Source organism: Carcharodon carcharias, chromosome 4 (genome assembly GCF_017639515.1).
Source record: "Carcharodon carcharias isolate sCarCar2 chromosome 4, sCarCar2.pri, whole genome shotgun sequence".
Taxonomy (NCBI): domain Eukaryota; kingdom Metazoa; phylum Chordata; class Chondrichthyes; order Lamniformes; family Lamnidae; genus Carcharodon; species Carcharodon carcharias.
Window position 1 is genome coordinate 124,549,695 of NC_054470.1, and position 980,169 is coordinate 125,529,863.

At 41.9% G+C, this 980,169-nt stretch overlaps 1 protein-coding gene and 1 non-coding gene across 4 annotated transcripts; both read left to right on the plus strand.

The window, feature by feature from the left end:
* Window positions 1-19,837: 19,837 nt before the first annotated feature.
* On the plus strand, window positions 19,838-889,770 carry fbxl17 (F-box and leucine-rich repeat protein 17). 3 transcript variants are annotated; one of them, XM_041185747.1, is made up of 11 exons: window positions 19,838-19,913; window positions 32,688-32,782; window positions 34,051-34,737; window positions 40,668-40,790; window positions 70,632-70,889; window positions 122,964-123,095; window positions 335,420-335,527; window positions 401,898-402,028; window positions 666,801-666,877; window positions 839,920-840,062; window positions 885,599-889,770. In XM_041185747.1, exons 3-11 carry the CDS (start codon window positions 34,084-34,086, stop codon window positions 885,734-885,736), a joined length of 1,764 nt encoding a protein of 587 aa, XP_041041681.1. In that variant the 5' UTR covers window positions 19,838-19,913; window positions 32,688-32,782; window positions 34,051-34,083; the 3' UTR covers window positions 885,737-889,770. The 3 variants fall into 3 exon arrangements, with proteins under 3 accessions (XP_041041681.1, XP_041041683.1, XP_041041682.1); XM_041185748.1 differs by lacking the exon at window positions 19,838-19,913 and adding an exon at window positions 19,963-20,042; XM_041185749.1 differs by lacking the exon at window positions 335,420-335,527.
* On the plus strand, window positions 647,593-647,699 carry LOC121277569. The gene has a single exon (XR_005942929.1). It is a non-coding gene; the product is annotated as a U6 spliceosomal RNA (small nuclear RNA).
* Window positions 889,771-980,169: the final 90,399 nt, after the last annotated feature.

The following is a 980,169-nucleotide window of genomic DNA, read 5'->3' on the forward strand; positions in this document are numbered from 1 at the left end:
CAAGAACATCACCTGCTCACTCTCATTGAGGCCCTTAAATGCCATGACCATCTGTGGGTCCTCGATCTCGTCTTCGACCGAAGGGTCATTGGATGTTTTTGGTCTTCTCCCAAATCTATCCAACTGCCTCCCTGTTGACAGGTCTTCCTTCCTCTGCGGAGTCAAGGGAAAGCACGTTGGGAGCCTTTTCCTGGTCTTCGCTTAGAAGTTCAACTTCCTCCTCTAATACCTATGACCCTGAAGAGATTTGAGCTGCTGTGGCCTTTCTCATGGACATAACCAGTTTCAGGTCTTCCACCATCTGCTCCATCTCTGTCGAACATCTCTCTATCTTATCCGCCATGGTTTGATGCCTATGTTGTGGAGTCCCATTTCTGACACCAAAATGTAACAAGATTTAAGCACACAAAATGTGCAATAGTTCCAAAACAGTAATGTTGTATTCGAATGGTAAACCTTTATGTACCTTCATGGAAGAGCTTGACTCACAGAAAAGAACTATTTACAATTGATGACCCAACACCCCAGTCACACCAGTAAACTATCGAGAACTCAACTCATGGTCTGGAATCAGCTGAGTAGCAGAGCAGTGGGAGCAGGAATGTTTTGTGTCCAGCAGAAATGACGGTTAGTGAATTCCTCTAGCTAATTCCCCTCAACTGCGAAAGACAGATTATGGGCATTTTCCTCAACACCTGTTTCTGCTCTAGTTGTCAGCATCACAGACTAATATCTGTATTCTGCTAACATTTACATGGGTAGCACTAGCTAAACAAGGCATGACTGCTGAAATTGTAGTCCTGATAATGAAACTAATAAATGGAAATAACCTAAAGATGTGTCTTGAGGCTTGGGGCTGTGACTATTTATTTTGGCAGCTTGTTCCATTGTGGGATTGTCCTTGGGAAGAAAGATTGTTTATACACTATCTTGGAAACAAATGGTCTTTGTAGTTTGTGTGGATGGCTACCTTATATTTTGCCATTGCCGGGGGGTACCAGATACTTGTTTCTGTCAGTTCCCACCATCCATTCCATATAATATGGTCAGTCTATTTGCTCCCTCCTTCTCTAAAGTGGTTCCCATTCCAAATCCCTGACCAAGGATGTGACACTGGTATATTTCACATACTGATTCATTCAGAATTGTGCAGTATGTCTTTGGATTGTGTTACAGACAGGGGAGAGGGGCAAAACTGAACCCCTTATTTTCTCGTCATCTGTCCATAAGGTGTTTTAACTTTTGAAAGAGACTGTGGTGCATTTCCCCAAACCTTCTGTCTGAGAGGTCAATTTTTAAAGTGGCTCGCAACAAACTCTCTTTAGCATTAAATCAAAAGTATGGTTTATTCACATATTCAAACCTGGGGAATGATCACAACTTCACACATACACACACAGACAAGCACACAATAAGAAGATAGGAAAGAGGAGTTTTTACAACTAAGAATAACATTTTCAAAGAGCACCACAGATGTGGATATCAGTTCACGTGATTGTACTCTGACTTTCTGGACTCTGACAATGACAATTCCCTCATGACGAGGTACAGTTCAGCAAGCTGAAGCAGGATTTTGCAGAATTCCTTTAAAGTTGATGGTGACACAGTGAGATGAGGTTGGTATATAGAGACTTGGTCTGCTAGGCAGGCGATAACAGGAATCCTCTAGAGAAACAGGGGTCGAAGAGACTTAAACTTGATGCAGACTGTTGGCCGGCCTGGAGTCCTGCTTTGATGTTTGCAGGCTGGAGTTTATACAGCAGACTGAGTTGCAAGTCTGGAAATGTAATAAAACTTTCCAAAAGCTAGAAGCTTAGATCATGTGATGTTGTCCATTAATAAGTCAGTTTCCAGTGAACAAATAGTTTCTATGCCTCTGGTTAAAATCTGTTGTTCACCTTAGGAGATAAACCTAAGATAAACTTTTAGCACCTCTGCAGGTCTAACAAGTTTCAATGGTTTCCCCTTAGTTATAGGGCTAGGCTGGAGAGATGGATTATCTGCTGGTCCTGGTTTTGTTGATTGCAATGTGGCCCCACAATGAGAGGTGTGAGATTCTGCAATGATGCGAGTTGAGCTTTTGTCCTGTAACTCCTGTTGGAAATTTCCAGAAAATGTAACTAGCTTGTTAAACATGTGACCTTGTAGCAATTATCTTCAGTTCAGCAAAGACCACTGTTAAAAAAGCAAAAGAGCCAGATTTATTTAACAATTTAAGATCTCTTTCATGTCTTAGGGACATGGCAATTGCTTTTATTTTATTCATGCATGAGATATGGCGTCACTGGCTAGGCCATAATTTATTGCCCATCCCTAATTGCCCTTGAGAAAGTGGTGGTGAGCTGCCTTCTTGAACTGATGCACTCCATGTGGTGTAGGTACACCCACAGTGCTGTTAGGGAGGGAGTTCCAGGATTTTGACCCGGTGACAGTGAAGGAATGACAATATATTTTCAAATCAGGATGGTGAGTGGCTTGGAGGAGATATTCAAGGTGGTGATGTTCCCATGCATCTGCTGCCCTTGTCCTTCTAGATGGTGGCAGTTGTGGGTTGAAGGAGCCTTGGTGAGTTTCTGCAGTGCATCTTGGAGATGGTACACCCTGCTCTCAGTGTGTTAGTGGTGGAGGGAGTGAATGTTTGTGGATGGGGTGCCAGTCAAGCAGGTTGCTTTGTCCTGGATGGTGTCAAGCTTCTTGCGTCCTGTTGGAGCTGCACTCATCCAGTCAAATGGAGAGTATTTCATCACAGTCCTGACTTGTGCCTTGCAGGTGGTGGTCAGGCTTTAGGGAATCAGGAGGTGAGTTACTCACCAGAGGATTCCTAGCCTTTGACTTGCTCTTGTAGTCACAGTATTTATACAGCTAGTCCAGTTCAGTTTCTGGTCATTTGGAACCCATAGGATATTGATAGTGGGAGATTCAGTCATGGTAATGCCATTGAATGTCAAGGAAAGATTGTTAGATTCTTTGTTGCTGGAGATGGTCTTTGCCTGGCACTTGTGTGGCACAAATGTCACTTGTCACTTGTCAGCCCAAGCCTGGATATTGCCCATGTCTTGCTGCATTTGAACATGGACTGCCTCAATATCTGGGGTGTCACAAATGGTGCTGAACATTGTGCAACCATCAGCAATTGTCAGAAAAACCCACTTGGTTCATAAACGTCCTTTAGGGAAGGAAATCCTTGGGTTGTGCAGAAAGTCCACTTTAAAAATAGCAAAAAAGAATAAAGTCTAATGCAGCAATTATCAGAAAAACCCACCTGGTTCACAGACCGCAGGTGTTCTGCAAAGCAGTCGCCCAGTTTACGTTTGGTCTCTCCAATGTAGAGGAGACCGCATTGGGAGCAATGAATGCAGTAGACTAAGTTGGGGGAAATGCAAGTGAAATGTTGCTTCACTTGAAAGAGGTGTTTGGGCCCTTGGACGGTGAGAAGAGAGGAAGTGAAGGGGCAGGTGTTACATCTTTTGCGTGGGCATGGAGTGGTGCCATAGGTGGGGGTTGAGGAGTAGGGGTGATGGAGGAGTGGACCAGGGTGTCCTGGGGAGGGAACGATCCCTACGGAATGCCGACGGGGAGGGGTGAAGGGAAGATGTGTTTGGTAGTGGCATCATGCTGGAGTTGGCGGAAATGGCGGAGGATGATCCTTTGAATGCGGAGGCTGGTGGGTTGATAAGTGAGGACAAGGGGGACCCTATCATGTTTCTGGGAGGGAGGAGAAGGCGTGAGGACGGATGCGCGGAAGATGGGCCGGACACGGTTGAGGGCCCTGTCAACGACTGTGGGTGGAAAACCTCGGTTAAGGAAGAAGGAGGACATGTCAGAGGAACTGTTTTTGAAGGTAGCATCATCGGAACAGATGCGACGGAGGCGAAGGAACTGAGAGAATGGAATGGAGTCCTTACAGGAAGCGGGGTGTGAGGAGCTGTGGTCGAGATAGCTGTGGGAGTCGGTGGGTTTGTAATGGATATTGGTGGACAGTCTATCACCAGAGATTGAGACAGAGAGGTCAAGGAAGGGAAGGGAAGTGTCAGAGATGGACCACGTGAAAATGATGGAGGGGTGGAGATTGGAAGCAAAATTAATAAATTTTTCCAAGTCCTGACGAGAGCATGAAGCGGCACCGAAGTAATCATCGATGTACCGGAGAAAGAGTTGTGGAAGGGGGCCAGAGTAGGACTGCAACAAGGAATGTTCCACATACCCCATAAAGAGACAGGCATAGCTGGGGCCCATGCGGGTACCCATGGCCACACCTTTTATTTGGAGGAAGTGAGAGGAGTTGAAGGAGAAATTGTTCAGCGTGAGAACAAGTTCAGCCAGACGGAGGAGAGTAGTGGTGGATGGGGATTGTTCGGGCCTCTGTTCGAGGAAGAAGCTAAGGGCCCTCAGACCATCCTGGTGGGGGATGGAGGTGTAGAGGGATTGGACGTCCATGGTGAAGAGGAAGCGGTTGGGGCCAGGGAACTGGAAATTGTTGATGTGACGTAAGGTGTCAGAGGAATCACGGATGTAGGTGGGAAGGGACTGGACAAGGGGAGAGAGAAGGGAGTCAAGATAACGAGAAATGAGTTCTGTGGGGCAGGAGCAAGCTGAGACGATCGGTCTACCGGGGCAGTTCTGTTTGTGGATTTTGGGTAGGAGATAGAAGCGGGCCGTCTGAGGTTGGGCGACTATCAGGTTGGAAGCTGTGGGAGGGAGATCCCCAGAGGAGATGAGGTCAGTGACAGTCCTGGAAACAGTGGCTTGATGTTCAGTGGTGGGGTCATGGGCCAGGGAGAGGTGGGAGGAAGTGTCTGCGAGTTGATGCTCAGCCTCCGCGAGGTAGAGGTCAGTGCGCCAGACAACAACAGCACCACCCTTGTCAGCGGGTTTGATGACAATGTCAGGGTTGGACCTGAGAGAATGGAGTACAGTAAGTTCAGAGAGAGACAGGTTAGAATGGGTGAGCGGAGCATTGCTCCTGCCCCACAGAACTCATTTCTAGGTAGTTGAGAGCATTTTGTGACTGAATCATTTGTACTTCTATTGCTTAATGTTGCTTATGCGTATTTCCAAATGTTGGGGGAAAAAATTACCAGTCGTTTGGCCTGCATGATACACTGACAGTTTTCAAACTTCTGGAAAGGAGAGGGATGCAAAATGCAACATCTGGTGTAGTATCACAATAAAAAAGTTTGAATGTTATCTCTATTTAAAGTGCGCATAAAGGTGCAAACCTCATCACAAAAGCAACTCAGCAGGTCCTGCGCACCCACCTTTTACCCATAGTCCTGCAAATCCTTTCCCTTCAGATAATTATCCAATTCAGTTTTGAAAGCCTTGATTGACTCTGCCTCCACCGCACTCTCTCAAGCAATGCATTCTCAATCCTAACCACTCTCTGTGTAACAACTTTATTCCTCATGCCATCTCTGGTTCTTTTTTTCCCAATCACTTTAAATTGGTGTCCTCTGGTTATCAGCCCTTATGCCAATGGGAACAATTTCTCCCTATCTACTCTGTCCAGACACCTCATGATTTTGAATGCATCTATCCTATCTCATCTAAATCTTCTCTGCTCTAAGAACAGCCCCAGCTTCACAAATCTATCCATGCAAGTGACGTCTCTCATCTTAGGAACCATTCTCAGAGGTTTTTCTGCACCTTCTCAAATGCTGTCACCTATTTCCTTAAGTGTGGTGCCAGAACTGCACACAATATTTCAGTCGAGGCCAAACCAGTGCTTATAAAGATTCACCATAATTTCCTTACTATCATACTCAATGCCACTGTTTACAAAGCCCAGGATCTTGTATACCTTATTAAATGCTTTCTCAACTGGTCCTGCCACCTTCAATGATTTGTACACATATAACCCCAGGTCTCTCTGCTCCTGCATCCCTTATAGAATTTTATATTTTATTTTATATTGCCTTTCCTCGTTCTTCCGGTTAAAACATATCACTCGACGCTTTGCATTAAATTTCACCTGCCGCTTATGTCCATTCCACCAGTCTACGTTCTCTTGAATCTATTACTATTCTCCTCACCGTTAACAGTACTTGCAAGTTTTGTGTCATCTGCAAATTTTGAAATTGTGCACTGCACACTTACTTAAGACTAGGTCATTAGTATAGATTAAGAAAAGCAGTTATCCCAATACTGTTTCCTGGGAAACCCCATTATATTATGAGAAATGGATGTTTTTTAAATTTTTTAGGGAATATGTTATTCTGTGAAAAAGGCTGTTGTGTCTGATTGTATGTGTCTGTGTCTGTGTGTGAGTATATATGTGTGTATGATTTAATTAAGCTGGGCAGAGATTAATAGGGGAGAGGTTGTCGAGGGGTTTAAGACATGAAAAGGATAGAGGTGTTGGGTTTAAGGTACAAATGAATAGGTTAGATCTAACAATTGCATTTTTAAATAGGTTGACAGTTTGTTTGAATATCAAAGGGAAGTCAGAGGTAACAAGAAACACGTTTGCATCTTGCAGGAGTTCTATAGGTAAACAAGTAATGTGGTATTGTATTTTATTGACCCATAAGCAAAGACAAGATGGAAATATGAAATATCTTATATTTGAAAGGATTTGAGTTTTAAAAGAGGTGTGAGAATAATGGAACTGGAGATGAAAGGGGAAAAATACTTTATGGTTATTGTGGAGAGCTTAGGGTAGCTGTAGCTATCTGAGCTGCAGTAGCTGGACCTGGAGCTGTGAGATATTGCTGTTTGAGCTGTTGAACTGGGGCTCAAGTTGGTGAGATGTATCAGCTGGAGCTATAGTTGGAGCTGTGGGCTGGGAGAGGATGCAGTTTGAATCAACCATCCGGTCAAATCAGGAAATCTTGGACTGCAAAAAGCAGTTTTATTCTGAAATTTGGATCTCCACCACAGAGTGGAAGAGGGTTAGAGGTCATGTGGTATGCCTTATCCAGGCTACAGCAGTTTGCCTTGGGTAATATTACTGGATTTTTATAGTTAAACATCCATAAGGGATTGTTGCCTGGAAGGTGTTTACTTGCCGGTCTGACCAAGTAGAGATTCTTTTTGGGGAATATGTTCAAAGACTAACCTTAATTGTGCAACTTTAATCTTGTGCAATTAAGTTTTCTTTTATTCTTGTTAATAAAATTTTTACTTTTAATTTTTAAAATCCCAAAAGTGTTACTGAGTTTCTTGCTGCTGAGGTGCATACATCATGTTCTCGTTTTCAGTATACAAAAAAAAGGTAATGGCCAATAAGCCAATTTTCCCTCTGGAATTTGGTTTGCGAGCAACTAACATCTGCTGTGGTCATGACAATGTACCTTCCTAGAGTCCGAAAAACAACTGTTCACTGCCTCACTGTTTCCTATCACTCAATCAACTTTGATTCCATGCTGCCACTGTCCCTTTAACTTCATGGGCTTCAGTTTTACTGTCAAGCCCAATAGGTGGCAGTACATTCCATGCCTTTTAGAAATCCATGTACTTGCCATCAACCACATTATTCTCATCAACCCTGTTTCCTCATCAAAAATTCAATCAAATTAGTTCAACATGATTTGCCTTCCACATGTTGCCTTTCCTTAATAAATCTACCATTGTCTAAGTGCTATTAATTTTTCCCCAGATTTTCATTTTTAAAAACTTTCCCACCACTGAGGTTAAATCAACTGACCTGCATTTATTAACTGGGTTTACTTCCACACCCATTTTTGAACATGGGTAATACCAGAGAACTGGAATATTGCACATGTCCAACGGGGATTCGAAAATTATGGACAGTGCCGCATCAATTTCTGTATCTAATTCCTTCAGTATTCTCAGATGTATTGGATCTGGCCCAGGTGACTTAACAACTTTCAATGCAGCCAGCCTTTCTAATAGCTTCACTTCATCCATTTCTAGCCCATTCAGTTTCTCAATTACCTGCACTTTCACTACATCTTTGGCAGAATCTTCTTCCTTGGTAAAAACTGATGCATAAATCCTCTTTTTGGTCCCTAAAGGGCCTGACTATTCCTTTTCCCACACTTTTACTTTTTTTGCATACAGAAGACTTTGGGATTCCCTTTTATGTTGGTTGTCAATCTCTTCTCATGCTCTCACTTTGCAGCTCTCATTTCTATTTTCACTTTTCCTCTGAACTATCCATATTCAGCCTGGTTCTCCCTTGCATTATCCACCTGACATCTGTCATAAGCATCCGTTTTCATCTTCCTCTCTTTGATCATCCAGGGAGCTCCAGTTTTGTTTGTCCTACCTTTTCCCCTTCTGAAAATAAACCTCGACTATACCCAAACTATCTCCTCTTAAGGCAGCCCATTTTTCAATTACAGTTTTGTCTGCCAGGGTGGCATGGTAGTGCAGTGGTTAACGCTGCTGCCTTGCAGCTCCTGGGACCTGGGTTTGATATTGACCTCCAGGGTCTGTGTGGAGTTTGCAATTCTCCCTGTGTCCGCGTGTGTTTCAGCAAGTGCTCTGGTTTTCTCCCACCATCCAAAGATGTACCGGTTAGGCAGATTGGTTACAGTTAAATTGCCCCCTAGTGAGTGTGTTCTTGCAAGTGTGTGCCCTATGATGGACTGGCATCCTGTCCTGGATGTACCCCACTTAGTGCCCATTGCCTGTTGGGATATGGTCCGACTCCCCATGATCCTGAATTGGATAAAAGTGGCTCTGGAAACATGAGTGAATGAGTTTTGTCTGCTAATCTTTGATTCCAAATTACCTGGGCCAGATCCAATTAAAGTTGATGAAGCGAATGCGATGGCTGTTGGCTTTATGGATTTTAAGTAAGTGTTTGACAAAAAATCATGTTAACAATATTTCAGCTCATGGAATAGGAGGGTTACTGTCAGCTTGGATAAAGAAAAATGGACCCAATGACAGAAAACAGCGTGTCATGGTAAATGGTTGTTTTTCAGATTGGAGGAAGACAGTGGTGTCCTCCCAATGTCAGTGGTGCACTATTGTTTTTTGATACATATAAATTGCTTGGGTATTGGAATTGAGAGTAAAATTTCAAAATCTGCCAATTATACCAAATTTGGAGGTGTGGTAAACAATGAAGATGATACCCATTGACTGCTGCAGGGCATAGATATCCTTAGTAGGATGGACAGATAAATGACAGATGGAATCCAATACGGAGAAGTGTGAGGTGATGTATTTTGGCGGAAGGGATTGGGAGAAGGAGGGGCAAAATAGTCTTAATAGCACAGTTCTAAAGAATGTGCAGGGACAGAGGGATCTGGGGGTTCCAATGCATGCATCTTTGAAGGTGGCAGGACATATTGAAAGCGTGGTTAGTGTCGCATATGTGATCTTCAGCTTCATTTTAAAAAAAAATATTGAGTACAAAAGCAGGGAAATTATGCTAAACTTGTATAAAATACTGGTTCGGACATATTGTGTCCAATTCTTTTCCTTTAGATGGTGCACAGGAGATTTACTCAAATGACTGCAGGGATGAGGGATTTTAGCTACAATATTAGGCTGGAGAAGCTGGGATTGTTCTCCTTGGAACAAAGAAGGTTGAGGGGAGATCCAATAAAGGTACACAAGATTATGGGCAAGATCTTCCTCCCATTGGGGGCGAAGTTGAAATGCAGGTGCACACAGGCATGCCTCCGATCGGCGCTCCCGATTGGGGGCATGCCACTATTTTATGAGGCAGGCCAATTAAGGCCCGCCCAGCGTAATGTCCGCATGGAAGCATTATGTGCTCCCAGTGCGGGCGGGGAGGGGGGATTCCCTAAACCTGAGGGTGCACTCTTTCATGCATGTGCATGAAAGAGCACATTCATCTCCCTGAGGCTAAGTGCTGCCTCAGGGAGATTGCCTCTACTGTCAAAAATATTAAAAGTAGAGAAAAAAAATTCCCTGAAATGCCCCCTAATGTGACACTGTCACATGAGTTGGGACATGTCCATAACATTTTTAAAAACTTTAATTAAATTTTTAAAAACCTACATGAAACCTCATTCTCCCCGTGGATGAGGTTTCATGCTTTTTCTAATTCCCGCCAGGGCTCCTGGCCTGCCCGCCAACCTTAAGGTTGGACGGGCAGGTCCATTAATTAGTTTAATGACTCTGCCAATGGCCTCAATTGGCCATTGACAGGTCAGCAGGCGCACAGCTGATTTGGCTGAGCCCTGCCTACCTGAAAATTTAAATGGGGTGTTCTGCCCGACGTCACTGCGCATCATTTTATGCGTCGGTGAGCGGGCCCCGGGCCCCGCCTGCCCCCCAATGGGAAAATCCTGCCCTATGACAGGCTTATATAAGGTAGACAAAGAAAACATGTTCACATTAGTTGATCATACAAGGACTCAAGGACACGGGTTTAAGGTTTTAGGCAAGAAATATGGGGCAGGGATGTGGGAAGAACTTTTTTGTCTGCAGTGAGGAGCAATGATCTTGAACTTGCTGCCTACATGAATGGTGCAAGCTGGCATGATCAATGAGAACAGCTAATTGGATAGGCACTTGAAAGAAATAAACTTGCAGGGCTGCAGGAATAGAATCGGGGAATGAGGCTGATCCGATTGCTGTCTAGGGAGGAAGCATGGAGGACCGAATGCCACTTGTGCCATTGTGGGTCTATGACTCAGCCCACTGAAGTTGCACTATGCCAATTAATTATTTTTAGTCTGGATTCTTTTTGTCTTTTTTCACAGCCAACCTAAACCTTATGATACAATGATCACTGTGGCCTACATGTTCCCCCACTGACACTTGATCCATTTGGCTCACCTCATTGCTCAGTACCAGATCCAGCAATGCCTCCTTCCACATTGGACTGGAAACATATTGATGTAGAAAATTTTCATGAACAGACTTTAGAAGCACTTCCCTCGCTCTGGCCTTTACATTATTACCATTCCTGTGTGAGGACAACAGAAGTCCCCCATTATAACTATAGTTTTTGCACCACTGCAATTTCCTTGCAAATTTGTTATTCCATATCTTTCCCATTAGTTGGCGGCCCACAGAATGCACACAACAACGTAAAGGTACCCTTACTGTTTCTTAGTTCGAACCAAGTAGATTCAGTCCTTGACCTCTCTCAGACATCCTCTCTCTCCAGAACTGTAATATTACCCTTAAACAACACTGTGACCCTTCTCTCTTTCCTTCCCTATCTTTTTGGAACACCTTATAACTAGGAATATGTAGTAACCATTTCTGCTCTTCTTTAAGCCAGGCCTTTGTTATCGCCACAACGTCATCCGCCCACATGGCTACCTGCACCTGCAGCTTGCCAATCTTATTTACCATGCTTCATGTGTTCACATACATGAACTGCAAACCTAACTTCAATCTTATTGCATTCCCTCTTACTCTGACCCCACCTAATACCTGACTATTTCTTACTCCAGTGCTGTCTCTCCCTCTCCCACTTTTTTTGTGCACCTTGCTGTCCCCCTCTAATATTACCTCGTAGTTCTCATTCCCCTGTCACTAGCAAACTGCCTGCAAGGACATGGATGCTGTCTCTGTTCAGATGCAACCAGTCCGGTCATATACTTTCCATCTCCCCCATCTACTTTCACCTCTTGGTTCATAGTTTTTATTCCTTTACTTCCCTTCTGTGTTCCTCTACTCACATCTTCCCTTCATTGCAGGGCAGTCCAGGCCAGAGACATTTTCACAGATAAAACTAATGTGCCTCCTTATTCAGTCATTCAGAGTCAAACTTGTACTATGTGAAAGAGGACATTTGTCCACCTGAAGTTGGCAAAACTCTCCATTAGAAGAAGCCCATATGCGATTTTTCGGCAAACTGGGATTTGAATTACAAATGTTTACTACCTTACAGGCTCTAAGTTAATACTAGGGAGCTCGCATACGACAGCAAAACAAACAAAGGCAAGGATGAACTACAGTGATCTAACTGTTCATCTGTTTGTTTTGGAACAGTTTCTTCACAAATGCTAACAGCTTTGTGTATGTATAAAAAACCTCAAATGCAAAACCCTTTCACCCTGTCATTTCCCCAAGAGCTAACAGTTGCTTTGAATAATACACCTTTGTCATTCTTCCCCCCTCTACCCCCCGAATGAAAATAGAGCTTTTTACATTAAAATGAGTTATTTTCACAAATAAGAAATCCTTGGTAATGAAAAACCATTAGCTTCACAATAGACAACTTCAGAAGCACAAATTCAGAAGAACATAATCTTATAAGTATTTTAAAAATACAGTTGCACTGAGAACGGACAACACTGAGCTGCCAATGCAAAAGTGAAATAGGAATGCTACTTCTCGTCTTCAAAACTAAAACTATTTTATCAGCTAAATTAATCATGAAATTTGGCAAACTTTTCAAGGATCATCTTTTAATATTGAAATATCACATGGTGTTATGACGTGGCAGATGATGTGGGCCAGGAGGATCAAACCCACAAGGGAAACTTGGTCACGCTATCACAACAGTTTTGCAATTTATATTTATTACGAGAAGATGTATGCACTGAATTCAGAAGTAATGAGTCCACTAAGACCTTCATAGACTTTAAAAGTTAAATTAAAATATTAACAAAATAAAGGGGAGGATATTTGGCTCAGTGTGCCTCAGGGAGATTTCTGTGTTTTTTCGTGCGCATGCGCAAAAGAGCACACTCCCAACTTAGGGAACCTCCCCACCTGCACAAGGAGTGCTCAGCGCTTCCAGGTGTGAGTCATGCTGGGTGGGCCTTAATTGGCTCACCCATCAGGTCTATGCCCGCCCACACCCACACAACACTCCCACAACAGGTAGATAACTCTCCCCAAAAGATTTCAAACAGATACATTAGACTACAATGACTCACTACTCTAACAACTCATAACATTTCTAATTAACCTGACTCCCAGTTACACACCCCCTTTAAGGCAACAGTCCAAAATATATTTTAGATTTAAAATGAAACCAGCAAGTTAGCACAATACCAATTGACAGTGGAATTCCAAATGGTTTTCTCCAACTTTAGTTCCTGGACATAGCAGACTTATGCATGAATGTTGGAGGCTTCTTCAAGACTGTTTCACACACTCCTGTTAGATCTTACATGGCCCCCAACATAGCCTTTCATTCTCCTTTGGGAAAAATAAACACACTCCTTAGCCTTGTTTATCTTGCTAGCTGTAAACAGACTAACATCCCTTTCAAATTCAAACAATCCCTTCACTTATTTAAAATGCAAATTCTCTTCATACCTTATATGCTAAGACAACATCCATGTTTACTCATTAGCATTTTAAGTACATTTCTACAACTAGCTTCTTTTGATAATTTCAAGCTTGCAGGCAACCTGACTCTAAATGTAATTAAATCACACAGACAGAACCATCTACAGTTATACCCATAAACCTACTTAACAACAAATCAGAAAAATATTATGAAAATTATCCCTTTATAACAATGGACTTGTCAATCTTCTTTTAAAATATGCTTTAAAACATGCTTTAAAATATTTTATACTATTTATGTGAGATCTTGATATGGATCACTCTCTTTGTCTGCAAACTACAGGGATTAGATTGCTCGGGCCATTTGATGATATATTTTTAGTCTTCAGCAAGCATCTTTAATATTATGACTTAAATGGCTCATCGGGCAATAATGAAGTGGCATCATTGTTTTTCCAGATAGCATTACTTCACTAGAAGTTACATCAACATTATATGACAAAAAAACTAAGATTAAGTTGCCTATTTTTCTTACCTCATTCAGTTACCTGTTATTGCACCTGGATCTTGAAAATGTTCCTCATTAACTTGCCTTTGCACTTTCAAAAATTTTGTAACTTTGTTTGAACAGTTCCATGTAAACATGAATTATGCCCAATGCAATTGAATATTCTGACATCCAGGACATCAGTCCTTCAGAACAAAATTGAGCTTTTTGGAGATAGCTGCTGCTTTTTTTGAGGGGAAAATCTAGCTCACCGCCTGTGTCTAAATCTGGTTAGACCGCTACTTCCTTGATATTTAAAACAATGCAATTCTTTCATCTGTAAGGTCTTAATTTATTTTGGTATCTTATTTGCTGTTTGGATCCTCATAGCCCGAGTCTTTACAGCATTGATGCTTAATTTTTTTTTTGCTGTCACATTTAGCAAATCAGATTTTTAAGTTCTCAACCTGCAGACACCACCTTATGTAGCTTTTGTCCATTAATCTGTGATAAGCCATCTACATTTATGTTGTTTCTCTTTTTATTCATACAATCAATAGTGCGTGAATGGGTTGAAGGAAAGCAAGGACAGATGGTTACTTTTGTGAGACTTGCACGAAGAAAAAAGGAAATGTACCTTCACTACGTTACACGATGAGAAAAGCAAATACAACAGTCAGATACTTCAGTATTGTTCTGAGTACAAGTTCAAGAAAATTGAACAAACTATACAACTTGTTCGTAAGATTAGATGTAAAATAGTTTTAAAAAACCCAAAAGATTGCAAATAGCAGACATCCAAAAATGAAACAAGGATTCAAAAACACCAACAGGTCAGGGAATCATCTGTGGAAAACCCACCATGTTTCAGGTTATATGGCCTGAAAAATGTCTGCTGTTTTTCCACAGATGCTGTCCTGATCTGCTGGATGTTTCAAGCTTTGTTTCTCAGTAAAATATTTTGTAATTGTGGTCATCAAAATTAATATGAATACATTTGATGCAAGGAACAGTTAATAATATTTATTGGATGCAAAATATTTCTGTTATAAAGAAACACATTGATTATTACATTGAAAAAAGATCAAGGCAAGACATGATCTAGATGGGGTGATTTTAAACAAAGATTAAAGTTAATATAGAGTTATAGAATAATAAGTCTGAATTAATTTATTTCACAGGTGAGTTAAGATATGCTCCTTATCAGTGAAATAAATAGAAATTTGTGTTAACTGTTACATATCAACACCATCATATCCACAATTGGTCATATTAAGGTAAGTCATACAACATAATAAATCAACAATCCAACAATGTTAAGAAAGAACCATTATAATTTGACTGATTTTTTTTAAAAATTGGAGGTAAGAACTCCCAAATGCCTCCTCTCCTCAGTTGTGACAAAAGTGCAGCTCCCCAAAGAAACCAGGCAGTTTATGCCAGTTTCAGTTGGCTTCTATAAAGTGTGGTAGAGGGATCTAGAGTTGTTCTCCCCCCCTAATTTTTTCTTCTTCTTCTACTACTGCTACTATTAATACTACTACTACTACCACCAGCACCAAAACCAACACCACCATCACCAACACCAGGAACTGCTTAGCTTCCACTCTATGTTTTCCCAAGTGGTATATGGCTGAGATTGGGAATTCCGATTTGAGGACACTGGTGCAAAGCCATGTCCTGACATTCAGTTAAGCTGTGCATTTGTATTTAGACAGTACGCTATCAGAGGCTGCTATTTTTCATTAGCCAGGTATCTGGCACACAAAGAAACCATGTTTGAGTCTCTAATTGAAGCTGGTAAGAAATCAACAAAGGTAGCATTTCTGTTTGCCTAATATATAGTATACTTTTATCTTCCATGGCACCACACAATAGTTCAGAGAAATTGAAGCTAGGTCAGGAGAGTCAAGATTGAAGTACCCACAGATACATGTTGAGACACTGCCTGAATTTAGCCAACTAAAACTGTTCAGAACTTTTTGCCTGGCCAGAACAACAATACCTGATAGGTAACTATCATCTAGCTGGAACAAAGTGAGAATAAATCCACCACCAGTGACAGGAACACCTCTGCAAGTTGCATTAGCAAAGCAGCCTGAATAAGATCTACATTGCTCTGGACGACTGTGGAGATTACTTTCTCAATAATCAGATTTCAAAGTCGGCCACAAAAAGTTGATATAGTTTCTTTCATCACAAAGCATGTCATTCTGCAGCTACCTTAACTCAAAAGACACCGCCCTCATTTGAAAAAAAGTCAGGAGAAGATTATTAGATAAATGATAAACGTAGGTTTTGGTTTTTACTAGTAGGACAGCAGATACAAAAAATGTGATCCTAGCACATTGGTTGGTCCACCAGTTGGGCTTAAATTACGTTCATATGAAAAATAATAGGTAAAGGACAGCTGAGCTATAAACCTTGTTCCACCCTACAGGGTGCAACTTGTTCACATCATTAAACCCAACCACCAATCCCAAAGCCTGTCTTGCCAACCTTGCTGGTAGACATGTGAGTTCTTAAGAGAAGCAAAAGAAAATGATATGAAAAGACTTGGCACAATTCAGGAAGAAAAACTGTGGAGATTTTCTCTCTGACCCCTGGAGGTGATTAAGCAAAGTATAGGCATCCACAATGAAAATTTCCCCAAACTTTCTGTAACATGGATCGGAAGATGTAGAATCCATATAGGTGGACGTAAGAAATAATAAGGCAAAGAAGACACAGGTGGGAGTAGTCTATAGGCCCCCTGACAGTATGCTATACTGTAGGACAGAGAATAAATCAAGAGATTATAAGGCCATGTAAAAAATGCAGTACATTAATCATGGGTGACTGTAATCTTCATGTAGATTGTGAAAATCAAATTGGCAGAGGTAGTCATGAGCAAGAATTCATAGAGCGTATTCAGGACAGTTTCTTAGAACAATATGTTATGAATCCAACCAGGGATCAGGCTATTTTGGATCTGGTAATGTGTAATGAGGCAGGCTTAATAAATGATCTCAGAGTAAAAGATCCCCTAGGAAACAGTGACCATAATATGGTCGAATTTAGCATTCAGTTTGAGTGAGAGAAACTCGGGTCGGAAACAACTGTACTAAACTTAAATAAGGCTAATTACAATGGAATGAGGGCAGAGTTGGCTGGAGTGGGCTGGGAAAGCAGTTTATCAGAAAGGACGGTTGATGAACAATAGCAGATGTTCAAGAAAATAGTTCATGAGTCTCAACAAAGATTATCCCAGTGAGGAAGAAGTATTGAAGGAAGAGGATTAAACCAACTATGGTTAACCAAGGAAGGTAAGGACTGTATCAAATTGAACAAAAAAACATACAATGTGGCAAAGATTAGTGGTAAGCCAGAGGATTGGGAAGGTTTTAAAAACCAACAAAAGATGACCAAAAAATAATAAAGAGGGAGCAAATAAATTTTGAGGTACACTAACAAGTATTATAAAAACTGATAGTAAGAGCTTCTTTAAATACATAAAAAGGAAGACAAGGGCCAAAGTGAACATAGACCTCTTAGAAATGAGGCTGGGGAAATAATAACGGGGAATCAGGAAATAGCAGAGGAGTTGAATAAATACTTTGTTTCAGTCTTCACAGTAGAAGACACAAATAGCATTCCAAAAATACTGAAGAATCAAGGGGCAAAAGCGGGGGGAGAAAATAAATACAATAACTATCACCAGAGACAAAGTACTAAGGAAACAAATGGTGCTAAAAGCTGATAAGTCACCTGGACCTGATGGGTTGCACCTGAGGATATTAAAGGAAGTAGCTACAGAGATAGTGGATGCACAGGTAGTAATCTTCCAAGAATCCTTAGATTCTGGAAAACTCCCAGAGGATTGGAGAATGGCCAATGTCACATCCTTATTCAAAAAGGGAGAGACACAAAAACACAGCTAACTATAGGTCAATTGGCTTAACATCTGTCATTGGGAAAATGTTGGAGTCCCTTATGAAGGATGTAATAGCAGAGCATTTAGAAATACATAATCTAATGAAGTAGAGTCAGCATGGCTCCTTGAAGGGGAAATCATGTCTAACAATTTTATTTGAATTCTTTGAAGAGGTAACAAGCAGGATAAAGGGGAACCAGTAGATGTAATATATTTGGATTTCTAAAAGGCATTCTATAATGTACCACACATAGGGCTACTTAATAAGATAAGAGCCCATGGTGTTGGGGGAGTCTATTAGCATGAATGGAGGATTGGCTAACTTAAAGAAGACAGAGAGTTGGGATAAGAGGGGAATTTTCACTATGGCAACCTGTAACTGGTGGAGTGCCACAGGGATCAGTGCTGGTGCCTCAATTATTTACAATATATATTAATGACTTAAATGAGGGAAGTGAATGTACTATCACCAAGTTTGTGGATGACACAAAAATAGGTGGGAAGGCAAGTGGTGAGGATGACACAAAGAGTCTACAAAGGGATATAGACAGATTAAGTGAGTGGACAAAAACTTGGGAGGTGGAATATAATGTGGGAAAATGTGAGGTTATGCATTTTGGCAGGAAGATTAGAGGAGCTGAATATTACTTAAATGCAGAAAGCTGCAGCACAGAGGGATTTGGGAGTCCTTGTGCATGAAACCACAAAAAGTTAACATACAAGTTCAGCAGGTGATAGGGAAGGGAAATGGAATGTTGGCCTTTATTTCATAGCGAATGGAGTATAAAAATAGGGAAGTCTTGCGAAAACTATACAAGGCACTCGTTAGACCACACCTGGAATACTAGGTACAGTTTTGGTCCCTTTATCTAAGGAAAGATATACTGGCATCAGAGGCAGTCCAGATGATCACTAGGTTGATCCCAGGTATGGAGGGATTTTCTTATGAGGAGATGTTGAGTAGGTTGGGCCTGTACTCATTGGAGTTTAGAAGAATGAGAGGCGACCTCATTGAAACATATAAGATTCTTAGGGGGCTTGACAGGGTAGATGCTGAGTGGTTGTTTCTCCTTGTGGCAGAGTCTAGGACCAGAGGATATAATCTCAGAATAAGGGGGCACCCATTTAAAATAGAGATGAGGAGGAATTTCTTCACTCAGAGGGTAGTGAATCTGTGGAATTTTTTTTTACCACAGAGGGCTGTAGATGCTGGGTCATTAAGTATATTCAAGGCTTAGATGGACAGATTTTTAATCAGTAAGGAATCAAGGCTTATGGAGATAAGGTAGGAAAATGGAGTTGAGGATTATCAGATCAGCCATGTTCTCATTGCATGGCGAAGCAGACTCGATGGGCCGAATGGAATACTTCTGCTCCTACGTCTTATGGTCTTATGAAGCTCTCCCCTTGCAGGCACTTATCCAGCTTTTTTTAAAAATCAAAAACTTCGGTAGCTTCAGTGTGCCTCCTTGCAAGCCAATCCTGGATACATTATTACTCCTTCCATCTCATGTCCAGGCAATATCTCCCAGCAGCTCTTTCCCCGTTTATCAATACTTCTTCGACAGCTATGCAAAGAGCATCTGGTTCTAAACAATTGAAGGACCTGCGAAGAAGCGCTTGGGACATATTAACCACTTTGTCAATAACCCACATGGTTGGAATTTGTAGCGTTTAAGCAGCGAGTGGTTACAAAACGATTAAGTTTAAGTTTAACATGATCTGGGAGTCAGAATTACCCAAGACCCAGATATATAATCGGAAAAGAGATAAAATTGCTGAAAGGGGTGGGAGAAGGAAAACAGGGAGGTTGTTCAACAATTGAGTCAAGGATAAGTGGAATATATTTAAAGGCATAGTGCTGAAAATATAATAAACATGTGCCGAAAAATCAACAAGCTCAGACTAAACAAATGTGACCCAAAATGAAGTAGTACAAAGAGGGCAAGTTCTACAGAAAGGGCAATGGATTCATTGGGATAAATGTAAGAAAACGCAGAAACACACTAACAGGATGAGAAGAGATTTTAAAAGACCATACTGTTTCAAAGCTTTCGCTCAAAAGATACCCAATTTCAGAAAATAAAAAAAAACTTTTGGGTTTGCATAATCCTGCTCGCCGCCGACAAATTTCCTCACTTTACAGTAAAGAACACAACCATACTCAAAATGCTTTCCACAGCAAAAACAGCAACCAACAGCATGACAATCCAGATCTCTCAGCACTGAGCAGCTGAGCGACTGGGATTCCGATCAAAAAGGCGGGTTTACCGAGTGACGTAAATTCATTGCCACCAATCAGCTGTGTCGGAGGCTCGAGCCGTGCTGCGACTTGCTCAGTTGAAGAAGTAGGCCTTGCAATACAGGAAGGTCTGAAGCAGTTTGTATTCACTATTTTTTTCCGTTTAGTGGTATTGTGTATCTTTTTTAAACTTAGAATGATGACATCTCTGTGTACAAGGTTGCAAAGGTGTGAAGGCTAGGGAGGAATAGTCGCCGGTAGGCAGCACGTTTCTTCCTGTTATTTACAGTTTCAGAGACAGACACTGGGTAGCTGAGGCCTTGTTTGAAATGAGTGTGTGTGTGAAGCAGAATGTTGGAGCTGGAATTTCAGAACTCGGAAATAGTATTTACAGTTCGCGTACAACATTGGGACAAAAGAGGATGCGAACTCTGAACAGGACGCAATATAAGTGGTTCTGAGTACTGAAATATTTTGGGGACATTAAAATTGATAATGAAGAGTTTTTAATATCAAGTTCAGTTCATAATCATCAATTACAGATTGATTCATTGAACCCTTATTAATATGTAATCCATTGTGATTTCAATGCTAAAAATGCCCTGTGATATTCTGAGCGAATATATATAGTTAATAGCGAAAAAGATACAAATGTAGAGAAAGCCTCAGACACGGAACTCAAAAAGCATGTATATTATAGATTTAATCAAATGGCTAATGTGCAATTTCAAATGCTGTTGCAATCCACCTGAGCAGATCAGTGCCAGTTATAATTGTGTGCAATATTTACATTTTAAATTATAAGTTACAGTATACTTCTACAAAACTCTTACAGTTGGCTGTTATGATTGGTACACAGCTTTGTATTTTTCAGTATTATTTACGTGTGTCGTGTTAGTTTTAAAAATGGTTCAGGACTATCTAGGGTGCAATGGTTTAGTTCTCAATGAGTGAGAGGTGTCATTTGAAGTACAAGACTGCGCTGAAATTTCATGATATGCATTGCAGTTAAGTCTGAAAAAAGGTAATTTCACACTGAAGTGCAAAACGGATGGAACTATTTTTGTCTAAATTATTTTCTATTATGAAGGATGTGTGCAACAACACAGCAAGACTTGAGTCAATCATTGTTGATGTTTAATGGTTAGAATTGCATTTCAAGTTGATGGATATGTTTACATAGGTGACTTTATATAAACCGGTCTATCAAAACTGTTGAAACATATATTGCTCTAATGAGTTCAGAGAACTAATACTCTGGCAAATCAGATGATGCAAAATTTCTTTGATAAGCTTGTGCTCATTTGACACGATGACAAATACCGTTTGTATAAACTCGTTGTTAATGGAGAAAAATGTCCTGAAGCATTTCAGAGTTGTGAGGAAAAATGGAAGCCAAATCAAGAGATATTTAGACAGAAAGGGAACTTGAAATGCTTGGTCAAAGAGATGTTGGGTCTTCAAGGAGGAAGGGGAGATGGCTGTGACATATATGGAGGACAGACACAAAAGGCTGCTGTCAGAGAAGTGGGGATTTATAGGGCTGGAACATGTTAAAGCTGGGAGGTTAATACAACAATGGTGACATTGTTAAGTTTGCAGCACTGGCAGGTGTGGAGTCAGTGTTGGACAGTGAGGATGGGAATGTTGGTCAGGAGGGCAGGATTGGGTATGGGTAATAGATTTGTGGGTGTGTTGGTTTATGGAGGATGCAGGATGGGAGGCTGACTAGGCCAGCAATTAGTCGAGTCTAGAGTAATGAAGGTGGAGATTAGCATTTGAGCCTACTCCATCAATTCAATAAGATCATGACTGAGCTGATTGTGGCCTAAACTCCCCTTTTCTGCCTGTTTCCTCCTAACCCTTGACTCCCTTTTAGATCAAAAATCTGCCTAACTCAGCCTTGAATATATCCAATGACTGAGCCTCCACAGCTCCCTGTGAAAGAGAGTTCCAAAGATTATGATCCTCTGAAAGAAGAAATTCCTCCTCATTTCTTTCTAGAAAGAAAGATTCCTTATTTTTAAACTGAGTGTCCCCTAGTTCTAGATACCCCCACGAGGAGGAACATCTTCTCAGCATCTACCTTATCAAGCTCTCTCAGAATCTTGTATGTTTCAATTAGATCACCTCTTATTCCAAACTCCAATGAGTATAGGCCTAACCTGCTCAACTTTTCTTAACAATACATCCCGTTCATCCTAGGAAACAGCCCACTAATTCTTCTCTGCTTCCAGTGCAAGTATGTCCCTCCTTAAATAAGGAGATCAAAATTGTACACAGCACTCTGGGTGTGGCCTCACCAATGCCCTGTACAGTTGTAGCAAGACTTTCCTACTATCAAAGTTATACTGTGAGATAATGGCTACCTTGATCAGATCATTGCTTGCTGTATATTATGCAAACTCATGAATGGGCTGAAGGCTTCCACTTTTGGTCCTGAAAAATGCCCAGCCTACCTCAGATTACCCGAGAAGGGTATGTTGCTCAAATTTTTGAGACGCCAGGTGAAGCAAGCCATTTCACGCTGCAACTATGCAGTTGCAACATGAGTGATATTCTCCACTGACAGCATGCTGCTGTCGACCCAAAAAGACGTCTGCCTATTGCACTAATGAATAATGTCGTATATGAATTTCAGTGCTGGTGTGATGCCAGGTATGTTGGCAGTATGTTCCAATGACTGGTGGATTGTATCAAGCAGCATGACCCTTTGGCTGTTTGCAATGGGCAAAATACTGATTGTACTCAGCCAGCCTGTGCTTGCAAAGCTCACAACATATGTCCAACGTCAGATGTAATTCTGCAATAGGACAGCATTTGCTAAACAATCCTGATTGCGCTAAGAATTACCCTGACAACCAGTTTAAGATGATCAGCCAGACTCGCAGTGTGGCTTATTTTTGCATGCTGGAAGCTACATATATTCACACGCAGAGCCTTGTCTTTTGCAAACTAAGCATGTTCATGCATTGCTCCTTTTCAACTAAACAAAAGCTCAGGGGACATCAATTCCTTGACTCCCCATGGCAATGCCTTGATCAATCAGAATCAGCCTTGCTAGTCTGATTTTAAATAATAGCTCGGCAGTTAACTGTTCCTTGGTGCATTCTCCATGGTAACACTTCTACCAATTAGCACCTTCTTCTCATGCAGTATAAATTGTTGTTCCTTTTAGATTTGATATTCTTGCAAATGTCTTGATGAGTGCAAGATGAAAAGTTTCAACAGCTTGTCTCTTTGCAGCAAATTCCATGTGCATCCCTAATCTCTTGCAGCACCTGCATACCACTATTTTGTGATTCATGCACAAGGACATCCAAATTCCTTAGTTGTTCAGTCATTCAGAACTTGGGTATTGCTGAAAAAAGAGACATAGCAAAGCTTTTCATTTTGAACTCTTTGCACACTTCGCAAGAATATCAATATAAGGGAAAACAACAATTTGTATTAAGAGGAGAGTGTTGATTGGCTGGCAAGTGGACTCTGATTGGTAGGGGTGTTGCCATATTAGTGCTAGTGACTGACAATTAACTGCCAAGCATTGTTTGAAAGTTAAACCAGGCAGTTTGACCTTGAATTGTCAAGCCATTGCCCTGAGGATTGAGTCAGCGAATGGCTGTCAGTTATTTTGTTTAACTGAAACAGGCGCAATGTTCTTTCTGCCTGCAAAGAACAGGGCCCTGTGTATTAATTTATGTAGTTTCCAGTACATGCAAATGTGCTACACTGCAAACCCAACAGTCAATCATAAGTTGGTTGTCAGTGTAATTCTTAGCATACTGAGGATTATTTATCAAATGTTGACCAATCACAGAATCGCATCTAATGTTGGACACTGGGTTTTGCAAGCATGGGCTGGTTGGTACTGGTCTGTACCTTGTCTGTTGCAAACAGTGACAAGGACATGCTCTTTGATACAATCCGCTAGTCTTTGGGATGTACGACCTACATACCTAGCATCATACTGGTACTGAAATTCATAAGCTACATTACTCATTTGTGTGGTTGGCAGAATGTCTTTTGGCTTGATGGCAGAATTCTGTTAGTGGCGAATACCACTTGCAGATTAGCAGTGTGAAACAGCTAGCTTCACCGGTTGCTCAAATTTTTAAGGTACTTTGCCCTTCCAGGTAATTTGAGGTAAACTGGGCACTTTTCAGGGCCGAAAGTGACGGCCTTAGGCCCGTTCATGAGCTTGCATGATATACAGCGCAAAATGATCTGATCAGGGTTGCCATTATCCTGCAGGATGCCTTTGATGCGCCCTATTTCAGCATCAAGCTTGCAAGGTGAGCAGATGGCTCGAGCCCTATATACAAGTTTGCCGGTCAGAACAATCTTATAATGTATACAGCTGTAGGAATCCCAACGCATATGTTGACCAGTGAAGGTAGGCTTGCTGTAGACTGTGGTAGAGAAACTTCCTCCGGCAGATTTCTCAACTAGTACGTTAAGTCAGGGGCATTTATTTGACTGCTCCATTTCAAAGGTGAATTTGAGCACAAGATGGAGCCCATTAAGACATGCAAGGAATATTTTAATTCTTTGTGGGTGTCGCTGGCTGGGCCAGCATTTATTGCCCATCCCTCGTTGCCCTTGAGAAGGTGGTGGTGAGCTGCCTTCTTGAACCGCTGCAGTCCATGTGGTGTAGGTACAGCCACAGTGCTGTTAGGAAGGGAGTTCCAGGATTTTGACCCAGCGACAGTGAAGGAACGGTGATATATTTCCAAGCCAGGATTGAGAGTGTTCCCATCCATTTGCTGCCCTTGTCCTTCTAGGTTGTTGTGGTCGTGGTTTGGAAGATGCTGTCTAAGGAGCTTTGGTGAATTCCTGCAATGCACCTTGTAGATGGTACACATTGCTGCGACTGTGCGTCGGTGGTGGAGGGAGTGAATGTTTGTGGATGTGGTGCCAGTCAAGCGGACTGCTTTGTGCTGGACGGTGTCCAGCTTCTTCAGTGTTGTGGGAGCTGTACTCGTCCAGGCAAGTGGAGAGTATTCCATCAAACTCCTGACTTGTACCTTGTTGATGGTGGACAGGCCATGGGGAGTCAGGTGGTGAGTTACTTGTCGCACGATTCCTAGCCTTTGACAATGGTAACCTGCAGGAAGTTAATAATGGGGGACTCAGTAATGGTAATGCCATTGAACATCAAAGGGCCATGGTTGGATTTTCTCTTGTTGGAGATGGTCATTGCCTTACACTTGTGTGGTGTGAATGTTACTTGCCACTTGTCAGCCCAAGTCTGGATATTTTCCAGGCCTTGCTGCATTTGGATATGGACTGCTTCAGTATCTGAGGAGTTGTGAATGGTGCTGAACATTGGTTAATCATCAGCAAACATCCCCACTTCTAACCTTATGATGGAAGGAAAGTCATTGATGAAGCAGCAGAAGATGGTTGGGCTGAGGACACCTACTCTGAGGAGCTCCTGCAGTGATGTCCTGGAGCTGAGATAACTGACCCCTAACAACCACAACCATCTTCCTTTGCACTAGGTATGACTCCAACTAGTGGAGCGTTTTCCCCCGATTCCCATTGACTTCAGTTTTGCTAGGGCTCCTTGACGCCACCCTCGGTTAAATGCTCTTAATGTCAAGGGCAATCACTCTCAGCTCCCCTTGAGAGTTCAGCTCTTTTGTCCGTGTATGAACCAAGGCTGGAATGAGATCAGGAGCCAAGTGGCCCTGGTGGAATCCAATCTGGGCATCAGTGAGCAGGTTATTGCTAAGCAAGTGCTGCTTGAAAGCATTGTTGATGACCCCTTCCATTACTTCACTGATTGAGAGTGGACTGATGGGGCAGTAATTGGCCGGATTGGATTTGTCCTGCTTTTTGTGTACAGGACATACCTGGGCAATTTTCCGCATATCCGGGTAGATGCCAATGTTGTAGGGGTACTGGAACAGCTTGACTAGGGGGACAGCAAGTTCTGGAGTACAAGTCTTCAGTAGTATTGCCGGAATATTGTCAGGGCCCATAGTCTTAGCAGTATCCAGTGCCTTCAGGTGTTCCTTGATATCACGTGGAGTGAATCGAATTGGCTAAATACTGTCATCTGTAATGCTGGCAATTTCCGGAGGATGCCAAGATGGATCATCCTCTCGACACTTCTGGCTGAAGATGGTTGCGAATGCATATCTTTCGCACTGTTTTGCTGGGTTCCTCCATTGCTGAGGATAGGGACATTTGTGGAGCCTCCTCCTCCACTGAGTTGTTTAATTGTCCGCCACCATTCACGACTGGATTTGGCAGGACTACAGAGCTTAGCTCTGCCTATCACTTGCTGCTTATGCTGTTTGGCATGCAAGTAGCCCTGTGCTTTTGCTTCACCAGGTTGACACCTCATTTTTAGGTGTGCCTGGTGCTGCTCCTGGCATGCCCTCCTGCACTCTTCATTGAACCAGGGTTAACCCCCTGGCTTGATGGTAATAATGAGCCATGAGGTTACAGATTGCATTCGAGTACAATTCTGCTGCTGCTGGTGGCACACAGCACCTCATGGATGCCCAGTCTTGAGTTGTTAGATCTGTTTGAAATCCATCCCATTTAGCACGGTGGTAGTGCCACACAACACAATGGGGGGCATCCTCAGTGTGAAGGTGGGACTTCGTCTCCACAATGACTGTACGGGGGTTACTCGTACCGATACTGTCAGATGTGTCTGCGGCAGGCAGGTTGGTGAGGTTTAGGTCAAGCATGTTTTTCCCTCTTGGTTTCCTCACCACCTGCCGCAGACCCAGACGAATAGCTATGTCATTTAGGATTCGGCCACCTTGGTCAGTCGTGGTGCTACCGAGCCACTCTTCGTGATGGACATTGAAGTCCCCCACCTAGAGAACATTCTGTGCCCTTGCCACCCTCAGTGCTTCCTCCAAGTTTGTTCAACATGTAGGAGCACTGATTCGTCAGCTGAGGGAGGTTGGTACGTGATAATCAGCAGGAGGTTTCCTTACCCATATTTGACCTGATGCCATGAGACCTCATGGGGTCCGGAGTAGATGTTGGGGACTCCCTCCCTACTGTATACCACTGTATTGCCACCTCTGCCGGGCCTGCCTTGCCAGTGGGACAGAACATACCCAGGGATGGTGATGGTGGTCTCATGGATATTATCTGTAAGGTATGATTCTGTGAGGATGACTATGTCAGGCTGTTGCTTGAATAGTCTGAGAGACAGCTCTCCCAATTTTGGCATTAGCCCCCAGATGTTAGTAAGGAGGGCTTTGCAGGGTCAACAGGGCTGCGATTGCCGTTGTTGTTTCCAGTGCCTAGGTTGATGCCGGCTGATCCGTCCGGTTTCAGTTCTTATTTGTGACATTGTAGCGGCTTGTTACAACTGAGTGGCTTGCTAGGCCATTTCAGAGGGCATTTAAGAGTCAACCACATTGCTGTGAGTCTGGAGTCACATGTAGGCCAGACTGGATACGGACAACAGATTTCCTTCTCTAAAGGACATGAGTGAACCAGATGGGCATACATGGTATCATTAAAACTGAACTCATTTGCACAAGTTGCCGAGTTCATAAGTTTAATGAAGACTGATTCACGCAATGGTGGCAGGTCTGGATTGCCATTATATTTGCATTGCAGTGCAAATATCTCGGCTTCCTTGAGTGGAACATTGGTGAATAGGCTAGCCATGTCAGGTAAACACATGGACACTGCATTGCTATAGAAATGCACGTTGTGTATGGCCTTCGCAGATGTGAAGGAATCTCTCACCATGTACATGGAAAACTTGCTTAAAACCTGTTGTAACAATTCGCCCACCCATTTGGCCAATTTATGTTGTGTGTAACCACTCATAGGGTGTAAAGGGACAGCACTTTTGTGTGTCCTGAGCAGCTCATTTGATTTAGCTAGCCTATTCACCCAGTGATCAAGAGGATATGAGGTTGAAAGGTCAATTGTGGGTCAGACAGGCCACCCTAGTTATGAAGATTCTGCGTCAGCCTAAAATAGTGGCTGTCAGGGGATGGAGTAGGCATGGATGATGCGGAACAGTGCTTTCCAAACTTTTTCCCACTTGGATTCCAATTTGAGGCTTAGAGGCGGTGGGGGGGGGGGGGTTGCTGCTGCTGCTGCTCTCTAGGTTTTTCAAAATATGTGAAGATTAAAAACACCTTTTGCAGTTGGTTCACTGGAGCAGGAATCAATGCTGAAGCATTGACCATTTAGGTCATGCCCACCATTTAAAAAAAAAATGAACACTTAAAGGGCCCTCACCACTGTTAACATTCAGCTGGAACTCTGCAGCAGCCATTGCTACTGCTGAGCTAGTGACCCCAGAATCCCGTCTCGTGACCATGTTTGGGAAGCCCTGATATGGAGTTTGTGGCAAGGCCAAAAAATAATTGCTTTAATTTGCCCAATGTTTAACTGGAGAAAGTGAAGGTGTATCCAAGAATATATACTGGACAGTCTGACAGCATGAGGTTATGGATTGATAAGTTGCAAAAAATTTTTTGGATTGGGGGAGAGTGGATTTTAGTAAAATATGGCAGGATCTGGCCAAGGTAGACTGGGAACAGTTACTTGTGGGGAAATCTATGGAGGGACAGCGGGGGGTGTTCATAAAGGAAATGGGGAGGATACAGGCTCAACATGTTCCCTCTAGGGTGATAGGAAGGAGTAACAAGCCCAGAGAACCATGGATGACCAGAGATATTCAGGTTACGATGAGAAGGAAAGGAGAGGCTTTTAACAGGTATAAGGGAAGCAAATCAGCAGAGGCATTAGTGGAGTACAGACAGTGTAGGGTGGAGCTTAAGAAAGCAATTAGGAGAGCAAAGAGGGGATATGAGAAAGCTCTGGCTGGTAAACGTAGAGAAAATCCCAAGATATTCTATAAGTATATCAATGGGAAGAGGATAACCAGGTAAAGAGTAGGGCCCGTAAGGGACCAAGGGGGCAATCTATGGGTGGAAGCAGAGGACATTGCTAGAGTGTTGAATGAATACTTCATGTCCGTCTTCACCCAAGAGAATGAGGATGAAGTTATCGAACTTGGGGAGAGAGACTGTGACGTTCTTGAGCAAAGTGATATAGGGAGTGACAAGGTATTGGAGGTGTTGGCAGGTTTAAAAGTGGACAAATCTCTAGGTCTGGATGATTTGTATCCCAGACTGCCGAGGGAGTCAAGGGAGGAGATCGCAAGGGCTGTCACCCGCATTTTTAATTCCTCTCTGGCCACGGTGGAGGTGCCAGAGGACTGGAGAACAGCTAATGTGGTTCCGCTATTTAAGAAGGGTTATAGAGATAAGCCAGGTAACTACAGACCATTGAGTCTCATGTCAGTGGTATTGGAGAAATTTCTGAAGGTGAGTATCTATCTTCACTTGGAAAGGCAAGGTTTGATCAGTGATAGTCAGCATGGCTTTATCAGAGGGAGGTCATGCCTAACAAATTTGATTGAATTTTTTGAGGAGGTGACCAGGTTTGTAGATGAGGGTAGTGTAGTTGATGTAGTTTATATGGATTTCAGCAAAGCCTTTGACAAGATCCCACATGGGAGACTTATAAAGAAGGCAAATGCACATAGGATACAGGGTAATTTAAAAAGGTGGATTCAAAATTGGCTTAGTTGTAGGAGGCAGAGGGTGATGACAGAAGGCTGCTTTAGTGACTGGAAGCCAGTGTCCAGTGGTGTACCACAGGGATCTGTGCTGGGTCCCCTATTATTTGTCATTTGTATAAATGACATAGATGACTATGTGGGGGGGTAGGATGAGTAAATTTGCAGATGACACAAAGATTGGCCGGGTGGTTAACAGTGAGGTTGAGTGTCTTGGGCTACAGGAAGGTATAGACGGGATGGTCAAATGGGCAGATAAATGGCAGATGGAATTTAACCCTGAAAAGTGTGAGGTGATACACTTTGGAAGGAGTAATTTGACAAGGAAATATTCAGTATACGGCATGGCACTAGGAAGTTCTGAGGAACAAAGGGACCTTGGCGTTTGTGTCCATAGATCTCTGAAGGCAGAGGGGCATGTTAGTGGGGTGGTGAAAAAGGCATATGGGACACCTTGCCTTTATCAATCGAGGCATAGATTACAAAAGTAGGGAGGTCATGTTGGAGTTGTATAGAACCTTGGTGAGGCCACAGCTGGAGTACTGTGTGCAGTTCTGGTCACCACATTATAGGAAGGATGTGATTGCACTGGGGTGCAGAAGAGATTCACCAGGATGTTGCCTGGGGTGAAACATTTCTGTTATGAAGAGAGGTTGGATAGACTTGGATAAAAGCAAAAAACTGCAGATGCTGGAAATCCAAAACAAAAATAAAAATACCTGGAAAAACTCAGCAGGTCTGGCAGCATCAACGCAAACTTGAGGAACAGCAACTCATCTTCCGACTAGGCACTTTACAGCCTTCTGGACTAATTCAACAATTTCAGATCATGAACTCTCTCCTCCATCCTCACCCCCTTTCCAATCCCCCCCATTTTTTCCCAATATCCCACCTATTTCCATTATTTTTAAATGTATTTCCATCCATTTTATGTCTGCCTTCTAGCCTATTTCGATTCCTTCACTCCACCCCACCCCCACTAGGGCTATCTGTACCTTGCTTGTCCTTTCTGCCCTTAATTAGTACATTCCTTAGATAATATCATCACCTTCAACACCTCTTTGTCCTTTTGTCTGTGACATCTTTTGGTTATCTCCACCTATCACTGGCCCTCTATCCAGCTCTACCTGCCCCCCTCCCCCCCCAAACCAGCTTATATTTCACCTCTCTTCTATTTTTACTTAGTTCTGTTGAAGAGTCATACGGACGCGAAATGTTAACTGTATTCTTCTCCGCAGATGCTGTCAGACCTGCTGAGTTTTTCCAGGTATTTTTATTTTTGTTTTGGATAGACTTGAGTTGTTTTTGTTGGAGCAGAGAAGACTGAGGGGTGACCTGATCGAGGTGTACAAGATTATGAGGGGCATGGACAGGGTGGATGGGGAGCAGCTGTTCCCCTTAGTAGAAGGGTCAATCACAAGGGGGCATAAGTTCAAGGTGAGGGGCAGGACGTTTAGGGGGGATGTGAGGAAAAACATTTTTACCCAGAGGGTGGTGACAGTCTGGAATGCACTGCCTGGGAGGGTGGTGGAGGCGGGTTGCCTCACATCCTTTTAAAAGTACCTAGATGAGCATCTGGCACGTCATAACATTCAAGGCTACGGGCCAAGTGCTGGTAAATGGGATTAGGTTGGTCGTTCAGGTGTTTCTCACGTGTTGGTGCAGACTCGATGGGCCGAAGGGCCTCTTCTGCACTGTGATTCTGTGATTGAGAGAAGTATTGATGGGTATCATTAGTGTGTTTGTGAAACCTGAACCCATGTCGGCAGATAATGTTGCCAAGGGGATGAAATGGACTAGAACAGGATCCAAGAATGAAACTTTGTGTATAGTTAAATAGATAATGGCGTAGAGGTGTTGGAAGAGAAAGGGTATATGGATATCTACGGAGAGGATTTAGGGGAGATAATGCAATACTGGTTACGTTAAAAAAGCATTGTTCAATTTGATTTGGTACCATTTTGGTGCTTTAGGTAGGCTAAAACTAAACTGGAGGGATTGAAATGGAGTTGTTGGAGAGATAAGCATAGATGACAATATAAGCAGATGACAGTATGTTCAAGGACCTTGGGGAGGACGGTTTGAGATCAGGCATTAGTTGCTGATGACAAGGGGTTAATTGTTGGTTTTATGAGGAGGGTCATGGTTGCTTTGAAAAGACGAGAGTGAAGCCCCGTGGACCTTCATTTAGTTTGGGTAGATGTGCTGTTGGATGGCTCACTAATTTGCCTGCCAAGTCTGCTTATTTGCTCAAGTAAACAGAGTATAGAGTCTTTAAAATGAATGAGAAATTTTCTTTTACTGCAAACATGGTAAATTTGTATTTGAGTTTTTTTTGCAGTTAATTTTATGCAATTAACATGGTACAGGCTCATAGAGTAATGATAATGACTTGAATCTTTACAAAAATTAAATACTATGTGGTTTTGGAACATCTCTGCAGTCCTCGGTGTTGGTATTGTCATCTTCAGTGGAATAGAAAGGAGGTGAACTTACTTGGGAGTCTTCCTCAGTTCTGTGCCATGCTGAGTAGAGATCATCAAGCAGATGATTGTTCTATCTTCTAACAAGGATGAGGGAAAATCCGATGAGGCTTGCACCTGAAAAAAAGCTCGATGTCACTTGACCATCTGGTAAACAGCTTTAGGGCAAGTTTGTGGTGCCTGGGAGACAGTGTGTCTATCGTGTTGATAAAGAAACATGTTCACGTCCATTTTCAGTTGCATGATAGCTATGCAATTCTCAAGTGGCTCTTGACTATTTACTCCATGTGCACTTGTTTCTTGCTAAATTAGGATTGCTTTCCAGTGAGCAACCTCAAAAGTTGAATCATATATGAACCTGTTGGTTCAGGAATAGGTGGGAGCCAAGGACAGAATCTTGAAACACACGAGGGGAGATTGTGCATGGGAGAGAAGATGTGATGGCAATGTTGGGACAAGCCAGAATGGAACCATGAGAACACATTCCCACTGTAGTGGACCACGTAGATAATGTGATGCATGAAATTGAAATGTTTGTGAGATATGATATCAGTACTGGCTTTAACCAGGATGATTTGGTGCTCTGAAGTGATTCAAGAAAACAGCATGAATTTGATTAGCAATGACTCATTGATCCACCTTTTTGAAACAGACTGGAAACTTAGAAATGGATCATGAGCTGAAGAAGGATTGCGAAACATTATAGATTTGTGATTAATTATGTAATACAAAATGTAATATGCTTGTTCCAATACTTGCACGAATTGGACCAAATATTATCGAAGAATTACCCAAATCTCTGATTTGAAATTTTAATTTGCTTTTTCTTCCCCCTCTAGATTATTGCCTTGCATCATCTCCAAGCTGAAAGGCTGGGTATATTATCTTCTCTCGGGTGTCTGTCGGTGCTGCTCTACAGTATTGATGCGAGGAGGTGAGCAAGCGACCAGAAAAGATTTATTCCATTTTATCCTCCCTTTTCTTGCCTGGGAAACAGTTGGCTTGCACTTTCAGCTTCCCTGTTCTCGGTCCCACCCCATAAACCACTGGCATCATCCCTTTAACCAATACTTAACTGTTTGAATTATTATGGATGCAAACTTATGCAAATTAGTCTCTCGCATTTGGATGCTTTGTATCTGTTTATAAGAATACAAATCAAGTAAATTCCGCAAACCTTATTGTACAGAACTCTCTTTATATTTTGGAATGCTGTCAGATTTTGTGGAAGCGATTAATTCTTGATGATGGATTGACATGTTGAAATGGGGGTTTACCCAATTTTACTGATGTCTGTATTCTGTCTCTCTACAAAAGTTCTTTTCTAACTGGAAAGGAGGGCATGATTTGAGCAGAATGACAAATTGGTGGTCTTGGGTCAACTGGTTGCGTAGAAAGGGTTTAAAATTACAACTGAGATAATAAATGTATCAATTTTATTGACAATAAATTTAAGATATATGTTTTCATAAAGTAGTTACAGTGGAAGTGTAATTCTAAGATAATATGCTATGATAGGAAGGAAGCAGGCATCAAGTTTGTGTCTCAAATGTTTGACTTTTGAATGGTAAGAGTTAGCAATATAATCTGCTGTACAAGAGGCAAGTTTTACAGATTGTAATTAACAGAAATTTAGGAAGCTGCAATCATGTCCGTTTTGTAAATCACGGCTCTTAAAGTTATCTTTCCTTCTGGAGTTGAATCAGCAAGCTGCTTTTACTGTGGTTTTGCACTGAAATTTGTTAACAAAGCAGTTAATTGTACTGTCAGAATTTGGGTAAGTGCAAAGCAGAAAATTCTACAGTTGCAAAAACATTTGGAGATTTGTTAACAAATTTGCAGAATGATACCCCACACTGACCACTAGAGAGAAGTGTGCTAAGAAGTGCAAGTTTCTTCAACCTATGTTTCTTTCTTCACAGGGATCAGTTGAAGTGAATAATATTTAGGGGGAGGCTCAATAGGCATATGAGGGAGAAGGGAATGGAGGATTATGATGCTGTACTTAAGTGAGGAAAAATGGGCGGAGCATGAACGCTGGCATGGACTGGTTGGGCTGAGTGGCCTATTTGCTGTATATCCGATGTAAGGAACTTGTGGTTATAATTCGAAGATTTATAATTTGAAGTTACAGGGGAGTTGAATGATGAATATGTTGTGTACATTATTGGTGAAATTTTAGTGTTTTTCACTTTTTTGCAGAAACATTCTATTAGAGAAGTTTGAAGTTTCTATATGGGCCATTTTCTTTCAAAAAATGGTAAGCGTGTGAAGAAGAGAAGACGGAAAGTTAGGAAAAACTGCTTTCTTCGTGGACCTTGTATGTTGTGCTTCATAGTTCATAATACTTCTCTCGATGAGGATCAGTTCGAAAGTGCATCCAAACTAGCTGAGCGATACGCCACACTGACCACTACAGAGGAATGTGCAAAGTTTCTTCTTTCTCCCAAGGAACTTGCTATCTGGGAAGAACAGGGCAAGAGTTTACTTTCCAGTGTTCCAGCAAAACTGATTGGGCCACCTCTGTTTAGAACAGTCTCGTCAGACTATTCGGAAATGCCAGTTTGCAAGCGTAAATGTGCTGGAGTACAAACATGTACACCTCGGAAACTGCCTCGTTCTGCAGTTGAAGGAGTTCCTGATAATGGTTTAAATAATGATATAGCACAGCGTCCAGCACCTGTATGTACTTTGCCTACTTCTACAGCAGAATGCACTAACGTGGGAATTCAGGGGAACATGGGTGACTGCTCTTCTCTGCTGCAATGTCCTGTGTCCCCTTTGGGACCCGAAGACAATGAACCTCTACCCCATGAAAACTTTAAAGACTTAAAAGTGGAATCTGAACCACCGAATATAAATCAGCTTCCTTCCTCAATACTTCTCAAGGTGAGGCTTCTAGCTCTGCAAGGTGATATTTATGATTTGAATTTTGTCCACCGTCAATTGTGAGAATGCAAAAACAAACTTGGATTATTTTAAATTAGGCATATACAAAATATATATCTGTGTTTCAGAGAAGCTGGAAGGGATCTTTTTTTTTAAAAAAAAGATAGTGTTGGGTTTCTTGGTCCCTGTTTTCTCCATGTTTATAGTTCTCTAGTTTGCTCACGTTCAATGCTCTGGCTTCATGCTCAGTCATTGGTGGAGGGGGAAAACTTCTATTCAATATAATTCCTGTAATATATTTGCTGAACAATATTGTTTGCAATCTTTATAAGACTCTTAGTTGTGTAGCGTCAATGCTGGAACACTATAACCTGTATAACAATGTGATTGACCTGATTGTTATGTGCACATTGCGATGCCACAAGGAAGCAAGTTCTTGCATTCGCCAAGGAAGAACCAGCTAAGAGCAAGAAGCAGAACATCAGAGGTCATAATCTCTGGATTATTGCCTAAACCACATGCAAATTGCATAGGACAAGTCAGATTAGGGAGGTGAATACGTGGCTCAAAGCCTGGTTTGGGAGAAGTGGGTTCTGGCTCGTGGGGCACAGGCACCAATACTGGGGAAAGAGGGATCTGTACCATTGGGTTGGTCGACACCTGAACTGTGCTGGGGCTAGTGTTCTTGCGAGTTGCATAACTAGGGAAGTAGAGAGGGTTTAAACTAAGTAGTGGGGGCAAGGGTACAAATTTTGGAAAATGTGGTTAACCAAAGAGTAAAGACAAGGAAAGAGAGAAAGGTATTAATATGGGAAATGATAAACAGACCATGACAGGGAGGAACAGAGAGTACAAATCAACAGATGAGACTAGAGCTTATAAAAAGAATAAAAGGATAAAACTAAAGGCTGAATGCATGAAGCATTCAAAACAAAACAAATGAACTGAGAGCGCATATAGAAATAACTAAGCATTAATTGATAGCCATTACCGAGACTACAGGAGGACATGGATTGGGACCTGAATATTCAAGGGTATAGGACATTTAGGAAGGACAGGAAGTGAGGAAAAGGTGGAGGGGTGGCTCTGTTAGTTGCTGATGGTGTGAGGAAAAGGTGGAGGGGTGGCTCTGTTAGTTAATGATGGTATTAGCACAATCGAGAGGGTGACCTAAGTTCAGGAAACTAGGATGTGGAAATGGTTTGGATAGAGATGAGAAATGGTAAAGGCAAGAAGTCACTTGTGGGAGTCGTGTACAAGCCCCCTAATAGTAACTGCATAGTAGGATGGAGCATAAAGGAAGAATTAATGAGAGATTGTCAGAAAGGCACGGCGATAATCATGGGACATTTCAATCTACATATAGACTGGAAAAGACAGATGGTCAAAGGTAGCATAGATGTGGAGTTCATAGAATGTTTTTGGAATAGTTTCTTGGAACAGCATGTTCTGGAACCAACCAGAGAGCAGGCTATACTAATCCTGGTATTGTGCAATGAGTTGTGATTAGTTAACGATGGCTCATAGTGAAGGCGCCCTTCAGTAGCAGCGACCATCAAATCATTGAATTTTACATTCAGTTTGAGGAAGAGGGGAGTGGGTCTGAGACAAAGTTTTTGAATTTAAGTAAGGCCAATTATGAGGGCATGAAAGCTGAGCTGGCAAAAGTGAATTGGCAAATTATGTTCAAGGATAGGTCAATAGAAGTTCAGTTACAAACATTTAAAGGGACATTTCAGAATATGCAAAATAGATACATTCCAAGAAGTAAGTAAAAGTCCAAGGGATGGACACACCATCCATGGTTAACTAGAAATGTTAAAGGTAGCATCAAACTTAAAGAAAAAGCATATCATTTTGCACAGAAGGTGGAAGGCCAGAAGATTGGACAGAACATAAGGAACAGCAAAGGATGACAAAAAGATGAATAGGGAGGGAAAAATTAGAGTATGAGAGAAACCTAGCCAGAAATATAAAAGCAGGTATTAAGAGTTTCTATGAATATTTTAAAAAGAAACGACCTAACAAAGTGAGTGTTGGTCCTATAGAAAGTGAGTGTTGGTCCTATAGAAAGTGAGTGTTGGTCCTATAGAAAGTGAGTGTTGGTCCTATAGAAAGTGAGTGTTGGTCCTATAGAAAGTGAGTGTTGGTCCTATAGAAAGTGAGTGTTGGTCCTATAGAAAGTGAGTGTTGGTCCTATAGAAAGTGAGTGTTGGTCCTATAGAAAGTGTGTTGGTCCTATAGAAAGTGAGTGTTGGTCCTATAGAAAGTGAGTCTGGAGAATTGAAAATAGAAAACAAGGAGATGGCAGATAATTTGAACAGGTGTTTTCCATCAGTCCTCACTATAGATACAAGTTGGGATTACTTTCCTAACTATCTTTGTGTCATCAGCAAATTTGACAACCATCCCTTCAACCAAGTCATTTATATAAATTGTAAACAGTTGAGGTCCCAGCACTGACCAGTACAAGGAACATCCCAAAAGCAGCTATAAATCAGGATATAGAAGGGAGGGAGGAACTCGGGGAAAATTACAATCACCGGAGAAGTGGTACAGAGTAAATTACTGGAGCTGCGGGCTGACAAGTGCCCCGGTCCTGATGGACTTCACCCTAGGGTCTTAAAAGAAGTGACTAGTGAGATAGTTGATGCATTGGTTTTAATTTCCCAAAGCTCCCTCGATTCGGGGATGGTTCCATTAGATTGGAAGATAGCAAATGTAACTCCATTATTCAAAAAGGCAGGGAGACAGAATGCGGGAAACTACAGGCTCGTTGGTTCAACATCTGTCATCGGGAAAATGTTAGAAGCTCTTATTAAATAAGCTTTACCAGGGCACTTGGATAAGTTCGAGGTAATCAGGCAGAATCAGTATGGTTTTGTGAAAGGGAAACCATGTTTAATCAACTCATTGGAATTCTTTGAGGAATGTGCTGTGGATAAAGGGGAACTGGTGGTTGTACTGTACTTAGATTTCCAGAAGACGTTTGATAAAATGCCACATCAAAGGTTATTGCGGAAAATAAAAGCTCATGGTATAGGGGGTCACATATTGGCATGGATAGTAGATTGTTTCCTGTTAGCCAGCCAGAGTAGGCGTAGCCTTTTCCAGGTCAGCAAGATGTAATGAATGGTGTGCCACAGGGGTCAGTGCTGGGACCTCAACTGTTCACAATTTATATAAATGACTTGGATGAAGGGATGGTTGCCAAATTTGCTGATGACACAAAGATCGATAGGAAAGTAATTTGTGAAGAGGTAATTTGGAGGGTACAAAAGATATCGGTTAAGAGAATGGGCAAAGATCTGGCAAATGGAGCATAATGTGGGCAAATATGAAATTGTTCATGTTGGCAGCAAGAATAAAAGAGAAGCATATTATCTAAATGATGAGAGATTGCAGAGCCCTGAGGTACAAAGGGTGTCCTAGTGCATGAATCACAAAAGGCTAGTGTGCAAGTACAACAAGCCATTAGGAAAGTGAATAGAATGTTATATATTGCGAAGGCAATTGAATACAAAAGTAGGGAGGTTATGCTTCAGTTACACAGAGCACCCAGGAGACCATATCTGGAGTACTGTGAACACTGTTGGTCACCTTACTGAAGGAAGGCTGTAAATGCATTGGAAGCAGTTCAGAGAAGATTTACTAAACCTGGAATTTGTGAGTTGTCTTGTGAGGAAAGGTTAGATGGACTAGGCTTGTATCCACTGGAGTTTACTGAATCAGGTAAGTTCCTGAGTGGTCTTGCCAGGGTGGATGTGGAGAAGAGGTTTCATCTTGGGGGAGAATCTAGAACTAGGTGTGACTGTTTAAAAAGAAGGGGTCGCACATTTGAAACAGAGATGAGGTGAATTTTTTTCTCTGAGGGCCGTGAGTCTTTGGAACTCTCTGCCTTAAAAGGCATTGGAAGCACTGTCTTTGAATATTTTTAAGGCAGAGGTGGATAGGCTCTTGGTAAACAAGTGGGTGATTGGTTGTCAGGGGTAGACAGTATGCAGGTTTCAAGTCACTATCAGATCAGCCATGATCTTATTAAATGGCAGATTAGGTTTGAGGGACTGAATGGCCTATTCCTGCTCCTTGTTAGTATGTTCATAGGTCAAACTTCGTGTCCTTAAATGTGATAAGGTGGATGACCATGGATGAGCATGGCAAAATCTAACATCTGCAGCATGAGTGCCTTCTGAGGGGTGTGGTTCTGGTGTGTTTGTGTAAAGTCATTTCAACAAGCAATCCTGTTGGGAAATGCTGTCTTGACATACTGCTTTGACTAGTTTGAAGATGCATTATTATGTATATTTAAATCAATTGTAACGGGGAGGGAAGTTCAATTTCTATTGCGGTATTTGGAGTGTAATGACAATAGAGCACTGCTAAATTAATACTTAAACTTCAAGCTTTATGTAATTGGGAAAGGATTGAAAACGTTTTATTTTTTTATATATATATATATTAGGAACGCTCCATCTCCAGAGAGAACTGTCTAAAGTTCGACAATAAAGAAGTGCAGGAGGACCATGTATCTCTAGATGTGCGTGTCTTGTTGTGTATATTTATGTATGCCAACTCTTTTTTTCATTCTAAATTCAGAAGTCCGTATTTAGTGTATGCAGTACCGGTGCAGTAGCAACTCAGGTTGTCCCCTTGTGCAGAGAAATTCCTATGTTCCAATCAACTCTGCTCAATTTTGAAAAAACCCTGAAAAATTTGTTGTTTAAGTAATAAATAATTCTAACTAAATGTTATAAATAATTGCCTTATTTGATAATGGGAACTGATATATATACACCCTGCCCTTTTATCACCTGAAGATTTAATTTGGCCTGTCATTCCACAAGTGATTGACTTGTAACCATCTCATTATGCACTTCCTGTCAGCAAAACCTTGCCTCCTGCTTTTTTGTCAGGGTTTTATGTCAACTTTTTCTAGTAATCCCCCATGCCTGTATTTGGAATAAAAATGGTCTTTTTAAACTTGTCCCACTGTCATTTCATAAACTGCCCACTGGGGGTAGCTGAGATTCCATTCACCATGTTACTTTCTCTTGAGGTAAGTTTTGTTTTGTTCCAAATTATAACTTTCTCAGGATGCATTTTTGCAGATTACTTAAATCCTTTTTAATTAGACCTTGGCACCTTTTCAGAGATTTCATCCTTTTTTTCAATAGTCTTTTCCCTTAATCTGCAGGTTTTGGCCTTTCCTCCACTTCTAGGGCCTTCCTGAACTGTCCTTGTTTTTATGTTTATTTCAGCATTTTTAAAGCGCAAATTTACTCATGCTTTCCAACCCACTATTTGCAGTTATGGCTCACCACACAGTTGCATTCCTTGTTGTCTTGCCCCTATTATTTCTTTTAGTTTAAACTTGAGGTCCTTCAAAGCTCCATCGCTTGTGTCTTAACTCACAGCAATTCCAATGACCCGTGTTCACTGACCTATGGTGGCTCCTGGTCGAGCAACTTCTGAATTTTACAATTCTCATCTTTGTTTTCAAATCCCTTCATAATCTTGCTGCCCCCCCCCCCCCCCCCGGCCTTCTGTGCATTTCCAATCATAATTGCTCCACCGTTGGTGGCTGTGCCTTAAAGTTTCCTTGGCCCCAAGCTCTTGGATTTCTTCCCTACACCACCTCTGCCTTTTCACCTTGCTTTCATTGCTTAAGAAGTTTCTTAAAACTGACCTTTTTTACCAAGCTTTTTGTCATCTGACCTAGTATCTTCTTTTGTGGCTCGTTGTCATACTTTGTTCTATGATGCTGCTGTAAAGTGCTTTAGGACATTTCAGTACATTAAAGGTGCTCTATAAATATAAATTGTTACTGCTGCAAATCCCTCTCTTTTCTCCTTTAAGCAATGCACAGCAATGTAATTGATTGCAAAATGTTGATGACATAGCTGCCAATCATTAACTTTTTTGCATTTTAGGTCTTTGCTCATTTAACTTTGAAGGAAAGATGTCTTTCAGCATCCTTGGTTTGCAAGTACTGGCGTGATCTTGGTTTAGATTTTCAATTTTGGAAACAGCTCGACCTCAGTGGGCGACAGCAGGTATGGATTTCACTGTGCTATGATGGAATTTTCTGAGACAAATCACTTCTGTTATTTTAAATGTCTTTCACAGGTTGCATATGTAAGTAAAATATGTTTTTGAAGGAAGGAGGGAATACTTAAATAATTTACAGTACTAAAATACACTGCTTTTATGCTGAGCAGTTTGTGATAAATTGTGTCAAATTCCGTATGTCTTTCAAGTATTTCTAAACAGGTTTGAAGGTCACTTAAAATAGTTTGTTAAATAAACAAGGTATTATATGAAGCTTTAAAATGTTTTTAAGCATTTTATAATTGACCAATAGAATTGGTTATCCCACACACTGCCTCCTTCAGTTTGGAGAGTGGATTGTCTAATGTGCAATTTGCTGTAAATTTTATTGTCTCTTTTTTTTTTTAAAGATCATTCAAGGTATGTAGGTATTGCCATCAAGGCCAGCATTTATTACCCATGAGAAAGGGGTAGTGCACCGCCTTCTTGAACAGATGCAGCCCATGTGGTGTAGTTACCCCCACAGTGCTGTTAGGGAGGGTGTTGCAGAATTTTGATGCAGAGATCGTGAAGGAGTGATGATATGTTCCACACCAGGATGGTATATGATTTGAAAGTGGTGGTTTTCTTGTGCACCTGCTGCCCTTGCTCATCTAGGTGGTGAAGGTCGTGGATTTGTGAGTTGTTGTTGAAGAAGTCTTGGTGAGTTGTTGGAGTGTATCCTGTGAAGAGCACAATTGACTCTATATCGTACTTGAGCCAAATCTGGTTGTTGCGGAAACATGTTGAAGTGATGAGATTGAGCGAATGAACCCTTCAAGTTCAGATTCTTGCTATAATTCATTTTTCTCTTACTCCCTACTAAGTCGCCAGTATCATGGTTTCACATTACATGAGGATGCCCAAAATTTAAAAACAAATTACTGTATTGAGAGACAAATAACCTTATTAATAGCTGTTAAGCTGATTTTGTCATGAACAAGCTTTCTTGTCAACTAATGAGATTGGTGTAGTTCCCTATTTTGTTTTCTTAGTGCACGTTTTTCTGTTAGCTATAATTGTTGTTCCACCAACTAAAACTGCTGATCTGTCATTGATTTATGTATCATCCTGCACCGGTCTTTGGTTCTAAACTCTAATTAAAGTTAATGTTTACTCAGATGTTTTATCCTTAGTATCATTAATATCAGTGCTGTCAAGTTTGAGGTCAATACACATTCCCAATTGGCGTCTCTGTTAAACAGCTAGTTACTTCATATTAAAACCTGCTGATGCCATGAGGTCAGTCTCAGTTCAAAAGTTCATCTTAAAAGTGTTGTTTGTCTGTACAGTTGCAAAACATCATGATTTAAAAATCATATCTTCTCACTTGAAAAAGGTTGAAAGTTAGCAATATTAAATCATGACAAGCCAATAGCACACATGCTAATGCTGCAATTTAACCTCTTCATAGAAACAGAACTTAAAACAGAGCACAAGGCCATTTGGACCATCATGCCTTTGAAAGAGCTATCCATTTTGTCCCACTCCTGTGCAATTCTCTTCTTTTGGAGTTTTTATCCAATTCCCTTTTGAATATGTTACTAATGTAAGGCAGTGCATTGCAGACAGCAACTCACTGGGTAAAATGTTTCCTCATCTCAACTCTGGCATTTTTGTCAATTACCTTTCAAACAAAATATGTTAATAGAATTCAAACCGAGGTTGATAGGAACATAAGAAATATTCTGAATAATTACTTCCACTGTTGGGGAGGGTTTAAACTAACTTGGCAGGGGGATGGGATCCTGAGAGGAGGTTCAGCCAAAATTAGAAGAGAGAGAAAGTGAGTCTGGAAGGCAGAGAGATTATAGGCCAGTTAAAGCACAAGGGAGTTTGGCAAGGTTGGAGAGTCTGGTGAATAAGGCAGATGAGTTGAGGGCATAAATTAACACATGGAAGTTTGATGCATTTGCTGTCACAGAGATATGGTTGAGAGGGGCAGGATTGACAGCTCAATATTCCAGGATATAGGGTCCTCAGGCGAGACAGGGGGTATCGCAATATTGATCAAGGAATCAATTACAGCAGTAAGGAGGGATGACATATTTGAAGGCTCCTCGAATGAAGCCATATGGATAGAACTTAAAAACAAAAAAGGAGCAATCACATTGCTGGGAGTGTACTATAGGCTCCCAACCAGTCAGAAATAGAAGAGCAGGTATGTAGGCAAATTTCAGAGAAGTGTTAAAATAATAGGGTAGTAATAGTGGGGGGTTTTAACTTCCTCAACATAACTGGGTTATTCATAGTGTGATAGGTTTAGAGGGAGTGGAATTCTTAAATGCATCCAGGAGAGCTTTTTAAGCCAGTACGTAGAAGTCCCTACAAGGGAGGGAGTGGCCCTGGACTTAATTTTAGGGAATGAAGCCGGGTAAGTGGCAGAGGTATCAGTGGGGGAGTGTTTTGCAGATAGTGATCATAACTCGGTTAGGTTCTGGAAAAGGACAAGGATGGGCCAGAAATCTCAAAATTGGGAGAAGGCGGATTTTGATAAGATCAGATATGATTTGGCCAGAGTGGACTTGGAGCAGCTACTTTTAGGTAAATCTGCATCAGAGCAGTGGGACTCATTCAATAAGGAAATAGGGAGAGTACAGGGCCAACAAATTCCAGTAAAGACTAAGGGAGAGACCAACAAATCCAGGGAACCCTGGATGTCGAGGGATACACAGGATTGGATAAAGAGATAAAAGGAGATATGGCAGATACCGAGGGCTCAAAACAGCAAAAGCCATAGAGGAGTATGAAATATGTAGGGGGGAACTTAAAAAGGAAATTAGGAGAGCAAAAAGGGGGCATGAGAAAACATTTGCAGGTAAAATAAAGGAAAATCCAAAGTTATTTTACAAGTACATTAAGAGTAAGAGGGTAACTAGGGAAAAGAGTAGGGCCCATTAAGGACCATAGTGGTAATTTGTATGTGGAGCTGGAAGACGTAGGTATGGTTCTAAATGAATACTTTGTGTCGGTGTTCACAAGCGAGAGGGACAACGTGGGTATGGAAATCAGGCAGAAGGACTGTGACATTATTAAAGAAATTAGCATAGAAAGGGAGGAGGTTCTAAGTGGTTGGCAGGTTTAAGAGTAGATAAATCTCCAGGCCTGGATGAAATGTATCCCAGGCTGTTGAGTGAGGCAAGGGAGGAGATAGCAGGGGTGCTGGCAATAATTTTCAATACCTCTCTGGTCACAGGGGAGGTGCCAATGTGGTACCATTATTCAAGAAGGGAGGTAGGGATAAACCAGCGAACTACAGGCCATTCAGTCTCACCTCAGTGATGGGGAAACTATTGGAAGCAATCCTGAGGGACAGAATAAATCGATACTTGGAGAGGCAGGGATTAATCAAGGACAGTCAGCATGGTTTTGTTAAGGGGAGGTCATGTATGACCAACGTGACTGAATTTTTTGAAAAGGTGACCAGGCGTGTAGATGAGGGCAATGCATTTGACATAGTCAACTTGGATTTCAGCAAGGCTTTTGATAAGGTCCAGCATGGGAGACTGATAATGAAGGTAAGACCCCATGGGATCCAAGGCAATTTGGGAAGTTGGACTGAGAATTGGCCAAGTGGCAGGAAGCAGAGGTTGGTGGTCGAGGGGTGTTTTTGTGACTGGATGCCTGTGTCCAGTGGGGTTCCACAGGGATTAGTGTTGGGCCCCTTGCCGTTTGTGGTTCTTGTAAACGATTTAGACTTGAATATAGGAGGGTTGATCAGTAAGTTTGCGGATGACATGAAAATTGGTGGGGTAGTGAAGAGTGAGGAGGATAGCCTTAGATTACAGGAGGATATAGACGGGCTGGTCAGATGGGCTGATCAGTGGCAAATGTAATTTATTCCGGATAAGTGTGAGGTGATGCACTTGGGCAGGACGAATGAGGCATGGTAATACATGACGAATGGTAGAACCCTGGGAAGTACCGAGGATCAGAGGGACCTTGGTGTGCATGTCCACTGCTCCCTTAAGGTAGCGGGACAGGTAGATAAGGTGATTAAGAAGACGTGGGATACTTGCCTTTATTAGCTGAGGCATAGAATATAAGAGCAGGGAGACTATGCTGGGCTGTATAAAATGCTAGTTAGGCCACAGCTAGAATGTTGTGTACAGTTCTGAAATTCGCATTATAGGAAGGATGTGATTGCACTGGAGAGAGTGCAGAGGAGATTTACCAGGATGTTGCCTGGGCTGGAGAGTTTTCCTCATGAGGAGAGGTTGGATAGACTGGGGTTATTTTCCCTGGAGCAGAGGAGATTGAGGTGGGACATGATTGAGGTGTATAAAATTGAGGGGCATAGATAGGGTAGACAGGAAGGAACTTTTCCCCTTGATGGAGGGATCAATAACCAGGGGGCATAGATTTAAGGTAAGGGGCAGGAGGTTTAGAGGGATGTGAGGAAGAATTTTTTCAGCCAGAGGGTGGTGGGAATCTGGAACTCACTGCCTGAAAGGGTGATAGAGGCAGAAACCCTCATAACATTTAAGAAGTATTTGGATGTGCGCTTGCGATGCTGTGACATGCAAGGCTATGGGCCTGGTGCTGGAAAATGGGATTAGAATAGTTAGGTACTTGTTTGACCGGCGCAGACTCGATGGGCCGAAGGGCCTTTTTTCTGTGCTGTATACCTCTGTGACTCTAAAATCATTCATGAAGAAGCCTTGAGAACATGTCCTACCTAATCATACGAACAAGGATTCGGAGTAGGCCATTCAGCCCCTCTAGCCTATTCCACCATTTAATAAGATCACGGCTGATCTGACAGTAACCTGAAATCTGCATTCCACCTACCCCCGAGAACCTATCACCCCCTTGCTTCCCAAGAATCTATCCACCTCTAATTAAAAATATTCAAAAACTCTGCGTCGACCACCTTTTCAGGAAGAGAGAGTTCCAAAGGCTAATGACCCTCTGACTGAAAAAAATCCAACCACTTATTTTTCAACAGTGACTCCTAGTTTTATGTTCTTCCGCAAAAGGAAACCACCCATCTACATCCACCCTGTCAAGACCCCTCGGAGATAACCAAGAAAAAATTTGTGACTTTTGTATGAAATGAAATGATCCTAGACAGACTGAAAGACAAAACATGAACATACTCTCAGGTTTGAATGGTATTTCTCTTAGAGGACTGGGAGACTTTTGAGGCATGGCATATTTCAGGGTAGTGGAATCTTCATGAGTTGAGCTCTATTCAGTGGCTTCAGATGGATGTTGACAGAACCTTTCCATAAGCAAGAGCCTGGTATGTTTCCTTTTAAACAGCGGTTTGTTTCATTGTGGCTTAAAAAATGACTACAGTCAGTTGTGGATTTCCTGTACTCCCTGCTGTTAAATCTAAAATACTTCATGGCTTTTCTCTCTGTATTCTTGCAGTGCAACTTCGTAAACAAAGATTCTGCTCCAACAAATTGAGTTTTCAATTGTGTTTTTGTGTTTTCAATATTGAGCTATTTTTCCTTCAAAAATTATTTATCTTAACAGCAGTTGGTTTGCCACACAGTATTTTGTGAACAAGACTAATACTTCTGCATTAGCTTTTTTCCCCTATGTATGATTTGCATATTCCTTTTAAAATGTTAGTACAGATTACTGTCATAATTAGATTCAAAAGCATTTGTGAAGAAGTCTTGAGAAACATGTCCTACCTAATCATACGAACAAGGAGCAGGAATAGGCCATTCAGCCCCTCTAGCCTGTTTCGCCATTTAATAAGATCACGAATGATAAATATTTTGATTCACTTGTTTAATTCCAACATTTTAAACTCTGCATCTCAAATATTCTGATGCTTTGTAAAACAATTCCTTGCATTTTCAACACCCATTGCACACCTGAGCAGAACCCTCGAGCAAACTCAAAAATCAGAACCCAGTTTCGGTAAAAATTGACTAGCTGATTTTCCAAGGTGTTGCTTATAATTGGTTAGAGGGCGTCATGTTTTATAAGGACAAGAGTATTGTATTATGCAATGTGTAATCAATTGTACTGCTACAGGGCAGTTGCGTGGAACTTGGCATGCCGTCTAAGGCATTCGGACCTCATTGCTGTGTCTTCCTGGGTCAGTGTGAGGCTTAACACTTTTAAGTCGATGCCACAATCAGCCAAACAGAACAAAGACTTTTTTCTTTCAAGGAGGGATGTCTGAAATGCAATGGGCACATCTCAAAACTGTTGGTTAAAATGAAAGATTATGTTGACACTAATGACATTATGCATACCTCAAGTGCAGTGTTGACACAATTAATCATGTCTTACAGTTTAGTCCCTGGTTTTAAAAACTCACGCTGGAGCAACTTCTGTATTTCTCAGTTCACTGCTCCTTTCTGTTTGTAACTGTTTATCCCTCTATTTGGGCTATGCCGGAATTCACAATTTACAATGACCATGAAAAACTACTTCATTAGTGTTTGGCACACTGATTTCATGCAGCTCACTTGCATGACTAAGCTCTTAAGATAAATGGTGTGAACATCACAAAGAATCTGGATAATTTTTATAAAAGAGGTAACAGGTATTTTTATTCATTTATTTAATTTCTCTTAAATAGTGTTCATTCCTTCAAACCTTTCCCAATATTCTACCCCCAAAGACAACACATTAAAAAAAGAAACATCAAAGTTTTAGCTTCATGAGCCTCCACCATCATTCAATAAGTTCTTGGCTGATATTCTCTCTTAGCTACACCTTCCCCATATCCCTCAATTGAGACATTTTCCATCCGCATCGCCTTACTGAGGTGAAGATGGCAGAGAGACATTGACAGGTATTGTCTTGGTCACATCACCTCAGATCTTCTGGGGGTGTGGAGGGTCGAGTGTGAGGGCATGAGGCAAGGTGGACGAGAATGGAAAGGAATAAGGTCAGGTGTGTGAGCTAAGGCGAGAGGCAGAGAGTGAGGAATGTGCATCCTCATCTCTTCAAAAACCTGATCAACTCAAGGACCTATTACACTAAAAGGACCTTGCAACTACTCTAAGCTCTGTGACCCTCATCTCCAAACTGCTTGATGATTCTCATCGTATCCTCTGTGATCTTCTGGCTAAGGAGTACTACTCACAGAATCACAGTGCAGAAGAGGCCTTTCGGCCCATCGAGTCTGCACTGACACGTGAGAAACACCTGACCGACCTACCTAATCTCATTTACCAGCCACTTGACTCATAGCCTTGAATGTTATGATGTGCCAAGTGCTCATCCAGGTACTTTTTAAAGGATGTGAGGCAACCTGCCTCCACCACCCTCCCAGGCAGTGCATTCCAGACTGTCACCACCCTCTGGTTAAAAAAGCTTTTCCTCACATCCCCTCTAAACCTCCTGCCCCTCACCTTGAACTTATGTCCCCTTGTGACTGACCCTTCAACTAAGGGGAACAGCTGCTCCCTATCCACCCTGTCCATACCCCTCATAATCTTGTGCACCTCGATCAGGTCGCCCCTCAGTCTCCTCTGCTCCAACAAAAACAACGGAACTCTATCCAACCTCTCTTTGTAATTTAAATGTTTCATCCCAGGCAACATGCTGGTGAATCTCCTCTGCACCCCCTCCAGTGCAATCACATCCTTCCTATAATGTGGCGACCAGAACTGCACACAGTACTCCAGCTGTGGCCTCACCAAGGTTCTATACAACTCCAAAATGACCTCCCTACTTCTGTAATCTATGCCGTGATTGATAAAGGCAAGTGTCCCATATGCCTTTTTCACCACCCCACTATCATGTCCCTCTGCCTTCAGGGATCAATGGACACACACACCAAGGTCCCTTTGTTCCTCAGAACTTCCTAGTGTCATGCCGTTCACTGAATTCTTCCTTATCAAATTACTCCTCCCTCACACTTTTCAGGATTAAATTCCATCTGCCACTTATCTGCCCATTTGACCAGCCCGTCTATATCTTCCTGTCGCCCAAGACACTCAAACTCACTGTTAACCACCTGGCCAATCTTTGTGTCATCCGCAAACTTACTAATCCTACCTCCCCCATAGTCATCTATGTTGTTTATATAAATGACAAGTACGAGGGGACCGAGCACAGATTCCTGTGATACGACACTGGCTTCCAGTCACCAAAACAGCCTTCTGTCATCACCCTCTGTCTCCTACAAATTAGCCAATTTTGAATCCACCTTATCAAATTACCCTGTATCCCATGTGCCTTTGCCTTCTTTATAAGTCTCCCATGTGGGATCTTGTCAGAGGCTTTGCTGAAATCCATTTTAACTACATCAACTGCACTCCCCTCATCTACACACCTGGTTACCTCCTCAAAAAATTCATTCAAATTTGTTAGGCATGACCTCCCTCTGACAAAGCCATGCTGACTATCACTGATCAAACCTTGCCTCTCCAAGAAGGAGATTTCTCCTTCAGAAATTTCTCCAATAGTTTCCCTACCACTGATGTGAGACTCGCTGTCCTGTAGTTCCCTGGCTTATCTCTACAACCCTTTTTAAATTGCGGAACACATTAGCTGTTCTCCAGTCCTCTGGCACCTCCCCCGTGGCCAGAAAGGAATTAAAAATTTGGGTCAGAGCCCTTGCGATCTCCTCCCTTGCCTTCCTCGGCAGTCTGGGACACAAATCATCCGGACCTGGAGATTTGTCCACTTTTAAGCCTGCCAACATCTCTAATACCTTGTCACTCCCTATATCAATTTGCTCAAGAACCTCGCGTCTCTCTCCCCGAGTTCAATACCTTCATCCTCATTCTCTTGGGTGAAGACGGACATGAAGTATTCATTCAACACTCTAGCAATGTCCTCTGGCTCCACCCATAGATTGCCCCCTTGGTCCCTTACGGGCCATGCTCTTTCCCTGGTTATCCTCTTCCCATTGATATACTTATAGAAAATCTTTGGATTTTCCCTACTTTTACCAGCCAGAGTTTTCTCATATCCCCTCTTTGCTCTCCCAATTGCTTTCTTAAGCTCCACCCTACACTGTCTGTACTCCACTAATGCCTCTGCTGATTTGCTTCCCTTATACCTGTTAAAAGCCTCTCTTTTCCTTCTCATCGTAACCTGAATATCTCTGGTCATCCATGGTTCTCTGGGCTTGTTACTCCTTCCTATCACCCTAGAGGGAACATGTTGAGCCTGTACCCTCCCCATTTCCTTTTTGTTCCTCTGTACATTTCCCCACCAGTAACTGTTCCCAGTCTACCTTGGCCAGATCCTACCTTATTTTAATAAAATCCGCTCTTCCCCCAATCCAAAACATTTTTTTGCAACTTGTCTATTTCTTTGTCCATAACAAACTTAAACTGTATCACTAAAATGCTCGCCCACCATCACCTCAGCCACCTGTCCGGCTTCATTCCCCAGAATTAGGTCCAGCACTGTGCCGTTCCTTGTTAGACCTTCTACATATTGACCTAAAAATTTCTGTACATATTTCAAGAAATCCACTCCATCTAAGCCCTTAACACAATGTTGGGAAAGTTGAAATCACCTAATATAATTACCCTATTGTTACATCTCCACAAATTGTGCATATATTTGCTCCTCAATTTCCTGCTGACTATCTCGGGGTCTATAATAAACACCTAACAATGAGGCTGCCCCTTTTTTATCCCTAAGCTCTACCCACAAAGCTTCATACGATGCCCCCTCCAAGATATCATCTCTCCTTATTGCAGTAACGGACTCCTTAACTAATAATGCAACGCCTCCTCCTCTTTTACCCCCTCCCCTGTCTCGCCTGAAGATTCTATATCCTGGAATGTTGAGCTGCCAATCCTACCCTTCCCTCAATCACGTCTCTGTGATGGCTACTATATCACAATTCCACATGTCAATCCTCACCCTTAACTCATCTGTTTTACCTGTAATATTCCTGGCATTAAAGTAGAGGCCATCCAGCCTTTCCTTACTCCCTTGAAGCTTATTACAGCTGTACTCCCTCTGACTTGATTGTTTTACTCTATTATGATGTGTCCCTATTCTGTTAACATTGTGTCCCCTCCCCCTGCTGAATTAGTTTAAACTCCTCCCAACTTCTGACCTCTGCCTTATCATCCTCCCCCTTCAGGATGCCCTGCAGCCGTTCAGTGACATCCCAGACCCTGGCACCAGGGAGGCAACATACCATCCTGGAGTCAGATTGACGGCCACAGTTGCGCCTATCTCTTCCCCTGACTATTGAATCCCCTATTACTATTGCTCTTCCTTCCTGTACAAACAGGCTGCTTATTGTACCAGAAGCTTGGCTCTGTCCGCACTCCATGGAGGAACCAGCGCCCTCATCAGCCTCCAAAACAGAATACCGATTTGCGAGTGGGACCCCAGGGGACTCCTGAACTATCTGCCTGTTTCGCTTGGACTGCCTGGTGGTCAGCCATTCCCTTCCTTCCCCAAGTCCCTTCATCTGCGGTGTGACCACCTTTCTAAACATGCTATCCACGATGTTCTCAGACTTGCGGATGCTCCACAGTGTCCCCAGCCGCCGTTCCAGCTCTGAATCCCGAGCTTCCAGGAGCTGCAGCTGGGCACACTTCCTGCACGCATGCTGGTCCCAGGCACTGGAAATGTCCCCGGCTTCCCACGTGGAGCACGAGGAGCACACCGCTGCTTTGAGTGCTCCTGCCATGACTTATCCCTTTAAATTAAACCTTTTAAGTCAATTACTCTAGGGCCCTTCTTTCCTGATCCTCATTATTGCAGAGTATACAAACTGTAAACCACAAAATGACCTTAAACTATAAGCGATTAAAGTAGTAAATACCTTACCCATTACTTACCAGTGATTCCTTTCCCTTGTAGCCTCTACTGCTGCAGCATGCTCTGAAGGTTTAAGAAGTTGGATAGCAAGGAAAAAAATGCAAAGAGCACCTTGTCCCCATGCACCGAATTCCCACTTTGCACCAAATTCTGAATACCTACTCAGGATGTGCTCGCTCTTCTGTTCATGTGCAAGCAGTTTCTTTCCCTTCTCTTCACCACTGCAAACTGGTCCAACATTAATTAAATCTCTGTCCTCCAACCAATTCCTCCCAAATCCACTTAAGAAATATTTCCTCACTTGATACCTTCAAAAGCCTGCCAACACAAATTTCCTGATTGTGCCTTCAGTCATTCCTTAATTACTTATTTTTACTGACAAGTGTCCAGCTTTCCCCTCTCAGCAACACTTGAGACAGTCTATGATATCCCGTTAGAAATCCAGTTGCATTCTGTTCTCTTTTTACTTGGGGGAGTACATGCTATCCACGTACAGTATATCCTTTCATGGGATGTGGATGTTGCTGGCTTGGCTAGTATTTTTTGCCCATCCCTAATAGCTCTTGAGATGGTGGTGGTGACCTGCTTACTTGAACCGTGAACTGGTGTAGTCCATGTGGTATAGGTGCACCCACAGTGCTGTTTGGAATGGAGTTCCAGGATATTGTCTTGCGACAGTGGAGGAACAGCGATTATAGTGCGAAGACAGGATAGTGTGTGGATTTGAGGGGAGCTTGCAGGTGGTGGCGTTCCCATGCATCTGCTGCCCTTGTCCTTCAGTGTGGGAGAGGCAGTGGGTTTGGAAGGTGCTGTCTAAGTTGCCTTGGTGAGTTGCTGCAGTGCATCTTGTCTATGGTATTCACAGCTGCCACTGTGCGTTGGTGGTGGTGGAGGAAGTGAATGTTTAGACTGATGGATGGGGTGCTGATCAAGCAGACTCTTTTGCCCTGGATGCTGTTCAGCTTCTTGAGTGTTGCACTCCTCATCCAAGATAGTTTGTTGAATTGAGGGAGTTTTAAATCTCTTTCTAAAAATCTAAGATGAAAACAAAGAAACATAGAAAATAAGAGCAGAAGTAGGCCATTCAACTCATTGAGCCTTCTCTGCCATTCAATATAATCATGGCTGATCCGCTATCTCAACGCCATACTCCTGCTCACACACCATACCTCTTGATGCCTTCAGTGTCTGGAAGTCCATCTATTTCCTTCCTAAATATATTCAGTGACTTGGCATCAATAGCCTTCTGTGAGAGTGAATTCTACAGGTTCACCACCCCCCTGAATGAAGAAGTTTCTCCTCATCTCAGCCCTAAATGGTCCACCATGTATCCTGAGACTGTGACCCCTTGTTCTCAAACCCCCAGCCAGAGGAAACATCATCTTTGCGTCCAGCCCTGTCAGAATTTTATATGTTTTAATGAGATCCCCTCTCATTCTTCTAAACCCCAGTCAATACAGACCTAGTCAACCCAATCTCTCCTCATACGACAATCCTGCCATCCCAGGAATCAGCCTGGTGAGCCTTCAGTGCAATCTCTCTATGGTAAGTATATCCTTTCTTACCATTGATAAATATTGTGAATAGCTGGGGCCCATGCACTGATCCCTGCAGTACCCCGCGTGTCACTACCTGCCACTCCGAAAAAGACCCATTTATTCTCACTCTGTTTTCTGTCTGTTAACCAATTCTCAATCCATGCACACAGTACTTAAGGTGTGGTCTCGCCAAGGCCCTGTACAGCAGTAGTAAGAATCCTTGCTCCTGTTCTCCAGTCCTCTCGCAGTGAAGGCCAACGTACCATTTGCCTTCTTCACTGCTTGCTACATCGACTTACTTTCAGTGATTGGTAGACAAGGACACCCAGGTCCCTTTTGTACACCAACATATCCCAGTCTATTAGCATTTAAATAATATTCTGCTTTTCTTACCAAAGTAAGTAACCTCACTTATCCATGTTACACTGCATCTGCTATGTGTTTGTCCACTCATTCAACCTGTCTAAATTGCCTCGAAGCCTCTGAACATCCTCCTCATTGCTCACATTCCCACCAAGTTTTGTGTCGTCAGCAAACTTCGAAATATTGCGTTTGGCTCCCTCGTCCAAATCATTGATAAATATTGTGAATAGCTGGGGCCCAAGCACTGATCCCTGCAGTACCCCGCGTGTCACCACCTGCCACTCCGAAAAAGACCCATTTATTCTCACTCTGTTTTCTGTCTGTTAACCAATTCTCAATCCATGCAAATATATTATCCTCAATCCCATGTGCTTTAATTTTGCACACTAACCTCTTATGTGGGACTTTATCAAAAGCTTTCTGAAAATCCAAATATACCACATCCACTGGCACTCCCTTCTGCGGGTTACATCCTCAAACAACTCCAGTAGGTTTGTCAAACGTGATTTCCCTTTCAAAAATCCATATTGATTTTGCCTAATCCCGTTGATATTTTCTAAGTACCCTGTTATCACATCCTTTATAATCGACTCTAGCATTTTACCTTAGGCTGACCACACTGTAATTTTCAGTTTTCTCTCTCCCTCCTTTTTATGTTCCTTGCAAGTTCATTTTCATACTCTATTTTTCCTCTCTTAATCAATCTTTTGGTCCTCCTTTGCTGAATTCTACACTGCTCTCAGTCCTCAGGCTTGCTACTTTTTCCAACAACTTTATATGACCCCTCTTTGGATCGAATACTATCATTAATTTATTTTGTTAGCCATGGTTGGGTTGCTTTTCTTTTTAGAAGTTAAACAATACATACAGTTAAATGTTAAATACAAAGTCTCATCCAGGGGCCTGAGCAGGGAGATAGAAGCTATCCACTGGCAGCAGTTGTCGGCAGTTAGTTAATTAAGGAAACTAGCTTGAACTGATTTTTCTGAACCTGGGCTTAGCTAGTCCATTTGTTTCAGAACATAAAAATTCAGTTATTCTCAATGCGACCTTGCACTGGAGTGTAATGTCAATGGAGTGCTGAGAGTTTGGTGAGTGGAGGGAGTTAGCTGAGGAGGGGGAGGGAGGTACTACTTTGCTTTTTCTAACTTTTTCACTAGAATTCAGTTCTTGCTCTCCTCCAGTGGAAGAAGCTAGCTGTTTAAGTATCTGATGAGCAGTTAAGCTCTTTTCTATTCTTAAGGTTGAAAATAATGCAGGAGTTTGTGGTCAGATTAATAGAGTACAGAAAAGAAAGTAAATAATTGAATAAAATAATTAATTAAAACATAAGGAGGGGCAGGACATGGGATGTGTCATAGCTGCATCATAACTGGATACCAGTGTGATCCAGGGCAAACATGTCTGCTTTAAGTGTCTGCAGCTTGAGGAGCTTCGACTCAGAGTCATTGAGCTGGAGGCTGAGCTGCAGACACTGTGCATAAGAGAGGGAGAAAGTTACCTGGATGCTTTATACCAGGTGGTGGTCACACCCCTTAGGATAGTGTCTTCTGATTTGGAAGGTGGTCAGGGACAGGAGGGTGTGACTGCAGCTGAGACAAGTAAGGGGATCCAGAGGGCAGGGGTGTCAGCATCTGCAGTTGTACAACAGGTTTGAGGTTCTTTTCAGCTTGTTTGTGTGAGAGTGGGTACTACAGGTTGGATGAGTGGACCGACCATGGCACTGTGGTAGAGGAAGCCATTTGGGGGAGCAAAAAGGATTGTAGTGCTAGTAGGGGACAGTATAGCAAGGGGGATTGACACTGTTCTCTGTAGCTAAGAGCAAGAGTCCAGATGGCTATGTTTCCTGCCCAGTGCTAGGGTTCAGATCATCTGCTTAGGGCTGGAGATGAACTTGCAGTGGGAGGGGGAGGATCCAATTGTTGTGGTCCATGTAGGTACCAACAACATAGACAGGATGAGGAAGGAGGTTTTTCATTGTCAATTTGAGGAGCTAGGCACCAAATTAAAAAGCACGACCTCGAAGGTAATTTCTGGATTATTGCCTGAGCCACGTGCAAATTGGCATAGGGCAAATAAGATTAGAGAAATGAATGCATGGCTGAAAGACTGGCGTGGGAGAAATGGGTTCCAGTTCATGGGACACTGGCACCAGTACTGGGCAAAGTTGGGGCTATACCAATGGGACAGTCTGCACCTGAACTGTGATGGGGTTGGTGTTTTAGTGAGCCTTATAACTAGAGAAGTACAGATGGTTTTAAGCTAAATAGTGGGGGCAAGAGATCAAATTTGGGAAGATGTGGTAAACCAAAGAGTAGAAACAAGGTAGGAGAGAAACAGACCATGATGGGAAGGGACAGAAAGTACAAATCTAACAGTAAAACAGCAGATAAGCGAGACATTGCAAAAGTAATAAAAGGATAAAACGAAATGCTCTGTATCGGAATGCACGTCGCAGTCGAAACAAAACAGTTGAACTGATAGCACAATTAGAAATAAATAAGTATGATCTGAAAGCCATCACAGAGACATCACTATAGATGATGGAGATTAGGGCCTGAATATTGAAGGGTACGTGACATTTTGAAAGGACAGGAAGCTCGGAAAAGGCGGAGGAGAGCTCTGTTAATTAAAGATGGCATTAGTACCTGAGACAGGATGACCTAAGTTCAGGAAACCAGGATGTGGAAGCAGTTTGGGTAGAATTGAGAAATGATAAAGGCAATAAGTCACTTGTGGGATGGTTTACAGGCCTCTGAACAGTAACCACGTGGTAGGCCAGAGTATGAAGGAATAGTTGATGGGAGATTGTCAGAATGCAGTGGCATTCATGAGAGATTTTAACCCAGAAATGTACTGGCAAAATCAAATGGGCAAAGGTAGCATAGATGAGTTCATAGAATGTTTTTGGGATAGTTTCTTAGAACAGCACAATCTGGAGCTGACCAGAAAGCAGGCTACACAAGACCTGGTATCATGCAGTGAGAGAGGATTAATTGATATTGTCATAGTGAAGGCACCCCTAGGTAGCAGTGATCATGATTTAATTGAATTTGACATTCATTTTGAGGGAGAAACGAGTGCATCCAAGATCAGTATTTTGAACTTAAATATGGGCAATTATGAGGGCATGAAAGCAGAGCTAGCTAAAGTGAACTGGCAAATGAGGTTAGTTCAATAGAGATGCGGTGGCAGACCTTTTAAAGGGGTATTTCAGAATACACAGAATAGATACACTCCAATGAGAAAGAAAAATTCCAAGGGAAAGCCCCACCATCTGTGGTTAACTAACAAGTTCAGGACAGAATCAGACTTAAAGAAAAAGCATATAATTGCGCAAAAATGGGTGGCAGGTCAGAAGATTGGACAGAAAATAATGAACAGCAAAGAATGACAAAAAGATTGATAAGGAGGGATAAGTTAGAGAGTACGAGAGAAAGTTAGCTAGAAATATAAAGGCGTTTAGTAGGAGTTTTTATAGATATTTAAATAAGAAAACAGTTAGCAAATTGTGTTGATCCTATGGAAAGTGAGAATGAGGAATTAATAATGGAAAGTAAGGAGATGGCAGATGAATTGAACAGGTATTTTGCATTGGTCTTTACCTACAGAGAATAAAAGTAACATCCCAGAAATAGCTGTAAATCAAGAAATGGAAGGAAGGGAGGAACTCAAAAATATTACAATCACTAGGGAAGTGGTATTGAGCAAATTGTTGGAGCTGTGGGCTGACAAATATCTGGTACAGATGGACTTCACCCTAAGGTCTTGAAAGAAGTGGCTTGTGAGATAGTTGATGCGTTGATTTTGATTTTCCAAAATTCCCAAGCTTCAGGGAAGGTTCCATTAGATTGGAAAAAGCGAATGTAACTCCTATATTCAAAGAGGTAGGGAGACAGAAAGCAGGAAACTACAGGCTAGTTAGCTTAACATCTGTCACAGGGAAAATATTAGAAACTATTATTAAAGATGTTATAGCAGGGCGCTTAGAAAAAAATCAAGGCAATCAGGCAGAGCCAAATTGGTTTTGTGAAAAGGAAATCATGTTTAACCAATTTATTGGAGTTCTTTGAAGGAGCCACATGTGCTTTGGATGAAGGCAAACTGGTGGATATAATGTACTTAGATTTCGAGAAGGCATTTGATAAAGTACCACATCAAAGGTTATTGCAGAAAATAAAAGCTCATGGTGTAGGGGGTAACATTGGCATGGTGGGAAGATTGGCGAGTTAACAGGAAACAGTTGGCATAAATGGACTTTTTTCTGGTTGGCAGGATGCAATGAGTGGTTTGCCAGGAATCAGTGCTGGGGCCTCAGCTTTTTACTATTTTTATGAATGGCTTGGATGAAGGGACCAAAGGTCTTGTTGCTAAATTTGCTGATGACACAAATGTGGGTAGGAAAATAAGTTGTGTAGAGGGCTTAAGGAGACTATGAAGGGATATAGGTAGGTTAAGTGAGTGGGCAAAGATCGAGCAAATGGAGTATCATGTGGCAAAATGTGAAATTGTCTATTTTGGCAGGAAGAATAAAAAAGAATCATATATAAATGGTGAGAGATTGCAGAGCTCTGAGGTTCAGAGGGATCTGGGTATCCTCGTGGATGAGTCACAAAAGGCTAGTATGCAGGTACAGCAAGTAATTTGGAAAGCTAATAGAATGTTAATGTTTATTCCAAGGGAAATTCAAAACAAAAGCAGGGAGGTTATGCTTCAGTTTACAGGGCACTAGTGAGACCACATCTGGAGCACTGTGTACAGTATGGGTCTCCTTATTTAAGGAAGGATGTAGTTCTGTTAGAAACAGTTCAGAGAAGGTTTACTGGACTAATACCAGCAATGGGTTGGTTGTCTTATGAGGAAAGGCTGGACAGGTTAGGCTTATATCCACTAGACTTTAGAAGAGTAAGAGGAGACTTAATTGAAACCTTTAAGACCCTGAGGGGTCTTGAAAGGGTAGATGTGGAGAGGATGTTGGCTCTCGTGGGAGAATCTAGAGCTCAGGGTCACTGTTTAAAAATAATTTAAAACAGATAAATTTTTTAGCTCAGAGGGTCCTGAGTCTTTGGACTCGCTTCCACTGCTTTTTGAGGAAGAGAGTCTTTGAATATTTTTCAGGCAGAGGTGGATATGTTCTTGGAAAGCAAAGGGATGGAAGGTTATTGGGGGTGTTGCAGTTATGTAGAATGGAAGTTGTAATCAGGTGAGCTACGATATCATTGAATGGCGGAGCAGGCTTGAGCGGCCCAGTGGCCTTTTCCTGCTCTTAATTTGTATGTTTGTATCCAGGTAGATAGGGCATTTCATCACATTGCTGACTTGTGTCTTGGAGAAGGTGGCCAAGCTTTGGGAAGTCTGGAGGTCTGTTACCCACTGCAGAATTCTGTCTCTGACCTGCTCTTGTAGCCACAGTATTATGTGGCTAGTCCAGTTCAGTTTCTGGTCAATGATAACTCCCAGGATGTTGATTGTGGGAGATTCAGTGATGGCAATGCCATTGAATGTCAAGGGAAGATGGTTGGGTTCCCTCTTGTTGGAGATGGTCATTGCCTGGTACTTGTGTGGCACACATGTTCCTTGCCACATTCGGCTGAAGCCTGAATATTGTCCAGCGCTTGCTGCCTATGGGCACTGACAGCTTCAGTACCAAAGGAGTTATGAATGGTATTTAATTTTGTGCAATCACTTCTGACCTGAAGATGGAGGGAAGGTCGTTGATGAAGGAGAGCCATATTGGACTTAACTCTGTTTCTCTCTCCACAGATGCTGCCAGACCTGCTGAGTTTTTGCAGCACTTTGTTTTTATTTCAGATCTCCAACATGTGCAGTACTTTGCTTTTATTTTGGCAATAATCCATACGAGTCGAAAACTGTTGTGGTGAATTTGTTGGAATTATTTATTTGGACTATCAATTTATATTGATGTTTCAGTTGAAATCCTCCTCATCCAAAAAGCAATTGAGGCGAGATCAATTGATAATTTCTAAACTGACATTGATGAATCTTTGTTATATGTGTGTATCAAGAGATCTGCAACTATGGTGGATAAATGGAGTTCAGGTACAGATTTGCTATGTTTTAATTGAATGGCTGACTAAAGAAGGGGGGCGGGTGGGTGGGTGGGGTGGTCGGGGGGGGGGGGGTGGGTGTGGCAGCGGCCGTGCAGTGCTAAACACCCTGCCCCGTTTCTCTGTTCCTTCCGAATGCTCAGTCCCAAGTCCTAGGTTCTGAAAGTTGTAAGCATGATTTTAAGCCTGCTGAAATTTTTTAATGTCTAATCAATCATTGAGTTAGTCATACTCCAGTGTCACTTGCCGAAAGCTGAACATAATTGGTCTTGATTTGTGAAAGTTTGTTGGTTTCTAAGCACTGAAGGCATATTTGAGGTATAAGTTCATGTTAAACCTGTCGCTTATAAAAGCAACACTGGAGGCCTCAAGACTTGGTTAATAAGCCTTAATATTACCTCTTATCTGATTATTGATCAATGTGGATCAATAACATTTGGATTGAGAACTTGTTATGCTGTTAACATTATCTTGATGAAGCAGTTCTTAACACTTGAGAACCCCCTTGCTATTTTTATTGTTGCTAAGGTTTTTGATAGGCCCGAAGTTTGGGAAAATTTTGGAAACGAGCAAAGGGTGATTAATAAAAATAAGATAGAGAAAATAGCTTTAGAGTAAACTAGTAGGAAATATAGAAACAGACAGTAATAGCTTTTGGAAAGGAAGTGGGTAGCTAAATTAAATGTTGGTTCCTTACATGGTGAGACTGGGAAGAAATAATGGGAAATAAGAAAGTGGCTAGGATGTTGAACAACTATTTTGTAGCTGGCTTCACGGGCAAAGGCATGAAAAGCATCTCAATAATATTAGAAGATTGGCAAAAGGGAGGGAGGAACTTAATATCACCGGAGCAAAAGTACTAGGTAACCCAATGTGACTAAAGGCTAACTAGTTCCCTGGACGTGATTGCTTGCATTCTTGATTCTAAAAGAAGTGGCTACAGAGATATTGGTTGTAATTTTCCAAAACTCAGACACAGTGTGAAGTGATGTTGATAGATACCTACAGATATTTGAAAGGAAAAGAGTAAGTAAGTAAAGTGAGCATTGTTCCCCTAGAAAGTAAGTCTGGGGAATTAATAATGGAAAATGAGCACAGGGCGGATGAATTGAACAGGTTTTTTTTTACATTTGTGTTCACTGTTCAGCATACACACAACATCTCACAGGTAATTGTGAATCAAAAGGTGAAAAGGAGGGAGGAACTTAAAACAATTAGGATCACCAGGGAAATTGCACTCAGAAAATTACAGGAACTGAAAGCTGACAAGTCCCCAGGCCCTGATGGACTTCATCCGAGGGTCTTAAAAGAAGTGGCTGCTGAGGCGTTGCTTTAAATTTTACAAAACTCCCTCGATCCTGGAAAAGTACCATCAGACTTGAAAATAACAATGTAACTCCTGTATTCAAGAGAGGAGGGAGACAGAAAGCAGGGAAGTACTGGCTGGTTAGCATAACATCTGTCATAAGGAAAATCTGTTATTAAGGATGTTATGTCAGGGCACTTAGAAAATCTCAATGCAATCAGGCAGAGCCAGCATGATTTTGTGCAAAGGAAATCGTGTTTTACTTATGTATTAGACTTCTTTTGAGGAAGTAACTAGCAGCATAGATAAAGAGGAACCTGTGGATGTGCTGTACTTGGATATCTAGAAGACATTTGACAAGGTGCCACATCAAAGGTTACTGTACAAAGTAAGAGCTCATGATGTAGGAGTCACATGAGCACAGATAGAGGATTGGCTAGCGAACAGGAAGCAGAATAGTCATAAATGTATAATTTTTGGTTTGGAAAGATGGAATAAGTACAGTTCCACAGGGATCAGTGCTGGGCCTTTACTATTTACAACATACATCAATGGTTTGAATAAAGGGACCAAATATTGCTAAATATGCTGATGACACAGAAATGGGTAGTATTGCTGGAGGTCACTGGTAACAGTTGTTGGCTTAGTTCACAGAGGAGAAGAGTCCATTCTCTCTTAACTCTAAATTCGATTTATTCACGTTGTTGTATAAGCTATATGCAGATGATTTGTCTTGTTAAATATAGATATGCAGTTTACAGCAGGTTATACAGTTTTATACCGAAAACTAGGATCTAAATGCACACCCACTAGATTTCTCTGACAATCCCTGAGTGGTCAAAGAATATAAAAGCTAATACCCGAAAAGGAGAGTTGATACTGGCCAGGCGTTCCATTCTCTCTCTCTTGCGTCTCTATGTTGCTGATGTAGATTCTTCTGCTTCTGCAATGGTTGGTCTCCATAGTCTCGCTGTTCCACGCCTGAAATCCTTTCAGTCTTAAACTGAATCTCATGTCATCAAGCTGTGCTTTCTCTTTCCCGTTGGTTGAGGCCTGCTTGCCTGATCTGTGGCACATTCTCATTGACTCTGTTCCAAGACTTGCAGTATCACCTTGTTCTTCCTTTTCTAAATAAGCACTCATCACATTTCCTTTGACTTCAAGACACTCAGCTACTTTAAAACCAGTTCTTGCCAGTTCGGACCCAGTGACTGGAGTCAGGTTTCAAAAGTTGCTCAGGCCAGTGACTGGACTCAGGTTACTTCAGGTCAAAAGTTGCTTTTGCCTGTGTCAGCAATTCAGCTGCAGCGCCTGGCCAACAGTAGGGAAGTCAGTAGTAAAGAGGACATAATTTATCTGTATGCCTTTGTAGAGCCCTGAAGTGTATTAGCAAAAATTTGGCAGATGGAGAATGATGTGGCAAAATATGAGCTTGTCCATTTTGGCAAGAAGAATAAAAAACAGCATGTTATCTAAATGAAGAAAGATAGCAGAACTCTGAGGTACAGACAATCTGCATGTCCTGTTACATGAATCACAAAAAGTTAGTATGCAGGTACAGCAAGTGGAATGGCATATGCAAGTAGGGATGTTTTGCTACAGTTGTAGGGGACATTGGTGAGTCCACACCTGGAGTACTGTATACAGTTTTGGTCTCCTTATTTAAGAAAGGACCTAATAGCATTTGAAGTAGTTGAGAGAAGGTTCACTCGACTGATTCCTTGGATGAAGGGATTATTTTATGAGCAAAGGTTGGAGGTTGGGCCTGCATTCATTGGAGTTTGAAGAATGAGAGGTGATTTTTACTGAAACATTTAAGATCCTGAGGGGTCTTGACTGAGTGGATGCCGAAAGGGTATTTCACCTTGTTGGAGAGACCACAACTAGAGGGACACAATTTTAAAATATGGATTTTCCCATTTAAGACAGAGAGGAGGAGAATTTTTTTTCTGAGGGTTGTGAGTCTGTGGAACTTCCTTCCCCAGAGAATGGTGGAGTAGGGTCATATCTGCCTCTGTCTTAAAAATGTTCAAAGGGCATCAGAGTTAGGTCACATGGTGGCGTTGAGATCACAATCAGATCAGCCATCATCTATTGAATGGCAGGGTAGGCTTGAGGAGCTGTTCATAATTCCTATTTTAGTATAAAGATAGGGAGGTCTTGCTACAACTGTACAGGTCATTAATGAGACCACACCTGCAATACTTCATACAGTTTAGGCCTCTTTTTAAGGAGAGTTATACTTGCACTGGTGGTAGTTCAGAAATGGCTCTCTAGGTTGATCTGAAATGAGGGATTTGACTTATGAGGAAAGGTTGAGGAGGCTGGGCCTTTACTCATTTAAGACAGAGATGAGCAGGAATTTCTTTTTTCGGAGTAAAACTTCAGAATTCTTTGCTCCAACAAGATTCTGGCCATTGCCCCTTGTCCCCCACTGTCAATATCCTGGTGATTACCGTTAAGCAGAAACTGAACGGGACTAGCCATTTTTATTATTCATCCACGGGATGTGGGTGTCACTGGCCAGGCCAGCATTTATTTCCCATCCCTCGTTCAGAGGACATTTAAGAGTCAACGACATTGCTGTGGGTCTGGTGTCACATGTAGGCCAGATCAGGTAAGGATGGCAAATTTCCTTCCCTTATTAGTGGGTATTAGAGAACCAGATAGATTTTTACATCATTAGACTTTTAATTCCAGATTTTTATTGAATTCAAATTCCACTATCTGCCATGATGGGATTCGAATCCGCGTCTCCAGAGCGTTACCCTAGGTTTCTGAATTATGAGTGTAGCAACAATACCACTACACCCCTTGAACACTGTGGCTACAGTCGCAGGCCATAGATGAGGAACCCTGTGGCAAGTAACTTATCAAAAGCCTGTCAAGGCACAAGTCAGGAGTGTGATGGAATACTCTCCACTAGCCTGGATGAATGCAGGTCCAACAACACTGAAGAAGCTTGCCACCAACCAGGACAAAGCAGCCTGCTTGATTGGTACCCCATTAACAAGCATTCACTCCCTGCATCACTGATGCACAGTTGCAGCAGTGTGCACCGTGTACACGATGCACTGCAGAAACTCACCAAGGCTCCTTTGACAGCACCTTGCAAACCCACGACCACTACCATCTAGAAGGGCAAGGGCAGCAGATACATGGGAACACCACCACATGTAAGTTCCCCTCCAAGTCACTCACCATCCTGACTTGGAACTATATTGTTGTTCCTTCATTGTTGCTTGGTCAAAATCCTGGAACTCCCTCTCGACTACACTGTGGGTGTACCTACAGCACATGGACTGCAGCAGTTCAAGAAGGCAACTCATCGCCACCACCTCGAGGGCAGTTAGGGATGGGCAATAAATGCTGGCCCAGCCGAAAGCTAAGCCCACATCCCTTGAACGAATAATAAAAAAAAGCTTGAACCAAAGCTTGAACCATTGTATATATTCAAGTCTGAGATGGGCAGGGGAACTGTAGGAGAGTCAAGAGTTATGGGGAATAAGCAGATAAGTGGAGTTCAGGCCGAGATTAGCTCAGCCATGATGGAGGAACAGTACCTCATCTTCCGACTAGGCACTCTGCAGCCTTCCGGACTTAACATTGAGTTCAACAACTTCAGATCATGAACTCTCTCCTCCATCCCCACCCCCTTTCCGATCCTCCTTTTTCCAATAATTTATCATTTTTACAATATATTTTTCTTTTCCTGCCTATTTATTTCTATCTATTGTTTTATCTCCACCTTTTATCCATTTCGATTCCCCCCCACCCTGACTAGGGCCATCTGTCACTTGCTTGTCCTGCTTTCCACTCTTAATGTCACCATTAGCACAATCCTTAGATAATATCACCACTGTCAAACACCCCTTTGTCCTTTTGTCTATGACATCTTTGGTAATCTCTTCTTTGCCTCCATCTATCATTGGCCCTCTATTCAGCTCTACCTGTCCCACCCTCCTCAACCAGCTTATATTTCACCCTATTTCTACATTTCCTTAGTTTTGATGAAGAGTCATATGGACTCGAAACGTTAACTGTGTTCCTCTCCGCAGATGCTGTCAGACCTGCTGGGTTTTTCCAGCTATTTTTGTTTTTGTTTCAGATTTCCAGCATCCGCAGTATTTTGCTTTTATATCAGCCATGATCTTGTTGAATGATGGAATAGGTTCGAGAGACTGTATGGCCTACACCTACTCCTATTTTGCATGTTCTTTAGAGCCCACTTTACTGAGGTGCATTTCTAAATTGCATGCCAATAATTCCTGTTAATCTTCACTCTTTTGAAGACAACAATATGTTAGTATAGCTCATTGTATGAACTCAGTGTTATGTGGACAATGTGTCTGTTCAAATTTCTGACTCATCCTTTCTTTTGTGTTGTATGGTTGTAACCTGTCAGAAAATGGACATTTTTAAAGTTAATAGTTGCAGTTATAGATCAACAACTATGACTGTTGAAATGAATCATTCACAAGTTGGCTTTTGTAAAGGTGACAACTGTATTTTAATTGGTTGTGCAAAATGGGAAAATGAAACTTGCCCTTTCATATTTGCATCCAGAAGAATTAATTGGGAGGCAAATGTAACTTCACAAAAATGCACACCTTCACTGAGAGAGGAATAATCTGTAACCAATTGCACCTGACTTAACAAACTATTTTTTAGGACAGCCCAAGAAATGTTGCATGATTTCCCCAGACAGTTTGCAAAATACTTTCAGCAGTTGTTTTCTCTTCAAATGATGTAGCAACTTTTATTTCACTTACAAACGGTATAGAATGTTGCAAGTTGGATGTGGAGAGGATGTTTCCTCTTGTGGGAGAATCTAGGGGTCACTGTTTAAAAAAAATGAGTTGCCCATTTAAAGCAGAGATGAGGCAAATTTTTTTCACTTGAGTTCACTTGGAACTTTCTCCCTGAAAAGATGATGGAAGCCGAGTCTTTGAATATTTTTAACGCAGAGCTGGATAGATTCTTGGTAAGCAAGCGGATGATAGGTTATCAGCGGTTGGTGGGATACAGATTTCTGGTTACTATCAGATCAGCCATGAGCTTGTTAAATGGTGGAGCAGACTTGAGGCGCTGATTGGCCTACTCCTGTCCCTCATTCGTAACATAAAATGAAAAATAGGCAAACTATTTATTGTAACAGTGCTCTATCTGAGCCCAGAACAAATTATTGAAACAACCTTAGATTGGAGGAAAAAAATAAAAACAAAAAAACTGCGGATGCTGGAAATCCAAAACAAAAACAAAAACAGAATTACCTGGAAAAACTCAGCAGGTCTGGCAGCATCGGCGGAGAAGAAAAGAGTTGACGTTTCGAGTCCTCATGACCCTTCGACAGAACTTGAGTTCGAGTCCAGATACCTGTAATCCTGGGTGGGTTCGAAACATGAGGGGTGGAATTTCAGTTGAAATCCACGTGGGGTAAGTCGGAGATGGAGACAGTCACTGAGAAAGGAGATGTGGCTGTGAAAGCGGGTTTTAGTAAACACCTTGTCAAACACCAGGAGGGAAATGGAAAGCAAGGAAGGGAGCAGGGCAAAAGAGAGGAACGGAAATCTTGTCGCAGAAAAGAACAGAACTTCTTCAAGGAGGTAGGCATTTCTTGAAGAGCAGTGGCAGTCAATTAAACACAGAGATAAAAACAAAAAAACTGCGGATGCTGGAAATCCAAAACAAAAACAAAAACAGAATTACCTGGAAAAACTCAGCAGGTCTGGCAGCATCGGCGGAGAAGAAAAGAGTTGACGTTTCGAGTCCTCGTGACCCTTCGACAGAACTTGAGTTCGAGTCCAGTTCGAACTCAAGTTCTGTCGAAGGGTCACGAGGACTCGAAATGTCAACTCTTTTCTTCTCCGCCGATGCTGCCAGACCTGCTGAGTTTTTCCAGGTAATTTTGTTTTTGTTTTAGATTGGAGGAAATTGGATACAAGTTTAGCATTTCCATTTATCCCAGGTCATTTGCTAAATTTGCAAATTTTGTCATTCTGAATATGACATTGTTGTTATACAGCTTGAAGTCAGACATTGTTTTCACCCATTTAGGAACTTTAGGAGTTCATGCATTTTTCTCCACTGCATTATCAAGTCCAATAAGATACAAGTCATATGTAGGCAATCGACTGATACACTGTCTAAAACAAAAACAAAAATACCTGGAAAAACTCAGCAGGTCTGGCAGCATCTGTGGAGAGGAGCACAGTTCACGTTTAGAGACCGAATGACCCTTCAACAGAACTATGTAAAAATAGAATAGAGGTGAAATATAAGTTAGTTTAAGGGTGGGGGGCGGTGGGACAAGTAGAGCTGGATAGAGGGCCAGTGATAGGTGGAGATAACCGAAAGATGTCACAGACAAAAGGACAAAGAGATGTTGAAGGTGGTGATGTTATCTGAGGAATGTTCTAATTAAGGGTAGAAAGCAAGACAAGCAAGGTACAGATAGCCCTAGTAGGGGTGGGGTGGGATGAAGGAATCAAAAAAGGCTAAAAGGTAGAGATAAAACAATGGATGGAAATACATTTCAAAATAATGGAAGTAGGTGGGAAAAGAAAAATCTAAATAAATTATAGGAGAAAAAGGGGGGGCAGAATCGGAAAGGGGTTGGGGATGGAGGAGATAGTCCATGATACACTGTCTAACTTAGTCAAATGACTAAGTAGGTTGAAAATGTTAATAGGCTAGCCAGCAAAGTTGAAGATCATGGAATCAAAGGGAAAGTGGCAGCGTGGTTATGAAGTTGGCTGAGTGACAGGAAAGAGTATTAATGATTGGTTGCTTTTGGACTGGACAAAGTATACAGTGGGGTTACCCAGGGGCCAGTACCAGGACCACTGCGTACTTGATATATTAATGATCTAGACTTGGGTATCAAGGGAACAATTTGAGAATTGGCAGATAACACAAAACTTGGAAGTATTGTGAACTAAGGAGGATAGTGATGGACTTCAAGAGGACTGAGGACAGATGGCAGATTAAATTTAATGCAGACAAGGGTGAAGTGGTGCACTTTGGTAAGAAGAACAAGAAGAAGCAATATAAAATAAAAAGTACAATTGTAAAGGGGACGCAGGAACAGAGCGACTTGGGGTATATGTGCACAAATTGTTGAAGATACCAGAGCAGGTTGAGAAAGTGGCTGAAAAGGCAAACAGGATCCTGGGTTTTATAAATAGAGGCATGGAGTACAAATGCAAGGAAGTTATGATAAATCTTTATAAAAGATAGGCTCAGCCTCAACTGAAGTATTGTGTGCAATTCTGGGTCCCTCACCTTAGGAAGAACTTTGGAGAGGGTGAAGGCAAGATTTATATGGATGAGGGATGTGAATTAAATGAATAGATTGTAGAAGCTGGGGCTATTCTTAAAAGAAGCAAAGGTTGTGAGGGGATTTGATGGAGGTGTTCAAAATTGAGGGGTCTGGACAGGGTGGATAGGCAGAAACTTTCCAATAGCTTAAATATCAAGAACCAGAGGGCACCAATTTCAGGTGAATGGCAAAAGGAGCAATGGCATCATGATGAAAACCTTTTCATGCCATGAGTGTTTAATATCCGGAATCCAGTTCCTGAGAGTGGTAGATGTAGTTTCATTTGTGGCTTTCAAAAGGGAATTGCAAAAGTACTTGAAGGGGAAAACATTGTAGGGCTGTGGAACAAGGGTGGGGGAGTTTGATTTGCTGAGTTCTTGGTCGAACTTGCATGGACATGATGGGCTGAATGGCCACCTTATGTATTGTAATCATTCAATGATGCTCTGAAATTACAAGTTCATATATTACTGATTATCTGGGCCTTTGTTGGAATCATACAGTCTTAAAGCACACATGGAGGCCATTCAGCCTGCCATGACTTTGCTGGCTGTCCAATTTGGTTCCGCACCCCAGCTTCTTCCCGTCCTCGCAAGTACTTGAGCTTTGATTTCCCAGTTGCATAGGAGTGCTGTATTCTGCTTTTATTACCATCACCTCAGTTAATTACTTTGTCATAGTTGAAGAACACATTTCAGAGCTGGGAACTTGAATGTTGTGATGAAAGTATAATAATTTTCATAATACTTTTCTGATTTATTGTGAAATACGTTTATGGGTGTGATTTTAGTTGGGTCTGTCTGTGTGATTTAATTATATTTGGAGTCAAGTAGACTGCAAGTTTGAAATCATCAAAAGAAGCTTGGTGCTTGACATGCTAATGAGTGAACATGGATGCTGGCTTAGCATGGAAGGTGTGAAGGGAATTTGCATTTTTAGATAAATGAAGAGATTTGGATTTCAAAGGGATCTTAGCCTGTTTACAGGCTAGATAAGCAAGGCCGAGGAGTGTGTTTATTTTTCCCAAAGGTTACTGACAGTATTGGCAATGTGAAAGCTTTTATATTATGAGGAAGATACAGTTTCAAAGACATATGGAACAATAGAATTTACATATTAAAGGGAGAGAAACATTAATAAAAGAGAATGAAGGGCTATGCGAGAGAAGGCCATGTAAGATCTAACAGGAGTGTATGAAATATCCGTAATGAAGCCTCTAGCATTTGTGCATAAGTCTGCTATGTAACGAAACTGAAGTCGGGGAAAAGCCATTTGGAATTCCATTGTCAAGTGGGTATTGTGTTAACTTGTTGGTTCTGTTTTAAATATAAAATCTATTCTAGACTGTTGTCTTAAAGGAAGTGTAACTGGGGGTCAGGTTAATTAGGAATTTTAGGAGTTGTTATCATAATAATAGTAGCCTTATGTATGTGCTTGAAATTTTTTATATTTTGATATTTTAATTTAATTTTTTAAATCTCTAAAGGCCTTGGTGGACTTACTACTTCTGAATTCAGTGCACACATCTCGCAATAAATACAAATTGCAAAACCGTTGTGATAACGTGACCAAGTTTCCCTTGTGGATTTGGTCCACCTGGCACACATCATCTGCCACATCATAACAAATGTCTTGATTAGCTGATACTCTGATTTATTGATGATGAAGTAACTTGGGTTGTGTGTGCTGAATTGAGGTTGGTTGAGGATCAGACGACATTCAAGGGAATAGGATGGGGGTTCAAACATGAAAAATGTACCTTTTAACAGAAATAGTTATCTCTAATGACCTTTCAGTTAAAATCTAGGCAGATGTTTTCTAGCTCTCAACTCTAATTTAGATTGTACATTTTAATCCATCTGTAGGAACAACAATCCTGGGATTAATTGTTGTAGTTAGCCAGCACTGGGACTTGAGATTGAATCCAGTCTAGTTTTCTGGGATGAAAGTCTCTCCTAGCTACATATTAAATGAGTTTGAACATTTCTGAACCCAATTCTCCCTGGATGTCAGTCCACAGTGCAGAAAAGGCCAAAATCTGAAGCACCAGCTGAGGGTGGCTAGCATGGAAAAGTGCTAATTGTTGCATTCAAATAGCTTGATGGGCCAAAATAGTAGAGGCCTTACTCTGAACACATTGCTCTGCCTGTGTTACACCTATTCTAGGGCTGCTTAATGTTGGCATTGGATGTCAAATGTCTTTTTTGTTCTGAGAAATATGATTTTATTACACGTATTATGAAATGTAACATACTAATACCTTCACAGTTGACAACAGAAGCTGTTGATGTACACCAGAGGTTTTATTAGGCTTTTTTGAGTGATCACTCCCGAAAGATTGTGTTTACGTTCAGCCCTGCAAAGTAGGAAGTTCTGAGATGAAAATGGAGCAGATTGTGTTTGGTATAGTTTTGATGATTTGAAGTTGATTGGATTAGTTTTTAAATGCATACATTTAAAAATAAAGCACTTGTGTTCTTGTTTCTTGACAGATCACCGATGATGTACTTAAGAGAATTGCATCAAAGAATCGAAACACAATCCAAATTAATGTTTCCGATTGTCGAAGTATTTCTGATGCAGGAGTGAGTTCCATAGCATCGCAGAGCGCAGGACTGCAGAAATATATTGCATATCGATGCAAACAGCTCAGTGACATTTCTCTCATTGCAATTGCTTGCCATTGCCCTTTTCTGCAGAAAGTACATGTGGGAAACCAGGATAAGCTTACAGATGAATCCTTACAGCAGGTTTTCACTTAATTACTTGTTAATATTGTGTTTCAAGTTTTAATTCTACAGCTCTTTGAACTTCTTTGAAGCAGTATTTCCTGTGATCATATTTCAGTCATGGCCAGACATTTTAGAGCTGCAGTATTAGCAGAATGTGCTCGTAACATCTTAGCAGATTGATTAGAAATTAAAAAATACTTCATTCATTTGAGATTGGGTTAGCTGTTTTTGGTATTATGTTTGCTACCTTGTTTGTTAAAATCATTGGGCCTCGGAAGCATGAATGGCAAGCTGCTCCATGGACTAGAAAATATGTGGCGTAAATTCTTGTGATAGGAAAGCATAACTTGGATTTGCAAGCGAGTTCTCTGATGTCCACTGCTTCTCGCTCATGCCAATTTGAAGGGACACACACGAGTTGAAGTTTAGTCTTTATTTTCCCCCCATCTTTCTGGTAAATTATCTCCTATTTGGTGCTGTAGTAATGTGACTAAACTTGGCTTCTTACAGTTTGAGGAATCATGGATTTTAATTTTGAAACCGATTGCTATAGGTACAAAATGATTTAATTTATTTGATGCTGTTCCTCAATAATGAAAAGAACAGTCTAAAATGAATGCAGTTTTTAAAGGGTTTTTTCAGCAGACTTCCTAGTGGTTCAGTAGGTGAGTGCATATGATAAGGACAATTACAGCAGGAATTTTTGGGAGGTTGCTCTGACATCAAGCACAAAAGTTTGTAAGGTTTGAAGAAAAAGCTCTGAAGAAGTCATATGGACTCGAAGCGTTAAATCTGTCTTTTTCCCCACAGACACTGTCAGACCTGTTGAGTTTTTCCAGCATTTTTGTTTCGGATTTCCAGCACCTGCTGCTTTTTGCTTTTACAAAAGTTGCAAGTTGGAAACCAGAAGGTCCTTTTGGCTTTCTGACGGTCCTCTGAAAAAGAAATAGAAATGCAAATTGTTTCTGTTGTATCATGGAATCTCAATTTTTAGAGTACGGATCCAGCTATATTCCCCTTTTAAACAAGCTGGATGGCACTAGAGAATGGGTTCAAATTTTGAATTCAGCATTGGGATCGAACTCTGAGTAAAATTTAGTGTATTCTGTTCTGAAAATGTTTTGACTCCAGCTTTGGAAGAGCACTCTTCTTACATCGGCATCAAAAGTTTGCATTTATTTCACGCACTTAACTTGGAGAAAACATCCCATTTAGACGAATCCAAGGAAATAGATTGGATGCCACACAAAGAGAGATCCAGAGGGGTATTCAAAGGCTTGGTTGAAGCCTTAGAATTTAAAGGCAGTTATAAAGACCGAAAGAAATGGAGAATTATTTTTGGTACCACTTTTTAAACTTTACCATCTTCTAGATAGTACAAATGAAGAGAAGCATTATGGGAAAACAGGGAGGTTGAGAAAGTTTCGCAATGAAAGAAAAATGGAGTCAGTTGCAAAAAAGCAAAGCAGAAATAACCATATACGAAGAGGATGTAGAGATTGAAAGGTAAAACTGGAGGTGGGGATTGGTGGGGGGAAGGATGCAGTTCAACCTGGTCTTGAATACAAGAGATACGGGAGGTGATGCAAGAAGATTGAAAAAAAATTCCACATTGGACAGAAGTGAGGACTGATATATTGTGTTCCAGAATAGAGAGGCCGAAATAATTTCTTGGCACAGTAATTCTTCACGTAATGTGCTATTTGCATTCTTTAAAAGTGCGACTTCAAGCAAAACAACATCAAGTGAATCAGGTTTTCCAATGAGACTTAATGTATAAGTAATAATGTATAAGAATTAATGTATAACTGGAGTTAGGTTCCACGCCGCATTTCTCCCCCAGTGGGTCCCTTTTTCCCCTCCAATCCCCAGCGGGTCCCTCCCAAGTCTCTGTTACCTGGATGTGGAACAGCAAATTGATTGTGTATTCGGTCATTTGGACCAAGGTGGTGAATGGGGCAGCGAGCAGGATGGGAGCGGGACAGCAAGTGGGGCGGGGGCAAAACAGCGGGCAGGGTGGAAGTGGAGCTAACCTGGGAGTTCCCCAAGTCAATTCTTTGGGTTGAAGATAAACCCCTCGATAGCACTGAGATGAAATAATAGGATAATAAGGTAGTAATAGTGGTGGATTTCAACTTACCCAACATTAACTGGGTTAGTCATTATGTGATGGGTTTAGAGGGAGTGGAATTCTTAAAATGCATCCAGGAGAGCTTTTTAAGTCAGTACATTGAAAGTCCTACAAGACACGGGGCAGTCCTGGGCTTAATTTTAGGGAATGAAGCCGGGTTAGTGGTAGAGCTATCAGTGGGGGAGCGTTTTGCAGATAGTGATCATAACTCGGTTAGATTCAGGTTGTTACGGAAAAGGATACCGATGGGCCAGAACTCTCTAAATTGGGGGAAGGCCGATTTTAATAAGATCAGATATGATTTGCCAAGAGTGGACTTGGAGCAGTCCACACCAGATTTTAGGTAAATCTGCGTCAGAGCAGTGGGACTCATTCAAGAAGGAAGTAGGGAGAGTACAGGACCAACATAATCCAGCAAAGACTAAGGGTGGGACCAACAAATGCAGGGAACCCTGGATGTCGAGGGATATACAGGATTGGATAAAGAGGAAAAGGACTGATTAAGGATAGTCAGCATGGCTTTGTGCATGGTAGGTCGTGTTTAACGAACCTTGTAGAGTTTTTCGATGAGGTTACTAAGAAAGTAGATGAAGGAAAGGATGTGGATGTTGTCTACATGGACTTTAGTAAGGCCTTTGACAAGGTCCCACATGGGAGGTTAGTTCAGAACGTTCAGACACTTGGTCTCCATGGAGAGGTTGTAAACTGGATTCAAAATTGGCTGTGTGGGAGAAGACAGAGAGGGATAGTGGATGATTGTTTCTCAGACGGGAGGTCTGTGACTAGCAGTGTGCTTCAGGGATCTGTGCTGGGACCATTGTTGTTTGTTGTCTATACCAATGATTTGGATGATAATGTGGTAAATTGGATCAGCAAGTTTGCTGATGACACTAAGATTGGAGGCGTGTAGACAGCGAGGAAGGCTTTCAAAGCTTGCAGAGGGATCTGGACCAACTGGAAAAATGGGCCAGAAAATAGCAGATGGAATTTAATGCAGAAAAGTGTGAGGTGTTGCATTTTGGAAGGACAAACCAAGGTAGGACATACAAAGTAAATGGTAGGGCACTGAGGAGTGCAGAGGAAGAAAGGGATCTGGGAGTTCAGATACATAATTCCCTGAAAGTGGCATCACAGGTAGACAGGGTTGTAAAGAAAGCTTTTGGTATACTGGCCTTCATAAATCAAAGTATTGAGTATAGGAGTTGGGATGTTATGGTGAGGTTGTATAAGACATTGGTGAGGCCAACTTTGGTGTATTGGTTGAGTATTGGAGTTCTGGTCACCTAACTAAAGGAAGGATATCAGTAAGATTAAAAGAGTGCAGAGAAGATTTACTAGGATGTTGCCGTGTCTTAAGGAGTTGAGTTATAGGGAAAGATTAAATAGGTTAGGACTTTATTCCTTGGAGCGTAGAAGGATGAGGGGAGATTTGATAGAAGTTTAAAAAATTATGAGGGGTACAGACAGAGTAAATGCGAGTAGGCTCTTTCCACTTAGATTAGGAGAGATAAACACGAGAGGACATGGCTTTGGAGTGAAAGGGGAAAGGTTTAGGGGGAACATTAGGGGGAACTTCTTCACTCAGAGTGGTGAGAGTGTGGAACGAGCTGCCATCTGACATGGTAAATGCGGGCTCACTGTTAACTTTTAAAAACAAATTGGATGTTTGGGAGAGGTCTGGAGGGTTATGGACTGGGTGCAGATCAATGGGATTAGCAGAATAATATTTCGGCACAGACCAGAAGGGCCGAATGGCCTGTTTTCTGTGCTGGAGTGTTCTATGGTTCTATGGGAGGCTTATGGCAGATACCAACGGCTCAAAACAGCAGAAGCCCTAGAGGAGTATAGAATGTGTAGGGGGGAACTTAAAAAGGAAATTAGGAGAGCCAAAAGGGGGCATGAAAAAACATTGACGGGTAAAATAAAGGAAAATCCAAAGTTATTTTATAAGTGCATTAAGAGTAAGAAGATAACTTGGGAAAGAGTAGGGCCCCTTAAGGAACTTAGTGGTAATTTGTGTGTGGAGCCGGAAGACGTAGGTAGGATTCTAAGTGAATACTTTGTGTCAATGTTCACAAGTGAGAGGGCCGATGTGGGTATGGAAATCAGGCAGAAGGACTGTGCTAATTTCTTTAATTATGTCATAGAAAGGGAGGAGGTTCTAAGTGGTTTGACAGGCTTAAAAGTTGATATATCTCCAGGCCCGGATGAAGTGTATTCCAGGCTGTTGAGTGAGGCAAGGGAGGAGATAGCAGGGGCACTGGTAATAATTTTCAATACCTCTCTGGTCATAGGTGAGGTGCCAGAGGACTAGGACAGCCAATGTGGTACCATTATTCAAGAAGGGAGGTAGGAATACACCAGGGAACTACAGGCCATTCAGTCTAACCTCAGTGGTGGGGAAACTGTTGGAAGCAATTCTGAGGGACAAAGTTAATCTACACTTGGAGAGGCAGGAATTAATCAAGGACAGTCAGCATGGTTTTGGTCAGGGGAGGTCATGTGTGACCAATTTGACTGAATTTTTTGAAGAGGTGACCAGGTGTGTAGATGAGGGCAGTATATTTGACATAGCCTACTTGGACTTCAACAAGTCTTTTTATAAGCTCCTGCATGGGAGACTGATAATGAAGGTAAGAGCCCGTGGGATCCAAGGCAATTTGGGAAGTTGGACTGAGAATTGGCTGAGTGGCAGGAAGCAGAGGGCGATGGTCCAGGGGTGTTCTTGTGATTGCATGCCTGTGTCCAGTGGGGTTCCACAGGGATCAGTGTTGGGTCCCTTGCTGTTTGTGCGACATATAGACGACTTAGACTTGAATGAAGGAGGGTTGATCGGTAAGTTTGCAGATGACACGAAAATTAGTGGGGTGGTAAATAGTGAGGAGGATAGCCTTAGATTACCGGAGGATATAGACGGGCTGATCAGTGGCAAATTGAATTTAATCCGGATATGTGTGAGGTGATGCACTTGGGCAGGACAAACGAAGCATGGGAATACACAATGAATGGTAGCCCCTGGGAAGTACCAAGGATCAGAGGGACCTTGGTGTGTATGTCTTAAGGTAGCGGGACAGGTAGATAAGGTGATTAAGAAGGCATATGGGAAACTTGCCTTTATTAGCTGAGGCATAGAATATAAGAACTGTATAAAACGCTGGTTCGGTCACCGCGAGAGTATTGCGTGCAGTTCTGGAATCTGCATTATAGGAAGGATGTGATTGCATTGGAGGCAGTGCAGAGGAGATTTACCAGGATGTTGCCTGGGCTGGAGAGTTTCAGTTATGAGGAGAGATTGGATAGACTGTGGTTATTTTCCCTGGAGCAGAGGGGATTGAGGTATATAAAATTATGAAGGGCGTAGATAGGGTAGACAGGAAGGAACTTTTCCTCTTGGTGAAGTGATCAATAACCAGGGGGCATAGATTTAAGGTCAGGGGCAGGAGGCTTAGAGAGGATGTGAGGAAGAATTCTTTCACCCAGAGGGTGGTGGGAACTTGGAACTCACTGCCTGAAAGGGTGATAGAGACAGAAACCATCATAACATTTAAGAAGTATTTGGTTGTGCACCTGTGATGCCATGGCATTCAAGGCTAGGGCCTAGTGCTGGAAAATGGGATTAGAATAGTTAGGTACTTGTTTGACTTGGGCAGGCTCGATGGGCCGAAGGGCCTTTTTCTGTGCTATAGCCCTCTATGACTATGACGATGAAAGCAAAATGCTGCAGATGTTGGAAGTCTGAAATAAAAGCAGAAAATGCTGTAAAAACTCAGCAGGTCTGGCAGGTTCTGTGAAGGGAGAAACAGAGTTCATGTTTTGAGTCCATATGACTCTTCTTCAGACCTAAGGAGAAGATGACGACGCACATGTGCGATGATAACATAACAATGAAAATCACAGCATAAATTGGAGAAATAGGCTTTAAATAATAACATCAAGCAGGGTGATTTAAAGCAAGGACCATCGGTAACACCGAATATTAAGATATGACATACAAAATAATAAAGCTGCCATCAGAATAGAAAATACAATGGAATCCTTATTGTGTTTGCAGAGTGGACTTCATTATTAAGGAAATTCATTATTTCAAGACTTGTTACATATATTTTGCACTTCAAAACTTTGGAAGTTCAGCTTTTGGAGCTTTATCAATGTATTATTAGTTTACCTTTCTAAATTTGGAGATTGTAATTTCCATTTCAGTTATGGCTGTTATATTTCTGAGAGAGAAGATGAATGCACCATACAGTGTGATATGAGACTCGGAGGGACCCATGTTTAATACTTCACCTATGCTTGTTTAGGTATATAGCCTCAACCAATGTGGCCTTGGTGGCATTCACTACACTTGATCTTGCTACATGACAAAAGTGAAAGCAGAACTAAAAGAGCGATTCAGGGGTGAGAGTACACAATTCTTGGCCAAAGAGTTGGATTTTTGGGAGGCCCTAAAAGGCGAACATTGTTGCCAGTGGTGGGGTTGAGAGAGAGCGAGATGAAAGGACTGTGAAATCAGCAGTACTGTGGCTCATAGGATTGGAGGAGGATACAGAGATTGGAAAAGGCAAGGCCATAGCATATAAGATGACGCTTTCTTTTTGGCACCAAAATTCATGTTCAGGTCTATACTTGGTACTTAAGTCGACCCCCCCAATTTTCTACTAACAAATGCTATACACTAAGTCCCCGCTTAACTTTTACTCACTTAACTTGATTTCACTTTAATGTCGTTTACCACAGGCTTCCTTTTCTGTAGATAAGAACAAAAAAACTGCGGATGCTGGAAATCCAAAACAAAAACAGAATTACCTGGAAAAACTCAGCAGGTCTGGCAGCATCGGCGGAGAAGAAAAGAGTTGACGTTTCGAGTCCTCATGACCCTTCGACAGAACTTGCGTTCGAGTCCAAGAAAGAGTTGAAATATAAGCTGGTTTAAGGATTCTTACCTTCTCTCGATCTTTTCATTGAGAACTGTTGGCACGACATTAGTCATCTCAATTTCTCTGCTCCTCTCACCCATTCTAACCTGTCTCTCTCTGAACTTACTGCACTCCATTCTCTCAGGTCCAACCCTGACCTTGTCATCAAACCCGCTGACAAGGGTGGTGCTGTTGTTGTCTGGCGCACTGACCTCTACCTCGCGGAGGCTGAGCGTCAACTCGCAGACACTTCCTCCTACCTCTCCCTGGACCATGACCCCACCACTGAACATCAAGCCATTGTTTCCAGGACTGTCACTGACCTCATCTCCTCTGGGGATCTCCCTCCCACAGCTTCCAACCTGATAGTCGCCCAACCTCGGACGGCCCGCTTCTATCTCCTACCCAAAATCCACAAACAGAACTGCCCCGGTAGACCGATCGTCTCAGCTTGCTCCTGCCCCACAGAACTCATTTCTTGTTATCTTGACTCCCTTCTCTCTCCCCTTGTCCAGTCCCTTCCCACCTACATCCGTGATTCCTCTGACACCTTACGTCACATCAACAATTTCCAGTTCCCTGGCCCCAACCGCTTCCTCTTCACCATGGACGTCCAATCCCTCTACACCTCCATCCCCCACCAGGATGGTCTGAGGTCCCTTAGCTTCTTCCTCGAACAGAGGCCCGAACAATCCCCATCCACCACTACTCTCCTCCGTCTGGCTGAACTTGTTCTCACGCTGAACAATTTCTCCTTCAACTCCTCTCACTTCCTCCAAATAAAAGGTGTGGCTATGGGTACCCGCATGGGCCCCAGCTATGCCTGTCTCTTTATGGGGTATGTGGAACATTCCTTGTTGCAGTCCTACTCCGGCCCCCTTCCACAACTCTTTCTCCGGTACATCGATGATTACTTCGGTGCCGCTTCATGCTCTCGTCAGGACTTGGAAAAATTTATTAATTTTGCTTCCAATCTCCACCCCTCCATTTTCACATGGTCCATCTCTGACACTTCCCTTCCCTTCCTTGACCTCTCTGTCTCAATCTCTGGTGATAGACTGTCCACCAATATCCATTACAAACCCACCGACTCCCACAGCTACCTTGACTACAGCTCCTCACACCCTGCTTCCTGTAAGGACTCCATCCCATTCTCTCAGTTCCTTCGCCTCCGTCGCATCTGTTCCGATGATGCTACATTCAAAAACAGTTCCTCTGACATGTCCTCCTTCTTCCTTAACCGAGGTTTTCCACCCACGGTCATTGACAGGGCCCTCAACCGTGTCCGGCCCATCTCCCGCGCATCCGCCCTCACGCCTTCTCCTCCCTCCCAGAAACATGATAGGGTCCCCCTTGTCCTCACTTATCACCCCACCAGCCTCCGCATTCAAAGGATCATCCTCCGCCATTTCCGCCAACTCCAGCATGATGCCACCACCAAACACATCTTCCCTTCACCCCCCTTATCGGCATTCCGTAGGGATCGCTCCCTCCGGGACACCCTGGTCCACTCCTCCATCACCCCCTACTCCTCAACCCCCTCCTATGGCACCACCCCATGCCCACGCAAAAGATGCAACACCTGCCCCTTCACTTCCTCTCTCCTCACCGCCCAAGGACCCAAACACTCCTTTCAAGTGAAGCAGCATTTCACTTGCATTTCCCCCAACTTAGTCTACTGCATTCGTTGCTCCCAATGTGGTCTCCTCTACATTGGAGAGACCAAACGTAAACTGGGCGACCGCTTTGCAGAACACCTGCGGTCTGTCCGCAAGAATGACCCAAACCTCCCTGTCGCTTGCCATTTCAACACTCCACCCTGCTTTCTTGCCCACATGTCTGTCCTTGGCTTGCTGCATTGTTCCAGTGAAGCCCAACGCAAACTGGAGGAACAACACCTCATCTTCCGACTAGGGACTTTACAGCCTTCCGGACTGAATATTGAATTCAACAACTTTAGGTCGTAAGCTCCCTCCCCCATCCCCACCCCCTTTCTGTTTCCCCCTTCCCCCTTTTTTTTTCCAATAAATTATAAAGATTTTCCTTTTCCCACCTATTTCCATTATATATAAAAAAAAACCCCACTAGAGCTATACCTTGAGTGCCCTACCATCCATTCTTAATTAGCACATTCGTTTAGATAATATCACCAACTTTAACTTTAACACCTATGTGTTCTATTGTACTATTGTCGTTGACATCTTTTGATGATCTGCTTCTATCACTGCTTGTTTGTCCCTACAACCACACCCCCCCCCCCTCCACCGCTCTGTCTCTCTATCTCTCCGCCCCCCACACACACACCTTAAACCAGCTTATATTTCAACTCTTTCTTGGACTCGAACGCAAGTTCTTTCGAAGGGCCATGAGGACCCGAAACGTCAACTCATTTCTTCTCCGCCGATGCTACCAGACCTACTGAGTTTTTCCAGGTAATTCTGTTTTTGTTTTCCTTTTCTGTAGCCTGTCTGCTGACATGATCTTTCCCACAGTGCTTCCACTCCAGCCCTCAGTCCTTCTTCCCTTGCTCCCAGCTTTGCCTCCTGCCCTTGCTTCCAAGTGTTGCTTGCCCCCAGCATTACTTCCCGCCCTGTGTTCTTGCTTTCGACCCTGAGTCTGTTCTGTTGCTCAGCTCCTGGCTCTCATTTTGAACGCTTGCTGAAGTCCTGGCATCCATCTAGTGGCAGAAGTTGGTCGGTGCAGGTAGCCCTGGGACTGCTGCTGCTTGTACTGAACAACTTCTGCCATTGGATGAAACCTGGTCAATCTGAAAGTAATGTAGGTGAGTATCATTTTCTAAAATATTGTATTGCATTTCTTTTATACTTAGTGATGTAATTTATTTTGCAAGTTACTTCAGCGAGGAATGCACATCGCTGTACATGTGTGGTACAGTATTTCAACTGGAAAGTTGGGTGAGAAATGTCCAAAAGAATCTAACTTTGGCTTTAACGTTAATTCCTATGGGAACCTATGATTCACTTCAAGGCGTTGTACTTAAATTTGCAATTTTCAGGAATGCAACCTCAGCTTTAAGGGAGGACCCCCTGTGTTTGTGCTATGAGTGGCCTCAATTTTTCACCTCAAATATGCATTTTTACTCACCTTGAAAGTTGGCTCATGGGATGAAAAAGGCAGTACAGGCCATGTTACCAATAAGATGCTTGGGAGTTTAAAGCAGAACCACACACAGCCGAGCATGCATGACAAATGAAGAACTGAAATGCTCCCTCAGGCAAAATAATGAAGTACAAAGCTGGTTTCAAACTAAAAGTCAGCAGATAACTGGATTGCAATGAGGGAATTTGGTGTCAGTGAAAAACTGGTGTGAGAATGGAAGAAGGAGGAATCTCCTCTGAAGAAGATGCCCAAGACCAAATGCACCATGAGAACCAGCCACTGGTTAGATCTTAAACATATATCATAATGGATCCTCAAATCATCAGAATTGTTATATTATCACCAGAAACACATTGCGTATATACACACCTATGTGGACCAAACCAAAACTTGTGTCCAGCAAAGAATTTAGTGCACAGCTGCTTGGTATAACAGCTGAATGGAATGAAAATGCCTTGTTTTGCGGCAGAAGATAATTCAGATACTGAAAGAGTCCATGTCCATATGCAGCAAGACTTGGACAACATTTAGGCTTGGGCTGCTAAGTTGCAAGTAACCTTTACGCTGCATAAGTGCCAGTCAATGACCATCTCCAACAAGAGAGAATCTAACCATTCGTCCTTGACATTCAGTGGCATTACCATCACTGAAACCCCCACTATTAACATCCTGGGGGCTACCCTTGACCAGAAACTGAACTGGACGAGTTATACAAATACTGTGGTTGCAAGAGCAATTAAGAGGCTGGGAATTCAGTGGCGAGTCAGTCACCTCCTGACTCACCAAAGCCTGTCCACAATCTACAAGACACAAGTCACGATGTGATGGAGTACTCTCTACTTGCCTGGATGGCTGTTTCTCCAATAACACTCCAGAAGCTTGACACCATCCAGGACGAAGCAGCCCATGCACCACCATAAACATGTACTCCCTCCACCACCGATGCACAGTGCCAGCAATGTGCACCATCTACATCTTCTGATGAAGAGTCATACAGACTCGAAACATTAACTGTGTTCCTCTCTGCAGATGCTGGGAGACCTGCTGAGTTTTTCCAGCTAATTTTGTTTTTGTTGCACCATCAACAAGATGCACTGCAGTAACTCAGCAAAACTCCTTTGAAAGTGCCTTCCAAACCTGTAACCTCTACCACCTAGAAGGACAAGGGCAGCAGATAGATGGGAACACCACCATCTGGAAGTTCCCCTCCAAGTCACTCACCATCCTGAAATATATCGCCATTCCTTCACTGTCACTGGGTCAGAATTCTGGAACTCCCTTCCAAACAGCACTGAGAGTGTACCTACACCACATGGACTGCAGCGGTTCAAGAAGGCAGCTCACTAACACCTTCTCAAGGGCAATTTGGGATGGGAAATAAATGCTGGCCCAGCAAATGTCGCCCACATCCTGTGAAAGACTTAAAAAAAAATCAAAATTGCTCAGATGACTAAAAAACCTTGATGCCAAAATTACCAGTTTCCAACAATTCATCATCAGGCAGTGGCAAAAACATGAGGTGAGTACCCATTATGTCATATATGCAACATGGATGAAATGTCATTCATTTTGAATTGCCTGCAACTGAACTGGAGCGGAAAGTTTAAAAAGCAGTTCTACTGAAAACAAAAGGATATGAGAATTCAAGGTTCATGGTGGTACGAGCCTGCATGGCCAACGAATCGAAATTAAAGCCTATGGTAATTTTCAAACGTAAAACCATGCTTAAAATTAAGCTCCATGAAAGAGATTTAGTACATGTCCATGACAACTGTTAGATGCGTGAAGATGGAGTGAAATTGTGGATTGATAATGAGTGGAACATGTGCCCCTATTGCCTATGCAAAGAACACAGATTATTAGTGTGGGACATGCTTAGGTCCTGTATAACCATTGAGATCGAGAGGCACCTGCAAACAAACAATATCTAAATTGCAGTAATACCAGGGGGTCTAACGTCTGTAGATGGACCTTTTGGATGTGTGTCAACAAACCATTCAAGGGTAATGTTCATGCCAAATGGATAGAGAGGAAGATGATTTGTTGTGGAAGGATGACTCGGAAACCAAAAGCACCAAATCTGATCCACCGTGGAATCCTTGCGATGATGCTTTAGCCAGTGATTCAATGAATTTGATGAACTCTTCGAATCGGATGCTGAAGGCAATGAATTTGACAGTTTTTAATGTTTTGATTGTTGTTAAAGGTATCCATGTAGAATTAATTTATTCAATAAAATGTGTTACATTGATTTAGTTTAAATTACTGTTTTTCTTCACATTGCAAAATGGAGACCATTTACACCAAAACCAGTGCTTCACGTTTTATACTCAGCCTATACATCAACCTCTGTTTTTGGAAGGATTTTTCAAGGCTTCAAAGGTTGTCTTATACACCATGCTCTCTGTGGTGCAAGGCACTAAGTATATTATATAATGGGATATGGATGGAGCTGCTGTTTCTGGCAGGCTGTCGATAAAAGAAGTGCATTAGAGTGATTGAGTCTCAAGTGAAGAAGCTATGTATAAGTGTAATCTGTGGCAGATGGGCTTTTAGGGTTGGGGCCAGATCATATTACAGATGCGGAATTTGACATTTGATAGAAAGGACTCAGGAGCTCAGTCTGGGGTTAAACAGCTTTGGTGATTGCCCAAGTGAAAATTAATGGCATCTACAACTTGTATTTTAGTGATGTAAGTGAATGTTAACTTGCAGTTTCATATTGTTGTGAAGCTTTTGTGGGGACAGCAAGCTATTTGAAACAAAAATAGCTGTTGAAAGCAACTTAAACTAATCACAGGCTGGAAATTTGAGATGCGCTTTATCTTTTTGCAAGTTAACATTATTTACATAATGTTAAGTGTGAGAAGGTTTCAGAAGCCTAGTTGGTATAATATGACTTTGCACATTCTGCAGTTTTCTGCTTCATTCACATTTCCACTTTGAGATAGGATTCTATAGAGTGAAGAAACACCATTCATAAAGCTAAGATTCTGAAAAAAAAATTAAGAAGTGGTATTTTCGTTGTCAAGCATTGTATTTGTACCATATCCTTGGTTGTTCCTGTATTTATAAATCTTGCAAATAAGTGTTAATCTTGTGGCACACTAAATATATATTCATAGTCTTTCTCTCATGAGAAATGAGTTTGACAATGGAAATTCTCAGTGATGTAGATAGACTGCAGAGAAATGGGTCATTTTGCTCTCAAACTGTGTAGATTGCCTTTCTTTACATGAGCCTCGTCCTCTGTTGCCCTACTTTCCTTTCTATTTTTCAAGCAGCTATCCAATTATGTTTTAAAAGTACTTCTGAATCCTAGTTAAACAATGATGTGCAGAATTCCATCTTATGGTATTCGGTGTACAATTTTTCTCTTAACTCTGCCCTCCCTTTTCATTTTAGGTTATTTCCTTAAATTTGTGCCCTCTCAGTACTTTCTTGTCAACGAGTGGAAGGAAACACTTTGAACCCTGTTGAGTCAACCACCCCTCAATACTAATGGATAAATGCCAGAGTTTCTCAAGTTTCTCTTCCCATCTCCAATTATTCACTCATTTTTGTAACACCATGATCTCTTTGGTGCAAGGCACTAAGTATATTATATGATAGGATATGGATGAGCTGCTGTTTCTGGCAGGCTGTCGATAAAAGAAGAGCATTGGAGTGATTGAGTCTCAAGTGAAGAAGCTATGTATAAGTGTAATCTGTGGCAGATGGGCTTTTAGGGTTGGGACCAGATCATATTACAGATGCGGAATTTGACATTTGATAGAAAAGACTCAGGAGCTCAGTCTGGGGTTAAACAGCGTTGGTGATTGCACACGTGAAAATTAATGGCATCTGCAACTTGTATTTTAGTGATGTAAGTGAATGTTAACTTGCAGTTTCATATTGTTGTGAAGCTTTTGTGGGGACAGCAAGCTATTTGAAACAAAAATTAGCTGTTGAAAGCAGTTTAAACTAATCACAGGCTGTATTCATGCTGTATTTTTCCATTTCTTTTATATCCTTATAATGAGATACCCAAAACTGCACGTGATACAGCAACAATTGCCAAACGTCTTGTGCAAATTCAGCAATACCAATGTTGCATTTTTAAAAATTTATTCACAGGATGTGGGCTTCGCTGGCTCGGCCGCATTTATTTCACATCCCAAGTTGCCCTTGAGAAGGTGGTGGTGAGCTGCCTTCTTGAACCGCTGCAGTTTATGTGGCATAGGTACCCCCACAGTGCTGTAAAGAAGGGAATTCCAGTGACAATAAAGGAATGGTGATATATTTCCAAGTCAGGATGGTGAGTGACTTGGAGGGGAACTACCAGACGGTAGTGTCCCCATCTATCTGCTGCCCTTGTCCTTCCAGATGGCAGTGGCTGTGGGTTTCGAAGGTGCCTTGGTGCGCACTGCTGCTACTGTGCATCAGTGGTGGAGGGAGTGAATGTTTGTAGATATGGATATGGTGCCAATCAAGCGGGCTGCTTTGTCCTGGACGGTGTCAAGGTTCTTGAGTGTTATGGAGGCTGCACTCATCCAGGAAGTGGGGAGTATTCCATTGCAGTCCTGACTTTTGCCTTATAGATGGTGGACAGGCTTTGGGGAGTCATGAGGTGAGTTACTCACTGCAGGATTCCTAGCCTCTGACCTGCTCTTGTAGCTGCACTATTTATATGGCTAGTCCAGTTCAGTTTCAGGTCAAGGTTAACCCCCAGGATATTGTTAGTGGGAGATTCAGTGATGGTAATGCCATTGAACATCAAGAGGCGATGGTTAGATTCTCTCTTGTTGGAGATGCTCATTGCCTGGCACTTGTGTGGCGGGAATGTTCCTTGCCATTTGTCAGCGCAAGCTTGGATATTGTCCAGGTTTTGCTGCATTTGGACATAGACTGTTTCTGAGGAGTAGCGAATGGTGCTGAACATTGTGCAATCACCAGTGAACATCCCCACTTCTGACCTTGTGATGGAAGGAAGCAGCTGAAGATGGTTGGGCCGAGGACATTACCCTGAGGAGCTCCTGCACTGATGTCCTGGGGCTGAGATGACTGACCTTCAACAACCGCAACCATCTTCCTTTGTGCTAGGTATGACCCCATCCAGTGGAGAGTTTTCCCCCTGATTCCCATTGACTCCAGTTTTGCTTGGGCTCCTTGATGCCACACTCGGTCAAATGTGGCCTTGATGTCAAGAGCTTTGTTAGTCCATGCCCTTGATGTAAAGAATTTTGATGGCCTTTATCTATGGACGTGTATGAATATACTTCTTTGACATTCCTGAAGTTGATACAATGACACCCAAGTGCAAAAGTATGTGTTACGTTGACTAAAAGTGCTTTTGCCTTTGTGTGATGCAGTTGACTATAAATCCCTGGTATTTCCACCATTAATGACAGGATGAAAAGTAAAAGGATTGACCTCTGAAACCCTCCCAGGAGCAGGACTATGATTTTCATTGGTCTTGGATTTTGCCATTACACCCATATCTATTGCTCCTGTAGTTTGCTAAAAAAATTTGTGATGGGTAAAAGTGTGAAGACATCATTATGTCAATAAGGTAACACTGGACTATGGCCCTTCTAACAGGGTGTATTAATTGAGACAACTGTCCACAGACAGATGTTAGACTTGACTCAGTAGTAACACTCTTACCATTGAACAGAGAACATAAGAAATAGAAGCAGGAGTAGGTTCATACAGCCCCTTGAGTTTGCTTTGTCATTTGAAAAGAACATTATTTCTATAATTCAACTTTCCTACCCTTTTCCCATAATCCCTTGATTCACTTGAGTCACAAGGTAATTGATTCAAGCACCATTCCAGAGACTTGAGCACATAACATATACTGGCAATTCGATACAGATTCATGTTGGGCAAGGGTATAAAGGGATCATTTGAATAAAAGGTGGGTAAATGCCCCCTGAATCAAGTGCACTAAAAATCAGGTTAGCTTGTATTTATGATATTGCTGTTGTGGGAATTATCTGCTGTTTTCACCTACATTAAAACAATGGTTGCATTCAAAAGTACTCTCTGGCTATAAAGCATTTTGGGATGTCTTGAGGTCATGCAAGGCCCTAAATAAATGCAAGTCTTTTATTTTTCTTTATGTAGAACCTGCAGTGATGAATGCTGGTCACTTTACCAGTGAGTTCTGTGTTAGGGTTGAAGATTTATAGTATCACTAAATTTGGTTTAACAAATAATATTAAATTTGATATTTACTGTTGAAAAATGTATTTAGAGACAATTTACAGTGACTATTTATTGCCATCTCAAGGCTTTGATATTGTACTGCAAAGATTGATTATGGCAGTACAGAATCACTTGGTGTTGATGGGAAATTTATTCATCTGCTTTCTGAACACATTCTGTTTGCAAAATGCATCGACAGCAACCTTTTATATTTGGCTTGAATTCAAGTTAAGTATTGTGCACTGGAGGTCAAAATTGTTTCTGGACAAGATATCACACGCAACATTTAGCACAAGTTTCAGCATCAGAAGGATGTTGCTCCAATTTTGCTGTGCTGAAATTGATTTGATTGGCAGCATAGAATATAACTGTAGCACTGAGTTTCATATCTCTGAGCAACGAAGGTCCACAAATAAAATGCATATGGACTGAACCAAAGTTTGCCAATAAATTGGAGAAATGATGTTGTCCTGTTATGTTAGGAATAGATAAAAGGATTGACCTATTTAGGCCACACAATAACTTGGACAACACTATTAGATTAGGGATTGGCAGACACACTGAAGCACTAGGCAACATTCAGAACAAATATTCATACTATCATTTTCTTGGACAGAGATTTGTAAAGTGCATTTATATTGGAGAAACAGCACCCAGTCCTAAAGTGGAAAAAACACCATTGATATTGCAGGTCATGAGGGCAAACTGAAGACTTGCCTGTTTAAGATGATAATATTACTATAACTTGTTATTATCTATCTTTCACAGATCATGGGAGAATGGTCCAGCTTGATAGCTTCTGGAGAAACCATGTGTCATGACATTGTTGATATGTGGTTTTGTTTGTGGCCTCTGGCGATGGTGTTGAAAAAGATTACTGCTCTCGGCATGTATTACTGTATATGTCAGTTGAAATGTGCACGAAAAGAGCTTTTCCTGTATAGTTAGAAAGTGCCTATTTGAGACAAAATTAACTTGCATTTGATTAATTGCTGGATTGAGTTGGATTAGTACCAAGGGAACAATAGTGTAGTCTGAGGGGAAATCCTAAGATTAGGGTAGAGGAGACCCTTTTAAATGTTTTTATAAAACATAGAAATAATTCCAGTATGCACTTGTCGTTTCCTCTTCTGGAGTAATCCGCTATACCGATAACAGATCAAGATTTCTTCTTGGCAAGGTCGAAATTAACGGGTCAAATTGGTCCAACGCTTGTGCCTTGAAAGATGCTCCTTTTAAAGTTTGTCTGCTTCTTGCAGAAGCTGTCCTGCAATTATAAATAAAGTAGTTTTACAGCATTGGGACCAGGAGCTGGCTTTCCAATATAAATGGAATTACAAATCTGTTGCCCGAGGAGGTGCCGATAAACATGTTGCTGAACCCAGTTTTTTTTTTTCTATTTGCTATTTTTGCTAGACTTTTTTCCCCCTTCCACCACTTCTGGATGTGTGAAGTCCATGTTGGAGTACATTATTGACGCTATTCACCCTTTGGTAACACCTCTGTAAGCATGTGAGTTTTGACAACAGAGGCGGACCATTGGATTACATTTGGTGGGGCGGGGTTGGGATGGGGGGGTGGGTGTCACAGCCAAACTTAATCCTGTTTCCTCTTGATGTCCATATGGTTCAGTCAGCAGGAGTTGTAACCTGGGCTTTTTTTTCACCTCTGCAGTTCAACTTATAAATTTATAGTATCACTACAATGTTCCTGAGATCAACTAATTCAGGAAAGACAGGTGATTTGACCTGGGGCAGTCAAACTGTGGCTCAGTTACTCACCTAAATAAATTTACTGATCCACTGGGAACAGCCCTCTGAACTTCGGTTAATATGGTTTGAAAAATCAAGCTTTCCTCTGTGGCTTGATTTTAAAACCAGAAGAGAGTTGCTAAGGAGGTGCAATTTCCTCTACATGTCAAATTAAATAATCTTATGTTGCTAAGCTCTTTGATTTGTAATAGTTTAGGTAAATAATTTTTGTGTAGTTTTCCTTGATGAATGAATTATAGCTCTTGGGTTGACATTGGGAAGATTTAAGACTCTACCTGGTGGAAGAGGTGATGGAAGAGTTAAAATTATTGTGGTTGACTTACCAGCCTGTTAGCTATCAGTTGTGATTTTTAGGTCTGGCCTTCAATCAGCAACAGAGGTGTCAACCTGGCAGTCTCATTAATCTATGCTAATTGGTGTCTTTTTTGGGAGGGCCAAGAAGTGTTTGAATGATGCGTTGGGCTTCCTCTTTCTGTCTGCCCTGGGCATTAAATGAAGTACAAAAGTATGCTATTTTACATTTATTCATTATACATCAGGTATCTAGGTCATGGCTCGCAATGAACCCTGCCAATGTAGAATTTTACGCTTTCTGACTTTTTTCTCACCTTTGGGAGAGACATGAATTAAGGATGTTATGGATGTTTCTTTCAGAGGTGGTGCTGAAACTGTTCATTTGGCGGAAGATGCTTGCATTTCTGTCAGTACATGAACAGGAAATGAGTACCAGCATTTCTGTGGTGGCTTTCAGAAACATTAATAAGCTACTTGAATAACTACTGCTTAAAAATAAGATATCCACGGTGCTATTGGCAATTGGTTATTGTTATTCGTAATGGAAGGGATCTGCTGCAGTGATATTTGTACATGTGGGCATGTGTTACATATTGCATGGAATCTAGTTCTCAGGCATTCTGGGAGCATGCGTTCCCAGATAATTCTGACGTCTAGTTTACTTTCAACATTTTGGAGGAGAATGTTTTTAATGTTGATGGATTTTTCTGTTGGTCATGCTGCTTCTTATGAGAGGATATACTCCATTAAATTGGACAAAGAATAGAATTAATGTTGCACCATGTATGTTGTGATAATCAGTTATTGGAAAAATAATGTACTTGTTTCTTAACTCTTGATTCAAGTTATTATTTTCTTTCACCTAGAAATCATTATTACCAAGAAGAATAGATGAGCATTTAGGTGTTTTGAGGGCATCCTGTGAGTCAGAATAATATTTTTTGAGGGCTCATTTTGATTTTAGGGGGCTACATTTTGGCTTTCAGGGACTCCTTGAAAATAAAGCCTCCTTTGAAGGATATTAAAGAAACAGAAGTGTTAGACAGGCAGCCAAGAATCCAGCAGCAATTAAAGAGTTTGCTTCCATCTACCACTCCCTCTACATCCTCCTCCAGTGGTTGATGTTAAAGCAAACGTGAGGCCTGGAAGGTTGGGCTCTTCAGAATCAACTGGACTTGAGACTTTTTTTTTAAAAGGAAAATGCATACACAACAACAGCAAAAAAAGGCTTGTTATTAGACAGACACTTCTGTAACAGAAGTATTTAAATAAAATCCCAAAAGGAACAGAAAACTGGGGTGCCCCCACATAGGGCTGCGGCAAATAGTGTCAAGGGGGGAAAAAGTGCTAAAAAGGCACAATTAGTGGCTCTTTACTTAAATGCATGCAACATTCAGAACAAAGTAAATGAATTAATGGCACAAATAGTGATTAGTGGGTACGATCTTATAGCCATTACTGAGACATGGTTACAAGGAGATCAAAGCTGGGAACTAAATATTCAAGGGAATATGACTTTTCAAAAGGATAGGCAGGAAGGTAAGGTTGGTGGGGTAGCTTTGTTAGTATGAGATGGAATAAGTACGATAGCAAGAAATGATCTTGGATTGGAAGATGTGGAATCGACATGGGTGGAGGTAAGAAATAACAAGGGGAAGTAGATACTAGTGGGAGTAGTCTATAGGCTCCCTAACATTAGCTATGCTGTTGGACAGAGAATAAATCAGGAAATAATGAGGGCATGTAAAAAAGTCAGTATATTAATCATGGGTGACCTTAATCTCCATGTAGATTGGGAAAATCAAATTGATAGAGGTAGCCATGAGCAAGAATTCATAGAGTGTATTTGGACCAGTTTCCTAGAACAATATGTTGTGCATCCAACCAGGGATCAGGCTATTTTGGATCTGGTAATGCGTAATGAGACAAGTTTAATAAATGATTTCAGAGTAAAAGATCCCCTAGGAAACAGTGACCATAACCGTGATGGAATTTAGCATTCAGATTGAGAGCGAGAAACTTATTTCGGAAACATCTGTGCTAAACTTAAATAAGGCTAATTACAAAGGAATGAGGACAGAGTTGGCTGGAGTGGACTGGGAAAAGACTTTAGCAGAAAAGACGGTTGATGAACAATGGCAGAGAATTAAGAAAATAGTTCAGAACTCACAGCAAAGATATATCCCAGTGAGAAAGAAGGATTGTAGGAAGGGAATAAATCAACCATGATTAACCAAGGAAGTTAAGGATAGTATAAAAGTGAAAGGAAAAACATACAATGTGGCAAAGATTAGTGGTAAGCCAGAGAATTGGGAAAGCTTTAAGAACCAACAAAAGATGAGCAAAAAAATAATAGAGGGAGAAAATAAACTTTGAGGGTAAACCAACAAGTAATATAAAAACAGGTAGTAAGAGCTTCTTTAAATATATAAAAAGGAAGAGAGGCCAAAGTCAATATAGGCCCCTTAAAGAATGAGGCTGGGGAAATAATAATGGGGAACCAGGAAATGGCAGAGGAGTTGAATAAATACTTTGAATCAGTCTTCATGGTAGAAGACACTAATAGCATACCAAAAATATTAAATAATCATGGGACAAAATGGGCGGAGGGGAAATAAATACAACAACTATCACTAGAGAAAAAGTACTAGGGAAACTAATGTGACGAAAGACCGATAAGTCACCTGGACCTGATGGGTTGCATCCTAGGATATTAAAGGAAATAGCTGCAGAGATAATGGATACACTGGTAGATTCTGAAAAAGTCCCAGAGGATTGGAGAACTACCAATGTAACACCCTTATTCAAAAAGGGAGGGAGACAAAAAATAGGCCAATTAGCTTAACATCTGTCATTGGGAAAATGTTGGAATCAATTTTAAGGGTGTAATAGCAGGTCATTTAGCAATGCATAATCTAATCAAGCAAAGTCAGCATGGCTTCATGAGGGGGAAATCATGCTTGAAAATTTTATTTGAATTCTTTGAGGAGGTAAAAAGCAGGATAGAGAGAGGGGAACTATTAGATGGTAATATATTTGGATTTCCAAAAGGTGTTTGATAAGGTACCACAAGTAAAGCTGTTTAATAAGATAAGAGCCCATGGTGTTGACGGTAGTATATTAGCATGGATAGAGGACTGGCTAACTAATAGAAAGACAGAGTTGGGATACAGGGGGGCATTTTCAGGATGGCAACCTCTAACTAGTGGAGTGTCACAGGGATTAGTGCTGGGACCACAATTATTTACAATATGTATTAATGACTTGGATAAGAGAAATGAATGCCAAGTTTGCAGATGACACAAAAATAGGTGGGAAGGCAAGTGGTGAGGATGACACAGAGTCTACAGGGGGATATAGACAGATTAAGTGAGTGGGCAAAACGTGGCAGATGGAACATAATGTGGGAAAATGTGAAGTTATGCTCTTTGGTGGGAAGAATAGGGGAGCTGAATATCATTTAAATGGAGGAAAGACTGAAGAAAGCTGCAGCACAAGAGGGATTTAGGGGTCCTTGTGCATGAATTCCCAAAAGCTAGCATACAAGTGCAGCAGGTAATGGGTAAGGCAAATGGAATGTTGGCCTTTAGTTCAAAGGGAATGGAGTATAAAAATAGGGAAGTCTTCCGAAAACTATACAAGGCACTAGTTAGACCACACCTAGAATACAGTGAACAGTTTTGGTCCCCTGATCTAAGAAAAGATATACTGGCATTGGAGGCAGTTCAGGGAAGGTTTACTAGGCTGATCCTGGGTATGGAGGATTTTCGTATGAGGAGAGGTTGAGCAGGTTGGGCCTGTACTCATTGGAGTTTAGAAGACTCAGAGGCCACCTTATTGAAACATATTAGATTGTTAGCGGGCTTGACAGGGTTGATGCTGAGAGATTGATTCCCCTTGTGGCAGAGCCTAGGACCAGAGGGCATAATCTCAGAGTAAGGGGGCACCCAATGAAAACAGAGACGAGGAGGAATTTCTTCTGAGGGTAGTCAGTATGTAGAATTCTTTACCGCAGAGGGCTAGAGAGGCTAGGTCATTAAGTATATTCAAGGCTGAGATAGATTTTTAATCAGTAAGGGAATCAAGGGTTGTGGTGAAAAGGCAGGAAAGTGGGATTGAGGATTATCAGATCAGCCACGATCACATTGAATGGCAGAGCAGACTTGATGGGCCGAGTGGTCTACTTTTGTTCCTACGTCTTATGACCTTAGTTTTACTTTCTCTATCCAATAATAATTTATAATTAATTATTATATAATAATACTTCCAAAATAATTTAATGGACAAATCTTAAAAAATGATGATTACCAATGGAAAGGATTTAACTCTTCACTTTTGTTTGGTTATTATTGTTCCACTTGTAGTTTGCAAACTTGAAAGCCCGCTCCAGGAGGAGGGTTTTAAAAGGAGAAATCATGATATTTTAAAAGAAGAGTTGGGAAATCAAATAAATAAATAAAAATATGCTGTAAGTCTGAAAGTGAGCAATGTTGCCTGTTAGCCACGTACCCCCTCTCTCTCGTGCTCTCGTTTTCTCGCATGCCCTCTTTTTCACCTGTGCCCCCCCCATCCAGCATGCCCTCTCGCCCTCCCCACCACCCGGTGCGCACTCTTGCGCTTCCCCCCCTCTCCCCCTGTTCTGAGAGGCCTTCTGTCACATTTATGTGTCCCTCATGTGCTCTCTCTCTCACAGACACAGTCAGAGCTGCTTTACCTGCATTGGATCTGCCCTCTCTTTTGTCCAGATACCTTCACTGTGGTGTCGAAATTCCATTTCCCTTTTTTCTTTATTTCTTTTATGTTAAAATAGTAGGGTTGTTGTAACTGGGGAAGGGGCGAGGAGGGGACAAATTATTTATAACTATTTTTTAAAATTAGCGGATCCTCCTCAGTGGCTACCAGAAACAGCACCCTCCCCGACTTTCCCCTTCAATAAAAGGAATTGTAAAACATAATTAATTCTAAAGGAAGGAAAAAGAACCCCTTGCTGGGCCAGCATTTATTGCCCATCCCTCGTTACCCTTGAGAAGCTGGTGCTGAGCTGCCTTCTTGAACCGCTGCAGTCAGTGTAGTGTAGGTACACCTAAGGTGCTGTTAGGGAGGGAGTTCCAGGATTTTGACCCAGAGACAGTGAAGGAATGGTGATATATTTCCAAGTCAGGATGGTGGAGACAACTTCCAGGTGGTGATGTTCCAATTATCTGCTGCTCTAGTCCTTCAAGATGATAACGGTCATGTATTTGGAAGGTGCCGTCGAAGGAGCCTTGGTGAATCCCTGCAGTGCATTTGTAGATGGTATAACTGCTGTTACTGTGAGTTGGTGGTGGGGGGAATGAATGTAAGTGGATATGGTACCAATCAAGTGGGCTGCTTTGTCTTGAACAGTGTGAAACTTCTTGAGTGTTGTGGGAACTGTTGCCTGTCATTTGGTTTCAGAGTTTGGTGTGTCTGACCACAAGTGCTTATTGATACATGAACTGTGTACTTACTGTGGACATTGAAATATAAGATAGCTTTTGTAACTTGTGTTATCTTTACAAATCTTATATCTGTAAAGGTATAGTTGTGGGTGAAGGAGTATTGTCATATAGTTCATCTTATCTTGTTTAATAAATATTTTATTCTTTTGTTAAAAACTTATCGGCTGATTTTGTGACTCTGTTCAGTAGCTACTCTCCACATATCTAAATAAACAATTCAAAGTTAGGATTTATCAAGCTGGGTTCCACTCTGGGATCAGGCTTGTCCAGGGGTAATCTCAGCTGGGGATCAAAACAATGATCAACTCTAGCCTTGCAAGACAATCGCAGGATACCTTTTCAGTGCAATAAACCCAGGCTTGTTTGAGTTGCATTTACATGGGTTGTTTATACCAGTTTCTCAACCAGATGCCCCCATTTTTCTACAGTTGGAACTTTATTTCCTAAAACTGAAAGTTATATTCTAAAACATATGAATTATGAATCAGATTTTTGCAACAATACAGAAGGCTGTTACGAAAGACCTAGATAAGTTACCCCATTGAGTTAATTGCAGTGTAAAAGTAGCTGTTTGTGTGTATTTATATTGATTCCCAGCAGCAGTCATTTGATATTGATCAGGAACAGGAATTCCGTAGTTTCCCTCTGCCCTTGTCTCCACGCAAACCTCATGGATGCTTGTAGGGCCCTCGTTTCAACCCTGGGGTTATTGCACCTCACCATTTTGAAGTTCCTTCTGAATGTATAAGATATGGGGGAAGGGGAAAACCTCTGCTGGTGGTGTTCTTGTGCTGTTCGAAACATAATTTTGAATGGTCATATAAAGAAGTCTCATGAGTTGACCTAATTAATTACAGATCCATGTTGTCCAAGTGTCCAAGCCTGTTGTCTTTATGGTGCCTCATATGCAGGTATTATATGAGTATCAAAGGAGCATGTCAAGTATAAATCTGTGTACCAATAATTTGTGTTTATTTGAGGATGCTGGTAAGAATGCATCATGGTGTTTGGAGTAAAAATTATATATCAGTGAGGAAAGAGCACAGAAACAATTCTGATAATCGTTAGATTTTCATCATTCAACACCCCCTGTAGAAGTGTGCATTTACTTGCAGCATTTGATGGATATGGAACTGAAGCTGATTTTTTTTTTAACCTCCCTAACACAGGCAGGGTGCTGAGGCTAAGTAGAGTGCACCATCTGCTGTTATGGCTGAAATTGTTTCCAAATCTGGAACCTTTTTAGTCTGTATCTTTTTATCTAAATGGGTGATACAGTTGTGCAACAGCCAAAAGGGCTGAATATCACAGCCGTACTTTAGCTCGTTCTGAAGGTAGTTTCACTTACTTTTTCATTGAACATTCCGCTTGTTTGAGAGTTGAGATGTTTAATGTTTTGGTCTACCTAAGACTTGAAACCTAAATGTCTTTGCTACCTTAAAAAGCTGCATTGTTTAAAAAAAATGTTAAATAATAGTTGCTGTTTTTCAGTTAAATATAAACCTTTATGAATTGATTGCAGTGTTATTGTTAAAGATCATGCTGGCTTTACATTTTCAATTTATTCGGTGAGGATTGTTTGGACTGTGACTGCTGTATATAACAATGATGAATTCCAAGTTGGTAATAGTAGAATGCGTGCTGACGAAGCAACATAAATTCACTTTATGGGAGCACAGTATTCTAATTATTTTCTTTTTAATCAATGCTTCCCATCAATAAATTATTTGCACTTGCTGTTTAAATAAGTACAAAGTACAGGGACTGATTATTTTTCTCTCTAGCTATCTGTGCAAATTTGACAAACTTGTCTCTCCAGTCTACCAATGTAGTGAAGAGTCAGTGGGTATTTTAAACAAACTATAATGTTTCTTCTGAGTATGAAAACAATTTTGAGGTAATTAAACCTGGAGTCCTGCTGTTCTCCCCTAATGAAGTAGTCACTTGATTTTTAATGTGAATATATGATTGAATTTATGATGAACAAATGTATCCGATTCTGGTTTAGTGCCTGTGTTTTTGCAGACCTGCTAATATTTTCATGGTTAGTTAAATATAAAAGTAGAGATTGTGGAATAGATCAGAATAACGTTCATGTACTCTTCCTTTTTAAAAATACCTGAGAGCCAGATGTGTAAACTGTACCATAACAGGATTTTATGGCAGCGACACCCATTGGTTCACAGGTCAGTCTACTAGCCTGATATCATCCTCAATAGCTAAAGGTGAGATTTGCATGTTCGTGCAGCCAGATATCCTGCCAATACCACCAAGATATAGCCAAAGATAAATATTTAACATAATTATATGAAATTTCTCATGTACAGACTTGACGAGAGAACATCCCAGCTATGAAGGCAAAGCGAGTTGGGCAAAATATTGTTGAGATTTGAAAATCTTGATAATTTCTCAGCGTACTTCCCCAGGAAGTTGAGTGAAATTAATCTGAGCCAATGGACATTCTCAACTTTTCTAAGTTTAGATTGTGCATTTCTTCCACAAACAGCATTTTTATTGAGTTTTCTTATTCTACCTGCCTTGGTAAATGATCAAAATTCTGTGCAAGGACCATAAGACATAGGAGCAGAAATTAGGCCATTCGGCCCATCGAGTCTGCTCTGCCATTCAATCGTGGCTGATAAGTTTCCCAACCCCATTCTCCCGCCTTCTCCCCGTAACCTTTGATCCCCTTACCAATCAAGAACCTATCTATCTTGGTCTTAAATACACAAAGATATTGGGAGTAATTTTGATTTTGATTTATAATGTGAAATGGGTGATATTGATCACCAGCCCATTAGCCAGGACTCTTGATTTTCATTTCCATTGTCTTCAGTACTTAAAGAGAACATGCACTTGCTTAGCCAATCCTTTCCCAGTTGTATTGAGGATAATTGTAGTATCCCTGTCACTACACTGGCTGGGATCATCTATCTTATAGACTGTGGTTAAATCTGTGATTTTTGTGAATCTGTGTTGTCCTGCTCCTCTCCTGGAATGGTACTCCCCACTGGGGAAGCCAAAAATACTTATTTCCTAATGCTTTATAACTTGTGTAAAATGTATTCTCTTCTTTATAACTTCTGTGAACAAATGTAACATTTTTAAAAACATTTTTTGTTGGTATCCCCTTTGGATGCCAGCTTTCCCATGCTTGTTCATAGTGATTCATATAGTCTGTGCAGTGACTTTTATTATCAATTCTCTATAGATTGGTGTCTGCATTATAACTTTTCTCATTTGTGTGATAAATGAGTTCAGGACCTACACAGAGGTCAAAAATGGTGCAGCATCTCTGGAATTAGGATGGGCTTGTTGATAATGGAAGAGATAGTAGCTTAACTTAAGAACAGGTTTATAGGTAAATTATGTTCCATTTCCATTCTACTTATGTAATGTTTTAAAAATGATTACTTGCTTCTTATCTATGGAAACTGCAACCTGTTGTGAATCTGTTGTGATACAGAACGCCCTGTAAGGTAACTGCACAATTTATTAGCTACACTGCATTGTTTGAAAGAGGATAGCAAACTGCTATTTCTTAAAAATCTGTAAAAGGAAAATAAAGCAACATAATTTATGTCTTTTCCCTGCTGTGCTTTATACCAATATTATTTCTGATGAGTAGGGTTTTTCTGGAGATGAAAAACAATCAGTTTGGTAGTGATATACATTTATTGCCAGAGCTGGTCATCTCCTGCTGAACATGAGAATAACATTTTGAAAAAGTTAAATAGGGACTATGGAGAAACTCTTTTAGGGGCCTCATGACAAGCCTCTTTTTAAAAAAAAAGTACAAGTAGTGAGAGATTTCTCTTTGGATAGATTATTTCCTGCAGGTAAGAAGAAATGCAAGATCAGGAGATGGAACAATTTTCAGTGTATTGAATGAGGGGAAGTACTTGCAATAAAATGTACTAAGTTTAAAAAAAAAAATAGGAAGGCAGAGAGGAACTATGAAACTTAAATTATTAAGGAACATCAATCAAAACAGAACAATATTCTACAGGCCGATTGTTTAAAAAAGGTAAGTTAGAATCGGAATAGGGCCACTCAAGCCAAACACTAGTGTTTATTTCTGGAGGAATAGAATTGATAAGTAGAGAAGCTATGTCAAATTTATGTTGAATATGGGTTAGACTAGTGGAAGTCAGAAACAAAAAAAACAAAATTTGGTATATACTCATCAGGTCAAGTGGCATATTTCTGTCACACACCTCAGACATGAAATTCCCTGTTCTCTACAAAGGGTCCACAGCCAAACTATCAACATCTCTGCTGTCTCCACAGATACTATCTGGCCAACCTGAGTGCTTCCAATATTTTCTGATGTGAATCAAATTCCCTCTCCATTTATTTTAAAAAGCTGTTAACCTGTTTGTTTTACCTAGGTTAATGTCTCTTGGAGAGGAAATTTGGAGGTGTGTTGACGAGTAATTTCAGAGCTTACATGTTCTCTCTTTTCTCCTATCCCTGTACTTTCCATTAAAACTCTTAACCAGTTTTCACAAACTAACGGTAATAAGTTTGAAAAGGGCGCAGAGAGTGGCTGGGACTCCAGCTTGACTTCGGGAGATAGAGGTTAAAAGAGCAAGACTTCAGGGAGACAGGTTAAAACTGCGAGACTTAGAGAGAGAGAGGGTAAAACAGCAACTCTCACGTAGGAGTAGGAGTAAAATAAAAGCAAGGGTCCATATTCTATTTAGTTAAGATACGTCTGGGAAGCTCGGTCCTGTGATTTGCTCATCCTGCACTATGTGGGAAATCCTAGATTTTTCTGGCAGTTTGGATGACCATGTGTGCAGCAGGTACCTCCGACTGGAGCAACTCTAGCCTCAGGCTTTGGAGCTTGAGCGACAGCTGGGGGTACTATGGTGCATTCATGAGGATGAAAGGTTCGTGAATAGCACATTACAGGATGTGATCACCCCACAGCTTAATGAAGTACAAGCAGAGAGAGAAAATGGGTGACTGCCAGACTGAAGAAGGATACCAGGCAGGTAGTGAGGGAATCCCCTGAGTGCATCTCGCTCGCAAAGCACCTTTGGCCTTGGAAAACAGTGAGAATGACAGTTCCTCTGTGGAGGCCAACCAGAGCCAAAGCCATGGCATTGTGGGTGGTCCAGCTGCTCAGGTGGGGAAAAAGAAGTGTGAAAGGGCAATAGTGGTAGGGGATTTGTTAGTGAGGGGAGTAGAGAGGTGCTTCTGCAGTTGTAGACGTGACTCCAGGATGGTATGTTGCCTCCTGGGTGCCAGGGTCAGGGATGTCACGGAATGGCTGCAGGGCGTTCTGAAGGGGGTGGATGTCAGAGCCAGAGGTTGTGGTCCATGTTGGGACCAATGACGTAGGACGAAAGAGAAATGAGGTCTTGCAAGCAGACTTTAGGGAGTTAGGTAGGAAATTGAAAAGCAGGACTTCAAAGGTCATAATCTCTGCATTACTTCTGATGCCACGCAGTAGTGAGAAAAGGAACAGAAAGATAGAGCAGATGAATGTGTGGCTGGAGAAATGGTGCAGGAAGGAGGGTTTTAGATTCCCGGGGCATTGGGACTGTTTCTTGGGGTGGTGAAACCTGTACAAGTTGGAAGGGTCACATCTGAATAGGAATGGGACCAACATTCTCGTGGGGAGGTTTGCTAATGCTGTCGGGGCAGATTTAAACTAAATTGTTAGAGGGATGGGATCTAGAAAAGTAGTTCAGAGGGGAGAGAAGCTGAGATGGAACTAGAAGATAAAACACTAGTGAGTCTGGAGGGCAAAGGAAACATAGGCTAGACAAAAAAGAAGTGAATATATTTTAATGCAAGGAGCCTGAGGAATTCGACAGACGAGCTGATGGCACAGATGGCACGCTGGGAGTATGATATCATAGCTATGACCAAGACTTGGCTAAAAAAAAGGGCAGGATTGGCAGCTCAACATTCCTGGTTATTGGGTATTCAGACGAGATAGAGAAGGGGATAGAAATGGGGAGGGGGGGGGTGCGCAATATTGATCAAGGAATCAATTATAGCTGTGAGAAGGGATGATATCTTGGAATGATCATCAAATGAGGCCATATGGGTAGAAGTAAAAAACACAAAAGGGGCAAACACGCTGTGGGTGCGTACTTTTGGCCCCCAAACAGTCGGAGAGGTAGAGGATCAAATGTTGAATCAAATTTCAGAGAAGTGTAAGAATAATAAGGCAGTAATATTAGAGGATTTTAACTACCCAAATATTAACTGGGATAGCTTTAGTGTGCAAGGTAGGGAGGGAGCAAAATTCTTTAAGTTGCCATCCAGGAGAACTTCTTTTAGCCAGCACATAAAGTCCAACAAGGGAGGGGACATTTCTGGACCTTATGTTCAGAAATGAGCCTGAGCAGGTGGAAGGCGTATCAGTAGCATTTTGGAGATAGTGACCATAACTCAGTTAGATTTAGGATAGTTATGGAAAAGGATAAATTTGGGCCAGGAATAAAAGTTCTAAATTGGGGAAAGGCTAATTTTACTAGGATGAGGTATGATTTGGCCCAAGTGGACTGGGAGCAGCTACTTGCAGATAAAACTATGTCAGAGCAATGGGAGGCATTCAAGGAGGTAATAGCGAGTGTACAGGGCAAATATGTTCCTGTAAAGACAAAGTGGGGGACCAAGTCTGGAGAAACCAGAATGTCAAGGGACATTAAGAGTAGGATTAAGAAAAAAAAGAAGCTTATAGCAGATATCGAGGGCTCAATATGGCAGAGCCCCTAGAGGTGTTTAAAACGTGCAGGGGGGAACTTAAAAAGGAAATTAGGAAAGCAAAGAGGGTGCATGAGAAAGCATTGGTGGGTAGAATAAAGGAAAACCCAAAGGGGTTTTTTAAATATATAAAGAGCAAGAGAATAACTAGGGAAACAGTAGGGCCAGTAGAGGTAATCTGTGTGTGGACCCAGAAGACATGAGTACAGTCCTCAATGAAAACTTTGTGTCGGTCTTCACAATGGAGAAGGACGATGCAGGTATAGACATCAGGGTGGAGGACTGTGAAATATTAGAGGAAATTAATATAGAGAGAGGAGGTACTAGTGGGTTTAGCGACCTTAAAAGTGGATAAATCCGCAGGCCCAGATGAACTATATCCCAAGCTGTTGAGAGAGGCAAGGGAAGAGATATCAAGGGCCCTGGCAGTAATTTTCAAACCCTCTCTGGCCACAGGTGAGGTGCCAGAGGACTGGAGGACTGCTAACGTTGACTCATTATTAAAAAAGGGAGGAAAGGATAGATCGAGAAATTACAGGCCAGTCAGTTTAACCTCGGTGGTGGGGAAAGAATTCTGAGGGACAGAATATACCTGCTCTTGGAGAGACACAGATCAATCAGGGATCGTCAGCATGGATTTGTTAAGGGAAATTTATGTTTGACAAATTTGATCAAATTTTTTCAGGAGGTAACCAGGAGTGTTGCTGAGGGTAGTGCATTTGATGTGGCCTACATGGACTTTAGCAAGGCTTTCGATAAGGTTCCTCATGGCAGACTGGCAAGAGACCTTGGGATCCAAGGCAAAGTGGCAGGTTGGATCCAAAATTGGCTGAGAGACAAGAAGCAGATGGTAGAGGGATACTTTTCTGACTGGAAGTCTGTTTCCATTGGGGTTCTGCAGGGCTTGGTGCTGGGGCCCTTGCTGTTTGTGGTTTACATAAATGATTTGGACTTAAATGTAGGGGGTATGAGCAAGAAGTTCCCGGATGGCATGAAAATTGGTAGGGTGGTAAACAGTGAGGAGGATAGTTGTAATCTGCAGGAGGATATTAATGGACTGGTCAGGTGGGCAGAGCAGTGGCAAATGGAATTCAACCCAGAAAAGTGTGAGGTAATGCACTTGGGGAGGGCTAACAAGGCGAGGGATTACACTATGAATGGTAGGACCCTGGAAAGTACTGAACAACAGAGGGACTTTGGTGTGCATATCCACAGATCCCTGAGGGTTGCAGGGCAGAAAGATAAGGTGGTTAAGAAGGCATATGGGGTACTAGCCTTTATTAGCCGAGGCATAGAATACAAGATCAGGGAGGTTATGCTGGAACTGTATAAAATGCTGGTTAGGCCACAACTGGAGCACTGCTTGCAGTTCTCGTCACCACATTATAGGAAGGATATGATTACACTGGAGAGGGTGCAGAGAAGATTGACCGGAATGCTCCCTGAACTGGAGGGTCTGAGCTATGAAGAATGATTGGATAGACTAAGGTTGTTTTCCTTGGAGCAGTGAAGGTTGAGAGGGGACCTGATAGAGGTGCATAAGGTTATGAGGGGCATAGATGGGATGGATACGAAGGCACTTTTTCTATTAGTAGAGGGGTCAATAACCAGGGGGCATAAATTTAAGGTAAGAGGTGGAAGGCTGAGAGGGAAGTTGAGGAAAAATTTTTTCACCCAGAAGGTGGTAGGAGTCTGGAGCTCACTGCCTGAAAGTTGGTTGAGTCAGAAACTCTCGTAACATTTAAGAAGTTTTTAGATATTTACTTGTGTTGCCATAGCCCCCAGGGCTGTGGGCCAAGCAATGGAAAATGAGATTAGCGTTGTCAGATCTTTGCTGACTGGCGTGGACACGATGGGCTGAACGGCCTCCTTCTGTGCTGTAAACGTCTGAGTCCGGGTCACTTAGAACTAAAAGCAACACAGATGGCAGTGCAACCGTAATTGCACTTGTCCTTGGATCAGGTGATTCCAATCCATTATTTCACAAAGTTAATAGGATTGGCCTAAATAGCCAAGTGGTTATGGTACTGGGTTTGTAACCCCAAGATCAAGAGTTCAAATCTCACAATGGCAAACTATGAAACAATGTAACTTCATCTGAAACAGATGGAAACAGGTTTACTCAAAAGAGTATCAAGAGTTCAAATCTCACAATGGCAAACTATGAAACAATGTAACTTCATCTGAAACAGATGGAAACAGGTTTACTCAAAAAGAGTATCAAGAGTTCAAATCTCACAATGGGAAACAATGTAACTTCATCTGAAATGACAGATGGAAACATGTTTTGGCTTGGCCTAAATGGCCAAGTGGTTATGGTACTGGGTTTGTAACCCCAAGATCAAGAGGTCAAATCTCACAATGGTAAACTATGAAACAATGTAATTTCATCTGAAACAGTTGGTAACGTGGTTGTACTCGAAAGAGTTACAGTTTGCTTGGCCTAAATAGCCAAGTGGTTATGGTACTGGGTTTGTAACCCTAAGATCAAGAGTTCAAATCTCACAATGGCAAACTATGAAACAATGTAACTTCATCTGAAACAGATGGAAACAGGTTTACTCAAAAGAGTATCAAGAGTTCAAATCTCACAATGGCAAACTATGAAACAATGTAACTTCATCCGAAACAGATGGAAACAGGTTTACTCAAAAGAGTATCAAGAGTTCAAATCTCACAATGGCAAGCTATGAAACAATGTCACTTCATCTGAATAGGAACAGATGGAAACGGGTTTGTATTCGAAAGAGGTTTCAGACTAAAATTTGGTTCCTTTAAACTTTGTCCTTGGTTTTACAGCTGACCTGAATTAGGGGCTGTGCCTGATTTATCCCAATTTTGTTGATTTAGTTTAATTGTTTTCATTTTAAAAGATTATCAAGAGTTCAAATCTCAAAATGGCAAACTATGAAATAATATAACTTCATCTGAAACAGATGGAAACGGGTTTGTACTCGAAAGAGTTACAGAGTGGAATTGCTGCACATTTGATGAGGAGGGGAGGGAGGCACTCTTTATATGCCCGTCTTTTACCAGGACCTGATCAAAGTCTGGAAAGTGGTCGCCTCGCGAAGCAGCTCTCCCCCGTCAGGAGTAGCGGCTATCATCAGAGAGCCACTGCTCAGGAATCCGCCCCTCCGTCCTTTTCAGTGGTTGGCGGAGAGGAGGGTTGTGGCCGCAGGGGTGACCAGGATCGGGGACGTGCTGGGAGGCGGAGGACTGGGCTGGATGCTCCCGCAGGAGTTGGCGCGTCGCGCGTCTGTGAGTGTCCAGGTCGCAGCCGATGCCATCCAAGACCTGAGAACGGTCGTGCTCGGACCCGACGTTATTTTGGGTCTTGAGGTGGCCCAGGTGCGCGATGGTCTTCCGTCTGAACGTTCCCCTGTTCGGACAGAATTCCACATTGGCCCCAAGCCCCGAACCCTCCCTCGGGTGCTGGTGCCCCGCAATATGAGCCGCCTCGGGGACATGCCCTCCGTGCCTTTTGGCACGACAAAGAGGGGCTTTTTGTATGGACTGCTGCTGCACATCTTCCATTTTCTCGCCCTTGTCCGCCGCCCGGACAGGCCCTGGTGTGCCTTGTTGCCGTCCGGCGGCGGAGGCCCCCGATGGGAGGCCCTCTACGGAGGTGTCCTCCCCCTTTCTATCGGGGACCTGGGTTGGAGGGTGTTGCATGCAGCAGTCCCGTATAATAAGAGGATGCATAGGTTCACAGACTCTCAGGACACGTGCCCTTTTTGCGGTCTTGTGGAGTCCGTGGACCATGTGTATATATAGGGTGTTGTAGGCTAATTGGTTTCATTTAAAAGATTATCAAGAGTTCAAATCTCACAATGGCAAACTATGAAACAATGTAACTTCATTTGAATAGGAACAGATGGAAACGTGTTTGTACTCGAAAGAGTTACATGCAACTGGACTACCTAGTTATTCAGAGTTTTATTTTGGACTTGATTTTTTAAATCTATGACTTATTGCAGATTTTAGAGTAATGGAGCAAGCAATCTTTTTTAAATGATTGATTTGCATTTTCTTGCCTAAGTATTTAGCTACTGCACTTCAAACAAGTTCCCTGTGTGAAATGCTTTGAAATATTTCTTCATGATTACATACAATCCAAGTCCAAGTATATTTATTCTCAGACAGAGCTTCCTTAATTCAACACAGTAAAGTTTTGAGGGCATGTCGCAAGGCAATTGCTTTTTGCTCAGTCAGAATATTTTAAGCACCCCTTGAATCCAGTAATAAACAGAACATTGGGTCCAGGTGTAGTACAGGAGGGGCCTGTAAAAGACAGAGAGAGAGTTTGCACTGGAACAAGGCTCAGACTAATGTCCTCATTGGATGGATAGATAGTACTGTTAGTGAGAGGTTAAACCAGGGTGCTGGGAAGCAGGGCAGAGTCAGCAGAAAGGAGAGATGAGGTACGTAGAAAATTAGGAGGGCCAACAGAATAAAGAAAGTGCAGAAAGAACAGGAATGGGATAGAGGAAGAAAGCAAAGTTGACACACACGCTTTTGAAATACATGTGTAGACCCGCATGAGGTTATGATCTTGTTGCTGCAATGGAGACCTGGCAGAAGGCCCAATTTCAGCAATTAACAAAGCCTCTCAGGAAGGAAGCACAGAGTGATCTGAGACCAGAGAGCTTAGTGAAAGGAGTACTGTTAGGAATTTGGTGCAGGTGGGAATTTGGTGCAGGTGGGAATTAGGTGCAGCGGGGAATGAGGTGTTGCTTTTTAATGCCATTTTTGTTCAGCCTCTTGTAGCTAGTGAGTGCTCTTCTTTTGTCTGCAATCTAGGAGACTGTAAATTACTAACTAAATTAATTACTAATTGATTAATTAAATAGATGTGTAAGATAGACATGGCAGGGATGCTGGTGTGCTGTGACTGCAACATATGGGAATCTGTGAAATACATTGCAGTTCTGAACAACCATATCTGCAATAAGTGTCTGAAGCTTGTGGAGCTTTGGCTCCGAGTTGCTGACTGAAGTCTGAGTTGCAGCCATTGTGGGGCATCAGGGAGGGGGAGAGTTACCTGGACATTTTGTTCTAGGAGGTAAACATATCCCTGAGATTAGGTAGATCTTTAGACTTGGTCAATGGTCAGGAACAGGAGGGTATGACTGCGAATCAGGCAGGTATGGGGTCCAGCATGTAGTGATGGAGAAACCTCAGCCCTTGACTTTGACCAACAGGTGCAAGTGGGTGAGAACAAGGATTGCAGGGTGTTTGAGCAAACTGACCATGGCACCATAGTGCAGGATGCTATTCAAGGTAGGGGGAACGAAAAATAATGTGGTAGTAATGGGGGACAGTATAGCTGGGGGAATAGGTATTGTTTTCTGCAGCTGGACTGAGAGCTCTGAAGGTTGCAATAAAAGCACAAAATGTTGGAAAAACTCAGCAGGCCTGACGCCATCTGTGGAGAGAGAAACCGAGTTAACTTTTTGAGTCCGTATGACTCTTCTTCAGAACTAAAGAGAAGTAAAAGTGTAATGGAATTTACCCTGTATAACGGGGGGTGGGGCAGGTGGAGCTGGATAGAAGGCCAGCGATACATGGGGACAAAGGAGGGATTGTCAAAGATGTCATGAACTAAAGGACAAAGGGAGTGTTAATGGTAATGGTAAGGGCTAAAGAGGGTGCTGATTGTGGCATAAAGGTAAGAAAGCAGAATGTATGAATAGCAGAACAAGGGTCAGCATTCTGTGAAAGAACAACATGGAACAAGTAACAGATGACCCTTTTGGGGATGGGGTGGGCGGAGGGGGTGGTTGTTGGGGAAAAGAGATAGGAAAAGGGATTAAAAAAAGGAGATAAAACAATGAATAAAAACAAAAGTAAGTAAATAAAAAATAAAAATAAATTTTCAAAAAGGAGTGAAGATAGAGGGGAGATTTCATGGTCTGAAGTGGTTGAACTCAATATTAAGTCCAGAAGTCTGAAAAGTGCGTAATTGGAAGATGAGGTGCTGTTACTCCAGTATGCTTTGGACTTCACTGGAACATTGCAGTAGGCCAAGGACAGACATGTGGGCATGAGAGCAGGATGGTGTGTTGAAATGGCAAGCGACAGGAAGGCCTTGGTTATGTTTGTGGACAGACCGAAGGTGTTCCGCAAAGCGGTCACCCAGTCTGTGTTTGGTCTCTCCAATGTAGAGGAGACCGCTCTGAAGGTTGAGTTGCCTACTGAGCAACAGGGCTAAGGGCATCTCCTTGCGGCTGGAGATGAACTCGGAGTGGGGGCAGGGCATGGTGGATCCAGTTGTCATGATCCATGTCGGAACAAATGACATAAGTAGAACTTGGAATGATGTTCTGCTGAGACGGTTTGGAGAGTTCAGGTCCAAATTAAAATGCAGAAATTCAAAGGTGAGAATTAAACATGTTGCTCAAAGAGTGGTGTAGGAAGAAGTGGGATTTGATTCATGGGGCACTGACAACAGCACTCAGGAAAGAGTGAACTTTCCCCTTGGAATGGGCTTCATTTAAATGTGGCTTTGACCAGTGTCCTGGTAAATTGTATAACTTGGCCAGGGATTTAAATGAACAGTGGTGGTGACGGGAGATTAAAAATCCAAAGAAAAAGGTTGAGGCAAAAGAACATTTATAGTGATTTGGGTAAAGATGAAGAGAGAGGGACAGGAACTGACAGAGTTTAACGCTAATAATGCATCAGCGTGTAAGGTCCAAAGAGGGAATAATTTTTTTTTAAAAAATTAAATGCTCTTTATCTGAATACACAGAATTCTCAATGAGTTGAATGAACTAGTGGTACAAATGGAGTTAAATTGTTTAAATTTAAATGTGCTACAAACTCCATAGAGGCTGACAACTTTTAAAAAGGATTCGAGCTTCCAGTTAATAGCTGAAAGAATGACCTGACAAGATTTCATGTTTTAAAACTTTTACAATAACAAGTGCATTAAAAAAAATACCGACTAAGTACTATTTTCATTTTGGAGGCAACTTATACTTATCACACACCCCAAGGAATTAGTCTTTTTAGCAAACAGTCCAAAGTTATTCCTAGATTCCAATAGGTTTCCATATCCCTGTTTCACCGTAGAATAACTTCGAATGATGGTCTGCATCAGAGAGTTTCTTAACTCCACCACCAGTGGTAAAGCCAATTCCAATGATTCTCCTGGAATCCATTGAAGGCTGCAGGATCTCTTTTGTTGACTAGAGACAGTCTCGCTCCTGTATCTGGCTGTGATAGTTCGGAAAGTCAAGCCAGGCCTTTTCTCTCTGCTGACCACCCAGAACTTATGTTTGTCTGTGGTATTCATTAATTTGTAGGGAATCATATTGCCTGATCTCAAAATGGCTTCCTCTGCCTCCTTTCCCCAAGGTGATGTGAAATACATTAACCTTGTATGTACGTAGAAATGCTAATTAGCGATCCTTAATCTCCACTCCTTTTCACTCTAGACATAAATGTCTAATCTACAGCATCCCGACGTCGTCGCGCTGTCTTGCGATGTTTCGTTTGGCGGGCGCGCGCTGGGGTCAGCTGAGTACCCACCAATATTTAAATGACCTATTAAGGCCAGTAAGGAAGTAATTAATTTAGTTAACGCTTAAGTTGTTAACCTTAAGGTTGGTAGGCAGGTGGAAAGGCCAGGCAGCGGATGAGGTTTCTTAAAGCTTTTATTAAATAAATTTAAAAAATTTCTGAGATATAAAAACATACAAATATAAAAACACAGCTACATGAGGGGACATGTTTAATTGATTTTTTTCTCCATTTATTTAATTTTTTCAATATCGATTCAATCTTCCTGAGGCAGCTCCGTGCCTCAGGGAGGTTGAAGCGCTTTTTCGCACTGGCCCTGACTCTCCCTCCTCCCTCCGCCTGCACAGGTAGCACTGAGCGCTACGGCTTGCATTTCTGCTGGGTGGGTCTTAATTGGCCTGCCCACGTAAAATGGCGGCATGGAGCTAAACACATAAAGTGATCGACACCGAGCCCGCCCGCCACCTGAAAAATTCAGGTCGATAAAAGGGCCATCAAAAAGTTGATTAATAAGGGAAAAAATAAAATGAGAGTAAATTAGCCCGGAATATAAAAACAGATTGTAAGAGCATTTATAAATATATAATAAAGAAGACAGTAGCTAAACTAAACTTTGGTACCTTAGAAGCAGACACAGGAGAAATTATCATGGTGCATAAGGAAATAGCAGGCATCGAACAAATATTTTGTGTCTGTCTTCATAGTCAAAGACACAAATTACATACTAGAAAGAGAGAGTAAGCAAGAGTCTGAAAAGAATGAGAAAATTAAAGTAACTAAGATCAGCAGAAACAATGTATTGAAGAAGATTGAGGAACCAAAATCTGACAGATCCCCAGGACCTGATGGCCTACATCCTATAGTTCTAAAAGAGATAGTTGCGGAGATAGTGAGTGCACTGGCTATGATTTTCCAAAATTCACTAAGTATTGAAATGGTTCTACCATTTAGCAAATGTAATAAGAAAGGAGGGCGAGAGAAAACCAGGAACTCCAGGCCAATTATTCTGACATCAGTGATCAAGAAAAGCTGGAACCTATTTTTAAGGAAGTCTTAACAAAGCACTTAGAAAATCATAGTATGACCAGACAAAGCCAATATGGTTTTCCGAAAGGGAAATTGTATTTCACAAATGTACTAGAAATTTTTGAGGATGTAACCAATCGGGTAGATAAAGGGGAGCCAGTAGATGCAGTATACTTGAATTTCCAAAGAGGCATTCAATAAGTTACCACACAAAAGGTGAATTTGCAAAATAAGGGCTTATGATGTTGGGGGTGATACGTTAGCATGGATAGAGGATTTGTTGATAGACAGGGAGCAGAGAGTAGGGATAAATGGTGCATTTTCAAGTTGGCAGGCTGTGACTAGTAGAATGCTGCAAGGATAAGTGCTGGACCCACGGCTAATTACAAAGAGACAATAGTGTATCTAAGTTTGTTGATGATCGAAAGCTAGGTGGGAATGCAAGCTATGAGGAGGGCACAAAATGGCTGCAAAGAGGTATGGACAGGTTAAGTGAGTGGGCATCAAGATGGTAATTGGAGAACAATATGGGGAAGTGTGAGGTCATTCACTTTGGTCATAAGAATAGAAAATCAGAAGATTTTTTTAAAAAAGTTGTGAAACTTGTCAGCTTTGATATTCAGAGGGACTTGGGTATACTCGTAGAAGGAACACAAACTTAGCATGCAGGTGCAGCAATCAATTAGGAAAGCAATGGCATGTTGGCCTTTATTGCAAGGGGTTTGGAGCACAAGAACAAGGAAATCTCTCTGTAATTGTACAGTGCCTTGGTGAGACCACATTTAGGATGCTGTGTGCAATTTTGGTCTCCATATTTGAGGAGACACTTGCATTGGGGGCAGTACAGTGAAGGTTCACTGGCTTGGTACCCGGGGTGAGAGGGTTGGTCTGTCATGAGAGGCTGAGGAAATTGGGTCCATATTTTCTGGAGTTTAGAAGACACAGCTGATCTAATTGAAACATTTGAGATTTTGAAGGGGCATGACAGGTTCGACACTAAGAGGTTGTTTACCTGGCTGGGAAAGCAAAAAAAATGGGGCATGGTCTCGGGATAAGGGACATTTAGGGGTAAGGAGGAGGAGAAATTTCTTTATTAAAAGGGTTGTGAATCTTTTTGAATTCTTTACCCCAGAGGGTTGTCTCTATCATTAGATATATTTGAAGCTGAGATCGATTTTTGATCTCTCAGGCGATTGGGTGACAGGGGACTGGGCGGGAAAGTGGAGTTGAAGCCCAAGATCAGCCATGATCCTATTGAATGGGGAAGCAGGCTCACTGGGCTGTATGTTCTCCTCCTATTCCAATTTCTTATGTTCTTCTAGCAGGTGCAGCTGCTAGCTGCATTTTCTTAGGCCTCACTCTTTTTTGTCCTTATATCACAGCATCTGGTGCTTAATGAATGCTACCACCATTCTGACACCTCTTGTGGCTTGTGCGCCTGCCACAAGATGGCATGGGCCACCTAAAATTGCTGTCCATTGGCTTGATTGGGTTTCAGTGGTTTTAACTGGATGATGAGCAAGATTCAGAATTTGCACTGTGCTCATCCTCCGTGTTATTGCGTTCTGTTATCATTATGTCAGTGACCTAATTTAATGTCACAAAGTGTGATTTTATGCTCATTCAACCAAGATGCTGTCTGTTTCTCGAAGGTAAAATTCTGGCCCTGAACATGCATGGGACCTTAATGTTCCTCTCTCTGGTGTATTTTGGAGTGACAAGGGAGGATAAGAGGCAGTAGTACTGATCAAGGATTATATTACGTTTCTGGAGAGAGGCAACACACAAAAGGGGGTTCAAAGACTGAAGCAGTTTGGTTCAAGTTAAGGAATGGCAAATGAGTTATTACCTTGCTAGTTTTTACTATAAACTCCCAAATAGTGTCAAGGACAAAGAGGAGCAAATCTGAGGCAATTGTCAGAGAAATGTAAAAATATTAGCAATAATTGTAGGGGACTTGAATTACTTCATAGAGGAAAAAAAATGGTGTAAAATCCAAGAAGGGTGAAGAATTCCGAAAATGTTTACAGGAGAACTTTTGATTTCTGGACCAGTGAGGAAGGAAGCAGGGCCAGATCTAGTCCTGAAGAATGAAGTAGGGAAAGTGGTGTGTGTTTCAATAAGAGAATGAGGGTAATGGTAAGTAGTGGCTTTAAGTAGTTCTGGAAAGGGACAAAGAAAAGTCAATAGTGGAAGATGTGGAGAGCCAATTTCAGTGATTTGAAAAGGGACCTAGCAAAGATGATCTGAAACAAAAGATCAGCAAGGAAAATGGCCAAAGAGCAATTGGAGGCATTCAAAGTAGTGGTAGTTTGGGTACGAACCAAGCATATTCTTACCTGGAGGAAAGATGAGTCATGCAAAGCTATAGTTTTCTGAATGACAAAGGAAATAGAAGTTGAGGTAAAATACTAAAAGGAGGAATATGGCAGACTACAGTTGAAAACCAGCTAGTGTACAGGGAATGCAAGGAGAAGTTAAAAGAAGGATATAAGAAGTGCAAAGCGAGAACATAAGAAATGATCAGCCATTATTAACACAGGAGAATCCAAAAATCTTTAAACATATAAAAAGTGAATTGATGGTTAAAAGCATGTTAATAGTAAGTGGGTAGTAAGAAGTGGGATGAGGCCCAATTAGGGACAAAGAGGATGATATACACTTAGACGCACAAGGTAAGAATATTTAATGAGTACTTTGTATTGGTTTTTATTAAGGAAGAAGATGCTGATGAAAGTAGCTGGAAGTGGAGATGGAATAGGTTATGGATGAGGTGAAAATTGAAAGACAGGATGTATTGGAAAGGTTGGCTATCCTTAAGAGTGGATGAGTTGCCTGGTTCCAGATGGCTTGCATTCAGCTTGTTAAAGGAATTAGGAGTGAGATGGTGGAACGACTTGCCACAATCTTCCAACCTTCTCTAAATATGGGGGAGGTGCCAGAGGATTGGAGAGTGGCAAATGTGAAGCTCTTATTTAAGGAAGGGTGCAAGGACATTCTGAGTAACTATAAGCCAGTCAGTTTAACATCAGTGGTGGTAAGATGTTAGAAACAATAATTAAGTGAAAAAAATTAATGGGCACTTGTAGAGGTTTGAATTAATTCAGGAGAGCCCAGTACTGATCTACAAAAGGCAAATCATACTTGACTAATGTAATTGAATTCTTTGATGACTTAACAGAGGAAGTTAATGAAGGGAAAGCAATGGATGTTGTCAAGATGGATTTGTAGAAAGTGTTTAAAAAAGTACCACAAAAGATTGGTCAACAAAATTGAGGCTCTTGGATTCAGGGGGTCAGTGTCCAATTAGATTTTTAAAAAATTGAACTTAAGGTCTGAAAACAGCAAGTTGTGGTAAATTGTTCTTTTTCAGACAGGAGATTGGTAGATCGTGGTGTTTCCCAAGGTTTAGTGCTATACAGAAAATGTGAGGTGCTGTATTTTGGTAGAAGGGATAGGGAGAAGCAACATAGACTCAAGGGCACAATTCTAAAGATTAAGAAACAGAAGGACCTGGGGTTGCATGTACATTGATTTTTGAAGGTGGCAGGACACATTGCAAGAGAGTGGTTAGCAAAGCATATAGGACTATGGGCATCATAAATAAAGGCATTGAGGACAAAAGTAGGGAAGGAATGCAGAATTTGAAGTGTGTACAGGAGACCTTTTTATGTCAATATGTCGAGGGTCCAAGAAGGGACGGTGCAGTGTTGGACCTAATTCTGGGGAATGAAGCCGGACAGGTGGCTGAGGTGGTGGTGGGGGAGCATTTTAGTGATAGCCACCACAACATGGTCCAATTTAAGCTTGTTATGGACAAAGAAATAGACAAGTTGCAAAAAAATGTTTTGGATTGGGGGAGAGTGGATTTTAGTAAAATAAGGCAGGATCTGGCCAAGGTAGACTGGGAACAGTTATTTGTGGGGAAATCTACAGAGGAGCAGTGGAAGAGGCATTCAAAAAGGAAATGGGGAGGGTACAGGCTCAACATGTTTCTTCTAGGGTGATAGGAAGGAATAACAAGCCCAGAGAACCATGGATAACCAGAGATATTCAGGATACGATGAGAAGGAAAAGAGAGGCTTTTAGCAGGTACAAGGGGAGCAAATCAGCCAGGCATTAGTGGAGTACAGAAAGTGCAGGGTGGGGCTTAGAAAGCATTAGGAGAGCAAAGAGGGGATATGAGAAAGCCATTTAAGAAAGCTCTAGCTGGTAAAAGTGGGGAAAATCCCAAGATATTCTCTAAGTATATCAATGGGAAGAGGATAACCAGGGAAAGAATAGGGCCCATTCGGGACCAAGGGGGCAATCTATGGGTGGAGCCAGAGGACATCGGTAGAGTGTTGAACGAATATTTCACATCTATCTTCACCCAAGAGAATGAGGATGAAGGTATGGAACTCTGGGAGAGAGACCGCGATGTTCTTGAGCAAATTAATATAGGGAGTGACAAGGTATTGGAGGTGTTGGCAGGCTTAAAAGTGGACAAATCTCCAGGTCTGAATGATTTGTGTCCCAGACTGCTGAGGGAGGTAAGGGAGGAGATCGCAAGGACTCTGACCCGAATTTTTAATTCCTCTCACAGAAGGTTAGTATGCAGGTACAGCAAGTAATTAGGTAAGCTAATAGAATGTTATTGTTTATTGTGAGGGGAATTGATTACACAAATAGGGAGGTTATGCTTCAGTTATACAGGGCACTGGTGAGACCCCATCTGGAGTACTGTGTACGGTACTGGTCTCCTTATGTAAGGAAAGATGTAAATACGTTTGAAGCAGTTCAGAGAAGGTTTACTCGACTAATACCTGGAATGGGTGGGTTGTCTTATGAGGAAAGGCTGGACAGGTTAGGCTAGTATCCATGAGAGTTTAGAAGAGTAAGAGGTGACTTTGAAACCTTTAAGATCCTGAGGGGTCTTGACAGGGTGGATGTCAGGAGGATGTTTCCTCTTGTGGGAGAATTGACGTCATTATTTAAAAATAAGGGGTAGCTGATTTAAGACAAAGATGAGGAGAATTTTTTTCTGAGGGTTGTGAATCTTTGGAACTTTGCTTCCACTGCCTTTTGAGAAACAGAGTTTTTGAATATTTTTTAAGGCAGAGCAAGATAGATTCTTGATTAACAAGAGAGTGAAAGGTTATCGGGGGTAGACAAGAATATGGTGTTGAGATTGTAATCGGATCAATCATGATCTTATTGAATGGCAGAGCAGGCTCGAAGGACCTACTCCTAATTGAACTCCTAATTTGTCTGTTCTTATGTGCAAAGCCACTCTGAAGGTTTCATTTATGAGTTTTGATATCGACTTTGAATCCTCGGAGAAGCCCACTCAGGATTGCTGCACCTAGTGCGGCCTCCTTTGAAAGCAAGTGCATATCAGAGTCAGAGAGAAAGCATGAGGAGAGGAAATCCTGAGCCATCCACTCATTTCGGACTGAAGAGTGCAGTATCCTGTTCTGTCTACAACAGAACCTTCCGGATGCAGATGGCCTTAGCAGTCACCTACATAGGATCTGGAACCTTACCAAATAGCCCAGATGATGGACATGATCATCTTCACTTCAAATGACAAACAAGATGAGACTGACTACTTTGCATCTGTATTCACAAAAGAGAAAGTTAATGCTGAAGTAGTGGAGGAGAGAGTATAGATATTGGATAGGATAAAAATAGATAGAAATTTAGTGTTCAATAGCTTGCCATCACCAAGTCACCTAGTCCTGATGGAATGCATTCAAGGTTGCTGAGGGAATAGAGGGTGAAGGTAGCAGAACACGTGATCTTGCAATCCTGCTTGACTATGGAAATGGTGCCAGAGGAGTGGAGGATGACAAATGTTCAAAAAATGAGAAGATATAAACCTGCTAAGTACAGACCACTTCAGTCTAATATCAGAGGTGTGTTCACTGCTGGAGATCCTTGTCAAGGCCAAAACAAATTTTCACTAGGAAAGGCATGGGTTAATAAGAGAACCACATGGATTTTTGAAAGGCAAATTTGATCTAATTAACTTGGCTAAGTTTTATATAGACTCCCAAGAGCTATTATACTTGCGCTATATAAATCACCTGGACTTGAGCATAGTGAGTACAATTTTGAAGTTTGTGGACAATGTAAAACCTGCCACAGTGGTAAATATTGAGAAGGATAGCTATAGACTTCAGGTGCACATAGACTGGTGAAATGGGCAGTTGCAAGGCAGATGCAATTTCATGCACGTTAGTGTGTAGTTATGCACAAGTGGAGGAACAACATGGGACCACAGTTTAACCTAAATTGCATTATTTTGTGTGGGGTGGGATGGATGGAAGAGCAGTGGACTCTGGCTGCATCATGACAAATCCTTGAAGGTGGAAGGACAAATTGATAAAGTGGTTAAAAAAGCAAGTGGCTTTGTAAAAAGGGGCATTGATACAAAGAACACAGGAGTCATGCAAAATGTTTACAAATCACTGGTGAGGCCTCAATTGAAGTATTGTGTACAATTCTGGTACTGCACTTTAGGAAGACTGTCAAGGCCTTGGGAGAGGGTCCAGAGGAGGTTTACTGGGATGATCACAGGGATGAGTGTACAGGTACGTGGACAGATGGGTGAAGCTGGGATTGTTCTCCTAGGTGCAGAGAAGGCTATGGGGAGACCTCATAGAGCTATGCAAAATTATCAGGGGTTTGTAAGAGTAGTGTTTCCTCTGGCAAGCAGGCTGGTAACCAGAGGTCATAGATTTAAAATAGTTGGCAAAAGTGCTAGAAAGGAAATGAGAGCTTTTTTTTCGCACAGTTTGTTAGGACCTGGTACCATTGCATGAAAGAGTGGTGGAAGCAGTTTTTTAATTCATTTAGGCATGGGGGTGTTGCTGGTTAGGCCAGCATTTAATGCCCATCCCTAATTGCCCTTGATAAGGTGGTGGTGTGCTGCCTTCTTGTCCCGCTGCAGTCAATGTGGTGTAGATGCACCTACAGTGCTGTTACGGAGGGAGTTCCAGGATTTTGACACAGTGACAGTGAAGGAATGACGATATATTTCCAAGTCAGGATGGTGAGTGGCTTGGAGGGGGACTTGCAGATGGTGGTGTTTCCATGTATCTGCTGCACTTGTCCTTCTAGATGGTAGAGGTTACAGGTTTAGAAGATGCTGCCTAAGGAGCCTTGGTGAGTTTCTGCAGAGCATCTTGTAGATTGTACACACTGCTGCCGCTGTTTGTGGAAGGGGTGATTGTTTGTGGAAGGGCTGCCAAAGGAACTTTCAAAAGGCATTGGACATTTACTTTCAGAGGACTCATTTGCAGGGTTATGGAGAAAAAGCTGTTATGGAGGGTATTGGAGAAAATTTAAAAAAAAACACAAGGCTTGCCTTTCTCGATCAATGGATGACCCAAAGCACCCTTCAGCTAGTGAAGTAGAGCCACTGTTGGAATGAGGAAACACCACATTTAATTTGCACTCAGCAAGCTACCACAAACACCAATGTGATAAAGACCCAGATGATCTATTTTTTGGAATGTTGATTGAGGCTAAATATTGTCCAGGGCACTGGGGATAACTTCCTTGCTCTTATTGAAATATTTCCACGGGATCTTTTGCATCCACCTGAGAGGCTAGACAGCCTCGGTTTAACATCTTCTCTGAAAGATGGTACCTCTGAGTGCTCTGAGAGCTACACTGGAATGTCACCCTAAGATTCTTGTGCTGAAGTCCTGGCGTAGGACTTGAACCCACAACATAATGACTCAAGAGATGCGGGTGCTACTAACTGAACAATAGCTATCACAATTGGACAGCTTTTTAAAAGATCTTGCACAGGCCACGATATGCTGAATAGCCTCCTTCTCTGTTCTAAGTTTCCATGATTCTATTAGAGTATTTTGAGCTTATTTTAGCATGACTCTGCAACTGCAACATTTATTGTCTGCACTTGGTTGCTGTGAAGGCAACCACATAGTGTGGGCGAGATTGAAGTGCAGCTCAGATTTACAACACTGAAATGGTGAACCAATTGATATTCTATAACCATCCAGCAGCTCTAAAGCTTACTTTTATTGTGCTTCACCACAGTTACCAGATTTGTTGAATTCTGTTTTACAACTTGCCATCATGGGGCTTGAATTCTCAACCTCTTGATTGCTAGTCAGTATGAGAACTGCTACACTATGCTACTCCTTTGTAATACAACATCGTGACTGTGAACCCCTACTTGAGGCACCAAAGCCTATTGAAAATATATGTTTAGAATTATCTTTTTTGGGATGTACGTGCTGCTTTGAAAATCTTTTATAATGTTTGTCAGTGAACTACAGAATAGTATTGACAAACTGTAGAAGCGGTGAGATGATGGCCTGAAAAATTGGGTAGGGGAAACTGTATGATGGAAAGCTGAATATAAACTGCAGTACTGCCACTTCAGGTAAATTTAACTGACATTGGTTTGAGGTTAATTAGTCAACCCTGTTTACTGTCAGACAAACTTCAACTAGTTAATTTTCTAGAAAGCATTAAAGATTAAGGAATTCTTAGTCATTGAGTGAAAGTGTTCCATAAAACTTGAATATTTTAGATCTCATTAATTCACCCATACTCAAAAATGTCAGTTGTCCAGAAAAGAAATAGCTTTGGGATGATGTCCCTTGAAAGCTTTGGCACCATACAATTGTCACATTGCCATTCTTCAGATCACTTTATGTATCAGAAGCTTTACAACTGTACCACTGTCATCTCATCGTGTGGTGAGATGTCCAAGTTTGTTTAATAACGCTCCTGCGAAGTGTCTTGGATATTTCACTACATGAAAGATGCTATATAAATGCAAGTTATTTTTGGTGTTCTGACAAAAGCATGATCTGCAGCTGAGAATGAGAAGTTTTTTATTCTGCTTCGTGAATCCTTTTCACATCATTTCATGTGTCCACTTTTTGTTGACATGTTTTCATAATTTTGTAAATTTTTCAATTTCTATTCAGTTTTTCCACTTAGCTTCGTATTTCCATTGAGAGCTTCCATTTGATTCTTGAGAGGGCTAACCTAAGCAGGGATTTCTCATTCTTCAACTTCAGTTATCTTATTGACATTGTGCGAAATATCTTGCCTAAAAGTTTACAATGTGCTGTGGAAGTGATAAGTCCATTGGTTGCAGGGCAATAAATACAATCTTCTGCAGAAGTTATGCTGCAGCTATAGAAATCCCTGGCTATAGAAAGCACCTGGAGTATTGTGGGCAGGTCTGAGCACCACACCTTAAGTAGGACATAGTGACCTAGGTACAGTGAAAATTTACCAAAATTATATCTGAAAAAGAAGTGTAAAAATAATAGGATAGAAATAGTGGGGGATTCCAACTTCTGCAACATTAACTGGGTTAGTCATAGTGTGACAGGTTTAGAGGAAGCGGAATTCTTAAAACACATCCAGGAGATCTTTTTAAGCCAGTATGTAGAAGGTCCTACAAGAGAGGTGGCGGTCCTGGACTTAATTTTAGGGAATGAAGCTGGGCAAGTGGTAGAGGTCTCAGTGGGGGAGCATTTTGCAGATAGTGATCATAACTCGGTTAGATTCAAGGTTGTTACGGATAAGTATAAGGATGGGCCAGAAATCAGAATTCTAAATTGGGGGAAGGCAGATTTTAATAAGATCAGATATGATTTGGCCAGAGTGGACTGGGAGCAGCTACTTTTAGATAAATCTGCATCAGAGCAGTGGGACTTATTCAAGAAGGAAATAGGGAGAGTACAGGGCCAATATATTCCATAAAGACAAAGGGTGGGACCAACAAATCCAGGGAACCCTGGATGTCGAGGGATAAACAGGTTTAGGTGAAGAGAAAAAGGGAGGCTTATGGAGGGCTCAAAACAGCAGAAGCCCTAGAGGAGTATAGAATGTGTAGGGGAGTAAATTAGCAGAGCAAAAATGGGGCATAAAGAAACATTTGGCAGGTAAAATGGAGGATAATCCAAAGTTATTTTACAAGTACATGAAGAGTAAGAGGATAACTAGGGAAAGAGTAAGGTCCATTAAGGACCATAGTGGTAATTTGTGCATGGAGCCGGAAGATGTAGGTAGGGTTCTAAATGAATACTTTGTGTCGGTGTTTGCAAGTGAGTGGGATGACGTGGGCATGGAAATCAGGCTGAAGGACTGTTACATAATTAAAGAAATTAGCATAGAAAGGGAGGAGGTTCTAAGTGGTTTGACAGGCTTAAAAGTCGATAAGTCTCCAGGCCCGGATGAAATGTATCCCAGGCTATTGAGGTGAGGCAAGGGAGGAGATAGCCGGAGTGCTGGCCATAAATTTCAATACCTCTCTGCTCACAGGAGAGGTGCCAGAGGACTGCAGGTCAGCCAATGTGATACCGTTATTCAAGAAGGGAGGAAGGGATAAACCAGGGAACTACAGGCCATTCAGTCTAACCTCAGTGTTGGGGAAACTATTGGAAACAATTTTGAGGGACAGAATAAATCTGCACGTGGAGAGGCAGGGATTAATCAAGGACAGTCAGCATGGTTTTAAAGGGAGGTCACGTATGACCAATTTGATTGAATTTTTCGAGGAGGTGACTAGGTGTGTAGATGAGGGCAATACATTTGACGTAGTCTATTTGGACTTAAGCAAGGCTTTTGATAAGGTCCTGCATGGGAGACTGATAACGAACCTAAGAGCCCGTGGGATCCATGGCAAATTGGATCCAGAATTGGCTGAGTGGCAGGAAGCAGAGGGTGATGGTCGAGGGGTGTTTTTGTGATGGATGCCTGCGTCCAATGGGATTCCACAGGGATCGGTGTTGGGTCCCTTGCTATTTATGGTATACATAAATGATTTTGACTTGAATGTAGGGAGCGTTGATCAGTAAGTTCGCGGATGACACGAAAATTGGTGGGGTGGCAAATAGTGAGGAGGATAGCCTTAGATTACAGGAGGATATAGGTGAGCTGGTCAGATGGGCTGATCAGTGGCAAATGAAATTTAATCCGGATAAGTGTGAGGTGATGCACTTGGGTAGGACAAACAAGGCGCGGGAATACATGATGAATGGTAGGATCCTGGGAAGTACCGAGGATCAGAGGGACCTTGTGTGCATGTCCACCGGTCCCTTAAGGTAGTGGGACAGGTAGGTAAGGTGGTTAAGAAGGCATATGGGATACTTGCCTTTATTAGCCGAGGCATAGAATATAAAAGCAGGGAGTTTATGCTGGACTGTATAAAACGCTGGTTGGGCCACAGCTAGAGTATTGCGTGCAGGTCTGGAATCCACATTATAGGAAGGATGTGATTGCACTGGAGAGAGTGCAGAGGAGATTTACCAGGATGTTGCCTGGACTGGAGAGTTTCAGTTATGAGGAGAGATTGGATAGACTGGAGTTATTTTCCCTGGAGCAGAGGAGATTGAGGGGGGACATGATTGAGGTGTATAAAATTATGAGGGGCATAGATAGGGTAAACAGGAAGGAACTTTTCCCCTTGATGGAGGGGGTCAGTCACTAGGGGGCATGGATTTAAGGTAAGGGGCAGGAGGTTTAGAGGGGATTTGAGGAAGAATTTTTTCAGCCAGAAGGTGGTGGGAATCTGGAACTCACTGCCTGAAAGGGTGGTAGAGGCAGAAACCCTCATAACATTTAAGAAGTATTTGGATGTGCATTTGCGATTCCATGGCATACAAGGCTATGGGTTTAGTGCTGTAAAATGGGATTAAAATAGTTAGGTTCTTGTTTGACCGGTGCAGACTCGATGGGCTGAAGGGCCTTTTTCTGTGCTGTGGACCTCTGACTCTATGACTATGACTGACTTTGGGACAGCACTTTTAGTGAATCCTGTTTTTTTTTTCATCGAACCCTCGCATGAGAGTTGTTACAATACTTGATAATAGATGGAAATTTAGCATTCCAGTCAGATCCAACAGAGCCTATAACAACTCTTGATCCTAAAAATAAGCTATTTTAGACTGTTCTAGTGCTTACTTTGATTTTTGTACCCCACAGTTAATGAGTTTCATGTGGTGGTGTGGTAAATTTAAATACCATTCCTTTATGGCATTTGGGAAAGAGAGCAAATAAAATTTATGTTGAAGGATAAAAAATCAGAAAAATGCTGGACATATGAAGCAGATGAGGCAGCATCACTGAGAAAGGAAAAGCCTTGCCTTGTTTTACAGATGCGTGCTGACCTGAATATTACCAGCAAGTTTTTTTTCCTTTTTATGCTGAAAGGAAAATTGTCCAAGTTGAGATATTATAAAATTATACAGATAAATGTTACTTCTAAAGTTATTGGTCTGTTACCATTAAATATTGTGCAAATGAAGTCACATAATTCAAGAGGCATAAAGACCTGAATACTTAACCTAATTAGATATATGTTTTATGTTAGCACGAACAGACAGGCCAGACATATATATTGCCATTTGGAAAGTTCAGAGATTCTTCTTGTAATTAAACAAATAAATCCTTGAAGTTAAGCATGCCCATTGATTCAAGCACAAAATATCATATTTGGCTGGTGCTTATTATGTAATTTTTAAGACTAAAAATGTTGCTTGATTTTGCTTATCCTTTAAAAGGTAATATCTTTGTATGCATTAAAATTTAATATTGTTTAACATTACCTTTTCAACAACAACTTGAATTTATATAATGTTATATAATTTATAATATATAATACCTCCAATGCAGAAAAAAAAAGCCCTAAGACGCTTCACAATGATGTGATCAGACAAAAATGGATGCTATGCCAAAAGGATGATCACCAGAATTTGGTCAAAGAGATGAGTTTTAAGTGGAGTCTTAAAGGTGAAGAGTAAGTGAGAGAGGTACAGACTAGCGAAATAATTTAACGTGTGAAGTACAGAGCTGAGTACAAGGTACATAACTGTAACTTGTTTGAAAAAAATCTTAAAAAAAAAACAATTTGCATACACTTTTTGTTACAGCTGGGACAGAAATGTCCAGATGTCTTGGATGTCCACTTTGGTCAATGTTACAAGATCACGGATGAAGGCATGATAGCATTGGCACAGGGCTGCCCGAGGCTACAGAGAATCTACATGCAAGAAAACAAACTGGTATGTCAAAATTTAAAGATTGGTGAATTGAACTGCTTTCAAATCTTATGTTAAATCTGATGGCCAATATTTTGATACAGCGTTGCTGTTTAAGGAGTAACTTTTTCTTGAGTAAAATGCTTGTAGTTATGACTGATTTTGTTCATGTGCATTCTGCACTGAGCTGGAGTTTTATTTTTTTGCAAAAATATTGTTTGTGAAAGAAAAGTTTCTGACTTAATTCATCAGTTGTGCAGATGTTGTGTTATTAGGAAGCCACGTACAGAAGCTCAAACTTGTTTGTGTGTAATTTCTAGACAGGCAGCTTTTTGGGAGTTGCAGGCAAATGAAGAACTAATTTGGACATTGTTCAGATCTTTAAATTCTGTTCTATTGACATTCGTGGTCTTTTATTCAGAACAGGAAATAGAATCTCTGTTTTATAGTTAGAAACATATCTTCAAGTTGTTTACTTACATATTTTATAATGACTGACTTTTTGCTATTGCTTAATGGCTCTTTTGATAATTAGATGGTTAACTGCTCAATAACTAAATATCTTTCTTTTCAATTTAAATATCCATTTCAAACATTGACTTTCAGTTAAAGAAAAGTAGAAGCAATCTGAAGTTGCTAAATAGGGTTTGGTAAGTTGAAACCTGAAATGTGTTGCAGATGATAAACAATGTGAAATATCATACATTTTGGACGAACAAGATATTGTCCACACTGTGCTTTATTTATAGAGATTATGGTGATATATTGTATTAATGAAGGATTTACTCAGCAGTGAGGACAACTTGGAGTGGGGAAATTAAAGAGATAAGGGTGCTCAGAACAAAGTCACTTGAAGGAACAGAAGTCCTCTTCATGTGATGGAAACCTGATTATTATTCTGATGCCTGTTGGGAACATGAAGCATAATACATAATCGGGAGTGTGATATTGATTTTTACTTTACTAGTGTGGTTACATGGGCCATTCTTTTGAGGAAAATAAACAGCCATATCACACTTTCTAATTTTTGATATTATGTATGACATTTATAGCAAAATCAATCTTCAATGGTTCCATGCTGTAGAAGTAGAAGGAATTTATGGTTAAGATACCGTCACTCCAATATCTGTCTGTGAATAATTCCTTGCAGGAATAAAAATTGCTTTGTTCTGGAACGTATGAAATCTGATTCAATCCTTTTCTGCACTGAGAGTTTGTTATATCTAATGAAATTTCGGTTAATTCCTCTTCTAAATTCCATTTTCATTGCTGACAAAACATGTTTCCATTGAGTTGAAATACAAGCAGTTTATTTTTACAGAATTCCTTGTTGGGTGTTGCTGGTAAAGCTGGCATTTCATGCCCATCCCCAGTTGACCTGAGAAGGTCGTGGTGGGCCTTGTCCTTGAACCACTGATAGAATCAGCTGTATTTGTATTAAAAAGCTATCAGCTGGCCATATGTTGATACGTCAACTCTAATTAGCTGTACTATTGTACTGTATTATGAACTGGAGGTTGGAACTTCAGCATACTTGTGTACTTGTTATGGTTGTTCATTTAAACTGTGACAGTTCGTCAGATTGAAGGAAAATGTAAGGTCCAGTAAATTAGAGTTAAACCTATTTTTTAAACCCAGAAATGGCTCTGGTCGTTCTGTTGGTATACTGCAGTTGTCATGCAACCACTTTCCCTGTTTGCCACAGAGAGCAGTTCACCAATGGGCAGCTTCAATGTAGAGCAATATCTTTACTTGTCTCCATCACGTAGAAAAAGGGAAGAGGTTCTTAGTGGTCTGGCAGGCTTAAAAGTAGATAAATCTCCAGGCCCGGATGAAATGTATCCCAGGCTATTGAGTGAGGCAAGGGAGGAGATGGTAGGGGCGCTGGCAATAAATTTCAATAGCTCTCTGGCCATAGGAGAGGTGCCAGAGGACTGAAGGTTAGCCAGTGTGGTACTGTTATTCAAGAAGGGAGGAAGGGATAAACCAGGGAACTACAGGCCAGTCAGTCTAACCTCAGTGTTGGGGAAACTATTGGAAGCAATCCTGAGGGACAGAATAAATCTACACTTGGAGAGGCAGGGATTAATCAAGGACAGTCAGCATGGTTTTCTTAAGGGGAGGTCATGTGTGACCAATTTGATTGAGTTTTTTGAAGAGGTGACCAGGTGTGTAGATGAGGGCAATGCATTTGACGTAGTCTACTTGGACTTCAGCAAGGCTTTTGATAAGGTCCTGCATGGGAGACTGATAACAATAGTAAGAGCCCATGAGATCTAAGGCAAATTGGATCCAGAATTGGCTAAGTGGCAGGAAGCAGAGGGTGATGGTCGAGGGGTGTTTTTGTGATGGATGCCTGTGTCCAATGGAGTTCCACAGGGATCGGTGTTGGGCCTCTTGCTATTTGTGGTATATATAAACAACTAAGACTTGAATGTAGGAGGTTTGATCAGTAAGTTCGCGGATGACACGAAAATTGGTGGGTTGGTAAATAGTGAGGAGGATAGCCTTAGATTACAGGAGGATATAGGCGGGCTGGTCAGATGGGCTGATCAGTGGCAAATGTAATATAATCCGGATAAGTGTGAGGTGATGCACTTGGGCAGGACAAACAAGACGCAGGAATGCTCGACGAATGGCAGGACCCTGGGAACTACCTAGGATCAGAGGGACCTTGGTGTGCATGTCCACCGGTCCCTTAAGGTAGCGGGACAGGTAGATAAGGTGGTTAAGAAGGCATATGGGATACTTGCCTTTATTAGTTGAGGCATACAGTATAAGAGCAGGGAGGTTATGCTGGAACTGTATAAAATGCTGGTTGGGCCACAGCTAGAGTATTGCGTGCAGTTCTGGAATCCGCATTATATGAAGGATGTGATTGCACTAGAGAGAGTGCAGAGGAGATTTACCAGGATGTTGCCTGGGCTGGAGAGTTTTAGTTAGGAGGAGAGATTGGATAGACTGAAGTTTTTCTCTGGAGCAGAGGAGATTGAGGGGGACATGACTGAGGTGTATAAAATTATGAGGGGCATTGATAGGGTAGACAGGAAGGAACTTTTCCCCTTGGTGGAGGGGTCAATAACCAGGGGACATGGATTTAAGGTAAGGGGCAGGAGGTTTAGAGGGAGAATTTTTTCAGCCAGAGGGTGATGGGAATCTGGAACTCACTGCCTGAAAGGATGGTAGAGGCAGAAACCCTCAAAACATTTAAGAGGTATTTGGTTGTGCACTTGCAATGCCATGGCATACAAGGCTATGGGCCTACTGCTGGAAAATGGGATTTAAATAGTTAGGTACTTGTTTGACCGGTGCAGACTTGATAGGCTGAAGAGCCTTTTTCTGTGCTGTGGATCTCTATGACTAAAGTTAAGAACAATGGGTTTAAAGGTGAAAGAGGAAAAACATATTTAAGGAAAGATTGAAAGCGAGAGGTGTGGCCATGTGGTATCCTGAAGAGTGTGCTGTGTGAGGATAAATCTGTGAAGGAAGCAGCTTCTCGCCACTGCCTAGAAGTGTTTGTTCCAGAAAGCAAGGTTTTGATACAAGCCTTGGATTTCCATTATCGAGTGAGGGGGAGAGAGAAGCCTGTGAAATACCTCCCCGATAACAACAGTGGGTGCCTTGTGGTAATATTACTGGAATTTATATGGATTAAGAATGTATGGGTAATGTTGCATAGATAAGCATGTTTATTTGTGAGTCCATCTAAGTGGAAATCTTTTGGGAAACGTTATTCAACTAAACCTAACTGTGTAACTGTAATCTTGTGTGTTTAAGTTTTTTTTCTTTTGTTTTAAATAAATGTTTTAATTGTTAAAATCTCCAAAGTGGGAGTGGAATCTTTACTTCTGACTTCAGTCCACATACCTTCTCAGAAAAAATACAAATTGCAAATCGTTGTGATTGCTTGACCAAGTTTCCCTTTGGGATTTAGTCAGTCTGGCAATTACCATCTGCCATATCATAACACAGTTATTGATAAATGTTGATTTATTTTGGCTTTGTTTGTGATAGCCGTTGTAGGCATTCAATGAAGTATTTTATTTTTTTCCTTAAAAAATACTTTTGTTGATTAAACCTGAAGTTTTTCTGATCATGGATATTGGGCTGTATTTTGCTCCAAGTGTAAACTATTTTTGTTCACATGTGATTTCACCTAATTTCTGACTCAGATTCAAGAAAAAAAGAAAATCAGAAGGCATATGTGAAATAAGTTTTGTTTTAACATTTTTAATTTCCTAATCCCATTTTAAAAATGAACAGGAGGAATGTGTTCACAAGTTAAATTTGTGGCACAAGTCAGACAAACCCATCATAAGAACATAAGGAAGAGGAGCAGGAGTAGGCCATACAACCCAGTGAGCCTACTCCGCCATTCAATAAGATTATGGTTGAACTTCTACAGCAACTCCACTTTTCCATCCAATCTCCGTATCACTTTTGGTGCCCAACAATCTAGAGTATATTCATTGACTGAGCATCCACAGCCCATGTGGCAAAAGAATTCCAAACGTTCACAACCCTTTGAGTGAAGATTTTTTTCTAATTTTAGCCCTAAATGACTGATCCTTCATCCTGAGACTATGATCCCTGCTTCTAGACTCTCCAACCAAGGCAAAGAGCTAATTGGCATCGATTTGGTTAAGCCTGCTTAGAATCTTGTATGTTTAAGTGAGATCGCCTCTCATTCTTCTAAAACCAAATGGTTATAGGCCTGTTCTATTCAACCTCTCCAATAGGACAGCCCTCTCATCCCAAAAATCAATCTAGTCAGTCTTCTTTGTATTTCCTTTGTATTAGGTAAAGAGACCAATACTGTTCACAGTTCTCCAGGTGTTGTGCTTCCAAAGCTCTATATAATTGCAATGAAACTTCCTTACTCTTATACTCTAACTTTCCTGGTTGCTTGCTGTACCAGAACTCAGTTTTGGCAATAAAATTAAGACCCTACTTATTTTTAAAATTAAACAATATTTGGACAAGTTTCTTTAAATAGAAATATTGAATGATCATTGGGATGTTTCTTCACCAGTAGTAGCACTGCTGCCATTTTGTGTAGTATTAGCTCATGATGGTAATGCCAGCTTTTTCTAACTCCTGCTTTATGTTTTGTAGACCACTGCTTGTGTATTGAATATTTATTGGTAACACAATTTTACTTCAGCGTTTTAATTTTTATTAGTAATAAAATATTTGGTTTAATAGGTTTAATGGGAGCTTCTCTCATGGGCGAGTGAGCTTATAATGCAAGTACTTTTTTACATGCAGGTCAGGCAGGCTCCAAGCCTTCTGACAGAATTAACAGATTTCAGGTGTGGAAGGTGTTACAGGCATTGCAAATGCAAAAGAGGAGCTTGTTCAGGGTTCCTACTCCCGATTGCTATCCAGACATGCCTTCTGTTGCTATGTGGATATTAGACAACCTGGGGCTTGGTTGTGAAGAGCCCTGCAGTCAAATAATCTGCAGACACTTGCTATCAAGGATAATAACTGGTGAGTATCAATTTGGCTATGTACCAGAGGGTGATGAGTTCCAGTGGAACTGTACTTGAGCTTGTTTCAGAGTGGAGGGGTGGGGTTTCAAAATATTGGATGAGAAACAGTTGAGACATTAGTTTAATGTCCTTTTTGTAGTTATTCACAAAAGGCATTTTTTTCCATTGACATACCAAATGTTCAGGGTAATTTTGAACTTATTCACATGGGTTTTATATAAAAAGTATTCCATGCAAAGCATCACACAAAGCAAAATTGTTTAGTGTGGGATTATTTCTCAAATTTCATATAATCTGATTTCCTACCATTTGATAGTTTTCTTTCCTTTAAGTGATCATTTTACATTTCATCACTTCCCATGTAACAGATCGTAAGGACCAAATGGTTGCATATTTCTACCAGTTTCAATTTAATTAATATTTCCAAGTCTGCCAATTATCCAATTCTCTATTTTTCCCCTCCCTTTCAGTGAGCAGCACATGGCTTCCTCTTAGCATCTCTCTTCTCTCATCAATCGGTGGAAAATTGGAAGCACACACCTGGTGTATTACTTAATAACATTTGATAATGCACAATGGCATTTTCTGCTGCTGGGGTGATGGTGGGCATTAAATCAGTGAGAAATAAATTACTTTTTGTTCAATTATCTGAAAGTTGAAAAACAGAAGAAATATGAAGTTATAGGAATGTCTTAAATCGATGCAGGAACAAAAATCACAAATATTCCACTGATAGTAGTGGCTTTCAGAGTTGAGGCAATGTATGAGAAGCTCAGTGTTGCATTTTACTTGTTCCTTGGATATTTGTTCAGCATATATCGCTGGTAGTCTTCCATGGAATTCAAAGTCCTCTGCCTCTGCTGTTCTTGTGCAGCAAATCATTGTGAGAGAAGCAAGTTATGGCAAACAAGCTGTGCAGATTAAATCAGAATATGTCCTTTCTGTGCTCAGCACCAATGCGCAGGTTCTTTTGAAGAAATTATTTGCTCATTTCAAGATTTAACAAGCGTCAGAACTTTTTGATTAAATATACCGACTTAAGATATAGTGGGCAAATTTCAATAGCACCATTGGAGCTTTTATTTTTCTCTTCTTGGCCTCCACCTCTCGCTGACTTATCCAGCTTCACCTGGTTCCCCCCCACCCCCGCCCCCCAACCCTAAACAGTATAAATTTCCTCACATTTCTACTTCTCTTCAGTTCTGAAGAAGTTTATGCGGACTCAAAAGGTTTACTCTGTTTCTCTCTCCACAGATGGTGTCAGACTTGCTGAGTTTTTCCAGCATTTTCTGTTTCTGTTTTTATTTATCATTTATTATTTTTGATTCATTTTGAGTAAGGTGATTCTGCAAGCAAACAGGTAGATGTATTTGAGCAAATGGTTTGCACCAATTTTATCTTACCTAAAAACAAAAATGTTGAAACCATTCATCGGGCCAGGGAACATCAATGGAGAGGGAAACAAAGTTAACATTTTAGGGTTGATAACCTTTCATATTTTGATGAAAGGTCATGAACTTGAAACATTAACCTTATTTCTCTCTCCACAGATGCTGCCTGACCTGTTGAATAATTTACATGTTTCTGATTTCATTTAAAATTTCGAGCATCTACAATATTTTGTCGTTTCATGAATTTGATTGATTCTCAGTTTATAATCACTTGAATAGTACCAAATGGGATTAGAAGTCTTCTGTTTTTCAACAATGAAATTTCAGACAGTTTTGTAAAATAATAGGACAGTGAAGGATGAGGCCATGGATCTGCTCAAGTTAGTGATTGAAGTACAGACAATGTCAGCTTTTAATAGGTTAGATAAATAGTTGAAGAAAAAGAAACAATTTGCAATTATGTAGCATATGTCGTGGCATCATGTTGTCCCAAAGCCTTCCACTCTTGCCTCTGAGTCGGAAGGTTGTGGTTTCAAGCCCCATTCCAGAGAAGTGAGCACAGAGTCTTGGCTGTCGCTTCAGTGCATTTTTGAGGGAGTGCTGCAATGATAAGGCATTAAAATAAGAGGTAGTCTACCATATTTTTCCTGCTGTGGGAACTGTATAATAGTTCCCACAGCGTCGTCCAAAGAACAGTGAAGGAGTTCTCCTGTGTTCTGGCCAATACTTATCCCTCAGCTAACATGACTAAAACAAATTGGCCCTGATCTTCTGAGCATTGGCAATGATCGTCAGATTGCCGTTACAATTATAAATTTACCTCGCTCGACGCTGCTGCACATGTCTACTGGGACCTTACGAACCCAGCTTTCCCAGAAATGTGGAGTGCAGCGTACCTTGGAGAGCTCTGTTGAAATGGACTAGAACCGGGGCAGACATGACACACCCCCTTTTTATGGCACTAGCTGCTGTATGGTAAGTTTAAAGGTTCACTTTGAGCATTAGTGGATGGGTGAGTGGGAGGGTGAGGTGGCAATTGAATCGGGGGGGATAGTTGGATTGGGTCAGGTGTACTCTGGTCAGAGGGGTCATTGGAGCGTCAGTTGTGTAGTTACTCATATGTTAGAGGAGCTTTTAACCTGTCTACCATTTCCTGGGTAACTATCCAGTAATGTACTGCAGACCTGTCCCAAGTCTTTGACTCTGGACCAGAGTTGGAGACATTCGCAGAAGGTCCTGGGGAGCAGGGGAATTTCCCATCAGAAGTTGAAACTTCCCGGGTGGTTCCTACAGAGATCCGCACAGCGGGACCTTCACAGGGTACCAATGCACATCCTCAGTTGTACCTGATGGTCTGGGAACCGGAAGATTTGGGCCATCATCTGAACATTTTGTCATTGCTGTTTGTGAGATGTTATATACAAATTGGCTGCTGTGTTCTCCAACGTTGCAATTGTAATTTAAAAAGTACTTTATTGGCTCTGAGGTGCTTTGGCACATCTTGAGATTATGAAAGCTGCTTTCTAAATGCAAGTTCTATCTTTTATTCAGTGACTGTTGTTGGAAGCCATAACTACTGTTTTAAATGTTGTTCATGGAATAGTGAAGATAATTTTTCATGTTTAACCATTTTTTATTGGGTAAATCAGTTTAAGAAAAGCTGGCTTCTTGGAGTGGACAGTTGTTGGAGTATATGTCTTTTCGTGAGAAAAATTGACGTAGCTGTTAAAAATATGACTGTTGATTGGAGATTTTGGATATGGGTTAGTGATTTTGATCTTGGGTTAACCTGAAAGCTGATGTTTGTCAGTGGATAATGTTGCAGATGGAAGACTATAATCACCATCTGTGCGTTTTTTATCCTGACAGTAAAGCAAAAAAAACTTATGAACCAGAAGAGGGAGCATAAGTATCAGCAAAGTTTAACAGTAAGCTACCAATGAGTGTTTAGAAGCTAACGACATGATAGCTTAAAATTGAGTTTGGCAGACTAAGTTAATATTACTGTATGTATGAGATTCTTAGAAGAATGATTTATGACTTCAATTAACTTAACAGCAACTTAAATCTGCAGTTACAAAATTTTAAAATGTTAGGTTATACCATATAGAATTTTCTTTATTCATTCACAGGATGTCTGCATTGTTGACAAGGTCAGCATTTATTGCCCATTCCTAACTGCCCTTGAGAAGATAGTGGTGAACCTCTTTTCATTACTTGAACTGTATGTGTCCCTTTGCATTTTGTGATGCATTTGGCAATGAAAGATGTTTGGGGGCAGATTCTGGAGTCCACCAGGGATGATGCTCAAGAGTCCCATTCTCATTGTGTTCAGTGTCCCAAGATGACGTGCCATTGGCAGTGCAATTTGAACTGCTCTGTGCTACACTATATAGATACTGGCCTGAGCTTAGTATATGCTCTACAATATGAGCCAAAAACTGTTTTGAAGGATAATTACATCTCTATTTGACTGATTTTGGAATTTTCTGCATCAGAAGGTGGTGGAGGCGGGGTCATTGAATATTTTTAAGGCAGAGATAGATAGATAGATTCTTGTTAGGCAAGGAAATCAAAGGTTAGATGGGAATGTGGAAATTGAAATACAAAAATATCAGCCATGATCTTATTGAATGGTGGAGTAAGCGTGAGGAGCCAAATGGTCGACACCTGTACCTATTTCTTATGTTCTTATGATGTTGACAACCAGTTCTTGTGAATTATGTCAAGAAACACCTTTGTATGTTATTTCACTCGGCATCCTCCAACATATGTGTTATTTTATATGTCCCAACTGTTTCTCTGTATAATTAAAATATGTTCAGTGACAGTGGTGTTGGTTACAGTTCTAATATTAAAGTAATTAAAAAAAACAAGATCAAAAGCACTAAGATATTTCACACCTTGTTAATTTTGCAAAATGTGGGTAAGAGATAAATCTGACAATTAGCTGTTATGTTGGGCATGAAATATTAATTATGAATTTGCATTAGTTAATGACATGGGAATGTTTATTAGTGTATGATCAGATCCTGCCACAAAGTGAAAGTTGCCAGCAATTCCTTTTTACATTCAAGGTCAAAGATTATTGTTTCACTGAGAAACATCTGAAGGCACAACAGGTGGTTGCTTGTATACTTGGAAACATGAAAAATATTACTGCATTAGCTGGACGACGTTCAGCTTTGGACAAGATCCTTTTGACCAGGAGATTGTTGTGTTCCCATTCATGATTAATTCTCAAAGAAGATAACTGTCGAGTCCAATTCTGCTGTGTATGTTGGTTAGAGATTATAGTTTTCTCGTTCTGGGAGACTTGGCCAGCGATGAATGATACTCTGTAGTTTAAGAGCCAATTCTTGAGAAGACAACGTTATGGCAGGTTTACCAACAGTCACTGTCCATATTAATGCATTTTATAATGAATGACTTTCTACTGAATAGCGCAGAGGTAGTTCAAATGGAAATATTAATGTAATTTATATGAATTAAACATTACATCAGTTCAGTCAGAGGCATACTTCCTGTGTTTGAAATGCTGTGTTTTGATTTGCTAATCTGATAAAGATGGTAAATTTGAAAATGCTAGTTAAAAATTATTCTGTATATTTTGTTCAATACAAGTTTGGTCAACACATTTGAGTGCCATATTCTGATCTTGTATTTTTTGTTTTAACTTTAGGGTGTTAAATGTTTAGATTTGTATGTATTATTCATTGGGACTCAAATTTATATCAATAGTGACTCTGTAATTTTCAGAGGTGTAAATCTGCACAGTGAGACTGCCAATATCAAAAGCAGGATGCAATTAATGAAAATCGCTTTAGGATATGTGGCGCAAATTGAACAACTTATTTCTTTATATTAACAAGTATTTATCATTGGAATTAATTAATTGCAATATTTTGAGTGTTAAACCATTTTCTATAGTGGATTGATACAGTTTAGTCTGCGTTGCTGAACTTTGTGTGTGATAGAGGACTGAATCTGCTATGGACTTAATACTTTGTCTAAGTTGCAATCACAGTTGCAACAAAAAAAGGTAATTTCATGTTCTGAGTTTAAGACTTTCCTTGGAACAATTCTGAAAGCGGTAATACTCACTTGTCCTTTCTCCTTACAGGCACTGAGACTTACTGTTGTGTGTAGACTGCATTTTGAGTTTTTAATTCAGTTTTTCAGGCATTGGCAGTTTTTTTCCTTTTGTATTTGTCTCCATAGTTACTGTGGGGCAAAAAACATGAACATTATCTGATGAAATGGATTACACACAGGACAATACAATCGACGTTTATTTGTAAAAACAGACAAATTAATGAGCAGAAGGAAATTCAAGATTGATGGATTACTTCCTTGCATATTTCTAATCTTTGTTTTAAAAGAGTTTAATTTGCATTGCAGTCCTTTTTCAGTGAATTACAGTTGGAAGCTGTTCCATTATGTTTGAAAAAGAAAATGAATATTGTTTCACAGTGGAAGGGAATTATCTGGGCCACTCAAATTAGTTTAGCAGTTGGTTTTGACATGAATTATCTTTTTATTTCAGAAATTGTATATTTTATACATTTTATAAAATGCCCTTCAGTTTTAGAACAGACTTAAATGCCAGGTGACTTTTTAGATTAAAGGCGATGAATTTCTTCTCTATTTGTTGGTTTCCAAACCAACAAACCAGAAGGGTATATGACAAGAACAGACCTTTTCTTTCCAACTTGATTCAGCTCGATTCATTAACTTTACACATGACAGTATTCATTTTTCTGAATTCAATTTTAAATATTTTTTCAAGCAGCATTGTGTCCTCTTCCCACCCAGTAGGGTTGCCAGGAGACAATGGTGTGCTGTATCCTGAGTGATTCTATTTCTGATTTTCCTTTCTCCTTGTGTGAAATTGCTTGGATTCTGTTCAACATATTCCCACATTGTCATGGCTAAGTGCATGAACTCATTGTGTGGGAAACTATAGCAGCAAACCTGTGCCCTTCTCATTCAGGCAAAGCCTGCTGCAGCTTCAACACATCATTGATTCCCATCCAGTTATTTTTCGCTTGCCCTGTTGTTATTGTATAGGGAAAAGTTCCAGATAAAGTTAAGAACATTTATGGCCAGAGTTTATGGAATTGAATTAAGGTTAGGGAATGTATTAGCTGTGAGAGCAAAAATTCTTCTATGTTTCTGTTCCCCTGACACCAGCCAAACTCAGTGCCACAAGACCTTTAATTTAAAAAATGCTGGAGACACTTGGTAGGTCTGGCAACATCTGTGGTGAGAGAAATAGAGTTAACGTTCAGCTAGATGATCTTTCATCTAATTTGGTGAAAGACTATTGAACTGAAACATTAACTCTGTTTTTCTTTCACAAATTTCTGGCATTGGCAAAATTTTACTTTTGTTACAAGTGCTTTATTTTAATTGCCTGTTTGTGCGCATGTCATGTTATATTAAATGTTTCTTCACGCCCCTGAGAAAAACAACACATGAAGCAATATTCACACTTTAGTAAATGCTGCGTAGAACAACCTGGAGGCTGTCCACCCTTAAATTCTTCTTAAGCAAGAACTTTTATCATTGGTAGGTGGAGAATAATAAATCAAGAAGATTTTGTGGAATGTCTACGAGATGACTTTTTGGAGCAGCTTGTGGTGGAGCCCACTAGGGAACAAGCAATTCTAGATTTAGTGATGTGTAATGAGGCAGATTTGATAAGGGAGCTTAAGGTGAAGGAACCCTTAGGAGGAAGTGACCATAAATATGATAGAATTTACCCTGCAATTTGAGAGGAAAAAGCTGGAATCAGATGTAAAGGTATTACACTTGAATAAAGGCAACTACAGAGGCATGAGGGAGGAGCTGGCCAGAATTGACTGGGAGATGAGCCTAGTAGGAAAACACAGCGGAACAGCAATGGCAGGAATTTCTGGGAGTAAATTGGAAGACACAGCAAAAATTCATCCTTAGGAAGAAGAAGCATACTAAAGGGAGAACGAGGCAACCATGGCTGACAAGGGAAGTCAGGGACAGCATAAAAGCTAAAGAGAAAGCATACAATGCGGCGAAGAGCAGTGGGAAACCAGGGGATTGGGAAGCCTACAAAGACCAACAGAGGACAACTAAAAAAGAAATAAGGAGGGAGAAGATTAAATATGAGGGTGAACTAGCCAGTAATATAAAAGAAGATTGCAAGAGATTTTTTAGAAATATGAAAGGTAAGAAAGAGGCAAAAGTGGACATTGGGCCGTTGGAAAATGACGCTGGAGAAGTAGTAGTGGGGAACAAAGAAATGGCGGAGGAACTGAATAGGTACTTTGCGTCAGTCTTCACGGTGGAAGACACGAGTAATATCCCCAAAGTTCAAGAGAGTTGGGGGGCAGAGGTGAGTATAGTGGCCATTACCAAGGAGAAGGTGCTAGGAAAACTGAAAGGTCTGAAGGTGGATAAATCACCTGGACCAGATGGATTACAGCCCAGAGTTCTGAAGGAGATAGCTGAAGAGTTAGTGGAGGTGTTAGTGGTGATCTTTCAGGAATCACTGGAGTCAGGGAGGGTCCCAGAGGACTGGAAAATCGCTAATGTAACCCCCTTGTTTAAGAAGGGAGTGAGGCAAAAGATGGGAAATTACAGGCCGATTAGCCTGACCTCAGTCGTTGGTAAGATTTTAGTGTCCATTATTAAGGATGAGATTTCATAATACTTGGAAGTGCATGGTAAAATCGGGCAAAGTCAGCATGGTTTCATCAAGGGGAGGTCATGCCTGACAAATTTGCTAGAATTCTTTGAGGAAGTAATGAGTAGCTTAGACAAAGGAGAGCCAATGGATGTTATCTACTTGGACTTCCAGAAGGCCTTTGACAAGGTGCAGCAAAGGAGGCTGCTCAGTAAGATAAGAGCCGATGGTGTTAGAGGCAAGGTACTGGCATGGATAGAAGATTGGCTATCTGGCAGGAGGCAGAGAGTGGGGATAAGGGTGTCCTTCTCAGGATGGTGGCCGGTGACTAGTGGAGTCAGGGGTCAGTGTTGGGACCACAACTTTTCACTTTGTACATTAATGCTCGAGATGAAGGAACTGAGGGCTTCCTGGCTAAGTTTGCAGATGATGCAAAGACAGCTGGAGGGACAGGTAGTATTGAGGAGGCGGTGAGGCTGCAGAAGGATTTGGACAGGTTAGGAGAATGGGCAAAGAAGTGGCAGATGGAATACAACGTGGAGAAGTGTGAGGTCATGCACTTTGGTAGGGAGAATAGAGGCATAGACTATTTTCTAAATGGGGAGAGAATTCAGAATTCTGGAGTGCAAAGGGACTTGGGAGTCCTAGTCCAGGATTCTCTTAAGGTTAACTTGCAGGTTGAGTCGGTAGTTAGGAAGGCAAATGCAATGTTGGCATTTATTTCGAGAGGACTAGAATATAAAAGTGCTGCTGAGGCTTTATAAGGCTCTGGTCAGACCACATTTAAAATATTGTGAGCAATTTTGGGCCCCATATCTCAGGAAGGATGTTCTGTCCCTGGAGAGGGTCCAGAGGAGGTTCACGAGAATGATCCCAGGAATGAAAGGCTTGACATATGTGGAACGTATGAGGACTCTGGGTCTATACTCAATGGAGTTTAGAAGGATATGGGGGGATCTGATTGAAACTTACAGAATACTGAAAGGCCTGGATAGAGTGGACGTGGAGAAGATGTTTCCATTAGTAGGAGAGGCTAGGACCCGAGGGCACAGCCTCAGAGTAAAGGGAAGACCTTTTAGAACAGAGATGAGGAGAAACTTCTTTAGCCAGAGAATGGTGAACCTGTGGAATTCATTGCCACTGAAGGCTGTGGAGGCCAGGTCATTGAGTGTATTTAAGACCACGATAGATAGGTTCTTGATTGGTAAGGGGAACAAAGGTTACAGGGAGAAGGCGGGAGAATGGGATTGAGAAACCTATCAGCAATGGGCCAAATGGCCTAATTTCTGCTCCTATGTCTTATGGTCTAAGATACATGACTAACCACTAGGTACAGTGTTCTTAATCCTTGAAACCAGCGTTCTTCTCTGTGCATCAAATTGTCCATCCATATCCTCTTTGGGCACTGATTTAGGGCTTGGCCCTGTGTTTTCTGTGTTTTAAAAAAATGTTATGTTGTATGTTGTTTTGTGTATTAGAGAAACAACTTCTGTTTGACACACCTATTATATGAGATAATAATTACTTTGACTTGCAAAATTAGGACTCCATCCAAGAACAAAGGCAATCTGTATAGGACTAGATATTAATTATTTCTAATTAGATTGCTTAATATATTAAAGTAAACTTAACGCTAAAATGAGAAAACTTCGGATTAATGTTCCCCGTGCAGGGATTTACTTGATGGGACTTGGTAATTGTACAAATGTACAATGTGCTCAATTCTTGCCCCATGCTTGTCTAACATTTAAAATTTACCCAAAGGCTCAGAAAACATTTAACAGCATTTTTTCAAGCACTGATCCTGTTACTTAATTCCAATTGCAGAAATTCCCATTTGTAATGATAGAAACCACTTGTTCTATTATACCATTCTTAGTTCATGGGATAATGCGTTTTCTTTGACTTTATCATACTCTGAGGTGTTTGTAACAGATCGCTCCTTTTAAGCTTGTGCTGCACCTGCTTGTTGGTTTTAATTTGTTTCACTCTGTTGTCTTTGCGATAGCAGTTAACTTTTGTAAATTTCTAAATTCTCCTGCACACTTAAAACTGCTCCTCTTCTCTCCTGCCTTACCTGTGTCTCTGGAGCATCCTATGCTCTTTTATATTGTACTAATATCTATTTTCTGTGGTTTTCATAATCATGTGGTTTGTGGTTTGGATGTTTTCATAATCCCAATAACAGTGTAATGGGCTGCTGCACCAAATGTCATTAACTTGAGCATTTTGTTACAATAGAATGTACATGCTGTCTTTTTGCTCGTAATCAGTATGTTTTGTATGGAAAGAAGTGTTGTTTCTACCCTTGGAGTGTTTATACCAATTAAATAATTCAGCAAGCTTTTGTGAGTTTAAAAACAAAAAACGTTTTTTTCTCACAAACCTACCTTGAATTAAAGCAATGTCTCACACAGTCGCACATGTGTGTGCTTACATCAAGAGATTGGATATAGAAAAAGATAGTGCACTTTGACATATTGCAGTTACTTCAGTCTCTGATTTATGATTTCCAGTCTCCCATGTGGCAGGCCTGTGGTTTCTTTAATGGAGTCGATGTTTTAAAATTGAAGTGTGTGCCTTGAAAGCAAAGGGCTTACATAAGGTTGTGAGGTTTCCTTTAGTCTGAAAACTAGGAGGTTGGTTCTCAGATGAACTTTGGCACTGGAACAGGTTAAGTACTTAGCTGCTTGATGACTTACAGCTTATTTCAGAGTTTGATTCTCAGACTGGCTCATGACTGATAGTTCTGTTGGATCTGCTGGGCCCTGGGGTAGTAAAGGTTCTATTCCTGAAACTAGTTTTGATTACTTGACCACTGGGCTAACATTTCTGAGGCTCACCCAGTCTAGTTTGGATGAGGGATGTGATACAATGGGAAGCTGACAGTGGCCGTTGAGTTCCCTTTTGTCCAGTATGAAACATGGAGACAGGCAGTCTGGAAACTCCATAGTTTTTAGGTTTTGGCCAACCTTAACCAATGACATGTGTATATACCACAAATGGCTGAGAGTACCCTCACCTATGCCTGTAGTCCAAATGCTAAAATTCAAATGATTTGCAGCGATCTTAACAGCTTGTTTGTTAACAGTATTGATTTTAAGTTCATAATATGACATGCCTGGATATGATAATTTTATCTCATTGTAATCTTTAGATTTCACTTCAGATTATTTAATTCCTTTTGATCTGCTTTCTTTGCTTGGATTATTTTCTGCTTTATGATATTCTTGCTATTCTCTCAACTCAGGTTATCTATTTATATCAATGTTTTGAAAACAGTCATCGCACTCCAAATGCTCAAATTTTATATAGAACTGAATGTTCTGTTGAACAATCCTTTTATTTTTAAATTAAATACACTAAAAGAGAAAATGATTTCTTATGCTTTCCTCTAGCCTGGAGATAACCCAAAGAGGTTGTTGAGCAAAGGAGTGGAACCAAGCAGCTGCCCATCTGGAATATTTCCAACATAAAATAATTAGCCTCTAATTGACTTCTAAGACCTAAACTTTCCAACAAGGAGCACCTGACCAGTGGCTTTAGGTAGACAGGTTAGCAGATGAACTGTAAACCATGCTATAGTTCCCATATCTTTAATGAACAATGCCACAGGAGTTAAGATTTTGTACATTTAAAATTTTAGTCCCACTCCTTCAATCTTTGAGATCAACTTCAGTTGTCATCTCTATATGAACAGCTAGCTGCTGTGATCCTGTGTGTTTGATCTGTAACCCTTCTGTGCCAGTGAGGTTCATCACAGTGATTCATAAATCCAACACCGTTTCACGAGCAGAAGCCAGTCATTTGTGCTGAGAGGTTTTGTGTAAATGCTGCAAATGTCTGTTTCTCAACACTTAGTATAGTAAATTTTGTGTTATGTGGCATTCTTCCCAACCGAAATTTTCCAGTAACCGGAATTTCTGGTGGCTTGGTCTTTTTTAAAAGCTGGTCACTTTCAGTGTTCAGGGAATGAATTCTTCTTCTTCAAAAAAAATCAAATGATAATAGATTGTAAATCTGCAAAGTTGTTCTTAGGTTGGCTCAGTTTTGGTTCTTGTGCTTGAACAAAAATATACTGCGCTTTGCATTATACTGGACACAAGACAACACTGCAATAACCAGCATTTTTGATTAACTGGCACCACCCATTCCCTGAGCATGTGGGATAAGTAAGATTTTACTGTTTTGTCATTTGAGTTGCTGTTTACACCAATTAGTCAAGTTCAACCTGCTTTACAATGATTGGATTGTTACCTGTCAATTAATTCCTCACTGTTCTTTCCCCAGTTCCCCAGAACAAAATGTTGTGGATCCAACCGATGATCAAGCTATTTTGGATCTGCTAATGTGTAATGAGGCAGGCTTAATAAATGATCTCCGAGTAAAAGGTCCCCTAGGCAATAGTGACCATAACATGGTAGAATTTAGCACTCAGTTTGAGAGTGAGAAACTTGGTTCGGAAACAACTGTGCTAAACTTAAATAAGGTAATTACAAAGGAATGAGGGCAGAGTTGGCTGGAGTGGACTTGAAAAGAAGTTTAGCAGAAAAGACGGTTGATGTACAATGGCAGATGTTTAGAAAATAGCGGATGGCTCACAACAAAGATGTGTCCCAGTGAAGAAGAAGGATTCTAGAAAGGGGATAAACCAACCATGGTTAACCAAGGAAATTAAGGATAGACACAAATTGAAAGAAAACACATACAATGTGGCAAAGATTAGTGGTAAGCCAGAGGATTGGGAAAGTTTTAAAAACCAACAAAAGATCACCAAAAAATAATAAACAGGGAGAAAATAAACTTTTAGGGTAAACTAGCAAGTAATATAAAATGGACAGTAAGAGCTTCTTTAAATATATAAAAAAGAAGAGAGAGATAAAAGTGAACATAGGCCTCTTAGAGAATGAGGCTGGGGAAATAATAATGGGGAACCAGGAAATGACAGCGAGTTGAATAAATACTTTGCATCAGTCTTCACTGTAGAAGACAAGAGTAGCATTCTAAAAATACTAAGTAATCAAGGGGCAAAAGCGGGGGGGGGGGGGAGGTTTAAAAATAGAATAGCTATCACTAGAGAAGAAGTACTCGTGAAGGTATGCTGACTCTGCTAGATTATATTATGCATTTCTAAATAACTTAATGGGGCTAAAGGCCCATTACAAAGTAGACATGATGGATTGCATCTGAGGATATTAAAGGAAGTAACCACACAGATATTGGATGCACTGGTAGTAATCTTCCAAGAACCCTTAGATTCTGGGAAAGTCCCAGAGGATTGGAAAACTGCCAATGCCCTTATTTAAAATGGGAGGGAGACAAAAAGCAGGTAATTATAGGCCAGTTAGCTTAACCATCTGTCATTGAGGAAATGGTAGAGTTTATTAGAAAGGATGTAATAGCAGAGCATTTAGAAATGCGTAATATAATCAAGCAGAGTCAGCATACCTTCAAGAGGGGGAAATCATGTCTGACAAATTTATTAGGATTCTTTGAGGAGGTAACAAGCAGGATAGATAATGGGGAACCAGTAGATGTAATATATTTGGATTTCCAAAAGGCATTAGATAAAGTACTGCACATTAGGCTATTTAATAAGATAAGAACCCATGGTGTTGGGGGTAGTACATTAGCATGGAAACAGGACTGGCTAACTAATAGACCACAGAGTTGAGATAAGGGGGGCATTTTCAGGATGGGAACCACCAACTAGTGGAGTGCCATAGGGATCAGTGCTGGGGTCACAATTATTTAAAATATATATTCATGACTTAGATGAGGGAAGAGCATGTACTATCGCCAAGTTTGTGGATGGCACAAAAATCGGAGGGAAGGCAAGTGGTGGGAATGACACACAGAGCCTACTGAGGTAAAGTGAGTGGGCAAAAACTTGACAGATGGAATATAATGTGGGAAAATGTGACGTTATGCACTTTGACAGGAAGAATAGAGGAGCTGAATATTATTTAAATGGAGAAAGACTGCAGAAAGCAGCACAGAGGGATTTGGTGTCCTCGTGCATGAATCACAAAAAGCTATCATACAAGTTCAGCGGATAACAGGGGAGGCAAATGGAATGTTGGCCTTTATTTCAAATGGAATGGAGTATAAAAATAGGGAAGGCTTGCTAAATCTATACAAGGCATTAGTTATACAACACCTGGAATACTGTGAACAGTTTTTGTCCCCTTATCTAAGGAAAGATATTCTGGCATTGGAGGCAGTCCAGAGAAGGCTCACTAGGTTGATCCTGGGTATGGAGGGATTTTCTTATGAGGAGAGGATGAGTACGTTGGGCCTGTGCTCATTGAAGTTTAGAAGAATGAAAGGTGACCTTATTGAAACATATAAGATTTTTAGGGGGCTTGACAGGATAGATACTGAGAGTCTAGGACCAGAGGGCATAATCACAGAGTAAGGGGTCACCCGTTTAACACAGAGATGAGGAGGAATTTCTTATGAGGGTAGTCAATCTGTGGAATTCTTTACTGCAGAGGGCTCTAGTGGTTGGGTTGTTAAGTATATTCAAAGCTGAGATAGACATTTTTAATCAGTAAGAGAATCAAGGGTTAAGTGGAAAAGGCAGGAGAGTGGAGTTGAGGATCATCAGATCAGCCATGATCTCATTGAATGGTGGAGCAGATTTGATGGGCTGAATGGCCTACTTCTGCTCAGACATCTTATGGCCTCGAGAGGCTATCAGAAACTCTGACAGTTGTGCAACCAGGTGCCAGACCTTTGATTTCACTGCTTGCCACTTTGGGAAATTTAGCTGTTTTATTTTCTCTTTGTCCTTTCTATCTTTGTTTAAGATGCCACTGGAGTATTCTTCTGCAGTAGATGTGAGCTTTGTTAAATACTCTGTCACTTGCTGCTGATGTATAGTTTTTCTGGGTCATGGACCTGCGTAAGTGAGTGCAGAAAAATTAAGTTGAAACTGTGTTCTTAAAGAAGTTTTCTCCACATTACAGCAGTGCCAACATTTCAAAACTTTCTCTTTGGCTTTGAAGCACTCTGGGAAGTACTCAGTGCAGGGTGCAAGACATGGCACTTGTTTCTTGCTATACCATTATTCTATCTGTTTGTTTAGTATAATCGTAAGATCCATAGAGTTATTTCGGCACAGAAAGGGGCCAGTTGGCCCATCAATTCCATGCCAGCTTCCCGCGGAACAATCCAGTCAGTCCCACTCCCCTGCTTGATCCTCCTAGCCCTGCAAGTTTACTTCTTTTAAGTGCCCATTCAATTTCCTTCTGAAATCGTTGATTGTTTCCGGTTCCACCACCCTCATGAGCAGTGGAATCCAGATCATTGCTACTCAGTGTAGCATAGTTCTTCCCATTTCCCCCTGCATCTCTTGCCCAAAATCTTAAAGCAAATGGGAAGAGTTTTGCCTTGTCTACCTTATTTAATCCTGTCATTGCCTTGTGTATTTCTGCCAAATTTCCGCTCAATCTCCTTTGCTCCAAGTAGAACAACCCCAGCTTCTCCAATCTAACCTTGTAACTAAAACCACCCATCCCTTGGATCCGTTCCAGTTAATCTCCTCTGCACCATCTCAAGGACCTTCACGTCTTCACTGAAGTACGGTGACCAGAACTGTGCACAATACCCCAGCAGGGACCTAACCGGAGGTCTATATAAAGATTCAGCATAACTTTCCTGCTTTTGTACTCAATGCCTCTATTTATGAAGTCCAAAGTCCTATTTGGTTTGCAAAACGAGCTCTCTGAATATGTTCTGCCACTTACAAAGATCGATGCCCGTGCACCTGCAGGTCCCTCTGTTCCTTCCAGCACAATCTTTAGAATTGTGCCATTAAATCTACATTACCTCTCCCTATCCCTTCTGCCAAAATGCTTCACCTCTCACTTCTCTGTATTAGATTCCATCTGCCACTTGTCTGCCCATTCTGCTAGCCTATCTGTGTCTTATTGTAGGTAATTCATATCATCCTCATTGTTTTCCAGTCCTCCAAGTTTGAAATTAACAGCAAATTTTGAAATTTTACTCCATATTCCAAAATGTAGTGTATGCTGGGAGAAATCAGATCTATCCTGACTGCTTTCCCAAGGTCCTCTCATTAACACAAAGTCTGTGTCACAATTTTATAGTCCTTGGTTCTCACATAACAAAACACTGTTTGGTATAGCCCTCAATCATTGATGTTGTTTTAGCACATATATCACACAGCTTAATCAATGAATGGGATACTTTGTGCTGCAGATGTCCTCTGTTACTTCAGCATTTGACCTCAGGAGGTTGGTTCCCATCTTGGGCCTAATGACTCTGTCTGTTTCCTTATCTCTTTAACACCTTGTTTACCTGAGCTGTGAAGGCCATTAAGTTTTATGGCTTGTGATTTTAGTTAGTTCCCACAGTACTGGCTATATATGCCGATAGTGTTAGCTATAGTTTTCATCATTCCTCAAAAGAGCTTTCATAACTACATTTGTTTATTCTAAAGCTATTAATACACATTTTAACATCAGTCTTTGTATGAAATGTTACCCCACTTCAGGTCCTAGCACTGACCATTGGGGAACACCACTGTTAACCATTCTCCAGTCTGAAAAATAACCATCTACCATGACTTGCTCTCTGTCCTGATTCCAGTTTTTTTTTAATCCAATTGACTCTCTTATTCCATAAGCCCTCAATTTTGTTAACTGGCCTTTTATAGTCGTGGTACACATTGGTACAAACAACATAAGGGAAAAAAGGGATGAGGTCCTAAAAGCAGAATAAAGGGAGTTCGGAAGTAAGTTGAAAAGTAGAACCTCAAAGGTGGTGATCTCAGGATTACTACTAGTGCCATGTGCTAGTCAGAGTAGAAATAGCAGGATATATTGGATCAATACTTGGCTGAAGAGATGGTGTGAGGGGGAGGATTTCAGATTCCTGGGACATTGGGACCGGTTCTGGGGGAGGTGGGATCAGTACAAACTGGACAGGTTACACCTGGGCAGGACCGGGACTGATGTCCTCAGGGGAATATTTGCTAGAGTGGTTGGGGAGGGTTTAAACTAAAGTGGCAGGGGGATGGGAACCCAAGTAAGGAGTCAGAGGAGGGGGAATTAAGGACAAGAACAAAAGACAGAAAGGGGGATAAGGAAAGTGATGGGCAGAGAAATCAAGGGCAAGAATTAAATAGGGCCTCAGTGAAAAATAGTGGGAACGGGACAAGTAATGTTAAAAAGACAAGCCTTAAGGCTTTGTGCCTTAACGCGAGAAGCATTCACAATAAAGTGGATGAATTAACCACACAAATAGATGTAAACAGGTATAATATAGTCGGGATTACAGAGACATGGCTGCAGGGTGACCAGGGATGGGAACTGAACATCCAGGGGTATTCAATATTTAGGAAGGACAGACAAAAAGGAACGGGCGATGAAGTTGCATTGCTAATTAAAAAGGAAATTAATGCAATAGTGAGGAAAGATATTAGCTCCGACGATGTGAAATCTGTATGGGTAGAGCTGAGAAACACTAAGCGGCAAAAAACATTAGTGGGGGTTTGTATATAGACCCCCAAGCTGTAGTGGCCATGTTGGAAATGGCACTAAACAGGAAATTAGAGATGCATGCAATAAAGAAACATCTGCAATTGGATGACTTTAATCTGCATGTAGATCGGGCAAATCAAATTAGTAATAATACCTTAGAGGAGGAATACCTGGAGTGTGTATGGGACGGTTTTCTGGACCAGTACGTTTAGGAACCAACTAGAGAACAGGTCATCCTAGACTGGGTATTGTGTAATGAGAAAGGAATGATTGGCAATCTGGTTGTGCGAGGCCCCTTGGGTATGAGGGACCATAATATGATAATATGATAGAATTCTTCATCAAGATGGAGAAGTGGCATAGTTGATTCTGAGACAAGGGTCCTGAGTCTTAACAAAGGAAGCTATGATGGTATGAGGCGTGAGTTGGCTATGATGGATTGGGAAACGTTACTTAAAGGGATGACAGTGGATAGGCAATGGCAAACGTTCAAAAAGAGTGAACTGCAACAATTGTTTATTCCTGTCTGGCGCAAAAGTAAAACAGGAAAGGTGGTCAAACCATGGCTTACAAGGGAAATTGGAGAGAGCATTAGATCCAAGGAAAAGGCATACAAATTGGCCAGAAAAAACAACAGATCTGAGGATTGGGAGCAGTTTAGAATTCAGCAAAGGAGGACCAAGGGATTGATTAAGAAGGGGAAAATAGAATATGAGAGTAAGCTTGCGGGGAACATAAAGACTGACTGTAAAAGTTTCTATAGGTATGTGAAGAGAAAAAGATTGGTGAAGACAACTGTAGGTCCCTTACAGTCAGAAACAGGGGATTTTATAATGGGGAATAAAGAAGTGGCTGACTAACTAAATACATACTTTGGTTCTGTCATCACAAAGGAGGACACAAAAAACATACGAGAAATATTGGGGAGCACAGGGTTTAGTGAGAGGGAAGAACTGAAGAAATCAGTATGAGTAGGGAAATGGTGTTGGGGAAATTGATGGGATTGAAGGCTGATAAATCCGCAGGGCCTGATAATCTGCATCCCAGAGTACTTAAGGAAGTGGCCCTCGAAATAGTGGATGCATTGGTGGTCATCTTTGGAGATTCTATAGACTCTGGAACAGTTCCTACAGATTGGAGGGTAGCTGACATAATCCCACTATTTGAAAAGGGAGGCAGAGAGAAAACAGGGAATTACAGACCAGTCAGCCTGATGTCGGTAGTGTGGAAAATTCTAGAGTCCATTATAAAAGATTTAATAGCTGAGCACTTGGAAAACAGTGGCTGAATTGGACAGAGTCAGCATGGATTTACGAAAGGGAAAAAATGCTTGACAAATCTAGTGGAATTTTTCGAGGATGTAACTAGTAGAGTTGATGAGGGGGAACCAGTGGATGTGGTTTATTTGGACTTTCAGAAGGCTTTCCACAAAGTCCCACATAAGAGATTAGCATGTAAAATTAAAGCACCTGGGATTGGGGGTATTGTATTGAAATGGATAGAAAACTGGTTGGCAGACAGGAAACAAAGAGTAGGAATAAACGGGTCTTTTTCTGAATGGCAGACAGTGACTAGTGGGGCACCGCAGGGATTGGTGCTGGGACCCCAGCTATTCACAATACATATTAATGATTTAGATGAGGGAAATAAATGTAATACATCCCCAAATTTGCAGATGACACAAAGCTGGGTGGGAGGGTGAGCTGTGAGAAGGATGCAGAGATGCTTCAGTGTGATTTGGACAAGCTGAGTGAGTGGGCAAATGCATGGCAAATGCAGTATATTGTGGATAAATGTGAAGTTATCCACTTTGGTAGCAAAAACAGGAAGGCAGATTATTATCTGGCAATAAATTGAGAGAGGGGAATGTGCAATGAGATCTGGGTGTCCTCGTACACCAGGCGCTGAAGGTAAGCATGCAGGTGCAGCAGGCGGTAAAGAAGGCAAATGGTCTGTTGGCTTTCATAACCAGAAGATTCGAGTACTGGAGCAGGGATGTCTTGCTGCAATTATACAGGGCCTTGGTGAGACCACACCTGGAATATTGTGTGCAGTTTTGGTCTCCTTATCTGAGGAAGGATGTTCTTGCCATAGAGGGAGTGCAGCGAAGGTTTACCAGACTGATTCCCGGGATGGCGGGTCTGACATATGAGGAGACATTGAGTTGGTTAGGATTATATTGGCTGGAGTTCAGAAGAATGATGGGGGGGATCTCATAGAAACCTATGAAATTCCAACAGTACTAGACAGGGTAGATGCAGGCAGGATGTTTCTGATGGTGGGGGAGTCCAGAACCAGGGTCACAGTCTGAGGATATGGGGTAGATCATTTAGGACTGGGATGAGGAGAAATTTCTCCACCTAGAGAGCGGTGAGCCTATGGAATTTGCGACCACAGAAAGTAGTTGAGGCCAAAACATTGTATATTTTCAAGAGGGAGTTAGATATTGCTGTTGGGGCAAAAGGGATCAACGGCTATGGGGAGAAATCGGGAGCAGGCTATTGAGTTGGATGAGCAGCTATGATAATGAATGGCGGAACAGGCTCGAAGGGCCGAATGGCCGACTCCTGCTCCTATTTCCTATGTAGGCTTCTATGTATGAGGTACTTTGTCAAATGCTTTGTTAAATTTGATGTGGACAACATCTGCTGCTTTCCCTTCATAACCCTCTTTATCGTCAAACACAATATGCTTTTTACAAATCTCTGCTGGCTCTCCTTAATTAACTCAGACCTCTCCAAGTGTCAGTTGATTTTTGTTTCCCCTTGATTTTGGATTTCAAAACCTTACCCACCACTGATGTTAACTAACGGGCATGTCGTTGCTAGGACTGTCTTAACACCCTTTCTTAGAATGGGGTGTCACATTTGTCACTTTCCAATCCTCTGGCACTTCCTCCATAACTAGGGAAGATTGAAAGATTAAGGCAAGCCCTTTCCCCATATCTACCCCCGCTTCTTTTTGCAAGCTAAGCTGCAAGCCATCTGGATCCTAAGCATATCCAGCACCACAGACCTTTCAATTTTTACACTGATCTTTGCTTCCACTATCGCCACTTTTCCTGATATTTTGTCAGTTTCTGTTTCCTTCATAAACACTGATACAAAGAACTCCAATCTTGCTTTGGCCTCGAAGCATAATAGGACCCACTCCAACTCTTACTACCTACTTAATATGGATCCCCTTTTATGTTGACTGCCATTCTATTCTCATATTCTCTGTTTGCCAGCTTTAGTTTCCTCTTCACCTCCACCCTCAATCTAATTTATTAGATCTGGATCTCACTTGAAGAATTCATCTGATCTGCATTATACACCTTTTTTTGTTTCATCATATCGCTATCATCTTCGTTATCAAAGTCCTGTTTTTGGTTCTCTTACCTTCTGCCCTTGTTGGAATGTACCTTGCATCTCTTCCTTAAAAATTACCCATTGTTCCATTACAGTTTTTCCAGTCAGTTTCCGGTTCTGTTTCATACTGGCCAGATCCCCCTCATCACGTTGAAATAAGCCCACTTCCAATTTAAAAGTTCCATATTAGATTGTTCCTTGCTTTTCTCCATCACTAATCTAAACTTTATGATACGATGATCACTCTTGCAGATTTGATTTGAGGCAAACTAATAATATAATTTATGTATTTCTTGTTGGCCATAAATAACTGTACTGAGATTATTTGCCGTGTCAAGTTGAAAAGCCTCAATGTTGTTATGAAACTTCAGTGTATCGAATTGTCAGCTTGGTTTAATGATGGCATTCTTGACTCTGAGTCAGAAGCTTGTGGGTTCAAGCTCTACTTGAGGATTTGACCGCATAATCTGGCTGATACAGGTGCAGTACTGAGTATGTGCTGCATTGTTGGACATGCAACCTTTCGGATGAAATGTCAAACCTGAGGGCAAAGCTGCTTGTTCAGGAGGATGTAAAAAATCACGTGGCACTCTTTTTGAAGAGCATGGAGTTTTCCTGGTACCCTGGGCAACGTTCGTCCCTTGACCAACATCATCAAAATGGATGATCTGATCATTTACCTTCTTTGATGTTTGTAATATCTGGATGTGTGCAAAGTGGCTACTTTATTCATCTTTAAGAACCAGGAAAAGACTTTGAAAATAATTTGCTATCTGTGAAATGCATTGGGATTTTCTGAGAACTTCAAATGTGAGTAGTTTGTTTTTTTGCTAGTTGCAAAAAGAACAAGCAAATTTCAGTCACAGTGCTTTAAATTTGTGCAGAATGTTGCTTATATGATGCTGACAATTCAAGAGAGCAATTAGCTCCCACCACTACCAATGATAGAGTTGTAGTCATTTGTACTTAAATGTGTTACATGCTCTTTTCAGACAGAATGCAGAATTGAAAAGATAAAATTTACAGTTTTTTATTTTAAACTGTTCTGGTGGGCATTGAAGGAAAATTTCACCCCTCACCCATTGACGTGTTGAAAATTTAGTGATAGCACTGAACAAGATTATTTATTCATAAACTATCAATTGGGAACATTTGTTTTGGATTATGTACAGTAAAATTTATGGATGTGTTCATATTCGTTCTAAGCATAACGGAGGAAACCTTCCTTCAGTTGATTTTTTTTCTCTAACACTGCACAAGCCAATGCCTGAACCATTATTTTGCATGAAAGGCTTTCTTCTTTGATTGATGAATGACAGGCTCTGCTATACTTTCAAGAAAATCAATTTGTCATATGACAGTACAAGCTCGAAAGAAATCAATGTCTCTTATAAGTGTGCAGCAAATGTTAGAATTGCTTTCAGTTTTGTTATTATAGCCTTGACCTTGATTCCACAGCTACTTGGGTAAATGTTTTATAATGCTTCTTTTAGCAATATAATCAATCAATTACTTTGGGAATATTATATTCCAATTGTCAAATGCAGTCCCCATTGCTAAGAATTGATCGAAATAGAGTTTGATCACAAATGTATTCCTTTTTAGTTTTGTGTCCTTAAGTTTCTTGTAATGTTGTCATTCTTTAAGATGCATCAGTCGATGGCCTGTCTGCAAAGGAAGACTTTTGCACTAACGTGACCTACATAGAAATTGCCGGAGGCCATTCAATTCTTGAGCTGAAGACATGGCAGTGTCCTCAGATATACAAATATATGTTTTAAATACAGGTTCCACACTTGTCACTTATTTCTGATAATTAGCCTTGTATGCTCTTCATCAACCATATCTGGATCTTTTAGAAGGATTTTTAACCTTTGCCAAATAGGATGAACAAATTGTCTCTGTAACGTTAAGACAATTTGCATTTTTCCCTTCCGATGCTTATCACTTGATGCCATTAATAATTGTCTAACATTCTGAGGAACAGCAGGTTTTGTTAAGGGGATAATATGGGGTGGGGCTGGAATACTGGTGTTGTCACTGGACTAGTATTCCAGAGATCCAGAGTAATGCTCTGGGGACCTGGGTTCAAATCCTACCATGGCAGATAGTGAAATTTGAATTCAATAAAAACCTGGATTAAAAGTCTGATGACCATGAAACCATTGCCGACTGTCATAAAAACCCTTTAGGGAAGGAAATCTGGCCTGGCCTACATGTGTCTCCAGACCCACAGCAATGTGGTTGACTCTTAAATGCCTTCTCAACAAGGGCAATTGGGTATGAGCAATAAATGCTGGCCCAGCCAGCGATGCCCTCACCCCATAAAAATGAATTTTAAAAAATTCCCTGATTGGGTAAACTGCAAGTCCACTGACTTTCCAAAAATAATTGTTTCATTTGTGTCTTTTACATACCGTTTACTCAATAGCATAGATATATATTATATGTGTATATATTTATATACTACATTGTATATAATTAGCTGTTTTTAGCTATAATACCAACTATTTTACATGGAATTACAACTCTCTTTACTGACTTAAAGCAAGTAATACCTTATATTTCTTAATCTTCATCTATATTCACTACTTAAATGAATCAAGATAATGTTTTAACCAAATTGTTCCATGTAGTGTTAAAATGTAAGCACTGCAAAGTTAAAGGAGTCCATGAATAACACATTCACAGGATTAAAACGCATTGTGACCTGTATTATACATTCAGATTCATCATTATCTTCATCCTCTCAGGTGTCACTTGGAGGACCCTATCTCTGCTTGGGTAGTTCACCATGTAATGATAATTCAAGTTGTAGCTATCCCAAACATTAATTTTTTTCCTTCTGAATTTTTTTCTTGTCTTCCAAACTTCACCTTTACATAACAATCCTGTGCTGCTATATTCTACTTCAGAAAGAACTGAAGTTAATCCTTACACATCCTACTGTATTTAGTTACAGAGTTGCACACTACAAACATGCACCTCCTAATGCAACACCACAGTGTCAGTCTGTCTCTCTTTATAGGGGCTCAAGTGAATCCTCAACTCATGCTCACTACCTGCATTCATTTAAACCCAAATAATATACGATTAACAATGAACATGTCATTAAAAGTAAATAATTTCATTTGACATCAGTGAGGCCCTTCAATTCAGAAAGGAGGTTCTGATTTTGATAGTTTAAAATGAGTGAAAGGAATTTGTGCTTCCCTCTTAATACATCATCCTTGTCTAGATTCCTGCAAAGATCCAGTGCATTTAATTAATCCAGCTCTCCTTTCTCTCTGCCCCCCCACACCCTGCCCCCAACTTCCCTTTTGCCCTCTGAGGAGATGAAGATAATTGTTAAATTAGAACTAATTCTCCCACTTATGTTAGTTGCAGGCCTCCCTGAACTGAAATATACATAGAAACATAGAAAATAGGAGCAGTAATCCATTTAGCCCCTGCTCCGTAATTGAATATGATCATGGCTGATCCTCTATCTCAAAACCATATAGCAGCTCTCTCCCAATACTCCTTGACGCCCTTAGTGTCTAGAAGTCTATCTATTTCTTAAATATATTCAATGATTTGTCTTCTGCAGCCTTCTGTGGCAGAGAATTCCACAGGTTCACCACCCACTGAATGAAGGAGTTTCTCCTCATCTCAGTCCTAAATGGTCTACCCTGGATCCTGAGAATGTGACCCTTTGTTCCAGACCTTCCCAGTCAGGGGAAACATCATCCCTGCATCAAGCCTGTTCAGCCCTGTCAGAATTTTATACATTTCAATGAGATCCCCTTTCAAGATTTTACTACATCTACTTAGTTCTGATGAAGGATCACACGTGAATTTTTTGTTTCGTTTTTTCAGTTGTTACTCATTAAACATTTTCTGTTTTTGTTTCAGTGTGCTCTTTGTTGCTGTTTTGTCCTCTGGCAGATTAGGAACAGCAAGTGCTGAACAAACATTCTTTTCAGAGCTTGTAAAAGTAACAAGGTCTCTTTGAAACAAGACCAAACCAATCTTTCTCAGTCAGAAAAGAAGTTCAGTCCTTCACTGACATCTGATGAGAGCCTTGCTGCTTTCCATGAGGTTGCAATCATGATGGTTGACTATGTTTTGCTACAGGGAATATAAAGCAACCCCTCCAGTCCAGGATATTTGGGACCAAGCCGTTTCTGGATTTCAGAATTTTCTGGATTGTAGAATGACGTGAGAATGCCTAACACAAGTGTGTGAACTGGAAACACAGTAGATGTAAATATTTACCTGAACTGTGAAACAGTGATTAAATATTATAAAGCAGTAATAAAACCTTTTACTTATTCCAATATGGTATTTGCCATGTTTCTGCCCCCAAAGCACTGCACCAAAATGAAGCTGAGTTGCTTGGGCTTGCTCAAACCATTCAACAGAAGAGTCATACGGACTCGAAACGTTAACTGTGTTCCTCTCCGCAGATGCTGTCAGACCTGCTGAGTTTTTCCAGGTATTTTTGTGTTTTTTTTCTTTCCTTAAAGAGTCTGTTTGGTGTTCTATCAGCAGCCTTCACTTGAAGACAATGAAGTGGGTCAGCTGGCACTTAGTACAAGCAATATTCCTACCTGATCAACACACCACAAGAACCACTGTTGCATTCCACAAGCTTTTCCTTAGTCAGTTTTCTCCCTTCCCAGAGGAATTATTTTGAATGTTTTCCATCTAGAAAAAGCTGAAGTGAGGTGGTCTGCTGGAATCTCTTGAGATAGTGACAAGTGACTTTGAATCACCGGTCCTGTCATTAACCGTTTGCTTTCGTGAAAACAAAACTTCTTCTGAAGTGTATGAATCCATTTGGAAGAAATGAGACGGTGAACCACTTAAGAAATATATCAGAGAAAACTGCTGGGAAATATTTCCCAGTTGTAAACATTGATCTTCTCCTGAAGTAAATTTCATTTTTAAACACACGAGTAGTTTTGCATTTGTGCAGTCATTTCAATTATTTTTTATAGCTGTTCCAGTTCTGTTATTTTAAAACCGACTTTCTCCTGTAAGTGAGCAAGTTTATGCAAACTTCTAAATTTGTGTTCTTTTTTCCCCCCATATCCCTTTATACATTATAAGTTGAGAGCTGCCGCAGAATGGCAAGTATTGATACAAACTCAGTGGTTTGACTGATTTGCCCTTTTGTGCTGTAAATTCTATGATTTTATTCTATGCTTTTGCATTCATTAGCATGGCGGAAAAAGGTGTCACGATCCTTGGTATTCCTATAAACATTTAATCCTCTTCTGCAGCTACCGATTTGATTCCACATATCATATCACTTAGCCAGTATTTGTGATGAGAGATGGAACAAGTAGAAAACCAGACAGAAGATGGATATTGAATGTACAAAATGTAAAAATTAACTACTCACCTCCGTAGAATTGGTTGACCTGTAAAATGAAAAAAAATCCTTGTCCTTTTGAGTTCATTTCCATGTACAATTACTCTCCCTAATTTCAGAAAGAAATCTGGAATTTGCTACTTTGAAAGAAATAATAATGTTTGTTAGAACCATATCTGCAAGAACTATATTTTTTTCTAAAATTTGGAAGGACATTGCATTATTTGGACACTTGGGAGCTGACCTGGATTTTTTTGAAGAAGGTCATAAGTTCATCTTGGACTGGAGCAAGTATGCCCTTTCTCAGAAAGTACATGACATAAGCTAAATGATCAGCATTACAAATATGCAGGAGAGCTATTTGTTTATTTGAACTGCAATCACTTAAATTGATGGGGGAAAAAACTGTGTTAAAGGGCAAGGCCTGGTGATTTACCGGAAATCACTCGACAAAGGAGCTTTATGTTTTGAACTTCTTGTTTTAAACTCAGTTGGGAATGAACTGAGAATAGGAAAAGCTGCCCAGCTTGCGCTCTCTTTGCTTTGCTGGAATAACAATGTGGTTATCAATATCCAGCTAGAAGTCGTCATCTCAGGGGAACTTGTCTGTATTAGGAAACCTGAGCAGCTGAAGCGAGAAGGATTGATCCGGTTCTATTTTCCTCCATGCTGAAGCTTCGTTGTTGCAAACCCCCAGTCATCTTCTGGGACTGGCGGCCTGTCCTCGCATGAGGGAACAGTGTTAAAACCCTGCGAACTTTATTCTTTTTATGAAGTTACACACTGCTGTCACTGTGCGTCGATGGTGGAAGGAGGGAATATTTAAGGTAGTGGATGGGGTGCCAATAAAGCTGGCTGCTTTGTCCTGGATGATGTCAAGGTTCTTGAGTGCTTTTGGAGCTGCACTCATACAAGCAAGTGGAGAGTATTCCATCACACGCATGACTTGTGGATGGTGGACAGGCTTTGGGGAGTCAGGAATTCCAAGCCTCTGACCTGCTCTTGTGGCCACAGTATTTATATGACTGATCAATGACAAACCCCTGGATCTTGATGGTAGATGATTCAGTGATGGTAATGTGATTGAAGGTAATGGGAGGAGGGTAGGATTCTCTAGTTGGCGATGGTCATTGTGTGGCACGAATGTTACTTGCCATGTAGCAGCCCAAGCCCATTGTTCAGGTCTTGCTACATATGGACACGGGCTGCTTCAGTATCTGAGGAGTCGCAGCAAATGCTGCAGAACATTGTGCAATCATCAGCAAACATCCCCCTCTTCTGATCTTATGATGGAGAGTCATTGATGAAGCAGCTGAAGGTGGTTGGACCTCGAACACTACCCTGAGGAACTCCTGTAGCGATGTCCTGGGACTGATTTCCAACTCCAACAACAACAACCATTTTCCTTCGTTGTTGTATGACTCCAACCAGTGGAGAGTTTTCTGCCTGATTCCCATTGACTCCAGTTTTGCTTGGGATCCTTGATGCTGTATTCTATCAAATGCTGCCTTGATGTCAAGGGCAGTCGCTCTCAGCTCATGTCGGGAGTTCAGCTGTTTGTCCACGTTTGAACCAAGGTTGTAATGAGGTCAGGAGCTGAGTGGCCCTGGTGGAACCCAAATCGTTTCATTAAGCAGATTATTGCTGAGTAAGCGCCGTTTGATAGCACTGTTGAAGACACCTTTCATCACTTTGTTGGTGATCTTTTGCAGTATCTCGTGCCTTCAGCCGTTTCTTGATATCACGTGGAGTGAATCAAATTGGCTGAAGACTGGCATCTGTGATGCTGGGGACCTCTGGAGGAGGCCGAGATTCATCACCCACTCGGCACTTCTGGCTGGAAATTGTAGGAAATGCTTCAGTCTTATCTTTTTCACTGATGTGCTGGGCTCCTACATCATTGAGGATGGGGGTACTTGTGAAGTCTCCTCCTCCAGTGAGTTGTTTAATTGTCCACCACCATTCACGACGGGATGTGACAGGACTGCAGAGCTTAGAATCTGATCCGTTGGTTGTGGGATCACTTATCCCTGTCTGTCACTTGCAGCTTGTGCTGTTTCGCACGCAAGTAGTCCTGTGTTATAGCTTCACCAGGTTGACACCTCATTTTTAGGTATGCCTGGTGCTGCTCCTGGCATGCCCTCCTGTACTCTTTATTGAACCACGGTTGACCCCCTGCCTTGATGGTAATTGTCGAGTGGAGCCATGAGGTTACAGATTGTGTTCGAGTACAATGCTGCTGCTGCCGATGGCCCACAACGCCTCATAGATGCCCAGTCTTGAGTTGCTAGATCTGTTCAAAATCTATCCCATTTAGCACGGTGGTAGTGCCAAACAACACGATAGAGGGCATCCTCAATATGAAGCCGGGACTTTGTCTCCACAACGACAGTGCGGTGGTCACTCCTACTGATATTGTCATGACAGATGCATTTGTGGCAGGTTCGGGCAAGGTTTCATTCGATTGGAAAATGGCAAATATAACTCCTTTATTCAAAAAGGTGGAGAGACAGAAAGCAGGAGATGACAGGCCAGTTAGCTTAACAGCTGTCATAGGGACCCACAGCTCCTGACCTCGTTACAGCCTTGGTTCAAACATGGACAAAAGAGCTGAAGTCCTGAGGTGAGATGAGAGTGACTGCCCTTGACATCAAGGCAACATTTGACCGAGTGTGGCATCAAGAAGCTCTAGCAAAACTGGAGCCAATGGGAATTGGGGAAAACTCTTGGCTGGTTGGAGCCACACCTAGCTCAAGATGGTTGTGGTTGTTGGAGGTCAATCATCACAGCTCCAGGACATCACTGCAGGAGTACCTTAGAGTAGTGTCCTTGGCTCAACCATTTTCAGCTGCTTCATCAATGACCTTCCTTCCATCATAAGGTCAGAAGTGGGGATGTTCATGATGATTGCATGATGTTTAGCACCATTCACGACTCCTCAGATACTGAAGCAGCCCATGTCCAAATGCAGCAAGACTTGGACAATATCCAGGCTTGGGCTGCCAAGTGGTAAGTAACATTCTCACCGTACAAGTGTCAGGCAATGACCTTCGCCTCTTGATGTTCAATGGCATTACCATCACTGAATCCCCCACTATCAACATTCTGGGGGGTTACCATTGACCAGAAACTGAACTGGATTAGCCATATAAATACTGTGGCTACAAGAGCAGTTCAGAGGCTAGGAATGGTGCGACGAGTAACCGACCTCCTGACTCCTCAAAGCCTGTCCACCATCTACAAGGCACAAGTCAGGAGTGTAATGGAATGCTCCCCACTTGCCTTCATTAGTGCAGCTCCAACAACACTCGAAAAGCATGGCACCATCTGGGACAAAGCAGCCCGCTTGATTGGCACTACATCCACAAACATTCACTCCCTCCACCATCGACGAACAGTAGCAACAGTGTGTAACCATCTATAAGATGCACTGCCGGAATTCACCAAGGCTCCTTTGACAGCACCTTTCAATCCCATAACCACTGCCATCTAGAAAGACAAGGGCAGCAGATAGATGGGAAAACCACCACCTGGAAGTTCCCCTCCAAGCCACTCACCATGCTGACTTGGAAATATATTGCCGTTCCTTCACTGTCACTGGGCCAAAATCCTGGAACTCCCTTCCTAACAGCACTGTGGGTGTACCTACACCAGATAGGCTACAGCAGTTCAAGAAGGCAGCTCACTACCACCTTCTCTAGGGCATCTAGGGATGGGCAATGAATGCTGGCCCTGCCAGCAAAGCCCACATCCCATGAATGAATATGTATAAAAAAGAACTACCTGCTGCAGACCCAGTCTAGTAGTTATGTCCTTTAGCATTCAGTCAGCTGTGGTGCGACTGAGCCACTATTGGTGATGGACATTGAAGTCCCCAACCCAGATTACGTTCTGTGCCCTTGCCACTCAGTGCTTCCTCCAAGTGGTGTTCAACAAGGAGTTCATCAGCTGAGTGGGGGGTGATGGAGGGGTGGGAGTGCAGTAGGTGGTACCCAGCAGGAGGTTTCCTTGCCCATGTTTGACCTGATGCCATGAGACTTCATGGGTTCTGGAGTCAATGTTAAGGACTCCCAGGGCAACTGCCTCCCAACTGTATACCACTGTGCTGCCACCTCTGATGCACCTGTCCTGTTGGTGGGCCATTATTAAAACGCTATGGAGTCAGCTGTCCTGTTGACCATAAGCTGGTGTTAACAATGAAGTCAGATTCAATATTGCAAAATCCTGATAGGTACACTTTACAATACGGGGTCACTACTGGTCAGAAGCAGAAACTTTGGCCGATCTATTTTCTTTCTCTTCCATGATTCAGGGTTATCAAGATCAGTTCAACATCTTCCTGTTTTATGAGATGATATAACAAACAGCTTCCTTACCCATATTTCTCGGAATTGTGCATTTACAACTGAATCAAATGGAAGCTCCTTCCTTGAAAAAAAATTATTTTCTGTGCTACATGGTCCTTACGTTTTATTCAATTTATTCATTGGATGTGTGCGTTGCTGGCTAGGCCAGCATTTATTGCGCATCCCTAATTGCCCTTGAGGAGGTCCATGAATGAGTAAAAAAAACAAAGAATTGTTCGTTGTAAACTATATTTTAGATGTAATTTATCAGGGTCACAGCAATTAAAGATATGTGCAATATTACTTTTACACATTTTCAAGACATTTTTCAAATGGAATAGTTTTAGTTTTCACCAATTCTTTCCCACTTTAATCCCCCTCAACAACATTTAACAGTATGCATGCTATATTTTAATGTTATTTTTTAAAAGGCTCCAATTTGACTTCTCTTGCACACCTGCACAGGGCTCAAGAAAAAAAGTTTGTTTGCCTTGATGGTTCATCTACTACCTCTGAAACTCTTGTTTATCTGTCAGTAATGTCTCGCAAGCACACCATATGATCGTATCAGATTTCTCAATTGATACAGTCAGTAGTCATCTGTGCTTGCTCTTACATTTTTTCCATATTCCAACTATCCCATTTTCCATGCTCATCCTTTTCCTTCTGTGTTACAATCAAGAGGTATTATAGTTTCTTCGTTTAATTTGTACTATTCCAGGACCTTAAAACTGGAGTTTCTAATCATGTACCATCTTTACCAATTTTCAGGAATTAAATACCTAAGCCCTTGGTAGTGTTCATTCAAAATTTCCTCTTATTTTACCTCATCACCTATACCTGCTTCCAAGTTAACGGTGTCCTGAGTGCTGGAGTTTTGACCTTTTTCCTTTGTTTCTTAAGAAGTAGCCTGTCCAGCCTGACTTTTTGGCAGTTAAGAGTTTGGGACTGTAGCCTGTCTCACTGTGGCCTAAGACCCATGTAACCTCCCCTTTAGGACTCTCCATATATTAATCTCCTCAACTTTTCTTTTTCCTGGAAGATGTAATATCTTTGTTTCCTTCCTTCACATAGCCCCAATGACAAACTGAGTGGGTTTTGAACATATGTGTCCTTGTTTCAGAGCATTGAGCTTATGTGCTTAGTGCCAAACAGTTGCCAAAGTGTTGCTTTTATCTCAAATGCCATCAATATAACCAAATCTGAAAGGAAAAGAAAAAGCCAGGCAAAAATTGTTATAAAATTTGGAACTGATTTTTAAGTATAATATCACATATTCTTATTCAAATTTGATTGCTGGAGTGAGGAGATGCAAGTTCATCCCCCCACAGTTTTTCACTTGCTGCTTTACAATCTCGGCTACCCTTGCACGTCTTTGACCAACTGGTTACAGAACAAATTGACAGACATCTTGGAGCAGGTAACCTGCTCCTACATCTGTGCTACAAAATGATGTATGGAAACAAGTAGGAAAAATTTTAAGGGTGCTTTCATTTATGGGTGTAAGTTTGGCATTGATGCGGAGCAATTCCATCTCATGGCGATAGTAAACTGGCAGGACAAATTTAGGGCCTAAGCTAGGACTGAATCAAAACTGAATGTGATCCCTGTCGGGGAAGTCTCTTGCTGAGCACAAAAGAAGTGTAAACCATGTGCATTCGGAAACCTAGGTTGCAAAATGTTTATGATTGCAGCTGACCTTAATTTTGAGGCGCAGAGAGCAGAGTCTCCCCATCTCGGTCTCTTAGCTTTGAAATTGCTAACTTTTGAGAAAGTGAATTTTCAGCCAGTGCATGCTTTGGCTTTTTACTTAAACAATTCACAAAATGGTAAAGTATAAATTAATGCAAAATTACTGATTTGCACACAGCGCAACATATGAAGTACAGACCATGATTTATTGCTTAATAAATAATTATTCTTAAAGCTCTGAACAAAACTGTCAGACATGGAATTGGAACCAGGTTAAGGAAAAGGTGAAAAAAATTGAAGATTTGCATTTATATGGTGCCTTACATTACTTCAGGACATCCCAAGGCACTTTACAACCAAATAAATACTTTTGAAGTGCAGTAATAGTTGTAATGTACGAAGCACGGCAAACTCTCACAACAGCAGCAATGTGATAATGAGCAGTTAATCTGTTTTAATGATGTTGGTTGAGGGAGAAGTATTGGCTAGGACACCAGGTATGACTCCTTTGCTGTTTTCCAGAGTAATGCCATTGGGTGTCTTATGCCCATCTAAGAGGGGCCTCAACTTAAGGTCACCTTCTGGACTCCTTCAACAGTACAGCACTCCCTCAGTACAGAGCTGGAATGTTAGCCTTGATTTTGTGCTCAAGTCCTAGAGTGGGACTTGAAACCCAAGCTTTTGTCTCAGAGCTGAGAGTGCTACCCCTGAGCCACAGCTTACAATTTCACACTGTGGCAGCTTAATCAAGAAAAGCTGAATCACAGGTATTTCTTGCACCACATCTTTAGAATAAAGGATTACCAAAATAAGTTGACCTATTCGCTATAAGCTCTGTGTATATCATATTGGTGGTGTTAGTTTTCCACCACATAATGTCCGGACCAATTTAGATGAACAACTGAGCGAAGTTTGGTGAACTATCTCCTCAGGTAATTTTTCAACCTTGCAGGAACCTTGCCTGTTTTGAGTGCATATTGCAAATTTGGGTGTGGAATTTGGGTGAGTTTGCAATCATTAATTTAAATGGTTGGAAATTCTTCACAAGATGCAGCTGAATTTCCAGTGACCAGTGAATGCTTGTGGCCTATCAGGCTCCCTGTCTGGATCGACAAGGAGGAAAATTGTTTCAGTGCCGATGTGAAGCTGCATTTGGATCAGTGTCAGTTGTGCATAAAATATAATTCTGATTTTTATTAAGCAGCAATTTGTGCTGGTTGGAAACATATAACCAAGATTAAAGGCACATTCCAGCTTGATATGAATAGAAGACATAAATAAACTATTTGTGTTCAGATGGGGTTTCAGTCTAAACAAGAATTCTAGTGTGTTTGAACAAAAATCTAATGTACTAAGGTAAGTCTTATTTTTAAATTGAATCACTGTGCAGCTCTTGATTTTCCTTTTAGGTTTTAACACACCAGCCATCCAGCATGTCAAAGAAAATTCCAAATCCACCAACATAGGCTGTTGATATTATATTAATTTAGCCCTGGATTGTTTGTTTGTAGCTTTTCGTCAGTTCTTTGTGTTTCTCTGTTATTACTTTAAAACATTTACCTTACAGAGAATGTTAAAACATTAGCCGTTGTCTGGAAAATCCTAAAAGACAAATTGTATGTCCATTGTTGTCAATTTTCACATACCATCTGTGTGGAATGTCAACAATTTTTATGTTTGGCAAATACAATGCCCACATTAGTCTAAAGCAATGGAAGCTGTGTTTCTCAGTAACTCAAGTATTTCCTAAGGAAGTTAGTTGCTCAATTAATTTTACATGCACTACAAAGAAGACCTCTTTTTTAATGTGACATGTTAATCCTTAAAACTCTGATTACAACTTTTATTTGTTCCAAATAAATGATTTGTTCCTCCTAATCATACATATTTCTGTACATGGGGGTAAATTTTGCGTTTTCCAGCGGGGTGTGGGAACCGACCTGGAAGAGTGCTGTCCGCCAACTCCTGCTCACTCACCTTTTCTACGCAGCAAATGAAACGTGTTGTGGCCTATCAGTAGCCGCTTGGCCTGAAGCCGGCCAATTATAGCTGTAAAGGAAGCCTGCTTCCCACCCACAAGCTCTTTGTTTTTTTCCAAGCTTGCAGTTCGTATCAGGGCGAGTTTCACATGCCTGTTTTTAAATGCTACACCATGGTAAACTCTTATGACTTGAATTATTATAATAAATAATGGTTGAATTTTTGTTGCAGCTACGTACACTGCAAATACCTTGCTATGAGGTCTGAGAATTGGCACTGCAGGCCAGGATGTCATGCAGCAGAGGGATAATGCGTGGTCATGGCTAGAATTGTAAAGTGTTCCTGCTCTGAGTCTGTCTTTATTAATCATTTTGAATGTGCAAAAAAGATTTAAAATGTAATTGAAGAAAATAGAGATATTGCCACCTTCCCCAGCAGAAGCTGCTGGTACATTCAACCGCTGTCCTGATAGCAGACCTGGTCTGCTGCCCTTGTGCTATCTTGTCCTAGTTGGTGTAAAAAAAAAAACTCCCAAATATTTTTTAGATCTGACATCCAAAAAATCCAGCGGGAACCATAAAATTGCTGGTGATTGGGTTGCTAACAAGCTTAATTAGTTTTTTTAAAATGGCTGCTGATTTCGGTGCCCACAAGACTTCTGTATTATCGGCGACCAACGTGATGACGTTGGGCTGACGACGCGACATCATCAAGCTGGATTTTACATAATCGAGCACAGTGCCCATGTTTTCCGAATGTAAAATTCACCCTATGTATACACTCAAACTGTAAAATGTCTTGCATGTCTAATTCTCTTTCATTATTCATTCACGGGACGTGGGCTTCCCTCGCTAGGCCAACATTGATTGCCCACCCTAATTGCCCTTGAGAAGATGGTGGTGGGCTGCCTTCTTGAATCACTGCAGTCCATGTGGTGGAGGTACACCCACAGTCATGTTCGGAAGGGAGTTCCAGGATTTTGACCTAGCGACTCACCTCCAGACATAGTGGGGAGCAAGTTGAAATTGGAAAACCCCTGTAAAAATAATTAAACATACATATAGCAACTTGCGCAGTCTTAAAAACATCCTTGGAATAAACTGTTTTAACTTGAGTTCTGTACATGACTCCATCCCATTCTCTCAGTTCCTTCGCCTCCGTCGCATCTGTTCCGATGATGCTACATTCAAAAACAGTTCCTCTGACATGTCCTCCTTCTTCCTTAACCGAGGTTTTCCACCCACGGTCGTTGACAGGGCCCTCAACCGTGTCCGGCCCATCTCCCGCGCATCCGCCCTCACTCCTTCTCCTCCCTCCCAGAAACATGATAGGGTCCCCCTTGTCCTCACTTATCACCCCACCAGCCTCCGCATTCAAAGGATCATCCTCCGCCATTTCCGCCAACTCTGACCTCTACCACGCGGAGGCTGAGCGTCAACTCGCAGACACTTCCTCCTACCTCTCCCTGGACCATGACCCCACCACTGAACATCAAGCCACTGTTTCCAGGACTGTCACTGACCTCATCTCCTCTGGGGATCTCCCTCCCACAGCTTCCAACCTGATAGTTGCCCAACCTCGGACGGCCCGCTTCTATCTCCTACCCAAAATCCACAAACAGAACTGCCCCGGTAGACCGATCGTCTCAGCTTGCTCCTGCCCCACAGAACTCATTTCTCGTTATCTTAACTCCCTTCTCTCTCCCCTTGTCCAGTCCCTTCCCACCTACATCCGTGATTCCTCTGACACCTTACGTCACATCAACAATTTCCAGTTCCCTGGCCCCTACCGCTTCCTCTTCACCATGGACGTCCAATCCCTCTACACCTCCATCCCCCACCAGGATGGTCTGAGGGCCCTTAGCTTCTTCCTCGAACAGAGGCCCGAACAATCCCCATCCACCACTACTCTCCTCCGTCTGGCTGAACTTGTTCTCACGCTGAACAATTTCTCCTTCAACTCCTCTCACTTCCTCCAAATAAAAGGTGTGGCTATGGGTACCCGCATGGGCCCCAGCTATGCCTGTCTCTTTATGGGGTATGTGGAACATTCCTTGTTGCAGTCCTACTCCGGCCCCCTTCCACAACTCTTTCTCCGGTACATCGATGATTACTTTGGTGCTGCTTCATGCTCTCGTCAGGACTTGGAAAAATTTATTAATTTTGCTTCCAATCTCCACCCCTCCATCATTTTCACGTGGTCCATCTCTGACACTTCCCTTCCCTTCCTTGACCTCTCTGTCTCAATCTCTGGTGATAGACTGTCCACCAATATCCATTACAAACCCACCGACACCCACAGCTATCTCGACTACAGCTCCTCACACCCCACTTCCTGTAAGGACTCCATCCCATTCTCTCAGTTCCTTCGCCTCCGTCGCATCTGTTCCGATGATGCTACATTCAAAAACAGTTCCTCTGACATGTCCTCCTTCTTCCTTAACCGAGGTTTTCCACCCACAGTCGTTGACAGGGCCCTCAACCGTGTCCGGCCCATCTCCCGCGCATCCGCCCTCACTCCTTCTCCTCCCTCCCAGAAACATGATAGGGTCCCCCTTGTCCTCACTTATCACCCCACCAGCCTCCGCATTCAAAGGATCATCCTCCGCCATTTCCGCCAACTCCAGCATGATGCCACTACCAAACACATCTTCCCTTCACCCCCCTTATCGGCATTCCGTAGGGATCGCTCCCTCCGGGACACCCTGGTCCACTCCTCCATCACCCCCTACTCCTCAACCCCCTCCTATGGCACAACCCCTTGCCCACGCAAAAGATGCAACACCTGCCCCTTCACTTCCTCTCTCCTCACCGTCCAAGGACCCAAACACTCCTTTCAAGTGAAGCAGCATTTCACTTGCATTTCCCCCAACTTAGTCTACTGCATTCGTTGCTCCCAATGTGGTCTCCTCTACATTGGAGAGACCAAACGTAAACTGGGCGACCGCTTTGCAGAACACCTGCGGTCTGTCCGCAAGAATGACCCAAACCTCCCTGTCGCTTGCCATTTTAACACTCCACCCTGCTCTCTTGCCCACATGTCTGTCCTTGGCTTGCTGCATTGTTCCAGTGAAGCCCAACGCAAACTGGAGGAACAACACCTCATCTTCCGACTAGGGACTTTACAGCCTTCCGGACTGAATATTGAATTCAACAACTTTAGGTCGTGAGTCCCCTCCCCCATCCCCACCCCCTTTCTGTTTCCCCCTTCTTTTTTTTCCCAATAAATTATAAAGATTTTCCTTTTCCCACCTATTTCCATTATATAAAATAAAAAAAAAACCCACTAGAGCTATACCTTGAGTGCCCTACCATCCATTCTTAATTAGCACATTCGTTTGGATAATATCACCAACTTTAACTTTAACACCTATGTGTTCTATTGTACTATTGTTGTTGACATCTTTTGATGATCTGCTTCTATCACTGCTTGTTTGTCGCTACAACCACACCAACCCCCTCCACCTCTCTGTCTCTCTATCTCTCCGCCCCCCACACACACACCTTAAACCAGCTTATATTTCAGCTCTTTCCTGGACTCGAACTCAAGTTCTGTCGAAGGGTCATGAGGACTCGAAACGTCAACTCTTTTCTTCTCCGCCGATGCTGCCAGACCTGCTGAGTTTTTCCAGGTAATTCTGTTTTTGTTTTGGATTTCCAGCATCCGCAGTTTTTTTGTTTTTATTTATGTCAATCAAAATTAACCCATCTAATCCTGTACTCCGGATTGGTGCTATTGAACTGTTTTATCTCATATTTAAAATCCATGTTTTGTGTGCCATATGTATGTGTTTGTTGTGTGTGTGTGTATATAGGGGTTTAAGAAGGGGTAGAGTTTGTTTTTGAGTTAGAAGTTAGCAATTCATATTTCTTTATTTTACCACTAGTTAAAGACAATTTGTTCAATATACAGTTATTTACTTATTAAGTTTACAAACCTGGTGCTTGTATTCTGTTAACCTAAATTAAACAGTTAGGTAGAATTGGGGCAATCTGATGGTTTGGTCAAACTTTTCACATTTCTCACGGCTTGGGGAACAGTGGGGCTTGGTATTACAGTGCGCTATCCCCAGTGAGTCGTGACACTGGAAGTTGCTGTTTGTTTATACTTTTGCATCTTTTTACTGTTTTTTCAGGATACTTTTCAGTGTTTTTTTCCCCCCTGTATGTGCATAAATATTTTATTGCCATTGTTTTTTTTCTTCATTCTTCATTCCTTGTGCAGCAGTCTGTGTTCTTATGTTCTCTCAAGCTGGAAGTACAGAGTTCACGGCACATAAAGTTTTACTCTGTTTACTGTCAGATGCAGGAAATGTTTCTCAGCAGTTGCGCATGGACAAGAAAATTCCTCTCTGTATCACTGGGCCTTGTATTTTTAGGAACAATGTCTAGCTTTAAGTTATTTATATTTTGTATTTGAGTGTTAAGAAAGGTGAAACCTGGCTTTAGTTTCATTTAGAGGTTTTTGTGAGCTGGGTGCAGGGAAGTCTGGGCCCTGTTTGTGTACAAGCATTTTTAATAAGATTTTACGACTCTTGAAATGAAGCGATGGACTACCATGGAGTTAGTGGTTTAGTGAAGTTAAAAAGTAGAAAAGCTATGCGTTGCCTAGTGACAGAGATTCCAAGACACGCAGAGACAGGGAACCTCAGAAGGGCGGTCAGTTAGTGTGTGCATATCAGAGAGTGCAAATTGAAGGTCCAATCTCGCTAATAAGAAATCCTACAAGCCTGCTGGGGAACTGAGTTTAGGGAACTCATGTGTTTGCCCTGAAGTTGAAGTAATAGTTAGCTTTGATTGTGCATTTTGGGTGTCTCAGGGAGAGGTACCAGATGATGAAAAGTATCTAGTGTCTGCTGGAAGAAAACTGTTTGAACCTGAGCTAACCCAAGCCAGAAACCTTGGTGTTGAGACAGTGGTAAATCTTCACTGGGGTTTTACGTCTATAGGGATTGTTGAGATAAAAGGAATAGCATGAGTTTGAATTATTTTCTGGTATCTGTATTGAACTCTTTCCAACATTTTTATCTAGTGTAATATTGTTCCTTTTTCTTGTTTAATAAACAATTCTTTGTGTTAATAGTATACTGGCAGACTCTTATGAATGTGTTCAGTAATTGACCTCCAAGGTTTCTAAAAAAAAAACAGTTGGGATCTACCATGCAGGGTTTCATTCTGGGATCTGACATATCCAGTATTAACATCAGCTGGGATCATAACAGTATTCACTGTATTTGCAAACTATACAAGGGAAAACATGAATTGGATTGGAGCACTAAAGATGTTCAAATAACAGCAAACCCACTGCTGCTTGTTAATTACCACCCTCAGAAAGGAATGTAACTCAATACTCAGTCTGGAAAGTTCAAGCAGAAAGTAAAGATATCACTCTTATTTTTCGTGTAGTTTATTTTTGGCTCCCTAACCTGGAGCTGGCATTCTTTGCGTAGGCTCCTTAAATACCTATTCCACATATTTTTGATCCACAACTTCATTCCATCCTCATCCATCCAACTGTTGTCATGGACATGCACAAAAACTCCTGCAGGGAACTTGATTTTTGGCATGGGTTTATGTTTGAAAATGCAATACTGAAAGCTTTAATTTTCGTTGGCCATGCAGGCTAGTACCATATGAATCATGTCTTCTCATGTCTGTGGCTTTTACTAGAACTGTTTTTAAACATTTCCACTCCACAGTTCAATTGCTGGCATATCGAAATTCATGGGAGTTTCATCCATGTTGTCAATGTGGCATAATGGGTATTTTTGCCACTATCTGATGAAGAATCACTGAAAACTGATAATTTTGGCATCAAAGTGTTTTGGTAGTCACTGAGAAGTCTTGGTCTTCTGCCACAGCACAACATTTTCATTCCATAAAGTGGCTACACTAACTAGCTGTTGGTCGAAAATCTTTTCTGTGCTTAAGGTTTGGTTTGGTCCACTTAAGTGCCAATATACACATTGCATTTCTGGTGACAAGACTATTTTTGAGGACCCATTCCAACACATGTTGATCAAGATCCCTGTTGTCATGGCGTATTTGGTCTTGGGCACCTTCTTCAGGACTGATTCCTCCTCCTGCCATTCTCAGACCAGTTTTTCACTAACACCAATCCCCTGCTGCAGCACAGTTATTTGACGAGTTGGCATATGTTACGAATTTTAGATTGAAACCAGCTTCATACTTCATTTGTTTTGTCGGAAGACTCATTTCTCTTCCTTCGCCATGCATGGTCTGCTCTGTGTGTGCGTGTCTTAACTCCCTCACAATATAGCCTGCATCACCTACTTGATCCCTTGCGCGCAGTTATGAGGTACCAGTAAGTAAAACATGCATTTGTTGGGAAGATTTGAAACTGATTACTACTGCAAGTGTAACATGTTGTAGCTAAAAAGGGGTGAGAGGGGTGGGGGATGGTGGTGGTCAACTTTTGTACACTGAGTATATCCAAAAACATGATTTTTGGGGCCGCTAAAATGGGGTCGTCTTATACACCATGTCAACTGATGTACCACAATCTATGGTAAATATTTCTTATTGTAATGGAAGATAGTGCACTAAAGTTGGGATGCTTTTTATTTAGTAATTCGGTTTCTAGTTGCTTCCTTCGAAAAGTAATCTTTAAAAGCAATACATGTAATAAATCGGAATTGTTTGATACACTGTTCCAGGAATGTGTAACAGATTAAAGTAGTTGAGCCTTGCTTCCCACAACTCTCTCTTGTTGAATAATCTGACATATTTATCACAGCTTGATTTTTCTGGATGAACACTGCTTCTATAAAGTATGTCAAATTTAGCTTAAAATGGAATAACTTGGTGTGAAGTGCTTAGTGATTAAATGCAAACTATTTAAAAATAATTTTTTGTTAAGACTTGGAAATTAGGAAACAACACTGAATTAGGCAAATGGCCCTTCTTTGAAAAACTTACCATGGATAAACAGTATTGTCCTTGATCTATTGACCCTAAAAGCTTGCTTTTGCCCTTTGAATGTGTCTGCCAGAAAGCTTCCACGAAAACCTTTTGTTGCTAATTTGCAGCCTTTTAGAAAGCTTTGCTGTTGTATCACACGATGTAAAATGGTCTTTGTTGATTAGAAGTTTTCAGAAAATTAGGCATTCCCACACGAAGAATATCTAACTGCAGTCACGATTGGGTTAACAGGATTTTAAGAGCTTTGAGCGTTGAAAAGAGGAAGATACAAAGAGGACCTGGCCGTATAGTCAGTATAATCCTTTTTTCTGCTGTATGTGCTCAGGCCTGACAGCCCATAACAAAATAAATTGAATTGGAAATGATGGGAGCTGAAGGCTGTTCCTTGGAATTGCATGTCATGGCCCCATAGTCCGTGTCGGGCTCTGTTTGATGGTCATTATCCTACCTGACATATAGGGGAAAGGTTTGGAGAAGGGAAGTCATTACGTAATCTTGGCTAGCGACAGATCAAAAGCATCCATTGATCAAACAAGGCAAAGGACTTTGGAGGAAGCTTTTCTTTCTTGCCTCAACATCTGGCTGATTACTGAAGGGAACAAGGCCTCAAACATTAGATTATGTTGATGTACTTTGATGCACAGTCCATGTCAAGTGGAGCAAGGATGCAAACTGTGACTGGGTGGTTTCAGAGCTGCTATAACTCAACAGGAAGTTACATTAAGGGCTTTGAGTTTCAAAGTACTTTGTTCCTCACAGTCAGCATGATGCTAAAATGCATTATCTCCTGTGGGTATATCTAAAAGAAGTATTAATAAATCTTATCTATTAATGTTTTGAAAAGCCACTGTATCTGAATTTTCATTTGGGCATGAGCAAGGTCAGTGAGAACTTCCAGTTTCAGCTTCTTTTAATCAAATTTTGAAAACAGGGCAAAGTTTTCTCTTAAATATTTTTTAAAATACTCTTTTGTATTTATTTTTGGTTGGTAGATTTTCTTTGTTGTAGTATGTTGGAATTCACAGTAATGCATTGAAAACCTTTAGAACAATGGAGTGCAGGCATGAACATTTTGGATGTTATATGGAGGCACTTGGATGACATGTTACAACTAGTTACAAAAATTGCAAATAGACATCTGAAGTATTTGTGGAAGTTGATCTTATAGTTTAGAAAAAATGCATGTGAAGTATGTATATTTTTAAGTATAAAGGAGGGTTTGGTTACCATATAAAATACTGACAGTTGGATTGCTCATTCAAACTGCCTTAATTTGGATTATAAATTTTGATACTTTGTGGTTGAATTTGGAGAAAATGCAGAAATTAATAACATTTTGTAGCACCAATTTGAACACACCTAAAGTGGTTTCTTGTTTGTTATTGGTCTTAACTTGCAGGAAAATTAATTCTATTTCATATATTGCACTATTATGGTTGTACAGAGATGTGCTGAAGTTCATAACTAGCTCCATATTTTAAACTACAATTCTACTAGGAGATTCAAATTTACCTGAAAGCCTTTGTCTTCAGTGGAAAACTATGAAGATTAGCATTATGGGATTGCACTGTGCTGAACTGAGAATTGTTTAATAATTGTATTATTTTTCATTCACCTTGTAATGTTTGTTGCACAGGATTTACCATTGATTAGCTGCTGCTGGTTACTCATGTACCTGCGACAATCAGATCACGACCACTGATCATAGGTGAATGCTGTCACATAGACATTAGGAACGAGGTGCGCATTGATCGTTCATAATGGCCTACAAAAGAAAACAGAATAAAGCTCTTGTACATAAATAATAAAAGTAGCAAATAAGATGTAATCTAACTTGCAGTTCCAGTCTCAGTCTCATTTTCAATTCAGGATATAATCTGAGCTATCTGATTCAGGCCATCACTGCTTGATAGTTACCTGCAAGTATCAATTTTTATGTTGAATTTTAAGATATCTTATTTGACTAACAATAAAAAAAGTTCAACCTTTTATTTGAAAATGAAATGTAATTTTCCAGGAAAGTATACAATTAATGTTATTCCACTATATTATTAAAATGATTGTGGGAATGTTGGCTTATAACTTCTTTGTACCTGATTGCAAATGTTAGTTTGCATTTCATAATTTTTTTCAGATACCTGTCAGTAGTTGTAGCCATTCAGAAGCAATTGGTAAATTACTGAAGTCATTCATGTTTCTTTTAAATAATACAAAGACTTGGTATGCCTTTGAGAGCTATCTGTTTTCTGTCACAGAATTTATTGAACCTATCTACTGGCTACTATATATATGACCAAATAGAATTAGAGAATTAAGTGCAACTGTAAAACTTTTTTTAGAAAAAATGTTGAGTGCATTAAAAGTTTGTAATCATAGACTGAATACAGAAATGTATTGAAACTCAGTTGTTGATTTTAAAAAGAAGCTCAATGGTTTAATCAAATGTAATATTCACTTTGAGAACATATGTTGAAAGTGAACAGCTGTTCTTTAGTACCTGAGGGTATGTTATGGTGCTGGATGTGACTGTTAGCCAACAGCACATTGTTTTGACTCTGAATGACAGATTTAGCATCTTGTGCTAATATTTATGCAAATGATAATTTTAAACATCATAATCAGAAGAGTGGTTACTATTGCACCAGTGAAATGTTATTGCTCTCTGGGCTCTGAATTAGTGTGCATTAGTTGGAGTTTCAACTTTGAGCTTTTAGTTAAGTTCCCAGATGGATCAGATAGTACTTGTTGACAAAACATCTTTGTTCATTGGTCACTGCTGCTTTGAGTAAAGTTATACTCAAAAGTTTGTAATTTTTTTATACATCTGTTTCTAGTTATTTGCAATTATGTCATCTTTTTAATTTTCCAGAATATTATATAATTAGTTTTGTTCTACAATGTCAATTATAGCAGTGTGAAAAAAGGTCCGTGAATTTCTGTAATTTTTTTGATTTATTTTATCAGTTACATTTGAGATAAAAGTTAGAATGGTGGGATTAAAGGTGAAATCTCTGCTGCGGGAAAATTGTGCACATTAGTTGATCTGATTTGGTTGCATATACAGAAAAAGAAATAAAAATAAGAAATTAAATCCGATCAGACACACTTAAGAAACATTGAAAGTGCAGAATGTAAAGTTAGTTTTTTTAAAAATTAGGAAACATCACAATATGGTAAAAAAGCAAAAGAAACAAAACATTGAAAGGCAATTTATTAAGATAAGTAACATGGCTGGTTTCCAAATTTAAAACATTTTTTTATCAATATTGTATGTGAGTGCAGTTTTGGCCCTATAGCCAGTGTGGTGTTGTAATTTGGTCTGAAAATCTGAGACATTGTAATGAAGTTTTTGTTAGGTTTGAGAGATGGTTATTTTGTAATATTTTCCAATAATGAGTATTACTGAGAGAGTTATATGAGCTGAGGTCATTTATTACAGCGGTACTTTGAGCCCCATTAATACTCCAGGATTGGGTACTTCTGACAGAATCAGATAAATGGATGCCCAGAATTTCTGAAAGGAGTGAAAAACATTTTAAAAGGTCTTAATTCTTGTAATATCAAGACAAAGCATATTGTTTTCATTATATAAATGACTAGTCCATTGATATTAAGGTGTTTTGCTGTTTGTGTAAAAGCATTATTCTTATTAATGCATGTATTTATCTCTGGAGCTGATGCACGAAAATAAAATAGTCAAGACAGATTTACAGCATGGTTATATTTTCTAAATCTGTGCATAAATTGCAAAGCATTTGGTTGAATGTGAATCGACAACCAAAACATCACTGTTGTTTATTTAAACTCTTTGCAATTGCATTGCTTTATTTTTATGTTCTGTAAAGAAATTGCCCAGTCACAATTCCATTCTTTTGTGTTTTTACTTGTACTAATCAGGCATAATTTTAGAATTTCTAGATCATTAGAATTTATATGTTTCCTTTAGACTGAGTGCCCTTTCCCAGTCCATTTTTTTTGCATATTGTGTCTGTTGTTTATTCATCACCACTCCCTTTGCAGCCATGCATATGTGATGCAGCATCAATGATGTTTGATATCTGTTTGAGAGAATATGCTAATGAGTAAACAGCCAGGATGTAAACCATGTGACCAGCAGACATTGCTTAGAGTAGCTTTCAGTTTACCTCGCAGCATGTGGTAAGGAGTTGCAGTTGTACTTTCATGTTAACAATAGCTGTTGAATCTTTATAGTAAACCTGTCTGCTGAGCAATCCTACATTATGTTCAAATAAACTTAATGTATGTTTAGTTTACTAGTCCAGCTACCTGAGATTGATAAGTTTGTATTAAGCAAGCATAGAAATACAACAAATAACACCAGTCATCCTGCTTTGTTTGCATGAGATGATAAAAATTGTGTACTGCTTATCACATTTCTTGCCCATTTTGGAATTAAGCTTGAACCCTTTAATAGCGTGTTAACAAAAGGCTCAGCAAAACCCATCGTATAAAAAAAAATCTGTTGTAGCTGTTAGCATATCAAATAAAGTAAATAAGAAAAAAAGTTTTTAATCTTCATTTTTATGAAATGGACTTTGTTTCCACTCCTTTGTGGTTGAATGTCCAAACATATTGGATTTGAAGCTCTTTCAAAAGAAAATTGGATGGGCACTTGAAGGAAATAAACCTGCAGGGCTTTGAGGATCAAGTGGGCGAGAGGGACTGACTGGATTGCTCTGCAGAAAGCCAGCATTGTCTTGATGGTCTGATTGACCTTCTCCTGTGCTATAAATCACTATGTACTTTTTGGTAAACTGACTCCAGATTTATATTACAAAGCAATAAATCATGGAGAATATGGGGGAAATGTTAACAGCTATTACAACTTAAATGCAAAAGTCAGGATGCTGAACTGTGTACCTTTGTTGCAAATCCATTTGAAATTTACTAATTCAACATAGAGCAGGGATCAAATCTGTAGCTTCCCTGTCTGCAGGGTTCAACTGACCATGGCCTGAATTGGCTAAGCAATTGGGTAACATGAAGGGAGTGTTACTCTGTTTTTCTGTCAATTATTATTTCTCATACACCCTTATTGTGTTAGCTGCGTATGTGTACAGTTCTGTTAAATACCTGAGTGTTTCCCCATAATATCAGTCTATCTTAGAAGTCTTCTGGTTTGTCAACGCTCCAGCCAGTATCTTACACTCCTTATTTTCTCCATTATACTTATGGTGATCTTTCCCACTCAATTATGCAGAAGTGGTTTGGCATGAGAAAGTGAACATCCTGACAGTACTATTGGACTTTGTATTTGACAGTTTGAAACTTTAATTGTACTCTTGTTCTTTGTCTTTTATGTGTGCATTTCAGTTTTAAGAAATTAGCTCCTTTTAATTTAAACAGAGAACTTTTATATGGAAAGCCAAGTATTGAAAGTTTCAATCCATTTTGGTTACTTTGTTAAACAGCAAAATACTGTTGGAAATTTGAAATAAAAAGTTGTGCACTTGCTTGTGAAGGTAGGGCATGTTGGGGATGAATGAACAGAGGATCATGTTGTTGGAGAGGGAATGGTCATTTGTAATGCAGAAAGGGGAAGAATGTGTGTTTGGTAACGACATACTGGAGACAGTGGAATTGGTGGATGATGATATGTTGCATAAGGGGGCTGGTGAGGTTTAAGTTGAGAACGAGGGGGTGTCCCTACATGTGAGAGGGAAAAGGGCAGACATGGTCGAGGACCTTGTTAAACATAAAGAATGAAAAGAAAACTGCTGGAAACACTCAGCAGGTCAGGCAACATCAGTGGATATTTTCTTTTTGTTCCCCCACTGTCAGGCTTTCAAAGTTGTCTTTTCTTTTGTCATAGCGTGCATGTCAGTTTACAATTGGAGAGATGTACTTAATTGAGTTTGAACATCATCCATGACCACGATTTGAAGTCTTTAGGTTGCAAGCCCCATAGATTTTTTTGAAGATCCCAGTTTTGTAGTTGTGGGCGCAGATGTTAGCACACATGCTAAAGGGATAATTGAGCATTACTTGTTTTCTCCTTGGTCAAGCAAGCCTATCTGGAAGTAACATTGAGAGACTTTTTTTTTTTAAACAGTTCTGCAAAGCTGACACTAGATGGCAGATACAGAAATAATTACAAACCACGAAGAGATAATGGCACATTTAATAGCTCATTTGCCAGCTACTTTAACTCTGATTGCATCTTTGTTCAGTATTCATGGCTTGTACTTATGAAGTATCTTCATGGATTCCTGCAATTTAAGATTTTGGCATGTGCTGTGCTGGAACATTGATAAATCAGATTAACACGGGCACGCATTTAAAATCTAGCCGATGGTTCTGTTTTAAGTTGCTGCTAAAAAGCAAGATGGCTGTTTTTATTAGTAGTGTGATGTACATAAGTCAGGAAATATTTTACGCTTGTATTAAAAGTGTTAAACTTGTATTGAACCTTTGTTAGATCACACTTTCTGTACCGTGCAGAGTTCTGGTCTGCATATTACAAAATGGTATTGAGGCACTGAAGAAAATGCAAACCACATTTAAGATTGATAAAAGCAAAATCTTGTCTTCCTCTCCACAGATGCTGTCAGACCTGCTGAGTTTTTCCAGCTATTTTTGTTTTTGTTAAAAGATTGATACCAGAACTGCGAGGCTAGAATCTGGAAAACAGTTGTGGGTCTTTGTAGTAGAAAAGGGAAAGTTAAGGCTTGATCGAATGGAGGTCTTTAAGATAATGGAAGGATTTGATAAGGCAGACATAGAGATGTTTTCATTTGGGGAAGTCCTAAACTTGGGGTCATTGATATAAAATAGTCACCTATAAATTCAATAAGGAATTCAGGAGAAAATTCTTCACCCAGAAAATGGTTAGAATGTGGAACCTGCTACTGCATGAGAATGCTTGAGCAGAAATAGCATAAATGCAGTCAAGGGGAAACTATAAGTATATAATAGGGAAATAACTAGAAGGGTATGTTGATAGGGTTAGGTGAAATAGGATGAGAGGAGCTTGTGTGGAGCCAGGCTGTGAATGGCTCATTTCTGTGTTGGATGTACAATTATCACAGCTTATCGAGTACAATACAGTGATGCGATGTTCTGATGTAGCAAACGGAAAAATTGTATACCAGAGCTAAAATATAACTGTTCTTATTTGTCCATTTTTGAATTAAGTCAACCTTTCAGAATCTTATCTTGCATCTGTATTTAGGCCATCCTCCTTTCACCATGGATATTGCCCTAAATAGAATTGGATAGTATGCTTGAAATCTAATGCTATTTGCAAGTTAACATTAGAATGGCTATGTTTTGAAATTGGGGCCCACTGACATGACATAAAAATGCCGTTTGTCAGATCCCAATATCCAGTGCTGTTCTATCTGAATAGAAGAGAGACATCATTCTTTTTTGCCTGACAGAAGATGTTAATTAAAACGTATTTATGACTGTCAAAGGTTCTGGTCTCACAACAGTTTGGTGGCATAAACAGACAAAAATGCAGATCTTCAAAGTGTTGGTCATTAGGAGAATGATCTCTCATCTTGGTTTTAAAACTGTCACATGCTTTGGTGCATCTAATTCTTAAATATAAACACAATTTCATCAGTGCTGATAAAATTTAATAATTTATTTCACTCTTGCTGATAATAAATGTAATTTGTCATGTTTCCCTGATATGGTGAGAGAGGAGTTTTGTGAAGGATACATGTTGTGCCATGGGAGGTTCATTATATCATTGTTATGATCCCAGCTGAGGTTACCCCTGGACAAGCCTGACCCCAGAGTGCCACCCAGCTTGATAGATCCTAACTTTGTTTGTGTAGATATGTGGAGAGTTGCTACTGAACAGAGGCACAGGGGTCAACTGATGATCTTTTAACAGAAGAATAAAACATTTATTCAACAGGAAAAGATTAACTATACTACAATACTCCTTTACCCACAACTATACCTTTACAGATGTATACAGATTTATAAGGATAACACAAGTTACAAAAGCTGTTTTAGGCTTTCATATTCACATTAATACCCAGTCCATGTCAGTCAGACACACCACAGTGTGAAACCAAATAACAGATGCCACCTGAATCACATACTATGGATATCTCCTCAACTCACCCAGACGTTTGTCACACTGTGAGCCAACCAGTCTTACTGAATCCCATTATTTACATGAGTGTTTCCAATCTCCACTCTCCAAGACCTCACCTTGGAATCTTCTCCCAAACTGACATTTTCTCTCAGATACCTTCCACAAGGGTTCACCTCCAGGGTTTCGAACTCTCCTTTTGATGTTCCTCTTCCCTGGGTCACCACATGCATTCAAGCTGTCTTCCATGCCAACTCAGCCTTAGCAGTATACCATTGCTTCACATGCCCATAGCAAAAAATTACAGACCTTCAATTGTCTCTTTGAACCTTCTTGCAAGCTGTCCTCACTTTAAATCTGAAGCTTGAGGCCTTTCTCTCTGCCGCTCACTCTTAACAGGACCTTTTTCCCAGGTTCTGTCCTTCCTTTGACCACAAGGTATTCTTTGGACTTTCCCCACTTCCACTACCTTGGATTTTTTGGTGTTTTTCTTCACTTAGGACCTTTCTGCTCTTGTGGGAAATCTGCGGTTACCTCTCCCAGTGTCCAGTGTCTCCCGGGTCCTGGCTTCAACTGAACCTAAAACTGTTGTTTCTTTAGTTGTGTGTGTATGTCTGGCCCCCCTGTTGCAAGGCAACAGCACTATTCTTTCTACTCTTGTGCATTTACTTTTAGCTTATAGCAGTCGTAAACTCCTTGTTAGAAATGCAAGCAGCCTTTTAAAGTGAAACTAAAACTCCAGTTGGCCTTTCTAAACACACAGATACAGAAATACAAATCAAACTTAAACTTTAAAGCTAAAACTCATTCCTAACACCCACAAATACAAATGTAACATACTTAAACTATCTCTATTTCCTAACAATCGTGCACTGTGCTCACCTTAAAATTTATCAATTAGAAAGCCCTACCTGAATTGAACTCAGCATTGTTGGCAGAATCTTGTGGAGGCAAAAAGGGTCATGACTGCTGGCTGGTTGAACCAGCGAGATCTCCATGTTGCCTCCTTTTGAGAAGGTCTGGTGCATCTTGAGCCACTCAAGCACTCACCAGACCAGTGCAGGGCCTTCCATGAGATCAAGGACCCTGGGGGAAGAGGTCCCACTTGCTGAGAGCTGCTAGCCAATCAGAGGCCAGCAGCTCTTCTGTACTCAGCAGTGCTACTGGGAATGCGGTGGCTGTTGCTGGTACTATACCCACCCAAGGGCTAAGATCAAGGAGGGACCTCGACACAGGTGAGTGATAGCAGGAAGGGGGTTGAGGGGTGGGGTCACAAGAGATGGGGGTTAGCTTTGGCAGCAAGGGTGGGGCTTGCCTTTCAGCAGGCTTCCTGATATCAGATCTCCTGAATCCTTTGAATGAGGAATGTTTTGGGAGCCTGCAAGCAGAGATGCCAGGGTTTGCTAATTGTGCTCCCCGCATGGTGAGCCCCCACCTGCTGCTGGAGTAAAATCAACAGCAGTGGGATGAACCCCTTAAGTGGGCACTTATTTCCCACTTAAGGGCCCCAAATGATGATGGGGCAGAAAGGCTGTCCATAGGCCTTCCTACCCCAGACTTAATTGGAATAGAGGCGGGTAGGTTGCAGGGTCCCCACAAGCCATCCACCCGCCCGATTAAATGCTACCCTCCACCAAACTCACTATGGGGGAGGCCAAAAGATTCTTCTCCATGTGAGGTATCGTTCATACCAACAGAATCTATTTACCTTTGTATTTCTAACAGTGTTTGGGTAGCTGAATTAACACAAATTTTAACCTCAAACTTTATGCTTTGAACAATGGCTCTGATATAGCTGCTACGTTTTCTTTCTTGAATGCATTACCAGCTTTCTATTATCACTTCATTTCATGGGACATAAAATTATTTCAGAGGTTGTATCGCCATGTGTATTTTATTTTTGTAAAAATGTTTTCATCTGGTGTGGATGTTGTTTTCTTTCCATTAAGACCTGCAAGGCTCACTACCAAGCTTTCCTTGCTCAACTGTCTATACCGCTGTCTGGACTGGTTAACTTGAATTTGTTAGAAAATTGATTTTGTACAGAATAAAATCTTGGTCATTCACAGTTAGCTTTTGCACAGTTGAAGAGGAGCAGTTTGAAGAACTCTACATAGCATTAGAGTGTTGGATGTACCGTAAGTTGATGTGACATCTGAGCAGTCTCTGTGCCAATGGCCTCATTGACAGATCAGGAAAAGTATTTGAGAGGAATTGACAGCCATTAGGGCTGTCTGAATGAGCCTGAGCATCTGGCCAGCTTATTAGTTTGTCAAGATTGCAGAATGCTTCAGTGAAAAAGATTTTGGAAATACAGTTATGAATGCCTTTGAACAAGGAATGTCCTGGGAGTCGGACATTTAACCCCTTGACCCTGTTCTGCCATTTAATGAGGTCATGGCTGATCTGTGAACTAACTCCATCCACCCACCTTTGCCTCATAACTCTTGATTAGCAAAAATCTAAGGAATTGTCAGTCTTAGATTTAAAGTCAACAATTGACTTAGCATCAACAATAGTTTGCAGAAGAGAGTTCCACGCTTCTCCCGCCCTCTGCATGGAGACTATTCCTCCTTGAATTAGACGTATGAACTAGGGAAATTATTTCTTTTTATCTTCCTTACCTGTTCCCTTTAAGACCTTAAACTTCAATCAAATCGCTCCTTAACCCCCTAATTTCAGGGAATACAGCCTTACTTATGTAGTCTCTCATTATGATATACCCTTTGGAGCTCTGGTATTGTTCTGGTAAAGCGAAGACCAATATATCCTTTTGAAGGTCTGGTGCCCAGAATTGATCGCAGTACTCCAAGTGTCGTCTCACCCCGGGTTTTGTATAGATGTAGCATAATTTCCACCCCTTGTATCCTAGCCCTTTAAATATAAAGGCCAGAATCCCAGTAGCCTTTTTGATGATTTTCTGTGCCTATCCATGGCATTTTGATGATCTTTGTCCATGGACTCTACTATTTTGGTTTTCCACCATATAGAAAGTATACTGTTCTGTCCTTTTTGGGTCCACAGTGGATAACCTTACATTTGCTTATGTTAAAATCCATTTGCCATAGTTTAGTGCATGTTAATCTATTAATACTTCTTTGTCATTTCATGCTTCCTTCTACACTGCTGCAACGTCATTATTTTTGTGTTATGGGTAAACATTGGATATTTGAACACTGGTTGGTAGAGAATGCAGCAGAGAACTGTTAACTGCCAATCTTTCGTTCAAATTCAAACCAGGCAGGTTGGTCAAGGCATTGCCATGGGAAATGAACCGGGAATAGCTGTCTCCCAAGCTTTTGTTTAGTTGGAAATTGAGCTATGTGTGGTCATGCTCCTTATGTCTGTAAAGGGAAGGGCTGGGAATGTGGCTTCTAGCATGTGTAAGTGAGCCACACTGCAAGCCTGACTAATAATCTTAAATTGGTTCTCAGTGCAATTCTGAGCACAATCAAGATTGTTTAGCAAGCATTGTTCCAATCATGGAATCACATATAATATTGGACACTATGTTTGTTTTGAGTTTTGCAAGTATGGGTTGGTTGGGTACACTCTGTAATTTGCCTGTTACGAACAGCTGAAGGGACCTGCTGTTTGATATGATTCGCCAGTTGTTGGGAGGTACGGCCTACATACTGGCATCACACCGGCACTGATATTCATATACTACATTACTCATTTGTGTGATAGGCAGAACATCTTTTTGGCTTGATGACAGCAGCCTGTTGCTACTGCATAGTAACAGCATGCGATGACAATTCACCTGTTGTTCAAATTTTTGGGACACCTTACCCTTCCAGGGTTATCTGAGATAGACTGGGCACTTTTCAGGGCTGAAAGTGGTGGCTTTGTGCACAAAAGCTTGGCAATTAATAGTTCACTGCTACATCCTCCATGACAAAGCCTCTACCAGAGTCCGCTTGCCAACCAATCAGCACTCTCTTCTCATGCAGTGTAAGTTATTGTCCCTTTACTGTTGGTTTATCTTGCAAGCTGTCCTGTGCAAGACGAAAAGCTTCAATAGCATGTCTCTTTTTTTCAGAAGTCCTCAAGATCTGTACTACCAAACAACTATATTTGGCTTTCTATCATATCATCTTAAGTCGTTAAAAATACAGTGCATAGCTGAGGCCCCAACAGAGATCCTTACAGGAATCACTCATCATACCCTGCCAATTCGAGTACCTCCCCATTATCCCAATCTCTGCCACCTTCTGCTCAGCCAATTTCCTAACCTGATTTATAATTTGCCTGCAATTTCTTGATCTTAAACTTTAGTTTGCAGTCCCTAATGAGGGGCATTGGTGAATGTCCTTTGGAAGTCCATGTAAAAAACATTCAGACTTGGATAAGAATGATCTGATTGGGCATAGTCAATATGGAGTTATGAATGGGAAATCATGTTTGATGAACCTGTTGGAGTCTTTTTGAGGATGTTACTAACAGAATTGATAAAGGAGAATCAGTGGATGTAGCATAAGTAAAGTCCTGCTGTTCGTGGGGTTACGTTGCCGCGAAGCCTTGCAAACAACAAAATCGCGAACAGTGAACTTGCTTTTCCATGGGGCTGAATTAGATAGGTTCCAGCCATGCGAGGGGAGCATTGGTTTGGACAGTTACTCTACGCAAAATTGTGGTGCAGTACCTGCGTCCGACAGACAGGGGAGCCTCTGCGCAATATATCAGTGAAGATTTCAAAACAAACACAGCCATTATTGCAGTGAGATTTGGACATTTCCATGTTAATCCCTTCGTTTGGGCTGCACTTTAGTTGCAACCATTCCGGTCTCTGCTCCATTATGCCTGTTGTCTCCCCAGAGAAAGAGGAGGGAGGGAGAAGAAACCACAGATGAGTGAACATTGCTCACATGATGTGCTATTTTCTGTGCAAAGCACGGGTAAGTGAAAACACAAACCAGGAAATTGCAAAAGGCAGGACTTTACTGTACTTGGATTTTCAGAAGGTTTTTGATAAAGTTGGCTTGCAAATTTAAAGGACATAGAAGGTAATATACTGGCATGGATTAAGGATTGGTTAACAGGCAGAAAACAAAAGTAGGAATAAATAGGTTATGCTCACATTGGCAAGCTGTGACTAGTGGGCTACCGCAAGGATCAGAACTTGGGCCCCAGCTGTTCACAATGTATATCAATGATTTGGATGTGGGGACTAACTGTAGTATTTCCAAGTTTGCGGATGACACAAAACTAGATGGAAATGTGTGTTGTGAGGAAGATGCAAAGCAGCTTCAAGGGGCTTTGGACAGACTTGGTGAGTGGGCAAGAACATGGCAGATGGAATTTAATGCGGAAGAATGTGAGGTTATCCATTTTGGTAGGAGGAACAGATGTGCAGAGTATTTCCTAAATGGTAAGAGATTAGAAAGTGTAGAAAAACAAAGGGACCTGGGTGTCCTCGTCAATAAGTCAATGAAGCCTAACATGCAGGTACAGCAAGCAACTAGGAAGGCTAATGGTATGTCAGCCTTTATCATGAGAAGATTTGAGTACAGGAGTAGCAAAGTCAATTGTATAGAACCCTGGTTAGACTGCACCTAGAGTACTGTGTGCAGTTTTGGTCAGCTTATTTCCATAGAGTGAGTGCAACAAAGGTTCACCAGACTTGTTCCCAGGATAGCGGATCTGTTCTATGAAGAGAGATTGGGGAAACTAGCCTGCATTCTCTAGAGTTTCGAAGAATGAGAGGTGATCTTATTGAAACCTACGAAATACTTAAAGGGATAGACAGGGTAGATGCAGGTAAGATATTTCTCCTCTTGTTGAGGAGTCACAAACCAGTGGGTGCAATTTCAAATTAAGGGAGATGCCACTTAGGACTGAAGTGACGAGAATTTTATTTGCTCAGACTGTTGTGAATCTTTGGAATTCTCTACTCCAGAGGGTCGTGGAGGCTCAGTCATTGAGTATGTATAAAGCAGAGATTGACAGATTTCTAAATACCAATAAGATAAAGGGATATGGGGATAGTGTGGGAAAGAAAGCATTGAAGTGGATGATTAGCCATGGTCATGTTGAATGGTGGAGCAGGCTCAATGGGCTGAATGGCTAATTCCTGCTCCTATGTGCCTACTCCACTGCCCACCCCTTCAGTCACATTGAAAAAAAATCAACCAGGCTGATCAGGCATGGCCTATCATTTCTAAAATCCATGCTCTCTTCCACTCCCCCTTCGCTTCCCCCTCTTATCACCCAAACACTTTCAAGCTGTTCATTCATGCTATCCTTAATCCAAACTACTAATTTCCTAATACCAGATGTTAGACTAGTTGCTCTTTATCTCCCTCTCATCTTTCTTAAATAATGGAGTGACACATGCAATTTTCCAGTCTGTAGGAATGATTCCTGCATCAAGAGAACTTCGGTAGATTTTACTTGGAGCATCTGCAAGGTTCTCACTTCCTTCCTCTAAAATCCAGGGATGGAAACCATCTGGTCATGGGAATTCATCACCCTTTTGTGTCCTTATTTTCTTCATTACTGTTATTTTTGCTTACCTTTGTTTTTGTAAGTCCCACATCCCTTATTCAATATTAGTTTCCTTGGAATATCCAGCGTGCTCTGCTGTAAATACTGATTCAAAGTAATTTTTCAATATGTCTGGCATTTCTTTATTTTCATGTACAATTTATTAGTTTTCCAGGAGCCCAGATTTCCCCTGACCTTTTTCCCTCTTTTTGTGCACGTTTCTTTTTGATTTTGATCTCCCTTGCAAATTTCTTTTCATAAAGGTAAAAAACTGTGGATGCTGGAAATCTGAAACAAAAACAAAAAATGCTGGAAAAACTCAGCAGGTCTGACAGCATCTGTGGAGAGAAAGACAGAGTTAACATTTCGAGTCTGTATGACTCTTCTTCAGAGCTCCCTTTTTGTAGCTCATCTGTTTGGCACCTTTTGCTGTTCTGTGTCTCCCCCAATTGCCAGGATCTGTACTTTTTGTTTGCACTTTTTGTATGTTCTTTCTTTTAATGTTGTCTCTTAGCTCTTTGGTTGTCCGTGGCTTTGTTTCAGGTAAGTAGAACTCTTGCTCCTTCAGGATATAACTGGTTTGATATCGCATTAAATTATTTTTGAATGGGCTCCCACTGATCTCCTGTTGTTGTACTCATTGATGGATTTGCCGAGTTTGCTGTGGGCAGTTTCTGTCTCAACCCATTGAAGTCAGCTGCAACTAATTCCAGATTGATGCATCATCAGTTCTCAGTGCAGCATTATCATTTACAAGGTGTTTTAGTATTGAACAACTTGATTGGAATAAGAAATACAACAAGAATGTGATCCGAGAGGTTTGTGAGAGATTACCATTGGCAGAAGGCTGCTTAAAGGAAAGTTTAAAAAATCAGTGGTGGGAGAGAGAAAAGCTTTTGGATACTGTGTCCTTTGACTTTTTTGTTCATAGCGGCTTGTGAAGTTCCAGCAAGCTGTATTAGTTTAATTTTAATGTGAGACATACAATGGGCTGATCATATTTTAATTTCACTAATTTTGATGATAAAACCAAGTTATTTGCAAAATGATTGAAATTGCTTTAGACTTATATTTTTTTACACAGCAATTGAAAACCATGATAGATTTTTTTTCTCTTGAATGTAATCATAGTAACAACGAGCAGCAAATTAGTAAAACAGTTAAATGATTTGGATCACAGCCATTAACACATAAATGTACTTTGTAATGGACCAGTGATCTTTATTGCAAGCTTTAATTTGCAATACAGGTGTATTTTCTGCTCTAGTTCTTTCATCTTAAGTTTCATCTAATTTCGTTCATATCACTTATGCTTTCAAGTCAGGAGGTCTTAGTATTTATTAACTGTGTGATCTCTGTAGAGACCAGTAACACATTCATTTGTTTAGAAACCAAAAAACCAGGCATTATCAAGCCACAAGGTTCACGGTTTTAGTCAAAAGAATTTTACCATCCAAAAGTCTAAGAACATGAATACCACTAACTACACTCTACCTTAAATAGTCAGTTATGTTAAAGATATTAAAAGTACAGTGAACACATACTAATACTTTAAAACAAACTTCTTAATTCAATTTTTCTTCTACCTCCATTTGATGTACATCTGCAATACTCAAGTCAGATACTTATCAGAAATTGGAAGCTTAACCACTTGGACAGGGCATGATTTCAAAGATTCATGTAAGGGCTGGTATTTCTGAGCTCTCTGTCTCTCTCTTACACCCTTTTGCACTCTCGGCCTCCCTTTCTCTTGCCTCCTGCCGGCCTCCCTCTCGCTCGCCCCCTGCTGGCCACCCTCTCGCTCACTCACTCTCAGACTCAGCTTGGCTAACCCTGGAGCCGAACTCTCTTCTGTGGCCTTCAGTTAACATGAGGTTTAAACTTTTTAAACCAGCACATCGATTTTTCAAACAAACTCTGCTGGAAAGAGATGTTCCTTGCCTTGCAGCCAGATTGTTCTAAAATCTAAAGCTTGACTTGAGACCAAAGCCACACCCATAGCCTGCTTACTCCTAGAATTAACTTCTCTTGTTATTCTGTTATCTCTGAAGCAGCCTGGTCACATGATCAGTTACTGGAAACAGGTAATTTACCAGAAATCTTCGCGAGAAACCTAGTTCTTAAAGGAACCACCCCGGTCTTAAACACTTTTTCCCTTCAAAAGTACATGGGCCATCACAGCTTCTGTTATAATGGTTTGAGTTGCTATCTAGATATCGCAAGAACACAGCATTACCAAAATTTGAAGAGGTATTAAGTAGAGTCCTTGTACCTGTCCAATGTTTGGGATCGATACTATTTGGAGCAGAGAGTTCTCCAAGTGATTCGACCAACAGTCCCTCCTCGCCAATACTTCCAAAGAAGTAGTCATTCAACTCATTGCGGAGCACACATGGCTGGAGTGTATATGCTTACATAACAGTTGCCGGACTGCAAAGCAGCTTGAAATGCTTTCAGATATCAGAAATATAATAAGCTGTTCCATAATTACTTGTTTTTTTCCGCGAGAAAGGTTATGACATGCTGCTGTGATATCTTTGCCAGCAGGAAGCAGCTATATATAAATCTGTGTTATAAATCTGTGCAAGAAAAAGATGAACCAAATATTCAAGCTCAATAACTAGATATGTTGCAAGATCTTGATAATTCATGCCCAGTAGTCCTGCTAAAGTGAATAAGACTTTTCAATTTGCATAGATTGTAAAATGTATATTTCCAAATCATGCTGTTTTAATTTCCTCCTTGTTCTTGTATGAAAATGTGAAAATATTAGAGTCATAGAGGTCTGCAGCACAGAAAAAGGCCCTTTGGCCCATCAAGTCTGCGCCAGTCAAACAAGTACCTAACTATTCTAATCCCATTTTCCAGCACTAGGCCCATAGCCTTGTATGCCACGGCATCGCAAGTGCACTTCCAACTACTACTTAAATGTTATGAGGGTTTCTGCCTCTACCACCCTTTCAGGCAGAGTGTTCCAGATTCCCACCACCCTCTGGGTGAAAAAATTCTTCCTCACGTCCCCTCTAAACCTCCTGCCCCTTATCTTAAATCCATGCTCCCTGGTTATTGATTCCTCCACCAAGGGGAAAAGTTCCTTCCTGTCTACCCTATCTATGCCCCTCATAATTTTATACACCTCAATCATGCCCCCCTTCAATCTCCTCTGCTGTAAGGAAAATAACCCCAGTCTATCCAATCTCTTCCCATAACGAAAATTTTCCAGCCCAGGCAATATCCTGGTAAATCTTTTCTGCATTCTCTCCAGTGCAATCACATCCTTCCTATAATGTGGATTCCAGAACTGTACGCAATACTCTAGCTGTGGCTTAACCAACGTTTTATACAGTTCCAGCATAACCTCCCTGCTCTTATACTCTATGCCTCGGCTAATAAAGGCAAGTATCCCATATGCCTTCTTAACCACCTTATCTACTTGTCCCACTTACTTAAGGGACCAGTGGACATGCACACCAAGGTCCTTCTGATCCTCGGTACTTCCAAGGATCCTGCCATTCGTCATGTATTCCCGTGTCTTGTTTGTCCTGCCCAAGTGCATCACCTCACACTTATCCGGATTAAATTCCGTTTGTCACTGATTAGCCCATCTGACCAGCCCGTCTATATCCTCCTGTAATCTAAGGTTATCCTCCTCACTATTTACCACCCCGCCAATTTTCGTGTCATCCGCAAACTTACTGATCAACCCTCCTACATTCAAGTCTAAATTGTTTATATACACCACAAACAGCAAGGGACCCAACACTGATCCCTGTGGAACCTCACTGGACACAGGCATTCAGTCACAAGTACAGCCCTTGACCATCACCCTCTGCTTCCTGCCACTCAGCCAGTTCTGGATCCAATTTGCCAAATTGCCTTGGATCCCATGGGCTCTTACCTTCATTATCAGTCTCCCAATTGGGATTTCATTTCCATCAACAGTTTGAAGGAAACTGTAAGCCTGACATGTCAAGTTTTTCTCCTATTCCCTATCTAGAGATAAAAATCACAGAAATGAAACTCATTTTGTGTGAGGTAGCAAGTTTAAGGCTATTTCCTGTCTTCTGTATAGACTCGTGTTTCAGACTTACACAATCTGCAAGTAGTTGCTCCACTGGAGTCAGCCATGGGCTTTATTAGAATGATTCCATTGGGAAAATGTGGATAATTTTCCTGGTGTTTTATCCAGCTGTTTCCACCATAAAAACAATCTGTCATGCTTTTTATGAATATAGTCATAAACTGGACCTGCACCTCATGTCAGTTCAGTGGCTCTCCTGGTGGTGTGAAATGGCAGCTTTATATGAAAGGGAGGAAATTGCTTTCAACTTAACTTCTCTTGTACATGGTTTGGGCTGCAATTTTAACAATGGGATTGGATGGGGTTGGGATGGTGCAGGGTGGTGTGTGGAGTGATGGTGGTGCCTGCAGGGGCAGGACCTCTCATTTAAAGTATTTTCTCCCCCCCTACAGCTTAAGTTTCTATCTGTTAATTCTATACACATGATATTTTTAAACCAATATTTCTGCACATTCATGTCTTTAATAGCCTGTTCTTTTGCTTGTTTTTCCTAGATTTTGATTTTGCTGTCCATGCATTCATCATCAGCCCTGAAAACTTCCATCTGTTAATTGCTTACTTCTGCACTTGAACCTAGCTAGCAAAACACTTTTCTATTATATTTACAACACACCACTTTACAACTATAAAACTTTCTCCCCCAAATAAATTGTTTCTTTTACTTCAAATATTCTTCATAGTTACTCCATTTGCATGTATAAAATATAAAAAATAATTATACATCTGAGGATGTCATGTGTCACCTGCAGCTGAGTGGGTATCACTGTTACTTCTGAGTCAGATGTATGTGGATTCAAACCCCATTCTAAAGATTTGAGCACAAAAATTCTAGGCTGACACTCCAGTGCAGCGCTGAAGGAGAACTGCACTGTCAGAGGTGCCATCTTTCGGATGCCCCACCTGCCCCTTCGAGTGGATGTTAAAGATCCCAAGGCACTATTTGAGGAGAGCATGGGAGTTCCTCCCAGTGCATTGACCAGTGTTTATCCCACAGTCTGCATCACTTAAAAAAAAAAAATCTGGTCATTATCACATTGTAGTTTTGTGGGAGCTTGCTGTGTGTAAATTGGCGGTCATTTTTCCCATATTACAACAGTGACTACAGTTCAAGAGTTCTTCGTTGGCTGTAAAATTCTTTGGCACATCCTGAGGTTGTGAAAGACGCTATATACATTCGAGGCTTTCTTCCTTTCTGCTCTGGTTGAAGACATACAAGTATAGTGAACAGAGTATGAGTCATAGCAGATTTGCCACATCAGAAGAATTTGTACAGCAAAGAGGAATATCAGATCATAGAATGATACAGCACAGAAGGAGATCATCAGCTCATTGTGCTAATCCCACTCCCCTGTTCTCTCTCTATAGTCCTACAGCTTTTTTCCCTTCAAGTATTTATCCAGTTTCTTTTTGCAAGTTACCGTTGAATCCAATTGTACCACCCCCCCTAAAAAAAACAAAATGTAGGCAGAACATTCTTGATCATCATAAGAGTTAAGTACAGCAGATGTTGGAAATATGAAATAAAAACAAAAAATGCTGACAATACCTTGGAGGTCAGGCAGCATCTGTGCAGAGAAAACACTTAACCTTTCGGCTCAATGACCTTTTGGAAGAACTAGGAGCATTTAGAGATGTAACGGTTTTTAAGCAAGGCAGAGAAAGTGGGGGAGGAAGGAACAAAAAGGACAGTGTGTGATAAAGTGCAAAGCAGGACAGATTAAATGACAAAAAGGATGACTGTGTAAGACAAAAAGAAATGGTCATGGGACAAGTAAAGAAACAAAAATGTGTCTAAAGGTGGTGTAAATGAGAAAGCAGAATCATCATCAACAGTTGTCATCCAAAAAAAATAAATGGCAGCAGGGTTTATGATCTGAAATTGTTGAACTGAAATGTTGAGTCATGAAAACTGTTAGGTGTCCAGTCGAAAGATGAGGTGATCTTACAATGAGCTTCATCGGAACAATGTGGGAGTGCAGCACTAACTGAAGTGGCACTTGAATCTTCTGACTCAGAGGTGAGTGTGCTACCACTGAACCCTGGCTGACATCCTGTTGAATGTCTCTGTTATTCCTTCCTTGGCAGCATTCTCTTCAGCAAAGACAGATGCAGAGTACTAATTTAGTATCTCAACCATGCTGTCTGCTTTCATAAGACTTCCTTTCTGGTCCCTAATGGCCCCCACCCTTTGACTCCCATTTTAGTATTTATCTGTTTATGGAAAACTTTAAGTCTCCTTTCATATTGGCTAGGTGGATGGTTAGCTTGGTTGGCTGGATAGCTCGCATGTGGTTCTGAATAATACCAACAGTGGGGGTTCAATTCCCCTTTCGGCTGAAGTAGACTTGTGATTTGCCTCCTCACTCTGCCTCTGAAAATGGAAGGCAATGGCAAAGCATCACTGACAAAAACTGTCAAGAAAATGGATCAGGATGAAACACTGCAGACAATTAGCCAAGGAGCTGCCTTCAGGCAGAGCCCACATGACATTATATTGACTGCTAATCTATTCTCATCATCTCCCTTTGCCCCATCTTATTTCCTTTTCCAGTTTCGCTTTGTACTTTCTGTATTCAGCTTGATTCTCTATTGAATTATGAACCTGACATTTATCATAAACCTTTTTTGTTCCATTTTATCCTCTATATCCTCAGTCATCCAGTGAGCTCTAGCTTTGATGCCCTTTCTTCACCCCTTGTGGGCATGTGCCTTGTCTGTACCTGAACTTTTTCCTTTTTGAAGGCCTCCCATAGCTCAATTGCTGTTTTGCCTGCCCATCTTTGATTTCAATCCAACTGGGTCAGATGCCTTTTCAACTCACCGAAATTAGCCACCTGCGGTTGAGTATTTTTGTACTTAATTTTTTCCTTGCCCTTCCCATAACTACTCTAAACCTAATGTTGGTAATAAAGAAACATCTATCACATTCTACCACATTTTTTCTTTGCAGTATTTCAGCAACATTGAATCAGTCATTGACGAACTGTTTGACTCAAAGCAATTACTTGATGCACACCCTTTATTGTAGATACATTCATTAACAATGCCCAGTGTTTGAGCTTGTTATCTTTGTTAGGCAGTGAAAAAAACTTTAAATGTGCATTTGTTCTTTCACTCGTCAATAATCTTAACATTTTCTTGGTGCTAGGATTGTTAGAATTACTCCATCTAATTGGATAACATATTGGCTATGGGAATATTATCTGAGAAACTGAAGAATATTGTAAATTCCATCAAGTCTTAATACTTAACTTTAGAGAAAGCACATTTTGTTCGTTTATTTTAAACTTTGAACTCAGCATTAAAATCCCCCTTACGAAATGCAATGTGATCAGCTCTGTTGAATTATTCAGGTAAGTATTACTCAGCCTAAAGAACTGAAGGGCCTCGGATTGATTTCTGATGTGTGCTCTCTGAACAGAAATTGATATCAGTACCATTGGGCTAGGTCTGACAATGTGGCCCCTCCTATTTGCTATCCAGGACCATATGCATATCAACTGAGATCAGGATCTGGCTTGACCTCAACTGTGAAAACCTCTATGATTCAAAGCCAAAGACTTGCTTTAACTACAGGAGGATACTTAGTGCTTAGGACCTATACCTCAATAATTAGCCAGCTCTTTGACAAGTGGTGAAAATTGGCAGAAAAAACAAACATGAATCATGGGCAGTTATTGAAATGTGTTGATCTAGTTTCTGAAAACAGATTTGTCTAACTGGGTGCATGATAATTAAGGAAACACTGATGTGATTAGAAAAGACAATGAATTGACAGAAAAAAGAATGCAGCAACAGCTCTGTATAAAGGGCCTTAACTATATCTTGTCAGGAAGATATAATAATTTTCATGGTGTTCTTGAAATTTATTGTAGAGTAATAGTGGGGTCTGTGTCTTTATTGAATTAAAGGAAGCTGATCTGAAGGCTTTGATGTATCAGAAGGTAAGCTAGGTTTGAAATGTTAAGTAGGTAAACATGGATGAAGTTTTAGAATGTGAGGTATGAAGGGAGCTTTTGCATTTTTATATAAACCAGACTAGCTTGAATTCAAAAGAGGGGGTGAAATGTTTCACTTAGCCAGGAGAAGTTAAGAAATAGTGTGTTTGTTTTTCCAAAGATTACTGGTAAAATTGGTACTATGATAGACATTTATTATCAGAAAGATAAAGTCCAAAGGCATAGTGAACCAATGGAAATTTGCATTTGAAGGGAACTATATATATATATATATATATATATATAAAGGAGAGAAGGCTGTGTGCAAGGGGTGGCATTTTACGAAGTAACACAAGTGTGAAAAGCCTCCAGCATCTAAGCCTCAAGCTGCTGTCTACAAGGAACCAAAGCTGAGAAAGATTCACTTGGAATTCTACTGTTCAGGGTATAACTTTGCCTGGGTCTTTAAAAATCTGTGCATCTTACTGTTGCCTTAATGGAGGCGTAACTGGGAGTTGGACTAATCGGGGAGCTAGAAGTTATTATAGTAGTAATTTGTACACCTGTGTATGTGCTTAAAATCATTCTTTTTATTGATAAAGGTTTAATTTGGTTTGTAAGAAACTGTAAGACTACTGAATTTAAGGCACACATCTCGAATTTGCGAAACAGTTTTGGCAGTCGTTTCAAGTTTCCTTTTGGGATTTGAGCAGCTCAGCATTTACCCGTCTGCTGTGCCATAGCAATCTGATGATTTCAGGGGATAGTGGAGCAGTCCTGGGTGACAGCTCTTCTATGTGTTGGTACTGGCAGCAGGAAAGACTTTTTCTTTTGGCCCATTGTGGCCCACACTCCTGTAGTTTAGCAAAGGAGCTGAGTTTCCCACATGGATTGCAGAATTTCTTTGGAGTCAAGGCCAGGACCTTTGCCTTGGTGCAGGTCGGCCTCACTTGTGACTCTGCAGTGGCCAGTATGCCTCCTTTCACTGTGCGTGTAAGCTGATGACAAGGAACTGGCCTGGGAGTCCTGATCACATTTTCCCCCATGGAAACAGGTGGAGAAGACCAGGACCTTGACATACCTGACCAAAGTTTCAAACCAGTTATCATATTTATGATAAAATTATCTCAACTCTGCTCTATCCCTCATAGTCATACTTACCTCCTACCCATGGTCACCAAAACCTTGGTGTTACAGATTTGAAAATTTGCCGAAATATATTTTCAAGAACAATACCAGTTTAATTAACTCCAGCCTTAAGAATCCTAGACCTGGGGTCTTGGCTTATTTCACTGTTGCCAGTTTGTCTGTCACCTTTTCATGTATTTTTCTTTGAACCTCATTCTCTTGCCTTAGAAGTTCTGTCAACAGTACTGTGGCTAAATAATGTTTCCTTTGCAAATGCGATGCAAATAACTCATTTGGAATAGTTGCCATTCCTTGATCACGTGATAGAATGTCCAGTTTGGACCTCTTCAGGGGTTGCAATGTTTACTTGATTATCTGTTTACAATATGGTTATAAAAGCCTTTTACATTATGTCTTATGCATCATGGTTTTGTCTATTTTGTCTCTGCTGACCTGTTTCGTATTTTCCCGAACCTCATTCTAAAAGGCATCAGTTTGATATTGAGGCATCTTTGTTGATATTTCCAATAAGCTAATCTTGATCTCGTATTCCTGTTGGCCATTTGAGTAAAACATGCAATGCTATGGCCTTTATGACAGGAAGCTCTATCAAGTTAATTGTTTTTTAACCTTTACTTTTTCTAATTTATTTATTCTTTTGAAACAATTTCTACAATGTGATTGAGAAATTATTGCAAGTGGATAATTAAATCCTAAAATGTTCTGTATATTTATTCTAGCCAAAAGATAGAGGGTACCATATGTCATCTCTTAGGATCAAAGATAGGATCAAATTCTATCTGCTCCTAATTTACATTTGGGATTTTTTTTTTAACTCGTGGGAGATTATAATTCCCAAATAATTAATTCCCATTGGCTTCTGAATGAATAGAAAAGATCTTGAGTATAAAATTTGTTCCGTGTTAACACTTTTGATTACATCCAATTAACCTTTATACTCTGAAATGAATGCAAATAAATTGGAGCTTTAAGGATCCCTACAGCCACCATTACTGAGATCTTTAAGATCAAAAGAATACCATACACATATTAATGCTTGTGATGTTCTGTGCCAGTCACCGTCCATCTCCAGATCTGCCAAATATTATTGTCATGTGCCAAAATTGGAAATGGAGGACAACACTGCCTTGTTATTTTATGCAAGCATGTTGAAAAATGCATAATTGATTAAATTCTGCTATACAGCTGTCCATTATATTTCCCATCCTTTAGTGTTGCTCTGAAAATATTTCTCCATATTAAACTTCATACTGCACCTAGTTATCCTATCTATTTACTTGCCTGCATTTTCCTGAAGTCACTTACAGTCCTCATCACAATTAACCATTGCCAATTTTATGTTGTTCATATTTTGACTTATATATTCTAGTTTAGGGCTCTCTTAACCTTTTTTTTTTAAGAGAAATTGCCTTAACACTGACCTCTGGGTTAGCTACTGTTGTCATCCTTGCATTTAAAAAAATAGCCTTTAACCAACACTGTGATCAGGTAACATCCTATTGCTGCTCCATATTTTGCTTAATACATGCATATTAAACTTTTTGCAGAATTATATGGATTGTATCTGGAACTTAAATTTAAAAAAAAAATTCCTGTTTTCAGCAACCTTGCTTGGCACTTGCCAAATGGATAGAAGGTGACCATTAGTCAGTCCCTCTGAACAGCAACATTGTGTGTTTATACAGCACTTTCATGGTTGAGACCTAAGCCTTCAGCACTTCCATCATGGAAATGTTTTTTCATAGAAAATTTACAACACAGAAGGAGGTCATTCAGCCCATTGTGTCCGTGACGTTCCTCTCTGTGGCTGACCAGAAGAAGAGTTGGCTATTCAAAGCTCTTTCTCTATGCTTTAATTAAATACAAGATCACAAAATCTCCAATATTTTTCCTCCATTTTCTATTTTGGGACTTTAGGTAATATAATCAAAAATGACAATGAATCAATAGAATGCCCAAAGACCAGTCAGAGTGATGGAATGGTAATGTCACAGTTGGACTGAAGTGATCTGATGATGTGTTAAAGTTTTATCAGCCTGCAGTTTCATTAGAAGCTGTTATATGGTTGAACGCTAAGTGCATTTGAGCCAGTCTTTAATAGTCGAGCAGCATCTTTAACTATCTTTACTATTTTTCATTTTACTCTGTTTTAAGGAAATAGCTAGATTACCTGGAACCCAATATATTTCGGCAGGTTTAATTACAAGCCTGTTAAGTACCAGTTGATGCTGATCATTAGACCCATGTACTTGACACCTGATTATCGACTGAAAATTTTATCCATGCTGGGGTTGGCTCTGCAGTTCCAGAAAGTAGTAAACCCAACATGATATCGAAAAGCCACAATTAAAGATTGTTATACAGAATGGCCATGTGAAGCTTCTTGAGGAACCCCAGTGTAAAACATATGTGATCACTGTACTCCCATTCAAAACAGATCTTCCCAATTTCATAATAGTTACTTAGAAACATAGAAACAAGAAGTAGGCCTTTCAGCCCTTTGAGCCTGCTCCGCCATTCAGTATGATCATGGCTGATCCTCTATCTTAACGCCATATTCTCGCTTTCTCTCCATGCCCCTTGATGTCCCTAATATCTAAATATTTATCCATTTCTTTCATGAATATACTCAGTGACACGACCTCCACAGCTTTCCGTGGTAGAGAATTCCACAGTTTGACCACCCTCAGTGTGAAGAAACTTTTCCTTATCTCAGTCCTAAATGGCCTACCCTGTATCCTGAGACTGCGGCCCCTGGTTCTAGACTCCCCAACCAGGGAAACATCCTCCCTGCATCCAGTCTGTCTAGCCCTGTTAGAATTTTATATGTTTCAATCAGATTCCCTCTTGTTCTTCTAAACTCGAGTGAATACAGACCCAGTCGAACCAATTTCTCCTCATACGACAGTCCTGCCATCCCCCATATCAGATCAGCCTAGTGAACCTTTGCTGCCCCCCCCTCCCCCCTCCTTGTTGGCAAGTATATCCTTTCTTAGGTAGGGGGACCAAAACTGCCTGTAGTACTCCAGGTGTGGTCTCATCAAGGCCCTATATAACTGCAGTAAGACATCACTAATTCTGAGCTCAAATCTTCGCAATGAAGGCCAACGTACTATTTGCCTTCCTAATTGCTTGCTGCACCTGCCTGTTTACTTTCATTGACTGGTGTACAAGGATACCCAGATCCTTTTGTACATCCACATTTCCCATTATATCACTATTTAAATAAAACCCTGCCTTTCTGTTTTTCATACTGAAGCGTATAACTTCACATTTATCCAAGTTATACTACATCTGCCATGTGTTTGCCCACACACACACAACTTGTCTAAATGGCCCTGAAGCTTCCTTGCATCCTCCTCACACCTCACAATCCTGCCCAGTTTTGTGTTGTCAGTAAACTTGGAAATATTGCATTTGGTATCCTCATCCAAGCCATTTATATATTGTGAATTGCTCTCAGTGCAGCTTAGGAAGTAAATGGGGAAATAACTCTGATCCTTATGTTATTCTGCTCATTGCTGGAAAGGAAATAGCTTGAGAATACCAAGACCGAAAGGAAGTTGGGCAGCTATTAATTCAGCAGGGCGATGGTTGCTTTCACATCAAAGCAAGAGAAAGGAGCAAACATAACTATAATATGTGAAGGAGCAAAGTAAATAATTAAATGGCAGAATGAAGTCAGCAGAATGAGTACTGGTTTATTGTTCCTTATAAAGCTTGTTTTCATTCAGTAGCAGAACCAAACTGGAGAAACTCAAGGGACTAAAATCTATCAAATCCCCAGAACCTGATGGCCTACACCTTAGGGTTCTGAAAGAGATTCTGGATAGAGAGTGCATGCATTAGCTATGATTTTCCAAAATTTCCCAAATTCTGGAATGGCCCCAGCAGCTTGGAGTTGGCAAATTAACACCTCAATTCAAGCAAGAAGGGAGAGAGAAAAGAGGAAACTACAGGTCAGTTAGCCTGACATCAGTCATCAAGCAAGTGTTGGATTGTATTATCATGGAAGTCTTAACAATGCACTTAGGAAAGCATAGTATGATCAGAACAAGTCTACATGGTTTTGTGAAAGGGAAATTCTGTTTGACATATTTATTCAAGTTTATTGAGGATATAACTTGTCAAGTAAATAAAGGAAAACCAGTAGATGTAGCATATTTATATTTTCAAACAGGTATTTGATAGGGTGCTACACAAAAGGTTAATGCACAAGATAAGGGCTCATGGAGTTGGGGGTGATATATTTGCATGGAGGATTGTTTAACGGATGGGAAACCGTGAGTAAGAATAAAGGGAGCTTTTTCAAATTGGCTGGCCGTCGCCGTGGAGTGCTGCAAGGATTAGCGCTAGAACCCTAGGATGTCGGCCATCAGGTCCTGGGGATTTGATAGATTTTAGCCCCTTGAGTTTATAATCTAAACCAATGGCTTGGATGAAGAGAAGAGAGTAATGTATCTAACTTTGCTGACAATACAAAGCTCGGTGGGAATGCAAGCTTTGGGGGAACACGGAAAGGCTGCATTGGTTTATAGGCAGGTTAAGTGAGTGGCTAACAAGGTGGAAAATGGAGTATAATGTGGGGAAGATGAGATTATCTTTGGTCATAAGAATTGAAAAGCGGAACATTTTTTCAAACGCATGAAACTTGTAAGTGTTGATCCCCAAAGAAACTTGGGCGTACTTGCACAAGGAACACAGAAAGTTAAAATGCAGGTACAGCAAGCAATTAGGAAAATAAATGGCATGTTGGCCTTGATTGCAAAGGGGTTGATTGGAGTGCAAGAATAAAGGAGTCTTGGTACAAATGTTTGGGGTTTTGGTGAGACCACTCCTAGAATACTGTGTTCAATTTTGTTCACCATATTTTAGGAAGGATCTTCATGCATTGGAGGCAGTACAACAAAAGTTTGAGAGGCTGAAAGGGTTTTGAATCTTTGGAATTCTCAGCTCAAGACTGTTGTGGATTCACCACTATTGAATATATTTGAGGCTTAGATGGACAGATTTTTAGTCTTTCAGGAAATCAAGGGATATGAGGAGTTGGTGGGAAAGTTAAGTTGGTGCTGAAGATCAGCCATAATCATGCTGAATGGTGGAGCAGACTAAATGGGCTGTATGGTCTTCTGCACCTATTTCTTATGATCTTATAAAAACAAAAAACTGCGGATGCTTGAAATCCAAAAAAAAACAATTACCTGGAAAAACTCAGCAGGTCTGGCAGCATCGGCGGAGAAGAAAAGAGTTGACGTTTCGAGTCCTCATGACCCTTCAACAGAACTGATTTTTCTTTACAAGGAGAGGGGTGAAATATAAGCTGGTTTAAGGTTGGGGGGGTGTGGGGGGGTGGTGGTGGAGAGAAGTGGAGGGGGGGTGTTGTTGTAGGGACAAGCAAGCAGTGATAGGAGCAGATCATCAAAAGATGTCACAGAAAAAAGAATGTCTGTGACATCTTTTGATGATCTGTTCCTATCACTGCTTGCTTGTCCCGACAACAACACCCCCCCCCCCTCCATTTTTCTTCCCCCCCCCCCACCTTAAACCAGCTTATATTTCACCCCTCTCCTTGTAAAGAAAAATCAGTTCTGTTGAAGGGTCATGAGGACTCGAAACGTCAACTCTTTTCTTCTCCGCCGATGCTGCCAGACCTGCTGAGTTTTTCTTATGTTCTTATATTGTTCACAGTAAGTCAGTGCATAAGCCCTCTTATCTGTGCTTTGTTTTGGTGTTGTCTTTCTGTCCGTGTCTATCCTTCTGCTTTTTTATCTCTAATTGTTCTTTTCTTCCCTTTTGGGTGGGAGGTGGGCCATGGCATATGTGGGAGAGGAAGTCATTGAAATTCAAATTTCTCATGGGCTGACTAGCAAGTAATTAATATTAGACGTGCTTTTGGATAAAAGTGGGTTATGCAATGCTCACTGTCACCATGCTACTCATGACTTGTCACATCACCCCTGATTGTGCGGCGTGCCTTCTTTTATGCCAAAATGCCTTGTGTGTCCTGTTTGATTCCCATATGCCCTGAAGTATGATTGATTTCTGAAGAGTGGCCACTTTGTCTGATATTGCTATGGTGGGAAGCTCGTATCCAATCACTTAGAGGCTAAGGTAAAGTGAATGCCTGCTATTCCAAGGTGTGTTTGTTCTCTCAGCCTCCTGATAATCTGTTCCTTTGCCCTTGATATCTCTATCTGTCTTTCTATCCACCAATATTTGTCTCCCATAAAAATTTCTGTCTCTCCTCCCTAACTCCTTTCCCCCCACTCTGTTCACTATGCCACTCCACCCCCAACAGTCCCTGACAGTCATCTCTTTCTTCAAATTGGCAGGCTGGAAGACGTGGGAGAAAAATGCTTGAGACACCAGGAAAGCCCCAGGTGTAGCTGTAGGTCAGGTAATTATGCCCAAAGAAATAGAAACAGGAATCTAGGGAGAAGTTAATTTGGGAAACCAGCCTTCAGTTATGCAAAAATGGAAGTGCCAGCTTACTTCGTGATAGCACATTTCTCACTGAGTTAGAAAGGCACTGGTTCAAGCCCACTGTAAATTGCAAAAGTTGGTCTTGACGTTATGCCAATTCTCGTGCACATTCTGCCCATGTCAACTTTTGCTCAAATTTCCTGCAACTTCATCAGCATATACCCGAACATTCAATCATTTTAAGTCAGCATAATTAGCAAATGAGGTTTGAATGCAATTGGAACAGGAGTGATGGAGCCTGAAAGGTTGGAGGACTGTAGGAGTGGGAGGCAAAAAATCTTTCAGAGTGTGGCTGAGGAGTGGAAGGTAAGGAGCGCGCAGCTCTCTGTGCAAAAATTTAATTCATTCATCTAAATAGCTCTATAGAGAGTATCTATTGTCTCAGATCTTCCCTTTCTCACTGATAACTGATTCACAGGAGATGGTGGCCAGGAAGAGAACTTTCAGTTTTGCAGAAGCCGACCTACAGTTCCTCTTGGACAAGGCTCCTCAGTTCACCCACATGCCATGTCATCACATGCCAACTTAAGGTGGGCGCTGACAGAATTGTCAGAGGCACTGAGTGTCACATCCAAAGTGCAGAGGAAAGTCAATGACCTGACCAGAGTAGCGAAGATACGACACTGCCCACATAACTCCTTTCTTCCTTGTCCACTGTGGGCGCAATTTTCAAGTCTCTGAGTCAATGACTTGATGAGTGATCTTGCACTGAAAACCACTGGAGTAATGCAGGCCTTTGATTGTTCCACACTGCCAAACAACATTAGCAATAAATTGCAAGCATAATAAATTTCTCTGTTTTTGTTTTTGTCAGCTATAATATGAGGATTGCATGGGAAAGGGCAAATGATGGGGAAGGGGGATCTCAAAGTTCCATACCTCTGTCTTTCCTGGCAGTGCACTATTCTCCACTCCTTCAGGCCACTTCCAAACAGAGCTGGCCACCCGGCTTTCCTCAACTGGATACCGGCATTTTAGAACCATAGAATGGCTACAGTACAGAAGGAGGCCATTTGGCCTGTCATGTCTGTGCTGGCACCCTGAAGGAACAATTCACCTACTGCCACACCCCTGTCTAGCCCTGCAAATTTTTCCTTTTCAGATAATAATCCAACTCTCTTTGAAAGTCTCAATTGACCCTGCCTCCATCAAATGCTCAGGCAATGCGTTCCAGATCTGAACCACTCACTGCATGGAGATGTTTTTCCTGATGTCACCATTGCTTCTTTTGCCAATTACTTCAAATCTTTGTTTTCTGGTTCTCAATCATTCCACAAATGGGAACAGTTTCTCCCTATCTACTCTGTCCAGACCCCTCATAATTTTGAATATCAAATCTCTTCTCAACCTTCTCTTCTTCAAGGAGAGCAGTCCCAATTTCTGCAATCTTTCCTCACCCTTGTGAATCTTGTTTGCCCCCTCTGTAATGCATTCACATCCTTCCTGAAGTGTGGTGCTCAGAACTGGACACCCTACTCCAGTTGAGGCCAAACCTGTGTTTTATACAGATTTAACATAACTTCCTTGTGTTTGTACTCTATGCTCCTGCTGATAAAGCCCATGAAGGCTGTATGCTTTATTAACCATTTTTTCAACCTGTCCTGCCACTTTCAATGGCCTATGCAAATTTGCACATAGGCCCCTCTTCTTTTGTACCCTCATTAGAATTGCACCTTTTACTTTCTCTGTCCTCCCTGCCAAAATGAATCACTTCACATTTCTCTGCATTAAGTTTCAACTCCCATCTGCCTGCCCATTCCACCTTATTCTGCACTATCCTTGTGGATCATGATTTTTCCAACTTTTGTATCGTTCTCAAATTTTGAAATAGTGCTCTGTGCACCAAGGTCTATGTCACTGATATATGTCAGGATGAACAGGGGTCCTTATACTGATCCTGAGGGAGCTCCAACATAAACCTTTCTCCTGGTCTAAAAAACAATCATTCAACACCACTTTTTGCTTCCTGTCACTCAGCCACTTTCATATTCATGTTGCTACTGTCCTTTTATTCCATGAGCTTGAACTCTGTTGTTGTGCGGCAATTTACTAAATCTTTCCTGGAAGCCCATGTATGCTACAGCAGCAGCATTACCTTCATCAACCCTTTTTGTTACCTCAGCAAAAACTCAAGCAAGCTAGTTAAACATGATTTCCCATGACAAATCCAAGCTGGCTTTCCTTAATTAACTTGCAATTGCCCAAGCAATCATTAATGTTGTTCTGAATTATGGTTTCTAGAAGCTTCTCCAGCAACAAAGTTAAGTTGACTGGCCTGCAGTTGCTGGCCTTATCTTTACACTGGTTTTTGAACAAGGGTAGAACATTTGTAATTCTCCAGCCCTCTGGCACCACCCTTGAGTCTATAGAAGACTGAGAAATTATGGCCAGAGCCTCTGCAATTTCCACTTTCACTTTCTTTAGTATCCTTGGATGAATCTCACCTGGTCTCAGTGCCTTATAAACTTAAATTCAGATAGCTTATGCAATAACACCTCCTTATCAATTTTAAACTTATAAAGTATGTTTCAGCATGGCCTGCACAGAATCTTTTTTCTTTGCAAAGACAGATGAAAAGTATTTATTTAGCACATTACCTATGCCCCCGCCTCCATATGTAAATCCCCTTTTTGGCCCCACTCCTTCCCTTACCACCCTTCTATTTTTATGCTTATAAATGATTTTTGGAGTACTTAAAATTGAAACTACTTATGAGAAAACTTGATTCAATATGTGATATCAGGCGATGTAATCACAACACAAGATTTTAGGCCCCAATATGTAACATAAACATGAAATAAATAAAACACGATGTAAATAAATCTTCTACATTCCAAGTAATGTGGCAAAGAACCGAAGAGAGCAAGTTTTGTTTTCCTGATTGCTCTAAAGTAAAGGTGCAAAGTACAAGCCCAAGATATAGTCAACATATCTTTGCGAGATCAATTTCCCTGACATTCACTCATGTTAATTTGTTAAATTGACTGGGTTGAGCTGAGCTAGTTTTATTCCTGGTTCTGGGATGGGGAGCAGAACCTAAGCCGAAAATTCTAGAGAATGGGGAAACAGCCTTTTCATTGATTCAACCCGCCAGTAATTATGCAGACAGTTACAAAAAAACTTTTTCCTGATTCCCAACTACTTTATAATGGAGTTGGTAGTACTTAAAATCAGTAAATGGGTCATAATTTTTAACCACTCAATAACGAAACTACTGTATTTGGGACCAATTAAAATGGGGTATAGCTGTATTTACTTAAATGCGTTGATATTTGCCAAAGTTGTAACAATTGCTAACATTTACGTTACAGCAGTTTAACTCGGGCTTCCAGTGTTTCCTAATGTTGGTTAATGGTCGTTGAAGGTTTATTCCTGGAATATAAGAACATAATAAACCGGAGCAGGAGTAGGCCATTTGGCCTCTAGAGCTTGCTCCGCCATTCATTAAGATTATGACTGATTTGTTGGTGGCCTTAACTCCACTTTACTGGCCCATAACCCTTGACTCCCCTGTTTAAGTTTCTAAAGAGATGTTAACATTGCCAGGAAACATCACTTCTCAGGGTCTAATTAAGATCTTTTTGAGTTCATTTTGTGGAAATGGCTAAGTGTAATTTAAATTTTTCAGCCAGACTATGTATTCATTTGTTATAATTTTAACTTAAATTACTAATCATATAAAACAATTTTTTGTAATTAATAAACTTAATTAGGGGTGGGGGGTGGGGGGGGGTAGCACTGTTAATCAAGGATGGCACTTGTGCAATAGTTAGAGATGACCTTGGTATAGGAGCTCAGGATATGGCATCGGTTTGGGTGGAGATGAGGAAAAGTAGGGGAAAGGAACCACTAGTGAGTGTGGTGTACAGGCCCCTGAACAGTAATCAGAATGCAGGACAAAGTATATAAGAAGAAATATTGGGTGCTTGTGATAAAGGGACAGCAATAATCATGGCTGATTTTAATCTACAGATCAACTGGAAAAATCAGATTGGTAGTAGTGGCCTGCATGAGGAGTTCATAGAATGTTTTCGAGGGAGTTTCTTAGACCAGCACACTTTGGAACCAACCAGAGAGCAGGTTATATTAGATGTGGTATTGAGTAATACGACAGGATTAATTAATGATCTCAGAGTAAAGGCACCTCTAGTAGCAGCGGCCACAATACGATTGAATTTTACATCCAGTTTGGAAGGGAGAAGAGTGGATCTGAGACTAATATTTTAGACTTAAATAAGGGCAACTATGTGGGCTTGAAAGCTGAGCTAGCTGAAGTGAACTGGAACACTCGGCTAGAGGATAGATCAATAGAGAAGCAATGGCAGACATTTAGGGGATATTTCAGAACACTCAGAATAAGTATATTCCCACTATAAATAAAAATTCTAAAGGGAGGACCCACCATCCATGGTTAACTTATGTGGTTAGGAAAAGCATCTAACTTAAAGAAAAAGCATATAACTGTGCAAAGATGAGTGGCAGTTCAGATGATTGGTCAGAATATAAAGAATAGCGGAGAATGATGAAAAGGTTGATCAGGAGAAAGAAGTTAGAGTATGAGCGGAAGCTAGCTAGAAATATAAAAATGGACAGCAAGAGTTTCTCATAGAGGTCTACAGCACAGAAAAAAGCCCTTCTGCCCATCGTGTCTGTGCCAAAGTACCCAACTATTCTAGTTTCTAGAATGTATTTAAACAGGAAAAGAGTAGGTGAAGTGAGTGTTGGTCCTCTAGATAGTGAGAATGGGGAGTTAATAGTAGACAATGAGGAAATGTGGATGAAATGAACAAATATTTTGCTTCTGTTTTCACTATCGAAGATACAAAAGTAAACCGGAAGGTGGAAGGGGGAGAGGAACTTGATGAAATTACAATCACTAGGGAAACCAGGCACTGAGCAAACCGACGGAGCTGTTGGCTGATAAGTGACCAGGTCCAGATGGACTTCACCCTTGGGTCTTTAAAGAGGTGGCTAATGAGGTAGTAGATGCATTGGTGTTAATTTTCCAAAATTCCCTTGATTCTGGAAAGATTCCATCAGACTGGAAAATAGTAAATGTAATCCCTCTATTCAAAAAGGGAGGGAGGCAGCAACTTTAGGCCAGTTAGCTTGACGTTTGTCATGGGGAAGATGTTTGAGTCTATCATTAAAGAGGCTATAGCTGGACACTTAGAAAAGCTCAAGGTCATCAGGAAGAGTCAGCATTGTTTTATGAAAGGGAAATCATGTTTAACCAATTTAATAGAGTTCTTTGAAGGAGTAACATATGCAGTGGATAGAGGGAAGCTGTAGACATACTGTACTTGGATTTCCAGACAGTGTTTGATAAGGTGCCACATCAAAGGTTATTGCGGAAAATAAAATCTCATAGTGTAGGGGGTTACATATTAGCCTGGATAGAAAATTGACTGGCTGATAGAAAACAGAGAGTATGCATAAATGAGCCTTTTTCAGATTGGCAGGATATGACGAGCAGAGTCCCGCAGAGGTCTATGCTGGGGCCTCAAATTTTGACAATTTATGTCAATGACTTAGATGAGGGGAGCGAAGGCATGGTAGCGAAATTTGTAGACATCACAAAGATAGGTAGGAAATATGTTGTGAAGAAGGCATAAGGAGTTTGCAGATGGGTAGGGGTAAGTTGAGTGAGTGGGCAAAAATCTGTCAGATGGAGTATAATGTGGAAAAATGTAAAGCTGTTCACTTTGGCAAGAAGAATGAAAAAGCAGATTATTACTTAAACAGAGAACTACTGCAGAATTCCGAGGTGTAGAGGTATCTCGGTGTTCTTGTGCATGAGTCACAAAACGTTATTGTGCAGGTACAGTATGTAATCAAAAAGGCTAATGGATGCTTTCCATTATTATGAGAGGAATTGAACGTAAAAGTAAGGATGTTATGCTTCAGTTATACAGAGCATTGGTGAGATCACATCTTGAATACTGTATGCAGTTTTGGTCTTGTTATTTAAAGAAGGATGCAAATTTGTTGGAAGAGGTTCAGAGTAGGTTTACGAGATTGATACCCGGAATGAGCGGGTTGTCTTGAGAGGGAAGGTTGCACAGACTGGGCTTGTATCCACTGGAGTTTAGAAGAGTGAATGGTGACTTGATTGAAGTATATAAGATCCTAAAAGCTCTTGACAAGGTGGACGTGGAAAGTAGGTTTCCTCTTGTGGGTGAGTCCAGAACTAGGGGACACTGTTTTAAAATTAGGGGTTGCCCTTTTAGGACAGAGATGAGGAGAAATTTTTTTCTCTGGAGGTTGTGCGACTTTGGAACTCTGCCTCAGAAGTCGGTGGAGACAGGGTCACTGAATATTTTAAGGCAGAGGTAGATAGATTCTTGTTTGGCAAGTGAATCAAAGGTTATTGGGGTTAGATGGGAATGTGGAACTTGAAACACAAACCAATCAGCCATGATTTTATTGAATGGTGGAGCAGGCTTGAGGGACCAAGTAGCCCACTTCTCCTATTTCATATGCTCATATGGCCTCCTCTCCCAGAATTCCTGGCCCTGTTAAGGAACTCTCTTGTTTTCAATCTGATTTACCTTCTTTTGATCTGGGAACTACATACATAATTTAAATCTTTTATTGAAGTAAGTGTAGACCTTCTGGCTCCATTACAAGTCCAGAGATGGGTCTTCATTTTTTAAGTTTTACACCTCTGCTTCTGACCTTGTAAGATAAACGCAGATTAATTAAGCCTAGGCTTGTCTGATTTGCCTTTACGTAAGGCTTGTTTATCGGTTTCTTAATCTGGCTTTTCTATTTATCCTACATTTAACACTTCACTTCCGAAAACTAAAAGTTGTATTCTGCAACACACAAATTATGAATTAGATATTTGCAAAATGTTCAGACTACAGTCTTGACTGACATTTCATCGCAGTAGCGTGAGTCTTTCAGATGAGATATTAACCCAAGGCCCCTTCAACCTGCAACAGTCAAGAATAAATGATTCCTTAGCTCCATTTGAAGAAAAACACTAGAATTCTCCTTGTGTAACCAGAACAGGTTAACTTGTCATTTAATTTGTTGTCGTTTGTAGGAATTACTGTGCACAAATTTTCCAAAAAACAGTTGGCGCATTTCAAAAAGTAATTAGCTGGCTTTAGAAGTGCTTTGAAACATTTGGTAGACATGAAATGTGTGATGTATATAGATTCCTTATTGCTTTATATTTTACGAACAATTTAAAACAGAAGGAAGACAGACAACGAAATGGTTGACCTGCTAGAATTGGGTGACTTGTGGCACAAGTCTCCAATTAAATCATGACCTGTAACTGTTTACAAAGGGAAATTGTCATTCTTGTCATTTTAAATTGTTGCACAACATTTTAACAGTGTAAATGTCACAAAAATATTGCCAAAAATCATGAAACTAGGAAGTGTACACAAGTGTAAAAAATTTAATATAATGAAGTAGGGTTAGAGTTAGGGATATTAGGACCAATCTGTGGGCAATTAATTTGGATCCAAGTTGTTACACATTCTGTCCTTATTGAATTGAGGCTTATTGGGAAGAAAATTGTATGGGTGCGTGCCAATTAGCTGACTGCGCAACCATTGTGCAGGTCTAAAACAGGTGTTTAAGGATCTAATACGACTAGCATTGTGTGCAGCATTCCAGGCCAAATATGTGTCACCTGCCTTACTATTAAAGGTGACTGTACAAGCCTCCAGGATTTGTGCCTGGGGCATGTGTTGGGCACTTTGCAAATGCACATATGGGGCCTAACATTCATTTTCAGGAGTATCTTGAAATTGGTTGCTTTGAATCATCCAGCTGTGTTCTGGATAACCAAGCCTACATGTCGACCGACCTTCAGACTTTAAAGGGATGACCGGAGGCCACCCACTAAAAGTTAATTATGAGTGCTACTTCAGGCTCTATAGCAGCCCCCTCTTTTCTGAACCATCTCCCCTCGCGCCTCGATCCTTCCAATAGCCCAAGGACTGATGCAAATGCAGTGGCTGGAAATTCAAATCTGATTTGCTGACTGCAAGTGTCCATGGGTCATCCAAGATCCGGTGTATCCCGTTTCTACCTATTCCACTGCAGTGATTGTACCCTGCACCAAGATCATGTGGCAGACCAGCGCTATCCAATTTCACCCCTATGTAATTTCTTTGTAGTACCTGTACAAGTTGTGGAGCTAGAATATATTTAATAAAAAAGTTGCTAAAATAGCACTACAAAGCCATGTTTTCATGCATGTGGCTTCCATTATAAATGTGGAAAGAAGAATACAACAGGAATAATATTGATATGTAAGATTGACAAAAATGTGCCCATGGGAAGTAAAGTTTTGTTGATGGGAAACCCATTCAGATGTGGGATTTTTTAAAAAGTATTTTAGGTATATTGGTCTTTACTTTTTCTTTCCGACAGCATTGTATGTAATCGTAGAAATTTCTACACAAAAAAAGCCATTCAATCTACTGGAGCTGTTTCCACATCAGATCTCATCTCATTTCTTTACTGTTTCGTGATACCCATTCATAATTTTCTTATTTGATTCTTGCCATATGTTGTGGTTGATTCAGCTTTGATGGTAACTTGTGATCACTCGCATTCTGTAGTCTTTTGAGTGAAAATATTTCTTTGCATGGCTGAGATCAGGAATTTGCCTGTGGTATGATGTGACTGGGAACCTAGGTCTTGGGCACAGATGTAATGAAATTTCTGTTAAATGGGATTAGGTAGGTTGGTCAGGTATTTCTCATGTGTCGGTGCAGACTCGATGGGCCAAAGGGCCTCTTCTGCACTTTGATTCTGTGATTCTGCATTCCGTACCAACTGTTTGATTCAATTGTTTTTTTTAGTTCTTTCATGGGATGTTGGCATTACAGGGAAGGCCTGTATTTGTTGTCCTTGAGATGATGGTGAGCTGCCTTATTGAATAGCTGCAGACCATCTGATGTAGATACACCTACAGTGCTGTTAGGAAGGGAGTTCCAGGATTTTGATCCAGTGACAGTGGAGGAATGGTGATAGGGTTGCAAGTCAGGTTGGCATGTGGCTTAAAGGAGAACTTGCAGGTGGAGTGGCTGCCCTTGGGCTTCTAGATGCTGTTGAAGGAGGCTTGGTGATAAGTTTAGGTATTTAATAATGGCTTAACTTGAATTGAGGACAGTTCAGTATCCTGGTAGATATAATGTCCAAGGACTAAATAAATGGAAAGTGAAGTTGTCATTTATAAATGTTTAATTTCATCCAATCTCCAACATTCCTTAAAATACTGTGTTCTTGGGAATTGAATTAAATCAGATTCAATGCATGTGGCTAGAAGCCTGAATCATTGTGCCCTACTTATTAATGAAAGAAATAGGTTTTTAAACATTGGCACTAGAACGTTCTTACAAAGTTGAGCATTGTGAAGGGTTTCTGGATTACGAGTCCAGTAATATTACCACTACACCACCATCTCCCAAAAGCAATGAGAGAGGTTTTTAAAGCAGTATTAATGTTACCGTGTTATAATAAATGACCAATTTCATCATTTGCTCACTATTTTTTACCAGGCATAGTGAACCATGCTGATGAAATCTGGAGAACGACAAGTTGTAGCATTTCTTTTTTTCTATCAGCAATAAAAATGTAATGCCTTTTTTTATCTCCTTCATGCCCTGTGTTCTGTAAAGAATGACTTCATTATGCATTGCATTTTAAAATCTTTCATGAAAGAAATTCAAAATGTATGCGATGCACAGCATGTGGAAGGAGAGTTAGCTTGTTTAGGTATAGCTATTTATTGGAACTAGTCTTTGTGAGGGGTTGTGCATGAAGAAAATAACATAACTTTCTCTTTTAGATACTGATGGACTTGCTGTGTACTTCTAGGATTTATGATTTATGTTGAACAGTGCTATTGTTTGTATTATACATATAACCATATAACATAGATTAGTAATAGTTTTGGAAGGTGAAGAATATGAAAGAAATCAGTGGTCATCACTACAGCAAAATTAGCACTAACTGCGAGGCAAAAGTTGGAGCTGGTAAACATGAGGCTTCAGGAACAGGTTTGAATCCTTATGATGATAGGCAGATCATATTGTGAAAATGCAAAACCAGAAGTATAAAGCAGCAGGAAACAAATTATTCTGCTTAATTGTGTGAATTTTTGAAAACCATGCATGCTGCCAAAAATAAGCATTGTTTTTTGATAACGTAGCAACACTCAGGCTTCTCTGTGTGTTCTGGTGTGTCTATTATGGCAGCTGGTGGTGTAGTGGTAGTATTACTGGACTCGTAATCCAGAAACCTTTGCTAATGTGGGGACGTGAGTTCAAACAATTTATGTAAATTCAATTAATCAGTAATTCTGGAATTGAAAACTATTAGTAATGGTGACCATGAAGCTATCATCGATGGTCATAAAAACCCACCTGGCTCACTAATGTCCTTCAGAGAAGGATATCTGCCTTCCTTACCTGGCCTGGCCTATACATGACTCCAGATCTCCAGCAATGTAGTTGACTTTTAACTGCCCTCTGAAATGGCCAGAATGGGGCACAAATGCTGGCCTTGCCAGTGAAGCCCACATCTGCTGAAAGAATAAAATATTGGAATATTAGGATTAGTGCAAAGAGCTATTTGCGATCCTAATATTTAATGTATTCAGTTAAAGCCAGACTGTGTCTAAAAACATAATCTCTGACCTTTTTTATTTAAAACATGTATCAAGATTGATTTGTCATAACGGAATTATATTTTAACAGCTCTTTCTAACAGCAAGTTGTTGTTACCATGTAAGTGCCACATATTTTCTCTTGCGCTGTCAAATTAAAATTTCTGCAGAAGTGTCCCTGTGTTTTTAACCCCCACCATCAGTAGAAAATTTTACACTTGGTTGTTCGTGGTAATATTCTTTTGACCTCATAATAGTTTTTTTTAAAACTCCATTTCCCACCTAGTAGCTGTCCAGATTGACAGGATGATCGGCTGTTGGGTGAGAAGACCAGCCAAAAAAAGGCTGCAATCAGGGAAAAATTGGGCGTTGTGGGGCCTGCCAAACCCGACAGTAAGGAAGGAGGGGAGTTGGGAGAGATTGTGGGATTGGGGGAATCGCATGATTTAAGTGAGGGGTAGGAAGGGGAAAGGGTTGATGGGGTGGGGGGGGTGGGGGGAAGCACTCCTGCTCCTCCTGGCCCACAGGCAGTGCTATAAAAAAACACTAAGCTGTTGGATCCAGCTGCAACTCCCTCTCATTTGCTGTTGAGTTCCCCAAGCCCTGGGAAACACATGCAAGAAGTGTTAATTTAAAATCTGTCCAAAGTCTCAGGAAAAGAGACTAATTTACATATAATTACAAACCCACCTCTTCACAGCGGGTTATTTGGATGCCCAGATATCTATTGCAATTAAAATGGGAACTGGTGCATGCACAGTGGGCTGGGATTGGATTTTGTGAATTTGATGATTTAACCCCTCTAAGCACCCTGCACCCCACCCAGCCCCAGATCATCTCCTCCCCGTTGTGGGCTGGGGGAGGATGGTTAGTTTTTAATATAGATATTTTGATACATCATAGTCCTTCACTTCTGTTGTTGTGCAAATGTTGGCCTTCCTTTCGGTTTTGGCTAGCCCTCCCAGGTGTACTGCTTCAGGCTACTTTGGACAATGCATCCAGGTTTTCTGAAGATATTTTAATATTAAAATAATTTCCTGGAATATTGACAATCTGCTAAAGGAAGAGGACAGGTATTTAAAAAAAAAAATCTTCCATGGGATGTGAACGCCAATGTCACCACCACTGTTGGCAGCTCACTACCACCTTCCAGAGGAAAATTCCGGATGGGCAATAAATGCTGGCTGAGCCCACAACCTGTGAAAGTAATAAAAAAGAAAATGGCCTACACCTAATTGCCCTTGAGAAGGTGGTGGTGAGCTGTTGCCTTGAATTGCTGCATTCCGTGTGGCGTAGGTACACCCACAGTGCTGTTAGGCTGGGAGTTCCATGATTTTGACCCAGTGACAGTCAAGGAACAGTGATATAGTTCCAAGGGTGTGTGGCTTGGAGGGGAACTTGCAGATGGTGGTGTTCTTATGCATCTGTGGCCCTTGTTCTTCTAGGTGATAGAGGTTTTGGGTTTGGAAAGTACTGTTGAAGGAACCTTGACGTGTTGCTGCATCTTGTATAGAGTATTTATTGCTGCCACTGTGCACCGATGGTGGAGGGAGTGAACGTTTAGGTGGTGGATGGGGTGCTGATCAAGCGGACTGCTTTGTTCTGAGTGGTGCGGAGCTTCTTGAGTATTGTGGGAGCTGCACTCATCCAGGCAAGTGAAGACTATTACATCACACTGCTGACTTGTGCCTTATAGATGGTGGACAGACTTTGGGGAGTCAGGAAGTGAGTTACTCATCGCAGGATTTCTAGCCTCTGACCTGCTCTTGTAGCCACAGTATTTATATGGCTAGTCCATTTCAGTTTCTAGTCAATAGTAAACCCCAGGTTGTTGATAGTGGGGGATTCAGTGATGGTAATGCCATTGAACGTCAAGGGGCAATGGTTAAATTCTGTCTTGTTGGAGATGGTCGTTGCCTTGCACTTGTGTGGTGTGATTGTTACATGCCGCTTGTCAGCCCAAGCCTGGATATTGTCCAGGTCTTACTGCTTTTGAACATGGACTACTTCAGTTGCATGAGGAGTTGCATATGGATAAAGACTTGAGTATTGCTGAACAAAGAGAAATGTCTGAGCTTTTCGCCTTGCGCTTGGAAGAAAGCCAATACAAGTGGAAGACAACAATTTATCCTGTATGTGAAGAGAGTGCTGATTGGTTGGCAAGTAGTGTTGCCATGGAAAATGCACCACTGATGGTGACTTGACAGTTAGCTGCCAAGCATTGTAATTTAAACTAGGAAGCTTGACACTGATTGGTCAAGGCATTGCCCTGAGCAATGAGTCAGATTATGGCTGTCAATTATTTTGGAACAGGTGCAATATATGTGCATGTTCTTTCTGTCTGCAAAGAATAAGGCCCTGTGTATTAATGTATGTAGCTTCCAGTAAAGACTGTTTCAATATCTGAAAAGTTATGAATGATACTAAACACTGCAGTCATCAGTGAACATCCCCAATTCTGACTTGATGTTGGAGGGAGGGTCATTGAAAACATCAGAGAAAGCAGGGGCATATCTCATTTGAAAATTGCAATTGTCTGGTTCGGATAACATTGCTCTTTCATATCTTGTCTTGATCTACCTTTAGCCTTTCACATATTTTTGGAGTGCTTTTGAGTTTAGAATGACTGTCCACCAAATACATTGAGTGAAACGCACCCTTTAATAAGCATCAAGTATTCTATCGCTTGGAGTCCAATCTTGTGTGAAAACAACATATTTTGATATAACTCTATGTAGATTACACATTGGCTGGAGCACTCTATTATTATGCCAGGAGGTGGTCAGCTGTCTCTTCAGAAGGTCATATGGCTTCAGGTTTTTGGTTGACATCTTTTAAGAAAGGCAACATGGGGCACTTTTAAAAAAGAAGGGTTGGCAGCTTTCTTGGTCTTCTGCCCAACATACACACTTCAGCCAACACCATTGACACAGCTTAATTGGTAATTCCTCTCATTTGCAGTTTGTGCGACCTCCTTGTGTGCACTCGGTTGTCATGTTTGGCTGCAGCAATGAAATCCAGTAGAAGTTGCTGATAATCCACAGGCTTAACTGTGGTGACACTAAAAGCTGTCTACACTCAATATAGTTAAACGTGCCTTATGTGTACAGTTACTTAAAACACATCTACCTGCATTCACTGCAAAACATTGCCATCTTTCTTTTTTACCAAGGTTTGCAATTCTGACATGAATTATCAGAAATTTCATTGGCTGTAAAGCACTTTGGGCAGTCCAGTGGTCATGAAAGGTGCTATATAAATACAAATCTCTCACATTTTCCTGTAACTTCTAGATTCTAGCTATTGTGGGGGCATGTATGACATCATCATTGTGATTGCTGAGAATGCTGACTCACACGAGGCATACCTCATACCTCACATGTGGCTTTCCATCCAGAACCTGGTTGGATGCTGCTTTCCTTTTGCTGTGATGTGCCCTGTTTGTAATTAGTTGGGCTTGGTGTCTTCCCTTGGCCCCGAAAGGCTATTCTGATTTGGCTGAGGTGACCATGCTTCCTTCACTCGACAGTGCATCTGGTGTTCCCATGATGCTGAAGTCTGGTGTTTTCAGTTGTTCATACAACCTTTCAGCAGATAACCAATAAGCAGTGATAAAGGAAGCAAAGTACTTTTAACGATCAAAAAACAGACCCTAATCTAGGTTAAAGTACACTTGCACCTTGCAAACATGAATACTGAGATCCCTTACTGAAAAAGTGTCAAGCATGCAATTTTTATCTGCAGATGTAAACAGCCACATTTGGATTCACCATTGGCCACACGTGAATACACACTAGAAAATGTTGGCCTACGTAATAGTGTCAGACCATCAAAATTAATTCATTAGTTGTGAATCTTTCAGCAAAATGTCATATAAATGTAGCTTCTTTCTTTTCCCTTTTTTTAATTTGTGTTTTCAACTCTTCGTGGTACGTGACATCCAAGGATAGAACGTGACATGATCCAAAATCTACCTTTGGTGTTCAAACCAGCTGCTGGATAATGATGTGTAGATGACTCTTCTTTTTCCACTGGATAACATTTCACCTGCCCATAGATGAAAGAATTGTTAGTGTGAATGACTGGCATAGATTGGAGTTGCACCACTTAGAGCATCTCACAGAATAATTTTGCATAATGTCAGCGGTGAGATATCATTTGGATGCATTTTTTTACCCATGATCTGCTATGGCTCCTTCACACTGGAAACAACTTATATCTTTGTCCTTCTGTGTTCTGCTGGTCCCCAGACACTGGCTCTTTGTTCTGTTTACTTTAGTTCATAAACAGGGTCAAAAAGTGTAAGTGCAGGACATCTGTTCTACTGCCCATCCGACAGTTAATGGGTGCTCATGAAGCTGTCAACTGATTATTTACTTAATTCTTTGACTGCCTTGCCTCCCATCAAGCCACCACACTGTCAAATTGTTCATACCTCTTCCCTTAACATACCCTAATAAACCATTATAGGTGATCCTAACCATAGTTTCTGGATATATTCCAACACTCTAAGTTCCATAAAATATTTTCCATAGATTCTGAAATTTCTATGTGTATGCTTCAGGCCAAGAGTCTTGAGCAGAATAATAACATGCATTGTTCATATTCTCGATTGGATCTGCATGCAAAATGCTGTAAGTGTTTTATTGCCAAGTGAACAACCCAGTAGTTCTACCCATGCATTTTCATTCTGTTTGTGATGGCTTGCCAGAATTCAGCACTTGTAAAAACCCATCTACACCATTCTCCTTTGGATAGTTTAGAATCAGACTAAATTTAACAAAATCATCCCATATTAAGTTATCAACTAGATCAGTTGTACCCTTACCTTTCAGCCTTGTTAATATTGGCTGGAATTTTCATCCTTGAAGTGGGTAGCAAGAGTTGGGAAAATTCCTGGCTCAGCCTGCCCACATCGGGAAAAAGTGCCTGCAAGCGCGGGATCTTCATTGCTGGGAAGAAAGTACCAGAAAGAATTGTGCCAGCTGACCTGGGAAGAAGTTCAGAGACAGCCACAGGGGCTGCCGAGTGTGGAGCTGGGCTGTTTAAAAAGCCCGCTTCAGTGCTGTGAGACTTCGTATCAATTAAAATGAAAACACAAAGGTCCTTCAGCCTTCACCCCACATACCCCCTCACCCCCACACACACTCCATGCCCCTTCCATGTCACCTCATGCCCACATGCCAGGTTATGCCCCCCAGCCCCCAAGGCCCCTCATACCCCAATGGCAAGCTATGCCCCTCCATCCACACAACAGCCCCCTTACCCACGTGCCAAACTAATACACTTGCATGCCCATTGGCCCACTTTCCATTGTATCGAACCCGATCGTGACCGTAGGTTGTTTTTTTAAAAAAGTTTAAAGTCATTCATTAATTCGTTTACACCATGTTTTTAAAAAAAGTGATTTCACTCAGACAATAGAAGTAGTAATCATCCAGATCCTTTAAAGTATCAATAACAAAAACCACAAACCCTTGAAACCACTTAACTTGTGTAAACTAACGTTATGAAATTGACAGCAGAGATCAGAGACCATGAGCTGTCAGTCAAGCAATGTTTTCTTTGGGGCCCAGCCATTTCAACAAGATTTCTGGGCTCTCAGCCAAACACACATAATGAGGCTTGGATGAGAGCCTAGAAATCCATTGGTCTTGTTGAAACAGTTGCATCCCAGTTAAAACATTGCTTGATTGACAGCTTTGGCTCTCTGATCTCCACAATTTCACAATGTTTATTTACACTAGGTTAAATAGTTTCAAGGGCTTGCCCTTTCTGCACTGATACTTAAAGGATTCTGTATGATTGACACTTATATTGCCTTGTCGCGAAATAACTTTTTTTAAACAAGGTGAAAAGTAATGAATGAATGACTTTCAAAGCATTTTTAACACACTACTGTCACTATCGAGTTCATTGGTTCTATAAAGTGCACAGGAGGTTATTGGGCATGTAAGTGCCATAGGTTGGTATAGGGGGCATGAGGGGCCATGGGTGGGTAGGGTGCCATAGCTTGGCATGGGGATATGAGGGGGCATGGGATGGGGTGCCTTGTCATAGTGGGTATGAGGATGACCATTGGATCTCACCATTTAAAAGGTCCCTTCTTGCAGATTAATGTTCGCAACTTCTCTGAGGGACATAACTCTTTAAAAATATGGCCCAACTTCACGAAAATTGCAGAGGAGTAGGACCTGCCTATTTCCACAGTGGAGCCAGGTTGGGAGTGTTGGGTGCGGGCTTTTGACAAGAAGCAGCCTGCACTTTTTAAAGGCACTCCTGAAAATCAGACAGTCCGGGAATGGGGTTGAGAATTCTGGAATTGGGACCAGACTCAGAGGGCTCCTGAGTTATCCTGACTCAGTGAAAATGCAGCCCCTTGTGCCTCTTTCAGACATTTCAAGTGTTTGCTGGATGCTGCTCTTTTTATCCTTTTCCAATCATTGCTATTTCTTCATTTCCTCTCACTTGAATTTACATAGTGCCTCTGCTTGTTTTTCTGTCTGGCTTGTGTTATTCTTTCATGACCTTTAATTTCTGAACTTTTAACTGTTACACTCCTTGACTTTTTTTCTTTGCAGCCAGCCAGATAAACTATCTCTTTAGCATTTTGAGTGCTTAATCAATCTTAATCAACTATTCAACTTAATTCATAGTTAAAATCTTTGACTTGCTTCTTTGGTCTACAGCTGAAAATGTGGTAATCTCTGAAACTGCAAAATTGTTTTTGTGTTAGATAATTTACTTGGGTCGTGGGCCATTCCTATCAGTGGTTCTTGCACTTCCTTCATTTTACAGTGTGCCTTATCTTACCTTATATCAAGTAATTGATTGAGAAATTTGACAAGCAAGTCATTGCCACACCATACTGGTTGCTGGAGATCTGAAATAAAGCCAGTAATACTGGAAATGCTCAGCACGTCTGGCAGCATCTGTGGAGAGAGAAACCGAGTTAACGTTCAGGTCTGTAACTCTTCATCAGAAACTTGTCAATTTATGTTGGTTACTGGAATGTATCAAGGGCTGCCATGTGATTCTTTGCATCTTCAGTAAGTGGAAATATATATGCTCTTTTTGACTAAGACTCAAGCCATGAACTAACATGCAGTTTAATTAAGCAAGGTAAACAAAGAATTGATGGCATTAGTCAGTGATCTACAAGATAGCACTTCTTTTCGATATATTAAAACAATAAATGCATATCTTCCTTAGTTCCTCCTCTACATCTGTTGAACCTTGAAACTGATAAAACGCTCTTCCATTGCAAAATACTGCCAGGGAATCTGTGACTCAGAGCAGAACCTCATTATAAACTGATGAAATAAACATAAGTAAACTTGCGAATCATAAGCTAGAGAGTTATTTGCTTCAAAACCCTATCCCTGCTCACAAGCCCAATTCATGTCTTTACCTCCAGAAGTAGTAGTAATGAATATTCAACACCCATAGGATGATCACAGGTGGGGTGGGGGGCTCTCTATCCAAGTAAAATGGCAACAATTAAATCATCAAAACCTCCAAAGCTACCCATACATCTGCCTTCCTCTGAGGTGCCTGTGTTAGCTAAACAACTTGCAGAAGATGGCTAACAAAAACTGGCTTTGTCTGTTTGTACCTTTACTCATAACGAAGCATTCAAACAAACTAGTTTAGCCAAAAATAAAAATCTGCCATACACCTATCCTACTCTGCAAGCATATCATCTTTTATCCGCTGAGAATCTGACATTTACAACAGTAGGATTTGAGGATTAAGGAAGACCATTGTGCATTTCTGGCTTACAGGAAGTGAGAATGAGCCAGGAAAGCAGAGAAAAGTAGGCGAATAAAACATGATTGTGCAAGTATTTTTCCGCCTTATAGTTAAGTAATAATCAACACAAATATTGAATTAGTTAAGCCCCTTCCACACAAAAAACAGAAAAAGCATGACCCTGAGCTCCCTGTCATTTGTCATTTCAATTCCCCACCTTGCTCCCACTCTGTCCTTGGCCTGCTACAGTGTTTCAGTGAAGCTCAATGTTAACTTGAGGAACAGCACCTCATCTTTAAACACAGCACTCTACGACCTTCCGGAATCAACATTGAACTCAACAATTTTAGATCATGACCCATTGCCTCCATTTTGTTTTGTATGTTTTTTTGTTGTTTGCTTTTGTCTTTTGTTTTTTATTTTTGTTTTTTTTTTCCTCTTGTTTCTTTCCTAATCCCTATACTTTGCATTTGGACGGCTGCTATCCACCATTCACATTTCATCTAGGCGTATCTTTTGTTTCCTTACTTCATCCCCTACCGCTTCCTTTAAATTTTGTCCCATGAAATCTTATGTCATTTAGTGTCTCCTACCCTCCTCCCTATCCCAGATCTTCCGTTTTGGTCTCCCTACTCCACTCTCCATCTTAAAAATTGAGTACATTTCTAACTTTCCTTCGTTCTAATGAAAGGTCATGGACTTGAAAAATTAACTCTGCATCTCTCTCCAAAGATGCTGCAGACCTGCTGGGTAGTTCCAGCATTTTTTGTTTTTATTTCAGATTTCCAGCATCTGCAGTATTTTGCTTTTGGATAAGAAAATAGGTTGACCCTGTTTTGAACTCCTATTCCAAGGTGCTTTTCCCAATAAATTATAAAGATTTTCCTTTTCCCACCTATTTCCATTATATAAAATAAAAAAAAAAACCCACTAGAGCTATACCTTGAGTGCCCTACCATCCATTCTTAATTAGCACATTCGTTTAGATAATATCACCAACTTTATCTTTAACACCTATGTGTTCTATTGTACTATTGTTGTTGACATCTTTTGATGATCTGCTTCTATCACTGCTTGTTTGTCGCTACAACCACACCAACCCCCTCCACCTCTCTGTCTCTCTATCTCTCCGCCCCCCACACACACACCTTAAACCAGCTTATATTTCAGCTCTTTCCTGGACTCGAACTCAAGTTCTGTCGAAGGGTCATGAGGACTCGAAACGTCAACTCTTTTCTTCTCCGCCGATGCTGCCAGACCTGCTGAGTTTTTCCAGGTAATTCTGTTTTTGTTTTGGATTTCCAGCATCCGCAGTTTTTTTGTTATTATTATTGCTTTTCCATGCTATTGTTGAGACAGCTGTGCATGGTAAATGAGAGTGAAGTAGGTTGGTTCACCATTTTATTTTAACACCATGTATGAAGCTGGCAGCCTGTTCCCCAGCTAGATTTGGAAAGTCACTATATGGGAGAAACATATTGGTATCTTAATCAGTCCCACTTAACTTATTGCTGGTGTACCAATTATTGGAAGTCAGCAATAGAGAAAGAGAAAAATCTGCTTTTGCAGCATCAAGGCAGGTGGTCTGTTGTACTCTAAGGAATCCTTCTGAGATGTGGCTTACATTGTATCTTCAGCACAGGTTATTTGGCCCAGTTGGTCTATTTTGTTATTTATGCTCCACACGAGGCTCCTTCCCCCATCTTTCACCATCTAATCCTATCAAAATATCCCTGGAATATTTTCTCCCTTGTACTTCTCCAGCTTCCCCTTAAATGCATTAGTGTTATTTGCCTCAACTATTAATGTTCCGAACACTCTTCTGAATTCCCTATTGGATTTATTAGGAACTATCTTATGTTTAAGGCTTGTGGTTTTGGTTTTCCCAAAAGTGGAAACCTTTTCTCCATATTTACCCAATCAAACCCTTTAATCATCATGAAGACCTATATCAGATTAAGCCAGCCTGTTCTGCTTTTCCTTAATTTACTGCCTCTCATTTCTGGTCTCTGAATATTTTTTGCACTTTTACCAATGCCTTTAGACCCCTTTTATAATATGGAGACTAGAACTTTGCACCTTCTTCCGCCCACCGACTTCCAGCCGTCATTGCCTCTCCCTCCCTCGCCCCCCACCACTCCCCCTGAGTCCTTGGGGTTGTTCTTCAGTGGCTGCAGACTCCTACTTCTGGTTCTGTTCCTGGCTTCGCTTCTGAACTTGTATGAAGTCCTGGGGTCCATCTATTGGCCAAGGTTCATCAGTGCAGGTAGCTGCTCGCTGCACTAAGCAACTTCAGCCACTAGATGGAGCCTGGTCTATCTAAACGTACTGTATACAGAGGTGAGTACTGTAATTTTTAAAAAGAATTTAATTTGTATCTTCTATTTCTTTTAAGTTTAGTGATGCATTTTATTTTACAAGCTATTTCAGCTAGGAATACACAGTGCTGCACATGTATAGTACAGTATTTCTCTTTTACATTGATTTTTATGGGCAAGAAATGTCCGAAGGAACTTAACTCTGGCTTTGACGTTGATACCCAGGGGAACCTATGATTTATTTAAAGTTGTTTCACTTAAAGTTGTGATTTTGAAGAACGCAACCATAACACTTTAAGTAATGGCTGGGATTTTCCGGCCCCGTTATGGGCGGGACCCGCTGTGGGTGAGGCGGCGCCTCAGACAGAAGTCCATTGACTTTCGGCGGGACCGGAAGATCCCGGTGGCGGGCGGGTGCGGAAAACCCCGCCAGATGACTTGCTGTACTCCAAGTGTGGCTGAACCAAAATTCTATACATAACTCCTCTGCTTTTCAATTCTATTTCTCCAGAAATTAACCCCAGTTTTGTTTGTTTGTTTTTGAGTAGCCTTACTAACCTGCATCCCTACTTGTTGTGATTTGTGTCTCTGTACCCTTATATGCCTTTGATCCTCGACTCCATTTAGCCATACCTAAGTAGTTGTTGACCTCATTCTTCCTACAAAAATACACCACCTCACAGTCACCTAAATTGTGCCCGTTCTGAAAGTTTATTAATGTTATTCAGGATTGCTCCTTTATTCCTTTCTATAAACTAGCGCCCCCCCCTCCCACCCCACTCCTCATTCTGGTGTTGACCACAAATTTAGAAAATGTTCCTGAGTTAAAATATAAATTGTGAACAGTCATGGTTTCTGAACCAATCCGCGTGGAGCATCCATTTCCCATATTTTGCCAGTTTGTGTAGTTGCTCTTAACTGATTTCTCTTTTCTGTTCTGTAGATAACTTGCTTACCATTTTTCTACCTGTCCCCTAACTACATGCTTTGACTTTTATCCTGAGCCTATTCTGTACTGCGTTATCAAAGGTCTTTGGTAATCCAAATTTATTACATCTACTACATTAACCTTGTCTATTCTTTCTGTTGTACCTTCAAAGGATTCAATATGGTTGTTCAAATCACCAACCCTTTTGAAATAGATGCTGACTATGTTAATTGTATATTAATTCTGTTTGATTGTGTTGCTTTCAAGGGACAGACTGAAATTGTGGTGGTTGAATGGGGAGGTGCATATTTACAATTTGTGTCTCCGTAGGTAAAATCCTATAAACGTATGTAAAAGATTGGTTTCAATTGTATTCTTCACCACCAGACTTTCTGGGACTTTACAGAAGGCTCCTTATTGTATTTTTGGTTGCTAGCCGTGCAAGACGTTTTTCTGTTACGTCTTTGAATAAAGATTCCATCAGTGTTCCTAACATCAATGTTAAGCTAAAAGCAAAATACTGCGGATGCTAGAAATCTGAAACAAAAACAGAAAATGTTGGAAAAACTCAGCAGGTCTAGCAGCATCCGAGGAGAGAGAAATAGAATTAATGTTTCGAGTCCGTATGCTTCTAAGAAGGGTCATACAGATTAAATGTTACGGTAGTTTTTTCCATTTTAATTGGTAACTGAATTCCTACGTAACTGCCTACCAACTAGAGAAATAATTACAAGAGTGCTGTTTAATAGTCTGATTTTTTTTTCTACGTACTTCAAAGTGAAAGAAATAGTACTTCAGTGATTTTACTGTGCACCAGAGCCATATCAAAGCCTTAACCCCCATAAATTAGTAATGCATAGTATATATAAATCAGTGCTCTGTAGTCTCTGGGAGATTTTTTCACTTGGGATTATTCATCTTTCCCATCAGATGCATTTTATTACTGGGTACCTTCCGACAAAACAAATATGAGCAAGTCTCTATTCAAGGGGAAAAAGCTGTGAAAAATTTAAAACATTCATCAGTGAAATGGTCACCTGATTAAAGCATTATCATGATAAATATGACTAATTTGAACAGAGCACAGAAGAAACCATGATAAGACATAATACTTATTAGAGCTAAAATTGGAATGAGTGTGCTGATGGGCATTAAGTTTGTGAAAAATGTTGTTTTGTTTTGACTTTTATGAATGTTAATTTCATTGAAAAATATTTGGCAATTTAAGCTAACTTAGATGTAACCCTAGATTTGATAGTTGAATGTAAAAGTAATTGTCTTCTCCAGTGTTTTTTGTTGTTCCCCCCGCCCCAGATCTGCATATGCACACAAATTATCATTACATATGGATGGGAGAAATACAATTGACTTTGTTTAAACAGCTATTTTTTGCTGGTAATGTGCCATATAACTGTTAGAAATGTTATTAATCATAACAAAATTCTGTAAGTTATCTAATTATCTGGATTAGTACATTTGATTTTAGTAGTCATGCACTGGTTAACTAGTTTGTAAAATGAATAGTGTTTAATGACCACATGGATTCTGAGGGTTACATTTCGGAGATGCAGAGTAATCTACTTCCACCTCTTGTACCTATGGAAGAGCTTGCCAGGATTCTTGACAGGTTCTAAAATTGATAGCTGGGATACGAGTATGATCAGAGATTCAATTAAAATCTTATTGTTTTGTACTTTTTCCTGATCATTCAAGTGGCTAGTACAGTTCAATTCCATGCTCAAGTTATTTAGCCTGTTACGAGAGACCTATGAATAACCTTGACTGTAACATTTTAGCCACTGACTCTGAGTTCTGGTCTCTAGGCTGGATTGGGGAGAGAACCTGCTTTGGCCATCCTTTCTTGTGAATGATGGCAATACTCTCCAGTTTTAATCCAGAAAAGTGTGTTCATTGAATGTCAACCTCCTAATACAGCAAGTTGAGTCTGTTCACTAAAAATGGAATCTGAGCCTGCTTGTGGAGCAGAATTTATTAATCCTGATAATGGGTTCTTTATGTAATGCCATAGTGCATTTAATTATACAGGCTTATCACTGACATTGATTTATGTTTCTCAATTAGCAATAATTGTTTTTAGTTTGTAAAGTCCTGCTGAAATTAGGTTGTGGATTCATATAAATTTGTTTTGAAATAAATACAATCTTTTTAAAGATGTTGAGCATCACAACCTCAGTGTATCATCTAACCCTGAGCTGAGCTGCCAATCACCCATTCCTCTCCATGAAGTGCGCCTACACCCAGCTTTATAACGTCATATGCCTCTGCCCCTACATTAGTTCGTCTTCCATTGAAACCCTCATCCGTGTCTTTACCTCTGCACTCGATTATTCGAATGTTCCACTAGCCATCTCCAGCTTGCATAAACTTCAGCTCATTCTATATTCTGTTTGTGCTTTTCTGCATCAAGTCCTGCACACATTACTCTTATCCTTGTTGCCTTGTATTGGTTCCTTGATTCCCCAGCACCTCAAATTTAAAATCATCATTCCTGTGTCTAAATCATTCTATGTCATCACTCCTCAGTGATCATCTCTAACCCGACAACAGCTACCCCTGGAGCTCTCAGTTCTTGTGACTCTGGCCTCTTTTATGGCTTGCCATCCCTTAAACCCATCATTGGTAGCCATATCTTTAGTACCTAAGCTTCATGCTGTGAAATTTAAATTTTAACTCGGCTGCCTTCCACAATCTCCTCTCTTCCTTTAAGACTTTCCCTAAAATGTATCTGCTTGACCAAAAAAGCCAATGAAACCACAGGAACAGGAAAATAAATAGCATAACTTGTAATGTGTTCAGGTTGGCAAACAGGAGATGATTAAATAACATGTAATATTAACGTGAGATAATAGGAAACATATTAAAAGAAATAAACACATACATCACAGAGAGTAAAGGCAAGAGGTGGGCAGATAGAAAGGGGAATACAAAAACGGATGGTCTCTTGGAGCTTGGTAGAAAAAAAAAGCAGGCCAAATCTGGCCCCTTACATTACATCTGGATGAGCCATAACTTCTTCCAGCTAAACACTAGGAACAGTAAAATCATAGTTTTCAGGCTCCACCTGAAACTTTGCTCCCTTGCCACTATGCCCATTCCCCTGCTCAGCCACTGTCTTGAGCTGAACCCAACTGATCGTATCTTTGGCATCCTTTTTTATTCCGAGCTGAGTTTCTGCTCATCTATCACCACCACCTCCCCTGTGCCCCCTAATCCTTGCTGACTAATTTTTTCTCCTGGTCGCCCAGCATCTCAAATTTAAAATTCTTGCCTTGACTTTGAATTCCTCTGAATCTGCTCCAGAAGTTAAGGGCAAAACCTAGATTGATACTGCACTGCACTACTAGTTGGAAGTACTGTCTTGTGGAGGCTCGGCCTGTCCTCTCAGTGGATGTGAAAGATTCCATTCTACTATTTTGATGAAGAGTAGGGGTGTCATCCCCAGTTTCCCAGCCAATGTTTATCCCTTAACCACCATCACTAAAACAGATTATCTGGTCGTTAAAACGCTGGTGTTAGACCATAAGACATAGGAGTAGAAATTAGGCCATTTGGCCCATCGAGTCTGCTCCGCCATTCAATCATGGCTGATAAGTTTCTCAACCCCATTCTCCCACCTTCTCCCTGTAACCTTTGATTCCCTTGCCAATCAAGAACCTATCTATCGTGGTCTTAAATACACTCAATGACCTGGCCTCCACTGCCTTCTGTGGCAATGAATTCCATAGATTCACCACTCTGTGGCTAAAGAAGTTTTTCCTCATCTCTGTTCTAAGAGGTCTTCCCTTTACTCTGAGGCTGTGCCCTCGGGTCCTAGTCTCTCCTACTAATGGAAACATCTTCCCCACATCCACTCTATCCAGGCCTTTCAGTATTCTGTAAGTTTCAATCAGATCCCCCTCATCCTTCTAAACTCCATTGAGTATAGACGCAGAGTCCTCAAACGTTGTCTCATATATATGGGATCGTTCTCGTGAACCTCCTCTGGACCCTCTCCAGGGCTAGAACATCCTTCCTGAGATACGGGGCCCAAAATTGCTCACAATATTCTAAATGTGGTCTGACCAGAGCCTTATAAAGCCACAGCAACACATCCCTGCTTTCATATTCTAGTCCTCTCGCAATAAATGCCAACATTGCATTTGCCTTCGTAACTACCGACTCAACCTGCAAGTTAACCTTAAGAGAATCCTGGACTAGGACTCCCAAGTCCCTTTGCACTCCAGACTTCTGAATTCTCTCCCCATTTAGAAAATAGTCTTTGCCTCTATTCTTCCTACCAAAGTGCATGACCTCACACTTGCCCATGTTGTATTCCATCTGCCACTTCTTTGCCCATTCTCCTAACCTGTCCAGATCTTTCTGCAGCCTCCCCGCCTCCTCAATTCTACCTATCCCTCCACCTATCTTTGTATCATCTGCAAACTTAGCCAGGATGCCCTCAGTTCCTTCATCTAGATCATTAATGTATAAAGTGAAAAATTGTGGTTCCAGCACTGACCCCTGCGGAACTCCACTAGTCACCGGCCACCATCCTGAGAAGGACCCCCTTATCCCCATTCTCTGCCTCCTGCCAGACAGCTAATCTTCTATCCATGCTAGTACCTTGCCTCTAACATCATGGTGTTTATGGGATCTTGCTGTGTACATCTTGGCTGCTGTGTTTTCTACAATACAAAGGATTTTTTAAAATTCATTCATGGGAGATGGGCTTCGCTGGCTAGGCTAGCATTTATTGCCCATCCCTAGTTTCCTTTGAGAAAGTGGCACTGAGCTGCCTTCTTGAACCACTGCAGTCCATGTGGTGCATCCACAGTGCTGTTAGGGTGGGAGTTCCAGGATTTTGACCCAGCGACAGTGAAGGAACAGTGATATATATCCAAGTCAGGATGATGAGTGGCTTGGAGGGGAACTTCCAGGTAATGGTGTTCCCATGTATCAGTTGCCCATGTCCTTCTAGATGGTAGTGGTTGTAGGTTTGGTAGGTGCTGTCTAAGGAGGCTTGGTGAGTTCCTGCAGTGCATCTTGTAGATGGTACACACTGCTGCCACTGTGCATCAGTGGTGGAGGGAGTGAATTTTAGTGAATGGGGTGCCAATCAAGTGGGCTGTTTTGTCCTGGATGGTGTCGAGTTTCTTGAATCTTGTTGGAGTTGCACTCATCCAGGCAAGTGCAGAATATTCCATCACATGCCTGACTTGTGCCTTATAGATGGTGGACAGGCTTTGGGGAGTCAGAAGGTGAGTTACTCATTGCAGGATTCCTTGCCTCTGATCTGCTCTTGCAGCCACAGTATTTTTATGGCTAGTCCAGTTCAGTTTCTGGTCAATGGTAACCCCCAGGATGTTGCTAGTGGGGGATTTAGTGATGGTAAAGACGTTGAATGTCAAGGGCCGATGGTTACATTCTCTCTTGTTGGAGATGTTCATTGCCTGACACTTGTGTAGCGTGAATGCTACTTGCCACTTGTCAGCCCAAGTCTGGATATTGTCTATTCTTGCTGCATTTGGATATGGACTGCTTCAGTATCTGAGGAGTCATAAAAAGTGCTGAACATTGTACGATCATCAGCAAAAGCCTGTATTTCTGACCTAATGATGGAAGGAAGGTCATTGATAAAGCTGCTGAAGATGGCTGGGATGGGCTACTACCCTCAGGAAATCCTGCAGTGATGTCCTGAAACTGAGATGATTGACCTCCAACAACTACAACCATCTTGCTTTGTGCAAGGAATGACTCCAATCAGCAGAGAGCTTTCCCTCTGATTCCTGCTTCAGAAGTACATCATTGACTGTAAATTCTTTGTAACACCCTGATGTCACTGTATAAATGCAAGTCTTCCTTTACCTCAGTGATCATGGATCCCCATCACTTCTCTTGCTGCTGCAGAAATCTGCCCAAGTACAAATTAGCTTTCAACAAAAAGAGGAAATCCAATTTCAAAAATTAATTACCCTGAGTGCTGGGTGAGTTAATAATTAGTGTTTATTCCCTTAGTGCTTCCCCTTAGAACTCTAAAAAGTAAGTGTATTCTATTACTGAACCTATTGCTTCTTTTGGGTGTTCATCCTGGGGGAAGAGGAAGTGAGGTGGTTGGCTGATGAATATTGCTCAGTGACTCTGGAATGGAAATGGCTCTTGAAGTATTGGCCCTAAAGTCTGAACTTGATTTGCATCTGAGCTTATGTAGCTTAAAAATCTTTTTCTGAAATCTAATTTGGTAGTCTTAGCCAGTTCCTTGTGAAGTGAGCCTACAGAAGAAGACAAACCCGATATACCTTAATAAATTGGCAGTGCCAGTTTGGGATCTACAAAATGGCTGCTTTAGGAAATGGGAAAAATTGGAACTGAACTGGAGCACAGGATGTTCTTCAGAGGCTGAGGCATGTTACTGGGGAAGAGTAAAAGAAACTACTCTACCTCTGACTGTTTGACCTGACTGACACTGAGTATCTGAATTGGTAAGAGTTCAAAAAGACTTTATATTAAAAAAATCAAAATTCCTTCAATGATTTTATTTGCTTTTAAAATGAATGACTCCTTGACCATTGTATTTTATGAAAAGTAACAGCTTGTCTCTCATTCATTGTGCAGCTGATTTACTGATTGGCAGGATATTTATTTTCCTGGCCTCCACATCGTTCGATCTACATTTTGTGCCTGAGAAACAGGTGCAGCTCCATCAAGTTTCTAGGTCAATGTGTGGAGCTTTTTTTTGTAAGCTTTATATGAAACATGAACATCCCAACAAATTATGTATAGTGCTTGTTTACAATTATTGGCTGGGATTTCTCACTATGAATTTCTGGAAGGAGGAAGGTCAGGTGAACTGGTGATGTGTCCAAGAACATGAGTGAGACTAGCATCATAGAGAGTCATTACAGCACAGAAGGGAGCTGATCAACCCATCAAGTCTATGCCAGTTCTTTGTAGAGTTCTCTAGTCTTTGTGCCATCAGCCAAGGGAAACAGCTTTTCTTTGTCTACCCTATCTAAATCTGTATTAATCTTGCACCCTTAGATCAAATCTCCCCTCAGTCTCCTCTGCTCAAAGAACAACCACACTTTCGCCAGCCTAACCTTGTAGCTAAAATCTTTCACCCTTGGAACCATTCTGGTGTTTCCTCAGCAACCTCTCAGAGATATTGACATTTTACCCTAAGTGTGGTGACCAGAACTGAATGCAATACTCAAGTTGTGGCCTACTCAGAGCTTATAAAGATTCTGCATAACTTCCATGCTTTTGTCTTCAATATCTCTATTTATGAAGCCTAAGATCGCATATGCTTTGCTAGTTACTTCATTATACCCTGCCACCTTCAAAGATCGATGTACCTGAACCCCCCCCCAGGCCCCTTTGACCCTGTACAGGCTTTAGAATTGTGTTATTAAGTTTACAAACTAGGTTAATCTAATTTGATACCTTTCAGTGTGTGTCCTGTGAGAAATCTACCCATTAAACATGTCAATTTTGTTTGCGCAGCTATGCAAAAACTATTCTTAAATAGGAAGACAGTATGCAACACATCTTTATGATGCAAATGCTGCATGGCGGTTTCCTGACACAAAACTGAATTAACATTTCCATCACTTTTCCAAGGCCCTGACATAAGAATTACAGCCTTTCTTATTTTTTGACCATTTTCAGGTGGAATACAGTGTAGCTATATACCTAATACTTTGATCACTGCATGAGTGAAATTTGGAGTTACTGTAACTGTTTTTGGTGAATTTTGTGTTTGTTGACGTGGGCAGTCAAAAGCTCCCAAGACAGATGTGACATAGCAGGATTCAGAGCAAATCTCAAACAATGTGCATTGCCTCATTGTGCCAAGGTAGTTTTTTTGTGTTATCGGCTTGTACCTGCAGAACTGGATGAGGAAAATGAACATAATTTCTGACATTTCATTTTATGAAGTAGTTGCAAGTATATCTCTGCTCCCAGTCTAGGAATTGCTCTGATGTTCCTTCCCAATTCATTATATGTGGTTGCACATTACTCTGCTTTAAATCAAAGATCAAGTTTTTTTCTAAGTCTGGATTGGATTTGTAGTCTCTGAGGTGAAAGGGGAATTGTGCCATTGCACCACACAGCCCCTTAGATTGAAGAATTATTTTTTCATTTGTATTGCTGATTCTCAGCCAGGTGGGTGCACTGTCACTTTTTGTGCCTGTGCATATAGTCAGATGTACTAATAAATGGCAATACATGCTGTGCAAATTAACAAAAATTTGTTTTATTATAAGCTGCCACAGTGTAAATGGTTGTTTGGCTAGTATGGAGATAACTATTTGACCCATTCTCCAACCTAAACTTTAGAACTTAAATAAATTCTGATTTATATGCTAGTCCTTTCATTTTATGCTACTTCTTTGGTTGGGATTAAATAATGACAACTACTTCAGAAGTGTTTTACTTTATGCCAGGACTGATTCAAGGTGCAGCTTTCATTGTGTTTACACTGGCAGTGAGGTCAATTTACGGAACCATGCCTTATGACAAAATTGCATACTTTCATACGATATTACCTATCTATGTGTTAGAAATAATAAAATTAAATTTTATATTTCCGCACTTGCTCAGTGTTATAAACAATAGATTCGCATTAATACCACATTTATGTAAAAGAATAAAAAAACTATGATATATTTTGGTCATCCAAATAACATGCAGCCAGTGTAATTTATCAGGATATTCAGTACTTGTTGTGAAAAATGATTTATGTTTATGCTGACTAACCCGTACGAAATGTTTCTGTCTATCCAAGCTCAAGTAAATACTTTTTATGTATGAATGTATTGTAAATTTTTGTGTTTTCAGTAATGGAGCATGCACTGAGCCCATACGCTTAAAATCTCTTCAGAAAGTAATCCAGTTTGATGTAAAATAATATACAGATTGAGTATTAACGGTTTGTCTTGTTACAAGTCTGTTGAACATCAATGAAAGGCAATTTGCTGATGCTTACCTCAGCCCATATGTTATAAATATTAAGGTCTTTAAGATCAAGTCTCCACTGGTCCTGTACAGAATGTAAGACCCAACTTAAACTCTTTCAGAATTATAGCATGATGCATCTGCATGTTCTACTTTATAAGCAGAGAGGATACAGAGCCTGGGGCATTTGAAGCCTTTGAGGGAGGATTACCAGGACCTTCTGCTCTCCCAGTCTAGAGCACGTGCCATGCTATGATAAAAGTGAAATATTGTGGATGCTGAAAATCTGAAGTAAAAACAGAAAATGCTGGAAAATGTCAGCAGGTCTGGCAGCATCTGTGGAGAGAGAAATGGAGTTAATGGTTTGAATCCATATGACTTCTTCAGAGCTAAAGAGTAGAAATGTGATGGATTTTATACAGTTTAAGAGGAGGTGGAGCAAAATAGAAGGTCAGGGATAGGTGGGAGCTCAGGAGAATTGACAAAGATGTCATCCACACAAGACAAATAGAGTGTTAATGGTAGTTTTAAAGACTAAAGAAGGTGCTGATGTGTTAGTAGCTGAACAAGGGTCACTAAAGACTAGTGAACAGCTACAAAAAGAAATTAAATTGTTAAGGGGCTGAATGGCATATTCCTGTTCCTATGACGTTTCAATCAATAATTTTACTTTACCTTGATAACATCTTAACATCAGTTGCATCTTTAGTTACTGAATAGTATTGATTATCTACTTTCCAAGCCCCTCTGCAGAAAAGTGCAAGCTAAAATACAGTTACGCTGCCTTGCAGTTTGTTTCTCATAAACCTGTGGAGGTTTCTGAAAGAGGCAAGAGCATTAACCGAGCCCACTGAAAGCTACTAATAATAACTCTGGTGTGTTTCAGAGATGCAACCAGTGTGCAGTTAGTAATGTGTGAGATGCGACTGACTACCATTGAGTGATTGATGAGATAAAACCTTTCTGGGGAAAAAAGGTGCCAATGATAAAAGGGTATTTTCTCATTGAGAGAAAATCAATTTGAAATCTATTAACCTTGTATAGCCTACACAAAAAAAACCCACTAGCGTCAAAGTCATGAACAGTTGTAACGGGAATCAGTGTAGTCCTGAAAGCCGTCTTTGTGTTCTGCTGTTTTTAATACTTTTAATCTTCTTGTTGCTTTATTAGTGTATTGTGAATAGTTCATAGTACTATTGTTCAGTAATTTATGTGAAAACTAATTTTTAAATTCAGACTCTGTGCTTTATAGTCTCCAGAATTCATTGTTTTACAACATCACAAATGAGTAGCCAAGCAATTTGTAAGAAGCTTTTTCTTCTTGATTGCTCATTATCCCTTGAGGTTGTTTCAATACACAGTGGATATTGTTGGAGCCCCATTTTTTCCTGCATTTCTAACATCAAATTATGCTGCCAGTTGGTTTCTCAAAAGACATTAGAAATGGACTGACATATAATAGGCATTTGATTGAAGTTTACCATCCTTGCACACTATTGATCCAAAAGGACTGAAATGTATTATCCTGAAATTGCAGGGCTTTTTGGAGAGGAGGAAGAATTAAGAAACTCTGATGACAGAAGTTATCATTTTGATGACAGGCATTTTGGACGATGAGATAACAAGAGCAAATGTTAACACTGATCAATCTTCACTGTTAGCATGGAATTGCTTTTAGTGTGTGCCCCAACAAAAAAAGGTGCACTCATTTAAAAGTTTGTATTGTTGATGAACATTAATATATGAGGAACATTTGAGGACTCTGGGTCTACACTCAATGGAGTTTAGAAGGATGAGGAGGGATCTGATTGAAACTTACAGAATACTGAAAGGCCTGGATAGAGTGGATGTGGGGAAGATGTTTCCATTAGTAGGAGAGACTGGGACCCAAGGGCACAGCCTCAGAGTAAAGGGAAGACCTTTTAGAACAGAGATGAGGAGAAACTTCTTTAGCCACAGAGTGGTGAATCAATGGAATTCATTGCCACAGAAGGCTGTGGAGGCCAGGTCATTGAGTGTATTTAAGACCGAGATAGCTAGGTTCTTGATTGGTAAGGGGATCAAAGGTTACGGGGAGAAGGTAGGAGAATGAGGTTGAGAAACTTATCAGCTATAATTGAATGGAGGAGCAGACTCGATGGGATGAATGACCTAATTTCTGCTCCTAAGTCTTATGGTCTTATGAAGCTGTTGGAAGATATAAATTTCTGAAAAATTGTAAGTAAGTAAGACATGAAGTATATGGTAGTAAACACAAATCTAGCTATTGGAAATGCATGCTATTGTTCCATTAAACCAGGTGAAAGCTGGTTTCTTGCAGCAAGTAAATTTTAACAGTATTATTCAAAACTAATCACATGGCAAGGATACATTGATCATAGGCAATGCATTGTCAATTGCAATGATGATTTCAGGGTTTGGACTTGCACTTAAAATCTGTGGGAGATATTTATATCTGTACTGTATGTGATTAGTAGCTGAAAAATTTGTACGCATGCGGTCATTCCAAATTGAGGATAAAGTGAACAACTGAAGGATGAAACCAAAAATTCAACTCTGGTATTTTAGCTTTATTAATTCAGAGTGAAGCAGCAGTGCATTAGAGCTTCTGTTCCATCATACTTCAAAGAGTTTGACTGTTTTATTTCCCCAAAGATTGTTTATTAAACACTCAGTCATACAAAATCTTCTGTTTTTATTTGAAGACGCTTTAGGCCCAGGCAACATTCTGGCAGTAGAACCGAAGACTTGTGTTCCAGAACTAGCGCATCCGTAGCCAAGCTGTTCCAGTACAGCTACAATACTGACATCTACCTGACAATGTGGAAAATTGCCCAGGTATTGTCCAGGTATAGCAAGACACATCCGCTCAGTTAATTAACACCTCATTAGCTTACCCTCAATCATCAGCAGAGCTATAGAATGTGTTGTTGACAGTGCTTTCAAGTGGCACTTACTAAGCAATAACCGTCTTACAGCTGCTTGGCTAGGGTACCGCCAGTGCCACCTGGCTCCTGACCTCATTACAGCCTTGGTCCAAACATAGACCAAAAAAGCTGAATTTCAAAGGTGAGTTGAGAATAGGGTTGCCAGCCCTCAGGTTTGGCCTGGCGCCTCCAGGAATCTAAGATCAATCTCCAGGATACTGCTGTGTGCTACCCTGGAGAAAAATCACTGGGACATTAAAAAAGATTTTTGTTTTTTCCTCATTTTCTTTGAACAATTCTCTTTATCAGATATAAAATTATTGAAAATGTGTGGGGAAAAAAGATTGTTTTGAGGACAGGTAAGCGTGATTCAATTGAGTAATGAGTCATTTAGGTTTCCAGTTGGCGTCGGCCCAGTGCGTCACAGGGATGGATGTGTTGGCCAACCAATGGCAAAAGGGTGGAGCAAGTCATGTGATGAAACCTCCAGGAATTTAATTACAGATGGCAACCCTAGTTTAGAGTCACTGCCCTTGACATCAAGACAGCATTTGACTGAGCATGGCATGAGCAAGGAGCCCTTGCAAAATTGAGGTCAATGGAAATCGAAGAAAACTCTCCTCCGTTTGGAGCCATAACTAGCACAAAGGAAGATGGATGTGGTTTTTGGAGGCTGATCATCTCAACCCCAGTGTATCTCTGTTCGAATGAAAGCAGAAAGTGCTGGAAATACTCAGCAGGTCTGGCAGCACCTATGGAGAGTGAAGTATAGATAACATTTAGTCATTTGCTCGTACAGAACTTAAGTGTTGCTGAAAAAGTAGACTTTTTGTCTTGCACACTTCAGGATACTTCACAAAAATATCAATATAGGGGGAAGACACCAATTTATACTTTGTGAAGAGAGTGCTGATTGGTTGGCAAGTGTTTTTTTAATCATTCATGGAATATGGGCTTCACTGGCTGGGTCAACATTTATTGTCCACCCCTAGTTGCCCTTGAGAAGGTGGTGGTGAGCTTCCTTGAATCGCTACAATCCATGTGCTGTTAGGGAGGAAGTTCTCGGATTTTGAGCCAGTTTTGAAGTCATATTCAACTGGAAGTGTTAACTCTGCTTCTCTCTCCATGGATGCTGCAGACCTGCTGAACATTTCCAGCACTTTCTGTTTTTATTTCAGATTTCCAGCATCCACATATTTTGCTTTTATTTCTTAGCTTGTGTCCTAGGCCCAAATTTCTTCAGCTTTTTCATCGGTGACTTTCCCTGGGCTAAGAAGTAACAAGTAACATTCCGTTACACAGTGCTGGATGAAGACCATTTCTGACAAGAGAGAATCAAACCATCTCCCCTTGAAGTTCAATTAATCCCTCAATCAAAAAAAAGCTTCAGGATTACTGTTGGCCAGAAATTTTACTGGACCGGCCATGTAAATACAGTGACTGAAAGCAAGTCAGATGCTGGGAATTCTGTGGCAAGTAACTCACCACCTGACTCCCCTAAGCCTGTCTGCCATCCACAAGGCACAAGTCGCAAGTTAGGAATGTGATGAGCTACCTGCACTTCTCTGGATACGTGCAGCTTCAGTAACATTCAAGAAGCTTGACGCCATCCAGGGCAAAGCAGCCCACTTAATGAGCACACCATCCACCATGTTAAACATTTACGTCCTCTACCGCCAACACAGAGTGGCTGCAGTGTGTACCGTCTACAAAGTGCACTGCAGCTGCAACCCAAGCCTCCTTTCACAGTACCTTTGAAACTCACAACCTCAACCACCTAGAAGTGCAAGCGTGGCAGATGCATTGGAGTGCCACAACCTGGAAGTTTCCTTCCAAGATGCACCATTCTGACTTGGAATGATATCGCTGTTGCTTCAACGTCGGTGGTCAAAATCCTGGAACTCTCTCCCTCACAGTTCAGTGTGTACCTATATAACTTTAAATAAACTTTGTAACATGAATTCTGACAATCTAACAAATGCATTACACTGCACAACTTTTTTGAATAATCAAAGCAGGACACCACATGGCCTGCAGCAGTTAAAGAAGGCGGCTCACCACCACCTTCTCGAGGACAATTAGGGATGGGCAATAAATGCTGGCCGAGCCAGCGATGCTCACACTTCATGAATGAATGGAGATAAAGATAACATCTGAAATTGAGGCCACTACTATAAAGGGATGTCTGTAGTTAGAATTTACATTATTCAGTGATAATTAAGCCATTCTTTGCCTCCTGTGAACTGTGTTGCAGTCACAATGATAGAATGGTGTAATTTATTTCCCTCACTTGTATCGTACCCCTACCCTTCCTCTGTCTTTCAGCTCCCACACTGGCTCCCTAGTTTTAGGGCAGAACCTCTCTATAGCTGCAACCATTGCTACTTGATGATGGGCCAACAGTTGGCTTTCCTCCTGAAAGGCAAGATTGTATTCATCCGATTTTCCACATTATCCTGAAGTGGTTATCTACATTCCATTTATTGTCATCCATTAGTTTTGTTCCCATATTTTCAATGCTTTTAAACTACTCGTCAGAGGGAGCCTGAAAACAGATGTATCAAGTTTCCTTCTGCAACCACTTAGGAAATTTTGCTTCCCTGTCATGAAAATTGAAGAATGTGGAGAGCTCAAGGCCTCCTGAGTGAGTTCCACTCCCATTCATCAGGTCACTGAAACAATTTTTTAAAAAATTAAAGCAGAACAGCATCTGAAAGCGAAAGGCAGATTAACGTTTCGGGTGTGATCTTCTGTCAGAACATGTGTCGTTGAGGCATTTATCCGATGCTGACATTGTAGCATTTTCTATGTGCATTTCGGATTCTCATTGGGTTTTTCTTCATTTCTTTACAAACAAAAATAATCAGTGACTTCTGTTTGCTTTGAACAGCAGTTTTAAAGTGCAAAAATGTGACTAAAATGAAGGATGGACAAAATGCATGGCTGGCAACAAATGTTCAGATCCCTCCCTTTTGTATCTCATTTTTTTAATTTACTCATTCATGTGATCTGGGTGTCAGTGGCTAGGCCAGCATTTATTGCCCATCACTAATTGCCCTTGAGAAGGTGGTGGTGAACCATCTTCTTGAACCGCTGCTGTCCATGTGGTGTAGGTACACCCACAATGCTATTAAGGAGGGAGTTCTAGGATTTTGACCCATCAACATTGAAGGAATGGTGATATAGTTCCAAGACAGAGTGATGTGGAGGGGAACATTAGTTACCCAAGTTTGTTACAACTGAGTGACTTGCTAGGCCTTTTCAGATGGCATTTAAGAGTCAAGAAAATTGCTGTGGGTCTGGAGTCACATGTAGGCCAGACGAAGTAAAGACAGTAGATTTCCTTCGCTGAAAGACATCAGTGAACCTGATGGGTTTTTACAAACGTACAAAACAGGAGCAGTAGTGGGGCCATTCGACCCTTCGAGCCTGCTCCGTCATTCAATAAGATAATGGCTGATCTGTTTGTTTCGAATTCCACATTCCCATCTACCTCTGATAACCTGTGATTCCCTTGCCTAACAAGAATCTATCTACCTCCGCCTTAAAAATCTTCAATGACCCTGCTTCCAATGCCTTCTGAGGCAGAGTGTTCCAAAGTCTCACAACCTCCTGAGAGAAAAAAATTGTCATCTCTGTCTTAAAAGGGCAGCCCCCAATTTTAAAACTGTGCCCCCTAGTTCTGGACTCGCCCACAAGAGGAAACATCCTTTGCACATCCACCTTGTCAAAGCCGTTCAGGATCTTGTATACTTCAATCAAGTCACCCCTCACTCTTCTAAACTTCAGTGCAAACAAGCCAGCCTGTCCAACCTTTCCTCATAAGACAACCCGCTCATTCCAGGTATCAGTCTAGTAAACATCCTCTGAACTGCCTCCAACTACATCCTTCCTTAAATAAGGAGACCAAAACTGCACCCAGTATTCAAGATGTGGTCTCACCAAAGCCCTGTATAGCTGAAGCTTAATATATTTACTTTTATGTTCAATTCCTCTATTAGCCTTCTTAATCACTTGTTGGAAGTGCATACTAACTTTTTGTGACTCATGCATTAGAACACCTAGATCACTCTGCACCTCGGGATTCTGCAGCCGTTCTCTGTTTCAGTAATACTCTGCTTTTTTATTCTTTTTGCCAAGGTGAACAACTTCACATTTTCCACATTATACTCCATCTGCCAGATTTTTGCCCACTCATTCAACCTATCCATATCCGTCTGAAACCTCCTTATGTCCTCTTCACAATGCACTTTCCTACCCACCTTTGTATCATCTGTGAATTCAGCTACCATGCTTTGCTCCCCTTGTCTAAGTCATTGATATAAATTATAAAAAATTGAAGCCCCAGTACAGATCCCTGCGGGACTCTGCTCATCACATCCTGCCAATCAGACAAAGACCCATTTATGCATACTCTGTTTTCTGCCAGCCAGCCAATCTTCTGTCCAGGCTAATATGTTACCCCTACACCATGAGATTTTATTTTCCACATTAACCTTTGATGTGACACCTTATCAAATGCCTTTTGGAAATCCAAATCCAGTACCTCAACTAGCTCCCCTTTATCCACAGTGCATGTTACTCCTTTTAAGGAATCTAATAAATTAGTTAAACATGGCTTCCCTTTCACAAACCATGCTGACGCTTCCTGATTACTGTGAAATTTCCTACGTTTTCAGCTTTAACCTCTTTAATGATCGATTCTTACATCTTCCCCACGACAGACATCAAGCTAACTGGCTTCCTGTTTTCTGCCTCCCTCCCTTTTTGAATAGAGGGGTTCTATTTGCTGCTTAGTTATGGTAACCATGATTGTCATAAAAAAAAACAGACTAATTCCAGAATTATTAATTGATTTAAATTCCACCAGCTGCCGTGGTGGGATTTGAACCCATGTCACCAGAACATTTACCTGGGCTTCAGGATTACTAGTGATATTACCACTACACTACCTCTTGTGTGGCTGATTGGGATGAGTACAATTTCCTGTTAAATATTTAATACATAAATCACTGGCTTTCAAATATTGAAATGGAATAATTGCATTCCTATGAAATGAATTTTTTTATTCTTTTGATTGTTTTTTATTTCCATTTACAAAATAGATGTAAACATTTCCTTCAAATGCATAATTCAATTTATAATTAGTTATGAATTAAAGGATGTTCTTGGGGTCTTTTTATATTTTACCAATTATTGGACAGTTGATTTTGTATTTCTGGACTGCCTAACTGCTAATGCTGTACTGTTGTTTAAAAAGGGAGGAAGGGATAGATCCAACCATATAAATACTGTGGCTACAAGAGAAGGTCAGAGATGAATTGTGTGGAGAGTAACTGACGTCCTGATTCCCCAAAGCCTGTCCACCATCTACAAGGCACAAGTAAGGAATATGATGGAGTACCCTCCACTTACCTGGATGAGTGCAGCTCCAACCTCACACAAGAAGCTCAACACCATCCAGGACAAAGTGGCCTGCTTGATTGGCGCCCTATCCAAAACCCTGAAACATTCACTCTCTCCACCACTGTGGCAGCAGTGTGTACCATCCATAAGATGCAAATGCAGCCCTCTCCTGCAACCTTTACCAAGGTTGGGCAGCAGATGCATGGGAAGACTACCACCTGCAAATTCCCCTCCAAGCGATACACCAGCCTAACTTGGAAATATATCACTGTTCCTTCACTGTCATAAGAACATATGAGTTAGGAGCAGGAGTAGGCCACTCTGCCGCTCGAGCCTTCTCCACCATTCAATAAGATCATGGCTGATCTGATTGTAACCCCAACCTCACATTCCTGCCTACTCCTGATAACCTTTCATGCCCTTGTTAATCAGGATTCTATCTAGCTCTGCCTTAAAAATATTCAAAGACTCTGCTTCCACCGTCTTTTGAGGAAGAGAATTCCAAAGACACTCTACCCTCAGAGAAAAGCTTTCTCCTCATCTCTGTCTTAAATGAGCACCCTGTTATTTTTTGACAGTGACCCCTAGTTCTAGACTCTCCCACAAGGGGAAGCATCCTCTCCACATCTACCCTGTCAAGATCCCACAAGATCTTTAAGGTTTCAATCAAATTGCCTCTTACTCTTCTAAATTCCAGTGGATCATAAGACCATAAGACGTAGGAGCAGAAGTAGACCATTCGGACCATTGAGTCTGCTCCGCCATTCAATGAGATCATGGCTCTTCTGATAATCCTCAACTCCACTTTCCTGCCTTTTCCCTGTAACCCTTGATTTCCTTATGGATTAAAAATCTGTCTTATCTCAGCATTGAATATACTGAACAACCCAGCCTCTACAGCCCTCTGTGGTAAAGAATTCCACAGATTAATACAAGCCTAACCTGCCCAACCTTTCCTCATAAGACAACCCACCCATTCCTGGTATTGGTCTAGTGAACTTTCTCTGAATGCTTTTAACGCATTTACATCTTTCCTTACATAAGGAGACCAGTACTGCACACAATACTCCAGATGTGGTCTCACCAGTGCCAGGTACAACTGAAGCATAACCTCTCAATTTTGTAATCAATTCCCCTCTCAATAAACGATAATGTTCTATTAGCTTTCCTAATTACTTGCTGTACCTGCATACTAGCCTTTTGTAATTCATGTACTACAACACCCAGATTCCTCTGAAACTCAGAGCTCTGCAATCTCTCATCACTTGGATAATAAGCTTTTTTATACTTCCTTCCAAAATGGACAATTTCACATTTGCCCACATTATACTTCATCTGCCAATCTTTGTCTACACACAACCTATGTACGTCACTTTGTAGCCTCCTTATGTGCTCTTCACAATTTACTTTCCTATCAACTTTGTGTCTTCATCAAATTTAGCAACCATTCCTTAAGTCCCTTCATCCAATCGTCTTTATAAATTGTAAAAATTTGAGACCCCAGCACTGATTCCTGTGGCTCACCACTTGTCACATCTTGCCAACCAGAAGAAGACCCATTTATGCCAACTCTCTATTCCCTGTTAGCTAGCCAATCTTCTATCAATGCCAATATGTTACCCACTCCACCATGATCTTTAATTTTCTGCAATAACGTTTGATGTGGCACTTTATCAAATGCCTTCTGGAAATTAAGTACAGTACATCCCTCCATACACAGCACATGTAACTCCTTCAAAGAACTCCAATAAATTGGTTTAAACATGACTTCCCTTTCACAAAACCATGTTAACGCTGCCTGATTGCCTTGATTTATTTCTAAGCGTCCTGCTATAACATCTTTAATAGCTTCTAACATTTTCCCTATGACAGATGCAATTATTTCCCTATGACAGATGTAAGCTGTAGTTTCCTTATTTTTTTCTCCCTCCCTTTTTGAATAAAGGAGTCACATTTGCTATTTTCCAATCTAATGGAACCTTCCCCGGGTCTAGGGAATTTTGAAAATTAAAACCAATGCATCAACTATCTCACTTGCCACTTCTTTCAAGACCTTAGGGTGAAGTCCATTCGGACCGAGAGATTTGTCAGCCCCCAGCCCCAATAACTTTCTCAACACCACCTCCCCGATGATTGTAATTTTTTGTGTTCGTTCCTCCCTTCCATTTCCTGAACTACAGCTATTTCTGGAATGTTACTGGCATCCTCTATAGTGAAAACCAAAGCAAAATACCTGTTTAATTCATCCGCCATCTCCTTACTTTCCATTATGAATTCCCCAGACTCACTTTCTATCGGACCAATGCTGACTTTGTTAACTCTTCCCTTATTTAAATAATTATAGAAACTCTTACTATCCATCTTTATATTACTAGCTAGCTTTCTCTCACACTCTAATTTTCCCTCCTTATTAATCTTTTTGTCATTCTTTGCTGTTCTTTATATTCTTTCTAATGTTCTGACCTGCCACCTGCCTTTGCCTAATTATATGCTTTTTCTTTAAGTTTGTTATTGTCTTTAACTTTTTTAGTTAACCACGGATGGTGGGTCCCCTTGGAATTTTTCTTTCTCATTGGAATGTATATATTCTGTAATAGCCCTTTAAATGTCTGCCACTGAACCTCTATTGATTTATCTTTAAACCTCATTTGCCAATTCACTTTAGTTAGCTTTGCTTTCATGCCCTCATAATTGCCCTTAACTTAAGTTGAAACTAGTCTTGGATGCACTCATTTCTCCCTCAAAATGAATGTAAAATTCAATCATATTATGATCACTGCTACCTTGCTCACTATGAGGTTATCAATTAATCCTATCTTGTTGCTCAAGACCAGATCTAATATAACCTGCTCTCTGGTTGGCTCTAGAATGTGCTGTTCTAAGAAACCATCCCAAAAACACCCTGTGAACTCCTCTATGTTACCTTTTCCCATCTGATTTTTCCAGTTTGTATGTAGATTAAAATCCCCCATGATTATTACTGTACCTTTCTGACAAGCTCCCATTATCTCTTCTTTTATACTCTGTCCTACCATGTAATTACAAGTAGGGGGCCTGTACACCATTCCTACAAGTGACTTCTTCCCTTTATCATTTCTCATCTCAACCCAAACCGCTTCTACATCCTGGTTTCCTGAACTTAGGTCATCCCTCTCTAATTTGCTAATACCATAATTAATTAACAGAGCCCACCCCTCCACCTTTTCCTAACTTCCTATCCTTCCTAAATGCCATGTATCATTCGCTATTCGGGTCTCAATCTATGTCGTCCTGTATGTCATCTTTGTGGTGGCTATCAAATTGTACTTATTTATTTTGATGTATGCTATCAGCTCATCTGTTTTGTTTCAAATGCTACTTGTGTTTAGATACAGAGCCTTTAGTTTTGTCCTTTTGTTATTTTTGTAGTGTCAAGCCTTATCTGCTGATTTACTCTTAAATTTATACTCTTTGCCCCTTCCTGTCATGGTCTGTTCATCATTTCCCATATTAATACTTTTCTCTCTTGCCTTATCTCTACTTTTTGATTTACCACATCTTCCCAAATTTGATCCCTTGCCCCCACTATTCAGTTTAAAACCATCTCAACTTCCCTAGTTATGCAGCTCGCAAGGACACCAGCCCCAGCACAGTTCAGGTATAGACCATCCCAGCAGTACAGATCCACTTTCCCCTATACTGGCACCAGTGCCCCCAAACCAAGATCCACTTCTCCTACATCAGTCTTTGAGCCAGGCATTCATTTTTCTAATCTAATTTGTCCTGTGCCAATTTGACATGGCTGAGGTAATAATTCAGAAATTATTACCTTGGAAGTTCTGCTTCTTAATTTGGTGCTTAGCTCCTCATACTGACAATGCAGAACCTCCTTCCTGCTCCTGCCTATGTCATTGGTACCTACATGGACCATGATCACTGGATCCTCCCCGTCCCATTGCACATTCCTCTCCAGCCCTATGCAGATGTCCCAAATCCTGGCACCTGACAGACAACAGAGCTGTCGGGACTCTCGCTCTTTGCTACAGAGAATAGTGTCAATCACCCTCACTATACTGTCCCCTACTACCACTACATTCCTTTGTGCTCCCCCCACTTGAATGGCTTCCTATACCACAATTCCATGTTCAGTTTGCTCATCCACCCTGTAGCCCCTGCCAGCATTCAAACAAGCTGATGGAACCACAAACCCAATGGACAATTGCAGAGGCTCACACCCTTGCACTCCTCCCCTCTGGGTCCCCTTAACTGCCTCACTCGCAGTTACACCGTCCTGTCCCTGACCACTGACTAAATCAGAAGACCCTATTTTAAGTAGTGTGACTGCCTCTTGGTATAAAGCATCCCCTCCCTGATGTGCCACAAAGTCTGCAGCTCAGCCTCTTGCTCAAATGACTCTGAGCCAAAGTTCCTCAAGCTGCAAACACTTACTGCATACTTGTTTGCCCTGGATCACAATGTTTTTCAGGAGCTTTTACATGCTGCAGCCTTGACACATCACCTGTGTTGCCACCCTTAAATGTATTTTAAATAATTACTTAATTATATTAATCACTTACTTATGTTGGTTCCTTATATATTTTAGTAATTTTTTGTTAATTTTATTAATTGTTGCTGGGTGAAAATCCTGGAACTCCCTCCCTAACAGCATTGTGGGTGTAGCTACACCACATTGGACTGCAGCGGTTCGACAATGTTACCCACCACCACCTTCTCAAGGGCAGTTAGGGATGCCAATAAATGCTGGCCTGGCCAATGATGCCTACATCCTGTGAAAAGAATTTTTAAAAAGTCCTATCGGTCCATCCTCAGTGTGGACAAATCTTGGAAAAAATCCTGATGGACTGTATAAATAGACATTCAGAAGGGCACAGATTGATAAAGGACAGTCAACGTGGGTTAGTGAAGCGAAGGTCATGTCAGGTCTTGATTGAATTTTTTGGGGAGGTAAAAGGAGCGTTGATGAGGGTAGTGTATTGGATGCAGTCTGCATGGATTTTTGCAAGGCTTTTGACAAGGTCCCGCATGATGGACTGTTTGGAAAAGTAAATGCTCAGAGGATCCAAAGGAATGTGGCAAGGTAGAACCAAAATTGGCTCTGTGACAGGCAGCAAAGGGTAATGTTTAATGGGTGTTTTTGTGACTGGAAGCCTGTTTTCAGTGAGGTTCTGCTGGACTCAATACTGGGGCCCTCATTTTTAATTATTTTTATCAATGATTTGGACTTCAATGTAGGGGGCATAATTAGGAAGTTTGCAGATGATACAAATATTGGCCATGTGGTTGATTGTGTGGAAGAAAGCTGCAGATTGTGGGATGATGTCATTGGACTAGCCAGGTAGGCAGAAATGGCAAAATGGAATTTAATCCAGAGTCATGTGAGATAATACATTTCTGGAGGGCAAATAAGGCAAGGAGATGCATAATAAATGGTAGGATACAAGTGTAGAGAAATAGCGGGACCTTGGAGTTATGTTGTGGATTGCTGAAGCAGGACTGATAGATAAGGTGGCTAAGAAGGCCTATGGATACATTCCTTTATTAGCCCAAGCATTGAATATGAGCACAGGGAAGTTATGCTAGAACTATATGAAACACAAGTTAGGCCACAGCTAGAGTATTGCATATTGTTCTGGCCATGAGAGTCTGTGCAGAGGAGATTTACAATAATGTTGCCAGGAGAATTTTAGCTATGAGGAAAGATTAGATACACTGGAGTTGTTTTCTTTGGAACAGAGAAGGCTGAGAGGAGATTAAATAGAGCTGTATAAAATTGAAGGGCCTGTATAGATTAGATAGGAAGGATCTATTTCCCTCAGCAGAGTCACCTAATAATCGACAGGGCATGGATTTAAAGTAATTCTTAGAATGATTAAAGGAGAGTTGAGTAATGTTCTTCAGGTGGTGGGTGTTTGGAAATCACTGCCTGAAAGGGTGGCATAACCAAAAACCCTCATCATATTTTAAAAATATGCAGTTGGAGAGCCGTGCCTACAGGACTATGGACCAAGAGCTGGAAATGGGATTCAGCTGGATAGCTTTTTTTCTTGGTCAGCACAGACTTCATGGGCTGAATGGTGTCCTGTGTGCTAAATTTTTTTATGTTTCTATCTTTCTTTATTATCAGCTGGTTTATTTGAATATTGCATAGTTTTGTTTCAAACAATGTGATAGTTACTAGCCCATTCAGATAATATTAATCAGAAATGAATCTGATTTACTTACTATCTCTGGAGTCAAAAAGGAAATATCGATTTCACTTTTCAGTTTATGCAGTTTAAGCATTCGATATGTAGCATGTGATGAATTTTATTGCTTTCAAACTTTCTGTTAAATCTATAAGGTGAGGTTTATTGTGTACTGTTCAGATATAGAACAAATGGCATCATTTGTAACTTTGTAACATGTTAAAATGATTGATTTAGAAGAAAAAGACGTGTGTGGTAATTAAAGCAACCCTCAGGCCATCTAACATACCCTCTCCATCAGGTGTATCACACCCACTTTCATCAAAGTTCTTCAGGATCCTTCTTCACTTTCACTTTCCTCTGACCCCATCTTACAAATTTTCCCCTTAGCATGTTTTTGACCTTCTTACATGACAACAGTGACTACACTTCAAAAATACTTCATTGATGTAAAGCACATTGAGGCGTCTGGTGGTCATGAAAAGCACTATACAAACCTGTCTTTCATATGTTTCTTCCCCACTCTGATTGGAAAGCTGAGCTCTTTTTTTTAATCCATTCATGGGATGTAGGCACCACTGGCTCAGCTAGCATTTATTGCCTATTCCTAATTCCCTTGAGAAAATGGTGGTGAGCTGTCTTCTTGAACCACTGCAGCCCATGTGGAGTAGGTACAACCAAAGTGCTATTAGGGAGGGAGTTCCAGGATTTTGATCCAGCAATAGTGAAGGAACGGTGATTTATTTCCAAGTCAGCATGGTGAGTGGCTTGGCGGGGAACTTCCAGGTGGTGGTGTTCCCAGGTATCTGCTGCCCTTGTCCTTCTAGATGGTAGCAGTCATGGGTCTGGAAGGTGTTGTTGAAGGGGCCTTGGTGAATTGCTGCTGCGCATCTTTGAGATGGTTCTGAAGCTCTGAAGAAGAGTCATATGGACTCAAAATGTTAACTTTGTTTCTCTCTTCACAGATGCTGCCAGACCTGCTGAGTTTTTACAGAATTTTCTGTTTTTATTTATTATAGATGATACACATTGCTGCTACTGTGCACCAGTGGTGAAGGGAGTGAATGTTTGTGGAGGGGGTGCCAAACAAGCGGGCAGCTTTGTCCTGGATGGTGTCAAGCTTTTTGAGCGTTGATGAAGCTGCCGTCATCCAGGCAGGTGGAGAATATTCCATCACACTCCTGATCTGTGCCTTGTAGATGGTGGACAGGCTTTGAGAAGTCAAGAGGTGAATTGCTCATCGCATGATTCCTAGCCTCTGTCCTCCTCTTGTCACCACAGTATTTATATGTCTAGTCCAGTTCAGATTCTGGTCAATGGTAACCCCCAGGATGTTGATAGTGGGGGATTCAGCAATGGTAATGTCACTGAATATTCAAGGGTTGATGGTTAGATTCTCTCTTGTTGGAGGTGGTCAAAGGCTGGCACTTGTGTGCTGCAAATATAACTTGCCACTTGTCAGCTCAAGCCTGGATATTATCCAGGTCTTGCTGCATTTGCACATTGGACTGCTTCAGTATCTGAGGAGTCGCGAATAGTGCTGAACATTGTGCAATCATCAGCGAACGTCCCCACTTCTGACCTTATGATGGAAGGGAGGTCATTGATGAAGCAGCTGAAGATGGCTGGGCTTTGGATACTAGCCTGGGGAGCTCCTGCAGTGATGTCCTGGAACTGAGATGATTGACCTCCAATAGCCGCAACCACCTTAGTTTGTGTTAGGTATGACTCCAACCAGTGGAGCGTTTTCCCCCTAATTTCAGTTTTGCTTGGGCTCCCTGATGCCGCACTTGGTCAAATGCTACCTTGATGTCAAAGGCAATCACTCTCACCTCAGCTCTGAAATTCAGTTTTTTTTGTCCATGTTTGAACCAGGACTGTAATGAGCTCAGGGGCTGAGTGACCCTGCTGGAAACCAAACTGAGTGTTAGTGAATGGGAAATTGCTAAGCAATTGCCACCTGGTAGCACAGCTGATGACCCTGTGCATCACTTTGCTGATGGTCAAGAGTAGGCTGATGAGGCTGTAATTGGCTGGGTTGGATTTGTCCTGCTTTTTGTGTACACATCATACATGGATAATATTCCACATTTCTGGGTAGATGGCAGCTGTACTAGGGACGGGGCAAGGTCTGAAACACAAGTCTTCAGCACTATTGTCGGAATATTTTCAGGGCCCATAGACTTTGCAGTATCCAGTGCCTTCAGCCATTCCTTGATATCACATGGAGCCAATCGAATAGGCTGAAGCTGGCTTCTGTGATGTTGGGGACCTCCACAGGAGGCTGAGATGGATCATTCACTTGACATTTCTGGCTGAAGATTGTTACAAATGCTTCAACCTTATCTTTTGATGTGCTGGGCTCCCCGATCATTGTGGATGGGGGTATTTGTGGAGCTGCTTCCTCCAGTGAGTTGTTTTGTTGTCCACAACCATTCATGATTGGATGTGGCAGGACTGCAGAGCTTAGATCTGATCTGTTGGTTGTGGAATCACTTAGCTCTTTCTAACGCTTACTGAGTATGATGTTTGGCATGCAAGTAGTCCTGAGTTATAACTTCACCAGGTTGACACCTCATTTTTAAGTATGCCTGGTGCTGCTCTAGGCATGCCCTCCTGCACTCTTCATTGACCATAGTTGATCACCTGGCTTGATGGTAATGGTAGAGTGGGGGATATGCTGGGCCACGAGGTTACAGATTGTGGTTGAGTGCAAGTCTGCTGCTGCTGATGGCCCACATCGCCTCATGGATGCCCAGTCTTGAGTTGCTAGATCTGTTCGAAATCCATCCCATTTAGCATGGTGGCAGTGCCACATAACATGATGGATGGTATCCTCAATATGAAGACGGGACTTTGTTTCCACAAGGACTATGCGGTGATCGCTCTTACCAATACTATATGGACAGATGCATCTGCAGTAGGCAGGTTGATAAGGATGAGGTCAAGTATATTTTTCCCTCTTGATGGTTCCCTCACCACCTGCTCCAGACCCATTTTAGCAGCTATGCCCTTTAGGTCTCAGTGAGTTCAGTCTGTAGTGGTGCTACCGAGCCACTCTTGATTGAAGTCCCCCACGTACATTTTGTGCCTTTGCCACCCTCAGTGCTTCCTCTTTGTGGTGTTCAACATGGAGGAGCACTGATTCATCAGCTGAGGGGGCGACGGTACATGGGAATCAGCAGGAGGTTTTGCTTGCCCATGTTTGACCTGATGCAATGAGATTTCATGAGGTCCGGAGTCGATGTTAACGACTCCGAGGGCAATTCCCTCCTGGCTGTATACCGCTGTGCTGCCACCTCTGCTGGGCCTGTCCTGTCAGCGGGACAGGACATACACAGTGATGGTGGCATCTGGGACATGATCTGTAAGATATGATTCTGTGAATATGACTATGTCAGGCTGTTGCTTGACTAGTCTGTGACAGAGCTCTCCCAATTTTGGCACAAGCCCCCAGATGTTTGTAAGGAGGACTTTGCAGGATTGACGGGGCTGAGTTTGCTGTTGTTGTTTCTGTCACCTTTTTCCATCACCTTCACCTTCACACACTTCCTTGGCCAGAAGTGTTTGCCCCCAGTCACTCAACCCACTCAAGACTGGGCCTGTATTCTCTCGAGTTTAAAAGAATGAGAGGTCATCTCATTGCAACATACAAAATTCTTAAAGGGTTCAACAGAGTAGATACAGCAAGGATGTTTTCCCTGGCTGGAGGGAGGTCTAGCTCCATGGCACGCTGTCTCAGAATAACTGGTAGGCCGTTTAGGACTGAAATGAGGAGGAATTTCTTAACTCAGTGGGAGGTAAATTGTTGAAATTCTCTCCCCTTGAGGGCGGTGGAGACTCAATCATTGAGTATGTTCAAGACAAAGATCAACAGATTTCAAGATATTCAAGACATTGAGGGATATGGGGATGGTGTAGGAAAATAGTGTTGAGGTAGAAGATCAGCCATAATCTAGTGGAATGGCAGAGCCGGCCAAATGGCCTACCCCGGTTTCTATTTCCTATGTTCCTTACTTTTTCTTCCAATCTCAGAATTCTCCTTCCACCTAGACCGCTCCATCTGGTCCCTTAACGTCTGTAGATGTTTTCATTGGGAGCAGCTGGAGTGGCATCAATTATGGTAATATTTTTGCACACCTCTATTTAACCTACCTGCCTCTCAAGGGCTTGGCCTAAATAGCCAAGTGGTTATGGTACTGGGTTTGTAACCCCAAAATCAAGAGTTCAAATCTCACAATGGCAAACTATGAAACAATGTAACTTCATCAAGAGTTCAGATCTCACAATGGCAAACTATGAAACGATGTAACTTCATCTGAATAGGAACAGATGGAAACGTGTTTGTACTCGAAAGAGTTACCTCCCTCTCAATTTGCAGCACGTTGTTTTTTCAAGTCGAATCCTAACATTGCCATTAAAACTGCTGATGTGTGTGGCACTGTTGCTGTTTGACGAACTGACTTTTATCTTGTGAAGCCTGAATGGCAACTCTGAGACATTTCCTACCTTCATCTGGAACGTGACCCCATCACTGAACATCAAGCCATTGTTTCAAATACTGTTACTGACCTTATTTTCTCAGGGGACCTTCCCTGCATGACCTCCAACCTCAGTCCACAACCTCACACGGCGCACTTCTGCCCTCTTCCAAAAATTCATCAACATGACTGCCCTGGTAGACTTGTCCAGTTAGCCAGTTCTTGCCCCATGGAATTGATTTCTTCCTATTTCAACTTCATTTTTTCTCCTCTTGTCCAGTCTCTTCCCGCCTGCATCCATGGCTCTTCTTATTGAGTTCATCAAATTCAGATCATAACCTTTGCGCTCCCCCCCACCCCAGCCCCCCATTTTTTCAGACAATAGCAGTCTGTAATGATTCTGCTGCTCCCATTTACACTTTCTGTAGACCCACAGTTGTTTCTTTGCTTGTCCTATTTTCATCATTTTCTGTCTTGCACCATTTTTCACCTTTCGTTCTATCAAAGATATTTCTTTCTGTTTTTCCCTCATCCTTTTTTAGCCTTTGTACTTGCTCAAAACCTGTTACATCACTAACTTTTTCCAGTTCTGATAAAAGATCATTGACTTGCAATCTTAGTGCTGTTTTTTTCTCTCCACACATCCTACCTGACCTGCTGTATATTTGCAGCATTTTCTGTTCTCATTTTGGGAAATTAACTGTCCAGCTAACCTTGCCCCAAAAAATGAATTTCTGAAACTTGCCCCAAAAAATGAATTTCTGAACGTTGCCCCAAAAAATGAATTTCTGAAAATAATTGACACCTATTTTTAAATTATTATTTAATGTCTTAATTTATGTTTAATGAAGTGTGTCTTTTCTGGCTGAGTACAAGAAGCCCAGTTATTGTAGAGGGGACTTGATTTAGGTGATCATGTCAGTCATTTTTCAACACAAATACTTAGCCCCCCTCTGGTATTCCTGAATGTGTAGCTAGCACTTCTTGTGACAGGATGTGATCAGAATCTGCATTTTGTTGCCTCATTCAGGTGACCAATTTTAACGATGAATGTAGTTAAAACAATTTGTTTTTACTCATGGTATTTTGTAACGAAAAGCGATATGGCTCATTTTTATAGGAGCACTATTTCTGATTATTCTCAAAATTGGCATAACCTTGTGTTAAGCATTTCAGGGTGCTTGTATCCTGGATTAATGCAGTGTTCCATTAGTTTTCTGGATTCCAATTTCTTCAATTTATTTAAACAAGAACTATGTAAATGTTTCGAGTTATTTCCAAATTTGTTGTGTCACACTTCTTAAAGCATAGATTGCTTTTGTGATTTAGTGCAAATGAGCAAAACATAACTCTTAATTTTTAGGCCAACTAATGGCCAAGTTAGCACAAATGGATCGGATGTGTTTGGTTCTAAAGATTTTTTCCCTTTAGTTAAATGAATTTTGAATATGCATCCGAACGATCATTCTGGAATCTGTTGTGTGGATAATGTGATACATTGTCGATATTTCTGGGTATTTAATCAAGTTTAGAGGGGCAAGTCTAAAAATCTGAAATCCCAGATTCATGTTTCCCCTCAACACTGACTGCCTCCCTTTCTTTGAGGTGCTAGTCCGAATTCATGTTCTGTAGCTCTTTGGACTTGCTTTAGGATAACATACTCAATGCTCTATGTGTATATTCTATGCGCATTTTGGGTTGAGAAGCTTCTGAAATAGAAATAGATAGGTGATCAATTGTATTTTTTTTCAAGTTAATTTACAGAATGTAAAATCAGAAATGACTATAATTTTGAACAGGTACTGATCTAAAGCTGTGGGTGATTTAGGGGCAAATCGTGCTGGGTTAGAACATTGTAATTGTCTTCTTGCTTCTCTATTCTTCCAGCTGTAAAGATGACTTAGAAGCAATAAGGATGGCTGTATGGAACATGAGTACAGGTATATTAAAGGTGCTGCTTTAATGGTGAGATCAAGCTAGATGGGACAAAGTGAATTGGGGTTCTGTTTAGTCTCAAGCCATGTTACCTCTGATTTACCCCCTGTGGATAGTGGATGATAAAATTTGGAAAGATTCACTCTGTTCAGGAGTGCAGATTTAAAAAAATGTATATTTTTCAGTGACCAAAGGAGCAGAACAAGCCCCTTCCTTTTTTCTTTGCAGCTCACTTTGTTCCCTTTTAGATTTTTTTCACAATTGTATTAAATAAAAACATTTTCGGTGATTTTAAAATTCCTCAGTGTTGCTAATCAGCAGCACTGCTACTGGTTCAGTACTTTCTAATGGAATAAGAAATCATTGGAGACTTCAAAGCATTACTCACATCAGAAAATTATTAGTCTAGTGGCTAATTATGACAGTCCAAATCCTCCCTGCTGCTTTTTTTTATATTTTTTATAATTAAAAAGTTTTCATGAAGGCTGATCACAGTATCTCTGGCAGTGATTTTACACTGCACTGAATTGAATAGAATAGCAAATCTTCTGGTTTAACAGCTTTCAAAACAAACCCAAGGCACACCTGATGTCAGGATTTATCTCAAGGACACAGGTACAGCTCTTAATAAATAAAACTAGTATTTTTCCCTTTTTGTGCATTTTGCTCTGTTCAGTACAACTGTGTACTTGCAAGAAAAGGAAAAAATATTTTGACATTTGTTCCAACTTTGTATGTAAATTTTGCTAGAGGTCATAACATAGGATGAAATTTGTACTCGCCTAAACAGATACAGGTTAATTAAAGACGGCTAGCATTAATTTGTATAGGCGTGTGTGTGTTTAACACATTTAGTAAAACTCTTGAGGAAATGGCAATGCATTTATAAACAAAAGATAGTGTAAACGGTGGCTATCTATTTTCAAAGGATGTTTGATAAGAGGCCACATGGAAGGTGTGTTGATAAAACTAAGTCACATGATATTACATGAAGTAATGCACCTTGGATATTAAATTAGTTAAATGGTTGAAGAAAATAAAAAGTCATTGGTAGATGTTTTTCAGACCAGAGAGATGTAAATAGCAATCTCCCAGGTTATATAAATGGAGACATAAAGTATAAAAGTAGCTAGACTCATACAAATTGTTCATTTGGCTGCAGTTAAAATATAATTTTCAGTTTTAAAGGCGTTGCTTTCGGAAGGGGGTCAACATCATAGAAAGAGTTCAGGAAAGATCTGGTGAGATGATAGCTGAAATGAGAGAACTTAATTCACAGAAGAGGCTGAAGAAACTGATACTCTTGCCCCAGGAGAAGAGGAGAAGCTCTGGTAAAAGATGCTCAAAATTGTGAGGTTTTGATAAGGTCAATCAGGAAAAAGCTATTTGCGTAGAACTACATAGAATATACAGCACAGAAATAGGCCATTTGGCCCAACCAATCCATGCTAGTGTCAAAGACCCACTTAAGCATCTTCTATCTTTCCTTATCAGCATAACAGTCTATCCCCTTGTCCCTCATATGCTTGACTAGCTTCCCTTAAATGCACCTGTACTACTCATCTCAAGTACTCTTTCCACTGGTTGGTAACTTGGTAATTGAAGGACATAATTTAAAATCATTACCAAAATAATGATGAAGTTGGTAGGACACTTTTCCTTCTAGAAACCATGGTTGAAGGCCAATTCTGTGCTGTAAGATTATAAAAGTATATTTATAGATAATTATCATATATGTTTGTTGAGCTTTTTTAGAAAGGTTATGCAGTATTTGAAGTTGAAACTTTGCATTTGGTTGCAGTGAACCTGTAGACTGTAATATTGATCAGATTGATTAATGAAAAATTAAAAATGATATCAAAGTGAGCTAATACAATAAGAATGTATCTGTGTAAATCACCAGTAAGAATAACTATTTGAAATATGGTATTTGGCTCCGACTGAAAGTTGTGTGAAATGATTTGTATTTAAGTACCTTCTACCAATGAACTTATGATTTCCAGCACTTGGGAGATTATTATGAATGACTGCTCTTTCTGCCATTTTACACGCCCAAACTTTTTTGTTTGTTAGCGAGTGATTTTCATTGCAACAATGGCTTGGTCTTCAGCTGAGCTGGAAGGGATTGCATTTTGAGGGGAGAAATTCAATTACAGCTACTGCAATCTTAAGAAAATAAATTGATAAATGCATGATAATCTTGCAAATGTAATATTTCTTTAACAGTTAGGATCGGTGATCCTGTAGTTGTAACAACCAATGGCTATTACACAATGTTTCATTCTGTCTGCTGGCATTTTCTTACATGCTCAATACATACTATATCATCTCCACTTTCTCCAGATCCTCTATCAGCAGTCTGCCAAGAGATACAGACAACTAAAGGCATCTCCTCCCAGATTTGTATTCCCTTTTTCCATCTTCTACATTGGGAAATGGCTGTCCTCTCTTGATGGCTTGGCTCCATCATGCGATTTTAACCTGCATCCTTCTGCTTTTTGACTCCTGATAAAACTAGCCCATCTGGTCAGTTGTTTTATCGAATTTGGTACAGTGATATTCTGTAGTCAAAGTGGTGTAGGCTAATTTCTCTATTACAGTTTTCTTGCATGGTGAGCTCCTGATTTCAGTTTAAACTGTCAGAGGAGTTGGGAGGCTGATAGCAGATAGTTTACCTATGCAATTGTCAACAGTGAGCATTGCAGTAGAAAACCACTGTAAGAATATTAACTGCCTCTTTACTTGGTTAGGAAATGCTCAGAGGCACACAGGGAGGCTTCAGGAGGAGGAAAAACAGTTTCTGAAAATGTGTGGTAAAGGAGAGAATTAAAACCTCTTTTAAGTATCAAATAAGAATTTTCAGTAATAAACAAACCTGTCCAACGAACTGTTACAGGCATCCTTTCAATTCAGGTGTAGTATTTTGAAGGACACGTTCTCCATAAGCTTATTATCCTCCTGTGGTGTTAAGCTTCCTGAGGTGGGGGAAATTGAAATTTATAAAGCTGCAACTATCCATGAAGACTGACCATATATTAGAATGAAAGCAATTTTTCAAGTAAATGTTCTGATCAGTGGCAAATTACAGCCTAGCAGGTTCTCAGTCAAATTTGGTTGCAGATAGCAGAATACACTATAATCTCTATTTAGCAAGCTGATTTGCTTATGAATGTCAAATTTCAGTCTGCTGGATTATGACTGAGGGAAGATGAAGACTGCCATGTAAAATGATTTTCTGTTTTTATGAAGAAAGGAGGAAACCTATTCAAAAATTTAAGCAATAGAATTAAAGTATAAGCAAACAGTTTATAAGAAGCTAAATGTAACAGAAAAGCAGAACATTCAAAACAAGTTTAAAAAAATAAAAAAAAATCAAAAACATTTTTAAAAACTTTGTTTTTATTGGGTCTTGATCTTCTAACCTGAAATCCTAACTGTCAAAGTGCGTTCTTTCGCGCATGCATGCGAAAGACTGCACTACTCCCTGAGACCAAGTGCTGTCTCAGGGAGATTACTGACAGGTAAAAAAAACTCCAAAAGTAGAAAAATATTAAAATTATTAACATGAGCCCCTCATATGACAATGTCACATGAGATGGGACATATTAATAAGAAACACATAAACTTTATGAAACTTTAAAAACGGACGTGAAACCTCATCCCGCCAGTGGATGAAGTTTCATGTATTATCAGAAGCCTGCTGGGGCTCCTGGCCTGACCGCCAGCCTTAAGGTTGAATGGGCAGGTCTTTAACAATCTTAATTAGCCTGTCAATGGCCTTAATTGGCCATTGACAGGTCGGCGGGCGGACAGCTGATTTCGCTGTCTGCCTGCCTTCCTGAAAATTTAAAGGGACCGGGATGACGTCGGGTGTTCCTCCCGATGTCATCCCATGTCATTTTCCTGTCGGTGAGCGGGCCCCGCCTCCAAATTGCCGATGGAAAATCCTGGCCCTTAGGACAATTTAACAGTTGGAGACTGGATATGCCAGGGTCTGAGAGTGGTTACCTATTTTAAGGGGTGTGGCATATAATCTCAATTGGTCAAACAAGGAATATTCTCTGCGTTATTACATAATTTTGCTTCCAGTGCATTATCATCATGTTACATCAAGTCTTGCAACACAGAAATAAAGCCAGTTGGCCTAACTGGTTGATGCAAGCATTTATGCTCCATCTGAGCCTCCTCCCATGCATTTTCACCTAATCGTATCAGCAACCCTTCTAGTGCTTTCTCCAAAATGCTCATCTCGATTTGCCTTAAATAGGTCTTTGCTATTCATCCCAACAACTCCAATGGGAGCAAGTTCCACTCCTTGCCACTTTTCATGTTTTAAAACTTTCTCCCGAGTTCCCTGTTGGATTTTTCAATGACTACAGTATATTTATGGCCACTAGTTTTTGTCTACCCCAATAAGTAGGAACAGTTTCCCTGTGGAGGCACTTATCAAAGTCTTTCCACATCTCAAAGAGGCCTGTTGGATCACTACACAGTCTCCTCTTGTCTAGAGAAAAGAACCCCACCCAGCCTGTTCAGCCTTTGCTGAAAATTCTAACCTCTCTGGCATCATCCTTGTGAATTCTTTTTGCGTCTTCTCAAATGCCTGTACATCCCATTTTTATTACAGGGTCCAGACTGCACAGACTGTATCCCGACCCCCTTGCGCCTGTCTATCACCCTTGCCTCGTCTCCTCCCATCCCCCAGCTTGTCTGCTGTCCCTGCCTCATCCCCATTTCCCCATCCTCCCATTTTCCTGCCCCCCCCCGTACCTCCTGTGCTCATCCTCCCCACCCCCTCTTCATTGCTCCCCCCCACCCCGCACCCCCCCCCCCCCATCACCCTTTCTGCCTTTCCTCGACTCCACCAGTCTCTACCCATTGTGTGGGAAGTTGCAGGTGGCTACACCTGCGTCAATCATTCGTTCGCACAATAATACAATGACAAAGTGCAGCAATGTGAGACAGAAAGAAGCTTTTCAATATCACAAATACGTTTTTGGTTCAGCTTGAATATTTGAATTTTTTTTATTGATTCGCTTCTTTGTCAGTTTATTTTCTGCCCTTTCCTTAAATCTTCTCAGACCACAGACCAATCCTTAGCTAAGGGGATGAACGATTCTGTTGCAACACGCAATTATGCCTTTCGAGAATCATGTTACATTCATAATGGACGATATTAGTAGTTTTGAAAATGATTTCGCTTGCATAACTCAGTTCTTTTAGATGGACCCAAATGATTTCAGGTTAAGTATAGCTTTGCGTCCTTGAGAACCCAGAATATTTTCTTGTCCTGAGTCATTACATTTATGAAGGAAACATTTCATGCTGGCAGTTTGTTTGCATTGCTGCCAAATAATTTCTAGTTTCAAGCATCACCAATACTTCAGGCGCAGTAGAATTGAGTGTTAGTCTTGATTAACAGAATAGTAACAAGCCTGAGATTGGTAAAGGTACTTTAAATAACATAATGTTGAGCTGCCAGTTCACTTGCTGAATTTCTCTTTATTGTTCAAACTTGGACCCAGTGTACAATAAGTAAAAAGTATGGGTGTAATTCAGCTCATCCAATGGAATTGGTATCAAAGTTAAAGTATTTTTTGAAATAATAAAACTCAGATGCAAATTCTGATTATTTTACCTTGATTAGCAGTACTTGAATGTTGGTTGGGATTGGGGATTTATGAATTTTAAGCTTATTTAATCAGATGTTGCAGATTGCATGGCCTACCACTAATTTAAATTTGTGCTGCAGTATGAATGTTTTGCTGAGCACATTCCTATGCCTAGCCAAGTTATTTTAAGTAGTGAGGGACTATATAAACAATTTCTCTCTCTGATTATTTCATAAAAGAATTACTGATTATTTTTCTTGGCTTTTGTTTTAAAATGCATGAGATGCAGAGCTAGGCACTAGCAGTTTACAGACTTCACTTTCACCTCTTTAACTTAGTTTTGATTCTAGTTCAGAATTGTGTGTCTGTTTTCCTCATACCTGTGCTAAATCATGTATATGGACTGAAGACTAAAAAACTGCTGGTCAATTGGGACAAATTAGAAGTTTTATTCAGAAGGGCTACATGCCTAACCAAAGTAGGAAATTAGAAACAAATTATAAAATAGGGGATCTGAGGTTGGCATGAAACACAATGTTGAGGCAGAGTTAGAGGAAGCATTACTGTGCTATACATGAATTGGGAATGTTTGACACCGGCAGTGGATATTTCATTTGCTGGTGTTAAGGCCTATCAGTTGGAGGAGCTCCAAGATATTTACCTTTTTTGCATCTTCAACTTTCTATTCAGTTTTCTGCCCCAGTGAGAGAATTTTAAGAAATAATTAAGTGAAAAATTAAGCCACTTTTCATCTTACAGATAACTAAGTAATTGGTTTCACTTTTTCAAACAATGTGAAGAAAGATGTGATCTCATGGAAGTATTAAGCTGCCTCCAGCATTTAAAAGAAAATCAGTTTATTGGCTCCGGTACTGATGGTTCCAGCACTGCAGTGTAATTCTAAAGCAGTATAAATGTGGAGAATCTTGGAAAATTATGTAGTCATTAACAACAAAGAAGGAAGAAACCATTTTGACAAAGCATTACCTGTTAAGTCCGTTTTTTGTTGAACTTGAGACCCAGCCAGCAGTGTGCTTTTAACATGTAGAAGTAAAGATGAGCCCCTTCCCGTTCACTTCTACTGTACACCTTCCCAGTTAACCAACCTCTTCCTATTTCTAGATCTTTGATGCAGGCAGCAGCCTAGAATGTCGCTGGCTTTGACAGCATAGGCATGATAACAACATGTGCAGGAACTGCACCCTCTGCAGCTGCATTGTCAACAAATTCAGCCGTCAAGTTTATATACATCTTGATTTGGATACAGGGCCCTCTGGTGATGGAATATCTTATCAACATTCACACATGAAGCTTGGCAATTGGGCGAGTAACAAGGGAGCCAGATTTTTTTTTAGAAGAGTGGGCCTTTTTGTGGAGCTATGATGTCTGCAATTCTTGTAGTGGTGACAGTCCAGAGAGATGTTTTTGTTTTAGGAGTTAGAGCTAAGTTAGTTGAAAAGCATTTGGTAAACTCTGAAGGGTTGCACAATCCATTTCTTTCTTCAGATCTATAGGGCTATTTAACCTAAAGGTCTGTTTGAGGACATCCCAGAGCATGTCACATTGTTATGGAGATGGGTGGAGCTGAGGGAAATTCTGTGGTTTCAATTTATCTGGGTGTTCACTGAGAGTTTTAGTTGTAGCTTGGATTTTGTGTGTGGTGCAGCTCACTGAAAGAAGATAGCCAAAGTAAATGACAGATCATTAGGTCTGCACTGTAAACAGAGAAAAAACTAACTGCATTATTCACCACATGGAATGCGGTAGAGCTTAATCTCAGTTTGGGTTTCATGAACGAAAAGAAGCTGGAAGATAGCCTAGTTTGAAGCTCGTGGAAAAAATCTGTCATGGTCCTCAGAGTTTTGTGGCAGAAGCTGGCAACCAGCAGAGCCTGGAAGCATTGAGAAGATGGCCAGAACAAGTGACTGAGGCATCCACAGTCAAGAGGTACAAAACAAAGAGTCTTACCTCAGAGACTAGCTGGAATTGAGGAGAAATCAAGTAACTTGCAGAGGATTGTGGCATGCCTGTGGGTAGTCCTTATGGAAGTAAATAACTCACAAGAAATGATTAAGTATAAGAGAATTCCTGGGGGAAGATGTAAAACTGAGTGCATAACCTGCGTCGTTATAAACCCTATTAAGTGCTTGTCTTTTGTATACAGTAAAGATTGTTTTTATTTAAAAACGTGAAGTCTGGTGGCAGAGTTATTTTGGTTAAAATGAGGTGTTCTGATTTCTCTTGAAATGTTAACTGATCCTGACATGGTTGGCAGGTCCACATTTGGTCTGAGTATATGTCAATTAATTGAATTTGTGTACAGGAAACACTGTGAAAACAAAAGGTATGAGGTTTGGCAAACAACATAGCAAAATACAGAGGTCACAGCATGGAAACTGGCCTTCTTTTTCACTGGTCTGTCAGTGAGCAAATGGTTTTCAACTCATTTAGCCATCCAGTTCCCTTATCTGTTTAATCCCTCTTCATTCTTTCACCTATCCAATCTAATCTTAATGTTGACATACATTCTGCGTCACCCATCACACCTGGAAGTGAATTACACAACCTCCGATCTCTCTCTCTTTTTGAAGAATTCTCCCCAGCCTTCTGTTCTAAATGCCTTAAATTTAGTCTTGTTTCTAATGCCTCTTGTTCTTGATGCGTGACAGTTGTGAACAGTCTGCTTCCATTGACTGTCATATTCTTTTATATTTTTAAAAACTAATGTTATATTGGCTGCATTCTGTGTTGTGATGAGAAAGGACCCAATTTTCCAAGTGTGTTTTTAGATTTAAAGGCAACATATAATTGAGCCATCGACACTGGTAAGATCCAGGTCAATTCCGGTTTTACAGAAAAGACAACTTAAGTCAACAAAAACAAGAAAATGTGTCTTTATAGCACATTTAAGATAGGAAAATGTCTCAAGGCAACAAATACAAAAACTTGTATTTGCACTGCACCTTTAACATAGTAAAACATCCCAAGGTGCTTCACAGGTGAGTTACCAAATAATATTTGCCGCTGAATCACATAAGGCAATATTAGGGCTGATGACCATAAGCTTGGCCAAAAAGGCAGGTTTTAAGGAGTGCGTTAAGGAAAGAGAGGTAGGGAGGCTTAAGAAGCGAATTGCTGAGCTTAGGGCCTTAACAGCTAAGACATGACTGACAATAGTGGAACAATTAAAATGGGGATGCTCAAGAATCCATAACTGGAGGAGTGCAGATCTCTGAGGGCTCTAGGAGGAGATTACCCATAAGTTTCTCTCCCAGCTGCACACTACCCTTAAAGTTGAATCCCAAGAAAGAATTTTTAAAAAACAGAGATTGGGAGGGGCAAGGCCATGGAGAGATTTGAAAATAAGGATGATAATTTTAAAATCAACACATGGCTTAGCCAGGAGTCAATGTTGGCCAGTAAGCGCAAGGTGGACTTGGTGCAAATTTGGACACGGGCAGTTGAGTTTTGAATGAGCTCAGCTTTATGGTGGTAGAATTGGGAGGCCAGCCAGGAATGCACTAGAATAGTCAGAGGTAACAAAGGCATGGATGAGGGTTTCAGCAGCAGATGAGTTGAAATGGGGGCAGAGTCAAGTGATACTATGGAGGTGGACATATATGGCCTTAGTGAAGGTGCGGCTATCTGGCCAGAAGCTTATCTCGAGGTCCTATTTTGACACCAAAATTCAGAACAACCTCAGCCTCCTACACCTGTCCGGAAAAGAGATGAAGTCGATGGGTGGAGAATGGAGTTTGTAGCAGGGGCCGAAAACAATTGCTTCAATATTCCCAATATTTGATTGGAAATTTCTGCTCATCCAATACTGGATGTCGGATAAGCAGTCCAACCATTTAGTAACAGTCAAGGAGTCAAGATAGGTAATGGTGAGGTAGAGTTTGGTGTCGCCAATATACATTTGGAAACTGAGGTTGAGCTTTTGAATTGCTGACGAGCAGCACATAGAAGAGATATAGAAGGGGGAACGAGAATAAATCCTTGGGAGCTATCAGAGATAACAATTTGGGAACGGGAAGAAAAACCATTGTGGATGCTTCTCTGGCTTTGACTGGATGGGTATGAATGGAACGAGATGTCTGCTGTCTCACCCAGTTGGATGACAGTGGAGAGGCATTGGAGGAGGATGGTGTGGCCAACCATGTCAAAGGCTCCAGACAGGTTGAGAAGGATGAGGAGGGAAAGCTTAACTTTCTCACAGCCACATGGGATGTGATTTGTGACATTCCTAAGAGTTGTTTCAGTACTGTGGCGTGGATAGAACTTGATTGGAGGGATTCAGGTGTTGCGTTCTGGAAAACATGCACACAGATTTGGGGGGGGGCAACAGTGTGCTCAACAATTGAGAGAAAAAGGAAGTTGGGGGTGGGCTGGTAGTTTGCAAGGACAGTCAGGGCAAGGGTTTTTTTTTTTTGAAGAGAGGATGATGATGGCAGATTTAAAGGAGAAAGGGCCAGTACCTGAGGAGAGAGAACAGTTCATTATATCAATTAACATGGGAGTTAGGAGAAGTTGGATGTTCGGTAGTTTGTTGGGAATCTAGTTCAGGGAGCAGGAACTTGGTCTCATGGACAAGATGAGTTCAGAGAGGGGGTTAGGAGATGTGGGAGAGAAACAAGAGGAAGATTGATGTTTAGGGCTAGGGCACTGAGATTCATTGGGCCAAATAGGATTATATTATGAGGAGATGTTGCATGGATTAGTCTTGTGTTCCCTTGAGTAAAGGAAATTAAAGGGTGACCTCACTGAGGTGTTTAAGATGCTTCAAGGACTACATAGGGTAGGTAGGGAGAAACTATTTCCTTTGGTGGGGGAGCACAGAGCAAGGGATAATCAGAGCAGAATCCAGAGCAGGATTCAGTAAGTAGGAAGAGATGAAAGCTTGCTCAGTGTGGAGCAGAACATTCCCATGAAGTGAGCACAAGACAGAGAATGCAGGAACAGGTTGGATACTAGAATCAAAAGGGCCCACCAGAGAATGCAGTCTCCATAGAAAGCGGTGGTGATGTCGGAAATTACTACAATGTCCAGAAACAGCAGATAAATTGAATTGGACCCAGGTAAAAGTGGATTTCTGCCCAGGACCCATAAAGCGCGAAGTCAGAAAAGCTGAGAAACCAGGCACGCACTTTTGTACAGTCAAAGGCTCAACAGGTCACAGCGGAAAACGACCTCAAAACTTGAAATGACTCAGTGGTTGAGAGGGTGAAAGCAGCCAGATCTTGCAGTACAGTCCAATAGGTCTGTGTAGCCCCAATGGGAGAGAAACTCCAGAGTTTCTGAGCAGAATTCCAAGCATTGACTAAAGCATGATGAAAGAAAGAAAAACTTTCATTTAAAGCACTTTCAAGACCGCTGGACTTCTCAAAGCGCTTTACAGCCAATGAAGTACTTTTGAAGTGTAATCACTGTTGTTGTAATGTAGGAATTGTAGCAGCCCGTTTGTGCACAGCAAATTCCCACAAACATCAATCTGATAATGATCAGCTTTTATAATGTCGATTGAGGGATAAATATTGGCCAGGACACTGGGAAAACTCTGCTGCTGTTTTTTGAAATAGTGTCAAGGAATATTTTACTTTCCACCCGAGCACTTCCTCTGTACTGCACCAGGGTGTCAGCTTTGATTTTTGTGCTCTGGTCCCGGAGTTGGTACTTGAACACAGAACATTGTGACTCAGAGGCGAGTGTGCTACAGACTGATGCACAACTGATACTGTTGATGGGTAATCATTTCAGCACAAATAGCTTTAAATGTTCAAGTGAAAAGTAAAAGCAAAATATTGCAAATACTTGAAATCTGAAATAAAAACAGAGTGCTAGAAATCCTCAGCAGGCCTGGCAGCATCTGTGGATAGAGAAAGAGCAAACGTCAGTGAGCAGAGCGGGGCTGTAAAGAGAGAGACTCCAATGAGCAGAGCAGGGCTGTAAAGAGTGAAACTTCAATGAGCAGAGCGGGGCTGTAAAGAACGAGGCTTCAATGAGCAGAGCAGGGCTGTAAAGAGCGTGACTTCGCTGAGCAGAGCAGGGCTTAAATTTAAGGAAATAGCCTTTTAATTCAAAAGAAACAAAAAGCATGGCAAGGGAGTGCAGTCCTGTGTGTTTTATGGCCTGAAGCATTTGGGAATTCTTCGATACTTCCTACACACGTAGTCATCCAGACTGCAAGAAGTGCCACTGGCTTGACCAGCTTAAGCAACTGGTTTCGGAACTTAAGCGTCAGCTGGAGACACAGCGGTGTAACCACAAGGCTGAGGGTTACGTGGATAGCATGTTTTTAGATGTGGTCACTCCGCAGCTTAAGCAAGTGCAGTCAGAGAGGGAATGGGTGACCACCAGTCAGAAGAAGGGAGGCATGCAGGTAGTCAGGGAAGCCCCAGAGTGCATCTCACTCAAGAACCGTTTTTATGTGATGGGAAATGGTGAGGGTGAAGATTCCTCTGGAGAGTGCAGCCAGAGCCAAATTCATGGCACTGCAGGTGCATAAGGGGGGAGGGGTAAGAGTGCAAGAGCAATAATGGTAGGAGACTCAATAGTGAGGGGTGCAGACATGCGCTTCTGTGGCCGTAGATGTGACTTCAGGATGGTGTGTTGCCTCTCTGGTGCCAGGGTCAAGGATGTCACAGAATGACTGCAGGGCATTCTGAAGTGGGAGGGTGAACAGCCAGAGGTTGTGGTTCACATTGGTACCAACAATATAGATAGAAAGAGGGATGAGGTCCTGAAAGAAGAATTTGGGAGCTAAGTAGCAGATTAAAAAGCAGGACCTCAAAGGTTGTAATCTCTGGGGTACACCTGTGCTATGTGCTAGTGAGTGTAGGAATGGGAGGATAAAGAGGATGAATGCATGGCTCAAGAGATGGTGCAGGAGGGAGGGCTTTAGTTTCCTGGATCACTGGATCTGTTTCTGGCGAAGGTGGGGCCTGTACAAGTCAGACAGGTTGCACCTGAACCGAAACAAGATCAACATCCTTGTGGGGAAGTTTGCTAGTGCTGTTGAGAGGGTTTAAATTAATTTGGCAGGGGGATGGGATACAGGGTAGAGGGATAGTAGGGGATGATGCGCAGCCAAATATAGAAGAGAAACTAAGTCAGTCTGGAAGGCAGAGCAAATATAGACCTGTTAAGACACAAGGGATTAATGCAAGGCTGGATTGCATCTATTTTAACGCACGGAATCTTACAAGTAAGGCAGATGAATTGAGAGTGTTGATTAACATGTGGGAATATGATATTGTTGCTATCACAGACACATGGTTGAGGGAAGGGCAGGATTGGCAGCTCAATATTCCAGGGTATAGAATCCCCAAGGGTGAAAAGGTGGGGGGGGGGGGGGAGTGGGAGTGGGATTGTGATTGTGTAAAAGAGGAGGTGGCACTATTGATCAAGGAGTCAATTATTGCAGTAAGGAGGGATGGTATCTTAGAAGGTTCCTCAAATGAGGCCATATGGATAGAACTTAAAAACAAAAAGGGGGCAATCACTTTGCTAGGAGTGTACGATTGGCCTCCCAACAGTCATGGGGAGATAGAGGAGCAGATATGTAGGCAGATTTCAGAGAAGTGTAAAAATAATAGGGTAATACTAGTAGGGGATTTCAACTTCCACAATATTAACTGGGATAGTCTTAGTGTGAAAGGCTTAGAGGGGGCAGGATTCTTAAAGTGCATCCAAGAGAGCTTTTTGAGCCAGCACATAGAAATTTCTACAAAAGAAGGGACGGTACTGGACCTAATCTTAGTGAATGAAGCTGGGCAAGTGATGGAAGTGTCAGTGGAGGAGCATTTTGGGGATAGTGACCATAACTCTCCAAGATTTAAGATAGTTATGGAAAAGGACAAAGATGGACCTGAAATATAGGTCTTCAATTGGGGCAGGCCGATTTCAATATGATAATACAGGTTCTGGCCAAAGTGGACTGGGAGCCGCTACTTGTAGGAAAGTCGACATCAGACCAGTGGGAGTCATTCAAAAAGGAAGTAGTGAAAGTTCAGGGCCAACATGTTCCCGTAAAGGTGAAGGGTAGGACCAACAAGTCCAGGGAACCCTGGATGTCAAAGGATATAGCGGATTCAATAAGAGAAAAAAAGGAAACTTATGGCAGACACTGAGGGCTGAAAACCGTGGAAGCCCTGGAGGAATATAAAAAGTGTAGGGGGGATACTAAAAAAGTAATTAGGAGAGCAAAGAAGGGGGATGAAAAAAAACTGGCAGGCAAGATAAAGGAAAATCCCAAGGCATTTTATCAATATTTTAAGGGCAAGAGGATAACCAGGGAAAGAGTATGTCCCATGAGGGACCAAAGTGGCAATCTGGCGTGGAACCAGAGGACGTAAGTGAGGTTTTGAATAATTACATTTTTCTGTGTTCACTATGGAGAAGGATGATGTATGTGTAGAAATCAGGGAGGGGGTCTGTGATACACTTGAACAAATTAGCATTGAAAGGGAGGAGGCATTAGCGATTTTAGCGGGCTTAATCATGGTTAAATCCTCAATCTGAGATGAGATGTATACCAGGTTGTTATGTGAGGCAAGGGAGGAGATTGCAGGGGCTCACATTAACTTTCAAATCATCTCTGGCCACAGGAGAGGACTGGAGGACAGCGAATGCCCCCTTTTTGTTTTTAAGCTCTACCCATATGGCCTCCAACCTTCTAAGATACCATCCCTCCTTACTATAGTAATTGACTCCTTGATCAATAGTGGATGCCACTATTTGCATCCCCCCGTCATGCCTGAAGATTCTATACCCTGCAATATTGAGCTGCCAATCTTGCCCTTCCCCCATTATTCAAGAAGGTAGTAGGGATAAATCAGGTAATTACAGGCCAGTGAGTCCAATATCAGTGGTAGGGAAACTATTGGAAAATATTCTGAGGGACAGGATTAACCTGCACTTGGAGAGGCAGGGATTAATCAGAGATAGTCAGCATGGCTTTGTCAGGAGGAGATCATGTCTAACAAATTTGATTGAATTTTTTGAGAAGGTGACTAGTTGTGTTGATGAGGGTAGTGTAGTTGATGTAGTCCATGTGGACTTCAGTAAGGCTTTTGACAAGGTCCTGCATGAGAGACTGGTTAAAAAGGTAAGAGCCCATGGAATCCAGGGCAATTTAGCAAATTGGATCCAAAATTGGCTTAGCGGCAGGAGGCAGAGGGTGATGGCCGAAGGTTGTTTTTGCAATCGGAAGCTTGTGACGAGTGGTTTGCCGCAGGCATCGGTGCTGGGACCCTTGCTGTTTATAGCGTACATTAATGATTAGACGTGAATATAGGTGGTATGATCACTAAGTTTGCAGATGACATGAAAATTGGTGGTGTCATAAATAGTGAGGAGGAAAGCCTTAGGTTACAGGATGATATAGATGAGCTGGTAAGATGGGCAGAGCAGTGGCAAATGGAATTTAATCTTGGAAAGTGTTAGGTGATGCATTTTGGGAGGACTAACATGGCAAGGGAATACACAATGAATGGCAGGACCCTAGGAAGTACAGAGGACCAGAGGGACCTTGCTGTACATGTCCATAGATCCCTGAAGGCAGCAGCGCAGGTAGGTGAGGTGGTTAAGAAGGCATATGGGATACTTGCCTTTATTAGCTGAGGCATGGAATATAAGAGCAGGGAGGTGATATTGGAGCTGTACAAAATGCTAGTTAGGCCAGTGCAGTTCTGGTCACCACACTATAGGAAGGATGTGATTGCACTGGAGAGATTGCAGAGGAGATTCACAAGGATGTTGCCTGGGCTGGAGCATTTCAGCTATGAAGAGAGACTGGTTAGGCTAAGGTTGTTTTCCTTAGAGTAGAGATGGCTGAGAGGGTACCTGATAGAAGTACACAAAATGATAAGTGGCATTTTTAGGGTAGATAGGAAGAAATGTTTCTCCTTAGCGGAGGTGTCAATAACCAGGGGACATAGATTTAAGGTAAGGGGCAGGAGGTTCAGAGGGGATTTGAGGAAAAACTTTTTCACGCAGAGGGTGGTTAGAAGCTGGAACACACTGCCTGAGGGGGTGGTAGAGGCAGGAACCCTCACAGCATTTAAGAGGTATTTAGATGAACACTTGAAACACCATAGCATACAGGGCTACGAGCCAAATGCTGGAAAATGGGATTAAAATAGATAGTTCCTTGATGGCTGGCATGGACATGATGGGCCAAAGGCCTGTTTCTATGCTGCATAATTCTATGACTCTAAAGGGTTCTGAAGAAGAGTCATATTTGACTTGAAACGCTAACTCTGTTTCTCTCTCCACGGATGCTGCCAGACCTGCTGAGTGTTTCCGGGGTTTTCTGTTTTTATTTTAGCTTCAAACATTTAGCTTGAATTTGTAGATTGAGCTAAAATCCAAAATTCCAGGAAAATTTAACAGGTAGATTAGGTGGGAAATAAGGAAAAAGATGGCAATGGGTGATGAAGGATTGAGTTATAAAGGAGAGGAGCTCAATGAAGTGAGACAGGTTAGCAGAATTGACAAAGGGCAGAGGCAATTTTATGTGGATAAGTGTAAGGCATAAATTCTGGGAGAAATAAACAAGAAATGGAAATATGCACTTAATGGCGACACATTGGAGGATGTGGAGCGATCTAAGGGTTCAAATACATCATTCTTTGAAAAGTACAAGATAAAAACATTAAAAAAATAGCGTTTTGGTTTTAGAAATGGGGCAACAATGTGTAAGAGCTGATGAAGTAGTGATGAATTTATACAAATCTTAGAATAGGCTGCAATTAGAGTACTTTGCAGATTTGTGTATTCTAACATAAAAACATTGAGGAACGTTGAAGCCATGGAGCTCAATCAGTGCAGATTCACAACATAATGGCAGGAAGAATAGAAAAGCAGTATATTATTTAAATGGAGAGAGACTGCAGAATCCTGTAGTATAGAGGGATCTGGGTGTCCTTGTACATGAATCACAAAAAGTTAGCATGCAGGTACAGCAATTAGCAAGGCACATGAAATGTTGGCCTTGATTGAAAGGGGAATGGAGTTTAAAAAGTAGGTTAGTCTTGCAACAACTGTACAGGGCATTAGTTAGACCACACCTAAAGTATCATGTACAGTTTTAGCCTTCCTACTTAGAGGGATATGGTTGCATTGGAAGCAATTCAGAGAAGGTCATTAGTCTGGTTCCTGGGACGAAGTGATTGCCTCATGAAGAAAGGTTGAGTAGGTTGGGTTTATACTCATTGGATAAAATGAGAGATGATCTTATTGGAACATAAGATTCTAAGGGGGCTTGACAGGGTGGATGCTGAGAGGATATTTCCCACTTATGAGGGAATCTAGAACAAGGGGGCCACATTAAAAATAAAAGGGTCTCCCATTTAAGACATGAGGAGGACTTTCATCTTTGAGGGTTTTTAGTCTTAGAAATTGTCTTCTCCAGAGAACAGTTGGGTTATTGAATATATTCAAGGCTGAGCTGGGCAAATTTTTGATCTACAAGGGAGTCAAGGGTTATGGAGGTCCAGCAAGAAAATGAGGTTAAGTCCACAATCAGATCAGCTATGATATTGAATGGTGGAGCAGGCTCGAAGGGCCAATGACATGGACCAAATGGCCTCTTGTGCTGTAAACTTGTCTGGTTCTGTGCTATGGAAATTATTTGCGTGCAACTAATTTAAAATAATTATAAATTTAAACTATTTATTTTTGGTTGAAAGATATTCACACTGTTTTCCAGTGTTGCACTGAGTACGGGTCAGAATAATTTATATGGAAAGTGTTCCTTCCTGTAATGTTGGTTAACTGGTGCTGCCACTGGTATTGCAAACTAAATAATTATCATTGATTTGTATGCTATGTTTTGCAAGGATTTGTATGATTTTTAGGTCAATTTTGTGTAGGTTGACCATGAGTGAAATACTTTCTATCATCATGTTGGTTTAATCACTGAGCTTTCCTACTGTGAATTTACTATTAGTGACTCTGGTGTTTGTACTTCATACAGCCCTGAAGTGACATTATGATGCTGTCTTTTATCTTGATGTTTGTTTCTAGGCAACAGGGAATAGCAGTGTTGTGCTATTATCTCTCCATTCATGTAAGTGAAATTTAAATTCACTGATTTTAGTGGAGGTGTGCCCTTTACACATTGTTGGATAGCTGCATTGAAAAATATGGCTACCTTAAAGCATTCAGTGAATAAAGTCACTTTGAAATAGATTTCATATAGTCCATTTTGTTTGGGTTGGCTGTTCTCCTTCACTTAGATATGCCTTGTCTTGAGCGTGTCTTTGTACCAGCAGGGGTAAAGCAGGCACTAGGCGTGCATGGTGAGCATGCAACTTGGGCATACTTTCAAACACCTAAACAGAAAATAAAAGCTTCAGTTGTCTTTGAATGACTCAGCTAGGCTGGAACCTTACTAAAATAGCCACTGAAATTTTCAAACGTATTTCTTATTTCTATGAGCATCAAGAAGCCAATTTAATAAACTGTCAGCTGAGCTGAATCACGTACTTATTGTTTGGGCATTTCATGGTTGGGTACGACAATACTGATGTAATGGAAAGCAGCATTTCTCATTTTCTTGTGTGCAAACACAAACATTTCTTCTTTTGACAGAACTTTGTTCTGCGTGTTGGGACTCACTTTCCCCTGCTGTCTCCCTTGGGCTATTAACACTCACGTGCCTGACTAGACTCCAGAGTGCATACAGCCTAATATCATCTGAAATTTTTGTGATAATTTTCTGACTTCATGCTTCTGATGGGGTCTCTCACCCAACAGGAGTGTACCATCAGGGAATTTCAACTGTGTCCTTGGGTGATTTTCCAACCAGTTAAGTTAATATTTGGAAAATGATGCATAGTGTAGATCTGATTTTTTCAATATGTGCTTCTGGCAGGCAAGGCTGCCTGCTGACAACATGATGCTGGAAAATGACCCCTATTGTTCATGCATCTTTAAATTTTAAAATGTTTTGCCTTGTTTGTTGTGGGAATTGCAAGCTGATAACACAAGGGTAACAAGGCACTTGAGACCTTGTTGAACTCTGGGATAAACAGTCCATCTCCTTAACCAATGAGGTGTACATGGGATTACATAGGATATACAGCACAAACAGGCCATTTGACCCAGCTAGTCCATGTTGGTGTTTATGCTCCACTCAAGTCTTCCTTTATCTTTCCTCATTTAAATTGTAACCTTCTATTCACTTCTCCCTCATACCCTTGTCTATCTGTTCTTTAAATGCATCTGTACCATTTTCTTCAGCTACTTCCTGTGATCGCAAGTTCCTCATTTTCACCACTCTTTGGGTAAAGAAGTTTCTTATGAATTCCCTATTGGATTTCTTGGTGACTTCTTATAATGATGGTCTCTGGTTATACTTTTTCCCACAAGAAGATGATTTTCTTTCTTTGTGAGGATTGGGAAATAAATGAAGGTCTGAGGAGGAGGGTGGATTCAATGGGTGAATTTTAATGGCAAATCAGGTTAAAGAATGATAAATAGATAAGAAGGGTTGGATTAAGAGGGAGAAAAAAGGCAAAAAAATGATCAGTAAGAAAAGAAAAAAAGAACTTAAAACATAAGATGCAACATTTTTAAATTTTCCTATAATGATTCACAACCTGAAGAAGTCAGACTCTATACTTTCGACTATTCACTTTCTGGGCAAGTGAGGTTGATAGTCTTAATAATTAACATGTGGTTTAATGGGCCCTTAAGCTGTTAATTACAAGACCTAACTTTCACTGGTGGGTTGAATGGACATCAATGTGTGCAAATGCAGCAACTTCATGAAACTCATGGGGGAGTTAAGCGCAACATGCTGTTTTTGTGAAGCTCATGGAAAAATGGCATGAATTGACCAGCAACTTGTCATTCACAATTCACAAGTTGTCTCTCCGCTACAAATTGTAGGCTGATTTACAAATTAATGATGTTTGTCATTCAAATGCCATTATTTTTCAGCTAAATCTGGCTCATTATTTCCAGGTTTGGGAGTGTGTAGTATACTTATTTGATGGTTTGGGAGTGTGTATTGTACTTGCTGCACTCCAAATGCATTTTATTTATAAAGTTATTTGTCATTTTTTAATACACAAGCTTTCAGGGAAGAAAATTGGAAATAAATGGAATTCACAATAGACTGCTGACATGACTGGTGATAATCCTCATATTATTTTCTGCTCAGTTCTAATCCAATTCAGGCATGGTGTTATGTGAAAAGGGCACGAGTAAAGAGGCTCAAAGATAATGAAACTATAAGACTAGTAAATGACTGCTATTAAATAATTAATTTTATTTCATTTTGATATAACCTCTCCCAATATGCATTGCCTTTTTAATATGCAAAACACAAAATTGTCTTAAAATATATAAAAAGACAAGATTGGCTCCAACAGGAAGGCTGCTGAGAGATTTCCGACCATTAAACTGAATTATGTCGGTTGCATTGTCATTCCTAGACTTGTAGTCAGCAATTAAAGCAAATTAATGTAGATTGAAGACTGAATGTAGCTGGTTTATTTTATTTAGCTGGAAGCGCACTGTTGAGATGATGATCAGTTTCTTTTTTGTAATAGCCATTTATCATTAGCATGTGCAGAGCACTGCTACCTGTCATTATGAGCTCTCAAGCTATTATCTTCCCTCGAAGACGTTTTGTCCTTAGTAAAATGTTATGTGGCCTATATGTAATGATTATCGATTGTTAAATAAGCACTATTCATAATGCACTTCACTGATATGTAGTTTATAGGTAATTGTGAAATTTATAGTCTTGTCTAGCAGTTCTCCAATATGGTGTCCTCCTCCCTCCCCAAACGTTTATTTATATCTTTGTATCTGGAACCTTTTCTCACTCACAAATCCATCCTCATAGGCACACATCCCACCTCTGTGAAACTAAGTCACAATCTAAGGGCTTCCACATTGTTCAACCCATCATGATCATGGGAATGTGTACATCAGTAAGTTTGAAATGAATGGTGTGAATCTTCTCATCTACGCAGGAGACCAGCTAACATGAATTCAGCTTCATTCGTCTAGCTTGGAGTCTTTCTTAAATAGTATTATTGATTTTATGCGGCATTGTTGATCAATAGTGCTTTGCTAACATTTACAGACAAGCTTGCAACATACAGAATGCAAGCATTTCAAAGTGGAGTATCTTTTTCAAATTAATTAAGAGTCTTTAATTAGTGATCTTGTAGTATGATGCCATGTCTGTTTGCTGTAGCACTTAAGATAAATAGATGACAGGGCTAGCAAGCTGTGACATTAATGCTTTAAGGAGGGGAGCAGCTATTTCCAAGACACAGTGAATTCAGCGCTATTTTGTGTTCTGTGCATTTCTGATATTCAGCTCCATAACCTGTTGTTGAAAACTGCTTTCAGATGCTAGTTGTGCAATGTTGTTTCACATTACTCACTTATGCACAGGCTAAATTATTTTTGCCTTTGGAAAAAAATGTAGTTTCAACTGAAAAAAATATTTCCAGTCTCCCCTCACTCTCACTGCATCAGCATTACAGAAACTACCTCAAGATATTGTTGTGCATTACTGAAATGCTTTTATACATGTTAAAAATGGGACATGTTCACATTGGGATTGTGCATTAGTTACTTACTAGTCAATCCAGATTATTGTGCAAGGGTTATATAATCAGAAACAAAAGGAATATTTGCATTGGTTGTAAAATTGACTGCATTTGCCTGTATCTAATGGGGAGTATGCCAATAGCATGAGTTCAGAGTTAGTAGAATAATCTTGTAGCTTTTAGAAGCTGGTTGTATTGGTATTGCATTTATTAGATGTCATTTTCAGAATTTAAATTCTTGAACTTAGTTTTAGAATTTCTAAATGGGGGAAAATAATACTTGAAGCTGAAATATGCTTCTTTTTTTCATCTTTTCCTGCATTCCCCTCTTCAGGGCCTATAGTTCCATAGGCATCAGTTGGACGTTTTTAAAGGGGAATTTGGAAAGTATTTTTGTTAAAGCTTTGTATCAGCCAAGCCCAACATTGTGCTGACTTAATTATGAGGGGATAAAGGGAAATAGCTTGATTGGCTCATGGATGAATTATTTGCTTTGGCTGAAAATAAAGACTAAAAGAAAAGCAAACAACATTACTAAAAGTGGGGGAAATACTGCAATCCATAAATAGAAAAAAGGTGGTAATGTAAGAGGAGCAGGAGAGAAGATTAAAAAAAACTTGCAGCCAAGATAAAATGTTCAATAAACATGTTATTATTGTATGATCTGGTTAGGGTCCAGTAACTTTTTGTTTAAAATAAACAAAGTTTGAAATCCTAGGTACTTAAGAGAATTCCACGGTTTCTGAATAAACAAAATAAACTTTACTCGACGAAGTCAGAAGAGTAAAACCATTTGCAATATCAATCATATACTCTTAACATTCAGAATTAACATGAGGTGCCTGTGAATTATACCAAAAACCTGGGGTTTGGATCATAACAACTCAAAACATACAGCTGGGAAATTTTTTTTAAAAATAATAGACACAATTTACAAACCTTCATTATACTTACTTTTTAAAAACATGTTTATTGAACATTTTATCTTGGCTGCAAGTTTTTTTTTAATCTTCTCTCCTGCTCCTCTTACATTACCCTCTTTTTTCTTTTTATGGTTTGCCGTATTTCCCCCACTTTTAGTTCTGTTTGCTTTTCTTTTAGTCTTTATTTTCAGCCAAAGCAAATAGCTTATCCGTGGGCCAATAATGCAAGCTACTCCGCTTTATCCACTCATAACTAAGTCAACACATGTTGGGCTTGGCTGATACAACGCTATAACAAGAATACTTTCCAAATTCCCCTTCAGGAAGGTCCAACTGGTGCCTATGGAACTATAGGCCCTGAAGAGGGCAATGCAGAAAAATATGAAAAAAGAAGCATATTTCAGCTTCAAGTATTATTTTCCCCCATTTAGAAATTCTAAAACTACGTTGAAGAATGTAAATTCTGAAAATGACATCTAACAAATGCAATTCCAATACGACCAGCTTCTAAAAGCTACAAGATTATTCTACTAACTCTGAACTCATGCTATGGCAAACTTCCCACCAGATACAGGCAGATGCAGTCAATTTTACAACCAATGCAAATTTTCCCTTTGTTTCTGATTAAATAACCCTTGCACAATAATCTGGATAGACTAGTAAGCAACTAATAGACCTTTGCTGGCAGGAACCAAGCTCATACTACATAGCCTGAACACCAGTTTATCTGAAAGGGAGACAATCCCAATGTGCACATGTTCCATTTTTAACATGTACAAGTGGCAAATGGAATTGAATCCAGATTAAGTGTGAGGTGATGCACTTGGACAGGACAAACAAGGCACGGGAATACACATTGAATGATAGGACCCTGGGAAGTACCAAGGATCAGAGAGATCTTGGTGTGCATGTCCACCGGTCCCTTAAGGTAGTGGGACAGGTAGATAAGGTGGTTAAGAAGGCATATGGGACTGCAGAGGAGATTTATCAGGATGTTGCCTGGACTGGAAAGTTTTAGTTATGAGGAGAGATTGGATAGGTTGGGGTTATTTTCCCTGGAGAGAGGAGATTGAGGGGGGACATGATTGAGGTGTATAAAATTATGAGGGGCATAGATAGGGTAGACAGGAAGGAACTTTTCCCCTTGGTGGAGGGGTCATTGATTTAAGGTAAGGGGCAGGAGGCTTAGAAGGGATGTGAAGAAGAATTTTTTTCAGCCAGAGGGTAGTGGGAATCTGGAACTCACTGCCTGAAAGGGTGGTAGAGGCAGCAACCTCATAACATTTAAGAAGTAGTTGGATGTGCACTTGTGATGCCGTGGCATACAAGGCTATGGGCCTAGTGCTGAAAAATGGGATTAGAATAGTTAGGTACTTGTTTGACTGGTGCAGACTCGATGGGCCGAAGGGTCTTTTTCTGTGCTGTAGACCTCGATGACTCTGTGACTAAAAGCATTTCAGTAATGCGCAACAATATCTTGAATTAACAGGCAAACTGTGGTCAAGCACACCACACCACACAATAAGTAGCAGATACGACCAAGATAGAGCCCAGAAATTTCCCAGCAACCCACCCAGACATCTGTTACACAACCTCATTAAAACTCTGCCTCCCACACAAGTGATTTCCAAACTTTTTACTTTCGAAGATCAAAGGTGGAATCATCCCTGATTTGCACAGAGTGCAGTAGCGGGCAGGAAAAAGAACATTTTACCCGCCAGCTGCAATGGTGGGTTTTCACGCCTTATCACCCAATTCCTGGCGCATCCCGTCTCATTAAAAATACATTCACGGGAAACACGCTGGACTGCAAGCGGACGGGCTCAGATTTGCCTGCCATGGTGTGACCTCAGCACATGCTCACTCTGGGTGCCATATTTAAAGCGCAGCCTACTTCATGTCTTCAGACCAGGACTGCTCCAGGTAACAGATGACCATGAAAGCAAAGAAGATGGCAGCCCCCAAATTTGGTGACACCTTTCTGGTGCACCTGCTGGATGCAGTGGAAGACCACTGTGATGTTCTCTACCCCCGCTGTGGCAACAGGAGGTGCACCAGAGTCACCAATCTGGACTGGGAAGCAGTGGCAGTCAGCACCACCAGAGCACAGATGAGGTCAGCCATTCAGTGCAGTAAGAGGATGAATGCTCCCATCCATTCCACCAGGGTAAGTCAGCCACTTCATTGCTCTCAACTCTCATATTCACAAACTCATCACACATCTCTCAAGGGACACCACTAACTCTCACACACACCCTTCCATCTCTAACATGCTCGTACCCTCTGGAGCTTGGGTCTCATCCTATCCATGGCTTCGCTCACCACACAAACATTCCATGCAATGCCATGCGTCCTGCTCTCACACTCTCCATCTGTTTTCATGCAGGAGAAGATGGTTCACAATAGCAGGGAGAGATCCCAGACCGGGGATGGAGTGGCCCACATTAAGCCCCTCACTTGCTTTGAAGAGTGTGCCATCGCACTGACTGTGACGTTGGTGGCGAAAACCCATGTGAGGATCCTGCACCACATCATCCCTTTCCCAATGCAAATGTGAGTGCTCTCTCTCCTGCTTTTGACTCTGCTGTCATGCACTAATTATGTCTATGTTGGTTCACGGCGAGCTCGGCCAAGTGACTGATGCCCTTAGCAAGCTAGTCCCTCAGCTCCATCCGCATCCTCAACTCTAGCCAAGAGGGCACCTTCATTGAAGGGCTGGAAATTAGCAGCTTGAAAGACCCATCACAGTGCTTATCCACACCCTCCACCAGCACAGAGACACACTGCTCCGGTAGGACCTAGATCTAGAGCAGGCTCGGGTTAACAATGTGGTGGTCACCACACAGACATGTGTCCGCAGCAGGAGTAGGCAGGTTCAGCCAAGCTTCCTGGCACTTGGAGGACTGCTGGGGGAGAGGCATCTGTGAGGTCCGAGTCAGATGACAAGCCTCCGGATTCGGCCTCCCAACTCATCGTGGAAAGTCAGCAGAAGGCGCGGGAACATCACGCAGAGCTGTTGTTGGAAGCCCTCAGCAGATTGGCATGTGAGTTGGTGTGTGCGTTCGCCTGCTGTCTGATGAAATGATGCCCGCGTGGACATATGGAGGTTTCCATGGGCAAGATGGCAGACTCTATGGAGACCCTGGTCCAACTGAATGTGGAGATGTGCGCAGACCTGCACTCCATCGTGGTAGCCATGGGTGAGTTCCTACTGTGGCAATGCAAGAGAGGAACTGGGTACCTCGACATCACCTCCTGGTGCTCCTTTCCCTCAAGGAATTAGGCTGGGGCCCTTGGGCACCCAAAGGGAGGAGGAGCAGCAGCTGGACAACCAGGGCATCCACTCAGGAATCTCAGAGTCTGTCTTCTCTCTCTGAGTCCCCTTTGCCTGTGACCCCCTCAACCTCGCCCTCTGACACTGGAGAGGGAGCAGCTGGCCCACAGGAGGACAGCCAAAGCAAGCTGGGGACCTCAAGGCCTCGGCTCTCCAGAGGATGCACACCGAATCATCAGAGGCAACAGGGCCAACTGTTGCACAGGCTGTTTGCATCCCTGTTGCAGAGGTCAGGGCAGCACCTAGAAGTGAGAGGCCTAGAAAAGTTAAGAAATTCTGATCACAAGTGATTGCACGGGTGAGCACATTTTGTAACTATAATCTGAATATATGTTCACTTTCACTGAGTAATGTGTATTGTTGTCTTTCAGCTTCATTCACAGACTTGGCAAGCGCGCCCACTGCACCCCAGTAATGAAGACTTGTGCTCTAGAGCTTGTCGCACCCCTCACCAAGCTGTTCCAGTACCACTACAACACTGGCATCTTCCCGACAATGTGGGGAGTTGCCCAGATACATCCTGCACACAAAAAGCAGGCCAATTACCGTCCCATTGGTCTACTCTCAATCATCAGTAAATTGATGGAAGGGGTTATCAACAGTGCTATCCTGCTCACTAATGCTCAGTTTGGGTTCTGCCTGGGCCACTCAGCTCCTGACCTTATTGCAGCCTTGGTTCAAACATGGACAAAAGAGCTGAATTCCAGAGGTGAGGTGGGAATGACTGCCATTGACATCAAGGCAGCATTTGACCAAGTATGGCATCAAGGAGCACTAGCAAAACTGGAGTCAATAGGAATCAGGGAGAAAACTCTCTGCTGTATGGAGGCATACCTACCGCTGGTCGGAGTCATACGTAGCACAAAGGAAGATGGTTGTGGTTGTTGGAGGTCAGTCATCTCAGCTCCAGGACATCACTGCAGGAGTTCCTCAGGGTAGTGTCCTCGCCCAATCATCTTCAACTGCATCATCAATGACCTTTCTTCCATCATAAGGTCAGAAGTGGGGAAGTTCGCTAATGAAAGCACAATGTTTACCATTTACGACTCCTCAGATACTGAAGCAGCCCTTGCCCAAATACAGCAAGACCTGTATAATATCCAGGCTTAGATTAACAAGTGGCAAGTAACATTGGCGCCACACGAGTGTCAGGCAATGACCATCTCCAACAAGAGACAATCCAACCATCAACCCTTGATGTTCAATGACATTGCCATCACTGAATCCCCCAATATCAACATCCTAGTGGTTTACCATTGACCAGGAACTGAACGGGACGAGCCATATAAACACTATGGCTACAAGAGCAGGTCAGAGGTGAGGAATCCTGTGACTAGTAACTCACCTCCTGACTCCCCAAAGCCTGTACACCATATACAAGGCACAAGTCAGGAGTGTGATGGAATACTCTCCACTTGCCTGGATGTGTGCAGCTCCAACATCACTGAAGAAGCTTGATACTGTCCAGGACAAAGCAGCCCGCTTGATTGGCATCACATCCAAAAACATTCACTCCCTCCATTGCCGATGCACAGTAGCAGCAGTGTGTACCATCTACAAAATGCATGGCAGGAATTCACCAAGGCTCCTTACACAGCACCTTCCAAACCCACGACTACTACCATCTAGAAGAAGGGCAGCAGATAGATGGGAAAACCACTACCAGAAGTTACTCTCCAAGTCACTCACCATCTTGACTTAGAAATATATCGCCATTCCTTCACTGTCGCTGGGTCAAAATCCTGGAACTCCCTTCTTAACAGCACTGTGGGCGTATCTATACCACCTGGACTGCAGCGGTTCAATTATGCAGCTCACCACCACCTTCTCAAAGGCAACTAGGGATGGGCAATAAATGCCAGCCCAGCCAGCAAAGCTCACCTCCCATGAATGAATAAAAGAAACTTCAGTCAACTCTGCCCTCATTCCTTTGTAATTACCCTTATTTAACTTTAGCACAGTTATTTCTGACCCAAGTTTCTCACTCTCAGACTGAATGCTAAATTCTGCCATGTTGTGGTCACTGTTTCCTGGGGGATCTTTCACTCTGAGATCATTTATGAAACTTCATGACACATTACCAGATCCAAAATAGCCTGATCCCTAGTTAGATCCACAACATATTGTTCTAGGAAACTGTCCATAATACACTCTATCAATTCTTGTTCGTGGCTACCTCTACCAATTTGATTTTCCCAATCTACACGAAGATTTAAGTCACCCATGATTAATGTACTGCCTTTTTTACATGCCCTCATTATCTCCTGATGTATTCTCTGTCTTACAATCCTGTTAAGGGGGCCTATAGACTCCTTCTTAGACTTCTTCCCCTTGTTATTTCTTACATCCACCTATATGGATTCGACACCTTCCAATCCAAGACCATTTGTTGCTATCGTACGTGGCAATCAGCAGGAGGTTTCCTTTGCACTTGTTTGACCTGATGCCATGAGACTTCATGTGGTCCAGAGTCGCCGGTGAGGACTCCAAGGGCAACTCCTTTCTGACTGTATACCACTCTATCGTCACCTCTGCGGGGTCTGCATGTGGGACAAAACATACCCAGGGATGGTGATGGTGGCGTCTGGGACATTATCTGTAAATTAAGATTCCTTCAGTATGACGATATCAGGCTGTTGCTTGACTAGTCTGCAAGACAGCTTTCCCAATTGTGTTAGGAAGGAGGACTTTAGATGGTCGACCGAGCTAAGTTTGCTATCATTGCTTCTGGTGCCGAGATTGGTTTAATTCATTTTGGATCTTGCAGTGGTTTGATGCAACTGAGTGGCTTGCTGGGCCATTTCAGAGGGCATTTAAGAGTCAACCATATTACTGTGGATCTAGAGTCACGCATAAGGATGGCATGTTTCCTCCCCTAAAGGGCATTGGTGATGGGTTTTTATGACAATCAGCAAAGGTTTAATGGTCATCATTAGACTTAATTCCAGATTTTTATTGGATTCAAATTTCGCCATCTGCTGTGGTGGGATTTGACTCCAGGTCCCCAGAGCATTACCCTGGGTCTCTGGATTACTGGTCCAGTGATAATACCACGACACCACTGCCACCCAATTAATCAAGCCTTGCACCCTGCTTGCCTTGAATATGATATATCCCTGGCTGCACTGCCATGGGAGATCAACTAAAATATACAAAAACAAAATGTGTTTGCATACTAAATGTTGAAAAAGAAGTCAGGAGACTATAAACGTTCGAGGAGAAGGGGCAGTTAAGTGGCAAGTGCAGTTTAAAGATATATATGAGAGAATACATTTCGGAATTGAAAATGAAAATGTACATCAAACAGTGATTTTCTCAATGCAACAGAGCAGTAAAGGGAACCAGCTTGGGTTTATGGGTGCACAAGCTTTTCAAAAAGGAAAGGTAGGTAAATGGGCCTTGGTATTTTATCAAGAGGTCTTGTGGCTATGCAGAATAATAGTTAAATTAATCAGAAAATGGGTGTATTTTTGGATTAAAACAAAAAACTGCGGATGCTGGAAATCCAAAGCAAAAACAGAATTACCTGGAAAAACTCAGCAGGTCTGGCAGCATCGGCGGAGAAGAAAAGAGTTGACATTTCGAGTCCTCATGACCCTTCCACAGAACTGAGTGAATATAAGGAGAGGAGTGAAACATAAGCTGGTTTAAGATGTGTGTGTGTGTGTGTGTGTGTGTGTGTGTGTGTGTGTGGGGGTGGGGGGGGGGAAGTGGGGGTGTTTGTGCGGTTGTAGGGACAAGCAAGCAATGATAGGTGCAGATAATCAAAAGATGTCACAGACAAAACAACAAAAGAACACAGAGGTGTTGAAGGTAGTGATATTATCTAAACTAATGTGCTAATTAAGAATGGATGGTAGGGCACTCAAGGTACAGCTCTAGTGGCGGTGGGGTGGAAAGACTAGCAGGGCATAAAAGATTTAAAAATAATGGAAACAGGTGGGAAAAGAAAAATCTATATAAATTATTGGAAAAAACAAAAGGAAGGGGGAAGAAACAGAAAGGAGGGTGGGGATGGAGGAGTGAGTTCAAGATCTAAAGTTGTTGAATTCAATATTTATTCTGGAAGGCTGTAAAGTGCCTAGTCGCAAGATGAGGTGCTGTCCCTCCAGTTTGTGTTGAGCTTCACTGGAACAATGCAGCAAGCCAAGGACAGACATGTGGGCAAGAGAGCAGGGTGTAGTGTTAAAATGGCAAGCGACAAGGAGGTTTGGGTCATTCTTGCGGACAGACTGCAGGTGTTCTGCAAAGCGGTCGCCCAGTTTACGTTTGGTCTCTCCAATGTAGAGGAGACCACATTGGGAGCAACGAATGCAGTAGATTAAGTTGGGGGAAATGCAAGTGAAATGCTGCTTCACTTGAAAGGAGTGTTTGGGCCCTTGGACGGTGAGGAGAGAGGAAGTGAAGGGGCAGGTGTTACATCTTTTGCGTGGGCATGGGGAGATACCATGGGTGGGGGTTGAGGAGTAGGGGGTGATGGAGGAGTGGACCAGGGTGTCCCAGAGGGAACGATCCCTACGGAATGCCGCCGGGAGGGTGAAGGGAAGTTGTGTTTGGTGGTGGCATCATGCTGGAGTTGGCGGAAATGGCGGAGGATGATCCTTTGAATGCGGAGGCTGTTGGGGTGATAAGTGAGGATAAGGGGAGCCCTATCATAGTTCTGGGAGGGAGGAGAAGGCGTGAGGGCGGATGCGCGGGAGATGGGCCGGACACGGTTGAGGGACCTGTCAACGACCGTGGGTGGAAAACCTCAGTTAAGGAAGAAGGAGGACATGTCAAAGGAACTGTTTTTGAAGGTAGCATCATCAGAACAGATGCGATGGAGGCGAAGGAACTGAGAGAATGGGATGGAGTGCTTACAGGACGCGGGGTGTGAGGAGCTGTAGTCGAGGAAGCTGTGGGAGTCGGTAGGCTTGTAATGGATATTGGTGGACCATCTATCACCAGAGATTGAGACAGAGAGGTCAAGGAAGGGAAGGGAAGTGTCAGAGATGGACCATGTGAAAATGATGGAGGGGTGGAGATTGGAAGCAAAATTAATAAATTTTTCCAAGTCCTGACGATAGCATGAAGCAGCACCGAAGTAATAATTGATGTACCGGAGAAAGAGTTGTGGGAGGGGGCCAGAGTAGGACTGGAACAAGGAATGTTCCACATACCCCATGAAGAGACAGGCATAGCTTTTATTTGGAGGTAAGGTGTGGCTATGGGTACCCGCATGGGCCCCAGTTATGTCTGTTTCTTTACAGCCTTCCGGACTGAATATTGAATTAAACAACTTTAGATCTTGAACTCCCTCCTCCATCCCCACCCCCTTTCTGTTTCTTCCCCCTTCCTTTTGTTTTTTCCAATAATTTATATAAATTTTTCTTTTCCCACCTATTTCCATTATTTTTAAATCTTTTATGCCCTGCTAGTCTTTCCACCCCACCCCCACTAGAGCTGTACCTTGAGTGCCCTACCATCCATTCTTAATTAGCACATTAGTTTAGATAATATCACTACCTTCAACACCTCTGTGTTGTTTTGTCTGTGACATCTTTTGATTATCTGCTCCTATCACTGCTTGCTTGTCCCTACAACCACACCACCGCCCCATTTCTCTCCACCCCCCCCTTCCCCTTAAACCAGCTTATATTTCACCCCTCTCCTTATGTTCACTCAGTTCTGTGGAAGGGTCATGAGGACTAGAAATGTCAACTCTTTTCTTCTCTGCCGATGCTGCCAGACCTGCTGAGTTTTTCCAGGTAATTCTGTTTTTGTTTTATATTTTTGGATTGTTCATTATAGATGGGATTTTATAGCCTTCAAAGGAAGTGTAGCACAGCTTTACCAGGTTGAAACTAGGAATGAGTGGTCTGTGTTAAACAAATGTCAAAGCAACTAGGACTGTGCAAATGTAGAATGGTGATTTAATGTGTGTTGGAAATGATTGAAGGAATTGAGTGTTTTGTTGTGTGGTAGGGGTTTCGATGATTTAGGGTTTTGGGGATTGTCTAGTCTCCCAAAAGTATGCTGCTAGAGTCCATAGTCTTCTTGACCAGAACTATTTATTTATACCAAGGATTTACACTTTTGGGCCTCCAAATGAGGTAAGCTTCTGCTCTCTTCAAGATCTCTCTTGCTACTCAGTCATGTGATCTGACATCATTATTACATCAGAATTTTGTATGTTTCTGATGTTAACCCTTTACATGGACAATTTAAACATACATAACTTTTATTGGTAGATAAATTCAAAAAACAGAGCCGTGATCACAAAACAAGAACTTGATATGTAAAGGGGGAGATTAGAAGTTATCTGTGAATTGCTTTCTCCTAAGTTAACCATCTCTGTCACATTATTCATCTGCAACCCCACCTCGGATCCTCTGCTGCAGAAATCTTTATGCATGACTTGGGCATTTCCTATTAACTATTTTTATTTAGGTATTGCTGAAAAAAGAGACATTTTTTGTCAAAGCTTTTTGTCTTGCACTCATCAGGCCAGTTCACAAGAAAATTCCAATGTCAGGGGAAGCAGCATATTTATATTGTATGAGAAGAGAACGCTGATTGGTTGGCAAGGGGACTCTGGTCAAGGCATTGCACCAGCTGATGGTGACTGAAAGTTAACTGCCAAGCACTGTTTGAAATTTAAAGCTGGCAGCTTGACTCTGATTGGTCAAGACACTGCCCTGGGGAATGAACCAGTGAATGGCTGTCACTTACTTTGTTTAGCTGAAACTGACACAATGTATGTACATATTCTTTCTGTCTGCAAAGAACAGGGCCCTGTGTATTACTATATGTAGCTTCCAGTACATGCAAATGCGCCACACTGCGAGCATGACTGCTGACCTTAAATTAGTTTTCAGTGTAATTCTTAGCACACTGAGTATTATTCAGCAAATGTTGTCCAATTGTGGAATCACATCTAATGTTGGACATTGTGTTTTGAGTTTTGCAAGCATAGGATGGTTGGGTACAGTCCGTACCTTGCCCATTGTAAGTGGCGGAAGGGGCATGCTGTTTGGTACAATCCGCCAGACTTTGGGATGTACGGCCTCAATACCTAGCATTACAAAGGCACGGAAATTCATGTACTACATTACTCAAATGTGTGATAAGCAGGACGTCTTTTTGGCTTGATGGCAGCGTCCTGTTAGTGGTGAATACCACTCGTATCGCTACTGCAGAGGAGCAGTATGAAACAGCTAGCTTCATCTGTTGCTCAAATTTTTAAGTTACCTTGCTGTTCCAGTGTAATCTGAGGTAGACTGGGCACTTTTCAGGGCCTAAAGTGAAGGCCTTCGGGCCATTTATGAGTTTGTGCGATATACAGCGCAAAAGGATCTGATCAGGGTAGCCATTATCCCGCAGGATGCCTTTGATGCGACCTGTTTCAGCATCAAGCTTTCACAGTGAGCAAATGGCGTGGGCCCTATTTATAAGGTTGCTGATAAGGTCAATCTCATAGCGTGTGGAACTGTAAGAATCCCAATGTGTGTATTGACCAGTGAAGGTAGGCTTGCGGTAGACTGTGCATGAGAACCCCCTGGCAGATTTCTCAATGTCAAGGAAAGGGAGTTTATTTGACTGCTCCATTTCAGATGTGAATTTGAGTGCAGGATGGAACCCATTAAGACATGTAAGGAAGTTGTTACATGCAGCTGTGGATTTAAATATCGCAAACATATCACCCACATATTGGAAATATGCAAGGGGCAGGAGGTTAGGTGTTATTCCATTGAAGACGTGTTTCTCATGGAACCCAACAAAGATGTTTGCGAGGGGTGGCCCTAGAGTGAATCTCATGGCAACACCATCTATTTAGGCATACATAGTGTCATTAAAGCTGAACTCAACTGCATGAGTTGCCGAGTTCATAGGCTCAATGCATACTGATTCACGCACTGTTAGCGTGTGGCAATTACTGCCCATCCCTAATTGCTCTGGAGAAGTTGGGGTGAGTCCCCTTCTTGAACTGCTGCAGTCTATGTGGTATCAGTACATTCATAGTGCTGTTAGGAAGGGGCTTCCAAAGTTTTGACCCTGTGGCAGTGAAGGAACAGTGATATGGTTTTAAGTCAGAATGGTGTGTGATTTAGAAGGAGACTTGCAGGTGGTGGTGTTCCCATGCATCTGCTGCCCTTGTCCTTCTAGGCAGTAGAGGTCACTGGTTTGGAAGATGCTGTCAAAGGAGCCTTGGTGAGTTACTGCAGTGTATCTTGTAGATGGTGCACACTGCAGCCACTGTGTGCTAGTGATGGAGGGAACAAATATTAAAGTGATGGATGGGGTGTTAATCAAGCAGCTGCTTTGTCCTGGATGGTGTTGATTGTTGGAGCTGCACTCATCCAAGGAAGTTTAGACTATTCCATCACATTCCTGACTTGTGCCTTGTCGGTGGTGGACGGGCTTTGGCGAGTCAAGAGCTGAGTTACCCTCCTCAGAAATCCCAGCCTCTACCTGCTCTTGTAGCCATGGTATTTATATGACTCGTCTAGTTCAATTTCTGGATCATGATAACCCCTGGGATGTTGATGTCCTTCTTGCTAACCTCTCATCCACCATTTTCCATCAACATGTACATCCTGTCTGCACAAAGTCCCACTTGGTCATCAATGCATCCTCAGTGACCTTCACTGTTCCTTATCCCCAAAAATCATTGTGTTTGTAGTCTTCATTGTCAGTCCTCGTTGCCAATTATAAAACCCTTGACCACCCCAATTTTTGCAAGCTCCTTCATTTCAGTGGTCTCTCCTGCACATTTATCATTCTGATTCTTGCCTTCTCTCTTCTTTCATCTGCATCTTTGTTGTGGAGCTTTCACCTTTCTTGGTCCTACGCTCTGGTACTCCTAACTTTCAACCTTTAAAAACCAAGAGTGTCAAGAATCCTCTTCAACCAATCATTCCTTGACTTCCTAATACCTCCCTGCCTGTCTAGGTGCCATTTCTCTGTTTAGCTTCTGAACAAATTCATAATCTAATGCTAGCAGTAAAGAAGAATGTAAATGAGTGGGGAAAGAGAGCAGGAAAATGAGACAGTGGGCAGAATTTTGTCCTTGATGGGCGGAGGGGTCCCACTGGCGAAATGGACCCTGCCGTCATTTTAAGTTGGTGGGCCAATTAAGGCATGCCTGGCGTGCCGCCCAACGGGAAGCGCTATGCGCTTCCTGTGCAAGGGGGGAGGGATTCCCCAACTGTCAGAGTGCGCTGTTTTGCGCATATGCACGAAAGAGCGCATATCTCCCTGAGACAAAGTGCTGCCTCAGGGAGATCGCTGAAAGGCTGGCAAATATAAAAAATAGAACAATAAAAAATTCATTAACATGTCTTCCTCGTGAAAATGTCACACGAGATGGAATAAACAAAAACTTTATTAAACTTTTAAAAAACTGTTATCAAGCCACATCCTGCCACTGGATGAGGTTTGTTTAAAAAAAAAAAATCACCTACCTAGCTGCCAGTTGGGCCCGTGCGCCGAGCCGAAGTTCGCACGGAGCCCTCAAAATCATCGATGCTTGGCAAGTTAAGGGCCTTAACGAGGCCTTTAATTAATGGCGGGTACGCGTCCCACTGCATAGCACTCCCTCCGACCAAAATATCGTGATGCCGCGAGCTGACGTCGGGACGCTTGTGCAACATCAGCGCACGGCATTTTAAGCGCTGGCGTGCGGGCTCCATCACCCGCACACCAGCCAGAAGATTCTGCCCAGTGTAAAATGACAACGTTTAAAATCTGGCTTATCCAAAAAGAGTAGAATACGGAAATAATTTTAATTGATTTTGGCGCTACATAGAAAAAACATCTCAAGATGCTGCAGAGGTGCAAATAAGGAACCATATGGAGGCATATTCAAAAGCTTGGTCTAAGGCAGGGTAAGGCAGGGTATGAAAGGAGGAGATAGGTGGGGTGGCAAAAGGATTTAGGGGAGCAGTTGCAGAACATAGCCTTGGCAGTGAATTTACACAACACTTGGTTGCTCAGCATCCATGCACGAACAGGCGTTTCTGGATAACAAGCAGAACCAGTTTGCTTGACCAATCATCTTGTTTTTACTCAGGCGCTGAGATAGTTTTTCCATCCTACAACTGCCCCAGCTTTAATCAGGTTAACTCAAGATGGACAGGAGACCAAACGTGAGTCTTGTTCTGTACAACTTGAGTGTTTTCTGAAACTAAAACAAAAATACCTGGAAAAACTCAGCAGGTCTGGCAGCATCTGCGGAGAGGAGCACAGTTAACTTTTCGAGTCCGTATGACTCTTCAACAGAGCTAAGTAAAAATAGAAAAGAGGTGAAATATAAGCTGGTTTAAGTGGGGGGGAGGGTAGAGCTGGATAGAGGGTCAGTGATAGGTGGAGATAACCAAAAGATGTCATAGACAAAAGGACAAAGAGGTGTTGAAGGTGGTGATATTCTCTAAGGAATGTGCTAATTAAGGGTAGAAAGCAGGACAAGCAAGGTACAGATAGCCCTAGTGGGGGTGGGGTGGGGTGAAGGAATCGAAATAGGCTAAAAGGTAGAGATAAAACAATGGATGGAAATACATTTAAAATTAAATTTTTATTTTTGTTTTTGTTTTGGATTTCCAGCATTTGTAGTTTTTTGCTTTTATTTGAGTGTTTTCTGTCTTTGCTAACAAAGTGATCAGGGGAGTGCAAAACATACTTAAATTGTGGAATTAATAGTTTGTACCTATGAGAGAATATTCTCAAAGAGAAATTCTTCATTTTCAAGATATGAATAAATTAAACCACAAGAAGTTTTTTTTTGCTTAGTTCGTATTGGCTGCAGTAACATGACATTCTGTTGTTGCTGCTGTTGTTTTACTCTTGTTTTTACTCAGGCGCTGAGATAGTTTTTCCATCCTACAACTGCCCCAGCTTTAATCAGGTTAACTTAAGATGGACAGGAGACCAAACGTGGGTCTTGTTCTGTACAACTTGAGTGTTTTCTGAAACAAAAACAAAAATACCTGGAAAAACTCAGCAGGCCTGGCAGCATCTGCGGAGAGGAACACAGTTAACATTTCGAGTCCGAATGACTCTTCAACAGAACTAAGTAAAAATCGAAAAGAGGTGAAATATAAGCTGGTTTAAGTGGGGGGGGGGAGGGTAGAGCTGGATAAAGGGTCAGTGATAGGTGGAGATAACCAAAGCGCCTGAGTAAAATCTGGCCCCTTTTCAGTTCCTGACCTGAGCCTCTATTGTATTCATGTCGCTGCTGACCTTGATGCTGTCAACTTGGCCTATATTTTGCTAGTGTTACAGAATTATGCACCATATGTGCATGCATGTGCACCAATATGTACTTAGTTTACAGTTTGGTTCTGCAGTGATGTAATTGTTTTTAAAGAAAATGCACTTTACAAATGGAGGCTGATCCATAAACTGATGCATTTAAATTTAAATGGGAAACATTGTTTGATTAGATATTGGTCTTTTTGACAGACTAGGTTGCATCAGAATTTACAGAGAATAGGAAATGAATGTTAGTGTTGTACATGCTGGGCTATCACAGGGCCCAAATTTTGCACAATTAAATTGTCAGAGTTCACTGTCATTACTTTTCTGAAAATTCTGCAGGCCATAAATGCACAGTTAAAAGTGGAATTTACAATTTGTTGTTTGTGATTCTACGCTTCCCCTTTGGGTGTGCAGGTCCGCCGTGTGCTGATCCAGTAAAAGTTGCTGTCTGCCAAAAACTTGTCCTTTTATTATATTTATCTCACTGTTTAATTCTTTGAACAAGTTACACCTTGTTGAATGAAGTGTAGCTGTGTTTTTAATGGTGCATTAAGTTCATAACTAATGCTGAACGGTCGAACTGCTCCGAAAAAACTGAATTCATATTTGTGAAATGCCAATTTCAGCTTGTACCCATACCCCATATTTAAGTCCCAGTCAAAACTTTTGGTCATTCTCAAAGTTAATTTGACAAATTAATTTGAAAAATTCAGTGCATTTTACTTCCTACTTTGCTGCCAGTGAGAGCACCTCTATGTGATTGGCTACTTACCTTGTTTGACGACATAATTGTTGCTGCACAACTGGAGATCCCATTGATTTGACGTCAGATTCAAGCTCATGTGGTGAAAGGGACAATCAACGACAGAGAGATTGCTAGATCTCTGTGACAGCATTATTTAGGGTCAGTGGTGAAGCGGCATGTTTCCCTGCTGATCGTGGAACCTAAGTTAAGGTTGCAATTCATGCAGGAGTAGAAAGAACACTCGGATCAGTATATTAGGAACTGTTGTTGATGTTTGAGGACTGTGTGTTTACTTTAATACATGACTGCGCAGAAACATGAAAACAATATTGTGTTGTCATTGTTCACATCGTGTGAATGAAGACATATTCTTTGATTTGGTGTATTCTCCTACATTCTTATGTGCATGATTCTGGAGACTGGGATGGTGCCTCAAATTACAACATTGCCCTTAGGGTCCAGAAATCCAGGCTTCCTTGATGGGAGAAAGCACCTCTTACACTGCCTGTGAGTTTTTTGGCAGTCAGCACCCACTGTCTGGTGCAGGTTTGCAGAGTGAGGAAAACTGTCCCTGTTTCTGTACCAATTGCCAATTTAACTGAAAAGTCCATAAGGACGGATCATGAAAAAGAGGGAACAAGTAAATCTTATGATTGGAGGATTAGCATGCGTGATGGAGGAGAATTAAGGAGTGACTAATGCTCTCAGTGAATGACAAAAATGAAAATATGTTTCATTTCTATACTGAGCTGTCCCTTACCTTCACCTATCATTGAGCACAGGAATGTTAATATATATTGCATTATAAATGTGCATTATAATGTTTAATATTTTGATTCGTTTTCAAAAAAATCTATTTGTTTAACCAAAGTAATCTTTTGTTCTGTTCTTGAGAGAATGAGTATTGCTGCCTTTTCATCAGCTGATATCTTGCTGAATAGCAATGGAATGAATAGAGCTCTTAAGTTACGAATTATCAAGACTGTGATTTGGAGTGTCTTGTTGTACGAGCCAGAAATATGGACCTTGAGGAAAGCAGACATCCGAAGTTGTGAAATGTGGTTCTGGAGAAGGATGGAGTTGGCCAGTTGGAGAGCACCCAAGAGTAATGAAAAAATTCGCAGGATTGTGGAGGCGGAAAGATCGTTCTTGAGTATCATCAAGAAAAGTCAACTCGGCTGGATTAGCCACTTTCTAAGGCATTACAACTTGCTGAAGGAGGTGACTGAAGGAAGATTATGAAGTTGTAGACCATGAGGAAAAAAGCGAATGATGATGTTAGACAACTTGAAATTGAGAATGGGAGGCTCCTACAAGCAACTGAAGAAGACATGGCAAGACTATGAGATGTGGAGAATTGAGCAGAGAACCTGCCCTTAGGCTGATCACCACCACTTTGGTGAAGGACTGATGAAGGGTGACTGGTTCACTAAATTTTTCTGTATTAATGTTGGGAAGTATTCAGTCCACACTCTGTGCCTCTTCTCATGACAGACATTTCACTGGGCTTCCCCTTACATCATTGCAGAGTGCATTTGTACAAAGCCTCTTTGTTCTGTTGGGCTGAAATATTTTATCTTCCCACAATAATGATCATGCGTTGTGAAATTAAATGATGTGTTGTATTTCCTGATATCTTCAAAGTGATAATTTCAAAGTAGTACTTGCAAATTAGCCAGCAAAATGTGTCTTCACTTCAAATGATCAAAAACAGTTGCATAAGAGACAATGAGACTGAAATTTGTTATAAGCAGTAGTACAAAAATGTGCAATAGCTAATTGACATCCCCTTTTATACTCAATGCCAATGGTGAATTGGTGGCAACTTGCTATTGCTGCCATCACCATTGGGAGCAGTGGCTGCAGGCAGCACTGCACCCACCTGAGGCACGAGATTGCAGAGGGGTCAAGATGAGCGAAGACAGGATGGGGGTTGCAGGGTGTATTTGTGTAAGGGGTTGGGGGTTGGAGGCAAGAACAGAAGGACAGCTTTCAGCGGCCCATCTCAGCAGCAACCCCCCCCCCCCCCCCCCCCCCCCCAAGTAGTGAGTCCTTTGAGTCCAGCTCTCACTACCAGGAGGCCACTTGCAAACTATATCATTGTTTTTGCTGGCAGCCTTCCAAGGGCAAAGGAGGCCCTTGCGGCCTCCATTTAATCCCTGAATCACCACTAAATTGTGGTAAATTCATTGATAATGGGTGTCAATTGATTCATTAATGAGCCTAATTGACATCCCGCCACCTGGCTGGCTGGGTATCTTGTGTCAGCCCGTTCTGCCCGATTTAATTGGGGGAGGGTTTTCCTGCTGCCAGGAGCCTCAAGCTGGGCCTCTCCCACGATTGTGGGCCTGGCTGCAATGGTTCTCACCACAACAGGCTGCATAAAATCCAGCCCTAAGTCTCTTTGCAAACTGGAATAAATTTGAGTCCTGATTTACATAAATTACTGTGACATTTAGCACCAGGGTGGAATGGTTTCTCCAAGGTAAGCTAACTTTCTGGCCATTTTTCTTTTTCTTTATCCATTTCAGCATTTTTATTGTGCATGTTTGCTTATGCAACCAATGTCCTGCTTATTGGGGAAAAATGTTGTTTGAGTTCCAGAGAGGAGAGTTTTGCAAGTGCTGGCCAGGGAGGAATGCAGTCAAATGGATTATGAAGGCCCAAAATTTTATTCCTGGTCAATGCTGCACCTCCCATTGCTAATGGGATGAACTCTGTATCTTTGGATTGAGTAGATCAAGTTAATTTTTTGTGGCAACTCGTGAAGCCCAGAAAATAGCAGGTTTTTGATCCTGTTACTGATGTTGATGGTTGAAGTGCCACATGTCTGCTACCAGTACAGGTACTTCAGTGTAAAAGTACTTTTAGATTGGAATCCACAAATAAATTAATGTAACCTAAACCATAATCACAAATAGCGAAGCCTTGCAAGTTTAATTTGAGTGGCTGTCGCAAATTTTTTGATTGTCTACTGCTCTGCCTTAGTTGCTCATTGGTATAATATACTCGTTAAGTCTGGGCATTCTTTTTGATTTACATCATGTCTGTAGGTAATTATGTAAAGTATTAATTCCTTATGTTGAGTGTACATTGTAGCAAAGTTAAAAGCGGTTGCTTATCTTTTCACCCTGATGTCATTGTACCCCATGATGTTCCAGCTTTTGTCAGGTAATCTATGGAAAAATAAAATTCACTAATTTTTCTACCATTCATTATTCTCATCGTTAGACTTGAAATGCTGTCTGACTTCTGCTGGTTTGCCAAAATCTTTCAGAGAGTGGCCTAGATTCCTGATCTATTTAATTATCTTCAAGACAAGATGCTAGGGATGTACTTTCCTCATCGTCTAACATATTTGAATTGCCATCTTTCACTTGCAAGTTTTGTCACAGAATAAGGAGAAAAAAGTTTGGCAAGTGTTTATTCATTAATTCACAAGCAATGTTATGAAATCTTATTGTTGTATCACATGTGCATGTTGCCATTGTATCAAAAGAAAAAGGACAGGTTGTCTTTGTTGTGCTTCCCTCTCCCAAAATAAAAACCGTTTCACCAAATATTTCTTATTAATGAAGTCAGTACAGTAGTGGATACTTCCTTCTTCTCCCAGTTACGGGATATCTTTTGTTTTAACTATACTTTGTCTTCTCGTGACTAAATGGTAGAATATGTTACCTGCCATGGATATATATTCTTGTTCTTTTTGACAACTGATCTCACTATGTGAGACTTTGTCTTTCCTAGCTAACTGCATAAGGATTGCTAGTCAGATTTCTCCAGGGCACATCATAAACTATAACAAAGGCAAACTATAATTGGTTTGTCAGATGTATTCTCAGTTTTCATTGAATAATGTCCAAATAACAAAAATATTGGCATTGCTTCCATTGTGACCCAATTTTCAACACAATACGTGTTGCCAGTAAACATAATTTTTTTGTCTGGTGTCAAAGAATAAATCAGCAACTACAGGTTACTTAAGGAAAAAGTACAATTTATTTCATGCCGAACAATACAATGGCCATTGGGAGCAGATCATAATGAACCTGCTCAACGATACAGCATTCAACAAGCAATATTTATTCAATACAATTACATGACTCCCGCATATTCAAACAGTGATCTTATTAACTTGCCCTTCTTTATTCTCTTATAATTAGATTAGCTAATTGATTTTGTTTACCCGTAGTTTTCTTGATCGTCACTTATCTCTTCTAATAATGTACTATACATTCCTTGAGATAACATCTGATCCTTTTTATCTGAGTTATAATCTTGTAACAATCAGGTAGTTATGCATCGACTGTTATCAGTGCATGCAGTTATATCTCACAATAGGTCAGGTAATCAGTAAGTTTAACTAGATAATTACATCAGATGCAAGACAGACAGTTTTACAAAGACATGTTGTATCAAATTAGAACACAATCAACAGCCTACGAGACAGAGAATACAAAGAACAGGGAAGTTAAAAAAACAAGCTGGCCACCATACTTATGTAATTAATCGCGCACAAAGTTCATTTTATTCTGGTTATGTTCCAAGAAAATTTTCCTGGCTTTCACACAAAGCTTACAATTTCATTTTAACATTTATCTGCATGCCCATAAGGTACAAGTTAAACATAGTCAGGATTGTTAACATTTCATAACAAAATCAGAAACAAAAATACCTGGAAAAACTCAGCAGGTCTGGCAGCATCGGCGGAGAAGAGCACAGTTGACATTTCGAGTCCTCAAGACCCTTCAACAGAACTAAGTAAAAATTGGAAAGGGGTGAAATATAAGCTGGTTGAAGGGGTCGGCGGGTGGGGGGGGGGAGGGGCGGTGTTGTTGGGACAAGAAGCCAGTAATAGGTAGAGATAACCAAAAGATGTCATAGACAAAGGGACAAAGAGGTGTTGAGGGTGGTGATATTATCTAAAGGAATGTTCTAATTAAGGGTAGAAAGCAGGACAAACAAGGTACAGATAGCTCTAGTGGGGGTGGGGTGGGGTGAAGGAATACTAAAAAGGCTAAAAGGTAGAGATAAAACAATGGATGGAAATACATTTAAAAATAATGGAAATAGGTGGGAAAAGAAAAATCTATATAAATTATTGGATAAAACAAAAAGGAGGGGAAAAAACAGAAAGGGGGTGGGGATGGAGGCGAGAGTTCATGATCTAAAATTGTTGAACTCAATATTCAGTTCGGAAGGCTGTGAAGTGCCTAGTCGGAAGATGAGGTGCTGTTCCTCCAGTTTGCGTTGAGCTTCGCTGGAACAATGCAGCAAGCCAAGGACAGACATGTGGGCATGAGAGCAGGGTGGAGTGTTGAAATGGCAAGCGACAGGGCGATCTGCAGACAGACTGAAGGTGTTCTGCAAAGCGGTCACCCAGTCTGTGTTTGGTCTCTCCAATGTAGAGGAAACCGCATTGGGTGCATTTCATGTCTTCCTTCTTCTTGTCCGTGGTGGGTTTCGGTAGGCCACGCGACAACTGGCTGCTTTCTTAGCTTACTTCCTCTTACGTCTCTATTTCCTATCCTGTAATATTTTCTTTCTCACTGGGGTCTATGATTTGCATACATTTTATTTCCAAATATTGTTATTCAAGTTCCATTTCTTAATATAGTTAGCTGAGAAATAAAGACTTGCATTTATGTAGGGCCTTTCATGGCCATAGGATGCCCCAAAGCGCTTTACAGCCAATGAAGTACTATTGAAGTGTAGTCAATGTTGTAACGTGGCAGCCAATTTGCACACAGCAAGCTCCCACATAATCAGACAGTCTGTTTTTGTGGTGTTGATTGAGGGATAAGTATTGCCTAGGACACTGGGGTTAACTTTACTGCTCTTCGAAATAGTGCCTTGAGAACTTTTGTGTCTGCCTGAGAGGAAGGACAGAGGCTCCACTTAACCTCTAATCCAAAAGACAGCGTCTTGGCACTGCAGCACTCCATCAATACTGCACTGGAGTATCAGCCTTGATTTTTGTGCTGAGGTCTCCTGGAGTGGGACTTCAACCCACAACCTTCTGATTCAGAAGGGAATAAAAATAAAAATGCACTGAAATAAAAATCATGAAGTTTCAGAGATGTATTTGTCCTTTAAAACTGAGAACAGTTATCTTTAAGTAACGTCAATAGATTGTCTAGCAATTTGTATATCACAAGTTTTTGAATAAAATGCTTGTAAAATTCTGCTTTTGTATTCTGTTCTTGAGATTTACTTGCTTTTAGCTTAGTTGAATAGTTTTAGAAATACGTAGGATTAGTACAACTAATGCAGCAATCGGCTTGACAGAATTTTCAAGCTCAGACTCTAATACAGTAACTTTCTTGTAATGATTTACTTTCCTTCAAATAATCTTTATCAGACAAGACAAGATGGTAAATTCTGTGTAAATATTTCAAATTTAAACTTTAACTAAGCTCAGGAATTGGAAAAGGGTAATTACCAAAATGGACAATGTCTGCATCTTTCCAAGATCCTGTGGATTCTGAGATAAAGCGCTGGTTAATCTGAAAAATGTAGCATCACGATTTTGTAATAACATTTGCCCTTGCAAGATAACTGAGGAAAATATATGAGCTATTTTGGTCTCAAAGGTTGAAATAGGAGTTGGAGCTTTCCAAACCTGTAATGCTTTGTGTACATTTGCTTGTGACTCTTCCAACACAGTATCTTATAATAAGCTGGAGCAACTTGGAAAGTGTTGAAAATATCATTCTGAAGTGTAGCATCATAATTGTGAATAGCACTTTTTTAGGTGGTAAGAAGTTGTTGGCCAGGGGCTGCAGCTGAATTGCTGACACAGGCAAGAGCAACCTTTGACCTGAAGTAACCTGAGTCCAGTTATTGGCCTGAGCAACTTTTGAAACCTGAGCTCCAGTCACTGGTCTCAGCTGGCTAGAACCGGTTTTGAAATAGCTGAGTGTCTTGAAGACAAAGGAAATGTAATGACTCCTTATTTAGAAAAGGAGGAACGAGGTGATACTGCAGGTCTTGGAACAGAGCCAATGAGAAGATGCCACAGATCAGGCAAGCAGGCCTAAACCAACGGGAGAGAGGCAGCACCGCTTGAAGAGATAAGATTCAGTATAATACTGGAAGGATTTCGGGAATGGAGCAGCGAGACTCCGGAGGCTAATCATCGCAGAAGCAGAAGAACCTACGTCAGCAAAGTAAAGATGCAAGAGAGAGAGAAAATGGAACACCTGGCCAGCATCAGCTCTCTTTTTCGGGTATTAGTTTTTATATTCTATGACCACTCAGGGAGTGTCAGAGAAACCTAGTGGGTGTGCGTTTAGCTCCTAGTTTTGGGTATAAAACTGTATAACCTGCTGTAAACTGCATGTCTATATTTAACCAGATGTATAAGTTATATGTAGACAATCTAATGACGTGAATAAAGTGAATTTATAGTTAAGAGAGAATTGACTCTTCTCCTCTTTGTACTAAGCCAATAACCGTTACCGGAGACCTCCGGCAATGAAGTCCCCTCTCTGATTTTTTTTTCAATTTCTGACTGGGCAGGAAACCTGTTCTGAAGGCTGCTGCCTGTAAGTGAACAGAAACCTTAAAGCAGAAGGGCTATATTGCCTTTTAGTCTTCCTTTCATTGCCTTTTGGATGACATCTAGCTTTTGCCTAGGGCTTTTATATGATGAAGATCCAAAACTCAGCATATGAATTTATCCAGAGGAAAACCACATCTTTCTATTCTGGTGAATCAACAGCAGTAATTTGCATTTATCTAATACCTTTAACATTTAAAAAAAATATCCCAAGGCACTTTGCAACGATGAAAGGAAAAAAATCAAAAAATTCTACAGATGCTGTTGACTTTATGGCACTTGTTTGTGCAGCTGCTCTCCCTTCATAATCCTGGACAGCAAGTATCAATTCTTAAGGTAGGGATGTCCAATTGTTGCTGAGTTTGATTCTTTATTTTTACATCTACTGACCATGTCCTTAAAAATGAACACATGTACTTCAATATGAGATCACTGTGCAATGAGTAGAAATGTGAATCCAATGCATTGTTTTTTTTTAGTTTACCCTCCCAGAATGCTGAGACTGATTTCCCTGGCTGAATTCAGCACAGATGAACCTGGAACTTTATAGTTTGGTTAGTACCTGAATCAGTATTCCTCCATGTTGAACACTACTTGGAGGATGCACTGAGGGTGGCAAGGGTACAGGATGTACTCTGGATTGAGGACTTCAATGTCAGTCACCTAGAGTGGCTCGGTAGCACCACTACTGACTAAGCTGGCCGAGTCCTAAATGACAAAGCTGCTAGACTGGGTCTGCGGCAGGCGGTAAGGGAAAAACATACTTGACCTCTTCCTCACCAACCAGCCTGCTGCTGATGCATCTGTCCATGACAGTATCAGTAGGAGAGACCACCACATAGTTGTTGTGGAGATGAAGTCCAGCCTTCGCATTGAGGATACCCTCTATCGTGTTGTGTGGCACTACCACTGTGCTAAATGGGATAGATTTCGAACAGATCTAGCAACTCAAGACTGGGCATCTATGAGGCATTGTGGGCCATCAGCAGCAGCAGAATTGTACTCGAACACAATCTGCAACCTCATGGCCCGGCATATTCCCCCACTCTACCATTACCATCAAGACAGGGATCAACCCTGGCTCAATAAAGAGTGCAGGAGGGCATGCCAGGAGCAACACCAGGCATACCTAAAAATGAGGTGTCAACCTGGTGAAGTTATAACACAGGACTACTTGTGTGCCAAACAGCATAAGCAGCAAGTGATCGACAGAGCTAAGTGACCCCACCACCAATGGATCAGATTTAAACCCTGCAGTCCTGCCACATCCAGAGGTGAATGGTGGTGGACAATTAAACAACTCACAGGAGGAGGAGGCTCCACAAATATTCCCTTCCTCGATGGTGAAGGAGCCCAGCACATCAGTGCACAAGATAAGGCTGAAGCATTTGCTACAATCTTCAGCCAGAAGTGCCTAGTGGATAATCCATCTCTGCCTCCTCCGAAGGTCCCCAGAATCACAGGTGCCAGTCTTCAGTCAATTCGATTCACTGCACATGATATCAAGAAACAGCTCAAGGCACTGGATACTGCAATGGCTATGAGCCCTGACAATGTTCCTGCAATAATACTGAAGACTTGGGCATCAGAACATGCTGCACTCCTAGCCAAGCTGTTTCAGTACAGCTATGACATTGACATCTACCCGGCTATGTGGAAAATTGCCCAGGTATATCCTGTACACAAAAAGCAGGATAAATCCAACCTGGCCAATTACCGCCCCATCAGTCAACTCTCGATCATCAGTAAAGTAATGGAAGGGGTCATCAACATCGCTATCAAGCAGCACTTGCTTAGCAATAGCCTGCTCACTGACGCCCCGTTTGGATTCCGCCAGGGCACTCAGCTCCTGACCTCATTACAGCCTTGGTTCAAACATGGACAAAAGTGCTGAACTCCTGAGGTGAGGTGAGAGTGACTGCCCTTGACAGCAAGGCAGCATTTGACCGAGTGTGGCATCAAAGAGCCTGAGCAAAACTGGAGTCAATGGGAATCAGGGGGAAAACTCTTAGCTGGTTGGAGTCATACCTAGCACAAAGAAAGATGGTTGCGGTTGTTGGAGGTCAGTCATCTCAGCTCCAGGACAGCATTGCAGGAGTTCCTCAGGGTAGTGTCTTTGGCCCAACCATCTTCAGCTGCTTCATCCATGACTTTCCTTCCATCAGAAGGTCAGAAGTGGGGATGTTCACTGATGATTGCACAATGTTCAGCACCATTTGCGAATCCACGGATACTGACGCAGTCCATGTCCAAATGCAGCAAGACTTGGACAACATCTAGGCTTGGGCTGACAGGTGGCAAGTAACATTTGCGCCTCACAAATGCCAGGCAATGACCATCTCCAACAAGAGAGAATCTACCTATTGCCCCTTGATGTTCAATGACTTTACCATCACTGAATCTCCCACTATCAACATCCTGGGCATTACCATTGACCAAAACCTGAACTGGACTAGCCATATAAATACTGTGGCTACAAGAGCAGGTCAGAAGCTAGGAATCGTGTGATGGATGACTCACCTCCTAACTCCCCAAAGCCTGTCCACCATCTACAGGGCACATATCAGGAGTGTGATGAAATGCTCCCCACTTGCCTGGATGAGTGCAGCTCCCACAACACTTAAGAAGCTTGACACTATCTAGGACAAAGCAGCCCGGTTGATTGGCACCACATCCACAAACATTCACTCCCTCCACCACCAATGCAGAGTGGCAGCAGTGTGTACCATCTGCAAGATGCATTGCAGGAATTCACCAAGGCTCTTTAGACAGCACCTTCCAAGCCCACAACCACTACGACCTAGAAGGACAAGGGCAGAAGATAGATGGGAACTCCACCACCTGGAAGTTCCCCTCCAAGTAACTCACCATCTTGACTTGGAAATATATTGCCGTTCCTTCACTGTTGCTGGGTCAAAATCCTGGAATGCCCTTCCTAACAGCACTGTGGGTGTACCTATATCACATGGACTGCAGCGGTTCAAGAAGGCAGCTCACCACCACCTTCTCAAGGGCAACTAGGGATGGGCAATAAATGCTGGCCCAGCCAGTGAAGCCTACATCCTGTGGATGAATAAAAAAAAAAAAATCTGGTGTAGGTTCAGTATGATATTCATCCTATGACTTTGACTCAGAATTGATGCTTGTTCCAGTCATTCAAACAAATCTTGCATCCAGCAAGTGACCAAAGAGATTCATGCAGCTACTGTAAGTAGAAAATGTTGAAAGTTTAAAAAAGAGCAAACTAAATAATTATACATTTAAAAGGTATATCAGTGGTCAGTTAATTTTTGTGAATTGATGTGGTCCCTTTGACATTACAGGGTCTGTTATCCTAAAAAGAAAGTATCCAATTGGGGCTACACACTTGTGTGTATACACACACACACACACATGTACACACAAACATACACTCGCACACACGTACTCCAGCTGAAGGCCTAAAGTGACATGTTTAGATGCATGGCCACTTGGGGACTACTGCTGTAGGGTTTTGTGTCACGGGTGAAGCAATGCCGCTCACCTCTGATGTCGAAGAGAGCTGCCCACAAAGATCTAGCAATCTTTGTGGTGTGGTTTTCCCTTTTACACATGGTGGTTTAAATCTGGGGCCAAGTCAAGGAGATCTATAGGGATCTAGCAGCAATATGTCAGCAAGCATCCTAAGTAGCCAGTCACATTGAAGTACACAAAATCAGCTTTTCTGGGCCAGTGAAGGTGTTTAACTGTAAATATGAAATTAGCATGGCATTTTTACAGTGAGACTAATAGCAGAAAAAGAGAGTTTTTCCTCAATTCACTGACTGCTTTGTGATTGTGGCCTGGAGGACCTCAAGAGTCCACCCTCTGAAGGAGTGTGGAATCATTGACAGGAGTGTGGAATCATTGACAGAAACTTCTTTATCTCCATGTTATTCTGTGCATGTATGGGCTGCAGAAGTTGCTGTCATTTTCAGTGGAATAATGACTGAAAATACTGACAGTTACTCCGTTCTTCCTGCTGCAAAATCTGGGTCGTAGTTATGGAAACACGTTCCTGAAACTAATAATGCTGAAAATGTAGTTGGATTTTTGATTAGCATATTTCTAATCTGGTAATTCAATAAAATGTTTAAGTATCTTTAACTTATTCAGTAATTAATTCAAAATTACTTAGTAAGAAATACTATTTATTAATGAAATGGATTGCTTAAAAAAATAATTGTTTTTCAGCTTATGATGACTTTCAATAGTCAGAATAAGGGAAGAAGTGCTGCTTAAAAAATGCAAAAGTTTTAATTCTTGATGCTAGGTAATGGAAGATTGTAATTTGGTGATGCAACCTGGTGTACTGAATAAGGAAAATATATTAACCAAGACCTACCATAGATCTTTATTAATGGTTGGAAAAAGTATCAATGCCATTAGTTCCAGGCCAGTCTCTTTTCCCATTCTCAAAGCTTTAGTGCATAACTTATAAATCTCCTTTCATCAGCTGTATGATTTGCTTTAAGCAAGTCCAACGTGAAGCAATGCTCAAAGAATGAATGTCAATGAAGGTGGAATAGGCAATCAAATTATTACAAATCCTGAGTGAAAGCTAATGGACTTGGTTAATGTGATCAGCTGTGATTTTCGGTGCCCTTGTGTCATTGGACACACTTAGTGTGTCTAAGAGAGCTTAAGTTAATTTTATTTTTACTATTAAGTTGACAACTGACCTTATCATTATTTAATGGTACATTTTTTCTCCCAAAGTTTTCTGATGAAATAATTTTTTGGGTAATATGTCTGAAGGTCTAGAATACTGGCTTAAGTTCTGTTTTTGTTTGCATCTTATTACATAACCTTGAAAATACTAATTACATGAGGCTTATTTTTAGATCACAAATATGACTCAATCCTAATGTAATATTTTTCAGACGATGAAAACAAAATAAAACGTTATTTTCAGGTGTGATTTCCTGTTCGTATGCTGATTAGAAGCCTTGTATGTATGTTTTCCTTGAATTGCCCCAAATGTAAAATTATGCCATATTTGCAAGTGCTTTGTACTAAACAGGAGGATAAACTGGCAATAAATAAATACCATAATGAAAATAAATATTTTTGGAGGAACTTAACTAATTAATATCAATCAGCATTTCTTTTTCTCTGAATAAGTGCTTATTCATGGCCCTTCGTCACTTGGAATTGTTGAGAGGTGCAGTTTAAAATTTTTGTTTTGATGGCCTGAAAGGGATAAGCCAGCTTTATCTTAGCAGCAGGCACCTTGTTCTCAAGACTGCCCCTTTAGCTAAAGCTCTGTACATTTAATAATGAATTCTGTGTATACTGCTCTTGACATATCCTCTGACTTTATTAATTCCATTGAAAACTCTTTGATTTTATTTTTAAAAACATAGCTATTCCTCTTTTGTTTTGTCTGCAGTTTAATTCTTATCACGAAGAAGCATCTTCAGTGTTTTATGCTGACATATTCTAAGATGCTTTTCTCATTTTCAGTGCATTAGTGAGAATCAAACACAAAAGATAGACCATCTTTCATGAATCATACATCTTGCTTTGCTTTTATGAATGTTGTGAAAAATTGCTTAAGAAATAAAATCATTTTTGGCTAATTTCAGTGTTGTCCCAGCATGATGCAAATAGTCTACATTATTCTCTAATGCCTGATCTGACAGTCCAGTGGATAGTGGCTCCCATGCCTTTGTGCATAGATTTTGGAATAATTCATTCGTGTTGTAAAAAGTACTACGAGGCTTGCAGTACAATTCCATGGAATGTGCAAAGAGTTTGGTTTTAAACCAGCGTGTGATTCATGTACACATGGCCAGATTTTCCAGCGAGCTGCAAAGGGATAGCTTTTGCCATTTAGCTCAGGTACTGTGCCCACGCACGTTTAGTGGGTTTGTCCATGGAGATTTCTGAAGTCCGAGTTTCTGTTTGAATGTGCTGCCCTCTGCAGAGGATAATGGTCTTTGTGAGCAGGGAAAGCAGCAGTTAGGCTCTTCAACCAGTTGGATTGGGGAAGCCTTAAAGACAGCAATTCTGGATTTCAAAAAGCAGGAAATATAAGTTACATTTGAATCATTGTATAGGAAGTAAAATAAAGATTGGGTCAAACATGAGTAATTAAGAGACATAAAAGAGCAAAACACAAACTGTATAAAAATTGTTCTAATTTTAATATAAAACCTGCAACATTAATTTTCATCAGAGGGGATGAGACTCTACGTTTGCAAGTTCATTTTTCAGGGCCAGAGAAGTTATTTATCACTGTGCACAAAGTGACAATTAATTTAAAAGCTCAGTTACCTGGAACAAGTTTTTATTTGTCTTTAGTGCGCTAGCAGTGGGTAATTAACCTTAAGGTCTCATCTTAATAGTGATTTCTATGTAGATTCCATTTGTAAAGACAGCAACAGTACAGTCTGTGCAGGAGCAGTGCATCACTGTTGGGAACTTCTGAAGTTTTATCCAGCAATAATGGTAAATGCTGATAACTCCATTTTTATTGGCATGGGAAAATCCAGGCCAGGATGTTTTGTTATGTTTCCTTCCCTAGTCTATCTGTGCTGCAGATGTATTTAAAAGTAAACATGCAATGCCTTGCCTTAAAATGAGGGAAAAGATTTGCTGTTCGTTAACATGCTACAATTTGCGGTTTTGCTCTCAACGTTTAGCACACTTTGCACAGAGTAGAAAGCATGATTGTGCTGTCAAATGTGCCATTGCTAAAAAGTCTGATTTTTGTAGTGTTCTGAATTTTAGTCATGATGTGTACTTTTCTTTAAAAAAAAGAGCCATTATATATATGTGAGGAACCCGGTTTGGAAAAATTGAAGGACATTGAATTTTGGACATTCTTCCTGCTGAGTTATTTTTAAAAGTTTGCAATATTAATTCAGGGCTGTGAACATGACATTTTTCAAAAAATCATGGGTAAAGATAGATGTCCAGCGGGGAATGCTTGGAAAGGGAAGAGATGCTTTGTATGTCTAAGTTAACAAAGAACTGTGTTGCCAGGCTAAAGACTCTTGCTAATTGGTTAAAAACACCTGGCCTAGGAGAAGTATTCTTTGGACATCTTAGTCTTTAAGACTCTCAGCCAGAGTGAGTATATGAGTGCCTTAGAAGCAGGCTGCAACAAAAAGTCTCTCTTTCCCTTTCTGTGCCCCACCTTTGTGTTAAACTTCCATCAGAAACATCTCATCAGGATAACTTTTTTTATGAGTTTGCAAAGTTGTGATAAGTATAAGTCATCAAGGACAGCTTCACCAATAGAATCCATCTGAAAAAACTTCCAGATTTATTGTGACCAGAATTCTGTTGGATCTCCAGCATCGAGATCTCTTTGAATTATATCCTTTTAAAAGAAACATTCTCATACTCCAGCCTCTGCAGGGGACTGTGTTTGTTTTGTCCTGTTTTGTGTGTTTGTGTGTGTGTGTGTGTGTGTGTTATGTGTGGGGGTTTGATTATTTGCTTTTTTTCAAAGGGGAAAATTGTTACACTTCTCAACTACAACTTGTCTGTTAACCAGTTTATTAACTTGATTTTAAGAAGTAATTTGTTTTATAATCAATGTTTTTGTGTTTACAGAAAGAAGCCTGGTTAAATTCTTTTTATGCTGGGAATAATTGGCCAGTTTTGTGGGTAAATTAAACAATTTGAACTATTGTTACGGCCCGTGGAGTGGTGGGGCTAGAATTAATTGCGCACTCCCCCCATTTCGGTCCATCACATACATCTGTCTGTTTAAATTTATGACATCCATATGTTTTTTTCTTCAACAAACTGAGTTTTCCAAATATACCCTTTATGATGGAAATTCACACATTGCTTACTTGAATGTCTCTGGCATTGGGTCAAGCCTTAATTTTGTAATTTCAAAAACTTTTACTTTTCAATAATCCTATTGCTAGTTTTATACTGCAGTGTTAAAACTGTATCAAAAGCTGAGTGATTTTGATAAGCTAAAACGGGTTTGACTGGACACAGAAGTAATAAATAGAGGGCATAGATTGAGGATCACCAAAGGAACAAAGGAAAATTTTAGGAGATTCTCTAATGCAGAGGATTGTTAGAACTTGGAATTTTCTCCCAGTAACAGTGGTAGCTTGTAAAAGGGAAGTGGATAATGTTATGACGTGGCAGATGATGTGTGTCAGGTGGATCAAATCCATGAGGGAAACTTGATCATGCTATCACAACGGTTTTGCAATTTGTATTTATTTTTAGATACGTGCCCTGAATTCAGAAATAATAAGCCAACCAAAACTTCAGAGATTTAAAAAAAATTAAATTAAACATTTATTAACAAAAGAAAGATTTCAAGCACATAGGTCTACAAATCGGTACAATAATAACCCCTAAAATACCTAATTAATCTGGCTTCCAGGTACACCCTGGTTAAGGCAATAGTTAAAAAAAATAAATTTCAAACAGATCCAGGCAAATCAACGCAATACCCTGGACAGTAGAATTCAAAGTGACTTTTCCCAGCTTCTGTTTCTGCAGGCTTAATGCACAAATACTGGCGGCTTCTCACACTTCTGTTAGATCTTACAATGCCTTCCCTGACACACAGCCTCATTCTCCTTTATACATGTTTCTCTCTTTTAATGTCAATTCCATTGTTCTCATATATCTTTGGAACTTTACCTGTCTGGATATAAATCTTTTCATACTACTAATATTGTCAGTAACCTTTGTGAAAAATAAACACACTCTTTGGCCTAGCTTCTCTGGCTAGTTGTAAACATCCTACCATCTCTTTGAAATTCAAACTGCCCTGATTTATCTAAAAATGCAAATTCTCCTCACCTTACAGTCTTGAGCCATGATTATGTATTTAGCATTTCAAACCGAGCTTCTTTTGATGAGTCAAAGCCTCCAGACCAGCTGTCTCCAACTCAATTAAATTCCTCCACATACACACATACAGAGAAACTATCCTACCCCACTATTAACCTAGTTTTACAATAATTATTATACTTTCGTGACAAATATTTCAATAAGAAACATGAAATGGACATGTGAAAATGGCAGGGGAATGGGTGTAAGTGGTTGATTCTTTCAGAGAACTGATAATATTATCCCATTCAAGGCACAAATCTTTAATTTTGTATCCATTTAATTTTGTTAACTTCGTAAAATTAGAAAGAAGACTTTTCTGTGCAATAAGTAAGTATTAACATTTATCTGGGGTCTAATTGTTTCTGAAAATGTGAATTACTTTGAAGTACAGAGGCTGTTGTGCAGACAAGAAAAAAGGATGAGTTTTGCCACTGCTTATTTCTCTTTTTTCACCTTTTGTCCTTTTTTGTATTAACCATCTTCTAATGGTGGTTGCTAAATGGGCAGCGTGGATTACTACCAGCAGTCCTTTGTGAGTGACACTCTCGAACAATCACTGAAAAGTGCAGCAGAGTATGCCTAATGTCGAACACTTTGGTTTTCTGTCATAGCTGAAACATTAGAAGCATTCAAAAGTTTTATTTTATAAAACAATATGAGCCTGATGGAAAGTTAGCAGAATGTGCTGACAATAGGTGGGAAGGAGATAATTTCTGATAAAGCATTCAAGTAACATTACTCCACCAGCTTACTGGAAAAATCAAAAGCAAACTTCACAGTTTGAATCATTCTGAGCTCATCTTTCTTTTCCAATTTTCTATTCACCTTTCTTGAAGCTGCTGTTTCCTGTTGAGCTGAACTTGGATAGCATCTTCCCCATTCTTCCAGAGATAAGTCAATTAGAGATCAGATGGGCGCTTCTTGTCTGCATGATTCAATATCATACCAGACTATGCAGTTACACACACCCATCCGAGTAGTACTTGTGATGTGTTGACAATTACAGGCTGTTGCTACTGGACTTATTTCCTAATATTATGGACAGGAAGGGGGTTTCATTTAAACAGCCCTGATTTCTCCTCTCACCTCCTATCCATAAACAGGAAGGTGTTTTGATTTTTGATTTCCCCCTTTATAAGTGGTGGTGTATTTTCCCCCAATCCCTCAGTTTTGGTGTGATCCAATTTCTATGAACAAGTCAACAGAAACTTGATAGGGTAAAAGCAGAGGGGTAGGTTTATTTTACGTAAGCTTAAAACACGAGAAGAGGGTTTGCAAAGTCCCCTCCCCCCGCTTTGTGCATTCATACTGTAAAATAGGGATAATGAATAGAAGGAGCTACAGGACAAAGACCACAGAGAAAATAAAAATCATTGTTTCACGTGAGTCCAGAGTCCAGAATCAAAGCCCCCTGGTGTATTCTTTCAAAGTCTGCAGGCTGAAGACTGATGATGGATAATTCACTTTTCCAGCAGAAATGACTTCCATGATGAGAAGGGCACGAAGAGATGAATTAGTCTTGTAGGTGCTGGTATAGAAGTTTAGAGGTTCCAGTTGAAACAGTGTAGATGGGGGCCAGGCATTCACCTGGACAGAACCCTTGTTCTGAGCTGCTGCCCGGTTGATGGAAGATTGCAGTCTGGACTGTGCAGCTACACAAGGCAATATTACAGGTTCCAGCAGCTTGGATGGGGGTGAGGGTTGGCGGGCAGGAATGGGGGTCAGGTGACTCCCACCTCTCCATTGTGGCTTCGACTAAGGATGTATTTCCTTAATAAAAACAAAAAAACTGCGGATGCTGGAAATCCAAAACAAAAACAAAAACAGAATTACCTGGAAAAACTCAGCAGGTCTGGCAGCATCGGCGGAGAAGAAAAATTTTCTTCTCCGCCGATGCTGCCAGACCTGCTGAGTTTTTCCAGGTAATTATGTATATTCCTTAGTCTGAATTCTTGAGATTAGTAATGTTTCTGCCATTAATAAATTCAGATGATGTTTCGGGGGTCCTTTATCCTAGCAGACTGGTCGTCTGTGTTGGCAGGCCTTGGCCTTAGAAATGTGAATTATCTTTGTACTATTCATTTGGATTTGATCTCTGCAGTAAGAGGGGTCATTGGCATTTTTTCAGAGATAACGAGGCAGCAGTTGTCCTGTATGCCAGGAAGTTCCTTTTGTTTGAGTCATAGCCAATCATGGCTTCAGTGATTTTAAAGCCTTTGCCTTTGTCCGGTTTAAAAATTATATATAAATTAGTTGAGATGATATATATTATTATCTCAGCTAATTTATACATTTTTAAATATATATATATATATGTTATATATATATGAAAATATATTTTAATGTTGTGCAATATGTCTCCTGTTCCATATTTTGAAATTTCCCCTAGCTCAGGCATTAACGGTGGAGGACCTGCAGCTGGGTGTATTTCACAAATGAGCTGGACAAATTTTATGTGCTTGCTGTTGTCCTTTACTGAAATCCAAATGACAGTGCTGACTGATAATCCACAAGTTGAAAACTACAGGCTTTTTTCAAAGAATGAGGATCATTTATGCACCTGGCTCAGTCAGTCTGATAATGAGGTTTCAACTGTGATCCATGGGACTTTGACAGTGCAGACCCAGCACTTTGCCACAGGTAAACACAAAAGGAAATCTTGATAGCTGCTTGTGATTGATTTTTGAGTGAACTGCCAGAATTAGGAAAGCGTTGAGAGTATATTATTATGTTGTTGGATTGAAGTAGTTTCAATAAATTCTTGAAGACTGCTGGCTGCATAACACTCTAGCTTTATTGTGACATATTTACATTTATGAGAACACCCTTTACACTAGTTTTTGATCAGGCTTACTCTCCTTGAGCCTCAGATCACTTGAGTGTATGCCTCTTCCTTCATTGACATCACAGACTGTTACAGTTAACCCTTGATGGGAATTAATCCAACTTATTCCATTATACTGCATCTCCCCCTAAGTCTCAGTTTGGACTTCATTGTTCTCTGATGTTACTGGAAACCCAATGTTCAGTCTCCTCGTTATTCTGAACATTTCACTATTTTGTAGTCCCATAGGGAATGTGGCCTCTTTTTGCTTTGTTGGGTAAGTGACATTTTTCTTTCTCCAGTTTCTCTCCTTGTTCTCTCTTCGCTCTCCTCTATGTTCTCTTCATTGTAGTGGCCTTCGCGAGTCTACTATACCTAGTTCTTCTCTCATTTAGGGAATAAGGCATTCACATTCTTATGTCGGTCTTTTGGATGCTGTTGGACAGAGTTCAAGCTGTTCAAACTGATGGTTTGGGATCACCTATTTTGGTGTCCTCTTTCATTTGTGATGATTGCAACCTCTCTAGTCTCTGTTTTTCACATTGTCACTCAATTACAATCAAAACTCTCCTGTTTCTTCTTACTGTGCCCACTTCCATCTGAACAATCTAATTCCTCTGCTATTTCTCCATATCCTGATTGATCTCTGATCCAAACCTGTTCTCTCGGTTGAAGATCTAATAATGCTCTTGTTCTGTTATGACTATCATAGTGTTTCATCTGTTTACTCGGTAAGTTTCTTCTCCGTTTCAAACTTTCTCTAAGCCTGTGCCTTTTGACCTGTGGCACTAACGTATGTGTAAGGGTAGGAATCTGTCCACGGTCTCCTTCCATAAGTAACTCGCATGGAGCTGATACACTCTGCAGGGTTGAGGATTGGTAACTCAAGCGAACTAGTTGAAAATGCTCATTATTTTTCAGCAATGCCCTTCCAATTTGGACACCTCTCTGCTTCTTCATTAGCCTATGGAAAGCTCGGTGAACTTGCTGTGTGAACAAATCCAAATGATTCTCTTATTTCTTGAAAGTCTATATTTGCGAATTGTGGACTGTTATCTGATATCACAGTGTCAAGAATCCTGTGGACTGTGAAAATTTATTTCAGTTATCACTGCCTGTAATGTGTGATCATGTAACTGATTCACTTCAATCCACCTTGAGTACTAATCTACTACTATTATGAAGATTTTCCCTCTGTGCTCAAATAAACCCATTCTTAGGTGTTCCCATGGCCTTGTAGGAAAAGAAGATGGCAAACAGCAATGGTTCTTTTGATTCCTGCTTGTGAATTGAACATGTCACACATCTGGATATAATTTCTTTCAATGACTTCGAGAGACCCGGCCACCAAACCGAATACCGTGCTTTGGCTCCGCACTTGGTAATATCCAAATGATCTTGATATAGGTGCTGTCAGATTTCAAGTCTCAATGCACTTGGCATTACTGTTCTATCATTGTAAATCATTGATCACTGTCAGATATGCTCTTGGCTCGAAGTATGCTCTCAAGATAGGACTATGTGGTTTATATGTTGGTCATCTAATAATACTAAGTTCTCTGATCTGCTTACATTTCGCACCTGATTTTTGAGCCTCTCTGATTGCACTCAATCTTCATGTAGTTGCCAATAATGTATGGACTATCATTATAGCCAACTCCTTGACTTCTTCCGCAAATTCAGTAGTGCATTTTTCTGGATTCTGTTCCAATGCACAATAATGCGTCTGCTGTGCTCCATTGTTTCCCTTGAACATATAACATAGGACATCTGTTTCTATCGTAATGTGAAGACCTAAGATATAGTCAGCGAATTTCTCACATGCACACACAGCTGCTAATACTTCCTTTTCGAAACCTGGATATCTCTTCTCTGTATCTGTTAATGACCGTGATGTGTAATCCATCTGCATCTGCGTTATCCATCTCTTTGTACCTAAAAAGTACTGCCCCCAATCCTGTAGAGGATGCGTCAGCTGCAATAGTTGTAGGTAACGCCAGATCGCAATGTGCTCATAACTTTGATGACATCGATCTCTCCTTGATTTTTTTTGAATGATTTCTCATATACTCTTTCCCAACAACATTCATTGCCTTGGCGTAACAACTGGCATAATGGGTCATTGAGCTCTGTTAAGTTTTTTAGAAATTTTGTGACTTGATTCACCATTCCCATGAACCTTTGCAACTCCTTAATGTTTCTTGGAACTGGAAATTCTCTAATGACCCTGGTCTTCAGTGGATCAACTGGTTTTCCTGATGTCCTCACTTTGTGACCAAGAAGTCTGATTGTTGTCTGTGAAAACTTGCATTTACAGTTGAGTGTCAGTCTTGCCTCTTGTAGCCTTCTCAGTACTACTCTCACTCTCATGTTATGCTCAGCTTGAGTAGACCTATGTATAAACATGTCATCCATGTGGCAAACAACGCTATCTAAAAGATTTGATATTGTTGTTTGAAAGATCCCTGGTGCTGGTGTAATTCCAAAGGGTAACCTGTTGAAACAGAATCTTCCGATTGGTGTTATGAACATTGTGATTAGCTTCGACTCCTCTTCTAGTGGTATTTGTCAGAATCCACTGTTAGTGTCTAATTTAGAGAAAATTGAGCTCTTCCCTAATTTGCTAAACTCTCATCGACTGATACCATTGGATGGACTTCTCTTTTCACAGCTTTATTGAGTTATGTGAGATCAACACATATTCTTATGCAACCGTTTAGCTTCAGAATCAGTACCATCCCTGAGCACCAACTTGTTGGCTCTTTAATAGGTGAAATGACTCTTTGTCTTACCATTGAGTCAAGCTCTTTCTTTACCTTTGTAAGTAAAGTGTGTGTAACCTTTGAATGTTTATAAGCAAATTGGTTTTGCATATGATACACTGTTCTCAGCTTTCCTGATCCTGTAAATAACGTAGGGAATTTTGTTTTGAAGTCTCCTGATTGACCTTGATCATTCTTTATTTCTTATATTCTGCGAATTAGATTCAATTCCAGACATGCCTTTCTACTTAAGAGCGAACAATTCTGATCTTGAATTATGTACAGTACTTCAGTAATTACTTTCTGTTCTTTAAAGTAGCTGTCAGTTCTCCCAGAACCTTCAGCTCTGCTCCTCCTGGTCTCTGTGGCTTTTTGTAGGATGTTTGAAGAACTCTCTTGTTTAACCATCGTTCAGTGTCTGAAAGAACTGGAACTGCTGCTCCAGTATCTCACTTGAAGTGTGTCTCTGCACCCCAATAATTTCCACTTAAATCTTTAACCTCTCATTGGAAGGGTATCACAGTGGCTTGTCAATCTTCTATTTCAAGGACTCTTGTTTCCTTTCAAAGCTGCTTCTTTTTGAGTGTTCTGCCTATTTTTTTTCTACTGCAACATACTCGTTGAAAATGCCCCATCTTGTTACACCAATAGCATTGCCTGTCTTTTTGTATGTGTCTTTGGCGGGACAGTTACTGCGCCTGTGTCTTTCTCTGCTACACCAGCAACAGTTAGTCTGGGCTGCCACCATAAATTGCATTTCTTGCCGCATGTGTCTCCTTCTATCTGATTTCCCTTTTTATGTCCGACAAATTGAACTCTATCTGTTACTTTGGGATTCGGGCTGTTTCTCTCTCTATCCTTTGACTACTGATCAGTTTTGCCTTTGATCCAATTTTGGCCTGCGACTGTCTCAAAGTGCTCCAGCAGAGGTAGAGATTTTCCTATTGCTGCCTTTTTTTTAACCGTTGCCCAGCATATTTTATCGTGCTATTGGGCTGGAGTCATTTCTATAACTTCTCAGACAACTTACAATAAAGTTCAAGTGTTTTCAGTAACATATTTACAGTTATGAGAACACCCTTTACGCTAGCTCCATCCAGGCTTACCTTCATCGAGCCTCAGATCATGAATGTAGGCCACTTCCTTGTATGACATCACAGACTGTTACAGTTCATGCTTGATGGGACTTAATCTAACATACTCCATTATACTACAGGGAGAGGTTTGCTTTTGCTCTTGTTGGCGAAGTTAAAATTAGGGGAATAACATATTTAATGAAAATAGTGTTTACCATCATGATTGGATTTTAGAAAAGTCAAAGGTGAGGTAAAGCAATTTAACCCATTGACCCATTTAGCACATCTTTCCAGGATCCAAATTCTTCAATTATAGCATCCAGCTGCTTTTCGATGTACCCAATATTTTAGTCTCTACTGCTGTAATCTGGTAGATTATTTCAAATGTTTATCATTCTTCTTACACAGAAGGAAATAAGCACAGCTAAAGCTTTAGGCTCCAATATTATGTAGTAGTTAGGAAATTTTAAGAAATATTTAGCCCAACCCTTGAATTGCAAGCTCATAAGATCCATGAAAGTTTTAACAAATAGAAACTGCAGTCCACTCAACCACCCACTGTTATTTATAAAAATCATTTGTTTTAAGTTTACTTTTCAAGAAATGTATTATTCTGTTTGATTTGAAGTTTAAATTCTAGTTCCAAAGTTAAAAGCCAGCAGTAAGGTAAGCTTCATTGGATTCAAGTATAACTTTTCCATTTGGAACTCGGAGGGGAATTTGATGAAGTAGCTCCAGATTTTTTAACTGGTAGATTAAGGTTCATAAGGAACAAGCAGAAGTCATTTCCAATGATTGAAAGAATTAGAAAGAAGACTGGGAAAACAATTGAAAATGGCTAAAAAGAGAATTAAGAACATGGAGAGAAAATTGGAAAAGAAAATTGCTGATGACTGAAGAGAATGCCAAGTTGTTTGGGTATCTGGTGTATTTGCAGAAAACAATTAAGGAGCAATAGAGAGTTAAGAAATGAAAAGCAAAATCTGACACAGAAGGAAATAAGCACAGCTAGAGCTTTAGGCTCCAATATTATATAGTAGATAGGAAATTTTAAGAAATATTTAGCACAACCCTTGAATTGCAAGCTCATAAGATCCATGAAAGTTTTAACAAATAGAAACTGCAGTCCACTCAACCACCCACTGTTATTTATAAAAATCATTTTGTCATTCATTTACCATATTTATGCATGGCCAGGTTTCTGTGATTAAATAGCTGTTGTTTGTCAGCAAGGTCTTGCTACAAATATGAAATTTCTAAGAGTGTTATGTTTTGGGACTGTCTTTTTAATTTAGGGTAACATGTAGGAATAAAGGGGTCATGTGACCTGTCCTGAATCCTACCCAAAAACAAGCTTGGGTGATTTGGTTGATACAGATTAGAGGAGGGCCTAGGTTGTTTAACTGGGAAGATGGTGCACGCTGCTCACACCTGCGGACAATGGTAGGGGCATCTGTGGGTAGATTGTTAGTCTCCAAGTCTCTCAGGGAGATGTTAGGAAGGTCAGGTTTTATAAATGGTTATACTTTTACTGTTTATTTAATTCCAAGATAGAATGGAGGTGTGGGCTTAGAAGGTAGTTAATCAGCGCTTCTGCCTGGATATCAGGTCCATGTGATTCGCATTGCAAAGGATATGGGCGTTGAGAGGGAAGCAGGCTGTAGAAAGCTATTGTAGTATTGGCTTACAGGGTTTTCTCAAGATATCCCTGAATATCTCAGACAGATCAGTCTACAAGAACCTGAGAGAGAGAGCAGAGAGATAGAGGTGCCAGAAACTATTGTTCACTGTGCAGAATGCAGGTGAGAGATTATGTTTGGATTGATGAGACCAAGTTTGAGAATTTAAATGGGGCTGGAAGATTTGCCTTGATTTGGTTAGATGGAGAAATCCTCAAGGTAGCCCTCAACCTGAAAGTCAGTTCAAGGATTAAAATTTATCTGTCTGGAAAAGGAAGGAGAAAGCAAGTTGTCGGGTGCTGAGAATAGCTTTGGACTTGTTCTTGGAGAATGAAGTATTCATTTAAGGGACAGAGTAAAGTATAACCATGCAGGGGGATTTTTGCAATAAAAGTTAAATGGGGGACCACTTCTGAAGTTTAGAATATAAGTTGCCAACTGAAATAGTGTTTAGTCAATGTTGCTTTTACAGTAAATACCTTAAAACTTGAAATCTTGTTCCAGTCAGTCGCTGGAAATTCAAATATCTTTCTAAAGGTTATTGGTCTCGAAGGGGATCGTAACATTTTAATTTCATTAAATGGAACAGCATTTGAATCACAATTTGCTTGCAGTTTAAGCAAGGGGATATTATGTTCCCTGATAACCTAGTGGGTAAAAGTACCACGAGGTTAAGATAAATCTTGATCTTTGGTTTCTGTTGCTATTGCAATGCGGATGTGCTATATTTGGCCTCAGTCATGTTGGGGTATAGAGGGGAAAGACTGGTTTCCACTCATGTGCTTTTCCAGCATACATAACAGCTGAGAATGAGCCATGCAGTAATGGTGTCCAAATAGTCAGTTGACATTCACTGTTTGAGCTAATTTATGAAGGATGTTTGAGCAAATTGTATTGAAGGGTGGCTATCACCTATGCCACGTGTGGAACTGAGCTTGAGCAGAAGTCAGTGCCAGATGCACAATGTTGAGAGTCTTGTACCTCATGTCAGATGTTTAAAAGTACTTTTCTGAAAGATAATTCAAGTGATCAGTATTTGGAACAATAGAAAATTAACAATAGCCCAAAAATTGCTGTGACAGGCTAATGAACTGCGCCCACCATTTGCTCACCTTACCCTTGCTTGGTCAATGTCGACAATATTTTGCCCTGTTTTGTAGACCCTGATCTGTGTCGAATGTAGAGAGACTTAAAGCACCTTTGGATGACTTATGATTTGCAACATTGTTGAATGACCAACATGCAAAGTGCTTTGAGTCTTTTGCTTTATATACTGGGTGATGCACATATTTGTGGAAAAATATTTGCTTTGGGACTTAAGTCTGAGTAAGTTGGATGTTGTTCACAAATTTCCTAAATCGGTACCATATCCAGCTAGGAAGTTGCACTATTTTTATTGTGGTTTAACACACACCAACAGCTGAATCATCTGTTTAATAATTCATAGGATATTTGATTCCCAAAATAATCAGTTAGCACAGTGCTAATCTCATCTAAATGCCTGTAAACAGTCAAGCCTCACCTTTATTGGATTTTTGTCAACCTCGATAAATAATTTCCTCTCGTCAGCCTCTAGGTTCCTTTTGAAAATAGACAAGCTGGTAAATATTAGTGCAGCCGGCCGTGAATCTCTAATAAACAGTCCGTCCTTGTACAACAATTTGTTACCTCAATAATTTAAAAATGTTTTATTGGATTTTCACTAGACTTGCTGAGATCATCTTCTCAGACATTTGCTTCCTTTAGACAATGATCCTTATGGAACCCTACAGCTTTCTTATTGTAAAACTTTGTCAAGAGACTCTATTCTGTCCAATTTAAAATTTCTGAAAAGAAACAGAAGTGTTAGCAGCTGCATGTATAATGTGGGAGAGCAATGCATAGATCAGCCATCATCTAATAGAATGGTGGAACAGGCTTTGAGAATTGAATATTTTATTTCCTCTGTTTCTTGCGATCCATTCACACTCACCCACTGCCACTCATGTCGCTCAAGAGGGGAGACCCAGACTCTCCATCACTTTCAAAACTCCCTTCTCCTTCACATAAGATCATAAGAAATAGGAGCAGAAGTAGGCAAGATGGCCCATCAAGTCTGCTGCACCATTCAAGAAGAAGATGGCTCATCTGATTGTGACCTTAACTCCACTTTCCTGCCTGTTCCCATAACGCTTAACTTCCTTTGCCAGCAGAGATCAGAAATCCATTACTCTTGTCAAAATGGCTATGACCCAGAGAAAATATTCCTTTTTTTACAGCTCTGGTTCTCTGACCTCTGTGGTCAATTTCACAATATTAGTTTACACAAGGTTAAGTGGTTTTAAGGGTTTGTGTTTTCTGTTATTGACGCTTTAAAGGTTCCAAATGATTGACACTTTTATTGCCTTGGAGTGAAATGACTTTTTAAAAACATTTTTGAAAGTAATCAATGACTTTTTAAAGCTTATTTTTAATACATCCTACTGTTACTATAGGGTTCATTGGTTCTATACAGTTGGTGAATTGGTGTGGAAATGCCATGGATTGGCATAGGGGGCATGAGATACCATGGGGGTGGGTGGGGTGCCTTAGCATGGCATAGGAGGCATGAGGAGGACCTTTGAAACTGACCTTTTAAAAGATTCCCTCATGCAGACTAGAATTCAGAACTCCTCTGAGGTGCTGGGAACCACAACTCTTTAAAAACCTGAAACAAAAACAGAATTACCTGGAAAAACTCAGCAGGTCTGGCAGCATCGGCGGAGAAGAAAAGAGTTGACGTTTCGAGTCCTCATGACCCTTCGACAGAACTTGCGTTCGAGTCCAAGAAAGAGTTGAAATATAAGCTGGTTTAAGGGGTGTGTGTGGGGGGGGGAGAGATAGAGAGACAAAGAGGTGGAGGGGGAGGTGGGGGTGTGTGGTTGTAGGGACAAACAAGCAGTGATAGAAGCAGATCATCAAAAGATGTCAACGACAATAGTACAATAGAACACATAGGTGTTAAAATTAAAGTTGGTGATATTATCTAAACGAATGTGCTAATTAAGAATGGATGGTAGGGCACTCAAGGTATAGCTCTAGTGGGTTTTTTTTTATATATAATGGAAATAGGTGGGAAAAGGAAAATCTTTATAATTTATTGGAAAAAAAAGGGAAGGGGGAAACAGAAAGGGGGTGGGGATGGGGGAGGGAGCTTACGACCTAAAGTTGTTGTATTCAATATTCAGTCCAGAAGGCTGTAAAGTCCCTAGTCGGAAGATGAGGTGTTGTTCCTCCAGTTTGCGTTGGGCTTCACTGGAACAATGCAGCAAGCCAAGGACAGACGTGTGGGCAAGAGAGCAGGGTGGAGTGTTGAAATGGCAAGCGACAGGGAGGTTTGGGTCATTCTTGCGGACAGACCGCAGGTGTTCTGCAAAGCAGTCGCCCAGTTTACGTTTGGTCTCTCCAATGTAGAGGAGACCACATTGGGAGCAACGGATGCAGTAGACTAAGTTGGGGGAAATGCAAGTGAAATGCTGCTTCACTTGAAAGGAGTGTTTGGGTCCTTGGACGGTGAGGAGAGAGGAAGTGAAGGGGCAGGTATTGCATTTTTTGCGTGGGCATGGGGTGGTGCCATAGGAGGGGGTTGAGGAGTAGGGGGTGATGGAGGAGTGGACCAGGGTGTCCCGGAGGGAGGGATCCCTACGGAATGCCGATAAGGGGGGTGAAGGGAAGATGTGATTGGTGGTGGCATCATGCTGGAGTTGGCGGAAATGGCGGAGGATGATCCTTTGAATGCGGAGGCTGGTGGGGTGATAAGTGAGGATAAGGGGGACCCTATCATGTTTCTGGGAGGGAGGAGAAGGCGTGAGGGCGGATGCGCGGGAGATGGGCCGGACACGGTTGAGGGCCCTGTCAACGACCGTGGGTGGAAAACCTCGGTTAAGGAAGAAGGAGGACATGTCAGAGGAACTGTTTTTGAATGTAGCATCATCGGAACAGATGCGACGGAGGCGAAGGAATTGAGAGAATGGGATGGAGTCCTTACAGGAAGCAGGGTGTGAGGAGCTGTAGTCGAGATAGCTGTGGGAGTCGGTGAGTTTGTAATGGATATTGGTGGACAGTCTATCACCAGAGATTGAGACAGAGAGGTCAAGGAAGGGAAGGGAAGTGTCAGAGATGGACCACGTGAAAATGATGGAGGGGTGGAGATTGGAAGCAAAATTAATAAATTTTTCCAAGTCCTGACGAGAGCATGAAGCGGCACCGAAGTAATCATCGATGTACCGGAGAAAGAGTTGTGGAAGGGGGCCGGAGTAGGACTGCAACAAGGAATGTTCCACATACCCCATAAAGAGACAAGAATAGCTGGGGCCCATGCGGGTACCCATAGCCACACCTTTTATTTGGAGGAAGTGAGAGGAGTTGAAGGAGAAATTGTTCAGTGTGAGAACAAGTTCAGCCAGACGGAGGAGAGTAGTGGTGGATGGGGATTGTTTGGGCCTCTGTTCGAGGAAGAAGCTAAGGGCCCTCAGACCATCCTGGTGGGGGATGGAGGTGTAGAGGGATTGGACGTCCATGGTGAAGAGTAAGCGGTTGGGGCCAGGGAACTGGAAATTGTTGATGTGACGTAAGGTGTCAGAGGAATCACGGATGTAGGTGGGAAGGGACTGGACAAGGGGAGAGAGAAGGGAGTCAAGATAACGAGAAATGAGTTCTGTGGGGCAGGAGCAAGCTGAGACGATCGGTCTACCGGGGCAGTTCTGTTTGTGGATTTTGGGTAGGAGATAGAAGCGGGCCGTCCGAGGTTGGGCGACTATCAGGTTGGAAGCTGTGGGAGGGAGATCCCCAGAGGAGATGAGGTCAGTGACAGTCCTGGAAACAATGGCTTGATGTTCAGTGGTGGGGTCATGGTCCAGGGAGAGGTAGGAGGAAGTGTCTGCGAGTTGACGCTCAGCCTCCGCGAGGTAGAGGTCAGTGCGCCAGACAACAACAGCACCACCCTTGTCAGCGGGTTTGATGACAATGTCACCTGGCCTGATTCTATGAAAATTGCGGAGGAATAGGTCTTGCATATCTCCGCAAAGGAGCCGGCCAGGTCGGGAGTGCTGGGTGTGGACATTTTCCAGGAATCAGCCCTCGGTCTTTAAAGGTACTCATGAAAATAAAGACAGCCCAGGAATAGGGTCAGGAATCCCAGAATCAGACCCGCCTTCCATTCTTAAAGGGCTCCTGCGTCACCCCAACTCAGTGAAAATTCAGTCCATTGACTCTGACAACTAAATAGCAGCTGTATGTGTCACATAATTATATCTTTAACATTGAAAATACCTATCACAGTGCCACTTAACGAGCAACAGCCCTAGATTGAAACTCATACCTCACGTGCCAGATTTGATATTTTTGTGCAAGTTACATCACTAAAGAACAAATTAGAAGTGAATAATGGTTCTTTGCTTTGACCAGATCTCAACCCAAAGACATGGATGAATTTAGGGTGATGGCATGCTTCTATCAGGGCACTGCCTTCAGATGTATTGTACTAAATTTGTGATCAGAGCAAGGTAGATCAGTTTTAGGTCCTTTTTGCCTCCCAACATAACATTGTGATGATTGTAGTGATTCAAGATGACTTTGCAGTTTGTTGTCTTGTCGTGTGGCCTATTAATCATCTAGTCACTCAGTCTCGCACTCAGTATTGATGGCTAGTTCATGACAAGTGAAGCCTGATCATTCTTAATCAGAAGTTGATATCCCAGAAATAAATGGGATGAACACTTGATGTCATGGTAGAGATGCTTTCTCCCTCCTCCTCAAACCCCCCCCCCCCCACCCCATCGACCTTTGTATCAGAGTTTTAGTTCCACGTATGAAATATTTTGCACTAAATTGTCACATATCCCACATGTACTGCAGGAAGATGAAAATTAAATGGATATGCCATAGCCATTCATGTACATGTTTAATTTCAAGTGTGGTTCTGTTATATTGGACATTTTACCTTCCTGCTGATAAAGTGCTGTCTAGTATGGCATTGGCAGTTTTACAAGTAGAGGGTGAAAACAGAGGTTAAAAGTGTGGATGCCACACATCTGACTATGTGAAGCCTTTCCTCCTTTTCCAATATTAGTGCTGCAATAATCTTACTGCAAGCTCCTAGAGTACCAAAGAAATCTTTAGTTTAGTTGTGACATTTGGCATCACTGTTGGTCTTGGACTACAATCTCAATTCCACAGAAAAGGATCACTGTTTAATCAAAATCCTGTGTCCTTGGGAGAAACATTATATTTTATGCTGAGTGTAAACAATTTGTAAATAACAGGCTGAGTTACAAAGGTGCTCATCTGCTATCTGCTGTTGTAATGTGAAAAGCCATCAGATACCAGCGCTGCAGATTTTCAATGAGAACATTTCGTATTTTTTCAACTTGGCGTCAAATTAATGTTCAGCTATATAAAATGATAGCTAAAGAGCGATATCCTAACTTATCTTTACTCTCTTTTTGATGTTTTCAGAGAGCTTGATGTTTAAATCAATACTCAGCTGACTAATAACAGAAAATGCTCACCATCCATGTGTTTGGTTAGTTCCCAAATGCACATCAGAGTGATCCAGAGGGAGGTCCGTCTTCCCCAAAATCCACAGCCTGCTTCTACCTCCTCCCCAAAATGCACAAACAGGTCTGTCCCGGTAGACCGATCGTGTCAGCCTGTTCCTGCTCCATAGAACTCATTTCTCCGTTCTCTCTCCCCTTGTCCAGTCTCTTCCCACCTACATCCGTGATTCCTCTGATGCCCTACATCATATCAACAATTTCCAGTTCCCTGGCCTAACCGCCTCCTCTTCACCATGGATGTCCAATCGCCCTACATCCCCCACCAGGATGGTCTGAGGGCTCTCCGCTTCTTCCTTGAACAGAGGCCCGAATAATCCCCATCCACTACAACTCTCCTCCGTCTGGCTGAACTTGTTCTCCCACTGAACAATTTCTCCTTTAAACTTGTTTCACTTCCTCCAAATAAAAGGTGTGGCTATGGGCACCCACATGGGCCCCAGTTATACCTGTCTCTTTTTGGGTTATGTGGAACATTCCTTGTTCGAGTGCTACTCAGGCCCCCTCCCACAACTCATTTTTTCTCGGTACATCGATGACTGTTTTGGTGCAGCTTCATGCTCTCGTCTGGACCTGGAAAAATTTATCAATTTTGCTTCTAATTTCCACTCCTCCATCACCTTCACATGGTCCACCTGTAACACTTCTCTTCCCTTCCTTGACCTCTCTGCCTCAATTTCTGGTGATGGACGGTCCACCAATATTCACTACAAGCCCACCGACTCCCACAGCTACTTTGATTACAGCTCCTCCCACCCTGCTTCCTGTAAGGACTCCATCCTATTCTCTCAGTTCTTTTGCCTCCGTCGCATCTATTCCGATGATGCCACTTGCCAAAACGGCGCTTCTGACATGTCTTCCTTCTTTCTTAACCGAGGTTTCCTATCCACTGTGGTCGACAGGGCCCACAGCCGTGTTCGACCCATCTCACACACCTCTGCCCTCACGCCTTCTCCTCCCTCCCAGAACCATGATAGGATCCCCCTAGTCCTCACTTTTTACCCCACCAGCCTCTGCATTCAGAGGATCATCGTCCGCCATTTCCACCAACTCCAGCATGATGCCACCACCAAACTCAACCTCCCTTCATCACTCCCCCCTCTGGTCGCCATTCCTTAGGGACTGTTCTAGGACACCCTGGTCCACTCCTCCTCCATCCTCAGCACCTCATCCCCCTCCCACAGCACCTTCCCGTGCAATCGCACAAGGTGCAGCACCTGCCTCTTTACCTCCTCCCTCCGCCCTCGTCCCCGTCCAAGGGTCCTAACACTTCTTTCAGGTGAAGCAGCGCTTAAATTGCACCTCCTTCAATTTGGTCTATTGCATTTACTGCTCCCAATGCGGTCTCCTCTACATTGGAGAGACCAAACGCAGACTGGGTGACCGCTTTGCACGACCCAGACCTTTTTGTTGCCATTTCAACACTTCACCCTGCCCTCATGCCCACATGTCCATCCTTGGCCTCTTGCATTGTTCCAGTGAAGCCCAACACAAACTGGAGGAACAGCATCTCATCTTCTGACTAGGCACTTTACAGCCTTCTGGACTTAACATTGAGTTCAACAACTTCAGACCGTGAAGTTTCTCCTCCGCCTTCACCACCCCCCCCATGTTTTTATCCCCTTCTTTCAATATTCATTTTCATTTTTTATTTTTATTCATTGTTTTATCCCAACCTTTTATCCTACTTTCAATCTTTTTTCCCACCACCGTCCCCTCCCCCCACCTTACCCCCACAAGGGCCATCTGTCACTTGTTCATGTTGTTCTTTCCAGAGTGCTTAACCTTGTCCTGCTATTATCACATTCTGTTTTCTAACCTTAATGCCACCATTAACACCTCCTTTAGCCAGTCCCACTATCATGAACACCCCTTTGTCCTTTTGTCCATGACATCTCTGGAAACCTCTCTTTTGCTGCCTTCTATCCAGCTTCACCTGCTCCACCCCCCTTGAACAGGAAAATTTCATTACGTTTTACTTCTCTTCAGCTCTGAAGAAGAGTCGTTTGGATTCGAAACGTTAACTTTTTTTTTGTTCTCCCCAGATGCTGTTAGACCTTCTGAGTTTTTCCAGAATTTTCTGTTTTTGTTTCGGAGTGAGTTCACCCTCAAGAAACAATCAGAATGGACAATGTAGTGACTAGCTTTCAGACTTATTGTACTGTGTAGTGTCACATGGCAGTGTGGACGAATCAGCCCAAAGTGCGGGGAACCTGAGGGGTGGTGTTTGTATCCAGTTGTGTTTCTTGATGGAAGTGTGTAACTGCTGCTGAAGCCCTGGAAATAAAGTTCACTGTTTCTTATGAGAAACCTGCATGGAAAATCAAGTCTATAACAGCTGGCGATGAGGATAAATTGGTTCTGGCACTGTCCCTCGCCCAGTGAATGTGAGTACCTTGTTTTAAACAGAAAGGGAAAATGTACTCACCAGGTATGCCACTTATTGGCAGGATCGACCGTTTGGACTCATCCACAGAGGATTGGAGTTCAAATTTAATTTGAGAGTAAAAGAGCCCCGGGGATGACAATAGCAACGTACATAGCGAAGTTGAAACAGCTAACTGAACATTGTGACTTCAGGGAGACCCTAAACAACATGTTTCCCAGGATAACATGTTAAGGGATCATTTGGTCTGCGGTGTGCATGGTGATGCCATTCAACAATCATTATTAGCTGAAGTAAATATCGATTTTTAAAAAGGCACTGGAAACAGCGCTTGCAATGGAACTTGCAATGGAAAGTGCCAGATGGGATTCGCAGGCCATACAGGGTGTACAAAATGGTGCTGTCTTCTAGTTGGGGTGGGAACAGACCACCATGTGTGACATGAAAACCAGGGAGTCAACCGCAAAGTAGGAGACAATCCCTGCTACCCAAAAATTTTAAAAATATACAGGAGACAGCTCAGCAGCAAATCTGAAACTGAATTGTTACCGAATATGGGAGTAACCATATCCCTGAAACCTGCCGTTTTAAAGAGGTGGAGTGCCATTATTGTCATTAAAGAGGGCACATGCTGAAGCAATATAAAGCAAGATTGAGACAGACTCCCAAGCAGCAAACCAAACTGATTGAGGTACTTAATGCGGAAGAACCAGAAACCTCTAAGTCCGATGTTTATTCTCTATTTAATGTGAAAATAGGGAAAACAGCGCCAACCACTGTTACTCTGCAGGTCAATGGAAAACCTTTGATTATGGAATTGGATACCGGTGCATCATGCACAGTAGTGGGGGAGCATACATTGAAATATTGAAACAAGGGTCTTCAACAATTGAAAACGGAGCAGACTTCAGCCAAATGAAAATGTACACTGGTGAATTCATACAAGTGAAAGGTATTATCACTGTACCTGTTTATTAATCACAGCTCCCTGATTGTAGTGGAAGGTGAAGGACCAAGTCTTTTAGATCGTGATTAGTTGAGGGAAATTAACCTTGATTGGCCAGTGAGATTTCAAAAAGAAGCTGGAAGAGTTCCTGAGTTGGAAAAGAAATAAGGCAAGGTACTTCAGAATGAGCCTGGAGAGCCAGAGGACCTTAACAGGACGCAATAAGAGTGTGTAGCTATTCAGTAACCTGAGGAAATGAAAACTGTCTTAAATAGCAGCTTAGAAGTACAGCAGAAGAAACTCGAGGAGACTCTGCTGAATTACAGAATTCAGGATGAAGCAAGTGAGCTTCACAAAGAAAAGGAAAACCTGTTGAAAGACCTTCACACACTACAAGGATCCCTCAGGTCAAAGTTTGTACCTCTGGAAAATTATGAAGAGAAGCAGAATTAAATTAATGTCAGTCTGAACAAACCGAAGAACCAGTTGGCAGAGAAGATGCAGCAATGTTCAAGGTTCCAGGAGGAAGCTAAAAGATACAAGAAGGAGACAGCAGAGCTGAAAATTGAGCTGAGTGTAACAAAAGTGACATTAGAAGGAAAAATTGTGTAACTTTCCCAAACGCAAGTAGCTGATGAAACTGTGGGTAGCTCAGCCCCTGAACTGAACCAAGTTGAGATTTCGCCTGAGAGAAGTCTGGTTGACTGTAAAATTGAAATGAACGAGAAGATAAAACTCTGTGGCAGACAGAAGAAGACAAGATGGGAGATGGTTCAGAAAAGACAATGAACGACCCTCCCACACTACTACAGGTTCAATACCTTCAGAATTACTTAGGAAGCTCCACCTTTGTTCAAGATTAAGCCTGGTACTTCCCAATTTGGAGGGGAAGGTAGAAAACAGTCAAGGGAAACAAAAAGTGACTCATGATTTACATAGTCGAGAGCGAGAATTTACTTTCGGTGAAACAGTAATTGTACAAAACTTCTGTGGTGGATCGAATTGGTTACCTGGTGTAATGGTTTCTGTGACAGGACGAGTGTTGTGCCATGTAGAAGTGGAGGGCTGGCTCACCTAAAAACATGTGGATCATTTGAGAAGAAGGGAGATACCCCAACTAACCAATGTTCCACCTGTAACCATTGTAGAACATGTGGTCTCCATTGTGATTGATTGACCAAGGATAGACATACCAGATGTCTCTGTCAGAACGGATAACACTGAACTGTCTGTACCTAAGGAGGTACCTGATGCTGCTGCGATTCCAGAGAATGAAGATCCAGTAACTGATTTTAAAGTTGTGGAGCTATGACGTTCCACCCAGATCAGGAAACCTCGTGAGAGACTGAACTTATAATTTCATAACCCTTGTATATATTTGTAATGTCATGAATGTAGTTGTTATTGTAAAATTGTTAAAAAAAAACATTGAAGGGGGAAGAAATATATTAACTGTAGCTTTAAGGAATGCAGTGACGATAGCTTTAAGACTTCTTGTACTGTGTAGTATCACATGACAGTGTGAATGAATCAGTCCGAAGTACAGGGAACCTTGGGGATGGAGTTTGTGTCTACTTGTGGTTCTTGATGGAAGCATGTGACTGCTGCCGAAGCCCTGGAAATAAAGTTCACTGCTTCTTATGAGAAACCTGCCTGGAAAATCAAATCCATAAAAGACAGTCTTTCAATCAAGCTTGAAGCTCGATTGACTAGTTGGAGTAACACCCTTGATAAACTTAAATCATCCAAAATGTTGCTGCACATGCCCTAACTTACACCAAGTTCCATTCACATATCACCCTTGTGCTCCCTGACCTACATTGGTCCCTGGTCCGTCAATGCTATGATGTTCTCATTCTTGTTTTCAGATCCTTCCATGGCCTTACTCCTCCCTATTGCTGTCATCTCCTACGCCTTGCAACCTTCTGAGATCATATCGTTCCTCCAGTTCTGATCTCTCATGCATCTCTGATTTTAATGCCTTCAGCTTCTAAGGCCCTTAATACTGGAACTTCCCCCCCTAAGCCGCTCCATCTCTCTATCTCTCTTTGCTCATCTAAAAAGGCCTTTAAAACCTACCTATCACCTGTCCTAATATCTCCACGCATGGGTTGGTGTCAAATTTTGTTTGATTACGCTGTGAAGTGCCTTAGGACATTTTACTATGTTAAGCATGCTATATAAATGTAAGGTAGGTACGTGTGTGAATGTGTAGATATGATGATATAACTGCTTCATTGTTCCCTTCCTGTAATCTGTAAGCTTTATGTCATTAGGCACTGCTAATAATTAACACTGCCTTCTGTTTTCAACACTGTAACTATCATTTTCAGTTTTGCACAATGGGCTCGGTCCTGCAGTTAGGCATCCCAATAATAATGATAACAATGTTTGACTGTAGTTTGTTTATGGATTGGAGTAATCACATATATTCAGGCTGAGTTACTTCCATATTCACAATCATGAACATTATAGGAACTGAGGAAATTGTTTATTCAACAAGATTTTCATTGCTTACTGCTATTTTATTAAACCTGCTCTTCCATATTATTCACAAAATATTATTGTGCTAATAAAAAAAGAATATTTAGAGCGCAAAGTGAAAGGCTTCCTTTGAGACTGACTAGAGGATTATGTATGCTCAGTGGGGTTTATAAATATTAGATCAAATACGAGTTCGTGTTCAGTTTTTGCAATTAAAACAGTTGCTTCTGTAGAATGTGCCCATGGTTAAAGACTGCCATGAATAAACCTGATTTGGAATGTGTCCATTGCCTAGAAGTTCAAATGAACACCCCAAGGGGTTCGCTAGGGGAGAGTTGTTAAATTTTCAGAAAAATTAAGAAGGTCGCTAAGGTTCAGTGTTCAATTTGCTATCGGGATTAATAGGAACTAATTCAGGAAACCTGGTGCTCAGCAAATATATTCCAACGCCTCGAGTTTCAATCTCTCCACAGTATTTATCCTGTATAACATGAAGCACCATACTTGGAACTCTAACTTCATTGTAAATGCTCTTGCGCTTTGTTGTTGAAAAAGTAACCATATTTTGATCAACTCAAGCTGATTTTAACACCTTGGTACAAATGGATTAATTTCTTTTTGTTACTGAAATGGAGGAAATTGTACAGAACTGATGTTTGTTACACCTTTTGTACATGTTCCTGAACCCAGATGTAGAAAAATCTCCAGCTGCTGTCAGATGTTGGGCACAGCTTAGGATCCCCATTGGGTATACTATGTCTAGTGGTTCCCAGAAGTATGAAATAATCACACTTTTAAACTCAAATGCTGGAGCTTTATCAAATGTATTCTTAGATCATGCTACGTGCTGTGGTCTGATACTTTGTTTCTCAGTACCCTGACAGTAGTGCAGCAGTGAGTGATGTGGCACTTTACTTCCTTATTTATACAAATGCATGAACATAGAGCTCCTAAATAATATTAGAATACTATAACAGTAATGACTTGATGTACTGGACAGGTTTATACTTGAAACAACTAACTTTATTACAGAGGGCTTTTCAGAAGCTACATGCTTGAACCAGGTCCTCAACTAGAAGGCCACACCCCTCGGATTACTAGCGCTTAGGGCTCATAGGTCGCAATCTCCAAGAACAATCATGTGATCCCTGATGGGCAGTAGGAAAGGCGATACCTTCAATTACTACAATAACATGCATCTTTCTTTAAAAAATAACGTCTCTATATCAATATTACTGTTCCGATCTTTAACTTATTTTATATTATGTCTAAACTAAAGAGTACCATTCAATTTCTGTTATTAAAGTGAACACCTTAAGAGTCTTTTATAGCTTGTTTTATTTTCTCAAAGAAACATTATTCATGGTATTACTTAGATAGTAGGATGTTGTAGGTCACATCTTGTAGATTTGGTAGTTATTGCTCTCTGTGATGAGTCGGCCTGCTGTACTAATGACGTCTGTGTTGTAGGAATTGTGCTTGATATTGCGGATTTTGTGTCACTTGCTGGTGACGTTGATGTCGCACGGCTTGTTGATACTGTTAATGTTGCCTCGCTTGTTAGTGATGTTGCTGGTGTTATTGATGACCTTTTCTGCTTTTCCAGGTCAGGTGTAGGTTGAATATGTTCTCTGCTCTTTCTCATTTACTTACCAGTTTGGCTGTCAATAATGTATGACCTTGGAGTCTTAGCTTCGACAACAACAACTGCCAGACTCCAGGTTTTCATGATTGGGTCCTGCATATGTGCAGTTTGTTCTCTCAACAACTCAGGCAGGGATTTGGCATGCTTGCTGTAATGTTGACCTCCTCCTACCTGTGCATCAGTAAGTTGTTGTCTTTCTTTTTGTCGTCACTTGGAGGGTATATCTTTCTTGGCAAAGTTGCCTTGTGCTTTCTGTCATTGAATAGCCTTGCAGGCAATTTCATGTCAGCTTTGAGAGTTGTAGCTTGGAGTTACAATAAGGCAAGTTTTGGGCCTTCCTTTGTGTATCCTTCTAATTTGAGTTGTTCCTAGTTGTTGAATCTCAGTTCCACCAAATTCTGTCAGCATGACATTGTTCGGATTTAGAGCATCTTTCTTTGGCTACCCGTTTTCTTTCAAATTTTCAGGAAATATCTTCTGGTATCGCCTGAGTGGGATAATGTTATTCTGTGTTCTGGTATCAAACATCTGCTTAAGATTTATGGTTGTGGGCTTATTTCTCACCTTCTTCCTGATCTGAATAGTTATGTTAATTTATTTTCCCTGGAAACTGTCACGTCCAGACATTTCATGCAGTTGTTATGGTTCTTATGTCTATAGTGTCCTCACACTCACTGTCATCTCTCAGGTATGGATGCTTTGGTTTCTTTTCTTTCATTCATCCTGTTGCTCTGCCACTGGTAACTCCTTCACTGTTTTTCTCTTTGTTCTGCACATCTTTTCCCTTTGGGCTTTCCACAGCTCTGCAGTTTGATCCATATGTGGGACATTTCCTTCTGCCTGTGAATTTGTGGTCGTCCAGAGTTCCTACACATCTTTCTCTCTGTCTGGGTTGCATTCTTTTGTTGCTGTTTCATTGCATCAACCCTGCTGCCTTTCTCTTAACTTAACTGAAGGCTAGCTGTTTGGGTAGTCACTATATTCATCTGTCTACTCTTGGCTTCATGTGCCCTGACAGTGATATTGTGAGCTTGTCTTTTCCAATCCGAGGTTTTTGTACATCAGATTATGCAGAACCCCAAGTAAGCTGATAGCAGGCTTTTAACTGTTTCCTTGACTTTACACTTGCTGGTTTCATTCCTCAATCTCACTGAGAAATTATCAACAGGCTCGTTTGGTTCATGTCTCACGCTTTCAAATTCATATCAGTGGATCTGATGGTTTTACTTTGGCTGGAGATGTGTGCTGAATTTCTCAAAAATTTTGTCTGGGTTTTTACTGTTGTCCTCACTGATCTCCCAGCTATTAAGCAGATCTAATCCTTTCCCTCCTCACAAAAGAATGTGGCTGATCCTTTCTCCTTCTCTAGCGCCATTTAGAAAACTGCTAAATGTCAATTTGTACTTTTGTTTAAACTTTTCAAATGCCTCTATGACACCATCAGCCTCCAAGTTAATCCTTTGTTGGAGCAGTCTGTTCATTGCTGTGGCGGTGGCCATTTCATTTTCACATGATTCACTCAGTTTTTTTCCCTCTCTTTCTGGCACTAATTCAGATTGACTTTTCTTAATTTAATTCAGCTTTTATTTAGACCATAAGACGTAGGAGCAGAAGTAGGTCATTCAGCCCATCGAGTCTACTCCACCATTCAATGAGATCATGGCAGATCTGATAATCCTCAACTCCACTTTCCTACCTTTTCTCCATAACCGTTGACTCCCTTACTGATTAAAAATCTGTCTATCTCAGCCTTGAATATACTTAACGATCCAGCCTCTACAGCCCTCTGCGGTGAAAAATTCCATAGATTGACTACCCTTGAGAGAAGAAATTCCTCCTCATCTTTGTTTGAAATGGGCGACCCCTTATTCTGAGATTATGTCCTCTGGTGCTAGACTCTCCCACAAGGGGAAACAACCGTTCAGCATCTGCCCTGTCAAGCCTGCTAAGAATCTTATATGTTTCAATGAGGTCGCCTCTCATTCTTCTAAACTCCAATGAGCACAGGCCCAACCTACTCAACCTTTACTCGTAAGAAAATCCCTCCATACCCGGGATCAACCTGGTGAAGCTTCTCTGGACTGCCTCCAATGCCAGTATATCTTTTCTTAGATAAGGGGACCAAAATTGTTCCCATAATTCTCGGTGTGGTCTAACTAGTGCCTTGTATAGTTTTAGCAAGGCTCTTTTTATACTCCATTCCCTTTGAAATAAAGGCCAACATTCCATTTGCCTTCCCTTTTACCTGTTGAACTTGCATGTTAGCCTTTTGGGATTCATGCACCAGGACTGCCAAATCCCTCTGTGCTGCAGTCTTTCTCCATTTAAATAAAATTCAGCTCCTGTATTCTTCTGCCAAAGTGCATAACCTCACATTTTCCCACATTATATTCCATCTGCCTAGTTTTTGCCCACTTACTTAACCTGTCTATATCCCTCTGTAGACTCCTTGTTTCATCCTCAGCACTTGCCTTCCCACCTATTTTTGTGTCATCTGCAAACTTGGTAATAATACATTCACTTCCCTCATCTAAGACAATATATATATTGTAAATAATTGAGGCCCCAGCATTGATCCCTGTGGCATTCCAGTCGTTACAGGTTGCCCCCCCTTATTCCAACTCTCTGTCTTCTATTAGCTAGCCAATCCTCTAGCCGTGCTAATACACTACCCCAATACCATGGGCTCTTACCTTTTTAAGTAGCCTTTTAAGTATGGTACCTTATTGAATGGCTTTTTGAAATCCAAATACATTACATCTACTGGTTCCCCGATTATATATCCTGTTTGTTAGCTCCTCGAAGAATTCTCATAAAATTGTTTGGCATGATTTCCCCTTCAAGAAGCCATGCTGACTCTGCTTGATGAGACTTTGTGTTTCTAAATGCTCTATTACATCCTTTCTAATAGACTCCAACATTTTCCCAATGACAGATGTTAAGCTAATTGGCCTATGGTTACCTTTTTTTGTCTCCCTCCCTTTTTGAATAAGGATGTTACATTGGCCGTAATCAAGTCCTCTGGGACTTTTCCAGAATCTAAGGATTCTTGGAAGATTACTACCAGTGCATCCACTATCTGTGTAGCTACTTCCTTTAATATCCTAGGATGCAACCCATCAGGCCCAGGGGATTTATCGTCCTTTAACCCCATTAGTTTCCCTAGTACCTTTTCTCCAGTGATAGTTATTGTATTTATTTCCTTCCCCCTCCTTTTGCCCCTTGATTATTTAGTATTTTTGGAATGTTATTAGTATCTTCTACCGTGAAAACTGAAGCAAAGTATTTATTCTACCCTTCTGCCATTTCCTGGTTCTCCATTATTGTTTCATCAGCCTCATTATCTAAGGGGCCTATGTTCACTTTGGCTTCTCTCTTACTTTTTATATATTTAAAGAAGCTCTTACTATCCGTTTTTATATTGCTTGCTCGTTTAGCCTCAAAGTTTATTTTCTCCCTCTTTATTTTTTTTTTGGTCATGTTTGGTTGGTTTTTAAAACTTTCGCAATCCACTGGCTTACCACTAATCTTTGCCACCTTGTACGTTTTTTCTTTCGATTTGTCTATGATGCTTGGGTCTTACTCACAGACGCTTGCTGCCACCATTTCATGTCTTGTGGCTCCCAGGGGTTTGAAATAATCACACTTTTAAACTCATGTTCATTGAAGTTCCAGTATTTATTTCTCTGATTATGTCATGAGCTGCAACTGATAAATTGTTGCTTGGTACTCTGTGGTGCAGTCGTGGATGATGTGGCACTCTGGACGCTGACATACATACATATGAACAAATGGTCCCTATAGCATATAAAAATATAACAGGCAGGGAGTTATTTTGTATCACAGAAGTAAAAAGAGACAAGATTGAAGCCACTCCTGGCAAATACAAACTCCTGTATTTGTGATCATTTTACATTTCTGCCCAGGAAATGAGTAATTCTTTCTTTACATTGTCTGATGGCAAGAAAGCCAGTTGCCGAGGATGAGGATGAGAATTCTATGTATTTCCTCATTGACAATTTTTGAACCAACAATAAAAAACACTGATTGCAGCACAGCCTAAAATAAATGCAGCCACCTGATATAAAGAGAACTTTTAAATTTAATTTTATGACAGTGATGTTGGCAAGGCCACCTCTGAGGGCAGGATCTTTAAGTTGGCGAGTGGGGAGCGGGGCCAGTTCGCCGACGCAGGATGACATTGGGCGGAACTCCCGATGTCACCCCGCATTATTTCCTTTTTCAGGTTGGCGGGGGTGCAGCCGAATCAGCTGTGTGCCCACCGACCTGTCAAGGGCCTATTGAGGCCATTTAAAAAGTAATTAACATAAGTAAGAGACCTGCCCATCCAACCTTAGGGCTGGCGGGCTTAAGAAAAAGAATGAAACCTTATCCACAGGCGGGATGAGGTTTCATGAGGGTTTTTAAATATTTAATAAAGGTTTGAGTTAAAGTGATGGACATGTCATTAAATTATCATTAAATTGTCATTAAATTATGCCAATTTTTACATTTTGTCAGGGGTGTGACACAAACATTGCATCTCTTTCTTCGACAAGAGCAATCAGATAACTTCCAGCAAGTAACTTTTATATTGGCGCAATTTTAGTTTTGATTCTGGGAGGAATCCATGAGCCAGCTGTAGTATTTAATCTGCTGAACTGTTACTGTTATCTTGGATGCTAACCCAGTTTTTCTGGATTAACCATTCTATCAGTGGGATAAATGAGCCAGTACAAATGGCGTCAGAATTAATGGTGAGTAGAGTGTCAGGAGATCAGGGAGCACCATGGGAGCAATCCTATGTATTTAGACAGAAGCTCGGCAGAGCAGCATTCAGCCGATTGTATCTGTGCCGGTCAAAAAAGAGCTATCTAGTCTACTCCCATCTTCCAACTCTAGGTCTGTGGCCCTGTAACTTATGGCACCTCAAGTGCAGATCCAAATATTTTATTAAAAGATGCTGAGGTTTTCTGTCTCTAACACCCTTTAAGGCATTGAGTTCTGTCCCCCACCACCCTCTGAGTGAAAATACCCTCCCTGACACCCCTCTGACCCTTCAAGCAAGTGCTTCAAATCCAGGCCCCCTGGTTATTAATCTCTCTACTAATGGAAATAGGCACTTCCTATTCAGTCTATTTAGGTCCCTCCTGATTTCATACAAATCAATTAAATCTCTCTCCTTAACTTCCTCTGTTCTAAAGAAAACAGTCCCAGCCTATCCTATCTTTGTTGATAGCTAAAATTCTCCATTCCTGGCAATACCCTTGTGAATCTCATCTGTACCCTTCCCAGTGATTGCATCCATCCTGTATTTTTTTTTATTCATTTGTGGGATGTGGGCCAGCATTTATTGCCCATCCCTAATTGCCCTTGTTCAGAGAGCATTTAAAGACCACATTGCTGTGGGCCTGGAGTCACATGTAGGCCAGACCAGGTAAGGACAGCATATTTCCTTCCCTAAAGGACATTAGTGAACCAGATGGGTTTTGTTTACAAAAATCGGCAATGGTTTCATGGTAATCATTAGACTTTTAATTCTAGGTTTTTGTTGAATTGAAATTCCATCACCTGCCGTAGCGGGATTCGAACCCAGTTCCCCAGAGCATTACCCTGGGTCTCTGGAAAGTACCACTATGCCATCACCTCCACCTGACCAGAACTGTGTGCAGTACTCCAGCTGTGGCTTAGCTGGTGGTTTATACAATTTTAGCATAACCGCCCTGCTCTTAGACTCTAGGCCTCAGTCAAAGAAGGAAAGTATTCGTTATGCCTCTTGGTCACCTTATCTAGCTGATTCTGTAGCCATACACTCCAAGGTCCTCCTGTTCCACTACCCTTTTCAGAATCCTATTATTTATTGTATATTCCCTTGCCTTGTTTGTTCTCCCTAAATGCATTATCCAGGAAGGGTTTTAAAGTAATGAAGGGGAGCCATGGAGGATTCAGGAAAGAGTAAATTCAAAAGCAGTCAGAAAAATGTCAAGGCTGTAGAGAATAAAAATAAGCAAAGTGAGTCAGAATGGGACAGGGAGCTGAACAAAGGTAATGGGATATCAATAATTAGGGTGACATCAGGGAAAGTCACAGAAATCATTCAGAAGAAATTAGATGGATTAATAACACAAGTTTATTTGTTTGATCTATTCACTATTATAGAGACATGGTTGCAGAGTGAAAAAGGTAGGAATTAAGTGTTCCAGGATCCTTGACTTTAAGAAGAGATCGGTGAAATGGAAAAGTAGGAGCGGTTTCCCTGATATTAAAGGATAGGATACGACAGTAAAGGGAAAGGATCTTAGTTGTGGTATATGTCCACAGGTGCCTATTCTTCCTGTAGTATATTCCAGCAGGTTTCAGTTCGTGCTGTGGTACACTCCCACAGGTGCCAACTGTCTTCTGGTTCATTGTTCATTTGTGAGTTCAGATAGTGGCTCAGCTATCAGATAGGTTTTTCTTTTAAATTCATTCTTTCACAGAGTGTGGGCATTGCTGGCGAGGCCAGCATTTATTGCCCATCCCTAATTGTTCTTGAGCAGGTGCCAGTGAGCCCCTTTCTTGAATCACTGCAGGCCATGTGTTGTAGGTATACCTACAGTGCTGTTAGGGAGGGAGTTCCAGGATTTTCATCCAGTGACAATGCTGGAACAGTGATATAGTTCCAAGTCAAGATGGTGTGTGGCTTGGAGAAGAACTTGCAGGTGCTGATGTTCCCATGGATCTGCTGCCCTTGTCCATCAAGTTGGTAGAAGTTGTGGGTTTGGAATGTGCTGTTGAAGGAACCTTGGTGAGTTGCTGCAGTGCATGTTGTAGATGGTACACACTGCTGCCAATGTGTGTTGGTGGTGGAGGGAGTGAATATTTCATTTGGTGGATCGGGTGCCAATCAAGCAATCTGCTTTGACCTGGATGGTATTAACTTCTTGAGTGTTGTTGGAATTTCACTCATCCAGGCAAGTGGAGAGTATTCCATCACATTCCTGACTTGTGCCTTGTAGATGGTGGACAGGCTTTGGGGAGTCAGAAGGAGAGTTACTTGCCACAGAATTCCCAGCCTCTGCCCTGCTTTTGTAGCCACAGTATTTATATGGCTGGTTTAGTTCAGTTTCTCGTCAATGGTAACCTCCAGGATATTGATAGTGGGGGATTCAGCAGTGGCAATGCCTTTGAATGTCCAGGTTACATTCTCTCTTGTTGGAGATTATTGGTCATTACCTGGCACTTGTAAGATAGCAAAATGTGTTAATATGTTATGCTACTAACACATTCTTCTACCTTCCCTTTATGCCACTATCAGCACCTTCTTTAGTCTTAACATTACCATTAACATTACCATTACTAGAATGTGTTAATTGTCCTCTGTCCATGACACATTTGCTAAATTTCTCCTTAGCTCCCATCTCTCCCTGATCTCTTATCTTGCTCCACCTACCCACCCCCTTCACATCACATTTCTGCTTCTCTTTAGCTCTCAAGAAGAGTCATACGGACTTGAAACATTAACTATGTTTCTCTCTTCACAGATGCTGCCAGACCCGCCGAGATTTTCCAGCATTTTTTGTTTTATTTCAGATTTCCAGCATCTGCAGTATTTTGTCCTTAAAGCTCTTTTGATGACGTATGTGTTGTTTTGCAGCTGCATAAATGTCAGACTAATTTGTTTTTCACACTCCTTCCTGTATAGGTGACAGATAAATCATTGAAAGCATTTGCAGAACATTGTCCTCTGCTGCAATATGTGGGCTTTATGGGCTGCTCGGTTACATCCCAAGGGGTCATCCACCTCACTAGAGTAAGTACTAACTAGTAACCACTTGTTTTTAGTAACTGTAACAACTGTCAGACCTGTGATCGTTGACAATAATTTTGAAGAAGTATAGAATGAAGTGGAGCATGAGAGAAATATTGATTCTGCTGCTGCACCACCAACACCTTGACATCATTTAAAAGTTCAAACTTTAGTTGAATTCTGTGTCAAGTATGGACTGTTTTGGTAACAAATACCACCTCCTAAGCATGGAAACATAAAATGCATGAAATACTCAGCAGGCCTGGCAGCATCAGTGGAGCAAGAAACAGAGTTAATGTTCGGGTCATGACTGCTTCTAAATACCTTTTCCTCACTGCTAAAATGTATTCCATGCAGGTGTTTTTATGTTGAGCGTAAGGAGAAGTACCCATTAGCTATCTCAAACGTTTTTACACAACAGATATAAATGGGGGTTTCAAGCTGCTTGAGAGATAAAACTAAGCTTGTTGGGAAAAAGTTACACTTGAGGTAAATTCCATTATTATGTTGCTCGTTTAACAAGAATAGGTTGTTTCGGACAGGAGAGAGATAGGCAAATTGTACTTATTTCCTCTTGCCATCTGTCCATGGTAAGGTCCGCAGAAGGTGTTTTAAAATATTTTTGAAGTAGGTGGTAGCATGTTTTCCGAAACCCTGGGTTTGTTTGATCCAATTTACTAATAACCTGCAGCAAACTCATTTGGGATTAACTCAGAAGGTTAGTGTATTTCACATTCATACCCCAGGGGAGGATGTTTGCAACATCCCACTCTACCACACATACACACACAATAAAATGGGAGGGGTGGGGGGATGGGGTTAGAAAACTGAGTTTTACAACTATTGATATTAACAGTACAAGGACCACAGAAATGAAAATTAGTTCATGTGATTTCAAGAGTCAGGGTCCAGTGAGGAATTTTTTCAAGTAGAAGTTTGTATTCAGCTGGGTGAAGACAGGATTTGTAACATTCACTGTGCAGTTGGTGTGGATACCACAGATGAAGTAGGTGCATGGAGACTGGGTTGGTCCTGCAGGTGATGGTGGGAAATCTTCCAGCAGAGACAGGCTTGGATGAACTGAGAGATGGTAACTGACTGCTTGCTCAGCTGGAGTCCTTTCCAGTTGATGTTCAAACAGCAGACTGACAATTTCTCAGTTCTCAAAAGCATTTAAAGATTTTGAAATGGTCACTCGAGTCATGTGACCTTCTTTCGCCACAATGACTTCAAAAGAGATGTTTATCCAGTGTCTAGAACTGGCTTTGATTTTAGGATTGCCCCACTCAGTAGTTGTTGAAAGAGTTTCCATCCATTTTGAGGATCTGGTGTCAGGAAGCCATTGACCAGGCAGACCCTCTGACGCCGCTAGCAATGTGAGCTTATCAGAAGCAAATTATGTCCCTTTGGTTCCCTTTTGAAGTGGACCTGGACATTCTCAGGTGTGATATGAGTCTGTTAGCAACTCTGCATGCATAATGAGTTTCGATGTGAGAGTCTCCCGGTTTTCACGATTACAAGGGGTCTGTATAATGAGGTGTGAGATACCACCGGCTGAGAAAAGAATTCTTTTGTTCTTGTAACCCCTGTGGGTAGCTCCCAGATAAAGGGCCAACCCTGTGGTCATGTGACTTGTAGCAGCCATCTTTTTGGTTCAATGGGTAAACAATTTTTAAAAAATAGCGATAAGAATAAAGTTCTGGATTTCTTTTCACGTCCCAGGGACCCAACAATGAGTTTTGAAATTTTATCCAAATGGCACCGCATGAGAAAAGGAGTGCTGATTGGTTCGCAAGTCAACTGATCGGTCAGCATGATGCCATGCCACGTGTTTCAATGAGAGCTGACTTGCCAACCAATCAGAAACCTTTTTCTCATGCAATATAACTTATTGTTCGCTTTGAAATTTTGCATTCCTGTGTCTGTCCGTCCTGATCAGTGCAAGACGAAATGCTTTGACAACATGTCTCTTTCTTCAGAAATTTTCAAGTTCTGTACCACCAAGCAACCATTTATCCATATTAATTGAACAACATTATATAATTCTAGATTGTAATAAAGTAGGAAAGAAGTTGCATTCAAATTATGCCTTTCATGATCCCAGAACGTCCCAAATCTTTGGAGGAAACAGTAGAGTTAAAATTGTAAACACTGAGCATGTGTAGCAGTGGTCTTATGAGGCAGAATATTTTTTGACATAGAATTCAGTGAATTGCAGAAATAATTTTAAATACAGGGAGTATTGAATGTTGTACAGGTGCACTTGTCCTGTACAATGGTGCCATATCTAAGCTTGTGTTATTGTGCACTCATGGGAAATCCCCCACAAAAATCAGACAAAGCTGTAATAAACTAAGACTGGCCATGAATGTTTGCTTTCTGGTTGTAAAAAACACGTGTAGACAAAGAACAAAGTACAGCACAGGAACAGGTCCTTCAGTCCTCCAAGCCTGCGCTGATCATATTGCCCATCAACTAAAACATTTTGCACTTCCAGGGTCCATACCCCTCTATTCCCATCCTATTCATGTATTTGTCAAGCTGCCTCTTAAACACCATTATCGTACCTGCTTCCACCACCTGCTCTGGCAGCAAATTCCAGACGCTCACTATCCTCTGCGTAAAAAATTTGCCCCGCACATCTCCTCTATAGTTTTCTCCTCTCACCTTAAATCTGTGTCCCCTAGTAATTGATTCTTCCACCCTGGGAAAAAGCTTCTGACTATCTACTCTGTCCATGCCACTCATAATTTTGTAAACTTCTATCAAGTCGCCCCTCAATCTCCATCGCTCTTGTAAGAACAATCCGAGTTTCTCCAACCTCTCCTCATAGCTAATAACCTCCAGACCAGGCAGCATCCTGGTAAACCTAAACTGCACCCTCTCCAATGCCTCCATATCCTTCTAGTAATGTGGCGACCAGAATTGCACACAGAAACATGATAGAGTCCCCCTTGTCCTCTCTTATCACCCCACCAGCCTCCGCATTCAAAGGATCATCCTCCGCCATTTCCGCCAACTCCAGCATGATGCCACCACCAAACACATCTTCCCTTCACCCCCCACCCCCCGGCGGCATTCTGTAGGGATTGTTCCCTCCGGGACACCCTGGTCCACTCCTCCATCACCCTCTACTCCTCAACCCCCACCTATGGCACCTCCCCATGCCCATGCAAAAGACGTAACACCTGCCCCTTCACTTCCTCTCTCCTCACCGTCCAAGGGCCCAAACACTCCTTTCAAGTGAAGCAGCATTTCACTTGCATTTTCCCCAACTTAGTCTACTGCATTCATTGCTCCCAAATGCGGTCTCCTCTACATTGGAGAGACCAAAGCGACCGCTTTGCAGAACACCTGCGGTCTGTCCGCAAGAATGACCCAAACCTCCCTGTCGCTTGCCATTTTAACACTCCACCCTGCTCTCTTGCCCACATGTCTGTCCTTGGCTTGCTGCATTGTTCCAGTGAAGCCCAATGCAAACTGGAGGAACAGCACCTCATCTTGCGACTAGGCACTTTACAGCCTTCCGGACTGAATATTGAATTCAACAACTTTAGATTTTGACCTCCCTCCTCCATCCCCAGCTCCTTTCTGTTTCTTCCCCCTTCCTTTTGTTTTTTCCAATAACTTATATAGATTTTTCTTTCCCACCTATTTCCATTATTTTTAAATCTTTTATGCTCCCCCCACCGCCACTAGAGCTGTACCTTGAGTGCCCTACCATCCATTCTTAATTAGCACATTAGTTTAGATAATATCACTACCTTCAACACCTCTGTGTTCTTTTGTTCTTTTGTCTGTGACATCTTTTGATTATCTGCTCCTATCACTGCTTGCTTGTCCCTACAACCACACCACCCCCCTCCACTTCTCTCCACCCACCCAAACCCCCCCTCCCACGCCCCACCTTAAACCAGCTTATATTTCACGCCTCTCCTTGGATTCACCCAGTTCTGCTGAAGGGTCATGAGGACTCGAAACGTCAACTCTTTTCTTCTCTGCCGATGCTGCCAGACCTGCTGAGTTTTTCCAGGTAATTCTGTTTTTGTTTTGGCTTTCCAGCATCCGCAGTTTTTTGTTTTTATCACACAATTTCACCCCGTCTCAGCTCATCTGTTGCTCAAACCCTCATTCATGCCTTCATTACCCCTAGACTTGACTAATCCACTGCAATTCTGGCTCATCGCCCACATTCGATCCTCTGTAAACTTGAGGTCATCCGAAATTCTGCTTTCCCTGTCCTAAGTTGCAGCAAAATCCAGTTCCCCTATCACCCCTGTGCTTTCTAACCTACTGTAGATCACAGCACATTTGACGACCCCAGTTTTCTGGCCCTAAAAGTCATGTTTTTGCATACACTCTGTATACAAGTGAATCCCCCTTTTCAGCCATGACATGCTACACTCACACAAGTAATCAGCCTCCATTTTTTACCCCAGAAATGCACGTTTCCTTTACTGGTACCTTACAACTGGTGACAAGGGATCAGGCAGCAATAAGTGCTATATTGCAAAGATGCGCATGAATTTAAGCCATGCCCACAGAAAGCGTATCACACATGGCCAACGATGACGAGAAATGGGACTTCCATTAAAGGGCTGAAGTATGAAGCAGATTTGAAGCTAAAAGTTGTGACATTTGTTCACTGCTCAAATAACAGTGCAGGCAATTTGATGTTACTGAAAAACTGATGCGAGAATGGAAGAAGAAGGAATCTGCCCTGAAGAAAATGCCCAAGACCAAATGTGTCGTGTGAACAGGGACTTGCCTGATCTTGAGAAGCATGCATCAGAATGTCAAAGTCACCAGATTGGTTACGCCATCAGCAGAAGTACAACGTGTATGTACGCACTTAAGTGGGCCAAGTCAAACTCTGAGTCCAGCAAAGATTTCACAGCAACAGCTAGTTGGTTTAGCTGCTTTATGGAAAGAAAATGTCTAATGTTGTGGCAGAAGACCAAAATCACTCGGAGACCACCAAAAGATCTCAATGCTAAAATTATGTTTCCAGCAACTCATCATCAGATAGCAGCAAAAATATGAGTACCAATTATGCCATATCAGCAAAATGGATGAAACGCTCATTAATTTCAATATGCTCAGTAGCCAAAGTGTGGAGTGGAAAGATTTGAAAATAGTTCCAGTGAAAACCACAGAACATGAGAAGACATGATTCATGATGGTACTAGACTGCATGGCCAACGGAATGAAATTAAAGGTTATGGTAACTTTCAAACATAAAACCATGCTGAAAATGAAGTTCCCTGAAGGAGTTGTTATGCATGTCTTGACAACGGTTGGATTTGGATGGATGAGGATTGAAGGAAATTGTGGATCGACAATGTTTGATATAGGCTTCCCAGTGGCTGATGCAAAGAATGCAGCTTATTAGTGTGGGACATGTTCAGATCCCGTAAATTGATGAGATCAAGAGGAGCCTTCGAAGAAATAACACCCACATTGCAGTTATACCAGGGGGTCTGACATCCATAGTTCAACCTTCGGATGTGTGCCTCAATAAGCCATTCAAGGATCATGCTCACATTGAATAGAATATGTGGATAGTTGATGGAGAAAAGCCTTGACAAAGAGTGGAACTATGCATGCTGCCCTGCTTGATGTTTTGTGTGGTTTCACCATCAAATTGTGGGCTGTTATTAGTGCACAAACTGTCATCAGATCGTTCAAAAATGTGGAATAAAATTCAGTGGATGTAGAGGAAGATGATTTGTTGTGGAGGGCTGATTATGAAACCAAAAGTGCCCAGTTCTGATCCAGAATGGGATCCATATGATGATGCCTCATCAAAGTGACTGAATGAATTCAATGAACTTTTTGGTTGGATGCCAAATAAATGAATTTGATGTGTTTTAAAATGCTTTGATTGTGGTTCAAGGTATCAAGTGTATAACTTGATCTTGGGAAGGATTTGTGAAGGCTTCAAAGGTTGATTTATATGCCATGATCTATGCAACATTGGCTTCTGGTCAAGCAATGCCTTGATTTTAAAATTCTCACCCTTGTTTTCAAATCACTCTGTGGCCTCGCTCCTTCCTGTCTCTAATCTCCAACAGACTTTAGATCCTCTGAGATATCAGCACCCCTCTAATTCTGGCCTCCTGTACACCCCCAGTTTTAATCACTGCTGCATTGATGGCTGTGCTTCAGTTGTCTAGGAGTCAAGCTCAGAATAACCATTGCAATACTTTTTCCACCTTGCATTTCTCCTTTAAGACACTCCTTAAAACCTTGCTCTTTAATCAAGCTTTTGGTCATCTGACATAATATTTCCTTATTGGCTTAGTGTCATAGTTTGTTTTGTAATTCTTCTGTCAAGTTCCTTGGGGCATTTCATTATGTTAAAGGCACTAGATAAATATAAGTTATTGTTGTAATCAAGGGGATAATAAAAGTGAGGAACTTGAGGTAAAAGATGTTGGAGAAAATGCTAATAGCCAATTAATCCCCAAGACCTGATGGCCTACATCTTAGCGTTCTAAAAGAGGTAGCTGCAGAGAAAGTGGATCCATTGGTTATGATTTTCCAAAAATCCCTAGATTCTAGATCAGTCCCAAAAGAAGTCAGAAAATGTAAGACAGCTGTTCAAGGAAGGGGGAGAGAAAAAACACAACTACAGGCCAGTTTGCCTGACATCAGTCATTGGGAAAATTTTGGAATCTATTATTAAAGAAATCATAACAATGTGCTTAGAAAGTCACAGTATGGTCAAAAAAAGTCAGCATAGTTTTACAAAAGGGAAATTGTATTTGACAAATTTGAGTTTGTTGAGGATGTCACTGGTGGGGTAGATTAAGATGAGCCAGTAGATGTAATATACTTGGATTTCCAAAAGACATTTGATAAGGTCGCACACAAAAGGTTAATATGCAAGATAAGGACTTGAGGTAATATATTAGAATGGATAGAGGATTGTTTATGAGACAGGAACCTGTGATTAACGATAAACTGGCATTTTAAAGTAGGCAGGCTGCAATAAGTGGATTGCTGTAAGGATCAGTGTTGGGGCCTCAGCTATTTACAATTTATATTAATGATTTAGACAAAGAGATTGAGAGTGATATGTCTAAATTTGCTCCTGTTGGAAAGCTTGGTGAGAATGCAAGTTGTCAGGAGGACCCAAAGAGGCTGCCAAGAGATATAGACAGGTTAAGTGGGTGACAGCAAGGTACCAAGTGGTGTATAATGTGAGGTTTTTCACTTTGCTAGTAGGAATAGAAGAGCAGAATGTTTTTTAAAGACATGAAACTTGTATATGATGTAGTTCAGAGAAACTTGCATGTAAGATGTCTACCACAGATGCATCTTTCCACTACAGTATTGGTAAGAGTGACCACTGCACAGTCCATGTGGAGACAAAGTCCCATCTTCATATTGAGGATATTCTCCATTGTGTAGTGTAGCACTACCACCATGCCACATGGGATAGATTTCGAACAGATCTAACAAGTCAAGACTTGGCATGCATGAGGTGCTGTGGGCCATCAGCAGCAGCAGAATTGTACTCAACCACAATTTGTAATCTCGTGGCCTAGTATATCCTCCACTTTACCATCACCACCAAGCCAGGGGATCAGCCCTGGCTCACTGAAGAGTGCAGGGGCATGTCAGGGCCAGCACCAGGCATACCTAAAAATGAGGTGTCAACCTGGTACACCACAGGACTGCTTGTGTAACAAACAGCATAAACAACAAGCGATAGACAGAGCTAAGCAATTCCACAACCAATGGATCAGATCTAAGCTCTGCAGTCCTGCTACATTCAGTCGTGAATGGTGGTGGACAATTAAACAACTCACTGGAGGAGGCAGCTCCACAAATATCCCTACCATCAAGGATGGAGGAGCCCAGCATATCAATGCAAAAGATAAGGTTTAAGGATTCGCAACAATCTTCATCCATCTCGGCCACCTTTGGAGGTCCCCAGCATCACAGAAGTCATTCTTCAGCCACTTCGATTCATTTCATGTGATATCAAGAAATGGGTGAAGGCACTGGATACTGCAAAGGCCCTGACAATATTCTGACAATAGAATTGAAGACTTGTGCTCCAGAACATGCCGCGCTCCTAGCCAAGCTGTTTCAGTATGGCTACAACATTGGCATCTACCCAGCACTGTGGAAAATTGCCCAGGTATGTCCTGTACACAGAAAACAGGACAAATCCAGCCCGGCCAATTACCGCCCCATCAGTCTACCCTCGATCATCAGCAAAGTGATGTTTTTCTCCATGAATGCTGCCTGGCCTGTTGAGTATTTTCAATATTTTCTGTTTTTGTATCAGATTCCCAGCATCTGCAGTATTTTGCTTTTGCAGAAGAATCAGTCAGTCTTAGTACAGTTGTATAGGCTTTGGTGGGACTACACCTGGAGTACAGCATGGAGTTTTGGTCTCCATATTTAAGGTTGGATGTACTTGTGTTGAAGGCAGAACAGTGAAGGCTCACTTAGATTGGAATATGAGAGTTGGTTTATGATGAGAGGCTGAGCAAATTGGACTGTACTCTCTGGAGTTTAGTAGAATTAGAAGTGATCTCATTGAAAAATAGAAGATTCTTAAGGGACGTGACAGGATGGACACTGAAAGGTTATTTTACCTGGCTTGGAAACTGGATCTTGTGGGCATAATCTCAGGATAAGGGGCTAATCATTTAGGGCTGAGATGAGGAGAAATTTCTTTACTCAAAATGTTGTGAATCTTCTGTAATTGTCTACTCCAGAGGGTTGCAGATTCTCCATTTTTGAATATGTTTACGGCTGAGATAAATTTTTCGTGTCTCAGGGAATCAAGGGACATGGGGCATGGGTGGTAAAGTGGAGTTGGAGGCAGACAATCATGATCATATTGAATGGTGGAGCAGACTTAAGGAGCCACATGGTCTACTTCTCCTATTTCTTATGTTTTTATTGGATGTAAGCACAAAAACTACACTGGTATTGGTTGCGTGTTGTTCTGGACTGGTCTTTTTTGGGAGCATATTACCCAGTTAGACTGATCTCTGCTTATCAAGAAAACGTTAGGGTTTGGAATTGATTACCTTGCTAGTTCTGAATTTGAATTATTGGATTGTATTATCCCAATATTGCGGGATGGGATGAAACCATTTTCCGTCTTAAATCTAAAGAAAGACCTTCTCTGTCAATGTCAAAGAAACATCTTAAATGTGAACTCTTAGACAACAATCTGAAGAGATGGCTATCGCAATTTTTTCACACTAATTTTGATGATATTGATTTGGATCAGTTTACCCCTTTTTTAAAATCCCTGCTCCCAACATCTGCAGCCAAGACATACCTTCCTATATAATATCCCAAAGACTGTGTGTTTGTTCAACAAAGGTGGTCAGGATTGATTTACTGTACTGGAAGCTTGTATCAGATCAACATCATCATCATTTCAGTTTTATAGTTTCTGTGCAAGTTCTCCAGTCAGATTTACAGTACTTGTTAACATACAGTTTAACCCTTTACTGGCAGTCAACAGCTGCTCAGATGATAACGTTTTGGGTTGCACAGATGTACAAAAATATTATTAGTCCTAGTTTGTTTTGTTATAGTGGTGGAAACAGTAAAAAAAAAATAACCTGATGCCAAATTATGCAAACTAGGACAGTCCCACCATATTCAATTCCAGGTCTGTACTGGGTTAACTCAGCTCATCTTGGTAGTGGTGGGCTCCTGGGGATGCCGCAATATCTGTGTAGGGTAGAGAAAAAGGAAATCAGCTTAAGTTTCCACTCCTTATAGCTATTTGGTGATCACTGCTAGAAAATGTTATCTATGGATATAATTACTGCCACCGCTGTGGTTAAATAATTTGTTTTGCCCATAACGAGTGAACATTTGGATAAGGCACCACAGGAATAGTACTGTTCATGGAGCTGCATTCCTATAGGAGTCACAATCCACAGGAGCCAACGTTGAAAAAATGCACTGGTGTTCTGTGAAGATTGAAATGAACCTGCAGTGAAGTTTGACTTGCTTTCCAAATCTAGTTCGACTTTTAAAACCAAAACATGAGTTTGATTCCTATTCCTACTCTGCACCACTGCCAAAGATGTTGGATAAAGGTAACTATTGTGTTGAAGGAATCAGGTTTTCATGCAAAGTCAGTCATTGGTTCATATCTTGTAAGGCAAGCATATCGACTTACCTGTTTCTAACCAAAGGATTCCCAAAGGCTGTTCTCAAAATAATTACATTCTTCCATGAAAGGATTTTCTATGAGAGGTGTTACTTCTTCCGGAGCAGAACTGTTGTAGTTTCACTTGAGCTGGTATAGTATATAAAGCTGCTACCTGAAGCAGTGTATCTACTTTCAGCAGTTATTACGGAACCAACACGCCATCTTCTGATAACAGAGGGCTTGCATTTTAATCAGTAATTTCCTCAAGTCACCTTAAGTCTATGGCCAAGAATTATTTTGAAAATTTGTTTATCTTAAAAAGCCCTCCTAGACCACTTGATAGGCAATAGTGATGGATTAAATGTTTTTTATCTGTGAAGGGAAAACTATGTACTTCCAAAAGTATTCAAGGCGTATCCTTCATTCTGCTGCCAAGCTTCAAGGCCTCTGCCAGTGCTCTCTTCAGAGAGCTGATAAAAGATGCAGGGCTCTATTATAGCAAAACATCCTTGTCCAGTTACCTCTCCTTTCAGGCAAAAAATGGTCGCATCCTCCTGTAAGTTTCTCATTTCATGTGTGAAAACATTAGTCACCTCCTGTCATTTCCTCATGCCAAGTGGATAATTTTCACCTATGCTCTCCCTGTGCCCTTCCTGTCTTAATAGGATTTAATCTCCTCCTGAAATCTCATTTATTTAGCATACAGCAGCTTCAGTCAAATGCTCCCAGCTCAATGTGGGTCAGATCAGAGACTGAGCAAATGGGGAATTGAATATGTCTTTGCTGTGCATTTGAGTACTTAAATCAGTTTTACTTCCATGTGCTTGTTTAAAATATCAAGAGAGAGTTTTTAATAGACCCTCAAACAACTGATTCCACTCATGCTAATTGCTTGGAATGTACACTTCAAGGTGATGGGTTCACTCACAATCACCCAGCTCAATAATTGCAATTAGTAAACTATAGAGAAGATCTATAACTGGAACTAAGATTTTTAAAGAAGGGCAAGGTAACTTTTGTATAGTGTAACATTACTTTAATTGCTTGCTACTGTCTTTTTATAATTATGTTACACTTTTGATGGCACAACTCAACTATACATCTGGATGCAAGAGGGATTTGAAGGACGTGGAGTGATCCCAAAGTTCTGATGAAAGGTCATTGACCTGAATGAAACATTAACTCTATTTCAAAACAAAAACAAAAATACCTGGAAAAACTCAGCAGATCTGGCAGCAGAGGAACACAGTTAACATTTCGAGTCTGAATGACCCTTCAACAGAACTAAGTAAAAATAGAAGGGAGGTGAAATATAAGCTGGTTGGGGGTGGGGTTGGGGGGGGGGCAGTTGGGACAAGTAGAGCTGGATAGAGGGCCAGTGATAGGTGGAGATAATCAAAAGATGTCACAGACAAAAGGACAAATAGGTGTTGAAGGTGGTGATATTATCTAAAGGAATGTGCTAATTAAGGGTAGAAAGCAGGACGAGCAAGGTACAGATAGCCCTAGTGGGGGTGGGGTGGCGGCAAGGGATCAAAATAGGCTAAAAGGTAGAGGTAAAACAATGGATGGAAATACACTTAAAATAATGGAAGTAGGCGGGAAAAATTATTGGAAAAAACAAAAAGGAGGGGAAAAATTGGAAAGAGGATGGGGAGGTGGAGAGAGTTCATGATCTAAAGCTGGTTGAACAATTCAAAAATTTTAGATCATGAACTCTCTCCTCTATCCCCACCTCTTTCTGATTTTCCCCCTCCTTTTTGTTTTTTCCAATAATTTATATAGATTTTTCTTTTCCCACCTACTTCCATTATTTTTAAGTGTATTTCCATCCATTGTTTTATCTCTACCTTTTAGCCTATTTCGATCCCTTCCCCCCCAGCCCACCCCCACTAGGGCTATCTGTACCTTGCTCGTCCTGCTTTCTACCCTTAATTAGCACATTCCTTTAGATAATATCACCACCTTCAACATCTCTTTGTCCTTTTGTTTGTGCCATCTCTTGGTTATCTCCACCTATCACTGGCCCTCTATCCAGCTCTAATTGTCCCACGCACACGCACACGCACACACACACACACACACACACACACACACCCCCCCCCCCCCCCCCCCCCCCCCCCCCCCCCCCCCCCCCCCTTAAACCAGCTTATATTTCACCTTTCTTCTGTTTTTACTTGGTTCTGTTGAAGGGTCATTCGGACTCGAAACATTAACTGTGCTCCTCTCCGCAGATGCTGCCAGACCTGCTGAGTTTTTCCAAGTATTTTGTTTTTGTTTTGGATTTCCAGCAGCTGCAGTTTTTTGCTATTAACTCTATTTCTCTCTGTACAGATGCTTTCTGACCTTCTGCGCATCTCCAGCATTTTCTGTTTTTATTTCAGATTTTCAGCATTTGTGGTATTTTGTTTTTATATAATTCCTGAGGCCTGGTGTCCAAAACTGAAAACAGTGCTTCAGATAGGATTTTACTGGTGCTTTGCACAACAATACTTCCTCCCCTTGTATCCCAGCCCCCTTTGAGTTAGATAAAGGCCAAAATTCCATTCACCATTTTGAGTATTTTTAGAGCTGTCCACTAGTTTTTAGTAATTTGTGCACGTGGGCAACTAAATTCTGTGTTCATTCACAGCTTAGTCTCTCACTGTTGAGAAAATATTCTGGCTTGCCTTTCTGGGACCCTAATCTGGGATGACCTCACACTTCCTCACACTAACGTTTACCTGCCTTAGTTTGAGTCTGAAAAACAAAGCTGAAAATGATGACCTTGTCACCTTTGGCAAGAAGGACTTGAATTTTGTTGATTACTTCAAGATTCTTGTGATTTTTCTTTTATTATGAGGTGGGAAATACGGATAGAGAACTTAAATCAGTGTAAAGTCACTGAATTTCAGTTTATTGCTTGATTTTGGTTTCTCGCTGTTGTCACAAAGCAATGAGTGTCTCTGACGCAATTATGAAAGAGCCAAGCCAGTGATAGATAAATCCATCGACAGGTTCCGTCACCTGGTAAAGTTTGTTTTTTCACAAGTTGATGGGATAATTTATACAACATGTCACTCATAACAATGAAAATTGCAAAGGGGAGAATATCAGTTCCATGTTGGTTTGAGTGCAACAAATGCCAATGTATCTTGATTCTAATGGGACTTGAGCCTGACTCATAATGATTTGATTGCAGATCAGCTATCTGGCTTTAGCAGGCAGTTGGAGATTGCTTCTTTAGGATACCTTCCACTAAACTCTACAGATTCCCTCCAGGCTGTTTATTATAAATGTTCTGTGCATAGCATGTTTTTTATTTCCCTTTTTTTCCTGCTTGCCACCACATGGCATTCAGAGCCACACAAGCATTCTGAAAGGCAATCTTAGGTTGTTTAAGAAATTAAACCTATTGTGTTGCATGAAGGTGCTACGCTGTACCTGCATCGTCTGACAAAATATCCTGTTCGGGGTCAAGTTTCCCAAAATGGGATTGTTTAAAAGTTTTTTCTGTGTGATACCTTGGTTGGGCTCCAAGTGCAAGAAAATGCTGAAAAATCCCTTATAGAGCAGAGCAGGGTTGAAGGGCCAAATGACCTTCTCCAGCTCCTAGGTTTCAAAACACCTGCAATCTGTCTGGTATATATAATCTATATATACTATGCGTATTATGTTTGCGCTTACTATTCAAGAGTCCTTGGCTATGTGAACAGATGCTTTGTTAGTTTTCTTAACATTCTAATTAAAAATCACTGCTCATAATCCATTAACTGCTAATCATTGGGTATGCATGGTAGTGTAGTTCTGGCCATCAATTCAAAATGGTTACTTTGGGATTTATCTCTATTGCCTTTAGATTAAAGGTATTAAAACTTCATTTCCTCACAAATCAAAATTTCACTAAATATACAGAATTCAATAATTGTAAATTTGATTTTATTAAGATTTGTTGTGGATGTACAGTATTACACATTTAGACAATATGCCATCTAAAATCTATCAAACTATATGCACAAGTATTGAAGGCAGCAAAAAAATCAATTTAGCCAACTTTAGATGTCTTTCTAAAATCAAATCAGAATTTAAATTTATTTTTGTTAAGCTGTACAATTGTATCCTCCCCTAGGACAGAGTCTTTTGCGGTAAATTTTAGCCTAATATTAAGCCTATCGGAATAATAGACTTGGCTTCCACTATTGTACATGTGTTAAATATTCCTCCTGAAAGTGGTGTTTAAAAAATAAAAAACATAATGAAGAGTGAGACTCTGTGACCTGAAGAACAATCACCAGCAATGAACTGAGCTGCACTGAGCTCTGTGATATGACTCACAAATGCAGCCACAACTGTCAATTCAACAGTAGAATAATCTGTGTTAATAACGCCACACGAGAAATTTGTTTCAAATTTGGAAATGAACTCCAAAATTCTGAGTTACAAAGTCTCCAATAGTTTTTCATGCTGCCTGACCGCTGATATTGGTCAGCCATTTAAACTGACCTGCTGATACTCTGGGCTTGCATACAAAAGTGGTCACTTGGATGATGCAGAGAAGGACTGTTAGTGTTCAGAGAACTGTTACACTGTGTTGTGATATGCCTTTCAAGGAGAGCAGCATGCCATCAATTGAAGGGAAGTGTGTCATTTGACATCTGCATTTCATTTTGGCCTGTGTGCAGAACTCAGCACTGCTGCTGACGTCTTCATGTTTTCTAAACATGTATATATGTTCTCATGTGCCTAGTTTAAATAACTGAACGTACAACTTTTTTACCCAATTCCTTATAAGTGATTGGTGTGTTTGTATAATTATAAAAACACAGCATGGTGTTCAGCAGCGGTCAAGCAGCATGGCAGCAAGATTAAGTACAGCTACGATATGGTGAACAGCCTTAGTACAACATGGCATGAGACGACCATCGATGTTCTGGACAGAGCGCAATGGAGTTGTAGCGTTGGGGAGTATTGAAATTGAAGAGTGTTGTCTGCGCAGAAAAGCTTTGAAGACACAGATCTGGGGTAGTGCTCAAGTAAAGATCCCTTGTGGTGAGATTGTCAGTTGCATGAGTGGGACAGCGCGTCGAGAGGACCAGCACCGGGTTGGTTAAGTCGGGACAGGCGAGTGACCAGGGTGTGGGCCAGATTGATAACGAGTGAAGGAGAGTCAAACAAAAAAAAAAACCATCATAAAAATTTGGCCAGAGAAGGTTGCGATTATAACGGATGCAGCTTTCAAATAATGCACAAAAGTGGCTACAGCAACACTGATCCCAAGGTTCTGTAGAAGAAGAAAGGTCAAGGGAAATTATAAGAATATCCACAAAATTCCCCATTTTGAATTTGGTTGCAGCTGACCTACTATCCGGATTCAAAATATTTAAACAGCGTACAGAGCTATTGTTTCTTGATTCAGGTGAACCAGATGAGCAAGCCATAAAAATTCGCCTCGCAATTGGGAATGAAGGTCTACGCAGGCTGAATACGGCAGGATTAATAGCAGGAAGAGGAATGAATGACCACCAATCAGAAGAAGGGAGGCAGGCAGATAGTTGGGAAAGCCTTAGAGTGCGTCTCAATCGAGAAAAATTTTTCTGTGTTGGAAAATGGTGAGAGTGACGGTTCCTCTGGGGAGTGCAGCTAGAGCCCAGCTGCACAAGGGGAGAGGAGAAAGAGAGGACCAGCAATAGTGGTAGGAAACTCAATAGTGAAGGGTACAGACAGGCATTTCTCCGTCCACAGACATGACTTTGGGATGGTGTGTTGCCTCCCTGGGGCCAGTGTCAAGGATGTCACTGAACAGCTGCAGGGCATTCTGAAGGGGCAGTGTGAACGGTCAGAGATTGTGGTTCATATTGGGGCCAACAACATAGGTAGAAAGAGGGATGAAATCCTGCAGCAAGAATTTAGGGAGCTAGGTTGCAGATTGAAAAGCAGGACCTCAAAGGTGCCACGTGCTAGTGAGCATAGAGCAGATCAATGTGTGGCTGAAGAGTTGGCGCAGGAGGGAGGGGTTTAGATTCCAGTCTCACTGGGTCCATTTCTGGGGACAAATCAGATCCATTCTAGTGCTTCAACCACCGTACAGTCCTATTGCACCTAGGACAAGACCCAAAAGCCACCAGGGACAACATCCAAGAATGACAATCCCACAGATCACTTGAACAATTCATGATGCCGCCAGAAAAGGTTACCATTACAAGATCTGTATTTAGCAGCAGATTACCTTTTATGCTTTAGAGATTCACAGATTCATCAGTGCTATACTTATGTAATGGTAACTGAACATGAACATGTATTGTAAACAGTTCTACTTCTTGGAAGGCAAGAAATTGTCTTTAAAAAGAAAGGGGAATGTTGTAATATGCCTTTAAGGGATAGCGGCATGCCATCACTAGAAGGGAAGTATGTCATGTGATCCAGTCTGACTTTCACTTTGGCCTGTGAGCAGAACACGCCACTCACAGCTCTGCTGCTGATGCCTTCACGTTTTCTATCTATGCATATATGTTCTCATGTGCCTAGTTTAAATAAATGAACCCACAACGTGTTTACCTAACCCTTAATAGTGATTGATTCCTTCATATCATTATAAAATCACAACACACTCTAAGATTCAGTACCTCCTGGAGAGAGAGAGAAAGAAATAAGCAAATGTGTGCCTTGTCATTATTGCACTAGCCATAAACTATATTTTTATAACCATAAATAAATATTTCTATCATATCAATTCTTTCATCTTTGACTTAATTTTTGTGTTCGTTTCTATGTAATGTGGACCTGTGTAGGATTCTATAAGCCTGTTGCTCATGATTTTACAGATTTATTCTGGTTATGGCTGCGATGCTTTGTCAGAGGCTTAGTAATACTAGAGGTCTACATCGTTAATGGATCCTGTGTTCGCATTTTAAGCGTGCATGATGTTGGTGTACTGTTCAAACATGCCTCTGGATTCAGTCCAAAGTAAATTTGTTCAAATAAAGTTGCATTGTGTTTAGCCGGGTTATAATGTAATGTTCAGCAGCCTTATGTCAAATATGTTCAGACACAAAGAATAAGTGCCTACATTGTCAACGGCATAATTAGAATGTATTCGAATTAAGTATGGTTTAAATCTAGAGGAAGCAATAACATGTGTAATTACCTTTTATAACACATGTGGAGCAGTATATAACTCAGTCACAATTATTTCCCTAGTTGCTGCAGTTTGGTCTGTGGAAGATGTCAAACAGAGTGCAACTTCTGCAATTCAAAGAGCTGCAGGAAGTGATGAGGAAGAACATTTAGATCAGTGATACTCAATGAAGGAATCTGGCTACCTGTGGCCCAACAATCTGAAGTATTGTTGGAGCTGTGCAATGCCTGCAAAACCGACTTGAACCTCATCATGCCCCTTAGAAATGTCTCAAATTGCTTCATTTATATTAAACTACTTTAAATTTAAGTGACTACTGTTGTAGAGCACAGCTTAATTGCCATCCTACTAAGTAGATGACTGGCTAAGTAATGTTTTTAGGTAGGAATGTTAGCCATAGGGTTCTCCTTAAATTACTGGAAGAGGCAGGCAGGACCTTAATTTGCAGCCTATTTGAAGTTGCACCTCCCTCAAGGTAGCATTCACATGGAATTCTGTCTGCTTACATTGTAGACATATATTGAATTCACAGCCTTCTGATTTAGTGATCCTGAGAGTACCAGCAACTGAGTCAAGCTGGCACAATAATAGAATGGAGATCAATAGATGTAGACCCATGACAAAATGTTAGTGAATAACCATTATTTAAATTTTTCTGGAGCACGGATTCAAAGCATGCTGGATGTGTCAATACAGGATGGGAAAAATCAGAGTGAATAACTGTGCCTGGTCTATTTCCATTGGCAATGAAATTCTGACTCTAGCATAAAAAATGTATAAAAATTCTGTATGACACATTGTTTATTAAAGTGCTTGAAATAAAACTGGAACTGGAGTGACAAGTCCCCTAAGTAAGAAATTAGAAGTGGTAGAGTTCTAGAGGAATGAAGCAAATGTCCAATTTTTGTGGGATGTTATGGTGCTCAGCAATTAGGAATGGTAGAGCTCTGCTTCTATTCAGTCATTCTTAAACTTGGGAAATTAGGCAGGTGTTAGTCAGAAGGCTGAAGGGTGGCAAATTGTAGAATCAAAGACGTAGGTAGATCTGGAGGAAGCACCCACTGTTTGTTCTCCCTTTCTGGTAGCCCATCTCATGAACATTACTGACAGTGAACGTCCCTCAGATGCAGTGCAGCAGATCCTTAGTAAAAAGTGGGTTGGTAGACCAGTCTAAAGCTTGCTCTTGTATTACTGAGCCTCTTCAGATTTCTTAACCTTTAGCTTGATTTCCTGAGGTTGGATGGCTCTCTCACCAGTTTGTTGTATCCTGTACTGTTTCCAGTCGACCTGTTGAAGCTCCTCATATTGACTAGCAAGTGTCTTAGCAACGAGGGAGATACACTTTAAGTATCCCCATGGTGAGAAGAATGCTAAAAACTCTCTTCACCCTATTATGTTTTATAAAGTAGTGGTGACCAAAGAAGTGCTCCGCTTGGCCTTTTCCTTCCACACATTCCATCAGCCATTGAGAGAGCTACATTTATGACTGAAATGAAATTGATATGAAGTCCCCTGAAAAACAATAATACAAGCAGGAGTGAGCCATTCACCCCTTTGAGCCAGAAAGAAAGGCTTGCATTAAAATAGCATCTATCACAACCTCAGAACTTTCCAAAGCACAATTAGTGAAGCACTGTTGTGCTGTCAGAAACATGGTGGCCAGTTTGTGCACAGCAAGCTCACACAAACATCAGTGTGATGTTGGCTGATGAATAAATGTTGGCCTGGACATTAGGAATAACTCATCTTCTATTCAAAATAATGGCAAAGGATCTTTTTGTCCAGCTGAAAGGACAGATTGGACCACAGTTTAGCATCTCATCTGAAAGGCAGCATCTTGGACAGTGTAGCACTCCCTCCGAACTGCACTGGAGAGGCAGCCTTGATTTTTGAGCTAAGTCCTGGAGCAGGACTTGAACTCACAACCTTCTGACTCAGGCAAGTCTGCTAACGACTGAACTACAGCTGATACCAAGCTTACAGCCTGTTTTGTCATTCAAAATGATCATGGGTGATCTTCTACCCTTCCCCTGTCAAAAGGAAGGGGTTAGAATTAAGATTTGGAATGAAGACCATTCAAAAAAAAAATGCTACTTGAAACCACCCAAGTCATTTAGTTTTCTGCTTCCAAACTCCACTACAAAGATGTCCTGTAGAAATTATTTATTAAACTTATTAGTGTATGCACACACCAGGGACAATAGCAATAATACAAGACAACAATATGAGCAGCATTACATCTGATTTTATAATTCCAAGGATATGACTAAACTGTATTGACAATTATAGTTTTTTTCTGATGAGACAAGGATTTTCAATTATTGTTTTATAGATTTGAAGACCCCCTGTACCTTGATTACATTTTTCAGTTTGTTACTGAATGGTTAGCACCAATTTGAAGGCTGTCAGATTTATTTGACTTGAAACTGTGGTCAAGTCCATGTGTCAGAAACATTTTGAAAATGGTGGTAATGTTTGCATCAGCCAATTTACAGACTTCATACGGTACATGTATATATTGTGGTTAGGTTTCTGACGTGGTCACCTTTGGTGATTCTGGCGCAAATTGCTCCCATTTTGAGAAGTGTTTATATTGAGTTTCCACTCAAACTCTCATATAACTAATTGCAAAATCATTAAATATGGCAATTGAGCTGTACTTATATATATTTGTAAAATTATGCTTTAACATACATTCCTTGATATATTTAAGCATTGTAACTAAGTTCAGTTTGATTATTGCAACTGAAATTTATCACAAGGAAATAAGCATTTGTATCACAATGTTCTTCACCATCTGAGGATAACCAGATTTTAAAATACTAAAAATGACTTTTAAAAATATACAGAACCATTTGGTAGTAATATCATTGTACAGCAGTCATAACTTGGTAAGTTGAAAGGAAAATTTTATTCAGAAGCTTTTAAAATGTTCTAAATAGAGTCCTTGTGACCAATAGAGCCATGTTAATTTCTAGGCCAGCTTCGTGGGTGGAGCCCGCTTCTGACATGATGTTTTCAAATTAACCGAAAAACTCTTAGAAACTTGAGTTGCACTGCATGTCATTTCTGATTAAAATTCTGTGAACTTTTATGCTGGTTATAAAGTATTGAGCAAATTGTGACAAATAGTCCAGCACAATTAAGCAGAAATTCCAGCCATTATGCTTCTTCATAGGATTTGCTCGGCATTTCCAGATAGTGAATACTTCCCCCAGCGCATATTGGGCCAGAAATAGCTGGATTGGACTGTTTAGTGGTGAGTGATGCTCATTGAACTTTTATGCTCACCATTGACATGACACTACATTTGTGTCCCAAATGGCTGGAACATTGAACCAGTGATGATGCAGTGATGTCAACGTTGCATCTAGAATATCTTGTCCAATGGCATATCTCCTTGACTAATTAAAGAAAAGGACAGAGACAAAAAAAGAGTGAAAGAGGGATAAGGAATTGGGGTGAATTAGAGTCAAACAAAATTAGACAAATTCAGGAATAAAGAATGGGAAAGATCGTGCATTAAATGATCAAGAAAAAAAAGAGACCAAGGAAAAGAAAAAAAATTGAAACAGCAAGCAGAAGAAGAGGACATTGTAACTCAACTGTGTTTAGTAATGGGTGGCATGACCATCCTCTTTTAATGCAAATCAGGAAAGTGTCTAGTTTTTCTGAAATTAATGCCGTGCTAGTGAAATATTATTTTCAGAAATTATACATTTCCAAGCCCTAATCTTCCTGCGGTTATGTTCGGAGGTTACTATTTATGGAGTTTCCATTAAGGGAAATTTTGGGTCCAAAGGCCCTATGCCAAGCAAAGTGCCAATGCATACATTATTTCTTGTATTTTCATAAATCTGTTATCTCACTGGCAGTTTTTCCCATTTAAATAGATTGAGCCCAATCTTTTTTAGATCGCCACCATGAAAGTAAACTTGAAGTTAACAGTGGACACACTGTTATGTTTTAAACTGTAAATTTAAAACTCAAGGCTTTGAATGCAACTGAAAAATCTGCAACCTAAAACGTATCAAACATTTTGTTTCTCTCTCACTGACTTTGCAATCACTTTAGACGACTGCCTTTCATCTGTTGCCAAGTTCCCGACTCTGAGTCCATGTTAAACTGTTGCATTCAGATTATTTGGCTGTGGTGTGTTTTCCCTTAGATGAAAATTTCCCACGTGTGGAATTTTTTTAGTGGAACGGATTGATTGGGTTGATCACTGTGTAGAAAATGAAAATATGTAAAGTTTGTCTTTTTTTAATATAAGTGACTTTATACTGACAACATTGAGAAAATTGTGATTTTATTTTAGTTTTTAATCTCTCTCTGTATTCCAAGGATAACTATTTTGTCTACCTTCTATACATTATATATTTATCTATAAATTAAGTATATCTCTATACATAAATCATATGCACTATTAAAAGATACACACAGTTTACAAACATGTGAAGTAATGCAAATTTTCTGATGAAATATGGTACCAGTGGATCTTTTGATGAAAGTAGTAAGCATTTGTGGAAGCAGATCAAACGGAAAAGCGTACAACATTACCTGCAATGAAATGTTTATAGTTTGTAAATTTGGATATTTGTTTAGGGTCAAGTATTTGATGAAAATTCACTGTTAGAATATTCTATGTACATAGTATTTCCTGTGACAGACAATAAAAACTAAATTGAGTAGGCCTCAGCAACTGACAGCTCTGACTTGGCTTGCTCAAAAGTTGATTTGCTCAGGTACAGTCCACTCCCATTGTTCGTGGGGATTCCGTTCCTGCAAAATCTTTTGAAGGGTGAAATCACAAACAGTGAACTTGTGCATACGCAGAAACGGCACGTGCAGTGCACGCTTTCTATGTGGGAAAGGTGAGAGTTTAACATTCTGAATTGCAGATAAGTGAAGTTTGGTGCTGCAAACCGCGATTTGGTGCATGTACATTTTATGTTTTTGGTTATCAGGTCCAGTGAGTGCCAGCTGCGCCCTATATCAACACATTAGTTGGTGCTTGCAACAATATAGGCCGAGAGACCGAAAGACGGAACAAACACTGGTGATTGATTGGAACTAAGAACAGAACACTAACACAATGTGTGCTTCTTCAATCACCTCCAGCTCTAGACTTAGTTACCAGAGTAGCCCACGAGGTATAGCAACAGGTTGACACAGTCATATGGTCAAATAACTACATTCTCTTAAAGGTACATAGCACTCTACTTTACCACATCCTTCCCCCTTTACTTGAAAGTACAATTGATAAGCTTCACAGATTCCCAATTATTTACATGAATAACTATTTACAAGTCAAGTCTCTCAGGAGGCTTCCTTGGATGTGTCGAGCGTCATAACTCAACGACCTCGGCTGGTTTTTCTGAGACTCCCTTCTCAGGGCTCAACTGTCTACCAGGTACTTCGGTGGAAGTGGGCAAGTTTGTGTCTTCGACCCTCTCGGGTCCAACAGGCCCATTTGGTACTTCCAAATCATGTGACATTTCTTCCACGTGCAGTGCAGATTTAAACGCAAATGATGGCTGCATTCCTTCTTGTAGGATTGTCTTTGCTGGAGATGATCCACGTGTTGTCTAATTATTTAGCCATTTACCGATGCGTTATAGGAGAGAGGTCCTGTCATGGCACTCACTTTGTCTAATAGCCAACTGGGCCCATCTCCAAATTTTTTTGCGGGAACTATGTCTCCCACTGTGAAATTTCTTTCATGATTATGGCCATCATGTCTAGCCTTCTGGGCCTCTTGGCTTCACTCTACCATTCCCCTAAATTTGGCCTGATAAGAGTTAGACAGGTGCGGAGACGTCACTTCATTAGTAATTCAGTGGGAGCAATACTGGTGGCCGTAAGTGGCGTTGTCTGGTATGCGAACAGGAACTGTGACAATCTGGTGCTGATGGAATTCCCGTCCAGCTTTTTCATCCCGGTCTTAAAAGTTTGGACTGCCTGCTCAGCCAAACCATTGGAGGTGGAGTGGTCAGGTGAGGTTTTGATATGAGTTATTCTGTTGAGGGTTGTAAACCTGTGGAATTTCCTGCTTTTACATGCAATCCCATTACCTGACAGGAGCATCTCTGGGACCCGTGTGCTGCAAAAATCTGTCGTAAACGGTCTATGGTGGCAGCAGATGTGGGTGACTGGACTTTGTAGGCATCCACCCACTTGGAGTGGGTGTCTATTAGTAAAAAGAACATGGTGCCCAAGAAGGGTCCCACGTAGTCGACGTGGAGGTGCACCCATGGCTGCCCTGGCCATTTCCAGAGGTGCAATGAAGCTAAAGGGGGCAGTTTTTGTATCTGCTGACATTGATACCAACTCTTGACTAGGGTTTCGATGTCTGCGTCCATTCCTGGTCACCACAAGTAGCTGCATGCGACCATCTTCGTTCTACTAATGCCAGGGTGAGTGCTAAGTGGTTCTTTGCCCTCTCGGGGACACAATAACTCTTGCTCCCCACAGCAACACGCTGTCCTGGCAGATGAGCTCATATCTGCGATTGAAATAGGGATTCATGTCATCAGACTTTGACTCGCCTGAGCATCCATTCAAGACTTGCTCCCAGATACAAGATAAAAGTGGATCTTGGCTTGTCCACTCACAGATTTGTTTGGCTTGGACAGGGGAGAAATCCAAAAAATGTAGTACTAAGACAAGTTCCTGGAGGAATTGGAACTGTCACATTGTTATCTGGCAGGGGGAGGCGGCTCAGCGCATCAGCATGTGCGATCTGGCTTCCTGATCAGTGAATAAAAGTGTACCTGTAAGCAGCCAATATCAGTGCCCACCTCTGGATGCGAGCAGATGCGATGGCGGGGGGGCCCTTGCCTTATCCTCTCCAAATAATCTTAACAGACACTTGTTGTCGGATATAATGTAAAAATGGTGACCATGGAGGTATTGATGGAATTTCTGAACATCAAGCACAACAGACAAGCCCTCATTCTCAACTTGAGAATATTATTGCTCTGCATCACTGAGCATGCCCAATGTATAACCAATGGGTTGTTCGGAGCCATCTGCCATCCGATGTCAAAGTATAGCCCCTACTCCATAAGGGGATGCATCACAAGTTAAAATCAATTCTTATTTTAGGTCAAAGTGGACCAGTAGGGCTAATGACCTTAACAATTGCTTTACCTTCAGAAACACACCCTGGTGCAGAGCTTGCCAAATCCATTTGTGGTTTTTCTTAAGTTATTGGAGCCAGTACGGTTGACAGCTTTGGGAGAAATCGCCCATAGTAGTTTATCATGCCTAAGAAGGCCTTTAGTTCTGTAGTGTTTCTTGGTGCAGGTGTCTCACAAATAGCCTTGACCTTTTCTTCCACAGGATGCAGGCCCTGCGCCTCAACCTTATGGCCCAAGTAAACTACTTTGGAAAAGACTTGGAAAAGACATTTTCTCTCATTTCAAGCGTACCCCCACTTGTGAGAAGCATTTCAGCACCTCCTCCAAATAAGCTAAGTGTTCTTTATCAGTTAGTCCAGTGACTAAGACAACATCCAGATAAACAGTGACATGGGTCAGTCCCTGAAGTAGATTTTCCATGGTACGTTGGAAAATAGCATATGTCGTTGAGACCCCAAATGGTGGTCAAGTATATTGATACAATCCTCGATGTGTATTGTTGGTCACAAATTCCCTAGAGCCTTCTTCCAACTCTACCTGCTGGTAGTCGTGGATCATGTCAAGTGTTGAATATGTGCTGCCCCCTGCCAATTTCAAAAATAACTCATCACTTTGGTATCAGGTGTCTGTCAAGTTTGGCCACTCTGTTTACAGTTAACTTATAGTCACCGCATAAGTGAACACTTTGGTCTGGCTTCAGTATGGGTGCTATAGATACCGCCCACTCGGAAAATTGCACTGGTTGTAAGATACCCAACTTTTCCAGTCTGTTTATCTCGGTCTCAACCTTGTCATGTAGAGCGTAAGGAACTGGCCTGGCTCTGATAAATCTGGAGGTTACGTTAGGGTCTGCATGGATTTTGGCTTGTAGCCCACGAATTCTTCCTAGCTCGTCACTGAAAATAGAAGCTTATTTTTGTAACAATTCCTGTAATTTTCTCCTTCTGATTTGAAAAATCTCGGCCCATTGCAATTTAGTCTTTTTGATCCAGTTGTGACCAGTTAAACTGGAGTCTGCCCCAGCTACTACTGTAAGGGGTAAATTTGCATACTGATCCCAATACTGCACCAAGACTTGACATATCCCTTTCACTCTTATTTCTTCACTCGTATATGTTTTTAATTTAGTGTCCAATTCTTCCAAACTTAAAGGATAGACTCTTTTATTCAAGTACCTGATTGTACGATCTCCTTTGACAGACACTGATGCCCCAGTATTAACCTCCATCTTGATGGGTTGTTCATTGACTCTAATGATGACCTGGATTGGCTCAGTTCTACCCACTTTCAGGTTGTATAATGAATAGATGTCAAATTCTGCTTCCTCTGGTTCTTCGATGAGACAGATTTTGCGATTCCCACCTTTGTTTCTAAAATGCTGTCTCAGCCTAAATTTACAGTGCCACATTATGTGACCATTGTGGTGGCAGAAAAAGCATTTGATATTTCTGAATTGTCGATCGCTTGCAGGCTGCCTGGATGTATTCCTCTCATTAATAATGTGGGTCTTCACTGTCGTACTATTGTTCTTCAATGCCCTGTACATAGTGGGTGCTTCCCACCTTTCTGTGGAGTCCGTCATTTTTGTGCCTTTTGTTATTGGTCCTACCCCCCCTACAAGATGGACGGCGCCATTTTGTGTATCTTTTATTGCCTCTGAGTCTGTTGCCAATTCTAGTGCCTTAATGAAGTCATAGATTAGTTTCAGATAGCAATCACTTGAATAGCGTCGTCCCCGATTCCACATATCAGTCGGTCTCTCAACATGTCATTAATTGAAGTTCCAAACTCTCAATATTCTGTTAATTCTTTTAAAGCAGCTACATAGTCAGCGATTGTCTCTCTTGGAAGCATATTCCTTGAACTGAATTTAAAACGCTGCACAGTGACTGAGGTCTTTGGCTTCAGGTGGTTTTTGACAATATTTATTTACTCGTCGGAGGTCTTCGTATCAGGGGTGCTAGGTGATGTGAGGCTGCGGATCACATGTGGACAAAAGAATTGCCCTCTTCTTGTCCTCCCAGGTGATGTCCTTAGCGATAAGGAAGTACGCTAGGTGTTTGATGTAATGAGACCAGTCATCGGAAACGGGATTGAGTGGCTCAAGGTGCTCAAACAGTGGCATTCTCGATGACTAAGGAGACTGCGCTTTCAAACAGCTTTCAAGGTAGTGGCGCAGTAACGTAATTGGCTTACTGCAGCTTTCTTGATTGCTGTCAATTGATCTGGTTTATCCTCATCACCAGTTTTATGTTTTTGGTTATCAGGTTCAGCATCCAGCGAACGCAAGCTGCGCCCTTGATATTAACACATTAGTTGGTGCTTGCAACAATATAGATAGAGAGACCCATGAACTGAACAAACACTGGTGATTTATTGGAACAAAGAATAGGGCACTAACACAAGGTGTGTTTCTTCAATCACCTCCAGCTCTAGACTTACAGTTACTGAAGTAGCCGAGCTGTACAGCAATAGGTCGATACAGTCATGTGGTCAAATCACTGCATTCTCTTAAAGGTACATAGCGCTCCACTTTATCACAGTACACAAACAAATTTGCAATAGAGGCTGTTGCAAATGATGGCAGTTGGCTGTATTCAATTTAGTTAAGCTTACATTTACAACCTTCTGATAACTATTTTGGCTGACTTAAATTTTCATTTTCTGACATAGGATGGCAATAGTTCTTCTGTGCTTATTGTCAAATGTGATTTCAAAGGTTCATGCTCATTTATATGTAGCCATGTGACTGATCAGAAAAGAAATAGGCACATTATTGACATATTCAAAATTTTTAAATTATTTTTCATTCTGGTTTGCCAATATGCTGTAAGAATTTAGGCTCAGTTTAAAAACTACCTTGTATCTACAGGGGGATCAATTATCTGCCTGTTGTGGCGGTCATAATTCTCAGAATGATGTGCACAGTATTGGAGCATGGCCTAGCATAATAGATTTTAGATGTGCTTGTTCTGGAAGAAAAATGGCTAAGTTTGAAGCAATTTTCTTGCTTGTAGTTGGTATCAGTTAGGTCAAGGAATGCAGTGAGACTTTCTGTTGCAATGATGTAGTCCAAATTAGAACAAGTTCAGTGCTTGAAATAGGAATATATTGTGTGAAACCAGTGTGGCTTTATTTGATTGTACTAAAAATAGTTATCATCTTAGAGAAATATTGGACAGAATTTTTCACTGAGGCATTTGCTCCACTTCCCTGGCTGAAAAATGAGTCCACCTCCATGGGGCTGGGAAGCCATGATTGGACTTAGGAAAGTCAGCCTGTCAAGTGGCTGGGATTGTGGCTTCAGTCCCCATCTGGGAGGATTTTCCACTGCCCAGAGCTGCCAGACAATCAGATGGCCTGGCAGCTTCAGTCCCAGCAGCGCCAGTGGGACCAGTGACCACTGCTGGGACTGCAGCCAAGCCCCTGCAAGGAGCTTTGGAGGAGGCTGGCTTCAAAGATGAATTGGAGCAGGCAGTCAGGCCCTGGTGAGGGAATTGGCGGGCTGCGATTGAAAGGCTGGGGGAAGGGAGGGATATCAAGCAGGACCCGGCAATCACCTGATCACTGTTCTGTGGGGGTGTGGGAGCGGGGATTAAGGGTTTGTCACTGTTGGACACAGGGCATTTGAGCAGGCCTCTGCCCAGAACCCGCAGGCAGCTCGCCAAGCTGTACCTGGTCGCCTCACCACATAGTATGTGCACCCCGTCTGCTGGTTAAATACCAGTGATGGCAGGAGTGGGCCCTTAACCATTGATTGTCTCCTTAAGGGCTTCAGTTGTCTCAAGGGCTTGCAGGTTATCTGATGCCTATTGCATCTCTGGTAAAATTCCAACAAAGGCCCATAGTTAATGAGCATAAAACCTGCCACTATGCTACCCAATTTTGTGTTTCCCCCGGAACCCCACCCCCCGTTCCCCTACCCACTTGCTTCTGGTGAAGGGGGTGTAAAATTCCTGCCGCTATCATAAATTATTGCTGCTTACATATTAAAAGTATGGGCTGGAATATAATACAGTGGCTGCAGAAAATTATTTTTTTGCCTGCTTGTAAATTTTATACTGGATGGCCAATGTTAATTTATTGACTGTAAACTAAAGTTTTGCTTAGAAGAATTTTAGGGACGGGGATATGTGTTCTTGTGCTCAATAAGCCCATGCTTGTAATTTCAGTATTTTCAAGTTCTGAGCATTAGGTAGGTATAACTGTTGCAATATTCTAATTTATGGTTCATGTCAATAGAGAGACAATGTTTATTTCTGGGAAGATTATTGTAGTGAAGGTAAGATAATTAAAAGATTGGGCTTTAGTGATTGCCAGAACACGTAAAGAAATGGCAGTTCATAAGGTTATCCGTGTTTATTTATCGAGTCGGAATAAAAGAGAGAGAACAATGAAACTGCAGGGTGGGGGCTTAGTTAGCTCAAGAAATTGCAAATGAGGGATAATTGGCTTAAAGGTCAGCTTGAGGATAGCCCAAAGTAGGCTACGTTGCATGGAGATATGTGGAGCTTAAGAAGGCTGTCTGGTTTCACTTTGTCTGGGTCTTGCAGCCCCAGTCCCAGCAGCATTATAGGACCAGTATTCACTGCTGGGACTGCTGCCAGGCCCTATAAGCAGTCTTGGAGGAGGCTGGCTTCAAAGATGAGTTGGAGCAGCTCTGCTGAGGCCAGTCAGGCAGGCCCTGGCGAGGGAGGTGGGGGCTGTGATCGTGAGGCTGGGGGAAGGAAGGGAGATCAATCAGGGCGTGGCAATCATCTGATTACTGTTCTTGGTGGGGTGTGAGTGGTGGGTTTCCACTATTGGGCAGGCCTCCGCCCAGAACCCATAGGCAACTTGCCAAGCTTTATCTGGTGGCCTCACCGCATAGTGTGTGCTGGGAGAGGTTTTTAGTTGGAATTTGGATCTTGTGTGTGGTTTGCACTTCACTGAGAGCTATTAGCCAAAATAAATGAAAGACAGACCTGTGCTGCAAGCAGAGTAAAGCACTAACTTTATCATTGACTGCTTGGAAGGTGGGTAAGGCTTAATCTCAGTTTGAATCTTGTGAGGAATGCAAACTGGAAGATTGCCTAGTTTGAAGCTATTGGGAGAATTTACAGTGAGTCTCACAGTGTCTTTTTGCAAAAGAAAGTAACCAGCCAATTAGCTTGAAATATTGGAAAAGTAACCAGAACACAGGATTGAGGCCTCTACAGTCAAGTTCGTAAATGAAAGTTTTACCTCTGAGAATAGCTGGCATTGAGGAAAATTCCCCAGAGGACTGTGGCATACTTTTGGTGGTCCGACAGAAGCAATTAACTTTAAGATTGATGTGTCTTATAAGATAATTCTTGGGGGAAGTAGGAAGTAAACCTCAGTGCATAACATATATAGTTATGAACCATATTGTAAAGGTAATAGTGCATGTTTTGTTTGAATCTTTTGGATACTATTTTGTTTAAAAAAAAGAGTGGAATCTTGCAGTGTGTTCTATTGGTTAAAACAAGATATTCAGATTTATTTTTAAATGTTAACAGCCCCTAGCCAGATCCTAACATAACAAAAAGAGTTACATTCAGTGTGGCAAATTTCTTCCCTCATCCCCACCAAGTAAGCTACCCCCAACCTTTTGAGCACTCTCTACTGCAGTAGTGAATTTTTCACATTTCTCATATTAGTCATGCTGGTGGTTTATGTGAAGTGAATGTTCACTTTGGGCTAAATTTTATGCAGTTAGCTCCTGTAGGGAAGTTAGTAGGTTACAGTGTAGGGTTGGGAAGAGATGCCATTGGCTGGGATGGATGCTTTTGCTCTGATTGAATTAGTGTGATTAGAACCAGATGGGGACAATCTCACTGCTCGTCAATGGAGGAGAGGCAGGCATTAAGAGATGTGGTTGACATGTAAAGGCTGCAGAGAGGTCAACAAGATATAATGCGTCACAGTCACAATGTTTGTGACTTTGGTGAGAACTGGTTTATGCTCTGTTGGGAGGAATTCAGACAGAAGACTGTGGAAGAAGTGGGCACTGATCTGGGAGATGACAACACCTTCACAGATTCTGGAAAGGAAAGGGATGTTAAATGTGGCTCAAGATGAGAGGAGTTGAGCATGTTTCCACCACCCCCTCCTCCCCCAAGAGTTGATTGATGATAGGTGGACCTTGCCAGAAAATAGAGAATCATTTACAACACTTACAAGCATGGGGGCTAGGAGGCTCATCAACACTTTATTGAAAATTAGATCAAGGAAGAAAGAAGTGGGTCTCATGCATGAGATTAACCTATTAGAGAGGGCACATATGGGGCTGGGGTGGAGAGATGAGAAAGAAACTAGAGAGAGGCGGGGGGATGCAGGGCTGGGACAGGAATGGATCTATCTTGGTAAGGAAGGTGGTGCAGCAGAGGTACAACAGTCCAACTACAGTTTCTTGAGCTAGATCTCTGCTGAGAAATGATGTGACTGAAATATTTTTTGTCCACTTAAAAGAACTTATTGAGTTATGTTGAAAAAAAATGCATGGTACTTATTATATTTTAAAGGACAAAATCATCGATCAGCATTATACTATAATGAGCTTAAATATTTAATGGTGTTGGAAATAGTAATACAATGTTACCTATATCAGCGTTTATAGTTTAATTTATAACTCAGATTCAAATTTCTATCATAGCAGTACGTGATTCCTGTTATAGTGTCATGCCAAATTAATAGAAAATAAATTGTTGGGGATACATTTAGAGAAAAGTTTTATGGCTCTGGACAAATATTGTGGTAGCATTAGTAATGATTGGTTAAATTGCTTTAGTTTGTTTTAAACAATTTAGTCTTTTGTGATTGATTTGTATGAACATTGAACAGTATTTATGATATTTCCTCTGTGTGGTGTTGCACTGGAGGCATAAGCCCATTTAGAAGAAATGAATTAATGTCACTGTTGAAATAGCGTACAAAAGAATGTCAAATAAATCCGTGAAACTAGCTTATGCTCCTAAAAACCCCCCCACAAATTTTCATGTTTAAATTCTTTGAAATTAAGATCCCAAATTCCTGGATTGGAAGAGGATGTCAAATCTGATTTCCACCTTGAGTATGATTTGGAACCCAGTACAACCCCATGATTTTGTTCTGTTCACACCAGTTATTCAAATTCCTGTTGAGGTGGGACATTATGCCCACCCACTCTTAACAAGGAGGAGTATCAGGCGATTTACAGACTGTGACAGGCAATTCCTCTCTTTCTGTCTTTGAAAGACCTCAGTGTAAGTCGCATAATTTAGGTTTTGGCTTAAGTCTTTGGATAACATATGAAATTTTTTATTGGAAGAAGGTTTTGTGCACAATGATGGGAATAAGCTTTAAAAATGTTTGAATGCAGGTCTCTGCAGACCAAACGGTGCCACAGAACTGATGTACCATGACTATTCATAATATTTATTTTAAAATTATACTTTTATATTCATTCTCATCACTGTTGAAACTCCCCATTCCTATTTCCTGTTGAGAATGTGGTGGTGGGTCTTCAACATGAACTGCTATAGTTCATGCATTGTACTCTCACAAAGATGTCCCTACAGGATGGGCTACCTAGCATTGAACCAGGCACTGGACACGACAAAGGCGCAACCAGCCTAGTTGCCTCTGCAAAATCCTTCCTACTATCATCTGGAATTGTGCCAAAATTAATAGAGATGTTCCACAGATTAGTCAAGCAAAAGCCAGACAGTCATATTCATAAAATCATACTTTTCAGCTCATGTCCCAGACTCCTCCATGACCATTCCTGGACATGTCCTGTCCTAATGACAGACTGGCACACCAGAGGTGATGGCACAGTGGTAGACAGTAGGGAGAGACTGGCCCCAGGAGTCTTCAATATTGTCTTTTGGTCCCATGAATAATCATGGCACCAGGCCAAAGATGGCCAAGGAAACCACCTCAACTTCATCCACCACCATTCCTCAGCTGATGAATCAGTACTTCTCCTTATTGAACCCCACTTTGAAGAAGCACTAAGGGTAACAAGGGCACAGAGTTTACTCTGGGTGGAGGCTCGGCAGCACGACTTATTTTGTCCTGAAGGACATATCTGCCAGACTGGGCCTGCAACAGGTGATGAGAGAACCAACGAGAAGGAAAAAAAAGCCTACTTACTTGACCTCTTCCTCACCAGTCTACTTGTCACAGATACATCTATCTGTGACAGTGTTGGTGGAAGTGACCATCGCACAGCCCTTGTTGAAACCAAGTCCCATCTTCACACTGCAGAAACTCTCCATCATGTTGTGTGACACTACCACCATGCTAAATGGGATAGATTTCGGACATATCTAGTAGCTCAAAACTGGGCATCCACTGAGCCATCAGCAGCGGCAAAATGATATTCCTCCACAATTTGTAACCTTATGGTCCATTGTATTCCTCACTATACATTACTTTCAAGTCAGGAACCAACACTGGTTCAGTGAGGGATATTTGGGGAGCAAACCAGGAGCAGCACCAGGTATACTTAAAAATGAGGTGCCAAGTTGGTGACTTTAGAACACAGGATTACATGCATGTTCAACAGCAGCGTCAGCATGCAATAGACGGTGTAAAGTAATAGGATGGGCAAGAATCCAGTAATTAATATTAATTAAGTTAAGCAAATGAGGAGCAGGAGATCCATCTTGGGCCCACCTTATTCTCAATAATGGCACAGCCCAGTACATGAATGCAAAAGACTAGACTGAAGTGTACAGACCATCTTCAGTTAGAAGTGCGGGTGGATGATTCTACTCACCTTCCTCCTGAAGCCCCCAGCATCGCAGATGCCAGTGTTTAGCAAATTGGCACCACATGCACAAACATTCACTCCCTCCACCACCGACGCACAGTAGCAGCAGTGTGTCCCACCTCTAAGATGTGCTACAGGAATTCACCAAGGCTCCTTAGCATCTTCCAAACCCACGACCACTACCAGCTAGAAGAACAAGGGCAGCAGATAGATGGGAATGCCACCACCTTCAAGTTCCCCTCCAAGTCACTCACCATCCTGACTTGGAAATATATCACCGTTCCTTCACTGTCGCTGGGTCAAAATCCTGGAACTCCCTTCCTAACAGCACTGTGAGTGTAGCAGTTCAATAAGGCAGTTCACTCCCACCTTCTCAAGGGCAACTAGGGATGGGCAATAAATGCTGGCCCAGCCAGTAAAGCCTACATCCCACGAAAATAAAAAAATCCTATGCTCGGACTTGTTGGCCATGGAAGAAGCATTCATGATGTGGTTTAACAGACTGATAATCAGCTGGGAATTCTTACAATTAAAATTAAATTAAAATATTTATTAATAGAAGAAAAGATTTTACGCACATGCATAAGATTACAAACCATAAAATTCTTAATTAACCTAACTCCCAACTACACACCCCCTTTAAGATAACATTCCAAAATAGATTTTAAATTTAAAAAGCTAGCCAGCAAGTTACCACAGCACCCACTCAACAGTAGAATTCCAAAGGCTTTTCTCCAATTTAAGTTATAGCAGACTTTTGCAAAAATGGCTGGAGGCTTCTTCAAGGTCATTTCACACACTCTGTTAGATCTTACATGGCTCCCCTCAACATGTCCTTCCATTTCCCTTTATATATGTTTCTCTCTTTTTAATCTGTAAATTCCATTGTTTCATATGTCTTTTCCCATAATATAAAAACCTTTCATGTTACCAATATGACCTCTTTTGGGAAAATAAACAGACTGCTTGGCCTTGCTAATCTTGCCAGTTGTAAATATCCTACCATCCCTTGGAAACCCAAACAACTCTTTCACTTGTCTGAAAATGCAAATTTCCTTTACACCTTACATGCTAAGATCTTATTCATGTTTATTCATTTCAAGTACCCTTCTACACTTAACTCCTTTTGATAATTTCAAGATTGCAGTCCAGCTGACTCCAATTCAATTGAATCAAGCACAGACAGAATCATCCATAGTCACCCCTACAAACTTACTTTACAATAATCCACAATAATATTCTGAAAATTATTACAGTTTCATAACAGTACTTCTGCACTCCTCACTAGTTATGATGACGGAGGAGTGAGTGAACTGCTATATCTGTCCTGAATCTATTGCCTTCAGCACAGTGATATTGGTACACAGCATGATGGAGAGTATCCCAGTGTGAAGACGGGTCTTCAGCTCCATATAGACTGTGTAGTAGTCAGTCCTAGCAATGTTGTCGTGATATACATGTGCAATAGGTAGATTATGTAACTGAAGTTGAAGCATTCACCACAATCTAAGCACCTTATGATTCACAGAGAAGAAAGCACATTAACTTTCTCCCTGATGATGGAAAGCTTAATTAATATGGATCTAAACCTCTACTACAATCTATAATCACTGGAGACAGATTTGGGAATAAGTTTAATAAATGTAATGTATAAAGCTGCAAGAATCACCGATTTGGGAATAGGAAAGAAAGTTAGAGGGAAAAACAAACATGTGAATAGTCAGTGTTATACACAGGTAGCATTTTGGGGCCCTGGTCAGTGTATTAGTTTACTTCCATCTGCCTCTGAAACACCCGGCATGCTTTTAACACTTCTAAGCTTGATTAGACCAATGATTTTCTGTCTAGATTCCCTTCTTCCACCTTACATAAAACTCAGCTTATCCAATGCTCTTTCCTTATTTTTTCCTGTCTAATCCACTGACTTTGTTTTTACTAATTTACATAGGATCCAGATTCTACAAAACCACAAATTTTTAATGCTAAACCTTATATTTGGATAGCCCGTGTTGTCACCCCTCCAAGTTCCCTGTTCATCTAACTCTCGGCTTGTTGCTTGTTCCCTTTCTTTCCCACACCATTTGTGACCATACTCACTGGCCCAATGCTATGTAATTTGCTCCCTGCAGTCTTCTTCCCCTCCACATTCAAGATTCTTCTTAGAACAAGTTTGTGGTATCACTTTGTGATATCTCCTCCTTTTTCTGAACATTAATTTTCCTTTCACGCCTCTGAAGCTGAAGTTGTTGTTGCTGCACACCTGAAAAAAAGCAAAGGTTATTGTATCTTTAAAGGGAAGAGCCAAATGTGTGATAGAAGAAATCACTTCCAATATGAAGTGTGTTTCTTTAAGAGACTATTATCATAGAATCATACATGACAAGAGGTGACTCGGCGAATTGTGCCTGTGTCGACTCTTTGAAAGGACAAGGGCAGGAGATAGATGGGAATATCACCACCTGGAAGCGCCCCTTCAAGTCACTCACCATCCTGACTTGGAAATAAATCGCTGTTCCTTCTCTGTCACTGGATCAAAATCCTGGCACTCCCTTCCTGACAGCACTGTGAGTGTACCTATGCCACATGGACAGCAGCGGTTCAAGAAGGCAGCTCATCACCATGTTCTCAAAGACAATGAGGGATGGGTAATAAATGCTGGCCCAGCCAGTGAAGCCCTCATTGCGTGAATGAATAAAACAAAAAGCTGTCCAATTCATACTTTCCCTATAGCCCTGCAAATGTTTCCTTTTCAATTTTCTCCAATAAAAATACTTCACTCTCTCCAGAATGAGGATCAGCATCCTTACTGGGCCTAGATGCTGGCTTTAATATTAAAGCATAATTCAAAGAGTTAGAGATGGTCAGTTATGAATTGTGAAAGAACATTGGTTTGAGTCAATTGAAGTATCTTTTCTGAGTCTATTTTTAATTTTATTTAATTTGACTGATTTTCACACTTGATGTCAATTGAAATTTCATAGCCCAGCGTACCTTAGCCTTTTTAATATTCCCATCACCATTTAAATGGATTACACTTAGTAAAATAAGACACTTGGAAAACTCTGGGAAATAAAATGGCTGCATTAATGCATAAAAGGCATTTGTCATCGTAGAGAATCACAGCAAAACACAGGTGGGATCGCAGTTGCAAACTAGTACAGGGTGTGGGGCAAAATTCCAGTGCTTTTGAGAGATTGTTGGTTTAAAAAAAAGTGACTGCAGATGAGGCTGAGAAGGACGATAGCATTTCTAACTTTCTTTGGTATGTTACAAACACTCTGGGGTAAAGTATAAAAACAAAAAAACTGCGGATGCTGGAAATCCAAAACAAAAACAAAAACAGAATTACCTGGAAAAACTCAGCAGGTCTGGCAGCATCGGCAGAGAAGAAAAGAGTTGACGTTTCGAGTCCTCATGACCCTTCGACAGAACTGAGTGAATATTAGGAGAGGGGTAAAATATAAGCTGGTTTAAGGTGTGTGTGTGGGGGGCGGAGAGAGAGAGAGAGAGTTGGAGTGGGGGTGTGGTTGTAGGGACAAACAAGCAGTGATAGAAGCAGATCATCAAAAGATGTCAACAACAATAATACAAAAGAACACATAGGTGTTAAAGTTAAAGTTGGTGATATTATCTAAACGAATGTGCTAATTAAGAATGGATGGTAGGGCACTCAAGGTATAGCTCTAGTGGGGGTAGGGAGAGCATAAAAGATGTTAAAAAAAAAAATAAAATAAATAAATATTTTTTTTTTCCTTTTTCTCTTTTTATAATGGAAATGGGTGGGAAAAGGACAAGGTGTTTACTAAAACCCGCTTTCACAGCCACATCTCCTTTCTCAGTGACTGTCTCCATCTCCGACTTACCCCATGTGGATTTCAACTGAAATTCCACCCCTCATGTTTCGAACCCACCCAGGATTACAGGTATCTCCGGGACATAAAACGTTTCTCGGACTGCTGTCACATTCTGAAATCCACACTCAGTGCCATGCGCCGCCATATGAACACACTCGACCTCTCCCTCCAGCAGCACCGCCGTACCCTTTTTCAAAGCTGCGCGTGCCCCCAGTTTCATTTTATCCTTCGTCTCATCCGACGCCTCAACAAGAAACTTTTTCTCTTTCTCTCAAGTGCTAAGGAACGCAAGCTCCAACAACTCATCGACACCAACACCCATCTAGGACCCTCCACCCCAGCCTGTCCCTCCGTCCCCACCCCATCTTCCAATCCCAACCCCAGCCGTGTATTCACTATACCCCCTGACCTTCCCCTCTCCGATGCTGAACGTTCAGTGCTCAGCAAAGGACTTAGTTTCATACCCTTACGCCCTCACCTCAATGAATTTCAGGCTCGGCATGAAGCTGAACTCTTCTTCCACCGTCTTCGTCTCCGGGCTCACTTCTTTGGGCAGGAGTCCTCTCCCAGTTCAACGGATCCTTTTACCCATCTCCAATATTCTCCCTCCATCTGGACCACTCCCTCTGGATTCTTACCTTCTCTTGATCTTTTCATTGAGAACTGTCGGCGCGACATTAGTCGTCTCAATTTCTCTGCTCCTCTCACCCATTCTAACCTGTCTCTCTCTGAACTTACTGCACTCCATTCTCTCAGGTCCAACCCTGACATTGTCATCAAACCCGCTGACAAGGGTGGTGCTGTTGTCTGGTGCACTGACCTCTACCTCGCGGAGGCTGAGCGTCAACTCGCAGACACTTCCTCCTACCTCTCCCTGGACCATGACCCCACCACTGAACATCAAGCCATTGTTTCCAGGACTGTCATTGACCTCATCTCCTCTGGGGATCTCCCTCCCACAGCTTCCAACCTGATAGTCGCCCAACCTCGGACGGCCCGCTTCTATCTCCTACCCAAAATCCACAAACAGAACTGCCCCGGTAGACCGATCGTCTCAGCTTGCTCCTGCCCCACAGAACTCATTTCTCGTTATCTTGACTCCCTTCTCTCTCCCCTTGTCCAGTCCCTTCCCACCTACATCCGTGATTCCTCTGACACCTTACGTCACATCAACAATTTCCAGTTCCCTGGCCCCAACCGCTTACTCTTCACCATGGACGTCCAATCCCTCTACACCTCCATCCCCCACCAGGATGGTCTGAGGGCCCTTAGCTTCTTCCTCGAACAGAGGCCCAAACAATCCCCATCCACCACTACTCTCCTCCGTCTGGCTGAACTTGTTCTCACGCTGAACAATTTCTTCTTCAACTCCTTTCACTTCCTCCAAATAAAAGTTGTGGCTATGGGTACCCGCATGGGCCCCAGCTATGCCTGTCTCTTTATGGGGTATGTGGAACATTCCTTGTTGCAGTCCTACTCCGGCCCCCTTCCACAACTCTTTCTCCGGTACATTGATGATTACTTTGGTGCCGCTTCATGCTCTCGTCAGGACTTGGAAAAATGTATTAATTTTGCTTCCAATCTCCACCCCTCCATCATTTTCACGTGGTCCATCTCTGACACTTCCCTTCCCTTCCTTGACCTCTCTGTCTCAATCTCTGGTGATAGACTGTCCACCAATATCCATTACAAACCCACCGACTCCCACAGCTATCTTGACTACAGCTCCTCACACCCCGCTTCCTGTCAGGACTCCATCCCATTCTCTCAGTTCCTTCGCCTCCGTCGCATCTGTTCCGATGATGCTACCTTCAAAAACAGTTCCTCTGACATGACCTCCTTCTTCCTTAACCGAGGTTTTCCACCCACGGTCGTTGACAGGGCCCTCAACCGTGTCCAGCCCATCTCCTGCGCATCCGTCCTCACGCCTTCTCCTCCCTCCCAGAAACATGATAGGCTCCCCTTTGTCCTCACTTATCACCCCACCAGCCTCCGCATTCAAAGGATCATCCTCCGCCATTTCCGCCAACTCCAGCATGATGCCACCACCAAACACATCTTCCCTTCACCCCCCCATCAGCATTCCATAGGGATCGCTCCCTCCGGGACACCCTGGTCCACTCCTCCATCACCCCCTACTCTTCAACCCCCTCCTATGGCACCACCCCTTGCCCACGCAAAAGATGCAATACCTGCCCCTTCACTTCCTCTCTCCTCACCGTCCAAGGACCCAAACACTCCTTTCAAGTGAAGCAGCATTTCACTTGCATTTCCCCCAACTTAGTCTACTGCATTCGTTGCTCCCAATGTGGTCTCTTCTACATTAGAGAGACCAAACGTAAACTGGGCGACTGCTTTGCAGAACACCTGCGGTCTGTCCGCAAGAATGACCCAAACCTCCCTGTCGCTTGCCATTTCAACACTCCACCCTGCTCTCTTGCCCACATGTCTGTCCTTGGCTTGCTGCATTGTTCCAGTGAAGCCCAACGCAAACTGGAGGAACAACACCTCATCTTCCGACTAGGCATTTTACAGCCATCCGGACTGAATACTGAATTCAACAACTTTAGGTCGTGAGCTCCCTCCCCCATCCCCACCCCCTTTCTGTTTCCCCCTTCCTTTTCTTTTTTTTCCAATAAATTATATAGATTTTCCTTTTCCCACCTATTTCCATTATAAAAAGAGAAAAGGAAAAAAAATATTTATTTTTTTTTATTTTTTTTTTACATCTTTTATGCTCTCCCCACCCCCACTAGAGCTATACCTTGAGTGCCCTACCATCCATTCTTAATTAGCACATTCATTTAGATAATATCACCAACTTTAACTTTAACACCTATGTGTTCTTTTGTATTATTGTTGTTGACATCTTTTGATGATCTGCTTCTATCACTGCTTGTTTGTCCCTACAACCACACCCCCACTTCACCTCTCTCTCTCTCTCTCCGCCCCCCACACACACCCCTTAAACCAGCTTATATTTCAACTCTTTCTTGGACTCAAACTCAAGTTCTGTCGCAGGGTCATGAGGACTCGGAACGTCAACTCTTTTCTTCTCCGCCGATGCTGCCAGACCTGCTGAGTTTTTCCAGGTAATTCTGGGGTAAAGTATATGTTGGAGAAAAAATAATCAGATTGCTAGTTCAAACATTAAACATTGTAATGCAGGGAGTGACTTTAGTATAGAATTACAAGGAAACACTGGGTTCATGAGAGAAGTAAGAGAAACAGTCATTTAAAGTTGTCACTTTCTGTAATGGAATGAGAATTACTCCTTTGCCCCTCTTGAGAATGAATGAAAACCGCTATTGTGAGTGACCTGATCATGTAGCGGTGAGTGCTGGCAAATCCTGTTGCCTGAAATTTAGTTTTGATTTGGATTTTCATAGGCCATCTGTGCAAACATTTGTATCAGACAATAAGTACTATTGTACTGTGTCTGTTCTTTCATTGCTTTAATTGCCTGCTAGTTTAATATCAGCACCTGTTTGTATATTTGAGAAAAATATGTTACCATTGTTTAATTGTATCCAATTAATATTCTCTTCTTTTAAAACTTCAACTCTCAATTACTGAACCAGGTGTTCATTTCTCTGACACTCCCACAACTCTTCCAGCCGCTCCATACAGAATACTCAGAATATGTGATTCACCAATTTTGCCACACTCCTTTTCCGCAGGAAAGAATGCCAAAATAGCAGTTGTGTGCACCATCTTGAGTCTGTGCTTCATTTGAATTAATGGGCTGGATTTTATCGTCGGCGAGCTGGGGCGGGGCCGTAAATTGACGCATGGTGACGTCGGGCGGAACCCCCGACATCACTGCACCCCATTTAAATTTTCAGGAAGGCAGGGGCGCAGCAAAATCAGCAGTGGGCCTGCCGACCTGTCAATGGCCAATTGAGGCCATTGACAGATCAATTAAAGTAATTAGTGGACCTGCCCGTCCAACCTTAAGGTTGGCGGGCAGGCCAGGCGTCTCGGCAGGAAGTAGAAAAAACGTGAAACCTCATCCACAGGCGGGATGAGGTTTCAGGTCGGGTGTTTAAAATTTTAATAAAGTTTTTGGGAAAATTATGACATTGTCACATGAGGGGACATGTAAGGGAATTTTTTTTCTATTTTTAATATTTTTGAAAGTAGAGGCGATTTCCCTGAGGCAGCACTTAGCCTCAGGGAGATGATTGCGCTTTTTCGTGCGCATGCGCAAAAGAGCGCACTCTTGATTTTAGACATTCCCCCCATCGCCTGCACAGGGAGCGGATAGCGCTTCCCTGCGGACGCAACGCTGGGCCTTAATTGCCTACCCACTTAAAATGGCACCGCGCCTCTGATTGGGGGTGCCGATCGGAAGCGCGCCCGCCCATCAACTTCCCCCCGAACCGGGGGGGGGGAAAATTCAGCCGAATAAGTTGGAAAGCGGAGTTGGCTTTCATTCAGCTGTCCTTCTGAATTGTATTTTGTGATATGAATATTTGAGGATGATGAGCAGGATTTTCTGTTTTCTGAGTCAGAATTCAACATGCACCAGTGACATTTTATCACCTGAAGGTGCTCTTATGAAAGATCCATTGTAGCAAAATTGACACTTTTGAGTTTTAGGGAGCTACACTTTTTTACAGGAACTGGTGAGAAAGGAAACCATGTTATGAAAGGCCCAAAATTCTAACTGTTGCAGAAAATTGAACTGTAATTGAATGGGCCTTTATGCATTTCACAATTCAAAAGTGATCACAAGAAACGATCATGAAATTATTTTATCAGGCTTCATAATTAATATCCAGACATGGATTCAGCACATGTTGATGAAATGAGTTCATAATTGCCATAAGAATAATTTAAAATAAACCTACCACTTAGCATCAGAGGATACTCATTAGAAAGTATCAAGATTCACATCACTAACCTCCAGCAGCTGATACTCATTGTTTGACCTTCAAGGTGAGATTATAGCCTTGTAATCACGCCCATATATCTGTTGTTTGTATAATTTATGACTAGATTTTTTTTGTATTGCTCACAGGCTTGGATGGCCAGTATTACTTTGCAACACAGTGACTGTGAATGGTGCCAGTTTAAGTGGATTTATACATGTTGTGGTATTCTGTAAATGTAGCAATTATCTTGTTGTCACTTAAGTACTTTTGGATCTGCACAAAGACCTGGGAGTAAGCAGAATGCCAAGGCTGGGATTAGGAGGAAGGGACAGGTATACACAAGCTAGGGCAGTGATAGAGGAAAGAGGAAGCCTGACCTGAAGCTGGTCTGAGACTGCTGGTTCCTTAAATTAGAGGTATGAAGAATTGACTGGATTGGGACTTAGAGGGTAGTTTGACCCTCTCGATTTGTTCAGAGGGAATGAATGGTATTCGCTTTGATGTTCATTGCTGTATACTTTCAGGAAGTACAGTGGGGGAGAGTGCAGATCTGGCAGAGAGACATGAGAAAATGGGAGGTCTGGCACTTCATGTTGGAAAGTGGAAATCTTTGTACATGCAGGTCTGAACAGTTGGCTTGGGAGACTGTTCAGAAGCCTCACAAATTGCAAGAAGATTGATAATAAAGCAAGGATTGACAGAAAACATCTGCAGTTTCTTGATGCCTTAGAGAAGTCATCATTATAACATTAATGGAGGTTTCAATCATTCCCACAAAATAATCCATTTACTAGAAAGCAACAGAGACTAAAAGATCAATCAGGTGGCCGGAGGACTTAATTTCCTTAATTATCTTAACAGATAACTTTACTTTGGGACAAGTTTCTTTCTATTTGGACCTTATTAATCTCCTTTCCCAGTGGTATTCGTGCTAGAATCATCCAAGATGTTCCTTGTAACTCTTTTGAGTACAAACCCTTTTCCATCTGTTTCAGATGAAATTACATTTTCATAGTTTGCCGTGGTGAGATTTGAACTCTTGATCTTGGGGTTACAAACCCAGTACCATAACCACTTGGCTATTTAGGCCAAGCTAAGATGTTCCTTGTAGTTGATGCAGGAAAAATTAACGATAATGATCAATCTTTACAAATGTTTTGACTGGTCATCTGTACAGAATCATAAAATGTTACAGCACAGAACGAGGCCATCTGGCTCATCAAATCATTGCTGGTGTTTTTGTCTGCATGAATCACTAATTTCTATACTTCATTTTTGTCAAATTCTTTTTTCTTGAATGATTTGTGTATTGTCGATGAGGCAACACTTTTAAAAATATGTGCTCACTCCAAATAATTTCATCCTTTATTATAAACTTCTCCAAGCCCCATAAGGAAGTTTATGCCTCCCCTACTCCAGGAGCCCCCACAGTCCCTCCCTCTGAGTCCCTCCTCCCTCCAAGTCCCTCCTGACTCCCTCCCAGTCCCTGCTCTCTCCCTCAAGGGGAGGTGATGGCGTTGTGTAATTGTCACTGGACTAGTGATCCAGAGACCCAGGGAATGATCTGTGGACCCGGGTTCGAATGCCGCCACGGGATGCTGGAATTTTAATTCAATTAAAATCTGGAATTAGAAGTCTAATGATGACCATGAAACCATTGTCGATTGTTATAAAAGCGCCAACTGGTTCACTAATGTCCTTTAGGGAAAGAAATCTGCCGTCCTTACCTGACTTGGCCTAACAGTGACTCCAGACCCACAGCAATGTGGTTGACTCATAAATGCCCTCTGAAATGGCCTAGCAGGCCGTGAAGTCTCATGGCATCAGGTGAAACAGGGGCAAAGAAACCTCCTGCTGATTACCACGTACCACCCTCCCTCAGCTGATGAATTAGTGCCCCTCCTGAGAGTGGCAGGGACACACAATGTACTCTGCATGGGGGACGTCATTGTCTGCAACCAACAGTGGCTCAGGAGCACCACTACTGATCGAGCTGGCCGAGTCCAAAAGGATATAGCTGCTAGACTGGGTTTGTGGCAGGTGGTGAGGGAAAAACAAAACAAAAACAAAAATACCTGGAAAAACTCAGCAGGTCTGACAGCATCTGCAGAGAGGAATATAGTTAACATTTCAAGTCCGTATCACTCTTCAACAGAACATACTTAACCTCATCCTCACCAACCTGCCTACTGTCCATGACAGTATCGGTAGGAGTGAACACTATACAGTCGTTCTGAAGACAAAGTCCCGGCCTCACATTGAGGAAACCCTCCATCGTGTTGTGTGGCACTTTAACCATGCTAAATGGGATAGATTTCAAATAGATCTAGCAACTCCAGACTGGGCATCCAAGATGTGCTGTGGGCCATCAGCAGCAGCAGAATTGTACTCGAACACAATTTGTAACCTCATGGCCCGGCATATCCCCACTCTACCATTACCATCAAGACAGGGAATCAACCCTGGTTCAATGAAGAGTTTAGGAGGGCATGCCAAGAGCAGCACCAGGCATACCTAAAAAACCTGGTGAAGCAACAACACGTGACTATGTGCGTGCCAAACAGCATAAGCAGCAAGTGATAGACAGGGCTAAGTGAACGCACAACTATCGGATCATATCTAAGCTCTGCAGACCTGCCGCATCCAGTGATGAATGGTGGTGGACAATTAAACAACTCACTCGAGGAGGAGGAGGCTCCACAAACATCCCATCCTCAATGATGGAGGAGCCCAGCACATCAGTGTAAAAGATAAGGTTGAAGCATTTGCTACAATCTTCAGCCAGAAGTGCCGAGTGGATGATCCATCTCGGCGGCCTCCGGAGGTTCCCAGCATCACAGATGCCAGTCTTCAGCCAATTCGATTCACTCCACATCATAGCAAGAAACGGCTGAAGGCACCGGATATGGCAAAGGCTATGGGGCCTGACGATATTCTGGCAATAGTGCTGAAGACTTGTGCTCCAGGACTTGCTGCGCCCCTAGCCAAGCTGTTCCAGGACAGCTACAAAACTGGCATCTACCCGGCTATGTGGAAAATTGCCCAGATATGTCTTGTACACAAAAAAACAGGATAAATCCAACCCACTCAATTACCGCCCCATCAGTCTACCCTCCATCATCAGTAAAGTAAAGGAAGGGGTCATCAACAGTGCTATCAGGCGGCACTTGCTTAGCAATAACCTGCTCACTGATGCTCATCTTGGGTTCCGCCAGGGCCACTCAGTTCCTTACCTCATTACAGCCCTAGTTCAAACATGGACAAAAGAGCTGAATACCCGAGGTGAGGTGAGAGTGACTGCCCTTGACGTCAAGGCAGCATTTGACAGAGTGTGGCATCAAGGAGCCCTAGCAAAACTGGAGTCAGTGGGAATCAGGGGGAAAACTCTGCTGGTTGCAGTCATACCTAGAATGAAGGAAGATGGTTGTGGTTGTTGGAGGTCACTCATCTCAGCTCCAGGACATCACTGCAGGAGTTCCATCTTCAGCAGCTTCTTCAATGACCTTCCTTCCAACATAAGATCAGAAGCGGGGATGTTCGCTGATGATTGCACAGTGTTCAGTACCATTCGTGCCTCCTCAGATACTGAAGCAGTCCATGTCCAAATACAGCAAGACCTGGACAATATCCAGGCTTGGGCTGACAAGTGGCAAGTAACATTCGCACCACAAAAGTGTCAGGCAATGACCATCTCCAACAAGAGAGAATCCAACCGTCACCCTTGATGTTCAATGGCATTACCATCACTGAATCCCCCACTATCTTCAAGCTGGGGGTTACCATTGACCAGAAACTGAGCTGGACTAGCCATATAAATACTGTGGTTACAAGAGGAGGTCAGAGTTAGGAATCGTGCAATGAGTAATCCACCTCCTGACTCCCCAAAACCTGTCCACCATCTACAAGGCACAAGTCAGGAATGTAATGGAATACTCTCCACTGCCTGAATGAGTGCAGCTCCCACAACACTCAAGCACCTTGACACCATCCAGGACAAAGCAGCCCGCTTGTTTGGCACCATGTCCACAAACATTCACTCCCTCCACCACCGACGGACAGCAATAGCAGTGTGTACCATCTACAAGGTGCACTGCAGGAATTCACCAAGGCATTTTTGCACCTTCCAAACTCACGATCACTATCATTGAGAAGGACAAGGGCAGCAGATAGATGGGAACACCACCACCTAGAAGTTCCCCTCCAAGTCACTCACTATCCTGACCTGGAAATATATCGCCGTTCCTTCACTGTCGCTGGGTCAAAACCCTGGAACTCCCTTCCTAACAGCACTGTGGGTGTACCCACACCACATGGACTGCAGCGGTTCAAGAAGGCAGCTCACCACCACTTTCTCAAGGGCAACTAGGGTTGTACAATAGATGCTGGCCCAGCCAGTGAAGCCCACATCCCATGAATGAATATAAAAAAAATTCTTCCAGAACGTCTGTCTTCACAGTTATCTTTTTGCCATTGCATGGCCAAGGGTTGCCTGATATTCCTCAGGCAAGCAGCGCTGCCCAGATGGCCTTATTAAAATCATTGTGGCCTGTGCTGCTGACCTCTGTAAAATTGCCTTGTAATTTTCTATTACCTGCTGGAAACCCCTGCTAGTTAAAGTTCCCCTCCTTCCCCCTTTTATGGAGAGTTCATACAGATTGTAGCTTTAAACTGACTTCACAATGCTGCACTTATATTGTTTAAAGTCTGGTAATTGGGTTTTTGCTTCTTACACAGTGGCCTTGCAAACAGATTTACATTTGGAAATAAAAATGGTTGCTGTGGATTGGCACCATGCTGATATTATGCAATGCACAGGCTGAATGTAATTTCCATGGAACTGGTTTCTTGATTTCATCTTGGCGTTTGATTTCAACAGAGTGACTGCACTGGGATGTTGGAGGGCAGGGGAGGGTAAAGAAAACTGATGCATGAGTCAGACCTCTTCCTCCTTCAGGTACCATGCCCTAAGAAAGCATTGACGGCCATCGACTTCCATTGGATTGGCCCATAATTATGCTGGCCAAAGTACAGCAGTGGTTTGCCATTGCCTCTGCAGTGTTGATCAGGAAGCTCTCCCGCTCTTATCGCCTGTCATCAGGTTTATTGGAATGATTTACAGGCTGGTAATCAACCTGTGTGGCCACATTATGCATGCACCTTCCATGGTCATCAAGTCCTGAAGTGAGACTTGAACTGAGTCAGCCCATCACATTTTTTTTTCATCAACTAATGGTCCCTATCTGGTGGATGGTGAGGGGTGGAGCTAGTTGGGGGAAGGAAGGAATCTTATGGAGCTTGCAAAGAGTGGGAAATATGGTGTTTGGGTGACTGAATTAGGCAGGATGCAAAATTTTTATTTCCTGATGGCAGGTTGAGATCCAGAGATTAGGTCAGCGGTATGTTTGTGGTGCATCTGGCCTCATGGCAACCTGTGTGGCAGCTTCCTACTTGTAATACATTTGTCTGCAATGAATATTCATTAGTGTAAAACGTTTTAAAATTATGTCCTATCTTGAAGATAAAGTCAGCAGTGCATGAGAACATTGTGTCAACCAGTTCATGTTCATTTAAAGGCGTGCATCAGCCGGCTTTGTGCAGCTATGCCTCGGGTTAGCGGTTTTCTCTGTTGAACTCTGTGGCAATAGAGGGGGGAGCAGGAGAATGGCAGCTTTCATTGAGGCACAGGACCAGAAAGGAAGAATCAGGAGTGAGGAAGAATGGTGGTGGAGTTGAAAGGTTGGCTATTGGGTGCATTGAGGAGTGCAAGAGGGATCCAAGGGAGGACGGAGGGTTGGTAGCGTGGAGGAGTGAAGTGAGAAGGACCTGACGTCCTGGATTTGGTGAAGGGGCTGGGATGGTAGTGAGTCACTCAAGCTATGAAAATGAGGGGCCTAAAGGATGGGTTCAGTAGCAAATGTGGGTCCATCTCAGGGTGTTAGCTGGCAGAATCCTTACAGGATTTTGAGTTTACCAACAACATTTCAATTATCCCCGCTGAGAGTGATCTCAGCCAAAGTCCTTTAACAAGTATAGAAAGGAGGGCCGGCTGAGCTTGCAAGTTTAGCCATGTCCCACAGAGTGGTGAGTGCAATACTGGACACTAACATTCAATAAAGAGTGAGCCAAAAAAACCCACAACATTGTTTCTTCCGCAATAAAGGAAATGTTCGCAATTCCCCTGTAACCATCAATGTGTGCCAACCATTAGGTGTGCCAATGCATTTAGGGCTGGCAATGATGCTGCAAGCATAAATATAGTGAAACCAATGTAATGTGAAATATTACACCACTGAAAAGCTTGCCCTGCCATGAAATCGCAGGTCTACTGTTCACGCTGCTGGCACTTTAAATTTTAATTATAATCACATGGGCAATGGGAAAAAAACAAGAAAGTGGAAGTAGCGCACACTTACACTTTCACACAGGAGTGGTTCACCACTGATAAAATTCTGCCCTACAAATGTCTGGGAATACTGTTACCTCTCTGATCTCTCACATTGGCTCATACCACAGAGCCTTAAAATGAAAATAAAATGCAGCTGACACTGGGCAATTTGAATAGTTATTTATGTGATCTACAATTACCACAACCCATAGTTCACGTGTGAAACCTGCTCCGATATCACTTCAGGCTGTTTGCAGTTCATGCAGACAGCCTGCAATGATTTGACAGCCTGTTTTAACCTTCTCCAGAGCTAGGATTTTTAGGATGGTGGGTTTTCCCATCCTGCCATCCAAAGAGTCCTCCACTGACACTGTCTGCCCTGCAGCGATTTCACATTCCAGTGAGCGTTAATTGCCTGCAAGTGGGACTTCAGCCTTTCACTTGGGAGGGAGTCCTGCCTCGGAGAGCTGCCGCCCAGTCTGGTCCGAGACCTCACCTGCCCCAGTGTAAAATTGCAGAGAGGTTGGGGTGGGTGGGAAGCCATCCAAAGAATTTTACGCTCTCTCTCCACCCCACCTCCCGGCCCCCGTCAGCCTACAAACCCATCAGAGATGGAGTGTAAAATTCAGCCCCCATGTAGCTTAGTCATTTTCCTAACCATGCAGCTGAAATTTTAAACTCTCCGTGGAGGTAGAATTTTAGCAGTGAACTACATCAATGTTTTGCTAAGAGTCTTAATTTCATTATCTGCTTTGAAAGAAACAATAACGGTTTTGCACCACTTGTACTGCAGGGTGATATTCCTTCTGTTGTCTGCACTTTCATAATTCGCTTTTTCTCATTCATTCATTCATGGGCTTTGGTCTTGCTTGCAAGATGGGCATTTATTGCCCGACTTGCCCCTGAACTGCAGTAGTCCATATGGTATAGGTACACCCATAGTGCAGTTAAGGAGTGTTTGCAAGATTTTTGACTCAGCGGCTATGAAGGAACAGTAATGTCACTCTCGGTTCTCGTATTTTTCTGAATATTATCAAATTCTCATGGAGCTAGTAGGCATAGCAACAGGCCATCTGACAGAAAAGCTATTTTTTCCCTCTTTCGGAAAAACACACAGTCCCTAACAGTCCAGGACCAAGGTAATGGCCACAGAGATGGTGCGCTTAGAGATTTTTGTGATGCCTTGTGTACCCTCTTACCTATACAGGTACCTGGCAGGAGTTAATAAATGGCACCCGGCATGAGATAAGCCAAAACCTGACCTCAGCCAAAGTGATGGACAGGGGATGGTAACACCTTGGGTACCTGTCCTCCAGTCATTGGCCAGAGATACTTGAACAAGTGATTGACATAGAGTAAATAATCATCCATCCGAAATAAAGCATATTAACAAGTGCTCAGGGGTTGAGGGGCAATTCTTTGCTAAGCAGGAGAAGACTGGGCAATAGCTTCTAAAACTTTGGCTAGAAAGAAGAATGCTGCTGCTAACAAACAGTCAAGAGACACGTGCCAAATTCTGTCCCACCCTGTCACGGTTGTATGTTTTTTCTGTCTACTTAGCTTATGCATCAGATTTAAACTCTTCTCTCTGAATGAACCACTTAGTACTTAATACACGACGTTTAAATCACCTATGACATTGACCTTCATTTTGGGTAATTTGCGACTCCTGAACTTAAGCTAGATCTTACAGGATGGTGTGTGACTTGGAGGGGTACTTTCAGGTGGTCATGTTCCAATGTGCCTGCTGCCCTTGTCCTTGTAGGTGATAGAGGTGATGAGTGTGGACAGTGCTGTTGAGGGTGCCTTGGCGAGCTGCTGCAGTGCATCTTATATATGGTGCACACTACTGCTACTACACACTGGTAGTGGAGGACGTTAATGTTTAACATTATGCTGATCAAGTGGACTGTTTTGTTCTTGATGATGTCGAGCTTCCCGAGTGGTGTTGAAGCTGCTGCACCATCACGCTCCTGACTGTGCTTTGTAGATGGTGGGCAGTCTTTGGGGAGTCAGAAGTTGAGTTACTCACCACTAAGTACTCAGCCTGATCTCTTGAAGCAACAGTAGTTATGTGGGTGTGCCATTGTCCAATGATGGCTGTATTTGTATATCTATTACATGCTGTGCTTTAAGGTCATGAATCGTGGGACAAGCATGACTGTTACTGACGCAGGGTTATTATGCTTTTGGTTGAATATTGACATTTTTTGAGAATTTGGAATTCTAAAATAACATTTTTAAGTGTTTAGGTTTTTTTTAAAAAAAGGCATATCTGTTTGAAAGTATATTCAGGTAACATTGTATTGCAACTTTTGAAAATCAATGTATTTCTTTACATAAGCACTGCCATTTCCTTTCACCAAATCATTAGGTTTAGGACTAATTAGTTCCAGGTTTCCTGCCGAAAAGTGCATGTTGGGAATTTTCTATGTGCAGCTTTAGATAAGAACTTTACTCAAAAGGTAAAATACTTCAATTCTTTTTATATAAAAATGCTTCTGGCTGTTATTTCTGGTGTTATTCTAGTTCGGAGCCCAGGAGAGAAGTACTGAAGCACTTTACAGCTTACTGATTGGGATCTAACACCAAGAGGATTCGAGTTAGGCCGAAGAGTTAATGGTGTATCAAATGGAGTAAAGGATAAAAAAGCATGAAAGAAAGCAAAACATCAAGATCACTTAGCAGTTAAAAAAAAATAAACATGAATACTGGAAATCTGAAATGTAAACAGTAATTGCTGGAAGTGGACAGCAAGTTGATCGTCATGCAGGACAAAATTATTAAATTGATATTTTACCTGTGACCCCCAATTCTAATAAGAGGTCACTGCAGAATTGTGTTTTGATTCTTGCCTTACTGATGCTGAATGGCCTGATGTACATTTCCTGTATTTTTTGTTATGATCTATGATTCCTAGCACTCACCCTTCCAGCATGAGAAGTTCCTGGGGAGAAGACCTAAGGCCTGTCTCTTCTGCTCTTGTAATTTAGGATTTTTTATTTTCTTTTGAAGGTTAGCCTTCACGTTTTGCCTATTCACCTCAAAAAGACACCCTTTCTTTGTAACTGTTCAACAAATATTTTTGCACATTTGGAGTGCATTGTAAATGTGTTTGAAACGAATGCTATGAGTTGAGTTTGAAGACAACAGAAGTTGTTAGAATTTTCAATAATTCCCAAAGCAAGAAAAGATGCAAGTGGTGAGGATGAAAGTCTGTTTTTGTCACATTACTGTTCTTAGTTTTTCCACGATTTCTGTAAAAACAGCAGGATTGATTGTCAGATACATCTAGTGAAAATAGTATATTATTGGTTAATGTTCTTTAATGTATACAGTCCTCGTTTAAACATACAATTTCCAATAGATCCATTGTAGATGCTGGGTGGGGGGAGGAGGTTGCAGTCAGAGATTTCCTCTGTATGCAGTTTGTAACACGGTCAGAAACCTGAATGAAAGGAATCTATTTACAGCTGTAATTCAAATAGTGCAAAGAAGAAACCTTTGCCCACAGTGAACTACAATTTCTTGGATTATACATTACTGAGTTAGACTATGATTCCTAAAAAAGCACAGAAACGGCAACAACAACATAGTGTTGGAAGCACTCGGCACACCATCTAACATTTGTGGAGAGAACAGAGAAGTTAACATTTCAGGTGTACCCTGAACTAGCATATCCCAGTGTGTCCGTTGGTCTTTGCTATCATCACCATCCTAATATTTTCCCTTCTGTTGTTAGCTATTATGGTTAATGAAGAATTTTTAATGGATAGTGTGTCCTGTGAAAAAATCCTTTTCTTCTGAAATTATGTTACACTTGTGAATGCCAGAATAAAGCCTCCAACTGCAGTAGCTGGCTATCTGTGTACTTGAAAATTTATCACTGCAAAACTGAGAGAGTGCTGTTCTGTTTTAATGTGCTCTGCGTGTAAAGGGCTACAGTTGCTAAGCATCACAATCATTTAGCAAACCAATTTCCTGGAGGTAATTTTCTTTTGGAATAACAGGATAAATTATATGTTGTCAAGTACAAAATATCAATTTAAGCTCCGTTTTTTTCAACCCTTTGCAGTGTGAAGCATGAGAGCTTTTCTTGGCTTTGGGAAAGGAAATGCGATATTGGTCTGTCTAACTGTGCATATTTAAATATAGCTCGTCAGACAACAGTTTGAGTCAGTTGGGATCTTCTTGGAACATGCTGTGCAGTGCAATTTCCTTAAATGCTACGTAAATTGCTGTTTTTTGCACCAAGGGATCAATGTGAAATGTTCATCTAAGTCTTTTTTTTAATGGAGACTTGAGAGAATAAACATATTTACTCTTGGATCAGAAGATGATTAATCAGTTTCATACAGGATTTAGTGTCATTGATGGGGCTTCAATAAATACTTATGGCTCATGCTCAACTTGCCTTATTTCAACATTTTATTTGTCTATCAACCTGAAAATACACCGAAGCAAAAGGCTAACTAGGCTTCAAGTGCATTGCAAATAGATTGTACATGACATACAAAGAAGATCAAGGCCTTAAGGGAAGAAGAATCTGCTTTGGGTGGAGTTATTGAATATTTCTAATAAAAGAGACCAAAGTATTGGCAGTGCACAGCAGGTCAGTCAATGGTTGGAAGAGATGAGAGGAATTAATGGGCAGAATTTTATGTTTGTCGGGCAGGCAGGCCCGACCCAATCGGTGGCGGGCGCGTAGCCAATCTTCGCTGGTGAAACGGGCCGCGCCTCCATTTTGCGCAGGTGGGCCAATTAAGGCCCGCCCAGCGCATTTCAGACTCCTGTGTTCAGCAGGAAATTCAAATCGGCAGTGGGCATGTTCAGACCACCGGTTCCAATGGGGACCTGGCAGTCTGTATAAAGAACGGCCATGCAGCCTCCTTTAGGCTGTTCACCATGGCCAGTGACTGGGCACCAGAAGAGGTAAGGGCAGAGAAGGAGGAGGGGGGGCAGGCTGCAGGGTAGGCCAGCGGGGGGTCCAATATGCCCCTTGGTTCTCCGATTCCTGCCTTGCTGCCCTCCTGGAAGAGGTGTCAAATCATTGTGAGGTGTTGTTTCCAGAGGATGGGAGCAGGAGGGCCCCCACGTGACCAGGCAGGCGTGGCAGGAGGTTGCGGAAGCTGTAAGCTCTCAAGATGCTGTGTGCTGCACCAGAACACAGTGCTGCAAGCGCTTCAATGATTTGTTGCGCCCTGGAAGGGTGAGTACCATGTCGGCCTTGGCTATTTTACCCAGCAGATAGCCTTAGCCTTTGAGGCCCCCCCCACCCCCACGTCGTAGTGTCGTTACTGCATTGGGCACTTGGCGCACGCTGGGTGGGCAAACAGATAGTGACCACGCTTACACCACACCTTAGTGGTTGAGGAGAAGATGGATTCTCCCTGCAGCATATGTTGGTGTTTGTTGCATTTGAGTAGTCTGGGGGCAACCTGCAGGAGAGGCAGCTAGACACATACTCAGAACTCCCAACACATGTCTTATTGATGGTGATGAGATGGTGGAAGGGGAGCCTCAAGGTGTCATGGCCAAGAGCCATCTGCTGGCCTCACCGCTACACCTAGTTGTGCCTCCTTGCCGTGGGTGCTAAGACCTGTGTGTTAGTGAAAGTGATGGACACTGAATGTGTCCAAGGTGGCTGTTGGGGGAGGGGGTTGGGAGCAGCCATACTATCTTCTGGTGACTGATCACCAGTAGTGTGGCCAGGAGCTGCTGGAGGCCTCAGATGGGCCACTGTTGTAGGGGTGCAGTGTGAGCGTGCAGAGTACATGAGCAATCAGCTCCAATAAATTATCTTCCCTGTTCTGCAGGCAAAAACAGAGAACAATAGCTGGGAGCGTCTGCGGACTGGTGGTGGGCACGCTGTGCTGCAGCACCTCACCATGTATGAAGAGCAGGCCATGGAGCTGGGGAAGAGGCAGGTGGCCAGGTCAGCAGGTGTCGGCGAGGCTGGGGTGCAGCGGCCAGGTATTTGAGGGCCACAGTCCCATCCACTCTGTCTCCCCATCATCCAAAGCACTGATGATTGCTGCAATCATTAATGCAGCAACACTGCTCATTCACAGACTGATACAGTCAGACGTGTATGTCATACACAAAGGTCCCTCGGCCCCTTGAGGATGCTCGTCTCTAGCACCATCCAAAGTCGCCTTACCCCATTTGTGACCACTATCCCCATGGCCTAACATGCCGTGGCATCGATGCTGCACATCCAAAGACTTACTGCATCTTAGGAGAGTTTGTACCTCCGCCACCCTTTCAGCCACTGCGTCCCACATTACTCTGTCCAAAAGGTCCTCAGCATCTCACCTGTCAATCTCATGGCACACAACTTAAATAAATGCCACCATGTTAGTCATCCCTGCGCCAAGGGGAAATGTTGCCTTCTGTCCACCCGGTCTATGCTTCCATAACGGTATGAAGGTCAATAATGTGACCTGTCAATCTCCTGTGCTCCACGGCAAATGTCTCAAGTGTTTGCAGTGTTTCCTCATCACTCCAACCCTCCAGGCCAGCCTGCATCCAGGTCAGGAACCTCTGCACTCTTCCCACTCCAATGTCCCATGAAGCGCAGGTCACAACTGAACGCCGAAGTGCAGATGTGGCCTCAACAGCGTTTTCTGCACTTGCAACATGACCTCCCTTTTCCTACGTTCAGTTCTTCGGCTAATAAAGGGAAGTTTGGCTTTGATCTTGTTAAACACCTTATGTTCCTGTTCTGCTACCTTAACGGGTCTACCCAGCAAGGTCCCTGTAATCATCGTGACTTCCCACGGTCCTACCATTACTCATGTATTCCCGTACCTTGTTTGTCTTGCCCAAGTGCTTAACCGAACACTTATCCACATAACGTTCCAAGTGGCATGCCTTAGGCCATCTGACCAGCCTGTCTGTATGCACATGTAATGTTTGGGCCTCCTCTTGACTATTTACCACCCCATTAATGTTCGTCTCCTTTGGTTCTTGAAGGCTGAGTGCATTATGAGGCTGGGGAGGAAAGGGATGAAAGGTGTTACTGACTGAATGCTAACTGATGAACTGTCCTTGTTGTTAATTTCAGCATTACCACCGCATGGCCGCCACCAACAAGTGCAGAGCCCCCCCCCCCCCCCCCCCACACCTGAGGGCCAACACTTGCAACTCATTTCAGCGAGCCAGGCACCAGTGCAGCGACAAACACATCGGTGGGGATTATGATGTTGGCTAGTGTCCTGGGGCACAGCGGAGAGGGCACTTCACAATCACTGGAGGAGATGGCATGGACAGAGTGCCAATGGCGCCAGCAGCCGGAGGACTGCAGGGGATCAGGCACATGCTGAATCGGGCAGTGATGATGTGCCTCTGGAGGTGTCAGCCATGCAGCAGCTGCAGGAGAAGCGGCAGGGTGCACGGGAGCATCTGGCAGGGTTGCATGAGGGTGTGCTTCACTTGGTCCCTGTGGTGGAGGAATCCAGGCAGAGTGTCAGTGATGGCATGAGCCTCAGGACAGAGCTTCAGGCTTCCTCCATTGAGAGATTGGCGTCTCTCATGGAGACGGTCTTCCAGCAGATTGAGAACCTTCTGATTGGGTTACGCTCTGACTTGCAAGCCCTCACAGCGCTAATGGCCACAGGTGGTCATTCGCAATGTGAGAGATGTTCTGGGCACCAAGTGTCGGCGCTCGGTGCCCATCCATCTGCGGTGAGTGGGGAGGTCCAATGTGACTTCATGTCGGCGCAGCAGCTGCCTGTTGTCGCTGCGAGCTCCTCTCCGGACTCTCGATGAGGGCAGCAGCTCCTCCACCCCTCTGCCAGTGACCGTTGCATCCGTTGAGGCTGCGACAACTGGGGAGGTGCCAGTTCGGGAACTGGCCACTCCTTCCCAGGTGGGGCCAGCATGGGTTCCACGGGCCAGAGGATGCCCGCCAAGGTCATCAAGGCCAACAGGACAGCAGGGTTAGCAGGCTGTCCGAGCGATGGGGTGGCATCTAGACGTAGCACCTGCAAACATAAGCATAAGGCACGTTAGGCACTCCACGGGTTTGTCACTGGTGGTTTTGTGTTGGCCCTAGGTTAGGGAATATTTCATTACGAGCTTCAGAGCAATGTTTGTTGTTTATTTTGGTGGTAATAAAGTCCACTTTTCTGACCATGGCTGAGGGTCTTTCCTTTGTGCTGCATTTGTATGTTTCTCAGAGATATGATGAGTGTTTGAGTGGACGTTGATGTTTCTGTACTTAGCCCTTAGTTGCAGCTGTTGAGGTGGAAAATGTACCACCTATGGTACAGGCAATGCTGGTCCTGCAGATCCATGTGTGTGGAGCTAGTTGAATGTTCGTTGGATTAAAGTGTCGCGGATGACCCTGCCTCCTTGGTGTAGTAGCGGGTCAGTGTGCTGCCCCTCATCATTGCCCTGTGCTTCCTCACCCTCTGAGCCACTGCTGGATTCATCATGTGCAGCCTCATCCACTGCGTCAAGGTCTTCATCGTCAACTGCATCCCCTCTTTCCAGTGCAAGATTGTGCAGAGCGCAGCATGCTACCACTATCACAGAGACGTGATCTGGGGGGTACTGGATTGCGCCCCCTGAGACGTCCAGGCAATGGAAGCGCATCTTGAGAAGACTGATGGCTCTCTTCACCACAGCCCTTGTGGTGCCATGGCTCCTATTGTAGCGCTCATCAGCTTCTGTTCTTGGATGGTGGAGAGGTGTCATGAGCCACCTTCTGAGGGGATAGCCCTTGTCACTCACCAGCCAACCATCCAGCCGAGCCGGAGTACTGAAGAGCGCCGGCATCTGGGAGTGTCTGAGGATGTAGGCGTTGTGGGAGCTGCCTGGGTATCTTGCACAGACTTGTAGAATCTGCATTCTGTGATCACACACTATCTGCACGTTCATGGAGTGGAAGCCCTTCCTGTTGACGAAGGCACCGGGATCACCTGCTGGCGCCTTGATGGCCACATGTGTGCAGCCTATTGCACCCTGGACGCGAGGGAAGCCAGCAATGGCCGTGAAGCCTCTGGCTTGCTGTGTCTGACTTGCCTGGTCGCAGCGGGAGTGGATGAAGGACAATGACCGTCTGAACAGAGCATCTGTAACCTGCTTGACACAAGTGTGGACAGCTGAATGGGAGACACCGCAAAGATCACCCACTGAGCCCTGGAAGGAGCCAGTTGCATTGAAGTGGAGGGCAACGATGACCTTCAGAGCCGCTGACATGGGGTGTCCACCCACACAGGGGAGATCTCAGGGCCAATCATCTGACAGATGTAGTTGACTGTCTCCCTTGACAGTCGGAGCCACCTTCGGCACTGTACCTCAGTCATATTGAGGTAGCTGCTTCGCCGCCTGTATACTCTGGCAGCAGGATAGTGGTGTCTTCTGCAGCCCCTTCCACTTTGGACAACCTGTTGGCCCTGTGCCCCTTGTGCCTGCGTCTGGCCACCAAAAGGTGGCTCCCCTGGAGGCTGATTGTCCTCTCCTGGCCTCCTTATTCTAGCCCTCTCTTCTGGAGGTGCTGCCTCCAGTGGAGATGTCAGAACCCATACCCAGGCTAAATGGAGGCCTCCGGAAAGCTGCAGGCCAGATAAAGATTACTGTCTGCAGTCTGGTGAGCTGAAGCTTCAAAGTGGAGAGAAAGCTGTTGGGAATCGATCTGAACTGCTAACAATCACACAGGCAAGTTTAAAACATTTTCTGCAATAAATACTTAGCATAAAGCATTAACAACCCCTCTGAGCCCACATATCCCGCCCTTGGATAAGGTTTGTTAAAAAATCACTTAACCGTCTGCCCATAGTGCCCGTGCGCCAAGCTGAAGATTACACGGGTGCTTCAAAATTGGCGTTGATTGCCGAGTTAAGGGCCTTAACAAGGCCTTTAATTAATGGCGGGCATACCTCGCACTTCATCGTGCGCCCGCCCAGCTAAACATCCCGATGGTGCGTGCTGACGTCGGGACGCTCACCCGATGTCAGCGTGTGGCATTTTAAGCGCTGATGTGCGGGGTCCGCCACCCGCACGCCATACATAAAATTCTGCCCAATATTTCAGATGTAGCCAGTTTGTTATGATGTAGCAGAGGATGTGTGCTAGAGGGAAACTTGATCACAGGGTCACACCGGTTTTGCAATTTGTATTTTATTTCGAGATGCGTGCCCTGTATTCAGAAGTAATAAGACTACCATGACATCAGAGGATTTTAGAAAACGAAATTAAACATTTACTAACAAAAGAAAAGATTTCAAGCGCCTTTTAGGTCTATAATTACTACTATAATAACTCCTAAAACCCCTAATTAATCTGGCTTCCAGTTACACCCCTGTTAAGGCAACAGTAAAAACAAAAAAGATTTAAACAGATCCAGGCAAAGCCACACAATACCCTAGATAGTCAAATTCAAAGTGAGTTTTCTCAGCTTCAGTTCCTGTAGACAGCAACTTGATGTGCAGAAGCTGGAGGCTTTTCACACTTGTTAGATCTTAGAATACTTCCTCCATTGTCCTGATATGTCTTTCGAACTTTACCTTTCTCATAATATAAATCTTTTCATAGTGCTCATTTTATCAGTAACCTTTGGGAAAAATGAACACACTGTTTGGATTAGCTTTTTCTGGCTAGGTATAACATCTTACCATCTTGTTGAAATTCAAACTAACCTAATTTATCTAAAAATGCATATTTTCCTTACGCCTCACATTCTAAAACTTCAGGCATATTTACGTATTTAACATTTCAAATCTAGCTTCTTTTTGATGACTCAAAAGCCCCCAGACTAGTTGTCTCCAGTTCAATTAATTCCCATACACACACACACATACACGCGGAGAAACTATCCAAACCCCACTATTAACCTACTTTTACAATAAATCACAATAATTTTATGATAATTATTATACTTTCATGACATACTGTACCTTTCCCTTTCAAATACCACTCACCTGATGTCCATTTACACCTTATTTCGGATTTCCAACATTCAGAGATTTTCTTCTTCTTTTTGACACATTGATCTATCTTTCTCTCTCTATAAACATCTTGGAGATTGTGGTTGAAGTGGCCTGAACAGCCCAGTGAGCTATTTCTGTCCTTATTAACACAAACCTGCTTCATGGTCCCTGGTCCTCAAATCTCATTCTGCTCTGCCCGTAAATATGAGTCTTGTGCTTCGTTCGCTTCCCCCATTCCACCGAACACATTGGTTATCTCTTCATGTGCCCCAAATACTCAATATTATTTAATAATGTAAATAACAATTAGATTACACTTCCAACTTGTTTTGATGATACTCTGTGTAACAGATTAGGATCTTTTTTAGTCTGAAAGAGGATTTCTGTGTGTACAGTGTAGTTGTTTCCTCTGTCAAAATAAAAATGTCACAATATGCTGATTTAGTAAAATGATTTGGCTCTGAGGTACCATGGGCCAGGATTTCTCCCTCAGCGATTTGCGGGCGAGGCTGTCCGCCCACCGACCTGTCAATGGCCAATTGAGGCCAATGACAGGCTAATTAAGATAACTAAAGACCTGCCCGTCCAACCTTAAGGCTGGTGGGTAGGCCAGGAGTCCCAGCGGGCTGCAGATTATTCATGAAACTTCATCCACTGGCAGGATGAAGTTTCATGTCCGTTTTTTAAAAATGTAATAATCTTTGTGTTTCTTATTAACATGTCCCATTTTGTGTGACATTGTCACATGAGGTGGACACGTTAATAATTTTAATATTTCTCAATTTTTTTACTTTTCTTACCTGTCAGTAAACCCCCTGAGATAGCACTTTGCCCCAGAGAGCAGTGTGCTCTTTCACGCACATGCGCGAAAGGGCACACTTTGACAGATGGGGAATCTCTGCCCCCCTGCACAGGAAGCGCATAGCGCATAGCGCTTCCTGCCGGGAAGGCCGCTGGGTGGGCCTTAATTGGCCCGCCCACTCAAAATGGCAGCGGGCCCTGTTTTGGTGGCTGGGGTTGGCTGTCTGCCTGCCGCCAAGCCGATGGCGCCCGCCTGCCATCGGAGGGCAAAATTCTGCCCATGGTGTTTGATCCCAGCATTAATTTAGGATCACTCCTGCTGGTTCCCGACAGCACAGATCTTGATGGAGTTTGTGAGGTCACCTGGATGGCAGCCCATTTCACTATGGCCTTGGTGTGTCAAATGAAGTAAAGCCTCAATGGAATCTGCCTCCACCACACACACACACTCGGGCAGTGCATTCCAGATGCTAACCGCTCACTGGCTAAAAGATTTTTCCTTGTGTTGATATCGCTTCTTTTTCAATCACCTTAAATTGTTCTCAATCGTTCTGCCAACAGTAACAGTTTCTCCCTATCTACTCCGTCCAGACCCCTCATTATTTTGAGCACCTCTATCAAATCTCCTCCTCCAATCTATCCGCAGAACTGAAGTACGTCATCTCGGGAATCATTCTTGTAAAACGTTTCTGTACCTTCTTGAATGCCTTTACATCCTTCCAAAAATGTGATGCCCAGAGCTAGACAAAATATTCCAGTTGAGGCCTAACCTGTGTTTTATGCAGCTTTATCATAGCCTCCTTGCTTTTGTACTCTATGCCCCTATTTATTAAACCCAGAATCCCATGTGCTTTATTAATTACTTTTTCAGCCTCCCCTGCTAACTTCAACAATTTATGCACATATACCACCAGTTCTCTCTGTTCTTGCACCACCTTTAACATTGTACGCTTGATTCTATGTTGCTTCTCCTTGTTATCTCTACCAAAATGAATCACTTCACACTTTTCTGCATTAACTTTCATCTATCACTTGTCTGTGCATTCCACCAGCCTGTCCCTGTCTTCTTCAAGTCTATCACTACCTCTTCACAGTTCACAATGCTTCCAAGTTTTGTGTCATTTTCAAATTTTGAAATTGTGCCCTGACCACCTACGTCTGGCTCATTAATATATATCAAGAAAAGCCGGGGTCCTAGCACCGACCCATGGGAATTCCACTGCACACGTTCCTCCAGTCTCAGAAACAACTGTTCACCATTAGTCTCTGTTTCCTGTTACTCATCCAATTTCATATTCATGTTGCTATTGCTCCTTTTATTCCATGGGCTTCCATTTTGCTGGCATGTCTATATTTTTGGCACTTTATCAAATGCCTTTTGGAGGTCCTTTTCCACCACATCAATGCATTAGCTTCATCAACCATCTCTGTGACCTTATCAAAATACTCAATCAAGTTAATTAGACATGATTTGCCTTTCACAAATCTGTGCAGGCTTTCCTGAATTAATCCACAGTTTTCCAAGTGATTTAATTTTATTTTGGATTATTATCTTCAAAAGTTTTCCCACCGCCAATTGGTCTCATCTTTCACAAAGACTTTGGCAATGTATTCTTCCTTGGTCAAAACAGATGCAACATATTCATTTAGTACCTTAGCCATGCCCTCTGCATCCATTCATTGATCCCCTTATCTATCCTGAATCAGCCATTCCCCTCCTCTTACTATCTCTTTACTATCCAGATGCTTGGAGAAGACTTTTGGATCCACTTTTATTCTAGCTACCAGTCTCTTCTCATACTCTCTCTGTGCCTCACTGATACCTTTTTTCGCTTTCCCCTGAACTTTCCATATTCAATCTGTTTCTCATTTGGATTATCAACCTGACATCTGTCATACATCACATTTTTCTGCTTCATCTTACTCTTTATCTTTTTCATAATCCTGGAAGCTCTGATTTTGTATGTCTTACCTTTCCGCCTCATGGGAATGCATCTCAACTATATCCAAACCATCTCCTCTTTTAAAGACACTTCATTGTTCCATTATAATATGCCTGCTAATCTTTGAATCTGGCCCAGGTAATTTGGAATCATTCCCATCCCACTGAAATTGGCACCCCTCCAATTTAGAATTTTTCTTTAGATTGCTCCTTGCCCTTTTCCATGTCTCGTATAAACCTTTTTATGCTATGATCATTGTTGTCTGAAAGTTCCCCGACTGACATATGATCCATTTGACCTACCTCATTTCTGAGAACAGATCCAATAATGCCGCCTTCCTCATCAGGCCGGAAAAATACTTGTCAAGAAAAATCTCTTGAACATACTTCAGAAGCTCTTTCCTCTTTACTTATCTTTATGCTATTATTATCGCTGTCTATTTTGGGATAACCGAAGTGCTTTTTTAAATGTGTTGTCTGAATATGAGCATCGCTGGCAAGGGCAGCATTTATTGTCTATCTTTGATTGCCCTTGAGAAGGTAGTGTTGAGCTGCCTTCTGGAATTACTGCAGTCTTGTGGTACAGATGCACTCACAGTGTTAATAGGGAGGGAGTTCCAGGATTTTGATCCAGCAACATTGAGGAATAGTGAATAATTCCAAATCAAGATGATGTGTGACTTGGAAGGGACCTTCCAGATGGCAGTGTTCCCATGTGCTCGCTGCCCTGTTTTTCTGGATGGTGGAGATCACAGATTTGAAAGACACTGTCGATGGAAGCTTGGTGAGTTGCTGCAACGTATATTGTAGATGGTACACACTGCAGTCATGATGCTCCAGTGGTGGAGGGAGTGAATGTTTAAAGTGATGGATGGGTGCCAATCAAGTGGGCTGCTTTGCCTGAATGGTATTGAGCTCCTTGAGTGTTATTGGAGCTGCATTCATCTGGGCAAATGGAGACTATTTCATCGCACTCCTGAATTATGCCTTGTAGATGGTGGATTGGCTATGGGCAGTCAGGAGATGAGTTACTTGCCACAGCATTCTGAATATCTGACCTGCTCTTGCACCCAGTCAAATGTTGCCTTGAAGCCAGGGCTTCTCACGCCTGGAATTAAGCTCTTTTGTCCATGTTTGTACCAGGTTATGGTGAGGTCTGGAGCTAACTTGCCCTGGTGCAACCCAAACTGATTAATGAGCAGGTTATTACTGCGTAAGTACAATTTGATAGCAGCTTGGCCTAAATAGCCAAGTGGTTATGGTACTGGGCTTGTAACCCCAAGATCAAGAGTTCAAATCTCACAATGGCAAACTATGAAACAATGTAACTTCATCTGAAACAGATGGAAACGGATTTGTACTCGAAAGAGTTACAAAAAGTTGGAAATGCTTGTCAAGCAGTGAAAGGACTCTCTGAAAAAAAGTCCTATGAGCAGCAGCCTCCAACCTGGCCATCCCTGAATTTACTCAGTTTCACTGTTCAAAGCCTTTAATGCTTGGCCTAAATAGCCAAGTGGTTATGGTACTGGGTTTGTAACCCCAAGATCAAGAGTTCAAATCTCACAATGGCAAACTATGAAACAATGTAACTTCATCTGAAACAGATGGAAACAGGTTTGTACTCGAAAGAGTTACAATTTGATAGCAGCTTGGCCTAAATAGCCAAGTGTTTATGGTACTGGGCTTGTAACCCAAGATCAAGAGTTCAAATCTCACCATGGCAAATTATGAAACAATGTAATTTCATCTGAATAGGAACAGATGGAAACGTGTTTATACTCGAAAGAGTTACAATTTGATAGCACTATTGACAATGCCTTCCATCACTTTGCTGATGATTGAGAACAGAATGATTGTTGATTAATTAGCCGGGTCGGAATTCTCCTGTTTTCTGTGGACAGGAGATACCTGGGCAATTTTCCAAATTGCCAGATGGATGACATTGTGGTAGCTATACTGGAACAGCTTGGCTAGGGATGTGACTAGTTCTGGAGGAAGAGTCTTCAGGACTACGCCTGGGATGTTGTTGGGGCCCATAGCCTTTGCTGTATCTCGTATTTTCAGTTGTCACATGGAGTGAATCCAATTGGCAGAAGTCAGGCATCTGTGATGCTGGGGACATCAGGAGGAGACCAAGATGGATCATTCACTCAGCACTTCTGGGTGAAGATGGTTACAAATGCTTAAGTCTTGCCTTTTGCACTAATGTGCTAGGCTTCTTCATCATTGAGGATGGGATCCTTGTGGAACCTTCACCTCCGGTTACTTGTTGAATTGTTCACCACGATTCATGACTTGCGCTTTTTTTCTTCATTGAAAATTAGAGGAGAACATGACTACATTGTGACATTAATGCAAGTTTATTTCATTTAATTTTCTCCCTTTTCTCTCTCCATTTCTCACTCTCCCTTAAATTTTCTATAACAAATTCCAGTTCCTTAATTGGTGAAATTCTATCATTTACAGATTGTGTCTGTTGTCATCAGATGACCAGATTCCATCCTTAAATAACAAATAACTGTACAGTGTACATTACATCAATCCCACTTCAATCATGGATATCTGAAACTTTCTATTTTCTCATTTGATCAAGTGATCAATTACAGAAAATGTGAATTTAAATAGAAAGCCCAGCAACTCAAAGCTAGTCAGTTTAACCTCAGTGGTAGGAAAGCTTACAATAATTTATGACAAAACTAATAGTCACTTGGGCAAATGTGGATTAACTAAGGAAAGCCTTGTCAAGGAACAAGGGGGCATGCTCAAAGGGAGATTTTTAAAAAATTAATTCATGGGATGTGGGCTTCACTGGCTGACCCTTGAGAAGGTGGTGGTGAGCTGCCTTCTTGAACCACTGCAGTCCATGTGGTGTAGGCACACTCACAGTGCTGTTAGAAAGGGAGTTTCACGATTTTGACCCAGGGACAGTGAAGAAATGGTGGCATATTTCTAAGTCAGGATGGTGAGTGACTTGGAGGGGAACTTGCAGATCTATCTGCTTCTCTTGTCCTGCTAGAGGGTAGTGGTACTAGCCCTCAGATGCAGGGTTGACAGCACTGAGTTTGCTGTTATCGTTTCTGATGCCTAGGTTGATGCTGGGTGGTCTGTTTGGTTTCATTCCTTTTTTGAGACTTTGTAGCGGTTTGATGTGACTGAGTAGCTTACTAGGCCATTTCACAGGGCATTTAAGAGTCAACCACACGCTGGGGGTCTGGAGTCACAGGTAGGCCAGACTGGTAAGGATGCCAGATTTCCTTCCCTGAAGGGAACCAGTTGGGTTTTTACAACAATTGACAAGGATTTCATGGTCATCATTAGACTTTTAATTCCAGATTTTTAAAAAATTCAAATTCCACCATCTGCCATGGTGGGATTTGAACCCAGATCCCAGAATGTTATCCTGGGTCTCTGGATTACTAGTACAGCGACAATACCATTGCCTCCCCTTCAAAAGGGGACAAAGTGCCAGAGCAAAAGAGGACACGCCAAGGTGTGATTTGGTGATAAGGACCACACCCCACCGTGGCGATGGTCTGGGTGAGACAAGGAGTGAAAGGTACAGCCAGGTGGAGAGGCTGTATTTAGGTGGAAGGTGATATGACCCCTTAGCCAGGTTTCCATCAAGACCCTGATATTGATGCAGTCATCCAGAATACGCTCGGATTCAAGAACTTGGTTAATGAGTGAATGGACATTATGGAGGGAGATGCAGGGAGGAGTAAAAATAACTGATCTCCTGGCAGAGTCCGCAAGACCAATACTGGGAGGGGCAAGTTGAATGGAGTAGAGATTGGGCAAATTGGCAAGAGAATAGGATGGGGCAGTTGGGATTACTGCTTGTCAGAGGGCAGTGATTCATGCCTCAGTGGGTCCTTCAGAGAATGCTAAGAGAGGCACAGTACAATGCTGTAGCCTTATCTAAGAGGGAGTTGGGCCTGAGCTGTCGGCAGGATAGTAGAAAGGTTGCTGAACACTGAAGTGTTGGGGAAGGGACTAGGGAAGGTAGAGGACCGAGAGGAGTGATGAAAAGATGCATGATGGCATGTTGACTGTTGATTAAACACCAAGTCATGACATCAGTATATGGGAACTTAGAATTACATTTTACATTGTATTTTAGAATTACATATTACATTGTATGAATAAGACAGAAATGGTCTATCAGCCCAACTGGTGTGTTCTGATGGTCCACACAAGCTTGTTTCTAATTTACTTCATCTAACCCTATCAGCATATTCTTTCTTTCTTCCTTGAGTACTTATCTAACTTCCCCTCAAATGCATCAAGCTGTTTGCCTCAGTTATTCTAGAAAAAAAAGCCATGTCAATAATACTAGATTCCCTGCTGCAGCTACTTCATTATGATTTACAAAATGAATCTGTTGTGATGTGTTTTCATCGCCATTTTCCTTTACTTCCTAAGCTGAAGGAGCTCACCAGTTTGGACCTGCGCCACATAACTGAGCTGAATAACGAAACTGTAATGGAGGTGGTGAAGAGATGCAAAAACTTAAGCTCTCTGAATCTGTGCCTGAACTGGAGCATTAATGACAGGTACAGCTGTACATTTTGAGTGCATGCATTATGTTCATATAAAATGTGCAGACTCTAGAAAATAACTTAAAATTTTTATTTTCTTGCCACATATTTAGAAATTGCAGTTAAAATGAATTGTTATGCTATTGCAGGATGTAAGCATTAATAATTTCCTTGCCAAAGTCATAGTAGGAACATCTGCATTAAAAATTAGTCTTGAATATTTGAAGAATCAATCGTTGCATTAATTTTTAATTGACCAATTCAATGTAAAAAGAAACATTTGCAAGATCATGAGTGAAAGCAACACAGCAACTACTTCAGATTAGTTAAGATTACTAAGTGAAATCCATACCATTTGTTTTTTTCACTGGCTGTAATGGCTTGCATTTTGACTTAATTTGGATAATTGTTATATGAAGTTATTGTGAACCATTTGATTTTTGTTAGATTTCACTATGTACGAGTTATTTCACTGGAGGTCTGTGAAATAACCTGGAAATACTTTCATTGGTTTATAAATGCTGTGGGGGTGAAATTGATTGAATTTATTTTCCAGCGAAGCCAGTGGAAAGGAATGATGTGTAAAACTGGCTGCTGATTTGCTGTTGCCTTTTATACACTACCACCATCACCCCTTGTGATTATGCCAGTTCTCTGCAACACAGATTTGATTGTGAAACAAGAACAAATTGTGCTGTGTAAATCTTCAAAACAAAGGTTATGAACTGATTGCAGATCTCCAGTTTTCAAGATGTAATATAATGTTGCTGACAAAAATTGGAACTAAACATTTATAGTTGATAAATTTTTATGTTTCCCTTTTATGAATTTATCCATCCTTCAAAAATGAGACCTGGTTTGTTCAAACAGATTTCCAAACTGAGCATGCTCAACGATACCTTTTTACTGATTTAAAGACAATCTGTCATTCTTCTTTCAGTAGCCCTTGAATTTCATTCTACAAGTCCACAGGACTTTTTGAAAAGATCTTCTGTAAATTGATATAGATAACAGCTATTTTAAAAATGCTTGAAAGGGAACTGTGAAAATGTACTTCAAGAGAGTAATCTGGGCAGTGTGATAGGTTGTATGCTTCCAGCTCTAGGATCTTGGTTCCAGTTCAGCCCAGATTAATGGGATAAAAATCCACTCCTGAAGGCTTCTCCTAGGGATAAAGTTTGGTATCAAAAGTGTCTCCTTTTCAAGTGTCCATCCTTTCTATGCATGTGTCACAAAATATTTGATGAGGAGCAGGTGGAATGGGTGCTCTGCAGCCATGCTCGTTCAGTATCCTCAACAAATATCCACACAAAATGCTTCATGCAAGGATTCACAAGATAACAATAAGGAACAATGATCACGTTTCCCTTCCTATAGCCCAGTGAGACTGAAGCCAGTTAAAGCATTTTGACTGCTGCCCTGACTGCCATCAGTAAACTTCAGAGACTGGGCGCTGACCTATTCTTTATGGCCCAGCTGTTAACTGGGTAAATTTGCTGAGCTCTTGATGGCAAGGCTGCTTGTTATAAGGTTAGGCATAGTTTGCATGTCTTATTAAGGTGTTTCCAAACTTCACACTGACCTCTAGGTGTGGATCATGTGTTCTCTTACATAACTGTGTGGGCAGTACTGTACTCAGTCCCATGTTAACACCATGTGTACCCAACCCTAATACTGTACTGCTAACTTTAAAGGCCTTGCGTGAAAGGAGTTTTTGTGATTTCTGTCAAGTTCCTAGCATTAAAAATTGATGGTAAAAAACAGATAAATAATAATAGTTGCATTATTAGCTTGGGAAATGTGGTGAAATCCAGCATGTAACATTTATGCCCCCTTAGTGAAGCTCGTTTTGAAATGCTAGCATTTTGTATTTCTTATGCACCTTTCTGGCTCTTTTGTAGTCTTTCGCTCTACTGTAATTTTTTTTTGTAGAATTTTGGCACATAAACAGTGAAGAGAGCTTTAAAAATAATTCAAAATTTTCAGAAGCTTATTAGTGCAACACAAGCTGACAATTATTTCATGCTTCCTAGAATGCATTGCACATTGCTGCAGAGATGCTCTTCTGAAGGAGGAAAGTGAAGTGCAATGGATTTCTTAAGTTGGGGGGGGTTACCTTTATGGGGCAATTTGGGAAAGTCATACATTTCAATAACAAATTCTTCAACGTAAATTGTTTTAGTAGTTTATGAAGATGTTTTTAATTGGATAGTGAATGAAAAATGTCTCCTATCTCCACTTTCACTTACATTGCAGTTATTATCCGAAATAGGGAACCATTGGCTGAAAGAGACTGTATTTCCTGCACTAACTGATCAAATATTTTATGTAGTTTCCAGTTTTATAATGTTGGAGGGAATTTTGCAGGGTGAGAGAAAGTATATGTGGCAGAAAAAGATTATTTCAGATACCATATGGGACTTTGGCACAAATGGATTATTTTCATTAAGACCCTGTGTAGCATTAGAGCTGCAGATTTTCACATGCACCCAGAACAGACCAACCATGTAATTTATTACTGAGATGTTAGAGAAGGACTTTCTGCATGTTCCATGCTTTCCCCAATCTTGGCAAAAGTTGCAGTTTGCATATTTTTTTCAATTCAGTCACAGGAAGGAAGCATCACCGACAAGACCAGCGTTTATTGCCCATCCCTAATTACCCTTGAGAAGGTGGTGGTAAGCTGCCTTCTTGCAGGCCATCTGGTGAAGGTACTCCCATGTTGCTGATTAGGTAGGGAGTTCCAAGATTTTGATCCAGCGACATTGAAGGAATGGTGATATATTTTAAAATTAGGATGGTGGGTGCTTTGGACAGGAGCATCTCTCTGTCTCTCATTTGCAGTTATCTCTGTGGTAAATGTGATTCTTGAACGCAGTGTCAAATAGGTCATTTGATTGCAGATATGAAATGGATAAGTAATTTAAAAACAGCTGGAAAAGGCAATTCCATTTAGGGCAGTGGGAAATGTATTACATGGAATCGCAGTCAGCCAGGTTTGATTCCTGCTCAAATGGAGCTAGATAATTCCATCCATAGTGTTATGGATACCCTAGTTTGCCTCACTGATTCCAGGTTCAGCAGATGATAAAGCAGTCAGTTGAATAGATGCCTTGGCTCTGACAATGACCGCATTAGGATAAGTATTGGTGAAATTATACAACGGCAGGCAAAAAGCCAAATAAAACCATGTAAATATTGGAAATTAGTATTAAAAGCAGAGGTTGCTGTAAATGCGCAGAACTGACACTTGAGCAAATTTCCAGGGAACAGGAAGAAAATGTCAAATTGGAGCCCCATGTCACAACCATATAATGTAACTATGCAGCAATAACTCATCAAAATTAGTAACAGATTAAATTTTATTTATATGTCCTGGCTGGAATTAGCTATATCCTGAGCTTGTAATTCATCATTTACTGCATTTACAGGCTGTCCTGCTGGAAAATTAATTCAAGAATATGAAAGTCTTGCAACAGGTTTTTTCCCCTCTTTCTCTAGCACATCAATATTAAGTTACTCTTTCATTGCAGACATCCCCAGGCAGCAATAGAATGACTCTCTGCCACTCTCCCAATTTTGAGAGTTTTAAAATATTGCAACTTTGAAAGCCACAAAAGGATGAATGCAAACATTGTATGTGCACAGTATCCATTTGTCTGCCAGGGTGCTGTCATTTCCAAACTCTCATAGAATAGTCATATATCCCAGCAATGTACGTTCAAGGACCGGCGAGTGGCTCTGTCAGAACATAATCGGCTTTACTTTTTGAATGTCACATCATGCAGGAGTTTGGGAGGTGTGACAGGAGAAGACGGGTCTGATTATTTTCACTTGGGAATTAAACTCAAAAGATTATCTGCAACAGCAAAGGTATAAACTGCCATTTTTCCTCTCCTCCAAACAGCTTCAGTACATAGAACAGGATCCGTCATTCTTTTTGGAACCATTAAATCATTCATTATTCTTTTATATTACTCCACTAACCTTTGTAAATTTTACCCATATGCCCTATTAAGCACGCAGAAGTACACAGTTAACTGCACACATCTGTTGCGGCTGGTGATGTGGTTGTTACCATTTTAATGTGGTGACAACGAGAAATTGCAGGTTTTGTACCAAATTAGGATTAGTTTTGACACTAGCATTTCACAGTGGAGGGTTTGCCATTTTCTGGACTTGAAAGATTTGGATGAAAAGAATTAAAAACATAGAACAAATATGGACTTTTCTAGAGGTGTCTTGACTTTTTGTAATATGCACTGCAATGCTATGATTTCAATTGTACTTTTTTCCTTTTTGCAGTGAGTTAATGCCTGTGGCTGCTGAGTTAACACCACTGAAGCTCTTGACAAACCTTGCAAAATAATTCACGATGACACTAGTTTAATGCTTTGACTTTAAACAGCTACCAATTTCTCCCTTAGAACTAAATACTTGCTGTCATTCAGCTTATATTTTAAGTTAATGAACAAGAAAAGTGTGAATTAAAACAGATAAATCTTCTGTTCTAGAATTCGGAAATGGAACAACCTAATGTCACCAGCAGAAGCGTATAACTATTTAATGTTCTAAGTACTAGATTCTGTGGTGGGTAGTAAAAAATATTTGAAAGGGTTTGATTCAAAGTTATGTATTATTTTGGTGGGGGAAAGAAACCTAACTGTATGATATTTAATGATAGTGTAATCATGTAATAACAAATAATTGTCATTCATTTCCAAACATTTTAATTTCAACCTGAGTTTGTAATAAGGAATGGCAGGTTACACTGAGTTCCAATCAGCATGGCCACCAATTAAATCGTGCTTGTGATCTGCAAAATGGTAGACTATTTCCCTTACTTTTGCATCAAGAATTAAATGCACTTGAATGGATGCACAGTTTGAATTTGATGGTGGGTTTGACATAAGTGTTGTGCGTACTGATTTCAACAAATATAATATTTATGCTTTGGTAAAGTGAGGGCAAGCTTTGGGCTGTAGAATTGTTTTGTTTAGATATTGGCCCGAATCTTCCAATGTGTGGCAATCATTGTTGGATTGGCACTCCGCTCCTACATTTCTGTGCCATGCCAGAGCTCTGCATTCCTGGTTGGAGCTTCCGATTGCAGTTTCTTCTGAAATGCAGTGTCTACCTTCAGAATAACTGCTTCCTCATAAAGCTGGATTGTCGGGGGAAGACAAGTCACGTATCGTTTTTACAGCACTAGCTGCTATATTCTGTTATGTGTTCACAAACACACTGAAAAGCTGCGACATTTAAATGGCTTTTCAGTGTTACTGCATGTGTGTGCAAATGGGTGAATGTATACATGGGTAAGGAGGGTGAGGCAAGGGAGTAGGGTGGCTGAGTGGGTAGGGAGCTAGGATGGATGAGGTAAGTGAGTAGGAGGGCAGCTGGTTAGGGTGGTGAGGTCAGATCAGTTTGGGTTGGGCAGTCGGTGGAACGGAGGCGAGTTGGGGTATCGGGGAGGAGTCAGTTGGTGAGGTCCTGTCAGAGGGAAGTTGGGTCAGGAGAGGATCTTGGTGCGGGGGGGGAGGTCAGGAGGGTAAGTTGAAGGTGTCAGATGTATAGTTACCTAGGAGTTACACAAGGATTTTTCAGTTTAACATTTCAGGTAAGCCGGAACCATCTGACGTCTCCGATTCTAAATCAGAGTTGGAAACTTTTTTGGAGGGTCCCAGGAGCAGAGGAATTGCCCATTGGAAGTAAAAATTTTCCAGGCAATTCCCATGGAGTCAGTGCATTGTGACTTCCGAGGGGTCCCTTAGCGCATCTTGGAGGGTTCCTTCAATATCCTTGGATGCATCTCATCCGGTCCTGGTGCCTTGTCAACTTTAAGTACCGACAGCCCATTCAACACTTCCCCCTTATCAATTTTGAATCCTTCGAGTGACAGAGTTTCCTCATCTGTCACCATGGCCTGGGTAGCATCTACCTCCTTGGTAAAGCGGATGCAAAGTATTCTTTTAATACCGCAACCATGGCCCCTTTGTCCATGTGTAAATTCCCTTTTAGGTGTCCAATCAGCCCTACTCCTGCTTTTACCATCCTTTTAATATTTTATATGCCGATAGAATACTTTGGGATTCCCCTTTATGTTGGCTGCCAATCTTTTCTCTCAATCCCTCTTCGCTTCTCTAATATGCTAACTATTATGAGGTGGGTCTTCCCTCCGCCTACATGAGGAAGCCCTACCTCATAGAGCTGTTGGCCAACCAGAGGTTGGCTGCTCTGCCCACCCATAATGTTAGCCACTGCTGGTACTGCAGGTAGGTCAGGTGGTGGCATCTGCTGTGTTATGGATTCATTTGATGTCTCAGTGATGAATTCTTGAGACTTGTATGTTTAAACATGGACCAATTATCATTAGTCTTGAATTATATGCAGATCCCAGTTATTATGGTGAGAAAAGTTATTGCTCTGAATAAAATAGACAGTAGCAATATGGATACAAAATTGGCTGAAAAATAGGAAGTGGAGAGTAATGGTCGATGGATATTTTTCAGGCTGGAGGAGGTTTGTAGCAGAGTTCCCCAGAGGGGTCGGTATTGGGACCCTTGCTTTTACTGATATATATTACTGATCTAGATCTTGGCGTGCAGTGGCCAATTTCAAAGTTTGCAGATGATATGAAGCTTGGGAGTGTTATGAACTGCGAGGAAGACAGTGTAGAACTTCAAAGGACATAGACATGTTGGTGGAATGGGCAGATAGGTAGCAGATTAAGTTCAATGCAGAGAAGCGTGAGATGATGCATTTTGGTAGGAAGAACATGGACAAACAATATAAAACAAGGAATGAAATGTTGAAGGGAGTGCAGGAGCAGAAAGACTTGGGTGTGTTTGTGCATAGATCATTGAAGGCAGCAGGACAGGTGGAGAAAGCAGTTAATAAAGCATATAGTAATCTGGGCTTTATTAAAAGGGACATAGAGAACAAGAGCAAGGAGGTTATGCTGAATTTGCATAAGACACTCATTAGACCTCAGCTGCAACATCATGTACAGTTCTAGGCGCCACATTATAGGAAAGATGTGAACAAATTGGAGGTAGTGCAGAACAGGTTTCCAAGAATGGCTCCAGGGATGAGAAACTTCAGCTATGAGGATAGATTGGAGAGGTTGGGACTGTTCTCCTTGGAGAGAAGGCGGCTGAGAGGAGATGTTCAAATCATGAGGGGGCTGGATAGATTGATAGGGAGAAGCTGTTCTCACTTGTAAAAGGATGAAGAACAAGAGGGCATAGATTTAAAGTGCTTTGGAAAAGAAGCAATGTGATGTGACAAAAAACTTTTTCACACAACAATTGGTTTGGGTCTGGATTGCACTGCCTGAAAGTTTGGTGGAGGCAGGTTCAGTTGAGGCATTCAAGAGGGCATTAGATGATTATTTGAACAGAAACAATGTGCAGGGGTACGGGGAAAAGGCAGGGCAATGGCACTAGGTCATAATGTGCATTCACAGTGGGTTGAATGGCCTCCTTCTGTGCCATTAAAATTCTGTGATTTTGTGGTGCTGTTGCCATGCAGGTAGGCTGCTTTTGGAATGTCCTCTCAGTTTATCACCATGTGACTCTGTACATCATACCGTGGGCGATGGTATTTTTCAGTCCCACGTTAATGCTTGCTCTGCTAAGCACCTTTGCACTACAATGGCATGCGAGCACACAGCATCATACAACATCCCCCTCTATTCTCAAAAGGAGACTTCCTTCCAGCGGTGTGATGTATTGTATCACATAGTAATAGACTGAGAGAACACTCTACAATCAGCCTACCTGCACGGCAGCAGTACCATGCTTGACATTAACTGGGATCTGTACATAGTTAAAGGTTAACAATAAGTGATAAAAACAAAAAACTGCGGATGCTGGAAATCCAAAGCAAAAACAGAAATACCTGGAAAAACTCAGCAGGTCTGGCAGCATCGGCCAGCGATGGCAAGCGACAGGGAGGTCTGGGTAATGCTTGCGGACAGACCGAAGGTGTTTTGCAAAACGATCACCCAGTCTGCATTTGGTCTCTCCAATGTAGAGGAAACTGCATTGGGAGCAACGAATGCAGGAGACTAAGTTGAGGGATGTGCAAGTGAAATGCTGCTTCACTTGAAAGGAGTGTTTGGGCCCAAATGCAGATTGGGTGACCGCTTTGCAGAGCACCTTCAGTCTGTCCGCAAGCATTACCCAGACCTCCCTGTCGTTTGCCATTTTAACACTCCACCCTGCTCTCTTGCCCACATGTCTGTCCTTGGCTTGCTGCATTGTTCCAGTGAAGCTCAACGTAAACTGGAGGAACAGCACCTCATCTTCCAACTAGGCACTTTACAGCCTTCCGGACTGAATATTGAGTTCAACAATTTTAGATCTTGAGCTCCCTCCTCCATCCCTACCCCCTTTCCGTTTCTTCCCCCTCTTTTTTGTTTTTTCCAATAATTTATATAGATTTTTCTTTTCCCACCTATTTCCATTATTTTTAAATGTATTCCACCTATTGTTTATTTCACCCCACCCCCACTAGAGCTATCTTGCTTGTCTTGCTCTCCACTCTTAATTAGCACATTCTTTTAGGTAATATCACCACCTTCAACACCTCTTTGTTCTGTTGCCTGTGGCATCTTTTGGTTATCTCCTCCTATCACTGCTTGCTTGTCCCAACAACCACCACCCCCCCCCCCCCCCCCCCCCCCAAAACAGCTTATATTTCACCCCTTTCCTATTTTTACTTAGTTCTGTTGAAGGGTCATGATGACTCGAAAGGTCAACTTTGCTCTTCTCCGCTGATGCTGCCAGACCTGCTGAGTTTTTCCAGGTATTTCTGTTTTTGTTAACAATAAGTGGTTCCTGTTCAAACACACAAGTGTCATGATCTCGTCATTGAGACATCAAATAAACCAATAACAGAACAGCATTCAATGATGGACAGGCCCTTGCATTGGGGGTGTGGGGGCACGTTGGTCAGGGCAGGGGGGTTGGCAATACATGGGGAGGTAAAACTGGCTGTTGGAGATTCTGATTGGTACAGGGGGCACGCCCTATCCATCCCTCTCTTTGACTGACAAGCAGTTATGTCCAGGCCTCTCCTAACATCTTTTATATTGGAGCAGTGGCGAGAAGAGGCCCTTAATTTTTGCACTAATTGCCCACTTAAGGGCCTCAATTGGGCCTCAGGCAGGCAATTCACATGACACCTCCCCTTGAGGCCCATAAAATTCAGCTCAAATCTCTTCTCAACTTCACTGCGAAGATAGCACTTGAGTTTTGAAAAGAGGAGGGGAGAGAGGGGAGAAGCCTGGGTTTAGGTGGAAGCATAAGTGGGCGGGGCAGGGTCAAGAGTAGAGCTGAAATGCTCAGTCCCAGCCATTTAGATCCTACACAGTGCTATGAACTGTGAACTTCAAGGCTGCTTTTGACTTCATCCTTGTTCCATTTGAAACTTGGAAGGAGAACCATGAATGTTCAGTTCCACCTCCTTGCTGATGACTCCTGGCCTCCTTCCTGAGAAACCATGAAAGTAAGAATGCCTCTTTTTGTTCAAACAAAGGTTAGGTGTACATCTGATGGAAGTGTTTAGAATTATGATGTGTATTTATCAGGCAAATATTGAAAAACGTTTTGAACGGCGAGGGAAGCGGAATCCATAATAGCTTTAAAAAAGAAAAAGAAGTATCTGTTCTTGAAAGTTAGAAGGGAAAGGGAATAGAAGGAACTCTTCCGGGGAGCTGCAGCAGGTATGAAAGGGCCAAATGGCTGTCTTTTGTGCTGTAACATTGAATGGCTGTGTGTGGTGATTACTCAAAAACACAAAACTGAACCTGAAGTTGAAGGGGTGAATGATGCAGAGCCAGTACAAGTGAGAGTCCCAAGCACATAGTTGCTTGTGTTTTTGTTTGTTGTTGCTCCTGGTGTTTCCGATTTTAAGCGTAGCTCTGCTGTTTATTTTTAACTTCTGCTTTCAATTCTTATGGGGATGAATTTCGAGGGGAATTCTCCCATTCATCCCACAGAACCTTCAGGAAAATATTGGGTCAGCAGGAGAATCATGGAAATTTATAGCATTTTTTTTTAAATGCACAGTTCTGCAGTTGACTTTTAATTCCTGCTCCCAGAATTTCCATAAGACCATAAGACGTAGGAGCAGAATTCGGCCATCCGGCCCATCATGTCTGCTGCACCATCCAATGTGATCATGGCTGATCTAACAATCCTCAACTCCATTTTCCTGCCTTTTCCCCATAATCCTTGATTCCCTTACTGATTAAAAATCTACCTATCTCACCCTTAAATTTATTCAATGACCCAGCCTCTCCAGCCCTCTGCGGTAAAGAATTCCACAGATCCACTATCCTCTGACAGAAAAAATTTCTCTTTTTCCCTGTCTTAAAGGGGTGACCCCTTACTCTGACATTATACCTTCTGGTCCCAATCTATCCCACAAGGGGATACAACCTCTCAGCATCCACCATTTCAAGCCCCCTAAGAATCTTATATGTTTCAATGAGGCCCCCTCTCATTCTTCTAAACTCCAATGAATATAGGCCCAACCTACTCAACCTCTCCTCATAAGAAAATCCCTCCATACCAGGGATCAACCTCGTGTACCTTCTTTGGACTATCTCCAATGTCAATACATCTTTCCTTCGATAAGGGGACCAAAACTGTTCACAGTATTCTAGGTATGGTCTAACTGGCGCCTTGTATAGTTTTAGCAAGACTTCTCTTTTTTACTCCATTCCCTTTGAAATAAAGGCCAACATTCCATTTGCCTTCCCTATTGCCTGCTGACCTTGTATGTTAGCTTTTTGGGATTCATGCACAAGGACTCCCAAATCCCTCTGTGCTGCAGCCTTCTGCAGTCTTTCTCCATTTAAGTAATATTCAGCTCCTCTATTCTTCCTACCAAAATGCATAACCTCACATTTTCCCACATTATATTCCATATGCCAAGTTTTTGTCCACTCATTTAACCTGCCTTTATCCCTTTGTAGACTCTTTATGCCATCCTCACCATTTTCCTTCCCACTTATTTTTGTGTCATCCACAAACTTAGTGATTGTACGTTTGCTTCCCTCTTTTAAGTCATTAATATATATTGTAAATAATTGTGGCCCCAGCACTGATCCCTGTGGCACTCCACTCATTACAGGTTGCCGTCCTGAAAATGCCCCCCTTACCCCAACTTTGTCTTCTATTAGTTAGCCAATCCTCTTACCATGCTAATATACTACCCCCAACACCATGGGCTCTTATCTTATTCTTATGTGCGGTACCATACCGAATGCCTTTTGGAAGTCCAAATATGTTACTTCTACTGGTTCCCCTTTATCTATCCTGCATCTCACTTCCTCAAAGAATCTAATAAATTTATGAGGCATGATTTCCCCTTCATGAAGCCATGCTGATTCTGCTTGATTAGATTATGTATTTCTAAATGCTCTGTTATTACATCCTTTGCGATAGACTAACATTTTTCCCAATGATGGATGTTAACCTAACTGGCCTATAGTTATCTGTTTTTTGTCTCCCTCCCCTTTTGAATAAGGACGTTACATTGGCAGTTTTCCAATCTTCCAGGATATTTGCAGAATCTAAGGATTCTTGTAAGATTACTACCATTTGATCCGCTATCTGTGGAGCTACTGCCCCTTTAATATCCTAGGATGCAACTCATCATGTCCAGGGGACCCATGAGTCTTTGGCCCCAGTAGTTTCTCTAGTACTTTTTCTCTTGTGATACCTATTGTACTTAATCCCCCCCCACCTTTTGCCCCTTGATTATTTGGTATTTTTTGGAATGTTATTAATGTCTTCTACTGTGAAACTAATGCAAAGTATTTATTCAACTCCTCTGCCATTTTATGGTTGCCCATTATTATTTCCCCAGCCTCGTTCTCTATGGGCCTATGTTCACGTTGGCCTTTCTCTTCCGTTTTTAATATCTAAAGAAGCTGTTACTGTCCATTTTTATATCACTTGCTAGTTTACCTTCAAAGTTTATTTTCTCTTTTTTTAGTCATCCTTTGTTGGTTTTTAAAACTTTCCCACTCCTCTGGCTTACCACTAATCTTTGCCACATTGTATATTCTTTTTTCTTTCAAGTTGATACTATCCTTAACTTCCTTGATTAACCATGGTTGGTTTATCCCCTTCCTAGACTCTTCCTTCCTCCCTGGGATATATTTTTGTTGTAAGTCATGAACTATTTTCTTAAACATCTGCCATTGTTTATCAACTGTCTTTTCTGCTAAATTCCTTTCCCAGTCCACTCCAGCCAACCCTGCCCTCATTCCTTTGTAATTACGCTTAATTAAGTTTAGCGCAGTTGTTTCCAGCCCAAGTTTCTCACTCTCAAACTGAATGCTAAATTCAACCATGTTATGGTCACTGTTTCCTTGGGGACCTTTTACTCTGAGATCATTTACTAAACCTGCTTCATTACACATTACCAGATCCAAAATAGCCTGATCCTTGATTGGGTCTACAATCTCAGAAACTGTGCTGAATACAGTCTATGAATTTTTGCTCGTGGCTCCTCCTTGACTTTATTTACCCTATGCCAGTTTGCCTGTGGCTCAGGTAGTAATCCTGAGATTATTGCCTTGGAGGCTCTGCTTTTTAATTTAGCTTCTAACTATTCATATGTTTTCAGCAGAGCCTTCTTTCTAGTCCTATTAATGTCATTGGTACCAACATGGACGACGACAACTGGATCCCTCCTCACCCACTCCAGGTTCCTCTCTAGCCCTGAGGAAATGTCCTTAACCCTGGCACAGGCAGGCAACACAGCATTCAGGACTCACAGTCATGACTGCAGAGAACAGTATCTATCCCCTTAATTATACTGCCCCCTACCACTGCTATGTTCCTATTTCTTTCCCCCATTTGAATGGCTCCCTGTACCACGGTGCCTTGGTCACTTTGCTCATCCTCCCTGCAGTCCCTGCTCTTGTCCACACAGCTTGCAAGAACCTCGTAACTGCTGGACAGTTGCAGGGATCGAGACTCCTCGAATGCTACCCCTGCTTCACCTTCAGTCACACCCTCCTGTCCCTGATCACAAATTTAAATTACCTAATCTGAGAAGTGTGACTTCCTCCTGGAGCAAAGTGTCCAGGTAACTTTCCTCCTCCCTGATGTGGCACAATGCCTGCAGCTCAGAGCCTAGTTCCGAAGCTCCTCAAGCTGCAAACACTTACTCCAGATGTGTTAGTTCTGGATCACTTTGGTGTCCAGCAGGTCCCACATGCTGCAGCATCAACACACCACCCATCCTATCATCGTTATCATATTTAATTAATTGCTCACTCTAATATCTCTGCCCTTTACACTTGAAGAATCCTGCAGTTTAAACATGTTGCTCTCAAAAATATCTTCCCTCTTCACTCTCAAAAATTCCCACCCTACCACCCAGTCTCACAGCTTTACCCCTCCAAACTAGCTCTCACTCTCGAGTCCTGGCAATTTTCATGCTCTTTACATGTTTTTGTAATTTTTTTATGCCAATATTGATCCTATACTTAACAAGCTACCTTTAAGAAAAAGAGAAAAAAAAGACTAGAGACCTAAACACGAACTAAAGACCTTACTTTTACTTTAAAGCCTAGAAATACTCTCCAACTTTGCTCACCAATCAGCTGCTCTCCATGCTATTTTCCCTCTCGCACTCTTTAATGGCCTCTTGCCCCTCTGCGCTTTTTAATGGTGTCTCACCCCTCTCTCTCCAAGCTCTTTAATGGACTCTCATCTCTCTCTCTCTGCGCTCTTTAATGGTCTCTCTGTTACTTTTAGTTTCACTCTCACATGGGTGTGTATTTTTTTAACTCCCAGTCCAGATGTTTGCATAACCCAGTGTTTTATCATTGTGCTTTTTCTTCTCTTTTCAGTTCCTTGCCAGATTCTGTGTTTTTGTTTTTGAAGCCCAGACGCCCTGAAAACTTCTCAGGCTCCACTCCCAAGTGCTTCCCAAACTATTTCCCACTGTGACCTCATTTTGAGGCTTGAAAATTGCCATGACTCGAGAGTGAGAGCTAGTTTGGAGGGGTAAAGCTGTGAGACTGGGTGGTAGGGTGGGAATTTTTGAGAGTGAAGAGGGAAGATATTTTTGAGAGTAACATGTTTAAACTGCAGGTTTTTTACCTTTTCATTGGCTTCTTTTTGAGCAGGGATCAGGCCTCAACGATTGTACACTTAGTCCATTCCCACCATTAAACTAATGGAGAGGATTTAAAGGAGCCTTGCACTGGTTCGCATTCAGCCCAAGCTCTGTGACAGCCATTGCTGCCTCAGAGCTTGCAACCCCAAAATTTCATCTTGTGACCCTCACAGTTTGGGGAGCCATGCCTTAAACTCTTTACTGTGACTAGCCTAGGCCCCATTCCTTTATTCCTGCACCTGTTTCTAATTAATTAATTGCTCAGAATCATGCACAGGTTGGTCAACCCATTTTCGAAAATATAAGTAATGATGCTGTGCATGTATGCATGAGATGGGTAGATTATGTTCCTTCATACTTTCAGAATGATTGATTGAAGGGGAAGTTAGGTCCAGAGTATACATTTTTTTCAAAATACTCTGCCACTTTTTGTAAAAGAAGAAAATAATTAGCCTCAGGAGAATCTTGATTGGCATTTTTTGAAAAAGTGCCAGATTTATTAATGACATTGAAACCCTCAAGTCAGATCTTCCTCCCAGTAAGGCCATAATAATGCTGATAGGCAATGTCTCAGAGATGCTTGATAGGAAACAGCAGGAGTTGGGCCTTAAGACCATTTGGAGCCCTCAGATCACAGGAGCCCTTGGGAGCTTGGGAATTTGCTGTTTCGGTCTTATAGTGTGGTTTTCCAAGTGTAGGATACTTTCGAGCAGTGTACACCTCAGGCTGTATAGATGTCTTTTCCATGGAGGTGCTTACTGTTGGTGACATAATTCAAGTGACCTTTTGGGAATGGAGACCCAATGTGAGAAATCAATAGCAGTTATTTTTTTAACAATCCATCAAAATTCTCTGTTAATCTTTTTTGGTATTATAAAGGTGGAGTACATTTGATATAAGTGCTCCCTTGGACTTTCTTTTCCCCCTTTAATGCACACAGCACTTTGTTCTTGGATATTAAACAGGCTGAAATTGAATTGCACTTAATATTCCATTGAATATCTCCTACTTGTGTAGAAGTCCCTGGGTGATGTTCATTCACATGGGTAGGTCGTCATCATTCACTGTAGGTCTGTTGTATATGATGAATAAAGACGTGTATCTGGCAACTGTCCATCTGTCAAATCTACCATGCTTGGTAAGTTGAAGAGCAGATAGCGGAGGACAGGCTTGTCTACTGTTATGCGAATATTTGCACAGACAATTCTTGGTCTCTGGCTGTTCGACAACAACAACAGTGACAAGGTCATGGTTATTTTAAACAGCATTCCAGATACCCAGCCCTCAACTAGATATTTTAAAACGAAAACAAATAATCTTTGAATATTACTGAATTCTTTCATTTCAGTGCTGTTTTCCTGAGGGTTTCAGATAACTATTTGCCTATTTGTGAGCTTCGACAAATGACAATCAAATGCGTTTGCTATTAATCATACCTTACAATAGAGAATATTGTCTGAAACGAACGTTAATGAATGAATTATACAGAGATCGATGGGAGTTGAACATGTATGCATGTACAGATAATGCTTTTTTAATGCAAAATCTATCAATACTGAAATTGCAATGAATCAAAAGAGGCGCATTCAGTAGATTTCATGTGAATTGCAAAGGCTGAATATGGTTCATGTTTACTTAAATACTGGCTGCCTGGGAAGCCTCCTGGGCTTTTTATGAAGACTGATAGAAATGCAGTTGTGCTAATGGTTTTTGCCAAATGATAAATACTGCACTGGAAGATTGTACATTACTGTGTGTGCACTTTTATATCTCCCACTAATCAACCTACAACACTTAAAACAAGAGTTGATGCCTGTAATATGTCTGGTTTCCCACTAAATAATGGGGACTTGTTTTTGTTTATTCCCTTCACTGATGAGTGGTTCAGTGGAAGCGTACAATCTTGGTCAGATCAGATCCATGACATGTTCTGGTTTGTTTTGCTGGTGGCTCTTATCATCCAGTTTGGCAAAGGCAAAGTTGTGGGTTGAGAGTTCCAAAACACCACTGAAAATCCTATGAAATAAAAATGGGAGTTAGCTTCATCATTCTCCGTAAATCACTGGAGCTGATAATTGGTCCTAAAGTTTAAAATAATGTTACTTTAAAGCTGGCATTAAGGGAAGGCATAATTTATATTCGTGGACCTCCCAGTATTGCTGAGGGTCTAGAATATGAAACAAAAACTGTGAACTTTATACAAATTGCATTTGTCATAAAACTGTTAGTTTTTATGCATTTGCATTTTGTTTACCATCTTTTTGTCTCTTTTGTTTCTGTGGCTGTTCCCTTGTTTTGTCTTTTCGCCTGATGACGCTCAGCAGGGAATGCAGTCAAAGAAAGTGTGCAATGAGTGAGGTTATATAGGAAGGGGCTGAAAGAAGCTAAACAGCCCTTGTTGTTAAGCAATGCTTAAATACTGGAGAAGAGGGGACCCTCACCGGGGTAGAATTGTCAGCGATATCATTCAGTAGGGAAGAGCACTGGAGCTGGTACAGAGCAGCTGAAAGCAGGACCTTATACTCCTGAGGGAGAGGAATGGGATCTCAGCAGAGCAACAGGAGAATACTTTCTCATGAGTGGGTTGGATTGGGGTGGGGTAGGGGCTGGTGATGAAAACAAAAAGCCACTGTGCAATGAGGTAAAGCAGAGGGAAAAGATACTGTCGGTGGAGAGAGTACACCCTGAACTACGCTCAATGGGATAGTGTGGCAAGTGTTGACTCTGATGCCCAGCAGGACAGAGTAGAGGGGGTAGAGGATTCAACACTCCCTAGGGAAGAAAACCTCAGGGTGTACCATACTGCTAGCTTTGTGCTACAGCTCAAGATGAATTTCTGTGCTGAAGTTGGTCCTTTTCCACCTGAGCCACCTTGTTTGAACCCAAACTTCTGTTTACTTCTCATGCTCTTAAATATTCTTTTTTAATTTATTACCCCTTTTTAAACTGGAGTCTGAATCAAAATTTACACACTTCGTATTTGAACCTTCAAAACATACGTGTGAACACACATGCACACACCCATAATAAAAATTCAACATTTCACTGTTTACAGGGTGGCCATGGTTGAACCGTGTTAAAAATCTTTACTGTTTATATATCCTTTCGCTCGAACATAAAAATGAAATGCTGCACAAAACAGACTTTCCTACTGGGAAGCTACATATGATAACACCAAAGTATACATGCAGAAGGGAACAGGAAAAGATGTAAATTTTAACTTTAAAGTTTGATGAAGGTTCACAACATTCTAAAAGAACATGTTTTTTTTTTATTGGGATTAAATAAGTTCACTTCTGGATTTCAGACAGTGTCACTGACTTTTGATTATATAGTGCCTTTAATGTGATAAAACATCCCAAAAAAGGATATGTTCAGCTTTTTCTATTCAGTGCATCAAAAACGGCAGTCACAAAATACGATCTTAAAACACCAGACACACTGATTTTAGGTTGAAGAATTCTTATTACATTGCAAATAAGCTGCTTATAACTTATGCTATGAGAGTGTTCTTTTTTCTGTGTAATGTGCAATCTCAATATAATTTAGAGTTTTGCATCTGGGCAAGAACAAAATACGTGGTGAAGTGTATTGGTATTTTCATCGGGTACAACTTATACTGATTTGGCTCATCTTTCATATTTCTTAGAATACATTCCAAAGGCACTCATGAAAACACTGCATTTCACTGTTGATAAAATTCCTGTTGAGAAAAGGAAACAATTCTCTTTGAAAACAAAATTGAGAAAACTTAATACTTCAACCCTTTTCTTCACCCTCACCACTTCCTCTTCTAATTTAATATTTTCCCCACCCCCACCCAAAAGCAACTTTAGGGACCACTGCCCTGGAATGTTTACTCTCTTTTCTCTCCTAGTCACTTCCAGACAGCTGTCACACTTCTTTGGGAATCCAGACTGGTGATCCTATTTACTGACATGAGCAATTTAGCTTCGTTTTTGGAACTCACATTGTTGTGATCAATTTTCATTCCAATTTTCTGTGGTTTCATAGCACCTTAAAAAGAATCTTTCATTGTTAGTTTTGCCCCTCAGTGATGGAAGTGGCACTTTTATGAAGTCCTTGAATATGCAGGAAGTGGCAAGACCATAATTTCACGGACTAAAGAAAAATCCCAAGAACTGGGAGGTCTGAAGAGGTCCAGATTGGGATAAAGTGGGAATACCATTGATAGAAGTGGTAGAGACACCAAAGAACTATGTTGGATATAATTCAAAGAAGTAATGAAATGACAAAGTACTGAGAAACAAAAATCTTACACAGCAGTGAAGAGTAGGAATCAGTATGTTGGGAAAACAAGTATAGATTTCTGTTTATGAATCAATAAAATTTTGAGTGCGCTTTGTCATGAAAATGTCAGGGGTCAGTTCCCAATCCAGTTCCAGAATGCAGGGTGGGAGAACCTGTATAGTGATCTATCTCATGCTATTTGCCCTTGGTGTTAGATGGAATACAATTCCACTGTTGCTGTGGCATCTGTTGCAGACATCAATTTGTCAGTCTCATTATAGGTCTCTTTTTCTTTGATTCAGCCCGTCTGGGCTAAGATAACAACTGGGAATGCATTTCAAGCCCTGGACTCCCTGTGAATAATGAAGAAACAAATAATATTGATTTTCTTTTTTAAAAGCAAAATATTGCAGATGCTGTAAATTTGAAATAAAAACAGAAAATGCTGGAAAAACTCAGGTCTGGCAGCATCTGTGCAGAAACAGAGTTAATATTTTGATAAAAACAAAAACTGCGGATGCTGGAAATCCAAAACAAAAACAAAAACAGAATTACCTGGAAAAACTCAGCAGGTCCGGCAGCATTGGCGGAGAAGAAAAGAGCTGACGTTTTGAGTCCTCATGACCCTTCGACAAAACTAATATTTTGAATCTGTCGAACTTCTTCAGAGCCTCAAGAACAGCCATATGGACTTGAAACGTTAACTCTGTTTCTCTCTCCACAGATGCTGCCAGACCTGCTGAGTTTTTCCAGCATTTTCTATCTTGATTTTATTTTTCTCATTTATCCATACAATTTTTCTTCCCTTTGTAACAGAAAAGAATGAGGTTGCATTAATATAGTGCATTTAATGACGTCAGAAGGTCCAAAAGTGCTTTATAACGTGCTTTTGAAGTGTTAGTGTTGTAATCTAGGGAAACATGACTGCCAATTTGCACACAGCAAGCTCTCACAAATGACTGTTAAAAAAAAATCAGATTCTCTGATTTTGGTGTTCATTGATAGGACACAGAGAGAATGTCTCTTCTAAAATGGTGCAGTGTTATGTCAAATTGAGAAGGCAAATGGGCCTTGGATTAATGTGCCATTGAAGGGGTGGCACTCCAGAAAATGTGTTCAAGCCTCTGGAGTGGCATTTGAACCCACAACCGCTGACTCAACGCAGACAGTTCAACAACAAAAACTTGTATTTCTATAGTGCCTTTAATGTAATAAAACAATCCAGGATACGGCACAGGAGCACTATAATTTAAATTTGACATTGAGCCATGTGAGATGATATTAGGAGAGATGGACTAAAGCTTGATTGAAGGAGGAGGTTTTAAGGGGCATCTTAAAGGAGGAGAAAGAGTTAGCGTGTCAAAGGTGTTTAGGGAAGGAATTCTAGAGCTTAGGGAGCAGAAGGCTGGCCACCAGGGTGAAACAATTAAAATCAGGAAGCTGAAGAGGCTAGAATGAGAAGAGTGCAGATATCTTTAGGGTTTTGGGCTGGAGGAGATTACAGAGGTGAGGAGGAGTGAGGCCATGGAGGGCTTTGAAAACAAGGATGAGAATTTTAAATTCGACATTGCGTAACTGGGGACCAGTTTAGGCCTGTGAGCACAGGGGTGATGGTTGAGCAGGGCTTAGTACAAGTAAGGTTATGGACAGCAGAGTTTTGGATAATCTGAAGTTTACGAAAGAAAAAATGTGGGAGGCTGGTCAGGACTGTGTTGAAATGGTCAAGTCTAGAGTTAACTAAGCCAAGGATGAGGGTTTCAGCAGCAGATGAGCTGAGAGGGCCCAAGTCAAGGAAATGTTATAAAAGTGGAAGTAGGCAGTCTAGTGATCACATGGATATGTGGTCAAATATGACCCCAAGGTTCTGAATAGCCTGGTTCAGTCACAGACTGTGCCAGAGAGAGAGATGGAGTTGGTAGTTCAGGAATGGAGTTTGTAGTGGAGAGGGTAGACAATAGCTTTAGCCTTCCCAGTATTTATTTGGAACAATTTTCTGCTTATCCAGCACTGGATGTCAGACCAGTCAGTCCGATAACTTAGCTACAGTGGAGAAATTGAGAGAGGTGGTGGTGAGGGCGAGCTGAGTGCTGTCAGTGTACATACGAAAATTAACACTGTTTTCAGATCATGTCACTGAGGAGCAGCATTTGGCTGAGAAATTTGAGAGGGCCAAGGATAGATCCTTGGGGGACTCCAGAGGTAATAGTGCAGGAACAGGAATTACAGCTATTTTAAGTGATATTCTGGCTATGATTAAATAGATGAGAATGGGACCAACTGATTATAGTCTCACCACAGATGGACGATGATGGAGAGGCATTGGAGGAGGATGGCATGAGCAACCATGTCAAAGGCTACAAACAGGTTGAGAAAAATGAGGAAGGTTAATTTACTCTTGTCACACATAGGGTACCATTTGTGACTTTGATGAGAACAGTTTTGGTCCTGGGGCTGGAGTCCCATGATTAGAGGGATTCAAATGTTGAGTTCCAGGAAAGATGGACATGGATTTGGGAGCTAACAGCACATTGAAGGATATTGAAGAGGAAAAGGTAATTGGAGACAGGATGGTAGTTTGCAAGGACAGTAGGGTCAAGGGTTGTTTTTTTTTTTGGAGGAAAGGGTGATGATAGCTGTTTTGAAGGAGAGCGGCAGAACCTGAAAAGAGAACCAATAACAATATAAGCTAACATGGGGACCAGGAAGAGAAGTTGGGTAATCAGCAGTTTAGTGGCAATAGAGTTAAGGAAGCAGGAGGTAGATCTCATAGAAGAACTGAGCTCTTAGAGGGCATGAGATGAGACACAAGAGAAACTGGAGGAAGGTGAGGGCTAGAACGGGGAGAGCTTTAGAGGAAGTTTGGCCTGGTGGGTTACCACTGAATTAAGGTGAATACCTATCTAAATTAACAACACAGGTGCAATTTGAATTCCCCACTAACTGGGCAATTTTCTTGACAACAGAAGCTATAGCATGTGAGCGTGAAGCTAGTTTTGTTTTTAATTTTGAAGTAACATGTCAAGATAATAATGTCTATAATATTATTGGAAATTATTTTAAAATAGAGTTCTAGTGGTGTGTGTGTGTGTGTGCTTGTCTGTCTGTTTGTCTGTCTATCTGCCTGTCTGTCTGCCTGTGTCTTAATTGGATTTTAGCCAGCTGGCCTAGAGGCTTTGATGTATAGAAGAGAAATGGGTTTAGAATGCTAAATTACAAAGTGAAGTGTTAAGGGGGCAACTTGCATTTTTAAATACACCATTCAAAAGAATGGGTGAAATATTACACCTAGCCACGAGAAGTCAAACAATGTGTTATTTTTTGCAAAGCTTACTAATAAAATTGGTGTTATGAAAGGGTTTTGTTATCAGAAGAGATAAAGTTCAAAAGACATAGTGATACAATGAAAATTTGCATTCAAAGAGGAAAATATGTATAAAGGAAGAGAAGACAATTGGTTAAAAAAAGAAGGGATTCCAAGATCCACAGTCTCCAGCTGCCGTCTGCAAGGACCCATTGCTGGAAGAAACTAATTTTGAATGCGACTGTCCAAAGTGCACTTTTCCAGGGGTCTGTTTAAATCTGTGTTTTACTGTTGCCTTAATGGATATGTAACTTGGGGCAGAATTTACCATTTATGGGCGGGTGGGTGCAGAGTCAATCGCCATGGCCAGCGATTGGGGCTGCACCGCTATTTTACGTGGGCGGGCCAATTTAGGCCCACCCAGTATGACATCCGCCGGGAAACGCTATGTGCTCCCTGTGCGGGCGGGGGGAATCCCTAAAATCAAGAGTATGCTCTTTCGTGCATGCGCATGAAAGAGCGCACGTCTCCCTGAGGCTAAGTGCAGCCTCAGGGAGATTGCCTCGACTTTTAAAAATATTAAAATTAGAGAAAAGAAAAATCCCTTACATGACACTTCATGTGACAATGTCACATGAGTTGGAACATGTTCATAATTTGCAGAACAACTTTATTACTATTTTTAAAACCCTACATGAAACCTCATCCCGCCTCTGGATGAGGATTCATGTTTTTCTAGTTGCCGCTGGTATCCTGGCCGACCCGCCAACCTGAAGGTTATACGGGCAGGCCCTTTAATTGATTAATTGATCCTGTCAATGGCCTCAAGTGGCCAGCTTATTTTGCTGCGCCCCTGCCTTCCTGAAAACTTCAATGGAGAGGGGTGATGTCGGGGATTCCCCTCCCACCTGCCCTGCCCTGCCCCCCCTCCCCCCGCTTGCCCTAGGAGTCAGATTAATTAGGGGATTTTTGTACTTATTATCATTGTAATTTTTGTAGACATATGTCTGTGCTTACAATCTTTCTTGTATTAATCAATGTTTAATTTAGTGTTATAGAAACCTCTTGAGACTTGGTGGTCTTATTACTACTGAATTCAAAGCCTGCATCTTGAAACATTCAAACTGCAAAATTGGTTATGACAGTTGTTTCAAGTTTCCCTCTGGGATTTGAACAGCCCAGCATTTACCATCGGCTGTGTCATAATATAGCAAAATTATGAATTGCAATTACGTCAACCACTCATACTGCTCCCCTGCGTGTTGGATAAAGTCATAGTTGCATTCCTGCATCTATTTCATTCTTGCATGACTGCTTGTGTTTTGAAGCTTTGCAATCTAATCTGTTACTTCTTCTGTGAATAACACGTATTTATTTGATAAATGAAATAATGTAGAGTTTCCTTCTTCCGCTGAACCAAGATCTTTATAAAAGAGTTACTTTCAAACGATGGTGCACATTCAGCTTAGCTAGCTACATTTATCTGATATTGTCTGCAAGTCTGGATAAAGTGACAGATGTAGTCGTGAGTCCATCTTGCCTGTCTCAAGGAAATGGGGTCAGGTAGCAACTATGTCAATCTCACACTACCATGCCCTACGTTATTGTCGTCTCCAGCAGGTTTCTAAGTCGGCTCAAGTTAGGGAATTGTATTATCCACATGCTCAACAGCTGCACAAATTCAACAGACTTTGAAGATAGAATTCCCAACATATGTGTTCAATGCTGTTGACTGAAACTGTTGAACAGGGAGCCAAGTGTTGCTTCAAATGCTCACTTTGAAATACTGTAAACTCATGTGCCTGTGCACAAAGCTTCCTGTCATGCTAAACAAATTAGGAAAACCAAATGTGGAAATCCATCATGATTCAGTGCTGCAATTGAGCTTTCATCAATAGACGAGGCAGAGAGTTGTCTCTTCCTTAAATTTTGTGTACTCATATGGATGTGGTGGTCTGCCACATCGTACACATCTCAAACTTGAGGTGATCCAAATCTCTGCTGCTATAAATTGCACCAAATCCCATTCACCTATCACCCTGTGTTCACTGATTTACATTGGCTCCCAGTTAAGCAATGAATTGGTTTTAAAATTATCATCCTTGTTTTCAACTTCCCCTTTTGCCTCACCCCTTGCTATCTATGTCATCTCCTCCAGCCCTATAACCCTCTGAGGCATCTGTGCTCATCGAAATTTAGACTCTTGAGAATCCCTGAATTTAATTGTTTCGCCAGTGGGGGCAGTGTCTTCAGCTGTCTTAAACCTAAGCTCTGGAATTCCCAGCTCATACCTGTCTTGGGGTAGGAAAACAGCTCTACCTTGTTTTCCTCCTTTAAGACACTCCTTAAACCTACCTCTTTGACCAACCTTTTGGTCATCTGAGTTAATGACACTTTATTTAGCTCAGTGTTATACTTTGTTTTATAATGCTCCTCTGAAATGCTTTGGAATGTTTTATTACATTAAAGGTACTTTATAAATATACTGAATATTTGAGGCCCAAACAGATTCTTGTGACACACCACTTGTCACAGCCTGCCAATTAAAGTACCTACCCATTATACCTACTCATTCTCTTCTTTTGTTCAGCCAATTTCCAAAAAGAACTGAAAAATGCCCCAGCAACCCTCTGCAGGGACCCATGCAGGTCCATTTCCATCGTTTGATGCAATGCTGTCTCGGCTGTGCTGCTGCTGATTCTATACCTGCTCCCACTGAAAACCATGGAACTCCTGGCATTAAGAGTCTCCAGACCTACACCGCCCCCCCCCCCAACCTCTTTTACACCACTGCCAATCTTGAGGGTCTTGCCGAAGTTCTTTCCATTACAATGCTTATGGAGACCCTAACATAAGGCCAAGAGAGAATATAATCATCGCCCCTTGACATTTAATGGTATTGTCATCGCTGGATCCCCCCCGCATCAACATCCTGAACTCAACATTCATTGACCAGAAACTGAACTGTACTAGCCATATAAATTGTGTGACTACAAGAGCAGGTCAGAGGCTTGGAATCCTGTGACAAGTAACTCACCTCCTGAGTCCTCAAAACCTTCCACTATCTAAAAGGCACATGTTAGTGTGATGGAATACTCTCTGCTTGATTGGATGTGTGCAGCTCGAACAACACTCAAGAAGATCAACAGCATCTAGAACTAAGTAGCCCGCTTGATTGGCACCCCATCCACAAACATCCACTCTCTCCACCACCGACGCACAGTAGCAGCAGTGTGTGCCATCAACAGGATACACTGTAGAGCTCACCAAGGCTCCTTCAACAGCGTCTTCCAAACCCATGACCACTATCATCTAGAAGGACAAGGGCAGCAGATGTGTGGGAACACCACCACCTGGAAGTTCCTCTCCAAGTCACCCACTTCACTGTCACTGGGTCAAAATCCTGGAACTCCCTCTCAAACAGCACTGTGGGTGCACCTACACCACATGGACTGCAACGGTTCAAGAAGGCAGCTCACCACCTCCTTCTCAAGGGCAATTAGGGATGAGCAATAAATACTGGCCTAGCCAATGGTGCCTATATTCCATGAACAAAAAAAAAACCTGACTTATCTCAATGCTGACATATCTGATCTAATATATTCTGATGTGCTCTATTGGGAGTTATGAAAAGAAAGTGCTGAAATGGCTGCTACGACTTTATGCTGTCTGTTTCTGGTCTGCATCTGAAAAATCACCTGCAAATCCTCTGGATAAATCAGTTAAAATTTTCAGCTTCTAATCTATAATTAGCCATTCTGCTGGCCTTAAATAATGTTTCAAGAAGAGAGAGAGAAAACCAGTCTGACTTGTAACTGACTCAAGAATTGATTTCAAAAATGTAAAGCAGTTATATCTTGGAATCTTAGAGATTAAGACTTGAGCATAATAGCTTGTGCATCACACAGTAGAATACTCCAGCCTTTGTAAAACAATGAGTTGATATATCAGCTGATATTCAGTCTGATCTTTTCTACGGATGCATACTTGTAGATTCATCGTTACTGAAGTCATGGTGGATTTTGAATGGTGTTACTTGAACAATTTTACTGTTCTGATATTTTGGAGAGAAAAGATTCAGTTATGCAAGATGCTTGAAGTTCACTGACTTACAACCCATATCGCAGAAATAAACCTGTTCACATTTACATTGTGCAACTTCGATGTAGAACTAGTCAGTCTCTGATTAATTATTTATGATGGTTAAACCTCCTAATTGGTAGAAAATGCTTTGAGTCAAACTTACTCACTGTCTTGGGCAACTCTTTCATTCCCAAGATCTACGGGCAGATGAGTTAGAAATGCATTAAATATTCATTCAAAAATTGATTTTTGTAGCTTATGCAAAGCTCATGTGTTAATACTGAACTCCTATTTCCATTTTTCCTCTACATTAACCAAATGGACAAAGCTGAATAATGAATGTTAAAGCATAAATCACTGGTGATGGAGGTTGGCCTTGTATTTGACTTAAATGAGTGAGGTGGTGAATCCGTCCAATTATTATACCAAAGTTACAATTACACCAGAAAAGGTCAATCTGGTTGTCACCAATTAGAGAAGGAAAAGCCACATTTATGGCCCTGAAGAACAATTGCGTCAATTTTTATGCTGCACTTAAACAAATTTTCCAAGGTATATAAGTCTAATCTGCCTTCCATGCTCAGTAGTTGCTGTAAAAGGGAGATAACCATAAGCACCTTCTGTTATTTGCTAAGATCTCCCATCATGATTATTCACATTGTTAAGAATTCATGTGCCACTTGTCAACTATGACAAAGGTGAATAAATGAGCCACTTGGTTGTCTGCCTTGTGTGTATCATTGGGAGCGTTGCATGCAGAAAAGTAAGGTGAGAGATGGAATCGCATGGATTCATAAAAAAACAGATGAATTTTATCAACTTTTCAACTTTATTTTTTTTATTCGTTCATGGGACGTGGATGTTACTGGCTGGGCCAGCATTTATTGCCCATCCCTAATTGGCCTTGAGAACATTTCAGAGGGCATTTAAGAGTCAACAACATTGCTGTGGGTCTAGAGTCGCATGTAGGCCAGACTTCCTTCCCTAAAGGACATGTAGACATGTCCCCAACGAAAATAAGAGTGGTACTGCCAAATCTAGACCTCCTTTGTTGTCTAGAGGAATACAAGGGAAGATCAAACAGAAAACGAAAGTGTACGATAGGTACAAAGAACTAAGCACTGCAGACAGCCTAGACGAATATAGGAAGGGCAGGGACGAAGTAAAAACGGAAATAAGAAATTTAAAGAGAGGGCATGAAAAAAGATTAGCAAGTAAAGTTAAAGATAACCCAAAGATGTTTTACCAATATATTAATGCTAAAAGGTTAGTTAAGGAAAAAGTGGGACCTATCAGAGATGAAGATGGAAACTTGTGTGTAGATGCAGAGGCTGTGGGAAGGGTTTTGAATGAATATTTTGTCTCCGTGTTTACAAAGGAAAGGGAGGATGTAGATACAGTAGTCCAGGAGGAACACTGCGAGATATTGGATGGGATAGTCATAAAGAGAGAGGAAGTACTTGAAGGGTTGAAATCCTTGAAAGTTGATAAGTCCCCAGGGCCAGATGGATTGTTTCCGAGGCTGCTGAGGGAAGTCAGGGAGGAGATAGCAGATGCTCTGAGGATGATTTTCCAATCTTCACTAGATACAGGGGAGTACCGGAGGACTGGAGAAATGCAAACGTAGTTCCATTGTTTAAAAAGGGATCAAATGAAATGCCAAACAATTGTAGGCCAGTTAATATAACATTGGTGAGCAAATTAGTATAATCAATCCTGAGAGATAGGATTAACTGTCACGTGGAAAGGCATGGACTAGTCAGGGATGGTCAACATGGATTTGTTAAAGGAAGGTCTTGCCTCACAAATTTGATTGAATTCTTTGAGGAAGTGACAAGAAGGACTGATGAAGGTAGTGCAGTGGATGTTGTGTACATAGATTTTAGCAAGGTACTTGACAAGGTCCCACATGGCAAATTGGTCAGGAAAGTAAAAGCCCATGGGATTCATGGTAATGTGGCAAACTGGATAAAAGGTTGACTTTGTAACAGGAAACAAAGGGTAATGGTCGATGGATGCCCTTGCGAATGGAAAGTTGTCTCAACCCTTGCTGTTTGCGTTATATATTAACGATTTGGACGTGAACGTGGGGGGCACGATTGGGAAATTTGCGGATGACACAAAGATTGGCCGAGTAGTGGATATTGTAGAGGATAGCCATAATCTCCAAAACGATATAGATGGCTTGGTGGAGTGGGCGGTAAAGTGCAGATGGATTTTAACATAGAGAAGTGTGAGGTCATACATTTAGGGAGGTCAAACAGTTACAGGGATCACAAAATAAATGGGAATATACTAAGAGGGGTAGATGAAGTGAGAGATCTTGGCGTACAAGTACACAGGTTCCTGAAGGCAGCAGTTCAAGTAGACAAGGTTGTAAAGAAGGCATATGAAATGCTCTTCTTCATTGGCAGAGGTATAGAATATAAAAGTAAGGATATAATGTTGGAATTGTTTAAAACACTGGTGAGGCCACAACTGGAGTATTGTGTGCAGTTCTGGTCACCACATTACAGGAAGGACGTAATAGCTCTGGAGAGAGTGCAGAGGAGGCTTACAAGAATGTTGCCAGTGTTAGAAAAGTGTAGCTACGAAGAGAGATTGGATAGGTTGGGGTTATTTTCCTTAGAACAAAGGAGGCTGAGAGGTGACTTGATTGAGGTGTACAAAATTATGAGAGGAATTGATAGAGTGGGCAGGATAAAATTGTTTCCCTTGATGGAGAATTCTAGAACCAGGGGACATGTATTCAAGATAAGTGGCAGAAGGTCATGAGGAAGAACTTTTTTATGCAGAGGGTAGTGCATGTCTGGAATTCGCTGCTCAAGTTGGTGGTCGAGGCAGAAACTTTAAACTCTTTTAAAAAGTACCTGGATCTGCACCTTAAGTGCTGTAAGGGTGCAGGAAAGTGGGATTAGAAAGGGCACCTGGGTGTCCTCGGGCTGGCATGAACAAGATGGGCTGAATGGCCTCCTTCTGTGCAGTAACCTTTCTATGGTGATCCAGATCAGTTTTTTCCGACAATCGACAATAGCTTCATGGTCATCATTAGACTTTTAATTCCAGATTTTTTATTGAATTCAAATTTCACCATCTGCCATGGTGGGATTCGAAACAGGGTGCATTACCCTGGGTATTTGGAGTACAATTCCAGTGACTGTACCACTACGCCACCGCCTCCCCAAACCCTCTTGATTCTTATTACTGAGTTGTTTGGGTATTCAGTCAAGGAAAAGTGATGCTGGACCCTTGTCAGTGTTTCAGATAGAATAACTGTTATAAACTCCAATTGTTTATATTCTTTTGGGCTCAGCACACTGGTCACTGCCATAAGTGGAACTCGCATTCCTTATGATCAAGAACGTACTTTTATTGCCAAATACTTTGTCAATTGAAAATGTGACCCAGGGTCGTAACCTAGATCTTTCTTTGGAGTTTCCATCTTTCATTGAGTTGTTAAACAAGGGCCCTATCAGGTGAAATATCCTGTGGCAGTATTTTGAAGAGTAGGGGAGCCTTCCCCAGTTTCCTGGCAAATAACTATCCCTCAATCAACATCACAAAAGAACAGATTATCATGTTGCTGTTTGTGGGACTTTGCTGTGTACCTAATGGTGTTGCATTTCCTATATTACAACAGTAACTACTCTTCAAAAAACACTTAATTGGCCGTAAAGTGCTTTGAGACATTCTGAGGCTGTGAAAGGTGCTAAATGAATGCAAGTCTTTCCTTTTTTTTTGTTGTGTACACTGGGTACTTTGACCTTAATTGCAGTACCACATGCATTCTCCACAATTAGTAAAAGGCAAGATGATAAGATTAGGCTGATTGAATACTAACAAACTGGTTTATATTATGTAGCATACATACATGAATAATACAATTTTTCATTCACATACATCAATTTCTTGCTGCTTCTGATATCAATAAAAACAAGCAAATTTTGTGTCATTTTTGTCCTTGGACATCTGCATTTTCTGTAAGAGGCGGTGTGTGTGTATTCATACTTATGCCTGCAGCTTCTCTGTAGAGAGAGATATTCCACACGGAATGTTCGTAATTAACATTCTAAATGACGTGTATCTCTGGGAACTAGCCCTTCATAAAATGAATCTGACCTGGCATCAATTGTCAGTGGAGATGGTGGGGTATTGGTAAGGTCACAGGACTAGTAATCCCGAGGCCCAGACTAATGCTCTGGAGGCATGAGTTCAAATCCCACCTTGGCAGCTAGTGGAATTTAAATTCAATTAATAAATCTGGAATATTAAGCTAGTCTGAGTAATGGTGACTATGAAACTCATAAATTGTTCTAAAAACCCATCTGGTTCACTAACCTCCTTTAGGGGAGGAAATCTGCTGTCGATACCCGGCTTGGCCCACACATGACCCTGGATCCTCAGCAATGTGGTTGACTTTTAACTCCCCTCTGAAATGGCCGAGCAAGCCACTCAGTTCAAGGGCAATTAGGGGTGGGCAACACATGCTGGCCTTGCCAGCAACGCCTACATCCCATCAAAGAGTAAAAACAAAATGACTAAAATTTTTAATGCAGCAATGCTAGCATCAGAAGTGAAGCCACAATCCCATTCCACACTATCCTATCTTCGTTTTTGGACAGCAGTAAGTGATAGTCTAAGTTTTAGGCAGCGTCTCAATGTCATCCAGTTTCAAAGAACTTTTTCATAGAATCACAGAAGGGTTACAGCAAAGGAGGCCCTTTGGCCTGTTGTGTCCACGTCAGTTCTCTGTAGGAGCAACTCAACTCATCCCATTCCTCTGCCTTTTTCCCAAAGCTCTGCAAATATTTTCTCTTTAGATAATTATCCAATTGTCTTTGAAAGCCATGATGGAATATGCCTCCACCACATTTTCATGCAGGGCATTCCAGATCCGAATCACTTGCTGCATAAAAAAGTTTTTTCTCCTGTTGCCTTTGGTTCTACACTGCCCAGACCTCTGATGATTTTGAACACCTCCATCAAATCTCCTATCAACCTTTCTCTTCACTGAGGAGAGCAGCCTCAACTTCTGTAACCTGTCCTTCATCTCTGGAACTATTATTATAAATCTTTTCTGCACCCTCTCTGATGTTTCACATCCTCCCTAAAGAGTGGTGTACTGATTTGAACACACTATTCCAGTTGAGGCTGATCCTGTGTTTTATAAAGTTTCGCCATAACCTCCTTACTCTATTTCTAAATCCCAGGATCCCGTGTGCCTTATTAGCTGCCTTCTCAATCCTGACCTGCCAGCTTCAATGATATTTATGCAGTTATACTCCCAGGTTCCTCTGCTGCTGCACCCCCTTTAGAACTGTATTCTTTATTTTACATTGCCTTTCCTCCTTCTTTCTCCCAAGATGTCTCACTTCGAACTTCTTTGCATTAAATTTCATCTGCCACGTGTGCACCCATTCCACCAGCCTGTCAATGAAGCCTCTTTAAGTCCTGTCTATCCTCCTTGTAGTTCACAACACTGATACTTGTGGCACACCACTCATCAGATCCCACTTAAGTCAGCCTTACCTAAATCTATAACCTTAACTGCTTCGCCTTTCTCCCTTTCAAACACTGCATGTGAAATTGATCATATTATGATCACTATTAGATAAATGATCAAACACTGTCTCTTTATTCGTTGCTAAATCTAACATGGTTCTAATATATTGAAAGGTATCTATTTTTCCTAATTCTAGCCTCTTGATCACCTGAATTTATTTGTTCCTGCATCAGTGGTTGTGCTTTCAGCTGCTAAGGCCCCAAGCTCTGGAATTTGCTACCTAAGTCTTCGTGTCCCTCAATTTCTCTTTCCACCTTTAGGACACTCTGTAAAGCCTACCTCTTTGATTAGACTTTCGGTCATCGGACCTATTATCTCCCTATGTGGTTTAGTGTCAAAATTTGCTGACTAATGTCCCTGTGAAGTGATGGTTTTATCACTTTGCAAAGATGTAATAAGTTGTTGTATCATGTGATGGTGTAGGTTCTTGGAGTCCTCTTTTAAAAAGAGCACACCTGACAACACTAAGTGTAGGTCAATAATTCGGTTTTACAGGAAAAGCACGACAAGTTAAGAATATTTTCAACTGAGACTCAACAATAATATTGGCGCAAAATTGTATATGTATGTTTTACTCATGTCACTTCTGCATATTGTTACCCTCAAGTTTTTAAATGTTATTGCAACAAAACATTATTTGATAACACTCACTTGTAAGCTAGCCAAGGCCAGTTGTGTTTGGGTTTGTGAAATTGACATATGAGGATATATGTGCAGCTTCAAGGGTTGCTCTGTTACAGACTGTAATCTAGCAACTTCACTTCTGTTGGCTTTGTAAAGCAAGTGATACAAAGATAGGTGGAGGGACAGGTAGTACTGAGGAGGCAGGGAGGCTGCAGAAGGATTTGGACAGGTTAGGAGAATGGGCAAAGAAGTGGCAGATGGAATACAACGTGGGCAAGTGTAAGGTCATGCACTTTGGTAGGAAGAATAGAGGCATGGACTATATTCTAAATGGGGAGAGAGTTCAGAAATCTGGAGTGCAAAGGGACTTGGGAGTCCTAGTCCAGGATTCTCTTAAGGTTAACTTGCAGGTTGAGTCGATAGTTAGGAAGGTAAATGCAATGTTGGCATTTATTTCGAGAGGACTAGAATACAAAAGCAGGAATGTGCTGCTGAGGCTTTATAAGGCTCTGGTCAGACCACATTTAGAATATTGTGAGCAATTTTGGGCCCCGTATCTCAGGAAGGATGTGCTGGCCCTAGAGAGGGTCTAGAGGAGGTTCACAAGAATGATCCCAGGAATGAAAGGCTTAACATATGAGGAACGTTTGAGTACCCTGGGTCCACACTCAGTGGAGTTTAGAAGTATGAGGGAGGGATCTGATTGAAACTTACAGAATATTGAAAGGCCTGGGTAGAGCGGACATGGGGAAGATATTTCCATTGGTAGGAGAGACTAGGACCCGAGGGCACAGCCTCAGATTAAAGGGAAGACCTTTTAGAACAGAGATGAGGAGAAAATTCTTTAGCCAGAGAGTGGTGAATCTATGGAATTCATTGCCACAGAAGGCTGTGGAGGCCAGGTCATTGAGTGTATTTAAGACCGAGATAGATAGGTTGTTGATTGGTAAGGGGATCAAAGGTTACGGGGAGCAGGCGGGAGAATGGGGTTGAGAAACTTATCAGCCATGATTGAATGGTGGAGCAGACCCGATGGGCCGATTGGCCTAATTTCTGCTCCTCTGTCTTATGGTCTTATGGTACAACTTCCAGATGATGATGTGTTTACATAATGCTTTATTTTCTAGTCGTTTCTTATTGTATTGGGATAAGGATAGAACAAAGCAGTCAGAGAGCGGGGCCGAGGGAGCTTAGGACTATTGTATCAGTCCTGTGAAACACCTTGTGATGTTTTATTACATTACAAAGATGCTACAAGTTGTTATATCATGTGATGGCGTAGATGCTCAGAGTCCTCTTTCAAAAAGATCCTGTCCCTGTTCTCAATTTTTCCCATTTTTTTTCAATACTTTTAAATTAATTTTATTTTTAAAATTATGTTCCGTCCTGGTGTGCCACTGTCCTGTCACATTGCTTTTTTTCTAATTGAATTTTTTGTAGAACCTGATTTTACAGGTGAAAATCTATATTGAGTTCAATTAATTCTTTGGATGAGTGACTGTGTAACAGATGGTCTCTCATGTTGAACACTGAGGCAATGACAGAAGGCTACTCGTACATTTTTAAAGAACAGCTGTTTCCCTATTTCCTTCAAAATGCCGCTGTTATCCCTGCCTAAAGCTAGACTCTAAAGTTAAACTTCTACTCAACATTTCAGTATTCATTCTTACAGACAATGTGTTGTCACCGTGTGATTGCACTCAAGTGATCATATGACTTATAGAAAAATTAGTTCTTGTACCTTAAATCCTTTATTTAGAGTTGCAGTAAAAAGAACTTTAAACTATCTTGATGCTTTGTTAAATTTCCTCTATCGCTTTTGTCCTCTCTCATTTTGAAGCTAGCTCACGTTTCATGGGCACTGACCACTTGCATAATTAGTATCCTTTGTATAGGGCACTAACCTGTGAATGCCACCAGGCTTTATGGTTGGGCTGATTCTGTTGTTGTGCAGTTGTCACATGCATGTAGTTCTAGCAGACATCAGTGGAGTGTGATCAGGAGGAGGAACCATGGCTGACTTATTTTTAGAAACATTTGGACCAATTTGTTTTTAACCTTTTGCTCAAGAAAAATGGAAGCTTCCCTGCCTGGCTGTTGATTCCATGACTTGCCTTTCCCAGATCATGTTGGTTTACCTCATCATCAAATTCTGCCTTGGCCTCCTTCCTGCTTTTATTGCATGTTCCTTTGTTTGAGTACATCACCCCATTTCATTGAAATTATCTTTCACTTTAAACATTGTATTGTCATTCCAAACCCCATGCACAATTTCTCAAAATCTCTTCGCTTAGTGTGATCTGCCTTGTGTGATAAGCCATCCTCATGACATCAATCTGTTGTAATATGCCTTTAAGGGATAGCAGCGTGACATCACTAGAAGGGAAGTGTGTCATGCAGTCCATTCTTCATTTCACTTTTGCTTCTGAGCAGAGCACACACACCCAGACCTGCTGCTGATGTCTTCAAGCTTTCAATGTATAAATGTTCCCATGTGCCTAGTCTAAATAAGTGAACCCACAATGTGTTTACACAATCCCTGATGAGTGATTGGTGCTTATAGCATTCTAAAAACACAACACAATCTATGAACGTATGAAATAGGAGCAGAAGTAGGCCATTCAGCCCCTCCGAGCTTGCTCCGCCATTCAATAAGATGATGGCTGATCTGTTTGTGTTTGTAATTCCATGTTCCCATCTACCCCTGATAACCTTTGATTCCCTTGTCTAACAAGAATCTATCCACCTCTGCCTTAAAAATATTCATTGACCCCACCTTCACTGCCTTCTGAGGCAGAGAGTTCCGAAGGTACAGTGAGTCACGAAGTTTAATCCACCACAGAGGCATGGGAGCCAGGAAAACACTGCGCTTTTAAATTGTTGTCTGTGGAGTGTTATGCTGCTAGTTTCCTCAATGTGATCCTGATGTAGCACACAGCAATCCTAGTGTAAACCTACTGGATATGAAAGAGGCTGCAGTAACCTATGGCTAATCCTGTTTTAAAAATGTTTAAATAAGTTACAAAGGAAGCAAAGTATTGTAAATGGAATACATTGCAGATGTATTTCCACATTCTCAGTGCCACCCTGCCATCATATGCATCTAGTGCTAAAATGAACAGAAATAATCAACCATTGAGTTTTTTTAAAACACCTTCATGTTTTAATGGCAGTCAGCACCTAGCTTTTTTGTTCCTGCACCAAATGTTTTTTTAAGTCTGTCACACAAATTTGACTTTCTAACCTGTAATCTTCTTCTTTAGGTTTACTCTGGGCGACACTGCATAGTTTTGGGAGATAATTAATGTGAGTGATGACTGTAGGAAATGTAATGTTTCATCCTCCTTCCGCATGGAATTCATTATTGTTGCTTATCCTGAGTCAGCTGTAACACTGTGAACATTTCAGAGCACTTTTAACAGTCTATTAGAGCAGTAGAAAAACATCAGCTCTCCTGCTGGCACTTCCTGCTGTCGTTCACTTGCCAGGAGAGAATGTGACTGAGACTCTGCAGCCAGTGAACCCTGCTGACTGTGGGTCGTCGTACTTCAAAGACATTCTATACGCTACAAAACCGGACGTGAATTGTTTCCATTCCGCTTCCAGACAGAGAGCTCAGTTTGAACCTAGCATAAACCTGCAATAAAATACTTGGTTACTGAAAATGATGACATGACAACCTCCTCCCCACTCCTGAGGAATAGCATAATTAAGATGCTATTGTAGTTCTGGAGGTAGCTTGTTGAAGTTCTTTAAGTAAAGTGATGGAGTTAATTGAAGGCATTTATGGTTATCTTATTAAGCTGTGGCAAAATGGTGCTCAGGCAGAGGAGGCCTGCATCCTCCCAATGTTATTCCTTGTTTTTTACAGCAGCTTTTGTGCCCCTGCCAGTTTCTCCATCGAAAAACCAATAGAGTGAGAGGGAGAGAGAGACATGTGTTTTGTATGTTATAACCTTTGCTGTCTGGATTCTACCTGTTTTTATGACATTTAGTCAGGTGGACAGTGGGAGTGAATCAATGTAAAAGTGCTTTCAGACAAGCTTCGCCATGATGAGGTGCCCAGAAGAAAATGAATTATTGTTGCTGCAAACAGCTGGCCACATGGCCTAATTAATTTATGTTCCTTCACAAGACAATTTGTCATTGGCAATAGTTTGCTCAGTGCATACAGTTGTAGAAGTGACATGCTATTGATTAACAATTATCTGAGGTCACATTTTTACTTTCAGCTTCACAAAGATGAAATTTGGGTGTGAATGACCTAGCTGTATATAGTTCATGGTGGCTTATAATGAGGTCTGTTCAGAATGTACTAAATTGCCTGCCTGATTCACGTGCTGACTTTTGATTTAGATCAATCACTTATACAAGTTTTATGCAAATCTTGGACTGCAGAACCCCAAAAATTGAGGGTGGTGAAAGGAGGTGTGTGTTCTTGTGCATGCTCTCTTTTTCTTTTTCTCTTCTCAAATCCAATCGGAGTAAATAACCTTCCCTTGTTTTGACTTGACCAGTTACTGCAGTTGTGCTGCAATTTCACCTCAAATGTTAATTTTCAGCAACTCTGTCACTATATACAGGGCACAATATTCTTTCCAATGATTTACTGTAATGGTTTTAAAACTGTTGGTCATGACGCGCCCCCCACTCCCTCCGATGGTTCCATGAGAGCAACTAGTAGTGGTGCTATTGAAACTGTAGAATCTCTTCACCTACAGCAAAGACCAGAAGATTGATCAAAGAGAGAGGTTTTAAGGGTGGTCTTAAAGGAGCTGAGGAAAGTTGAATGTCGGTGGGTGGGGGCGTGTGTGTTGGTTTAAAGAGACAATTCAGAACATGGAACCTAAGTGGCTGAAGGCATGATTATCAGTAGTGGGTTGAAGAAGCCATATTCAAAGGGAGGACAGTTTTGCAGGCATTCTAGAGCTTGAGCATGTTAGAGAGACAGCAAGCGACAGGTCATGAAGAAATTTAAACACAAGGATGATACTTTAACTTTAAGATGTTGTCACATTGGGGCCACTGTAGATCAGCGAGCATGAAGTGATGAACAAACATAGGAGCAGGAGTAGGCCATTCAGTTAGATCTTGGCTGATCATCTGTTTCAAGGTCACTTTCCTGCGCTATCCCCATACCCCATGATGTCATTAGTTTCCAGAAATCGATCGATTTCTGGAAAATATCCCAAAGCACTTCACAGAGGCATAATGAAATGGACATTTTGCAGTTTTAAAGACACTGGGCAGGATTTTTAGTTTAGCGGGCGCCTGTGGTCGCCGGGTCTGGGAGTGGCCAGGGAATGGACCCCCGACACGATTGGCCCAACCGTAATTTCACACTGGTTAGTCAATTAACAGCCAGCCAGCGCGAAGCGTGCGCTGAGAAGCTCAGTACTGCCAGGGTGGGAGCGGGAGGAGGGCGAGCGCTGAAGTCAGCGTGGGTGTGGGGGAGCACGGAATGCAAGCTCCCTGAAGGCAGAGAGCTGCCTCAGGCAGCTGAAGAATTTAAATGCAATTAAAAATGACTTTAAAATCCAGAAAAAAATGCTCATGCATCAGAATCAGGCACCTGAACATATCCAAGATGAAAATTCTGCACATAAATTCTTATTTTTTTAAGTTTAATAACAGAAACCTCACCCCGCCCTTGGAGAGGTTTCCTGAAAAATTCAAAATCTGCATTGCCGATTCATGTGCCTGCTAACCGTAATGTTGGACAGGCAATGAAAAATCTCCTTTAATTGTGCAGTTAATGGGCTTAATTGCCTTCTTAAATTGTTGGCGGGCACGCTTCCGACTTTAGCGCACGCCCTCCAACTGAAATGTCGCGCGAGTGTGCGATAACGTCGGGATGCTCGCCCGATGTTATCATGCGCTATTCCACGCTCGAGCAGGTCAGGCATGCACCTGCATGCCAACCGAAGAAGTTTGCTCACTGTTTCAGTTTATTATTAACTTTGACACATGTTGTTTTATCGCCTATTAAAGTATATCATGTCAATTGTTTTTATTTTTAAATTTTTTTCCCTTGAAGATGTTGGCTTTTTGCCTTGCCAGGGTTTTCTGAATATTGGGGTTGCGAGATTTGATCCAAATAGCCGTTCTTAATGTGTCAGCCTTGAAGCTGATGGCAGGCGGTTTGGCTGCGGAATCCATTATATTTTGTGAGATCTTGTCACTAACCACTGTTTTCCACCAGAAATAGGAATCCAAGTTGACTTATGTTTTGGCCTGAGCCTAGAGGTATCAAGTCAATTGTAAAGCTCCTGGTAGTCATTCTGGTCGCCAACTCCGAGTGTAAATAAAATCTGTGACCCTGTTGGCCTGTATGATTCAATTGCAGATTGGGCAGTTAATTTTCCAACAGAGTAACTGGGGGAGCCTTTTTACGGATTATGGTATTCTCTGAAGACATATTACATCATGGGAAGAATTTTCCCGTCGGCGAGTGGGGGCGGGGCCCGCTCGCCGATGTGTAATATGACGCTGAATGTCATCGGGCGGAACTCCTGACGTCACCCCTCGTCAGCTGTGCGCCCGCCGACATGTCAATGGCCTATTGAGGCCCTTCAAAAAACAATTAAACCAATTACTAGACCTGCCCGTCCAACCTTAAGGTTGGTGGACAGTTTGGGAACGCTGGCGGCCACCTGAAAAAGCATGAAACCTCATCCACAGGCGGGATAAGGTTTCATGACTGAATTAAAAAATTAAGATTCACTTTTATTTAAAGTTATGTCCATGTCCCAACTCATATGACATTGTCAGATGAGGGGACATGGATGGTAAAGGAAATTTTCGACAGAATAACTTTTTCACTTTGGGAACCGATCTCCCTGAGCCAGTATTAAGCCTCAGGGAGATCAGAGCGCTCCTTGGCGTGGATGCGCGAAGGAGCACACTTCCGCATTTGGCATTCCCTCCCTGCCCACACAGGAAGCGCATAGCTTCCATGCAGACGTCACGCTGGGCGGGCCTTAACTGGCCCACCCACGAAAAATGGGGGCGCCGACTGGAGGGCCGCATGCCCACAGCCACTTCCGCACTTCCCCTCCCAATGTGGGTAAAATGCTGCCCCATTATTCAGTAAGGAGAGAGGAAAAAACAAGCTTTACTAAAGGTGCTTTGTGTATTTTTGCATGTCATTTTGTATTTTTTTAAAGTCTTAGCATGGCATAAGAAAACAATAAAAATACATAATATTCATAGATGTACTAGAGGAATAAAATAGTAATTACAATAAAGACTGAGGGAAAGATGTCAGGGTCAGTATGAAAAATTCATACCATTGACATATTCTGGGGGTAATACAAAGTAGGGAGCATGTAGTCACAGTGGACTACAATTGAAGGTTGCTCAGTTGTTTAATTTATTGCATTATGATTTGGACATAGTCATTGCTGACCTGTCCTGGTAGTTCAAAAGTTGTGATGTTTTTGAATGTGGCCTTTTGTTATTTTTTAATTATCAATGCTGAACCATTTAAAGTTTATTTCATATGGTGCTAGAAGCAACTTGGGAGGTTCTGTTTCCTTGTCAAAGTCAGTCTTCCTGTCACTAGTCTTAGCAAATTCTGGTAAGTTTTCTTTTGGGTGTAAAGATCCAGTTCTTTAAACCAGTGCTGCTAGCTCAGGTCTTTGTCGGTTGGATTTCTTTGATTACAATAATACTAAAAGCAGTCTACAGTGTTTCTTAAAATATAAAGATTACCTGCAGCCTGATGTATTTTCAAACTGAGAATGCTTCAACTGTATTTAGAACCAGTGCCTTTGAATTGAATTGCCTGCAATGTGTAAATAAAACTAAATATATTATGTGCTGATATACTGAAATCTGCTTTAATCACTACCTAATGCTTGACTCTACTTTGCTAATTTGTTAAAAAATTAAATTGACTGACCGCAAGGTATTGAGTCCATGCATCGAATCTCTTTAAATTTCCTTAATTGTCCTCAAAATGCTGACTACAGGCTGATGTCATTCCAGTTTTAACTGCTTCTAAGGTAAATAGAAAGCAGCAGTAGTTGGTCCACCGGAATTGGCTTCAGTGCTTCTGGGCTAACGGTTGGAAAGGTTAGCTGGGTGTCCTACTCCTGATTGCTATCCAGTCACTCCAGCTGGAAAGTACACTTGGATATTAAGGAAGGGTAGGATCAGGCTATTTTACAATAGTTTGAGCTTCCATTATATTCTTTGGCTACCGACTCTTGTTGCAACTGATGGTCATGTTTTACACCAGCGACTTTAAAGACCCTCTCCCATGAGTCCCCTTGGTTATTGGCAACCATACTTGAACTAATAAAAACAATGCTGAAAAGATGGCAAAAGCATATTTTGGTGATATCATGATGTCATATAGTGACATAATTGACTAATGTTTTCATAACTTCTTGTGCTATGATGGCACAGTACACTGAAAAATATCACAGCCAGCTTGCACATGTGTGTAATGTTAGTTTATTAGGTGCCTTGAAAGTGCCTGTAGGCCACTGACAAATTCTGTCCCACTCACTAATATGTAGTGGTCTCCTTGCGGTAGATTATGCATGTCAGAGGCTGATGCCGGTCTGGTCAACAGCACAAAATTATGTACATTAACTAAATTTGCTTGCAGATCATGCTTTCAAGTAATTTGATGAAAGAGTGAAATGCCTGTGCTTGCAATTCAAAATAACCTTGACTGCTACAAATTCAAAGAGTGAAATGTAGGTATACTTTTTTCAAGCCCCAAACCTTTTCGAATGTTGTGATTAAGCATTAAGCCATCTATATTAATGGGCAGAATCTAATTGAAAGGGCAGGCAGAGAAATTTTTATAAAGTCAGTCTGAAATATCTGTTAGGAATTATTTAAACAGTTTCATGTATTCAAAGCGAAATGTTAAAAGCACAAAATTTGTCAGCTGTGACACCACTGAAGAATGTGGGTTCAACTCCCACAACAGAACTTGAACACAAAACTCAAAGCTGATAGTCAAGCGCAGTACTGAGAGTGCTGAATTGTTGGAGCTTTAAGATGAGATGTTAAACCGATGCCCGTCTGCCCTCTCAGGTGGATGGAAAAGATCCCCTGGCTCCATTTTGAAGAAGAACAGGGGAATTTTCTGTGTCCTGACCAGTATTTATCCCTCAATCAACATCACAAAAAATGATTATCTGGTCATTATCACATTGCTGTTTGTGAAAACTTGCTGTGTGCAAATTGGTTGCCACCTTGCCTACATTCCAACAGTGATTACACTTAGGAGTGGCTCTAAGTTACTTGAGGTCATTAGGTGGTCATGAAAAGCGCTAAATAAATGCAAATCTTTTTTTTTTGCCTTGTTTATTTAAACGCAATTTATATTACTTTTATATGGAAATTTATTTCTCTGCAAATGCCAAATATTAATTGTGGCATTTGGAAACTATTTTATTCTGGCTGTGAAGTTCATTGGCCCTTCTAAATCAGCCTTTCAGCCCACCATCTCTGCTACAACTAATGTTTGAATGAGTGTGCAGTATGCAAGGGAAATTCAGAGCACAGGTAGCCACATCATATAAATGGGGTGTGAAATAATATTTCCATTTTAAGAATAATTTTGTAATGTTACCTGTGCATTACACAGTACCACTCTGTAGCCCAATGTAGTCAACAGTATTCTTTCTGCTCTCCGTAGTAAGAAATGTTACTCTCTTGCTTTGTAAAATGTGAAATATAACTCTGATTACTGAAGCATGATAGCATTCTCCTATCCAAAATTTGAAAACTGCTCTTATGTGAATTAAGTGAGTTATTGTATTTTCGTATCCAAAATATAAAATACAATGCACTAATTTGCAAAACATGAGCTTGTTCTCCCTTACTGCCTGGAGCATTAATTAATGCTCCTCTGATAAATTAACAAATTGTTGCTCTCCTAATATTCAAAGTGTGAAGCAGTGCATCCTGCTAAAGTACGTCCTTGTTGTCTACAGCAGTTTTATTTTTAATGCATACACCATTGTGTGAACTATGAATTTGCAGCTTGGTCTGCTTTAGGAACTGTGTTTCAGATTAAGTGCTGTCCCATCTTGCTCTTTGGATCAATAAATCAGACATTTGCATCAGATAAGTTTTAATAGCATACTGCAAATCCGATTTAATCTGACAAGACACTTGCATTGGATTTGCAATTTAATACCTCCTGGAGCACACATTGGTGTAAATCCTTGAGCGATTGTATTCAGTTTGCGAAATTCTGATTGGAATTGACATATTCATATTGGACTGGATATACACATGGACTGTGAATAACCCACATTGCTTATGATGCAGTATTCCAGCATTCATAAAAATTTAAATTTATGTAGCGCCTTTAATGTAGTAAAATGCCCCAAGGCACTTCACAGTTGGACATATCAGACCAAAGGTACAGTGTAAGAGATAGATTCAAAGGAAATGTTTTCAGATAGGTAGAGATGTAACAAAACCAGAGTGGTTTAGGGAAGGAGTTGGAATGTGGAGCCAAGGTGGTGGAAGGCTGTTAGGATCGAGGAGGAAACACACAGCACATTACAATTTTGAATCAGATTAGAGAGTTGAATGCATGGCTCGAAGATTGGGGGGTGGGGGGGCAGAGAAATGGTTTTCGATTCATGGGGCACTGGCACCAGTACTGGGAAAAGTGGGAGCTGTACCGTTGGGATGGTCTTCACCTGGGCCATGTTGGGATGTGTGTTCTGGCGAGTCATGTTATTAGGGTGATAGAGAGGGCCTTACACTAAATAGTAGGGGCAAGGGATCAAGTCTGGGAAGATGTGATCAACTAAGTAGAGAAGACAAGGCAAAAGAGTAAGGTAGGAATAAGGGAAATGATGATCAGAGATTGGCAAACCGAAGAGTGAACAGCAAGTAAGGCTAGATTTACAAAAAAAAAGTAAAAAGACAGAACTAAAAGCTCTGTATTTGATTGCACGGAGCATTCATAACAAAACAAATGAATTGACAGCACAAGTAGAAATAAATAGGCATGATTTGATAGCCATTGCAGAGATATGGCTGCAGGATGACAAAGACTGTGACCTGAATATTCTAGGGTGCATGATATTTAGGAAGGACAGGAAACTAGGAAAAGATGGAGGGGTAGCTCTGTTAATTAAAGATGACGTTGACACAACAGAGAGGGATTACTTTAGTTCTGGAGATCAAGATGTAGAATCAGTTTGGGTAGAGATGAGAAGTAGTCAAGGTAAGAAGTAACTTGTAGGAGTGATTTGTAGGCCCCCTAACAGTAACCACACTGTAGAATGGGGTATACAGGAAGAAATAATGGGGATTGTGAGAAAGGTATGGCGATAATCATAGGTGATTTTTATGTACAAATCAGATTGGCAAAGGTAGCCTGGATGGTGGTGAATTCATGGAGTGTTTTCAGGACAGTTTCTTAGAGCAGCATGTTCTAAAAGCAACCAAAGAGCAGGCTATGCTAAATCTAGTAATGTGCAATGAGACAGGATTAATTAATGATCTCGTAGTGAAGGCTCCCCTAGGTTGCGGTAATGATAATATGATTGAATTTCACATTCAGTTTTGGGGAGAAAGGAGTGGATTGAAGACTAGTGTTTTAAACTTAAATAAAGGCAATAATGAGGGCATGACGACAGAGCTGGCTAAAGTGAACTAGGAAATTAGGCTAAGGGATGGGTCAGTTGGGATGCAGTGGCAGACATTTAAGGAGATATTTCAGAATACTCAGAAAATATACATTTCAGTGAGAAAGAAAAACTCCAAGGGAAGAACACACCATCTGTGGCTAACTAAAGAAGTTAAAGATAGTATCAAATTGATAGAAAAAGCTTATAATTCTACAAACAAGAGTGGCAGGTTAGCAGATTGGACAAAATATGAAGAACAGCAAAGAATGACTACAAGATTAATAACGAGGGAGGAATTAGAATATGAGAGAATACTTGCTGGAAATAGATAAAAGCAGATAGTAAGAGTTTCTGTATGTATTTAAAAAGGAAATGAGTATGTAAAGCGAGTGTTGGTTCTCTGGAGAGTGAGTCTGGGGAGTTAATAATGGAAAATAAGGAAATGGAAATGAACAGAATTTTGCATGTGTCTTCACTGTAGAGGATACAAATAACTTACCAGACATAATTGTGAATCAGGAGGTGAAAAGGAGGGAATATCTTAAAACAGTTAGAAACACCAAGGAAAGGGCACCAAGAAAACTATTCAAACTAAGAGCTGACAAGTCCTGAGGCCCTGATGGACTTCATCCGGGAGTCTTAAAAAAAATTGGCATGCTGAGATAGAAGTTGCATTGGTTTTAATGTTCCAGAATTCTCTAGATTCTGGAAAGGTTCCATCAGATTAGAAAATAGCAAATGTGACTCCTCTATTCAAGAAAGGAGGGAGATAGAAAGCAGGAAACTGCAGGCCAGCTAGCTTAATATCTGCCATAGGGGAAATGCTGGAATTATTAAGGAGGTTACAGTGGGGCACTTAGAAAATCTCTAGGCAGTCGGGCTGAGTCAACATTTCCCTTGTGAAAGGGAAATCATGTTTTGACTAATTTATTGGAGTTCTAGTAGGTTTCTGGTACAGTTGGTTTCTCGACCAGGTGACACTCTTATTCCAAAAGAGAGAGAAGGAGAGAGAGCAGCCCTCAGCTTGTTTCTTCTCCTGAAGACTTTCTTGACACCCCCTGTGTCACTTGCACTCTCTTTAGGGACTGGCAGCCTTTTCTTGAAATACTACACCCATTGTGTATTTTCAAGCGGTTTTGGATGTGTTTCTCTGTGGCAGCTAATGTTTCAATATGCAGAACTGCACTTATAATGTCTCTTCCTTATACAGTTATGAGTTTCAATGGGCATCTGGATTGTAGGAAATGTCTGTTCACACTCTTTGAGGGTGATTTGTTGGTTTCTCACCCTCACCTTGGAATGTGGCCTTGCATTTTTAAGCAGTTTGTTCTGTGTCAGTTCTATTTGCAAAAGTTCCAGTAAGTTGAAAAATCACATTTTCATAAATAAAGGGCCATAGCCTCGTAAAAGTATTTATTTAAAAAAGCACAGAATACGAACAAGGATGTAGGGTTGAAAGAGGATACATATGTAAGGTGGAATGATGCCATGCAAGAATTATGGACAAGGACAAAGATTTTGAAGTGGATGGGCTGAGGGACAAGAAAAACATTAAGTGGAGGCTGATAACAGCGATGGTGAGCAAGATTTTGCCTGTGGAGGTTTGTAGGCAGCATAGCTGTACATGATTTAGAGCTCATGAAAGGTGGGCTTGGAGACTGATGAAGGGAATGTTGAAGACATGGAGCTTGGAGACGCAAAAGGTGTGAATAAGTCTTCAGTGCCAACTAGCGATGAGGTAGGGTGAGAAACAGGTAATATTTCAGAGCTCAACTAATAGACTGGATGTGAGCTTACAAGTTCAGTTGAAGGATAATGGACATTGTGATTTCACACCATCAGGTTGAGCTTTATAAGCATGCAAAAAGTAGGAAGGAATTGGGGTAAAGGTGTGCAGTTTCTGACATGAATTTAAAGATTAATTTTGGCCTTGGCCACTGCGAATTTACACAACATGACTTGATCTTGAACAATGTTGTGAATTGTATAAGGGATGTTAAGCACCATAAGGCATGAGAAATGGAATACTGTTCATTTCAGAAACAAAAAATTCAAGTTCAGGCTTAGGTCAATCAAATGGTTTTGACATAACAATGTATCTCGGGCAACTTCAGAAGGTCAGTATCTTGCTGCATCAGCATGAAATATTCGTGTTTTCCACTTTAGCCATCCTGTGGCAACTGAAGATGGATTTTTTTTAATTGGGAAATGGGTGGCACTGACAATACAATATTTTTTGTACATTGCTAGTTATCCAAAGAAGGTAACAGGCTTTCTTGAATAGTAATTGTACAGCAGATTGGCTGCTATGCCATTTCGGAGGATATTCTGAGTGAACCATGTAGTTGGGACAATCCACAGACTGGCCAGACTCAAGAGGTAAGCAGATTTCATTCCCTGAGGGCCTGAATTCACTAATTACCAGATTTTATTGAATTTATTTTCACAATTTGTCATTTGTGATGCAAACTCTCAAATGTCTGGTTTGCTAGTCCAGTTCTATGACTGATGCACAACTGTACCTGTATCAAATTGCCAATTAAAGCCAGTTAGCTTTAAATTAAAATATGTGGAAGCTGATTCTGCCCGAGAGCTTCCAGCCGGGAATGCAGGTCAGTAATCACAGGCCTGTAACCTGTCATTTTCTGTCCATTAAAATGAATGGACAGAAAATCACAGACTGTGGGCATTTGATTTCCTGACCCGAGTCCTCTGCATGTGCGCATTTTCCTGAATGAGCCCTATAATTTCAAATGTTGGAGACCATCCTGCCCACTGGTGACCTGAGATAATAACACATTGCCAGCACAGTTTCTGAGATATGGAATGAACTTATCAGGCCATCTGTGTACTGCAAGGCCTTTCACATTTCAAACACCACAGAAAGTATATTGAATTGAATTACACCCTTTCTCCTCAATGTTCCAGTTGGAATCACACTCTGGTGTCATGAATCAACTTGTTTCTAATGCTCTGTTAGTATATGAGAAAAACAAATAACACAATAATGTACAATATTCATTTTGTAATTTAATCAGTGAGAATGTGCTGTTTGTAATACATTTATTGGGAGTTATGGGCCAGTACATCACTAAAGCAACATTTGCTTATGTACTCAGAATAATTCTTTGCATTCAGCAAATATGCAGCTGATTGTTGAAAAGCCTGGGATTCGTTAAAAAGCTTACTTTAGCTTTGTAATTAAAATATTCTTTTAAATGTATACTTCAAGACAGACTTGGTTGCAGTTGGCTTCATGAATTCTCTCACACTGTGGCTTTGTAATTATAGCAAAGCCCTCAGGCAGATTAAGTACCAATAACATTGACAGTGATTTGTTTGTTAAAAAGTATATGCTTGTATAATATCTTATTATAAAAAGTGAAAGCAACCAGACACTAATGATGATGAAAATGAAATGATTCAGGATATCAGGGTATCACTAAAGTAGAACAGTATAAGATCTCCATGTTGTGTGCAATAATTCTGGTTGTGACATGAATATTTTTATTACTTGAGAACGATGACTTAAAAAGTTGCTGTTAACTCATGCAGCGTACCAAGTATTTTCTATCATCAGAATCCATAGCCAAATGCTGATGGTCTGACGCCATTACACAGTAAATAAGAGTCTCAATTCTGGTTGAAGAATTTGGAGATATGTCTTCTGTGGAGACTTCCCAAAGTTGGCATCTTTGCCAAGTCAGGTTACGTTCTGACACTTAAACCGGCCTTTCAGATGCTGACAGACCTGATGTGTATTTCCAGCATTCTTCATTTTTATTTTTGTTTTTATTTTAGATTGGCACTGTATTATATGCTCCAGATCTAGTTGAGATAACAAAATTGCAAACCCAGCTTCTCAAACTGCCTTTATATTGCATATGCTGTCAGAAAAAGCAACCATTTAATTATATATTTACTGGAGATTTTGATTTTGTAGTCTATTTTCTGAATTACAGCAATAACTTCTCATTGCAGCGACTGCAGCGGTTCTAGAAGGCAGCTCACCACCATCTCCTCACAGGCAGTTAGGAGTGGATGATAAATGCTGGCCTAGCCAGCAATGTTCACATTCTTTAAATGAATTTTTAAAAATCAACTAGAACTGTACTTGTGACAGGCTTATGATGGTAAAAAGGCACCTTTATATTGCTGGAATAGTGTCAGGGCTAAATGTGTCCTCCTCTCACCAGTGACAACATACTATATTATAAGGGAGGGAAATTCTGCGAATCTGATGTTTGGGATATAACTTTTAGTGAATCCTGAGAACATAGGGCAGTGATGATGCAAAATATACACCTCTTATATTGGACCTTCTATGTAGGGTGGAAGTGTGCAATCCATTACCTCTTCTATTGTACATCCAACATGGAGTATGTTGTGTCTTATGTCTTGGACATATGAAGAGATGGCACACGAGATTCTAAGTCTGAACAAGAACCTTATTTACAGTGCTTTTTAAAATGCCTGCATTCACAAACTTACAGCCTCTTCTATCAGTTTAGATTCTCTTTCTCAGTAACCACACCCAGGTTTGATAAACAACAGAAAAGAGTCAGTTTGACACATGCAATCAAACACTGAAAATTGAATATGACAGGCAGAGACGTTGTGGTACACTTAAGAGAGGAGTGTGGGTCTGTTGTGGGTTTCCTCTTGCATCTTGCTGTCCAGGAGTCTCAGCACTCATATAAAAGTGAAGAAAAGCATCCATTTAATGAGTATCACTGCACCATTGGTGACCGTGTTTTATGCTGCCTTGGCCCTAAGATCTGGAATTCTCTCCATAAAGCTCTCTGCCTCTTTACCTCTACCCCTCTCTCTCGCTCTCCTCCTTTAAGATGCGCCTTAAAACCTGCCTCTTTGAATAAGCTTTTGGTCATCCAATATCCATTACAAACCCACCGACTCCCACAGCTACCTCGACTACAGCTCCTCACACCCTGCTTCCTGTTAGGACTCCATCCCATTCTCTCAGTTCCTTCGCCTCCGTCGCATCTGTTTCGATGATGCTACCTTCAAAAACAGTTCCTCTGACATGTCCTCCTTCTTCCTTAACCGAGGTTTTCCACCCACAGTTGTCGACAGGGCCCTCAACCGTGTCCGGCCCATCTCCCGCACATCCGCCCTCACACCTTCTCCTCCCTCCCAGAAACATGATAGGGTCCCCCTTGTCCTCACTTATCACCCCACCAGCCTCCGCATTCAAAGGATCATCCTCCGCCATTTACGCCAACTCCAGCATGATGCCACCACCAAACACATCTTCCCTTCACCCCCCTTCTGTCGGCATTCCATAGGGACCGTTCCCTCCGGGACACCCTGGTCCACTCCTCCATCACCCCCTACTCCTCAACCCCCTCCTATGGCACCACCCCATGCCCACGCAAAAGATGCAACACCTGCCCCTTCACTTCCTCTCTCCTCACTGTCCAAGGGCCCAAACACTCCTTTCAAGTGAAGCAGCATTTCACTTGCATTTCCCCTAACTTAGTCTACTGTATTCGTTGCTCCCAATGCGGTCTCCTCTACATTGGAGAGACCAAACGTAAACTGGGCAACCACTTTGCAGAACACCTGCGGTCTGTCCGCAAGAATGACCCAAACCTCCCTGTCGCTTGCCATTTTAACACTCCACCCTGCTCTCTTGCCCACATGTCTATCCTTGGCTTGCTGCATTGTTCCAGTGAAGCCCAATGCAAACTGGAGGAACAACACCTCATCTTCCGACTAGGCACTTTACAGCCTTCCGGACTGAATATTGAATTCAACAACTTTAGGTCTTGAGCTCCCTCCTCCATCCCCACCCCCTTCCTGTTTCCCCCTTCCTTTTGTTTTTTTCCAATAAATTATATAGATTTTTCTTTTCCCACCTATTTCCATTTTTTAAAAAAAAATATTTTTAAATCTTTTATGCTCCCCCACCCCCACTAGAGCTATACCTTGAGCGCCCTACCATCCATTCTTAATTAGCACATTCGTTTAGATAATATCACCAACTTTAACACCTCTGTGTTCTTTTGTTCTGTTGTTTGTGACATCTTTTGATGATCTGCTTCTATCACTGCTTGTTTGTCCCTACAACCACACCAACCCCCTCCACTTCTCTCTCTCTCTCTCTTCTCCCCCCCCCCCCACAACACACACCTTAAACCAGCTTATATTTCAACTCTTTCTTGGACTCACTCAAGTTCTGTCGAAGGGTCATGAGGACTCGAAACGTCAACTCTTTTCTTCTCCGCCGATGCTGCCAGACCTGCTGAGTTTTTCCAGGTAATTCTGTTTTTGTTCTGATCATCTGTGTTGGTATCTCCTCCTGTACCTCAGTGTCAAATTTTGATTAATAACACTTTTGTGAAGCTTTTGAGATAGTTTGCTGCATTAAAGGCACTATATAAATTCAAATTGTATTATCACAAGCCACTGTGCTGGTACCAGGTGCTCGGTTTTAACTGTGTTTAAAAGAATTTCCTCTCTTCACTATTATAACAAACCGTTACTGTTTTTGTTAAAATAGCAAACAAATGAATCATATACCAATGCATTATCAATGTGTTTGCTACTAATATTGCAAGGTGTAATTTCAAAGTCTTTAGCTTTTATTCTGTCACTTATCTGTGCAGGGTTCATTAACCTGGTGGATTTGAGTAGTAATTTTGAATATCTCTATGTGTGCATAGGACTAACTTGGGTCCTAAACATAGTAGGTGGACATGGAGCAGAGGGGCCATCATGAGGATGCTGCTGGGGTACAAAATTAACAAGGTAAAAAATGTATTTGAGGCAATGTTTGGGTTGAAAGGAAACTGTAAAAAATAGCAGTTTAATGCAAGTACTGATTGAAAACAAATGAAAGTAACAGAAGAGCCTTAATTTACTTTGTGCATGCCAGAGGTGAACAGCTTTGATGTCAGCGCATATTAGAAAGTTATTGGGTGCATCAACTATGATTTTCCGATATTTGAATATTTCTGGACAAGGAGAAATAGTGTTGAAGCTTTTTGTCTTGCACTTGAGATTTCGTGTTCTTGCGAAGCTGTCCTGTTGAGAGCTTCGACAGCCGTTTCTTTTTTCAGCAACGCTCAAGATCTGTGCTACAAACTATATTCCAATATGGACTGGTCATGTGCATAGCTGTTGGTTGCCTTCATGTACATTAGATTGGTAAAAAGCGAATGTAACTCCTGTTCAAAAAGGGAGAGAGACAGATAGCAGGAAACTGCAGGCTAGTTAGCTTAACACCTGTCATAGGGAAATTGTTAGAAGCTATTATTAAAGATGTTATAGCAAGGCACTTAGAAAAGTTTAAGTCAATCAGGCAGAGTCAACATGTTTTGTGAAATGGAAATCATGTTTAACCAATTTATTGGAGTTCTTTGAAGGTGTCACATGGGCTATGGATAAAGGGAAACCGGTGAATGTACTAAGATTTCCAGAAGGCATTTGATAAGGTGCCATATCAAAGGTTATTGCAGAAAATAAAAGCTCATGGTGTAGGGGGTAACATATTGGCATCGATAGAAGGTTGGCTAGCTAATAGGAAACAGATGATAGCCATAAGTGGCTCCTTTTCCTGGTTGGCAGGATGCAACAAGCAGTGTACCATAGGATCAGTGCTGAGACCTCAATTTTTTGTAATTTATAGGGTGAAAGGGTAGATGGTATGGTTGCTAAATTTGCTGACAACATAAAGGTAGGTAGGAAAGTAAGTTGTGAAGAGGATGTAAGGAGGCTACCAAGTGACACGGGCCAGGATTTTCCCGCCGGTGGGAAGGGCCCGCTCGCCAACGCATAAAACGGCACACAGTGACATTGGCTGGAACTCCCCACGTCACTGCACCCCAATTATATTTTCAGGTAGGTGGGGCTCAGCAAAATCAGCTGTGCGCCTGCCGACCAGTCAAAGGCCAATTGAGGCCATTGACAGAGTCATTTAAGTAATTAATGGACCTACCCGTCCAACCTAAGGGTTGGTGGGCAGGCCAGCAGCCCCGGCGGGCATTATAAAAAGCATGAAACCTCATCCACAGGTGGGATGAGATTTCATGTAGATTTTTAAAAATTTAATTAAAGTGTTTTTAAAAGTTATGAACACGTCCCAACTCATGTGACATTGTTACCTAAGGGGACATGTCAGGGAATCTTTTTTCTATTTTTAATATTTTTTACAGTAGAGCTGATCTCCCTGAGGCAGCACTTTGCCTCAAGGAGATGAGTGCACTTTTGTGCGCACGCGTTGAACTTGTATAAAACAGTAGTTTGGCCTCAGCTGGAATATTGCACCCAGTTCTGGGTGCCACACTTTAGGAGGAATTTTTTTTTTTATTATTCATTCATGGGATGTGGGCTTGGCTGGCTGGGTCAGCATTTATTGGCCATCCCTAGTTGCCCTTAAGAAGGTGGTGGTGAGCTGCCTTCTTGAACCGCTGCAGTCCATGTGGTGAAGGTATATCTACAGTGCTGTTAGGAAGGGAGTTCCAGGGTTTTGACCCAGCAACAGTGAAGGAACGACGGTATATTTCCAAGTCAGGATTGTTAGTGACCTGGAGGAGAACTTCCAGGTGGTGATGTTCCCATCTATCTGCTGCCCTTGTCCTTCTAGATGGTAGTGGTCGTGCATTTGGAAGGTGCTGTCGAAGGAGCCTTGGTGAATTCCTGCAGTGCATCTTGTAGATGGTACACGCTGCTGCTATGCGTCGGTGGTGGAGGGAGTGAATGTTTTTGGATGTGGTGCCAACCAGTAGGCTGCTTTGTCCTGGAAGTTGTCAAGCTTCTTAAGAATGGTTCCAGGGATGAGGAACTTAATTTATGAAGATAGATTGGAGAAGTTAGAACTGTTTTTCTTAGTAAAAAGAAGGCTGGAGGAGATTTGATAGAGGTATTCAAAATCATCAGGGATTTGGACAGAGAAAATAAGAAGAAATTGGCCCCACTCTTGAAAGCATTGAGAAATCATAGGGCACAGACTTAAAGTAATTAGCAAAAGAAGCAAAAGCGATTTCAGAATAAAACATTTTCATGCAGCGAGTGATTAAGGTCTGGAATGCACTGCCTGAGAGTGTGGAGGAGGCACGTTCAACTGAAGCATCCATAAGGGAATTCAACTGTCACCTGAAAAGGAAGGATGTGCAGGGTTATGAGGAAATGGCGGGAGAATGTTGCTCAGGGAATTGCTCATTTGGAGAGCCGGTGTAGACACCATGCAGATAACAAATCCAAAATAACTCTGCATCAAGAGGTGAAAGGGAGGGAGGAATTTAAAACAATCATAGGAAAGACTACTGAGAAAATTGTTAGAACTAAAAACTGACAAGTCCCCGGGTCCTGATGGAGTCCATCCTAGAGTCTTAAAAGAAATAGCTGCTGAGATAGTAGATGCATTGGTTTTAATTTTCCAAAATTCTCTAGATTCTGGATAGGTCCCATCAGTTTGGAAAATAGTGAAGGTTATTCAAGAAATGAGGAGACAGAAAGCAGGAAATTAAAGGCCAGTTATCTTAACATCTCTCATGGGGAACATGCTGAAATCTATTATTAAGGAGGTTATAGTGGGCCACTTAGAAAATCTTAATCAGGCAGAGTCAACATGGTTTTGTGAAAGTAAAATCATGTTTGACTAATTTATTGGAATCCTTTGAGGAAATAACAAGCAACATGGATAAATATGTACTTAGGTTTCCAGCAGGCATTTGACAAAGTGCCACATCAAAGGTTACTACACAAAATAAGAACTCTTGATGTAGGGGGTTGGATAAATGGTTAGAATGGTACAGGGTTGGTTAGCTAATAGGAAACAGAGAGCAGGCCATGAGCCATTTTCAGGTTGGCAAGATATAACAATTGGAATGCCACAAGGATCAGTGCTGGGGTCTTGACAATTTACAATCTATATTAATGACTTGGATGACAAATATATGGTTGCTAAATTTGCTGATGATACAAAGATAGGTAGGAAAGTAAGTTGTGAAGAGGACAGAAGGAGTCTGCAAAGGGGCATAGGCTGTGAGTGGGCAAAAATTTGGCACATGGAGTATGATGTGGAAAGATGTGAATTTGTCAATTTTGGCAGGAGGAATAAAAAAGTAGCGTAATATTTAAATGGAGAAAGATTGCAGTACAAAGGGATCTGGGTGTCCTAATACATGAATCATGGAAAGTTAATATATAGGCACAGCAAGTGATTAGGAAGTCAAATGGAATGTTGTTGTTTATTACAAGGAGAATGAAATATAAAAGTAGAAATGTCTTGCTACAGTTATATAGGATATTGGTGACATCTGATCGAGGGCAACTGTGTGCAGTTTTGGTTGTCTTATTTAAGAAAGGACATGATTGCATTTTTAACAGTTCGGAGAACGTTCACTCGATTGATTCCTGGAACAAAGGGGTTATCCTATGAGGACAGGTTGGGCCTGTATCCATTGTAGTTTAGAAGACTGAAAGTTAATCTTATTGAAACATAGAAGATTCTGAGGAGACTTGACAGAGTGGATGCTGAAAGGAGGGCTGGGATTTTCCATTAAAAGTTAACAGATCTCCAGATTTTCCCATCCTGCCTGTGACAATGCCCACTGGGGGATTTTCCTAGGGCTGGAAAATCCTGCCCGATTGTATCCCCTTGTGGGAGAGACTAGAACTAGAGGCCACCCTTTAAAGTTATCTATTTAAGATTGAGATGAGGAGATGAGGAGAAATTTTTCCTCTGAGGGCCATTTGTCTGTGGAATTCTCTTCCTTAGAGAGCGGTGGAGGCAGGGTCATTGAATATTTTAATTATTTGAATTATATAGATTCTTGATTGAAAACAGAGTCAAAGGGTATAGGGGGTAGGGAGGAAAGTGGAGTTGAGGCCACATTCAGATCAGCCATGAACATATTGAATGGCGGAGCAAGCTCAAGCGCCCGAGAGACCTGCTCCTGCTCCTAACTTGTATGTTTGTATGTGCGATGGCTGAATTGCCTCTTTCTGTGCTGTAACAATTCTATGATTCTGTGATTGTGTGTAGGAGGGGAGCTTGCAGGTGGTGGTTTCCCATGCTTCTGCTACTCTTTTCCTTCTAAGTGATGGAGGTCGTGAGTTTGGAAGGTGCTATCAAAGAAGCCTTGATGAGTTCCCACTGTGCCTATTGTAGATGGTTCACACTTAAGGTGGTGGAGGGAGTGAACGTTTAAGTTGGTGGATCAGGTGCCGATCAAATGGATGCCTTTGTCCTGGATGATATCAAACTTCCTGAGTGTTGTTAGAACTGCATTCATCCAGCCAAGAAGAGAGTATTCCATCACACTCCTGACTTCTACCTTGTAGAGGGTGGACAAGTTTTGATGAGGCAGGAAGTGAGTTACCCGCCACAGAATTTCCACCCTCTGACCTGCCCTTGGTGACACGGTATTTGCTGGTGCAGTATAATTTCTGGTCAATAGTAATTCCCAGGATGTTGATGGTGGGGGATTCAGCATTGGTATTGCGGTTGCATGTCAAGGGGAGATGGTTAGATTCACTCTTGTTGGAGATCCTTGCCTGGCTCTAGTGTGGCATGGGTGTAGTTTTGCTGCTTCCCAGCCCAAATCTGAATGTTGTCTAAGTCTTGCTTCATGTGGGCACAGATTGCTTCAATAAGTGATGAGTTTCATGGTATGGAACATTGTGCTATCATCAGTGAACATGCCTAATCCTGACCTTATGATGTAGGGAAGGTCATTGATGAAGCAACTGAAGATGGTTCGGCATAGGACACACCCCTGAGGAATTCCTACAGTGATGTCCTGAGGCTAAGATGATTGACCTCCAACAACTGCATCCATCTTTTGTGCTAGGCATGACCTCAACCAGGGGAGTTTTCCTCTTGATTCCCATTCACTTCAATTTCACTAGTGCTCCCTGATGCTGCAATTGGATCAAATGCTGCCTTGATGTAAAGGTCAGTCACTCTCACCTCACCTCTGGAAGGTGCTTGCAGGTCAGAATGAAGCAGATACTTTTGGAATACCCATTTGGCATTATTACGCCATTTTGTTTGTGGCAGTCAGAAGCAGCAAGCTCCACTTCATCTTACAGCAACATTACTTTTAACTTGAAGTTCTAGCAGGTGCTTTAGCGGCACTCTTGACCTGGAAGGTTTCACTGCAGCTTTGTCTACTGCTCTTCACAGCATGAATCTTGGTTATTTAGAGGTATGTAACAGCTGTTCTAGTAAACGCGTTGATGATTTAGTGAGTGGTGACATTGCACAGCTCAAATAGCACAATTGCTTATTTCTTTATGTAAAAGATAGTCTGGGTTGGTATGGCATTTCACCCAAAATTTATTTTCTGGTATTCTGCTGGTAGTCTCCTTTTTGTTTCCAATAGATCATCTTGTTTCTATACAATCTAGTATGTTTTAATACCTTATTCATTTCTGATCCTTTTCTTGTTTTATGATTTCAGAGATTCCCTCGTTAACTTCTCTTTTGACGTTTAACTTCACTTGTTTCCCTCAGTTACTCTTAATACAGACCTAAATCTCAAGATTTTTTAAATAAAATTTACTCAGCTCAACTTTGATTTTATTCTGTAAATTTGGAAATTCTATGAACATTTTCATTTTTCTGAACAGTGTTGTATCTCAATTCAAACAATAACATTTCTTCATTATAATTTCACCTATGAATTTATATCTGGGTCAACCTGTTTTAAAATGGAAGTCTTGCTATACTTTGAAAGCAGGTCTCCTATCTTGGAACAGAGAAGAAGCACGTGGTGCTGTCTGGGTTAGCGATTAGTTTCAAGGGAAGATGCCACTACACTGCCCTTGCTTCCAAAACTACCCCCTCATCGCCAGCGACACCCTCCTTGTGATCCCCATCCCACCCCACTTAACTGTCCAACAGATCCAACGATGGTCCCTGGTAAAGACCTCAGAGCATTACTGGCAGTACCCACTGCTCCCGATAGTGCTGCTGGCAATGGAGAGCTGCCAGCCTCTGATTGGCCAGCAGCTCTCGGGAGCGGGATTTCTGCCCACTGGGGCCTTGGTCACATAGGAGGCCTGACATTGGCCAACTAAGTGCCTGATTACGCTTAAATCGCACCAGTCCTCCCGGGGAGAAGAATAAAGGACTCCCACTGGTTCTTCGATTGGTGGTGGGATCCCGTCACACAAGCTAAATTCCATGCAATATGTGGCAGTTTGTTACTGTACAGATGGTCAGTCAGCATCTATAAGGAAAGAAGACAATTTTATATCTTGAATAGAATTCTTCCTCAGATGTTAATTTGTGAGTTTTCTTGTAGATGTTTATCTCATTATAGGTTCTCTTTTTGTTTCAGCTAATAATTTTTTCTTTCTGCAAAGAAATTAACAGAGTATTAACTGAACAATTGCAGCTCTGGTATGAACTGTCTATTTTCAAGATTTTTTATTTGATGACATGTAACCTGTTAGCCTACACAGTATATTGCATCTGCTGATGTGCCTCTGACACATGTCTCATTTATTTTGCTAAGCACCAGTTGAATTGACAGTTTAATGGTAAAAAAATGATTATGTTGACAGCTTGTTGGTGAGTTGGCACAGTCGGCAGATGAGGGTGACATTTTGTGCTCTTGTATTTAAATTTATTCTGGAGTAAAAACTACCATAAACATATCTCTGTTACATTTTTTTCACTATTTGGAGAAAGTTCCAAGCAAGTATGCTTTGAAGTATTCTTGAGTACATTTATCTAGAATACCTCAATATTGCCTCACAAAAATGGTCAATAGTTTGGGCAGATTAGTTTGTCAAGTACAGTAGTTATTTAACTTCTTTTCATGGTATAATAGCCCTGAAATCCCTGGGCCTAGGAGAGTGGAACAGGATCCTGTTTATTTGGTGGGGTGGAGGCTGAATTTAGGCAGGACCTGAGTTCTCCTGATTGACTGCAATAATTTTGTTGGAACATTGGTATGAATGCCAGGTAGATGCATAAATGGTGTTTCCAGAAATCCTCCCCCAAAGCATTAAATTTAAAATTTTCATTTCATCTTTAAGTCCCTCATATCTCCACTTCACCCTATTCTTTGCCTCTAGACCGATATTCTGAACCCCAAGCAACATTCTGTTCCTCTGACCCTGACCAGCTGTGCATCCCTGCTTTCCCAACCTTAATTTGACTTGTAGGAACTCCCTCCCTGAATCTCTCTGTCCTTCACCTTGAGAAGACTCCTCAGGACCCATCTCTTGGACCATCCATCTGGCTCCTTTTCTAACATATCCACTGTTCAATGTTCATGCCTTCGTTGAAATAGCTGTGTTAAAAAAAACACACAAAGTTAAAGTTGCCATTTCTCTTTAGCTTGCGGCATGGGGAGTGTTGAATAAGTGCTTATTTCCTCCATAGCTAAAATTGACATCCTTATTCTGGTGGAACAGACGTGGTTCCAACTTTGCATGAGTCTATAATTCTGCCATGAGGAGAAGAGACACAGTTTTAACAGTTTAAACACATTGAACTGCCATACTTGTAACATTTTCCTGTGATCTCAGTATCAGCAGTGTCAATGCATGAATGTCTTGAGTAGCACATCTTGCGGCACAAATTTCCATGATTGCTAGTATGTAATGGGCAGAATTTTACGAGCCCTGTGGTGGCAGAAACAGAGGTTGGGGGTCCAGTAAAATGGCAAAGGAGATGGCGCTGTGGGACTTAGCTCACTGGATAATGACATGAGTGGCCTGGAGACTTGTGACTCAGCAGCACATATTTCTAATGAGTTCAGCTGCAACTGGTCACCCAAACCATGAAGTTCTCTCCTTATGGTAGCCTTGTTGACCTTTCATTAAACAATTCAATCAACTCACTGGCCCTTCACTCACAACATACCAAGGCCTCTGTCACTACTACTACTCATTAGGTGTTCACCTTCACACATCATCTGTATATTTGATTCTACATATTTTCAGGGCCCACTGGTGCGGAAATAAACACATGTCATTACAGATTGCATCACAACACCTGCAACTCTCAGAACACATTAAAGGCTTCTATACTAAACAAATAATTATCACCCAATGAAACCTCAAGTGCTAGCCTACACATTTATTCACACACTCGCAATTGGTATCTTCTGTGGGTGCTTCTCCTGTGCCTCGAGTTCGTATAGGGGCAGTTTTCTGTCTTGCTGCTCCGGCGCATGAGATGACTGTGAATGGCTTCCTCTGGGCGCCTGAAGCCTATTGGGCCCGACACATTTAGGTGTCATCTGCATCTGTACTGGGCCATCTGTCATGAAGCTATTAATATGTATAATGTTATTTTTTTTTAAAGTAGAGGTTTAGTCTATGGATGTGTCTGTGTGTGTTTTAATTGGATCAAAGCCAGCTAGTCTGGGTGCTTTGATGTGCAGTAGTTTTGAGATATAAACAGAGGTAGAGGTACATTTGCATTTTGTTGAATAGACCATTCAAGCAGGGGAGTGAAATCTTGCACCTAGCTAGGAGAGACCAAGCAATGTTTATATTACTCATAAAATTAGTACCATGAAAGGGATTTTATTGTTAGAAGAGTTGGAGTTCAAAGGCCCTGGTGATACAATGAAAATTTACATTCAAAGAGAAGTGCTGGGTATAACCTGAAGGGATTTTGTGTGTGCAGAGCAGAGGCCTGTAACATTAAAACAGCTGTAAGGCTACAACTGTCTGCAAAGGAACCAAATTGAAAGGAACCTCATTTTGAATTTGTAAGGTGAAAATGCTTTGCCTGGTGTCTGCTTAAAGTCTATGGGTTATGGGTTGTTATTGTCTTAGTGGAGATTAGTTTGGGAATTTGTTAAAAGTTATGATAGTAGTAATTTGTAACCATGTGTATATGTTTAATTTATTATTATTATTATTTTAATAAATATCTCATGTAGTTTGATATAAAAGGCAAAACACCATGTAACTATAGGCCATTAGCTTAACATCTATCATTGGGAAAATGTTAGAGGCTGTTATAAAGGATGTAATAGAAGAGCATTTAGAAGTGCATAATATAATCAAGCAGAATCAGCATGGCTTCATGAAGGTGAAATCATGCCTGACAAATTTATTCGAATTCTTTGAGGAGGTCACAAGCAGGATAGATAATGGGGAACCAGTAGATGTAATATATTTGGATTTCCAAAAGGTGTTCAATTAGGTGCCATACATAAGGCTACTTAATAAGATAAGAGCACATGGTGTTGGGGGTAGTACATGGATAGAGGACTGGTAATAGAAGACAGAGAGTTGCATACGGGAGACATTTCCAGGATTGCAACCTGTAACTAGTGCAATGCCACAGGGATCAGTGCTGAGGCCACAATTATTTACAATATATATTAATGACTTGAATGAGGGAAATGAATGTACTATTGCCAAGTTTGCGGAAGACACAAAAATAAGTGGGAAGGCAAGTGATGAGGATGACACGAGTTTACAGAAGGATATAGACAGGTAAAGTGAGTGGGCAAAAACTCGGCAGATGGAATATAACATGGGAAAATGTGAGGTTGTGCACTTTGGCAGGAAGAATAGAGGAGTTGAATATTATTTAAATGGAGAAACACTGCAGAAAGCTGCAGCACAGAGAGATTTGGGGGTCCTCGTGCAGAAGTCACAAAAAACTAGCATACAAGTTCAGCAAGTAATAGGAAGGCAAATGGAATGTTGGCCTTTATTTCAAAGGGAATGGAGTATAAAAATAAGGAAGTCTTGCTAAAACTATACAAGGCAATAGTCAGACCACACCTAGAATACTGTGAACAGTATTGGTCCCCTTACCCAAGGAAAGATACAGCATTGGAGGCAGCCCAGAGAAGATTCACTAGATTGATCCCAGCTATGTAGGTATTTTCTTATGAGAAGAGTTTGAGTAGATTGGGCCTGTACTCACTGGAGTTCAGAAGAATGAGAGGCAACCTCATTGAAGCATATAAGATTCTTAAGGAGCTTGACAGAGTAGATGCTAAGAGGTTGTTTCCCCTTGTGGGAGAGTCTAGGACCAGAGAGCATAATCTCAGATTAAGGGGGCACCCATTTAAAACAGAGATGAGAAGGAATTTCTTCTCTCAGAGGGTAGTCAATCTGTGGAATTCTTTACCGCAGAGAGCTGTAAAGGCTGGGTCGTTAAGTATATTCAAGGCTGAGATAGACATTTTTAAACAGCAAGGGAATCAAGGGTTATGGCGGAAAGGTAGGAAAGTGGAGTTGAGGATTATCAGATCAGCCATTATCTCATTGAATGGCGGAGCAGAAGCGATGGGCTGAATTGCCTACTTCTGCTCCTACATCTTATGGTCTTATGGAGAACTGATGGCCTTATTCCTGAATTTAGAGCTGCAACTCAAAACATACGAATTGAAAATATAGGTTATAACAGTTGTTTAAAGTTTCCCTCTGGGATTTTAAATAACTCAGCCTTTCAAAACTGCTGTGTCATAACACCATCACAATAATCAGATCAGCTCGGAGCATTGCTTTGACTATCAAAGAGGTCAAAGATCCACCTTCAGTGATTGAAGTGCCGTAAGAAGAGCCTCTTTGCCTCCTGATTGTGCTCCTCTGTCCTTTCAGGCCTCACATCAAGTCCCACTATTTCCATGTGTGCTCCTGGCAGCAGGGAGATGCGTGGCTGGCCCATCTCGCTCACCCATCGCTCCATAGATCTTAAGAAGATGCCACAATGTTGCGGTCTGTGCACACCCCTGCACCCACTCAGTGCTTTGCTCCAAGTGTGTTTCCACGAGGGTCACTACTTTCTCAATAGAAGAGGGCAGCACTCATGCGCATTGACATGGTATGGATAGACTCCATCGCTTGTGCATAGGACAGCATTGCCTTTGTAAACTGCGACAGATGTTCAAATATTTCACACTGCTCCTGAAGCATCTGCTGCTTTGCTGATGACACCTGAGCCTCAGCATCTGCATGAAGTTGGGTGTCACTGGCATCTCCTCACTCCTCTGAGGGGAAATGGCAGAAGCTGTCACTGCCTTTGCTGCATCCTCAGTGTGTTTATGTATTGCTCATCAGATTGTACCACCCGTTCTACATGCGCTACAAAGCTCACCGAGGTGAGGGTGTATCTGCGCTGGTGGAGGGTACGCCGTGTCTTGAGATGCAGTGCAACCTCTGAGCTCTCCAGTGTAGCAGGAGCCCTTGCCTCTTCCTCATCTGCTGTTGTACCTGGTGGAGGGGCAGGATTTAAGTAAAACAGTTGCTCTTTTAACCAATCCCTGGCACCTCCCCTTAGTCTGGAACTTTCGGTGGTGTTAAAGGCCACACAGGTGCCATAGGTCACATATGTTTTAAGGAATGACGAATGCAACCATTGCTTCACGCACTCTGCATTGTTTCCACACCTGTCTTGACCTCACTGACAGGCTGGCCTCCTGCTACCCACCCATTGCCGCCTCCTCCATTGGTGTCGCCACAGCTGTGAATGGCACTCCACCTCCCGTGCATTGATTTTCTGCCATTGTGAATGAGCTTCTCCTGCAAATGCAGGCAAATAAGACATTTGCAGTGTCACTCCTGGCTCATGGCTTGTCTATGCTGGTCACTTGGAGGCACTGTAAATATGCAGCACTGCGCTGCAGGGATGGCATTGTCACACAGCATTCAACCATATTAATGCAGCGTTCACCTGTCATTGACTAGGTTTGGGTGCATGTGATCTGGGAGCCTTAATGTGGACTTTGGTATGTGTTCTTTCCCCACCTGGCCTCACATTTCATGGGCACCTTTAATTCATGCTGGGCTTCCAGTTTGCAGTTCTAAACACCACTCACTGTTTCAGAGCCAAATAATTAAATCTTTTCCAGCGCTGGATCCATATTCTTGCAACCGTTCCACAGCTACTGACTTCCAGCCATGCCTTCTTTGTGAAGCTTGCTGGCCGCCTCCTGTCTGCTGGAAACAGCACCTCTCTCCACTGCTTTGCCGCTTGCAGGAGCACTTCCAGAGAGGCATCACTGAATTTTGGAGGAACCCTTCCTGTCAATGAAGTAATTCCTCGCAGCCTCCATTGTTCAGCACCCATTTCTCAGGACTCAGTGCCTGCAGCTTGCATGAAAGCTGCAGGCTTTCCTTTAAAAATGGTTCCTAGCAATAAGCTGCTGGCACTCGGACCTGCCTGCCCCCCCTTAATTGGCTGGCTTCCCTGTCTGCCATCTCTTAATTGGCTATCGCGTCCCAGATGTTACCCTGCCATCAGATCACACACCCAATTGGTAAAATCCTGTCCAATATATTTAATCGGGTAGAGTTGGTATCGGCTGGGCTACCAAGCCAAGCACCATTTAGAAGCTGGATGAACTTCATCAGATTAATAATTAACCAGGAATGCTCGAGTAAGGTGCCTTTTGTCATCTGAATGTTGTAATTCTGCTGGGGCCAGCTCTTAATTTCACCAGCAAAGCTGAAGCCTCTGGAATAAAAGGGACCATGGCAGAATGGATATGAAGTTGGATGTGTGACAGGAAACAGAAGTAGTGACGAATGGTTGTTTTCCAGATTGGAGAGAGGTATACAATGTTCTCTGGGAGTCAGTACTAGAACTATTGCTTTTTTTTTTTGGATCTATATTAATGATCTAAACTTGGATGTGCTCAGCACAATTTCAGAATTTTCAGATGACGCAACAGCACAGGAAGTATTGTGAACTCTGAGGAGATAGCTTCAAGAGGGCGTAAGCTGTTGAGATGGGTAGACAAATGGCAGGTGAAATTTAATGCAGAGTGGTGTGAAGTGATACGTTTTGGTCAGAAAAACAAAGAGGGACAATATAGAAGGGTACAATTCTGAGGGGTCTGCAAAAATAGTGACTTAGGAGTAAATGTGCACAAATCAGTCAAGGCGGCAGCAGATTGGGAAAGTACTCACTAAGGCATACGGGATTCTGGGCTTTGTATATGGAGACATAAAGTATAAAAGCAAGGAAGTAATGGTGGACCTTTCTAAAGTACTTATTCGGCCTCAACTGGAGTATTGTGTCCAATTTTGGACACCATAGTTTAGGAAGAATATGAAGACATCAGTGAGGGTGCAATAAAGATTGACCAAAGCGATTCTTTAAGCTTAAGGGATTTCATTTGCTAGATTGGTGAAGCTGGGTTTGTTCTCCTCAGAGAAAAAAAAGTTGAGAGGAGATTTTATTGTGGTGTTCACAATCATGAGAGATCTGGCTAAGTAGATAGGGTGAAACTCTTCCCATTGGTGGAAGGGTGAAGAACCAGAGCTTGCCTACTTAAGATGAATGACAAAAGAACTAAAGAAGATATGAAGAAAAAAGCAAAAAACTGCTGATGCTGGAAATCCAAAACAAAAATAAAAATACCTGGAAAAACTCAGCAGGTCTGACAGCATCTGCGGAGGGGAACACAGTTAACGTTTCGAGCCCGCATTACTCTTCAGCAGAACTAAGTAAAAATAGAAAAGAGGTGAAATATAACCTGCTTTAAGAGGGTTGGGGGTAGAGCTGGATAGAGGGCCAGTGATAGGTGGAGATAGGCAAAAGATGTAATAGACAAAAGGACAAAGAGGTGTTGAAAGTGGTGATATTATGTAAGGAATGTGCTAATTAAGGGTAGAAAGCAGGACAAGCAAGGTACAGATAGCCCTAGTGGGGGTGGGTGGGGGGAAGGGAAAGGATCAAAATAGGCTAAAAGGTAGAGATAAAACAATGGATGGAAATACATTTAAAAATAATGGAAATAGGTGGGAAAAAAAAATCTATATAAATTATTGGAAAAAGGGGGATTGGAAAGGGGGTGGGATGGAGGAAAGAGTTCATGATCTAAAATTGTTGAACTCAGTATTCAGTCCGGAAAGCTGTAAAGTACCTCATCGGAAGATGAGGTGCTGTTCTTCCAGTTTGTGTTGAGCTTCACTGGAACAATGCAGCAGGCCAACGATGGACATGTGGGCATGAGCGGGGTGGAGTGTTGAAATGGCAAGCGACAGGGAGGTCTGGGTCATGCTTGCGGACCAGTCGGCGTTTGGTCTCTCCAATGTAAAGGAAACCGCATTGGGAGCAATGAATGCAGTAGACTAAATTGAGGGAAGTGCAAGTGAAATGCTGCTTCACTTGAAAGGAGTGTTTGGGCCCTTGGACGGTGAGGAGAGGGGAAGTAAAGGGGCAGGTATTGCACCTTCTGCAGTTGCATGGGAAGGTGCCGTGGGAGGGGGTTGAGGTGTAGGGGGTGATGGAGGAGTGGACCAGGGTGTCCCAGAGGGAATGATCCCTGCAGAATGCCACCAGGGGGTTGAAGAGAAGTTGTGTTTGGTGGTGGCATCATGCTGGAGTTGGCGGAAATGGTGGAGGATGATCCTTTGAATGCGGAGTCTGGTGGGGTGATACGTGAGGACAAGGGGGACCCTATCATGGTTCTGGGAGGGAGAGGAAGGTGTGAGGGCGGATACGCTGGAGATGGGCAAGACACGGTTGAGGGCCCTGTCAACCACCATGGGTGGAAAACCTCGGTTAAGGAAGAAGGAAGACATGTCAGAGGAACTGTTTTTGAAAGTGGCATCATCAGAACAGATGCGTTGGAGGTGAATGAACTGAGAGAATGGGATGGAGTCGTTACAGGAAGCGGGGTGTGAAGAGCTGTAGTCGAGGTAGCTGTGGGAGTCAGCCTGTAATGAATATTGGTGAACAGTCTGTCACCAGAAATTGAGACAGAGAGGTCAAGGAAGGGAAGGGAAGTGTCAGAGATGGACCATTTGAAAATGATGGAGGGGTGGAAATTGGAAGCAAAATTAACAAATTTTTCCAGGTCCAGACAAGAGCACGAAGCAGCACCAAAGCAGTCATCGATGTACCGGAGAAATAGTTGTGGGTGGGGGCCAGAATAGGACTGGAACAAGGAATGTTCTACATACCCCATAAAGAGATGGGTACTCATAGCCACATCTTTTATTTGGAGGAAATGAGAGGAGTTTTAGGAGAAATCGTTCAGTGTGAGATCAAGTTCAGCCAGACGAAGGAGTGTAGTGGTGGATTGGGATTATTTGGGCCTCTGTTCGAGGAAGAAGCGGAGAGCCATCAGACCGGTAGGGGATGGAGGTGTAGAGGGATTGGACGTCCGTGGCGAAGAGGAGGCGGTTGGGGCCAAGGAACTGGAAATTGTTGATATGATGTAGGGTGTCAGAGAAATCACGGATGTTGGTGAGAAAGGACTGGACAAGGGGCGAGAGAATGGAGTCAAGACAGCAAGAAATGAGTTCTGTGGGGCAGGAACAGGCTGACATGATCGGTCTGTCGGGACAGTTCTGTTTGTGGATTTTGGGTAGGAGGTAGAAGAGGGCCATCCGAGGTTGGGAGACTATCAGGTTGGAAGCTGTGGAAGGAAGATCTCCAGAGGAGATTAGGTCAGTAACAGTCCTGGAAACAATGGCTTGATGTTCAGTGGTGCAGTCATGGTCCAGGGAGAGGTAGGAGGAAGTGTCTGCGAGTTGACGCTCAGCCTCTGCTAGGTAGAGGTCAGTGCGCCAGACAACAACAGCACCACCCTTGTCACCAGGTTTGATGACAATGTCAGGGTTGGACCCGAGAGAGCGGAGTGCAGCAAGTTCAGAGATTGACTGGTTAGAGTGGGTGAGAGGAGCAGAGAAATTGAGACGACTAATGTCATGCCGACAGTTCTCAACGTTTTTTGACACAGCATGTAGTTAGGATCTGGAATGATTGCCTGAGAGTGTGGTGGAGGCAGATACAATCATGACTTTCAAAAGGGAATTAGGCAATTAACTGAAGAAAAAAAAATGCAAGGCTGCTGGGAAAGGGGGGGCTTGGCCTAAATAGCCAAGTGGTTATGGTACTGGATTTGTAACCCCAAGATCAAGAGTTCATTTTCCTAACGATCTCGTGGAGGTAATTGTGGATTCAGTTGGTTTCCTGGTACTGAGGAGAGAAGGTGTGTGGTGTTGGTTTTGCTGCTCCTCAGTGTTTCAACTGTTACTGCTGCTGCCTTTGGGGTTGTTGCTTCTGCTGTGTGCTGCTGCTGCCCCTGCACTTGAGGGTGTTTGCTGCTGCTGCTGCCCCTGCACTTGAGGGTGTTTGCTGCTGCTGCTGGACCTGCACTTGAAGGTGTTTGCTGCTGCTGCTGGACCTGCCCGTGTGGAGCAAAAGGAGAGAGAGGGAGGCCAGGAGGCCAGGACTGTGTCTGAAAACAACATCCTAGGTGGGTGTCCAACATTATTGTTTGTGTAAGGTGGGGGCAATAAAGGACTGTGTTTTGTAGGGGGAGGAAAGAAGACTGTAGGAAGGTTTGGGGAAGGAAGAGAGGGGGGTGTGTGGTTAAAACCACCATTCTGCTACCCCCCCGCCCCACCCAGCCCTTTCCCAGTAAGGCCAGCGGTGGCTGGTGAAGACATCGCCTCCCCCTGCAAGAAGATCATCACACCCCACCCAACATCCACCTTTCACTGGAGACACCCACCTGGACTCTTCCCTTTTCCCTCCTGTGCCTCCCTGTCCTTCACTCCTCTCCCTCCTCTCCTCTCCTGTACAAAAGGGGGAGGTTATTACTACCTCCCTCCCTAGGGAGGAACATTGTATATTTAAAAAAAATATATATATATTAAAAAATATATATAATTTAAAAAAAAAAAATGGCCAATCCTTCCCAGGGTGGGCGTGGCTCTGGCCTTAAAGCCAGTTCAACATCTCCTGTGGCCGGGCCCTCGAGGGCTAATGTGGAGGCGGCTTTGTCACCGGTGGCAGGGCCTACAAAAAAGACTTATGCGGGGGTGGTTGCTTCTGCAGCTCCTGCTGCTCCCGCTGCCCTGTCGCCATTCCGTCTCCTCACCAGGGCCCTCGGGGTAAAATGCTACACTCACCCTGAGATGACTATTGAGGCCTGCGTTAAGGCTATGGCTGGGGTTGTCGGCCCCTCAGCCATTGTCGCGGCCTCAAAGATGTATGGGAGGGCCATCTTTTTCTTGAGGTCCGAGCGGGCAGTGCGACTCGCCCTGCAGAAGGGGCTCACTGTGGGCGGGACTTTTCTGGCGGTGGATCCCCTTGAGGCCACCGCCCAGAGGATTGTTATTTCAAATGTCCCGCCCTTTATACCATGTGGGCTCCTCCTCCCCCACCTTAATAAGCTGGGGGAGGTCAGGTCAGGGGTTGCACCAGTCCCGCTTGGCCTCAAAGACTCGGCCCTCCGCCACGTGTACTCCTTCCGGCGCCAAGTTTTCGTCCGCTTGGCCCGGGAGGAGTGCCTGGAGGGGGCCTTCTCAGTTAATTTTGAGGGGACCGCCTATCGGGTCTTCTGGACCGCAGGAGGCTGTGCGGTGCCATGCCTGTAAGGAGGTGGGGCACGTAAGAAAGAACTGCCCCGCCTCCAAGGCCACGAGCCCCACCCAAGCGGCCGCGGCTGGCACCGCCCTTCCTCCCCCCGCCACCACTCCATCTCCCTCCCCGCAAGGGGAAGCGACCCCGGCAGCAGCTGCCATCTCGGCTGCCGGTGAGGGGGGGGGAGAGCCCCCGCGCCGTAAGAAGGCGCGGAGGAAGACCCGAAATTTGGAGGCGGCCCCTGAAACGCCCCAAACCCCCCAAACACCTGCAAGCACCGGCTCGGGGGAAAAGACAACATCCGGCCCCGGCGTCGTGTCCGCGTGTGCTCCCGGGCCCGTGGGTGCTAAGGCGCCGAGTGCTGGGCCCGGCGTCGTCCCTGCGCGTGCTCCCGGGGCCGGCGGGGAAGGGACGCGGGACCCCGAGCCGGGGTATCTAACACCCAAAACCCAGAGGGTGGAGTGTCCGGGAGGGCTGGACAAGGAGGAGGGGGCCTCGGAAATGGAGGTCTCCCTAGCCCCCAGCCTGACCCGGAAGAGACGTCACGCTTCGGAGGAGGAGGTGGGTGATGCCCAAACTGAAGAAGTTGGGTGTGTCCCTTCCCCCGATGAAGAGGTGGTGGCGTCTCCACCAAGTAAAATCTCGCCCTGTCCTCTGGGGGAACTCAAAACCCCTGCACCGACTCCCACCACTATTACCCCTGTCAACCTGCTGCAGTCCCCTGAACAGGGCCCCTCGGGGGTCACTGAAGGCACCTCCCTTGAGGTGGTGCCCGACTCAGAGACCCTCGATACCCCCGAGGTACCTTCTGGCTCATCGGGGGACTGCAACTTTCAAAATTTAAAAAATGTCAACGGGTCATTGGGTGGCGGCGAAAAGGAAGGCCTTCCCGCTCCCTCCCAAACCTTAGCACCGGGCGTCCTAGTTTTAGGTCAGGAGCTTGTCCTGAGCTCCCCGGACGACCCGGTGCCGGGAGGAGAGCGGGCATCAGAACTGCCGCTGCCCTCTGACCCAAAACGTTTAGAGGAGACCAGAGAGGACCCCTCTGGCCTTGATCCTGGGGGTGGGATCGAGGTACAGGTGGGGCCAGCTGGCAGCTCCGAATCAGCCCCCGTACTCAATGCGGGGGAGGGGTCGGAAGCTGGAGGCGACGACCTGGAGGAGGACGGGGTGTCCGTGGTGAGCGCTGGAGATTACGCTGAGTCGCTCTCAAGCGAGGCGGTGGATCCCCTGGTGCCCTCCACTGACTCCCCCCTCATCCCCCCAAGGGAACTCCGGGACTTTTTGGCGAGTCATCGCGGTCGCCGAGACAGGGTTCAGTTGGCCTTGGACCGGTGGCATTCTTTTCCGCTGGTGTTCTGGTCCACTCGCGAGGCTCTCAAGTCTCCTGAGTTGGATAGGAACGCGCGGCGGAGGGTCCAAACGTTTCTCGCTGGGCTCCTGAAGGAGAGGAAGGACTAAAAAGTCCTCTTCTTCTTTTTAATGACTTAAGGTGAAGGTTTGATGTACCTTTGACAATGAAGACGACTATAGCCAGCCTCAACATCCGCGGCAGCAGGGCCGCACAGCGCAGGTTCCAGAACTTCTCGGTCCTCAGGGACGGGAAGTACGCGTTGTGCTTCCTGCAAGAAACCCATACCGTTCCGGGAGACGAAGCCACGTGGCTCCTGGAGTGGCGAGGGGGGGTCTACATGAGTCACCTAGCCTCCAATTCTGGCGGGGTGGCTATCTTGTTGGCCCCGCATTTTCAGCCGGAGATCTTGGGGGTCAAGGAGCCAGTGCCAGGCCGGTTGCTGCACCTGACTGTGCGTCTGGGGGGGGCGGTGCTTCACTTTGTGAATGTGTACGCTCCCCTGGGCACGCAGCAGCAAGCGAGCTTCTTTGAAGAAGTGTCCACTCATCTCGGCTCCATCGACGCTGGCGAGTGCATCGTCCTCGGGGGGGATTTCAATTGCACCCTCGGGGTCCGGGACCGTCACGGTACCCCGCACTGCACGCGAGGTGTGAGTAAGTTGCGGGACCTGGTCAGGTCCTTCGACTTAGTGGACGTCTGGCGAAATCTCCATCCTGACTCCAGCGTGTTCACCTTTGTGTCACCTGGAGTCGGAGCGTCCAGACTCGACCGCCTTTACGTTTCGAAGGCGTACGTGTCCTGCGTTCCGGCTGCTTCTATACAGCAGGTTCCGTGCACGGACCACCGTCTGGTGTGGGCGGAGCTCACTTCGTTCTGCGCTCGGACGGGGTCCGCGTACTGGCATTTTAATAACCTGTTGTTGGAAGACCAGCGGTTCCTGGACTCGTTCCGTCGCTTCTGGGCCGGCTGGAGAAGGAAGCGGGGAGGCTTCTCCTCCTTGAGGCTATGGTGGGACGTGGGCAAGACTCACGTCCGAGTTTTCTGTCAAGAGTACGCGAAGGGGTCGACAAAGAGACGCAAATCCAGGGTCGAGGAGTTGGAGAAGGAGGTGCTCGACCTGGAGGCACGTCTCCGTCAGCCCGACGCGGACCCGGCCCTGCGGTCGGTGTACGATGAGAAGAAGGGCGCGCTGCGGGACCTGCAACTGGTCGGGTCTCGGGGCGCGTTCGTGAGGTCGCGGATCTGTTTCCTTAAGGAGATGGACCGTGGCTCTCCCTTCTTCTACTCACTGGAAAAAAGGCACGGGCTCCGTAAGCAGCTCTTTACGCTGCTGGCCGACGACGGATCACTTGTCTCGGATCCGGAGGGCATCAGGGCCATTGCCCGAGATTACTACACTGCCCTTTTCTCTCCGGATCCGTCCAGTGAGGAAGCTTGCAGAGTTTTGTGGGAGGACCTGCCGCAGGTCGGCCCGGAGTGCGCCGGAAAGCTCGACTCCCCTATAAGTCTGGGGGAGCTGACCGGCGCACTCGACGGTCTTTCTAGGGGCAAAACCCCGGGACTAGACGGGCTGACCGTGGAGTTCTTCAGGGCGTTCTGGGACGTCTTGGGGAGCGACTTCGCGGGGGTCCTGGGGGAGAGCATTGCTACCGGGGAGATGCCCCTTTCGTGGCGCAGGGCCGTGATTGCCCTGCTACCGAAGAAGGGGGATCTCCGCCTTCTTAAAAACTGGCGCCCGGTCTCCCTCCTCAGCACGGACTACAAAATCTTCGCCCGAGCCATGTCTTCTCGGCTCGGCACCGTGCTGGACCACATGATCCACCCTGACCAGTCCTACACCGTCCCGGACCGAACCATTTATGATAACATCCATCTGGTCCGGGACATCATCCACCATTCCCAGAGGGCTGGTCTGTCGAGCGCCTTCCTGTCTCTCGATCAGGAGAAGGCGTTCGACAGGGTGGATCACGGATACTTACTCGGAACTCTGCGAGCTTTCGGGTTCGGGACGCATTTTGTCGCCCGGATCCGACTTCTGTACACCGCCGCGGAGTGTCTAGTGAAGGTTAACGGGTCCCTGACGGCGCCCCTTCGCTTTGGGAGAGGGGTACGTCAGGGCTGCCCCCTGTCTGGCCAGTTGTATTCTATTTGCGTGGAGCCTTTCCTGCGCCTCTTGCGGAGGAGGTTGTCGGGATTGGTTCTGCGCGGGCCGGGCATCAGGGTGGTCCTTTCGGCTTACGCCGATGACGTGCTCCTTATGTTTAGTGACCCGGCTGACCTGCGGAGGATGCGCGAGTGCCAGGAGGTCTACTCTGCCGCTTCTTCGGCCAGGATCAACTGGGGTAAGTGTTCTGGACTCCTGGTCGGTCAGTGGCAGATGGATCCCCTACCCGAGGAGCTCAGGCCTTTCACCTGGAGCAGAACCAGCCTCCTCTACCTGGGGGTCCATCTCTGCCCCGCTGAGGAATCCTGGCCGGCAAACTGGCAGGAACTGGAGACGAATGTCACCGCTCGCCTGCGGCGCTGGACAGGACTGCTCCGAGTGCTATCTTACCGGGGTCGAGTTCTGGTCATAAACCAGCTGATCGCCGCCATGTTGTGGTATCGGCTGGTCACTTTGACCCCTCCCCCGGACTTTGTCACAAGAATCCAGAGATTGTTAGTCGACTTCTTCTGGGACAAAAGATTGCACTGGGTCGCTGCCGAGGTTCTGAGTCTCCCGCTTAGGGAGGGTGGTCAGGCGCTAGTGTGCCTACGCACACAGGTGGCGACTTTCCGCCTTCAGACCCTGCAGCGATACCTCTACGTTGAGCCTCCTCCTAGATGGTGTGCCCTGATGACGTATTTCTTCCGTCAGGTGCACGGCCTGAATTATGACGTGCAGCTCCTGTTTATAGAACAGCTGGGCCTCGGTGGCTCCTTGCAGGCGTTGCCCGTCTTTTACCAGGACCTGATCAAAGTCTGGAAAGTGGTCGCCTCGCGACGCAGCTCTCCCCCGTCAGGAGTAGCGGCTATCGTCAGAGAGCCGCTGCTCAGGAATCCGCCCCTCCGTCCTTTTCAGTGGTTGGCGGAGAGGAGGGCTGTGGCCGCAGGGGTGACCTGGATCGGGGACGTGCTGGGTGGCGGAGGACTGGGCTGGATGCTCCCGCAGGAGTTGGCGCGACGCGCGTCTGTGAGTGTCCAGGTCGCAGCCGATGCCATCCAAGACCTGAGAACGGTCGTGCTCGGACCCGACGTTATTTTGGGTCTTGAGGTGGCCCAGGTGCGCGGTGGTCTTCCGTCTGAGCGTTCCCCTGTTCGGACGGAATTCCACATTGGCCCCAAGCCCCGAACCCTCCCTCGGGTGCTGGTGCCCCACAATATGAGCCGCCTCGGGGACATGCCCTCTGTGCCTTTTGGCACAGCAAAGAGGGGCTTTTTGTATGGACTGCTGCTGCACACCTTCCATTTTCTCGCCCTTGTCCGTCGACCGGACACGCCCTGGTGTGCCTTGTTGCCGTCCGGCGGCGGAGGCCCTCGATGGGAGGCCCTCTACGGAGGTGTCCTCCCCCTTTCTATCGGGGACCTGGGTTGGAGGGTGTTGCATGCGGCAGTCCCTTATAATAAGAGGATGCATAGGTTCACGGACTCTCAGGACACATGCCCTTTTTGCGGTCTTGTGGAGTCCGTGGACCATGTATACATAGGGTGTTGTAGGCTGCACTCCCTTTTTAGTTATTTGAAAAACCTTTTATTGATGTTTTGTTTGCACTTCAGCCCCACGCTCCTGATCTATGGGCACCCGGTGCGGAAGGGGGTCGGGAAGGAGGAGGACCTCCTCGTGAACCTGCTCCTGGGCCTGGCCAAGTTGGCCATTAACAGGTCCAGGCAGCGGGCGATCGACGGGGGAGTCCCGCCCGATTGTTTGTCCCTCTTCCGCGGCTACGTTCGCTGCCGGATGTCCCTGGAGAAGGAGCACGCGGTGTCTGCTGGCACTCTCGAGGCCTTCCGTGCTCGGTGGGCACCGCGGGGACTGGGGTGTTTTGTTGACCCCTTTAATCACATTTTGATTTAAAGTTTGTAAGTTTCCTTTAAACTTTGTTCTTGGTTTTACAGCTGACCTGAATTAGGGGCTGTGCCTGATTTATCCCAATTTTGTTGATTTGGTTTTCATTTAAAAGATTATCAAGAGTTCAAACCTCACAATGGCAAACTATAAAACAATGTAACTTCATCTGAAACAGATGGAAACGGGTTTGTACTCGAAAGAGTTACTGGGAAAGGGGAGGGGGGAAATGGGACTTGCTCTTACAGAGAGCTAGTACAGACACAACAGGCCAAACAGCCTCCTTCTGTACTGTGATCTTTCTATGGTTCTATTCTATAAAGACGGGCTCAACCTATCTGCGACACTTGATCCTTTTCTACTCTAAGCTTGAGGTCGCTTGCAGTTGGTGGAAAGCCTGTAGAAACTAGCAATGTAAGAACTGCATTGTTGCCCTCTTGGGACCAGAACGACATGACAATTCAACGAGTCTAGCCCCATTGTCATTAATGTTGGATGCCTATGACAATTTGCCTCTTGTTATGGGGAGAAATCGCCTCTTGAGTAAGACCCTTGTTTATGTTGTAATCATGCTGCTCCTAGTGGCAGGGCTGGCTCGTTATCCTGTTATGGTTGCAAATATTTCATGCACTCTTGTTTCCTGTGCTGACACTGCAGTTTTAAAGAATGTGCTGCATAGTGAAATTGACACTGAAATGTTATAAATTGAAGAAGGATGGTTCCCAAAGTTGATAATTGACAACTATACACATGATACAAGCCTCCAGCAAAATACTATTTGAAGTTCATGACAGGCGATTGTAAAGGAAGAAAGTCTTGCATTGACACTAAGTCCCCGTTTTAAGTCGTTGTGCTTTAATGTCATGGATATAATGGGGCGCACTTAGCATTGGGATTTTTATTTTCGCGTTGTTTTGCACTGGAACTGATATAGCATGGCCTGATCCATGCCATTTGGGAGTAGGCTCTGCCGCTTGCTGCCTCTCCTGCTCGCTGATCTTCCCACTCGCTGCCCATCCAGCTCCCTGACCCTCCAGCTCCCTGACCCATCCCGCTCACCACCCCTCCCTCATCCTGCACACCAACCTTCCTGCTCGCAGCTTCTCTCCCGCTCACTGCTTCTCTCCCCGACCCTCCCGCTTGTTGCCTCTCTCCCATTCACTGCTTCCTACCTCAACCCTCCCACTCACTGTTCCTCACACTCCCGTACTTACTTCCACCCTCTTGTCACCGCTGTCCCAAGCCCCTGCTCACAGCAAGTGCTGTGCAGAGAGAAGCATCAAGTGGGAGGGTTGGGGAGAGGAGAGGTTCGGGGAATGTGATAGCAGACAAGCGGGAGGGTCAGGGAATGAGAGGATCGGCGAGCGGGTCAGGCAGCGAATGGGAGGCAAGTAGAAAGAGTTATTATATTTCTTTTATATTTTAAAATTTATTTCCATTTAAATGTTATTTCATTTATGAATTTAAGAATGTACAGTATTTCAACTTAGAGGGTATAATGCTTTAATTTTTTTTTCTGACGGGAAAGGTCCTACAGAACTTAAGTGCAGCTTTTTTGTTGATAGTAATTTGAAAATCTGATTCATTTAATGCTGTTTCATTTAAAGTTGCACTTTGCAGAAATGCGACTACAATGTTAAGCAAGGAATTACTGTATTCAGTACCTTTTATGACCACTGTATGCGCAACAGCACTTTTCATTCAGTTAAGTACTTTTGAAGTGTAGTGACTGTTGTAATGAAGCAACCAATTTGTGTACAGCAAGCTCTGATAAATCGATGTATTTGATGACCAGATAATCTGTTTTTGTGATGTTGATTAAGGGATAAGTGTTGGTCAGGATACTGGGGATAATGCCCTTACTCTCCTTCAAAATTGTGCCATAAAATATTTTATTCCCACCTGAAATGGAAGACTGGGTCTTGGTTTAATGTTTCATTTGAAAGACAGGACCTCTTACAGTGTAGCATTCCTTCAGTACTGCTCTGGAGTGCCAACCTAGATTTTTGTGCTCAAGACGCTGGAGTGTGACTTGAATCCTTGACTTTTTGACCAAGAGATGTGAGAGCTACCACATGAGCCACAGCTGACACAAATATAACAAGTTTGAAGCTGCTGACAATACATGGGAACTCCCACCTTACTGATAAAATGAATAATTTTCGATCCATACAGTATTACAGTTTCAGCTTGGCTGAATATTGTCAGTGAATGGAGAGTCTCCTCTGACCTGGGCTGATGTGGCTGTCACACAATACTGCTGACAATTAAAGTACATATGAGCCTTCTTTAAATATGTAAAATATTCATGCTATAGGCTGTTTTTTGCCTAACCTTGCAGATGTAATAAATTCTTACTGATGATTACATTAGTCAGAGATTAATCTCTTTATTTGCCATCTGAATTTTTTAATTAAACCCCTCGGTACTCTGCACCTGTTGCCGAGATATAATATAGTTCTCTTACTAAAGATCTGATGCAATTTCCAGTTTGTAGAAAGATACCCCTGTTGGACTGTTTTATTTATAAAATACAAGTATTACATATGTGAGTGGAGCGCTTCTCTCTGTGACTGTCATTTTTTTCTGGGGGTTAGTATTTTATTTAGATTTCTGTTGACCTGCAACGGACTCTACTAAAACAAAACCACTAAGTTTTGGAGTATTCTTTCAATGAAATTAATCAGCCTATAATGACAGGCCAAGCAATCTGTTAATTTTGCCTTTCTCTCTCTCTCTTGTATCCAAAAGTTCTCTCAGAGACAATATCGAGATAGACTACCTCCACAAGTGAGGCCTCATTGGTCAACATGATTGCTTTGTTCCCTCCCACAGTCCCCAGTCTATGCCAATTCACAGGAATAAATGATCAACACCCATAATGTCAACCCTATGTTTTAGCTTTTGATGCACATTCTAACAGGGGAACAGTTGGTGCAGGCAGCTCATGCTGAAATAGGAAGGAGTCTGCAAATGACATGGAAGTGACACATTAATTTCTGCTAATTCATTAACAGTGTTTATTCTGGATTTATGCCACTTTGAAACGTTGACCATGTAAATTGGGTGTCCAGAGTCATAAGCTATGCCTTGTCTGGTCACTTTTTGCCAGTGATTGTAATTTTTTCTTTTTATTCTGCACTGTCTATGAAAGGAAAGTTTAGGGCAGCTTAGCTCCTGCCATACCACTTTGCTTAATGGTTATCTGCTTCAGAATATGTGTTCTCCTTGTCAAATGAGGGGAGAAATGCAAATACCAGGGAAGCATTGCAAAATATGGCATTTTATCCAGGGCTGCAGTGCAAATGACAGTGCAGATGACCACCACCTGATTTTCTAGAAAGAGTAATTTCATCACTTTCTCCATGAGTGAGAGAAAAAAGAGAGTTCTATATTATTTTTGCAAATGGCATAGTTTCCCACTGTCCAGAATGTAACTGAATACATACAAGTACGAATGTATGCTCCTTTTAACCACAAGTCTTTCTCACAGCCATGCCTATGAATCAGGTGCAAATCCAGTACCAACCTGTTTTATTATGTAAAATGTGATGCAACTCTCAATGTCACGCTCGTTACCGGGGTCCTCTCCATTTTCAATGATGTGTGTTATGGTTCACTACCTAACCTTGTGTTGTTTCTTGGTGTAACTCCCATGGCTGGAGCTGATACCTGTGTATCTAGTGCCAGCTACCTCTGTGATCACAAGCCTGAGATGATCCAGCTGTTGTAGCATTTGCACGACTCCAGATGCAGATTTGCACTCCCATTTTCTCGCACAAGTGATTAAAGCGGCTGGTAGAATGGTGTTGATGTGTTATTTTTGAGAGAGGCAAGTATTTACCCATTCATGCCTGCCGCTGCTCTCGAACTCTGTGTCACCCTGCCTGTGTGGACAAACAAACTCCTGACACCAGTAGCATCATCGATGCCACTGTCAGTGATTCTCTATTCGGTCAGCAGACCTATCAAAGGCTTTTATTGGCCTGTATTACAACAATCTAAACATTCAGCAGTGTTCTAAATCCTAGTGCTCCAAAAACAAAATACTGCAGATGCTGGAAATCTGAAGTAAAAACAGAAAATGTTGGAAATATGCAGCAGGTTAGGCAGCATCTGTGGAGAGATAAGAATTAACAGTTCGGGTTAATGACACTTCAGTGGGAAGATAGAAATTTAATAGGTTTTGAGCAAGTGCAAGGGGGGAAGGGAGACCAGAAGGCAAGGTCTATGATAGGGTGGGAGGCAGGAGAAATTAATTGACCAAAGTGAGTGGTAACGAGTATAGTAAAGAAAAAAAAGATGTGTCCAGGTGAGGTGTGAATGGCTGCATAGCAGCCGTCCAAATACAAGGTGAAGGAATAAAGAAAGAAATAAGAAATCAAACCAGAGAGAAAAAATAAAACAAAATGGAGGCAGAAGTTAAGATCTAAAATTGTTGAACTCAGTGTTGAGGCTAGAAAGGTTTAGAGTGCGAAGTTGAAAGATGAGGTGCTGTTCCTTGAGCTTCATTGGGATGCTGCAGTAGACAAAGGACCGAAAGGTCAGAGTGGGAGCAAGGTGGACAGTTCAAAGTCATGCTTGTGGACTGAAGAGGTGTTCTGCAAAATGGTTTCCCCAGTGTTGAGAAGTGAACAACAAATACAGTATACTAAATTGATAGAAGTACAAGTAAACACTTGGAAGAAATGTTTGGGGCCTTGGATGGTGAGAAGCGACGAGGTAAAAGGATAGGCGTTGCATCTCATGCACTTGTATGGAAAGGTGCCGTAGGAATGGAAGGAGATGTTGGGGGTGACTGAGAAGTGCACGAGGGTGCTGCCGAGGGAATGGTCCCTTCAGATTGCTGAAATGGGAGGGCAGAGGAAGATGTGTTTTGTGGTGGCATCATACAGGAGGTGGCAGAAATTGCAGAGGAAGATCTGTTGAATACAAAGACTAGTGGACTGGAAGGTGAGGATAAGGGCAACAAAATCTCTCTACTCTGAGACTGCATCTTGCAGTGGCACTGAGGCCCTGGTGCTCTCTGGCACTGCCTTAGCCCTGCTTGTTCTTGGCCTCGGGGCTCTTTTCCCCTATTCTCGTGAGTGAGTTTTCCTTTAGTTCCCATTAGTTCTCCTCATATATCTTCCTCCCTCCCTTTTGCCTCTTGATTTTCTCCTATTATTGGGGTGCTTTTTGTGTCTCCTACTATGAAGACATACAAAATACTTGTTCAGATCCTCTGCCATTTCTTTGTTTCTCACTTTTAATTCCCCAGTCTCATCCATTTGTAAGCAGTTAAGAAGGCAAATAATATGTTGGCCTTCGTTTTCAGGAGACTTGAGTACAGGAGCAAGGATTCTTACTGCAGCTGTCCAAGGCCTTGGTAAGACCACACCTGGAGTATTGTGTGCAGTTTTGGTCTTCTTAACTAAGAAAGGATATGCTTGCCATAGAGGGAGTGCAGTGAAGGTTCACCAGACTGATTCCTGGGATGGCAGGATCATTGTATGAGGAGAGATTGGGCCGTCTAGGCCTGTATTCACTGGAGTTTAGAAGATTGAGAGGGGATCTCATTGAAACATATAAAATTCTGACAAGGATGGACAGACTGGAAAAAGGGATGATGCTTCCTCTGGCTCGTGGGTCTAGAACAAGCGGTCACAGTCTCAGGTTATGGGGTAGGCCATTTAGGATTGAGATGAAGAGAAACTACTTCACTCAGAGGGTAGTGAACCTGCAGAATTCTCTACCACAGTGGGTTGTGGAGGCCAAGTCACTGAATATATTTAAGAAGGAAATAGATTTCTGGACTCTAGAGGCATCAAGTGGAATGGGGAGAGCACGGGGGTATGGCGTTGAGGTAGAGGATCAGCCAGGATCATGTTCAATGGTGGAGCAGGCTCGAAGGGCTGAATGATCTACTCCTGCTCCTATTTTCTCTGTTTCTATGTTTTTATCCTCTAAGGGTCTAATGCTTACTTTAGCTATTCTCTTTCCTTTTCCTCATTTGTAGAAGTTTTTACTGTTAGTTTTAATATTTCTTGTCAGTTTATTCTCATACTATAATTTCTCCCTCTTCAGTACTTTTTTATTCATCCTTTGCTGGTTTCTAAAATGTTGCAAATCTTCTGGTCTTTCACTAATTTTCACAGCATTGTCTGCCTTTTCTTTCAATTTGTTGCTACCCTTAACTTCCTTAGTAAGCCACGGATCATGCAACCCCCTTGTATGGAAAAAATTCTATATTTCTCAACAGAATATATCTTTGTTGAGAGTTCTGAAATATCTCTTTAAATGTCTGCCACTAGTTCTCTACCGTCTTATATTTTAACCTATTTTCTATGTCTACCGTAGTCAAGTCTGTCTTCATACCTTTGTAATTACCTTGAAGTTTCAGACACTAGTTTCAGACCCAAGTTTCTCACCCTCAAACTGAATTCGAAATTTTATCCATGCTCTTCCCTAGAGATCATTTACTATGAGATCATTAATTAACTAATCCTGTCTTATTACACAGGATTTGCCAGGTCCAAAATAACTGTTTCACTGGTTGGTTTCAGAATGTATGGTTCAAAGAAACCGCCCTGAATACACTTCGCCTCAAGGCCAATCTGATTTGATCAATGTATATGAAGATTAAAATCGCCCATGATTATTTGCAGTACATTTCAATCAAGCCCCCATAATTTCTTGATTTATACTCTGTGCTAGAAAGTAACTATATAAGGGGACCTGTAAACAACTCCCACCAGTGACTTCTTTCCCTTGCTATTTCTTAACTTTACCCAAACTGATTCTACATCTGATCTTCCAAGCCAAAATCATTTCTCACCACTGTACTGATCTCACTAAACAGACCTCCTCCATATCCTTTTCCTTTCTTCCTATCTTTCCGAAATGTCAACTATTCAGTTCCCAGCCTTGATCACCTTGCAATGCATCTCTGTAATGGCCATCATATTGTACCTGTTGATTTTTATTTGCCCTATCAATTCATCCATGGTACATCCATTCAGATAAAAAGCTCTTAATTCTGTCATTTTTAGCCTTTTCCCCTACTCTCATCCTATTTACTGGTGTGCTCCTGTGTATGTACGCACTATCCCTTCCTGTCACACTGGTTATCGTTACCTTGCACTATTGTCTTGTCCTTTCTCTTTCTAAAATCTCCCCCCTGCCCCCCAACTATTTAGAGCCCTCCCTACAGCCCTAGTTATATGATTTACTAGGATTTGCAGGGTTTAAGTGAAGGCTGCCCCAACTGGATAGCTCTCTCTTTCCTCAGTACTGGTGTGAGTGGCTCATGAGTCAACCTATTTCTCCTGCACTAACCTTTGAGCTGCACATTTAACTCTCTGATCTTATTTACGTGATGCTAATTTTCTTGTGGGTCAGGTAGTAAAGAGATAATTACTGTTGTGGTCCCAGTTGATGTTACTGCTGGACGGGTCCCTGGGTGGAACTCGGCTTTATAGACCCTAAATTTTTTGTTTAGAAACATGGAGGGTAGCTACTGAACAGAGTCACAGAGTCTTTGAACCATACATTCTGAAACCAACCAGTGAAACAGTTATTTTGGACCTGGCATATCCTGTGTAATAAGACAGGATTAGTTAATTAATGATCTCAGAGTAAAGGATCTCTAGGGAAGAGCATGGATAAAATTTTGCATTCAGTACTTTTAACAAAATAATAAAACATTGATGAAACAAGAAAAGGATTAATTATATTATACTACTCATTCACCCACAGCCATACCTTTACAAATTCATAATAATAACACAAGTTACAAAAAAATCTATTTTATGCTCTCATGTTCACAGTAAAGTACACAGTCCATGTAAACCAATAGGTGACTTGTGATCAGACAAAACCACACTGCCAGGATCAAGTGCCAGATGCCACCCCAAACAGATGGACCAGAATTTTATGTACAGCAGGGGGGCACACACCCAATCTGTCCGGCCACGAATCAGCACGAGATGATGTCGGGCGAGCGCCCCGACGTCATTGCGCACTATACCTCACTCAACGGGCGCACGTGGCCGTCGGAAGTACGCTGGCCAACAAGTAAGCAGGCAAGGAAGCCTATTAAGGAGGCAATTCAAAGCAATTTTTTGTGGCCTGTCCGGTTTTATGTTTGACAGACGGGCCAATCGGCCAGGCGGCCTTTACATTTTTGCTCAAACCTTGATCCAGAGTGGGATGAAATCTCCCTGGAATAATAGAATAAAAAGAGAAGTTTGAGGGCTTTTTTTTTAATGAGATATGCTTTCAGGTACTTGATTGTGCTGCGTGGACCTATTTTGCAGCATTTGTGTTGTTTCATTTATTCTGCGGAGGCCTGCCTTCAGGGAGCTCAGTGGAAGCGCTCATCAGCATCTGCGGTGACGTTGGCGCCTGCTCTCTTCCCACCCCCACTGGCAGTGCTGAGGCTTTCTCAGTGCACGTTTCATGCTAGCTGGCTGTTCATTGGTCGGGGTGTGATTGCGTTGGGGGCCCATTTCCCATCCGCTCCTGGGCCTGCCAATTGTGCGCGCCCGATGAGCGAAAAGATCAGGCCATACTGTGGACCTCTCATCAACTCCCCCCAGATGCTTGTCACATCGTGAGCCAAATGGTCTCATGAAACTCTATCTTTCTCCCGAGGGTTTCCAATCTCAACACTCGAAGAACTCGCTTTGGAATTTTCTTCCAAACAACGCTTTCACTTGGTCATCTTCCACAAGGATCCACCTCCAGGGTTTCAATCTCTCCTTCTGATGCTCTTATTCTCTGGACTGCCACGTGCATTCAAGCTTTGCCTTTCACACACATTCTCTCAGATACTCAGCTGTGCCAACAAAACACCACTGCTTCACGGGCTTGAAGTAAGGAGTCACCAACTTTTGTTTGTCTCCTTGGATCTTCTGGCTTCTCGCAAGCCCACTTTGCCTTGATTCTGCTCCCCGCAGCTTTCTAGCTTTAATTTGGAGCCTTTTTCTCTGCTCCTTACTTTAGCTTCACTGAACAGGACTTTGTTTCAGATTCCTGTCCTTGTCCTTTGACTTAACTTAAAGGTCTTGCTGGGACCTTCCCCCTTTTTCTTTAGGACCTGTTCTCTGTAGTTCTCCCAGCACACTGCTGACAACTTGGTATCTCCCTTGAGATCCAGAACTCACTCGACATTCACTATTACTTTAATTTTAGAGCAACTGATCTGAGACTCTTAGACTTAAATTCCTCAGTCATCTGATAGTATGTCCAGCTACAGAGAGACTTCTCCAGCACTACTCCCTTCACCCTAGAGCCTAATTACCAAATGAACTCAAACTGCTTTCTGTTTCTCTGTCCCTGTGGGTCCCCTGTTGCTTGGCAACAGCACGGTTTTCCCTACTTTGTTTTAATTCCCTAAAGCACATCAAGGGTCATTAAATCTCATTAAAATGAAGGTGTATAAACACATCCACAGACTTACAGGCAACATTCTAAAATTAAACCAAAAATCCAGGTTTCACCTTTCTAACACAGAAATAAAAAAATAAATTAAACTTAAAGCTATAGTCTATTCCAAACATCCACCAATACAAATATAACTTACTTAAAACTAATTCTAGTTCTTAACATTTATCTTGTGGTTCTGATTTTTAATTTTGCTGTCATCTGCTCATACTCCCTCAGCAGAACTTATTTCCTAGTTCTGTTTGTCATTGGTACCTATGTGACCACAACAGTTGGACCCATCCCCTTCCATTCCAAGTTTTTCTCCAATCCCCAGGAGATGTCCTTGAGTGTCATTGAGTGTGTGATTCAATCGGATGGAGATTGAAGGAAAGAAAAACAGGGACACTAACCTGAGTAATGTGGGCACTGATCTTGATTTGGAGCCAAAACTCTGGGTCTATACTCGATGGAGTTTAGAAGGATGAGGGGGGATCTGATTGAAACTTACAGAATACTGAAAGGCCTGGATAGAGTGGACGTGGGGAAGATGTTTCCATTAGCAGCAGAGACTAGGACCTGAGGGCACAGCCTCAGAGTAAAGGGAAGACTCTTTAGAACAGAGATGAGGAGAAACTTCTTTAGCCAGAGAATGGTGAATCTATGGAATTCATTGCCACAGAAGGCTGTGGAGGCCAGGTCATTGAGTGTATTTAAGACCAAGATAGATAGGTTGTTGATTGGTAAGGGGATCAAAGGTTACGGGGATAAGGTGGGAGAATGGGGTTGAGAAACTTATCAGCCATGATTGAATGACAGAGCAGACTCGATGGGCCGATTGGCCTTAATTTCTACTCCTACGTCTTATGGCCAGACCTCCTCCTTTACCCCACTTGCTTCAAAGGTTTATCCAAATGTAAGTTGTTGTTGTTGTATCCCTGTATTTAGAGGATCTACTTTTTGAAAATGTAGGTAGACTGAAGCTTGAGCAGTCTTCTCCAGCTCAAAACAAAAACAGAAATACCTGGAAAAACTCAGCAGATCTGACAGCATCGGCGGAGAAGAGCAAAGTTGATGTTTCGAGTCCTCATGACCCTTCAGAACTAAGTAGAAATAAGAAATGGGTGAAATATAAGCTAGATTAAGGGGGGGTGGGGTGTTGTTGGGACAAGCGAGCAGTGATAGGAGGAGATAACCAAAAGATGTCACAGACAAAAGAACAAAGAGGTGTTCCAGGTGGTGATATTATCTAAAAGAATGTGCTAATTAAGAGTGGAGAGCAGGACAAGCAAGGTAGCTCTAGTAGGGGTGGGGTGAAATAAAATTTGGGTGGAATACATTTAAAAATAAGGGAAATAGGTGGGAAAAGAAAAATCTATATAAATTATTGGAAAAAACAAAAGGGAGGGGGAAGAAACGGAAAGCGGGTGGGGATGGAGGAGGGAGTTCAAGATCTCAAGTTGTTGAACTCAATATTCAGTCCGGAAGGTTGTAAAGTGCCTAGTCGGAAGATGAGGTGCTGTTCCTCCAGTTTGCGTTGAGCTTCACTGGAACAATGCAGCAAGCCAAGGACAGACATGTGAGCAAGCGAGCAGGGTGGATGTCTGTCCCCCCCTTAAACCAGCTTATATTTCACCCATTTCCTATTTCAGCTTAGTTCTGTTGAAGGGTCATGAGGACTCGAAGCATCAACTTTGCTCTTCTCCGCCGATGCTGCCAGACCTGCTGAGTTTTTCCAGGTATTTCTGTTTTTGTTTTGGATTTCCAGCATCCGCAGTTTTTTGTTTTTTTTCTCCAGTTCATGCCCTCTTACTCCCCTTGTTATGTACTCTCTATTCATACTAAAGCCAAGGCATGCATTGAGGACTTGACATTGATGGCGTCCCATACCTGAAAAGCAGTCTATCAGAGCGACATTCATAGCCATTTGAAAGACAGGAACACATCATATAGATGTTGGCCATGCAATGAATGTCAGAAGTTCCTGGTCATTGAGATGGTACTGAAAAAAGATGTTGGGCTGTGTACGGTACTGCCCAATGGGGAACCATGGTACAATAGATGACAAAAAAATGTATAGGAGGAAGCACTTTCTGACAGTAATAATTAATAATAATCTGGCGTAACGGCGAGGTCATAGTTTAGATCCATACCTTGCCAGTCCTGGTGAGAATACAGTTTTTTTGCTATCATTGTACCTGGGTCCTCTGCAAAGTGCTGCTGGCATTCACAAGAACAATCACCTCCTGCTAACTACATCAACTCATCCTTTGGCTGATCTGACAGCCGTGTGGATAGGAGAGGGAAAGGAAAATAAAACTTGCTGCAGCACAATTTTCTGTCATTTTTTTAAAAAATTTAAGTGTGGTGCTTTGCTGCTGTCATAACTGCTCACTGAAATTTATCATGACCGCTCAAAGGATTCAAAGTCCATGACACCTCTGAACTGCAGCATACTGCAAAGGCTTGCACCAGCACAAACATTCTCATCCTTTAATTTGTGAACTCAAGTCAGAACAGTAATTCTTCCTCATGCTCAAACATTGCATTCAAATTAGTTCAACCTATGAACAATGGCTTTCAGCACCATTCACATCAGCAACACTTCACTGTGCACTGTCTGACTTACACTGGGTCACTTGGCTCACATGAAAATCCAGTTCAATGTTTTAAAACCACCCATATAAATGTAAAAAAAATTTAAGCTAATTTTGTTTCCATTTCAAATATGATGACATAAAAGTCCCTGTTGACCAAACACTCTGTATTCTCTGGTTGAATAAAGGTTGATAGATTAAAAAAATATTGGTGAAGAATTTGTGACTTTGTAATGTGAAAACTGGACATATTATGAAGATGTGTGTATAATCATATTTGAAATTAAAAAAAGAAAATTTATATACCATTTTTCATGATCACCAGACATCTCCAAGTGCTCGGAGCCAATGAAGTACTTTTGAATTGTAGTCACAACTGTAGAAAATATAGCAGCCAATTTGTACATAACAAACACCCAAAACCAGATATACTGTTTAGGAATGTTGATTGATGGATAAATATTGGCCAGTGCACCGAGGTTAATGCCCTTTCTCTTTGTCGAAATAGTGTAATGGGATCTTCTACATCCATTTGAGCAGGCAGATGGGATCTAGATTTAGCATCTCATCCAAAAGACTCCCTAAGCACTGCATTGGAGGGTCAGCCTTGATTTTTGTTCCCAAGCCCTCAGGCGGGACCTAAACCCAGAACCTTATGACTCTAGAGGCTACCAACTGTGCCACAGCCGACACCATAGGAAGTTATTTTCATTACAACAGAGAGATTTTATGTATTAAATTTACTTTTGGTGCACCTCTTGATTAGTTGCTGGGTTGCAATTTTCTTTGCACTGTTCAATAAACCAAATTATTTAGGCTTTTTAATTGGATATTTGCATTTGAGAAAAATCCCACTGTGCTATTTTCCAGTTGTTATCTTTGAGTCCTTTCTGAATGCAGTCTCAAGTTCAATGCCACTTTTGGGCTGTGAGCTCAGTTTCATGCTGGACTGGATTGAGACTTCTTAAATTTATTTGAATTAGAACCCTTTCTGTTCGGAGAGACAAGGAGAGAGAGAATGAAGGAGAAAGAGAAACCTAGTGGTAAACAGTGTTAAAACCAAGCAAAACAGAAGTAAGCTTTTAGTTTGCCACACGTACCTCAATTACATTATTTGGTGGGAGGATTTCCAGAATATTGCATATATTTATCATATCCTTAAAGCTTTTCAAAGGGTTTTGTTTGCATTGGGCAGGGCTCTTGAATTTTCTAAGTTGAATCTTAAAAGGTTGAAAGGAACACTCAAGTTTGGCCTGAAAGTAAAAAAGGCCCAGGGTACGAGATGATCAGGTGCCTCATTCATTAACACAACATGACACAGCGTGGCTGTGTAAACCAGCAGAGCTCTTACAAAAACAGTTCTACAGATGTCATTTGATTTCTAGTAATTGAATATTTATTTTACACTTTGTCAGCTTCTCAATACGTATATGGGACCTAATTGGATCAGTATTTAGGTGAGAACAATAGAATATTACAGGGGTTACACAAATCTTGTCAGATGAAAAATGATAACTTGGGCAAAATTATTTTTCAATTGCAATGGAAACAACATTACAGTGCTCAAGTACTATAATGCTGATTTTTAATAATTTCAGTCAAATATTAAGAGCGTTGATAAAAGTAAAGATAATAAATCATTCATTTTTTCTAAAATAGATTTTTTAAATAACATGCAATCTATGCAATTGCTTTACTTTAAATATCTGTTACATTTGTAGGTGATTTAATTATGCCTTCTAAACTATCAAGTTTAACTAAAAGTTAAAAACTTAGTTCCCCTAAGTTATTGAAAATATGTAACTACTGTTGCCTTTCTAATATGTTGCAAGTCCAGTGGCATAGTGGTTATGTTACTGGTCCAGTAATCTGGAGATCTGGACGAAAGATTTGGGGGTATGTGTTCAAATCTTACCTCAGCAGTTGGGGAATTTAAATTTAGTTAAATAAAAATAGAACAAAAAGCAAATATTAATAGTTACCATGGGCTGAATTTTATACTGGTGGCTGTTATATGGCTCGAGGCAAGGCTTCCTCTCCCATTGATTGGCTAACAGCTATCTGGTCTCAGCAGCACCACTGAAGGCAATGGTCGCTGCTGGGATTGCAGTGAGTCCCAAAGAGAAGCATGCTGATTGGAGCAAAGGTAAGTTTGGGGTCTCACCAAGCAGAAGTTGGCAGACCCTGGTGAGGTGGGTGGGGGCTGGAGTGGGCAGAGCAAGGGGGGCAGAAACGCATTGTGGGAGAAATACCTTTGGGGGAGACTTCAATGGGCACAGGGGGCCCAAAAAAGTGGCCCACCCCTCCTTGCCCTGCTGCCAGTCTGCCAGGCGATACTTGGCGCTGGCCTCCCCCAACACAGATAAAATCTCAGTAGTGGCCAATTAATAGCCAATTAAGGGCATCAATTGGCTCAAGAAAGAACGAAATGCATGGCACCTCCTCCACCACTGATAAAATTGCAGCAAGGGCAGAGACAGCCTGCTGGTGTGGCGCCTAATTTTGCACTCACCCCTCTGCTTGCCATACAGCCCCCGGTGGGGTCATAAAGTTCCAGCCCATGAAACTACCGGATTGTTGTAAAAACTCACCTGATTCAGCACTGTCCGTTCAGGAAAGAAATCTGCCATTCTTATGTGGTCTGGCCGATACATGACTCCAGATCCACACAAACATGGTTGACTTTTAACTGTCCAATGGTTTAGCAAATCACTCCGTTGTATTCAAGGAGGTGGCTCACCACCAACTTCGCAAGGGCAATTAGGGATAAGCAATAAATGCTGGCTTTGCTAGTGACACAAGAATAAAAGAAGTAAAAGGAACAAAAAAAAAGTTACATTGAGTCCAATTAGAGGTTGTGGAAAATTGGCAAAATGATCAATTTTTAGTGATCTTACAGAAAGGATTGCTGGAGGGGTGGAGTTATCCTCTCCTTTTCATCCTGTTTGTGCCTGGTACCCACAGGCAATGGGCTTTTCTCTGAAGCTTGGAACTGCTCCAGGGAGGAGTTGGTCTGATGCAGGTACTGCATCCATCTCCTCATGGCCATTAACTGCTGGTGCTGTGGACTACTCTCTGTATTATGCTCAGTGACAAGGTACTGAGGCCCCATGTAGCGCAAGCAAGTCTTTTCCCCTTCTGTTGCACCTCGAAGGCACAGTCCAGAGAGACTGCCATGGCTTCTATCTCTGCTTTAACCCTGTCCACAAATGTCCTCTGTTCCCAGCTCCTGAAGCAGATTTGAAACAACATACAAGCCAAAATTCCAGAGCTGCACCCAACCTGCAAGCAAAATTTACAAATTATGTGCAAGTGCATTTTTATGTAAATTAAACTTTCCCTTAAACCCAAAAAATTGATGCATTAAGTCAAACAACAATGTAGTATTTAAACTGTAGTGCTTGCCTTACCTAAAACCATGCAGCAGAGGAAGTCCAATGCTATCTACATTTCAGCCTGTCCCGCTGAGTGCAGGAGTCTTGGAAATCAGCAGCAAAGGATCCACTACTGCATATTGAATGTTTAAATCTTCACTGTCTTTGTTCATTGACGCTGGGCTTGAGGCACGGACCTTTTGCGTAACGCTTGAAGGTTCGTGTGTTTGTATTCTCTGGTTCTTGTTCGACCTTCAGCATGGTACTTGTTTTGCGAAAAGAGCTTTTTAGCAAAACCATAGGGATAACTTGTTACTGTATTACTTTCTTTTCGGAAAATAAATGTTTTAATCTGCCCCACCAAGCCTGTGGTGTAGGTATTGAAGAACTGAGTTTCAATGCCTCATAGGCTGACCTTGGAGGAGCACTTCTCTTGATTTCAAGCAGTAGCATGAGGAAATGCAAACTGTCCACATAAAACACAGATGGTTGATATGTATGTACTACAGCAGTTTTCTTTTTCTAATGTAAATTGAGTATTCACTTAGCGCAGAGAAAACACCATGTTCTTCCTGGTGGGAGTGTTATATTATTACCAAGGAAACAATTCTGTACACAGAGCAGTCTGAATGCAACACCACTAAAGTGTGGATGGTTTCCTGTCATCACACAAATTAGTCCCACAGCTAAGAAAATTATAAATTGATGCACCAGATCTGTCTTGTTTCAATCACCAACAGTGACAATTTAGTTTTAATATTGTGACCCAATTTGATGTTGCTCTTGGAAATAAATAAGGCTCCATATCTTTGAGCAGGTTTGTAATACTGATCAGAAGTGTTGCTGATATCCTCTGCCAGTTCTTCTGTTTTATATTCTTATGGCAAAACTTGGTTGCATGATTAAAACAACAAATCAAAAAGAAAACCATGCTGAACAGCACTGCAAGTATTTTTCTAATTTTTCTTCATGGCAATTAAGAAAAACATTGGAGTGACCAGGAGGCTTTTCTGGGTTGGCACTATTCCTGACTCAAGCCTGGTTTGTTTCTTGTATGACTACATACCATTGCTGTATCTCCGCAACCTTTCAGACTGGGAGACATCAAGAAATAGGAGAAAAAAGAAAAGGGACAAATGGAGCCAAAAGAAATGTAATAGGTCAAAAACAGTAGGAGAAATTGTTGAAGAGATTGTACAAAGCAGTACGAAATAAATATACACAAAGTAAAAGCATTTGACAAATGGCAGCTGTATGCAGTGGCATCGCTAGTCGTTCATGTTACAAGTTGGAAGCTCCGAAATCAACGTTTGGGACCTAATTCTAAAATTTGTGCCCTTTAAGTATACGTGGTTCATGAAACCATATATGTTGTCTTTTTAATATGTTAACGTAATTTGAATTAAGCTAAGTTAGAGGATATGAAAAAAACAGCAAAATTTATAATTTATTTGAGTGTACCTGAGTGAAAGAATCAGAAAGTTGGAGGGGTGGAATTATCCTTCCTCTCCCTTGGACACTGTATGTGCTTTGTAACTTAGGGTGATGAGCTTCTGTACATGGAGGATCCAATGTTAGCAATCAATCTTGTGGCTCGTGTTTGAAAGCCTTCCTTGTAATTTATGTCCAGAATTAGGAAGTGTACTCAAGGTACAATCTTATCAGAGCACTACAACCTCTGCTTTTTAATTCACACTCACTGCTAATTCACTTTTTTGCACATATTTCCTATTCTACTGGGCGAAATCGTCTGCACCCTGGCATAGGGCGTGTTTGGTAGCGTAAACAGACAATATAGTGAGAAAGCCAAAAATCGGTTTCATTACGTTATGAAACCTGTTTGCGATTGTCCACTTAGCCTGTTGGTGGGCCATGTTCCCTGCCATCGGACGTCGGGAACCTTTATTACCATTGTAATACATCAGCGTATCATTATAAGGCCAGACCCCTGGACTGACGCCCCCCCCCCCCCCACCCGCCCCCCCGCTGCATCGTCCGCCCACATTGGCGGGAAAACATGCCGGTGCAGATCACATATTGACAAGTGTGATGTGCAGAGGTCAGGACTTACCATCAGGGCTTTGCTCACATTGCGGACATCTGAGATGCAGAAGATGCCTGAGCCCGACAGCGACGGCACACTGGAGGAACATCCATGGCATGCTGGGTGGATTCACATGGACATGGCTCCGCCGCAAAGTAGCTCAGAGAAGTTGGAAATTCGCCGTTGATGATCACAGTGGATGATGGTCGAGGGGGTGGAGAGGAAGATCGAGGATCGACTGGGAGATGAAGACGTGTTGGGAAGGTGGAATGAAGGTGTTGGGTTGGGGGGGGTTGAGGTGGGGGGGGGTAAATGAAGGTGTCGGGGGGCGTTGGTGCTGGGGGGGATTGAAGGCGTCGGGGGATGAGGTTGGTGGGGGGAATGAAGGTATCGGGGGGAGGTTGCAGGGGAGGGAGTACGGGTGGAGGAGGGGATAATGGGGGAGAAAATGGCAACTGGGGAGGTATGTATGAGGAAGGGTGGAAGTAAGTGTCTGGTGTGAGGAAGTCGTGCGGATAGAGGAGGGAGTCCACAGGGAGGAAGGAGTGCGGGGAGGGGAGGGAGTCCAGGAGGAAGAAGAAGTAAGGATGGAGGAGGTAGTCGGGAAAGGAGAAGGAGTATAGCTGGAAGAAGAAGAGGGGGCATGGGGTTCTGGGGGCAAGGGTCTGGAGGGGTAAAGGGGTCCGGGGGAGAAGGGGAAGGGGTCTGGAGGGGAGAAGTGGTTCCGGGAGGGGGGGAAGGGGGTCCTGAATAGGGAGTTGTCCAAGTGAACATGCAAAGGCGGGGTCTGATGGGTCCATGACTGCCACCTTGGGGAGCGAACTGAGATTGGGCGTGGTATGAGGGAATGGTGAAAATGACCGAGGGCAGAGTGAGGCGGTAAGGTGGGAGGATGAGTGAGGGTTCAACGGTAGCAGTAGAAGGGACAGCGAGGATGCTTGGAGGCAGACACGGACCCTGGGGGTGGGAAGGAGGTGGTAATGGAGGTAAATGTGGATGGGGTGGGATTTTCGGGAAGGAAGGGAACTGGCACGTTTACCAGGACATCCCCTTACCAGGACATCCCCCAAGGAAAAGGGTTGTAGCTGGTTGGTCACGGAGGGGAGGTGGAAGGTGATGCCAGAGGGGGTCAACTGTGATTGGAGGAGGGTAAAGGATGGGGAAGCATTAAACCTAGGGACTACAGTCTTTTTGCCTTTTGGAGCCATCCTGTCTTCTGTGCAGCAGTCATGGGCTGGAAGCACTGAAAGATGTGCATGCAGCTGGACTTTAAATATGGTGCCCAGTGTGATGAAGCGGCAAGATGATGGCATGGCAGAAGGATGAGAGCCTGCCTGCAATGGAAACAGTGTGTTTCCCAGGAATGCATAATTAATGCAGCGGGTTTGGGATGATGCAGTGGGTTTAGGATGCTAAGGTGTGAAAAGCCGCCATTGCGGCCAACAGGTAAAACATTGTTTTACCCACCTGCTACCGCACTTAGTGCAAATCTGGGACAATGGCACCCATTGTGGTATTTCCATTGTTTAATTTAAATTATTGGCTTATGTAAAAAATAAATGAGTTCGAAAGATTATTTTTATTTTTAGGAGTACACTGCAGAATTGGAACATTTCGAATTTCCTCTGGATTGTACTCTACATTTTTGCCTATATTGTCAAACGTTCTATTTGTTTTGTTGATTGCTGCTCAGCAATGGGTGACCAAATTGACTGTCGATCTGTTATAACCGCAAGATTTCTTTCAACCTCATCTTGGAATACTTATGTTAATATTTTCTTCTGTGTCTACTTTGCAGTTATCCATACTTCATCAACCATTGTTCCAACTATTTACATATTTTGTCTAGCTTAGTTTGTATTTCCAAAGCTGCCACCTCCGATTCAGTTACCCTATCGAGTTTTATTTTATCTGTGATAAAATACAAGGAAACACTAATAAACTGGCAAAATGGATGTGTAACTGGAAAAATATTTTCAATATTGGCAAGTGTGAGGTGGTGCATTTTGATGGAAGAATAAGGATGTCATGTCCTGCTTGGATAATGAGTCTAAATGGGGCAGAGGAACAAAGGGAACTAAGAGTACAGATACACACACATAAGCAGGGACATAGGTTAAAAATGCCATTTAAAAAAAACAATAACTTGGTTTATTTCTAGAGGGATAGCATTGAAAAGCAGAACCGTTCTGCTAAACTTGTGAAGAATTTCAGTCTTTAGTTAGGCCATACTTAGAGTATTGTGCATAGTTCTGGCCTCCATGCTATAAAAAGGATATAGAAACATTGAAGAAGGTGCAATAACATTTACAAGGATGCCACTAGAACTGAGAAGTTATACTTTTGGGGAAAGGCTAAACAGGGTTATACCTTTCCTTTATAATGGAGAAGGCTGATTAGTGAGTTGAAAGAGATCTAGATTGTTGATGTGAATTAGAAATCCCTTGGCCGCCCCACTTAGGAGTTTAACCCTGCCATCCTAAAACTACAATATTCCATAATAAATACTTGTCCCTTTCTCCCCTCAGCTTTTTAAATATTTACCCTGAATCTCCATCACTTAGAGCTTAGCTAGTGATGGGCAGACTGTGAACTGTTAATGAATGTACCGTTGTTGTCCATAATTCTTGTCACTCATTTAGTGTGAGCATTTGTAATCAAATCTTGTTCTTGTTCCTTTGGAGCATGTAAATATCTTCTGTTTTGAAATGGAGAAAATCTGGAAACTTCTGTTACAAATCACTCAACTGACACTCTCTGCATTTGCGTCCTTAACAGTGGCTGTAACTATTATAGATACTTTTCATAAGATACAATTAAAGAATAGCTTACTACTGGGAGGGAAATTGAACAGCTGAATGCTCATAACAATCTTTGGCAAATTACCATTGTTTCCACAAAGATCACAATCATATGTAAAGCAACAGATTTAATTCATGTTACTTGGCAGATGCTGTAGTTATTGTTTTCTATTGAAAGAATCCTATGGGAATTGAAATCATTCCTCACAGCCGTCAGTCTATCTGCTACATGTCATATTTTGCACTAGAAGCTACCAATTTTGAACTGTGTGTTTCAATAAATTGTAATTTGGAAAGTATAAGTGGGGTATTTGTCTTCTAGTTTTCTCTTGTCCTGACTCTTAGATACTGATTGGTGAATACCAGTCATCTTCTGATGCAGAGGGGAATAAACGTGGACATGTGCATCCAAACAACCTCTCCTGTCTTGATTCAGTGTCCACACATATATCAAAGAGCTAAATACTTTTGCATTTAATAATCACTCAACACTGGATCCAAGAAAATCTCTTAAATTTTGACTATTGAGCTGCAATTGTTATATTGCCCTCTGCCCAATGCTTTGGCAACTTTACAATAAGAAAGCTGCCTCATGTAAAAAAAAGGTTTGAGATAGAGGAGAGGGGTAGAGGGTTCATGTGGTTATCTTAGACAACCCAGGCCACTGTTTATGTAGAATTGCACACCAATTATCCTTCACACCATTAGCCCAAATCCCACCTGTCTGCCCTTTACCCTATCTGTCCTTATCCTGTGTCCCTTTATCCTATATCACTTTATCCAATATTCCATATCATATTGTACTATATCCCCTTATCTCCCTCACGTTCAATCACTTATTTTACCTATTCTTGTATGTCTACTTTAACTCTGGTGGTACATGATCCTCAACCCTCCATTTCGCTCTGTCCTAAATTTCTTACATTTAATTTTACATCTATGTTCCTTTGTTCAGGGATGCCCACTTCTCTCCCTGCCGCCCACCACCATCCCAGTCACCGAAAACATTGATTCCACTCCTTCACCACTTATCTTTATCAAATCATCCTTTAATCCCTTCTGTTTTAACAAAAGCAGTCTAATTCCTTTAGGTTTTGTTCATATTTGCATTTTGTCATATCAGACAATATTCTTGTGAATCTGGAATGTACCTGCTCTATTATTTCAACATCCTTCCTATAGTATAGAGTCCAAAACTGCATACTACTTCACCTGTGGTATTGCTAAGGCTTTATACAGATTCACTAATATTTCTTGTCTTTTCATATTTTATACCTCTTGGAATAAAACCCAGTATTCTGTTAGTTTTTTTCATGAGCTTATCCACTCGAGTTGCTGCATTTAAGATCTTACGAACCTGAACCCCAAATCCAATTGCTTTCCAACATCACTCAGCTTCCCCTATTTGACATAGAGTTCATCCTTCTATATTTTTACCAAAATTTATCAACTTACATTTACTGAAATTGAATTTGATCTGCCATTTACTTTTGCACATTCCAGAATCTTATCAGTATTCTTGTAGGTTTTCAGAATTATTTACACTTCCTCCGATTGTGGCATGGTTTGCAAATGTGGAGACCGTTTCCTCTGTCTCTGTATCCAAACCATTGATGCATGGAGTGAACAGAAGTAACGCCAGAACACACAGGATTTGGTCCTATTGATCATATCCAGGATGCCAGGCAATCCAGAGCTAACGCTTCAAGTCCATATGACTCTTATTCACAGCCCTCAAGAAGAGTCATATGGACTTGAAAAGTTAACTCTGTTCCTGTCTCCACAGATATTGCCAGACCTGCTGAGATTTTCCAACATTTTCTGTTTTTATTTCAGATTTGCAGTATCGCAGTATTTTGCTTTTATGCCAGGCAAGTCCTTCTTTTGGTACTATTATTCATCTGATCCCTGAAGTAGCTAGCTATCCCAGTCCTTTAGGGTTTGAACTTACATAGAAACATAGAAAATAGGAGCAGGAGTAGGTCATTCGGTCCTACAAGCCTGCTCCACATTCAGTGTGATCATGGCTGACCCTCTATCTCAATGCTGTACTCTTGCGCTCTCCCCATACCCCTTGATGCCCTTAGAGTGCAGAAATCTATCTATTTCCTTCTTAGATATATTCAATGACTTGGCCTCCACGGCCTTCTGTAGTAGAGAATTCCATTGCTTCACCACCCACTGAGTGAAGAATTTCTCCTCACCTCAGCCCTAAATAGTCTACCCCATATCCTGAGACTGTGAACCCTTCTTCTAAACCCACCAGCCAGAGGAAATATCATCCCTGTATCCAGTCTGTCCATGCCTGTCAGAATTTTTTGTTTCAATCAGATCGCCTCTCATTCTTCTAAACTCCAGTGAATACAGGCCTAGTCGGCCCAATCTCTCCTCATACGACAATTCTGCCATCCCAGGAATCAGTCTGGTGAACCTTCACTGCAATCCCTCTGTGGCAAGTATATCCTTTCTTAGGTAAGGAGACCAAAGCTGCACACAACAGGTGTAGTCTCACCAAGGCTCTGCACAGCCACAGTAAGACATCCTTGCTCCTGTACTCAAGTTCTCATCCAGTGAAGGCCAACATACCATTTGCCTTCTTAACTGCTTGCTGCACCTGCATGCTTGCTTTCAATGATTGGTGTACATGGTCACCCAGGTCCCTTTGTACATCAATATTCCCCAATCTATCACCATTAAATAATACTCTGCCATTCTGTTTTTCTTACTGAAGCGGATAACTTCACAGTTATCCACGTAACACTGCATCTGCCATGTATCTGCCCACTTACTCAACCTGTCTAATTCACCTTGAAGCTTCTTAACACCTCCTCATTGCTCACATTACCACCAAGCTTCCTGTCATCAGCAAACTTGTAATTATTACATTTGGTTCCCTCATCCAAATCATTGACGTATATTGTAAGTCGCTGGGGCCTTTGACTTCTAACTCTGTCATCTCGTTGGCTTTTTGGCCCCATTTGCAGATCCCATTTCAGCATATATTCTGCGGTGCTTATTTGAGATTGCATTTTTATTCCTTCAAATCAGCCATTCTTTAGTATTGTTTTTGTGGCATTTTTCTCCCTGATTGTTGACCTTAATTGATCTGGTAGTTTAGTTTGCCACTGACTATGTGAGACCTACTAATCAGAAACTGGCAGCATAAGTGGCTTAGTAAAAATGTAAAACATTTCAATACCATTCCAATTCTGCCTTGTAAATTCACAATTTAAAGGTAAAGCTGTTTAATGCTTGGGATTAAAAAAAACTGCTAGCCACCATAAACCCAGGTTGAGAGAAAACATGGGTAAACGAAATAAAGGTATTATAAATAGGAAACAACAAAATTGTTTAAGAGAAAAAATGCAAGTAAGAAAAAACATTATCCAACCCCTTGCACCAAGCCTGGAGAAGTGGAACGTGTAACCTACCTAACTTGCAGCATTCATGCATATTCTGTGGTCACTGCTGATTTAGCTGCCAGGGCCTCTTTGAAATGGCAAAGAAAAATGACAAAGTGGAATGTGCTATAAATTTATTGCACTATAGTCAATGGGCAAAGGAAAAAAAAAACAGCTTTGGCTTTTCTCTTTGAGAGCTGTAAGTAGGTGATTCAGTTGTATAATGATGTTCTTCCAACTGTATAGTTGAATTGTGCGCTCAGTGGTGTATTTAACAACACAGCACTCTTTCATATCTGCCAAAGTGTACTGGTTTATCTCTGAATTCCTCAGAGAGTAAACCGAAATTGAGCCTCACTAAGTGATCATTTTTCCCCATTCACCTGGTGCTATACATTCTAATCTAAAAGGCAGCATGTGCAGACAGGAAGCACTGTATGAATAGAAATATTAATTCCTGATGTCTTGTAGTTGTCATATTCGACAGTATTGACTGAGAAGATTTGTAAAGTATTCTGAGGATTAGAGTGAGCTGCTGAACTTACACCTCATGCATGATTTGGACATTTGGTTATAGCGCAAGCCTAGCTGAGTGCGTCAATCAAAAGATAGAGATAAAAACAGAGATAAAATCAAAAGATAGTGTTCTTGCACAAGTAGCAACCAAGCTGAACATCCCAGTTAGCTGCCTTAGTGCTTTACCTCCCAGTCTTTATCAGTGGCTTTCTGAATCCTGGAATGAGGAACTTATATGTGTTGAGTTGTTACTGTTATGAACAACTCTAGGGGAAAAAGAAAACAATCATTCATTGCAAAATTGTGGAAGCAAGATGTGTTTGCATGTGCTTGTCTCTCACAGTAATTGTCCAACAATTTCAGTTGTAGAATTTCACATTGATTCATGGCTGGACCAGGCAGATCTGAAAAGGTTATCAATCCATCCACTGTGGTTCTAATGAATGTTCCAACATGTTTTATGCTGAAATAGATAGAAAGAGTGGATTGAAGCATGAGGTGCAACTGAGCACTTTAATCAGCTCCAACCTCTCTATCCTTTTGTGCTCATTGTAACTAGAAGTTGATAAAAAGCTGAATCTACTGAGGGCGAGTCATTGATGTTCCTGCTCAGAACACAGGTTTTTCTTTTATGCTGTACATTTGCAGCAAATCAAATGTTTCAGATGATCTATTTGCTGGAAGGATTTGTACCAGATGTAGATTGGTACTTAAATGGCATAATGCCAGCATATCGTATCCCACTGCCACTTTCTGCAGTTGGCAGAGTAACTCACTCATTGCTAACCAAGAAGCCACTATTGGTACACAAATGTCAAATAGCAACAAAACTACATACTAACTCCTCTCTTGAGCAGCACCCTCGATATTACCCCACCACACACCCATTTTGTTTAGGTGTTCACACCCCATAGCTGGAAATGGTAAACTGGTGCCATTTCCTCAGCAGTTCTTTAAAGAGATTGTATCTGAAGATCAGAGAATACAGCAGAAATAGGTAATTAAACCCATCATCCTGTGCTTGCTCTTTGAAAGAGCTAATTAGTCCCACTACCCATAGCCCTGCATATTTTCTCCCTTCAAGCATTAGTCCAATTTCCTTTTTAAAGTTATGGTTGAATCTGCTTTAACCGCCCATTCAGGTAGTGCATTTCACATCGTATCAACTCGCTGTGTATAAAAAAAAATCCTCATGTCGCCTCTGGTTCTTTTGTCAATTACTTTGTGTGTTTCATTTGGTTATGGACACTTTTCCACTGGAAACAGTTTCTTCTTATTTACTGTATCGAAACCTTTTATGATTTTGAGCAACTCTATGAAATCTCCCTTTAATCTTCTCTGCTCTCTGGAGAACAATCTTGTTTTCCCTAGCCTCCCTATGTACCTAAAGTCTTTCCTCCTTAGCCCAATTCTAGTCAAACTCCTGTGCAATATCTTCAAGGCCTTGACATTCTTCCTAAAGCCCAGATTTGGCTGCAAGACTCCAGCTGAGGCCCGACTGATGTTTTATAAATATTTAGAATAATTTGCTTTTTTAATCTCTGCCTCTATTTATGATGCAAAGGATCCCACATGCCATTTTAACAGACTCTCAATTTATTTTGACACCTTCAAAGACTTAGGCATGTACACGCCCAGATCCTACACCCCATTTAAAATCATACCATTTAGTTCACATTGCCTCTCCTCCCTACTAAAATTTATCACTTCACACTTTTCTGTGTTAAATTTCATCTACCATGTGTCTGCCTGTTTCACAAATCTGTTGTTCTGAAATCTTCCTCATTGTTTACTATATTTCACCATTTTGTGTCATCTGCAAAGTTTGAACTAAAGCCCTGTATATCCAAATCCAAGTTTGTGATATATTGTGGAAAAAATACCTGTCGAAGCTTTTCATCTTGCACACATCAGGATAATTCACAAGAATGCTAATTTTGGGGAAAACAACAATTTATACTGTATGAGAAGAGAGTGATGTTTGGTTGGCAAGTGGACTCTGACTGGCAGAGGCATTGCCTTGGAGAATGCACCAGCAATGGTGACTGACAATTAACTGCCAATTAACTTGAAATTTAAACCAGGCAGCTTGACCCTGATTGATGAAGGCATTGTCTTGAGGAATGAGTCAGCGAATGGCTGTCACTTGTTTTGTTTAGCTGAAACAGGTGCAATGTATGTACATGTTATTTTTGTCTGCAAAGAACAAGGCCCTGTGTAATATCAGGGTGCCCTATGGGTTAATGGCTAACTTGATCAGATCATTTCGTGCTTTATATCAGAAAAACGCATGAACAGGCCTAAGGCTGTCACTTTTGGCCCTGAAAAGTGCCCAGTTTATCTCAGATTACCTTGGAAGGGCAAGGTATCTCAAAAATTTGAGGAACAGGTGAAGCTAACTATTTCATGCTGTTATTGTGCAAAAGTGCTATCCAAAAGTTTTGTCGTCATCGACTTGAAACCTCTTTGAGAATAGCTTCTCCAGGAATAAAACAGATTCTACTTTATGCCTTTGCAGAATAGTTTTAGTTCAACATTGAATGAATTCAGAAAACTCCTACATGGCATAGATACTAATTATACTCTTTGTAAATCCAACTGATATAACTTTCTAATTCACAAATTGCATAATCAAGTATATGTCATGAGTCCGTCATACCCAGCCCTGATCATGCTTCCCGGTTCCAACATTTTTATCTGATGTAACACAAGTTGATTTATTTAAGATTATGGCATTGTAAGATTCAGATGTTTATATTGTGGTAATTGTGCATTGAAGTGTTCTCTCTGCTTTTATGGGTGCACCGTACAAGTTTTAGAGATAAATATTTGAGAACGTTGTTAAACAAGATTTCTGCAGCAATGTGGTCTTTTTAAATGAGGTGCAATTACTGTTCTTCAATTAGTTCTACTTGACTTCACCTCCAGTGGGCATGACATATCTCATCATTCAGTGCTTGCGGACCTTGCCAAGTCAGAAGAGTGAATAAATTATATTAATCATATTCACATGCGGATTGTATGTTTCTCTGCTAAATGTCACTAATATTCTTTTTGGTAAGGGCATAATACAGTATTTCACATACTTTGGGTTTTATGGCTTTAAAACTCAGAAGGAATATCAGTTTTCTTACCCAAAAGAAACCATGTATCATCAATTCGGAATGTTACCAAACTTATAATAACCATTTTTTTGCACAATAATACACTGCATTGTCTCCATTTTTTGTTCCAAATACTGCACAATTTTATTCATTAAAAAGTAAGTTCTATACAATTATAAGTAACACAGTCACACAGCGAAGAAATAATATTGATCCTTTATCTATTGGGCTTTTCTCAGCTTAACCCTTTAAAATTAGAATTCGCCATTATCTATAGCAGGGGATGTTTTTGAGAATCACCCGAGGACACTGTTCTTTTTAAAAGTGAAATCACCATTTAAGATGCTGTTTTGTCAGGGATGTAATTGTTGTGAACTCCTTTCAAAGACTGAGCAAGCCACTATCTATGGTAGTTAATCTGGCAGTCACACTAAACATGAAGATTCTCATCAATGACTTGCTCTAATGGAGGGAATGAAAGCCATCACATTTCTGTGCTAACTAATCCAAGCATGTTGTGTTCTGCTTTCCTAGTTGTCAGATTGATTGGTGTGCATACACAGTTCTAAATGAAACTGTGCCACAGGTTGCAGTCCATTTGTTTACCTGAATTTTAAAGGAACATTTTATTTAAGTTTGTTATTTACAATTTCCTTTTGATCATTCATAAAATTTTTTTAAAAATCCCTTAACACAGAGTCCCATCTACCTGTATTTCTGCTGGATTAATATTTTGATAATAAGTAAATTGCTCCTCCTGTGTTACCATATTATAGTTAGAGTATGGGGTTATAGCATAGAAAATTTTAGTTACTGTTTTGGTGATAATATTAGCAAATGTACCGTCAGTTATCATTAATGCTCCTCCTGTCCACCCTTTCTTTATCCCTGCCACTCTTTTCCCATATTTATATCCGCATATTTCTGGCATCATCCTTGTTAGTCTTCTCTACACTCTCTCCAGTGCAAGTATATCCTTTTTATAATATGGAGACCAGAACTGCACGCAGTCCTTGAAGTGTTACCTATCTGATGTTCAATACAGAGATAATGTAACTTCCATCTTTTCAATTCTATCCCTCTTGAGATAAAACATAGTGTTTGGTTTGCAGTTTTTATGGCTTTGCTGATCTGTGGTCCAATTTTTAGTGATTGGTGTATTTGTATTCCAATGTCCCTTTGTTTCTCTACCCCATCTGGACCTTCCAAGTAATAAGTGACCTCCCTATTCTTCTTCAAAATGTACTAACTCACGTTTATCTGCACTGAAATTTGTTTGTCAATCATTTGCTTCTTCTGCAGTATATTAATGTCATCCTGTAATTTGTTGCAATTCTCCTCTATCACCCAGGCCAATGTCTCAAATACGGCTGTCCAAACTTTTAGAATGTGCCATGCATCAATTGTAATTGAATAAAATAATAACAAAACTTTCTTGGACAACTCGGCTAGGCACTGCATTGGCACAGTGTAGCGCTGGCCTTGTTATCTATTCTCATGGTCCAAGCTACCCTTGACCCACCTGTCCTTCTTGGCCTGAACAGCCCAAGGCCTGAACCGTGAGACCTGGAATCCAGCAGGATCCGAAATCTGGCTTGGCCTCGGTCCTGAGGTTGCCGGTTTGGAGACACCCAACCTGTATTAGGTTAGAAAGGAGTCCTGTACACATTATCGGAACTCCATTCTCTTCTCCCCTCTTCTGTCCAATCAATATCAAGGTACTTGAGATTCCCCCAGATTATGTCTTTTCCTAATTTATCTACATATTTCTTTTTCCGTCACTTTTCCACTGTTCGGTGGTTGGTAGACTACATCTATTACTTGATTGATCCTTGACATATTTTATAGTTATCCATATGGATTCAACCTTTGTCTTACTGATAGCTGCGTCCTTTTTTTCTGCTACCCTTATTTTATCCCTGATAAGTGCAGCTACTCCACCTCCCATTTTTTCCCCTCTATCCTTTCTAAAAAATATGATTCTGACTCCTGATTTTTCTCTTCCCATGTCTCAGTAATCCTACTATGTTTGGTTACTCCCAATGCATGATTGCCTCCAGCTCCCCTGTTTTATTGCTGTACAGACATTTTAACTTTTTTTCCAAACAGGATTTTCACTTACTTTATGTTGAAACATCTTTTCAGACTCCTGTTCTTGAACTCTTATTTATTTCCTTTCCATCAATGTCCTGCCTTACTTTATTCTTTCCTATGCTCTCCATTCCTGTTTTGTTTATATTTAGACTGCTTATGTTTCATGTAGGTCTTTCCCACAATCTTACTAGTTTTGCCATCTCCCTATTTACCCTTTCCACTAGGACACTGGCCCAATCCTGCATGGGTGGCATTGTCCCATGGAAAGGAACTCCTCTTCCCCACAGCAGCTCTTTCGCCATATGTTAATTCTCCTGATCTGATCTAGAGACTTTTACCTTCAAGGTGCTGCTTTTTAACTTCAAGCTTAACTCCTGATACCCTTTCACTTGGATCTTCTCCCTTTTCCTATCCCCTAATTATGGAGTACCTTATTCTCACACCCCACACCCCACTTGCCCAGCGCAGCCTTGTGAGTCACGGCACCTTGGTCAGCATTGTGGCCGTCCTCTCTGTCGTCTTGTCCTTACAGGTAGCGAGTACATCATACCTGTTGTACAGATCCAGTGTCTGCAGGACCTCCTTCTCAAGCTCACCTAAATCCCCACTACCAAGCTCCCTATTAGTTAAAACTTCCCTTTCCTGAACCTGTGTTTTCCTCAGGGGTGTGTCTCTATTCTGGATGAAGCTGTCCAGAAATTCATCCCCCTCCCTTATGTGTCGGAGTCTTTCCCACTCACGCTCCAGCTCAATGACTCTGAGCCGGAGAGATTTGAAATGGAGACATCTCCTGCAGCCATGGAGTGCAGCGGTTCAAGAAAGCAACTCACCATCACCTTCTCAAGGGCAACTAGGGATGGCCCAGCCAGCGAAGCCCTCATCCCGTGAATGAATTTAAAAAAAATGGTGCTTGATGAAACTGTCCCAAGCAAACAACTCCTACATTCTGCAATCCAGACACACAACCTGCTGTACCATATCTTAAACGAACCTCATTTTATTTACTTAATTAATGAAAGTCTCTATTCAAAAATTATTCTCAGTTATATTAAGTAACATGTTCACTTAAGCTCCGAATTTAATTTTTTAAAATTCATTCACGGGCTGTGGGCTTTGCTGGCAAGGTCAGCATTTATTGCCCATCCCTCATTGCCCTTGCGAAGTTGGTGGTGAGCTGCCTTCATGGACTGCTGTAGTCCATGTGGTGTAGGTACATCCATAGTGCTGTTAGGAAGGGGGTTCCAGGATTTTGACTCAGCGACAGTGAAGGAACGGCGATATATTTCCAAGTCAGGATGATGAGTGACTTGGAGGGGAACTTCCAGGTGGTGTTCGCATCTATCTGCTGCCCTTGTCCTTCTCGATGGTAGTGGTCGTGGGTTTGGAAGGTGCTGTCTGAGGAGCCTTGGTGAATTCCTGCAGTGCATCTTGTAGATGGTACGCACTGCTGCTACTGTGCGTTGGTGGTGGAGGGAGTGATTGTTTGTGGATGCGGTGCCAATCAAGTGGGCTGCTTTGTCCTGGATGGTGCCAAGCTTCTTGAGTGTTGTGGGAGCTGCACTCATCCAGGCAAGTGAAATGTATTCCTTCACACTCCTGACAGTAGTTATACTTTCCCAGTTCTAGTTTAAACTACTGCCCTAGTTTAGAAAAAAAAATCTTAAACCTCAACAATCAATTAACTAATTGCTTACCTCCTTAATGATTCAAGACTTCCGCTGTCAGGTCTCTCCAGCTCCTGCTCCCTCTCTTGGGCCACTCCTTATTTTGTGAAAGACTGTGATACATTCCATCAAAACATCAAGAGAGATATTCACAAGTAACGATCATGGTAGTTTGCTGTCCAAGGGTTTAACTCTACATCCTCCAAATACTAAAGTGCTGTGTACCCTTTCCTCAGGTGAGGAGGTAACATGGGCATACATGTTATAAGTTTTCCTGGGCAATGCCTGCCTTGAGGCCCTCTGCTTTCCTTTTTGAACTTCATGTCTGCCAGCTGAGTGTTGCATCTTACTCACCTTGTCAAACATCAGAAGCACTTCCTGCACTGGACTCATGTTCTGCTCACCACACTGCAGCTGCTGACCTCCTTGCCAACCTCCAGCCATGCCTGCTTAGTCTGGCTGGCAGGCTGCCTCCTACCACTCTCAGGAAAAAAAGTTTCTGTGCGCTCTCAATGTCTCCATCAGAACATCAAGGGAGGCGTTGCTGAATCGTGGGCCGCCTTTCCATGACTGCCTGCCATATTGCTGTTTTCCTCTATTGCACAATCTGCAATAATGCAGTCTGCCTGCAACCACACTGATGGTTTATAGCCACCCTTTAAATGGGCCCGCCACATCTAGCACCTGTCTTTTGAATGTGCCCACTGTCCCAAATTGGATGGCGGTCACAGAGGTGAGCCACTAATTGGTTGCCTCCCACAAAATTCTTTTGGACATCATACAACAACCTCTGTCTGCGTTGGGAACCGGAAGTGGTCCTCAATACTCAGTGATGAGAATTGTTATGCTGCTTCTGTGAAACTTGTCTTTCATGTTGTTGGAGAGGAGGGAGAATTTGGCAATTGATGTAATAGTTTTTGTATTCAATGCAAACTTTGAAGACTTGTGTCAATTTGTGTTTCAGTTGAGTTTATGTTTACTAATTGGCCATCTTTAGACATTTTGTGTATCAGGACACTTGAGCAGGATGGTTTACCTCAGCAGCAACATAAATAATGTTTGTCATTAACAGTAACAGTAAGAGCTCTCAGTTTGGTTTTAGTTTATGTTCTCTAAAGGTTCTGATTTTAACTGATTCTGCTGCTGTCAAAAATAAATGGGACAAAACGTTTGCTTATAGACAATGGGGCCTTGAACATGAATGTGCATTATGGAGGGGAAATTCAATCTGCATTTGTAATTATCCTCCAACCTGTAAAACACCCTTCACATTGACTAATTCTGCCCTTTTGCTGCAGATTACCAAAACTGACTATTGTGCAACAGAAGTGTTATTGCTGGTCAGTCTATTGGACCTGCAGGTTAAGTCAGTACACACACTAAAGGCCCTCTTTCGACTTTAAATTTTATTTGCATTCCAGTTATTTTAGTGTATTTTAAATGGGTTTCACTTTCTTTTAGAAATAATTTAGATTTTGTGTTTTTTTGTCGAGGAAGATTAACTTTTAAGGAAGTACTGTTAGGAATATTTCGATGGATGACCCTGCCTCAGCTCATCTCCTGCTGAAACCCTTATCCATGCCTTAATTACCTCTCGACTTGTTTCCTCACTCCCCGCACCATGAACCCCGTTGAAACTGAAGAAATTGTTATTAGAGACTAGCTCAAACTGCGTAGCCAACTGGGAAAAAAAAACTTTGTCATGTGAAATTCTCAGAAAACTGATTTAAAAGAGCAAACCCCAGTTCATCATCAGTCACATTTACAAATAGTTTAATAGGTGGATCTGAAATATTGGTTTTGGGACAGTTCAGCAACCCATTAAATAGCTATGCTTAACACGTTCTGGCAAATAGTAAAATTACTCCAGAAAAAGCTACAAAATTGACTTTAAGTTTTTGCAGTTGTGCACCATAACACTGCTTCATTCTGCTAATAGACTCAAAGCTTGAATATAAATTGGAGTCTGAAATGGGATTTATTTTCGTTTGTGTTCCCGATGAAATAAATTAACAGGTCTATTGACTGAGAGTCATGAGTGCATTAATCTCAATGGTAAAAACAAACAATGTACTAGTGTCATTCTTATAATAGTCTTTGTCAAACGTTGACAAAAACCTCCTCAAATGAACTGATACTGCCTATAATTTCAATACACTGTGCAAAATGAAAGGAAAATTCAAGAAGAGTACACTTTATGTTCTGAGTACTTGCTTTATTCTGAGTCCTCTCCAGAGTTTGTGATCAGATGACACTCTGGCAACAAAAACCAAAAATCTGCCTGAAATCCCAAACAAAAACAGGAACTGCTGATGCTTTCCATATTTTCACATGTCGAATGTTGGGTTCCTGAATGTCTCCGGAGGTGGCCTGAAAACATGGTCCACATTGCAATGAACAGAGCTGCTCTGAATCTTTTGGTTGGAGTAATATTTTAATTTGTTAATCTTTGCCCCCTTCTTGCCTGTAAGCATTCCCCAATGCTGTGACCAAGCTTTGCCAATGCTGGACCTAAAATGAATTCTTAATTTGTGAACCCAGATTGAGTGCCTGCAGTCTGTATGATTGTGAGGATCATCGTAGCCATGTCTGATCATGTATTTATCTAATATCCACAAGGGCCAGGAGTCGGTGGGGATGGAGGCATTGAAATCCCTGGAAAAATTCGGCGAGAAGTGATGTGACCGATTTTAGCTACTATGTGCACACCAGCTGAGATCAGTCAATTCAGAGAAAGCACTGGATCACACCTGTAATAGATCTGTGCTGTGAGTTAAGAAAGTTTTCACAATAACAATTTGCATTTATAAAGCATCCTCAACATAAGAGAATGGGAGGGAAATACCAACCAAAATGTGGGAAATTGAAGAGTTGGGGGGAGCCAAAATCACAGTCAGTTTATTTTAGAAAACCTTGATTTAATCACAGCATTGTAGAACGATGCAGTACAAAAGGAGGCCATTTAGACCGTCATCCTGTGCTGACCCTTTGAACGTGCTCTCCAATTAGTCTCATGCCCCTACCCTTTCCTCAAACTATTCCCTGTCAAGTGTTTATCCAGTTCCCTTTGATGAGGCGTTATTGAATCCGCCTATCCTTTGCAAGCAGTGCACCTCAAATCATCATAACTTGCTGCAATTTTTTAAAAATCCCGTCGTCTCTGATCAGGTACTTCTGTCAAAAATGTCCAAGCATATATATTTGCTAAATAGATCTTCCCATCCACCAATCACGGTGGGTGTCTGCCCACCTAATGTTTGTGTCCTCATTGTGTCGTCATAGTACATAACAGTCGATCTATCTCTTTCTCTCATCCCACACTTTCTACAACAACACGTGAAGTAGAGCTTTTCTCCAAATCTTTTTGTTGTACTGTCAAACTCTAATGTGCCCAACCTTTGATCCTCAATTTGCCACCATTCTTCTGGAGATGTTAATTTGTTCAACCAGTCCATCACCTCCATCTTTGATATCCGCATCCTTTCAAAGCAAAGTCTTCACTGTCCATCATTCCACTCATTCCCTGGTATGGCCACCATATTTGGTCCTTCAAATCCAATCTCTCTCTCTCTCACTCCCTCATTCACCCTCTCACACACACACACACAGAGCCTGGCTATACCAGAAGTCTAACTCACTTTTAGGAGTCCTTCAGTTAACAAGACTTTTAAATTCTTTTAGGCAAATTTGTGCTGAACTTCGTTTGAGAAAGATGTTATCTTTTCTGTAGCCCACTTGTTCTAAACATAAAACTAAACTTGAACACAGAACTACTCACAGGAACTTAGTCATGCTATAATTAACATTTTGACCTTTTTTTGTTGTTTATCTCCCAGGCAATTTGGTCACATGATCATTTACAGGAAGCTAGTTTTTTTTTTAACCATAAATCAGATCCCAGAGAGACTGAATTCTTAAAGAATTGGAATCCTTCAGAAAGCAGAGTGAAAGGAGAACTTAATTTTTTCAGCTTAGGTTGATTTTGACTTAGGTGCTAAAAATGAAAGTAAACTGTTGAACCCACTACCCCATCCGAGAAACTTTCAAAATCATTGGTGCTAAAAAATAGTGTTGCAAATTGCCTTTTTCTTCAAAGATAGCTAGTTCACAAATATATCCCAGAGTTTTTTCCTTTTTGTGTTGAGGGGTATGTTTAAGAAGATATCAAAACATTGTGAGCAGCAAAAAACTAAACTGCAGGCCAATATAGGTGATTTTCTTCTCTGTGAAGCATCAATCATAATTGAGGAATGTGATCCAGTAAAGTAGTAACACTTCCTGGCTAATAAATTGACTGCTTCAACAATGCATGATATTCATTGTCTATCAACTGTGATTAACTGGTGGAGAGGCTTCAATGATGCAGAGACAAATAGATCGTAGCTCCATGATTTGTCTGACAGCTAGTCCCTTAGATTCCAATACTGCCTGCAAGCAACTGGCAGACATCTCAGAGATGATTCTGCAATATGGCACCTCCAGTGGGGTTAAAATACACTATATTCATTCAAATCATCAGATAGTCATAGGCTGATGAGTAGTGATTTCCTAGGAGGCACTCCTTGTGAGCACCAGTGCCCACTGGGAGCATGTGACCAGCCCCCGAGTATTACCTTTTCTGTTGCTCTCCTTGAGGCAGGATTTTTAGCCCTGATGGGGGTGAGCACAGAGTCAGGCGGGAGTGAAAATTCACACCGCTGGCCTGTTTGCTGGCGCCATCCCAACCTTGACCTATTTCTCCGATTTAAGGCTCTTTAAAAGCCTATTAAAGCCTACTGTCAGAGGCTGACAGGAATTTCCTGGCCTGCTTTTGGGCCGCAAGAGGCTTTGGTGTCTTGGTCATCTCTATCGAGGTAGTCTCCCGGTGGCAGCCCAGGGTGACAGCACTCCAGGCAGCCTTTCAGGCCCTCACAGCCTGACTTGCTTCAGCTACAGCCGTAGGCCGTCTAGTGGAGGAGTTTTCCCTCCCAAAGTTATCTTGTGGTTTCCTCTCTTCTAACTGAAAAGGCTTCTTAAGCAATAATTGTGCTCTCTTATTAATGTTACAGCTTTGAAAGCCTTCCACCATTCTTAATTGGACAGCGAGTTCATCCTTTGGTCACTAATTGGCTAATTCATGAAAAAGTGCAGGGTTCTGACCCGATTGGGCCCTGACCCTGAAGGAAAAATCCTGCCCAGGGTGCGATTGTGTGTCAAGGCATCACACAGGACTTCATTGGATATAGTATTGGGTCACTTTAGACAATGAATTACAGAGGAATTTGTAGCTAACGAGTAATGTGTAACTCTTTTTAGCTTCATTTTTTTTTAGTATAAGGGTGCAGCAAAATACCCCCTGATGTTTTCCAGAGTTGTGAATTTTAGTTTGATGCTTCACACAGATACAATCGCTGAAGGCAGATGAACACCTTGCCAACGTTAGCACAGTTGAATGTATATCAGGTAGCAATTTACTTTTGAGCTTCAGCTTTTTATACATTCAGGTAGCAGCTTTTATTGTTCCTTGGCAACTTCATTTGGATACATGGGAGTGCACACTATTGCATACAGATAGAATAAAAAGCTTCCTGACATTGATAGGAAGCAGTAGTTGAATGAAAGAGGCAGATGGGAGTGTAGCTTGACAATTTTCAATACCAATCAAGCTCCTGAGACTGAAGTACTGCTTCACTGGACAGAGTAGTCAGTCAGTACACTGTCCTTTTGTCTGAGACCTTGGTTTAAATCCAGCCCAGATTAATGTGGATAACAGTTTCCTTTCTGCACCAGCAGTAAGGAGTCCATATGAAATATGACAGTGGAAATTTTCAATTCCTCAGTCAGGGCATCTCTCAGCTTGATGAAGATGTGATCCACCTCACTAAGCTCCATTCAGAGACTGTGGGTGAGAAACTGGGCTCATTGGCCTCTTTTTTTGGGGTGCTGCAAGTACCAATCAAGCTCCAAAATGGCATGTGCAGTGGCTGCGCACACTTGAGTCCAGTTGCGATGGATGCCATATTGGCAAAGGCTCTTGTGCATGTGCAGTGAACATGCCTCGAATCATGTAGAGCAAGCAGACCATGATGAAAATCAGCATGCAACACTGATTTGATACAGGTGGTTCCATTTTGGCTGTAGCCACACCCTCTCACCTTCTCTTAACTGAACACACTCTTCATTAGGAAGGGCTCCCCTCACCCCATACCCCTCTCCAGCACTATTTTAAGGGGTCATTAATCACTTGTAGTTGGTGGTTGACTTCTTGTGGCTTTTGCTACAATTATAGCTGTGTTTAGTGCTTTCTATAGTTGTTTAAGATTGACGAAGTCTACCGGAAGTGTTGTGTCGGGTGCTAAAGGACTTTTTTTGCTGACTTAAAGCCTTCCACACAAACCAGTTGCTCAAAAACCCCACATTCCATGGGTTCTGAAGAACAGAAGAACATAAGAAATAGCAGCAGGAGCAGACCAAATGACCCCTTGATCCTGCCCTGCCATTCAGTACAATCATGGCTGATCTTCAGCCTCACCTTCCCCATATCCCTTGATTCCCCAGGAGATAAAATGTGTCCATCTTAGCCTTGAATATATTTAATGATGGAGCATCCACAACCATCTGGGGTAGAGAATTCCAAAGATTCACAACCGTCTGAGTGAAGAAGTTTTTCCCCCTCTCAGTCCTAAATATCTGATCCCTGATCCTGAAACTGAGCTTCCTTGTTCTAGATTCCCCAGCCAGGGGAAACAACTTTTTTGTATGTACCCTTTCAAGCCCCTTCAGAAACGTATATGTTTCAATGAGATCACCTTTCAATGAGATCACCTCCCAATCTTCTAAATGCCAGAGAAGGAAGGCCCAGTTTACTCAGCCTCTCGTTATAGTGCAACCCTCTCACCCCAGGATTCAATCCAGTGAACTGTACTATCTCCAATGCAAGTGCGTGTATATGCAAGTAGCCTTTAAATAAGGAGACCAAAACTGTGCACAGTACTCCAAGTGTGGTCTCACCAAAGCCCTGTACGATTGTGGCAAGACTTCATTATTCTTGTCATCCAAACCCCTTACAATGAAGGCCAACATCCAATTGCCTTCCTAATTGTTTGCTGTATCTGCATGCTAATTTTTTGTGCCTTATATGAGCAAACCCAAGTCTTTCTGAACATCAAAATTTAGAAGTTTCATACATTTTCAAAAATGTTCTACTTTTCTATACTTACTACCAAAGTGAATAACCTCACACTTCTCACATTATGCTCCATCTATCACCTTGTTGCCCATTCATTTAACCTGTCCATCCCACTTGCAACCTCTTTGTGCCCTTGTCACAGCTTACATTCCCACATGGCTTTGTATCATCAGCAACATTAAATACATTCCTCTCAATCTCTTTGTATCAGTCATTGAAGTTGCTGGGACAGTTCTAGAATCTAAGGAATTTGGAAAATCATAACAAGTGCATCCACTATCTCTGCAGCTATCTCTTTTAGAACTCTAGGATGTAGGCCACTGGGTCCTGGGGATTTGTTGGATTTTAGTCACTTAAGTTTCTACAATATTTCTCTGCTGATATTAATTGCTTTATGCACCTCACTCTTATTAGCCCTTGGCTACCAGCTATTTCTGGTATGTAATTTGTCACTTTTACTGCGAAGACAGATGTGCAAAATATTTGTTCAATGCCCCTGCTGTTTCTTTATTCCCCTTGAATGTGGTTGACTCTTAAATGCCTTCTGAACAAGGGCATTTAGGGATAGGAAATAAATGCTGGCCTAGCCAGCGGCATCCACATCCCACAAATGAATTTAAAAAAAATGATAATTCCCCTTGTCTCTCCCACAAAGGGACCAATATTTACTTCAGTTACTCTTCTCCTATTTCTATACTTGTAAAAGGTCTTACCATCTCTGTTTATATTCCTGGCTAGTTTTAAGTAGTTGTTAATTTATTTCTTTCCCCTTTTTATCAACTTTTTGGTGGCCCCTTGTTAGTTTCTAAGCACTCCCAATCCTCAGCATACAGTTATTCTTTGCAACCTTAGAAGCCTCTTCTTTTAATCTGATACTAAATATTATATATTCTCCATTGGAATATAGCATGACTTGGAGAATGAATAGGCTGCACAAAACAAGTCAAGCTGCTGGAAGAGGAAGGAGGAGGAGAGGTTCAGGGACTTTCAGCAGAAGGTGATATCTGTCCCATTGGTCAGGGAGCAATTCTCTTCTGTAAACTGATGTGAGGAAGAATGCCTGATGTGTCTGTTGCAGTAGGAACTTCCTCACAGCAGCCGCAACTGCAACCTCAGAGCAGGGCAAGGACTGGATTGCTAGTGGTTGTAAAGGTGATTGTAAAGGAGGTCGCTGAGGCTCTCAATTCAAATAGATTTAACTCCCTTTCAATTTCTCATGCCAGAGACAAGCAGGTGGATTGAGACCCTGGCTTGACATTGCAGGCTTCTCTGTGTGTGAGGCACGATTGACTGCACAGATGTTGCTTTGCAGATGTCATTTCTACCCTATACCAGAACTGAAAGGAATTCACTCACTCAACGTCCAATTGTTAAGTGACTATAGATAGCAAATTATGCAGTTCAATGCCCAGAATCTTGGCAGCAGCCATGATGCCATCGTTCTGAGGTAGTCCACTGTTCCAGTTGCATTTCAGACACAACACAAAACCAAATTAAAACTCTGTGACCAGGGCTATGTGATGCCATGGCTGGTGACTCTGGTATGAAACCAATGTTCACGTGCGCAGCATTCACACAATTAAAGCCAAGCTGCTACAGAAGATGTGATAAAGCAAACCATTTTGGTGTTAAAACAATGCTTCCGCTCTGGAGGAGCGGACGGTAAGAGTCACGGTTGCCTGCTGCATGCCTTACGACATCACCATCCTGAGGGCAAAGCCCATGTTACCAGCTATACTTTAAGCAGCTGAGGTACAGGAGAATGAGAAAGAAGAGGAAGGGAGGAGACAACTTAACCAGTCTCTTTATGCATGGGATGCCCATGAAATACTCATCCGAGTGTGATACCAGTAACTGCAACCCCAATTCTCCATTCACCAACAAGTCCACACCTACCTCCCCCGCCACTGAGCATCACGGTATTCACTTGGCCACAGTGTGAAAACAAAAGCCGCTAAATTAAATTTATGAATGAAATCCTACCATAACACAAATGAACATCAATTAGTAACCCTTCTGCATTCGTGCCTGTCTTCCCTGTGCTTTTACCTGTATTAATGCTCCTTTGCAATGCTACCCTGGTGGTTGCAACATGGCTGGTGACTTATTTTCAGTGGAGGAGACTGCAGTCTTAGATGATGCTCTCAACCAGCTCTGTGCCTTGAATGCTTTGCTTCAGATTGCACCACCTCAGCATGGGTGGCAGCAGTCTAGGTTGGGTAGGGGGCAACAAGAAGGTGGATTAGCAAGGGTGGGAGGATGAACATATTGCTGAAAGGGGTCAGCAGATTTGTGCTCCATAGAACCACTTTTGGACCCCCGGGGCAGCACACCAGCAGCCCAAGTAATTTGCTGAAGACACATTGCTTAACAGCTGTGATATCCTGCACACTAATCAACAGCCATCATGGCAGCAGTTTGACCTCACATGACAGCTTCCACCTCTGCACCCAGATATTAGATGTCTGCTGCTTGTGCCACAATGGAGGCGAAAACATTGGCCATTAGATTCTCCATTATGGTTGCTTGTGTTTACGAGTATTCCACCACTTCCATGTTGGAAAGGATGCAGAAAGAACTGTGCTCAGTTCTCCTTGACATTGACTGCAGGATTTCTGACAGGCTTACCTGCCACTTGTCCACTTTGGCAGTAAGAAAAGAAAAACAGCATATTGTTTAAATGGAGAGAGATTGCAGAACTCTTCTGTGGTACAGAGATCTGGGTGTCCCGCTATGTGAATCGAAAAATGTTAATATGCAGGTACAGCAAGTGATTAGGAAGGCAAATGTGATGATGTTTATTGCAAGGGGAATGGAATGTCAAAAGTCTGGAAACTTTGCTACAGTTGTATGGGGCATTGGTGAGACCACATCTGGGGCAGCATTTTTTGTCCCGCAGGCAGGCGCGTGCTCGACCCGATCGGGAATAAAATAGTGTGCGATGACATCGAGTGAGTGTCCTGACGTCATTGCGCACTCGTGTGATATTTCGCTCAGCGGGCATGTGCGGGTGCCGGACCGGTGCCTGCCATTAATTAAGCGGCCACTTAAGGCCCTTAAGAGTCCAACTGAATGCAATTTTTCCTTTCCTGTTTGATTTCTAGCTCGTCGCACGGTCAAAATGGGCAGATGACCAGCCGAAATTTTCACAAACCTCATCCAAGAACGGAATAAAAAGGGTCAGCAGCATTGCCAGTGTGAGTAGTAGGGGTTTTGGAGATAGTTTTGCTTATTGGTACTTGATAGCCTTCATTCTTAGCATTTCTAGGCTTCACTTCAGGACTCATTGCTGTCTGCATGGTGCTCAGAGGATTCAGACAGCGTGGACCCTTCCAGATATCAGACAGCCTTCCCTTACCCTGGTATTGGGGATTGTGGTCTCCGCTGGAGGCATCTCCTCTCAGAAGGAAGAGAGGGGCAGATGGGAGAGGAGACCAGGTATCCCTGTGCAGCTTCCAGGGGAAGGACCTTTGGGAGGAGAGTGCAGGTACAAGGGGCGGAAGGGGCCACAGAAGAAGCCATTATGCTGCTGCCAGGATTTATAGGCAGCGATGCAGCTACCTCAATATGTCCGAAGTGCAATGCCAAAGGAGGCTCCGTCTCTCAATGAAGAGCGTGACCTTCCTTTGCCAAATGTTCGGGCCTGACATCAGCTCCGACTGTGTGGGTGGACACCCCATGCCAGTGGCTCTGTAGGTCACAGTGGCCCTCAACTTCTATGCCTCCGGCTCTTTCCAGGGGTCAGTTGGGGATCTGTGTGGAGTGTCCCAATCAGCTGTCCACAGTTGTGTCAAGCTGGTGACAGAAACTCTGTTCAAGTGGGCACTGACCTTTATTCTTTACCATATGGAGGAGGCCAGACAGTCTGAGCGAGCCAGAGGCTTTGCAGTGATCGCTGGGTTCCCCCGCATCCAGGGTGCCATCGACTGCACACATGTGGCCATCAGGGTGCCAACAGGTCAGCCAGGTGCCTTTGTCAACAGGATGGGCTTCCTCTCAGTGAACACGCAGGTAGTGTGTGACCACAAGATGTAGATTCTGCAAGCCTGTGCAAGGGACCCTGGCAGCTCCCATGACGCTTACATCCTGAGATGCTCCCTGGTGCCGAGGCTCTTCAGTGCTCCAGCCCGACTGGATGGAAGGCTGCTGGGTGACAAGGGCTACCCAAGAACAGAGGCAGAGCAGCATTACAATACTAGTCATGCCTTCACAAGGGCGGTGGTAGAGAGGACCGTAGGTCTTCTCAAAATGTGCTTCCGATGCCTGGACCTTTCGGGGATGCAGTACAATATTCCCCAGAGCAGGTGTCACTGATAATGGTTGCATGCTGCGCTCTCCACAATCTGGCGCTGACAAGGGGGGGACCCATTGGAGGAAGAGGATCTTGACACAGCTGCACAGGCCACAGATAATGGGTCCAGTCGCGAGTCAGAAGAAGAGCACGGTGAAGAGAAAGCTCAGAGCATGGAGGCAGACCTTGGTAACTTCCAGGGAGGCAGGGATGCCTTGACCCAATGGTCCTTTAGCTGAGCTACCAAAGCTCAGCTTCAACCGCATGCCAGGGCTGCTGTCTCCATCCTGGATGTCTGAAAGGATCCTTTCATTTGAACACAAAGAACACTCAGTGCCTGTGCAGTAAAGTTCAGAGCCACTTACGGCAAGCATTACATACTGGCGTACCCTGCCGTAATAAAATAAAAAAGTGAAGCTTATTCAGGCCATGATGACAAAAACAAAATTTATCTAATTTTGACAATTTCAAACTATTTACATAAACTTCTCTGGTCTTCGTTCCCAGACCAGTAGAGATGAAGTAAACATAAATGAACATAAAATCACCCGTGACCTGAATCTCTTGCGCTCATGGTACCTTTAACTTGCGCTGTGAGTGCTACGTCTAGGTGTTCCCCTCGCTCATTGGCACTGGCATTGGAGACAGCCTGCTGTCTTGTTGGCCTTGATGACCTTGGCAGTTGTCCTCTGGCCAGTGGAGCCTGTTCTGGCACCGCCTAGAAGAGAGTGGCCAGTGCCACAGCTGGCATCTCCCCAGTCATCTCAGCCTCATCAGATGCGACGGTCACTGGCAGAAGGGCAGAGGAGCTGCTGCCATCAATCAGAGCACCCTGAAAGGAGCCCACAGAGATGACAAGCAGCTCGTGCGTCAACGTGAAGTCGCTCTGGACTTCCCTGCTCAACATTGATGAATGGGCACCTAGCTGGGATACTGGGTGCCTCATCGATCTCCCACACTAACAATGACCTCCTGAGGTCAGGTGCCTGTGTGAGGGCTTGCAGGTCTGAGTGTGACCCCCAGCAACCCCTGATTCTGTCCCTGGAGCCACTTCTCCATGAGAGCTGCCACTCTCAATGGAAGAGGTAGTGCGCTCGGGCATGAGGATCAATGCAGTGCTGATGCTCCGCATGGACGACTCCATAATGGAGACCATGGCATGCATATCCTCATGGAACTCCACCAGATGCCCCCACACATCTCACTGGATATCTAGCATCTGCTGCCTAATGGACGACTCCAGAGGCACACCATCAGCTTTCAACAGAGCATCATCTTGGTCCCCAGTATTCCTCCGACTGCCGGCGTCCTGGACACTCTCTGCCTCCGCCTGCACCTGAAGTGAGTGTGAAGTGCCCTCACCAATGTGCACCTAGATACTAGCTGCCAATCTAATGCCCACTGAGGTGCTGGTATCTGTGCTGGTGCCTGCTTCAGAGAGCAGGTATGACACAGGTACAACAGAAGCTCCGTGGTCCTCCAGCATCAGGGGTGGCCCTTTGGGGTCCCCAGAGTGAACGCCTGATGGCAAACCTAAAAGGGCATGTTGCTTTTTTAAAGTCATCACATTGTCACCATGCATGCCAGGTGCCCTGGTAAGACAGTAGAGATCTGCATCATGACGCCATTGTCTTTCAATGATCAGTGGGGACTCCAAGTTTGAGGCTCACATCAATGAAGAGACCACACTAGAATGGTTGCATGAGTCAAAAGTCTCACCTCTGTGCACTGCATTCTTACCTTAATCTGGCACCCCGCCTCTCCACGCCCATTTGCACTGGGAGCATGCTGGCTCTCAAGCTCCAGAGTGTCTTGCTCAAACCTGCTGAGCAGCAAGAGCTTGAGCTGCCCTCCGCCTCTACGTGCCCTCTCTGCCTGTTATAGCTTGTCTTCTCCTGAAACAACAGAGAAGGATTGATTAGTCCATTTTCTACCTGCAGCGCCATTGCAGCCTAGCCAACCCCATCTGAAGAACACCTTCCAGGGCAAATCCGAGTCATGGCCCTTGAGCTGTAAGGCACTCGTCCAAGCAGCCAGGGCTCAGCCCCTTGGCCAGCTCCAGCGTCATTGACAGTTGACGTTCAGACTCTAGCACCCCTCAGATCCATAGGGGGATGGCCAGACCTTAACACTTCTGCACACTGACCCATGCCAATATGGTACTCGCCCTTCTTGAGCACAGCAGGTTGTCGAAACGCTTCTGGCACTGCATTGAGGAGCACTGCACCACGTCACGGCTGCTGACCAGCGCTGCCACCTCCTCCATGCTGAATTGGTGAAGTGTGGTGGCCTTCTCCTCGCATCCCTGGGGACAAGGGTGACCCTGCTGGTGGCCACCTCCTCCTGGAGGACATTGAGGCACTAGTCAGAAAAGCGGGGTCACCGAGTGCCCACCCGACCTGCCCTCCTGCCTGCCGTGTCCAACTGCACTCCAACTCCATTGGGAATGCGGAACACATGTCCTTCTGTGGCAGCCTTCCAGGGGCTACCTTGGCTGTTTTTAAACTGGCTGCTGGGTTGCCTTCGGACCTGGCAGCTGACAGATCCCCGCCCCGCTCAGCCCTTCCTGGCCAGCATGGAGCCGCGTTTCACGCTGGGCAGGCCTTAATTGGTCTGCTAGCATGAAATCACAGTCTGGGCCCGATCGCAGGTGGTGGACTGTTTTCCATCCGCCCACCGCATTGGCCCAACAACCTCAAGATCCTGCTCCTGGAGTTCTTTGTATTGTTTTGGTCTCCTTATTTTAGACAGGATATATTTGAATTGGTAGCAGTGCAGAGAAGGTTCATCCAACTGATTCCTGGGACGAAGGGCTTGTTTTAGGAAAGGTTGGAGAAGTTGGGCCTAAATCCATTGGAAGTTTAGAAGGATGACAGGAATTCATATTGAAACATATAAGACCTTAGGGGACTTGACAGGATGGATGCTGAAAGGATGTTTCTCCTTGTGGGAGAAACTAGAACTAGGGAGCACTCTTTAAAAATAAGGGGTCTCCCATTTAAGAATGAGGTGAGGAAAAGATTTTTCTCTTAGAGGGTCGTTAGTCTGGAACTCTCTTGCCCAGAGAGCAGTGGAGGCAGCATCATTGAATATTTTTAAGACTGAGTGAGATAAATTATTGACTGACAAGAAATTCAAAGGGTCTCAACAGGAAAGCACTGTCCACAATCAGATCAGCCATGATCTTATCAATTGGCTATGCAGGTTCAAGGGCCCAAGTGGCCTGCTTTTGCTCCTAATTTATATGTTCCTATGTACATATGTACCAAGCATTTTGTTGTGCTTACCCAACAACATTTTTCTGTGGGCTGCTCCAGAGGAGTGTTCTCCTGAGTCTTTAGCATCATGATCTGCGTGTGACATCACTTTCCCGTGAGCTGGCACCTGCACAACCCTTGCTCTGTACCCTGGTTGCAGTCACTCAAGCCTGGTGTCTCACCATGTGCAGTCCTGTCTCTAATCTATCTTCTCAGATATGTTCAGCATCAGTATCTGAGCTGGTGATTCCGAATGTAAAATTAATTGACAATGGTGTGTCTTCATCATCACTGTCTTCTTGGTGATCTCTATTGTCCAGCCAGGTTGGATCACTTGGGTGTCTGGAAGGAAGAGGCATCAGGGAAGATTGTTGTGTGGGAAGAGGGAGAAAGCAAGAGGTGCATGCTTCCACCATCAGCAGTTTGTAAATCAAAATAAATTTTGGGATGGGGGTGGTGGGGGAGGGGGGGGGGATGTGCGTGTAAAATGTGAAAAGGAGGATTAGGTATGAGGAAACCATTATTTTTGATGAGTTCAGCCCTGTTGGTGGGTATGGTTTAAGCAATGGGCATCCCAGTAATGACAAACACCACCACCTCCATGGAGGATGGAACATGCAGATGCAGTTCCCCTCTGGTTGCCTCCTGCTTCCTCTTTCTGAACTACATTGCCCTGAAAGAAAGAGGGGGGAGACTGTCCTGAAACCTGTTTGTGGCTGTTAAGGTTGACGAGCTGGTAAGAGACGAAAGTGATGACTCCAGCTGGTAAGTGTGTGAGGATGAGATGAAGTAAATGAATTTCAGGTATGAGTCCTGATTCTTGGGTGTGGTTGATAGTTGAGTAATGGGATGTGGTAATTTGATTAGTGCCTGAAGCTATTGATGCGGTTAGTTGCATATGACATATTCATGAAGGCCCCGCCTTCTCAACATCATCCCTCTCCTGAGGTGTGGTGACCCTCAGATTAAACTCATCACCAGTTGTGTCTCTGTCATGAGAGAGTAGCCTATGGCTCCATGGGACTACAGTGACTTCCTTCTTATTTACATTTGAAGATCCATTCCCTGACCCTGCCAATTCATGTGAGTCCTTGGAACTTCTTGTGGCATTGCATCCATGTCCTCCTGGTATGAACCTCCGCAGCTCTCTTCCCCCACTGCCTGTTGATAATGTGACTCAAGGGCCTCCTGGCCCCCTCTGGATACAGGACATATCACAGAATTGTTACAGTGCTGAAGGAGGCAATTTGCTCTATCATGTCTGCACCGGCTCTCCAAATAAGCAGTTCAGTCAGTGTAATTCTCCTGCCTTTTCTCCATTACCCTGCAGATTGTTTCTTTTCAAATATGCACATATAGACACAAGTTCCTCTGCTCCTGCACCCCATTTAGAGTAGTACCCTTTATCTTATGCTGTCTTTCCATGTTCTTCCTACCAAGATGCTCCATCTCACATTTCTCTGGGATGTGTGTGTCTGTGAATGAGAGGCGTGTGTACAAAAGGGATGTGTGTGTGAGCGAGAGGGGAGTGAGCGAGCGAGAGAGGGGAGTGTGTGAGCGAGCGAGAGAGGGGAGTGTGTGAGCGAGCGAGAGAGGGGAGTGTGTGAACGAGCGAGAGAGGGGAGTGTGTGAGTGGGCGAGAGAGGGGAGTGTGTGAGCGAGCGAGAGAGGGGAGTGTGTGAGCGAGCGAGAGAGGGGAGTGTGTGAGCGAGCGAGAGAGGGGAGTGTGTGAGCGAGCGAGAGGGGAGTGTGTGAGCGAGCGAGAGGGGAGTGTGTGAGCGAGCGAGAGGAGTGTGTGAGCGAGCGAGAGGGGGGGAGTGTGTGAGCGAGCGAGAGGGGCTGCGTGTGTGCATATGAGAGGTGTCCGTATATAAGAGAGGGATGTGTCTGTGTGTGTGTGTGTGAGAGAGAGGGATGTGTGTGTGTGTGTGGGGCGTTCATGTATGTGTGTAAGAGGGGTGTGTATGTATGTGTGTAAGAGGGTTGGCTGAGTGTGTGTGAGAGGAGTGAGAGATGGCAGAGAATGTCTGGCCCACACCCGTCTCAGGGCTCTCATTCATCCTCAAACCCACACGCGATCACACACACTTCACGCACTTTCACAGTGAGTGAGGGTGAATGAGTGAGCACCCGAGACTGGGAATGAGCCGGACATACACACACAAACACCCTCTTTCGCACTCTAATAGTCATCTTTATTTGTTACTCATTTAAAAAAAAATCAATTTATTGTTTTGACATTTTTCAGCATGTTGTTTCTCTTCATATGTCCGTTTTTTGTTTTCAAATTCATGGGTAATGTTGTGTCAAACCTTATCTCTCCAAAATTTGCTCAGCGGCCCCTTGAGTGAGAAAAAAATTGAAATGTGGTGTCCCCCCCAAGCCAGGTCTAGATCATTAGCATATAACAGGAAAAGCAAGGGTTCCAATACCAACGCCTGGGGAACTCCACTACAAACCTTCGTCCAGTCTGAAAAACATGCATTCACCATTACTCTGTTTCTTGTCATTCAGTCAATTTTGTATCCTTGTTGCTACTGTCCCTTTTATTCCATGAGCTATAACTTTGCTAACAAGTCTGTTGTGAGGCACTGTATCAAATGACTTTTGGAAATCCATTTACCTCACATCAACAGCATTTCCTTATCATCGCTGTCTGTTACCTCTTGAAAAACTCCAGCAACTTAGTTAAGGAATCCATGCTGGCTCTACCTAATTAATCCACATTTGTCCATCTGCTCTTGGAACCCTTCCACTGGCCCCTCCAGTCTCGGGAACTTCACTGCTGGCTCCACCCCTCTCTGCATCCTCACTGTTGGCCCCTCTGCTTTCGGAACCCTCACTGCTGTCACCTCCACTCTCCTACTTTGCACCTTCTCTACCAAAGCCTTCAGTACAGCACTAATAAGTCTTGGTGCCTGCTGCCTCCCTGTTGTGCCATTCTTCACTGTTTCCCAAGTTAGATTAACTTTCTGCACGACTGCCAACAGCTGCTCCAGCCACAGTGCACCTCCCCGTTAAGAGGTGCCAGACTAGCTTTAGCTAGGAATTTACGATTTTGGGCCCTCTGCTGATATGTGCAGCCAATGCACAGTGCAACCAGTGCTGGCTGCATGCATAAATCACTCAGTTGAACAGATAGCACAAAGTTGCCATGCTTCCTGTGTTATAGTGAACAGATGCAGGTTAATCGTGCATTATGATCCGTGCACCCATTTTCAGCTGCTATCCAATTTGGCGTTGGATGTTATTTCTCAAAATAAAATCCAGTTACTTGCATTTGGAAGTATTTTGTCACGTTCTTATATTTACAAGATAACAATTTATTCCACAAGATGTATGAAGTTGAAAGAAAAATACTGTCATGTCTAATGACCTTGTTTTATTCTTGAGAATTTATCAGGAAAGCATTTCTGTTCAGTGCAGAAGTTTGGTATTCTTTGTTCACTAATTCTGGCTGCTGCTTTTGTCATTTTTGTTGTTGGTTGTTAATAAGTGAAGTGTGAGAATGATGCAGATAATGTTATGCAATAGAAAGTGGCACAAAATATTAGGTATGCAACATCACTTGATGGTACTGTAATGATATTCATCCCTTGACTGGTATTCTAATATTAAATGTTATCTAGGATACTGAGAATGGTATGATGTTGTATATACAAATTACAATTTTACTGTGCAATGACCTTTGCAGTGCATTTTTTAGTGCAATATATTCCTGATGATGGAGCACAGAATTCAGTCGATTTCTGAGAATAGTATACTTATACAATACGTTATCAAGGATCATCTAAATTGTTCAAACTGTGACTCATTGCTGATGAAATCATAAACATATATTTAAAATTCGAAATCAACCAAAGACTAAAGTGAGGAGTGCCCCAAGTTGCCATGATTTATCAATAAGACCACTACCAGCATTGATACATTTCATTTATATTCTTATAATATTCAAAATGTTGAAAAACATAGCCAAATGTGAACTTGTTATTTGACCATGAAGATAGAACTTGGATTTATTTTGCTCCTTTCACAGCCTCAGGATGTCCTAAAGCGCCTTATGACCAATGGTATACTTTTGATGTTTAGTCACTGTTGTAGGTCATGAAACATGGCAAGCAACAAGGTTCCACAAACAGGAATGAAACAAATGGCTCGATGGTCTTTTGTAGTATTTGATTTCTGCTGAGTTAATGAGAGCTAAATACCAGCCAGGAAAGTAAGAGAATGCAACTGATCCTGTTCATATAGTGTCATAGGATCTTTAACATCCACTTGAGAGCACCAAAAGAAGTTCACTTAAAGACAGGACCCCTAACAGTGCAGCACTCTCAACTCTGTCTTGAACCCATCAGATGCCAAGGGGGCTCATGGCAAGATAATGGGTAAATTTAAGCTGTGCTATCAGGACTTTTACAGATGGAGGACTAGATCTTTTTTAGAATTAAAAATTGCTTCCTACAAAGCAAGTGAGGGGGGATGATATTAATTACAGCAAAACTGTTAATATTCCTGACTAGAAGGCAGTCACACCTCTTAGAATAGGTTGTCCTGATTTGGTCAGTGGTCAGGGACAGAAGGGTGTGACTGCGAGTGAGGCAGGTAAGGGGATCGAGAAGGTTGAAGTGCAGGAGCCTCACCCCTTGCAATTGGCCAATTGGTTTGAGGTCCTTGCAGCTTGTATGGATGAGAATGGGAGCTGCAAGGTGGATGAGCAAACTGACCATGGCACTGCCGTACAGGAACCATTCAAGTTGAGGGAGTAAATAGGACTGTAGTGGCATTATGGGATAGTATAGTCAGAGGGATAGACACAGTTCTCTGTAGTTGAGAGCGAGAATCCAGAAGGCTGTGTTGTCTACCTGGAGTCAGAGTTTGGGAAGTCTGCTCAGGGCTGGAGAGGAACTTGCAGTGGGAGTAGGAGGATCCAGTTGCCTAGTCCACGTGGGTTGCAACAGCATTAATGGGACGAGGAGAGGAGTTCTGCTTAGGGATTATGAGCAGGTTGGGGCTAAATTAAAAAGCATAACCTCAAAAGTAATAATGTTTGGATTATTGCCTGAGCCACATGCAAATTGGTGAGAGAGATGAGTGCGTGGCTCAAAGATTGCGTGGCAGAAATGGGTTTTGATTCATGGGGCACTGGCACCAGTATTGGCGAATGTGGGAGATGTACCATTGGGATGGTCCTCACCTTGTCCGTGCTGGGACCAGTGTTCTGTGAGTCATTTAGCTAGGACACGAGAGAGGGCTATAAACTAAGTAGTGGGAGGAAGGGATCATGTAAGGGGAGATGTAGATTTAAGGGAAACGACAAGCTAATTGAGCAGGAAAGCGATTTGTATATTGACAGCCAGTGTGGCAGGAGGGGGCTGAGTGCGCAAATTTAAGGCCAGAGATTGCAAAAATGGTAAAAAGATAGGGTGAAAGTCTCTGTATCTGAACATGTGGAGCGTTTGTAATTAAATCTATGAATTGTTAGTACAGATAAAAAATAAATATGTATGACCTGATAGGCATTACAGAAACATGGTTGCAGGGTGACCAAGGCTGGGACCTGAATGTTGAATGGTATTTGACATTTCAAAAAGACAGGAAGCTAGGAAAATGTGGTGGGTAGCTCTGTTAATTAAGAATGTCATTAATACAGTAGTGAGAGATTACCTTAGCTCGAAAGAGCAAAATGAAGAATCAGTTTGTGCAGGGATGAGAAATATGAAAGGTAAAAGGTCACTTGTGGGGGTAATTACTTTGTAGGACAGAGTATACAAAATAAATAAGTAAATGGGGTGTGTAAGAAAGGTACCACAATAATCATGGATGACTTTAATCTACAAGTAGTTTGGGCAAATCAGATTGGAAAATTAGTTCATAGAGCATATTGGGACAGTTTCTTAGAGCAGTATGTACTAGTGACAACCAGAGATGAGGCTATTCTATTCCTAATAATGTGCAAAGAGACAGGATTAATCAAGGACCTCATAGTAAAGAAGCCTTTAGGCGATAGCAATCATAACATGAGAGAATTTCACTTACACCCACACTTCTCACATTCAGGATGAAAGACTAGCTTTTTAAACCTAAATAAAAATAATTGTAAGGGTGTAAAGGCAGAGTTGGCTAAAGTGGACTGGGAAGCTAGGTAATAAGGTAGGGCAGTATCAATGCAGTGGCAGACTTTTAAGGAGATATTTCAAAAGTCTCAGCAAATATTTATCCCAGTGAGAAAGAAAGACTGTAGGAGAAGGACGCATCATCCATGGCTAAATAAGATAGTTAAGGATAGCATCAAATTGAAAAAAAACACTGTATAGATGTCTGAAGATTAGTGGTAAGCCAGCAGATTGGACAGACTTTAAGAACCAGCAAAGCATGACTAAAAGTTAAAAAGGGGGAGGAGATATTAGAATTTGAGAGAAAGCCAGCTATAAATATAAAAACTGATGGGAAGAGTTTCTACAAGTATTTAAACAGGAAAAGAGTAACTAGAGCAAGTGTTTGTCCTTTAGAGAGAGAGTCTGAGAAATTATTAATGGAAAACAAGGAAATGGTACAAGCATTGAACAGGTATTTTGAGTCTGTATTCACTGCAGAAGACTTAGAAAACTCCCCAAAGATACTTCAAAATCAAGAAGTGAAAGGGAGGGATGAACTGAAAACATTTACCACCATCCTATGTTCCTATGAAAAAATACAGAGAAAACTATTAGACCTAAAGGCTGACATGTCCCCAGGACCGATGGCGTGCATCCTAGGGTCTTAAAAGAAGTGGCGGCATAGATAGCAGATGCATTGGTTATAATCTTCCAAAATTCCTTAGACTCTGGAAAGGTCCCAGTGGATTGGAATATAACAAGTGTAACACTTTTATTCAAGGAAGGAGGAAGACAGACATCAGGAAAGTAGAGGCCGATTAGCCTAACATTTGTCATTGGGAAATTGCTGTAACCATTATTGAAGAGTTTATGGCAGGATGCTTAGAAACTCATAATGGGATCAGGCAGAATCAACATGACTTTGTGAAAGAGAAATTGTGTTTCATAGAGTCCTTTGAAGGAGTAACAGGCAAGGTGAATATAAGGGAACCTGTGGTGTACTTGGATTTCCAAAAGGCATTTGATAAAGTGCCCCATCAAAATTTATTGCACAAAATAAAAGCTCATGGTCAGTGGGGGAACATTTAGGAGACAGTGAGCATTGTATCATACATTGTAGGATGATGATAGGCAATCCAGAGTAAGAATAACTAACTGGATGAGCGCTGACTTCAATGGGGCAAGAACGGAGCTGGGCCAGATAAACAGAAGCGAAAGATTGGCAGGAAAAACTGTAACTGAACAATGGTTTACCTTCAAAAAATAATTGGTTCGGGCACAGTAAAGGTATATTCATTGAAAGGGAAAGGTAGGGCAAACAAATCCAGAGCTCTCTGGATGAAAAAGGAGATAGAAATTAAGATAATGAAGAAAAAGTGTGCTTATGACAGGTGTCAGGTAGAAAATACAATTGAGAGCCAAGAGGAATACAGAAGGTTCAGAGGAGAGGTGAAAAAGCATATTAGAGAAACGAAGAGGGATTATGAGAAAAGACTGGCAGCCAACCTAAAGGGGAATCCCAAAGTCTTCTATAGGCATATAAATAGTAAAAATGTGGCAGAAGGAGGTGTAGATTAGGGACCTAAAAGGGAATTTACACATGGACAAAAGGGCCATGGCTGAGGTATCAAATGAATATGTTGCATCGGCTTTTTCCAAGGAGGTCGATGCTACCCAGGCCATGGTGACAGATGAGGAAACTGTCACTCGAAGGGTTCAAAATTGATAAGGAGAAAGTGTTGAATAGACTGTCGGTACTTAAATTTGCAAGGCACCGGGACCGGATGAGATGCATCCAAGGATACTGAAAGAAGTGAGAGTAGAAATTGCAGGGACACAGGCTATAATTTTTCAGTTTTCCCTAAACCCAGAGGAGGTGCCAGAGGACTGGAGAATTGCAAACATTACGCCCTTCTTCAAAAAGTATTGTCAGGATAAGCCCAGCAATTATAGACCACTCAGTTTAACTTCAGTGATGGACAAGATTCTAGAAACAATTCGTAGGATAGAATTACATGGAAAAATATGGGTTGATAAGGAAGAGCCAACATGGATTTCTATAGGAGAAATCGTGTTTAACTAACTTGCTGGAATTTTTTGAAGAGGTAACAGAAAAGGTCGATGAGGGAAATACTGTTGATGTGGTGTACATGGACTATCATAAGGCATTTGATACAGTGCCACACAACAGATTTGTGAGTAAAGTTATTGCTCATGGAATAAAAAGGACGGTAGCAACGTGTATACAAAATTGTCTGAAAAATAGGATGCAGAGAGTAACGGTCAATGGATATTTTTCGGGCTAAAGGAAGGCTTGCAGTGGAGTTCCCCAAGGATTGGTATTGGGAATCTTGCTTTTCCTGATATATATTAATGATCTAGATCTTGGTATGCAGGGACAATTTCAAAGTTTGCAGATGATACCAGGCTTGGGAGTGTTGTAAACTGTGAGTGTAGAACTTCAAAAGGACATAGACAAGTTGGTGGAATAGGCAGATAGGTGGCAGATGAAGTTCAATGTGGAGAAGTGTGAGGTGATACATTTTGGTAGGAAGAACATGGACAGACGATATAAAAAATGGGGTGAAACTTTGATAAGGCTGCAGGAGCAGAAAGACCTGGGTGTATATGTGCAAATATCATTGAAGGTGGCAGGACATTCGGAGAGAGCAGTTAAAGCATATAGTATCCTGGGCTTTATTAATAGGGGCATAGAGTATAAGAGCAAGGAGATTATGCTTAATTTATATGACACTCGTTCGACCTCAGCTGGAGTATTGTTAACAGTTTTGGCGTCACGTTATATAAAGGATGTGAACACATTGGAGAGAGTGCAGAACAGTTCCAGCGATGAGAAACTTCAGTTATGAAAATAGATTGGAGAGGTCGGAACTGTTCTCCTTAGAGAGAAGAAGGCTGATAGAGATGTTCAAAATCATGAGGGGGCTGGACAGAGAAGATAGGGAGAAGCTGTTTCTGCTCATAAAAGGATCAAGCATGAGAGTGCACAGATGTAAAGTGATTTGCAAAAGAAGTAAAGGTGATGTGAGAGAAAACTTTTTCACACAACGAGCAGTCCAGGCCTGGAATGCACTGCCTGGAAGTACGGTGGAGCCAGGTTTAATCGAGGCATTCAAGAGGGCATGAGATAATTAATTGAATAGAAACAATGTGCAGCGGTGCGAGGAAAAGGCAGGGCAATGGCACTCGGTCATAATGCTTATTTGGAGAGCTGGTGCAGACTTGATGGGTCTAATGGCTGCCTCCTGTGCCATTGAAATTTTGTGATTCTGGTGTAGAGGGTAACATATTAGCATGGATAAAGGATTGGGTAACTGACAGGAATCAGAGTAGGGATAAATGGGTCTTTTTTTTGGCAATCTGTAACTAGTGGAGTGCCACAGGTATCAGTGTTGGGACCAGTTATGAGACAGCCTTCAGTAAAGCTGAGTATTTAAAAATCCCAGAGGGAAACTTTAAACAACTGTCGTAACCTATATTTTTGAGTGATATGTCTGAGATTCAACTCTAAATTCAGGAATCAGACCACCAGTCCTTGAGAGGTTTTATATTAAACTAAATGAAACATTTTACTAATTTACAAAAGTTAAATATATACACATGGCTACAAATTATTACTGTCATAACTTTTAATAAATTCCCAAACTAATCTCCATTAAGGCAACAGCAACCAATAGACTTAAACATACACCAGGCAAAGCATTTTCACCTTACGAATTCAAAATTAGGTTCCTTTCACTTTGGTTTCTGTGGAGTCAGTTAGAGGCTTACAGCTGTTTTGACCTTACATTGCCTCTGTCGTCACAGACGAAAACTGTCCTTTGATATACCTAGCATATCTCATTGAATGTAAATTCTCATTGTAGCACCAGCCTCTTTGACCTCCGCCTCTTCTAATAATAGAACCCCTTTCATAGTACCAAGCTTATTAGTAATATAAACATATTACTTGGTCTCTGCAAGCTAGATGCCAGATTTCACTCACCTTCTTGAATGCTGTATTCAAAAAATGCAAATGCACTCTACCTCTCTTACATCTCAAAGTTAGTAGACATCAAAGCACCTAGACTAGCTGGCTTTAATCCAATTAAAATACACCTACAGACTAAACCTCTATTTTAAAAGAAAAATATTTTCCAATAATATATACATTAATAGCTTCATGACAGATTTCACCTGTGTATAATCTTTATTAATGACTTGACCGAAGGGACAAAGTTTATGGTAGCTAAATTCGCTGATGATACCAAGGTAGGTAGGACTGTAAGTTGTCAAGAGGAAATAATGAGTTTACAAAGAGATATAGATAAGTTAACTGAGTGGGCAAAAATTTGGCAGATGGAGTATAACTGGGGAAGATGTGAACTTGTCTATTTTGGCAGGATGAATAGAAAAGCAGCATACTATTTATATAGAGAGAGATTGCAGAACCCGGTGATACAGAGGAATCTGGATGATCTGACACATGAATCACAAAAGGTTAGTATGCAGTTACAGCAAGTGATTAAGAAAGCAAATGGAAAGTTACGTTTATTGCAAGAGGAATGGAATATAAAAGTAGAAAAGTTTTACTGCAGCTATATAGGGCACTGTGAGACCACATCTGGAGTACTGTGTACAGTTTTGGTCTCATTATTTGAAATATCACAGAATCACACAGTGCAGAAAAGGCCCTTCAGCCCATCGAGTCTGCACCGATACGTGAGAAACACCTGACCTACCTACCTAATCCCATTTACCTGCACTTGACCCATAGCCTTGAATGTTATGACATGCCAAGTATTCATCCAGGTACTCCTTAAAGGATGTGAGACAACCTGCCTCTACCACCCTCCCAGGCAGTGCATTCCAGACCGTCACCACCCTCTGGGTAAAAAAGCTTTTCCTCACATTTCCCCTAAACCTCCTGCCCCTCACCTTGAACTTATGTCCCTTCGTGACTGACCCATCAACTAAGGGGAACAGCTGCTCCCTATCCACCCTGTCCATGCCCCTCATAATCTTGTACACCTTGATTAGGTCGCCCCTCAGTCTTCTCTGCTCCAACAAAAACAACCCGAGTCTATCCAAACTCTCTTTATATCTTAAATGTTTTCATCCCTGGCAACATCCTGGTGAATCTCCTCTGCACCCCCTCCAGTGCAATCACATCCTTCCTATAATGTGGCGACCAGAACTGCTGCAGTACTCCAGCTGTGGCCTCACCAAGGTTCTATACAACTCCAACATGATCTCCCTACTTTTGTAATCTATGCCTTGATTGATAAAGGCAAGTGTCCCATATGCCTTTTTCAGCACCCCACCAACATGTCCCTCCATCTTCAGAGATCTATGGACACACAGGCCGAAGTCTCTTTGTTCCTCAGAACTTCCAAGTGTCATGCTGTTCATTGAATACTTCCTTGTCAAATTACTCCCTCCAAAGTGTATCACCTCACACTTTTCAGGGTTAAATTCCAACTGCCACTTATCTGTCCATTTGACCATCCCATCTATATCTTCCTGTAGGACATTATTGCATTAGAAGTAATTCAGAGAAGGTTCACTCAACCCATCCCTGGGATGAAGAGTTTATCTTATGAAGAAAGGCTGAACCTATAGCCATTGGCCTGCCATCAGCTTCCCACCCACCCTAAAGCTGTCCAGAGAGTGAGGCAGGGGTGTATGTGTGTGTGGCAGAACAGCTCTCTGAGGCAGGACTTCCACCTGAGTGAGGGCCAGTAGTCCTGCCTCCAGCCAATTAATGCTCCTGGCTGTGGAGCTGTTGTGATTAGTGGGGATGCATTTCCCCTGACTCTTCAGGTGGCGGATCAGGAAACATCGCCATTTGAAACTTGCCCCAGATCTTTATTGGTCTTTACCTTAAATGAGAGATATCAAAAAGCTGCCTTCAGAGCATTTCAGTATGTTGTAATTCAAATTGGATATTGGCAAAGGCCAAAATTGGAAGACTCTCTAAACCTAAAGAAACTAGTAACCAATCACCTAATTGCATCTGTGTCTGGGAATATTCTGAAATATAAGCAGAATTTTCAAGAAACTCTTCATCTGGTTTCTTCTCCTTGACTTACTCAATTACTATCTGCTTATTTAAAATATGATCTACTGTGCTATAGTAACTCTCTGATCCAATTACATCACCATGCGTACATCCCAATTGAAGAATGAACACTGACTGACAGATTGTGGTCCAAACTCTCTACCTGCATGTGCTGAACTCTGATTCACAGTTTTGACAGACGTTTCCAAGAAGAAACTGAACTGACTCTGACCATTTACCGAAGTTAACTTCATGATTTAATCCATATACTGTATTGATCCTGCTATTCATCTGGGTCCAGCCTACACTCTTCTTTGCTGGATCTCACTTCAATTGTTGCCAGTTAACAGTGCCTTGCATCTAACTTTGTGTGTGCTTCACCATCTCATTGGTGTGTAACCCTTTCTTCCCTTTGTCCTTTTTGCTCCCTGAGTTTTACCATCTTACTTGTTGACCCTGCCTACTCATGATTTCATTTTCTACACATTTCCACGGTTGCTATAACAGGTCCAGTGACCTGTCTCATCATCACTGCTAGTTCCACCTTCATATATTTAAATTCTTTCACCAATGATGTGAATGGCAATTGCAGGACCATGCTCTTCCTATATAATGGATGCCCACTAAATGTTATAACACTTGTTGCCTCGAAGCATTGTTTAAACAGTGAGTCTAGGGGCTAGATGTTCACCTAACAATGGAGATGCGAATTGGGTTGCAAGACACTGGACTTTGCTCTTTTTTGCTCGAAAAACAATTTTCCTTTGCCTTCCTCACCCCACACAATTTTTATGTAGCCTTTGGGCATGTTAGAAAGGCCTCGCATGCAAAGCCTTCTGGGTCCCCATTGTGAGGGCCACAGGAAAATTGTATTTCCTCCTGCACACTGCTTTCATGTGCTGGTGTTGGTTTTGGAAGCCCTTAAAAAACCTACTGAGGAGCTGGGAACACTCTGAAAGCTAAGAGAAAATCGTTTGACACTTCAAATGCCACCATTACATGCTGTATTATTATGTATGTGTGTTTTTAGCAGTGGTTCATCACAGGGAAGTGCCCTGTAAAGTTAAGTTGATCTTTACATTGACCATCATTGTGTAAATGTTGTCATGTGCATCATAGTGTTTTTTCCATTGGAGAAGGTGCCATAATGCATTAAAAAAAATTTTTTTAAGTATTTCCTGACACCTGCTGTCATGTTTTGTGCTGTGATTTAAATCGACTGACAGCTCTTGCTGTTTTTAAAAAAAAAAACCCGCTTTGGAAAAATCTCAGCACATGCTCCCCTCCATTGATTGATTGGCACTCTGCTTTGAAATGGATGTGGGACACGGGTCTGTTTTGACAGTTTCAGACAAAGTAGCTGGAAACTTTTGTTGTGACAGCTGAAGTCATTATGAATCCTTGGCTGAATTTCAAAATCTGAGAATGGTTTCAGCTCAGCAGGCACTCCATTGATCCAAGAATTCTTAAAACTTTTAACAGGCTGCAATAATAGAATATGCCTTTGTGGATTTTTTGTTTGTTTACAAACCTAATCAGCACTTAAAGGATTACATTTTTTTGCACTGGATCCAATGTCTCAAAACCAGCTATCTGAAAACCAGAGATGTCTGAAAACGAGACATATTCATAAGCTGCTGTGCATGAATTTTGATTCTTATTAAATGAGTAAAATAACTTACTGGCTTATTAAGCTAGGTGCTGCTTTGGCACAATGGTGTGCCGGACCAGTTGATTGGTTTTGTGCACCAGTCTTTTCCCATGCTCTGAGTGGTCTGAGCAAGCCTTGACCCTGCCTGACCCGACCTGAACTATCCAACCTGAAAACCAGCAAGATCCGAAATTCAGCATGGACTCAGTCCTGAGGTTGCCAGTTTTGAGACACTATATGTAATTAGTTTTTTTCCAGCATCAATGATAGTGTGTTTGAATTCAGGGTTTTATTAGATTATTAGATGTTTAATTTTTTACCTATGATTTTAAAATAATTCCCATTGCTCTTGCATGACTCCTGTGGACTGTACCTAGTGCATATTGGATGAATGGCTGTGGAGGATATAAATGGGTGGCATGTAGATGGCATGGGGGTATCTGAGGAGTCATGGAGTAGCATTGGAATGGTAGGGGTGAGGGGGCATGGGGTAGCATGGGGGTGGTTGGGAGAGCTGAGGAGGATGAGGGGTAAGGTTTAGAGGGTCTTTAACTTATGTTGGGAGCTGACCCACTTCCGCACCTACACTCCTCATGCCACTTCCGCACCCACACTCCTCATGCACTCCATTGACAAAATGCACTGCAAATCCAATCTCTGTGTGAAAAGACAAAACTCCCAGCAGGCAAACTCACACATGGGTCGGGTGTACATTTCAGAAGGTGCAAAAGCACGCAGGCCGGGTATTTCCAAGCCCACACAAAAATCTGGGCCTTGATGTCCTCACTGGGGAAGTGGTTTGAGGGAATAACTAAATCCAACATTGTGAGAGATTTGAATTGACACTGGTAGGAGCAATAAGTAACGCAGGGTGCTTCAGTGATCTTGTTACAACTGGGTCTGTTTTATTTCAGTACTCTCAGCCAACTGTGTATATTTATCCAGAACACTTGTTTAACCGTGACTATTTTCATGAAATCCCACTGCAGAATATAGCATCATTTTCAGCAAGGAAGAGAATAAAACTGGGGTAGAATTGTTACGATAAGAATTAACTTGTTCCATTTTTATCTTTTGAGCTAAATACGGCCAATATCCTGAAAGGATTAAGTACGTTGGTTTATAATTGTCAGTGCAGTCTTTGAGAGAGGGCCCTCTTTCTAATAACTTGGCTGTCTACGGTGATTAAAACTTTGCTTGACCCTCTGATGTGAAGATTAAGTAATGATGATGATATTAGGCAGCCATCCTAACTATCAATCTTAGACATGCATGCAGTGCTGCAAACTTGAACAAAAAAAGGAGCTGTGGAAACGGACTTTTCTGCCCCCTTCCAATATTAAATTCTATCTGTACAAGCTGTAAAAAGAATGTATTCAGTGTATGAAAATCTCTTATGTGTTTGGGAACTGTTCTATATAGATAACTGAGAGTATAATGAGTACAAGTGACTGGAATTCTAAGTCATTTCTACCTTTACGTAAGGAGGACACAAGAGTTTGTGTGAGTGTGTGTTTGAGAGAAATTCAGGGACAATCTTGATTTTGCATAATTTCAGTATTCCAATGTTTTATCTTTGTTCTTGCTATTTTAGAGATAAAATATATAAGCACTGTGGGATGAAGCTCAGATTATTTTACCTGTGAAACACAGTACACCACATTACTGGGAACTGCAGTTAGTAATAGTGTTACAAGTTAGTCATGAAAATCCACCTTGGGCATTACAAATTATTCTATTTGATGCTGTTCAGATTTGGGTTTGTAGAACCTGGCCAAGCATCAGGGTAGGGGAATCAGCCTTTCTTCTGCAGGTCAAATTGTGTGGTTGGAAGTTTCTTTCTAAGGACAGAAATATGGAAACTGATAGTTTAAATGTAAATTCTTGAGATGCACATGCCATTTAAACATTGTACCTTGACATATCTTAACGTTACATCTCCTACCATAGGCATTGGTGCGTGTTCATATTGGTGACCGTGGTAATGTTTGGTCGAAAGTTGAAGTTTTATACTTTACACAGAAATCCTATATCCATGATAACTCCGTTGCAAAAACGAGTAAGATACATGCTATAAGTTAGACGATAGCATTACACTACCTTCAGCTTTAATAAGATTCCTTTGAATCCAAAGAAGTATTCACGGTACAGATGATACCTTGATGAAGTCCATAACAGTCTTTTTTTAAGGTTACTCCCTACTGTTTACTTTGTAACCAACGTTATTACAATAATAAAAACTACCTTATTTACCTGTGTAAAAGTCATGTAGTCAACCCATGATCTTTGACTTAAAATTTCTTAGTTTTTCATTTATCTCATGTGAAAGTCGACCTCAGTTTTTCAGGGATTAAAGCCCAATCATTGCCTGCCCTGCTTCCCTTCCCTCCCCACTCCCTGCAAGACCCCTTCACACACTGAAAGAAGGCAGGAGGTAGGAGATGCTGTCCAGGAAACTGTCCAGTGTTGATCTGCTTGTCCTTTGGGAGCTACTTGAACTGCTAACATCGCCATTGCAGACAGCCCAAATCCCAGATCTCCTGAGGTCACAACCATTTCAAAACATACAACAAGCAGCTAACTACAGGTGTCCTGTGTTGCAGGGTTAATTGCTGAGCACGCAATCTATGCAGACATTTCAATGCAGTATTAAGGGAATACTATATTGTTGCAGGTGCATTATGGGTGAGATATTAAACTATGGTCCCATCTCATGCCTGGATGGATCTAAAATATCTCATAACACCGTGGGGCTAAAGGACAGGGTAGTTCCAGTATTCTGGCCAGTATATATCCTTAAACCAACATCAGCAAAACAGATTATCTGATCATTGATGTCATTACTATTTGTGCAATGTGGTGCACAAATTGGCTGCTGTGTTTCTCGAAAAAAATAGCAGTGACTGCACTTTAAAAAACCATTCTTCGATATGAAGAATTTTGGACATCCTAGGACTTTTTTTTTACTTTCAAATCGATTACATTTGTTTTTTGCCTGGAGTTAATAATTTAGTGCTTGCCTCAAGGAAAAGGGCAGCAGTATGGTCCAAAATTTGCCTATTCATAGTTAATTTTTAAAATGTTATTCTTTCATGGGATGTGACCATCGCAGACAAGGCCAGCATTTGTTGCCCTTCCCAAACTGCCCTTGAATTGAGTGACTTACTAGGCCATTTCAGGGGGCAGTTCAGGGCCAACCACGTTGCTGTGTGTCTGGAATCACATGTAGGCCAGACCAGGTAAGGTTGGCAGATTTCCTTCCTTGAAGGACATTAATGAACCAGGTGCGTTGTTATGGTAATTGATAATGGTTTCATGGTCACCATTACTGAGACTATTTTTAACTTCTGGATTTAATTAATTGAATTTAAATTCCACTAGCTGCTGTGGTGACATTTGCTCTGGTGTCCCCAGAACATTAGCCTGGGCCTCTGCATTACTGGTCCATTGACATTACCACTATGTGACTGTCTCATTGAGTTCTTGTTCATGTTAATAGGAAGACTCAATGACAAATGTTACTTTATGTTGAAACCCAATTAGCTAAGATACAAGTGGTGTATTTTTTAATGTTAAACTCAACAAAACATCAAAGTTGCAGACTGTAATAGCTGGATATCATAGCCTTACAATTTTAACCTGCCATTGATTCTAGTAACAACTGTGCATTTGGATCCTCCTGCCCAAAGCTGTCAATTAAACCAGATACAATGGCTCCAGACCTCTGTTTTCTGCACTATGACCAAATTAGCCTCAAAATAAAACCCAAATCCAACTTATCATCGAGCAATTTATCAATCTGATCATTTAAAGGACATAAGTTGGAGAATGCTTTGAGATATGAGGCAAATGAAGAGCTTCTGTTTCCTGAATAAACTGCAAGACTGCACAAAATCATTTTCTCTGTTTGAACAGAAACTGCTGATCAGCAGAACTGTGCTGATGAGTATATTCAAAGGAGAGCCAGTCCTGCTGCTACTAATTTCTCCATCTCAAAACCTTGACTTCCACTTTTCTCCTGACCTGAAGTTAAATGTTAATGAATTCAATATCCACCCAGTTACTAGATATACAGATAACAGTTACTTGTCCTGCAGAATCAAGAACCCAGAATTGACAAACATACGATTAAAAATGCTGAATTGCATTTGGTAAAAGTAGGGAAAATCCCAAGTTATTCTGTCAGTATATCAATGGGAAGAGGATAACCAGGGAACGTGTAGGGCCCATTAGGGACCAAGGGGGCAATCTATGGGTGGAGCCAGGGGACATCGGTAGAGTGTTGAACGAATACTTCACATCTGTCTTCACCCAAGAGAATGAGGATGAAGGCATGGAACTCGGAGAGAGATACTGCGAAGTTCTTGAGCAAATTGATATAGAGAGTGGCAAGGTATTGGAGGTATTGGCAGGCTTTAAAGTAGACAAATCTCCAGGTCCAGATGATTTGTGTCCCACACTGCTGAGGGAGGTAAGGGAGGAGATTGCAGGGGCTCTGACCCAAATTTTTAATTTCTCTCTGGCCACAGGGGAGGTGCCAGACGACTGGAGAACAGCTAATGTAGTTCCACTATTTAAGAAGGGTTGTAGAGAGAGAAGCCAGGTAATTACAGGCCAGTGAGTCTCAAACCAGTGGTAGGGAAACTAATGGAGAAAATTCTGAAGGAGAGAATCTATCTCCACTTGGAGAGGCAAGGTTTGATCAGGGATAGTCAGCATGGCTTTGTCAGAGGGAGGTCATGCCTAACAAATTTGATTGAATTTTTTGAAGAGGTGATCAGGTGTGTAGATGAGGGTAGTGCAATTGATGTAGTTTATATGGATTTCAGCAAAGCCTTTGACAAGGTCCCACATGGGAGACTTATAAAGAAGGCAAATGCACATGGGATACAGGGTAATTTGATAAGGTGGATTCAAAATTGGCCTAGTTGTAGGAGACAGAGGGTGATGACAGAAGGCTGCTTTAGTGACTGGAAGCCAGTGTCCAGTGGTGTACCACAGGGATCTGTGCTCGGTCCCCTATTATTTGTCATTTATATAAATGACATAGATGACTATATGGGGGACAGGATTAGTAAGTTTGCGGATGACACAAAGATTGGCCGGGTGGTTAACAGTGAGGTTGAGTGTCTTGGGCCACAGGAAGATATAGATGGGAAGGTCAAATGGGCAGCTAAGTGGCAGATGGAATTTAATCCTGAAAAGTGTGAGGTGATACACTTTGGAGGGAGTAATTTGACAAGGAAGTATTCAATGAACAGCATGACACTTGGAAGTTCTGAGGAACAAAGGGACCTTGGCCTGTGTGTCCATAGATCTTTGAAGGCGGAGGGGCATGTTGGTGGAGTGGTGAAAAATGCATTTGGGACACTTGCCGTCATCAATCAAGACATAGATTACAAAAGTAGGGAGATCATGTTGGAGTTGTATAGAACCATGGTGAGGCCACAGCTGGAGTACTGTGTGTAGTTCTGGCTGTCATATTATAGGAAGGATGTGATTGCACTAGAGGGGGTGCAGAGGAGATTCACCAGGATGTTGCCGGGGATGAAACATTTAAAATATAAAGAGAGGTTGGATAGACTTGGGTTGTTTTCATTGGAGCAGAGAAGACCAAGGGGCGACCTGATCGAGTTGTACAAGATTGTGAGAGGCATGGACAGGGTGAATAGGGAACAGTTGTTTCCCTTAGTTGAAGGGTCAGTAACGAGGGGACATAAGTTCAAGGTGGGGGGCAGGAGGTTTAGAGGGAGGATGTGAGGAAAAACGTTTTTACCCAGAGGGTGGTGATGGTCTGGAATGCGCTGCTTGGGAGGGTGGTGTAGACGGGTTGCCTCACATCCTTTAAAAAGTACCTGGATGAGCACTTGGCACGTCATAACATTCAAGGCTATGGGCCAAGTGCAGGTAAATGGGATTAGGTAGGTAGGTCAGGTGTTTCTCACGTGTCGGTGCAGACCCGACAAGCCAAAGGGCCTCTTTTGCACTATGTGATTCTGTGAAATCAAAGCATAATCCTGACTCCTGCTGGTTTTTCCAAATGCCATGAAAATTATTGCTAACACTGGAGTGTATCTAATTGAGGTACCACTGTAAATGTGTTTGTGAAATGTTTTTAATTGGTGTTAAAATTGAACCAAATTACAAGACTTGGACAAAGATACACCATTTATTGAAAATTAGGATCGATATCAGGAAATTCTTCACATAAGAAAGTGAATAAATTACAGAATGGACTCCTGAATAGAACAGTGGAAGCAAAAACCCTAAAATCACTATAAACAATATTTGGATAACCTGATGAGGCTTATGTCACAGTCTTTATGGATGGCTGTTAAACATGGTCTTTTGCCATCATTATCTTGTGTCTATGCTGAAAACAGTGTTGCAGACTAGGGTATGTGTAACTTGTTTTGTTAGTTTGTTAAACTTTTAAGTGTTTTAGTGCTTGGAGATGGATAATAATGTGCAGAGAAGCAATTTAAACCTAAATATTTAATAACGTTTTGAATACATTGTGAGTAATTGAAAGAAGTCTTTCGAAAAAAAGTTACCAAATTTTCAGTAGTTACTCAAAAAAAAATCTTTAATGGGGATCAATAGAAAACTTCCTTAAACTAACAATTTGGATCAATGATTATTCCAGTGCTAATATAAGGGCCCACAAATTGTTGATAAAATAACAGTACTGCCATTATTAGTGTGTTTGTAAAAAACAGCACTTTGTGGTAACGAAACAATATGTCAAGAAATTGCCACAAATTGCTTGACGATTTACACCACATGACTGTTCACCTTGTGAAAACGATAGCTCACCGTTAAGCTGTCCATTGACGTTCAGCAATTATCAAAAAATTGCTGGACTTGCGCCATAAATACAAATCAATCTTGGTGCAGGCCTTTCGGCTGGTAATTCAGGTTGCAACAACCCTGGTAGTTTCGATTTATCGTCTTAAAAAAGCACTAAATCGCAGAGACCCAGAAAGGGAACAATGAAAGTGTGGATTATCAGTCCTGCAGGCAGTAAATTGTTTGCAACGGTTTTTAAAAAAAATTATGTTCCTAACTTTTCTTGTGTCACTTAGTTCCCACTCTCTTAATCTGCTCTATTTCTCCACCAGCCCCCCTACCCGCCTTTGTTTATTTTTCTGTATCTAATTTGACTTTCATTTATCCTATTCCCTTCCTTCATTTGCTTGGTTTCTTTCATTATCCTTAAATTTTGTTGCTTAGGGAGATAGATCATTGGGCTCTGTTCATGAGGTCCTAGATGCCCCATTGATGTTGCCATGCCATTATAAGTCGCAATTCCAGAAATTTGTGCTGTAAAAATAATACAATCTGAAGGTTGATGTGAAAAATCCAATTCATGGTGCTTATTGCAAGCTGTACCATTCCAGCAATTTCTTAGGCTTAATGTTGCTTGTGCTCCGCCCATGGCTCAGTTCGTAAAAATGCAGTCAAGCATGGTACTGGACCTGCCTGACATTTGACCCCCAGCCTGGGCTGTTTTAACCAATCATAACTGGCAATTGACGTGGTACAATCGATCATAAGACCTGTGGGCTGGGGAGTGGAAAGGTTTGCTCAAAATCCTACTCTTGATCACCTGTGATACCATACACCAACACAGCTCTATTGTGTGTTTTCCAAACACATGGTAATAGGACTTGTACAAACATGAAACTGACTTTCTTGTATCTTGCATCTTTGGAATGGCTTCAAAGTATTTTGATGAACAAGATGATCTTATTGTTGTGTTTAATTTGTAGCTAGTAGGAGACCTTATGTTGGCCAAGGTAGTACTGTATCGAAATTTGAGAGCATTATGTGTTTTTGATTGAGTGGTTGGTCGTGATTTGCAAGATCCTGTGTTGTGCCATAACCAAAAGTCCCCAGTTACTGCTGGGATGTCTGAGTTGTATGATGTCACTGATAATCCCAGTGAATAGCAGAAGTTTTTCTGGATTTATGGACTAATCAAATTAGTGATTTTGTCCTGAGACCAGAATTTTGTGTTGGTCGATGTAGAGCAGGTGCACTACTGTGGGAGACTGACAGCTTATCTCATCTTTGACAAAATATGACCCCATGGGATGTTGAGTGACAGAGAAGAATCAGTAGGCGTAAGTTGTAGTTCCAGATCAGGACAATGTGTTTTCTCAATTGTTGGATACAGTAGTTGTCCCCCTATGTGAGGTTAATCTGAACCTTTGACTTTTTAGCATGTATTTCATGATCAACAGGGTGAGAAATGTTAGTTCAGGGGAGTGGGGCAAGTTTTATTTCAGGCACTAGGTATCAGCATCAAGCACTCCAAAGTTACCAGTGTTAGCGCAGCTCAGTACAGAGTAATGATACCTCTACACTTCCCCAGCAATGTTCTTCAGCCCAGTTCAGCAAAACACCCCTTATTGCACTATGCATCAGTAAAATCATCCAAGTTGCTTGATGTACCTAGGGATAAAGGCAGATCAACTCAAAATCATCCATGTGTCTTTCTTTAAGTTCCCTTTTGCTTTTCTCCAGTATGAAATGTGTGCTGAGTGGGTCGTTTCACAGTAATCCGTTCAAGAACAATCGAAAATATAATGCGTGCTTAATTGTGTATATGAGATGGACACCAAAACATGAATACTCCATCCCCCACCCCCCACACCACCGACTCTAATTAAGCTAATCTGATCCACTGTAAGGTCGAGGGTAGTGCTTTTGATTTTACAGTGAGGTGTATTTTCAGCCTATGTCAAGATATTGATTCCTGATTTATTTTGCCATCTCTGCTGATAACCACATTTCATGGCAGCTAACTACTGTGCCTGAGAATAATACTACACACATGCGGTTTTCCCCAGTGGTGAAAGCTACCACTATCCAATTAGTCTTTTAAAAATAGCAAGAAATAAAATTTAAATTGCTCTGTGGAACTTGAGCTCTTTTGTGCTATGCTTTAAAGTGCTGCATAACATTTAAAATCCTAGCAGAATAGCTGACAGCTATCTAGGATTTATATCCTGCAGCATTACGACCCTTAGGGCAATTTATAATAAGGTGGAAAGCTACAACCACAGTAATGTTAACCCCTTCACTTGCAATTCATTACATTAGACTATGTCACTTTAATACCTGCAGAATTCTGCTTTGAATTGTCACAAAGCTAGCTGGGTTAGAATTCAGTCTCCCAGAATGATGATGCTGTTTCAAAGGTACAAAGACAACGTTAATTTGCAATTCCAGAAATGACATAAGATGCCATGTGGAAACGAAGACGAAAGTTAGTCCGCTGAAAAACACTGTACTAAATACCTGTTGTGGAAAAATGCAGAACCTAATGAGGGTACGCTTTTTCTTAAAATGTATCTCTGGATGATATTGTGTTATACAAGAGAGTCTTGGTTTGATCTCTGATAGGTTGGCCGGATTAGTGAATCTGAACTAGGCTGTGGCTGCAGTTGGGGTGTTAGAGAGGGCAGGATTTTTCAGATGGTGGGGTTTCTCACCCTGCCACCCAAAGAGTTGGTAGGAAACCAGTGATCACAGTAGCTCTGCAGCCATTTAATGCTTCAAGGAGTGTTAATTGCTGGAGATGGGACTTCTGTCCATCCCTCACTCGGGCAGAAGTCCTGTCACAGAAAGCTGCCAGCCAATCTGCTTGACAGGCACTTCTGTTGCCCCAGCAGCTCCACTGGAAGTGGTGGCCACTGCTGGAACTACAAACAGTTCCCAAAGTCAAAGTGCCAGAGCCCGAGAACCAGGTAGGTGCGGGGTCTCGCGTTGGGGAGGCTCGGGAGGGCTTGGTGTCGTGATGGCAAGGCCTGATGGGGAGGAGGGTGTAGGAGGGGTTGATTCAGTGCCTGATTGGAAAAGGGGGCTCATGATGGAGGCTCACCATCTACCCCCTCCCCGCCCCCTTTTCCCATCTGAGGCCTAAGTAGGGTAATCTTCCGGGCTTTGTCCCCACCGTCCCTGATCTCCTCCCGCAAGCCCCAAAATTGTTGACAGGCGGAAGTGGCCCCTGTCGAGTTGCAGACGGGAAGGCCACCTAAGGAATTTTACAGTCCTCCTGTCTGCAAATCCTCCGGCGGGCTACCATAAAATTCTGCCCAGAGCATCTATGGGATCAGTGGGTTGGGAGGGAAACATAAACTAGAGTTTCTACTCCTGATTGCTACCTTATGACTCCAACCGGGTGGTGTTTGTGGATTTTGGGACAAGACAGGATCAAGTTGACTGTGATTGCCCCTACCCCACATTCTCGAATAGTCAGTAGAAACTCAGGCTCCCATATTAGAGCCGGGATTTTCTGGTCCCAAAGAAATTCCTGGCTGAAGTCAATGGATCTTTGGCTGGTTCCTCAAATTTTCAATCCTGCTTGCGATGATTCCCACTGTGGGCAGGATGGGAATCAAGTTGCTGGAGAATACAAGCACAGCTGGATTAGTATGAGCCAGCACTGTCTGGAGTGGAGGGAGAAAAATGTTTTTTGTTTATTTGTAAATGAAGTAACCAAGAAATTTCACTGACAAAGATCATGACTTCAGTTCACAATGAATTAAGCCTTGCCTTGTAGTATAGGCACTGATTTGGCAAATTGTCAGCAAATTTGGCAATTAATTTCATGAGAATTTTATAAATTGCCTGGCAATTTGTACGAAGCAGTAATGCTGCTTTGCATTATCAAACCACACAATCCAAGGACTGAGTGCTGTCAGGAATGGATATTCGAAGTCAGCTTTAGAAGTTAGCAATGGAAGTTAGCATGCAGGTGCAGCAAATAATTAAGAAGGCAAATTAAATTTTGGCCTGTATTGCTTGGGGGTTGGAATTTAAAAATAGGGAAGCCTTGTTACAGCTGTTTAGGGTGTCAGTGAGGCTGCACCTGGAGTACTGTGTACAGTTTTGATCCCAGTATTTAAGAAAGAATACACTGGCATTGGAGCAGTTCAAAGAGATTCACTGGGCTGGTTCCTAGGTTGAAAGGGTTGACTTATCAATAATGGCTAAACAGGTTAGGCCTTTATTCATTAGGGCTTAGAAGAATGAGGGGTGATCTTATTGAAATGTACAAGATTCTGAGGGGGCTTGACTGTGTAGATGTTGAGAAGATGTTTCCACCAGTGGGGGAGTCTCGAACTAGGGGGCATAGTTACAGAATAAAGAGGCACTCATTTAAAATTGAGATGCGAAGGAATTTCTTCTCTCAGAGGGTAGTGAATGTCTGGAATTCTCTACCCCAGAGAGTTGTGGAGGCTGGATCACTGAAAGTATTTAAAGAGGAGGTAGAGTTTTGAAATATCGGGCAATCGAGGGTTATCAGGAGCTGGCACAAGAGAGGAATTGAGGTCTAGGGCAGATCATCCATGATCTTATTGAATGGCAGGGCAGGCTTGAAGGGCCAAACGGCCTACTTCTGCTCCTAGTTCTTATGTTCTTATGATATGCTGGACATGCTGTTACCTAGGTTTTGTCTGGTGTTAGACACTGCAACTTGTCAACATTTTTAACTCTTTGAACACGACTCAGATTACTCGTTTCACAAGTACTCTGCTCCCTGTTTGGTTATCACATTATTGGTCATTACTTGGGTTCCAGGACACCAGTGGGATCTGGTGACTCCAAGCTCAAAACACCCTTTGGATCCTTTATTTTAGCCAATCACAACTGAGGCACAAGGTTGATGCCCAAAGAGGAAACTGTTTTGAGGCATAGTCTACATAGAGTCATAGGGCAGAATTTTCTGCCTACTCGGTGGGAGGACCTGACACAATCTTCGGCAGGTGGGGAGCCGATCCCCGCTAGAGAAGCAGGCCCCGTCGCCATTTTAAGTGGGCGGGCCAATTAAGGCCCGCCCAGCGGGAAGCGCAATGTGCTTCCTGTGTGGGCGGGGAGATTCCCCAAATGCAAGAGTGCACTCTTTCACGCATGTGCACGAAAGGGCGCACATCTCCCTGAGGCTAAGTACAACCTCAGGGACATTGCTGACAGCTGTATGCACATTAAAAATAGAAGAAAAAACAATCCTTAACATGAGATGGGACATGTTAATAAATTTCACAAAAACTTTATTTCAATTTTTTAAACCCTACATGAAACCTCATCCTGCCGGTGGATGAGGTTTCATGTTTTTTCAGAAGCCTCCTGAGGCTCCTGGCCTGCCCGCCACCTTAAGGTTGGACAGGCAGGTCCTTTAATTGTTTTAATGATCCTGTCAATGGCCTCAATTGGCCATTGACAGGTCTGCGGGCCTGCAGCTGATTTGGCTGTGCCCCCGCCTTTCTGAAAATTTAAATGATGCGGGATGACGTCAGGGGTTCCCCCCGACGTCATCCCGCATCATTTTGTGTGTTGGCGAGCGGGCCCTGCCCCCTGCTATCTGACGGCAAAATTCAGTCCATAGAGTTTTACAGCATGGAAAGAGGCCCTTCAGTCCATCATGTCTGTGCTGGTCAGCAAGCCCCTATCTATTCTAATCCCATTTTCCAGCACTTGGCACGTTGCCTTGTATGCTATGGCACTTCAAGTGTTCATCTAAATACTTCTTAAATGTTGTGAGGATTCCTGCCTCCCCCACCCTTTCAGGCAGTGAGTTCCAGATACCCCCCACCCTCTGGATGAAAAAAGTTTTCCTCAAATCCCCTCTAAACCTTACCTTAAATGTATGCCCCTGGTTATTGACCCCTCCACTAGTGGGAAAAGTTTCTTCCTATCTACCCCATCTATGCCCCTCATAATTTTGTATACATCTAACAGGTCCTCCCTCAGTCCTCTCTGCTCCAACGAAAACAACCCAAGTCTATCCAACCTCTCTTCGTAACCAGGCAACATACTGGTGAATCTCCTCTGCACCCTCTCCAGTGCAAATACGTCCTTCCTCTAGTGTGGCGACCGGAACTGCATACAGTACTCCAGATGTGGCCTAACTAACACTTTATACAGCTTCATCATTACATCCCTGCCCTTGTATTCAATGCCTCGACTAATTAAGGCACATATCCCTCATGCCTTTTTAACCACCTTATTACCTGTCCTGCTGCCTTCAAGGATCTATGGGCATGCACACCAAGCACCATGCACACTCTGATCCTTTGTACTTCCCAGGGTCCTACCATTCATCGTGCATTCCCTTGCCTTATTAGTCCTCCCAAAATGCATCACCTCACACTTTACAGGATTAAATTCCATTTGCCACTGTTCTGCACATCTGACCAGCCTGTCTATATAGTCCTGTAGTCTAAACCTTTCCTCCTCACTATTTATCACACCACCAATTCTTGTGTCATCTGCAAACTCACTGATCATACCTCCTGCATTCATGTCTAGATCATTAATGTACATTACAACCAGCAAGGGACCCAGCACCGAACCCTGTGGTACACCACTGGACACAGGCTTCCAGTCACAAAAGCAACCTTTGACCATTACCCTCTGCCTCCTGCCACTAAGCCAATTTTGGATCCAATTTGCCAAATTGCCCTGGATCCCATGGGCTCTTACCTTCTTGACTAGTCTCCCATGCGAGACCTTGTCAGAAGCCTGACTGAAGTCCATGTAGACTACATCAACTGCACTATGCTCATCTACACACCTTGTCACCTCCTCAAAAAATTCAATCAAATTTGTTAGACATGATCTCCTCCTGACAAAACCATGCTGACTATCCTTGATTAATCATTGCCTCTCCAAGTGGAGATTAATTCTACATACGAACAAAGAGCCTTCAAAAGGCCTTTCAAACCTGCTCCGCCGTTTAATACCTGTTCACACTGGGTATTGAACTTGAACTTTTCAAGCTCAATTATTGGATAAACCATCGAGCCATTGAGAGTGCAAGAATGTTGTTTAACCTTAACTAAGTGAAATAGTGGCAAGGGAAAAAGGGAAATGCTAAAGGGGGCTTTTAGTCATTAATGATCTTTTGAATAGCGGAGTTTCAAAAATTGAGAAAATGGAGTAAAAAGTAAATACAAAGCAGAAATGTGAGAAAAAATGATGTGCAACTGTAGATATTCTGGTATCTGTACATCAAAAGTGTATCACAGTAACAAAGCTGCTGTTGACATTTGAATTGCATTGTTACAGCAACATTTTGGCATTTCCCAATATCACAATGATGTGCTGAAATCTATTTTAGAAAAAGTCAGCTTGGGGACAGTGGAATTCTTGAGAGCTGCCAGCAAACATTAAACTCTATTCACTTTTGATTTACAATTTCCGTGGACTAATTTACATATCTTTGTGAAGGATTTTTTTCAACATGACAGTGTATTTAGGAAATTATTCATAATTTTTGTTCATCTCTCAGGCAGCTTTATAGCAATATAAGCAAAACCAAATTAATTTTACAGAAATCTTTTGTTCGTTTTCACCATTGTCTTAGTGAGGCTGCTGGCATCGTCTTGCTTTTTCTCTGGCTTTTTTCAAGCCTTCCTCAGTCTACATCTCAGTGTTATCCAACCATCTGACTTTACTCCTGCCTCTTTTGTTTTTACCCTCAAGTTTTCCTTCAATTGTTGCCAGGAAAAGGCTGTTGCGTCTTTGTTTCAAATGTCTGTACTTGGCTAGCTTTCTCTCTCTAACTGTACTTAATAATCCTTTTGATTCCTGAACTACTACTCTTGATCTAACTTACTTACTTGTCTTGTTGACCATCTAACTGATTCTGAGCATCCTCTGCCATACTCACATTTCAAAAGCTGTTATGCTCATCCTCTCCCTTCAGAGTCAAACTTTAACATCCATAGAGTGTAAAACTCCTTACTAGTGACTGCCCTAGACTTTCTTTCAGCTTCATGCTGATGGTTTTGGACTTCCAGATGCTTTATAAGTCATTGGTCGTGCTCCCTGCCAAAGATAATCTAGCCTGGAATTTATTCTTGGATGTAACTTTGGTGTTTATCATCAAGCCAAGGCACTTGAAATTGTCCCCTGCCCCCATCTTAGTGCTTCCAGTCTTGACTTTTTCATTGTCATTTGTGCCTCATTTACGTTCAGTCCAAAAGACTTGCTGTGTCTTTTGACGAGGTCTGCCATAGTCTCCAGCTCATCCTTTGTTTTGGCTGTGGGTGTGATGTCGTTTGCATACCTGAGATTCCATATATTTCAGCCTCCTATGATGCAGCCACATCTCTTTGGCAACTCTTACTGCACCACCCTCATTATCTTCTCTCCCACAGCATTAACCAGCATGGGTAACAGAAGATACCCTGCCTGACTCCGTTCTCAAATTTGAGTTAGTTTGTATGCCCATCTCCAACTCTGACCCCTAAAGCATTTCTTTATAGTTCTTGCATTAGCTGTACAAGGCATTTGGGTACACCAAAGTCTATATGTGTCTTCCGTAGAACATCACGCTGAATAGTGTCAAAAGTCTTGGCATACTCTATGAACATTTACAGAAATATTTGGCTGGTTTGAGAAGGGCTACTTTCTGCTTATACCTACTCAGCCAAAATCCTTAACTGTTGCCTCAAAGTAGTGTTGGAATAAAAATGAAATCTTCAGAAGATCATAGGATTGCTTCTTAATAACTTTAATAGAGATTAATGTAATATTGTATTTCAAATCTGAATTCAAGATTTTTCATTTGGCTTTTATTTATCTAATATTCTTCATGAATAATTTTTTTAACTTTCATTTGTAGTTTGATAAGTGCTTTATGTTTTGCGATGCAGCACAAAATAACTGGATGTGTCAATGTGATCATTGTATGTATAATGTGAAAAAGGGTAATTAGTAAAATCTTTTTATCATACCAGTTTCATTTGTAGGCCAGATTTTTTCATCATGCATCCCTAAAAAATGAAATGTGGTTTTATTCCCAATATCTGTGATTGCGCATATAACTCTGGTGCCAGTCTAACTTCCTGTACCATGTCACACTTACCCATCACCCTAGTCCTCACTGACTTACATTGGATCTCAGCTAACCGATGCCTTAAACCCCTCCATGACCTCATCTCTCCCCACCTTTGTAAATGTGAATAGTGCTATTTGCTTGTGTGGCAACATTGACATGGACTGGATGGGCAAAATAGACTGTTCCTATTTTATAACTTATGAATATTTCCATTGGGTTGAAGCCATAATTGGGATTCTGGTGGTCTGTTCAAAAGTGAACTTTCTGTCCCTTCATAATCTTTGAGATTTAATTTAGGTAACAAAGTATCTAATTGTAAAGAGGCTTTGACACACCTTCAGTTTCCTGTCTTATTTCCCCATTTTCCTGCCCAATGGATGTAGTGTATTGTTCAAGTGCAGGGCTTCAGGCTTGAAGCCCCATTTGCCTCAGGTCGACTTTGTCGACTCTTAGTGAGAGTTGGAGTATTGTGTGGGAGGAAGGCAGATTCTGCAGCATCGTGGGATTGAGCTGCTCTTGAAATTGGGCGAAAGAAACAGTTTTCGCTGTTACCTGCTGATTTTCAAGTAAATCACACTCTGGGGGCAGGGTTTTCTCCTCGTGGGGTGGGCACAACGGGCCGGCCTGGAAACGGCCACGAGATGGACTGCAGTCTGCAATCGGGCTCCAACTGTGATTTCATGCTGGCTAGCCAGCTAGCATAAAACGCGCGCTAAGGGCCTCAGCACTGCCGGGGTGGAGGTGGGAGGAGCGCGAGCGCTGAAGTCTGCACATGCGCCAGGGAACGCACACTGAAAGCTCCCTGAAGATACAGAGCTGCCTCGGGGAGCCAAAGGATTTTAAAATGAAAGCTAAACATTTTACAAATGATATAAGCATGTCCCCACATGTGACTCAGTCACATGGAGAGGGACATGTAAAAAATGATCTTCAAACATTTTTATTTTTTTTTTAAGTAACTGTTGGAAACCTCATCCTGCCCATGGATGAGGTTTTGTAAAAAATGCAAAGGTGTCCTGGCCTATTCGCCTGCCCGCCAACCAAATGATTGAGCGGGCAGCGAAAATTACTAATTAATCACTTGTTTAAGGGCCTTAATAGACCTTCTAATTGTCGATGAGCGCGCTGCCACCTCTCGTGTGTGCCCGCTGACCGAAAGTTCGCAAGCATGCGTGATGACATTAGGGCACTTGCCCGATGTCATCGCACACTATTTCAATTCCGTTCAGGTCAGCATGAAAAATTTTGCCCTGGAAGTTGCATTTTGAACAACTCAGTTCCTGTTCAGCAGGTGACTTGGGATGCCCCACCACTGCCTTCTCAAAAGGAATTGACAACTCTGACATATCCAAGATTGTAGCTTTTTGAGTGAAAAAGCAGAAATTGAAGGTGTATTTTTCTTTGGCCAAAAAAATAGAGATTGTAAACTGCCTGAAAATTTATTTTCCTGTGCTTTGTTTTTGAATATCAACTACAGTTAAGGCTATAGTTATAAAATACCCCCAACAGTTGTAATTACGTAAATTTCAGGCTATGAATATTAAAATATAACTTCTCTAATGATGGAAAGACCCATGAATAAACAGTTTTCATTGTTTGATTGCGGATGTAATAATACATTTTTATTTGCCACAATAACACGCAGGACAGTATTTGACGATAGCAGTTCTCAAGCAGCTCTTCAACTGTTATTTGAAGCTATTTACATTTTTAAAATACTCATGCAGCTGGCAACAACTGCAAAAAGCAGATGGAAACCTGTCGTTCATCCCAATAATATGCTCAGTTATCAAAGGTTTCGGTGTTTCAGTCGAAATTAATCCCTCCAATTGAAATGGAAGTACAGTACAAATTCACAATTCTTGGACGCACTCAGCTCAGAGAAGGTTACATGTGGACAGACTTCACCCCCCCCCCCCCCGTACATTTAGTAAAACAAATTGTTAATCTGCAGTATATAGATCCTGTCTTAAAGCCGAGTTTGTTATTGTGTATATCATATTTCCCTCATTTCAGCCACAGTCTTTGCACTGTGCAGGAAAATAATCAAACATTGACATGCCAGGAGTGAATTTTGTAATATTTATTTGGGATAGCTCCCTCCTCTGTCTCACCTGAAGTACCTCATCTGTATGCAATGACAGTGGCTTATGCTCCTCAGCCTGAAGTGCATCATCCTTTTACATGTCATATGTCATCTATCAATTTCAGTCGACCTACATGAATGCTGCAGAGCATATATCAGAAAGAAAGAAATCTTCCAGCTTTCAACTAAAAATAAAAAAAGTCAATGCATCACTGATAGCCAACAAACTGGGACTACTAATATAAAACTCTTTTGTTTGTGTATCCTTACCAAACTTTTTTTTAATGAGTTACTTTGTTGCTCCTGTAAAAATCTGAGGGACTGGATATTTCATTTAAGACTGAGGATTTTGTACTTAGTTGATCACTTAATATTTTATGTTTGTACATAAAAAAAAATGCCGAATAGATTTACAGCAGTTATCAAAGAGTCTCAAGAGCATCAGAAATATTTATCTGCCTGCTGACAGTGGAAAATACTTAGGTATATTAGCTAAAGTTGTTTAACCTAATTCTAGGAATAGCTACAATTGGGAAAATTAGCTGTTTAATTTTATGCAAAAGCAAATTAACTCCTACCTGACACTTCTTAATTAAAACCATTTGAAAGATGTGTCCACAAATTAAAGAGTTGGTATCAGCTCAACTGCTACCCTCCAGACTGAAGTGTTTATTTTATGGTGTGAAGCAGGGGAGTTGTGTCTTAATGGTTCCCTATCTTCCAGACCTCACTTAATTAAATCCTGATCAGTATTGGGGAGGGGGAGTTAGGGGGGGTTGATGAGTTGGTCTACATTTATTTATATGTAGCACCAGTCAAACAAAACTCAAATGCATTCTCAGGACCAAATAAGTGCATGTGTAAGCTATGCTGTTAAGTAGTCAATGTTTTGAATGTGCCAGAGAACTTAATTTTCAATTCTATTGCCCTAACTTGTTGGGTGGTCTACAAAATCTTAAAATGGAGATCAGGTGAAACATTGGAAATGCAGATCGTGAAGTTCTGGTTTAACCTGAAATTTTAATGAGTTCATAATTATGTGACTTAATTCTCTTATTTCTGGTTAATAATATTTGTGTTTTCTACTTTGCACAATGCAGCTCCTATTGTGATCAGTTGAAAACTTTGTACTCATTCTATTCAGTTTGGAATTCTTTTTTCCTTAAAATTAGCAAGCAATCAGAAAATGGAAGGATACAGTATTTCATTTCAAATGCTGGCATAATAACTACACAACTCAACAACCCTTGACCAGATAAGCGATTGTAAGTTTGCTTATATTGTACTGCCAAAAAAGATCATTCTTAACATCACTGCTTCTTATGCCCTGGAAGACCCAGGATTGTGGGGTGAGGCGAGGTGATGCATTTAATTAAAAGGCTTGAGCTATCATCAAACTACCATGTTATACAACCCAGTGTTTCTCAAATGCTTTTGGTTGAAAACCCCCTTTTCAAATGGGTTAGTAGTCACAGATTTCCCCCCAACCTCTTACCCCTATTTAAATTAGGGAAATAGCATCCTGGGTGAACTTGTATTTTGGCGCCCTCTTAAATATTTGGAAAACTCCCATCTCTGGAACAAAATAGCTTGTTACCCACTGCTAGCCTTGGTCATTATGGGTCTCCCTGGAGTGCCCCTCTCAGTGGTTCACCATGCGCGCTCACTTCCTAGATGAGACAGCCAGCCTGTTCTGCGCTGCACATATAGTGACCGTACCAAGCCTGCATCCGGTCACTACTCTTCACTTATTCTTGATCACAGTGTTTGCTCACCCAGAAGGGCCACCTTGCTTGATAAACACTTCCACATTATTTCAGGGACTCCTGAAAAATCTCTACTGATCCCATTTTGGGAACCACTGGCATAGGCCACACTGATTGGCACTGGGAATCAAATAACAAAAAAGTCAAAACTGTGTGTTAAACTAAAAAAAGACGACTTTTGCTCTTCATTTCAATCTTTTACACATAGATTATCTAAAGGCTGTAGTATTATGGAATTATTCCAGCTGTGGTCTCACCAATGCTCGATATAATTACATCAACAGTACTTGAATCTTAACCTTCATCTCACTTGCAATAAATATGGACACATTATTTTCCTTTTTCATTGTAAATTAATTTGTGTGTTAATCTTCTGTCATTTATATATGAGGACCCCCAAATCCCTTTAAATGCCAGCATGGCCTCACACCTGATAAAAAATATTCTGTTTTTATATTCTTCCTACCAAAGAGGATAATTTCACACTTCTCACATTATAGCCCATCTGCCCTTTTCTTGCCTTACCATTTACAGGTCTATATCCTTTGCAGTCTCTTTGCATCCTCCTCACAGCTTATCTCCCCACCTAGCTTCATATGATTAGCAAATTTGAATATATTACACTGTTCCCTCATCTAAATCATAGATTGTATATAGCTGAGGCCCAGATATTGATCCATGCAGCACTCTACTAGTTAAACCCTGCCATTCTGAAAATGACCAATTTATTTTGAATCTGTTCAATCTGCAGTCCTTGCAAATTTATACTAATCTTGTACAATGACTTCTTGTGTGGCACTTTATCGAATGCCTTCCGAAAATCCAAATACATTACACCCCTGCCCTTTGTAATTTCATTGCTCTGGGACTTGGTTAGCTCAGGTGGCAGGATGACTAGAGCATGGTGCAGAATGACACCAGCAGCGCAGGCTTAGTCACCATACTGGCTGAGGTAGTTCATGGAGGCCTATCTCTTTGCCCTGCCTCTTGCTTGATGTGGCATGATACCTTTCAAGCTGCATAAACAACTCTCTCTCTAACAGAGAGAGATACCTATGGTCCCTCGTGGATTATGGTTCAATACCTATGCCCATATTGATTCTACATTTTCTGAGCGAAGACCCTTTCTGTTCATTGCTTTGGTCTCATTCTTGATTGTCAGAGCTACCCTGACTCCTTTTCAATTTTGGCTATTTAGTTCTCAAACTTTGTCACCCTGCATCCACACGTCAGTAATGGCTACTATAGCAAACCCAATTATCTCTTTTTGTGCAGTTAATTCATCTATCATGCTACAAGTATTCAGATACAGCACCTTTTAAGTCTAACATTTTACTATTTTTTCCTAATGTGGCCTTAGTCACTAATGACCTATTACCGTGATTAAACCTTCTTTAACTTGAATTGACATATCAGGTTCATAGAATAAAAATCGCTTTATAATGGAAAATTCATACCAGTGCGTTTATTCGTTCACTATGCTAATGATATACATAAATTTACAACTTTACCTGCAGTTGCAATCATTGGCATTTATCCCTCATCCCATCATCTATATTTATTTTCAACAATTTACTTTTCCTCTACAGTGGTGAAGTCTTAACTTGGTAGTCCTTCAAATACAATAAAGTTCAATTTTAAGATATAAAAATACACTTGAATGATTTTTGCAAAAGTATTACTTAAAATTTACACTATTTTACCACCCTAAGGCACAAACTTATTGGAAACTTAATGGAATAGATTGACTCTTGGCCACTGGCAAAGCCACTTTAGGAATAAGCAAATTTTTACAGTTAATGAGTAAAATAAATCAATATGTGCTTTTGTTGCTCTCCACCTTTGAATACACACTAGGGTATGAGTTCTGTAAGTAGGCCATCAAACACCAATGCTGTACTATGCAATAAAAACAGAAAGTGCTGGAAAAACTCAGCTGGTCTGGCAGCATATGTGGAGTGAGAAACAGTTAACGATTCGAGTCCAATATGATTCTTATTTGGAACTCAGAGTTCCGAAGAAGAGTCATATCAGACGCAAAACATTAACTGTTTTTCTCACCACACGTTCTGCCAGACCCGCTGAGTGTTTCCAGCGTTACCTATTTTTATTTTGGATATCCGCATCAGCAGTATTTTGCTTTTATTTTGCTCTACTATTCATCCTCTTGTACTTAATATAGGCAATAATGGTAAAGAAGAAAGGAAGTTAGTTTAATAACTTGGCATTTTTGGAGAGCTGGGCTTTGGATTCTTTCAACAAGAATTATGTGCAAAGCATAAAAATGTCATTTTATTAAGTGGTTACCAGTTCACTGGAAGTACAATATTAAAATGAGAAGATGAACTTCATATATTCAGTTCAGTAGACTTTAAAAAGGATTTATCAAGTGTATTTGGATCTCGGAATGATTGATTTATGACTTTGATCAGTGTTTTGAGCAATCGTTTCTAAAAATTAATATATAAAGTTCAAGGGGAAGAGAAGCTGATCAGGAGTGTTTTTGCTTATTATACTTTTCCATTTTGAAGCAAACTTCGCCAAATTTTCTTTGATATTCTGGTCATCTTTTTACTGCTGAGCATACCATCAATTTTGGGCTTCCCACCTGTCCAGGCTGCTCCAGTGACATCACTGACACACAGCAATCCCTGCGTGACTTCTTTAGATACAACAGGAGCCTTAACTTTAAAGTGGTGCTTTCAAGCTCCAGGGCAGTTATCTCGGGGGTATCCCAAATATGCACCAGGAAACCCCCTTTGGAAGTTCCCAGGCAAGGATTGCACAGCAATTGCCCGGGAAGTTCAAATTTCCTTTAGGCAATTGCCCTGCTTTGGGAACCATTGAGAAATGCAATTTAAGTCATGCACTTCGAATGGTTCCGACTGTCATACAACAACAGTTACTCAGAAAACTTTAGAAGAATTAAAACCACTTCTAGCCTCTGGGTAGATATAGCACTGACTCGCCCCACCCCCCCCAGACCACTGATGGGACTTCCCACCTCCACCCTCTGCCCCATTCCCTGCCAATCCCCACGAACCTCCCCTGATCTTCCACAGGACCCTTCCTTGGCACCCCATGGTACTCCCCCAACCTCGCCAATACCATCTGACTACTGCACCCCTCCCCAAACCTGACGTGATCCCCCACCGTCGGCCTGACGCAACCCCAAATCCTGTATAAATAAAAACAAACAAACTGCGGATGCTGGAAATCCAAAACAAAAACAGAATTACCTGGAAAAACTCAGCAGGTCTGGCAGCATCGGCAGAGAAGAAAAGAGTTGACGTTTCGAGTCCTCATGACCCTTCGACAGAACTTGAGTGGAAATCCTATATCTTATACACTTCACTTCTCCCTGACTTGTCAAAGTGGCTGGACTTTTAAACTTACCTGGTTTATGGCATCTGATGCTGTGAAAAAGGGGGCATGGCTTGCTTACCTTCCACCCTCCTAGACTCAACAATCGACACGGGAACCCGCTGCGCTGGAGTGATCTCACCTGGCCTGAGTCAGAAGGTCAGGCAAAATTGGAGCAGCTGGGATTTCAAGCTAAATATTTACGAGCAGAGTGGCAATCTGACTCAATTGCTACTCCACCGGAGGTTACGGACCAGAATCACCTGAAACCAAGCCATGAATTAAGAGAGTCACTAATTCCTAAGAAGCTATTTTTGGATGCTTCCTATCAATGACATAACTGGAGCATCCTAGCAGGAATGATGACCCAACTTGAGGAGCTCTATGCCTTTGAAGAAAACCACTAATGCATCAAGCAGAATTCTACCTAGTCTATTGTTTTTCAATATTAAATGAGGTAGAATTTTGAACTAGGAGAACTCCCACTAGAATTTTCTCTTTGTGCATGGAAAAGCCCCAGAAGTAACAATGTAATGGGTGAATCCCCTGCATTATTTATGGACAAGGTATTTTTTTGTGCTGCAGTTATTTCAGCACAATAAGGAACAGTATGTTTTACGGGTGGTTTCCATGAGTCAGAAATGTTTCAATGGCAGAGCCTGAGCTTAGTGTGCAGTTAGTTTGGTGTTACTAAGGGCTGGATTTACAGCCACCTGCCAGGCCTTTTTTCTGGTGAGATTAAAATATGAGGGGTGGCAAGACCAACACCAACTTCTCACCTCTGACTCGGTCCCCATAATACAGTGAGTGGGTGAGTGCCGAAATCAGCAGCCTGTCTGCCTTTCTTAAATAAAAATTAAGGGGTAATTGAGCTTATTAGCAAGCTGTTTGAGCTGAATTTCATGCTGCCCAGGCCGAGAAACAATTAGCCTGGACAGGTAGGTGGGACAGAGGAGCCCGCTTTTGGAAAAAGTTTTTGGAAAGACAGGAAGGAAGTCGGGGGTGGGAGGCACATCGTTTGGGGGCTGCTTTCGTACATTGGGAGAAGATGTAACCCTCCCCCTCTGTTCCTCCCTGCCTAGCCTCTAAATTACAGCCCCCTCTCTCCACCACCCCTGGCATCCAATCCCTCCCCATCCATAAAGGTCCGACTTTGCTGGCTTCTTGTCCATCTTCACTGAGATGCTTGCAGTGTCCACTGCTCAGGTCTGGCGCTACTGGAGCTGACGCAAATCAGATTGGCCGGCAGCTCTTGAGGACGAGACTTCCTCCCACTGAGCAGCAAATGTCCCACTCTCATCCTGTTTAACCCGCCAGCAGTATATTATGCTGCGGCTGGGCTTTTTTTTTGTGCATGTCAGAGGCCACCGATTCTTGCAACAGAGGGGCGAGCAATGTAGATGAAACTCCGCCTTAATAGTTGGATGCAATAAGAAAAAAAAATAAAATCTTCAATTTATCTCATTGTTATTTGTGACACCTTGCTGTGTGAAAATTGGCTTCATGTTTGCCTACAAAACGCTGCCTGCTCTGGGTGAGTGGGTGAGTGGATGTAGTCGGATCAGGGTGGGTAGTCAGTGGGTAGTGGTGGGGTGCGTGAGGGGGTAGCTGGGTTGGTGGAATGATAGGGTTGGGGGGGGTGCTCAGGTCAAGGAGTATTCAATTGGGGGTAGTTGGATCAGGGCTTAGTGGGTGGGTGGGTAGCTCGGTGGGAGGGTAGTCAGGTGAAAGGGTGGTGGGACAGAGAGTTGGGTTGGGAGGGTGATTAGGGAGGGAGGTAGGTTGTGGTGCTCAGATCAGCTACCCAGACTAATCACCGAGTTACACCAGAGATTAATCTGTGTAACATAATTAGTTAAGTCCTGCTGATCTAGCCCATATCTCTGACAGTGAGACCAGTCTAAGAGACTTTCACGTAGTGTCCAGGCATGCATATCAGACCATCGGAAGTTTAAACTTTCCAGGCAATTACACGGCATGCGCACGTATCAGGATTTCCACAGGGTCCTGATGCACAACACGCACTCTAGTCCAGATTTTGCTGCTCTGGACATTGGAAGATGCAGTCCTCTCTCTTTTAGCTTGTGTGTGTGTGCGCGTGTGTGTGTATGCGTTTTCACCACTGATGGATGTAATTGAACAAGAGCCATATTCACATCAAGTTTGGAGGCTGTTACCTACCAAGAGCACCCTCCAAAAAGGATTGCAACCAGACTTTGTGCAATCAGATGGTTTATTTTGAATGCAAGTATTTTGTTTTTCAAAAATTATGTACCTATCTTGTAGTTAATTTTTGTACTTGAGGTGAAGGATCCCAGCATGTGCAAATTTCTCTCTTATACTCTAAGCACCCTCTGTCAGCATTCAAAAATATTTGTTAGTATTGATCTGCAAGAGTCTAATACAAAATATACATGGGCAGTTTCTACTTCGTTATTCATGGGCGAAAGCCTATAAGACAAAACTGTCCAGAATTTAGCACAGATTGTCACAAAACTGACAATCTCACAGTGATGATAAGGTGTGGAGATAGAAAAATTGAGCTTCCTCATCATGGTTAATTGTCTGAGGTTAGGTTTAATGCACATTATTGCCCAGAGCAGAAGCCACTTTACTCAGTATCCCTCACTCTATTGTACCTTGCTTGGGACTGCTTAGTGATGCTGGCTACATCCAAAAAGAGAAAGTGTCAAGTTCTGGAACAGTGATATTCTATCATACCTTAATGGCACTGAAATGTACCAAAATATGGAAGAGTCAATTTCCCTCGTTCCCCCTGCCCCACTCCTCAACAAGAACAATTACACCTTTCCAGGTATAGGCCTGTCAGCATTTCTTCCCCAAGGCCTGGTGGCACTCCCAGTGCAGGCTATCCTCTGTCAGGGAGGAGATTGGAGCTCAGCTGCTGGCCATAATATTGTTGCTCCATTCCAAGCCACTGGCCTCTGGGTCATCTGGCTACTGTTAGACAGCAACATTGGGAAATCCCAAAGCCTGACTGGTCACCTTGTGTAGAATTTTGAGCATTTTTTCCAGCTTGCTCCTTGGCCCATTCAAATCATCTGGTTTGTGGAAGTTCCTGCCACAAGCCCAACATTGGTTTGCTGGGTGCTCCATCAACATTGGAGCACAGCATTGAGGCAGAACAACCAGGAAGGGTAATTTTCAGCAGCTTTTACTGCAGTTGCTGGCTGAGCTCCCTCTTCTGGTGTTGCATGTCAGCTTCAGGTATGAGGAAGCTTTATTTTATAATGCTACTCATGATGGACAGAAAAGTATTTTCACAACCACAGAATTCCATCAGCAAAGAGACTGTTAGGAAAGTGCAAGCATGTGACTGACTTTAGATCTATGTTATTGTATAATTTATCATAAAATTTTGATTGGTGTTTAATTAGTTCTGGAGGGATATAGTTAAAAATAAATGAGGGATTGTCACTTCCATCTAACTGCAGGTGGTTTAGCTGTGTGGGGGCGGGGGTGTGGGAGGAAGTTTGAGAAAAGCAATAGTGATAGGAGATTCTATAGTTAGGGGAATAGACAGGTGCTTCTGCAGCCACAGATGTGATTTCAGGATGTAATGTTGCCTCCCTGTTGCCAGGGTCCAAGATGCCACTGAATCACTGCAGAATGTTCTGTGGGGGAAGGGTGAACAACCAGAGCCTGTGTTCCATATTGGTACCAATAACATAGGTCAAAAGAGCTTTGTGATCCTGTAGGCTAATCTTAGGGAGCTAGGAAAGCGACTGGGAAGAAGGACCTCAAAGATAGTAATCTCTCGATTGTTCCCACTGCCATGCACCAGTGAGTGAAGAAATAAGAGGATAGAGCAGATGCAGCATGTCAGGAAGGGCTTAAGATTCTTGGGATATTGGGACCGGTTCTGGGGGAGATGGGACCTGCTATTTAGGCCAGATGCATTGCACTACAACAGGGCCAGGATTAATGTCCTTGTAGGGTGATTTGCTGGTATTGTGGAAGAGGATTTAATTTGGAAAGGGAACCAGGCTGTAGCTTTAGAAAGGAGAAACAAGGTGCACAAGGGATTGGGAGAGACACATAGCACGAGTGTAAGAAGTAGTAAGATATTTTGTCGGGTCAGACTAAGATGGATGCAGTAAGATCTAATTCAGGTTTACAGTGCATGTGTGTAAATGCACAAAGCACGGTCAATATATTTGATGAGCTGTGGATGCAAATAGGTACATGGGAATATGATATTGTGGCAATCATGGAGACCTGGCTCAAAAAATGTCAAGACTGGGTACTAGATATTCTTGACTACAAGGTGTTCAGGAAAGATAGGGAGAAAAGAAAGGCATGGCAGGATTGATTAAGTAGAATATTGCAGTGTGGGAGAGAGAAGCTTCTTAGAGGGGTCAAGGATAGCCACTATTTGTTTAGAGTTAAGAAACAAGTTAAGAAACAGTAGAGGTAACATTATATTTCTGGGTGTTCCATAGGCCACCAACTAGTGGGAAGGATATAGAGGAGAAAAATTACAGGGAAATTAGAGATACAAGAACTATAGACTGGTGATAGTGGAGGACTTGAATTATCTTACACTATTACTATCCCAGTCTAGATTAAGGGTAGAGAGGAAGAAGAATTTCTGCAGTGTGTTCAGCAGAACTTTCTTGACCAGGATGTTTCTGGCCCAATGAGGAAGCAGGCATTGTTGGACCTGGTTCTGGGGAATGAGATCAGTCAAGTGGATTAAATGTCACGAGAGGAACATTTAGCAAACAGTGATCATAATATTATAATGTTTAGATTAGCTATGGAAAAGGACATGGAACAGTTGAGAGTAAAAATGCGTAACCGCTGAAGGACTAATTTCACTTAGTTGAGAATGGGCCTATCCCAGAATCAAAGATAGTCGGGCAAAACTAAATAGGATAGATTTAGAATAGATTTAGCGATTCAAAACTGGCCATCCTTGAGGGGCTGTGGGCCAGCAGCAGCAGCAGAACTGTATTCAATCTCAATCTGTAACTTAGGCATATCCCTTACCCAACCATTATCTTTACATCAAAGGATCAACACTGGTTCAGTAAAGGAGAGCATGCCAGGAGCAGCACAAACTGAACTGTCAGTCTGGTGAAGCTCCAGCGCAGGACTACTTGCATGCCAAACAGCAGAAACAATCAACAATCATCAGTAAAGTGATGGAAGTGGTCAGCACCAGTGCTATCAAGCGGCACTTGCTTCGAAATAACCTGCTAACTGACGCTCAGTTTGGGTTCTACCAGCGCCACTCAGCTTCTGACCTCATTACAGCCTTGGTTCAAACATGGACAAAAGAGCTGAACTACAGAGGTGAGGTGAGAGTGACTGCCCTTGACATCAAGACAGCCTTTGACAGAGAGGAGCACCAAGGAGCCCTAGCAAAACGAGTCAGTGGGAATCAGGGGGGGCGGGGAAATGGTCCGCTGGTTGGAGCCTTACCTAGCACAAAGGAAGGTGGTTGTGGTAGTTGGATGCCAATCATCTTAGTTCCAGGACATCGCGACAGAAGTTCCTCAGGGGAGTGTCCTCGGTCCAACCACCTTCAGCTGCTTCATCAATGACCTTCCTTCCATCGTAAGGTCAGAAGTGGTGATGTTCGCTGATGATTGCACAATGTTCAGCACCATTTGCAACTCCTCAGATACTGAAGCAGTCCATGTCCAAATGCAGCGAGACCTGGACAATATTTAGGCTTGGGCTGACAAGTGGCAAGCAGCATTCATGCCACACAAGTGCCAGGCAATGACCATCTCCAACAAGAGAGAATCTAACCATTGCCCCTTGACATTCAATGGCATTACCATTGCTGAATCTCTCTCTATCAACATCCCGGGAGTTACCATTGACCAAAAACTGAATTGGACTAGCCATATGAATACTGTGGCTACAAGAGCAGATCAGAGGCTAGGAATCCTATGGTGAGTAACTTACCTCCTGACTCCCCAAAGTCTGTCCACCGCCTGCAAGGCGCAAGTCAGGAGCATGATGGAATACTCTCCACTTGCCTGAAAGAGAGCAGCACGAACAATACTCAAGAAGCTTGACACCATCCAGGACAAAACAGCCCGCTTGATTGGCAGCCCACCCACAAACATTCACTCCCTCCACCGCCGATGAACAGTGGCAGCATTGTGTACTATCTACAAAATGCACTGCAGAAACTCATGAAGGCTCCTTAGGCAGCACCTTCCAACCCCATGACTGCTACTATCCAGAAGGACAAGGGCACCAGAAATATGGGAACACCACCGCCTGGAAGTTCCCCTCCAACCCACTCATCAGCCATATTTGGAAATATATCACCGTTTCTTCACTGTCTCTTGGTCAAAATCCTGGAACTTCCTCCCTAATAGCACTGTGGGTGTACTTACACCACAGGGACTGCAGCAGTTCAAGAAGGCAGCTCACCACCATCTTCTCAAGGACAATTAGGGGTGGGCAATAAATGCTGGCCGAGCAAGTGATGCCCAATTCCCATAAAAATGAATTTAAAAAAATCAAATCAAAGATCTGCAGTCCTGCTTCATTAAGTCATGAAAGCTGATGGATATTAAACAACTAACCAGAGGAGGGGGCTCCAAAAACATACCCACCCTCAATATCAGAGGAACCCAGCACATCATTGCCGAAGACATGGCAAAAGCATTTACAACCATCTTCAGCTAGAAGTGCTGTGTGGATGATCCACCTCAACTTTCTCCTGGCTAAAGCATTTACAACCATCTTCAACCAGAAGTGCTGTGTGGATGATCCACCTCAACCTTCTCCTGATGTCCCCAGCATCACAGATGCCAATCTTCAACCAATTCGATTCACACCACATGATATCAAGAACCGTTGAAGGCACTTGAAACTGCAAAGGCCCTGACAATATTCCGGCAATAGTACTGAAGACTTGTGCTCCAGAACTTGTCGCACCCCTAGTCAAGCTGTTTCAGTACAGCTACAGCGCTGGTATCTAACAGGTTATGTGGAAATTTCTCCAGCTATGTCCTGTCCACAAAAAACAGGACAAATTCAATCTGGCCAATAACTGCCCCATCATTCTCCCCTCATAGTGATGGAAGGTGTCAACGACAGTGCTATCAGAGCAATAACCTACTCACCGATGCTCAGTTTGGGTTCTGCTATGGCCACTCAGCTCCTGACCTCATTTGCAGCCTTGGTCCAAACATGGACAAAAGAGCTGAACTCGAGGTAAGGTGAGAATGACTGCCCTTGCCATCAAGACGGCATTTGACCAAGTGAGGCAAAACTAAGTCAATGGGAATCGGGGGAAACTCTCCACTGGCTGGACTTACACCCAACACAAAGGAAGATGGTTGTGGTTGATGGAGACCTCTCACCTCAGCCCCAGGACATTATTGTAGGAGTTCCTCAGGGTAATGTCCTAGGCCCAACCATCTTCAGCTGCTTCATCAATGATCTTCCCTCCATTATGAAGTGAGAAGTGGGGATGTTTGTTAATTAATGCTCAATATGCCTCCGGTACTGAAACAGTCTGTGTCCATATGCAGCAAGGCTAAACAACATTCAGGCTTGGGCTGATAAGTGGCAAGAAACACTTGCGCCGCAAAGACCATCTCCAATAAGAGAAAATTTTACCACCTCCCGTTCACATTCAATGGCAGTTTTGCTACACTTGGTCAAACGCCGCCTTTATGGCAAAGGTAGTCATTCTCACCTGACCTCGAGTTCAGCTCTTTTGTCCATGTTTGAACTAAGGCTGAATTCCCCACTATCAACATCCTGGGGGTTACCATTGACCAGCCACATCAATACAGGGGCTTCAAGAGCGGGTCAGAGGCTGGGAATCCTACAGTGAGTAATTCACCTCCAGGCTCCCCAAAGCCTGTCTAGCATCTATAAAGCACAAGTCAGGGGTGTGATAGAATGTTCTGCACTTGCCTAGATGAGTACACCTCCAACAATACTCAAGAAGCTCAACTAAGATGAGAAATTACTTCACTGAAAGGGTTGTGAACCTTTGGAATTCTATCCCAGAGGGTTTTGGATGCTCCATGAATACATTTAAGACTGGAATAGACAGAACCTTTGTCTCTCAGGGAATTGAGGGATATGGGGAGCGAGCAAAAAAGTGGAGTTGAGGCGCAAGATCAGCCATTATTGCCTTGAATGGCGGAGCAAGTTTGACACACAGTATGGTCCACTCCTGTTTCTTGTGTTGTAACAAAGCAGCCTGCTTGATTGACACCCCATTCACCACCTTAAACATTCACTCCCTCCATCACTGATCTACAGTGGCAGCAGTGTGTATCATGCAGCAACTCGCCAAGGTTCCTTCAGCAGAACTTTCCAAAGCCATGACTTCTACCAGAACTAGGGGGCACAGGAGATAAATAAAAGGTCTCCCATTTAAAATACGGAGGAATTTAAGGGTCTTCCCTTTAAGGGTCTTTAATCTTTGGAATTATCTTTGCCAGAAAGCAGTGGAGGGAGGGCCATTGGATATATTCAAGACCTGCTAAGTTAGATAGATTTTTGATCTACAAGGAAATCAAGGGTTATAATGGGTGGCAGGCAGGAAAATGGAGTTAAGGCCACAATCTGATCAACCATGATCTTATTGAAGAGAGGAGCAGGCTTGAGGGGCCAAATAGCCTACTCCTACTCTGTTACTTATGATCGTATGACCTTAAGATGTTATGATCTTAACAGTCCTCAGTATGTAGAGACTTTTCCTTTTTTCCCTCTGGGTCTTTTGCCAATTATTTTAAATCTATGACCTCTGGTTACCGACCCATTTTCCAGAAAAAATGAGTTTCTCCCTACTTGCTCTTTCAAGATTTCTCATAATGTTGGACCACCCCTTAACCGTCTCCTTCCTAAATCCCAGCTTCTACAATTTCTCCACAACCTCCAGACAACAGAATTTCCTCATCCTTGGTATCACTCTGGTACAAAGGAGGTTTATCCTTTGTACCATCTCCAAGCATTGAAATTCAACATCTGCAATGTGGCTCTTATATAGTGCTTTTAATGTAACATAGAAATTATTTTTTACACCGTGTTATAGAATGGGATACCAGGACAGGTGACCAAGAGCTCATTCAAAGAGGTAACTTTTAATGAGTATCTTAAAGGAGGAGAGAGGTAAGAGAGGCAGAGAGGAGTTTCAGAGCTTAGGGCCAAGGCACTGAATGCCAACGATGACACAATTAAGATTGGGAGCACATAGGAGTTCAGACTGGAGGAGTGCAGAGATATCGAAAGCTTCTAGAGTTGGAGGAGCTTACAGAAGTAGGGAAGGATGAGGTCACGGAGGAATTTGAAAACCACAGTGAGGATTTTGGCCGGAAGTTCTGCTCACCAATATTAGATTTCAGTCTAGCAGCGTGACCAATGATACAATGGAGGGGTGAGTATGGTACCCAGAATTGTTTACAGTACTCCAGCTGAAGCCTAATGAAAGATTTATAAATGTTGAGCATGACCACCCTTGGGACCTTGATCCCGGGAGCAGACCCACTGCTGACCTATCAAGTGCCTTAGTGGCGGAAGATGCGGTGGGCCTTCCTGAAAAGAGGCGGCCAAGCCCCCTGTGGCCTCCACAAGATTCCACCTAAAGACTTGGATTAAGGGCCAACTGTATTGTGGCCAAATTTGCTGATGATACAAAGATAGGTAGAAAAGCAAATTGTAAGAAGTGCACAAAGGACTTTCATTATTAAGGCCGTCTGTGAATAGTATCAACAGAAACAGGTGACCAGACATCTACTTCTCCAGGTGGCCTTGTTGTGAATGGTCGCCTGAGCTCCAGGACTCACTAATGGATTAGCTCAGCAGGTTCTGTTTTCACAGGTGGAAATGGAATGTTTGCTTTGATTGACACCTTTATGAGGTTGTAAATTCACTATGTTGCTTCCTGGGATGAAGGGATTGTCTTATGAGGAACGTTGGGCAGATTGGTCCGATGCTTAACTTAAGTTTAGAAGAATGAGAGGTGACATTATTCAAACATATAAGATTCTGAGGGAATTCTGACTGCTGAGTTTTTCCAGCTTTATTTTTGTTTTTGTTTCAGATTTCCAGCATCCACAGTATTTTGCTTTTATATAAGATTCTGAGGGGGCTGGACAAGGTCACTGCTAGGAGGACGTTTCCCTCATGGGGGAATCTAGAACTAAGGGGGCACGGTTTCAAAATAAGCTGTCTCCCATTTAAGATGGAGATGAGGAGGAATGTCTTGTTTTAGCAGATTGTTAAACTTAGGAATTCTCTACCCCACAGAGCAGTGGAAGCTGTGCCATTGAATATATTCAAGGTTGCATTAGACAGATTTTTCTTCTACAATGGAGTCCAGAGTTATTAGGGGACAGGCAGGAAAGTGGAATTAAGACCACAGTCAGATCAGCCGTGATTTTATTGAATGGCAGAGTAGACTTGAGGGGCTAAATGGCCTGTTTCTGCTTCTGTTATTTATATGCTTATGATCTTGCTTTCCATTCTCATACATCCAACAAGAGTTGTAAAGAGTTAAAAGTCTGTAAATCAAAAGTGATTTGAACTAGGGCAAGATAAAAAGTTGGATTAGCACAGTGAGTGAAGTACTGCTCCTGAATTTAGAGTGATTCTTCTTGCTCAGCTGGATCCACTGAATATGCAACAAATCAAGCAGTAGCTGGCGGCATTGTTTCTGTCATCTGCGTTGCAGGAAAAAAAGATGGGGTGCCAGAATTAATACTCTTCAGTACAGTGCACACCGATGGCTGTTTAACAACCATGCTAGACATTGCAGAAAGCCAGTGGCTCACCGATGCTCAAACCTGTCATTTCAAATGACTTGAGATTTCCATGACTGTAAAAAGTGCTGGAAACACGTGTACATTTTCTCACATTTGTGGTGCTTATTTAGTTTCCATTCATAAAATAAGTTTGAAAATCCTGTTGAGCACTCTTCTAAACTGTAACGCTTAAAAGCGATATTTTAACTATTAGATTTTGATGTTTGCTTTAAAGCATCCAGGTTCAAAATAGTAATAAAAACAGAAAATTCAGAATATGCTCTGCAGCTCAGGCAGTATCTGTGGAGAGAGAAACAGAGTCAACATTTCAGGTTGATGAACTTTCATCTGAACTAGGGTGCTGAGTAAAAGGTGCAAGGTCAACTTCAAGTAGTTATTTCACTGATGTCTGCTGAGTTGCTAAGGAAAAAACAGTGAAAATTTAGTTGTGAGTACCCTGAACAACAGTTGCAAAATGAAGGCAGTCGTTTCTATGCTTAGTCTGAATAGGTTGTAAGTGTCACTACATTTCCACTATAGAAACAGGTTTTCGTGATTATTTTAACTGATAATGGATCTTCAAGGGGCACTGCATTCACCAAATTTGGGAGTGAGAAGAACTAGATTCATCAGTTGTTATGATATTTCTGTAATGTAAAATATTTTACACTATTAAGTTAAATTTTAGACAAAACTTATGAATTAAAATCTGATTCACATTGAGTTAGCACACTTTCCATTCACCCCTGGAGCTTGTGTCTGAATGCAGCAAAATGCTTCCCTCTCTATCTTGTGATAAGTGTTTGATGCAACATCAACTTAATTTTGGTTAAATTTAAGCTTACAGAACTAATTGGAAACAAATTGACAATCACACTCAAGAGAGCCCGAATGATGGCTTGTAAAGGAAGTGCAAATATTGTATTCATGCAGTAAAAGATGCACTTCTGAATTTGAGGCCCAGAATTTTGCAGAGTCATGGAGACTCATGCCTTAGCCAAAATGGTGCCGGGACCCTGGATCTGGAAGTCCCATCCCCATTTCCAACAGATCCACTTTTCACTGGTAGGAAAAAGAGGGTGCGATATAATTCACATGTGAGGAATGGAGTTCAAACAGGCCCCATTTTTTCTGGAGCAAGGCCCTTTTCCCGCATGACTTACATTCACATCTAATCTTATAAACTGTATGTAAAACATAGATAAGATCTTTGGAACTGTCAAGCTGTCAAGTTATTTAAATCCACTGCCCTTTAAATAAAAAAAACACAGCTTGCTGTGTCTCTCAGTTGAAACTTAATGTTATTTTCCGAGCATAGCTCCTGAGAAGCCACACATGGTAGACAGTAGGTGAGTTGGCATGGAGGCTGTAAGAATAAATGGTGATGGTTAGGGAGCATGGGTTGGCATAAATTGGTATGAGGCTGTAAGGGGCCATGGAGAGTGGGTAGAGGGGCATAGGTGGATATGATGGGCATGGGGAGTGGGTGTGAGGGATGGAGGCTAGAGAGCCTAACTACCTTTACTACAACTGGGACAAAGCCCCGAAGCACAGAGGTGGGCCTTTTAAACAACCTGCCTCAGCAGCCCCTGTGGTTGCCTCTGAACTGTTTATGGAGGGCCAGTGGGCCTGGCTCCGTCCACATCCGACCCCCAGAATGAAAATCTGGCTGTTTGGAGCTGTTTCTCCCGAGGCCAGTGCACCACGCGGGGAATTTTCCTGACTCGGCGCAGCCACCTCAGAAACGAAAATCTCGACCCATGTTTTACTTTAGTATTAAGTCCTAGATGGTATTATAGAATGTTTGAAATGGAAAGCATTCCATTCCCCAGCACCATCTTCCCCACACTGGTTAGGGAAAACAAAGAATACATATCAATAATTTTAAAAAGTGTTACTTTAAGTTATGTGGATATCATTGACTTACTTTTGTCACCAGCTGATAGCAAGCACCTGCTGCTGGCTGATAATAGGAAGCTCTTTTTTTTTTACATTATTCCCATTATTATTATCTCTGAAGTTGTTGGATGCTCATAACATCAGTAAAATATTCTAGCAGAAGTGTAATTTTTTGAAATTTAATTGAAACCCCGTTCTGCAGGCATGTCTAGTTTCTCGCATAGTTTAGCCAATAACGTGATGCTATTTGGTGACCAGAGGCAGATTATGATCTCCTAATAGTGATGGTCATTTAAAGTGTCATTTTATTAATTGCACATTTCCAAGGACAGTGCCCCTTGCTGAGTATTGCAAATGACTTTGTTGATACTGTTCCTGACCTGGCCTTTGGGGACATGTAAAAGCAACTGTTCAACTATTGCTATGATTTTAAATAACAATAAAAAATGCTGCAAGTGTGCTGCAGTTCACAAGGAGAAAGCAGATGACCCTTTATCACGCTATATATTCTATGTAGTGTAATTTTTGAACCTGCTGTGAATTTTCAGTCTTTATTTTTCAGCACTTGCCCTGTTTCTTTTTGTCATTGAGATTTTCTGTCCTTCCTTGCAAAAGAAGTCACTTGGAGTAATGAAACTTGCATTCAGTGTAAGACTGGAGCTTGAATGTCTTTTTTAATCTAGAATATTCTCAGCACCTCAGTGAGTGTTGATGAGAATTTGAGTAACAAAACAGTCCAAGGGCTAGAAGTTTTATTTGGATGCCCAAGAGTTACAACATAAAAATGAATAGAAAGCAGGTTGTCTGAATTTATATTCTAGATTGAGATGAGATGTTTCACCTGATCCTACATGTTATGGTGAAGTTGGCATTGAAGGACATGGGGTGGTGTTATTCTGGCAACTAACAAGTGGACCCTTCTTGCAATCTGGATTGAAGATCCATATTGATTGTAATTGGGTAGTAAGAGGGTAATTAGTAAAAAAAAAAGCAGCAGTGATATGAGGAAAAACTTTCATGCAGTGAGTGGTTTGGGTCTGGAATGCTCTGCCTGAGAGTGTGGTGGAGGCAGGTTCAATTGAAGCATTCAAAAGGGAATTAGACTGTTAATTGAAAAGAATGAATATACAGCATACAGAGAGAAGGTGTGAGAATGTAATGAGGTGAGTTGTTCATTTGGAGAGCTGCTGCAGACACAATAGGTCAAATGGCTTCCTTCTGTGCAGTAACGATTCTGTGATAGGTGCTGCCCATTATGTATGGGCCTATACCTTCTGATGAACCTATACCTTCAGCTCTTTTTGCAATAAAAGCAGAAAATGTTGGAAATACTCAGCATCTCAGATAGCAATCTGTGGAGAAAGAAATAAAATTAACATTTAAGGTCGATGACCTTTCAGCAGAACTAGCAAAAGTTAAAAATGTAGTAGGTCCAGATGCAGGAAAAGTGGGGATAGTGAAGAAAGAACAAAGGGGAAAGATTGTGATAGGGTTGAATGCAGGAGAAATTAAATGACAAAAGGGATGATAGTGCAAGGCGAAAGGAGTTGAAATGTGACAAGTAAAGAAACAAAAGATGGGTCTTGAGGATGTCTACATGGCAACAGCAGAATCATCAATAGCTGCTGTTCAACAAAAATAGAATGGTGGTTACGATTGAAATTGTTGGACCCACTGTTGAGTCTGGAAGGCTGCAAAGTGCATAATTGAAAGATGAGATGGTGTTCCTTGATTTTCCATTGAACTTCATTTGAATAGTGTTGGAGCCCAAGGACAGAGAGGTCAGAATGGGAGTGGGGCAGAGAATTAAAATTTCAGGTGACCATAAGTTTGGGGCGATGCTTGTAGACTGAAAGGTGTTCCGCAAAGTAATCACCCAAGCTGCATTTGGCCTTCCTACTGTAGAGTAGTCAGCATTGTGAGCAGCATACACAGTATTGAAAGACACAAGTAAATGGCTGTTCCACCTGGAAGGAGTGTGTGAAATAGCTGAACACTATTTGGAGTTCAGAAACTCCTTTTTTTGTAAGTTGGAATGCAATAGGCTGCTCAGTTGAATCAAACCCAGTCTCTGAAGTGGCTGAACTAGTTGAAAACAGAAACATATTTCTTGCCCTTACCAGATGATGCATACAGAACATTTATTCATGTTTTGATTGAAGCTGTTTGATTGAGCCTAACATTGTGGCCTCAGTGAGTGAACAGGATCCTTAACCGAGGTTTTCCACCCACGGTCGTTGACAGGGCCCTCCACCGTGTCCAGCCCATCTCCCACGCATCCGCCCTCACGCCTTCTCCTCCCTCCCAGAAACATGATAGGGTCCCCCTTGTCACTTATCACCCCACCAGCTTCCGCATTCAAAAGATCATCCTCCGCCATTTCCGCCAACTCCAGCATGATGCCACCACCAAACACATCTTCCCTTCACCCCCCCCGGCGGCATTCCATAGGGATCGTTACCTCCGGGACACCCTAGTCCACTCCTCCATCACCCCCTACTCCTCAACCCCCACATATGGCACCTCCCCATGCAAATGCAAAAGACGCAACACCTGCCCCTTCACTTCCTACCTCCTCACCATCCAAGGGCCCAAACACTCCTTTCAAGTGAAGCAGCCTTTCCCTTGCATTTCCCCCAACTTAGTCTATTGCATTCGTTGCACCCAATGCGGTCTCCTCTGCATTGGTGGGCCAAACGCAAACTGGGCGACTGCTTTGCAGAACACCTGCGTCTGTCTGCAAGAAAGACCCAAACCTCCCTGTTGCTTGCCATTTTAACACTCCACCTTGCTCTCTTGCCCACATGTCTGTCCTTGGCTTGCTGCATTGTTCCAGTGAAGCCCAACGCAAACTGGAGGAACAGCACCTCATCTTCCGACAAGGCACTTTACAGCCTTCCAGACTGAATATTGAGTTCAACAACTTTAGATCTTGAACTCCCTCCTCCATCCCCACCCCCTTTCCATTTCTTCCCCCTCCCTTTTGTTTTTCCAATAATTTATATAGATTTTTCTTTTCCCACCCATTTCCATTATTTTTAAATCTATACCTTTTATGCCTGGTTAGTCTTATTCCACCCCACCCCCACTCGAGCTGTACTTTGTGTGTCCTTCCATCCATTCTTAATTAGCACATTTATTTAGATAATATCACCACCTTCAACACCTCTTTGTTCTTTTGTCTGTGACATCTTTTGATTATCTGCTCCTATCACTGTTTGCTTGTCCCTACAACCACACCCACCCCCCCACACTTCTCTCCCCCCACCCCCCCACCTCCAACCAGCTTATATTTCACCCATCTCCTAATTTCACTCAGTTCTGTTGAAGGGTCATGAGGACTCGAAACGTCAACTTTTTTCTTCTCCGCCGATGCTGCCAGATCTGCTGAGTTTTTCCAGGTAATTCTGTTTTTGTCTTGGATTTCCAGCATCTGCAGTTTTTTTATTTTTATCTCTGCGTTTAATTGACTGCCACTTCTCTTCAAGAAATGCCTACCTTGAAGAAGTTCTGCTCCTCTTTCCGTATCTCTCTTTTGCCTTGTTCACCTTCATTGCTTTCCATTTCTCTCCTGGTGTTTGACAAGGTGTTTACTAAAACCTGCTTTCACAGCCATATTTCCTTGCTCAGTGACTGTCTCTGTCTCCGACTTACCCCACGTGGATTTCAAATGAAATTCCATCCCTCATGTTTCGAACCCACCCAGGATTACAGGTATCTCCAGGAAAACGTTTCTCGGACTGCTGTTCCCGTCACATTCTGAGATCCACACTCAGTGCCATGCGCCGCCACATGAACACACTCGACCTCTCCCTCCAGCAGCACCGTCGCATCCTTTTTCAAAGCTGCATGTGCCCCCAGTTTCATTTTATTCTTCGTCTCATCCGACGCCTCAACAAGAAACTTTTTCTCTTTCTCAAGTGCTAAGGAACGCAAGCTCCAACAACTCATCGACACCAACACCCATCTAGGACCTTCCACCCCTGCCTGTCCCTCCGTCCCACCCCATCTTCCAATCCCAGCCCCGGCTGTGTATTCACTATACCCCCTGACTTTCCCCTCTCCGACGCTGAACGTTCAGTGCTCAGCAAAGGACTTAGTTTCATACCCTTACGCCCTCATCTCAATGAATTTCGGGCTCGGCACGTGCTTAACTCTTCTTCCGCCGTCTTCATCTCCGGGCTCACTTCTTTGGGCAGGAGTCCTCTCCCAGTTCAACGGATCCTTTTACCCACGTCCAATGTTCTCCCTCCACCTGAACCCCTCCCTCTGGATTCTTACCTTTTCTTGATCTTTTCATTGAGAACTATCGGCGTGACATTAGTTGTCTCAATTTCTCTGCTCCTCTCACCCATTCTAATCTGTCTCTCTCTGAACTTATTGCACTCCATTCTCTCAGGTCCAACCCCAAAATTGTCATCAAACCCGCTGATAAGGGTGGTGCTGTTGTTGTCTGGCACACTGACCTCTACCTCGCGGAGGCTGAGCATCAACTCGCAGACACTTCCTCCTATCTCTTCCTGGACCATGACCCCACCACTGAACATCAAGCCATTGTTTCCAGGACTGTGACTGACGTCATCTCCTCTGGAGATCTTCCTCCCACAGCTTCCAACCTGATAGTCGCCCAACCACGAACGGCCCAGTTCTACCTTCTACCCAAAATCCACAAACAGGACTGTCCCAGCAGACCGATCGTGTCAGCCTGCTCTTGCCCCTCAGAACTCATTTCTCGTTATCTTGACTCCCTTCTCTCTCCCCTTGTCCAGTCCCTTCCCACCTACATCCGTGATTCCTCTGAAACATTACGTCACATCAACAATTTCCAGTTCCCTGGCCCCAACCGCCTCCTCTTCACCATGGACATCCAATCCCTCTACACCTGCATCCCCCACCGGGATGGTCTGAGGGCCCTTAGCTTCTTCCTCGAACAGAGGCCTGAATAATCCCCATCCACCACTACTCTCCTCCGTCCATCTCACACTGAACAATTTCTCTTTTAACTCCTCTCACTTCCTGCAAATAAAAGGTGTAGCTATGGGTACCCGCATGGGCCCCAGCTATGCCTGTCTCTTTATGGGGTACGTGGAACATTCGTTGTTCTAGTCCTACTCCGGCCCCCTCCCACAACTCCTTCACCGGTACATTGATGATTACTTCAGTGCTGCTTCATGCTCTCGTCGGGACCTAGAAAAATTTATTAATTTTGCTTCCAATCTCCACCCCTCCATCATTTTCACATGGTCCATCTCTGACACTTCCCTTCCCTTCCTTGACCTCTCTGTCTCAATCTCTGGTGATAGACTGTCCACCAATATTCATTACAAGCCTACCGACTCCCACAGCTACCTCGACTACAGCTCCTCACACCCCGCTTCCTGTAAGAACTCCATCCCATTCTCTCAGTTCCTTCACCTCCGTCGCATCTGTTCTGATGATGCTACCTTCAAAAACAGTTCCTCTGACATGTCCTCCTTCTTCCTTAACTGAGGTTTTCCACCCACGGTCATTGACAGGGTCCTCAACTGTGTCCAGCCCATCTCCCACACATCCGCCCTCACACCTTCTCCTCCCTCCCAGAAACATGATAGGGTCCCCCTTGTCCTCACTTATCACCCCACCAGCCTCCGCATTCAAAGGATCATCCTCCGCCATTTCCGCCAACTCCAGCATGATGCCACCACCAAACACATCTTCCCTTCACCCCCCCGGCGGCATTCCGTAGGGATCGTTCCCTCCAGGACACCCTGGTCCACTCCTCCATCACCCCCTACTCCTCAACCCCAACCTACGGCACCTCCCCATGCAAAAGCAAAAGATGCAACACCTGCCCCTTCACTTCCTCTCTCCTCACCGTCCAAGGGCCCAAACACTCCTTTCAAGTGAAGCAGCCTTTCACTTCCATTTCCCCCAACTTAGTCTACTGTATTCATTGCTCCCAATGTGGTCTTCTCTACATTGGAGAGACCAAACGCAAACTGGGTGACCGCTTTGCAGAATACCTGCGGTCTGTCCGCAAGAAAGACCCAAACCTCCCTGTCGCTTGCCATTTTAACACTCCACCCTGCTCTCTTGACCACATGTCTGTCCTTGGCTTGCTGCATTGTTCCAGTGAAGCCCAACGTAAACTGGAGGAACAGCACCTCATCTTCCAACTAGGCACTTTACAGCCTTCCAGACTGAATATTGAGTTTAACAACTTTAGATCTTGAGCTCCCTCCTCTATCCCTACCCCCTTTCCGTTTCTTCCCCCTTCCTTTTGTTTTTTCCAATAATTTATATAGATTTTTCTTTTCCCACCTATTTCCATTATTTTTAAATCTATACCTTTTATGCCCAGTTAGTCTTATTCCACCCCACCCCCACTCGAGCTGTACTTTGTGTGTCCTGCCATCCATTCTTAATTAGCACATTCGTTTAGATAATATCACCACCTTCAACACCTCTTTGTTCTTTTGTCTGTGACATCTTTTGATTATCTGCTTGCTTGTCCCTACAACCACCCACCACCCCCCCCGCCACCTTAAAGCAGCTTATATTTCACCCCTCTCTTAATTTCATTCAGTTCTGTTGAAGGGTCATGAGGACTCGAAACGTCAACTTTTTTCTTATCTGCCGATGCTGCCAGACCTGCTAAGTTTTTCCAGGTAATTCTGTTTTTGTTTAGGATTGGAACTTTGGCAGGAATGAATGTTCATATCTATTTCATTGTTTGGAGGAACATCAATAGCTTTAACCTCACCGGCACCAGAAGAATCTTTGAGACTTGAGCTGATCATTTCCATTGTTCTGCAAGAGGATTGTCTGGCCTTTAGAAAATTTAAATCTTGCTTAAAACACACATGATCTATGTGCATTGAAATCTTTAATGCTATATTTATTACTATCCAATTCATATTTAAACACTTCAATCAAGTTTTTGGGATGGTGTTAATTGCCTTTCCACATGAAATTGAATTGTACAACTGTTCCCTGCATTTCAGCCAATAAAATCCATAATAATATGTAGTTTTTGTCTGTCTGCACTTTTTTGATTGGTTGATTTCATAAGAACATAAGAACTAAGAGCAGGAGTAGGCAATTCAGCCCCTCGAGCCTGCCCCACCATTCAATATGATCATGACTGATCTCATCTCTGGTTTACATCTACCACTCCTTAGCCTAAAACTATGGCCTCTCATTCTAGAATGCCCCACAAGTGGAAACATCTGCTCCACGTCTACTTTGTCTATCCCCTTTAGCATCTTATATACCTCAATTAGATCTCCTCTCATCCTTCTAAACTCTAGCGAGTATAGGCATAAAGTGCTCAATCTCTTCTCATAAGACAAGCCCCGCATCTATGGAATCAATCTAGTGAACCTCCTCTGAACCACCTCCATTGCAACTACATTCTTTCTCAAGGATGGGGACCAAAAGTGCGCACAGCGCTCCAGGTGCATTCTTACCAACACAAAAAATAAAAAATACCTGGAAAAACTCAGCAGGTCTGGCAGCATCGGCGGAGAAGAGTACAGTTGACGTTTTGAGTCCTCATGACCCTTCAATAGAACTAAGTAAAAATAGGAGAGGGGTGAAATATAAGCTGGTTTGGTTGGGGGGGGGGGTGGTGAAAGAGAGAAGTGGGGGGTTGGGGGGTGGTTGTTGGGACAAGCAAGCAGTGATAGAAGGAGATAACCAAAAGATGTAACAGACAAAAGAACAAAGATGATATTATGTAAAAGAATGTGCTAATTAAGAATGGATAGCAGGACAAGCCAGGTACAGATAGCTCTAGTGGGGGTGGGGTGAAATAAGACTAAATGGGCATAAAAGATATAGCTAAATGATCGGTGGAATACATTAAAAATAATGGAAATAGGTGGGAAAAGAAAAATCTAAATAAATTATTGGAAAAAATAAGGAGGAGGGGGAAGAAATGGAAAGCGGCTGGGGATGGAGGAGGGAGTTTAAGATCTAAAATTGATGAACTCAATTTTCAGTCTGGAAGGCTGTTAAGTGCCTAGTCGTAAGATGAGACGCTGTTCCTCCAGTTTGTGTTGAGCCTCACTGGAACAATGCAGCAAGTCAAGGACAGACATGCGGGCAAGAGAGCAGGGTGGAGTATTAAAATGGCAAGCCACAGGGAGTCCGGGTCAAGCTTGTGGACAGACTGAAGGTGTTCTGCAAAGTGGTCACCCAGTCTGCGTTTCGTCTCTCCAACGTAGAGGAAACCACGTTGAGAGCAACGAATGCAGTAGACTAAGTTGAGGGAAATGCAAGTGAAATACTGCTTCACTTGAAAGGAGTATTTGGGCCCTTGGACGGTGAGGAGAGAGGAAGTGAAGGGGCAGGTGTTGCAAATCTTGCATTCTCATGGGGAGGTGCCATAGGAGGCGGTTGAGGAGTAGGGGGTGATGGAGGAGTGGACCAGGGTGTCACAGAGGGAATGATCCCTACGAAATGCCGCCGGGGGGAGTGAAGGGAAGATGTGTTTGGTGGTGGCATCATGCTGGAATTGGCGGAAATGGCAGAGGATGATCCTTTGAATGCGGAGGCTGGTGGGGTGATAAGTGAAGACAAGGGGGACCCTATCATGTTTCTGGGAGAGAGGAGAAGGTGTGAGGGCGGATGTGCGGGAGATGGGCTGGACATGGTTGAGGGCCCTGTCAACTACCGTGGGTGGAAAACCTCAGTCAAGGAAAAAGGAGGACATGTCAGAGGAACTGTTTTTGAAGGTAGCATCATCAGAACAGATGCGACGGAGGTGAAGGAACTGAGAGAATGGAATGGAGTCCTTATAGGAAGTGGAGTGTGAGGAGCTGTAGTCGAGGTAGCTGTGGGAGCCGGTAGGCTTGTAATGGATATTGGTGGATGGTCTATCACTAGAAATTGAGACAGAGAGGTCAAGGAAGGGAAGGGAAGTGTCAGAGATGAACCATGTGAAAATGATGGAGGGGTGGAGATTGGAAGCAAAATTAATAAATTTTTCCAGGTCCCGACAAAAGCATGAAGCAGCACCGAAGTAATCATCGATGTACCGGAGAAAGAGTTGTGGGAGGGGGCCGGAGTAGGACTGGAACAAGGAATGTTCCACATACCCCATAAAGAGACAGGTATAGCTGGGGCCCATGCGGGTACCCATAGCCACACCTTTTACTTGGAGGAAGTGAGAGGAGTTAAAGGAGAAATTGTTCAGTGTGAGAACAAGTTCAGCCAGACGGAGGAGAGTAGTGGTGGATGTGGATTGTTCGGGCCTCTGTTCGAGGAAGAAGCTGAGAGCCCTCAGACCATCCCGGTGGGGGATGGAGGTGTAGAGGGATTGGATATCCATGGTGAAGAGGAAGCGGTTGGGGCCAGGGAACTGGAAATTGTTGATGTGATATAAGGTGTTTCCCCAGCGGTCTTACCAATGCCTTCTATAGTTGAAACAACACTTTCGTATTTTTAGACTTTATTCCTTTAGCAATAAATACCAAAGTTCCATTTACCTTCTTTATGCTGTACTTGCATACTAGCTTTCAGCGATTCATGCACGAGAACACCCAGATCCCTCTGCACTGAAGCATTCTGAAGTTTCTCTCCATTTAAATAATAAGTCGCCTTTTTATTCTTCTGACCAAAATAGATAACCTCACACTTATTCACTTATCCATCTGCCAAATTTTGGCCCATTCACCTAACATGTCCATATCCATTTGTAAATTTCTTATTTCTTCATTGCAACTTACTTTCCCACCTATTTTGGTGTCATCTGCAAATTTAGCTATCGTACCGTCTATCCCTGAATCCAAGTCATTAATATAGATTATAAATAGTTGGAGCCCAAGGACCAAGCCCTATGGCACCCCACTAGTTACAGCTTGCCATCCAGAAAAAGACCCATTTATCCCGACTCTGCTTTCTGTTGGTTAGCCAACCAAGCTAATATATTATCCCTAACTCCGTGTGATCTTATCTTGTGTATTAGTCTTTTGTGCAGCACCTTATCAAAGGCCTTCTGGAAGTCCAGATATACTACATCTATAGGATCCTTATTGTCCACTTTGCTTGTCACATCTTCAAAGAACTTTAGCAAATTAGTTAAACATGATTTACTCTTCATAAAACCCTGCTGACTCTAATGGATTGCATTTTGACTTTCCAAATGCCTCATTACTACTTCCTTAATAATGGATTCCAACAATTTCCCAACAACAGACATTAAACTAACTGGTATATAGTTTCCTACTTTCTGCCTCCCCCCACCCCCCCTCCCGACCCCTTTTTGAATAAGGGCGTTATATTAGCATTTTTCCAATCCACTGGAACCTTTCCAGAATCTAGGGAATTTTGGAATATTATAGCCAATGCATCCACTATCTCCACTGCCATTTCCTTTAAGACCCTGGGATGTAGGCCATCAGCTCCTGGGGACTTGTCACCCTTTAATCCCAATAGTTTCCTCAGTACTTTTTCTCAAGTGATGGTGATTGTTCTAAGTTCTTCCTTCTCTATATCCTCTGCACTACCTGTTATTATTGGGGTGGTACTAGTGTCCTCGACCGTGAAAACTGAGGCAAAATATTGATTAAGCATCTCTGCCATTTCTGCGTTCCCCACTTTTAACTCCCTAGTCTCATCCTCTAAGGGACCAACATTCACTTTAGCTACTCCCTTTCCTTTTATAAACTTGTAGAAGCTTTTGCTATCAGTTTTTACATTTTGCACTAGTTTTCTTTCATAATTTACCTTTGCTCTTTTTATTATTATTATTATTTAGTAACCCTTTGTTGATCTTTAAAAGTTTCCCAATGTTCCAGCCTGCCACTGACGTTTGCAATTTGGTATGCCTTAGTTTTTGCCTTTATGTTATCTTTAACTTCCTTGCTTAGCCATGGATGCTTTTTCCCCCTCTTAACATCTTTCTTCCTCTTTGGAATATATTTTACTTGGGAGGAATTGAATATCTCCTTAAATATCTGCCACTGTTCATCAACTATCCTACCCTGTAGTCTTCCTGCCCAGTCCACTAGGGCCAAATCTGCCCCCATGCCTATGTGGTTGCCTTTGCTTAACTCCAGAACACTGGTGTGGGACTGAAGTTTTTCCACTCTCAAACTGAACTTGAAATTCTAGCATGCTATGATCACTCTTCACTAGAGGAGCCTTTACTATGAGATCATTAATTAATCGCATCTTATTACATAAAACCAAATCCAGAATAGCCTGCGCCCTGGTTGGTTCCACAACAGATTACTTCATGAAACAAGCTCTATTACACTCTATGAACTCTCCTTTGAGGCTACCCTTGCCAATTTGATTAGTCCAGTCCATATGCATATTAAAATCACCCATGATTATTGCCGTGCCTTTCTTACATGTTCCCAGTATTTCCTAGTTTATACTGGGCAGATGAAGAGGATTGGAGTTTGCAATTGGTTTGTGGCAGCCGCGGCAGGGTAGGGGTGATTTGGTGGAGAAAAAGAGCAGTGGAAGGTAAGGGGAGCCCAACAGCTAAGTTACTCTGGCTGAGGGATTGGGGAGGTGGGGGGTGGGGGGTGAGGGTGGTTGGGGGGGCAGCTTGGAACAGACAGTTTGTGGTGGCAGCAGTGTGAGGGCAGGGGCTTTATGGAGAAATAAAACAGAAGAAAGTAAGGGCAGCCCAACAACCTAGCTGGAGGGATTGGAGAGGATGGACAGCATTGGGGTAGGGATAAGAAGCAGCGGGGAAAGACTATATAGGCAGGGGAAAGGCATGGGACAGAGGGAATGGTTGGGGATGCCAAGAGAGGGATGGAAATGGGAAAGATGATAAGGCATTGTGTGGGGATGGCATGGAAGTGGGAGGGAAGGGGTAGCATCAGAGGGGCGGCATGAGAAGGATGGAATCACATGGGATGGGGAAGGCGTGGGGCATCTTGCATGGAAGGGATGGATGCGAATAAGTGTACTAATTTGACAGCAATTGTTTTGTGGATCTTTACTCGTAAGATTAATTAACATCACTTTATGCTAATATTATTTAATCATTTTATTGAAACTATTTTTGTTTCATCACTGTACAGCATTTTTCAGTGTATTTAATTATGGATTTCAATGGCATAGATGTTTACAGTACATACTTCTTACCAGTCGTAATATCACAGAATGGTTACAGCACAGTATGAAGCCATTCAGCCCATTGTGTATTTGCTGGCTCTTTGCAAGACCGGCTTGGGTAGTCCCATTCCCTCACCTTTTCCCTGTAACCTTGCAAATTATTTATCTTCAGATGATTAACCAGTTCGCTTTGAAAGCTATGATTTAATCTGCCTCTATCCATTTTCAGGTAGCGCCTTCAAAATCCTAACTACTCACTCCATGCATGGAACAGTTTTTCCTCGTGTTTCCATTGCTTCTTTTGCCAAACACCTAACATCAGTGTCCACTGGTTCTTAACCCTGCAATGGGAACAATTTCACCCTATCTACTCTGTCCAGACCTCTCCTGATTTTGAATACTTCTATCAGATGTCCTCTCAACCTTCTCGAAGAAGAAGCAGCAGGTTTGGCTTCTCTAATCTATCGACATCACTGAAGTCCCTCATACCTGGAACCTTCCTTATCCTTCAAAAGTGCGATGCCCAGAACTAGACACTATACTCCATTTGAGACCAAACCGCTGTTTTATAAAGGTATATCATTACTTTCTTGCTTTTGTACTCCATGTTCTTAATTATAAAGCTCATCACATATGCCTTATTAACTGCTTTCTCAACTTGCCCAGCCCACCTTCAACAATTTGTGCACAAGTACGTTTAGGTCCTTCTGCTCCTGCACCCCCTTTAAAATGTTATCCTTTATTTTATACTGTCACTCCTCGCTCTTCTTGCTAAAATGCATCACATCACACTTCAGATTGTGATTTCCAAGAAGTTTGTTTTCTGTAATCTGAAACTGCAAATAATGTAGACACTTTGTCAATTCATCAGCAGAGAACACGGACACATTTCCCCCTTATCAGACCTAGAATAAATTGAAAGTAAACCTCATTTTAGAAATAGAATTAGAAGTAAGGGAAAGCAATGCAAACACAAAATTGCGAGGAACTAAACTAACCTGTTAAATGTATTATATAACATAACCATACTTAAATTTGAAACAGAGCAGGAGGTGGTTAAAAAACAGGCCTGGTATTAAAATGACACAATAGGAAGAGTCATAATAAAATAAACTATAAACTTTTAAGAGCATGTGTGAATAGCAGAAGTGGTGTGAGATGTAAGACAGAAAAGAGATGCTTGGAAAAGTAGTCATCTAAACTGCCCTTGGTTGTCTTGTGGTAGAGATGCCATGATGCTAGATTGAATGAACTAACTATAAATTGCTGTCTCATCTGGAAGGAGTGTTTGGAGTCCTGGACATTGATGTGATGTGAAGAGCAAACCAGGTTTTCTCTGGATAGTTGAATTAAGATGGGGAGAATGACGTTCCTCATCTGTAATTATCTTGCGACCTTGTGATTTGTGTGCTCTAGTCAGCACTAGTTCCTTCTAAGTGGAGAATAGGGACTAACATTGTAACACTGTTCTTTAAGTCATGGGTTAAGGGAAATGTTTAATAAGCTGGTTGTGTACCATTTTTGTTCAATAAAAAGAAATGTTTATTGTTGGTTTTTTGGGGGAAGATCTTATACCTCCACTGAAAACTTGTATTGACTCAATGGTTAAATAGTGCTGATCGAAACAAAATGGATGGTCTCGCATTTGAGTGTTCCCCATATAGGGTGGGGGGAAAGATCAACTTCCTACTTCTGAGAATCACAAAGTGACCCCTGCAGAATAATGCTGCGTGTGTGGTTATCTCTTGAGGTGATATGAACACATTAGGCTCAGTTCTATTCTTCCCCTCTCTCAACCTTGTCTAGGCTGAGAAATAAAGATTGATCTTTGAGGTCAGGTGCAGAAATGAGTGCTCCATTGGCCATGGTGCTGTTCTTGAACAGAGGCTTCAAATCTAAACCAGTTGAGCCGAGGAAATTGACAAAGGCTGAATGACAACCTCAGAAAAATTGGCAGCTCAAAAACAGTTGTGTATAATAAGACCAAAATTCAGGGCTGTTTTGATCTGTCAGGTTTTGTAAAACTTGTTACAGAATATAACTTGACACCACAACCAGCTGGCTAGCATTTATTGCTATTGAAAATTCAAATAAAAAAGCTAAACTTCTGAACCATTTAGAAGCTTATGGTAATATTTATGTATTAAAAATTTGGAAATTGCATAAACAATGAATTTTATTGATGAGAATTTCTTTTTAATAAACACTGAATAATTCGGCAAGCTCACAAATAATGTACTACATTTTCTGCTGCCGCTGTCCTGGAGCACACCAGGAGTCCACAAGAGGAAATTGTTCACGCCCAGCCCATGATTTTCCATCATTTAAGAACCAATTTATTTATGTTTAAATTCTATAAGGCAGGAACATAAAGATTGGAACTTGCCTTCAATAATGAAAAGTGGTAGGGAGGTCCCCAAGGGGGTAAATTCGGCTGCCAACTGACCGATGAGCAATTGATTCAAAAGATTTGGGCCATGAAAGACATTATCACGCTTTATCTTAGCCTGTCTTATTCTCATGTGTTCTTAATACTGCTGAATTATTGTAGGTTCTACCGTCCGCCTTATTTAATCGATTGAACCCAAGACCTCAATTCTATTCTTCCCATGAAACTGAGTGAAAATTGACCCAAAACACACTTATTCACTGAACAATTCAATGGCTTCTTATGAAGCACAGCTTTATCCAAATCCTTCCCAATCACCTACCAAGGAAAAAACTTTATTTTAAAAAAATGAACCTACATTTCACTGTGACTGCAACTACAGTCATGATGATGGCAAGGGATCATACATTAGTATAAGATGCTTAATTAACAGTTTGGCAAATTAGCATTAAAATGTAACCCAAATATTTAGACTTATTTTCCACATTGTGTAACCGATGCATCTACTTATCAACTTGAAGCATGACTGACATACTCAACAGAAGCTGCCCAATAAGTATACCTTGTCGTGCCTAACTGTATCTAACAGAAATGTAAAGTCAGAATGACATATGTTGGACCTTAAAGCAATAACAGCTTGTTTAAACAGCAATCTTGAGGTTTTTCTGAAGAATCTGCACCTGCGCATTTCCTAGCTCTATGATTGTTGGGCAGCTCGAGGCAAAGAGTAGAGGTCAGTACTGTAAGCACACAAAACTGTGCATTCCTGTAATTGATGTCTGCTGTGGAAACTTCCAATACTTTGAAAGGTTTCTTCCCAACGCTGAGTATTGCTAACAGGAAGGCTCCATTGGGTCTGATCAACCCATGCACTGGGGAAAAAATTCAGAACAACTGTGTGATACTACAGCTTTAACAAAATAATTGTCTGAATGCCACAAGTCCTCACCAAAAATAAAGAGGCCGTGACTTGGTACACCTCATGAAAATTAAACTTTACACCAACAAATTCATGTTTTATCAAGGACTCTTAAGATTAATGCAGGGAATAACATTGAGTTTTGGGAGGCTTCAATTCTGTGTTTGCCAGTTTGGATTTCATCCTGTAGCTCCCTGTTTTGCAAACATTTGAGACTGAATGGATGAAAAGGTAGAAAGGATAGACCTGGCAAATACAGAATATGGCCTCTGGCAAGGTTATTGTTTGAACGGTTTTTTAATACATGAACTGGTATACAGACAGTTTGACAGTTGCCACCAGTCATTGATCAAGAAACCGTCACAGTAGTAGTGGATTCTTATTCACATCTGATAGCAGAAACATGCAGTTCTGAAAGACTGCTCACCATATCCTGTAGCTATTTAACCTGACAGTGGATTAACATTGAAAAAGATCCTGATTTTTAGCCCTGATAATTTGATTAAATATTCAAATTTGAAAGACATGGTCAGGTGAGTGGGTTTCTCACTCACTGTTGTCAGCTAAGATGCTCATTGGTATAGTAACTGGAGGGAGGGTCTTTCATGGGAAGATAATGAACAATTTATTATAGTTATTGACAGAATGAACATGAAATATTTACAATCCTTGATGTATTTTTCAAAGTTACCTCAGTGTGCATTACAAGGAGTCATTTATTAAAAGGCAATAGCTGTCAGCTAGTTATAGCTGCATATCCAAGCCCATTGGTGCCACAGTTGTTTAGTGGAAGGATGTAGGATTGCTTGTGAAACTCTACATAAATTCCTTTGTAAACACTTGAAAAATATTGATTACGTACATTTATTATGTAGGGAGTAATAAGTACCTGCAGGACTTATTAGAAATACTTTTCATCAAAGGTTTCAACAGAGCCACAGCAGAATGGTTTATGACATTAGAATGATACAGGCATTAAATTAGTTCCATTATTTCCCACTTAGTCACCATTTGCTCACCCAGTCCCCTTTGAGCCCACATTCATTCATCCACTCAGCCCTCATCATCTGTTTCCTCTGAGCATATATCATCTTCCCAACCCCTTGCAAGAGCCCCTCCGCTCAGCTCTAGTTATCTTTCCCACCAGGTGGAACACCAACCAACATGCCTTCCTCAAATCTCATCCAAAATCACTGCTCTCTCTGCTCTATTCGTTCACCCATGTCTCTTCCCCATTCACCAAATCCCCTTATGCTCTCGTTGCATAGATTCAGAAAGTCATGCGAGGTTATGGTCGTGAAATTAAGTCTAGAAAAATTGGTGCTTTTTTCATGGGAGCAGAGAAGGCTAAGAAGAGTTTGAAAATTGTTTTCAAATTACTAAAGTTTTTAAAGGGGGTAAACAGTGATATTTTTTCCATTGGTTTGTGAATCTGCCATAAGCGAGCATAGATCGAGGTCTAAGTGTAGAAGCGTGAACAAGGAATGTTTTTTTTATACTCTGGCAGGTGGTTCTGAGAACATAAAATGTTTAACCAAAAGAGGCTGTTAAGGTGGACAGTATGTCAAGTTCTGATAATTAAAAGGTGTTTTTGCACCTTAAAAAAAACCCCTGAGTTCGCCAGTAATTCAAATAAATATTGCAAATAATGAAAGAAAGTAAATATCTCATGCTAAGAGAAATTTAATTATTGGGTAATATGAATTAAATTAGTTTAAATTATAGTTATACAGAATAGCTAACATGTAAAAGGATATTGAATAAGTATTTGAGAAGGAAAAATATTAAAAGTTATAAGGAAAGAGTAAAGAAACTTAACAGATAGCATCACTATGATGAGTTAGATGGTGTCCCACTGTAGTAATTTCTATTATTCTGTGCTGCTCATTTCATAAGCAGAATGATTATAAAATTGCTGAGAGAATATGAACCATTTATTGCCTATTATTTGGCAATAGTTCACTTCTGCAGAGTCAGTTGATTTTTAACATTTCAAAAATTAAGGACCCCACTTGTGCTTGTGAACCACATAAAGCAGAAGTTTCTAGAGATATCTCTGGTTTTTGCTAAAGGGATACAACTAATAGATATATCAACACCAGAGTAGAGATGGCAAAAATCTGATGAGACTTCTGTTGCTTATCACTATTCACTCTTGAGAAAGATTCACTCAGCTGGATGCTGGGCAAGAAGAAGTTTGGACCCAACTATGATAACCCTCCTGCGTCTCCCATGCCCAACCCTTCCAACTCCCAACTGAGCCTAATACAACAACTGGCACTGTTTAGTTCAGGCATTAAGAGTGGTTATGATAGATGGCTGGCACCTGTGTGACCACACATCAACCTGGGCTGCTGTCTTCGGGGGAGAAAAATTGGGTGCAGGAAATTAATATTTTCGTTACTAATATATTGTGGAGCTTGTTCCAAATTCCAGCAATACACATGTGACATATCAGATCCTCACTGTTTGACTTCGTGCATCATAAAACATTTGTAGATTTGCGCATTTTCTCTAATATCTGTTCATAAAGACATTATTGTTACCATTACTACAATCCACTTAGTTAGTTATAGCAGACAATTACAATGTTGATCCTGTTAATTTCAATTGAAAAGATCATCTGCAAAGGGGAGTTTGGGGGGGGGGAAATATCCTTCTTTGATCCCAACAGCAATCTGTTTTATTCTTCATTTTTGGGTATCGTCTGGTTGATGTGCATTTATGTGTTGGGGATTCTGGCATTGCAGTAAATTAGTTGTGGAAGTCAGGTCTGTATAACTTGTTAGGGAATCTTTTAAAAGTTAAACAATTCCTTGTAATTCAGGCTTGAGCATGTTGTCCAACTGCAAGTTTATTAATCAGACACCAATAGAATAATAACTGATATGATTATGCAATAATTTCATACAATCTGGTTTCTTGTAGACCCAATGTAATCAAATTTGCCCTCTACAGATGCTGTCCCTCCGGCTGTCCTGTGAGTTCTGACTTTTAAAGAGCTGTCCTCTGATATATCATGTATCCTTTCTTTGTGAGTTATATCACATGATACCCAGAGTTCCTCCTTGTCCAGCCTCCAAACTTGACATAACGGCTGCTTGATGGCTTTGCAGTTAAGATTAGCAGTTAGTATCACAAAAGGGAACGGTATAACATAGACAATCTCAGATAGTTACGTGATGCTGTTTGGGTGCTCCCACTGGCCAGTACCTGTGCGCGATGTGGTCAACATACCTGCTATATCGTTCTGGCCAATAGCCATATTGACACACATTCAAATTCCGATAAACACATCGAACTGTGGTTAACTATAGGACTCAGGCAAATTCAAATGTAACTGGGCAGTCTCAAATTATGTTGAAATGTTCTGGTATCCATGGCCCATTTTATTGGGAAGATTTTACAAATGTATTGTGGGCCTGAGGGCCAGTTAAGTAATATTCTCCCAGTATGTCTATACCATTGCTAGTGTAGCTAGTAAAGAAGTTAAATTGCAATGACAAAATTCCTTTTGACAAAATTATGGCCTTCATTGTAATGATCTTTCTCTGTGAATACTTCATATTATTCTGAATGAACGTGTCTGTCCAGTTTTACTCTGCAAAAACAAGATCTGTTCCATTTCAAACTGCAGTCCCCTAGTTTACAAAGATGCATTTCATTTACTTCACATGGATGCACATGGCATAGAATAATTTTGTTGTGAAGTTGCCTGAGTTAAATTTGTGCAGATTGTTTGAAACTACCTCCTGGAACTTACTTTACATCAGTGTGGCTGTGACGGTGAATTTTAAAAAGTTCGGAAGGAACTTTTAAGCTTCAAAATTCGTATTTTAGTCTTGGTAGAAAGTTGACAGTTCCATCATTAAAATTTGCTGGGTCCTCCGCTGACAATGGGTAAAGCTTTATGCATGGTGCAGCCATCCATGTCCAGAATGTCATTGTCCCTAGAGTATAAGGCATAAACTTATAAGTTGAGTCTCCCAGTCCAATGTTTCTCTGAATATATGAATAATTTAGGTTTTAGGAGAACATGTTTGTGAGGAGCAGGTAACTTTAGACCTATGATTCCTAAAGTTCTCCATGTTTGGGGGTTTCCTTGCTCAGATATGGGTCTGTAGTAGACTAACTGATACAGATTGATTAGTGACAGCCACACAATCACACCAAGGGCAGAATTTTTCAGTCGGTGGGTGGAGGTGGGCCTGACATGTAAAATGATGTGCAATGACCTCGGGTGTGCGTCCCGACATCATCGAGCTGAGTTGCGATGTTTTGTTCGGCGGGCACGTGCCGGAGTCGGCTGCACGCCCTCCTATCTGCAAACAGCCTGTAAGGTCTTTAAGGAACTAGTTAAAGTAATTGTAAACGCTGCCCGTCCAATCTTAAGGTTGGGCGGGCAGGTGAAAAAGCCAAACAGGCTTTGCGTATTTTAGGAAAGCTCATCCACGAGTTTCCTAAAGCTTTTATTAAATAAATAAATACATTTTCATATATATAAAAACATGTCCCATCTCATGTGGCACAGTCTTTTGAAGGGACATGTTCAAATTTTTAAACCTTTTATTTACTAATTTCAAAAGCCCTTCAATCTCCCTGAGGCAGCCCCATGCCTTGACTCTCCCTCCTTCTCCCACCCGCACAGATAGCCTGTCCACGTAAAATGGCGGCATAGAGCCGATCGCAGGCGGCGACCAGCTCCGCGGCTGCCTGTTCCTGTCAAACCCGCCCGCCGCCTGAAAAATTCAGGCCCATATGTCTACCAGGATGATAGACAATGAACAAGCTGGACCTTGATTTTCCTAACACATATTATTCCTCAGCCAGTACTTGTAGTATAACAACCCCCTTAGATATTTGTTGACACATTTAAAGGAAGAAAAGTAAAGCCACTTTCTGGCAGGATGGTTAATCAAATCTTCTACTTAAGACCTGAGGAAGTTGAAAAACCTTGCAGAGGGACCTTAGATTGGCAGGCATGGTGTTGCTTTTTTCAATGCAAAGGGCTTTCAGGCAGTATTCAATATTTTGTTGGGCAGTCTGGAGTCTAATGGGGACCATTCCTGAAATATTTTTGCATACAGCTTCTAGCTTTGTTTGGGGAGCTATATTTAACCCCCAGTTACTCTCATTACCCCTAGTGCTATGCGCAATTGAGTATCAAGTTAGAAAGGTAAGACAGATGAATGTGTGGCTAGAAAGATTGTGCAGGAGGGAGGCCTTTAGATTCTTGGGACATTGGGCTGGCTTTGGGGGAGATGGGACCTGTACAGAGCTGGGACTGAGTTCATTGCAGGAGTTCTGAGAGTGCTGTTGGGGACGTTTTAAACTAACTTGGCAAGCGTGAGGAAACCAGGGGATAATATGAGAGAGGAATACCAGGGTGCACAAAGGTGTAAGGATAAGCCCAGAATCTACAGGCCAGTCAGCTTAACTTGTGGGGAAACTTGTTGAAACTACAATTCGGAACAAAGTTAATAGTCACACGGCCAAACGCGAGTTAATCAAGGAAAGCCAGCATGGATTTCTTAAGGGAAAATCATGTTTAACTAACTTGCTGGAATTTTTTGAAGAGATAACAGAGAGGGTTGATGAGGGCAATGCTGTTGATATGTTGTACATGGACTTCCAAATGGCTTTTGACACAATGTTGCACAACAGGCTTGTGAGCAAAGTTATAGCTCATGGAATACATGGAATTGGCTGAGTGGCAGGAAACAGACATTAGGAGTTAATGAATGTTTTTCAGGCTGGAGGAAGGTTGTAGTGGAGTTCCCCAGGAGTTAGTGTCGGGACCCTCGCTTTTCCAGATATATATTAATGACCTAGACCTTGGTGTAAAAGGCCCAATTTCAAAGTTTGCGGATGATACAAAATTGTGAGCAGGATGGTGTAGAACTTCAAAAGGACATAAGTTGGTGGAAAGTGTGGACAGGTAGCAGATGAAGTTCAATACTGAGAAATGTTACATGATTCATTTTGTACAAAGAACATGAAGAGACAGTATAAAATTGGGGGGGGATACAATTCTGCAACTCTAAAGGAGATGCAGGAGCAGAGGGACCTGGTTACATATGTGCTTAAGTCATTGAATGTCGCAGGACAATTTGATAGAGCAGTTAATAAAACATACAGTATCCTGGGCTTTATTAATAGGGACACAGAGTACAAAAGCAAGGAGGTTATGTTAAACTTGTATCAGTCACTGGTTCGGCCTCAGCTGAAGTATTGTGTCCAGTTCTATGCACTGTACTTGAGGAAGGATGTGAAGACCTTAGAGCGAGTGGAGAAAAGATTCGTGAGAATGGTTCCTAGGATGAGGAAGTTCAGTTATAAAGATAGATTGGCAAAGCCAGGACTGTTTTCCTTAGAGAAAAGAAGGCTGAGAGGAGATTTGATAGACCATTCAAAATCATGAGGGTTCTGGACAGAGTAGATAGGGAGACACTGTTTCCATTCATGAAAGATCAAGAACGAGATTTAAATAATTAGTAAAAGAAGTAATAGTGATTATGAGGAAACATTTCTTTCTGCAGCAAGTGGAATTCTCTGCCTGAGTGTGTGGTGGAGACAGGTTCAATTGAAGCATTCAAAAGGGAATGAGACTTATTTGAAAAGAAAGAATGTGCAGGGCTATAGGAACATGGTGGGAGAATGGAACTAGGTGAAATTACTCATTCAGCGAGCTGGCACAGACACGAATGGCCAAATGGCCTCCTTCTGCACTGTAACAATTCTGTAATTCTGAACCTTTAGATTACCCTAGTTTGGGGTTTCAGGCATGTTAATATTTCCAGCATATTTGCTTTAGCTCACTTCAGCTCTGGAACATGGAATATGGGGTTCCTGTCTCTGAAGTAACTGGAGACTCGTGTCAAATTCTGAGCACCACACTTTAGGGATGAAGTGAAGGCATTGGAAATGATGTAGAAAAGATTTACGAGAACTGTTCTGGGGTTGAGAGACTTGAGTTATGTGGCTAGACTGGAGAAGCTGGGAGAGTTCTCCTTAGAAATAGTTAAGAAGAAAGCAGATTTGATCGAGGTTTTCAAAATCATGAGGAGTTTGGAGAAAGTAATTAATCCCAATGGCAGAAGGATTCAGACCCAGGAGTCACTGATTTAAGGTGAATGGCGAACCAGAGGTGACATGAGGAAAAAATTGTTCTTATACACTGATTGGTTAGGTCCAAGAATGCACTACTTGAGAGAGTAATGGAGGCAGATTCATCATGGTTTTCAAAAGGGAATTGGATCATCTAAAGAGAAAAGTTTTGCAGGGCTATGGGGAAAAGGCAGTGGAGTGGGACGAGGTGAGCTGCTCTTGCCAAGAGCTGGCATGGTCACCACAAGCGTCCTGTGATGTAGCTATTCTGTGATTTGAACAGCACAAGAAACATTTTTAGATGGAAAGCTACATTTTGAATGTATTTACTAGCTATTTAACTTGAAACATCACACACCAATGACCAGCTGCTAAGAGGCAAATAATTCTGAAAGTCAGTTGTATTTGTTCAAGATTTTTTAAATGTAAAAGCTAAGACAAAAGCCAAGTTTTTCTGAAGTTGCAATTTAATTACGCTGTTACCATAGCAAACTTTTGTAAGTTTAGGTATAATGTTGCAATATGTTGTCATATGTGGCAATGTATCAGACTACTAAGGACAATGGATAACATTTCTTTCATTACCTTGAAAGGTCCATTTCTCTTCTGTTTGCTCTGACTGCATTAAAGTCCTCCGTTCAAAGGATTTCAATATCTTGCATGTGCAAAGGGTCTTTTAATATGCCATGTTAGATTATGTAGTGATATGAATGGTCAGTGGGCAAATTGTCCCTGCCCCCAACAACCTCCCATCGATTATCATACCTCCATGGAATTTCTTCAGTAATTGTCACTTCCCACAAACATTCAAACAACTGATCATGTATGCATTATGTAATTCCAAGCTATGATTATGCATTTTATCATACCGTCTGATTTTTTTCTCAATTTTCTCTTCTCCCATCCTCTCATAGATACACATTTACCTGCATTAGAAGTTTAACATAACAACTGAAATGAAGTGTGTTGGGACGTGCTGAGGATGTGATACAGTGCTTATATAAATACTAAATAATTGCAATTCTTTCTCTTGAGTTACTGGACTCCTTGTCTGGAACCTTGCTAAGTGGTATACATGCTTCTAGATTGACTATCATGATGCTTAGCTGCGGACATCGCAGCCAAGTCTAATCCTATCTTCACCCAACATCCACAAATGTATACTTTCAGCAGGGCCTGTTGCGTAATTGCCTCTTTCTTCCTATTCTTAACTTAGAAACATAAAAGCCAATTGTACCAATCTACCCATACTATTGCTTCGGCTGAGATAAGCCAAGTGCTCAGAGCAGAAGTTCAATTCAATCTCTGGTCTGTATGACTCAGCTAGTTGCTTGGTAAACTTGCTAAGCAATCAGTCAAGTCATGGCATTTTATTCCAAGGCTTCAAGCTAATATTAACTGAAAACATGCGATTGTAATTTTATATAAAAGCAAAATACTGCAGATGCTGGAAATCTGAAATAAAAACAGAGAATGCTGGAAAAACTCAGCGGGCAGGTTTTTCCGGTCGGCGAGCAGAGGCGGGGCCTGCCCACCGACGCGTCAGGTGACGTGGGGATACATCAGGCATGCGTCCCGACGTCACCCCGCGTCATTTAGAATTTCAGTTCTCTGGGTGTGCAGCCGAATTGGCTACGTGCCCGCCGAGCTGTCAATGGCCTATTAAGGCCATTAAAAAACTAATTAACTTGATTGATGGACCTTCCCGTCCAGCCTTCGTGCTGGTGGGCAGGCCAGGAACCCAGGCGGGCCTCAGAAAAAGCATGAAACCTCATCCACGGGCGAGATGAGGTTTCATGAGGGCTTTTAAATGTTTATCAAATGTTTAAATAGAAGTTAAGGATATGTCCCAACTCATGTGACAGTGTCACATGAGGGGACACGTCAGGGAAATTTTTCTATTACCTTTCTGTCAACCTTTTATTCAGAGCCAATCTCCATGAGGCAGCACTTTGCCTCAGGGAGATCTGTGCACTCTTTTGCACTTTTTGCGTGAAAGAGCCCACACCCGGCTGAGGGAATCGCCCCACCCGCCACACAGGAAGTGCATAGCACTTCCTGAGGACATCATGCTGGGTGGGCCTTAATTGGCCCCACCCACGTAAAATGGTGGTGTCCCACCCCCCCACCCCCCCCCCCCCCCCCCAAACCGGGGGCACCAATCGGAAGGCTGGCCACCGGTGCCCGCTCCCGCACTTCCCACCCGACAGGGGGAAAATGTTTCCCAGCAGGTGTGACAGCATCTGTGGTGAGAGAAACAGAGTTAATGTTTTGAGTCCATATGACTCTTCTTCAAAGCTAAAGAGAAGTAGAAATGTGATGAAATTAATACTGTTTAAGGGGGGTGGAGCAGGTGAAACTGTATGGAAGTTAGCGATAGGTGGGGGTTAAGGAGAGATTGACAAAGATGTCATGGACAAAAAGACAAAGGTAGTGGTAGTGGCTAAAGAAGGTGCTAATAGTGGTATAAAGATAGAGGAAGTGTTATATGGACTCAAAACATTAACTCTGTTTCTCTCTGCGCTTGTAATTTTAGTTGTTTAAAACAGATTAGCCACTCAACAAACTTATGTTTGTTGGATATAAATGGTGGAACATAGAATATGGTTAAAACAAAAATTAAATTTGGTTTAACTGCAAGTACTGTTTAAATTCTAAGTCTCATCCAGAGACCTGAGCAGGGAGATAGAAGATATCCACTGGCAGCAGTTGAAATAGTTGATGAAGGAAACTAGCTTGAACTGGTCTTGCTGTACCTGGGCTCAGCTAATCCTTTTGTTTAGAACATGTATATTCAGACATCCTCAGTGTGAACTTGCACTGGAATGCGACCCCAATGGAGTCTGAGAGTTTGCTGAGCTGAGGGAGCTCGGTGAGGAGGGGAGCGAGGTGCTCCTTTGACTTTTCTAACTTTTTCATACTGTAGGAACTGGTTCTTGCTCTACTACAGGGGAGGAAGCTAGCTGTTTGGTGAGTATCTCGTAAGTGGTCAAGGTCTATTCTATTCCTCATGTTCAAATAGTACAGGAATTTTTGATAGGATGAATAAATGTATAAAAGAAAATAAATAATTGAATAAAATAATTAAGTAACTATTTAAAGTACATAAATGTGGCAGGATAGGTAATGTTTCATGGCTGCCGCAAGTGGGAGCTCATGGATACCAGTGTTATCCAGGGCAAACACGTCTGCAGTAAATGCCTGCGGCTCGAGGAGCTTCGGTTCAGAGTCATTGAGCTGGAGGCTGAGCTGCAGACTCTTTGACACATCAGGGAGGGGAAAGTTACCTAGAGCTTTATACCAGGAGGAGGTCACACCTGTTAAGATAGGGTCTTCTGATTTGGAAGGTAGTCAGAGACAGGAGGGTGTGACTGTAGCTGAGGCAGGTAGGGGACCCAGAGGTCAGGACTGTCAGCCTCTGCAATTGTCCAACAGTGTGTTTGGCTGAGAGTAGAGGCTGCAGAGTGGATGAACTGACTGACCATGGCACTGTGGTACAGTAAGCCATTCAAGTGGAGGGAGCACAAAAGAATGTAGTGGTTGTAGGGGACAGTATAGTAAGGTGGATTGACACTGTTTTCTGTAACAAAGAGTGAGAGTCCAGATGGCTATGTTGCCTGCCAGGGTTCAGGACATTTGCTCAGGGCTGGAGAGGACCTTGCAGTGGGAGGGGGAGGATCCAGTGGCCGTGGTCCATGTAGGTACCAACGATATAGGCAGGATGAGGAAGGAGGTTCTGCATTGTCAGTATGAGGAGCTAAGCACCAAATTAAGGAGCAGAACATCAAAGGTAATAATTTCTGGGATTATTAGCTGAGCCACATGCAAATTGGTGTAGGACAATTAAGAATAGAGAAATTAATGCATGGTTCAAAGACTGGTGTTGGAGAAGTGGGTTCCGGTTTGTGGGGCATTGGCACCAGTATTGGGGAAAGTGGGATCTGCACCATTGGCATGATCTACACCTGAACCATGCTGGGGCTCGTGTCCGTGCGAGCTGCATAACTAGGGAAGTAGAGAGGGTTTTAAACTGAATAGTGGGGACAAGGGGTTAAATTCGGGAAGATATGGTAAACCAATGAGTGGATACAAGGCAAGAGAGGAAGGGCAGAATTTTCTCTTCAGAATGCAGGGGCGGGTCTTGCACACCAATGCGTAAAATGATGCGCAGTGACATCCGGTGTGTGTCCTGACGTCACTATGCGTCATTCCTATCTTTCTTCCAGCAGGCGTGCACTGGAGTTGGCTGTGCGTCCGCCAAACTTTCAAAGGCCTGTTAAGGCCACTAACAGACCAATTAAACAAATTGACAACCTCAAGGTTGGCAGGCAGGCGAAGAGCCCAAGTGGCCTTCGTGTTTTACGTGAAACCTCATCCACAGGTGGGATGAGGTTTCATGAAGGTTTTATTGAATAAGTAAAAATTTTTTAAACATTTCATAAACATTTCATGTGACACTGTCTGAACTTAATCTCCTTGAGGCAGCTCCGTGCCCTGACTCTCCCTCTTTCCCCCGCTGAGTGCTACCAGGCCCAGCCATGTAAAATAGCGGCTGGTGATCAGCTCTGCACCCGCCTGTGCCCACTCCCGACCAGACCGCCCGACAGGCAGAAGATTCTGCCCAAAGGTACTAACATGGGAAATGATAAACTGTGATAGGAAAGGACAGAGATTACAAATCTAAGAGTAAATCAGCAGATAAGGGTAGATGCTACGAAAATAATAAAAGGACAATACTAAAGGCTCTGTATCTAAACAGATGTAACATTCGAAACAAAACAGATGAACTAATGGCGCAAATAGAAATAAGTAAGTTTGACCTGATAGCCATTACAGAGACATGGCTGCGGGATGACATAGATTGGGACCTGAACATCAAAGGGTATATGACATTTAGGAAGGACAGGAGTTAGGAAAAGGTGGAGGTGTGGGTCTGTTAATTAATGATGGTATTAGCACATGAGAGAATGATGACCTAAGTTCAGGAAACCAGGATGTAGAGGCGGTTTGGGTTGAGATGAGAAATGATAAAGGCAATATGTCACTTGTGGGAGTGGTGTACAGGCCCCCTAATTATAACTACATGTCAGAACAGAGTATAAAAGAAGAGATAATAGGAGTTTGTTGAAAGGTACAGCAATAATCATGGGATATTTTAATCTACATAAAGACTAAAAATCAGATAGGCAAAGGTAGCGTAGATGAGGAGTTCATAGAATGTTTTTGGGTTAGTTTCTTAGAATAGCACATCTGGAGCCAACCAGAAAGGAGGCTATACTAGATTTGGTATTGTGCAACAAGATGGGATTAATTAATAATCTCATAGTGAAGGCACCCCGAGGTTGCACGATCATACTGTGATTGAATTTTACATTCATTTTGAGGGAGAAATGAGTACATCCAAGACTAGTATTTTAGACTTAAATAAGGGCAATTATGAGGGCATGAAAGCAGAGCTAGCTAAAGTAAACTGGCAAATGAGGTTTAAGGTTAGATCAATAGAGGTTCAGTGGCAAATATTATAAGGGATATTTCAGAATATACAGAATAGATCCAGTGAGAAAGAAAAATTCAAAGGGGAGGGCCCAACATCCGTGGTTAACTAAAAAAGCTAAAGACAGTGTCACACTTAAAGAAAAGCATGTAATTGTGCAAAGATGGGTGGCAGGTCAGAAGATTGGAAAGAATATAAACAACAGCAAAGAATGACAAAAAGATTAATAAGGAGGGAAAAATTTGAGTACAAGAGAAAGCTTGCTAGTAATATAAAGATGGATAGTAAGAGTTTCTATAAATATTTAAATAAGAAAAGAGTTAACAAAGTGAGCGTTTGTCCTATAGAAAGTGCGCCTGAGGAATTGATAATGGAAAGCAGGGAGATGGCAAATGAATTAAACAGTTATCTTGCATTGGTCTTCATTGTAGAGGGCATAAGTAACATCCTGGGAATAGCTGTAAATTAGGAAATGAAAGGGAGGAAGCAACTCGGGAAAATTGCAATCACCAGAGAAGCTGTATTGAGCAAATTGATGGGGCTGCGGGCTGACAAATCCCCAGGTCTGGATGGACTAATGAGATAGTTGATGCATTGGTTTTAATTTTCCAAAATTCCCTAGATTCGGGCACAGCTCCATTAATTTGGGAAATAACAAATGTAACTCCTTTATTCAAAAATGGAGGGAGACAGAAAGCAGGAAACGATAGGCAGGTTAGCCTAACATCTGTCATAGGGAAAATGTTAGAAGCTATTATTAAAGATGTTATAGCAGGGCACTTAGAAAAATTCAAGGCAATCAGGAAGAGTTAACATGGTTTTGCGAAAGGGAAATCATTTAATGGATTTATTAGAGTTCTTTGAAGGAGTCGCATGTGCTATGGATAAAGGGGAACCCATGATGTACTGTACTTAGATTTCCAGAAGGCATTTGATAAGGTGCCACAACAAAGGTTATTGCAGAAAGTAAGAGCTCACGGTATAGGGGTTAACATATTGGCATGGATAGAAGATTGGCTAGCTAACAGGAAGCAGAGAGTTGGCATAAATGGGTTTTGTTCTGGTTGGCAGAATGTGATGAGTAGTGTGGCACTGGGATCAGTGCTGGGGCCTCAACTTTTTACAATTTATATATATATGCCTTGGATGAAGAGTTGTTAAACTTGCTGAAGACACAAAGATAGGTCGGAAAGTAAATTGTGAAGAAGACATACGGGGGCTACAAAGTGACACAGGTTACAGAGTGGGCAAAGATCTGGCAAATGAAGTATAATGTGGGCAAATGTGGAATTGCCCATTTTGGCAGGAAGAATAAAAAAGAAGCTTATTATCTAAATGGTGAGAGATTACAGAGCTCTGAGATTCAGAGGGATCTGGGTGTCCTAGAGCATGAGTCACAAAAGGCTAGTATGAAGGTACAGCAGGTAATTAGGAAAGCTAATAGGATGTTATTGTTTATTGTGAGGTGAATTGATTATAAAAGTAGGGAGGTTTTGTTTCAGTTGTACAGGGCACTGGTGAGACCACATCTGGAGTAGTGTGCATAGTACGATCTCCTTATTTAAAGAAAGATGTAAACGCATTAGAAGCAGATCAGAGAAGGTTTACTGGACTAATATCAGGAATGGGTGGGTTGCCGTATGAGGAAAGGCTGGACCTGTTTGGTTTGTATCTGCTGGACTTGATTGAAACCTTTAAAATCGTGAGGGATCTTGACAGGGTGGATGTGGAGAGAATGTTTCCTCTTGTGTGATAATCTGGAACTAGGCATCACTAAAAATAAGGGGTCGTTCATTTAAGACAAAGATGAGAAGAAATTTTTTCTCTGAGGAACATGAGTCTTTGGAACATTTTCTCAAAAGGCAGTGGAAGCAGAGGCTTTGAATATTTTTAAGGCAGAGCTAGATAGGTTATTGATTAACAAGAGGGTGAAAGGTTATCTGGGTGGGCAGGAATGTGGGGTTGAGGTTACAATCAGATCAGCCATGATCTTATTGAATGGTGCAGCAAGCTCGAGGGGCCGAGTGGCCTCCTCTTGCTCCTAATCCTTATGCTTGTACATACGTAAATCACAATGTCACTTCTAACTCACCATGGATACACATTCCATGTGTGTGAGCAACATCCTAACCAAAGTATACTAGTCACATTCATTATACTAATACCAAACAGGGAGGCTCAGCACCATTAGTTGTGAGCTAATATTAAAATTGACTTTTATTACCCTACATCATATCTTACATGGAAGCATTTGACAGTATTGTCATGCCATATTTAAATGTAATGTGATGGTGATGCAGATTTTCTTATGTTTGGGATTTATTGATGTGTTAATATATTCCTCTAATCAGAGACTGGTTGACCAGATTGGTGAAGAGATATTTAGTAAAGAAGAAAGATTTCAAGTATAAATACCGCAGTAGTTTCTTTTATATCTCTTGTCTTTGCTGTTTTACATTCAAATACCATGCTCTTATTGCATTTTACAACCAAATCTTAGCAAGCTCACTGTTATTTGCGGGCAGATCTTCTCATGTTTTTAAAATTCTTGTCCCATATTTGTCTTTCCATTACACTTGTACTGCCTCCCTCCACTCACTTTTGGAGAATGATGGTGAATAAACAAAGGTTGTTTTAAACATTATGTAATTTTGATTTTGCCTAATCTTGTAGCAACATGAGATTTTCTTTAGTTAATGGAACAGCTATGGAAGGTGATTATTATAGTACTGTACACCATCTGTCCTGAGCTGCGTGGACATTATATGAGGTAACTATGGAGAAAGAAAGAAAGGGACAAATGTTTCAGTTATAGGAAATTTGAAATAAAAGCAAAATACTGGAAACACTCAGCAAATCAGCATCTGTGGAGAGAAACATTGTGTAAACATTTCAAGTCAGTTAAGTTCCGTCAGAACTAGAAAATGTTGGGGATGAACAGATGATTAAATGACACAAACGATGATGCTGCAGGGAAAAAGGAGGTGATAATGAGCGGCATAAAGGAAACAAAAGATCTGTCCAGAGGATGTGTGAATGATTACAACAGAATAAAAAGGGGAGGAAAGCGTGCTGAGATTGGGGATGGTTCCTGTGGTTCTAAAACATGATGGGAAAACGCAGGTAGACCCCAAGGAGGGGGTCACCCTGTACCAATACAGGATTGGCATCCCAATTCCCAGTCCACCTGTTCCTCATTCTAGTGCACCACTACTGCACTACAAGTAGTAAAAGCAGAAAATACTGGAAACATTCAGCAGGTCAGGCAGCATCTGTGGAGAGGGAAATAGAGTTTCAGGTCAGTGACCTTTCATCAAAACTGCTGTCTGAGAGAAAATGGGAGCAGAGGATCATATCTGAAGTTCTTAAAGTCATTGGTCAGAGCAGAAGACTGTAACACGTGAGTTGAAAGATAGGTTTCATTGAAACCTTGTGTGATCTTGATGGGAATATAAGGTCTGATACATTGGCCCAGATCTTCTGGTCTCCAGATCATTGGACACTGCACATAGCACTGCTCCCCTACCCTCGACCCCTCCAAAATGTACTTTGGGACCCCTTTTAAGTCCCAACACACTGACACCATGGGAATTGCCCGGAAAGTTTGAACTTCCAAAAGGCAATTCTCCTGCTCCCCAGGATCCTCCGAAAAGGCTCTGACTCTGAGTTGGGGTTGGAGACCTTGGACAGTTCCAACTTAGCTGAATAGATAGCCAAGAAACGTTGGACAGAAAAATCCTAGCCTAACTCTTGGGTAACTATACAACTGACCTGCCCAATCACCCACATGGACCACCCCCCCCAACTCACCCTACTCACCCATCACTCCACCCACATGCTGCCTTACCTTGTTGCCACCTTACCTACTTACTCACTCATCAATTACTCACACACACATTCTCTAGCACACTGGGCACCTCTAAACGCTTACCATAATGCCTGCAACTAGTGCCATAGAAAGCGCGTGTGTCTTCTGTGCAGCTTCTCTTCACTTCTGTCTGCAAGGATTCCTGCGCTGAGGGAGTTCTGCAGGATCATCCATCGGAAGTTGGAGCCTTTTCAACATATGCAGATAAGTGGGTAGTTTTCTGTCTGACCAGAGTTGGACACAGATCCCAATTCTGGTAGTGTTGGGCCAATATGTGAAACTTGAGAATATACACCAGCATAATGGAGGAATTGAGCCTGATTGCCAAGTCCAAAGACAGAGAGATGAATATATCTGACAAATAAACACACATGATTGTTTAAGTTTCTTGCGGAAAATAGAGCCCCTGCTATGTTACCAAATCAGTGTGCCCTACTGGCTTACAGCAGAGCCAAAGAACATCACCTAATTTTACATTTTCAAGAGTTTAGTTCATTTTAATTACCTGCTCCCAGTGGTATAAAACATTTTTTAAAAATAGCAATTAGCTACAATGATGCCGAAAATCTTTTGTTAAATTGCCTTGTCACCCAGCTAAACTATGCAAGTAGTTTTCAAACAAGGCATATGGTTATCGCGCATAGTGAGAAATATGCAATAATCTTCCTTTTGTTGAAACAAAATCTAGCAATTACATTTTCTTAGCCATCTTTTGTGTGGTCATTTGGCCTGATTGGAGATTTGTTGCCTGTGCTTTACATTGGGCTTTGGAATCTAATAGTGTAATAGAATTGTGAGCTCTCCTCCCTATTACATTGGTGTGAGGATTAGACCTTAGTTCACCTCAATGATATGGATGGTGTGTAAATATACCCTAATTATTCACTCCCACTTCAATTAAACCTGGAACTGCTGAAAAGGTCTTTGAACGTTGATGTTAAATTCATTAATAGCAATGTTAATACAATCCCCATCATTTATACTGTTCAAGTTGATCACAGACAGTTGTCTATTTAGGGCAAATAGCACTAACCATTTGCCACTAAGATAACCATTAAAGGTACCACTTATTACGTTAAGCACAGCAGCTTCTTCAATAAATTTGTATTGATCAATCCCTGTTTTACAAGTTTATGCATACAACACTACTAGAATGCATCCCTTTCATCTACTGCATTTGTGAAATCAGCCCTTTGTCTTAGTAATTGATTTCCAGCTGAGAATGAAACAAATTCCAACAAGGCTTCCCTTCTTCAAAGGCATCAAAATTATGCCTTGAGTGGGGATGGGAGGGAGAGACGAAGACAGAAGAGCACAATCCAAATACCCCGTGAATTCATAGAGATAAAAACAAAAAAACTGCGGATGCTGGAAATCCAAAACAAAAACAGAATTACCTGGAAAAACTCAGCAGGTCTGGCAGCATCGGCGGAGAAGAAAAGAGTTGACGTTTCGAGTCCTCATGACCCTTCGACAGAACTAGTCGAAGGGTCATGAGGACTCGAAACGTCAACTCTTTTCTTCTCCGCCGATGCTGCCAGACCTGCTGAGTTTTTCCAGGTAATTCTGTTTTTGTTTCCGTGAATTCATAGTCTGGCCTTTAATTCTTAACACCTGACTTTTGTTTGATATCAACCTTAATAAGAATTCCTCAGCTGTTGCTGTGGCGAATATGTTTGTTAGCTTCAGTCTGTTGGAGCAATGATGTGGTGGTGCATAGAAACAAAATGAAGAGGCTTTAGACTGGAGATTGATGTACAGTGCAATATATGATGGTTTAACCAGCTCCTGTTTTATAATAGGTAAATCGCACTAATCTGCCCACAGGAGTGGGAAGGACTGAAATTTGTATTTTGTTCCTTTTTTTAATTCATTAAAGCAATATTTTTAAAGAAAAGAGACTTTCATTTATATGGTGCTTTTCATGACCACCTGGTACCTCAAAGCACTTTACAGCCAATTGTTAGGAAATAGGGGTAGTTAAGCTAAGTTATATCGGTATTTGTGGGCGTTAAGAATGAGTTTTAGCTTTAATGTTTAAGTTTGATTTGTATTTCTGTATCTGTGTTAAGAAAAGGTCAAATTGAGTTTTAGTTTCACTTTAAAAGGCGCCTGCAATTCTGAAATGTGTTCTATGACTGTTGCAGCTAAGTTAAACAAACAAAAGTAAATTGAATAAAAAAAACTGTTTTCCAAAAAATACAAAAGTAGAGAAACTGGGCTGTTGCCTAGCAACAGGGGTCCAGAGAGGCAGGTGCCTCTCACAGACACACAGAAGAAACTAGAAATAGCAGTTAGTTTTGGAAGTTGTTTAAGTTCAGTTGGTTTTGAAAGTAGCTGCCAGCAGAGACTGGAGCAAAGAGGACAGATAGCCAGCCCCAAGCTAAAGAAAAGACCCTGATAATCTCGGGGGTTTAAACAGGAGAAAGTCCCAAGCAGACCTTCTAGACAAAGGAAGGGCAGGAACCTGGAAAAGATCCTGTTAAGTGAAGTTAAGAGTGAGGGGCAGAAAAAGGCTTGAAGCTTATAGAGGTAAAGGTTTGCGAAGTCAGAAAGTCCGAAGAAACAACTGAAGTTCTGTAACTCTTTGCTATAGGCATGTGAAGCAATGGTCTACTGTTGATGGCTGAGTCAGTGAGAGGGAGTGCATGGAAGACAGCTTGAATGCATGTGGTGACCCAGCAGGGATGAACATCAGAAGGAGAGTTTGAAACCCTGGAGGTAACCCTTGCAGAAAGCATCTGAGAGAAGGTGTCGGTTTGGGAGAAGAGTCCAAAGTGAGTTCTTGGAGAGTGGAGATTGGAATCTCTTGTGTGAAAGACAGAATGCAGTGAGACCAGTTGGCTCATGGTGTGACAAGTGTCTGGAGGGAGTTGAGGAGAGCTTCATAAGATCTGGTTGAGGTGGCATCAGACACTTGGTTTCAGAGTGTGGTGTGTCTGACCACAGGGTGCCAAGTAAGGACTTTGTACTTACTGTAAACATTACAGTATAAGACAGTTTTTGGAACTTGTGTTATCCTTACAAATCTGTACTTATCTGTAAGAGTATTGTTTGTGTGTGAAGGAGTATTATAATATAATTCATCTTTTCTTGTTGAATAAATGTTTTATTCTTTTGTTAAAAGTTCATTAGGTGGCCCCGGTGACTCTGTTCGATGGCCATTCTTCATGTATCTAAATAAACAAATAAAAGTTAGGATTTATCAAGCTAGGTTCCACCCTGGGATCAGGCTTGTCCAGTAGTATCCTCGGCTGGGGATCATAACACAATTAAATACTTAGGGGAGTTTTCGTTGTTAAGTGCCAGATGTGGTTCCATGCTTATTTAATATGTCCGTGCAAAATAAGAAGGCCTTACATTTGATTCTTAAACTCTATAGAGTCAACAGATTACATCCAGGATGGCACTCAGTGTTAAACGGATCCAAGCCAGATGGTGAAGTACAAAACAAGACACAGATCTTTCTCTTGAGAGTAGGTTTATTCACAGGATTCAGAATTAAAGACCTCTGCCTCCTAACTACCCACCCAGTGTGCAAGCTGACTCCATAAATGCCCTCAGTTCTTAATCAAACAATGTCCATCACCTGTGTATCGTTAACAATATAATTGGACAACCATTAACAGATTTCTCTTCCTTTTAAACAAAAACTTCATAACATATTTAAAAATTACAAAGAAATCAAAGAAAGAAATGGTTTTCCATATTTGTTACAACTCATCATAACACAAGATGTTCCTCTTCTAGGACCTCCGACAATTTCTTGGAGCAAGCATTCTCCTTTGTAAAACAGCCTGATAATTGATAACTTGCGTAGGTCCATTTTATTTTAGAGATTTTTTCCTTTAGGATGTTAGATATGTATAATCTCATATCTATCGCTTACACATGTGCCAGTGTTTCTGCAGCTAGGGTACTTTCAACCCTTTTTTATCTTCTTGGCTTTCTCGGCCAAGGAACAACATTTTCTGTTTACATCCACCAAGAATTTGATAAACCAAGCTGTACAGAAATACCTGACTGGAAGGTTGACTTGGGAAGCATCACTAAAAAAGACTAACTTCATATCTTTTGGGTTACCCAAGGCTGGAAACTTGAGTGCACGATTCTCTTAATTTAATTTCTTTAATGTTGCTCTCAGAGCTCCCTCAGCTGTAGTGTGTTTCATGATAGTACCGAGTCCCAATACATCATAACTGGCACCTGGCCTTTTGTTAGTGCACAGACAGTCGGTATAGTCCAATCAAGCTTCTTAACTGCTCTGCTTCTTCTTTGGATGTAAGATTATCTTTTTCTGAGGACCTGGCCTGATTTATTAGGATATAATTAGCGCTTTAAGAATGGCTCATAAAAGAGATATGTTGAAACTTTTCATCTTGCACTCATCAGAACACTTCACAAGAATACCAATATACAGGAAAAACAGCAATTTATACTTTAAGAGAGTACTGATTGGTTGGCATATGGACTCTGATTGGTAGAGGCATTGCCATGGAGAATGCAACAATGATGGTCACTCACAGTTAACTGCCAAGCGTTGTTTGAAATTAAAACAGGCAGCTTGACCCTGATTGGTCAAGGCATTGCCCTGACACATGAGTCGACGAATGGCTGTTACTTATTTTGTTTAGCTGAAACAGGCACAATGTGTGTACATGTTCTTTCTGTCTGCCGAGATCAGGGCCCTGTGTATTAATATATGCAGCTTTCAGTACAAGCAAAGCACCATACTGTGAGCCTGACTGACAATCTTAAATTGGTTGTCAGCGTACTTCTTTGCACAGTGAGGATGATTTAGCAAATGTTGTCCAATCGCAGAATCACATCTTATGTTGGACACTGTGTTTTGAGTTTTGCAAACATGGGCTGGTTGCATACGGTCTGTACCTTGCCTGTGGCTAGGACATGCTGTTTGCTACGATCTGCCAGTCTTTAGGACGAACAGCCTACATACCTGGCATCACACTGGCACTGAAATTCATAGACCATATTACTCATTTCTGTGATCGGCAGAACGTCTTTTTGGCTTGGTGGCTGCATCCTGTTGGTGGCAAATAGCACTCATGTTGCTACTGCGTAGTAGCAGTGTGAAACATCTAGTTTCAATTGTTGCTCAAATTTTTGAGATATCTTGTTCTTCCAGGATAATCTGATGTAGACTAGGCACTCCTCAGGGTCGAAAGTGATGGCCTTAGGCCTGTTAATGAGTTTGTGTGGTATACTGCGTGAAATGAACTGACCAGGGTAGTCATTATCCCACACGATACCTTTGATGCAACCTATTTCAACATCAAGCTTGCATAGTGAGCAAATGGCTTGGGCCCTATTTACAAGGTTGCTGATAAGACCAATCTTACAGCGTGTGGAACTGTAAGAATCCCAACGCGTATATTGACCAGTCAAGGTAGGTTTGTGGTAGACCATGGTAGAGAATGCCCCTAGCAGATTTCTCAACCAGCATGTCAAGGAAGGGGAGTTCAGTTGACTGCTCCATTTTGAAAGTGAATTTGAGTGCAGGATGGAGCCCATTAAGACATGCAAATAAATTTTTACATGAAGCTGCGAATTTAAATATCATCAACATATCAGAATTATGTGAGGGTAGGAGATTATGTTGAAAACATGTTTCTCATGGAATCCAACAAAGATGTTTGCGAGAGCCGGACCTAGAGGGGATCCCATGGCAACACCATCTACTTGGCCATACATGGTGTCATTAAAACTAAAGTCTGCTTTGGTAGAGGTGTTACCTTGGAGAATGCACCAGTGATCATGACTGAAAGTGCTTGGCAACGCCTCTACCAATCAGAGTCCACTTGCCAACCAATCAGCACTCTCTTCTGATCCAGTATATAATGTTGTTTTCCCCTTATGTTGGTATTCTCGCGAGGTGTCCTGATGAGTGCAAGATGAAAAGCTTCAACATGTCTGTTTTTTCAGCAATACTCAAGTTCTATACGACCAAACAACAACTTTAAGTATGATTATTGATTCAAGGTTACTCCCAACCTGTTCTGCTTAATGTCTAACCCTATTTGTGCCAGAAATAGGGCCAATCACATGCGGTTTGCCAACCCAATCCTTTTTACTTATCCAGCTGGGGAGCTGCACATTTCTCACCCGCTAGTCAAACCCAGGCCTGGTGAGAAATGTGCAGCATACTTGCTTCCTGCGGCCTTCCAATGCAGGGCAGCAACATTGGGGGAAGTGAAGCCATGCCCCCTTTTTACGGCACTAGCTGTCGTAATCCGGGTAGGTGTAAAGGTTCCTGGGTTTAAATGCACTTTGAGAAGCCAGGGAGAAGATAAATATATAATCTAAATGGGTAGGGTGGGATGGGGAAGGCTGAGTAGTCAGTTGGGGGGTGCTGGCCGGAGGGGGAGGGGTAGTTGGGGGGTACAGGAGGGTGATATGTGGGTGAGGATGCAGTCGCGGGGACAGGGTGTTAGTTGGCGGAGTCAGAAATGTAACCGGTGGTTGGAATGGGGGGGCCCAGTAGGGTTTTGGTGGTAGTGGGGGTTGCAGGTGGGGGTGTAGAGGGTTAGCAGCATCATTACCCAGCGGTTAGAAGTGGTTTTAAACTTTCTCAGTTTTCCTGGGTCAGAACCCTCTGAAGTGCCACAATTTAAATCAGAGTATTGGATGGTTTATGGTGCAGGGAAATTGGCTATCAGAAGTCTAATCATCCCGGACAATTGCTGTGCAGTCCTTGTGGGGAGTCTCCCAGCATGTCTTCTGGGGTACCTCCAGGGTATGACCCCCTGGTAATTGGAAGTTCTGGACCTATATATTTAAAGACCACCGAAGCCTGACTTCCAATTTTAAATTGCCGTTTTACCTTACAGATAACAAACTGCTCAAATTCTGCAGAAGTTACCCATAGAAAATCATCCATGTGCCATGAAGATGCCTGCAAGTTTCTCTTTATGATGCCAGAGGAACATTGCTGGCTCTGCTTTCAGCTGAATACAGCCAACTTGCAGCAATGCAGACCCAGTCGAGAAATAACATACTCTCGACACGTCATTTAATCCATAAACACATTAGCTTAATTTCCACAGCTTCCCTCCTTCTTCATCACTTGTTTCTTTCAGTGGTTTCAGAAAAACCTCTCGTTGAAATCGTTCAGCCTGGAAAATTCGGCTTATATCGATCAACTACTTCCCCATAAATATGTGGCTAAAAGATGTTATGATATGACAGGTGGTAATTGCCGGGCTGACCAAATTCCAAAGGGAAACTTGGCTAAGCTATCACAACAATTTGCAATTTGTACTTTATTACAATAAAGTATGTGCACTTAAGTCAAAAGTAAAGATTCCACGACCCCTTTTGGAAATTTTAAATTGAAACATTTATTAACAAAAGAAACAAAAACTTAAATACACAAGATTACATTTATACAGTTAAATTAAATCTTATAACCTTTCCCAAAAGTGTCCTACTTAATTAGACTCACAAATAAACACACTTTTCCAGGCAACTGTCCCAACAGATTCTTAATCTGTAAAACATCCAGTAATATTACCCGTGAGACACCCACTTTTGCTATAAGGGAGGTATTTCACAAGCTTCTCTTTCCCTCTCATTGGACAATGGAAATCCAAGGCTTCAACAAAACTTTGCGTCCTGGAACAGGCAAGCACGTCTCTAGAGTGGCTAGAGGTTGCTTTTTCACAGACCTGTCTTTGCACAGCCCACCCTTCAAGATCTCACATGGCCACACACACCTCATATAGCTTCCAACCTTTCCTTAAATATATTTTTCCCATTTTCATCTTTAAACCTAATGTTCTTGAAAGTTACCTTTCTCAGAATCTAAAAATTTTTCATCTTGTCTTTATAGCTACCACTTTCAGAAAAAATAAACTAAATAACTTTGCTTTATTTATGATCTTTGCTAATTATAAAATTTCCTTTGTCCTCTTTGAAATTTAATAGCCAAACATTTGCTCCTCATTTATCTCCTAATTGTATCCCATCTTAGCTTGTTCATTTCTACTTCAAAATGCCTGCTTTTATACCTCGTGCCTTTGATGATTCAAATCTTGCAGTCTGACTGTTTACAGTCTAATTAAATTAGTCACACACACAACCTACACACAGCCCCCACAAGCCTGCTTCACAATATCCCACAGTAATATTAGGAAAAACTATATTCTCTTTACAAAGAGCTAAGAAAATCTTCAAGATTGCTTTTCCTGCTGTGAGGAAGTTCACTTTAACATCTTGATCATCAGGTCTCTCTTTGAACCCTCAGGCCACTAGTCTCACTTTATATCTCCCATCAGGGAGTACTTTTTCCATACTTATTCACCTGTATGATTAGGTTGGCTGTGCCCTATGTGGCACTTCAGAATAGACACCTAATTCTTTCCAACTATTCAATTGTTTTTGTTTCGCATCTTATCGATTTATCTTCAAATTTGTTGGTAACTGCCAAAACTTCCCGATTATATGGGCTTCTACTTCTAGTGACATTCCTAGATTGTTCTAGTCAAACTACAGCCCCTACCTGCCTTCCTATCTCTTTCTGGATTATTGCTACATGACCTCTCCCACCCATGATATGTTCTGTTGCCAGTACCTGATTGTTTCCTAGGGCCAAAGTCAATTCAAATTCAGTTATGGGTACTCAAAGAACAAAGAAAAGTACAGCACAGGAACAGGCCCTTCAGCCCTCCAAGCCTGCGCCGATCATATTGCCCATCAACTAAAACATTTTGCACTTCCGGGGTCCGTATCCCTCTATTCCCATCCTATTCATGTATTTGTCAAGCTGACTCTTAAACACCACTATCGTACCTGCTTCCACCACCTCCTCTGGCAGCGAATTCCATACACTCACTACCTTCTGCGTAAAAAACTTGCCCCGCACATCTCCTCTATAGTTTTCTCCTCTCACCTTAAATCTATGTCCTCTAGTAATTGACTCTTCCATCCTTGGAAAAAGCTTCTGACTATCTACTCTGTCCATGCCACTCATAATTTTGTAAACTTCTATCAAGTTTCCCCTCAATCTCTATCGCTCTTGTGAGAGCAATCCGAGTTTCTCCAACCTCTCCTCATAGCTAATAACCTCCAGACCAGACAGCATCCTGGTAAACCTCTTCTGCACCCTCTCTGATGCCTCCATATCCTTCTGGTAATGTGGTGACCAGAATTGCATGCAATATTCCAAGTGTGGCCTTACCAAGATTCTATACAGTTGCAGCATGATTTCCCAGCTTTGATACTCAGTACCCCTGCCAATGAAGGCAAGCATGCCATATGCCTTCCTGACTACCTTGTCCACCTGTGTTGCCACTTTGTGACCTGTGGACCTGTACACCCAGGTCCCTCTGCTCATCATTGCACTTAAGGGTTCTGCCATTTACTGTATAATTCCTGCCTGTAATAGACTTTCCAAAATGCATTATCTCACATTTGTCCGGATTAAACTCCAAATGCCATTTCTCCACCCAAGTCTCCAACCAATCTATATCCCGTTGTATCCTTTGACAATCCTCTTCACTATCTGCAACTCCTCCAACATCAATGTCGTCTGCAAACTTACTAATTAGCCCAGTTACATTTTCCTCCAAATCATTTATGTATACTACAAACAGCAACGGTCCCAGCACTGATCCCTGTGGAACTCCACTAGTCACAGCTCTTCATTCAGAAAAGCACCCTTCCATTGCTACTCTCTGTCTTCTATGACCAAGCCAATTCTGTATCCATCTTGCCAGCTCACCTCTGATCCCGTGCGACTTTACCTTCTGTACCAGTCTGCCATGAGGGACCTTGTCAAAGGCCTTACTGAAATCCGTGTATATAATCCTGCCTAATATTGTTGTAATTAGCCTTCCCCCAATTAAGCACCTTAACCCGAGGACTCCTGTTATCCTTATCCAACAGTACCTTGAAACTTAGTGAATTATGGTCACTTTTCCCGAAATGCTCCCCTACTGAAACTTCGACCATCTGGCCAGGTTCATTCCCTATTACCAGGTCCTGTATTGCCCCTTCCCTAGTTGGACTATCTACATATTGTCTCAGGAAGCCCTCCTGGATGCACCTTACAAATTCTGCACCGTCCAAACCCCTAGCACTAAGTGATTCCCAGTCAATATCGGGAAAGTTAAAATCACCCACCACAACAACCCTATTGCTTTTACATCTTTCCAAAATCTGCCTACATAACTGTTCCTCAATCTCCCGCCGGCAATTGGGAGGCCTATAGTAAACCCCAACATTGTGACTGCACCCTTCCTATTCCGGAGCTCTACCCTGCATACTCACTCTGCATTTCTAGCTTTCAACAGTTTCACCTAATTTTTACAGTTGTTACGAAAACAATGAGAAAGAACTGAAACCCCTGTTCTCTTCCCTTACTGTCAATAATCAGTGTGTTTTTAAAAAGGAAGATGAGTGTGTTTCTTCACCTTAGTATGTGAACGATTTGAATAACCAGCAGCAAGCTTTTCATGTGTCTATATAAGAGGGCTGTTTATTCACACATTCACAAGTACACGTTCGATACTTGTTTGACCGGTGCAGACTCAATGGGCCGAAGGGCCTTTTTCTGTGCTATAGACCTCTATGACTATGACACCCCAAAAATCTAACACTATGTCATGACTCACCCACTCTCACACTCTCTTTCTCTCACGCACATACACATCACACATCTCATACACACACACACTCTCTCTCTCTCTCTCTCTCTCTCAAAATACAGTTAAAGAGAATTTTGTACTTTTATAACAAAAGAATAGTTTGTAATTCGTGTGATTGGCCCATCTGGAAGAGACACAGTGCAGATCTGATGAAGAAAAGCTTTTTCACTTCTGAAGTCTACTTAGTTGAATTCAGCAGCCAAAGTTATACACCAGTGTAATTGCAGGGATTCTCTCGAAGAGATGGACTCATGGAGTTAGGTACTTGAAGTCTTGTTACCAGGAAGTCAATTTGCTCTATTGATGGACTTGGAAAGGAACAGACTTGGAGACCTTATGATGTCGCAGTCTCCAATTCCTAAGGCATAGATGTTAGTGCCCTTTCTGCTGCTGCTGTTTCTGCAGTTGTTGTTGTGTCTGTATCTTTGTGCAGACCGATCCCTTCCAAATATAGTCTTAATTGGGCTTAAGTTGATTAGCCTTAACTTGGAGTATTGCTTGCATACATTCAGCTGGGGTTTGAGACAATCACTGTCTTGGTTTCAGAATGAACCATTCACATCAGGAAATATCTTTTCAGTATTCAGGAGATTAGTAGTGACACCTGTAGTCTGGAATGTGTCCATTTATCCTTTTGAGACTCTATGGTAGTTTTTTTTAAAAGCCACAGACCAATTAGCTGACCCTTGGCCTTTTTCAGCCCACCTTTTTCAGCCATTCATTATCATTAAAAAATGTCAGTTTACTGGGCATGACACAACTATACCTTTACAGATATACAGATTTGTAAGGATAACACAAGTTACAAAAGCTATCGTATACTCTTATGTTCACAGAAAGTACACAGTCCATGTAAACCTCTGGCACCCTGTGGTCAGACACACCAAGCTCCGAAACCAAGTGATAAATGCCTTCTCAACTCCCCCCAGACGTTTGTCACACCATGAGCCAACCAGTCTCACTGAACTCCATCTTTCTCTTGAGGGTTTCCAATCTCCACTCTCCAAGGACTCACTTTGGAATCTTCTCTCAAACCAACACTTCCTCTCAGACACCTTCCGCAAGGGTTCACTTCCAGGATTCTGAACTCTGCTTCTGATGTTCCTCTTCCCTGGGTCACCACATGCATTCAAGCAGTTTTCCATACACTCTCTCTCTCACCGACTCAGCTGTTAACAGTACACCACTGCTTCACATGCCCACAGCAAAGAGTTACAGACCTTCCGCCATCTCTTTGGACCTACCTGCCTCATGCAAGCTGTTCTTGCTTCAAATCTACTTTCTACAGCTTTTGTCTCATTAAATCTGAAGCTTGGAGCCTTTCTCTCTGTCCCTCACTCTTAACTTCATTAATAGGACATTTTTCAGGTTCCAGTCCTTCCTTTGACCAGAAGGTCTGCTTGAGACTTTCTCGTTTTGGTCTTACTCCTTTGGCCTTGAGACTTTTTGGTTCTTTTGGGAAATCTGCTCTCACTCTGCAGTTTCTCCTCCCAGTATCCAGTCTCTCTACAGTCCTGGCTTCAAACTGAACTCAAAGTTGTTGTTTCTTTAATTTTTCTGTGTGTCTGTGGGAAGGACCTGCCTCTCTGGACCCCAATTACTAGGCAACAGCACTGTTGTTCTACTGTTGTTTGGTTAACTTAGCTGCAACAATCGTAAACCTCTCATTAGAAATGCAGGCACCTTTTAAAAGTGAAACTAAAATTTAATTTGACTTTCCTTAACACAGATGCAGAAATACAAATCTCACTTAAACATTAAAGCTAAAACAAATTCCTAACACCCACAAATACCAATATAATTTAGTTAAACTATCTCTATTTCTAAACACTGTCAAACATATGAGTACATAAAATGCAGGGTGCCTCATCACCTTCAACTCAGTGCTCAGATTCTACAAGTTTATTATCAATCCCAATTAACTTAGATGAATGTTTGACTTACCATGTTGGATAATTACTGTCTTCCTATCACATCATATCACTTTACCTGGAAGGTATTTTTGGATTTCTTCTGTGGACCAACTGATATGGACCATAGCCCCCAACCATTTGAAGTGAATTTTTCGCATGGACTGCCCACACCAAGGCAGATGTTAGCTTACAAGTTGGTTGTCAGCAAAGATCTTTTGGAGCATCTCAATCACCGCCTAATCATTTTCACAAATCCCATTACTGAAGGGACTTTCAGCTACAGTGTTCATCACTATAATGTTCATATTTTTGCACATGTTTCTATATTGGTCATTGGCAAATTCCCCATGTCCATTAGGAATTTAGCTGGTGTCCCCAGCCTGGTCCTTATCCATTTTTCTATGATTTTATCCACAATCACTCTTTACCATGTCTTATTGTAGACAGCCTGAATCTTGTTGCCTTGCCTATGAAATGTAAAATGAAAATATTTCTATCCTTGTCCTACACCTTTGAATCCAAAGCTCCTACTTCAGTAAAGCCTCATGCCAAAAGGAGACTTTCAATAGGCTGTTATGGTGCCCTCCAATACTTTTTGCATATATTGCATTTTTCACAAATCACTTTCAATAAATTTTGTGTTTCATCATCAACTACCCCTGCATCCTTTGTAGGATTTTTATCTGTGACAAGAGGCACGAGCAAATTGTTGATGTAACTTTAAGACAATTTGCTTTTTTTCTTTCAAATTCCTATCACCTGTTGCCATTAACACTTACTTAACATTCTGATTTGAGTTGCCAGATTTTGTTAAAGGGATGCAATAATGTCCTAATTGGGTAAATTAAAAATCTCTGACTTTCCTGAGATAATTGTTTTATCATGCTCCATGTCCAATTTCATTTGTGCCTTTTTCATAGATGGCTTGCTCAGCAGCAAGGATAGTTCACCAGATACTACATTTGTCCTAATAAAATTACTTACAGCTATTGTACATGGAATTACCACTCTTTTCGGTGACTTTTATGTGTTGTCATCTCCCAGCCTTGACCTTACTTCAATTCTCACTACTGAAGAATCCAAACAACATTTCAACCAATCCCTTCCACATACTGTGGATGTGCAACCAATGTCCATCATGGCTCAATTAAATGAATCCACAACTCATTACTGGACTGAAGCTTCATGTAACTGGCACATTTCTCTCAGACTAATCAATATTATATTCCCCTTCCAAACCTTCCATTTCATGCATTGCCACGAAAACTGTTTTTCCATCTTGGACAATTTACTGCATAATATTTAAAATCACATCTGAAACACTTGTCAATAATTCCCTGGGCATTCCTGGGATTCATTCTTCTGTTAGTTTAACTCCATTCCTGTTGTCTGCCAGATCTGCCAAAAAAATCTCCATCTTCCTTTCTTTTGTCTGTGATTCTTCTGTTGTATTTACACATCCAACCCATATCTGAACGGCGACCTCACAATGATGTGAGCATTGAATCCTCCATCTTTTGTCACACTGCCAAATGTCCTATTTGTGCCCTGAAGACTGCTGGAAATCACTGTTTTTGCTGGAATTTTTTTTAAAAGCCTCAGACATTTAACCTAAAAGCTCTCTTTCTGAGAATCGAACTCCAATTAAGACCAGGAGCCCATCCTGCGACGCTTTAACACAACCCAACAATTTGAAAGCAAGCACTGAACCAGGAATTTCCAAATAGAATTTCTGCAATTTTGTATGTAGTCAGTTAAAATCCATAATCTATTTCTAAATTTATCAAAGTCTGACCATGGCTTGTATGCATTTAATAGATCATCTTACTTAAAATTTATGGATAAAATGTATAATACAATATCCAAACCTTCCTCATTGTCCAACTGACTAGTCTGTAGCTCTGAAAATATTTTTCACCTGATCCTGCTTTTGTTAGGCAGTGACAATGCCAAGACCATACCTTGTATTTTCTTTGGCAAGGACATAACCCATGTCCATATATCTATTTCAATTTTCCATTGGTCATAAGGTTCAGATTCAGAGGACATTAGTGAGAAACTATAACCTGACACTTTACACTTGGTTTCACCATTCTTCTGAAAAGTAACTCCGATTACAGTCCTCTGTCCAAAAATGTGTTTACTTAGTTTCCAATCTTCACTTTGATACCATGTTAAATGGATCCAAGCCAGATGGTTAAGTACAAAGCAAGATTTTTTGCTTGAGAGTATGTTTATTCACAGGATGCAGCACTACAGATCTCTGCCTCCTAAATATACATCCAGTGTCCCAGCTGACTCTTTTTGTATATGCTCTATCTTAATCAAACAATGCCCATCACCTGTGTACCTTTAACAATGTAATCAACCAACCATTAACATGAGATACTGCAATTGGTCTGGGTAGCCCTTGCTTTAGGAAGGAGCAAATCAGGCCTGAAATCTTCAGTGATGGAGGAGAGTCACTAGAGCCTCCTCCAGAGAGCCCCAGATTCACAGATGCCAATCTTCAGCCTTATCGATTCACTCCACATGATACCATAAAACAGCTTAAGGCACTGGATATTGCAAAGGATATGGGTTCTGACATCTATAGAAATAAAGACTTCTGCTCTAGAACTGGTCATGCCCCAAGCCAAGCTGTTCCAGTTCAGCTACGACACTGGCATCTATCCGGCAATTTTGGAAAATTGCTCTGACATGTCCTGTACACAAAAAGCAGGACAAATCCAATCCAGCCCATTACCACTCCACCGGTCTATTCTCGATCATCAAAGTGATGGAAGATGTTGTCGACAGTGCTGTCAAATGGCACTTGTGCACAACAACTTGCTCACCGATGCTTAACTTGGGTTCTGCCAGGGCCGCTAGGCTCCTGATCTCATTGGAGACTTGGTCTAAACTTGGACTTAAAGAAGTGAACTCAAGAGGTGACTGCCCTTGACATCAAGGCAGCATTTGACCTAGTGTGGCATCAAGGAATACCAACAAAATTCAAGTAATTGGGGATCAGGGAATAATCTCCACTTGCTGGAGTCAGACTGAGAAAAAGGAAGATGGTTATGGATGGTTGTGGCTATTGGAGGCCTATCATCTCAGCCCCAGGACATCGCTGCAAGAGCTCTAACATGGTGCCCTAGGCCCAAACATCCCCAGCTGCTTCATCAATGAACTTCCCTCCTTCACAAGGTCAGAAGTTGGTATGTTCACTGATGATTGCACAATGTTCAACACCATTTGCAACCCCTCAGATACTGAAGCAATCCTGCATCCAACAAGACCTGGATAACATTCAGGCTTGGGCTGATAAGTGGCAAGTAACTTTTGTGCTGCAAGAGTCAGACAATGACCATCTCAACAAGAGAGAATCACACTATGTCCCCTTTACATTCAGCAGTATACCATTGCTGAATTCCTCACTATCAACACTCTGGGGGGGTTACCATTGATTAGAAAAGTAAGTGGACAAGCCATATAAATACTGTGACTACAAGGGCGGATCAGAGGCTGGGAATCCTGTGGCGAGTAAACTCACTTCCTGGCTCCCCAAAGCCTGGCCACCATCTACAAGGCACAAGTCAGGACTGTGATGGAATAATTTCCACTTGCTTAGTGTGGTTCCAGCAACGTTCAAGAAGCTTGACACCATCCAGGTCAAAGCAGCCTACTTGATCAGCACCTCATTCACCACCTTAAACATTAACCCTGTTGACTACTGGCGCACAGTGGCAGCAGTGTGTACTAACTAAAAGATGCACCGCAGCAACTCACAAACTGTTTCTTTAATGGCACCTTCCAAATCCGTGACCTCTACCACCAAAAAGGACAGAAAGACAGATGGGAACACCATCACTTGCAAGTTAGTTTCCAAGTCACACACCATCCTAACTTATAGCCACATTGTCATTTCTTCACTGCCGCTGGGTCATAATCCTGGAACTCTCTTCCTAACAGCACTGTGGATGTACCTACACCACCTGGACTGCAGCAATTCTAGAAGATGGCTCACCACCATCTTTCGCATCCCATGGAAGAATAAATTTTAAGAAATACAGGTCTTCTGAGCCTTATCCTGTTAGCAATATAATGTATACATTGTTAGATTCGGCTATACTTGGCTGTGTTGTGCCTCTGATGAAATTAATTGCTGATGCTCTATCTGGGTTCTTGCATGAAAAGCAGCTACTAGTGTGAGGTAGTGGTGCCAACAGTACAATGTTCCTTCCACAAATCAGGGTTTTACTATCTGTAAGCAGTGTGTGAATTGTACCAGTTGATGTTCCGCAGTGTTAATTTTCTTTTTCCCTGACCCTTGAAACACCAGTTCAACTGAGCTCTTTGTGGTAGAAACTGTGCCCAGAATTCTTGCTTCCAAATCAACCCTGCCACAAAGACATGTCTTGACTTAGCGCAGTTGGAATCTCTTGGCCAGGAATATTGAAATTATGTTTAATCTCAGTTGTAGCCTGCAAACAAATGCTTACTGCGTAGCATTTTGGGCTTTTATGCCATGGTTTGTTGGGTTGCCACATATCGCAAGCTGAAGATTGAAGAAGTTATACAATGTAGTTAACTGTCGCAAAACTTAATTTGGCCCGAAAGAGTTGGCATGCTTAATAGGAGCCAATATCATCTAGTGCATTGCTAAGTTAATTGTTTTTCAGTAATCTACTAAAAAAAATCTCTATGAAGGAACATCATAAGAAATCAATTTGATGCAGCTTTAGCCTTCAAGGTAAATAGCTAAAACTTCTTCACCAAATCTGAAATTGACAGATTGCATAACCTATGCAGACATTCCTGAGTAATATGAAGATTGCATTTAGCTTTGGAAATGTAATGATTGGATAATTACTTATGAACAAATATGATTAGCCATTCGTGGTTCATTTTTCCTTTGCATAAAAAAATTTGTTTGTTCTTAAACATGTTTTCAAAATTTTACTTCAATTTTCACAAATTGGGGACCAGTAAAGTTGTGATAGTTATTTTAGTCATTTTCTACCTCCGTGAGTTAGTTCATGAATTTCTCCAATGGATGAATTAATCATCTCATTTCCATATTCTTTAAATCCTGAAATCTGATTTGATGATGTCTTCAGTTGTTACTTGAAGAATTGTGAACTTAATTGTGGCAGGTGTCTTTCTTTGTGATGTTATATGTATGGATTACAGGGGATCTGTGTGAAAAGGAAAGATGTTCAGTCGATATGAAAAGGCAAAACTAGAAGATGGTAGAGTGACTCATTGCATTGGAGCCCCAACCCAATTGGGCACCATGCTTACATATACAATCCCCATCAAGTAAAGGTTTTGCCGTTAAATATAACTCTGTGGAAAGATGCTAGGCAGAGACCAAGAATTTTCTCATAGAGAGGGAAAATTAGAGGGAGAAACACTCTAAGCCAACCATTAACAAAGCATTATTTGGTTCCCTTGGCACTGACTCCATCCCTCTCCCTGGCAATGTTAAGGCTGAACCAAACCAAACACAACCTTAGTGTTGTATTTGACTCTGGGATGAGCTTCCAGCTACATATCTGCTTCATCACTAAGACCACTGACTTCAATCTCCATAACAAAGGCCAACTGCGTCCCTGCCTCAGCTCATTTGCTGCTGAAACTCTCATCCATGCCTTTCTTACCACTGTACTTGACTTCCGATGCACTTCTGGCCAGCTTCCCATCTTCCACTTTTCTTAAACTGCAGCTCATCCACGACTGATACCCATATCCTAACCCTCACCAAGTCCCTTTTGCCCATCACCCTGTGCTCAATCACCTACACTGGCTCCCAATCCAACAGTGCTTTGGTTTTTAAATTTTTCATCTTTTGTTTTAAATCCCTTCAATACTTCAACCCTCCCTATCTCTATAATCTCCTCCAGCCCTAAGATCTCTGTGTTCCTCAAATAATGCCTCTTCTGCATCCCTAATTTTAATTGCTGCAACACTATTGGCTGTATCTTCAGCTGCCTAGATCCTAAGTTGCGGAATTCCCTTTCAAAATATCTCTGCTTTCCTATTTTTCTCTTCTCCTTTAAAATGCTTCTTAAAACTCACCTCCTTGACCAAGTATTTTTGTCATCTGCCTTAATATCTAATTGTGTGGCTTGGCATCAAATTTGTTTGAAAATGCTCTTGTAAAGTGCCTTTGGATATTTTACTACATTAAGGGCACTGTATAAATCCATGTTGCTGTTGGTGTATGTGGTAGAGTTCAGCATTCCATTTGCTTGGCTAGGTTTTGCAGATGTTAGATTGAAATCCAAGTAACTACGAATGGAGAAATCTTGGGGAAAAGGAGAGTAATTCTCAAAATGAATAAAACTTTAGATGCAAAGATAATTGTTAAGTGCTTAGCAGGCACAGGATACATGTTACAAGCAGTTGTTTAGAGGATTAAGCCATGAGGCATCAGATCTAATTAACTCTTTGGTGCCATAGGCATAAGGCTGGACCTGACTTGCCTGTTGCAATGTTAAGTTACAATAAGCATTTTATCATCCATGACTTTTTAAAATAAAATAGACATCAATATGAACAGATTAAATGCTTGCCGTTGGCTGTTGGCGTGTCCTGATTTATTTTTCACCTTCTAAGCTAACAAGACGTGGTGTGCTGTAATAAGATGGAAGCTGCAGAAATGTAATTTGGTGGGAGCAGGTGTCCTGGAGCATTGGTGACTGTTGTGACATTTACTTGTTAAAGCAAGGGAACAAAATAATTGTCATTGTCTTCCCCTTTTGCGTATATCACAACAGTGAAAGCATTTCAAAAGAAATTCATTAGATGTGAAGCTCTTTGGGATGTCCTTGAGGCTGTGATAAGGTGCTTATAAATGCAAGTTCTATCTTTTGTCGCCCTTTGTTTAAAAATGTGGCTGTTTGATAAAAGAAGGGTCTGGCGAATGATTGTCATTTAGTACTGGCACCTGTGAAATAGTATAAGAGGCTTGAGTTCTGAATTGAAATTGTCAGGAGGAGATAAAAATATCCATGTAAAATGTAGGTGAAAGAAAATAGACTTCAGGGCTAACTTGATGATTTGAAGATAATCTCGGAGAATGAGGAACTGGACTTTCATGTATTGAGTTTTTAATCAAATGATTGAAATTAAGGTACACAGCATTGTCCATTGTTCAAATAAAAGGCTGCTATTTGATTTTTAAAAGGGCTGTTTGTGGCTACGTGAAAATGAAAAGTAAATATAAAAAAGCCTAATAAAACCCTTCAAAATCTATATCAGCACCAAGCCTTGTTTTACTGCCCTTAGCAATTCTTTTTTTCTTGTAACATGCTATTTTTATGGATGCTGGATTTCCTTTTGTGTGTCTTCTCAAATTCTTTAGTGTTCCTTCATTTTCTTGGTGTATCTTCTACACTCGGAACTTGGCCACAGCAAGAGACTCCCAGAAGGTCAAGGAGCCGCTTTGGGATGTCTTCAAAGCATCTCCAGGAGGTGCAACATACCCACCAACTCATGGACACCCTGACTTGTAACCGATCAAAATCAAGAAGGCTTATTCAGGAAGACACCAAACACATCGAGATTTTGTTGAGAACAAGCAAAGGTTAAGGTGTCGGAGGGAGCACACAAACCTCCAAACAAACCCTTCTACCCAACCCTTCAAGTACCACCTGCTTGGCATGTGGCAGAATCTGCAGATTTTACATTGGACTGATCAATCTGCTTGAAAGTCATCGAACCAAAGTGGAAGCAAGTGATCCTCGATCTTGAAGGACTGCTTTAGAAGAAGAAGTTGTACCTTAGAAGATTTACTGCTCCACTTACTTGTTGCTAAGTGCAGATGAAAGCATTCCCTTAAAAAGTCTCCTGACACTTTTGATGAAGAGAATAGAAGTTCTTTTGGTTCCTGACCAACATTTATCCCTCAGCCAACAAACACCACTAAAAAGCAGATTATCTGCTCTGTTATTTCATTGCTGTTTGTGGGAACTCCCTGTGCACAACTGGCTGCTGTGTTCCCTACATTATTTCGGCGACTACGCCTCAAAAAGTATTTCAGAAACCCTGAGATGCATTGATAGTTTATAAAAAAGAAAAAAAGTTGCTGTTCAATCAAATGTACTCTACAGAAGTAAATATTCCCTATCAGGTATGTTGTACAAATATAATGAATTGGTGACTAAAAGGTGAGCAAGGAGTTGAATTCTTTATACAGTGATCATATCAGATTCTGAATAAAAGAGCTCCTGACAATGAGTTAGCATTTAAGTTGAATATCACTAGTGATGATATAAAGATTTGGCAAACTTTGTAAATTGACTCATTGAGCTGTTAATCATTTTTTCAGTCTCTTAATCTTTTCCAGAGAATATAAATCCTTCATTTTCAAGGTCTGACTGGGACATGATTTACATCAGAGCTGTTAGTGCAACAGCCTTCTCTCTGGGTTATGCTCTACTGGAACTTTTAATGCCCTGGATTACCCATGCTTTGAAATGAAACCAAATTGATCTGAATGTAATTTCCTTATAAACTTTCCAGGGCAGAGATCAATTCAGACTTAAACATTCAAGGAAAAATCTCAAGGTGGTTTCAAAAGTAGCAGATAGGAATGAAATCGAAAACCAGCCAAGTTCAGGGATCCATGTTTACGTAACTAGTTTACAATTGAAACGATTTAAATTAAACATCTGAATTGATACACAAAGATCCTCACTCATAGTTAGAAATATTTGCTAAAAAAAATTAGATGCTTTTTTGAACAAATTTGCAGGACAATTATTTAGATGTTTTTAAATGAAACAAATATAAAAGTAGCTATTGACTGTATATGGATAAGACACAGGACACTTATGAATGCAGGAGATTATGATTGCAATAATTGATAAGCCTTTTCCATCATTATTAGTTGACATTTAGCTCCTTTAATTTGGATATTTTTTGGATTTAATTTTTTGGATATAATTTTCTTCTAACATCCTGTGCCCTCAGTCTCCACTAGTGCTCTTGCAAATCCCCATCTTAGAGGTAGGAAATGTGTATTGCATTCCACAGCCACACAAGCCCTACAAGCTTCTGCATAAACAACTTTCTCTTGCATTTAATCTTCTGTCTTTATCCTCTTGTCTGAGACCAGCACAATCATGAGAAACAGTCTTGCCTGGATTTTAAAATTGGTCGGAAAGCTGATACCTAGATAATTCCCAGGTCCCAACATCCCACCGTGGCAGCATCTGAGGCAGTTTGATTTTCAAATGCAAAGGGCATCTAATTGGTCCAGGGCGAGTTCGGTATCGGGAGAAGCCTAGAGCTGGGACATGGATCCAGAGGGCCCTTTGAAAAGACCAGTGGCAGCCATGACTGGGTTTGCAATTTACTGAGGACATATCATAGGAGGGTGTGGATCAGGCCCGCGTTGGCACAAGAAGATGTCCACAGATGGCCTCCAAGGTTCTTGGATGCCTCACTTGAGGCATTGACAGTGGCAATTGCCAAGAGACAAGAAATTCTTTACCAAGCCTAGCAGAAGATAGCTGCCTCAGTAGGACATCTGTATCCTGCCTGATTACATGATGGGCTGCTCACTGCGAGATACCATCCAAGTCCGCAGCTGATCCCTCGAATCACCCAAAGCATTAAACTTCCTTGAACAATCTTTTATTATATTAAAGGTGCTATGGAAATATAAATTTTATTCTTGATAGGGTGGAATGCAGGAGAGATTAAATGACAAAAGGAATGATGGTACAAGACAAAAGGAGACGGTAATGGGACAGATGAAGAAAGAAAAGATGGGTTTTGAGGAAGTGTAAATGGCGGCAGCAAATCATTACCAACATCTGCTGTCTGGAAAAATGGAAGCAGTTGTTATGATCTGAAATTGTTGAACTAAATGTTGAGTCCAGAAGGCTGTCAAGTGCCTAATTGAAGATGAGGTGCTGTTCCTCGAGCTCCCATTGAGCTTCATTGGAACAATGTCAGAGGCCAAGGAGCAAGTAGAGCGAAGAATTAAAGTAACAAGTGATTGGAAGCTTAGGGTCACACTTGTATACTGAACGCTAGACGTCCACCTCCAGTCTGATGTTACTGCCAAACACATGTTCCTCTCCCCTTTCAGCATTCCAAAGGGACAGTTGCCTCTGCAACACCTAGTCCACACTACTGTCACTTCTGATACCAGCCAACAGGACTTAACCACATAAAAACATGAGATGCAACACTTGACCTTTCACCACCTCCCTTCCCATCATCCAGGCTTTCAAGGGATCCTTCCAGGTGAAATTGTGATTTCCCTGAACTTTTTTCAATTTGGTAAACCATATTCACTGTTCACAATGTGGTCTCCTCTGCAATGGGGAGACCAAATGCAGATTGGCTGTACATCTGCGTTCAATCCACAAGTATAACCCTGAGCTCCCAGTCACATGTCACTTTAATTCTCTGCACTACTTTGTCCTTGGCCCCTGATACCGTTCCAGTGAAGTTCAGTGGGAGCTTGAGGGACAGCATCTCATCCTAATGTGGAGGCTGGTATGGTGCAAGATAAGCATAAGGGGAACCTTATCATGGCCCTCGGAGGGAGGAAAAGGAGCGGGAGTAGAAGTGCAGGAAATGGGATGGACACAATCGACCAAGGTGGAGGGGAGCCCTGAGGAGAAAGGAAGACTTATCAGAAGCACTGTTGTAAAAGGTGGCATTGGGGGAAACGAATAGAGTCCTTCCTGGAAGCGGGGTGCGAGTAAGTGTAATCAAGGTAGTTATGGGAGTCAGTGGAATTATGGTAGAAGTTGGTCAATAACCTATCCCAAGGAATGGAGAGAGGAAAGTTGCGGAAGGAGGGAAGAGTCGGAGATAGACCATGTGAAGGTGCGGGGCAGCGGTAGAAATTTGAAACAAAATTGATTCAGATTTCCAGGATGAGAGCAAGAAATGGCATTGATACAATTGTCAGTGTGTTAAAACATGAGGTGTGGGAGGGGACCTGTATAAGATTGGAACAAAGAATATTCCACCTGTCCCACAGCATGTGACCTCAATATATATTCACACACATAGCTATGTGTGCTTTAACCTTTTTGTGGGCTTGTTGATAAAATTATTATTTGAAAAGTAGAATTTCAGTGTTTTTATCATGTGCATTTACTTTATTGGTTGCTTTTTATTGGTTTTATGTTGAAATGATGCACAATGTGTGTGAAAACACCGGAATTCATTACCATGGAAACAGAAGCATTAGATGGACTAACAGCCTGTCATAGCAAGATGTAAGAAGCATCTAACCACATTCTAATGGAGCTTGCTGTGTGCAGTTTGGCTGCTGCGTTTCCAATGTTTCAACAGTGACTACACTTAAAAGTAATTCGTTAGCTCTAAAACACCTAGTGACATACTGAGGTTGTGTAAGGTCATATTTAGTTGCAAGTATTTCTTACGAGGACAAATCTTCCTGATTTACTGTGTGAGTCACCATTCTCAGCAATCACTCTGATAGGATCAAAGCACTGCTCACATCTGGACAAAAACCTAGAAGCTGCATAAGATGTGCTGTGACTGATAATCAAGACAACTCACCAAGGCTCCTTCAACAGCGCCTTCAAAACCCACAACCACTAGAAAGGCAAGGGTAGCAGATGCATGAGAACACCACCACCTACAAGTTCCCCTCTAAGCCACACACCATCCTGATTTGGAACTATATCACCGTCCCTTCACTGTCGCTGGGTCAAAATCCTAGAACTCCCTCCCAAACAGCACTGTGGATGTACCTACACCACATGGACTCCAGCAGTTCAAGAAGGCGGCTCACCATCATCTTCTCAAAGACAATTGTGAATGGCCAATGAATGCTGGCCTAGCCAGCAACACCCACATCCCAAGAACTAATTCACACCAGAACTCCAAACTTTGATGAATGAAAAAGACTGAAAAGTTTTCCACTGAATGCTGCTATTATTTATGAAGTAAATGCACACGTGAAGCAGACTTAACTGTACTTCTGTAAGGTCAGCAATTTCTTTTGGACGAGACTACTTTATAACTTTAGTGTCTCTAATAAATTACTTCTTAATCTCCACCATTCTAATGAAAGTAGCCACCCTTTTTTGCCCTGCAGAAAGATTTTATAGACTTTGCAGTAATTAATTGTCTCGGGTCCTTTTGACTCAACTTCTCTGCCAGGTACATAGTTTAGAATTCCAGCTTGTCATTGACACAACTTTGCCAGTTGTAAATATGCTTACTGCAGCAAACTTAAATGTTTTTGCTACTACTCCATGGAAGTTTCACTGGCAGTTTAAACTGCAGCTGACAATATTTCCTCAAACTAGAAGAGAAGATCATAGTTCTCTGAAATTGCACTAACATGTTCAGCTATTACTATCAACCAAGTGAGAATTTCAGCATTCTGCTTCAATCCCAAACTCAGAAGAAGGTTCCTAATGTATGTGCATTACATTTGTATCCCCTAGCCACTCTTCTGACACTTTAGATTAAAATTACCCATTTAAAATCAATTAGTATTGAATTATGGCCAATTTCACTGTGAAGTTACATCCTCTTAGAGCTGATTTGAGACTACCCAAACTCATTTCACTTCGGGGGGTGGGGGGGCGGTTTGAAAACCATAAGGGACTTGAGACAAATGGAACTCTTTTTTAAAGTTACTCATTACAATTCACACTGACCAAAAACTTGATCAGAAATGTAACCAGTAGAATTTCAACTTAAAAATTAAATACACTTTCAGTATGTGAGAGGTAGAGAAGAGCTACAGGAAGCTACAAGGAATCAGAATTAACAGGCAAGTCAAAACAAAATAGAAGAATTGAGGCCAGAATAACATCTGGTAAATCATGTTGCTCCAAAAGGTTGGCAGTTAATTAGACCGAGGTTATTTTGGTGAATGGAGTTTTCTTGCACCACTTTCATCCCATTTATGCCCTTGTGGCCACTTGTTCTAACACTTGCTGTCCAATGTTGTTTTATAATATTCCTGTTATGCACTTGGGGCATTTTACCACACATGTTGCATAAATGTATGTTGTTGTTGTGAAGTAAGTATAGTACACTCGGGACTTGGATCCAGTGATTAACAGTTGGCCTGTGATTTCCCTCCTTAATCAACAGCAATAATGGATTGGCCAGATATGTTTTCCAGTGGTGTCTTGTCTTGTATGGCCCAGCAAATTTTATCTGACATAAGTCAGTCTTGGGCTTTCATTGCTCAGGCATGTTTAAAAAGGAGCTTTGGTCTTCCATAGTGATGTTTGTTGGCAAATCAATAATTATCCCAGATAAATGCAAGTGGCACCACTCACCCATCAGCCTGGGGCAAGTTGCTCACCAGCTTTATAGAACTAAGAAAACAAGGCTGCTTGCCATCCTGTATTAACATCAGATGTAAGCACACCTATCTTCAATCGTCCTTCGTTTAACAGAGATCAGAAAGTTAAGTATTGTTTTATGGTTACTTTGCATTGCCTGTCCAATGCTGGACACTTTGATACCTATTGGGCTGAAGTTCCACAGGTGCAAACAGCACTCCATAGATGTTTACATTTACTGTCAGTGGGATTTTCTGCACCTGCCCGCTGCCGCGATCGTCCAGTCCCGCCACAAGTCAATGGATTTCTGGTTAGGGCGCTGCCCTGCCCACGGTGAGTTCTGCCCATGATGGGGCCGGAAAATTCCAGCCTGTATGTGCAGAAAATTATTATTAGCAAGCTTTTCAGTTGGGGAGGTGGGCTGGATAACTGTTGGGAGTGAAAGTCTTTGTAGATTTTTAAAAATTATTTGTTTCTAACCAAGAAAGCAAGACAACTTGTAGCCACCCCACCAATGTCTTGGCAAAGATTAGTTAACTCAGCAGGAACCACTGATAGAACAAGGGAATTTTCTGATCTGTCGAACTCACTACATGGCACATTTGCCCACTGAACCATTTGAATGGATTTGGCAAGGGATGACTTTGGAACATCCGGTGTTTAATCAGCAATTAATGCCTTATGCATTAAAGAAAGCCTTGTTTAAATACTTTTACCTATGTTCCCGATGGTGAAAGACTTTGAAAGTTTTATGGATTAAAAAATACAAAATTAATAACTGTAATTTTGAATGTGCAAAGACAGTGGCCTTCCTTTTTTTGCTCTTTATTGACGGTTTACACATGTAGTGATGAGCTTCAGAGATCAAAAATCTGACTGTACTTTCTGATGATTAGATTATGTGAAAGTGGATAGCGAAGAAAATCTATGCTGATGTCTAGATAATTGGCCAGTTTGATCTATGCTGACATTTAGCAGAACATTAATCACTATAGGCTTCTTCTGAGTTTTATTTATCACTGAATAATTCAGCACTTTACTAGATTTTCCTTCATTTTTATATACATATGAACCCACATTTCATTGGCATTCTGGTATTTCTAGTCACTGAAGGAATAAGGAAATGGTCCATGATGTTAAAATTAGTGATGAACCTCATCGCAACAAGCCTCAATATAACAAATCAATGCTGCATGATATTTTCATAAAATCAAGTCAGTTAATGTTTAAGTAAGGCTGAAAGTGTTGGGCGAGTGGAAACTGTTGGACTAGTGAAAGTTTGACTTGAGCAAACCATCAAATTTTGACACATATATAAGGGGTAATTTACAAATTCATTTTCCTGGTAGGGAACTTTGCTCATGGTAAGTTGGTCATTGTGAAGGTCCTTTGCATTGGAGGCCAGTGCTTTTGAATTGGCCTTGGTAAAAAAAAAAGACATTTTGTAGTGGCAATATTGGGCCGAGTTCTTCAAGGTACCTGATTTTCCCCCCTGCGTCCCCACCCCTCTCAACGGTCAGGGTCTGGGGAACCACTGAGAGGAGCACCAATTGTCCCAAAGCCAAAATAGCCTGGAAGCAGGATTCCTGCCCTTCTGAATCAGGAAGCCAGACTTCAGAGAGCTGCTCAGCACTACGGACGTGTGGTGCTGGATTAATTAGGTATGTTTTGGATGTCAAGCTGCCAGGCTCTGGTGAGTGGGGCCAGGGTGATCGTTGCTGCAGCTTGAGAGGCCTTGGGGATGGCAACCTGAGGGATAACATCTTAAGTGGTGCCATCTGATGACCCCAGGAGGCCAGCCTCCTATGAGCCCCCTTGCCAGGCACAAACCCGTGCTGGGAATCTTGCTGGGCTGGGCACTTAGTGTGGGCCTTTCCTGTTGCCTATTAAACACCAGTGGCAGGATGAGGCTCTTAAGTGGGCATTAATTGCCTACCTAAGGGCCTCAATTGGCCCACTAGCGGGCAGGCCACCCAAGACCACCCCTGCCACTGGAATAATTGCAGTGGGGGCAGGGGTGGGTGGGAAGATGTCAGGCAGGCCACCCTCTGCATTTAACGAGGCCCCCCTCCACCTTCAAATCCATTGGCAGGGAACATTAAATCCAGTCCATTGTTTCCATCATAATTATAATTCTCCTGCAAAACAATCATACCTTAGATGTGTAGCTGACTGAAGGCAATTGCAGTTTAATTAAGTACCATGCCTGCTATTCCATCAGTTAACAGGATTCTCTAAATGTTTGACTCTGGAGACTTGACAATATGAGTGACTCACAACTTTGTGGATTGTGCAGGATATCGTCAGGCTCCCAGTTAAATTTAACTGCATGAAACCGGTTTCTTTTCTTTTTAGCAGCGACTGTTATGGAGCTCTGAGCTTTTTGAGCAGTAACAAGAAGAAAAATAAATGAAGGGCAATGGTGTGTGGCGTTAATGGATCTTCATTTGAACAATGCTCTTCCAGTCCCATTTTTTTACTGTGTCTTTTCCAACGATTATCAGACAGTTTTCAACATCTGCAAACAATGAATAAGCTTGAACAAAAACAGAATTACCTGGAAAAACTCAGCAGGTCTGGCAGCATCGGCGGAGAAGAAAAGAGTTGACTTTTCGAGTCCTCAAGACCCTTCAACAGAACTAGGTGAATCCAAGGAAGGGGTGAAATATACGCTGGTTTAAGGTGTGTGTGTGTGTGTGCGTGTGGAGGGTTGGGGGCGGCGGGGGGTTGGGTGGGGGGAAAGAAGTGGAGGGGGGTGGTGTGGTTGTAGGGACAAGCAAGCAGTGATAGAAGCAGATCATCAAAAGATGTCACAGACAAAAGAACACGTAGGTGTTGAAGTTGGTGATATTATCTAAACGAATATGCTAATTAAGAATGGATGGTAGGGCACTCAAGGTATAGCTCTAATGGGGGTGGGGGGAGCATAAAAGATTTAAAAATAATGGAAATAGGTGGGAAAAGAAAAATCTATACAAATTATTGGAAAAAACAAAACGAAGGGGGAAGAAACAGAAAGGGGGTGGGGATGGAGGAGGGAGTTCAAGACCTAAAGTTGTTGAATTCAATATTCAGTCTGAAAGGCTGTAAAGTGCCTAGTCGGAAGATGAGGTGTTGTTCCTCCAGTTTGCGTTGGGCTTCACTGGAACAATGCAGCAAGCCAAGGACAGACATGTGGGCAAGAGAGCAGGGTGGAGTGTTAAAATGGCAAGCGACAGGGAGGTTTGGGTCATTCTTGCGGACAGACCACAGGTGTTCTGCAAAGTGGTCACCCAGTTTACGTTTGGTCTCTCCAATGTAGAGGAGACCGCATTGGGAGCAACGAATACAGTAAACTAAGTTGGGGGAAATGCAAGTGAAATGCTGCTTCACTTGAAAGGAGTGTTTGGGTCCTTGGACGGTGAGGAGAGAGGAAGTGAAGGGGCAGGTGTTACATCTTTTGCGTGGGCATGGGGTGGTGCCATAGGTGGAGCTTGAGGAGTAGGGGGTGATGGAGGAGTGGACCAGGGTGTCCCGGAGGGAACGATCCCTACGGAATGCCGACGGGGGGTGAAGGGAAGATGTGTTTGGTGGTGGCATCATGCTGGAGTTGGCGGAAATGGCAGAGGATGATCCTTTGAATGCGGAGGCTAGTGGGGTGATAAGTGAGGACAAGGGGGACCCTATCATGTTTCTGGGAGGGAGGAGAAGGCGTGAGGGCGGATGCGCAGGAGATGGGCTGGACACAGTTCCAGTGAAGCTCAACACAAACTGGAGGAACAACACCTCATCTGCCGACTAGGCACTTTACAGCCTTCCAGACTGAATATTGAATTCAACAACTTTAGGTCTTGAACTCCCTCCTCCATCCCCTGTTTCTTCCCCCTTCGTTTTGTTTTTTCCAATAATTTGTATAGATTTTTCTTTTCCCACTTATTTCCATTATTTTTAAATATTTTTAAATCTTTTATGCTCCCCCCACCCCCACTAGAGCTATACCTTGAGTGCCCTACCATCCATTCTTAATTAGCACATTCATTTAGATAATATCGCCAACTTCAACACCTATTTGTTCTTTTGTCTGTGACATCTTTTGATGATTTGCTTCTATCACTGCTTGCTTGTCCCTACAATCACACCAGCCGCCTCCACTTCTCTCCACCCCCCCCAAACCCCCCACCCCCCCACCACACACACACACACGCACACACACCTTAAAGCAGCGTACATTTCACCCTTGCCTTGGATTCACCTAGTTCTGTTGAAGGGTCTTGAGGACTCGAAATGTCAACTCTTTTCTTCTCCGCTGATGCTGCCAGACCTGCTGAGTTTTTCCAGGTAATTCTGTTTTTGTTTTGGATTTCCAGCATCCGCAGTTTTTTGTTTTTATGTCAATGAATAAGCTTGGTTTCAGGCCTCCTCCAAATATATTTGACCTGGATATGGTACTTTGGCTGATAAGCATTTTGAAGTCTATTTGGATGTAGGCTCTAATGAACACATCGTGATGCAGCGTAGAATAGTCATGGTTATGTAGCCTGCAAACTGAGATGATAGATTTATAGCCAGGAAATGTAAGACCATAAGTTGTAGGAGCAGAAGTAGGCCATTTGGCCCATCGAATCTGCTTCGCCATTCAATAAGATCATGGCTGATCTGATCTTCAACTCCACTTTTCTGCCTTTTCCCCATAGCCCTTGATTCCCTTACTGATTAAAAATCTGTCTATCTCAGCCTTGAGTATACTTAACGACTCAGCCTCTACAGTAAAGAACTCCACAGATTCATTACCCTCTGAGAGAAGAAATTCCTCCTCATCTCTGTCTTAAATTGGCAACCCCTTACTCTGAGATTATGCCCTCCGTTCCCAGACTCTTCAGCAAAGGGAAACAATCTCTCAGCATCTATCCTGTCAAGCCCCCTAAGAATCTTATATGTTTCAGTAAGGTCGCCTCTCATTCTTCTAAACTCCAGTGAGTACAGGCCCAACTTACACAACCTCTCCTTGTAAGAAAATCCCTCCATACCAGGGATCAACCTAGTGAACCTTCTCTGGACTGCCTCCAATTCCAGTATATCTTTCCTTAGATAAGGGGACCAAAACAGTTCACAGTATTCTAGATGTGATCTAATTAGTGCCTTGTATAGTTTTAGCAAAACTTCCCTATTTTTGTACTCCATTCCCTTTGAAATAAAGGCCAACATTCCATTTGCTTTCCCTATTACCTGCTGAACTTGCTTGCTAGCTTTTTGTGATTCATGCACAAGGACCCCCAAATCCCTCAGTGCTGCAGCTTTCTGCAGCCTTTTTCCATTTGAATGATATTCAGTTCCTCTATTCTTCCTGCCAAAGTGCAAAACCTCATATTTTCTCACATTATATTCCATCTACCAAGTTTTTGCCCACTCAATTAACCTGTCGATATCCCTCTGTAGAATCTTTGTGTCATCCTCACCACTTGCCTTCCCACCTATTTTTGTGTCATCTGCAAACTGAGCGTTAGTGCATTCACTTCCCTCATCCAAGTCATTAATATATATTGTAAATAATTGCGGCTCCAGCACTGATCCCTGTGGTACTCCACAGGTTACCATCCTGAAAATGGCCCCCTCATCCCAACTCTCTGTCGTCTATTATATGTTCTCAATCATGTTATCAAATATGTTCTCAGTCGTGTTGCATTTTCAGTGCAGTGTTTAGATTTCACACTTTGTTGTCAGCTCAAGTCCTGACGTGGGACTTTGATATTGACTTATTACTAATGCCTGAAAAGCTCCAGAGGCCGGATTTTAGCCTCTCAGTGGAGGTAGGAATCAGATCGCAAAGCTCTGAACGTAGTTTTTTTTAACTGGAAAAACAATTTTCCTCTGTCTTTGTCATGAAGCTATTAATATGTATAATATTTTGGAAAAAAAAATCCTTTTAGAATGGAGTCTGTGGGTGTGTCTTAATTGAATTAAAGCCAGCTAGTCTGGGTGCTTTGATGGGTACTAGTTTTGATATGTAAGAGAGATAGCGTGCATTTGCATTTTTTGAATAGAGCATTCGAGAAGTAGGATGAAAACTGATGCCTATCTAGCAGCTACCAAGCAACATGTTTATATTAGTAATAAAATTGGTTCAAGAAAGGCGTTTCATTATTAAAAGGTGAAGTTCAAAGAGGCTGGTGAGACAATGAGAATTTGAATTCAATTAGTGGTGGTAGACATAACTTCAGCAGTTTTCGAGTGTGCAGAGCATAGGCAATGTGAGATCAAAAGCAGCTGTAAGCCTCCAACTCTCTCCACAGAAACTACAGTGAAGGAACCTCATTTTGAATGTATAAGGTGAAAAGACTTTGCCTGCTGTCGTGTTAAGTCTATGGGTTGCTGTTGCCTTAATGGAGATTAGTTTGAGAATTTGTTACAAGTTATGATGGTAGTAATTTGTAGCCATGTGTATATATATTTTAACCTGTGTAAATTAATAAAATGTTTCATTTAGTTTAATGTAAAACCTCGAGAACTGATGGTCTGATACCTGAGTTTAGAGCCGCATCTCAAACAACACTTAAAATTATAAGTTATGACAGTTGTTTAAAGTTTCCCTCTGGGATTTTTAAATAACTCTGCTTTAACAACTGCATCGCTCATAAAAGCCTCCCTGGCCTCACGTCATTTTTGTGCGCCGTTGAGAGTTTTCGCAGGTTGGGAAAGCCTTAGATGCAAAACGCGCTTTTACCTCATCTGAGGTTGGGTAGCCATTGTGAAGACCATAGGAAGTTTGCATTTCCTTCCCCACATTATTTTTGTGTGTTGGTGCGGGTTTTGGAAGCCAAAAACGCACACCGCCTTGAAAAGTTTGCGACCACTGGGGGAAGCCTGCTGAGGGACAGAATTTTCCCGTTGGCGATTTGGGGGCGGGGCCCGCTCGCCGACAGGAAAGTGACGCAGGATGACATCAGGAGGAACCCCCAACGTCATCCCGGCCCATTTAAATATTGAGGCAGGTGGACAGTGAAATCAGCTGTCCACCCGCCGACCTGTCAATGGCCAATTAAGGCCATTGGCAGGATAATTATGATAATTAAAGACCATGGCCATCCAAACTGTAGGTTGGCGGGCAGGCCAGGAGCCCCAGCGGGCTTCTGATAATACATGAAACCTCATCCACTGGCGGATGAGGTTTCGTGTTCATTTTTAAAAGCTTCAATAAATTTTATGTGCTTCTTATTAACATGTCCCATCTCGTGTGACATTGTTACATGAGGGGGACATGTTAATAATTTTTCTATTTTTCAAGTTTTTTACACTGTCAGTAATCTCCCTGAGACAGCACTTAGAGCGCACTGCTCCCTGAGACTTTCGCGTGCATGCGCAAAAAAGCGCACTTTGACAGATGGGGAATCTCTCCACCCCCTGCACAGGAAGTGCGTCCTGCCAGGCAGGCCTTAATTGGCCTGCCCACTCAAAATGGCGGCGGGCCCCATTTCGGCAGCAGAGTTCAGCTGCTCGCCAGCCACCGAGCCGGTGGGGCCTGCCCGCCCATCAAGGGAAATATTTTGGCCGAGGAGTCTGGAGTATTCTGACAAGTAAGTGTTAAATGTTTTGACACTTTCAAATGTGACTATTAGATGCTGAATTGTAAGATAGATATGTTTTAATGCAGTAATTGATCATAGGACACTATCCTGCATAGGTATGTTGACCATTAAATTGACCGTCATTGTGCAAGTGTTGACATGCATTACAGTACTTTTCTCAATGGAGAAAGGGTCACACTGCATTCAAAACTTTTGAAAAATGTACTGGCAAACACTGCAATAATGTTTTGGATTGAGATTTAAATGCCCAGATATATTTTACTTCGAAACAGCTTCCCTGAAAGTTAAAAACAAAGCTCCTGCTCCACTCTATTGATTGACAGGCAATCTGCCTTGAAAAGGGAATGAAACACCATCTCATCTTTCAATTTTATTGTCTGGCGCTGTAATGGTTTTTGATGACTGTGGCTATTATGAATGCTAAGCTGTCTTCCAAAAGCTAATGAGTACTTAGCTTTGTTGACACAGCTCTCAGTGGATTGGTTGACTGTTTTAAGAGCTTGTAATAAAATATTCTGCCTTTGATGTGCTTCTGAATACATGGTTGTTTGGTTACGCAACTTATTGGCCACTTAAGGAATTAAACGTTATTACTATGGGCCTACATTATTTTTACAGTATCATTGACACTCATTTGAATGAGAGATTTATTTGATTGCTACAGATTTAATTTTTTTCCACCTGCACCTATTGTTCCTGAGGACTGTACATAGCGGATACTTAGTGAGTCAATATGGATGATACATTAATGGCATATGGCATGCAGGAGGAATGGAGCGGAATGGGGGATATGACAAGCATGGAGGAGGCATGGGGTGTACAAGGAGGACATGGTGTGGAATGGGGCATATAAAAGGGCCTGGAGGGAGTATCAGGGGATGAGGGAATAATGTTGGGAGCTCGGCTGCTGTCCCCAATATCTGAGGTGGGCCTTCTAACTGGCCCATCCCTGCACATGCTGAGCAAAGTCAGACATGAGTCGAGTGTGCATTTGTGAAGCCCCAAAGGGCCCAATTTGCAATTTGCAAACCGAGCCAAAAACCTGGGCCAGCAAGCTCACGTGATTTCTCAACAATCAGATCTTAGAAAATCCATGTGAATGTCTAAAAAAGTGGCCTGTTTAATAGATGTGAAACCATCATGTCCGTGGGACAGCCCAAAATGGCATGTGGAGCAGCAACAAAGAGAGGGCATGAATTTCTTTGTTAATTTTACTTAAAAGGTCAGTGTGAGCACAAAAGAGAAATCTTGTTTTGTACTCATGCCAACATCAAATAAAGTCCTGCCTGCCTACTCCAGTAATTCAAATGGATTAAAGATTCCATGACACTTTGAAGGAGATCAAGGATTTCTCTGAGAGACTTGGCCAGAATTTCTCCATCCACCAACCAAATTCAGATCAATAGCAGCAGCTTACATTTATATAATGTCTTTAATGCAATAAAATGTCCCCAATCTTTTCTTTATTTCAAATGACTTTTTTTAAGCTTCTGAGGCTTTGTGCCATGAAAACCCTCTTTGGGATTCTATCCATAACAACATATTAAGAGCTAATTCTTATGGTTTCAAATAATAGAATTGATGCTGTAATCTTCAAAATCATTCTTTCAGATTTGTTTTGGTGCTAGGCTAGCAACACTTGAATTTTAATTTAACTGGCGTGTTTAGAAATTTTATCCTGATGACAGTTCTTCTGAATTGTGGGTCTGGATTAGGATATTTCTAATATTTCATTCGCACTTGGAGAACATGACTATTGGGAAAATACTGTCTTTTTTAATGGGCCTCTTCACAAACCTCTATATTGGCTCAATTTCATATTGGTACAAAAATTTGTTTTTTGCATGGTTGAATATAGCAATGGTTTTATGAGATGTACTATCACTAAAATGGAAAACTATGTGGGTTTACTTGCCCTCATCCATAATCTTGACCAAAATGGAGATTTGAAGTTGATCACATGGAGTAATCTGCACTGATCATCGTTATATTTATTTATCTGCGACTAGGTAGCTTGTCAGAACCATCTTAATCTTTGCCATGGGTCTTAAACAGACCAGTCTGTCTTCTAGATAAACAAGCATGAGATTGGTTTTCACCAGTAAAGTGAAACGCACATAGGGAATCAACAACCTATCTTTGCACACTACCCAATTTTCCTTACTGTTGACTTCAATGGATAAGAGAATCAAATGGGGTGTTAATCAAGTTGCCAATTCAATACAAGTGCATTTCACACTCCTGGTAAAGACCAATTTCAACCCCAATCATTTCCAGACACCTCATTTTATGGGGATAAACAAAGTTGAAAAGGTGGCCCAAATTTAGCTTCAGTATTTGTCACTCTTCAAATTCAGGTACTCTCCACAGTCTAGCTTTTTTTGTCTTCTCTATTCTGCGTTTATTGTAGTAACATCAAGTTTCTGTTTAAATGTTTTTCTGGTATATGCTGGATATTTAGGAGAGCCAGGGAACAAAGCAGCTTCTTACAAGTTTCCACCCCATATTTTTAATTAATATACCTAACTAGTATCGGATCAGCAATTTCAGCAGAGAAAAGGAGGTGGAAGCTGATATTAACAGGGTTTCAAAAGTCTCCTACTTTTGCACAAAGGAATTAAAATGGGCCACATGGTGGCAGCGTGAGCGGGTGCCAGAAGTTTGTGATGTTAGATAAAAATTCGTTAACGGAAACATGTATTTGCTCATTTTCTGTACAGCATGATTTCAGTTAAAGGTGTGAAATATTGCATCGGAAGGCCCTTTATTTCGTCATCATTTGAAAATGGAAAAGCTGGATTTTCTTAATAGCATGCTAAATATCAAATACTCTGTAAACTGCTTGAAAAATATATTTCTTTCGAGGCTTAATATTTTAGAAATTTGCTATTTCCTTTCACCCTAAATATATGGCTATTTGCTTTTACTTCTAAAGGAACATGTTAATGCAGAAACATTCCAACCTGCACTTCACACGTACTCAGTTTATGATTCATCTGTTGTGACAAATGAAACCTGCTTTCAGGCTATGAACTATCTGTGCATTATTGTTATATCTCTGCAGGCTCATTCAAATGCTGTTGTGAGTTTTGTAGTAAATGAAAGCATCTGTTACACATGCTTCTTAAAAATCCTTTTGGGTAAACTTGGTGGGAAAAAAACCCTGAAAAACCAAAGGTGCCGTTTTTTTCTTTACAATTAAAATCCTTGTGATAATTTTATCTTTTTACTCTGATTTTGTTCTTGCTCCTGTTCTGAAGCATGTGAATCCTGCTTGATTAAGATCAATATTTAACAGCTACGGCCCTCTGTAACCTCACCTCATAGGTCATTTCCTCATTTGTGAACCTGGATGGTTAGTGTTAGTGGGTCATTTAACTGAGCTTTCATTCTCCTTTATCGGATATCCACACATGCGTTTTCAGCAGGGATTGCTGGATAGCAATGTGAAGTGCCAGCTCTGGTTGGTTTCCCTCACCCTGCTCAGGTTTGCTCAGGGCAGTTTTAGCAATGTATTGCCGGATCAGCTGAGAAATGCTAACTTTACAGAAACTGGGATTGAATCTGAAGCCTTCCTTTGTATATATTATAACGAGTGATGGATTAACCTACTGAATTTTTGGGAATGTCGCAGAGATTCCAATATATGGATGAGGTTACTTTGTGTGTGATTTGTCATTCAGAAAATTGTCCTATTGACGTCTCAGTCTATTTCAAACGTAATACACTGGTTTTGAATGGATTAAAAAAACCTCTTTCAAATATTGTTCTCTTTGGAAGAAACTGTCAAAAGAATTTCAGCTTTACTGCCTCAGAATGTGTGTAAAAGTGTTACCATGTGATTCATTTTTGTTTGTCTTGCCTCAGTGCCTTTTTCAGGAATACTGGTCTTGCTGTTTCAACCTGCAAGCTTCTTTGTTCAGTTTTCAGGGTTTTTTTTAAACAAGATCAAGTAAAATGAAATGTATTATTGGTGACAAATACACACTCGTATGGACCTGAGATGAAGACAGATTTAATGCTGAGTGGATCACCTAAAATTAAAACCACTGTTTGCACTGCTACTGAACATCACATTATAATTCAATATGATTCTGATACCAGAACCCATAATATACTATTAACTTTTAATCTTGCCCAGTCTGACTAAGCTTGACACTGTAGTATCATGCAAAATGCCATCACATCATCTGCTTATAATAAAAATGAAATTGTACTCAGTCATTTGTGGTTGATGGTGTTGCTTCAGCTTGGTTTACTTTTATGTTGTGCTGCAAATAATAGTTTAAGATAAGCCTTTTTGTTTGGCACTAGATCTAACTTATCTAGACAAGAGGTTAGATCACAGTTTAAGACTTTGTTAGTTTGATTCATACAGAAAATTAGGAAGAAGAACGCACACGACTCCAGGAGTTTTCAAGTAAAATTTACAACTGGCATTTTTTGATCTTTCAAAATGGAATCCTGACTTAAATAAAGTATTTGCAATTAGGTTCAGCAGCAGTGGGGTTATGAAATACTTTTGAGCAAGACTGAATATTTGCAGTCAAATACTTTGTTAAAGAAAGAGAGGATTTTAATTTGTCAAGAGCTTTTCATAACCTCAGGATCTCACAAATGGAGTTGCTAACTTCTTAAATGAACTTTAAACTTACTCAAAAGATGTGTCCCTTTTTGAGGTTTCAGATTCCCATCAGTTTCACTGTTCTGTTTTCAGACCACTTCAAGTTGTTGCATTATAAATTATTAATAATTTTAAAATAAAATGATTATCGACTTGTGTTTTCTGGATTACGTGGGCATAAATTGCAGTCAACAAACTAACCTTGAATTTGTACCCTGCTGAAAGAAAGATCATAAGAAAGAAATAGGAACAGAAGCAGGCTATTCAGCCCATCAAGCCTGCTCTGCTATTCGATAAACTGATGGCTTATCTTGTGGCCTTAACTCCAAATTCCAGCCTGCCACCCCAATAAGCCTTGATTCCCTTGTAGATCAGAGTTCCTGACTATGTTGATTTGAATGACACTGAAATCTTTGTGGACTGCAAAAAATTTACATAATGCATGCTAACTTTCCTCCCACGAGGTGGGCCTGAAATATTTTTGAAGTATATAGACATCAATTTGTAAGTGTTGCATAGAATAGCACAGTGGTTATGTTACTGGTCTAGTAATCCAGGGGCTTGAATAAGTGATTTGGAACCATTGTTCAAATCCCACCATGGCAGCTATGAAATTTAAATTCAGTTAATATATAAATCTGGAATATAAAGCTCAAACCAGTAATGGTAACCATGTGAATAGTGAATTGTCCTAAAAACCCATCTATTTCACTAATGTCCTTTCAGGAAGGAAATCTGCTGTCATTACCTGGTGTGGCCTCTACATGACTCCAGACCCACAGTAATATGGTTGACTGTTAACTGCCCTCTAAAATGGTCCAGCAAACCACTCTATATAGGGCATTTAAGGATGAGACAGTGACCCCCACATCCCATGAATGAAAAAAATTGCTCATATCAGTAGTGATTAATTAGCAAGTTAGAGTTGTTAGAAAAAATATGTTGGTTTTATAAGTGGCTTTAGTGAGATTGAATACTGTGGGAAAACAGAGGAGTCATTTAAATTCTGCAAACAATCTCATAAATTGAACGAGTTCATATGAACATATGGCATGGCACTATTAAAATTGGAATTCCCAGATGCAGGAAGTGGATACTCAAACATCCTAGTTGTTTAATCATTGCTGCTGTAATACATTTTTAACAACTGGGAGTTTAAACTCCATCTTGGAGCAATAAATCATGCCACTTAGACCATTATTTTTAAATCTAAGTGGCAGCGGTGTGAAAGCTGAATTAAATGTGGGAACATCGCGATCACTATTGATGTTAATGGGCGGGGCTATGCTAATTACTTCCTAAATGTTTTCACCGGGTAAATGGCAGAGAAGCGCAAATGTCACACGAAATATGAAGTGCCATAATTAATGACAAAAATCACTTACTCCATCATTTCCTCTTTCTATTCCGATGATCAAGGATCTCCAAGAAATAGACGAGTGCTTAAGAAAATCTGACCCGTGTTTTCATGTATGTTAAGTTACAATTATGTTGTACCTTCATATCAATTTTAAAAATACAATAGTATGAGCTGTTTTGCATTAAAGAACTTGTGGGTGGTGCGACTTATTTGATGTTTGGTTATGATTACTCTGAGTAATCAATAATTTGCATCACGTTACTCTGCTGATTTTTTATTTATATCCCTAAATTCATACTTAAAGCATTCAAATTAGCTTGACTTTAAATTTTAAAAACCTGTAGTTGAGGGAAAATGCTTAGCAGACTTGAATCTTGCTCCCATGTTGTGTACCATAGTGGATGAACAATGCTTCAGTCAGCGGCACTCTTGTCTCTAAATCAGAAGGTTCCAGGTTGAAGCCCCACTCCAGAACCTGAGCATAAAAATCAAGGCTGACACTGTTTCAAAGAAGAGCAGAGGAGCTATTCCTGGTGTCCTGGTCAATATTTATGCCTCAATCAACATCACAAAAACAGAATGTCTGGTTATTATCACATTATCAAAAAGTTTCTGACTATTTTGGTTTAAATGAGACTGAAATCTTTGTGGACTTTAAAAACTTAGATGATGCATGCTAACTTTCCTCTAAGTAGATGGGCTTGAAATATTTTTGAAGTATATGGACATCAAATTGTAGGTTTTGCATAGCATAGCTGTTTGTGGGAATTTGCAGTATGTAAATTGTCTGCTATGTTTCCTACATTTCAAAAGCATTTCATTGGCTGTAAAGCAACCTGAGACACTCAACTTCTTTCTCCATCAAACTTTCCTCCCTTGTTCATTCTGATCTCAAAAAACGCCATACCACATACTTTTCCTATTCCCTAAATCCTCAGTTGGCTGTTGTCAAAACTCAACTTACAGTCTCCTACAATAACTCCTTCATTCATGGGACCTTAAAACTGTTCTTGCCTCCTTTAGCATTTTCACCTTCCTTCACTCTGCAGACATATAGCCCAGACTTTCAGATGCTGCTTTTTGTTTTATCTTGTGTTCTTACTTTTTCCAACCTTGGTGGTTATCTGCATTACGGGTCTTGGTCCATCATTTTCAGGATTGTAAAGGTTAACTAACACGTTTCTGTCTCAGATATTCACTTGGGACCTGTACCGATGAGAAATATGGTCCAAAATGCTAAGTGACCTCTTTGTCATTGATTATTATCCTATTTCCAGCAAATTAGGTTAATCTTTTCCTAAAATGCTTTTGCTGCAAGAATCTCAATGCGTAAAGTTAGAAATTCGAATTATATTTATTAAAATGTTGGTGAGAGTGAATAAGGTAGCACCCTGATGCAAAAATGACAGATGTGTTTTGAAGAAGTAATAAACACTTGAAATCTGCTATGAAAATAAATTCTCACACGCTTCAATTTGAGATGGTATGTATAGTGTACCAACCACTGAACATCAGCTTTTTCCCCTGAAGATTCTCATAGACATTTACAGCACAGAAAGAGGCCATTCAGCCCATCGTGTCCATGCCAGTCAACAAAGATCTGACTGCACTAATCCAATTTTCCATCATTCGCCCATAGCCCTGGAGGCTATGGCAACGCAAGTGAATATCTAAATACTTCTTAAACGTTACAAGAGTTTCTAACTCAACTACCCTTCCAGGCAGTGAGTTCCAGACTCCCGCCACCCTCTGGGTGAAAAAAATTCTCCTCAACTTCCCCCTCAGCCTTCTACCTCTTACCTTAAATCTGTGCCCCCTCGTTATTGACCCCTCTACTAATGGAAAAAGTGCCTTCCTATCCACTCTATCTATGCTCCTCATAATCTTATATATCTCTATCAGCTCCCCTTTCAACCTTCGCTGCTCCAAGGAAAACAACCCCAGCCTATCCAATTTTTCCTCATAGCTAGACTCTCCAGCCAAGGCAGCATCCTGGTAAATCTCTCTGCACCAGCTCCAGTACAATCAAATCCTTTCTATAATGTGGTGACCAGAACTGCACGCAGTACTCCAGTTGTGGCTTAACCAACATTTTATAGTTCCAGCATAACCTCCCTGCTCTTGTATTCGATGCCTTGGCTAATAAAGGCAAGTTTCCCACATGCCTTCTTAACCACCTTATCCAGCTGCCCTGCTACTATCAGGGATCTGTGGATATGCACACCAAGGTCCCTCTGATTTCCATTCATAGTATAATCCCTTGCCTTGTTAGCCCTCCCCAAGTGCATTACCTCACACTTTTCTGGGTTGAATCCCACCTGACCAGTCTATTGATATCCTTCTCACGATTTTCCACCCTACCAATTTTCATGTCATCCACGAACTTCTTGATCAGACCCCCTTGGCTTCACGTCACTGGTTTTACCATTCTAGTAAATTTGAGCACGAAGGCAGCATAGATATTAAATGAAAGCCCTTGTCTCATCAGGCAAAGGATTGAACGTTTTGAATTGGAGTAATCATAGGTTTGTTTGTTTCCAGGGCTTTTGATGTGACTGTGGTTTATTTGTTTTTAAAGACCAAATGAAGTGGAATTTGTTACAATTAAATGTCTTTTGATAGTGTATAATTGTTAGATGTGGATTGGTGATGCTTTACAATTAAAGTGATAGACAAATGTTTAGCAGACCTGAAATAATCTTGCTACTCACATAAAAGTCCGGTGTACTATTCCCATCTTTTGACATTCTTTAAATGTTCTAATTTGAACATAATTAGTAATACAAGCTAATTGCTTCTACTTTCATCAGGATCCAATTCTTCATCACCAGCAAAGGTGAGTTTATTGCACGAATATTAACAAAGAATGAACTATGTTCAAGAGTGCTAATGTGCAAACTTCAGTTTGGTCTGAGCTTGGCTTTTTCTTGCTATCACCCCAGCAAGGTAAATTGTGATGTATCTTCAGTATATTCATTCAATAGTTTAACAGAATTTGAGTTCATAGCTGTGATCTGAGGGTAATGGAAGCAAATTTGATAACCTGAGTCTACTAGTTAGAAAGTGAAATTATTGGTTAAATTGCACTCGACACTGGCAAGATGATGATCTAGATCACATAATATGTTAGTGTGACTTCCATGTCTGTTCATGTAAACAAATAAGTAGTTATTTCAGTTTGGTCCTGGTACAGCTGTTACCTCATTGACCTCAATTATTCTTGTTCATTTAATTGAAGGGGCAATATTCTATTTATAGACCACACAGAACTGAACTTCAATTAGTGATTGACTGAATGCATTTCACAATGAATTCCAAACATCATCTTCAAAAGATGTGTCTGAAAAAATCTAATGATGTCACATATGACAAATGTCTACTCAGCAGGGATTAAATGTTAATTTTATGGGCTGTCTCGGGTCCCAAGTATCATGACTTTCATCTTGGAGTTAGGAAGCTAATATAAAGGTTTGGCTCAATTTGACTAAATAACAAATCAATAAGATACAAGAAAAAATCTGATCTATTTATATCTTCTTTGACAAATTCTGTTTGCTGAATGGAAAGAAAAATTGCTCTGGAGAAATCTGAGTAACATTACTGCTGTAAACTGCAGTATACATAAGCATTGAATGGAGAATGGAAGGGAAAAAAAAGGATAAGTTACCATATTTTTACATTACATTTATGGTTTATTGTTTGGAGATTGGCTGTGGAAGTACTGATGAAATATTCTTTACTAAATATATAAATATGTACCTAATAAACATCTTGACCAAATACTCATAAAAACAGGAAGACACTTAGGGCTGCCCTCAAAGCATCCCTGAAAGGTGAAACATCACTGCTGACTCATGAGACTGACCAAAATTGAGAAAGTTCATTTGGAAATTAAGGTGCTGAACACATCGAAAGACTTTGTTGGAAACACACTGAGGCAAAATCGGGGCATCAGAGAGAGCACACAAACCTCCCAAGAATTCATCTACCCAACTCTCCAGGTAGCACCTGCCCTGCATGTGGCAAAGTCTGCAGAGCATGCATTGAACTTAGCAGCCATTTCAGAACCTATTGAACTGGAGTGAAAGCAAGCCCCTAGGGCCTAGTCAAGAAAAGTTATTCTTCTTAAGAATACCACTCAGAATCCACTTTCCAACCAATCAACACTCTCTTCTCATGCAGTATAAATTGTTCTCTTTAAAATTGGTATTCTTGCAAATTGTCTTGATGAGTGCAAGATGATAAGCTTCAACACCATGCCTCTCTTTTTCGGGTGTTGTTCAGTCCATTGTGGGGTTTTACTTGGAGCTGGTGTATTTGGTCACCACCTTTGTCCCTTCTGACATGGTGTGCTTGGCCAGTTCCCCGGGCAGCAGCAGGTGCACGGCGGTCTGGATCTCCCAGGAGCTGATGGTGCTGCGCTTGTTGTAATGGGCCAGGCGGGAAGCCTCACCCGCGATGCGCTCAAAAATATCGTTCACGAACGAGTTCATGATGCTCATGGCCTTGGAGGAGATGCCAGTGTCGAGGTGAACCTGCTTCATCACTTTGTAGATGTAGATGAAGTAACTCTCCTTCCTCAACCTTCGCCGCTTCTTGCCGCCCTTTCCTCATGGTTTACTCACCACTTTCTTGGCGCCTTTCTTAGCAATTGGTTTCTTCTTCTCTTCAACCATCTTAGTACTCAAGTTCTGTATTACCAAATGACTAGTTGATGGGATATTTAAGGGGCTCGTATAGCTGAATCAAATGTTGTGTACACATGACCTTGCCCAAAGGGTTTGCTGAATAATAGTCAATAAAAGTTCCTGCACTGAGGCTAATCACTGATAGTGAGCTCAGCTGACCTTGCTTAACTCTTAAATGACATAATAGGTATGGCTTGTTTACATGGTAATGAATACTTTTATTGGCCATAAGCACCTTTAATAACTAGCACAGGTCTTGAATGATAAACCCATATTAGAGTTAATACTGTTTTTGTTTCAAGGTGCGTAAAATATTTTTCTGTCTGCACAATGTCATAAATTACAGCTGCTGCTCATTGAATAAGATTTGGATCAGTGGGAAGAAAATTGATTCAAATCAAATTTATGTGAAAATACAAGAGCTATTCTCGCTTGGCCTAAATAGCCAAGTGGTTATGGTACTGGGTTTGTAACCCCAAGATCAAGAGTTCAAATCTCACAATGGCAAACTATGAAACAATGTAACTTCATCTGAAACAGATGGAAACAGGTTTACTCAAAAGAGTATCAAGAGTTCAAATCTCACAATGGCAAACTATGAAACATGTAACTTCATCTGAAACAGATGGAAACAGGTTTGTACTCGAAAGAGTATCAAGAGTTCAAATCTCACAATGGTGAACAATGTAACTTCATCTGAAACAGATGGAAATGTGTTTTGCTTGGCCTAAATAGCCAAGTGGTTATGGTACTGGGTTTGTAACCCCAAGATCAAGAGTTCAAATCTCACAATGGCAAACTATGGAACAATGTGACTTCATCTGAAACAGATGGAAACAGGTTTGTACTCGAAAGAGTATCAAGAGTTCAAATCTCACAATGGCAAACTATGATCCTGGCAAGCAGCTGGCAACCAAGTAGGCCAATTATTTGAGCTTGGCCTAAATAGCCAAGTGGTTATGGTACTGGGTTTGTAACCCCATGATCAAGAGTTCAAATCTCACAATGGCAAACTATGAAACAATGTAACTTCATCTGAAACAGATGGAAACAGGTTTACTCAAAAGAGTATCAAGAGTTCAAATCTCACAATGGCAAACTATGAAACCGTGTAACTTCGTGCTCGCTTCGGCAGCACATATACTAAAATTGGAACGATACAGAGAAGATTAGCATGGCCCCTGCGCAAGGATGACACGCAAATTCGTGAAGCGTTCCATATTTTTAAGTTTGTAAGTTTCCTTTAAACTTTGTTCTTAGCTTAGGTGCCTGATTTATCCCAATTTTGTTGATTTGGTTTTCATTTAAAAGATTATCAAGAGTTCAAATCTCACAATGGCAAAGCTATGGTGAATGGGAGCTTAAGAAATCAAGAGTTCAAATCTCACAATGGCGAACTATAAAACAATGTAACTTCATCTGAAACAGATGGAAACAGGTTTGTACTCGAAAGAGTTACAAGAGCTATTCTCATCACCAGCCATCCAATTCACTCAGTAACTCAATATGTTAATTGAGACATTCCAGTTGTACATTAGAGTTAAAGGTTTAACTGAGTGGTGTTGGCACTCAAGCTACGACCACCATAACTAAGCAATTTTTAAAAATAATTGTTCATGGGATGTGGACGTCACTGGCTAGGCCAGCATTTATTGCCCATCCCATTCAGAGGGCATTGAAGAGCCAACAACTTTGCTGTGGGTCTGGAGTCACATGTAGGCCAGACCAGGTAAGAACGACAGATTTCCTTCCCTAAAGCACCTTAGTGAACCAGATGGGTTTTTATGACAATCAGCAATGGTTTTGTGGCCATTATCAGACTTTTAATTCCAGATTTTTATTGAATTCATATTACACCATCTGCCCGGGTAGGATTCAAACCTGGGTCCTCAGAGCATTACCCTGAGTCTGAATACTAGTACAGTGACAATACCACTATACCACCAGAATAGAAGCTCAACATCATCTCTAGTTGTGAAGAAGAGCTTGATTTTTCTCTTCAATGTCTTCTGATCAAAGCTGAGTTGCAGCCTTAACTGATATAAAAATAATGACCTTGAATTGTGCTTCTGAAAATGGATCTGGACAGCCTTGATGCTGAAAAAAACTGGACGCTGTCCCCAAGCACAAAACTGGCTGTTATTCCATAATTAATTAAACAACTTTCGTGCTCAAGGACATTACAGAATGAATGGTCTGGGCAATGCAGCATAAAATTTACAAAACGACTAAAATTATTTTATTGCCATATTTCGGGGAAGATGGTGGTGCAGTGGTAATATCATCGGTATAATAATCCAGAGGCCCAGGCTAATGCTCTGGGGATACGGGTTCAAATCCCACCATGTTGGAATTTGAATTCAATTAATAAATATGGAATATTAAGCTAGTCTCAGTAATGATGACTATGAAACTTATCGATTGCTGTAAAAACCCACCTGGTTCACAAATGCCATTCTTACCCGATCTGGCCGACATGTGACTCCAGTCACACAGTAACATGGCTGACTCTTAACTGCCCTTTGAAATAACCTAGCAAGTCACTCAGTTCAAGAGCAATTGGGCAACAAATATTGGTCTTGTCAGCAATACCCACATCCAATGAACAAAGAAAAACAAATGTGCTGAAATAAAGATGTGACTACGTGCTTGTATCATACTTTGAAACAGGATAGTCAATCCCCTCCTGTAATGCAAAAAAAAGACATGATAGTGTTATATGTGACACAAATTTTATTTGTGATGCACTTAATTTTAGCACTAAATGTATTTAGTATGTGTGAAGATGAGATGTAGGGCGTAAATTCTTCCCCCCGTAGCGAGTTTGGTGACAGGGAGAATTTAATGCCCACTTAAGGACCTCATCCCACCACCGCTGACATTAACTCAGCTGAGGATGGGAGGGAGCACGACAAGCAAAAAAGTACAGGGTTGCTGCTGGGCCTCTGGTCGGGGGGTGGGGTCCCTGGTTCAAAGGTACTCAATGCCTGACCGAAGGACCTGGCATCGGGAAGGGAGTATTGGCTCACTGAGAGCCACCCACTGCCCTTGCTGCCAGCCGACCTCCCCTATGATCCCCCTTCCGCCATCACTCACCTGTGGACTGTGATCCAATGATTATCCCAAGGCCTCGGCTGCGTGTCGTACTGGTAGTAGCCACCACCTCTCAAGTGGTGCTGCCACTCAATAGAGGTGCCAGCCTCTGATTGGCTGGCAGCTCTCAGCAGTCGGGATTTCTGACATTTTGGACCTGATACTAGGGAAGGCCCACTGGTTAAATTAAGTGCCTGAGTAACATTTAATACAGTGGGCCTTCCCTAAAAAGAGATGATGCAGGATTCTCGCCGGCAGGCAAGACCCCATTACCTCCATTAAATTCAGCCCATAATTTATTGAGCAACAAAACTAAGTGACTTGAGCAAAGAATAACTGAGGAGCACTTTTGTGCAGTTGGCATTAGTTGTTTAATTATGATGAGACTTCAAGAGGACTTGGACAGGCTATGTGAATGGACTAGAACATGGCAGATGAAATATAATGTGGAAAAGTGTGAAGTTATTCACTTTGGTAGAAAAAACAGAAAGGCAGAATATTTCATAAATAGTGAGAAGATGTGAAGTCCAGGTGTCCAAAGGGACCTCAATGTCCTTGTTCATGAGTCACTAAAAGCTGGCATGTAGGTGCAGTAAGGAATTAAAAAGGCTTTAGAACAAGAACAAGAACAAAGAAAAGTACAACACAGGAATAGGCCCTTCAGCCCTCCAAGCCTGCGCCGATCATATTGCCTGTCAACTAAAACATTTTGCACTTCCGGGGTCCGTATCCCTCTATTCCCATCCTATTCATGTATTTGTCAAGCTGCCTCTTAAACACCACCATCGCACCTGTTTCCACCACCTCCTCTGGCAGCGAATTCCAGACACATACTACCCTCTGTATAAAAAAACTTGCCCCGCACATCTCCTCTAAAGTTTTCTCCTCTCACCTTAAATCTATGTACCCTAGTAATTGACTCTTCCACCCTGGGAAAAAGCTTCTATCTACTCTGTCCATGCCACTCATAATTTTGTAAACTTCTATCAAGTTGCCCCTCAATCTCCGTCGCTCTAGTGAGAACAATCCGAGTTTCTTCAACCTCTCCTCATAGCTAATAACCTCCAGACCAGCAGCATCCTGGTAAACCTCCTCTGCACCCTCTCCAACGCCTCCATATCTTTCTGGTAATGTGGCGACCAGAATTGCACGCAATATTCCAAGTGTGGCCTAAACAAGGTTCTATACAAGGTTCTTTAATTGTGAGGGGATCTGAGTATGGGAGTAAAGACATCTTGCTGCAGTTATTTTGAACCTTGGTGAGTCAGGGGCATAGTCAGGTGGTTTGGGGGGTGTTTGGGTCGGGTGGTGGTCAGGTTGGGTTGGGAGGGGTGGTCGAGTTGGCTCAGTGGAGGGTAGTCAGGTGATTGAGAGTTGGGGGTGATGGGGTGTCAGTTTTGTAATTATGTAGGTGTTAGACCAGGTTTTAATCTGTCTAACTATCCAATACCGCGGAATTGTCCATGTCTCCTACTCTAACTCAGAGCCGGAGACATTTGTGGAGGGTCCGGTGGAACAGGGGAATTGTCCATCAGAAGTTTAAACTTTCTGGGCAATTCTCACGTGGGTCTGCATGTCACGACTTCCACACAGTCCCAACACGCATCTTCAGTTGTACATCCGGTCTCCAATGATCCAGAGACCGGAAGATTTGATACAAAAGGTTCTGGCATTTAACTGAAAGCAACATTCATCTCAAACATAGAAGGTAAAACAATTACTACCACCACTTTCTCAGACAGCTGAAGATGGGCAGTAAATGTGGCCTTGCCAACATCTCCAGCATCTCGAGAATGAAAGTGAATCATGTAGAACAACATTTTAAGCTGCTTAACAAGATGGGGATCGATGGGTTGGGATGACAGTACAATCAAAAAATATGTTTGAAAATTTTGAAGGAAGTGAGTGCTGAGGTCCAGTGATTCAACAATATAGGGGACAGGAACATTGTGCTTGAACTGCTGAATGAGGGGGAGCATGGGATTATTGGAGTCGATTGTGTATACTGGGATATATGATTGCAAATGATCACTCTGATATGAGAGAGTGAGTCTGTGGAGGGATTTTAAACAAGACTTAGGAAAAACATAACCTGATCGATTCCATGAATTTTTGAGCTATTATTTCTGCTCAGCCCAAAATGACGCTTGAAGCATATGCTGCCATCAGTTGCATGCATGCCCAAATTTTATATTTGGAGAGTTATGAATTATGGGGGATAATTTATTAAGAAGGAACCTCACCAGACCTTGATCAAAGGCATCTGAATTTAAAGGGCGTTTTAACCTTAAAAAAAAAAGACTCTATAATCCTTAACTCTTGGGCGGATGTATAATTTGCTGTTATACGGGGCACTGCAGACCAGGAAGATGTTCAGCATGAATGCTGAGACAGTATAAGATTGGGTTTGGCTGTGATTATCCTCCTGGGATTTAATAGTCCAACCTCTCACAGGAAAAATGGCCATTTCGACAGCCTGCTGAAGGGCTGCTGTGATGCCGCTCAGTGTGAGTCAATGCCTTCAGCAGAGGGGAGAATAGGAGAGAAAAATCAGAGAGATATAAGATGGGTGAGAAAATAAACCAAGAAATGTTTGGGAAAGATTTTTGTCACATGGCCTATGCACTTGATGTGGTGAATTTCAATAGAATGTACTCCACCAGATTTGTGCTTGCCTGAAATTTTTCATGGTGACCTGTTGTATCACTTTCTTCAAGAATGAAAGTATGATCAGAACAGTTCCTCTATTTCCATGCCTCCTTGAGTCGTAAAACATAAAAAAGAGCAGAAGAAATATATTGCGCAAATCTACAGTGCTTCAGATTTTATTCAATTTCTTTCACTTTGAGAAAGCTGAGAGCTGCCCGTTTGAGCTCTTATTTGTGAAGGGAACATAATTTGTGTGTTCAGCCCTGCACTCCAGTTTGGTGTTAGTGAGACTCTGCAGCAGCACTTGAGCCTTTGAGCCTTGAAGGCTGTGCCCCTACTCTGGTGACTTGATTGAGAGTAAGATGGTGGCTAAACCTTGCAGAAGGTATGTGTAAAGATGTTTTTCTTTACACAGAAAGTGAACAAATTGTGGAATAGATTCAATGAACGACTGATCTAGATGAAAATCCTAGAATCTATTAAATGAGTAGGTGTTGAAATGGGAAGATTTTGACAGTCTTTTTGGGTGGATGATGGATAGTTGGATGCTCATCCTTAACCAACGTCGGACATTGTGTTGATAGGAAGCATTCGACTGCATTTCTTCATTACCCAATTACTACTTTGAATGGATGCTGATTGGATCGATGCAGTCAACATTCCATTTACTTGAACAGCTGTGTTGGTGCCTGAATCTACCAAGCTGAAATTTGAGACAAAATTCCATGATAAGTATGTCAGTTGACTACAGAATCATTTCAACCACTGGTTTGAGCAAGAACTAGAATTGCCATGAATTTACTGAAAATCACATTACAAGAGTGCAGCACTGTAGCTTGGTTTACACGCAGACACCCAAAGACAGCACTGCAGTTGTGTTTACAGGGGGCATCCCAATTCAACTGCAATCCAATTTGTTATCTGAAATATATGGCCTGGTCCATACTTATGTCATTATATTGTTGTTGGAGTGACGAGCGTCACATAGATTAAGCTTCAAAATATATCAACATATTTTTAGTTAAAGGTGTTGAGAGTTTTGATAATTATCTTAAAACAGTAATTGATTTTTTTTACTTACTGATCAGCGAAGGGAGTATGGGACTTGATTCATATTGGGCTTTGCCTTATAACACATGAGGCACTGAAGTGGAATGTCACCTCACCATGTGCCAGCTATCTGTACATCATACAGGTTTTCCACATTTAAAAATAAAAAAAGATCAACTTGGGAACCTTCAGTAATATACTGTTCATCATATGTATGTAAAATGTTAAATTATTAGGCCTTATGTATATTTCCAGCATTGCTTGTTTCACATTTCCATATTAACACTTTTTCGTTTTAACCCAACTCATTTATTATTGTCTAATTAGATTACGGGCAAGGGCAAAGCAGGGCACTAATTAACTGATAACCAATTAAAACGGCTCCATCTCCTTCACCTTAATTCCATCTGAACCACTTACAGTTCTGCACCACATAATCACAGACACTGCCTCAGAAAACAAATACACAAAGGTATACTTCAATATCAGCAATGAACTCAAATGTATTTATCGCAGCTTTAGAACTGTACTTCTCCTCATCTGCAGATGGTCCCCTGTGTGCTAAAACCTACAATAAGTGCAGGGTCTTTCCTTCAGCATTGTTCCTCTAATTGTGGATGCTGGATTTTATTTGGAGATTTAATAACAGTGAAGCCTGAGGCTGCTTTCTCACACCATGGTCTCCAACTCTTTACATCTGGAACCTCAATTTACATCAAAGTTCCCAAGGGAACAAGTGGCTCCGTTCAAGGAAAGGAACTTAAAGTGATCAGAAATCGACTTAGCATTGACTGGGATTCATTTAAGCATTTTGTTGTTGAAGAAGAATATTTGGTGAGAATCCTTGTTTAGTTCAGTATGTTCGCTGGAATAAAAGATGCCATTCATTGGAGAGAAAAGAGGTTTAAATGGTTGTAATCAGCAGTGCTTGCCTAATCAGTATAATTTTGATGCTGTTTATCTGTAAGAAAAAGCATCCATGTAAACAAGGGGGAAGTCAATTATATTCGTGGTCCTGTGTGACCGTAGCAGGTGTTGGGAGCAGATGCACTATGTCTGAAAAGCCCAGGTGTTTGTACTACTGACCATATCTAAGCTGCTCTATCGACATACACCTCTGCTGCTCCATATGATGAAGTTGGTTCTCACTGGTAACACCTTCACTGAAGGGCTTATGGATTTATTGGTTTTATTTTTTTGCTTGCAAGTTCTAAAATAATCAAGATGGTGGAATTAAGACAGGCCGTATCTCTAAATTGAGGATTCTTAAACAATTGCCCATTTTATTGTCCTCCCTTCCGAGAGGCAACAACTTGTGGTGGGATCCTGATATTTCACAGAATCACAGTGCAGGAGAGGCTCTTCGGCCCATCGAGTCTGCACCGACATGTGAGAAACACCTGACCTACCTACCTAATCACATTTACCAGCACTTGGCTGTTGTGACGTGCCAAGTGCTCATCCAGGTACTTTTTAAAGATGTGAGGCAACCCGCCTCCACCACCCTCCCAGGCAGTGCATTCCAGACCGTCATCACCCTCTGGGTAAAAAAGTTTTTCCTCACATCCTCCCTAAACCTCCTGCCCCTCACCTTGAACTAATGTCCCCTTGTGACTGACCCTGCAACTAAGGGGAACAGCTGCTCCCTATCCACCCTGTCCATGCCCCTCATAATCTTGTATACCTCGATCAGGTCGCCCCTCAGTCTTCTCTGCTCCAACAAAAACAACCCAAGTCTATCCAACCTCTCTTCATAACTTAAATGTTTCATCCCAGACAACATCCTGGTGAATATCCCCTGCACCCCCTCTGTTGAATATCCCCTGCACCCCCTCCAGTGCAATCACATCCTTCCTATAATGTAGCGACCAGAACTGCGCACAGTACTCCAGCTGTGGCCTCACCAAGGTTCTATACAACTCCAGCATGACCTCCCTACTTTTGTAATCTATGCCTCGATTGATAAAGGCAAGTGTCCCATATGCCTTTTTCACTACCCCACTAACATGCCCCTCCGCCTTCAGAGATCTACGGACACGCACTCCAAGGTCCCTTTATTCCTCAAAACTTCCTAGTGTCATGTCATTCATTGAATACTTCCTTGTCAAATTACTCCTTCCGAAGTGTACCACCTCACACTTTTCAGGGTTAAATTCCATCTGCCACTTATCTACCCATTTGACAATCCCGTGTATATCTTCCTGTAGCCCAAGACACTCAATCTCACTGTTAACTGCTCGACCAATCTTCGTGTCATCCGTAAACTTACTAATCCTACCCCCCACACAGTCATCTATGTTGTTTATATAAATGACAAATAATAGGGGACCGAGCACAGATCCCTGTGCTATCATCACTCTCTGCCTCCTACGACTAAGCCAGTTTTGAATCAAATTATCAAATTACCCTGTATCCCATGTGCATTTGCCTTCTTTATAAGTCTCCCATGTGGGACCTTGTCAAAGGCTTTGCTGAAATCCATATAAACTACATCAACTGCACTATCCTCATCTACACACCTGGTCACCTCCTCAAAAAATTCAATCAAATTTGTTAGGCATGACCTCCCTCTGACAAAGCTGTGCTGACTATATTTGATCATGGGAGCATCGTCAAGACTGATTCTGCCCCCTGTATGTTCAGGGCCCACTGGATAGCAGTCAGAAACAGAGCACCAGCTGAGTTTTCTTCAGTTCCCTGGCCAGAGATGCTGTTGTTGTAGTGCCTCCTACTGCAGATCTGGCTGGAACAAAGTGGCTACACTAATGAGACCTGGCTGGGAGTGGAGGAATTTCTCAGACATTTTAAGATTCTGGCTGTCAGGCAAAGTTAGCCTTGGGAATAGTTGGAACTGCAATTTTCAGGTATGCACTTGATTCTCTGGACTGAGATCATTTATGTACAGTGATAAACAGGAGCTAATTGCATTTGTGAGTACAGACAGCTCCTGATAATTCAAAGGGTTTTGCACTTGATAACTGAATCTCCAATTATTCAAATTAAGCAATATAAATAACACCACAAAGTTAAAATTCAGTGCTAAAATTTGAGTTATCAGCAAATGCGAACTAAGCAAATTTGAATTAAAACTAACAGGCTGTATACTAAATACTGCCAAGGGAGCACGGTCAGGCTGTGAAGGACAGGAACGTGTGGCTAAGAGGATAAAAGCCCTGAGGTGACCTATGTCTATAAAGGATTGGAAGAAGCTCTCCCTATTTCTTCAATAAAAAGCAATTGATATTAGAAAAGGACTGAGTCTTAAAGCTTGGACTGTCTTGTCACTGGTTTCTGCAGATAGCATTTTTAGACTTTAGGATTAGAAGATACCAATAGAGAGACAATTTATTTAGCAAATGCAGATTCCTGAAGCTGAGAGATAGGCATCTCATTTGCTGAGTTTAAAGTGATTAGTCCACCACTTAGTCTTTAGAGAGGACACTCCTCGGTAATGTGCAGTGGAGGTTGGCTGCACAGCCTGCCCTGAACCTGTTTAGCAAGGACCACTCTTGTCATGGTAGTTCAAAACTTCCCATTCGACAGAAGCAGTTTGTCACAAGGAACTTATTTGTGTCTTCCTATGTTTCCCATTCCTTGATGTTTGCTGGTATAAAGGGACAGTGATGTCCTCATGTCATATTGGACCTAATAACAGTGGTAGAGGCAGGAACCCTCACAAGTATTTTGATGAGCACTTGAAACGCCATAGCATACAGGACTATGGACCAAGTGCTGGAAAATGAGATTAGAATAGATAGGTGCTTGATGGCTGGCATGGACACGATGGGCTGTGCTGTATGACTCTGTGACTCTAACAGACTAATAGTAGCATCAGCTGTGGCTCAGTTGGCAATGCTCTATCTCCTCTAAGTCAGAAGGTTGTTGGCTGCAGTCCCAATCCAGAACTTGAGCACAAAAATCAAGGTTAACACTCCAGTGCAATACTGAGGGAGTGCTGCACTGCTGAAGATGCCATCCTTCACATGAGGTGTTAAATTGAGGCGCCATCTGCCCTTTCAGGTGGCCCTATGACCCTATTTTGAAAAAGAGCAGCAGAGCTAACCAAATATTTATCTTTCAATAACATCACAAAATCAAAATATCTGGTCATTATCACATTGCTGTTTGTGGGAGCTTGCTGTGTGCAAGTTGGCTGCTGCTTTTCCCACATTACAAAAATGACCACTGTTAGGATCTCTGTGGAGTCTCATAACTTTTTAAAAGATATTTGAATTTCCAGTTGCTTGCTGAAAGAATGACATGGCAAGATTTTATGTTTTAAAACTTTTACTGTAACAAATAACTAAAAGGACTTTTCACTAAACACTATCTTCCTTTTGTAGGCAACTGACACTTTAAACTACTGAGAGGAATGTTCCCCTTTTGTTTTTATCACACATGACACTTCCCAAGGAACTACAATCCTTTTAGCAAGCAGTCCGCTGTTGGTCCGGTTGTAAAATCTTCTTATGCAGCTGTGTCACTTTTGTTTGATTATGCTCCTGTGAAGTGCCTTTGGTCAATTTACACAGTTAAAGATGCTTTGTTCTTGTTGCTGTTGCACAAAATAATTTGAAAGTTATCTTGGATTCTGTTGATTTTGCTGAAATTGTTTCTGATCCTTTCTGCCAGGTGTGATTTTGTCCAAAAGCCTACCACTGTATTAATTTGTACTATGAGGAGAAGTAAAAATACATGTGTATCGGTTTAAACTATTCTATTGTTTTTGTTATTGCATTAGTAATCTTACTGAATTGTCCAAGAACAAATATTGTTCGAGTTAAATTTAGCTTTAAGTGGATTGATTTTATTTATCATACCACACCTATCATTCCAACTCAAGTATGATTTTGAAAAGTGAGGATTGAATAAAATCAAAAGGTTGTTTGATGCTTTTTGAAAAAGAATACTGTAAAATCAAGCTGGAGTGTATCACATATACAACTATGTAAGGGATTGACAATAAATTAATTTGAGAAAAAATATTGTACAGTCAAGGTCAGGGTAGCCAGTGTTTTACTTTCTTATGTTCTATATTACATTACAGAAAGCAGTCTAAACTTTTACGGCCTCCTACACATGAATATTTTGTTCTTTCATCAATGTGCGCCCAATCAGACCTTGACCATTGTGTTTACTTTTCTTGATCTGAGTTTAGATTAAGCTTCTAAAGCTAACATTTTAACGCACTGCGGCTTTGTTGGAGGCAGAATACGAGACAATCACCACAATAATAATGGGATGTCATGTTTGAAATGATGTCCTTGAATTCTGGAATCTGAAGAGTCCTCATTTTATTTCTTCCCCACTCTATTTTAAACAGAATGAGACACTGCTGAAACCAGACCACAAAGGCATGTTTGTTTGCATTGATTGGTGTAAGATGGTACCTATGATGCTGCCTGCAAAAGTAAATTTTGTCAGGAAAGTGGCTGAAAATGGCCTTGTTATCTCTGTGCCTGTTTGTCTGACTTGCTGATTTGACAGGCACAAATAAAAATTAATAACAAAATGTGGCCAGAGGCAGTTCGGAATCTGGTTATTTCAGTGTCTCTTAAGGTGCAATTTGCTTTAAACTCTGGAGTAATCTAAGGCCCCCAGACCTGGAAAGTGAGAGATGATAACCAATATATGACAGTTCTAATTAGCTTTCCCTTGGTCGTGAGTACATCGTAAACAGTAACAAGGCCTCTTAGGACTACTATCTGCAGCCAAGAACAATGGCTATATTTCCTAATTAACTACTGTCAGTCGTCACTAGGGTCAAATTCAAAATTTATTATTGCAAACCTAACCATTGATATGATTTCAAATGAGTGGCCATCTAACATTCCCAATTATCTGATTCTATAACCATAAATACTTTTTTAGCAAGTGCATTGTGAAATGACTGCTTCCTGCATTATTTTCCCAAATTTATCCTCTCTCATTCCCTCCCCCCGGTTTTGCTGAGATGCTGCCTTTTGTTAGGGTACAATTTTACAAACAGCAGCAACCTCCATGTGTTATGTGCATTATTGTGTTTTCTCCTTAAAGCTATTTAGCTTCTCCCTCCTACTGTTGTAACTCCTCTGTCATCTGGAAAGCTAAAGACATTTTTCACAAGTATCGAAAAATACTGATGGCCAGGGGGTGATCGAGGGACTTTTTTTTCAGGTTTTCATCTGCCCCTTCTTAATTCATTTATCCAGATTGAGGCTGCACTTCCCTCATTTGGTGCGTCTAATTGTTTATTGCTTAAATGATTCCAGGGTTTTTGCCTCCACTACTCCTCTGCCTGGAATCTTATTCCCAGCATTGATCACCCTCTGTGTCAATTACTTAAAATTACCTTTTGAACATGGTTCCTTTAGACTAGTGTCACAGTTTAATTGCAAGTAGTATCCTGGATTAACTTTTTCCATGGCATTTACTATCCTGCATACAGTCTCGTATACATCCCACTTAAAGCAAGCATGTGCATGTTAATACAATTTGTTTATTATATTCAATGGCTGGTATAATGTGATAGCCATATGAGTTATTGACTGCCCGTTACTGATAATGAGAGCTTTATTAGATACACTATGATTTATGGGCTTCGTACTTTGATTCAGACTTTACTACTCTTCCATGCATTGTGTAGACTGTCCAAAGATCTTTTTAAAAAAAATACAAAAACATTTTTTCAAGGAAAACTTTTTGTTATGTTTATTTCATTGCCATTTGCATGCCTGGGTTTGTTAGTCGCTTCCTGGCTACACCGTCACTCCTGACTCAGAAAGGTGGAATGGTCCAGGCAAGAAACCTCATGGAATTTCTTCAGTGCCATTTGCCCTTTAAGATTGTTGTCATCGCTGATTAATTTTATGTATTGATATGATAAAGAAAGCGTCAAACTGATATATAACCACTGGGAACTAAATTATCTTTTATTATTTGAATCTATTTGGATGTTGATTTTTAATCATCTGGAGTTAGTAGTGTGTATGTATAAACGATTGACACAGTACAAAAAATGATAGTTTTGAAGTTTACCATGTGTAATGACTGCTCAGATGCAATACTAACTGTTGCTCTAACTCTAACCTTGATGAATCTGATCGATCCAGTGCTGATAACTAACTGTAAACCCTTGTCATTGAGTAAGCACGGATGTTTCTGCCTGAAATGAATGGAACACTTAAAGATGCTATAACCTGCAGTTTTGAAATTGACATTAATACAGATGGCTAGTGATTATCACATTTTGTCCGGTATAAGTGACTGCTCCTTTTAAACATAGACATTTTAAGTGGTGAGGACTGGAACTCTATATGATAACGTCATGAAACGCCTCAAGGCACTTCACAGGAGCATTATAAAACCAAGTGTAGCATCTAGCCACATAAGGAGATGTAGGGCTATATTTAATGCAGTCCATCGTGGTGGAAAACATGGCAGTCATGCGCACTTAATTGTGGGAGAGTCCTATGTCAATCTCCAGGCGGTGGTCTCCCCCGATTAAATCAGAGGGTGGAAGGGTCTGGATTCCACAGGATTCCCAGCTGCCACTGGCGGAATGTCAATTAGGCTCATTAATCCTACTCTGGTCTAATGCTATATTTTTCACTATTAACATTACCACTTCCTTTGCCTTTTGTTCCTTGACATTTTTGATATTTACTCTCCCCTGCCCTCTAAACTATCCTTGACCTTCGGTTTTGTTCTAGCTGATGCCCCCCGCATTTTTTCAACAGCATAAAACCAATCACCTTTCTAATTCTCTTCACTTCCAAAGAAAAGTCATATTAGATTCAAAACATTAACTCTGTTTCTGTCTAAACAGATGCTGCCAGACCTGCTGAGTTTTCCAACAATTTCTGCTTTTATTCCACTTTCACTCACCTGGGCCTCTGATGGGTGCATTGCCACCGGCCACCACCGTTTCCACTGGCACTGACAGCATGAGAAGCTGCTGTCTTATGATTGGCTGGCAGCACTCGGCAGGCAGGACTTCCCCTGCTGGGGATCCCTGTCGTGGGAAAGACCCAACAGTGGCCACTTCTATTGGACATTCCCTACAGAACTGACTGGGGATGTTCCCTGCCTGTTCTCCAACCAGTAGGCGAGACCCCCATCAGTCTGAATATCCTGGCTTTTAGGTCAGATGACCAAAAGCGTCGTCAGAGAGGTAGGTTTTAAGGAGTTTCTTAAAGGAGAAAAGTGAGATAGAGAGGCAGAGAGGTTTAGAGGGGAAATCCCAGAGCTTGGGGCCTAGGAACTGAAGGCACAGCCACCAGTGGTGGAGAAATTAAAATTGGGGATGCCAAGAGGCCAGAATTAGGGAAATGCAGATATCTTGGTAGGTTGTAGGGCTGAAGCAGCATACAGAGATAGGGAGAGACAGGACCATAGTGGGATTTAAAAACAAGATTGAGAATTTTAAAATCAAAATGTTGCTTGATCGGGAGCCCATGTAGGCCTGTCAGCAAAAGGATGATAGGGGATGGGACTAGCTGCAAGTTAAGGCATGGACAGCAGAGATTTGGATGGTCTTGAGTTTATGGATGGTAGAATGTGGGGGGCCAGCCAGATGTACGATGGAATAGTGAAGTCTAGAGGTAACAAAAGCATGAATGAAAGTTTTAGCAGCAGATGAGTTAGGACGGGCAAAGTCGAGCAATGTTACGAAGTTGGGAAAGGGGATCTTCGTGATGGCGCAAATATGAAACCGGAAGCATATCTGGGGACCAAATGTGACACGAAAGTTATGAACAAAATGATGAAATCTCAGACTGTTGCTAGGGAGAGGGATGGAGTCGTTAGCAAAGTCATCAAAGCGATGGAAGGAACCATTGATAGTGCTATCAAGCGGCACTTACTCAGCAATAACCTGCTTACTGATACTCAGTTTGGGCTCCACCAGGGTCACTCAACCCCTGACTTTATTGCAGCCATAGTCCAAACATGGACAAAAGAGCTGAACTCAAGAGATGCGGTGAGAGTGACTACTCTTGACATCAAGGCAGCATTTGACCGAGTGTGGAATCAAGGAGCCCGAGCAAAACTGAAGTCAGTGGGAATTGGGGGAAACCCCTCCTCTGGTTAGAGGCATACCTAGCAAAAAGGAAGATGGTTGTGGTTGTTTGAGGTCAATCATCTCAGTCCCAGGACATCACTGCAGGATTTCCTCAGGGTAGTGTACTAGACCCAACAATCTTCAGCTGTTTTATCAATGATGTTCCCTCTGTTATAAGGCCAGAATTGGGGATTTTCACTGCAATGTTTAGCAACACTCACGACTCCTCAGGTACTGAAGCAGCCCACATCCATATATAGCAAGACCTGGAAAACATTCAGGCATGGGCTGATAAGTGGCAAGTAACATTCGTGCCACACAAGTGCCAGGCAATGACCATCTCCAACAGAGAGAATCTAATCGCGTCCCCTTGACATTCAATGTCATTCCAATCGCTGAATCTCCCACACTATCAACATCCTGGAGCTTACCGTTTACCAGAAACTTAACTCAACCAGCCATATAAATATTGAGGCTACAAGAACAGGTCAATGGCTGGGAATTTTGCAGAGAGAAACTCATCCCCTGACTTCCCGAAACCTGTCCATCATCTATAAAACACAAGTCAGGTGTGTAATGGAATACTCTCCACTTGCCTGGATGAGTACAGCTCCACCAACATTCAAGCTCAACACCATCCAGAATGAAAAAGCCTGCTTGATTGGCATCCCATCCACCATCTTAGATATTTACTCCCTCCATCACTGACGAACAGTGGCAGCAGTGTGTACCATCGACAAGATGCACTGCAGCAACTCATTAAGGCTCCTTCGACAGCACCTTTGAAAACAACAACCTCCACCATCTAGAAGGACAAGGGCAGCAGATGCATGGGGACATCACCACCTGCAAGTTCTCCTCCATGTCAAATGCCATCCTGACTTGGAACTATATCACTGTTGCTTCACTGCTGCTGGGTCGAAACCCTAGAACTCCCTTCTTAACAGCACCGCAGGTGTACCTACACCACATGGGCTGCAGTGATTCAAGAAGACAGCTCACCACCACCCTCTCAAGGGCTATTAGGGATGGGCAATAAATGCTGGCCTAGCCAGCAATGACCACATTTGTGAACAAATCAATAAGCCAGGAAACAGGGTGTGGAGCGGGGACCGAAAACGATCTTCAGTTTTCCTCCTGTTTAATTTGCCTGGTGCTACTGCTCTTAGTCAACACCAAGTGGACATAAGAAAATTACAATTCCCAGCAAAGGATTGGGAACTCCAGTGTCACATGCTTCCTTGTAATTGGGGACCCGATGGCAGTTCAGAAAACCTACAGAAACATGAAACTCTGATGCTGCTCAGTTGTCAAAGCCAGGTCCCTTCTGTTTCACAGTGTGCCATCAATGGCAGCAGGATCCAGACATGGGTGGTGCCATTTAAATATGAAAGGTCTCAAGTGAACCATTTAGGGAAGTTAGTGAGCAGAAATAATGCATTTTTGTTGGAACAGGAGAGTAGCAATAAAGTAAACATGTGCCCCTTCCATCTATTTTCTGTCAGCTGATAAAGATCCAGAAATATACGTCACTTCTGTGAGTTTTGAAAAAAAATTGTTAAGGTACTGAGGTTAACATAAATAAGATCACCGACATTGTATTATCACTTATTCCTCAATTTCCAAACTGTTTTGATTTACAACTTGCTATACCACAGTTATCTTTTACTTTTTGGAAGGGAAATTTTGGCCTAATTTTATGTGTTTAAGGTTTACAGCTATTGCTTTCAGTTACTTATATCCCACCTCAACATGGCAGAATGTGCCAAAGTGGTTTACAAAGATCAAAATAGGTGCTGACCAGTGACTGGAGAAAGGCTGAGGAGATAAGGCTTTTGAAAGAGAGAAGAGAGAGAAAAAGAATTTCTGCAAACCACTGATTTCTCACCAGCTTGTTTATTGCCCCCGCTCTGGTGCAAATGCAAAATATTGCTAAAGAGATGTAATGCTTCAAAAAATATCTAATTATATTGTGTTACAAGACTTTTGGCTTCACCACATGGGTGGTAATCACGTGGAGTGATTCACCTATCCTGTGTAGAACTCACAGCAACATTAGGTCACATAGTATGGCCCTCCGACCATCACCCTCAGGTGCAATAACAAAGAACTGTTGAAATTGCAAAAATATTGGGCTTATGTGCATATTTAGAGAGGTTAGACAATGCCAAAGTTAAATTACTTTAATCATTTTACTAGAACTGCTGCTCTGCAAAATCCACTGCTTTTGGATCCCCAAGATTATATGTGATCAGAATCATAGAAATGTATGGCACAGAAGGAGACCATTCAGCCTGTTGTGCCTGTGCTGACTGAAAAAGCCTAATCCTGCTCCTGGTCTGTTGCCTTGTAGGTTGCTGCATTTTGAGTACAATCCAAGTACTTCTTAAATGCCATGAGAGTTTCTGCCTCTACCATCCTTTAAGGCAGTGAGCTCCAAACCACTACCATCCTCAAACCCCTCTAATCCTTATACCAATTACTTGAAATCTATGCCCAGGGAAATAGGTCCTTCCTATCCACTCTATCCAGGCCCCTTAATTTTATACAACTCAATTAAATTTTGCTTCAACTTCTTCTGTTGCAAAGAGCTCCAGGTTATCCAATTTTTCCTTATAGCTAAAATTCTCCACTCTGAGCAACATCTTTGTAAATCTCCTCTGTATCTTTCTCGTGCAATCGCATATTTCCTGTAATGTGGTGACCAGAACTTTACACAGCACTCAAGGTGTGGCCTAACTCATGTTTTATACAGTTCTAGCATATCTATCCTGCTTTTCCAGTCTTGTCATTGCCTAAATTAATTGGTAGTGCCAAAAGGGAGGAAAATAGTTTGAAACTTGGACCAATCTTATCTTCCTCTGATGATGGGAATACACTAAAAACTGCTGTAATTTATTGAACTATACTCAAATCTAATCTCCAGTTACTATTTATCAGTATTAAGCTTTGCTACAATTCTAGTTTAGTAAGTCTACAGTAGTCTAGCTAGTCTACAGTTTTATTAATTCAGTATTATTTCTCATTGTTAGAATTAGGGAAAAGGAGCATGTTGAACCTTGGTTCTATTTACAGTTCGAAATCTTGTTGGCTTTAAGGTTCATCGGTGTGTCACTAATTGTAGAACAAGAAAACAAGCACATAAAAAGATGTGCTAAGGCTAATAACCAGATAAGGGAGGCCTGGCTGCAGAGGTATGCTGGGCCCATGATTGGGTAGAATGAGGATATGGAAGATACATAATTGGACAGATTTTTCTACAGTTCCAGTTTTTGGTGTATATCCTCAGGATTTGGGTCTCAGCATAGAAGTATCAAGGATGGGCACCAGGCAGGTGTACAAGCCTGTGAGTAAGAGATACAGGCAATGGGTCATTTCCACCCAATGTACAATAAGGCCAATATAATTCTCAGTTGTACTTTGTAAGCTACCATTTAAATGCCTGTATTAATTCCTGCAATGCTAAATAAAGCCATTTAAATTATAGCCACTGTGGTGAGAATCTTGAACAATTTAATGCACAACACAAGATGTAAACACAAGCACTTATTATTTTCAAGATACTATGATTAATTTGCTTACCAAGACTTAAATTGAGTTTTTATTGTGATTTTCCATTCTCTGCCCATCACTTACGCCTTATTCTATTATCTAGTATTTAGGTTACTTTAATGCAGCAGCTGTGGCTCAGTTAGGAGCAGTCTTGTCTCTGATTCAAGGTTGTGGTTTCAAGCCCAATTTCAGAGACTTGGGCACAAAGACCTAGGCTGACACTCCTGTGCAGTACTGAGGAAGGGTTGCACTTTTGAAGTTACTGTCTTTTGGATGAGATGTTAAACCTAAGCCCAGTCTGCCCTCTCAGACATGAAAATCCCATGACACCACTTTGAAAAAGAGCAGGGAAATTATCTTTGGTGTCCTGGCCAATATCCATTCCTCAATCAACATCACAAAAAGCAGATTATCTGGGCATTATCACTTGCTGTTTGTGTGAGCTGCTATACGCAAATTAGCTGCTACATTTCCTACATTACAACAGTGACTGAAGTACATTTTTGGCTGTAATGCGCTTTGATTTACCTTGAGGTTGTGAAAGGCACTAAATGGATGCAAGTCTTTTTTTAAAATGTGTTCTGTTTCCTACCCAGTGTTTTTAGTTTTCATAAACTTCCAATTTATGTTACAGATCTGGGCACACAGCCTGCACCAAGGCCCTGATTGCTCTTGGTTGACCAGAGTGACCTATGCAAATTCACACTGTAATTTCTTTTAATTGAGAGGCCACGTAGGAAAACATACCCACTTGGTGACATAAAACTACCATGCCCTAATTTCTTAAGATCGATAGAAAATTTCATGATGGGGTGGATTTGACATTGGGTTTATCCTGCCTGTTGCAGGTAGATATTGTGGTGACCGTTCTCGTTTACTTAACCATTTTAAACCTTTGACTCCAATTTGTATTAAACTGAGCATCTTGTTTTGTTTTTTGCAGATGTGTGGAATTCATAGCTAAGGAAGGACACAGCCTGAAGGAACTGTACCTGGTGTCCTGTAAGATTACTGATTACGGTGTGTATTACTGCTGCTGTTTATCACTGCTGCCTTTGGGATATGTCTATGTCTGCAAACCTGAGATTATAAGGACATCTAATGTACAGGGCATTGAGGCTTCTCAAAAGTAATCATAAAAAGCTGGGACATCTTTTGCTGAAGAAGGATTTTTCAAATCTTCAGAATATCCAATCAGTTTATGTTCCATTTGGACTGCATGTTAACTTGTACAAATTTACCAAAGTGTAGGGTATTGAAAGTGAACAATTTTAAGTGATACCAATAGATTCAACATATTTTAAAAAACTCTTTTCCCCTCAAATCAAAGAAAATGGAACATGATTAATCTATTTGAAGATCCTCACATTCCTTTTAAAAGAACTTTAGGAAATGATTTTCCTATATTGCAATATAATCAAACAAGGATATTCCACAAAGCGGTAATTTTACAATGGGCCATACCTACAACCAACACATAATTAGAAATTCTGCTTCATGCTGCCCACTATTTCAGCCCAGCTGGCTTGCAAAGTTATCTTGAAAGTTCTACTCTTAACGATGAATTATCTATAATGTAGAGTGCTTTGATGTATTTTGCAAAAAGTACTTCTATAACCAAATGATTTATGCATGTGTCTGAACTGGGGAAGATTCTGCCATTGTTTCATTGACTTGTGGTTAATATAAGCATAATCACAACTAGTTGTTGATCAAACATCATTCAAAGCTAAAACCCAGGAGTGAGAGCAGAATATATTACTGAGACTGGGGACCAGATTTTCATCATGGAGGCGGGAATTGGGAGCCGGCCATATTCTTGACATTGTGACCCTGCCCCTGTCATAGATTCATACAGCACACAAGTGAGCCATTCAGCCCATCGTGCTTATGCTAGGTCTTCGAACGAGCTATCCAATTGGTCTCCCCGGCCATGATGGCTGGCAGGATTTTTATCCAGGGGAGGTGAGGAAGGCTTGGAGTGCGAGATAGAGATGGAGACAGGCCAATGTTAAAGCGGCTAGGTTAAAAGGCCTGACTCCATTTGCAGAGATATTGGCCTAGCTCCTCAGATCAATGTAAAACTCGCCTCAGCGTCACTCCCTACCCCCTTCATCCCTCCTCACCCCAACCCATTCACTCACCGTCAATCCCCTCACCCACTTCATGCACATCACTACCACAACCCAATCAATCCCCATTTAACCCCTTTCACACTCCCATTCACCCATATCCACGTTATAAACAGGACCCTCAAGCCCCATAATAACATTTGGTAATCTTTGAAACACTCATAAATCTGTCAAAAAAAACATTTCTTGAATTGGCACTTGATCCTCTTAGCAGCTCATAAATTTTCAAAATAAACCACTTGAATAAGCAGTTAAAAACAATTATCCTCTTAGAAGCTCATATATCTGTCAAAATAAACAAGCCCAGGAGAACTGTGTGAGCAACCCCCACAGTGCAGAATTCATTAGCGGTTGAAAAAGTAGCCAAGCCATCAAACTGGCATTCCCTATCACAATTGTGTAAACAAATCCTGCAGTGCAGAATCCATTTTTGCCTTTGAAGCCAAAAGCTCAGACAGATTTATGAGCTTTTCAAAGACTACCAAATGTTAAAGCTTTCCAACCGCCAAGCAGATGGCTGAGCTGTTCTGTTATGAATGAGTGAACGCCATGAGAAAAATTCCATTGACCTCACATTGGGCTACAGTTTTCAGATTGTACAATGCAGAATAATCCCGTTAATGATCTATTCAAATGCATCTGAAAACTTTTCCACTTTTACAATGCTGTTCTCTCACTTGACAGCTTGCTAGTTGTCAGACATAACAACCTGGCAGCCACATTATTTAATGGATACTTACCTTTTTCAATTACAGCATTGTCATCACACACTTCAGTAAACATAGATATAATTCAGACTATAGCATTTCATGATGAACTGTAATGGGGACAACATCATTTTTACTCATCTTTTAGACCGTTCCCTCCTCTCATCCATGGTTCACATCTCCAATCACCAGGTAGGATTTAGAAACACTTTCAAAACGTGGCCATCTTCATTAAAATTGCAGAGGTTCTGGAATGCCCACTTCTAAAATGGTGTTGGCAACTTCTAAACAGTGGCATGTGGGGTTCCTGATGTGCCCCCTTTCTCAATCCTTTGAAAATAGGCAGAGATGGAAATGATGTTGGGACTCCAAGATCTATGCCCTGGTTGCCATTTTTCTTCTCCTTCTTGGGACTGCAAAATGTAACCCTAATGCACTATTCTTCAACACCATAACTGGTTACTTTGGGGTTGGTGAGTTGTGTATGCATAGTGGCTTTCAGCTGTACAGATTTTATACCTCACTGACTCTGAATCAGATATACTATAATCCACGTACATGTACAATATCATAGAATGGTTACAGCACAGAAGGAGGCCACATGACCTGTCATAATATTAGAAAAATAGATTTCTCTCTTCCCTTTTCTCTATTTTTCTCTCATTATCTCTTCATGATAATTTTATTTTACAAGATCTTTGTATATATTTTGGCTAAAAGCAGTTAGATGATAGAAATTTATTGACTATGAAAAAACCTCAGTTACAGTATCCTGTTTGTCTTCTGTACCCATATGTAAACGGTTGTATTAGATTTAATTTATTATCATTTTACTTCATAATTCATTTCTCAAGCCTGGAACTGTTTACTGGTGGATCAGGAGTGTGTGATCAGGTCTCGCATGCTTCCCATAAGGGAAAAGGAATGGTGCTTGGAATGCCCAACCTATGATGGTTATTCATACAGCTGTTGGGAACATACAAACAGGAGAAGGCCGTTTAACTCCTTAAGCCTGTTCACTATTCTATGAGATCATGGCTGATCTGTGGCTCACCTCTATATACTTGCTTTTGCCCCATATCCCTTATACCTTTTGTGAACAAAAAATTGTCAATCTTGTATTTGAAATTAACAGTTCACATACTATCAACTGCCTTTTACGGAAGAGAGTTCCAAACTTGTACCATCCTTTGAGTGTAAAAACGTATCCTAACTTCACTGCTGAAAGGCCTTTCTAACTTATAGGCTTTGTCTCATGGACCCAGACTCCCCAACCAGCAAAAATAGTTTTCCTCCAACTACCCTGTCAGTTCCCATTAATAGCATGAAAACTTTGATCAAATCACCTTTTAACCTTCTAAATTCAGGGAAATACAAGGCTAGTTTGTGTAATCTTGCATTATAATTTATCATTTAGAGTACAGATATCATTCTGATAAATCTACGCTGCACTTCTTCCAAGGTCAACACATCCTTCCTACAGTGTGGTGCCCAGAACAGAACACAGTACTCCTGGTGTGATCTGCTGGGGCTCTTAATAGCTGTGGCATAATTTCTATTCCTTGTATTCTAGTGCCCTCGATATAAGCATTCCATTAAGCTTTTTAATTAACTTCTGTACCTGTTGTTTTCATGAACGATTATCTATTCATGATATATGTACATGCACCTCCGAGTTTCTTTGTACCTCCACTGTTTCTAACTTTTCACCATTTAGAAAGTACTTTGTTCTATTCTTTTTAGATCCAAAGTGGATCGCCTCATTGCCTATATTGAAACCCATTTGCTGCAGTTTTGCCCATTCACTATTAATATCTCTCTACTTATATGCCTCAGTCACTGATTATTGTGCCACCTATCTTTGGGCTATTAGAAAATTTGGATATGTGGCCCTCTATCCCATCATTTAAATTGTTAACAATTTGGTGAACAGTAATTACTGGGAAACACCTCTGGTCACCTCTTGATAATTGGAGAACCAGACCATTATCCCTACTTTGTTACCTGCTGATCAGCTAATTTCCTCACAAAATCAATAATTTGCCTTCAATTCCATGAGCCGCAACTTTGAGCTAATGCCAGGGATGAGTTTTAGTTGATTAAGTCCTCTACCCAGGGCAGAATGTTCCAGTTAGCAATCTTGTTAACCATTGACACACAATTCCTGGTTGTGGCAGAAGTTAAACCAGTCTGGGATTCAAGTATACTGCCAGCATCTGGTGGAAAGATTTCTACAAAAAGAAGAGTATAAATGCTAAAATGAGATGTAGCTGATGCATAGACAGTAAGGATGTAATATCTAGGTACTCTTCAGCCCGTCCCTGAGAGAATCAATCTTTGCTGTCTCGTTCTGCCATCACCTTCTGCTTACACCTCAGGTGCCTGTACCCAGATGCCCTAATGTGAATATTATTGTTTCCTTTATTCAAGTGCTTATGAGAGGTTCATTGTAACAGTATTACTCTTAAATAATAACTTTTCTCCAAAATTTTTACAAAAATATGCTCTTAAGAATTATGCTGATTGCCCAGTTGTTTTTCACCATAAGCAATGAATGATGCCCCTAGCCTATTTAATGTCAACACCTCAAAGTCAATACATATGGATACCTCCATCAGCATTTCCTTGATCCTGATTTTCATAGAATAGGCCAATTCAAATTCCCTAGTTCACTTGGTTCAAACATATAGTTGTCTAAAAAAGTCATTAATCAACAGTCTTTCCGCTCTTAAATTGCAAGTTATTTATTTATTTTTTTTGCAAAAATATACTTTATTCATAAATCTTCAACAACATTTCAAACCATTTCAAAATCACCATCACAAAAATACAGTCAGGTTCATCTTTTACAACATGAATCACAAGGTGTATCAGTACAAACAATGAATATTACAATCATTGGCAGACATTCATTTTGAGCTGTACATCCCGAGGGGCTCTTTACAGTTCCCAGCCCCTCGGTGCACTATGGCAGAAAGGTCTTAGGCAGCGACCCTTCCCCATTGCGCCTTTGCGGCGGCTGTCCCAAGCTTTAGTGCGTCCCTCAGCACGTAGTCCTGGACCTTGGAATGTGCCAGTCTGCAACACTCAGTTGGGGACAACTCTTTGCGCTGGAAGACCAACAAGTTACGGGCAGACCAAATTGCAAGTTATTGTTTTGAAGAATTATGCTGTTGTTCATTTGAGCCAGGAGTTTCTTAATTGGAAGTTAATGAAGACCAATTAAAGCAGCATAACCTTTAAACTAATGTTGATTGGCACCTTTGGAGTGTGCCTTCTTTCTTCTGACAGTTCTCTGTAAGCAGTAGCAGTCCAGTGAGAGGCCACAATCTATTTTACTTCTCTTTCAAGGTTTGAAATACAGTACATTTAAAGGATTGTCTTTGCATTATTTTTTCTTTAGAAAAAATGTTACATTTTGACTGCAATCTATTCAAGCTGCAATTGGCTATATCACTGATTAAGCAAAGCTATATGAATAAATTAATTTTGAATTCTCGTTTCCACAATGTTATGTAAAAATGAGACACTAACAAGGACAAAATAACTAATACAGTGTTAACTGTAGCCAAGGGTTACTCAGCTAAATATATTACAATGACATTGGGCATTGTTCCTGCATTCTCTCTTTTTTCTTCTCCCCCACCAAATGAGAGACTTGTCATTTTGTGGTAGCAACGTCGAGGCCTTCAGTAAAATTCAGCATGCATTATTTTTAGTTATTTAAATCAGATTCTGCATCTTCCTCAGCCTAATGGTTAAATATTGTAAGTTTATAGAAAATGACTTTGACACCAGATCCTCCAATAGCTGGCATTATATTGCAATTTAACAAGATTCCATTATAAGAATACATACATATTTTCCTTCTCATATCTTTTTTAGTCTCTATTTATTTGCAGGTAATGGTAATGCATCACCAGCTATAAGGCCTTTGTTCTTTTATTCTCCAATTTAAAAAAATCAAAGCCATGTCTTTGAACTCTGCTACAACCGCTATTCCATAGTTCCCCCAAAGCTAGTTTCCATCTTTCACCCTGGCAACTGTCTGAGGCTGAAGCAGATTGTTTGCATGCTTGGTGTCACGTTTGACCCCGAGAAGAGCTTCCAATTGCATACCCCCAGCATCAACTAAGACCGCCTGTTTCTGTCTTTGTTGTATCAACTGATTCTACTGTGCCTCAGATCTGCTACTGAAACCCTCACCCCATGCCTTTTTTACTTCTGGGCTTGATTCTTCCAGTACACTCCAGGCGAGCCTTCCACATTTTATCCCCCATAAACTTGAAGCCATCCAAAACTCTGCTGCCCATGTTCTCGTTCACCCATGCCATTCATCCATCACTCCTCTGCTTACTGGCCTATATTGTTACCCAGTTAATCAACACATCAACTTTAAATTTCTCACCCTTGTTTTCAAATCTCTCTGTGGCCTCAACACTCCTTACCTCTGTAATCTCCTGCAGCCCTAAAACCCTGACATATCTGCACTAATCAAATGCTGGGTTCTCAAGCATCCCTGATTTTAATTACACCCTATTGGTGGCCATGTCTTCAGCTGCCAAGGCCCTAACTCTGGAATACCCACCCTAAACCTCCCCGCCCCTCTACGCCTCTTTCCTCCTTTAAGACGTTCTTTAAAACCTACTTCTGCCCTAATATTACTCTGTGTGGCTCAGTGTCAAATTTAGCTTTATATTGGTCCTATGAAGCATGGTGGATTGTTCTGTTATTTTAAAGGTGCTATATAACTACATGTTGTTGAAGCTGGTTTTCACCATAGGTAACTCCCTGACATGTTCTTTCTCTTGCTTTGCAATGTGCATGACTGTTGTTCAGTGTCTCCCTTGGAGGTTAGCAGCTGAGATCTTTATTTTGACTTGAGTATTAAAGGTGTGAACACCTGCCTATAATATCATACATGTGCATATCCAAATAAGTACCTAATGCAGGCTGGAATTGCATCAATGATGTAAATGAAGTTCGGACTAAGCCTATATTTATGTCGGGGACATACCTGTGTTGTAGGGAAACAGTGGAATCTATTATTAGGGACGTGATAAGAGGGCACTTAGAAATCATAATATGATTGTGCAGAATCAATATGGATTTATGAAAAGGAAATCATGTTTGGCAAATCTATTAGCTTCTTTAGGTTGAATATAGCAGGTACTAAAGGGGAGCCAGTGAATAGAATTTATTTGGATTTTCAAAAAATGTTCAATAAGGTGTCACATGAGGTTATTACAAAAATTAGGGTTCATGGGATTGGGTGTATGCATTAGCATAGATTAAGAACTGGTTAGTGCACAGAAAACTGAGTTGAAATTTTCGGGGTGGCAGGCTATAACTAGTAAAATCTAATTGGAAGTATCAGTGCTTGTGCCTCAGTTATTTACAATTTATACCAATGGCTTTGAGGAGAGGATCGAGTGCAATGTAACCAGGATTGCTGATGATACAAAAGGATGCAAGTTGTGAAGAGAACACAAAGAGACTGCAAAGGGATATAGACAGGTTGAGTGAGAGGGCAAGAACATGACAGATGGAATACAATGTGGAGAAGGGCAAAGTTATCAACTTTGGTAGAAAAAATAGAAAAGTGGGATATATTTTAAAATGTGAGAGACCGGGAAATGTTGGCATTCAGTGGGGATTGAGTGTCCTTGCACAAATCACAGAAAATTAACATGTAAGGATAGCAAGCAATTAAGTAGGTAAATGGTATGTTAGCTTTTATTACAAAGGTATTGGAGTATGAGAGTAAAGAAGTCTTACTGCAATTATGTATAATCCTGGTGAGACCAGATCTGGAGTACCGTGTACAGTTTTGGTCTCTGTCCCTAATGAAGGACCTTACCTCTTTAGGAGAGTGCAGCAAATGCTCACTAGACAGATTCCTGAGATGAGGGGATTGTCCTATGAGGAGAGATTGAGTAGACTAGGCCTATATTGTCTAACGTTTGGAAGAATGAGAAGTGATTTCATTGAAACATATAAAAGCCTTGAGGGGCTTGACAGGATACATGCTGAATCTCTTTTCCGTGGCTGGGAGGTCTAGAACATGGGGTGACAGAGAGAAAAAGGGTCACCCATTTAGGACTAAGATGAGAATTTTCTTCACTCAAAGGGTTGTGAATCTTTGTAATTTTCTACCCCAGAGAACTGTAGATTATCTGTTATTGAATATGCTGAAGACGGAGATTGATAAGTTTTTGGTGACAAAGGGAATTAAAGAATATGGGGAGGGTATGGGAAGGTGGGTTGAGGTAGAAGATTAGCTACGATCTTATTGAATGGTGGAGCACGTTCGAAGGGCCTATTTTGATGTTATTTCTTTATATAATAATGTGTCGCTTTAGCCTCCAGCTTACTGTTTATATACTTGAGAGCCTGGCCTGCTCTCTCAAACTATCTGCTGCTCCTTCATGGCCTCAGTCTTGATCCTAGTGCAACGTCAACAGATTTGGCCTTCACTTTCTGCTCATTGTGGTATATCTTGCAGAAACATAAAAAAAGGATAAAGTGGACAAGTGAAAAAGAAATCAAAGAGTAGGCAGAGAGAAACAAAGATGAGCAGAGCAAAGAAGAAAGAAACAAAAGAAAGGGAAAACCAGTGAAGAAGGGAGATGACAAGAAATATAAGTAAAAGAAGAATGGAGAAATTGCATCCAGAGAGATAACATGATTTCTGTAGCTATGGGAAGTTTGAGACTAAGTTTTCATTGGAGTCCTGATCCAGCTGTCAGGATGAAATGTGGGTCAGGAACCCAAGATGCCAATGGCAGAACCCAAAGGGCAGCTTTGAAGGAGGCAGTCAGTTAAGTCCCACCCAATTAAGGACAGTGGATGGGCTCCTGAGTATGCAGGGTCAATAGGAACCTTTCCAGCAGTCAAAGATCAGCAGCCGCACTGTCAGAGGTCAGAGCTGCGGAAGTATATAGACAGGCACATAGGTGCCTCCATTCCTCTTTGTGGGCCACAGATCAGGTAAGAAAGAAGGCTGGAAGCATTACAGCCATAAGAGATCAGGGGAAAAGGCTCTATAGTCATAGACAATGCCACGGTTGTGGACTATTTTCAGAGTAGATGCTGCCAAATAGATTGGAGCCACCAGCTCCAGTGTCTGCTTGCCCTGTTGCTGGGAAGCCGCCATGGTTTCATAGATGGCTTCCTGATGCGATGGGAACCCATGCACCAGATTGAATATCTGGGTAGTTTTAGGAGAGTGCTGGTAATGTAAACCCTTAAAGGGTTTAATTAATTTTCACTGTGACTAAGTGGGGAATTAACCCCAATGTCAATCTGACTCCTCCATAATTTGTGGAAGCAGGAAAACTGGAGCCGAGCTGACAGGATTTCCCACCTGTCTTCTCGCCCTGTCACCTCCAGTTCTGCTGTCAAGGACCTTTGGAAATTCAGCCCTTGGAGTCTGAGTCTACCTGAAGGCCCCCATAACTTGAATAATGGAAATGTGATATACACAAAAAAATCAGCAAGACGGATATAAACACAAAGACACAACTGAATTTTCACCATGGGAGTGGGAAACAGGAGCTGGATTTGTTTTTGGGTCAGAAACTGGCCTCCAGGGAGAAACTAATTTCTGGTAATGGCCTGATGGTATGGAGATTAAGGGTGATGGGCTCTCAAAACTAGAGAGCTAATCAGAGGCCTTTCAGCTTCACTGAAACACCTGCAGTACAAGATAAGTAGCTGGGAGGGTGCTTAAACAAGAAGGTGTCCTGTCAATCACTTTTTAAAAAACAAATTAAAAAATACATAAAGCAGCTAGGCTGCCACTGCGATGGGAGTAGAAAGATGGGGTGGGGGCACTGGATGTGGATGAACCCCTCGACAGCATTTGGTTGTAGCCCTACCTAGCCACGTGGTGTGGGCCTGTAGGTCTTCCTGCGGTGGCACTGGCACATTGACCTGTCTCGAGGTACCTGACTCCCAGCAGTTGATCTTCCCCCTCCACCTCCTGGCTCACCCCCATTGCATTGGGAAAATCCCAGTTGGCCTTCTAAACTTAGCTTTAACGAGGCTAATTGTCTGCCCACCTTGTGGGAGCAGGCAGCTTTTCCAGGCCCCAATCCTGCATCCTCCAAAATGGCTGGCGAACGAACAGCGTTCCAATACTGACAGGCTGGCTGCCACTGGAATTTTCGCCCCATACTCCATCCGCTACTGATTTCAGGGAGACCCGAAAATTCAGCCCACAGTGTGTGAAGCATGGAGTGGGACATTTATGAAAAGGAGAGTAGAAGGAGTAAGAAGTACAAAAGAAATGATAAGTTTAAAAGATTAAGGAAAAAGTGGGATACAATGTAACTTGGCAACTATTGCAGAAGGATATTGGCCATCTCTCAAGCAAATTAAACTGACCATCTAAAACCTTAGAATAAATTCATTGAAAGGTATCCAGTACCCTATTGAAAATATTTGAATTGCCCCAGAGGCTTGTTGTTTAAAATACATTTTGCTGTTGCTATGGTGCTTGTGTGGAAAAGCAGAGTCTCTGGAGGAATATTGGTTTCCTGATATAGGACTTGCTGACTTACTGAGTTATTTTTATCAATTGCAGAAAGATTCCCTGCAATCACAATAAAGAATTGCAAATGGTGGCAATATAAAATAAAAATTCTGGAAGTGCATAGATTCATCAACATCTGAAAAAAGTAAAGACAGGTTTTGGGGGCAGATCTTTCAACATTGAATTCTAACAATGGTCTGTATCTAAAACCTTCTCTTGCTGTTTCTCTTTCTGGATGCTGACAGTGTAATTCCACTGATTTTATTGTCCACAACCCATATATTATGAAGTTGTGAATAATGTGTAAGTACTTGGACAGAGCGCTATTTATATGCCAAGGCCACATGCCAATTTAGGTGTACAAGATATTCATTTCAATGGTACACTACAGGGAAAGGAAGGGACTGTTTAAAATAAAGCTATCTATGTTCATATCTGATCAAGAATACATAGGGGAGAATTTAATTACCCCCAGAATGGGTGGTTTGGATCAGGCAAGATGTGTAAATTTAAAAAAATCTCAAACCTCATTCCCCTCCAACCTGCCCATTTCTAATTTTAAAGTTGCTGGTGGGGAGGGGGATGGTGTGGTGGCTGATCAACCAACATTTAAATATTGGTCATTTAACTATCATAATGAGGCTTCATGTCACATATTTAGCCTGAATTCCAGGTTTAGCCCTGGTCAGCCAGGTTTCCTGAGCCTCAGAAAAGTAGCAGCAAAGGAAAGAATGTGCTGCTTAATGGAAATGATAAATGCCTTTACAGCACTGCTTGTGGACCAAGAACTCCCTAACAGCACTGTGGGTGTACTCACACCACATGCAGTGCAGCGGTTCAAGTAGTTGGCTGCCTAAAATCTTCCCAGGGATAATTATAGATGGGCAACAAATGCTGCCTTTCCAGTGACACATCCCAGGATTGAAGAGAAACAAAAAGGAGCAGTAGTGCTTCTTCCCAGCCTACCAAGCTTACTCCCTTCCCTGTCAGCCATTGGATTCCCCTGCGATCAGAGATTGCACCCTCTTGGGGATAGAACAACCTCCCCAGCACCCCTTCCCTCCACTCCCCTCGGGTTTATGACTGCATCCACTCATCTTTCATCCCTAAGATCTGACCCCCACCCACTACCCAACTCTACCCCGACCCAGCTGGAGGCTCCCAGCTGTTCCTGGGCTATAGCCAATTAAGTTGTTTTGAAGTGTAGTCACTGTTGTAATGTAGGAAACTCGACAGCCAACTTGCAAATAGCAAGCTCCCAAACGACAATGTGATAATGACCAGATAACCTGCTTTTTCAGTGATGCTGATTCAGGAATAAATATTGACCAGGAAATTGAGAGAACTCCACTTGAACCTTCAAAATCATGCCATGGGATCTTTAATGTCCACCTGGAAGAATAGATGGGACATTGGTTTAATATCTCATCTGAAAGACCACATTAGAGAATCAGCCTAGATTTTGTGCCCAAGTCTCTGGGGTGGAACTTAAACTCCCAACTTTCTGCCTTGGAGGCAAGAGTGCTACCAGTTGAGTCACAGTGTGTGCAACCTTGGGCCACTGACAATTTTCAGCCACTCATATCACATGAAAACCTTAAATAAGAACAGAAAATGCTGTAAATATTCAGCAGTCCAGGCAGTATCTGTGGAAAGAGAAACAGAGTTAATGTTGTAGGTCAATGACCATTCAACAGTCTAATGAATGGTCATCGACCTGAAACATTGGCCCGTAATTTCTGAGCTCCCTGGCATCGAATTTGGGGGGTATCCCAAAGATGCGCTGTGGAATCCTTTTGGGAAGTTCCTAGGTAAGGGTATGCACAGCAATTGCCCAGAAGTGCACACTTCCTCTGGACAATTGCCCTGCGCTGGGAACCATTTGAAAATGCGATTTAAATTGCAATCTTCTGATGGTTCCGCCAGGGTTTTATTTTATTCATTCATGGGACGTGGGCGTCATTGGCTAGGCCAGCATTTATTGCCCATTCCTAATTGCCCTTGTTCAGAGGGCATTTAAGAGTCAACCACATTGCTGTGGGTCTGGAGCTACATGTTGGCCAGACAAAGTAAGGATGGAAAATTTCCTTCCCTAAAGGACATTAGATTATACCAATAGTTACTCCGTTAGAATAAAAAGTTAGAACAATTAAAACCTCTTCCAACTTCTGAGTAACTATTATAAAGACCCAGACCAACCCCTCGGAATTCCCCCCACACCCTGACCTCCCCCCCAACCATGTAACTCACCCCACCCCCCCGACCTCCGACACCTCCCACCCTCAATCCCTCCCTCTCGATTCCTCAACCTTCCATCCCCCAACCCCGGCCTCCAAATCCCCTGACCTCCGACACCCGCCATCTCCCTGACCTCCAATATCCTCTGACCCTGCAACAACCCCGACGCGCCCCCCCCCTGACTCTGACACCCCCCACAGACTTCCAACCGTCACCCCCCCCCCCCCAAACTGCCCCAGACCTTCGACTGACCTCCATGTCCAACATCCGAACCTTCCCCCACTCCCCACGTACTTCTGACCACGCCCCCCCCCCCACCTGAGCCCCCTTCTCCCTACAAATCCCCCTGAAACTCCAACCTCCACCCACCCTACAACCCACCCTCCAAATCCTATCTACTTAACTTAGACACTTACCTTGCCCCTCGCCTGTCAATTTCCCTGGCTCTTTAAACTTGCCTGCTTCACCACAGCAAGTGCAGTAAAAAGGGGTCATGGCCTCCTTGAATATACTGAAGCTGGACTACATTGGGGCCTACAAGGAGTCAATCGATGCAGGCCCCAAGCAACTCCAGCGAAGGGAAGTGGCAACGTGATTTTCCAGACCAGGTAAGTAGGCATTTATTTCTTCTAATTCCTGTGGGCCAGTACTTTCCGACATTTGTCCGAAGTTACGGCCCATTAATTCTGCTTTTCTTAATGCTGTCTAATGTACTGAGTATTTCCAGCATTTTCTGTTTTTATTTTAGATTTCCAGTGTCCATAGTACTGTGCTTTTATGCATGAAAACCTTCAACCTGTTCTTGTAAAATCAGGTGAAACTTTAATGGAATATTATTCATAAGTGAAACAGAGTTTCCAAACTGCTTTTCACCTCATCACCAACTGAGGTGACCCAGGGCATGAGAATTGGAGAGAATCACTTGAGATGGAAGCAAGTGGATTAATTCAGTAAATATAGTTAGAAAACATTTTTAACTTTTTTCTCTTAAAAGTTAATTCACATGTATATAGGTGAGAGATAACAGAATAAGAGGTTGTGAAAAGAATTATGTTCCAGATGAAATAAAAATTTAAAAAATACATTTTGAATGTAGGATTTTTTTGTAGTGTGTGCTCTGCTAATATTCCTGTAATGTACCCTTAAAGTCTGAAAAGTATTATGACTAACACTGCAACAGGGAGAATATAATTCCTGGAAGATGTTGTCTGCAGATTAGGATTGATTAACAGCCAATTTATCAGATATTTGACAGGTGATTTTGATCACTAGTCATTTCAAAATAAAGATTCAATGTTAACGAGTTCAATTTGTTTCCCCAATTAAGTTGCTCACTGTACTCATTTTCAGGTGATGTGTATTGGTTTTAAAATATATTTATTTTGTGTGGTGTATACATGACTGTTTTGATGGTACGGTTAGGTGATGAATAAATGCTGTCACAATATTATCTGCTGATGTGGTTTTAAAACACCAACTTTTTTTTATTTGATCCACAGAATGTTGGCAACACCAGCTACATTTATTGCTCATCCCTAGTTACCTTGAAAAGGTGGCGGTGGGGACCTATTTCTTAGTGACACGGTAGTCCTTATGATAAAGTTTTATCCCACAGTGGTGTGAGATGGGGAGATTCAGGATTCTGATCCAGCAACAATGAAGGAAATATATGTCCAAGTCAAGATCATAAATGTCTTGCGGAGACTTGAGGGGAGGTGATGGTATTCCCAAAATATTGTTCTTCTAGGTGGTGGAGGCCACAGTGGAGGGAGGTGCTATTGAAGTAACTGGTGTTCACTGCAGTGCTTCCTTTAAATTCAACATACTTGCAGTCATTGTATATTGGTGTGATTTTAAAAATATGTTTATTATGGCAGCCCTTCCACAAACATTCACTCTCTCCACTCCTGACTAACAATGGCAGCAGTGTGTACCATCTACAAGATACACTGCAGAAACTCAGCAAGACTCCTTAGGCAGCACCTTCTAAACCCACGAATGCTACCGCTACCATCTAAGAGGACAAAGGCAGCAGATACATGGGAACACCACCACCTCGAAGTTCCCCTCCAAGACACTCACTATTCTGATTTGGAAATATATTGCTGTTCCTTCACTGTCGCTTAGTCAAAACTCTGGGACTCCCTCCCCAACAGCACTGTGGGTGTACCTGCACCAAAGGGACTGCAGCAGTTCAAGAAGGCAGCTCAGGCACTACCTTCTCAAGGGTAATTAGGGATGGGCAATAAATGCAGGCCAAGCCAGCAATGCCCGCATCCTGTAAATGAATAAAAAAAACGATGGTGCACCAAAGGAAGGGATTGAGTTTTGCAATAGTTTAGCACACTCTCTTTTCCACTTTAGACTTGAGTTTGAATCCGATTCGGCCTGATGAAGTATATGAACAATAAGAGACCATTCAGCGTCTCAAGCCTGCTGTACCATTCAGTAGGTCATGACTACCTCAGTTTGCTTTAACTCCACATCCCTTGATATCCTTACCTATCAATCGTCTAGCGATTTCAATCTTGAAAGCTCAAATTATTCCAACAACCATAGCCTTTTAGGTGAGAAAATTCCATTTTTCCACTGTTTAGAAAACTGCTTTTTGATTTCCGTCCTAAATAGCCTAGCTCTAATGTTAGTATTATCCTGTCTCCTCTTTGATGCCCTCATCAAGGAATTTAGTTTCTCTGATTTACCCTGATGAGAACTTGTAACATTTTGAACACCTCTCACAGACCACTCCTCATCCTTCTATATTAGGGAACACAAGTTTGTGCAAGCTGTCCTTATAATTTAGCTCTCTAAGCCTTGGAATCGTTCTAATGAACCTGCATTGTATCCCCACCAAAACCAATATGTCCTTCCTGAGGTGTGGTGTCTAAAACTGAATGCACAACTCCAGATGGGGTCTCATAGAGGTTCTGTACAACTGAAGCATAATTTTCTCCTATTTATATTCAAGCCTAGGGATGAAAGTCTTCTTTCCCTGTCAATTTAAATGAAAAGAATTGGGAGCAATCACTATCTAGGGTACAAATGAACATGAACAGCAAACTGCTTTTATATTGGTATTGAATATGCAATGTTAGTTGTGTATAATATTTTCCACAGTCTGTTCTGATGCATTACACCAGATGATACTACTGTTCATAAATATTTTTCACATTACTTTTAAGGGGGCAAAACCTGGATTGTTTTATTTCATTTATGATAAAAGGCTTTGGTTAAAGTGACAAATTATCAAACTCCTTGGCTGGCATCCAGTACTGGACAAGCAAAAATTTTCTCCAATTAAACATTGCCTTCAGTCCCCACTACAACCTCCATTTCCTAGCTTTTCTTCCCTAGCAACCTTCTTCATACCTCTCCCTGACAACTCAGCACTGTTATCAAATCCCTCCATGGCCTCCCCCCTCCTGATCTCTGTAATCTCCTCCAGACCCATAATCTCCTGAGATATCTCCACTCCTATAATTCTGGACTCTTCAGCATCCCAGATTTTAATCGCTCCATTGGTGGCTGCTCGTGCAGCTGCTTAGAACCTAAGCTCTAGAATTCCCTTCCAACACTTCTCCGCCTCGCTCTCACACTTTTCTCCTTTTAAGGCACTCGTTTAAACTTATCTATTTGACCAAACTTTTTCTAGGGAACACTGTTTTAAAATTAGGGGTCGCCCTTTTAGGATAGAGATGAGGAGAAATTTTTTCTCTCGGGGGTTGTGTGACTCTGGAATGCTCTGCCTCAATAAGTGATGGAGGCGAGGTCATTGAATATTTTTAAGGCAGAGGTAGATAGATTCTTGTTAGGCAAAGGAATCAAAGGTTATCAGGGTTAGATGGGAATATGGAAATCAAAACAAAAGAAGATCAGCCATGACCTTATTGAATGGTGGAGCAGACTTGAGGGGCTGAATGGTCTACTCCTGTTCTTATTTCTTATGTTCTTATTCTATCTGTGCTAATATGGCCTTACGTGGCTCGGTGTGAAACTTTGCTTTACAACGGTTTTGTGAAGTGCCTCAGGATATTTTATTACATTAAAGGTGCTATTCAAGTACAAATTGTTGTTGTTGTTAAACAAAATTGCAAGTGCTTGTTGTTAGTTTTTGCTATATGCACCTGCTTCCTATCTGTATAGTAGAAAGCCCTAAAAGCTCAGTTTTTTGTTTGTTCAAAGCTGAAAGGAAAGAGATACCTTAATTTCCAGCAGGGTTGGACGAAAGCAGAATGCAGCTCAGAGGATGAAAATTGCATGGAGATTAGCAGTTGATTATGCCACTTCTCTCCTTCAGAAAGAATGTTATCAGTTGCAGGGACTTGGAAGAAAGTAAGCTTTACTTCAGCTTCAGGGAGATAGTGTGTCAAATGAATTAGTTTGGAGTCGTCGTGTGCGGCTGACAAAGTGGATAGCAATCGCACGTGTAATTGTGCCACTGGCTTTTTGATTTTCCACTCTAATTCATTTTTTAAATTAATTTCCACGGAATTCCAGGATTTTCTGTTCAGAAATATTTGAACAAAAATGTATTTTTTTGTATTCACTTAGAGAAGTATTTGAAAAGCGTGTATCTGACGTAAGAATATATTTAGTACATTTTGATTGAAAATGGAGATGTGTTGCTTTTTTTATGCTTTTTAACCTTTTCTGTTTTTTATTGCCTTGACAATGAATTACAGTTGAAAATGGATTTGGTCTGTAGTGCTGTGTATTATACTTTCAAGTCAATTGATTCACTGAATGTTAATAGCAGTATCAAAAACTGGAAGTGTCATTTAACAAAAACTATGCATAATGTATTCAGACAATAGATTTTTAATGCTTAATATTTTTTATGCAATAATTAGGGAACTGAGACTGAAATCAGGTCCCTCTTCCCTTTCTCCAAGTTGGCAGCAATGATTGACATGGCAGTCAGTGTATTATGTTTCACACTGTAGCACATGCTGATTTATAAACAGATTCAGGCTGTATTTCTGCAGTTTGTTCAGCTATTGCTTCCTTGCAGACTAGTGCATAAAACTAGGCTTCTGATTATTCCCATGTTTAGGATGAGACAGATTGTTCATGTTGGAGTAACTGCTACCCTGTGTCAGTAACAGTGTCTACATTGTCCATGTAATTTACAAAATATATATCATTGATTCTGCTTTTCTCTCAGAATTCTTCCAGTCAGCAGCACAGGCTAGGAGGTATGCAAGAGTAGCCTTAGTGATGCCCCCTACAGTTTTCTATCCCTAGTGCAATGACTCTGTTTTCATATATATATATATATATATATATATACATATTTCAGATTTTTATGCATTTCCCTGTTTTTTTAATAAATTATTTAGATGTAAATTAACAAATTATACCAAGTCCTTTTAATATTTGTTTCTTAGTCAGGACCTTCTTTTACCAGCATGGTTTTTCATGCCATACAAGAGTTCTGACTGAAAAGAAAAGCTGACAACCAGCTTCCAAACTCTGACCAAATTTGACACTGAGTCAGCTGCTAGGTCATGTACATAATTTGACTGGCTTTTAGTTCCACCTGTGAGCGCTGCATTTTTAGAGGTGAGTAGGTGCCACTAGCTGGCATACTGGTTCCCTAGCTCCACCCCTATTTCTAGGAGATGGAGGCGGGAGGGGTGGGAGAGTTACCTGCCTGTGCAGCTGCCTAGAGATGGCTGCCCCAGCAGCAGACTGGGGCAACGGGGTTCCAGTCCAGGTTTAGAGGCCGTGCCTTACTTCCTGGTGTCAGCTGCAGCCCTAGCTGCCCTGTGGAGGGGCTCCAGCCCCGACTGCACAAAATGATGACCTGGCTCTGAGGCCATTTTTCACTTTAATATTAATGAAGCTGAAGAATTCCCTACCGATTGTACATCTTAGCATCATTGAACTGAAGGATAAAAGGAAATGAAGGAGGGAAGCATGGAAAAGGGGAAGAATCATAACATGGTTACAACACAGAAAGAGACTATTCAGCCTATTGCGTCCATGCTGGCTGTCTATAAGAGCAACTAAGCTAGTCCCACTCCCCCACCTTTTCCCTGTAGCTCTACATTTTTTTTTCCTTTTCAGATAATTATCTAATCCCTTTTTGAAAACCTCCATTGAAACTGCCTCCACCACACTCTCGGGCAGTTCATTTCAGATCCTCAACACTTGCTGTGTAAAAAAAGGTTTTTCCTCTGATTCTTTTGCCAGTCACCTTAAATCAGTGTCCTGTGATTCTCAACCCTTCTACCAATTGAAAGATTCCACCTATCTGTTCTGTCTAGACTCCTCATGATTTGAATATCTCTATCAAATCTCCTCTCAACCTTCTTTTCTGTAAGGAGAATAGCCCAGCTTTGCCAGTCTATCCAAATAATTGAAGTCTATTATCTCCGGATCCATTCTCATAAATCTTTTCTACATCCTTCCTAAAATGCACTGCCCTGAATTGGACACAATACTCAAGTTGAGACCGAACCAGTGTTTTATAAAGACCCATCATCGCTTCCTGCTTTTGTATTCTGTGCCTCTATTTATAAAGCCCAGGATCCCATATGCCTTATTAACCACTTTCTCAATCATCTCTTCAACAATTTGTGCACATATACCCACAGGTTTTCCTGCTCCTGCACCCACCATTAGGATTGTATTCTTTATTTTATATTGCCTCTCCTCATTCTTACTACCAAAATAAATTGCTTCACATTCAGTTTCATCTGCCATGTGTCCACCAATCCAGCAGCCTGTCTATGTCCTCTTGAAGTACTTCACCAGCTTTCTTACAGTTCACAATGTTTCCTAATTCTCCGTCTTCCACAAATTTTGAAATTGTGCCCTGCACTCCCAAACCTAGGTCATTAAAGTATGTCAGGAAAAGCAGTGGTCCTCATACCAACTGTGGGGAACCCCACTCTATACCTTCCTCCAATCTGAAAAAAGCCATTCACCACTTTTGCCTCTTGTCACTCAACCAACTTCATACCTGTGCTGCCACTGTCCCTTTTATTTCATGGGCTCTAACTTTGCTGAGAAGCCTGTTACGTGGCACATTATCAAATGCCTGTTGGACATCCATGTATCCCACATCAACCACAGCACCCTCATTAACCCCCTCATCAAAAGGCTTTAGTTAAACACAATTTGCCCTTAAAAAATTATGCTGCCTTTCCTCAATTAATCCACAATTTGATTAAAGGAGGGAGTCAAAGTTTTTTTAAATGTGAAAGATTAACAGAGGTAAGGAAGAGAACCTTACTATCCAGTGTATAAATGAATCATAATATATGGTGGATAGATCACTGCCCTGATTTTAGGAAACATTAAAATATAAAAAAGGGCAACTTGTGTACCGTTTGGAAAATGGCATAATGAAAACAATGAAGAGGGCAAAAATGGTTGGAAACTGCCATGAATCTATGCAGCTCTGAAGAGGGAATGGATTTGTTCGTAGCTAGTGATGCCGATGGTGTTATGACCAGGATGGGAAGAGTGAATGAATTATCAAGCCCCTCAACTCTGCAGGCTGTACCATTAATTTAAATGTTTAAGTTTCTCACCAAAATGGCCAGTTGTGTACCTATACTTTGAGTGAAGAAAAGAGACTCTGACTAGGCTGCTTTCAAAAACTCAGAATGATTAATTATTTTAAAACAAAACTTCTTGTAACAAATTGCAAGTTCTGGTTAACATAAAATTATAATTGGAAAGTATAACGACCTATCTCTTATTAAAGAATACACCCAGCAAAAATTTCCCACACACACAATTAAAAGACAAACAGATAGAGGCTCTTTGAAGGGATGGGCTTTGGAGGATGGGCATTATAAAATAAAGGATAAAGTCAGCAGGGTCTCAATGTTGTTGATCTGAAGTTCCTTCGTGTGAAGACAGTTTGCTAGTCCTGGTGGTGTCTGAAAGTTCTCCAGCTGGCCTCAGCTTTGCAGGCCCAAGTGCAGACTAGTTGTACTCAGATGTGAGTTCTCTGGCTACAGGTTGATAGCCACACACAATTTTAGGCAAGGTAGAGAGGGGGAGCCAGCTAGAGTAGCCTTCCTTCCTCAGCTTGTTCCCCAACAAGACTGGAAGCAAAACCATAGGTTCAAACTTAAGGTTTGCCTCTGCCATGTGATTGCCTTTTGGTCTTCCAGTTTTTTGTGAATTAAAGTTATTTTCAGTTCAAAACAAGCAAACAACTCCTTTTCAAGTACCATATTGGTCAGGTGATTCTTTGGAAGAGGCCTGCTTGTTGACAGTTCCAAGGTGACCTTTTAAAAGAAATCCCAGGTTAGTATCCAAGCATACAGTTAATGCCAAGTCCTTCCATTTTGTAAAAGAAAAATTCAGTCTCAAGGGATATGATTCCAACAACAGTCATAAAGAAAGTAAATCATATCCACAATTATCATTACCAGCATGGACAGTTAATTAAAACAAGAAAAGTGGTCAACAATACTGAATGCAATCCATATTTCAAGCTCAGACAGGCAGGGATTTACTTATATTTGCAGCATTTGATAGCATAATATCCAGTGCCACACTCCCAGGCAAGTGGCTGCAGTTTGAATTTCATGACTGTCACTGAAGTCATTTCTTAGTTGGGTACCATCTCAGCAAGAGGCTCATTGATATGAAAACAGAAAGTGCTGGGAAAACTCAGCAAGTTTGGCAGCATCTGTGGAGAAAGAAGCAGAGTTAATGTTTTGAGCCCAGTATGATTCCTCTTTGGAATTCCCAAAGAAGAGTTACATTGGACTCAAAACATTAACTCTGTGGGTGGAATCAGGGTATGCTCAGCAGCGTGAGCAGACAATATGGCAAGAAGGCCAAAAGTCGGTTTCACAATGTCATGAATCCAGTTTGCGATCATCCACTCAGCCTATTGATGGCAGGCCGCATTTCCCGCCATTGGACGCCGGGAACTTCATTCTAATGCATCTGCATATCATTATAAGGATAGCCTGCCAGACTCAATCTCCCCATGCTGGCTCGTCCGCTCAATTACGCCGATGTGTTTCACAACTTCACATAAGTGACTTACCTGGCGAACTGCACTTCACTTGGGACTTCGAGCTTTGATTGCTGATCTTGCTTTAGGCAGCACACACAGTCATCAGCGCCAGGCTTCGCATACAGCACCACAGCACCTACCCTACGGGCTCATGGGCCTACCAGACTAGCCATAAGGCTTTGTACGGCTGAAAGGCTAGGACTTTCTTGGGGAAAGGGGGAAAGGGGGAAAGTTACCTCAGGCAAGGGAAGAAGCTGCAGGGTGAGAGCTGTACTAGGAAAGGGGAGTATCCCAAGGTTTGTGTGGGGCACAAGTTGATCTGTGCAAGTACCCTTAAGATGGTGAGGGCTGAGGAGGCGGTCACCAGAGCAGATGAGGCCAGATGGAGATGTGAGGGATTGTGTGAAAGTGTGAGTGGCAATATCCCTTGAGCTGACAGAGTGAGATGCCAGTGAATGTGTGATGGGCTTGAGTGAGTTTAGAGTGATGAGATGGTTGCTTTACCCTGGCCACAGGGATGAGATCATTCATCCTCTATCTGCATTGGATGGCCAACCTCTGTGCAGCATTGGCACTGATCCCCACTGCCTTTGCCTACCAAGCCGGAGTGGTAATGTTGCTGCCCCTCCTGTGGCCAGGGCAGGGGTAAAGGATATCACGGCAGGCCTCCATGGCATCCAAAAGGCTCTCGTGGGATGCGCCACTGATGCTGAGGGCTGCAGTCTTCTTGCCTTTGGGGGCCATGTCTTATTTGCAGCAGTCCTGGGCTGGAAGCACTGAGAGGTGTGCGCGCACAGCTGTACTTTAAATGTGGCGCATGGCATGATGAAGCGGCGAGGCGATGGCATGGCGGGCTAATCAGAACACGCCCGCCATGGAAACGGCATGTTTTCCAAGAATGCATAATTAATACAGCGGTTTTGGGACGATACGGTGTGAGAAACTGCCATTTCGGCCAGCGGGTAAGACATAGTTTTACCTGCCCTCCACTGCACTTATGCAAATCTGGGACAGTTCCTGTTTCTCTTGCCACAGATGCTGCCAGACCCACAGAGTTTTCCCAGCACTTTTTGTTTTATTTCAGATCTCCACCATCTGCAGTATTTTGCTTTTATTTTAGACTCATTGAGGTGGTCTGCTCACCCACAGTGACCTTTCTGAGCATTGAATAAATCAAGTTGGAAATATAATTCAAAATAAAAGCAAAATACTGCGAATGCTGGAAATCTGAAACAAAAACAGAAAATGCTGAAAAGACTCAGCAGGTCTGACAGCATTGGTGGAGACAAAAAAAGTTAACGTTTTAAGTCCGTATGACTCTTCCTCAGAGGAAATATAATTAATACGTTTTTAATCTAAGAAGTAGTACATTGATTTCTTAATTGTTATAATACCATTAATTGATTTATTTAGAAAGGACCAAACTGATTGTTGGCCAAGTTTTGTCTTTAAATGCAAGCAAATCTGAACATATCCAGTTTTCATTCTGACAGCTGAGGACTGCTATAGTTTGCTTATTATTTTCCTTTCAAGTATAGCATTCTGCTCTTGGCATTTAAAATGAAATCACTTTTCTCTCCAGTTTTGGAGCATCCCTTAGCTCAGAGATGGAACTGTGGGAAAGCAGACTACCTGAGCTTCTGATGCCATTTTATTTGACTAATAGTGGTTTTTGTTTAAGATAGTGTTATATCAGTCATACTTTTAAATTAATGCTGTGAGAGCTACATAATTTACTATTGATTGAATGCTGCGCTTGGACCAGTATGCAAATAAAACACAAGAAAAGTCAAGGATGAAGCTCCCTTTCCTAGTTTCACACTTAACAATCTCATCAGAAACAGAAAATGCTGGGAAAATTCAGCAGGTCTAACAGCATAAGACCATAAGATATAGGAGCAGAAATTAGGCCATTCGGCCCATCGAGTCTGCTCTGCCATTCAAACATGGCTGATAAGTTTCTCAACCCCATTCTCCCGCCTTCTCCCCGTAATCTTTGATCCCCTTAACAATCAAGAACCTATCTATCTCGGTCTTAAATTGCCTTCTGTGGCAATGAATACCATAGATTCACCACTCTCCGGCTAAAGAAGTTTCTCCTCATCTCTGTTCTAAAGGGTCTTCCCTTTACTCTGAGGCTGTGCCCTTGGGTCCTAGTCTCTCCTACTAATGGAAACGTCTTCCCCATGTCCACTCTATCCAGGCCTTTCAGTATTCTGTAAGTTTTAATCAGATCCCCCCTCATCCTTCTAAACTCCATCGAGTATAGACCCAGAGTCCTCAAACGTTCCTCATATGTTAAGCCTTTCATTCCTGGGATCATTCTCATGAACCTCCTCTGGACCCTCTCCAGGGCCAGCATATCCTTCCTGAGATACGGGGCCCAAAATTGCTCACAGTATTCTAAATGTGGTCTGACCAGAGCCTTATAAAGCCTCAGCAGCACATCCCTGCTTTTATATTCTAGTCTTCTCGAAATAAATACCAACATTGCATTTGCCTTCCTAACTACCGACTCAACCTGCTAGTTAATCTTAAGAGAATCTTGGATTAAGACTCCCAAGTCCCTTTGCACTCCAGACTTCTGAATTCTCTCCCCATTTAGAAAATAGTCTTTGCCTCTATTCTTCCTATCAAAGTACATGACCTCACACTTCCCCACGTTGTATTCCATCTGCCACTTCTTTGCCCACTCTCCTAACCTGTCCAAATCCTTCTGCAGCCTCCCCACCTCGTCAATACTACCTGTCCCTCCAATTATCTTTGTATCATCTGCAAACTTAGCCAGGATACCCTCAGTTCCTTCATCTAGATTATTAAAGTATAAAGTGAAAAGTTGTGGTCTCAAACTGCCCCCTGTGGAACTCCACTAGTCACCGGCCACCATCCTGAGAAGGACCCCTTTATCCCCACTCTCTGCCTCCTGCCAGACAGCCAATCTTCCATCCATGCTAGAACCTTGCCTCTAACAGCATGGGCTCTTATCTTACTGAACAGCCTCCTGTGCGGCACCTTGTCAAAGGCCTCCTGGAAATCCAAGTAGATAACATCCATTGGCTCTCCTTTGTCTAACCTACTCATTACCTCCTTAAAGAATTCTAACAGATTTGTGAGGCATGACCTCCCCTTGATAAAACCATGCTGACTTTGCCTGATTTTACCATGCACTTTCAAGTATTGTGAAATCTCAGCATCTGTGGAGAGAGAAACAAAGTAACATTTTGAGTCTGTTTGACCCTTTATCAGTCTCAATCTCATCGTCTTGTCTATTGCTTTTGTCACCGCTGCCAGATCAGCTGGGTTATTCTAAAACATTATCACTTTGTGAGCAAAGAATTTCTTCTAAATATCTCGGTGTTTTAAATGCACTGTTTACAAAGTTAAATTGTTATTCTGTGAATCAAATTTCCTGCTTCATTTTCAAGTAATAATAATATTCTGGTTTTACTTTATACCATTATTGTATACTCTAATTTCTTTGCCGACTACAAGGCTTAAATATATCTCTTTTTTCCTTTTACTTTTGTGATGGCTGGAACATTGTATAATGTGGTTTGACAGTGCATTGTAAAGACTGCATAAATGTATCAAAACACATTTGGCCATAATTTGTTGTAGCAAGGCATGTAACAGCATCTGGTGTTAGTTAGACTTGCTCGTGCGTGTTTAAGTTTTAAAAATTTTGCGTGGCAAGTTATTGACAGCTGATAACATCACAATGAGGGAAATGTGAGGCCTGACTAAACAGGGCAAGCAACTGTGTACCTCCTTAAGTAATCAGAATGAAGCATTGTGAAATAAAGGGTCGAATCTTCTGTGGAGTGGCAATCACTGTCAGATTGCCATTCCACTCCTTTTTGCTTACTTAGTCTGGAGCTGTACATTTCTTGTCCAGACTTCTGACCAGGCCCTGCTGAGAAATGTGCAACGCAGCTGCTCCTGGAGTCCCTTCTTTGCAGGGTACCAACTTCTGGGGAACTGAATCCACACCCCCTTTTTAGCTGCTGTAACCAGGTAAGTTTAAAGGTTCCAGCCACTTCGACAGGAGAGAAGGTAAGTGTGTAAGGTAAGGGGGTGAGGAGTTAAGGTGGCCGGGTTGGGTGGGGTGGGGCGGGGGGGGGTGTTTGGGTGGAGAATCAATTTGGGTCTGGGGAGTTGGGTGGTCATTGGGGGGCATGAGTGGTTGGGGGTCTGGAGGTGTAGGGGGTAGGGGCACAGTCAGGGGTGGTGGGGGGTTTTGGGTGGTCAATCACGTGGGTGTGGGGTTAAGTCAGGGGTGGGGTGTCAGGTGGTCAGTGGGGCAGTGGGCGATAGTTGGGGGTAGGGGGCTCTGGTGGTCAATTGGGGGTGGGGAGGGGGCGTCGGGTAGTTGGGGGTATAGTAAGGTCCATCGGAAATTGAAACTTCCCTGGCAATTCCCATGCAGTCCTTGCATTACCATCACTGAATCCCCCCACTATCAATATCCTGGGGGTTACCATTGACCAAAAATTGAACTGGACTAGCCATATAAATACTGTGGCTACAAGAGCAGGTCAGAGGCTAGGAATTGTGCGGTGAGTAATTCACCACCTGACTCCCCAAAGCCTGTCCACCATCGACAAGGCACAAGTCAGGAGTGTGATGGAATACTCTCCACTTGGCTGGGTGAGTGCAGCTCCTACAACGCTTATGGACAGATGGCGAGAAAACAAAGAAGTTAAGTTTTGCCCTTCTCCCCTGTCCCTAACACATCATATGATTTTTTATTTAATTTGCCTGCATTTTCATTGCTTGGTATGTTGAAAATGGTTGACTTTCATACATGGATCATTTTTGACATGATGAAGTGTTTTAATTTAGATTTGCTTGCAGAATGAATGAGCAAATTGACTAAATTACAATTACAAATCAGCTAATTGTACCGCTCGTCTGCACATATCCAAATCCAAGATTAAACACACAATTTCATTGTACAGATGTGTTCATCAGCGTTTGCCTATTAGAATGCTTTACAGTTAAGAAATATAATAAAGCAGATTTTAAATGTATGATTTATAAAATGGGAACTGAATTATATCTGCTTGCCCTTGTCCTAACCCCATCCCTTTGTGCCCCAATTCTGCTTCACCGAAGATTCCACATGCTCTTAACTTCACATATACAACATCATAGCAGATTGATGGTTCTTAGATTTACATGCTATTGTGCTTTAAGTTTTGCTGTTTAAATAGAACATAAGACAGTTCTGATGTAAAGAAACTTGCAATACAGCACTTTTTCTCTACTATAGGCTGGGAATTTGGGAATGCAAAACTCAGGTATTACAGTGTTGCCGCTGGCAGGAGGATGTAATGCTGGCCTTGTCTGTGATGCCCACATCCCTTGAAACAATAAATTTTTTTAAAAGGTACAGCATTGCCAGTTTACATTTTTTTTTCTTTCATGGGATGTGGGAATCACTGGCAAGGCCAACATTTGTTGTCCATTCTTAATTGTCCTTCAACTTAGTGACTTATTAGGCTATTTCAGAGGGCAATGAAGAGTCAACCAAATCGCTGTGGATCTGGAGTCACATGTTGATGTGGATTATAACCCTATTCCTTTTTGGGGGCTATCCCAGATCGTGAGCACTCCCCTAACCATCACCCTCACATGAATTCAAAATAACCAGTTTCCACAGACACTCATTTTGGGTCTGAGGAAGTGAACTACATCTCCCTCAAGGAGGATGATTGTCAAGAGATATTACGTTCTTCCACTTAGCCTGTTAAATAATTTATTGGCTAGGGAAGAATCAGCTGGATATTAGAAGAGCGCAGGGGGGTCTCTCCAAAAAATTGTATTTTCCCACTTCCAGAAAATACAGGAGAAGTGGGGCAGAATTCTCCATGCCAACTGGAGTCGGGCATGATCTGTGGCATGAGTGGGCAATATGGCACGATCGGTTTTACAACAGCGGGAAACCAGTTCACAATCGTCCGCTCAGCCTGCCAATGGTGGGCTGCATTCGTCGGGAGCCTCGTTGTAACATATCAGCATATCATCAGCCCGCCAGAATCTTTCCCTCCGCTGCTGGATCGTCCATCCACGTTGGCAGGAAAGCACGCCAACCTGTTTCACAACAGCACATAAAAGGCATTCACTTGCCAGCCTGCACTTTGAGGGGAACTCAGAGGAGAGTACACAGTAACATTGTGCAGCGCTCACCAGGGTCACTTGTTGGACTTCGAACTCGGACAGCCCTGCCTTTGAGGCGACTCGTGGAGTTTGGAAGGTGGGGGAATTAAGGGCAGCCGTGCTGTTGAATATAGCGCACAAGCATTCGGGGTGGGGGGTAGGGTGGGCAAGAGAACTGACCACGCATTAGGAAAACCTGTATAAAGCGATCATCATTCCTTTGCAACTGAGACAGTTCAGGCGCAGCCACATTGATATGATTGGGGTCAGGCTCCTTGCCTGTCTGCCCACTCAAGTAACGCAGAGGCATCAAAGTGCTACCAAGTGTTCCAGAGCTCCCCCCCACCCCAGGCACAGACTGAAAATTCATGAGCATCTTAGTGGACTGCAGAACAGTTGGATGACTGCACATGTTGTACAATCTGCTCACTAAAGCTGGCCATGGAGCAGACACTAGTGGAGGCTCACAGCCTCTTGCAATGTCAGCATCCCGGTTTGGACCCATGGTCCCCACCATGGTTCAAGCTAACAGGGCAGCCATGCAACACACTGATCTCTGGCTATTCAAGTGGTGGCCAGCACTCTCCAGGAAGCATTAAGGGGTCGTCACACTTAATCAAGACAGGTTCTTAGTACACCTATGCTAACCACATGTCTCTCTCTATCATCCTGCTGGAGGAGGACATCAGGATCATGGAGCCTGGTGAACTGGCTGCATGCCTGATGGTCTACAGAGTGCTAAGATTATGGAAGAGAGAGGGACTGAGCCTCCTGGCTGCGCAGGGGTAGGAGGAGCAACCTCAGGAAAAAGGCAAAGCTGCGGCTCCCGCCCAAGAGCCACAATGACATGTCGCAGGCTGGTGCCTAGTGACACCCATGGTCTGTTGACACCACCTTTCATTCCTGCAGATGACCAAGAACAAGTGTTGCTGAAGATTGTGCATGGCTAGAGAACTGGTCAGTCACATCTGCCAACTACTGCAGGATTTGGCACCACGGGACATGGAGGGCATCCATTGCTAGTGACCGTGAAAGTGACTGTGGTGCTCAATTTCTATGCATGGATGCCTCTTTGCAAGGGCATACATCTTTATGCATTTTGCCCAGGGAGAGGACAGCCAGGATGAAAGACCGATTGGATTCACCTAGATCTTGGGTTTGCCAAAGGTGCAGCATACGATCGACTGCACTCGTGGCACTCAGATCTCCATTGCAACACACTTTGGATTCCATTCACTGAATGTGCAGCTGGTGCGTGACCACCAGAAACACATCCTGCAGGTGTGTGCATGGTTTCCAGGGATGTGCACGACGCCTACATCCTCAGTTGGTCATAGATCCCTGGAGTCTTCCAGGGTCCACAGAGGCTGCAGGGTTGGCTCCTCAGGGACAAGCGCTACTGCAGAGGCCGTGGCTGATGGCACCCGTGCAGCAGCCTGCAGCAGAGCGACGGTATAATGAGGCTCATGCTGCAGCTCGTAACTTAGTGGAGCAAACCATCGGGATGCTGAAGCTGAGGTTCCAGTGCCTAGACCAGTCTGGTGGAGCCCTGCAATACAGTCAGCCGAGGGTTTCATGCATCATTGTTGTCTGCTGCGCCATTTACAATATGGTGCTCCAATGGGGAGGTGAGCTGGCTGAGGAGGAGATGGAGGAGCTGCATGACTCCTCCAATGAGGGGGATGCCGATGGGGATGAGGGTGAGGAGGCCCTTGGAGGCAATGATGATGGGGATGTGGCCCTTGCATTGGCTAGATGAGGCAGGCACGCTCGGAAGGCCCTCATAGCTGTTAGATTTGTGGAGGATGATGATGAAATGCAGTGAGGTGACCCTATAGATCCTCACATCGCATCTGTAAATGTTTGACTCCAGTCTGGCTTAAGTCAGCGCAAATACCCTCTGTCCCTCTGTAAGAATGCTCCTGTCATGGAGACGCAGAGGAGGCCCTAATAGTCACTTGACTGCAGGAGGATGATGACGACATTTAGTGAGGACACTCCATAAACATCCGCATAGCCTCTGAGAATGTCTGATTCCTCTCTGGCCGGGGGCAGCTCGCTTGTGCTCTGTGATCAGGGTCATATCATAGAGACCCAGCCATGAAACTTTCGAAGCATCTGATCCTTTGTCTGCCTTCCGCACCTGAGCTCTTCAGGAGCAAAGCATCACTGGTCACAGATGCTGAGGAGATGGGGGCCAGCCCCTCCTTAAAGGTGCTGAGAGCTCACCAAGAGAATGAGAGGTCTCTGTGGCACCTACCCACTACATTCTGGCAGCCATGACTTGCACCTCTGAGATGTAGGCATCAGTAATGTTTCCAGGGAGTGTGAGGCTGGACCATCACTTTGGTCTGAAGGCTGCACAGAGCACAGGGAAGAGGCCCTGGACTGAGACACCTGCCTTTATTTTGTGCAGAAAGGTTTCACATCTGAATGACAAGAACACTACTCATCAGAACAAGGAGCCATAGGCAGGGAGACATTCATAGAGTCATGGAGGTCTACAGCACAGAAAGAAGTCCTTTGGCCCATTGAGTCTGGCGCAGGTCAAACAAGTACCTAACTATTCTAATCCCATTTTCCAGTGCTAGGCCCATAACCTAGTATGCCATGGCATCGCAAGTGCACATCTAAATACTTCTTAAATGTGATGAGGGTTTCTGCCTCCATCACCCTTTCAGGCAGTGAGTTCCAGATTCCCTCCACCCTCTGAGTGAAAAAATTCTTCCTCACATCCCCTCAAAACTTCCTGCCCCTTACCTTAAATCTATGCCCCCTGGTTATTGATCCCTCCACCAAGGGGAAAAGTTCCTTCCTGTCTACTCTATCTATGCCCCTCATAATTTTATACCCCTCAATCATGCCCCCACTCAATCTCCTCTGCTCCAAGGAAAATAACCCCAGTCTATCCAATCTCTCCCCATAACTAAAACTCTCCAGCCCAGGCAACATCCTGGTAAATCTCTGCACTCTTTCCAGTGCAATCACATCCTTCCCATAATGCAGATTCCAGAACTGCACACAATACTCTAGCTGCAGCCTAACCAGCATTTTAAACAGTTCCAGCATACCCTTCCTGCTCTTATATTCTATGCCTCGGCTAATAAAAGTATGTATCCCATATGCCTTCTTAATCGCCTTATCTACCTGTCCCGCGATCTTAAGGGACCGGTGGACATGCGCACCAGTGTCCCCCTGGTCCTCGGTACTTCCTAGGGTCCTACATTCTTGGGAGTTTGTTGACAGTAGCAAACAGTATATACAAGTGATTAACATCCGTGCCCAGGCTGTGCAACTAATTCTCCTTAACTTTCCTAACCCTGCCGCTATGGTTTGTTGCTCCCTGAAATCCACAGCGGAGTTGGAGGCAGCCTGCTGCCTGCGACGCTCTGTCTGTGATGACCTTGGCGGGTGTCCTCTGAAAGGTCGAGACTTGGAGGGTCCCGGCCTGCTTTTGGGGTCCTGTTGTGTGGCAGTGGCATCCTCCTTGGCCTTTGGAGCTGGAGCTGCAGAGGTCACAGGACGAGGGGAGTTGGATGGGCTGGACATACTCAGAGTCACCTGGATGGATGGGTCCAGAGTGTGCACCTGTTGATCTTCCTCCCTAAGGGTGCTCGAGGGCCCCAGGCTGACTCCTTGAGGAACAGGGGCAGCTGGAGTGAGATTGAGCTGCTCAGCACCCCTCTCACGCACACATTGTTGGAGGCCAACTATGGCATCAGCGATGGGGTTGAGTCCACGGAGCAATGCAGGAGTGAAGTCCTGGGCCAAGGTCCCCATGGTTGTCGCCATCCTACCAGTGTTAATCTCGATGCGTTGGCATTCCAGTGCTAATACCTCAGAGTGAAGGCAGACCGACACCTCCACCATGCCTTGCAATCTGAGGAGCACAACGCACATTCTTTCCTGATGTTCCCGAGCCTGCCTTTGCAGCTCCAGCAACTGTGATATGACCAAGTCCAGAGGCTCGTCATTTGACTCAGACTCAGCAAAATTCTGACCTCCAGCAGTCCTCCAAGTGCCAGACACCTGGGAAGTCCCTGCCGCCACCTGCTATGGATCAGACAGTGTGATCTGCTCACCAGATTGTGCTTCCGGGGCTCATCTAAAGCTAGGTGCCACCGAGGTGTGTGTCTCTGCACTGGTGGATGGTGTGGGCAAGCGCTGTGATGGGACTTCAGGAAGGGTGTCTCCAGATCAGGAGTTTGTTCAGGGCTTGCGTAGAGGCCCTGGGTTGTGAAATCTGTCGGCTGTTTGGCAGATTTGCCTGCAAAAGCAAAGAGATAATTAGTGCATGACAGTGGCCTATGAAACGGGACACATCACTCACGGCATGGTTGTCTGATGGATGTTGCACTGCTGGATCCTCACTTGGTAGAGCTCCGCCGACCTCACCATCAGCACAGGACTGGCCCAGATCTTCGCCAGCCAGCTGTTTTCAAAGCACGTGAGGACCTTGATTTTGGGCAATCTGCCGCTGGTCTGCGACCTCTCCCTCTTGTATGACAGCTTATCCTGCAAGCCTAAGTATGCCTGGCCTGTGTGGGTTGTGAATGTCTTATGGACAGGATGAGGACAATGACGGTGAGCATGGGAGAGTGAATGGCGATGTCCCTTGAACCGGCAGTGAGTGAAAGCCCTGTGGATGTGTAATGTGTTTATGAATGTGTGAGTTGAGAGTGATGAGAAGAGTGACTTACCCTGGCAAATGGAGATCATTCATCCTCTTGCGGCACTGGGTGGCTGTCCTCTTTTGAAGGATGTTGGCACTGACCACTGTTGCCACTGCCTCCCAAGCCGGGTTAGTGCTGTTGCTGCCCAATCTGCGACCAGAGCGGGGATAGAGGACCTCGCGGCGGCCTCCATGGAATCCAAAAGGTGCTCATGGGTGTGTCGCTGAACCTGGGGGCTAAGTCTCCTTCAGTTTCGGGGCCATGTCTCCCGTACAGCAGCGGTGCCCTGGAAGCACTGAGATGTGTGCTTGCAGCTGGACTTCTAATATGGCGCCTGGTGTGATGTAGCAGCAGGTTGATGGCAGGCCTGCCATGGAAATGGCATGTTTCCCAGGAGTGCATAAATAATATGGTGGGTTAGGGACAATATGGTGCAAAACCCACCATTGCGCCCGGTGGTAGAACATTGTTTTCCCTGCCTGCTACCACACTTGTGCCAATCTGGGATGATTCCACCCGTGGCTTCCTAAGCTGCTAACAGAAGGTTACACGAGACGTTATATCTTACTAATTTATTTACGAGTTTATTAAAGAGCTGTTCACTGTGCAATACACTTTAAAGTAGATAAGTACATCGCAACATTAATGACTATAGAAAGGTGAAAAATATAGGCTCCGTTCTAACATAGAATCCAGTGAAAAAGACTTTAAAATACAATGCTACAGCTAAAATCATTTATGGATATCCATCAAATATTTAAAATAAGGCGTTACCTTTAATCCCTGAGTGTTCCGAACAGAAGGACACAAAAAATGTTTGTTTTAGGATGGTCTAACTCTTCAGCTACTGGAGAAGCATTGGAGGGCTCACAATACACCTGAAACCTTTGTACAATATCTCTGATTTCTAAGAGAGAAACCTATACATTTATAACCTTCTAAACAAGGTTACATCATCTTTGGCAACTAAGGTTGCTGCTTCATTCATTAAACTCCTCCCTTTTAATTGTTCCTTTTTATCCCTTATGATTTAATTGTTAAGAATGGTCTTGTTGTATTGCCACTGTGATATCTGGTCAACGTGTGCTTATAATATGTTCTAGTTTCACTCCTAATTAATTTCACTTGCTTGTATAACTTCATTAAATAATGTTAAACTTTTAATAGAGAAATAATGATTTTAAAAATTGCTTTTTCTCCAGCTTAGTGAAAAACAGCATCTGTCTTTTGTACCAGGTGTCTAGTAATGTTCAATTACTACTTATATAAGTCCACTAATCCTTCATGATTCGCTGAGCTAAATTTGAACTATGCCTTCTTAATGGGTAACAATGCCAATTCCAGGCTGTATCACCATTAATGTGTGTTACTGGGGGAGGCGGTGGTGTAGTGGTATTGTCACTGGACTAGTGGGTTCGAATCCCACTACGTCAGATGGTGGAATTTGAATTTGATTAAAAATCTGGAATTAAAAGATGAATGATGACCATGAAACCATTGTCAATTGTCGTAAAAACTCACCTGGTTCGATAATGCCCTTTAGGGAAGGAAATCTGCCACCCTTCCCTGGTCTGGCCTACATGTGACTCCAGAGCCACAGCAATGTAGTTGACTCTTAAATGCCCTCTGAAATGGCCTAGCAAGCCACTCAGTTGTCTCAAAACCGCTACCAAGTCTATAAGGAATGAAACTAGACAGACCATTTGGCATCGACATAGGCATTGGAAATGATAACAGCAAACTCAGCACTGTCGACCCTGCAAAGTCCTCCTTACTAACATCTGGGGGCTAGTGCCACAATTGGAAGAATTGTCTCACAGACTAGTCAGGCAACAGCCTTACATAGTCTTACTCATGTCTCACACATAAGCAGCATGCAATAGGCAGAGCTAAGCGATTTCACAACCAAAAGATCATATCTAAGCTCTGCAGTCCTGCCACATCCAGTCGTGAATGGTGGTGGACAATTAACCAACTCATTGCAGGAGGAGCTCCACAAATATCCCCATCCTCAATGATGGGGGACCCCAGCACATTAGTGCAAAGATAAGGCTGAAGCATTTGCAACAATTTTCAGCCAAAAGTGCCGATGTGATGATCCATCTCGGCCTCCTCTAGGGGTCCATGCATCTTCAGCCAATTCGATTCGTTCCATGTGATATCTAGAAATGGCTGAAGGCATTGGATAGTGCAAAGGCTATGGTCCCTGACAATATTCCGGCAATAATACTGAAGACTTGTGCTCCAGAACTTGCTGTGCCTCTAGCCAAGTTGTTCCAGTACAGCTACAACACTGGCTTCTACCTGTCAATGTGGAAAGTTGTCCAGGTATGTTGCGTCTACAAAAAGCAGGACAAATCTAACCCAACCAATACCATCCCATCTGTCTACGCACAATCATCAGTAAAGTGATGGAAGGGATCATCAACAGTGCTATTAAATGGCACTTGCTTAGAAATAACCTGGTCACTGATGCTCAGTTTGGGTTCCACCAGGATCACTCAGCTCCTGACCTCATTACAGGTTTGGTTGAAACATGGACAAAAGAGCTGAACTCCAGAGGTGAGGTCAGAGTAAACTGCCCTTGATATCAAGGTATCATTTGACCGAGTGTGGCATCCAGGAGCCCTGGCAAAACTGGAGTCAATGGAAATCAGGGGGAAAACCCTCCACTGGCTGGAGCCATACCTAGCACAAAGGAAGATGGTTGTGATTGTTGAAGGCCAATCATCTCTGTTCCAGGACATCACTGCAGGATTTCCTCAGGGTAGTGTCCTAGGCCCAGCCGTCTTCAGCTGCTTCATCAATGACCTTCTTTCCATCATAAGGTCAGATGTGGGGATGTTCGCTGATGATTGCACAATGTTCAGCACCATTCACAACTCCTCAGATACTGAAGCAGTCCGTGTCCAAATGCAGTAAGACCTGGACAACATTCAGGCTTGGGCTGACAAGTGCCAGGTAACAGTCGCACCCCACTCAAGTGCCAGGCAATGACCACCTCCAACAAAACAGAATATAACCCTCGTCCCTTGACATTCAATGGCATTACCACCGCTGAATCCTCTGGGCGTTACCAGTGACCAAAAATTGAACCAGCCTAGCCATATAAATACTGTGGCTACAAGAACAGGCCAGAGGCTAGGAATCCTGTGGTGAGGAACTCACCCTCTAACTCCCCAAAACCTGTCCAGCACCTAAAAGGCACAAGTCAGGAGTGTGATGGAATAGTCCCCAGTTGCCTGGATGAGTGCAGCTCCAACAACACTCAAGAAGCTTGACACCATCCTGGGCAAAGCAGCCCACTTGATTTACACCACATCGACAAACGTTCACGCCCTCCACCACTGACACACAGTAGCAGCAGGATGTACCATCTACAAAATGCACTGTAGAAATTCACCAAGGCTCCTTAGACAGCATCTTCCAAACCCACGACTGCTATCATTTAGAAGGGCAAAGGCAGCAGATAGATGCGAACGCCACCACCTGGAAGTTCCCCTCCAAGCCACTCACCATCCTAACTTGGAAATATATCGCCGTTCCTTCACTGTTGCTGGATTAAAATCCTGGAATTCCCTTCCTAACAGCACTATGGGTGTACCTACAGTGGTTCAAGAAGGGAGCTCACCACCAACTTCTCAAGGGCAATTCGGGATGGGCAATAAATGCTGGCCTGGCCAGCAACACCCACATCCCGTAAATGAATTTTTAAAAAATCACCTTTTCTAAGATTCCTTTGCTAGTGAATAAGGCATTTAAAGGGATACCTATTTCCAAAAAAGGAAAAGCACTAGTGAATTCCAGTGGATGTTACTATATGAAGTAATGTTGCTTTTTCTAATTAAAATCAGAGCTGTTTTTAATTAAGTCCTGTGCTGCCAATACACAAGTGTGGAAGTTGCTGGGTAAAATGTCTAACTGTTAGCCTGTAAGCATTTTCTCAATTCTAAAGTATAATGTCCTGATTATATTTGAATTTTGCCTAATGCCTATATTTTATCTAATTATTCATGTATATCTGTCACAATGTAGCCCAGACCAGGTAAGGACAGCAGATTTCCTTCCCAAAAGGACATTCGTGACCAGATAGGTTTTTACAACAATTGATGATAGTTTCACGGTCACTGTTACTGAGACTTGTTATTGACTGAATTCAAGTTCCACCAGCTGCAATGGTGGGATTTGAACTCATGACCCCAGAACATTAACCTGGGCTCTGGATTGCTAGTCCAGTGACATTACCACCATGTCACCGTCTCCCCGTACACATTTTCCAATAGAATGTGGATATAAAAAATTATAATGCAAAAAAGTTGACTCATGACATCTGGATTTTCTGGCCCAGTATCATAGCCAGTAGGCTATCCTACTGCTAACATTTTTTTTCATAGAACATCCACTAGCAGTCAGAAGGTTACTCTGTTCTCCTGACAAATGAAACTGTGACTCCAAAAGATTGATTATAAAGAACAGAGAATTTCTGAATTTGAGGACTGCTATAGTTTTTTGACATCATGAGTGTGAGTCTGAGAATTTTCACTCTTATCTGCCTGAATGCACTGGCCACGATCTCCAGCTTACCTGACTGGTCCTTTAATTTAAATACTTTGGGCAGATACTCATGGTGTTAGTTGCACATGTTGGGTGTCCACTTTCCAAAGAAGGCTACATGCCTGGACCCCCAGGTAATCCCTCATTCCACCCTGAGATACAAGCTTCTGGATTTTTTTTTGGTTCCATCTGACTTGGTGAAGAATTTGCTGTATGTGACTTGGCTATATGTGACTTCAGAATCTCTGGAGAGATAACACCTTTTGAACGAAGACCATTTGGTAAAATGCATTAACATTTTTGTTAAAATAGAAGATGTGGTCATTCAAAACAAGCTTGGGAGAAGGATTTACAGTTGATAAGTATTGGATAGACTATCTGTACTTAGAGTTGATAAGGTACCAGGACCGAATGAGATGCATCCAAGGACACTGACGTAAGTGAGAGTGGAAATTGCAGAGACTTTGGCCATAATTTTCCAGTCCCCCTTAGACTCAGGGGTGGTCCCAGATGACTGGAGAATTGCAAAAAAAGGGTGTACAGACCAGTCATTTTAACGTTGGTGGTGGGGAAACTTCTAGAAATAATAATTTGGGTAAAAATTAATAGTCATCTGGAAAGATGCAGGTTAATTAAGGAAAGCCAGCATGAATTTCTTAAGGGAAAATTAACTAACTTGCAGGAGTTTTTTGAAGAGGTAACAGAAAGGGCAATGCTGTTGCAATACCTGGACTTCCAAAAGGCATTTGGCACAGTGCCGCAAACCAGACTTATGAGAAAAGTTATAGCACATGGAATAAATGAGACAGTAGCAACATGGATACGAAATTGGCCACATGACAGGAAACAGAGAGTAATGGTTAATGGATGCTTTTCAAGCTAGAGGAAGTTTTGCAGTGGAGTTCCCCAGTGTCAGTGTTGGACCCTTGCTCTTCCATGATATATATTAGTGACCTAGACCTTGGTATACAGGACACAATTTCAAAAGTTGCAAATGATTCAAAACATGGAAGCATTGTAAACTTTGAGGACGAGAGTTTGAGCTTCAAAAGGACATAGACAAATTGTTGGAATGGGCGAACAGATGGCAGATGAAGTTCAATTTGAATAAATGTGAGGTGATTCATTTTGGCAGGAAGAACATGGAGAGACAATATAAAGTTAAGTATACAACATTAATGGGGATGCAGGAGCAGACAGACTTATGTGTGCTTGTGCATCAAAGGCAGCAGGACAGGTTGAGAGTGTGGTTAATAAAGCATGCAGTATCCTGGGCTTTATTAATAGGGGGCATAGAGAGTACAAGAGCAAGGAGGTTATGTTGAACTTATATAAGTCATGAGTTTGGCCTCAGCTGGAATATTGCATCTGGTTCTAGGCACCACACTTTCAGAAAGACGTGAAAGCATTAAAGACGGTGCAGAAAAGATTAACGAGAATGGTTCCAGGAATGAGGAACTTCAGTTATGAAGATAGATTGGAATAGGTAGGACTGTTTTCCTTGAAGAAGAGAAGGCTCAGAGAAGATCTGATTCAGGTATTCAAAATCATGAGGGGCCTGGACAAAGTAGATAGGGAGAACCTATTTCCACTCATGAAAGGATCAAGAACAAGGGGGCACAGAATTAACTAATTGGCAAACGCAAATTGAGAAAAACTTTTCCATACAGCAAGTGGCTAAGGTCAGAATGCACTGCCTGAGTGTATGATGGAGGCAGGTTCCATGAAAACATTCGAAAGGGAATTAGACAGCTATTGGAAAAGGAAAAATATGCAGGGTTCTGGGGAGAAGACAGGAGAATGACATTAAGTGAATTGCTCATTCACAGAGCTATGCAGACACAATGGGCTGAATGGCCTCCTGTGCTGTAACAATTCTGTGATTCACCTGTGCACCATCCACCATCATTTCTACCCTGTGGTCTCAGAGTACCCACTGCTGCTAGTGCAGTGTGTTTTGGTGCTACGGTAGATCTTACCGCCTATATTCATAGTTCAACTGCAGAGAATGTGCTGGTACATGGCAGTGAAAAATAATTGTTTCCTCAGAGCATTGTGCTTTTTTATATAGAATCTTCCAAAGGCTTATAAATGGAGTTACCAACTCTTGTTGGATGTCTCACTGGAGGACATATTATGTTCTATCTACAACCAACCAACCCAGTCAAACAGCTTATTTTTCTCCATTTCCAATGTTTTAAAACCAAAGAAACAGAAGTGTTCAGTAAAATGAAAACAGAACTTTTTTTTCTTTATGCCCCTGTGATTTTCTCCAGTGTTTCTCATAGCAATGTCAGGGAGATTAATCTTCAATTCCTGCAGACTCCAGGCCCAATCTGGAGGGTTGGCAAACCTACTTGAAAGACTTACTAGCAAGAAGTCTGCAGATTACTTTAAAGGTATGATCTATGAAAGGTACAGCCGTGAATGAACACAGTAAGGAGAGCGTCGAGGACAAAATGGAATAGGACCTTGTCATTTCCATTGGTCTCAAGAGCTTTATAGCCACATAAACAACTTAAAGTTCATAACTCTTGGCCGAGCATTGTATTTAAGAAACTGATGTATATGCATTTTGAATCAATAAACAGAGGCATTATAAACTAAATGGTACAAATTTAAAGGGGCTGCAGGAACAGCAAGACCTGAGGGTTTACATACACAGATCTTTGAAGGTGACAGGACAAGGCTATGCTAAAAAAAAAAGCAGTTGGTATTCTTGGCTTTATAAATATAATGTGCCTGATTTTTAGGTCCCACTATGGCTAGGAATGGAGGGTGGGTGCTAAAAGTAGCAATGTTGGCCAATGCGCTGGTTCTTCGACTCCATCCCGCCCTGGGCCATTTTCACAGAGACTAGAAAGGGCTGTAGAAGGTTACCCGCTTGCAGGCAGTCGGTAGCTGATCCAACTAACTAAAGACCACAAGGCCAACCGAAGCAGGTCGATTGGGATTTTCCAGTCTCCACCTCCAGGTTCCCAAAGGTACCAGTTTAATTGCCTGGAAACGGCCTCCCAGTAGTAGACAGGGAGACCAGTGCTTTCGGCAGGCATAGAGGCCCTCCCTGCCTGCTTGGATGCAGCAGCAGCTGCAGGCCGCTCTCCGGAGGGGCTACACTCTTCCCACAACCTCACCACACCCCAACTATAGTGGTGGCCTGTATACAAAAGCCATTTTTTAGTTCAAATTTAAAAATGTTGGAGAGAGGATGCGTCCATTTTTAAGTGGCCTGTCCCTATTACCCTCTCTATTTCAGCTTGCTACTTTCAAGCTGGAAAGTCTCTGATGGCCCACCTACCCTCCTTAATTGGACATCGAGCCCGCTCTCTGGCCGTTAAGAGGCTGTTCTGGGGAAAATCGCAATGACTGACTGTTTCCCACATGGATTGTGCTTCTGACTCTTATTTGAGCATGAAAGCGGGAACAGAAGCCTGCAAGGAAAGACCAGCCTGAGGAGTAGAAAAGCAAGGAATTCCTACCAATCTTAATTAAATCATTGTTTCGGCCTCATTTTGAGTATTGTGCTCAATTCTGGGCACTGCACTTTCAGAAGGGTACCAAGAGTTTGGAGAAGGTACCAAGGAAGAGGGACTTCAGTTTGTGGACAACAGAAGCTTGGATTATTTTCCTTATAGCAAAAGGGTTAAGATGAGACATCATTGAAGTATTCAAAAATTTGAAAGGTTTTGATAGAGTACATAAGGAAAAACTGTTTCCATTGGCAGGAGGGCTGGTAATTGGAGAACAAAGAGGGGAGATGAGGAGAATTGTTTTTATGCAGCAGGTTGTTATGATCTGGAATGTGCTGCTTGAAAGTGTGCTGGAAGCAGATTCAATAATGGTTTCCTAAAGGTAATTGGATAGATAGCTGAAGGGGTAAAAGCAGGGTTATGGGAAATGAACAGAGATGTGTGATGAATTGGGCAGCTCTTTCAAAAAGCTGGCACTGGCACGGCATTCTGCTCTGCTGTCTGAATCTATATTTATTAATTGACAATCATTTTGAAAGGTAAAACTTCAGGAAGCAGGCAGCATTAGACTATAAATATTCTTACAATGGAAATCTGAATCTAAGACAAGCCTGAACCCTTTGAAAAATCTGTAATAAGACTATTATGAGGTACAAATGAGGTACAATGTGGTATGTTATCATCCCTGAGTTACCAGAGAGAGACACTTTTGAGAGCAACATTTTTTAAGTTCATTACTGCAAGTGAGACTGATTTCAAAGCATATGGCTGTATCAACATGACCTAATTTGTAGAAAAATATATCTGCAGCATCACAGAGACTATCCATTGTAAGGACAAGAGGATTTGAAATCTCTAAGAATTCTGTTATATCTTTTTCCCCCACTGATGACTCTTATAACGGTATGAGGAGTCTCATTATGAAATCCTCATAGCAGCATTCTGTTTTAGGTTGAATTGCTAGTGTTGCCATGTTAATCATCAGGAAACGCCATGAAAGAATTCTTACAAATATTAAACAAAATCATCTGCTTGAGGGTGTGTGCCAGTTTTTAAAATGCATGTATGTTTGAGCAGTTGTTGGAAAATATTCACTTTAGAACTTGCAATTCCCTTTAACATAGGGCTCAAAGCATTAAGAAACAAAGCAGAAATCCCACTGAAACTTCAGGGAGCTAAAACAAAATCTCTTAGAAAAATGGCCAGTGGCCAGATCAGAAATGGTCACCAAATCTCATTACAAAAACAAAAATAGCTGGAAAAACTCAGCAGGTCTGACACCGTCTGCGGAGAGGAATACAGTTCACGTTTTGAGCCCATATGACTCTTCATCCTTACCAGGGTTTTGACCTCTGTTGAACTTCTCAAGTCAAATGTGTCTTGCTCCCCCTGTATTCCTGGAGCCTTGGGGTGGGGGGTGTTGTGGAGGAATGGCGTAGAGAAAAGATGGACCAGACAAACAGCGCTAGGAGGCTACCAAGGGGTGCAACCTGTGGCAGGACCAGATACCGATTGCTTTCAGGAGGAGCCAGTCCTAAGCAGATCAGTTGCATGTCCAATTTACCTCTCTCACCTCAACTACCTGCAGATGTTGGAGAGGGAATGCCAAAGTAGGTTGAGGATGTCTCGGGAGGCAGTTATTGATCTGTGTGCACTCCTGCAGGACGACCTGCAGCCCCTTGGACTGGGAATGGAGAACCCAATGCCAGTGGCTTTAAAAGTCACTGGGGCATGAAGCTTTTAGGCCAGTGGCTCCTCCAGGGGTGTCACATGTCTAGCATTTCACAGGCAGCTGCACATCGCTGCATTAAAGAAATGATGAATTACCTCTTTAAAAGGGCTGGAGAGATCATACTTTTCAGAAAGGATCCAGAGAGCCAGGCTGAAAGATTTATGGGATTTGGGGCTATCGCGGGCTTCCTCTGAGTGCAGGCGGTTATCAACTGTACCCATGTGGTAATCAGAGTTCCTGAGACCACCCTGTATATGTTCATAAACAGAAAAGGATTTCACTACATTAATGCGCATTTGGTGTGTGACCACAGGAGACGTATCCTCCAGGTGTATGCTCAGATCTCAGATTATGCCACTCCCAGGTGCTAAAGCTTTTCAAGGCTCCACATGCCTGCATGGATGGATTCTGGGTGACAGGGTCTATCCCTTCAAGACCCGATTGATGACACCGATCAGGAACCCTCGAACTCCAGATGAGAAGTGCTACAATGAATCCCATGGTTCCACAAGGGCTGTTATCAAGTAGACCATTGGGTTGTTAAAAATAAGGTTCCACTGTCTGGATCGCTCTGATAGAGCTCTCCAATGTGCTCCTCAGAGGGACACCAGGATCCTCTGCTGTGTGCCTTGCCAACCACAAATCTTGAGGAGTCACAGTCCTCATCTGACGAGGAGAATGGGAAGGCTGGATTAGAACAAGCAGATCTTCATGCTTGGGCTTCAGCACTAGATACCAGGATGATGTAGAGACACACGAGGGAAGCCTGTGCACCCGTCATTTTGAATAGATTCCAGCAGGCATGATGCCTTTGAGAAGCTATTGATTCCAGGCCTTAAATCCATAAGGCCTCTGCATCTTCACGCAGCAGCAACTCAACAATGTCTATTGACAAAGATATTCCATCCTTGCCACCCCAGTCACGAGGATATCCATAATCCACCTTCATCCATATAGGTTTGCACTTATTCTACAATTTATTGCACTGCTCAGCAGGTCCCAACAGCAAGACCATCCATCATACATGAATAAGGTGAACAAGACTATTTAATCACATGCAAACAGAGAGTGCAGTCTCACATTTGAACATCTGTGCTACCATGGTGTGCCTACATACTCTTTCTTTTATCCTTGTTATCTCTACAATGTGGTGCAACCCCAACAGCTGCAGCTGAGATGGAGCCAGGCTGCTGAGTGTGGTTCCGTGTTGCCTAAGATGACATTGGTGACTGTCCTCAAGGCCTGGAGGACCATGGCATGCTGATGGGCTCCTGGACGGGTGCAAGTGCATCCTCTTCGGCCTTGGCACTGGGGTGAGGAGCGGCTGCTCACCCTCAGAGCACGCTATGAGGAGCTCTAAAAGGAGGCAGGTTGGCGCTTCTCCTCCCACTTGGTGTGGAATGGCACCTCCCTGACTACCAGAGGAAGAGGGACATCTGGAGGGAGGTTCAAGAGCCTCGTCTCCCTCTCACCTGTCCACCGCTGTAAACAACCCAAGGCTGGAGTGATGGCATGCAGGTCTGAGTGCATATCCAGTAGTGACTGACTGGTCTGCTGAACCTGGCTCTTATTGATAGTCAACCTCTCCATGAAGGAAGACAAGGGCTTGCCACCTGAGGCATGGCCTGGATGGATTCCTCCATTTTCTGCACATATCTCCACAATGCTTCTGGCATTTTTGCCAGTTTATTAGCTGCTTTTCACTGCATCTCCAGTAGGTTCCATGTGGCCATCACCAGAGGGCCATCATCAGCTTGGGGTTCAGCATGGGCCTGGCCTCCAACAGTCATCTGACATTCAGATCCCTCAGCTGTCACAGCTTGCATCAGCTGCTCCAGTGTGTCTGTAATGTGCTTAGCAGATTGTGACCTCCAAATCTAACTGCAATTACATACTCACCGACGTGACTGTATCTACGCTGGTGGAGGGTGTGGGGGAAAGTTGTGTATACCCTCTGAGGCTTGATTATTGTCTTCCTCAGAGTTGGACTGCGGGGTCATAGATGATCGAGCAAATCATCCCTACGGAATGCAAAGACCTGCATTAGAGAACACAAAGAATTAGGTTCATGTTATTCACAATCCCTCTCCCCATCCCTTTCTGACCTGAGTCTCCTTTTTACCCAGTAATTGGCACCAGGCTCGAGGCCCCCCTCACACTCTTCTTTCTGCAATCCTACTTCGCCTTCCATGATTGCCCAGCTGCCCTGCTCTCCAGCCAATTGCACCTCCTCTGCCTTTGCAGGTTCGAGCGTCCTAATGTTGGGCACTCCTCCACCCATTTTTGCACATTCTTTGGCATTATGCACCATCTTTTCCTGCAGTCAGAAGGGGAGAATGAGTTTCAGCTCAATGGACAACTAACCCCCTTATCAACATTCAATTGTTTGACAGAAAACGGGCCCCTCAGGCAACCAGTCCCCATGCCACTCTCGCAGCACTTTTTTTTCCTTTATTCATTCATAGGATGTGGCATCGCTAGCAAAACCAGCATATGTTGCCCATCCCTAATTGCCCTTGAACTGGGCAGCTTGCTAGGCCATTTCAGAGGGCAGTTAAGAGTCAACAACATTGCTGTGGGTCTGGAGTCACATTTAGGCCAGACCAGGTAAGGATGACAGATTTCCTTCCCTAAAGGATATTAGTGAACAAGATGGGTTTTTTTGACAATCAACAATCATGCTCTGTCACCTTTACTGAGACTATTACTTTTACCCTTATTTTCAAGGTCAGTCCTGTAAGTTGATTTTGTGTTGCTGACAATCCAGAGCATACTTTTGCTCTCTATGTCCAGGTAATAATCGTGAGACCCAGGGATGAGGATGGAGAATCCTTACCCTGTCCTTCGGCTGTTGGAATATACCACATGACTTCCTCCACCTTGCTGAAATCTTTCTAGATTTAAACACAGGCTTTAGAGTAGCAGTGGTTTTATTCACATAACGTATGAATGAAGAGCACACAGTAAGCTCATTTATTTACATTCATTCATATATAAAACAGCAAAGATGCAACTCACTTTCTCTCTAAACTGAAGTTTGATTCCCTTAGCTACACTAACCACCCAGACAGTCCACTAGAAACACAGAAAATTGGAGCATGAGTATGTCATTCGGCCCTTTGAGCCTGCTCTGTCATTCAATATGATCATGGCTGACCCTCTATTTCAATGCCGTACTCCTGCACGCTCCCCATGCCCATTGACGCCTTTAAAGTCCAGAAATCTATCTATTTCCTTCTTAAATATGTTCAGTGACTTGTCCTCCACAGCCTTCTGTGGTAGAGAATTCCATCAGTTCACCACCCTCTGAGTGCGGAAGTTTCTCCCCATCTCAGTCTGAAATGGTCTACCCCGTATGCTGAGGCTGTGACCCCTTGTTCTAAACTCCCCCCAGCCAGAGGAAATATCATCCCTGCGTCCAGTCTGTCCATTCCTATCGGAATTTTATATGTTTCAATGAGATCTCCTCTCATTCTTCTAAACTCCAGTGAGTACAGGCCTAGTTGGCCCAATCTCTCCTCATGCAACAATCCTGCCATCCCAGGAATCAGGCTGGTGAACCTTTGCTGCACTCTCTCTGTGGCAAGTATCCTTTCTTAACTAAGGAATCCAACAGGACTAGACAGGGTCAATGCAGGAAGGATGTTCCTGATGATGGGGGAGTCCAGACCCAGGGGTCACAATCTGAGTATACGGGGTATACCATTTAGGACTGAGATGAGGAAAAATGTCTTCTCCCAGAGAGTGATGACCCAGTGGAATTCGCTACCACAGAAAGTAGTTGAGGCCAAAACATTGTATATTTTCATGAAGGAGTCAGATATAGCTCCTGGGCGAAAGGGATCAAAGGATATGGGGAGAAAGTGGGAGCAGGCTATTGAGTTGGATGAGCAGCCATGATCATAATGAATGGCGAAGCAGACTTGAAGGGCCGAATGGCCTACTCCTCCTATTTTCTAAGTTCCTTTGTTTCAAAACTGCACACAATAGCCCAGATGTCTCACCAAGGCCCTGCACAGTGGCAGTAAGGTATTTTTGCTTCTGTACTCAAGTCCTCTCGCAATGAAGGTCAATATACCATTTGCCTTCTTAACTGCTTGCTGCAGCTGCATGCTTGCTTTCAGTGATTGGTGTACAAGGACAACTCAGGTCCCTTTGTACATCAACATTTCCCACTCTACCATTTAAATAATACTGTTATTCTGTTTTTCCTACCAAAGTGGATAACTTCACACTTATTCATGTTATACTGCATCTGCCATGTATTTGCCCACTCACTCAACTTGTCTAAATTGCTTCGAAGCCTCTTAACACCCTCCTCATTGTTCCCATTCCCACCAGGTTTTGTGTCATCAGCAAACATGGAAATATTACATTTGGCTCCCTCATCCAAATCCTTGATATATATTGTGAATAGCTGGGGCCCAAGCACTGATTCCTGCAATACCCCACTAGTCACCACTGCTACTCCAAAGAAGACCCATTTATTCCTACTCTCTGTTTCCTGTCTGCTAACCAATTCTCAATCCATGACAATATATTACCCCCAATCCCATGTGCTTTAATTTTACACAATAACCTCTTTTGTGGAACTTTATCAGAAGGTTTCTGCAAATCCAAATATACCACATCCACTGGTTCTCTGTTATCTATTCTGCTAGTTACATCCTCAAAGAACTTCAGTAGTTTTGTCAAACATGATTTCCCTTCCATAAATCCATGTTGACTTTGTCTAACCCCATTGATATTTTCTAAGTGTCCTGTTATCGCACCCAATATAATAGACTCTAGCATTTTTCCTACTACTAAGGTTAGGCTAACCGGTCTGTAATTAGCTGTTTTCTCCCTCCTTCCTTTTTTAAATAGTGGGGTTACATTTGCCACCCTCCAATCTGCCGGGACTGCTCCAGATTCTACAGAATTTTGGAAGATGATAACCAATGCATCCACTATTTCCATGGCCACCTCCTTTAGTACCCTGGAATGTAGATTATCAGCTCTGGGGATTTATCGGCTTTCAGTTCCATTAATTTCTCCGGCACTATTGTTTTAGTAATACTAATTTTCTTCAGTTCCTTCTTCTCATGAGACCCTTGGTCCCCTAATATGCCTGGGAAGTTATTTGTGTCTTCCTCCGCGAAGACAGAGCTAAAGTAGTTGTTTAATTGCTCTGCCATTTCCTTGTTTTCTATAATAAATTCTCCCATTTCAGGCTATAAAGGACCTACATTTGCCTTCACTAATCTTTTTCTTTTTACATACTTCTAGAAGCTTTTACAGTCTGCTTTTATGTTCCTAGAAAATTTACTCTCATACTTCACTTTTTCCCCTCTTAATCAATCTCTTGGTCCTCCTTTGCTGAATTCTAAACTGCTCCCAATCTTCGGGCTTGCTACTTTTTCTAGCAACTTTATATGACTCCTCTAATACTATCCTTAATTTCTTTTGTTAGCCATGGTTGGACTGCTTTTCCTGTTGTGTTTTTGTACCAGAAAGGAATATATATCTGTTGCAATGCATACACTTGTTCCTTAAATATTAGCCTTTGTCTATCCACCATCGTGCCTTTTAATGAAGTTCCCTAATCTATCTTAGCCAACTCACCTTTGTAGTCACCTCTGTTAAGATTTAGGAACCTATTTTCAGATTGGGCTACTTCACCTTCCGTCCTAATGAAGAATTCTATCATGCTATGGTCACTGCTCCCTAAAGGACCCTGCACAACAAGATTATTAATTACACCCTTCCCATTGCACAATACCAAATCTAGGATAGCTTGTTCCCTAGTCAGTTCCTCAACATACTAGTCTAGAAAACCATCTTGTACACACTCTAGGAATTCATTCGCCACAGTATTATTGCTAATTTGGTTTGCCCAGTCTATACGTAGATTAAGGTCACCCATGAATACTGTAGCACCCTTGTTCCATGCATCTCTAATTTCCTGTTTAATGCTGTCCCCTACCTTATCACTACTGTTTGGAGGCCCATGGACAACTTCCACTAATGTTTTCTGCCCCTTGTTGCTTCTTAGCTCCACCAAAACTGATTCTACATCAAGATTTTCCGAACCAATATCCCCTCTCACTATCGCACTGATTTCATCCTTAACTAACAATGCCCCGCCACCTCCTTTTCCTTTTTCTGTCCTAAATATTGAATACCTTGGGTATTCAGTTCCCAGCCTTGGTCACCCTGCAGCCATGTCTCCAATAATCTCAATCATATCGTACCCATTTACATCTATTTGTGCTGTTACTTAGTCTACCTTATTGTGAATGCTCTGTGAATTCAGATACAGTACCTTTAGACTTGTCTTTTTACACATTTTTTTGTACTATGGCTCTATTTGCTGCTAGCCCTTGTTTCCTCTGGCTTCCACTTTTGCTTTCTAGTTTTCTGTCTTTCATTCCTATCTTGGTTTCCCTCTCTTGTGTCTCCCCGCTCAGTTTCCCACCCCCCTGCCAATCTAGTTTAAACCCTCCCCCTCAGTACTCGAAGATATTGGTCCCGGTCCTGCTGGGGTGCAACCCATCCAGCTTGTACAGGTCCCATCTTTCCCAGAATCAGTCCCAATGCCTCAGGCTGCAAGATTCGTTGACAGACTGCACATCTGAAGACTAATTGGAACTAGGTGTGCATTATGATTATAATTCTGTAAGGAGATGGGTCTGTCCCATCAAACTGTCCAGCACAGTGGGCTCCAGCAAATCAAAGGTCTTTCCCTCATCTTAAAAGGTCTCAGAAACAAGTATCAATCAAAATCACTGCCACAGGCTGGAACCTAACCTGGAACAAAGCTACAAGCAACTTCCCTTCATAAATAAATCAGAATAAATAATTATTCATCAGTATTAAATAAGGCAATCTCTGAGAATCGTCTAAAATATTTGTTATTGAATATAACAATTGGCCAATTGTCATCTTGAATTTCCTGTTGTCCTTTGATTAATTAATTAGCTCTTATGAAAAAGACTATATGTTCAGCTAATCTGAGACTGACGTGCTTTCCTTTGACAAAGACCTGTATGAGACCCTGCTTTAATCCTTCACATGCTGATTCTAGTACTGCAAGATTTAAGATTTAAAAAAAAACAGTGGAGACCAAAAAATACGCTTTTGTCACAATGGACATTGCAGAAAGTGCTTATGCCAACCTTTTGCATCGTTGTTTTCAAGTTCAGAGCTCTTGATTAATAATATTTGCTGCCTGCAAAAGCATAGTGAATAAATGATTTTCAATTTACAGATCTCATGTGCATGTAAAATATGACATTCTGCCAGATCCACTTTTTTGATCCCTGCTGATTCATATTGGTGAATAATAAAGGATAATAGAACCACTTTTTCAAAAACATATTCACCGTGAGTGTCAGTTGTAGCACTGTTGGTAGCACACTTGCTGCTGAGTTCCGAGTTAAAGCCATATTGCAGGGCTTGAACACAAAAATCAGGGCTGACACTCCAGTGCAGTGCTGAGGGAGCACTAAACTGTTGGAGGTGCTGTTTTTCAGATCAGATATTATTTCGAGGCCAAATCTGCCTGCTTGGGTGAGTGTAAAAGATTTCATGGCATTATTTTGAAGAAGAGCAGTGGAGTTATCCCTGAGTGTCCTGACCAATATTTATCCCTCAATTGACAGCACAAAAAATGTTACAGTTTGTGGGCATTTGCTGTGTGCAAATTGGCTGACCTACACTTCAAAAAATACTTAATTGACTGTAAAGCATTTTGAGATGTCCAATACTCATGGAAAGCGCTATATAAATATGCTTTTATTTATTTTCAGTGCTCTTTCAGTTCCTTCAAAATGTTTTATGGAGAATTGTGTCCATGTCTGTCATATCAGACCACATTTTCCCTTTCAAGTCGGGAAGCATGAATCAGGCCATTTCCTTCTGAAAATCAATCATTCATACAGAATTTTCATCTTCCAGAGCAAGGGGCAGGCTCAAGGTGTGGGTGGCACCTTCCTGACGCAGGCCTGAGGTGGGAACAGAGGCAGGCAAATGCCAAGATTGGAAGGCCTGCCTCCGGCGACTGAGACATTGGCTCAGTTGCTAGGCTCCCTAACCTTCAACTCTCCTCACCCTCCACTCATCCCCATGCACCTCATATTCTCCATATACCTCATACCCTCCATGCTCCTATATATCCTTCATACCCACTCCCTCAATATCCACTATGTGCAGAACTCGAGAGTTATACAATACCATATGGAATTCTTGAAATGAAATACTCATGAAATGATAAAATCATCCATTCAGACTTCAGTTGAAAAGATTGCCTCTCTTAGCTGCTCATAAAACTGTCAATCAAATACACAGCAATTGGAACTCCCCTTGAAAAACTCTGACTTTCTCCTTTCAAATGCTGATTAATCTGTCACAATAAACAATACCCATTCAAAAATCTCTTCAAGATATTTAATCCTATCATCTCCTCATAAATCTGTCAATCAAACAAAGCACACAGCCTCATCCACGGCAGTGTCAACTACCCCTGCTGAGCTAAATCCATCAATTTGCAGCCAATCCATGGAACTCAGCCATGCATTCATAATGGGATTCAATTCCACAACTAGAAAAACAACCCCTACAGAGCTCAATACAACAGTCTTTGAAATTTCCTGACCAGATGGCCAGCTCCTTTCCTTCAAAGGCTCACAGCATGGAGCTTCAATCTAAGAAATCCGGCACGTGTTTAGTTTTTATCAAGGACTGTACAGATGTCTGGACTTTAAATAAATATAAAAATCCAAGCACAGTGCCCAGATGATACACTTAAATGAGATTCTCAATTCTGCTGAATGCATAAGAGCGTTTTATCCATGGACACAGCACTCTACTGTATGTAAACACTTACAATGCTGGTCAATCTAATGATCATTTACCTTTTAAAGATTGAGCTTTATGATCAATTGCTGGATTAAAATCACATTTAACTTATCAAACAGCATCTAATTATGAAATTGGAAGTTGGCATGAGCTTTTAAACTTACCTGTCAAAAGGTTCTTGATTCCCCAGCAGATTTCCACCAAGGTTCATGAACTGACTTACCTGACATGGTCCCCACAGCTTTCAGGAACCCACCCGCCTCGATGAAAATACTAGTGTCAGGGGAAATTGCATTTACAGCAGGCACATTTCCGACACTGGGGAAAATGATGTCAGTTGTGAATGGCCTGGTAAGTACAAATTTGCAGGCCCCCACGCCTCAGGTTTCAGCCTTGCGATGCCATTTGCCACTATGATGCGATATCTTTTCATTTTCGACCTGGAGGATGTTTCTAAACTGGTCCAGAAAGAAATGCTCCACTTGTCAACACCAGGAAAAGCAAGTCAGACAGTGACCAAGTGCATATTCCTGTCCAGGATCCATCAAAGATACTTAAAATACGAGCAGTATTTAGTAAACACACAGCTGTTTACAAATCATATCTTCAAATAAGCAAGAAGGTTGCACTGTGCATTCCACTACTCTGGATTGCTAATTACTTTGCTGTTAATTGCTTTGGCTGTAACTTCTGATGGAGTGGCATTCGAGTCAAATTGCCACTCCGTTTGAAGGTTTTTACTTTGAAATCCGGCGATCCTATCTTGCCCAACTTTCCAACTCTGGCTGGGTAGAAATTTGGGCAGTGCAGCGCATCCCCAGGGCCTAGTATTAAGGGCTGTAGAGGTGAAGTTAAATAAGCCATGCATCTTTTTTTACAGCATGAGCTGCCGTCAGCCAGGTAAGTTTAAACGTCCAACCAGGTTTCAAGGTATGTGTATAAGATAAGTGGTTAGGATCCGGTTGGGGGGGGTGGGGTGCGGGATAGCAGATCAGATCTTTTGGGGAGGGGGGGTCATATCAGGTCTGGGCAGGTGTTCTGGGTAGGTTGGGGGGAGGTGGTTGGGCCCAATCTAGGGGGTAGTCGGATCAGATCTGGGCAAGGGGTTTCTGGTCAGGCCTCGAGGAGTGGTGGGGAGGCATTGGTTTGGACCGGGCCTTGGGGAGTTGGAAGGTTGGGTAGAGCCTTGATGGTTGGTGGGAGTGGTCGGGTTGAGCCTTGGCTGGGGGGACTGGGGGTTGAGTTGGGTTGTGTCGGGCCCTGGGGAGCTTGCGCTGGGTCGGGCCTTGGGGGTGTTGGGGCTTGTGCATTGAGTGGGGTCAGGTCAGGTCTTGGTGGGTGGCGGGGCTTTGTTCAGTCCTTTGGGGTGTGGTCAGGGATTGGGGGAAATTGGGGTGTCAGTGTGGAAATCCATAGGAGGGGGCATCCAATGGAGGGAGGGGTGGGGCTGGGGGAGGCCTGTGAAGCGAAGTAGTTGGGATGTGTGGGGAAGGAGTTGGGATGTGTGGGGAGTCCCCTGGCATTTTGGGGTGTGAAGGGAGTCCCATGGGTGGGGGGGTTAGGTTTGAGGCTGTACAATGCTATAGAAGCTAGAAGTCATTTCCCCAGATACGACACCCAGGAGCTTGGAAGTTATGGCCCAACATATCTTGTACATGGCACCTATGGCAGTGCACTCTCATAACAGACGTAAGGATAAATTTCTATTCTTCCTGCCAAAGTGAAGAACCTCACATTTTCTTACATTATACTCCATCTGCCAGTTTTTCCCCCACTTATGTAACCTCCCTTTATCCCTTTGCAGACTTTTTGTATCCCCTACAATACTTTCTGGCATGAAAGAGGAGCTGAGGCCTGGGGCAGATCAGCCGTGATTTTATTGAATGGCAGGGTAGGCTTGAGGAGCCAAAAGGCCTACTCCTACACCTATTTCTTACGTTCTTTCCAAACTATCTTTGTATTGTTAACAAATTTGGCTACAATGCAGTCTGCCCCTTAATCCAAGTCCTTAATGTAATTAAAATTAGTTCAGGCCCCAGCACTGATCCATGTCCATTCATTACAGTTTTCCAATCTGAAAATGATCCATTTATCCCGACTCTCTTTTTCCTATTAGTTAGCCAGTCACCTATCCATTCAATGTATCACCACAGTTCCATTAACACTTACTTATGCAGGAACTTCTATGCGGCACCTTATCAAACGCCTTTGGAAATCCAAATACACTTCATATGCTGTTTCCCCTTTATCCACCCTGCTTGTTATATCCTCAGAAAACTCTAATAAATTCTTCAAACATGATTTCCCTTTCATAAAACGATGTTGACTCTGCCTGATTTTATTATGATTTTCTAAATGTCCTGCTATTACCTCCTTAATATTGGTCTCTTGCATTTTCCCAATGACAGATGTTAGGCGAACTTGCCTATAGGTTCCTGCTTTCCGTCTCACTCCTTTTTTGAATGGAAGTGTGACATTTGCAGTTGTCCAATTCGCTGGGACCTTTCCAGAATCTATGGAATTTTGGAAGGTTACATCCACTATCTCTGCATCCACTTCATTTAAGACCCTAGGATCAGGCCATCAGGTCCAAGGGACTTGTCAGTCTTTAGTCCCATTAGTTTTCCTAGTACCTTTTCTCTAACTATTGTGATTGCTTTAAGTTCCTCCCTCCCTTTGCCTCCTGTCTTTTTACTATTCTTGGGATTCTTTCTTTATCTTCCACTATGAAGACAGTTACCAAATACTTGTTCAAAGTCTCTGCCATATCCTTGTCACCCATTATTAATTCCGCGCACTCATCCCCCTACAGGACCAATGCTTGCTTTCACTACTGTTTTCCTTTATACATACTTGTAGGAGCTTTTACTGTCTGTTTTTATATTCCTTGCTTGTTTTCTCTCATATTCCAATTACTCCATTTTTATTATTTTTTAGTCATTCTTCACTGGTTTCCAAAATTTTTCCAATCTTGTGGCCTACCAGAAAAGCTTAGCTGCTCGACACATTAACAATTGACTTATTTTGCTATTCAGTATATGTAATCTTTAGAGCAGTGATGCACCTCAGTAATCTTGTCAACCTTTGTTGTGGCTGATGATCTAAAATAGAGACGTACTTGCAAACTCTGGAACTTCAAAGATTTTAATTTCTTTAATGCCACTACAAAATTTCCCTTTTTCCTATAAATTCATTTATTATGAAAGACATAGAGAGATTATGAAGTGCAATGGAAGCAGCCCATGCATAGACGTGCTAACCTCAGTTCATTCGCTCTGAAACAGGTAATCCTGATTTATGTGTTCCGTGCATGGGGACATGATGTTTTAAGTCCGAAAATGTGTAAACATTCAGAGCGTTGTGCTGCGCTATGAGTAGTTGTACAAAATGTGAGTGATTGATAACTATGCTAATTGTATTAAAACCATAGTTAATCTAGATACAAGACTTTGTTGGGTTCACTGGTTACTCCTGGGTACATTTTTATTTCTTTAAACTATGGTTATTGAAGTACCCCTAAAGCTGTCATGTCTACACTTGGCTAAATCCAGACAAACTGGAGATGTACGCATCCATGTTGGGTGAGTTTACCAATGAGCTAGAGGACAAATCATCCAACATTTATTAAAAGATGGTTTTCAGGGATTTAAATTCGTGATTTCCCATTTGGGATTTAGACTGATTTCCTTCTGTCTCACTCTTGTACAGCAGCCACAGCTTAAATAGTTGTATGTTTGAAACTTCTCCAAAAATCCTTGTTTCCATATCTGCCCCTTTTATATTGAGCAGCCAGTATTATAACATCATTGTCCCGAACTCTATGGCCTAGATTTTAGCTGAGTTGGGTGACACGGGTGACTTTTAAAAATGACAGCTTGGGCCCAATTTTTAGACTGACACCCCCATTCCCATTTCCTGCAATTTTTAAAATAAGGGTGCAGCTAGCCAGCCCACATACAGCACTCCTGCCCTTGCCGGCTCCATTGCAGTGGTGGACAGTTTAATACCCTCCGCTGCAATTTTGGAGGAGTTGGGACCCATACACAAGAATACATGGTTCACAGCATCTCCGAGGAGTCTTGAACTATGGGGGAATTCCAGTATCAAGTGAGGAACCAAAAAAGAGCAGTCACCTGCTCCTGCAATTCTTTTATGGATAGGCTTTGAAAAAAATCTGGTTTCAATAGTTAGATGCTGCATTTGTAACTTAGATGTGTTTTTACTGCAGTGATTATTGGGCTCTGTCCTGCAAAGGTAAGTTGACCATGATATTGAATCGTATAATGTAACTGTTGAGATGCATTCGAGCATTTTTCCCTTTGGTAAAAGTGGTATTATGTCGTCAAAACTGAAAAAAATACTGCTTGAGAATTCTGTTGTCATGACAAGAACTGATACAAGTGTCCACAGTGCTTTACATTTGAAAAACAAAACTGGTATGTAGTTTTCACTGAGAGAAAAAATACACCCGCTCATGGACTGTGTTGATTGACAGGTCATCTGGCGTAGTTTAGAAAGAAATATAGCCATTTGCCTTTGCAGTTTGAACAGACTTCATTGTTTCCATTTGTAATGGTTTGTTTTGACAGTTGGGGTCATTATGAATGTTTGGCTGGGTTTCAGAGGCCACAGAACCACCTATTTCAGCAGGGGGCTGTGTAGACAGTTGATTTATGGTTTTAAGAGGTCATTGAAGGATTATCTGTCTTTGATGTGTAACTGAATAAGTGTTTGTTTTTACAACAGATTGACCATGAGGGGATTTAACTTCTTTGAATGGCTTCATTGAATGAATGTTTTTTTCAATAAGAAGTATGTTTGAGTGTGAGCTCTCTTAGATTGTTACAAGTTTTTTTTCATGTCCATTTCAAAGACATGGCTCCTGAGGCCTCCCCATAGCGGATAATGGGCAAGTGACTATGGAGGATACATGGAGGGGGCATGGGGGGTTTGAAGGAGCATGGAGGTGGTACGGGGGGCATGTGAGGATGATGGGGGGCTGGTGAGGGCTTGAGGGCTGATAATCATTACAACTGGGCCAATGTCGCAGTAAATGGAAGCAGGTGTTTCAGCCTGCCAGCCTCGCCATCCATCTGCCTCCATTGCCACCTGAGGCCTATCTTTGGAGGTGATGGGCCAGACTCCAAACTGCCCCTACCTTCCTGGATCAAAAAATATTTTTAAAGGGCGAATCTGCCATGCTGGGAGATTTCTCGTCTTGACCTGCCTACTGCTCCACAAAAATCCACTTTGCCTTCCTGACTGATAACCCAACAACTGGGAGAACGCTATTGTCCCGAGGATCAGACATTTCCTCATTCCTTTGATTTAAGTTGGACTCTGCCAAAGTTGGGGCAGTTTTCATGTCCCATTGACTTGATATCAATCTGTTCCATTCTCGCAAGCCAAACTTGTAAACAGCAAGCTTTGAAGACTCCAAAATTTCATTCATCATAGGATATTTTGGTGAGAAGTGCAGTGGCGACATTGTGCATCTTGGGAAACCTCAGCTCTGAAGTTTAATCAGAGTGTGGTCAGAGGGAAATTTGTAAACTGATGGAGCTCTGTGCAAGTCCCAAAATCATAGACCAAATAAGCTGGTAATTTACTCAAAAAAACACTGATGAACTTTCAGGGAAGATTTAAGAGCTGCATATCAGGGCCAAAGAGGGAGTTAAGTGAAAGGCTATAACAAGTTTGTGAGGAATTTAGCAGACTATGGGTAAAGGGCTATGCAAAATTTCCAGCATGCTGCAGGCAACTATAAAAAGGTCTGTGAATGGAAGAAGTAGGTGTTTGCTATACTCATTCACTTTGCTGCTATTTTGTTTTTAATAAGAATTTCCATTTAGTTCGTGTGTGTAATTTGTATTATTGACAGAGAAATGACCAAGCTAACTAGGTGGTGTTGCAACTGAGCTCCAGTAAAAGAACTTGTGTTCCATATAGTATTGATGCATTAACTGAGACAATGGCTTGGATTTTCTCTGAGTTGGGTTGACTCAGAAGCCTTTTAAAAATGACGATTGAGCCCAATTCTGGAATTCCCGATCCCATTCCTGAGCTGTGCAATTTTTAGGAGCACCTTTAAAGGGTGCTGACTGCTCACTGTCAGAAGCCCAAATCCGGCACCCCCAACCTGACCAATTCCATTGCGGAGATAAGTATTTCATACTCCTCCGCAATTATCATGGAGTCAGGCCACGTTTTTAAAGAGTTGTGGTTCACAACCCCAGGGAGGAGTTGCAAAGCCTTTTGTGCACGAGGGGCCTTTTTAAAAGGCAAGTTCAAAAGTCCCCTCATCCCCATGCCAGGTTCTGCGCCCCCTTCCACCCTCTCAGGCCCCCACACCAAGCTCTGGCTCTTCCATGCACATTGACCCACTGTATACTTTCTGGAACAATGAACAGTGTAATGTGGGATGTATAAAAAAAAAAGCTTTGAAAAATGTACTCCATTTGTAAATTTCTCCTATGAACAAAACAGTCTGGACTGGAAGCTAATAGGAGTGTCAATCAGCCAGGCCCTTTGAAGTTTCAAAAACCATAGGCACTTGATAAACCAATTGAGCTATGTAAACACACATAATGAAATTGACTGCAAAAATCAGAGAGCCTGAGCTGTCAGTCAAGCAATGTTTACACTGGAGAGGAAGTGTCCTGTTATTCTAATAGATGTCTGGGTTCTCAGTGCTTCATTGACACTTATTAACTTTCAGTCCAGATGTTTTTTCATAGGAGAAATTTATCAATGGTGTACATGTTTTTGAAGCTTCTTTTCAAATATTTCACTTCACACTATGATGTTCATTGGTTCTGGAAAGTATTCAATGGGTCATTTGGCATAGAAGTGCTAGAGCCAGGCATAGGGTACATGAGAGGCCTGAGGGGTTGGATGAGTGGGGGAAGAATTTGGCATGGAGGGCATGAGGGGTCAAAGGAAGTGGGTGGAAGGACAGAGCCTGGCATAGGAGGCATGAGGGGCCTGAGTGGTTGGGGGGGGCATGGTACATGTCTGGAGGATGAAGGGGTTGCGAGAAGTGAGGGCTGGAGTGCCTTTGCGTTATTTTTTCCACTGGGAAAAATTCCCATGGCACTGAGGAGGGCCTTTTACACAGCCCGCCTCGTCACCTGCCATTCCTTGTGGTTGCCTCTGCACTTCCTCCCGGATCAGCTGGCCCAACTCCAGCCCATACCTGGCCCCAGCAATGAAGATCCCACCTTTCTCCTGAAGCAGGCAGATCAAGTTGTTGACTACCCCTACCCACCTCAAGCATGAAAATCTAGGCCATTGAAAGAGGAGACTCTTGTTATGCTGAAAATTCTATTCATTGTGGATGGTAGAGTCAGTTTCTGAAATTAACCTGCAACTAGTATCTCCCAGATTCAGTCTGGGAACTCGAAGGTAGAAAACTACATGACTTGAATATATTAAATATGGTATGTGGGACAAGAGTTTCATTGCAAACATTTTAGAATTACCTGTATCTGCAGTAAATTGTTGTAATTGGTAATTTTCACTTTAAAATTGTCAAACTGTTTGACACAAAATGGCTGCTGTCTTATAATATGAATCTTAATATCCTGTGATTCGACAATCTGCCCAATCAGGTTCTTACATGTCACCCAAAATGTATTGTGAAATTTTTTTTTATCCATCATTTATTCTCAGTAAAAGAAATTTCAAATGTTTAAGCTGGAGTTTCAAACAATAAGAAATGGAAAAATGTACACATTTCACAATAAAGTTTATGTATTGATTTAGTTTATGTTACTTTTAAACATCCCTAAAGCCTGTTAGAAATTTGGGTGTGTCATAAATATCATCTTGACTTCCAAGATGTTGTTCACTCCCCTAAGCAATCTGAGTACCTTACTTTTATGAGAAATGACTCTCACTGCACTATTTCTACTTGAAAACCAGGGATAGAGGACTGTGGGCAGAATTTTGTCTTCAGCGAGCAGGGGTCTGGGCCCGCTCGCCGACGCGTAAAAGACACGGGATGACATCGGGCGGAACCCCCGACATCATCCCGCCCCATTTAAATTTTCAGGAAGGCGGGGGTTCAGCAAAATCAGCTGTGCACCCACCGACCTGTCAATGGCCAATTGAGGCCATTGACAGGATCAGTTATACAATTAAAGGACCTGCCCATCCAACTTTAAGGTTGGCGGGTCGGCCAGGAGCCCCGGCGGGAAGGAGAAAAAACATGAAACCTCATCCACCGGCAGGATGAGGTTTCATGTAGGGTTTTAAAAAGCATAATAAACTTATTATGTAAATTATGAACATGTCCCATCTCATGTGACATTGTCACATGAGGTGGATATGTTAGGGAATTTTTTTTTCTATTTTTCATATTTTTAAAAGTGTAAGTGATCTCCCTGAGGCAGCACTTAGCCTCAGGGAGATGTGCGCTCTTTTGTGCGCATAGCGCTTCCCGACGGACGTCAGGCTGGTTTGGGCCTTAATTGGCCCGCCCACGTAAAATGGCAGCAGGGCCCACTTCTCCGGCGGGGATTGGGTCCCCGCCCGCTGGAGGTTGTGTCGGGCCTGCCCGCCTGACAGGCAGAAAATTCTGCCGTGTTCCTTCGTAATCAGGAGAGACTATTCATGTCTTTCATTTGTATTTTTTCACTCTCTCTGAAGGTAGATTGAACAAGCACTTAGTAAAACAACTCAGATTTTAGTAGCAGTTTATCACCAAACTCAGGGGGCAGAATTTTCTACCTGTTGTGCGGGCGGGCCCGACCCAATCTCCGGCGGGCGGGGAGCCAATCCCTGCCAGCGAAGCAGGCCGCAGCATCATATTACGTGGGCGGGCCAATTAAGGCCCACCCAGCGTGACATCCGGTGGGAAGTGCTCTGCGCTCCTTGTGCGGGCGGGGGGATTCCCTAAAAGCAAGAGTGCGCTCTTTCACGCATGCGCACGAAAGAGCGCACATCTCCCTGAGGCTAAGTGCAGCCTCAGGGAGATCACTTACACTTTGAAAAATATTGAAAATAGAAAACAAAAAATTCCCTAACATGTCCCCCTTATGTGACAATGTCACATGAGCTGGGACATGTTCATAATTTACAGATTAACTTTACTAAGATTTTTAACACCCTGCATGAAACCTCATCCTGCCTGTGGATGAGGTTTTATGTTTTTTCCAATTGCCGCTGGGGCTCCTGGCCTGACCGCCAACCTTAAGGTTGGACGAGCACGTCCTTTAATTGTTTAAATGATCCTGTCAATGGCCTCAGTTAGTCATTGACAGGTCGGCGGGCGCACAGCTGATTTTGCTGCGCCTCCTCCTTCCTGAAAATTTAAATGGGCCGGGATGACGTCGGGGGTTCTGCCCGACATCATCCTGCATCATTTTATGCGTTGGCGGGTGGTGCGTTGGCGGGTGGGCCCCACCCCCTGGTCACCAACAGCAAAATTCTGCCCAGGATGTCTCAAAAGTACTTTACAACCAATTAGTTATTTTTGAAGAGTATTTTTGCTCCATTGGAAATACAGAATGTGTACAGTGAGAATCCTACAATGAAAGGAATGACCAATTGTTTTTTTATTTAATTATTCTTTAATGTTTTCCTAAATTGCATTACTGAACCAGGTGAGTTTTTATGAGAATCAATGAAGGCTTCATGGTCACCATTACTGAGAATGTTTTTATTAACTGAATTTAAATTACACCTGCTGCCATGGTGCAATTTGAACCCGTGTGCCCAGAGCATTAGCCTGGACCTCTGGATTATTGGTCTAGTGACACTACCACCACACCACTGTCTCCCCATTGTGTTAGTTAAGGGAGAATTATTGCCCAGGGCTCCCAGTTAGGAGACTGATTTGAGTCAGTCTCAAGTGACAATTTGTGGGGTAAGGAGAGGTAAGTGGGTAAGGTAAGGAAGTCAGAAAGAAAATGGTTAATAAGATATAAATATATTACACAAAATGGCGTACTAATCAAGGAATGGCACTGACAGAGCTCTTAGCAATGTCTGCAAATTATACCATCCTGCTATCCTGTTTATCATGGATGTGGAAAGGAGAGAAATAAAACCTTCATCATTAGGAATTCCTGTGCTCTTAATTTGTACGATCCCAAGATTGCACTCTTTGACATAAATAATGGCCAGAGGACTAGAACGCAAATGCAGCCTTGTAATGTTAAGTGAAGAGTTTAAAAATTATAATCTTGATGTAAAGGTTTCTGTTTGACCATTACACTCTTCAAAAATAAAATCATATGAGAAATGACAGCTGGCTACATGGATGGTCCCATCACCACAGAGAAGAGGTTTTCTTTTTATTTACATTTCACTTGGATCAAACATAAGCTTGAAACATTCGAAGCTGTTGTTATAATCACTCTTCAGTGAAGAAAGGGAGCCCTTTAGGTGCAGCATTTTAAAATCCAAATCCTTTGAAGTTTATGTGCAAACTGAGCAAATAATAGGTTGATTTAGTTTTGCATTCTGAGCTGGAGAATTTAAAAATAATGCAATAGTGTAGTCCATAAGCATGCTTTTTTAAAACCAGTTGCATCAAAGATCTAGCCAAAGTTAAAGAAAATTTGCTTGAATAGTGAATATAAAATATTTGCATGTGTGGCAATACAATAATTCTTATTAATGTTTTTGATTACGTGATTTGGGGCAAAAGTGTATACATTAATTTAAGCTGGCTGTGTAACCTAGTTTTGATATTTGTCTGCAGGTGCTATATGTATTATTTTCTTTAGGGAAACAAAAATGTAGCCTATTTGGCTGTACATGATACTGTATGTCCTTGAGTTCCAGAGCAACTAGTGTTCTCAGTTTGATGATTTCTCTTATTTATACTTTATTTCTTTCACTCTGTAAATGGTGAACAAAACGGAATACCAAAATTGCCCTGACCTGTAGGACATAGGTCAAATACACACAAAACACATTTCTGATGTTGTAAGAAAGTATAAAAGGAAAGAAGAAAAGCAGTGATGAATTGTGATTTTCAAAAATGGATGGACATTTTAAAAGTTTTCTGCTGTTTTCAGAAAAATGGTTAAGGACCTTTAAACTTTATAAAATTCTGCTTTCAACAAACAAAAAATTTATAATCTTCTTTTCATCAAATTTGGGTTTCCAATTCCTGAGGGGGGTGATCATATTGGACACAACACCTTTGGGTATCTCACGTGTTGCCATTTAGCCTGGATAGTGAGCTTATGAGACTGTTTGATTATAGGGAACATCACATCACAGCCAAACCAATCTTGTACTCATTTGATGTCTAACACATGCAGCTTTTAGCATTAGTCATTAGCTAACAATCAAGAGTGGCTATGCTTGCTGATTTTATTCGTCCTTGGCCTTTTGGCAAAGTGAAATTCATTATAGTGCCTCCAGTTCTACGTACACTGGTTTCCTACTTGTTGAATGAGCCAGTTGGTGCCTGTGGATTTCCAAAAAGTTTTTAACCTATATCAGTACTGTTATATAGATTTGGGTTAGTTGTAACTGGGCTTGCAGAATTTTTTTTTAAACTGCCTCCTATAGTGAGTCACTTGGTGAGAGCTTTATTTCAGCTGAGTATTTCCCCTTACCCTCTCCTTGTCTGCATTAGTTGACTGTTAGGCTCTCGCGAGATCACATCCAGACATTTTTATCCTTGGAAAATACCTGCAAATATAATTCCTGGAGTTGCTACTAGATAGAGTTCAGAAGTAGAATGTTTTAGCCTTGTTGCACTGTCTGAGATGGACTGATTTATCACTAGGGTTTCAACCTGGCACTTATTTGGCAGTTTGTGCATCTACTGAGTTATTGAGAATACATAGCCATCTTTAGATTGTCTTATGTAGAAAGTTATGTTCATGCATCAAATAGAGGTAATTGCTGCCCAGACTCCAATTTAAAGGCAATGAATGACAGATTTTTGCATGTGTTACTGATTTTTCTCATTTTGCTCATTATCAATTGAGGTTGTAAATCATTAATTCATTTTACTTTGAATTCTGATTGAACAGAAATAAAAAAGGAATTTCTGATTTAAATGTTTGCTGGTTTGTATGGAGTAAAAACTAGTACTTGCTATATTTGGGATATGGAATTGTGGAAAAATGATTCTGGTGAACACAAGAGCAAACTTATTAAAGGAAAATAGTGGAATGATGATTGGGGGCAGGAAATGGAATGGAGATATCAGAAGGCTTCCATTTGTTCTGGTAGTTCAGCAATCAGCAAAAAATTCAGGAGACTTAGGTTGTGCTATACACAAAGATATTGATCTGCTTTTGAGGTTCTGGAAACAACTTACAGCAGAAAAGCCAGCATGTAGAAGTCCGAAAGTGGTATGTCGTACTTGTACTGGCATTTTAGGTAAAATTAGCAGCAAGAGTTTCAATCCCAAGTGTGTTTGTGTTAATAGCACACTCAAATCAGGAACTGGATATTGCAGTTAAGTTCAGACATTTCCTAATGGGTAAGGACCAACAGCATATAGGGAGGCAAACAGAATGTTGGCCTTTATTTGCAAGAGGGTTGGAGTATCAAAGTAGAGAAGTCTTGTGAGAACTCTACAGGACATTGGTTAGACCATACCTCAAGTACTGTGTGCCGTTTTGGTCTCTTTAGTTAAGGAGTGATATACTCGCTTTTGTGAAGCTATTGATGTACATAATATTATTGGAAAATATTTTTTCTTTTATAATAGTGGTTTAGTCTCTGGGTATGTCTATGAGCGCATTTGCATTTTTTGAATAGAGCAGTCAAGAAGTGTGGTGAAAACTGACACCTATCTAACAAATACCAAGCAATATGTTTATGTTACTAATAAAATTGGTGCCATGAAAAGGGTCTTATTGTTAGAGAGATTTAGTTCAGAGGTTGGTGATACAATGAGAATTTATATTCATTGAGTGGTGCTAGGTATAACTTCAACAGTGTTGTGTGCGTAGGGCAGAAGCAATATGAGATCAAAGGCAGCTGTAAGCCTCCATCTGTCTGCACAGGAACCAAAGTTAAAAGAACCTCGTTTTGAATTTGTAAGGTGAAAATGCTTTGTCTGGTTAAATCTCTGGGTTGTTGTGGGGGGGCAGGCAGAAAAGTGAGTTTAATTCCACAATCTGATCAGCTATGATCTTATTAAATGGCAGAGCAAGTTCAAGGGGCTGAATGGCCTAGTCCTACTCCTACTTTCTTATGTATTACCTACTGTAATTCAGTACTAGATTAACACCCTCACTCAGCATAGCCTATGTGGGAAATGGAAAAATAACACACTGGTTCAGTAGAGGTTGCTCCTTCGAGGTGAGGGAAGATTGGCGAGTTCTTTACTCTGTATCATACTGACTTAGGAAAGCCTTAAGAGTAAATATTCAATTTTGCAAAACCAACACTGTGTCGAAAAATAACCTGATAAAATCACATTAACTTATATCAAAGTAGATATCAAAGTAGGTATCAAAGCCAGACCTGCTGAGTTTTTCCAGGTAATTCTGTTTTTTTTTTGGATTTCCAGCATCCGCAGTTTTTTTGTTTTTATATCAAAGTAAACTTGAAGGACAAATTTCCTGACATAAATTATAATCTGAGGGATACCTGGATTTCACTGGATTATACTCTTCTCGATTTGTTATTAATTGACTATTTTAATTGAAGGAGAAGATTACTGATTGTGGCGTACTACCTAATTTAGTTATTCCATCTGAGCCATTGAAATGTTCCCAATTGGTTGGATACATCTGCCTTTTAGTCCCTTCCCTGTAGCCTGTGGAAATCTGAGATTTTGTTTGAAAGTTGCTGGTCACTTTTTGTTTTTAGTTCTTGATTCTAATTCAGGGCCATCGCTAAAATCCAGTATAACAATATGAACACATTGCAGCAATGTTCACCTGTGCTGAAAGTAAAAGGACTTGATTGTGTTTATACATTTCAGTGAGAATCTCTGTAATAAACTGAAAAGAGTGGAGTTTAATGGCGGGGTGAGCACTGAATCAAAATCAGTTTGACAGTGGTTTTTAAGGTGATTGCATGAAACAATTTTAAGCTTTTATTTGATTTGTCAACTCAGAACACACAAATGCTTCGGTAGCACTGTGGTCTGCTTCACTGCTCTCCTAACTTATCGTTTCCAAAAGGAGAATCAGCTCATGGCAGTAGAAATGAAGACTGAAAACCTGAGGCAGAAAGTGTAAAATGTTCTGAAACTCAGATGGAATTCTTTTTGTAACACAAACAATGTTTTCTTTTTACTTTATACATGCTCTTGATGACATTTGTTTATTAATCAAGAGCTGGAACCCTGGCTGATTTTTGCCCTTACCAAGCCCAAGTATGCAGGAACTATTTGTAGCATCTGGCTGAGATTGCCTAATTCAGCACACACCAGGGATTGACCTGGCTTTTTCCTTGTCGGTGTGGGCTTACTCAGTACCCACAATGACATTGAAAGATTTTGACCATTTTTATGAATAACTAGCTTCATTTTCTGCTTTGGTTCAATAGTCTTTTTTTTTACCTGTTGTGTATCCAGAGGTACCTGCCATATATTGTTGGACAGGAGAGATTCAGTCTAATTCTCTTCAAGATTCATATAGTAAAGGTTTCTGTTATAGCTCAGACCTGTCAAAATGTTTGAAAATAGTGACTTCAGTTCCATCTTCAATACCAACATTGTTCACTTTAAAACATCTTTTAAGTTTTGAGTTCCTTATTTAACATATTTTTAAAATGCGGTGTGGGCTTACTCAGCATGTAATGCGACAGCAAGTATTTTTGTAAGACTATGGATGGAATGTTTACAGTCTTGTCAGGGTGGGTGCGGTGCCATAAAATTTAGGGAGCTGTCCATTGACTTTAGTGGGACTGTAAAATCCCACCCTAAGTGTTTGGCACAGTCATGTAGTTTCTATAGGGATTTGAAATTGCAGATTAGCCCTTACATTTTGCAAAAATTCTAGTTTGGAATCATTTTTTTAAAATTTGATGAGAAGCCCCTCTCTTTTGTTCTAAATTTCATGCTCCCCCTGCATCATGCAACTGTTGCTGGATTTAATCCTGTCTCAGGTCTTCTCCCATGTTATCAGGTGCAGAAGAGCAGCCTTGGGATAACTCTGCCTCCCTCCCTTTAGGAAAGCCCGTGGGTTCCACTGCTGTGCTACGAGTTAGCACTTGGTTCAGGTGACTATAATTGGTTTTGAATGGCATTGAATTAACTATTTGATTACCAGAATAGGACAGACAGCTAGTCATTTCTCATTCTGACCTTCTATTCAAGAGTATTTTTCAAAAATACAAATACCATTGCTTAAATGTAAATGTATAATGTCTTAATCCGAGGCATTTGTAATATCTCAGAAATGACAGCTTTTGGAGGTTTGCTGAAATTGCCTAACCCATCATATACTGTACTCTTATGTGGTGCAATAGAGTTGTTTTGCTCTTGTGGTGCTGTCATTTGGTGCAAAATCTCTCAACACCTTGTGGTTTGGGGAGAGGGACTGGTTTGCTTATACATTTCAACAGCACAGTACTCAGGACTTTGCTGAAGTGACATTTTACCATATGTAGTGTAAATAGATCACTTGAAAATATTTGTTTTCTTTTTGGATTGATGGTATTAGGTAGAACTGAAGAAATACAAAAAACTGAAAAGAATTAAATCAAGTAATTTCTGATTTTATAAGATTATTGTCTGCAACAGATAAATAGAGACTGACTGCCTTAATTTTGATTGGAATGTTTGAGCATTCTTCCAAGAGCTGTGCTGTGGGATTGCTGTTAAAACCCTGGGTTACAGCTAAGTAAAGAATGTGATTTCTGTAAAGGAATAATTGTTATGATATGGATGGGGATGAGTGAGTTCCCTCCTTAACTCTTTTCGGTCTCCCTCTGAGTCCATTCCTATTGCACTGTGGCTTTGGTGCAAAGAGCTTGCACCTCACACTGAAGTAGCAGCTGTAATATAAATGCAGACTGAATCCTAAATCAGGGATTAATTTCATTCCGCTTCACTTCAGTCATTTTGGGCCTTAACTTGTGATTTACACTCCAGAAGTTTATCATCAGAGCCAGACGAAAACTGTTTAGCACAGATGGTGAGCTTGTAGGGTGAATGCAGTCTCTGAGACAGTAGGTATTTAAGCAGGTCTAAACTCTTTAGACTGTCACATATTTAACCACATGGTGTAAATGTTAGTTGGCGATTGATATAAATGTCTTCATTTTGCAACTAAGCTGGCTAACAAAGTAGTGCCACCTGAATTATTGTCTTGGTTGAATATTTTTATTTTGCTCGGCAATGGTTGAATTTTTTAATAATTCACTTCTGACCTCTCATGTGGTGAAAAGGCAATAAACATAAAGTGAAAAAACAGGCAGATTGATGAGTAGCTTTGATGCTTTTGACCCTGGAATAAAGTCCTGTGTCGTTACCTGTCAGTTTTTCTCATTCAGTTGGCAGGTCCATGTTGCATTTACATCCAGTGCTGTTGGGTTCATTTAATCCAAATAAATAATCTCTTTCTTTAGTAACAAACCTTGGAGAAATACATTGTGGGAAGCATTTTGACTCACTACTAACTATAATTCCAAAGCATACAATACTGTTAGAAAATGACCTCAGACTGTGAGCATAAATTAAATGTGGCACTGCTGCTGAATATCATGTTAAGGTAGAACAAAGCCACAGCATCACAGACATTAGGATGCAGGGAGTCAGGTAAAAATGAATCGACATGTAATTACCGCAGGGTCAAGAGGTTGCCAATATGCAAACTGCATTATCTTGTTCTATTTAGGATGCCAATATTTGGATGTACAAACAAAGAAGATAAGTAGTACCTGTGCATTTTAATGTGAGCATCTCTGTGAAATCCAGCAATTCTGTGCTGCATTGGCAGACCTAGTCAATCAAAGCTAGAGGAATGAATTGAAAGATTAAATTTATTTTTCTACAGGCACTCCACTCAAGACATTCACAACACTGTTTAGACAGGAGTATGACAAAATCAAAAGTCCTATTATGTGTAAAAAATAATGTGTAAATTAGTGCTGGTGTCTGTTCCAATTTATTAATAAGCGGGGATCTGATTGAAACTTACAGAAAACTGAAAGGCCTGGATAGAGTGGATGTGGGGAAGATGTTTCCATTAGTAGGAGAGACTAGGACCCAAGGGTACAGCCTCAGAGTAAATGGAAGACCTTTTAGAACAGAGATGAGGAGAAACTTCTTTAGCCAGAGAGTGGTGAATCTATGGAATTCATTGCCACAGAAGGCTGTGGAGGCCAGGTCATTGAGTGTATTTAAGACCAAGATAGATAGGTTCTTGATTGGTAAGGGGATCAAAGGTTACGGGGAGAAGGTGGGAGAATGGGGTTGAGAAACTTATCAGCCATGATTGAATGGTGGAGCAGACTCGATGGGCCAAATGGCCTAATTTCTGCTCCTATGTCGTATGGTCTTTCTGTTTCTGGTAAAATAGAGCTTTCAGTTTGAACCAGTTTGGTTCAAAGGAAGCAGATTTTACCCAATACAATGGTACAACCTTATACCGAAGTAGCATTAGAAGAAAATCTATCCACCCCCTCACCGCCACATGCACTCACTCACGCACACACAGATACAGCTGGTTGAAACCTGGTAGCAGTAGAAAAATCTATGTTTTTTTCACTGTATTGAAGTCGTTAACTTGAATTCACCTCTACAAGCTGGTTGATGTAAAAACATATGAATGATTTTGAGTGGCTCTTAATTGGTACAAGTATTTGAAGCATAATTATAGAAACTCTATTTCAGAATCCACACAAACATATGAGTTAGGACCAGGAGTATGCTGTTCGGCCTCTCAAGCCTGCTCCATCATTTGATAAGATCAGTCCTGATCTTGTGGCCTCAATTCTACTTTCCTGCCTGCCTTCTATACCCTTTGATCCCTTGTCAATTGTTACGGACAGGAGGGGGGTTAATTTAGAACAGCCTTGATTTCTCCACTCTCTACCTATGTAAACAGAAAGGTGTTTTTTGAATTTTGTTTTCCCCCTTTCACAAGTGGTAGCATATGTTCCCCAACCTTTCAGTTTGGAATGATGCAATCCTCTATTGACAACCCCACAGCAAACTCAAGATAAGGTAAAATAAAAGGGTTGGTTTATTTTACACGCACACACAAAATGTGGGAAAATGATTTCGCAAGGTCTGCTCCTTGTTGCATTCATCCAATAAAGGAGGGATAAGGGAAAGAAAGGGATTCAGGGCAGAGACCATGATAAAAATAAGAATTATGATTTCATATGAGTCTGGGCTAACCCCTGGAAGGTAACACTCCTTGTGTTGCAAAAACATTCCAGCCAAACCAACACAAAGGATAGTGGACAAGACGTCTGCATCAGCCAGTTATAGATAAAGGCAGAGCTCTTTGTGACTTCTCATCTCTAACATTGTACTAATGTTTCTACAGTTACCTGCTCAAAACACAATGGGTTTTAACAAGGCTGAATAGCTCGATCTGAAACCACCCTGTCACATGACCTAAGATAAGCCCCTCATCCCAGGCATCATTCGATTGAACCTTCTCTGAACTGCTAATGCAATTATATATTTTCTTAATTAAGGAGACCAAAACTGTACATAGTATTCCAGTTGTGGTCTGACCATGCCCTGCACAACTATAGCAAAACTTCCCTACTTTTTATTCCACTTCCCTTGCAATAAACAACAATTTTTCATTTGCCTTCCTAATCACTTGCTGTACTGAAAGCTACCTTTTTTGTAATTCATGTGCCAGGACATCCAGATCCATCTATACCACAGAGTTCTGCAGTTTCTCCCCATTCAAACAATATACGGCCAAAGTGGACAAGTTTGCGTTTTCCTACATTATATTTCATCTGCCAAATTTTTGCTCGCTCACTTAACCTATTTATACCCCTTTGTAGACTCCTTTTGTCCCCTTGACACCCTACTCTCTTTTTATTCATTCATGGGATGTGGGTGTCTCTGGCTAAGCCAGCATTTATTGCCAATCCATAATTGCCTTTGAGAAGGTCGTGGATGGTGTCAAGCTTCTTGAGTGTTGTTGGAGCTGCACTCATCCAGGCAAGTGGAGAGTAATCCATTACACTCCTGACTTGTCGTTTGTAGATGGTGGATAGGCTTTGTGGAGTAAGGGGATGAGTTAATCGCCACAGAATTCTAGCCTCTGACCTGCTCTTGCGGCCACAGTTTTTATATGGCTAGTACACTTCAGTTACTGGTCAATGGTAATCCCCAAAATTTGATAGGTCTCCTACCTATCTTTGTGTCATTAGCAAATTTAGAAACCATACATTCAGTCTTTCTCATACCATCTTTCTCTGCAATGTAAGGAAGTGGTAGTTAAACATACACCTTTCTTTATAATGTAAAACTTCATTCTTGCAGCAAATTTTGAGTTATTTCCAATTGCATTGACCTCTCAGTCACTCCATCCACTTGATGCACATCACATTATACAGCTTTAATCCCCTGAGAAATACAGAAAATGCATGCACAAGTGACATCAGGTACCTTAGAATTTGTGTTGCTTTTTACATGTAATTATTGAGAATAATACTAGATACTTAAAGCAATTGTTTCATTAATAATATGCAAATATACTTTTAGCCTTAAGCTGGAAGAAAAAGCTTGTGGTCAGCTTATTTCCGAACAAGTTCAAACTTATCATTTTCTCATGAGTAAAAATAATTATTTAGATTTCAACTCCAAAATATCTGTAAACCCAAACTGTTGAAAATTGATATCTTTTTAAAAAAGAATACAGTGTCCCCACTTTTTGAGTACTTTTTGAATGCTTGTTAAATGTAATTACTATAGAATAGTTTTTAAATTCATCCAAAGAGTAGTACCAAATGATTTAATCTTTAGGATTTGAATTAAATACCATGGTTTACGAACATATGAAATAAGAGTTGGGGTAGGCCATTCGGCCCCTTGAGCCTGCTCCACCATTTGATAAGATCGTGGCTGACCTATTTAAGTTTTGAATTCCACGTTCCCAGCTAACCCCTGACGATCAGTTAATGTGTGCATTATGTTTCCAAAAGCATATATTTTAGGTGGAATAAGAGGTGAACTGGAAAAGTGAATTGCATAGCTTGATTTGTGACTTTGGGGTAACAGTGGTAAACTCTATTACAGATCCTTGCACAAGGCAATGGGCTATAATTTAGTGTCAATATAATGACACTCATGGTTATTTCTACACATATACTACAGCAACATCAAATGAGATTACTTCTGAGATCCAAAGGTTGCTGTCTGTGTTGCGCTGCTCTACCATCACCTTTGTGAAAACAGTATCTTCTTGTGGCATAAAATTGCTATGTTTGCAACTTAGATACGGAGTCAATGTGCCACAGCAGGTTATTTCAATCTAAGTATCATTTCAACAATGTTGTGTTAATTACTATGAAATAACCTCTCTGGCATTGAAAATTCTGTATTACAGATATGGAGTCTCATTCCTTCAGGTTTTATTTGTTGGAGATTTTAAAAGCATAAGATTAATTTATTTTTCATTTCTCTCATTTATCCCTCTCTTAATCCAATCTTTCTTTCCATCTCTTTATTTCTCTTTCTAGAGAAAAAAAACAGCACAGGCTTCAGCTGAATAGCCTATTTTTTTACTGTAACATTCCAAGTTTCTTTTTTAAAACTGTAGCTCCCTATCTTCAATACATGGAGACGTAGATAACAAACAGCTTTATCTCTCACAATCATTTTAGTTCTATCAAATAAAGCAGAAAATCCACCTTGTTACTTAGTTAGGCATAGCCTATGCCTCGACATGTATTCCTTTGTTACCTGTAGACTTCACTGTTCCAATGCTCTCCTTGCCGACCTCCAATCTTCCACCCTACATGTACTTAAGCTAATCCAAAATTCTGCATTCTTGCTTGCACAAGGTTCTGATCAACGAGCACCCTTTCCTCACTGATCTACACTGGCAAAGTACCAATTTAAAAATTCTTATCCTTGTTTTCAAATCTCTCCATGGCCTCACCCCTTCCCATTTCTGTAGCCTTCCCCAGGCCTACAGACCTTAAAGACATTTCCATTCCTCCAGTTATGACCTCTTGCTCACCCCAACTTCAATTGTTCCACCATGCCTTCAGCTGCCTAGGCCCTAACCTCTCCAATTGCTTCCCTAAATCTCTCTGCTTTTGTCTCCTCTTTTGGGACATTATTTAAAGCCCATTTCTTTACCCATGCTTTTGGTCGGCTGCCCTAATATCACTTTGTGACTTCATGTCAGATGTTCCTGTGGAGTGCCTTAGGACATTTTACTATGTTAAAGGAGCTATATAAATGCAAGTTATTGCTAATTGGGCAGTAATCTGGCAGGGCAGATCCCAAACCCTCTAGAGAATATACCCGCTTTTCATTTCATTAAAATCACGCAAATATAAAGAATGGTTAATCCAACTTGTCAGACTAGTGTCCAGCCAGTAGGAGCCCTGTCTGCTCAGCTGAAGAGAACTATTGACTATCTTGATTGACATCTTTATGAGGATATAATAAATTATTTTTCTGTGATCTCTTTTGTCAATGTTCCAAAGTTATTTGTACAAGATTAAGTGGTGTGAAGGATTAAAAGGTTTTAAGGCTTCTGTTATTGATACTCGAATGGCTTTTTTGATTGGCACTTTTATAGGGTTGTAGGAACACCAGTTCTTTTCCCCTAAGAATTATGACTGGTGTTCCTTTTTTCAAAACAGTTTCACATGTGCCATTGTTACTATAGGGGTCATTGGTTCCAGACATAGTGTGTAGTGGGTAAATGGGCATGGAAGGGCCATGAGTTGACATGGAGGGCATGAAGGGCCATTGGGGTGGCTGGGGGCATGTTTTGGAAATTAGTTGGCATGGGAGCTATAAGGCTTTGGGTCGGGGGTGGCGGGGGGGGGGCGGAGGTGCCGGTGTGGTGGTGATGGGGTACGAGGGATGATGACTAGATGTAACCAGCCAACCAGGATGAAATCATAAAGAATCAAGGTGGGCCTTTTAACCGGTCCTTCTTGGCATTAGGGTGACCGCCTCCGATCTGCTACTGGGAATGGTGGGTCCAACTCTATCCCACACCACTCCCCAACCCCCCAGCATATATCGTACCTTTTGGGGGCCTTTCTACTGAGGCAGGTCTGGCAAGTTGGGAAATTTACTGATTTGAGCTACCCGCCTAAGTAGCGAGAATCCAGGCCTTTGTTATTGATATTGAAAAATTCTAGGTGCTAAGATAAAATGTTTTGGTTTAAAAAGTGCCATTATCACAAAGGGCAAATATACTGCACGTGCTGCAAATTATGAAATACAAACGGAAAATGCTGGAAGCGTTCATCAGGTCAGGCAGCATCTATGGTAAGGGAAACAGAGTTAATGTTTCAGGTTGATGTCATTTCATCAGAGCTGGAATGCATTACAGATATAACAGGTTGTATATGGCCAGAACTCTCCCCCCGCTGGCAGGGGTTGTGCGAGGGTGGACGCAAACCCGATCGGCGCCCCCGATCGGGGACACGCTGCCATTTTACGTGGGCGGACCAAGTAAGGCCCACCCAGCGTGACGTTCGCCCGGGCGGGGGGGGGGGATTCCCTGAGAGGTTCCCTGCGCAGAGATCTCCCAACGCATGGAGGTGCATCAGGGAGATTTGTTTCAGTGCTAAAGTTTTAAATAAAAGTTTTTAACACTTTTAAAACATGTCACCTCATGTGACACTATCACATGAGCTGAGACATGTCAAAGAATAAAAGTATAAATTTTTATTAGATTTTAAAACACTTCATGAAACCCATGAAACCTCATCCCACCCATGGATGAGGTTTCATGAAAATTGCAAAGGCCACCTAGGTTCTTAAGGTTGGACAGGCAGCTCATTGAATTGAATTAATTAGGTTTTAAATAGCCTTTGATTGTTTGGCGGGTGTGCAGCCAACTTGGCTGCGCACCCGCCGAACTGAAAATTTAAATGATGCGTGGTGACGTCAGGACACCCGCCCGACATCACGGCATGTCATTTTACATGTCGGCGAGTGGGCCTCGCCCCCGCTCGCCGATGGGAAAATTCTTCCCTATGTGTAGGGTGAGGGAGGGAGTGGAGGTAAGAACAAACGGAAAGGTCTGTGATGGTGTGGAAGGCATGTGGAAGTAATGATTTAATAAACACAAAATAACTACTAGTACCTGCTGTCCAAAGAAAAGAGGGAGCAGTGGTTATGATCTGAAACCCAATGTTGAGCCTGGATGGCTGTTGATGCTGAGATCTGGATTTTGCTGTTACAATGACAGCGAAACTGTCAGTATTTGTTGTCATGACTCTAAAATACATGAGCCAGAATTTTCTGTTTGCTGTGCGGAGGCAGGCCCCGCATGCTGATGCGTAAAATAACGCATGGTGACATCAGGCATGCGCCCTGACCTCACCGCGCATCATTCCGATCTTTCGTTCGGCGGACGTGCACCGGAGTCGGCTGTGCGCCTGCCGAACTGTCAAAGGCCTGTTAAGGACATTAATAAACTAATTAACGTCCATTGTTTAGAACTGAAGAAGAGTCATACGGACTCGAAACATTAACTCTATCTTTCTTTCCATAGATGCTGTCAGAGCTGCTGAGTTTTTCCAGCAATTTCTGTTTTTTCAGATTTTCAGCATCCGCAGTGTTTTGATTTTAATTAACGTCATTGTCAGGGCTGCCCGTCCAACCTTAAAGTTGGCGGGCAGGCAAAGAGCCCGGGCAGCCATCGCATTTTTCATGAAACCTCATCTACTGGTGAGATGAGGTTTAATGAAGGTTTTATTAATTAATTAGAAATTTTAATCAAAATTCATAAGCATGTCCCAGCTCATGAGTCGGCTATGCACCCGCCGAATGAATGATCAGAATGACACGCGGTGATGTCGGGACATGCGCCTGACATCACCATGCGTCATTTTACGCATCAGTGTGTGGGACCAGCCCCCGCATGCTGAATAGAAAATTCTGGCCCATGTGTTTTAGAGTCATGACAACAAATACTGACAGTTTCACTGTCATTGTAACAGCAAAATCCAGATCTTAGCATCAACATCAAACTGTCATCTACAGCCATCCAAACTCAACACTGTGAAAGAGCGCAGGCCCTGACTCTCCCTCCTCCCCCCACCTGCACAGGTAGTAGTGAGCGCTACCGGGTGCACGTCATGCTGAGCGGGCTTTAATTGGCCCACCCACATAAAATGGCGGCGCGCAGCCAATCGCAGGCGGTGATCAGATCTGCACCCGCCTGTGCCTGCTCCCAACCGGCCCGCCCAATGGGGAGAAAATTCTCTCCATGGTCTGTTAAATGCAGAAACCCAGAAATGGCTCTGGACGATTATCCTTTTCTCCATAGGGTGTCATGTTAAAGTTTTCGCAGATGAAAATCAAATCGAAATCACTAAGTTAACATGAACCTCCACTTTTTACACTATTACTCTTCCTGTAAAATCCTAAGAAAAAGTAATACCATGTTAAATGAGGTGAAGCTAGGTTTTTAACAACAGCCAAAGTCACAGTTACTGCCAAACAACTTCTCTGAGCTTGAAAAGCTAAATATTTTGTGGAATGTCAAATTTCTGTATTCTGTGCTAAAAATTCCATAATTATAATATTTCGACTTCTACATTAATGCCTTGTGTATGCCCCAATCTTAATTTCATTTTCTGCAAAATTATAAAAAGTGAATGATAAAACCAGTTTGTTGCATCTTGGTTTGTTCTCTGTGAAAATCCTTCAGTGTGATTGGCTATTTACCATGCTTGATAACATCACACTTGATGGATGTTAGTAAATCCCTTGACTTTGTGCCAGAATGGAATTAATGCCCAGAAAGGTGAAAACAATGCCACAGAGATTGCATGATCTTTATGGTCAGCTTTCTTTGAGATGACCAACAAGTGGTGTCACTTTACCACTGACGGTAAAATCTGAGCGTAAATGTACGAATATAATGTCCCTTTAGCTTGCAATTGCATTAGTATGTCTGTGTCCAGTTAATTTACTTTGTGCTTATAAAAGTTTGTTTTTCAAATGATTTCCTGAACCGCTTTTAACGCTTTTAGAAGGATATTTTATTTTTTTTTCCAATTCCCAACAGCACTGTAGCTGCAGTTTCTGCATGTTGCATTGTCACAACTTCTGTCCCATACTGTCTGAACGTTACTAAGCTAAGTGAAATATGTGACCTACTCTATACCTATGGAGCCCAAACATCAAAAATTAAGCCAGTTGATGCTTATATTGGTAAAGTCTTTCCTGTTTGTACATACGTCATATGCCTTCTTTTTGAAATGTCCGGAAACTTTGTAACCAAACAGTAAATAGGATATAAGATAATTTATGATTCTCTTTCGTTCTCCCACACATCAGCTCTGATTCATTAACTTCACACACTGAAATACATTATTCCAAATTAAGAAATGGCAGAAGCTTTTCAAAAATCCCCCATGCACAAGTAGTTAGCTTTAATAAAACATAATAATTTGTTTACAAATGGAAGAGAGCTATCAAACTTTGAAGATTTGTGCCCTTGCATAGATCCACAGTAATAAGCTGTCGTTTTGTACAGCCACCTGAAAGAAATCCATAATACCTACTCAATGAGAGGAAGACAACCTGAACCCAAATTCATTTAGACATGTGCTGGGAGTAGTGGAGGTAAATCCTTTACAGGAATGAACATTGGAACTTCAGGCTAAAGCATTCCGCTGCAATTAATTTACTCACTGGGGCCCCCATGCCTTCCTTAATTTTTCACTGAACTTCCTGGATAAGTAGTTTCACAGGGAGCATGCAGTGCAGCAGAAAAGAAATAAAATGGGTTATTGTCAAATTAAGAATAAATCTTGTTATCATATAAACTTCAAGCTGAAGTGAGGTGAGGCAGCTGTTGTCTAATTCTGAGGTCCAGCTCTGTTGAAACACGTGGAAAATACTCAGCACTGGTCATTGTAGTCATTTTTTATATTTATAATTGAATTAGTTCAAATGTTACAATTTATAAAATATATTTCAGCATTCCACAGTGAAATGTGTATTGTTATTAATTGTGCAGCAGTTGATGGGACTGTAACACAATTGCTGACTGTCAGGATCATAAAGAAATAGGTGTATATGAGGACTTATTCTGTCAGGAGCATTAATCAAATTGGTATGCAAGTACTGTACTATTGGAAGGACTATCCAACATAATTGACTGAACTGCTACTGCAGAACTATGTATAAAAGGACTTCAAATACCTTTACTACATAATAACAGTATAGCAGGATACACTACAACTGATGTCCACATAAAATAAAGAAATAAAAAACTTGCATTCGATAAAACCATTCACAACCCCAGGGCAATCAAAGTACTACATAACCAATAAAATATTTTTGAAGTGTAGTTACGGTTGTAATCTAGGAAATGCATCAGCCAGTTTCTCACAGCGAGATTCCATAATCCAATGACAAATAAAATCTTCAAATAATGCTATGAGGTATTTTCCATTCATCTGAGAGGGCAGGTGAGGTCTTGATTTAAAATCTCACCTGAAAGATAGCAACTCTCACAATGTGGCATTCCTTCAGTTTGCACTCAGTTTTAGAAGACTTGCCAGGGCAGACTGAAGCAGGGGGTCATAGTCTCAGAATAAGGAGTTGGGCATTTATTGCTAAGATGAGGAGAAACTTCTTCACTCAGAGGATTGTGAATATTTGGAATTCTCCACCTCAGGGAGCTGTTTCTCTTCAGTCATTGAATATATTCAAGCCCGAGATCAATAGATTTTTGACAGCTAAGAAAACCAAGGAAAGAATTACCTCGAAAAACTTAGCAGGTCTGGCAGCATCGGCGGAGAAGAAAAGAGTTGACGTTTCGAGTCCTCATGACCCTTCGACAGAACTGAGTGAATATTAGGAGAGGGGTGAAATATAAGCTGGTTTAAGGTGGGGGAGTGGTGGGGGGAGAGAAGTGGGGGGGGGTTGGTGTGGTTGTAGGGACAAGCAAGCAGTGATAGGAGCAGATAATCAAAAGATGTCACGGACAAAGGAACAAAGAGGTGTTGAAGGTGGTGATATTATCTAAACGAATGTGCTAATTAAGAATGGATGGCAGGGCACTCAAGGCACAGCTCTAGCAGGGGTGGGGTGGAAAGACTAGCAGGGCAAACAAGATTTAAAAATAATGGAAATAGGTGGGAAAAGAAAAAATTGTATAAATTATTGGAAAAAACAAAAGGAAGGGGGAAGAAACGGAAAGGGGGTGGGGATGGAGGAAGGAGTTCAAGATCTAAAGTTGTTGAATTCAGTATTCAGTCCGGAAGGCTGTAAAGTGCCTAGTCGGAAGATGAGGTGCTGTTCCTCCAGTTTGCGTTGGGCTTCACTGGAACAATACAGCAAGCCAAGGACAGACATGTGGGCAAGAGAGCAGGGTGGAGTGTTAAAATGGCAAGCGACAGGGAGGTTTGGGTCTTTCTTGCAGACAGACCGCAGGTGTTCTGCAAAGCGGTCGCCCAGTTTACATTTGGTCTCTCCAATGTAGAGAAGACCGCATGGGAGCAACGAATGCAGTAGACTAAGTTGGGGGAAATGCAAGTGAATGCTGCTTCACTTGAAAGGAGTGTTTGGGCTCTTGGACGGTGAGGAGAGAGGAAGTGAAGGGGCAGGTGTTGCATCTCATCATTTCCGCCAACTCCAGCATGATGCCACCACCAAACACACCTTCCCTTCACCCCCCCACCCCCGGTGGCATTCCTTAGGGATTGTTCCCTCCGGGACACCCTGGTCCACTCCTCCATCACCCCCTACTTCTCAACCCCTACCTATGGCACCTCCCCATGCCCACACAAACGATGCAACACTGCAAGAAAGACCCAAACCTCCCTGTCACTTGCCATTTTAACACTCCATTCTGCTCTCTTGCCCACATGTATGTCCTTGGCTTGCTGCATTGTTCCGGTGAAGCCCAACGCAAACTGGAGGAACAGCACCTCATCTTCCGACTAGGCACTTTACAGCCTTCTGGACTGAATATTGAATTCAACAACTTTAGATCTTGAACTCCTTCCTCCATCCCCACCTCCTTTCCATTTCTTCCTCTTCCTTTTGTTTTTTCCAATAATTTATACAGAGTTTTCTTTTCCCACCTATTTCCATTATTTTTAAATCTTGTTTGCCCTGCTAGTCTTTCCACCCCACCCCCACTAGAGCTGTACCTTGAGTGCCCCGCCATCCATTCTTAATTAGCACATTCGTTTAGATAATATCACCAACTTCAACACCTCTTTGTTCCTTTGTCTGGGACATCTTTTGATTATCTGCTCCTATCACTGCTTACTTGTCCCTACAACCACACCCCCCCCCACTTCTCTCTCCCCCCCCCACCTTAAACCAGTTTATATTTCACCCCTCTCCTAATATTCACTTAGTTCTGTTGAAGGGTCATGAGGACTCGAAACGTCAACTCTTTTCTTCTCCGCCGATGCTGCCAGACCTGCTGAGTTTTTCCAGGTAATTCTGTTTTTGTTTTGGATTTCCAGCATCCACAGTTTTTTGTTTTTGTTTTTATCAAGGAAACCAAGGAATATGGGGTAGTACGGTAAAGTGGCGTTGATGTAGAAGTTCACCTATGATCTTATTGGATGACAGAGCTGATTTGATGGCCCATTTGGCCTACTCCTGTTCCTATTTCTTCCCATGTTTTTAATTGCTGCCCTGGAGTTCCGGCCTAGTTTACACACACAAGTCTCTGGAGTGGGCCTGAGAGCCAAAAATACTACCTGTATTGCCACAGCTAACCAGAAGCACAAAATAGGGTGAACTTCAGCATGTTGTATTGTCCTGTCAATAATACTGCTTGTAAAGAATCTGTTTATAAAATATATTTTTAAAAATCCTTTAAAGCCGATTTTGCTGCTGTTACCTATTCTGATCGGTAGCAATTCAAAATTTTCACATCCTCAACCTAGACTGTACATTGTTCCTTATTTTACAATTGATTCAACTTGTCTTTAAAGAAGTACTTAGGGTCCAGTGGTGAGCTAGGAACACCTGAGATATTGTGCCATGCTGTCAATCAATTTGACAAGGTCAGCTTTTATCCTTGTTCTCAAAGGATTAAAGTAATCCGCTAAGAACTGTATTTTTTTTGTAAACTGACATTTCCAAATTGTTCAAATTTTCACTCATACATTGTAGAAAGTTATAAAGTAGTGGCTGTACACTGCCGTACTCACCTGTGTGGCTTTTAGGAAAGATATTTGCATTGTTTAAATAAAAATACAAATAAAATTCTCATAGGAAAACATGAATTGTATGCCCTGGATTTTCACCGGGTCCCAATTCTGGGATTCCTCATGGCATTCCCAGGCTGTCTGGTTTTCGGGAGTACCTTTAAAGGGTGCGGGCTGGTCTCTGTTAAAAGCCTGCATCGGGCCTCCCAACCTGTCCAGCTCCATTGCTGAGATAGGTGTCTCCTTCTCCTCCGCAATACTCATGAAATCGGGCCAGATTTTTAAAGAGGTTTGGTTCACAGGCCCTCAGAGGAGTCTGAACCTTTGTCCACATGAGGGGGCCTTTTAAAAGGTAAGTTCAAAAGGCCCTCACCATGCCCCCTATGCCAACCTCTGTCCTTTGACCCACCTCTCTGACCCCTTGAGCCCCCTACTTTTAGCAATGGCATTTCCATGTCTATTGACCCACTATACACTGTTTAGAAACAATAAACTCTATATAGTGTATAGTGGTGTATGTTAAAAAAAACTTCTAAAAATGTAATTCACAGAATCACAGAGTGCAGAAGAGCCCCTTCGGCCCATCGAGTCTGCACCGACACGTGAGAAATACATGACCTACCTACCTAATTCCATTTACCAGCACTTGGCCCATAGTCTTGAATGTTGTGACGTGCCAGGTGCTCATCCAGGTACTTTTTAAAGGATGTGAGAAAACCCACCTCCACCACCCTCCCAGGCAGTGCATTCCAGACCATCAGCACCCTCTGGGTAAAAAAGTTTTTCCTCACATCCCCCCTAAACCCCCTGCCCCTCACCTTGAACTTATGTCCCCTCGTGACTGTCCCTTCAACTAAGGGAAACAGCTGCTCCCTATCCACCCTGTCCACGCCCCTCTTAATCTTGTACACCTTGATCAGGTCGCCCCTCAGTCTTCTCTGCTCCAACAAAAACAACCCAAGTCTATCCAACCTCTCTTCATAACTTAAATGTTTCATCCCAGGCAACATCCTGGTGAATCTCCTCTGCACCCCCCTCCAGTGCAATCACATCCTTCCTATAATGTGGCGACCAGAACTGCATACAGTACTCCAGCTGTGGCCTCACCAAGGTTCTTTACAACTCCAACATGACCTCCCTACTTTTGTAATCTATGCCTCGATTGATAAAGGCAAGTGTCTCATCTGCATTTTTCACCACCCCACTAATATGCCTCTCTGCCTTCAGAGATCTATGGACACACACACCAAGGTCCCTTTCTTCCTCAGAACTTCCTAGTGTCATGCTGTTCATTGTCAAATTACTCCTTCCAAAGTGTATCACCTCACACTTTTCAGGGTTAAATTCCATCTGCCATTTATCTGCCCATTTGATCACCCCGTGTATATCTTCCTGTAGCCCAGGACACTCAACCTCTCTATTAACCACCCGGCCAATCTTTGTGTCATCTGCAAAGTTACTAATCCTACCCCCCACATAGTCATCTATGTCATTTATATAAATGACAAATAATAGGGTACTGAGCACAGATCCCTGTGGTACGCCACTGGACACTGGCTTCTAGTCACTAAAGCATCCTTCTGTCATCACCCTCTGTCTCATTTATTCATAACTTTCTCCTATGCTGGAGAAAAAATTATTTCACGACAAGCTAATGGAAGTATTAATCATCCAGACCCTTAAAGGATCAGTAACAAAAAACACAGACCCTTGAAACCACTTAACTTGCGCAAACAAACATTGTGAAATTGACAGCAGGGATCAGAAAGCCTGAGCTGTCAATCAAACGATGTTTTCTCTGTGATGTGTGTGTTTTAGCACTATAATGGTTGCCTGGGCTCTCAGCCAAACCTCATTATGTATGACGCTAGGCCTAAGACAATGAGGGTCCATGGTAGTGGGGATGGGTGGGAGACATGATTTGGCATGGATGGGGCATGGGAAGTGTTTGAAGGGTGTGAGGACTGAGGTCCAGAGGGCTTTTGTGTTTTTATTTTAACTAGGATAAAGTCCCACGTCACTGAGGCAGACCTTTTAAAGAGCCCACTTCTGCACCTGGCAGCCCATGCAGTTGCCTCCAAACTTCTTCCTGGGTCGGCTAGCCCGACTCCAGCCCACATCCCTCCCCCTCACCACCCCGGGCAATAAGGATCCCACTCTTGTGGGCACATTATCCCACAGCAGGCAGGTTGAGCTGGGAATTTTCGCAACTCCCATTACCCACCTCGAGGATGAAAATCCAGGCCTATGTTTCTGCTTAGATTCTCCTGTTCTGTAACTCGATTCCTTGAATGCATATTTACAGCACATCATTTTTCCTTCCATTTGGTTTCTTGCCCGCTCACAGCCTTCTAGATGCTACTTCATGCTATGTGTGTAGATGGGTCAATCTTTCCTTATCCAACACCAGAGCATAAACACTTGAATGAGACCCATTGAGTGGTAATCAGGACTGGAAACCTTAGCTATTTTTTTTTCTCTTTTTAAACCCATGAAGCCAATTGTAGCGCCCTCAACTGGTCAGGGTGAAATCAATCTTGACTCGTATCTGAACCCAAGACCTTCCAGAAATATCTGGCTTAATATGTATATTAGGGCTTCAAATACCTGCAGTATTGCTTACTGAGCTGTCAGAATAACTCCCTTTTCTGTTGCAGAGAATTATGGTCAGCTTAGCTTCCATCTGTTTGCTTGATTTTTATTTCGACAACAAAATCTGTGTGAGGAAACTCAGCTGATATTCATAGAGATATAGTTATCAACCCAATATTTATTTAGTTTCAACTATTTATATTATTCAGTTATCTCATTGTCAGCACAATACCCTTTCTAAGTGAGCACTTTTGTAATGATTGGAGTTCTTCGACTTTAGTATTAGAGTAATTATTTTCTTTAAATTCCTATCTCTGCAAATTGTTGTTATCCCATAGGAATTTGTGCGAAGAAAACATAACGGACTCAGTTTTAGAACTTGGGGTCATTGCACTACTTTCATCATCTGGTGACAATTACCCTCTCTGGTGTATGCAAAGCCTCGTTTTGAACTATATCCATTATTCTTTATTTTCCTGGTGATAGCATTCACCATTTGTGGGTTATTTTATTCACTGAAATACTGTAGATTAGTCATTAGTCTGAAGGTTGTTCTGCAGAAGCTTTTTTTTTTGCAAAGTTTTTAACTTTTCATAAATGTTTTGCAATGTTCTCATTTCAGCTCATCACTGCTGCCATTTTGTCCTCGCTGAACTTGCTACACTTGAGTATCAGTCACCAAAGCTCAGCTTAGCTGATTTGGTGTAAAAACAGAAAATGCTGGAAACAGTCTGCAGTGTTGTGATGAAGGGCCATTGACCTGAACATTTTGTTTCTCTCCACAGATGCTACCTGACCTGCTGAGTGTTTCCAGCATTTTCTGTTTTTATTTCAGATTTCCAGCATCTGCGGTATTTTGCTTTTGTATTAGTTAGTTTGGTTCTGGTCTGCATTCACTTTTAGTTCCATACCAGTGCCAACAAACTTATTCAAAATTTGAATTGATTGTTAAGGATCCTACCAGTGACTTGCATTCTGAAGCCTACTCCAAAGCTAACAAGCATATCTATATTCAAGTATTCAGGTTCCTGAACTATTAAAATATTGGAAATGCAAAACAGTTCATGGATCAGTAATTTAGGATGTAAGATTAGATAGGTGCCCCGACTTTTCACTCAATTTATCTTGGCATTCAGGAGAAAGTTTACAGAACTGTAAAGGTTAAGAGATTAAGTATGTTGGACAGAATCTATACTATGCATGGTTGTTGGGGGTGGAGTGGGGGAGGTGTAAGATTTATCTCAAATTTAAATTATGCCAAACCCCATTTAAACAAACCTTCTCTGAACCTAAACCTACATTAAAATATCAGCAAACCAAGTAGTATATTGTCCCTCCTTTGTATTATTCTCTCACATTGCAGGATTGACCATGTGAAGTTATAGCCCACTCTCCTGATGCAGTGGTTTATTTTTTGACAACCATGGATAAGCTTCATCTCATAATTACCTCCAGGGTAACTACTAGGGCAAGTTATGTGTTTTAAAAGATCATTACCATCTTGATATAACATGCACTTTGGCGCTACAATTGTTCAAGCTTACATGGTGTAGGATTACAGAGTTTCGTTTTCAACTTTAAAGCATTTCAGTATATAATTCTGAGGTGAAGACTGCATGAATGAGGAACAGTTTAAATACCCTAGTCCAGTTAAACTCATCTTCATTTTTTGTGAGAAGTTTAAGCTCCACAAAGAGCTGCGACCAGTTCTGTTCCTGACCTGCTGTTACTTGGAGCTGCTTAATTTGTGTATTTTATTAACAATTTTGGCCTATCAATGATGGTTCATGTTATGAAAAACTAAGACGCTTTTATGGCTCTATTGGCAAAGACAAATTTCCACTGGGGGTCTCCTAATTGACCTCCACAACTTCAGCGGAAGATCTGCAGAAATATTGGAGAGAAAGGATGAACAATATGTGGATCGTTTCTCTGAAGTTTCCACAAATATTCTGCAAAAGTTAAGTGATCTAAAGAGACCCATTGACGTTGGTAGCATGTTGTAACTGAGCTATACACCTCAGCAGACCCTTGGTTCATCCCTGTTCTGTTGCCCCATTTCGGCAAAGATGACAGTGGGGGTACTGCAATTGATGTCCTGTTTTATTTTCAGTCCACCTTTCTGATGGTGAAAATTATGACCATCATATTGTCCCCATGCTGACTTTTAGAGTTCAGTGGGACTTGCAGATTTAGATGCGTGAAATGAAAATGTTGGTTGCTGATATCAGTTAAGTTTTTGATTTTAACATTGTACTCTTGGTGACCAAAAATTGAATTGTTGTTATGCTGATACTGTTCCCTTAGTGAGCAATACCTTATGCTCCTCTATCAGTCTGAATAAGACATCAGACAAATACCATTGACCTTTTTGTGTCTTCAAAGATCAATATAAAAGAAAGTTGAGAAAAAAGCAGAACATCTGTATGTCTCTTCCTCCCAATCTTATTCAGTAAGATACAGGCAAAATCAACAGAGTCATAGGGAAAATAGAATGCTTTAGAAGAGAACAGAGTAAGAAACAATGTCCTATCATTCAGTAAGTGGGAAAGAAGCAGAATTTTGAAGGAATGGAACCTGAAGCACAACAGGGTCAGAAAGAATCATCATTCTTTAACTTTCTTGTCTTCCTTGCCAGCCAACTAGTCACACAAAAAACACATTTTGTTCTACTCTTACATTATTAGCTTTGGGACCACTATCCAACTAGGCATTAAATCTGACATTTAAATCTGTATTTCATGTCAACGTTGGCACACTTTTTCCTTCAGTAGAGTTGTGAAAATTTGTGCTTTCTATCATATACTTGAAGTATGACCAGATGATATGACAGCCTTAAATCAGAATTGTTTCTAAGGAACACTGGAAATAGAATCAGGCAGTCCCTCGGGCCTGCTCCACCATTCAGTTAGAACATGACTCACCTGCAACTCAACTTCATTTACCCACATTGATATCCTTACCTAATAAAACTCTTCCCAAACTCAGTCTTAAAAGCTCTAATTTTAAAAATATGTCCCCTTGTTCTTGATGGCCCCAGACGAGGTAAATTTCTCTGTATCTACCTTATTAAAGATTTTAAATGTCAATAAGATCGCTGTTCAGTCTTCCAAATTAAAGAGAATAAAAGACAAATTTATGCAACCTGTCCCGTAATTTAACCGTCCAAGCCCTGGTATATTCTGGTGAATCTGTATGCATCCCCTTCTGAGAACAATATATTCTTTCTGAGGTGCAGTGCCTAAAATTGAACAACGTACTCTAGAATAAGGTCTATCTGAGGGTGTATACAACTGAAGCATTAACTTCGCCCCTTTTGTATTCCAACCGCTATTTTGTACCAACTTTTTGGAATCTGATGCCTGTCTTACCTCACCTTCCTCTTTTTAAAGATTCCCAAAAACTTTTCTCTTTGACAAATCTTTTGATCATCTGGTCAAATCCTTATGCGACTCTGTATCATATTTTGTTTTTAATGCTCCTGTGAAATGCCTTGGGTCATTTTATTATATTAAAGGTGCAATACAAATATAAGTTATTTGTTCTGGCAAATCAAAGCAACTTTTTTTTGGAGTGGTATCTCTTATTGAGATTAGGTAAAGAGACAATACGTCTGGTAAGGTAATCACACAGCCTGTTATTGCACTTTCAGCAGCAGAGGCAGGATAGCAATAAATAGAAGAGTTATTCGAATTGTGCTGTCACATGCTTCTAACTGCAGGCAGTAGAACAGCATTGGCAGAGAATTGGTGGTGGGTCCAATGTCTTTCTAGACAGAGAAAGGAGCATGAGAGGTTGGGGACTATGAACTGAATAGGGGACATTTGTAAAAATTGCACACTCCATTTTATTGCAGCTTAAATGTATATTAGAAAGAAAGCTGAAGAAGTTGGACAGGGTAGCATTATTAATTTATATTTAATGTGCGTTGCAGTACTGCTGGAAATGGTTTTCACCACTCCAAATACAACTGACTGTAAATTAAACTGAATAGTTCTCATAATTCATCACAACATGGAGGGAAGCAACAGTTCACCATTTACTGGGAACTTATTGAATATGACAAGAAGATGGATTGACGCCATTCCTGTAAGGGAGATGATAATCGGTAGACTTGCTAAATGAAAATGAATTGCAGAAGCGTTGAAAGAACTGACTGCTTCAAAGGGCTATCAATTAGGCAAAATGCTTAAAGTGACACATTCTAAAGCAACACTTAAACACTTACTTTTGGTTTGATTCTTCAGAATATTTTTTCCATATCTGTGCCTGACTCATTGTATGAAAAATAACAATAACTTATAGTGCTGGAGGGGGTTTCTTTGAATTCAAGTGATGTGATCGACTAGGAGAGCAATCACGTTGAATTACACAGAGTGTATGGTGCAGAAACAGGCATTTGGACAAACAGATCCAGTCTTTACATTCCGTCCCACCTCTCTTCATATAACTCTACCAACATATCCTTCTATTCCTTTCAACCCTGTGTGATTATCTTAAATGCATCAGTGCTGTTTGCCTTAACTGCTCATTGTGGTAGTGAGTTCCAAATTCTAACCACGTTGTAGATAAAGGAAGTTTTCCTGACTCCCCTATTGGATAAATATCTTATGTTTATGGCCCCTCATAAATAAAATGCCTGCCTTGCCATTGACAGCAATATCCTGAGAACAAATAATTTAAAAAATATTCAAGCAGATGCCTTCAGCTGAATTGAGTTGCTATGTTTGTAATTAAGATAAGTTTAGATTTTCTAAACTTCTTCCAGGCAGTGGCCTACATTGGATATATATTTATTGTTAGTTATTATGGGGGAAATGGCGGTGTAGTGGTAATATCACGAGACTAGTAATCCAGAGACCCAGATTAATCTTCTGGGCACATGAGTTCAAATCTCATCACGGCAGCTGGTGGAATTTAAATTCAATTAATAAACCTGGCCTCAAACCAGTCTCAGTAAAGGTGACTATGAAACTATCATTGGTTGTTGTAAAACCACCTGGTTCACTAATGTGCTTTCCCAGTCTGCCCTACATCTGCCTCCAGATCCACAGTAATGTGTTTGACTCTTAACTGCCCTCTGAAATGGCCCAGCAACTCAGTTCAAGGGCAATTAGAGATGGACAACTAATATTGGCCTTGCCAATGATGCCCATATCCCATCAAAGAATAAATAAAGTTGCTGTTTTATAAGTATACATATGTAAAAAATATATAATTGGTTGAAAGGGTGCTACAACCAATGCAATTTGAGAAGCTACTGTCCTTTCACCCGGTGATATCCAAGGGCCATATCTGCCACTTTTGGTTGATTATGTCACAAAATAACAGTTGTTTTCTCTTCATAAGTAATTCTGTGATGTACAGCTGCCATGATGGCTTCCCATTGCCTCTATTCTCCACCAACGCACAGTCTTGTCTTGTTTTGTCTACTGCTCATGTTCCTCATGACTCGAAGCCAGACCTGTGCCACTCTCCATAGCTCCAGAAAAGTAAAGCATTGTCTAGAAAAAGAGAGTGGCCTAGATTTTACATGCTCCCATCAGGAGTGTTTTCAGTGGTGGGGGGCATGTAAAATAGGTCAGTTGGCCAGCCCACCACCTTCCTGCCACTCCTGACCCAGTCCTCATAATATGCTAGGTGTTTAGGCACCAAAATTGTCAGCCTGCCTACCGTATTTGAATGAATAATTAAAGGCCAGTTAGGCTTGTTAGCATGCCTGTTGACCTGTATAATAAGCTGCCCACACCAACATATGGCTGGCAGGGCCAATTGGGCAGGAGTGGGGCAGAACATTTTTCAAGGCCTACATGAGAAAGGGCAGGAAGGAAGGGGGGGAACCACATTCAGGAGGATCCCTTGCATGCATTGGGGGCACCCCCCATCCCAAGATGTCACTCCACCCCCTCCCCCCCCACTTCCTTTAGCATCACTCCCCACTTCCTTTAGCATCACCTGCCGTAAAAAACCCAGCCTCCCGCACCCCTCTCCCTGGGCTCTAGGATCCCTCCCTGTCTTAAAACTCTGGGACTCACCTATCCTGGCATCCATGATTCTCTTTGAGCTTCTTCCTGCATTCTAGCAGCACCCACTAATGAGCTCTGGCACCGCCAGGACTGATGGAGCTGCTTGCCGATCAGATCGGCCGGCAGCTCCTTGCAGCAGGACATCCTCCCACTGAGAGGCAGAAATTCCACTGTTACACAATATAGCCCACCCGCAGCATATTATGGTAGTGGGGCCGGCTCCCTTGGTGCGTGTCAGCTTCTGGATGACTTTTTTTCCAATGTGCGGTGGGGCAAACCATCTGCCCTCCCCATAAAATTCAGCCCAGTGTGCATGAGAAGCATGCAGGGGAAAATGGAACCAACAAAGGAGATTTAGGAGTAAAAGATCAAGCTCAAGAATTAGACAAGAAATTTGAGAGACTGAATGAAGAGAAAGTGAGCAAAAGAAATTGGAGGCAAAATTGTACAGGCTGATAAAGAACTAGAAAGCTCACAATTTTTTATTGTCTGTATTTTGAGCAGTGTCTTAGGAGACCAGCTAAATAAACAAAGCCCAAAATTCTATTCACTACTTCTTCATTTACCTTGTTATCACTGTAATCTTTTCAATCGTGTTGGTATTCTGCATTATTGGCATTTTCCCTTCACTTTGATTTATTGAATAGTAAAAAAAATTACAACTGGTATGCTGCCAATACTTTATCTTTTTACTGCAAATGACAGCTTTTATTACAGTCCATTCAGAAACATAATGGGTAGTCAGGTTGCCAAGGTAAGAAGAAAAGCATAAAGCAGAACAGAATGGTAGGCTGGCAGAATGCTAGCAAACAGCTGAATTCAAGATTTTTAAAATCACAATTCAATTATAAAGTGTAATGCCTTTAATTAACCTGACAATGTCGAAATATTTGAGGATGCATGTATCTCAAAAAGTGTTCACATAGGCATTTCTCACTAAAGAATTTTTTTAACAGAGACTAAAAAGGAATTCAAAATAGAATGAAATTGGTTTCTCGTGTATTTTACTCGTGTTCTTGATTCAGAGTACTCTTCATGTTTGCTGGTTTCCAGCAGTATGTAGTTGCCTAGTTCATCCACCTTGCTGTTTTCACCTAAGGTGGGAAGGTTATGCTCTCCTGGATTGTCTAAGTACTACATTGAGGGACACAGGCAGTTATACATTGGATGGAAAAAGTTTGAAAGTATTATTCCATTGTAATTAACAGGGCTTTTGATCAGCTAGGAATCATGTAATTCTTGCCTTTGTCTGGGAATAGAACAGAAGGGTTCTGTGTTGGTATGGGAATTGGGGCTCAGGTGCCCCACTTATGTGCAATTTTGTTTGGGGAAAGTTGGACTTGTATGCAATTCAGTATCAAATATTTCAGAAGGACAAATGGAACGGAGTCTGTGGATTGATTTTGCAGCAACACGGTCACTTTGCTTTGAAAGCTTTAATTGTTTGTTTGAAATGCATATCCAAATGATCAATGTTTGCATTATGTTTTTCCTTTGGTTCAACTTGATATGGTCAGAGTGAGTTCCCAAAGCTTTTGACATTGTCTTGTTTCAATTTTACATTGGAATTTGTGAAAATATCACAGCTTATCTATTTATATACTTCATTATTACTTTCCTAGTGATGATACAAGTGATAGAACTGAATCTAATGATATGCAGAATGACAAACGTACTAAAATTACCATTTTTATTTGTTTCATAGGAAAATCAAATTAAAATGCTATCATGCTGATGGTTTTAAGGCTGATACTTTGAGGTAGAAAATATTTTCTTTTTGGCTAAATACATTGGGAAATGAGCAAAGGTGAAAGGGACGTAAGATTTCTGACTCCATTATGCTGAACTTTTCACAGATTACAGTACAGTGTCTCAAGTCTGGCTGTCCAGAAACCGGAGTTGTTCGAAAACCAGACATTTTTAGAATGTGATGTGCATCAATTTTAATTGAGTAAAATAAAAAAAGGGTAGGCGCTGCATTGTCATGGTATGGCGCCTGACCAGTTATCCCCTTTACCACTTGCACGCCAGTCTTTTCCCGCATTCCGAGTGACCCTTAACCCCATCCAACCCAGCTCGACCTGAACTGCCCGATACAAAATTCAGCAAGTCCTGAAATCTGGCACGGCCTCAGTCCTGAGGTTGCCACTTTTGCAACACGATAACTGTACCTGTTTTAAGTCTTTCTTTTTCTCTTCCATTTGACTTTGCCATCCCAGCTCTGAGGCTTTTGTGTTATCCTTCTTTCCCTATTGGCAGCTGTGCCATCTTTGTGTACTGTTTGGTATCTCTTTCTTTTTTACTTAGATTTAACAGGTTCTCCTTTTAATTTACGAAGCAAAAGACACTGGAAACTTTTACTCAGCAAGTGTAAAGAATGGAAAACGTTGGATTCCTGGCCATGATCCTCCACACGATGAGTTGCAAGAAAACTAGGATCAATACTCTAAGAAGATACTTTATCAAGGGAAACGAGCAAATGTTTAATTCTTCACCTTATTGTCGAGGAACCACCGGGTGTTTACCACCCAGTTTATGCCTAGGAGTGAATAAAGCCTAAATTAAGCTGCTCAAACAGTCTTACATCAACCAGTTCAGATTATGTTAGCACTTACATGACCAACTTCCCATCAGGATTTACACAAGCAATTTACTGAATCAGTTAACTGTTTCATGACAGATTCCAAAGAAGTCAGAAAAGTAAATCATGAACTGCAAACTGTTTCTCAGCTGTGGAATTATAGTTAGCAGCACCACTTAAATATTGAGTGTGCCCCAGAATTCTTATTCTTCTTCCTTTGCTTTAGGCGTCATGTTTTCCAACGTCAGCGATCATGGCTCTCCAATTTCACAGTCCTTGATAGCAGTCAACATCTTGATGTTGTTCTCAAATCTTGTACTTGTTCTGCTCCTCAAGCTGTTGGTGTATTTCCTCCTATATCTCCCTGTAACTTTGCTACTCTTAATTTTACCAGTCACTATCATAGTTTCTAACTAAGTACAAGCCCAAAGAATTGTAGTTGTCTCTCGATGATCATCTGTAAAAGTTCTTCTTGTGTGCCGGCTTTCCTCAAAACTTCCTCATTAGTTGGGTTTATTGTCCAACTAATCCTCATAATACCTCAGAAATCACAGGCCAGATTTTCATGCCTCTGTTTTTGTTGAAATGAAAGTTGGCAAGCTTTAAAAATGTTGGGTGGGACCCGATCCCGGGATTCTTGCTCCCATTTCCATCTCCAGCAACTTTTAAAAGCACCAGGGTGCCTTTAAGGGTGCAGCCAGCAAGCCCGCGCGCATCACTTGAGATCTTGCTGGCTCCATCGCAAGGGTGGGCATTTCAGACGTTCGTAATTTTGATGGAATTGGGCCGGCTCATTAGATAAGAGGATTCATGAACCATTGGGAAATTCTGGTCTGGAGTTGGGAACCTTTGGACTGCTAGGTTCAAAAGATGTTGCCTACTTCACATGTGTGCTGAATGATAAGTTGAACATGTTTTTACTGCAGTGATTGATGATAGGACTTAAAACATCAGTGACCGTTAAATTGACCAGCATTGTGAAAGTGGAAAAGTGTTCAGGTGCATTAGAGTACATTATTCAATGAATAAAGTGATCTTCTACATTGAATAATTGTGACTTTCAGATTTGACTGCGTCAATAGTTCTCTGTGTTTTAATCTTTTCATTGATTAAAAGCTCAGAGACATGTTCCCCTGCTTTTATGCTTGAACAGATAGCTAGGCTCTTCTAATGTCTTCAAAAGTTTTAATGTACTCAGTTCTAGAAATTTAGTTTATACAGCTGTGCAATGGAATTTCATTATGAATGTTTGGCTGAGTTGCAAACCTCACTGATGGATTCAGTTCACCGAGAATTGTTGATACAGTCATTCAATATAATCTTACTATGCATGCGTGGCTGAGCTTCAAAGCCCATTCATGGATTCAGCTCAACAAGGAGACTGAGAGTTTATTTATCTTAACAGTGTTATGACCACTTAATAGAATTATGACTTTTTGAAGTGGTTTTTGAATGGCTGTTTGTTTATCTTGGCAGTTTTTTGACCTTAAAGGATTTTTTTTTAATTTTTTTTGAATGACTGTTGATTTTGATAGTTTCATGAGCACCTCAAAACATTCACAATGTTATGATAAGGCTCAAGGGTTCTCTACACATTGGATGCTGGGTGAATTGGAATGGGGAGGTTGTGCGGGAGTATGGGTTATGGGTCACTGCGTATGGAGGGGGCACGGACAAGTGAGGGGGGTATTGGGATTGGAGGGATTGGGGTGGTGAGGGTTAGTGGGGTTCACACTCATCTACTCAACTAGGCTGATGTCCCAGGGAATGAAGGCAGGCCTGTTAACCTGGTCGCCTTGGCATCTACCTGCCTTCTTTTCTGCCTCAGGCCTGCATAAGGATGTGACGGCTCTGACACCAGCCCACCCCCATCACCCTATGATGAATATAGTGTGGGTGGGCACTGCTGGTCAGGAGGTGGGATACAAACATACGAACATACAAATTAGCCCCATGAGCCTGCTGAACCATTCAATAAGATCATGGCTAATGTGACTGTGACTTAAACGCTACCATCCTGCCTACTCCCAATACCCTTTGATTCCTTTGTTAGTCAAGAACCTATCTGCACCTGCCTTAAAATTTTCATTGACCCTGCCACTATCACTCTCTGGGGAAGAAAGTTCCACAGATTCACGACCCTCAGAGAAAAAACTTTCCTTCATGCCCATCTTAAATGGGAGACATCTTATTTTGAAACTGGGTACCCTAGTTCTGATCTCTGCCGCAAGGGGAAACATCTTTTCAGCACCTACCCTGTCAAGCCCCCTCAGGATCTTATATGTTTCAAAAAGATTCCCTCTCATTCTTCTGAACTCCAGTGGATACAGGCCCAACCTGCCCAATCTTTCCTCATGAGATAACCCATTGAGTGAACCTTCTCTGACCTACTTCTAATGCAATTATGTCCTTCCTCAAATAAGGAGTCCAAAACTGTACACAGTATTCCGGATGTGGTCTCACTATTGCCTTGTACAACTGTAGCAAAGCATCCCTACTTTTATATTCCATTCCCTTTGCAATAAAGGACTTTGAGGCGGGGATCACATCATCAGGAAATGGCCTGACCCAAAATTCCCACCTCACAAATGAGAATCTGGGCCCACGTCTCTGTTGCCTTTAATTTATCTTCCATTGTCTTATATTCCAATTTCACATCCATATAGTAACATTGACTAAATGCAACATTTGAATAATCAAATTATGCTTTCCATAGAAATGTTATTTTTAAAGAGGTCTGACATTTTTGTGAAGATTTGTTTTGTAAATGTCATGTGCTTCTTGATGTCTTGATCACTTGATCACCATTAATAGATAGGATTAATTGATTACTGAACTGCCTTTGTAACTTCTTTTTAACATAGTGTCATAGTTATTCTTATTGATTATGAGTTTACAGTTTAGGTCAGTGTATGAGACTGGTGAGATTAATTAAGGATTGACTCCTTTGATAGTTAACATAGTAACAGCATTATCCAGTCAGCCTATTGATTAGATATAAGTCTATGTGCTTATTGTTACCTTGTCTGTGTGAGCATGGTTTGAACTAGTAGCTTTGCCTTCCTTTGGAGGACGATGTTAGCATTCTGAACCATCAGACTGATAAATGCATTATCTGTAGAGATGCTAAACATTCTTCTTGAATTGTCTAGTCCTGGGTAAATTCACCTTCCCCACTTGTAGCTGTACTTGAACTAGCTGACCTCCCTCACTCATCTTGGTCTCAGGGGCACTTGTACATCAAAGTTAATCACTTCCATTTGGTAAAGCTAACTTTTCTTCTCTGGATGAACTTCCAAACTTAGAGACTCCCTTCTCCATATAATAGATAAAGAACTTATACAACTTCTACTGCAAAGACAAAGAACTTCATCTAAACTAAGAATTAAATATAAGGCTGAGAACTGAAGACTGAACTTTAGAGAGGAGCTATATCCTGTGTCAAGATGCGTAGTCTTCTACGCAAACAGAGGGTTGAAAACTCTGAAACTGCCAGTGTGTCAGGAAGCTGGCAGGAACTCACCAACTTTTGCCTTTCATTTGAGCATGATCTGCAGTGCGGAGGAAATCCCCATTGGATGAGTGGGTCTACCATTCACTGAATCCCCCACTATCAACATCCTGTGGGTTATCATTGACCAGAAACTGAACTGGACTAGCTATATAAATACTGTAGCTACAAGAGCAGATCAGAGGCTATCCTGTGACAAATAACTCACCTCCTGACTCCCCAAAGCCTGTCCACCATCTACAAGGCACAAGTCAGGAATGTGATGGAATACTCCCCACTTGCCTGGATGAGTGCAGCTCCCACAACACTCAAGAAGATTGACACCGTCCAGAACAAAACAGCCCGCTTGATTGGCACCACATTCACAAACATTCACTCCCTCCACCACCTGCTTTGAGGACACATTTAAAACAATTCTTTGAGCATTTGTCCCATTGTGTTCCCAAACTCAAACATGCCACTTTAGGATAAATTGCCAGGCTATACTCCAGAGTGAGAAATTGAAAATAAAATAAAATCAGAGGGTACAGCAAGAAAGAAGGAGAATGTCTACAAAATCTACAAAAATCAACCTCAACAATAGTTTTGAGGAATTAACCCATTGTTCTCTAAAAAAAGTAAACAAAACACTTACATTTGCCATCATCAATTATTAAAAAAACAGATATGCCGAATTATTAGTAACATTAGCATAACAATGACATGCTGTATCCAAGAAATGCCGACAGGTCCCATTCAATCACCACTGCTGGCTTGGTTTGATTGGGAGCTATTTCACCTGTGAATCAGAAGGTTCTGGGACACCTTCCAGATTTAATTTAGACTGACATTTCAGTACAATACTGAGGGAATATGCACTGTTAGCTGAAACATTAAACCAACGTCATGCCTATCTGTTCAGATGGAGATAAAAGGTCCCATGTCACAATTGAAGAACTTGAGTGCCAGAAATGCCCTGGCCAACATTTATCCCTCAACATTTACCACTGGAAATCAGATTAATTGGTCATTCAACCCACTTCCTTTTTTGGGGATCTTGCTGTGTGTAGTTATATTACAGCAGCGACTACAGTGGTAATTCATGGATATGAAGTACTTTGGGGGCATCCTGGCTCTCTCTCAGTCTCTTTCTCCCCCTCTGTCCATCTCTCTCTCTGTTCGTCTGACAAGCAACATAAAATCTTATAAAGTAATATTGAACTACACTGTGACACCCAATGTGCTTCAAAAGAAACCAGTCTGCGATCGTCCGCTCAACCTGCCGATGGCGGACCATGTTCCCCGCCATTGAATGTCAGGAACCTCATTGTAATACATTTGCATATCATTATAAGGCCAGCCCGCTGGACCCATTCCCCCCTGCCGGATCCTGTTTCACAACAGCATCTATAAGGCATGCGCTTGGCGGGCTGCACTTCACTCAGAACTTCAAGGTTTGTTTGCCTACCTTGCTTCGGTCAGGACTCGCGCCAGGCTTCACAGACAGCACCACATCACTTTTAAGGTGGTTCACGAGTAGGTCTCTACCTACCAAATCAGCCATATGTGGGTGGCTTTTCAATGGCCGCCGGGCAAGGTCTTGCTTGGGGAAGTGGGAGAGGTGGCCTCAGGCAACGGAAGAGGCTGCAGGACGAGAGCTGTACTGGGGAAGGGGGTATCCTTGGGTGCGTGGGGCCACATGTTGATTTGTGCAAGTGACCTCAAGATGGTGAGGGCTGAGGATGCAATCTCCAGAGGAGATGAAGCCAGGTGGAGATGTGAGGGCATGTGTGTGAGAGAGTGGGTGGTCATGTCCCTTGAGCTGACAGTGAGTGAGATGCCAGTGAATGTGTGATAGGGTTGAGTGTGTGAGTTTAGAGTGATAAGATGGTTGTCATACCCTGGCTGCACAGATGAGGTCATTCACCCTCTATCTGCATTGGATGGCTAATCTCTTTTGTGCAACGTTGGCACTGATCACCACAGCCGTCGCCTACCAAGCCGGAACGGTAATGTAGCTGCCCGGCCAGAGTGGGGGTAGAGGACATCACAGTGGGCCTCCATTGCATCCAAAAGGCATTTGAGGGCTACAGTCTTCTTGCCTTACGGGGCTATGTCTTCTTTGCTGCAGTCCTGGGCTGGAAGCACTGAGCGCAGCTGTAGTTTAAATGTGGTGTCTGGCATGCTGAAGCAGCAAGGTGATGGCGTGGCGGGCGACTGAGAGCCTGTCCGCCATGGAAACGTGTGATTCCTGGGAATGCATAAGTGGCAGATTTGGGACGAAACGGCATGAAAACCCGTCATCACGGCCGGTGGTAAAACGTCATTTAACTTGCCCAGTACCACACTTTGTGCAAATCTGTGACGATTCTGCCCATAGTTGGTTGTATAGACATGACAATCATTTTGCACGTTGCATAGTTCCACAAAAAGGACATTTTCTGGAATTTGTGAACTTTTTTTTTAATTAGCTAGCAGGCAGCTATTTTTCACTTCTCTAAGTAGCTTGTTCAATTTAAAATTTCTAACTTGAGGAAGAGAGGAAATGTCGAGAAAGAGCTAATGAAAATGTGGAAATGGCAATCTCCAGGTGACAGGAATGAGTTTAAGATCCAAGGGAACTGAAGACTTTTTGTTGGCAGGTTGGCTGCAGTGAAGATCTAACACGTAGTGCCATAAAGTGGGAGGCTGCAACTTTCATTATTTCACTACACTGTGTTTCCAATCTGTGCCCCAATGAACTGTTGTAATCATTTCTTTGTGCAAGTGAGAGGGAAGATCAAATTAGTGGATGCCATTCCTGACTGACCCCCAAGAAAATTTTTCTGTAAGTCTGGAAACTGCTCTTGCCTGTTAACAGGGGCAGAAATGTCAAATTTGGATAGGAAGGAAATAATGCCTATTTTGTTAAGTAGTTGAGAGAATGCTATGCACTGAAACCCTTTCTGCCTCCGCTTACCCCTTTTAATATTGGTGGGGTCCCACAACCATATCCAATCAGCAGTTGAGCCATTTAATGATTTAAAGTCTTGTATAACAAATTTACCCTTGAGTAGGCAAAGTAACTTGTCTAGTAAGGGGGAAGGACCGGGTTAAGAAATAATCACCAACTAAGGCAGTGCAGAAGTTAAAGAAATAGTCAAATGAAGTATTTTGTAATGTGTTCAGATGGGTAGAAGGAGATTTTGTCTGAATTAACAATAGACCCACAAAGAGTGTTATCTTTGGATCCCTGATTAACATTACATTCTGACAAACAAGACCCACTTCTTTTGTTTTGGGAATTAGAACTCTGCACAAAAGGTTATTGTCAGCTTTATTTCCTATTTGATTTAGTTTAACTGATTTTAGTCTTTAAAAAACTGAAAGATGTGTTAGTCACCAAAGTGACTACATCTCAAAGGAGAATCACCAAAAAGGCAAAAGGGCTATTTGTACCAAGTCAGGTGGATATTTATAATGAACTGTGCTAATTATAGACAGAAATCAAAATGGCTGATTTAGATCAGTCAGTTTGAACAAATGTGATCAAAGGGAAATCTCTACAGAATAAAAAGACCTCTGCATTTAATTGCGACTAAAGTGCTAATTGGATTGCAGGCCATCTTCATGTGTTTTTTCCCCAATTAGTCCTTCGTCCCTCGTCAGAAATGATTATGGATTCTCAAGGATCCTATGCCAGCAGCTTTGATATTTCCTACCTGTGACAGACTCAAAGCAAAGAGATGGATTAGCCTGTACTGTGGCTGGATTATTGATATAATTGCCAGTTATTATGGGCCGATGGATAAGGTTTGGTCAGTTGGCAGCATTGATAATCTTACATGTTATTAGACAAGATTTTCTCTATTTATTCAGATTCTGCCCAGTGAAGACACTTGGCTGTCACAATAAGACTGTATTGAAATTCACACCCATTTGAGGGAATCTGTTGGTTTAATTGTGAATTGAAATCACCAGTTTCGAAAATTCATGATACATCTCTGCTGCTGTAAGCATGGTGCATTAGAATTTGTGTTCGCTGGTCTTGCACGCCCCAGCTAGTCACTGTCTTCAGGGCCAAAGGCATATTCTGTATATGTTGGTATATAAATTAACCTGTGAAGCCCCAAAAAATCCCTCCAAAAATGATGTTCGGCATGTACACCAAGTATATAAGTAAACTGCTGGGTGATCGTCGCCAATTAGAAATGTCATCAACATCCAGCGCAAAGAGTGAGTGTACCTTATAGTCTTGCCCATCTTCACGACATAGTCCATATTACCTGCTTGATCACTTGAGCCCAGTTATAAGGCACTGCTAAGTAAATCATGCCCCTGTGGGGTGAAAAATTGCGGCTGACTATTGATACAAGTATAATATGTAGTGGCTGAATTTGTGTGTTGATCTATATGCCAAATACATGTAAAAACATGATTTTTGGGGCAGGAGAAATGGGGTTGTCTTATACACCAGGTCAATTTATCTGCCACGACAAAGTGATTGCTGCCCACAATGTTTGGGACACATCTGGGCTCTTGCTTGTTTACGGGCTGGGGAACTGGAATTTGCAGTATTGGCAATTGTTCAGATAGTGCTGATAGAAGAAAGAGGAGGGGTTTTGATTCTTTTTCTTTCACAAAGGCAATCTTAATTACAACAGTGGGACTGGCAGGCATTCCGGTGGGTGATATCATCCTGCCAGTCCCATCTCCATCCACGATGTCACTTTTAAATGAGATGGACCTAGGAGCCAAGCACTCCCCCAACTCCCATCTAAGATATCTCAATGTAGCTCTGCCCTATCTGTAATGGAACCTCCAAATCAGCACACGATACTCAACTGCTGTCTAACCAACGTTTTGCTTTATAAATTGACCATTATTTCTTTAGCCGTGTATGCTGTATTCCTGTTTTTAAATTCCAAAATTCCATTAGCATTTTTTTGATTGAATTTATCTACCTGCACTTTTCAGGGAATTTTATTTGAATTCCTAGATATCTGTGCATTCAGGCTCCCCAGTGTTTATCCTTTATGTGTAGGATCCCATTATGTTTTTCTTTCAATATGTAGTATCTTGCATTGCCCTATATTAAGTTGCATCTGCTAACTTGTCTGCTTGCACTCTTTGGTATTTGCCAAATATCTTACTTTTGGGTCATCAGAAAATTCCCAAATTTTATTCCTTATACCCAGGTCCAAAATGTCTATTTGTACCAAGAGCAAAAATCAACTCATAATGATTTCTAGGGTACATAACACCCAATCTTTCTCCAGTCTGAGCAGTACCTGAAGTTATTGGGAGCAGTGGGGTGGTTGGAAGAGACGTCAACATCAGATTCACCTTCTTATACTTAAATCTTAAACTGTCAATGTTGAAATAACGATTTAACATAAATTGTGTTTCCTGCCTTCTTGTGCAGTCATCACTTTGCCAAAGCTTAAAATAATGAACAAATTGATGGAGTAATGCAGTTGTATGTAAGTAACAGATTTACCTCATGAATCCTTTCTGGTTGCTCCCATTACTTGCATACCATCCATGCACCGTGAAGTTGTTTGCTGGTATCTTATATAACTTCATGAAAACAGAGTTTCAAACAGACATTTGTCATGTCGCAGTTTATTATGGAAAAAAAGAGTATGCTATTTTTCAACTAACGCATTGGCATTAAAAAAGTAAACTGACTTGGAGATCTGCTCAACATGATCAATGTTTACAGTTTCATGAAGTAGAATTGAAATCCATTCAACTGTTCTGATGTGCTATTACATTTTTCAACTGCACTCACTGCTAACACTTAACATTGCTGAGCAGTGGAATTATTTGATAGGGGGATAACACTGAAAATTTTCCAAAACATTGTATTACCCTAATAATAGTGTGAAAGCAGCTTCTATAATACATTCTTTCATCATCTGAGTTTGAGAATGGAGCAATTTTTCGAGTAATAATCCGACACTTGTAATACTGTCTCATTCATGGGCCATTTTGTAAGTGCTTTGCTCTGCATGGTCAGGCGTTTGCATGCAACAAAGTTACATTCTGCTCCAGTCCGAGCAACACCTGACACGACTGACAGCCATGGGATTCGATAGCAGTGGGGGAATCTAGAACTAGGGGACATAGTTTCAAAGCCTGTTTAAGAAAGAGATAAGGAGAAGTTTGTTCTCTCAGAGGGTCATTAGTCTTTGGAATTCTCTTCCCCAGAGAACAGTGGAAACGCGGCCATTGAATATATTCAAGGATGAGTTAAACAGATTTTTGGTCTGGAGGAAAGTCAAAGAGGGTGGGTAGAAAAGTGGAGTTAAATCCACAATCAGATCAAACATGATCTTATTGAATGGTGGAGCAAGCTTGAGAAACTAACTCCTGCTATTTCTTATGTTCTTATGACATGTTTAGATTCACCTTCTTGTATTTGCTGTCTTGAACTGCCCAAGTCACATCCATCACTCTTGTGCTCACTGACATACATTGGCTCCCTAAACCTCTCTGCCTGTCTTCTCTCCTTCATGACACTCCTTAAAACGTATCTCATAAACCAAGCAATTGGCCATCTGTCCTCATATCACTTTATGTGGCTCTGGTGTCATATTTTGCTACCAGTGCTCCTGTGAAGCATCTTGGGATGTTTTATTATGTTAAAGGTGCTATGTATGTACAAGTTGTTGTTCTTGTTGTTGTGACAAAGCAGTGAGTCTTTTAGATTCTTTTGCTTCGTAGTGTCTCTTCATATTCAAACATGTTAGGAGGAAAACAGTTTCCTTACAAGTTAAGCACAATTGTTTGTCAGTTGATCAATCGAGAAGGATGCAAAAAAAAGCAAAAAAGAAAACACTCAGCTTTAAACATGGCTCTTTTGGTAGCAGTCTTACCTCTGAGTCAGAAGGTTGAAAGTTCACGTCCATTTCAGGATTTGAGTGGAAAATTTAGGCTGACATTCCAGTACAGTACTGAGGGAGTGTTGCGCTGTCAGAGGCATTGTATTTTGTATGAGATATTAAACTGAGGCCCCATCTGCCCTCTCAGGTGGAAATAAAGATCCTTTGGCAATATTTCAAAGAAGAGCAGGGGAGTTTTCCCTGGTCTCCTTGCCAATGTTTATCCCCCAATCAACTTCACAAAATAAAAACAAATTATCTGGTAATTATCCCATTGTTGTTTGTGGGAGCTTGCCAAGTGCATATGGGTGGCCACATTTCCACAAGTGACTACACTTCAAAAAGAATTTCATTTACTGTAAAACATTTTGGGACATCTGGTGGTTATGAAAGGCACTATATAAATGCAAGATTTTTTTCTTTAAACCTACTTTTTTCCTCTTTGTGCCATTGTGTTGATTTAATGCAATATTGTTCTGAGTACTGGCTGCATTAGCAACAGTGACCACTGGGTTAAGTGGTCGTAGTGAATGAACTGTAACTCCCTCTTATCCATCGGTTGCAGTATTTTTTAACTTGGAACATTTTAGATGGATGGTTTAATCACCAAGACCCTGCTGTTTAATTCTGCCTTTGGGAACACACTTGATGCCATAAAACCCCATAAAAATTGATGCATCCCATCTTCTATTGTTGGCTTCGCATATTTATTTCCCTATGGAATGTTCTTAGAATGTGCAAGATTTCATTTTTTTTAATGAACATACTACCTGAGTTAAAAGCAAAAAACTGCAGATGCTGGAAATCCAAAACTAAAATAAAAATACCTGGAAAAACTCAGCAGGTCCGGCAGCATCTGCGGAGAGGAACACAGTTAACGTTTTGAGTCCGTATGAATCTTCACCAGAACTAAGTAAAAATAGAAGAGAGGTGAAATATAAGCTGGTTAAAGGGGGGTGGGGGGGTGGGGGTGGGGGTGGGGGACAAGTAGAGCTGGATAGAGAGCCAGTGATAGGTGGAGATAACCAAAAGATGTCACAGACAAAAAGACAAAGAGGGTTGAAGGTGGTGATATTAGCTAAGGAATGTGCTAATTAAGGGTAGAAAGCAGGACAAGCAAGGTACAGATAGCCCTAGTGGGGGTGGGGTGGGGTGAAGGAATCGAAAAAGGCTAAAAGATAGAGGTAAAACAATGGATGGAAATACATTTAAAAATAATGGAAATAGGTGGGAAAAGAAAAATCTATATAAATTATTGAGAAAAAAAGGGGGGGACCTGAAAGTCAGTGGGGATAGAGGAGAGAGTTCATGATCTAAAATTGTTGAACTCAGTATTCAGTCCGGAAGGCTGTAAAGTGCCTAGTCGGAAGATGAGATGCTGTTCCTCCAGTTTGAGTTGAGCTTCACTGGAACAATGCAGCAAGCCAAGGACAGACATGTGGGCATGAGAGCAGGGTGGAGTGTTGAAATGGGAAGCGACAGGGAGGTCTGGGTAATGCTTGCGGACAGACCGAAGGTGTTCTGCAAAGTGGTCGCCCAGTCAGATACTACCTGAGATGCACTTCGTAACTCCTCCTCTTCCACTATGACTTCAGTTCTGTACCATGGCACATGGTTTACAATTGGGAGAATTTTAACATGGATGTGCAGGTGGAGATGGGTGTTAAATGGATAAAAAAAAACTTTTCAGGAAGCTGGCTCCAACCCGTCCAACTTCCAGATTTTACTCAGGCGGGACAAGGGATAGGCATCCAAATCGCCAATTTAAAGCTATTGTCAAAAGACCTAAAGGTGACATGAGGAACAATGTTTTTACACAACGTGTGGTTAGGATTTGGAATGCACTGCCTGATGGAGTGGTGGATTCAAGAGTAGGCTTCAAAAGGGAACTGAAGGAAAAACAATTGCAGGCGTATGGGGAAAGAGTAGGGGAGTGGGACTAACTGGATTGCTGTTCGAAAGAGCTGACACACACTCAATGGGCCAAATGGACTTCCTCTGTGCTGTACTATTCTATGATTCTAGGGGCCATATTTTTGCTACCAAGGTGGAGTCAGGAAATTTCCCAACTTGGCATATTTGCCTTAGTTTAAAGAACCCCGTTAGACACAATTTTTGCCCTGGAGAGGCAGAGGCAGGATTGAGTCGGGCCCGCCGACTCTGAAACCAGATCCTCGGCACCCACTGTGGTGTGTGAGCACTGATAAGATCTGTTTAGAAGGCCAACCTTTGTTCTCTGGGACTTCGTCCCAGTTGTTTTAGGTGCAGTTGGACTCTCTAGCCCTCACCCCTCACATCACATAACCCCCACCCACCCACTCCATGGTCCCTCTTACTCCCATGCCACCTCCATAACCACTCATCCATTGGCAGACCGCAGGAGCCATGTGAAGATGAAAAGAAGAATAAACTTCCAACAATCTAATACAGCTCTCACTCATATGCACCTGATGGTGAAAAAAACTTCCATTCAAGAAACCAATTCAAAGCTTTAAATGTTTTCCTCAAATGGCTAATCTCTTATAAAACAAACTTCTATTCAGATCTCGTATCAAAGACAGCTATTCCTTTAATAACCTTTTTAAACTGTCAATAAAACTTTGAACTCGGAAACCCCTGCTGAGATATCTGAAGCTTTTGAAACTCAGCAAAGCATTTATAGTGATATAATAATAACCTCGGCGAAATGTCAGTTAAGAACTTGATTGAAACTGCGCGACCAGATGGTAATTTATTTTTCTAACCTACAGCAGGGGGCTTGGAAATCAAAGCAGTCCAGCAGGGGTTTTTTTGAAACTTCCACTAGCGGTTTAAAAAGTTTAAAGAGTGGGTGATTTAAAAAAATTTCAGATCATGATGCTTAAGCAGACCTTATCCACTGTTCATGAGCAGTTACATCTACTCCATCAATTTGTGATTCCCACGCTGCAGCTTAAGGCCTTTGCAGCAACCAAACTGGTGTCTGTTTGAACTCAGCACTAATTTCAAATGGTCCAGCTGAGTTTGAGTTTCAATCCTGTGAGAGTTAGACTCCGCCCACTTCCCCGCCAGAAAAAATGGGATCTGTTGAAAATGGCGAGCAGGCCTTCTGCATTTGGGTCCCGCCCAGCATTTTTAAAGGCTGACTCCTGACTGTGTAAATTCAGCCCTGGGTGTTCAACTCTCTCAATCTATCTGTTCTTTTACCTCCCTTACTGAGCCTGGCTGGTGCAGTGGATTGGCGATTAGCAAGACCTGCCAATTTGCTTCGGTCATTAGGTTTTGTAGCATTTCCCCCTAATGTCACCAAAATGGAGTTAATTTACATAATCATTTTTGGGAAGGCTGGTTATTTTGACAGATACACATCATAGTAATTTTCTGGATGTGCCTTTAGGTGTAAATCTTTCCATGCTTTTGCATAATTTGAAATGACAGTGCCTACTGCAGAGACAATTGGAAGGCTGTATGGCTTAGACTGAAATACGACAATGGAAGTTTCTCTTTGCCCGAGTAACATTTGCAAACATTCAACATTTTGTCATCTAAGACTTTGATTGTGTTTACAACAGCTTTGTTCTGACATAAGCATGAATAAATGGAAATCATTAGTTGATCCACTTTTGTATTTATGAAATTCAAGGCTAAAATTTAATATATTTCTCATAGGCACCAAGCATTTGCTGGTGGCTATAATCTGTCAACAGCACATTGTCTTTTCTACCAGTGAAACCAAATTAAAGCAAGGCTGATGAGCATGGTGTCAAAATGGACATTCAGCACTATGAAACTAAGGCATGGAGCTGGAAGCATTGCTCACAGAATGTTGTTACTGTTGGGAAATTGATGGGCAAAACTGGAGCGAGAGGGCGAGTGCCACCATTTTAACTGGCAAATGGAATTAGATCTGAATCCTATGAAATTGACAGGAAAATTGTGAGGAAAGTGATATTAAAACTTTCTCTAAATGATGCTGAGCACTGTCATCCTGTTTAATATACCCCTGTAGATTTAATCCATAACTTGTACTTATTCATGTTTTAATCCTGGGTCAGGCAGACAGCCACATTCTGTATTATGCTTCATAAAGTACTTATTTTATTCTAAAATAGCACAGAATGGATTGAATAACATTAGGAAAATTGATGATGAAACTTGATACATTTTTGAAGCATCCCTTTCTCATGTCGCTTAGATTTGTTTATGTATTCCTCTTAGAGTAAACTTCAAGTAACTTCATTTTATTTTTCATGTAATTTACAATTATGATTTATTTAGTATCTGGCCAAGATTCAAGCCAGCTGCCAACCATTACAGCATACTTGGTTGTAATTTTGGAAATGAGCAGAAAGGGCAGTGTGAACACAATTTTGTTGTAAAAATAATGGTGAAGCAACCAGTACTGAATAGTAAATGACAAGGGGTAATCAGGGAATTATAAACCATTTTTAGGAGCCTGAGTGGCTCAGTTGGTTGCATTCCTGCCTCTGAGCTGGGAGGTCGCAGGTTCAGGTCTCATTGAGGACTTCTTGGCCAAGGAAGGAGGGTTCACACAGGTCAAAGCAGGCTGTTAATCAGCCTGAAAATCCTTCCAACACATGAAACCATTCTCCAAAGGTGAAAGGAGCATGAAGATGGGCAAATAAACAATAGACCAGTTAGCTTAACATCTGCTGTCAGGAAATGATTGAAGTATATAATTCAGGAAAGAATGGCTGAACACCTTGAAATTTCTCAGCTGATCAGAGAGAGCCAGCATAGTTTGTAAAGACTAGGTAATGCCTGATGAACCTGATTTAATTTTTTGAAGTTGTGACTAAAGTAATCTCCATAGATGTTATTTATATGGATTTCCAGAAGCCATTGGATAAAGTCCCTCATAAGAGACTGTTAGCTAAAGTTGAAACTCAGTGCTTCCTCCAAGCGGTGTTCAACATGGAGAAGTACGGAAGGGGGTATGTGGTAATCAGCAGGAGATTTCTTTCCCTTATTTTACCTGATGCCATGAGATTTCATGGGGTCATCTTAATTGCTGCGACACAACTCTCTGTACTGAAAATTAACTTGTAAATGTCGAGTCTTATCACTTAAGTTTTTAATTATTGCTGAAGATTAAAAACAATTTGGATACTTTTTCTATCTCCCTTATCTCTCTCTTCATCTCATCTTTCTTTCTCTCTCCATTTATTTTACTTTTTATACCTGATTTTACATTAAATTCAATATTCCATCTTACACTTCCTGGTTCAGACTCTACATTGCTCAGTAGGGATTTTAATCTGATTGGCTAAGGAGGTACACAGTAGTTTGCCCTATTCAAACAAGTTCAAGATCCCCTGTAGAAGGTGCTGCACTTTTTAGTTGGCTGGCTGACAGGAAATTGCCATGCAACACCCCCATAGAAATTCCAGTGGCAAGTGAAACTCTAGCAAACAGTTATCACCTCACATTGTTAAATCGGGCCAATTAACATAAATATAAAACAGCAGTGTTAAAGTGGGAAAAAATAAAATGAAAAAGATTTTTTAAGGAAAGGGGAAAGGTGTTGCAGCTGTAGTTTAAAGAGTGAAAGAAAGTGGAAGAGCTGTAAGTCAAAATGCCACAGGTAAATCTTCCAATTTTTGTGATGCAATGACTTTTCCAACACAAATTGCAAAACTGCAACACAAATAAAAATGTTTATTGTATGCTAATTATACAGCACTGGAAAGCAAAGCCAATCATTTTCTAATGGTGATGTTACCCTTGAAATACAAATGCTAGTAAAGATTCAGATTTTTTTTTTGAATTGGGTTTACGAGAGTGTACACTTGCAGTTTATGAAGCTGTTTTCATGTAAGTGTGCCTTCATACATATATTTTATTAAGCTACTGTACAAATAGCTGTACATGTATTTGTGAATTTTATGAAGCTGTTACACAGGTTTATATTCATGAAGCTATTTTATATATATAGGTGTACATTCATGTAAATTTTATGAAGCCATTGAACATAGGAACAGGAGTAGGCTATTTAGCCCCTCAAGCACGTTCTGTCATTCAATGAAATCATGGCTGATTTATGACCTACCCGATATATCTTTGCCCCATAATTCTGTAAACTTTTGACAAACAAAAATCTATCAATCTCAAATTTAAAATTAATTATTGTTCTCGCACCAGTTTGTTGTATGTAGAATAGAATTACAAACATTTACCACCTTGATTGTCGAAGTGTTTGGCTCCTGGAGGTCTATCTCTCATTTTAGACCATGCCCCCTAGACCTCGGCTTCTCAAACAGCAGAAATAGTCTGTCTCTATCTACCCTTTGTTATGATGTAGGGACCAATAACTTTTAAAAAGAAATTCAAACTTCCAGTTTATAGCTAAAAGAATTACATGGCATGAGATCACATTTTAAGATGTTTACTGTCGCAAAAGACTAAAAGCTCGATTGACTTACCATTTTCTTTGTAGGCAATTTATACTTGAAACCACAGAACAAAATTTTTAACACAACCAGAAAACCCACTATCAGGTATATGTTACACTGTATTGTAAATAGACATTCAATTCTTACAGAATCTATCCAAAATGATTCTTAGCTCCCAAGGGTTTGGTAACCATCTTTTCTTTTTCTAGCCTGGAAACTTTTAACTCCAGAACAGTCTTTCACGGCGTGAGTTTTCCTGGAGACTTTTCCCTCTAGCTAAAGCTAAGAAAATCTTCCAGCCTTGTTTTAACTCTCCACGAATTTGACTTCTCCAATCTGAGCACAAGCCTCTGCCTGCATTCTTACACGATGAACTATAGAGACTTTTGGTCTCTAGCTGCTCTCCTTCTCTCCCAGACCCTGGTGAACTAACCTGTCTGTGATGTTAAGTGATGTTTTAGGAAAGCCTGTAACCCAATATCACAGTGGCTTCCTCTGTACCCTTCCCATCTCAAAGTCCATCACCATGGCAATGTGAATCACGTGGGCCTTGAAATCAGTACTTTGCTGATTAGTTATCCTTGAGAACTGAACTCACTTTAATCTTGGACCTAAGTAGACAATTTAAAGCACAACTATTTACAACTTGACATTCTCAATGCTTTTCTGGGTCTTTGGAGGCTCACGACTATCCACTGTTCGCAAACAGGCAGCTGTCATTGTCTCCAAGTGTAAACACCTTGCACCTTCTTCCCAGTAAGACAATCTTGGCTTCTCTTTAATCTCTAACAACGAAACCACCCAGGCTTGCTGTCAGGCAGACTTCAAAATAAGTCATTTTACCCAAAATTAAAGACACAGTCCCAAAAACAGAACAATGATCAAACATTAATTTTTACACCTATCTGTTCCCCTGAATATAGTGAAACTTCGATCAAATCACCCTGAACCTTTTCACTTCCAAAAGAACACAATCCGAGCTAGTGTAATTCCTCCTTGTAATTTAATCCTTGGAGTCCTGGCATCATCCTGGTAAAGCTACACTGCATTCCCTCTAAGGCCAATATATCCTTCCCAGTTGGGTGGCCAGAACTGCTCACAATATGGTCTCACCAGGGCTTTGTATAACTGAAGCATGACCTAAGACCCTGTCTGCCTTCTCAGCTGAAAATAAAAGATATTTTGAAGAAGAGCAGGGAGTTACCCCTGGTGTCCTGGAAATATTTGTCCCTCAATCAGCGCCACAAAAACAGATCATCTGATCATTATTATGTTGCTGTTCGTGTGATATTGCTGTGCGCAAATTAGCTGCAGCGTTTCCCGCAGTTCGAAAAGTACATCATTGGCTGTAAAGTGCTATGAGATGTTCTGAAGTTGTCAAAGACACTATATAAATGCAAGTCTTTCTTGGTCAGTGAAGCAAGAGTGGTACACTGGGTGGGGGTACATCTGCAGGAGGTAATTAGGAAGTGGAAGACAATTTCTAACCTGGTTGGTGCAGGCTGACTTTTGCCAAATACCTGGAGGTAGTGATTCTCTAATTTGCAATATTAGCCATGTTGGTCATGGTGAAATTTGGCAGGTATGAGTTGCAAGAGTAGAAGAGAGGAGCTGTCTTAATGGTGTGATCTATTTTTCATACCAGACTGTTATCAAGCTGAGGTGAATCCAGCAAGGAGCAACCCACAATGTAATATTGAAGAGATGTCTGAGAGACCTAGTTGGATCTTCAGAGAGGCACAGACCTCACTCCAGACTGAGAAAGTTGCAGTGACAGTGGCTCTCTCTTGGTTGCTTCTAGGGTGTATGAATGACGGGCTGTGTTGTGTGAGATACGTAGGGGACGTACTGGCTTCTATTCCTAGCTATAGATTATGTTAGGGAGCTTTGATCCCTTGAGCCTATGCTGCCCAGTATTAATTTTTTGATTCTGCAATCTTAATTTGTTTTTTATGTTTCAGCAATGGATACATTGAATGTAGGCAGGCATCACTGAGTGGAATGGAATGGACATTGAGATAACTAAATCATACCTAGTTTGGCTGTCTTGTGGCCTCTCTAAGAATGTGAAATATAGGCACTTAAACCTCTGTATCTGCATTCTGATAATTATATTAAGTAGCCAAAATGCCTCATTGTCTGGCTGTCCAGTGAATTCTCTGAATTAAGTATTTCCTGTTCAGCTCCACATCAGAGTCATTGATTTCAGACAAATGAATGTGGCTTCTAACAAATAGCTTTTGTGTCCAGGTGATATTAAGCATAAAGGAGAAAGAGCTACACTGCCAGCAGTGTGAAGTTAATAAAGTCACAAGAATTAGTCTAGGATTTATAGCAATAAAACCAAGGAGCTATTTTAACATTAAAATCTCTTTAGATTTTTAAAATAAGTGTGAGATGTTTTGATTTCATCACAAAAGCCTTCAGTTGATGGGGCTTGTACCTGGCAACCCAGTCAGTTCAATCTGTTCCCTCACTACACGCTACCCCTTCAGCGCATACAATCGCCTCATTGCAGACAATTGCCTCAGCGCATGCAATCCCCTCAGCGCATGCAATCCCCTCAGAGCATGCAGCCCCCTCAGCGCATGCAATCCCCTCAGAGCATGCAGCCCCCTCAGCGCATGCAATCGTCTCAGTGCACGCAATCCTCTCACTGCACACTATCCCTTAAGTGCATGCAATTCCCCCGGCCATGCTGTCCTCTCACTATATGCTATCCTCTCAGCAAACTGCTGTGGACAGCGTCGGGACAGAACTGAAATCCTTACACCTTTCCTTTACTGTGCATAATTAATGAGGTTTTGGAGAGGAAGACGTGTTTCTTAGCGCCTGGAGAATGTGGTCAATTTAAATAACAGCAGTAAGCTTTCTTGGGTTTAAACAAAGAGATTATTTATTCACCCATTCACCCCGGAAGTCTAAACACTCACACACGAGAAAAAGATGCAGTTCAAGAGAATAGTGCATGCTTGCAAGTTGTAAATAAAAGAATAAGCCCATTGTTCACGTTTGCCGCGAAGGAAAAAACAGTTGTTGCAGGCCTGGCAAAGGTGGTGTTTTCACTCCAAAAGGTTTGTTTAGGTGGTTTCAATAACTGTAGTCATATCTAAGGGATTATTTTAGGATTCCCTTGAAGATATGGATGTTCAGCAGTCACGAAGTTAGACACTTGCAGTTTCTTCTTACCAGGAAATTAAGTCTCTTTGCAGTTGGGCTTGGAATAGGAATCAGGCTGGGAGACTTTTTTAAATGTAACAGTCATCAGGTTTAAAAGGTGTGGGTCTATGGCCTTTTCTGCTGCTGGTGTTGTGTGAACTGCTTGGGCAGGATTTTCACACCTGATTGGGTGTGAAATTATGTGTGATGATGTCGGGTGAGCGTCCTGATGTCATCACGCACTCTTGCGATCTTTTGGTTGGCAGGTGCACACGAGAGCCGGCAGCGCGCCCGCTGACAATTATGAGGCCTATTAGGGCCCATAAGCAAGTAATTAATTTGTATTTTTGGCTTTGTAGTTTTTATGAAACCTCATCCACGGGCAGGATGAGATTTCCAATGGTAAATTAAAAAACAGAAAAAAAATTTTCAACTTCATTTTAAACATAGCCCCCTTCATGTGACTGAGTCATATGTGGGGACATGTTTATATTATTTCTAAAATCATTATCTTCCTTTGTACAATTCTTCAGCTCCCTGAGGCAGCTCTGTGCCATCAGAGAGCGTTCAGCACATGCTCCACCACACATGCGCAGACTTCCAAGCTCATCATCCTCCTGCGCCACTTCGGCAGTGCTGAGCGCTTCAGCGTGCTTTTCATACTGGCTGGCTGGCTGTTAATTGGCCAGCCAGTGTGAATTCACAGTTGGGGACCCATTATGGACGGTGGACTTTTCCTGACTGCTCCCGGGCCCGCCCACCGCACCCACCTGACGAAGGGAAAATCCTGCCTCTTTAATTTCTCTCTGGTTCTTGGAATAGTAAAAGGATTTGGTATCGGAAGCTAGTTTTGGTCACATGATGGCAAGTTTCATTGTCTTCCATTGTCACCATAATGGGTTGGAGCCAGGGTAATTGATACACAATGGGGAAATGATCAGTAACCCATCAACATACCAGCTATGATTGGCTCACTCGAGGACATTATTTGATATTCCATCGTCACAGCTCCAATACGTCTGGCAGTCATTATTTGTCAGATCTCTTCCATTGAGCTGATAAGGATGGCCCCTTTGCACCTGAAAAAGCCATTCACATTTGAGAACTTAGAAGAGGCATTTCCAGCCATGTGTTAATCCTTTGTGTAGAAATTGCAAAAGTCACCTGACCCTTGCAATCTTCTTAAAGTCTTGTTAGTAGCCCTTTTTAAATAAAAGACAGTTCCAGAAAATTACATACTCACTGCAGCCCATGTTTAAAGTTATAAATAGGACGTGCCTTCACTGTGCATGAAGACGTGCAATACCCTTAACGCATGTTAACACCAGGGTGACCAACTCTCGCAAAGAAAACTGATGTACACTCTGACATGGGACTCCATTAAAGGGTGAGGTGCGGGGTTCCAGAGGGAGGTTCCATGGGAGGAGATGGAGTGAGTGCTGCCATACCTGTGAGAAGGCGCAAACGGGAGCAGGGCGTGTACTGCTCATGCATGAAGTTTAAAGGTCTGAAATGCAGGAAAAACAGCACCCCAGATGCATGCAACACAGGATAGTGGGCTCAATTACGGGACAATCGTATAAAGTAAGGGCTAGTTGATCACTTCAGTGCACACAATCCCGTCTGCGCATGCAATTCCGTTTGTACACACAATCGACTCAGAGCACGGTCTCCCCTCACTGCACGCCATCTCCTCACAGCATGCTTTCAACCCTGAGCACGCTACCCACTCAGCGCACACTATCTCCTCAGTGCACATTATCCTCTTTACCACAAGCCACCCTCACTGCGCACCATCCCCTCACTGCGCACCATCCCCTCACTGCGCACCATCCCCTCACTGCGCACCATCCCCTCACGGCGCACCATCCCCTCACTGCGCACCATCCCCTCACTGCGCACCATCCCCTCACTGCGCACCATCCCCTCACTGCGCACCATCCCCTCACTGCACACTATCTCCTCACTGCATAATGTCATCTCAGCATACGCTGTCTCTGCAGAGCATGCCATCATTTCAGCACATGATACCCCTTTGCGCACCCTGTCCCCTCTGCGCACCCTGTCCCCTCTGCGCACCCTGTCCCCCCTGCGCACCCTGTCCCCCCTGCGCACCCTGTCCCCCCTGCGCACCCTGTCCCCCCTGCGCACCCTGTCCCCCCTGAGCATCCTGTCCCCCCTGCGCATCCTATTCCCCCTGTGCATCCTATCCCCTGAGTGCACACTGTCCCCTTACTGCATGTTACCCCTCTGCGTACAGCAACCCCAACCTGCATGCTGTCCCCTTAGCACAGGCAGTACATGCTATCCTCACAGCGCACATGATCCCACACCACACACCATCATCTCACTGCAGCACAGTCACCGCAGCACAGTCCCTTTTGCACACGCTACACCTCTGCGCGCACAGTCCCCTCAGTGTACGCAATCCCCTCACTGCACGCAATCCCCTCAGTGCACGCAATCCCCTCAGTGCACGCAATCCCCTCAGTGCACGCAATCCCCTCACTGCACGCAATCCCCTCACTGCACGCAATGCTCTCACTGCACGCAATGCTCTCACTGCACGCAATGCCCTCACTGCACGCAATGCCCTCACTGCACGCAATGCCCTCACTGCACGCAATCCCCTCAGTGCACGCAATCCCCTCAGTGCACGCAATGCTCTCACTGCACGCAATGCTCTCACTGCACGCAATCCCCTCACTGCACGCAATCCCCTCACTGCACGCAATCCCCTCACTGCACGCAATCCCCTCAGTGCACGCAATCCCCTCAGTGCACGCAATCCCCTCACTGCACGCAATCCCCTCACTGCACGCAATCCCCTCACTGCACGCAATCCCCTCACTGCACGTAATCCCCTCACTGCACGCAAACCCCTCTGCGCACATCAGCCCGTAGCAAACCCACATACTGTAATAATGAATTTAAACAAAATATGTCTGCCACAGATGGATTGTCACTTTTCCAATGGGATTTTGAGGATTGTAATTTGTCACCATATTGCACTGTCATGTCTTATTTGTTGCTGTGAATTACCTGTAGTTTTTCAGTATTTTTCACTTCAAAAATGATCCTGCTGTTCCCACACATGTGCCCCTCTTCTTCCCAACATATGCATAATTGGACTTGCATCTTCATTGTGCCACTGAGTCCTCCTGTAATACCTGGGAAGTTACTTCTAATCATTCTCTGAATGAAAATTGTATAATTATAAGAGGTCACAAAAGAGTGACAGCTGGATTTACAATTTTATTTCACCAAATAGAAACTTAAGAGCAAGAACCCTTCCAGAGATGGCAAACTTACAAATGTATATAAAAAGAAGGATGTAATTCACCTAGTGGAACAAAGGACCAAATTTAAAGGCCACGGCAGTAGCTGTTTTCATAAACCACGACACAATTGCACGGAAATCAGGCAGTTAGCGGCTTGCCATCAAGGCTCCCACGCTTTAAGGGAGAATATCGTGCCTCTAAGAGCTGTCACCCAACCAGAGGGCAGGCTTTAAATTATGCCCAATTTTTTATTGACCAGACTGGCAATGTGGTGTCAGTTTTGAGGGTGTGCTAATTCCCATATAATGAATTGTGACAAATCTCAGAATCCTCCTTTTATCATTTGTTTAACTGATAAGTGATATTATTGTGTTTTTACTTCAGTATCACTGGAGTCCTTCAATATCATTGGAGTACTGACTAGGAGGAGTTCCTGATTCTGCCAATGAGAGCAGAGTTATAGTAGCATAAAGAGTTGAAATGAGACAATAGCTGAAGTGCCTTAGATTTCTTTCTGATGTTTTCAGCAAGCCTTTTGTCAGCTTCATCGAGAGGGGAAAAATGCTATGCATCTGGATTTTTTGGCAGAATGCTCCATATAATTGACATCTTTTTCAATGTGATTTGCTCTATTAGAACTTTCATTTGTAAACAAATAAGAAAAGTTCTGTCTTTTTTTCACCCAAAGTTTTTGTGTGTTTATAAGTGCCCCGCATATAATGTGATTAAATTAGCTTCTTCACACTGCTGGATTTGGCAATTCCTGCAAGCCAGCTTCCCCATGCAGTGGTCTCATCAGCATTCATTTTAGAACCAAAAGCATTCAGAAACAGGCCGGGAAAAAAATAACAATGCTGAAAAAATTGTCATTCTTTGTAACGCGAACGGAAAATCTCTGTGGGTGAGGCAATGTGGACATCTTCTGGACAACAAATTTATATTTTTGCAATTTATATTTTTCTCACACAGTGATTGTAGGAGTTTTTGGAAAAAGGAAACACTCCCCCTGGACTTCCCTTTTTTAGCTTCCTGGGTATTTCTGTTCCATAATCAACCCCCCCCCCCCACCCCAGCCAGCAATGAGGCTGCTTGAGGCCATACCATTCTCATGCTTATTTTCAGAGCGCTACAGTGACTGAAAGCATTGCAGAATAAAGTGAACATGAGATGTCAAGGCTTCTGCATTGGACCATGGGCTGATTTGCCAGTAATGCTTTATAATAATAAAATCTGATGAAAATTTTAAATATCTCCTCGTGGGAGAGCAGTGTGCTTCAATAATTAAGTATTTTTTTTCAGCCAGTGCTGAATTCGAAACGGTTCCACAGTTGATATCTGGTGGTCAGGTACCCTTATGTTATTCCTGGATCAAGTTGCTCCCAAAAGATAGTGCAGAACCCTTGTTATGAATGTAAGAATCCAGATTAAAAACATCAACCATTTCCAGAATTTAAAAAAAAGTCTAATTTACACTTAGTGTAATGTGGATATTAGAGGGTGGTTCACAAGTTTGAACTTCCCTGGAGCATTCCTTTAAATTACTATTATTGACCTCCAATTTGACACATTGTTTTCAATTAAATTGAATTTGTGAACGTATCCTGCACTCCTATTCATGAAAGATGTCAAGTTTTTGATCCCTGTCAGAAAATACAACTTTACAAATTTGTACAAGTACATTACAGAATCTGTTTCAAATGGCAGTATATCTGAGTGAAACTATCTGCCTAAAACAAGCCTGATTTTTATTAGCAGCCTGTTGGTACTGAACCAAAATGGCTGCTTCAGCCTTTTGTGGGTCCATTTGTCACAGCAGCATGGGCATTAAGTGAAACTAAAGGGAACAGCAGTCACACAGAATATAGTACAATATTTGCAGTCAAACAATTTGAATGGGCACAGCAGCAGTTTTATAATAATGAACTGCTCTAACTGCCAGATGTCATCTTCAATATTTTGTAATGACAGGACCGGAGAATCATAAGTTTGCCTATGTTCTTATGTTACTTCTTCTGTTAGCTGCAAATAAGGGCATTGAAGTCAGTGTGGTTACTAATTATATTCCATTATCAACCCACTGAAATATTTCTGATGTTTTTGTTTGCTCCGAATAGCATTTCATGTCAGATGTCAACCGTGCTTTTGTGAAAGTGATATAAAAGTCTGCTAGTGTAGATTTGGTCAAACTTACTTTCTGCATGTTGGAGACTGAGATCACTCTGTACTCAGTGAATTGGATATAATAGCTTGATACACAGCACCCAACTTGTTGAGAACAGAATTTTTCCTCTCAGATCGTAGGAATTGTTAGAGCAAAAAGATGAAGATCTATCTACTTTGTATTCTACCATCCTTTAATCATGTGATACAATAATAATGAAGATGATGACTAATCCTGGCTATCCATCTCAATCAATTAGCCTACAACATACCCCTGCATAAAGTGAGGAAAACCCCTGTAGTGAAGAGCTTTGGGAACCGTGGATCTGCTTTTGGAACCGCCGATCCAAAGTCACCGAGCTCTTTCCCCTAAGCATAGGGCACTTGGCATACGTCACCTCTCAAGGTTCTCATATACTGTATCCCAAAAGAAATCTTATCTAAGTTGCATTTGAATATATCAGTACTCTGTTTTCACTGTCTCCCTAGAAAGCCTATAGATTTACCACTCACTCAATGAAATATTTGGCTGGAATCTTATGAGACCAGTGGAGATTGGACCAGGACAAAAATAGGAAAGGACAACATCGGAACGATGATAGCAGCGGTTACCCATTCAACAGCAGCAGGGAGATAATAACCAATTATGAGGATAATTAGGGGGAAGGAGAGGACTCCATCAGGATCTTCCATGTAGCAGAACCTTCCTGAGTGCTAAGCCTAGCAGCAGAGTGGGGGTGGCCTCCCGGCAGCAGGCTAAGTGGCAGTCGGAGCCAGAGGCTCCATGCCCCAATGATGGGGCCAAGGGCAAGAAAGGCTGCGCCCATGACTCAAATGAATCCACTGGAGGGGATTCCCCTCTGCTCCGAGGGTCCTCCCAGCCTGAGCCCTCATTGGTTTTAATTTTGTTGGACGCCTCTGAGGGCACACCCATTTTGAGGCACTCCTGCTGCCTGAGTAACACCCACTTCTCCCAGCGGGTCTGCCACCCCTCCAAAGCTGAAGGCCCATTCCCCTTAATTGGACACGGCTCTTGGAGCTGGCCTCATAATTGTCTGCCTCTGGGAAGATTGCGCAGGTGGGCAGGACCCTCAGGGCCGGGACATGCATTGGTCCGCAGTGCAAGATTATTTCCAAAGATGATAAGATTCACCCATTGTTCCGTAAATTAACTTTGGATTTACAACACCCCACCACCACCCACATTCAGTCACAGGCCTTGTCATCTGATTCTGTTGTTCTGGACTATATTATGACCGAGATGGGAGGAGTGCGCCATTTCTCTTGCTGCACTACTCCACAGATTGCTCCATAAGTGTAAATGTTTAATTCACTCAACAAAATGGCCAAATGTTTACCTTTGCTACTGCTAGACCTAGAATAAAAGAAACTTAACCAGACTTATTTAAATAAGCTCAGACTCATTGATTTATTATAAAATAATACTTTTTTTTTAAACAAGTTGCAAAATTGGTTAACATACAATTTGTAATCTGGAAATGTAACAATATACCTGTTTTAAAATTCCCAAGAGACAGACAGACACACACACACACACACACACACACACACACACAAAACAAATTGGGTGTCTGCAAAGGTTGGTCAATCAGAAAACTTAATGGAAAAGGATAAAGTTTAAAAGGTTTTGACGCTGTCGATCTAGTATTTCTACATGCAGAGACTGATTGCTGGTCACAATAGTCATCTGGACATTCTTTCCAAAGGAGCTTCAGCATGGAGGAGAATAGAGCCGGATCAATCTTTGGGATCTCTCTCTCTCTCTCTCTCTCTGTCTCGTCTCAGCTCTTCCAAATACAGATGAGTTATACTGAGATGAGGGTTCCTGGATGGATACCAATAGGTACATTATGTTTCAGGCAAGGCAGGGAGAGAACACGTTCGGGCAGCCTTCCTTTTCAGCTTGTTCCCCAAAACTGAGTCCAAAGCAACAAGTTCAGAACATAAAACCCATCTCAGTCAGATGATTTCCAGAAAATCCAGGGCCTCTGCCTTTTGAAAAAACTGTTTTTTCACTCCAGCAATTAAAGTAACTGAAGTTAAAATAGGCAAATAGCTCTTATTTCCTCAACTGCCTTGCTGGACATTTAGCTAAAGTCATGTGATTTCTCGGAAAAAGCAGGCTGCCCACAGTCCAAGGTGAACCTATAACCCCTTTTAAAAAAAACTCCAGGTCAGTTCCTACGTGTCCTGATTCCAATGTCCTTCCAATTTTTTAAACCACCTATAATTCTTGAAAATATGGATTCCAAACAACAAGGTGAAACAGCTTGTCATTGTCTACATTATCTAGGCTCATTAGAATCCTTAAACTGCAATTATATCATTTCTCAGTTTCTCTTTTCTAGAGGGAACATTCTCAATTTACATAATTGCTCCTCATAATCCAGTCCTCCATCGTCTCAATCATTCTGATGTTCTGTTCTGTGTCTTCCCAATAGCCAGTTAGCCAATACCCTTTTTGTACTGCAACAACCAGAGCTGTACACTATATTCTAACCGCAGGTCACACCAATGATTTCTGAAGTGGCAGCATTACCTCACTATTTCTGCTCAATATTGACCTATTAATAAATCCCAATACCTGATCTGCTTTACTCATTGCCAACGAGCATTGTTGTGATAGCTTTAATGCAACTTGTGGTGATCTGTGCTAAGTTCCTGCTTGTCAACAACCCTTGATTCCAGAGGACTGCAGGCTTGCTGCTGTGCTGCCTCAGCAAGCACTAATCAATGTACTTTGATTTGTCTCGCTCAGCATTGCCTACTCACTCACTCCTCCTGGAAGCACTGTTGTATTCAAGCTATACTCATTAAAATCAGATTCATACTGCTTTTGAACTTACTTCATTTGGTACCTTGTTTGAACAAATTGGCCACATTTCTCTTGGTGATGAGCACCCACAACTCCCTGTGATCTTCTTAATTCTTCCATAGTTGTAGTTCTGGGCAAGCTGAAATGAACACCCTCTCCCTCCCCAACATCATCTCAACCCTAAAGATGCTGTTAATTGGCTAACTCAACTTACGATAGAGATCTCTCTGAAATTGATATATTTTTAAAAGCTGTTTCTGTCAAATGGCATCCCTAAATTCTATTAATAGTTATTTTCCACATACAACATAATGATATATATGACATTCAAATAAACATTTGTCACATGAATGAAAATCAGAACTTTTCAAATTTTATGGTGGCACAGTGGTAATGTCATTGGACTGGTAATCCAGAGGCCCAGGCAATGCTCTGGGGACATATGGGTTTAAGTCCCATGATGGTAGCTGGTGGAATTTAAATTCAGTTAATAGATCAGGAATTGAAAGCTTGTCTCAGTGATGGCGAACTTTACACCATTGTCGATTGTTGTAAAAACCCATCTGGTCACTAATGTTCTTTAGGGAATTAAATCTGCCATTCTTACTTGGTCTGGTCTACATATGACTCCAGACACACAGCAATGTGATTGACTTTTAACTGCCTTCTGAAATGGCCGAGCAAGCCACTCAGTTTAAGGCAATTAGGGATGGACAACAAATGCTAGCCTTGCTGGCGACACCCACATCCCATGAAGGAATAAAAATTAACTTCCTAATTCAGGGCTGTCTTTAAGTTGTAGTATTTACATCAACTTTGTGCAAAGCTTAAGCGAAACCTCAAGGTGATTGGAAGCCATCATTTTAATCCCAGGAATTCGGGGATGAAAAATAGCATGAGAATGAAGTTCAAGCCATTTCTAATCATCATTTATATTCCTGAGATTGGGGGTGAAATCTTCTGGTCCCGCCAGCAGCGGGAAGCATGGCAGGCGGGGAACTTAATTTGGCATGAGGTCAAAAATTAGTCTTGCGATGTCAGGATGAACAATAGGAATTCTGTTCTCGGGACTTTCAAGGTGGGTTAAAGCTTCCTGACATACAATGTTAGGAAGTCCTTTTGCATGCATCAACATGTCATGCATGCTCATTAAAAGTCCACCTCACCGGAATTAAGTACCATGCCAGCAAGAAATTAGAACGTTCACTTTTACAACTCTATATAAGTGGTGTGCACCTGGCGAGTTTGCCTTCTTCCATGACTTTGAGGTGATTACACACTACTTTTGTATTCTTGGGGACTGCTCACAACTTGACTCATATTGGGTGCTGGTAGCACTAGCTGTGCAAAGGCTGTAAGTAGGGGGAGGTAGTGTGGAAGTGTTGAGTTGAGGTTGGATCTGGGAGGCAGGCTAAGCAGGGAGGGCAGGGAGGATGTCCGGGTGCCCTTTAAAAATGGTGCATGGACCTTCGATCCCTGAGGTAACACCCACCACAAGATGCACCATGTCTGCATGGATGCATAAGTAATGAGTTGACCGGTGCAAGATGGCGCATAATCAGCTGTCCCACCACACAGTGGAAAATACTCTGACCTCTGCTCTCGGCACTGAACTTAGGCTTCAGAATGGAATATTCCGCCCTAATTATCAGCCATGAAATGATCGCCTAATAATGCTGTAATAGAAAAGGGAGCTTAATTTAATTTGAGTGGGGTGTTGAGGTGCGGGGTTATTAAATCCAGTATCAATTATTGTTTTGTTTGTGGTGGTTGATATTATACAGTCTTTGGTGCTTAATGATCTTCACACTGATTAACAATCATGATGTCAGCACAGCGCATTTATTGAGAGTTGATTTGTACAAGGTTACCAGAAGATGATAAGACCAATTGTGTGTTGGGCAAAGAGTTCATTTCAATAACTTGGTAAAGCATTTTTCAAAAAATATGTTCTTGCTGCAGCTGACAATTGAGAATTTTTCATCTACTCCATTATTTAAGTTCATCTATGAATATTTTTATAGATTGAAATGCCTGTATAAATACTATTTTTACAGTTGGGAAATGGCTTCACATCATTGATTTCCCTGTGTGATGATTTGCTGACCTTAACCTGATATCATTGTGAGATGGGGGCTCAGCAGATGCCACTACTTAACTGCAATGGGGAAAGGAACCAGCTGCAGAGTCACTTGGAGCCTGGTTTTCTTGGGATATGAATGTTGCACAATGCATGATGACCAAAGAGAGAAAGATGAGGAAAGATAAATCATTTTTGTAATTATAATGTATCCAGCAAAATCAACATTTGTAGAACACATCATTGTCTAAATTTCACTGTGTTGTGCAGTACAAAAGCTGGCGCCATGGTCTGCCATGGGGTAAACCAATAACATTAATTACTGGAAAATGCTGTTGCATGTCAGTGGCATATGTGTATTAATAGAAAACAAGACAGATTATAAAATTGTAACTGATAGTTGCATTGCATTGCTCCACTCTGATCTCTGTGCCTTAGCATTAGGACATTTTACTGACTTTTAAAGATTAATTAATTTGCATTGTTGCTTCCTTTTCAGCACTGCTGTAGAGTTTGTGAATGTAATGTTCAGCTGGAGAGTTACATCAGCTATTAGAACACTAGTGAGATGTAAGAGAATCAGAGTCTTTCACTGGTTTAAAAATATTGCTCCATCACCACCCCGCCCCAAAAGTAATAATGTTCTGGCTTTATCATCTTTGGGACTTGCTGCTTCTTTCATTTTTCTTTGATTCTCTCACTTTGAGGGTGCATGAATCATGCTGGCTATGTTTCCACAAGTGTCTGGCACTATCTGGTACCTTATCCAAGTGACCATTCTTCAGGTATTCTTCAGCCTCTGGTCCACGGTCGGGCAATTTACAACAATGGGACAGAATCTTAAAATTAGAGCTAGACCATTCAGAAGGGAAAACAGGAAACACTTTTTCAAACCAAGAATTAGTGGACGTCTGGAACTTCCACTATCCAACAACAACCCCCAACCCCGAGTCATATAGATCAAGGACTGATAAATGGAGTTGAGGTACAGATTAGCTCTGAAGTCATTAATCAGCAGAACAGGCTTGAGGGGCTGAATGGCTTACTCTTGTTCCAATAATCCACACTACCCATTTTCATCTCCATCTGGCTACAGAGTAGTGTTGATTGAGATGCAGGGGCTGTTACTCAGGCTCTTGACTGGAGTAGGGCCTATATTCTGTTTTGTTAAAAAAAAAAACGAGAATGAAGGATGATGTTCAATTACAATACAAGGTAATTTGAGTGTACAATTAATTTTTACACGAATTATTGTAACCGAGACCAATGCCGAGCATGTTGTAAATTGGAGCTGCTATGCAACGATCCGTATAAACATTAATTTCATGCTGGAAATCCATTCTAGTGTGACATTTCTTTTATTCAGAAAATAATTATTGTAATATTTTTATAATCCAGCATAAAAGGACCGATAAAACAGCCTTTGATTACTTGTTTGTATCTTTTTAATCTGTGCACTAACCTTTAGTGAGTTTAGTGATTTCTGTACCTGTACAGCCAAATTCCTTTATTCCTTCCCACTTTCTGCTTTCTCTTCATTGAGAAAATATTCCAATAAAAGCAGCATCAAACAGCTGAAATCACTGCTGCTGAAACAAGTGAATGAGGCTGTTGTCTTTGTACTCACTCCTTAGGAATTACTTGAATGGATTCCAAGACATTCTACTACCAGTTTGTCCTACTGTGGGATTAGAAAATGTTACAACAATTGCACTTTAAAGGTTCGGCTCTGAAAATGTGCAATTATACAATGAACTTCTGAAATTTGAACTTTTCACCTTTCCAGGTTTCTCTCCTGGAAACAGTGACTCATTCTCGGATAGAACCATGGACATTGACTACCCTGAGCTACTATTTTCAAGTGATCTTTCTTAGTGTGTTAGCCCAGACATTGAGGGGAAGAATTTCCACGGGAGATCCCTGATATCCCACAGGAATTTAATTGAAAATCTCAGAGCACAGGCATAAAGAATTGTTCCTCTGAGGTTTCCACCTAACTTGCAATGAAAGATCAGGAGGACCTTGTGGAAATTACAAGCCTGAGTGTAGGGGGTCTATTTGATTGTTGGGTTATTGTAAAGAAGGGAGGAGGTAAGAGCATCACAATTAAATCAAAAGCTTGTTCTCATCCAACATCCAGATGCATAGTCCTAACAAGGCAAAAGGATGAGGGAGATGTAATTGTACACGGGCCAGGAAAGAGCCTTGACCAGTTTCCATCTGAAATCAGGGATTGCAGAGAGCCTTGGCTTGCATCATCTAACTCAGACCAGAAATGAAACCTAGAACATTCTTGGCCTTTAGGATATGATCTTTCAGAATGGTTTTTGATTCTCCAGCGAGTGGTTGAGCCATAGAAACCAGGAAGAGCTCAGGTTTGTACTATTGCAGAGTTAGCTGAACTCAGCTGTGTTAGAGACAGGGTAGGAGTGAACTGAAACCCTTGTACCTTTTCCCTTACTGTCCGTAATCATTGTGGTTTTTGGGGTGGAAGATGTATGTGTTTGTTAGCCTCCAGAGCATGTTGTCAATTTAAATAACAGCAGCAGACTTTCATGAGTTTAAATAAAGATGATTATTTATTCACACATTCACGCCAAAGGTCTAAATGCTACGTCAAGCATTCAGCACACACACACACACACACACACACACAGAGACATGCACACACATACACGCACACACACACACACACACACACACACACATACATAAAATGATCTGAGCTTCATTCTACCGTGTTTATATATTTTATCTCTAAAATAGCAAGAGCAGTGATAAACATTGGAATATAAAAATTATGCAAAATCAAGATTGTCATCTGAATTTCTCTCGCATGCATAAACACACACAGCCACACACACAAACTTACTTTCACACTTGAGAAAAAATACTGTTAAAGAGGATTATGTACTTTTACAAGTTTAAACAGAAGAAGAGTGCATAGTTCTCATGTCTGGTTCATTGGTGGTATTTTCCACTGTTGAACTGTAGTTTAAATGAGTTCAAATAGCTGAAGCCGAATATCAGAATTGCTACGGAATCCCTTCAGAGATGAATGTTCACCATGTCATGAAGCTAGGCACTTATGATTTACATATCAGGATGTTCAATTTCTTTACAGGTGCACTTGAATTTAGGACTCAGTCTGGGAGGCTTTTTATAGATTTTACCGCCTCCACGTTCTTAAAGGCAAAAATGACACAGCCTTTTCCTGCAGCTGCTGTTTTTCGCACTTTTCTCTGCAGACTGTCCAGGTCTTTCTGGATCTCTGGATTGTAAAGGATTTTGGTGTCAGAAGCCACTTTTGGTCACATGATTAACTGCTATTATCTACCAGAATGGCTTAAAGCTGAAAGCTATTGCTATATAATGGAGACAGATGATGGCTCTTCACACAACACTTGTGGATAACACGTTTTCCGCAGTTTCTCTTTGGTTGAATTGCAATCCTGGAGATATGGGGCTGGATTTTCATCCTGGAGGCAGGAAGGGGAAAATTCCCAACCACCTAAGGAGAAAATGCCCACAAGGATAGGACATTCATTGTGGGGGCAAGGGTGTGAGCGGCAATCTGGCCTGGCTGAACCGGGAAGAAGTTCAGAGGCAGCCACAGAGGCTGCCAAGTGCAGAGCAGGCTGTTTAAAAGGCCTGTCCCAGTTATAATACAAACAGGCCCTTACCACCCCACATCACCCCATGCCCCCCACACCCATTCCGTATAGCACTTCATGCCCCTATGCCAAGGTATGCCCTCCAAACAACCCCTATGGCTGCTCATGCTCCCCCATGCCAATCTATGGCACTTTCACATCTATTTACCCACTATGCACTGCATAGAAGCAATGAATGTTGTTCTGACAGTAGCCACTGATAACTATCCACTTTCTTTCAAAAAGCTCCCTTTGCTACAGCTCAATAAAAATGTCAATCATCCAGTTCCTTTAAAATAGCTGAACCTGCAAATACTTGAAACCTCTTTATCTTATGTAAATAAACATTCTGAAATTGACAACATAGATCAGAGAGCCAGAGCTGGCAGTCAAGCAATGTTTTCCCTGGGGCTCAGGTGTTTCAACAGAATGATAGATTTCTGGGCTCTCAGCCAAGAATACATAATGAGGCTCAAAATAATACATATAACACATCATAATACATAATCAGAAACCCAGGTAATGGGGCCCGGAACTCCAGAATTGGGACTTGCCCAGTATTTTTAAAGGGCTTCCGAGTCATCCTGACTCGGCAGAAATCCAGCCTGTGGAGTCTAGAAGTCCATTGATTCTGAGTTTGGAGTAAACTACAAACAGCGGCAGGTGTGAATTCCACAGAGAAATGCTGTCTGCATATGTCCATTTCAAGGGGGAGTCCCCCACCCAGTGTGATTAAATTAAGGACTTTCCAGAAGTCATCCGACCCTTGCCATTTTAGCCACCTGGTTAGTGTCCATTTAAAAAAAAATAAAAGGCAGTTCCACAAGAACAAAGTCCATGTTTAAAATGATGACTAGGACATGCCTTCACTGGGCATAACACCTGGGACAGTGTTAGGGGTTATGAAGGGGCAAGTCACCCAGTAACCCATGTTGGAATTGTGCATGTGTGACCAGATGGGCTTAGTTAGGATGACCCCCTCATTAAATAGCCTGTCAGCATTCTGTCAGGCTCATACATGATTAATGGCCGCTTTGCAAGATACCAGCAATTAGCCAAACTTGTCAGGGAAAAATGGACGAGGATTTAAAAGATGTATTTTAAATTCAAAATGGTAAATATTCTACTCCATTCCCTCAGATTGTAGAAGACTTATAAGAAATCTTAGTGCAGGAGCAACAGTGAAAAATACTGTTTTTCTTTTTGAGCAATCACATTGGCTTCTTGCTGCACAAACCAGTTGAAAGAGAGAAGGAACATTGCATTTTAGTTGAATGTTGTACATTAAAATCATGCTGTATTGAAAGAACAATCTCCTATTGGTCGATAGTGTATTTTTGCTCCTTATGACATGAATTGTTAAATAGACTGGGATTTTGCCCAGCCAACACTAAATCTATGAAAGATATCCGGTGGTTTGAGTTTTCCAATTGTGGCCAAGATATGCTATTATGGTTGGCTTATCACTATTATGGAGTGTGCAGAATATTCATTTTGTTTACTTGCAGTGCAGTCATGATTTCCGAGGGAAAGGATGTGGGATATGTGCTCACAGCTTGTGGTAAAGTCATTTTTTTCACATTTGATTTGTATGACTAGCTGCACACTTTTAGATAGAAAATGCAGGGCTAGTAAGGTTGTTAGGAGCTAAATCTTCAAAGTTGCAACAGGCTGACCCTTCTGATGACCAAATTACAGGCTCTAGAAGGTGGCACTTTGCACTATCAGAGGTGAGATAAATTTTGCTCAAGTGTGGCAAGATGAAGTAACCAGAGCAAATTCTGGAGGCCCACAGAATTTCACTCAGCATTCATGAGTGAAATTAGGGCCCATTTCTTTTTGTTTCTCTCTCTTTTTCATTAATCTCTCATGTTCTGTCTCTCTCTCTTCCTTTGTCTCTCCCTCAATTCTGCCCCTCTGTTTTCTCTCTCTTTATTCCTCTTTCTCTCTCTGATCTCGGTCCCTTGCTCATTCTGGGTATCCTCTGTCTTTTTCTTTCCCTTGCTCTCTCTCTCACCCTCTCTCTCTCTAATGCTAACTGATTAGTGCATTTTCAGTGTTTTCTTTTACTTAGAATTCTAGAAATCATGATTTTTCTTTTTACCTCTGTGGCTTGACTGAATTACTCCTTCAATTCCAGGCACTGTTCGCCACTCTGCACCTGTTATCTGAAACTTTCTCTTTGAATCCCTTCGTCTTTTCACCTGCATCTCTACTTTCAAGGGTTGCCTTAATATATTTTGTTTTGATTGTGTTTTTGTCTCCTCTCCCCAGCCTCCATTTCTTCCCCCATTTTTTTTCTCTCTCTTGCTCTGTGACCGCGTTTTTTACATATATTAACATATGCAAAGCATGTGGACATTGTTTGGATAAAACCAATCAGCTTTTCGTTTAGAGAATCATTAGCAATTCTGTACTGTTACAGTGAATTGTTTTGTCCACTCTGTAAACAGTCTTCAGAAAACCCAGGACATTTTTTTTCTTTATCATATTTGCACCACTGCAAAATTGAGAAAAATTCATCACATAATGATGTGTGTGTGCGCGTGCGGGTGGAAACTTGTCCCTTCCCCTCTATATTGCCCATGATCAAATAACCTGCTGACGCTTGTGCCAGTAATGTTTGTGGGGATTCTCCCAATCCTCTGCTTAGATTGCTTTTCCTTGAGGATTGTAAATTAGCTTTTTGCTACTTGAAACTAGTATATTTATAATAGTTTATCTCCTCCAAGCCAGTCTCTAGATCTTGTAATTGAACCATTTTGGAATTCCATGTACCTCCAGTTTAAATCTGACCTTACACTTCATCAGTCCCTTCCCAGTTTGAAATGAACTGAGAGGCTGGCTCTTATTCTTTGTAATTACTATCAAAGAGTGGGTGTCACGATCAATACCCCTTTTTTGAAAAATTCAAACAAAGTCTGATTAACTTCAACAATCTTTCATTTACCGATTTAAAGCAACATGTTTTTCTAAACAGTGAATTCAATTGGTGTTGAATTTCCACAAGTGCTCTCCCAATCTTCCACCATTTACAGCATTTCTCCAGTGTTTCCACTGATCTCCCGCTGAAGTTTATCGTGGATTAATAGTAAAAATTAAACCCCATTCTAGGCACAACTGCGCTGGTGTTACATGCTCAGTGATATGCAGAATCTGATGTAACAAGTGGATTTAAAACTGAACTCTATTCAAATTAATATCTCATCTCACTACTAACAGTAATGCTTGACTCTTGACAACTCAATCACTCCTTCAAGCCTGATCATGTTATACTTGGTGTTCAAGGGAAAAGTAGGAATCTTTTTTTAAATCAACAGCCATAAACAAAATTATGTTAAAATCAATGCGAATTCTCGACAACCGTTTAATTTTTAGAAAGGGTCTTATTGGTGCCATTTTATTGTAACTGCATGATTTGAATTAAATATGCTGTTTTGTACAATCCCCCGATTCCACTGCCCCTTTCTAAGAAATATCCATGAATTGTGCTATTGATCATTTAATTCTAGTTGCAGTCCTTTCAGTATAAATTAAGCTGGAGAGAGAATGCGTATGGTGGGACCACGTAGCAAGGGGGTGCGGACTTACGGTTTGGTGTCTTTTGGTTCAAGACTGTCAGCAGCCTGTTATCGCGTGACCTTGTGCAACTCGCAACTACTAAAGGAAGTGTGATTTCTTAACAACAACAAGAAAATCAATACATCAAAAGCTGCCTTGTAATGCTCCCACCCACTACTGAATCTTATGTTGCCCACGACAAAAGCCTTCATCTAAAGACTGTCATTAATCACGAACTGTGACAGAGTTGATTCTCATTAAAAAGATGTTCAGTCACATGGAAACAGATCACCAATACATACGGCACAAATGGGATTCATTTAATAAAATTCAAGTTTTATTCATTCTGTAAGCTATCATAAATTTTATTTCTGTTTCTGTTTATATATTGTTCAAGCAGCCCAAGCTATCTGCAATGTAGTTTTTGTAAGTGAAAACATACATTCTTCCTCTGTGATTTAGTGAGTAAATGCATCGTGTGGTGTATTGCTGTACTGTATAGATAGGAAAGGCCCCAGATTCAATCATCACTCTGCTTCAGCCAAGGCGGATAGTGGCATCATAGTCAGTGTCACTGTTTCCAGGCTATGGGGTGGAATTCAGCCTTTGTGTGCATTACTAAGGTGCATGAATCAGAACTTCTTGACTTCCATCCAATGTTTGTTTTTCATTAATTCTTCCAAAAATTAGCCAAGTATAAAATGGTGTTAGGGTTGCCTATCAGTGACTCCTTGAGAGAGTTGGTGATGTGATAGGCCTGTGAAATACAGATTCCCTGCATGTTCATTTGCAGATGCATTTTGGTCACTGTTGCAGAACATCACCAATTACTTCTAACTTTTTTCCCCTTTTTTGATTCTTTCATTCTGATTATTCAGCTTTGTTTAGTCCCCATCTTTCCCCTCTTGAGGGATACATACCTGAGCATATCTGTGTGTATAGCTGGATGAGAACTCCAACAATGATTTATTTTCCTCTCCCCACACTTTGAGCTCAGGACTCCCTCAGCGATTTATCCTTAGCTCCTTCCTCTTCCTCATTTACATGCTGTCTCTTGGCAACATCATCCTAAGACAAAGGGTAAGTTTCCATGTATATGGTGAAAACACCCAGCTCTACTTCTCCACCACTGGTTTCAACCCCTTCATTGTGCTGTGAGACTGTTATTAGACATTAGACAAATGCAATTGTTTTTGTCTCCACAACAAACTCTGTACTCTTGTGACAGGTTCCTTATTCCAGGTTTTTAGTAGACTCACCATCTTACTCAACTCTGAGTTTAGGTTTAAATCCTATATTCTCTCCATCACAGTCACAAATAATACTAACTTCCATCATACACCTCAACACTGCTTCGGCCCACATGCTGCAGCTCAACTAAACCAATACTCTCCTGCCCAGTCTCCCATCCTCAGTTGATCTGGTAAGCTGCTGCCTGCATCCTATCCCTCACAAAGTCCCATTCACCCAGCACCACTATCCTTGCAGACCTACGTAAGCTCTCTGTCACTGAGAAGTTCAGTTGAAAATTTTCATCCTTGTGTTTTGTGGTTTGGTCTTTGCCCATTTCTCCTTCTCAAACTGTAGGCTCTTGTCCATCCCTCCACCCATCTCTCCACATTGTTGGCTGTACTTTCAGCCACTTAGGCACCCCCATATCCTGGAATTTCCTCCCTAAGCCCCTCTGCCTCCTGAAAGTCCCTCCATAAATGCACTTCTTTGTCTAAACATTTGGTCACTCCTCTTAATATCTCTTTTTGTGCCCACATGCCCACTTGAGTATTATAGCATTTTTTGTGAAGATACTGTATCTATTCAAGTTGTTGTTGACATTGTTCATTTGGTTGTTTCATATGTGAGTGATTACAGTGACAGTCAGGGAGGTATTCCATCATTGGGTATCGCAGGCTCTGTCCTCCTCTTATCTGGCAAGCAATTTTTTTAGACTTTGTAGCTGTTCCATACAACTGAGTGGCTTGCTAGGTCATTCCAGAGGGCAATTAAGAGTCAACCACATTGCTGTGGGTCTGGAGTCATATGTAGGCCAGACCAGGTAAGGATGGCAGATTTCTTTCCCTAAAGGGCATTAGTGAACCAAATGGGTTTTTACAATAATTGACAATTGTTTCATGGTTATCAATACTGAGACTGGCTTTTAATACCAGATTTATTTATTGAATTTAAATTTCACCAGCTGTCATCGTGGGATTTGAACTCGTGTCCCCAGACCATTAGCTTGAGCCTCTAGATTACTAGACCAGTGACATTACCACTATACCACCTCTCCCTTAGAAGGCCTCCAAGAAGGTGGTTTATCACCATCTTCTCAAGGGCAATTAGGGATGGGCAATAAATGCTGCCCTTGCCAGCGACACCCACAGTTTCAGCATCAGGGATTCTGGATTATCTTCAGTTACTGGAACCTTGGCTGATTTCCCCCTTCCTAAATCAGGGGAGCTGAGGCTATTTTCAGTGTCCTTACTACTGTGCCCTTGGCGATTGACGAACTCAGCACAGACCAGAAATCAAGGCTAGACTTTCCTGCTCTATCTGGCTCTGCATCTCACTGCCTTAACTCTCAATTTCTCCATATTTTGGCTTTAAATTTCTACAGTGAGAATAGTTTGCATCTTAAACATTCCATGGTGCAGGCACGTCATTGGTTGATTGTGGGAAAATAATGTTATGCCAAACTTCAAAACAGAAATGAGACATGCACCTGGGAATCACATACTAATTAGCCGAACATTAATGTTGGAGAAAATACAGACAGCTGGTGTTGAAAGAGGTTTAGAGGTGAGTCAACAAAATGATTCAGGAACTGCATTGCAAAGAGAAACTCACAGAATTACATCAATGTTCATTGGACCAAAGGAATGAAGGTTGAATGGAGACGTGATCTGAGTTTTAAAATACCAAAAGAATTGAACATTATGAAAAGTCCTAGATCCCGAGGGAAATAGATGGTTGAAAGAGATAACGTCCTCAATATCCTATCCATTCGATCCTCAGAGAAACAAAATAACAACTGGACCACTATGGAAATTAGGTAGGTCAGATACATGGTATAAACTGATTCCTACACAAATTAATGTCCTAATTCTAGTAGAGATGAACAGGAATGAACTTGGATTTACACAAATGCATTTATATAGCACCTTTAACATAGTAAAATGACCCCTAGGCACATCACAGGAGTAATTATCAAATAAAGTTAGATATCAAGCTATGTAAGAAGCTTTATTTGGATAAGTGACTAAAAGCTTAGTCAAAGAGGTAGGTTTTAAAGAGCATATTCAAGGAGGAAATCCCAGAATTTAAGGCATTGGCTGCCAAGTGTGGCATGATTTAAATTGGAGTTGTGCAAGAGGCCAGAAATGCAGGAGTGCATATATCTCAGAAGGTTGTAGGGTTGGAATAGATTAAGAGATAGAGGCGAGGCTATGGAGAGATATGAAAACAATGGTGACAATTTTACCATAAAGGCATTGGTTAACTGAAACCAATGTAAAACAACAAGCACATGAGTGATGAACAGGATTTAGTGCAAGTTAGGAAAAGGCCTTTTGGAGGAGCTCAAGTTTACAGAAAATGGATAGTATTGGAGTAGTTGAGCCTAGAAATAATAAAGGCATAGTTGAGGTTTCAACAGCAGATGAGCTGAAGCAGAAGCTGAGATAAACTGTCTTACAGAGGTGAAAATAGCTGGTGTTGTTAATGGAGAGGATATTTGATCGAAAGCTCATCTCAGGGTTAAATAAAGTTGCTAAGGTTGCAAGAACTCTGGTTCAGCATCAAACAGCAACCAAGAACAAGGAATCAGTGGCTAAGGACTGGAGATGATGACTTTGGCCTTCCCACTATTTAATTGGTGAAAATTTCTGCTCATCCAATATTGGCAGCTGGACAAGCAATGTGACAAATCAGAGGCAGTGAAGAGGTCAAGAGAGAGATGGTGGTGATGTAGAGCTGGGTATTATCAGTGTACATGTGGAACCTGACATCCACAGGGTGATGTAGTCAAAGGATAGCGTGTAGATGAGAAGGAGTATGGGTCCAAGGACAGATTTGTGGAGGACCCCAAAGGTAATGATGCGGGAGTGGGAAGAGAAGCCATCACAGGCAATTATCTGACTACAGCTGGATAGTTAAGAATGGAACCAAGCCAGTGCAATCCCATCCAGCTGGGTAATGGATGAAAGGTAATGGGAGGTGAATGTTTTGGTCAACCACACCAAAAAAGGTTGAGAAGGATGAGGAAAGATAGTTTACCAATGTCACAATCACATAGGAAGTAATTTGTGACTTTGCTAAGGGTTATTTCAGTACTGTGGCATCAGTGGAAACCTGATTGTCAGGGTTCAGGTATGGAATTGCGGGGAAGATGAGCGCAGATTTGGGAGGCAACAACACTTGTAAAGACTTCAGGGAAGTTGGAGATGGAGGAGTAGTTTGCAAGGACAGAGGGGTCAGTAGTCTTTTTTTTGAGGTGGGTTTGATGCCAGCAGATTTGAAAGAGAGTGGACCACAACTGAAAATAAGGAATGGCTAATTATATTAGCTAATGTGGGGATCAATTTGGGATGCTGGGTGGTCAGCAGTTTAGTGGGAATAATGTCACAGGAACAGGAGATGGAACTCATGGTCAAAATGAACTCAGAGTGGGCATGAAGGGAGATAGGAGAGAAAGTAGAGAAAGATGCTAATTCAAGGTTTGGGCAGTAGTGACCTTATGGGCATTTTAGCTTGGTGCGTTAGGGAAGGGAGGGAAGCTGCAGAGGCAATTGCATAGATGATCTCAATCTTACTGACAAAGAAGTGCATGAACTCTGCATACTTACTGTTGGAGATGAGGGTGGAGGGGGCATAGGAGACCAATCCATAACCAATGAAGTATTTTTGAAGTGTAATCACTGTTGTAATGTAGCCAAACCTGGCAGCTAATTTGCACATGCCAATGAGGTAAATTGCCAAATAATTTGTTGTCGTGATGTTGATTGGTGAATAAATGTTGGCCAAGATATGAGGGAAAACATCCCTTGTCTTCTTTGAATAGTGTCATGGATTTTTTTTATATTCCCTCCTGCATAGTCAGATGGATCCTCAGTTTAATGTCTCATTGACACCAGAAACTTTGAGAGTTTAGGATTCTCTCAATGCACTTAAGTATTGGACTGGATTAATTCACAGGAGTGGGTTTGTACCCTGACCCTGACCTTTTAATTCTCAGATGAGAAGGCTGCCACTGAATCAAAACTGACTGGTACATACACCATAGTTAATTCAGACAAACTCTTTCCTATTTATGTGCCGTTGTACATGAATTGAAATTGAGACAATTGAACCTTGCTGAAATGTTTTTGTCTATTGCTGAAAAACTAGACTTGCTGTGGAAGCTTTTCAACAGATGACACAAAAATATCAAATTGCAAAGGGAACACCAATTTATACTGCATGAGGAAAGGGTGCTGATTGGTTGGCAAGTGGACTCTGATTGGTTGAGATCTTGCCAAGGCAAATACACCAAGTAACGCTTATCCCCCAAGCTCTTGTTTAAATTCAAAAAAGACAAGTTGACGCTCATTGGTCAAGACATTGCCATGAATGCACCAGGGCACAGTTGGCCCAATGCTTTTGTTTAATTGAAGAAAGGTGCAATTTTTAATATAATAAATATTATAATTTTCAGAAATAGATCCAAATGCTACATAACTGTTGTCAACATGACTTAGTACTAAGGTTTCCATTGAAATTCTTATTTTCTTTTGCCAACATTATTCTAAGTTAATAAAATCCATAAATTACTGATCACAAAAATATTAACCTGCAGATTTGCAACAGATTAATGAGTAGCGCACTTATTTTTAATCCCATTCATTTTTATCTCTGTTAGAGCTCAATCCTAGTGTTCTCTTTCACAATTGTCACTGAATCAGAGGTAATATCGTACAAGTAAGTCAGCTCAAAGAAAAATTTTAATTATTTTTGAGTATGATCTCATGACGTGCTGTCCGACTTTTTCTTTCAGATTCTAGCTGACTTCCTTTGCATTAGTCCTGATTCCTGCCTGTTGTGGCTGCGTTTCCCAGTCACCAACACAGCACTCACACTGAGGAAAAGACACACACACAATAAGGGAGATGTGAAGGGAAAGAGAAATAATGATTTAATCTGGAAAATGAACAATGAGTAGAATAAACCCAGACAAAATTAGAAAGGAAATGACTGACAGAAAAAGGCATTTAAAAAGATGAAGTAATTCAAAGATGAGTAAAAGGGAAAGAGAATATGGAGAATGAATAACAATGCAGGAGAAGACAACAATTAAAGAGCAGGCAATAAAAAGGAAAAATTCATGAAAATAAAGCAATCTTAATGGTTCAATACAACCGAGACCAATACAATATACACTCTTAATGAAGTATCATCGCTATTGAATCATTTCTCATATGACATCAACAAGGAACATAAATAAAACAAAGTGCCTAATACTTCCAATGCCCCTGCACTTTGGGCCAGATTTTCGCAGAGTCAGGCTGACTCTAAAGGCTTTTAAAAGTGGCGAGCGGGCCTCAAATGTGGAAGTCCCACCCCCATTTCCAGCAGATCCCATTTTTGCCAGCAGGGGCAGGGCATGAATCACAGGTAGGAAACCCAAACTCAGCATGGTCATTTGTAATTAGTGCTAAGTTCAGACCCCATTTTTACTGTTCCATGGGGCTTAACCCACCGTGTCAGAGTCATGAATTTATGGAGATGTAAAAGCTCTTTAAGGGCATGAAGGTGGCATTGTGTTATGAAGAGATAAAGAGGTGCACCGGGGTATGCGGGGCATCTATGTGGTCTGTGAGCCTGGGGACATGGAGGTGGAATGGCAGCTACCAGGAGGCATGGGAGGTTGGGTGGGGTTTGAGGGGTGAGGACTCGAGGGCTGAACATCCCTTTATACAACTGGGCTGAAGTTTAAGAGAACTGAGGCGAGCCTTCTAACCACCTTGTCTTGGCACTCATCCACCTCCCCGTCAGCCTTCAGAGGCGACGGGCCATGCTCGAACATATCCCTACCACTGCGTGCCCCTGCCACCCCCCCTCCCACCCCCCAAACCCAACCCTGGAGCGAAAATCGGCGTGCAGGTGTCGTTTCCATGCAGGTTAGTCTGCTGAGTAGTAAGATTTCCAGACTTGAGCTTCCCACCTTGATGGCAAAAATCTGGCCCTTTGTTTCTAGGCAGACAAACCCAGTCTTGCTGACTATTGGAGCAAAAGAAGAGCATCATTTACTCACTGTTCACTGTGGCAATCCTATTTGTTTTTCTTCTCCATCTGTCATTGGCCTTAGAAGCTGTATTATAGGGAGCAATATATATGTTCAGAAGGGAAGTTAAAAGCAATTTAATGCTAATGCATGATCCAAGTTCTCTGCCCCATCCAAATAAAAATTGGCTTTTTTAAAACAATCATGTTGATCAGCTCAGCATTGAAAAGAACACCTAGGTTGCAAACAGTCTGGTTTACTTGAGGCTGGCTGAGGAGGGTGTTGGAGTTAGTAGTGAGGGTCTGAAGGTAAGGGGTGAAAGATGCTGGCTTCAGTGTTCTCAATGTTTATCTGGAGAAAGTTTGGTTTCACCCAAGATGGACTGTTGGACATGCCATCAGATACCACAGAGATGGACAGCTGGTGGAAGGAGGAGCTGGGCATCATCAGTATAAATATGCAAGTTCACTCCACCTCTGTAGAGGATATTGACAAGTAGCAGCATGTAGATAAGGAAGAGGAGGGGACCAAGGCTGAATCGTTTGGAGACTTTGGTGTTAGTGCAGGGATGGGAAGAGAAGCCAATGCTGGAGATGATGTGTATTTTTCTCCTTCTGTTAGGTGTATCTGTGATATAAAGATTCATTCCCAGATTTATTATGGTGTGGAAGGAGGCCATTTGGCCTGTTGTGTCTGCACTGGCTCTCTGAGCATTTTAACTTAGTGCCAACCTCCTGCTTTTTCCCTGTAACCCTGCACATTATTTAAATAGAAGCAATCATCCAATGCCCTCTTGAATGCCTCAATGGAACCTGCTTCCACCATTCTTCCAGGCAGTGCATTCCAAACCCTAACTACTTATCGTGTGAAAAAGTTTTTTTCTCACCTTGCATTTGCTTCTTTTGCAAAACACTTTAAAACTATGCCCTCTGGTTCTCAATCCATTTATGAGTGGAAACAGTTTCTTCCTATCTACTCTGTCCAGACCCCTCATGATTTTGAAAACTTCTATCAAGTCTTCTCCTAGCCTTCTCCTCTTCAAGGAAAACGGTCCCAGCTTCTTCCATCTTTCCTCATAACTGAAGTGTCTCATCCCTGGGACCATTCTCATAAACCTCTCCTGCACTTTCTCCAATGCGTTCACATCCTTCCTATAGTGTGGCGCCCAGAACTCTACACAATACTCCAGCTGAGGTCTAACCAATGTCTTAAATAAGTTCATCAAAACCTCCCTGCTCTTATCCTCTATGCCCCTATTATTGAAGCCTAGAATACTGTATGCTTTAGAAACAGCTCTCTCTACCTGTCCTGCCACTTTTAATGGTTTATGTACTTTTTCACCCAGGTCTCTCTGCTCCTGTGCACCCTTTAGAATAGTATCCTTTATTTTATGTTGTCTCTCCATGTTATTCGCACCAAAGTGCATCACCTTACACTTCTCCGCATTGACCTTAATCTGCACCTATCTGCCCACTCCACCATTGTGTCGTTGTCCGCAAACTTTGAAATTGCCCCCTGCACACCAAGATCTAGATCATTTATATATATCAGGAAAAGTTGTTAGAGAACTGGTCACATTATACACCCTGAAAAATATGAGTTTAAAAATGTGCTACCAGATTCAGGTAGTAAGTTACAATGCTGTAAGTAATTATTGCCAGATATTTGCTTCATCCTGAGCCATTTTCTTAGCAGTTCCTTTGTCAGTGGTGATTTGCCATTGCCTTCCACTCTCAGGGGCAGAGAGAGGATTCAGGCCCAAAACTACCTCAGCTGGAACAGGAATCAAACCTGCATTGTTGACATTATTCTGAACCACACACTAGCCATGTAGCCAACTGTGCTAACTGGCTCCTCAGAGGAGATGGTGGCATAGCGGTAATATCACTGGACTAGTAATCTGGAGGTGCCAGCAAACGCTCTAGGGACATGGGTTCAAACTCCGCTATGGCAGCTGGTGGAATTTTCATTCAATTAATAAGATCTGGAATTGAAAGACCATAAGACATAGGAGCAGAAATTAGGACATTCGGCCCATTGAGTCTGTTCCGCCATTCAGTCATGGCTGATAAGTTTCTCAACCCCATTCTCCCGCCTTCTCCCTGTAACCTTTGATCCCCTTACCAATCAACAACCTATCTATCTCGGTCTTAAATACACTCAATGACCTGGCCTCCGCAGCCTTCTGTGGCAATGAATTCCATAGATTCACCACTCTCTGGCTAAAGAATTTTCTCCTCATCTCTGTTCTAAAAGGTCTTCCCTTTAATCTGAGGCTGTGCCCTCCGGTCCTAGTCTCTCCTACTAATGGAAACATCTTCCCCACGTCCACTCTATCCAGGCCTTTCAGTATTCTGTAAGTTTCAATCAGATCCCCCCTCATCCTTCTAAACTCCATCGAGTATAGACCCAGAGTCCTCAAATGTTCCTCATATGTTAAGCCTTTCATTCCTGGGATCATTCTCGTGAACCTCCACTGGACCCTGTCCAGGGCTAGCACATCCTTCCTGAGATACGGGGCCCAAAATTGCTCACAGTATTCTAAATGTGGTCTGACCAGAGCCTTATAAAGCCTCAGCAGCACATCCCTGCTTTTATATTCTAGTCCTTTCAAAATAAATGCCAACATTGCATTTGCCTTCCTAACTACCGACTCAACCTGCAAGTTAACCTTAAGAGAATCCTGGACTAGGACTCCCAAGTCCCTTTGCACTCCAGAATTCTGAATTCTCTCCTCATTTAGAAAATAGTCTATGCCTCTATTCTTCCTACCAAAGTGCATGACCTCACACTTCCCCACATTGTATTCCATCTGCCACTTCTAGTCTTTCTAATCTTAGAAAGCTAGTCTTTGTAATAGTGGCCATGAAACCATCTAGAAAACTGCTATCCTTACTTGGTTTACATGTGATTTCAGATCCACAGTAATTGGCAACTTAACTGCCCTCTGAAATGGCTGAACAAGCCACTCAGCTCAAGATGCAATTAGGGATGGACAACAAATGCTGGCCTTGCTGGCAATGCCCTGTGTACATTAATTGGATCTCTGCAATGCAGAGGAGACCTCAGCATGTACAGCTCCTGACTGCTAAGTAAAATGCAGAGGTGTGTGGAGGTTAAACTCCTGAGACACAAGCAAGGAAAATAGGCAATGGAAAAGTGGCTTAATGCACTTTTTCAGTGACAATTCTGCTAAGGATTATGATCTGACGTATGGAGAGTCAATACAATACTTGCCAGGAATTTTGATTTGAAGGTTAATGGCAAATGTGGTAATTTCTTCCTCCCGTATTCTGCCAGTAATCCTGTTAATTAAGCTGGCAAGCTCTAGTTTTTGGTAGAGTTCCAACATCATGGATAAATACCAATGCTGGTTAAGAACTTGCTTTTTTATATTAGTCATCAGTTGCAACAGTATGCAAAATGCATTAGGCAGCGAAAGGACCTTGCTGTCTGACCTTTAAGGAAATGTTTTATTAAAAAGCCATCCAGACCTATAACCTGTTGGACACTTATGGTATGTGCTTTAAATTTGAATTATAGCTACCTGCAGGTGATCAGTTATGATTATGATTGAATGCACAAATTAATACACAGCACACACTTCCTGCGGTACTGAGTAAAGCCAACAATAATGTTAGACTTCATATATACCACAAGTTAAATAAAGTTGAGAGAGGCAAGAGTAAAGGCAAACTAAAATGGCCTCCTGTCACTTGCTATTTCAACACACCATCCTGCTCTCATGCCCAAATGTCTGTCCTTGGCCTGCTGCAGTGTTCCAGAGAAGCTTAACGCAAACTGGATGAACAGCACCTCATCTTCCAATTCAGCACTTTACAGCCTTCTGGACTTAACATTGAGCTCAACAACTTCAAACCATGAACTTTCTCCTCCATCCCCACCCCTTTTTGACCCTCCAGCCCCCTTTTCTCCTATATTCATTTTTATGTTTTAATTTTTATTTATTTATTCCCCACTTATTTTCATTATTATTTTTTAAATTTATTTCCATTTTTATTCATTGTTTTATCCCCAGTTTTAGCCTTTTTGATCTTTTTTCCCACCACCGTCCCTTCCCCCACCCCATCCCCACTAGGGCAGTCACTTTCCAGAGTGCTTACCCTGGTCCTGCCATTATCACATTTTGCATTCAACTCTTAATGTCACCATTAACACCTCCTTTAGCCAGTACACCACAATCAACAACCCTTTGACCTTTTGTTTATGACATATTTCACAATCTCTCCTTTGCCTTCACCTACTGCTGGCCATCTATCTAGCTTCACTTGTTCCACTCCCCTTAAACAGTATATATTTCACCACATTTCTACTTCCCTTTAGCTCTGAAGAAGAGTCATATGGGCTCGAAACGTTAACTCTGTCTTTCTCTCCACAGATGCTGTCAGGCCTGCTGAGCTTTTCCAGCATTTTTTGTTTTTGTTTCAGATTTCCAGCATCTGCAGTATTTTGCCTTTACCTAAAAATAAAATATAGGCAAACTTCTACTTGCATATTTCTCAAAAAAAATGCATGTATATATTGTGCATTTTGTGACCTAATTCCTTATCTCCTAATACCTTTGGTTAACAAAAATCTATCAATCTCCAAGTTAAATTTGAGAATTGACCTAGCATCTGTTGCCATCGTCGAACAGAGTTCCAAATTCCCACCACCCTTTGCATGTAGAAGCATTCCCTAATTTCACTTCTGAAAAAACTGGTTCCAATTTTTCAGCTATGACCCCGAATCCTGAACATGCCAACCAGTGGAAAAAGTTTCTCAATACCTACTAAATATAGTATATATTGTAAAACATGTCGATGCTAATCAAGTTTGAAATTTCTTTAAAATTTTTATTGATGAGATACCCCTAGTACACACAGACCAGCGTTGGGCATGTTCAGTGCTGTGAGCAGACAATGTGGTGCAATCAGTTTCGACCACATGAAACCAGGTTACGACCATCTGCTCAGCCCGCCGATGGCAGACCACATTCCCCGCCATTGGACATCGCAAACCTCATTGCAATACATTAGAGTAGCATTATAAGGCCAGCCCGCCAGACTCATTCCTCCCCTGCTGTATCGTCTGCCCACGTTGGCGGGAAAACACGCCGATGTGTTTCACAACAGCACATAAGTGATGTGCACCTGGTGAGCTGCATTTTGCTCAGGACTTCAAGGTTTCTTTGCCTACCTTGCTTCAGTCAGCACTCGCAGTCATCAGCGCCAGGCTTCACAGACAGCACCAGATTACTTTTGGGGGAGTTCATGGCAGGTCTCTACCCACCAGATCAGCCATTTGTGGGTGGCTTTTCAATGGCTGCAGGGCAAGGTCTTGTTAGGGGGAGAAGTGGCCTCAGGCAAGGGAAGAAGCTGCAGGACGAGAGCTGTACTGGAGAAGGGGGGTATCCCAGGGTGTGTGTGAGGGCACATATTGATCTGTGCAAGTGACCTCAAGATGATGAGGGCTGAGGAGGCAATCCCCAGAGATGAGACCAGATGGACATGAGGGTATGTGCGTGTGAATGGATGGTGAAGTCCTGTGAGATGCCAGGGAATGTATGATGGGCTTGAGTGTGTGAGTTTAGAGTGATGAGATGGTTGCCATACCCTGGCTGTGCAGATGAGATCATTCATCCTCCATCTGCATTGGATGGCCACCTTTTCTGTGCAGCATTGGCACTGACCACTGTTGCCACCACCTGCCATGCTGGATTGATGCTGCTGCCCATCCCAGAGTGAGGGTACAGGCCATCACGGTGGGCCTCCACAGCATCCAAATGGCATTCCATTGATGTGTCATTAAACCTGGGGGCAGCTGTCTTTTTGCCCTTCGTGGACATCTTCCCTGCAGCAGTTGAGGGCTGGAAGCTCTGAGATGTGTGCGCGTGGCTAGACTTTAAATATGGCACCCAGCATGCTGAAGTGGCGAGGTGATGGAACGGCAGACCAAGGAAACTGCTGTTTCCTGGGAATGCATAAGTTTGGGACAAAATGGCTTGAAAACCTGGCATTGCGGCTGGCGGATAAAATGTTGTTTTACTCACCTGCTACCACACTTAGTGCAAATCTGGTATGATTCTTTGTCAGTGTGTTAAGTGTTATCATCCAAGAAGGGTTCTTTTTCAGTAATTTTCATCAGTGTCCATAGGGCAGTTTAGCTATAAAGGAAATAAAGATGCATTGAAGTTGTTTTAACTAAAGCCTGCCTAACTTCTCATATCTTGATTTGATACTGTATTTAACAGTCAAGTGGCCCTGGTCAGCTAAAAGGAGGGATTAAGTCACTGGAAGAAAACACTATAGCATGGTGTGTGCGTGTATACACACACACACACACATGCATATGCATACACACACATACATACACACACACACTTAATTAGGATTAGTACACAGGGTAAGAAACACTTGATACTTGAGTTACATTCATTATTTCCCTCTTTCTCAACACCTCCTCCCCACTCACCCAATGAATGCTTTTTCACTAAACATATAAACTGGAACCATTAATTGCAAATCTGTAAATAGTGGAAGTGCTCCATTTGCCGGCCTAAAGAAGAAAAAGAAAATATCCAGCCTTGTGCAGCATTAGCCCAACTTAGAAAAAAAAGTACTCTCCAATTTTACTGCAACAAAAAAAGTGCCGGTTATGGGTGTAAAGGAATTAGAAAGGAATAAAATCATACAACCTTCCTCTCATGCCACGTGTCATGCCCAGTAAAAGCATGTCATATTCTAGACTTCAAACTAATTTTATATTTTAAAAACTCGACAAAAAAGGCTGGAAAAGATGGCCACCCAAGGTCAGCTGACTTCTTTGGTGAATTAGAATCACTCCTCTGTCTCAAGGGAACAAAAGAACAGTCTAGACTGATGCGAGTCAATGCCTTTCCCTTAAACCAATCAAAAGGGTAGTATCTGATTTATATGGGTCATTCTAAAGCGAAAACACTGACTATCTCAAACCCTCTGAGGTGTTGACCCACAACACAGAATGTGAAATCAACATGAACACCACACTTTATTTGGAAAATACTTTAAGCTTGTGAAAAGCCACAGAGTGGGACAGCCATTTTTTTTGATCTGTATAAGAGAACAGCTAGGAGCTGTTTACAGGCAGTTCCACCAAAAGCCATTGAACCATCAGTTCACCCGCCTGTAAACCAGACTCGGAAACGAGCTGCAAGACATCAGACAGCCAGAGTATGTAACCTGTTCTAGCTAAAGTTCACCTGAGAACCAACCTTCTAGAAATTTGGCTATAAGAAACCTCACAACCAGCTGTGAATCCTTTGTTTTACAAGGACCTCCCTTCAACTTTAAAACATTGAAACCATCCAAGAAACTACAGGACTGCCATGTGGGAAATTGGAGATTGTAAATCAGAGACTGAGTTAACTTTAATCTGGAATAGAGTACCACCTATACTTGTATCTAATCTGTGTGTGTATGTGTGTGTGTGTGTGTGTGTGTGTGTGTGTGTGTGTGTATGTGTGTGTGTGTGTGTGTGTGTGTGTGTGTGTGTGAGCGACACTGTGTTTAATTTGGGTTAAGAATATAGGAAAAAAACCTTTATTTTAAACACACAAAAGCTTGCTGCTGAATTATTTAATTGAGATCCACACTCCAAAGGTAAGAAAAGACACATCTCTATCAATATAAAACATACTGATCACAGATGATAGGAGAGCACATACATTCTGTGCATGAGAAAAGTTTAAGTTGCTTTTTTTTCCTAGTAGATTTGAAGCTACATTAAATCCACCCAGCTAAAATTGACATGGAACACAGGCATTATTTTTCATTGGATGATGTAATATAATCCTCCCACTGTGGATCATATATTCAAATCCCTGCAGTTATAACTTAAGTACACCTACACTGTGAGCCTAAAAGCTCCTTACTGGCTTATGAATTTGTATGCAATATTCTCCCTGTTACTGAGCATTATGCTATTTAACTGCGTAGGTTGTGATGTTCATTTCAGGCTTATGCTGCATGAAAATGTGCATTAAGATTGCACCCTATGACCAGAGATGATTACTTTCTCAATGTGTAAGCTCTGAAGTTGTTGTTACATTTGATACTTGTTTTGCTGCACTAGTACCTCTCCCTACCAGCCACCACCCCCCCACCACCCCAAGCCCCCATTCCCAGTAGCACTTAATGAGAAGTTACTCTATTTGTATTGCCGAGAGCATGTTTGTTTTCTAAATCACTGCAAGAATTCTAAAAGTGTAGTAGACCTTACACAGAAAGATCACAAAACCCCATTCCATTAATTCATATTCTAGCTGCTACCAGCGAGATTAAAGGTTCAATATAAGCATCACACAGTTTCTGGAACTGGAAGCTTATTATCTCTATTGATGGACTATAATTAGCAGTAGTTTTATAATAGCAATTACCTGATGCAGGTTATATCCTGTTTTCAGCCTCAGACACCCAAAAAAGCACAACAGTCATCCACTGCAGTAATAGTATTGCAGCAATATGACACCATCTGAGGCACTTTGCAGTAAAAGTGCCTGCATTAGTTATACTAATTACTGTAATTTATTGTTTTGTATGTACAGAAATTTGATGGAGACAGCATAAAAGCAAACCTAGTATCATGTCTATTCTTGTGTTTCAGTATCTCAAATTTGGATGGGGGAGAGACTGTTTCCATATCCTGAAGTAAAATTTTCATATAGTTAGAGTCAGTGCCTCTGAATATGAAATTATTTTCTGAGCTTTTACTATGTGGCGAAGCAGTAAATTCCACGTAAAGCAATTTACACTTGTTTCGTTTCAGTCTGTAACCAGCCTTCAAAGCATTTTGAGAATATTTTGGGTTGATTTTTCCAGCAGCCCTTATTGAATGGAATCTTTTTGTCATTCCATTAGATTCTTTGTTAAAAAAATCCACTCACCCAATGCCCATGCACTCTCCAGGTACCTTTCCTTGCTATTAATTTACTTACACATGCTGTATCTTAACTGAAATCGGCCTGCTTTTTTCTCTTTGTAGTGATAGCATTTGAAGATGGGGAACCGTGACAGGGCTTGATAGGGAGTCTGTAGTTAAATAAATGAATTCCCAGACAAAAGGATCTTGGCTCTCTGCTGGAACTTTGATCATTCACTGGGATTGATTTCTTATCAAGTCCTGAAGAGAAAACATTTTCAATGCAAAGTTTTCTTTTATAAAAAGAAAAGGCCTAAAGGCCCAGCAGTGGGTCTGCACTGTCATAGGGTCTAATCACTTAGTTTGTGAGGCTGTGTTCATGCTATCTAATTAAATCCAGGAAGAAATTCTTTCTAATTTAATTCATAAAGCCTAACAACCTTTCAAAAGAATGGTTTAAAGTGCCTACAAGGGATTTGAAAGGTAACAGGTTAGATGTAGCTGGACCTGTCCTTCATGCCCTTTGACTGTGCTTTTTCACAGCAGGGTACCATTCTTAATTTTGTTCGTGTTCTCAAACTCTCATTGATGATCAGCCGCAACAGCCACTTAGAGTATTACAGAGGTAATTAGGGTCACGTCAAATTTCTGTGGTACAAATGATCTTGACACTGGGGTAACTACGGCCATGGACTTATACAGCACTTCACGTAAGATAAAATTTCCACGTCTCAACTCCTGCATGGATATAATACATCCTTTCAATAATTGAATGAAAATCAACTGATGGGTTAACAAACTCCAGAGTGAAGTTTGCAACAGGAGCCCCTTGTCTAAATGTCATCCCTACACATAATCTCTGACCATGGTTTGCATATTGGTGCAGGATAAATACATTCCTGATGTGAGATTCACCTCCATCATCTCTCTGAAATGAGGGCTTTCGAGAAGCACCATTACAGTGCCTTAATTGGCTGCTTACTCATATCTGTGGTTTTTGACAAACTTTACTTTGGTCAGAGGTTGCATTTGGTTCAGCAATGATTTAAGCTAACCTGCAAGTGCCAGTGTAAGGTTATTGAATTCCAAGTTGGTTTTCTTATAAAGGAAATTCTCGTGTCAGCATGCATTTGAAACCAATATATCACAGGAGATAATGTCACAGCAGATTTAAGGCTCCATCCACACAGTTGGACCTACTTCATATGGCCCATTCCCTCATGCTTTAGTCTGTCCTTCAAAGGTGAATTCAGAGGCAACAAATATGTGGAGGAGGGAAGTGGTTATTTAAGAGGGAGGGAGTGAAGAAACATGATTTAGAGAGGAATGAAAGGGAATAGATCCTAGACAGGCAGGGTGAAGGAGGCGGAAGATGCATAACAGACTGGAGTCAGAGGAATGGAGAGTTTGGGGAGAATTGTAACATTGGAGAAGATTACGTAAATCAGGAGGGGCAAGGCTATGGAGGAAATTAAACTCAAAAATGAGAACTTCAAATTTGAGGCACTGCTTGGCCTAATCTGCCATTCATTCTTCCAGTTTAACTACTTCTTTGTCATTTAGATGCCTTTCACTTCTTGTCACCCTGCTTGCTGCTGGATTTTAACCTCTGGCTCCCTTTTATTCCTTGCCTACTTTGGATCTACCCTCTTAATGCAAACAATCTTTAACATATGACTCCCATTCATTCACTGCCTTGCTTGCCTCCAAGTTTTCTGTTTTTAGCCTAAAAGCATTGCATGGTAAGATATGCTAGTATCAAAGAATTGTCTATTAATGAAGGTTGGGATTGAAACCCTTGGAAATACATGTCAGGGACTGGATCCTTATTTGCCATTAAGGGATTTGAAATAAATCAAATTTCTACTCTTCCTTCCTTTAATGTTTTGATTCCTTGCTGGACTCTGGTTCCATGACTGCCTGTTGTTCTAAGTTACCTTGCCTTAGTGATCATTCTTCTACATTGGCCCAGTCAGTATTAGCAGCTTTTTCAGCCAGAGATGACAATACAGCCATGCCTGATGTTGCTCCAGGCATGTGCATTAACTTCACCAGGAACTGTAGATAGATATGTGGCCTATTTTCCCTAATTGAGAAATACTGAGACCAATTGTTGGGCTCGTCTTCCTTCCCAATTGTGATACTGAGTTAACTCACTACAGGATGCAGATCAAACCTCATTTCTCCCTGGACTACATAGCTTAGTTCATGGGTGGACTCTTTCTTTTTAACAATATTATTTCCTCCAGAGTTGAATATTGCATGCCATTGAGGGGTAGAAGTTTGAAGTTTTTAAAAATTCGGATACTTTAAGAGCCAAGTTGAAGGCAATGGAAGACCAACAATTACAAAGTACCTCCACTTAACAAAGTCCACTGTAATTGACTGCTCCCTTACTGGCTCAGTGTTTAAATGCACTGTGTGGTGTGTTATGGAACAAAGCAGACCAGAAAGGCCCCAGAATCACCCTTTGGTCTCCGCTGTTAAAGAAAAAGGGAGGAATTTGGGAGAAAAGAAGATTCAAGTATTTGGAACAGTGCAAGCAGTTTCCAGAAGTTTCGTGTCATTGAAACATAGCATACAGTTTTGTAATGCAAATAGTACATAAATAGCAGGTAACATGGCTCTGATTGATTTTTTAAAAAAAGCTTTTAAGTTGTCCAAGGGAACTAGAAAAGTAGGCTAGCACACTGACTTGTTAGATTGGAGTTAGAATTCATACCAGACTGAATGAAATGAGAAGAAAGTCTAATTTCTTACACCAGTGCTTCCCAAATTTTTTTCCTGGCGTGACCCCATTTTAATGCTTCAGACTTCATGTAACCCTACAGTGCTGAGCAGTGGGGAGGGAGGGGGCTTCAGACAGACAGCTTATGCAATAATTATTGTGCAGAGAACACTTGAAGCAGCTAAATACTTGCTATAATCTCAACTCAAATTTGATATGTCGTAGGATCTGCATTGTAAATTGGACATGTGTATAATTAAATCTTTATAATTCTCTTTAAACTCCATAATTCTTAAAATCTTGAATTTCTGCATGTACCAGGACATTTGATGTACATGACTTCAAATTATATGCAGAATCAGATTATATGATAGTCACCACAACAAGGTTTTAGTTATTTTTACAACAGAAACTATATCTTGTGATGTACAGTCATATAGGGTTTACCTCCTCTGCAAAGATTTTATGGCTCATAAAACTTTTAGTAAGCATGAATATATACTTTTTAAAACTGCGAATGTATATCTTAAAAATTTAGACTGATTTGCACAAACTTTAGTTGTTGCAATAACAGAAGAGGTCACAAGGTTGTTGCATCTATCTTAATGCTAAGGATATGTGGTTGTGTGGTTTTAGCAGTGACTAATGAGTTAGGGGAGTTGATGAAAAAGCAGGGTTACTACAAAAAAAAATGAGCATATCTTTTCACAAGGCACAATTGTCCCAGCTTTGCACAAAGTGCGGCAGCGGGCAGGAGAAAAGTCATTTTACCAGCCGGCCACAGAGAAGGGTTTTTGCGCTGTATCGTCCCATTCCTGCCTCAATAATTATACAGCCACAGGAAACACACCGTCTCACTGACGGACAGCCTCCAATTTGCACACCATACCACTCCTCACAGTATTCCATCACACTCCTGACATGTGCCTTGTAGATGGTGGACAGGCTTTGGGAAGTCAAGAGGTGGGTTACTCGTCGCACTATTCCCAGCCTCTGACCTGCACTTGTAGCCACAGTATTTATATGGCTAGTCCAGTTCAGTTTCTAGTCAATGGTAACACCCAGGATGTTGATAGTGGGGGATTCAGTGATGGTAATACCTTTGAACATCAAGGGGTAATGGGTGGATTCTTTCTTATTGGAGATGTTCATTGCCTGACACTTGTGTGGTGCGAATGTTACTTGCCACTTGTCACCCAAGCCTGAATATTGCCCAGGTCTTACTGCATGTGGACATGGACTGCTTCAGTATCTTAAGAGTCATAAATGGTGCTGAAAATTGTGCAACCATCAGCAAACATCCCCACTTCTGACCTAATGATGGAAGGAAGGTCTTTGATGAAGCAGCTGAAGATGGTTGGGCCGAGGACACTACCCTGAGGAACTCCTGCAGTGATGTCCTGGAGATGAAGTTGACTGTACGCATGTGGTGATCAGAGCTCCCTGGGATCATTCTGTATACCTTTATCAACAGATAAAGTTTCCACTCCATTAGTGTGCAACTGGTGTATGACCACTGGAGACATATTCTCCAGGTTTATGCTTGGTTCCCAAGGAGCTCTCATGATGGGTATTTTTACACCACTCCCAGGTGTCACAGCTATTTGAGGCCCCTGCACTCCTGCATGGATGGATTCTGGGTGATGGACTATCCCCTCAAGACCTAGTTGATGATACCAGTTAGGAACCCTCAAATTCCATCCAGGAAGCGCAACAATGAACCCCATGGGCGCTGGCAAGATTGAAAACAATGAAGTCAATTGGATATGGTGATTAACTGTTACCAAAATTGGGTTTTAAAAGCCTGTGATTAATACCAGGAAGAGAAAACTAGAAGATGAGAAGTCCTACAGTCTTGTGATTTAAACCTGTAAACAGCTTTACGGTGGAGTGGTGAGACCCTGGGGTTCCCTGCAGAGGTATGGAGAGAAAATTAAAGAGCAAGTCATTCTCACAGACCCCCTACCAATCAGTTCATGACAGATCCACTTTCAGGAACAGATTGCCTGTTTACCTTCTTGGTTGCAGAAGGTTGTGCTGCTGAATGTCATTTATAAAAAATATGAAGAAATGTTTTTATTCACCCCTCCCTGCTGGAAAGCATGCCACAGAGAAGGGGTGTTGACCTTGCAAATAGCAAAGGCCTGAAAATAAATAAGATAATTGTGGTAGAGGTGAAAGCAGCATCTCACTGATTTAACATGTAATTGTTGTTGAACAAGCTTTGGCAACTTGCCACTATGCATACTGTGGATAGTACATAGTGCCATTACGATACGCATTGATGGAGAGTGTGAATGTTTTCATTGGAAGGGAGTTAATGTATAAGTTGAAGTCAAGCTTGTTCATTGAGAATAAATAGATGCTTTTGGCAATAGCCCTTGCTTGGTGGGCAATGGAAAATTATTTCCCAAACCTGATTGAAAAGTCATGATAGCGCAACAGTGGCATTTCCAACTACTGTCAAAATCCAGGCCTCTGGCAATCTGTCAATCTTAGAAGGAGGGAGCGAAGACCCAATATATGCATGTACTATTAAAACTGCTAACCAGGATAACTAGGCTGCAATTAAAAGGATAAACATGTCATTTTATAGTCCATTAGTCTAACCTATGTCGAAGCTCAAGACCATTTTGTGCACGTTTCCAAGAGGGTAAAGTTTCAGTGTTCTCAAGAGCATGATATATTTTTATGATAGCTTTTGCAAAGCCTGCTCTCATGAGGATACCCTTTGTTACAACTATTTTAAAATAAAATTGAGATAAGGCTCAGTCTGTTCAGCCTCTCTGTTGCCTATCACTGTGCTTAAATTAAAACCAACAAGAGAGGCAAATATTTGCTTCCAATTCACATCAATTCTGTCTTATGCTATAATGGTAAGAGTTACGTGAGGGCTACCCTTGAGTGATGCGGACTCTTCAATTTACATTCCTTCCATGTGGAGGAAGTACTTGGCCTCAGCTCTTAAACCAACGTGGCTTAGATTAGTTGCTCAGCTGATTTGTGTGAAGCGGGGAAATGCCAGATACGAAGTATGTCAAAACACTCCATAATGCTGTACACTGGTGCTTAATGCACCATGATAGCGCACCATTCTCGTAGCCATAAATATTAACAGTCTGAGTTCTGTTTTCTTGGAGGTAATAGGTGAATCAAATAATGTAGGCTGCGATCCGTCACGGGGGATGTGGCAGGCCAGCCAAAACCCATTGACTTTCGGCAGGACCAGAAGATCCCAGCGGTAGACGGGGCCAGAAAATTCCAGCCATAATATGTTAAGATTTGCATCCGCTTTCATTACCAAGCCTTCATTAAAAGATAATACAATGTATTTGCTCTTCATTTCTGTAATTAAATTTATAATATCTGAATAAAGATAAGAACAACACAGCAGTACTGGCCTCTGCAATTGACCTAATATTTTAACCATGAACATTTCCGTTACATCCTATTGGCAGCACTTGTTGGGCAGTGTGTCTGAACGTTGGTACCATCTAAATACTGTACTGACTTCCTTCAGTCCTTTTGTAAGGCCCAATTACCTTTTCTCATAAGATTCTCAATGTGATACTTAACCATGTTAATTAGAGGGAAAAGAAGTTACTTGTGCATTTCTAACAATATATCACTTGAAGTTGCACATCAGTAGTTAAAGCACCCCTCTGAGATACGCTAACAATGTAAAAACACCAGCAAACATGAGCATGTACCACACAATATCCTTCCAGAAATAATCAGTGAAGTTTGTCTTAGATTTTTTAAGAACTTGTACACACAGGCTATCCTGTTTATTCAGTTTATGTATTTTCAGTTACACGTAACAGCATGTTAAAAAGCTGACGCACTCTGTGATCAGATGACACTTTTATTATTTATGCTGTTTTTTGAGCATCTGGGATGCATCCCACTCTTGTAATGCATTCTGGGATCTTTGTTTACTTCCATCTGGTCCATGGTTGTTGCAGTTAAAATTTCCTTCCCGTAACCTATTTCACTGTGGATGATTCTGCAACACTGGATACATTCAATAAGTGAGGACCACTGACAATTCATAGTTCTCGAGGTCACTTGGTAAACTCCTATTCTGCTCCACCATGTATGACATTCGCCTCATCAGCCACAAACCATCCAGTCATAAGCTTGAACTCACCTCGTCTGGCTGTCAGCAATGCTCCTTCTCTTGCCAACACTGACAGAAAGTAATTATTTAATATTTTTCTTGATTACCTCTGCCACTGAAGGTGGGTGGAGGTGCTGCTTTTGCCCCTGTTTGTCTGTAAACAATATATCTCAAATTTCAATGAAACTTAATACACAGATAGGGTATGGCCCAAAAAATCTGATCAGTTTTTGATGAGGATTCGGATCCAGATCCTGGATTTTTTTAAAGGATCCATTAACATTGGAACATGGAGCAAATTGTCTTTTTCTTTTGGAATGTTGTGGGTTGTTTTATTTAGAAAGCTGTTGATTGTTTTAAAATGTTATGGATTGCCTCAGCTGCTGCGGTGGAATTTGTCACAGCTGTCAAAATATGAGCAGAGTTTTCAGAGCAGGTTGTTGAATGTGGATTGACCTGAAACCACCTTAGTGAGATGGAAGCTCTGAATAAGAAGGTTTATTTTTCAGCTTTAGTTACAGAACATCAACCCAGACAAGGAAACGCCTCAGGGAAGAGCTGCATAATTGTAATAACTTTTGAGTTAACACAGCAGGGCAGAGGTATGCACTCTACTGAGTGTCCTCTTTGCTTGTAATATTGCTGTTATCAATTTTCAAATGGCTCTCATCGCTTTTGACCTCCCTCATTTCCCGATATAACTGTAAAAAAGCATTTGTGTAGATTTTGATATCTGCATCTTTTGTCAGTTTTTGTTGTTAGTGCTGTCTATGACAAACATTTCCTAGATTTTAACAATCCTCCCTTACCTCTTTGTCTCCACCTCATCATCTCCTGCAGCCTCTTCTGCCAGTCTGCCTGTGATTTTCTGCACTACCTGTTCACACAGACTTAGCATTTTCAGTGATGATGCTCCTCCCCCCCCGGTTACATTTCTCTCAGACTGGTTATGGGCTAGCCTTTCTTTGGGAAGGAGAGAAGACAATGTTATAGACACATTAGTGGTGTGAACGCTGACTCAACCTTGGAGGCCTTCCTGCTGCTGATTCAGCAACCTCCCCCTAGTCTTAAGACATTCCTACATACAGTGTTGCTGCTCAATCACTGAAGCCTTGCAGCAACAATCTATTTCCCCTCCTTTCAGTGGCGGTATTATTATTCCAAAACCATTCGGTTTGACGGTGAGGTCCCTGGGATGAAAACCCAACAGAATAGTGGCATAGTCACATGGCAGGCAGTAGCACTAACCAACGAAACAGAGAAAGTCCAGCAACGTCCCCTGCCTTTAATCTTCACTCCTACCCTCTGCTACTTGACGGCCAGATTAATTTCTTCTTATATTTTAAAAATATTGACATGATTTAAGTGAGGACAACCTTAATGGCTGAGTGATGACTGAATTTTAGATCAAGGACCAGAGACCCAAGCTGTTCTTAAGGACTGTTCTCCCAGTCGCACCAAGAGACAATTCCCCTTGTTCATTTTGAACAAGTAACTAAAATATAATTACTAACATAAATCCAAACTATTGATTATGAACAGAATCAGCTTTTATGTGTAAGTACTTTTCTCTATTAGGTTTCCAATATTGCTTTCCGCAAACTAATTCTCTAAAGTTTAACAGTTTACCTCATTATTTTTGTACCTTTTACGAGTAAAAACATGTTAGAAAAACATATGGCTGTACCCCAGGTAAAGATTCCTGGCAGCACCAAGCAGGAAGCTTATTAGTGCTCTGAACTTAGGCTGTATAGTTTTAGTTTGTTAAAGTCCTGTGCATGTTTGGCAGCCCCTAAACCTGGACGCTTGCCAACCTGCACTTAAGATGCTTAAACTTGGGTACGTGTGGTTTATTCCTACAATTCAGTTGTTGGGAAACTTCAAGAAACAATAATTTGGGTCAAAATTAATAGTCACATGAACAAATGCAGGTAATTAAAGGAAGCCAGCATGGATTTCTTAAGGGAAAATTGTGTTTCACTAACTTGCTGGAATTTTTTGAAGAGATAACAGAGAGGGTTAATGAGGGCAATGCTGTTGATGTGGTGTGCACGGACTTCCAAAGGGCGTTTGATACAGTGTTGCCCCACAGACTTGTGAGTGAAGTCATGGCTCATGGAATAAAAGGAACAGTAGCAACATGGATAGGGGATTGGCTGAGTGACAAGAAACAGAGAGTAATTGCTCATTGATGTTTTTTGGGCTGCATGAAGTTTATTGTCGAGTTCCCCAGTGGTCAGCATTGGGAACCTTGCTTTTCCTAATATAATGACCTAGACCTTGGTGTACAGGGCACAATTTCAAAGTTTGCAGGTGATGCAAAACTTGTTAGCATTGTGAACTGTGAGGAGGATAGTGTTGAACTTCAAAAGGACGTGGATAATTTAGTGGATTGGAAAGACAGGTGGCAGATGAAGTTCAATGCAGAGAAATGTGAAGTGATACATATTGGTAGGAAGAACATGGAGAGACAATATAAAATAAAGGGCACAATTTTAAAGCAGGTGCAGGAGCAGAGGAACCTGAGTGTTTATGCACATAAGTCACTAAGGGTGGCAGGACGGGTTGAGAGCGCAGCTCATTAAGCATATAGTATCCTAGCCTTTATTAATAGGGGCATAGAGTACCAGAGCAAGAAGGTTATGTTAACCTTGTATAAGGCACTAGTTCGACCTCAGCTGAAGTGTTGTGTCCAGTTCTGGGCGCTGCACTTTAGGAAGGATGTGAAGGCATTGGAGAGTGCAGAAAAGATTCACAAGAAGGTTTCCAATATTGAGGAACTTCAGCTATGAGGCTAGGTGGAGAGGTTAGGAGTGTTTCCCTTGGAGAAAAGAAGGCTGGAGGAAGATTTGATGGAGGTATTCAAAGACATGGGGAGTCTAGATAGAGTAGATAGGGGAAACTGTTCCCACTTGTGAAAAAATCGGGAATGTGAGGGCACAGATTTAAAGTAATTAGTAAGAGAAACAAAAACGACATAAGGAAAACTTTTTTCATGCAGCAAATGGTTAAAGCCCGGAATACTCTGTCTGAGGGTGTGGTGGGGGCATTCAACCGAAGAATTCAAAAGGGAATTAGACTTATATCTGAAAAGGAAGAACATGCAGGGAGAAGGCGAGAGAATGGCACTAAGTGAATTGCTCATTTGGAGAGACAGTGCAGACACGATGGGCCAAATGGCCTCCTTATGTGCTGTAACAATTCTGTGGTTTTGTGATTCTGTGACAAGGTATGCACTGCATATCAGGGAACCTGGAAATCCACACTTGTCCAACTTGGTGATTAAAAAGCAGAATGTGCTAATAATTGGAATTGGGGTTTTCCAAATTTCTGACCGAAAATTATGTGAAAACTGCTGAGCTGGTAAAACCACAGTAGCTGCACAATGTTCTGTCAGGGACCATAAATAATTGGACCCCGTCGGACTAATTCAAAGCCATCCTTATGATTATGTAACAAATATCTGGCTGTGTGATCACTTATAAAAATTATTGTGTAATTTTTTTGTGTGATTAAAGGGCAGTGCTTCTGTGCAGCAACAGCTATAGCTATAAAGATATATCAACTAGAGCAGGTTTTCCCAAGAAATAGGAATTTGTATACATCCTTTAGCCTTCTTTGACTTGCAATGGACCATGAGTGACTTGTTTCAGGCAGTGTATAGATTTTCTAAGTTTCATGAGGATTCTTTAACAGCAAAAAACCGTTAGTTGAAATGACGATGGAGGTGTCGGCAGGCTTAAAAGTGAACAAATCTCCAGGTCCAGATGATTTGTGTCTCAGACTGTTGAGGGAGGCAAGGTAGGAGATCGAAGGGGCTCTGACCCAAATTTTTAATTCCTCTCTGGCCACGGGGGAGGTGCTAGAGGATGGGAGAACAGCTAATGTGGTTCCGCTATTTAAGAAGGGTTGTCGAGATAAGCCAGGGAACTACAGGCCAGTGAGTCTCACGTCAGTGGTAGGGAAACTATTGGAGAAAGTTCTGAAGTAGAGTATCTATCTCCACTTGAAGAGGCAAGGATTTATCAGGGATAGTCAGCATGGCTTTGTCAGAGGGAGGTCATGCCTAACAAATATTATTGAATTTTTTGTGGGGGTGACCAGGGTGTGTAGATGAGGATAGTGTAGTTGATGTAGTTTATATGGATTTCAGCAAAGCCTTTGACCAGGTCCCACATGGGAGACTTATAAAGAAGGCAAATGCACATGGGATACAGGGTAATTTGATAAGGTGGATTCAAAATTGGCTTAGTTGTAGGAGGCGGTGGGGTGATGACAGAAGGCTGCTTTAGTGACTGGAAGCCAGTGTCCAGTGGTGTACCACAGGGATCTGTGCTCGGTCCATTATTATTTGCCATTTATATAAACGACATAGATGACTATGTAAGGGGGTAGGATTAGTAAGTTTGCGGATGACACAAAGATTGGCCGGGTGGTTAACAGTGAAGTAGAGTGTCTTGGGCTACAGGAAGATATAGACGGGATGGTCAAATGGGCAGATAAGTGGCAGATGGAATTTAACCCTGAAAAGTGTGAGGTGATACACTTTGGAAGGAGTAATTTGACAAGGAAGTATTCAATGAACAGCATGACACTAGGAAGTTCTGAGGAAGAAAGGGACCTTGGTGTGTGTGTCCATAGATCTCTGAAGGCAGAGAGGCATGTTAGTGAGGTGGTGAAAAATGCAGATGGGACACTTGCCTTTATCAATCGAGGCATAGATTACAAAAGTAGGGAGGTCATGTTGGAGTTGTATAGAACCTTGCTGAGGCCGCAGCTGGAGTACTGTGTGCAGTTCTGGTCGCCACATTATAGGAAGGTTGTGATTGCAGTGGAGGGGGTGCAGAGGAGATTCACCAGGATGTTGCCTGGGATGAAAGATTTAAATTATGAAGAGAGTTTCGATAGACTTGGACTGTTTTCATTGGAGCAGAGAAGACTGAGGGGCGACCTGATCGAGGTGTACAAGATTATGAGGGGCTTGGACAGGGTGGATCAGAAGCAGCTGTTCCCCTTAGTTGAAGGGTCAGTCACAAGGGGGCATCAGTTCAAGGGGCAGGAGGTTTAGGGGGGATGTGAGGAAAAACTTTTTTACCCAGAGGGTGGTGACGGTCTAGAATGCACTGCCTGGGAGGGTGGTGGAGGCGGGTTGCCTCACATCCTTTAAAAAGTACCTGGATGAGCACTTGGCACGTCATAACATCCAAGGCTATGGGCCAAATACTGGTAAATGGGATTAGGTAGGTAGGTCAGGTGTTTCACACGTGTCGGTGCAGACTTGATGGGCCGAAAGGCCTCTTCTGCATTGTGATTCTATGACGAAATATGGAATTCTATGAACTTATACATATCGAAAAGTTCATATAAATTAAAATGACTTCACAACTTCCAGAATATTTTTGGAATTTGGAAATTTTCAGTTTTTTTGAAGAAGAAACCCTTATAATGAATTAATTTAAAGATATGGAAAAAATCTGTAAAATATGAGTTTTAAACTCAATTATTATATTTTAAATAAGCTTTACCAAGAACATGTTCCTTTTCCATTTCAATTAAAATTGTCTTCTTAGGTCGATGTTTTTGAGTTTTATATTTAAGTGAGTACAATGGTTGTTCATCTCTCACAGTAAATGATTTTTTTTAGAAATATTGGTGTGGAATCACCCAGCCAGACCTACCTGCCTCTTCTATATCTGGTATGGTGACAGATGTGATAGTGAGCTTAATATGTCTGGTCACTCTATTAAACACTGTACAGGAAAGGAGATAAGATGTAAGAGGTTCAACTATGCTGTTGCAATCAGCTCATCCTTCAAAATGCCAGCCAACAAAGTAGCAGGAGTGCCACCTATAATTAACTAAGCTAAAAAATGTTTGCCTGACAGCTTTTCAACATGATCCGGATGTGAGACATGGGCATAATAGATTTGCGTACATTATTTGTGGTGAGCACAACCAACTTAACCGAGTCTAACTAATTTAGATGCATGTTGATAAAAAGCAAAGGGACCCCGTGTCTGTTACAAGGAACTGATGGCATTAAAGCTCAGAGGCAGTGAGTACAGAAGCAGTGTCATCTGTCCGGTGAGAACCATTCTATCCATTAGAGCATTGCAAGGCTCTCTGGCAGCACTGACAAGAATCAGAGCTCCAGTGGCAAACATTTCCTTCCAAGGCCAAGTCAGGCTGGTAGTTAATCATCTGGCCACACCCCCACCCTGCCAAAAGATAGTCACTAGTTGGTCATCAGCCAACTGACAGGCATATTTTACCTCATTAGGTAGACAGCAGACACCAGGAACCCTGCACAAACCACATAATGATGATCATATTCCAACATAAAAAATGTGAGCACATTGCAATCATACTCCTGAAAACAGTATGGACACAGTGTACCCCTGTAATTGGTGTGGAGCTTCAGCAGAAACTTTACCTGCGTGACCCAACCACTGGATCCAGGTTATTTGGGTACATGTCTTTGCTTATAACCCAAACACCAATTTGTATTTATACCGCATTTTTCGTACAACAACCATTTCAACAATGAATCAGAGGACACTAAGCATGAAGTGAGACAGTGATTGTTGAAATTGGTCACTTGCACCAGGTGGATAAGGAGGTTGTTGAAAGTGGCCACACAGGTGACAATGCAGAAGAATTTTGAAGGAGAATTCCAGGTTTTGGGCATATGTTGCTGGCGTCTAGCAATAGGCGTGCAGCATAAGGAGGAGGGCAGACAAAGAAGGCCAGAGTCAGATGAATAGTGGGTACAATCTAGAATGGATGCTGAAGAACATTGAGAACATTGTAAAAGTATGGAGGAATGAGGTCATACAGGTACCTGAATATAGATATGAGGATTTTAAAGTGAAAGTGGTGAGGAATGGGGAGCCAGTTAAAGCCAATGACTTGGGTGATGGGTGTGTGGAACTTAATACAAAAAAGGATATGAATTGCAGAGCCCTGGATCATTTAGAGCTGCAGGGTGATGCAGAGGGGAGTGTTGAACAAACCAAGCCTTGTGGTGATGAAAGCATGTTTAAGGGTGTTGAAGATGATGGGGCAAATTTGACCTGTGGCAGGTGATAGACATGATGTGAAATTTGAAACTCAGCTCAGAGTTAAAATTGGGCAGTGAGGTTTCACACGCCAAGGTTCAGCCTGACTGACCAGCTGGAAAAGGAAGCAAAATCACAAAGTTCATATGAGGACTGGAATAGGATCACTTCATAAGAATGTAGGAATTACTAGATGCATCCTGGTAGTTGCATTAAATAATTATAATAATTATAATAAAATTGTTGTCTAATCATGGTAATCAATCTCTATCAATTAGTCTACAACTGACCCAGGACATGAAATGAAAAATAACCAGTGGTGCAAAGCTTTGGGAACTATAGGTCCGAAGTCATCTTTTCTTCCCAAGCATACTACGCTTAACATATGTCATATCTACAACACTCTTAAACTGTATCCCAAAATATTATTTTCTAAAAGAAAACTATCTAATTTGTATTTTAATGAATCAATACCATCTGCTCTCATCATCTCCCTCAAGAGCCTGCTCCCCTATCTTGTCTGTGTCACACTGGAGGATGTTCTGGCTAATGGGCAACATTAATTATTTGTCAATCACACAGCACAGTGGCAGTGGAAAGATGTGTGATGGCAGGAGTGGATTTACCTCACATCTGAAAGCTGACCACATTTTCATGGATGATGCAGATAAGGAAAAGAATGGATTACATAAAATTGGGCAAAGACAAATTCTCCCTTTGTGAATTTCTCAGTTTGTTTTGAATATTGTTAGAAATGAAAACACAAGAAGTAGGAACAGGAGTAGACCAGACAGCCTGTGGCACCTGCTCCGTCATTCAGTGCGATCATAGCTGATCTTGGGCTTCAGCTCTACTTTCCTGACCATTCCCCATACTCCACGATTCCCTGAGACACCAAAATTCTGTCTATCTCAGCCTTAAATATCTTCAGTGATGGATCATTGACAACCCTCTATGCTACAGAATTCAAAAGATTCACAAACCTTTGAGTGAAGTAATTTCTCCTTACCTCAGTCCTATATGATCGGGCCCTTATTCTGAGAATGTGTCCCCGTGTTTTAGATTTTCTGACCAGCAGAAACAATCTCTCAGCATCTACCCTTTCAGGCCACTTCAGAAACTTGGATGTTTCAATGAGATCATCTCTCATTCTTCTAAACTCCAGAGAATATAGGCCCATCATAGATTTCTTGGTGGGTCAGATACCTAAATACCCAAAAATGTTAGTTTAACTCAGTGCCAGCACAAAACTAGAAGGCATAAATATAAAGTGAACAAACCTCAAGTGAGACAAGAGTATGTATTGTACTAGATATGTGGAATAGACTTTCAGCAATTAATTCTGTGTTAATGAAATTCTTTAAAAGAGAACTGAATCAATATTTAGATAAGAACTGGATTGAAGCTTATGATGACAATCATTAATTTGGTTGATCAAGTGCTCTCTGGAACAGTAAGACTCTTTCTTGCTGGAGTAGAGATGTTTTCATTGTAACAGTCTTCGCTTATTTTACCAAAATACTCCTGGAAAACTTTACAAACATCATCCAGTGAAGTTTTCCTGTGTATTGTCAAAAACTAAATGAAACTTAAGAAATGCAAGGAACGATTTTGTTAGTTAAATACATCCCAATTTGTAACGAGTTGCTATTCATAGCTAATAAGAAATAGGAACAGGAATAGACTGTTCAGTCCTCTGAGTCTGGTCTGCCATTCAACAAGATCATGACTGATCTTCTACTTTCTACTTTCCTGCCCTATCCTCATACCCGTTGTTTCTTTAATGTCCATTAATCTATCAGTCTCAATTTTGAACATACTCAATGACTGGGCTCTCACAGGGCTCGACAAGGTAGATGCTGGAAGGATGTTTCCCCTGGTTGTGGGGCAGGGTAGTGGGGGTGGGGTCCTAGAACCAGGAGACACAGTCTCAGAATAAGGGGCAGGCCATTTAAGACTGAGATGAGGAGGAATTTCTTCACTCAGAGAGTGGCGAATTTTTGAAATCTCTTCTGCAGAGGGCTGTGGAGGCTCAGTCATTGAGTCTAAGGTCAAGATTGAGGTTGATAAATTCCTACATATTAAAAACATCAAGGGATATGGGAATTGTGCAGGAAAATGGTACTGAAGTAGAAGATCAGCCATGATTTAATTGAATGACAAAGCGGGCTCGGTGGGCTGAATGGTCTACTCCTATTTCTTATGTTAACTGAGCATCCACAACCCTCTGAGTGAAGAAATTTCTTCTTATCTCAGTACTAAATGGCTGACCCCTTATTTTGAAACTGTGACCCCTCGGTCTAGACTTCCCAACCAGGAGAAATATCCTCCAAGCTTCTATCCTGTCGTGCCTCTTAAGAATTTTGTATCCTTTAATGAGATTACCTTTTATTCTGCTAAGCTCAAGGGAACATGGGCCTATTCAATCTCTCCTGATAGGACACTTCCCTCATCACAGGAATCAGTCTAATGCACTTTGTTGCAATCCCTCTAAAGCAAGCACATCTTTCCATTGATAAAGAAACCAAAATTTCACCCAGTCTTGCAGTTTTGATCTCACCAAGGCATTGTATAATTGCAGTATAATTGCACTCTTATACTCAAAATCCTTTGTAGTAAAGGGTTACATGTCATTTGCTATCCTAATTGCTTGCTGCACCTCCATGTTAATTTTATGTGATTTGTGTACAAGGACACCCAACCCCCTCTCAATACCAGTCTCTCAACTTTTAAAATTGTATTCTGTTTTCTATATTTCATACCAATGTTGATAAACTTCACATTTCTCCACATTATATTCCACCTGCCACATCTTGCCCACTCACTTAACCTGTCTATATGCCTTTGCCGTTTCTTTGCATCTTCCTCAAAGCTAGGTGGAAATGTTAGCTGTATGTTACCAGCGAGCTTGAATACATAACACTGGATCCTCTTATCTAAGTTATTCATAAACATTGTAAATTGCTAAAGCTCATGCACTGATCCTTTCAGCATTCCACTAGATACAGCCTGACATTCTGGAAATGACCCATTTATTCCTACTCACTGGCCAGAATTTTCCCATCGGCGATTTGGGGGTAGGGCCGGCTTGCAGCTGGGAAAATGATGCGGGATGATGTCGGGAGGAACCCCCGACGTCATCCCGCCCCATTTAAACATTCAGGAAGGCAGGTGGACAGCAAAATCAGCTGTCTGCCTGCTGACCTGTCAATGGCCAATTGAGGCCATTGACAGGATAATTAAGGGAATTAAAGACCCTGCTCGTCCAACCTTAAGGCTGGGGGGCTGGCCAGGAGCCCCGGCGGGAAGGAGAAAAAACATGAAACCTCATCCACTGGCGGGATGAGGTTTCCTGTCTGTTTTAAAAACCTTTAATAAAGTTTATGTAATATTTATTAACATGTCCCATCTCGTGTGACATTGTCACATGAGGGGGACATGTTAATTTTTTTATTGTGCTATTTTTGATGTTTTTTAAACTGTCGGCGCTCTCCCTGAGACAGCTCTTAGTCTCAGGGAGCAATGCGCTCTTTCCCGCGCATGTGTGAAAGAACGCACTTTGACAGTTGGGAAATCCCCCCCCCGTACAGGAAGCGCATAACGCTTCCCGTCAGGCAGCCCACTGGGCGGGCCTTAATTGGCCCACCCACTCAAAATGGTGGCGGAGGCTGTTTCGGCGGTGGAGTTCAGCTGCCCGCCTGCTACCGAGCTGGTGGGTCCTGCCCGCCCATCGAGGGCTAAATTCTACCCACTGTTTTCTTTCTATTAACCGATCCTCAATCCATGCTAATATGTTACCTCCTAATTTTGTGCAATAACCTCTTGTGTGGCACCTTATCGAATGCCTTTTGAAAATACAATTCATTCCATCCACTGGGTCCCTCTTATCCACCCTGCTAGTTATAACCAAAACAATACTAACAGATTTGTTAAACATTATTTTCCTTTCACAAATTGGGTTAAGTCTGCAAAATCATTTTATGATTTTTTAATTGCCCTGTTATCAAATCCCTTATAATAATAGATTCTAACATTTATAATGGGAAAACAGATTCCTTCTTAAACAGCCTAACCTGCCACATTTGGAGTGCTTTTATTTCCCAAGAGTCCTGAACTGAACTAGCATTGAAGAGGACTTGTTCACATGTAGAGTAAATATAAAGTGTCTCTTATTATAACAAGTTGTTATGATCTCGACAGTACCTCCTGAAAGGATGATGGAAGCAGACTGAATAGTAACTTTCAAAAGGAAATTAGGTAGATACTTGAAACAGAGAAATTTGCAAAAGGGCTTTGGGAAAAAAGCAGGAGAGCTGGACTAAATGGAGAGTTCTTCCACAGACATGATGGACAGAATAGCTGGTCTGATTCCATGAAATTAACATTTTCCTGGATGCATAAGGAATCACTGTGGTAACTTAGTTGCTTTTGGTCGACAATGTGTAGTTTTACTTCTCAAACTTAACCCTCAGGCTTTTCATTCAAAAACTGAAGTCTGCGCAAAGTCCCACACTCTCATCATTCCTGGTTGTCTTTGATCCCCTGTGCCTCAACAATATGCTCCAAAATTTATATCCATACTTTAATTCCCTCAATAGTTTCTTCCCATCCCATTCTAGTTACCTCTAACCTTTTGTTTTCACCATCACTTCTGTTCCTAACCCAAAATGGGTTAACAGATTAAAATTAAAAACTGATATAAAGAGAAGAGGTAACATCTATCAGTTCTGCAGGGAAAATGGGGAATGGAGTTCACTGGGAGAGACAAGTTAGAAAGGAGACCAGAAGGACATAGAGAGATTAGTCTTTGTTGCTATGCTTTTGTTTCTTACAGTACTCTTAACAGAATTATTACTTTGCAAGGCTCGATATGGACCATGTGATTTGCCAAAGATATGCCAAATGTAATCAAAGGCTTTGCAGCTACGAGCATGAGTTAGTGAAATTCTCCTCCCCAGTGAGCAGAGGGAGGTTGGGTCATTGAATATATCCAAGGCTGAGTTGAATTTTTGATTGACAAGGAGTCAAGGGTTATGGGGAACAGACAGCAAAGTGGAGTTGAGGTAACAATCAGATCAGCCATGATCTTATCGAATGTCACAGCAGGCTCGAGGGGCCGAATGTCCAACTCCTTCTAATTCCTGTGTTATTGTGTCTGTTAACAATCAGATGGAAGTCCTAGATAAATCAATTTGTAACAAATAAATCACTGGGGCTGGATGATATTTAACTCATGGTGCTGAACAAAGACTAGCTAGGAGATTTGAAGCATGAACAGCCAATATGATAGAATCCTGGGATATGGGAACATTCCATTGATTGGATGCAGGCCAATGCAATTCATATTCATAAGATGGAATAAAACAGATTCATTAGTTGCTCCTCCATTACATGTGAAATAATGAAATTGATCATCAAGAGTAATTCTATGGAGTATATGTATGTTATTAAGAATAAACTCATGGACTGTATGTATAAAACGAGCTAGTAAACAGCAGCCAACATGGGTTCACAAAGAAAAGATTATGCCTCAACTTCTTTGGGAAAATAATATCCCATGTTGACTACAAAGCCCCAGATTGTACCTAGATTGGGAAAGTCGTTCAGCCATTGGTTAAAACAGTAGTTCTCCAAATTTTTTGGTTGAAGGATCCCTTTTTGACTGGATTGTTGATCCTGAAATTATCTATTTTATACCATTATAAACACCTTACACATTTGAATTTCTGAATGCAAAGTTTGTCAGTGTCCTGTTAAAGGGACTTGCAGTATTGCTGGGGCTGTATGCTGCAGAGAGCTTTAATGTAATTGGGGATGTGGAAAAGTTTACCTTCCCCTCAACTGAAAGGTAACCCAACAGCTGCAGCAACATGCCTGTGAAATACTTAATCACATGACACTTAGCTGCTCTTTCTGGATTCACCAATCAATTTTCTTTAATTTAAGCTCTTCACGCTCAATCATATTTCAAATGTTTTCAATTTTTATTCATCCATTACTGATATCATGCTAGTGTGGCTGTTTTTCATGAGAAGAGGTGAATGTGCTACAAGAATGTTTATTTTTAACAAGTGTATCTCAGAAACTAATTGGACAGAAAATTCATGGAATATTGAGACAAATTTAAATTGGTTAATTTTATTTGAGAACAAAATTTACCTTTCATTATTTGAGAATGAAGGAGTGATACCAGGATAAAATTTAAGCATTGAAATAAAAGTGAATCAAGTGTATCTAATGGAAAACACCCATTCATGGCAGCAAACAAATCAACATCATCAAAATTAATATTCCTTGCCAATTCACACTCAATGCTTAAAATTGTTAACTAATCAACTGTCAGTAAGTCAGGCAGCAAGTGTGAAGAAATCTGTCAGCCTTTTAGGCATAGACTGTTCCTCAGAATGAGAAAGGCTTGAGGAAGGATCCAAACACAGTTTGTAAACTTTTGTCTTCTCCACAGATGTTGTCTGACCTGCTGAGTTTTTCCTCCATTGTTTGTTTCCATATCAAGAGTAATTACTTGTTCTCAAAGCCTGGTGTTTTCATTGGAGTAAATAATGTGGCAAACAATCAAAAATTATTCTAGCAAGCATTAAATTAATTTAAATTATCATTAATAGCAAATTGCACTCAGAAATTGCTGTGGAGGAAACCAAAGGTAGCTGTACACTCTGACTCCAATGCTGAATGCAAGTACATTGAATATCAAAGCCTGAGAATGGTTGCTTTTCTGTTTTAGTTTAAATTGAGGACCTCAAATCTTATGGTTATGTAGCTTGTTTTCCAAAAAATTCAAATCAATGACTCAATATGTGGAATGAATTCAAAGATAATTAATAAAATCCATTTTTTGTTCCCGATTATAATTTCTACCAGCAGAAAATATCTGGTTACCACTTCTTGTTGAATTCTCTCTGCAGCAGTTAACAGCTGATTGTCACTGGATAATTATGTTTTAATAATTGGTTCTTCATCATTAAATAGCAACAAGAGTACACCAACCTTAAGCAGCTTTTAGTGAATACAGATCTGAAGCTGAGTAACAGCCTCCTGAATCTCAAATTACATCCTACAGAAATTTCAGTGCATTAACCTCAATAGAATTTTGAAGTTTGCAAACTGCTTTTACATTACACTCATTGTTTCTCACATCATCCATGCCTCCAAAGGAGGTCACTGCCTTATCCTCACCTCATTCTAACAACTAATCTCCAAACCTTTCCCGAAGAACACGTGTCTTTGTTTAGAATGAATTGTCCCAGAATAAGATTCTGCATAAAGTAGGCTAATTTTAAATGTTCCCACTTTTTGTTCAGAGAGTGGTGCTGCTGTAGGGAATAACTTTCCCTTTTCCTTACAACAGCTTCCAATGAGCGCCTTCGTGATGCACTTTGGGTCTACCCCCAACACCTTCCTTTCTGATCTGAGGAGAAACTTCCTGAGAATTTCCCACTGCCCCTTCTCTTCCCTGACTACCTGCATTCCATTTACCTTACTGCTTTCTATCTTTCTAGGATTTAAAAGGTGACAAAAAAAAAGGTTTTGGTCCATGGACTAGCTCATAATCATCAGATATCTCTGCTGCTTGCATAGCCGTTTCAACCCTCTGTTCTCACTACTGAAGGAAGCAAATCTTTAAATTCTTCCAAAAGAATTACTTTTCTAAAAGCTACATATGTTGTCTCTACCTTTAATGCCCGCAACCACCAGCCAAAATTACTTCGTTTTACTTTCTCAAACTCAATATAGGTCTGACCAGGCTGTTTCCTTGCATTCCAAAATTTCTGCCTGTATCCCTCAGGAACCAATTCATATGCAGTCAGAATAGCCTTCTTTACTGCATCATAATCAGATGCTACTTGTAACAGCAATGCATATACCTCATGACCTCTACCTACCAACCTAGACTGTAAAAGCATTGTCCAGATTTCTTGTGGCCATTTAATTTGCTTAGCTATCTTCTCAAACGAAATAGAGAACATCTCTACACCCCTTTCCTCAAACTTTGGAAGAACCTGCACAAATTTAAACATCCCTCCAGCGGGTTTTGGTTTGAAAATGGTTGTTTCAGCATCAGAACCTTCCTCAGCATCTGATATCTCTTTTTTAAAGTCTAGCTTTTTAAGCTGGTATTCTCCTCTTTTTCTCTTTCTTCCATTGCTAACTTTTCCAGTTCCAATTCCCTTTCTTGTTTTCTTTCTCTCTCCTTCCTTTCCATTTCCTCCCTTTGAAATGTTCATTCCCTTTTCTTTTCTTCGCTCTGTCTTCCTTTGTCCCTTTCTTTTTCTTTCGCATCTAGTTCAAGTTTTTTCATTTCCTTTACTTGTTTAAATTCAAGCTTCTTCATTTGCAATCGAATCTCATTGTCTCCAGCTGTAACTCACTAGTTTCAGGTATCCCTTCCAATTTCAAATGCTGCGCTATTACTTCAATTATGTCTGCTCTCTTTGCCCCTGCAGTTACTCCTAACTGCAACTTATCTGGCAATTCTGTTAACTGAGCCTTAGTTATTCTTTGTAAACAATCATTGTTATATTTTCCACTCCCCGAAAAGTCTTAGCAATTGTTAAAGCCATATTTGCAGTCTAGCCACTTTGAAGTCCCTCAACACCAAATCCTGAGTTCAATATTCTTCTCATACTCATAGCCTTAAGATTCAACAACTCCAAGCCAATCAAGGAATTTTTAAAATCCTGTAAAGAGCCCCCCGTTTTATTATGATATGTCAGGTGTTATTTGCCAGGCTGACCAAATCCCAAAGGGAAACTTGGCCACACTATCACAACGATTTTGCAATTTTTATTTATTGTTTGTTCACTGAAGTCAGAAGTACTGAGTCCACTATCACCTTTAGAGATTTTGAAGATTAAATTAAAACATTTATTGACAAAATAAAAGAAAACAAACACACATTACAGTAAGACAGTTACATTTAGTTTTATAACAGTTCTCACAAGATTTCTACTTAATTAGATTCCCAATTACACACTCCTTTTGGCAACAGTCCAAATAGATTCTTAATCTATAAAATATCCAGCAATATTACCGCAAGCACCCACTGTTGCTGTAAGGGAAGTATTTCACTGCTTATTTTTCCCTCTCACTCAACAATGGATCTCCAAAGGCTTTTAATAAAACCTTAGTTACTGGAACAGCCAGAGGCTTTTCTCCACAAGTCTGTTGCATATTGTGCAAATTTCAAGATTGCATATGGCCACTCCACACACAGCTTTTCATCTTTCTTTAAATTTATTTCCTTCCTTTTGATCTGTAAATCTCATTGTTTCACCATTTCTTTGGAAGTTACTTTTCCCAGAATATAAAAATCTTTCAAGTTGTCATTATATCCAGCACTTTTGAGAAAAATAAACTTAATAACTTTGCCTTAGTTATCTTGCCAGTTGTAAACATCTTATCATGTCCCTTTGAAAATCAAACAACCTCTCAAATTATTTAAAAATGAAAATTCCATTCATATTGTATCTGCTGCGATTTCATCCTCATTTACCCACCTCCATTTCAAATGCCTGTTTTTCACCTAACCCCTTTCGTTGATTCCAACCTTGCAGTCCAATTGTCCTGAAGGGCTCAGGTACTGAAGGTATACAAAGGATCAAATACTTCTAAAGTTTCATGGCTGCGCCTCTATGATATGACCCTGATCATGGAGTGCAAGTGAGCTGCCCTTGGCCAGACAGGAGTCAGGCATTCTCAGACGCTATGCGAAGATCAATGGAGTGTCCTCACTGCATGTCGGTGTCATCCTCCTGCTATAGAGCGACTTTTAGAGCCTCCATTGCATTCCATGACAGGAGCATTCTCAGAGAGGGTATTCGCACTGCCATAAGCCAGACTGGAGTCAGATGTTCACAGATGCGATGTGAGGATCTATGGGGTCACCACTGCATGTTGTCATCATCCTCCACAAATCTAACAGCTATGAGGGCCTCCCAAGCACACCTGCCACGTCTATCCAGTGTGCAGACCTCATCCCCCTCATCATCACCTCAGGGGATCTCCTCACCCTCATCCCTGTCAGTGTCCTCCTCATTGGAGAAGACCTCCACCTCCTCTATCTCCTCCTCAGCCAACTCGTCTTCCCGTTGGAGCACCAGGTTGTAAAAGGTGCAGCAGATGTCGACGATGCATGACACCCTACGGACTGTATTGCAGGGCTCCATCAGACCAGTCCAGGCACCGGAACTACATCTTCAGCATCCCATTGGTCTGCTCCACCAAGTTGAGCCTCATCATACTGTCGCTTTGCTGCAGTCTGAGGCCGCCGCATGGGTGTCATCAGCCACGGTCTCTGCGGGTAGTGGAAGACTTCAGGGATCTGTGACTGACTGAGGATGTAGGCATCATGCACACTCCCTGGAAACCATGCACACACCTGCAGGATGTATTTCTGGTGCTCGCACAACTAGCTGCACATTCAGCGAATGGAATCCGTTGCGGTTGATGTAGTTCACTGTGTGTTGTGACGGAGATCTGAGCATCACGTGAGTGCAGTCATCACAATCGACTGCATCTGTGGGAAACCCGAGATCTGAGTCAATCCAATTGCTCTGTCATCCTGGCTTTCCTGGTCCCGGGTTAAATGCACAAAGTTGTGTGCCCTCGCACAGCTGGCATCCGTGACCTCATGGAGGCTTGTGAGATCCCATAGAGGTCACCTGTGTAGCCCTGAAAGGATCTATTGGCATAGAAATTGAGTGCCACGGTCACTTGCGTGGCCACTGGCAGTGGATGCCCTCCATGTCCCCGTAGCACCAAATTCTGCAGTAGCTGGCAGATGTGTTCCCTAGACATGTGCAGACTTCAGCGACACTGGTTCTCAGTTATCTGCTGGAATGACAGGCAGCGTTTATAAACCCTGGGTGTCGCTAGGCACCAACCAGCTGCCACCCACTGTGGCTCTTTGGTCTTCCTCAGGTTGCTGCTCCTGCCTATGCGCAGCCAGACACCTCAGTTGCTCTGTCCTCCATTGTCTTTGCTCTCTGTAGGCCATCAGGCATACAGCTAGTTCACCAGCCTCCATGACCCTGATGAAGTTCTCATGCAGGATGCAAGAGAGAGACACGTTGGTTAACTTGGGTGTTCTAAGAACCTCTCTTGGTTAAGTGTGAAGGCCCCTTAACACATCCCGGAGAGTGCTGGCCACCACTTGGATGGCCAAAAATTAGCGTGCTGCATGGCTGCCCGAAACCCCACCATCCCCGTCCCAGTCCACCCGACCAATTGGTGGTAGATTTGCTCATTGGGCTACATGCTTTGCTCTCAACTTGAACCATAGGGGAGACTGATCCAAACAAGGATTCTGACATTGCAGTGGGCTGTGAGCACCTCAAGCAGTGACTGCTCCATGGCCAACTCTAGCAAGGAGATTGTACAATGTGTGCAGTTGTCCAACTGTTCTGTCATCTACTAAAATGCTCATGAATTTGCAGTCTGTGCTTGGGTGGGGTTGGGGTTGTTGGTGAAAACCTTTGGAACACTTGATGGCACTTTGATGCCTCTGCGTTGCTTGAGTGGGCAGATAAGCTAGAAGCCCGACTCCAATCATATCAATGTGGCTGCACCTGAACTGTCTGAGTTGCAGAGGAATGGTCACTTTATACAGGTTTCCCTAATGTGTGGCCACTTCCTTCGCCCAACCCCACCCTCTCCCTATTGCTTGTGTGCTTTATTCAACGGCAGACCCTTGCCTCACCCCCCATCCCCCCCACAAGTCGCCTCAACCTCACGACTGTCCTTGCAACTCCCCCCACCCCCACGTCACCTCAACGGCAATGCTGCCCTTAAGCCTGACCTCCTGATGCCCCTCAAGCTTGAAATCCAACAGGTGAACCTGGCGAGTGCTGCACAACATTACTGTGTACTCACCTCTGGGTTCCCCTCAAAGTACAGCCCACCAAGTGCACATTGCTTATGTGCTGTGGTAAAACACGTCAGCCTGTTTTCCCGCCGACGTGGACGGACGATCTGGTGGGCAGGCCTAATAATGACATGCTGATTCATTACAATGAATTCCCTGAAGTCTGATGGCAGGAAATGTAGCTCGCCATCGGTGGACTGAGAGGATGACTGCGAACTGGTTTCACACCGTCGTAAAACCGATTGTGCCATATTATCTGTTCACGCCACCAAACATGCCCAACGCTGGCCGGCACAGAAAATCCCACCCTTTGTTTCGCATGACAAAAACAGAATTACCTGGAAAAACTCAGCAGGTCTGGCAGCATCGGCGGAGAAGAAAAGAGTTGACGTTTCGAGTCCTCATGACCCTTCGACAGAACTTGCGTTCGAGTCCAAGAAAGAGTTGAAATATAAGCTGGTTTAAGGTGTGTGTGTGGGGGGCGGAGAGATAGAGAGACAAAGAGGTGGAGGGGGGGGTGGGGGTGTGTGGTTGTAGGGACAAACAAGCAGTGATAGAAGCAGATCATCAAAAGATGCCAACGACAATAGTACAATAGAACATATAGGTGTTAAAATTAAAGTTGGTGATATTATCTAAACGAATGTGCTAATTAAGAATGGATGGTAGGGCACTCAAGGTATAGCTCTAGTGGGTTTTTTTTATATATATAATGGAAATAGGTGGGAAAAGGAAAATCTTTATAATTTATTGGAAAAAAAAAGGGAAGGGGGAAACAGAAAGGGGGTGGGATGGGGGAGGGAGCTTACGACCTAAAGTTGTTGAATTCAATATTCAGTCCAGAAGGCTGTAAAGTCCCTAGTCGGAAGATGAGGTGTTGTTCCTCCAGTTTGCGTTGGGCTTCACTGGAACAATGCAGCAAGCCAAGGACAGACATGTGGGCAAGAGAGCAGGGTGGAGTGTTGAAATGGCAAGCGACAGGGAGGTTTGGGTCATTCTTGCCGACAGACCGCAGGTGTTCTGCAAATTCTGTTTTTGTTTTGGATTTCCAGCATCCGCAGTTTTTTTGTTTTTATCTTTGTTTCGCATGGTCTTATGGTCTTCCTTGTTTCTCGAGTATAGTTTAGCTTTCCTCATACCTTAATCCCACCAGCTTTTTCTCACTTTTTAATAAATTTAGTGTGCATGGCAGGCTACATCAATTAATGTTAACTAAAAATTGCTTAATCGATTTGATTTTCATTGTATGGGTGATATGGGCAAGTACATATGATTCTTGCATGACAGAGTATATAATTCCTCCAACTGCCAATGGATATATCTTGAAATAACAGATAAACTGGTCATAATTTTAGTTTCAGACTTGCTGCAAAGTCAGAAGGTCGTGGGCTAAGACCCCACTACAGAGTCTTGAACACACAATCTAGGCTGAGACTCAGTGCAATACTGAAGGTGTGCAAAGAACAGCTGCATGAGAGAAAAAAGTAACATTTAAAGTAAGCAGATTTTGAAGCCCCTGCATAACATTCAGTCCTAAAGTGGTTACTCATGAAAAGCTCAGAATAACTGGTCATTCATCTCATTGCTGTTTGTGGGAATCTGCTGTGTTTTAAATAGCTGTCACGTTTACCGGCATAATGGGAACTTATCGATGCATTTCATTCCAGGTGGCATTTCAGTCTAATGTAGTAAGGGGCTACATAAATGTGAGTTATTTCTTTCCTTTCATCCACCTACTCTTGGCCAATTTACTGGATCCTTTACAGCATAACTAAGTTCTTGAATTCCTCCTTCCCTTTTACTTGTAATTCAAGCTTTTCCAACTTCATCCTCCCCTCAATCACACATTTCTGAGGAGGGAGACAAATAATTCAGGATGATTCGGACAGATCTGGTTTCACTTATGGTGTAAAATGAGCTTCCTAAGCACTTTGCTGTCTGCTGCTTTCTCTTTGGTGATTTTAAAATTGAACTGAATGCTACTTTTTTTTGAGAAAAGTGGGGATTCATTGAGTATTCACCTCCAGCTACACCCTTCCCAGCAGTCAAGTTAGGAACAGTAAGAGTCAGCAGTTGGTAAAATACTCATCTTTTGGTAATTGCCACCTTGTATTAATGTGATTATAATGATTGTGTGCTCACATCAAATTAACAAGTTCTTTATTTGTTGCAGCTCTGATAGCAATTGGACAGTATAGTAAAACCATTGAAACAGTGGACGTGGGCTGGTGCAAAGAAATCACAGATAAGGGATCCACCCAGATCTCACAGACCAGCAAGTCTCTTAGGTACTTGGGGCTTATGAGGTGTGATAAGGTAAGAGGCTTCACTGCAGGCACTTTAAGATTAGTACTTTGCCATGTTAATGTTTTATTGACTTGCTTAACAAGCTGCCTGGTACATTCGCTTTTGTAATGGTCACAAACCTAATGCAAACTGATTGGGATGCCATCATTTATCCATTTTATAAGAAAATGCATGTTTTATTGAAGAAATTAAGTAACATTTTAAAGAAAGCTACCCTAAATATTTTGTCATCAAATCAAAATGTGATGTGCAGAAAATTAAAAAATGACTTCATTACTCATCAATCCTTCTCCCATGATTGCCTAGCATCTTTCTCAGACCAGCATTCATGTTTAACGCAGCAATGCTTATTCTCAGGGAGGCTCCCTGTAATATTTTCTAATGTTAGCGGAGTCACTCTTAAGTTACTTAATTGTGCAATTTAGGAAAAAATTAACAAATAATGCTGATATATTGCCTTTCTCCCACATAGGAGGGTGCTAAAAATAAATGAACTGCACCTGTAGTCCTTCATCTTTCCTTTTGCTTTTCTTTGGTGAGCTTTTGGGTTTGTCAAAGTGAGGGTCCTCAGTGCTGAGGAAATGGATAGTTTTCTACTTTGTGTCCAGTGTTAACATTGTCGAATCAGGTCAGGGTAAGGTGCTACGATTTGGTGTCTCCCAGTTTTCCTTGTTAAAAACCAAAGGCAATATTTAGAAGCAGATCCACGCCTCCTGTGATCTGAAATTGGCATTCTTTTGTATGTTGTGGATGGGACCAACATGCCACAGGATCAGCAATTCCCCTTTCACCACAGTACTTTTGCACAAGATTGAGCGGGCTGCTTAGGGTTGTCCTGACTATTTCTGAGGCCGGAAACTTACGGCCCTGTTACGGCAGGGATGGGGCCGTAAAATATGGTGAGCCATTCTAAAACTCCATTGACTTCGGCGGGAATATAAAATCTCACTACTGTAAAATTCCACCCAAAGAGTGGGAGACAAACTATCTGAAGGTACAATCTAATTACAAGAATAAGAATTGCTCTAAGCAAAAAACAATATATCAAGTAATTAACAATGTGACATCACACAATACAGAATATGTGAAATTGTCTCAAAAAGTAATAATAGTCCAAACTGCTAAGCATAGGAAGTATGGGACTTTGCTTAAAACTCAATCTGGTCTCTGTACCCAGGAAGAATATACTTGCCTTAGAGGGGGTGCAATGAAGGTTCACTAGATTGATTTCTGGGATGAGGGGATTGCCCTTTGAAAAGCAATTAAATAGAGTGGGTCTATACACTGAAATTTAGAAGAATGAGAAGTGATCTCAATGAAACATATAAGATCCTGAGGGGACTTGATAGGACAGATGCTAAAAGGTTATTTCCCCTGGATGGGGAATCTGGAATTAGGCGGCCGAGCCTCAGGCTAAGGAGTCCGCCATTTAGAAAAATTTCTTCACTCAGAGGGTTGTAAGTTTTAAAAAATTTTTACCCCAGAGAGCTGTGGAAGCTCGGTTGTTGAAAATATTCAAGGCTGAAATTGATAGATTTTTGGATTCTAATTAAATCAAGGGATATTGGGATTGGGCAGGAAAATGGAGTTGAGGTCAAAGATCAGCCTTGCTGATTAAATGTTGGAGCACACTTAAGAGGTTATATGGCCTGCTCCTGCTCTTATTTCTTATGTTCTCCACGTTGGCATCTAAGTCTTGTAATTTCTGCCCTTCAGTGACTTTTTCCAGATTCTTTTAACTGAGTCTTTGACAAATGTAATGTGAGTGCTTCTGCTGTACAAAGCCCCCTCACAATGCTTCAACATAGATAAAAACAGACAAACTGGGAACTGGCGAATGGGGAAAATCAGAAACATTTATTCGAAGCACGCTGTGATATTTCACACTAAAGTATTTCTTTCCCACTAGACAGGCAACCATGTTATTAATCGGTTTTAACATTCAGGTAAGCCTCAGACTTCTGGTCGTTCTTATGAGTTAATTGTTTTTGACACTTACCTTACAGATCAAATAACTTGGCTCCAGGAACAAGTTTTGCATAAATTTCAAGAACATGAGGGAACTTTTGATGCAATTAACTTGTATTGACTTCATTCCAGGGAAGTCGCTAAGCTAAATAGCTTCTATAGAATATTTGCCATATAAAGATAAAGGTATTTGTTTATTTAAACACCATTAGTCATTTTGAAAACAGGATTTTCTTAAAGGCACAGAAAAGGAATCCAGTACAGATGGTTTGCGTGATGGAGCTTCTTGCTATTACATAAAAAATTGTTTGCACAGAGCCTTTCATGATCTTAAGGTCATCCCAAAGTGCTTTCCAGCTAATGAAATACTTCTGGAGTATAGTCATTGTTGTAGTGTAGTACTCATGGAAGCTAATTTGCACAGAGCCAAGTCCCATAGTCATCAAATGAGATAAATTAGCATATATTCTGATTTGTGAAGTTGGGTTGGGAATAAATATTGACTAGGGAACCATGGTGCACTCCCTTGCTGTTCTTCAAAGTAGTGCCCTGTGATCTTTTACATCCAACTTGGAGGGCTAAAGTCTTATCTGAAAGATGACAATTAACTCCACCAGTGCAATGTTCCCTCAGTACTACACTGGAGTGTCTGTATGGACTATGTGCTGAAATCTCTGCAGTGGGATTTGTATCTATAATCTTTTGACTCAGAGGCGAGAGTGTTGCTAACTGAGCCAAGGCTGACACCATATAAAAAACTACTTCAGCCCCAAGGGGCCACAGCTGACACTCAAAATGCAGCTACCCCACTGACTTCAGTCACTGGAGGAGCACATAAAAGCAGATACAGTTGCACACAAAGCATATTGATTCATAAAAAGGAAATGCGCATAAAAGGGGGAGACATGCAGGAACACTTGTAATAAATAAATATTTGGTGGCATTGTTGCAACTTCATATTCAGAGTGTTTGTGCTCTTGTCTTGGGTACTGGTTCATCAGAAGAAAGGAAGCAGAAAAATATACAGCATTGCCCAATAATAGGTTATGTACAGTAGCTGGTTGTACTGGACAGATGAATATCTAGGTATTAGGGGCCATCGGATACTTTGTTGAAGTTGAGTTAGCCGAGCCTACGTAAAGTCTATTAGAACCTATAGAAGTTCTTCTGCAGCCAATCATTCTATGCTCTTCTGGGTTTTCCCCCACAAAGGCTCCATATGAGCGCTGCCCTCAGCAGATCACTGTGCTGCTTCTTTTAAGTCAGCGTCGTGCCAGTTTTCCGCATAACAACTGAGGAATGCCTTCACACCTGACCGAATGAGTGGTCATGCACTATGAAATGGTTGGGAGTATCAGCATTGCCCATCTCCACCCATACTTCTGTTGCACAATGTACACTTTATGCCCCAATGGCTGACATAGATCAGTGGAAGATTTTACTCACTGAGTCTAAATGGAACTTTCTGCCACAGCATCTTTGGCAGCATTAACCTTATCAGATATCGCTAAAAAAGAGGATACAATGAGTTTAAGTATTAATTACACATAACAAGTAACAATAGGCCATTGTAATACCATGCAAAATAAAGTTTAAACATTTGCAACAATGTAGTAGGGCCAACATAGATGAGGGAAACAAGTTAGCACAGTTTGTGAAAGTTTGAAATCTGTGCTCCCATAAATTGCCAAGCGTAATGCAGGGTACAGCAGTGAATAAGTCATTGACTGTCTGTACTTGTGCTGTCTACTCTGCACTTAAGCATTCAGTAAGGCTCATTATATTACATACTGCACATTGATATGCAATTTGGCTGACTCCAATTAGAATGTTACAGCAAATGTTTATGTAGAAAATAAAAAAGTGACTTATTTTTATCTCCTTAACTAATGGCTGTGAGCAGGCAAGTACCAAACTATTTGGCAAAGAGGTAAATCATAAGGGAATCAGGCTTAATGATTTTCATATTTTTGAAGTACAATAGTGTCTACACTCAGGCATCAGGTAGATTAAAATTCAGGTTTGCTAACTCAGAGAATTATAGCTTAATTAAATTCAGGTTGCAATAGAAAATCAACTCAAATATGTAGATATTAAATTATTTCATTGAAACAAATCAACTGAAAAAAATGCCTGATGTTAAACAGTATCACCTCTTTTTGTAATGGAATTTAATATAACAGAAATATTTAAATTGCATCCTCTTTACTGTACAGGCTGCCAAGACATGACAATGTAAATTTATTTGCATGCCAGTGATCCATTTGAACTCTCTAACAGCATTTTCCCAAAGATTATACCTCAAACATGACCTTGTAATAACACCACCTGTTGCACATATTCCTTGCATCTTTTTACTATTGGTCGCACAAAGGGAAAACTGTCAAATTAGTGCCAGATTAAAGGCAGTGTTACACTGTGCACTCGTGTTCACTGACAACTTCAATATGTCTGCAAAACCTATTTCCCTTGTGACTTTTATCAGGAGCCCATCATCTGGACTGAATTTAACTTGGTCCGAGAAGTTGAAGAATTGGGAACAATGTTCAAATGTACCATGTCATCCTGTCCCTTAAACATCCAATTACTTACGTTATGGATATATCCATAATACAAGTAATTTATGTACCATAAATGCTAATTATCCATTTTTCTTGTAAAATGTTTCCGTTGTGTTTCAAATCTTGTTCCTAATGGTTACTAATAGATTTTTTTTTAAAGTAAATGACATGTACTAGTTTTACTGTGTTTTTCTACCCCCATCCACTGTATATTGATGTCTGAGTTAAAGTTTAAAATCCATCAGTTTATTTAGTGTAGCCCGTTTGGAAACTGAAACATAGCCAGAATATTTATCCATATAGCTGTATGTGAACTGTGCCTGTAAGTAGAGGATTATCATGTTCAGTCTTTTCCTCTAAACTCTCCCCCCACCTTTGGAATTTTCCATTGCTAGGTCCAATAAATAGACCAAATACTACATTGATAGAGTAATAAAATCTCCACAGCAAGAAAATAATTTTGCCTCTGACTAAGCTAAGTTTGGGCTTGAAATAACCTGAAATATTTCTCCTGTTTACATCAGTGCCTATTTTGTAGGAGACTGAAGATTGCCTAATGTTGGCACAACATGCACACTAGCCTTAGGGAGAGATCTCTGCCTTTTATACTAGGAGATCTTTGACATCTGATTTATTATCCTCTGGGTACAAGATCCAGTGTGGTGTGTGCAGCAAGAGAGAGAGGGTTAGCTTTAATGCTTATGCAAGGATATTGTGTCTCACTGCCTCAGTCACTCCTGATGCCACGGCAAGGCAAGAGGTTTCTCTTTTTACATGACTGACCTTCATGTTGCCCTTTTAGACAGTTGTTACTCAAAATACTTATATCACATCAGCTGTAAGCTTGTCCGTAGATTACTCTCCATGCTCCTCATAAATTTTTATTATTCTCTTCATTAAAGAAAGAGCTTGCATTTATGTTGTGCTTTACGCAACACCCCAAGATGATTCACAGCCAATGAAGCACCCTTGAAGTGTAGTCACAGTTATAATGTAGGAAATGTCCAAGTTGTGGACAGCAAACTCCCAAAAACAACAATGAGTTAACAACCAGATAATCTGTTTGTGACAAAGGCAAAATACTGTGGATGCTGGAAATCTGAAATAAAAACAAAAAATGCTGGAAAAACTCAGCAGGGCTAGCAGCATCTGTGGAGAGAAAGGCAGAGTTAACGTTTTGAGTCCATATGACTCTTTTCAGAGTTGCAATCACATCCACAACCAGTAGAAATAAATCGACAACTAACGTGTATGTAGTTGATGATCACTTCAATTAGCAAATATCAATTAGTAAAGTTAAAGAAACACTTTCAATTCATATAGGCCTTTACAACCACCAGACCTATCAAAGTGCTTTACACCCAATGAATTACTTTTATTTTGAAGTGTAGTTGTTGTAATGTCAGAAATGTGGCAGCCAATTTGCACACAGCAAGCTCCCACAATAGCAAAGTGATAATGGCTAGGTAATCTGCTTTAATGATGTTGGATTGAGGGATAAATATTGACCAGGACACTGGGGATAAAACACCTGTTCTTCTTTGAAATAGTACCAAAGGATCTTTTAAGTCCACTTTAAAGTGCAGACAGTACCTCGGTTTAAAGCATCATCCAAAACACGGCATCTCTAACAGTACTGCACTGGGGTCAGTCTTGATTTTTGTGCTTAAGCCCTGGAGCAGGACTATAACCAGAACCTTTTAACTCAGTAAGAATGTTACAAACTGAGCCACAGCTGGTCAGTTTGGAGGAATGGTGTCCTCTCTGCTGCTGAATATGTCTTCAGCTGTGTGTGTTTAAGAGCTGATGTTAGCTGGAGCCATTGAGATCCAAAATTTGCAGTGCTGGAGTCAAGTCACACTCATGGTCACGGTCTGCCTACACTGCATTCTTCTGGTAGACATTCTCTGAACACATATTAAACTCGTCAAAATGGTGTTCCAACAGAGTTTGCGAATGACATTTTAGAGCCATAACAGCATTCATTGTGCCAAAGCCCAGGTGCGAAGGAGCTGAAATTTGCAGCCCCAGTTTTTCTTTAAAAAGGGTCTCTTCCATTCTTTACCTTCAACTGATAGCTTATTCATACCTTTGATCATAATGTAAAAATATTAAAAGAAATAAATTACAATATCTTTGATTCATATTATTTTAACCCAGAATGTGTTACCCATATAAATATTGTAACTGCTTTGCTTGTATGAGGTACGGGTGATGTCTTGGTGAACAGACCAAACCAATTAACTTGAGGGATAGTGAAACCAGTTGTACCAACAATGAATAAGGATTTTCTGTTTATTATCTTATGCTAAACATGCACAGAAGAAGAGGCCTCAATGCCCATGACAAAGGTTCTGTATTAAAATGTATAAAACGTTATGCAGATTTATTAGTTACTCCAGATGTGTCAAAAATCATTAGCACTCTTGACAGATAACTTTTGCTACTGATCATCGGTTTTCCACTGATCCAATTCTGCCTGGTTGTTTGGATCACATTCAGGAATACATTAGATAAATCCAAATAGCAGAAGCTGTTAGCCACATAATGTTAGCTGAAACTTTAATTGAAGGTTATAGGGATGGGAGATAATGGAATATTTATTGACATGATTGTCCCTGTGTTGCTGGAGCCAAGGAAATATTGTGGGGAAAACAACTGGTTAGGCTTCAACTATGGTGATATGCAGAGAGTTAGTCACGGATCTTTGCCACAACAGAGAGGCTGTCCGTCATGGCAACAATCCCGGAAATGGACGAAATTTCTAAGAACCGCCTCCAAACCCGGCATTTCCTCTCCTCGCAGAGGCAGGATTGGAGTCAGGCCGGGGTCCCCATGTGTGTGATATGCAGAGGCAGCTGGCCATTTAAACCTCCAACCGCCTCCACTGTGTTCCGATTTTTGAACGCTGGCTGCATGAATCCCAGAGTGTGTAGAGCAGGCCAGTTAAGAGGAGCTCTGAACTTGATGGATTCTTTGGATAGCTAGGGTACCCAGTTGGAGAGGTAAGGCACCCTTTGAATAGTATCCCAAGATACCTTGGGGAGAGGTAAGACACTCTTTCAGAGAGGTAAGTCACTCTTTGGGGTTGTTGGAATTAAATACAACTATGCACTTTTTATGTGCAAACTCATTGGAACTTCCAAGCTGTCCGGGAAGTGTAAAGCTGACATGGAGGGGGTAAGGCTAAAGGGTAGTGAGTGAAGGGTATGGGCATGAGTTGGTACTAAGTTGGCATGAGGGCATGAGATGAGGTGTCATGGGGGTTGGGTAGAAGGGCATAATATAATTGTTAACAGCCTAGTGAAAATAGAAAGATTTAATTTGAACTCACAGCAGAACCAGTGTACAAAAAGGTTGAGAAGAAATTTTATGTAGAATGGAAAAAGTGTGCATTTGGGCGGCATTTTCAACTTGAAGGTAGGAGTCGGATGGCGGGACTAATCTGCCATCGACCACGTCTGTCGTCAGGCTCACCCTCATCCTCTCACCCATTATCCACTTTATGAATAGAACTCTTAAATCCAATTATAACAGTTGGAAGTGGTTGAGTAGCCCTTAACTCTCCCTAAGTCAACAACCTTCAAATCAGCTGCATAAACAGAGTCAAGCATTTATAAAATGATTCAACAGGTGGAATGCAAGTGCCCATTCATCCCCCCCAAATAAACAAACTGACTTTAGAACTGCTTTTTCAACAAACATCTAGACTGATTACATAAAAGCAATAGAAAAAGGTTATTCTATTAGACATTCTTATCATATTCAGCAGCATTTTCAATACTGTAAAATGTACTCTACTTTTTTATCAATAGTATGAATATTTTTAACTCATCTGAAGACTTTCCACATTTGCAATGTATTGCTTTCTAATATTCTCTCCTGGTTCCCACACCCCTGCTGGAGTCAATTTAAACCCTCCCCAGTAGCACTTGCAAAATGACCTGCAAGTAACTCAGTCCCAGCTCTGTTCAGATGCAACACATCTGGCTTGTACAGGTGCCATCTTCCCCCGGAGCCAGTCCCAGTGTCCCAGGAATCTAAGGCCCTCCCTCCTGCACCATCTTTTCAGCCACTCATTCATCTGTCTTGTCTTCCTATTTCTGTACTCACTGGCACATGGCATTGGGAATAATTCAGGGATTACTGTTATAGAGGTCCTATTTGCTAATTTTCCACCAAACTCCCTAAATTCCGATTGCAGCACTACATCCCCTTCCCTACCTATGTCGTTAGTACCAATGTGGACCATGACCTCTGGCTGTTCGCCCCCCCCAAGAATGTCCTGCAGCCACTCTGTCACATCCTTGACCCTAGTACCAGGGAGGCAACAAACCATCCTGGAGCCACATTGACAGCTGCAGAAATGTCTGTCTGCTCCCCTAACTAAAGAATCCCCCATCAGTACTGCCCTTCCACTCTTCCTCCTCCCCTCCCGTACAGCTGGGCCACCAGTACTGCCATGGGCTTGGCTTTTGCTGCTTTCCTCCAAGGATCTATCGCCTTCACCAATATCCAGAATGGAAAACTGGTTAGTGAATGGGGCCTCTGGGGACTTCTGCACTACTTGCCTGTTTCTCTTGGACTACCTGGTGGTCACCCATTCCCTATCTGCCTGCTTGCCCCTAACTTGTGGTGTGACCACCTCTCTGAACGTGCTATCCATGTAGTTCCCTGCCTCATGTATGCTACTGTAGTCACTGCTTAAGCTCTGAAACACAGAGTTCAAGCTTGTGCAGCCGGTGACACTTCCTGCACATGGGCTCGCCTTGGTCACGAGAAGTACGCACGACTCCCCACATGCCACAGGACGGGCATTCTGCTTGGCGGAGCTGTCCTGCCATGCCTTAACCTTAAACTTTTGAATCACTTTTTTACTTAAACTTTAGTTACTTTTATTGACTTTAATTTTCTTTAACCTTATTCTTGCACTATTAACTATAAACTGGAGATTAGTAGGAAGTAGAAATTCTTCGCTCTTACTCACAAATCAGCTCCATCTCCTGTGCCTATAAATTTTTACTTTCCCTGTGCTTGCTTAGAATTTTACGGTTCTGTACTCGCGCTGTTTTATCTCCTGAACTCTTGCAGTTTATCTCCTGACTTCTCGCTGTTTTGTCTCCTGACCACCCATTGTTTTATCCCCTGAACCCTCGCTATTTTATCCCCTGAACACTCGCTGTTTTATCCCCTGAACACTCGCTGTTTTATCCCCTGAACTCCCACTGTTTTATCCCCTGAACTCCCGCCCCTGAACTCTCACTGTTTTATCTCCTAACCTTTCACTGTTTTAACTCCTGACTTCTCTGTTTTATCCCCTCACCTTTCGCTGTTTTATCCCCTGACTTTTCGCTGTTTTATCCCCTGACCTCTTGCTGTTTTATCCCCTGACCTCTTGCTGTTTTATCCCCTGACCTCTTGCTGTTTTATCCCCTGACCTTTTGCTGTTTTATCCCCTGACCTCTTGCTGTTTTATCCCCTGACCTCTTGCTGTTTTATCCCCTGACCTCTTGCTGTTTTATCCCCTGACCTCTTGCTGTTTTATCCCCTGACCCCTCTCTGTTTTATCCCCTGACCTCTCGCTGTTGTATCCCCTGACTTTTCGCTGTTTTGCCCCCTGACTTTTCGCTGTTTTATCCCCTGACTTTTCGCTGTTTTATCCCCTGACTTTTCGCTGTTTTATCCCCTGACTTTTCGCTGTTTTATCCCCTGACCTCTTGCTGTTTTATCCCCTGACCTCTTGCTGTTTTATCCCCTGACCCCTCTCTGTTTTATCCCCTGACCTCTCGCTGTTGTATCCCCTGACTTTTCGCTGTTTTGCCCCCTGACTTTTCGCTGTTTTATCCCCTGACTTTTCGCTGTTTTATCCCCTGACTTTTCGCTGTTTTATCCCCTGACCTCTCGCTGTTTTATCCCCTGACCTCTCGCTGTTTTATCCCCTGACCTCTCGCTGTTTTATCCCCGACCTCTCGCTGTTTTATCTCCCGACTGCTTGCTGTTTTATCTCCCAACCTTGAACTCTCGCTGTTTTATCCCCTGAACTCGCGCTGTTTTATCCCCTAACCTTTCGCTGTTTTATCCCCTGAACTCATACTGCAGCATCTCAGGGTGAACTGTAAAGGAGGCAAAACGAGTTACTTATCTTTAAAACTCTTCCTGCCTCCAATCCACTGTTCAAGTCTCCATGCAGCTGGCATATAAGCTGACAGCTGTTAAAGTCTGGCCACATCCCTGAAAATTGCAAATCCTATCTGGGGCGGACACTTAATAGGACATTTAACAATGTTAAAACTGGGTCATTATTATGTGTAGGCCAGGTTTTCAGGCAATACCTTTTGCACGTTGCACAAAATGGCTCTGGGCAGAAATAGAGGCATTATTTCCAGCTGCCCCACTTGATGACCATTTTTTTTCTAATCCGGCCTCTGTTTAATCCCATAGATCAATTGACCTTGGCTTTGGGAGGTAGTGAGGGAGGGTGTTATATGCCCTGTAAAGCTAATCAGGGCAGGAGTACATTGTGAAATGAAGCAGATGTCAATGGAGGAATTAAGGAATGTGAAAGAAACGATAATTTTGTGTTTGACTGGCATCAGCTGATCTTTTCTAGCTCACTGGTCAAGGGTTAATACTGAAAATCTTTTTTTAAAGCTTTTGGCCTTGTACATGCTTAAAAAAAATCTTCATTGGGACTGCTTCAGTTTCTCCATTATTTTTATTTTTCATGTCAGAGCCTCTGCTCAGTTTGAGTTATTTGCAGTACACATAAATCAGAATTGCAGAGTTGTTAACTATCCTGTCTGTAAAAGATCAGAGCATTTTCAAGGCCAGGCGAAATCACGCACTTGTATGACTCCATTGATTATCATTTGCCTCCCGGCAAGAGTGCCACAATGGAAGAAGAATGGATTGATCAGAACCATAAAAAATCATCAAAAGAATTCATTATTAATCAAATTAGTGTTGGCGTGACCTTTTTTCCGTTTCAGCTTGTCAGCGTAACCAGCTTAGAAAAAAGCGTTAAAAGCAAATGTCACTCTCTTCACATCCTAAATGGTAAATGTCAGCACTGAAGAATAAAGTCTTTTATATACACTAATAATTATATAGAAATGATGACATTGCCCCATATCACATGTAAGATAAATCCCAATTTCTGAACTTTTGGTATAGTATATTCAGGAAATCCTATTCCACTTTGACCAAGGGGAGCTGCAGTCTGTCAGAATCTTTCACCATCCATGGTGACAAGCCTAATGGTAAAGTAACAAAAACAAAAAATTCCTTCCTTTCCACACCTCATTCTATGCATGATGCAGAGCAACATGGTCTGATATTTATTCTAAGACAGCAACAAAATTAAAAGTTTGGGCTTTACATCAGCAAGTTGCGTGATGTAATTTCAACCCATTAATTACTGCATTGTAAATGCAGACCTCTGACTCGAAAAAATGTTTAGTAACCTGCTCACTATTGATGATAGCATTGTGATAAATTTATTTCTGATACATAATGTTCTCAAATCATGTACAAGCTTTTCTCTTAGCGTATGAAAGTAATGAACAACCAACAAAATTAGGTAATCAGAAGTCACATTTAAAAGCTCAGTGCTCTCATGATGTTGGCAGGTTGTTAATTTAAAATAAATGCAATAATCATTTCCTTTTCATTAAAGGAGGAATAACACCTCCATTGGGCTATTTTCCTCCTGTATTTCACAGGTATATTGCTACTATTTCCTCTGGAATACTTACAAGAATGAAAATGCACATTGTTATGTTAGTATGCTAAGGAACAGGAAAATATAAAAGTCAGACTTGGTTGAGGTTATGACATTATCCCACACATATCATTTCCACAGCAGGAACCGTGCTTTGAAAATTGCTAGTTTGATGACATTTAGTGATACCCCATAGATGTTTGGCCTATTTGGTTTCATGCACCTTCTTGTGTCCCAGTTTTAAAGTTGCTTTACTTTATTTATGAAACAGCAACACCTATCTCATTCTCTGCCCAACCCCATTGTCACAGTAGCTTTATTCCTTTATCCATATATGTATTTTCTGTATATATAATATATATGTTTAGTTTTACTGTAAAAAGAAATATTTTTGGAGAGAAGAGAACATTTATTTTTTAAATGATAACGAATGCATTGACTGCATCTCAGTTGCTAATGTAGCATTTTATGACAGGGATTTATTTATATTTAACTTGAAATTAAACTATTACTTAAATATAACAGTTATTTGGGAAAGGGATACAGTACTTATCAAATACATTTCAAGCGATTTATTTTCAAACTGTTCGCAATACTGAAGTTGCCACATTATTGCTTTGAGTTCTTGGGAGATTCCTCTGATGAGTTGAACAAATTGCATGGACTAAGAAGGGCTTAAGGCAGTGAACAGCCCAGAAACAACAGCTGGATGCTTGAAGGGTCAGTTGTAGCGTGGCCGAGGCATCACAGCAACAGGGTCAGAAAGTTGTGGGCAAAATATGTTCCTTAACTTGCAGTATGTCCACCCAAAGTAGTGCAGACCACAGCTTATAGATATTTGCAGTAACCAGTTTCTGGTAATTGTATGTAAATAGTTTCTATAGCTTACAACAATTTAAAGCATCCCTTCATGCAATGATTAGGTATTAGCATTAGGTTAAAATTCACATTATAGAGCAAGCTGTCGTAATCTGATATGTAATATACCTTTAAAACAAGTGTTGTAATGTAAGATCACATGATCTTAATACCCAATAGTAGAGTAGCACGGGCTGCCTCTGTGGTAGAGTCTTGAGATAGACACTGAAGAGTGAAGACAGTTATAATTTGTGAGCACACAATTGTAGCTGCTGAGTTTAGTTTTTAAATAAACAGCATGTGTTTATCCTAACAACAATCTCCTGATGTTCTCTGTCTCTGTACCAACTCGGTCACCCTGAAACCAGCATGCAACCTGGATCCTTTAGCCCCAACAAACCAAGAGCACTGGATCCAACAAACTGGCAACGAGAGTAAAAGCACGAAAAGCCACGAAGAACTAGGTAAATAGCGAGGAAGAATGAAGGAAATCAGAAAAACGAAGGAAATCAGAAGAACCAAAATCAGGCCGTACTTCGCATGGTAGTTGTAAGTTAAAGAAAATTTCCTCCTTGATCGTTGAAGTTATCTCCTCAAAGCATGTCACAATTTGGATGAGTGGAGCCTTTCGACCCAACCTTTGATGACTGGTCTCAATATGTTGAGCGCCTTGCTTTCTTCTTCCAGGTGAATGACATTACGAGGGAGGAGAAGAGGCGCGTGATCCTTCTGTCCACATGTGGGAGTAAGACATATGGAGTAATTCAAAATCTGTTGGCGCCCAGTGTCCCAGACTCAAAAAATGTTGATGACTTAGTGAACCTGGTAAAGATCCATTACCAGCCCAAGCCATCAGTGATGATGCAACAGTTTAAATTTAACTCAAGAATTAGAGCTGTGGGGGAGACAGTTGCTTGTTATGTAGAAAGTCTGAAGCAATTAACTGAATATTGCAAGTTTGGTACATCTACCAATGATATGCTTAGAGATTGTTTGGTGTGCGGTATAAACGAAAATGTGATTCAGAAGTGATTACTGGCTGAAACAAATTTAGATTTTCAGAAGGCGTTGGAAATCGTTCTTGCAGTGGAAGCTGCAGTGTGAGACTCAGAAGCCATACGAGGAGCGCAAAATGGCACCATCCTCCTTGTTGGGCAGGGAGCCTCAGCCAAAAAGAACGCAAAAGTGCAGAGCTCTACTTAGAAGCGGGAAGCAGCCACCGCTAGCAGACAAATTAAATGGGGTAATTTAGCAGCAAAAACATGGCATAATAGTAACAGAGATGGAAGCACACAAACTTGTAATGAACCACAGTTTAAAAAGATCGAATGTTTTTTCTGCCATCGATATGGACACCTCATGAGACATTGTAAAGATAGAATCAGGCAGACTTGCAGACAAAAACCAATGAGATAAGCAGCATTGAAAAGCCAGAGGTAATAGATTCTGATATCTATTTATTATGTAATTTAAAGGCAGGAAGAACAGAGCCTATCTCTGTAACCATGAGAGTGAACGTGAAGCCTTTCAGAATGGAGGTGGATAGTGGTGCAGCCATTGGGGTACTGGGCGCCAACAAATTTTGAATTACTCCGTATGTCTTACTCCCACACGTGGACAGAAGGATTGCACACCTCTTCTCCTCCCCCATGATGTCATTCACTTGGATGAAGAAAGCGAGGCGTTCGACATAGTGAGACCAGTTGTCAGAGGTTGGGTCGAAAGGCTCCACTCTACCAAATTGCAGCATGCTTTGAGGGGATTACTTCAACAATCAAGAAGGAAATTTTCTTTTGCTTACAACTACCATGCGAGGTACGACCTGATTTCGGTTCTTCTGATTTCCTTCATTCTTCCGATTTCCTTCGTTATTCCTTGCTGTTTACTTAGTCTTTTTTGTGGCTTTTCGTGCTTTTACATTCGTCGTCAGTGCAGCCGCAATGGTGATCAGAGAGCATACTTTTAAATACCTGAATCATGGAAAACATAAGCTGAATTTATTAAAAAATGATGGCAAATTAAAAACTTACACAGAAGACATACAAATCAAGGGCGTATGTAAAGTCACAGTACATTACGGATCTCAAATGGTGAGAATTCCCTTGATGGTAGTAGCAGGCGAGGAACCAAATCTCCTTGGACGAAACTGGCTGAAGGAAATCAACCTTAATTTGTCACAGAGATTCCAAAAGAAAAGTGAAAATCTGCCAAAAGACCTTCACACACTACTAGTTTCCCTCTTATCTAAGTTTGTGCCTCTGGAAAAGTATGAAGAGAAACAGGAAGAACTCTGCACGTCTCCAAGTAAAATGAAGGATGAGTTGGCAGAGAAGACATGACAATGCTTAATTTTCTAGAAGGCAGTTCACCAATGCAAAAAAGAGATGGAAGAGCTGAAAAATGAGTTCCGTGAAACCAAAAAGGCTTTGGAGGCAAAAGTCACAGAATTTTCTAAGAAGCAGACAGATGATGAAATTCTGGAAAATTCAACCACTGAGTTCACTCAAGTCGAGCTTACATCTGAGATTAGTCTGGTCAATATGGAAGTCATAAAGAAGACCAATAATAAAGCCAGTGTCAGAAAGAGGAACACTCACCGAAAGAGACACAGAAACACAAATAATACCGTTGACCTTGGAAGCACATGAGTAGACTTTTATTCATAGACCCAAAAGTCAAATTGCAAATGCAGATGCGCTCAGTCATCCATCCTTGCAATAGAAGACGAGGATGTTCCAATTCCTCAGGAATTCATTTTGTTATTGAACTTCCTGGACTCATCACCGATATGTGCAAGAAAAATTAAAGATTGGAGAAACTGAGACCCAGTCTTATCCAAAGTGAGAAATCCAGTTCTTCATGGTTGATCGCAAAGAATCTGATGAAATGAAACCGTATTTCTAGAGAAGGTACGAGATAACCAGCCAAGAAGGTATTTTTTGTGGGGAGCTTGGGTGATTGTTCATCCAAAAGGACGAAAGCCATTTTATCTGAACTTCACCGTGCACATCCCAGAATTTCCAAAATGAAGACCAGGAGTGGATGGAGAAATAGAAAACTTAATGAGAAACATTAATGTATGCAGTGTCAACAAGTACAAAAATTACCTGCAACCGTTACATCCTGGAAATGGCCAAGAAGGCCATGGGTACAAGTACACATCGACTATGTGGGACCTTTTATGGGAACAATGTTTCATACATGCTCAGTCAAAACGGATGTCCATATACGAAGTGAGATCACCCATATCTTCAACAACAATAGACAAGCTATGACAAAGTTTTGCAATTAATGGACTACCTGAAGCGCTAGTATCAGATAATGGAACAATATTCACAAGTGCTGAATTTAACCGATTTACAAGCCTCAATGGTATTATTCATGTGAAACATCTCCATACCTTCTTCGAGTGGACTTGCCAAGAGAGCAGTTCAGATGTTCAAATCTGGTATGAAGAAATTAACTGGAGATTCGATAGTGACTAAGTTAGCATGATTTCTTTTCCATTATAGACCTGCCCTCATATGACAACAGGTTTCACACCTGCGGAATTGTTGATGAAGCGTCGTCTCCGATCGAGACTGAGCCTAATTATGCAAAGCTTGGAGGGAAAGGTAGAAAGCAGGCAACAAAGTCAGAAAATGGGACATGATTGTCACAGTCGAGTAAAACATTTAATGTAGGGGAGAAAGTATATGTGGAAAATTTTAGAGAAGAACCAGCATGGTTGTTGAGTGAGATAAGTGCAGTAACTGGACCTCTTTCCTACCTTGTGAAAGTCAAAGATCAAGTAATTAGGGGACTCGTAGATCACATAAGAAGAGGAGAAACCAAATACCCAGAAATGATTCCACAAGTGTTTAAGACTGAATCAACTTCTCCTGTTGAAAGAACTCAACCAAGTATAAATGTGTTTGAAGGGCCGACTGTACATGGAAGAGTCAAAGAAACAGATTTACAGGTACTTACTGAATAACCAGATACTCAGACGACTCCTGTAAAGGAGGTTTCAAATCAAACTTCAGAAGCTGTAGAGCTGTGACGTTCGACACGCATAATGAAACCCCTAAAGAGACTGGCTTTGTAAATAACTTGATATATTTAAAAAATTGTAAAATGTATTTTTCAATAAAGGGGGAGGGATGTAGTAATCTGATATGTAATATACCTTTAAGTGTTGTAATGTAAGATCACATGATCTTTATACCCAATAGCAGAGTAGCAATGGCTACCTCTGTGGGAAAGTCTTGAGTTGGACACTGAAGAGTGAAGACAGACTTATCAGTTGTGAGCACACAAGTGTAGCTGCTGAGTTTAGTTTGCAAATAAACAGCATGTGTTTATTCTAACAACGATCTCCTGATGTTCTCTGTCTCTATAACAAGTCGGTCACCCTGAGTCAAGCTTGCAACCCAGATCCTTTAGCCCCAACAAACCAAAGGCCACTGGACCCAGCAAAAGCTTTGTCTTTTTTCTCTCTCCTGATGACGTTCTGTCACAGTAATACAACTGCTGATTCCAATATCTCCTGGAGTCTTATGAAGGAAAGAACCAATAATGCTGGAGAAATCCAATTTGTGGTTCTTAAATGCGCGGGAGTCAAGTAGTAATCCAGGGTCAGCATAAGAGAAAGAGTGGGAGATGGGCCGGAATCCAGATTCAGAGTAAACGGGAATTTTTTTTTATTCATTGATGGGGTGTGGCCGTCGCTGTCTAGGTCAGCATTTATTGCCCATCCTTATTGGCCTTAATGTAGGAAATGAGCATTAGTCAACAGTCAGAGTAACAGGGAGTGTGAGATGAGAAGTAATCCAGAATAAGAATAATCTAGAATTACATAAAGATTACATAGGATATCCAGCACAGAAACAGGCCATTCAGCCCAAAGAGTCCATGCTGGCATTTATGCTCCACTTCTCATATTTGCTCACTTAAGTATATCAGCACAACCCTCCATCCCCTTCTCCCTCATATACTTGTCCAGTTTCCCCTTAAATACATCCATACTATTCGCTTCATCCACTCCTTGTGGTAGCAGATTTCATTTTCACTCTTTTGGTGAAGAAATTTCTTCTGAATTCCCTATTGAATTTCTTAGTGACTATCTTATATTGATGGTCTCTAGTTATGCTCTTCCCCACATGTGGAAACATTTTCCCTGTATCAACTTTATCAAAACCTTTCATAAATTTAAACTCTATTTCTTCAGGTCACCCCTCAGCCTTTTGTCGAGAGAAAATAAACCCAGCCTGTTCATCCATTTCTGAATGTAAAATCACGCATTTCTTGCCTCATCCTTGTAAATCATCTCTGCACTCTCTCCAGTGCTTCTATGTCCTTTTAATAATATGGCAACCAGAACTGCGCACAGTACTCTGAGTACGGTTGAACCAAAGTTTGATACAAGTTTAGCATAAACTCCCCTCCTTTTCATTTTATACCATTCAAAACAAAGCCCAGTGCTTGGTTTGCTTTTTTATGTCCTTTCTTATCTGTGGCGATGGAGATGAGCAGTAATCCAAAGCTAGAATAATGGAAGACCACGCCCTTTTATAAACATGAATTTGAAAATTATTATCCTGAAATTACTGTGACATAGTGAGCTAGTAAAGTTAAGCAAGAATGGAAGTGATAATGTTGAAGTTTTGAAAGGGGTTTAGATTCAGACTGCAGATTTTTGGATTAGCTGAAGGGTGTGAAAAGTGGGGATTCGGACATTGTAAAGGAGATAATTCATGCTATTACTTCTCAAGGTAAAGATGAGGATTTTTACACACTTCCAGATCAGAGTATTACTGATAGAAGAAGGCAGACCTTGTGACAGGCCTGGTGTGAGAATAAAAGCTGAGTTTAGGGTTAAATGGGCATGTGTCATTTACCATTATTTTCAGTCTGAACTAACAGGAAGGGTAGTTGAAGGAGTCAGAGCTAGAGACACATAGGTGCCAGCACGTGCTGAATTAGGTGGCCTTTGCTTATCTATGGTGGGTTGTTGCACGTTTCAAATCATGCAGGACTTGAGAAAGTTGTCTGGTAGTACAACAACAGTTGCAGAGATAGAGTTGTCAACCTACATTTGAAAGGTGACTTTATCCTTGTGGATGATGGTGAAGAGAAGCATGAAGTTTAGCATTATTGTGTAAATTTCCCTTTAATGGAAATCTCAGCTTCCACAGGGTACCGTCCCAATCATCTAAGTGTGAATGGAAACTGTGAAAAATTGAGTGTAAGTCCACATCATACTAGTCTGCGATGCAGTGAGCCTCATACTAGTCTGTGACGCAGTGAACCTCATACTAGTCTGCAACGCGGTGAGCCTCATACTAGTGTGCGACGCAGTGAGCCGTATTTTCCTTCTAGGGTCAGGAACCCAACATGAGGTGAAATCCTGGGCCCCTACCCAATTTCCAACCACAGTTAGGCTCCTGATACAGTGCCAGACCAGTTAATGGCTAGAAGGCACTCCAATAGGAGGCCCTACAACAATGAAACAGCGACAGGTGGAATTTGCCAGTGTATGTAGGAGAGAGGGGGTTGCCAGTATCTTGAACCCTCTGAACCCTTTTGAAAATATATAAATACAAAAAGTGGCCACCGCTGATTGGCCATCCTTGTGGAGGAGGAGCCCCTCCATGGGACAACTTGCGGCTGCAGCTGACGCCATCAGGGTATGGCAGCTGTTCAGGAGGGGAGGGTTTAAAAATTACACTGGCCCACTGGTCTGCTGCCGGGATGCTGCCTGCTCTCACTGGTCGTGTTTGATCACCATAGAAGTCTTGCCTGCTAACTGGAGAATTCCAGTTGGCTTGGAGAGGCCCCTTAATTACCTTAACAGAAAAGCAAAATACTGGAATACTGGTGCTGGAAATCTGAAACAAACACAAAAAATGCTGGAAATACTCAACAGGTTCAGCAACATCTGTGGAGAGAGAAACAAAGTTGACATTTCAGGTCGTGACTTTTCATCAGAAGTAACCTTCATTAGCTACCCACTATTTGCAGGAGACTTGCCATTCCACCGCCTACGCGACCTTTTCAAATATGGTTCAGGGGCGGAACCGTGCTGACATGTCATACAGCAGTGGGAAATTACAGACGTGCTCGCCTCTGGTCCCACCCACATCGGGCTTCGAAAATTCGACTGTTTGTCAGTACACAAGAACTCCCTCAGCTGCGAGGCAAGTGCCGCTTTCCATGTCTAATTTTTACTGATTATATTTGGTTTAAGTCATCCAGTAACTGAATGGAAATTGTGTTCAGCCATAATCAGGAATTGGTCTGATAAATATGTTTGATGATTCTCCAAAAATCCCATAACTTAAAATTAGCATTGTGGTGGTCCATGTGCTTCTGGGAGGAAGAGCTTATATTTTGTGTTGGGGTGATGGTCCTTTTAAGAACTAGGTTTTTCTAGGATATGATTTCTGGTAAAGCACCTGGCTTCCAGTAAATAATCATGTGATCAAGTTGCCTGGGAGATAAACAATAAAGGGGAAAAATATCAACATAAGTTAAGTAGAGGTGAGTTAATCTGAGTTCAAGCACTTTAGGTTTGAGAACAAACTGGCTGTGGAAGAGAAAACATCTCTTTCAAAAAGAGTTCAGTTGAAATGTATTTTGGTTCAAAGAGCAAAATATATATATATATATATATATATAAAGACATTTAAGATAAATACAGGGAAAGATAATTGATTTATCAGTCAACTTTGTGAGGAAAGAACCCCTGAATATTAAAAAATGTTGGGTAAGTGATATTAGAGGTGCTATTACATATATAAAAATTCACTAGAAAGGGGAATAGTGCCAGAGGGCTGGTGGACAGCTAATGTAATTCCTGTATTTGAAAAAGGAGAACAAGTCCAGGGAACAATTGACCAATTAGCTTAACATCAATAGTAGGAAAGATAATGGAATCTTTACTTACTAAATGATATTAAAAAACTTTTTGAAACTCCTATATAATAAAGAACAGTCAGCACAGATTTCAAAAGGGATGGTCATGCTTTAGAAACAAAAGAACGTAAGAAATAGGAGTAGAAGTAGGCCTTTCAGCTCTTCAAGCCCGCTCCACAATTCAATGAGATTATGGCTGATCATCTTCTCTTGCACTATCTCTGTATCCCTTGATGTTTTTAATACCTAGAAATCTATCGATCACAGTCTTGAACATACTCAACGGCCAGGATTTTCCGTGCCCGCTGGCGTCAGGCATGTTTGGTGGCATGAGCAGACAATATGGAGCAATTGGTTTCATAATGGCATAGAACTAGTTTGCAATCGTCTGCTCAGCCCGCCAATGAAGGTTGGGAACCTCATTGTAATACACCTGCAAATCATCATTAGGCCAGCCCACCTGAATCATCCCCCCCTGTTGGATCATCTGCCCAGGTCGGTGGGAAAACACGCCAACATGTTTCAGAACAGCACATAAGCGATGTGCACCTGGTGGGCTGCATTTTGCCCAGGACTTCAAGGTTTGTTTGCCTATCTTGCATTGGTCAGCACTCTTAGTCATCAGCTCCAGGCTTCATAGACAGCTCCACATCGCTTTTAGCAGGGGCTCACAGCAGGTCTCTACCTACCAGATCAGCCATATGTGGGTGACTTTTCAATGGCTGCATGGCTAGGGCTTGCTTGGTGAAGGGGGAGAAATTGTCTCAGGCAAAGGAAGTGGCTGCAGGACGAGAGCTGTACTGGGGAAGGAGGGTATCCGAGGGTGTGTGTGGGGGCACATATTGATCTGTTCAAGTGGCCTCAGGATGGTGAGGGCTGAAGAGGCAGTCTCCAGAGGAGATGTGAGAGTATGTGTGTGAGAATGGGTGGTGATGTCCCTTGAGTTGGCAGTGAGTGAGATGCCAGCGAATGTGTGATGGGCTTGAATGTGTGAGTTCAGAGTGATGAGATGGTTGCCATACCCTGGCTGTATGGATGAGATCATTCATCCTCTATCTGCATTGGCTGGCCAACCTCTTCTGTGCAACATTGGCACTGACCGCCACTACCATCGCTTACCAAGCCAGGGTAGCAATGTAGCTGCCCCTCCTGTGGCCAGAGCAGGGACAGACAACATCATAGCAGGCATCTAAACGGTGCTCGAGGACTGCAGCCTTCTTGCCTTTTGAGGCCATGTCTTTTTTGCTGCAGTCCTGGGCTGGAAGCACTTTAAATGTGGTGCCTGGCATGATGAAGTGGTGAGGTGACTGCGTGGTAGGCGAATTGGAGCCGGGCTGCCATTGAAACAGCGTGTGTCCTGGGAATGTGTATGTAATGTAAGTGGGTTTGGGATGATACGGCATGTAAAGCTGCTATCTTGGCTGGTGGGTAAAACGTCGTTTTACCTGCCCGCTCCCGCACTTAGCACAAATCTGGGACAATCCTGGCCAATGGCTGAGCCTCCACAGCCCTCTGGGGCAGAGAATTCCAAAGAACCACCACCCCCTGAGTGAAGAAATTCCTCCTCAACTCAGGTCCAAATGGCCTGCCACTTATTCTGAGACTGTGTCCACTGCTTCTAGAACCCTCAGCCAGGGGAAACACCCTTCCTGTATCTGCCTGTCGAGCCCTGTAAGAATTTGTATGTTTGGATGAGACCTCATTCTTTTAAACTACAGAGTAAAAGCCCTGTCTATTTAATCTTTCCTCATAGGACAATCCCTTCATCCCAGGAATTAGTTTGGTGAACCTTCATTGCACTTCCTCCATAGCAAGTATATATTTCCTTAGGTAAGGAGACCCAAACTGCACAATACTCCAGGTATGGTCTCACCATGGCTCTATATAATTTCAGTAAGACATCTTTACACCTATATTCAAATCCTCTTGTATTAAAGGCCAACTTACCATTTGCCTTCTTAATTGCTGTACCTGCATGTTAGCTTTCAGTGACTCATGAACAAGGGCACCAAAGTCCTTTTGAAGTTCAACATTCCTTAGCCTGTCACCATTTAAGAAATATTCTATATTTCTGCTTTTCTTACCAAAGTGGATGATCTCACATTTCTCAACATTGCATTCCATCTGCCAATTTATTGTCCACTCACTAAGCCTCTCCAAATCCCTTTGAAGCATCTTTGCATCTTCCTCACAACTCACACTTCCACCTAGTTTTGTGTCCTCCCACATTCAAATTATTGATATAGGTTGTGAATAGCTGGTGCCCAAGCACTGATCCTTGTGGTACCCCAGTTGTCACGACCGGCCAACCTGAAAATGACCCATTTATTCCTGCTCTCTGTTTACTGTCCGTTAACCATTTCTCAATCCATGCCAGTATATTCACTCCAATTCCATATGCTCGAATTTTGTTTACTAACCTCTTGTATGGGGCATTGAAGAAGTAACAGAAAGGATAGACAAAGGTGATGTAGTATTTTTGAATTTTCAAAAGATCCTCAATAAGATACCACAGAGTTGACTGATTATTACGATTAGAATATGTGGCATAAGGGGACAAGTAACGGACTGGATTCAAGTTGTCTACAAAACAGAAGCTCCAAGTAGGGGTTAAAAGTAGTTACTCAGACTGACAACATGGGTAGTTGTGTTGCACTAGTTGTAGTGCTTAGACCACTGTTTTTCACCATTCACATAAATAATTTGGACTGGGGACTCAAATACAATTTCACGATTTGTGGATGACACTAAATTGGGAGGTATAGTTAATACAAAATTCAGATATTAATGTTACAGAATGGGTGTATCATTGGCTAATAAACTTCAGTATAGGTAAATATAGGTAGTATATTTTGATAGCAAGAACAAGGAGGCGACATTTTCTGTGGAAAATAAGTATACTTATAGATGGTGCGTTGCCTAGGAGTCCCTTGCAGTATCAAGAATAAGACAGAATTATTTCACACCCTGAAGAATAAGTTGCCAGGTTCAAAGACTTGCTGTAGTTAGGGAATTAAGTTTACATTATGAAGTATATGGGTAAAATGATTTGCATGCTACCTGAAACCGTGTACACTATAGCTACAACATATCAACAGAGTTACCATCACCTTACCATCATCAAACTTTTCAGTGTTTCCAATAGATTCAGGTACAGATTCTAAAGCAGAGTTAAAGGACAGCTAAAAGGAAGAGGGCGTTCCCTGAGAAATAATAATATAATAATCTTTATAACACCTCAGTAAATTATGTTCTATTCAACTGGAACTTAGTATGTTAACATTTCAACACCTTGTTTGCATCCAATGGGCACCCGATAAGCGTGTGGTTTCTTCCCTTGGATATTTTTCAATGTCTCATGAACTGTCCTGACCTAGGAAATTAAAAATGTATTGCAAACAAATTAGTTTTTGTACAAGAGCAAAACAACTGAAAGAAAACACCCAAGAAAATTTCAGATTTCTTTGTTAAGGGAATTAGATTAGATAAAAGAGAAATAAAATTAGAGAAAAGTTGAAATCACAACAAGCAGAAGTAATAAAGTGTTTGAAATATTTTATTTTTATTCAAAATGTATTACAGTAATAAAAATTATTGCTCATATTTTATTAACACTTTTTATAATAATGGACCAGATTTCCCTGTCAATATAGTGAAAATCTATTTTTGCGTAAATGGTACAGTTACTTCAGATGATGGGCAAATGCATGATTAAACAAAGAAGTACAAAAAGTTGTTCTCTGAGTTGCGATGTCCCATCAAAATACTGTTTTCCTCACCATTGAAATGTATTGAATGGATGAAGTAGCTGTATTTCAATGGTGGATACACATTAAGTTTGCCACAAAAATTAAGTCAAGTCATCACAAGTCTAAGTGTTGCTCTAACAAGGTGATAAATGTTAACCTCTTTGATACTGAAAATTAACTATTACAAGCATGGAAACTCACTCCTTCATTACTGGAGATTTAAGAATATTTAGATTATGATTTTTTTTAACTTTTCCTTTCTCTGTCTCCTTTTCTCTCTCTCTTATCCAAATTTTCTTCTCCTCTCATTATTTCCCTTTCTGGAGCAGAAATTTCTTCCAATTAAATATTGGGAAGACTGGAGCCGTTGTCTTCGGTCTCCACTCCAAACTCTTTCCCTAACTTCTGACTCTGTCCCTCTCCTTGGCAACTGTCTAAGACTAAATTAGACTCTTCGCAACCTTGGTCTTGTATTTGACCCCAAGATATCTTCTAATTACATATCTGCACCCATAACCTTGGTCTTGTATTTGATCCCAAGATGAGCTTCTAATTTCATATCTGCACCATCACTAAAATCACCTATTTCCACCATTTCTTAAAATTTTATTTGTAGGATGGGAGCATCACTGGCAAGGCCACCATTTATTGCTCATCCGGAATTGCCCTTGAGAAGGTGATAGTGAATCGCCTTCTTGAATCACTGCAGTCCATGTGATGTAGGTACATCCACAGTGATGTGAGGGAGGGAGTTCCTCTGGTGCCAGCACCAGTGAAGGAGTGGCGATATATTTTCGTGTCAGGATGGTGTGTGACTTGGAGGGGAATCTTGCAGGTGCTGGTGTACCCGTGCATTTTCTGCCCTTGTCCTTCTAGGCAGTGGATGTCATGGGTTTTGAAAGTGCTGTCGAGGGAGTCTTGGTGAGTTGCTGGAGTGCATTCTGTAGATAATACAACCGGCTGTCAGTGTGCACCAATGTTCAAGGGAGTGAATATTTAAGGTGGTGGAAGGGATGTCAATCAAGTGGGTTGCTTTGTCATGGATGGTGTCAAGTTTCTTGAGTGTTGTTGAAGCTGTACTCATCCAGGCAAGCGGAGAGTCTTCCATTACATTCCTGGTTTGTGCCTTGTAGATGGTGGACAGGCTTTGGGGAGTCAGGAGGAGCATTACCCACTGCAGAATTCCCAACCTCCAATCTGCTTTTGTTGCCACGGTATTTATATGGCTGGTCCAGTTAACTTTCTGATCAATGGTAACCCCAAAGGTGTCCATGGTGAGGGATTCAGCAATGGTCATGTCATTGACTATCAAGGGGAGATGGTAGATTTATTCATGTTAGCAGTGGTCATTGCCTGTCACTTATCAGCCCAAGCCTGAATGTTGTCCGGGACGGCTTCATTATCTGCAGAGTTACGAATGGAATTGAACTTTACAGTTATCAGCGGACATCCCCACTTCTGAGGTTATGATGAAGCAGCTGAAGATGGTTGGGCCTAGGAGATTACTCTGAGGACCCCTTGCAACATGTTCTGGGATGCAATAATTGGCCTGCAACAACCACAATCATATTTGTTTTATGCATGTTATGACTCCAATCAGCAGAGAGTTTTCCCCTGACTTCCATTGATTTCAATTTTAAGATCTTAATACCATAAAAAAGGAGCAGAGTAGGCCAGTCAGCCCTTCAAGCCTTCTCCACCACTCAATAAGATCATAGCTGATCTGATTGTGGCCTTAACTCCAGTTTCCTGCCTGCCCTCTGTTACCCCTGGTTCCCTTATCAATCAAAAATCTGTTCACCGGGGCTGCCACATTCGATCAAATGCTGACTTGATGTCAAAGGCAGTCACTCTTCGTCTCTGGAATTCAGCTCTATTGTTCATGTTTAAACCAAGGCTGTAATGCGGTCCAGAGCTGAATGAGCCTGCTGAAACCCAAATCAGTGGGCAGGTTGTTGATGAGTAAATGCCACTTGTTAGCACTGTCGACAACACCATACATCACTTTTCTGATCACTGAGAGTAAACTGATGGGGTGATAATTGGCCAGATTAGATTTATCCTGCTTTTTGTGTACAAGGCATATCTGGGCAATGTTCCATGTTGTCAAGGAAATGCCAGTGTTGTAGCTGTACTTGAACAGCTTGACTAAGGGCAGCAGCTAATTTGGAGCACAGGTCTTCAGTACTGTAGCTGAGTTGTTGTTAGGGCCCACAGTCTTTGCTGTATCCGGTGCCTTCAGCCGGTTCTTGATTTCACATGAAGCGAATCGAATTGGCTGACGATTGGCATCTGTGATGCCGGGGACCTCAGGAGGAGGCCAAGGCGGATCATCCACCTGGCAACCTGGGTGAAGATGGTCGCAAGTGCTTCAGGCTTGTCTTTTGTACTGACACGGTGGGCCCTCCTATCATTCAGGATGGGGATGTTTGTGGAGCTTCCTCTTCAGGTTAGTTGTTTACTTTTCCACCATCATTCACGACTGGATGTGCCAGGATTGCAGAGCTTTGACATTCTATCAGTTATGGGATTGTTTAGTTCTGTCTATAGCATGCTGCTTCCGCTGTTGTGGCTTCATCAGGTTGGCACCTCATTTTTAGGAATACCTGGTACTGCTCCTGGCTCCTCATTGAACAAGGGTTAGTCCACTTGCTTGATGGTAATGATAAGTGGGGGATATGTCAGGCCACGGGGTTACAAATTGTAGTTGAGTACAATTCTGCTGCTGATAGCCCTCATGGATACACAATTTTGAGCTAGATATGTTAACATTATGCATTTCGCATGATGGTAATGCCACACAAAACAATGGAGTGTGTCCTCAGTGAGAAGACAGAAATTGATCTTCACAAGAACTTTGCGGTGGTCACTCCTACCAATACTGCTGTAGACAAATACTTCTACAACAGGTAGATTGATGAGGATGAGTTCAAATAGGATTTTTTCCCTTGTTGGTTCTCTCACTGCTTGTTGTAAGCCCAGTCTGGGAGATATATCCTTCAGGACATGGCCAGCTTGGTCAGTAGTGGTGCTACTGACACTGAAGTCCCCTACCCAGAATAGTGCCCTTGCTATTTTCAGTGCTTCTTCTAACTGATGTTCAACATGAAGGAATACTGATTCATAAGTTGAGGGAAGGCAGTAGGTGGTAAACAGCAGAAGGTTCCTTGTCCTTGTATGACCTGATGCCATGAGACTTCATGCCTCCAGAGTCAAAGTTGAGGAGTCCCAGGGCCACTCCCTGATGACTGATTTTCTCTGTGTCAGCACCTCTGATGGCTATGTGGGGTCAGAGATGGAGAAGTCTTGGATATCGCCTGTGAAGTATGATTCAGTGAGTATGATTATGACAGATTGGGTAGTCTGTGAGACTTCACTCCCAGTTTTGAAACAAGTCTCAGTAAGGAGAACTTCGCAGGGTTCACTGGTTCCTTTGTTGCTTCCGGTATCTAGGTTGAAGCTGGGTGGTCCAGTTTTATTTTTAGTTAAATTTTCTGTAACGGTTTGATACAATTGAATGACTTGCTAGGCCAAATCAGAGGGCATTTAAGAGTCAGCTACATTGCTGTGGGTCTGGAGTCACATATCGGCCAGATCAGATAAGGATGGCAGATTTCCTTAGATTCTACTCTCCATAAACTTGAGGATATCCTAAACTCTGCTGCCGAGTCCTTACTTGCACTTAGTTGTGTTTACCTATCACCCCTGTGCTTGGTGACCTACACTGGCATTAATGAACTAGATTTTTTTTACAACAATCCAGTAGTTTCATGATCACGTTTACTGAGACAAGCTTTTTATTCCAGTTGTATTAATTAATTAATTAATTAAATTTAAACTCCCTCCAGCTGCCATGGTAGGATTTGAACTTGTGTCCCTGGAGCTTTAGTGCAAACCTCTGGATCACTAGTCCAATAACCTTACCACAATGCTACCATTCCCTTATGTACCTCCATAATGTTGCCTGACTTCGTCCCTGCCTCAGCTCAACTGCTGCTGAAACCATTGTCCAAGCCTTTGCTACCTCTAGACTCGACTATTTTAACGCACTCCTGGCTGGTCTTCCATATTCTACCCTCCATAAACTTGAGGACATCCAAAACCCTGCTGTCCTGTCCTTACTCGCACCAAGTTGTGTTTACCTATCACCCTTGTGCTAGGTGACCTACATTGACTCCAAATCAAGTGATACCTTGATTTTAAAATTCTCACCCTTGTTTTCAAATTCCTCCTCACCCTTCCCTGTCTCTGTAATCTCCACCAGCGCCACAACCCTCCAAGAGATTTGTGCTCCTCTAATTTTGGCCTCTTGAACATCCAGATTTTAATTGCTCTATCATTGGCGGCTGTACCTTGAACAGCCAAGGCCCTAAGCTCTGGATTTCCTCCCTAAACCTCTCCAGTTCTCCACGTCATTGGCAAACTTTTGGCCATCTGCCATAATATCACCTTATCTGACTCAGTGTCCAATTTAGCTTTATAATGCTCTTGTGAAGTGCTTTGGGACGTTTTATTATGTTAAAGGTACAATATAAGTGCAAGTTGTTATTGGTCGGTCTGTACCTGACTTAACATTGAATTCACACACTGTAATTTGCATTTCCTCTTCTGTCCTTCCACTGTTAATTTCACCATCCTATGATCTGGTTAAGGGCATACACACTGCTTGTCCTCTATTCAACCTCCTCAGTTGGTCACAACAGAGGTTTAAGTTTCTTTTTTACGAAGGTATGCCTTTATCAAATCAGAATTATTTAACTATTTAAGCTGTTAAAAGTATAGTAATTTTCATAATATTTTTCTAGTTTATTGTGAAGTAGGTTTATGGGAGCATGTATAGTTGGGTCTGTGCGTGATTTAATTACATTTTATAGTCAAGTAGACTGCAAGTTTGAAATCAGCAAAAGAAGCTTAGGTGCTAGACATGCTAATGTGTAAACGTGGATGCTGGCTTAAGCTGGCTTAAGGTGTGAAGCGAATTTGCATTTTTAAATACATGAAGGAATATTTGGATTTCAAAGGGATCTTAGTCTGTTTACAACTAGCCAGATAAACAAGGGTAGGGAATGTGTTTATTTTTCCCAAAGGTTACTGACAATATATAGTGGCAACATGAAAGTTTTTTATATTATGAGGAAGATAGTTTCAAAGACAAATGGAACAATAGAATTTACATATTAAGAAGAGAGACATATAAAGGAAAATGAAAGGCTATGCGTCAGAAGGTCATGTAAGATCTAACAGGAGTGTGTGAAATAGCCTTAATGAAGCCTCTAGCATTTGTGCATAAGTCTGCTATATAACGCTTAGGTTGTGTACATTTAAAATTTTAGTCCCACTCCTTCAATCTTTGAAATTAGCTTCAATAGTTATCTCTATATGAACAGCTAGCCGTTGTGATCCTGTGTGTTTGAGATGTTCATCTGTGCCAGCGAGGTTCATCACAGTGATTTATAAATCCAATACCATTTCACAAGCAGAAGCCAGTCATTTGTGCTGAAAGGTTTTGTGTAAATGATGCAAATGTCTGTCTCTTAACACTTAGTACAGTAAACTTTGTGTTATTTGGCACTCTCCCATCCAGAATTCTCTAGTAACCGGAATGTCTGACAGCTTGGTCTCTTTTAAAAGCCGACACTTTCAGTGTTCAGGCGATGAATTCTTTAAAATAACTAGTAATAACAGTGACAATAGATTGTAAATCTGCAAAGTTGATCTTAGGTTAGCTCAGTTTTGGCTCTTGTGCTTGAACAAAAATATACTACACTTTGCATTACACCGGACACAAGACAACACTACAATAATCAGCATATTTGATTAACTGGCATGACTCATTCCCTGAGCATGCCAGATAAGTAAGATTTTACTGTTTTATCATTTCAGAGTTGCAGTTTACACCAATTAGTCAAGTTCATTCAGCTTTACAATGACTGACTTTTTCCCTTTCAATTAATCTCTCAATAATAACAATATCTTGTGGATCCAACTAGGGATCAGGCTATTTTGGATCTGGTCATGTGTAATGAGGCAGGTTTAATAAATGATCTCCGAGTAAAAAATCCCCCCAGCAACATTAACCATAACATGGTAGAATTTAGCATTCAGTTTGAGAATGAGAAATTTGAGTTGGGAACAACTGTACTAAACTTAAATAAGGGTAATTACAAAGGAATGAAGGAAGAGTTGGCTGGAGTGGACTGGGAAGGAGCTTAGCAGAAAAGATGCACAATGGCAGATATTTAAAAAAATATTTCATGACTCACAACAAAGATATATCCCAGTGAGGAAGAAGGATTCTAGGAATGGGATAAACCAACCAGGGTTAGCCAAGGAAGTTAAAGATGGTATCAAATTGAAAGAAAACACATACAATGTGGCAAAGATTAGTGGTAAGCCAGAGGATTGGGAAAGTTTTAAAAACTAACAAAAGATGACCAAAAAATGCTAAAGATGGAGGAATTATACAATGAGGGTAAACTAGCAAGTAATATAAAAATGAACAGTAAGAGCATCTTTAAATATATAAAAAGGAAGAGAGAGGCCAAAGTGAACATAGGCCCCTTAGAGAATGAGGCTGGAGAAATAATAATGGGGAACCAAGAAATGGCAGTGAGTTGAATAAATACTTTGTATCAGTCTTCACGGTAGAAGACACTAATAGCATTCCAAACATACTAAATAATCAAGGGGCAAAATTGAGGAGAGGAAATAAATACAATAATTATCACTAGAGAAAAAGTACTATGGAAACTAATGGGGCCAAAGACCGATAAGTCCCCTGGACCTGATGGTTGCATCCTAAGATATTAAAGGAAGTAGCTACAGAGATAGTGGATGCACTGGTAGTAATCTTCCAAAAATCCTTAGATTCTGGAAAAGTCTCAGAGGGTTGGAAAACTGCCAATGTAATGCCCTTATTCAAAAAGGGAAGGAGACAAAAAGCAGGTAATTATAGACCAGTTAGCTTAATATCATTCATTGGGAAATTAGAGCCTATTATAAAGGATGTAATAGCAGAGCATTTAGAAATGCATAATATAATTAAACAGAGTCAGCATGGCTTCATGAAGGGGAAATCATGCCTGACAAATTTATTAGAAGTCTTTGGGGAGGTAACAAGCAGGATACATAAAGGGAAACCAGTAGATGTAATATATTTGGACTTCCAAAAGGCATTTGATAAGATACCACACATAAGGCTACTTAATAAGATAAGAGCATGTGGTGTTGGGGGTAGTATGTTAGCATGGATAGAAGATTGGCTAACTAATAGCAGACAGAGAGTTGGGATAAGGAGGAGATTTTCAGGATGGCAACCTGTAATTCGTGGAGCACCATAGGTATCAGTGCTGCGGCCACAATTATTTACAATATATATTAATGACTTGGATGTGGGAAGTGAATGTACTATCACCAAGTTTGCGGATGACACAAAAATAGCTGAGAAAGCAAGTGGTGAGGATGACACAAAATAGAGGGATATAGACAGGTAAAGTGAGCGGGCAAAAACTTGGCAAATGGAATATAATGTGAGGTTATGCACTTAGGCAGAAGGAATAGAGGAACTGAATTTTTTTTATATTTGTTGGCATATGGGCCTTGCTGGCCAGGCCAGCATGTATTACCCATCCCTAGTTGTCCTAGTTCAGAGGGCATTTAAGTGTCAACCACATTGTTGTGGGTCTGGAGTCATATGTAGGCCAGACCAGGTAAGGGCAGCAGATTTCCTTCCCTGAAGGACATTCATGAACCAGATGGGGTTTTACAATCATCAACAATAGTTTCATGGTCATCATTTGACTTTTTAATTCCAGATTTTCATTGAATTCAAATTCCACCATCTGCCATGGTGGGATTCGAACCCAGGTCCCAGAACATTACCTTAGGTCTCTGGATTACTAATATGGTGGCGATACCACTTCCCCATTGGCTCCCCATGTTCCATTTATTTTAATGGAGAAAGACTGCAGAAATCTGCAGCACAGAGGGATTTGGGGGTCCTTGTGCATGAATCACAAAAAGCAGGTAATAGGGAAGGCAGATGGAATGTTGGCCTTTATTTCAAAGGGAATGGAGTATAAAAATAGGGAAGTCTTCCTAAAACTATACAAGGCACGAGTTGGACCACACCTAGAATACCGTGAACAGTTTCAGTCCCCTTATCTAAGGAAAGATATAATGGCATTGGAGGCGGTCCAGAGAAGGTTCACTAGATTGATCTCGGGTATGAGGAGAAGTTGAGTAGGTTGGGCTTGTACTCATTGGAGTTTAGAAGAATGAGAGGCAACCTTATTGAAACGTACAAGATTCTTAGGGGGCTTGACAGGGTGCATGCTGAGAGGTTGTTTCCCCCTGTGGGTTAGTCTAGGACAGGGGGCATGATCTCAGAGTAAGGGGTCACCCACTTAAGACAGAGATGAGAAGGAATTTCTTCTCTCAGAGGCTAGTGAAACTATGGAATTCTTTATCACAGAGGGCTGTAGAGGCTGAATACTCGTTAAGTATATTCAAGGCTGAGGTAGACAGATTTTTAATCACTAAGAGAATCAAGGATTATGGGTACAAGGCAGGAAAATGGAGTTAAGGATTATCAGATCAGCCATGATCTCATTGAATGGCAGAGCAGACTCAATGGGCTGAATAGCCTACTTCTGCTCCTGTGTCTTATGGTCTTATGCAAACTGAAGTTGGGGAAAAGCCATTTCGAATTCCACTGTCCGGAGTATTGTGTTAACTTACTGAGTTTGTTTTAAATCTAAAATCTATTTTGGATCGTTGCTTTATAGGGTTTTAACTGGGGATCAGGTTAATTGGGAATTTTAGGAGTTATTATTTAAGTAATTTGTGGTCTTATGTATGAGCTTAAGATCTTTTACATTTTGTTAATAAATGTTTTAATTTAATTTTTAAAGTCCCTAAAGGCTTTGGTGGACTTAATACTTCTGAATTCAGTACATGCATCTCATAATAAATATAAATTGCAAAACCATTGTGATAGTGTGACCAAGTTTCCCTTGTGGATTTGGTCCACCTGGCACACATCATCTGCCGCATCACAACAGGAGACTGTCAAACAAGGTGTTCTTGAGTCAAAGAGCGAGCAAATTTATTAACCACTAAATCTGAGAAAAATAATAAAAATGCAACATCAAGCGTTCAGCCCTCATGCAGTCATTAGAGCCATATAGACAGACAGACAGACACACACACACACGTGTATCCGAAATAAGGGGAGTTAGAGTCCAATAAAAAAATGGCGAAAGAGTATATAGTTAAATGTCCTTTGATTGTCCTTGAGGCGTAGATTTTAAATATTGCAGCTAATTTAGGTTAGCTGGTTTCTTGGTTATGGTCAGATGTAGAAGATGTTGCAATTATCACGAGATCTCAGTTCACTGGTAGGTTTCTGGTAGAGTTGGCTTCTCGAACCAGGCAACATTCTAATTCCAAAAGAGAGAGAGAGATCCCTCAGTTTCCTCCACTGAAGACTTTCCTAACACTACCAGTGTCACTTGCAATCTCGCTCTAGTGGCTGGGCAGCCTTGCCTTAAAATACTTCATCCATTGTGTATTTCCAAGAGATTTTGGGTGGGTCTGTCTGTGGCAAATGTTGCTTCACTATCTAGTACTTTGCATTTTTAATGTCTCTTCCTTAGACAGTTACGAGTTCCAATTTGTATCTGGATTACAGGAAATGTCTTTCTCTTCATAATCCACTGAGGGTGATTTGTTGGTTTCTTACCTTCAACTTGGAATGTGGCCTTGCATTTTTAAGCAGTTTGCTCTGTTTCAGTTCAAATTGCAAAAGTTTCAGTCAGTTGAAAGTTGAAAAATCGTGTTTTCAAAAATAAAGTGGTATCGCTTTGTAACAATGACATCTCTTAAGTAAATGAGTGCCCAAATTTGGTACTAGGTCAAGACATTCAAATTCATTTCAAGTAGAACTCCTGTTTCTGACAGAGAGAGCAGGCCTCCATCGTTCAGCAAGCATCAGAGATGAACTGTGGATGCTTAGTCACTCAGTATATTTAAGGCAGCAATCAATAAATTTTTGATTTCTAAAGGAATCAATGAATATGGGCATCAGATGGAACATGGAGTTGAGGCCGAAGAGCAGCCATGATCTTTGTGCAAGTTGGAGCAGGCTCGAGGGACTGGATGGTCTACTTCTGCTCCTATTTCTTATCTTACGGTCTTTAATTTATTGTGTCACCCAGTCATCTTGAAAATTTTTTTTTAAGTGTAAAGTATCAGTCCACAGTGTATAACATCTAGCCCTTGGCACAGATTGACAATTTACAATTCATTAGGGAAATTTGCAGTTGATTTGTGCTGTTGTCTTGTATGCAGTTATCTAATATAGTTTATGTCAGGAAAAACACCACAGGTTGACAAAATATTGTACATTCAAGTCAAGGAAATACATGCAAAATCGTGGAGGTGCAGCAAATTTGGTTTGGATGGATGAGCTGTGTTAGGTCAAATGGCATTTGCCATCTGTGCCTTTTTTGAGATTTTGAAAATATAAACAAAGATAAAGGGAAGTAATAATGTCAGGGTCATTTCCGTGACTCAAAATGATGTATCCCCAGATGTGTAATGCATTTCATTGAACAAAAAGAACTCTATGCATAGTTCCTTTTCAGCATCTACATACGGAGCATATATGCTGAGCAAAGAGCGCATCCACTTCAGGACTCTGCTGTCTTATGAGGCTCGTTATACACCAAATACCTGGCAAATGATGTGAATGAAAATGTTTTTAAAAATCATAATTGATTTGAAAATGGCCTTTCCAGTTGTCCATTTTGAACTGCTCAGGAATTGTCCTTTATAAAGGTAGCTAACAATTTAAAAATTAATTTGGTGACAGTCTGTTTAATGGGTATTCTCACACTGAACAATTTCTCCTTAAGCTCCTCTCACTTCCTCCAAATAAAAGGTGTGGCTATGGGTACCCGCATGGGCCCCAGCTATGCATGTCTCTTTATGGGGTATGTGGAACATTCCTTGTTCCAGTCCTATTCTGGCCCCCTCCCACAGCTCTTTCTCCAATACATCGATGATTACTTCGGTGCTGCTTCGTGCTCTCGTTTGGACCTGGAAAAATTTATTAATTTTGCTTCCAATTTCCACCCCTCCATCATTTTCACATGGTCCATCTCTGAAACTTCCCTTCCTTTCCTTGACCTCTCTGTCTCAATTTCTGGTGATAGACTGTCCACCAATATTCATTACAAGCCTACCGACTCCCACAGCTACCTCGACTACAGCTCCTCACACCCCGCTTCCTATAAGGACTCCATCCCATTCTCTTATTTCCTTCGCCTCTATCACATCTGTTCTGATGATGCCACTTTCAAAAACAGCTTCTCTGACATGTCCTACTTCTTCCTTAACCGAGGTTTTCCACCCATGGCGGTTGACAGGGCCCTCAACCGTGTCCGGCCCATCTCCCATGCATCTGCCCTCACACCTTCTTCTCTCTCCCAGAGACATGATAGGGTCCTCCATGTCCTCACTTATCACCCCACCAGCCTCTGTATTCAAAGGATCATCCTCTGCCATTTCCGCCAACTCCAGCATTATGTCACCACCAAACACACCTTCCCTTCACCCCCCCGGCAGCATTCCGTAGGGATCATTCCCTCCGTGACACCCTGGTCCACTCCTCCATCACCCCCTACACCTCAACCCCCTCCCACGGCACTTTCCCATGCAACCGCAGAAGATGCAACACCTGCCCCTTTACTTCCCCTCTCCTCACCGTCCAAGGGCCCAAACACTCATTTCAAGTGAAGCAGCATTTCACTTGCACTTCCCTCAACTTAGTCTACTGCATTCGTTGCTCCCAATGCGGTTTCCTCTACATTGGAGAGACCAAACGCAGACTGGGTGACCGCTTTGCAGAACAGCTTCGGTCTGTCCGCAAGCATGACCCAGACCTCCCTGTCGCTTACCATTTCAACTCCACCCTGCTCTCATGCCCACATGTCCATCCTTGGCTTGCTGCATTGTTCCATTGAAGCTCAACGCAAACTGGAGGAACAGCACCTCATCTTCTGACTAGGCACTTTACATCTTTCCGGACTGAATACTGAGTTCAACAATTTTAGATCATGAACTCCTCCATCCCCACCCCTTTTCCAATTTTCCCCCTCCTTTTTGTTTTTTCCAATAATTTATATGGATTTTTCTCTTCCCACCTATTATCATTATTTTTAAATGTATTTCCATCCTTTGTTTTATCTCTACCTTTTAGCCTTTTTTGATTCCTTCACCCCACCCCACCCCACTAGAGCTATCTGTACCTTGCTTGTCCTGCTTTCTACCCTTAATTAGCACATTCCTTTAGATAATATCACCACCTTCAACACCTCTTTGTCCTTTTGTCTGTGACATCTTTTGGTTATCTCCACCTATCACTGGCCCTCTATCCAGCTCTACATGTCCCACCCCCTTAAACCAACTTATATTTCACCCCTTTTCTATTTTTACTTAGTTCTGTTGAAGAGTCATGTGGACTCAAAACGTTAACTGTGTTCCTCTCCGCAGATGCTGCCAGACCTGCTGAGTTTTTCCAGGTGCTTTTGTTTTGGATTTCCAGCATCCACAGTTTTTTTACTTTTATCTTACCTTTTCTGTTTTGCCAATGTTTCTACATGTCATTTTCTCACTGTATTGTGTGTCTAGTTCCTTTCCCACTTTTAGGAAGTTGGGATCTAGTGTCATGAACTATGGGTGTTGCTATGTTAAGTACTTTTTCTAGTTTGCTCAATATGATCATTTTCATAGTTATTAGATGTTTGGAACCATAGTTATTTGTGTGTACCAGAGTAATTGTATCTTTGTTCATGATGGAAATGTGCATTTTTGTGATTTGTTTTGATGCATTGATTTCATATGTCATATGTGATGTAATATTTCTAGTTGTTTCAGTTAGCGTTTCCTGTACCAGCTGAAGCTAATACATATGAAATAAAACTTAAAACAAAAAGGGGAATTTTTCAGCTTAATATAAAAGGGAGTGAAACTGGTCCACAGCAATAACACTAATTGACCTGATAGTGAATTGTCAATCCATTTTGCAATTTGCTCGATTTTCTTTTACATTTTACACTAATGGCAGTAAACCAGTTTCACCCCCAAATATTGCACTTTGGTTGTTAGATTTGATAGTGCCCTCCAATTCTAACCTTCATTTCTACTTAATAGTCCTCAAACGTGTGGCCCCTATTTTATAGCCCCATTCCTACCTATCCAACTGTATCTACAGCATCACTTTATTTTTATGTCCTGCCCCATCATGTCCTGAATTCCTCATAGATCTATCCTTGACCCATCCATTCTTGCATCCAGATTTTGTCCCTCAGTAATATCATCCACAGGTCAGTCCGTTTCCTTATGTATGCTGATGACATCTAATTCAACTTCTCCAGTATATCCATTGGCCTTAATGATCAGACGGTCTGTCTGGCATCATTAAAGAGTTGCAACTTTTTTTCACTGACAAGCAGGGGGACCAATGGGAAGGATGTTATGTTTCAGTTGTAATGAGTCGTGGTCAGACCCCATCTGGAGTACTGCATTCCATTTTGGGCACTGGACCTCAAAGGATTTATTGGCTTTGGAGGGGAAACAGTACAGATATATTAGAATGATGCCAGAGCTTAAAGGATTAAATGATGAACTCAGGTTACATAAACTTGCTCTATATTCCCTGGAGTTTAGATTATTGAGGGATGATCTAATTGGTGTGTTTAAAATTATAACAGCATACAGGGAAGTTATTTCCCTTAATGGGGGAATCCAATGCAAGGAGGCACAATTTTAAAATTGCAGCTAGGCAATTTTCGAGTGAAATCAAAAGGCACTTTTTCATGCAAAACGTAGAGATAATCTGGAATTCTGTCTGCTAAAAGACTGAGGATATTGGATCAATTGAAATTTTCTAAGACTGAGATCAACTTATTTTGGTCAGATGAAGATATCCAAGGGATATGAATCAAATAGAAGTTGAGATACAGATCAGCTATCATCTAAATGAATGGTGGAACAGATCCAAGGGACCAAGTAGCCAATTCCTGTTCCTGTGTTTCTAAGACCCGAGTCATTTGTTATCAGCCCTCACTATGAACTCTGGTGTGTTACAACAGTCTCCCTAGCCATTCCGTCAATGTGAGCCAGACTATTTTAAATTTTGGTATCCTGTTTGATCTTGAATTGAACTTCAAGCCACACATTCTATCCAGTACTCAGACTGTTAGCTTTCGCCTCCACAACATCTTTTGTCTCAGCTCCTCTCACTGAAACCCTTATCCGTGCTTTGTCACATTTAGACAATTATTCCAATGTCTTCCATGTTTGCTTCCCGTTCCCAGCCTCCAGAAATTCCAACTTATCCAAAATATAGCAGCATGTATCTTACCCTGCACGAATTACCACTCACCAATTACTTCTGCCCTAGCTAACCTACATGAGCACCTTGTCCTCAAAATATTAAATTTAAAATTTCTCTTTAAATCCCCTCATGGCATTATGTCACCCTATCAATGAAACCGCTTCTAACCTTTATACCCAATGCTGTAACCTTAGGCCCTACAATTCTGGTGGTTGAATATCACCCATCCCTGCGTCCCATTATTTGGTGGAGTGATTGGCCACCTCTGCCCTACTCTCTACAACTATCTTCATAAACTCTAATTTTCCATTTCTCTACCTTTTAAAAGACACAATGCTTAAAATCACCTTTTTGACCTAGTTAACTGTCACACTTTCTAATCATTCCTGACATTATTCAACTTTCTTCCCCTTTTTATTTCTATTATGAAGCACCTTGAGATGTTGATGTAAGTTGTTCTTGTTTTTATATATATTCATATATATATATATATATATATATATATATACCTATTAAGATCACTTCTCAGTCACCTGCTTTCAAGGCTGACAGATCCAAGTTTCTCTCATCTCTCCTATCTCAGGCCTCACACTAAGAATCAGCCTCATGGTTGTTTACTGAACTGTCTCTAGCCTTGCAAGTCTCCCTTTGAGTAAGTAGAACTGGACACAATATTTAAGGCGATGTCTGACCATATTGTGATCATAACTTCTTCTCACTTGCATACTGTTGTTTTGGCTACATAGTTCCACCTCTTATTTGCATTACTGCTTCTCATTGACTGACCGTGTTGAGTGTCAAGTCTACTTGGACCCCTAGATCTCTTTCGATTACACTGTGCCCCATCCAATTTACCTTCTAATGTGCAATACTTTACACTTATCCACATTACATTTCATTTGCTGTTGTTCTGCCTTACTCACACGTTTTATTCAACTCATTTGTATTTTGTGAGTTGCACTCTCAAAATCAGCTGTCCTTCCTGTTTTGTTATCATCTGCAAATTTCAACAATATACATTGAGTTTCTGAAAGTAAGTAAGTGATGTCAATTATTAACTGTCACGGTCCAGTACCAACTGCTGGAGTATTTTACTCAGCAGTCCAACTCTCCAGCCTCTCACATTGTTTCTGTAACTAGCAACTGCTGCTTTTTTTTTTAGCCAGTCAGCATCAACATGGAGTGGATAAATGCTTGATAATGCTTTTTTGCCAATGGCAAACAGCAGACGAAAGTCTTAATTCCTGGCTCATACAGACAGTGAAGAGGTTTAACTTTCCTAGCCATTTGGCAACAAACTTTTTATGACTCTTCAACAACTCTGTCTTATAAATAGGGCATTTTTACAGGAACAGGCGCACAAGCACTGCAGAGCTATTTTGGGAAGCAGTTCAACAATAAAATTGCACTCCATTACAAATCAAGTCAAAATATTTAGTTGATGGGAACTAATTCATTCATTCTTCACTAGCATAAGCTAGCAGCACACATTGGCCCAAATCTTCAGTTGGCCAGAACGGCCAGAACATGGACTTAAGTCTGTGTTGCATGTCGGGATCCTGCAGAAGTCCTGACGCATGCACATGTGCTGTAACTGTTCAGGAAGTTTAAACTTCTGATGGGCTGATTTATGCTGCCTGGGACACTCCATCAATGTGTCTGACTCTGAGCTCAGTGTCACAGACTTGGGCCAGACATGCCGGGCTTACCTGGATATTTACCCAGAAAATTGTACACTGGTTAATGCATGATCTAAAGGACCACAACCAACCACCATCTAACCCCCCCCCCCCCCCCCCCCCCCCCCCCCCCACCTAATCACTCCCCTGACCTCACCTAACTTGATTATGCCTCCCCCAAACCAACCCAACTACCGATACATCAGACTGCCCACCCAACCCAACTGTCCACTCACTCACTCACCCATTCACTAATCCACACTCATTCATTAGAAGACTTGAGACCTTTAAAAGCTTACCTGAAAACAGCAGCTACTGCCGTAAAAAGAGGGCATGTCCTCTCCTTGCTTTGACTCTCCTGCTGCACTTAACCCTGGAGAGGCTGTGCTGGCCCATTTCTGCTGTAGCTGGGATCAAAGTCCTAGCTGAAAATGGGCAATTCCATCAGTGGCAATGCTGGACACATTTCTGCTGACCAGAACATAGAGGTCTACAGCACAGAAAAAGGTCCTTCAGCCCATCGAGTCTGCGCCGGTCAAACAAGTACCTAACTATTCTAATCCCATTTTACAACACTCGGCCCATAGCCTTGTATGCCATGGTATCTCAAGTGCACATCCAAATACTTCTTAAATGTTATGAGGGTTTCTGCCTCTACCACCCTTTCAGGCAGTGAGTTCCAGATTCCCATCACCCTCTGGGTGAAAAAATTCTTCCTCACATCCCCTCTAAACCTCCTGCCCCTTACCTTAAATCTATGGCCCCTGGTTATTGATCCGTCAACCAAGGGGAAAAGTTCCTTCCTGTCTACCCTATCTATGCCCCTCAATTTTATACACCTCAGTCATGTCCCCCCTCAATCTCCTCTGAACCAGGGAAAATAACCCCAGTCTATCGAGCCTCTCCTCATAACTAAAACTCTCCAGGCCAGGCAACATCCTGGTAAATCTCCTCTGCACTCTCTCTAATGCAATCACATCCTTCCTATAATGCGGATTCCAGAATTGCACGCAATACTTCAGCTGTGGCTTAACCAGCATTTTATACAATTCCAGCATAACCTCCCTGCTCTTATATTCTATGCCTTGGCTAATAAAGGCAAGTATCCCAAATGCCGTCTTGTCCATCTTATCTACCTATCCCGCTACCATAAGGGACTGGTGGACATGCACACCAAGGTCCCTCTGATCCTTGGTACTTCCCAGGGTCCTACCATTCATCGTGTATTCCCGTGCCTTGTTTGTCCTGCCCCAGTGCATCACCTCACACTTATCCGGATTAAATTACATTTGCCACTGATCAGCCCATCTGACCAGCCCATCTATATGCTCCTGTAATCTAAGGCTATCCTCACTATTTACCACCCCACCATTTTCATGTCATCTGCGAACTTACTGATCAACCCTCCTACATTCAAGTCTAAATCGTTTATATATACCACAAACAGCAAGGGACCCAACACCAATTCCTGTGGAACCCCACTGGACACAGGCATTCAGTCACAAAAACACTTCTCCACCATCACCTCTGCTTCCTGCCACTCAGCCAATTCTGGATCCAATTTGCCAAATTGCCTTGGATTCCATGGGCTATTAACTTTATTATCCGTCTCCCATGCGGGACCTTATCAAAAGCCTTGCTGAAGTCCAAGTAGACTATGTCAAATGCATTGCCCTCATCTACACACCTAGTCACGTCCTCGAAAAATTCAGTCAAATTGGTCATACATGACCTCCCTTTAAAACCATGCTGACTGTTCTTGATTAAACCCTGCCTCTCCAAGTGTGGATTAATTCTGTCCCTCAGAATTGCTTCCAATAATTTCCCCACCCACTGAGGTTAGATTGACTGGCCTGTAGTTCCCTGGTTTATCCTTTCCTCCCTTCTTCAATAACAGTACCTTCATTAGCTGTTCTCCAGTCCTCTGGCACCTCTCCTGTGTCCAGGGAGATATTGAAAATTATTGCCAGCGGCACTGCTATCTTCTTCCTTGCCTCACTCAACAGCCTGGGATACATTTCATCCGGGCCTGGAGATTTATCTACTTTTAAGCCTGCCAGATCACTTAGAATCTACTCCCTTTCTATGCTAATTTCTTTAATTATATCACAGTCCTTCAGCCTGATTTCAATGCCCACGTCGTCCCTCTCACTTGTAAACACTGACACAAAGTATTCATTTAGAATCCTATCTACATCTTCCGGCTCCACACACAAATTACCACTATGCTCCTTAATGGGGCCTAGTCTTTCCCTAGTTATCCTCTTAATCTAAATGTACTTGTACAATAACTTTGGATTTTCCTTTATTTCACAACATCAAGACCATTGTCTGTCCACTGTCCCTATCACAGAAAGATGTGATAAAATGTGCACGATTGTAAGCAGCGCCTCATCAAAAGAAACCTGACGCAGTCCGACACATTGACTTATGGTTAATAAAGAGAAGTATAAGTGCTAAAACTTGAATTTGTATGGATGATCATTCCAGACAGGGTTTTGGGAATGATTTTTAAGAGCCTTTACATAACACCCTTTTGTTACATATATAACTGATTTTACATTTACCAGGAGCATGCATCCTGTATATTTCCATATAAAGTATGGTTTTGAAGGAAATTTGTTTTTATATTTTAAATAATAGTAGAGGTTAAGTACTTTGATTGTTTTAATGACATTGGGAAACTATTGTAGACATATAATAATGAGGTGTTAAGGTGGCCCAGTTTAGGTGAACAATTAATAGTTTAATATCTCCAGGGTGCAAATGAGGGCACAGGCTTCAAATTAGGCATTAACATGTAAATTATTTAAAATAGAAAAAATAGGTTAATGTCTTGTTATTAAAATTATGTGCTAATAGGCAGGTAAACATCAAATATGCGGTATCGAAAATAAATGGATGATTCCTGAATTGTCTGAGACCCAATTTGGGGTATAATAGTGTAGTTATTGTGTTGCTGAAGTAGCAATCTAGAGGCCTGGCATAATACTTCTAAGAATCAGAGTTCAAATCCCATCATAGTTGTCTAAGAATTTGAATTCAGTTTTGACAATCTGGGAATCATACGAACATAAGAATTAGGAGCATGAGTAGGCCACTCAGCCCTTCAAGCCTGCTCTGCCATTCAATAAGATCATGGCTGATCTGATTGTAACCTCCTGCCTGCCCCTGATAACCTTTCACCCCCTTGTTAATCAAGAATCTATCTAGCTTTGCCTTATAGATATTCAAAGACTCTGCTTCCACAGCCTTTTGAGGAAGAGAGTTCCAAAGACTCTCAATCCTCTGAGAGAAAAAGCTTCTTATTATCTCTGTCTTAAATGGGTGACCCCTTATTTTTAAACTGTGACCCCTAGTTCTAAATTTTCCTACATGAGGAAACTTCCTCTCCATATCCGCTCTGTCAAGACTCCTCAGGATCTTAAAGGTTTTGATCAGGCCACCTCGTACTCTTCTAAAAGCCAGTGGATACAAGCCTAACCTGTCAAACCTTTCCTCATAAGACAACCCCCCCCATTCCTGGCATTAGCTTAGTAAGCCTTCTCTGAACTGTTTCTAACGCCTTTACATCTTCCTTAAATAAGGGGCGGGATTTTTCACATCTGCCCACCACTGCGATCTTCCAGTCCCGCTGTAAGTCATTGGACTTCTGGCTGGGGTGCCGCCTCGCCTGCAGTGAGTCCCATCTGCGACGGGGCTGGAAAATCCTGGCCAAGGAGACCAATACTATACACAGTATTCCAGATGTGGCCTCACCAGTGCCCTATACAACTGAAGCATAACCTCCCTATTTTTGTATTCAATTCCTCTCGCAATAAATGATAACATTCTATTAACTTTCCTAATTACCTGCTATACCTGCATATTAGCCTTTTGTGATTCATGCACCCAGATCCCGCTGAACCTGCAGGTGGTGGTGTTCCCCTGCACTGCTGTCCTTGTCCTTCTAGACCAGTGGTAGAGGTCATGGGTCCAGAAGGTGCTACAGCAGCAGCCCCAATGAGCTGCCGCAACGCGTCCCACAGACGGCAGAAGCTGGTACCAATAAAAGCTGCCACCAAGCTGTGATTTTTCAGCCTAATACAACAATATAATTACTACAATAATGTAATCAGGCTTCCTGAACCTGAGACTTAAGTGTTCACTGTTTGGCTGGGTGGAATTTTTGATTTATGAACCATTTTAGGGCATTTAAGAGGGCTTGATTACATTTCCAACTTTACAGTCCTGTCAAATTGATTAATTTGCTGCTTCATCAGATTGGTTAAATATGTTTGATAGAATATCCTGATGGCTGAGTGGTTGTCTGCACTGTGTCATATAGGAAGGTTAAAAGCTTAACTCTCTGACTGTGCTGTGTTAATTGATATTCGATGGGTTTATAGTGGAGATACTTGTTGTCTCATTGCTCATATGCTGGTTAAGGGAAAAATGAGCCAAGATTATCGCTCCAAATCTCTATCCAGTGACCTCAATGGGAAATGCGCACATGTAGATGTCAGATGTGGCTAGTTTTGGGCTGGACCATGGTGCTATGCTACAATGGTTGCTGACCATCACTGTCTGGTCTGTAAGTGAAGAATGACCACCTGGATGAGATATTGGCTACCTGATATTACCTGTAGATCTGTGATGTAGAGGCAAAATGTGAGGGAAAAGCGAGACTTCAATTTTTAAAAACTCTTCTATCTTGAAATCCATGTTTTATAGGTGAATGAAGACACAGTGGAACGTCTTGTTCAAGAATACCCACATATCACATTCAGCACTGTGATGCAAGACTGCAAGCGGACACTAGAACGAGCCTATCAGATGGGGTGGATTCCCAATACATCAACGGCATCATAATGCTATAAAGAATCTATTGTCATATCACTTTGTGGTTCTTGTAATTCTTAAACACAGTAATGTAAGGAGTGAGTGCAAGAGAAATCACAAAAAGTAGGCTCTGCTGGACTGAACTTATAATCACAAAAGACAGTACCTTTCCACTTTATGTTCCTGTTCTGACAATCTTTTCCCTTTGAAGGTTGAAATCATGGATTTTCAGACATCCATGGAAGGATTTTAAAACAAAATAATTGGGGCCAGATATGGATTCTAGCCCAAAGTAGTTTTATTTTATGAATAATTTGACACCAGTTGTCTTATTTTTGAAGCAGCTGTAATCAAATTTACTGAAATGTATATTCAGAAAGTTTAAAGTTAAAGAGATGTCTCCTCCCCAACCGATTTTCTGCTCATTGCTACCTTCTAAGCTCTTAAGAGATGTAATGGGATTTTTCAGGTGTGACAATAATCTACTAAATTCATCCAGTTATACTCTTGTTCAACAAATCCTCTCTTAGATATTATCTGTTAAGATTACATCTCATTTTATTATAAGCTTGGTTAAAAATCTGAATTCCATTTTATTAAGCTTCATTCATCCTTGAAATAATCAATTACGACTGATGATAAAAACTAGCAACAGCCCTGTTAAGATTTCACTATAGACAGAAGAATCAATGGAGTGTTTTTCCCCTAGATCCAAACTTTAACTGTGGCCAGCATGTATAATAATGACTGACAAATTTTATTACTGTTTGTATGTTCTTTTTTTACATACACAGTTGTTAAGAACTAGCTTGTGCAAGACATACTTTTTATAACATGGTCAAAATAAAATAAAACTAACCTTTGTCAGTTATACAATTGTTATAAATATCATGCCTGAACACTTTTTTAATTATTTAGTAGAATAAAGTGTTCTGAAAGGTAATAGTTAAAGTTGGTGGAATAACACTGGATTACTCTGTTATTTAATATTTGTCATTAAATGAACTTAGTCTGTGAAAATGACTGTGCACATTGTTTTGTTTCAAATTCAGAAGCCAAGGAGTTCAGTGCTTTGGCCTTCAGTTTCTGACCAAAGTGATCACACTTCAGAATATAGTAAAGGTGTACAACTCTTTCTTACTTGCACATGATAATTATGAGCTACCAGCTCCTGAATTACTTACGTTATCATAAGAAAAAGGAGTATGCAGTTTGTGACCCTATGTATATTTTAAAATAAGATGTAAGCCATTTTACAGGAAAACCTAAGAACTTAAAAGGGGATCTGTGTGTTTAAAATATATGCAGTTGTTCTGGAATACAAACTGTACAGGTAGCCAGAGAATCTGCTTTCATGTTCCATGGCTATGCTAAAATTAAGGAGAAAGCACGAAGGAGAAAGAAAAGCCAATTTAAGTGATATTTGGTAAATGCCACCTTTGAGAGCCCATGCAGTAACTGAGCAGGTTAAGATAACTGACAGTAACTGCATAGTGTGAAAACTGGAGGTCTCTGTGGGTCATATCTCAGATCCTATGTAGGAACGTTAAACAAGTTTGTCAATTTTCCATTAGATTGATTTTTCTCAAGTGTAGAAGAGTTATCTCATTTTCTCTCTGAGACGCAACCATTTCCCCAATTTTGTATACTGCTGTTTAATTCTGCATTAGAATGTGTTAAAAAAAATTGGAATTCACAGCTGATGGAGATGATTTAATTTGGGGAATGCACCAAAATAAAGTGTTTTCATTGTTCCTGTGAAAGGGGCTTTAACCCTTCAATAACGCCTTGACTAGGTAGGATATACAACAACCAACATTACACATCTTTAGATCAATCACCAAAGACTGCTGATTAAAGGGAAGCAATACTTACTATTCAAAGTATTTCCCTGCACTCTTCCTATCTGAATAGAAATGATAGTTATAAAATTATCTGGTACTTGCTCTAAGATTCATTGCTTCTAGAGAATCTCATCATCGTGGATCTCCTCATTTCCTTACTGCACCAATACTTTCAATTGTATGGAGCAACCTTTTGCATCGTGGAGTACCTAGCCGTTTCAGTGGAGTCACGCGGGAATATTTAGGTTAAGTTGAGCCCATAAAACCCTCTCTTTACATAGAATTATATAGAACGTACAGCACAGAAACAGGCCATTCAGTCCACCTAGTGTTGATATTTCTACTCCACACAAGTATCCTCATATTCTGTCACCATATCGTTCTATTCCCTTTTGTCTCATGTATTATTCTAGTTTCTTTTTGAAAGCATCTAAACTATTTGGTTCAACCACATCCTGTGGTACATCTGCAACATTTTCTGAGAAAGGAAGTGTCTCCTTAATTCCCTGTTATTAGTAACTAGCTTTTATTTATGCCCCTGGTTTTGCATTCTCCCACAAGTAGAAAAACACGTTCTCTACATCTACTCTTATCCAACCTATTTATTATTTTTAAATTCGCTTACCAGGACACCATTAAGCATTCTCTTTTCTAAAGAAAAAAAGCCCCAACCTGTTCAGTCTTTCCAGATAGATGTAATCTCACCATTACAGTACCATCCATTTTTGATTGAGTTCACAGCAGTACTCAGCCAGCTGTGTTTTACCTTGGGGCTGGCTGTCCAACTGGCTCGGGTCAAACCGAAATGCTGAATCCAATTGAAGTGAATGGAGCACATTGGGTGCAAATGACTCTCTCCTGTAAATAACCAGAGCAGCTCAAGAGAAAAGATGACAATAAATGACAAATGTCTCTATCAGGCAGTGAATTTGATGGTATTGCAATGCAGGTGCCACATTGTTTTTATAGCTGTATTATTTTCAAATTGAGATGTGAAAGTCCTTTCAACAGAAGGTACCCTGCAGATATTTTTCCTGTCTAGAGTTTTGAATGTTCCATGATTTCATACATTTGTCTAATTGTGATAAGTTAAAATAGTTTTGGCACTGTATCATGAAGTTTTATACATAATCTCAAAACCTTGGATTTTAATGATACTAAAAATGTCTACCCTCACAGAACAAAACATGTGAAAAGCCCACCTTTTCAGCATTAAAAAATGATTTTTTTTCAGAAAATGTAGACTCCAAATAAAAGCTCAGTCATCTTGTCTGAACTCTTGTACCTGGTTTTATTGATAAAAAGCATCCTCTGTTCCTTTGACTGTGTTTTGTGTTTTTTTTTCTCCTCCTCCTCCTGATTTTTTATATCATTTGGCACTGCAGGATAAGCACAATGGTTATGTCTTGCACAAATATATGCAAGCTGATAACGAAGCCAGCTCTAATCTGCAAATTGTGCACACAATTTCCAAGTAATTCAACAAAACTTTTATGTTACTTGTGTGGCAAATTGATGCTGACTAGAATAAGTATACCCATAATTTTCATTCCCATAAGTTGATTTTAACAAAGCCTCAAGCAAGTTTTGAGATTAGAAGGATTTCCCATCCAATTAGTGGGTATCTGGACTAGATTCTCAAATGATGAAGTGTTATTAATACTTTTTTTTAAAAAAGAGCTGTGTAAGTATCCGGTTAGGAATGAGATTGTGAGTTATAATAATGAGTACTGACAGGGATGATTAATGGGACATGATAGTCCTGTTCTGCTGAAACAATGGAATGTCATGGCAACTGGACAATCGGGTTTATTGTCAAATACTCTGAGGTGTCATTTCATTTACCTTTTGGGGGGAGACGGAAAAACTTTACAGAACTTTTGTTCAGGCGGGTTTGGTATGATCTTTAATAGAGCAAGTTGTCCATGATTTGGGGAAGGAATGCTTGATGGGCTGACTGGCCTTTCTTAATTTTTTTGATTCTTTGATTCTCAACAAGTATTGAATTTCCAAGTGATTTGGGGCATTTTCCTGTCCATAGAAGATTTTTTCCTCCAGTGTGTAAATTTGATTAATTTTCCAGGGAACTGTTCAATGAAAATAAACTATAAACTGTCTCTTGTAAAATCACAGTGATATAAGGTGAGAATATAAAATGTTGGAAATTACTTACCTATTTGTTACATAAAGATTGTCCAATAAATACCATTTCAAAAAACATTTCTACCAGGACATTGTTGCAATTTTGTCTTCATGTATTTATTTCATTACATAAACTAACTGCTCAAGGGTGTATAAATAATCACTTTGGGTCTATGTTGCTGACTATTGAACTTATTGGGGGTAATTTAATGTGTCTCCCATTGGGGCAAATCTTAAATTTGGACACCTTCTGTCCTCAATCTTCTGACTACAAATGCATGCCCAATTTTCCAAATCTCACTCTCAGCAAATAGACCTCAAAGCTGTCCTCTTTATTTCTTCATCAGCCTCAGTACTTTCAAATCTACAACCTGTACTGCCTAGGACAAAGGCAGCAAATATGTGGGAACATCACTCCCTGTGTGTTCCTCTCCAATTACACACCATTCTGACCTGGAAATATATCACCAATTCTTCATTGTCACTGGTTCCAAATTCTGGAGTTCCCTCCCTAACAGCACCATAGGTCCACACTTCACAAACTTGAGTAGTTGTGCCTAGCAGACGAAGTCCACAAGGGAAACTTGGCCACGCTATCACAAGTTTTGCAATTTGTGTTTATTACGAGGAGATTTGGGCACAGAATTTGGATGTAATGAGTCCACCAACACATTTAGAGATTTTAAAAATTAAATTAAAACATTTATTACCAGAAGAAAAGGTTTCAAACACAGATTAAAGTTACTTAATACTATAACAAATCCCAAAATTTCAAATTAACTTGACTCCCAACTACACACCTCCTTTAAGGTGACAGTCCAAAATAGATTTTTTAATTTAAATAGCAAGCCAGCATGTTTACCACAACACCTACTCAGCAGTGGAATTCCAAAGGCTTTTCTTCAACTTTAGCTACTGGACACATCAGACTTTTGCATACAAGGCTGTTTCACACACTTTTTAGTTCTTATATGGCCCCCCAACATCACCTTCCTTCCTTCTTTATATATGTTTCTTTCTCTCTAATCTGTAAACTCCATGGTTTTATGTCTTTGGAAATGTACTTTTCCTATATTATAAAAATCTTTCATGTTTCCAATGTGGTCAGGACCTTTTGGGAAAAATAAAAATAATAACCTTGCCCTATTTATCTTGTTAGTTGTAAACATCCTACCATACCTCTGAAACCCAAACAATTCCTTCACTTATCTAAAAATTCATATTTCCTTCACACCCTACATGCTAAGATCTCATCCATGTTTACTCATTAGCATTTCAAATGCCTTTTACCCCTAACTTCTTTTGATAATTTCAAGCTTGGCTCTAATTTAATTACATCACACAGACAGAACCATCTACACTCACACCCATAAATCTACTTCACAATAAACCACAATAATATTATGAAAATTATTATAGTTTTGTGACAGGAAAGGTGATATTTCTGTTTCTATTACCAATTTGCATCAACTAACATTTATTTGCTACTTAACTGCCCATTCTGCAAGTTTTCCAATGTTATTTTGTATTATGTTGCATTTGTCATGTGTGTTAAATGATATAAAGGCACCAATCACTTACAAGGGATTCTGCAAACACACTGTGGATGCATTTATTAAGAACAGGCACAAGTGAACATATATATAAGTGGATAGGGATCTTGAGGACATTAGCAGCAGGGCTGTGTGTGCTCTACTCCAGACCGAAATGAAACTGGGGCTAAATCACATGACACACTTCCCTAAAATTGATGCCATGCTGCTATCCCTTAAAGCCATATTACAACACCCCTCTTTTTAAAGATACTCCTCCGCTTGGTAACGAAGTATAACTATTTACAATACATATCCATGTTTAGTTACCATTGGATAAGTTTATAGGACTGGTGAATCTATGAGCCTCCAAAGCATGGAGGTAGCCTGCTGGTATGCCCAGATCTTGTAATGGTAACCTTGTCTGGAGGTTTATGTAATTGCTCACAGTAATCTGTGGAATTGTCATTCTTCGATGTTCTCTTGATGGTGTCATTCTCAATGTGTAGATCTTGATTGGTCTGTCTACATTTGAGAATAAGGGATTTCACTGTGTGAATCATTCATTCAGCTTGGCCTTTAGATCAAGGGTAATGAGGAGAAGAAGTAGTGTGATCGATTTTTCACTTCTCACACTTATGGCTTACCAATAAATTATCCATAACGATCTATCCGGGTCCACCAAATAGACAAAAAACAGCATTTAGATTGTGCGCAACTGTTGTGCTTGATATATTGTGCAATTGTCAAATAATGGGCAACTTGGTAAATAATCGACGATGATGAAATCAGTGCCATGGACATGAAAAAGGTCATGTGATTTTGGACCAAGGATGGGTCGGAACTTCATGTGGAATGAGTGGTTATTTATGCGGACTTGGCATATGCTCTTGACAAGCCTCATACTTCTTGACGATGACTTCAGTGTCATTGTTCATACCAGCCAGTCTCTGTTGCGAGTCTTCTCCAATGTATGCCCATGTCTGAGTGATGAAGTTGTTGAAGAATATTAGATCGCAAAGATTCTGGTATGATGAGTGGCCTGCCTTTAAAAATGACTCCCCGGGAGATGCCTAACTCATCCTGATTAGGTCTTGCATGTTCCTGGACATGTTGAATTAAATCAGACCATCCTTTGATAAAGGTTTTCCACAGTTTCTGTAGTGTGGGATCTTTTGCCATTTCTCCCTGTAGCTGCCTGCATTTGCATTGTGCGAAATGTGCCAGAAAAATTTGGAGAACATCAAGTTCGATGTCAATGAAGTCAACTTGTTGATCTAAGGATGCATCTTCTGTTTTTGCTAGATCGAGCAATCTGCTAAGTGTATCCATTGTGATCATCAAGTTACCCGGCTTGTATCCAACCTTACAGTCATAACCTTGAATCTTTATCAAGAAACATCGCAATCTTGGTTGTGCCTTGGTCAATGGCTTTTGCCAAATCATCTCCAGTGGTTTTTGCAAATCTTTTGCCAAATAGATGGGAATGAAAATGCATGATTCCACACACTAAAGCTAAAGTTTCTGCTCAATTTTGAAGTAGTTGGATTAAATTATAGACAGAGATTTTGAAGCAAATGCAATTGGATTTCCTTTTTGTAGTATGCATGCTCCCAGACCCTTGTGAGGCATCTATTTACAGGGCAGTTGCCCTCTAGGATTATAAAATTGCAATGTTGTGCTTCTGATGATGACTGTTTCAGTGCTTTAAGAAGGTATTGGTGGTCTTCATGCCACAGGAAAGGCACATCCTTTCTCAACAATTCCCTTAGTGATGAAGATTTTTGAGTGAAATTGGGAATGTATAGAGACAGGAAACTAAAGCAACCTAGACATCTTTGAAGATTGTCCTGGCCTTGAGGAGTTGGCAAGGCTTCAATATCTTCTATTTTACTTGGATTGGGACGTATGCTGATACTGCAACAAATAGAGCCAAAGAAATTGATCTGCTGCACACTGATGGCATATTTCAGACTGTTGGACACCAATGCTTCATTACAAGCTGCTTACATTAATAAGTGCAGATTATGGTCATGTTCTTGCTTTGTTCTGCCCACAACAGCAATGTCATCAGCGATACAGATGCATCCTGGCCAATGCACATAAAGCGGTCCATGTGAGCTTGAAAGAGATCCTGACTAATAGTCTGAAAGGAAGTAGTTGAAAACAGTATCATCCTAATGGGGTACAAAATGTAGTAAGTTCTTGGGATTTCTCCAAGAGATGTACTGACCAGTAACCATGCTTGGCATCAAGCTTTGAGAAGAATTTTGCACCTGCAAATCTCAAATAAAATTTTCTAATGTGGGTATTTTGTAAGGATAACGTTTCAAAGCTGCGTTTAAACATTGTGGATCAAGGCATAGTCTCAATGATCTTTCCTTCTTTAAGATACATGTAACGGAGCTGCACCAATCTGTGTGTTTCTGTACTCTTCTGATGATTCTATATTTCTCCATTTTGCCTAGTCTGACCTTTAATTTGTCTTGTAAATGGATGCTGTACTTAAATGGTGAACCAATGGACCAACTTGCATTCTCATGCAAGTGTAATGTGTCAGCTCCATTGAAACTGCCAATTTTGTTGAAACATTCTGGATACTTTGATGTTAGGTCATGAATTGAGAAAATAGGAGTAGTTTCTGAGGTTGATCTATCTTGTGATATCTAAATAATTCCATGGATTGTGACTAGTGTGAGGTTACAGCATGCTGGTAGACGTGTAATTGCTGGGCCTTTAGTTTACATGACATAGAAGATCTGTGACATGCAGGAGGATTGGTTGTACTTGCACTCTAGGACGATGGATCCTGCGCATGAAATAAGTGAACCCTTGTGCATTAAAAGTTTCACAGTAATAAGTTTCGCCATGATATTCCATGTCTGTGGATACATGTCTTTTACAATTCACAGGGGCATTTACAATGTTGGCATTTGCTCCTGTGTCAATCTTGGCCAATAACGAATAGTTGTCAACTTTCTTAGGGCAAATCATCTGAATCTTGGCAAACGCCTCGGATGGTGTGACGGTATCTATTTTTTCCATGAGATTGATGGTGTGAAACCTGTGTTCACCACTCCTCATCTCATCGTGCACATCATCGTCATGATCTGGTTTGTCAATCACTTTATTTATATGATTCTGATGGGATACCAAATGGTCATTCTTATTGTTTAAATCTATGTGTACAGTCTGTTTGGATCAGTGCATGGCTCTTTGTAGCTGCATCAGCCTTTGCCCTAGTGCACTTCTGCTGCCAATGGCCCTTTTTGCCATATACCTTGCAGGATTGATGAAAAGCTGGGCATTTCCTTGGTGCATGCAGAAGGCCACACGTCCCACATGTCATGCTAGTCTGGGTGTTCTTGTAAATGCATCAACAATTGGGGTTGTAATTAGGACCTGTAAGCTTCGTCAACCTGCAAGGATCGCTTCGTACTTACATCCATCCTTGAGTAGCTCTTCAATGCCATATGCTTGGGCTTGACTAGCAGATCCTTCTGGAATGTTCCATGGGAGTGGATGTGATCATTAACTCAACAATCCTGTCTGCCAGTTCTGCATTTGAAAAATCACAGTATGTGCCCCTTTCTTTGCATCTGCTGATGAAGTGGTCTATGGATTCTGTAGGCTGTTGTCAAAATGACACAAACTCTAGTCAATGAATATGGAAGTTTAACCTGACACTGAACTGGTTTTTCCGATGTAGTCCATACCTTTTGGATATCATTTAGCTCTCCCTTAGTTGTTAACCCTGACATATTCAGCCTATGTAGACCTTCATTCCCAATTGCTAGGTTAATTTTTATGGCTGCTTGTCTGGTTTAGATATACTTGAATCAAGGAACCCTAGCTCTGTACACTATTTAAACATTTTGAGGTCAGATACTAGATCAGCTGCATCCCAAATCAGACTGGCAAATTTTGTGGACATTTTGACAATATCCCTTTGATCTTCCTTCTTATATATTACCTGGGATGAGTATCGCTGTGGCTGGTTTTGTGCATTTTTTCAAAGCTCCGCCCATTATAATTGCAACCTTCTCTGGCGCGATATTTATGATTGTTTTTGTTTTGTTTGACTCTCCCTTGCTCACTGTTGATCCGGCTCATACCCTGGTCACTTGCCTTTCCCGACTGAGCTAGCCCAGTGCTGGTCATCTCAATGTGCTGTCCCATTCACCACGAGGTATCTGTCTGCTGACCAGCTTTTTACTATCTCTACGCCGTGTCTTCAAAGCTTTTCTGTGCTGTCACCATGCTGCGGTTTCAACATTTTTCTAATGCTGTGCTTCGCTGCAATCTGACTAGAATGGCAAGGGTCATCTCGTGCCACGTAGCATGATCTAAGACTCTTCGTCATGTCATGCCTATACTTGATCTTGCTGCCAGCCTGAGCTATATAAGGAACCACTGCTGCACGCCATGTTGCATTTGTTATAATGAAATAAAGGTACCAGTCACTCATTAGGGATTGTGCAAACACACTGTGGGTTTGTTTATTAAGACCAGGCACATGTGAACGTTTATAAGTGGCTAGAAAGCTTGAGGGCATCAGCAGCAGAGCTGTGTCTGCTGTGCTCTACCCCAGGCCAAAGTGGAACTGAGACTGGATCACATGACACACTTCTCTTAAAGTGATGGCATGCTGCTATCCCTTTAAGGCATGTTACAGCAGCATTCTTCTTCAGTGCTAGGTATACCCTTCAATTTGATATTATCTGCAGATTTTGATAATGAGTTACTTATTCCTAAATACAAATCATTAATGTAAATTATGAATTTTGGTGGCACTGATACTTATATAATACAGTTTTTTTATCCTTCTCCAATCTGAATAACCATCACATACTCCTCTGTTTTATAGTTTTTAGCCAATTTGCAATCCAGTTAGCTAATTGTGCCCTGTTTCCAATTGTTACTGTTAGCAAGGTGGAGTCTCACATTTTAAATGTATAACCAGCTGAATGCAGCCAGTTATAGTGTGATCTAATGGATTAGGCCAGTGCCTCAACTTAATCACACATGGAAAGCTTTGATTGCTTTTTCAGATTGCCTGCTGACACCAGTGTTCAGGTTCTGCAACAACAATACTCTTTACTCCCTTCTACCCCAAAATGGGTATCTCGATGGCACTGGAATTCTTGCTGTAATGGAGCCAAAATTCTGCAAATAAAGATGATACCAGAAAATCCACCATCTAAGCACTAAACCTATTCTACCACAACTCCCTTTGGATTCCTGTTGAAAAGGAAAGTATAAGCAGTTCTGATGTAAGTTTTAAAAATAATATGAATTTTTGTAATTGTTAAGACAATAATATTAGAGAATTGAACACTTTTGGCAGCATCTGCAGAGAGGAACACAGTTAACATTTCGAGTCCGAATGACCCTTCATCAGAACTAAGTAAAATTGGAAGAGAGGTGAAATACTTCTATATTTACTTAGTCCTGATGAAGGGTCATTCGGACTCGAAACGTTAACTGTGTTCCTCTCCGCAGATGCTGCCAGACCTGCTGAGTTTTTCCAGGTATTTTTATTTTTATTTTTGTTTTTGTTTTGGATTTCCAGCATCCGCAGTGTTTTGCTTTTAATTAAACACTTTTATCTGTTATACCCCCTCTCAGGACAGCCTGCCTTTCTACATGCTTAGATTCTGCAGAACAATTTAGTGGAATTTTCCGTGTCTGGTGTGTTCAGCAGCGTGAGAGGACAATATGGTGAAAAGGCCAAAAATCAGTTTCACGACATTGTGAAACTAGTTTGCGATCACCCGCTTAGCCTATTGATGGTGGGCCATGTTTCCTGCCACGTCAGGGGGGGTCCAAGAGGGGGGTGGTGGGGGGAGGGGAGGGGGGCTGGGGGGGGTGAGGAGAGGGGTGGTGGGGAGGGGGCGTGGGAGGGGGGTGAGGGGAGTGTGGGGGAGGGGTGGGGGGGTGGAGGGGAGGGGGGCAGGGAGGGGCGGGGGAAAGGGGGGGTGGGGAGGAGCGGGGGGGGAGGGGTGGGGGAGGGGGGGGCGGCTGGGTCACCCGCACACCGCCAAAGAGTTGCAGCGAGCTGTCACTGGTTGGCACCCAGCTAACCCAGGGTCTACAGGCATCTCCTTCCATTCCTGCAGAATGAGAACCAGTGTCACCGAAAACTGCGCATGTCTAGGGAACTGGTTGCTCCATCTGTCTGCTGCTGCAGGAGGTGGCGCCAAGGGGACATGGAGGGCATCCACTGCCAGTGGCTGTGAAAATGACTGTGGCACTCAATTTCTATGCCAGTGGCTCCTTTCAGGGCTCCACAGGTCACTTCTATGGGATATCACAAGTCTCCACCCACAAATACATCCATGAAGTCACAGATGCCATCTTTGAGAGGGCACACAACTTAGTGCATTTCACCCAGGACAAGGAAAGCTAGGATGCAAGAGCAATTAGATTTGCCCAGATCTCGGGTTTCCCACAGGTGCAAGGTGTGACTAACTGCACTCACATGGTGCTCAGATTTCTATCATAACCGCAAGGGCTTCCACTCGCCGAATGTGCAGCTGGTGTGCGACCACCACAAACGCATCCTGCAGGTCTGCGCATGGTTTCCAGGGAGTTTCCATGACTCCTACGTTCTCAGTCACAAATCATGACACCTTCCAGGGTCCACAGAGGCTGCAGGGTTGTCTCTTCGGGGACAAGAGCTACCCACAGAAGATGTGGCTGATGACACCAGTATCGCAACCTCAGTGACTGCAGCAGAGCATCGGTATAATGAGGCTCATGCTGCAGCTCACAACTTGGTGGAGCAAACCATCTGGATGCTGAAAATGAGGTTCCTGTGCCTGGACCAGTCTGGTGGAGCCCTGCAACACAGTCCACAGAGATGTCATGCATCATCGTCATCTGCTGCGCCCTTTACAACCTGGCGCTGCAAGGGTTAGAGGAGCTGGCAGAGGAGGAGATGGAGGAGCTGCATGCCTCCTTCGCTGAGAAGGACATCAATGGTGAGGAGGTGCTCGAAGGTGACGATGATGACAATGAGGCCCTCACACTGGCCAGATGAGGCAGGCAAGCTTGGGAGGCCCTCATAGCTGCTAGATTTGTGGAAGATGACGACGACATGCAGTGAGGAGACACTGTAGATCCTCACATTTCATCTATGAACGTTTGATTCCAGTCTGGCTCATGGCAGTGCACACACACTCTGTGCTAATGTTCGTGTCAGTGAGGCACAGTGGAGGCCCTAACAGTCGCTCGATTGCAGGAAGATGATAACGACATGAGTGAGGACAATCCATAGATCTTCATATAGCTTCTGAGAATGTCTGACTCCTGTCTGGCTATGGGCAGCTCGCTTACGCTTGGTGATCAGGGTGATATCATAGAGATGCAGCCATGAAACTTTAAAAGCGCATGATCCTTTGTCCGCCTTCAATACCTGACCCCTTCAGGAGCACAGTGTCACTGGTCATTGATGCTGAAGAGATGGGGGCCCAGCCCCACCTTAAAGATGCTAAGAGCACACGAGAGAATGACAGAAATCTGTGACATCTGCCCATGACATCCTGGCTGTAATGACCAGCACTGCCGAGGTGCAGGCATCACTAATGTGTCCAGGGAGTGTGAGGCTGGACCATCACTTTGGTCTGAAGGCTGCACAAAGCACAGGGAAGAGGCCCTGGACTGAGACACCGGCCTTTATCTTGTGCAGAAAGATTTCACATCTGAATGACACGAACACTGCTGACCAATACAAGGAGCTATTGGCAGGGAGACATTCTTGGGAGTTTATTTACGATAGTGAACAGTATGTACAGGTGATTAACACCTGTGCCCAGGCTGTTCAACTACGCCTAAATAGCCAAGTGGTTATGGTACTGGGTTTGTAACCCCAAGATCAAGAGTTCAAATCTCACAATGGCAAACTATGAAACAATGTAACTTCATCTGAAACAGATGGAAATGGGTTTATACTAGGGCTTGGCCTGAATAGCCAAGTGGTTATGGTACTGGGTTTGTAACCCCAAGATCAAGAGTTCAAATCTCACAATGGCAAATTATGAAACAATGTAACTTCATCTGAATAGGAACAGATGGAAACGTGTTTGTACTCAAAAGAGTTACCCCATATTACTCGAAAGAGTTACGTCTTCTTAACTTAAGCTTGGCCTAAATAGCCAAGTGGTTATGGTACTGGGTTTGTAACCCCAAGATCAAGAGTTCAAATCTCACAACGGCAAATTATGAAACAATGTAACTTCATCTGAATAGGAACAGATGGAAACGTGTTTGTACTCAAAAGAGGTACATCTTCTTAACTTTCCTAATTCTGCCGCTATGTCTTGGTGCTCCCCAGACATCCATAGCAGTGGTGGAGGCAGCCTGCTGACTGCGACGCCCTGTCTGTAATGACCTTGGCTAACATCACCTGGAGGGTCAAGACTTGGAGGGCCCCGGCCTGCTTTCAGGGTCCTGATGTGTGGCAGTGGCACCCTCCTCAGCCTGTGGAGATGGAGCTGCTGAGGCCACAGAAAAGGGGGATTCGCATGCGCCGGACACATCCAGAGTCACCTGGTTGGATGGCCCTGGGGTATGCACCTGCTGATCCTCTTCCCTATGAATGCCTGATGGCCCCTGAATGACTCCTTTGAGGAGAAGGGGTAGCTGGAGTGAGATCGGACTGCCCTGTACCCTTCTCGTGTACACACTGTTGGAGGCCAATATGGCATCAGCATTGGAGTTGAGCCCGTGCAGCAGTGCAGGAGCAATGTCCTGGACCAAGGTCCCCATGGCGACCGCCATCCTACCAGTATTGACCTCGGTGCATTGGCATGCCGGCACTATCAACTCAGCCTGAAGGCAGACGGACTCCGCCATGGTGCTTTGCAATCTGAGTGCAGCGGACATCCCTTCCTGATGTTACCGAGCTGCCTTTGCAGCTCCAGCAACTGTGACATGACCAAATCCAGAGGCTCGTCATCTGACTCGGACTCAAAAAATTTCTGGCCTTCAAAAGTCCTCTAAGTGCTGGGGACCTGGGAAGTCCCGGCCACCGCCTGCTATGGATCAGACAGTGCAATGTGCTCATCAGATTATGATCCTGAGGCTACTCTATAGCTAGGTCCCACCGGGGTGTGTGTCTCTGCGCTGATGGAGGATGTAGGCAAGCGCTGTGACGGGTCTTCAGGGAGGATTTCAGCAGATTTATTCTTCTGAGCTTTCCTCGGGGCTTGATTGGAGACCCTGGGTCGTGGACTCCCTCAGCTATTTCCCAGATGTGCCTGGGAAAACAAGGAGACATATTTAGTGCATGGCAGTGGCCTATGAAGCAGGGCACATCATTCACAGCATGGTTATCTGATGGATGTTGCACGGCTGGACCCTCACTTGGTAGATCACTGCTGACCTCACCGTCAGCACAGGAATGATCCAGATTTCCGCCGTCCAGCTGGATGTTTCTGTTTTCAAAGTCTGTGAGGACCTTGATTTCAGGCATTTCTCCACCGGTCTGCAACCTCTCCTCCTTGTTGTGTGCCAGCTTGACCTGCATGAATTCAGATGGATAGAGTGTAAGCAGGATGTCTGCCACCCAGATGAAAAGTATACTTGGCCTGTGTTGGTGGTGAGCAGTCCCATGGAGGGGATGAGGACATTGAAAGTGTGCGTGAAAGAGTGGATGGTGATGTCCCTTGAACTGGCAGTAAGTGAGGACTCTGTGGATGTGTGATGGGTTTGTGAGTGTGAGAGTGATGAGAAGAGTGACTTACCCTGGCAGAACGGCAGAGATCATTCATCCTCTTGTGGCACTGGGTGGCTGTCCTCTTTTGCAAGGCATTAGCACTGACCACAGCTGTCTCCACCATCCAAGCCAGATTGGTGATGTTGCTGCCCATCCTGCAGCCAGAGCAGGAGTGGAGGACATCATGGCGCGCCTCCACTGCATCCAAAAGGTGCTCAAGGAACACGTCAATGAATCTGGGGGCTGCAGTCTTTTTGCCTTTCAGGGGCATCCTGTCTTCCATGCAGCAGTCCTGGGCTGGAAGCACTGAGAGGTGTGCGCACGGCTGCACTTTAAATATGGTGCCTGGCGTGATGAAGCGGCGAGGTGATAGCATGGTGGGCGAATGAGAGCCCACCCACCAAACAGTGTATTTCCTGGGAATGCATAATTAATGCAGCGGGTTTGGGACGACACAGTGTGAGAAGCCGCCATTGCGGCCAGCGGGTAAAACGTTGTTATCCCCATCCGTTACAATACTTAGTGCAAATCTGGGACAATTCTACCCTTTATTTTTCTAACAGTTGTCTGACAGTGTGGCTTATTTCCAACCTCCAACTGAAATGAAATCTTTTCTACTTTCCACACCAGCCATCATTATGGGCTGCCTGAATGATATTACCAGTGTAATGTCAATTTGTGCAAATCATGTACAGCTTATTGTGTCACTTTACATTCACTATGAAATGGGTTGAGACTGCCCAAACTTATTTCTTGTAGAATATTTATAGAGAGCAGAGAGAGGAGACCTTGACCTAGTACAACTTGGCTGGATTCATGCTTGTACACGAAAGAACATTGCATGCACCCACTGTGCAGCCAGACTGCTACCGCACTGTGACTTTGTTGTAATTGTAGATGCACCATGCCTTAACAGAGTTATTTGGTGTTTATTCCTAGTTAAGTTAAAACAGGCAGAAAAATTGCTACTTCAATAAAGACAACTTAGTCAATACTGGAAGATGTCATTACAACCTCATGGTACACCACAATGATTACCTTTAGGAGTTGAGCTATTTTAAAAGTGGATTAGCGCAGACAGCCTCTTTTTGTCCTGCGTTTTTTGGGTTTATCAACCTGAAAATGCACCATAGGCAATTCAATGAGGCTTTCTTAAGACTGATAGAGATCATAGAAATATGGGCCAGAATTTTATGTCCCGCGGCTGGCGCATGTCCGACCTATCCGACCGTGAAATAGCAAGACAACAAGAGGCAAGCTTCTCAATGTCATCGCGCACTTGTGCGATATCTCGCTTGGCAGACATGTGTGGCAGTTGGAAGTGCATCCGCCAACAATTCATTGGACAATTAAGCCCATTAAGGAAGCAATTGAAAGCAATTTTTCGTGGCCTGTCCAATTTTACGGTTGGCGGACGGGCCATTTGGTCAGGCGGCCAAATCTTAACTTAGGGTGGGATGAAATCTTCATGGGGAAATAAAATAAAACGAGAAATCTGGGGACTTTTTTTTTAATGAGGTATGCTTTCAGATGCTTTATTGTGCTGCATGGACATATTTTGTAGCATTTTTGTTGTTTCGTTTATTCTGTGGAGGTCGACAGCTCTCCGAAGCAGCTGTCTGCCTTCAGGGAGCTCCCTCGAAGCATTCACCAGCACCCGCGCTGACATTAGCCCCCACCCTCTTCCTGCCCCCAGCGGCAGTGCTGAGCCTTTCTCAGTGCATGTTTCAGGCTGTCTGGCTGTTAATTGGCCAGCCAACGTGAAATCGCAGGTGGAGGCCCGCTTCCATCTGCTCCTGGGCCTGCCGATCGCATGTGCCCAACGAGTGAAAAATTAAGGCCATAGAAAAGCTGATTCACACTTTCCTCCAGTTGTTATTCCAAGAAAGAAAGCTGGTTTGAGTGTAAAATGGAAAACCATTTTATATTCAAGCAAAATATTTCATACTTCAAGGACTGGAGCAAAATAATTTAATCTCCATTTAAATGTCACGTGATAACGAGTGGTGATTTATAGTTCATGTCTCAAACATCACAACTTTTAAAAATAAATGCAGTCGAGAAACCAATGTTTAGTTATCCCTTGTACTCTCTTTAAAGGTTCATTGAATTAAAAAATTAACAAGTATGTTTACTACTTTGTTTACCAATTTTCACGAAGTAAAAGAAACTTATAACATATCTGGTTCACTAATGTCCTTTAGAGAAGGAAATCTGCTGTCCTTACCTGGTCTGGCCCACATGTGACTCCAAACCACAGCAATGTGGTTGACTCTCAAATGCCCTCTGAAATGGCTTAGCAAGCCACTCAGTTCTCAAGGGTAATTAGGGATGGGCATTAAATGCTGGCCTAGCCAGCAACACCCCCATCCCATGAACAAATAATAAAAAAAACGAAGCTATTCTGCCTGGTGTGCTTATGCTGACTCTTTGGGCAGAATTTTACCTGCTCAATGGTGACGGGCTTGGAGACGGGGGAAGGGTGTTGGGGGTTAGCTGAATAGGTAGGAGAATAGGTAGGAGAAATCCCCAACACCTTGCTGCTACTGGCCAACTTTCTTGGGGTGATCGGACAGCGAGATTGGCACCACATAGGCAAAAGGCAGGAGTCCAATTGAGCTTGTAAGCAGCCACTTGACCAAAATTTTCCATAGGTCTTAGTGGGTGCATGGATCCCACAGAGCATCAGTCTGCTTAAAGGAGTTGAGTGCTAAGCAGCAGGAGAATCCTTGTTGGTCACCAGCAGCTAATACATTCTGCTGTGTTTACAAGCAGAAAGGCTCAGGTTGAAGATTGGAAAACTGGAACCTTCAGAGGGAATGCTGAGTGGAACTCCACTTTTAGCAGAAGACTATCTCCAAGATCCCCTGCAGTGAGTATGGGAATTTCAAGGGGACTGAGAGTGATCTGATGTGAAGACTCCAAAGGGAAATGGGCGTGTAATCAGATAAAAATTGACACTGAGCCAGAGATGGAGATATTGGAATAGGTAATAGATGTGCCAGAGCAGGTAACAGAGGCTGCGACACCTATGACCTTGTGGAGCATTGAGGACAAGCCCAGCAACGTTTCGATGGCTGAAGGAGATAGGGACAGATTAAGTCACGGAGGCTTTAGAAAAAAGATGGGAAATTTAAAATGGAGGCACTTGCAGGTCAGCAACTGTCTAGGTCAGTGAACACAGGGGTGATGGGTGAACAGGATTTGAGAGATAGGATATGGGTATCAGAGTTATGGATGAGCGCAAGGTTATAGTGGTTGAAAGATAGGAGGTGAGCCAAGACAACATTGGCAATTCTGGAGCAAACAAAAGCATTGCTGTTGGTTTCAGCAGCCGAAGGGCTGAATCCAGGGCAGAGATGGGCAATGTTATGGAAGTAGCTGCTTTTTGTAATGGAGAGGGGTATGGGGTTGGAATTCAGCTTTGGGTCATGTACGATACCAAGGCTGCACACAGCCTGGTTCAGCCTAAGAGTATCCAATGAATGGAATCGATGGCAAGGGAACAAAGCGTGTGGCAAGGACAAAAGACAATGGGCTGTCGGGAAGACTCCGTGGACATTTAAAAATGGTGGGCGAGACCCGGATGTGGAAGTCTTCCAACAGATCCATATTTTGCCAGCAGAGGAAAGGAGGCAGGGTGTTATTCACACAAGAGAAACCCAACACAGAGGACCATTTGAACTCAATGCTGAGTTCAAACAGACCCTAGTTTTGCTGTTGCAAGGGCCTTAACCCACAGTGTGGAAGCCACAAATGAATGGAGGAGGCGCAAATGCTCTTCAAGGGTGGATAAGGTTTGTATAACTTCTATGATCTGAAGATTTTAAAAAATTTCTTGCTCTTTAAATTAAAAAAAAAACAGGCTGCAGCTGTCAATGAGATTTTAAAAATATCCTCTGCTGGACTGCTTTGATTGACAGGCCATTTGCTGCAAGTTAGAAAAAAACGTAGCATTGGTTCCTGCAGTTTCAATTGAGTTCTTTGTTCATGCTTGGCTGAATTTTAAAAGTTACAATTATCTCAGAATCTCTGGAGGTTCTGAGTTCACAGTTTGATGGTTTAAAGAGGCCGTTGAAAGATTATCTGTCTTTGATGTGGGGTCTGAATAGAGGTTTGTTTTTATAAGAGGTTAACTACTTAAGATTTAAAAACTTTGATTGGGTTTGATGAATGGGAGTTTTCTCACTATCAAATGTGTATGAATGACAGCTGTATTAGATTATTAGAAATGTTTTAAAATCTCCACATGGCTCCTGAGATCTGCCCATGGTGGATACTAGGTGAGCGGCTATGGAAGCAGAGGGTATGAGGGGCCATGGCGGTAGGTGGGGGGTATCAGTTGACATTGAGTTGGCATGGAGGGAGGGGAGTGGGTGGGGGTCTGGGCATGCGTGCGTGGTGGTTAGAGGGTTTAACAGTTTCTGAAATAACTGGGACGAAGTCCCAGAGAACCAGGCAGGCTTTCTAATTAGCTTGCCTTGGCATTCATCTGTCCCCCAGTGGTTGCCTACACTCTGCTTCCGGGGTCAGCAGGACCAAATCTACCCCACACACTTAGAACAAAAATCTTGCAATTCAGGGTACTTTTTACCGAGGCAGGTCTGGTGAATCATGAAATTTCTCAACTCGACTTCCCTCAGTAGTGAAACTCCTGCCCAATGCCTTTGCTCTTGCTGATATTTAATTGGAAGGAAAGTTGCTTCATCCAGGACTGTATGTCAGATATGCAGTTGGACAACACAGAGGCAGCAGAGGGTTTGAGAGAGGTGGTGTTGAGTAATACTGAATGCTGTCAGCATACATGTAAAACCTGACATCACGTCTTTGGATGATGTTGCCAAGGGACAGCTTGTGGATGAGATGAGAAATAATATCAAACCAGTCTAAGCAAGTATGGAATGCATCTCATTATCATTTGACTATAATTTGAAACAAATTATTTTTCCCACTGTCATTCTTTGGCAGGTGCACATTTGAGGTACTGTCTACCTCATCTTCAAAACAATATTGATGCACTGGAGTTTTTTATTTTCTTTGATGAACTGAAATTTAGGAGGAAGTTTTATGACAGTTCTTAAAATATTGAAATCCATTGTTAATGCTGTATCTGTAGAGAACTTAAAACTGCGATCATAGAACTAGATGATACAAGTTCAAAATTGCCAGCCTCAAGCTAAATGGATATGAGAGGAGTTCTTCTTCTTCGATTAGCAGACCATGTTGAATGGAATATCATCAAAATGGTTTCATGCTGTCAATTAACTCCTTCAAAGAAGAGCTGGATGAATATCTCATTGAGAACTGGATTGAAAGTCACACTGCTAAGTACAGACAAAGATGATGAAATATTCCATGCAACAGTGTGATTCTAAATTTGCTGGGATCATGAAAACATCAAGTGGAATATAACCAGTCAGGAGTGAATAATGTAGTCAAGGATAACAGTATTCACTGTTTGCATTTAAGTTTCAGCAGGAAACCTGATGCTCCCACAACATTGTTTTACTGAACAGTGTATTGAAATTTTAATTTCCCTACTGCCTCTTCTGCAGCCAACTTAAAATTTGCGGAACGTTTACAGTGTAATGAAAGTATCTGTTTGTGCCTGTCAATCTATTCAGAAATTGGAAAGAGAACAACTTCTATTTTTACTGATTTTATATTGAAGCTCCAAGATCATAGCAGCTTGGTTGAAAAGTTAGTGATTGATAAGTGCAAGTACCAAATTAACTGTCTTTAATTTGACATAGGAACATAGGAAATTGGAGCAGCAGTAGGCTATTCAGCCCATTGAACCTGCTTCACCATTCAATTAGATCATGGCTGATCTTCTACGTTAATGCCATTTTCCCACACTACCCACCTATCGCTTGATGTCTTTACTATCTGGAAATTTATTGATCTCTGGGCAGAGAATTCCAAAGATTTACCATCCTCTGATTGAAGAAATTCCTCCTCACCTCAGTTCTAGATGGCTTGTTCTTTATTCTGAGACTATGTCCCCTGGTTCCAGACAATTGGAGCAAGACATCTTTACTCCTGTACTCAAATCCTCTTGCAATAAAGGCCAACATGCCATTTGCCTTCCTAATTACTTGCTGACTGTAAAAGGTGATACAGAATATCTCCGTCACACTTTGCTGATTTCATACTAACATCAGGATCTGGAGAAAGCTCAAGGCAATCATCAAGTGTACTTCTGTCAGTAGGAGTAGGAGTGGGGAAGCTATGACCCTCAGACTACTTCATCTGCTTCACCATGTCAGCTAGATACATGGCACTGACAAAAGTTTGTTTTTCAAAATTTTAACATAATTTACAATTTTCATATTAAATTTAGCAACCTAATTAAGTATTTTATTTCCATGGGGCAGGATCTTCCCCCCATGGTGGGGGGGGTTGTGCATGAGCGGGCGCAAACAGGCAGGTTCCCGATTGGCGCCCCCCATTTTACGTGGGCAGGCCAATTAAGGCCCGCCCAGCATAACGTCTGCCAGGAAGCGCTGTGCGCTCCCTGTGTGGGCGGGGAGGGATTCCCTGAGCCGGGAATGCGCTCTTATGTGCATGCGTGCGAAAGAGTGCACAGATCTCTCTGGGGCAAAGCGCTGCCTCAAGGAGATTGGCTCAGGTTTGAGAATTTCAATAAAGAAGGGGAAAAAATTACTGACATATCCACTCGTGCCACTGTCACATGAGCTGGGACATGTCAATTTCTTTTATTTTAAACATTTTATAAGAATTTAAATACCCTCATGAAACCTCATCCCACCCGCGGATGAGGTTTCATGTTTTTTCTGAAGCCTGCCAGGGTTCCCAGCCTGCCCGCCAACCTTAAGGTTGGATGGGCAGGTCCTTTAATCATGTTAATTTCCTCTTTAATGGCCTTAATAGGCCTTTGAACGCCTGTTGAGCTGAAAATCTAAATGACGCTGGGTGATGTCGGGACACATGCCCAGCGTCACCCCATGTCAGTTTACACATCGGGCAAGTGCCCCCCCCACCCCACTCGCCAAACAGAAGATTCTGTCCATAGTGTTTTTATTTGGTCGAAAAGTAGGAAAACTGAAGTCCCCACTTGTACAGAAGCATGCTTCAACATATCAGCAAACAGTATTAAACTCAATTCTGACAAAGCCACTGACAACATAGGAATTGGAATTTTGAAAACAACATTTAGCATTGCTCACGTACAGGTCTAACTGTAAGGTAGGATACTCACCATTAGCTCACAAGGGTACGGAGATGCTGGCAACTGTTTGTACTGTGGCTATTATAATGTAATTAATGCATGGTGAGAGCATCATTTGAAGCATCTTGGTCATAGAAGTTAGTAGAAGATTAGATTCTTAGGAGAAGGGGAATAGAATGTAAGTTGCTGCAAAATATATAATGCGGTTGTAAATAGCAAACATTTATCTTCGAATTCTGTAACCTCTGGGTTGGAAGGATGTAATAGCAAATAATGTGTTTCCTATTATGAGATATACAGTATGAGATATTATTTGATTGAAATGCCCATTGTGTCATGGATCAAGGATAAAATAGTTGCAGTAGAGGCGTCATCAGAAATGACAGCCAAGATAAATTATGGGGACCATCCTGAGGCTGTGAAAGGAGCTACATACATTCAAATTTTCTTTTAAATTGTAACTACTTGTTCACATACTTAATATAAGCACAGTATGATTAACCATAAACGTACATTGGTTTTACTGGTTGAATTGTCTGACTCAGATCCTCATTTCGGCGGGCGCGCATCAGAGTCGGCAGTGCATCTGCCGAACTGTCAAAGGCCTATTTAGGCTATTTAAAAACCAATTAAAATAATTAACTGAGCTGCCTGTCCAACCTTAAGGTTGGCGGGCAGGTGAAGAGCCCAGGCAGCCTCGCATTTATCATGAAACCTCATCTACAGGCCTGCTAAGGTTTCATGAAGGTTTTTAAAGTTTAATAAAATTTTTTAATAAAATTCATTGTCGTGTCCCGGCTCATGTGTCACTGTCACATGAGGGGATATGTCTTAAGATTTTTTTTAATTAAAATTTTAAAAATCAAACTAATCTCCCTGAGGCAGTTCTGTGCCTCAGGGAGATTAATACAGTCCTCCGCGCACATGCATGAAAGAGCACAGGCCCCGACTCGGCCTATTCCCCCCGTCCGCACAGGGAGTACTCAGTGTAAAATGGCGGCACGCAGCTGATCACAGGCAGCCGTCAGCTGCGCGCCCGCCCACGCCCACCCAACCTCCCCGATGGGGAGAAAACTCTCCCGTAGCTTTTTGAACATTTATACAGAAGTTTTTTAAATACAATATCTTGTAAACCATTTAGATGAAAATCAATATGCTTCTGGGCATGTCAGTGCAAATACAGTTTGACAAGTTTTAAGTGGAGATTTCAATTCACGATTAGAAGAGGCATTTGGTCATACAAGGTACAATAAGAATGAAGAAGTAATGCTGCTGGTGGCATTATTTTGGGCTGATTTTTGGGAGGAGAAGCAGCAAACACATAAATGGGAAATTACACCCTTTCTCACAGTCCTGAATTCAAATTTATGAAATATCAAGTTCTTTTTTGTCTTCTAACCCATGTTTGCTTTTTTCTTTTGTTTCTTCTCAGTACTGTTGTGAATATGTTGATTCCATCAACTGGGTTTATGCATTGACTGAGATAATTTATTTGGTCTTAATAATATCAGTCTTGGCGGAGTAGAACATTTTACAATATGACAACATAAATAAGTATCAAAATAAAAGATTCCAGCACAGTACAGTGAGATGTGAATAAAGCTGCATCTGCTTTGTCTGAACAAAGCATCTTATCTGCAACCTCAGAAGAGCACCTGCTACATTACCAGTGTGACATTTCTATTTCTCACACCAGCTAACTTCATGGCCTTGAAATTAGTGCAGATTATAGTGGTTTTGTCCTGTGCAGTTGCACTCATTAAGTCCTTGATTGAGGCTGTCCAAACCCATTCATGACAGAGCTACAGGCAACTGAGAGGGGAAATCTGCAACCTATCAGTCTGGATTTAAACTCAAATCCTTGAGGTCAAAAAAAAATATGCCACCACACTTCACCATCCATTCTCATCTGAGACTCTCACTTTTGTCCGTGTAATGCTTCAGCGCTTTTTAAACATGAATCACAATCTCAAAGATAACTTCCTTAGCATATTGATTTAAATTAGCACAAAGCTCACATTAACACATATCAGGAAGATAATTGATGTCATCTTCAACTAACAAAGGAAACTAGAGCAATGAATAGATTGTCATCAAGATTGTAGATTCTGTGACGTCGTTTTATGGGCTATAGAGTTGCTGCAAATTTTAATATTGGTGCTTTAAATTGGAGGCCAGCCATTCTGCTGCATTGTACTACTGGTCATGCACAAGTCTGACTTAGCTACTCATGTTTTAATTAACAATTTGACAATTGTTTTGAGAATATTTTACCTGTTAATGTGCTGGCCTCTGTGTGGTTGTTTACTGCTAAAAAATGAATACTGATATCCTCGGGATTTCAGTTAAAACTACTAAGGATCTGTTCACGCCATTTTCCACGCTGACAAAAGGTACTACTAACTTGATTATGAACTGGGGTGAGCATTCTTTATCACATGCAGGTTAAATTTCCACTCTTAAATTAATATAGTTTTTTAAAATTTATCAAGCCATATTATCTGACTTTAAGAATAAGAAACAGCAACAAGAGTAGATCATATTGCTCCTTGACCCTGCTCTGTCATTTAATAAGATTGTGGTTGATCATCTACATCAATTCCATTTTCGTGCCCTATCTTCATATCACTAGATTCTTTAGTGTCCAAAATGCTTCAATCTCAGCCTTGAATATACTCAATGACTGAGTATCCAAAGTTCTCTGGGGTAGACAATTCCAAAGATGCACAATCCTTTAAGTGAAGAAATTACTCCTCACCTTAGTCCTAAATGGCCAACTCCTCAGTCTGAGACGATGATCTCTAGTTCTAGATTCTCCAGCCAAGGAAAACATCCTGTCAGCACCTACACTCTACCCTGTCAAGTTCTCTAATAGAGCTCAAAATGGGGGTCCGGCATCAAGCACCACAGAATACATGGATTCAAATTCCATTTACCACCCTGCCAGGTTCTACAAGCGGTTATGTATAGGAGATGTCAAACGGACAACGAGGGAAGATCATATAGGAAGTGTCCACTGGACTACCACATATTGGCCAGCCATAGGGCATATTGGCAGTAATTGGGAGCAGGCCATGTGCCCACTATAGGCATCACCGTTGCATGTTCTCATAGAAGGGCATGTTCCCTTTCAAAAAATAACAAAGGCAACACTTTTATTTTTCCAAGTACCCCACAAAATGAGCCACTGCAGCTCTTAACTAATGATTCTTCACAGTAAAGAGACACAAAAAGCCATGTCTCCACTCAGCACAGAGCTTAAACCACTGCTTTTGTGGTTTTCATTCAATACTGGTTTCTCTGTCAAAGTCCATAGAGATCCAGCAAGGCAGCAACCTTGGCAATGTTTTCTCACTTAAGTGGTAAGATTTAATACTAATAATGGAGCCATCTTCTTCATAATGTAGAATCGCGCACACTGATTAAAGGACCTGACCTGCCTGTTTTCAATTCTCCACTGCTGTGCAGATGGTCATCCGTTGTAGCTTAAATAATCACCGACTGTAGTACTACACATTTGAGTGTCTATTTGTTACATTCATGGTATTAGTGCATTTATTATCTCATCTATCACAAAGAAGGCTTTGTCTAGCATCTGGAACATATTGCCCAGATCTTGTTTTTATTGATTCAAATGGTTTCTGGTATAAGATACTAATGGACCTTGTCTACTCTGTAATCATGTTCATCAAAAAAGGAAAACTTCTTTAGATATGCATAGATAGTGGTTAAAATGGTTTAAAAATGAAAGAATTGCTGATGCTAGTTGGATGAGACTGATATCTTGCAAAGGTAATGTTGTCTTCTATAGAATTAGATTGTGTGTATTGATTCTTACTCAGTTTGATGAAATAATAGCTATTCAAATATTAACACTTCTAATGTAATGAGCTCAACAGGTACAACTCAAAGGCAGGGTTTGCTTTTTAAAAAATATTAATGAAAATGTAGAAGGTAATGAGGTTTCAGGTCACAGTACTTATATTCTTCTATTCCTGTATTTTAGAGAACATTCCAATAAATAAGTATAGTTCCCACTATTTTACAAGCTGTCAGGTTCTCAATTTAAATTCAAGATACTTACCATGCAAGAACAATTAATGGATACTCTGGGATTTTCATGATTTAAAAAATATTATTCTATAATAAAAATCACTTGGGTTAATTTTATATTAAAATGCCCCATTTTGCCTTTCTGTTTTCAATATTCCTACTCATTCTTCATAAGGAAGGCAAAAATTTGTTTATCTTCCCTTTTTTTCTGGAGGCACTGGGTGTGGCTGGATACTGTTCTTTGGGCACCCAGTTGCCCAGCACGTTGGCTGAATAATTATTCTTCCTATCAGGGGTCTGACTGTGAGTGTTGGCCAGTTTTAGCTTTGCAGAATCCCACAGTGAGGTCTCACCCATCCCACCCACCATTTACACACATACCCTTTCCAGTATGGAGCCTTGCCACATTTTCTCCATTTGAGTGACTACACAGTGGTCCAACAGTAAAGCCTCTTGTGTGCATGACTTTCTCTTGAACACTGAGACACAGGGCAGAATTTTAAGATCCCCCAATGGCAGGTTTGATGACCTGCAGACAGCTACAATTCAGATTTAAAACCACAATTGTCCAACAGGTTATATGTCTGCTCTGCTTTTTAATAAAACATTTCCTTAAACATCAGACAGCAAGGTCTTTGCTTTTGCTGCCTGATGCATTTTGTATCCTGTTGCAACTGATGATAAATATAAACGAGCAAGTTCTTAACCAGCATTGGTATTTATCCATGATATTGGAACTCTACCAAAAGCTAGTGCTTGCCAGCTTAATTAACAGGATAAAACTAGATTACTGGCAGAGTACTGGAGGAAGATGCTGCCAAATTTGCCATTAATTTTCAAACCAAAATTCCTACCAAGTATTGTCTCCACGTATCAGATTGTAACCCATAGCAGTGTTGTCGCTGAAAAACTATTCAGCCACCTTTACATTGGCCAGAATTTTACAGACCCCCCCACCAGTAGGTTTGAAGGCAGAGGGTCTTGTAAAATGTAGTTTGGCCTGTTTGCCATCTACCTGCTCGCCCATCTTCCATTTTAATGGGGAGCGGTGGGACCACTTAAGTGACTCATCCCACCCCACGGCTGAGGGAGGCCTACATGAAGTAGGTAGCCCAGCAGTTTTTACTGGGCGAGCTGCTGTTGAACAAGGTGGGGGAGGGGTGTTTGGAACCTCCTCTGGGGGTCCCCCATGCCCATCGGAGGCACCACCTCCTGCAAGGTCATGCCCCCATTTAACCCTTCTGTACCCCCTACCCCCAGCACTAGCCTCTCAAATCTGGTCCCCAGACCTTTCATCCCCCTTGATGGGGCCTGCCAACCAGGTCCTGCCGCTAGAAGTCTGGCCTCCATTAGCTTCTCCTCTTTGGGGACTGCCTGCAGTCCCAGCAGTGGCCACTGCTTGAACCTCGTGCTGCTGGGGCTAAAGAGCTGTTGGCCAATCTGATAGGCCAGCAGCTCGCTAAGGTGAGATTTCCTTCCCAGATGTGGGTGGAAGTCTTGCCCTTAGCCAATTAATGCTTCATTGAATGTTAAATGGTTCTGGGGAAGCTGGTATCGGTGGGATGTGTTTCCCCCCCCCCGACTCTTTGAGTGGTGGGGTGGAAAACACTGAAAATTCTTGTCCATACCTCTTGTTAGAAACAGGCACACAAAATAAAAGATTACACAATAGCAAATTTATCAAGGTACCCAGTTAAAATTGATCAAACGCTGTCAAAAGGAAATAAGGATAGACTGTGTTGACCAGCAGAATTTTTTAATAAATTAAAATAAAGACTCTCCCCATAACCTCAAAAAGAAAAAAATGCTACTTAAAACTGAGAATGTACATTCACTGTCTAATCGAACCTAACCTGTGTATTTATATATTACTCAGGAAACCTAATCATGTTCTTCATGAAATATGGAGGCTTAGGGTTTAAAATTGGTTTGCACCCAATTTTGGATGCATAAGTCACAAATCAAACTCATTTCTGTGGAGGTAAGCAGCACGCAATCATGCAATAACAGGAGGCTTAATAAAGAGTGAGACCAGCCTGTACTGGAGCTAGCAGGTGGCTCAGTTGGTAGCACTTTTTGTCTCTGAGTCAGAAGGTTGTGGGTTCAAGTACAAAATCAATGGTGTCACTCCAGTGCAACACTGAGGGAGTGCTGCACTGTTGGAGGTGCTGTCTTTCATTTGAGATGATAAACTGAAGTCCTATCTACCCTCTAAGGAAAATTTAAAAGATCCCATAGCACTATTTCAAAGACGAGTTGCAGTTATCTTTGTGTCCTGGCCAATATTGTTTGTCACAAAAACTGAATACTTGGTCATTATCACATTGCTGTTTGTCGAAGCTTGTTTGTACAAATTGGCTGTTGTGTTTCCTACATTACAACAGTGACTATGCTTTAAAATAGTTAATTGACAATGTAGTGCTTTGCGACGTCCTGTGGTCACAAAAGATGCTTTATAAATGCAAGTTTGCTTTTTTGCTCCAGCTTTTAACAGCAAGCTGTTCCTCTTAAAGGGAAGCTGCACTGAATCACAGGAGATCCCTGCTCACTGACAGTGCTGCAATTCTACACAAGGGAAATGGAACACCAGGGCATAGAGAGAGGGATCAGTGGTTCAGTGATGTAGTTCCTGTAACTCTCCTTGTTGATATCTCTCCTTGTAGAACTGAAGCTTGGAAGCCTACAACGGTGCCAATGCTAATTATGCTCATGCTCAGCTGAACAGGCACTCAACAGCATGAGGAACTCCAATCCCAAGCCCCTTCCCTCTCCAAACCCTCCCTCCCCCTCCCCCTCCCACCCACTAGTGTTATTCAAAGAGCCAAGCACCAATTTCCAAGTGAGGTTCTTTCGCTTTACTTCTGGTTAGGCAAAGTTAGTGGAAGTGCTATTGTATTTGTAGGTGTTTTAGGGAGCCGCTGCATAAAATCAGGGAGGGCACAGGATTTTGTGACCAAGATATGGGATCTGTAACATGACCATCAGATGGATTGAAGGCAGCAGAGAAGGAAGCTCTCTGAAGAGAGAGGAGGAGGAGGGCTCTGCACAGAAGACCTGACCCACCAAGGGCCCACAGAGCCATGTGAGTGCAGTCGATGACACCCTGCACCACCAGAATTTCTGCTATCCTAGCAAATCCACACGGCCCCTCATCCTCCTTCTTCCTGCTGAGGGAAAATATGATGTATTTGTCTCTCCTGGATTCTCTGATGGATGGCTAACATTCGTGATGTCACTTGCTCCTGCCTGAAAAAAAATATCAGTGTATAGAAATTCAATGCAGCCTTCACCCTTTACAAGGTCCCAGATCAGGTTGAAGGAGATGGCACTGTGACCATCTCCTTGTTGAACTTGAGTCACCTGAGGCACTGCTCCTGGGTGAAGTGGAAACAGCAGTGCTCGTGAAAAATCCTTGATGGGTCAGGCCTCCTGTGCAGAGCCCTCCTCCTCCTCTCTCTTCAGAGAGCTTCCTTCTCTACTGCCTTCAATCCATCTGATGGTCATGTCACAGACCCCACATCTTGGTCACCAAATCCTGTGCCCTCCCTGATTTTATGCAGCGGCTCCCTAAAACCTACAAATACTAACGTAATATAAATAATAAGCACTTCCACTAACTTTGTCTAAGCAGAAGTAAAGCAAAAGCACCTCACTTGGAAATTGGTGCTTATCTCTTTGAATAACACTAGTGGGTGGGAGGGGGAGGGGGAAGGAGGGTTTGGAGAGGGAAGGGGCTTGGGATTGGAGTTCCTCATGCTGTTGAGTGCCTGTTTAGCTGAGCATGAGCATAATTAGCATTGGCACCATTGTAGGCTTTCAGGCTTCAGTACTACAGCACCAGTGGTATTACAGAGAACAATTTCATGGCCTGTATTCCTTCAATTAGTAGGGAAAATATTAGTCATTGCAAGCAGATAATGTTTTTACATTGTTTCCCATGTTTCCTTCCTTTTTGACATGAAGGTGCTGACTATGTGCTGTGACTGGATTCCACACATATCAGCACAAGTGATTTGTCAAGTGTGAGCCTCAATAGTAATCCTTAACCAGCTATTGAATAGTGGGACGGAATCCAGCCTGCTCCTTTCCTTTTTCAGCAAGGATCATTGATTTGCAATGAGAAACAGAAACACTGGTTGCATTTATTATCTTTGGGCGGGAGCACTGAGGTTGACTGCAGTACCCGTTACCACTGTCTCAGCTAAAGTTAATTAGCCTAGCACAGATTGGGAGATAAATCTGAGACCCTCCTGTCCATTTGACCCAAAAGCTGTCAGGTTTGGGAATACAAAATGCTGTCAATGTTAACAAAAAGGCAGAATAAGTTCAATGGACCAGATGGTTTACTCCTGTTCCTATGACTCATAGAAAATGAGAATTATGCCTAATTATATTGACAAATTTCACGAAAACCTTAAACTCTAGGGTTCTGAAATTTTGAAAGTCTGATAGCTATGATTTCTATTCCAGTAAATCTCCACCCTTACATATGATTCTTTGCCCACTTGCATACTATTTTGCACTCAGTCTGCTCACCAAAATCCTTGCCCTTGTTGACCTCCACAGACCGATCGCCCAGCACAATGATTTGGAAATCCTTGTCCTAATTCACAAATCTCACTGCTACCTCTCCCATTCTTATCTCCAAATCACATTCTATGTTCTTCCAACTCTGAGGTACTCAGAAGCCCCTCCCTCTGTTTAACATGTGGTGGTAGAGTCTTCAGCTATCATTCTGCTGCACTCTGCAATTCTTTTCCTCAAGCACTCCACCGTCAAAAGATTCCTCAAGGACCTTTTCACCCATACCTCCTAGCTGCTGCCCTAATCTTCACCCCAGACTCCTAGCCAATATCTGGTCCATCTTGTTATGTTTTAATATTGGTCTGGCCGATAACTTTTTAAAGACTAATCAATACCCGGGGAGGCGTGGAGGTGATTGAACATTGAACTTTCATTTATTTTACTGCAGTAACAAGACTAACAAAACAACATGGATTCTGAGATCCTATAATGCACTGGCTTGCAAAGTATGGCAAGCTAGACAAGACATTCAATACATAACATATTCCTCCCCCATTATTGGAAATGTCAGTTTAACAAAACATTTTCTGAACTAGGGAAAGAGAGTAGACTGAACCCATCTTAAGTTTATGACTTTATAAATTCAGATGCTCAGAAGGTATTCTCTTCCAATGTGGGTTACAACAGACTTTTGGTGCATTTAAAAGGTAATGTTCATCAGAGACTAATGGCAATTTTGGACTTTAGAGGAATCTTTAGAGGAATTTAGAGACGACTTCAACTTCAGTCGAGCTAGACTGAGGAGATGAGACTGAAGTCAGCATTCCTTGACTTGGAGGTGGCTCTTCCATAAGAGGTGTATCCCTAGATGCTGCTTGGCTTGGTAACAGTTGGTCAACCTGTCTCCGCCAGGTGAGGTCATTTGCAGTTTGGACTGTCTGAGCAATCACTGTAGCAGGAACCCGTTTAGCTCTGGTAGCATGATTATGAGCTGGAACTTATTGTCCAGAACAGTAAATTCTTGACTTTAATCTTTGTGCTCTACTCTTCATTTGGTTGTACTGTTGATCTTGCACACTTGAAGTGTTTTTGTTGGTCTCAGCAGATCAAAGCAAGTGCGCATTTGCCCTCCCATTAGTGGGAATGCTGGAGACGTTTTTAGTCGTAGCATGTGGCATGTTTCAATATGTCAGCAGAAATGTGTCTAGACACTTTTGAATGGAGCAATGTCCTCGTGCCAAACTTAAAGCGTGTTTCATGGTTTGAACAAATCTCTCTGCTAATCCATTCATGGATGGATGGTATGGTGCTGAGGTGATGTTATGAATTCCGTTACTTCTCATAAAATTCTCAAACTCTTGCAAGACAAACTGAGGTCCATTGTCGGTTATGAGTAACCTGTAATGACTGAACATTTCTCTTAGCCTTTGAATTGTGCTTCAGCTGTAGTAAAGGACATCACTGAAACTTCTGGCCATTGGAATGAGCATCCACAAACACTATGAACATTGTTCCTTCAAATGGCCCAGCTAAATCAAGGTGGATGCACTGCCAAGGATTTTCTGGCCTATCCCATGGATGGAAGGGTGCCAATTGAGTCATGTTTCTCACACTCTGACATGAAGAACAAGATCTTGTCTTGGCTTCAGCATCTTGGTCCAGGCCAGGCCACCAAAAGTAGCTTCTTGCAATCTCTTTCATGTGAACTATTCCAGTGGCCAAACTGCAGTTGTCCAACACTAGTTTCCTCAATTTTGGTGGAATAATAATTTGCATGCCCCAAATCCTGAAGTGACGGATAACTCCATCCTCCTGGAAATATAAGGATGAAGGTCAGGTGAGATTTGGAAGTTTGGGGAAGAGTGGCCATGCATCACAAGGTCCATTATTTTGGATGATGTTGGGTCCACTCGAGTAGACTTCTTGATTTGGACTGAAATTATGGGTATATTCTCCATGTATGCAAAGTAGAAAATATCTTTCTGAGCAGTGTCCACATGGCTGTCTGGTAGGGCAGCCTTGATTGGCCATCTGCATTGCCATGTAAAGTGGATTTTCGATATTTGATGTCACATGTGTGAGCCTCAACATCAATGCCCAACGCAGCATTCCGCTTGCAGCTAAAGAAGGGGTACTTGTGTGTGGACCAAATATTGAGGTGAATGGACAATGATAAGTCAGTAGGGTGAATTTCCGTCCAAACAAATACTGGTGAAATTTCCGGATTCTGAAAATGATTCCCAGTGCTTGCATTCAATTTGAATACATTGGCCCCCTGCTTTGCTTAAAGTCCATGAAGTGAATGCTATGGGCCTCTCCAGACCTGAAGGCATTGTGTGTGAAACAACAGCCCCAACTCCATAAGGCGATGCATCACATGCAAGTTGTAGAGGTAAGGAAGGGGTCAAAGTGCGTCAATAGCTCAGAATCTGTCAGCGCTGCTTTAATCTTCTTGAACGAAGTGACACAGTCTTCTGTCCATTTCAAGGCTTTGTTCTGACCCCAGCTGCAGCAGGGGTTTCAGCAGGGTTTCCAGCTGTGGAATAAATCTCCCGTAATAATTCAGTAGCCCAAAGAATGAGCGAAGCTGGTTGGTATTCTGAGGAGCTGGAGCATCCACAATAGCCTTGACCTTGGAGGGTGTTTTGTGAAGCCCAGCAGCATCAATAACATACCCAAAATATTCCACAGAGAGTTTAAAAATCTCACATTTGTCTTTGCGAACCCATAGGCCATACTCCTCTAGCCTTTGTAGTGTGGTATCCAAGTTCTTGAGATGATCTTTGCCCGTTATCAAAATGTCATCAAGGTAGCCGTGAACTCCAAAAAGCTACTCAGGTTTTGGTCCATGGCCCTCTGAAACAAGGCTGGAGCTGATGTTATTCCAAAAGGTAAACAGCAATATTGGTACAGTCCTTTGTGTGTTGTGATGGTAAGATATTCTGTGACTTCTCATCAATGTACATTTATTATTAGGCTTGGAATAGATCCAGTTTGCTGAATTTCTGTCCACCAGCCAGGCCAGCAAAAAGGTCCTCAATATGGGGAAGTGGATACTGTTCAGCACACAACACAGGGTTAACAGTAACCTTGAAATCTCCACAGATGCATGTGGAGCCATCTTTCTTGAGGACTGGAATGATGGGTGTTGCCCATTCGCTATGGGAGACAGGTACCAAGACTCCTATCTAGACTAGATGCTCCAGGTCAGCTTTGACTTTTGGTTATATGGCATAAGGCACGGTTCTGGCCTTCTGAAATTTTGGTTGAGAGTCAGCTTTGATATTCAATTTTGCGATGATTCCCTTCATGCTTCCCAAATCCCCTTTGAAAACAATAGCATGTTTTTTTATAACAGCTGTCAGGCCAGTTTCTTCTTTTGCAATACTGTGTACTTCTGCCCAGTTTAACCAGGTCTTTTCAAGCCATGACTGTCCAACTAAAGCTGGGCATTTGCCTTTCACCACAAACAGTGGTAGCTTAGCAGTCTGTCCATTTAGCTCTATTTTAACATCTGTTCTGCCCATCATAGGTACAGATTCCCCTGTATATGTTTTCAGAATGATTTTTGCAGGTGTCAAGGGAAGATGTTTAAGCTTCTCCTTATACACAGCACTTGGGAACAGAGTAACTGCTGCCCCTGTTCCATAAATATTGTTTGGCCCTCCAGTAGTGGTGTTACCCAGTAGCCCTGTGAACCACCTGCCACTGACCAAGATGTAGGGGGATCCCTTCATACTCAGTGTCACTATGGTGGAAGGGAGAGAGAAACTTGAGAAAATTACAATCACTAGGGAAGTGATATTGAGCAATTTGTTGGAGCTGCGGGCTGACAAATCCCCAGGTCTTCACCGTAAGATCTTGAAAGAAGTGGCTAGTGAGATAGTTGATGCATTGGTTTCAATTTTCCAAAATACCTTAGATTTGGGCAAGGTCCAATTAGATTGGAAACTAGTAAATGTAACTCCTTTATTCAAAAAGGGGGAGGGAAGACAGAAAGCAAGAAACTATAGGCCAGTTAGCCTAACATCTGTCATAGGGAAAATGTTAGCAGCTATTATTAAAGATATTATAGCAAGGTATTTAGAAAAATTCAAGGCAATCAGGCAGAGTCAACATAGTTTTGTAAAAGGGAAATCATGTTTAATCAATTTATTGGGGTTCTTTGAAGGAGTCACATATGCTGTGGATAAAGGGGAATGTACTGTACTGAGATCTCCAGAAGGCATTTGATAAGGTGCCACATCAAAGGTTATTGCAGAAAATAAAAGCCCATGGTGCAGGAGGTAATATATTGGCATGGGTAGAAGATTGGCTAGCTAACAGGAAACAGAGAGTTGCCATAAATGGGTCTTTTTCTGGTTGGCAGGATGTGACGAGTAGTGTGCCCTAGAGATCAGTGCTGGGGCCTCAACTTTTTACAATTTGTATAAATGACTTGGACAAAGGGACTGAAGGAATGGTTGCTAAATTTGCTGACGACACAAAGATAGGTAGGAAAGTAAATTGTAAAGAGGACATAAGGAGGCAATAAAGTGACATAGACAGGTTAAGTCAATGGGCAAAGATCTGGCAAATGGAGCATAATGTGGGAAAATGTGAAATTGTACATTTTGGCAGGAAGAATTTAAATAAAGGTTATTATCTAAATGGTGAGATTGCAGAGCTCTGAGAGTCAGAGGGATTTGGGTATCCTAGTGCATGAATCACAAAAGGTTAGTATGCAGGTACAGTGGGTAATTAGGAAAGCTAATAAAATGTTATAATTTATTGTGAAGGGAATTGATTTCAAAAGTAGTGAGATTATGCTTCAGTTGTACGGGGCATTAGTGAAACTACATCTGGAGTATTGTATGCAGTACTGGTCTCCTTATTTAAAGAAAGATGTAAATGCATTAGGAGCAGTTCAGAAAAGGTTTACTAGATTAATACCAGGAATGGGTGGGTTGTTTTATGAGGAAAGGCTGCACGGGTTATGCTTGTATCCACTGGAATTTAGAAGAGTAAGAGGTGACTTAATTGAAACCTTTAAGATGCTGAGGGGCCTTGACAGGGTGGATGTGGAGAGGATGTTTCCTCTTGCTGGGGAATCTAGAACTAGGGGTCACTGTTTAAAAATAAGGGGGTTGCTCATTTAAGACAGAGATGAGGAGAAATTTTTTCTCTCGGAGGCTAGTGAGTCTTTGGAACTCTCTTCCTCAAATGGCAGTGGAAGCAGAGTCTGTGAATATTTTTAAGGCAGAGCTAGATAGATTCCTGATTAACAAGGGCGTGAAAAGTTATGGGGGGTAAGCAGGAATGTTGGGTTGAGGTTACATTCAGATCAGCAATGATTTTATTGAATGGTGGAGAAGGCTCATGCAACAGAGTGGCCTACTCCTCCTAATTCATACGTTTGTATGTACGTTCGTATGGTCCACCTGTCCCTGCTGTATGACATGCAAACATTTCTTCTTGTTACGACAGACAGCAGATTCCTTTTACTCTGGTTTGCCTTTCTGATTCACTGCTACTTTTTTGTTTTTACAGGCATGCTCAATGTGTCCCTTCTTGCCACGCCGATGGCATTCGAGGTCTAGCACCAACATTTAGATGGATGGTGACCAGGCTTTCCACAATGGTAACAATCTCGGCTGCTTGTTATCTTGTGTGCGCACTCAGCTGTCATGTTGTGCACTCGAATTGATGCACTCAGCTGCTGTGCTTCTTTTGTAGCCAGCTCCATGGAAACTGCAGTCGCTATGGCTTTCTGCAAAGTGAGGTTAGCCTCTGTAAGGAGGCATTTCTGGATTGCTTCGGTATGAAGGCCACAGACCAACCTGTCATGGGGGCTATCGTTCAGTGCTCCCTTAAATTCACAATGTTCAGTGAGCCTTTTAAGTACTGCAATATACTGCACAATTGTTTCCCCCCTCTTGGTTTCTTTTGTGAAACATAAACCTTTCTGCTGTGACAAGTGACTTAGAGGGGAAATGTGTCTCCAGGACTTTTACAATGTCCTCATACGATTTTGTGCCCGGTTTGTCAGGTTGCACCAAGCTTCTTAAGAAGCCAAAGATTTTAGCTCCCATTACACTTGAGAGTTGCCACCTTTCTATCATTTTCAATTCAATGTGCAAGGGCAAAGAGCTCAAAGTGTTCAGTGAAGGAGCTCCACTGTTCCACAGCCTCACTGAAAGGTTCAGTAAGTGTAATTATTTTCCACATTTTTATTTTCTCTTCTTTGTCAGTTATTTTTTGTTTACTGTCGTTTCCTTTTTTTTGTAGGTACCACTTTAAATGCTGTTACTGCTTTAAGACAGTAACCTTTTTTGTTAAACAAAAACAGAATTACCTGGAAAAACTCAGCAGGTCTGGCAGCATCGGCGGAGAAGAAAAGAGTTGCCTTTTTTTGTTAACTCAGGCTGTCAGCAGCTGCCGGTTATGCCTCTGTGATTTTTCCCACATTTTTTGGATTTTTGGAAAGCTCTGCAGCGACCGTGAACCTTCCCTTTCTGAAAGTTTTTAAACTTTTTAAAACCACAGCACGTTCTTCTCTCGATGTCTTTTTGAACCCTGCAAGTCCTGTATATTTGGAGCTTCGGAGGCTGCCTGCAGCCAACGGCCCTGTCGCTGTATTTTTCCCGCGTATTCTCAGGATCCCTGCAATCATGGGCCTCTTCTGTTTTTTCGCAAATGTGGCTGCTTTGCTTTTTTCTGTGAGCTTTTTGTTTTTCTAAACTTCTTTTCTGTTCAGAAAAGCACAGCAGCGATTTCTTCCCTTTTTGTCTTTTTATCTTTGCCTTGCAGATCCCTTTTGTCTGAACTTTGGGAGTGCTCTGGGGTGCGTAGGCATGCCTGTTTTTTTTACTAATAATTTCCTTTTATTAGCTGTTTCACCTTTCCAGTGGCCTTACCACTGATCCATCAACCTCATCGCGAATTTGTTATGTTTTAATGTTGGCAGGGCCGATAACTTTTTAAAGGCTAATCAATAGTCACAGAGATGTGGAGGTGATTGAACTTTGCAGCTCTCGTTTTTTCAACTGCAGTAATAGAACTAACAAAACAACATGGATTCTGTGATCCCATAATGCACCAGCTTGCAAAGTATAGCAAGTTACACAAGACATTCAATACTTAACACATCTTGCAACGGGTCTTTTTGTGACAGTTGAGATGTAATAGATGTATTTTGGCCACAAGCTGAAAACATGTGCTAAATGGGTGCTTTACTAATAAGAGATGACTATTCGAAAGTCTGGATTTAATTTAGCAAACAATTTTCACGCTAATTGATGGTTATCATGATTTGCACTTGCTTGTTTCCCAGAAAGCAACAACTGCAGGTTTAGCACTCAATTTTGCTGGAACCATACACTTAGCCTGCACTCCCCCACTTCCAGTGAAGATGTGAAGTATGATGGCAAGGAGTGGGAGGATGTCTCAAGAAGAAGAGAGGGTACCCAGTACCAATGTGGCACTGGAGGTCCTGATAGAGGAATTAGAGAGGAGGAGAAGGACACAGGGACAGCTGATGTGGCACATGGGGAATGAGATCATTCAGGAGGACACAGTCAGTGGCCTAGCCCCAGGATATTGTTCAGTCCCACAATAAGCTTAATGACTGCTCAATAACTACACCACCACCATCAGCAACATTGTAGTTTTGTGAAAGGAAAATTGTGTTTGGCAAAGTTATTAGCATTCTTTGAGGATGTTTATTACATCTCGGGGTGGATAAAGTAGATGTAGTGTATTTGGATTTCCAAAAGGCATTCAATAAGGGTAAATGGTTACTACACAAGAGAAGAGTTCATGATGTTGGGGGTAATATATCAGCATGGATAGAAGATTGGCAACCCAGCCACTGGTGCAGGCAAGTCAGCGTATATTGGTGCTGGTCCCTCCCGGATAAAAAGGAAGGGGGATCAGGCTGTAAACCACCCGCCAAATCCAAAAAAAATGATGAGCAACCAGCATTGTGGAACCCATTGTAACATGGGAAAAGCTGAAAGAGAAAGGAAAAGATGTATAGAAGATTGGCTAACTAACAGGAAACAAAGTATGCCTGTGCCAACTTGGAAGGCTCCAGTAGCATAAAAATAAGTGCTACTGTCATGAAGCTATCAATGTATATAATGTTATTGGAAATTATTTTTTTTAATTAGAGGTTTGGTCCATGGATGTGTCTGTGTGTGTTTTAAGTGGATTAAAGCCAGCTAGACTGAGTGCTTTGATGTATAGTAGTTTTGAGATGTAAACAGCGAGGTAAAGAGTACATTTGCATTTTGTTGAAGAGAGCATTCAAGAAGGGGAGTGAACTCTTACACCTAGCTAGGAGAGACCAAGCAATATGTTTATATTACTAATAAAATTGGTACTATGAAAGGGGTTTTATTGTCAGAAAAGGTGGAGTTCATAGGGCCTGGTGATACATTGAAAATTTACATTCAAAGAGATGTGCAGACTATAACAGAAAGCAGTTTTATGTGTGCAGACCAGAGGCATGTAACATCAGAGTAGCTGTAAGGCTACAACTGTCTACAAATGAACCAAAGTGAAAGGAACCTCAGTTTGAATTTGTAAGGTGAAAATGCTTTGCCTGGTGTCTGCTTAAAGTCTACGGGCTGCTGTTGCCTTAGTGGAGATTAGTTTGGGAATTTGTTAAAAAGTTATGATAGTAGTAATTTGTAGCCGTGTGTATGTGTTTAACTTAAGTAAATTAATAAATGTCTCATGTAGTTTGATATGATAATTTCTCAAGAACTGGTTGTCTTATTCCTGAATTTAGAACTACATATCAAACATACCAATTGAAAATATAGTTATGACAGTTGTTTAAAGTTTCCCTCTGGGATTCTAAATAACTCATCCTTTAACAACTACTGTGTCATAACAGCTACTATGATCTTGACTGCCACAGAAAATACAGTCCTGGCTTCAAGGTCTGAGTCTTCATTCCATGACCTCCTTGGTAAAGCACAGCCTCCTCATCCACTGGTTTTGATATAAATTTAAGAGTACTCCTCTCTGAATACTGTGGCTCTAGGGCCTTCTATTGAGAGCTTCTCTTCCCCTCTTGTCTCTCCTGTCCCTCTCTCCTGCAGCAGCTGATGATGCTTTGCCAGGCCTCAGCTCTTCCTCCAATTTCTCATGCAGAGCAAGGGGGGTCCCCAACACAATGTCCATCACCAAAGCACTCCCTTTCTCTTATGACCCCTATAAGGTCATCAATAAGGTACAGTAGCACAGCACTCATTCTTTTTAGATGAAGTCTTGAGCAAATATTTAAGGAAAGTGTTGACAGAGTGGTAAAGTCTTGACAAAGTGTTCAAGAAAATCTTGCAATATGTCTCAAAAATCCTCTTCAATGCCAGTGTCGTCAGTCAATCTCAACCAACAACTGAACATTGAAAGCTCATTTTGACATTAGGTAGTGCTTGAAATTCTCAGCGAGGACTCATTCACACCTGTTCACTGACTACTGTTAGGAGAGGTTGTTAAATGAAGCATTCCCCACCTTAACAACTTGCCGCCTTTTTAATGAATGCTAGCATGCAATTCAATTGTCACCAGTCCCTGATCAATCCTCTGGGTGGCCATTCTTAGCACACCTTTCAACCAAGATGGCTCCTTGCATTAAACACAGACTAAACCGGAATTGCAGTTAAGTCCCCAGGTTAGCCACCTCAGAGGTCCGTTAGCACATGAAGTATTTGGCCAAAATTATCCCCTACAAAATTACAGGCGATTATCCATGAGGGTACTTTTTTTTTTGTTTTGTACAGGAAGTTGACACACTTTCTGTAACAAACTACATTTCAAGGTCTATTCTATAATATAGATTTCATAATACTTGTTAGTACATAAAATGAGGATCACATAGTTATACAGATCTACATATGAGGGTAATGATGACAGGAATTGGGGTTTTCATGATCATAGTCCTAGAGGCTCAGACTGATTGGTGGGGGAATTGTTGCATTCGGCTGAGGCAGAAGCTGCTCCACGTCAGTTTTGAGGATACGTCACTGCTGAGCCTTATACCCAAACATGAAGCAGGAGTCACTACATACTGATTTAACCACTCATTTGCCAAGTGCTGCTGAGACTAATTGTTCACACGCTCCCTCGACATGTGCTAACTTTATTTTATCCTTCCACAGGATTTGAGCATATTTGGCTAGGCCAACATTTGTTGCCCAGTTCTAATTGCCCTTGAAAATGTGGTGTTGAGCTGTCTTCTTGAACTGCTATCGTTCTTCTGGTATAGGTACACCCAGAATGCTGTTATGTAGGGAGCTCCAGGTTTTTGACCTATCAACTGTGAAGCAATGGCGATATGGTTCCAATTCAGGATGATGTGTTAATTGGAGGAGAGCTTGCAGGTTCCCATGTATATGCTGCCCTTGTCCTTCCAGGTGGTAAAGATCGCAGGTTTGGAAGCTGCTGTCAAAGGAGCCTTGGAAAATTGCTGCAGGTATCTTGTATATGGTACAAACTGCCTCCACTGTGCACTGGTGGTGGGGGGAGTATGTTTAAGATGGTGGATGGATGCAAATCAGGCATGCTGCTTTGCACTGGAGGGTGTCAAGCTTCTTAAGGGTTGTAAGAACTGCATTTATCCAGGCAAGTGGAGAGTATTGTATCACACTCCTGACTTATGCCTTGCAGTCATCAGTGAATATCCCCACTTCTGACCTTATGATGGAGAGAAGGTCACTGATGAAGCAACTGAAGATGGTTGGGCCTAGGACATTACTGTAAGGAACTCCTATGGTAATGTCCTCAGTTATGAGTTGATTGACATCCAACAACTACAAACATCTTCGTGTTAGGTATGACTCCAACCAGTGCAAAGTTTTCCTCTTGATTTCCATTGACTTCAATTTTGCCAGGGCTCCTTGATGCCACACTTCGTCAAATGCTGCACTGATGTCAAAGGTGGTCACTCGCACCTCACCTCCTGAGTTCAGCTCGTTTATCATGTTTCGACAAAAGTTGTATTGAGGCCCAAAGCTGAATGGCCCTGGCGGAACACAAACTGAGCATTGGTGAGCAGCTTATTGCTGTGTAAGTGGTGCTTGATAGGGCTGTTGATGACAACTTCCATCACTTTTGTTACGATCTCAGTAGAGACCAGTAGCATTATTTTTGGGGGGATAGCTGGAAAGCCAGGCATTTACTAAAAAAACGAAGCAACAAGGTTCACTGCTTAAAACGAAAGAATTCTGTAACACAAAAATTCAAGAATATGAATACTAATAACTACAACAAAAACAAAAACAGAATTACCTGGAAAAACTCAGCAGGTCTGGCAGCATCGGCGGAGAAGAAAAGAGTTGACGTTTCGAGTCCTCATGACCCTTCGACAGAACTTGAGTTCGAGTCCAAGAAAGAGTTGAAATATAAGCTGGTTTAAGGTGTGTGTGTGGGGGGCGGAGAGAGAGAGAGAGAGAGAGAGGTGGAGTGGGGCTGTGGTTGTAGGGTCAAACAAGCAGTGATAGAAGCAGATCATCAAAAGATGTCAACAACAATAATACAAAAGAACACATAGGTGTTAAAGTTAAAGTTGGTGATATTATCTAAACGAATGTGCTAATTAAGAATGGATGGTAGGGCACTCAATGTATAGGTCTAGTGGGGGTGGGGAGAGCATAAAAGATGTAAAAAATAAATAAATAAATAAATATTTTTTTTTCTCTTTTTATAATGGAAATAGGTGGGAAAAGGAAAATCTATATAATTTATTGGAAAAAAAAGAAAAGGAAGGGGGAAACAGAAAGGGGGTGGGGATGGGGGAGGGAGCTCACGACCTAAAGTTGTTGAATTGAACCTTCAGTCCGGATGGCTGTAAAGTGCCTAGTCGGAAGATGAGGTGTTGTTCCTCCAGTTTGCGTTGGGCTTCACTGAAAAAAAGCCTTTGACCCTGCCAGATAACGGCTGGTGGAAGAATCAGCTTTCGACCTGCCAGGTGATTCGGTCTAATACTCACTTGTGCATAATTCATTACCTTTCAATTGCTGAATCGGGCATGATTTCCTACCATTCCAGCCAGTGGAGTAGGTGCCGCTGAAACCAGCCGCTATCCCACTTATTCTCATAAATGATAACTTCCACCCTTAATCTCTAATCTTTCTTTTATTTGTCCATGGGATGTGGGAATCGCTGGCTAAACTAGCATTTATTGCCCATCCCTAATTACCCTCATTCAGAGGGCATTTAAGAGTCAACCACATTGCTGTGGGTCTGGAGTCACATGTAGGCCAAGCCAGGTAAGGACGGCAGATTTCCTTTCCTAAAGGGCATTAGTGAACCAGATGGGTTTTTATGACAATCGGCAATGGCTTCATGGTCGTCATCAAATTTTTAACTCCAAACTTTTATTGAATTCAAATGTCACCATCTGCCAGTGTGGGATTTGAACCCTGTCTAAGACAATACCACATATGCCACTGCCTCCCTTTCAATTCCCTTTTACACCATTTGATTTATACCCCCAAAAAAGCTCAAGTCGAATACTTAACAAAAGTTGGGAGATTAACCACTTGGTTTGAGTACTGTTTCAAAGATTCGGGTGAAGGTTGAGATTTCTTTGGTCTTCCATTTAATTCCAGTGAGGTTATCCCTTCAAATTTCTTCCAACCATCCTATGATTGTAGACTCCTAGTTCACCACAGGTTTAGTCACCTTAGGTCAGAACTCTCCTGATTCTAATGTCCTTTAAATTTGGAGTCTTGCATCTAGGAACTTCTTTCTCTCTTTTCTCAGCTTGGCTATCCCAGAAGTCCAATTCAATGTTAATGGGCCCTTCATTTATCAAAAGGTTAAAACCCCTTTTAGCTAGCACACAGAATTTCAACTGAACTCTGCTTGAAAGAGATGTTCCCTGCCGCCAGTTTGATCTAAACTAAAATTGCTTTGAAACAGAACCATACATAGAAGTCTACTCCCGCTGTAATTAACTTTTTGTTTACCCTTTACTTTACTATTGTTTATCTTGTAGGCAGCTTGGTCACGTGATCAGTTACTGGAAGCAAGTTGCTTTTCACAAGACATCATCTTCCAGAGAAACTTACTGCTTAAAGGGACCATTGCCTCAACATCAAATATAGATTTTTTCCCCCCAAAAGCATACGGGCCATCACTCTTTGCTGATGATTGAGACTGATGGTGCAGTAGTTAAAAACATTGGATTTGTCTTGCTCTTTGTGGACAGGACATACCTGGGCAATTTTTCACATTGTCAGGTAGATTCCTGTGTTGTAGCTATACTGGAACAGTTTGGCAAGGGGACTAGTTAGCAGCTTAGCTATGGACCGTAAGTTTTCCATAATACAACCAGGATGTTGTCAGGGCCAATAGCCTTTGCTGTATCCAATGACTCCAGCCATTTCTTGATGTCACATGGAGTGAATCAAATTGGCTGAAGACTGGCATCTGTGATGTTGGGGATCTCAGGAGGAGGCAGAGATGGATCATTCACTCAGCAATTCTGGCTGAAGAGAGTTGCAAATGCTGCAGGCTTCTCTTTTGCACTGACGTGCTGGGCTCCCCCATAACTAAGGATGGGGATTTTTGTGAAGGCTGCTCCTTCGGTAAGTTGTTTAATTGTCCGCCACCAATCACAACTGGATATGGCAGGACCGTAGAGCTTTGCTCGGATCTGTTGGTTTTGGGATTGCTTAGCTCTACCTACTGCATGTGCACATATATATACATATTTTTTTCCTGACCTGTGTTGCATTGCACTAAATTGTACATTGCAATTACATGCTAAACCAATTGGGAGTTCAATATTAATAATTTATGCTAATAAGATACTATAATGAAGAAAAGTTGCTCGACTATGAAATGAGTTTCCAAATAACAAAGCACTTCAATAACTCCAACAATGGATTCATGGGTAAAGGGACTGCTTAGTGTCACACTAGACCATGGTGGCCAGAAGATGTCAGTTTCAGTACCTGATCTTTCTTATGTTTGCTGATCTCAGCTAATACAATAATTTCTGTATTATGGTTGGCTTCACCATCCTTGAAAATTGTGGATTGGCACACTTCAATTATACTGCAATGTACCTTTACAAATTTTAGAATAAAGTATATTTTTGGATTAACAATCCCTGCCAAAGGGAAGGGAAGAAAAGCTAAGTACCTGCTCCCAGCTGTTCTTAACGAACTAGGGTGGGTTTTCCTATTCATTCACACAATGTAGGCATTGGTGTCAAGGCCAGCATTTTTTGCCCATCTCTAATTGCTCTTGAGAAGGTGGTGTTGACCATCAATATAGCCTCATGGTTTACTAGGCCATTTCAGAGGGCAGATAAGAGTCAACCACTTGATTGTGGGGCTGGAGTCCCTGTCAGCTGACCAGGTTAGGACAGCAGATTTCCTTCCCTTGAGGACATTAGCGAACCAAATGTGGTTTTGCCATTAATCTGGTCATTTCACGTTTACCATGACTGATTATTCCAGATGTTTAATTAATGAATTGAATTTAAATTCCCTTGCTGTCATAACAACAAGTTTTCTTTAATGTAATAAGACATCCAAGGCACTTCATAGAGGCATTATAACAAAATATCACACTGAGCCACAAGAGGAGATATTAGGACAGATGACCAAAAGCTTTTAGGTAGTGTCTTAAAGAAAGAAAGCAAGGTTTACATGGTGAGATTTGAAGTCATGTCACTAGATCATTAATCCGGGTCTCTGGGTACACAACCCCTATATTACCATATCCCCATTTAGGAACAGATAAAATTTTGCTTGACTATGATAGCCTCTGAAAATAGTTTGCCTGCTTGGTTTGTTGAAACACTGGGGAATTGTTGATGCCTTTTTATTGCATTCCAGCAAAATCAGTGACCTCAAAATCAACAAAGGGCCTGAACTCCAACACAGGCAGAGGTTTGGTGAAATGAAACCTCCAGCTGACCATGGTTGATTGTGAGGATGGTTAGGACAGACCCTCATCCTCCATAAAAAAATACAGTTACGTAGTATCTTTCATAAAACATCTGATAAGATGTGTGAATTAATGAACCAAATACAGGGGCAGATCCTTCAACGACATGTTTAAAATTAATCTTCTAGCCATAGCAATGTACTCAAGCCAGTATTGTGGTTTTGTTTCATTTCATTATCCTTGCAAAAATATTTAAAACATTCATCACATTTTTTACGCACAAAGTATGACAAATACCTTTTTCATGCTGGTCATGAATTGAACTATGGATATTGGTGGGGCTTTGAGTATGAATGCCTTCAACATATGAAATGGGTGCCCACAATCAGCTGTATGATGACAAATGTATTATAATAATTAGAGAAGCATACAAACATTGGGCCAATTGGAACTGGTTGTTTACCTATTCAATTTAATAACTGAATTTGCTAATTTGTCTGCAGGCATGTTCTGCACAATTAACCTGATCTTTATGCAGCAGTTTATTAGATATTCATATGGGAGTCATTTTAAAAATGGCACCCTTGCTTCAGTATGCAAATTGATATGCAATAAATATAAGGGTAATTCACCACATAAGTGTCAGAAACAGCATTGTGAACCCATAAATCATATTGCTAAATGCAAAATGCACCCTCCTAAAGCAGTGTTACATGGATGGATAAAGCGTTGTGACATTTTTCATGGGGAATGGATATCTGTTCTTGGAAAAGTCCTGCCACGTACTGTAGAGAAGGAGAATAAAAGACCCACTCAACAGCAGGCAGCACCAAAAGACTAACAAAACACAGTAAGCATTTATTTGTTTTATTTTAAAATATGGGGCAGTGCAGTAGAGTCTATTTGAAGGCTAGTTGATGAATTCCTTTCTTATTCTGTCCAATTTCATCCATTGTTTACTATTGTCAGTATTCCAGATTTCAAAAGCATTGTTTCTTTTCCTCCATGATGTTTTCCTCTACCCTCCCATATCCTCATTCCCTGAAATCGATGACTATTTGCTAGGATTTGGTTGCACAGTTATATAGTGCCTGGCCCAAATATCCATTATTGAATATGTGAACATTGGCAGTGAGTGTTAGCAGGGTATTTGGTCCAGGATGGCATCAAAGGCAAGCCCAAGGCTGAATTCAAACCCAACATTCACAAACTCACTTCCAGCAAACGTTACCCTGGCTGATTATCTTCACCAGGGAGTTGAGTTTGATTACAATGTCCTTAGTGCTGCCCTGCATGAATGCACCTAACACAGTATAGACTAAAGATTCAAATAGCCCACATGGCTCACTTATACAATGACTAAACTCACTTAGACATTCGAGGATTGTTGGTAGCATTAGCTTATTACTGAACTATCTTAACTAGCATCATTCTCTCCAGAGTGTCAAAAGCCAGAGAAAATAACAATGGATCCAAACCTTTTAGAGTCCAAAACCAAATTAGGATTCATTTTAACCGTATTCACGTGCAAAAAAAACCCTCATCCTCCTCCTAAGATAAACCTGAGTCCAGATTGAACCTTCATTTCCAAAACTGTTACCTTCCCCATGCAAACCTACAGAATGGGCAGAATATAATTCAGGTTGCTAGAGCAGGAACCAGAGACTAGCATGGGAGGCTGTGTGTTAGAGGCACAACATTGGGAAATCTGGGCTAAATCACGTGGGTGTAATATTAGAGGAAAGAAGGCGATAATGCTACATGCAAGTGGCTGGAAGGCAATTGGGATCTTTAAAAATGTCATGAAGTCAGATGAACATCCCTTGGAATGGAATTAAATGCTGCTCTCTGAATTTATTGTGCACCAAACAGGGATTACATTCCATTTACAGCTGCCTTCCATAGGAGAGCAAACTTTTGTCGAAAGGCTAGAGAAGGCCAAAGAAGGTGCGAAGTAGTAGGGCAGCTCTGAGAAATTGATAGGCATTGATTGGACTCTGCATCCAAAGACAATGGAGGAGAGGCACAGAGGAAGGGTGCACCAGGCCCCAGAGGCACCATTACCAGTGCAGCAATACGTGCAGCTGGGCAGGCTGCACCAGGACACCATTGGGAATGGCAGCAGGAGAGAGGCTGAAGCTGGCTGATGCTGCATACCAGAGTGTTCAGAAGTTGAAGGAATTACCTGCAGTTGTTAGAGTGCACTGCCAGAGAAGACTGCGCCTCGCAATGGAGCCTGTCATCATGCAATGTTGCAGGATGACCTGCAACCAATGGGGCAGTGTGGGCATTGGTGCCATTGGTGCTGAAAATAATTGCAGTGCTGAATTTCTAAACCTCTGTCTCTTTCCAAGGATCTACCAGGAACATGTAAGGATATTCCAGGCAGCCGCACATGGCTGCATTAGGGAAGTGACTATTATGACACAGCGGATGGTAAATGCTGAGATGTTCAAATCCCAGATGGAAACTTGAAACAACTGTCATAACCAATTTACAATTTGTATTTTTTGAGATGCAGGCTTTGAATTCAATAGCAATAAGAGTCTCAAAAGATTTTTATAAAAGTAAATTAAACATTTATTAATACAAGAAAGATTGTAATCATATACATATGTCCAAAAAATTACTACTATAACTACAAAATTCCCCTAATTTATCTGACTTTTAGTTACACCTCCGTTAAGGCAACAGTAAAACACATATGGCTGAATTTACTCCCCCTGTCGGGGTGGGGAGGGAGGGGGAGTTATACGGGAGCAGGCGGTAGTGAATGCAAACCTAATCGGCACCCTTGATTGGGTTCGCCCCGCCATTTTACGTGGGCCACCCAGCATGATGCTCGCCCGGAAGCGCTGAGCACTCCCTGTGCAGGCAGGGAGGGGATTCCCTGAGAGGTTCCCTGCGCTCTTTCGCGTGTGCAGAAATCTGCCTGAGGCACGGAGGTGCCTCAAACAGAGCAGTTTAAGGTTTTAAAATTTAAATAAAGGAAAAAAATACTTTTAAAACATGTTCCCTCTGACAGTGTCACATGAGCTGGGACATGTCAATGAAGTTTTAAAATAATTTTTATTGAATTTTAAAACACTGCATGAAACTTCATCCTGCCCACGGATAAGGTTTCATGAAAAATGCAAAGGCCGCCTAGCCCATTCACCTGCTTGCCAACCTTAAGGCTAGACAGGCAGCTCATTTAACTGTTTTAATTGGTTTTTAACAGGTCTTAATCGGCCTTTGACAGTTTGGCAGACAGACAGACAACTAACTGAAAATCTAAATGACGCGTGGTAATGTCGGGACGCCTGCCCGACGTCGCTGTGCATCATTTTAGGTGTTGATGAGTGGGCCCCATTCCTGCTTGCCGACTGGAAAATTCTTCCCATAGAATTAAACAGACCTCTGGCAAAGCACACTCTGGACAGTGGCATTCAAAATGAGCTTCTTTCAGGGTCCTTGCAGACAGCGGCTTGAGGCTTACAGGCTGGAAACTTCAGATCTTAGAATCCCTCTAACTTTTACCAACAGCCCTTCCTTCCTTTATATATATTTTCCTCTTAGGTTGCAAATTTTCACATTGATATAGTCTTTTGAACTTTACCTCTTCTAATAATAAAACCTTTTCATAATAACCACTTTATTAGTAATCCTTGGGAAAAATAAACAAACACACTGGCCAGAATTTTTCCGTTGGTGAGTTGGGGGTGGGTCCCGCTCGTTGACGCAAAAATGATGCGGGAGGAACCCCCGACATCATCCCGCGTCATTTAAATATTCAGGAAGGCAGGCAGACAGCGAAATTAGCTGTCTGCCTGCCGACCTGTCAATGGTCAATTGAGGCCATTGACAGGATAATTAAGCCAATTAAAGGCCCTGCCCGTCCAACCTTAAGGTTGGTGGGCAGGCCAGGAGCCCCAGCGGGCTTCTGATAATACATGAAACCTCATCCACTGGCGGGATGAGGTTTCATGTCTGTTTTTAAAAACTTTAGTAAACTTTATGTAATATTTATTGACTTGTCCCATCTTGTGTGACATTGTCACATGAGAGAGACATGTTAATTTTTTTACTTTGCTATTTTTTAGGTTTATTAAACTTTCAGTGCTCCCCCTGAGATAGCACTTAGTCTCAGGGAGCACTGCACTCTTTCCCACGCACGTACGAAAAAGTGCACTTTGACAGATGGGGAATCCTTCCATCCCCCCACCCCCGCACAGGAAGCGCATAGCGCTTTCTGTTGGGCAGCCCGCTGGGCGGGCCTTAATTGACCTGCCCACTCAAAATGGCGGCGGGGCCCGTTTCGGCAGCAGAATTCGACTGCCTGCCTGCTGCCGAGCTGGTGGGGCCCAATTGCCCATTGAGGGCTAAATTCTGCCCACTGTTTCTGAGCTTCACTGGTTAGATGTAATATTTCACTCCCTCTCTCTGAATCCAAGCTATACTAGTTTGTTTAAAGAAAAATGCAAATTGCCCCCATGTTTATCTAATTAACGTTTCAAACCTACTTCTTTTCTATACATCAAAGCCTCTAGACCAGCTGGCTTTAATCCAATAAAGACACACACACAGACACCACTAAACTCTATTTTCAAATAATTTCCAATAACATTATAGACATTATTGTATCTTCTTGACAGTGACCAATACACTGTTTAAGAGGGCTGGAGAGTTTGTGCAATTCCAAACTGACCCCAATAGCCAGGCTGAGAGATTCATTGGCTTCGGAGCCATTGCAGGCTTCCCACTTGTGCAGGAAATAATAGACTGCACACACGTGACTCCATCAGACCAGCCTGCAGCCTTCAGCATCAGGAAGGACTTCTGCTCCATAAATGTCCAACTGGTATGTGATCACTGGAAGCACATCCTGCAGGGGTGTGTCTGTTTCCTGGGAAGCACTCATGATGCATATGTGCTCCCACACTCCCAGCTGCTACAGTTGTTCGAGTCCCACTCATGTCTGAATGGATGGATCGGTGACAGGGGGATGACAATGAGGAACCCTCACACTGAAGCTGAGGAATGTTACAATGCCTGCCACTGGCCAACTGGGGCCACAATTGAAAAGACAGTAGGTCTGCCCAAGATGAGATTTGATTACCAGGGCCGTTCCAGAGGGCCTGCAGGTGTTTCCAGAATCATGGTTGTCTGCTGTGATTTCACCACCTTTCACAGCAGAGGGGGGAGGCATTACATCCAGAAGACATGGAGGAGACTCACTCCTCTTCTGATGAGGTGAATTTGGAGGAACAGGGCCAGGGAGGCAGGGCAGTGAAATCAGCTGCCTGCACCAGAAGCCAGAGATACATAATAAGAAGGCTTGTGACAACCTTATTCACAGCCATTTCTAGTAGGCAGCAGGTCTTAAGATGTCTGCCAGTCACCACCAACAGGCCGAGTCTCCCCCACATCTCATCAAACATATTACTTACATCATCTATCGATCAGCCTCGTCAAGCCCAGTGCCTCATACATGGAGATGGCTAGAGTCCACCTTCACTGCAAACTGATAGATAAGGGACTAGGGGCTGTCAAAGCCATTGAGAAGCCATAAGACTGAATAAAGGACACATGAATAAATGCACATACACAATTTAATGAAATACAGCAACTATTAACTAACGTGCCACCCTGGTGTGTCTAAGTGCTCTTTCTAATGTGCTTCCGAGTGCTCCGATGAGGTTTGGCCCCAGCACCTGAGGTGGAGGCAGGCTGCTGGATGTGATGCCCTGTGGCCTGAGATGACCGTGCTAGCCGTCTTCTGGGAGCCCGAGGCCTGAAGGGCCCCGGCACACTAAGGAGATCTTGCACCAGTGCAGAAGTCTCCCCTGTTGCTTATTCCACTGGAGGCGGTAGGGTCACTGGCAGAGTGACTGGGGAGTGCCTGAGCACTCTTGGGAAGCACCTTGAGTGGGAAACCCCAGATGCAGTAAACTGCAGCACCTCCTCCCTCTCGGTGCACAATGGCACCACCCCATCTACCAGAGATAGAAGGGCACCTGGAGGGGAGTTGAAGCACCTTGTCCCTCTCTTGCCTGGCCACTGCAGTCTAGATCTCATCTCAAATGGATGGTATGCAGATCTACGCACATACCTGGCAGCCACTTAGTGATCTGCTAGATCTGGCTCTCCATGAGGGTTGCCAACCTATCCATGGAGGAAACCATGTGTTCACATACCTGAGACATGGCAGAGCTCAAGGCCTGCATGGACTCTTCCATCATCCATGCTTGTTACACATAACCTCTGGCAGCTCTGTCAAATGTTCCCCTGTTCTATGCTGCAATTCCAGCAGATTCAGTGTTGTTGATACCAGGGGCCCATCATCAGCCTGTGGTTCAGCATGGGCTTGGTCTCTAACAGTCCTCTGACTGTCAGGGCACTGGACAGTCACAGCCTCCATAAGCTGTTCCTGCGTCAATGAGTGCTCACCAGCTTGTGACCCTGAACTGATTCGCAACCACATACCCATCAAGGTTGAAGGTGCAGGTGACGTATATGTCACTGCTTCCTCTGAGGCTTGAATGCCATCCTTCTCAGAGGTAGACTGCAGGGTCCTTGTCAAGGCAGCAAACTGTCACTGCAGAGTACCTCCATGGAAAAACACAAACAAACAACAAAACACAAACACAAACAATTAGGTCTTAGGCCTTCCCACTCACTCCTCCCATCCATGTGTGCCGTACGCTTTCTTTCTGCCCAAAGGTGGACAGCATGTCTCAGCCTCTTCATTCTCATTACCCTTCACTCTGATCTCTCCGTTAGTGACAGCCTGGATGATCTGCCCTCCGGCCAGGTCAAGAGCCTCCATGTGACCAGCTATCAGAGTTCTTGAGTCTGGAACACCTCCACCCGCCCTTTCCCTGATGCTGTGGCTCATTTTCTCCTGCAGGTAGAATGGGTAAGTGAGTCCCCAGACAATGATCAACTGACCCCATCATCATCTGGCATCCCTCAGGCCCCTGATGAGTCCTTCTAGATCTCTCTCTCACTTCCACTCCCATTGAACTTGGAAGATGCTAGCGTCGAGAGGCAAATGCCTGTCACTCACGTATGTGGCCATTCTCCCTGAGGTCGCTGCTAATGGGATATATTATCTTTTGCTCCCGGCTGAGCCCTCCCTTTGCGTGTTACCCAGCTGGCAGCCATGGCAAGTTCATTATTCACTCAGACTCAGTCTGACAGTGCAGAGGTGATCTTTTGGCGCAGTGTTATTGTTGCTAGACCAGAAATCCAGAGACCCAGGGTAATACTCTGGGGACCTGAGTTTGAATCCTACCATGGCTGATGGTGGAATTTGCATTTTTTTAAAAAAATCTGGAATTGAAAGTCTAATGATGACCATGAAACCACTGTCGATTGTTGTAAAAACCCATCTGGTTCACTAATGTCCTTACCTGATCTGGCCTATATGAGACTCCAGATCCATAACAATGTGGTTGACTCTTAAATGCCCTCTGAAATGGCTTAGCTAGCCACTCAGTTGCCTCAAAAAGGAATGAAACAGGACGGACCACCCGACATCAATCTAGGCACCGGAAATGACAATGGCAAACTCAGTCCTGTCGACCCTGCAAAGTCCTCCTTACTAAAGTCTAGGAACTTGTGCCAAAATTGGGAGAGCTGTCTCACAGTCTAGTCAAGCAACAGCCTAACATAGTCATCCTCACGGAATCATGCCTTACAGATAATGTCCCAGACACCACCATCACCATTCCTGGGTATGTTCTGTCCCACCGGCAGGACAGACCCAGCAGAGGTGGCAGCACAGGGATATACAGTGGGAGGGAGTTGCCCTGGGAATCCTCAACATCAACTCCAGACCCCATAAAGTCTCATGGCATCAGGTCAAACATGGGCAAGGAAACATCCTGCTGATTACTACATAGCACCCTTCCTCAGCTGATGAATCAGTGCTTCTCCATGTTGAACATCACTTGGAAAAAGTACTGAGGGTGGCAAGGGCACAGAATGTACTCTGAGTGGGGGACTTCAATGTCCATCACCAAGAGTGGCTCGGTAGTATCACCACTGACCGGGTTGGCCGAGTCCTAAAGGATATAGCTGCTAGACTGGGTCTGCAGCAGTTGGTGAGAGAACCAACTAGAGGGAAAAATACTTGACCTCATCCTCACCAACCTGCCTAGCCCAGATGCGTCTGTCCATGATAGTATCGGCAGGAGTGACCACCACACTGTCATTGTGGAGATGAAGTCCAGCCTTCACATTGAGGATACTCTTCACCATGTTGTGTGGCACTACCACCGTGCTAATTGGGATAAATTTCAAACAGATCGAGCAACTCAAGACTGGACATCCATGAGGCGCTGTGGGCCATCAGCAGCTGCAGAATTGTACTCAAACATAATCTGTAACCTCATGAACTGGCATATCCCATACTCTACCATTACCATCAAGCCAGTGGATCAACCCTGGTTCAATGAAGGGTGCAGAAAGGGCATGCCAGGTGCAGCACCAGACATACCTAAAAATGACACGTCAACCTGATGAAGTTATAGCACAGGGCTACTTGCATGCCAAACAATATAAGCAGCAAGTGATAGACAGAGCTAAGTGATCCCAAAGCCAACAGATCAGATCTAAGCTCTGCAGTCCTGCCATATCTAGTGGTGAATGGTGGTGGACAATTAAACAACTCACTGGAGGAGGAGGCTCCACAAATATCCCCATCCTTAATGATGGGGACGTCCAGGACATCAGTGCAAAAGATAAGGCTGAAGCATTTGCTACAATTTTCAGCCAGATGTGTTGAGTGAATGATCCATCTCGGTCTCCTCAGCATCACAGATGCCAGTCTTCAACCAATTCGATTCACTCCACATGATATTCAGAAACAGCTGAAGGCACTGGATAATGCAAAGGTTATGGGGCCTGACAATATTCCCACAATAGTACTGAAGACTTGTGCTCTATAACATGCCACGTCCCCTAGACAAACTGTTCCAGTACAGCTACAAAACAGACATCTACTTGGCTATGTGGAAAACTGCCCAGATATGTCCTGTGCATGAAAAGCAGGACAAATTCGACTCGGCCAATTACCGCTCCATCAGTCTACTCTCGATCACCAGTAAAGTAATGGAAGGTGTCATCAGCAATGCTATCAAGTGGCACTTGCTTAACAATAACCTGCTCACTGATGCACAGTTTGGTTTCCACCAGGGCCACTCAATTCCTGATCTCATTACAGCCTTGGTTCAATGGTTGAAACATAGACAAAAGAGCTGAATTCCCAAGGTGAAGTGAGAGTGACTGCCCCTGACATCAAGGCTGCATTTGATCGAGTGTGGCATCAAGGAGCCCTCACAAAACTGGAATCAATGGGAATCAGGGGGAAAACTCTCCACTAGTTGGAGTCATAACTAGCACAAAGGAAGATGGTTGTGGTTGTTGAGTATCAGTCATCTCAGCTCCAGGACATCACTGCAGGAGTTCCTCAGGGTAGTGTCCTCGCCCCAACCATCTTTGGCTGCTTCAACAATGACCTTCCTTCCATCATAAGTTTAGAAGTGGTGATGTTCACTGATGATTTCACAATGTTTAGCATTATTCATGACTCCTTAGATACTGAAGTAGTCCATGTACAAATGCAGCAAAATCTGGACAATATCCAGACTTGGGCTGACAAGTGGCAAGTAACATTCGCACCACACAAGTGCCAGGCAATGACCATCTCCAACAAGAGAGAATACAACCATCGCCCCTTGACGTTCAATGGCATTAACATCACTGAATCCCCTACTATCAACATCCTGGGAGTTACCATTGACCGAAAACTGAACTGGACTAGCTATATAAATACTATAACTACAAGAGCAGGTCATAGGCTAGGAATCCTGCGATGAATAACTCACCTCCCGATTCCCCAAAGCCTGTCCACCATCTACAAGGCACAAGCCAGGAGTGTGATGGAATACTCCCCACTTGCCTGGAGGAGTGCAGCTTTCACAACACTCAAGAAAATTGACACCTTCCAGGACAAAGCAGCCCGTTTGTTTGGCACCCCATCCACAAACATTCATTCCCTCCACTACCGATGCACAGTAGCAGCAGTGTGTACCACCTACAAGATGCACTGCCAGAATTCACCAAGGTTCCTTAGACAGCACATTCCAAACCCATGACCTGTACCATCTAGGAGGACAAGGGCAGCAGATACATGGGAACACCACCACCTGAAATTTCCACTCCAAGTCACTCACCATCCTGACTTGGAAATATGTCACCATTCCTTCACTGTCGCTGGGTCAAAATCCTGGAACTCCCTCCCTAACAGCACTATGGGTGTACCCACACCACATGGACTACAGCAGTTCAAGAAGACAGCTCAACACCACTTTCTCAAGGGTAATTAAGGATGGGCAATAAATGCTGGCCCAGCCAGCGAAGCTCACTTCCTGTGAATGAACTGTTCCGTTTCCAGCATCGGACCCAGTTGCACTGTTGATCCCCAAGGGTGCTAAGTGCTAACCTCCGCGGCCATCTCCATCCAGGTTTCCTTGGCTAAGGGGGAGGGTCTTTTCTTTCCATTGTGTTTGAACATGACCCCCCACCATTCCCAGGCTGCCTGGAGAAAAACCTGCAGGGAGGCATCACTGAACTATGGGGCCATCCTCTGCCTGCCCTGCATCATTCCCCAGCTAACAACCCTTGCCTCATTTTCTTCATTGAAGGCTGCAGACAATGAAGATGTAGCATGCTGTTATGGTTGCTGATAGATCCAAACCTTCCTCTTTTAATTCTTTCTGGATTGGAGCTGAAGGCTGGTGTTTGGATCTATCGGGTGGGTCCTCTAAGCTGCAGGCACAAAAACAGTCAGAAACCTTGGGGCCATTGCAGGCCGATCTGACACTTAAAAATGATGCCAGCTCCTGTGCTGCCATCAGCTGACTCCGGGATTTCCGACTTAATGCCCACCCCCATCAACTGACTTGCCCAGCCACACACCTCTACCTCGTTAATTGACCAGCTGCTGCATGATTGCATTTGGCCAACTGCTTCTGCCATAGTGTTACGCCGCCCCACAGCTGGGACTAGTAACATCAACATTAAATTCCGCCCAGTAGATCTGAAAATCCATGGGCTTCGATAGTTGTGCCAGTTGGTGCCCTCCAGCATTGACCCTACTAGAGTTAATGGGGTCAGCAGGAAAAAGTAGTTATGAACATCTAATTTTACGATTCCTATGTTTTAAGAGTATAACTTGTGGTTTTGGGAATTGAATTTTTAAATGTGAGATAAATGGAAAGAAACCTGCTTTGAGAAACTGGTAAATCTCCTAAATTAATTACAATTCAAAGGACGGCCCATGTTTACCTAAAGTTAGAGTTAGAGGTATGAAAACAATAAACAACAGGTTAGCTTAGCTTTGTAAAGGAGCCACTGAGCCTGGTAAGATTGGAATTGTCCCCAACAGAGACATAAATTACTCATGTGTATCCCAGGATCAAAAGGATGCTTTGAAAATAAAGTTAAATAAATAGTCGTTTGGTAGTACAGAACTTGAGTATTGCTGAAAAAAGACATTTTGTTGAAGCTTTTTTGTCTTGTACCAATCAGGACAATCACAAGAACACCAATGTCAGGGGAAGCAACAACTTTATAATGTATGAGAATGGAGCGCTGATTGGTTGACAATTGGACTCTGAGTGGTAGAGGTGTTACTGTGGAGAAAGGTGACTGACAGTTAACTGCCAAGCATTTTTGGGTTTAGAAAATGTGTTTACAAAATATAGTGTTGCTCGTAGTACTTGCTTTAACTCTTCTACAATAAACGTTTTGTTTAAAATGTGAAATCTTGTAGTGTAATTCTTTCAGTCAATAACTGAGAATTCAAATTTCTTTTTGAAAAGTTACAGTACAGCAATCTCTTGTTCAATGAGTGAGTTGTCTGATGAGGGCAGGATTGGGCTAGGCTGATTTTCTAACCATGTACATAAAAACTGATGAGATGGTAGGATCTCACTCATAGAGTGTATCTAAACCTGCCAAATATCTAGGGCAGGGCTTCCCAAACTGTGGGTCATGACCCCCAGTGGGTCACAAGATGAAATTTTGGGGTCATCAGCTCTGAGGTGTCAATGGCTGCTGTGGATGTAGGTGTCCGTTTTTCTGGAGAAACCCTGCCTTTTCATCAACTTCCCCCATGCTCAATTCCTGTTCTCCCACCTGAAGCCTCTCCCTTACACACCCCCAATCTCCAGCCCCACAACTGAAGTCTACACCCTGTGTAACAATTGAATTCTCTTCCCTTACTCAACAGCTGAGCCCCCGCCTCCACCCTGGCTCAACAACCCTCGTACTCCCCAAATTTTCACCCTGGGGCATAAGGTGTTAAAATGGGTTCACACCGGGAAAAGGTTTGCTAAGCACTGATCTAGGTAATTTATAGCAAGCTTAGGGATCAAAAGTAACGTCCTCATGAATGTAGATTGGTTAGTGGTAATATCGTGTGCCTTCATCTGTTTTTTGCTGACCTTGGAAAATAGTAAAATAAACACTTCCCTTGATTGTGTCTTCGGCTGTAAAGTGACAAACAGATGTATTAAAGAATAAGTGCAGAAGTGAATAGAGGCATTGACACACTGTGGATTTACAGCTGTCACAGGCTTAACTACCTCTCATTGGTAGAGAGAAAATAGCAAACAATTGCATCCGCTGCACCAAATAACAAATTGAACCGTATGCAAGACCTTTGAATATTAACCTGATACTGACCACCCAGGGTGTCTCTCTCTAGCTGATTGATTCATATTCAGAGAGGCAACTTCATGCGAACAAAACTGGCGATATAAACAACATAAAATCATAAGAAATAGGAGCAGGAGTAGGTATTTCACCCCCTCGAGCCTGCTCTATCATTCAATAAAATCATAGTTGATCCTGCTGTGGCCTTAATTCCACTTTCTTGTCTGACCCCCTTAAGTGTTAACTCCCATCTGGATTAAAAATCTGTCTAAAGTAGCCCTAAATACATTCAATGGCCCGGCCTTCACTGACCTCTGGGGAAGAGAGTTCCAAAGACCTCTGAGAGAAGAAATTCCTCATCATCTCCGTCTTCAATTGAAGAATTCTTATTTGAAACCATTCCCTCTTGCTGGATTCACCCACAAGGAGAAACATCCTCTCAGTATCTAGCATCTTCAGCCCTCTCAGAATCATGTTTGTTTCAATAAGGTCATCACTCATTCTTCTAAACTCCAATAGTATAGGCACAACCTGCTCAATCTTTTCTCATAAGACAACCCCATCTTCTGAGGAATTAACCTAGTGAACCTTACCTGAACTGCTTGCAATGCAACATCTCTCAGTTTTCAATACACTGGTGCATAGGCAAAGTCACTGAGGCTCTCTTGGCAAGGGAGACCGCTTCATCTCATTCCCTTCTACCAAAGAGAAGCAGGAGAGATGAGCATGATAGTTTGTAACGATTGCGGTCTTCCCCATGGTGCAGGGTGCCATTGACTGCAAGCACATTGCTTTGCTTGTGTCTCATAGTAACTCTGCCATAAAACTGAAGCAAAGACATTCCACTCCCTCAATGTTTAGCTGGTGTGTGACAGGCAACACATCATCCAGGTCAATGCCACTTATCCTGAATGAATTCATTCATTCACTCTGTTCACTGTGGGCAGAATTTTACGCCTCACGGGTGGGTATGTGCCCAACCCAATTGGGCGTAAAATAGCATGGGGAGACATCGGATGAGTGCCCCAACGTCATCCCGCACGCGCGCAATCTTCAGGTCAAGAGGCACGCGTGAGTGTCAGAGCCTCACCCACCATCAATTAAAAGGCCATTAAAAAGGCAATTGATCCAGATATTACGCTGCCCGGGCAATTTCACGATCATCGTACAGGCAAAACGGGCAGGCAGGCAGCCCACATTTTCCAAAACCTCATCCAGGGCGAGATAAAAAGGGTCAGCAGCATTGCCCATGTGAGTAGTGAGGAGTTCAGGAGATAATTTGCTGCTGGTTGCTTATTTGGATGTGACAGCTTTATCTCAGTTCTGAGCTTTATTCATATCATTTCTAGGCTTCACTTCATGACTCATTGGTGTCATGGAGGATTTTGACCATGTGGACTCTTCCAGGTATCAGATAGATTTCTGTTACTCTTCCTCTGAGGAGGAAGAGAAGAGCAGAAGGGAGACGAGGCCAGGTGTGCCAATGCAGTTTCCAGGGGAGGGACCTCTGGGAGGAGAGGTGGAGACACAAAGGGCGCAGGGCCAACAGGAAGTCGAAGGCGGAAGGGGCCGCAGTGGACAGCACTACCCCGCTACCAGATTTTACAGGCAGCGATGCAGCTACCTCAAAATGTCCAAGGTACAATGCTGAAGGAGCCATAGCCTCCCCAGGGAGTCTGTGACCTCCATTTGTCAGATGATATGGCCTAAGATCACCTCCAACTATGTGAGCGGAAACCCCATGCCAGTGGCTCTGAAGGTCATGGTGGCCCTCAACTTCTAATGCCTCCGGCTCTTTCCAGGGGTCAGTGGGGGATCTTTGTGGAGTGTCCCAATCAGATGTCCACAGTTACATCAAGCTGGTGACAGAAGCTATGTTCAGGCGGGTAATGACGTTTATTCATTTCCATACAGACGAGGCCAGTCAGGCTGAGTGAGCCAGTGGGTTTGCTGTGATTTCTGGGTTCCCCCGTGTCCAGGGTGCAATCAACTGCACACATGTGGACATCAAGGCACCAGCAGTTCACCTGGGAACCTTCATAACAGGAAGGGCTTCCACTCGATGAACGTCCAGATAGCTTGTGACCACAGGATGCAGATTCTGCAAGTCTTTGCAACGTACCCTGGCAGCTCCCATGACGTTTATATCCTGAGACTCCCAGGTGCAGAGGCTATTCAGCCCGACTGGATGGATGGCTGCTGGGTGACAAGGGCTATCCCCTCAAAAGGTGGCTCATGACGCCTCTCTGCCACCCAAGATCGGACGCAGAGCAATGTTATAATCGGAGTCATGCCTCCACAAGGGTGGTGATAGAGAGGACCATAGGTCTTCTGAAGATGCGCTTCTGATGCCTGGACCATTCAGGGGGAGCACTACAATACCCCCCAGAGTGGCTGTCACTGATGGTGGTTGCATTCTGCGCTCTCCACAATCTGACACTGGTAAGCGGAGACCCACTGGAGGAAGAGGATTTTGACGCAGCTCCACAGGCTGTTTACAACTAGCCAGATATGCAAGTCTAAGGAATGTGTTTGTTTTTCCCAAACATTACTGACAATATATAGTGACAACATGAAAGTTTTTATAGTATGGGAGAGATACAGTTTCAAAGACATATTTAAAAAGAAGGAAAGGAGAATTAAAGGCTGTGTGTCAGGAGAAGGCCATGTAAGGCCTAACAGGAATTTGTGAAAAGCCTTAATGAAGCAAACAGCATTTGTGCATGTCTGTTGTCTACCAAAACTGAAGTTGGAGAAAAGCCATTTGGAATTCCACAGTCCAGAGTATTGTGTTAACCTGCTGGATCTGTTCTATATCTAAAATCTATTTTGGACAGATGACTTAAAGGGAGTGTAATTGGGGGTCAGGTTAATTAGGAATTTTAGGAGTTATTTCAGTTGTAATTGGAGGGTGGAATCATCCTAGATTTGCACTAAGTGCAATAGCTGGTGGGTAAAAACATTATTTATACACTCCCGGGAAACACACTGTTTCCATGGCGAGCAGGCTCTCATTCGTCCACCCGCCACTGCATCATGCCGGGTGCCATATTAAAGTCCAGCTGTAAACACAAATCTGCGTGCTTCCAGACCACCACTGCTGCATGGAAGACATATCCCTGAAACTGAAGAAGACTGCAGCCCCCAGGTTCAGTGACACATCCATTGAGCGCTTTTTGGATGCTGTGGAGGCCTGCCGAGATGCCCTCTACCCCCACTCTGGCTGCAGGATGGACAGCAACGGCTTGGGAAGCAGTGGCAGCAGGGGTCAGCGCCAAAGCCCTTCAAAAGAGACAGCCACCCAGTGCTGCAAGAGGATGAATGATCTCCTCCGTTCTGCCAGGGTAAGTCACTCTTCTCTTCACTCTCAACCCATACACTCACAAACACATTACGCATCCACAGGGCCCTCACTCACTGCTGGTTCAAGGGACATCATCATTCAATCTCTCGCACTCACCATCACTGTCCTCATCTCATCCATGGGATCACTCACCACCCACACAGGCCAGGCATACTTATCATCTGGCCTGGCAGGTGTCGTGCTTACACTTTCTCCATCTCTATTCATTCAGGACAAGCTGGCACATAAGAGGGAGGGTTCGTAAACTGGTGGAGGAGTGCCTGAAATCAAGGTCCTCAAAGACTTTGAAAACAGAGCCATTCAGTTGGCTGGCGAGGATCTGGACCGGTCCTGTGCTGATGGTGAGGTTAATGGTGCTCTATCAAGTGAGGGTCCTGCAGTGTAATATCAATCAGACAACCATCCAGTGAGTGATGTGTCCTGTTTCACAGGCCACTGCCATGCACTAATTATCTCTCCTTGCTTTTGCAGGCACATCTGCCAACCAGCTGTCAGAGTCCATGACCCAAGCCCCAAAGAAACCTCTGAAGAGGAATCTGGAGGCACCCTCCCTGAAGTCCTGTACAGCACTCACCTACACCCTCCACCAGCTCAGAGACACACACCTCAGTGGGACCTAGCTTTAGAATAGCCCAAGATCACAATCTGGTGAGTACATAGCACCGTCCAATCCACAGCAGGTGAAGGCAGGGACTTCTCAGGTTTCTGGCACTCGGAGGACTGCTGGAGACTGGAATACTGCTGAGTCCGAGTCAGATGACGAGCTTCTGGACTCAGTCATGTCACAGTTGCTGGAGCTACAAAGGCAAGCTTGGGAACATCAGGAAAGGATGTCCGCTGCACTCCTCAGATTGCAAGGCACGATGGAAGAGTCCATCCGCCTTCACTCTGGGGTTATAGCGCTGGCATGTCAGTGCACCGAGGTCAACACTGGTAGGATGACAGCTGCCTTGGAGACCTTGGTCCAGGACTTCGCTCCTGCACTGCTGCAAGGGTTCAACTCCAATGCTGATTCCATTGTTGGCCTCCAACAGTGTGTATGTGAGAGGGGCAGCTCATAGTAACATAGAAACTAGGAGCAGGAGTAAGCCATTCAGCCCTTCAAGCCTGCTCCACCATTCATTATGATCATGGCAGATCATCCAACTCGAAAGCCTGCTCCCGCTTTCTCCCTATACCCTTTGATCCCTTTTGCCCCAAGAGCTATATCTAACTCCTTCTTGAAAGCATTCAATGTTTTGGTCTCAACTACTTTCTGTGGTAACGAATTCCACAGGCTCACCACTCTCTGGGTGAAGAAATTTCTCCTCATCTCAATGGTCTACCCCATATCCTCAGACTGTGACCCCTGGTTCTGGACTCCTCCACCATCCGGAACATCCTTCCTGTATCTACCCTGTCTAGTCCTGTTAGAATTTTATAGGTTTCTATGAAATCCCCCCTCATTCTTCTGAACTCCAGTGAATATAATCCTAATCGACTCAATTTCTCCTTATATGTCAGTCCCGCCATCCCAGGAATCAGTCGGGTAAACCTTCGCTGCACTCCCTCTATAGCAAGTACATCCTTCCTCAGATAAGGAGACCAAAACTGCACACATTATTCCAGGTGTGGTCTCACCAAGGCCCTGTACAATTGCAGCTCGATCTCACTCCAGCTACCCCTTCTCCTTAAGGAGTCAAACTGGGATCCTTGACCACCCATAGGGAGGAGGATCAGCAGGTGCACACTCCAGGCCCATCCACCCAGGTGACTCAGAGAGTGTCCGGCCCATCCAACTCTCCTCTCCCTGTGACCCCAGCAGCTCTAGCTCCACAGGCCGAGGAAGGTGCCACTGCCACACAGCTGGACCCCAGAAGGAGGCTGGGGCCACCTAAGTCTCGGCCCACCAGAGGATGCCTGCCAAAGTTATTACAGATAGGGCGTCACAGTCAGCAGGCTGCCTCCACCTCTGCTGTGGATATCTAGGAAGCATCAAGATGTAGTGGCAGGGTTAGGAAAGCTAAGGCTAATTAGTTGCACAGCCTAGGCACAAGTGCTAATCACTTGTACATACTGTTCACTATTGTTGATAAAACCCCAAGAATGTCTCCCTGCCTATTGCTCCTTGTTCTGATGAGCAGTGTTCTTGTCACTCAGATGTGAAACCTTTCTGCACAAGATAAAGGCAGGTGGCTCAGTCCAGGGACTCTTCCCTGTGCTCTGTGCAGCCTTCAGACTAAAGTGATGGTCCGGCCTCACACTCCTTGGAAACATTATTGATGCCTGAATCTCGATGGTGCTGGTCATTGCTGCCAGCATGTAATGAGCAAGCACCACAGAATCCTCTCATTCTCTCAATGTGCTCTCAGCATCTTTAAGGAGAGGCTGGCCCCCATCTCTTCAGCATCTGTGACCAGTGATGCTTTGCTCCTGAAGGGCTCAGGTGCGGAAGGCGGACAAAGGATCAGGTGCTTCTAAAGTTTCATGGTTGGGTCTCTATGATATGACGCTGATCACAGAGAGCAAGCTCTGCCCTCAGCCAGAGAGGAATCAGACATTCTCAGAGGCTATGTGAAGATTTATGGAGTGTCCTCACTGCATGTCGTCATCATCCTCCTGCAATTGAGTGACTATTTGGGCTTCCACTCCATGACAGGAGCATTCTCACAGAGGGTACTCATGCTGCCATAAGCCAGACTAGAGTCAAAAGTTCGCAGATGCGATACAAGGATCTATGGGGTCACCTCACTAGCTGCTATGAGAGCCTGCCTTGTCTAGCCAGTGCAAGGGCCTCATCCCCATTAACATTGCCTCTGAGGACCTCCTCACCCTCATCCCCGTCAGCGTCTTTCTCATTGGAGGAGACATCCAGCTCCTCCATCTCCTCCTCAGCCAGCCATCTCTCTGTTGCAGCGCCAGGTTGTAAAGGGCGCAGCAGATGATGACAATGCATGACACCCTCTGCAGACTGTATTGCAGGGCTCCACCAGACCGGTCCAGGCACCGGACCTCTGGAGCACTTGGTGGCACTTTGAAGCCTCTGTGTTGCTTGAGTGGGAAGATAAGCTGGGAGGCCAACACCAATCATATCAATGTGGTTGTGCCTGAACTGTCTCAGTTGCAGAGGGATGGTCACTTCAGATAGGTTTCCCTAATGCGTGGCCACTTCCCTTGCCCACCTTACATCCCACCCTGAATGCTTGTACGCTATATTCAACGGCAGGGCTGCCCTTGCCCCATCCCGCCTCAATGGCAGGGCTGCCCTGAACGCTAAACCCTCCCCGATGCCTCCTGGCAAGTGCTGCACAACGTTACTGTGTACTCACCTCAGAGTTCCCCTCAAAGTGCAGGCCGCCAAGTGCATGCCTTTTATGTTCTGCTGTGAAACATGTCGGCATTCTTCCCCACTGACATGGTTCCGACGATGCAGCGGGGGGAGATGATTCTGGCAGGCTTGCCTGATAATGATATGCTGATGTATTACAATGAAGTTCCAAACATCCGATGGCAGGAAACGTGGTCCGCTGTCCGCAGGCTGAGCAGACGATTGCGAACTAGTTTCCTGCTGTTGTAAGACTGATCATGCCATATTGTTTGCTCATGTCACTGATCATGCCCAACGCCAGCAGCCATGTAAAATTCCACCCGTAGTCTTATGTGTGTTCGTAACATCTTTTATTTTGTTGATAAATATTTTTATTTTAATTTTTTTAAATCTCTGAAGTTCTTGGTGGACTTATTACTTCTGAATACAGTGCACACATCTTGTAATAACAAATTGCAAAACTGCTGTATAGTGGGACCAAGTTCCCCTTGTGGATTTGGTCTGCCTGGCAGACATCAACTGCTACTACCTTGCTGGGAGTCAGAGTGGACCTGCGGGAGCACCTATAAATACAGATTCGAGTGAGGGCTATCTTGCTGGGAGTTAGAGCACAGCAGGCCTGTAGGAGACAGTCAAGGAGCTAAAGAGCACATTGTTTCACTGTTTCAGCTGTTGTGAGACTGCAGTTTGGGAAAAAGAGAAAAAAAGCAACTATGACATTGCAGGAAGCTAGTAAGTTGATTAGCTGGTAAGTGCTTAGTCCGAGGGACAGTGTGTGAGAAACCAGTTTAGGACAGGCAAGTTCAGATAGATCGATAAATAAAAAGAACTAAAACTTTAAAATAATAAACCAAAATTTTAAAATTTCAAAATTAAAATAAAACAAAGATAAAAAAGTAATAAAAATAAATTAATTTAAACAAACATTGAAAACACTTACCTTTGTAGTTAAGAAGCATTTAACCTTAAGTTGTCAGTGGTACTAGCATTCAATAAACACAGTAAATTGTAGCATACATAGGAAGAAAGTAATTCAAGTAAATTAACTAAATAACATAAGTTAGAATGGCAGAACAGATGTTATGTTGCAGCTGTGAGATGTGGGAGCTTTTAGACGTCAAGGCGATCCATGACAAACACATCTGCAGGAAGTGTAAGCAGCCTGAGGAATTCCAGATCAGGATTATTGATCTGGAAGCCGAAATGCAGGCACTGCACAACATAAGGGAAGGGGAGAAATACCTGGATACTTTGTTCCAGAAGACAGTCACACCTCTTGGAAGAGGGTCATCTGTTTTGGTCAGCAGTGAGGGACAAGAGGATGTGACTGTCAGTGAGGCAGATAATGGGATCGAGCAGACAGCAGTGAAGGAGCCTCACACTTTGCAATTGTCAAACAGGTTTGAGGTGCTCACAGCCTGTATGGATGAAAGCGAAGTCTGCAAGGTGGATGTGCTGACTGGCCATGGCACTGTGGCACAGGAAGCAATTCAAGCATGTAGCATTTATAACAAAGTAAATGAATTGATGGGCCACATTGAAGTAAATAAATATGACCTGATAGCAATTACGGAGATGTGGCTGCAGGATGACAAAGATTGGGTCCTTAATATTGAAGGGTACATGACATTCAAGAAGAATAGGAAATTAGGTAAAGGTGGAGGGGTAGCACTGTTAATCAAAGAGGACATTGGTGCAATAGTTAGAGATGACCTTGGTTCAAGAGATCAGGATGTAGAATGGGGGGTTTGGGTGGGGATAAGGAATAGTAGGGAAAAAAGTCATTAGTGCGAGTGGTCTACAGGCCCCTGAACAGCAGCCACAGTATAGGACAAAATATTCAGAGAAAATATTGTGTGCTTGTGATAAAGGGACAGCAATAATCATGGGTGATTTTAATCTACACATCAACTGGAAAAATCAGGTTGGTAGTCGTAGTCTGGACGAGGAGTTCTTAGAATGCTTTTGAGATAGTTTCTTAGAGCAGCATGTTCCGGAATCAACCAGAGAGCAGGTTCTATTAGACTTGGTATTGTGTAAAGTGACAGGATTAATTAATGACCTCAGAGTAAAGGCACCCCTAGGTAGCAGCAACCACAATATGATTGAATTTTACATCCAGTTTGAAAGAGTGTAAGACTAGTATCTTAAACTTAAATAAGGGCAACTATGTGGGGATGAAAGCTGAGCTAGCTGAAGTGAACTGGGAAAATAGGCTAGAGGACAGATCAATAGAAAAGCAGTTGCAAACATTTAAGAGGATATTTCAGAGTATTCAGAATAAGTGCATTCCTACTATAAAGAAAAACTCTAAGGGGAGGACCCACCATCCATGGTTAACTAGAGATGTTAAAGAAAGCATCTAACTTAAGGAAAAAACATACAACTCACAAAGATAGTGGCAGGACAGATAATTGGACAGAATATAAAGAACAGCAGAGAATGACTAAAGGTTACTCAGGAGAAAGAAATTAGAGTATGAGAGGAAGCTAGCTAGAAATTTAAAAGCAAATAGCAAGAGTTTCTACATCTAAAAAGGAAAAGAGTAAGTAAAATGAGCGTTGGTCCTGTAGAGAGTGACAGTGGGGAGTTAATAATAGATAATGAAGAAATGGCGGAAGAAATGAACAATCATTTTGCTTCTGTGTTCACTATAAAGGAAACAAAAAACATTCCAGTAAATAGCTGCAAATCAGGAGCTGAAAGGAAGGGAGGAACTTGGTGAAATTGAAATTACTACTGAGCAAATTGATGGAGCTGCGGGATGGCAAGTCTCCGGGTCCCGATGGACTACATCCTAGGGTCTTAAAAGAGGTGGGTAATGAGGTAGTTGATGCACTGGTGTTAATTTTCCAAAATTCTCTAGATTCTGGAAAGGTTCCATCAGACTGGAAAGTAGCAAATATAACCCCTCTATTCAAGAAGGGAGGGAGGCAGAAAATAGGTAACTATAGGCCAGTTAGCTTGATGTCTGTAGTGGGAGGTTGTTAGAATTGATCATTAAGAAGATTATAGCTGGACACTTAGAAGAGCTCAAGGCTATCGGAAAGAGTCAGCATGGTTTTGTGTAAGGAAAATTATGTTTAGCCAATTGGAGTTTTTCAAGGAAGTAACATGTGCAGTGGATAAAGGGGAGTCTGTAATTGGATTTCCAGAAGGCATTTGATAAAGGTTATTACAGAAAATAAAAGCGCATGGTGTAGGGGGTAACATATTAGCATGGATAGAAGATTGGCTGTTTGGCAGAAAGCAGACAGTATGCATAAATGGGTTTTTTTCTGAGTGGCAGGATGTCACAGTGGAGTCTCACAGGGCTCTATGCTGGGGCATCAACTTTTCACGATTTACATCAATGACGTAGTTAAGGAGAGTGAAGACATGGTAGCTAGATTTGCAGATGATACAAAGATAGGTTAAAAAGTACATTATGAAGAGGACATAAGGAGGTTGCAGATGTTGTGAAGAGGACATAAGGAGGTTGCAGATGTTGTGAAGAGGACACGAGGGGGTTGCAGATGGATATAGATAGGTTGAGTGAGTGGGCAAAGACCTGGCAAATGGAGTTTAATGTGAGAAAATGTAAAGTTGTTCACTGTGGCAGGAAGAACAAAAAAGCAAAGTATTGCTTAAATGGAGAAAGCCTGCACAATTGTAAGGTGCAGAGGGATCTAGGTGTTCTAGCACATGAGTCATAAAAAGTTAGTTTGCAGGTACAGCAAGTAATTAAGAAGGCTAATGGAATGCTATTGCTTCAGTTATACTGGGCATTGGTGACATCGCACCTTGAATGCTATGTGCAGTTTTGGTCTCCTTATTTAAGGGAAGGATGTAACTGCATTGGAGGCGGCTCAATGGAGGTTTACTAAATTGATATCGGGAATGAGTGGGTTGTCTTATAAGGAAAGGTTGGACAGACGGGGCTTGTTTCCACTGGAGTTTGGAAGTGAGGTGTAATTTGATTGAAGTATACAAGATCCTGTAAGGCCTTGACATGGTGAGCGTCAAAAGGATGTTTCCTCTTGTGATTGAGTCCAGAATTAGGGCGCACCATTTGAAAATTAGGGGTCACCCTTTTAGGACAGAGATGAGGAGAAATATTTTCTCTCAGACCGTTGTGCGACTTTGGAATTCTCTGCCTTAGAAAGTGTTGGAGGCGGGGTCATTGAATATTTTTTAAGGCAGAGGTAGACAGATTCTTGTTAGGCAAAGGAATCAAAGGTTATCAGAATCAGATGGCAATGTGGAAATCGAAACACAAGAAGATCAGCAGGCTTGAGGGGCCGAATGGTCTACTCCGTTCCTATTTCTTATGTTCTTATGTTCTGGCAAGCCATTAGGCTAATTGACCTATAGTTTCCTGCTTTCTGTCTCCCTTCTTTCTTGAATTAAGAGATTACATTTGCTATTTTCCTATCTGCTGGGTCCCTTCCAGAATTTAAGGAATTTGGGAAAATTTAAACCAATGCCTCTATTATTCCTGCAGGCACTTCCTTTAAGAACTTAGGATGCAGGCCATCTGGTGCTTGGGACTTGTCAGCTTTCAGTTAAATTGGTTTTCCCACTATCTTTTCCCAGGTAATGATGATTGTTTTAAGTTCCTCCCTCCCTTTTGCCTCTTGATTTTCAACTATTTTGCAGATGTTTTCTGAGTCTTCAACAGTTCTACAGTTTGCCAGACTCACTAGGCAGAATTTTGCCCTTGGCGGGCGGGCTCGGTGGGGGCGGTCGGGACTGTGATTTCAAGTGAACCCCGAGCGGCAGTGCTCAGTGCTGCCTGTGCGGGGGGGAGGGGGTGGAGGAGGAGGGCGAACGGGCCGAACGCGATCTTCACGCATACGCGTGAGTGAGCACTTCATAATCTCCTTGAGGCACAGAGCTAACTCATGGAGATGAAGAGTTGCTAAAAAAAGAAAATGAAGAAAATAAAAATGTAATAAAAAAATGTCCCCTCATGTGACTCTGTTAGGTTGGATGGGCAGTGAAAGATTTAAGTTCATTGATTCCTCAGTGGCCTGAACAGGCCTTTTAAATGTTGGCGGGTGCGCTGCCAACTCTGGTCGCTTCACACTCAAGCAGGCTGGGCGCCGCCCTCCCGCTGAACGAAAATTTCTGCCCATTCTCTAGAGGAACAACACTCACTTTAGTTACTGTTTTCCTATGTAAATACTTGGAGGAACTCTTACTAAAGCTCTTACTAAACTCTGACGAAAAGAAATGTTTGGACACTTTTTTCTTGTGTACAACAAATCTTGCCTTGCCCAAAGAAAACTATGGCCAGAAATATCCCAGCCCCATGGATGCAACTTTGGAGGAAAGAGGCGCATTGAATTTTTGAAATGAAAGAGTCAGACTGGTTCCCAAATGGGTTCCTGCCTCCTTGCACTTTTCCTGGAGGTGGCAGAGCACTGGCAACAGTAATGTGCCTAACGTGCAGCAGATAGTTAAGCCAATTAGTGTGGTAGCTAGCTGCCATTTCATAAGCACACTAAAATCCGATCAGTGTTGTGCAGGCTCCCACTTTGTCCACACCCTGGCAAGTAAGATAAAATGGCTGCACAGTGGGAGGTGAAGGCTGGGTTACATATTGTTTTTTATTCATTCATGGGATGCAGACATCACTGGCTAGGCCAGCATTTATTGCCCATCCCTAATTGTCCCTGCTCGGTGGACATTTAAGAGTCAACCACATTGCTGTGGGTCTGGAGTCCCATGTTGGCCAGACCAGGTAAGGATGGCAGGTTTCCTTCCTGAAAGGGCATCAATGAAACAGATGGGTTTTTGCAACAATCAGCAATGGTTTCATGGGGGCAGAATTTCACCCTTGTCAGGTGGGCTTGGCGGGGACAGTCAGGAAAGTGATTTCATGCTGGCAACCAATTAAGGCCCTCCCAGTGTGAAACGTGAGCTTCAGCGCTCAGCGTTGCCTATGCGGGCAGTGGCGGGGGGCCGGGTGGGGGGGAGGGAGTGTGAGCAGGGCAAGTGCGAACTTCGCACATATGTGCGGGTGCACACTTGCAAATCTCCCTGAGGCACAGAGCAGCCTCAGGGAGATGAACAGAATTTTTTTTAAATTAAGGTTTTATAAATGTTATAAGCAGGGACATGTTACTAACTAAATTTAAACATTTTTATTTTATTTTTGTCTGTTTTTGGGTGGTGATTCCGAAAAAGTTCAAAGGATGCTTGTTTTAATTTACTTTTTAATGCCTTAATAGGCCTTTTAATTGCTGGAGTCGGCAGTGCTCCCGCTGACTGAAATATCATGTGAGGACATCAGGAGGCTCACTCACATCATAGCGTGTCATTTTACACCTGAGCTAAAGGTTTTGCCCATGATCATCATCAGACTTTTAATTCCAGGCTCAAATTTCACCATCTGCCACGGTGGGATTTGAATCCAGGTTCCCAGAGCATTACCCTGGGTCTCTGAAATACAAGTCAGTGACAGTACCACCAGGCCACCACCTCCCCCTATATGATTGAGATTTAACTGATATCAGCAGAAAATGGCAAGACCACTGTCTCTCCTTCTCAAAGTCTTGTCATTGAGTGTGGAATCAATGGAGATTAATGTTTCTGATCGTAATAAGTCTCATGTCTCACTCCCCTGATGCTGATGGTGGCTGCAATGCTTCCCTGTCACTTTGGTTGCTTGGGCCTCAACAGCGCTCACACTGGTCACACTGGTCACACTGGCTGACAGCTTCCCTTTCAGTGGGCTGCACTGACCTGAGCTCCCACCTCCAGAACCTATCTGCTATCAAGTGGCCTGTTATTTGACCGCTTCCCATAAAATTAAGCCGACAGGCCTACTACAGGAAAGCACGTCCTTGGGACCCAGAGATGGTCGCAACATCAATTTCTGGATGCCCGAGGAAAAACTCAGCCACATAATTTTGCCCAAAATGCTCATTCTGACCCAATAGAGTTATAAACAAAATCTTGGTTCACTTGTAAAGTGCTCATGGAATAAAAGGGAAAGTAGGCATTTGGATAGGAAATTGGCTGAGTGACAGGAAACAGAGAGTGGTGATAAATGGTTGTTTTTCAGATCGGAGGAAGGTCTGTAGAGCTCCCCAGAGGTCAGTGTTGGGACTCTTGCTCTTCTTGATACATATTAATGACTTAGAGTGTGGTATGCAGGGCATGATTTCAAAATTTGTAGATGATACTAAGATTGGAGATGTTGTCGACGGTGATGAGGATAGTATTAAACTTCAAAAGGACACAGAGATATTGGTGGATTGGCAGACAAATGGCAGATGAAGTTCAGTGCAGAAAAGTGTGAGGTGATTCATTTTGACAGGAAGAATGTGGAGAGACAGTATAAAATAAAGGGAGAAACTCTAAAGAAGGTGCAGGAACAAAGGGACATTGGTGTATATGTACATAAGTCATTGAAGGTGGCAGGTCGTGTTGAGAGAGCAGTTAATACAGCATATGGTATCCTAGGTTTTATTAATAGTGGCATTGAGTACAAGAGTAGGTTAAACTTGTGTAAGACACTAGTTAGGTCTCATCTGGAGTACTGTATTCAGTTCTGGGCACCATACTTGAGGAAGGGTGTGAAGGCATTGGAGAGAGTACAGAGGAGATTCACAAGAATGATTCCAGGGATGAACAACTGTAGCTACGAGGATGGATTGGACAGGTTGAGTCTGTTTTCATTGGAGAAAAGAAGGCTGAGAGGATACTTGATAGGGGTATTCAAGATTCTGAGCGGTGTGGACAGGGTGAGAAACTGTTCCCTCTCAAAAGTACATCAAAAACTAAAAGGTACAGATTCAAAATAATGGGCAAAAAGAGTAGAATTGATGTGAGGAAAATTTTTTTCACCCAGAGGGAGTCTGGAACAAACTTTCTAAAAGGGTGGTGGAGGCAGGTTCAATCAAGGTACTAAAAAGGGAATTGGGTTGCTACCTGAAAAAAAGAGAATGTGCAAAATTATGGGAATAAGGCAGGGGATTGGGATTAGATAGATTGCTCTTTCAGTGAGCCAGTGCAGACACTGTGGGCCAAATGGCCTCCTTCTTCACTGTAAAGATTGTGTGATTCTATAATAAAAAATAATCTATCCAGCACTTTATTAGCTGAACAGCGTTTTCTGGTATTCTGTCAAGAGTTAAAATTCCAGTTGATGTGGGAGGTGAGGCTCGCCTGCCTCAACGTCAACAGAAAATCTTCAAAAGCCTCTGGAAACCTGGAAACTAGCTTAAATGTTGTTTACAGTTTTTCCAGGGTTTCTGCAATTTTGCTTCTGAAATAACAGTTGATGAGCTGGAGAACTGTAGTGGAAATTCATCCCATAAAGTCCAATGTATTTCATTTATGTTGGTATACCAAAACAATAAATTATGATCAGTAGCCTATGAGAGATACTGACTCGACACACTTTTCGAATGCTCACAGGAACAGCAATGGCATTTCTACTGATATGCTGTAATTTAATTCTGAGGTGGTTAATGCCTTACTAACATAAGTTTAAATCTTCTAATTGTTCTGATCCTGTCAGGGAACATCTCCCAAATCACGTATACTAGCAGCAATCTGAATGACAAAAGACTGGTTATAATCAGGATGTCCCATTACTGAAGTTCTCTATTAATTCACTTTCAAGGACCTTAAACGTATTGTCATCCCCTTGGGTCCACTTTCAAGTCAGACATTTTTCTTCAGTACTTTCAAGGCTTGTACAATTATCAAGGTACTGGCACAAAGCTGTAGTATCATCCTATTATCCAAGAATCTCTTTCTATTACTTCATTTTCAGAGACCAGGAAAAATAAGAGGTAATGCAGCAATCGTATAACATGACAGAGCAATTTTATATAGCTTTTAAGAAGCAGCTGCCAGTATATTTTACTGTTGCAGGGATTTGTTTTAAATCCTGCTGTTCAAAATTTGGAGAAAAATAATAGCAAACAGAATAAACCATTTTCTCCTCTAAGACCCCTTAAGAACTATTCAATTAATATTTCAAATCTTCCCAAGGCATTTAAAGCTCAAATGACATGAACCTCAAATTGATACAAGTCATACTTTGCGACAAGGGCAGACCACAACTTGCTTATTGGATCCATCTCCACCTGTCAATAATTGCTTTGAGCTCCAGTGCAGTAAGATGCACTAAGAGTGTCTAGGCTCTAGACTGTTTCATGGATGGTGGTTAATGGGCATACACCTCACTGAGTTTTAGCATTAACCACAATATAATTAACAAAAAGTCCAGCAGTTCCACTTTCCTTGGAAATTAAATGATTGATGAATCCCTAGGTAACCTAGAAGTTCCTCCCTTTTGAGACAATGTTGTGCGATTTCTCTTTTTGCAGCACATGGGCTGTCGTAGAAGCAAGTTTTGCTGATATTTCCAATATCCATAACCTGGCTAAATAAACAGGGCCTACTTGACCATTCTGAAGGAACTAAAAAAAACTGCAAAAAAAGGATCCAACAAAATCTCTGCTTTTGAAATCTCAGCAATGTACATGTAAGGTTTTCCTTTTTGCCATCCATTTTAAAACAATCTGAACCAGGTAAATCCCATGCTCTATCCACACAAACAAGTAGTTTCTCCTATAGCATTCAGCACACCATAACCAAAAGCATTTACCACCAAAGTAATCCATCAATTCTACATGTGATGCTTGGTAACTAATTAAATCAGAATGTTTTATAAACTCCACTCTAATCAAATAGACCTCAGAATATACAACATGAAGATTGTAATCCTTCAAAGACTATTGCTTGGAGTTGTTAACAATTATTATAAAACAAGAGATGCTCAACAAGGAATTCTTGTGGGAATGTTGTAAAACTACAGGGTACCTGGGGAAAAGTTACAGCCAACAAGAGAAGTTCTGGAATGTTTAACATCTCAGACAATTTTATCCAGTGTTTGACCCATTTATTCTAAAATACTCAATGAAGATAAGAGCAGTAAAAAAGAGACAAGATTCTTCTATGTAACTTATCCTACAATTCGTTTGTTTATTTGGAACTCATATATTTTTGACTTTTCTCCTAATGATTTCATAACTGTTTTAGGAACTACTGACCTCTTTCTATCTTTCAATAGCATTTATTTGACCAGCTCTAAATTTACCAATGATCATGTCAAACAACCATAAATTTCACCCTCTTAGGTTTCTACTTTGCTAATTGTATCTAACTCCCTTGAAATCCTATTGTCAATTCCCAGCTGATAGCTAAAGAATCTCTTGCTTTTTGATTATAAATTATCAGAGCATGCCCATAGACGGATTTTGCCTGTGTTTAATTTTTAACTTGCATTTTGCTTGCTAGAATGTAAGGTGTTAATACGTCAAAGTTAGACAGGATATCATCCAACAGAGAAGTCTTCAGCTCAGACTAGAGTCAGGGCTATGCAAGGTGTGAGTTTCAAACACCAATACAACGATTGGTCTGAAGTGCGAACTGTTTAATGGACCAGAGCCATTTTGCCCTGATATTTATGGGAGGTGAGTATGTGTTTATGTTGGGCGGGGTGGGGATCCCAGTAATGCTGGGAACACTAAGATCCTCTCCTGCTGAAATTTGCAACAGGAACATACAACAGTTCATTGTATTCCTGTAACTCCATTTCCCACCCAGCAGTCAGCTAGATTGAGAGTCTGGCATCAGCCGGGCTGGAGAGAGCACCATAGAAGACTGCAGCAAGGAACCAGTAGGGACAGTTGCCGACAATCAGAATATATTGAAGCATGGGTAATGGGGGCTCAGAGCAAAGCAGCGAGGAAGTAGGAAGGGAGGAGAAGATTAGGGAATGGTGAAGGGGGCTCTGAAGATTGAGATGAGCATCTGAAGAAAGTTGGGAGGGAGGTCAATTGCGGCAACAGGTTCACTTGAGTGGTTGGGGTTCGGGAAGCACTGCTGCTCCTCCTGGTCCAAAAGTAGTGCTACAAAAAGCATTTACCTGCTTGATCTAGCCTTTCCCTTTTCCCTTTAGCTGTCGCCTATCCAGGGGCCTGGAAAACCTGCATTAAATTAATTGCTATCTTGACTCCATTCTCTCTCCCAATGTCCAGTCCCTTCCCACCTACATCTGTGATTCCTCTGACACCCTATATCATATCAACAATTTCCAGTTCCCTGGCCCCAATCGCTTCCTCTTCACCATGGACATCCAATCCCACTACACCTCCATCCCCCACCGGGATGGTCTGATCGCTCTCCGTTTCTTCCTCAAACAGAGGCCCGAACAATCCCCATCCACCACTACTCTCCTCCGTCTGGCTGAACTTGTTCTCACGCTAAACAATTTCTCCTTAAACTCCTCCCACTTCCTCCAAATAAAAGGTGTGGCTATGGGTACCCGCATGGGCCCCAGTTATGCCTGTCTCTTTATGGGGTATGTGGAACATTCCTTGTTCCAGTCCTACTCTGGCCCCCTCCCACAACTCTTTCTCCAGTACATCGATGATTGCTTCGGTGCTGCTTCATGCTCTCGTCTAGACCTGGAAAAATTTATTAACTTTGCTTCCAATTTCCACCCCTCCATCATTTTCACATGGTTCCAATTTCCCTTCCCTTCCTTGACCTCTCTGTCTCAATTTCTGGTGATAGACTGTCCACCAATATCCATTACAAGCCTGCCGACTCCCATAGCTACCTTGACTACAGCTCCTCACACCCCGCTTCCTGTAAGGAGTCTATCCCATTCTCTCAGTTCCTTCGCTTCCGTTGCAGCTGTTCTGATGATGCCACGTTCAAAAACAGTTCCTCTGATATGTCTTCCTTCTTCCTTAACTGAGGTTTTCCACCCACGGTGGTTGACAGGGCCCTCAACCGTGTCCAGCCCATCTCCCGCGCATCCGCCCTCACACCCTCCTCTCCCTCTCAGAACCATGATAGGGGTCCCCTTGTCCTAACTTATCACCCCACCAGCCTGTGCATTCAAAGGATCATCCTCCGTCATTTCCGCCAACTCCAGCATGATGCCACCACCAAACACATCTTCCCTTCACCCACCCTGGCGGCATTCTGCAGGGATCGCTCCCTCCGGGACACCCTGGTCCACTCCTCCATCACCCCCTACACCTCAACCCCCTCCCACAGCACCTTCCCATGCAACCGCAGAAGGTGCAACACCTGCCCCTTTACTTCCCCTCTCCTCACCGTCCAAGGGCCCAAACACTCCTTTCAAGTGAAGCAGCATTTCACTTGCACTTCCCTCAATTTAGTCTACTGCATTCGCTGCTCCCAATGTGGTTTCCTCTACATTGGAGAGACCAAACGTGGGTGACTGCTTTGCAGAACAGCTTCGGTCTGTTCATGAGCATGAGTCAGACCTCCCTGTCGCTTGCCATTTCAACACTCCACCCTGCTCTCATGCCCACATGTCCATCCTTGGCCTGCTGCATTGTTCCAGTGAGGCCCAATGCAAACTGGAGGAACAGCACCTCATCTTCCGACTAGGCACTTTACAGCCTTCCGGACTGAATATTGAGTTCAACAATTTTAGATCATGAACTCTCTCCTCCATCCCCACCCCCTTTCCAATCTGCCTTTTCCCCAATAATTTATATAGATTTTTCTTTTCCCACCTAGTTCCATTATTTATAAATGTATTTCCATCCATTGTTTTATCTCTGCCTTTTAGCCTATTTTGATCCCTTCCCCCCACCCCACCCCCACTAGGGCTATCTGTACCTTTATTATCACATTCCTTAGATAATCTCACCAGCTTCAACACCTCTTTATCCTTTTGTCTATGACATCTTTTGGTTATCTCCGCCTATCACTGGCTCTCTATCAGCTCTACTTGTCCCCCCACCCTTTAAACCAGTTTATATTTCACCTCTTTTCTATTTTTCCTTAGTTCTGTTGAAGAGTCATATGGACTTGAAACGTTAACTGTGTTCCTCTCTGCAGATGCTGTCAGACCTGCTGAGTTTTTCCAGGTATTTTTGTTTTTGTTCTATATTAAATTTAAATGGTTGCTTAAATCTGGGGAATGGAATTTAAATTAAATATTATAATGACAGATCCACCTCTCCAGAGTGGGTTTTTCGGACACCCCAAACTCACTGTGATGAAACCATAAATAGCTATGTTGGGCTATGTTTAGGGTTGGACTTCATTCATTGTTTACCAATTTAATCCCTGACCCTTCTGTCACGGTTGAGGGAGGAAAGTGCTAGGTTTCTTTGTGGAACCCAGAGAAGCACATCTGCTCTTCCTAAGTCCACACAGAAACTTTTTAAATAAAAAATGACTTACCTTTTGGCCCTCCTCTGGTACTGGTACTGCTACTCTTTTGCACCCAGTGCTCATAGCAAGGCTGGCACCAGGCATCAAATGCAGCTGTCAGCAGGTTAAACCTCAGGTCAAGACCAGAATGATGTCATCAGAATTCAACTTTTGAATTTCACTGAAACACTCACCTGCCCGGTTAAAGGCTCATTGGCTTTAAATTGTGGTCTGCATGAGACCAGTGAGGATTGGGTAAGTAGGTCACTACAAGAAGTTTAACCTCTATGTGTCCAGTTGCCTTTACCACTAAACTAGCTGGAAGTTTCTTGTGTTCTGGGCATGTAATCCTACTTAATGAATTTAATTATTCACTCACATTATTAACACTCTTTGAAAATTGCTGAACATCTTGTAAAGGACCTAGAAATTGTGCAAAATCAGAAATCAACTCTACTTACACAGCCTTCGGCTCTTTAACCTGTTAGCCAATTCATCAGGATGGGTCTCAGGATGGAAAGTTGCCAAGTATGAATGGATTTACCAGTCTCCTCCTAATAATCTCAGGCTCTCTGCTGCAACACACTTTTAAATATGTATCAATCAGTGGATTCAAGGTCAAATGGTCTTCTATTCCACCAAAATAAGAAATGGGACTATCTTCTAGTTTTTTTTAATTACTATTTTGCAGTAATTAAACTCTGAATGTGAGTGAAATAAGGCTACCATGTTCTTTTCTAGAGCTTGCTGCCAAGTGAATACATAAAGAATGAACTAAAGCGATGATCAGATACTTAACCCAGAATTGACACAGGCTATGATTCTGGTGTTACACTGCAAATGTTCCACCGGTGTCTTCCAGCGCTGACCTCACCAGAATCTGTTGGGTTAGTGGGCACATCATTCACATGAAGCTAACAGGCACCTGTACCGCAATGGGCTGGTCTCAGATGATTATAGTTGCAAACTCCAGTGCCAACTACCATCTAGGGCAAACAGTGTTGGCAAAAGGAGCGAAAAAATTTAGTCTTCTTTTGTTTTAGCTTATAAATAAAGGATTAAAGCAAGTAAATTAACTTGTCATTTTCTCTTTAGCCCAGAGATATTGCAGTTAATCCAAAGCTTCCACATTTGAGCCCTTATTTAATTAGAATACAATTATATTAGGAACTACATTTCGGGCAGAATTTTCTTCTTGGTGTGTTGGGGGTGGGTCCCACACGTCAGCGTGTAAAATGATGCGCGTTAACATCAGGCGAGCATCTTAATGTCACCGTGCGCCATCACGATATTTCACTGGGCGGGTACTCGATGAAGTTCAACACGCAACCGCCATTAATTAACGGGCTAGCTAAGGCCCTTAAATCGTCAATCAATGGTGATTTTCAGCCGCCCGTGGGATCTTCGGGTTGGCGCACGGGAGCAACGGGTAAGAGACTTTTTCATCAAACTCATCCACGGGCCGGATAAGAAGGCTCAGTGGGGTCGTCAGTCTGGTCTGTGAGTATTTATTGCAGAATGTTTTTTAAAGTTGCCTGTGTGATCTGCAGTAGCTCAGAACGAATTCCAGTAGCTTTCTGTGTACCTTGAACCATCAGGTCAGCACTCTGCAGTCTGTAATCTTTATCAGGTCTGCAGCTTTCCAGAGGCCTCCCTTTAAACTGGGTATGGGCTCTGACATGTCCACTGGAGGCAGCTCCTCTGAGGAGGAAGGGAGGGCTAGAAGGGGGAGGAGGCCAGGAGTGCACACTCAGCTTCCAGGGGAGCCACCTTTGGGAGGAGAGGCACATGCACAAGGGGGCGCAGGGCCAAGAGGTAGTCCAAGGTGGAAGGGGCCACAGAAGACACCACTATCCTGCTGCCAGGGTACATAGGTGGCGAAGCAGCTACCTCAATATGTCTAGGTATAGTGCTGAAGGAGGCTCCATCTCTCAAGGGAAACAGTCAACTTTATCTGTCAGATGATTGGCCCTGAGATCTGTCCTAACTGTGTGGGTGGACACCCCATGCCAGTGGCTCTAAAGGTTAGTTGCTCTCAACTTCTATGTCTCTGGCTCCTTCCAGGGCTCAGTAGGTGATCTTTGTGGTGTCTCCCAATCAGCTGTCCATACTTGTGTCAAGCAGGTTACAGATGCTCTGTTCAGGCATACATTGACTTCATCCACTTCCGCTGGGACCAGGCAAGCCAGGCACAATGAACCAGAGGCTTTGCGGCCATTGCTGGCTTCCCCCCATATCCAGGGTGCAATAGGCTGCACACATGTGGCCATCAAGGTGCCAGCAGGTGAGCCCAGTGTCTTCGTCAACAGGAAGGGCTTCCACTCCATGAACGTGCAAATAGTGTGTGATCACAGGATGCTGATTCTACAAGTTTGTGCAAGGTACCCGGGCAGCTCCCACGACGCCTACTTCCTCAGACACTCCCAGGTGCCGGGGCTCTTCAATGCTCCAGCTCGGCTTGATGGGTGACAAGGGCTATCCCCTCAGAAGGTGGCTCATGGCGCCTCTCCGCTATACAATATCAGAAGCTGAGCAGCAGTATAATAGGAGTCACGCCTCCACACGGGCTGTGGTGGAGAGAGCCATCGGTCTTCTCAAGATGCACTTCCAATGCCTGGACCGCTCAGGGGGCGGACTCCAGTACCCCCCAGATCATCTATCGCTGATAGTGGTTGCATGCTGCACTTTCCACAATCTTGCGCTGGAAAGGGGGGATGCAGTGGACGATGAAGACGTTGATGCAGTGGATGCAGCTGCACACGATGAGTCCAGCACTGATTCTGAGGATGAGGAAGTACATGGGAATGCTGAAGGGCTAAACGATGACCTAGGACTACACCAAGGAGGCAGGAACACCTGGGAGACTTTAATCTAATGAACCTTCAGCTAGGTCAACACAAATGGATCGGCAGGAACAGTCTTGCCTGACGCTTCTATACTTGGCACTTAAGTGCTAAATCTGCCAGGTCATCAGCTGCAACTAAGGGCTTTGGACATAAACTTCAATGTCCACTCAAACACTCATGACATGTATATAAAACATACAAATGCAGAACAAAGGACCCACCCTCAGCCATGGTAACACATCTGGTTTTTAGTTTAACCATCAGAAGTTCTCACAAATTCAAAACAAAACGTTAATCCAGCAGAAAAAATTATAAGTACCTAATCTTGGGCGAACACAAAAGCACCAGTGAGAAACCCATGGTGTGCCTAAGGCGCCTTATGCTTATGTTTGCAGGTGCTATGTCTTGGTGCCACCCAGAGTGGCATCTGAGACAGCCTGCTAACTCTGCTGTCCTGTTGGCCTCAACGACCTTGGCGGTCATCCTCTGGCCCGTGGAGCCTGTGCTGGGCCTGCCTGGGAGGGACCTGCCAGTTCCACAGCTGGCATCTCCCCAGTTGTTGCAGCCTCACCAGTTGAAGTGGTCACTGGGAGACGGGTGAAGAAGCTGATGCTCTCATCCAGAGCACCCTGAGGGGAGCCCGCAGATACTATGACAGGCAGCCGCTGTGTTGACATGAGGTCGCCCTGGACCTCCCTGCTCACCGTCAATGGATGGGCAACAAGCTGGGAAGCTTGAAACCCACACCATCTCCCAAGTGCTGAAAACGTTGCCTAGGCCACAGCTATAGCTCTGCGTGCAGTTGTGAAATGCGCTTCATGGAAGGGATGTGATTGGAGTGGAGAGAGTGCAGAGGTCGTTGACCAGGATGCTGGCTGGCCTGGAGAGTTTGACTTATGAGGAGACAGAGCATAGACTGGGGTTATTTCCCCTGGAGCAGAGGAGATTGAGGGGTGACATTGAGGTTTATACAATTATGAGGGGCATAGATAGGGTCGACAGAAAGGAACTTTTCCCCTTGGCGAATGGATGAGTCACCAGGTGGTATAGATTTAAGGTAAGGGACATGAGGTTGACAGGTGATGTGATGAGCAACTTTTGCACACAGGGTGTGCTGGGAATGTGGAACACACTGCCTGAGAGGGTGGTGGATGCAGAAACCCTCCTAACATGTAATAGGTTTTTGGATGTGCAGTTGCGGTGCCATGGCATACAAGGTCATGGGCATAGTGCTGGGAAATGGGATTAGGAGGCTTAGGAACGTGTTTGACCCATGCATCCACAAAGGGCCGAAGGACCTTTTTGTATGATCCACACCTCTGACTCTATCACTCTGTGACCGAGCAATGTTGCAACAACAACAAATTTTACAATCATCAGTGCTATGGATGTTGGGAGGACATTGTAGATGTCACTGTTGGCCTCAAATACCTGGCTGTTCCACCCCAGCCTCATGGACACCAGTTGACCTGGGTGCATGGCGCCTCTCAAGCTCCAGGGCCTCCTGTTTGAAGTAGTTTAACATCATCAGGTGAGCCTGGCTACCTCCTGTCCTCGAACACTCACACACATTGTGAGCACTCTTCTCCTGAAAAACGGAGAAGACCATTCATTGTGGCAATTTGCACAGAGATTCTGTGCGTGCATGCCGCACACCAACCACAATGGCCCATATCAGGCCTCAAGTGCCTCCTCGCCCCGCTACTGCTGATCAGTCACACAAAGATAGTACACTTGCTCCCAACCGTCCTCAACGGCCACCTTGGACACATTCTGAGTCCATCACTTTAGGAAACATACAGTCTTTGCTCCCATAGCCAGGAGGCGCAACTATGTGCAGCGTCGAGGGCAGCAGATGGTTTCTGGCCACGACTCCTTGAGGCTCCCCTTTCACAATCTCATCACCGTGAGTAGGACATGTGTTGGAGTTCTGAGTATGTGCCTAGCTGCATTTCCTGCAGGTTGCCCCCAGACTAGTGATGTGCAATTAAGAGCAACACATGGTGCGGGGGGGAACTCATCTCCTCACGAACCACTCAGGCTGATCTAAGCATGGGCACTATCTGATTGCCCACCCAGTGTATGAGAAATGCCCAACATGATTCAATGCAGTGTCACAACAGTAAGACTTTGGAGGGGGGGGCCTCAAAGGCTAAGGTTATCTGCTGGGTTAAATGCCCAATGCCAACATGGTACTCACCCTTCCAGTGCGCAACAAATTGTTGAAGTACTTACGGCACTGGATCCAGGTGCGCCACTCCACGTTGCGGGAGCTCACCACCTCCACCACCTCCTCCCAGACATGTTTGGTCATATCGGGGGGGCCTTCTCCTCCCATCCTGGGGGAACAACACCTCCTGCCATGCTGCCACCTCCACAAGGAGGGCAGCAAGGCAGTCATCAGAAAAGCAAGGGGCGCATTGATCCTCCGCTGACCTACCCTGCAGCCTGCCCTGCTCCTGTAGCAGATCCTGCAGCCTGGCCTGCTCTTCTGCCCTTCCCTCCAGCCTGGCCTGCTCTGCCGAACCCCTGTGGTGTGCCCTGGAATTGGCCATTGTGAGCAGCCTACAGGAGGCTGCCAGGCCTTCCTTTAAACAGACTGCAGGGTCGCCATTGGACCCGACGGTCTGTGCACGCCCACCGCAGCCCGCAGAGTCCCGCTATTCACAGGAGTCGGCAAATGCGCTGGGCCGGCCTTAGTTGGCCTGCCCGTGCAAAATGGCAGCACTGACCCGATCGCGGGCACCAATAGGGTCCATGCCCACCCATGGCCACTTCGGTTCCACCCGCCCGATAGGCAGAAAATTCTGCCCATAGGATTTGAGAACAGTTGACCTCTTACCAATTAGAGTTGTGCCGTTTTGCGATCACACTACGGTAAATTGTTTTCTTATTGTGTCCCAATATATCCATTGTTTTATATTATCAGTACTTCAATTGAAAAAGTTGATTTTTTTTGAAAAATGCTTTACATCCTGCTTAGTCTTACACATCGGCGTTAATTTTAACCCCCCTAAATGGGTGGGTTGGAGTCGGGTGACATAATCCTCTCATTTTTGGCTTTAACGAGACAGGGGAAGTTGAGCACGCTGCTCCCAAGAGCTGCTTTGATAATTTAAATGCACCATAAACCTCTCCAGTGCATAAATCTATTATTTGGAAGCACCAGTTGTCCGGAAATATTTTGAGCAGACCCTTGACATCATCAGCACTATTTTAGTACAGAGCTTTGGAAGCGGAAACATGGAAGATACAGATTTGGATCAGTAAAACAAATTTTACTTCTACGTTATAAGATTTTATCACTGTTTTATCTTTCAAATAAATATTGATATCTACAGTGTGTTCCGTCTCACTCACTTGTGGCTAGGCATTCTAATGTCATTCTAGAATTCAGAAAATTCTGAAATCCATAAATAAATTGGGGCAGAATTTTGCCCTTGGTGTGCAGGATTGGCGGGGGTGGGTGTTTGGGAAGCCGACTGCTGCCCACGATTAACAGTGCACCACGATTTCATGTTGGCAGGCCAATTAAGGCCCACCCAGTGTGATATGTGAGCAGCAGCACTGAGCACTACCTGTGCGGGCCTTGGGAGGAGAGCGAGCAGGCCTAGCGTGAACTTCGCGCATGCACACGAGAGAGCGCTAAATAATCTGCTTGAGGCACGGAGTAGCCTCAGAGGAATGAAGAAGATATTGAAAATATTAATAAAGCACAGAAAAATGTAATGAAACATGTCCCCTTGTGTGACTCTGTCACATGTGCAGGGATGTGTTTTTAATTAAAAAATAAAGTTTTTATTTCGTTTGTATTTGTTTTTGGAAACATCATCCTGCCCGTGGATGAAGTTTCCAAAATAATGGAAAGACCGCTTGGCCTTTTCGCCTGCTCACCAATGTTAGGTTGAATGGGCAGTGAAAAATTAATGACAATTGATAACTTAATAGCCTTAATAGGCCTTTTAATTGTCGGCTGGCGCGCTCCGGCGCTTGCCCACTGAACGAACTGTCACATGACTGCACGATGACATTGGCACGATCAGTCGATGTCATTGCACGTCATTTCACGCTCGGTCAGGTCGGGTGCCTGCCCGCCCGCAGAGCTAAAAATTCTGGTCTTGATCCCAAGCATTCTGGACTGGAAAATTTACAGCAAATTATAATGAGACTGCATGCTTCAGATTTAACCTGTCTTCCAGGTTTAAACCTGAACCTTTGGTTTTCTCAGCTTCCGGAAAACATGATAGACAAATGAAAAGGCACTCAGGAGAACGCATTCCTCTGCCACCCTGTGTTAACTCAACGTTATTACAATTACGCAACTTCCTTGAAGCTTTTCCTGGTCAGATTGGTGTTCTGAAACCACTTAACTTAAAAATGAAACCTTATAATTAAGAGCTTCCATCTCACTGAGGAGATCCACATCCAACAACCTGCTCTGAAAACTCTGCTTACATTTTCACAGCTGTGACGAATTACACCACACCAGCTAACACAATCCACAACATTTTAAAACAATCAATAATATTCTAAAAAAAACACAACATTCTGAAAAATGTCTGTTCACCCTATATCCCAATGTTAATGGATCTAGATCCAATCTTCACTGAAAACTAATCAATTCTTCCTTCGGTCATTTGTATGCCAATTTTCATTAAAATCCACCATTAGTTTTTGAGATATATCATTTACAGGCAGACTAATGGGCAAAAACATTATCTCTGCCCACCTTCAGTGGCAGACATAATAAAGGGAGGCCTTTACAGCACTGCTTGTGGGATAGGAGGAGCAAGAGTGCTTTCCTTTGCACTGATCCCCACCCCCACACCAAGCTTATCTTCATCCCTGCCCAGCACCGGGGATCAGACCTCCCTCCTGGGATTTGAGATTGGAACCCACCACCCACCCCCTCGCTGAAGTCAGACATACTGGGATTGGGGTTCTGACTCCCTCCCCCATGCTCCCACTAATACTGCAGGCTGCCCATCTGCTCCTGAAACTGTGGGGGGCCTCCAGTGTGTTCTCAGAATCACAGAATTGTTATAGTGTAGAAGGAGGCCATTCGGCCCATCGTGTCTGCACCAGGTCTCTGAGCATTTTAACTTAGTACCTCCTGCTTTTTCCCTGTAAACCTGTACATTGTTTCTATTTAGATAATCATGCAATGTCCTCTTGAATGCCTCAATTGAACCAATGTCCACCACACTTCCAGGCAGTACTTTCCAAACCCTAACTACTCACTGCGTGAAAAAGTTTTCTCTCACCGCACATTTGCTCCTTTTGCAAAACACTTTAAAACTGTGCCCTTTGGTTCTCGATCCATTTATGTGCAGGAACAGTTTCTCCCTATCAGCTCTGTCCAGGCCCCTCATTATTTTGAAAACTTCTATCAAGTCTCCTCTCAGCCTTCGCTTCTTCAAGGAAAACAGTCCCAACTTCTCCAATCTTTCCTCATAAGTGAAGTGTCTCATCCCTGGAACCATTCTCGTAAACTTCTTCTGCACTCTCTCCAAGGTGTTCACACCTTTCCTGTAGTGTGGCGCCCAGAACTGTATACAATACTCCATCAGCTGAGGTCTCACCAGTGTCTTATATAAGTTCATCATAGCCTCCCTGCTCTTGTACTCTATGCCCCTGTTAATGAAGCCTAGAATACTGTATGCTTTAGAAACAGCTCCCGTTCCCTATCCTGCCACCTTTAATGACTTATATACATATACACCCAGGTCTCTCTGCTCCTGCACACCCTTTAGAATAGTATCCTTTATTTTATACTGTCTCCTCATGTTCTTTGTACCAAAGTGTATCACCTCACACTTCTCCGCATTGAACTTCACCTGCCACCAATCTGCCCACTCCACCAATTTGTCAAAGTTCTTTTGAAGTTTTACACTGTCCTTTTCACAGTTTACAATTCTCCCAAGTTTTGTGTCGTCTGCAACTTTGAAATTATCCCCTGCACACCAGGATCTAGATCATTTATATATATCCGGAAGAGCAACGGTCCCAATACCGACCCCTGGGGAACTGCATTACAAACCTTCTTCCAGGCTGAAAAATACTTATTAACCATTACGCTCTGTTTCCTATCCCTAGGCCAATTTTATATGCACACTGCTGCTGTCCCTTTTATTCCACGACCTATAACTTTCCTCACAAGTCTGTTGTGTGGCACTGTATCGAATGCCTTTTGGAAGTCATATACACCACATCAATGACCTTGCCCTCATCAACCATCTTTCTCATCTCTTTAAAACACTCCAGCAAATTAGTTAGACAGGATTTTCCTTTAACAAATCCATGCTGACTCTTCCGAATCAAACCAAATTTTTCCATGTGACTTTTAATTCTATCTTGAATAATTGTCTCGAGAAGTTACCCCACTACCGAAGTTAAACTGACTGGTCTGGAATTGCAGGGCAGATCTTTACAACCTTTGTTGAATAAGGGCGTAATATTTGAACTTCTCCAGTCATCCGGCACCACCACCGAATCCAGAGAACATTGAAACATTATTGCCAGGGCCTCTGCAATTTCCACTCTCACTTCCTTCAATGTTCTTGGATGCATCTCATCTGGTCCTGGTGCCTTATCAACTTGATGTACCGACAGCTCATCCAATATCTCCTCCTTATCAATTTTAATCCCTTCCAGTGACTGAGTTTCCTCCTCTGTCATCATGGCCTGGGCAGCATCTGCCTCTTAGGTAAAGACAGATGTGAAGTATTCATTTAACACCTCAGCCATGTCTCTTGCCTCTATGCGTAAATTTCTTACTCTGGATTGACCAATATCTTTTTCCACCGTAATCATAAACCTTACGATATAGTGTTCACAGTCCCCTAAATGTTCCCCCGTTGTCACTTGATCTATTTGGCCCACCTCATTCCCAAAAACGAGGTCTAGTAGTGCTTTCTTTCTTGTTGGACTGGACACATACTGCTGTAGGAAATTCTCCTGAACACAATCTCGGAATGCTTGTCCCTCACTGCCCCTTACACTACCACTATCCCAGTCTATATACTGATAATTAAAGTCCCCCATTTAACTACTCTATGATGTTTACACCTCTCTGTAACTTCTTTGCAGATTCATTCCTCTATATCCCTCTCACTAGCTGGTGGTCTATACATTACACCAAGCATTGTAATTGCACCCTTCTTATTCCTTAGCTTGAGCCAAAACGATTCCGTCCTTGAATCCTCTGACACATCCTCTTTCTCCAGTACTGCAATACACTCCTTAACCAAAAATGCCACCCCTCCTCCTTTTTTCCCTTCCTATCTTTTCTGAACACTGTAACCAGGAATATTTAGCACCCAAATCTGCCCTCCCTTAAGCCAGGTCTCCATTATCACCACAACATCATAATCCCACAAGGCAATCTGTGCCTGTAACTCCCCAATTTTATGAACTATGCTCTGTACATTCACATACATGCAGTGTAACCCTGAATTAGACTTCACTACTTGTTCCCTTACTCCAACCCCATCTATTAACTTACTATTCTCTATTTTAGTGCTATTTGCCTCTCCCAACATTCCGTGCACCCTGGTATTACTTTCTAATACTCTCTCCTGGTTTCCACACCCCTGCCGAGTTAGTTTAAACCCTCTCCAACGGCGCTAGCAAACAGCCCGCAAGGAACTCAGTCCCGGCTCTGTTCAGATGCAACCTGTCCAGCTTGTACAGGTGCGATCTCCGCCAGAGCCAGTCCCAGTGCCCCAAGAATCTAAAGCCCTCCTTCCTGCACCACCTTTCCAGCCATGCATTCATCTATCTTGTCTTCCTATTTTTGTACTCACTTGCACATGGCACTAGGAATAATCTGGAGAATACTACTTTAGAGATCCTGCTTGCTAGTTTTCTACCTAGCTCCCTAAATTCCGATTGCAGGACCACATCCCCCTTCCTACTTATGTGGTTAGTACTGACCTCTGGTTGTTTGCCCTTCCCCACAAGAATGTCCTGCAGCCGTTCTGTGATATCCTTGACCCTAGCACCAGTGGGGGCAACAAACCATCCTGGAGTCATGTTGATGGCCACAGTCACATGAGATGGGACATGTTTAAATAAATTTTTAATCCATTTATGTAATAATTTCAATAGCGATTCAACTAAAGAATCCCCCATCAGTACTGCCCTTCTGCTCTTCTTCCTCCCCTCCTGTACAGCTGGGCCACCCTTTAAATTTAAATTCAATTTCACACAGGGCCCAATCTGTCAATTAGGTTAGCTCTTTCAGGCATCGGTCTCTCTCCCTCTCTCTCCATAAATATATATCATGATGGCCCATGTCCTTTTGGGGAAAAACCTACACTCTGTGTTGGGATGATGATCCCTTGAAGGACTAAGTTTTTCTGGTTGGCAATTTCTTTTAAAAAAAACTTGCTCTCAGTAACTGATGATGTGACCAAGCTGCCTAGGAAATAAACAATAGTAAAAGTAAGGTAAACGAAGTTAATTACAGGGGGGAGTAAATTCCATTAGCGACACCTATGTTGAACTGGACTCTATAACCGTGGGATAGTCGGGCCTCACAGATGCCTCTTCCCCAGCAGTCCTCCAAGTGCTAGGGAGCTCGGCTGTACCTGCTTCCTGCTGCTGTGGACACATGTTCGTGTGGTGACCACCAGGTTGTGGAGCCAAGCCTGCTCTAGATCTAGGTCCCACCGAGGTGTGTGTCTCTGCACTGTCCACGGGTGTGGGTAAGCGCCGTGAAGAGAGCCTTCCAGGCTGCTTATTTCCAGCTTTTCAATGAAGGAGGAGTCCTCTTGGCTGGAGGTGAGGACCTGGATGGAGCTGAGGGACTGATTGGCTGAGAGTATCAGTCGCTTGGCAGAGCTCCCTGTGAACCAAAGTAAAGATAATTAGTGCATTACAGCAGAGTCAAAAGCAGAAGAGAGAGCACACACATTTGCGTTGAGAGAGGGATGATGTGGTGCAGGATCCTCCTCAGTGTGTTCGCCACCAACCTCACTGTCACTGCAGGCACAGCCCATGTCTTCATCAATCAGTGTGATGGCACGCTCCTCAAAGTGAATGAAGGGCCTAATGTGGGCCACTTCACTCCCGGTCTGGGACCTCTCCCTGCTGTTGTCAGCCAGCTTCTCCTGCATGAAAACAGATGGAGAGAGTGTGAACAGGACACAAGGCATTGCATGGAAAGTTTGTGTGGTGAGTGGAGCCAAGGGCAGGAAAAGGACGTGAGCTCGAGAGGATATGAGTCTGATGGAGATGTGAGGGTGTGTGAAAGAGTTAGTGGTGTTGTTCCTTGAGGTGTAAGATCCTTGTGCATGTGTGATGGGTTTGTGAGTGTGTGAGTTGAGACTGATAAGATGAGTGGCTTACCCTGTCGGAATGGAGGAGACCATTCATCCTCTTTTGGAACTGGGTGGCTGTCCTCTTTTGCAGGTTGTTGGTGCTGATCACCGCTGCCACCACCTCCAATGCTGGATTTGTCACCTTGCTTGCTGGCCTTCACCCAGAGCACAGGTAGAGGACATCACAGTGGGCCTCCAATGGCATCCAAAGGCATTCCAGGGATACGTCACTGAATCGGGAGGCTGCAGTCTTCTTGTCTTTCAGAACCATGTCTTCTGTGCAGCAGGCCTGGGCTGGAAGCACTGAGAGGTGTGTATGCGGCTGCACTTTAAATATGATGCCCGGTGTAAGGAAGTGGCAAGGTGATGTCGTGACGGGCGAATCAGAGGCTGCCCACAAGAGAAACGGCGTGTTTGCTAGGAATGCACGATTAACAAGGCGGGATTGGGACAATATAGCGTGAAAAGCCACCACAGCAGCTGGCGAGTAAAAAGTCCTATTTCCTGCCAACTACCGCACTTAGTGCAAATCTGGGTCGATTCCGTCCTTAAAGTTTAAACTTGCATCTTTGGCTCCCTTGTTCTTGATCTTTTAACTATTAAAAATATTCTGCTTCTATCTTCCCGATTCCATTTTTCATTATTTTAAACACTGCAATCACATTGACACGTAATTTGCATCATTCTAATGTATAAAGATGCAATACGTTAAGTTTTATTTTGTATTTCTATTTCCTCATATGAGGTGGCATCTTCTGCCTTGTATCTTTTCTAAAGCCTCAAAGAAGCCCAACTCTGCGCACAGTACACCAACTAAAGTCTTATTAAGGTTTGGTATAGGTTCATCATTACTTTTCGCTTTTATTTCCGATGCCTTGTGAGATAAAACCTACAATTCTATTAGATCTTTTCATGACCTTATCAACTTGATATATTACCATTAATGTCCTGTGAACCTGTGCTCCCAAATTTGTTTGCTCTTTCCTAGCATCGAGTCTACTTCCATTCAAAGTATAATTATTGCTTTTATTTTTAGAAAAATGCATCGGCTCACATTTGTGAATATTGAATTCCGCCTGCCACTTTTTAACCTATTTCTCCACTTTTGAAGTTTCCTTTCACCTTCTAAGGAATTAACCAGACCTCCTATTTTGGTTTCAAATACAAATGTAAATCCCACTATCCCTAGGAGAACATCCAAATGATCGAGAGAAAGAGCTGAATTTTCCTGGCCCTATGGAGACAGGGTTGGAGATGGGGGATGCTGGGAAAATAGGGGGAAGTCACGTCGGGATGCCTCCTCAGCATATTTGTGTTTTTGGAGTCTTTCCCAGGGTCCCAAGGAAGACTGGGAATCATGGTGAAAGCAAAATACTGCAGGTGCTGGAAATATGAAATAAAAACAGAAAATGCTGGAAAGCCTCAGCAGGTCTGACAGCATCTTAAGAGTCGTACGGACTTGAAACGTTAACACTTTCTCTCTCTGCAGATGCTGCCAGACCTGCTGAGTTTTTCCATCATTTTCTGTTTTTAGTTAAGACTGGGAACCATGTTGGCTGCTGCTCCATGGACACAAACAGCTAAATAGGACAATTAAGGCCCCACTTCGGGGCCATTTTACAATGGTGCTGGTATTTTCCCCACTGTCAGAGCACTTTCCTGCAGTGTGTGGAGCTGCAGCTCAATCAAGGTAGCCTCCTGCCAGCAGGCCAAGTGACCACAAGAGCCAGAGGCTACATACCCTAATAAAGGGGCCATAGTGATTAAAGGTCACAACCAAGTCCATTACTACTCCTGAGGAGGGGTTTTCCTGCCACCCCGGTGGCCCTACTGGCTTCAGATCTCTTTATTCGAGAACTTTAATGCAGGAAACTAAGAGTGTCTTCATAATGAGACCTCCTCGCTGACTTGCCTTGGCAGTGTCTACCTCTCCTGGTGGTTGGGGATCACTGATTGGGTCCCCAGTCTCAGGAACCCGCTGCTGTCCTTAATAGGGTGGTAAGTGCAGAGGCGGCAATTAGGAGGTGACCTCCTTGAAGGTTGCACTGGCAATTGCACTGATGGGATGGGCGAGTTGGGACCCCATTTGGACATGACATTGGGTTCCAAACCCCACCCGAAAATGTAGCCTTCACACTGAACAGAAATGACCCAAAACTGAACGCTATGGGACATCACTATGTACTTCCAACCTCTTTTAAGACCTACTCTTAACTCATATCTCTGCTTTCTCCCTTTTAGCCAATTTTTGGTCTGATTTGCTGTTTGCCCCAAAGTTGCTTACCCCTTAATCTTATCTTGTTATCTTCCATGTGGCATCTCTTCAAAGGCTTACCTGAAGTCCATTTACACTATATCCATTGCATTAGCTCGAGTAACCATGTCAAATAACTCCGCAAAGAATCCTATAAGGCTTGACAAGAATAATTCTTCTTTTTCAAATTCATGCAGGCTAGACACATGGTCATTTTATCCTTAATTAACAACTCTAAAATGTTCCAAATGAATGATGCTTAGTAGTTTGTATTATGTGGTTTAACTATGTCTCTTTAAAAAAAAGGCCACTCTATAGTCATCTGGCACAAATTCACACTCAATGGAGCTCTGAAATATAAGGCTGAATTTTACCAGCTCTTTGGCGATGGGCTGGGAGGTGAGAGGGTTTGTAATATGATGGAGGAAGCTGTTAGGAGCCCAATGTTTTCCTGCTGCCACAGCATTTTACTGGCCACAAGAACCTCAGCAGTGTGGCAGCCCATCAGGTGGCTAATTGAGTCACTTGTCCAATTAAGGGCCACTTTCCACTCTTGCTGGTATTTTGCCCATACTGAAATGCACCGTGGCTGTGTGGGGAGGTAATAATACCTGGTGGTCTCTCAGTAGGTGCTGGGGGTAGGAAACCCAAGTGGCTTCTCCATGGCAGCAATGGCTACTGCTATGGCTAAGGTGTTATTGCTGTAATATGCCCCACCATGATCACCAGGGCAGGTTTCCCTGCCCTTGGCTTGATGAAAAACTAATCTCACCTTCAAGAGTGCCACAGTATGGAGATGCACTTTCCTTCGTCCTGCAGCCTCTGTGAATGGTGGCCCTGTTGAAGCTGCCAGGCTGCCGATCTTCTGATTGGGCTGACAACTCTGGGAGATGGGCTGCCATCCTCAGTTGGGTGGTGGTCCCTGTGGCAACCTATTAACTGGCCACTGCTAGCAACTGTTACCCAAGGTCCTGCTGCCTACTGGCATGGAGCCAGCTCCCACTTTTGATACTAATGGCAGAACTTTTCAACTTCTGAAAAATTTCAGCCGATAATTTCCAGAGCCTCTACAATTTTCTCACTGATCTCAATGATATAACTTGTCAGCACCTGGCACTTTCACTTATTTTCACTTTACGAACCAATATAACATTTTCCTTTATCCATCGTAATGTTGCTCAGCTTGCTCTCAACCACTTCAGATTGAAATTATCTCTGATATCTTTCTATTTGGTAAAGTGAGATACAAAGTACTTATCTGGTACCTCTTCAATTTTTTTTGTCCATCAACAAATTGACATCTTTACCTCTCAATGGTCCGACCTTATTTTTAACTATTAATTTTATACTGATATACTCGTAAAATACTTCACTATTCCTTTTCATGTTTTTAATTTATTTAATTATCTAGTTTTTCTTTTCCTGCTTTTACTCTCATCTTATTTTCTCAAGTTCTCCTTCAGCTTTTTATTACGATTATTCTTTAGTCCTCAAAGGCTTCTTCTTCAACTTTAATTGGTTTCTTACCTCTATATTAATTAATTGCATTCTAAAGCTA

Bases quoted from the DNA above. Each gene is read 5' to 3' on its own strand.
- fbxl17 (XM_041185747.1), top strand. From the start codon at position 34,084: ATGGGCCATTTTCTTTCAAAAAATGGTAAGCGTGTGAAGAAGAGAAGA. The intron at 34,738-40,667 runs GTGAGGCTTCTA...TTTGCATTTTAG, and splicing joins CTTCCTCAATACTTCTCAAG to GTCTTTGCTCATTTAACTTT. The intron at 666,878-839,919 runs GTGTGTATTACT...TATTTGTTGCAG, and splicing joins CTGTAAGATTACTGATTACG to CTCTGATAGCAATTGGACAG.